This window comes from Microcaecilia unicolor, chromosome 7 (assembly GCF_901765095.1).
Source record: "Microcaecilia unicolor chromosome 7, aMicUni1.1, whole genome shotgun sequence".
NCBI lineage: Eukaryota > Metazoa > Chordata > Amphibia > Gymnophiona > Siphonopidae > Microcaecilia > Microcaecilia unicolor.
Window position 1 is genome coordinate 144921127 of NC_044037.1, and position 1107787 is coordinate 146028913.

The window sequence follows — 1107787 nt, forward strand, 5'->3', positions numbered from 1 at the left end:
CCGCTTGAAAGAGAATTAGCAGATGACAGACTGGAAAGCATAAAAGAAACATTGAAACCAACATGATGGAAAAATAAAAATAAAATGTCCAAAGGTAGAAAAAAACATTTTATATTGAATATTTTAAATGGAATATGTTACCTGTGGTAAATGTACATAGCAAATGTCTTTGTATTATGTTCTGTTGAAAAGGAAATGCATTAAATATTTCCTTAATTATTACTTCAAAAGGAGTGAAGCCTGTGAAAATTGGGATTGCTTTAATCAGTGGGATTTGAATTAGAGACTTAAGTATATGTATTTTTAAATAATTTCTGGTTTTTAAAAGAGAGAGAATGTAATCAGATGTATTATTTCTAACTAAAATCTGGACAATAAGTATGTTCTCAATGAAATGAATTGACTATACACCATATTTGGTCTTGAAGAAGCCAACCAGATGATCAATGTATAATGAATTAGATGAGTAATATCTGGGGATAATCAGGTTAATACCATGTTTCTTTTTTCTGTTACTGTTTAATTGATCTCCTTGTCTTATCTCACTCTCCCTATTTTTCTTCACTTTGTGGTCTAAGAAAGAGAAAGATTGTATATAATCCATATATCTAGTTGGGATTGTTTTCTTCTTATCTTGTATTAATGTGCAGTCATCTCTGTATTACTGTTTGCAAGTGACCCTTGTAAAATGAAAAATTATAAATAAATGATTTATAATTTAAAAAAAAAAAAGAAAAGGAAATGCATTTCTGTTTTTTGTCTAAATATTTTTATTTCTAGCTTATGATCCCTTGCTCTGTATTTGGTGAGGGTAATGGCAGGTGGGGAAATTGGAGGGGTTGCAGGGAGGAGAGGGGATAGGTAGTGGTGGTGGTGGGGCTCTCCTTTATTTTCTGACCTGGACTCTAGCATGTCTAATACTGGTCCTGACCTTTGCTGCACAGCTTGTGGAGATCCTCAGCTGAGGACCTCCTCCAAAGACAGCCAGAACTCTCTTCTACCATGCTCTGCAGTCAGTGAAAGCATCTATGAGCCCCTGATAACTAAGCATGCATATAGTGCAGGCATTAGTGGCTTAGGGATCTTGCTGCTGTTTGCCAAGCTTGGTAAAAGGGAGTTCTGGCCACCTTCAGAGAAAGTTGTTAGCTGACAGCGTGTGGGGATCCTCATTAGCTAAAGTATTTATATTTTGAGGTTGGGGTAGGGTGGGGCAGAGAAAATTTTGTGCCCACCCACTTTGGGCTCAGGCCCACCCAAAATCAGCTGTCTGGCTACACCATTGATTACACACAGTATTCTAAATGGGGCTTCATCAGAGACTTATACAAGGGCATTATCACTTCTTTCTTCCTATGGCCATTTTATGTACCCGAGCATCCTTCTTGCTTTGACTATCACCTTTTCTATATGTTTGGCCACCTTGAGATCATCAAACACAATCACCCCCAAGTCTCGCGCTTCTTTTGTACACTGAAGTACTTCACCCCCTTTATTATACCTTTACCTTGGATTTTTGCAAACTAAACGTATGACCCTGCATTTTTTAGCATTAAATCTGAGATGCCAATTGCTGGACCAAACTTCAAGCTTCGCCAGATCCCTCCACATGCTATTCACGCCCTCTGGGGTGTCTACCCTATTACAAAGTTTGGTATCATCCGCAGAGACAAACCTTACAAGACAGTTCTTCTACAATATCACTCACAAAGATGTTATAAAGAGCCAGCCTAAGGACTTTAGGCCCTTTAGCCAGGACCTGCCCACCAGGGGATGTACTATCCTCTCGCACTGAGGATATGTCTCCAAGTGCTGCCCGGGAGGGAAAGGTTAGGACAGCAGTTGTAGTTGGTGATTCGATCATTAGGCATATAGATAGCTGGGTGGCTGGTGGACGTGAGGATCGCCTGGTGACTTGCCTGCCTGGTGCGAAGGTGGCGGACCTCACGCGTCACCTAGATAGGATTTTAGATAGTGCTGGGGAGGAGTCCGCTGTCTTGGTACATGTGGGTACCAATGACATAGGAAAATGTGGGAGAGAGGTTCTGGAAGCCAAATTTAGGCTCTTAGGTAGAAAGCTCAAATCCAGATCCTCTAGGGTAGCATTTTCTGAAATGCTACCTGTTCCACGTGCAGGGCCCAAGAGACAGGCAGAGCTCCAGAGTCTCAATGCGTGGATGAGACGATGGTGCAGGGAGCAGGGTTTTAGATTTGTTAGGAACTGGGCAACATTCTGGGGAAGGGGGAGCCTATTCCGAAAGGATGGGCTCCACCTTAACCAGGGTGGGACCAGGCTGCTGGCGTCGGCATTTAAAAAGGAGATAGAGCAGCTTTAAACTAGAAATGGGGGAAGGCCGACAGTCGCTCAAAAGCGCATGGTTCGGGAAAAGGTATCTTGCAAAGATACCTCACAAACAGGGAAGCTAGGGTTTCTGGATAGTGAGGTTGCACAACAGACCGTGGTAGGCCAGGTGCCCTTAAATACAACTAAAGATCAGACAAAAGATGTCAAATCAATAGTGTCAGGTACTAAGCATCATGCAAATAAGAACAACAAACATACTCTGAAATGTATATAAGCGAATGCCAGAAGCCTAAGAAATAAGATGGGAGAGTTGGAATATATTGCACTAAATGAAAAATTGGATATAATAGGCATTACTGAGACCTGGTGGAAGGAGGATAACCAGTGGGAACACTGTCATACTGGGGGTACAAAGTATATCGTAATGATAGGGTAGACCGGACTGGTGGAGGGGTAGCATTGTATATTAAAGAGAGCCTTGACTCAGATAGATTACAAATTCAGCAGGACACAAATCACACCTTTGAATCACTGTGGGTTGAAATTCCATGTATAAAAGGGAAAAAAATGGTGATAGGAGTGTACTACCGTCCACCTCGCCAGGATGAGCAGGTAGACACAGAAATGATAAAAGAAATCAGAGACGCGAACAAATGGGCAATGTGATAATAATGGGTGACTTCAATTATCCAAATATAGACTGGGTAATGTAACATCGGGACACGCTACAGAGATACAATTCCTTGATGAAATCAAGGACAGCTTTATGGAGCAACTGGTGCAGGAAGCCGACGAGAGAAGGAAAATTCTAGACTTGGTCCTTAGTGGAGCGCATGATCTGGTGAGGGACGTTATGGTACTGGGGCCGCTTGATAACAGTGACCATAATATGATCAGTTTTGACATCAACCTTGAAGTAACTGTACACAGAAAGTCAAATACGTTAGTGTTTAACTTTAAAAAAGGAGACTATGATAAAATGAGAAGAACGGTAAAAAAAAAACTTAGGGGGGCAACTGAGAGGGTAAAAAATGTACAACAGGCATGGACGCTGTTCAAAAATACCATCCTGGAGGCCCAGGCCATACATATTCCGCGAATTAGAAAAGAAAGACGGAAGTCCAAAAGACACCCGGCCTGGTTGAAAAGTGAGGTGAAGGAAGCTATTAGGGCTAAAAGAAACGCCTTCAGAAAATGGAAGAAGGAACCGTCTGAAAATAACAAGAAACAGCATAAGGAGTGTCAAAGCAAATGCAAGGCGCAGATTAAGAAGGCCAAGAGGGAGTATGAAAAAAAGATAGCATTAGAGGCAAAAAAACATAGTAAAAATTTTTTTCGGTATATTAAAAGCAGGAAGCCGGCAAAAGAATCGGTTGGGCCGCTGGATGACCGAGGGGTAAAAGGGGCGATCAAGGAAGACAAAGACGTAGCGGAGAGACTGAATGAATTCTTTGCTTCGGTCTTCACCGAGGAAGATTTGGGTGGGATACCGGTGTCGGAAATGGTATTTCAAGCAGACGAGTCGGAGAAACTTACTGACTTCACGGTAAACCTGGAGGACGTAATGGGGCAGTTCGGCAAACTGAAGAGTAGCAAATCTCCTGGACCGGATGGTATTCATCCTAGAGTACTGATAGAACTGAAAATGAGCTTGCGGAGCTACTGCTAGTGATATGCAAACTTATCCTTAAAATCGAGCGTGGTACCGGAAGATTGGAGGGTGGCCAATGTAACGCCCATTTTTAAAAAAGGCTCCAGGGGAGAACCGGGAAATTATAGACCGGTGAGTCTGACGTTGGTGCCGGGGAAAATGGTAGAGGCTATTATCAAAAACAAAATTACAGAGCACATCCAAGGACATGGATTACTGAGACCAAGTCAGCATGGCTTTTGTGTGGGGAAATCTTGCCTGACCAATTTACTTCAATTCTTTGAAGGAGGTGAACAAACATGTGGACAAAGGGAGTCGGTTGATATTGTGTATCTGGATTTTCAAAAGGCGTTTGACAAGGTACCTCATGAAAGGCTACAGAGGAAATTGGAGGGTCATGGGATAGGAGGAAATGTCCTATTGTGGATTAAAAACTGGTTGAATGATAGGAAACAGAGACTGGGGTTAAATGGGCAGTATTCACAATGGAGAAGGGTAGTTAGTGGGGTTCCTCAGGGGTCCGTGCTAGGACCGCTGCTTTTTAATATATTTATAAATGATTTAGAGATGGGAGTAACTAGCGAGGTAATTAAATTTGCTGATGACACAAAGTTATTCAAAGTCGTTAAATCGCGACAGGATTGTGAAAAATTACAAGAGGACCTTACGAGACTGGGAGACTGGGCGGCTAAATGGCAGATGATGTTTAATGTGAGCAAGTGCAAGGTGATGCATGTGGGAAAAAAGAACCCGAATTATAGCTACGTCATGCAAGGTTCCACGTTAGGAGTTACGGACCAAGAAAGGGATCTGGGTGTCGTCGATAACACACTGAAACCTTCTGCTCAGTGTGCTGCTGCGGCTAAGAAAGCGAATAGAATGTTGGGTATTATCAGGAAAGGTATGGAAAACAGGTGTGAGGATGTTATAATGCCGTTGTATCGCTCCATGGTGCGACCGCACCTTGAGTATTGTGTTCAATTCTGGTCGCCGTATCTCAAGAAAGATATAGTGGAATTGGAAAAGGTGCAGCGAAGGGCGACTAAAATGATAGCGGGGATGGGACGACTTCCCTATGAAGAAAGACTAAGGAGGCTAGGGCTATACAGCTTGGAGAAGAGACGACTGAGGGGAGACATGATAGAGGTATATAAAATAATGAGTGGAGTGGAACAGGTGGATGTGAAGCGTCTGTTCACGCTTTCCAAAAATACTAGGACTAGGGGGCATGCGATGAAACTACAGTGTAGTAAATATAAAACAAATCGGAGAAAATTTTTCTTCACCCAACGTGTAATTAAACTCTGGAATTCGTTGCCGGAGAAAGTGGTGAAGGCGGTTAGCTTAGCAGAGTTTAAAAAGGGGTTGGACGGTTTCCTAAAGGACAAGTCCATAAACCGCTACTAAACGGACTTGGAAAACTCCAAAATTCCAGGAATAACATGTATAGAATGTTTGTACGTTTGGGAAGCTTGCCAGGTGCCCTTAGCCTGGATTGGCCGCTGTCGTGGACAGGATGCTGGGCTCGATGGACCCTTGGTCTTTTCCCAGTATGGGATTACTTATGTACTTATGTACTTATGACTGATCCCTGCGGTACACCACTGATAACATCATTTTCCTTGGAGCAAACTCCATTTACCACTACCCTCTGTCTCCTTCCACTTAACCAGTTTTTAACCCAGTCAGTTACTTTAGTGCCCATACTGAGGGCACTCAGTTTATTTATCAGTTGCCTGTGCAGAACTGTGTCAAAATTCAAGTACACCACTTCTAGCGACCCTCCCAGTGGCGTAGCTACGTGGGGCCTGGGTCCCCATAGATTTGGCCCTGGCCCCCTGCCGTGACCCTCTTGAACCCCCCTCCCGCCACCAACCCTCCCCGCCATCGCCGCCTGCCCCGCCGCCGCATGACGTACCTTGTTTGCTGGCAGGGGTCACCAAACCCCGCCAGCCGAAGAGTCTGCTTCAGCGCCAGAGTTAGTAGACTCTGGCGCCTTCATTCAATAAAGTTCGTCTGAAGAAGATCAGCTGGTTTTGACGCCTTACGTCCTGCACCGTGCATGTAGCCCCTTGCAGGACCCCCGCCAGCAAACAAGGTACCTCATGCGGCAGTGGGGCGGGCGGCGAGGGAGGGTTTGTGGCGGGAGGGGGGGTTCAAGAGGGTCATCATCATCGTCGGGGGGGGGGGGTCCAAAACTGGCGGCAGTAGTGGGTGGGCGGGGGAGGGGGGAGGCGGTGGGGGGAGGCGGCTAAACAGTGCCCCCCCACCTTGGGCTTGGCCCCCCCCTCCCGGCGAGGTCTGGCTACGCCCCTGGCCCCTCCCATATCCAACTGTTTGGTCACCCAGTCAAAGAAATCAATCAGATTTGTCTGACAAGACCTGCTTCTAGTGAAACCATGCTGCCTTGGGTCCTGTAGTCCATTTGATTCTAGAAACCTCACAATCCTCCACTTTAGAAGCATTTCCATTAGTTTACTCACCATCAAGGTCAGACTAACAGGTCTGTAATTCCCAACCTCCTCCTTACTGCCACTCTTGTGCAGAGTGACCACATCCACTCTTCTCCAGTCCTTCTGGACCACTCCAAACTCTAAGGAAGCATTGAAGAGGTAAGACAATGGAGCTGCTAAAACTTCCCTGAGTTCTTTGAGCACCCATTAGGCCCCATCGCTTTGTCTATTTTTAGTTTAGCTAGCTCCTCACAGTCTTCTGAGAATCAGTCCTTGTCTACCACAAATCCATTCCCACAAGCATTTGTTTTCTATGGTCCTTCCCTGGCCTTTTATCAGTGAACACAGAACATAAATCATTGTTAAGCAGTTCAGTTTATCCTTATCAGCTTCTACATATTCCTCCCCTACACTCTTGAGCCTCACTATGCCATTTTTGCACTTCCTTCTATCACTTACATATCTAAAAAAATGTCTATTCACCCATTCAGCATCACCTCATCTCTGTCCCGCTTCCACCATCCAGCATAACCCCATCTCTTGCTCTCTTCCCCCACATCCACCATCAACACATCTCTCTCTCTTTTCCTCCACCCCCATCCCGCATTACCTTGTCTCTCTTCTCCCCATCTAGCATTAGCCCATCTCTTCCCCCCTCCCCCATCCAGCATGGCCCAGTCTATCTGTCTGCCTCTCTCCCCTGTCCCTATCCCACCATTACTCTTTCTCTCTTTCTCCTCCCTCATCCAGCATGGTCCAGTCTGTCTCTCTCTCCCCTGCCCCTACCCCAACATTACTCTTTCTCTTTTTTTTTTCTGTCCCCCATCCAGCATGACCCAGTCTATCTCTCTCCTGTCTCCACCCCAGAATTACCCTTTCTCTCTCTCTCTCTCTCTTTCCCCCCTCCCTCCCTCTCACTGTCTTGCTAGCTACCTTGATTGGCTTCACCACTGGTAAAGCAGCAAATAAAATGCATGCATAGGACCATTTCTCTGCTAGTTTTGTCAATTCTACCCCTTCTGACATAAACTTCCTGCATCAGAGGGGGTGGGACCAATAGCGCTAAGAGCAGAGCATGTGCAGGGAAATGGTCCTGTGCATTTCTTCTGCTGCTTTTATCAATGTCACTGCTGCTGCAGAGCTGAGAAAGCAGCAGTTTCAGTGCCAACAGCAACAGAGCAAGGGCAAGGTTGTGGTTGGGGCTAGGGAGGTTTTGCCCTCCCTAACCTCTTACATGGCGTGCCTATGCATGTTCTGTGATGTCCAGCATGAACATCCATTTTATAAACAGAAATGTCCAAATTATGACTGGGGAAAAACAAGGGATATGGATGGCAGATCAGTATTATAATAGACCACATAGATATCAATGTTGATGAGAGGTTAGCATAATAGTTAGAGCAGTGGGCAGAGACCCAGGGCCCTGGGTTCAAATTTCACATCAGCTCTGTGATACTTTTTTTAAAAAATTTGTGCCCTCCAGGAACAGAAAAAGACCTACTGTACCTGAATGTATACCACTTCAATAGCTTTCAGGCTTCCAGGTTTCATATATATATATTCAGGTACAGTAGGTATTTTTCTGTCTGTGAAGGGCTCACAGTTAAAAAAAAAAAAAAAAATCACAGACAGCTGAAGTGGGTTTTGACTCTATGCCCCTTGTGTCTCAGCCCACTGCACTAACCATTAGGCTACTCCTCCACTCTGCATGGTGGTCTTTTAAGAAATTAATTTAAATGAGATTTTAGTACCATGAATGTCCTCAGTTCCTGAAGCTGTCATAGAGCAGTATCCCTTACTACTTTCACATTTGGATATGGGACAACAACCCTGATAAATGGAAAGATTAAAACTCAATGCTACCCATGACTGTGATATAAAACCTAAGATGAGGAGAGCTGGAATTGGAATTTACTGGTGTGTGTGTATTCATTTCCTTTATTCTTTGCCTTTATTTTTTATTGACCTACAAAAGTTTCAAGATATAGCAATAAATAAAAGCTCCTACTTGGACTCCTATCCTAGGTGACCTGCTATAAAATTACACATGTCTAAATGCCAATGAGTAAAAAAAGGTGTAACTTCTAATCCATCAGTATTCAGCTGGTGGTGGTCAGCATTTTTAAAATGCTGACTGCTGCTTGGCTGAATTAGGCCACGATTTCAATACCGGCACCCATGCAGGTGCTCTTTGGAATTTCCTTCCTACTTTTCTCAGACTCAAACCCAGACTGCAAAGATTAAAAAAAAGACTTGCCATATTTCTTTACTTCAGCATTTGAGGATCTACTCTAGGAGGAGCGAGGTGTTAGAATGCAGCTTTATTTCTATTGTTTGTTTTTCTCTCTTCCTTTCACTCTCATTCTTTGTGATGTAACTATTATTGTAATCGATATGCAAACTGTTTTGGTTATGCCACAGAACACAGTATCAAGAACACAGTAAACAAACATACTGGCACTGAATATCTGGGCTCTTGCCACACCCAGAATGCCTGAGGGCAGGTGCCATATTCAGCCTGCTACCCAATTAGCTGAATAACAAATTAGGGTCAGAGCATATCCCCCCCCCCCCCACCACCAAATCTTACCTTACCCTCCTCCACCCCCCACTCCAGAGCTCCCTTTACCTACACATCTGTAACACCCCTGGCTACCTTAAGTAGTCTAAGGGGGGTATGCTACACAGGAGTGAATTTCAATCGTTCTTGATCCTGCTAGCTCTGGGCTTAAAATGGTAGCTCTGATCTCTAGTGGTAGTCTCACTGTACTATTGCTAGGGTCTTGACTACCCATAAAGATCATGGCTGTCTCTTTACATCTGGATCTGGGATGAGCAAGAGCAATTGGCATTGACTTCTGCTAGCCTAACCCCTCTAGACCACCAGGTAGGCTCAGGGAGGGGTCTTTGCAAGGAGAGGATGCTCTTGGGGGCGCCAGGAGGGGGCTGCTGGGGGGGGGGGGGGTTGGAATGGAGGATGAAGTGTCAGGAGAGAAGAAGAGCAAACTGATCATAAGTTATCTGGGTACCGGCCAATATTCAGTGCTGAAGCCTGGATAGCTACCTGGCGAAATATAGGATGTTTTTTTCCAGATCAATAATTTTCATTACATTTTCGTATAAAATAGAAAGGTATTATAACCAATAAAGTATATAACCAATACATTGCCAACAAAATCATGAAATATTCTATAGTCCACCATGGAGTCTACATAAACATAGTGAGTGTTGGATATATATACCCATTCACTCCTGCCGCAGGCACTGTCATTTTCAAAATGGCAGGGCCCTGCTTCATCTGGTGCATTCTTGGATGAACTGGGCAGGGCCAGGTCTGCATATGAGGAAGAAACATTAGTGCATGGCCATTAATACAAAAAATGGAAAATTGGCCATTTTACTGCTATGGTAAAAATGATTTTAGTGTGCTGGGAAAACCTGCATTAGGGTCTGCTAAGGCCACTTTTTACTACACTTTAGTAAAAGGACCTCTAAGTGTCTGGGATTTTAATTTTCTGCTTTGTTTGGTGTTGCCATTAGGTTGTTTCCTTTAATGCTGTGTCTGGACATTACTTCAGAACTATGTGCAGGAGCTATAAACTGAGAAGAAAAGTGTCAGAGCTTAAGTTTAATAGCGGGTACCATTATTTGCCCTAGTGACCTTTGACATCAATGACATGAACATGTTTCCTTTACCTGATAATAATCCTGTCCATCTCGCATGCTATCATCATAGCATACTGATCATTTAACCCTACTCTCTGTTTTCTATCTTTTAACCTGTTTTTAATCCACAATAGGACACTACCTCCTATCCCACGACTTTCCAATTTCCTCCAGGACTCCAGGAGTCCTTCATGAGGTATTTTGTCAAACACCTTTTGAAAATCCAGATACACAATGTTGATTGTCTCACCTTTATTCACATGTTTGTTCACCCCATCAAAGAAATGAAATAGATTGGTGAGGCAAGATTTCCCTTCACTAAATCCATGTTGGCTTTGTCTCATTAATCAATACTTTTGAATATGCTCAGTAATTTGGTCTTTATAATAGTCTCTACCATTTTGCCCAGCACCGACATCAGGGTCACTGGTCTATAATTTCCCAGATCACCTCTGGAACCTTTTTTCAAAATCGGGGTTACTTTGGCCACCCTCCAATCTTATGGAACCATGCTTGATTTTAAAGATAAATTATATATTACTAACAATAATTTGTGGAGTGGAGCAGTGGCCTTGTGGTTAGAGCTCCAGTCTTGCAATCCAGAGGTGACCAGTTCAAATCCCACTGCTGCTCCTTGTGATCTTGGGCAACTCACTTAACCCTGCATTGCATCAGGTACAAACTTAGATTGTGAGCCCTCCTGGGACAAAGAAATATCCAGTATACCTGAATGTAGCTCACCTTGAGCTACTACTGAAAAAGGTGTGAGCAAAATCTAAATAAATAAATAGTTCCATAAGTTCATTTTTCAATTCTATCAGTACTCAAGGATGAATACCTTCCGGTCCAGGAGATTTGATACTCTTCAATTTGTCTAATTGTGCCATTACATCTTCCAGGGTTAGAGAGATTTCATTTAGTTTCTCTGACTTTTCTGGCACTGATATCTGTTCCAAATCTTCCTCAGTGAAGACCGAAGCAAAGGTTTCATTTAATCTCTCCGCTATGGCTATGATTGCCCCTTTTACCCCTCGGTCATCTAGCAGTCCAACTGATTCTTTTGCCAGCGTCTTGTTTTTAATATACCTAAAAAAAAATTTTACTATGTTTTTTTGCCTCCAATGCAATCTTTTTTTTCAAAGTCTCTCTTTGCCTTCCTTATCAGTGCTTTGCATTTGACTTGCCATTCCTTATGCTGGGTCTTATTATTTTCAGTCAGTTCCTTCTTCCATTTTCTGAAGGATTTTCTTTCAGCTCTAATAGCTTCCTTCACCTCACTTTTTAACCATGCCGGCTGCCGTTTGGTCTTCCGTCCTCCTTTTTTAATACATGGAATATATTTGGCCTGTGCTTCCAGGATGGTATTTTTGAACAGCATCCACACCTGATGTACATTTTTGACCTTGGCAGCTGCTCCTGTAAGTTTTTTTTTTTAACCATTCTTCTCATTTTATGATAGTCTTCTTTTTGAAAGTTAAATGCTAATGTATTGGATTTTCTGTGTGTACGTACTCCAAAGCCGATATCAAATCTGATCATGTTATGATCACTGTTATAAAGCAGCACCAATACCAGCACCAGCACCAGCACCAGCACCATTACCATTACCTCGTTCACCACATCATGCGCTTCACTAAGGACTAGGTCTAGAATTTTTCCTTCTCTTGTTGGGTCCTGTACCATCAAGGGATTTTACCTCCCTAGCATGCCCTGATGTTACATTTACCCAGTCAATACTGAAATCACCCAATATTATTGTTTTGCCCAGTTTGTTAGCCTCCCTAAGTTCTGATAATATTTCTGCATCCGTCTGTTCATCCTGGCCAGGTGGACGTCAGTACACTCCTATCCTTTTCCCCTTTACACATGGAATTTCAATCTATTTGATTCAAGGACCTACTTAACATACAATGCTACCCTCCACGAATTCGATCCACCCTATCACTACGATATAATTTGTACCCTGGTATGACAGTGTCCCACTGGTTATCCTCTTTCCACCAGATCTCAGAGATGCCTATTATATCTAATTTTTCATTTAGTGCAATATATTCTAACTCAAATTGGTGGGAAAATGTGGGATACAAATGCTACAAATAAAAAATAAAATTAAAAAAATATAAAAATAAAAAAAATTTCTTAGGCTTCTGGCATTTGCATATAGATATTTCAAACTATGTTTGTTGTTCCTATTTACATCTTGCTCATTAGTGAAAGTGTTAATTTGCAATCTTTTGACTGATTTTTATTTAAGGTCACCTGGTCTACTATGGTCTCTTTTGCAACCTTGTTATCGGGATACTCTGCCTTCACTGTTTTGGTGATATCTTTGAAAGATACCTTGTTCTGAACCATGCGTTTTTGAACAACTGTCAGTTTTCCCCAGGTTCTAGTTTAAAATCTGCTCTACCTCCTTTTTAAATGCCAGTGCCAAGCAGCCTGGTCCCACCCTTGTTAAGGTGGAGCCCATCCTTCCAGAATAGGCTTCCCCTTCCCCAAAATGTTGTCCAGTTCCTAACAAATCTAAAACCCTCCTCCCTGCACCATTGCTTCATCCACACATTGAGACCTTGGAGCTCTGCCTGTCTCTTGGGCCCTGCGCTTGGAACGGGTAGCATTTCAGAAACCTAGAGGTTCTGGATTTAAGCTTTCTACCTAAGAGCCTAAATTTGGCTTCCAGCACCTCTCTCCCACATTTTCCTATGTCATTGGTACCCACATGTACCAAGACAGTCGGCTCATCCCCAGCATTATCTAAAATCCTATTTAGGTGATGCCTGAGGTCACCACCTTCGCACAGGCAGGCAAGTGACCAAGTGATTCTCATGTCCACCCAGCTATCTACATGCCTAATACTTGAATCATCAACAACAGCTGTTCTAATCCTTCCCTCTTGGACAGCAGACCCTGCAGACACACCCTCAATGCGAGAGGATATTGCATCCCCTGGTGTACTGATCCTGGCTACAGGATTACTTCCAGTTGCTCCAGGGTGATGCTCTCCTTTTAGAAGACCACCCTCCTCCAAGAAAGCACAGGAGCTGCCAGATTGGAGGTGGGACTTCTCTACAACGTCCCTGTAGGCCTCCTCTATGTACTGTCTCCCTCAGCGCCTCCAAGCCTGCTACTCTAGACGTAAGAGAACAGATGCGTTCTCTGAGAGCTAGGAGCTCATTGCATCGAGCACACACAATGACCTCTCACCAATTGGGAGATAATCATACATGTGACACTCAGTGCAAAAGACTGTATAGCACCCATTTCGCAGCTGGACCACTGTCTGCATCTCAGTATTATAGAGTTGTTTAATTAAAGCTTCTTAAGGTACTAGGGATATCAGATGAATAAAAAGAGCCTTAAGATTGGTGTAATTTATTTAGTGTTTGCTTCTCAGAAACTAATTAAATAATTTAAACTCTAATGAAAACTCCCCTCTTGTTGTCCCAATTAGAATAATTGAATATAAATGAAGAGTTGAGCTAGGGTGAGCAGAAATGAGGACTGAACTAGGCCCTACTGTGCCTTCTACAGACTATCTGTTAATGCTGTGGCAGAAAATTTAAGTTTTAGAACTATGGGAAAAAGGGTATGGAGACTACCTAATAAAGTCTGCTTCTTTTTTTTTCTTTTTAAATTCAAACTATTTTTATCATTATCCTACAATTCCTCTTTTAAACCCAATCTTTAAGTTACAAGCACAGAGTAAAATAATGTCACTTACCCACAGAAATGTCCTCTTCTCTCAGAATGTCTCAGAAAGAAAGTTAAGTTTGGATTCTAAGGAGACTGTTTCAAACAAACCCTTTGAAACTAGCCCAGTAATCAGATTGCCCTTGGTAACCTTTGCAAATATTCTACTTCCTCACACCTTCATTAACACCTAATTCAGGTCAGTAGAAGTGCTACCTCTCCTGCAGGCAAGAACAGAAAATAACTTTCTTTTAGGGCAGTTTAGGCCTTGCTACTATCTTTTGTTACCCTTTGATGTCAAATTTCTACCTTTAGAGAAAGTTTCAGTTTAAAACTATGGGGAAAAGAGTTGTACCCTATGGAAACTATTTAATAATGCTTGCTTCTCTCTCTTTTATTTTTTTTCCTAAGACTGAACTAGGCCCTACTGTGCCTGCTAGAGGCAGTGCTCTGGATTTCAGCTTACACTTCGGTAAGCGGTGGATGGTGAATTCGCCTTATATTTTGGTAAGTAGTGTTCAGATTTTGGCTTAAGCTTCGGTAAGCAGTGGATGGTGGTCTCGGCTTGCATTTTGGCAAGCGGTGCCTTGTGGCTTTAGTGTGCTCTTTGGCAAATGGTGTTTGGCGGGAATTCCTCTGCCTACAATGTCCAGTAGCCTGTACCTGGATTACTCTCTTTACCTGCTGCCTGCCTGGCCGATACATTCATCACCCCACTTCCAGCTCCGTCCCGTAAGTCCTGCAGGCTGCCCGCACCTAGGGGCTCAACCTCTGGGGAACGGCAGTCAGTGCAGGTGAAACCCGGAGTTGTCCAGCCGCCAAGCAGAACCTGGTCCGAGTACCGGGCTCAGCAGTGCTCTACTTGGTACAAGAACTCACAAGTCTGACATTATGTGATACAGGAAAGAAAAAACCAGTCACCCAGAAACTCAAATCCCCTTTCTGACTTTATTTAAAAGCTTCTTATAGTTAAAAAAAAGAAAGAAAACCCAGCAAACAAACAATAATAAAGATCCCTTTCCCAGTGTATAAAACACAAAATAATAAAGGAATACCAAATTATTCTATTTTGAGATCAACAGATTCTTTACTCAAGGCATTATTCCCAGCAGTGCATCAGTATTTTAGAAAATCTTGCATTTTCATTAGCATTCGCAAGAGGTGTTTGAAAACTAATCAATCTGATTTGGGACTGAGTGAAATAAAACCCCAAAGTAGAACTAAACTGGAAATTATGTACCTGTATTATCAGCATATACTATTATGTGTCAGTTGGCTTTCCAATGGAAAGTTGTGTTCAGTTATGAAAATGATGGAAGAATATACATACAGAACTATGGTTTATTGATTTCTTGTTCTAAATTGTCCAGAGGGGTAACAAGACAGAGTTGTTAGACATGTTTGAACACAATATATGTCCACAGTGGGTAAATATTGCATAATGTTTCAATGTGTACAGTATTAAACTCAGAATCTAATCACTCATTTGAACCCACCCACCCCTCTTTAACAAAAGAATTAGCACCATATCGATAGGTCATGCAGCAAAACACTTGTTTTCAAGGATTGCTTAGAAGGTGTAGCATGAAATAGTGCAGTGCAAAATCTTCTATATCCTTGGCTTGGGAATCAGGCTGCTGACACTGGTTGTCTTCAATCTCCTTTAAGAGGTAAATGTTGATGTTTTGTGGTTTAGTTTCCTACTGCAATAATAACTCCTGGATAAACTTGTGCTGAAAAATTAAAGCAATAAAGCAAAATTACTCTCTTTAATGTTTTCTTTTTTGTTCTTTTGCTGTATTAACACATGGTCAGTTTACATAGATAAAGGAAGCTTAAAAAAAGCTATAAATATAAGAATCACCAATTATATTTGAATCTTTTCTTTGAATGTAATTAGTATGACTTGGATCTGTTTCACTGATAAGGAATATGCATAAATTATATAGGGGTCCTTTTACCACACTAGCGGCAGGGGCCATTTTTCCCGCATGCCAGGGCCCTTTTTATCTCAGCGGGTAAAAAGCTCCCAGACAAACATGGCCATGCGGTAAGAGAACTCTTACCGCATGGCCATGCAGCAGGGAGTCCTTACCGCCACCCATTGTGGAAATAAGGGCTTCCACAGCAACCCTACCCCCCTGCCCAGCATCTCTCCCTCCCCTCCTCCCTAGGTAATCAGGGGTCTCTTAACTTCATTCTCCCAACCTCCCAGTACCTTTTAAGTCCTTTAGCTCTTCACCAGCAGTGACTCATATCCACTGTTCATGCTGGCCCTGAGCATTCCCTCCTATGCAGCTTGTGGTTCTGTGAACAAGAAGCTGCATCAGAGGGAAGGCTCAGGGCCAGCACGAACAGCCTGTATGAGTTGCCTGGGTGGGAGAGGGGAGGGAGAGATGCCAGGAGTCTTCAGCAGGCAGGCCACATCACAGCTATACCACTGTTGGGCACTGTTGAACTCAAAGTGGGTGGACCTATTCTCACCCATGGTTATGCCACTGGCAAGAGGCCACAGCAGACATTTTCTAGAGGCAGCTAGTAGAGGCAGGAGTGAGTGGGGTTCACTCCTGCCCCCATCATCCCCCACTGGATCATCAGGGACTTTAGGTAGGCCAGTGGGGGGGGGGGGGGAGGGATGGAATGGCAACACATTTGGCAAGGACCTGGAAGTTAATTGGACACTTGTTGATATTCTAACCGATGCTCGGCTAACTCCTTGCATAAAGTTAAGACAGCCTTTTTTCTGTCCTAACTTTGGGCCCCCTTTACCAAACTGCAGTAAAAGTGGCCTTGTGGTAGCATCAGCGCACAGATTTGTTGTGTGCCAAGGCCCCCTTTTACCGCAGTGGGTAAAACGCTTTTAAAAAAAAAGGAAATTGCCATGTGGTAAGTGAATCACTTCCTGTGCGGCCATTTCCCCAGGGAGCCCTTACTTAAGTGGTAAGTTTACAACATGACCTAAGTGTCACAAGACAGTGGCAAGAATAAACCTTAATGAGACACTTTGGATATTATTGATATGACTATTGATATGAAATGGGCGCTAGCAAGGTTTTCCTCGGAGTGTGTATGTTTGAGAGAGTGTATATGAGAGTGACTGTGTGTGAGAGAGAGAGAGAGTGAATGTGCGAGTGTGTGTGTGTGTGAGAGAGAGAGAGAGAGAGAGTGAGTCTGGGTGCGAGTGTGTCTGTGAGAGAGAGAGTGTGTGTGTGAGAGTGAGAGTGTGTGCAAGTGCGTATGTGAGACACAGTGTGAGAGAGAGAGAGTGTGTTTCACACAGATACAGTGTGTGCGAGAGAGAGAGAGTGTGTGTGAGACACAGACTCTCTGTGAGACTGAGTGTATGAGACCAAGAGAGTGTGTGAGTGACTGTGTGACACATAGAGAGTGAATGTGATACAGTGTGAGACATAGTGTGTGAGAGACAGTGTGTGAGAGTGAGAGAGAAAGACATTGACTGTGTGAGAGAGAGAGAGAGTGTGTGTGTGTGTGTGACAGAGATACCTCCCCCCCCCCCTCTGGTGTCAGGCCCCCCCCTCCCTCCCTCTCTCTGGTGTCAGGCCCCCCCTCTCTCTCTGGTGTCTGAGCGTTACTGTGCAGGACGCTGAGCTCTGGCTGTGCTTCAAGGAACTGACCAATCCTATTTAATAGAATGCACCTCCAACATTCTGAAGCCGAGAAACCTCGTGTGGTTGGTCACTTCTGCTTGTGACGAACCCGGAAGTACGTGATGTCAATTTAGGAGATGGATACAGAGAGCAGGAATGCCTCAGCCATGCAGTCAGCTTCAGAATGTTGGAGGTGCGTTTTATTATATAGGATAAGACAAATATCTGACTCTTCATGTAAGTTGGAGCTATGAAAACACAATACCTTTGAAACAGACATCAGAAGTGTATGACACTTCCCCCCCCCCCCCCCCCCACCTGCCTAACAAGTAGAATTTGAAACATAAATCAAATGGATTGTTCAGCTTTAAAATTCTATCTGAATAGGTCAAACATTCCAAAGTCTAATATGGAAGGAATACAACTTACCAGGTATACAAGCCTTTTCACATTCTTTCTGCGTGTTGAATCTGTTATCATTTCCGCCACAACCACCATACCAGAATCTGGCACAGCTTTTGGTCTGTGGATCATAGTACCATTTCAGTACATATTCTCTGCAAGTTCCCTCCTCTTTTGTAAGTTCACAGATATCACTACCTGCAAACAAAAAATGTAAAAACAATGATCTTATTGCATGATCAGAATGCCATCATCTTTAGCTCAGTGCATTCTTTTTTGCTTTATGTCGTTACAGAAAAAAATGAACCTAAAACATAGGTAACACTGAGAAATCACACCTCAGAGATTTCAAGAGATTTTCAGTTGTAAAATGTCTTGCTAGGCATACTAAAAAATTATTTTGTAAAACTTATCTAGTTTATTCATCTCTAGCTACTGTTTTCTGGCAATATCTGAAAGAATTATTATCAAGAAAAATCATTTATGCAATAAATTCAGTTCTCATATAAGATGCAGTGTTTTAAAAATGAGCTGTAATCAGTGATAAGGGTGAGAGGTTGTAGTAGACAAATTTAGGGGCTCTTTACTATAACGCATTAAGGGGCCCTTTTACTAAAGGGTGGTATGGTGCAATACAGCACCACCGCCGACATGTCCAGGCACCCTGCGGTATTTCTGTTCTTGCCGCGCGCTATTTCGCATGCTGCTTGATTACTGCATGAGTCCTTACTGTCAAGTAAATAGGTGGCGGTAAGGGCTCAGGCAGTAGTGGTCGCATGTTAAGGATGCCAATGGAAAAAAAAAGGCTTTTTACAGGTGTGGTAAAAAGTGGCCTTTGCACGCAGTGATCCCATGAGCCAACACTACTGCAGAATACTTTTTTTACTGCAGATCTGTAAAAGGACCCCTAAGTTCTAATGCATGCTTAATGCAGGAAAAAAGGCTCACTTTGAAACCCAATAACGTGTTTTGCATCAATTTGCCTGTCAGTGCACACTAATTGTGCACTATTTTAAGGTAATCAATAGAAATCAAACAAAATTAAAATATGGAAAAGAAATAAGATGATACCTTTTTTATTGGACATAACTTAATACATTTCTTGATTAGCTTTCGAAGGTTGCCCTTCTTCATCAGATCAGAAATAAGCAAATGTGTTAGCTGACAGTGTATTTAACAGTCACTCAAAGATGGTCTAGCAGGGTGGATAGGAGATGTGTATGGGGACTTCAAAGCATTCCATAGTCTAGCAGGATGTTTGTGGGGATGTTTGTGTGATCTAATTTTTGATATTGATAAATCTGCTGCTATTTGGATTTCTTGCAGGAATAGGTCTTTAACGTCTCCCCTTCACTGGGGGTGGGGGGTCATCAAATCCCTCTCAAAGATGAAATACTAACTCTTGGTTAATTTGTTCATCAAATTTCAAAGCACTGAGACAAATTCGGCAGCTTAAGTCCCTTCTGACTCAGTCCAACTTGATCAAATTAATACATGTATTGTTACAAGTAGAATTGATCATTGTAATTCTCTGTATCAGCACGTCTGGTGGTGATAGAAGGAGAACTGATCACGTGACATCTATAATGAAAAGAACTACACGGTTGCCTGTTTCTGCCAGAATTGTTTTTAAAGACACTGCGTTGTTTTTAAGGGCTCTTTTTTGGATACTCCAAAATGACCTTTCAGAAATTTGGCTAAACAAAAGCATCAGAGGTTTTTTTTTTTTTTTTTTGCATTCATTCTCAACGCCGTTTATTACAGTTGTCTTCATTTCAGATGATCAAATTATCTCTACAAGGAAAAGAGCTTTCAGCTATATGGGACCCACTTTATGGAACTTGTTGCCTGCTAATGTTACTAGCATGCCAAGTTATCTAGGCTTTCATAAAGTATTGAAAACCTGGATTTTTTATTCTAATTTCTGTGGAGATTTTTTGTTATTCTGTCTGATATAGCTTTATTGTAATAATTTGTATATTTAGGGAGGTTGTGTTTGTATTATGATTTTATGTAATTTACATTTTTCTGCACACAGCTTTAAAACTTTGGTATTTAGTGGTATATCAACTAAATAAATCCAATCCAATCCACCCTGCAACCTCATTTCATGTCCTTTAGTTTCCCCATCTCTGAAAAAGATCTGTTTGTATATTAATACCTTTCAAGTATTTAAACATCTGTATCATATATGTTACAGATGTTTCCTCTAGGGCAGTGGTTCTCAATCTTTTTTCAGTTGAGACACACCTAATGGTCATTGCTCATGTTTGATCTATTCTTACTGTACACCGCCTTGAGTGAATTCCTTCAAAAAGGTGGTAAATAAATCCTAATAAATAAATAATAAATACATTGTTTGCACACATGACACACTTCATACATGATCCTCAAGGACTTTTAGTCTTATACAGTATGGCAGGTTTTATGAATTAAATGTAAACATGCTCTGCATCCACAAACCCCCCAACAACAGATTCAGATTATACTAGCACATTTTCTCCACGGAAGTGTCCATACAAAATATTAGCTAATATATTCTGATTTTATTGCCATCTGTGAATAATACAAAACCTGAAAAATCCCAACTCAGCATACATGTAGGAAACCTACCATGTAACAGTAGCATTAATTCCTTAATTCAAACAACATGAACCCTACTTAAGAAAAGGCAGCCCAACAATTTTACACTGGGTTCTAGACATCAATACACTACTACTGGTATAAAACAGAACATGTGGGGCCTGCTACAGAGTGCTACACAGAACTACATACAACATATAACACACATTTATTATTTATTTATTTAAAAAAAAACCATTTATGTCGACAATAATCTAGGCGTTTACAAAAATAACATACATAGTAAAAACAATTTCTTCTACTGACCACATTGCTGCGCAAATGAAGTTGTCCAGGGAGGGTATTCTATAGCGAAATCCCAACATCAAAAATCAGACAAACGCATATAGCATAACAACTTTTGCTACCGTGTCCAAAGATAAGCGCATCATTTTCTAAACGTAATGACCACTGTAGACAATATGCACGAACGATTGAGCAAATAAAACGGAGTGCCTAAATATAATGCTTGATGAATCAATACCAAGACTTTATATCAGCTCCAAGAGTGGAGGAGTGGCCTAGTGGTTAGAGCACTAGGTTTTGTAATCCAGAGGTAGCCAGTTCAAATCCCACTGCTGCTAACCCTCCATTGCCTCAGGTACAAACTTAGATTGTGAGCCCTCCTGGGACAGAGAAATATCCAGTGTACTTTATTGTAACTCACCTGAGCTACTACTAAAAAAGGTGTGAGCAAAATCTAATAAATAAAGCACAGGAAGCCAGTGCAACTGCTTTAGCACAGGTTTTATCTGCTCAAACTTAGAACACACAGCTACAATTCTTGCTGCTGCATTTTGAACCAACTGCAATGCCCTGCGCCTTGCACTAGACAGCCTGAGGTACAGAACATTGCAGTAATCCAATCTGGAGAGAAGCATACTATGTAGTATACTCCTACAGTCATATTATGACAACATAGGTTTAAATTTATACAATATATGAAGCTGTGCAAAAGAAGGCTGAATGACCTTCACAACCTGATTCTGCATTGATAGGGTTTTTTACTAAGCTGCAGTAGTGTTTTCAGTTCGCGGTAGAAATCAGCTTGAGGTAAATACCGAGACGCCCATTATATTCCTATGGGTGTCTCAGTGTGTTACTGCCAGCTGATTTCTACTGCAAGCTAAAAACGCTACGTGGCTTAGTAAAAGACTCCCAGAGAGCTTAGAATCAAACACAAACCCCAATAATTTAATTTCTTTTCTGCAACATCCAACTGCACACCATTTACACACAAACACTCTGGCCAAAGCTTTTCCTCAGATCTCCCCACAATCATAAGTTCTGTTTTAGCTATATTCAACATCAAACCATGTTCAGACATTCATACTTGTACTCTATCCATATACAATTTCAACTGGGCAGTCAATGTATCCCCCCACTCATCAGTCTGGAAGAAAAATTGCACATCATCAGCATATATAAGGTAAAACACACCCGACTCACCTTTTCTAGTGATGCCATATAGATATTAAATAGGAGTGCTGACAGGGCACTGACAATTCACACACACACACACATCCTGAGATACTGGCTCCCCACTCTTCACACACAATATACATCTCAATAAATAGGATGAAAACCAGATAAGTATATATCTACTCATTCCCAACTGTTACAACTTCAAAAACAAGAGCTCCAAATTTACAGAATGAAACGCACTAGATATATCCAAAGATACCACACAAAAACTCTTACCAACATCCATACCTCTCCTCAAGACATCCACTGTAGAAACCAACAATGATTATACACCATGTGCTTGGCGAAACCCAAATTGAAAGGACGAGATACCCAACTCCCCACACAAAATCTTACAATTGCTTTAAAACAACCTTCTCCAAAACCTTTCCTACAAGTGGTATCACTGAAATTGGATGACCATGACTCAGATTTAGGGCCGGCCAAGCCCCTCCACCACCTGGGCTGCTGCGCCACACCTCCCACTCAGGTCACTCCCCACATTTGGGCCACCCACCCACCCCCTTACCGTCCTGTGTCCTGACTGCTCTCCCCTCGGTCTGTCTCTCTCCTGCTCCTGTGTGCATGGACCTGGATAATTGCATTAACGTGATAACCTGGGTCACCTGGTTATTGCATTAATACAATCATTCAGGTCCTGGCACACAGCAGCAGAAGAAGAGAGACAGTCCCGGAAAGCAGGCAGGCAGGAAGAATCGTTGCAAGTGCCGTGCCCCCCCCCTTGAAGGCTGGTTCCAAGGAATTTTCCCCCCTATCCCACCCTTGGCGACCCTGCCCAGATTTACTGGGTCCTAAACCCTCTTTCACGCAAAACCACAGACAAACCCTCACCAAATACAGAACAGAGGAGCACAAATTTGAAATACAAATATGAAGACAAAAATTGAACTGGGAAGCCCAAGAAGTCAAACTAGCCATGTACCCCAACATATGAGAAATAAAAATAGAAATGCATTTCCAGCAAAATACAAGACATCCGTGATGTACATTTCCCAAAGCTAACATACTCCATCTAATAAATTCAAAATAAAATACCTTTTTTCTATCTTTGTTGTCTGTATACTTATTTTCCTAAGCATGTTGGCCCCAGATTCTCTTTTCTGCTTTTCTGTCTGTTCTGCTCTCTTTCCAGGGGGCGCTGTCCATTTGTCCGTTCTCCATTTCCTCCTATCTTCTTCCATTCCCTCAATACATACATCTCTGACATTTTCTCTCTCTCTTTTCTGTGTGCCCACTCAAATTGAACCCTCTTGCTCTTCAGTCCTATCAACTTTCCATCTCACCCTCCCTGTGGGTTACCTTAATAGCTTCTAAGGCATATTTAAGAATCTCAATTAGGTATCTCTTAAAAACCTCAAGAGGAGAGAGAGCTGGAGACCTTGGAAAGTTAACAAGCGGAGATTAAGCCTTCTATTAAAGAGTGGAGGAGTGGCCTAGTGGTTAGCGTGGTGGACTTTGGTCCTGGGGGAACTGGGCTCAATTCCCACTGCAGGCACAGGCAGCTCCTTATGACTCTGGGCAAATCACTTAACCCTCCAATGCCCAGGTACAAATAAGTAAATGTATATAATATGTAAGCCGCATTGAACCTGCTATGAGTGGGAAAGCACGGGGTACAAATGTAACAAAAATAAATTAACTTTTTATGTAATACAGTCTTATTCTTAACAATAGATGTAGTTAGATCTCAAAGTGAGTTAATATCATCTTGACATTTTCAATTAGAGCCAAAAAGTCTATTTTAACCCCTTCCAAGCTGTTTGCAAGGGAATCAACTTTACTCATCAGCGATGATACATCTTCAGCAGACTTGTTTACTGCAGTGTCCGTCTTCTGGAGAGCTAACCAAATGATCTCTAAAGAAACCGTCATGAACGCCTCTCTCCTGGCATGAAGGTTAAAACTGGGCGCTAGTGGTGTTCACACCTCCACCAGCACCAATGGGTTCGCTCTCCAAAGCAGGGGTGTAGCACGGGTGGGCCTGGGTGGGCCTGGGCCCACCCACTTGGCTCAGGCCCACCCAGCAACGGTACAGAGAGAGACGCCGCGGCCAAAATAATTGATCTGCTGCCGGCACCCCTGCAGGCCTTCTTTCCTCCACCTCCCTCCCTCCCTCCCCCTCCTTCAGGCAGCGCAGTGTAACACTGTAGCAAAGCTGCACGCGGGTCCGTCCTTCCTACCGCTACGCTGCTGCCGTCCGGCTCCTCTTGTTCTTCTGCTGCTTATCTGCAGCGGATCCGCGCGCTACCAGGCTGTCTGTATGCTGCCTGCGACTGCTTCCTCTGCGCTGGCCCCGCCCCCCTTAGGCGAGGCCAGCGCAGAGGAAGCAGTCGCAGGCAGCATACGACAGCCTGGTAGCGCGCGATCCGCTGCAGATAAGCAGCAGAAGACAAAGATGGAGCCGGACGGCAGCAGCGTAGCGGTAGGAAGGACGGACCCGGTGCAGCTTTGCTACAGTGTTACACTGCGCTGCCCGAAGGGGGGGGGGGAGGGAGGGAGGGGAAAGAGGGCCTGCAGCCAGCGTGCCAGTGGTGGCTGGGAAAGGGATGGGACAAAGTTGCAGGCACATGCTGGAGGGTGGTTGGTTTGTTTGTTTGTTTGTGTGTGTGTGTGGGGGGGGAGACAGCAGCACTGTTGGGATGAGGGAGTGAGACAGGGTAGAAGCTAGGTGGGGGGAGGACGGAGAGATGCTGCAAGGGGAAAGAGAGGGAGAATTGTTGGATATGGGAGGGATGGGGAGAGGGAGGAAAGGGCATGAGAGAAAAAAACGTGTTGGACATGGAAGTGGAAGGGAGAGTGAGAGGGGAAATGTTGAACATGGCATTGAGGCGAGGGAAAGGAAGGATGGAGAGATTGGTGGGTAGGGGGGGGGGATGGGGTAGAGAGAGATGTCAAACCAGGGCTCAAGGCAGGGGAGAGGGAGAAAAGTTGGACATGAAGGTGGAGAAAAGGATAGATGCCCAAGTGAGGGAGGGGGAGAAAGAGGGAAGATGGATCCAGGGAGAGAAGATAGACATGGATGGTAGGGAAAGAGAAAGGGAAAATGCTGGACAATGGGGGAGGGGAGAGAGATGGGACAGGAAGATTGCTGGTGATGGGAGGTAAAAGGGATAGGGAAATATCAGGCTACAGGGTAGAAAGAGGAACAGATGCTGGGCTGGAAGGGTGGAGGGAGGGAGACACTGGGAATGGTGGGAAAGCATGGGGAGAGGCCCAGGGAGTGGAGATGGCAAGGAAAAAAATGAGAGAATAGTGATCACAGGGGGTAGAAATATGGTAATGGCGTGCTAGATCGAAGATGGAAGGGAATGGAAGGCTGAGAAGGAGAGAGATGGGGAATGGGAGAACTAGTGGGTGAAAGGAGATGGAAATGTGATATCTGAAAAGTAAAAAGAAGGAAAAGATTTAGAAAGAGGATGAAATTTGAATGTACAGAGGCAGAAAAGAAAAAAAAAGAAAGGAAAGAGCTAAAATGGAAGGATCAATATTTCAGAGGTAGGTGTAGTGAGGAAATGAAACGACAGGAGAAAAAAGACAAATGGACAACCGCTTTGAAGAATTAGTAGAAGACAGACAGGAAAGTGGGAAAGAGAAATTGGAAACACATGATGGAAAAATAAAATGTCCAGACAATAAAGGTAGGAAAAATCATTTTACTTTGATATTTTAAATGGAATATGTTAACTTGGGAAATGTTGTATAGTGGATGTCTTTTTATGGTGTTACGTAGAAAAGGAAATATGCTTTTGTTTTGTTTTGGGTTTTTTTTTCTCCAGTGTTGGCAGTACATTGCTGAGGTTCCCAGTTCAATTTTGTCTATATAGTTTTATTTCTAATTTGTGATCCCTTGTTCTGTAATTTGTGACGGTCTGTCAGTGTGACTTTAAGGGCAGATGAGGAGAGGGAATTGGGGGGAGGGGCTTTATTTTCTGCCCTGGTCACCCAGCATGGCTAAAGGCAGCCCTGACCTAGTGGGGGATTCACAAGCCCTGCCAGAGGTGCTTCTACTGAGCTTGGCAGATGGGGCAGCATCCTGGAGCCACTGACAACAAGCCATGTATGGGTGCTGGCATCAGTGACTCGAGGAGTGCTGCTGCCTATGTGGCTTGGTGGAGAGGAGTTCTGGGCCTCTTTTACTGGAGGCCTTCCGCTAGAAAGAGATTGGGGACCTCACGGCCTAAAGGATTTATATTTTGAATTGGGAAGGTGCGGGATGGGGGGGGGGGACGGAAATTTTGTGCCCACCCACTTTGTGCTCAGGCCCACCCAAAATTGGCTGTCTGGCTACGCCACTGCTCCAAAGTTGCCAGGGCCGACAGACATGGTGGCAGGTCATGATCTGTAGGGGAAAGAGTAACATCCAATCCAAAGACCATGCGTGCTCCTCCACTCTGGGTCACCGGAAGAAAACCTTTCTGGGTCTATATGGATTAATGGCGGTGTATTGCTGAAAAGTGGAAGAGATTAACCACCCCCCTTCCTCCTAGGATGGGCACCTAGTAGAGAGGAAACACAAAAGGTAACTACAGCAAGTCAACAGAGACCAGAACACTATCAGGACCAGCACACCAGGGGATACAATATCCTCTCACACGAGGAATGTGTCTCCAGGAGCTACTGCCCAGGAGGAAGGGTTAGGATGGTTGTTGTAGTTGGTGATTCAATTATTAGGCATGTAGATAGCTGGGTGGCTGGTGGACGTGAGGATCATCTGGTCACTTGTCTGCCTGGTGCGATGGTGGAAGACCTCACGCATTACCTAGATAGTATTTTAGATAGTGCTGGGGAGAAGCTGGCTGTCTTGGTACATGTGGGTATCAATGAAATAGGAAAATGTGGGAGAGAGTTTCTGGAAGCAGTTTTGGCACTTATGTAGCAAGCTCAGATCCAGAACCTCTAGGGTAGCATTTTCTGAAGTGCTACCCGTTCCACGCGGAGGGGCCAAGAGACAGGCAGAGCTCCGGAGTCTTAATGCGTGGATGAGGTGATGGTGCAGGGAGGAGGGTTTTAGATTGTAAGGGGATTCTGGAGAAGGGGGAGCCTATTCCAGAAGGATGGGCTCTACCTTAACAAGGGTGGGACCTGGCTGCTGGCATGGCATTTAAAAGGAGATAGAGCAGCTTTTAATCTAGAACTGGGGGATGGCCAACAGTCAATCAAAAACGCATGGCTCAGAACAAGCTATCTTTCAAAGATATCATCAAAACATCGAAGACAGGGTATCCCGACAGCAAGGTTGGTAGAGAGATCATAGTAGATCAGGTGTCCTTAAATAAAAATCAGATAAAAGATTGCAAATTAACACTGTCAACTACTGAGCAAGTGTATGACTGTGCCCCTGGTTCATGCTCTCATTCATCTCGCCCCCTGGAGGTCAGACCTGGTGGTCGCAATGGACTGTCTGTTTGTGGTTTCCCGGTTCCAGAAGTCATGCCGGTCCGGTCCGTATTTTCGCCTGCCAGTTGGTCTTGAGCCTTTTGGAACTAAGCAGTTTCTGTACTGGTCGACCCTCCCTGGCTGTTTTGCCTTTATTAACACCTGGAAGCTTTCATAGTTGCCTTGCAACAGAGCTCTTCAGAGGTGAGTCTTCTTTGTTGCTACTACTTCCTTGCTACTTTCAGTTTCTGCCTATCTCTGCCTTTGAACCTTTTGCCTGGACCTGGACTTTGACTTTGCTTTATCGCCTGCCTTTGAACTTGGCTGGATCTGGACCCTTGCCTTTATTCACCCTGCTCACGGCTCTGCTGGTTGTGGACTATCTTCCTGCTCTCTGCTGTGGCTTCTGTTCTGGATCTGCCGCTCCAGTCTGGAGGGTACCGGTCTATCTGGGTTCTGCCTGTTCCCGGTGGGTGTTCCTCCTGCCGCCCTCGGCAGTAGCCCAAGGGCTCACTATCCAGTGTTTCGTGTGAAGCGTTGACAGCAAGATGTAAATAGGAACAACAAACCTAGTTTGAAATGTATATAAGCGAATGCCAGAGCCTAAGAAATAAGAGGGGAGAGTAAGGAATTTATTGAGCTAAATGAAAATTTGATATAATAGGCATCTCTGAGACCTGGTGGAAGGAGGATAACCAGTGGGACACTGTCAATCAATGGTACAAATTATATTGTAGTGATAGAGTGGATCGAATTGGTGGAGGGGTAGCTTTGTATGTTAAGGAGGGCCTTGAATCAAATATATTAAAAGTTTTGCAGAAAAAAACCCCACATCTTGGAATCCTTATGGGATTGAAATGCCATGTTCAAGGGGAAAAGGATAGTAATAGGAATGTACTACCGTCCACCTGGCCAGGCGGAACAGACTGGGCAAACACAATACTAATGGGGATTTCAATTACCTACTCATTTACCTGGGTAAATGTAACCTCCGGGCATGCTAGGGAGGTAAATCCCTTGATGAAATCATGGACTGCTGTATGGAGCATCTGGTACAGAAGCCAACAAGAAGGAAAATTCTAGACTTAGCATTAGTGGAGCGCATGATCTGGGGCCGCTTGATAACAGTGATCTATTGATCGGATTTGCTATTAGCTTTGAAGTAAGTATACACAGGAAATCCCACTATGTTAGCATTTAACTTTCAAAAAGGAAGATCTATCATAAAATGAGAAGAATGGTTGAAAAAAAAAACCCTTTAGAGGAGCAGCTGCGAAGGTCAAAAATTAAATTTAGGCATGGATGTTGTTCAAAATTACCATCTGGAAGCCAAGGCCAAATATATTCCGTGTTTAAAAAGGAAGAAGGAAGACCAAATGACAGCTGGCATGGTTAAAAGTGAGATGAAGGAAGCTATTAGATTTAAAAGAAAATCCTTCAGAAATGGAAGAAGGAACAACTGGAAAATAATAAGAAACAGTATAAGGAATGGCAAATCAAAGGCAAAGCGCTGATAAGGAAGACAAACAGGGACTTTGAAAAAAATATTTGCGTTGGAGCCAAAAACACATAGTAAATTTTTTTTATAGGTATATTAAAAGCAAGAAGTTGGCAAAAGAATTGGTTAGATCACACTAGATGACTGAGGGGGTAAAAGGGGCACACTGTAGAGATTAAACTAAGTTCCTTTGCTTCTGTCTTCACCGAGGAAGATTTGCGAGAGATACCGTGCAAGAAATGTATTCAAAGCTGACGAGTCAGAGAAACTGAATGAAATATCTATAAACCCGGAGGATGTAATGGTGCAATTTGACAAATTGAAGAGTAGCCAATCTACTGGACTGGATGGTATACGTCCCCAAGTACTGACAGAATAGAAAAATGAACTTGAGGAACTATTGTTAGTAATATGTAATTTATCTTTAAAATCAAGCATGTTTCCGGAAGATTGGAGGATGGCCAATGTAACGTCAATTTTTAAAAAAGGCTCCAGAGGAGATACGGGAAATTATAGACCAGTGAGCCTGATGTTGGTGCCGGGCAAAATGGTAGAGCATACTCAAAAGCAAGGATTAATGAGACAAAGCTAGTGAAGGGAAATCTTGCCTCACCAATCTATTACATTTCTTTGAAGGGGTGAACAAACACGTATAAAAGTGAGCCAGTCGATATGTATCTGGATTTTCAAAGGGTGTTTGAAAAGTACCTCATGAAATTGGAGAGTCATGGGATAGGAGGTAGTGTCCTATTGTGGATTAAAACTGGTTAAAAGATAGAAAACAGAGTTGGGTTAAATGGTCAATATTCTCAATAGAGAAGGGTAGATAGTGTGGTTCCCCAGGGGTCTGTACTGGGACTGCTACTTTTTAATATATTTATAAGTGATTTAAAGGAGTAACTAGTGAGGTAATTAAATTTGCTGACAGCACAAAGTTACTCAAAGTTGTTAAATCTCAAGAGGATGTGAAAAGTACAAGAGAACCTTACAAGACTGGGAGACTGGGCATTTTAAATGGCAGATGACGTTTAATGTGAGTAAGTGCAAAGCGATGCATGTGGGAAGAGGAACATTAATTAAAGTTATGTAATGCAAGGTTCCACATCAGGAGTCACCAACCAGGAAAGGGATTTAGGCGTCTTCCTTCATGATATGTTGAAACCCTTTGCTCAGTGTGCAGTGGCAGCTAAGAAAGCAAATACAATGTTAGGTATTATTAGGAAAGAAATGGAAAACAAAAATGTTGTGACTGCACCTCGAATATTGTGTTTAATTCTGGTCACCGCATCTCAAAAAGATATAGTAGAATTAGAAAAGGTACAAAGAAGGGTGAAAAAAATGATAAAGGGGATGGGATGACTTCCTTATGGGGAAAGGCTAAAGCGGCTAGCACATAAGAACATAACTCATTCACGCCAACAAAAGGATAATACCCAGGGTTCAAATAAACAAAAGTCCATAAGCAGTTCCAAAAGGTCCCAAAACATTTCAGGGAAAGTCTTCTTGGACAATCCTTCATGTGGTCACACCCAGGTGGGCCATTCCATTTTAGGCTGGGTCTCTCCCCACACTTTCCATCAGGCTAGGTTTAACTGCTTTCCTTGCTGCCTACCTGCTTTTTAGGGAATACTTGACTCTGGTCCAGCTTGTAAATAGAGTAATAACCAATTCAGGCAATTAACTGTTGAGATGCAGTTGTTATTTGTGAGGGTTTGTTTGAATAGAAACAATTTGAGGATTTTGTGGAATCTAGTATATTCCTGTATATTTCTTATTTTGAGAGGTAAGGAGTTCCACCATTTGGTTCCTAGGTAAGTGAAGTCTGCAGAGTGGACAGTTTGTAGATCACTTTTTTTTTGCAATTTGGGAGGTGTAGTCTGAGAAAGTTTCTTGCCTCATATTAAGTGTTTCTTTTAGGTAAGTTTATTAACAGTACCATATAGTCTGAAGTTGTGCCATTTAGTATTTGAAAGATAAAGATACATAATTGCAGGTGATTCTCGCTTTGAAGGGAAGCCAGTGTAATTTGATTAATAAAGGGGAGGCACTTTCAAAACGAGAGATTTTGCATATTAACCTGGCTGCAGCATTTTGAGCTGTTTGGAGTTTTTTTCAACAGGTACTCCTTACAGCCAGCATATATGGCATTACAGTAATCAAATTGGGATTATGTTAATGATTGTACAGATAGTCTGAATGTTTCTGATGAGAAATAGGGTCTGATCCTTTTTAGTTTCCAAACAGATCTGAAAGATTTTGTGATTACTGAGGAAACTTGAGTATCAGAAGTTAAATGTTTGTCTATAATTATACCTAGAATTTTCAGATTATTGTCAATGGGGAATGAAGTGTTGTCAGTTGTGAAACTGTTGTAGTCATTTTGGTCAAATAGGTTGGTAGTGACCATGAATTTAGTTTTTTCTTTATTTAGCTTTAGTTTGGATTCTGAGGCCCAGGTTTCCATCAAATTTAAGCCAAGTTTTGCCTTTTGTAAGATGTCTTGAATGTTCTTTTGAAGGTTATGTATACAGTAACGTCGTCAGCATATATGAATGTTTTGAATCCTGCTATTTCTAGTCTGTTACCTAGTGGTGATATCATTACATTAAACAGAATGGGTGATAGTGCAGCCCTGAGGGACACTACAGTCCGGTGACCAAGGAGAGGATAAGGCTCCTTTCATTTTCTCTTTGTAAGATCTTGATTTCAGGAATCCTTGAAACCATTTGTGGACTGTGACACATATACCAAAGTTGTCTAGTATGTTTAGTAGGCTATTATGATCTACTACATCGAATTTGCTAGACATATCAAACTGCATTATTGAGATCTTAGACCCTATGCTAATTTCTTTTCTGAGATTTGATACTAGGGTAGTAAGGATAGTTTCAGTGCCTATAGCATGGTCTGCTAATGGCAACATTAACAAATGGCCATTAATGCAAAAAATAGAAAAAAAAGCCATTTTTACAGCCTCGGTAAAAATGGCCTTCGTGTGCGACAAAGACCTGCGTAAGGGTGCGCTAAGGCTACTTTTTACCACAGCTTAGTAAAAGGACCCCAAAAGCAGGTAAGTTATTTTGTTTTCAGAATTGTTAATTTTAAATTACACAGTTAAGAATCTTCTCTTGGGGGGTCACGTGATGACGCGGAGCTGAGCGGAAGCCTCTGACACCGGCTCCGACTCGAGCGCGTAAAAATCTGCAAAATTATCTGCGATCTCCCCCCAAGGTGTTCCTCTGCTTTGCACCATCTGACGGCGGAAGGTGAGGGCTACAAAAAGAATACTCCAGCGGAGAATAGCGCTGCACGCGAAGGAGGGTATGCCCACTAAGACCCTGCGGGGAAAGCAGAACTCCAGCGCGATGCAGGTTAAAATGGCGGCGGCCTCTGAGACAGCGATGGCGGGAACGATCCCAGCAGAGGTAGTTCGAGACTTGGCGCAGCAGCTCTCCGCGATGTTGGAAGAAAAATTATCAAAATTACAGTCTTCGGTAGATCAGATACGCGAGACGCTGGAACGCCAAAGCGCCAGATTGCAACTCGTGGAGGAAAGAGTGTCGGGTTGTGAAGATGCAGCAGTAGGGGCGAACGAGCGCATGGCAGCGTTGGAGAGGAAATGTGAGCAGCTGACACAGAAGGCGGATGATCTTGAGAACTGCAGCAGGCGGAATAACCTTCGGATAGTGGGCATTCCAGAAGCAGTAAAAGCGGCGGAGCTTCGAAAATTTGTGGAACAATGGCTGCCTAAAGAACTGGGCCTGGACAGTAGCAAATATCCCTTGCAGGTGGAAAGAGTACACAGAGTAGGAGCGGCACGTGCGAATGAAAGCAGGCCAAGGTAAGTACTGGCAAAACTGTTAAATTACATGGATAAGGAATCACTGCTGCAGGCATATAGAAGTAATCCAGGCCTTGCTTATGAGGGAGAGAAAATAATGCTTTTTCAAGACTATTCGGCCATAGTCTCGGACCAAAGGAAAGTCATGGGCCATCACTGTAAAAGACTGTATGACAAAGGAGTACGCTTTGCCTTACTGTACCCCGCGAAGGTGCGGGGTACTGCATGAAAACAAACTTTATTTTTCAATGAAGCAGCAGATCTAGAAAAGTTTGTGTCAACACTACCTGAGAGAATGTAGCAGCAGAAAAGTCAGGAGATGGACGCAGTTAAAATGGCGGAGCTAGATGGGACAGAGTTACATTATGGAAAAACTTTGTTTTTTGGTAGCAGACAAGGCAAGATCAGAGATGAATCAACAATGACGATTGCAAGTATCAACGCACTCAAGGATATTAGCAGACAAGCAGTTTATCGGTTCATCATGTCAATATGGATGCGGAACATTGAGAGAAGACACTGGAATATGATCTATTCAGCTACAGTTACAACAGGTTATAATGTTGGAGTCTCACTGAGCTCCTGGTTTAAAAAAAAAAAAATTCTTCTTTTTTTAGGAGCACAAGGACTAATAGAACTAAAAAATGAACTTGCGGAGCTACTGTTAGAAATATGCAATCTGTCCCTAAAATCGAGTGTAATACCGGAAGACTGGAGGGTAGCCAATGTTACTCCGATTTTTAAGAAAGGTTCCAGAGGAGATCCGGGAAATTATAGACCGGTGAGTCTGACGTCGGTGCCGGGCAAGATGGTGGAGGCTATTATTAAGAATAAAATTGCAGAGCATATACAAAAACATGGACTGATGAGACAAAGTCAGCACGGATTTAGTGAAGGGAAGTCTTGCCTCACCAATCTAATGCATTTTTTTTGAGGGGGTAAGCAAACATGTGGACAATGGGGAGCCGGTTGATATTGTATATCTGGATTTTCAGAAGGCGTTTGACAAAGTGCCGAACGAAAGACTCCTGAAGAAATTGCAGAGTCATGGAATCGGAGGTAGGGTATTATTATGGATTAAGAACTGGTTGAAAGATAGGAAGCAGAGAGTAGGATTGCGTGGCCAGTATTCTCAGTGGAGGAGGGTAGTTAGTGGGTCCCGCAGGGGTCTGTGCTGGGTCCGTTGCTTTTTAATGTATTTATAAATGACCTAGAGATGGGAATAACTAGTGAGGTAATTAAATTCGCCGATGACACAAAATTATTCAGGGTCGTCAAGTCGCAGGAGGAATGTGAACGATTACAGGAGGACCTTGCGAGACTGGGAGAATGGGCGTGCAAGTGGCAGATGAAGTTCAATGTGACAAGTGCAAAGTGATGCATGTGGGTAAGAGGAACCCGAATTATAGCTACGTCTTGCAAGGTTCCGCGTTAGGAGTTACGGATCAAGAAAGGGATCTGGGTGTCGTCGTCGATGATACGCTGAAACCTTCTGCTCAGTGTGCTGCTGCGGCTAGGAAAGCGAATAGAATGTTGGGTGTTATTAAGAAGGGTATGGAGTCCAGGTGTGCGGATGTTATAATGCCGTTGTATCGCTCCATGGTGCGACCGCACCTGGAGTATTGTGTTCAGTACTGGTCTCCGTATCTCAAAAAGATATAGTAGAATTGGAAAAGGTACAGCGAAGGGCGACGAAAATGATAGTGGGGATGGGACGACTTTCCTATGAAGAGAGGCTGAGAAGGCTAGGGCTTTTCAGCTTGGAGAAGAGACGGCTGAGGGGAGATATGATAGAAGTGTATAAAATAATGAGTGGAATGGATCGGGTGGATGTGAAGCGACTGTTCACGCTATCCAAAAATACTAGGACTAGAGGGCATGAGTTGAAGCTACAGTGTGGTAAATTTAAAACGAATCGGAGAAATTTTTCTTCACCCAACGTGTAATTAGACTCTGGAATTCATTGCCGGAGAACGTGGTACGGGCGGTTAGCTTGACGGAGTTTAAAAAGGGGTTAGATAGATTCCTAAAGGACAAGTCCATAGACCGCTATTAAATGGACTGGAAAAATTCCTCATTTTTAGGTATAACTTGTCTGGAATGTTTTACGTTTGGGGAGCGTGCCAGGTGCCCTTGACCTGGATTGGCCACTGTCGGTGACAGGATGCTGGGCTAGATGGACCTTTGGTCTTTCCCAGTATGGCACTACTTATGTACTTATGTAATAGCTAGACTATAATGTTCAGATATGTGTTGAGAGGAGAAGGGGGAAAAATTTGGGGTAACACCAGGAGGGGGGAGGGTAGGGGAAGAGTGGGCGGAGTTCGGGAGGTGGTGGTGTAAAAAAGGGGAGTGTGAGTGTTGAGCACTGGCGTGCACAAGGGGTATGTGTGCTCGGAGGGATAGAATTAAAGGGATAACACAAGGGAAAGGAGGAATGGGCGGGGGAGGGGAAGAATAGAGAAGGTAAGGGGAGGGAAGGGGGGAATGAGAGTTTCCGCACAAATACCTATGTGGAGTGTGTACAAACGAAGGGAGAGGCTAAAGGGCAAGAGGAGAGGAGAGTTTGAAAGCAACAGAGCTTGGGGCAGTATGTGTTAGCTCTGGGGGCTCAGCTGGGAAGCCTTCAGACAGTATGGGGAACTAATGTGCGAGATGACAGGAGACATTATGTTATGAATGGCTTGTCTTAAGATTGTGTCGCTGAATGTGGACGGAGTACACTCTCCGGTAAAGAGAACCAAGATTCTGCAGGCTCTTAAGCGCCAGAAAGCTGATGTGGCCATGATTCAGGAAACCCACCTAAGTAAGCAAGAACACCTTAAGTTAAAGAAGGATTGGGTGGGAGATATATTCTTTGCATCATATAATGGAAGGCAGCGGGGGGTGGCCATACTGTTCCGGAAAATGTGGCCTTTGACTTGCATAATATGTATCAGGACCCAGATGGGCGTTACTTGATAGTGACTGGTGAATTGCAGGGGAAAAGGGTGGGATTATGCAATGTCTATGCACCCAATGTTTATAGTCACAAATTTTTCACTTTATTGAAAGCCCAAATTGGTAACATTAGATGATTATCAACTTATAGTTGGAGGGGACTTTAACATCACTAGCGATCCCTCAATAGATTGCAAGCCACCACGGAGAGCAGGGAGAGACCATGAGGACAAGGGAGTGAACTTGCTGATGAGAGATTTAGATTTGGTGGACATATGGAGGCAACAACACATAACAGACACTGATTACACTTTCTTTTCTCACCCACATGGGGTTCACTCTCGACTCGACTGTCTGCTTATATCACACTCACTCAGTGTTACAACAAATCGGTCGGGAATTGCAGAGCCAGCTGTGTCAGACCATGCACTAGTGTGGGCAGAGATGTCCTGGGGTAGAAGGAAGGACCGGCCCGATGGCGGATGAACCCGGCGTATATAGGAGCAGGGATTTCTGTTCCTATTTAAGGAAGTGTTGGTTGGATTACATAGCAGAGAATGATACAGGGGAGGTGAGCCCTAGATTTTCTGGGAGGCTGCAAAGGCAGTACTAAGAGGGAAAATTATCGCTTACGTTGCCTCCAAAAATAAAAAACGGGGGGAAAAAATAAAAGATCTCACAAAGAAATTGCGGGAGGCGCGTAGAGTACTTATGGGTCACTCCTCGGACGGTAATAGGAAGACATACATGGAGTGTAGGAAAGAAATACAGAATGTGCTGGAAGAGGAAGCGAATTACAATGTTAAATTGTATAAATATAAATTACACCAATGGGGCAATAAACGGGCAAATGTTAGCATCTCTCGTGAGTCAGAGGACAACAAGAAAATTTATCAGAAAAATTAGAAACAAGCAAGGGAAAGTATGCGCGCAGTTAGCTGATATTCAAGAGGAGTTTCTTCGCTTTTTCTCGTCCCTATATAAGGAGGGCTCTTTTTCAGAGGATAAATGTAGGGAATTTGTCGAAGGGATAGGTCTGGCCACTATCTCAGTAGAACAGCGGCAGATGTTAAATGCGCCAATACAGGGGGAGGAGGTTCAGAAGGTCATCAAGCGTTTAACCTTAGCAAAAGCACCGGGACCTGACGGGCTGGGAGTGGAATACTATAAAATCCTACAAGATATGATTATAGCTCCCTTTGTTGCTATGTGTGAGGACACAAGAGAAGCGGGCACTATGGGACCAGTGTTAAATCACGCACATATAGTTGTACTTCCAAAGCCCGGGAAAGACGGGGAGTTGGTAGGCTCATATAGGCCAATATCTCTGCTGAACCAGGATGTAAAGATTTTGGCAGCGGTGCTGGCGGATCGTTTGGGAAGGGTGGTCCCTTGCCTGGTGCATACAGATCAGGTAGGCTTCGTTAAGGGCCGGTATCCGTCGGCCAATATCTTAAAATCTGCAGAGTGCTTCTGGAGGGGAAAGGGAGAACTGGGGATGCCATTCTAGCTAGCCTGGATGCCGAGAAAGCCTTTGATAAAGTGATCTGGAAGTATATGTTTTGGATGTTGAGGCGTTTCGGCATCCAGGGAGAATTTTTGAATTGGATTCAGGCCTGTATAGTTCTCCGACGGCTCAAATACTTGTGAATGATTCCCTGACGGATACATTCGCCCTGGGAAGGGGGACCAGGCAGGGGTGCCCGTTGTCGCCATTATTGTTTATTTTGACACTGGAACCACTAGCAGCAAAAATTAGACAGGAGTCAAATTTGAAAGGGCTAAAAGTGGGAGGAGAGGAACATAAACTTAATCTGTTCGCAGACGACATGTTGTTGCTGATAGATGATGCGACTGAAACTCTGCCTCGGGTGCTGCATATCATTCGAGACTTTGGAGAATTCTCGGGCCTCAGCATAAATTTTGAGAAATCAGAGGCGCTACCGGTCACTGCACCATGTCGCTGTAGAGAATCGGCGACTTTTCCTCTGCGCTGGGCGCCGGGAGGCATTAAATATCTGGGGGTATACCTTAGTGCAGATCAGGGCTGGATATATAAAAGAAATGTAATTGACCGTATAGAGGAGGTAAGAAAATTATGTAACAATGGAAAGACCTACCATTAAATATTATGGGCAGAATTGCATTAGTGAAAATGGTGTTATTACCCAAGCTCATGTATCCGCTACAAATGCTCCCGTTGTGGGTGAGAAAGGAGGAGGAGAAAAGGTATAGAAGTATTATAGGCACTTTTATCTGGCATTCAAAGCGCTCCAGGATTGCATTCACTAAATTGATTTACGGGAGGGCACAAGGAGGCCTCAGACTCCCAGACCTGAGAAGAATAACGTGGCGGCATTGATGCGGTGGATACATGAGTTGATCTCAGGAGAGGGGCATTATGCCCTCCGGGGTTTTTGGGAGAGTTGGTGCAGTCCAAACAATCCTTTTACAGTATTAGAATCCTGGGTAGTGCAGGGAGCTAGGAAGATGGTGGAGAACCCATTTGTGGCGGCGCTACAGCGGGCGTGGAGGTGGTGGAGAGGACATGGAGAAGCAGGTCAGGGGGTCAGCCCATTCATGCCACTAGTAGGAAACTGGCCTTCCCGGCAGGGCAGGGCGTGTCGGTATTTAGGAGCTGGAGGGAAAAGGGATGTCGGTTCATAGGTCAATTTAGGAAACAGGGGGACGACGCCTTTCCAACCTTTGATATGGTTAAAGCAGGAACTGCAGATAGCTGGCTCTCAATTCTTTGCTTACTGCAGGCCCGAGACTATGTCTGAGTGAAGAGCGTAGGACCCGGGCTATAGCTCATTTTACCAAATTGGACCTCCTGTTTATGCAGACTAATCCAATAAGTAATAGACTGACCAGGTGGCATCAAGCGATTAGAGACCATAAAAAGCACCACATATGATACAATTGGCAGAGAAGTGGAGTGGGGATGTGGTAGAGGAAGTCACAGTGGATCGCCTAGGGGTAATATTTAGAAACCTGAGTAAGATAACCCCGAATGCAGCGTTGCAAGACATCCAGTATAGGATTCTCTACAGGGTGCATATCACAAAAACAAGAGGGAAAGCATTGGGAATGTGGGAAGATGACACGTGTAATAAGTGTAAGAGGGATGTGGGTTCATTCCTACATTCTTTTATGGAATGTCCATCATTGCACTCTCTCTGGGTGAATGCGTTGCGGTTGTTGGAAGAAATTCTGCAACGCACAGTGGAGTGGCATTACTCTGTTACTCTGATGGGATGTGGGGAGGCACTGAAAGGACAGGGACTGGGTGCGGCCCAGATCCGCTTTGTATTGCTGGCACTAATAATTTTGAAGAAATGCATATTGCGGGAGTGGGTCAATGAAACACCCCCGGAGGTGGAATCCTGGAAAAATAGTATGATAGAAATGGGCAGTTGGGTTAATATGACTTATAAGTTTGCTGTTGCTCTGAGTCTCCGTCAATACCGAGATCTGTGGTGCAGAGCCCAGACTTTGCTTGGCAACAGCACTCCAAATCCAAGCAGTAAAGAGTGTGTAAGGTGGGGAAACTCTTACTTAGGGGGGGGGGGGGGAGGGGGGGAAGGGCGGGGGGGGGAGGGGGATTAAAAAGAAACTGTTATGAAGGTCAATCGGATCAAAAGTTATGCTGTGTTTGTATCATGAACAATTTTATTCAGCATCTGTTACTTTTGTACTTGCTATAAGATGTATTAAGTTTGACTTCATACACCAATAAAAATATTAAAAAAAAAAAAAGAATCTTCTCTTGAAATTGTTACAGGGGAGACTATCTTGGCTCCAAGAACATTGGGTGGTTTTGCTCCTGTGCCCATTTTTTAACTTCTTAAGCATTTTGGAACTTGAATTTCTGTTGTCTCATTGGGGTTAGAATAATAAAAATAAAATCCCAGCTCTATTCACAATGGGAGAAAAGAATGGGTCAACAAGCAATGTCCTGTGTTTATGGAACAGTTATCTGATACACCAAGCCATGCTCCACTCCTGCAGTGGAGACGGACATAATTAGTAACTCACCTTGAGCTACTACTGAAAAAGGTGTGAGCTAAATACAAATAAATAATTAAAATAAAATAAATAGCACAGCTTGCTGAACAAAAACTTTCATTACATCACAAAGAACAGCTAAAGAATGAATTGCTCACAGCAGGTTTCCACTCTGCAGGAAGCTGGCTTGCTGTTACCTGGTATTAATTTTTCATCCAGGAGGGGCTGTTGCATGACTCTTTCAGTGGCTGTAGGAACAAATTGTAAGGGATTCATTATAGCAACATTTCATTCTGAATGACAGCATGGTGAGTAGAATACAGAGTGAAAGAAAATACATCTGAGTTTTTGTGACTGGTATGAAACCAAAACAAGCTGTGAGATTAGTACTTTTTATTCAGTGGGCAAAGTCAATGAAGAGCTCTGAATAATCAGTGTTCATATGGAACATAAGAACATAAGTGTTGCCATACTGGGACAGACTGAAGGTCCATCAAGCCCAGTATCCTATTTCCACACAATTACAGATTGCATTTAAATAAAACTCCACTTATTATACACAATTCCATTATTTCAAAAGTACATATGGAAAAGAATAATAGCCACCCCACAGAAACAGAATATTTTACTGTTATGAGACATATTTTTGAAATTATTTGTGTTCCCAATGTAATTCCAATACATTCTTAAAAGTACTCATATTAGAAAGACATCGTTGGCAGAATGAGATATGGTTGTAATGTTGTTCTAATGTAGGGGTTCTCAATCCTGTCCTCGGGACATACCCAGGCAGTCAGGTTTTCAGGATATCCACAATCAATATGCATGAGGTAAAACTTGCATATAATGGAGGTAATGTATACAAATGTATCTTATGCTATTCATTGCGGATATCATGAAAATCTGACCGACTGGGTTGAGAACCCCTGCTTAATAAGTGCCAAGGAAATGACAAAGGAGCTGATTGAGTTATTTCAGAAATAAAATTTTTTAGTTTGATGTAAAGTCAACATTATTCCTTATAAGTGAATAGCCCATAGTATGACACAAACACAATAAAAAGATAGTGGCATTTTATAATGCCTAGGTACAGAGGGGAACAAAAGGAGATAATGATAGAGGGTTGTTTTCTGTACAAGTTTTGACACAATTTGGCATAACTTATTCCTATATATTTGCAAAGCAGTGGTGCCCAGCTCCATTCCATGTGAGTTATGAACAGATCTGGCTTTCAGGATGACCAAAATATTTTGTTCAAATAAATTCTAATAAATCTCATAAATGTTTATTATGGATATTCTGAAAACTGATGAAATGAGTATCTTACAGTAGCATTCCCCTACTTAATATACACAGCAATGACAACACCTGTAAATGTTATAAAATAAAAATGGTAGTTCCATGTGGTACTTACTTAGCTCCATACATTTGCTGATGCACTCAGCTTCTGTCTCAATCTATTGGCATTCCCACCACACCCACCGTACCACACCTGGGTGCAGATCTTGTTTTTGTTGTCAAAGAACCACTTAACCTGATAGTCCTTGCATTGCGTGCCCATGTCAAATCCAACAAACAAGGATCTGTCAAATCTGAATTTCAAAATGTGTAAAAAAGTTATCATTTATATATATATATATATATATGTAAAATGGTAGAGAAGGCAAAAGAAAAATAATCTAATTTATAACTCGCCCTTTCATACTGAGAATCAGGATTTCATCAAATAAATGGTTGAAACAGAAATTTGAGCAATAGGGCTATTTGAAAAAGAGGAAACATAATTGCAATAATTCTTATCAGACTTGCTTTCATCTACTTTACCTGAGCTTGCCTAAAATATTTATCCTTCCTTTTGAATTGAGATTATTTTGTAGATATCTGCAATATATTATATACTGTTCACAGGATGCACAGATATCTCATGAGATTGCATGATTTGTAACTCCTAAATCAGTTTACTTTTCCTGCTTCTTTCATGCATGCTATATATGCAAACATGTGTTTCATGTCTCTTATGCTGACTCAAGGTTTCTGAGTCTATGGTGCCCAATAGACATTTTTCAACTTTTATATTTTCACCAATTTTTCTAACTTTGAAAAGTGGGGTGTTCACCTGCCATCTCCAGTTTATCATTTTCAGGCTCCCCTTTCATCTTTTTAGGTCTTTAATTATGTAGTTCATCATTTTTAAAGTTTAATTTCTTTTTCACAATCACAACCATGCATTAACATCAGGGCATCAAGCCTGCCCACAGCTTCAAAAAGTGAATGACACATCTGTATATTTAGTATGACATCCTGGGGTGTGAAACCTGCCATAAGAGGTCCCCAGTTTTCCAAGGATCAAAAAGAGCTTAGGATCCAGAAGCCACACTGGATGCTAGTAATGCATTGGCACTGAAATAACATTGTTTATGTTTGATGTTAATACTAATAGGTGGCAGGAAAGTGATGAGTTTTCCTTCACTGGTATCAGCATCAGGGGCTACCAAATTTGGACATCTTTGAAGGCCAGTGGGTGCAAAATGTTGAGAGCAGAGAGCTTCTGGCTGCTGCAAGTATCTGCAGTGGTAGTCACCAGTGGCGTAGCTACAGGGGCCATGGGGGCCTGGGCCCCCCAAACTGGATCTGTGCCACTGGTTTGGCTGGCGGGGGTCCCAAACCCCTGCCAGCTGAAGTGTTTTTTTCCAGCGCTGGTCTCGGGCACCGCCACATTTCCTGTCCTGCTCTCTCTTCCCTCACATCCGGCATGCTCGTTTTAGTGAAACTGAGCATGCATGCTCAGTTTAATTAAAACAAGCATACCGGACATGACATGAGGGAAGAGAGAGCAGGGAAGGAAATGCGGTGGCGTCGGAGACCAGTGGTGGAAACACGCTTCAGCAATCGGCACCAATTTGGAACTGGCGTGCACATTTTGGACTGCACCCAAATCCACATAGCACATCTCAAAAGGGGTGTGACCTGGGAGAGTCAGGGTCACTCCTAAAATTTGCATTCAGTATTATAGAATTTGCACTCAGTGTTATATGGGTGCTGGGAATTTCAGCAGGTGTAAGTCATTGCACCCAAATTTGAACACCAAAATTAGCCCATCTTTGAGTGTCCATTATATAATAGCATTGGGCGCTGATTTTTGAGCCCTGTATGCAAATCTCTATCACGCATATTGTCATGTGACATGGCAGGGAGCTTCCCTCTGGCCATGGAGACAAGAGCATCTCATGCTTTTCTCACTGCTTTCTCACTAGGGCACTTATATGAATGACCAAGATTAAGGCCAGGACTCTGTGGATTTTCTGCATTATTTAAACAAACCCAACATAACAAAAAAATATACCCCCCCCCCAATATTCAGCTGGCATTGGGCTGTAGGGTGATGCTGAGTATTTGCACCTAACCAGCTATGTTGCGCGATATAGCTGGTTAGCTGCAAGCTGCTAACTGTGACTATTCAGTGGAGATAACCAGTTTTCTCCCGCTGAATATCCTCAGCTAGGAGCTGAAATGCTGTTTAGCTGGCCAGGAGCCATTCCTAGCTGGTTAAATAGTTTGAATATTGGCCAGATAATCTCTCCCTTTTCAGGAATTTCCCTGACAAGATACTTTGGCATAGCCAGGAAACTGAAATGAGCTCTGCACCTTCTTAAATTACAGCAACTTTTTGTATTCAGTTATACCTAGACTCCCAGCTCCTGCTGATACCGGATCCAGTCCAGCTCCCAGCTTTTCTTATTCCCCCGTCATGTAGTACCAGTTTCTTAATAACTTGTACTTATCCTATACACTATTACTTGCACACAGATCTTTACTGTGTTACCTAATTTGTTAGTTTCCTAAACTTCTGCTAATATTTCACTATCTGTTCAATCTGGCCAAGTGAACTGTAGTAAACTCCTATCAATATCCCTTTCCCGTTAACACATGACATTTCTATCCATAAAGATTTCTAGGGTTTTTGTTTCCTACAAAATTTTATTCTACTTAATTCAAGGCCATCTTTAACATATTATACTACCTATCTCCCAATTTGATCCACCCTATCACTGCGATATAATATGTCAGTGTCCCTTTAGACAAATGGGTATTTCTGATTGTGTGAAAGAGAAATAGATTTCTATGATAATCTCATCAAATCACCCCTCCCCCCAAGATGTTCTTGTAGTACATTTTAATATCAGGATATGTTGTTTATGTATTTGAACCAAGAACTACCTAGGGAAAGAGAGTGTGGATTTTATTCCACGTATTTACTGATTCAAAATAGACAAGCAAGCAAACAAAAACAGGAGGACTCTGTTCACCTAAGAACAAAGAGACTCAAACAAGTTTCAACTGATTCCAGCTGTGGTGCCTCTTCTTAAAAGTGGTAACAAAGAAGAGGGGCAAACTACAGGCTTGTAAGCTTTACTTAAATGCTGAGAAAAGTAATGAAGATGCTACTAAAAGAAAGGACTATTTACAAAAGGCCAGGTGTGTCAAATAATCTGAATGGGTGAGCAGATTGTGGGAATGCATTGGTCTACTTGGCTTTGAAACTGTTGCACCTAGGAGGCTCATGAATAAACTGAGTGGTCTAGGTTTGGGTAGCAAGATGGTGAACTGGGTTAAATGGTCAGTATTCTCAATGGAGAAGGGTAGATAGTGCGGTTCCCCTGGGTCTATGCTGGGACCGCTGCTTTTTAACACATTTATAAATGATCTAGAGATGGGAGTAACTAGTGAGGTAATTAAATTTGCTGATGACACAAAGTTATTGAAAGTTGTTAAATGCAAAAGGATTGTGAACAATTACAAGAGGACCTTACGAGACTGGGAGACTGGGCATCCAAATGGCAGATGACGTTTAATGTGAGCACGTGCAAAGTGATGCATGTGGGAAAGAGAAACCCGAACTATAGCTAAGTAATGCAAGGTTCCACAATAGGAGACGCTGACCAGGAAAGGGATCTAGGTGATATGTTGAAATCCTCTGCTCAGCGTGTGGCGGCTGCTAAGATAGCAAATAGAATGTTAGTTATTATTAGGAAAGGAATGGAAAACAAAAATGAGGACGTTATAATGCCTTTGTATTACTGCACCTTGAATACTGTGTACAGTTCTGGCCACCCACATCTCAAAAAAAGATATGGTGGAATTAGAAAAGGTACAGAAAAGGGCGACAAAAATGATAAAGGGAATGGGGACGACTTCCCTATGAGGAAGGCCAAGTGGCTATGGTTCTTCTGCTTGGAGAAGAGACGGCTGAGGGTGCTTGATGTGGTATACTTGGATATCAGCAAAGGCCTTTGACATGGTTCCACACAGGTGACTGTTAAATAAATTGAGTGCCCTCGGTATGGGACCTAGAGTAACTGACTGGGTTAAAATTGGTTGAATAGAAGGAGACAGAGGGTAGTGGTAAATGGAGCTTGCTCAGAAGAAAGGGATGTTGTCAGTGGAGTACCGCAGGGATCGGTCCTTGGACCGGTTCTTTTTAACGTCTTTGTGAGCGATATTGCAGAAGGGCTGACTTGTAAGGTTTGTCTCTTTGCGGATGATACCAAACTCTGCAACAGGGTGGACACCCTGGAGGGTGTGAATGACATGAGGAAGCTGGAGGAATGGACTGATATTTGGCAACTAAGATTTAATGCTAAAAATGCAGGGTCGTGCACTTGGTTCACAAGAATCCGAGGGAACAGTACAGTATAGGGGGTGAGTACTTCAGTGTACAAAGGAAAAGTGGGACTTGGGGGTGATGTGTCTGATGACCTTAAAGCTTCCAAACAGGTAGAAAAAGCGACAGTCAAAGCCAGAAGGATGCTTGGGTGCATAAAAAGAGGGATGACCAGCAGGAAAAAGGAGGTGATAGTGCCATTGTATAAGTCTCTGGTGAGGCCCCATTTAGAGTACTATGTGCAGTTCTGGAGACCGCACCTAAGAAAAGATATAAACAGTATGGAGTCGGTCCCAGAGAGTGGCTACAAAATTAATAAGCGTCTTGAACACAAAAAATATAGGGACAGGCCTTATGAACCTCAACATGTATACACTGGGAGGGATAGAGGGAGAAGACAGAGACGTTTAAATATCTCAAGGGCAGTAATGTACAGGAAGAGAGCCTTTTCAACTGATGAAAGCTCTGGAACAAGGGGGCATACGATGACGTTAAGAGCGAATAGGCTTAGGAGTAATCTAAGAAAGTATTATTTCACAGAAAGGGTGGTGGATGCGTGGAATGGCCTCCGGTGGAAGTTTGTGGAGTCAAGGACTGTGTCAGAATTTAAAAGGCATGGATAAGCACGTGGGGTCGCTTAGAAAAAGAAGAGTTTCTAAGAGTTAGGGGTTACAGAGGCTAGGCAGACTGGATGGGCCATTTGGCCTTTATCTGCTGTCATGTTTTCTATGTTTCTATATGATAGAAGTTATAAATGATGAGTGGAATGGAACGGTGTAGACGTGAATCGATGGTTTTTCCTCTTTTCCAAAACACTAGGACTAGGGGGAATGCACCGAAGCTACAAAGTAGTAAATTTAAAACAAATCAGAGAAAATATTTCTTCACTCAACATGTAATTAAACTCTGGAATTCGTTGCTAGAGACGTAGTACAGCAGTTAGCTTAGCAGGGTTTCCAAAAAGGTTTGGCTAGCTTCCCAAAAGAAAAGTCCATAAGCCATTAATAAAATGGACTTGGGGAAAATCCATTGCTTATTTCTAGGATAAGCAGCATAAAATATATTGTACTGTTTTGGGATCTTGCCAGGTACTTGTGACTTGGATTGGCCATTGTTGGAACAGGATGCCTGGGCTTCATGGGACCTTTGGATCTGTCCCAGTATGGCAATACTTATGTACTTATGACTGGCAGATGACAAATGCTAGTGGTAAATGCAATATACTCAGAAAGCAGAAAAGTGAGTAGTGGATGCTTTAGGGTTCAGTCCCAGGACCAATGCTGTGTCAATAGCTTTGTAAGTGATATTGCCAAACGGTAAGAAGGAAAGATATGGGATTTTTAAAACTCATTAACAAAGGGCCTTCATAAAATTCTGAGAGGCCTATGTTCAACCACCTGCACCTCGACCCATGCCATTCTTGCAGGCTGATTTTCAGAACTCCCGTGGTAGAGCCAACAGCGCACATCCCAAACTGCTGAAGCAATGCAGAGAATAGTTCTCCAATGCTCAAATGAAATGATATTCAATTATATGTGTGCTGTAAAATTCCACACACTTGGGGAAGCGTATGTTCCTGCCGCAGCTGAATTTCAGCAGGAATGAAAGCCATATTGCTTCTTGACCATGTTTTGCACACATGCATTCTGAAGTGAATAGGTTCCCCCCATCAAGGGGATTGGCTGAAGAGCCTTCCTGTCAGATGGACTGGGTTTCCCCGCCCCTTTGCTGGGACGTCCTGCGAGGACGTCCTCAGGAAAACTTGGGCCGCCCCGTTCAATTATGCCCCTCTAGTCTTTTCAGAATAACCAAGCTTGGTTTTCTTATATAGGAACATGGATTTCCTGTCCACTTCAGGGTTCAGAATGAGGTTAAAATCACCTCCTACTAGTTATGGTTTGTCTCCTTCAAATGCAATTATGTCAGCAATAGTGTGGTAGAAATCAGGGCAATCTGTGTTCGGTGCATATAAGTTCAATAAAATTAAGGGTTTCGTCATCTACTGTAAGGTGTACCTTAACCTATCTGCCTACGAGTCATTGTCTGATGATATTATTTAATATTATCCCTCTTCCTGATAAGAACGGCCATGCCATTTTTTTTTTACCATCAGCTGCAGAGAAAACTGGAGTTAAAGACCATGATGTTTTAAGCTTAATTGACTCACGATCAGACAAATGTGTTTCCTGGAAAAAAAATTATACCAGGTACATACTTATTAGGGCATTTAAAAAATTTTTTCCGCTTGATTGGGTTGTTAAACCCTTAACATTAAGGGACTAGTATGGTGAGCGTCATGTAACACCAAGCATGTAATGTGATGAAAACAGTTCAAGCTTCTCCTACTAACCTACAAATGCACTCGATCGGCAGCCCTTCATTACCTCTCTACCCTCATCTCCCCGTACGTTCCTACCCGTAACCTCCGCTCACAGGACAAATCCCCTCTATCAGTACCCTTCTCCACCACCGCCAACTCCAGGCTCTGCCCTTTTCTGCCTCGCCTCACCCTATGCTTGGAATAAACTTCCCGAGCCATACGCCAAGCCCCTCCCGTCCCCATCTTCAAATCCCTACTCAAAGCCCACCTCTTCACGGTAGCTTTCGGCACATAACCATTTACCTCTACTCAGGAAACCTAGACTGCCCCATTTGATTGATTGATTGACTGCATACTTGTCCATTAGATTGTAAGCTCCTTTGAGCAGGGACTGTCCTTCTTTGTTAAAATTGTACAGCGCTGCGTGACCTAGTAGCGCTTTAGAAATGTTAAGTAGTAGTAGTAGTAGTAGAAAACAGCGTTGTGTATACACTCCTAAGGATAAAGTCAGTATTATGTTGGTGGAAGTATCATATTTTTTGAAATGAGTACATTAACATATAGCATAACAGTGCGTGAACACCAAACACAGTATGTTCCAACCATGAGATATGGATACTCGGATGACAGCATCCCCTCACTGACTCCGAGGTTTTATGGGAACCATATATGATTTTAGGAATATCAATAGTAATGTAAAGTATTTAAACAATCTTATGATTACTATAAATCGTACAAAAATATCAAGAGAACTTTAGGTCTGATTTTTTCTGTGAGAAAAAAAGGTGCAAGAAAGAAAATAAAGTGGTTAGAAAATCTCACACATAGATTACATGATACATGACAATAAGCCCTGGATATTTGTCTTTAGGGCCACGTTGAGATGGTTACTCTGTGCGCTCGATCCAGTTCGAAGTCCTTGGCCAAATTGAAGGCCCACAATGTTGTATAAATTTTTCTAGAAATTGCACAGAGACGGAGCCTTCTAGATTTCTGGCAGGCCTGTTTGTTACTGTCCTCCATTTTCCTCTCAGCAGTGTGATCTTTTTGACTTGCTTTTGTATCGTTTTTATGTTAGCTTCCGATATGTTGAGCTTCTTCTCCAGCATGGCACTTTGGAGTTTACACGGATTAATCCGATCTGATGAGTGAGAGGTCCTCCTTTATATTGCTTAGACCTTCCTTGGTATCCGTAATGAATTCTTTGAGTCAAGGCGATGCCTAGGGTCTCTGGTGCCCCCCCTGCAGACTATGTTGGCGCCCCCCCCCTGTGAAAATGATCGCTCACCAACTTTGCCACACTGACAGGAATTGTCAGCAATATTTAGAAGCAAATTGCTATACATTGCAAAATAAGATAGAGATGTAAATTCTCAAAGTGGAACATATTCCAAACACTTAAATGAAAATAAAATGATTTTTTTTTTACCTTTGTTGTCTGGTGACTTTCTTTTCTGATCATGCTGGGCCAGTATCTGATTCTGCTGCTTATCTGTCCTCTTAACTCCGGTTTCCAGGGCTTCCTTTCCAATTATTTCTTTCCTTTCCTCCTTTCTTCTTCATTTCTGGTCCTCAGCTTCTGCCTATTTTCTTCATCCATGTGCAGTTTTTCTCCTCTCTTCCTTTTCCCTCATTTCATCTCCTTCATCTCTCTTCCCTCCCCTCTATGTCCAGCAATTTCTCCTCTCTCCCTGAGCCCTGCCCTCCCATCCATGCTCCTCTGTCTCCTGCCCCCTCCATTCATCCCTATCCAGCAATTCCCCTCTCTCCCTGAGCCCTGCCCTCCCACCCATGCTCCTCTGTCCCCTGCCCCCTCCATTCATCCCTATTCAGCAATTCCCCTTTCTCCCCTGAGCCCTGCCCTGCAATCCATATCCATCCATGCCCATCTGGTCCCCTGCCCCCTCCATTCATCCCTATCCAGCAATTCCCCTCTCTCCCTGAGCCCTACCCTCCCATCCATCCATGCCAATCTGTCCCTGCCCCCTCCATTCATCCCTAACCAGCAATTCCCCTCTCTCCCTTCTATGAACCCTGCCCTCGCATCCATGCTCCTCTCTCCCCTGCCCTTCCGCTCCCATGTCCCGACTCCCAACTGCCCGCCCTCTTCTCCCCCCCTCCAACATCCCTTTCCTTTTTTCTTTTAAATTTACCCTCCGTCCGGCAGCGCAGGCGCAGCGTCAGTGAAGGAGGCGGCGCTCCCGACGTGTCTGTCTAGCTTTCCCTTCGCTAAGTGTCCCGCCTTCTTCTGACGTCATTTCCTTGATTGTCAGAAGAAGGCGGAACACTGAGCGAAGGGAAGGCTAGACATGTCGGGAGCGCCGCCTCCTTCACTGACACTGCACCTGTGCTGCCGGACGGAGGTAAATTTAAAAGGAGAAAAAAAAGGAAAGGGATCTTGTGGGAGAGAAGAGGGCGGGCAGTTGGGCAATGGGAGCGGGAGGGCTAGGTAAGCATGGTGCGGCGGCGCCCCCCTGCCCGTGCTTACCCCGCTTACCGTGTTGGCACGGCCCTGCTTTGAGTGCTCATATTTCTTCCAAGATGGCCAGTCTGCCCTTTCTGCGGCGAAACGGGTTCAACCCGATAATGTTTACTATTTTTACCAGATGCCATGAGTTATAGTGCTGTTAATGCATTAGTTAGATTGTAATTAGTTACATATGGTTATTTGATAATCCGATTGATTGTAGGAGTCTTAGAGAGCTTAGTGATTATGCTGCCATCTCAGTCGGTGCTCCACAGTGCCCCTAGCAAACTAACTGTTATATTTTCTAACTTCCTAGAATTGTGGAATTAAATTTAACTGCCAGACCCACGACCATTCTTCTAATGTTTGGAGATCCCTTCTCATAGTGTCTTCTCCCTCCAGGGTATCCAACTCTATTGTCTATCTTCTTGTCATCCACAAAAGGCAAACTTTTCCTTCTAATCCTATAGAGATGTCTTGCACAAATATATTAAACAGAATCAGCCCCAGCACAGACCCATGAGGCACTCCACTACTCACCTTCCTTTCCTCTGAGTGGATTCCATTTAGCACTACCCTCTGCCTTCTGTTGGTCAACCAGTTTCCTATCCAGTTTCACCACTTTGGGTCCTAAGTTCAGCCCTCTCAGCCTATTCACGAGTGTTCTGTGAGGGACCGTATCAAAGGCTTTGCTGAAATCCAAGTAGACTACATCTATCGTACGTCCTTCATCCAGTTCTTTGGTCACCCAGTCAAAGAAGTCAATCAGATTTGTCTGACAGGATTTTCCTTTGGTAAAGCCAGTGTTGCCTCGGATCTTGTAACCCATTGGCTTCTAGAAAGTCCACTATCCTTTCCTTTAGCATCGATTCCATTATTTTTCCTACCCACCAACGTGAGGCTTACCAGCCTGTAGTTTCCCACTTCTTCCCTGTCTCCACTTTTGTGAAGAGGGACCAAATCAGCTCATTGCTAATCCCTCAGTACCTCTACAGTCTCTAAAGGTCTATTAAATAAATCCTTAAGAAGTCCCGCCAGGACTCCTGTGAAAAATTAAAGAGTCATGGGATAGGATAAAGTGTTTTGTTGTGGATTAGGAATTGGTTATTGGACAGAAAACAGAGAGTAGTGTTTAAATGGCCATTTCTCTCAATGGAGGAGGGTGAATAATGGAGTGCTGCAGAGATCTGTATTAGGACTGGTCCTATTTAACATATTTAGAAATGATCTGGAAATCAGAATGACAAGTGAGGTGATTCAATTTGCTGATGACACAAAAACTATTTAAGGTTGTTTAAAACCATGCGGACAGTGACAAATTGTAGGAAGAACTTAGGAAATTGAAAGGCTGGGTTTCCAAATGGCAAATGAAATTGAATATGGACAAATGCAAGTGATGCACATCAGGAAGAATAATCTGAATCATAGTTACCTGATGCTAAGGCCCACCCTGGGAGTCAGCACCCAAGAATAAGATCTAGATGTCATAGACAATACACTCTAGATCTTCTGCCCAGTGTGTTGCGGCATTCAAAAAAGCAAACAGGATGCTAGGAATAAGAACATGAATACTAATGCCTCGTTTATCACTCCATGGTACAACCTCACCTTGAGTATTGCATTCTATTTTTTTCACTTAAAGGTGATTCTAAACACGTGGGGTTCTTGTCAGTCCGAAGTTGTTGATTATACTTCATCAACATATTGGGTTTTTCAAGTCCTAGATTAATATAAGGAGTTGAGATTTGAGCACTTTAATCAGTAAGTTAGTAAAAGTTATTACCCCTCCTTTCGTTTTTTGACTACAGACTTTTTTCTTCCATTATTTAAAAGTTTCCGGACGTTTTTACTCTGTAGATTTTTTGCGGAAGGTGGAGGAGCCTATGATGTTAGCCATTACAGTTGGTGTCCCATTTTAAAGGTACCATGGGCTTTGAGGCTAATTTTTAATATATACATATATATACACAATTGATTAGAGAATGCAAAATCTACAACATTTTTTAGAGTAATGATTCTTTATAGATTCAATTCTGGTCGCCATATCTCAAAAAAGATATAGTGGAATTAGAAAAGGTTCAAAGAAGAGCGACCAAAATGATAAAGGGGATGGAACTCCTCTCATATGAGGAAACACTTGGAAAAGAGACAGCTTAGGGGAGATATGATTGAGGTCTACAAAATCTTGAGTGGTGTAGAACAAGTAGACGTAAATCGATTTTTTACTCTTTCAAAAATTACAAAGACTAAGGGATACTCAATGAGGTTACATGGAAACACTTTACTTTTACAACAAATAGGAGGAAATATTTTTTCACTCACAAATAGTTAAGCTCTGGAACTCATTGCCACAGGATGTGTAATAGTGGTTAGTGTATCTGGTCTGGGTTAAAAAAAGGTTTGGACAAGTTCTGGAGGAAAAAATCCATACTCTGCTATTGAGATAGACATGAAGAAGCCACTGCTTGTCCTGGAATTGGTAGCATGGAATGTTGCTACTATTTGGGTTTCTGCTAGAAACTTGTGACCTGAATTGGACACTAGAATACTGGGCTAGATGGAGCATTGGTCTGAGCCACTATGGCTATTCTTATGTTCTTATGATTAGTGCATGGTTAGAACATGAGCCCTTCCTGCCTGCAAAATAGGTGTTGCTAAGAGCTCATGCACTAATGGCCAAACACTGATTGGGAAATAAGAATGTGCCCATTAATTGAAGAAATGGATAATTGGCCATTTTACAGCCATGCTAAAAGTGGCCTCTGTGCGCAGAGGAACTGATGTGCTAGTCATAGTTTCAGGCCACATTTTAGCGCAGCTTAGTAAAAGGGCCCCTTTCTTGGGCTTCCCAAATGGCCTTTTATATAATGTCCATGCCGCATGCAATCACTCCTTTCAGTTTTTTAAAACAAATTTCCCCATTTTTTTCATTGCTTTCTTTTTTAAAACTAAGGGGGTCCTTTTACTAAGGTGCACTGATAAATGGCCTGCGTTACTGTAGGCGCGGGTTTTGGGTGTGCCGCGAATCATTTTCAGAGCACCTACAAAAAATGCCTTTTTAAAATTTTTGCCAAAAATGGACGTGTGGCAAAATGAAAATTGCCGCGCGTCCATTTTGGGTCTGAGATCTTACCACCAGCCATTGACCTAGCGGTAAAGTCTCACGTGGTAACCGGGGCGTTAATGTCCGATTACACATGGCCGAAAATAAAAACTACTTTCCTGATTCGCGTATAAGACGTCTGCAAAAAAATGAATTACTGCAAGAGCCACGCGGTAGCAGGGCGGGTAACTCCATTTTGACGCGCGTAGACGCTTACGCGGCTTAGTAAAGGGCTCCTAAGTGCACAGTAGCAGATTTATTTTAGCATCTTCATTCTAAAGATGACACATTGTTTGCATTGTGATCACTATTGTCTAGCAGCACCACCATCATTACCCCCTTGAATGATGTTCTGCATACCAGTAATGACTAGATCTAAAGTACATTCTGCACTGGTCAGATCCTGTACTAACTGCTCATGAATCAGTCATTTGTGGAGTCTAGGAACTTTACTTCCCTTGAATGGTCTAATGAGACATTTATCTAATCAATATTATGGTAACTGAATTTTTTATGCACAATCCCACTCATTCTATAAACGGTGTGCAAAGTTGTGCATGAAAATGCATGTGCACGTTATAGAATACCTCACTTACACATATAACTTATTTGTTTAATTGAACCTTAACTGGTACTTAAGTCATTAACTGGCATTAACTAACACTACTTGGAACTAAGCAGTTACACATGTGTGGTATGGACTTATTCTATAAAGTTGGCACCTAAATTCCATGGCATGCAAATGCAAAGGGTGGGGTATGGGTCAGAGGCTTGCTGGCTATTCTAGTGCACACTGTATAGAATAATGCAATTGCCACAATTAGACACAAATAGTTACTTCTGCCATATAACAGGTGTAAGCGGTTGCACGTATATTTAGGTGCATCTTTGATGACTTAACCTGGTATGCTATAATGGTTCCAGCACACTATTTGGCCATTATAGAATACTAGCTTAGTGCTCGCTTTTTAGGTGCCAGAATTGTGGTGTTCTATATAGAATTACTGCCTATGGTCCTTATTGACTAATACTTAGGCTCCCTTTTACTAAGCTGTGTTAAGTAGTTAATGTGGGCCCACACTAATGTCTTCTGCCTGGAAAAGTTGCCTAATGTGGGAGTGGGTGGGAGATGTGTGTGATATGGGCAGGCAGAGGTGTGGTTGCTTTGACAGTTAGCACAAAAGTTGGTACTGCATGCTGTCATGACTGCTGATGGTGTAGCTGAATCTACCAGCAGTCTGGTAACACAGTGCGCTGTCAGAAGAGGTGTGGTGGTTGCTCCCCCAATCCCCCTGAGCAAAATCCTGACCCCTTGACCCAAATCCCCTGATGGCAATCTCAACCCCAGGAGCTGATAGCAGTCCAGACCCCCCAGAACAGACTCTGAACCCCACCAATGCAATCCACACCACCTCCAACAGTATTGAATTATCCTAATGTCAAATTCAGCTTGGTGAAAACTGAATATATGCACACTATTTTACTCTCCTGAAATAAATGCATCTCAAAATATGGCTTTTTAAAAAACAGTTAAATGTAAAGTTGGTGAATACTTTTATTTGGTCAGTCTGGGGCAAGTCATTTTACCTGATGACAGTTTTCAAAAGGATTTGGCCAAGTAACTAAAGGGGGAGGGGGCTCATGTAACCAAAATATGTGCTAATGCAGTTTAACAGATATATTGTTTTACAATAAACCCTGACAGGTAACCTGGCTAGATATAGAGGGTGTGAAAACTGCACCCCTCTGAGATAGGTATATTAACCCATGGAAAGTAGGCCATCCTGTAGTTAGGGTGAGATATAGAAGGGAAAATACAAAGAAATATTTCCCTGTGTGTGCATACCCTGCAGATAAAACAAATGGAAGGCTGACAGGTTCTTCTGTGCACCTATCCAATTTTCCCTTTGAAAATTAGCTACAAACATATTGGTACACATTTGCCTGCAATTGAAAATTGATTTCATAAAGGGCAGTGTAGAGAAAAATATACAAAGAATGTTCCATAAGACTGATTTAAATAATAGACTACCAGTTAATTTCACTGGCTTACAAATTGCATGAGTCCTGAGGTCAACCTTTGTAGAAACGTTCCAATATGCATAGTTTGCAGGTTTCATAAGTCTCTTGTTGTATACCAATAAATCATAATCAAACCGTCATAAAATCCACCTGCAGTATCTTTTTTCATATTATGACTCACCTGTGTCTGAAATCTCCAAAGTATCTGTAGTGATAAACAGATTTGCATTTGCAAAAGCTGCTGAATTTGGTTGGGCTATCTCTGTAAAAGGAAAATCAAATATATAAGATGGAAAACATGATAAAATACAAATATTTGAATGTCTTGATCACATATCCTTCTGTCTCCTCTCTTAGGTATAAAGTTTCAGCATTATCTGAACCCCCAACATTCCAAAAACAGTTTGGTTGGCTAGGTTTTGGGTGATTTCCAGCTGCAACATGTATTTGTGCACTGTGGTTTGTTGCCTAAAGTTAATAAGCATAAGGCTTAAAATCAACGCTAAGCAACAATTCCTGATCATCTTCCAGAAATGCCTTTAGTGCCACCCATTTGTGAATGGCTAATTTAACCACTCAATCCCTGGTCAGTTTTTCAGTTATGTGCTTCAAAATTAGATCCGATTCTCAATACCTTTGTTGTAAAACAAAACACAGTGTGAATCCCGTTTGCACACTTACAACCACTGCATGTATGCTCATGTATTGAAAATGAGAGGAAAAGACCTCATGCTACTGTGGCTCTACTCAGTTACTTTTAACCGGAAAAATACTGTTAGCACACAGTTAAAAAGTAATCATAGGCAAAAAAACCCTCTCATTAACTCTTAACAACGTGGTGCAATAGTCAAAATCGAAAACCACTTATCTTGATTAGAAAGCATTCAATCTGTGCTCCGCTGCTCCGTGAATATTTTCAAAGAGTGAGGTCCCAAAGGACCCGTTTCGCTGCTGCTTTTTCAAAATCATCTGGTCTCCATCCCACAATAAGAAAACATCATCTATATACCGTTTCACAATACCTGACGTTTTCTTATTGTGGGATGGAGATCAGATGATTTTGTCCAGATTCATGGAATGGTTGAATACCAGGAACTCCGCCCTTGTATTTACCCATGAAGTGTCTGAGGAGCAGATTCCTTTTTTGGATGTGTGGATCCTTAAACAAGATAGGGGCTTCAAAACCAGAGTGTTCAAGAAACCAACTGATAGGAACACTTTGTTACAATTTCAAAGCAATCATCCAGTTGCTTTAAAACGAAGTTTACCCTTTTCACAATTTTTGAGACACAGAAGGATATGCAGTGACATCAAGGACTATAAAACCCAAGCTGGGGACCTGTTGACAGCATTAGACTCGGGGATATCCAGCAAAGCTTTTGAGAAGCTCGTACACAAGAGCGAGATTTAACAATCGGGACCTGTTTAACAAGCATCAATCTGTATCTAGGGACCTATGTGAAACTTTTGTAGTATGGTATGCAACGGGAGGGGAAGAGGTGGCGGGAATCATACATAAGAATTGGGACATCATTCAAACTAATAAGTATTCAAGAATCATGGACTGCATGTAGCTTTTTCACAAGGCCACAATCTGAAAGAAATTGTAAGTCTGGCAGACCTGTTGGATCATGGTTTGGAGACAGGTGGCCATTTTAGATGTGGCTCCTGCAGGTATTGTGACATGTCCATTGAATGCACTGAGTTTTATTAACCCAGGGGACAGATGTACCTACAAGCAGTGATGCCGAACAACATGCATGTCTGAATATGTGGTTTATGTTTTACAATGTCCTTGCCTAAAGTGGTATGTGGGAAAGACCCAGCCAAACTTTTCGGTAAGACTAAGTGAACATAAATCATGCATATCCAACAATAAGTTGGGAGCGCTGCTGGTAGCCCATTGCAAGGAATTGGGCCATTCTTTTGACTCCTTCACAGGGTGGATAATTGACAGTGTCCCCGACTGCAAACGTGGAGGGGACCGTGGCAAAGCTTTATTACAATGCGAACAGCGCTGGATCCATAGATTGGATACCTTGGAACCCAAAGGATTGAACTCTAGGATCTATTGGACTGCTTTTTTCACGTGATTCAGTTTTTGACAGATACCACATTTTCTTTCTTTTTTGACAGAAGACCGCAGCGTTTTGTGAACACTGGACTTTACGAGCAGTTCCATGATCGGGTGTTACAGACGGGATGGCCAGCCTTAGTTTGGTGTTTTCTGCATTTGGATTGTTATTTCTCTTTTGATTTTGTTTTGATTTTGATCGATTTTGTTTATTTTGATTTTGAAACTTGCGGGTGTTCAGCGTCGGATGACATCATGACGCAGTAACCCGCACTTTCTAAATTGGTGGAGCTTTAAATAGCTGAGGCGCCATTTTGCCAGCTGGCTTCGCAGGACTTTTGAATTTGCAGCTCCCAGGGTACAGGAAGACTTTTGGATTCATGCATCGAATGACTGTGTTCCAGGTTTTTGAGTGCTTATTGTGGTTGTTACTGTTCCAGGTCGGACAGTGAGGACCCTTGAAAAAGCAGCAGTGAAACGGGTCCGTCGGGACCTCACTCTTTGAAAATATTCACGGAGCAGCGGAGCACAGATTGAATGCTGTCTAATCAAGATAAGTGGTTTTCGATTTTAATTATTGCACCACTTTGTTAAAAGAGTTAATGAGAGGTTTTTTTACCTATGATTACGTTTTAACTGTGTGCTAACAGTATTTTTCCGGTGTCATATGTGTGTGCCCAATGCAAAGAGCTCCTAGCTCTCAGGGAACGTGTCCGTTCTCTTGAGGCTAGAGTAGCAGACTTGGTGGAGCTGAGGGAGACAGAGAGGTACATAGAGGAGACCTACAGGGATGTTGTAGAGAAGTCCCACCTCCAGTCTGGTAGCCCCTGTGCTACCATGGAGGATGGAGGTCTCCTAGCAGGAGAGCATCACCCTGGTGAAGTAGGAAATACTCCTGTAGCCAGGACCTGCCCACCAGGGGATGTACTATCCTCTCGCACCGAGGATATGTTTCCAAGTGCTGCCTGGGAGGGAACGGTTAGGACAGCTGTTGTAGTTGGTGATTCGATCATTAGGTATATAGATAGCTGGGTGGCTGGTGGATGTGGAGAATCGCCTGGTGACTTGCCTGCCTGGTGCGAAGGTGGCGGACCTCATGCGTCACCTAGATAGGATTTTAGATAGTGCTGGGGAGTGGTACATGAGGGTATCAATGACATAGGAAAATGTGGGAGTGAGTTTCTGCAAGACAAATTTAGGCTCTTAGGTAGAAAGCTCAAATCCAGATCCTCTAGGGTAGCATTTTCTGAAATGCTACCCGTTCCACTCGCAGGGCCCAAGAGACAGGCAGAGCTCCGGCGTCTCAATGCATGGATGAGACGATGGTGCAGAGAGGAGGGTTTTAGATTTGTTAGGAACTGGGCAACATTCTGGGGAAGGGGGGAGCCTATTCCGAAAGGATGGGCTCCACCTTAACCAGGGTGGGACCAGGCTGCTGGTGTCGGCAATTAAAAAGGAGCTAGAACAGCTTTTAAACTAGAAACAGGGGGAAGGCCGACAGTCACTCAAAAGCGCATGATTCGGGATAAGGTATCTTCCAAAGATATAACCAAAACAGGGAAGATAGGGTATCCTGATAGTGAGGTTGCAAAAGAGACCGTAGTAGATCAGGTGTCCTTAAATAAAATAAAATCAAATAAAGATTGCAAATTAATACTGTCAAGTACTGAGCATGATGTAAATAGGAACAACAAACATAGTTTGAAATGTCTATATGCGAATGCCAGGAGCCTAAGAAATAAGATGGGAGAGTTAGAATATATTGCACTAAATGAAAAATTAGATATAATAGGCATCTCTGAGACCTGGTGGAAGGAGGATAAACAGTGGGACACTGTCATACCGGGATACAAATTATATCATAGTGATAGGGTGGATCGAATTGTGGAGGGGTAGCATTGTATATTAACGAGAGCCTTGAATCAAATAGATTGAAAATTCTGCAGGAAGCAAACACTTCTTGGAATCACTGTGGATTGAAATTCCATGTGTAAAGGGGAAAAGGATAGTGATAGGAGTGTACTACCGTCCGCCTGGCCAGGATGAACAGACGGATGCAGAAATGTTAAAGGAATTAGGGACGCAAACAAACTGGGCAACAGAATAATAATGGGTGATTTCAATTACCCCGATATTGACTGGGTAAATGTAACATCGGGACACGCTAGGGAGGTAAAATTCCTTAAGGACAGCTTTATGGAGCAGGTGGTACAGGAGCCGATGAGAGAAGGAAAATTTTTAGACCTAGTCCTTACTGGAGTGCATGATCTGGTGTAGGAGGTAATGGTGCTGGGGCCGCTTGATAAAAGGAGACTATGATAAAATGAGAAGAACGGTGAAAAAAAACTTAGAGGAGCAACTGCGAGGGTCAAAAATTTACATCAAGCATGGATGCTGTTCAAAAACACCATCCTGGAAGCCCAGGCCAAATATATTCCACGTATTAAAAAAGGAGGACGGAAGACCAAAAGACAGCTGGTGTGGTTAAAAAGTGAGGTGAAGGAAGCTATAAGAGCTAAAAGAAAATCCTTCAGAAAATGGAAGAAGGAACCGACTGAAAATAATAAGAAACAGCATAAGGTATGTCAAGTCAAATGCAAAGTGCTGATAAGGAAGGCTAAGAGGGACTTCGAAAAAAAGATTGCGTTTTTAGGTATATTAAAAGCAGGAAGCCGGCAAAAGAATCGGTTGGACCGCTAGATGACCGAGGAGTAAAAGGGGCGATCAGGGAAGAGAAAGCCGTAGCGGAGAGATTAAATGAATTCTTTGCTTCGGTCTTCACCATGGAAGATTTGGGTGGGATACCGGTGCCGGAAATGGTATTCGAAGCTGACGAGTTGGAGAAACTTAATGAATTCTCTGTAAACCTGGAGGATGTAATGGGGCAGTTCTACAAACTGAAGAGTAGCAAATCTCCTAGACCGGATGGTATTCATCCCAGAGTACTCACAATGGAGTAGGGTAGTTAGTGGGGTTCCTCAGAGGTCTGTGCTAGGGCTGCCGCTTTTTAATATATTTATAAATGATTTAGAGATGGGAGTAATTAGCGAGGTAATTAAATTTGCTGATGACACAAAGTTATTCAAAGTCGTTAACTCGCGACAGGATTGTGGAAAATTACAGAAGGACCTTATGAGACTGGGAAACTGGGTGGCTAAATGGCAGATGACATTAATGTGAGCAAGTGCAAGGTGATGCATGTGGGAAAAAAGAACCCGAATTATAGCTACGTCATGCAAGGTTCCACGTTAGGAGTTACGGACCAAGAAAGGGATCTGCGTGTCGTCGTCGATAATACACTGAAACCTTCTGCTCAGTGTGCTGCTGCGGCTAGGAAAGCCGAATAGAATGTTGGGTATTATTAGGAAAGGTATGGAAAACAGGTGTGAGGATGTTATAATGCGATTGCACCTTGAGTACTGTGTTCAATTCTGGTCACCGCATCTCAAAAGATATAGTGGAATTAGAAAAGGTGCAGAGAAAGGCGACGAAAATGATAAAGGGGATGGGACGACTTCCCTATGAGGAAAGGCTAAAGCGGCTAGGGCTCTTCAGCTTGGAGAAAAGGCGGCTGAGGGGAGATATGATAGAGGTCTATAAAATAATGAGTGGAGTGGAATGGGTAGATGTGAAGCGTCTATTTACGTTTCCAAAAATACTAGGATTAGGGGGCATGCAATTAAGCTACAATGTAGTAAATTTAAAACAAATCTGAGAAAAGTTTTCTTCACTCAACGTGTAATTAAACTCTGGAATTTGTTGCCAGAGAATGTGGTAAAGGCAGTTAGCTTAGCGGAGTTTAAAAAGGTTTGGCCAGCTTCCTAAAGGAAAAGTCCATAGACCATTATTAAATGGACTTGGGGAAAATCCACTATTTCTAGGATAAGCTGTATAAAATGTTTTGTACTTTTTTGGGATCTTGCCAGGTATTTGTCACCTTTATTGACCACTGTTGGAAACAGGATGCTGGGCTTGATGGACCTTTGGTCTTTCCCAGTATGGCAATACTTATGTACTTATTTACTTATGAGTAGAGCCACAGTAGTACGAGGTCTTTTCCTCTCATTTTATTTATTTGTTTGTTGCATTTGTACCCCACATTTTCCCACCTATTTGCAGGCTCAATGTGGCTTACATAGTACTGTCAAAGGCATTTGCCCAGTCGGTGGACAACAAATACAAAAGTTGTATAGTGATTGTATAAGGTATAAGTGGAGGGTCGGAATGGATGAAGATTGCGTGATGTCCTGTTCGATCATAGTCATGCTGTGTTGGTAGGTGAGGAGGGTTTCGTGGGGTCGTTGGGGTAGGCCTTTTTGAAGAGGTTGGTTTTTAGTGATTTCCTGAAGTTCAAGTGGTCGTGGATTGTTTTCACAGCTTTTGGGAGCTCATTGTGCGCTTATGTAGGAGAAGCCGGCTGCGTAAGTTGTTTTGTATTTCAGTCCTTTTGCAATTTGGGTATTGTAGGTTTAGGTAGGATCTTGACGATCTGACTTTGTTTCTTATTGGTAAGACTATAAGGTCTGTCATGCACCCTGGGACTACGCCGTACATGATTTTGTGGACTAAGGTGCAGATTTTGAAGATGATACTTTCTTGGATTGGGAGCCAATGCAACTTTTCTTGGAGGGGTTTGGCACTTTTGAAGCGTGTTTTGCTAAATATCAGCCTGGCTGCTGTATTTTGGGCGGTCTGGAGTTTTTTTAATGAGTTGTTCTTTGCAGCCCGCGTAGATTCCGTTGCAATAATCTGCATGGTTTAGGACCATTGATTGTATTAGATATTGAAAAGTTGCTCTTGGGAAGAAAGGTTTTAATCATTTGAGCTTCCACATTGAATAGAACATTTTCTTTGTTACAGAGTTTACTTGGCTCTCGAGGGTAAGGTTACGATCAAGTGTAACACCGAGTATTTTCAAACTGTCCGAGGTAGGGAGGGTATGTCCTGGAGTATTAATGGTTGTGGGTTTGTATTTATTATATGGAGGGGAGAGGATGAGGCAATGCGTTTTTTTGGTGTTCAGTTTCAGTTGGAATGAGTTTGCCCAGATTTCAATACATGAGCATACATGCAGTGGTTGTAAGTGTGCAAACGGGATTCACACTGTGTTGTTTTTCAAAGTGACAAATCCATCTCACTAATTTTTAGAGTTAGATGATTAGACTTTTTAAAATTGATGTGCGGCATCAATATACGTCAATAGCAGCATCTACAGAAATTGCATAAATGTATAAATGATAATTTTAGAATGCTGCTATTTGCACATGGAGATGGCACAGAATGCCTAGGTTCAAAGGGGCACACGTTGGGCACGGTTTGGTTGGGTAAGCAAAGATACTTACCTGTAGCAGGTATTCTCCGAGGACAGCAGGCTGATTGTTCTCACATGTGGGTCGGCGTCCACGGCGGCCCCCAGGACAGAAAGATTTTCCAGTAAAATCTAAAACTTTTGTGACAGCCAGCAGGACGCAGGACAGACGCACCGCGCATGCGCAGCCATCTTTCCGCCCATGCGCGTCCGTTCCTGCCTCAGTTATATCAAAAGCAAATAAAGAATAAAACAACAACTCCAAAGGGGAGGTGGGCGGGTTGGTGAGAACAATCAGCCTGCTGTCCTCGGAGAATACCTGCTACAGGTAAGTATCTTCGCTTTCTCCGAGGACAAGCAAGCTGCTTGTTCTCACATGTGGCGTATCCCTAGCCCCCAGGCTTACTCAAAACAACAAAAAAGGTCAATTGGGCCTTGCAACGGCGAGGACATAACTGAGATTGACCTACGAAGAAACAACTAACTGAGAGTGCAACCTGGAACAGAATAAAAATGGGCCTAGGGGAGTGGAGTTGGATTCTAGACCCCGAACAGATTCTGCAGCACCGACTGCCCAAACTGACTGCCACATCGGGAATCCTGCTGAAGGCAGTAATGAGATGTGAATGTGTGGACTGATGACCACGTCACAGCCTTGCAAATCTCCTCAATAGTGGCTGACTTCAAGTGGGCCACTGACGCTGCCATGGCTCTAACACTATGAGCCATGACATGACCCTCAAGAGTCAGCCCAGCCTGGGCTTAAGTGAAGGAAATGCAATCTGCTAGCCAATTGGAAATGGTGCATTTCCCGACAGCAACTCCCCTTCTGTTGGGATCAAAAGAAACAAACATTTGGGTGGACTGTCTGAAGGGGCTTGTCCGCTCACATAGAAGGCCAAATGCTCTCTTGCAGTCCAATGTATGCAACTGACGTTCAATAGGGTGGGTATGAGGACGGGGAAAGAATGCTGGCAAGACAATTGACTGGTTCAGATGGAACTCTGACACCACCTTCGGCAAGAACTTAGGGTGCGTACGGAAGACTACTCTGTTATGATGAAATTTAGTATAAGGAGCATGGGCTACCAAGGCTTGAAGCTCACTATGAGCTGAAGTAACAGCCACCAAGAAAGTGACCTTCCAAGTCAAGAACTTCAGATGGCAGGAATCTAGTGGCTCAAAAGGAGCTTTCATCAGCTGGGTGAGGACAACGTTGAGATCCTATGACACTGGTGGAGGTTTGACAGGGGACTTTGACAAAAGCAAACCTCTCATGAAGCGAAGAACTAAAGGCTGTCCAGAGATAAGCTTACCCTCTACACGATAATGGAAAGCACTAATTACACTAAAATGGACTCTTACGGAATTGGTCTTCAGACCAGACTCTGACAAGTGTGGAAGGTATTCAAGCAGGGTCTGTGTAGGACAAGAACGAGGATCTAGGGCCTTGCTGTCACACCAGACGGCAAACCTCCTCCATTTAAAAGAATAACACCTCTTTGTGGAATCTTTTCTGGAAGCAAGCAAGACTCGGGAGACACCCTCAGAAAGACCCAAGGAGGTGAAGTCTATGCTCTCAACATCCAGGCCGTGAGAGCCAGAGACTGGAGGTTGGGATGCAGAAGCGCCCCTTCGTTCTGAGGGTTGGAAAACAGTCCAATCTTCACGGTTCTTCGGAGGACAACTCCAGAAGTAGAGGGAATCAAATCTGACGCGGCCAAAAGGGCGCAATCATAATCATGGTTCCGCGATCTTGCTTGAGTTTCAGCAAAGTCTTCCCCACCAGAGGTATGGGAGGATATGCATACAGAAGGCCCTTTCCCCAATGAAGAAGAAAGGCATCTGACGCTAGCCTGTCGTGGGCCTGAAGCCTGGACAGAACTGAGGGACCTTGTGATTGATCTGAGTGGCAAAAAGATCCACCGAGGGGGTGCCCCACGCTCGGAAGATCTTGTGAACTACGCCCGAGTTGAGCGACCACTCGTGAGGTTGCATTATCCTGCTCAATCTGTGGCCAGACTGTTGTTTACCGCCTGCCAGATACGTGGCCTGGAGAATCATGCCATGACGGCGAGCCCAAAGCCACATCTGGACGGCTTCCCGACACAGAGGGCGAGATCCGGTGTCCCCCTGTTTGTTGATGTAGTACATGGCAACCAGGTTGTCTGTCTGAATTAGAATAATTTGATTGGACAGCCGATCTCTGAAAGCCTTTAGGGTGTTCCAGACAGCTCGCAACTCCAGAAGATTGATCTGAAGACCGGATTCCTGGAGGGACCAAGCTCCCTGAGTGTGGGGCCCATCTACATGCGCTCCCCACCCCAGGAGAGATGCCTCCGTGGTCAGCACTTTTTGAGGCTGAAGAATTTGGAAGGGACGTCCCAAGGTCAAATTGGATCGAATTGTCCACCACTGAAGGGAATTGTGAAATTCGGTGGACAGTTGGATCACATCCTCTAGATTCCCCGCGGCTTGATACCACTGGGAAGTTAAGGTCCATTGAGCAGATCTCATGTGAAGGTGTGCCATGGGCGTCACATGAACAGTGGAGGCCATGTGGCTCAGAAGTCTCAATATCTGCCGAGCTGTGATCTGCTGAGACGCTCTGGCCCAGAAAACCAGGGACAGAAGATTGTCTGCCCTCACCTTGGGAAGGTAGGCCCGAGCTGCCTGAGAGTCCAGCAGAGCTCCTATGAATTCTAGTTGTTGAACTGGAAGGAGATGGTACTTTGGGTAATTTATAACAAACCTGAGTAGCTCCAGGAGTTTGAGAGTCATCTGCATGGACTGTAGAGCTCCTGCCTCCGAGGTGTTCTTCACCAGCCAATCATCAAGATAAGGGAACACAGGCATAGGCGCCCCGTATAAGAGGCTTGGGGAGGCTAAGCCTCCCCAGCCCAATCGTGGACTTCCGCTTGTGATATAGCTCACCCTCCCGCCCCGCGCATTTTGATCTTTTATTTCCGTGGCAGCGACGTCAATGAGGAAAAAGACTACAGGCTCGCCGCCAGCTTCTCCCTTCTCTCTGCACACAGTGTCCCGCCTTCTGCGGTGATGCATTTCCTGTTTCCGCGAGAGCGGGACATTGTGTGCAGAGAGAAGGGAGAAGCTGGCGGCGAGCCTGTAGTCTTTTCCTTCATTGACGTCGCTGCCACGGAGCGTATGGAGGTAAGCTCCGCCCCCTTTAGCCTCCCCAAACAGTTGGGCTACCGACCGTCTATGAACACAGGCACTCCCAGTCTGCACAGGGATGCTGCAACAACTGCCACGCACTTTGTAAAGACCCTGGGCGCAGACGAGAGACCATAGGGTAGCACACAATACTGAAAATGCTGTGTTCCCAGACGAAATCGAAGATAATTCCTGTGAGCTGGAAGTATCGGGATGTGTGTAAGCATCCTTTAAGTCCAGAGAGCATAGCCAATTGTTTTTTTGAATCATGGGAAGAAGGGTGCCCAGGGAAACCATCCTGAACTTTTCTTGGACCAGATATTTGTTCAGGGCCCTTAGGTCTAGGATGGGACGCGTCCCCCCTGTTTTCTTTTGCACAAGGAAGTACCTGAAATAGAATCCCAGCCCTTCTTGCCCTGGTGGAATGGGCTTGACTGCATTGGCTGAGAAGGGCGGAGAGTTCCTCTGCAAGTACCTGCCTGTGCTGGAAGCTGAAGGACTGAGCTCCCGGTGGGCAACTTGGAGGAGTGGAGACCAAATTGAGGGAGTACCCTAACCGGACTATTTGAAGAACCCACCGATTGGAGGTTATGAGAGGTCACTTTTGGTGAAAAAATTTTAACTTACCTCCGACTGGCAGACCGTCCGGCACAAGTATGTTTATGGTGGCTATGCTCAGCTGGAGCCAATCAAAAGCCCGTCCCTTGCTTTTGCTGGGGAGCTGCAGGGTCCTGCCTGGGCGCACGCTGTTGACGCGAACGAGCGCGCTGGGGCTGAGCCTGAGAAGGCTATTGAGAAGGTGGATTGTACCTACGCTTATTGTAAGCATAGGGAGCAGTCCACCTTCCCCAGAAAAATCGTCTACCTGTTGAGGTAGATGCTGAAGGCGCCCAGTGGGAGAGTTTGTTGAGAGCGGTTTCCCGCTCTTGGAGCTGCTCTACCACCTGCTCGACCTTCTCGCCAAAAATATTATCCCCCCGTCAAGGAACATCTGCAAGCCACTGCTGGGTCCAATTGTCCAGGTTAGAGGCACGCAGCCATGAGAGTCTGCACATCACTATACCTTGAGCAGCGGACGTGGATGCAACATCGAAAGTGTCATAAGCACCCCTGGACAGGAATTTACGACACGCCTTCAGCTGCCTGACCACCTCCTGAAAAGGCCTGGCGTGCTCCGGAGGGAGCTTATCCACCAAGTCCACCAGTTGCATAACATTGTTCCGCATGTGAATGCTCATGTAGAGCTGGTAGGACTGAATTTTGGACACGAGCAAAGAGGACTGGTAGGCCTTCCTCCCAAAAGAGTCCAAAGTCCTCTCTAGTACTTCTGGCTCTCTTGAGAGCAGAATCCACAACCACAGAGTCATGAGGTAACTGGGACCTCATCAACTCAGATTCTCCATGGATCCGATACTGGGACTCCGCTCTCTTGGGGATGGTGAGGTTAGATAATGGTTTCATCCAATTCCTCAGCAATGTCTCCTTAAGGACATTATGCAGAGGGGCAGTGGATGACTCCTTAGGTGGCGAAGGATAGTCAAGGACCTCGAGGCTCATCCTCATTTACCACAGGGAAGGGAATGCCCACAGACATTTCCCGGACAAAGGAGGAGAACGAAAGACTCTCCGGTGGAGAAAGCTTCCTCTCAGGTGAAGGAGTAGGATCAGAAGGAAGACCGTCCGGCACAGGTACGTTTATGGTGGCTATGCTCAGCTGGAGCCAATCAAAAGCCCATCCCTTGCTTTTGCTGGGGAGCTGCAGGGTCCTGCCTGGGCGCAAGCACCCCCGGTACCGGAACAGAGTGATGCAGCAGCCCTTCCAGAAGGCCTGGAAGAATGGCTCGAATGCTCTCCTCCAGAGTCGCTGACAAGGAAGGCTGTGGGGTCGGTACCGGAGTCAAAGTCAGAATCTGTGAAGGCCTGGGAGGTGGTACCAGGCTGTCCGAAGATCGACGCACCAACACCTCTTGTATGGAGGGTGAGCGCTCCTCCCGACATCGATGCTTTCCGGGTGCCGAATCCTTCGACACCCCAGAGCTCCCGGTACCATGTCTCAAAGGAGACCGGTGCCGATGCTTCTTCGCCTTCACTCGAAGCACGTCACTGGCACTCCTCGGTACCGACAAGGAGGACATGGAATCCACACGCCTCCTCAGGGTCGGGTCCGACATCAGTCGGTCCCGGTGGGCCTGGCCAGCAGGAGCCTTCGAGACAGGTGGAGACCCACTCGACGGCTCACTACTCCCAGCTAAAGGTGGCGTTCGGACAGCCATTACCTGCGCTCCTGATATCGATGCCATCCCCGGTGCCGATATCGATGCCGCTGACCTCGGTACCGATGTCGACGCCGAGGAATCAGTTGGAGCTCCGAAAAGACGGTCCAGAAAAGCTCTTCTCGATGCCTGTGTCCGTTTTTTCAAACTCAGACACAACTTACACACGTCTGGGCGATGGTCGGGCCCAAGGCACTGGATGCACCAGGAGTGTGGATCAGTGCCCGAGATAGACCGCTGGCACCGAGCACACTTCTTGAAGCTGCTGGAAGGCTTTGATGACATCAGTGGAAAAATCGCAGCGGTTAAATCAAACGGCTCGATCGTGCCAACAAAGGGCACAAAAAAAAGAGAACCGCGGACGGGCGGCCAAAGGAGGCCGCAACGGAAAACAAAAGGAAACTTACCAGGGCAAAAACTAAGAAAAAAAGGTTTTCGTTTTTTTTTTTTTGAAAACTGGAAAAAGAAAACAAGAAAAAGGCGACCTAAAACAAAAAGACAGCGATAAACACTAACGAAAGGCGCCTAAGTTTTTCCTGAGGACCTAAGGGAGAGAGATTGACACACAGCCACTCTCTACCGCGGAAAAGAAAAAACTGAGGCAAAAGTTTTAGATTTTACTGGAAAATCTTTCCATCCTGGGGGCCGACCCACATGTGAGAACAAGCAGCCTGCTTGTTCTTGGAGAACAAAAATTATATGAGAATTTTACTGTACTCCAGAATACCTTTGCATGATACGCACATAAGTACATGCAGTCTTGTTGGCAAGCATACTCACATAAGTATTTGGCCACAACATCTTTATGAGTCTTTTTTTCCATGTGTAAAATATTCAGAAAAAGCTTTATAAAAATATTCCCCACAATAGCTTGAAGGAATACTTTCAACTCATTTAGGGGCATAGTTATTAAAATGAGCTACTGTTAAGATGTGTTATTTTACAACTACCTTGTGCAATTTCAGCACAAAACCCATTTTATGCAATGAGACCTAGGGGGCATTTTTACTACTGTAAATTGTGGTAAAATTTGCAGTTAGTGCATACTAGTTGCAAATTTTATGTGGTACTTTTTGGGGGCATTCCCACTATTTTTTATCACAGGCTGTGTTAATGTTCTCGGCGTAAGTACCTGCTGAGAGCAGTGGCGTTGCTAGGGGGGCTGGCACCCGGGGCGGATTGCCGATGCGCCCCGCCCCCCGGGTGCAGCGCCCCCCCCTGGCGAAAGGACACCCCCGCGAAGGAACCCCCCCCCCCGCCGGGTGCACGCTGCCGGGGGGGGGGGGGGGTGCCGCGTGCACCTGACCGCCGTTGTTCCATGCTTCTTCTCTGCCCCGGAACAGGAAGTGCACCCGGGGCGGACCACACCCACCGCCCCCCCCCTAGAAACGCCACTGGCTGAGAGTTAACGTAGTACCACTTCCTGCCGCTTATTAGGAAGTGACAAGTGGTCCTGCATTAACAGTGCATTAGCCAGCTACAGTGGCATCTCTAGACAGAAATATTTGGGATGGCAACAGGGAGGCATAATTATCCCCCACCTTTTAAATAAGCTATAAAATACACACTAAGAGCAATTCTATAAATTGGGAGCTAAAGACGGGCATCATTTGTGTGCTTATGTCAGTGATACCCAAACTAGGTTCCACAGAACCCTAGGGTTCGTCAAGAAATTTGACTACTGAATCTGTTTGTATTATTAGTAAATGGGGGGGGGGGGGGTTTATGGGCATGTGAGATACATATGTAACATATAGAATACAATTAGGCACCACTAGTTACAACTGCCATTGACTTAGTGTAACTGTAAGCACCTAACTTTAGGCATACCAATGCCATCTTACCCTAGTATTCTATAACTGAATCTTGGTGCCAAGATGCTGTTATAGAATTGGTGCTTAGCACTAATTTATAGAATTGCCACATATAAGTCCCAAGGGATTTCTATGCATACAGAATCCTGTCAGCTAGTTTCAGTCACCCACAAAAACTACCCAATGTAAATGACAGCATTTCACAAATTCTTCCATTAAGGAGTGAAAAATGGATTCTATACAAGATAGACCAGAATCCAGACATACCAAGTGACTTGTTTCTAGGAGGAGGAGGGAGACATGGCTAATCTTGGTTTTGAACTTATACCCCAAAGCTGTCCCTGATTCTACCCATTGAAATCCATGCTTCAGGTCCCATAATGCATCAGTATAGGGTTGACAGAAAGCCAGAAATAGCCTAAAATCTCCCTGTTGAAACTGGGTAACTTGGTAGCTCTGAGAATCTCAATATAAACCCTGGAACTCCATTTCTGTAACACACATCGCAGTGTCCACTGCTACCTGAAAGGTAAGTGAATACATACCAGCTGATTTCTCTGTGCTTGGAGGTATAGACTCTACAGTCAGCCTGTTGAAACATAAAAGTTAATCATTGTGTCTTCCATAAATTCTCACAATTTCACTTGTAAATCATGTAAAATTTGATACTTGCAACATGCAAGGCAGGATGGAATTATATTAGTTCATCACACAGAGCAATTGATAGGAAATCATCAATTACAAAGATAACAATTTATAGAGGGATTCAGGTCACTGTGTGCTAAACCATGAATGAAGCCCTGGAGGTTTCCTTGCAACCAAAACACTAGGAACTGATACCAGCAGTGGTGTGCTGGAGCCGGCTCGCTCTGGCTCGCAAGAGCTGCTTGTTAAATTTTGACAGCTCTTGCGAGCCATGCTTACCTCCCTTCCCGCTCCCAAACATGCCCAGCGATTGCCCTTTGCCCCCACCGTCCCCTCCCGCTCCCGTCATACGTCAGAAGGTGGGACTAAGGGCACGAAGTTCATGCGAACTGCAGCAAACAGGGAGGAAAAGCTTGGGCAGCAGGGCTTTAACGTGGCGCTTCAACGGCGAGAAGGTATTTAAAAAAGATGGATGGGAGCGGGAGGGGACGGTGGGGGCGAAGGGCAATCGCTGGGCATGTTTGGGAGAGGGAGGGGAGGGCAGGGGAGGGAGGAGAATCGCTGGACATGAGATGGGAACAGGAGGGGAGGGCAGGGGAGGGAGGAGAATCGCTGGATATGGATGAGAGCAGGAGGGAAGGGCAGGGGAGGGAGGAGAATCGCTGGGCATGGATGGGTAGAGGGGGGCAGGGGAGAGAAAATAATTGCTGGACATGGATGGATAGAGGGGGCAGAGGAGAGAAGACAATTGCTGGGCATGGATGGGTAGGGGGGCAGGGGACAGAAGAGAATTGCTGAGTATGGATGGATAGAGGAGGAGAGGGGAGGGAGGAGAGTTTCAGGACATGGATGGAGGGAAGGGAAGGGAGAGAGAAGAAATGCTGGACATGGAGGGAAGATAGAGGAAGGAGATTAGATGAGGGAAAGGAAGTGAGGAAAGAAACTGCACATGGATGGAGAAAATAGGCAGAAGCTGGATCCACTGTACAGTCAAGTCTGCGGAGGACCAGAAATGAAGAAGAAAGGAGGAAAGAAAAGAAATAAATGGAAAGGAAGCCCTGGAAACGGAGTCAAGGGAACAGATAGAGAGCAGCAGAATCAGATACTGGGCCAGCATGATCAGAGAAACAAAGTCACCAGACAACAAAGGTAGAAAAAAATAATTTTATTTTCATTATAGTGTTTTCAATATGTCCACTTTGAGAATCAGGCGCTGAATGTTAAAAGTTTATATTTATTTACTTATTTATGGCATTTTATCCCATATTAAACATGAATTAGATTGGAACCTGGGATCATTTAATTTTTTTTTCCTAGAGAGAGTAATGCATTGCCCCCCCCCCCCCCCGGCTATAGCCAGCTCTGCAATTTTGGGAGGGGGGGGGGCGCAGAGGTGGATGGGGGGCGCAGTGGTGGACGGGGGGCGCCGAGGTGGACCGGGGAGAGAGCCTGTTGTTAAAAATTTACCAGCACACCACTGGATACCAGTTTAATAATTCTTTGTAGCATCAAATTCTGACAATAGACCTGCAATTCATTGATAATGAACAGCTGTTGCTTGTTTCCTCTTATTTCTCTTGCAAGATTCTTTCAAAATCATCTGCTCTGCAACCTAGCTTTCTCATGACCTTTCATTCTCTGTCCCATCTACTGTAATAAAATGCAGTAATGTTGCTCTTATAAATTATAAAAAGGGTGTGAAATTTCAAAGATAACAGGGATAAGTTTGGGGAGAAAAGATATATATTGGATGTTAGGAAGATTTTTTTTGGGTATATTCGAACAATGACAGTCAACAAACCATTGACCCTCTAGAACCCACCTAAGTCTAGCTACAAGAGTGGGGTGTGTTAATCTTAAAAGGCATTTCCACAGATAAAACAGAGGGGTAGTTTTGTTAGCATGCATTCAGTTTGCTCATGTGCATTAAAAATTTTGACACTTACTAAAGTGTGCTGAAATCTTGGCTTAGCACATTTTAACATGGAATTTTCCCAAGCACTAAGCCAAGATTTTACACCGCACATTTTAACATGGAATTTTCCCAAGCACTAAGCCAAGATTTTACACCGCACATTTTAGGAGGTGTTAGGTTCTCCACTTTAACACTATTATCCGGTTAGCGTGCACTGATCATAACTTGCACAGGAATGGCCACTCTCCATTCATCAACTTTATTTCAAAAACTTGCAAAACAAATTTTTTCATCGTGGATATTCCAATGACACACACATCCACACCACAGTGATCTAATGATAAAACTGCCAATCTTAGCAGGCAACTTGTCGGTATATAATTTTACCTGTAAGATTTACAGCACCCACCTCCTCATTGATCATGCAGCATAAACCTATTTATCTTCATTCAAATAAAGTTTTTTTTTAAATTTCTATTTTTGTGAACATATTCACTCTCCATTCATGACATACCACTTCCAAAAATAGTTTTAAAAATCGTTACCACACACTTAGGGCATGACAACAAAGAAATTACCAGATAAAACTTTAATGTGTTTTGCGGTAATCCTTTTACACCCTTTAGTAAAAGAGCACATTTGTGTGCACCAAATCAATTTAAAATGGTAAGAATTAAGGGGGAAGTTATCAGCATGGGCTACTATTAAGATGTGTTATTTTACTATTAACAGTACAATAAAACATCTTAATGGTAACCCACATTGATAATTTCTTTCCTAAGTCAACTAGCATGTGTTTAAAAAATTCTGATGGGTTAAAAGATTTTATTAAAATGAATGTATGAAGTGAATTGAAAAAATGTTTGAACATCAAGGAATAAGCCTAGACAAGTCAGTTATGAACTGAAAATTTTTGCTCTGTGTATATCATTATAAAACAGTATTTTATATGCAGAAATAGCCATATATATAAGTGCTTGAACTATAAGTAATTATTTTTCATATGCAGCCTTCATGCACATAACTTTACCCATCTTGTATGGAGGAGTTCCACTAGGCAGACTTGGGGAGGAAAAGCATTTATGCAAATATTTTATAAAATGTGGATGTATGTATGTAGCTGGGGTAATTATATAAAGGCTGTCTAAGGCATCACTCCAAACAAGAAGTCATTAGACCATATTATAATACAAGACACTGCACTGTGCTTCCTCTGCCTATCTTTCATTTATTAATCCTTACACTCCTTCCAGTGCTCTTTGATCACTTGATTCGGTATCAGGCGAGTTCCCACCTGGACAGTTCTCACCCACCCAATTCCTCCCCCCCCCCCCCCCCCCCCCCCCGAGACAATTCCGACCTAGGACAATTCCCACTTAAGGGGACAATTCCCAGCAAGGACTTACTCGCCCCCCCGACCGTTTTATTTTCGAACTGTAGTTTCTTTCTTGTATCGGGTCCCATAAGTCCTGGTGGTGCTTTTTTTTTTTACGTTGTCTGAAACAAGGAGATTAGAGCAGCATATGGATGTATACAGAGAATGTATAATAATGGAATAACTTTTTGTAGGAAGAGTAGTAATTTGTTATAAATCATAATCAGTGTGTCATTTTGAGGGGTGGAATTAGGTTAAAACCTAATTTGGGGGGTTTGTATTTATCTATTCATTAATTTACTTATTTATGACATTTAAATCCTAGATTAAACATGAATTAGGTTGAAACCTAGTTTAGGGAGCTGTTGGGGGGGCATTGCCCCCCACATGAACTGCATGTCTGGAAGGGAGAAAGGATGTGTAAAAGATAATGTTGTGTGAACTTTAAGTTCATGCTGACCTCCTTCCAATCTGCTCTTTTACGTGCCAAACAGGATTATTATATCCAACTGACCAACTCTCTTGGCTCTAATCCTCGACTTCTCTTCACCACATTGAACTCTCTCCTCAAGGTGCCCCCTCCCCCAACTCCCCCTTCACTATCTCCTCAGACCCTTGCTGAATTCTTTCACAACAAGGTTCAAAAGATAAACCTTGCTTTCTCTACCTCACCAGCTCTCCCTCCACTAGTCCGTTCCCCTCTCTCTCCTTCCCCTCATTCCCTTTCCTCCTTTCCTGAAGTTACTATTGAGGAAACTACACTTCTCCTTTCTTCCTCAAAATGTACCACCTGTTCCTCTGATCCCATTCCCACCCACCTTCTTAATGCCATCTCTCCTACTCTTATTCCTTTTATCTGTCACATTCTCAACCTCTCACTTTCCACTGCGACTGTCCCTGCTGCCTTTAAACATGCTGTGGTCACACCTCTCCTTAAGAAGCCTTCACTTGACCCTACTTGTCCCTCTAATTACCGACCCATCTCCCTCCTTCCTTTTCTCTCCAAATTACTTGAGCGTGCTGTTCACCGCCGCTGCCTTGATTTTCTCTCCTCACATGCTATTCTTGACCCATTACAATCTGGTTTTCGCCCTCTCCACTCAACCGAAACTGCGCTTACTAAAGTCTCCAATGACCTATTACTGGCTAAATCCAGAGGTCAATATTCCATCCTCATTCTTCTTGATCTTTCCGCTGCTTTTGACACTGTCGATCACAGCATACTTCTCGATACCCTGTCCTCACTTGGATTCCAGGGCTCTGTCCTTTCCTGGTTCTCTTCCTACCTCTCCCTCCGCACCTTTAGTGTTCACTCTGGTGGATCCTCTTCTACTTCTATCCCTCTGCCTGTCGGCGTACCCCAGGGTTCTGTTCTTGGTCCCCTCCTCTTTTCTATCTACACTTCTTCCCTTGGTTCATTAATCTCATCCCATGGCTTTTCCTACCACCTCTATGCTGATGACTCCCAAATCTACCTTTCTACCCCTGATATCTCACCTTGCATCCAAACCAAAGTTTCAGCGTGCTTGTCTGACATTGCTGCCTGGATGTCTCAACGCCACCTGAAATTAAATATGACCAAAACCGAGCTTCTCATTTTCCCCCCCAAACCCACCTCCCCGCTCCCCCCATTTTCTATTTCTGTTGATGGCTCTCTCATTCTCCCTGTCTCCTCAGCTCGAAACCTTGGGGTCATCTTTGACTCTTCTCTCTCCTTCTCTGCTCATATCCAGCAGACCGCCAAGACCTGTCGTTTCTTTCTTTACAACATCCGTAAAATCCGCCCCTTTCTTTCCGAGCACTCTACCAAAACCCTCATCCACACCCTTGTCACCTCTCGTTTAGACTACTGCAATCTGCTTCTTGCTGGCCTCCCACTTAGTCACCTCTCCCCTCTCCAGTCAGTTCAAAACTCTGCTGCCCGTCTCATCTTCCGCCAGGGTCGCTTTACTCATACTACCCCTCTCCTCAAGACCCTTCACTGGCTCCCTATCCGTTTTCGCATCCTGTTCAAACTTCTTCTACTAACCTATAAATGTACTCACTCTGCTGCTCCCCAGTATCTCTCCACACTCGTCCTTCCCTACACCCCTTCCCGTGCACTCCGCTCCATGGATAAATCCTTCTTATCTGTTCCCTTCTCCACTACTGCCAACTCCAGACTTCGCGCCTTCTGTCTCGCTGCACCCTACGCCTGGAATAAACTTCCTGAGCCCCTACGTCTTGCCCCATCCTTGGCCACCTTTAAATCTAGACTGAAAACCCACCTCTTTGACATTGCTTTTGACTCGTAACCACTTGTAACCACTCGCCTCCACCTACCCCCTCCTCTCTTCCTTCCCGTTCACATTAATTGATTTGATTTGCTTACTTTATTTATTTTTTGTCTATTAGATTGTAAGCTCTTTGAGCAGGGACTGTCTTTCTTCTATGTTTGTACAGCGCTGCGTATGCCTTGTAGCGCTATAGAAATGCTAAATAGTAGTAGTAGTAGGGGGGGGTGAGGGCCCCCCCAATGATGTGGAAGAGAAAAGGGAGAGAGATTATTTATCCTAGTGTGTTTTGTATTTTTTTGGGTTATGGGTGGGAATTGTCCTCCCTGGTGTGGTGGGAATTGGTTCAGTGGGAATTGTCCTAGATGGGAATTGGTGGGTGGGAACTGACCTAGAACCCTTGATTCTAATTGTTTGGCTCTACCTTCTCCTAAACTGGCTCATTATGAGTCGACACATCACACAGTCTTTTTTTCTTGCACCCAAGCTCTGGTATGATCTTCCTCCAGTTCTGAACTGGCCTTTTCTCCATTTAAAGTCTTGCTTAAAACCCACTTTTTTTCTTTGGCATTCAGGGGCTCTTTTACTAATGTGTGGGAAGGCTAATGCATGGGTAGCGTGCATCAAATCGGCACTACCACCAGGTAGCGAGTGCACCCAGTGGTAATTCTGAGTTTGGCATGTGCCAAATCCCGTGGTAGAAAATAATTTTTTATTTTCTACCACAGGAGGTGTTCCTGGTGGTAATCAGCAGTTGGCGCTAACTGCATGGTTACTGCGTGGGTAGCGCATGAGCCTTTACTGCTAGGTCAATGGGTGGCGGGAAGGGCTCAGGCTATAAATAGCTGCGTTAAATGCATTTTTCTTTGTCACACTTTTCCTAAGCCTGACAAAGAAAAATACCTTTGACGCAGCTTTAAATTTAGGTAGGGAAAGTTTCATAAATAAAGCGATTCCATAAATATGAAGTATTTACAAGCACTGCAATTGAACTATAGGTCTAGGACCAGACCTGTACTCTTGGGAGTAATTCCTCCAAATGGGTTATTTTTGGAGAATGAATCAAAACTCCTAAGCCAGTCTCTCAAATTTACTTCCCAACACTCTTGCACCATCCAAAGAGCTCTTCCCTTTGGAGTTTTAAGGTGTAACATGTATAGGCAACCGACCCATGTATGTATGGAATTTTGTTTTGATCAAGCCTGTGGCACCAATATGATGGGAAATATTTCAGTATCTTTCTGCCACATTTTCTGAGTCTCAGACTGCATTTCTTGATACTTACAGATCCCTATCTCCAAGTGATTTATTTATTTTTATTTATTTATTGTATTTGTACCCCACATTTTCCCACCTTTTTGCAGGCTCAATGTGGCTTACAGAGTGTAGATATGATAACGTCGTTACATGATTTAAAAGCAGTCGATTGTAAGCAGAGGTGAAAGAGGATTTAGATGGAAGATGTTAGGTAGGTCGTGTGAGAGGTGTTTTTGGTGTGCTTGGGTGGTTTAAGGAATGATTTGTTTCATTAAGGGTGACTTTTGTAAGCTTTATTGAAGAGATGTGTTTTCAAAGCTTTGCGAAAGCTGGTTAGATTGGTCATGGTTTTCAGGGCCATGGGTAGTGCGTTCCAAGACTGTGTGCTTTTGTACGCAAAGGTAGTAGCATAAGCCTGTTTGTATTTCATTCCTTTACAGCTGGGGAAGTTCAGATTGAGGAATTTGCGGGCCGATCTTTTGGCACTCACAAAGAGTAATTGCTTGGATGGACACTTCTATGATTAATGCCTTGTGGTGTTTATCTCTTTTACCACTGTGTCCAGTTTCCTTGCATCCAGCTTTTTATCTGTCAGGCTGGGGATATTCCAGGTGATCATAACCTTTTTGATTCCACAATTCTCTTAGAGTCATGATCCTAATGCTTTTCCAATACAGTAATATTGTAATGATTATAGAGTTCCCCATGAATGAGACATACCAGCCATAAGAACATACCAGACATAAGAACATAAGAGTAGCCATACTGGGTCAGACCATGGTCCATCTAGCCCAGTATCTTGTTTTCGTTCTTATTCACCATCCCTTTCCTAATAATTCCTAGCATCCTGTTTGCTTTTTTGGCTGCCACCGCACACTGAGCAGAAGATTTCAGCATATTATCTACAACGACACCCAGATCTTTTTCTTGAGCGCTGACCCCCAAGGTGGACCCTAGCATCAGAACTATGATTCGGATTATTCTTTTCAATGTGCATCACCTTACATTTGTCCACATTAAATTTCATCTGCCATTTGGATGCCCAGTCTTCCAATTTCCTAAGGTCTTCCTGCAATATTTCACAGTCCAAATGTGTTTTAACAACCTTGAATAGTTTTGTATCATCTGCAAATTTGATCACCTCACTCGCTCCGATTTAACCCTACTCTTTGTTTTCTGTCCAATAACCAATTCCTAATCTACACCAGAACCTTGCCTCCTATCCCATGGCTCTTTTCTCAGGAGTCTCTCATGAGGAACTTTATCAAAAGCTTTCTGAAAATCTAGATAAACTACATCAACCGGTTCACCTTTATCCACATGTTTATTCATGCTTTCAAAGAAATGAAGCAAATTGGTGAGGCAAGACTTCCCTTGGCTGACTCTGTCCCATTAAATCATGTTTGTCTACGTGTTCTGTAACTTTATTCTTTATAATAGTATCTACTATTAAGCCCAGCACCAATGTCAGGCTTACCGGTCTATAATTTCCTGGATCACCCCAGAACCCTTTAAAAAAAAAAAATCGGCGTCACATTGGCCATCCTCCAATCTTCAGGTACTATGGGTGATTTTAACGACAGGTTACATATTACTAACAGCAGATCAGTAATTTAATGCTTGAGTTCTTTCAGTACATTTGGATGTAAGCCATCCAGTCCAGGTGATTTACTACTCTACCTTGCTGTGCCTTTCCGTATAAAAATTTTCTTCCATCAACACTTTGCAGCCAGCCATGAGATGAGTAATTGTTTCCATCTCTTTCTTACAGAATGTCAGAATTGTGAGTTCTTGTACCAAGTAGAGCGCTGCTGAGCCCGGTACTCAGACCAGGTTCTGCTTGGCGGCTGGACAACCCCGGGTTTCACCTGCATTGACTGCCGTTCCCCAGAGGTTGAGCCCCTAGGTGCGGGCGGCCTGCAGGACTTACGGGACGGAGCTGGAAGCAGGGTTATGAATGTATCGGCCAGGCAGGCAGCAGGTCAAGAGAGTAATCCAGGTACAAGTGGCAGTCAGTAGGTAGGCATCAGGCAAGAGAGTAATCCAGATACAGGTGAAAGTCAGTAGGCAGGCATCTGGCAAGAGAGTAATCCAGGTACAGGCGAAAGTCAGTAGGCAGGCGTCAGGCAAGAGAGTAATCCAGATGTAGGCGAAAGTCAGTAGGCAGGCGTCAGGCAAGAGAGTAATCCAGATGCAGGTGAAAGTCAGTAGGCAGACGTCAGGCAAGAGAGTAATCCAGATGCAGGCGAAAGTCAGTAGGCAGGCGGCAGGCAAGAGAGTAATCCAGTTACAGGCGAAAGTCAGTAGGCAGGTGGCAGGCAAGAGAGTAATCCAGGTACAGGCGAAAGTCAGTAGGCAGGCAGCAGGCAAGAGAGTAATCCAGGTACAGGCGAAAGTCAGTAGGCAGGCGGCAGACAGAAGGGTAATCCAGGTACAGGCAAAGTCAGCAATGAGGGACCAGTAGATAAGAAGCAGACTACAGAGTTAGAAACACCTACCAAAGTAGAAGCCGAAGCATGGAGTCCAGGGAGAGCTCAGCTGATAAAGTGCTGGCGTCTGACATCAGCAGGAACCAGCAGGGAGAAGAGGCACAGCCATAGGACAAGAGCAGGGGAAGGAGGAACCGGAAGACCAATAGGAGAGAGACAAGGGAAGCCAGGTAGGGGAAAAGCAGACCCAGGTGGGTGGAAGCAAAGCAATCAAGGAGCCTGGAAGCCAGGCAGAGAGAGAGAGAGCGAGAGAGCGAGAGCAGAAACAGGTGCATGGAAGCAAAGCAATTAAGGAGCCTGCAACCACCGCTCTCTGAACAAACCCAGAGAGGACTACACACACAGGGCTCAGGCAGTGCCACTCAAGTGTGCGTGTTGACGGGACCCCGCGCAGCCCGAGGACGCTGCTTGCGTTGAGGTAGGGGACATGACACAGAATCTACAAATGTCAGTTGTACCAGTTTTTTCTATGTTTGGATTGAACCATCTTGTCTGCAATCCGCTGTCTTGAGCTGCAACTATCAGTCTTTCATCCTTAGGTTTCAGTTCTCCTCTTCTTAACCATTCATATGTCTGGGCTTGATCCACGCATGGTTCCTGGAGTAACACTTCACATTTCCCACTGTATTTGTGCATTTGCCATTTCTTTATCCATGTTTGCTGATCTACTTCTTTAAAAGTCTTTTCACCTGCTTTGCATATTTTGTTGGTTCCAACCCTGTACTTACAGGTAGATTCTCAATCATTCCTTCTGCTAGTCAGAATGCCTATCCAAGCCTACTGGTGGAACTAGATTCTGGATGCTTGCTCTCATATTTCAGCACTTTTCACACATTTGGATCTGTTGATGATGTTAAATAGGCTTGGAGGTCTATGATGTAAGCTCTATACGTTTAATCTATTTCTATGAGGCCCATCCTTCTTCTGCTCTAGGAATGTATAAATCTTGGCAACACTGATTCTTATAGACTACCTCATAAGTATGGAGGAGTTTTCTTGTTCATATATCTAGTTAATCAAGGTATTTAAGAGGCCAGTCCTCAGTTTCAAAAAGTACAGGAATCGCAAACTGGTTGATGGTTGGTATCTTGGGTTACCAGTATGAAGCACAATTTTAAACTTATAATCATAGGCGCCCGGTATAAGAGGCTTGGACAGGCTAAGCCTCCCCTGCTGCGCTCTGAGGGGTTTAAATTGTTGATTTACCTCCATCCTCACAGCAGGAGCTGCAGTGAAAGCCCTCTAGCCTTGTCCTGTTGTAGAAATTGGTTTATGGTTTGTTTACCTTACTGCTGGGAGAGCGGGGGAGGGGGGAGGTTGGCTGGAGGTGTCCTGGGTTGCCAGGGAGATATTTAATGAGGATGACTTCCTGACCTGCACTGAGCAGCAGATACTGGATCAGCATGATCAGAAAAAGTCACCAAACAAAGGTAGAAAAGATCATTTTATTTTCATTATAGTGTTTGGAATATGTCCACTTTGAGACTCAGGTGCTCAACATTAAAAGTTTATATTTATTTACTTATTTATGGCATTTTATCCCACATTAAACATGAATTAGGGTGTTTTGTGGCTCTACATGAGAATTGTGATGATATGGGAAGAGACCATTCTGGAGCATGAAATTTAAATAAGATGTGAGGTCAAGGTAAGGTATACACAAAAAGTGGCACATATGAGTTTATCTTGTTGGGCAGACTGGATGGACCGTGCAGGTCTTTTTCTGCCGTCATCTACTATGATCCCTTGTTTCATATTGTTGACGGTCTGCATTTCCGTATGGGTGGTATATTGGTGTATTAGGTTCTGCCCAGTGTAATATTTATGGTACAGTAAGGTTCTGAGTGTGTTTTTGCACAAAGTTGTGCATAGTGTTTTGCAGTTGAGCGATTGTGCTTAGAATATGCTTTGAGCAACCACTTTATTCTTTGACATATGATACATATCTAATATCTAAATTTAATAAAAGGTATTAATTGTGACTTTTATTTTTATTTATTTATTTTTTCTGTGTGTTATCAGACAATTATGGATTTAAGCTCCTTCTGGCCCTGCAGCATTCTAGCTTCCATTACTAGCCCCATGGTTCCCCTTGGTTTTATTTTGCATGTTGACCCTTCTCTCTACAGTTTACTCTGTCCCAAAGTTTTTTGATGTCCTGTGCCTCACCAACAGTGGCAGTCCCCACATCTTTATGGTGGGGCAGACATGTTTATCCTGCCATTCATTAAGAGTCATATTAGATAGATAGAGAGATAGATAGAGATATGGCTGCCTCAAAGAGGTTACAATCTAAAAGGCTGGTTTTATAACAGGAAAGCTATGCGAAAAGTCCAAAAAGGCAACCTCCCTATTTTTTAAAGTAACATGAGGCACTTATGTAGCTTTACAAAATAGGCTCCCAGAATCAGCCCCAATAGTGTATAAATGCTCTCTCACAAATTAACACGTCCTCTGAAAAATGGATAAATGTGTGTGTGTGTGCACTCTAACCGCCAGATTCTATATTGACTTTTAATGAGCAAATATCTGCTTTAGTTAGGAAGGGTTTTGGTACATTAAAGCAAATTAAATCAGTTAAGTATATTCTTGACAATAATTCTTTACATTTTCTTTTGCATGTTTTGTATGTGTCTAGGTTAGATTATGGTAATTTTATTTATGCAGGTATTTTAGAAAGTAATATGAAGCGATTACGTATGCTGCAAAATTCAGCACATAGGCTATTAGGGAATACACAAAAATTTGAACATGTTACACTGTTTTTACAATATCATTGGCTCCCTGTGAAGTATAGGATTAATTTTAAAATCTTGAGATTAGCCCATCACACTCTTTATTTATGTCAACTAGATTATTTAAGTGCAGTAGTAATCCCATATACTCTGAATAGAATTTACGATCACTGCAAGATTTTAGAGCAGTGCTTCCCTCATTATCCAAAGCCTGTTGGGAAGTTATGTGTGAAAGGGCCCTGTTTATTAAGGCGTGTTAGTATTTTTAACATGCCTACAATTAGTGCACGCGCTAACAGTGTAGGCGCCGCCTATAAGGACATTGTAGGCGCGTACACTGTTAATGTGTGTACATGGTTAACACACGCTAAAAATACTAACGCGCCTATAATACGGCTTAGTAAACAGGGCCCTAAATATGTTAAAGCAGAGGAGAATTTTAAGAAATTCAAGATTCTTTTAAAATATATTATTTTAAATTAGCTTTTGATATGCAGATAGACAATTCTGGGAAGGTATACTATACTTCTTGAGAAATACTGTGAATCAGCATGGCCTTTTGTTTGTTTTCTTTCTAGGGTATGTTTGCTCTTGTGTGAATGAATAGGTACTTCCTATTGTTAATTGGAGTTCTTTTAATCATTTGCATTTTTTATGAACTTGTTAACCACTTAGATCCTGTTATGGAGTGGTGGTATATAAACTTTTTAATAAACATATATGGCAACTAAAGTTGCGTGCGTAAATCAGTGCACATTGGTGATTTGCACGCGCAACTTAATTGATTAATGAGCCAAACAGCACCAATAATTGGCTGCTATTAATTATTGGCATTAATTGACCTTAATTGGGAGTTACACGCACATTGTATTCTACAACACCATGCGCGTAACGCCTTTAGCATGTAATTTCAAGGAGTTGTGGACAATGGTGTTTCCAGGGTGTTCCCAGAATTTACACCCAATGTTACAGAAAAGACTCAATCGGTGCCTAACTTAGGTGCCAACATTTACACCTGCTTTCAGGTACCTGAGAGAATGAGAGAAAAAGGTGTTGCCATAATTAGAGTGCACGAAAGTGCTTACCACAAAGGGTATTAAAGTGTTTTGCAGCAAGTTACCTTTTTGCACGCACTAAGCATGTGTTATCTATATCTTTGTATTTATTTTTGGAGGGGCTGTCAGAGTCAGAGAATGGGTATGGACGCATTATTCAGAAAGCGTGTCGGCATTTGTGCGCACTGACTGGTTAACGAATTTATAACTTGGGGAGCCCTTAGTGCTTCCTAAATAGGAGGCGGTAAGTGCTCCTGCAACAATTTTTTCAGGTTATGCATGCCAATGTGCATGACCTGAAAAAGAAAACTTGAAAATGCCCGATTCCCTGGGTGTGCTGGAAATGGGCTTAGCGTGCGGCAAAATCCTGTGTTTGCATGCACGAAGCCTATTTCCTAGCGCCTTGTAGTAGATATTCCCAAGGTCCCAAGGAATGTCACTGGGGGAAGTGAGATTTGAATCCTGGTTTCTCCAGTCCTCAGCTTGTTTCACAAATCACTACTCCACTCCTTTAAATTAGTTCATTACTCTCTTTGCTATTATAATTGCTATTATTACTATATTTCTAAAGTACTTTGATATCATATTTGATTATGCATAATTCTAGATATATATTTGTATTTGTACTAGCTTAAAATTGTGCTTAAGAGATACTGTGCCCCTATTTACCAGTTTAAGATCTATTGCACTTGAACATCAAAATCATGTTTATTTATTACATTTGTATCCCACATTTTCCCACCTATTTGCAGGCTCAATGTGGCTTACATAGTACCATAACGGCATTAGCTAGTTCCGGTATGAACAAATACAAGGTGATATTGTGGTAGAATGAGGTTCATGTAAGGTAACTACAGTAGGGGAATATAGGAAGGAAGAGGAGGAGTTAGGATATGTCCATTACGGTCTTTAGTTACGTTATGTCGCAGGTAGCCAGGTTTTTTAAGTTGGGTCGGTCGGGTTTGCCTTTTTGAACAGGTTTGTTTTTAGTGCTTTCCGGAAATTTAGGTGGCTGAGCGTAGTTTTTACTACTTTTGGCAATGCATTCCATAGTTGTGCACTTAAGTAGGAAAAGCTGGATGCATAAGTAGATTTGTATTTGAGTCCTTTGCTGCTTGGGTAGTAGAGGTTTAGGTATGATCGTGATGATTTAGTAGTGTTTCTGGTTGGTAGGTCGATGAGGTCTGTCATGTATCCCGGGGCTTCGTCGTAAATAATTTTATGAACTGTTGTGCAGATTTTGAAAGCAATACGCTCTTTGATTGGAAGCCAGTGCAATTTTTCTTGGAGGGGTTTGGCGCTCCCCTCCTGGTCTCTAGCATGTCCCTCCTTCTCTCCTCCTAAGCATTTCTCTCCTTCCCTACCACCCCATCACAAAGATTTTATTTACTTACCTTGCTCCCCCAAGGCAGCAACTCTACAAACTACATTGAAAAAGCCATGCGCAGCTGGCTAGTGTCGCTTCTGTCCCCTCCAAAACATAAAGTTCTGTGGGAGCTAGCAGGCCTTGAGTAAGCAGAGATAATAAAGGCCACATGTGATGCCTCTTATGCATTGCCATCCCAGGCGAGCGAGGTAAGCAAATAAACAACCCACAGGGGAAGGAGGCAGGAAAGGAAATTTTTTGGGAGTACCATGGCACCTGTGGATCCCCCCATTCCGATGCCTATGATTCCTAAATCACAATACATGTTTTTCTCATAAACAAACACTTGGCTAATGATAGAATTTCTATTACTTACACGTGTTTTGGGGTATGCCTGAAGGGGAACTTCAATGGCTGATCACTCTGGAACCAGTCACAATTTTTTCTGATCTTTGGAGACAGGTGAAAAGCATTGCCACCTACAAGAACACAGAAGATATTGTATAAATAAACTAAGCAAATGAAAAAAGGAAGAAGTACTATATTGCACAAATACTAAAGTACACAGACTTCCTACATACTTGGAAAGAAAAGAATTCCTTGCAGATTTTAGACTCAGACTACTACTGTACTGAACAACTGTTACAATTATCTGTGTAACATATGAGAGTTTACAATTTCTGCTGAAAAAAGCAGTTTTCTAATGAACATTTTAATAGCAAATAAATGGTTGAAAAGGTGGAACTAAAGAACAAAGATGTGAAGCCCAATTATATTTAAAAAACATTTAGATAAAAAAGGGACATCCAAATGCAATTAGGAAGACTCACTGAATGTGGAGCCTTCTGTAAAATACCTATAAGGACACAGGAAATACATGTGCATTTGGTGGCATACACAGCGGGAAGAGTTATTCTATGTTTAAATCTTGTTTATTGAGACCAACAACACAAACAATCAATCGGATCAAACATATTTTTCCAGAATAAAAGAAGCAAAACTGGCCCAAGCCCAACCTTCCCACCCTCAAAATCCCCCCACCTACTCACCTACCTGGAACAGCCAGAGCCAAAACTCTAAACATATACACCAACTTAGGAAGATAGATTAAGCACTCTACTGCACGCTCTTGGAGTTAGGGTCTGCCTGATGCACTCCCAGATTCTCTGGAATTTACACCCCTAGAGCCACTAATATCTTGTATACCAAGTCTCTGCATCTGTAACAAAAGAATCATCACCACATAGCTAAGGATGGAGGTTCCAAAGAAAGCCAGGGAGGAGAATCACACGCCGAGGCATCAAAATTACATGGGCCAGGAACCCTGAATGGCCAACATGTCCAGGTTTCCCCAGATCATATTTTCCAAAAAGTATCTCCGGGACACAACATTGCTTCCAAAGGAGACTCAGAAAGGCAATAAGGGACTGCCAAAGAGACAGAACCACCGGGCAAAACCAAAACATGTGACCTAGTGTTGCACCAGGTCTTAAGCATTTGGAGCAGGAGTCTGTAGTAGCAATCTGAGCCCGGTAAGCATGCCCTGTAGAACCATACAAACACAAAAGAAACTTGTAGTGTTGCTCCAACAATTGAATATTGGGAGTGAGCTTGTAAACAGCAAACAAGCAGGAGCGCAGACAAGATTCCTCTGTCCATAGTCAAATCAGCATTCCACAAAGAGGTCAAACATGCAAAATCCAACTTAGGTGTTGTTTCAAGATCTGCACGATAGTACACAAAATTATACACGCAGATGCCCCAATCTACATGCTAAACCTTGTGGTCCTGCCTCCCAGAAATGCTGTAAGATCATCCCGCAAATATCTCAATCTGCACTTCCCCAGCTGCAAAGGACTGAAATACAAACTGACACATGTCACCACCTTCTCCTACTTGAGCACGCAGCTGTGGAATGATCTACCTACAGACTTGAAAGCTATTGACGAATTAACCAACTTCGGCAAATCTCTGAAAACTCATCTCTTCCAAAAGGCCTACAAGGAAAATACATAGCCTACAAACTACTTCAACAAACAACACAATTACCACAGCTCACATCTAACTTACCTAACACTTCCCGTCTATCCTCCCCTACCCAATCTTTAAAAAGCAAGAATTGTACCTGTCATCATGAAACGACTATGCATATCGTCTCTTACCAACATTCAAACTATAAGAAATGTACCTGTTAACACAAAATGATTATGTCATAACCACACTCTGTAAGCCACTTTGAGCCTACAAATAGGTGGGAAAAGGTGGGATACAAATGCAATAAATAAATAAATAAATAAATAAATAAATTAATGTTGGTAATTGTAATACTAAATATATATTGTCCTTCCATGAGCTGCAATCTAAATTTAAGTTTTCCTCTTCTCAATTTTTTCAATGGACCCAACTACCTGTCTGAAATAAATCTGTTTTTTGTTTTTTTTAAATGTCAACCAATCTGACCCTACCATTCTTCAACTTTCCAACTCCTTGCTAAGCAATGGTCACATTGCTTCTACTTTATATAAATTTTTTTTGTCACATCAGTATAAGGACAACCATAGGCGCCGACTCCGTGGGTGCTGTGGGTGCTTGAGCACCCCCAATATTTCCAAACCTGCCCTCCTTGCTTTCCTGCCGCTCAGTCAGCTTAAAACTCATTTTACCTGACTGAACGGCAGTGAAAGGAGCAGAGTACATGCTCCGTCTTCAGCAGCTTTCTCCTTCCCTCTCAGCTTGGTCCCGGCCTCATTTCCTGTTTATGCAAGGGGGACGCTGAGGGAAGGAGAAAGCTGCTGAAGATGGAGCCTGTACTCTGCTCCTTTCACTTCCATTCAGTCAGGTAAAATGAGTTTTTTGCAGTTTTTATTTTTTTTTTAGTTCTGAATCACCAGGTCTACAAATTATGCTTGCAAGGCATTAACAGTGATTCACAGGTAATCTGTAATTTGCTGTAAATTGATGCATTTCATTTGCTGTTACACAAGTAGAAAAATTTGCCCTAAACTGTCAAACCTAACATAGTAGCTGTGCAGATTGACTTTAACCACTGGCTGTATGGGAATCTGTGAAATACTTGTTGTGCTGTAATTTTACATACTCAATTTTCAAATCAACACAGCAAAGAGACAAACATGGTTTATTCTTCTGTATGCCAGGGGGTCAACAATTTGCATCCTAGGAGAGTTGGAAGCCAGTCATTTAATCTTATGTTAACACATTTATCCAGCCTTTCACCATGCTGCTTACCTGCTGTGCTTGTTCTGACAGAAACTGACCTCATATTGAAAGTTACAGTGGACCGAAAACAGAAAATCTGATAATATAGCAGGTGTATTCGATCTTAAAGCCTTCCCAATTAGACTATCAACTTTATTCTTCAGTGTGGCACTGTTTTAGAGATACTCCACACAGATCGGTCCTTGGACCCCTTCTCTTCTCAATCTACACCTCTTCCCTGGGCTCCCTGATCTCATCTCATGGTTTCCAGTATTGAGGCAGCTTGGGCAAAGAAATCATATTAATTTGGTGTTTAACTTTTTAGTCCTGTAAAGTGGAAGAATGCCATCTGGGTTTAATTACTCAGAAGTCTAGCTTTTGCTAGACTAGAGGTTAGAAAGGTCAGTGAGAAATGAAACTTTCTTTGTCCCTTTTTGAGTGATGGATTGTTAAGGCTAGTTCATATTTACCACCTCTGGATGCCATTCAATCTCGAGGGGATCAGCAAGCAAGGCATACTGCAGTTTTAAAAAGATTAGGCTAACGCTGTTTAGAAGAAGATAGTGTAGGTTTAAATAATTCTAGATGAGTTAGATTTTGTCTTATAAGGAATTCTGATTTCTGCTTATTTTAAAATATGTTTTATTCTGTTTAATTAATAAGTTCTATTTCTATGTAGAATATCTTTTCAATCCAGTGTCTGACTTTTCAAGTGAGCTTTGTCTGCAGTTTAAGAGGTCATCATCTGGTTTGAATTATCCACAGTCCTAGCGAGTTCTGTGTATGAAGCTAGGTGAAAGAGGTCAAGACAAGTTAAGTCTCCTCCTTGATGAATTATAACTAAGTGTAGGACTGGCCTCCTGAAAGTAATAACAAACCATGTCTGTGTGCCATTAAGCAAGACTGGCCCCTTGGCCCCTTAATGAATGCCAGAACCCAGTTAGTATGAAGTTGATTGGGAATCTGATTATGAGAAATAATAATAAAATACAGGAGATAGGTGCCACATTGTCTAGTTTGAGAGGCCCAGGTCATAGGTCAGTTTAGGAAATATCTCAAACCTATGTAACTGATATTTTTAAGTAATGTGTAAGTAATAATTAGTTCAAGACAGGGTAATCAATCTATTCTTTACCATCTGGTGAGAAAGGGGGGCTAGAGAGGTGTAGGACCCTATATAACTGAGAGCAGAAGCAGCTTACGTTAGAAGAGAAGGAGCTGAGACGAGAGAGAGCTCAGAAGAAGAGACACAGAAGGACAGGACACAGAGAGAGCTAGAGCTGATGTCCTACTTTGTTTGCTGGCAAATAAAGAAGATTTCTCTCTCATTCTGGTGTGTGGTGTTTGACTCCTGAAGTACCACAGATTCTGCTAACAATAGTGGTAATTCCTGCAACAGTATCATCTCTATGCTGATGACACCCAACTGTATCTCTCCACACCAGACATCACCGCGGAGACCCAGGCAAAGGTATCGGCCTGCTTATCCGACATTGATGCCTGGATGTTCAACCGCCACCTGAAACTGAACATGTTCAAGACCGAGCTTATGGTCTTTCCACCAAAACCCACTTCTCCTCTTCCTCCACTTTCTATCTCAGTTGATAACACCCTCATCCTCCCCGTCTCATCTGCCCGCAACCTCGGAGTCATCTTTGACTCCTCTCTCTCCTTCTCTGCGCATATCCAGCAGATAGCCAAGACCTGTCGCTTCTTCCTCTTTAACATCAGCAAAATTCGCCCTTTCCTCTCTGAACACACAACCCGAACTCTCGTCCACGCTCTCATTACCTCTCGCCTGGACTACTGCAACTTACTCCTCACTGGCCTCCCACTTAGCCATCTATCCCCCCTTCAATCTGTTCAGAACTTTGCTGCACGTCTCATATTCCGCCAGAACTGATATACTCATATCACCCCTCTCCTCAGGTCACTTCACTGGCTTCCGATCAGATACCGCATTCAATTCAAGCTTCTCCTTCTTACCTACAAATGCACTCAGTCTGCTGCCCCTCACTATCTTTCTACCCTCATCTCCCCTTACGTTCCCGCCCGTAACCTCCGTTCACAGGATAAATCCCTCCTCTCAGTACCCTTCTCCACCACCGCCAACTCCAGGCTCCGCTCATTCTGCCTCGCCTCACCCTATGCTTGGAACAACCTTCCTGAACCCTTACGCCAAGCCCCCTCCCTGCCCGTCTTCAAGTCTTTGCTTAAAGCCCACCTCTTCAATGCTGCATTCGGCACCTAACCCTTACCGTTCAGTGAATCCAGACTGCCCCAATTTGACTGCCCCTATCGGACCGACCGTTCACTTGTCTATTAGATTGTAAGCTCTTTGAGCAGGGACTGTCTCTCTTTGTTAAATTGTACAGCGCTGCGTAACCCTAGTAGTGCTCTAGAAATGTTAAGTAGTAGTAGTAGTAGTAGCAGTAATTTGTGGAATTAATTGCAGTTAATTCCTAGGTCAGCTGTGCTCACTTTCAGTCTTCTAGGGCCACCAGTGAGTTGAATTTCCAGAACATATCTCAGCTGTCACTGCTCTTCTGAGCAACAGGTAAAATGAGTTTTAAGAGGTAGGGCAACCACATGTATCCTGAACTGTCTTATAATGTTTTTCTGTTATATTACAATCATGTTTCTTTCATTGTCATGTAACCCAAAATCCTTCTGTAATACCAAATGTCTTTTCTCTTCTTATTTCCACTATTCATGATGTATTGTAAGCCACATTGAGCCTGCAAAGAGGTGGGAAAATGTGGAATACAAATGCAATAAATAAATAAGAGGGGAGAAATCCCTGAACATGGATGCAGGGCAGGGAAGAGGGGAGAAATCGCTGAACATGGATGCATGGCAGGGAAGAGGGGAGAAATCGCTGAACATGGATGCAGGGGAGGAAAGGGGGTAGGGAAGAGCGGAGAAATTGCTTAACATGGATGCAGGGGGCAGGGAAGAAGGGAGAAATCACTGAACATGGATGCAGGTGAGGGAAGACAGGAGGAGATGCACATGGATGGAGGGGAGAGAGGAAAATGCTAGACATGGATGGAGGGAAGAGAGGAAGTGAGATGAACATGGATGGAGGGGTGGAGAGAGGAAAAATGGTGGACATGGATGGAGGAGAGGGAAGAGAGAGGAAGGAGTTGCATATGGATGGAGGGGAGTGAAGAAAGAGGAAGGAGATGCATACTGACAGAGATTAGGGAAAGGGAAAAGAGGAGAAAAACTATACATGGATGGAGAAAATAGACGCTGGATGGAAAGAGGGAAGAGAGGGGGCAGACACTGGATGGAAAGGAGAGAAAGAGGGGTCAGATGCTGGATGGAAAGGAGGAAGAGAGGGGGCAGATTCTGGAAAGAGAGAGGGGGTAGACGCTGGACGAAAAGGGGGGAAAGTTAAAGATTGAGGAAAGAAGAAACAAGAGACTGGGACCAACACAATTAGAAACAATAAATGGCCAGACCACAAAGGTAGGAAAAAATGAATTTTATTTTTATTTTAGGATAAAGTAGTGTGGTACCTATGTTAATAAATACAGAAAATGGAAGTAATGTTTACTGGACTAATTTTAATACATTTTTGACTAATGTTTGGAGACCAAACCCTCCTTTCTTGTGTCAGAACAGAATACCATAACAGCAGTATACTGTCCTGACCTGAGGAAAGAGGTTTTGGCCTTAGAAAGCTAATTGAAAAATGTATTTAGTCCACTAAAATGATATTATCATATTTTCCATTTTTTGTTTTATTTGTATTAGTTAGCCTATAGTATAGTGATTGAAATATGTCAGTTTTTGAAATTTGCATCTCTTTATATTTTTGCACAGTAGAGGGGGACTGAGGGGTGGGACTGTTCAGGGAAGAAGTCCTGGTGCAGGTTGCAGGCAGCCTACGAGTGGCGCTGCTACTGCCCAGGTGAAGACTGTAGTAGACTGAATTTTAAGGTATTGAGGCAGGGGACGCATGCACTGCCTGTAAAAAAAAAAAAAAATTTCAGCACCCTCAATCATTTTGAAAAGTTGGCTCCTATGAGGACAACAATACTCTTCAATTGATTAGGGAAAAAGATACCAACTACTCCATTTCTTCAGACTTTCAATCTAAGCTTTGGTCATCTCTAATCAAGCCTATATCTGCTGCCAATTTTCTGCAATCAATGTATTTTCTATACCTCTTTCCCTGCCAATATTCATTTTTAAATCCTGTTCTTCAGATGTTGATTTATCAGATTACCACAAATCTCTTTTTGATATATTTATCACTATCACCCAACAAATGATTTTAACTAATTGGAAAACTTCCTCACTACTTAACGAGCATTTCTAGTGGCAATCTGTATTACTATACCACAAATACGAATTAGCATCTGCTGAGCTTTTAGGTTCATTAATTAAGAAAAATGCAATATGGTCCCTGTTAACTGAATTCCATATATACTCACATGGTATATTGCATGCTATCTCCTATGTCTCGCTTATGTAGCTTTCTTTTTTTTTCTTATAATAGTTATTGGTTTTGTATTTTTCACAAATTTAATAACATTTCATGGATTAAATAAAAAAAGGTTCAATATGTTATTTTTCATCTTTGATGTTTCTACAATTAAAATCATAAGATCCAACAAACTTTTTTTTAAAAATTGTACACCACTAGTTAAGAAAGTCTAGGTCGTCTAAAAATAGACGTGGCTCTTTGATGACTCTAAGGGGGTCTTTTACTAAAGATTAGCTTGAGTTATCTGCATCAGGGCCCATAGGAATAAAATGGGACCTGCTGCAGATAACTCAAGCCAGCCTTTAGTAAAAGACCCCCCTAAGACCTCTAGGAATCCTTTTAATATAACAATACTGTAAAAACGTAGCATAATGTAATTCATTCTGAATAATGTTCTTTTTAAATGTAATATCAGACCATTTATTAATGAGAGTTTCTAATGTAGTCTTGTAGTCTTCAAATGGCAAGGATTCCTAAAGAAGTCTCTATAATCTTTCTTCAGTGAAACTTAAAAAATTGTCCCAGGGTTCAAAAGTTGTTTTTTGAAAAACAAATAATGTATGTTTATATTATAGTTTTAACTGTGTGTAGCCCTTTGACACTCATGGCACTTTACTCTTTTCTTGTGTTATCAAATTTTTTTTTTATAGATGCAGGGGCGTAGCCAGACACCCAAGTTTGGGTGGGCCTGGACCCAAGGTGGGTGGGCAGAACGCTACCTTGTCCTACAAGTGATTTGGTTTCTTCCTCTCGCCTGCATGCCATATGGTCTTTCAAACATCCCCTCTCCCCTGTATACCTTTTAAATAGCAGATTTTCACCGGCAGCAAACAGTTGTTGGGAGTTTTTGGCTGGTAGGGCTTGGGGTCCCTGCCAGCCACATTATAGGTGTGCTGCTACTTGGTGGGCCTGAACCTAAAGTTGGTGGGCCTGGGCCCACCCCAGCCCACCCTTGGCTACGCCACTGTATAGATGGGACAGTGCATAATGATTTTGCAGGCCCTGAATTTTAATATTGTCAATTCATATTTAAGTTTTTTTGCAGCATTTGTGGCACTGGTTCTAACGCCTTCATTTTTCCCAGTTTGGATTTGTGTCTTATTCAGAGCAAGAATCAATTTATTTTTATAAGTACATGATAATTTGCACTCCCTTCTTTCACTCTTTCTTTGCTAATCATAGATGCAACATTATTTGTTACTACATACAGCTGAGGTTCGCTGGATTTAAATCACTAGACGCAGGGCCCAAGAGACAGGCAGAGCTCTGGAATCTCAATGCGTGGATGAGACGATGGTGCAGAGAGAAGGGTTTTAGATTTGTTAGGAACTGGGCAACATTCTGGGGAAGGGGGAGCCTATTCCGAAAGGATGGGTTCCACCTTAACCAGGATGGGACCAGGCTGCTGGCGTCGGCAATTAAAAAGGAGATAGAGCAGCTTTTAAACTAGAGACTGGGGGAAGGACGTCAGTCGCTCAAAAGTGCATGGTTTGGAATAAGGTATCTTTTAAAGATATCACCAAAACAGGGAAGATAGGGTATCTTGATAGTGAGGTTGCAAAAGTGACCGTAGTAGATCAGTGGGCTCACTACTACTACTACTACTACTATTTAGCATTTCTATAGCGCTACAAGGCGTACACAGCGCTGCACAAACATAGAAGAAAGACAGTCCCTGCTCAAAGAGCTTACAATCTAATAGACAAAAAAAAAAAACAATGAAGCAAATCAAATCAATTAATGTGAACAGGAAGGAAGAGAGGAGGGTAGGTGGAGGCGAGTGGTTACAAGTGGTTACGAGTCAAAAGCAATGTTAAAGAGGTGGGCTTTCAGTCTAGATTTAAAGGTGGCCAAGGATGGGGCAAGACGTAGGGGCTCAGGAAGTTTATTCCAGGCGTAGGGTGCAGCGAGACAGAAGGCGCGAAGTCTGGAGTTGGCAGTAGTGGAGAAAGGAACAGATAAGAAGGATTTATCCATGGAGCGGAGTGCACGGGAAGGGGTGTAGGGAAGGACGAGTGTGGAGAGATACTGGGGAGCAGCAGAGTGAGTACATTTATAGGTTAGTAGAAGAAGTTTGAACAGGATGCGAAAACAGATAGGGAGCCAGTGAAGGGTCTTGAGGAGAGAGGTAGTATGAGTAAAGCGACCCTGGTGGAAGACGAGACGGGCAGCAGAGTTTTGAACCGACTGGAGGGGGGAGAGGTGACTAAGTGGGAGGCCAGCAAGAAGCAGATTGCAGTAGTCTAACCGAGAGGTGACAAGGGTGTGGATGAGGGTTTTGGTAGAGTGCTCGGAAACAAAGGGGCGGATTTTACGGATGTTGTAAAGAAAGAAACGACAGGTCTTGGCAATCTGCTGGATATGAGCAGAGAAGGAGAGAGAAGAGTCAAAGATGACCCCAAGGTTTCAAGCTGAGGAGACGGGGAGAATGAGAGAGCCATCAACAGAAATAGAAAACGGGGGTAGCGGGGAGGTGGGTTTGGGGGGGAAAATGAGAAGCTCGGTTTTGGTCATATTTAATTTCAGGTGGCGTTGAGACATCCAGACAGCAATGTCAGACAAGCACGCTGAAACTTTGGTTTGGATGCAAGGTGAGATATCAGGGGTAGAAAGGTAGATTTGGGAGTCATCAGCATAGAGATGGTAGGAAAAGCTATGGGATGAGATTAATGAATCAAGGGAAGAAGTGTAGATAGAAAAGAGGAGGGGACCAAGAACAGAACCCTGAGGTACACCGACAGGCAGAGGGATAGAAGTAGAAGAGGATCCACCAGAGTGAACACTAAAGGTGCGGAGGGAGAGGTAGGAAGAGAACCAGGAAAGGACAGAGCCCTGGAATCCAAGTGAGGACAGGGTATCGAGAAGTATGCTGTGATCGACAGTGTCAAAAGCAGCGGAAAGATCAAGAAGAATGAGGATGGAATATTGACCTCTGGATTTAGCCAGTAATAGGTCATTGGAGACTTTAGTAAGCCCAGTTTCGGTTGAGTGGAGAGGGCGAAAACCAGATTGTAGTGGGTCAAGAATAGCATGTGAGGAGAGAAAATCAAGGCAGCGGCGGTGAACAGCATGCTCAAGTAATTTGGAGAGAAAAGGAAGGAGGGAGATGGGTCGGTAATTAGAGGGACAAGTAGGGTCGAGTGAAGGCTTCTTAAGGAGAGGTGTGACCACAGCATGTTTAAAGGCAGCAGGGACAGTCGCAGTGGAAAGTGAGAGGTTGAGAATGTGACAGATAAAAGGAATAAGAGCAGGAGAGATGGCATTAAGAAGGTGGGTGGGAATGGGATCAGAGGAACAGGTGGTACATTTTGAGGAAGAAAGGAGAAGTGTAGTTTCCTCAATAGTAACTTCAGGAAAGGAGGAAAGGGAATGAGGGGAAGGAGAGAGAGGGGAACGGACTAGTGGAGGGAGAGGTGGTGAGGTAGAGAAAGCAAGGTTTATCTTTTGAACCTTGTTGTGAAAGAATTCAGTAAGGGTCTGAGGAGATAATGAAGGGGGAGTTGGGGGAGGGGCACCTTGAGGAGAGAGTTCAATGTGGTGAAGAGAAGTCGAGGATTAGAGCCAAGAGAGTTGGTCAGTTGGATATAATAATCCTGTTTGGCACGTAAAAGAGCAGATTGGGTCAGCATGAACTTAAAGTGTAAGAAATCAGCAAGGGCCCGAGATTTCCGCCAGAGGCGTTCAGCGGAGCGGGTACAGGAACGTAGGTAGCGGATATTAGAAGTCAGCCAAGGTTGGGGTTTTGTACGCCTTACAGGGCGGGTCATCAAAGGTGCAAGAGTGTCTAAGGCAGAGGATAGAGTAATGTTGTAAGAAGAAACAGCCTCATTGACAGACGTGGATGGTGCCACAGTAGAGAGGAGGTTTGAAACATGGGAGGATAGAGATGAAGGGTCAATATCGTGAAGATTCCTAGATAAATTAGATAAGATAGGACGGGACTGGGAGGGAGGAGATTTAAGTGTGAAAGTTATAAGATGGTGATCAGAGGAGGGAAGATCAGAGGCAAGGAAACTAGAGGACGACGCCCATCGTTCGACATAAATCAGAAGATGGACGTCCTTCTCTCAGAAACGTCAAAATTGGTATAATTGAAAGCTGATTTTGGATGTCCCCAACTGCACTCCATCTCAGGGAATGGCCAAAGTTCAAGGGGGGCGTGTCGGAGGTGTAGTGAAGGCGGGACTTGGGTGTGCCTAACACTTGGACATTCTTGATCCATAATGGAAAAAAGAAGGACGTCCCTGATGAACACTTGGACGTTTTTACCCGGATCAGTTTTTATTACGACTAAGGCACAAAAAGGTGCACAAACTGACCAGATGACCACCGGAGAGAATCGGGGATGACCTCCCATTACTCCTCCAGTGGTCACTAACCCCGTCCCACCCTCAAAAAACATCTTTCAAAATATGTTGTGCCAGCCTCAGATGTCATACTCAGGTCTGTGACAGCAGTATGCAGATCCCTGGAGCAGTTTTAGTGGGTACTGCAGTGCACTTCAGACAGGCGGACCCAGCCCCCCCCCCCCCCCATCTATTATGTTTCTGGAGGAAACAGCGAGCCCTCAAAACACACCGAAAACCTACTGTACCAACATCTAGGTGCCCCCTTCACCTGTAAGGGCTATGGTAGTGGTGTACAGTTGGGGGTAGTGGGTTTTGGGGGAGTTGGGGGGCTCAGCACACAAGGTAAGAGACCTATGTACCTGGGAGCAATTTATGAAATCCACTGCAGTGCCACCTAGGGTGCCCGGTTGGTGTCCTGGCATGTCAGGGGGACCAGTGCACTAGAAATGCTGGTTCCTCCCACGATCAAATGGCTTGAATTTGGCCGTTTCTGACATGGACATCTTTGGTTTCGAAAATTGCTGAAAATCAGAAACGTCCATGTCTAGGGACATCCATCTCTAAGGACGGCCACATTTAAAGATTTGAACGTCCTTGATGGTATTTTCGAAATGAAACATGGACGTCCCTTTTGAAAATGCCTCTCCAGGTGTCCTTAAATAAAAGTAAAAATCAGACAAAAGATTGCAAATTAATACTGTCATGATGTAAATAGGAACAGCAAACACAGTTTGAAATTTCTATATGCGAATGCCAGAAGCCTAAGAAATAAGATGGGAGAGTTAGAATATATTGCACTAAATGAAAATTAGATATAATAGGCATCTCTGAGACCTGGTGGAAGGAGGATAACCAGTGGGACGCTGTCATACCGGGATACAAAAATTTTATCGTAGTGATAGGGTGGATCGAATTGGTGGAGGGGTAGCACTGTATATTAAGGAGGGCCTTGAATCAAATAGATAGAAAATTCTGCAGGAAACAAAACACATCTTCGAATCCCTGTGGATTGAAATTCCATGTGTAAAGGGGAAAAGGATAGTGATAGGAGTGTACTACCGTCCGCTTGGCCAGGATGAACAGACAGATGTAGAAATGTTATTGGAAGTTAGGGAGGTTAACAAACTGGGCAACACGATAATAATGGGTGATTTCAATTACCCCGACATTGACTGGGTAAATGTAACATGAGGGCATGCTAAGGAGGTAAAATTCCTTGACAAAATCAAGGATTGCTTTACGGAGCAGCTGGTACAGGACCCGACAAGAGAAGGAAAAATTCTCAACCTAGTCCTTACTGGAGCACATGATCTGGTGCGGGAGGTAATGGTGATGGGGCCACTTGATAACAGTGATCATAATATGATCGGATTTGTTATTAGCTTTGAAGTAATTATACATAGGAAATCAAATATGTTAGCGTTTAACTTTAAAAAAGGAGACTATGATAAAATGAGAAGAATGGTGAAAAAAAAACTTAGAGGAGCAGCTGCTTGGGTCAAAACTTTACATCAGGTGTGGATGCTGTTCAAAAATACCATCATGGAAGCCCACGCCAAATATATTCCCTGAATTAAAAAAGGAGGGAGGAAGACCAAACGACAGCTGGCATGGTTAAAAAGTGAGGTGAAGGAAGCTATTAGAGCTAAAAGAAAATTCTTCAGAAAATGGAAGAAGGAACCAACTGAAAATAATAAGAAACAGCATAAGGAATGTCAAGTCAAATGCAAAGCGCTGATAAGGAAGGCTAAGAGGGACTTTGAAAAAAAGATAGCGTTGCAGGCAAAAACATAGTAAATTTTTTTTAGGTGTATTAAAAGCAAGAAGCCAGCAAAAGAATCAGTTGGACCGTTAGATGACCGAGGGGTAAATGGGGCGATCAGGGAAGACAAAGCCATAGTGGAGAGATTAAATGAATTCTTTGCTTCAGTCTTCAAAAAGGAAGATTTGGGAGAGATACCGGTGCCAGAAATGGTATTCGAAGCTGACGAGTTGGAGAAACTAACTGAAATCTCTATAAACCTGGAGGATGTAATGGAGCAATTTGACAAATTGAAGAGTAGCAAATCTCCTGGACCGGATGGTATTCATCCCAGAGCACTGATAGAATTGAAAAATGAACTGGCAGAACTATTGTTAGTGATATGTAATTTATCCTTAAAATCGAGAATGGTACCGGAAGATGGAGGGTAGCCCATGTAACGCCAATATTTTTAAAAGGTTCCAGAGGGGATCCGGGAAATTATAGACCAGTGAGCCTGACGTCAGTGCCAGGCAAAATGGTAGAGGCTATTATAAAGAACAAGATTACACAGCATATTCAAAAGAATGGATTAATGAGACAAAGTCAACATGGATATAGTAAAGAGAAATCTTGCCTCACCAATCTATTACATTTCTTTGAAGGGGTGAACAAACATGTGGATAAAGGTGAGCCAGTTGATATTGTGTATCTGGATTTTCAAAAGGCATTTGACAAAGTACCTCATGAAAGGCTCCAGAAGAAATTGGAGAGTCGTAGGATAGGAGGTAGTGTCCTATTGTGGATTAAAAACTGGTTAAAGGATAGAAAACAGTGAGTAGGGTTAAATGGTCAGTATTCTAAATGGAGAAAGGTAAATAGTGGGGTTCCTCAGGGGTCTGTGCTGGGACCACTGCTTTTCAACATATTTATAAATGATCTAGAGATGGGAGTAACTAGTGAGGTAATTAAATTTGCTGACAACACAAAGTTATTCAAAGTTGTTAAATCGTGAGAGGATTTTGAAAAATTACAAGCAGACCTTACAAGACTGGGAGACTGGCTGTCTAAATGGCAGATGACGTTTAATGTGAACAACTGCGATCAAGTGATGCCTTAGAGAAAGCAGCAGCACGTTGTAACTCCTCTTGGCCCCCCCCCCCCTGGTTTCTTCGCCCTATCTCGACAGGAATGTGAAAAATAATCGGGGGAACATCTCACACAAGCAGTAGCCAGTGTATGGAGTCCTTCCTAATTCGAACAGAGGCGGGGATGCCGAGTAAACCAGCGAGAAAGGAATCCATGAAGGCCTGCGGACTGCTGGAAACAAAGATGGCACAGAGTCCAGGCGCTGAGCCACAGTTGTTCAGCGATCTCCAGCTGCAGCAAATTTCCAACGCCGTAAAAGGAGCTACTGAGCCACAGCTTGCACAGCTATCCATACAAATGGCGACTATAGAAAAAGGGCTTGATGATGCTGTGCAGCGCACAGGAGGTCTTGAAATTCGGTTCACGGAGATAGAAGAGCAGGAACAGGCCACAGAGTCATCAGTGCAAGCCTTGCAAAAACTGGTCAAAGAACAAGGAGAACTGATCGATGAACTAGAAAATCGTTCAAGACGAGCTAACATCCGCATCGTGGGATTTCCCGAGTCCATTTCAGATCAAGCCCTTAGCACAGTGTTGGAACCATGGGCGTAGATTGGAGGGGGGGGCGAGGGGGGGCATTGCCCCCCCCAAACGAGTCGCACCGGCGAACTGGCGGGGCTTAATTGTGTCTTCCCCGCCGGCGCTGCCTCAGTCCCTGACTCCCTGCAGCATTTTTGTCTTCACCTGTCCTGTACCCGTCGCCGTAAGCGCTGTCATTCATTCTCACAGGCAGCCTCGTTCCCGCTCCCCTTTGCCGTGTCCACTCCTCCGACCGGCTCTCTCTGATGCACTTCCTGTTAAACAGGAAGTGCATCAGAGAGAGCCGGAGGACGCGGCAAAGGTGAGCGGGAACGAGGCTGCCTGTGAGAATGAATGGCAGCGCTGACGGCGACGGGTACAGGATGGGTGAAGACAAAAATGCTGCAGGGAGTCAGAGACCGAGGCAGCGCCGGCGGGGAAGAGCGAGGCAGCATGCTGGCTGGTGGCAGGGAGACAGAGAGAGACAGTCACAGGAGCACTGTTGAGGTGATGGGGTAATGCTAGGTAGAGGTGAGCGAGAGAGGTGGGGAATGTTGGTGGGGGGAGATGCATGGGGGAGAGAGAGGGAGAAATAATACTGGATGTGGAGGAGGAGGGAGGGACAGCAAGAGAAAAGGGGAAATGTTGGAACATGGAAGTGGGAGGGAGGGAGACAGAGAGAGATGCTGTATGGGGATGGGAGAGATGCTAAAAGGGGAAGGAAGAGAACGAAAGAGATAGATGTTGGGCCCAGGGTGCAAGGAAGGGAGATACTGAGTGATGTGGGCAGTGAGAGAGAAGAAGGAGGGAAGAGAGGTTGTACATGGGGATGAATGAGAGGGAGGGATAGATATACACTAGAGGGGAAAGAGAAAAAGAGGGAGATTGTGGATCCAGGGACAGAAGGGTGTGAGGGAGAAATGCTGGACAATTGGAGGGAGGGAAGAGAGAGAGGAAGAAATGCTGGACCACAGGGAAGTGGGGGCTGGAAGATGCTGGGGTGTGGGTGTGTGTGTGAAAGGGACAGGGAGATATTAGGCTACAATGGGAGAAAGGGAGCAGGCGTGCTGGGCTAGAAGGTTGGAGGGAGGAAGATGCTGCAAATGGTGGAACTATTTGGGAGAGGCCAAAGGGGAGGTGGGAAGGAAACAAATGAGAGGATGATAGTGATGGGGGGGGGGGGGGCAGAATGTGGTAAGGGACAGTTGATTAAAGATGAAAGGAAATGAAAGGTTGGAGGAAGGACTGAGAAGAGGAATGGGGCAGCTAGTGGGTGAGAGAAAGAAATGGAATTTGATAGCTGAAAACTAAAAAGGAGAAGGATGAGGACGAGGGTGAAATTTAAGTGATCAGAGAGGCGGTAAAGAAACAAAACAGAGAGGAAAGAGCTAAAAAAGAAATAATGTGTCAAAGGTAGTGAAGGAATGGAATAAGACAGGAGAGAAGAGAAAAGACAAATGGACAGCAAGCAGTTGAAGGAGAATTAGCAGAAAGACAGGAAAAGAGGAAACTGGAACCAGCATGATTGAACAGTAAAATGTCCAGACAACAAAGGTACAAAAAAGTATTTTATTTTGAATCTATTAAATGGAATATCAAATGGAAAGAAGACACTGCATAAAACAGAAGACACTGGGACCAAAGCGAATAGAAAAACTAAATGATCAGACAACAAAGGTAGAAAAAAGTATTTTATTCAGAATTTATTAATTGGAATATGTCAGCTGTCTGTGAAATTTTGCATGTAAGTTTCAATTTTTCTGGTATTGCTGCATGCTGAGTCTGACTTCTTGAGTTAACTTTCCAGTTCAGTATTTTGCCTTCATATTTTTTGCTTTCTAGTTCCTTGTGTCATGTCTGTTGTGTCATGTGTTTTTCACGAGGTAGTGTATTGGTGTTTTAGAGCCTGGTGTAATTACAGTTCTGCCTTTTCACGCATAAGGTTGCAGCTCGTCCTGTCCTTGGAATTAGTGCTGTTATGGTTTAGTAAGGTTATGAGTGTGTTTTTGCACAAGTTTGTGTATAGTGTGTTGCAGTGGAGAGATTGTGTGTTGGCTTTACTGAGGTGGCACCAAAACATCAGAAAGGGTGTAGAGCCTAAATCATGACACACTACCTCTTGAAGGATCTACATATAGAGCTTATGCATTTCTAAGGTCAACACTGGCATGGTATGGGAAAAGGGGTGGGGAAATACTACTGGAGTGGAAGAAGGAAAGAAGGAAGGGAGAAAGAGCTGGCTTGATATCTCATACATATTCATTATGGTTATTCCCAAAAAAAGCCAGCTTTTTTTCCCTTCCTTCCTTCCTCCATATTAGCATATTCATTTGCATATGTATATATGCAAATGAATATGCTAATATGCTCCACCCCATCCTTTGCCCCCCCAAATGAAACAGTCAAACTACGCCTATGGTTGGAAACGCTGGCTTACCACGGAATTAGTACTGACCGGACAGCGTGGGAAACTCTGCCTGGAGCGTGCACATCGGCTAGGCCGCAGGCAAGAGAATGTGACTCGCCCCAGGGTGATAATTGCCAAAGTCCATAATTTTGTTCATAAAGTAGAGATTTTAAGAGGGGCTCGGCAGAAGAAAGACCAACTCCGCTATGAGGGTCAACTCATCAAAATCTTCCAAGATTACTCTCTAGCGCTACAACAACATCGCCGGGCATTTCACCCGATTTGCAATACGCTTTATGGAAAAAAACTGCAATTCATGCTGTTATACCCGGCCACTCTTAAGATATATCATAATGATCGCTGGCACATGTTCACTACGCCTCAGGCGTCGGAGAGCTTTCAGAATGCCATGCATCTTAAAGAGGAATCCACTAAAGGACAGTCAAAAAATTGATGAAATACCGCTGTAAGGGCGGGTAACAGGTGGATTTCACCACACTGGAAACTGGATAAAAACAAAATCTAATGAGGTGCACGGTAAGTGCCCACCAGTGCACTGTAACTTGACTTTGGTGAGGTGACCACTGCCTTCAAAAGCTTCACCCATAGGGTGGGCTGCGTACACCCTAACGTAGCACGGTGGTGCTGGGTTTATAATTGCAGGAGAGACAGTCCCGTTGGGCTTGTTAATGATTGGACTGTCACTGGTAGTACTTTAATGTTAAAGGTTGCACAGTTACCATGTAGAATTAGAAAAGATGAATGTATGTGTGGATGCTGTTAATGAGGTGGGGGGGGGGGAGGGCTGGGGGGGGGACCATCACAGTGATCGCTTATCTCCCATACTCGTAGAGGGATAAGAGGGGTAATATGGGTGAAACTTGGGGTTCCTATGTGGAAGGAGCAGGGTATGGGAGGGAAGGGACGGTAAGTAGGGGGAAATGGTGGGGAAAACACGGTCGGGACTCAGGAAGGGACCACATTCTATCTTGAAGAAAATCATCCTTTTTCTCACTTTATATGAACAAGTCCAACATAGACACCAGTCCCAGTGGATAGGGTTAATACATTCCATAGGGGTGGTGAGGCGAGGCTGGGCAACTGCCACCTATATTACAGATGGTATGCGATACAGTATGAACCAGCCTACAATATGCAATTAGTTCAGTTAGATTCAATACCTGGAATGTAGGAGGGATCACATCCCCGGTTAAGCGCGCCAAGGTGCTGACAGCACTTCGCAGGAAGCACACAGATATTGCTTGCATACAAGAAACTTGGCTGTCCAATGAAGAACACCAAAAGCTCAGGAGACAGTGGGAAGGGGAGGTTTATGCATCCCCGGCGGAGGGCCGCAAAGGAGGGGTGGCTATATTGATACGAAAAGGTTGGCTACTAAGTCTGAATTAATAATGACAGACTCCAAGGGTAGATATGTACTTTTACATCTATGGTTGCAAGGCAGAGAGTTGCTGCTGTTGGCGCTTTAGGGGCCAAACATATATGACAAGAATTTTTATTATGATCTGGTACAAGTGTGCAGACCTTATAGATCTCTAAAACTCATGGTCACGGGAGACTAATTTGGTGGCACGGCCCTTAGAATATTGCTCAGAACGCGGTAGGACACATAGAGGGGGACCACGAGCACGGGTCCTTCCCACATTCATGCAAAGCCTGGATATAGTTGATGCCTGGCAAGCCCTTCATCCGGGACAAAAAAACTTTACTCATTTATCGAGAGCACAGGGACTTATTCCCAGTTAGATTATATCCTAGTGGCACGGTCATTGTTCCCGGAGGTGCTCTCGGTGGATATCGGCACAGCAGACATCTCAGACCATGCCATGATCTGGCTAGATTTGGAAGTCCTGAGATACTATCAGCAGCCAATGCGGGGCTGGCGATTCCCTGCATATCTATATCATAACCCAGATTTCGCAAAGTATATTCGGGCAAAATGGGAGGAATATGAGCAATTTAATGAACAACATAAGGATGATCCATCTCTTTTTTGGGCAACTGCAAAAGTGGTGTTAAGAGGGGAGGTGATAACTATGGTGAAAGATCATCTCTGGAAACCACAACACACTAATAAAAAGATAGCAGAGATTTTTAGCCAACACTTCTCTGGGGTATATGCAGCACCTAATCCAGGTGACACAGTAGCTCTAACTAAACATCTGTAACAAGCCAACTTACCTTTGCTAACACCTCAGGAGATAGAGAGTTTAAATGGCCCCATATTGGGAAAAGAACTGCAGGAAGGTATTAAGCAGCTAAAATTAAATTCTGCCCCAGGCCCCGATGGTTTGTCAGGTGAATTTTACAAGCTATTGAATGTTAAACTTCTGGGCCCGCTACTCTCCTACTATGATCAAACCATAATTAGGGGAAAACTCCCAGCACAGACAAATGAAGCGTTGATAGTTCTACTGAAAAAACCAGGAAGGGAAGAAGGTGCACCTGATTCCTACAGACCGATATCATTTCTTAATGTAGACCTGAAATTGCTCTCTAGGATTATGCCTAACGGCCTCTCTACCATTCTGCCTCGGTTAATCAGTGCAACACAGGTCGGGTTTGTCAAAGATAGACAGACAGTACATAATGTGCGCAGGCTGTTGCTGGCGGCTTGTCAACATTGTGGGTGGCTGTCCCTAGCAATAAGCCTAGATGCAGAAAAGGCTTTTGATAAGCTGCACTGGGATTACCTATTTGAGGTGTTGCACACAATGGGATTTGGGGGCTGGGTTTTTTTTTTGTTACATTTGTACCCCGCGCTTTCCCACTCATAGCAGGCTCAATGCGGCTTACATGGGGCAATGGAGGGTTAAGTGACTTGCCCAGAGTCACAAGGAGCTGCCTGTGCCTGAAGTGGGAATTAAACTCAGTTCCTCAGTTCCCCAGGACCAAAGTCCACCACCCTAACCACTAGGCCACTCCTCCACTCCAGGCGTTTCATTTGTTATATAAAGATCCAATGGCAGCCCTGCTAGTTAATGGCATCAGGACGCCAAAGTTCGCCATAGGTAGAGGAACCCGCCAGGGGTGCCCGCTTTCCCCTCTTCTATTCCTTCTATCACTGGAATCGCTGCTGAGAAGTCTGAATGCAATTGGGGAAATTCAGGGAGTGCAGTTGGGGGTACTATGGTCAAAACTCTGGCTTTTGCAGACGACCTACTGATACTGCTCCAGAGCCCAAGCACTTCTTTACCCCGGTTACTACAAGAAATAGAGCAATATGGGACATATTCTGGTTTTGTTTTAAATATGCAAAAGTTGAAGATACTTACAGTACATGGTGATGGTTGTGAGGGAAGGGGGAGTGGGATGGTTGTACTGGAGACGGGGATACCCCTTAAATATCTGGGAGTATATATACCACAGAATTTATGTCAACTTTATGAGGTTAATGTAACTAGATTATTACAAGATACGAAAGATAGGCTACGTGCCTGGCAAGGTTATCCATCGTCATTGATGGGTGGCGTGGCTTTGTATAATATGCTGATAATACCACGCTGGCTCTATGTTTTCCAAGTTTTACCTCTATACTTAAAGCACAAAAATGAGAAACAACTTAATAGACAGCTACAACAATTCCTTTGGAGGGTGAGAAAACCAAGAACCCCCCCTAGGTACCCTGCAAATACCTGTGGAGTATGGAGGATTGGGTTTCTTGAGCATACGACAGATGACAATTGCAAGTGGCATGCGCCATATAGCGGATTGGTTCCGAACATCACAAGACTTTTCTGTAACAGCAGTAGAATTGGAACTTACCGGTGCTGTACATTTTAGCTGCTGGTTACACGAAAGAAAGAAATCAATCTATGCCATATGAGTTGAAGCAAACATCAGTACTGCCTACAGCACAGAAAGTTTGGAGGTGGGTGTGTAACTTACATAAATTTTCTGCAACAGCCACCCCATTCTTGTCCATCTGTGGCAATCCAAGTTTTCCCCCTGGAGATATGTAGGCAACTTTTAAAAGATGGCAACAGAAAGGAGGAGTGGCCTAGTGGTTAGGGTGGTGGACTTTGGTCCTGGGGAACTGAGGAACTGAGTTCGATTCCCGCTTCAGGCACAGGCAGCTCCTTGTGACTCTGGGCAAGTCACTTAACCCTCCATTGCCTGCTGCATTGAGCCTGCCATGAGTGGGAAAGCGTGGGGTACAAATGAAACAAAAAAAAAAATTTAAATATCTTTATCAGATCCTGACGGAGGAGGGCCGACCGCAACCATTCTCAGAATTACAACGTATATACTCTTTACCGAGATCAAATCTCTTTCATTACAGCCAATTGAAGCATTATTTGGATAGTTTAACATGGCAAAACTTGGCTGAGGATGTACAACAGAAAATCTCCACGGCCTACTCCTTGACAGCAAAAAATCCCACTCTCCTTTTATCATAGACATATACGTGATATAGCTTCGAAATTGGCCTTTGAGCGACTGGCAAAAGAGTGGTTATCAGATCTGGGCACTGTTGTGCCAACGCCCATTTACCAGGACCATGTCTTGTGTATGAAAAATCAAACCACCTTTACTTGGTGTTGGGAACTACAATACAAGTTTGCGCTGCGTATGCATATTGCACCATAAAGAAAACAATCCCAATATATAATAAAATCATTTTTTTACTATATATTGGGATTCTTTCTGTATGAATTCATACGGTAGCAATAAAAGACATAGTTGGTATCTAGATTTATGACTGTAGTTTTTTGTAGCGAGCAGGTATTGTTTGGCCATTATAGACTCACAAAGCAGATGTCCAAAGGCTTTAAAGAATACACTAATCGAACAATCATTGTGGCCAAGAAGGTGATATTGTTGGAGTGGCTTTCAAAGAAGGCTCCAACCATGCAACAATGGAGAATTCAGATGATACAACTTATGAGAATGGAGCGGTTAGGGATAACACAACTGGACAAAAAGGGATATCGGTCCTTTGAGAAGCGATGGTCAGCATTCTGGCAAACCCTAACACCTCAAGCAAGGAGCCATTTGTTAAATTTCTGAATTTATGGGACTGTTGGTGAGAGAAAGAGAAATGAACTTTATAATTAGATAGGTCCTGGGAGGATGAACCCTTGGACTCTGACTGTGTTCGAGAGAGGGAGGGGGTGGGAAGCAAAAACTGAAAAAGTCAAAGTTTATGGGAAGTTTGGGGAACTATGCAATGTCACATATTATGTTAAACTTTTGTATTATTTGAGTTAGATATGAAGAGTGGCAATTTATTGGATGAAACAGTTATGTTGACCTTTCTTCAATAAAAATTATTGAAACATAATGTGAGCAACTGCAAAGTGATGCATGTGCGAAAGAGGAACCCGAACTATAGCTATGTAATGCAAGGTTCCATGTTAGGCGTCAGTGACCAAGAAAGGGATCTCGGCGTCGTTGGTGATATGTTGAAATCCTCTGCTTAGTGTGCTTCAGTGGCTAAGAAAGCAAATAGAATGTTAGGTATTATTAGGAAAGGAATGGAAAACAATAGTGAGGACGATATAATGCCTTTGTATCAGTCCATGGTGTGACCGCATCTTGAATACTGTGTTCAATTCTGGTCACCGCATCTCAAAAAAGATATAGAGGGGCATAATCAAACGCGAACGCCCATCTCCATGGGCGTCTATGTCCGAGAACGGGTATGTAAAGGGGTGGGACAGACCATATTTTCGAAAAAAATGGGCGTCCATCTTTTGTTTCGAAAATACGGTTTGTACGGACCAAAATGCCATGGATTTAGTTGTTTCTGAGCTGGGCGTTTGTTTTTTTTAGCGATAATGGAAACTAAAAACGCCCAGCTCAGAAACGTCCCAATCCAAGCCATTTGGTCATGGGAGGGGCCAGGATTCGTAGTACACTCACCCCCCTGACATGCCAGGACACCAACTGGACACCCTAGAGGTCAGTGCGGTGGACTTCAGAAAACGCTCTCACATGCATAGCTCTCTTACCACGGGTGCTGAGCCCCCAGCCCCAGCCCCCTCCCCCAAAACCCACTACCCACAAATATACAACACTACCATAGCTCTTAGGGGTGAAGGGGGCACCTACATGTGGGTACAGTGGGGGTTGGAGGCCTCTCATTTACCAGCACAAGTGTTACAGGTATGGGGGATGGGCCTGGGTCCGCCTGCCTGAAGTGCACTGCGGTACCCACTAAAAGTGCTCCAGGGACCTGCATACACGCAGGCCTCTAGGACTTGTTGCTACTGTAAAACCGGCACACCAGTTGACACCTGAAGACTAATCTCTCCGAAAACTTCCTTTATTGGAATAAGCACGTTTACTCACAGTTAACTGCAGATCACAGGTTGTGCCCTACTGGCAAAGAGTCTCCCCGGTACTGAGATTAGCAGTAGGTCAGAGCTGGCAGAATGCTGTACAATGTCCTCTTTCAGCAACATTCAAGGTAAGAACTAAGTTCTGTAACGTGGCTAACACATGAAAAGGATCTAAAACTGGCTTACAAAAATGGCCACTACTACCTCATGGACTACCGGAAACAAAACAGGGCACACTCTGACCCAGTAAGCAGGGGGAAAAGCACCATGGGAGTAGAGCCTACCAACTACCAACATCCTGAGCATTTAACAGAAGCTAGTGGAATCACCTAGCCGAATACCCTACACCCACCACAAAGCATTGCTGCTGTGAGTCTGCAGTACGAGGGGGTTAGTGACCACTGGGGGAGTCAGGGGACGTGATCCCCGATTCCCTCCAGTGGTCATCTGGTCAGTTAGGGCACTTTTTGGGGACTTGGACCTGAAAAAAATGGGTCCAAATAAAGCGCACCAAATTCTCATCCAAAACGCCCTTCTTGTTTCGATTATCAGCTAAAGACGCCCATCTTTCCTTGGCCGATAACCACGCCCCAGTCCTGCCTTCACCAAGCCTCCAACAGGCCCCTGTCAACTTTGTTCGTTCCTGCGACGGAGTGCAGTTGAAGACGACCAAAATCGGCTTTCGATTCTACCGATTTGTTCGCCCATGGGAGAAAGACGTCCATCTCCCGATTTGGGTCGAAATATGGGCGTCTTTCTCTTTCGAAAATAAGCTGGATAGTGGAATGGAATTAGAAAAGGTACAGAGAAGGGCGATGAAAATGATAAAGGTGATGGGACGACTTCCCTATGAGGAAAGGCTGAAGCATCTAGGACTCTTCATCTTGGAGAAAAGACGGTTGAGGGGAGATATGATAGAGGTCTATAAAATATTGAGTGGAGTGGAACGGGTAGACCTGAATCGTTTGTTTACTCTTTCCAAAAATACTAGGACTAGGGGGCATGCGATGAAGCTACAAATTAGTAAATTTAAAATGAATCGGAGAAAACGTTTCTTCACTCAACGTATAATTAAACTCTGGAATTTGTTGCCAGATAATGTGGTAAAGGTGGTTAGCTTAGCAGGGTTTAAAAGGGTCTGGACGGCTTCCTAAAGGAAAAGTCCATAGACCATTATTAAATTGACTTGGGGAAAATCCACTGCTTATTTCTGAGATAAGCAGCATAAAATGTATCGAGGTTTTTGGGGATTTTGCCAGGTATTTGTGACCTGGATTGGCCACTGCTGGAAACAGGATGCTAGGCTTGATGGACCTTTGGTCTGTCCCAGTGTGGCAATACTTATGTACTTATGACAAGAAAGTCTTCAGGTGTGGCTTTTATGTGACCCTTTAGGCTAGATATGATTGGCTGAAGTTGACCTTTTGGTGTTTACATATGGAAATATATGTTTTTAAAAATGCTTATTATTATTGTTCTATATATCCAATATGTTATATTAGTTGAGAATAGGATATTAGTATTGAATTTAAGTACTATTATATATGGTTGTTAATTTTGTATATGTATATCTTCTTTATAACAATGATTTTCCTTTAATTGGAAGTACACATTTTTTTTCAAATGATTTTTTAAATACACATTACAGTGCATGTATACATTTGAAAGGTAAATTATGAAGTATTATATTATGTATATTTCTTACATATTATTTTTGGATGTTTTACATTTATTGTTAGATATATAAAAGTGCTGTAGTTATCCATCCTTTTTAGAAATGTGTTAAAATGTTTCTGTTCTTTTAGATGTCCTTTCAATGTAGAATGTAGCTAACTCCTCTGTCTTTTCAAAAAGTTATGCCATATGATCTCTGTACAAATTTTGATATGCTTTGACATGTTATATATTTATTTCAGTTGGTATATTATTATTTGTATGTTTATATTTGATATATTTTTAATTTTTAGACTTCTGATGCAGGCCATTTGGCTAAAACATGGCATGTGTTGTCAAGTAAAGATTTTTATGTAAGGTCTTTTGAGCACTTTTGGTGTGTGTGGTTTGATCTTCTTTGCATCCACTATTTCTTTTTCTAGTAATTTAAGTGTGAGCATTTGTACCAGAATTTGACATGGTGTAAATGCTCATGCCTTTATGATAGTATGCTATAACGACTTCAGTGTCCAACCTTGCTATTATAGAATACTTGCTTAGTGCTCAATTTTTTTGTGCCTAACTTTTGGTGCCCTTTCTTGGATCTACCTCTGACTTCAAACTCTGATTGTATAGGTTCTGTAGACAAAATAGCTGCTCTAGCACTGAAGCACTCTGCATATCTATCCCTATTCTTCCACCCTCATTGCAGTATACAAGTATACAGGTGCCCACGTCCATCTGGAACAAACTCATGTTCAGTCACCTAAACTACAATTCTAATTAGCCCTGAGTTACTATTGCACCATATAAAAGCTCAGCAAAACAGCATTCAGTGGCATCCCCTGTGTTGACACTAAACAGCCATAGATTTGCCATATTGCCATGCATTCAAGCTATTATTCCCCTAGATGCAACAGATCAGAAGAGTAGCAGTGAGGAACGGGAGGAGGAGGAGGAGAAAGACCAGCAGCACCTAGGTGCAGAAGAGCGAGGAGGAGGAGAAACAATCCTTCTGTCCCTGGGGTGGTGCAGCAGGAGGAGGAGGAAGGCCTACCAGGGCTGGAGGAGAAGGACCAGGCGAAGCAACCAAAGCCAGCTCTGGAAACTGTCTCTCTAGAGGAAGAATAGCAGTAGCTGGAGCTGGAAAAGGATGAGCCTATCCCAGCAGAGTAAAAAGGAGAAGAGAGGCTGATTGAACATCAGCAACTGCAGGAAAAGCAAGGTCATGGAGATAGAACAGACCCCCTGCAGCTGCTGACCACAGATAAGGTGGTCACAGTAAAAGTTGTGAACCAGATGGGTCACCATGAGGTCCCAATCCATGCAGCTATCCTGAAGTCCTGCTGCATATTGGGTCCTTGACATGACATGCAACAGGGTTTCAGAGACATTCTGTATGCCCTGGGCCTCATGGTGACACACTTGGAGGGAGTAAGGACAGAGCTATGTGCCCTTACAGATGTTGTTATGCAACTTGGGACATGAACTTCCGACTATGTTGTGATGAACACTATCTCTCTCATTCTATAACTTGGCACCTATAGTTAGGCAATGATTGCACATGTAGGTTATAGAATACTAGCACTTACATAAAATACACACTTATGCATATAGATGCTAGGCACATGTCACTTAGCTCAAAAGTGTGAGGGAGCGAGTTTCTCAGTTATGAGCATAACTTACAGAATGCTGCAGGTTACACATTAAAATGCCACATTTAGGCGCCAACAGTTACACTTGCCATACACATGGCATAACTGTCTGTTTAGTTTCTGAAACTATTCTATCAAGTAGGGTAGTATTTTAGTGTATATTTAACTGCTGAAAATGTAAACAATCCTAGAGCATAATTTAGTTAGGTGCAAAAATTACATGCATAAATTTGATTTTGAAAAACCATGCATGTAATGTACCCAACATACATATATGCCATTATTCAAGGTGGTATAAATATACACAGTGCTTATTTGGCTCAAACATAAAATATCATTAGTACCCCATGATCATCCCATGATGATCCCCTGGATTTCTAAATTGCCTTCAGCTTCAATCTCTCTTCTTTCCACCCATGAAACCTTGAAAGCAACCTCAATCTTCTCCTTGAACCCCAATGGCAGTTCTTTTCCTCTTGATCTCCAAAGTCACATCTGATTTTCTCCTTAATCTTGATCCCACATCTTAACCCCAATTGTTGGCCTAACGCCCCAATAAAGCACTCATTTTCATCCTGACCAACAGTCCCTAAGCATTACCCCATTCTTTATTTCCATCCTCTCCCCCCAAGCATCCCCTGAGTAAATTCCCATAATTTTCTCCATACAATAAAAGGCAGTACATGTCAATATCTCTCATTATGGGAAGTCTAAAAATCTGGCTGGTTTGCAGGCTTCCAGGAACGCAGTTTGACAACCCTGTTTTAAACTCTGCCTTGTACTGTATACACTAATCCCATACTTACTGTTGATGAATGCTGGAAGTTGCTGGCCAAACCGCAATAATGGTTCTTCATGCATCTGTAAGGGTTTGTCAATTCTTTTGAAAAATACATCATGTGGCTCACTGGCCAAGTTGTAAAGACTTTTAAAATTCACCTTCTTGCCAATTCCTAGCACCACAAAGAAGAATCCTTTGCACTTGGCTTCAGTGACTGTATTTTTTAAAAGCTCTAATTCCATTCCTTTAACTTCTCCAGTGATCATCAAAACAATAACCTTGAGGTTTCTGGGGTTTGGCGCATTATCAAATACATTTTCCATGGCATATACAATGGCATGCCTCACAGTTGGGGCACCATTCAGCTGGGTCATCTTGCTAAGAATGAAATCCTGTATTGCTTCTTTGGATCCATATTCAGTGAGTGAAATGTCCACTTTCACTGGTATCATGCTGAAATTCTTATGATATTCATAAGGAGCGTGTTGGAGGATGGCAACCCTTGCATGATGATCTTCTGTTTTTGGATCAGAGCTGATCTCTAGCTGGTCTACCACATGAGAAATGTATTTTTTTATTTCAGCAAATTGAGCATTGGTGGTTGTGTAAGAACTATCCACAATAAAGGCTATGTCAATATCTGCATCAGTAGGTGTCCCCCTTCTGTCTCTGAATCCTGGTCTTGTTGAATCTAGTCCACAAATATCATCTGGATCACACACATCTGTAAGATAAATTCAATAAAGTCAGAACAAATGTTAACATTGATTGAGGAGAATATTGCAGCATATCCTATTACATGACTGTTATAAAACTTATGAAAGCCCCTCAATGGGCTCCCTCTAATAATCATATTTTTAATGAATATACAAACTTAAATTATGTGATTTCCCTAATAATGAAATGATGTAAACCACTTTGATGGAATCTTTCCTAGGCGGTATATCAAGTATTAATAAACTTGAAAACTTTTACATGCAGGAGGATAGGCATACCTGGGTGCGGACTTAGGGCAGAGCTCACACTCCTGCAGGTATTTTTGGATTTTTAAAAGCACAGGCCGGTAAGCCTCACTTCAATTATTGGAAAAGTAATGGAAGCGATGCTGAAGGAAAGGATAGTGAATTTCCTGGAAGCCAATAAGTTGCAAGATCCGAGACAACATGGTTTTACCAAAGGGAAATCGTGCCAAACGAATCTCATTGAATTCTTTGATTGGGTGACAGGAGAATTGAATCAGGGACGAGCTATAGACGTAATCTACTTAGATTTCAGCAAAGCTTTTGACACGGTTCCCCACAGGAGGCTCTTAAATAAACTAGATGGGGTGAAGATAGGACCCGAAGTGGTGAACTGGATTAGGAACTGGTTGACGGAGAGAAGCCAGAGGGTGGTGGTGAATGGAATTCGCTCGGAGGAGGGGAAGGTGAGTAGTGGAGTGCCTCAAGGATCAGTGCTGGGACCGATTCTGTTCAATATATTTGTGAGTGATATTGCCGAAGGTAAAGTTTGCCTATTTGCGGATGACACTAAGATCTGTAACAGAGTAGACACCTGGGAGGGAATGGAAAACATGAAAAAGGATCTGAGGAAGCTAGAAGAATGGTCCAAGGTTTGGCAATTAAAATTCAATGCGAAGAAATGCAAAGTGATGCACTTAGGGAATAGAAATCCTCGGGAGACATATGTGTTAGGTGGGGAGAATCTGATAGGTACGGACGGGGAGAGGGATCTTGGGGTGATAGTATCTGAGGATCTGAAGGCGATGAAACAGTGTGACAAGGTGGTGGCTGTAGCTAGAAGGTTGTTAGGCTGTATAGAGAGAGGTGTGACCAGCAGAAGAAAGGGGGTGTTGATGCCCCTGTATAAGTCGTTGGTGAGGCCCCACCTAGAGTATTGTGTTCAGTTTTGGAGGCCGTACCTTGCGAAGGATGTAAAAAGAATTGAAGTGGTGCAAAGAAAAGCTGCGAGAATGGTAAGGGATTTGTGTTACAAGACGTATGAGGAGAGACTTGATGACCTGAACATGTATACTCTGGAAGAAAGGAGAAACAGGGGTGATATGATACAGACCTTCAAATATTTGAAAAGTATTAATCTGCAAACAAACCGTTTCCGGAGGTGCGAAGGAGGTAGAACGAGAGGACATGAAATGAGATTGAAGGGGGGCAGACTCAAGAAAAATGTCAGGAAGTATTTTTTCACGGAGAGAGTAGTGCATGCTTGGAATGCCCTCCCGCGGGAGGTGGTGGAAATGAAAACGGTAACAGAATTCAAACATGCGTGGGAGAAACATAAAGGAATCCTGTTCAGAAGGAATAAACCCTAAGGAGCTTAGCCGAGATTGGGTGGCAGAGCCGGTGGCGAGAGGCGGGGATAGTGCTGGGGAGACTTATACGGTCTGTGCCAGAGCCGGTGGTGGGAGGAGGGGCTGGTGGTTGGGAGGCGGGGATAGTGCTGGGCAGACTTACACGGTCTGTGCCCTGAAAAGGACAGGTACAAATCAAGGTAAGGTATACACAAAAATAGCACTATGTTACTATGTTACTATATTAGTGTAAATTTTAAAAAACTTGACTCATACTACATAGCAATCATAAATGTATGCAGGTATTTTCAGTGGGAAAACTTTCAAATTCAGAAATTTTTCATTTCCAACAAACTGACCTTTTTTTTTTTTTTTTTTACCTCTTGCAAAATTCATGAGGGAGTTTGAAAATGGACTGGGGGTCAGGAACTGGTTGTACTTAAGCACCAGCCTGATCATTTTAAAATTAGCATTCATGACTTGGGACCCACTATCTTTGCATTACTGCAATAGGGTACGCATGAAGTTGCCAGCTGTAGCACTGCAAAATAAATTAACTGTAGTAAAATAGGGCAAATACACCTACATGTTACTAAACAAACTTAACAAAAGCTACTACTTACCCAGACATACATGGCAGGCTAGTACTCTCCTGATGGTTTCATTAAACTGGGCTGCACCTGCACCAAGGACGATGGCCTGTGCCATTCCAGTGTTGTTGATCTGATTCAGGAACAGGAAAAAAAAATGTATATTATATAACATGAATAATGACGAGCTTCACTTACACAATCTCATTTTGGAATTACAGTATAGGATATGTAAAACCATAGAAATAGGAGAAGGATTATATTCCTAAATGAAATACTATACATTTACTACACTGCAACTGTAATGTATTTACAGTACCTCTGCACTCTCATCTCTCCCTACATTCCTCCCCGGGAACTCCATTCACTGGGTAAATCTCTTTTATCTGCTCCCTTCTCCTCTACTGCTAACTCCAGACTCCGTTCCTTTTATCTTGCTGCACCATATGCCTGGAATAGACTTCCTGAGCCGGTATGTCAATCGCCATCTCTGGCCATCTTCAAATCTAAGCTAAAAGCCCACCTTTTTTATGCTGCTTTTAACTCCTAACCCTTATTCACTTGTTCAGAACCCTTATTTTATCATCCTCACTTTAATATTCCCTTATCTCTTGTTTGTCCTGTTTGTCTGTCCTAATTAGATTGTAAGCTCTGTCGAGCAGGGACCTGTCTCTTCATGTTCAAGTGTACAGTGCTGCATATGTCTAGTAGCGCTTTACAAATGATAAGTAGTAGTTGTAGTAGTAAAGAGACAGTACTTAAAATTACAGGGTAAACGGGCCTTCATAGTGCTACTATAAACTATAATCGCACTACAGATTCTGGGGGACATTTTAGAAGCATCTGTAAATAGCAGCATTTATATGTGTAAATTGCATACACATATAAATAGTAATTTCAGAAACCATGAAAAGATTTCAAGGGTGCATAGTTTAGGCATGGTTTGGATAGACCAAATGTCTACTCATGCATTCCCCATTTTACAATGGGAATACATCTATAATTTGGATCAGGCAGGTTTTATGAAGTTAGCACCCTGTTGAATAACTTACATTGGCTAAGATTAGAACCTCAAATTCCATTTAAAATAGCTGTCTGGTCTATAAATGTGTTTATGGTGCTAAATCAGTTATGGTAGGAAACTTGCTTATATTCCCAAGTCATAGAGGATGTGATACCCCGGGTGGGATTATGGGTTGGCCCTGTCAATAACTCAGCTAGGCAAGGTATATTAATGTGAAAATAAATGGTTTATTCACCTGGACCCTGGGACCTGTTACCTCACAGGACAGGAACCTCAGATGCAACAGTTTCACTGGTTTCAGTAACAGCCTTGAGTAGGCCTCTGGCTAGCAGGCAAAGCAGTCTGTGGCTGATGGGGCTGCCCCACCACAAACACAGCCTGTGAGTTCCCAGGTCTTCTGAGACCCAGGTCTGACCCCAGCCAGACCTCAGCAAGGCTTGCAAGTCTTAATAAGAAGCAAAGTTGGCTTACCTCAGCCAGATCACAGCAGCTAAATGCATTCAGTAAAGGCATAGACTTGGGTTTTCATTCTTCCTTCCCTGGGCCTCCTTAACCTCATCATGGTTCTGTCTTTTAAACTCCCAGGTATTGACTCTGTCCCTCCCAGCTCACTTCCTCCTGGGGCAGGACCAGTGCTCTTAAGGTGGCCCAGGCTAGTTAGAGAGGGACTTTTCTTAAGGGTAAGGGGCAGTTTTCTATAAATCCCTCACATACCCTCCCCCTCAGCTCGCCCATGCCCGATTGAGTGTCTGCCAATTCAGGGTCCATCTCACAGGACAAAAAAATCCACATTAGCATGCTCTCAGCCCGCCTGAGGTTGAAGGCTGAGGAACCACCACATTACACATAAATTCAAATCCTTATTCAAGCCATCCACTGCAGTGGTTGATGGTCAGTGACCAGCAGGGAGTTTCGGCCCAGCAGATAGTACTGGAAAATCTTCACGGCCCACTTGACCGCCAGAGCCTCTTTTTCAATCACTGCATAGTTCTTCTCTCTCAGGAATAGCTTCCGGCTAATGTATGCCACCAGGTGGTCTTATCCATCCACTTCCTGGGCCAGAATGGCCCCAAGCCCAACCTCTGACTCGTCTGTACGATAAACTTTATCGGATAAAGGGTCAGTTAAAATACAGGCTGGCCAGCATCGGCTCTGAACAAATAGCCCTCTTCAGAGCTTGGAAGGCCACATCCAACTTGTCAGTCCATTGCATCTTCTCAGGGAACTTCTTCTGCAAAAGGTGGGTTAACGGTTCTGCTTTCTCAGCAAACCCAGGAATAAATTGGCAGTAATAACCCATGATTCCAAGGAAGGCTTGTACTTGCTTCTTCATCTAGGGTACAGCATTTGGGTGATTGTCTCCACCTTCCAGATCTGGGGTCTCACATGCCCTTTCCTGACTGAGTACCCCAGGTACTGGACTTTTTGTCTTCCCAAGAAACACTTTTTGGGAATTGCTGTTAACTCAACGGTCCGCAGACTATCCAGAACTACTTCTACTTGGATGAGATGGGTCCTCCAATCTTTACTGTAGATGACAATGTCGTCTAAACAGGCAGCCATGCAGCTGCCGTGGGGTTTAAGTAGGTGATGCACAAAGTGCTGGTGCTCCATGAAAACCAAACGGGAGCACCATGAATTGGAACAAATCCTGGGGTGTTGAAAAAGTTGTCTCCTCCTTGGCGGCTGGGGTGAATGGTACCTGCCAATATCCGTTGGTCAGATCGAGGGTTGAAATGAATCAGGCAACTCCCAGCTGCTCAATGAGTTCATCTGCTCTGGGCATTGTATAGGCCTCTAGTTTGGAGACAGCATTTACTTTCCGAAAATCAATGCAAAACCAGATACTCCCATCTGTCTTTGTACAAGCACAATGGGAGATGTCCAATTATTGGTGGACTCTTCGATAACTTCCAATTCCTGCATTTCAGCAACATCTTTCACCACCACTTGCTGTCAGGCTTCGAGGATTCGATAGAGATGCTTCTGGTTCAGTGATAATATCATGAGTTGTGAGGAGGATCTGGCCTGGTCCTTCGGAAAACACATCTTCATTCAGGCATACCACCTGCTCCAGGCCAAATTTCTGTGAATCAGAGAGCTGGTTGCCAAATGGGACGTGCAAGGGTCCAGAGTCTATCAGGACTTCTGGCCCAAAGTAGTCTCTTCGATCTAGGGCAGACGTGATGGGAACCCACTTCTTCAACAAGTTGATGTGAAGGACATTTGCCTTATTTCTCTTGTCAGGTTGTGCCATCTTATAGTTGACAGGTTCTGTCCTCTCCACAATTTTGTAATGGCCTTGCCATTTGCATAACAGCTTACTCTTGGAAGAGGGTAAAAGGACTAGGACTCTATCCCCCAGCTGGAAGGTTTGTTGAACTGCATTCTGGCTTGACCCACTTGAGCCTTCTCCAGGCAAAGCTTGGTGGCCTCACTGGCTTTCTTTAGTCTCGCATGCATGGTGAGTACGTGTTCAGCCAAGTTCTCCCAGGGCTGGGTTCCTCTTCCAAAGCTTCTCAAACCACATCCAGGATTCCTCTAGGCCTTTTCCTGTAGAACAGTTCAAATGGAGCAAATCCTGTTGAACTTTGGGGTACCTCCTGGATGGCAAACAATATGTATTGGAGTAGAGAATCCCAGTTTTTCCCATCTTCGGCCACAAACTTTTTCAGCATCTGTTTCAGAGTCTTACTGAAGCATTCTACCAGACCCTCTGTCTGTGGATGAAAACACTTTGAGCAAGGCATACATTTGCTTCATAACTCTGGAAATAAAGGTAGTACCTTGGTCAATCAATATTTCTGCCAGAATCCCTACCTGGAGAAGACTTCCCACAGTGCATTAGCCACTGTGGTGATTTTCATGTTACACAAAGCAATGGCCTCTGGATAGAGAGCGGCATAATCCAAAAATAACCAGAATATTCTTATGGCCATGAGTGGTGCATTCTATGAGTCCCATGAAGTCCACTGCTATCTTTTTGAATGGGGTGTTGACAAGGGGCACGGGCAGGAGAAGGGCAGGTAGGACCCTTGCAGGACCACTCAGCTGGCAGGATGGGCAGGACTGGCAAAAGAGTTCTACTTGCTTCAATATACCTAGCCAGAAAAAACCTGGCTAAAATCCATTTCCGGGTCTTTTCCTCCCCTAGGTAGCTCCCTAGCATGTGGATGTGAGCTAGTTGCATGACTTGCCTATGGTAGGGCTAGGGTACTAATAGCAGCTCTACCTCTTTCCTCTCCAGGGTTCCCTTGGCCACCCTATACAGCAAGTCATTCTTTATCACAAAATAGAGGGGGGGGGGGGGGCGCTACCTTAATGGGGTCCTGGTTGCCCATGGGATTCCCATTCACTGCAACAACCCTAGTTTGAGCTGCTCTCAGGGACTCATCCTCTGACTGCACCCTTTTGAAATTCCCTGTGGCTCCCTCACTACTCCATTCTGGCAGACTGTCAAAAGGGTAAGGGTTGTCCGATCCGTCATCATTCTTCTGCATGGGATCACAATCTACTGAAGCTCTTAAATTCAGAGAGCACCACAATTTCTCTAACTGCCTCTGGTGGTGGGGTTTAGGCAACTTTGGGTTTTCAATATATAAATCAGGATCCTCCAGTGGGAAGATCTCAGGAAAAGACTCCTCCTCCTTTTTTGGACCAACTATCAGCTGGATCCAGATGGCGCAGAAGTTGGGGAAATCCTGGATTTTCAGAAGGCGTTTGACAAAGTGCCGCACGAAAGACTCCTGAAGAAATTGCAGAGTCATGGAATCGGAGGTAGGGTATTATTATGGATTAAGAACTGGTTGAAAGATAGGAAGCAGAGAGTAGGATTGCGTGGCCAGTATTCTCAGTGGAGGAGGGTAGTTAGTGGGGTCCCGCAGGGGTCTGTGCTGGGTCCGTTGCTTTTTAATGTATTTATAAATGACCTAGAGATGGGAATAACTAGTGAGGTAATTAAATTCGCCGATGACACAAAATTATTCAGGGTCGTCAAGTCGCAGGAGGAATGTGAACGATTACAGGAGGACCTTGCGAGACTGGGAGAATGGGCGTGCAAGTGGCAGATGAAGTTCAATGTTGACAAGTGCAAAGTGATGCATGTGGGTAAGAGGAACCCGAATTATAGCTACGTCTTGCAAGGTTCCGCGTTAGGAGTTACGGATCAAGAAAGGGATCTGGGTGTCGTCGTCGATGATACGCTGAAACCTTCTGCTCAGTGTGCTGCTGCGGCTAGGAAAGCAAATAGAATGTTGGGTGTTATTAGGAAGGGTATGGAGTCCAGGTGTGCGGATGTTATAATGCCGTTGTATCGCTCCATGGTGCGACCGCACCTGGAGTATTGTGTTCAGTACTGGTCTCCGTATCTCAAAAAAGATATAGTAGAATTGGAAAAGGTACAGCGAAGGGCGACGAAAATGATAATGGGGATGGGACGACTTTCCTATGAAGAGAGGCTGAGAAGGCTAGGGCTTTTCAGCTTGGAGAAGAGACGGCTGAGGAGAGATATGATAGAAGTGTATAAAATAATGAGTGGAATGGATCGGGTGGATGTGAAGCGACTGTTCACGCTATCCAAAAATAATAGGACTAGAGGGCATGAGTTGAAGCTACAGTGTGGTAAATTTAAAACGAATCGGAGAAAATTTTTCTTCACCCAACGTGTAATTAGACTCTGGAATTCGTTGCCGGAGAACGTGGTACGGGCGGTTAGCTTGACGGAGTTTAAAAAGGGGTTAGATAGATTCCTAAAGGACAAGTCCATAGACCGCTATTAAATGGACTTGGAAAAATTCCGCATTTTTAGGTATAACTTGTCTGGAATGTTTTTACGTTTGGGGAGCGTGCCAGGTGCCCTTGACCTGGATTGGCCACTGTCGGTGACAGGATGCTGGGCTAGATGGACCTTTGGTCTTTCCCAGTATGGCACTACTTATGTACTTATCCTGATCCAAAACCACTAGGTAAGGTAGCCAAGGTAAGACTGCTACCTCCAGATGGGCTTGCCCCACAGGTGTTTTTTACAGTACACTTGAGTTATTGTATACTGTCTCTGGTCCCCATGTACACAGGCCAGGGTCACAGTTTGCTCGTAGTTCAGTTGTAGATGGTTAAGTACCTCTCTCCAGACAAGGATCTTGATGCTGCCAGAGTCGACCAGTGCTTGATATGAGTGTCCTTCTAGTTCCACCTGTAGTACAGTTTCTACTTTCTTTCATGAGTGGCTATAAAATTCATATCCAAAGCACCTTCTGCTATATCTTGGTAGCCTCTTGCTATATGACCTCTGCCCCCAAACCTCACGCCAGGGAAAAAGGGCCATGATATGACTGTGGGGAGGAGAGCTTTCATCACTCCGGCACCTTCCATGAAGACCCCGGGTTGGAGGGCGGTCTCTGATCCCTCGGGGTGTTCGGTCCAACTTTCTCTCTGTTCCTCCCAGGACTTCCTGGTTGCTTCTTCTCTTTATAGGGTTCCAGCTTTGGCTGTGCCTGGTAGAAGGCCTCGGTTGCTTCTAACACACTCTCTGGGGTCATTTTGGGGTGCTGCTACACCCACTTCTTCATAGGCAGTGGCAATCCTTCCAGGAACTGCTCCAGGAGGAGAACTCTTGTGATCTCTGGACTTAATTTTCTTGGCTCAAACCCTCGTCGTCTCTTTGCCACACTGAACTCTCTCCTCAAAGTGCCTTCACCTCCAACCCCCCCCCCCCCTTCACTTTCCCCCCAGACTCTGGCTGAGTTCTTTCATGATAAGGTTCACAAGATTAAACTTGAATTCTCAACTGCAGGGGACTTTAGACTATATGCAAGTGTCGCAACAGTGGCACCAAGAACTGAGGTGGAAACTTGACCTTGAACAGATAAAACTATGCTTGATGAGTGTGTACCGGGTGACAGAGAATGTGGCATGGCAGGAAATGCAATATAAATTTGTCCTGCGACTGTACATTTCACTACACAGGGCCTTCAGAGCAACCCTGAGGACTACAGATGATTGCCCAAAATGTGGACATGTGGGAGCCTTCCTAGGCCATATGTTTTGGTTCTGTACAGTGGTATTCTCCTTCTGGACAAAATTAGGACAACACATATCACAAATGTGGAAAGTACATTGGCAACCAACACCAGGCCAACTCTTTGACGTTTATAACATCCGTGGCAAACCGCCAGAGGGGCTGAGAGCCTTCCTGAAAAGAGCGGTTTTGATGGGGAAAAGAACAATCAAGCGGTTGTGGTTACAACTGGAGCCACCTGGAGTACCGCAATGGAGAGGAGCTATGATGCAATGCTGTATGCTGGAAAAGAAGAACGTGGGAGATCTGGCTACAAAGAGGGGTGACCAATTCTGCAAAACCTGGTCAACGTTTTGGGACACTCTAAAGCCTGTTGCGAGAAGCAGGATTCTGAACTGTTAACAAGACCAGTAGGGGTGGGTAGAGAGGTGGGGGTGGGGGTTTAGAGAGGGGGGAGGATAGGAGGGAGAAGTGGGGGGAAACAAAAACTGATGACGTTTATAGTGTGATGATTACCAAAAGATTTGTAAAATGTGCGTTGCTATGTTGATTGATGTATTGAGGTTGTGTCATCAATAAAAATTGTTTAAAAACTACACATCTTCTTTCCTCCTCGAAACTAACTACCTGTTCCTCTGATCCTATTCCCACCCATCTACTTAACACTATCTATCCTACTGTCATCCCGTTTATCTGTCATATCCTCAATCTTTCTCTGTCCACTGCGACTTTTCCTGATGCCTTCAAACATGCCGTAGTTACACCACTCCTTAAAAAACCTTCATTGGACCCTACCTGTCCTTCCAACTATCGCTCCATCTCCCTCCTCCCTTTCCTATCCAAGATACGTGAACGTGCTGTTCACCGCCGTTGCCTTGACTTTCTTTCATCTCAAGCTATTCTTGATCCACTTCAATCTGGCTTTCACCCCCTTCATTCAACTGAAACAACGCTTGCTAAAGTCTCCAATGATCTGTTCCTAGCCAGATCCAAAGGTCTCTATTCTATCCTCATCCTTCTCAATCTATCTGCTGCTTTTGACACTGTTGATCACAGCCTGCTCCTTGATACGCTGTCCTCACTTGGATTTCAGGGCTCTGTTCTTTCCTGGTTTTCTTCTTATCTCTCCCAGCGTACCTTTAGTGTATACTCTAGTGGATCCTCTTCTACTTCTATCCCACTGTCAGTTGGTGTACCTCAGGGATCTGTCCTGGGACCTCTTCTCTTCTCAATCTATACTTCTTCCCTTGGTACTCTGATCTCATCCCATGGTTTTCAGTATCATCTTTACGCTGATAACTCCCATATCTACCTCTCCACACCAGAAATCTCAGCTGAAACCCAGGCCAAAGTATCAGCCTGCCTGTCTGACATTGCTGCCTGGATGTCTCAGCGCCATCTGAAACTAAACATGACCAAGACTGAGCTTCTTATATTTCCCCCTAAACCAACCTCGCCTCCTCCCCCATTCTCTATTTCTGTGGATAACACTCTCATCCTTCCTATCTCATCAGCTCGTAACCTTGGGGTCATCTTCGACTCCTCCCTCTCCTTCTCTGCACATATTCAACAGACGGCTAAAACCTGTTGTTTCTTTCTCTATAATATCAGCAAAATTCACCCTTTCCTTTCTGAGCACACTACCAGAACCCTCATCCACGCTCTTATCACCTCTCGCTTAGACTATTGCAACTTGCTTCTCACAGGTCTCCCACTTAGCCATCTCTCTCCTCGTCAATCTGTTCAAAATTCTGCTACATAACTAATATTCCGCCAGGGTCATTATGCTCATATTAGCCCTCTCCTCAAGTCACTTCACTGGCTTCCTATCCATTTCTGCATACAGTTCAAACTCCTCTTATTGACCTATAAGTGCAGTGGTGTGCTGGTAAATGTTTAACAACAGGCTCTCTCCCCGGTCCACCTCTGCATCCCCCCCCCCCCCCCCGTCCACCTCTGCATCCCCACATCCACCTCTGCGCCCCCCCCCCACCCCGTCCACCTCTGCCCCCCCCCAAATTGCAGAGCTGGCTATAGCTGGGAAGAGAGCCTGGGGGGGGGGGGGCAATGCATTACTCTGTCCAGCACACCACTAAGCATATGGATGTACACAGAGAAAGTATTGGTTTCATCGATTAGAGTACTAATTTGTTCTACATTTTAAATCAGTGTCATTTGGCGGGGCTGGCTATAGGGACGCCCCCTGTATTCATGCAGAGATGTTAGTAAAGGGCCACCAAGTGGCCAAAACAGACATCAGATGTAGATGTGATTCCATGTGCCCCAATGGAAAGAGAGTTTAGTTCTATTTCCATTTAATTTCAATATATTTCATCTTTATAACACTAGGCTTCCCAAAGGCAGATTACAGAAACAGATGAACAGTTAAGCTCAAGAAACAGGATATTCTCACTGAAATTTCTACATCTGTATTGTATAGAACAGTGCAGAAAAATGAGTACAAATACAGAGATAACTGCTTGTTTCTACCAGCTTCCTATATCTAGATTTAAATATCATGAAATAAAAATTGAACATCACTAAAAGCTGTTTTAGTGATGTTCAATTTTTATTTCATGGCATTTAAATCTAGATATAGGAAGCTTTCAAATAAATTAAAAAGCTGTCAAATAAGTAAAAAAGAAAATCTTTTGTCCTCCACCTTTTAAGGCACTGCCTAATGCTTATCGAACTGGCATAGCTTTAAACTTTTTACAGTAGGATCACACATTTATTTTAATAATCTTTTGCTACTGCTTTAGCACATGCACAGCACGCGCTGCGGAACGGTCCCTGGACCCTTCTTACCTTACCCCCTACAGCCAAGCCAGCCGTTAAAGAAGAAAAGAACAGCTCAGAGCTCACATCCTTCAGCCTCACACAGCCAAGGCCAAGCACCACCGACGAGGACCGTGCACTGAAGAGGACCCTGGCCTGGGCCCCGCGCCCCCACATTGCTGCCTGCCTGCACTGCTTGAAGCCAGGAGCAGGAGGAGAAGAATGTTGTTGAGCCAGCTCTGAAAAAGTCTAATCCATCCCCTGTGCAAATGTCCTCCAAAGGGCCCCTTCCAGCCAGGAATGTACCTTCTCTGTGTTTTTAGGGGTACCCCCCCCCCCTAGCTGCAAACATCACTGTAAGTCTAGGTTACATTGGGGGGTGGAAAGCAGATCTTCTCCAGCACCTTGAATTAACAGCAATTATAGAAGACTGACTTCTTCAAAACTGCTGTGGGTGGATCTTGACAGCTCCACACATTTGTAAATGCTGTGCTTTTGCTATTTCTGTAATTGTACTTTTTAATGCGTCCCCTGCACCCTGCTGCCTCCTCAGGACCCACTGGAAATCTGGCTTTTGCCTTGGTTCTCCCAGCTCAGCTGCCACAGATAAAAGTCTTTCTATGGAATATTCCATGAGCTCATATCCCTTGTTTCTGTCTCTCTGTGCACGGTATGGCTCCCCACACATGTGCATTGTAGTCATGACCCATAGTGCCGGGGTGCCCAGATCAATGTCAGTCCATCCCTGGTGGAGTATGTTTCTTAGTGAATGCCTTGAGTAAGCTTTCAGAGGTCACAAGCTGTGTGTCCTCTTGCTCAGGTGAACCACTAGAGCTCAGCAGCATAGATATCAGTATAGACTTGTCTGACAAGACCTGCCTCTAGTGAAACCATGCTGTCTTAGGTCCTGTAATCCCCCTTGCCAGTAGAATACAGGAGAGGGTCTACAACTGAATCACCAGTAAGCAATCCATGGTTTCTGGGAAAAAGTCTGGTACCCTGCTAATAATCTTAGTGGCAAAGTTCTCTGAACTATGAAGAAGGGTCTGGTTCCAGCTGTAAAATAGCAGGGATATTTCAGGTCATTCGAAAAGCTCTGTGTGGTTCTCAGTACTTCAGTTGCAGAGGGTCCTGTAGATCAGGCGTGAGGTGCGTTAGGAGAACTTAGTGGGAAATTGTCACATGTAACTGCCTGCTTTAAGCCAATGCTGCTGCCAATCTATAACTTTCATAGAACAGTTAAACACAGTGCAGTTCATTTAGTCTCATTTAAGTATGCTGCTCTGAGAATTTGGGTTTTTGCTGGTTTTTCTGTTTGTGAGGTAAACCTTGCTTGCTTCAGTTTGTCAGAGCAGGAAGAACCTTTTGCAGCTTGGATTGAAATTATAGGAGTGGGCGAGATGTGCTGTTTGCAAAGCTCAGCTTCCTTTCTGCTCACCAAGTTTCACTTTGACTGAGCGCTAGGATTTCTTTGTGCCCTCTGTTCCCTGAAGGAAGATGCCTGCTTTGTGCTTCTGTCCGGCGGAGATGTGTGTGTGCAGTGGTAGGCTGGAAGCACAGAGGCTGCTCCTTCCTGTGTGTTTGGTTTTCTCCGGGGCCCCGGCTCTACCAGCCCTTTCAGCACAAATTTGCAGCCCGTGATTGGTTGCCAGCTTTTTACACTGGATGTACCGCTGGCTGCTTTTTCTGTGGGCAGCTTGTGATATTGGCTCCCCCCTCCTCCTTACATTATCCACATCCCTCCTTTCTCTCACACTGTACCGGCTATCAGGCTGCCTTTCTTCTGTGGGGGAAGTTTGTGCAACGGCGCTGCAGCTTTGGCTGAGCAGGACTTTCTCCTTTTCCTGGCTTCAAGCACTTCTGCAGGCAGCACAGTGTGGGGACGGGAGACGGGGAGTGTGCGGAGTGGATGGCTCACAGCAGCAGGCAATGATGACCGGATGACAATCCTGTTCCTGCATGCAAGCAGGAAGTTGGTGGCACATGTGCATAGGCGGGAAGGTGAGATGCTGCCTTGCATGCACGCTGCATAGGCCGTCTTTTTGAAAAATTGATTTAGGGGAGCGACCGCCCCACCTAGCTACGCCACTGAGAGCTGGGTCCCCGTTTTAACAACCGGCTCGCAAAAGTTTGGAAAAGATAACAACCGGCTCTTGCGAGCCGGTGCGAGCCAGCTCCAGCACACCACTGTATAAGTGCATTCACTCTGCAGCTCCTCAGTACCTCTCCACTCTCATCTCTCCCTACATTCCTCCCCGGGAACTCCATTCACTGGGTAAATCTCTCTTATCTGCACCCTTCTCCTCCATCGCTAACTCCAGGCTCCGTTCGTTTTATCTTGCTGCACCATATGTCTGGAATAGACTTCCTGAGCCGGTACGTCAAGCTCCATCTCTGGCCGTCTTCAAATCTAAGCTAAAAGCCCACCTTTTTGATGCTGCTTTTAACTCCTAACCCTTATTCACTTGTTCAGAACCCTTATTTTATCATCCTCACCTTAATATTCCCTTATCTCTTGTTTGTCCTGTTTGTCTGTCCTAATTAGATTGTAAGCTCTGTCGAGCAGGGACTGTCTCTTCATGTTCAAGTGTACAGTGCTGCGAACATCTAGTAGCGCCATAAAAATGATAAGTAGTAGTAGTTGTCTTTCTTTCCAGTTGCAGCCATCTCCAACTGACCTCCTTGAGTCGGTGAAAGAAACTCCGGGGATTTTCTTTAGCTTGCAAGAAACCCTTCTGGAACCACTGCCAATCATCCTCCAGGGTGTCGCCCACCCTCTCCAAGTTGGCTGCTTTTACCTCCGCATAGGTGGCCGTCGCAATGGAATTAACATCTTGGAATGCCGTCTTGCTGCTACTGGTCAGTAAATTCCCCACATCTGTCCAGAACGCCTCTGGCCAACCCACAAAGTGGACAGTTCTCTCAAAATTGGTCACAAAAAAGTCCAGGTCATCTTCTGGCACCATTTTCCTTAATACAGAAACCGATGAAGTCGATGAAAGGTTAGGTGCCTGGGAAGCAATACTGGTTTGTGCCTGTGAGCTCTGTTGTAGCTCTGCAAGTTTCTGAAACACTTGTTGGTGTATCTGTTGTTATTGTTGCTGCTGCCGCTGTTCAAGATGTGCCTGCATAAACTGCTATTGTTGCTGTTGCCTTGATTCTTGCACAGTGTGTTCTATGGGTATATAGAACACATAGAAAGACAGCTCAAAGCTTTAGTGGAAGGTCAACAGTATCTGCAACAAGTTGTAGAGAGGCAATGGGAACAGCAACAGGCTTCCCAGAGAGGTCTGGAAGCCCAGCAGAACTCCCTGGCTCAGGTGACACAAGAACCACAGACCCCCCCACCCCCCCTTGACTGCAAGCTCTTTCTTAGGTTCTGGTCCTCAAGAAAATGGTACTGGAAGATGACACAGACTATTTTTTAACCAACTTGAGAGGACTAATCGCCTGTCTGGTTGGCCAGATGCACCATGGACTGGAACCTTCTAACTGATAGCAGCCAGACTGCATTCCAAGACGCCAACTCCAATGGGACGGCTGCTGATGTGGAAATGAAAGCCACCATTCTGAAGAGGGCCAGTTGCACCCTAGAGTCCTACTGGCAAAAATTCTGGAAGGTGTCTCTACAAGTCAAAGAGAATCCATGGAGTTTCTTGTACAGACTCAAGGACGTAGACTGAAGATGGCTCCAACTGGAGGGCAAGATGGGCCTGAACATAGCGAGAGTAATTTTCCTTGAACAACTCCTGAAGGGGCTACCCTGTCTATGAAACAATAGTTGAGGTGACACCCTAAATTGATGCCTGAGAGTGCTTTGGAAGCAGCTGAAGCTTTATACCAAGCACAGCCAGAACCTGAACCCTACAAGGAGACAAAGCAAGCTGGCAGTTACCGAAGGAAACGAGAGAAAGTAGAATCTTACAACTCAAGGGACCCAAAACCAGCGTCCCCATGGAAGAGGTCAGAATGATGGAGGCCCTCATCCCCATGAACCCAGAGCACTCTGCTGACCTGGTCGCAAGACCCACACTTTATCACCTGCTTCAGGTGTGGAGAGAGAGGCCACATAGCCAGAGACTGCTCAGAGTTAGAGGAAGAGGCCATGGATGTGAGTATGGTCACTCCACATGCTAGCAACTTTGTGGAGGCCTCTCAACCCAAGAATAAGAACTGTATGCTGTAAGTTAAAGTGGAAGAGAATTCCTACCAGGAGCTAGTAGACTCCGGCAGTGTCAAGACCCTTGTTCAGAGGGAAATAGTTAATAGTCTGCAAGTGAACTATGAATGAACTGTGATATAGTAACATAGTAACATAGTAGATGAAGGCAGAAAAAGACCTGCATGGTCCATCCAGTCTGCCCATGACAAACTCATATGTGTATAACTTACCTTGAATTTGTACCTGTCCTTTTCAGGGCACAGACTATATAAGTCTGCCCAGCAGTATTTCCCGCCTCCCAACCACCAGTCCCGCCTCCCATCACCGGCTCTGTTACCGCCCGTATAAGTCTGCCCTCCCCTATCCTCGCCTCCCAACCACCACCCCCTCTTCCCCCCAACTGCTCCGCCACCCAATTTCAGCTAAGCTTCTGAGGATCCATTCCTTCTGCACAGGATTCCTCTATGCATATCCCACGCATGTTAGAACTCCGTTACCGTTTTCATCTCCACCACCTCCCGCGGGAGGGCATTCCAAGCGTCCACCACCCTCTCCGTGAAAAAATACTTCCTGACATCTTTCTTGAGTCTGCCCCCCTTCAATCTCATTTCATGTCCTCTCGTTCTACCGCCTTCCCATCTCCGGAAAAGATTCGTTTGCGGATTAATACCTTTCAAATATTTGAACGTCTGATATAAGTTCATAAGAACTGCCATACTGGGACAGACCAAATGTCCATCAAGCCCAGCATCCTGTTTCCAACAGTGGCCAATCCAGGTCACAAATACTTGGCAAGATCCCAAAAAAGTACAAAACATTTTATGCTGCTTATCTCAGAAATAAGCAGTGGATTTTCCCCAAGTCCATTTTAATAATGGTCTATGGACTTTTCCTTTAGGAAGCTGTCCAAACCTTTTTTTAAACCCCGCTAAGCTAACCACTTTTACAACATTCTCTGGCAACGAATTCCAGAGTTTAATTACACATTGAGTGAAGAAACATTTTCTCCAATTCCTTTTAAATTTACCACTTTGTAGCTTGATTGAATGCTCCTTAGTCCTAGTATTTTTGGAAAGAGTAAACAGACGTTTCACGACTACCCTTTCCACTTCACTCATTATTTTATAGACCTCTATCACATCTCCCCTAAGCCGTCTTTTCTCCAAGCTGAAGAGCTCTAGCCGCTTTAGCCTTTCCTCATAGGGAAGTCGTCCTATCCCCTTTATCATTTTCGTTGCCCTTCTCTGCACCTTTTCTAATTCCACGATATCTTTCTTGAGATGTGGTGACCAGAATTGAACACAATATTCAAGGTGCGATCGCACCAAGCAGCGATTCAAAGGCATTATGATGTCCTCATTTTTGTTTTCCATTCCTTTCCTAATAATACCTAACATTCTATTTGCTTTCTTAGCCGCCGCAGCACACTGAACAGAAGGTTTAAACACATCAACGACGACACCTAGATCCCTTTCTTGGTCAGTGTCTCCTAACGTGGAACCTTGCATTACATAGCTATAATTCAGGTTCCTCTTTCCCACATGCATCACTTTGCACTTGCTCATATAAAACATCATCTGCCATTTAGACGCTCAGTCTGCCAGTCTCGTAAGGTCCTTTTGTAATTTTTCACAATCTTCTTGCGATTTAACAACTTTGAATAACTTTGTGTGGTTAGAAAATTTAATTACCTCACTAGTTACTCCCATCTCCAAGTCATTTATAAATATGTTAAAAAGCAGTGGTCCCAGCATAGACCCCTGGGGAACCCCACTAACTACCCTTCTCCATTGAGAATACTGACCATTTAACTCTACTCTGTTTTCTATCCTTTAACCAGTTTTTAATCCACAATAGAACACTACCTCCTATCCCATGACTCTCCAATTTCCTCTGGAGTCTTTCATGAGGTACTTTGTCAAACGCCTTTTGAAAATCCAGACACACAATATCAACTGGCTCACCTTTATCCACATGTTTGTTCACCCCTTCAAAGAAATGTAATAGATTGGTGAGGCAAGATTTCCCTTCACTAAATCCATGTTGGCTTTGTCTCATTAATCCATGCTTTTCAATATGCTCTGTAAATTTTGTTCTTTATAGTAGTCTCTACCATTTTGCCCAGCACTGAAGTCAGGCTCACCGGTCTATAATTTCCCAGATCTTCTCTGGAACCTTTTTTTTTTTTTTAAATCAGCGTTTCATTGGGCGCTCTCCAATCTTCCGGTACCATGCTCGATTTTAAAGATAAATTACATATTACTAACAATAGTTCCGCAAGTTCACTTTTCAATTCTATCAGTACTCTGGGATGGATACCATCCGATCCAGGAGATTTGCTACTTTTCAATTTGTCAAATTGTCCTATTACGTCCTCCAGGTTTATAGACAGTTCATTCAGTTTCTCCGACTCATCAGCATTGAATACCATTTCTGGCACTGGTATCTCTCCCAAATCTTCCTCGGTGAAGACCGAAGCAAAGAATTCATTTAATCTCTCCGCTATGGCTTTGTTTTCCCTGATTGCCCCTTTTACCCCTCGGTCATCTAGCAGTCCAACCGATTCTTTTGCCGGCTTCCTGCTTTTAATATACCTAAAACAAATTTTACTATGTGTTTTTGCCTCCAACGCAATCTTTTTTTCAAAGTCCCTCTTTGCCTTCCTTATCAGCGCTTTGCATTTGACTTGACATTCTTTATACTGTTTCTTATTATTTTCAGTCAGTTCCTTCCATTTTCTGAAGTATTTTCTTGTAGCTCTAATAGCTTCCTTCACCTCACTTTTTAACCATGCTGGTTGTCGTTGGGTCTCCCGTCCTCCTTTTTAAATATATTTGGCCTGGGCTTTAAAAAAAAATATTCTGTGTGCATGGGGACCAGAGACAGTATCCCATGGCTCAAGTATCACATAAAACACCAATAGGACAAGCCCAGATGGAGGTGGCAGTTCTGCCTTGGTTCCCTTACCCAGTTGTCCTGAGCCAGGAAAAATTACATAAATAATCCAAAACAAATAAATACATTAATACCTGGGAGTGGATCCTGGCCCAGTTTTTTCTGGCCAGGTGTGAACAAGCAAGTAGCACTCTTCTGTCAGTCCTGCCTGATCTGCATGCTGAGCAGTCCTGTGAGGGTTCCCACCTGCTCCTCTCGTGCCCATGCCCATTGTCAACACCCCATTCAACAGCATGGCTATGGATTTTGTGGGGCCACTGGAATGAACCACCCATGGCAACAAGTACATTTTAGTTATTCTGAATAAAGCCATCAGCTACTACTGTGGTCAATACTCTATGGGAGGTCTCTTCTTACTGAGCTACTGAGTCAAGGCACCACTTTTATTTCCTCAGTCATGAAGCAAGTGTGTGCCCTGCTAAAAGAAAAGACCTTGCGGACATTGATATATCATCCATGAACAGATGGTCTGGTGGAACGCTTTAACAAGACTCTCAAACAAATGCTGAGGAAGTTTGAAGTGGAAAATGGGAAGAAATAAGACACCCTACTCCCATGTATACTGTTTGCTGTTCAACATTTTCTCTAGTTGAATTGTTATATGGACAGCGACCTAGAGGAATTCTAGATGTCATCAAAGAAACCTGGGAGGAGGAACCCAGCCCAGGGAAAAACCAGGCAGAGACCTGGTGGAAGGAAGATAACCAATGGGACACTGTCATATCAGGGTACAAATTATATTGCATTGATAGGGTGGAATGAATTGGTAGAGGGGTAGCATTATACATTAAGAAGGGCCTTCAATCAAATAAACTAAAAATTCTGCAGGACACAAAACAGATATTGGAATCCCTATGGATAGATATTCCATATGTAAAAAGGAAAAGGAGGTGATATGAGTGTATTACTGTCCACCTGGCCAGGATGAACAGATAGATGCAGTAGGTTGAACATAAGGACAGAGCCGGGCAGACTTCTACAGCCTATGTCCCAGAAATGCCAAAAAAGATTCATGATAAGTATATAATATGACATTCATTGTTGATTTAATCATAAATTGAAAATGAATTTGAATGTTGGGCAGACTGGATGGACCAATCAGGTCTTTATCTGCCATTATTTACTATGTTACTAACAAACTGGGGAACACAATAATAATGGGTGATTTCAATTGCCCCGATTTTGATTGGGAAAATGTAACATCAGGGTATGCTACGGAGGTAAAATTCCTTGATGAAATCAAGGACTGCTTTATGGAGCAGACCAACAACAGGGGTGACAATTCTAGACCTAGTCCTTAGTAGAGCACATGATCTGGTGCAGGAGGTAATGGTTCTGGGGCCACTTCATAATAGTGATCTAACATAATTAGATTTGAAATAAGCTCTGGAGTAAGTACAAATCAGAAAATCCAAAACGTTAGCATTTAATTTTCAAAATGGAGACTATGATAAAATGAGGAGAATGGCCAAAAAAGAACTTAGATGAGCAGCTGCAAAGGTCAAATATTTACACCAGGAGTGAATACTATTCAAAAATACCATCCTGGCAGCCCAGACCAGATATATTACATGTATTAAAAGAGGAGGAGTGAATACCAAACAACAGCCGGCATGATAAAAAAGTGAGGTGAAGGAAGCAATTATAGCTAAAAGAAAATCATTCAGAAAATGGAAGAAGGGTCCAACTGAACATAAAAGGTTCATGTCTTGCAAGCCCTGATGTTTGAAGAAAACTTGGATATTGTTGCTATTACGGAGACGTGGTTCAACGATTGACCGTACCAGGCTATAATCTTTTTAGGAAGGATAGAGAGGGCTGAAGAGGTGGAGGAGTAGATCTGTATGTGAGAGACTATCAGAGCGGCTGAAATGCGGGGAACCTGGGGAAAGGAAGAAGCTTTATGGATCGTCCTGGAAAGAGAAGACAAAACCTGTATCCACACGGGGGTTATCTACAGACCTCCTGCGCAAACGGAGAAGTTAGACAAGGATCTGATAGAAGATATTCAAAACATTGGTAGGAAAGGGGTGGTGCTACTGTTGGGAGATTTCAATTTGTCTGACGTGGATTGGAACATCCCGTCTGTGGAATCAGAAAAAAGTAGGGAGATTGTGGATGCCTGTCAAAGTGCCTTGCTCAGACAAATGGTGACGGAACTCACAAGGGAAGGGTTGATGCTGGATCTAGTGCTCACGAATGGGGGTATTGTTTCCAATATCTGGGTGGGTGCCCACCTATGTAATAGTGATCATCACACCATATGGTTTGAAATAAGAGTGAAGGTGGGTTGCGGACGCACAAAACTCAAAGTACTGGATTTCAGATGTACTGATTTTGATAAAATGGGGGAGTACCTGAAGAAGGAGCTGTTGCCGTGGAAAGGCACAGATGATGTGGAAAAACAGTGGTCCAAGCTAAAGGCTGCTCTAAATATGGCAACTGATATTTTTGTGAGGAAATTAAACAAAAACAAGAGAAGCAGGAAGCCTTTATGGTTCTCCAAACAAGTAGCTGAAAAAATAAGAGCAAAAGAGGCTTTGTTCAAGAAATACAAAAGAACGCATTGAGAGGATCATGGAAAAGATTATCGGATTAAACTCAAAGAAGTGAAGAGGGAAATACGGCTAGTGAAAGCGTGAGCGGAAGAAAAAATGGCTAAAGATGTAAAAAGAGGTGACAAGACATTTTTCAGATATATTGGAGAAAGGAGAAGAGATAGGAATGGAATTGTGAGACTGAAAGATAATGAGAATGGCTATGTGGAGAGTGATGAAGATAAAGCGAACGTGCTAAACAATTATTTCTCTTCGGTGTTCACGGAGGAAAATCCTGGAGAAGGACCGCGGTTGGCTGCTGAGAGAACGTCTGGGAATGGAGTGGATACTGCGCCATTTACGGAAGAAAGAGTTTATAAACAGCTTGAGAATCTGAAGTGGACAAAGCTATGGGGCCGAATGGGATACATCCCAGGATACTGAGGGAGCTCAGAGAAGTCCTGGCAGGACCCCTTACAGATTAATTTAATAGATCTTTAGAGACGGGAGAGGTTCCGCAGGATTGGAGATGAGCGGATGTGGTCCCTCTTCACAAAAGTGGAGAAAGGGAAGAAGTGGGAAACTATAGACCGGTAAGTCTCACGTCGGTGGTAGGAAAAATAATGGAGTCGCTGCTGAAAGAAAGGATAGTTAACTTTCTAGAAGCCGCCGGGTTACAGGACCCAAGGCAACATGGCTTTACCAAAGGAAAATCCTGCCAAATGAATCTTATTGACTTCTTTGACTGGATGACCAAAGAACTGGATGAAGGATGTGCGCTGGATGTAATCTACTTGGACTTCAGCAAAGCCTTTGATATGGTCCCCCACAGAAGACTCGTGAATAAGCTGAAAGGGTTGAACTTAGGACCGAAAGTGGTGAACTGGATAAGAAACTGGTTGACCGACAGGTGGCAGAGGTTGGTGGTAAATGGAATCCACTCGGAGGAAAGGAAGGTGAGCAGTGGAATTCCTCAGGGGTCGGGGCTGGGGCCTATTCTATTTAATATATTTGTGGGAGATATTGCTGAAGGGTTGGAAGGAAAGGTGTGCCTTTTTGTGGATGAAACGAAAATAACCAATAGAGTGGATACCCTTGAGGGAGTAGAAACGATGACAAGGGATCTCTGAATCTTAGAAGAATGGTCGAGGGTCTGGCAGTTAAAATTTAGTCAAAACAAAAAAATTCTTAATGAAAAAATTTTTCTATACTAAAAATGTGTACTAAATATGTAGTAATGAATTGTGCTCAGTTTTTTTGGTGTATTACAAGGACCCGAAGACTCGAGATGTGTAAAAACACCATACCACCATCTAATTTAACCAGATCCCAGAGGGAAGCTATACAAAGTCTGAAATCTGATGGGAGTATCATCATACTGCGAGCGGATAAAGGGGGAGGAGTGGTAGTCCAAAACAAGGAGGATTATCGTTTAGAGGCACATTGACAACTGTCTGATAGAAAGTTCTAACAGCCATTGGATCAAGACCCTGGACCTGAATTCCAGCAAGAGGTGAATAACATTTTATTAATGGCAGCTCGGACAAGTGTCATAACAAATTAAGAATTTCGGTATTTATTCAAACAATATCCTCGTACACGTCTTATATTTTTTTACTGAAAATTCATAAAACTTTAAGACAACCCCCGGGATGACCTATAGTCTCAGGAAGTGGATCCCTTAACAAACCTCTCTCCCAATATTTGGACTACTATTTGCAATCTAGGGTTTTTCAAACACCATCTTACCTCAGAGATTCAGCACACCTCATACAAATTTTATAGGATATTCAGCTACATGGTAATCCTGTGACATTTGTATCTTTAGATGTAGTATCGTTGTATACTAGCATCCCACATGATGACACTTGCAATTTAGAAAAAGTGAATTTTTTGAACCTTTTGATGGAAATCATAATACGTAAAAACTATTCCCAATTTGAGGACAGAGTCTTCCTGCAGACTCATGGTATAGCAATGGGTGCTACAGTTGCGCCGACTATTGCATGCCTGTATATGGCAGATTGAGAAGAAATTTCTTTATTCAACCAGATTTCTCCCACACATCATATTATGGAAACGTTTTATTGATGATGTGATCTTCATATGGAATGGCAGTGAGGATCAGCTTCAACAGTTTTTTCAATACCTGAATTCTGTTGATGAATATATTAAATTTGAGTCTTTGGTGGGGGGTCAATCCCTCAATTACTTGGATATCACTATCCATATACAAAATGGGAGATTTAATACAGAGATATATCGTAAATCCACTGACTCTAATACGCTACTTCATTACTGTAGTTTCCATCCGATGGCAGCTAAGAATGGAATCCCTGTGGGTCAATTTCTACGACTCAAAAAACTATCTGCTTCTCAAGAGAGTTTCAAAGCGTCTGCTGTAGATCTATATGACAGATTTAAATCTTGAGCTTACCCTAATAAAGTTATCAAGAGGGCATACAAGAAAGCTATGAATGCTGATCACCACTGGTTGTTAAATCCGTCTTCTAACACATCAGATAGAAATGATAGACTAACTTGTGTATTGCCCTACTCCCGTCAGACCAGGGCAATTAGGAACATTATCAGTAAACACTGGTCAGTATTAGCAGTCCATGGATTTGACCAAGTACCTATATTTGCTTACACCAGGGATCGCAATCTGGGAGAAATTTTGTCGTCAGTTAATCTTTTATCCCAGAATACAATCATACCTGACGTGAAGGGTCATAAGAGTTGTGGCAGATGTATATATTGTCAGCATGCTTGGCAAACTACAATGGTCACTAACCCTAAAACTGGCAAACCTTTTTACCCTAAAAGTTCCACGGATTGCAACTCCTCCCAAGTCATCTATGGGATTGTTTGCCCATGTGCGAAGTGGTACATTGTGCACACTAAGACGAATCAAACAACGGATTGGGGAACATCTAAGTAACTTAAGGAACTACAAACGTGAGGCACCAATTGTTGATCACTGGGTACAAACTCAACATACAATTAAGGATCTAAATTTCTTAGTACTCATCCAGATTGTTTTGCCCCAGGGTGGAGATGTACCTTGGATTCTTTTAAGAAAGGAACAAGAACTCATTTTCCGATGGAATACAGTGGCCCCTAGTGGCCTGAATAGGGAACTAGAGTGGCAATCTCTAATCTAAGATTTCCCGCGCTTGCGAGTCAGCTGATAGCCTATAAAAGTATTGCGCATGTGTGGGCGTTTTTGCAGGTTTTCAACCAGGGTGGGAGTTGATCCTCCCTATAGTTTGCCGAATTGTAAGTAACAACGTAAAAATTCTACAAATGCTGATTTGAATGTTTCAGAATTTTCTATAAATGACAAGAGTTTTGATCGATTCTATAGAGAGTTTTTTTGTGCTTTTTTGTGTTTATTATTTTTTCATTGTTTTTTATTTTTATTTTACATAGACCAGTTCCCCTGAAGACACCAATATTACGGTGAAACATGGCCCATGTAGGGAACCACGAACATTGAGCAATGGACACAATAATGGTGATGTCACAGATTTATTTTGATATATAAAAATATTGCATCGATCTGGGACTTGTATCATTTCCTGAACTGCAACATCTTACTGAGAACGCTAAGAAGATCACGATCCCATCTCATCCCTCTCAATTCCACTCAAGCTAAGTAGTTGGTTCTTTTTTGCTGAAGACTGTCACATTGTGTGGAACTATAATAGGTAGGAGTGGAGGCAGGGTGTGCGATGATGGTAGTATGATGTTTTTACACATCTCGAGTCTTCGGGTCCTTGTAATACACCAAAAAAAAACTGAGCACAATTCATTACTACATATTTAGTACACCTTATTAGTATAGAAAAAAATTTTCATTAAGAATTTTTTTGTTTTGATATATAATGTGTTTTTCTATCTTCTGGTTTCTGTACTAGTTTTCAGCTTACTGATTAGAAACCGAAATTTATTTAAAACCCAGTATCTTGAATAAGTTAAAATTTAATGCCAAGAAGTGTAGAGTGATGCACTTGGGGTGCAGAAACCTGAAAGAGATACCAAATAGGAGGAGAGAGATTAGTAAGCTCGACTTAGGAGAGAGACCTTGGGGTGTTGGTGTCTGAGGATCTAAAGGTGAAGAAACAATGTGACAAGGTGACGGCTGTGGCCTGAAGGATGCTAGGCTGAGTAGACAGGGGCATAACCAGCAGAAGAAAGGAGGTGTTGATGCCCCTCTATAAGTCGTTGGTGAGGCCTACTTGGAGTATTGTATTCGGTTTTGGAGGCTGTATCTTGCTAAAGATGTAAAAAGACTGGAAGCGGTGCAAAGAAAAGCTACAAAAATGGTATGGGATTTGTGTTGCAATCCGTACGAGGAGAGACTTGCTGACCTGCACATGTATACCTTAGAGAAAAGGAGAAACAGGGGTGACGTGATACAGACGTTCAAATATTTGAAAGGTATTAATTTGCAAATGAACCTTTTTCAGAGATGGGAAGGCGGTAGAACTAGAGGACATGAATTGAGGTTGAAGGGGGGCAGACTCAGGACTAATGTCAGGAAGTATTTTTTCACAGAGAGGGTGGTGGATATGTGGAATGTCCTCCCACGGGAGGTGGTGGAGATGAAAACAGTAATGGAATTCAAACATGCGTGGGATAAACACAAAGGAATCCTGTTTAGAAGGAATGGTTTCGCGGAATCTTAGCAGAGATTGGGTGGTGACGCTGGGAATTGAGAAACATAATGGGAGTTGGGCAGACTTCTACGGTCTATGCCATGATTGTGACTGAATAGATAGGGATGGGCTGGAGTGTAAATTTTAAGGGGCTTCGATGTTAGCTTCAGAACTTAGTACAAGAACAGTGCTGGGTAGACTTCTACGGACAAATCAAACTCGGGTATAATATCACATACCATGTAAATGAGTTTATCTTGTTAGGCAGACTGGATGGACCGTACAGGTCTTTATCTGCCATCATTTACTATGTTACTATCCTATATAATAAAAAGCACCTCCAACGTTCTGAAGCTGACTCCATGGCAGTGAAAGTTTGAAGGGTTCGTGCTGCCTCTAACGCTGTATCCATCTCCTGCATTGACGTCAAGTACTTCCGGGTTCATCACAAACAGCACTGACCAACCACAGGATAGCAGCACGAGGCACAACCTCAACGTCTATAGCCTTCCCTTCGAGTTTGTTCCCTCAGAGTCCTGCCCTCGCTGAAAGAGGAAATGATGTCAGCAGGCGGGACTCAGAGGGAACGAAGTCGAAGGGAAGGCTACAGACGGACAGGGCTTTCAAAGATGCGGCCGCTTCGACAGAGGTAAACAGAGGAATGAGGAGAATCAATGGTGGCTGGAGGGGGGGAGGCAGGGGAGAGAGGAGAATCACTGGGGGGCTGGAGGGGGAGCAGGGGACAGAGGAGACTCGCTGGGTGGCTGGAGGGGGGGCAGGGGAGAGAGGAGAATCACTGGGTGGCTACAGGGGACCAGGGGCGTAGCCAGACTTTGGCGGGAGGGGGGTCCAGAGCCCGAGGTGAGGGGGCACATTTTAGCCCCCCCCGGTGCTGCTGACCCCCCCCTTGCCATTGCTAACCCCCCGCCATCAACTTTGACCCCCCTGCCGATGACCCCCCCCTTCCGCCACCGCCTACCTTTGCTGGCGGGGGACCCCAACCCCTGCCAGCCGAGCCGAGGTCCTCTTCTTCCGAATCCCGCGCAGGGCTTCGTTCTAGTCTGATGTCGTCAGACTAGAATGAAGCCTTGTGCGGGAATGGGAAGAAGAGGACCTTGGCTCAGCTGGCGGGGGTTGGGGTCCCCCGCCAGCAAAGGTAGGTGCGGGGGGAGGGGGGTTGTCGGCAGGGGGGTCCAGGGGCAAATCTATGGGGGCCCAGGCCTCCGTGGTCTCATACTGGCTACGACCCTGCAGGGGACAGAGGAGAATCGCTGGGTGGCTGGAGGGGGGGCAGGGGACAGAGGAGACACACTCGCACCCAGCAGTCTCACTCTCTCTCTGTCACACACACATACTTACACATTCACTCTCTCTCACACACAGTCACTCTCACACACACTCTCTCAAACATACACACTCTGAGAAAAACCTTGCTAGCGCCCGTTTCATTTGTGTCAGAAACGGGCCTGTTTTACTAGTGTTACTATAATAGGAAACAAAATAAGGAATGGCAAGTCAAATGCAAAGCACTGATAAGAAAGGCAAAGAGAGACTTTCAAAAGATTGTGCTGAACACATAGTAAAACCTTTTTTAGGTATATTAGAAACCGGTAAAAGAATCAGTTGGACCACTAGGTGACCAAGGGGTAAGAGGGGTACTTAGGGAGGACAAGGCCAAAGCAGAGAGATTAAATAATTTGTTTCGCTTTTCACTGAGGAAGATGGGGGAGATATACCATTGCCAGAAATGGTATTCAGTGCTGAAGAGTCAAAGAAACTGAAACAAATCTCTGTAAACCTGGAAGATGTAATAGGGCAATCTGACAAATTGAAGAGTAGCAAATCACCTGGACCAGATGGTACACATCCCAGAGTATGAGGGGCTGATGCACAGTGGCACCTATTAAATATGGGTGCCACGGTACAAATTATCGAGTCACAAATAGTGACCAATGCATTAAGGGGATCGCATGCAAATGAGATGCATGGATCCCCCTTCGTGCATCGGTCGCTGCTTGCGATTCAAAGGCTGTCAAATGCAATTTGACAGCTTGCCAAAATTCCCTGAGAGCGTCCAGTGGACCTCCTCCTGACCTCACATGCCCCCCCCCCCCCCCAGAACAAAAATCTGGTGGTGGTACAGTGGACCCCAACCTCCCACGAGCATAAAAGCTCTGGTGGTCCACTGGACACCACACCCCCTCTCAGCACCCCCGAAGCAAAATCATCTGGAGGTCCAGTGGACCTGAACCCCCCTGTACCTCCCCAGAAAAGATCTACCTGGTGGTCTAGTGAACCCCTTCACTCCTACCTCGCCCATCCCTCCCCATACCTTAGAATGTTATAGACAGGTGGGCAGGAGCAAACACCTCCTCCTTCCTGCCTCTGGGCCTGCCCGGAAAAAAAATGGTGGTGCCCCAACCCCCTGTCCACTGCGCGCCCAGGAGGGAAGAGGTAAGGAGACACAAGCAGGCAAGCCTTTGCAGCTGCCTGTTGGTGTTTCTCTCCTCTCAGACAGTTCCACAGCAGCTGTACAATTTGAACAAGCGCTCTGGAGCTGTGCATTGACCAGAATGCTCATTAAAATACTAATGAGTTCATTGTAATATATTTGAATGGGATTCTCTGTGGCTGCTATGACACATGTTAGAGCCTCAGAAAACCCCCTTTGTGCATTACTTGCTAAATAATGTTTTTTGACAGCAAAATAAGCATTGAAAAATGAACTTGAAGAGTTATTGTAGTAATAGTGTAATTTATCTTTAAAATCCTGCATGGTACCAGAAGATTGGAGGGTGGCCAATGTAATGCCAATTTTTAAAAAGGGGTTCCATAGAAGATCCAAGGAAATTATAGATTAGTGAGCTAGACTCCGGTGATGGGCCAAAATGGTAGAGACTATTATAATGAAACAAAATAAATTACAGGGTATACATAGCATGGATTAATGAGACAAAGCCAACATGGATTTAGTCAAGGGAAATCTTGCCTCACCAATCTAGGATATTTCATTGAAGGATAGTGAATAAACATGTGGATAAAGGTGAGATGGTAGATAGAGTGTATCCGGATTTCTAAAGGCATTGATTGGACAAATTATCTCACGACCTCATAAGGAAATTAGAAAGTCATAGGAAAGGAGGTAATGGCCTACTGTGGATTAAAAACTGGTTAAAAGGACAACAAACAGAGAGTAGGTTAAATGGTCAGTATTCTCAATGGAGAAGGGTAGATAGTGGGGTTCCCCAGGGGCTTGTGCTGGCCGGTTCCTTTTTAACATATTTATAAATTATCTAGTGATGGGAATAACTAGTGAGGCAATTATATTTGCTGATGACACAAGTTATTCAAAGTTGTTAAATTGCAAAGAGGACCTTATGAGACTGGACATACAAATGGCAGATGACATTGAGCAAGTCCAAAGTGATGATTGTGGGAAAGAGGAACCTGAAGTATAGCTACAGGTAGATGTGAATCGCTTGTTTACTGTTTCCCAAAATACTAGGACTAGGGGGCACGCAATGAAGCTACTAAGTAGTACATTTAAAACAACATGGAGAAAGTATTTCTTCACTCAATGTGTAATTTAACGTTTGAATTTGTTGCCAGAGAACGTGGTAAAAGCAGTTAGCTTAGCAGGGTTTAAAAAGGTTTGGATAATTTCCTTAAAAAAGTCCATAAGCCAGATGGACTTGGGTATATCCATTGCTTATTTTTAGGATAAGCAGCATAAAATCTGTTTTACTGTTCTGGGATCTTGCCAGGTACTTGTGACCTGGATTGGGCTCTGTTGGAAACAGATATTGGGTTTGATGGACTTTCGGTCTGTCCCAGTATGGCAACGCTTATGTTCTTATGTGCTCACCATGCAAGAAAGATTGAGGAAAGCCGGTGAAGCTGCCAGCCTCTGCTTGGAGAAAGCTCAAATGGGACATGCCCATATAACCAGAAGGCCAGACAGGAGACAGAATTCTAGTCCTTGTGCCCTTGTGGGAAAGCAGGCTGCTATGTAAGTAGCAAGGGCTTTATGAGATAATACAGAAGATGGAACCCAAACTGACAAATGAAATAAGGTCAAGATCTTCCAAGTCAATTTATTAAAGAAATGGGTTCCAGTGATTGCAGTGCTAGTCCAGGAAGATGGGTTTGGACCCAAGGTGATGATACCACTAGAACCACTGCAAGTTCCATTTGGAAATCAGCTTTCAGCCACACAAAAACTCATCTGGAACCATTAGTCTGCCAGAACATTGATGTGTTCTTCAGTATGCCTGGCTGGACACACCTTGCATCTCTTGATATCATCATCACGGAGCCAGGAGTCATGTTCCATCAGTGCTCATAAAGGATTCTGGAGCCTAGCAGCAGGCCGTGATGAAAGAAGTCACTAAAATGCTGGAAATAGGAGTCATTGAGTAATCCACCAGTAATAGGCCATCCCCTATTGTTCTGGTGGCAAAACCAATTGGGAGCATCTAATTTTGTATTGATTTCCGGAAAGTGAACACTATCTCCAAACTGAAAGCCTACCCAAAGCCAAGGGATGACAAGCTTATTGAATGGCTGGGAGGAGCCCAGTTTATCTCAACACTGGACTTGACCAAAGGGTACTGGCAGATGCCCCTCATGCCGGCTGCCAAGAAGACGATAGCCTTTTTGATGCCCCATGGTCTGTTCCAGTTTACTGCACTGTCTTTTGGTCTTCGTGGGGCTTCAGCCACATTTCACATTTGTTGTTCCCCTTGCTGAAGCCACACAGTAGCTATGCAGTTGCCTACTTGGATGACAATGTCATTTTCAGCAAAGACTGGAGGACGCATTTAATCCAAGTGGAAGTAGTACTGAATAGCTTATGGACAGCTGGATTGATAGTGAATTCAAAGAAATGCTTCCTGGGAGGACAGGAGGTCCAGTGCCTAGGGTACTCGGTAGGGAAAGGGCAAGTGAAAACTCAAATCTGGAAGGTAGAAGCAATCACATGTGCTGATACCCAAGACCAAGAAGCAGGTGCGAGCCTTCCTGGGGTTTGTTGGGTACTAGCAACGATTCATTCAAGGGTTTTGCCTAGCAGGTGGAGACACTGACCTGCCTCCTGCAGAAGACAGTCCCTGAGAAGGTGCATTGGATGTCAAGAAATGGGCACTGCTTTACAGACCCTAAAGAAGGCCATCTGCTCAGAGCCAGTGCTGATCAGCCTTGACTTCAGCCAGCCTTTTGTGGTATAGACAGATACGTTGGAGGTCTGGCTTGGAGCAGTCTTAGCCCAAGAAGTGGATGGTGAAGAACACCCTGTGGCCAACATCACTGGAAGCTGTTTCCTAGGGAGCAAAATTTTGTAGTGATTGAAAAGGAAGCCCTAATGGTCAGATGGGCCTTGGAAATATTTCAGTATTATTTGCTGGGTCAATACTTCCTGCTCATCATGGACCATGAACCCCTAAAAAGTTCTTGTTTGGGCCAGAGCTTTATACCAGGAATGAAGGGAGTAATTGTTCATAAGCCTCCATTTGGATATTTCTGCCTTCAGAATGAAGAAAAATAAAAAAATTTGTGGCCTCACTAGTTCGTTGGATGCATTTACATCTCTAAGTATATAAAATTGGACAACTACATGTAGAAGTTGCAAAATTTCTGCTTCCATTGGAAGGTATCAGGCAGAGTTCCCACCCAGACAGTTCCCACCGGACAGTAGTTCCCACCCACCAAATCCCCCCAGGACAATTCCCACTTAAGGGGGACAATTCTCACCAAGGACTCCCCCCCCTCCGGTCATTTCCCACACTTCCTAGCCTTTTCTTTTACCGATCGTAGTTTCTTTCTTGTATCAGGTCTGGAACAAGGAAGTTAGAGCAGCATAAGGATGTACACAGAGCACATATAATAACAGAATAACTTTTCACAGGTAGAGTAGTAATTTGTTATAAACGTAATCAGTGTGTCATTTTGAGGGGCTGAATTAGGTTGAAACCTAGTTTGGGGGTGTGGGGTGCATTGCCCCCCCCCCCCTCCACATGAACTGCAGTTTGGATGTATCCATTTATTTACTTATTTTATGACATTTAGATTCCGGATTAAACATGAATTAGGTTGAAACCTAGATTGGGGGGGGTGGGGGGCATAGGTAGAGTAGTAGTTCGTTATAAATTATAACCAGTGTGTCATTTTGAGGGACTGAATTAGGTTCAAACCTAGTTTGGGGGTGTGTGGGGAGTATTGACCCCCCCCCCCCACACGTGAACTTCAGTTTGTATTATCTATTTATTTATTTACTTATTTATGATATTTAGATCCTGGATTAAACATGAATTAGGTTGAAACCTAGTTTGGGGTATGTGGGGGGCATAGGTAGAGTAGTAATTTGTTATAAATCGTAATCAGTGCGTCATTTTGTGGGACTGAATTAGGTTCAAAACTAGTTTGGGGGTATTGCCCCGCCACATGAACTTCAGTTTGTATTTATCTATCTATGTATTTTTTTATTTACGACATTTAGATCCCAGATTAAACATGAATTAGGTTGAAACCTAGTTTGGGGGTGTGGGGGGGCATTTGTCCCCCGCACATGAACTGCATGTCTAGAAGGGGAAAGGATGTGTAAAAGATAATGTTGGGGGGGGGGGAGGGGGGAAGGGCGTGCGATCTGAAAGAGAAAAGGGAGGGAGATTACTTTCCTTGTGTGTTTTGTATTTTTTGGGTTATTGGTGGGAATTGTTCTCTCTGGTGTGGTGGGAATTGGTGCAGTGGGAACTGTCTTAAGTGGGAATTGTCCAGATGGAAATTGGTAGGTGGGAACTGTCCGGTGGGAACAGTCCAGGTGGGAACTGACCTAGAACCCATTGGAAGTACCGACATTTCCACATGAGAGCTGCTGCGTTCATGCTATTTATTTTTTACATGTGTATATTTTTTAAATGGCTGCTCTTGCTGTGCATATCAGCAAATACATATGCATTCCTGAATGTCCTTATAAGAATTGTACAAAAGGCTCTGCATTTTGGCAGAGCCTTTTGTGAAATCTTTCTAGAATTGAGCCTGTCCTGCATTTGCGTAGCTAGGGTAGTTGACACCCGGGGCCGGTCATTTTTTAACACCCCCTTCCAAAATCTAGTACTAGGCATGCCGAGAATTCAGAACACTCAGGACCTATAGAGCAATTCTACCATACCATAAGCAGTAATTTCTACGAGTCACACAAAGAAAATGAAAGCATCTTAAACACTACAGTGAGCACTAGAACATCAATTCACCTATTGTAAAATGAAACCAGGCAGAATAATACAGATCGTCGATCCTGCACAGTCAATGCCAACTGAAAGACATGTCTTTTTCACAAACAAAGATACACCCTAATCCACTATAGAATCAGTAATAATAAACTTTCTATTTAGAAAAAAATTAAACTGAACCCCCAAGATGCCAGACTCTGCATTCAATGCAACACCACAGAAACAGAAAATGTCCCCTAGTACTGTGCAAAATATAAAGACAGAAGATGTAAATTTGAAAAAAAACTAACAAGTACCAATCACCACTTTACAAATTAACAAATAGAAATAAAACAAATATAGAAAATAAAATAATACCATTTGATTGGACTAATACATTTAGCTTTCAGAGGCCAAAACATCCTTCCTCAGGTCAATACAGTATAGTTCTGTTACAGTATCCTATCCTGACCTGAGGAAGGGGGTTTTGTTCTCCGAAAGTTAGCCAAAATGTATTAAAATTAGTCCAGTAAAAATATTACCTTGTTTACATGTTCTATTATAAACATTTATTAACACAGCTACAATACTACTTTATCCTAAAGCAAAAAAAAATAAAAATACATATTTTATTTACAGTTTGTTGTCTCTGGTTTCTGCTTTCCTCATCTTCTTTTCACTGTCTTCCTTCCATCCAGCATCTGTCTTTGTTCTCTCTCTGCCATCCAGTGTCTGCCCTCTCTGCTGTCCCCTCCATCCAATGTCTGCCCTCTCTCCCTGCTCCTTCCATTTACATCTGCCCTCTATCTCTGCTCCTTCCATCCACCATCTGCCTGTCTGCCCTCTCTCTCTCCCCCTTCCATTCACTGTCTGCCCTTTCTATCCCTTCCATCCACTGTCTGCCCTTTCTCTCTGCCCCTTCAATCCACCATTTACCCTCCCTCTCCCATCCATCCAGGGTCTGCCCTCCCTCTCACTCCCCCTTTCATCCAGGATCTGTCCCCTCTCTCTGCCCCTTTTTTTTCAGCCCCCAGTTCCAGCCCCACTATCCCACCAGTCCCCAGTTTCAGCCCCAGCCCTTTTCTCCCACCAGTCCCGAGCTTCAGCCCCCAGCCATGTCTCCCTGTCCCCTTTTCAGCCCCCAGTCCCCACAGTTTCAGACCCTGCCCCTTTTCAGCCCCCAGTCCCAGTACTAGCCCCCTTATCCCACCTACCCTCCTTTTCAGCCCCTAGTTCCAGCCCCCTTCATCCACATGCCTTGCATTAGGGCCCCCCTTTTCAGCCCAACCCATTCTCCCACCTGACCCAGGCATGCCCATTTTCCCTCACAGTCCCTTCTCAGACCCCAGTTCCAGCCCCCTTCTCCCATTTGAGAGCCCCCACCCCTTTCTCCCATCTGAGAACCCCCACAACACCCTTCCCCACCCCACCCCTGTCCCGTTCTCCCATCTGAGAACCCCTCCCCACTCCAGTCCTTCTCCCATCTGAGAACCCCCTCCCCTCCCCATCTGAGAACCCACAACACCCCTCCCCACCCCACCCCTGTCCCGTTCTCCCATCTGAGAACCCCCTCCCCTTCCCATCTGAGAACCCCCACAACACCCCTCTCCTCTCACATCTGAGAACCCCCTCCCCACCCCAGTCCCCTTCTCCCAACTGAAAACCCCTTCCCCTCTCCATCTGAGAACCCTGATCCCCTCCCCATCTGAGAACCCCCACAACACCCCTCCCCACCCGTCCCATTCTCCCATCTGAGAACCCCCTCCCCACTCCTTTTCCCATCTGAGAACCCCCTCCCCTCCCCATCTGAGAACCCCCCACAACACCCCTCTCCCATCTGAGAACCCCCTCCCCACCCTGACCCGACTCTCCTGCCACCACCCTTTAAAAAAAAATTTGTGAAGCGTTGTTGCAGGCAGCGCCTTGCGTCTGCCCTGCTTGTAAAAGAAGTAAATCTCTTCTCCTTGTCGTCATCGGGCCTCACTGTATCCCGCCCTCGTGGAAATAGGAAGTTACCTCAGAGGAGGGCAGGACACAGTGAGACCCGACGAGGAGGAGAAGAGATTTACTTCTTTTACAAGCAGGGCAGACGCGAGGCGCTGCCTGCAACAACACTTCACAAAATTTTTTTTCAAGGTAGGGTGGGAGGCTGGGAGCGGAGCACCCCCCACCCGCTGATACCCGGGGCGGACCGCCCTCACTGCCACGCCCTTGCTACGCCACTGCTGTCCTGACCTGGATGTTTGAATTACAATCTAAGAGGGGAAGTTATCAGCATGGGCTACTATTAAGTTGGGTTATTTTACATAGTAACACAGTAACATAGTAGGTGACGGCAGAAAAAGACCTGTACGGTCCATGCAGTCTGCCGAAGATACACTCATATGCGCTACTTTATATGTATACCTGACCTTGATTTGTGTCTACCATTTTCAGGGCACAGACCGTAGAAGTCTGCCCAGTACTAGCCCCACCTCCCAACCACTAGCCCCGCCTCCCAACCACCAGAGCTGCCACCCAATTTCCGTTGAATTCCCTTACCGTTTTCATCTCCACCACCTCCCGCGGGAGGGCATTCCAAGCGTCAGTCGTTGTCAGACAGAGGGCAGGAAGGAGGTGCGGTCAGAGGCTCTGAGGAAAGGGAGCCAGGCCTGGTCCCTTCCCCAGCTATGCGGAGGGGGCCTGGGGAGAGAGGCCCAGGAAACTCCCAGGCTATGGGGCCTACAAGGCCGAAGGATCTGAAGGCCCGGCGGAGTAGCTCTCAGCCAGTCCCTCCTCCAGCACGAAGGGAGCGTAGTCCCCTGGACCGTAAAGCGCCCAGGGCCAGGGAGGATTGTGGATCTGATGCCTCCTCCATGACCCAGCGGCGTCCAGGTAAGGAGCCTGAAGATCATGGGGGAGGAAGGAGGAAGGTTGAGGCCCTAAAGGTGCAGACCCAGAAGGAGCAAGGACAAGAAGGAATGGAGGTGGGGCAGGAGGCCCAGTTGGGATTTGAGGCAGCCGGCAGTGAAGAAGAGTGGTCAGAAGAAGGGGAGGAGGCCGGTGAGTGGGAGAATATGGACCCAGGACAGTGTGCCAGAGAAACGGTGGAGCGGGTGAGGCACATCAAGTCTCTGGAGAAGGAAATAGAGGAGCTGGGGAAACGGTTGAAAATGACTAAAGCCATGAGTAGGCTGGCCCCAGCAGAGCATGGTCAAAAGTATAAGACTGAAGAAAAGCGCTTAACAAAGTTGCTGAAACAGAAGGAAAAAAGAATTGCTTGTTTAAAAACAGGCTCTGCAAATCCCTTGAGGGAGGTTTATGAGAATCAAGAGAGGATGCAGGCTGGTACATCTAAAACTATGAGCCAGGAGGTTTTTTCCCCAGCACAGGAATCTACCAGTTTAAGCTCAGGAACATTGTTTCACAAAAGGCAGTTGGTAACAGAGATTGTACAAAGTCCAAACAGTCAAAGTACATTGCAAACTATGAAAGCCCTGATGAGCCCAAGGGAAGAGGGAGTACTCAGGTTGGATACAGCTCCAGGAGAAGGGGGAGGGGCGGATTGTTTGGCCTCAGGTATTCCGGTAGAACAGAAAGGAAAAGACACAAAGTTACAACACTTTCATATTATTGAAACGGATGGAGACAGGTTTTCCACCCAGGACACTTTTTCAGTACCCACTAGTGGGGAAGAAGAACAGGGTGTGGAAAAAAGTATTGAACTTACCTGTGTGGAGAGATTGCAAGAGAAGCAAAAACCAGCAGGCTTCCAACTGCAGGAGCACTCCAAAGGTGCTCTGATTGAGGCAGCAGTTTCTGGTGATCAATTATCATCAGCTGTGCAGCTTGGCTCAGAGCAGGTCTGCCCGCGAGGTCAGGACGGACAGGAGGAAGAATCAGGAGAGATCTCTGTTCAATCTGCAGCTAAGTTTGCAGGGGACCTGCTAGGGTATGGTGCCCAGGACATAGAGAATCAGCAGGAGAAAGAGGAACTGGAACAGGAGTTGCATGGAATGGAGCAGGACATTGGACCAATTGCTCAGACCAGAGTAAGCTCTGAAAGTGCACTAATTTTTAAAGCTCCTGATGTCCCAGTTGAAGGTCTGGGTTTGAACTGGTTGAGGGGGGGCTGTGTGCGAGGGGAGGGTGGGGGGCGGGGGGAGGGTCTTGGTCAAGAGAGGGGTATGCTTTCTTGTCGGAAGGTGGGGGAGGGGGATGTGGGGAGCCGGGATTCGGAGGAAGGGAAGAAGGGTAGGGGAGAAGTGAGGGGGGCGGGGGAGGGGCAGGGTGCTCTTTCCTTTGCGGCGGTGGTGAGGGGTGAGGGGGGAGGGGAGATGGGGGGGCGGCCAGTGTCTGTGGAGGGATCAAGGGGGAAAGGGGGGGAAGGGAGAGGGGCGGGGCAAATCCCCAAACGAAGGAATGTGGTGCAGATTAGATGGGTGGGGGAGGGGGCTATGCCTTCTCGGGAGACGGTTTTGAGGATGGTCATGGGCCTGGGGTTTGTGCCGGAGGACTTCTATGCCTGTATTCACCCAGTTAATTTGCCTGAGTACGATGTTAGTTTTCTAACGCAGAGGGGTATGGAAATCTTTTGGGAGAGGTATGAGGGGGTGAAAGGAAGGGGGGATTGGAGCAATTATGTGGTTATTCCTATTAGTAGACCTGACTTGGTGCAAGTCACTGTATTGGTACGAAACGAGTCCATTTCAGGGGCAGACCTGGCCTACTGGTTACAGCGGCATGCGGATTTGAGAACCCCGTTATCCAAACTCCCGGATCCAAGTAGGGTGTGGGCAGGGGGGTGGGGGGCTTGGGTTAAGCTAAGACAGGAAGGGCAAGTGGTCAAGCACATTCCTTCTGCGGCTTTTATTGGCCGGGACAGGATTCTCTGTTTTTACAAGGGACAGCCACGGCAGTGTTTCCGTTGCGGATCCTTTCGCCATTATAGTATGTCTTGCCCAGTACAACAGTGTGTAAAGTGCGGGAGTAAGGAGCACTATACAGAAAATTGTTCCTCTATCCGTTGCAATTTGTGCGGGGGTCTGGGGCATGCCTTTAGAGACTGCCCGAGGGCGCGTCATAATAGGAGGGATGAGGGCAGGGGGAATATGATTCGGGGAGAGGGGCAGGATCTAGGTCAGGGTTCTGGGGGTCTGGGGGTTGGGAGGGCTTGGGAGGAAGGGGGAGGAGAGGGAGGTTTGGGGGTACAGGGGAGGGGTGGTTTGCAGGGGGAAGAGGAGGGTTTACGGTTAGAGGAGGGCGGGGGTCTAGAGACTAGAGGGGGACAGGAGGAGGAGGGAAAGGGAGAGTGGGTTCAAGTGTCAAAATTAAAGAAACGGAAGGTTTCAAAGGGAAAGGGTTTGACATTACAGGGGTTGCCTGGGGTGGGGCAGGGGGGTAATCGATTTCAGATTTTGGAAGAAGAGGATGGGGGGGCAGAGATACAGGGGAAGGGGGATGATGGGGAGAAGGGACCTCAGGAAGAGGGAGGAGGGGAGAGGAGTCGGGGAAAGGTCAAGGGGGAAAGGAGTCAAGGTAGGAAGGGAAGGGGTACCCATGACGAGGAGGGGGGGATGGAAGTGGAAGATGTTGAGGTTGGGGAGGAGGAGGGGGTTCCGGTAGGGAAGGGAGGGGGGGGTAAGAGGAGGATGGGGCAGGGGGTGGTTAGCCAGGAGCAAGCTCAAGGGGACGGTAATGTAGAGGTAGGAAAGGAGGGGGAGGGGGTGCAGAGGGGAGAGGTTCAAGAGGGGAAGGTTGCAGGGGGGGATTCCGTAGGGTTTAAAAAGAAGAAAGGGAGGAAGAAAGGTATGAGGGAGGGGGGAGGGGAAGGTTGGGATCAGGATACAGGGATACGGGACTGGGCGGCAGAGATAGGGGATAATGGAGAGGAGGATTACATTCTGGGTAGCAGGTTGCCACAGAGAGTAGCTAGTATGCAAAGGAAGGAGGAGAGTGAGGAGTTGCATGAGTCCTAATGGGGGATATGGCAGGGCTTCTTCTGACGTTCGCCACCCTAAATGTGGCGAGTGTGGCTTCCCAGAGAGCTCAGTGTTTGGCCTATGAGTGCTTTTCTCAGGTTAAGGCCGATTGTTTTCTGCTTCAGGAAACGCGTTTGCAGAACCTGGAGCAGCTGAGAAGGGCGCGCAGGGATTGGAGATGGGGACCCTCGGTGTGGGGGCTGGCAGGGGAACGATATGGGGGAGTGGGGATTTTATTTAAGACACATAAGGTGGAAATTCAGCGTGTGATGGAACTCGGGGTGGGGAGGTGTTTAGTGGTAGACGTATTATGGCAGGGTATGGCGTTGCGAATTATTAATCTTTATGGGCCGCAGACTAGGAAGGAGCGCAGTTTGTTATTAGGGAAGATCAGGCCTTACTTGTTTACTGCACGCCAGGTAATTTGGGGGGGAGATTTCAATTTAATTATTAGGAAACAGGATAGTGGGGGGTACTAAGGTACAGGTGACATATGATGGGGTGCGCTTGCTCGGGATCATGAAAGAGGGGGGGCTGATAGATGTTCACATAGAACATTTCCCAGATGAGGATGGATTCACGTTTAGCAGGGGGAGATGTAGGAGCCGAATTGATCGGTTTTTGGTTCGTAGAGGGGTATGCCAGCGGGGGCCTCGCCTGCTGGACGTGGATTTTTTCCGACCATAAACTGCTTCTTGTGGAAGTAGGGGGGTCGGCGGCTCATAGGATAGGTAGGGGGTTGTGGAGGATGAATTTAAGATGGGTCCAGGATGAGGAGGCTCAAAAGAAATATTTGAATTTTTTAGAAGACCAGTTATCCTTACGGGGGATCTTTCCCTCCAGAGGAGAATGGTGGGAGGTGGTGAAAAAACGGACGCGTTTCCTTTTCATGGGACAGGCACGGAGGAGGGGAAGGGAAAGGACACGTTTGGGGATGGCCTTGAAGCAAAGGAAGGATTATTTGATTTCCAAGGGAGGGAGGAAAGAGGATATCCAAGAATTACAGTCTCTGTTAGAGAAGACTCAATACGATCGGTATTCCTCTTTAGTTTATGAGAGGGACTTTGGTAAATTGATTAGCCCAGATCCCTTCGTTTGTTGTAGGGAAAGAAGAGAGCATAGGGTGGTGGAGGGTTTTAGGGATACTAGGGGGGTGATGCAGGATTCCAAAGAGGGAATATTGAAGGTGGTGGAAGAGCACTTCAGGGGTTTTTTTTTCGGATCAGCACTTGGATGGGGGGAGGATGGATCAGTATGTGGAAGGGACTCCGGGGGTGGGGAATTGGGGGTCTCATCTCCAGGCCCTTTCGTGCCCCTGGACACTGCAGGAGGTTGAGGAGGCCATAGGGGCCCTGAGAAAGAGGACATCTCCGGGGCCGGATGGGCTGCCGGCAGAATTCTATCATACGTTTCGCAGGCGCCTGGCTCCGATTTTATTGGATCTCTGGGAAGAGGCACGTCAGAGGGGGTCTCTTCCAAAATCCTTGTTGGAGTCTGCATTGATTTTGTTAAGTAAGGGCAAAGATCCGCAGCTGTTAACTAACTGGAGGCCTATTGCGCTACTAAACTGTGATCGTAAGATCTTTGCGCAGATGCTCTTCAAGCGTATGCGGCAATTCTCGGGGGACTTGTTGGCAGCCTCACAGGCTTGTGGGGTGCCGGGTAGAGGGGTGCTGGAGGCTGCGGCATGGGTGAGGGAAGGTTTAGAGCGGAGTCGGGAGGAGGGGTCAGGGTGGCTGATGGTGGCGCTTGACCAAGAAAAAGCCTTTGACAGGGTCCAATGGGGATTCCTCTGGCGGGTTTTAGAGTATTACGGGTTCCCTAGGGATTGGGTGGCACAATTACGGTTGTTATATTCTCATGCACATGCATTTCCATTGATCAATGGGTGGAAAGGGGGGGAATTTGAGCTGACGGCAGGGGTTCGGCAAGGGTGCCCTTTAAGCCCTTTGCTGTATGCATTTTCTATAGACCCTTTTATTAGGCGTCTGGAGCAGGGTGGGGTGGGAGGATTGAGGGGGGTGGAGGTAAGCACGGGAGAACAGTTGCGGGTGGTGGCATACGCAGACGATATTACTGTGTGGGTGGCAAACAAAGCAGAAGGGGATAAACTTTTGGAGTTCATCCACGATTTCGCAGGGGATACAGGGTCACGGGTGAATATCCACAAATGCAACAGTTTGTGGTTAGGGCCAGTAGGGGAGCAGTTTGAATTAGGAGGGGGTTTCCCGGGGGTGGTGGATAGAATGAGGGTTTTGGGGATTTACTTTGAGATAGGAGATTATGCTAAATTCAACTGGGACCGTTGTCTTCAGGAAGCAAAGGGCGGGTGGACAGGTGGAAGAGGTGGAAAATGTCCATGGAAGATCGGGTGAAACTCATCAAGACCCATTTGGTGCCCCTCTTTTTGTTCATCAGCTACATTTGTTTGGTACCTGAAAAGTGCTATGCCTCGTTGTATAGCATTTTCTTCCAGCTGCTGTGGGGCAATCGGTTGAATCCAGTCAAACGAAACACCACATATCTATCTAGGAAGGAGGGGGGGGTAGGGATGATCAATCCGGTTTTGTTTTTTAGTTCTTTGTTTGTGCACTTTAATCTAGGGAGAGCGGTGGGTCAGGCTCCTCCAGGGTGGGCGAGTAGTGTGCTGGGGTGGTGGGAGAGGGTTTGGGTGGGGTGGAGGAGAGGGGAGAGGGTAGGGGTATTGCGGAAAGGGGCTCCGGAAAGGGTAGGGTACTATAAAACGTTAGTAAAATTAGTTCGGGTCTGGGGGATTCTAGTGGGGGAGATTAGGGATGGGAAGAGAGGAATCTGGGTGGAGAGAGTGCGCTCCCAGATGTTCTCGTCCCCTCTGGTACTTAGGGATGCTCCCGGGGAAGTGCTGAGGCAAGGGCTACGGAATATCAATTCGGAGAGGATTCCGGCTAAATATCGGGACATTGCCTGGCTGTCCCTACACGGCAAATTATATGTCAGAGAGAATCTGAGAGATAGGAAGATCCAGGACAGGAATTGTCCAAGGGGGGAATGTGTGGGGAAGTTAGAAACCATGGACCACTTTTTGAAGGACTGTCCCTTTTCCCGGGGGGGTGGGTGACAGGGTTTCTGCTCTCCTCCAGATCCCCACGTTCCGTTCCTATACGTATGCGGACTGGGTGTATGGATATCGATTCAAGAGAGGTTAGCTGGATCCGGGGACGGGGTTCTTGATTTCGCTCATTCTCCGGTTCTGTCTTTGGATGGCTCGTTGCCGGGTATCCCTGCACCAAGAAGATCGATCCATTGAACAGGTCAGTTGGGATGTGGTGCGGGCTGTACAGCAAGTGGCGCAATGGGAAAGAGTGGAGAGGGATTCACAGATGGTGTCCTTGTGGTGGAAGCATGTGAGGTTAAAGGCCTTATGATTATAGTTACTGTGATGTTGTGTTGGTTGTAATTTTAGGGGGGGAATAAGGGGGGGAAAAGGGAGGGGGAGGGGTGTATATATGTATAGGGGCAGAAGGGATTGTTTTGGTGATAGAATGGTTTGTGTTAGGCATGTGAATATTGGTATTTATATGATTTCTGTATTTTTGTTATTCGTTGCTGTAAATAAAGAAATCTCCAAGTAACCACCACTCTCTCCATGAAAAAATACTTCCTGACATTTTTCTTGAGTCTGCCCGCCTTTCAACCTCATTTCATGTCCTCTAGTTCTACTGCCTTCCCGTCTCCAGAACAGGTTCGTTTGCGGATTAATACCTTTCAAATATTTGAACGTCTGTATCATATCACCTCTGTTTCTCCTTTCCTCCAGGGTATACATGTTCAGGTCAGCAAGTCTCTCCTCATATCTTTTGTAACGCAAATCCCATACCATTTTTGTAGCTTTTCTTTGCACCGCTTCAATTTTTTTTACATCCTTAGCAATATATGGCCTCCAAAACTGAACACTACTCCAGGTGGGGCCTCACCAGCAACTTGTACAGGGGCATCAACACCTCCTTTCTTCTGCTGGTCACACCTCTGTCTATGCAGCCTAGCAACCTTTTGGCTATGGCCACCACCTTGTCACACTGTTTTGTCACCTTTAGATCCTCAGATACTATCACCCCAAGATCTCTCTTCCCGTCTCACTGCCTAACACATACGTCTCCCGTGGATTTCTATTCCCTAAGTGCATCACTTTGCATTTCTTCGCATTGAATTTTAATTGCCAAAACTTAGACCATTCTAAGCTTCTAGCTTCTGCAGATCCTTTTTCATGTTTTCCACTCCCTCCCGGGTGTCCACTCTGTTACAAATCTTAGTATCATCCGCAAAAAGGCAAACTTTACCTTCTAACCCTTCGGCAATGTCACTCACAAATATACTGAACAGAATCGGCCCCAGCACCGATCCCTGAGGCACTCCACTACTCACCTTTCCCTCATCTGAGCGAATTCCATTTACCACCACCCTCTGGCGTCTGTCCGCCAACCAGTTCCTAATCCAGTTCACCATGTTGGGCCCTATCTTCAGCCTGTCAAATTTATTCAAGAGCCTCCTGTGGGGAACCGTGTCAAAAGCTTTGCTGAAATCTAAGTAGATTACATCTATAGCTCGTCTCTGATTCAATTCTCCGGTCACCCAGTCAAAGAATTCAATGAGATTCGTTTGGCACGATTTACCATTGGTAAAACCATGTTGTCTCGGATCTTGCAACTTATTGGCTTCCAGGAAATTCACTATCCTTTCCTTCAGTATCGCTTCCATTACTTTTCCAATAACCGAAGTGACGTTTACTGGCCTGTAGTTTCCATCTTCTTCCCTATCACCACTTTTGTAAAGAGGGACCACATCCGCTGTTCTCCAATCCCACGGAACCTCTCCCGCCTCTAAGGATTTATTAAACTAATCTTTAAGAGGACCCGCCAGAACTTCTCTGAGCTCCCTCAATATCATGGGGTGGATCCTGTCAGGTCCCATGGCTTATTTTAGCATCAGGCCTCACTGCACAAAATGGGACCCTGTGCTAAAACAACCCAACTTGGGGTAAAATAACCCGACTTAACAGTAGCCCATCTTCATAACTTCCCCCTAAATGTTCTATGTAAAATGAGTTTTATGTGTTATTCAGCATTGAACAGTGTCCACGCAATGCATTATAATATATCAGGCAGTAGTATTACTGAATTGCAATTACTATGCTGTGACAGAATAGCTAAACTCAGAAAAATATATTTATGTATTTACATAGGCAAGTGGAGGCAGTGAACAATTCACAACTAAAAATGTAAATTTAAAAAGAAGGAAAAGAACTCCTTTATATTTTAGGATAGAATCAATCGCAAAAGACTCATTCATACCATCAATGCTTTCATTCTATTAGCTTTGGCTTTCTAAACCCAATATCACATCAAGCCAGTCTGTCTGGTTTGCAGTTATATATTTCAAAACAACTAGGGGTCCTTTTACTAAGGTGCGCTGAAAAATGGCCTGTGCTAGTATAGGCACGAGTTTTGGATGCACGCAGATCCATTTTTCAGCGTGCCTGTAAAAAAGGCCTTTTTTTGGCCAAAAATAGACATGTAGCAAAATGAAAATTGGCACGCATCTATTTTGGGCTTGAGACCTTACCACCACCCATTCACTTAGCAGTAAAGTTTCACATGTTAACAGGGCGGTAATCATCTGCACGCGCACAATGCCGATTACCGCCCGGTTAGCACCATGCGCCAGCAAATAAAATGTATTTTCCGGCGCACATAAAAAATGAAATTACTACCCGGGCCATGCAGTAACCGGGTGGTAGTTCCAAATTGGCGCGCATTGGGTGCACGTAGATGCCTATGTGGCTTAGCAAAAGGGCCCCCTATACTTTTAATTTTACCAGTGACATACCATTCAAAACATGTGTGCTTCACACCATTAGTCCATATAGCTAACAACCATGTTCCTGACAGAAAACACTTATTGACCAATAAAATTCTACCTATAAAAGGATGAGCAAATGACAGGAACCATAGTATCAATCAGAAAATGTCCTTGACATCATGGACCAACGTTCTCCCTATAGCATTATCTTACATTATCCATTATCTTGCATTGCATGGATACTTTCTTTTGAGCATCAGACTCCCTAGGGGAGTTTACTTTTCACATTTGCTCCCAGGTCATCACAATAACAACAAAGGGGAAACTGATACTGTACGCACACATACCTGCAGTGCCTGACTGAGCGCTCTGTCCTCTCTGTTAATGAGAAACACTGAGTAAATCCCAGCATCATAAAGCTTCAGCACTGCCTCATTCAGCTGTGGTGATGCTTTGGTTGGCCCATTGCTGAAAAAGACCGCCACCTTCCTCATCAGAAATCCACTGCGGGCTCGCTTAAAGGTATGCCTGGCTATGAAGGACATGACAGTCTCCAAACTGCGTGCCTTGCTGCTCTGGGGGATTTGCAGGTTTTCAATCTGCTGTATTAGGGCAGTTTTCTTCTTGGAGTCAGCAAAGCGGATCTCAGTAGTGACATCAGTATTGTATGTGACTACAGCTGCACGGGCTCCCCTGGGACAGTTGCTCTCAGCAATCGTTAACTGACTGAGGATTCTTAAGACTGCCTGCTTCATTCTGTTAAAAGCATCTTGGTTGACTCCTAAGGAAGTATCCATTGCAAATGCTAATTCTGTTGGATAGACTGGGCACTCCTTAGGACCTGCAAGGAATGTTTTAAATATATTAAATTCTATATAGCACAAAGAACAACACAAGTCATAAACAAACTAACAAATTTAGAGCAACTCACCAGAACAGCAAGCTGTAAGTAATAAAATGAAGAATAGTTAAAACATTTTTGTGCAAAAATAGCCAATAACATAACACAGAAAGTACACTAGTTAGTAAGTGCCGTTGTATGTCTAGATTATTCTGTTATATGGTATGCTGTTTGTTCAGTTGGAATTTAAATTGTATTAGATTTTCTGCATCTTGTGAATACAAACATATTAAAAAAATAACAGAAAAATGAAACAAAGTAACATATCCAGCACATATTTACAAGTGAGCTTTGTAAATTGGCATACTTACGGCACTTATCTTTGATGTTCCTTACAAGAACACATTTCTTAAAAAAGAAGAAAATATTCAGAATAATATTTCTGTATAATAGAATACTACATTTGACTTCATAAGATATGGTTACTTCGTCTTACAGCCAACCTTGCTGCATACACTCACTTTCATTCAATGGACTAATTTTTTCATATCACCTCACATGTTGATTTAATAATATACATAAAACTTGTGATTTCTAATCAGAAGGAAGAGAAAAAGAGTTAGATTATCCACCTTATAATTGAAAGAGAAAAACGCCTATATTCCGACATAAATCGGGAGATGGACGTCTTTCTCTCGCAGGTGCCCAAATCGGTATAATCGAAAGCTGATTTTGGGCGTCTTCAACTGCACTCCGTCGCGGGAACGAATAAAGTTGATGGGGCGTGTTGGAGGTGTGGTGAAGGCGGGACTGGGGTGCGGTTATCGGCCGAGCAGAGATGGGTGTCTTTAGGTGATAATCGAAAAAAAAGGCGTTTTACCACGATTTTGGGTCACTTTTTTTGGACCCTTTTTTTTCATGAACAAGTCCCAAAAAAGTGCCCCAACTGACCAGATGACCACTGGAGGGAATCGGGGATCACCTGCCCTGACTCCCCCAGAGGTCACTAACCCCCTCCCACCAAAAGAAACCCACTTTACAAACTTTTTTTGCCAGCCTGTATGCCAGCCTCAAATTCCGTACCCACCTCAATGACAGCAGAATGTGTTCTATCCTCTGACAGCCTTTCCCTGGTTCTGATGTGGGTCTCGGGTGAGTGTGACACCTTTTCTGTTAAGGGCACTGCAGAGTCACATCAGCAATGCATTGTGGTGGGTGTAGGGTATTGGGCTCCGTGATTCCACTAGCTTGTGTTAAATGCTCACGATGTTGGTAGTTGGTAGGCTCTACTCCCATGGTGCTCTTCCCTCTGCTTACTGGGTCAGAGTGTGCCCTGTTTTGTTTCCGGTAGTCCATGAGGTAGTTAGTGGCCATTTTTGTAAGCCAGTTTTAGATCCTTTTCATGTGTTAGCCACGTTACAGAACTTAGTTCTTACCTTGAATGTTGCTGAAAGAGGGCATTGTACACCATTCTGCCAGCTGGGTCCTACTGCTAATCTCAGTACTAGCGAGACTCGTTGCCAGTGGGGCACAATCTCTGATCTGCAGTTAACTGTGAGTAAAGGTGCTTATTCAAATAAAGGACGTTTTCAGCGAGATTAGTCTTCAGGTGTCAACTGCTGTGCCAAGGTTATACACCAGCAACAAGTCTTGTCCCTGGAGCACTTTTAGTGGGTACTGCAGTGCACTTCAGGCAGGCAGACCCAGGCCCACCCCGCCCCCCCCACACACACCTGTACCACTTGTGGTGGTAAATGGGAGGCCTCTGAAACCCACTGTACCCACATGTAGTTGCCCCCTTCACCCCTAAGAGCTATGGCAGTGTTGTACATTTGTCCCTCCCACGACCAAATGGCTTAGATTAGGATGTTTCTCAGCTGGGCGTTTTTATTTTCCATTATCGCAAAAAAAAACAAACCGCCCAGCTCAGAAAGGACCAAATCCATGGGCATTTGGTCAGTTCAAACCATATTTTCGAAACAAAAGATGGACGCCCATTTTTTTCGAAAATACGGTCTGTCCCGCTTCTTCATGTACCCGTTTTCGGACCCGTTTTCGATTATGCCCCTCCACATCTACTTGGAGATAAATGAACTGGCTCATTTCCAACACAATTCAAAGAAATTTCAGAAAAGTAGTGGAGAAGTTGTCAAAAACAATGGTCTTTTCTGAGGAGTAATCTGTGTATAGCGAAAAGAAAGACAGATTATGTCACATAACTGCAAGGCACAGTCCATACCCAGTCTATGTCCATGTCCTACACATTCCATAACCCATTCCAGCAAAAGCAATTAGTGCATTAATTAGCGCATGCTAAGTGGCATGTCAACATATTAACTGTTACTACAGCAATGCACTAACAGCACATGCTAATTTAAATGCAAAGATGCTAATTCTGGGTGGCAGAGTGAGAGGAAACTTGGCCTACGCCCCTAATTAGGGGGTGTGGCAAGTTGTGGTAGCAGTAGGATCCTGAAACTGCCGACTAAAAGTGGCAATGAACCTGAGACCTGGGAGTTTGACTCACAGTCCCCTCTGGGAAGGTGCTCTATCCAAGGAGACAAAGGTAAAGGTACCCAGTCTGGCTGGTAGGGCGAGAGCCAGAGGTATGCTGCTGCTGTGGGGACTCATAAAATAAGGCTTGTTAAAATATCCTGGAGGTAAGGGTACTTCAGGAAGAGGGCCAATCTCGTTTGGAAGGAGGAGTACCATTTAGAAGAGCCACACTTCAGTGGGTTTTTTCCCTTCTGTTTCTTGCCCACAGAACCATGGCCTCCGAAGCGTTCATGAAGTAGGTAGTGGAACAGCTGATGGCCAAGCAGAAAGTGATGGACTGATAGTTTTCAAGAACTTTGGAGCAGCAGGGGCAGCAACAGCAGCCACTTCTACAGATGTTGGAGACCCAAACTTGGGAACTACAAAACCTCGAAGTGGACTGTACCAGAAGGAGGTACAATGAGGCTCTGAGGTGGGACTTTTAGTTGATGTGGCTTGTACACCTAGAGCAGAGTGGCAAAAGGGGTTAATCCTCATTAAGATGGGACCCGAGGATGATCCAGATGCTTTTTTAACTACTTTTGAGTGGGTGGGCACTGTCACGGGCTGGCATCTTGAACAATGGGCTATCTGGCTAGCTCCTTACTTGTATTTACCCTTCTGCGCTTCTCTTGCGGCCAGCTATCAGGGAAAAATGCCTCAGAGGGCAATCCCAGGCCTGCATCCACCGGAGGGGCAGTAAGGGGCGCCTTAGAAAACCCCTGTGGCTGAGCTCTTTTAAGCATATATGCATTATGAAGCAATAATACAAAGTCAGGGGAGAAAAACTCGCCCTGGGCACCCGGTTCCAATTCGAGGGCCCCCTCCGGTCTCCAGACCCTCCGCCTCAGCAGGGGTCGTGCCATGTGTCCATCAACCAGCAGGGGGAGATAGAGAGCAGCTTCTTGAACTATGCTACTCTGAAAACAGCTGTACAAGATAGATTAGGCCTCAGTAAGGAAAATTACCAGAGGAAATTTCAAGGCCAGACTTCTTTGAAAAAGGATAGGCCGAGAACCATGACCCAACACCTTATGGACTTTGCTTCCAGGTGGTTGGAGCCAGAAAAATGGTCTGGACAGCAGGTGGTCCAGCTAATAGTTTTGGAACAGTTTTTGAACATTCTCCCTCCACTTGTAAAGACCTGGGTGACAAGGCAGGGTCTCAGGTCTATTGAAGAGGCTACATTACTGGCTGAACACTTTATGGAAACAGAGGACGGTTGGAGGGAAAAGAAAGATGAGCCTGTCCTGAGAGAGGCCTTAGTCAAACCAATAGGGTGAAAAGGAAGGCTTACCTCCCCTAGGGATGGAGAAGAGAGTGCCAGAAAAGGGAGAGAGGGGTGATGGTCCTAAATCCTGGGAACTCGGGAAGATGAAGTGGGAAACCCCAAACCCAGACAGGTCACTCATCCAAGCTTGAGGTGCTTTTCATGTGGGGAGGAAGGACACTTCCAAAAGGACTGCCCCCTGATGGACTGTTCATTTTCAAGAACAGGCATAGCACAGCCGGGGAGGCATGCAAGAGAAAAGGCGGCCCTGAGAAGATAGATACTGGAAGCAACCAATCCCTTATGTCAGGACCCCTAGCTAGAAGACTAAGAATTGGAGAAGGGGTGAGTAGTTATAAAGGGGCAGTCCAGGTTCGCTGTGTTCACGAGGATGTAGAAAGGGAACCTACATATGAGATAGGACGAACCTGGGAGAACCTGGGAGAGGAGAACTCTTCCTTTGAAAGTAGTTGTAGTGGAGAAATTACCTTTCCCTTTGAATTTGGGGAGAGACTGGGAGGGCGTGAAGGAGGTCCTGTTCACTAGAGAGGCCTGGGTTGTGACCAGAACCAAAGATTATTCCAAATCCGAGGACAAAGATTTGAGCTTGGGAGAGATTTTCCTTTTGTCACCCAGGATGTCCTAGGAAGTCCTGGGAAAACCAGGAAGAGTAAGGCCATTAAGAGAGATAAAAAATGGAAAGGGTTGTTGCCCCAACAAATGTAGAGGCCCTTAGTCAAGATACAATAGATGGGTTCTCTGATTGTTGTGTAGGGAAATGCTGAAACCTAACTCTTAAAATATACTGGGACTGGGAGGTGCAGGAAAAGGATGAGGGGGAAGAGTCTGCTCTCCATTTTACCAAGATAAATGACTTGTTATACCGGGTAGAGAAGAAAGGGGAGCAAGTAAAGCACAAACAGTTGATGATTCCCAAGGCATTCAGGAAGACCTTAATGATGCTGTCCCATGACCATCCTTTGTCAGAATTACATAACCAGAATTACACACAGCATTTGAAGTAAGGTCACACCATGGAGAGATACAAAGGCATTATATAACATTCTCCTTTTTGCTTTCCATTCCTTTCTTTTCCTAATAATACCCAACATTCTATTTGCTTTCTTAGCAGCTGCTGCACACTGATCAGAGGATTTCAATGTATCATCATCGATGATACCTAGATCCTTTTCCTGGTCGGTGACTCCTAATGTGGAGCCTTGCATCACGAAGCTATAGTTTGGGTTCCTCTTTCCCACATGCATCACTTTGCACTTGCTCACATTAAATGTCATCTGCCATATGGATGCCCAGTCTCCCAGTCTCATAAGGCCCTTTTGCAATTTTTCACAATCCTCTTGTGGGCATAATCGAAAGGGACGCCCAAGTTTTGCTGAGGATATCCTCGCAAAATGTCCTGGTGAAGAGGCGGGGATATCGAAACAAGATGGACGCCCATATTTCGTTTCGATAATACGGTTGGGATGCCCAAATCTGGAAATTTAGTTCGTCCTTAGAGATGGTCGTCCCTAGACTTGGTTGTTTCTGATTTTCAGCGATAATGGAAAGCAAGGACGTCCATTTTAGAGACGACCAAATCCAAGCCCTTTGGTCATGGGAAGAGCCAGCCAGAACACCAACCGGGCACCCTAGGGGGCACTGCAGTGGACTTCATAAAAAGCTTCCAGGTACATAGCTCCCTTACCTTGTGTGCTGAGCCCCCCAAAACCCACTACCTACAACTGTACACCACTACCATAGCCCTTACGGGTGAAGGGGGGCACCTACATGTGGATGCAGTGGATTTCTGGTGGGTTTTGGAGGGCTCACATTTATCATCACAAGTGTAATAGGTAGGGCGGGGATGGGCCTGGGTCCGCCTGCCTGAAGTGCACTGCACCCACTAAAACTGCTCCAGGGACCTGCATACTGGTGTAATGGACCTGAGTATGACATTTGAGGCTGGCACAAAATATTTTTAAAGATATTTTTTGAGGGTGGGAGAGGGTTAGTGACCACTGGGGGAGTAAGGGGAGATCATCCCCGATTCTCTCCGGTGGTCATCTGGTCAGTTCAGGCACCTTTTTGTGCCTTGGTCAAAAGAAAAACAGGACCAGGTAAAGTTGTCCAAATGCTCGTCAGGGACGCCCTTTTTTCCCATTATGGGTCGAGGACGCCCATGTGTTAGGCACGCCCAAGTCCTGCCTTTGCTACGCCTCCAATGCCCTGGGAACTTTGGTCGTCCCCACGACGGAAAGCAGTTGGGGACGCCCAAAATCGGCTTTCGATTATACCGATTTGGGTGACCCTGTGAGAATTTGTGTCATAAGACGGGTGTCCTTCTCTTTCGAAAATAAGCCTGTGTGTTTCATCAGCAAATTTAATTACCTCACTAGTTATTCCCATCTCTAGATCATTTATAATATGTTAAAAAGCAGTGGCCCCAGCACAGACCCATGCAGAACCCCACTATGTACTCTTCTCCATTGAGAATACTGACCATTTAACCTTACTCTCCGTTTTCTATCTTTTAACCAGCGGATAACCGATCATTTTCAGCAGCATTTAACTGGTTATCACTTCTGAAAATGACTGGTTAGTGCCGGCGATGCAGGGGTCATTCCTGGGGTGTGAGTGGTTCAGGGGCGTAGCTACGGGTGGGCCTGGGTGGGCCCAAGCCCACCCAATTTCGGCCCAGGCCCGCCCATCCAAATTGCAGCAGCAGCAGCACGGCACGACAATAGCAGGGATGACGCACGCAAGCACCCGCTGTGGCTCAGCTGATCAGGCTCCGAGTCCGACAGGACAGAATCCAGCCCGATTTCACTCAGGCCCGCCCACCACCCAAGCACTAGCGTACCACCATTACCACGCAGGCAGGCAGCCGGCCGGGCACCCGCTCAGGTCTCCAGGGCAGGGCAGGCTCCGCCTCCGGACAACATCAGCCCCCGCCGGGCCGGCGCCTACCTTCGGCTTCTTCGGGTCCAGGAATGCCTGCACTTGGCTTGCACAGGGCTGCGCAGGCGGAGTCCTGACAACATCAGCCCCCACCGGGCTGGCGCCTACCTTCGGCTTCTTCGCGTCATAATTTTTCATCCATCCTGCGGTGCGATAGCAGTAGCAGCGCTCACTGGATGACATGCGCACGTGCACGCACGCAGGTGCGAGGCAAGCCTCAGCCTGGCCCTGCCTGGACGTGGGAAGCAAAGGAATTGGCTTGGAAGTTGGGAAGGAAGTTCGAGGAGAGACACCAATCGAGTTCCAGCAGCGTCCAGTGGCACTCTCCAATCCATAACTTTACTGCCAAAAAGGTAAGAAGCCTGCCAGCAGCCCACCCAGCCCAGCAGCAGCCAGCAGGTAATAAAATGGTAAATTCCTTTTTTTTTCATCATAATCTTTTGCCCTGCAGTGAAGAGCCCACCCCGAAGCCCACCACCATGACCTGCCAGCATTTTGATTATTCTTTTGTAATCAAAATGATGACTGTGGTCTGGTAGTGGGCTTCTGGATGGGGGGGGGGGGTAGACGTGCCGGTGCCTAGAGCAATGAAGAGGCCATCCCCACCCAAAAATTCCCCAACAATTTTAATAGTGCCAGAGCTAGCTTAATTTAAAAAAAAAGTTGTCTCTCTCATTTTGGTGGGTTTTTGGGTGGGGATGGTCTCTGCAGTGCCTAGTTTAAAATTTAAAAAAAAAGTGTAGGTGCCAGCGGTTTTCTCTGGGTGGACCGGTGCGTGCAGAAAAAAAGTTAAAAAAAAAATTTAATTCCATAGGGGGTGGGTAGGGAGTAGGGTAGGGCTGATGCTAGGCTACAGGGAGGAGTGGGGTGAAGGATAGAGCTGATGTTTAGCTATGGGATGGATTGGGGGGGGGGGGGTGAGAAGGGAAGGGCTGATGCTGAGCTATGGGGATGGATAGATTATTGGCGGGAAAAGCTGATGCCAGGCTGCTGGGATGGATGGATGGATGGGGTAGGGTAGGGTAGGGATGGTGTTTATGTTTTTGTAATATGTTTTAAAATGAATGTGGGTTGAATTGTGATATGTTTAGAATTGCAGAGATAATGTGGCATAAAAATTTAGAAAATAAATCAATAAATTTATAATTTTTGGTCCTTTATTCTGTAATTGATGAGGGTTGGTCTGTGGTCTGCATGTGACCACGAGCAGATGAGTTTCTGCTGGCATGTGGTTTGTATGGGGATCTATGAGTCTGACTTGTCTGGCTTTTCCAATGGGATGTGTATTGCTGTTGTGTACATTCACTGCTGCCTTTTTAAAGGTACTGTTATTGGAACTGGTGTTATCGTTTGCAATATAGGCTCTAAGAAGCCTCTTTGCAGGATCACAAAGTACTTGGCAACAAAGGGATTTTGTGTTGCTATTATTGAGGTGCTACTACAATTTGAATACATTGTTCCAGGATTGGGGGGGTGCTAAGCTTTAGTAAAAGGGCAACTTTATTATGCTTCTGCTACCTATGTTGTTCGATGTATTATTATTATTTGTTACATTTGTATCCCACATTTTTGCAGGCTCAATGTGGCTTACATGTAACTGTTAATGGTGTTAACTGATTCTGGTCTGAACAAATACATGGTATGAATGAATACAAAGTGATACTGTTGTCGAATAAGGTGCATGTATGGTAGGTACAATTGGGGGAACTTAGAGGGGGAAGAAGAGTCAGGTAATGTCTATTAAGGTCTTTGGTTACATTGTGTTGCAAGTGTCCAGGTATTTTTATGTTGGGTCGGTGGGGTATGCTCTTCTGAACAGGTCTGTCTTCAGTGTTTTCTATATTTAAAACTATTGGTTTTTTCCCCACATTAAGTAAGTGGTTTATGTTGATGCAGGGCAGCTGTTGGGCAGAATCCTTAGAAATCCATCATCAAGTGCATTCTAAGGCATTATTTTGTAGTATCCCAAGAAACATTACTCATGTCTCTCTATCTATCTATCTATCTATCTATCTATCTATCTATCTATCTATCTATCTATATATAGTGCCCACCCATATTAGCTCTGGGCCCACCCAAAATCTCAGGTCTGGCTACGCCACTGGAGTGGTTAAGTCTTGATATTCAGAACTTAATTGGACAGGCTTAGTGACTTAATAAGGACACATAAAAAGCAGACCTATTTTTGCCTGCTAATCCATGGCCAGTTAAGGCTGAATATTGACTTAACTGGTCATGCGCTAGCAGGTGTTGAAAAATCTGAATATTCAATGCCGGTCATCAGAAATGGACCGGCATTGAATATAATGGTTGAATGCTGGCAATGGGCAGTTAAAGTGCTGTCTGCCACCTGCTGAATATCATGGGTATGTTTATTCCTGCGTTGTACTAGCTTAACAATATCAATCAGTTTTAGAACCAGTAGCTCAACAATTAAAAATTTTTTAAAGATTTTACATATGAATAAAAGAAGGAGGAAAACGTCTTATAAATCATCCAGTCTGTGCTTTATTCATTTGACTTTGGAGAGCAAAATTCAAAACTTGCGGTGATGCATATAATCATCGACCAAAAACCTCCACCATCCAAAACCATATGCTGTGCACAAAATGTTACTTAAATAGAAAAACTGTGCAGAGTAACTAGCGGTACATTAATAACCAAGGTAATGTGGTACTTATCTTTGGCTCCAAAAATTCTAACGGACATCCATTTTGCCATCGCTTTATCAAGGGAAAGGAGCTTACTGAGTGACATCATATGCCTGCTGCTGCAGAGTCAAATGAATGGAGCATAGATTGGGTGATTTATGAGACCTTTTCCTCTTTTTTTATTCATATTTAAAAACTTAAATATTTTTTTGATTGGTGACCTACTGGTTCTAAAACTGATTGATATTGTTTTGCTCTATTTGGACCAGAAATATAAGCCTTTGAACTGTCTAGTATTAAGTATTCTTAGAGGGGCATAATTGAACGAAAACGTCTATCTCCATGGGCGTTAATGTCCGAGAATGGGTCCGTGAAGGGGCGGACCGAACCGTATTTTTGAAAAAAATAGACGTCTATGTTTTATTCGACAATTTGTGAGCTGGGCGTTTTTGTTTTTCAGTAATAATGGAAAATGAAAGCGCCCAGCTCAAAAACGAATAAATCCAAGGCATTTGTTCATGGGAGGGGCCAGGAGTCGTAGTGCACTGGTCCCCCTCACATGCCAGGACACCAACCGGGCACCCTAGGGGGCATTTTTACAAAAACAAAAAAAAAGGTAAAAGAGCTCCTAGGTGCATAGCACCCTTCCCTTGTGTGTTGAGCCCCCCAAATCCCCCTCAAAACCCACTGCCCACAAGTCTACACCATTACTATAGCCCTAAGCGGTGAAGGGGGGCACCTACATGTGGGTACAGTGGGTTTGGGGGGGTTGCACGACTAAGCATTAAGCAGCACAATTGTAACAGGTAGGGGGGGGGGAATGGGCCTGGGTCCACCTGCCTGAAGTCCACTGCATCCCCTAACAACTGCTCCAGGGACCTGCATACTGCTGCCAGGGAGGTGGGTATGACATTTGAGGGGGAAAATAAAAGTTGTGAAACATTTTTTGTGGTGGGAGGGGGTTAGTGACCACTGGGGGAGTCAGGGGAGGTCATCCCAGATTCCCTCTGGTGGTAATCTGGTCATTTAGGGCTCTTTTTGGGGCCTTATTCATGAAAAAAACAGGGTCCAGGAAAAGTGCCCTAAATTCTAGCTACAAACGCATACTTTTTTTCCATTATCGGCGAAAGGCGCCCATCTCTGTTCGGGTGATAACCACGCCCCAGTCCCGCCTTCACCACGCCTCCGACACGCCCCCATCAACTTTGTACGCTTCCGCGATGGAGTGCAGTTGAAAACGTCCAAGTTCGGCTTTCGATTATACCGCGTTATTCGTTTTTGGGAGATAAACGCCTATCTCCCGATTTAGGTCGCAATATAGGCGTTTTTGTCTTTCGATTATAAGCTGGTTAGTATACTAGCTTAAACCAGTGCCTCAGATCTCTAGCTTATGTGTATCCAAGAAAACCTTGAAGTGGCAATAATTTATTATTTCTATCCAGCTTTGGGACTTCTGCATTTTTCAGCTACATTCTGTCTCTCTATATTAGGGGTTTTCAACCGAGTCCTTGGAATACACCTAGCCAATCATATTTTCAGGATATGTATAATGAATATGCACAAGATAAATTTGCATGCATTACCTCATTGTATGCAAATCTATCTCATGCATATTCATTGTGGGTATCCTGAAAACCTGACTAGCTAGGTGTGTCCCAAGGTCTGGGTTGAGAACCCCTGCTATATACTAAAGAAGATGTGCATCTGATTTCCATGTGATAGGGAGCGTCTGATTGGTTCTACAAACATCAGTGAGCACCTAAAGCCACTTTTTTGGCATCAGTGGTAAAGTATCTCTCCATTCCTTCCCCCCCCCCCCCCCCATCTGTGATCCAGTATCTCCAACCCTCTCTCAAGTCTCCCTTCCTCTCGCTGGTGATAAAGGGCACCAGCATAATCACTGCTTCCTCTAGGCCCCCCCAGTCTGGTCTTTCTCCCTTCCCTTCCCCCTCCCAGCATATAGTCCAGCATCTCTCCATCTCTCCTCTCTCAACCCCACCCCCAGTCAGCTTCAGACTCCTAGAGGATGCCAGCAATGGCAGTGATTCACACATGCTACCTTGCTACCTGCTCTAAAACGTTCCCTCTGCTGCATGTAGTCCCACCAGAAACAGAATGTTGCATCAGAGGTGGTGGGACACAGCAGAGGGAAGGCTCTGGGCTGGCCACAGGTAGCATATGTGAATCACTGCCACTGCTAGTACTCCCTAGTAGCTTGAAGGTAGATTTGTAAGAGGATAGGGATTTGAGAAACAGGAGGGATGTTAATCCGCAGGTGGGGGATGGAAGAGAGATACAGTTACAGTTAATTTATAGCCTGCTAAAGTCAATTACATAGTTCATAGTGGATTACAGTTCAAGATGATAGATCAAGAAAATCTAGGATGTTACATAATTCAAAAGTTAAAATGAAATAAAAAAATAGCTATACACAAGGTGATTATTATCTTTAACTACTCAATTATTGATTATATAATAATGTAACATCCCGGAGAAGGAAAAAAGAAAAAGTTATACAACATATTACTTTCTTAAAACATGTTTACAAAATAACATTATCTTTAATCCCTTCTTCAAGGTATCAGTTCTAGACTCACACTTTCATTCCTAAGAGAATGACCATAAGTTGGATGCTTGATATACAAATAAACAAGTGAACATTTTCTTTGAAATCACTCCTTTAGGACTAGGAAAAGAAAGATAATATATTCCTGAAGCTATAAAACTGACTTGCCATTGGCTCTGCAAACAAGAGAAATCATATAGTCAGGGACCATACCATACACAATCTTGAAGATCAAACATCCCAATTTAAACAGTACTTTACCCTCATTCATAGGAGCCAACTTTTCAAAATGATTGGGGGTGCTGAAAATTTTTTTTTTTTTACAGGCAGTGTCCCCCCCCCCCCCCCCCCCCCCCCATACCTTAAAATTATATCTACTGCAGTCTTCACCTGGGCAGTGGCAGCGCCACTCATAGGCTGCCTGCAACCTGCACCAGGACTTCTTCCCTGAACAGTCCCACCCCTCAGTCCCCCTGTACTGTGCAAATATAAAGAGATGCAAAATTGAAAAACTGACATATTTCAATCACTATACTATAGGTTAACAAATAAAACAAAAAATGGAAAATATGATATCATTTTAGTGGACTAAATACCGCATTTTTCGGACTATAAGACGCACTTTTTTCCCCCAAAATTTGGGAGGAAAATGGGGGGTGCGTCTTATAGTCCGAAGGTAGCGTTTTTGGACCTCCGTTCCGTACTTACAGGATTCCATGTTCCCTGGTGGTCTAGTGACGTCGGGGCAGGAAAGAGCCCCCTCTTTCCTGCCCATCGCGCTGCTCTCCGTGCTTCTCAATGCTTTCTGACGGTCTCGGCGAGATTCAAAATGGCCGCCGAGAATCTCGGCGGCCATTTTGAATATCGCCGAGACCATCAGAAAGCATTGAGAAGCACGGAGAGCAGCGCGATGGGCAGGAAAGAGGGGGCTCTTTCCTGCCCCGACGTCACTAGACCACCAGGGAACATGGAATGCTGTAAGTACGGGACGGAGGTCCAAAACCCGGACAAGACGCACCGGAGCACCTAGGTTTTAGAGGAGGGAAAGAGGAAAAATTTTTTTTCCTATTTCCCTCCTCTAAAACCTAGGTGCGTCTTATGGTCCGGTGCGTCTTATAGTCCGAAAAATACGTTAGCTTTCAAAGGCCAAAACCTCTTTCCTCAGGTCAGGACAGTATACTGCTGTTATGGTATTCTGTTCTGACACAAGAAAGGAGGGTTTGGTCTCCAAACATTAGTCAAAAATGTATTAAAATTAGTCCAGTAAACATATCACCTTACTTCCATTTTCTGTATTTATTAACACAGCTATCACACTACTTTATCCTAAACTAAAAATAAAATTCATTTTTCCTACCTTTGTGGTCTGGCCGTTTACTGTTTCTAATTGTGTTGGTCCCAGTCTCTTGTTTCTTCTTTCCTCAGTCTTTAACTTTTCCCCCTTTCCATCCATCGTCTACCCCCTCTCTCCCCCTTTTCCTTCCAGCATCCGCCCCCTCTCTTCCCCCTTTCCATCCAGTATCTGCCCCCTCTCTCTCTCCTTTCCATCCAGCATCTGCCCCCTCTCTTCCCTCTTTCCATCCGGCGTCTATTTTCTCCATTCATGTGTAGTTTTTCTCCTCTTTTCCCTTTCCCTCATCTCTGTCAGTATGCCTCTCCTTCCTCTTTCTTCACTCTCCTCCATCCATGTCCACCATTTTTCTTCTCTCCGCCCCTCCATCCATGTTCATCTCAATTCCTCTCTTCCCTCCCCGCCATCCATGTCCAGCATTTTCCCTCTCTCCCCTCCATCCATGTGCATCTCCTCCTGTCTTCCCTCCCCTCCATCCATGTCCATCATTTCTCCTGCCCTCCCCTGCATCCATGTACATCAACTTTCATCTCTCCCCTGCCCTCCCATCCATCCATGTTCAGCAACTCTCCTCTCTCCCCTGCCCTCCCCTGCATCCATGTTCAGCAACTCTCCTCTCTCCCCTGCATCCATGTTCAGCAACTCTCCTCTCTCCCCTGCCCTCCCCTGCATCCATTTCCAGCAACTCTCCTCTCTCCCCTGCCCTCTCCTGCATCTATGTCCAGCAACTCCCCTGCCCTCCCCTGTATCCATGTTCAGCAAATCTCCTCTCTCCCCTGCCCTCCCCTGTATCCATGTTCAGCAAATCTCCTCTCTCCCCTGCCCCCTGCCCTCCCCTGTATCCATGTTCAGCAAGCCTCCTCTCTCCCCTGCCCTCCCCTGTATCCATGTTCAGCAACTCTCTTCTCTCCCCTGCCCCTGCCCTCCCCTGTATCCATGTTCAGCAACTCTCTTCTCTCCCCTGCCCCTGCCCTCCCCTGTATCCCTGTTCAGCAACTCTCTTCTCTCCCCTGCCCCATGCCCTCCCCTGTATCCATGTTCAGCAAGTCTCCTCTCTCCCCTGCCCCATGCCCTCCCCTGTATCCATGTTCAGCAAGTCTCCTCTCTCCCCTGCATCCATGTTCAGCAACTCTCCTCTCTCCCCTCCCCTCCCCTGTATCCATGTTCAGCAACTCTCCTCTGTCCCCTGCCCTCCCCTGTATCCATGTTCAGCAGCTCTCCTCTCTCCCCTGCCCTCCCCTGTACCCATGTTCAGCAACTCTCCCCTCTCCCCTGCCTTCCCCTGTATCCATGTTCAGCAACTCTCTTCTCTCCCCTGCCCCATGCCCTCCCCAGTATCCATGTTCAGCAACTCTCCTCTCTCCCCTGCCCCATGCCCTCCCCTGTATCCATGTTCAGCAAGTCTCCTCTCTCCCCTGCCCCATGCCCTCCCCTGTATCCATATTCAGCAAGTCTCCTCTCTCCCCTGTCCCATGCCCTCCCCTGTATCCATGTTCAGCAAGTCTCCTCTCCCCTGCATCCATGTTCAGCAACTCTCCTCTCTCCCCTCCCCTGTATCCATGTTCAGCAACTCTCCTCTGTCCCCTGCCCTCCCCTGTATCCATGTTCAGCAGCTCTCCTCTCTCCCCTGCCCTCCCCTGTACCCATGTTCAGCAACTCTCCCCTGCCTTCCCCTGTATCCATGTTCAGCAACTCTCCTCTCTCCCCTGTCCCCTGCCCTCCCCTGTATCCATGTTCAGCAACTCTCCTCTCTCCCCTGTCCCCTGCCCCCCCGTATCCATGTTCAGCAACTCTCCTCTCTCCCCTGTCCCCCCTGTATCCATGTTCAGCAACTCTTCTCTCTCCCCTGCCCTTCCCTGTATCCATGTTCAGCAACTCTCCACTCTCCCCTGTCCTCCCCTGTATCCATGTTCAGCAACTCTCCTCTCTCCCCTGCCCTCCCCTGTACTCATGTTCAGCAACTCTCCTCTCTCCCCTGTATCCATGTTCAGCAACTCTCCTCTCTCCCCTGCCCTCCCCTGTATCCATGTTCAGCAACTCTCCTCTCTCCCCTGTCCCCTGCCCAGCATCAATGTTCAGCGATTTCTTCCCTGCCCTACCTCTTAAAACTAATTTTACCTGACTGAACGAAAGAAGCAGAGTACAGCCGGCTCCGTCTTCACCTTTCTTCTTCCCTCCAGTCTCAGCTGTGGTCCCGCCCTCATTTCCTGTTTACGCAAAGGCAGGAGCACAGCTGAGACTGGAGGGAAGAAGAAAGGTGAAGACGGAGCCGCCGGCTGTACTCTGCTTCTTTCACTGCCGTTCAGTCAGGTTTTAAGCGCTGGCTGAGCGGCAGGAAAGCAAGGAGGGCAGGTTTTAAAATATTGGGGGTGCTTGAGCACCCACAGCACCCACGGAGTCGGCGCCTATGCCCTCAATTGGAAGCCAGTGTAGCTTAATGAAATAGGGTTAATCCTATCTGACTTCTTCAGAGAGAAAATCAGGCACACAGGCACATTTTGAATTGTTTGAATCCTTCTTAACAGTTGTTTCGATAAACCCAAGTACACAATATTACAATAATCCAGCTTAAAGATTGAACCACGAGCTGGAATAAATCCTCCCACAGATACTTCTGAATTCTCCTCAAAGTGCAAAAAGAGTTTTTCACAAGGGAATTAACTTGATTTTCCATAGATAATTTATCATCTAGAGTAACACCTCAAAGTTTCATTGAGCGATCTAACAAATGTGTTTCACCATCAATATTAAGATTTAAATCCATGGTATGATTCAATTTGTTTCTAAGGGCAAAGGGCTCATCCCAAGCCCACCCTTAATGGGGGGGAGGGGAGCTTCACCTGACGTTGGCCTGGGTGACCATGGCGGGCTTTGGCTGAAGTCTTGCTCGCCCAGTCTAAGATGGGGGAGCACTACAGGATGAACCCGATTGGAGGAGGGGGCTGGCCCTTGTGGGCTCAAACCTTCCAATCGGGGGCAAGTGGGAAGGCTCAACCACACGCCTTCCTGCAAGCAGCTGGGAGAAGCTGAGGGGAGGCATTAAAAGGGGCATGGCCTCTGGGGAGCAGGCTTCTTCCTGCTCCTCATAGGCATCCAGCTATGTTGGATCATGATGATGGCAGCAGCAGAATGCTTCTCAGCGGGGATTCTTTTTCTGGATCTGTTGGTGGGCACTGTATTGCCAGTGCTGTTTCCTTTTGTCCAGAACTGCTGCTCGTGCTGCGACAAATGTGGTTGTCATGTCCCCCCCCCCCCCCCCCCCACACCCAAGAGCAGTTAGGATGTTGGGTGGTCTGGCAGTCTCCAGCTTTATGGCCTTTCATTTTCAGGCAGGCCCTGTTGAGGCTGCCAGCAAAAACAAAGAAGTGGGAAATAGACCAGGCTAACCAGAAACAAGCGAGGAAACTTCAGTAGATTGTCTGCAATTTATTGGTGATGACTCGACACAGTACTGTGTTTCGACTGGTAGCCTGCATCAGAAGTCTTTAAATAGAATGCAATAACATCAAATGGTCAACGCCCGTAGATGTAAGAAAATGGAACAATGTGGTCTTTAAAAAGACCTTTAAGTAGAAAATGCGTGGATTCAATGCTCAATTTAGAATCCATGTATTTTCTACTTAAGTCTTTTTAAAGACCACACTGTTCCGTTTTCTTACATCTACGGTCGTTGACCATTTGATGTTGTTGCATTCTATTTAAAGACTCCTGAAGCAGGCTACCAGTCAAAACACTGAAGTTTCCTCGTTTGTCTCTGGTTAGCCTGGTCTATTTCTCACTTCTTTGTTTTTGCAGTTGTTTCATCGTGGGATCTCGGTGTTCCTCCGCCCTGGCGGATTCTCACCTAGTTATGCCAGTGACATTACCAGTGGTCAGGCCTGGCCTCTCTCCCATGAAAAGGTGTGCCTTTCAGCCTCTGGGTTGTGAATTGCTAAGGTTCTGAAGCTGGGAGTGAATCACTTGTTTATCTTTTACTTATTTCTTGCATTTGTATCCCACATTTTCCCACCTATTTGCAGGCTCAATGTGGCTTACATAATGCCGTAATGGTGATTGCCATTTCTGGATCGAGAAATACAAAATGGTTCTTAAGTGACAGAGAGGCATATTTTCAAAGCACTTTGGGAGGCTAAGTTCCATAGGTTTCTATGGAACTTTGGGAGGCTGTGCTTTGAAAATGAGCCTCAGAGTAGATTAAGCAATCAAGTGTAGCAAGTTCATTTCTGGCATGAGAAATAGAGTGGTATTGCTATAGAGTTCATGAGTGACAGGGAAAGTTAAGCAATCAAGTGTAGAGAGTTCGTTTCTGGAATGAGAAGTAGAGTGGTTTAACGATAACGTTCATTAGTGCCAAAGTACAGTTAAGCAATCCAGTGTCGAGAGTTCAGTTTTGTCCTGTTCTAGTATGGGTTTTGTTGTCTGGTATTTAGGATGGATCATTGTGGTATGCCTTTTCGAACAAGTTGGTTTTTAATAACTTTCGGAAGTTTGTTAGGTCGTGTATTGTTTTGATGGCAGTTGGCAGGGCATTTCATAGTTGCGCGCTTATGTAGGAGAAGCTGGATGCATATGTTGATTTATATTTTAGTCCTTTGCAGCTAGGGTAGTGAAGATTCAGGAATGTGCGTGCTGATCTTTTTGCTAAGTCTACGAGGTTTGTCATGTATACCAGGGCCTCGCCGTGAATAATTTTATGAACCAGGCTACAGATTTTGAACGCAATACGTTCTTTAAGTGGGAGCCACTTAGAATGGAAAGGCTAGGGCCCTGGAAATTTCCTAGTCAGATAAAGTGAGAAATATTTTCTCCAAATGTGTGGTGCAGCTATGCATTCCATTGCCTGAGTGGGCTCTTAAAGCAGTAATTTTAACCTTTGGTGGGGTGACAATTTGCCTCAGGCCTTAGGGATTAAGCCTAGTGCTTGGGAGGGGATATCTGAGGAGCAGGCTTGGGTGGAGGGTGGTCTGGTCTCCTTCCTTATCTGATCTCATGGCTGGCAGGCTCTCTCCTTACATGGGGGCCCCTCCTAGGCCTGGGTGGTGTTTGGGCTGGGGAAGTTGGGAATTCCTTTCCCCGGGCTGGGGGGTTTATGGCCAGATTTAATTTCTCAATACTGTTTTTTGGGGGGAGGGGGGACTAGCTGCTAGGCATGGGTTTGCTGGTATCACTGGGGCTGCTCCTCCTGCTTGTTTTTCTTTCATCACAGGCCCAAAACCTTGGTTACAGCAGGGGTTGCAACTCAGGGGACCTGGGTTTTTATCCCACCTTACACTGTTCATTCAGTTGATGTTGACCTGTTCAATCTTGGTGAGGAAATGGCCTTGGGCGGGTTACAGGCCCTGTTCTGCCTAGTGTTTAATGCAGAGGACTGCACACTTAGAAATGTGGTTCTAATCCCACTGTAATTTTTCCCTTCTATTTTGGCCCTGCACTTATCCACAACTGGTAGTTGTTTCTAGGAATTAACCTGGTACATTCCATTTCCTCTAGACTTATGTCATCCCTGGGCATCTGCCTGAGTATGGTGTGGTACGTTTTGCATTTTAACCAGGTTGCAGCATTGCCGTCCTGGTATGTTGTTGGCATTGTTTGCTATCAGGTAAGCCTTTCGGCTGTTGTCTGTGCCTCCTGCTTCTCTGCTTTTTATGAATCATGTTGCTTCATTTAATGTCTGCCCATGGTTTTCTGGCTCATGTGTCTACTTTGGGGTTGCTCTGTTGTTTATTGGGTGGTTGTGCAGCAATCAGGCTTAGATATCCTATACTTTCTTGGGGGATTTTTGGTTCATAGACCTTGCCACATCACGTGGTTGTCACTGATTGCTGTCAGTTTTGTCACTTAGCTGCTGAATTTGGTATATTCTTGTCTGTGAGGGCCAGAGGAGTGGCCTAGTGGTTAGTACAGTGGACTGTGAACCAGGGGACCCAGGTTCAAGTCCTGCTTCAACACTTAACAACCTTCCAGTCCTCGTAAGATTTTCTTCTGGTATAGAGATCTATGGGTCTGCAGGTTACCTGTTTGTCATAGGACGATGGTGAAACACTTGTGCTGGTCATGCAAGAATGGCATATATAGTCTCATTTGCACATATATTATTTGACTAAGGCATGGCAATAGATTACTGCAATGTTACAGCTGCAACATGTTCTTAAGCACAAATAGAAAAAAAACCCAACTTATAACTTACATCTCTTGAATCCCCTGAACTTCCTTTTAGACCCTAAAGATATAAAAAAAATTTAAACTCAGAGAGAAGAGGCAGTAGCATAGCAATGTACATACAGTAGCTATTGATACTTTCACATGTAACATTGAAGAAGCATATTTATTTTTTAGATCTTTGGCATTGTTTCCATACTTAATAAAAAATAGAAGAGTGCTTATCAAACAAAGGGAAGAGTGACTCCATTGATCCATGTTCAGTTTTATAAAAAATTGTTTAGCTCATAACTGCAGTTCAGCTTCCCTCTGGACCGACTCAATCTATCTTTCTGAAGGTGCAATCTCCAGAATTGTTCACAGGACTCTAAATGTGATCTCACCAGAGACTTATACAGAGGCACTATCACCTCCTCCTTCCTGCCAACCATTCCTTTCCCTATGCAACCAAGCATTTTTCCAGCTTTTGCTTTCGCCTTTTTTCACCTGTTTGGCCACCTTAAGATCATCACATACGATCATACCCAAGTCCCGCTCCTCTTTCATGACAAGCAAGTTGTTGCCTATGCTAGCAAAGCTTTATCTGAGGTTGAGAAGAAATATTCTGGAAAAGGCCCTATTGTCCACCATTTGGGCCTTCCAGCCCTTTTGGAGTTACTTTAGTTCAAGGAGAGAAGTTAAATTAGTAACATAAAGGGGCATAATCGAACGACGCTGGCCAAATAGATGGCCGGCCATCTTGGGGGCCGGCTCCGCAAAGTGGTGGAGCAAACCATATTATCGAAAAAGATGGCCGGCCATCTTTTCTTTCGATAATACGGTTGGGGCCGGCTAAATCTCAACATTTAAGTCAAATGTTGAGATCGCCGGGTTTAGAGATGGCCGGCTTCAGTTCTCAGCCATAATGGAAACAGGGCCCGGCCATCTCAAACCTGGCGAAATGCAAGGTATTTGGTCGTGGGAGGAGCCAGCATTTGTAGTGCACTGGTCCCCCTGACATGCCAGGACACCAACTGGGCACCCTAGGAGGCACTTCTAAAATTAAAAAAAAAATTGCTCCCAGGTGTATAGCTCCCTTCCCTTGGGTGCTGAGCCCCCCAAATCCCCCCAAAACCCACTCCCCACAACTCTAGACCACTACCATAGCCCTAAGGGGTGAAGGGGGGCACCTACATGTGGGTACAGTGGGTTTTGGGGGGGGTTTGGATGGCTCATATTTACCACCACAAGTGTAACAGGTAGGGGGGGTGGGCCTCGGTCCACCTGCCTGATGTGCACTGCACCCACAAAAAACTGCTCCAGGTACCTGCATACTGCTGTCAGGGAGCTGGGTATGACATTTGAGGCTGGCATAGAGGCTGGTAAAAAATGTGTCAAATTTATTTTTTGGGTGGGAAGGGGTTGGTGACCACTGGGGGAGTAAGGGGAGGTGATCCCCAATTCCCTCCGGTGGTCATCTGGTCAATTGGGGCACTTTTTTGAGGCTTGGTCGTAAAAATAAATGGACCAAGTGAAGCCAGCAAAATGCTCATCAGAGCCGGCCATATTTTTTCCATTATCGGGCGAAGCTGGCTATCTCGTAACCACGCCCCCGTCCTGCCTTCTGTACCCTGCTGAAACGCCCTCTTGAAGTTTCGCCGGCTCCGCGACGGAAAGCAGTTGGCGCCGACCACAATCGGCTTTCGATTATACCGATTTGGCCGGCTTTAGGAGATGGCCGGCCATCTCCCGATTTGTGTCGGAAGATGGCCTGTGATCTCTTTCGAAAATAAGCTGGAGTAATAAAGTAGATGACGGCAGAAAAAAAACCTGCACGGTCCATCCAGTCTGACCAACAAGATAAACTCATATGTGCTACTTTTTGTGTATACCTTACCTTGATTTGTATCTGTCATTTTCAGGGCACAGACCGTAGAAGTCTGCCCAGCACTAGCCCCACCTCCCAACCACCAGCCCCGCCTCCCCCGCCTCTCGGCTAAGCTTCTGAGGATCCATTCCTTCTGAACAGGATTCCTTTATGTTTATCCCATGCATGTTTGAATTCCGTTACCGTTTTCATCTCCACCACCTCCCGCGGGAGGGCATTCCAAGTATCACCATTCTCTCAATGAAAAAATACTTCCTGACATTTTTCTTGAGTCTACCCCCCTTCAATTTCATTTCATGTCCTCTAGTTCTACCTCCTTCCCATCTCCGGAAAAGGTTTGTTTGTGGATTAATACCTTTCAAATATTTGAACGTCTGTATCATATTGTCGCGTTCTCGAGGACCTTGGCATACTGTCAGGCTTCTTCCCCGGGAGCACTGGGTTCGTGAGTCCCTGGGCCACTACCGTGGAGCGGCAGTGGCAGGCAAGATCACCTTCAAGGTAGAGATGAGACAAGACTGGACCGGAACCCCGGACTGGAGTTCTACACAGGAATACACGGAACTGGAACGCACCGGACGGGTGCGCACTGGAGTGGAGCCCGCTGGACTGGAACACACTGGACTGGAACATACAGGAGTGAAACCCGCTGGACTGGAACACACTGGAGCGGAACCCATGGGACCGGAACCCGCTGGACTGGAACACACTGGACCTAGGCTTCACCTACGCTTAGCTGCCTTTCCCCGAGGGTTAAGCCCCCAGGTTCGGGCAGCCGGCAGGACTTACAGGAAAGACCGGAACTGGAACTTGCAATCAGGAACAGCAGGAATCAGGATCCAGAAGTGCCCCCAGGCACCTAGGCGAAAGCAAGGCAGACAGGCAGAGAATGTCCGGGTTCCGGCAGCAGGCAGGTTCAAAGCAATGGTCAGGTCAAGGAACAAGACTATGGCTGGAGCCTCAGTATCAAGGAGAACTGGCAACAGATTGAACAAGGGCTGAAGCTCCAGAAGCAAAAGAAAACACACACTGGAAAACCAGCAGGCTAAACACAAGAAGACTAGTAAACTGTACACAAGCTAATAGGAAAGCTATGCCCAAGCAAACCAATCATACACAAGAAACATACACTAAGCAAACACAGGAAAGCTGTACACAGGCTGACAAAGCAAAGCTGTGCCCAAGCTAACCAGTCATACACTAGGAACATACACAGAGCAATCTCAGGAGAATTAGTAAAGCTGTACACAGGCTAACAAGCAAAGCTGTGCCCAAGCTAACAAGTCATACACTGGAAACATACACAGAGCAAACTCAGGAGAACTAGTAAAGCTGTACACAAGCTAACAAACAAAGCTGTGCCCAAGCTAACAAGTCAAACACCAGAAACATACACAGAGCAAACAATGTAGCAGTGTACAGAGCACTCTACATACCAGGGCCCTTAGACGAAATGCAAAGGCAAGGGCTGCAGGCTCTAAGTGACTAATAAAGCCTTTCAACACCAGAGGCACAGCTGCAGCAATCTCCTTGCCTCCAAACAGAGGCTTGACACACAGAGAAGTCAGCCCACAGGAAGGAACAGCGGGAGCCATCTTGGATACTGGCATAGAGGAGTCGGCAGCCATCTTGGAAGAGGCATAGCCCCCACAGGTGAGGTTCAGTAGGGCAATCAGCACACAGAGCCAGAGAGAAACTAAGACAGAGACAGACACAGAGACAAGCAGAAGCCAGCACAGCCACTGACTCCCAGAAACAGGGTAAGAATGAGGGTGGTCATGGCCACAGACGTGACACATATCACCCCTATTTCTCCTTTCCTCCAGGCTATACATGTTCAGGTCAGCAAGTCTCTCCTCATACATCTTGTAATGCAAATCCCATACCATTCTTGTAGCTTTTCTTTGCACCGCTTCAATTCTTTTTACATCCTTAGCAAGATACGTCCTCCAAAACTGAACACAATACTCCAGGTGGGGCCTCACCAATGACTTATACAGGGGCATTAAAACCTCTTTTATTCTGCTGGTCACACCTGTCACACCTCTCTCTATACAGCCTAGCAACCTTCTAGCTAGGGCCACCACCTTGTCACACTGTTTGTTTGCCTTCAGATTCTCAGATACTATCACCCCAAGATCCCTCTCCCCGTCTGTACATATCAGACTCTCACTGCCTAACACATACGTCTCCCGTGGATTTCTACTCCCTAGGTGCATCACTTTGTATTTCTTCGCATTGAATTTTAATTGCCAAACCTTAGACCATTCTTCTAGCTTCTGTAGATCCTTTTTCATGTTTTCCACTCCCTCCCGGTGTCCACTCTGTTACAAATCTTAGTATCATCCGCAAAAAGACAAACTTTACCTTCTAACCCTTCAGCAATGTCACTCACAAATATATTGAACAGAATCGGCCCCAGCACCGATCCCTGAGGCACTCCACTACTCACTTTTCCCTCATCCGAGTGAATGCCATTAACCACCACCCTCTGGCATCTGTCCGTCAACCAGTTCACCACGTCGGGTCCTATTTTCAAGTTTATTCAAGAGCCTCCTGTGGGGAACCGTGTCAAAAGCTTTGCTGAAATCTAAGTCGATTACGTCTATAGCACATCCATGATTCAATTCTCCGGTCACCCAGCCAATGAGATTCGTTTGGCATGATTTACCTTTGATAAAACTATGTTGTCTCTGATCTTGCAACTTGTTGGCTTCCAGGAAATTCACTATCCTTCTTCAGCATTGCTTCCATTACTTTTCCAATAACCGAAGTGAGGCTTACCGGCCTGTAGTTACCAGTTTCTTCCCTATCACCACTTTTGTGAAGAGAGACAACATCCACCATTCTCCAATCCCACGGAACCTCTCCCGTCTCCAAGGATTTATTAAACAAATCTTTAAGAGGACCCGCCAGAACCTCTCTGAGCTCCCTCAATATCCTGGGGTGGATCCTGTCCGGTCCCACGGCTTTGTCCACCTTTAGATTTTCAAGTTGTTCATACACACTGTCTTCAGTGAACGGTGCTCTATCCACTCCATTCTCATTAGTGCTTTTGCCAGTCAATTGCGGTCCTTCTCCAGGATTTTCTTCTGTTTAAACATCAGTTTTCTGGGCAGCAACTGGATTAAATGTGGCCTGGTTTCAACCAGCTGAATTATTTCTTGGAATTTAGCCCTCTAAGGTTGACTTCTTCAAGTGAGGTATACTAGAAAAAACATTGGAATTCTATGGCCCAAGGTTTGGCAGAACTGCATGATTAGATGATTCTCTTATAGTTAACCAGGTACTAGACTCTTAACTATAAGAACTGGAGCAAAATTGTCATCACATATATGATGAGAATATTTGTGCTGACTTCCCGAAGGTCTATGTGGATGGATGTGACTTCCATCAAGAGACAGGCAGGCCATGAACTACTAGCTGAAGTTGGTATGATTTGGGATCACACCCACTCTGGTGAAACTCAGTTCAGCCTAGGTTCCAAGACTAACCAATATGCTGAGACTGTAGGGCTGTATCAATCTGAACAACTCTAATTATGTCATCTGAATTTTGTGTTCCATCTACTTACTGTGATAGTTAATAACATGCTAAACTCCAAAGTGAAACCTGTCCAACACAATGAACTAATTTGTGATCAAGGAAATGACCAGATCACCTATTGGAAACTGGTGAAAGATTACTCCAAAGTTGAGAGTCCTGACAAGAAGGGAAACAACCTAGCAAATCAATTTGTCAAAGAAGGTGTCATTTTAGGGGAACTCTGGCAATGTGAGAGTTACAAAGCCTTAGCTTTCAAGGTGGTTACAGGACAGTGTGTGAAGCAGACAGCTGAAACCCCGGTACTACAATGGGGCAATGAAGTTCCACTATTTGATCTAGTAACTGCACAGAAAGAAGATCCCACTATTGGAAGATTCTATTATTTTATTCTCAAATTACAAGAACATCCTTTGACCCAAGAAGAGTGTCAAGATGATGAGCAGCTGAGGATACTGTAGGCCTCCAAAGAGAATTTTCAGATCCACAAAGATTTGCTAACATGGTATTGTATAATCAGTTGTTCCCTACACCTACCAAGGAATCATGCTGTGCAACATGCCCATGATAAACTCTGCAGGAGATAGAGTCACTTATGAAAATGAAGCAAGTGGCTTATTGTAATATATGGTAACATATATTAAATGTTTTTTTCCTAGGGCTCTGGGGTGGCTGTTCCAGGGTTTTGGTGAATGTTGCTGGCTGGAAAAGGTTTAAAGTTTAGTTTGGGAATTTTTAATGGAGTTAGCTGAAGAAAGTGTGAGATGTTTCTTAAATATGGTTTTATTTTTCAAGAAATAAACCATGATTAGGTGGGGATTGTACTTTAAAATGTTCCTTTCTGTTTTGGGTACAAGTCAGGTTAAAATTGACTTTGAAATTCTCTGTATAGGAAGTTTTGCATTTACTTCTATGGGGGAGGGAGATTCTAAACAGATCAGAGAAAAAAAAAGTCTTTAGCTGACAAGCTGATTGGTTGAGTAAGGTCAGATGTCCCTTCCTCTAGGGGGGTGAGTTGCTAGGGAGACTCACTGGGTGAGCAGCAAGGTTGCCAGGTGGGCGGTTTTACCGCCCAATTGGGCGGGTTTTCACCAGCGGCGGCGGGAAAATTTCGCCGGCCGCAGGATGCGGTTTTTTAGGCGGTTTTCCCATCGCCGCTGTGCGAGTTTGGCGTTTTTTTCCGGGGCTTCTATTGGTCCAATTTGGTCCAATAGAAGCTTTTCCGGGGCTTCTATTGGTCCGGACCAATAGAAGCCTTTTTTTAGGGGCGGGGCTGACGTCAGGGATGACGTAGGGGGTGGGGCTAGTGATGTGGGAGGTGGGGTTAGTGAAGTGGGAGGCGGGGTTAGTGACGTGGGGCGGGATTAGGTGATGCGGGGGCGGGGTTCAGTGACGTGGAAGACGGGGATTGGCTACGGGCGGTTTTTGGGCGGGTTTACGGCTGTTTCGGGCTGGGAAAATTTTTCCCAGCTGGCAACCCTGGTGAGCAGAAAAAAAGGCTGGCTGAACATGGAGAGTGAGACAGAGAAAGGTATGCTGAGTGTGTGAAAAGTAAGAATTAAGGCATGGATTTTATGAGTTTAAAGTGAAATGTGACTTGGAAAAGGGTACTTGGATAGTAAAAGTGAGTGAAAATGAGATGATTTGAGCTGAGAAGTGAGTACTTAAATGAACCAGACTGCCTTTTCCATGGTTGTGTTTCTGAATACGTGTGAGGTGAACTGATGTTCTGGGTGAGAAAGCAGTACTAATAGAAAGCTGTGAGAAAGTTTAAACCATATTTAATTTGGTTTTGAGTGGAGGAAAGGTATGTTTCTGCATGCAGTGCATGAAATGGTTAAGTTCTAAGGGAATTTAAGGTCATGGAAGGTGGAATGAGAGTCTGTATGCAAAGGTACTAAGACATTTTAGGGTGAGAGAGGCTTTGATTTGTGGTGGGAATTGTACTACATGAGAAAGCCTATAAGGGTGTCAGGAAAAAGTGTGTAAGGATTTTAAGTATGACACAGGGGAAGGACTGAGAAATGAAGTTGATATTTGGAAAAAGAAGCCATTAAGCTGTGTCTGTGGGAAAGGTGTGTTGTTGGAGAGAGTTCTGAGTTCAGTACAGGGTTTGGAATCAGACTGCAGATTAAAGAAAATCCAGCACTGTTTTTGTATGAGTATGCTGTATTCTCCAGATTGATCTGATAGCTGTGAAGGGAAAAGTTATGCTTTTATGTGAAGTCTGTGAGATGGAATGTTGAAGCCTGCTGGATTTTAGAACAGGGAATCAACAGTGAGAAATAGGTTTTGTAGTGAGAAAACCTTTAACTTATTTTATTTCAATTAGAGAGTATGGCCACAGTATTGAGAACTGATTGTCACCAGAGTAGAGTCCGTTCCTGATCCAGCTCAGGCAGTTCTAAGGTTTTGCTTCCAGAATTATTTTCTTTATAAGTGAGGTTTAGGGAGAAGAGATTGGTGAAATATTCCTCTTCAGAATGTCCGGCTGAGCTCCAACGCAAGAAAGACCTCACCTAAATAAATTCAACCACAGCTAAGTGACATTGGCAAAGGATATTGAAGGACATATAAGTTTTTTTGGTTTACAACATTTTAAGGGAAAACTAAAGAACAGAACAACATCAAATATAAAAAACCCACGTTTTCCTGATTTGCTTAAGTGTTCTGGGTTCAAGTGAGATCCTTGCACAAACATCCATAATACCTATAAAGACTGAAATTCTAACATCAATAGCAAGGAAAGAGAATAGAAACTAATATCTGACTTTGATAAAAAGACAATTTAAATATTTATCTGAAAAGGTTCTTTTCTGCCTTTTTAGGTGATTTTGTTGAAAGAAACAGAAAAAGTTAAGGGTATACATGTAAAACTACATTTGAATGTTGAATATGTTATTGCAGTTCTATTAAGCCACACACTAATTGTGAATTTGAGTTTATTTGAATGAAAATTTGCTTGCATTTGTATTCAATAAAGAAAAAGATCATTTGCATATCTGAAAGTTTGGTCCTTCCATTTCAGGAACAAATCCTAAATTTAGATTCTTTTCCTCCTTTATTCTTTGAGAGTAAAGGACGAGGTTAGTTTATTTGTTCCACTCCCTCGGCTGTGAGTGTGTGTTCCCTGGATATTCGCCATGACTACAAACAACAGGTATCTGGGAGCACATCACTGTAGTCCAGCCGAGAGGGGTGGTAACATTATCAGCCCCACATGCATCAAAATGTGAAGTCTGTATACCATTTTCAGCCTTCATCACCATCCAGATGATTAGATTGGTCCCATGACCTGATCCCGCCATGGTACCCAGTACATGTTCACTGTCAACTATATGTTTACGAAATGGATGGAATGTCTTCTTGTTCCAAACTGCACAACAGAGACCACAACCACCTTGCTGCTAAACCATGTATTCAGTAGATGGGGTTTGCCTCAGAGGCGTAGCCAGGTTTTGATCTCAGGGGGAGCAGACTTTTATAAAATAGGCGCCGGTTGGTGTCAGCTAGACAGCACTGTCTATGTTGTTGCTCAGGTGCTATGGCGGGCAATGATTAATACAGGCTGTCTCTGTTGCGTCCTGCCTACAAGGAAAACGGTAAGTTACATCAGGAGGCAGGACGCAGAAGAGGTCCCTGGACTGGCCAGAGCAGGCAACCTTAACCACAAAGTAAAAATATTCAAATTGTGACCATCACCTCAGGAATAGCATACACATTCCTTCCACTGCTAGGCACCTTGTTTAAATCAAATGGGCTTTTGTTTGTGAGGTGACTCTACAGGAAGTGAAGAACACTAGTCCTGAGCATTTTTATTTTGGGTGACAAAGGCCACCAAAGGTGGCCCTTGCCCCATAGCCTACATTCAAATAGTGCTAGACACTTTGTGAAATTACACAAACCCCTGCAAAAAGACACCCAAAACCTATACTGAAAACTTACCACACCATAACAGCCCTAACCTAAATATGAAAAGACGGTGCTATAAATATTACAGTGGGACCAAGAGAAGTATTTCCCTAGGTGGTCCTGGAGCACCTTCTTGCCATTCAGGTTTTCAGGCTATCCACAATGAATCTGCATGAAAAAGATTTGCATGTAATGGAGGCAGTATATGCAAATCAATGTCAAGCATACTTATTGTGGATAGCTTGAAAACCTGACTGGCAAGGGGGTACTGTAGAACCAATTTGGGAAACACTGCCCTAGAACACAAAACTCACCACACCATAACAGCCCTAACCTACATATGAAAAGACAGTGCCATATTAGGTGTTCAGCGCTGCATGCATCTGGTAGCGCTATACAAATGCTAATAATAATAATAACATTACACTGGGTTCTGGAGCACCGATATACCTACTATTGGGAAACTGGAACAAGCTGCACTGTTACACATTCCTACACAGACACTACTTGCTAGCAGAATCCTTCACCTCAGTCACACATGCAGAACATGGACAGACCCTCATCTATATAACATAAGAGTAGCCATACTGGGTAAGACCAATGGCCCATCTAACCCAGTATCCTGTTTCCAACAGTGGCCAACCCAGGTCACAAGCATCTGGCAGAAACCCAAATTGTGACAACATTCCATGCTACCAATCTAATACAGAATAGAGAGCAACAACAACAAAAACAAAAATTGAAATAGACCCCCCTCCTCTCTGCCCAAGGAAGCCAGACTCTATAAACAGTGCAATACTGGTAAAAAAGAAACAGAAATGCATTTTCTCCTGTACTTTGCAAAATAAAAATAGAAAAAAATGTACGTTTTACAAAGCAGGTACATCTCAGTCCTTACAAAGTATTAAATAAAAATAATTTTCTTCTACCTTTGTTGACTGGGAATTTGGCTGGTCCCAGTCTTTTTTTTCCATGTTCCACGAGTCAGCCATACAAATTCTTTTCCAGGTTGGCCTTTCCATTTCTTCTCTCGCCTCTTTTCTTCCTTTCCTTCTCTACATCTGTTGGCACTGATCTTTCGTTTTATGTCCCCACTATGAAATAGCTGTGCATAGAGCTGCCATGTGATCGAGCTCCAGAAGGGAGATTTTTCAACCAGTCCTAGTGTGAACTGACATCTCAAATTAATGTGGGATTTGCAGTCCCTGATTCTACCCATCAAAATCTGTGCTGCAGTACATTCAAAATTACTTAAGAAAATGCACTCGGACCCCTGCAGGATTGCTAATTTGAAGACATCGGAGATGTGCATTTTTAAATACTGTCTTATTCCTAAAATCAAATTCAAAATAAAATACCTTTTTCTACTGTTTGAACAATTTATTTTCTCATTTGCTTTGGTCCCACTGTCTCTTTTCTGTTTTTCTCTGTTTCTTCTGACTTTATAGGGTCTCTTGCCCATCTGACATTTCTTTCCTCTGCACCACTATATTTGTCCTGTCTAGTATCTCCCTTCTATGTCCCTTGTCCCTATCCTACCCCCAAGTTCAGCATCTGCCCTTTCTGTGTCCCCATCCCCGCCCCTGTTTTCAGCACAAGCCTACCTTGGTCTCCTCATCTCCCCCTTTTCTAATATCTGCCCTCCTGGTGTCTCCATCTCTCCCTTTTTCTAACATTGCCCTGTGTCCCCCATCTTCCCCCTTTTTCCAGCATTACCTCTTTCTCCCTATCTCACCCCTTTTTCACCATTCTCCCCATATTCCCATTGCCCCCTTCCAGTAGTGCCTCTTTGTGTCCCTATCTCCTCCTCCCCATTCCAGTAGTGTACTCTCTGTGTCCCTATCTCCTTACCCCCCTTTCTAGTAGTGCCCCTGTGTCTCTATCGGTGAACAGTGAAGAAAAATTAGCTCAACCTATAGAGTTTATAATTGTGGTTTCTACCGGCGGCTATAATAATTTTTTTAAGCTGCTTTAGTGATATTTGATTGTTATTTCTTTTCTCCTCCAGCTTTTAAGGCACTGCCTATCCAACTGAAACTACTTTAGTCTTGTTACAGATGGACCAACAATACAAAATTTACAAGGTGGATGCAGCAGCTCATAACTTTGCTTGCTTTGTTTCGCGTGAACAGCAATGACAACTGCGCGGGGGAGTAGACACAGATTAACCAAACATAGTAACATAGTAGATGACGGCAGAAAAAGACCTGCATGGTCCATCCAGTCTGCCCAACAAGATAAGCATATGTGTATACCTTACCTTGATTTGTACCTGCCTTTTTCAGGGCACAGACCGTACAAGTCTGCCCAGCAGTATTTCCCGCCTCCCAACCACCAGTCCCGCCTCCCATCACTGGCTCTGGCACAGATCGTATAAGTCTGCCCTCCACTATCCTCGCCTCCCAACCACCAACCCCTCTTCCCCCACCTGCTCCGCCACCCAATTTCGGCTAAGCTTCTGAGGATCCATTCCTACTGCACAGGATTCCTTTATGCATATCCCACGCATGTTTGAATTCCGTTACCGTTTTCATCTCCACCACCTTCCGCGGGAGGGCATTCAAAGCATCCACCACCCTCTCTGTGAAAAAATACTTCCTGACATTTTTCTTCAGTCTACCCCCCTTCAATTTCATTTCATGTCCTCTCATTCTACCGCCTTCCCATCTCCGGAAAAGATTTGTTTGCGGATTAATACCTTTCAAGTATTTGAACATCTGTATCATATCACCCCTGTTCCTCCTTCCCTCCCGGGTGTCCACTCTGTTGCAAATCTTAGTATCATCCGCAAATAGGCAAACTTTACCTTCTAACCCTTCGGCAATGTCACTCACAAATATATTGAACAGAATCGGCCCCAGCACCAATCCCTGAGGCACTCCACTACTCACCTTTCCCTCCTCCGAGCGAACTCCATTTACCACCACCCTCTGTCGTCTGTCCGTCAACCAGTTCCTAATCCAGTTCACCACTTCGGGACCTATCTTCAGCCCATCTAGTTTATTTAAGAACCTCCTGTGGGGAACCGTGTCAAAAGCTTTGCTAAAATCTAAGTAGATTACGTCTATACCACGTCGATGATTCAATTCTCCAGTTACCCAATCAAGGAATTCAATGAGATGCGTTTGGCACGATTTCCCTCTGGTAAAACCATGTTGTCTCGGATCTTGCAACTTATTGGCTTCCAGGAAATTCACTATCCTTTCCTTCAGCATCGCTTCCATTACTTTTCCAATAACCGAAGTTACGTTTACTGGCCTGTAGTTTCCAGCTTCTTCCCTATCACCACTTTTGTGAAGAGGGACCACCTCTGCCGTTCTCCAATCCCTCGGAACCTCTCCCATCTCCAAGGATTTATTAAACAAATCTTTAAGAGGACCCGCCAGAACCTCTCTGAGCTCCCTCAATATTCTGAGATGGATCCCATCCAGTCCCATGGCTTTGCCACCTTTAGCTTTCCAAGTTGTTGATACACACTCTCTTCCGTGAACGGTGCTATATCCATTCCATTCTCAGGTGTACTTTTGCCAGTCCCTCGCGGTCCTTCTCCAGGATTTTCTTCAGTGAAAACAGAACAAAAGTATCTATTTAGCAAATTTGCTTTTTCTTCATCATTATCTACATAGCGGTTCGCTGTATCTTTTAGTCTCACAATTCTCTTTTTAGTCATTCTCCTTTCACTAATATACCTTGTGACAAGGCTACATCCCCGATGTATAGAGTGAAGCAGCAAAACCATGAACTACATATCCCAGAATGCATTTCCAGTCCTAGCAGTGCGAGCCCAGGGGATAGGCAAGCTGGCCTTATACCGTCTCTGACCACAAGAGGGAGGGTGACTGAAGGAGCCAGTTCCCCTGGACCTGCAATCAGCATATCATACTGCCCACCTGTAATAGGGAGGGGTGGGCTGAGAAGCAGGAGGAGGATTGGATGGGAATTAATCGGCCTGAGCAGGGGAAGGAAGGAGAATGGAATGGGAGCTTGAGAGCTGAGGAAGGCAGCCCCTGAAGGTTTGGAAACCTACATGGTTTTGGAATTTATTTTGGTTTAAAGCCTGTTTTCTTGTGGGAGACCTGTTTGCTTTGGGGAAACCATGAATGGTGGGGGAATTACTAACCTGTTTTGAAACCTGATTATTTTGAGAACCTCTGAAGTTGGAAGGCTTGTTTATGAAGGAGGGCTGCCTGGTGGGAAGAGGGGTTCAGTTCAGGAGGAGAGGAGCAGTGCAGGCTAAAAATTCTTGGGCAAGACAGGTCCCTAAAGTACTGAAGCAGGCTGAAATACCTTGGGTGGGAGGAAGACCCAAAAGTAATGAACCTCCTGAAAGTAAAGGCTGCTGGGGGATTAAGTGTTTGTCTTGAGGGGAAATCCTGCTTGTGGGACAAGTACTATTTGTTTGCTACTGACGGGGACAAAAAAGCAGGGATTTCCAAAGGACTATTGCATTCCCCTCAGGGAAGGGGGCAACGTCTTTGTGTAATTGGCTGATGTACTAAGCAAGGCAGAACAGCCCTGCCTGAGAAGCAAGTCTCTACTCTGGAGTGAAGTTTTGTTTATGAATCTGGAAAATAAAGGAATGTTTTGAAGTATTTCCTGGTGGCAGTTTTGTGAAGTTCTGGCTATTCCTGGGAGGCAGCTTCCTCCCCCCATACTGGAGTAGTGGGCCCGTTTACAACCTGAAGAAATTTTTGTCGCCCCCCCCCCCTTACATTTCTAGCCATTTGTTCTTCCGCTTGCGCCTTTGCCAGACGTACCTCTCTCTTGGCTTCTTTCAGTTTCATCCGATATTCCTCCCCGTGTTCCTCTTCTTGAGATTTTCTATATTTCTGGAACGCTAACTCTTTAGCCTTTATTTTCTCAGCCACTTGCTTGGAGAACCATATCGGTTTCCTTTTTCTCTTGCTTTTATTTACTCTCCTTACATAAAGGTCTGTGGCCCTATTTATTACTTCCTTGCTTACAACGGACTAGATAGGCTCAGTTCCACTTCTGTCTATTAAACCTTCTTGGGCCACTTTCTCCTTTCTCCAGCCCAGCCTCCCCCCCCCCCCCCCTGAGTCTTACATATTTCTTCCATGGTGATTTTCATTACCCTCCTGCACGAGTCTTGCACCTACACCTGTCTCTTCTGCCCGCTGTCTTCCATCTGCGTGGTCGCTCGTTTGTAAAGCCCTAAGACGTTTTCCCGTCTGACACCGGCGATTCACATAGCCAGCCTTCTGCCAGCGTTGAGGCCTCTCCCTCGGGCGCGTCCCACCTCTAATGCAACTTCCTGTCTCCCACAGAGGTGGGACGCACCTGAGGGAGAGGCCCCGACGCTGGCAGAAGGCTGGCTATGTGAATCGCCGGTGTCAGACGGGAAAACGTCTCAGGGCTTTAAAAACGAGCGACCACACGGATGGGAGACAGTGGGCGGAAGAGACAGGAGGAGTAGGTGGGAGGGGGAAGGAGGCAGAGAAAGCTATTAGTACTGCAGGCATTTGGTGCTTAGGTGCCATCTCTTCTAAAAATCTGTTTGGGGGAGCGACCGCTCCCCCTGCACCCCACAGGTTTGCCTATGCTAGTGGACTCTGACCAAGGTTTTCATTTCACAGGTCAATTTATCAAACAGATGTGGAACTGCTATGGGGTGAAGAGCAAACTGAGCTTTGAATATCACCTAGTGGTTAGTGCAGTGGACTTTGATCCTGGGGAACTGGGTTCGATTCCCACTGCAGCTCCTTGTGACTGTGGGCAAGTCATTTAACCCTCCATTGCCCCCGGTACAAAATAAGTACCTGTATATACAGTGGTGTGCTGGAGCCGGCTCACACCGGCTCGCAAGAGCCGCTTGTTAAATTTTGACAGCTCTTGCGAGCCAGTTGTTGTTGGGGGTGAGCCGGCAACATTGCGGGAGGTAAGCATGGCAGAAGGGCGCCATCACAGGCCATACTTACCTCCCCTGCCGCTCCGAAGCATATCCAACCATGTCCTTCGCCCCCTCCGTCTTTTTTTAATTACCTCCGTCAAAGCGCATGCCATTTAAAGCCCTGCTGCGTGCTGGCCATCTCCAGGCTTCCCCTGCTTGCTTCGGATGATGTTCGTGCCTTAGTCCCGCCTTCATTCTGATGTCATGTCCTTTTTCGCGAAGGCGGGACTAAGGCACGAACATCATCCGAAGCAAGCAGGGGAAGCCTGGAGACGGCCAGCACGCAGCAGGGCTTTAAATGGCGTGCGCTTTGACGGAGGTAATTAAAAAAAGATGGAGGGGAGGGTGGGGGCGAAGGACATCGTTGGACATGCTTTGGAGCGGCAGGGGAGGGAGGAGAATTGCTGGATGGGTAGAGGGGGGCAGGGGAGAGACTTGCTGAGCATGGGTGGGTAGAGGGGGCAGGGGAGAGACTTGCTGGGCATGCGTGGGTAGAGGGGGCAGAGGAGAGACTTGCTGGGCATGGGTGGGTAGAGGGGGGCAGGAGAGAGAGGAGAATTGCTGGGTATGGATGGATAGAGAGGGACAGAGGAGAGAGGAGAGTTTCAGGACATGGATGGAGGGGAGAGCAAGAGAAATTCTGGACATGGATGGAGAGGAGGGAAGGGAGAGAGAAGAAATGCTGGACATGGAGGGAAGGTAGAGGAAGGAGATTAGATGAGGGAAAAGGAAGTGAGGAGAGAAACTGCACATGGATGGAGAAAATAGGCAGAAGCTGGATCCACTGTACAGTCAAGTATGTGGAGGACCAGAAATGAAGAAGAAAGAAAAGAAATAAATGGAAAGGAAGCCCTGGAAACGGAGTCAAGGGAACAGATAGAGAGCAGCAGAATCAGATACTGGACCAGCATGATCAGAGAAACAAAGTCACCAGACAACAAAGGTAGAAAAAAAATAATTTTATTTTCATTATAGTGTTTGGAATATGTCCACTTTGAGAATCAGGTGCTGAACGTTAAAAGTTTATATTTATTTACTTATTTATGGCATTTTATCCCATATTAAACATGAATTAGATTGGAACCTGGGATCATTTAATTTTTTTTTTCCTGGAGAGAGTAATGTGTTGGCCGCCCCCCCCCCCCCCCGGGTATAGCCAGCTCTGCAATTTTTTTGGGGGGGGCGCCGAGGTGGATGGGGGGGGGGGGGCGCCGAGGTGGACCGGGGAGAGAGCCTGTTGTTAAAAATTTACCAGCACACCACTGTGTATATATAAACCGCTTTGAATGTAGTTGCAAAATACCAAGAAACGTGGTATATCACTTCACTTCCCTTATTTTTTCTTACTTTCTGATTAACTCCTACTGAATATTGATCCTTATTTCTTTCTGACAGAAGTAACCAGAGTTTGTATACATGAATCATCATTAAATATATCAAAACTCTTTAAATATCACGCCAAATTCTCTAAAATGTGGTCAGAAATAAACATTACATCAAGCAAGGTTAATGTTGCTTTCTTTCAAGTATACTTACTGATTCAGTTTAAATTCTGCAGAGTCCTAGCTACCAAAAGAGAAAGTACTTACTGATGGTCCTGGGTAGCCTTGTTCGCCTTTCTGGCCAGGTACTCCTGGTTCTCCAGCATTGCCCTAGGAAAAGATATACGATTTAACTGCAATTCGCATACTGAATAAAAATGCAGAAATGCTCACATATAAAAACTAATATTTCTAGAAATGAAATATAAACTTATGCAGACATAGACTATTAGAGTACTTGCTATTCTACATTTTGTAAAAGTACACTTTAGTGGCATATGTTATTGGTATTACATAAATGATAATGAGGGGCATAATCGAACGGCACTGGCCAAATAGCCATCTTCGGGGCCGGCGCTGTAAGTGGGCGGAGCCAAACGTATTTTCAAAAAAGATGGCCAGCCATCTTTTTTTTGCTAATACGGTTGGGACCAGTCAAATGCGAGAGTTCGCCGGGTTTGAGATGGCCGGCATTGGTTTTCGGCCATAATGGAAAATAATGCCGGCGATCTCAAACCCAGCCAAATCCATGGCATTTGGTCGTGGGAGGAGCCAGCATTTGTAGTGCACTGGTCCCCCTGACATGCCAGGACACCAACCAGGCACCCTAGTGGGCACTTCTAAAAACAAATAGCTCCCAGGTGCATAGCTCCCTTACCTTGGGTGCTGAGCCCCCCAAATCCCCCCCAAAACCCACTCCCCACAATTCTACACCATTACCATAGCCCTTATGGGTGAAGGGGGGCACCTACATGTGGGTACAGTGGGTTTTGGGGTTTTTTGGAGGACTCCCATTTACCACCACAAGTGTAACAGGTAGGGGGGGATGGGCCTGGGCCCACCTGTCTAAAGTGCACTGCACCCACTGAAAACTGCTCCAGGGACTTGTATACTGCTATCAGGGAGCTGGGTATGACATTTGAGACTGGCATAGAGGCTGGGAAAAAAGTTTTTTTTTGTTTTTTTTTGGGTGGGAGGGGGTTGGTGACCACTGGGGGAGTAAGGGGAGGTCATCCCCGATTCCCTCTGGTGGTCATTTGGTGAGTTGGGGCTCCTTTTTGAAACTTGGTCGTGAAAAAAAAGGGACCAAGTACAGCCGGCGAAATGCTCTACAAGCCTGGCTTTTATTTTTCATTATTGGGCGAAGCTGGCCATCTCGTGAGCACGCCCCCGTCCCTCCCCCGTCCCGCCTTCACTACCCTACCGACATGCCCCTTGATATTTCGCTGGCTCCACGATGGAAAGCAGTTGAACCCAGCCAAAATCGGCTTTCGATTATACCGATTTGGACGGGTTCAGGAGATCACCGGCCATCTCTCGATTTATGTCAGAAGATGGCCGGCGATCACTTTCGAAAATGAGCTGGACTGTCAAGTAGCAGCAGTAATGCGTCATCCATCCCCCAATGACTGTTTAGAGTCAATGCATTATTGTGGTTAATGGCACATGTTGCTATATCCTGCTTTACATTACTGTGAGAGCTGTGGAGGTGCTTTTTCGATATGACATCTAAATCCAATTTTGGATGCTTTGCAGAAATGACCAAAGATCCAGTAGTAAACATGACCATTTTCAAACCAGAAAAAGTCCAACTTTTTGTTTCAAAAATGGCCATTTGCTAGAAGTATTTGTGCTCAGTGCATCCATCTTTTAGGACCATTTCCGAACTCCCCCCCCCCCCTCCCAAACGGCCAAGGGAAAAAAACGGGGATATATGGGGGCCCAGCATTCTAAGCAGACTGACCACACAGACATCCTAGAAGAACAGTGGGGCATCCTAGGGGGCACTGCAGTGAACTTCACATAAAGGTCCCGGGTACACATCTCACTTGTTACCCCCTTAAATTGTATGGTGAGCCCTCCAAAACCCTACTGTACAGCACTGCAATACACTTTATGCTTGCAGGTGTCACCTATATGTAGGTACAGTAGGTTTTTGGTGAGTTTTAGAGGGCTCACACATTCCACCACAAGTGTACCAGTTAGTGTGGGATATGGGCCTGGGTCTCCTTCTCTACAGTTACTGCACCAACCACTGGACTACTCCAGGGACCTTCTTGCTGCTCTAATAGGACTGAGCATAACATCTGAAGCTGGTATGTACTGTTTCTTTCACAGCTTTGAGGGTTGGGAGGGGGTCAAAGACCACTGGGGGTATACGTGTGTGTGTGTGTGGCACTGGGGGTATACGTGTGTGGGGGTATCATGTCTTAATCCCTCCAATGGTCATTTTAGGGCACCTTTTTGTGACTTAGCCATGACTGAAACAGGTCTACACCAACCCATCTAACTTTTAGACCTGGACATTTTTGCTTTGTTCCATTATGGCAGAAAAAAATATCCAAGTTTTGGTCACACCCAGATGCCGCCCCAGTATGTGTCCTTCTGATTCTGTCTCAAATCCAAGTTTGAAAATCATGATTTATTATTGATACTCTTTTGAAAATGAGCCCCTAAATATATAAACTGCAATATATTTCATGATAAAGGAGGGAGAATTATTCCATATGTAGCTTGTATGAAATCAAAAGGTTCATAGTGATAATTGCCTCTAGGTCCAAATGTGGTTTCCAATTTAATATTTCAGAAATATTCTTCCATTTTTGTTGTGAAAAAATTCATCTAACAAGTCTGACTGGCACCAGTCAGAGCCTGAAGAGAGGGGGACAATAAAGGGAAGCAGGCTAGAAAAGGGCCCCAAGAAAGGAATAAAAACCTAACGAAAACTACCTTTACTTAGAAAGTCAGGACCCAGGAAAGCACTGGGAACTGAAACAAGCAGAAGCCATGGGAGGAGCAGCAGGCAAGAAACAAAACCCAGGAAGTTAGCCAAATATTGAGGCAGCCTGGGCAGAGAAATTATATTAATTTGTTAATTCTGTTTAAGTTTGGTTCAGTCCTGCAAGTGGTAGAATGCCATCTGGTTTTAATTACTCAAATGTCTAGCTTTTGCTAGACTAGAGGTTAGAAAGGTCAGAGAGAAGTAAAACTTTCTTTGTCCCTTTTTGAGTGATGGATTGTTCATAGGTATTATTTACCACATCTGGATGCCATTCTAGCAAGGCATAGTGGACAATCTCAAGGGGATCAGCAAGCAAGCTGTTTTAAAAGGATTAGACTGAACGCTGTTTAGAAGGAGATAGTGTAGATTTAAATAATTCTAGATTTAGATTTTGTCTTATAAGGAATTCTGATTTCTGCTTATTTTAAAATATGTTTTATTCTGTTTAATAAGTCTATTTCTCCCTGTAAAATATCTTTTTAATTCAGTGTCTGACTTTCAAGTGAGATTTGTCTGCAGTTTAAGAGGTCATCATCTGGTTTGAATTATCCATAGTCCTAGCTAGTTCTGTGTATGAAGCTAATAGGTGAAAGAGGTCAGGAAAAGTCAAGTCTTCTCCTTGATGGATTATAGCTAAGTGTAGGACTGGTCTCCTGAAAGTAATAACAAACCATGTCTGTGTGCCATTAAGCAAGACTGGCCCCTTGGCCCCTTAATGAATGCCAGAGTCCAGTTAGCAGTTAGTATGAAGTTGATTGGGAATCTGAGAATTTAATAATAATAAAATGCAGGAGATAGGTGCCACATTGTCTAGTTTGAAAGGCCCCAGGTCATAGGTCAGTTTAGGAAATATCTCAAACCTATGTAACTGATATTTTTGAGTAAATGTGTAGAGATAATTAGTTCAAGACAGGGTAATCAATCTATTCTTTACCATCTGGTGAGAAAGGGGGGCTAGAAGGGTTTAGGACCCTATATAAAGGAGAGCAGAAGCAGCTTACATTAGAGAAGGAGCTGAAGAGAAGGAGAGAGCTAGCGCTGATGTCCTACTTTGTTTGCTGGCAAATAAAGATTTCTCTCTCATTCTGGTGTGTGGTGTTTGACTCCTGAAGTACCACAGATTCTGCTAACAATAGTGGTAATTCCTGCAACAATATAACTTAGGGAATGCAGATATGAATCATGGGAGCTGTACAACACAAACTGACTCCCTGAAGGTAAGCAGAGTAGTCATTAACTGCCCTGCAGATTAAGAAGAGAGTGTGGCTCACTCTGTGCACAAGGCTAGTCCTGCATTAGGAAGCTTCAGGCATCCTGAGAGGGGAGGAACCTGTAGGGCTATTTCCCTGTGAGCCTCACTCTGCTGGTCTCTGCCTGTGTATACAACTATGTCAAGATGGAGTCTGTGAACTAAGACCCTGCACTTCAGTGACCAAGCAGATTCAACTTTCTGTTTGTTGCAGAGCTCTGCTTGTGGTAAATAACTGGCAGGTGTGGAAAAAACTCAAGGATATGCAGTGGGCTACCTGACCCTTGCACCTCCCTGATGAGCTACAGGGGGGGTAGGGCCATGGTGCCAGCGAGTCTGATGAGAGACAGGAATGCATACCACAATGTAACAACTTGAAGATCAAAAAGGTTTTTTCTTGCTCAGGGAAGGAGCTGGACAAGATCCTGATTGGTTGTTGTCTGGTCACCTGGGAATCAGGGGCTAGAGAGCGGAAACCAGAAAAAGAAAGAAAGTAAGACAAGAAAAAGGACAGACAAGAAAAGAAGAAAGGGAGAATTTGTCTGGTTCTACTGGAAGAAGAGTAGCTGGCAAGAAGACCAGCGAGACCTGAAGTGGTCCACAACCTTGTGAACTGACTATCTGAAGAAAGTACCTGTTGGTTCAGCTCTACCGGCCAGAGAGACTGTAATCCTGCATGCTGCAGAGAGCCTGTGCTGTTTCCTAAGATGGGGACTCGCTGTGGAAAACAGCTGGAGTCTAAAGGGAAAAACCTGTGTCCACTTCATCTGAGAGACCACCTAGAGTCAGCTCGGTAAGAATTACAGGGATTTATTTCCTATAGTCGGGGATTAGCTAGTGGGTTCTTACCTCAGCAAAGGCGGGTTAGTCAGAACTTTGTGATCAGGAAGATGTGCTGCTAACTGTATTACTTCATGACCTAGTCAGTATTACTAATCAGGATTGTGTAATAACCTAGTAACCAGTGATATCAGTGTTTTAGTTAGACAATACATTCTACAGTTGCTTATCAGCATAAGGGAGCTACATTTGTACAGCTGAGCTGTAGTGTAGGGTGTATTATTCTATTTTCTTACCTATATAATAAATTAATATATTTCACAGCAGTGACTTTACTTTTATTCCAGTTCTCTCTAACAGAAGAAAAGTTCTGGTGTAGGCCCAGAACAGCCAGGTTCCTTTATAATATATAACCCCTGGACAGAGCTAGGAAGTTGGTTTAGCCAGACTCCTGTAAACAGAACCTGGGAATTACTCATTGGGTAGCTTTGCCCAGAAGAATTATTCACCTATAAATGCTTACCAAACCCAGGACACACACAGCAGCATGCAGAAAAAAGGTGAGATTTGAAGAGAAGCTGACCCCAGGCGCTGACTACAAGAAGCAAGGAAAGACTGAGAAGCTGTTATTTGAATAGAGAGGAGAGGGCTAGGAGCTAATCTAGCTCTGTAGAGATGCATGGGAGTAAAGGCAACTTTAAAGAGAAATTAAAAACCCAGGAGAAGGCTAGGAGATAAATTATTCTTTTAAGAAGTGCTCTGCTTTCACAGAAGAAAGAAGGCTTGGAATAATAGGAGCCAACTTTTTAAAATTATTAGGGGTGCTAAGCCCAGTGGAAATAACCCCTCCCTGGACACATACACAGAGTCGGCACATACACAAGGCTAAGGGAGCTGGAAAGGACTGTAAACTGCACTTTAGAAGTTTGCTATTATGAAGAAGTAAAGGAAAGCAGAAGGTTAAAGGAAGTTTTAAGGTGTGGGAGTTAGCACCTGGGCAAGACAACCTGAAGAAAGGGGGGAAAGCACCAAATGATACAAAAATGCTGAGCATTTTTCTAAGAAGGGATTTTAACTCTAATGTTAAAAAAATCTGTGTGGGAGATTATTGGGGCAGGAAGAACTTGCCCCTTCCCTCTCTCCATATAGAAAATGAAATGCAGATGAAATATTGCTGGGAGAGGGACTTGCACTCTGTTATGTGATTCTAAGGTTACTTCATTTGTGATTTTGGAATTTGTTGTAGGAAGATCCAGCTCTGTACAGTACAGGAATATTACATGTAGGCATTATTGGGGGCTCGAATCTAGTGGAGCTTTAACAAGATCTACTAGAAAGGAATACATGTTGTTAGTTGTTTAGGATAAAGGTAGAAACTTTGTGAATTGTAGTTATCCTCATGTGTGAAAGGGGGTTCTGTGATGTCTGTTAAGTTGAATAAAGAGTTAGCAGCATGTATAAAATTTAGAATGTGGTCGTTTCCTGGGTGGAAAAGAGGTTTTTGAGGCATAGCAACCCAGAATGAAGAGAGGGAAGATTAGGAAGTCAGGGTAACATGCAGAGTTCCCTTTTCAAGACAGCATTTCTCTGGATAGTTTTGGCTACAGAACAGGGAATTCTAGCCCAGGTAGAGGAATGAACCTGGGAATTGACACCAGGGTGGTGACACAAGTTGATGTCTAACAATAAGGCTGATATTCAAAAGGATGTATGTAGCTAGCAGCACACAATACCTCATTTGTCCTTTTTTAAAAGTCACCATCCCCTCCCACATTAAATGAGTAACATTTGGTTATATAAATCACTATAGAGCAATTCTACAACTGGGCGCCTCAATTTGGATATCCCAAAAATGAGTGGTAGGCATCTATTCTGTAATAAAACTTAGGCATCTAGGTCCATTATAGAATATTAGAAGGTACTGGCATGCTTAACATTTAGGTACCAGCACTTACACCAGCCATGGAGCTGGAATAAGTGAAGGTATCAAATGCAACAGGGATGTATATAATTTACAATATTCTTTTAAGTTACATTTGTATCTGAGAGCTTCACCTATGATCTGCCCATGCTCCACCTCTGAATGATCCCATTGCAAATACACAGTATGTAGTTTTTTTAGTTTTAGTGCTTACTGTACTTGCCAGACTGACTAGGCAGGACAGAGTGGTGTACATACTACAAAACATATAGGAAGAAAGAAAAGAGCTCCATTTGCAGAATAGCTTAAGCGGCATACTTGCATATACACGAGTAAGCACACACATACCATGTATGCGCTTACATTCTAAACATTTATGAGTGCAATAGGTGCATAAATGTTAGCTCCTAGTTTATAGAATTGAACTTCATAGGGCCAAAAATTAGCCATTTTAATATGTGAATAGGAGCGATATTCAGCCATTATCCATATATACTATCTGTATAAATATAGCCATACTGGGTCAGAGCAATGGTCCATATAGCCCAGTATCCTTCTTCCAACAGTGTCCAAACCAGGTCACAAGTACCTGGCAGAAACCCAAATAGTAGCAACATTCCATGCCACCAATCCCAGGACAAGCAGTGGCCTACCCCATGTCCATCTCAATAACAGACTATGGACTTTTCCTCCAGGAACTTGTCTAAACCTTTTTTAAATGAAGATACGCTAATCACTGTTACAACATTCTGCGGCAACGAGTTTCAGAGCTTAACTATTCTTTGAGTGAAAAAATATTTCCTCCTATTTGTTCTAAAAGTATTTCCATGTAATTGCATTGAGTGTCCCCTGGGTTTTGTATTATTTGGGGTAGGTATAACATTATCCAGCTTATAATCGAACGAGAAAAACGCCCAAGTTCCGACCTAAATCGGGAGATGGGCGTCTTTCTCACAAAAACAAATAAAGCGGTATAATCGAAAGCCGAACTTTGGACGCTTTCAACTGCACTCCGTCGCGGATGCGGACAAAGTGGACGGGGGCGTGTCGGAGGCGTGGTGAAGGCGGAACTGGGGCGTGGTTATCACCCGAACAGAGATGGGCGCCTTTCGCCGATAATGGATGCGTTTGTAGCTAGAATTTAGGGCACTTTTCCTGGACCCTGTTTTTTCACGAATAAGGCCCCAAAAAGTGCCCTAAATGACCAGATGACCCCCCGAGGGAGTCGGGGATGACCTCCCCTGACTCCCCCAGTGGTCACTAACCCCCTCCCACCACAAAAAAATGATGTTTCACAACTTTTTACTTTCACCCTCAAATGTCATACCCTCCTCCCAAGCAGCAGTATGCAGGTCCCTGGAGCAGTTGTTAGGGGGTGCAGTGGACGTCAGGCAGGTGGACCCAGGCCCATCCCCCCCCTACCTGTTACAATTGTGCTGCTTAATGCTTAGTCGTCCAACCCCCCCAAACCCACTGTACCCACATGTAGGTGCCCCCCTTCACCTCTTAGGGCTATAGTAATGGTGTAGACTTGTGGGCAGTGGGTTTTGAGGGGGATTTGGGGGGCTCAACACCCAAGGGAAGGGTGCTATGCACCTGGGAGCTCTTTTACCTGTTTTTTTGTTTTTGTAAAAGTGCCCCCTAGGGTGCCCGGTTGGTGTCCTGGCATGTGAGGGGGACCAGTGCACTATGAATCCTGGCCCCTCCCACGAACAAATGCCTTGGATTTATTCGTTTTTGAGCTGGGCGATTTCATTTTCCATTATCGCTGAAAAGCAAAAACGCCCAGCTCACACCTTGGCGAATAAACCATGGGCGTCTATTTTTTTATGAAAATACGGTTCACTCCGCCCCTTCACGGACCCATTCTCGGAGATTAACGCCCATGGAGATAGGCGTTTCTGTTCCATTATGCCCCTCTACGGCCCTTATTATAGAAGCTGTGTTTGTGATTTACAAATGTAAATACCAGCATTTACACATGTATATTGACTAATTGTTGAAAACCCAATTTTAGAAAGCTGGATTTACACGTGTAAATCTGCAATACGTACATATGGCAAGGGGGTATGGTTTCAGAGGGGGAATGCAAGTTTATGAACGCCATGAAAAATGTCAGTTTTTGAGCCATTCCTGGGTATGTATAGGTTTTAGAAAAGTGCTCATTTGTGGCAACACTCTATAGGAGGGATTAGGGGAGGTTGCCCCCTTAATCATCTAATTCCCTCCCTCCCCCCTCAACAAAATGATTGTGCCAAATCATTGAGGGCTCTGTACTTAATTGGGAGCATTTACAATGTGCAGGTTTCCAAAATGGTACACATACAGGTCTATGTACTGACACTTAAATGTTTAGATTATAAAATACCAACTTACACATGTAAGTGCCCTTCAATGTATATGTTACCTAGCTGAATCCATTGATGGTTTAGACATTGAAAATTGTAAAATGATTATTCCTGCTGCATGTAACTGGTGCATATAATGTGCATTCCTGCATGTATTTTATATAAGGCTCTACGTTAGCAGATCCTTTTCTATAATACTACTGGAATTTGACATGTCCTGACCTAGACATCTCAATTCTGATTTCCGCATTCTATCTAGAATGGGGCTGCACATGTTTATGTTTGTTTAATTTGATATACTACATACCAATTCAGGATAAGCAATACAAAATGGGGCAGACATCTAGAGATCTAAAGAAGCTTCAGAATTTACCCAAGCCTCTATGCCATGACCTTCCAGGAGTGTGGCAAAAGAGTAGGGTGGGTTAATGGTTATGTGCCAGCCTAAAGAAATGGGTCCTGGACCACTTTTCAAACTATTTGTGGAAGACTTTATCCTAGGGTGAATAGAAAGATGGTTCCACTAGTTAGCCACAACTTTAAAGGCTAACTAGTGGATTCAAATCAAATTTTATTTTACAGGGGGATCACTGGTGATGATATGACTACACTAGCCACATAAAGAATGAGAAGGCTCACAAGAATAGGTGGAGGGGCATAATTGAACGAAAACGTCTATCTCCATGGGCGTTTATCTCCGAGAACGGGTCCGTGAAGGGGCGGACCGAACCGTATTTTCGAAAAAAATAGACGTCCATGTTTTATTCGACAATTTGTGAGCTGGGTGTTTTTGTTTTTCAGCGATAATGGAAAATAAAAGCGCCCAGCTCAAAAACGAATAAATCCAAGGCATTTGTTCGTGGGAGGGGCCAGGATTCGTAGTGCACTGGTCCCCCTCACATGCCAGGACACCAACCGGGCACCCTAGGGGGCACTTTTACAAAAAAAAAAAAAAGGTAAAAGAGCTCCCAGGTGCATAGCACCCTTCCCCCTCAAAACCCACTGCCTACAAGTCTACACCATTACTATAGCCCTAAGGGGTGAAGGGGGGCACCTACATGTGGGTAGAGTGGGTTTGGGGAGGTTGGACGATTAAGTATTAAGCAGCACAATTGTAACAGGTAGGGGGGGATGGGCCTGAAGTCCACTGCGCCCCCTAACAACTGCTCCAGGGACCTGCATACTGCTGCCAGGGAGGTGGGTATGACATTTGAGGGTGAAAATAAAAAGTTGTGAAACATCATTTTTTGTGGTGGGAGGGGGTTAGTGGCCACTGAGGGAGTCAGGGGAGGTCATCCCCGATTCCCTCTGGGGATAATCTGGTCATTTAGGGCACTTTTTGGGGCCTTATTCGTGAAACAGGGTCCAGGAAAAGTGCCCTAAATTATAGCTACAAACGCATATTTTTTTTCCATTATCGGCGAAAGGCGCCCATCTCTCCTCGGCCGATAACCACGCCCCAGTTCCACCTTCGCCATGCCTCCAACACGCCCCCGTCAACTTTGTACGCTTCCGCGATGGAGTGCAGTTGAAAACATCCAAAATCGGCTTTCCATTATACCGATTTATTCGTTTTTGTGAGATAAACGTCTATCTCCCGATTTGGGTCGAAATCTAGGCGTTTTTCTTTTTCAATTATAAGGTGGATAGTCTCCCAAAGTAGTAGATATGCTGTGTTAGAATCAGGACTTTGAAATAAGTTTTGAATTCCACTGAGAACTAGTACTGGCCCCTCAATAAAGGCATAATTTTTAGTCCCAGTAAGGACTCTGACAACTGTGTTATGGCTCAGTTGCAGGGATTCACATTTAATATTGGAGATCCTAAGGCCCTGATAAAGGGAATAAACAAAGGAAACAAAGGTTCCCACAATACCAAAGTCAAACTACACAAAAAGGAACCAATGATGAGATTCCAAATGTACTAATAAAAACAAATACAATTTATTCAGTTTTACCCAGAAAAATAACAGCAATTTATTCAAACATACTCAACACAGCCATGTTTCAGTGTACAACCACCTGCCTCATAGGAAACAATCAGGGAATTAATTCAAATACCTTCTGAATAAATTCAGTAGGTGTTGTCATATGAAATACAAGACCAGTCTTGCATTGGAAATTGATCCTTAAATCACAGCAAAACACTGAATGTTCTTTTCCAAAACAGAGTTCTTTTTTTGTTCAGGCGGAATCTCATCATTGGTTGCTTCTTGTGTTGATTTGCTGGTTCTTGTACAGATACCACTACTGAATATGCAATCTATATGCGGATATATTTCTGAAATAATTGCTATATTCTGTTGATGAAAATAATATGGAATGCAGAAATTTGTGGTTTGGTTTGCAAATGCTCAGTCTTGGTCCTGGCTGGTGCTGCAGCGTTTAATAAGTACACGTGTAACCAGGGGCAGTGGAATGCCTTTGTGTTTGGGGATACTCAAGCTACTACTACTTATCCTTTCTATAGTACTATTAGATGTACACAGAGAAAAAAATGACAGGTTTTAGTAGTTTGTTGGATATGTGCAGAGAGAGAGAGAAGTCAAAAATGATCCCAAGGTTATGAGCTGATGAGACAGGGAGAATGAGAGTCCAGCTTATTTTCGAAAGAGATCGCCGGCCATCTTCCGACACAAATCGGGAGATGGCCGGCGATCTCCTGAATCTGGCCAAATTGGTATAATGAAAAGCTGATTTTGGCCGGCTGCAACTGCTTTCTGTCGCGGAGCCAGCGAAAGTTCAAGGGGGTGTGTCGGCACAGTAGCAAAGGCAGGATGGGGGCGTGCGTTGAGATGGCCGGCTTCGCTCGATAATGGAAAAAAGAAAGCCGTCCGTAACGAGAATTTGGTCCACTTTATTTGGTCCCTTTATTTTCAGGTCCAAGTCCCAAAAAAGTGCCCGAACTGACCAGATGACCACTGGAGAGAATCGGGGATCACCTCCCCTGACTCCCCCAGTGGTCACTAACCCCCTCCCACCCTCAAAAAAACAACTTTAAAAACTTTTTTTGCCAGCCTCAAATGTCATACCCAGCTCCCTGACAGCAGTATACAGGTCCCTGGAGCAGTTGTGGTGGGTGCAGTGGACTTCAGGCAGGCGGACCCAGGCCCACCCCCCCCCCCACCTGTTACACTTGTGGTGGAAAATGTGAGCCCTTCAAAACCCACCTGATACCCACTGTACCCACATGTAGGTGCCCCCTTCACTCCTTAGGGCTATGGTAGTGGTGTATAGTTGTGGGGAGTGGGTTTTGGAGGGGGGGTGGGGGGGTTGGAGGGGGGGGCTCAGCACACAAGGTAAGGGAGCTATGCACCTGGGAGCAATTTTTGAAGTCCACTGCAGTGCCCCCTAGGGTGCCCGGTTGGTGTCCTAGCATGTCAGTGGTGCCAGTGGACTACAAATGCTGGTTCCTCCCACGACCAATAGGCTTGCATTTCACCGGGTTTGAGATGGCTGGGCCTAGTTTCCATTATGGCTAAAAATCAAACCCGGCCATCTCTAAACCCGGCCATGTCAACATTCGACCTAAATGTTGAGATTTAGCCGGTGCCAACCGTATTATCGAAGGAAAAGATGGCCAGCTATCTTTTTCGAAAATACGGTTGGCTCTGCCCATTTACAGAGATGGCCGACGCTGTTCGATTATGCCCCTCAGTGTTATCCAAAGAGATAGAGAGTGGGGGAGGAGGAGAGGTGGGCTTAGGGGGAAAGATAAGAAGCTTGGTCTTGGCCATGTTTAGTTTCTGATGGCAGTGAAACATCCAGGCAGTAATGTCAGATAGGCAGGCTGAGACTTGGGTCAGGATTCGTGGCGTGGAAAGGTAGATTTTGGAGTCATCAGCATAAAAATGATATTGAAAACCATGGGAGGAGATATAAATCGAGAAGGATGAGGAAAGAATGGAGACCTTTGGATCTGGCCAGGAACAGGTCATTGGAGACTTTAGCAAGGACTGTTTCAGTTGAATGTAGAAGGCGAAAGCCAGATTGAAGTGGATCAAGAATAGCTTGAGATGAAAGAAAGTCAAGACAATGGCAGAGAACAGCACATTCAAGTAGACTGGATAAGAAGTACATAAGTACCGCAATACTGGTAAAAGACCAAGGGTGCATCAAGCCCAGCATCCTGTCTCTGACAACGGCCAATCCAGGCTTCAAGAACCCAGCAAACCCCCCCCCCCCCCCAAAAAAAAAAAAAAAAAAAATTAATAATGTTCAATGGACTTTTCCCTCAGGAATCTGTCCAAACCCCCTTTAAATTCCGTAAGGCCAGCTGCTGTCACTACATTCTCCGGCAACGAGTTCCAGGGAGGAGGGAGATGGGGCAATAGTTGGAAGGGCAGGTAGGGTCCAAGGAAGGTTTTTTGAGGAGTGGTGTAACTATGGCATGTTTGAAGGCATCAGGAACAGTTGCAGTGGACAGCAGAAGATTAAGAATATGACAGAAAGGATAACAGTAGGAGAGATAATGCTGAGCAGATAGGATCAGAGGAACAGGTCGGGGACGCCCAAATCTCAACATTTAGGTCGACCTTAGAGATGGTCGACCTAAATGTTGAGATGGTCGACCTTAGTGATGGTTATCCATGGTTTTCGGCCATAATGGAAACCGAGGACACCCATCTTAAAAACGACCAAATCCAAGCCCTTTGGTCGTGGGAGGAGCCAGCATTCGTAGTGCACTGGTCCTCCTCACATGCCAGGACACCAACCGGGCACTGCAGTGAACTTCACAAATTGCTCCCAGGTGCATAGCTCCCTTACCTTGGAAGCTGAGCCCCCTAAATCCCCCCTAAAACCCACTTCCCACAACTGTACACCACTACCATAGCCCTTAGGGATGAAGGGGGGGCACCTACATGTGGGTACAGTGGGTTTTGGAGGGCTCACATTTACCACCACAAGTGTAACAGGTGGGGGGGGGGGGGGCCTGGGTCCGCCTGCCTGAAGTGCACTGCGCCCACTAAAAACTGCTCCAGGGACCTGCATACTGCTGTGATGGAGTTGGGTACGACATTTGAGGCTGGCATAGAGGCTGAAGAAAATGTTTAAATCTTTTTTAGGGTGGGAGGGGGTTGGTGACTACTGGGGGAGTAAGGGGAGGTCATCCCCGATTCCCTCCAGTGGTCATCTGGTCAGTTCGGACACCTTTTCGAGGCTTGGTTGTGAAAAAAAGGGACCAAGTAAAGTCGACCAAATGCTCGTCAGGGACGCCCTTCTTTTTTCCATTATCGGCCAAGGACGCCCATCTCTTAACCACATCCCCGTCCCGCCTTCGGTACACTGCCGACACCCCCCCCCCCCCCCCCCCGTGAACTTTGGTCGTCTCTGCGACGGAAAGCAGTTGAGTACGCAAAGAAAATCGGCTTTCGATTATGCCGATTTGGGCGACCTCGGGAGAAGGACGCCCATCTCCCGATTTGTGTCAGAAGAAGGGCGTCCTTCCCTTTCGAAAATAAGCTAGATTGTGGTGTGACCTGCATGATTAGGGTGACAGCTGATTTGGAGGACCAGGATTGGGACTGATATCTCCAGCAGAGAGCATGAGAGTATGGAGAAGAATAGGAGAGGCATGATGACAGTGACAAACATTAGATGCACTGGAGATGGTTCAATGAAAGGAAGAAAATGTTGAAGTTTGAGAGCTGAGAATAAGGGAGAAGACAAAAGGGATGGTGAAGTGTATGAAAGCAGAAGGTGGGTAATGTGGTCCTGAGGTAGGCAGTGGTTTCAGATGGAGAAAGAGATTGGGAAAGTCAGTATCAAGAAGAGACACTGTACTGGAGCCACTGGAAATAGGAGAAAGGAAAATAAGAACCTCTAGAGATAAAATGTTTTGCATGCATAACCGTGCTTGGCACCTAGAGCAGAAGCCCCATGTGGATTGGGGTGGACCTGGGAGTCACCCAGGAGAATGCCGGGAGGAATACGCAGATGGACAGCAATAACTCCACAGCACCTGGTAGGTGGCCAGTGGGAGCTCTGGTCACCTGGAGCAGAGGCCCTAAGTGGATTACCACAGAGAATGCTGGAAGAAATATGCAGTTGGGCCCCAACCCTAGCTGTACCCCAGCCCCACTCCTACCCTTTCCCTACCATCCCATATTTCCCCCATGATATCTAGTATCTATCTTCTTCCTTCCCTTCCACTCAACCTCCCTCCCAAAAAGTGTCCAGCATTTTTTCATTCCCTATTCCCTTCCCCCATAGTCTTCACTATCCCTCTCCTTTCTTTCTTCCCTCCCTCTTCAGCATCTCTCTTCTTCCCTCCCCCCCCCCCCCCCCCCCACCATGGTCTCCAGCATCTCTCTACAATCCTTCCACTCTCCCCTCTTCAGCATCTCTCTCCTTCTTTCCCCACTTCCCCCCTTCAGGATCTCTCACCTTCCCTCCCCTCCATGGTCTCCAGCGTTTCTCTCCTCCCCCATCCCTCATCTTCAGCATGTTTCTCCTTCTCTCCCCTCTCTTCAGCGTTTCTCTCCTTCCCTGCTGCTGTCACAAGGTGTTTATGTTTTTACCTTGCTTTCCCCTGATGGAGACTCTACCATCAAGATAAGAGGCATTGCACAGCCATCTGGTTTGAAACCTTGTACATCTGAGCATGCTCAAGAGATGGAAGCTGGCTGGCCTGGAGCATGTGCAGATGCTCAAGGCCCCACGCTGACAGCCAGGCAACCCCTCTTATCCAGATGGCAGAGTCACTGCCCCAGGAAAGCAAGGAAATAAAAATTAACATCTCACGAGGAGAAAGACAGGAAAGGAAAATTTTAAGAGTGCCAAGGCACTTGTGGCTCCCCTCCTCCCCTTCCGACACCTATGCATGTAACCCTATAATCAAGACAAATTTAACAAAGAAAAACTTACCCTTCGACCTCTATTCCCCTTTGGTCCTGGTTCTCCATCTCCTGACCGATCGCCACTTGCACCCTTTAAAGGAAAGAAAGTTACCATCTCAATCACAAGACTGGCAGTGTATAAAACCTACTAGGTGCAACGTACAGAACAATGTGGTTGCTTACAAAATCTGTCAGTACTTTAGCATGCAGATTTTGTACCAGTTCTCAAAGAAGTAGGTTCTTTCCCCTTAAAAACAGCCTAGGGAAAAATTACCCAGAATTTTGTACCTATTTTGTCTCTATGAATACATCCACATTCATATTCAAAACTATGCTTGATATAATATTTCCCACTCTAACCCTACCCTCAGGAATGTTTTGACACATCTGAGATAAATTTATGCATGTTGTTTCAAAATGAATGTAATTCTTCTCATGGGAAGGAGCATAATTTTTAGATGATTTACATAGGTATGCAGCCATTTAATGATACAAGTGCTTCCCAATCTTTGTGTAGTTGTGATCCCATTACTGCGGTCTAATAAAATTGTGTGACTCCCTGAAGATGCAGAATAATGATACACCTATGGAGAGCCCACCTAGATAGTGACCCCAAAGGCAGGTCACTATCTAGGTCACAGTTTGGGGAGCTCTGGTGTAACTGGTTTTGAAAATTGCCCTGTCGGGTGCATTAACACACTTAAATCTGTGCTGTAAAATTACTTTCTTACCTTTGGTCCTGAATATCCAGGGAAACCCATTTCTCCCTGAAATAAAAAAAATAAATGATTAGATTTGTAAGAATATCTAAGCATGAGAAGTAAGAATCAGAATAAAAGTGTATGCAAACATATACTAGCAATTTAACTCCATGGTTTAAACTTCTATCCTAGTGCATTCAAGTCTTTTTACACTTTTCTAAGACCAAAATACATGTTGAAGAAAATGGGAAAACAAGGAATGAAATAAAAGCGCATGAAGATTTGACGAAAATAGCAATTTACCAGAATAAAATATTTTTACTTCCATAGCATGCATACTTCTTAGGGGAATCTTGAGGTTGGGAAAGTAAAAACGAAATTTGAAAGTGCGAAACCCCTCCGCGAAAAATTCCACTGGCTTCCAATCAAAGAACGAGTGGAGGCGCATTTTCGATCGGGGACGCCCATCTCTAAGGGCGCCCATCTTCGAGGACGGTGCCACGAAGGGGCGGGGCCAACCGTATTTTCAAAACGAGATGGGCATCCATCTTTCATTTCGATAATACGGTTGGGGGGGGCGCCCAAATCGCGACCTAAATGCTGAGATTGCCGGATTTAAAGATGGGCGCCCTTGATTTTCCCCCATAATGGAAACCGATGGCGCCCATCTCAAAAACGAATAAATCCAAGGCATTTGGTCATGGGAGGGGCCAGGATTTGTAGTACACTGGTCCCCCTCACATGCCAGGACACCAATCAGGCACCCTAGGGGGCACTACAGTGGACTTTGCAAATTGCTCCCAGGTACATAGCTCCCTTACCTTGGGTGCTGAGCCCCTCGAAACTCCCCCCGAACCCACTCCCCACAGCTATACACCACTACCGTAGCCCTAAGGGGGGAAGGGGGGCACCTACATGTGGGTACAGTGGATTTCGGCTGGGTTTTGGAGGGCTCCCATTTTCCACCACAAGTGGAACAGGTAGGGGGGGATGGGCCTGGGTCCACCTGCCTGAAGTCCACCACCCACTAAAACTGCTCCAGGGACCTGTATACTGCTGTCATGGACCTGAGTATGACATTTGAGGCTGGCATAGAGGCTGGCAAAAAAAGTTTTTAAAGTTGTGTTTTTTGAGGGTGGGAGGGGGTTAGTGACCACTGGGGGAGTCAGGGGAGGTGATCCCCGATTCCATCCGGTGGTCATCTGGTCAGTTCGGGCACTTTTTTGGGACTTGGACCTGAAAAAAAAGGGACCAAATAAAGTGGACCAAATTCTCGCCATGGATGTCCTTTTTTCCATTATCGGCCGAGGGTACCCATCTCTTAACCACGTCCCGGCACGCCCCTGTCCCGCCTTAGCTACCCTTCCAACACGCCCCTGGGAACTTCGGCTGTCCCGGCGACGGAAAGCAGTTGGGGACGCCCAAAATTGGCTTTCGATTATGCCGACTCTGGCGCCCCTGAGAGAAGGACGCCCATCTCCTGATTTGTGTCGAAAGATGGGCATCCTTCTCTTTTGAAAATAAGCTGGATAGCCTTCAAAATCTGTACAATGACTCACAAAATTATCTACGGTGATGCACCGGGATGCATGACTGACTTAAAATTGACCTACCAATCAGAAATACGTCTAAATCAACACACTCGTACTTAAATCTACACTACCCACGATGCAGTGGACTCAAATATAAATCTACCTACACATCCAGCTTTTCTTATATCAGCGCACAACTATGGAACGCACTGCCAAAAGCCCTGAAAACCATGTACGACCACATAAACTTCAGAAAAACACTAAAAACTCACTTGTTTAAAAAGGCATATCCTACTGATCCAACATAATTAAAAGACCGAAATGGATACTACACAACGCTTCCGCTGAACGAATCTTTTATGTGGACCTTACACATGAACCTATCCTACCACAACATCTCTTTGTATTTGTTCACCCCGGAGCCTGTAAACATCTCTCCGGCGCTATGTAAGCCACATTGAGCCTGCAAATAGGTGGGAAAATGTGGGATACAAATGTAACAAATAAATAAATAAAATAAATAAAACTGCAAGTATACATTTGATTTTCAATTGTACAGGAGCTATTTGGCCCCCCTTCAGCTGCCTGGACATATATAAAGTACAAATTATGCAGACACATTTAGGGGACCATTCATTAAATCATATTATGCAGTTAACCTTGGTATTAGCAAGTACTGTCAGTCCAGGCCCACATTAACAGTCAATGCAGTGGCATGACATGTAACGGGCAATTCTATAACTGGGTGCCCATATTTGTACATTCATTGTGAGGGTAAATGCTTAGAATACTAGCACATAATGAAACTACTAAGTAGTAAGTTTAAAACAAATTGAAGAAAATATTTATTCACTAGGAATGTAATTAAACTCTGGAATTCATTGCTTATTTTCTTGTCACTGACCTGCAATAGTGCCAGCAGGATGCCTAAGCACTATTCTGTAACGGCGTGTACACGTGGCCAAGTGCATAAATGCAAAAGGAGTGTAAATATGAGTGGGCCTTGGGCAGGGCTCCCACTTTCTTGTGTAACTTATATGTGCAAGTTACGCGCATATCTGCCTCATTTACACGATCACAATTACACCAGGTCTATGACTGGTGTAATTGCAGGTGCCTAAATGTCAATAGTTGATGAAAATAACCCAGCACAGAAAGCGAAGATACTTACCCGTAGCAGGTATTCTCTGAGGACAGCAGGCTTCATATACTCACAAGTGGGTAGATGCCGATCCACGTTGCCCGGTTTGGCATTTATGCCAAAGTAAAAAATCAGACCTTTGTGAAGCATGAGCCGCGCTCCACTGCACATGTGTGTGTGCCTTCCAACCCGCCACGTGAACGCGGTCTCCTCAATTCAATATTAAAGCAAAAAACAAAATGAAAATAACTAAGGAGACAACTCCAAGGGAAGGTGGGTGGGATTGTGAGAATATGAAGCCTGGTGTGCTCGGAGAATACCTGCTACAGGTAAGTATCTTTGCTTTCTCCGAGGACAAGCAGGCTCCAATATTCTCACAAGTAGGGAATCCCTAGCATCCAGGCTCACCCAAAACAATAAACAATGGTTAATTGGGACTCACAATGGTGAGGACATAACACAGATTAACCTGAAACTACATACAACTGAGTAAGAGTGAAGCCTGGAACTGAATAAAACGGGCCTAGGAGGGTGGAGTTGGATTCTAGACCCCAAACAGATTCTGCAACACTGACTATCCAAATCGACTGTCATGTAGGGTATCCTGCTCAAGGCTGATGTCAATGTATGGACGGAAGACCACGTTTCAGCCTTGCAAATCTCTTCAATGGAGGCTGACTTCAAGTGGGCTACCGAAACAGCCATGGCTCTGACATTATGAGCTGTGGCATGACCCTCTAAGGCCAGCTCAACCTGGACATAAATGAAGGAAATGCAATCTGCCAGCCAGTTGGATATGGTGCGTTTCCCAATGGTGACTCCCATCCTGTTGGGATCAAAAGAAACAAAAAGCTGGGCGGACTGTCTGTGGAGCCTTTTCCGCTCCATGTAGTAGGCCAATGCTATCTTGCAATCCAGGGTGTGCAAGCTGCTTTCACCAGGATGGGCATGAGGTTGGGGAAAGAATGTTGGCAAGACAATCGACTGGTTCAGATGGAACTCCGACAAAACCTTTGGCAGAAACTTAGGGTGCATTCAGAGGACTACTCTGTTGAGATGAAACTTAGTATAGGGTGCATCCACTACTAAGGCCTGAAGCTCACTGGCCCTACAAGCTGAAGTAACCACCACCAAGAAAACAACCTTCCAGGTCAAGTACTTCAGATGGCAGGAATTCAGAGGTTCAAAAGGAGCTTTCATCAGCTGAGTGAGAACGACATTGAGATCCCATGACACAGGTGGAGGTTTGACAGGGGGTTTTGACAAAAGCGAACAACTAGAGGCTATCCATAGATGGGCTTACCCTCTACACGTTGATAAGCAGTAATTGCACTTAGGTGAACCCTTACTGAGTTGGTCTGGAGACCAGACTCTGATAAGTGTAGAAGGTATTCAGGCAGGGTCTGCGTAGGGCAAGCAAGGGGATATAGGGCCTTGCTCTCACACCAGATGGCAAACCTCCTCCATTTAAAAGAGTAGCACCTCTTAGTGGAATATTTCCTGGAAGCCAGCAAGACCCGGGAGACACCCTCCAAAAGACCCAAATTCTAGGCTCTCAACATCCAAGCTGTGAGAGCCAGAGACTTGGAATGTGGAAGCGACCCCTCGTTCTGCATGATGAAAACACTCCAATCTCCGTGGTTCTTCAGACAATAATTCCAGAAGAAGAGGGAACCATATCTACCACGGCCAATACGGCATGATCAGAATCATGGTTCTGTTGTCTTGCTTGAGTTTCAACAAAGACTTTCCTACTGGAGGTATTGGAGGATAGGAATATAGAAGGCCTGTCCCCCAATTCAGGAGGAAGGCATCTGACGCTAGTCTGCCATGGGCCTGAAGCCTGGAACAGTAGTAAGCCTAGTAGTAAGGACTGCTTCGTGGCTTGGTGTAAAACCTCCTAGATGAGGAGGTAGATGCAGAAGGCGCCCAATGGGAGAGAGAAGAGATGGTATCAGTGTGTTTCTTGATCTGGTCTGTGATCTCCTCAACCTTCTGTCCAAAAAGGTTATCCCCCTGGCAAGGGGCATCCACTAACCTCTGCTGAACAAAATGTTCCAAGTCAAAAACACGCAGCCATGAGAGTCTGCAAAATGCTATACTTTGAGCAGAGATCCTGGATGCCACATCAAAAGTGTCGTAAGTGCGACATGCCTTCTGCTGCTTGACCAACTGATGAAAAAGGTTCAGCCTGCTCCGGAGGGAGCGTATGGACCAAGTCTGACAGCTGTCTCACCGAGTTCCACAAGTAAACACTCGTGAAGAGCTGGTATGACTGTATACGGGAGATCAGCATTGAGGCCTGGTACATCTTCCTCCCAAAGAATCCAGGGTTCTAGCTTCTCTGCCTGGGGGAGCTGAGGCATAGTCCCTAGTACTCCTGGCTCTTTTGAGAGCGGATTCCACCACCAAGGAATCGTGAGGCAACTGAGGCCTTACAAACCCAGGCTCACTGTGGATCCGATACTGAGTGTCAATCTTCTTGGGCACGACAGGGGCCAACAGAGTGAATGCCCAGTTCCTGACAAGGAACTCCTTGAGCACCTCATGGAGAGGAGCCGTCACAGCCTCCTTAGGAGAAGATGTTTACTCCAGAACCTCGAGCATCTTGGCCCTGGGCTCATCTTCCACCACCAAAGGAAATGGAATAGCGTCAGTCATTTCCTTTACAAAAGATGGGAAAGAAAGGCTCTCTGACATAGACTGTCTCCTTTCAGGTGGTGGAGAGGGCTCAGAGGGATTCTCATAAGACTCATCTGAGGAAAAGTATCTGGGATCCTCCTCTGATTCCCATGAGTGCTCCTCCTCAGTGTTGGACAGAATCTCCCTATGGGATGTCTGAGACTGAACCTGCCTTGATGCCAAGGAGCCATGTCCTTGACAGCGGTGTCAAGAAACTGGCTCCCACCTCGACTCCGGCGAAGCTTCCTCCACCGACGCCGAGGGGGTACCAGCTTGAGTGGCAGTCGATACCGGGGCCGCAAGTGGCACCGGCATTGGAGGTCACACCGCAGGCATCAGCACCTCCTGAATGTAGGGAGAGTGGTCCTTCTGGCACCGATGCTTCTTGGGTGCCGGATCCCTCGACACCCCGGAGCTCCCAGCACCATGTATCGAGGGTGACTGATGATGGTGCTTCTTGGCCTTTGCCCGAAACACGTCACCCAGGCTCCTCGGTGCCGACGAGGACGATATTGAATCCTTACATCACCTCAGGGTTGGGTCTGATGATGGACAGTCCCAGGGGGCCTGCACAGTAGGAGTACTCAAGACAGGTGGAGACCCACTTGACGCCTCACTGCTCTCAGTATCTAAAAGGTCTCAAAGCAGCCATGCTTACTGAGGTTCCCGATGCTGATGTCTCTGACCTCAATGCCTGTTCTGTCCTCCGACAGCCTCGCACTAGTTTATAACGTGATCCTAAAATGTGTGTAATGCTTTTACTGTTGTTCTCAGTTTCAAGGACTATCATTGCTGCAGTTTCTCACTGCAAAAAATACATGAGCAATGCACTGTGGGTAATGTAGTTCACAGGCAGTGCAACCACACTTGTTTGGTTGTGTAAGAACTGTTACCACTGGTTGTGAGGCTGCCCAGACCTTCTCTCTCTATCTCTCTCTCTCTCTGCCGAGCTTGGCTCTTTTGTCTTCCTGCTGTCACTTCCTGTTCAGTCTTACTATCTGTCCTCAGAGGTCAGCCAGGTATGACCTTTCCCTCCTATCTCTAGGACTACCCCTTGCTACCCGATGGCAGGCTCTGTTCCCATTGGCCTCTATCTGCTCCTCCCTGAGCCTGTGGAAAGCCCCAATACCTCTTTGTCCTTTCAGCCACAAGGCATTCCAATACCATCTAGCCAGGGACATGGAGCTAACACCATCTTCTCCAGACAGCTCTGTCCTGCTGAGAACTCCCTGTAAAGAACCTGGATTTTTACCCTGAGAATATCTCCTTCCAAATGAGATATTGCACATTCCAGTCACCCAGCTTTGGACTATTTCTACCTGTTCAACTACCCTCCCCATCTGCAATACAACTACCTCTCTTCAGATCTCCACTCCCCACAGCCTCCAGATTAAGAAGTCTCTGTATCCTTAACATCTATCTGTGAGTAAATTATCTGTGATTTATTCAATAAAAGAGACTTCATAAAAATAATAGAGACGTCAGGTGATTTGATGTGCCAGGGTTATACTGCACGGCATTGAGCTTCATGTAACAAGCCTCAGTGACCGGAACAGTAAAAATCCAGAGTTAAGACTAAATAGCTATTGGAGAAAGCTCAAGCAGGATATACCTTTGAAATAGCCATCAGCACTGTGTTTAAAGAAATCAGTGACTCTGCTTGCACTGCCTATGTTGATTGAAATGCATTTAAGTGAACTTGCAGCTAAAGAAAGCAACATTGGACTTTAAAGTTTAAAAGCATTTATCAGAAGAACTTAGTTGTGAGAAAGCAGAAGACTGGAGTTCTAAACTCAGACCAGAAGCTGGGCTAGCCAGCCCTGACCGCATTCCTAAGGGTGATTGAATTAAGTGCCCTTCTATTGTGTTTCTAAGTATTCTTCCTGCTTGAGAGCAGCCCCCCCCCTCCCCTCTGGGTCATCAGGGATCAAAGACAGCCAGAGCGAAATCAGAAGGAGAAACTATTTTTGTATTGAGAAACCTATGAACATTTAACCTTTAGCAAGCATAAGAAGTTTAAGAGATAGAAGGAATTAAACTGGCTGTGGCAGATCTATTAGAAACTTTGAAGCAAGACATCAGAGTGAGCCAAAGAATGTGCAGCTAGCTCTTTGTTTGAATATCGCACCTCTGTAATCACTGAAGACACTTGGAAGGCCCCCTCCCCTCTCCCTCCAGCCTCAGAAATCTGAGCCCTGAAGGTCTTTGGGCAAGAAGGCGGGAAGCAATCAGTTGCTGGGCTACTGCTTGAAGCAAGGACCCTGACTCAGAGCTACTCCCTCCAGTCCCCCCTCCCTCCTTCTTTGCCCAGTAACCTAACAGTGAAACCTGATCCAGTTGATTTCAGCACCTTGAGAAGCAAACTGCTCCCTGACCCAGCACAGAGAGAGAGAGAAGCCACTAGCACATTTTCAGCACAGCTTCATACTGAGTAATCCTTACATCCCCAGCCCCCTTGCACACAAGAGCTGACTTTTCATTTAATAAAGACAGAGAAGCAAACCAGTCAGGATGGCAGAACTTAATGCCTTACAAACAGGACCAGATGAAGTGTCCCCTGCACCAGGCACGCAGAAACAGCCAGAGGGCAGCGCAGGGTTCAAAGGCAGAAGAACTTGCCAGTTAACCCAGAAATTCCTGGAAAGTTATCAAGCAAAGCAGGAAAAGTACAGTGAGAAACTAATCGAGCGCTGGGAGGAAGTGGAAGAAAATATACATAGCGCTGCAAAAGCAGGGGCAGACAATGACGCAAGATCCTCCAGGTCATGTACAACAAATCGCTCCAACCATTCGAAAACCAGCGAGGCAGCCTTCCAAATGAGGGCCCTCATTGAACAAGAAACCGCCCTGAAGTTAAAACGAGCTGCGCTAGAGGCCGAAGAAGCACATAGAGAGGCCGAGGCTGCACATAGAAATGCTGAGGCTGCATATAAAATTGCTGAGCTGGACATCATGATGGAAGCACTCCAACACGAGAGAGAGGTAGCAGCACTTGAGGCAAAGGCCAAGGTCTTAGAAGCTGCCATGGGTCAGAACCAAGGAAAGAACCGACTCAGCCGCCTTGCCTCTGAAGACTACGCTCCTCGAGCCAAAACTCATGCGATGGCACACACCCCATCACCTACTAGCGCATTAAAGCAACTCGAGTCAGAAGAGCCCTCATATACTGAGGAACCTGATCTACTTTCATCAGAGTTTAACGCACCCGAGATGAATGAACCTAAAGCAGAGCACACTACGGAGGCAAGCTCGTACGACAGTGACTCACATGCAAGCATGCACACGGATGCACGGATGCACTCGCTCCAGAAAGATGCGCTAATGGAGACGCTCCATCTCAGCAACAGAGTCTGAGCCTTCACACAGACTGGGGGCAGGAGAGACATGAGCAAGAACGCTCACCGCAAAGTCTGAGCCCTCGCACAGGGCGGAAGCAAAAGGGAAACGAGCAAGAATGCTCACCGCAGAGTCCGAGCCTTCACGCAGACTGGGGGCAAGAGAGACACGAGCAAGAACGCTCGCCGCAGAGTCTGAGCCCTCACACAGGGCGGAAGCAAAAGGGAAATGAGCAAGAACACTCACCGCAGAGTCCGAGCCTTCACGCAGACTGGGGGCAGGAGAGACATGAGCAAGAACACTCACCGCAGAGTCTGAGCCCTCACATAGGGCGGAAGCAAAAGGGAAACGAGCTAGAACGCTCATCGCAAAGTCTAAGCCCTCGCACAGGGCGGAAGCAAAAGAGACCGGAGCAGTTGCTCTCAAGCAGAATATCGGCTGAACTCCCTTGGTCTAAACCAGAGGGAGCTGGACAGCCACACTCCGCATCAGGTGTCGGAAAGGCGCAAGCCAACCAACTGGCAGTGATGTCAGCTGCTTGACTTGAAGCCACAGCAAGAGATGAGCCAGCAGAGTATCTGACCAGCAAAGATCTGGGGAGAGCAGAGCTTACCCAGTCCAATGACCGCCCTAAGCGCCACAGGATGGGGAAATCCGATTCCGAGGATGCCAATGCAAGTATGAAGCTTACTCCTAAGCAAGAGAAGCACACGATGCTGCACGGGCTGAGAAAGGAAACAGCCGCACGTGTAGAAGAACTGAATTCAGATCATCCTGCCAAAAATGGCAAAGTACCTATCAAGGGTACAGAACATGGCAACGACCAGAGCGTCTATGCTCAGATGATGCCAAACCGAGTTCTAACCCTGCGTTGAATCATGGCGGGGAGACGGAGGAGGAGAAGGCACCAACATTCCAAGCCACTCCGAGATGCACGAAGGTGTGTGAAGGAAACCGCGATGGTAGATGCCGTACCAAGACATGCTTGACCGAAGTGCACCTTGAAGGACGACGTGACAAAACAGCCAAAACGTACGTTGTCATAGATGAGCAGAGCAACAGGCCTCTCGCAAGATCAGAGCGCCATGACCTGTTCGACACCGACCAAACCTACTCCCCAGACAGCATCAAAACTTGTGCAAGGGCCATACAGACAGCAGGGCAAGCAGCGAGTGATTACACGATAGAGGCTGTGAATGGCGACACCACGCCACAGTTACCCCCATGGGCTGAACGCGACCCGATACCAGATGACAAGGCTGCCCGGAATCACCCCTACCTGAGGCCCACAACTGATCAACTTGCACACTTGAATCCAGATGCTGACATCTCGCGCTTGCCGGTCAGAGATGTACCAGAACCCCTGGACATCCGTGAATCATGCAAGAGCCCACGCAGTGCTCCCTATGCACACCCACCCAACTTGGGTTGGACAACAGTAGGCGATGCCTGCCTCAAGCGAACAAAAAAGTCAAATGTCAAGGTATTTCACACCAATGTCCTAGACAGCGGGCACTCTTCCTTGTTCGAGCCATGGACCAACCACTTAACCACCAAAAAAGCTCCCGCCCAGAAGAAACAGAGCATTGTCCCAACGCTCTACAAAACAGTCTCTCCAGCAGACCTAGGAGAACACCTGGGAAGCTCAGTGTTCCAGACCACTGAAGATGGAGACAAACCTGCCTTCTCCATAAAAGAAAGTGTTCCTGAACATAATGAGTACAGAATTCAGTAAAGATGAGTCATTCCCTTCAGTGGACCGTACCAGAGACCTGAAGGACCTAGATTTGGGTGAGGACACACCCTCATTTCAACGCCGCCTTGGCCTAAGCTGGGAATTCACCTTTTGGGTCTCCACCCAGCTGCAACAGCGCACCCAACAATGAATGGCCCGTATGATCCACCACCAAGATTTCGCTTCCTGGACCACCCGAAGAAGCACAAGCACAGAGAGTCGCCATCCTCCCATGAAGACCAAAGACTCAAAGACTCTCTCTCTCTTTTGTGTTGTCTAGTGTTGTTGTTGTCTGTCTTTCATTTCAGCTCCCGTGCAATGAAGAAGACGACCCTACAACCAGTGTCCCAACTGTGGTTGTGATCCCTCTCTGATTCACCCTTTGTCCCAAGGGCAGCTGCCGTGCTGGTTACTGTCTGTGTTGTTTCTCCCCCGTGTGTGTCAAGCCTCACCTTGAGTTCTGTGTATTTCCTGCCTCTGTCCTGTCTATAAGGAAGTGTAGCACTTCTGCCTCGTTCATAGTCTGCGTGCCTGTGGGCACTTCTGCTTCTGTTCCAGTCGGTCTGCCTGTGTGCTAGGTTCAGCCTTCAGCTGTAGTTTTGTTTGTCTGTGTAGGTCAGCTTTGTGTCCTAATACAAAATTAAAGTTCCAGTAACAATTGGCGTGCTTATTAGAAAATGAAGAAAAAGCCCTCAGAAACCGTGGGTAAAATACCCAGGGTTTAGTGTGCGGTTATGTAAACTTTTATAACACACACCACGATTCGATCATTGGGCTAAAAAAACTTCATTCTGTAGTGAGCTTGCAATTTTATAGCTTTTTTATACTATATTATTATTGTTATTTTTTAATTATTTTCTAATACATTCTTATTCTTTCCCACGTTGGAATAATCAATTCAAATATCCAATCACCAAAATGTGGCAGTAAGGCATAGAGTATTGCGCTACTTAGCTTTAGAATCAGACACTCTTCATTGTCCGTTCGTGACATTAGATAAAATTATTATCGTGGAAAAAGAATCTAAAGTACAAATGGCACATAATATATCATTTGTACTTTAGATTCTTTTTCCACGATAATAATTTTATCTAATGTCTTATGTTTTAGTACTTCTAAAGCACTCCGTTCCTGAAGAAGCCACGTTTCTAGGCGAAACGGGTTCCCGTAGAACGGACAATGAAGAGTGCCTGATTCCAAAGCTAAGTAGCGCAATACTCTATGCCTTACTGCCACATTTTGGTGATTGGATATTTGAATTGATTATTCCAACGTGGGAAAGAATAAGAATGTATTAGAAAATAATTAAAAAATAACAATAATAATATAGTATTAAAAAAGCTATAAAATTGCAAGCTCACTACAGAATGAAGTTTTTTTTAGCCCAATGATCGAATCGTGGTGTGTGTTATAAACGTTTACATAACAGCACACTAAACCCTGGGTATTTTACCCACGGTTTCTGAGGGCTTTTTCTTCATTTTCTAATAAGCATGCCAATTGTTACTGGAACTTTAATTTTGTATTAGGTTACCTTTTTGCTCCAGTGTTACTGCTACGTTCTATTGTTTCAGCTTTGTGTCCTGCCTAGTCAGCCTTGCTTGTCCTTGTCCCCCTCTATCTTAGCTTCAGGCTTAGTTATGTTGTTTGCCTGTGTAGATCAGTTCTGGGTCCTGCCTAGCCTGCCTTGCTCGTTCAGGTCCCCCTGTACCTTAGCCTCGGCCTTAGTCTTGTTGTTTGTCTGTGAGGGCTAGTTTTGTATCCTGCTTGTGTCTGTCCTGGTTGTCTCCAGCTCCAGTCCCCTGCTTGCTCGTTTCTGCTCTGTTTGCTTTCAGCTCCCGTTCCTGTCAAGTTTGTCCCAGCAGCCTGAATCCTGTTCCCGTCCAGCTTGTTTGAGTATCCTGAACCTGGTTCCAGCATCCTGAATCCTGTTCCTGCTAAGCCAAGTCCGTCCCAGCATCTGGTTCCAGCCAAGTCAAGCTTGTTAGTCCAGTCCTGCTTGGGGGGTCTGTGTCCTGCTGCCGTTCGATGACAATAAGCCAAGGACTTGTGTTGTTCCAGAGTTCGCGACTGTTTGTTTGACGCCTGGGCTCGAGACAGCCGACGGACAGCCTGAATGTCAATAATGGACCTCTCATGCGATTAATTGATAAAGTCAAGAAATGTCAAGTAGTAGTAGTAAAGTGTGATAATAAAGATAGTGGTATCTACCGATAACAGGCGGGGAGTGTTCTGTCCTCCGATAGCCTCACACTAGTTTATAACGTGATCCTAAAATGTGTGTAATGCTTTTACTGTTATTCTCAGTTCCAAGGACTATCATTGCTGCAGTTTCTCACTGCAAAAAATACATGAGCAATGCACTGTGGGTAATGTAGTTCACAGGCAGTGCAACCACACTTGTTTGGTTGTGTAAGAACTGTTACCACTGGTTGTGAGGCTGCCCAGACCTTCTCTCTCTCTCTGCCGAGCTTGGCTCTTTTGTCTTCCTGTTGTCACTTCCTGTTCAGTCTTACTATCTGTCCTCAGAGGTCAGCCAGGTATGACCTTTCCCTCCTATCTCTAGGACTACCCCTTGCTACCCGATGGCAGGCTCTGTTCCCATTGGCCTCTATCTGCTCCTCCCTGAGCCTGTGGAAAGCCCCAATACCTCTTTGTCCTTTCAGCCATGAGGCATTCCAATACCATCTAGCCAGGGACATGGAGCTAGCACCATCTTCTCCAGACAGCTCTGTCCTGCTGAGAACTCCCTGTAAAGAACCTGGATTTTTACCCTGAGAATATCTCCTTCCAAATGAGATATTGCACATTCCAGTCACCCAGCTTTGGACTATTTCTACCTGTTCAACTACCCTCCTCACCTGCTCCAAAAATCTTCTAAAGAGAATCCACGTGTGTGGAGAACTAAAAAAATCCCATGGAGGAGCTCAAGGAGAGGAGAAAAGAAGGAACTGAGACCACAGGTTCCAGAGACTGGAGCACACAATGTCTTGAATTAAAGCAAGGTTTATTTAAAAATCACAAAATACTCTATGTGAAAATATATGATGGCAATAAATGTACAAAAGAGGAGTGAAACACAATGAAAATGTTGTCTGAAGAAAAGAAAAACGGAAAAACAAATGCTGCTAGTAGCTAGCAGGAAAATGTGCATGAGAGTACAGGAAACTGCCAAACGGCTGGGGGAATAGAGATATTGAAATCATCCAATAAAACTATTTCTGCGTTATCTGTGTATATGAAAGGAAAGTGAAAACAAAAACCATACATGTGATGTTGATAAATCTATGGATACAAAAAACATTATCATTACATATTGTCATGTGAATGATAAAAATTAAAATCTCAATCTTAACTTGTGAAAGTGCATAGATAATGTATATGGTTCTCAAAAAGATATATACAAAAAACATGGTGCAGTGTAGTACTGTGAAGCGTTTAGTATGAAATAAAAAATGAAAAATAAAAACAGTGCGAATAAACCATTCTAAAAAAGTGGAGACAAGGAGAGGAAAGAAATAAAACACAGGAGCTGCATTAATAGAAAAGTAGAATCTGCACCTCTGGTCAATCACTGGCATACAGCTAATCACTCAACAGCAGGCTTGAGGTTTTTCATTTTCAAGACTTTTACAAAAATTGGAGGGGAGGCAATTTGGCAATCTTCTACTTCAAGAAGAACAAAAATTTATTTTTGAACTCCACAAGGCCTGAATAATGAGATTGACTTTCATCTTTTTCATAGTATTGTTGCAATCTGTGGAATTGTATTTTGCACATAACAACATCAGCTTTTATACCTTTTGTTGCCAAAGTATTTGTTACATTTTTGATTATTCATTACAACTTTTTTAAATATGAGGACTTTTAATGTTTACCCATTGGATGGTTTCTATACTTATGTATACTTGTATAATATTTTTATATATATTGGATACAAATCTTTATAGGCACATGCAGCTATATCTATTGTTTCACAACAATAGTATTTACCAACAATTCTTGTCAGCTGATATATTCACTGCCAAGGATTATTTTATTAAAAATGACTATGGTTTATGTTTTCCAATCATTAAAAGATCAAATGTGTGGACACTTTCATATGTAATTCATGTATTATCATAAGTCATGTTTTGAACGTTATATGATCAAATGAGTGTACATATGATTTTGACATTCATGTTTTTTAAATTCATAGATTTATCTTGGCATTTCTTTTCTTCCATACATCCAGTGTACAAAATGTTTGTTTAGGCTAATCCAAATATTACCAGTATCCCTATCGTTAGCTGCCCCAACGTACACATTGGTAGATGATTATGATTCTTGGTTTTCTTTCCTCTCCTTGTCTCCACTTTTTTATTTGCACACTGTTTTTATTTTATACTAAATGCTTCACAGTATCACATTGCACTGTTGTTTCTGTGTATATCTTTTTGAGAACCATTTATGTTATCTATGACTTTCACAAGTTATGATTGAGATTTTAATTTTTATCTTTCACTTGACAATATGTAGCGATAATGTTTTTTTGTATCCATAGATTTATCAATATCACATGTATGTTTTTTGGAGGAGTAGCCTAGTGGTTAGTGCACTGGACTTTGATCCTGGGGAACAGAGTTTGATTCCCACTGCAGATCCTTGTGACCCTGGGCAAGTCACTTACTACTACTACTACTACTATTTAGCATTTCTATAGCGCTACAAGGCATACGCAGCGCTGCACAAACATAGAAGAAAGACAGTCCCTGCTCAAAGAGCTTACAATCTAATAGACAAAAAATAAATAAAGTAAGCAAATCAAATCAATTAATGTGAACGGGAAGGAAGAGAGGAGGGTAGGTGGAGGCGAGTGGTTACAAGTGGTTACGAGTCAAAAGCAATGTTAAAGAGGTGGGCTTTCAGTCTAGATTTAAAGGTGGCCAAGGATGGGGCAAGACGTAGGGGCTCAGGAAGTTTATTCCAGGCGTAGGGTGCAGCGAGACAGAAGGCGCGAAGTCTGGAGTTGGCAGTAGTGGAGAAGGGAACAGATAAGAAGGATTTATCCATGGAGCGGAGTGCACGGGAAGGGGTGTAGGGAAGGACGAGTGTGGAGAGATACTGGGGAGCAGCAGAGTGAATACATTTATAGGTTAGTAGAAGAAGTTTGAACAGGATGCGAAAACGGATAGGGAGCCAGTGAAGGGTCTTGAGGAGAGGGGTAGTATGAGTAAAGCGACCCTCTATTGCCCCTGGTACAAAAATAAGTACCTGAATATATGTAAACTGCTTTGGATGTAGTTGCAAAAACCTCAGAAAGGCGATATATCAAGCCCCCTTTCCTGTCATATACACGGATAACGCAGAAATAGTTTTATCGGATGAATATCAGGGGGCTGATATTCCTGTGTAAAAATAAGTATATGAATCATCATTATAGGTCAATGAACCTAGTAACAGCGCAGCATAGGGCTTGAAGTCACAGACAACTTGGGGTTTTCAAATGCTATAGTGTCAATCAGCCTTATTTGGTACAAACGAAATTATATCAAGGACAGAGAGATTTACGGCACAACACTACTGACGTGTGACTGACGTAAGTGTGCAATAAAGTCTGATAAGTATTGGAACTGAGATAAATATCTTATAAGTACAGAGATGATATACAATGGGATATAAGGTCAAGATTTGAATAACCATATTTAAGTATATTAAAACATCCAAATAATAATATGAATCACAGAACACTTAATGATAATAACATGTTCCATATCAATATATAACAATAATCATCATTCCATTATGAGTGCTATAACTACTCAACCATTGAGGTACTAATTGGACCTCTTATTGCTCAGTAAAAATAAAGATCAACTGTAATGATACCGCACATATAGGTAACTTAGTTCATTCCAGTGAAGATATTTGATCATACAGCATCAATAGGAGTGGATATTTTCTCTTCAGTGAAAGCAGCCAATGCTTCAGGGTCAGTAAAATCCTATATTTTATTATGTAGTGTAACTCTCATATGGGCAGGATAAAAAATGCCAAAGTGTGCATTAGCAGCTTTAAGTCTGGGTCTGTATATTAATAATTCTGAAGGCAAGATGTGTTTTTATTAAGATTGGGAACGAACAGGAGAGTATTACCCTCCAATTGTATAGGTTCTCGAAGCATTATTTCTATTACCTGCATGTATCTAAGAAGCTTTAACACAATAGGTCTTGGATACTTATCATTTGGTAGATGTTTGGCGGGAATTCTGTGCATGCGTTCTTTAGAAAATTGTAAATCCAATAAAGAAGGTATATAAGTACATAAGTAATGCCATACTGGGAAAAGACTAAGGGTCCATTGAGCCCAGCATCCTGTCCACGACAGTGGCCAATCCAGGCCAAGGGCACCTGGCAAGCTTCCCAAACGTACAAACATTCTATACATGTTATTCCTGGAATTGTGGATTTTTCCCAAGTCCATTTAGTAGCGGTTTATGGACTTGTCCTTTAGGAAACCGTCCAACCCCTTTTTAAACTCTGCTAAGCTAACCGCCTTCACCACTTTCTCCGGCAACGAATTCCAGAGTTTAATTATATGTTGGGTGAAGAAAACTTTTCTCCGATTTTTGTTTTAAATTTACAACACTTTAGTTTCATCGTATGCCCCCTAATCCTAGTATTTTTGGAAAGCGTGAACAGACGCTTCACATCCACTTGTTCCACTCCACTCATTATTTATATACCTCTATCATGTCTCCCTCAGCCGTCTCTTCTCCAAGCTGAATAGCCCTAGCCTCCTTAATCTTTCTTCATAGGGAAGTCGTCCCATCCCCACTATCATTTTAGTCGCCCTTCTCTGCACCTTTTCCAATTCTACTATATCTTTCTTGAGATGCGGCGACCAGAATTGAACACAATACTCAAGGTGCGGTCGCACCATGGAGCGATACAACGGCATTATAACATCCTCACACCTGTTTTCCATACCTTTCCTAATAATACCCAACATTCTATTCGCTTTCCTAGCCGCAGCAGCACACTGAGGAGAAGGTTTCAGTGTATTATCGACGAGGGTATGAGAGATTCCAGAAATTTGATTATGTCTTGGCCTTCTCTGTCTTCAGGCAGACGAAGGATCCTGAAGTTGTTTCTGCATACTTGATTGATTGTGTCCTCCAAATCTCTTTCTAACTGCATCATTTGGTGGTGTAGGCTTTTTATATTCTCAGAGATAAGCACTTTAGTTTCCAATGTATCTATATGTGTTTGAAATTGGAAAACCTCTGCTGTTAATGGTCCTAATTCCTCTTTTATTACCTGAGTTTAATTTTTGTCTAAATAGAAAGTTTATGATTACTTATTCTATAGTGGATTAGGGTGTATCTGTGTTTGTGAAAAAGACATGGCTTTCAGTTGGCATTGACTGTGCAGGATTGACGATCCATACTATTCTGTCTGGTTTCGTTTAACAATAGGTGAATTGATGTTCTAGTGCTCACTGTAGTGTTTAAGATGCTTTCCTTTTCCTTGTGTGACTCGTAGAAATTACTGCTTATGGCATGGTAGAATTGCTCTATAGGTCCTGAGTGTTTTGTATTCTCGGCATTCCTAGTAGTGGATTTTGGAGGGGAGTGTTAAAAAATTACCAGCCCCGGGTGTCAACTACCCTAGCTATGCCACTGCAGCTGGGCATTGATCAATAGATGATACATTCTCAAGGTTAGGTGGAAAAGGGGGGAGAGAGAAACTGAGAGAAAAGGAGGGGCCAGGAACAAAGTCTTATGCCTAGGTTAATTTTTGGCCACAATCTGCCCCTGTTCCCAAGCTAGGTGATCTGTTATAAAATTACAATTAACATGTGCAAACAACACCTAACACTTTCTAATATGTATTCCAATGTGTGTTACTTGAAAATATGGCAAGATAAAAACATAATGGAGTGAAACAAAATAATAATAAAAAAAAAAGTAAATTATGTTGAGATTTTAAAATGTCATTCTGAAACAAAACAAGCCATATTCCCAGGGCTGCTTACCAATAGGCAAAGGGTGCAGCTGCCCTTGGTCCCTGCATATATGGGGCCCAGCTGTCCCGCTGTCCATGAGTAAATTTAGCCCCAAGTCCGATAGCTCTCTTTTTCTTCTCTGTACCCTCCTCCCTTCCAAATCCTCCATCTCTCTCTCTTCCCCCCACTCTCCCCTATCTCTGCAGTCCTTCATACTTTTTCTCCTGCAACGGCAATTTATACAGACAGACTTCTGCTAGCATCAGGGCCTCTCCTAAGGTGCATCCCACCTACTCTGATGCAACTTCCTGTTTTCTGCATAAGCGTGACACAGCTGAGAGGAAAGGCTCTAACACTGGCAGAAGGTTGCCTACCTTAATCACCAATGCCGGTGTGCAGTGGCAGCCATAAAACAAACAGGATGCAAGGAATTATTAGGAAAGGAATGGTAGATAAGAATATTATAATGCTCAATTTCACTAAAAGGAGCGTGCGTGCAGAACATGAGGGGATGAAAGAGCAGGGCAGGCAATGCAGCAGCGCCGGACACCGGTGCTAAACAAGGCTTCAGCTGGCGGGGGTTGGGGACCTCACCAGCCAAGGTATTTGCTGCGGCAGTGGGTGGGGAGTGGCAGGGCGGCGAGGCAGTTGAGGGCGGCGGCGGGGTGGCAGACCAAAATGTGCCCCCCATCTCGGGCTCTGGCCCCCTCCCACTGCGAGGTCTGGCTATGCCCCTGGGGGGAAGCCACTGCTTGCCCTGGGATCGGTAGCATAGAATCTTGCTACTATTTGGGATTTGGCTAGGTACTTGTGACCTGGATTGGCCACTGTTGGAAGCAGAATACTAGGCTAGATGGACCAGTATAGGCCAGTATGGCTATTCTTATGTTCTAAAAAGTACTGAGGACCATGGAGACAGGGGAGAGAAGCAGGACTCATGCAGAGGAGAGTATGGAATGAGAAAGAGAGAGACTGGATTGGAGGAGGAAAAGAGAGAGGGAGAGATGCAGGACTGCGGGGAGCAGACTGGGGAGAGATGTGGCCCCAAAGTGAGATGAGGTGGGAGGGGGTGAGGAGGAGATGGGAGCACTGAAAGAGACAAGGTAGAAGGTGAATATGGGGAGAGAAAAGATATGCTGGGCATGCAGGGACCATAGGGATAGGGATGCAGTGGGTCAATGGTGCACAGGGAGAGGATAGGGATGGTGGAACAAAGAGATAGTGCTGAAAAATGGGAGGGGGGATAGGAACATAAAGGGACAATGTTGGAAAAGGAGGGCGATGGGAACACAGGGATGCAATGCTGGAAAAGGGAGGGTGAAGAGGACACATGGGGATAATGCTGGAAGAGGGCAGAGATGGGGATGCAGGGGAGAGATGGGGACACCAAGAGGTTAGAGGCCAGAAAGTAGGGGGAAGAGATGATGGACACAGAGGTCAGATGCCAGAAAAGAGGGGAGATGGAGACAGAGAGGGCAGATGCTGGAAAACAGGGGAGAAGGGTACACAAAGAGGCAGATGCTGAACATAGATGTGCAGAGGAAGGAAGGATAGTAGACATGAGAGAGCAGAAATACCAGATAGATAGGAGATCCTGCAAAGACAGAAAAAAAAAACGGAGAAAAACAGAAGTGAGACACTGGGATCAAAGCTGCTTGGTTGCTATATTATTTAAATATGGTGGGAGTGTTTTTCTCTACTGGGACTGAGGGTGGAACTGCTCTCTCACTAGCTATTTTTATCTCTGGGGTTAGGAAGGGAGGTTGGGGTTTGTCTGATTTACCCCTATAAATTAAGAACAAAGTAACCTCCCTCCACATGGTGGAGACATTGAAACAAAACACGTGTATGAACTGCTGAAGAAATGTAGAGGAAGATTATCAAGACGTCACCCCTTAGTCCAGCATTCAATCAAAGAATCCACAGTGAGACTAACATTAAAATAAGAAGAAACAAATTCAATTGTATAATTTCTTTAAAGCAGACTTCATTGAATCATAGGTATTCCAAAAATTTGTTTTCCTTTATAATTCAATAGAATGACATATAGAAGTTTCTTACTTTTTGCCTTTAGGTCCTATACCACCAGTCCCATCACGTCCATCGTCTCCCTTAGAATTTAAAAAACAATGTTAAAATAGATTTCAGAATGAGGTGCATCATAGTTATATTTTTCATATTCTTTATAATTTGTTTCCATCCAACCTTTTGCATTCCTATTTAATCATAAATGTACTATAACTTATTGCTTATAAGATAGGAAAACTACAAGAGTAAACACAGCTTTGGATTTTGGGTTGAAGAAGCCCTGTGACGAGCCTTGGAGACGGAGATTATCATTCATTTACTTGGGTGATAGGACTTTAACATACAATTTCCTACACATGAAAGCATAACTGCATGTCTAAATAATAAATTTAGCTTCTGAAAAGTAGAGGAACAATATTTTACTGGATATTAACAGAGATAAAAATGAACTACTATGCTTGAATTTTCTCCCAAATCATTGTCTGCATTAATTTTAATGACCATTTTACACAGACATTGAGACAGGAATTATGATGTCCAGGTCAGGCATGCTCAATTTTGTCTGCATTATACATAAAGCTCTGCTGAATGCAGATTTTTTTGTGAAATATACATCCAAGGGTATGTAGGAGTGCATCTGTGTTTTACCAGCAATAGGTGCAGCCGATTTACAAATATATATGTTGAAAAATAAGCAGTTGCAACCCAGCATCTTCCATGTAGAAGTGCTGACACTTCCATGTGGAAGTGGCAATTTCGCAATTTCCATGTGTAAGTGATACTACCTTCCACGTGTAGCCATCCTGTTTAGAAACCTATATGTATAAGGCTTACCAGTCAAACAGTAAGGCTGCAATTGTTTTTCCATTTTGAAGGTAGAAATAAAAAATGAGGGATTAAGGTGAATTACTCCTTAGGGGCCTTTTACAAAGGCGTGTAGGTGCCTATGCACATCCAACATGCGTCAAATTGGCACTACCATCCAGCTACCACGGGGCCCTTACCTGGAGTAATCAGCAGTTGGTGAGCGCTGCACAATTACCGCCCAGTTAGCACATGAAACCTTACTACTGTCAATGGATGGCATTAAGGTCTCAGGGCGAAAATGGACGCCTGCTGGTTTTCATTTTGACACACGTCCATTTTCTGGCACATTAAAAAATCCTCTTTTTTCCAGGCGCACTCAGGAAATAGACCAGCGAGAGGCCAAAACACATGCCTACACCAGCTCAGGCCACTTTTGGGTGCGCCTTAGTAAAAGAGCCCCTTAATTTCTTGTATAAAGCTCTGGCCAAAATGAGCACTCTGAGATAACGCAAACTTGACAGGGAAATTCTGTTCTATATAAGTGTATTCCCATTGTAAAATAGTGAATACACTTAGCCCACCCAAACCATACCTCCAGCATACCCCCTCAAACTCTGCATGTACATTTCCATATGTAAATAGTAACTTTCTGAAACTACAATTTAGATGTGTATATGATTTACACATGTAAACAACATCTGTAATATAACCGGCTATCTGCCAATTTTCAGCATAAGATTGGCGGCTATATTTGGCCATTTGAATACCTGGGATATCTTTGGCTGGTTCAAACTTAACCAGCCTGCACTTTGGTATTATATAAATGCAAATAATAAATAAATGTTGCAAAAGGGCAACCAGAAATGTTTGCCTTTATGCTAATGAAACCAAAATCTGCAACACAGTAGGTACCCTGTCTCCGCAAGGGCGGGACCAGAACTGAGAGAGAGAGAGAGAAGGGAAAACAACTAAGCATCGAGCCGAGCCTGCATGCTTTTTACCGCTGCTGCCGCCCTAACCCCAACGAGGTAAGATAGATGACTTAAAATTCAGAGGGAGGGGGCCTGGAACAGGAAGGGAGGGGGGACCCTGTAACTGGGAGGGGGGACCCTGTAACTGGGAGGGAGGGGGGAAGGGGGGGACCCTGGAACTCAGAGGGAGGGGGGGACCCTGGAAGGGAGGGAGGTGGGACCCTGGAACTCAGAGGGAGGACCCTGGAATTCAGAGGAAGGGAGGGAGGGAGGGGGGACGAGGGAGGGAGAGGGGGGAATGCACCACCTGTAAAAAAAAAAAAAAAAATTCAGCACCCCCAATCATTTTGAAAAGTTGGCTCCTATGCCCTCACATACCCTCCCCCTTAGCTCAACCCATTCCTGACTGAGCACCTGCTGTGCCAGGGTACACCTCCTGGGACAAAAAGTCTTCAATAGCATGCTCTCACCCTGCCCAATGTTTCACCAGATACTTAAAAGGTTAAAGGGTGAAGAACCACAGCATTACATGTGCATTTGAATCCTTATACCGTGTGCATTTGAATCCTTATGTCGAGCCATCCACTGCAGGGGTTAATGGTCAGGGACCAGCAGAAAGTTTCGGCCCAACAGATAGTACTGGAATGTCTCCAGGGCCCACTTGACCACGAGAGCCTCCATTTCAATCACCGCATAGTTCTCTTTCTCAGGAACAGCTTCCGGCTAACGTATGCCACCTGGTGGTCTTACCCATCCACTTTCTGGGCCAGAATGGCTCCAAGCCCAACCTCTGAGGCATCAGTCTGTACGATAAAGGGCCGGTTAAAATCCAGGCTGACCAGCACTGGCTCTGAGCAAATAGCCTTCTTCAGAATTTGGAAGGCCTTATCCAACTCCTCGGTCCAGTGTATTGTAAATATAGAAAATATAGAAAAAAAGAAGCCTTTACCTTGCCCCCCCTTTCCCAGAGAGGGAGGCATCTTGCAAAGGACAGGGAGGTAAAGAGGGCTCAGGGCAGCCCAGAAACAGTGATCCAAATGGAGACTGGCACTGACACCTTTTAGTTAAAATGTTTAAAGTGTTTAAAATGCTCCAGCACTGTTATAAAACTAAGAACTCAGGTGCCCATAGGTGCCAGAGGTGTGCTCTGACATTCTTTGTTGAAGTTTTAACGATAAAATGTTACAAATTGTGAGTTTCCTGGTTGGGGCTTAAATGTTCAAGTTTTCACAGACACTCTGATGCAGTAAGATGGTGTGAGAGGTTTAAGAGTCAGACAAAGGAAAGGAGCTTTACTATTGAAATTGTATGAGTTTGTAACTGTGGGGGGATGAGCAACAGTGAGGTCTGTTACAAGGCTCCTGATTGGCTATCGGAGGCCCCAGGGAAAGCTGGGAGCTTGAGGGGCATGTAAGGCAAGCTTGAGGGGCAGTGTGGAAGGCAGCAAATAGGAGTCAGGACCTAGTAAAGGGCATGAATTTGGACCAATGAGGTGGCAGGAGGCAGCCTGACCCATAGATTGGCATGGATTTCAAGCCAATCCAGGGGGCAGGAGGGGGTAGAACAGCAGAAAAAGATTAGCAAGCCCAGAGGCAACCTGGGAAGGAGAAAGGCAAGCCCAGTGTTGCCAGGGCTGTGGGTTTCTCGCCCAAATGGGCTCCTTTCCGCGAGCCGCTGTGGCTTTTGCACGCCACGTGTGGGTTGCGGGATTTTGGCCGGCGGTTTTTTCGCCCACTGTGGTTTTTTCCCCCGCGGCCAGTACAAGCCCCACGGAGGCGGGCTTAATGACGCCATTTGTATGCAAATGGCCTCATTAATATTTATTAATGATGTCATTCACATGCAAATTGACTTTGTGCAGTTTGGGGCTGGCTTTGGGCATGGCAAAGTTTTTCCATCTGGCAACACTGCTTGCAAAGAGAGGAGGCTGCAAGCATGCCCTGAAAGGAGAAGAGAGAGAAGATCAGGTCCAGGCAGGAGTGTGCTGCAAGCAGGGACAGAGAAGGTCAAGCTCAGGCAAGAAGAGGCAGCTGCAGGCTGGAGGAGAAGATCAAACCCAAGCAGGGGTGTGCTGCCGGCTGAAAGAGAAGGACCCACTCACGAGCCCCAGATAGAGAGAGAGAACTGGTGAGTCCTGTAAGGGGCTGGGCACTGAAGCAGACAGGAACAGAGGAGAAGGAGAAGGGGGTCTAGAGCAAGCAGTGGGCAGAAGAGGAGCCGAACTGCAGGAGAACAGGTGAGCTGAGGCCAAGAAGAGGAGCTGTAGCAGTAGCCACAGAGGCCATTCCGCAGGCAGAGAGAGAAGCAGAGGAGGAAGAGGGACCGTACTGGGGAGCTGGGACACATTGGGAGCAGCGCAGAGCTGAAGAGAGAGCAGCGTAATAAGGACCCTGAATCCCCGAGAAGTCCACCCAGCGCATCCCTCCGTGTGTGTGCTTGCCTGTCCAGAGAGGAGAAAGCCAGCCATGTGGTTGCCTGTCCTGTAAAGAAGAGGCCTATCCAGAAAGGGAAGAAACCCCACAAAGAGAGAGAGAGAGACCCCCACCCCCTGCACTGAGTGTTCAGACTCCAAAGGAACTGTTTTTAGAGTGTCTGCCAGCGTGAGTGTCTGCCTCAGGAGGATCCAGCACAGAAGCCTGCTGGTTCAAGTGTCCACACCTAAGCAAGCGTGCCCTGTAGAAGGAGTTGCCCAGCCTAAGCCTTGAGCCCTGTGAGTGCCTGCAGTTAACGGCCTGCCTTTAGGAGGTTTAGTTTAGCAGTCCATCAGTTTGAGTAGAGGGTGTATAACAAAATAAAAGGGGTCATGTTTTGGGAGGGCTAGATAGGAATTTCCCTTGCTTATCTTTTTGTTTGAAGTTAGTTAGCTCACAAGGACCCTTGCCAAAGAAATACTGATTAAGGTTAGCACCCACAACGAGCACAGGGAGTCAGGATTTTCATTTTTTGAGTTCTTTGAGTCAGAGAAGTAGGTATCCTGGAGTTCCTGAGCCGGTGAGCTGACCTCACCAACCAAGGAGACGTGGATTTGGAGAAGACCAATGTACTCAATGCAAGACAGCAGCGATGCTAGTGAAGATTTGATACACCGGTTAACATTATTGTGTGCACACAAATTGAAAAAAAAAAAAAAGAGCACTGGAGAGTCTCAAGACCGTGTGGGACTATCTGGAGGCCACTGGATGTCAGTGCTATGACAGTTTTTACCGTCTGGCAGACGCAGTCTATGGAACTCACAGACCCAAGAATGTACAGAGGACTATAACTAATTACTTCAAGTAAGCCTAACGTCAGTTAACGGAGACTGTATACCGTACGTTGTGATAAACACAGTGCCTGCCCTTACAGGAGGAGGCCGCCAGGTGGCGCTCTCCCATTGAAAACCTAAAAATGCCCATTCTGGCCACTAGAGGGAGCTTTAGAGTATAGTCCATGGTAGTGACCAGAAGGAACAGCTAGGGGGTGCTCCTGGCATAGGACTTGTACTGCCCTGGGAGGCCACCAGGGGGACTCTGAGTGGAAGCTGGAAAGGTGGAGGGAGTTCTGGGTGCGGACCTTTCTGGAAGCAGGGGGAGAGGCCTAAAGAGAGGTGGGAATGGATTATTGGGCACCCCTATAAAAAGCACCCTCTAGCCAAGGGAGGGGAGAGAAGATGGGGGAACCTGCAACACCCAGAACTGGAGAATTATGGGCCCGGGACTGAAGAGAGAGGCTGGCGGAAGTGGTGCTGAGGAGGGAGATCGGAGAGGATTCCCTCAAAGGGCAAAGAGGTACTTACCTGGTAGGGTTATGAACAATTGCTACTGAAGTGTTTAAAAGAACAAACAGCTGTGGGGTGGAGGATAGGACTATACAGTCAATGTGAGTGAAGAAAGTCCTATCCAGGGGTGGTGGCTGTTTTACACTGAGACCCAGGTCTCCCACAGTAGATGGGCTCAGTGAGAGAATTTGTACTAGATGACTAACGGCTGGAAGAAGTGAGTTCCCAAGACTGCCGTATAGTTCAATAAATTGAATTTGCATTTGATGACTGTCTCATTTGCATGTATGTGAAGGCTGGAGAATCCTAGTTGAAGTTCCAGGAGAGTGCGAGGGGTCACAGCCCGTGGATCAGAGGGGTGACCGGGGCACACTGAACGGGACAGGGGAGGATTCCCAGCCGAAGGAAGACATGCCTGAGCAGTCACCCTGAATAAGGCAGAAGCCCCAGATATAGAGGTGGGTGCTTGCAAGTGACTAGGAGAAGACCAGCCAAAATCCTGCTCAGGAGCCCCGGGCCAATGAGGCTGGGTGGAGAGCAGGAAGGGCACATGGCTTTACAGATTGCCCTGAAGCCAAGTACCAGGGAGCTTGAAGAGAGCTTAGTTGAAGAATATGCTGAGGTGGGGAAGATAAAGGAACCCCTTGTGTTTTGAACTGTTTGTTTCGGTGCTTTGCTTGCTGGACTTATTCTGAAGGGAGGGGGGGAAGATAAAGGAAACCCCCTGGTTTGAACTGTTTGCTTCTGTGCTGTTTTTGCTGGAGTTACTAGGGATTTACCACAGAGTGAACTGCTTTGATTGGAAGTCTGTGGCTGAGCAGTTTGCCTGGCCAATTGCAATACATAGCTTGGCTTGGGGGACAAGGGAACTCCGAGGAGACTAGTAAGTGAGACCCCGGCCAGCAGAGGGCTGCATTTCTGAATCACCCAGTGGCCGGGAGCTTTACAAATGGTGGCAGTGGTGGGATGTACAGCGGACGTCCACGCAGAAGGCAGACAGACCCAGTCGGAGGAGTTCCAGAGTCCAGAGACCAGACGAGTGGCCAGAGTGTGAAGGTGGTGTCCAGGAGGTTCCTGAAGCCCGTCGAGGGGGCCAACGCTGACAAAGGCGCATTACTCGCCTACCCAGGTAAAGGGTACCTAGGGGGGAGGCGAGGGAGGATCCAGTAAACTGAGAAGAGCAGTTCATGTAAATGATAGAAAGGCTTGTTCTTGTGGAGATTCTGGTACGAGTTTAAGAAGTAGAGAGCAAGTGTAGGACCAGGGAAAAAGACAGTCCGCACTTGGATATCTCTCTTGTGTTGCAGGCTGCATCCCAACAGACGGTCGAGGAGGACGTCGGAGCCATGGGAGGGCGGAGACGGTTCAGACCGAAGAGAAAAGTCCAGAGGCCCGAGGAGCCGGAGCCCAAGTCGCCAGCAGAAGGAATGGACATGGCAGAGTTGGACACCATGATCCAGGTTCTGGGACTTGGAGGGGGACTGTGTTCAGAGACTGTTGGGACATTGTTTAAGCCTGGAGGGGTGTCTGGGGAAGACAGGACCTCGAGGAATAGAGAAGTGATTGAGCCAGAGTGTGACCAATGTGGGGAAATGGGCCATGTTGGAGAGTGGTGTCTGGCAGTAGGCAGTTCAGAGGATGAACTGGGAGACTGGGAGGAGATAAGGAATCCTACAGTCGGTTGGTTGGGGTTAAGTAACATGGCAGGCAAGAGGAAGCCCAAAGGCCATGGGAGTCGGGAGGTAACCCATTCCTCAGGGGCAGACTGCATGGGTAGGCCGGGAACCCAAAGGGAAAGAGGTGTCTGCAGGGAAGAGGGTCAGGAGGAACCCGCTGCAGGGAAAGCACCCAATGTCCCAGGGAGAGGGGTGGCCACAAACCTGAAAAGTGCCAAGAGGGAGGAGGGGTGCCGGGACAAGGAAGGAAAGCCCCAGTTGCAGGATAGTGAAAGTCCTGGTAAGAAGGGTAAACCCTCTAGGAAAGGGAAAGGGGGTGTAGGCCCAGGTGAAAACTTCCCAGGTAACAGGATAAAGAGTAGTCCTGATTGTGGAGGGGAAGTCAATGTACACTGTGAGCAGGGGGGCGAGACAGCTGAAGATAAAGTAGGCTGCCCATGCTACGGTGAGGACCGGGCAGTATTTCCATGGGGTGGGGAACCAGGGAGCGTTGCCCCAAGGGAGAAATACTGGGAGGCCCGGGAAAAGAATGAGAACCTGCTGTTAAAATCCCTTACAGAAAATGTCTGGCAGTTAGAAGGGGAATTACAGGCCCTTGGTAAACCGGGGCAAGTCTATAGGCACCCGGAGCAATGTCTGAGGGAGGTCCTGGAACTAAATAAAGGACTAATGGTAACTTTAGTGGGCCATATACAGCAGCAGCAGGAGGCGTCCCAGAAGGCGATGGAGAATAGTCTGAGGGAGAATGAACAGAGATGGGTCCTATTCGAGTCAGCTTGTAAGGAGAAGATGGCTGCTTCAATGCAGGCCTTAGAGGCCAAACTGGCAGAGTCCCTTAGGCAGAGGGAAGGCTGTGAGGCACTGCTAGCCGCGGTTAGGGCTGAGCTGCGCACAGAAGTTAAGCTAAGGGAGGAAAGGGAAGCAGAAGTAGCCCAGCTTACAACTACCCTGAAAGAGACCCAAGCCTTGAGGGAGACCCAATTAGCTAAGCTGCAGTCCACACATGAACAGGAGATAAGGGACCTCACAGACAAATTGCAACAAGACCAGGAGCAGAGGGTATCCCTAATTAAAGCTGAGTTCCAGAATGCTCGTCAGGAGTGGCATGAAGAGCGAGAGGCCCTGAGGGAAACTATTAGGGAGAGGGGTAAACTACAGCACACAGCTATGAGAGCTGAGGGGGAGTTTAACCCAGGTAAAGGCTTGGCTGGGAGAATTAAAGGGCCAGCAGGAAAGCCAGCTGAGGGAAGTACAGCAGGGGTATGATAGAGCTGTGGTAGAGTTAATGGTGGCCTGGCAGCAGACCCAAGCTGAGTGAGCTGTAGAGAGACAGCAAGCCAAAGAGACCGCAGAAAGATGCAGGGAGGCCATGGAAGAGAAGTGCAGAGTGCTGACCCTAGCAGTTGATGTGCTCTTCCAGGATGGGCAAGGGAGGTTGAAAGAGCTTCAGGAAGCCCACTCCTGCATTGTAGCCCTACAGGAGAAGCTCAAGGGGAAGGAGCGACCAGGAGGGGTCAGTCCACTCCTACCCAGGAGTAAGGGTCAGGATAGGGAGAGTCAGAAGGACCCAGGAGGGGTTAAATTAAGTAAACCCCTGCCCAAGGGTCAAGATAGGGAGAGTCAGAAGGACTCTGTTAGAACCACAGGAAGAGATGGTGTAAAGTTTAAAGTGGGTGAGAAACCCCAGAAGGGCAAGCAGAAAAGGGAAGAAGCTGCCCAGGGGAGGGAAAGGTTCAGGTCCCAGAAGAAAGGGTTGATCCTAGGGCCCAGATACTGCACAATAGAGTTGGAGGATGAAAGAGCTCCTAGGCAGGGGACACCGGCTCAGGAAGGGTGCCAGGGGGAGGCTAGATCACCCAGAGGCTGGGGGGAGGCTTGTGCTAAAAGTGGTTATCCTAGTCCAAAAGGGAGGAATAGGAAACACTTAAAAGTCTCAGGGAAAAGGAGACTTGGAACCCTACACAAAACCCACAGAGGTCAGTCAGGGCCTAGGGGTCGAAGAAGTACAGCCCAGGGTTGTAGAAAGGAAAAGGGTTTGATTAGAAGTTTCCCTGAAGTGCTAGGGGCACTAGGCCTGAGGAAAGTGCACCCAAAACCAAGAGTGAAGAAGGGGGTGTACCCATGGGCTAGGAAAGTAGGGGAAGAGATTAGACGCCGAGGCCTAGGAAGGCGGAGAAAGAAAGGATTAGGGATTTTTGAGTTTCTAGGGGTTACAGAGGAAGGTCCCCTAGAGCAAAGCAGAGCCTTTGTGGTAAGGCGGACCACTGGGTACAAAGCCTTCTTGAGAATCCCTCCTAAGTAATAGGGGAGAGAAGGAACCTGACCCCGAGATGAGTTAGGGGAGTCAGGAATTGCTTCACCTCAAAGAAGAGATTTGAGGGAGCAGCAATATCTTAAGGGTGGGGGTATGTGATAAACACAGTGCCTGCCCTTACAGGAGGAGGCCGCCAGGTGGCGCTCTCCCATTGAAAACCTAAAAATGCCCATTCTGGCCACTAGAGGGAGCTTTAGAGTATAGTCCATGGTAGTGACCAGAAGGAACAGCTAGGGGGTGCTCCTGGCATAGGACTTGTACTGCCCTGGGAGGCCACCAGGGGGACTCTGAGTGGAAGCTGGAAAGGTGGAGAGAGTTCTGGGTGCGGACCTTTCTGGAAGCAGGGGGAGAGGCCTAAAGAGAGGTGGGAATGGATTATTGGGCACCCTATAAAAAGCACCCTCTAAGCCAAGGGAGGGGAGAGAAGATGGGGGAACCTGCAACACCCAGAACTGGAGAATTATGGGCCCGGGACTGAAGAGAGAGGCTGGCGGAAGTGGAGCTCAGGAGGGAGATCGGGAGAGGATTCCCTCAAAGGGCAAAGAGGTACTTACCTGGTAGGGTTATGAACAATTGCTACTGAAGTGTTTAAAAGAACAAACAGCCGTGGGGTGGAGGATAGGACTGTACAGTCAATGTGAGTGAAGAAAGTCCTATCCAGGGGTGGTGGCTGTTTTACACTGAGACCCAGGTCTCCCACAGTAGATGGGCTCAGTGAGAGAATTTGTACTAGATGACTAACGGCTGGAAAGAAGTGAGTTCCCCAAGACTGCCGTATAGTTCAATAAATTGAATTTGCATTTGATGACTGTCTCATTTGCATGTATGTGAAGGCTGGAGAATCCTAGTTGAAGTTCCAGGAGAGTGCGAGGGGTCACAGCCCGTGGATCAGAGGGGTGACCGGGGCACACTGAACGGGACAGGGGAGGATTCCCAGCCGAAGGAAGACATGCCTGAGCAGTCACCCTGAATAAGGCAGAAGCCCCAGATATAGAGGTGGGTGCTTGCAAGTGACTAGGAGAAGACCAGCCAAAATCCTGCTCAGGAGCCCCGGGCCAATGAGGCTGGGTGGAGAGCAGGAAGGGCACATGGCTTTACAGATTGCCCTGAAGCCAAGTACCAGGGAGCCTGAAGAGAGCTTAGTTGAAGAATATGCTGAGGTGGGGAAGATAAAGGAACCCCTTGTGTTTTGAACTGTTTGTTTCGGTGCTGTGCTTGCTGGACTTATTCTGAAGGGAGGGGGGGGGGGGAGATAAAGGAAACCCCCTGGTTTGAACTGTTTGCTTCTGTGCTGTTTTTGCTGGAGTTACTAGGGATTTACCACAGAGTGAACTGCTTTGATTGGAAGTCTGTGGCTGAGCAGTTTGCCTGGCCAATTGCAATACATAGCTTGGCTTGGGGGACAAGGGAACTCCGAGGAGACTAGTAAGTGAGACCCCGGCCAGCAGAGGGCTGCATTTCTGAATCACCCAGCGGCCGGGAGCTTTACAACGTATAATAATAAACAGTACTGTACATATGTTTATCAGATGTCAAGCTTCTTTGGGTCACAACGGTTAACTGCACGCTCCGGTTAACGGCATGCATTTCTTTGGTCCCAGACCCTTGCACAGTGCAAACCGCTTAAGTGCAAGGATCTGGGACCAAAGACATGCATGCCGTTAACCGGAGCATGCAGTTAACCGTTGTGACCCAAAGAAGTTTGACATCTGATAAACATATGTACAGTACTGTTTATTATTATATGTACGGTATACAGTCTCCGTTAACTGACATTAGGCTTATTTGAAGTAATCAGTTATAGTCCTCTGTACACTCTTGGGTCTGTGAGTTCCATAGACTACGTCTGCCAGACGGTAAAAACTGTCATAGCACTGACATCCAGTGGCCTCCAGATAGGCCCGCATGGTCTTGAGACTCTCCAGCGCTCTTACAAAAGTGACAGGAGGTTGTTGAATTTCGTCAGCATGTGCCTTACTGCTCATATCTTCATCTGTTTCATCATCAGCCGATGTTGCCTGCGTGTAGGCGCATATCTCGACATCAGTGCTGTCGTCAGCTGTTTGTAGATCTTAATCAACAGCTACATAGCGATGAAACTCCTCTTCAGTAACACTGGCTGGGATGTCAATAACCTGTTCATCTGACACGTTTGCAACAGCTGCACCTGTTTCGTCCCTCTCCACATCCTTAAAGCTTGCCCGCTTGTAGCAGTTCACAATGGTTGCCTGTGTAACATGATTCCAGGCTTCTTTCTGCATAAGTAGGGAATCCAACAGTGATAGATTATGAGCCAGTTCAACAGCACATTTATCCTTCCCAGTCTGGTCATCCATAACGCTCATCAGATGACGTAGCACAAGAGCCCAATAATGTTGTTTGAAATTGGCTATTATGCCCTGATCCAGAGGTTGGATCAGAGAGGTAGTGTTTGGTGGCAGGAAGACCACCTTGACGTTAGACAGTCTGACATCATCCCTGTGTGCAGCACAGTTATCACAAAGCAGCAAAATCTGATGCTTTTATGCCCGCATTCTAGTGTCTAACGTCTTTAGTCACTGCTTCCAAATTTCCCCAGTCATCCATGAATTTGCGTTAGCCTCGTATGACACAGGAAGTCACTTAACTTTCTTGAAGCAACGGGGTTGTTTGCTCTTTCCAATGATGAGGGGTTCCAACTTCTCACTCCCAACCATAGTGCAGCAAAGGAGGATTGTCAGTTGGTCCTTCGATGTTTTACCTCCAGTAGTTTTGGCATGTTTGAATGCAAGTGTTCCCTCAGGAATTGCTCGCCAGTAGAGATAATTTTTGTCAGCTGAAAATGTCACAAGGTGCAAACTCATTCAAGATGGTAGGAAGAACTGAAACAACCCAATTTTCAGCACCAAAGTCATCAGCATCTTGTTTCTCACCATGCTGTTTCTTGAATTTTATGCTGTTCCTTTTCTTCCATCTTTCCAACCATCCAACAGTGGCTTTGAACTCAGTCAGTCCAAGACTTTCTGCTACCTGGTTAGCTTTCTCCATAAGCAGTGGACCACTGACAGGAAACTGTCTGCTCTTGACTTGAGAAAACCACCGAAGAAGAGCATATTCTACCTCCTCAGCTTTTCCCGCACGTTTTCATTTCCATTGTGGATTTGTATTGTTTTGCCAGTCTTCCAGAAGCTGGTCTTTCTGCTTCAAAACACGTGAAATTTGACTGGGATTGACACTATATTCTTTAGCAATAGATGCTTGTCTTTCTTTGTTTTCTAATTTTTTAAGAACTTCTATTCGTTCAGCCAGGGATAAAGTCACAGTTCCACCACTGTGACAACAACGACGACTCCGGTGCATGCTCCAACAACATTCTTTCCCATAATTTGCCTGTGGCAGTTGAAGAGGCGGTAAATTTGAAATCTCTGTTGTCACACGCCAATCGGCTTCCATATTCCATGCACACGCTTATGTGGAGTCTTTCCTGCAGAGGGGCGGTCTTGAACCATGCATATAAGCGAATCTTGCACTTATCAGTGGTGCGCTAAAATGAAGTTTGTCCCCATAGAAATTGATGGTGCCAAAAACGGGACCGAAGTACGGCATGCAGTTAAACAGAGCATGCTGTTATCTGACGTGCACTTAAATGGATATATATATATATGTATATATATCAGATCTGAGTGCAATAATTGGGGTTGTGTACATGTTTGGGATGTTTTATGTTATTGCAGAAGTGGAGTCGGTCTTGGTAACTGTAATTGTAGTTTTGAACATCTTATTGCCTTTGTAACTTATCGCAAAGTATTTAACATCTTACACCATTTTTATTTAATACTATCAAACCTTAACAATTGGTATCAACTTTAAGGAACATAACCAAGTGTTTCTATTTACTTTACCATTTAATAAAATATTTAATATTTTTCTTGTCAAATCCCTTGGTTGTGTGGAGTTTATTTGGGAACCCTATTACCCGCTCCACCACTAGGGGGTTTACAGTATCTTCTCAGGAGTTGTCTTCTGCAGAAGGCAGGTTAGAGATTCTGCTTTTTCAGCAAACCCAGGGATAAACCGGCAGTAATACCCCACGATCATGAGGAAGGTTTGCACTTGTTTCTTTGTATAGGGTACTCTACCTTCTGGATCTGAGGTCTCACTTGTCTTTTCCTGACCGAGTACCCCACATACTGGCCTTCTTGTCCTCCCAAGAAACACTTTTTGGGATTTGATGTCAACCTAGCAATCTACAGACTATCCAAGTACTGCTTCTACTTGGATAAGATGAGACCTCCAATCTTTACTGTAGATGATGTTGTCTGTAGATGATGATGATGCTGGCAGCCATGGGGTTTAAGTAGGTGATCCTTAAGGTGTTGGAAGGTAGCTGGGGTTCCAAGAAGTCCTCTGGATAGTAAGTGGCATAATCCAAAATAACCAGGATATACTTATGTCCACGGATGGTGCCTTCCAGGGGTCCCACGAAGTCCATTGCTATCTGTTCAAATGGGGTGTCAACAAGGGGCATGGGCATGAGAAAGGAATGTGGGACCCTCGCAGGACTACTCAACTGGCAGGTTTGGTAGGACTGGCAAAAAATCCCCACTTGCTTAAATACTCCTGGCCAGAGAAACTAGGCTAAAATCCATTCCCGTGTCTTCTCTTCCCCTAAGTGACCACCTAGCAGGTGACTGTGAGCTAGTTGCATGATTTGCCTATGGTAGGGCTAGGGTACTAATAGCTGCTCTACCTCTTCCCCCTCCAGGGTTCCCTTGGCCACCCTATACAGCAAGTCATTCTTTATCACAAAATAGGGGGGGTGCTACCTTAGTGGGTTCCTGGTTGCCCACAGGTTTCCCATCCACTGCAACAACCCTAGTTCAAGTTGCTCTAAGGGACTCATACTCTGAGTGCATCTTTTGAAATTCCTCGTAGCTCCCTCACTACTCTGTTCAGGTAGACTGTCCAAAGGGTTGGGGTTGTTTGACCCGTCATCTACCTCCTGCTCTAGATCGCCATCTATGGCCGCTCCTAAATTCAGAGAGTTATCGCAGTTTCTCTAAATGCCGCTGGTGGCATTAGGTAACTTTGGATTTTTGACATATAAATCAGGGTACTCCAGTGGAAAGATCTCAGGAAAAGATTCCTCCTCCTTCTTTTGGCCATTGATCAGCCGGGCCCCAGCCCAAAACCACTTTGTAGGTTAGCCAAGGCAAAACTGCTACCTCCAGATGAGCTTGCCCCATGGGTGTTTTACAGGACATTTTATTGGATATTGTCTTTGGTCCCCATGCACACAGGCCAGGATCACAGTTCGTAATTCAGTTATAAATGGTTGAGTACCTCTCTCCGAACAAGAGTCTTGACACTCACAGAGTTCACTAGCACTTGATACAGATGTCCTTCTAGCTCCAGTTGTAACTACAATTTCTATTTCTGGGCCGGGCAGGTTCCACAAAATTGCAGTCATGAGTGGCTATCAAATTCACATCTGTAGCACCTTCCGCTATATCTTGACAGTCTCTTGCTATATGACCTCTTCCCCCACACCTGAAACGGGGGCGGGGGGGGGGGGGGGGAAGGGTCGTGGTATGTTTATGGGGATGAAGGCTTCGATCACTCTCACCCCTTCCTTGGATGCCCTGGTCTGGTCTCTGATCCCTCGGGTGATCCAGTTCAGTTTTCTCTCTTTTCCTCCCAGGACTTCAGTCCAATTTTCTCTCTCTTCCTCCCAGGACTTCCAGGCTGCTTCTTCTCTTTATAAGGTTCTAACTTTGGCTGTGCCTGGTAGAAGGCTTTGGGTGCTACTAACGCACTCTCTGGGGTCAGTTTGGTGTGCTGCCTAAACCATTGCTTCATAGGTAGTGGTAAACCTTCTAGGAACTGCTATAAGAGGGTTGTCACGGCTGTGGCCATGCCCCCGTGACCAGAATCACCTCTTCCTCCGGTGGTCAGGTTCATGTGGCTTTTACGGACTGCCTTCTCCCTGTTTCTCAAACACATTCCAGAGATGATTCCAGCCTTGCTCTGATGTCCCAGCTTCCAAGCCTCACTCCCGAGTCATTTTTATTTATTTATTTATTTATTTATTTAATTTGTATCCCACATTTTCCACCTTTTTGCGGGCTCAGTGTGGCTTACAATACATTATGAATCATGGAAATACAATTTGTTACAACTCGGTTATGGATTACATTGTGATGAGTTATGCGAGACAAAGTCAAAGTATCGTTAAGGAATATAATAATGGAAAAGAGCACTGAAACACTGGAAGGAAATAACGGAAACAAAAAGGGGCAATATATAATAACAGGAAAACATTTGGTATACATTTTCTGTGAGTAAATGTATGAGTGTGGTGAGATTACGGGGGATGAGAATTCAGAAGTGGCTGTATTGATGCATTACTGAACAGTGAGTGTGGGCTTTATGTGTTTTGGTTCTTTCCGTAAATTTTCTCAAAAAGATGGGTCTTCAATAGTTTGCGGAAGGTGGCTTGCTCATAGATCGTTTTCAGGTTGCGCAGCAGTGTATTCCAGAAAAGGTTGACGCGTGCAGCGCCTTGTATTTCAAGCCCTTGCAATTAGGGACGTGGAGGTTGAGGAAAGTTCGGGATGATCTTTTAGCGTTTCTGGGTGGTAAGTCTATTAAATCAGACATGTAGGCTGGGGCTTCACCGTGAATGATTTTGTGGACTAATGTGCATACTTTAAAAGTAATGCGTTCCTTGAGTGGGAGCCAGTGTAGCTTCTCTCGTAAGGGTTTTGCACTTTCATATTTTGGTTTTCCGAAGATGAGTCTGGCTGCTGTATTCTGGGCTGTTTGAAGTTTCCTCAGTATTTGCTCTTTGCAACCTGCGTATAGTGAGTTGCAGTAGTCCAGATGGCTGAGTACGAGGGATTGCACTAGGCTGCGAAAGACGGATCTTGGGAAGAATGGTCTTATTCTTTTCAGTTTCCACATGCAGTAGAACATCTTTTTGGTTGTGTTGTTTGCATGAGTTTCGAGTGTTAGGTGGCGGTCGATAGTGACTCCAAGGATTTTTAACGTTTCTGAGATTGGAAGGTTTAGTTTTGGTGTGTTTATAGCGGTGAATTCATTCGTGTTGTACTGGGAAGTCCCAGTATCCAAGCCTCATTCTGGTGTTTGTGTGCTTCAAGCCTCATTCCTGAGGGCATGACATCATCAGTGAGGGCTCTCTTAAGAAACAATGGGACATTCAAATTTTGCCTTTGCAACAGAGGTCTTCCAGAGTGTTCTGCCCTGTTTGCCTTGCCTTGAGTTCTGCCTTGTCTGCCTTGCCTTATGTTCTGCCTTGTCTACTTTGCCTTGTGTCCTGCTTTGTTTGCCTTGCCTTGTGTCCTGCCTTGCCTCGAGTTCTGCCTTGCTTTGTGCCCTGTCTTCTTTGCCTCGCCTTATACTCTACCGCTTGCCTTGTCAATTTTGTAACGTGTTCCTTCACGCTGTTCATTCCTAGCTTTGCTTCTACTTCATCCTGTCTAGTCCAGTGGCGTAGCCAAGGGTAGGCTTGGGTGGGCCCAGGCCCACCCACTTTGAGCTCAGGCCCACCAGTAGCAGCACACCTATGATGTGGCTGGCAGAGATTCCCAAGCTGAAAACTCCCAACAACTATCCCTCCTGCATACCTTATAAATAGCAGATCTTCGCCTGCAGGAAGCAGCGACTGATACATACTGCTCACACCGGCTCCAAAGCCTTCCCCTCTGATGTATTCCCGCCTATGCAGAAACAGGAAGCTGCATCAGTGGGAAGGATGTGGGGCCAACATGAATACTGTGTATTAGTTGCTGCTTACTGCCAGTGAAAATCTGCTATTTAAAAGGTGTGCAGGAGAGGGGGGATATTTGAGAGACACTGAGGCATATTTTCAAAGCACTTAGCCTTCCAAAATTCCATAGGTTTCTATGGCACTTTGGAAGGCTAAGTGCTTTGAAAATATGCCTCCATGTGGCATGCAGGCAAGAGAAAGAGAGACCAAATCACCTGTGGGATAGGGTGGGGTTCTTCTGCCCACCCATCTTGGGCCCAGGCCCATCCAAAATTGAGAGTCTGGCTACGCCCCTGGTCTAGTCCTGTTCCTGGTTTCCAGTTCCATTAGGGCTTCCCAGCTCCAGTCCAGCATTACATCTCCAGTCTCAGTGTTCCAGCTCTAGTCCAGGTTCCGAGCTACAGCCCACCTTCCAAGCTCCAGTTCTAACATGGGTGATTCGCCTGCTGCTAGACAGTCTCTGGCAGCAGCCCAAGGGCTCACATACCTTCAGTTCATGACAGATTGCAAAGGCTATGAGCTCAGCAGAATCACCTGCCCTACAGATGTTTCAGCAACAAGCTCTCAAGTTTTGGCAACAAGCTCTCCAGTTTCAAGTCCAAATTGCTGCCTCTCTAGACTGGTATTCCACTCCTGATGCCAAGACCAACTTAGTGCTTCTTTTTGGTCCTGGTTCCAGTTCCAGTGCAACTCCTGATTCCAGTATGGGCTCCAGCTCCAGTACAGCTCCTGTTTCCAGTCCTGGTTTCAGTCTTATCGTTTATCATTTATTTATTTACTATACCGTTACTTATTGTACTTTGCAAAGCAGAATGGTTTACATTGTAAAATACAATTTAAAACACAAATATACAAACAAAGAAATCCATTTGTCTTAGCACAAGCTTCAGCTTCCAGTCTGAGATTCGGTTTCCAGCATAGTCTTTGTCTCCAATTCAGTCCCTGCATCCAGTCCAGGATCCAGATCTAGCACAAGCTACAGCTTCTAGCACAACTTTTTCTTCCAGCCCAGCCCAGTTCCAGTTCTGATTCCAGCTCCAACCCAGTTCCTGTTTCCAGTCCGAGCAAGTTCCAGCTTTAGCCTAGTTTCTGATTCCAGTCCGGGTTCAAGTTACAGCACAGTTCCAGATTCCAGTCTGGGTTCCAGTTCCAGCGCAGCTCCTGTTTCTAGTACAGTGGCTACTCTAGCACAGCATCCTGCTTCCTTTGATGCTTATGAACATTGTCACATTGTCTGCTGTCACCTCAGCCACCTCTAGTGTTCGTGATAATGCATCCTGGACCGTTGGGTTACTGGCCATGGCCTGCCTTGAGCTGCAAGTGGTGACAACATCTCCACGTCAGGAGGGCAAGATGCTGTGGATTTCCTCCTAGGAGGAAGGATCCTTCTGAGTAAAAGTTCATCTCTTGCTGTATCCATGACTCAGACCCTGTCCAGCAGTTGTCCTAAGAAGCCTCCTCAACCATAGATGTCTTGTACCATGCTCCTAGATATGGGGTTCAGGACATCCTTGATTCCAGGGGGGGCTATAATCTCGAGGACAGCCCATGGAAGTCCACGGGCTGTGGTATTACCTCAGCTCTGTTCTGAAGCTCCAGTCCTGTTTACAAGATCCAGTCCTGTCTTCAACTCCAGACTTGCTCTCAACTTCCAGTCCTGCAGTCCACGTTCATGCTCCAAATCTCATCAGCAGGTTCCACCGAAGATACCCCTGGAAGCCCAGACCTCCCATGGGGACCATGGGAGCCTTGAGGGCGAGGTACTGTCACAGCTGTGGCTGTGCCCTCCTGTTCAGACTTATAGTCGCCCTTTTGAAAATTAAATTCAGCTACAGTAGATTTCCTTTGTGGGTTCATCCCAGATAGCAGCTCCAATGTGATCATGTTATGATCACTGTTTCGCAGGGGACCCAATACTGTCACCCCTCGCACTATGCCCTGCATGCCACCAAGGACCAGATCCAAAATGGCTCCCCCTCTTGTTGGTTCCTGGACCAGATACTCCAAGAAGCAGGCATTTGTTACGTATAGAAATTTTATCTCCCTGGTACCCCCTGATGTAACATTTATCCAGTCAATATTAAGGTAATTGAAATCACCCATTATTATGGCATTGCCCAATTTGCCAGCTTTCCTAATCTCTGTAAATATTTCTTCATCTGTCTGGTCATTCTGTCCCGGTGGACGGTAGCACAGCCCTAAAAGAATATTTCCCTTCACGCATGGAATTTCTATCCATAATGATTCCACGCTGCTATCTGTTTCATGTGGAATGTTAATTTTATTTGACTCAATTCCCTCTTTAACATATAGCGCAATCCTCCCTCCAATTTGATTCTCTGTATCATTGCGATACAATTTGTACCCTGTTAACATAGAGGGGCATAATTGAAAGGGACGCCCAAGTTTTCCTGGGGACGTCCTCGCAGGACGGCTCCAGCAAGGGGCAGGGAAACCCGTATTATCGAAACAAGATGGGCGTCCATCTTTCGTTTCAGGGGACGCCCAAATCAGCAAATTTAGGTCGACCTTAGAGATGGTCGTTGTCAGGATTGCTGGAGGTCAGGATTGCTAGGATTGCTGGACATACTTAAATTAATATGAAAACCAACTTGACATAATATTAAACCAGCTTCTGACTGCTGATAAATCCTCTCCTCCATCAGGAATCAGTAAGGATGGCAAAATAAACCAAATGGTGCTCAGTGGCCTGCTAGCCCTGTGTTGTCTTAATTACTCCTGATTAACATACCTTTTGTCCTCCCTGGGCATCTGGGAGCAGAGCTCTCTGTGAGAACAAAGGAAGCCAGACAGTGAGGCTCCAGGACTAGTAACTTCAAAACGGTACAACCTGTGAAAATGCTCCATTTTCCTGACTTCAGAAAGTAATCTGGAGTTTTGTAAAGGAAATAACTGGGAAGGAGAGAAGTTTTTTTTATCTCTCTCTGTTCCTGTTCCCTCTCTGTTCTTATTAGGTATAAAGCAGAAGCACATGGCTCTGGTCAGGGCACTTCTCTCTCTTTCTTTCCCTCTGCCCACCACCATCTTGAGCCCCAGAGCACTGGGCTCTGGAGGCTGGCAGTTTTTCTCTCTTTCCCTCTCTCTGCACAGGACTCTGCTGGGGGCTTTATTTCTTCTTCATTTTCTTCCTCTGCAAACCTCCATCTTAAAAAAAAAAACCCTGCTGTTTAGCGGAGAACTCTAACACCCCACGGGAGAATACAGGTATAGAAGAAAGTGGGATGTTTGACCACGGAAGTACAAGACCTGGAGAGATAGATCTTTAAAATACTTGTTTATTGATGAATAAAAGACTCGACACAACCGTTGTGTTTCAGCCGTTAGGCCTGCATCAGGAGTCTCGCTCGATGGTGTTCCATATAGTGGGTCTCAGACGTCGGAAATCAGCTAATGCATGCGTTGGGAGACACGTGATGTGATGATCCATGAAGTGGGTCTTTAAAAAGACCTTTACAAAGGAACTTGCGCGTAGACAAATGAAATGTCTGCGTGGTCAAACATCCCACTTTCTTCTATACCTACACCTCCATCTTTAGCCACCAGAGCACATGGCTCTGCTGGCTTAGCTGTTCTTTCTCTTTCTCTAAACACACACCCAGAGACAGCCTTGTACTAAGTGCTGTGAGCCTATATATATATATATATATATAATATATATATATACATACAACATACTTTCTATATATATCCAAACCTGTGTGGATTGTGTATTCTTTGAGAACCCACTGCCTCTGTGAACTGGACCCGACTGCCTCTGTGAACTGGACTCAGGACCATCCCTAGACAACGATTGCTGACATATGGGGGCTCCGTCTCGGTTTCGCAAGAGGATCTCCAGCTGGGTAAGTAAGGACATTTTTTTTTTTTTTTTTGCTTTCTGCATGTTTGGATATATACTTCTAGGCTTCTTAGGGTGGATTGAAAGTTGAATTAATTTAGTGCTGTGTTTGGGGCTGCTCAGAAAAGACTGACAGATCTTCCAACTTTGTATTGGAAGGGGTACCAAGTGGAACAGTCCCACATTTTTAGACACAACATATCTGTCTTGATTAACCACTTAATGTTCTGTCACTTTATACTATTTCTCTATTCAGCCAGTCTCTATCTTGGTGTTCGTGATAATGCACGAACCTCTCTGCCTGACAGGAACTGACAGTTGGCATATCTAATCTTTTAACACCTGCCTTGCGTAATCTATATTCATTCTAAACTGTCTCTCCAGTCCTTCTTCTTTATAAAAGAGGGCTTTTCCAACTCCAAGAACCACACAGTATATATATATATATATATATATATATATATATATATATATATATATATATATATATATATATATATATATATATATATATATATATATATATAAAGAAACTAGCCAGGCCCCGGTACCAATAAAAGTATTTGCAGCAGCCTCAACCATGGACGCTTTTGATCTGAAAGAACTAAAGGTAATGGTTCAGACTTATTGTAACAAAAAGGGAGGCCCATATGAAAGGGAATTCCCAGAGGATTCCTGGTATAACATCCAAAAAACAAATGGTACACCATTCCCAAGAGTTCAAAAAGAAAACAAATAAACAGAAATGTCTTTTTATACAAGGCCTGTGTAGGGGGCTCATTAGTTTGAAACAGGAAAATGCAGAACTGACCACTCAGTGCACTGTTAACCAGGGACCTCAAGGAAGCACAAGTTTGCATCTCTATGCAAAGGGCCCAAGTTGTGCAAGCTACAAACTCCTTCTTACATGTAAATGGACGAGGCTAAAACAGAATTAAAACATTTAAAAAGTAAATGTGCCTCAAAGGACCAGATTAACTTTGTGCACTGACGAGCCCCGGGTATTTCTCCCTCAGCACATCCAGCCTATGAAACACCCTACAAGCCAGGTTTTCAATTCATAGAACCACAAAGGAACATAGACGTGTGTAGTGGACTTGAAATGTGGGGGCAAATCTAAGACTGAAAACACTGACTTAAGCACTCAGACATGCACAGATGAGGAAACCCCAGGCTCAAGCACTAACCTGAGGGACAGGGAGAATTCTGCAGACACAGAGACTAAGTCCAGTACAGACCCCAGAACACCAGTAAACCTGGTACTGTATGACTCATTAAAGGATAGTGGCATTGAAAGGATAACACAGAAGGTCGGCCCTATGCCTTTTAATATAAGTGAATGGTGCAAAAGGGCCACTGATATTCTGATTCACTGGGGCCTAGGAAAGTATATGAGGAAAACGTCTGACTTTGACAGACTTATGCATGTGGCTTTAGGACCCCACTATTTTAAAGTAGGATCTCTCACCCACCCATACCAGTTGGTGAAAAAGGGTCTTGAGCAATTATTTCGCTGTACTCAAATGCAAGCATTTAGAACACTTGCACCCCTGCCAAATGACACATTAGAATAATTTGTGCACAGATTGTGGGTACTGGAAGCAGCCTTTCGAGACCAGGAGGGTTGGCTCAAAACAGAAGATTAAGGTCAGGAACATCATAAAGCATTTTTATTGGAAATCCTATCCCCTGAGATTACTAAACATTTCTGATTGTTTGCTGAGGACCCCAAAGACACTCCTTTTGACACATTAATGCTCAGGATTGGATCTGTGTGGAAAACTCAGCCATCCCAGGTAATTACTGTGTCAGAAGCGAAGAAATGGCAGGCAGAAGGGCCCTCCCACAGCGATAGGTCAGGAAATAAAGGACACGCCCCATGGAGAGGGCAGGGAAGAGGTAATTTTAGAAATTCCTCAGGCTACATCCCGTTTCATGAACTCAAAGCACAGAGAGATCAGTTAGCACAGCAGCAAATTAAGTGGGAGCAAGATAAATATACCATGCAGTTAAATTAGCCAGAATAAAAAGTGAATTGATAGCGGCCCAGGATAAGCAAGAAAAAAAGGATTAGGGATGTCCTGATCTCCAGTGTCCAAATATCAAACAGTCTGACTCCTTTCACTTACCTGAGCACGCCCTTCCAGCACCTCAGGAGAGGGGAAAGGAGACAGACTCTGAATATAAATTAGTTTGTGGCACCCTTGATTTTGGTCACTTGTGGATGCCCCAATGTGAACAGCAGGATAGGGGGTCAGGATAAATTAGCATTGATTGACACAGGGGCTGGAATCAGTTTTACAAGTAGGGTTTCTCCCACTTCAGACCAGGAAAATGTGCAAACATATAAAATCCAAGGGGTCAATGACACTGTGTGGCTATCCCAGTTAAATGGAGTATCCCGGTGCAGATGCAGAGGGAACATGATAATGAAATTTTGGAAACCAAAGCCGCCACTATAGTAAGCACAGAAAAGGAGATAATAAGAACTGATGTCTTCAACCAGTTAAATTTGGTAGTGGATATGGCTAATCTTACATTGTGGCAATGTATTGGATCTCCAAAAATGTCTACAATTTTGGTGCACGAAGCAATTCCCATGCATTTGGCCACACAATGCACAAAAGCTGACCAACAGTATGATCTGAGTATAATTCCCACAGAGGTTACAGACATCCCTGTCTGGGCAGAAGACAAACTAGAATGTGACAGAATGTCCACAGAAATTCTGTTAGAAGAAGAGGATCCTCCGCCACAAAAGCAATATCCAGTACCTCATCAGGCAATAGAACCCGTAGCTAAGATTATACAGGTACTGGAAGAGAGGGGCATCATTAGACTGATCTCTTCTACATGCAACTCTCGTAAAACCAGGAGGCTCCTTTAGACTGACCATAGATTTCCGCGCCCTAAATCAAGTATCAAAATCTGTGGTACCGGTGGTAGCCTCATACCCGGAAATGATCTCTAAATTAAACCCCAACTGTAAATTTTTTTCTGTCCTAGACATTTCAAATGGGTTTTGGAGCCTGCCCCTGGCCCCAGAATGCCAGTACAAAATAGCATTTCAGTGGCTAAATAAATAGTACGCATGGACTGTGTTACCTCAGGGTTATAAGGATTCTCCATCCATTTTCCACAAATACATGCAGGAAGCCCTAGCCTAGGTGTCTTGTAGAGACAATATAATCCAATATGTTGATGACATTCTAATTCAATCTGAAACTGAATTTGACCACTGGGCCCATGTAAGAGAGATTTTAAAAGCTCTTTTGGAAGCTGGACTTAAAGTAAATCCGGCCAAAGCTCAGCTGTGTAAACCACAGGTTTCATTTCTAGGAGTCACTATTTGCCAGGAAGGGAAATCCATAGATTCTCAGAGAATAGATCTCATACAGAAATTACCTCTTCCTACAGGCCAGAAATCCCTACAATCATTTCTAGGGCTTACAGGGTTCTGCCGTGATTTTATACACAACTATGCTGAAGTGGCTGCTCCACTATACTCCCTGCCTAAACGTAAAGAATATGTTTGGGAGGCAGAACACACAGAGGCAGTGACTAAACTCAAGCAGACTGACTTCTGCTCCTGTCCTTGCTCCCCCAGATCACATGCAGAATTTTTTCCTATACCCAGTGGCTGGTGAGATCAGTATAGGAGCTGCCCTAACACAGCGCTTAGGAGGGACAGACCGGCCAATTGCTTTCTTTTCCAGAGTTCTCACTTCTCCAGAACTTAAAATGGGAACCTGTGAAAAACATGTTTTGGCTGCATATGCTGCTATGCAAAAATTTACGTACATTATCGGGGCTCAAACCACTTACATATGTAGCTACCACACCCCTTAAATTCATTGTGGAGGGCAAGTTGGCTTGTAGTAGAATTAGGATGTAGAGAATAGTCCATTGGACCCTGATGTTGCAGGCACAGAATGTGAAGTTTGAATTACTAACAGAGCCTAAAGTGCAGGTTGCAGGGATCTTACTGGAGGGACAACCTCATGACTGTCAGTCGTCACCCAGTACCCCCAATCATTTGATATTTAAAGAACTGGTACTGGACAGAATATCCCCTTTTCTTCCTACAGTATATATTGACAGTGCTTTTTTTGTGACGGTACGCGCCAGTACGGCGTACCGGCACCTTTTTTCACCTGTCCTGACTTTGAGCTGTGCTCTTGCTCGCTCGCTCGCTCCTCTCTCTCGCCGCTGCCTCTGCTCTGCCACCAACGGTACGGTAGCTGTCCTAAGCTTCTCTCTCAACCCCCCCTCCCCATACCCCCATACCTGTTCCAATTCAACTTTCGAGCACTAACAGAAGCAGCGTTTCACATTTAGCTGCCTGTCCTGCATCAGCCCAGGAATCTTTCTCTCTGCAGTGCCGCGCCAGTGCACCCCTGCGGAAACAGGAAGTTACAGCAAAGGGGGTGGAGCGCAGCACGGCAGAGAGAAAGGACTGAGATGACGCAGGGCAGGCAGCTGAATATGGAACGCTGCTACTGTTAGCGCCAGAGAGGGAAAATCATTTCAAAATGTACTTGGTAGGTGGGATGCATGGGGAAGTGTTTACCGATGCTGGCAAGGGAGGGGGCGCAGAAGAGAGACATGAGGAGGGAGGAAATGTTCATTTGACCTGTGCACAGGGGGTGGGGGGCGCAGGAGAGAGACATCCTGGACTCGAGGTTAGAAAAAGCAGGAGACTGCTGACGGGGTGAGTCTATCACACTGCTTCACCCAAAACAATTCCAAATGCTAACAATAGCAAAAAGATAATAAGAAATAAGGGACTGCCTATGCCTGTCCATCTGTAAAAAAAAGTTTAAAGCTGTCCTAGTTGGATAGACAGTGTCTTCAAAGGTGGAGCAGAAAAAAATGATTTTTTTTAACTTATTGGACACCTTTTTAATTTATTTGAAAGCTTCCCATATGTAGATATAAAGAAACTGTATTTTGTGCTCATTTTTCTACACTGTCCTATACAATACAGTTGGCAAAATTTCAGTGAGGATAACCTGATGGGTTCATCTTAACTTTTGTTGTAATCTGCCTTTGGAAGCCTGGTATTTTAAATATTGGAAGTACAATTAAAATCTCCATTCATTGGGGCACATGGAATCGCATCTTCACCTAGACATAGATGGAGAGGAAAGCAGGAGAAAGAGAATTGCTGGACATGGATGGCTGGAGGGGTGGACAGATAAGAGAGGAAAATCGCTGGACATGGAAAAGAGGAGAATTGCTGGACATGGATGACAGGGGAGGGGCAGGGGAGAGAGGAGAATACCTAGACATGGATGGCAGGGGAAGACAGGAAGGAGGAAACAAACTGGATATGGATGGGAGGAGAGGTCAGGGAAGAGAGATTCGCTGGACATGGATGGAAGGTGAGGGCAGAGGAGAGAGGAGAATCGTTGGATATGGATGAGTGGGGAGGGCAGGGGAGAAAGGAGAATCGCTGGACATGGTTGGCAGGAGAATACAGGGGACAGAGGAGAATCGCTGGACATGGGAGGGGAGGGCAGGGGAGAAAGGAGAGATGCTGGACATGGATGGAGGGGAGGGAAGAGAAGAGAGGAAGGAGATGCACATGGATGGGAGGGCAGGGAAGAGAGGAGAAATGCTGCAAATGGATGGAGAGGAGAGCAGGAGATAGAGGAGAATTGCTGGACATGGATGGATGGAGGAGTTGGCGGGGAGAGAGGAGAAGTGCTGGACTTGGATGGAGGGGAGGAAAGAAAAAAGAAGATGCACATGGATGGAGATTAGGGAAAGGGAAGAGAGGAGAAAAACTGCACATGGATGGAGAAAATAGGCAAAAGCTGGATCCACGTTATACCTCCTCCAGTCAATTCCACGGAGGAGGGCCCAGTTTTTACTTATGGATGTATGGCAAGAAATGAAGAAGAAAGGAGGAAAGTAAAGAAATAATTGGAAAGGAAGCTCTGGAAACAGAGTTAAGGGAATAGATAGAGAGCAGTAGAATCAGAGACTGGGACCAATATGGATAGAAAAACAAAGTCACCAGACAACAAAGGTAGAAAAAATCATTTTATTTTCATTTTAGTGTTTGAAATATGTCCAATTTGAGAATTTACATCTGCTGTCTTATTTTGCACTGGGTATACTGGAGCTGTAACAGCTTACAGAAATTATTTCTAATGAAAAAAATCACGTTATTTTTTTCTCCTATACTAGTATAATATTTACATAGTAGATGACGGCAGAAAAAGACCTGCACGGTCCATCCTGATGTCTGTTTATATGTGCCATAGCTGGTATAAGGGGTGTGGCTAGCATAGGGGTTGAGTCATATGTGGTGACCCCGCCCATAGTGAGTACCGGCACCTTTTTTTCTACAAAAAAAGCACTGTATATTGATGGCAGTAGCCAATATGAGGGAGGAAGGAGACTAGCAGGCTTTGCAATTGTACAACTGGGCCCAGATAACCAAGTAATTCTGCAGAGGCAGTACTCCTGTGGGTCAGCCTCGGCACAATACTGTGAACTGGCTGCCTTTGTGGCCTGTTTGCAGCATTATCAAGACTCCCTCCCTGAAATACAGATAATCTTAGATTCAGATTACGTATTCAGAAGTGCCATTGCATTGCTGCCATGGTGGTTAAGCCACAACTTTAAATCCACAGATGGGTCCATTGTAAAAAATTCAGCACTATGGGCTATGGCACAAGAACTCAGTGAAAAATTTCAGAAAGTTCATTTAGTGAAGGTGAAAGCACACAGAAAGAAAGGCCCTTTAGTGAAAGGAAACACTTTAGCAGATTCACTAGCCAAGGAAGCATGTCATGTAGGCCCTATATGGCCCTGGTATGAGCAGACCCGGATGGTAGCCACGGCCACACGGTCCACTAATTATGATCAGGTGGTACCACCAGATTATTTCAGTACACTGCAGGAAAATGACTCAGAGCTCTCCAATCTGAAGCAACTAATGCAACACACCCCTGATAACACTTACCAGCATACACCCTTTCTCACACTCACTATACAGAAAGACATGCTTTGTGTGAAGGAGGAAGGATTGGTTATAGCTATCCCCAGAGCTCAAGGGAAAGATTGGATGCAGTGGGTTCATGGAGCAGGTCCCATGGGGGGGCACCTTAAAACTGAAGAGATGTTGGCAACTCTTAATATGTTGGCCAGAAATGAAACATGACATACAGGATCATGTGGCCTCCTGTGTGATTTGTGCTTCATTTGGGAGACAACCTAAAAAGAAACAGGGACAGCTGATGAGAGCGCCACCACGGGGCCCATTTGAGAGACTACAGATAGATCATGTGGGCCCTCTCCCTTTAACAGCTAGGAAAAACAGATTTTTACTCACGGTAGTCTATTCCTTTTCCCACTGGGTAGAAGCTTTTCCTGTATCAGATCAAACTGCCGGAACCACAGCTGAGGTCTTAACTATGCAATTTTTTACAAGTTGGGGGATTCCTAAGACTATTGAATCGATAATGGTCCTGCTTTTGTTTCTCAGCTAGTCAAGAAACTGTTTGATTTTCTAGGCATAGAACAGCAATTGCACATCCCCACGCAGCGGAGCAGGTAGAACGCATGAATCAAACAATCAAAGCATATCTCAGCCCTATGCTGAATCTGACAGGGAAAAATTGGGATCAGGCCCTCCCTTTGGTCCTTCTGCGTATCAGAGCCAATGTCTGTAAGTCCACAGGTTTTGCCCCCTATGAAGTCTTAATGGGAAGGCCAATGCCTCGATGGGAAAACCTGCTACATCATTTTCTCCCGGAGGATCAGACTGTAGTTCTTGCAAATGAGTGGATGAAATCCCTGTAAGAACACCTAAAAGAAATCCAGACCACTGTGCTGGCAAACATAGAAAAGTCTAGGGATTATCTACAGGAGGTGCAGACCAAAGATTCTGATTTACGACCACTCAAAGTGGGGAGTAAGGTCATGCTCCTAAACCCCAGACCAAACCTCCCCTTTGGCACAGCGAAGTGGGATGGACCATACTTGGTTACAGATACATTAGGCCCAAGCCTATATCAGATCCTAAGGCCAGACAACCAGCGATGTTGGAAACACATCACTCAGTTGAAACCTTATAGATAATGAGTGGTTACCAGTTTCTGTTCTCAGACGACTGATTCCGGAATACAGAACAGAAGGCTGCCCCCGAACAAAAAGATGTTTGAAGAGTGGTAACTATAGTAGTCACTCATGATGTATAGTATCTGTATAGGTGATACCTGCATTCAATAGTGATAATAATACTTAGTAAACATTGGTATAAGTAAGTTTAGTTATTTTACTGTGATACTCCGTGTGCTTAACATTATTTCTGTTGAGGTGTTATATAAGTAAGTTTATAAGTAAGTAGGTTAGTTATTATCTACTATAATATAAAGCACCCTCAACGTTCTGAAGCTGACTCTGTGGCTTCAGTGAAGGGTTTGTAAGTGTGTAACTGACTCACCATCTCTCTCTGCCCCGCCCTCGCGTCAAAACGTGATGACGTCGAGGGCGGGTAATGAGAAAAGAAAAGAGGAGTTATATCGGCCTCAAAGAATCGCGCCACTCGCGTGCCCACACCAAGCGCGTCTGCGCACCACTGTTTTTAATTACCCCTCTCTAGACCCCCGCAGGACCCTTGCCCACGGAGGTGGAGAGAGGGTTTCAGAAGGCTCATAATAAGTCTCTTAAATATGACCTCTGTTTTCTGGCTCCTAATTTCCAAGGACATCCTAGGGCATCTATTCTCCCACATGATGTACTAGAGTTTAAAAGATAGTCTATTTATGTGATATAAGGTGTGAAATGAAACAGAGAAATTAACACAGAGACTAGAGAATAGTGAGAGAGAATTTCTGTGAAACAGTTTAAAGAGAAGAGATTGAAACTGAGACTGGAAAAGTTTAGTGAAAGAAATAGTCTTTTATTCTCACCCAATCAGGACTTCAAGTTAGTACATACATCAGTCAGATTCTGGGTTCAACCAGCCAGAGCTTCGCCTTCTGAGATTTGGTGGGGAAAGAGTCCGATTTTAGCTCAGATTTGCATTTCTTATATAGTATTTGGTCCCCATACAAGTCTATGGAGAGGGACTTTTTTATCTTAACCACAGGTCAGGTGTCCACCTGTTTCTCAATCTTTTTCCTGTCTTGTAAACTCCTAATATGGTCAACTCCTAACATGGACTGTTGTTCCTAATCTTGTGCAACCATCTCTTCTAAGATGAAGAGATCAGTTCCATATCTTGTGACTCTGGCTGCCATTTTAACTGCAACAGACTCCATGTTCTGAACCAAACTTTTTAGGATTTTAGCCATCAATTCCTTGATCTTGGCTTTTGCACTGCTTTTGAATGTCACACTAAATTCTAATAAGGCTTATCAAGCAGCCCTGCTTCTGCAGGTGCTCAGCAACAAGGCCATCATCAGATTTTTAGGCCTAGTCAGTGCCTTTTAGCAGTTTAAGCTGTTTAAGGTATGTAAATTGACCCACCACTATTCCAGTGGATGGATCCCAAGCTGGGACACATATTAACTTGCAGGAAAAGCAAGTCCTTGCTCAGCCAGTCATAGATTTTTAAACCTAGCTGGTATTTTTACAGCCTGAGTCCTAAAATCTGGCCTTCCACCCTTCCGGTGGGCATCCAGTGAGGGCCTCTTGCTGTACTATAATTATACACCACCTACCCTCACTCTGTCTCGCGCAGTGCACCGGCTGTCCTTTTGTGGACTCAGGTAGTCATCCGTTGGTTTTTGACTAGGCAAACAATTATCTGACAGCTGTAGCTGAAGGAGAGTGGCATACGCGGAGACAAGACCAGGAGGCAATGTTTATCCTGGTGAGTGCCCACACTCTCACACACACACACCGCTACACTGTCCTCCCCCCCCCCCCCCCAACATCATAGACAAACTCTGACACCCTCCCCACCCCCCACCCCCAACACCACCACCCACCCACATCATACACAAACTCTCCAAGGGACAATCAACAGACATACATTCCTTGAAAACACCCTCCCCCCTCCCCAAATCATCATACACACACTGTGCCATGGAGAAACATCATCTCTGTCACTCACACCCACACACTTCCCTCCCACCCCCCCTTAATACACAAACTGTAAAATGGAAAATCAACATCTCTATCTCTCACTCAGACACACACACTCCCCCTAACATCATACACAAACTCTGCCACGGTGAAAGCTGTACCATGGAGAATCACCATCTCTCACTCACACCCACAACCAAATTCCACCCTCCCCCCTACAAGAACATACACACATTCTGCCATGGAGAAACAGCATCTGTCTCTCACACTCACACACACACACTCCCAGCCCCACCCCCCTTAATACACAAACTCTATCAAGGAAATTCAACACACACACACCCACAGCCCCCCCAAAAAAACACAAACACATACACTGATGCGGAACACTGCTACCATCCTCCCCCCCTCCAAGAATGGCAATGCAGATTGGTCATGCAACTCACACACTCCCAACCAAATCAATAACCAAGCCCCCACCCCTTCCAATACGGGACTAAGGACAGGGAAGTTCAGGGGAAGAAAGGCAATTGCCCCCCTCCAAACACTTTCACACACAGACGCCGCTACCCTCTCCCCCCCCCCACATCATACAAAAACTGTGCCATCCTCCCCACATCATACACAAACTCTCCAAGGGACAATCACCATCTTTCTGTCTGACACAGACACACATTCCTTCCACCACCCCCCCCCCCCCCCCCAACATCATACACACACTGTGCCATGGAGAAACAGCATCTCTCTCTCACTCACACCTACACACTCCCCTCCCACCCCCCTTAATACACAAACTCTAAAATGGAAAATCAAGATCTCTCTCTCACTAAGACACACACAAACACACACACATTCCCCCCCAACCACCACCACAACATCATACACAAACTCTGCCATGGTGAATCAAGATCTCTGTCTCTCACTCACACCCACACACTCCCCCCCCCCCCCCCCCAATAAATACACAAGCTCTAACATGCAGAATCTGCGTCTCTCACTCACACCCACACACACAACCAACACAAAGAAAAAAAAACAGAAAAACAACAAAAAAGATATTACACATAATACAATGTAAATTATTCATTAGCATGACAACACATTTCTCCTTTCAAAACATTAATTGCAGGAAGCCAATACCTTGCTAGCGCCTGTTTCATTGGTTTCAGAAACGGGTCTTTTTTCCTAGTACTGTAATAATCAGTGTGCTTCTAGTATGGCACGTTTTCTGTTTAGTGTTCTCCTTTACCCAAGTCTAATTACAGGAACTATCGTCCGAATATGCACAATTGGTTGGACCAATTCCATAGATGGGGTATATCGCTATCAAGAAATACCCCCACCATTCCCTGAAGGAAAAGACCTGGTTATCCTGAGTTTCTGTTCGGCGCAAGACAGACCAGTCTACTATTCCCTAAACATCACGCACGTGAAGTGGACTCCACCAATTTCCACTTCCCTAGAAAGAACACAAGAATTGATTGCACCCCCAGAGAAATACTTTCTAGGCCCTCCTGTCTTGATTCTATACAATATTTCCTGTCAGGATAAAGGGACTTGGCACATCACTTATATGTGGATTCAAAGTAATCAACGGCACATTACTGAGACTTCTTTCTTTTTTGATGTACTTTGTTTACCTACCACCCCTCCTCCCACCTCCCCTACCACTCCAGCTCCTCCTATTCTGTACCTCTCAGATATTAATTTGTTCCAGGAAGGGAAACCATTTCAGATTAAATATGATGCACCCTATGATGTTTTATATGATGTAGAATACCACTTTTTTACTTGGCATCTGTATCCTAAAGTATTTCTAGTCACTACCAAATAACCAAACTGCTCTCAGTTTGTTGCCAACCACATACATATGCTTAATACGTGGTTGGATATGCAGTCAGCCACACCCCCAGCCAATCCCTCTAGATGCAAACGGGAATTATTAGACACCATTTTAGGGGGCACAGGAACTGCACTGGGAGCCCTTAATACAATTGATATAGAGGTGCTCCGGAATATGATGGGATCTACAGCTCAACATGCTTCTGAAGGGTTTACATTACAACATATTAATGAGGCTTCAGCTAAACTATCTCTTTCGAAAATAAGCCTGATAGTGTCCCATTGATTGTCCTCTTTCTACCAAGTCTCTGAGATGCTTATTATATCTACCTCATCGTTTAATGCTATATACTCTAACTCTCCATTCTTGTTTTTTAGGCTTCTAGCATTTGTATATAGGCATTTTGAAATTGTGTTTTTTTTCCTTTGATCTACAAGCTGCTTAGAAGTTGAAGGAGATAATGTGCATCCTTTACCCTGTTCTCTCATTAAGCACATCTGGCTTACTTTCAGCACTGTTGAAACCTCTCTACTGGGATTCCCTAAATGAACTGTTTCATTAGTATCCTTCTAGGATACTCCACACCGAACCATGCTCCAGGGTGACTATCGGCTCCCCCCCCCCCCCCACCAATTCTAGTTTAAAAGCTGCTCTTTTTTTTTAAAGTTAGCATCAGCAGCCTGGTTCCATCCTGGTTAAGGTGGAGCCCATCCTTTCGGAACAGTCTCCCCCTTTCCCAGAATGTCGCCCAATTTCTAACAAATCTAAATCCGTCATCCCTGCACCATTGTCTCAACCACACATTGAGACTTCGGAGCTCTGCTTGACTTTTGGGTCCTGCAATTGGAACGGGGAGCATTTCTGAAAATGCTACCCTGGAGGATCTGGACTTCAGCTTTCCACCTAAGAGCCTAAATTTGGTTTCCAGAACCTTCCTCCCATATTTTCCTATGTCATTGGTACCCACATGTACCAAGACAGCCGGCTTCTCCCCAGCACTACTAAGATCCTGTCTAGGTGACGTGTGATGTTTACCACCTTCGCACTAGGCAGGCAAGTGACCAGGCAATCCTCTAGTCCACCAACCACCCAGCTATCTACATGCCTAATGATCGGATCACCAGCAACAACAGCTGTTCAAACCCTTCCCGCCTGGGCAGTTCTCGGAGACATATCCTCAGTGCGAGAGGATAGTGCATCACCTGGTGGGCAGGTCCTGACTACAGGAGTACTTCCTACTTCACCAGGGGGATGCCCTCCTTCTAGGCGACCTCCCTTTTCCAAGGCAGCACAGGGGCTGCCAGACTGGAGGTGAGACTTCTCTTCAACATCCCTGTAGGTCCTCTATGTACCTCTCTGTCTCCCTCAGCTCCACCAAGTCTGCTACTCTAGCTTCAAGAGAACAGACCTGTTCTCTGAGAGCTAGGAGCTCTTTGAATCGGGCACACATATAACCGCTGACCAGATATACTGTCCATGACGCCTATGGCCAACTAGCAAAGCAGGCAGTTCTCTCAAAATTAGTCACAATATAGTCTGGGTCATCTTTTGGCACCATTTTCTTTAATAGAGAAACTGGAGGGGTCGCTAACAGGCTGACTGCTTGAGCAGCTATCTCTGCTTGGGTCTGTGAGTTCTGTTGTAGCTCTATAAGCTTCTGCAACATTTGCTGCTGCACCTGTTGTTGCTGCTGTTCATAATGCTCCTGCATAAACTGCTGTGGTTGCTGTTGTTGCTGGCCCTCCACCAAGGCTTGGAGTAACAGCTCCATGTTTTTGCTGTTAGAGGCCTGGCCCACGCAGCACACCAGTAAACAAAATAAAACCCTGCTTGTTCGGCACTAGCTATACGTCCCTGCCCAATGTCCTGGAGTAGTGCTGTTAATAGGCACAGCGCCATAGCGGTCATGGATCCAGCTTCCTTGGGCAAGATAAGCTCAGAATCCCATCACTGCCACCACATGTGATATCCCAGGAGAGGATTATGGGATAGCCCTGTGAATAACTCAGCCAGACAAAGTATATAAATGTGTTTTATTCACCTGAGTCCTGGGACCTGTTGCTTCACAGGCCAGGAATATCAGATGCAACAGTTTCTCTTATTTAGTAAAAGTCTTCAGGTGGCCTCTGGCTAGCAGGCCAAGTGGTCTGTGGCTGGTGGGAGGCCACACCCCAAACACAACCTGTAAGTTCTCAGGCCTTCTGAGACTCAGGTCTGGCCCCAGCCAGACCTCAGCAAGGCTTAACAAGAAACAAAGTTGGCTTATCTCAACCATGTCACAGCAACTAAATGCATTCAGTAAAGGCATATACTTGGGCTTCAGTTCTTCCTTCCCTGGACCTCCTTAACCTCATCCTGGCCCTGCCTTTTAATCTCCCAGGTACTGACTCCACCCTTCCTGGATCATTTCCTTCCAGGGTGGGACCTGTGTTATTAAGGTGGCCCAGGCTATCGGAAAGACTTTTCTTAAGGGTGAGGGGCAGTGTTCTATAAAGCCCATCACAACCAGCATCAGCAGGCCTAAACTAAATGTTACCTTATTCAGATAGTGGCAAATAATCACTGCTATTTTGGCAACAGTTTCATTCTATTCTTTCTCCACCCTCCCTCCACCTTTCACTATAAAGATAGCATTGGATTAGTTAGAGATATTTTCAGTCCAATACGTTAAGCACCTCATGGTCACAAGGTAGGAGCCTGTTCTATAAAAGAATCAGGGCACTGAGGGCCTGATATTCAGCATGAGTTAACCAGCCAGGAATAGCTGCCAACAGGTTAACTTGCATCTCGGCAGATAACTGGTCAGTTTCAGTAGCACTTAACTGGTTCTCACCTCTGAAAATGCCTCATTAACACAGAAAATAAAGTTGGCAATGTTGGGGGTGTTCCGGGGACATGACCGGTTAAGTCTTGATATTTGGAACTTAACCAGCCAGGCTTAGTGGCCAAATAAGGCCGCATAAAAAGAAGGCCTATCTTTGCATGCTAAGCCATGGCCAGTATAGGGTATATGTCTGGATTTCCCCGGACATGTCCTCATTTTGAGGACATGTCCGGGGCGTCTGGTGGGTATTGCCCGCCTGCCTGTTTGTCCGAATTTCTGGACAAACGGGCGGGCAGGCGAGCGGCACCGTGGGTCTCCCCTCCCCTTACTTACTTTCTGCCCTGGTGGTCTAGTGACCTCTTTGGGGCAGGCAAGAGTCCCCTCTTTCCTGCCTGGAGCACTGCCTGTCCTTGCCCTGCATCCTTCTCAGTCTCAGCTCAGGATTCAGAATGGACGCCGAGAGTTGAAGTGGCCTTGCGAGACTTCAACTCTCGGCGGCCATTTTGAATCCCGAGCCGAGACCGAGAAGGATGCAGGGCAAGGCAGTGCTCCGGGCAGGAAAGAGGGGGCTCTTTCCTGCTCCGAAGAGGTCACTAGACCACCAGGGCAGTAGATAGTAAGTAAGGGAGGGGAGGGGAATATGGAACAAGGGGGAGGGGAGGTGACGGGAGGGGAGGTGATGGGGCAGCAGGGGAGGGGAATATGTGACCCGGGGGAGGGGAGGGGAATATGTGACCAGGGGGGAGGGGAATATGTGACAGGGGGTGGGGTGAGAGCGAGAAAGGGCAGGGCGAGGATCCGAAAGGGATGTGGTGTGGGTGGGGCAGGGGTGGGGCAGGGGCATGACATGTGTCCTCTTTTTCAGAGGACAAAATATGGTAACCCTAGGTCAGTACAGTCTGAATATCGACTTAACTGGTCATGTGCTAGCCGGCATTGAAAATCCTGGATATTCAATGCCGGTCACCGGAAACAGCCTGGCACCAAATATTTGGGTTGAACGCCGGTAGAAGGCAGTCAAAGCACTGCCTGCTGCCATCTGAATATCAGGAGGTTAGTTTCCATTATGGAATATTAATATAACCCAGTATTAGCATGCCGAACATCTAGTTGCCCACACTTAAACTAGCCATGGAGCTAGTGTAAATGTGAGAGCATAAGGTGCTTATTTTAGAAAATAAAAAAATGGTTTTAAACCAACATTTAGAGATCTATCATGCATAGACATCTAAGGTCTGATTTTACAAGGCCAAGATATGGACTTCTAAAGCTGAACAATGTCCAAATGGCAAGAGGGTGTGGTCTGTATGAATTCTAGGGTAGTATCAGGGTAGACCCACCCAAAATAAAAGTTTATTCTCATATCAGAAGGGAAATGAAAGTCTATGTCCAAAAAGAGTGATGTCAGGAGTTAGACCTGCTATCAAGACATCCAGGTTTCAGAACATTCTTATTGAGTAAGGCTCCACTGTAGGGATTTGGGGAGGTCACCTCCTTCATCCATCATTTGTTGTTTTCCCCCCACACCTCAAAAGTGAAACTAGCAAGGGATATTGGGCTCCTTGACAGCTTTAAGAGAAATAGAGGGGCATAATCGAACGCAAACGCCCATCTCCATGGGTGTCTATCTCCGTGGATGGGTCCGCGAAGGGGCGGGCCATACCGTATTTTCGAAAAAGATGGGCGTCCATCTTTTGTTTCGATAATACAGTTGGTGCCGGGCAAATGCATCGGATTTGGGCTGATTTGAGCTGGGCGGTATCGGTTTTCAGCGATAATGGAAACCGAAGGCGCCCAGCTCAAAAACGAACAAATCCAAGGCATTTGGTCGTGGGAGGGGCCAGGATTCGTAGTGCACTGGTCCCCCTCACATGCCAGGACACCAACCGGACACCCTAATGGGCACTTGTAAAAAGTAAAAAAAAAAAATTAAAATACCTCCCAAGTCCATAGCTCCCTTACCTTGGGTGCTGAGCCCCCCAAATCCCCCCCAAAACCCACTCTCCAGAACTCTACACCATTACCATAGCACTTATGGCTGAAGGGGGGCACCTAGATGTGGGTACAGTGGGTTTTGGGGGCAGTTTGGAGGGCTCCCATTACCAGCACAAGTGTAACAGGTAGGTGGGGGATGGGCCTGGGTCTACCTGCCTGAAGTCCACTGCACCCACTAACAACTGCTCCAGGGACCTGCATACTGCTGTGATGGAGCTGGGTATGACATTTGAGGCTGGCATACAGGCTGGAAAAAAGTTTTTAAAGTTTTTTTTTTGGTGGGAGGGGGTTAGTGACCACTGGGGGAGTCAGGGGAGGTCATCCCTGATTCCCTCCGGTGGTCATATGGGCAGTTGGGGCACTTTTTGGGGACTTGTTTGTGAAAAAAAGGGTCCAGAAAAAGTGACCCAAATTCTGGCTTCTGGCGCCCTTCTTTTTTCCATTATCAGCCGAGCGCGCCCATCTCTCCTCGGCCGATAAATACGACCCAGTCCCGCCTTCACCATGCCCCCGTCAACTTTGTCCGTTCCCGTGACAGACTGCAGTTGGAGGTACCCAAAATCGGCTTTCGATTATACCGATTTGGGCGCCCATGAGAGAAAGGCGCCCATCTCCTGATTTAGGTCAAAATATGGGCGTCTTTCTCTTTCGAAAAAAAGCCTGATAGAGGTCTATGTTTCTAAAATGGTTGACATAACTTTTTATGTTACAGCACATAAAAGTTTTATGTTGCGATTTCACAATATAGATATTCATTTGCTGCCACAGAGACATATCTGTTCTTAATATAGTAGATGACAGCAGAGAAAGACCTGCATGGTCCATCCAGTCTGTCCAACAAGATAAACTCATATGTGCTACTTTATGTGTATACCTGACCTTGATTTGTATCTTCCATTTTCAGGGCACAGACCATAGAAGTCTGCCCAGCACTAGCCCCGCCTCCCAACCACTAGCCCCACCTCCCACCACCAGCTCTGCCACCCAATCTCCACTAAGCTTCTGAGGATCCATTCCTTCTGAAAAGGATTCCTTTATGTTTATCCCACGCATTTTTGAATTCCGTTACCATTTTCATCTCCACCTCCCAAGGGAGGGAATTTCAAGTATCCACCACTCTCTCTCTTTTGTTGCCCCGTTGATATTTTAGATGTCTACTTTTCTAAAATAGATATTCATGCTACACATCACCAGCACACGAACACCCATTTTACCAGGATCTACATTACTAGAAGAACTTCAGATATTCTAACGCATGTAAAATTCTTATTTCAATGCCCTTTCTAATACGTCACTCCAAATGTGTCAGCAAATGTAAAACTTCTACGTATTCTGTAAGTTATGCATATAAGTGGGAACCCATCTACGTCCCGGCGATGCTATGCCCATGTGCATTTCCCCATTGAAAATATGCACTATATAATATAGACACATATTCCCAGAGTAGTGATTAGGTGAAATATTGGTACATACAAGCGTATCTGCACACACATATGTGTATGATAATATTCTAAACATTTATGTGCATAACACATTCGTAAATGTTAGCACCTAGGATACAGAACTGTCCTTCTAGTGCCCAAAATTCCATGGGTAGCCAAGTGAACGCATAGCTCCATTTGAATATAGAGCCACATGTACTTTTTGTAAATGTATTCCATCCTCATAAGTACATAAGTATTGCCATACTGGGACATATCAAAGGTCCATCAAGCTGAGCATCCTGTTTCCAACAGTGGCCAATCCAGGTACAAACACCTGGCAAGATCCCAAAAAAGTACAAAACATTTTATGCTGCTTATCCCAGAAATAAGCAGTGGATTTTCTCCATTTCAATAATGGTCTATGGACCTTTTCTTTAGGAAGCCGTCCAAACCTAAGTTAACTGCCTTTACCACATTCTCTGGCAATGAATTCCAGAGTTTAATTACACGTTGAGTGAACAAAAATTTTCTCCGATTCTTTTTAAATTTACTACTTTGTAGTTTCATTGCATGCCTCCTGATCCTAGTATTTTTGGAAAGAGTAAACAAGCGATTCACGTTTACCCGTTCCACTCCACTCATTATTTTATAAACCTCTATCATATCTCCCCTCAACCGTCTTTTCTCCAAGCTAAAGAGCCCTAGCTGCTTTAGCCTTTCCTCATAGGGAAGTCGTCCCATCCCCTTTATCATTTTCATCTACCTTCTCTGCACCTTTTCTAATTCCATTATATCTTTTTTGAGATGCAGTGACCAGAATTGAACACAATATTCGAGGTGCGGTCGCACCATGGAGCAATACAAAGGCATTATAACGTCCTCATTTTTGTTTTCCATTCCTTTCCTAATAATACCTAACATTCTATTTGCTTTCTTAGCTTCCGCAGCACACTGAGCAGAAGGTTTCAACGTATGATAAAATACGACACCTAGATCCATTTCTTGGTCGTTGACTCCTAACGTGGAACCTTGCATTACATAGCTATAATTTGGGTTCCTCTTTCCCACATGCATCACTTTGCACTTACATTAAATGTCATCTGCCATTTAGATGCCCAGTCTCCCAGTCTCGTAAGGTCCTCTTGTAATTTTTCACAATCCTCTTGCGATTTAACAACTTTGAATAACTTTGTGTCGTCAGCAAATTTAGTTACCTCACTAGTTACTCTCATCTCTAGGTCATTTATAAATATGTTAAAAAGCAGCGGTCCCAGCACAGACCCCCAGGGAACCCCACTAACTACCCTTCTCCATTGAGAATACTGACCATTTAACCCTACTCTCTGTTTTCTATCTTTTATTCAGTTTTTAATCCACAATAGGACACTACCTCATAAGTAATGCCATACTGGGAAAAGACCAAAGGTCCATCGAGCCCAGCATCCTGTCCCCGACAGCGGCCAATCCAGGTCAAGGGCACCTGGCAAGCTACCCAAATGTACAAACATTTATACAAGTTATTCCCGAAATTGTGGATTTTTCCCAAGTCCATTTAGTAGCAGTCTATGGACTTGTCCTTAAGGAAACCATCCAACCCCCTTTTAAACTCTGCCAAGCTAACCGCCTTCACCACGTTCTCCGGCAACGAATTCCAGAGTTTAATTATGCGTTGGGTGAAGAAAAATTTTCTCCAATTTGTTTTAAATTTATTACACTGTAGTTTCATCGCATGCCCCCTAGTCCTAGTATTTTTGGAAAGCGTGAACAGACGCTTCACATCCACCTGTTCCACTCCACTCATTATTTTATATACCTCTATCATGTCTCCCCTCAGCCGTCTCTTCTCCAAGCTGAAAAGCCTTAGTCTCCTTAGTCTTTCTTCATAGGGAAGTCGTTCCATCCCTGCTATCATTTTTGTCACCCTTCGATGCACCTTTTCCAGTTCTACTATATCTTTCTTGAGATGCAGCGACCAGAATTGAACACAATACTCAAGGTGCGGTCGCACCATGGAGCGATACAACAGCATTATAACATCCTCACATCTGTGCTCCATACCTTTCCTAATAATACTCAACATTCTATTTCAGTGGCGTTCCTAGGGGGGCGGACACCCGGGTGCAGCGCCCCCCCCGATGCAGCGCGGACCCCCCTCCCCCCGGCGAAAGACCCCCCCCCTGCAAAAGAGCCCCCCCGGGTGCATGCTGCTGGGGGGGGGGGTGCTACAGCACGCGCCTACTGCGAGTTTACTAACTTTGCTCGTTCGCTGCAGCTCCCTCTGCCCCGGAACAGGAAGTAACCTGTTCCGGGGCAGAGGGAGCTGCAGCGAACGAGAGAAGTTGGCGAACTCTCGCAGCAGGCGCGCGCCGCGGCACCCCCCCCAGTGGCATGCACCCGGGGCGGACCGCCCCCACCGCCCCCCCTTGGTACGCCATTGTTCTATTCGCTTTCTTAGCCGCAGCAGCACACTAAGCAGAAGGTTTCAGTGTATTATCAACGACGACACCCAGATCTCATGACTCTCCAATTTCCTCTGGAGTCTTTCATGAGGTACTTTGTCAAACGCCTTTTGAAAATCCAGATACACAACATCAACCGGCTCACCTTTAGCCACATGTTTGTTCACCCCTTCAAAGAAATGTAATAGATTGGTGAGGCAAGATTTCCCTTCCCTAAATCCATGTTGGCTTTGTCTCATTAATCCATGCTTTTGAATATGCTCGGTAATTTTGTTCTTTATAATAGTGTCTACCATTTTGTCCGGCACTGACGTCAGGCTCACCGGTCTATAATTTCCCAGATCTCCTCTGGAACCTTTTTTAAAAATCAGCGTTACATTGGCCACCCTCCAATCTTCTGATATCACGCTCGATTTTCTTAATATTTCTCATGTGTATATTATTTTTAATGTGGTTATTTTGTAGTAATTTGACAGATTCATTAATTATTTTGTTTACTTTGATTTGTTCATTGCCTCTATCAAAAGACAAGCAATTTGACACAAGCCACATCAGCACAGTCACATTTCACATTCTTTCAATTCTCCTCTAGTCATTTTCTACTCCTGAGTTACAGCAACCAATTTCAAATCAAATTATACCTGTCTCTATCCATGCCAACATCATTCTGCTTCCCACCCCTTAATCCACCTTCATCTTATAACAACAAATTTAGGGCTTCTTTTAAGTAGCCATGCTAGTGATTCCTGTGTGGCAAATGAGAGGAAGTCCATTCAGTTTCTATAGGCTTCCTCTCATTGGTCATGCGGGAATCGCTAGCACAGCTTTGTAAAAGAAGCCCTTAATTCACTATTAACTACTCATATAAAAAAATCCCTACACCTTCTTCTATTATCACCCCAAACCATTCCCACCTTCATTTTTTCTATCACAAAACTTCCTTAGCCATTACCACATACCACTACTCTAAATGACACCATAAAGATGGAATTTTCTTCCTATTTTGTATAACATTATCTAAATTCTGGGCTCTGAAAAAGCAGTTCTGGGCTGTTGCTCTCAACATCTATGATCAGATAACATCTGAGCTTCCCTAGGAAAATCCAAAGGAGCTATCTAACTTAGGTGTTAAGATCCAATTTCAGAGTTAGGATCTTATCTAGAGCCATAAAAGAGTAAAGCAAAGGGTTGAATATCTTCCACGCAGTCAGTCAGAATTTATTCTGTGGTATCATCCAATCCTTATTTAGCATTATTTACATTTGCCTTTATATCACTACATCACATCTACTAAGAAAATGTTTGTTTTGTGTTTCTGATAAAAATGTTTACATATTTTTCCTGTTACATTTGTTTTGCTCAAATTAATACAAAACCCTAATAAGAACTGAATCTATGAAAAATGAAGAGAGGAGAATATCTTACTGTCTCTCCTCGAAGTCCTAGTGGTCCATCTGGTCCTTTGAGTCCAGGATCCCCAGGTTCTCCCTGCAAAGAAAAACATGAGTTAAAAAGGTGAGGAACACCTTCTCCACCCACAATGTAAAAACTGGGGATGCCAGTTTTAATTAATAAATGCCATTATAACAACTGTGAAAATCCAAAAACCAGTGAAGCCAGTCATACACTGAATGACAGAATGGTTCTGAGACTGTCAGGAGGCTAAGGAGGGGATTCATCAAGGTGTGGTAAAAGATCACCCTTTTGTTATGGAATTTGTCATGTAGCTATACCAGTGGCATACCTAGGGTAGTTGACACCCGGAGCCGGTCATTCTTTAACACCCCCCTCCAAAATCCAGTAGTAGGCATACCGAGAATATAAAACAGGACCTATAGAGCAATTCTAGCATACCATAAGCAGTAATTTCTATGAGTCACACAAGGAAAAGAAAAGCATCTTAAACACTACAGTGAGCACTAGAACATCAATTCACCTATTGTAAAATGAAACCAGACAGAACAGTACAGTATGTGTTAGGCGGGGAGAGTCTGATAGGTACGGACGGACGGGGAAAGGGATCTTGGGGTGATAGTATCTGAGGACCTGAAGGCGACGAAACAGTGTGACAAAGCGGTGGCCGTAGCTAGAAGATTGCTAGGCTGTATAGAGAGAGGTGTGACCAGCAGAAGAAAAGAGGTTTTAATACCCCTGTATAAGACGTTGGTGAGGCCTCACCTGGAGTATTGTGTTCAGTTTTGGAGGCTGTATCTTGCTAAGGATGTTAAAAAAAATGGAAGCGGTGCAAAGAAAAGATACGAGAATGGTATGGGATTTGCGTTACAAGATATATGAGGAGAGACTTGTTGACCTGAACATGTATACCCTGGAGGAAAGGAGAAACAGGGGTGATATGATACAGACGTTCAAATATTTGAAAGGTATTAATCCGCAAACGAACCTTTTCCGGAGAGGGGAAGGTGGTAGAACTAGAGGACATGAAATGAGATTGAAGGAGGCAGACTCAAGAAAAATGTCAGGAAGTATTTCTTCACGGAGAGAGTGGTGGATGCTTGGAATGCCCTCCCGCGGGAGGTGGTGGAAATGAAAACGGTAACGGAATTCAAACATGCGTGGGATAAACATAAAGGAATCCTGTTCAGAAGGAATGGATCCTCAGGAGCTTAGCCGAGATTGGGTGGCAGAGCCAGTGGTGGGAGGCGGGGCTGGTGGTTGGGAGGCGGGGATAGTGCTGGGCAGACTTATACGGTCTGTGCCCTGAAAATGACAGATACAAATCAAGGTAAAGTATACACAAAAAGTAGCACATATGAGTTTATCTTGTTGGGCAGACTGGATGGACCATGCAGGTCTTTTTCTGCCGTCATCTACTATGTTACCATGTTACTAGTACAGATCGTCGATCCTGCACAGTCAAAGCCAACTGAAAGCCATGTCTTTCACAAACACAGATACACCCTAATCCACTATAGAATAAGTAATCATAAACTTTCTATTTAGACAAAAATTAAACAAACCCCAAGATGCTAGATTCTGCATAGAATGCAACACCATAGAAACAGAAAATGTAAATTTGAAAAAACTAACAAATACCAATCACCACTTTACAAATTAACAAGTAGAAATAAAACAAATATAGAAAATAAAATAATACCATTTTATTGGACTAATACATTTAGCTTTCAGAGGCCAAAACCTCCTTTCTCAGGTCAATACAGTATAGTGTTGTTACAGTGGAGGAGTGGCCTAGTGGTTAGGGTGGTGGACTTTGGTCCTGAGGAACTGAGTTTGATTCCCACTCCAGGCACAAGCAGTTCCTTGTGACTCTGGGCAAGTTACTTAACCCTCCATTGCCCCATGTAAGCTGCATTGAGCCTGCCATGAGTGGGAAAGCGCAGGGTACAAATGTAACAAAAACAAATATCCTGACCTGAGGAAGGGGGTTTTGGTCTCTGAAAGTTAGTAAAAATGTAATAAAATTAGTCCAATAAAAAGATGACCTTGTTTACATGTTCTATTTATAAAAATTTATTAACACATCTACAATACTACTTTATCCCAAAAGCAAAAAAATAAAAATATATATTTTATTTACAGTTTGTTGTTTCTGCTTTCCTCATCTTCTTTTCACTGTCTGCCTTCCATCCAGCATCTGTCTTCGCTCTCTCTCTGCCGTCCCCTCCATCCAATGTCTGCCCTCTCTCTGCCTTCCATCCACATCTGCCCTATCTCTCTCTTCCACATCTGCCCTATCTCTCTCTTCCATCCACATCTGCCCTCTATCTCTGCCCCTTCCATCCACCATCTGCCCGTCTGCCCTCTCTCTCTCCCCGTTCCATCCACTGTCTGCCCTTTCTATCCCTTCCATCCACTGTCTGACCTTTCTCTCTGCCCCTTCAATTTACCATTTGTCCTCCCTCTCCCATCCATCCAGGGTCTGCCCTCCCTCTCGCTCCCCCTTCCATCCAGGATCTGTCCCCTCTCTCTCTGCCCCCTCTTTTCGGCCCCAAGTTTCAGCCCCATTATCCCACCTGCCCCTAGTTCCAGCCCCAGTCCACATCTCCCACCTGCCCCCCCTTTTCAGCCACCAGTTTCAGCCCCACTATCCCATCAGTCCCCAGTTTCAACCCCAGCCCTTTTCTCCCACCAGTGCCGAGCTTCAGCCCCAGCCACTTCTCCCTGTCCCCTTTTCAGCCCCCAGTCCCCACAGTTTCAGCTCCTGCCCCTTTTCAGCCCCCAGTTCCAGTCCCCTTCATCCACATGCCTTGCATTAGGGCCCCCCTTTTCAGCCCCAGACCCATTCTCTCACCTGCCCCAGGCATGGCCCCATTTGCCTCCTGCCCCCTTCTCAGACCCCAGTTCCAGTCCCCTTCTCCCATCTGAGCCCCCTCCCCGACCCAGTCCCCTTCTCCCATCTGAGCCCCCCTCCCCGACCCATTCCCCACCTGCCTACCAGCTCCGTGGCCACCCGGCACCTGACCCAGCCTTTAAAAAAAATCCGTGAAGCGGTGGTGCAGTGCCTCGCATCTGTCTGCTCTGCGTGTAAAGGAAGCAAATCGCCTCGTCGGCCGGCCTTCCCTCACTGTGTCCCGCCCTCGCGCAAATAGAAAGTTATATCAGAGGATGGGACACAGTGAGGGAAGGCCGGCCAACAAGGTGATTTGCTTCCTTTACACGCAGAGCAGACAGACGCAAGGCGCTGCACCGCCGCTTCACGGATTTTTTTTTAAGGCTGGGTCAGGTGCCGGGTGGCAGAAGAAGAGGGTTGTCTGTTCACGGAGCTGGTAGGCAGGTGGGGACTGGGGCGCCGGTGGAGCACCCCCCCCCCACACCTGCTGACACCCGGGGCGGACCATCCCCACCGCCCCACCCTTGGTACGCCACTAAGGTATACTTCCTTGTGCTCTGTGGGCTGTGGCTGCTTGTTCTACAGTTTGTTACAACAGACTTCAGCACATCCTGTTCAATGTATCCAGAGGTCTGATAACAGTTTTATCTGCAAACTAGTACAAACCAGTTTTAGCTGGAAATATAAGAATAACTGTAGGTAAAACATGTGGTAATGACCAGACACATGGGCGGAGCCCTGTGTATGTGCAGGATTGCTGATTGGGTGATATATGTGGTGGTCCTCTGTGATGAGAAGAGTATATAAGTGACTGCTCATATACCCTATACGCCTCCTGGACAAGTTAGAGTATTATTTCCTTGCCACGGCCTATTTCCCAGGGACGTGTGTACCCCCCCCCCCCCCCCCCCCCCCCCCGTGAGGACTAAATCTTTGCAGCTAAGAATCTTTCTTTCTTTCTTGTATTCTTTCTTTTTATATCTCTGATCTCCACCAGAAATGCCTATGATAATGTAGTAATTTTCCAAACACTAATTAGTTATTTTAGTTAGGACCTGAATTTTCTTATTCTTTCTACAACCTTTCATTCTCTAACTTTGCTGAGCCTGGGTATAATAAAAATAACTTCTCTGTACTTGTATACAAACTTACCTCCTGTGCTTCTATGGTGAGTAATAAAACTTCCCTTTTTCTGTCTTTTGGTCTCTGTCTGACTTTTTCTGAGAATAGCATAGCCACGCAGCAATACACTTTACAACAGCTTGATTCCATGAATGATTCAGCAGGTTCCTGAATTCTGCCTTATAAGAACAACGCTGCTTGCGAGCCACCTTCAAGCAGCATTATTCCTGTGGGAGAATGGGGTCCCCCAGTCCGGGGGGGGGGGGGGTCACCTGGGGTTCTGTAGGGTCTGAGGGTCTTCAGGCAGGAGAAAGGCCTACTGGGGTTCTGTAGGGTCTGAGGGTCTTCAGGCAGGAGAAAGGCCTAGTTGCTCCTGCCCAGCCCGGCTTCTTCCTGCAAATGGTATCTCTAGTGGTAGTTGTGCATGACTACTGCAGGGTCCTCCTGCCTGAAGACCCTTTGGATCCCCTTGGACCTCCCCCACAGGATGACTCCCCCTGGATCCCAAGTGGACCACCAATGCCTTTTCACAGGTAGCCCCTGAGGGGCCAGGACATGTGGGGTGGGGGGATTTTAGGTGGCGGGGTGAAGGCAGGACTTAGGTGGGGAGAGACCCTCTCCATGCTCCCGGATAGGAAAATAACCCCAGGAAAAAGCTGGGGTTATTTTACCATGATTTTTGGGCCCTAATGCAACTTGCAGTGTATCGTCACAAGTTGCGTTATGGTATTGCATAGTAATGAGACACAAACCATGCATTTGAATATTTTGCATCTCATTACTAATCTGCAGCGACTTAAATATCACCGAAGTATGTTAAATCAAGCGGCATTAAGGCCCTTTAGGTTGTGTTAAGGGCTAAATAATGTGCACTGAGGCCTTAACAATGCTTGATGAATTCTCCCCCCCCCCCCCCCCCCCCCCAAGTGTTGCTGCAGTTTCAGGAAAACAGTGTTGGTAAACGATGTCTTCTGATGCCAGAACTTTCATCTTAACAATATGGATGTGCATTTGTTTGAAACGTTATTTCCCTTTGCATATCTAACCCAAAATTAAATGTCTGGTTTCTTTACGCTTTTTCACAATCCTCTTGTTATTTAACAACTTTGTGTCATCAGCAAATTTAATTACCTCTCAGAGCACATTCAAAAGCATGGATTAGTGAGACAAAGCCAACATGGATTTAGTGAAGGGAAATCTTGTCTCACCAATCTATTACATTTCTTTGAAGGGGTGAACAAACATGGATAAAGGTGAGCCGGTCAATATTATGTATCTGGATTTTCATAAGGTATTGAGAAATAGTCAGTATTCTCAATACAGAAGTGTAGATAGTAGGGTTCCCCAGGGTGTGTGCTGGAACCGCTGCTTTTTAACATATTTATAAATGATCTAGAGATGGGAGTAATTAGTGAGGTAATTAAGTTGCAACAGTAGTGCTGCCCCCCCACGCAACATTAATATTGCTTTCTTTTCATAAATGATTATCAAAAACACTGCACTTTTAGGCAATGGCACATCAGAACTGGCTTGTTCCTTTTGTGAGAGACAATGTTCAACCTTCTTAGAGGTTCACATTAGAGTGTGCACGGGGATGGGGTCAAGAAACACTATTTTGAATCCATTTTGGGAATCGTCCTAGCCTATTCCCCTTAGCTAGCCACCAGTGAAACCCTGATAGGTGCCACGGTGGGTTTTGGGGGTATGGAGATGGACTCACATTTCATGGGGTATCAGGGTAAGGTGTTCTAAGTGCTATCACTAGTACTTTTAACCGGCCCCTTGTGAGAATCAGGCTGCATGTCTGTGGCCCATTGCTCCTGAGAAGATAAAGTAATGCCCACTCTAAGATGGCATAATTTTTCCAAGAATAATAAAGCTTGCAAGGTTAAACAAATCTGTGTTATTTGATTTGCATAGTAATTGGATGCTTTGCATGCATTCACATGCTTTGCATCTCATTACTATTTTGCTCTGCTGCACTGCCAAAACATGCATTAAAGGCAAATAACACTTTCAGTAGCATAGCCAGAAATTTTAGGCATTTCCCTTCCTTCTCCCTCCAGCCGCGTCTCCCTTCCCGGCCCGGCCCCACAAAGATCTTGCAATTCCTTTTCTCCCACATAGTCTAGCACCAACCCTGCCGTTCCCTAACCCCCCCCCCCCCCTTTTTGTTGTTTTTTCTACATCCTGGGCATTGTAGAGCCCACCCCAGCCAGAAACCCACCACAGCTCACAGGTTTTCCTAGGAGCTCAGTATGTGCTATGCTGGTGCTCTGGGAGACCGGTGCATGTGGGTTGCAGGGTCACTGGGCAGGGATTCACATGGGAGGGCAGGGCGCTGCCTGCAGGATGCAGTAGCAGCAGAAGCTGTCACCAGAGGAGGACCCCAGTGCCTGACTCCCGCCCAACTTCCAGTCTTAAGCAACAAAAAGCAGGCAAGGAGGGCTGTGTGCTGCTTGCTGGAGTTGGAGGCAGCCTTGCAAGTGGCTGAATACAGGCACTGATTGGCACTCAGAGACTGGGTGAGCCTAAGCAGATAGATGCTGGAGGAGGGAGAAGGGAGAGTCTGACAGGGGGTGTGTATACAACACACATATCTTGATTGGATATGCCACTGAACACTTGTTAAATAACAAAAATCATGAGGTACTTCCCTAACTTAAGACAGTTAGGGGCAATTTTGTAACTTCTGTGTAAGTGGTGTCACTTCCATGTGCAGTTAGTAACTACTTGTCTTCATTTGCTGGCCATGCATTCAGTTTTTCCAGCTTATGTTTGCTCAGGCAGCCACAAGCTTCTGAACTGATATGTGCTTTCATAACCCACCTTTGCTCCATATGATCCAGCTTTACCACGATCACCTGAGGGCCCTGAAACACCAGCAGTACCCTAAGAAAACAAGGACAAGAACAAGTTTTGTTTCATATTTTGGGATTTGCAAAGCACATGTTATTGAAACAAGATTTTTTTTAAGGATTTCTGAGGTTTTGCAAAATGAAAGTTATCTCAATGTTTTCTCACCTGATTTGACTAAGCAAATCATGTAAACATATGACATTAAAAAGAAGTACAAAAATGGTAATATTGTCAGATTTAGCCAATGCCAAGGAAGTAGGTAAAACTAGTATAACTATGTACATAACTGTATTCCAACAAGATAGAGATTCTTTAAAAAAAAACATGTTAAAAGTGAGCAAGGCATCATTTGATAACCATAGCTATAGCTATCAAATTATTATTGATATCAACAATTTGCAGTTATTTTTACAACAGCAAATAGCAGAACATGAGGTAACATTCCCCCCAAACAACTTCCTTCTATTTAGTATTTAACTATATTATACTGAGGCATAGCCACCCTATCAGCAGGTAGAGATCTGCATATACAACATTTCAATATCTGATAACAGAAATTATTACATAAATTATGTATATTAAGACGGACTTTGAGAGGCATAATCGAACGGGGTGCCCGTTTTCCTGAGGGCGTCCCCACAGGACGCCCTGTGAAGGGGCAGGGAAACCGCTATTATCGAAACAAGATGGGCGTCCATCTTTCGTTTCGATAATACGGTCGGGGACGCCCAAATCTCAACATGGATGGTCGACCTAAATGTTTGGTTGTCCCTGGTTTTCGGCGATGATGGAAACCGAGGACGCCCATCTAAAAAATGACCAAATCCAAGCCATTTGGTTGTGGAAGGAGCCAGCATTCATAGTGCACTGGTCCCCCTCACATGCCAGGACACCAACCGGGCACCCTAGGGGGCACTGCAGTGGACTTCAGAAATTGCTCCCAGGTCCATAGCTCCCTTACCTTGTGTGCTGAGCCCCCCAACCCCCCCCCCCCCAAAACCCACTCCCCACAACTGTACACCACTACCATAGCCCTAAGGGGTGAAGGGGGCACCTAGATGTGGGTACAGTGGGTTTCGGATGGGTTTTGAAGGGCTCACGTTTACCAGCACAAGTGTAACAGGTGTGGGGGGGGGGGGGGGGGGTGGGCCTGGGTCCGCCTGCCTGAAGTGCACTGCACCCACTAAAACTGCTCCAGGGACCTGCATACTGCTGTCATGGAGCTGGGTATGACATTTGAGGCTGGCATAGAGGCTGTCAAAAAAAAATAATTTAGGGTGGGAGGGGATTGGTGACCACTGGAGTAGTAAGGGGAGGTCATCCTCGATTCCCTCTGTTGGTCATCTGGTCAGTTTGGGCACCTTTTTGAGGCTTGGTCGTGAAAAAAAAAGGACCAAGTAAAGTCGGCCAAATGTTCGTCAGGGACGCCCTTCTTTTTTCCATTATCGGCCGAGGACACCCGTCTCTAAAGCATACCCCAGTCCTGTCTTCGATACGCCTCCGACACGCCCCCGTGAACTTTGGTCGTCCATGCGACGGACTGCAGTTGAGGGCGCCCAAAATCGGCTTTCGATTATGGCGATTTGGGCGACCCTGGGAGAAGGATGCCCATCTCCCTATTTGTGTCGGAAGATGGGCGCCCTTCTCTTTCAAAAATGCTCCTGTTTATGAATCAAAATTATAATTTTTCTTAAGACATTTTAACCTCATTTTATATAGAAAGTAGAGAGCAGAATTGAGATATCCAGGTCGGGATGTGTTCAAATGTGGTATTTTGGATAAGGCTCTGCCAAAGTAGAGCCTTTTCTGCAATAACTGCAGGAATGCACATGTATTTGCCTATACATGCACTGGAAGCACTCAGTTTGCAAACACACATGTTGAAAATGAATAGCACGAACCTGGCAGCTTCCACATAGTGGTATTGGCACTTAGACTGTTTCATATGTAAGTGGTGCAATTTCCATGTGCAGTTGTCGCATTTTACAAACTTTCTTTAGAGTCGGAAGTGGTCCTGGAGGACTGGAGAAGGGCTGATGTGGTCCCTCTCCACAAAAGCAGAAGTACAGAAGAGATTGGGAACTATAGACTGGTAAGTCTGACTTCAGGGGTAAGTAAATTAATGGAAACACTTTTAAAAACAGAGAATAGTAACATTTTTGGAATCCAAAGATTTACATGACCTAAAGCAGCACAGTTTCACTAGAGGCAGGTCTTAGACAAATCTGATTAATTTCTTTGACTGGATGACTAGAGAGTTGGGTCAAGGGAGAGCGCTAGATGTGGTGTATTTAGATTTTAGGAAAGCCTTTGACATAGTTCTGCATAGATGACTAAATAAACTGATTGCCCTCGGTATGGGTCCTAAAGTGACTGACAGGGTTAGGAACTGGTTGAGTGAAAGAAGACAGAGGGCAGTGTTAAATGGAGCTCATTCTGAGGAAAAAGGATGTTAGCATTGGTGTGCTACAAGGTTCAGTTCTTAGTAGTAAGTGAAGGCACCATCACTGGTAGAAAGTCTAGGTAGCCTGTTCGTCACCAGCACATGGCTGGAATCAACTGGCTGAGGCCTCCCGGGAAAAGGAGAGCTCTTAAGTTCCAGGAGCAAAGGAGTTAGATGAACACTCAGGGCAGGGACTTCTATTGCTGGAGATTCCCCTTCTTAACAACCACATCTACTGGCAGAGCCTGATTGGAGGAGTGGCCTAGTGGTTAGGGTGGTGGACTGTGGTCTTGGGGAACTGAGGAATTGAGTTCGATTCCTGGCACAGGCAGCTCCTTGTGACTCTGGGCAAGTCACTTAATCCTCCATTGCCCCATGTAAGCTGCATTGAGCCTGCCATGAGTGGGAAAGCGCGGGGTACAAATGTAACAAAAAAAAAAAATAATGACTAGCCCAGGAGTATCGGTTCTATTCGCCTACCAACCAAAGCCCATCCCCTTTGAATTACAGCCCCGATTGACTTTTGGTAAGCTTCCTGGCAGATAAAAATGAGTGAGCCAAATGTGAACCATAAGCTCATGCAGGTAATAATGCAACTATATTAAGATGAGCTCCCAATACCATGGACCTTTATGGGTTTCTGTGTTTAACCCTAGGACAAGGGACCAACATGGATGAGGAGGATGCCATTGCTGATGGATTCAGTGTGGATGACCAGGATGCCTTTGATTCAGACCCAGAGGCTGATGGCTGAATGATAAATATGATGGAGGTGACGAGGATGAAGAAGAGGAGGAAGAAGTATCTGCTCCAGATGCTAACTAGGTCTTGGTGGGAGAGGACGACAGAGAATTATGCTGCTTGTCGGATGAGGAGGCTATGCTTAGCTACCGTGTTTCCCCGAAAATAAGACACTGTCTTATATTAATTTTTGCCCCCCAAAATGCGCTAGGTCTTATTTTCAGGGGCTGTCTTATTTTTCGGGGGAAACATCGGGGTTGGATCAGGGTTGGCCCGCCCGCCCTCCGTCGCTCCCGGAACTAACCTTACACGCCTCCTTTCACCTTCGCAGCAAGCAGCAGCAGAGCAGGCCACTCCTTCCTTCCGTGTCCCGCCCTCACCTGACGTAACGTCTGCGAGGGCGGGGCACGGAAGGAAGGAGAGGTCTGCCCTGCTGCTGCTTGCTGCGAAGGTGAAAGGAGGCGTTTAAGGTTAGTTCCGGGAGCGATGGAGGGTGGGTGGAGGGGGGGGCGGCCTTGTCCGGCTCTCGGCGGCCCTGCTTTCAAACAAAAATTTGCTAGGTCTTACTTTCGGGGGAGGCCTTATATCTACCAATTCAGGAAAACCTCTACTAGGTCTTATTTTTGGGGGATGTCTTACTTTCGGGGAAACAGGGTACCTACCACTGTGACTGATGCCACGTGCCAGAGATCTGGGTGGGTTGAAACCATTGGTGGGGCGAGGTCTAATGACTACTATGATTAATTGCCCCACCTATTTTATAGTGCTTCAGAGTCTGCCTGTCTGGGGTGGGCTTCTGGGTTTGCCCAGGAGGGTGTTAGTGGCAGATGCTCAACCAGGTATGGGGGTGGGGGTGGGGTGGAAAGGAAAGATATGCCAGACTGTGGGAAGGGGCAATAGAGACTGGATTGGATAGCGGAAAATAAGGATGGGGTAGGGGTAGGGTGGATGAGGGGTGGGTTGGGAGGATATAATATAAAAAAAATTACTTGATACCAGTCCTAAGACTATTGTTTTTGTTGGCTGATTCATTAAAGATACAATTAAAAAAAAAAGAAGAAGGCTAAAAGAGAATATGAAGAAAAACTTGCCGTGGAGACAAAAACTCATAGCAAGACCTTTTTCAGGCACATCAGAAGCAGAAAGCCTCTGAGGGAATGTGTGGGACTGTTAGATCATGAAGGAGCAAAAGGGGTACTCAGGGAGGACAAGGCCATAGCGGAGACATTGAGGGGATCTTTTACTAAAGATTATCTCAAGTTATCTACAGCAGAGCACATTTTATTCCTATGGGCCCTGCTGCAGCTAAGTTGAGGTAATCTTTAGTAAAAGACACCTTGAATGAATTATTTGCTTCTGTCTTTATGGAAGAAGATGTAAGAGATCTACCTGTACTGGAAATGGTTTTCAAGGGTGAAAATGCAGAGGAAATGAAAGAAAGCTCATTGAGCCTGGAAGACGTACTGAGCCAAATCGACAAGTTAAAAAGTGATAAATCACCAGGATTGGATGGCATACACCCAGGGTACTGAAAGAACTCAAACACAAAATTGCTGATCTGCTGTTAGTGATATGTAACCCATCATTAAAATTGGAGGGAGGTCAAGGTAACGCCAATTTTTAAAAAGGGTTCCAGGGGTGATCTGGGAAATCACGGAACACATAGATAAACATGGTTTAATGGGACAGAGTCAGCATGGGTTCAGCCAAGGGAAGTCTTGCCTCACCAATTTGCTTCATTTCTTTAATGGTGTGAATAAACATGTGGATAAAGGTAAGCCCAGTGGTGTGCTGGAGCTGGCTCGCAAGAGCCGGTTGTTACATTTTCTGGCATCTTGGGAGCTGGTTGTTTACCCAGTGCGAGCCGGCTTGCCTCTCCTCCCCCCACCCAGCAAGCTGCAGGCTCCCCCACTCCCCAGGATGTCCATCATCTCCTGCCCGCCCTCAGCTCCCTGATAGCCCTCCTTTTCTTCCTGCCATCGCCCTGGCTTTAAATATTGTATTTTTTTCTCGAGTTGCGGCGCCGCCATTGAAAGCAGCAGGCTCGCCTCCAGCCTTCCCTTCCCTCTCAGTGTCCTGTTACGCCCTCTTCTGATGTATTTTCTGTTTCCGTGAGGGCAGAACAGAACACTGAGAGGGAAGGGAGGCTGGAGGAGAGCCGAGCCTGCTGCTTTCAATGGCGACGCTGCGACTCAAGGAAAAATACAATATTTAAAGGCAGGGCGGTGGCAGGAAGGAAAGAAGGGCTATCGGGGAGCTGAGGGCAGGCAGGAGATGATGGACGACCTGGGGAGTGGGGAGCCGGGGAGGGGGTCTGGAAGAAGGCAGGAAATGTAGACTGCTGGTGTTGAGTGGGGGGAGGGGGCTAGAAGGGAGATGGTTGACATGGGCTGCTGGGGGAGGCTGGAAGGAGATGGTTAACATGGGATGTTGGGGAGTGGGGTGAAAACGCAGGAAATGTAGGTTGGTTAACGTGGGCTGCAGGGGGGAGGACAGTGTTGAAAGGCTGCTGGGGGGGGGAGATAGTTGATGTATGTTGGAGGGGAGAGGGGGTAGAAGAAAGTAGGAAATGTGGGCTGCTGGGGAGGGGGTGGAAGAAGTTGTCAAAGTGGAGGAGTGGCCCAATGAGTACTGCAGTGTGCTTTGATCCTGGCAACCTGGGTTCCATTCCCACTGCAGCTCCTTGTGACCTTGGGCAAGTCACTTAACCCTCCATTGCCCCAGGTACAAAAAAACTTAGATTGTGAGCCCTCTAGGGACAGAGAAAGTACCTTTTTATAATATGTACAGCGCTACGTATGTCTAGTAGCGCTATAGAAATTAGTAGTAGTAGTAGGTGAGCCGTCACTGGGGGGTTGGAACTGGCACTCATCTAGGGGGGCAAAAAAGGGGGCAGGTAGAGGCTGGGGTGAGTCACTGCGCTTATCCCTGTGGAGGGGTGGAGGGGAGGATAGGGGGCAAAGGAGAATCACTGGACATAGAGGGGAGGGGAGAGGAGAAATCACTGGACATGGAATGTTAGGGGAGGGCAGAGGAGAATGGCTGGACATGGATGGGAGAAGAGGGCAGGGGAGAGAGGAGAATGGCTGGACATGGATGGGAGAAGAGGGCAGGGGAGAGAGGAGAATGGCTGGACATGGATGGGAGAAGAGTGCAGAGGAGAGGAGAATCGCTGGACATGGATGGGAGGGGAGGATAGGGGCAGAGGAGAATCGCTGGACATGGATGGGATGGGAGGGGAGGACAGGGGAGTGAGGAGAGTTGCTGGACATGGATGGATCATGGAGGAGAAATGCTGAACCTGGATGGAGGAGAGAGAAGACAGGAAGGAGATGCACACGGATGGAGGGGAAGGCAGAGAGGAGAAATGCTGGACATGGATGGAGGGGAAGGAGGGAAGACAGAGGAAGTAGAAATGCTGGACATGAATGGAGGGGAGGGAAGCAGAGGAGGAGATGCACATGGATTTAGGAGAGAGAGAGGAGAAATTCTGGATATTGATGGAGGGGAGGGCAGACAGAGGAAGGAGATGCACATGTATGGAGGGGAGAGAGTTGACATGCTGGACATGGATGAAGGGGAGAGAAGAGAGAGAGAGGAAGTGAAATGAACATGGATGGAGGGGAGGAGAGAGGAGAAATGCTGGACATGGATCATGGAGGGGAGAGACGAAAAAAGCTGGACATGGATGGATGAGAGGAAAGAGAGAGGAAGGAGATGCATATGGATGGAGGGGAGGGAAGAAAGAGTTAGGAGATGTCTTGCGAGGCTGCTCTTGTAAGTCTTGGCAGCCATTTTAAAGAAGATGCGGCACAGAAAGGTCAGTGCCAGCAGCGGGCAGAAAAGATTGGGGATCTTTCCTGCCCCAAAGAATCCATTAGGCCACCAGGGACGCTGCCTTCAGGTATGCGCTGGGAGTGGGACCCTTCGGCTCTGGGGATAGGGGAGGAGGTCTGTAATAGGTAGGTGAGGTGGAGTGGGGAGCGGAGGGGAAGGGAGGATTCTGTAAAAAAAAAAGTTCTTAAAAACGCCCCTGTCTTGTGCATAGGGATGTACACAGAGGAAGTATAATAAGGGAATAACTTTTCATAGGTAGAGTAGTAATTTGTTATAAATCATAATCAGTGTGTCATTTGGATGGGCTAGTTATAGGGACACATAACCACTAACCCTGGTATTGGTGCAGAGACTTTTTTTTCTCCTGGTAAAGGGCTTCTAAAACAGACATCGTGTTATGGGAATCAGGTGCTCAACGTTCAGAGTTTCTACCTATTTATTTACTTATTTATGGCATTTTATCCCACATGAATTAGATTGGAGCCTTAGAGCATTAAAAAAAAATTCCTGGAGAGAGTAATGCATTACCCCCCTCCCCCAACTCTCTTCCCGGGTAAAGCCAGCTCTGCTATTTGGGGGGGGGGGGGGGTGCAGAGGTGGACAGGGGAGAGAGCCTGTTGTTAAAAATTTACCAGCACGCCACTGGGTAAGCTGGTTAGTGTATCTAGTGTATCTGAAAATCTAGTGTTGTTATGATTCTGGGTTGTGAACCTTTGGTTTATAGTAGCCTGATAGACTGATCTCAGGCCAATGTACAGCAACCCATACAAATTAGAAAAGAGAGGCTCAGAGGCAGGAGGATAAGCAGCATAAAATGTATTGTACATTTTTGGGATCCTGCCAGGTACCTGTGACCTGGGTTGGCCACTGTTAGAAACAGGATGCTGGGCTTGATGGACCTTCAGTCTGTCCCAGTTGTATTTTTGGGTGTATTTATCCCTCCCAATATGGTGGTCCACCCACAAATACCTAGGAGGAAATAAGTCACCCAAGGTTGCATCAGTTAGAAAAGCAATTTTATTCTCTCTACTCACCAAGTATAAATACAATGGTCAATTGCTTTTGGGAGACTAGCTGCCCATACAAAAATACTGGCTGTCCAGATTCTCCATTGAAGTAGGAAGTACACTCATTTTTACATGTCCATCCAGGATACAGGTAATATGACATTAATTACACCTTATTGGATATATGGTAATATAATGGTTAATATTTCTTAGAATTCTATTGTACGTGCTTGGCTGTTTTTAGCATTACTTAGAAACCTTGGTTATCTCCCTGTGAGACCACTCAGTTCTGCATTCTGACGATATCTTCTTGAGTGTATGTGACCTTGCCCTGTTGGTAGGCTGCACCATCCTGTTATTGAGGTTTTTGCACCCTAGCCCCTTCCTCATTTTGCTGCATGAGGGTGTCACAACAGCTCATGAGTTCTACTGTAACTCTAGAGTTCAGATTTTTTTTTTTTTACATTTGTACCCCGCGCTTTCCCACTCATGGCAGGCTCAATGCGGCTTACATGGAGCAATGGAGGGTTAAGTGACTTGCCCAGAGTCACAAGGAGGTGCCTGAAGTGGGAATCGAACTCAGATTAGAGTTACAGGCCTGTAAACTTCTCTGTCATTTTAAAATCCTGAACCAAAGTCAGGCCTTGAACCAAAGCAAAGTGGTTCAAGGACTTGAAGGACTTTGAAAGTAAGACTTTCATTAAATATGGGAATTGCTAGTGCTCCTTGCAAGTAACCTAGTCCTGCACCTAGGTGTTTGCTTTCACCTCAAAATCAAATCTTGAGCTAGGTCTTTATTACCATAAGTTCAAAAAGGACATGGTTAGTGTTTTAATTTAGGCTCTCTTAGGTTGCTGACATCCTAGAATCCCTAAGCAGGTTGGAAGTTCCGGACCTTACCTACCCGTCATGGCCACACAATCACATGAGTACTAAGAGGTGGCTATAACATAAGACAGACACTAGTGGGGGAGGAAACCCACGTGAGCAAGATATACCAAAGGTATGGTTCAAAAAGAGGGCAACAGGATGGCATGATATCAAAGTAGCAGGCTACTATTATGATCGATAACTGAGTAATTCCAGGGAAGAATGAAAAATGGTTAAAGGGTACAAAATAAAACATACTCTAAAAAGAATCTTCTGTATCTGTAATATGTGAGACAGAGGGAGAGGGGTGCATGTTAACATATATGGTACCATCTACTGGGATAGCTTGCATGCGTGCAGATATGCTGGAACCCACTCACACACTGAAGCTAATAACTTTACGGGAACCCACACAAGCAGAAGCAGGCAGTAGAACAGGAACCTGGTCTCACACTAGACCCCACTCATACGCTGGAACCCACTCAAATACTGGAACCTGCTCACACACTGGAGCCCACTCACACACTGAACATAAGAGTAGCCATGCTGGGTCATACCAATGGTCCATCTAGCCCAGTATCCTGTTTCTAACAGAGGCCAACCCAGGTCACAAGTACCTGGCACAAACCCAAATCGTGGCAACACTCCATGCTACCAATCCCAGGGCATGGAGTGTTGCCACGATTTTGGTTTCTGCCAGGTACTTGTGACCTGGCTTGGCCACTGCTGGAAACAGGATACTGGGCTTAGCTAGATCATTGGTCTGACTAAGTATGGCTACTCTTATGTTCAGTGTGTGAATGGGTTCCAACGTATGAGTGGGTTCTAGTGTGAGACCGGGTTCCTGTTCTACTGCCTGCTTCTGCTTGTGTAGGCCCCAGTGAAGTTATTAGCTTCAGTGTGTGAGTGGGTTCCAGTGAAGCTAATAACTTCATGGGAACCTACACAAGCAGAGGCAGGCAGTAGAACAGGAACCCACTCATACACTGGAACCCTCTCACACACTGAAGCTAATAACATCACAGGAAACCGCAGAAGCAGGCAGTAGTACAGGAACCCGGTCTCACACTGGAACCTACTCAACCAGAAAGTAGAAGGCTTCTCAGGAACCCACACACATGGAAGGCAGGCAATGTAACTGGAACCCACTTAAACAGGAAGGCAGAATGAGTCTCAGGAACCCAAACACATGGAAGGCAAACAATATAACTGGAACCCACACAAACAGGAAGGTAGGAGGCTGGAACTCACAGGATCAGTGGAACAGGGAAAGATAGCATCTCAGGACCCACAGAACTAGAAAGCACACAGGACAGCTAACAATGCAAGAGCCCCGAAGCCAAAGTCAGCTGAGGTTAAATCCGTCAGGCTTTCTGCGTCTGACGTCACTGCAGGGCACACGCTGGATGCTTGCCCCCACAGCCATCACTGATGCTCCCCAATGGCAACGGACGGGCTCAGCTGACTGCCCGATGCTGTGACTTGCCTGGTCCAGGAGTCACAGTAAGACTATTACAGGTATATCTAGATTTTCAGAAAGCTTTTGACAAAGTTCCTCGTGAGAGACGCCTGAGAAAATTAAAAAGTATTGGGATGCGAGGCAATATCCTTCTATGGATTACGAATTGGTTATTGGACAGAAAACAGAAAGTAGGGTTAAATGGCCATTTCTCTCAATGGCGGAGGGTGATTAGTGGAGTGCCACAGGGATCTGTACTGGGACCAATGCTATTTAACATATTTATAAATGATTTGAAAATCAGAATGATGAGTGAGGTGATCAAATTTACAGATGACACAAAACTATTCAAAGTTGTCAAAACACATGCAGATTGTGAAAACTTGCAGGATGGCCTTAGGAAACTGAAAGTCTGGGCATCCAAATGGCAGAGGAAATTTAATGTGGACAATTGCAAAGTAATGCACATTGGGAAGAATAATCCAAGTCTTGTTACCTGATGCTGGTGTACACCTTAAGAGTCAGCACTCAAGAAAAAGATCTAGGTGTTGCTGTAGACAATACGCTGAAATTTTCTGCCCAGTGTGTGCTGGTGGCCAAAAAAGCAAACAGGACAGATGGTAAAAAGACCAAGAATATTATAATGTCTCTGTAATGCTCCACGGTGCAACTTCACCCTGAGCACTGTGTTCAATTCTGGTCACTGTATCTCAAAAAAGATATAGTGGAATTAGAAAGGGTCAGAGAAGAACGACCAAAATGATGGACCTTCTCCCACATGAGGAAAGGCTAAAGAAGTTAGGTCTCTTTGGCTTGGAAAAGAGACGGCTGAAGCAAGATATGATTGAAGTCTATAAAATCCTTAGTGGTGTACAATGAGAAAAAGTGAATTGATTTTTCACTGTTTCAAAATGTACAAAGACCAAGGGACACTCAATGAAATTACAGGGAAATATCTTTAAAAGAAATAGGAGGAAACATTTTGTCACTCAAAGAATAGTTAAACTCTGGAACTCATTGCCAGAAGATGTAGCGTATCTGGGTTTAGAAAAGGTCTGGACAAGTTTCTGGAGGAAAAGTCCATAGTCTGTTATTGAGATGGACACGGGGGAAGCCACCACTTGCCCTTGGATTGGTGGCATGAAATGTTGCTACTAATTGGGTTTCTGCCAGATACTTTTGACCTGGATTGGCCACTGTTGGAAGCAGGATACTGGGCTAGATGGCCCATTGGTCTGATCTAATATGGCTAGTCTTATGTTCTACCTCAAGGAATTGCAGTGGAAAAAATTGAAAGGAGCAATTTTAAGGGCAACAAACCTTTATGTAAGGAAAGTAAATAAAAGTAAGAGGAAAAGGAGGCTGCTTTGGTTCTCTAAAGCTCCTCTTAGCTTTTTCAGATATTGTTGTCTGTCTTCCTCCTTCTGCCATCTCTCATAGTTTATAAAGGCTAACTTCTTTTTCCTTATCTTTTCTGCTACTATTTTTGAGGGAGGAGGCAATATTCTTGGAGATTATTTTGGGGTTGTAGCCTTTCTGTTTGAAGGATGCACTCAGGCTTTTAAGGGGACTTTTTCTGGGGAGTAGTCAATTTTGAATCTGATTGTAGGATGGTATGTATTGAAGGCAGAATAAAATTGACTACTCCCCAGAAAAAGTCAATTTTTTGGACACCACGGTCTCAATCAGTGATGGCTGTATACAAACATCTATATACAAGAAACCCACAGACAGATGCAGCTACCTCCACAACTCCAGCTTCCATCCTTCACATACAAAAAGATCCATCATTTACAGCCAAGCCACAAGATATCACTGTATCTGCTCTGACCCAGGGGACAGAGACAGACACCTTAAAAGCCTGAGTGCATCCTTCAAACAGAAAGGCTACAACCCCAAAATAATCTCCAAGAATATTGCCTCCTCCCTCAAAACACCCAGGGAGAATCTGCTGCAGTACAAGGAGAAAAAATCCACAGACAGAATTCCCCTTGTAGTGACATACAATCCAGAGCTGGAAAAACTGAGGAAAATCATAAGAGACCTACAACCTATACTCCAGGAGGATGAATTACTGAAAGAGATATTCCCATCCCCACCAGTACTGGCCTTCCGACAACCACCCAACTTAAAACACAAGCTAATCAGAAGTAAACTTCCATCACAGACTGAAAAGGAACAGAAGGGCACACGTCCCTGTAATTTATCCAGTTGCAAACTATGCCAAAATATTTCACAGGACCCCACAGTTACCCACAAAGGAAAGATATTCAACATAAAGGGATCTTTCACTTGCTCATCTTCCAATGTGCTATATATCATTCAGTGTAAAAAATGTAACGAAGGATGCTATATTGGAGAAACAGGCCAGATGCTTAAGACAAGATTCAATTTACATAGACATCATATGAACAATACTGGTGCCAGCAGGGTTCCCACGCCTGTTGGTCAACATTTTACAGGACCAGGACACTGTACCAGTGACTTCACAGTGAGAATCCTGAAAGGTAACTTTAAAACCATACAAGAACGTAAGACCTTTGAAGTCAGAATGATTGAATATTTTAACACCCAACAGAAAGGCCTTAACAAGGATCTGGGGTTCCTAGCCCATTATAAACCATAAAGCTGTATGTCTCTGTTGATCACTCTCCCCTCACCTATCCACACCCATCCTGTTAGAATATCAATGATATGCTTTGATGCATGTGGGAAAAAAGAACCCGAATTATAGCTACGTCATGCAAGGTTCCACGTTAGGAGTTACGGACCAAGAAAGGGATCTGGGTGTCGTCGTCGATAACACACTGAAACCTTCTGCTCAGTGTGCTGCTGCGGCTAAGAAAGCAAATAGAATGTTGGGTATTATTAGGAAAGGTATGGAAAACAGGTGTGAGGATGTTATAATGCCGTTGTATCGGTCCATGGTGCGACCGCACCTTGAGTATTGTGTTCAATTCTGGTCGCCGCATCTCAAGAAAGATATAGTAGAATTGGAAAAGGTGCAGCGAAGGGCGACTAAAATGATAGCGGGGATGGGACAACTTCCCTATGAAGAAAGACTAAGGAGGCTAGGGCTATACAGCTTGGAGAAGAGACGGCTGAGGGGAGACATGATAGAGGTATATAAAATAATGAGTGGAGTGGAACAGGTGGATGTGAAGCGTCTGTTCACGCTTTCCAAAAATACTAGGACTAGGGGGCATGCGATGAAACTACAGTGTAGTAAATTTAAAACAAATCGGAGAAAATTTTTCTTCACCCAACGTGTAATTAAACTCTGGAATTCGTTGCCGGAGAAAGTGGTGAAGGCGGTTAGCTTAGCAGAGTTTAAAAAGGGGTTGGACGGTTTCCTAAAGGACAAGTCCATAAACCGCTACTAAACGGACTTGGAAAACTCCAAAATTCCAGGAATAACATGTATAGAATGTTTGTACGTTTGGGAAGCTTGCCAGGTGCCCTTGGCCTGGATTGGCTGCTGTCGTGGACAGGATGCTGGGCTCGATGGACCCTTGGTCTTTTCCCAGTATGGCATTACTTATGTACTTATGTACTTATGATGTCCCCATACATACTTCCTACCCACCCCCATCCTCCCACCCTGTCAGACTGTCATAGTAATGCTTGAATGTTTTCACTTATATACACTGTCAGCTAGCACATTTGCTTATTTCCGATCTGAGGAAGAAGGGCAACCTTCGAAAGCTAATCAAGAAATGTATTAAGTTATGTCCAATAAAAAAGGTATCATCTTATTTTCTTTTCCATGTTTTATTTTGTTTGATTTCTATTGATAACCTGTGTTCACAACTAAAGGGCCAGTAATAGGACTGTAGAAGACAAACACAAATAAGAATAGAGGGTTGGTAGTCCCTGAATGACTTTTAGAGGACTATGTTCAAGAGTTGATGTCTAAACTAAAGGTGTACATATCGTTGAGGATGGATAGCATACATCTGAGGGTACTGAAAGAACTTAGGGAAATTCTAGCGGCTCCGCTGGCTGTCCTTTTCAATGTTTCTGTGGTCCCTCTCCACAAAAGTGGAAGTAAAGAAAAGGTTGGGAACTACAGACCAGTAAGTCTGACTTCTGTGGTAAGTAAATTAAAGGAAACATTTTTAAAACAGATAACAGTAAAGTTTTTGGAATTCAATAGATTACAGGACCGAAGGCAACATGGTTTCACTAGAGGCGGGTCTTGTCAAACAATTCTGATTAATTTCTTAGACTGAGTGACCAGAGAGTTGGATCAAGGGAGTGCGCTAGATGTGGTGTATTTAGATTTTAGGAAAGCCTTCGACATGGTTCTGCAAAGATAACTAAATAAACTGAGTGCCCTCGGTATGGACCCTAAAGTGACTGACTGGGTTAGAAACTGGTTGAGTAGAAGGCAACAGATGGTAGTGTTAAATGGAGCTCATTCTGAGGAAAAGGATGTTATCAGTGGTGTGCTGCAAGGTTCAGTTCTTGGACCAGTTTTTTTAACATTTTTTGTATGAGATATTGCTGAAGGTAAGTTTTGCTTATTTGTGGATGATACCAAAATCTTCAGTAGGGTAGACACGTCTGATGGTATGGATGACATAAGGATGGACTTATCAAAGATGTAGGAATGGTCTAGAATTTGGCAGTTTAGATTTAATGCTAAAAAATGGAGGGTCATGCATTTGGTTTGCAAAAACCCAGGGGAACAGTACAGTTTAGGGGTTGAAGAACTTTTGGGCATGGAAGAGGAGCGAGACTTGGGCCAAGAACCAAACCTTGCAGCACACCATTGATAACATCTTTTTCCTCAGAATGAGCTCAATTTAACACTACCCTCTGTCACCTTCTACTCAACCAGTTTCTAACCCAGTCAGTCACTTTAGGACCCATACCGAGGGTACTCAGTTTATTTAGTCATCTATCTGAAACTATGTCAAAGGCTTTCCTAAAATCTAAATACACCACATCTAGTGCTCTCCCTTGATCCAACTGTCTGGTCACTCAGTCTAAGAAATTAATCAGATTTGTTGATGTGATGATGTTAAGGTGGCCACACAGGTAAAAAGGTGATGGTGAAAGCTAGAAGGATGCTTGGGTGCATAGGAAAAGGAATGGTCAGTAGGAAAAAGGAGGTGATGATACCCCTGTATTCATTTAGAATATTTTATATAATTCTGGAGACCACATCTTCAAAAAGATATAAACAGGATGGAGTCAGTCCAGAGGGTGGCTACTAAATGGTCAGTGGTCTTTGTCATAAAGCATATGGGGACAAACTTAAAGATCTCAATATGTGTACTTTGGAAGGAAGCGGGAGGGGAGATATGATAGAGACATTTGTGAAGAGCCCAGCAGAACTGGAAGGAAAATCTTTAGGGAAAGACTCCAGAAGGGCAAACAGTATCCCAAGAACTTAGGAGACTACAAATCCCAGCTTCCCCATGGTAGATCATATGCCCCTTTCAGAGAGCTTAAACCTCCCCATTCCATTGAGAACATGGAGGACTACAACTCCCAGCTGCCCCAGGATAGAACACTTGACCCTGCTAAGGAGGTTAGCACGCACTACAATTCCCAAGCTCCCCAAGGTGAGGATTATGACCTTTTCAGGAGAGCTAATCAAGGGGATTGGGAGCGGCTGGAGAAGAGACATGAGGAGGAACTGATGGAGTGGCAGCCCTTAGAGGGAGTTTCTGAGGTTTCCTGAGAGAGTGTAGTTGCTGAACCAGAACCTATGGACATTTCTGCCCTGGCCAAGGTAAAGGGGGAGAAGCTTAAATGATTAATAGCATCTGTGCTCACTAACTTAATACAGATGGGGAAGAAAGATTCCTAGAAAAGAGCCCTGGAAGTTTGAGGTGTTTGAACCAACCCAGAGGCTTACTGCAAGGACTGGAGTTCGTTTCCTGAAGGGTAAGGGAAACTGGACAAGGTGCTCAAGCCTGACCTGTGTGGGCGGATACCAGGTGTTTGGTTGCTAGTATGTTAAAGGTTGGTTTGGGGGGTACCTTCAACCTCTAAATGTGCAAGGAGGTAAAGGAACAAAGGGCTTGAGTTTAAAGCACAGGAACTGTCATGCAGGAATGAACTTTAATCCAGTATGTTCAAGTGAATGGGCTTTTTTTCAAAAGACTGCGTTAACCTTTGGGGGGAGAGACACAAGATATAAGGGCTCTGGATTGGATAGCATAAGAGGGCTGCACTGGACACCTCCTGGGGCAGAGGGCCCTAGGTGGGGGCCTATGTGAACTTAAGGGTTAAGTGCTCATAACCCTGGAAAGATTGATCCTGGAAGTAGGAGTAAGAGATTTGTGTTTGATAATGGATATGATTTTGAGATATTAAAGAAAGTCCCCACAGAAAGACAGAGTGGAGTCATGTCTCTGGATTGTCAAGGGCTGACTAAGCCCCCCCAGCTGCACTACAGAGGGAGATGTTGTGACATATTTAAATAGCTATGCGGTATAAATGCAAAAGAGGCAAATCTCTTTCAATTGAAAGGAAACTCTAGAAAGAGAGGGCATAGGATGAAGGTGAAAAGAGAGAGACTCAGAAGTAACCTGAGGAAATACTTCTTCACGGAAAGAGTGGTGAATTCGTGGAACGGTCTGCCGGTGGTAACAGTATCTGAATTCAAGAGAGCTTGAGACAAGTACATAGGATCTCTAAGGAAGTGATAGGGAGAGTAGATGGCATAGATGGGCAGACTGGATGGGCTATGTGGTTTTTGTCTGCTTACATTTTTCTGTGTTTCTATGGAAAGAAGAGGGGATAAAGAGGGCACACACTGGAAAGAAGGGGGAGAGAAAGAGTGTACATGCTGGAAGGAAAGGGGAGAGAAAGAGGGCACATGCTGGATGGAAGTGGGTGGAGAGGGGCAAATACTGGATGGGGGGAGGAGAGAAAGATGATAGAGTTAGTGAGAGATTAGGAAATAAGAGGAAGTGAAATAGAAAAGCCAGAATGAAGGAAAGAGATGACAAGCTGTATGTAGACAGTTAAAAAAAAAAGGGGGAAATTGAAGACTGTATAGTAGGAAAGAATTAAATCTGGACAGAGGCAGAAAATTAAATTGAAGAATGCTAAAAGAAAAAGAAGAAGGAAGGAAAGAAAAATTACAGATGAACAGGGAATCTTGGCAAGAGCATTAAGAAGAATATGAGGAAAGCAAAACCAGAGACTGGGACCAACACAATTAGAAAAAGTAAATGGCCAGACAAGAAAGGTAGAACAGATGAATTTTATTTTTAGTTTAGAATAAAGTAGTGTGGTAGCTGTGTTAATAAACATTAATTAATATAGAAAATGGATATAAAGTGATACCGCTTTATTGGACTAATTTATACATTTTGACTAATGTTTGGAGACCAAAACCTCCTTCCTCCTGTCAGAAAAGGATAACATAACAGCAGTATACTGTCCTGACCTGAGGAAGGAGGTTATGACCTCTGAAAGCTAATTGTCATTTTATTGGACTAAATATATTTCTCAATCATCATATTTTCATTTTTAAAATTTGTATTTAACTTAGTGTAGTGATTGGAATATGATGTTTTTAAAATTTACATCTGCTATCTATATATATATTGCACAATACAGGAGGGCATACATCACTTTTTCTCTTTGGTTTTGCACCGTGGCTTCTTGGTGGTTCAGTTTAATATTTGTCTACATATTTCTATTTTAAATTTGTGGTTAGTTTTATTTTATACTGCAAGAGGATCTGTCTGTTCTGTGCATATGAAAGAGACATGGTTTTCTGTTAGCATTAATTGCAGGATTGATCTGTACTAATCTGGCTTCTTTAGTTTTCCAATAGGGTTTATGGTTTTCTATTAGATTTAAATGTACAGGCTGGTTCTGTATTAGTCTGGCTTCTTTACTTTTCCAATAGGGTTTACTGATGTTCTAGTACTCACTACAGTGTTTGTGGTGCTGTGTTTTCCTAAGTAGATCCTTGCTATGTGAATTGTGGAAGTTACTGCTCTTATGGTATGTAGTGTTTTGTATTACTTCACAGTATGCCTGGTACTGGAATTTGGATTTGGACTTAGGTATCTTTCTCAGTAATAGCTGGAAGCAAGTTACATTCACATACAGTAGGTATTTTCCCATCCCTGGAGGGCTTACAATTTAAGTTTTGTACCTAATTCAATGGAGGGTTAAATGACTTGTTCAGGATTTTAAGGAGCAGCAGTGGCCTCTCCGGTTAACAGCCTGCAGCTCTATTAGGTACAGCTAATACATTATCAAATCAAATCTAAAAAGATTCAAAACCTTGCAGAATACAGCAGCGTGACTTATCTGTAAGGCAGATCGCTTTGATCATGTCTAACCTCTCTTATTCCGCTTACATTGGCTTCCCATTGAGTACTGTGTCAAATTAAAAATTCTTCTTATGACCCATGAAGTACTGCAAACCAGTGCTCTAGCTTATCCGTCATCTCTCATAATACATATACTCCCACACGCACTTCTTTTCGTAAAGCTTTAAAAACGTTTTTGAACTTGTTTTTGGGACTAGAGGATAGTCTGTTCCTGTGGTGGGCGACTGCTTTTTAGTTTGGATGATTTAATTTTATGCTTTGTATAAGTGGTATGCGCTATAGAAATGATAACTAGTAGTAGTATGCAAGGTTTAGAACACTGTAGTATGGGGATGTATGTTCTGTGTGATTGTTCTTTCCTATTTTATTAATGGAGTTCCTTTCTATTTTCTGGATTTTTTGGTATATGTAAACCACTTCAATTTGCCTACGAGGTAGATGGTATATGCAAATTAATAAACAATAAATGATAAACGATCTATATTAGCTGTACCTACTAATCTTTGGTAACTCAACCAATTACTAAAGGCTAGCTGAGCTGAAGCCTGGTGATCATTTGGCAACCAACCAAAAACATTGATAAGTAAATTATTTTATGGTCGCCAGTAACCGCAGGATTTCTGTTTACATGGCCAACAGGAAGATGCTGAACTGACAAGCTAGGGCTATACTATACTATAGTATAAGGTTTTTATAATCTGCCAAATTCTATTAAGATTCTAGGTGGATAACAAAAAAAAAGAAGTTCTGTATTTCAGAAGAATTACAATCAAAATAACACATCAGCATATCTTTATATACATTACTTCTTATTTCCTCTTGTTTGCCTGTAGTTTTTAGCTACTCTGAATTTTACTCAGCTACCGGATGTATAGCACAGCTTAGAGAGAACACTGCTCACCCTGTGCAAGCACCACTGTTAAAAAAATAAAATTTTTTTTTAAAAGGGGGTGGAACAGTAGGGGTATTTTTGAACACACCAAGAAAGAACCCCTTCACTGTCTTATCAGCTGCCTCCTCCAGTACCTCTGTTACTGATGGTATTATGCGCACTGTAATACACTTCAGGGAATTATCTACCAAAAAAGTCAAAATAATGTATGGCAAAACAATGCAACATATTAAACAGAAAAGTATTTGCAGTATTCTGGAAATATATATAAGTATTTTAATACTTTGCTCTGTCAACCCTTATTATTTTGGAAATTTTTAGACTCTAAATCATAACGTTGTTTCAAATGTAGACAAAATTATTAAATAAAGGGGGAGAAAGAGGTGACCCCTCAGAGGCACCACATCCAATAATCCAAGGACAGCTAATCTCAATACTCCATTTTACTCCACAAATTTGGGGCCCTGTTTAGTAAACAAGGGCCCTTGGCTTTTCAAGAAACTAGAGAACCACTTTAAAACTGAACCTGTGATACTTAAACTGTTTAATTTAACAAGTAATAATTCATGATGTATCAGGTCGAAAATGGTCAATAGCTCAATTTGTATTAGAATCCTTTATGCAATAACAAAAGTATTATTTTACAAAGCCAACACACAAACGCACATCCTACCCTAGCTCTGCCCAAAATTTTCCTTCTGGGCATCCATCTACATGTATCATATGAAGCAGACACTATCCCCTTCATTCTATAACTTGGTGTCTACATTTACTACTCCTGCTGGAATTCTGCGTGACTGCGGAGAGCAGAATTTGTGCAGAATTCCCCAGCTGTGCTGGATTCATCATTTTCATGCAGAATCTATGATCAGAGGGGAATAAAAAAAAAAAAATGCAGGAACAGGCTGTGGTAAAGGATAGCTGGCTCTCCCCGCTGCACCCATGAGCCTCAGTGGGCCTTCCCCGGGTCTACCTTAACATGCCCTGGTGGTCTAATGGCCTCTTCAGCAGCAAGAGCGAACCCCACTCTTTCCTGCTCGCTGCTACCGCTCTCTGGATGGTACCGCTGCTGCTTCAAAATGGCCACCAAGACTTCAAGCAGTAATCTCGTGTGACTGGCACAGGAAGTCTCGGTGGCCATTGGGAAGAAGCAGGAGTACCAGCAAAGAGCAGCTGCAGTGGGTAGGAAAGAGTGGGGTTCTTTCTGGCTTGAAAAGGTACTTCTGATGCAGCTCCTCCTCATTATAGCTCACTGGTTGGTGCAGGTGGATGCTATGTGTGGGGGTGGGGGCTGGAAAAATATTATGGATGGTATGTGTGGGTGCAGAGAGGGCTGGAAAAAATAATGGATGATATGTGTGGGTGCAGGGGGGCTGGAAAATATAGATGATGGGTGGGTGCAGGGGGGCTGGAAATGATATGGATGTGTGTGGGTGCAAGGAGGGGGGCTGTAAAAAAAAAGGTGCTGGAAAAAATATGGATGGCATCTATGTACAGAGAGAGGGGGCTTTAATGTTTAAATTATGACAAATAAACTTGAAGAATTTGCAAATTTTGTGTGCAGAATTTTGATTTTGTTGGCGTAGAATTCTGGCAGGAGTAGTGCAAGCATAGGTTATAGAATACTAGCATGCACACATTTGGCTGTTATGTTCATAAGTGGTATTTGGGCGTTATGTGGTATTCTATAACTTTAATGCATGAGTCACTTAGGGGCCCTTTTACTTACGAGACTGGGAGACTGGGCGGCTAAATGGCAGATGACGTTTAATGTGAGCAAGTGCAAGGTGATGCTTGTGGGAAAAAAGAACCCGAATTATAGCTTGTGACAAGGCTACAGCCCAGAGGTACAAAACAGGGGCGTAGCCAGCCTTCCGTGGGAGAGGGGTCCGGAGCCCGAGGGGAGGGGGCACATTTTAGCCCTCCCCCCGGCGCCACCCCCCCCCACCGCCGACATTGCCGCCCCCCCTCCCGCCGCGAACCCGCCGCCGCTGCAGCCTACCTTTACTTTTGCTGGCGGGGGATCCCACTCCCCGCCAGCCGACGTCTTCTTCTTAGTCGCTTCCTGCTCTTCAATTTGTTTGCTGACGTCCTGCACGTACAATTACGTGCAGGACGTCAGCAAACAAATTGAAGAGCAGGAAGGACTGAGAAGACGTCGGCTGGCGGGGAGTGGGATCCCCCGCCAGCAAAAGTAAAGGTAGGCGGCGGCGGGGGCGGGTTCGCCGGGATGGGGGTCTTGGGGTGAATCTGCGGGGGCCCCGGCCCCCTCAGGCCCCACGTAGCTACGCCACTGGTACAAAATGAAACAACAAAATCCTGAACTACGTCTCCCAGAATGCATTGCCCGTCCCAGCAAGGGGAGCCCCAGGGATAGACAAGATGGGTATATACCAACTCTGACCACAAGAGGGAGGGAGAAGGAAGAAGCCCAGTTCCCCTGGCTCCGTAATCAATACATCATGCCTCCCACCTGTAAGAGGGAAGGGTGGGGTGAGAAGCAGGAGGAGGAGGGGATGGATTGGGTGGAGGAGGGGGTTAAAGAGGCTGAGCAAGAAGCAGAAAGCAGGATGGAATGGGAGCTGGAGAGCCCTGAGGAAGGTAGCACCTGAAGGTGGAAAGCTATGTTTGTAAAAGTTTTGATTTAAAACCTGTTGTACTGTTTGCTGTGGGGGAAGGGCAGAGGGCTGGAAGAGTTATAAGCCTGGTTCCCCAGCTGCTCCTGATTGTTGTGTAAGAACTGTGGGAGCTGGAAACCCTGTTTGGACAGGAGGGAACAATCCTGCTGAAAGGCTAATTAAGCTCTTTTGTGAGGTCGGTTTCCCTAAAGAGGTCCTGACGGATCAGGGCTCCAATTTTAAGTTCAGTAGCCTCCAGCAATTATGGGAGACATTTGGGATACGTCATGTTACCACCTCCGCTTACCATCCTCAGGCTAATGGGATGGTCGAGAGGTTCAACAAAACCCTTAAAGGTATGTTGAGAAAGGGACTAGACGGACAGTATGGGGACTGGGATCAGCTCCTCCCCTTTGCCCTATATGCCTGCCGGGAAAATGTTCAGGCCTCTCTGGGGTTATCCCCCTTCGAGCTAGTTTACGGGCGTCCCCCCCCCCCCCCGAGGAATCCTAGATATTATACAGGAGAAGTGGGTGGAGAGAGCTGAAGAGCCCCAACCCGTCAGTACATACTTAAAAGACCTAAAGGCCCGATTGCATCGCCTATCAGCATACGCCCAAAGTAATCTGGGAAAGGCTCAGGGCATCCAGAAGAAGTACTATGACCGGGGCACTAAAGCCAGACATTTCAGGGTCGGAGAGAGAGTTTTGGTAATGGTACCCTCAGACCCGCATAAATTTCTCTCACAATGGAAAGGGCCCTTCACCATAGCTGCTAAGGTAGGTCCTTGGTCATATAAAGTTAAAAATGACAGGGGCCGGGTCCAGACCTACCACGTAAATGTATTACGCCCCTGGATAGAAAGGAGCGGGATGGGGGCCCTCCGAGAAGAAGACCTGGGGCCCCAACTTACTGATCTTAAAGAAGGAGGAACCCCGGGTATAGGGTTGGACTTAGACCCCCAGCAGAGGCAGGAAGTTGAGACACTGTTAAGTGAATTCCAGGATGTGCTTAGCCCTCTTCCTGGGGAAACAAGGGTGATTACGCATCATATCCATACGGAACCAGGGCGGATTAGCCGCCAGAGACCCTATAGGGTGCCAGAGGCTCAGAGGCAGGAAATTATCAGACAAGTGCAAGAAATGCAGGACCTGGACATCATTGAGGAGTCCAACAGCCCCTGGGCCAGCCCCGTAGTGCTAGTACCAAAGCCTGATGGCTCCCAAAGATTCTGTATAGACTTCAGAAGGGTCAATGCCATTTCTAGATTCGATGCCTACCCCATGCCCCGCATTGATGAGTTGTTAGACAGATTGGGGCAGGCGAGATACCTTACCACTCTGGATCTTACAAAGGGCTATTGGCAGATTCCTTTGGCCGAGGAGGCCAAGCCAAAAACCGCCTTTGGCACGCCTATAGGATGCCCTTTGGCTTGAATGGAGCGGCGGCCTCCAGTCAGCGCTTGGCCGATTTCATCCTGAGAGGGCATTATGAGTATGCGGCAGCCTATATGGATGACATCGTGATATTTAGCCAAGACTGGGAGTCCCATCTGCCTCGGGTTGCTGTGGTGCTAAGGTCGCTGCGGAGGGCAGGCTTGACGGTAAACCCAAAGAAGTGCATGTTTGCCAGTCGGGAAGTTACCTACTTGGGGTACTGAGTGGGGGGTGGCATCATCAAACCCATAACAGACAAAGTACAGGGGATACAGGAATTTTCCTTGCCCCACAACAAGAAGCAACTCCGTAGCTTTTTGGGTCTCGTGGGGTACTATAGGCGCTTCATTCCCAGATTTGCAGAAATCTCCTGTCCCTTGACCGAGATGTTAAAAAAGGCCCAACCTAATACCCTGAGGTGGGAAACACAAGGGAGGGAAGCCTTTGATACACTGTGCCACCTTCTGTGTCAAGAACCTGTTTTAAGGGGGGTGGATTTCGGGAGACCCTTCCTTTTACAAACTGATGCCTCCGAGACAGGACTGGGGGCTGTCCTGTCGCAAGAGTTCGGGCAGGAGGAGCATCCAGTACTGTTTTTAAGCAAGAAGTTGACCCCAGCCGAATGACGCTATTCGGTCATAGAAAGGGAATGCCTAGCCGTTAAGTGGGCCATGGAGGCTTTAAAATATTACCTACAAGGGCGCCACTTTACGCTCATAACTGACCACGCCCCACTGAAGGGGCTACAACAGATGCGGGGCCAAAATGGCCATCTGACTAGGTGGTATTTGGCTTTACAGGCTTTTTCCTTCACAGTGCAGCATCGGGCAGGGAAGCTCCCCGGGAATGCTGATGCCCTGTCGTGAATTGCGGACCCTCAGGAGGGCCCTCTTCAGTCATCTGAGGGTCGCAATTTCTTGAGGGAGGGGGTGTGTGACAAGGCTACAGCCCAGAGGTACAAAATGAAACAACAAAATCCTGAACTACGTCTCCCAGAATGCATTGCTGTCCCAGCAAGGGGAGCTCCAGGGATAGACAAGATGGGTATATACCAACTCTGACCACAAGAAGGAGGGAGAAGGAAGAAGCCCAGTTCCCCTGGCTCTGTAATCAATACATCATGCCTCCCACCTGTAAGAGGGAAGGGTGGGGTGAGAAGCAGGAGGAGGAGGGGATGGATTGGGTGGAGGAGGGGGTTAAAGAGGCTGAGCAAGAAGCAGAAAGCAGGATGGAATGGGAGCTGGAGAGCCCTGAGGAAGGTAGCACCTGAAGGTGGAAAGCTATGTTTGTAAAAGTTTTGATTTAAAACCTGTTGTAAGGAAGAAGCCTGTTTTGATTAGAACTGTTTGCTGTGGGGGAAGGGCAGAGGGCTGGAAGAGTTATAAGCCTGGTTCCCCAGCTGCTCCTGATTGTTGTGTAAGAACTGTGGGAGCTGGAAACCCTGTTTGGACAGGAGGGAACAGGCCAGCACTGCCTGTGATAGGTACTTTGAAAAGGAAGTATTTTCAAAGGGGACTATTGCAGCCCTCAAGAAAGGGCAGAGACTTTGGATTGCTGGGTGAGGGGCAGCACAACCCTGCCTGGGGCAGCCCTAACCCAGGGCTGGACTGAAGCTTTTGTTTGTAACTTGGAAACAAAATAAAAAGAAAAGAATATTTGAAGGTATCTGCTGGTGGAAATTTGTGGGGCTCGGATTAATCCTGGGGAGGAGACTTCCTTCCTCCCCCTACTGGCGCAGCGGTCCCGTTTACAAGCTACGTCATGCAAGGTTCCATGTTAGGAGTTATGGACCAAGAAAGGGATCTGGGTGTCGTCGTCGATAACACACTGAAACCTTCTGCTCAGTGTGCTGCTGCGGCTAGGAAAGCGAATAGAATGTTGGGTATTATTAGGAAAGGTATGGAAAACAGGTGTGAGGATGTTATAATGCCGTTGTATTGCTCCATGGTGCGACCGCACCTTGAGTATTGTGTTCAATTCTGGTCGCCGCATCTCAAGAAAGATATAGTAGAATTGGAAAAGGTGCAGCGAAGGGCGACTAAAATGATAGCGGGGATGGGACGACTTCCCTATGAAGAAAGATTAAGGAGGCTAGGGCTATTCAGCTTGGAGAAGAGACGGCTGAGGGGAGACATGATAGAGGTATATAAAATAATGAGTGGAGTGGAACAGGTGGATGTGAAGCGTCTGTTCACGCTTTCCAAAAATACTAGGACTAGGGGGCATGCGATTAAACTACAGTGTAGTAAATTTAAAACAAATCGGAGAAAATTTTTCTTCACCCAACGTGTAATTAAACTCTGGAATTCATTGCTGGAGAATGTGGTGAAGGCGGTTAGCTTAGCAGACTTTAAAAAGGGGTTGGACGGTTTCCTAAAGGATAAGTCCATAAACCGCTACTAAACGAACTTGGAAAAATCCAAAATTCCAGGAATAACATGTATAGAATGTTTGTACATTTGGGAAGCTTGCCAGGTGCCCTTGGCCTGGATTGGCCGCTGTCATGGACAGGATGCTGGGCTCGATGGACCCTTGGTCTTTTCCCAGTATGGCATTACTTATATACTTATGTACTAAGCTATACTAAGAAATGGGCTTACTGCATTGCCCATTTTTAGTGCAGCTATTAAAAAGGGCATTTTTTTTTATTTGTTGAATATATGGCCGTGTGCTAATGTTAGCATTAACGTGTGGTCACTGAAAAAAATTACTGCGGGAGCACTTACCACCTCCTATTTTGGAAGAGCTAAGGGTTCCCACGTTATTGGTGTGCTAACCAATTAGTGCGGTGGTGATGTCAGAGCACAAGCTGATTGGCGCATCCACACTCATTTTCCACCCCTGACATTACCCTCACCCCAAATTAAAAAAAATACCACATGCTTAGCACATGCAGAACACTTTAGCACATCTCATATTAAATCATTTTTGCTTCATTAGGTGTACATTAGCGCTTAACACAGCTTAGTAAAATGGCCTCTTAGTGAGTAAATGTAAAGGGGTATGCAAATGGGGAGGTGCATTGGTGAGTAATGGGCGTGTCCAATAGAATACTGTAAGTTATGCACTAAAGTGCCACATTTGCGCGTGCCCACTTATGCCAGCTATTGACATAGCATAAGTGAGCGCATCTAAATGTAGGTGCGTAGATGCCAGCTTATGCTAATATCAAGGAATCTGGGTGCTCAAACGCGGTTATTGAATTAGCACTGAGTGTGCTTCATCTAGGTGCACTTACCCCTGACAATTTTATAAAAGCTACTTGAGTGCTTGAAATACTGTCCTACATGTTCCAGCCTCTTATAAAACTTTGTATTTAATGTAGAGAAGCATACTCTTCTTAAACTTGAAAATTCCATTTTCAGTCAATTACTGGTGGATGATTTTAACATCAAACATAGTAGTATCACGTTTTACCTACTCTGTTTCTTATTTCCTTTCTCCTCCTTAAACCATCATGCTTCTACAAATACCTATACTGAATTGATGGATGCAGCACCTTCCTGAGATTTTTCAGAAAATGAAAGGATTCATTTACCCTTGGACCAGAGCTTCCATGTTCACCTCTCACACCTGGAGTACCTAATGGCCCCGGTGGACCCTGCATATGCAAAACAAAAAAAAAATCAGAGCAGTTCATTTTATTGTTAGTATAATGCTAATAAAACACTGATACAGAAGGATTAGACTGGTGAAAGAGGGAAGGGGGAGAGAACATAAAGTTATATGATCAAAACAGAAACAATAGGAAAAAATATCAAGATTTCTGTGAACTCTAGGCACAAGCATTACTAACCACAATAACACTGAAGTACAATAAATCATATGTGTTTCCTAGCAGACACAATGGCCAGACTATTTTACTGCCTTTATTATAAATCATGGTAAAATGGAAAATGATGCTTGCAGTGCAATATGTGGATTACGGAGTCCTAGACTAAGAACCATCTGGCCGATATTCAAAACTATTTAACCAGCCAGGAATGGCTCCTGGCCGGTTAAATAGCATTTTAGTGCCTAACCATGGATATTCAGCGGGAGATAACTGGTTATGTCTGCTAAATATTCACAGTTAGCTAATAGCCATTAACTGGTTATATTACACGACCATAGCCAGTTAGGAATGGATATTCAGTGCCAAACCAGCTATGATTAGCAGTTAATAGGCTGCAATTTATCTGGCCTATCTTTAACAGCTAAGCACCAAGGGATCCTTTTACAAAGGTGCACTAGCGTTTTTAGTGTGCGATAAAAATAAGTGTGTGCTAAACAGAGACCCCCATATATTCCTATGGGCATCTCTAGTGTTGTGTACGCACTAAAAATGCTAATGCGCCTTTGTAAAAGATCTCCTTAACCGGTTAAGTTGCTATGGTCAAAAATGAAACCAGATATTCAATGCCAGTTGGGAGAAATAGCCTAGCATTGGATATCAGGTTTATCCGACGGCGTCGGGCAGTCACCAAGCAGCATGACGCCAGCTGAATATCGGGGCATGTCCTGTATATATTTAAAGAAGAGTCCTATTAAAAAAGTTTCAGTAACTTAGTTGGTAGTTTTAATGATAAAGGGGATAATAGTCTACAATGAGTGTCACCATATTTAATTTAAATTAATACTTTATTTAGTGCCACTACATCTATAGTAAGCAGTGCTGAATGCATCTGTAGAGAAATGATTATTGCCACCGCTATGGGGTTAATTTTATAACAGTGTGCTTAGCTTATGTGTGCAGGAAGGTGCTTATTTTGGCATTATTTTATAAGACACTCAAGCTACAATATTCAATTTGAAAATCTAAACACAGCCTCACACTTAACTGTGCATCTCTAATGTAGAACACTCACTCTGCTAAGAAACCTCTAACTACTGTTTTCAATTAAAGATGGAGAAAAAAGAGTCACCACCCAGCCAGCCCAGCTCAGCAGGCTATAAGGCATAGGCTCGGCGTGCCATCATATAGCTTTAAAAAAACTCCATCAAATTCTATCTGCGAACAGTCATTTCTTAGGATGCAGCAGCATATAGATTCGATGTTATGAAATTTGGAGAGATATTGTGGACAACAGAGTAAAACCCCTGATGCAGCAACAGCGAAACGGGGACTCCCTGTTGGGTTAAGAAGCGGGTGATATCGTTGGGTCCGGATCACTGAAACATAAGGATTGAGCTAAGTGATTTCTGGGGCGTTCCCTGCATTGAAAGTTTGGATTGTACACTATCAGCCATATTTTCGAAAGTGATGGGTGCCCAGATTTCAACCCAAATCGGGAGATAGGTGCCCATCTCGCAAAGGCATAAGTACATAAGTAATGCCACACTGGGAAAAGACCAAGGGTCCATCGAGCCCAGCATCCTGTCCACGACAGCGGCCAATCCAGGCCAAGGGCACTTGGCAAGCTTCCCAAACGTACAAACATTCTATACATGTTATTCCTGGAATTGTGGATTTTTCCCCAAGTCCATCTAGTAGTGGTTTATGGACTTGTTCTTTAGGAAACCGTCTAACCCCTTTTTAAACTCTGCTAAGCTAACAGCCTTCACCACGTTCTCCGGCAATGAATTCCAGAGTTTAATTACGTGTTAGGTGAAGAAAACTTTTCTTTGATTTGTTTTAAATTTACTACACTGTAGTTTCATCGCATGCCCCCTAGTCCTAGTATTTTTGGAAAGCATGAACAGACGCTTCAAATCCACCTGTTCCACTCCACTCATTATTTTATATACCACTATCATGTCTCCCCTCAGCCGTCTCTTCTCCAAGCTGAAAAGCCCTAGCCTCCTTAGTCTTTCTTCATAGGGAAGTCGTCCCACCCCCGCTATCATTTTAGTCGCCCTTCGCTGCACCTTTTCCAATTCTACTATATCTTTCTTGAGATGCGGCGACCAGAATTGAACACAATACTCAAGGTGCGGTCGCACCATGGAGCGATACATCGGCATTATAACATCCTCACACCTGTTTTCCATACCTTTCCTAATAATACCCAACATTCTATTCGCTTTCCTAGCCGCAGCAGCACACTGAGCAGAAGGTTTCAATGTATTATCGATGACGACATCCAGATCCCTTTCTTGGTCCGTAACTCCTAAAGTGGAACCTTGCATGACGTAGCTATAATTCGGGTTCTTTTTTCCCACATGCATCACCTTGCACTTGCTCACATTAAACGTCATCTGCCATTTAGCCGCCCAGTCTCCCAGTCTCGTAAGGTTTGTTTATTTAGGAGATGTTTTATCCACTCCTCTCTAGACTTCCGCGGAACCCCTTTCCACGGTGAGGTGAACAGGGGACCAAAGGAGTGCCTTCGGACACGGAGGTGTAGAGGGCGTGACAGAAGGCGCAGTTCAAATCTAATTCCCATGACCTCGACTTTCTGTCTTCTACGATCTATGTGAATCTTTGGCCATTTATTTTCCCACATAATGTCTACATGAGTGAAAGATAACTCACTTATGTGTGTAGTATTTATGTGATACAGTTTAAAGAGACAAATAGATAATGAAGAGATTGAAACTGAGACTGGAGAAGTTTAGTGATAAAGATAGTCTTTTATTCTCACCAAATGAAACTGCCAGCTGTTGCACACATCAGTCAGATTCTGGGTTCAACGGACCGTAGCTCCGCCGTCTGACAAGCGTAGGGGAAGGACTCCGATTTTAGCTCACAGTCCTTATATAGTATTTGCAGTCCATACAACTCAATGGAGAAAGACTTTTTTTTTTTCATCTATGAATCATACTTAACCGCAGGTCAGGTGCCCACCTGCCCCTCCTTTCTGATATTACTTAATAACGTCAATTTCCGGACTTGTAAACATCTTTCCTAATATAGAGAGATCAGTTTTTTTGTATCTTGTGACTCTGGGAGCCATTTTAACTGCAACAGACTACATGTTCTGAACCAAACGTTTTAGGATTTTAGCCATCAATTCCTTGATCTTGGCTTTTGCACTGCTTTTGAATGTCACACTAAATTCTAATAAGGCTTATCAAGCAGCCCTGCTTCTGCAGGTGCTCAGCAACAAGGCCATCATCAGATTTTTAGGCCTAGTCAGTGCTTTTCAGCAGTTTAAGCTATGTAACTCGGCCCACCACTATTCCAGTGGATGGGTCTCAAGCTGGGACACATATTAACATTCCCCTCTTCACCCTATCTCATAGGGTGACACCAGGGTTATCTTACTATGGTACCATCCATTCCAGAAGGTATCCTGTAAAACTATCGGATTAGAGAGTCTGATTAAAAGCTGGTATGGCCAAGATTTTGGAATTCAGGTCACAACATAGACACCGTTTCTGTCATTCTAACCCTTTTTGGGGCTTACCCATATCTGTGATTAAGTAACATACTATGATTACAAAGATAATATCTTTCAACCTATTAATATGCAGGTTAAATCTTGCTTTTACATATGTATGTATATATATTACTAACAATCATAAATTCTTTGGTTATATACTGATTATATGCTAAGTATACGTTTGCATTGATTACATAGTCATATTGATTATTGATCACATCATTTTATAAAGCCTTACATCATTATATTGCATCCCTATGTGCTCTTAATCGATTATACAGTTGCAGACATCTCTACAGTGTCTCCAACATTTGCATAGCGCTTGGTCCATCTCATAGGGAGATAGTCCAATGTGTTGTCTCCTGTGGTATTGGGAAGGAGATTTTCATACAGGACATATTGTCCTGTGGCTGCTTTCTTGGTTATGGCAGTTTCAATTAAGCGTTCTACTAAGCCTCTAGCACACGGGATTATGCAGCATCCTACTAATACAAAAGTTGCAACCACTATGATTATGGTGGTGGCTGCAGAGATGATAAATGTCTTCCATTTACCAAATGCTTTGTCCATCCAACCAGTCCAGGATGTATCAACACCTGAGTTCTCAGCCAATTCCTTTGACAGTGAGGTAAGGCCTTTCAAAGCTCTGGTAATTGACCCATCTGGGGCAGTGTTGTTGGGGATAAAGGTGCAACGCTGTGTACCTATTTTGCGACATATGCCGCCGTCTGCCGCTAGCAATTGGTCAAGTACTAATCGATTTTCAAGCATCATTCTGCTAGTGGCATCTAACTGCGCTGCAATACCTTGAACCGCATCTCTGGTATAATTCACAAATCTCTGCTGATTGTAATATATGTAGTTAATCCAATCTACGTTCTTGTTGATAGTCGACCACCAAAAGAAGGCAGATTCGAATCCTGCAGCAATCTGGTTTCTGGCTTTGAACTCATCAGAGACCCCTCTTGGAACTCCAATTGCATCTATATAGGATTTGTTTTGTGTAATTCTGTTGATCGCGGGTTAAATGCGATCCAGAAATTTTTCTCCCTATATTAGGAAAGATGTTTACAAGTCCGGAAATTGACGTTATTAAGTAATATCAGAAAGGAGGGGCAGGTGGGCACCTGACCTGTGGTTAAGTATGATTCATAGATGAAAAAAAAAAATAAAAAAAAAGTCTTTCTCCATTGAGTTGTATGGACTGCAAATACTATATAAGGACTGTGAATCTGAGCTAAAATCGGAGTCCTTCCCCTACGCTTGTCAGACGGCGGAGCTACGGTCCGTTGAACCCAGAATCTGACTGATGTGTGCAACAGCTGGCAGTTTCATTTGGTGAGAATAAAAGACTATCTTTATCACTAAACTTCTCCAGTCTCAGTTTCAATCTCTTCATTATCTATTTGTCTCTTTAAACTGTATCACATAAATACTACACACATAAGTGAGTTATCTTTCACTCATGTAGACATTATGTGGGAAAATAAATGGCCAAAGATTCACATAGATCGTAGAAGACAGAAAGTCGAGGTCATGGGAATTAGATTTGAACTGCGCCTTCTGTCACCCCCTCTATACCTCCGTGTCCGAAGGCACTCCTTTGGTCCCCTGTTCACCTCACCGTGGAAAGGGGTTCCGCGGAAGTCTAGAGAGGGGTGGATAAAACATCTCCTAAATAAACAGGTTCTTTTGTAATTTTCAGAATCCCGTTGCGAGTTAATGACTTTGAATAACTTTGTGTCATCAGCAAATTTAATTACCTCACTAGTTACTCCCATCTCTAAATCATTTATAAATATATTTAAAAGCAGCGGTCCTAGCACAGACCCCTGAGGAACCCCACTAACTACCCTTCTCCATTGTGAATACTGCCCATTTAACCCCACTTTCTGTTTCCTATCCTTCAACCAGTTTTTAATCCACAATAGGACATTTCCTCCTATCCCATTACCCTCCAATTTCCTCTGTACCCTTTCATGAGGTACCTTGTCAAACGCCTTTTGAAAATCCAGATACACGATATCAACCGGCTCCCCTTTGTCCACATGTTTGTTTACTCCTTCAAAGAATTGAAGTAAATTGGTCAGGCAAGATTTCCCCACACAAAAGCCGTGCTGACTTGGTCTCAGTAATCCATGTCCTTGGATGTGCTCTGTAATTTTGTTTTTGATAATAGTCTCTACCATTTTCCCCGGCACCGACGTCAGACTCATCGGTCTATAATTTTCCGGATCTACCCTGGAACCTTTTTTAAAAATTGGCGTTACATTGGCCACCCTCCAATCTTCCAGTACCACGCTCGATTTTAAGGATAAATTGCATATCACTAACAGTAGCTCTGCAAGCTCATTTTTCAGTTCTATCAGTACTCTAGGATGAATACCATCCGGTCCAGGAGATTTGCTACTCTTCAGTTTGCCGAACTGCCCCATTACGTCCTCCAGGTTTACCGTGAAGTCAGTAAGTTTCTCCGACTCATCCGCTTGAAATACCATTTCCGACACCGGTATCCCACCCAAATCTTCCTCGGTGAAGACCGAAGGAAAGAATTCATTCAATCTCTCCGCTAAGTCTTTATGTTCCTTGATCACCCCTTTTATCCCTCTATCATCCAGTGGCCCAACCGATCCTTTTGCCGGCTTCCTGCTTTTAATATACCGAAAAAAAGTTTTGCTATGTTTTTTTGCCTCTAATGCTATCTTTTTTTTGTAATCCCTCTTGGCCTTCGTTATCTGCGCCTTGCATTTGCTTTGACACTCCTTATGCTACTTGTTGTTATTTTCAGATGGTTCCTTCTTCCATTTTCTGAAGGCATTTCTTTTAGCCCTAATAGCTTCCTTCACCTCACTTTTCAACCACACCGGCTGTCTTTTGGACTTCCATCTTTCTTTTCTAATTCGCGGAATATGTTTGGCCTGGGCCTCCAGGATGGTATTTTTGAACAGTGTCCATGTCTGTTGTACAGTTTTTACCCTCTCAGTTGCCCCCCTAAGTTTTTTTTTTTAACCGTTCTTCTCATTTTATCATAGTCTCCTTTTTTAAAGTTAAACGCTAACATATTTGACTTCCTGTGTATAGTTACTTCAAGGTTGATATCAAAACTGATCATATAATGATCACTGTTATCAAGCGGCCCCAATACCATAACGTCCCTCACCAGATCATGCGCTCCACTAAGGACCAAGTCTAGAATTTTTCCTTCTCTCGCCGGCTCCTGCACCAACTGCTTCATAAAGCTCTCCTTGATTTCAAGGAATTGTACCTCTCTAGCGTGTCCCGATGTTACATGTACCCAGTCTATATTTGGATAATTGAAGTCAATAAATACCTCTGTCTACCAAAATTACAAATAGTTGACAAGTCAAACAGATCAGAATTTGGCAATACAACAAAAGTATCCGGTTCAGATAAGTACTCTTTCCAAGTTTTTTTCTTTTTTTCTTTTTGAAAAAGTTTTGTTGAATTTAGAATTGGCTGAGAGTATCTCCTTTACAAATGTTGCCAAAGTATTCAGCTAAACAATTGGCAAATTAATTTATGACATATAGTGTGGAGTTTTTTTTAAGACACATGATTGATACGGTCCTCTCATTATACAAAAGGCTTGTCCTTTAACAACGAGATGGTCTGTTATACCTGATGTCTTTTTTTCTCCACTTTTGTTGTATTGCCAAATTCTGATCTGTTTGACTTGTCAACTATTTGTAATTTTGGTAGACAGAGGTATTTATTGATTATATATTCTACCTATTCCGGTTTTTGAATTGAGTGATAATTGAAGTCACCCATTATTATCAAATTGCCCATTTTGTTTGCATCTCTGATTTTTTTTTATCATTTCTGTGTCTACCTGCTCATCCTGGCGAGGCGGACGGTAGTACACTCCTGTCACCGTCCTTTTCCCTTTTATACATGGAATTTCAACCCACAATGATTCAAAGGTGTGATTTGTGTCCTGCTGAATTTGTAATCTATCTGAGTAAAGGCACTCCTTAATATACAATGCTACCCCTCCACCAGTCCGGTCCACCCTATCACTACGATGTACTTTGTACCCCGGTATGACAGTGTCCCACTGGTTATCCTTCTTCCACCAGGTCTCAGTAATGCCTTCGGCCGATAATCGAAAAAAGAAAGGTGTTTTTAGCGCGAATTTGGATCATTTTTATTGGACCCTTTTTTTTTCACAAACAAGTCCCAAAAAAAGTGCCCTAAATGACCACCGGAGGGAATGGGGGATGATCACCCCTGACTCCCCCAGTGGTCACTAACCCCCTCCCAGCATAAAAAAACCCAAACTTTAACAACATTTTTTGCCAGCCTCTATGCCAGCCTCAAATGTCATACCCAGCTCCATCACAGCAGTATGCAGGTCCCTGGAGCAGTTGTTAGTGGATGCAGTGGACTCAGTGGTGTAGCCAGACTGCCAATTTTGGATGGGCCTGAACCCAAAGTGGGTGGGCACAAAATTTTCTCTCTACCCCCCTCCCCCAGCAAAATTTAGTCACGCTAATCAGATGCATTTGTCACACAGGGTAAAGTGCTGCTTTTCAGTGCATCAGATTTCAGAAAATTTATTTAATAGCCTAACACCCTTTTCAATGAGCTTTCAGAGGCCAAAACCTCCTGCCTCAGGTCAGTATAATGCTGTTACGGTATCCTCGCCTGACCTAAGGAAGGAAGTATTGGTCTCTGAAACTTCATTAACACAGGTACCATATTACTTTATCATAAATTAAAAATAAAATTATTTTCTTTACCTTTCTTGTATGGCCATTTACTTTTTCTCATTGTGTCGCTCCCAGTCTCTAGATTCTGCTTTCCTTCGTTTTCGCTTAACTCTTCTGCCACGGTTTCCTGGCCATTTCTCATTTTTCTCTCCTTTTTCTTTGCTTTCTTCAATATTTTTCTGCCTCTCTCTCTCTGTCCTGATTTAATTCATTCTTACTATCCATTCTTTAATTTCCTTCATCTACTTATGGCTTTTCATCTTTTTCTCACCCTTGTTCTCCCCATGCCCCTTCCTCTTATTCTCCAGTCTTTCACTACTCTCCTTTTCCATCCAGCAGCTCTCTTCTTTCTGTCCCCATCCTTCCAGTCTCCCCTCTTTCTTTCTGCATCCTTCCATCCAGTGTCACCTCTTTCTCCCTACCCTTCCATCCAGCGTCTTCCCTCTTTCTCTCCCCATCCTTCCATCCATCTATCCTCTCTCCTGATCCTTCCATCTAATGTCTCTCTCCCTCTTTCTAACCAGTGTCTCTGTATCACTCTACCCTTTTCTGTTCAGTGTCCCTTCTCTCTCCACATCCTTCCAGTCTCTCACCTTTCTCTCTGCATCCTTCCAGTCTCTCCCCTTTCTCTCCCCATCCTTCCATCCAGAGTCTCTCTCCCCATCCATCCGTTTTCCCTCTTTCTCACCCCATCCTTCCATCTGTTTTCTATCTTTTCTCCCCATCCTTCCATGTTTTCCCTCTTTCTCCCCATCCTTCCATGTTTTCCCTCATTCTCTGCCATCCTTCCATCTGTTTTCCCTCTTTTCTCCCCATCCTTCCATGTTTTCCCTCATTCTCTGCCATCCTTCCATCTGTTTTCCCTCTTTCTCCCCATCCTTCCATGTTTTCCCTCATTCTCTGCCATCCTTCCATCAGTTTTCCCTCATTCTCTGCCATCCTTCCATCTGTTTTCCCTCATTCTCCCCATCCTTCCATCGGTTTTCCCTCATTCTCTGCCATCCTTCCATCTGTTTTCCCTCTTTCTCCCCATCCTTCCATCTGTTTTCCCTCTTTCTCCCCATCCTTCCATGTTTTCCCTCTTTCTCCCCATCCTTCCATCTGTTTCCCCTCTTTTTCTCCCCATCCTTCCATGTTTTCCCTCTTTTCTTCGACGAGGCCCGCCCTGCATGCCAGCGCCAGCTCCCATTGCCGGCCACTGCTGCTTTTCCTGTTGAGCAGCAGGGCCGGCGCTACAAAAAGAAGAAGCGCTAACGGCGCTAAGGACGAGAAATGTTAAAAAAAAAAAAGCGCGGCACCGGCAGGCACTGTCTCGGCAGCCTTGAGGCATTGGCTGCTGGCTCGCAGACTCCTCCCGTCTGCGGGAGGAGCCTGCGAGCCAGCAGCCAATGCCTCAAGGCTGCCGAGACAGTGCCTGCCGGTGCCGCGCTTTTTTTTTTTTAACATTTCTCGTCCTTAGCGCCGTTAGCGCTTCTTCTTTTTGTAGCGCCGGCCCTGCTGCTCAACAGGAAAAGCAGCAGTGGCCGGCAATGGGTGCTGGGGCTGGCGCTGGGCGGGCCTGGGCTGAAATTGGGTGGGCCTGGGCCCAGCCAGGCCCACCCATAGCTACGCACCTGAGTGGACTTCACCTAGGTGGACCCAGGCCCATTCTCCCCACCTGTTACACTTGTGGTGGTAAATGGGAGCCCTCCAAACCGCCCCCCCAAACCCAAAGTACCCACATGTAGGTGCCCCCCTTCAGCCATAAGTGCTATGGTAATGGTGTAGAGTTGTGGGCAGTGGGTTTTGGGGGGAATTTGAGGGGCTCAGCACCCAAGGGATGGGAGCTATGGACTTGGGAGGTATTTAATTTGTTTTTTTTAATTGTTACAAGTGCCCGGTTGGTGTCCTGGCATGTGAGGAGGACCAGTGCACTACGAATCCTGGCCCCTCCCACAACCCAATGCCTTGGATTTGTTCGCTTTTGAGCTGGGCGCCTTCGGTTTCCATTATCGCTGAAAAATGAAACCACCCAGCTCAAATCCGCACAAATCCGATGCATTTGCCGGGCACAAACCATATTATCGAAAAAAAAGATGGACGCCCATTTTTTCTGAAATTACGGTCTGGCCCACCCCTTCACGTACTCGTTCTCAGACATAGACGCCCATGGAGATGGGCGTTCGTGTTCGATTATGCCCCTCTATATAAACTATCATTGATCTATAGGAGGGAGGACACAAACGACTGCATATGAAAAGATTAAATATTGAGATAGAAACTTTCTATTTGACAATAAAATGAGTAGAATTTGATAGATTTTTTTTTAAGCCATATGATGGCACGCCGAGCCTATGCCTTATAGCCTGCTGAGTTGGGCTGGCTGGGTGGCGACTTTTTTCTCCATCTTTAATTGAAAACAGTAGTTAGAGGTTTCTTAGCAGAGTGAGTGTTCTACATTAGAGATACACAGTTAAGTGTGAGGCTGTGTTTAGATTTTCAAATTATTTTATAAGAGACAGCTGCCTGTGTGATTTCATAAAATACTAGAGTACAATACATGGCACTTTCTGGAATACAAACATTTTTACTAACCTGTGGGCCCCTCATTCCTTGCTCTCCTGATATTCCTGCTTGTCCTGGGCCACCTGGATTACCCTAAAAAAAAATTGCATTCAAAATAAGAGTTTTTCTGTCTAATGCAACCCTAGCAGATATGAGATCTTTTTGAGGATCATCCTTAGATGTTTAGGAGTCAATTTTTAAAGAAATCTCGCTTGTAAAGTAAGAACCTAACTGGCTAGATCAAATCTTTCAAAAATTTAACACACTGAGCATCTACATTTAGCCACCTAAGGGGTCCTTTTACTAAAGTGCACTTTTTGCACTTATCATACATTAGAACATAAGAATAGCCATACTGGGTCAGACCAATGGTTCATATAACCCAGAATCCTGCTTCCAACAGTGGCCAATCCAGATTACAAATACCTTCAGAATCCCAATTAGTTGCAACATTTCATGCTACAATCCTGGGGCAAGAAGTGGCTTCCCCGATGTCCATCTCAATAACAGTTAGTTGCAAAAACTAGTGCATGGTAAATGAAGGGTGTGTGTCATGCATCTGCCCTGTATGTTCCACACAGGGTAGACAATTACCATGCGACAAAAATAGCTCTGCATGTAGTATGGGCCCACTCCAAATGGCAAATACATAATTAAATCATTCCTGGCGCATACCACCCAACACCTCCCCCCCCCCCCCGATCTAATCCCCCTCTGATCCAATCTCTCTTCATAGAGATCCTCCCATCTGATCCCCCTCGATAGAACCTCCCCCTCCAAGAGAGGACTATGTCCATTCCAATCCTCCCAATAGAAGACCCAATCCATTTCCCGGTAGCTCTAACACAGCAACTGGAGGAAACTCCACCTCTTCTGAAAACCCCTCTTGTAACAGTACCTTAACCCTCCCCCACCACTGTGACCCCCCCCCCCCCAAACCCTAGTGGGATAAGGTGGGAGTGGTCCCCTCCTCTCCCACCCAGCTGGTTCCATGTGCAAAATGGTGCCCACAGACCCCTAGTACAACTACTAGGGGTCAGACTTCCATATAAGACCAAACTAAGACTACCACTAGGGTGGTCATTTTGTACCCCGAGCCAGATGAGGTGGGAGCAGAGGAGGACCACTACTGCTTTGTCCCACTAGACCATCAGAGATGGCACTCCAGTAACTCCAGAGTGTTCTTGGGAGGGGGGGGGGGTCAAGGAGTTGTTAGAGGAGGAGTTTCCAGAATTGACAGGGCTTCCTCAGATTTCTGGGTTAGGGTGAGAGGAGCTATGGGGGGGGGGCTGGAAAAGAGGGGGCTATTGGGTGGGGATCAGATTGGATTGAGGCCTCTATGGGGGTGTTGGATTACAGGAGGCAGATGGGAGAACTGACCACTGTATTGACCTCGCTGTCTTTGCTGAGGCAGAAGTGCTACCAGATTGTTGGTAGCATGGCTACACTTAGCCTCTCTTTTTGAGGTGGCGGTATGTGCAGCAGCGACATAGCCAGACAGCTAATTTTGTGTGGGCCTGAGCCCAAAGTGGGTGGGCACAACATTTTCTCTCTGCCCTGCCCCTTCTTTCCCCACCACTCTCCACCCCTCCCCTCTCACCTCCAAACTCAAAATATACTTAAGCTCATGAGGATTCCCAAGCTCTGTCAGCTGAAAACTTCCTCCGAAGATGGTCAGAATTCCCTTTTACCAAGCTTTGCAGGCAGCAGCAGCAACTCCTTGAGCCACCGATACCGGCACCTCATGCATGCTTGGCTATCCATGGCTCAAGGATGTTGTCACCGTCTGCCAAGCTTATAGTAGGGAGTTTTGGCTGCCTTCAGAGGAGGTCCTTAGCTGATGGGATCCCCATCAGCTACAGCAAGGGTCAGGACTGGTGTTATACATGCTAGGGCCCAGGGCAGAAATAAAGAAGGACCCCCCCCCCCCCCCCCACCAATTCCCTCTCCTCCCTGTCCCCTCCATTCTCTCCACCTGCCATTACAATCATACCGACAGACCCTCACCAAATACAGAACAAGGGATCACAAATTAGAAAAGAATTATGTAGACAAAAATTGAACTTGGAACCTCAGAATATACTGCAACTATGGAGAAATAAAAACAGAAATGTATTTCCTTTTCTACTGAGCATAATACAGTGACATCCGCTAGGCACATTTCTCAAGCTAACATATTTCAGTTAATAAATTCAAAATGAAATGCCTTTTCTACCTTTTGTTGTCTGGTGATTTTATTTTTCCATCATGTTGGCTCTAGTTTCTCTCTTCCACTTTCCTGTCTTTCTGCTAATTCTCCTTCAAGCAGCTGTTTTCCTCTCTCGTTCCATTTCCTCACTACACTTGCCTCTGACATATTAATCTTTACATTTTAGCTCTTTCCTCTCTTTTTCTCTTCTGCTCTCTGTCCACTCAAATTTCACCCTCTTTCTAACCCCTTTACTTCTTTCTACTTTTCAGATACCTATCAGATTTCCATCACCTTATTTCACCCACTAGCTCTCCTATTACTATTCCCCATTTCATTCCTTCCCCAGTCTTCCATTCCCTTTAATCTTCAATCTACTCTGCATTATTGTATTTCTACCCCCTGTAATAATTATCCTCCATTTTCTTGCCATCCCCCTTGGCCTCTCCCACATGGTTCTACCGTTCCCAGCGTCTCTTTTCCTCCACCCTTCTAGCCCAGCATCTGCTCCCTCTTTTTCCTCTTGCCCCTCCCCCCGGGGCCAGCATTTCTTCCTCTCTCTTCCCTTCCACCCATAGTCCAGCATCTCTCCCTCACTCACTTCTGCCCCTGGATCCAACATCTCCTTCCTGCCCCTGGATCTAACATCTCCCTCCTCCTTCCCCCTCCTACTTATCATCCTGTGCAGCATCTCTCCTTCCCTCTCCTCCACCCTCATGTTCAACATCATTCCCTCTCTTTTTCTTCTTCCCTCTCTCCCATTGTCCACCATCTCTCTCTCTCTCCCCCTCTTTCTCTATTGCATCCCAAGTCTAACATCTCTCTCTCCCTCTCCCCTGCAGCATCTCTTCTTCCTCACCACCACCATGTCCAACATTTCTCCCTCATCCTTCTCTCCCCTGTGCAGCACCTCTCCCTCCCTCCCAGGTCCTTCACCCCTCCTGTGCAGTATCTCTCTTTCTCCCCCTCATGTCCAACAATTTTCCCTTTTACTAGCACTGTGCAGCATCTCTCCTTCTCTCCCTCCCCTCCACCCTCATGCCAAATAATTTTACCTCTCTCCTATTCTCCCCCCCCCCACCCCTGTGCAGCATTTTTCAAAGGGTCGCAGGCAGCATGTAAGAATCACTGCCACTGCTGCCGGTTGATGTGGAAGCCTTCCCACTGCCATATTCCTCCCAGGAAATTGCATCATAGTTGGGACATGTGGCAGAAAGAAGGCTTCCGGGTCAGCTGGTAGGAGCAGCAGCAGCAGCAATTCTTACATACTGCCCACAAACCTTTAAACAGGCGACAAGGGACATAAAAAAACAGCAGTGAGAGCCTAGCTTGCTCCCTCATTCTGGCATTGGCAAGGGTGCACCGCTGCCAATGCCCACCCGTGGCTACGCCTTTGATGTGCAGTAGTGCTTTCGGCAATCATGACGACATGACGGCTGTCACAGCTGGCCACTCCCCCGAGCTGCTCATGTTGCACCTAGCTTTCACCCCATCCCCTACTTGTGTTACTACTACTACTTATCATTTCTATAGCGCTGCTAGATGTACGTAGCGCTGTACACTGGACAAGAAGAGACCGTTCCTATTCGACAGAGCTTACAATCGAATTAGGTCAAATAGAAAAAATAAGGGATAAGGGAATTACTAAGGTGGGAATAAGACAACATGGGACTGCATAAGTGAGTAAGGGTTAGGAGTTAAAAGCAGCTTTAGGCAGCTAGTGTGGGTTTTGTCATTTCGCTGCTGGTTTTAACATGCAGTAGCCACTAGCTGCTTAATACAGCTTAGTAAAAATGCTCCTAAGTTTCACTAGGAAGATAAATATAGCCTTCCAAATTCTGGGCAGATCTAGGCACAGGTTTAGCTCATGGATTTGAAGGTAGGCTGGTAGTTCTGAATTAGAGCACTAGTCACCAAATTATGCTTGGTAAATCTAAGCACTATAATGGCAGGCTTAAATTTGTCATTCAGCCAACTAACTTCCATATAAAAAAACCCTCTCTGAAATAGAAGAAAAGCCAGGTTGCTCAGCTTCCCCTTCTAATCCCCAAAGAAGCAAACATAATATGCCACCCAATTAATTTCATCCAATCCCCTACATGAGCAAGAATCGTGCATGCCCCCTGCTTCCTTCCTTGGCATTGTGAGGATAAAAGGAAGATCAGAGCAACTTAGATTATCTATCTATCTATCTATCTATCTATCTATCTATCTATCTATCTATCTAGTCAGGAGGGAAACAGGGGAATCATTATCTTTTTTTGAGAAGACATGCTAGGGCTACCGCATGGGTAGCATGCAGCAAAACAACACTACCACCGGGCATGCCCAAGTGCCCTGCAGTAGTTCTGCTGTTGCCACACGTCATTTCCTGCGCAATAAAATACATTTTATTTTCTAGTGTGGGGTAGTATGAGCCCTTACTACCTGCTAAATAGGTGGCAGTAAGAGCTCAGGCAGAAATGGCCGCTCGCTAATTTGGAAATTAGTACCTAGCCATTAATGGCAGAAATAGAAATTCGGCCATTTTAGAGTTACGCTAAAATGTGGCTGCAGCACATGAGAAACCCACGCACTAAAACTACTGCTGGTCACTTTTAGCGCAGCTTAGTAAAAGAACCCCTAAAAGGGCAAGTTATCACTGTGAGCTGATGTTAAGTCAGGTTATTTTACTACAAGTTGTGTTATTTTAGCACAGGATCTCATTGCATAAAATGGGACTCTGTGCTAAAATAATCCGACTTAACAGTAGCCCACATTGATAAATTCCCCCTTAACTAGCTAACTTCATACATCTGATCAGTTAATTTTGTATCAGGTAGATTTTGCAAGATATTCAGCCAAATTGTTAGGAAGATAAGTACGGCTGAATATTTGGTTATAGATAACCAGGTGAAGGCAAACAAAGCAGAGGAAGATCTATCTAGGAGGAACTAAATGGAAAAAAGTTTACTATGCAAATACTAAAAACAAACTACAACCAAGTTTCAATTTGGCAATAACAGCTTTTTGCTTTGAGACCACGGGCCCTGTTTACTACACCGCGCTAGAGGCGTGTTTGCGTTTTTAACATGCACTAAGCATTAGCGCGTGACAACTGTGTAGACGCCCATAATATTCCTTCCTAGCAGCTGTGGGCGCTTTCTTGTTGCTTGTGGTGCCCGTGATGTCGAATAAGCCAAGGAAAAGCCGTGTGTCTCAGAGACCAACATGGTGGCGAAGCATGAGCATCCTGTCCTTATTATGTCAGAGGCAATGGCCTGGCACCTCACACAGTGTGTGAAAGCCCTCCTGGAGGACAAGATGTCACAGCTGAAGTCCACCCTCCATGAGATGAAGGAGACACTGGTGACTCAAGATAGAAGGCTTATGTAAGTGGAGCAAAGAATCACCATGCAGGAGATGGAGGTATCTGACCTGCGGGGCCAGCTGGCAACAATGAAGCAGCACCAGTTAACACTGGAGGAGCGTCTTGAAGAGCAAGAGAATCATAGCTGCCGGAACAACTTGCACCTGGTAGACCTATTGAGGAGAATCCAGAGAAGGATCTGCTGCAGGTTTGTGCACATGAACACCCGGAAAAACTGGGCCTGGCTAACAGAACCACACATTTTGTAGTCAAGCGTGTATACCGGTTGGGACAGCGCACATAGGCTGGGAACCATCCATGGATAGTTATAGCGCACTTTCTCAAGTATGGTGTAAAATGACCATCCTACAGGCTTATCAGATGGTGCATCAAGTGGAGCTCAGAGGGCACAAGGTTCTGCTTTTTGAAGATTTCTCTGCGCAGGTTTCAGCATGACGTTGAACGGTGGCGTCATACTGCTCACAGTGAATCATGGGACCCATTTCTTCATCCAATACCCAGCTTGGGTCAAGGTGTTCCACAATGGCAAGATGAAGGTTTGTGACTGTGCAAGCCTTGAAGGATTTTGTGCAGTCTTTGGAGGTACCTGGGCCAAAGCGCAACCCTGCTCTTTGAAATTTTCTGGGCTGGACAGCGAGGAACTTATAATATTTGCTGTGTTGCTGGAGCTGGGTGGTTCTGTAGGCTGCCTCTTGTGGCCTACCTTGCTGCAGTCCACTGGTCCCCTTGAGTGGCTCCTGCATTAGTGACTGGTATGGCTGCGTGGACTTGGTTTTGACCCTCTTGGGGGCTATGCGCACTACAGAGCTGCGAGATCCCTGCAGAAGTGCCTTCTATCCCCCGAGCCGCAGGGTGCCCTCCCGGCACATACCTCAAGGTACCCTGGTGGTCTAGTGGCTTCTTTGGGGCAGGAAAGATCCCCACTCTTTCCTGTCCACTGGCACTGATCCTCTCGCTGTCTCTACTTTTTTAAAATGGCTGCTGAGACTTCCAGCAGTGCCTCACGAGATTTCCGGTCACGCTGAAATCTGCGCAGAGTAAGCTTCAAAAAGCCCTCTGAGCTCCACTTTGCGTGCCTCCAAAGACCACACAAAATCTTTCAAGGCTTGCACAGTCACAAACCTTTGTCATGCCATTGTGGAACACCTTGGCCAGGGCTGTCATCGCTGTACGCTCAAAAGAAAGTAAGCAAACCTATGATCTGCTGCATCCATGTTGTTGTTCTTTACTGCTGGTGGCATTTTTATTTAATCTCACTTATATTTTCAAACATGCTGGCTTGTGCAGCATATGGATGTACACAGAGGAAGTATAATAACGGAATAACTTTTCATAGGTAGAGTAGTAATTTGTTATAAACTGTAATCAGTGTGTCATTTAGAGGGGCTGGTTATAGGCGTGCAGAGTTTGTTTGTTTTTTCCTCCTGGTAAAGGGCCACTAAAGAGTTTCTATCTATCTATCTATCTATTTACTTATGACATTTATATCCCACAATAAACATGAATTAGGTTGAAAACTAGGAGCATTTAAGAAAAAGATGGCATGTGGGAACTTGCTCCTTTTGTTTTGTAGATTGCAGTGGTATATTATAACAATGCACTTGCTTTTTTTATTACTACTTTTTCACAGAGAGGTATTGAATAATGAGGGAAGGGCTTCCTTCCTGCAGAAGTTTTGTTCAGCATCAGCCTAAATGTCCCAGCATTGTCCAGTTCAGCACACCATTAGCTGCCAAGCTCTGGAACTCTTTACCAGAGGATGTAGTAACAGCGGTTAGCATATCTGGGTTTAAAAAAAAGTTTTGGACAAATTCCTGGAGAAAAAGTACATAAGTATTGCCATACTGGGACAGACCAAAGGTCCATCAAGCCCAGTATCCTGTTTCCAACAGTGGCCAATCCAGGTCACAAATACCTGGCAAGATCCCCCAAAAAGTACAAAACATTTTATGCTGCTTATTCCAGAACTAAGCAGTGGATTTTCTCCAAGTCCATTTTAATAATAGTCTATGGACTTTTCCTTTAGGAAGCCATCCAAACATTTTTAAACCCTGCTAAGCTAACTGCTTTTACTACATTCCCTGGCAACGAATTCCAGAGTTTAACTATACGCTGAGTGAAGAAATATTTTCTCCGATTCGTTTTAAATTTACTACTTTGTAGCTTCATCGCATGCCCCTAGTCCTAGTATTTTTGGAAAGAGTAAACAAACGATTCACGTCTACCCGTTCCACTCCACTCATTATTTTATAGACCTCTATCATATCTCCCATCAGCCAACTTTTCTTGAAGCAGAAAAGCCCTAGCTGCTTTAGCCTTTCCTCATAAGGAAGTCATCCCACCCCCTTTATCATTTTCATCGCCTTTCTCTGTACCTTTTCTATTTCCACTATATCTTTATTGAGATGCAGTGACCAGGATTGAACACAATATTCCTGAACACAATCATCTGCCATTTAGATGCCCAGTCTACCAGTCTCGTAAGGTCTGCTTGTAATTTTTCACAATCCTTTTGCGATTTAACAACTTTGAATAACTTTGTGTTGTCAGAAAATTTAATTACCTCACTAGTTACTCCCATCTCTAGGTCATTTATAAATATGTTGAAAAGCAGCGGTCCCAGCACAGACCACTGAGGAACCCCACTATCTACCCTTCTCCATTGAGAATACTGACTGTTTAACCCTACTGTATGTGGAGGAGTGGCCTAGTGGTTAGGGTGGTGGGCTTTGGTCCTGAGGAACTGAGTTCGATTCCCACTTCAGACACAGGCAGCTCCTTGTGACTCTGGGCAAGTGCCCCAGGTACAAATAAGTACCTGTAAGCCGCATTGAGCCTGCCATGAGTGGGGAAAGCACGGGGTACAAATGTAACAAAAAAATACTCTCTGTTTTCTATCTTTTAACCAGTTTTTAATCCACAATAGGACACCACCTATTATACCATGACTCTCATTTCCTCTGCAGTTTTCATGAGGTATCCTGTCAAATGCCTTTTGAAAATCCAGATACACAATATCAACCAGCTCACCTTTATCCACCTGTTTGTTCACCTCTTCAATGATATGTAATAGATTGGTGAGGCAAGATTTCACTTCACTAAATCCATGTTGGCTTTGTCTCATTAATCCATGCTTTTGAATATGCTCTGTAATTTTGTACTTTATAATAGCCTCTACCATTTAGCCCGGCACCGACGTCAGACTCACTGCTCTATAATTTCCCAGATCTCCTCTGGAACCTTTTTAAAAATTGGCATTACATTGGCCACCCTCCAATCTTCTGGTACCATGCTTGATTTTAAAGATAAATTATATATTACTAACAATAGTTCCACAAGTTCATTTTTCAATTCTATCAGTACTCGGGAATGAATACCTCAAGACCAGGAGATTTGCTACTCTTCAATTTGTCAAATTGCCCCATTACATCCTCCAAGTTTATAGAGATTTCATTCAGTTTCTCTAACTCGTCAGCTTTGAATACCATTTCTGGCACAGGTTTCTCTCCCAAATCTTCCTCTGTGAAGACCGAAGCAAAGATTTCATTTAATCTCTCCGCTATGGCTTTTTATTCCCTGAGTGCCCCAGATGTGGGGAAACAACTGCTTGCCCTGGGATTGGTAGCATGGAATGTTGCCATTATCTGGGTTTCTGTCAGGTACTTGTGACCTAGCTTGGCCACTGTTGGAAGCAGGATACTGGGCTAGATAAACCATTGGTCTGACCCAGTATGGCTATTCTTATGTTCTTAAGTTCAAACAAAATTAATTATGTTTCATAGAAAATAAATCTGTTGCCTCAAGCTGCTTGCTATGTGAATATTCTATCACTATTTATTTATTTATAGCATTTATACCCCGCTCTTTCCCGCTCAATAGCAGGTTCAGTGTGGCTTACAATGTATGGGTACAAGGTATCACAGAGATAACAATGTATGGGTACAAAGTATCAAAGGGGTAATACAATGTATGGGTAAAAGGTATCACAAAGATAAAACAATTGTATAGAGAAGGACAGGAGGAGATGGGGGGGGGGGGGGGATTGAGACATGTTTAATTACTGCTTCCAAGTATTACATATTAAGGACATTTGCTTTAAACTTTATTTTAATTCATTTATCCAGTCCTTACATCCACATGGTTTTGCTTTTTAAACCCAAGGTGAATCCTAAAGGTGGTTGAACAATCTGTGTTATTTATGACTTGTTTTGGAATTTGGACTGCTTTGGGTCCTGTGCTGATCTATTCATTTGCTGTCTTAGCAGAGTACGGAAGAAAATGATTTATGTTACTTTTACTAGTATTTTTACTGCTTATAGAATCTGGCTTTCTTTGGGGAGATGTGTCAAAGTGACTGCGGCATGACAAGGGCTGGGTGGACCAGGAGCTGGGATGGAGGAGATTACTTGCGGTGGGGACAGGCGGGGATAGGTTTGATTCCTGCGGGGATGAGCAGGGACGAGTTAGATTCCCCACAGGGATGGATGGGGATGGGTTAGATTAAGGCGGGAACAAGTTAAGGCAGAACTATGGGACATACTGGGACACTTTTCCTTCTTCTAGGATGATTTTGTGGTAACATCTGCCAGGGTTTTGCTGCTGGAGTTCACTTGCGTTCATATACTATTCTGTGTTTCTCTACTATAGGTTTTGTGGGGATGTCAAGTGTTCTTTAATGTTTTCTTGGGGGGGGGGGTCTCTGTATGGAGTCCTATGATGGGGATGGATTGGGTAATGTGAGTTGGTTGGTATGGAATGACTGGTTGGTTTGTGTGGTGAGTGTGTGTGTGTGGTTTAAGAGGGGATGGATGGGGGGATTATGCAGTGGGTCAGTGCACGTTGTGTTTGGGGATGGTGGTGTGGTGTTGGGTAGCTCTTTGGTGGATGGCTTCAGAGAGATGGGGGTGGGGCAGGGGGCTGGCTGGGACCCCTTTGTCCCGCGAGTTGGATGTGATGGTTGTCTGGATGGAATCTTGGGTGCCCTTGGATTATAGGTGATCTCAAAATCAATTCTTTAAATGTTAATGGTATTCACTCTTCTGTCAAGCGAGCTGGTTTCTCACCTACTTGCAACAGTGGGGAGCAGCTATGGCTGTTTTGCAGGAGATGCATCTCTCAGAAGTGGAACATGGTAAGCTGCGCAGACAACGGGTGGATGAAATACTCTCCTCCACATATAACACTCGTCAGAGAGGAGTTGCCATTCTGATTATGAAAGGGCTGGACTGGCAGCTCCATAAGACTATTAAAGATCATCAGGGGTGGGTGTTATGGCCTTGGGAGTGTTCCTGGGGTGCAAGGTAATGTTTTGCAGTCGTTATGGCCCCAATGCCTATGACCATGGTTTTTATTCCCAAGTGATAGTGTTGCTAATGCAATATCAGGATTACCAGTTGCTGCTGGGTAGTGATTTTAATATTACTGCAGAACCCCATTATTGACTGTAAGCCACCTAGGCCCCCCGGAGCAGATCACCACCATAAAGGAGTTAATTTTGTGATAAACCAGTTAGGGCATCTTGATACATGGTGGTCGCTACATCCAAGCGATTCAGAGTTTACGGATTTTTCTCAGGTGCATCAAGTGTATGCAAACCTGGATTATGTGTTGCTCCCAGTGCACTGTTTTTCCCAGTTGTTGCAGGCTAATATTGACCCAATGGTGGTTTCAGACCATGAGGCGGTGGAGATTACTTTGCATTTGACAGACGCGCAGGCTCTAGAACTTGGAAATGTAATCCCTTGTTACATCATAACTCTAAATTTGTGTCCTATTTGTGGAAGGAGTGGCAGGATTTTTAGAGCTTAATGATACTAGGTCAGGTTAATCCTGTTGTGTTGTGGAAGATGGCCAAGGTTGTGTTGCATGGCCATATAATTTTGTATGTCAGTCATGAGCGTAAAGAATGAGATAGGCAGCTGTTGACTTCGCTTGAACAACTGCGGGCAGCTCAATGCCAACATCAGTTTCGTACTATGTATATTGCCATTCATGCCCAGGTGGATCAGCTTCTCACGCAATGAGCCCAATGTAATATTTTACTCTAAAAGTATAAACTCCATAAATGGGAGAATAAATCAGGGACGTTATTGGTAAATTTGGTACATCCGAGTAAGAGCAGGCAGTTTATTGCCAAAGTGAGGTCGGGACTCGGGTCCTTCAAAGCCCCTGGGAGGTTACACAAGCCTTTGTGGATTATTATAAAGAGTTGTATATGAGTGCACCATATGATACAGGGATGAGAGACGCCTTTTTTCAGGGTTTGCATTTGCCCATGTTTTCAGAGGTGGAGCAGAGAGTGTTGGATGCTCCTATTGGAGTTGGTGAAATTCGGGAAGCAATTGCTTTGATGCAGTTGGGGAAGGCTCCCAGACCTGATGGGTACGGGGCAGAATTCTATAAAATGATGGCAGACCGGGTAGCTCCGGCTTTGTAGCACATGTATCAGGCCCAGGCTCAACTGTGTGTGTGTGGGGGGGGGGGGGGGGGGGGATTGGGCCTACCAAAATCAGGTTCATGTCTTGTAGTTTCCAAAACCTGAGAAAGATCTGGAATGGGTGGAGTCCTATCGCCTTATCTCTCTAATAATCATGACATGAAACTCTTGGCAAAGATCTCTGATAATCATGATATGAAACTCTGGGCAAAAATGTTTATCTCTCAGGCTGAATCGTGTTCTCCATAATCTGATACATGAGGATCAAACGGGCTTTGTACTTAGCTGATATGCATCTGTGAATATTTTGCAAGTGATCATGGCTTTGAGTTCTATGGGAGCTAGCCCATCGGCTCTGTTGAGCATAGATGCTGAAAAGGCCTTTGTGTGAATTGGATGTACATGCATTAGATTTTAGAGATATATGGGAGAGGCTCCTCCTTTTGTTCGTGAGTGCATCTTTGGTATGATAAGCCTGAGGTACAGCTGATTGTTAATGGGGTGTTAACCGAGCCTTTTTTGTTAGCTAGGGTTACACAGCTGGGGTGTCCACTGTCCCCCCCCTGTTATTTCATTTGACTTTGGAACCCCTGGCCCAGAAAATCTAATTAGCGCCGGATATCCGTGGAATCCCAGTTGGAGCCCATGAGCAGCGGATCCATCTTTTTGCTGATGTTGATTTTCTTGGCTCGACCGGCTGAGGATTTGGGGCTCCTTATTGAGCTGATCACCTCTTTTGGATGATTTTCTGGATTGCGCATTAATTACGACAAATCAGAATATTTGGGTGGTCAGGGATTGTGTGTGGCTTCTTTGGGGGGGGGGAGGCCCTTTGCAGGACTCCGGTAGCCATGCAATATTTGGGGATCCATTTGACATCTGACAGGCAGTGCTTGCATCACCTTAATGTGTGCATCAGGGTTCCCAGGTGGAAAATTTTTTTCCCACCCAAAGGAGCCCAAATCCAGCCCAAAACCCGCCCAAACTCAAACCCCGCCCCTGACACCCCCACCCCTGCGTCACCACCCTGCCCCCGCTGTCATCGGCCCCGCCCAGAACGTCACTAACCCCGCCCAAAATGTCACTAACCCCGCCCCCCGCAGCCGAAAAAAACACCTAAAAAACCGCCCAAAAGACACAAAAGAAGCCCAAAAAACCGCAACCCACCGCGGGCAAAAATTTCCCACGGCAGGTCGCGGAAAACCGCCCAATTGGGCGGTAAAACCGCCCACCTGGCAACACTGGTGTGCATCCCTCTGGAAAATGTTAAACAACTTTGTGAGCACTAGAAAGAACTCCCCCACTCTCTGATAGGCAGATGCACACTTTTAAAGATGTTCATGTTGCCGAAACTTTTATATCCCCTGCAGATGGTGCCCCTTTGGGTGTGTTGAGGAAGGAGGAACATTTTTATAGAGGGATCCTCCAGTTGTTTGTGTGGAGAGGTAAAGTCCCTAGGCTGAGCTATGTAAAATTGACTTTAGACAAGCATAGAGGTGGTTTGGGAGCTCTGTTTGCTGTTGCTATGACTGCTGAACATTAAATAAAGTTTTCAAAAAATTAGAAATATTTTTTAGCATGTGGTTTGTGTGTGCAGGTCAGAAAATTACCTGAGCGGATCCCACGGCATGTCATTTTATGCTGCAGTAAACACACACTAAGGCTTACCACAACTTAGCAAAAGGACCCCTAAGACTTATTAGTCTCTTCCACCTTGCCACACTGATCAAGGTGTCCTCCTGTCATTGACCATTTTAAGTCTGGTAACTGCAATTTTTTGTAAACAAATGATTGTGCTGGAGACTTTTTCAGTAGATGGTACTCCTATAATGATAAAGTTACATAGTTCTTCTAATAGTAATACAGTGAATGTCATCTATGCCCTTACAATTTGATTTATATTGGTAAGATAGGAAGTTACATACAGAATTACCAGAACACAAATCTTGTATAAGACATAGTAATCTTGAAAAACTTTGGTCGAACATTGCCAGTGGACAATCATGCTTTAAAGAGTTTGCTTATTATGTGTTCTTTCTAGGTCCTGGCGAAGAAGTAACATTGATAGATATTTGATACAGGAAGAACAAAAGATATTTTTGAGTTGAACATTTTGCAAGATATTCAGCCAAATTTTTAGGAAGATAAATATGGATGAAGGCAAATAAAGCAGAGGAAGATCTAACAGGCACAAAATGGAAAAATATTACTATACAAATACTACTAGTAAAATACAGCAAAGTTTCAATTTGGCAATAATAGCTTTTTGCTTTGAGACCACAATTTTTTGTAAATCAACTGATGGAAACAAATTTTTACATAACTAGCATCACTATCGGGCTCATTTTCGAAAGAGAACGACATCCATCTTTCGACATAAAACGGAAGATGGATGTCCTTCTCACAGAGGCATCCAAATCAGTATAATCGAAACCCAATTTTGGACGTCTCCAACTGCAGTCCGTTGCAAGGACGTCCAAATTTCAAGGGGGCATGTTGGAGGCATAGCGAAGGTGGGACTTGGGTGTGCCTAACACTTGGACGTCTTTGACCCATAATCGAAAAAAGCAAGGACGTCCCTGACGAACACTTGGGCATTTTCACCTGGATGTGTTTTTTTTTAACGAATAAGGCACAAAAAGGTGCCTGAAATGATCAGATGACCACTGGAGGGAATCGGGGATGACCTCCCGTTACTCCCCCAGTGGTCACTAACCCCCTCCCACCCTCAAAAAACGTCTTTAAAATATTTCGTGCCAGCCTCTATGCCAACCTCAGATGCCATACTCCGGTCCATGACAGTGCATGCAGGTCCCTGGAGCAGTTTTAGTGGGTACTGCAGTACACTTCAGACCGGCAGACCCAGGCCCATACCCCCCCCCCACCTGTTACATTTGTGGAGGAAACAGCGAGCTCTCCAAAACCCACTACAAACCCACTGTACCCATACATAGGTGCCCCCCTTCACCCATAAGGGCTATGGTAGTAGTGTACAATTGTGGGTAGTGGTTTTTTTTTTTTGGGGGGGGGGGTTGGGGGGCTCAGCACACAAGGTAAGGGAGCTATGTTCCTGGGAGCAAATTTTGAAGTCCACTGCAGTGCCCCCTAGGGTGCCCGGTTGGTGTCCTGGCATGTCAGGGGGACCAGTGCACTAGAAATGCTGGCTCCTCCCACCTCCAAATGGCTTGCATTTGGACGCTTTTGACATGGACGTCTTTGGTTTCGAAAATCGCCAAAAGTCAGAAACGTCCAGATCCAAGGACGTCCAAATCTAGGGACGTACAAATTTAAGGATCTGGACATCACTGACTGTATTTTCAAAACGAATGATGGATGTCCATCTTTTTTCGAAAATACGGGTTTCCCCACCCCTGGATTTTGACGTTTTACAAAGATGTCCAAATCACAACTTGGACGTTTCTTTTGAAAATGCCCCTCCATGTGTGATGTTTGAAAGATAATTTGCCAATGAGTCAATTTTTGAGTTTAAGAAGATTGTATAGCACACCACAAGAATTTGAGTTTCAGGCTTGAAATACATATCGTGGATTTACAGTGGGGGAAATAAGTATTTGATCCCTTGCTGATTTTGTAAGTTTGCCCACTGACAAAGACATGAGCAGCCCATAATTGAAGGGTAGGTTATTGGTAACAGTGAGAGATAGCACATCACAAATTAAATCCGGAAAATCACATTGTGGAAAGTATATGAATTTATTTGCATTCTGCAGAGGGAAATAAGTATTTGATCCCCCACCAACCAGTAAGAGATCTGGCCCCTACAGACCAGGTAGATGCTCCAAATCAACTCGTTACCTGCATGACAGACAGCTGTCGGCAATGGTCACCTGTATGAAAGACACCTGTCCACAGACTCAGTGAATCAGTCAGACTCTAACCTCTACAAAATGGCCAAGAGCAAGGAGCTGTCTAAGGATGTCAGGGACAAGATCATACACCTGCACAAGGCTGGAATGGGCTACAAAACCATCAGTAAGACGCTGGGCGAGAAGGAGACAACTGTTGGTGCCATAGTAAGAAAATGGAAGAAGTACAAAATGACTGTCAATCGACAAAGATCTGGGGCTCCACGCAAAATCTCACCTCGTGGGGTATCCTTGATCATGAGGAAGGTTAGAAATCAGCCTACAACTACAAGGGGGGAACTTGTCAATGATCTCAAGGCAGCTGGGACCACTGTCACCACGAAAACCATTGGTAACACATTACGACATAACGGATTGCAATCCTGCAGTGCCCGCAAGGTCCCCCTGCTCCGGAAGGCACATGTGACGGCCCGTCTGAAGTTTGCCAGTGAACACCTGGATGATGCCGAGAGTGATTGGGAGAAGGTGCTGTGGTCAGATGAGACAAAAATTGAGCTCTTTGGCATGAACTCAACTCGCCGTGTTTGGAGGAAGAGAAATGCTGCCTATGACCCAAAGAACACCGTCCCCACTGTCAAGCATGGAGGTGGAAATGTTATGTTTTGGGGGTGTTTCTCTGCTAAGGGCACAGGACTACTTCACCGCATCAATGGGAGAATGGATGGGGCCATGTACCGTACAATTCTGAGTGACAACCTCCTTCCCTCCGCCAGGGCCTTAAAAATGGGTCGTGGCTGGGTCTTCCAGCACGACAATGACCCAAAACATACAGCCAAGGCAACAAAGGAGTGGCTCAGGAAGAAGCACATTAGGGTCATGGAGTGGCCTAGCCAGTCACCAGACCTTAATCCCATTGAAAACTTATGGAGGGAGCTGAAGCTGCGAGTTGCCAAGCGACAGCCCAGAACTCTTAATGATTTAGAGATGATCTGCAAAGAGGAGTGGACCAAAATTCCTCCTGACATGTGTGCAAACCTCATCATCAACTACAGAAGACGTCTGACCGCTGTGCTTGCCAACAAGGGTTTTGCCACCAAGTATTAGGTCTTGTTTGCCAGAGGGATCAAATACTTATTTCCCTCTGCAGAATGCAAATAAATTCATATACTTTCCAAAATGTGATTTTCCGGATTTAATTTGTGATGTGCTATCTCTCACTGTTACCAATAACCTACCCTTCAATTATGGGCTGCTCATGTCTTTGTCAGTGGGCAAACTTACAAAATCAGCAAGGGATCAAATACTTATTTCCCCCACTGTATGTTTCAACAATTTTTAGTGATGACACACCAATGTAACACAACCATCAGCAATACAACAGGAATGCCAATACCAAAGCTTACCCAATAAAGCTATAACAGTACATACGGTCATCAAATGTTTCACATTTACATACCCTCTTACTCCCCCCTGCTACCCAAATGTACTGAATACATTGATTCTCTGAAGTCATTCATTAATGATTGTTAAACCTCCCCCTCCCCCCCCCCCCCACATCCCTTATCTCTAACATTAGGTATCTCTTCCAATACTCATAAGGTATTGACAATAAAACTTCTCCCCCTTGAGGCTCAATCTAGACAGGTAGGGATTCCATAACCTCCATCCCCCACCTTCCAACTGTTGCCAGTCCTTCTGCCACTCATTTTCTTACCAACACCTCATTCTTAACCTTGCATTTCCCATTGAACCAAGATACCTAAATCCCCTTCCCCTCCCCTCCTCCCCAACCCCCCCCACAACAACATATTCCCCCCCAGAGGAACGATCACTTCAAACGCCCCCCCAGGCATCCCTGCACTTCATAAGCTGTAGCACAAGTTTTCCACAACATGCATTCAGATTCATACGCCTATCCCCCCCCCCCTAAATCTCCATCTCCCTTTCCTTCCATACACTCCCCTCTCAGCCATTCAACTTTCTACTAACTGTGTCCGCCCTGAGTCAGGACTCCACCGCCATCCAGCATTATCATGCCAGTTTGCTAATACACCTGGGACTGAAACAAATGTCAGAGAGTTCAAAGTCTTTGCTGTTTACCGTCCTCCGTCCCTTATCTCTCTTGGCCCTCTAGTTGTACTGTACTTTCCATCTCCAACTTTTCCAACCACACGATCACGCAAACTGTAAGTTCACTAGGCGTTTCCTTCAGTCTTCCTTGTTCTTTCCTCTTCTCTCTCCTCCATTTCTTGGCTTCCTCCATCAAAGTACATGAGGAAACAGAACCTCCCTGTGTAACTTTAAGGGTTGCTGGATACATTAAAGCAAGCTTGAAATTGAGAGCAAACAACCTTGAGCAGATGGGGGAGAAAGCTCTGTGCTGCGCTGCCACCCCTGCGGAGTAATCTTGAAAGCATAGGATTTTTTTCTTGTCATAGCTGAGCGTTTTCCCCGCTCTGATGGCTTGCAATATCTCCTGTTTCTTGGCAAAGTTGAGGACCTTGAGAATAATCACTCTAGGTCTATTTGTTGCTTGTGTCCTTGGTCCTAGCCTGTGCGCTCTTTCGATCTGTAGGGGCCCATTACTCTCTGAAAGCTGCAATTCTTCAGTAATCCATTTTTCTATCCGGCAGCACCTCCGACATGCCCACCAGCCTCAAATTGTTTCTTCTAGACCTATTTTCGAGGTCCTCGATTTTGGCCTCCAACTCCGCCACTTTCTTTTGTAAAGCACCCTGAACACCCTCTACTACAACCATCCTGTCTTCCACCTCCGCTGTTCGGTTTGCACAGCCGCCCAGTCTTTGGACATGTCTTCTATTCGGGCATGTAGCCGTTCCAGTTTAGTGTCAAGAGGCGCCAGCCGCCTCTCCAGCAGATCCTCCATTACCGTTGCCATCTCCGCTATCCACACGGAGGAGACCTTGTGGGCTGCTGGGCTTAGAGGCGCCACCATTTTTTCCTCTGCAGCCTTACTTTTAGATTTTTCTTTATTTGCCGACCGCGCAGCCATGTTCGCTCTGCCAACTCCCTTCTCCAGCTGTATAATTGCTCCAGCTATCGTCAGCACCCAAAATCTAAGGTTGATTTTATTTAGTTGCATTGCAGATTATACGGGAGATGCCTGGGGGCCCGGAGAGACCCACACTAGCATCTTCCTCCGAGCATGGCGTCACGTGATCTACGTATCATGGATTTATAGAAAGGGGTTATCTGGAGAAGTGAAGCAATAGAGCATATTATAGGACCAAAAATACTGACAGAAGAGCCTCAACTAAGAAACTGATTTCACTGCTTTTTTTATGATTTTAGGGAGACGTGGAGGGGCATTTTCGATATGATGTCTAAGTCTGATTTTAGATGTTTTTATGAAAATGGCCATAAATCGAAATCCATAATAAAAAAAAAAATTTATGGACGTTTTTCACATTCCAAACTACGGAAAATGGACGTATAGAACTGGGACATCCAACATATAGCACGATTCCTATCCCATGACTTTCCAATTTCCAGATACACAACATCGACCGGCTCACCTTTATCCACGTTTGTTCACCCCTTCAAAGAAATGTAATAGATTGGTGAGGCAAGATTTTCCTTCACTAAATCCATGTTGGCTTTGTCTCATTAGTCTATGCTTATGTATATGTTCTGTAATTTTGTACTGTATAATAGTCTCTACCATTTTGCCCGGCACTGACATCAGGCTCACTGGTCTGTAATTTCCCGGATCACCTCTGGAACCCTTTTAAAAACTGGCTTTACATTGGCCACCCTCCAATCTTATGGTACCATGCTTGATTTTAAAGATAAATTACATATTACTAACAATAGTTCTGCATTTTTCAATTCTATCAATACTCTGGGATGTATACCATCCAGTCCAGGCAATTTGCTACTCTTCAATTTGTCAAATTGCCCCATTATATCCTTCAGGTTTACAGAAATTTAATTCAGTTTCTCTGACTCGTTAGCATTGAATATCATTTCTGGCACCAGTATCTCTCCCATATCTTCCTCAGTGAAGACTGCAGCAAAGAATTAATTTAATCTCTCCGCTATGGGCTTGTCTTCTCTGACTGCCCCCTTTATCCCTTGGCCATCTAGTGGTCCAACTGATTCCCTTGCTGGCTTCTTGCTTTTAATAAAGCTAAAAAAGTTTTACTATATGTTTTTTGCCTCCAATGCAATCTTCTTTTCAAAGTCTCTCTTTGCCTTCCTTTTCAGCGCTTTGCAGTTGACTTACCATTCCTTGTTCTGTTTCCTATTATTTTCAGTTGGATCCTTCCTCCATATTCTGAAGGAAATCAATTCAGAGAGCTCATCCCTGTGAAATATACTGATCAATGAGAGATTTTCTTGGTGAGAGAAATCCTTCCCTTCAAGATTTCTAAAGACATTACCTAAGTCTTCTTGGATCCTAAACTTATCTTCCAAAAGCCTGACCTCCAGATACTCTAGCTCGAGTCCCAATCCAGCCTAGGCCACTATGGAAGTCTGCACCACCACCTGAGTGTCCCCGTCAATAGGTCTCCTCCACCCAATTTCCAGGACTGGTACATTGCACATATAAAATCTTGAGGGAAATCAACCCCGCCACCCCCCCCCCCCTTCGGAAGGAGGCCCTCAGTAACCAGTCTGTGTGGTTTACCAAATCCAAATTGTCAGCAGTTCCTGCTGAAACTGGAACAGCTGCTGAAGGCCGTGTGTCAGCTGCTCCCGATGTCAATGCAGATTCACCCCCCCCCCCCCCCATGCCTACAAGCACAGCAACGCTGCAAGCAATCAGTGCTCAAGCTGGAGCCGCTGAAATGAAGCTGCGGAGACTGCCGCCAACAAACCAGGTGCAGGGTAAGAGAGAGATGAAGAGAGAGGACTGCCAGACCCAGGAATCTGACTCTCTCAGATTAGCACAAGGCACCCGGGCAGCTTCCACCAGTGCTGAAACTGTGGTACTTCTCCTCATGTGATTCATTGGCTCCATGGTTTGTCTTTTCTTTTTAGGTTTGTGTTTGAGTTACACTACATGTCCAGGTACTTGATAACTGGTTTTACAAGATCCTGAAGCAGGCAGGATTGTGGAATTAGAAAAGGTTCAGTGACCAAAATGATAAAGGGAATGGAACTCCTCTTATATGAGAAAAGGCTAAAGAAGTTAGGGCTCTTCAGCTTGGAAAAGAGATGGATGAGGAGAGATATGATTGAAGTCTACAAAATCCTGAGTGGTGTAGAATGAGTAGAAGTAAATCAAATTTTTACTTGTTCTAAAAGTGCAAAGACTAGGGGACACTCAAAGACGTTATATGGAAATACTTTTAAAACAAATAGGTGGAAATATTTTTTCACTCGTTGCCAGAGGATATAGTAATAGTGGTTAGCGTATCTGGATTTTAAAAAGGTTTGGACAAGTTCCTGGAGGAAAAGTCCACAGCCTGCTATTGAGACAGACATGGCAAAGCCGCTGCTTACCCTGGGATTGGTAGCAGGGAATGTTGCCATGATCTGGGTTTCTGCCAGATACTTGTGACCTGGCTTGGCCACTGTTGGAAAAAGGATACTGGGCTAGATGGACCATTGGTCTGACCCAGTATGCTTCTATTATGTTCTTATGCAATTTGGTAACCTACCAAATTAATTGAACTTTGTGTGGCTAATCTTCCATTAGGCTGTTATTGAATATTGTGACTGTTTTATTTTGTTTTTAGTATTTGTATAATAATATTGATATAGATTTACCTGATTATTTTACCTATTAGTGAGTTTATGACAAGCTATCTCATTTTTAAATCTAAACAATTTTATTAAACATATGAATAGAAATACATCAAGTCAAACAAAGAATAGGAGAACTTTGATATTTTTAATTTTAATAGGTTGGACTGGTGCAAGTCTTATGCTTACCATGTTGGCTGGGACTTTGGATACAGCAGAAACAGTCATAGTTATGCAATTGTGATACTTAATCTAAGTGCTTTGAAAATGAGCCCCTTAATGACCTATGTTTGCAGAGTTCCAGAAGAAGCGCTGGTGCTTGACTTCCAACCACAGACTATTAGATCACTGTAATGACTGGTTTAAATTAGGGCTGCATTTCAATTAACAATTTTAATCACAATTAATTGTGCAATTAAAATAGATTAAATTATGATTATACAATTAAAGACATTTTATTTATTCGTTATTTATTTCACACTGCAGCTCCTTGTGATTCTGGGCAAGTCACTTGACCTTCCATTGCCCCAAGTACAAATAAGTATCTGTATATAATATGTAAACAGCTTTGATTGTAACCACAGAAAGGAGGTATATCAAATCCCACCCCCTTCTATTACCTAAAGGACTGATAATCTCCCTCCCTCCCATCCCCAAATCCTTTCACACCCTTCCCTCTATCTTCCCTGGGGTCCATTATCTCTCTGTCCTGGGGTCCGTGATATCTCTATCTCTTCCCTCCCTCCCATTCTCCAGCACCTCTCCCTCTCTCCTCTCTACTCCCATGAGCAGCGACACAGACTTGGTGTCGAGCAGCACAAAGCTCTCTTCTCATGGCTGCTGGAGCTCACCTCCTCAGCCACAGTTTCCACCAGTGGCCCCTCCAGTTCTGTTTGCTGGTCTGCTGCTCACTCCCCTACCCCACCCAGGGCATCTGCTCCTCTCAATGGCCTACCTTTAAAGGTGCTCTTGTGTTGGTCTCCAGCAGCAGCAGCAACATTGCACATATGCTCCCTGAGGCTTGCTCCAAAGCTTTCCCTCTGGCCCATCCCACCTCCTCTGACATCACTTCCTGTTTTTGCATGAGGACGAGTCAGAGAGAAAACTGGGGTGCCTCCAGGACCAGGTTTGGGAACCACTGGATTATGGTCTCCATATTAGTCTCATAGGAGAGTTTTTGATGACCATTATGATCTTTGTGCTTTATCTTGTTTCCACTGAGGGGTCAGTAACTTAGGTATTATCCTATATGGATAAGGAATTTATTGACAGCATATATATATATGATTAAAAAAAAAGAAAAAACTAGACAATGCATCTAAGAGAGGTTTATTATTATAAAATAAAAAGTTTTCAGATGTTTTGATTGCATTTACTATATTCATAATATTTAAACATAAAAGCATAAAGTATGAATATTCTTTACAGCTGAAATTGCTAAAGACACATGCTCTTTTGAACATGCAACAATGTAACCAACTGTTTGCTGCTGAATTCAACACCAAAGTCAACAATTTTGTAAAAGGTTGGTAACATCTGGAAATCCCAATAGCATGGTCATCATCAGAAGTTATCCAGATAGCGGAAGTCAGTCCACTATCAAGATAATTTATATGGATAACTTAGGATAGTTTTTTTCTGTCCTAAGTTATCAGGATCAAGTTATCTGGATAGCAAACTGAATATCGCTGCTATCCAGACAAGTTCTGGGATTGCTTTGGTTCTGCCCATGCTCAGACCCTGCACTAATCATAATCAGTGTTCAATGATGAAGTTTGTGAAAAAGATGGGTTTTTTTTTTGTATTTTTCAGTTTTGACTTTATTGCAAATACCCCTTATCAACCTGAAGTAATTTTCAATAAAGTGCCATGCCTATGCTCTAGTTTCCCCCAAAGTCTGTTCCCAATTTGCCATGTCTTACAGATATAATGCTCCCAGGCAAACAGATGGATAACAAACTGAGGGCTCCTTTTACAAAACTGTGCTATTGATTAACCTGTACTGAATGTGAAGAAGACCATGGTAAGTGAATGGGCTTCTTCGCATTCAGTGCATGCTAATCGGTAGCGCGCTTTCTAAAAGGAGCCATGAATTAGTGGTATAACTTTCTAAGCCCTATTTAAAAATTGCTAAAATACAAAAATGAACACTTACTTTAACTCCTGGCGAGCTTCTTCGACCAAAACCACCCTGTCAAATAGAGTAATAAGTGACAATAATAAAATTTCTTCTAAAGGCACAGAAAATAATATTAATAATTATGAGGCCAAATTTATGTATGTATTTGGATTTATGAACCACCTTTATGAAGATATTCACCCAAGGCGATGTACAATAGGGATGATAAGGATTACACTACTAATAGAGTTTATTGTTGGATAATTGAGTCTGTTACCACATCTGATAAAGATCATAAGCATAAACCAGTTAAGGATTCTGATTCATCTTCTTCAAGCTCTTCCAGTGGATCAGATTCCTCGGAGGACTTTTTAGACATGGGGCAATTCAAACAACCCTGGGGATGCAACAGCAGAGGTTGACAGGAGACCTAACGGTCCCATCCATACACACGTTTGAAGACCACGGTGATAAATCTGTCTAGTAAATAGTTATCAACTGCTGAATTGAAGTTGTTCTCCTGTGGTCTATCTTTTGTATCTACAAGGAAGCTGGATTTGTTCCGGTTTCAGATTGACTTTGAACACTTTGTGAGACCTTTGATTTTGAAGTTGTTTTTTTCTTCTAGAGAAGTTCAGTTTGAGATCTCTGTGGTTCGACCGAAATCTACCTGGTCTCCTCCGGATCCTTTAGATCCTATTTTGGTCACCTTTAAAAAGTTAGTTCTTCATGATGCACTCCAGTTCTCTCATTCTAATACAGTAAATGGAAATAACTTGTCAAGTGAAGAAACAGCAGCAATTTCAGTCTTGCTGAATGATTCCACCACAGTGATTTGACGCGCTGACAAGGGTGGTGCAGTAGTCATACAAAGTACTTTAGCTTATGTCGGTGAAATACAGCGACAATTACAAGATTGCACTACTTACCTGCCCTTGTCAGAGTATCCTACTGAGATATTACAAGAACAAATTATGGATTTGACTAATACTGCATTGACGATGGGATATATTACTATCAAGCTTATTTTCGAAAGAGAAGGGCGCTCATCTTTCGACACAAATCGGGAGATGGACGTTCTTCTCTCGCCCAAATCAGCATAATCGAAAGCCGATTTTGGGCATCCCCAACTGCTTTTCATCGCGGGGACGACAAATGTTCCCGGGGGCGTGTCGGAGGTGTAGTGAAGGCAGGACTGGGGCGTGCCTAACAGATGGGCATCCTCAAACTATAATGGAAAAAAGAAGGGCGTCCCTGACAAACACTTGGCCAACTTTACTTGGTCCTTTTTTTTATGACTGACCAGATGACCACCGGAGGGAATCGGGGATGACCTCCCCTGACTCCCCCAGTGGTCACTAACCACCTCCCACCCCGAAAAAAAACAACTTTAAAAACTTTTGTCTTTTCTTTTTTTTTTTTTAGAGTATGGGTGAAGGACGTCCGACCCTTCCAAAATATGGATGTTTCTGTGAGAAGGATGTCTATGCCTTTGCTATGCCTCTGACACCCCTTTTACTTATTTATTTGGATTTTGGATCACAAATAGCAGCAGTGGGATTTGAATCAGCCACCTCTGGATTGCAAGACCAGTGCTCTAACCACTAGGCCACTCCTCCACTCCACTACCTTGAAATTTGGCTGTCCCTGTGGGGGGGAGCACTTGTGGACGTCCAAAATGTTTGAAAGAAGGACATCCACGCCTTCGTTATGCCTCCGCTGACACACACATACCTCCCCCCCCCCCAGGGACCTAAATACTGCCCCCCCCCCCACTCCTCCACTCCACTCCCTTGAAATTTGGCTGTCCCTGTGGGGGGCCAGTATTTAGGTCCCTGGGGGGGGGGGGGAGGTATGTGTGTGTCAGCGGAGGCATAACGAAGGCGTGGATGTCCTTCTTTCAAACATTTTGGACTTCCTCAACTGCTCCCCCCCACAGGGACAGCCAAATTTCAAGGTGGAGGAGTGGCCTAGTGGTTAGAGCACTGGTCTTGCAATCCAGAGGTGGCCAGCTCAAATCCCACTGCTGCTACTTGTGATCCAAAATCCAAATAAATAAATAAAGGTGGTGTCCGAGGCATAGCAAAGGCATGGACATTCTTCTCACAGAAACATCCAGGCATGGACATCCTTCTCACAGAAGCATCCACATTTTGGACGTCCTCTCAACTGCCATCACAGGGACAGAGGCATAGTGAAGGACATCCTTTACCCATACTCTTAAAAAAAAAGTTTTTAAAGTTGTTTTTTTCAGGGTGGGAGGTGGTTAGTGACCACTGCATGCCTTTTTCCGTTCAGTTAGTGCATCAGTTAGTCCACTGCAGTGCCCCCTAGGGTGCCCAGTTGGTGTCCTGGCATGTCAGGGGGACCAGTGCACTACGAGTGCTGGCTCCTTTCATGATCAAAGGGTTTGCATTTGGTCGTTTCTGAGCTGGGCGTCCTCGGTTTCCATTACCCCTGAAAACCGAGGACGACCATCTCTAAGGACGACCATCTCTAAGGTTGACCTAAATGTTGAGATTTGGGCGTCCCCGACTGTAGTATCTAAATGAAAGATGGATGTCCATCTTGTTTTGATAATACGGGTTTCCCCGCCCCTTCGCCGGGACGTCCTGCGAGGATGCCCTCAGGAAAACTTGGGCGCCCTGTTCGATTATGCCCCTCCACGTCTGAACACCAGTTTTTGAATGTCACACATACTGTTGTTTCAGTTCAGGACAAATATATTCCACGTATTAGAAAAAAGGGAAAAAAGACTAAACGTCAGCCGGCGTGGCTAAACAGTAAGATAAAGGAAATCATTAGAGCCAAAAAACAATCCTTCAGAAAGTGGAGAAGAGAACCAACTGAAAGTAACAGGATAGATCATAAGGAATGCCAAGCCAAATGCAAAGCGGAGATAAGGAGGGCAAAAAAGGACTTTGAGAAGAAATTAGCGTTGGAAGCAAAAATACATAGTAAAAACTTTTTTAGATACATTAAAAGCAGGAAACCGGCCAAAGAGTCGGTTGGGCCGCTGGACGAAAATGGTGTTAAAGGGGCGATCAAGGAGGACAAAGCCGTAGCGGAGAAATTAAATGAATTCTTTGCTTCGGTCTTCACCGAGGAGGATTTGGGGGGGACACCGGTGCCGGAAAGAATATTTGAAGCGGGGGAGTCGGAGAAACTAAACAAATTCTCTGTAACCTTGGAGGATGTAATGGGTCAGTTCAGCAAGCTGAAGAGTAGTAAATCACCGGGACCTGATGGTATTCATCCCAGAGTATTAATAGAACTAAAAAATGAACTTGCGGAGCTACTGTTAGAAATATGCAATCTGTCCCTAAAATCGAGTGTAATACCGGAAGACTGGAGGGTAGCCAATGTTACTCCGATTTTTAAGAAAGGTTCCAGAGGAGATCCGGGAAATTATAGACCGGTGAGTCTGACGTCGGTGCCGGGCAAGATGGTGGAGGCTATTATTAAGAATAAAATTGCAGAGCATATACAAAAACATGGACTGATGAGACAAAGTCAGCACGGATTTAGTGAAGGGAAGTCTTGCCTCACCAATCTAATGCATTTTTTTGAGGGGGTAAGCAAACATGTGGACAATGGGGAGCCGGTTGATATTGTATATCTGGATTTTCAGAAGGCGTTTGACAAAGTGCCGCACGAAAGACTCATGAAGAAATTGCAGAGTCATGGAATCGGAGGTAGGGTATTATTATGGATTAAGAACTGGTTGAAAGATAGGAAGCAGAGAGTAGGATTGCGTGGCCAGTATTCTCAGTGGAGGAGGGTAGTTAGTGGGGTCCCGCAGGGGTCTGTGCTGGGTCCGTTGCTTTTTAATGTATTTATAAATGACCTAGAGATGGGAATAACTAGTGAGGTAATTAAATTCGCCGATGACACAAAATTATTCAGGGTCGTCAAGTCGCAGGAGGAATGTGAACGATTACAGGAGGACCTTGCGAGACTGGGAGAATGGGCGTGCAAGTGGCAGATGAAGTTCAATGTTGACAAGTGCAAAGTGATGCATGTGGGTAAGAGGAACACGAATTATAGCTACGTCTTGCAAGGTTCTGCGTTAGGAGTTACGGATCAAGAAAGGGATCTGGGTGTCGTCGTCGATGATACGCTGAAACCTTCTGCTCAGTGTGCTGCTGCGGCTAGGAAAGCGAATAGAATGTTGGGTGTTATTAAGAAGGGTATGGAGTCCAGGTGTGCGGATGTTATAATGCCGTTGTATCGCTCCATGGTGCGACCGCACCTGGAGTATTGTGTTCAGTACTGGTCTCCGTATCTCAAAAAAGATATAGTAGAATTGGAAAAGGTACAGCGAAGGGCGACGAAAATGATAGTGGGGATGGGACGACTTTCCTATGAAGAGAGGCTGAGAAGGCTAGGGCTTTTCAGCTTGGAGAAGAGACGGCTGAGGGGAGATATGATAGAAGTGTATAAAATAATGAGTGGAATGGATCGGGTGGATGTGAAGCGACTGTTCACGCTATCCAAAAATACTAGGACTAGAGGGCATGAGTTGAAGCTACAGTGTGGTAAATTTAAAACGAATCGGAGAAAATTTTTCTTCACCCAACGTGTAATTAGACTCTGGAATTCATTGCCGGAGAACGTGGTACGGGCGGTTAGCTTGACGGAGTTTAAAAAGGGGTTAGATAGATTCCTAAAGGACAAGTCCATAGACCGCTATTAAATGGACTGGAAAAATTCCTCATTTTTAGGTATAACTTGTCTGGAATGTTTTTACGTTTGGGGAGCGTGCCAGGTGCCCTTGACCTGGATTGGCCACTGTCGGTGACAGGATGCTGGGCTAGATGGACCTTTGGTCTTTCCCAGTATGGCACTACTTATGTACTTATGTACTTATATACTGTACCTAAAATTCATAAAACTTTAGATCATCCTCCAGGATGACTCATCATGGTGGCATGTGGTTCACTATTAGAACCTCTTTCTGTCTATGTGGATTGTCTTTTTAAAACCATTACTAATCCAAAGTGATTCTTATATATATGATAATCTACGGTGATGCCCCAGGTTATATGATTGGTCTAACTGATCTGCCGGCCAGGAATAGTACCAGCTCATCTCGTACTTATATGAACCTTCATTATCCAAACTGCATTGGTCTTATAAAACGTCCTACGCGTCCAATTTCTCCTACTTGAGTACGCAGATGTGGAATGCATTACTTAAAAGTGTGAAAACGATACATGACCATCTAGAATTCAGACGAAATTTAAAGACCTATCTATTTTGCAAGGCATACCCTACTGCTTCTGCTTAGCAGCTCGACTCTGCACTGATTCAAAGGACATTGCTATTTCTTATTTCTTTGTCACTTATTTTACCCACTTGCCCCTACCTTCCCTGATCCTATTTCTAATTGTATTTGTTAAACACCTGCCGTCCTTGGTGTTCACCAATACGGTGTCTTGTAAGCCACATTGAGCCCTGCTAGTGTGTGGGAAAATGGGGGATACAAATGCTGCAAATAAATAAATGATACCACACATTTCTTGACAATATTACAAGAATTTAATTTGCAGGATTTTCCATTTTTGATGACGACTATGGATGTGGTGTTTTGTATACCTCTATCCCATAAGAAGGGGCTTTTACTGTTTTGAAATCAGTTTTGGATTCTAGACAAGTTCCTCAAATAGTTCCTACTAAGTTTTTGTTATCATTAGGGTCCCTTGCAATGAAGAATTTTTTCTTGTTTCAAGATCAAATATATTTACAAATATCTGGGGTAGCTATAGGTGCTACATTTGCACCATCAGTAGCATGTTTGTATATGATCCAATTTGAGACTACATGGTTATGATCCAATTTGAGACTACATGGTTATCCAAAGCAACACATGCAAAACTTCTTTTTAAGTGGGTGCATTATATAGATGATATATTTCTGCTGTGTAAAGGTTCTGAACAATAGTTGCAAGAATTTGCACAACTTTTGAATATTTGTGATCCTTGCATTGTTTACCTTTTAAGTTTGCATGGGGAGTCCCGAAGTCTGTGGCTGTAGGCACATTGCCGACTTCCGGGTTGCTGGAGCAGCACGAGGAGAAGGGGACCAGCTTGGCAGGGAATTTCTTTGGCTGGCGGGGTTTTGGCATGCCTGCCAGCCATTTAATGGGGACAGTGCAGATTTGAAGGAGGCCTGGGCCCAAAGTGAGGGGGGCCCAGACCTTCAACTCCCCCCCCCCCCCCCCCCCGGGTATCAGTGCATTATAAACAAAGCTCTTCTTTAAGCTCCAAGTAGAAACAATATTGTACCAGCAAAATACATTTTGTTAGGAAGAGCTTTGGTCTTTGAAAGGGTTGCCATTAATATGTGTTGCTCTTATTAGACGAGTTCTTCTGTATTCTGAATTATATGATTCAAATGTGCTTACTTGCTTCCCAGGTCCTCCTGCAGTTCCTGGTGGACCATCTTCACCAGCTTCTCCCTAACATAAAAAATGAAACATCAAGATTATTATATTAAGATTAATGAACACAATGTCCTCTTTAAAAAGAATTACAGGGGGCACTAGCAAGCTGAATACAATATGCCTGCATGACAGAGAGATTCAATCAGAACAGTGATTCTCAATCTTTTTTTTCATTCAGGACACACCTGATGGATGATAATCGCACATGTGTCACACTGTATATATGACCCCACAAACCTTAGGTCTAATATACTTCTGTATAGCAATTATTCTGAATTAAAAGTAAAGATGCTTTGTATTCACAAAAACCTTATCTCCCCCCCCCCCCCCCCACACACCCTCAACAACAGGTACAGATCAGGTCTAGGACATATGAGGAAAGGCAAAGGAAGTTAGAGCTCTTCAGCTTGGGAAATAGATGGCTGAGGGGAGATATGATTGAGGTCTACAAAATCCTGAGTGATGTTGAATGAGTAGAAGTGAATCGATTTCGTACTTTTTAAAAAAGTACAAAGACTGGGGGACAATGAAGCTATATGGAAATACGCATTAAAACAAATAGGAGGAAATATTTTTTCACTCAAGAAATAGTTAAGCTCTGGAACTCTTTGCCGGAGGATGTAGTAACAGCAGTTAGTATACAGTATCTGGGTTTAAAAAAGGTTTGAACAAGTTCCTGGAGGAAAAGCCACTGCTTGCCCTGGGATTGGTAGCATGGCATGCTACAATTTGGGTTTCTGCCAGGTACTTGTGATCTGGATGGCCACTGTTGGACACAGAATACTGAGTTAGATGGACCACTGGTCTGACCCCAGTATGGCTGACGACACAAAGTAATTCAAAGTGGTTAAATCGCGAGAGGATTGTGAAAAAAAACCTTGGGAGACTGTGCGTCTAAATGGCAGATGACATTTAATGCGAGCAAGTGCAAAGTGATGCATGTGGGAAAGAGGAACCCAAACTATAGCTTTGTAATGCAAGGTTCCACGTTGGGAATCACCGACCAAAAAAGGGATCTCGGCATCGTTGTTGATGATATGTTGAAATCCTCTGCTCAGTGTGCTATGGCGGCTAAGAAAGTAAATAGAATGTTAGGTATTATTAGGAAAGGAATGGAAAACAAAACTGAGGATGTTATAATGCCCTTGTATCAGTCCATGGTGCGACCGCACCTCGAATATTGTGTTCAATTCTGGTCACTGCATCTCAAAAAAGATATAGTGGAATTAGAAAAGATACAGAGAAGGGCGACGAAAATGATAAAGGGGGTAGGACGGCTTCCCTGTGAGGAAAAGCTGAAGCATCTAGGGCTCTTCAGCTTGCAGAAGAGACGGCTGAGGGGAGATATGATAGAGGTCTATAAAATAATGAGTGGAGTGGCAATACTTACGCACTTATAAATATGAGACATTTATAGCTAAAACAATCTAATCGCCTACATGTGTTTAACTCTAAATGGTTCAAAGCACAAAAAGTACCAAAAGCCTTCAAAAACAGAACAAGTCTTTTTTGTCATGGCTGTGGCCATCCCCCTGCATCCAGATTCACCTTTTTCCAGTGATCTAGCTCTGTGGCTTCTCCAGGACTGCCTTGTCCCTGCATTGATGCATCTGCTGCTTGTTTTCCTGCTAGCCAAGCCTCGCCCTGGTGTTCCTGCATCCAAGCCTTACTACCGTAAGCCTCATTCCAAGTTGTGACATCATCAGCAAAGTCCTTTATAAAGCACCTTAGAACTTTCATGCCTTTGCCTTTGCAAGAGGTCTCTTAACCCTGTCTTTCTGTTCCCTATTTAGGTTTAATTCCTGCTTGCCTTGATTCCCGCCTATCTTTGTGCCTGTGAGTCTTGTCCCTGAATGTTTTGTCTCTGAACTATGTTCCTGAAAGCCTTGCTTTTGTAAACCTTGCTCTTGAAGCTTTATTCCTGTGAAAGCCTTGCTTTTGTAAACCTTGTTCTTGAAGCTTTACTCCTGTCCCTGCCTATCTGTGTTTCTATGAGTCTTGTACCTGAAAGCCTTGTTTCTGTGTGTCTTGTCTCTGAACCTTATTCTTGAAACCTTGGCTGTTGCTATAGTCAAACCCTGCTCTTGGTTTGTTTTACAGTTTGACTCTACTTCTTGCTCCTGCTTTAGTCAAGTCCTGCTCTTGCTACAGTTAAACCTAAAGTCTCCAATGACCTATTACTGGCTAAATCCAGAGGTCAATATTCCATCCTCATTCTTCTTGATCTTTCCGCTGCTTTTGACACTGTCGATCACAGCATACTTCTCGATACTCTGTCCTCACTTGGATTCCAGGGCTCTGTCCTTTCCTGGTTCTCTTCCTACCTCTCCCTCCGCACCTTTAGTGTTCACTCTGGTGGATCCTCTTCTACTTCTATCCCTCTGCCTGTCGGCGTACCTCAGGGTTCTGTTCTTGGTCCCCTCCTCTTTTCTATCTACACTTCTTCCCTTGGTTCATTAATCTCATCCCATAGCTTTTCCTACCATCTCTATGCTGATGACTCCCAAATCTACCTTTCTACCCCTGATATCTCACCTTGCATCCAAACCAAAGTTTCAGCGTGCTTGTCTGACATTGCTGTCTGGATGTCTCAACGCCACCTGAAATTAAATATGACCAAAACCGAGCTTCTCATTTTCCCCCCCAAACCCACCTCCCCGCTGCCCCCATTTTCTATTTCTGTTGATGGCTCTCTCATTCTCCCTGTCTCCTCAGCTCGAAACCTTGGGGTCATCTTTGACTCTTCTCTCTCCTTCTCTGCTCATATCCAGCAGATTGCCAAGACCTGTCGTTTCTTTCTTTACAACATCCGTAAAATCCGCCCCTTTCTTTCCGAGCACTCTACCAAAACCCTCATCCACACCCTTGTCACCTCTCGTTTAGACTACTGCAATCTGCTTTTTGCTGGCCTCCCACTTAGTCACCTCTCCCCTCTCCAGTCGGTTCAAAACTCTGCTGCCCTTCTCATCTTCCGCCAGGGTCGCTTTACTCATACTACCCCTCTCCTCAAGACCCTTCACTGGCTCCCTATTCGTTTTCGCATCCTGTTCAAACTTCTTTTACTAACCTATAAATGTACTCACTCTGCTGCTCCCCAGTATCTCTCCACACTCGTCTTTCCCTACACCCCTTCCCGTGCACTCCGCTCCATGGATAAATCCTTCTTATCTGTTCCCTTCTCCACTACTGCCAACTCTAGACTTCGCACCTTCTGTCTCGCTGCACCCTACGCCTGGAATAAACTTCCTGAGCCCCTACGTCTTGCCCCATCCTTGGCCACCTTTAAATCTAGACTGAAAGCTCACCTCTTTAACATTGCTTTTGACTCGTAACCACTTGTAACCACTCGCCTCCACCTACCCTCCTCTCTTCCTTCCCGTTCACATTAATTGATTTGATTTGCTTACTTTTTTTTTATTTTTTGTCTATTAGATTGTAAGCTCTTTGAGCAGGGACTGTCTTTCTTCTATGTTTGTGCAGCACTGCGTATGCCTTGTAGCGCTATAGAAATGCTAAATAGTAGTAGTAGTAGTAGTAGTAAACCCTGTTCCTGCTTTCTGCTAAGGCCAAAGTCTGTTCCTGATTCCTGTGCCCTGCCAAGCCAAGTCTGTTCCGGGTTCCTGCCAAGCCAAGTCTGCTCCTGGTTCTTGTTCCTGCCCAGCCAAGTCTGGCTACTGCCTTTTCTATGGTCTTTCTTCTGTTTTTGTCCTGTTGTTTTTATTTTTTTTTATTTTTGTTACATTTGTACCCCGCGCTTTCCCGCTCATGGCAGGCTCACTGCGGCAGGCAATGGAGGGTTAAGTGACTTGCCCAGAGTCACAAGGAGCTGCCTGTGCCGGGAATCCACCACCTTAACCACTAGGCCACTCCTTAGCTCTTGTCCTGTTTTGTCTGCAAGTCTGTGTCTGGATCCAGTTCTTAACCTGCGTTGCCTTGCCATGTCTGAACTCAGTTCTAGCTTTGTTCCTATGTCTAGTTGTGTTCCTGTGTGGGTTCAGTTCTAGCCCCTTGTCTTGCTTGCTTCCTTGCCTTGTCTGGATCCGGATTCAGCTTCTGTCTTGCCTGTCTGCCTTGTTCAGTTGTGCCTAGCTTTGCCTCATCTTGTCTTGTCCTGTCGAGATCCAGTCCTTGCCTTGCCTTTTTCTAGACCCAGTTTTAATCTAGTTCCATGTACTACTACTACTACTTAACATTTCTAAAGCGCTACTAGGGTTACACAGTGCTGTACAGTTTAACAAAGAAGGACAGTCCCTGCTCAAAGGAGTTTACAATCTAAAGGACGAAATGTCAAGCTGGGCAGTCTAGATTTCCTGAGTAGAGGTATAAAGGTTAGGTGCCGAAGGCGACATTGAAGAGGTGGGCTTTGAGCAAGGATTTGAAGATGGGCAGGGAGGGGGCTTGGCGTATGGGCTCAGGGAGTTTATTCCAAGCATAGGGTGAGGCGAGACAGAAAGGGCGGAGCCTGGAGTTGGCGGTGGTGGAGAAGGGTGCCGAGAGGAGGGATTTATCCTGTGAGCGGAGGTTTCGGGTAGGAATGTAAGGGGAGATGAGGGTAGAGAGGTAATGAGGTGCTGCAGATTGAGTGCATTTGTAGATTAGTAGGAGAAGCTTGAACTGTATGCGGTACCTGATCGGAAGCCAGTGAAGTGACTTGAGGAGAGGGGTGATATGAGCATATCGGTCCAGGCAGAAGATAAGACGCGCAGCAGAGTTCTGAACGGATTGAAGGGGGGATAGATGGCTAAGTGGGAGGCCAGTGAGGAGTAGGTTGCAGTAGTCAAGGCGAGAGGTAATGAGAGAGTGGACGAGAGTTCGGGTGGTGGGTTCAGAGAGGAAAGGGCGAATTTTGCTGATGTTATAGAGAGAGAAGTGACAGGTCTTGGCTATCTGCTGGATATGCGCAGAGAAGGAGATGGAGGAGGATGAGGGTGCCATCGACTGAGAGAGTGGAGGGAGAGGAGAAGTGGGTTTGGGGGGAAAGACAATAAACTCTGTCTTGGCCATGTTCAGTTTCAGGTGGCGGCTGGACATACAGGCAGCAATGTTGGATAAGCAGGCCGATACTTTGGCCTGGGTTTCCGCAGTGATGTCTGGTGTGGAGAGATAAAGCTGGGTGTTGTCAGCATAAAGATGATATTGGAAGCCATGAGATGAGATCAGCGAGCCCAGGGAAGAGGTGTAGATTGCAAAAAGGAGGGGTCCAAGGACAGATCCCTGAGGAACTCCAACAGAGAGCGGGATGGGGATGGAGGAAGATCCATGGGAATGTACTCTAAAGGTACGGTGAGAGAGATAAGAGGAGAACCAGTAGAGGACAGAGCCCTGGAAACCAATGAGGACAGTGTGGCAAGAAGTAAATTGTGACTGACAGTGTCAAAAGCGGCGGATAGGTAGAGGAGGATGAGAATGGAGTAGTGACCTTTGGATTTGGCAAGGAACAGGTCATTACAGACTTTAGATAGTGCCATTTCTGTCGAGTGTAGAGGGTGAAAGCCGGATTGAAGCGGATCGAGGATGGCATGGGAGGAGAGAAAATCAAGGCAACTGCTGTGAACGGCGCGTTCAAGTATCTTGGAGAGGAAGGGTAGGAGGGAAATGGGGCGGTAGTTGGAGGGACAGGTAGGGTCAAGTGATGGTTTTTTGAGGAGTGGTGTGACTACGGCATGCTTGAAGGTGTCAGGATGCAAGGGGTCAGCCAGGATTGGGGATTAGTACGCCTTGTGGGATGGGAGATCGTGCAAGGGTGTCCAGAGCAGAGGAGAGAGTGGCATTGTAAGCGGAGACGGCCTCGTCGATAGACTCGGAGGGCATGATGGAAGGGAGGAGATTAGAGATACTAGAGGATAGGGGGGGGGTCGACAGCCTGGAGATTCCTGGAAGTAGTGGTTAGTGTTGGGCGGGACTGAGGGGAAGGGTGATGAAGTGTGAAGGTGATTAGTTGATGGTCTGAGAGAGGCAGAGCTGAGGCGCAGAAATTGGAGGGTGAGCAGGTAGAGGAGAGGACGAGATCAAGACAATGGCCAGTTTGGTGAGTAGGGGTGGTGGAGCTCAGTTGGAGGTTGAAGGAGGAGGTCAGAGTGAGGAACTGAGAAGCGTAAGAGTTGGATGGGTCATCAGCATGTATGTTAAAGTCTCCAAGAATGAGGGATGGGGATGAGGGTTCAAGAAAAACGGAAAGCCAGGCATTGAAGTCGGTAAGGAAGGAAGAGAGGGACTTATCAGGGGGGCGGTAGATGACTGCAACTCTGAGTGGCAGCGGGTAGAATAGACAGATGGAGTGAACTTCAAAGGATGAGAAGCAGTGAGACTGCGGTAGGAGGAGGGGTTGAAAACTACAAGAGGGCGAAAGTAGTAACCCAACGCCTTCTCCGCGGCCAACTGGGCGGGAAGAGTGGGAGAAAAGATAACCTCCATGGCATAGGGCCGCGACTGAGGCAGAGTCATCGGGGGTGAGCCAGGTTTCAGTTAGGGCAAGCAGTTGAAGGGAACGGGAGATGAAGAGATCATGGGTGAAGGACAGTTTGTTGCAGACCGAGCAGGCATTCCACAGGGCACACGAGAAAGTGGGGGATGAGGGGATTAGAGATGAGATTGGAGACATCACGGAATCGTTTGCTTGGATAAGGTGAGGACAGGTGCGGGGGATCTGGGTTGGGATTGATGTCTCCTGCAGATAGCAGGAGAAGGAGCAAGAGAGTGCGGAGGAGGGTGGGGGAGGTAGGGCGACGAAGGCGACGAAGACGGGATGCGCTTAGGAGGAATGGGGAAGGGTTAATGGCAGGAAGGAGGTGTTGAAGGTTGAGAGCTAGGAAGAAGGAGGAGGACAGGAGAGATGGTGAGGTTGTGGGGGACGGGGGTGGGTAGGGTATTGCAATAGTGAGCGGGACGGGAGAGGACATGGATGGGCAGTGTCTTGCCTTGTTCTGCCTTGCCTTGTATTGCCTTGGTCCCAGTCCCAGTTTTAATCTAGTTCCGAGTCTTGCCTTGTCCTGCCTGGGTTCCAGTTCTGGCCCTTTGCCTTGCTTTCCTTGCCTTGTCTGGATCTGGTCCTTGTCTTGTCTACTGTGTCTTGTTACCTCTGTCCTGCCTTGTCTTGTCTCCTGGTTTATTCTAGTCCTGTCTTGTTCTGATTCCTGCCTTGTGCCAGCCCAGGTGACTTGTCTGCCGCAGCTCTGGCTGCGGTCCAAGGGCTCACTATACCTGCATCTGTGACACTTTTATTCCACAACGTAGATCAGTCTTGTACATTAATGATCTGACACGGGCTGTGTTTCGCTGCACAGTGCCTACGTCAGGGGTCTACGTTAAAAATAATGAACACAGAAATATAAATATATAACTAATAAAAGCATAAAAATACTAAAATGGTTATTATTTATATATTTTTCTATGTTCATTATTTTTAATGTAGACCCCTGACACAGGCGCTGTGTGCCAAAACATACAAGATTGATCTTCATTGTGGAATAAAAGGACTGTTTTTGAAAGCTTTTGGTACTTTTTGTGCTTTGGATTGTGTTCTGTGCTTTGAACACTCTCTGTGTTGCTCTGTGTAACTCTAAATGGTTACCTCTACCAGCTTTTATGTGACATATACCCATGCTGTCAATGTTCCTGGTTAATCTCTGTATTTTTCACTTGTTTGTATATGTAATCTCTTGTTTGTATATGATTATAAAATTTCAATTAAAAAAAAGACTTAAAAAAATGTATCCTCAGAATTATATCCAACTTCTTTAAAAATTCTGACTGCTGAACTCAGGTATTTTCTATTACTTGTCTGCTGGTAAAATGCTGCAGTAAGGGTCTTTTTCTCAAATTATATTTCTCATAAAGAGCTTACTGAAGAACATAGATGACAACTATGACTGTTTCTTATATCTAAACTATATCACTATTACAAATGAACAGACAACTGATTCTCTTCTACAAATGGCAGAGCTTGAAGATCTGTTCTGGTTTTTGTTTTTATAGTAAGCTTTAGCTTTCCTTAAAAAAAATAATTTTAATTCACTTAGGGGCCCTTTTACTAAAGGGTTAGCATGCACAATGGGCTTGTTGTGCCGCAATTCGGAACTACCTTCGGGCTACTGCAAGAGCCCAGCAGTATTTCTCATTCCAAGTGCGCGCCATTTCCAATGCCACAAAAATAGATAGCGCTGGTGCTTACCCAGTGGTAATCGCTGCCCGGTTACTGCTGGGTTAGCATGGGAGCCCTTACCGCCACCTCAATGGGCGGAAGTAAGTGCTCCTCCTGAAATGGCCGCGTGGTAAGTGGTTAACTTACTGCACTGCCATTTCTTATCGAGAAAAAAACACAGCCTTTTACCTGCTGCAGCAAAAGGAGGCCTCAGCGCGAATAAAAAACATGTGCCGATGCTAGCACAGGCCCCCTTTTACCATAGCTTAGTAGACCCCTTAGATTTCTATCATATCTTCCCTCAGCCATCTCTTTTCCAAGCTGAGTGGCTCTAACTTCTTTCGCCTTTATTCAATGTGACTGAATAACCCTGCACTCTACAAATTCTAAAAAACGGAAGGTCTTAGCTCATGGCTCATACTTCACATTAGATTATAATCACGTGACTTCCCACCTTATCCTAACATGACCTGAGAAGTGATTGTTTAATAGCTGCACTTGTGGCTTTTGCACCACTACCTAATTTCACTGCTATAATTGCCTGATCTGGATCAGGCGACCCTCAGGGGGAGGAATGCTAGCTTCGGCCTAACCCCTGGTAAGCCTTTCCTCAGCTTAGAGGTGCCCAGCTCTATCACCGGCTGCCTTTCAGGTGCTGTGGAGGACTTGCAGCTCATCTGCATATCCTTACAGCCTTCTCCGGGGTGACACCCAGGTCCACTCTGATCCACTCAGGGCCTCCACTCTAGGTGCCCAGCGCTCCCACCAGGTGCTGTGGAGGACTTGCAGCCCTTCTGCATTTCCTCACAGCTGTATCTGGGGTGACTCCAGGTCCACCCCGATCTTCCCAGGGCCCTCGCTCCAAGTGCACAGAGTTTCCAGGTGCTTTTTGGCTAGGATCAGGCGACTCTCAGGGGGAAGAATGCTGGCTTCGGCCTAACCCCTGGTAAGCCTTTCCTCAGCTGAGAGGTGCCCAGCTCTACCACCAGCTGCCTTTCAGGTGCTGTGGAGGACTTGCAGCTCATCTGCATATCCTTGCAGCCTTCTCCAGGGTGACACCCAGTTCCACTCCGATCCACTCAGGGCCTCCGCTCTAGGGGCATTTTTCTCTTTACATTTAATCTTCTTCCCAGTTGCTAAAGTACCTCAGTTGTTTATGGCCCCTATTCACATTCTCTTCCTAGCCCTGTCCCTTCCTAATCTTTTCCCTCACCCCCTACCTCTCTCCGCTACAGGAACTCACTGCCCATCCATCGACTTCATCACCTCACCTTCTCTCCTACCCTCTTTCTCCCTCTTGGCTTTTAATCTCCATCTCTTTCTTCCCTCCATTTTGCCTTCCCCATTCCACCTAAATACCTCTCACCTTCGTGGCCACACCTCTCCTACTCTCCTCCGCTCTCTTTTACTCCTTCTCTTACTCTCAGCCGGTGACATCAATCCCAATCCTGGCCCTCCTCACCAACTATTATCCCAACTCTACAGATCTCACCGCGGCCTCTCTAACCTCATCTCTATTCCTCTACTCACCCCCTCTTCTCTGCCCTTCTCTTGTGCCCTATGGAATGCCCTCTCTATCTGTAACAAACTCCCCTATATCCAGGACCTCTTTATCTCGCGTCACCTCCATCTGCTCGCCATAACAGAAACCTGGCTCTGCCCTGATGACTCTTCTTCTGTCGCAGCCCTCTGCCATAGTGGTTATCTTTTTTCACATACTCCTCACCCTGCTGGTCACAGGGGTGGTATTGGACTACTTCTCTCTCCCTCCTCCAGATTTCAACCCCTTCTTCCACCTCAATCTCACTGTTTTTCCTCCTTTGAAGTCCACTCTATCCGCCTTTTCTCTCCTCTGCCTCTTCGAATAGCGGCCATTTATCGTCCTCCTGATAAGTCCCCTTCATCTTTTCTCAGTGACTTTGATGCCTGGCTTGCCTTCTTCCATGATCCTTCCTCCCCCTCTCTCATCCTTGGTGACTTTAATATTCCTGCTAATGATCCTTCCAACTCTTATATTTCCAAGTTACTCACTTTAACATCCTCCTTTAATCTCCAACTAAGCTCCACCTCCCCCACTCATCAAAATGGTCACTGTCTTGATCTCATCTTCTCCTGCAACTGTTCACCCTCTAGTTTCCTTGCCTCTGATCTTCCCCTCTCTGATCACCATCTTATAACTTTCACACTTAAATCTCCTCCCTCCCAGTCCCGTCCTATCTTATCTAATTTATCTAAGAATCTTCACGATTTTGACCCTTCATCTCTATCCTCCCATGTTTCAAACCTCCTCTCTACTGTGGCACCATCCAAGTCTGTCAACGAGGCTGTTTCTTCTTACAACAATACTCTATCCTCTGCCTTAGACACTCTTGTAACTTTGATGACCCGCCCTATAAGGTGTACAAAACCCCAACCTTGGCTGACTTCTAATATCCGCTACCTACGTTCCTGTACCCGCTCCGCCGAACGCCTCTGGTGGAAATCTCGGGCCCTTGCTGATTTCTTACACTTTAATCCTTCCAATCTGCTCTTTTACGCGCCAAACAGGATTATTATATCCAACTGATCAACTCTCTTAGCTCTAACCTCTTCACCACATTGAACTCTCTCCTCAAGGTGCCCCCTCCCCCAACTCCCCCTTCATTATCTCCTCAAACCCTTGCTGAATTCTTTCACGACAAGGTTCAAAAGATAAACCTTGAATTCTCTACCTCGCCACCTCTCCCTCCACTAGTCCATTCCCCTCTCTCTCCTTCCCCTCGTTCCTTTTCCTCCTTTCCTGAAGTTACTATAGAGGAAACTACACTTCTCCTTTCTTCCTCAAAATCTACCACCTGTTCCTCTGATCCCATTCCCACCCACCTTAATTCCATCTCACCTGCTCTTATTCCTTTTATCTGTCACATTCTCAACCTCTCACTTTCCACTGCAACTGTCCCTACTGCCTTTAAACATGCTGTGGTCACACCTCTCCTTAAGAAGCCTTCACTCGACCCTACTTGTCTAATTACTGACCCATCTCCCTCCTCCCTTTTCTCTCCAAATTACTTGAGCGTGCTGTTCACCACCGCTGCCTTGATTTTCTCTCCTCACATGCTATTCTTGACCCACTACAATCTGGTTTTCGCCCTCTCCACTCAACAGAAACTGCGCTTACTAAAGTCTCCAAAGATCTAATACTGGCTAAATCCAGAGGTCTCTATTCCATCCTCATTCTTCTTGATCTTTCCGCTGCTTTTGACACTGTCGATCACAGCATACTCCTCAATACCCTGTCCTCACTTGGATTCCAGGGCTCTGTCCTTTCCTGGTTCTCTTCCTACCTCTCCCTCCGCACCTTCAGTGTTCACTCTGGTGGATCCTCTTCTGCTTCTATCCCTCTGCCTGTCGGCATACCTCAGGGTTCTGTTCTTGGTCCCCTCCTCTTTTCTATCTACACTTCTTCCCTTGGTTCATTAATCTCATCCCATGGCTTTTCCTACCATCTCTATGCTGATGACTCCCAAATCTACCTTTCTACCCCTGATATCTCACCTTGCATCCAAACCAAAGTTTCAGCGTGCTTGTCTGACATTGCTGTCTGGATGTCTCAACGCCACCTGAAATTAAACATGACCAAAACCGAGCTTCTCATATTCCCCCCCCCCCCCCCAAAACCCACCTCCCCACTTCCCCCGTTTTCTATTTCTGTTGATGGCTCTCTCATTCTCCCTGTCTCCTCAGCTCAAAACCTTGGGGTCTTCTTTGACTCTTCTCTCTCCTTCTCTGATCATATCCAGCAGATCGCCAAGACCTGTCGTTTCTTGCTTTACAACATCCATAAAATCCGCCCCTTTCTTTCCGAGCACTCTACCAAAACCCTCATCCACACCCTTGTCACCTCTCGTTTAGACTACTACAATCTGCTTCTTGCTGGCCTCCCACTTAGTCACCTCTCCCCTCTCCAATTGGTTCAAAACTCTGCTGCCCGTCTTGTCTTCCGCCAGGGTCGCTTTACTCATACTACCCCTCTCCTCAAGTCGCTTCACTGTGTGAGAGGGTAGGTAAAAGGGGATCTGGGAAGGCACGCAGAAGGGGGGTGCAGGCAGCTGGGGAACCCCAATGGGGCAGACTTCATGTGCCCAACACCCACATTCAGAAAGCTGCGCTACCGGAGGCAGAGAGGTTGGCCGGGTTAAGGAAGAAGAGGAGGAACTACCAGTCCCAGAATCCCTCTCTTCCCCACCCGGCTGTGCAAGAATTAGGGGAGGAGATAGACGATTGGGAAATGGTCTCTGAGGGAGGTGATGAGGGCCAGCTGGAGAGGTTGGGGGCAGGGGAAGTTGAAGAGGAGGATAAAATGGAGGTTACTGAAGGACTAGAGGATGAACAGATGGAGATTGGAGCCCTGGCTCAAACCCAAAAAGCTGCTGTAAGAGGGTGGCTAGCTGTATCTTGGAGAGACTGGTGGAAGACCGGAGGAGAGAGGCTGAGGCACTGGGGGAAATCTCTACTAAAGAGGAAACAGGTGCAGCCTATGGGAGAGAAAGAGAGCTGGGCACAATTGAAACCCCAGCCTGAACTAGGTGGGAATAAAGCTGTGTAACCGTGCTGTAGGAAGGTGCAAGAAAGACTGGGTAAACTGTTTCATACTAAAAAGGTCTGGGCTGCAACCTACCAAGCTATTGGGTTTTTCCCTCTGATAATGTACTGTTCCCTAAGTGAAGTAATCTGAGCTAAAGTGAAGTGAAGTTATATGGACTGTTTTGAACCTGAATTTGACTGTGTTGAACCTGAATTGTGCTCTGGGCTGCTAGCCTAAACAACCGGGAGTGAAGGGTGTTTTGTTGATTTGAAGCAAGAAAATAAAAGCTCTTACTTATAAACATTGGGCTTCGAATGTGCCTCTGTAAAAGGAACGGAGGGAGGAGGAAGTCCTGGGAGTTCGCAGGGCCTGGAGCCAATGCTCAGAGGGGCCAGATTGCTGTGGAGTGAAGGCAACAGTCGTGTGGAGTAAGAGGCAGCTAAGCAGGGTCAAGCCTGGCTGGGTCCTGGATGGGCAACCCAGCCACAACTGGTTCCCTATCCATTTTCGCATCCTGTTCAAACTTCTTCTACTAACCTATAAATGTACTCACTCTGCTGCTCCCCAGTATCTCTCCACACTCATCCTTCCCTACACCCCTTCTCGTGCACTGCGCTCCATGGATAAATCCTTCTTATCTGTTCCCTTCTCCACTACTGCCAACTTCAGACTTCGCACCTTCTGTCTCGCTGCACCCTACGCCTGGAATAAACTTCCTGAGCCCCTACGTCTTGCCCCATCCTTGGCCACCTTTAAATCTAGACTGAAAGCCCACCTCTTTAACATTGCTTTTGACTTGTAACCACTTGTAACCACCCGCCTCCACCTACCCTCCTCTCCTCCTTCCTGTACATATTAATTGATTTGATTTGCTTACTTTATTTTTTGTCTATTAGATTGTAAGCTCTTTGAGCAGGGACTGTCTTTCTTCTATGTTTGTGCAGCGCTGCGTACGCCTTGTAGCGCTATAGAAATGCTAAATAGTAGTAGTAGTAGTAGTAGATCTGGCTGTGTTTGGGATCTTATCACTGAATCTGTTAGCTGACTGTGAATCTTTTGTTCTCTACTGTAGTATTGGTGTATTGGTGGACATTGTTTCCTGGTCACGTAACTTCCCGCATCATCCTGACACGACCCGAGAAAGTGATTATTCAATAGCTGCACTTGCAGCATTCGTGCCACAATGGAGCATGCATAAGGAGCAGGTTGTGCTTCTTAAGTGAGTGATGAGGGGCAAGATGACGGGTTTCAATATGCTGATAGGCAGGTTTTTATTGTTTGGTTTCTTTCTTTTTTTCTTTTACTCTCCTTTGGGTTTGACCCGGCTATTTCACAAATAGTACCAGTTTATTCCAGTTTACTATGGTCAATGTCCTACCTATACTTCTTTCACTTATTCTACATACCCTGTATGTAATTACTCTAATTTAATTCCTTGTACATCGTCTCTTTCTATTATCTTGAACTCAAACCTAGTCTCACGTGGCATTCTAAACGGTTACTGTTTACACTAGAAAACTTCCTGTGTTTCAGATTTAATTACTCAGTATCAATTGCAATGTTTGTTTTTGGTGGAAACATGGCTCCAACCAGGGGAAGAATGTTTTCTTTTTCATTTGCTTCCACTGCCTTATTTGGCGGTCTCATTGACTAGACATAGTAAATGGAGTGGTGGATCTATGCTGTTTCCTCTTTTTCCATTAAAGAGCTCCCTGCTGTTGAGTTTCCTAGTCTGAAATTCTTCCGATAGAGAATGCGGGTTCCCTGCCCACCCATATCCTACTTGTTTACTGTCCTCCATGACTCAGTGCAGCTGAATGGGAGCTTGTATATCAAACTTTGACAAATGGCTCTGTGAGATTTCTTAATTGTCTGCTGTTAGATGACTTTAATGTTCGTATTGGCATTCACCCACGTGCTGCTTTCCTGGCTAATTTCTTTACTGACTTGGGACTTTTTCAGAATGTTTCCTTCCCTACATGTTCAGCAGGTCATTCACTTAATCTGGTCATATCTTGTCTCTTAGTGTCTTTCTCTTGTAACAAGTTCCAAGCCATACCATTTCTTAGTTCTCTTTACACTTCCTCAAACTAGCACATTCCCCTACATCTGTAGGTAAATGGATTAGGCTGAATCATTCAATAGATCCTTCTTCTTTGTCTTCATTTTCTGATCTTTTTCTATCAGATTTTTCAAATCTTTCTTTGGAAAAGCAAACCTCTTAATCGAACTGTCTTTTAGGACAACAGTATGATGAAATTGTGCCCCCCCCCCCCATGTAAATTTCTTAAGGCCTCTAAAATAAATAGAGGTCACAAACCTTGGTATCACCAAGGCCTTGCTTTACTCAAACGTCAGGTTAGGCACCTCTTAATTGAACTGTCTTTTAGGACAACAGTATGATGAAATTGTGCCCCTCCCCCCCTGTAAATTTCTTGAGGCCTCTAAATTAAATAGAGGTCACAAACTTTGGTATCACCAAGGCCTTGCTTTACTCAAACCACGTCAGGTTAGGCGAGCAGAATGCATCTGGTGCAAGCACAGATGCCCTGAGAACCATACTAATTGCAAACAACAACAACGTTTTACTTTTCAGTTAAAAAAAGGCTATTTCATTAGAATGATTAATAGCTCTTTTAATTCAAGTAAGAAATTATTCTCTGTTTTTTCTGATCTTACTTACTCTCATAGACAACCTTAGACTACCAATATGCAGTCTCTCGATGTTTTAGCTCAATATTTCCAGACAAAAGTCACTACCTTGCAAGCCTCCTTTGGTTTACTGACACGACACCTTCTACTGTATCCACTGCTTCATCTTCTACTGCCTTCTCTCAAAGGTCATCTTTTAATCTGCCACCTTGGATCCTTTCTCTAAAGTGCATATGTCAATCCACCCCACTACATGTCCCCTTGATCCTATTTCTTCTTCATGGCTCAAGTTTCAATCATTGGATTTGATGCTAATTCTTCATCAAATTGATCTAATTTAATCTAATCTGGAGTTTATATAATGCACAAATTCCAGCAGGAGGTTTGAGGCGGTTTACAATCTGGGGTCAGAACATAGTTATGGGATCATGGAGCAGGAGGAGGGGAAGGAGGAGGGACATGATGGTAGATTGAAATTTGTAGATGGGTCAAAATGATTAATGTTTATTGAATAGTAGGGTCTTTAGGTCCTTGTGTAACCATTGGTAGTTCAGTTCTAGGCGGATTACATCTGGTAGTGAGTTCCATTCGGCAATGGCATGAAAGGGAAACATATAGTTATCTTGCGGCTGTATTTTATGTTCTTGATGATGGACACCTAAGAGATCTTCACACTGGCTATGCGTCTGAGCCTGTATCTTCTTCAAAACCATCTGCATCACATTTCAAGTACTACACAGGCTCTCCTCCAAACCACTGAGTCAGTGGTTTGGAGGAGAACCTGCGTAGTACTTGAAATGTGATGCAGATGGTTTTGAAGAAGATACAGACTCAGACGCATAGCCAGTGAAGATCTCTTAGGTGTCCGGAGATGCTGTCGCACAGCGGTGTTTTGTATGAATTTGTAATTTGGTGTGTAGTTTATTGTTTAGATCGTTATATAGGGAGTTGCAGTAGTCCAAGTTGGATATGATGAGCAATTGGACAAGTACTGCGAAGAGAGATCTGTGGAAGTATTGTCTTATTAGCTTCAGCTGGCACATGCAGGAGAAGTATTTCTTCAAAGATTGTTTATCTGGGCTTCCAAAGAAAGCAAGGAGTCTAAGGTGAGTCCCATGACCCTGGATGCTTTGGCTACCTCGAGGTTTGTACCATTGGGCAAGGTTAGGTTAGAGGGAATGTCATCTGGGGAGATAGAGAAACAGAGTAGTTTTGTCTTGGATTGGTTCAGTTGGAGCATATGATGGGAGGTCCAGCTGTGAATATTGTTAATTGCTTGGTAAATCTTGTCTGATGTTTCCTTTTGTGTGGATCCTACAAGAACTAGCTTTAGGATGTCATTAGCCTACAAGAATAGGTGATCACCTTCGTTTAGAGTTATGTGGGATAGGTTGCTCATATCTAGGTTAAACAGCAAAGGGGACAGTGGGAAGCCCTGAATCATTCTGCATGGCAGTACCCAGCTGGTGGACATCGTTTCTTCTTTCCATATGGTGTAGGATCGGTTTTGTGGGAAATCTTTGAACCAGCACAGGACAGGACTGGATAATCCTAGGTCACTAAGTATGGTCAATAGTATGTCATGATCCACGTTGTCAAAGGTGGCTGATATGTCGAATTGGATGCTCCAGCACGATGGAAGGTAAAACTAGTAAAAGTGATTCTGTGCTGTGTAAGGGTATGAAACCAAATTGCTTGGAGTGATAGCAGTAGAATTTCTCGATTTGTTTTGTGAGTTGGAGGCCAACTAGGGCTTCAAGCCATTTTGGTGAGTAGGAGAATTCGAGCTATGGGTCTAAAGTTGGATGCGGAGGTTCGGTCTAAATTTGATACTTTAGGAATGGGAGTGAACGTGATGTGGCCCATCTCTCTGGGGAGATTCTCATTTGATAGAAGGATGTTCAGGAATAGGGCAAGCCATGAACGTATCAACGTAAGAAGATTCGTAAACAATGTAGAGGGACAAGTATCTAGGATGCAGCGGCGAGATGCCAGTTTGAGAAGTAGGTGTCAAAGGTCATTAACAGTGATGAATTTGAATGAGTTCTATAGTTGGTCCGCTGGGATGTCTTCATTTGAGGTGGGGTTGGGAGGAAATGAGGTGGAAGCGGATGGTTGTGTGTGTTTGCTGATTAGGTTATCTCGTATGTTCTGTATTTTGGTGTGACAGAACTGCAGGATGTATGGGGTAAGGAAGAAGCACTGTGGGTTAAACTGGTAAAAGGGAAAGGAAAATGTATTTACATTGGTGTAATATACAGGTCACCTTCACAGTCAGAAGAAATGGTCAGAGACTTAATTGAAGAGATCCACAAAATAGCTAGGAAAAGGGAAGTACTACTGATAGGTGATTTCAACATGCTGGACATCGATTGGGGCATCACTGCTGCACTATTGTCTAGAAGCAAAGAGATCTTGGATTCTCTACTGGAAGAACTGTTTCAGCAGTGGGTAACGGAACCGACGCGGGATGGAGCTATCCTAGACCTGGTGCTCACAAATGGGGAAAATGTTCTGATGTACAGTGGGAGATCATTTAGCATCTAGTGACCACCAAATGGTGTGGTTCAATATTAACAGGAAAAAGGAGTGGGAAGCAGACCAATGACTTCAGAGATTGGGACAGTGGGGTCAAACAAAGAAATTTTATTACAGACTCAACACAGATCAGTGTTTAGGCCACAGGCCTGCCTTGGGAGTCTAGAAACATATAAAACAAAATAACATATAAAACGCTGTATGTGATAAACTTATAAACTGTGCATGGTACATAAATCAATATGCAAGACAATATTGATACATCATATTGGCAAACTTCTAAAACATTTAAAACATTCATATGTAATAGCAGGAAAAAAATATAAATAAAGCTTATTGTCGATATGACATGAGATTATGCAGTGGTTTGTATTAAAGTAAAAAAGTACCTATATCTAAAACACACTATTATTAAGAGAAAAATATACTTACAAAAGTATAAAAGAATTGTTATAAACTATATCTTCAAGAACAGTGAACATGATGACGATACATATAAAATCAGTTCATATATAATCCCTAACACATATATCTTATGTCCAGTATTATACCATTCCAAGTAGTGATATCTTATACATGCTAATCAGACATTTTATTTTTTACATGTTTTAATATATTTATACTTTCGGGGGTCTTCAGATATCAAATTCATTTCCACCATACAGGGGATTTTTCCCCAAATTCTTAATGGTGTTTTTCAATTCTTCATTGACCAACCCGATTTTTATAATTTTATTCTTATAAATATTATCTTATACTATCTAGTATTTAGCATTACTTAGCTTCAGTTTCAGTTAGTTGACAATGAAGCAGCAAATTTTCTTTCCATTCAAACCTCCGCCGACTTGGCCAGGTTTCGTTTGTACTTCGTCAGGGAAGAGGTTTGCTACGATAAAAAATCATTAAAAAATGTTTTCTATTATTCTTCCAAGCATAAACATATCACCACAATCTTATTTAACTCATTCCTATTTATCATGAATTCTTTACCATTGTATGTTCACTTCCGTGTCCCAAAGAAAATGGCTGCGGCGTTCTCTAACGCTACTACAGTTTAAATAGACCTCAGCTGATTCTAACTCCTCTACTCTGATTGGTTCCTTTACATCTATTAACCACCAATCAGAGACCACCAGTCCAATTCGGAATTCAATCCATGCGGCTGCAAAGAATGTAATTGAAAAATAATTTTTTGTTCTTTATAATTCAAAAAAAATCCAGTATCACCACCCTCCCATCCCAACTGAATATGATCTATAATTCTCCATTTAATATCCTTTATCTGATGATTTTTATCTATCCAGTGTTGAACAATTGGAGCCAATGTAATTTTATTGTTAATACGAGATTTATGTTCATTTAGTCTAATTTTAATTGGGCGGCTAGACCTCCCAATATAAATCATTTGGCATGGACAGACAATGGCATAAACAACATTCTTAGAGTTGCAATTCGTGTAGGAGCGAGACATTAAAGGACGTGTTATACCCGGAGGTATCCATGTTATACCTTCAATTGTCAATTTACACCATTGACAGGTTTCACATTTATAGTGACCTAGTTGTTCATCAGAATTCACCGTGTATTCAAGTTTTTTGTATGTCAACATCTCTCCTATCGTTTTGCCTCTTTTAAATGCACCGATTGGATGGTCCCTAAAACAAGCATGAATCTGTATAATTTTCCAGTTGTTATGTATACTTTCAGTAATACGAGAGCTTAAAATGGAGTAGGGAATAACCATCACTAATTTATCCACTTCCAATAAATTTTTATATTGTAGTAATAAATCACGATGAGAATATTTAGCTCTCAAGTATGCTGTTTTAATAATTGCTTTAGGGTAACCTCTCTCTTGAAAACGAGCAGCCATTTTAGATGCTTGCATCTCAAACATCATATCTTCTGAACATATTCTCCTTGCTCTCAACATCTGACTCACTGGTAAACTTTTTTTCAAATGATACGGGTGGAAGCTGGTAAAGTGTAACAAAGTATTTCGTGTCATAGGTTTTTGATATAAATCAGTATGAATTACAATCTGAATTTAAATTTCAGAATTTAACAAAAGGAGATCGAGAAGCTCTTATAGCATTGCAAAATCAAAATGAGGCTCTTATTATGAGAGCAGATAAAGGAGGTGCGGTAACAGTTTGGGGTCGGACTGAATATCTGGATGAAGCTTGGAGACAATTGAATGATGTTGCAACTTATAAGAAATTAACATCGGATCCTACTGATGAGATAAAAGGGGTTATAAAAGAATTAATAACAGAAGCATTAGAGACATCCATGATAACATCGAGGGAAGCTCGGTTTATATTGAAAGAATACCCCAAGACACCAAGGATTTATTTCCTCCCAAAGGTACACAAAGATGTTTGCAAACCTCCAGGCCGCCCGATAGTGGCATTATGTAACACTATTTTGGAACCTTTATCTAAATTTCTTGATGTTTTTTTGAAACCGGCAGCACAGAAGGTTACATCATATCTTCAAGATACTACTGATTTACTTCGCTGTATTCAAACTGTAGATGTGTCAGATAATGCTCTTCTAGTGACTGTTGATGTTACTTCACTATATACCATCATTCCTCAGAAAGATGCATTACTAATTATTGCTGAAGAATTAGATAAGCGCCCTTCTCCTCAGCGAATTTCTAAGACTTTCTTAATGCAATTAGCTCAATTGGTAATAGAGAGAAATTATTTCTTTTTTCAACAGCAATTTTTTGAACAAATTCAAGGTGTAGCGATGGGGGCGTCATTAGCCCCTTCCATTGCTACTTTATACTTATCTAAATTTGAAGAACAATTTGTATATAATTTGGAAGAGTATCAAAGCATCTCATTATGGAAACGTTTCTTGGACGACATCTTTTTTATTTGGAATGGATCTTTGCAAATGTTGGAATTATTTATGACTAAACTTAATTCATATCAACAGAATTTGAAATTTACAGTTAAATATCACATGACAGGTATTGAGTTCTTGGATGTTTGGATATATAAGAAAGATGGTCATCTTCATACTGATTTATATCAAAAACCTATGACACGAAATACTTTGTTACACTTTACCAGCTTCCACCCGTATCATTTGAAAAAAAGTTTACCAGTGAGTCAGATGTTGAGAGCAAGGAGAATATGTTCAGAAGATATGATGTTTGAGATGCAAGCATCTAAAATGGCTGCTCGTTTTCAAGAGAGAGGTTACCCTAAAGCAATTATTAAAACAGCATACTTGAGAGCTAAATATTCTCATCGTGATTTATTACTACAATATAAAAATTTATTGGAAGTGGATAAATTAGTGATGGTTATTCCCTACTCCATTTTAAGCTCTCGTATTACTGAAAGTATACATAACAACTGGAAAATTATACAGATTCATGCTTGTTTTAGGGACCATCCGATCGGTGCATTTACAAGAGGCAAAACGATAGGAGAGATGTTGACATACAAAAAACTTGAATACACGGTGAATTCTGATGAACAACTAGGTCACTATAAATGTGAAACCTGTCAATGGTGTGAATTGACAATTGAAGGTATAACATGGATACCTCCGGGTATAACACGTCCTTTAATGTCTCGCTCCTACACGAATTGCAACTCTAAGAATGTTGTTTATGCCATTGTCTGTCCATGCCAAATGATTTATATTGGGAGGTCTAGCCGCCCAATTAAAATTAGACTAAATGAACATAAATCTCGTATTAACAATAAAATTACATCGGCTCCAATTGTTCAACACTGGATAGATAAAAATCATCAGATAAAGGATATTAAATGGAGAATTATAGATCATATTCAGTTGGGATGGGAGGGTGGTGATACTGGATTTTTTTTGAATTATAAAGAACAAAAAATTATTTTTCAATTACATTCTTTGCAGCCGCATGGATTGAATTCCGAATTGGACTGGTGGTCTCTGATTGGTGGTTAATAGATGTAAAGGAACCAATCAGAGTAGAGGAGTTAGAATCAGCTGAGGTCTATTTAAACTGTAGTAGCGTTAGAGAACGCCGCAGCCATTTTCTTTGGGACACGGAAGTGAACATACAATGGTAAAGAATTCATGATAAATAGGAATGAGTTAAATAAGATTGTGGTGATATGTTTATGCTTGGAAGAATAATAGAAAACATTTTTTAATGATTTTTTATCGTAGCAAACCTCTTCCCTGACGAAGTACAAACGAAACCTGGCCAAGTCGGCGGAGGTTTGAATGGAAAGAAAATTTGCTGCTTCATTGTCAACTAACTGAAACTGAAGCTAAGTAATGCTAAATACTAGATAGTATAAGATAATATTTATAAGAATAAAATTATAAAAATCGGGTTGGTCAATGAAGAATTGAAAAACACCATTAAGAATTTGGGGAAAAATCCCCTGTATGGTGGAAATGAATTTGATATCTGAAGACCCCCGAAAGTATAAATATATTAAAACATGTAAAAAATAAAATGTCTGATTAGCATGTATAAGATATCACTACTTGGAATGGTATAATACTGGACATAAGATATATGTGTTAGGGATTATATATGAACTGATTGAGAGGAATCCCCACACTGCTAATTAGATACATATAAAATGGCATACAATGCCAGACTAGCAGAAAATTAGCATACAGAAATAAAAAAGAACACAGGAATGAAATAAGTACTATACCAGACTAACAGAAATCTAGCATACAAAAATAAATAAGAACATAGGGAGACGTAATAAAAGATGGTATACAGAAATAAATAAGAACATAGGAAAATGTGGTAAAAGATGGTAATCATCATTAAAAAAAACTTATTGATAAGAAAAATAGTAAGATGGTGTATATCTTGTGGTAATAGAATGTGCTGTGCGTACATTACCCCCCAAAACATCATAAATAGAAGCACTTCACTGAGATTAATCGATAAGGTTGCATTCTTGCCTTACACTTTTTCTTTATTTATGGGTCCTCCTGGATGTTGTTCTGTTTATTATGTTTTTTGGGGTAATGTATGCACAGCACATTCTATTGCCCCAAGTCAGTCTGACCTTGGTGATGAGTAAACTAATGTAAACGCTTCTAAAATGGAGGCTCGTGAAGTTTCTGTAATCAAATGGACTGCAGGACTGGCTTCACTAGAGGTAGGTCATGTCAGTCGAACCTGTTTGATTTCTTTGACAGGGTGACAAAACAGTTGGACGTGGGAGAGGCGCACAGGCAGTGGTGTGCTGGTAAATTTTTAACAGGCTCTCTCCCCCATCCACCTCTGCGCCCCCCCATCCACCGCTGCGCCCCCCCCCCCCCCCCCCCCCACTGAGTCTGGGGCTGATAATGTAACTTTATTATACATTAGTGGTACAAAGGATATGCACATTGTTTTGCTTTTTAAACCCAAGGTAAATCCTAAGGGTGGTTGAACAATAAACTGTGTTGTTTCTGACTTTACTTGTTTTGGAGTGCTTTGGGTCCTCCTACTGATCTGTACATGTGCTGTCTGAAATTTTGGAAGAAAGAAATAAGGAAATAAAAATTTTATTTTGGACGTACTCTGTAGAAGTTGTTTTCTTTTGTGATGTGATGGATGCCTGTTCTGGTGTATGAATGTGATAATCTTTGAATAACTACCTATACTAAATGGCTATGGATTTCTGAACATATGGTATCATTAAAGGACAAACTTTTAAATGCTCAGTTGGGTATTTATCATATATATGCTAATCTCAAATGTTTCAGACATATCATCTATTTGTTCCCATTATATAACTGAATTCTATTATTCTATCTCAGTGTATTTTGAAATGTAAGCCAACTTTGCTTGGAATGTGTGATAAATGTTTTTTTTAAAAATCCTTTATCCTCCATCTTTTAAGACACTGCCTACCTGCTGGATAGTGATGGCACAAGGAAAGCAAGTTTGGTCCAATGAAGACTAACTCAAAATAATCTGGCTGTTGTTCCTTAGCTGGGCCGTAGTATTACCATATTGAAATTGCGGATATAACAAAAGAGAGGGAACGAAGTACAAACTAAAGTCCAAACAAAAAAACCACGAGATGTTAGAAAAACACCAGATATTGTTTGCAGCCTACAGTTCTCAAACTATTCAAGAGATATTCAGAAAATTATATATAACAACTGGCATATCCTTGAAGAACACAGTTGCTTTCGAGATAAAAAAAGTTACAATTGCACACACTAGAGGGAGGAATTTAAAAGAAATTATTGCCCCATTTTCACTGCCTCAAACTAACAATGATCAACGATTAGAACTGGATCATTTTGTTACTGGCCATCATCCATACAAGAGTTGTTCGGTATGTCAGTTGTCAATGGATATTGTTTCCTTTGAACATCCGCAGACTGGCAAAATTTATAAACTGCTGAACCACACTAATTGCAATACCACACATGCTGTATATGTTATTATGTGCCCTTGCTCATTACTTTACATGGGTAAAACAAAGAGAAAAATCAAGACGCGCATAATTGAGCATAGGAGTAATATCAATCAGGGTAATCTCACTGCCCCACTTGTGCAACATTATATGGAACAATCGCATTCCCCGTCTGATCTCCGGTTTTTTGTCTATCAAGTGGTTAAAAAGCCGTGGCGTGGCGGTGACCTTGATCTGCTTTTGTTACAATGAGAACAAAGAACTATTTTTGCATTTAATACAGTAACTCCTGCAGGACTTAATCTAGAGATAGACTTGTCTGTTTGTCAATGAATATTTAGACAATATGTTGTTTTCTTTCTTTTTAAACACTGGAAGGATGTTCTTCGCAGTTTATTTTAAGGAACATTTATATATGTGACTAATGGATGTATGATATGCTTGGTTTAAAGCATATATTTTTGATTGTTTGATGTCATGTATTTATGAACAAATGTTTCACACATGTACACATTTGGTTTATGAACAAACGTTTCATATATGTACTTATTGAAGTTTAATACCTGATTGCATGGGTATATTCAACATAACATTATGATAAAACTACAGATTTGTAATGCCACTCACGTTTCATTCTAGTTTTTAATGTTTTTTAAGGTTTCAAAAAATGTTTCTAATTCATTTTTTTAATTCATTTTAATTCAGTTTTTTAATAATTATTTCATATAGTAAATACATTAGAATATATTGGTACATTTAATGATAAAACCATATGTTTGTAGTATTATTTAAGTTTATATTTAGAATTTAATAATTAATTATAAATGCAATTTATAGACTCATAAGGTAGATAATAATGGCACAATATAAATATACAATTATAAGAATGAAGTGCTGTTTAAGCTCAATTTTAGCATTTATAAGCTTTTTTAATGACATAATAAAATAGTATATGAACAGTTAAATTTAAAATATAATTAATAGACTTAGTAAATAGATTAAAATTGGGGTATGGTAAGTTCATATTTGTTCAGAAAATCTATTTAAATTTGGTCATTTAATATTTGATAAATATTCAATTTCAGAGTAGATAAATTGGCATATGAACAGTTAATTGAAGACACAATTTATAGATTTGCTAAATAGATTAAAATTGCAATATAGTCAGTTAATTGTTTTAATAATTACTCAATATCCTGTCATAAGTACATAAGTAATGCCATACTGGGAAAAGACCAAGGGTCCATCGAGCCCAGCATCTTGTCCACGACAGCGGCCAATCCAGGCCAAGGGCACCTGGCAAGCTTCCCAACGTACAAACATTCTATACATGTTATTCCTGGGATTTTGGATTTTTCCAAGTCCGTTTAGTAGCGGTTTATGGACTTGTCCTTTAGGAAACCGTCCAACCCCTTTTTAAACTCTGCTAAGCTAACCGCCTTCACCACATTTTCCGGCAATGAATTCCAGAGTTTAATTACACGTTGGGTGAAGAAAACTTTCTCTGATTTGTTTTAAATTTACTACACTGTAGTTTAATCACATGCCCCCTAGTCCTAGTATTTTTGGAAAGCGTGAACAGATGCTTCACATCCACCTGTTCCACTCCACTCATTATTTTATATACCTCTATCATGTCTCCCCTCAGCCGTCTCTTCTCCAAGCTGAATAGCCCTAGCCTCCTTAGTCTTTCTTCATAGGGAAGTCGTCCCATCCCCACTATCATTTTAGTCGCCCTTCGCTGCACCTTTTCCAATTCTACTAATTTCTGTCATTTTATATATATTTTAAACACATGGATATTTTAACAATGTAGGCTTTAGGACCTAGTAAATGATTCCTGCATATCTGGCAGGCTTTTAGACCCAGTAACCACCTAAATTCATTTGATAGGATAAAGGTTAATGCTTTGTGAAGATCAGGTGTTTTCACTTAAGTTAATTACAAATTTTTTCCACCCTGTGTGACGTGGTATTAAAAGCAGAGCCTTTTGAGAGCACAGCTTTTCATCCATTTGGATACAGAAAGTGAAAGTGCCTTGGTGCTTTGTAGCTTTTACTATATGAGACGTGGGGGTAAGTTTTTGTCATGACAATAAATTGTAGGAAGTTTCTAAGTTAGGCACTATAGTATTTGCTGCCTCATGATTTGATAACTTTTATCAATTGCACAATCCTCTTGGTAATGTCTGTGGCATTATGGTTTGTTATACTTATTGAAACCCTTCTGTTTGGCAATACAGTTTGAGGTATACAGATTTTTTTTTCTTTTGACACTTGAGTTAAAATGAAAGTCAGTATTTTATTGCTTATGAAAATCATTTTTGCTATGTTCTAAAAGAAATATTGAAGACATTTTATTAAATGAATGCTGATGTGAGAAACATATATATGTATGTGTATATGTATGTATGTGTATGTATATATGTAAATATATATATGTGTATGTATATGTGTGTATGTATGTGTGTGTGTATATATATATATATATATATATATATATATATATTATAGCATTAACAGGGCTTCTATTATCTTTTGGAGCTCTGGGTATATTTGTTTCGTTATCTGCCAATTACAATTAATTATGTAAATTTTATTTGTAACTGCTAATGGTATTTTAGCTAGTGACAAAATACCTTTAAAATTTGCATTTATTTTGTTATCTGCCAATCACAATTAATTATACAAATGGCATCTTGAATAGTGACAAAAGGTTAACAGGGCTTTTATTCACTTATTTATTGTTTGGAGCTCTGGGTACACTTGTTTTGCTATATACCAATTTTATCTGTAACTGCTAATGCTACTTTAGTCAATGAATAAAATATTTTTGAATTTGTTATTCATCTTGTTATCTGCCAATTGCAATCAATTATGCAAATGGAGTTTTGAATAGTGACAAAATTTTTTTTTTTTAAATTAAGATCAAGTAATGCCACTAGATATTATAGTTTCGGCTTTTTTATATTTGAAGATGTATATATTCATTTCTGTGCTGATTTGAATGTTTTTGAAGGTTTATGATATTATCAGTGTAATGTTTGAAATTTATTGTACATTTTAAAATGTTTTAAAAAAAATTATTTTTGACCCTTCTGTTAGTTTAAGCTTTTATGAATATGAAATTTAGTTATAGCCAGTATTATATAATATGACCTTTTTATAAAATATATTATAAATAATTAAAATAAGCGTTTTAAACATATAATATTAATATATGAAACATTTTTTGTCCAAAAGTAAGGAATAATATATTGTAGAGGAATATATTCGAGTTATTCCCCAAGTTTTCCACGTCATCACTGTGGTGAGTTACCATTTTTGTTTTGATTAATTATCCATTTATTTTCAAATTACTATATAATAATATATGAGAATGTTAAAATATTAAATGCTTTAGGTGTTTATATAGGCTTATATATGTATGCTTGATGAGTCTAAATATTAATCTTTGTTTTTATTCATTATATGTTAAAAAAAAATTTTTAAATATATTATTTCTATGTTTTGTATTCTATGTAGACCCCTGACGCAGGTGCTGGTCACCGAAACACGGCCCGTGTCGGGTCTTTTTGTCAAGGCTCATTCATTAAAGAACTGTGTTCCATTTTTAAAGGCCCGTGGTGCTGGTTTTTTTGTTTGTTCATATTGAAAATGCGACCATACCAAGCCTCTGTGGTTATGCTCCACTAATAAGTTAAAAGATTAACTGGATTTCTTGAAAGGATTATTATATAAACTTAGGATGCATCATGACTAGGGACACACACATATGCTTATTTATTCAATATCACAATTCTTCATACAGCCACAAAACACCCTTTTAGGGTAGATAGTGTTCACAATGAGCTCCTTTTATTACCGACCAGACAGAGATAAGACTAAGAGTTTTCAGTTTTGGCACAGTATAAGTTATCACAAGAACAAAATATAAGAAAACCAATATGGGCTGCATTAGGGGCTTATATAGCCCATTTATCATATATAAACAAAAGAAATCTGCATGAAACAAAATATTTATTTTGACTGTCACTAATAAAACCACTTCCCCCTGGCCTGAAACATGTTCAAAACAGAATAATTAATTTGTGTAAAAAGGTAAACTTCTAAAATACAGATGAAGATCTGATTCCATGTGTGCCCCAATGAAAGGAGAGTTTAATTTTCTACTTCCATTTAATTTGAATACATTCCATTAACTTTATAACACCAGACTTCCCATGGTAGATTACAACAACAACTGTAAGACGAACCCAGGCATCAGGAAACAGGATATCCTCACTGAAATTTAGCCATTGCCCATTGCCATTTCTCTCCCATCAGTGTTCTTTGTTATTATTATTATTAAGATATCTTCCCCCCCCCCCCCCCAGCACTAGCAGCAGCAGAAAATGCACTGGAAAATGTTTTTTTTCTCAATTTAAATAAATAAATATTAGATTGTGCCGCGGCCCGCGGGGCCTAATTACTTGGATGGTGACCCAAGAATTCTTCTGCCAACGAGCAGGAGTGGACGACAATAGACTGGTGGCCCGGTGGCCAGCAGGGGTGATGGAGGAGGACTGTGCACTAGCAGGAAGCAGACGAGAAGGCGTCATGCGGTCGGCCGCGATCTGGGATGGACAGAGCCAAAAACACCTGCTGCAGGAGCCGTTAGTCTCAGGAAGGGCGCACACTCACTGGCGCGCAGGGAGCCGCAGGGGGAGAAGCAGGCGTCGTGACGTACAAGATGGGCGGGACTCGATCGGAGAGACAGTGAGAGGATCTGGGAGGAGCCGCTACTGCAGTAGGAAGGGTCCACTGGCGAGGCAGAGACAGAGCAAGAAGAGGACTGAGGAGCCGCTGGGAGGAGACAAGTGAGCCGCAGAGGTAAGGCGCGCGCCGGTGCAGCACGGATGGAGCAGAATACAGATAGTTACTGGTTTCCACCCGGGCGGTCTGCCCCCCTACCCCGCCCTCTGTACGCCACTGGAATCAGCCCAATGCAGCACGAGGAGGTAGGGCTGCCAATATCAGGTGACAGCTGGTGTGTGCGGGGCGGGCATGCGTGCCTCCAGCCAGGGAAAAAACAACAACTTTGTCCCATCCCTCAGCTGAACAACCGGCTCGCAAAATTCTTCAGAAATTAACAACCGGCTCTGCAGAGCCGGTGCGAGCTGGCTCCAGCACACCACTGCGCACAGGCAACTGATAAATAAACTGAGTGCCCTCGGTATGGGACCTAAAGTGACTGACTTGGTTAAAAACTGGTTAAATGGAAGGAGACAGACGGTAGTGGTAAATGGAGCTTGCTCTGAGGAAAGGGCTGTTATCAGTGGTGTACCACAGGATTCGGCCCTTGGGCTGGCTCTTTTTAATATCTTTGTGAGTGATATTGTGGAAGGAGTGTCTGGTAAGGTTTGTCTCTTTGTGGATGATACCAAACTCTGCAATAGGGTCTACACCCTGGAGGGTGTGGATGGTATGAAGGATCTTGCAAAGCTTGAAGAATGGTCCGATAACTGGCAACTAAGATTTAATGTTAAGAAATACAGGGTCATGCACTTGAGGTACAAGAATCCAAGGGAACAGTACATTATAGGGGGTGAAGTGTTTCTGTGTATGGAAGAGGTGCAGGACTTGGGGGTGATTGTGTCTGATGACCTTAAAGTGTCCAAACAGTTAGAAAAGGCAACAGCTAAAGCCAGAAAGATGCTTGGGTGCATAAGGAGAGGGATGGCCACCAGGAAAAAAAGAGGTGATAGTGCCCTTGTATAAGTCTCTGGAGACCGCACCTACGGAAAGATATAAATAGGATGGAGTCAGTCCAGAGGGCGGTTACAAAATTTGTAAGTGGTATCTGTCGTAAAATGTATAGGGACAGGCTTGGGAACCTCAACATGTATACACTGGAAGAGAGGAGAGAGAGAGGGGATATGATAGAAACAATTAAATACCTCAGTGAAGGAAAACTATAGAATGAGGGGACATACGATGAAGTTAAGAGGAAATAGACTTAGGAGGAATCAAATACTCTTCCACCGAAATGGTGGTGGATACATGGAATGGCCTCCTGGTGGAGGTTGTGAAGATGATGACTGTGTCAGAATTTAAGAAAGTGTGGGACAGGCATGTGGGATCCCTTAGGAAAAGAAGAGTAGTGATTACTGAAGATGGGCAGACTGGATGGGCCATTTGGCCCTTATCTGCCGTCAAGTTTCTCTGTTTCTATGAAAGAAGTCTGCTAGGTCTTGTGCGTTGGGTTGGGCACTGGTCTTTAGATTGGTTATGTTTGGGGGGGGGCGGGGGGAGATAAGAGCTTTCACCAGTGTGAATAATTTCTGAAGAGTCTTACTGAAGGGTTGATGTCCAGTTCCCTTAAAGCAGCTATAGTTTGGTCCATCTTAAAGGTAATAAATAGAAACAAATCAAACATAGAAAAGAAAATAAGATGATACCTTTTTTTATTAGACTAACAATACTTTTTTGATTAGCTTTCTAAGGTAACCCTTCTTCTTCAGATCGGAAATAAACATGGAGAGCTGGATGGATGATCACCTGGTTTCCATCTTCCATTCCTGTCTAAGATCATTGAAAACATTGTGTTCTCTCAACTTCAATCACACTCTGAAGCGGTATTTACATTATATCCATGTCTTCAAATCTAAGCTAAAAGCCCACCTTTTTGATGCTGCTTTTAACTCCTAACCCTTATTCACTTGTTCAGAACCCTTATTTTATCATCCTCACCTTAATATTCCGTTATCTCTTGTTTGTCCTGTTTGTCTGTCCTAATTAGATTGTAAGCTCTGTCGAGCAGGGACTGTCTCTTCATGTTCAAGTGTACAGCGCTGCGTACGTCTAGTAGTGCTATAGAAATGATAAGTAGTAGTAGTAGTAGCAATCGGGCTTTAGGCCAGGATAAAGCACTTGACAGGATATGGAAGCCCTCACAGTTAAGCTGTGAGGGTGTTAACATTGACTGAAGCCAGGCAGCCAGAAGAAGAAAGGAAAGGGGGGGGGGGGGGAGTTGCAGGAGGGAGTTAGTTTGGAAGTAGTTAGTGTTTAGGTTAGCAACAGGAAAGGGAGAAAGGGGATTGGGTAGGAATTAAGGGATAGGATTGGCTGGAAGGGAAGTGCTAGGATAGGGAAGATTTGGGCGCTCAGAATTAGTTTTTAGTTAGGTAGGAGAGGGTTAGGGTGAATAGGAGGGAGTGAAAGAGAAGTTGGGGGGGGGGTTTAAAGTAGAAAAAACGAAACAAATTCTTATGTCTAATCAGTGGAGCACTGGCTAGAGCACTGAGCTTGTAATCAGAAGGTTGCTGGTTTGATTCCCCTTTAAAGATTACCTGAGGTGGGGGAGGCTGGTGTTTGGCAGTGGCGTCGTAGAAAACATCGCGACGGCACTTCCGGTTTCGCGGAGGTGAGGAGTACGGAGGGGAATTTGGGTTGGTTTTTTGATTGCTGGGCGGACAAACGGGGTTTTTTGAAGTGTGTGTTACTTTGGGAGGGGGTGGGTGAGTTAAAGTGTGTTGGGAAGGCACTTCCGGTTTGCGAGGTGTTAGGGGTAGAATTTTTTATTGTGGCTGCTGTGGCCTAGTGGTTATAGCACCAGCCTTATAATCATAAGGTTGCTGGTTCAAATCCCACCTAAGGCAAGTCACTTCAGGGACAAAGTTTGACACAAACCCAGAATACTTGAATGTAACACACCTTGATCGACTACTGGAGAAAAGTGTGATCACAGCTGCAAATAATGAGCACCAATTTTATTAGGTGTATGTCACATGGCAAAAGCAGGAAGCTGAGCAGGGGCAACCCTGGTCAGGAACTGGATGGGCAAATTAGGGGACCTAAATCAGCAGTGTAACCTTTTTAAAAGGAGAGATTAAGGGACTCAAAATTGAAGGGGTGTTTGCTTGGGAGCGGGGAGAGTGAGTGATTGTGGGTAATTGATTATATTAAATAAATAAATAATTATATATATATATATATATATATATATATATATATAATAATAAATAAATAAAAATACTGTTTAATGGGGCCAAAGAAGATTGTGAAAAGTGGGGGTAAAGTGAGTGGAAAAAAGAAACATGGGATGAATGTGTCTGGAGGGGGGAGTGCTAAAGGGGGTATGGGGAATATAGGGAGAGATGCTGATGTTGCAGAAGGGGTGAATAGTGGACAAGGTGTGGAAATGGGGTGTCAGGTGGGATTGAATATCGAGCAGGAGAGGGGTAGCAGGATGCAATGTGGGACAGCAACCAGTGCGATGGCAGGTGGTATGCGGACCCGTGGTGATGTTCCTTTGCAGGATGCTGCGGCGGAGGATCCGTTGGAGGGGCCCTCTTCTGGGAGAGCAATGGGTGAGTTGGAGGAATTGTGTGTAACTGGATATAGAAGGGGGCGGCGGGGAGGGGAAGTACGGGAGGGGGTTAGAGATCGGGGTAGTTGGGAAAAAGGGGTGTCGGGAAAAGGTTTGAGAAAGAAGCCGCGGAATAAAAAATTTTGCGGAATTGTGTCATGTGGTAAGGCGGTTGGATAGTGAAAAAAGGCAGAGGAGGGGTGGAACAGGTGATCCTATGCAGGTATGGGAATCTTCAGACTCCTGGGATTCATCAGGGTCTTCTTCATCTTCTTCGGATGAAGTAGAGGTGGAAAGGGGGAATGTTGTAAGTGGGATGCGGGAGAATCAAAGGGCAGGTATATTTATGGGTTCGAAGATGGGTCATACATTATGTAATTTTGCCCCTCTGGATTGTTATATAACGTTAAAATGGAAGCAGAGAATTTTAAAAGGAAAATATATAGACTTATTTGCCTTGTTAGTGCATGATAGGGATGTTAATGGGGGGTAGGATGGGGGTAAGGAAGAAGGAAAGAAGAAAAGAGGGAGGGTACCAAAGACAATCATGAATTGGTTGTTAAGTTTTCATGTTTTTGCGAGTGTGTTGGGAGATCAGAAACCTGCTCTTTATCCGGGTTTATGGAATTACTGTGATTTAATTTTGAGAGCTTATAAAATGTATGGAGGTTGGGCTTGGGTAAATTATGATGAGCAGTTTAGGCGGAGTTTGGCGAAGGACAAATCTGAGAATTGGGGTGTGAGAGATGTGGATTTGTGGATTGCTAATTTTACTCCTTCGGTTAATCCTCCCTTTCGTTCGGGAGCCTCTGCTGGATTTCCCGGGTATGGTAGTGGCTCAGTTGGAAATACCGGGGGAATGGGCGTTGGTCGAACAGGGAGTTTCGGAATGGCAGGAGGAGGAAGTGTGGGGACAAGCGGATTGGGGGGAAAGGGGAGTAGCCCCGGTAATGCTTGTTTCCAATTTAATGCGGGACGATGTAATAGGCCTGCCTGCAGATTCAGACACTGTTGCAGTGTCTGTCAGGGATTCCACCCTGTGTTTAAATGTCCAAGAGGGGGATTGGGAGGTCGGGGAAGGTCGGGGAGGGGAAGAGCTATGGGCGGCCCAGGTGTGGGCTGGCAAGGCCCCTTCTCCTATTAAGGTAGCGGCGTTACAAAATTGGTTGGGTCTGTATCTGTGTGGTGGTGATGCATATTTGCTGTGGGTAGGTTTTTCGGAAGGTTTCCCGATCCCGTTTGAGGGACCGGTGTTGGATCATAAGTGTAAGAATTCAGTATCTGTGATTCAGCATGCGGAGGTGGTTCGGAAGAAGTTGATGAAGGAGTTGAGTCTTGGGCGGATAGCAGGACCGTTTGCTGACCCGCCGCTTAAATATTTGGTAGTGTCTCCATTGGGTGTGATACCGAAAAAAGAGCCGGGTACATACAGGTTGATTCATAATTTGTCCTATCCTGAAGGTTCTGGTGTAAATAGTTTTATTGATCCGGATTTGTGTACAGTGCAATATGCTAGTTTTGAACAAGCGGTGAATTTGTTGAGGAATTTTGGAAAAGGTGCATTGATGGGAAAAGCGGACATTGAAGCAGCTTTCCGTTTATTGCCAGTGCACCCTACAGCTTTTAGGTTGCTTGGATTTAAGTTTGAAGGTAAATTTTATTTTGATAAATGTATGCCTATGGGTTGTTCTATTTCTTGTAATTATTTTGAAGCATTTGCTACATTTTTACATTGGGTAGTGGAACAGGTTAGTGGTTGGGATTCTATTGTTCATTATTTGGATAATTTTTGTTTGGGGGTCCAGAAAATTCATTGCAGTGTGCTTCCTTGATGTCAGCATTTAGAACGGTGGCAAAGGAGTTGGGTGTGCCTTTGGCTAAGGAAAAAAGTGAGGGCCCGGTTACCAAATTGGTGTTTTTGGGGATAGAGTTGGATTCAGTAAGAATGGAGTCTCGTCTGCCTAAAGAAAAGATTGTGGTTTTGCGTCAGGAGATTGATAGGGTATGCATCAAGAAAAAGGTGACGTTGAAGGAGATTCAGTCGTTGTTGGGGCATTTTAATTTTGCAATGAGAGTGATTCCTATGGGACGAGTTTTTTCGAGACGTTTAGCATTGTTAACAGTTGGTTTGCGGAAGGCGCATTTTAGAGTGCGTGTGACACAGGCAGTGCGAGTGGATTTGCAAATCTGGAGAGAATTCTTGTCGGTGTTTAATGGAACTTGTGTTTGGCAAGATGTATTGGTTTCAAGTGTGGATTTACAATTATTCACGGATGCGTCGGGAGAAATTGGATTTGGGATTTATTTTGGAGGGGCATGGTGTGCAGAAGAGTGGCCTCAATGGTGGAGAGAGATGGGTTTGTGCAAGAATATAGCTTTGTTGGAATTATTTCCAATTTGGGTGGCTTTGTGGCTATGGGAACGGAGGTTGTGTAACAGGAGGATTGCCTTGTATTCTGATAACATGTCAGTAGTATGGGCAATCAATAAGCAGTATTCGCGTTGTCCGCTGTTAGTGGAGCTGTTGAGATTGGCTCCGTCAGCAGATTGGGAGCCTACACGGATGTCCGAAGATTTGTGGCACAATTTTCAGGAGGTTGTGAGGCGCTGTTGATGGGAGCATTAGCTCCTAATACTTGGAAGGCTTATGGAGTTGGATGGAGGCGATTCCTATCATTTCTGGCTGACAGAGGTTGGGATTTGGTTTTCCCAATTTGTGAAGAGAGAGTGGTCCGACTTATTGCTTTTGCAGTGGATAATAAATGGTCGTTTGGGATGGTATCTCAGACGATGGCTGCAATAGCATTTGTGTCTAAATTGCTGGGTTGGGGAGATCCAGCTGGGAAATATTTGATTCGTAAGTTATTGTGTGGTTTTTCCAGAGAACATGGGAAATCACGAATGGAGAGGGTGAGGAGGCCGCTATTTTATGCACAGGTAGTGCAATTGTGCAAGGTATTAACCAATATTTGTTTTTCAAAATATGAAATATTGTTATTTCAGGTGGCTTTTGTGGTAGCCTTCTTTTCAGCTTGCAGGGTTGGGGAGTTGGTAGCTTCATCAACGCGAGCTATGGATGATGAAGGTTTGAGAAGAAGGGATGTGGTGGTGGAAAAGGGGGTGTTGCGTATATATTTAAGGAAGTCTAAAACGGACCAAGATGGAAAAGGCATTTGGATTAGTCTGCGAGCGGCTAAGACTTTGGAATTTTGTCCAGTGCAATGTGCAGTGGAGTTCAATGGTGTAGGACCGGTGGGTGGTGAGGTTTGGTTGGTGCATAGCAATGGTATGCCTTTAACGAGGTATCAATTTGCAGCAGTGCTTAAGAAAGGTTTGAGATATATGGGTTTGGAGCCGAAGGAGTATGGGACACATTCCTTTCGAATTGGTGCTGCTTCCAATGTAGCCCAAGAAGGGGGTTCAGTGGCTTTAATTCAGCGGGTGGGAAGATGGAGGTCTAATAGATATAAAGGGTATGTTCGGGATGAGAAGTGATTAGGTTTATGCTAATTGTTCTAGTTTCTTTTACAGATGTATTGCCTCTGGACATATGTGTATGGATCTGCGGACATTCATATGTCTTTTGGGCACACAAGCATGCTCTGGAATCAAAGTGGGGATCCAACCTGGGATTGGTGGAATTCGGTATTCGAATCCGCTGGTTGGCCATACGAGGAATGACTTGGAAGCAGTTGTTGCCAGCATTATTGCAAGCTCGGCGATTTTCTTCTCCAGTTCTAATTTGTATTCATTTGGGGGGAAATGATTTATGTGCTGTAAAAGGAGTTCAGTTAATTCGTTTAATGAAAGCAGAATTATTGGAGGTGATGAGTTATTTTCCAGGAGCAGTGATTGTATGGTCACAGATTATTCCCAGAAGAGTGTGGAGGGGGGCAGTTAATCCAAAAGGTATTGAGCGGTTGAGGCGCAGGGTGAATTGGGAAGTGTCAAAATTTATGGGGAGAATGGGGGGTTTGGTGTTAGCACATGATTTGATCTCGTCAGATTGTGCAGGTTTGTATAGGCAGGATGGAGTTCATCTGTCCGATATTGGAACTGATATCTTTTTGAGTGCACTCCAAGATTTGTTGGAGGAGTGCTTAAAGAAGGATTTGGCGGCAGCTTTGGTTATGGGGGAGCGGTGACAAGATGGAGTCTGTCACCGCTTGTGGCCTGGATGAGGGGTTTAAGAGGCACCAGAAGCGGTTAAAGGAATTGTATGAAATATATGAAATGGAAATGAACTCGTGGGCGGAACCGCCATGAGTAAGAGGTGGCTTGACGGTACCGTAAGTCACCTGGGGGGAGGGGGGTAAGGGGGGAAGAAAGTGAGCCAGTTCGTTACTGAATGGCTTAACATTATTATTAATCACACTGTGAAGTGGGGAGAAAGTGAGCCAGTTCGTTACCGAAGGGCTTAACATTATTATTAATCACACTGTGAAGTGGGGAGAAAGTGAGCCAGTTCGTTACCGAAGGGCTTAACATTATTAACCGCATTCTGAAGTTAACCTGGTGGAAAATTATATGTTACTAAGTTGATGTTAAGTAAATGAATTTATTAATATTTGGAAATAAAGCTGCAGCCAAATTTTATTCCAAAAAAGAAATTGTTGTTTGAATTATTTAAAAAATTTTAAGTATGTGTTAAGGGCTGCCTGAAGTGTGAATGTCAATGTTAGGAAGCCCTCACAGTTAAGCTGTGAGGGTGTTAACATTGACTGAAGCCAGGCAGCCAGAAGAAGAAAGGAAAGGGGGGGGGGGGGAGTTGCAGGAGGGAGTTAGTTTGGAAGTAGTTAGTGTTTAGGTTAGCAACAGGAAAGGGAGAAAGGGGATTGGGTAGGAATTAAGGGATAGGATTGGCTGGAAGGGAAGTGCTAGGATAGGGAAGATTTGGGCGCTCAGAATTAGTTTTTAGTTAGGTAGGAGAGGGTTAGGGTGAATAGGAGGGAGTGAAAGACCCATCCCAGCCCGCCCTTGGTGGGGGGGTGTGGGTGGGGACAAAATTTTGAGATGGTTAAGGAAAGTGGAGGATTTGGGGGTAAAGGGTAGCAGCTTTTAAATGGAAAGGGGTGCCTGGATGAGGGGTTTAAGAGGCACCAGAAGCGGTTAAAGGAATTGTATGAAATATATGAAATGGAAATGAGTAAGAGGTGGCTTGATGGTACCGTAAGTCACCTGGGGGGAGGGGGGTAAGGGGGGAAGAAAGTGAGCCAGTTCGTTACCGAATGGCTTAACATTATTATTAATCACACTGTGAAGTGGGGAGAAAGTGAGCCAGTTCGTTACCGAAGGGCTTAACATTATTAACCGCATTCTGAAGTTAACCTGGTGGAAAATTATATGTTACTAAGTTGATGTTAAGTAAATGAATTTATTAATATTTGGAAATAAAGCTGCAGCCAAATTTTATTCCAAAAAAGAAATTGTTGTTTGAATTATTTAAAAAATTTTAAGTATGTGTTAAGGGCTGCCTGAAGTGTGAATGTCAATGTTAAGCAATTGGCAGATACTGTTCTTAAGTGGTTTTCTTCTTTCTTATCTGATCGCATATTTCAGGTTTCAGTATCTGATACACAGTAGGATGTTTTCCCTATATCCAGTGGTTATTCCACAGGGGTCAATTCTCTCACCTATCCTTTTTAATCTATTTTGAGTCCTTTAGTGGCACAAATTCAGTCTTCAGGTATAAGTACTTACTTATATGCTGATGATATTTTTTGATTTTCTAAATGTGAAACATCCATTGCTATCCCAGGCGGTTAGCTTAGCAGAGTTTAAAAAGGGGTTGGACGGTTTCCTAAAGGACAAGTCCATAAACCGCTACTAAACGGACTTGGAAAAATCCAAAATCCCAGGAATAACATGTATAGAATGTTTGTACATTTGGGAAGCTTGCCAGGTGCCCTTGGCCTGGATTGGCCGCTGTCGTGGACAAGATGCTGGGCTCGATGGACCCTTGGTCTTTTCCCAGTATGGCATGGCATTACTTATGTACTTATATGATATTGTATTGTAAAATTGGATTCTTACGACAAATTACTTTCTTATGCATTATTTTTTGTTATGTATCCTATACTGTTTATTGTAAGCCACATTGAACTCAAACTTGTTTGGGATAATGTGGGCTATATATGTCACAACCAAATAAATAAACAAACAGACAAAAAAACTATTTCATATTCTCCTTCATGATTGTTGAGACCCTTAAATGATCACAGACTAGCCCTTCCCGGTCCTTCTCATGCACAATTAGTATCTACCAGGAAGAGTGCCTTTTACTTTCTGTCCCCCTTTTTATGGAATGGACTCCCTCTTTCACTTAGACCTCAATCCTCTTTTTCAAATTTAAAAAATGGTCTAAAAACCTATCTTATTTTTTCTTTAGCATTCAATTGACAGATGCCTAAACTGTTCTGAAGATTTGCAGTTGGTTATCGGGTTTAGTTTCTATATTAAGGCAATTGTGCCATCAAGCTCCTTGTTTCTCCTTTTCCCCTTGTATGTTTGAGACTGTTTGTATGTTATACTTTCCTATTTTTATGGAGTTCCTTTCATTGCTTTGGTTACTATTTTGATTGTACATCGCTCTGATTTGCAAAATAAGGGAGGTTTAATCAACATAAGATCATAAGCATTGCCATATTGGGACAGACTGAAGGTCCATCAAGCCCAGTATCCTATTTCCAACAAGTGGCCAATCCAGGTCACAAGTACCTGGCAGGATCCCAGAACAGCAAAACAGATTTTATGCTGCTTATCTTAGAATATGCAGTGGAGTTTCCCAAGCAGCAAATAGGGTGGAGGAATGTCCCAAAGAACAAACAGAAGTCAAATGTCTTCCAACAGATTTATTCTCCTTAAAAAATCACATAAAACACCTGGACCCGACATGGTCCGTGTTTCAGCTGTTATGCCTTCCTCGGGGGTCACAGCTTGAAAGCATAAAAGTGCACTTAAGGATGACAGCGGTGAAGTGTCTGTGAAAATTGTGGATTTTCCCAAGTCCATCTTAATAATGGCTTAAATACTAATAAACATAATCAAAAGAAGATCAGGAAGAGAACTTATAAGATACTTTACCACTGCTCCTACTTCACCCTTAGTTCCTCTGGGTCCTCGCTGTGTATTATCATTTCCTGGTTCCCCCTGAAAATATCAATTCAGTCAGTGAGACATACTCATCCAATTTAATCTCAGCTTTCTTTTTAAATTTAAGGTTTTTAGGTTCTACAGAAGATTTAGGTTAGCAGAAGAAAAAGAATTTATAATGTTTGCATGATAACAGCATGCTAACTTTAGTATACCACGCTATTGTCAATACCAACACAATATGAATGAATTATTGGTGCCATTCCAGCTCTGTGTTTAATGTTAAAATATTTTTATATCACACATCTAATATTGTATGTGGCTTATAATATAAATACATAACACAAAACAAGGAATATAAAATAAAAAATCAAACCGAATAGAAACTAACCAAATAATTTCAAACAATATGTCAAAGCTGGAGTGTATCATCACTAGGATTTAGTAAAATCTTATTCTGGGAATAGTTCCTTGAACAAAAATGTTTTCAAATCCATATAAAATTTTTTAAATCAATACATGTCCTTATCTCTATGGACCAGGCACAATTCTTGTTATAGACAGTCATGCATGCCTGATCTTGATATCTCATGGCAATTTCTCTTAGTTGCTTATACTGTCTTCACTTCTAAACTGATGATAAACATCTCTTATCTCTCCACTGTTCATCCCTTCCATTTTACATGACTCAATTTACAGTTTTTCTCTGCCATTTCCTTTCTGATGTCATCCTTAATCATTCTTTCTGTATATGGGGAACCCCCATTATCCTGATTTCACAAGCTTGGCTCCTTGAACTTTTAAAGAAAATCTTATGTCAACTCTTGTTCTTACTGCTCTCTACAAATTCATGCTCTGACAACTTTTGCTTCTATTTTGTAATTTGTTTTGCATGGTTTTCAGGGAGGGCCCAAGGGTATTTAACATTGTAGACAAACCTTAAGTTGTGCATCTCCCCTCTCTCATCAAAGGGTGGCTCAAAAACACTCCTTTCCCATTTCCAGCATCTCCCCTTTCCTTCTATACCATTCCATAGTCCAGCATTCCCCCATCCCCCCATATGTACAACATCTCTTTATTTCCCTACCTCTCACAACACCAGCATCTCTCTCTCTACCCCCTCCCCACTTGCCAGGGTCTCCAGCCTCTCTCTCCTTCCTTCCATGCACCATGGTGTCCAGCATCTCTCTCCTTCCTTCCCAACCCAAACCATGGTATCCACCAACTTTTCCTACTTCTCTTACCCCATGTGGTCTCCAGCATCTCTTTCCTTACTTCCCTTCTCTCCCCTTCATCACCCTTCCTCTCCCCCATGAGGTTTTCAGCCACTTACCTCCTTCCTTTGGGGCGGTGACACAGCAGTCACCATTTATAGAAGATTCACTATGGCCAACATGGGGCTTGAGCATTTGCACATTCTCAAAGTTTCTCTGTTTCAGATGTGTGAAACCTGACAGACTGAGCACGCATGAATGCTCAAGGCCCCATGTTAGCCATGAAGATCTATAGATGCTGATTGCTGCATTGGTGCCAGCACCTTCTCCTAAATTGTGCTACCCTAGGCAGATGCCATGTAGATGGGCCAGCATTGACTATTTTGACAAACTTTAGCCCCTGATATTCAAAACTATTTAACCGACCAGGAATGGCTCCTGGCTGGTTAAATAGCATTTATGTGCCTAACTGCAGTGTGACAGGGATGCTGAGGATCTGTTGAATTTATTCTGTGGCCACCATACCCTCTCTGGAAAGCAGCATCCCAAGATAGTGTATTCCAGTCCCAGAGGTCAGGAAAGGAACCTTGTTTACCCTTGGGTGGGGGAGGGGGAAAGCTCATTCCCAGTGCAAGCTAAGCCAGTGGGCTGGACTACAAGGATCCAGAAGGGGGGGGGGGGGGAAAGTTGTAGCCAGTTTCTGTGGGAACACTATCAATATACACTCCATCCCTGGGCTTCTGACTGCTTCCAGGTTACACCCAGCAGTGACCTGAAGTTATCTATAAGGTCAGGTCCTTCTGCAGAGGAGGAGATGGAGTGGATAACCTCTGCACAGCCAAGTTCAGAACAGGTTGGGGTTACCTCTGCACAACTGAGTTCAGAACACGGTCTGGAAGAAATGGATAACTCCAGAAAAGGGTACCTTTTTTCTGTTGCTGTTTTTTTGGATTGTGTAAGGAGCTCTTGGATTCTGTGCATCTTGCTGGGGCAGATTTCTTGGCTGGCATTTATAGCTAAGAGGGATAAATCTGTAGGTGGGTGGGGCGGGGTACAGTTCCCATGGTACCATTTGCCAGGCACCATGGAGGAAGAGATTTAAGCTGCTTGGAAAGGAGTATTGCCATATTGGAACGCTAAATGCTTCACACTTTGAACGGTGAATTGAACTTGATTTTGTCCCGGCTCACCTGTTGATGTCAGGGTGTGTTGGGGTTTGGCTCCGCAGCATCCTCCGGGGCCTCAGGTAGCCCTCCCGGTGCAGCGAGCCATCTGTGCTGCTGCCTTTGGTGCTCTGGGGAACCTCGCTGGCTATGCAGGTCACTCCTGCCCTGCTGCTTCTAGTGCCAGTCTTCTTAGATGCATATGTATTCTGGGGCCTGAGAGTTAAAGGGCCAGTGGTGGGAAAACTCTCTGGATGCCCAATAATGACTTCATAGCTGGGGCCCATATAAGGGATCGTGGGCTCTTTCTATTCTGCCCACCGTTGGCTGAATATCGGGCACCTAATCATCAAACCCTTCAAGTATGCCCTAATTGTGATTTCTTTATCCAAAGTAGTTAAAATGAAATTCTGATGCCTGAAATATATGGGCCCTATTTCTTTCTTTCTTTTAGAGACACTCCATGAGATTAATATCGATTTTCAAGTCATATTGAAGTCTTGAACTTTATCACCTCACTTTATATCTGTAATGGAAAAGTTTGTGCTTGATATTGAGTTCTGCCTAAGTATCGTTATCATATTTAATGTTTCCTTGAAAAGTACATAATGAGTTCTGCCTGTTATATTTAATGTTTATTGAAAGTACATAATGAAGTAATGATGATATAGTTAATGCTCTCTTGGAAGTACATAATGGACTCTCAGGACAGGAATTGATAGCATTATCATATTAAATGAAGTAATTTGCACTAAATGGAATGACAACATACTCAGGGATAAGGATAATGTTTCACATGAATCTCTGGAAACCTGGCCAGTTCCTGGGGATGCATTAAGAAACTGTCACTCCTTAACTACATGTCAGCCTTATTCAATTGAATGAGATCATGTTTATTGGTCAGTATAAAAGCTGGGAGTTAAAGGTAAACAGGGAGAAGTCTCAACTAGGAACAGATGTGTTGCCTAGGCCCCTTGTGCCCACTGAGATGCTCTCTGTTTGGCTGCATCTGGACTTCCCAGCCTCTGATGGGAGATGTTGTCTGCAACTCAAGCGGTAATGTATGGTTTATAATTTACTTACTTGAATAAAGTTTATTTAATAACCTTTGACCGCCTCTGTAGTCTATGTCTGACGGAGATATACTTGAAAGAATCTAAAGCAGAACATTTGGTACCAGGAGTGGGGTATATCATTGTCAGCATATAGGGGTGTTCAATGTTTTGTAGGAAAAAGGAACAGGAGAGGAGTGGAAGAATGTAGTGGAGGAGTAGCCTAGTGGTTAGTGCAGTGGACTTTGATCCTCCATTGCCCCTGGTACAAAATAAGTACCTGAATATATGTAAGCGGCTTTGAATGTAGATGCAAAAACCTCAGAAAGGTGGTATATCAAGTCCCATTTCCCTTTCTAATATGACCTTGCTTGCACCAATTCAGATTCTGGGATGATAGCAATAGAATGGTCCTGTTGTGCAAGTTTATATGAACCCTGGGGGAAAGTATTGAAAGATGCTGAGCCAACAGAGCTACTGGACTGTTTGCAGAAAGTGCCAGTAGAGAGAGGAAAAGAAGTTAGTGCCATAGGAAGGCGAGGCTGGATCTTGGTGCATGCCTACAGAAGAATGCATGAAAAATTGGCTAAACAGGCTCAACAAATAACTGAGTTACAAAGTGGGTTTACATTAGCACAGACACAGCTGAAATTGATGCATGATAAATTAGAATGCACACAAACTAGTGCAGAAAAAGCTGTTGTGAAAATTGCTCATTATAAGCAGAAGAAAAAAATGTAGCAAATGCATTTTTTTTACCATTACAATTTCTGAAGAAAATAAAGATCAGTTAGCTTTTAGCTGGATGGGATGTCGGTGTACGTTCACTAGGTTGCCACAGGGATATATCCATAGCCCTACTATTTGTCATAAAATTGTAGCTGAGCATTTAGATGAAATTGCATGCAGTAATGTTCAAATCTCACATTATATTGATGACATTTTAATACAGGGCTCATCACAGGAGGCAGTGGGAAATGCCTTAAATCAGATTGTTAAACATCTAAAACAAAAAGGGTGGGAGATTAATGCGGACAACATATAGCAGCCTGCTGATACTTGTAAATTTGGGGGGATTCAATGGCATAAAGGACAAAGAGAAATTTTACCCAAAACTAAAGAGAAAATTTTGGCATTCCCCACTCCCATACTAAGCAGGAGACATAACTCTTCATTGGGTTATTTGGATTTTGGAGAAACCATATACCTCATTTAAGTCAGATTCTAGCTCCATTATACCGTGTAACATGTAAGAAACATCAGTTGGAATGGACAGATCAACAACGGATTGCATTTGATCCTGCCAAACAAAGTATACAAACTGCTTTAAATCTGTAGCCTGTCTTGCTAGGACCTATTCAATTGCATGTAACAGTTGTAGATAAGTATGCTAATTGGAGCTTATGGCAGAAACAAGATAGAAAAAGAGTACCATTAGGTTTTTGGAGTAGGACATTCCCCGAAGCTGGTGAGCGTTATACTCCCTTTGAAAAGCAATTATTAGCCTATTACTGGGCTTTAATTGATACAGAACAAATCACACTTAATCATGAAGTGATACTGCGGCCTCAAATTCCTATTATGCTGTGGATACAAAGTATGCCGTGAACACATTGTATAGGACATGCCCAGGAAGCTAGTGTTATTAAATGGAAGTGGTATATTCAGGATACAGCTAAATCAGGTCTGAGTGGGACCTCAATGTTGCATGAACAAGTTGCTGAAATACCAGAAACATTTCATGATGTGGCTATACCTCCTTTTATGCCTGGAGAAATGGTCTCTTGGGGGAAACCTTATCATGAATTGGCACCTGACATGCAAAAGACAACATGGTTTACTGATGGCACTGCAAGATATGTAGGAAATACATGATATTAGAAAGCTATAGCACATAACCCTGTAACTAAACAAATTTTGCAAGCAGAAGATAAAGGCAAAAGCAGCCAATATGCAGAATTATATGCTATCTATTTAGTGTTACGACATGAAATGCCCGGTCAATGTCATTTGTATACTCATTTTGTCCGCCTCGCCAGGATGAGCAGGTAGATGCAGAAATGATAAAAGAAATCAGAGACGCAAACAAAATGGGCAATGCGATAATAATTGGTGACTTCAATTACCCAAATATAGACTGGGTAAATGTAACATCGGGACATGCTAGAGAGGTACAATTCCTTGATGAAATCAAGGACAGTTTTATGGAGCAACTGGTGCAGAAACTGACGAGAGAAGGAAAAATTCTAGACTTGGTCCTTAGTGGAGCGCAAGATCTAGTGAGGGATGTTATGGTACTGGGGCCGCTTGATAACAGTGATCATAATGTGATCAGTTTTGATATCAAACTTGAAGTAACTATTCATAGGAAGTCGAATACGTTAGCGTTTAACTTCAAAAAAGGAGACTATGATTGAGAAGAACGGTAAAAAAAAAACTTGGGCAACTGAGAGGGTAAAAACTGTACAAGAAGCGTAGATGCTGTTCAAAAGTACCATCTTAGAGACCCAGGCCAAACATATTCTGCGAATTACAAAAGAAAGATGGAAGTCCAAAAGATAGCCGGTGTGGTTGAAAATGAGGTGAAGGAAGCTATTAGGGCTAAAAGAAACGCCTTCAGAAAATGGAAGAAGGAACCGTCTGAAAATAACACGAAGCAACATAAAGAGTGTCAAAGTAAATGCAAGGCACAGATAAAGAAGGCCAAGAGGAATTAAGAAAAAAAGATAGCATTAAAGGCAAAAAACATAGTAAAAAACTTTTTCGGTATATTAAAAGCAGGAAGCCGGCAAGAGAATCGGTTGGGCTGCTGGATGACCGAGGGGTAAAAGGGACGATCAAGGATGACAAAGACGAATTCTTTGCTTCAGTCTTCACTGAGGAAGATTTGGGTGGGATACTGGTGTCGGAAATGGTATTTCAAGCGGACGAGTCTGAGAAACTTACTGAATTCACAGTAAACCTGGAGGACGTAATGGGGCAGTTCAGCAAACTGAAGAGTAGCAAATCTCCTGGACCAGATGTATACATACTAGAGTACTGATAGCACTGAAAAATGATCTTGCGGAGCTTCTGTTAGTGATATGCAATTTATCCTTAAAATCGGGCGTGGTACCGGAAGATTGGAGGGTGGCCAATGGAACACCGATTTTTAAAAAAGGTCCCAGGGGAGATCCGGGAAATTATAGACCTGTGAGTCTGACGTCGGTGCCGTGGAAAATGGTAGAGGCTATTATTAAAACCAAAATTTACAGAGCACATCCAAGGACATGGATTACTGAGAGCAAGTCAGCACGGCTTTAGTGTGGGGAAATCTTGCCTGACCAATTTACTTCAATTCTTTGAGTAAATAACATGTGGACAAAGGGGAGCCGGTTGATATTGTGTATCTGGATTTTCAAAAGGCGTTTTGACAAGGTACCTCATGAAAGGCTACAGAGGAAACTGGAGGGTCATGGGATAGGAGGAAATGTCCTATTGTGGATTAAAAACTGGTTGAAGGATAGGAAACAGAGAGTGGGGTTAAATGGGCAGCATTCACAATGGAGAAGGGTAGTTAGTGGGGTTCCTCAGGGGTCTGTGCTAGGACCGCTGCTTTTTAACATATTTATAAATGATTTAGAGATGGGAGTAACTAGCGAGGTAATTAAATTTGCTGATGACACAAAGTTATTCAAAGTCGTTAACTCGCGACAGGATTGTGAAAAATTACAGAAGGACCTTACGAGACTGGGAGACTGGGCAGCTAAATGGCATTTAATGCGAGCAACTGCAAGGTGATGCATGTGGGAAAAAAGAACCCGAATTATAGCTACGTCATGCAAGGTTCCACGTTAGGAGTTACGGACCAAGAAAGGGATCTGGGTGTCGTCGTCAATAATACACTGAAACCTTCTGCTCAGTGTGCTGCTGTGGCTAGGAAAGCAAATAGAATGTTGGGTATTATTAGGAAAGGTATGGAAAACAGGTGTGAGGATGTTATAATGCCGTTGTGTTGCTCCATGGTGCGACCGCACCTTGAGTACTGTGTTCAATTCTGGTCGCCGCATCTCAAGAAAGATATAGTAGAATTGGAAAAGGTGCAGCGAAGGGCGACTTAAAATGATAGCGGGGATGGGATGACTTCCCTATGAAAAAAGACTAAGAAGGCTAGGGCTTTTCAGCTTGGAGAAGAGACGGCTGAGGGGAGACATCATAGAGGTATATAAAATAATGAGTGGCATGGAACAGGTGGATGTGAAGCGTCTATTCACGCTTTCCAAAAATACTAGGACTAGGGGGCATATGATGAAACTACAGTGTAGTAAATTTAAAACAAATAAAAAAAATTTTTCTTCACCCAACACATAATTAAACTCTGGAATTCGTTGCCGGAGAACGTAGTAAAGGTGGTTAGCTTGGCCAAGTTTAAAAAGGGGTTGGACGGTTTCCTAAAGGACAAGTCCATAGTCCGCTAATAAATGGACTTGGGAAAAATCCACAATTTCGGGAATAACTTGTATAAAATGTTTGTATGTTTGGGTAGCTTGCCAGGTGCCCTTGACCTGGATTGGCCGCTGTCGGGGAAAGGATGCTGCGCTCGATGGACCTTTGGTCTTTTCCCAGTATGGCATTACTTATGTACTTATGATTCTTGGTCAGTAGCCAATGGACTAGTGGTATGGATGCCCACTTGGCACAGAAACAATTGGCAAATTCACTCTCGAGATGTTTGGGGCAAAGAAGTGTGGCAGGGTATATTTTCCTTAGTGTCTAGTAATTTTGTTACTGTATAAGATGTGGATGCCCATACCCCTACTGATTCATTAGAACGTCTGTATAATTCTATTGCAGACAGACATGCTACCATTGATACCCCCACTATGCACGCCTGTGCGATCATCCCAATTTGACGAATCTTCAGGGCATGGCTCAGTGGGTGCATCAAAAATGTGGACATATGGGCGAGAAGGCAACCCATAGGTGGGCTCAATTACAAGGTATTTGACTTTCTTTGTGTCACGTTTTCCAAAAACAGGAACTAGGTTTGTGAACCCTTGGGCCACTGCCGAGGAATGGCAGTGGCAGGCAAAACCATCCCACACAGGGATAAGGCAGAACTCAGACAGGGCCAGCTAGACTTCACCTGCACTTGACCACCGTTCCTCAGGAGTTGAGTCCCTGAGTGCAGGTGGCTGGCAGGGCTTACTGGACAGGGCAGGAACTGGTACCAGCAAGATACACAAAAGGACTAGAGCACACAGGGAGGCTAGGCAGAATACTAGACTAGGACTCCCAGACAGACAAGGGACAGAACTGAAAGCTGCAAGCAGCCACTGAAACAGGGAAAAAGCACTGATAGATAAGAGACAGAACTGAAAGCTGCCAGGCAGCCACTGAACAAGAAACACAGACAACCTAGAACTAGAAAAAGACATACAAACAAGAAACAAGACTGGGAAACAAGCAATAAAGTACAAGAAGCTACACAAAGACTAAACTAGAATCAGGCAAGAATACAGACTATAAACTGGACTAGGCAGAAGTGCAGCAAGCACCAACAAACCAGGGCCTTAGGCGATGCAAAGGCAAAGCAGAGAGTTTCCAAATGGCTAATAAGCTCAGCAGCAGCTGAGATTCACTGCAGCAATCACCAGGCAGCTACAGGTGCTGTGCAGGCTCAAACAAGACAAGCAAGTCTGGCAGGCTGGAAGATCCGGACTGGACTGGGCTGAAGTCTGGAACGGGAAACAGCACACAGATAATCCACTGCAGCCAGCACACAGAGACAGAGACAGAACTAACTCAGGAAGAAGAGACAGGAGCCAGCTCAGAAACTGACCGCCGGAAATAAGGTGAGTCTGAGAGGGGTCACGGCCACAGACGTGACACTTTGGATGTTATTAAAACTGTTATTTTGTCTTGTCCATCAGCATTTAAATAAGCGACATTTACCTGTAAGTACTAATGGACAACTGGCTTGCGGTAAGTTACCTGGTCAAATTTGGCAAATTGATTTTGTGGGACCTTTACCAGTTTCTCGGGGTTGTGAATATATTTGTACTGCAGTGGATATATATTCTGGTTATCTGTTGGCACACCCTTGCAAACGTGTGAACCAATATAGTACTCAAACAAATTCAAAGTGATAATGGTTCTCATTTTGCTGGTAAATTGGTGCAGGTGTTTGCTGCAGATAATAATATTGAATGGATATTTCATATACCATATTAATGTTGTTCCTTTACTATTGTCCTAATAGGGTTGGGCATTACCTTACCACCGGGACATGATGGTCACATCACTCCTCGCTCATCTTTGGTTTTGCGAGGTTTACAAATTATGGGTGGTATTATTGATGCTGATTATCAAGGGGAAATTAAAGTTTTGTTACATAATATTACTGACGATTCATTCCAGTTCAATGCTGGTGATTGTGTTGCTCAATTACTTGTGTTTCCTATTTGGACAGGAGCCCCTACTACTTTTTCTGATCCCCCCACTGTGCTTACTAATCGTGGCACAGCCGGTTTTGGTTCTACTTGCTTAGCAGCTGGTGCTAAACTGTGGCTTCAACAGCCTACTGGTCCTCCTGTCCCTGCTGATCTTATTGCTAGTGGCACTGATAATGTAGTCCTCGTCATGCAACCAGGACATGAGAAATGGGAATATGTGCCATGAGAGTGAGGGTCATGGGATAGGAGGAAATGTCCTATTGTGGATTAAAAACTGGCTGAAGGATAGGAAACAGAGAGTGAGGTTAAATGGGCAGTATTCACAATGGAGAAGGGTAGTTAGTGGGGTTCCTCAGGGGTCTGTGCTAGGACCGCTGCTTTTTAATATATTTATAAATGATTTAGAGATGGGAGTAACTAGCAAGGTAATTAAATTTGCTGATGACACAAAGTTATTCAAAGTCGTTAACTCGCGAGAGGATTGTGAAACATTACAGAAGGACCTTATGAGACTGGGCGGCTAAATGGCAGATGACGTTTAATGTGAGCAAGTGCAAGCTGATGCATGTGGGGAAAAAAGAACACGAATTATAGCTACGTCATGCAAGGTTCCACGTTAGGAGTTACGGACCAAGAAAGGGATCTGGGTGTCGTTGTTGATAATACACTGAAACCTTCTGCTCAGTCTGCTGCTGCGGCTAGGAAAGCAAATAGAATGTTGGGTATTATTAGGAAAGGTATGGAAAACAGGTGTGAGGATGTTATAATTACCTTTGTATCGCTCCATGGTGCGACTGCACCTTGAGTATTGTGTTCAATTCTGGTCGCCGCATCTCAAGAAAGATATAGTAGAACTGGAAAAGGTGCAGCAAAGGGCGACTAAAATGATAGCGGGGAAGGGATGACTTCCCTATGAAGAAACACTAAGAAGACTAGGGCTATTCAGCTTGGAGAAGAGACGGCTGAGGGGAGACATGATAGAGGTATATAAAATAATGAGTGGAGTGGAACAGGTGGATGTGAAGCGTCTGTTCACGCTTTCCAAAAATACTAGGACTAAGGGGCATGCGATGAAACTACAGTGTAGTAAATTTAAAACAAATCAGAGAAAATTTTTCTTCACCCATCGCATAATTAAACTCTGGAATTAGTTACCGGAGAACGTGGTGAAGGCGGTTAGCTTGGCAGAGTTTAAAAAGGGTTAGACGGTTTCCTAGAGGACAAGTCCATAAACCACTACTAAATAAACTTGGGAAAAATCCACAATTCCAGGAATAACATGTAAATAATGTTTGTACGTTTGGGAAGCTTGCCAGGTGCCCTTGGCCTGGATTGCCGCTGTGGGGGACAAGATGCTGGGCTCGATGGACCCTTGGTCTTTTCCCAGTATGGCATTACTTATGTACTCGAGAATGAGTCACAGAATGAATTACCATTTTCAAGAAAGAATAACCCTTTTCTTTTCTTTTCCTAGGAAAAAATGACTGCTGGTGTAATAATTGCAGTTATTCTACTTGTTAAGGCCGTTGGAGGTACCCTGTTCCAATGGGACCTTGTTTGCGATGTAGGCTCTACTTGTCTGTTGGAGCACGGACAAAATGTTTGGGAATATTTGGCTCGTGATGTGTTTAATACCTCACATTTTTGTCTTGCTAACATGAAAGCTATATCAGACTTATTGCGGACATGCTTGATTGCAGTTCCAATGCCTACATTTCTTTTAAGAACTCTATTTGCTGTCACACATAAGGACTTTGATATTTAATTTATCTGATCATTCAGAGAGTATTGCTAAACATTTCGATGAGTTAAATGAATTAGTACAACATGTACAGGAAAATGTTAATAATTCATGGTGGAATTGGCTCTTTAGCTGGATTCCAAACTGGGAACAACTTAAATATGGTATTGGTATAGCTTTTCTAATTATTGGAGGTTTAATTGGCCTCTGTTGTTGCATTCAGTGTGTCCCTGGATTATTGACCATGTGCAGACAAAGGTATCAAACTAAACCCAAATTTATATCATTCTGTTATGGTGGTCAAAACTCAATATCAACGGGTGGAATGTAATGGAAATGTTTGTGCTCGATATTGAGTTCTGCCTAAGTATTGTTATCATATTTAATGTTTCCTTGAAAAGTACATGAGGTCTGCCTGTTATATTTAATGTTTATCGAAAGTACATAATGAAGTAATGATATCATAGTTAATGCTCTCTTGGAAGTACATAATGGACTCTCAGGACAGGAATTGATAGCATTATCATATTAAATGAAGTAATTTGTACTAAATGGAATGACAACATACTCATGGATAAAGATGATGTTTCACACGAATCTCTGGAAACCTGGCCAATTCCTGGGGATGCATTAAGAAACTGTCACTCCTTAACTACACGTCAACCTTATTCAATTGTATGAAATCATGTTTATTGGTCAGTATAAAAGCTGGGAGTTAAAGGTAAACAGGGAGAAGTCTCAACTAGGAACAGATGTGTTGCCTAGGCCCAGTGGCGTTCCTAGGGGGGCGGACACCTGGGGCGGCGCCCCGCACCCCCGGGTGCAGCACCCCCCCCCCCCTCCAATGCAGCATGGACCCCCCCCCCCGGGTGCACGCCTCTGGGGGGGGGTGCTGCAGCGCGCACCTGCTCAGAGTTCCCTGACTTCGCGCGTTCGCTGCAGCTTCCTCTGACCCGGAACAGGAAGGTAAAATTATGTATCATACCTGATAATTTTCTTTCCATTAATCATAGCTGATCAATCCATAGACTGGTGGGTTGTGTCCATCTACCAGCATGTGGAGATAGAGAGCAATCCTTTTGCCTCCCTATATGTGGTCATGTGCTGCCGGAAACTCCTCAGTATGTCGATATCCAAGCTCCATCCGCAGGACTCAGCACTTAGAGAATTACACCCACAAAGGGACACTCTGCCCAGCTCACCACCGCCGAAACGGGGGAGGGGAATTAACCCAGCTCATCCCCACACAAGTGGGGGAGGGGAATCCGTCCAGCTCATCCCCGCGGAGCGGGGGAGGGACACCACACCCGCCGATGCGGGGGGATCTGGCTTATCCTGCAACCGCGGGAGGAGCTGACTGACCCTAACACCGCCGAAGCGGGAGGGGTACAAAGCTGACCTACAGCCGCACGAAGCGGGAGGGAGCACCGGCAGAATTTATGTCTCAATCCAGCCCCGTAAAACGGAGGGGAGAGGAATGCAGCAGATCACTGTAACACAAACTCATCTCAACTCTTGAAGAATCCAATTGAAAAAACTTGAACACGAAGTCCTCCTGAACAGGAACTGAAGACTAAACTTGAATCTGAAATGCAACCAGAATATAAACAGTACAGATATCTGGGAGGGGCTATGGATTGATCAGCTATGATTAATGGAAAGAAAATTATCAGGTATGATACATAATTTTACCTTCCATATCATCATGCTGATCAATCCACAGACTGGTGGGATGTACCGAAGCAGTACTCACCCAGGGCGGGACATTGAAATCCCTGACCGCAACACTGAAGCTCCAAACCGGGCCTCCACCCGAGCAGCCACAGTCAAGCGGTAATGCCTGGAGAAGGTATGGGCCGATGCCCAAGTTGCCGCCTTGCATATCTCTTCCAAGGAGACGGACCCGGCCTCTGCCATCGAGGCCGCCTGAGCTCTAGTGGAGTGAGCCTTCAGCTGAATAGGTGGCACCTTCCCCGCGGCCACATAAGCCGCTGCAATGGCTTCCTTGACCCATCTTGCCACTGTAGGCTTAGCAGCCTGCAGACCCTTACGAGGACCTGCAAACAGGACAAACAGATGATCCGATTTCCGGAAATCATTGGTCACTTCCAAGTATCTGATGATGACTCGTCTCACATCCAGATATTTGAGAGCAGAGTATTCCTCTGGGTAGTCCTCCCTATGAAAGGAAGGGAGACAGAGCTGCTGATTCACATGGAAGCGAGAAACAATCTTGGGCAGGAAGGAAGGCACTGTGCGAATAGTCACTCCTGCCTCAGTGAACTGCAGAAAAGGCTCTCGACATGAGAGTGCCTGGAGCTCGGAAACTCTTCTGGCTGAAGTGATAGCCACCAAAAAGACTGCCTTCAACGTCAGGTCTTTCAGAGATGCCCTCGACAAGGGTTCAAAAGGCGGCTTCTGCAAGGCTCTTAGCACCAGGTTGAGATTCCACGCAGGCACCACTGAGTGCAGAGGAGGGCGCAGGTGATTAACTCCCTTGAGAAAACGTACCACATCTGGCTGCGAAGCCAGGGAAACACCCTTCAGGTGGCCCCTGAAGCAAGCCAGAGCCGCTACCTGGACTTTAAGGGAGCTGAGCGACAGGCCTTTCTCCAGACCTTCTTGCAGGAACGCCAGCACTTAAGAAATTGGAGCAGTGAAGGGAGAAAGTGAGCCTGCTTCACACCACGCTGCAAAGATACGCCAAACCCTGACATAAGCAGTAGAAGTAGAGCGCTTCCTCGCTCTCAGCATAGTGGCGATGACCTTGTCTGAGAAGCCCTTCTTCCTCAGACGCTGCCGCTCAACAGCCAGGCCGTAAGACCAAAGGGGGAGGGATCCTCCATCACCACGGGACCCTGATGCAACAGGCCCTGCTCCACTGGCAGCCGCAGAGGGTCGTCCACTGAGAGCCTGATCAAGTCCGCATACCAGGGACGTCTGGGCCAGTCTGGACCCACCAGGATTATTCGGCCCGGATGCTTTGCCACCTGGTCTAGTACCCTGCCCAACATGGGCCAGGGCGGGAACACATAGAGAAGCTCCTGTGTCGGCCACTGTTGGAGAAGAGCATCTACTCCCAGAGATCGAGGGTCCCGTCCTCTGCTGAAAAAGCGCGGCACTTGGCAATTGGCCGATGACGCCATCAGATCTAGGCTCGGCTGGCCCCAGTGCTTCGTGATGTCCAAGAACGCCTGAGCCGATAACTGCCACTCTCCGGGATCCAAGGTATGGCGACTGAGAAAGTCCGCCTTGACATTCATGACTCCGGCAATGTGGGCCGCTGACAGCTGTTCCAGGTTCGCTTCCGCCCACTGGCATAGATTCATGGCTTCCTTGGCTAGAGGGGCACTCTTGGTACCTCCCTGGTGGTTGACATAGGCCACAGCCGTGGCATTGTCCGACAGGACCCGTTCTGGCTTCAACGCCAGTACCGGGATTAACTCCAAAAGCGCCAACTGAATGGCTCTGAGTTCCAGGAGGTTGATAGACCACTTTGCCTCTGCAGGAGACCAAAGCCCTTGCGCTGTCCTTCCCAAGCAGTGGGCTCCCCAGCCCGTCAAAGAGGCGTCCGTCGTGACGACAATCCACTCCGAGGTCACAAGAGGCATCCCTGCAGACAACTTGTCTGTCTTCAGCCACTAGCTCAGCGCCTTGCACACTGCTGGGTCCAAGGGAAGGCGCACAGCATAATCCTCCGACACCGGAGTCCAGCGCTGCAGCAGAGAGTGTTGTAGTGGTCTCATATGAGCCCTGGCCCAGGGCACTACTTCCATCGTGGCCGTCATAGAGCCCAACAGCTGCACATAGTCCCAAGCCCGAAGCGGAGAGGCTACTAGGAACTGGTCCACCTGAGCCTGAAGTTTGACAATCCGATTGTCCGGCAGGAACACTCTGCCCACTTGGGTGTCGAATCGAACTCCCAGATACTCCAGGGACTGAGTCGGGCACAGCTGGCTTTTCTCCCAGTTGATGATCCACCCCAGGGAGCTCAAAAGAGCAATCACCCGGTCCACAGCTTTGCCGCACTCTGCATAAGAGGGGGCTCGGATCAACCAGTCGCCCAGATAAGGATGGACTTGTACTCCTTCCTTTCGCAGGAAGGCCGCGATGACCACCATTACTTTGGAGAAGGTCCGCGGAGCAGTAGCCAACCCGAACGGGAGGGCTCTGAACTGGAAGTGTCGGCCCAGGACTGCAAAACGCAGAAAGCGTTGATGAGGAGGCCAGATGGGAATATGCAAGTACGCTTCCTTGATGTCCAAGGATGCCAGGAACTCTCCTGCCTTCACTGCCGCTATAACAGAGCGGAGGGTCTCCATGCGAAAGTGCCGAACTTTCAAGGCCCGACTGACCCCTTTGAGGTCGAGAATAGGGCGTACAGAACCTCCTTTCTTTGGTACCACAAAGTAAATGGAGTAACGTCCCATGCCAAGTTGATTTTCTGGCACCGGAACGACCGCACCCAGGCGGATCAGATTGTCGAAGGTCTGCTGCACTGCCACAGCTTTGACCGGAGACTTGCAGGGAGAGAGTACAAACCCGTCTCTTAAGGGTCGGCAGAACTCTAGCTTGTAACCGTCTCTGATGACTTCCAGCACCCAAGCGTCTGAAGTTACCCTGGTCCCCTCAGGAAACGAGGACAGGCGTCCTCCAATCTGCACTGGGCCATGGACCAGGACCCCGTCATTGGGTACGAGACCCTGGGGGAGGACCGGAGGGCGAACCTCCGGGACGGCGGTCTCTGCGAAAGGAATGCTGCTTGGGGAAGAAGTTCCTCTTGAAGGAAGAGGGGGCAGAGGAGCCAGACTTGCCCGGGCGGTACCGACGGGCTTCCTGAAACCATCCTCTGGAGATACCGGGGCGAGCACTGGCCCGAGCCCTGACCTCTGGTAACCTCTTGCCCTTAGACGTGCCGAGATCGGTCACAATTTTGTCCAGCTCGACCCCAAAGAGCAGCTTGCCTTTAAAAGGCAACTTAGCCAGGCGGGACTTAGAGGCGTGGTCCGCAGACCAATGTTTCAGCCAAAGCCACCGCCGCGCAGAGACTGTCTGAGCCATACCTTTAGCCGAGGCTCTCAAGACATCATACAGTAAGTCTGCCAAATAAGCCAAGCCCGATCCCAGGGCCGGCCAATCAGCCCTCAAGGAAGGATCCGAGGGGGAAGCCCGCTGCACAATCGTCAGGCACGCCCTGGCCACGTAGGAGCCGCAAACTGAGGCCTGCAAACTTAAGGCAGCCGCTTCGAAGGACGACCTTAAGGCCGCCTCCAATCTTCTGTCTTGGGCGTCCTTTCTTAGTCACCGCAGTGATTAAAGAATCCACGGTAGGCCAAAGAAAGGCCTCCCGTTCACTTTCAGGCAAAGGATAGAGGCGGGACATAGCCCTGGCCACTTTGAGGCTCGCTTCCGGGACATCCCATTGAGCCGAAATTAAGGTGTGCATGGCATCATGCACGTGGAAGGTTCTAGGCGGGCGCTTCATCCCCAGCATAATGGCGGAGCCAACAGGGGCTGAGGGAGAGACGTCCTCTGGAGAGGAAATCTTCAAAATGCTCATGGCCTGCACTAACAGGTTGGGCAAATCCTCTGAGCGAAAGATCTGCACTGCAGAGGGGTCATCCGCTCCATCCGAGCGGGAATCCGTCTCCTCCAAGGAATCCCCAAAGGACCATTGGGAGAACTCAGATACGCTGCCCTCATCTACATCAGAGGAAACAGAGTCCTCTAAGGCCTGGGAATCCACCCGAGGGCGTTTACTTCCGGGGGTCTCAACCCCTTTATCGGACAAGGGAGAAGGGGCAGCGTTTTGCATAAGGAAGGCCTGATGCAGCAGCAAAATAAACTCAGGGGAGAAACCCCCCAGACTGTGCACTTCAGCAGCCTGGGCCACAGCCCTAGACGCACCCTCAACCGGCGCTCGCAAGAGCGGGGGAGAAACATGCTGCGCATCCAAGATGGTATCCGGCGCGACACTCCGCGAAGGAGCCGCGCGGGAAGAACGGCGCTTAACTTTAGCCGCTTTTTTGCCGTCGCCCAAATCAAGGGCGGCCATGGCATTAACGTCTCCCAGCTCAAGGGTGGCCCAAGAAGAAGCCGTCCGAGCAGAGTGGCCGGCCAAGATGGCGGAGGCGAGCAGCGGGGGATGGGCGTTTATGGCGGGAAAAACCGCCGCACCGGAGGAAGACCCGGGACACTGACCGGCCTCCGAACTGACACCCACCAAGGGCGAATCAGACTTTAAGACCCCTGCATCCCCGCTAGAAGCGAACACGCGGTCCGGGGAGCGATTCTTCGCGCCCTCACCCTCCGACGCCATAGGCCACGTGGAGATCGATCGGGGAACCCCCTGCCCGCTATAAAAAGGTAAAAATTACCTGCTTCTTGCTCCGAGCTGTAACGAACTGGTGTCTCAGTGAGTAGCTGCAATAAACGTTTAAATAAACGTCGAAATAAACGCCCTTAAGGACGTCCAAAATTTTTTTTTTTTTTTAACGGAGCCAGCGGGAGGGGGGAGAAAAGGAGGGACCTGGCGCCACCAGGTTTGCACTTGCTCAAGAAGAGCCCTCAACCCCAGGTACTCAACAAAACCTAAAAATTAGGCTTGGAGACCTAGCCAGAGCTGCTGCTGTGTGTGACCACCACCTGCTGAGATAGAGAACATACTGAGGAGTTTCCGGCAGCACATGACCACATATAGGGAGGCAAAAGGATTGCTCTCTATCTCCACCTGCTGGTAGATGGACACAACCCACCAGTCTATGGATTGATCAGCATGATGATATGGAAGTAACCTGTTCCAGGGCAGAGGGAGCTGCAGCGAACGTGCAAAGTCAGCGAACTCAGAGCAGGCGCGCGCCGCGGCACCCCCCAGCGGTGTGCACCCGGGGCGAACTGCCCCCACCGCCCTCCCCCTTGGTATGCCACTGCCTAGGCCCCTTGTGTGCACTGAGACTCTCTCTGTTTGGCTGCATCGGGACTTCCCAGCCTCTGACGGGAGATGTTGTCTGCAACTCAAGCGGTAATGCATGGTTTATAATTTACTTACATGAATAAAGTTTATTTAATAACCTTTGACCACCTCAATAGTCTATGTCTGACAGAGATATACTCGAAAGAACCTAAAACAGAACAATATCTCAGCACTATCTATATGTTTTCAATAACCCCTTGCATTCCACTCGGACCTCATTCCTCTGTGCCCTTTTGCTTTCTTTGCTCTGCTATACAAGTCACCTCTGTTACTAAATGTTAGCTGTGAAACTCACCACAATCACCTAAATGCAAAGTATTTCCTATTGCCACCTTTTCATTGGGAGTTTATTTTCAGCACTATCTCTACTGGTTCTCATAATGTACCCTTAATTATGTTTTTACTCCTGCATGTTTATATTTTCCTCTTCTGCAGTTCATGTACTCTCGTATCCACTAGATCTGAAGAGCCTGGCAACTGTAAATGTCAAACTTTGTCTATAACTTTTAAGTAAAAATGAATAAAAGGAGAATAATACGCACTATACTTATAGCATCACGGTAGGCTTAGTATTAACAAGGAAAGAAATACTAAATGGAGCAAATAAACGTAACATTGCTGGTTTGAAATCCTATCAGGCTTATTTTCAAAAGAGAAGGGCGCCCATCTTTCGACACAAATCGGGAGATGGGCGTCCTTCTCACAGGGTCGCCCAAATTGGCATAATCGAAAGCTGATTTTGGGCGTCCTCAACTGCTTTCCGTCACATGGACGACCAAAGTTCATGGGGGCGTATCAAAAGCATAGCAAAGGCGGGACTGGGGCGTGCCTAACACATGGGCGTCCTCGACTGATAATGGAAAAAAGAAGGGCGTCCCTGACGAGCACTTGGCCGACTTTACTTGGTCCATTTTTTCTTGCGACCAAGCCTCAAAAAGGTGCCCGAACTGATCAGATGACCACTGGTGGGAATCGGGGATGACCTCCCCTTACTCCCCCAGTGGTCACTAACCCCCTCCCACCCTAAAATAAAACTTTAAAAATATATTTTCCTAGCCTCAAATGTCATACCCAGCTCCCTGACAGCAATATGCAGGTCCCTGGAGCAGTTTTAGTGGATGCAGTGCACTTCAGGCAGGCGGACCCAGGCACACCCCCGTTACACTTGTGGTGGTAAATGTGAGCCCTTCAAAATCCACCAGAAACCCACTGTACCCACATATAGGTGCCCCCCTTCACCCCTTAGGGCTATGGTAGTGTTGTACAGTTGTGGGGAGTGGGTTTGGGGGGGGGGGGGTTGGGGGGCTCAGCACACAAGGTAAGGGAGCTATGTACCTGGGATCAATTTCTGAAGTCCACTGCTGTGCCCCATAGGGTGCCCGGTTGGTGTCCTGACATGTCAGGGGGACCAGTGCACTACGAATGCTGGCTCCTCCCATGACCAAGTGGCTTGCATTTGGTCATTTCATTTCTGAGATGGGCGTCCTCAGTTTCCATTATAGCCAAAAATCGGGGACGACAATCTCTAAGGACGACCATCTCTAAGGTTGACTTAAATTTCTCGATTTGGGCGTCCTCGACTTATTATCGAAATGAAAGATGGATGCCCATCTTGTTTTTGATACTACGGGTTTCCTCACCCCATTGCCGGGACGTCCTGCGAGAACTTCCTCAGGAAAACTTGGGCGCCCCTTTCGATTATGCCCTTCCACATGTTCTTGAAAATTACAGTTATCTATTAATAATTTTCTTACACTGCACTCTTTCAGGTATTATCAACAAATAAAATTTACTTACTGGGTCACCTCGAAGTCCAGAATCTCCTCGTTCTCCTGTTTCACCTTTAGGTCCCCTGTCACCCTTTAGAAGGAAATACCAGTTTTTAGCACTTTATCTTGTTTCAGGTGTTACAAAATAGCAGTGAGTTAATCATTACAAAGTCTTTTAGATATTTCAATTAATATCTCCACCAGATAACCGTGTTTCAATTTCAGGCAAAAATTGGTTTGTTATTAGCACCAACCTGACTGACATTCAGCCCACAGCAGACGTTTTTCAAAATGCTGTTTGCTGCGGTGAGAATTAGCCTTAGATATTAAATGCAAGGTCATGGAGACTGCAGTGGCCGTTGGAGCTTATATGGGTCCTGGCCGATAATATAACAGAGGTGCCTCAGCCATCCCTCCCTCCAACCACTCTGGTCCCAATCCCCCCCCAGTCTCCTGATAAGGTCCAGATCCTCCTCTTACCCCCTGACAAAGTAAAACCCTTCTCTAGCTCCCCAGTGCAGGCCTCCCACCCAGGCCTACCTAAATTCCCTGGTGATGCAGCAGAGTGATGGGGGTAGAAGCGAATCCCACTCACTCCTACCCCTAGCAATGAGGGTAATGCAAGAGGTCACAGCAGCCATTTCATAGAGGCAACCACTTGGAACAGGAGTGAGTGGGATTCACTTCTGCCCCCATCGCCTTGTTGAACCAGCAGAGAGTTTAGGTAGGCCTGAGGGGGGGGGGGGGGTAACCTGAATGGGGGAGCTGGGTGGTGGGGTTAGTCCTGTGGAGGGGCTCAGAGGGGGATTCTCTCCTTGTCAGGGGGTATGGGGGCATTCTGAACCTCTAGAGGAGGAGGTGGGAGAGATGGGGAGGACAATGGGAGCGTGCCACTCAGTACTGGAAGTTATGCAGGTGCTGGCTGATATTCAGTGCCAACACCGGCATAGCAGCCCACTCCAAAATGAATGTTTTATTCTAATATTCAGTGGCACTGCCCAGTTAAATGCCATTGAATATCAGCGGTTAAACAGTTCCAAGTGATTTAAATGGGCAGGAGCCTTTTCTTCCCACTTTAATCAGTTTGAATATCGACCAGAAAGTTGTTAAGTGTTTGCTTGACTATATCCACATAGTGGCAGCCATTATCTGGCTAAATGCTGTATTCATTCCCTATCTGTGAATTTTCAGCAGTACTATATGAGTAGTGTTGCTGAAAATTCTTTCAGACTGTCTCAGCACATAAGTACATAAGCACCGCCATACTCGGAAAAGACCAAGGGTCCATGAAACCCAGTATCCTGTCTCCGACAGCGGCCAATCCAGGCTTCAAGAACCCGGCAACCCCCCCCCCCCCCCCCCCAAAAAAAAAAAATAATAATAATAATAATGTTCAATGGACTTTTCCCTCAGGAATCTGTCCAAACCCCCTTTAAATTCTGTAAGGCCAGCTGCTGTCACTACATTCTCCGACAACGAGTTCCAGAGTCTAACTACACGCTGAGTAAAGAAAACTTTTCTCCTATTTGTTTTAAATCTACCATATTCTAGCTTCATCTTATGTCCCCTGGTTTTATTGTTGTTTGAAAATGTCAGCAAACGCTTCACATCTGTCCGCTCTACTCCGCTCATTATCTTGTAGACTTCTATCATATCACCCCTCAGCCGCCTTTTCTCCAAGCTGAAGAGCCCTAACCTTCTCAGCCTTTCCTCATAGGGAAGTCGTTCCATTCCCTTTATCATTTTCGTCGCCCTTCTCTGCACCTTTTCTACTTCCTTTATATCTTTTTTGAGATGCGGTGACCAGATTTGGACACAATACTCGAGGTGCGGTCGCACCATGGAGTGATACAACGGCATTATACAGTGGTGGAAATAAGTATTTGATCCCTTGCTGATTTTGTAAGTTTGCCCACTGACAAAGACATGAGCAGCCCATAATTGAAGGGTAGGTTATTGGTAACAGTGAGAGATAGCACATCACAAATTAAATCCGGAAAATCACATTGTGGAAAGTATATGAATTTATTTGCATTCTGCAGAGGGAAATAAGTATTTGATCCCCCACCAACCAGTAAGAGATCTGGCCCCTACAGACCAGGTAGATGCTCCAAATCAACTCGTTACCTGCATGACAGACAGCTGTCGGCAATGGTCACCTGTATGAAAGCCACCTGTCCACAGACTCAGTGAATCAGTCAGACTCTAACCTCTACAAAATGGCCAAGAGCAAGGAGCTGTCTAAGGATGTCAGGGACAAGATCATACACCTGCACAAGGCTGGAATGGGCTACAAAACCATCAGTAAGACGCTGGGCGAGAAGGAGACAACTGTTGGTGCCATAGTAAGAAAATGGAAGAAGTACAAAATGACTGTCAATCGACAAAGATCTGGGGCTCCACGCAAAATCTCACCTCGTGGGGTATCCTTGATCATGAGGAAGGTTAGAAATCAGCCTACAACTACAAGGGGGGAACTTGTCAATGATCTCAAGGCAGCTGGGACCACTGTCACCACGAAAACCATTGGTAACACATTACGACATAACGGATTGCAATCCTGCAGTGCCCGCAAGGTCCCCCTGCTCCGGAAGGCACATGTGACGGCCCGTCTGAAGTTTGCCAGTGAACACCTGGATGATGCCGAGAGTGATTGGGAGAAGGTGCTGTGGTCAGATGAGACAAAAATTGAGCTCTTTGGCATGAACTCAACTCGCCGTGTTTGGAGGAAGAGAAATGCTGCCTATGACCCAAAGAACACCGTCCCCACTGTCAAGCATGGAGGTGGAAATATTATGTTTTGGGGGTGTTTCTCTGCTAAGGGCAAAGGACTACTTCACCGCATCAATGGGAGAATGGATGGGGCCATGTACCGTACAATTCTGAGTGACAACCTCCTTCCCTCCGCCAGGGCCTTAAAAATGGGTCGTGGCTGGGTCTTCCAGCACGACAATGACCCAAAACATACAGCCAAGGCAACAAAGGAGTGGCTCAGGAAGAAGCACATTAGGGTCATGGAGTGGCCTAGCCAGTCACCAGACCTTAATCCCATTGAAAACTTATGGAGGGAGCTGAAGCTGCGAGTTGCCAAGCGACAGCCCAGAACTCTTAATGATTTAGAGATGATCTGCAAAGAGGAGTGGACCAAAATTCCTCCTGACATGTGTGCAAACCTCATCATCAACTACAGAAGACGTCTGACCGCTGTGCTTGCCAACAAGGGTTTTGCCACCAAGTATTAGGTCTTGTTTGCCAGAGGGATTAAATACTTATTTCCCTCTGCAGAATGCAAATAAATTCATATACTTTCCACAATGTGATTTTCCGGATTTAATTTGTGATGTGCTATCTCTCACTGTTACCAATAACCTACCCTTCAATTATGGGCTGCTCATGTCTTTGTCAGTGGGCAAACTTACAAAATCAGCAAGGGATCAAATACTTATTTCCACCACTGTAACATCCTCGTGTTTGTTTTCCATCCCTTTCCTAATAATACTCAACATTCTGTGCGCTTTCTTAGCCGCGGCAGCACACTGGGCAGATGTTTTTTACGCCTTATCAACGATGACTCCCAGATCCCTTTCTAGGTCCGTAACTCCTAACGCGGAACCTTGCATGACATAGCTGTAATTCAGGTTCCTCTTACCCACATGCATCACTTTGCACTTGTCAACATTGAACTTCATCTGCCACTTGGACGCCCAATCCCCCAGTCTCGCGAGGTCCTCCTGTAATCTTTCACACTCCTCCTGTGACTTGACGACCCTGAATAATTTTGTGTCATCTGCGAATGTAATTACCTCACTAGTTACTTCCATCTCTAGGTCATTTATAAATATGTTAAAAAGCAGCGGTCCCAACACAGACCCCTGCGGGACCCCACTAATTACTACTACTACTACTACTACTTAGCATTTCTATAGCGCTGCCAGGGTTACGCAGCGCTGTACAAGTTTAAACACGGGGAGGGACAGTCCCTGCTCAAGAGAGCTTACAATCTAACAATTACCCTTCTCCACTGAGAATACTGACCATTCAACCCTACTCTTTGCTTCCTATCTTTCCTATCTAGATATTGCCGGAGCAGAGCAAAGGAAATGCATGGGCATTCCACCTAACTCTATGGATAGTTATGGAGACAAAAGACAGCAAAAATGCTGTCCTAACTTAAATTGCATAGTTATCTGGATAGCAACTTCATATTCCGCTATCCGAGTGACTAGTGCCAATCATTGCTGAATAAGGATATTCAGCACTGCTGCTTCTGTAGATAGTGGTGTTGAATATATGGGAACAATTGAAATGTTGCTGCCAGCATCTAAAACCCACTCTGATCATGGGGTTTAAATATTGATGTGAGTCTTTTTGAACTAAGAATGAAGACTAGTTTCAGAGAGAAGCCAGTAGATGGTTTGCTATTTATTTACAAATTTGGAATTCAGGCCAAGGGATGGCCTGAGGCCAACTGGCACTTTTCTAGGGTTGGGAAATACCTCTGCTCCCCTGAAGAGCTTGAGTTCCTTAGGTAAGTAAGAAGCTTGTCTGCTTGACCTGTGAATGAGATTATCATACTTCTCAACACTATGGCACCAGCACTAGAAGATGAACATGAGAAGCAGCACCCAAACAGCAGCAGTATATTTTTAGCATAGTAATACTCTATTGTGGCTCTTTACTGTAAATGAATATTATTTTAGTAGTGGAAGCAAGAGCAGTCAGATCAGTAGCAAATGAATGGTGAAAAAAGTTGCATCAAAAAGGACTTACCTCAAAATGCATTAAAGCACTTAGGTTGATACAATTCTGCCGGTCTGGCAGGGGAAGGGTGTGGACTCCATTCCTGATTGGCTGTCAGGGTTTGAGCTGACGTCAGTGGGTAGTACTTAAGCCCACATGTTCCTGTTTTCCCTGCTTTGGCGTTACATTTCTTGGCAGCCTAAAGCCTTTACAGTTCTCTGTCAGAAGGTTACTCTGGTTGTGTATCTGTGTTCCCTGTTCAGGGATTTCAATTACTTTCCCTTTGCTTGGGATATCTCAGGGCAGCCTGTGTGTGTCTGTATGTGTACTCAGCCTGCTGCTTAGTTTGCTATGTCTGGGCTCCTTTCTGTCAGCCTGCAGGTGTGGGTAATCAGTTCACTTGCCTCCAGCTGGGCTCTCCCCTCTGCTTGCAGTTCTCTGTTGGAGGCCAGCTGCTTTGTTCAGTGGGGGCTTTACTCCTGTTCCACCCCAGACTGGGCAGGCTGCTGGTCTGCCTTCCCTCAGGTTGTTTGTTTACTTAGTGTTCTCTCCCCTCCCTGCTCCTGCCTCTGACTTCTGGCTCAGTAAGTTTAACCCCTTGTGTACTGTGTCTCTGCCTCTGTCCTCTGTGTAGTTAGACAGTGGATTTTCCTCATCCCTTTTGTGTTTTTCCTCTGGCCTCTTGTCATGCTTCACACAAAACACCGGATAGTGAGCCCTTGGGCCACTGCCGAGGGACGGCATCGGCAGGAGGAATACTCACCCTACACCAGCCCAGGCAGAGCTGACGTACCTGGTTTTGGCAAGGTCTCTTAGGCAGGCAGCCAGACGAAGCAGAAGTCAGGTCCAGGCAAAAGTTCAAAAGGCAGGCGGCAAACAAAAGCAAAGTCAGGTCCAGGCAGAAGTCTCTATGCAGGCGGCAAGCAAAAAGCAAAGTCAGGTCCAGGCAGAAGTCCAAAAGGCAGGCAGCGAGCAAAAGCAAAGTCAGATACAGGCAAAAGTTCCAAAGGCAGGCGGCAAGCAAAGTCCAAGTCCAGGCAAAGTTCCAAAAGCAAAATACTGAGGGTAGCAAAGGGAGCGCAGCAACAAACACTCGCAGAGGAAACACCTCTGAAAACCTCTGTTGCAAGGCAAACTAGGGAAGCTCCCAAGAGGTTAATAAAGGCCAACAGCCAGGGGGTTCACCAGGTACGGAAACAGCTGAGTTCCAAAAAGTCTCGAGACCAACTGGCAGGCTAGAAAATCAGGACCGGACTGGCATGACTTCTGGAACCGGGAAAACCATCAACAGACAGTCCATTGCGAACCCCAGGTCTGACCACCAGGGGGCGAGATGAATGAGAGCATGCCACTGAGGCAGAGACATAACACCTCTGGTTGGAGGGCTAGTCTACCTTTGTTTCCTGTCCCGGTGTCTGGCTGCTGTGGTTCTAGTGTGTTCATTTTCTCTTCTGTCCTGGGGGGGGGGGGGGGGTCCTGGCTGCGGTGTTCGTGTGGCAGGGCAGTCTACTTGCTGTTTTCTCCGTATCCTCCTGTGGTTACAGGGTGCTTCCTGTGTTAGTTTGCCCTTCCTGCGCTAGTCCCCTGGGAGGGTGTGGCACCCCGCTCTGGTTCCTTTGGTATCTCTCCTTGTTAGTTGGGGGAGGAGGTTCTGTCCTGGGTCTGTGGAGCCTCCATGGTTGGTTATTCAGTGCGTGGCTGGCACCTCGGGTCCCGTGGGGACTCCAGTGTTCCTTTCTCCCCTCCCTGTGTGTGTATCGGTTCCGGTTCGGCCGTGAGGCCTGTACAAGCGGCTCTGAGTGAATCGGTTCCAGTTTGGCCGTGAGGCCCGTACAAGTGGCTCTTGAGTGTATCGGTTCCGGTTCGGCCGTGAGGCCCGCTTGAATGCCTATTTCCCTTTCTTCCTGAGGTGCTGCGTGTGGGTAGGCTAGGGGTGTTGGATAGTTGGGGTGTGTAGTGGCGGGTCAGTCACCCCTAGGCCTTGGTCCCTGCTATCAGCGGGCCTCGGCCTAGGCTCAAGGGCTCACGACCAACCCAGCAGATTACAGAATGCCAAAGCCATGAGCTCGACCGACTCCTCTCCTATGCAGCTACTCCAGCAACTGCATGATCAACTACAACAAGTCTCGAGAGTCATTGAGATGCTAAGTCAACACGTGGATATGCTTACCCTGGCTGGTGCTACGGGGGGGGGGGGGGGCGTCTGCTCCTATCCCACCAGGACCCATGTCGAGTGGCCGAGGTATTCGTGTGACTAGCCTCCTTGGTATGAGGGTGATAGCAAGACTTGTCGGGGCTTCCTCAATCAATGCCAAATTGTCTTTGAGCTGCAGGGCCAGGATTTTCCTTCGGATCAGGTGAAGGTAGCATATATCATCTCCCTGCTCTCGGGACCCGCCCTAGCTTGGGCCTCTCCATTATGGGAGAAGAGAGATCCTATACTGGATAACTTGTCCGAGTTTCTGAAGCAATTTTGGCTCATCTTTGAGGAACCCGGGAAGCCCTCCCTCGGTGGCCACGCAGCTGCTGAATCTGCATCAGGGTCGACTCTCCCTGGGCGAGTAAAGGGACACTTTGTCCGTTGTTGCCCGGAGAGAAAGAAATTAGGAAACCAGCAGTCCTGATACCTGCTAGGGAGACAGGGTCAGGGCCGAAGTCCGTCTCCCCCTGGACGCAGGTTTTGGTTCCAGTTTTGTTGGCGATTAAGGATACCCCCTGTTTTGAAGCTTTAGTAGACTCAGGTGCGGGAGGCAACTTTATTAGTGAGGACCTGGTGCGGGGCCATCAAATTCCTACTGAGGCGCTACCTCACCCCATCACTGTTTCAGCGGCTCTGGGACTGGTTCGGGGAGTTCTACGCTCCAGGACCGTGCCTATGACGATACATGTAGGAGTCTTACACAAAGAAGTTATCTCCTTCTATGTCCTCCCGTCGGCCACAGAGTCCATCATCCTGGGGTTACCCTGGCTTCGCCTGCATAACCCTTGCATTGACTGGGCTCGGGGTGAATTGTCAGCATGGGGCCCAGGTTGCCAGAAGGTCTGTTTGGACAAGGTCTCTCCAGTACCTGGAACGCTTCCTCTGGATCAAGCCAAGGTAATGTTACCATGGCCATATAAATCCTTTAGAGATGTTTTTTCCAAACAACAAGCAGAGATTCTGCCTTCTCATCGTCCCTATGATTGCACCATAGAGTTACTACCAGGCGCTGAACCCCCTCGTGGCCGAGTGTACCCCCTGTCTCGTCCCGAGACAGAAGCCATGTCCCAGTATATCCGAGATAACCTTGCCCGAGGGTTCATTCGTCCTTCAAAGTCGCCAGCGGGTGCTGGGTTCTTCGTGGAAAAGAAAGACGGGGGGGGGGGGGGGGTTGCGGCCCTGTATTGACTATAGAGGACTCAATGCAATCACCCGGAAGGACAAATACCCCCTACCCTTGATTTCTGAGATGTTCGACCGTCTCCAGGGGGCCCAGATCACGAATACCTGGTAATGCCGTTTGGTCTAGCTAATGCCCCAGTGGTCTTCCAGGCCTTCATGAATGACATCTTCAGGGATCTTTTGTATAAGTTTGTAATGGTCTACCTGGTTGACATCCTCATTTTTTCTAGGGCTCAGGAAGATCACCAGGAACATGTGAAGATCGTATTGCAACGGTTGAGGGAGAACCACCTCTATGTGAAGTTAGAAAAATGTGAATTCCGTCGCTCCGAACTGCTCTTCTTTGGGGTACATCATCTCAAACCACGGGTTGTGTATAGACCCCAGTAGGTTGACAGCCATCCTGCAGTGGCAGCAACCCACTGGGCTTAAGGCCCTACAGCGCTTCTTAGGGTTTGCAAACTATTATAGGCAGTTCATTTGGAATGACTCGTCTCTGACCGCTCCCCTTACTGCCTTAACCAGGAAGAATGCTGATGCCTGTAACTGGTCACCAGAGGCTTGTAAGGCCTTTGAGAACCTTAAACAGACTTTTGTCGGGGCACCAGTGCTGAACCATCCAAACCCGGCAAGGAAATTCTTTGTGGAGGTGGACGCATCATCAGTTGGCACAGGGGCAGTGCTGTCCCAAGCCCACTCTAGTGGGAAACTTCTCCCCTGCGCTTTCTTTTCGAAGAAGTCTACCCCCGCTGAGAAGAATTATGCCATCGGGGATCAAGAACTTTTGGCCAGTTAGCTTTGGAAGAGTGGCGTCACCTGCTGGAAGGGGCACAGGAGCCCTTCACGGTATTCACGGACCATAAAAACCTGACCTATTTATGTGAAGCGAGAAGATTGAATCCTCGCCAGGCCTGGCGGGCATTATTTTTCTCCTGCTTTGATTTCACTCTGACGTACCGTCCGGCGGAGAAGAACACCAAGGCAAACGCTCTCTCTAGGTCAATGGAGGCGGACTTGGAGGAGGAACCCCTGCAGTATGTAATTGAACCTGCTGCCATTGTGCCCGCTATGATGCTAACCTGCGGGTATGACCTTTGTGCCACCCTGTCTGAGGGAAAGGACGCTCCAGTGGGGGCATGCCTCTCGAATGGCCGGACATCCCGGGATCCAGGGGCCGAAGCGGTTCATCGCCCAGCAGTATTTGTGGCCCTCACTTGATCGTGATGTGCAGGAGTTTGTAGCCGCGTGTCCAGAGTGCGCTCAACATAAAGCCAACCGTCGGAGACCCCAGGGGTTGCTAATGCCTTTACCTGTACCTGAGAAACCGTGGACCCATATTGCCATGAACTTCATTATGGATATCCCTATTTCGACCACCTAAACGTCCAGAAAATACTGAAAACCACCCTGTGTAAAAAGGCATATCCTACTGACCCAACTTAAATGCCTGATCTTGGCTACACAAGAAAACTAAAGCACTTAATGAACATAACACAACTCTTCCTCTCTACTATTTCTAATGTGGCTCTCCCACATGAACCTTATTCTACCACATCAATTATATTTGTTCACACCGGAGTCTGTTAACGACTCTCCGGTACCATACAAGCCACATTGAGCCTGCAAATAGGTGGGAAAATGTGGGATACAAATGTAACAAATAAAAATAAAATAAATTTCTGAAGGACATACAATTGTTTGGGTGGTGGTAGACCGGTTCTCTAAGATGGCACACTTCGTACCCATGCCTAACTTTCCTTCGGCTGTGAAGTTGGCACAATATTTCATCAGCTCTATTTTTCGTCTCCATGGCCTGCCGGAGTCTATCACTTCAGACCCCGGAGTACAATTTGTCTCTAAATTCTGGCGAGCCCTGAATCGGGCCCTTGATGTAAAGTTAAACTTTTCTTCAGGATATCACCCACAGTCCAACGGCCAAACAGAACGCATTAATCAATGCTTGAAGCAATTCCTGAGGATGTATGTCACTGAGCACCACAATGACTGGAGTCAGCTGCTTCCTTGGGCAGAGTTCGCTCATAACTACCGAGTGAGCTTGGCCACAGGCGCTTCTCCCTTCTATGAGAGACATCCTCGGATACCATCCCCCTTGAAAACCAACTTGGATGTTCCTTCAACGGCCGATGCGATGACATCTCTCCAAGCAATTTGGTCGTCTGTTCAGAAGGCTCTTCGAGTGACCTCTGCTCGCATGAAACGCCAAGCGGATAAGTATCGAAGATTGGAACCGCGCTTTCAGCCTGGCGATTTGGTGTGGTTATCCACTTGTAATCGTCATCTGAAGATACCCTCCTCCCGTATTGCCCCTTGATTTGTGGGTCCGTATCCTATTGAGACAAGTGAACCGGGTATGCTATCAGCTAAAGTTACCAACTACATTATGGGTACATAACACATTTCATGTGTCCTTGCTCAAGCCAGTGATTCTGAGAAGAGGGGCCTTGCCCACTTTGCCTGCTAGCCCAGTGGTATCAACCTCCCAGGGGGAATACGAGGTTTGGGACGTCTTAGATGTGCGGCGCTTCCGGGGACATCTTCAGTATCTCATTGTGTGGAAGGGATATGGACCTGCAGACAATTCCTGGGAGGACGCTACTCATGTACACGCTCCTGTCTTAGTCAGATGGTTCTCTGTGTAGTTAGACAGGGGATTTTCCTCATCCCTTTTGTGTTTTTCCTCTGGCCTCTGGTTGGAGGGCTAGTCTACCTTTGTTTCCTGTCCCGGTGTCTGGCTGCTGTGGTTCTAGTGTGTTCATTTTCTCTTCTGTCCTGAGGGGGGGGGGGGGGGGGGGGGTCCTGGCTGCGGTGTTCGTGTGGCAGGGCAGTCTACTTGCTGTTTTCTCCGTATCCTCCTGTGGTTACAGGGTGCTTCCTGTGTTAGTTTGCCCTTCCTGCGCTAGTCCCCTGGGAGGGTGTGGCACCCCGCTCTGGTTCCTTTGGTATCTCTCCTTGTTAGTTGGGGGAGGAGGTTCTGTCCTGGGTCTGTGGAGCCTCCGTGGTTGATTATTCAGTGCGTGGCTGGCACCTCGGGTCCTGTGGGGACTCCAGTGTTCCTTTCTCCCCTCCCTGTGTGTGTATTGGTTCCGGTTCGGCCGTGAGGCCCGTACGAGTGGCTCTGAGTGTATCGGTTCCGGTGAGGCCATGAGGCCCACTTGAATGCCTATTTCCCTTTCTTCCTGAGGTGCTGTGTGTGTGTAGGCTAGGGGTGTTGGATAGTTGGGGTGTGTAGTGGCGGGTCGGTCTCCCCTAGGCCTTGGTCCCTGCTATCAGTGGGCCTCGGCCTGGGCTCAAGGGCTCACGACCAACCCAGCAGATTACGTAGGTGCAATTTGCCTGTTTACACGTGCTAACTGTGCATTATTTATTTATTTTATCTGGAGGGGGTGTCACGGGTGGAGAATGGGTGTGGAAGTGTTAACCAGCTAAAACATTCATCTTAGCATGCGATAAATGGCTAATGCTGAGTTATCACAGGACCCCTTAGCACCTCCTAAATAGAAGGCATTAAATGGGTATTCTGCATCTGATGATTTCAACTGCAGGCACAAATTTGGCAGTGCAGCAACTTAACTGATTAACACGCCAATTGGCACCAATAACAAGAAATTATCGGCAATAATTGCATTAAGCCCACTTCTTAGCGTATCTTATTAAAACAGCCCCTTTATTAGTTACAATGCTTGGAGGTATTAAAACATATGCTATTTTGGTGTCTCTTAATTTTTTAAAGACAATTGTTGTAATCTCAATATTTATGCTTATATATATGACAATTTTTAATCCACTCTTTTCACATATAGGGCCCTGTTTACTAAGGGGCACTAACATTTTTAGCACACGCTAAGAATTAGTGCACACTAATGCTAGAATGGGTATCTTTAGCGTTAGTGCATGCTAATTTTTAGCATGCACTAAAAACGCTAGCACACCTATAGCGAGGCTTAGTAAACAGGGCCCATAGAATTCACTGATATGTTTTAAAATAAATCTTATCTGAAGAATCTAGTTTTTGGAACTAAGATTTTTATTGCTTGATATAGGGGGGCATTTTCGAAAGAAACGTCCAAGTTGCGATTTGGATGTCCTTGCAAAACATCCAAATCCAGGGGCGGGGAAAACCATATATTTTTTTTGAAATTAATTTTATTATGTTCCATTGGAAACACAACAACATAATCGCAATATCATTGTACAGAGATTAATTCTTCTTAATCTGTGAACGTTTCCAACTATTACCCCCCCCCCCAGATACATATCCCCCTCCTCTCCCCTCTAGTTAGTTTTGTGACTCATACTCTTTATTCATGTCCATGTGGCGCATTAGTCAGGAGTGTCTGGGACGACAGCCACTGTTCATAGGAATTCCACGTTTTATGATATTGTAGAATATGACCAGTGCGCAAGGCCGTTAGCTTCGACATCAGGTGAATATAGTCCAATTTCCGCAACACTGCCTGTAATTCCGGAAGTGCGGGTTGTTTCCAGGCCGCAGCCAGCATCAATTTGCTGGCCACGAATAACTGTGTAGCAAAGTGATACGTGGAATTTGGTATTCCTGCTGGTTTAAAGTGGAGCAAGCAATGGTCCATTCTCATCGGGTAATCCGCTCCTGTAACTTCGCATAAAAATTTCAACTCTGCGCATGCTTGCAAACCCGCCATACATTAGTCATATCCCCAACTGCCCCGCACTGCCTCCAACACTGGGCTGACCCATTTCTGAACATTTTAGCCAAGCGTTGGGGAGTGTAATACCAGCAGTATAGTATTTTGTGACCGTTTTCGATTAGGGCACTAGACACCGAGACTGCTAGCAATGATCTGAGTGCTAATTTCCACTGAGGTAATGTGTATGTCTCCCCCATGGCTTTCTCCCATCTTGATCCACTGGGTTAGTATGGAGAAGCAAAGCCCCATATATTCTCGAGATGCTACCCTTTCCTCCTCCCCTCATCAGCCCGCCCTCCAATCTATTTTCCGGCAACTTTAACTCTTCTTGTGCTCTGCGAGCAATAAAATCTTTCACTTGATAGTACTGAAAGGCTTGCAGGGGAGACAGCCCGTGCTCCTGGCATAACTCTTGAAAGGGCACCGTCTTGCCTGTTTCCCACATTTGACCCAGTTCACAGAGCCCCATCTCCTCCCACAGCCGGAAAGCTATGTCCTGCTTGCCTGGTCTAAACTGGGGAGCAAAGCGGAGAAACATATGCCTATAGTACACTCGCCCCGGGAAAAATTTCCCTCGTGTCTTACTCCAAATCAACAGAGGCCAGCGAATCATGGGTAGGCTTCCCTTGATTATCTCACCTAGATCTTCCCTCGACATCCAGGGGATAGCCCGCAGTGGGAATGGTCCCATCCATTTCTGCTCCACCCTTGTCCAGGCTTTCCCTGTATCTTGAAGCCATGTAGCTATCACTCTAAGGTGTGCTGCGTGAAAGTATTGCATGAAGGAGGGAACCCCCATCCCTCCCTTCTCTTTTGACTGGTACATGACCTCCCTTTGAACCCTCGGGGGTCTTTTCCTCCAGATAAATGAAAATACTTTCTTCTGAAGGCCTCGTATAAAACTATCTGGGATGGATATGGGCAGGCCATGAAAAGTTATAAAATTCTAGGCAATATAACCATTTTAACTGCGTTGATCCTCCCAACCCAGGATAATGTTAATCCCTCCCACCGGTGTAGTTCTGCAAATAGCCGTTTTACCATTTCTGGGAAATTTGATTGGAATAGTTCATCCAGGCTCCTCGGGATGTTGACCCCCAGGTACCGGATGTATCGTGAGGCCCAACGGAATGGAGAGGTGGCCTGAAGCTGTGCCTTTTGTGCAGCTGAGATATTTATAACCAGTGCTTCTGACTTGTCTAAGTTGACCCTGAAACCAGAGACTCTCCCATAAGTCTGAAGCAACTCCTGTATCTTCAGGACTGAGAGCCATGGCTCCCGCAGCATAAGTAGTATGTCATCCGCAAAGAGGAGCACCCGGATTTCCAGCCCCCCCACCCATGGCCCCTTTATCTCAGGGTGCGTACGTATCTGGATTGCCAGCGGTTCCATAACTATCGCAAAAAGTAGTGGTGATAGTGTGCAACCCTGCCGTGTCCCCCTGTGCAACTGAAATGGCTTGGAGAGCTTCCCGTTTACCGTTACCGACGCTAATGGTGCCTTATAAATCAGCTTGAGCCAGTGAGTAAATCACCCAGTGAAACCCATTTTACTTAGGACTGCAAAGAGAAAGGGCCAGCTCACCCGGTCGAATGTCTTTTCCGCGTCTAGGGACAGCAGGCATAGGGGGAAGTTGTGCTCTTGCATGTGATGTATCATGTGAAGGGCCCTGTGGATGTTATCAAATGTTTGTCTCCCATGTACGAATCCCGCTTGGTCTTCATGAATCAGTGCTGGGAGGTGTCTCTGAAGTCTAGTCGCTAAGATTTTGGTGAAGATCTTATAGTCCACCCCCAGAAGAGAAATTGACCTATATGACCCGCACAATTGTGGGTCCTTCCCCGGTTTGGGTATAACTGTAATGCTGGCTAGATTCCACCTAGGGGGGAGCCCCCTGACTGAGTTTGAGTGAATTAAAGACCCTCATCAGTAGTGGGGCCAGCAGCCTCCCAAACACCTTGTAAAATTTATTGGTGAACCCATCGGGTCCCGGTGCCTTTCCTGTGGGGAGCTCCTTGATAGTTTGAAGAACCTCCTCTAACTCAGTTGGGTGTGATAGAGCTTGGTCTGTGCTAGCTGCTAATTTGGGAAGTTCTATATCGTCAAAGTATCTCTCCATAGCCTCTGCCGGTACCTCTTCCCCGGCAATGTATAATGTTTTGTAGAAGTCCCCAAATGCCGTCTCAATATATTTGGGATCTGCATGTACTGTCCCACCCTCGTCTTTGAGACTCACTACCGCACTCTGGGTGGCACTTTGCTTAAGTTTATAAGCTAAAAGCCGACTTGCTTTATTGCCAAATTCAAAGTGGGATTGACGGACCCGTTGGAACTTTTCCACAAGGTCTGCTAGTTCTAACTCGCTTATCTGATTTCGCAGTCTATGGATCTGGCCCAGAACCTCCACGGAGGGCCGGGGCCCATCTTGGTGTAGTTTGGCCTCCACTTGCTCTAGTTGTCCCCGTAGCTCGGCTTCTTTAGCTATCCTCTTTCTCCATATATGGGTTTTTAATGCTATCAAATGACCGCGCATGACTGCTTTAAAGCTCTCCCACAGTATTATAGGCGTTACTTCCCCATTATCATTAAGCTGGACATATTCATTAATATGTTGCTCTAGGCTAAGTATATTAGTGGGATCATGTAGTAAGGTGTCATCTAGTCGCCAGCTCCCTTTCTCTCTCCGGGCCTTAGGAAGGATCAATTGTAGCAATATGGGGGAGTGGTCCGACCACGTACGAGGTAATATCTGTTGTGAGCCTATTAGCCCCTGTATCGTGGCCTCCCCTAACCAAAAGTCAATCCTTGATGAGGGCGGGTGAACCATTGAAAAGTAAGAGAAGCAGCGCTTAGTTTGGTTCACCTGCCACCAGAAGTCAATCAGGTGCCAGCGCTCAATAAATTCCTGTAGCCTTATATTACCTTCCCGATTTAAAGTGTGGAGAAAAATCAAAAGAACCTGATGGTTTATAAAATTTGACTGATTTTCTTGAACAGACTGATACTATAGCTCTAGAAAGGAAAACTTTATTAGTGTCGATGGTGTTTGAACAAGACTTGAACTCCTTAATGAAAATATTCTTCAGAAATTCAACAAAAATGTTTCTTGGTGACAGAATCTGTATCTACCCTGATGTGGTGAGAACCACTCAGGATAGACGTAAAGCCTTCTTGGCACTTAGAGAGGAGACACGAAGTTTGGGGGCTAAATTTCTTCTTTCATATCCCTGTAAATGTTTAGTAAATTACCTTGATAAGAAATATGTTTTCTTTGAACCAGTGCAACTGAAAGAATTTTTGCAAATGAAAAAAGTTACCAGTTAGTATTCTGAGAAGTAAGAACTTGGATTTATTATGTTAATTCATGGATATCTCCAGGCCTTCTTTGTTATTCCATTTCTCCTTTAAAATACATACCACCGATGTTTCTTAACGCCCCCATTCCTATTTTATTTCTCTGTTGTTTGAATTAGGTGGTCTAAGAAAGAGTTATATATCTTCATGTTGATTTCTTTAAATATTACTTACTCTGAATTTCTGTTGCAAGATGTAAATGCTTGTATTTAAATTGTGAAATCTAAAATAAATAATTAAAAATTTTTTTTTTTCCTGTAGCTTAGCTCTGTCTTTCTGGCCATATCCGTGTGTCTAGATGGGGTTGCAGTGTTAAATTAAAATCCACTGCTATCAGTAAGGAACCCTCTATGTTTTTTGAAATCACCTGGTCCAGCTCAAAAAAAAAGGGCCCCTGATTAGCATTGGGTGCATAAATGTTTACTACAGTGTAAACCCGCTCTGCGCTGGCCCCGCCTTCCGCCAGATCAATGTGTAAGGAGCTCCGGTCCGAGGTCCGAGGATCGTTTCCCCAGCGCTCCCGCTGCAGTGCGATTTCCCCCCCCCCCCCCCCCCGGGAGAGCCCGAGTCGCAGGTCGGCTTGGCGCGGTGGCCGCTGCTGTCCCAGGGCCAGGTCTGCCGACTCCGTGGACCACGTTGTGACGGGTCCGTGAGTCCACTCCATCACTCCCGGAGCGGTGCGAGGGCCCAGGCTGCGAGACGGTCTCTCGTACTGTCAGCCACGCCAGGTGCCGAGCTCGCCGGGTTTGAGAGCTCGCCCTTGGCCGTCGCACTCCCCGGCAGGAACTGCCCGGGACCGTGTCGGCTGAGAGCTCCGGGTGACCCAGGTGGAGTCGGAGGGAGTTCACCTGCGGCCTGTGGCGCGGGCCTGACCTCGTGGCGCGAGCCCGGTCCGGGCGGCGCGGTGCACGGGTGGTGGGCACTCTCGCCTCCTGAATAGTTGCTCGTGGACCTGCGTGGTCCCGGCCCAGCGGTTCGGGGACCCACCGCACCACCGCAGCAGTCCCGGGCCCAGCAGCACGATGCCCACGCTGCCCTTCCCGCCACGTGGCGCGGCCTGCCTGCACCACGAGTCCTCCAGACTGGGGCAGTTGGGTTGGCCCACAGCGAGGCAGTCTTCCACAGGCACCCTGGTTGCTCTGTTGCTTTGAGGGCAGCCCAGCTTGGTTGCTCTGAGACCAGCCCAGCTGCTCCGGCACTGTTGCTCTGAGAGCAGCCCAGCTGCTCCAGCTTTCCCTGGTCCACCTGAGCCAGCTTCTCTCTGCTTGCCTGCTCCAGTCCACCCGAGCCAGCTTCTCTCTGCTTGCTCCAGTCCGGCGGCGCGGTGCACGGCAGTTCCAGCTTGTTCCAGTCCGCCGATCCAGCCTCCCCCCTGCTTGTTCCGGTTCATCTGCTCCGGCCTGCTTGTTCCAGTCCAGCTGCCCCAGCGTGTTCCAGTCCGCCTGATCTGAGCTCGTTCCAGTCCGCCGATCCAGCTTCCCCCTTGCTTGTTCCAGTCCATCTGCTCCAGCCTGCTTGTTCCAGTCCAAATGCTCTAGTGTGTTCCAGTCCGCCTGATCCGCCTGCTCCAAGCTCGTTCCAGCCCGCTTGATCCCAGCTTGTTCCGGTCCGCCTGATCCCAGCTTGTTCCAGTCCGCCAATCCAGCTTTCCCCTTGCTTGTTCCAGTCCATCTGCTCCAGCCTGCTTGTTCCAGTCCAAATGCTCTAGTGTGTTCCAGTCCGCCTGATCCGCCTGCTCCAAGCTCGTTCCAGTCTGCATGATCCCAGCTTGTTCCAGTCCACCCGATCCCAGCTTGTTCCAGTCCACCGATCCAGCTTCCCCTGCTTGCTCCAGTGTTCCAGTCCTCCTGTTCCAGCTTCTCCCTGCTTGTTCCAGTCCATCTGCTCCAGCCTGCTTGCTCCAGTACATCTGCCTGCTAACTTGCTAACTTGTCAGCCATTGACTTACCTGCTCTCCAGTTTCTCCCTGCTCGTTCCTGTCCAACTGCACCAGTATGTTCCAGCCCGCCTGCTAGCTTGTCAGCCATTGACTTACTTGCCTGCCTGCTAACTTGTCAGCTCTTGACTTACCTGCTCTCCAGTTTCTCCCTGCTCGTTCCTGTCCATTGGCACCAGCATGCCCCAACCCGCCTGCTAGCTTGTCACTCATTGATTTACTTGCCTGCCTGCTAACTTGTCAGCCATTGACTTACCTGCTCTCCAGTCCATCAATCCCTCCAATTCCAAGCCTCCAATCCAGCTTTCCGCTCTATCTATCTGCTTCTCACCTCAGTCACTACACTTACACCTGTTACACCGCAATCACTACTTATGGCCCCTGTCCACATTCTCTTCCTTGCCCTGTCCCTTCCTAATCTTTTTCCCCTCCCCTTACTGCTGTCTACCGCTGGAACTCATTGCCCACCCATGTTCCCTCCCGTCCTGCTCGCTACGGCAATACCCTATTCACCCCCATCCCTCACCACCTCACTATCTCTCTTGTCCCCCTCCTCCTTCCTAGCCCTTAACCTTCAACACCTCCTTCCTGCCATTAACCCATCACCATTCCTCCTAAGTGCACCCCGTCTTCGTCGCCTTCGTCGCCCGACCTCCCCCACCCTCCTCCGCACTCTCTTGCTCCTCCTCCTGCTATCCGCGGGAGACATTAATTCATTAATTTATTTTATTGCATTTGTAGCCCACATTTTCCCACCTATTTGCGGGCTCAGTGTGGCTTACAGTACATTGTATTGATGAAAGTACAATTTGTTACAGCTCGATTGTGGTTACATTGTGAGGCATTGAGTTTAAAACAAAGTCTACGTATCGTTAAGAGAATAGTACAATGGAACAAAGGAAGAACAACGGATACTGATAGGACATAGAACAATAGCGCGAAAACGTTCGGGTATAGCATTTTTACCTGTACATTAAGGTTTAAGTGTGTTAAAATGAGAGTACAGATGAGAATGTATTGATGTATTACTAACAGTGTGCGTGGACTTCATGTGTTTTGATCCTTTCGATAGATTTTTTCGAAGAGACGAGTCTTCAATAGTTTGCGGAAGTTGGTCAGCTCGTAGGTCGCCTTCAGGTTGCGTGGAAGTTTGTTCCAGAATTGCGTGCTCATATAAGAAAAGGTTGATGCGTGCATCACTTTGTATTTTATGCCTTTGCAATTAGGGAAGTGGAGGTTAAGGAAAGTTTGGGATGATCTTTTAGCGTTTCTGGGTGGTAGGTCTATTAAGTCAGACATGTAGGCTGGGGCTTCACCGTGAATGATTTTGTGGACTAGTGTGCATACTTTAAAAGTGATGCGTTCCTTGAGTGGGAGCCAGTGTAGCTTCTCTCGTAAGGGTTTCGCGCTTTCGTATTTTGGTTTCCCGAAAATGAGTCTGGCAGCTATGTTCTGGGCTGTTTGAAGTTTCTTCAGTATTTGCTCTTTACAACCTGCTTATAGTGAGTTGCAGTAATCCAAATGGCTAAGTACGAGTGATTGCACTAGGCTGCGGAAGACGGATCTTGGGAAGAATGGTCTTATTCTTTTCAGTTTCCACATGCTGTAAAACATCTTTTTGGTGGTATTGTTTGCGTGATTTTCGAGTGTTAGGTGGTGGTCAATAGTGACTCCAAGGATTTTTAGAGTTTCTGAAATTGGAAGATTTAGTTTTGGTGTGTTTATAGCGGTGAATTCATTCGTGTTGTATTGGGAGGTAAGTATCAGGCATTGAGTTTTTTCTGCATTCAGTTTCAATCGAAATGCATCTGCCCAGGTGTTCATGATGTGTAAGCTTTGGTTAATTTCATTGTAGATTTCTTTATTGTCTTGTTTGAAAGAGATATATATTGTTACATCGTCAGCGTATATATGTGGGTTAAGGTTATGGCTTGCTAGAAGTTTTGCCAGGGGTGTCATCATTAGGTTGAAGATAGTTGGTGAGAGGGGTGATCCTTGCAGTACTCCACATTCTGGTGTCCATGCTGCAGACGTAGTTGAATTTGATGTGACCTGGTATGAGCGTAAGGTTAGGAACCCCTTGAACCAGTTTAGGACATTGCCTCCGATGCCAAAGTATTCAAGTATATGTAGTAGGATTCCGTGGTCAACCATGTCAAAGGCACTTGACATGTCAAATTGTAGAAGGAGTATATTGTTGCCGGTTGCAATCATTTGTTTAAATTTAGTCATTAGTGTAATTAGTACTGTTTCGGTGCTGTGGTTCGATCGGAATCCTGATTGGGCATCATGCAGTATTGAGAACTTGTCTAGATAGTTTGTAAGTTGTTTTGTTACCATCCCTTCGGTTATTTTGGTTATTAGTGGTATGGATGCTACTGGTCTGTAATTAGTTAGTACATAAGTACATAAGTAATGCCATACTGGGAAAAGACCAAGGGTCCATCGAGCCCAGCATCTTGTCCACGACAGCGGCCAATCCAGGCCAAGGGCACCTGGCAAGCTTCCCAAACGTACAAACATTCTATACATGTTATTCCTGGAATTTTGGATTTTTCCAAGTCCGTTTAGTAGCGGTTTATGGACTTGTCCTTTAGGAAACCGTCCAACCCCTTTTTAAACTCTGCTAAGCTAACCGCCTTCACCACATTTTCCGGCAATGAATTCCAGAGTTTAATTACACGTTGGGTGAAGAAAAATTTTCTCCGATTTGTTTTAAATTTACTACACTGTAGTTTAATCGCATGCCCCCTAGTCCTAGTATTTTTGGAAAGCGTGAACAGACGCTTCACATCCACCTGTTCCACTCCACTCATTATTTTATATACCTCTATCATGTCTCCCCTCAGCCGTCTCTTCTCCAAGCTGAATAGCCCTAGCCTCCTTAGTCTTTCTTCATAGGGAAGTCGTCCCATCCCCGCTATCATTTAGTCGCCCTTCGCTGCACCTTTTCCAATTCTACTATATCTTTCTTGAGATGCGGCGACCAGAATTGAACACAATACTCAAGGTGCGGTCGCACCATGGAGCGATACAAAGGCATTATAACATCCTCACACCTGTTTTCCATACCTTTCCTAATAATACCCAACATTCTATTCGCTTTCCTAGCCACAGCAGCACACTGAGCAGAAGGTTTCAGTGTGTTATCGACGACGACACCCAGATCCCTTTCTTGGTCCGTAACTCCTAACGTGGAACCTTGCATGACGTAGCTATAATTCGTGTTCTTTTTTCCCCACATGCATCAGCTTGCACTTGCTCACATTAAAGCTTGGCAACAGTTCATGCTGATCATGCTTGGTTTGTAGTTGAAACAAAGCAAAGCAAAGCCTGCGTTTACAATTAAAGCATAGTAATAAGCATTACATATCAGACCTTTTAGATTACTTTGCGAGGCGGCTAATTTGTCTAATGTTAGAACAAGCAAAGTGAGATAATTGCAGTTGAATTAAAGCTATTAGTGGTGCAAGCGACAATTTTCTTTGCTTTGCAGTTAGAACAGCTGCTCACTTGCCTTGTATTTAGCAAAGCAGGCAATTGCATTTAAATCCTTACAGAAAATAATGTCGTTTTGGCTAGGTAGCTCATTTTTCTGTGTAAGATATTTAAGGTATACAAAAGCATTTTCATTTAGTCAGTTTCAACATTATGCAGTGTCAGCGCCCCGCAGTATGGGCAGTTAGTACTATATAAATGTAAGGAAATTGTTTTATTGTGTGGAGAGAGTTTTTCAGATAGAGTATATACTTGCAGTTTGTTTTCTTCTGTGTTGTGTGGCACGTGTCCTCCTCGTCGGTGTGTGTGATGTCAGTGATCCGTGGATTTGGCGTTTTAGGGCCTTTCAGCAGCCTCAGTGGTGGCTCGGTACCATAAATATTCGCTTGCAGCAGCAGTTTTCAATCAGGCTCGTCTCCAGACGATCGCTCGTTCCTCGAGCCCTGCCCTCTGCTCGGATCGAGCAGTAGACAACTTCTCCCTGTCTGTGCTGCGGCGCTAGGCCTCTAGTCCGGTGATTGTCTCCGATCATGTGGTTGGCTCGTAACAATTGCCGCGTGGTCTAATTCGGGCCGATGGCGCTACGTCGTCCTCGCTGGGTGACCACCCGAGGCCTCAATGTGTGGTTATGGCTCACTTCCGTAGTCTCCCTGTCGTCGGACGTACTAGCTTTCCCTAATTTGCGGCTCAGAGGGCCGTGTCAGCCCAGGCGCGTAACCTGTCCTCCTCCTATCCATGCAAACGATTCCGTGATGTCTCCAATCTTGTTTCTATTCCCCTCTTCCCTCCCCTTCTCATGTGCCTTGTGGAATGCCCACTCGGTCTGCAACAAACTGTCCTTCACCCACGATCTCTTCATCTCTCATTCCCTTTAACTGCTCGCCCTAACTGAAACCTGGCTCTCCCCTGACGACTCTGCCTCAGTCGCGGCCCTTTGTCATGGAGGTTATCTCTTCTCCCACACTCCCCGCCCAGCTGGCTGCAGTGGAGGCATCGAGCTACTACTCTCGCCCTCCTGTAGTTTCCAACCCCTCCTCCTACCGCAGTCTCACTGCTTCTCATCCTTTGAAGCTCACTCCATTCGGCTATTCTACCCATTACCACTCAGAGTGGCAGTCATTTACCGCCTCCCCTAATAAATCCTTCTCTTCATTTGTCACCGACCTCGATGCCTGGCTTTCCGTCTTTCTTGAACCCTCATCTCCGTCCCTCATTCTCGGAGACTTTAACATATACGTTGATGACCAGTCTGATCCTCACGCTTCTCAGTTCCTCACTCTAACATCCTCCTTCAACCTCCAGCTTTGATCCACCATCCCTACTCACCGAGACGGCCATTGTCTTGACCTCGTCCTCTCCTCTTCTGGCTCTCCCTCCAATTTCCACGTTTCAGCTCTTCCTCTTTCTGATCATCACCTAATCACCTTCACACTTCTTCACCCCCCCCCCAGCCCCGTCCAACTTTAACCACTACCTCCAGGAATCTCCAGGCTATTGACCCTCCCCCACCCTATCCTCTAATATTTCTAATCTTCTCCCCTCCATCATATCCTCCGAGTCTGTCGACAAGGCTGTCTCCGCTTACAATGCCACTCTCTCCTCTGCTCTGGACACCCTCGCACCATCCACCTCCCGTCCCACAAAGCATACTAATCCCCAGCCCTGGCTGACCCCTTGCATCCGTTACCTTCACTCCTGCGCCCGATCTGCTGAACGCCTTTGGAGGAAATCTCGCACCCATTCAGACTTCCTTCACTACAAATTCATGCTATCCTCCTTCCACTTCTCCCTATTCCTTGCCAAACAGGACTATTACACCCAATTGACCAATTCTCTCAGCTCCAACCCCCGTCGTCTCTTCTCCACCCTTAACTCCCTCCTCAAAGTGCCCTCCGCTCCCACCCCCCCTCGCTCTCTCCTCAATCACTGGCTGATTACTTCCGCGACAAGGTGCAAAAGATCAACCTTGAGTTCACTAACAAGCCATCTCTTCTTCACCCTTCAACCCTCTCCCTCAACCAACCAACCCAGGCATTTTTTCTCCTCCTTTCCTGTCATCACCAAGGAGGAAACCGCTCGCCTTCTTTCCTCCTCGAAATGCACCACCTGCTCTTCTGATCCCATCCCCACCAACTTACTTAACATCATCTCTCATACGGTCACCCCCTCCATCTGTCTCTCCACTGCAACTGTCCCCGACACCTTCAAGCATGCCGTAGTCACACCTCTCCTCAAAAAACCATCACTTGACCCTACCTGTCCCTCCAACTACCGCCCCATCTCCCTCCTACCCTTCCTCTCCAAAATACTTGAGTGTGCCGTTCACAGCCGCTACCTTGATTTTCTCTCCTCTCATGCCATCCTCGATCCACTTCAATCCGGCTTTCGTCCTCTTCATTCGACAGAAACAGCACTCTCTAAAGTCTGTAATGACCAGTTCCTTGCCAAATCCAGAGGCCACTACTCCATCCTCATCCTCCTTGATCTATCCGCCGCTTTTGACACTGTCAATCATGACTTACTTCTTGCCACACTGTCCTCATTTGGGTTCCAGGGCTCTGTCCTCTCCTGGTTCTCCTCCTATCTCTCCCACCGCACCTTCAGAGTTCACTCTCATGGATCTTCCTCCACCCCTATCCCCCTATCTGTTGGTGTTCCCCAGGGATCTGTCCTTGGACCCCTTCTCTTCTCAATATACACCTCTTCCCTGGGCTCCCTGATCTCATCTCATGGTTTCCAGTATCATCTCTATGCTGATGACACCCAGCTATATCTCTCCACACCAGACATCACCGCAGAGACCCAGGCAAAGGTATCAGCCTGCTTATCCGATATTGCTGCCTGGATGTCCAACCGCCACCTGAAACTGAACATGTCCAAGACCGAGCTCATCGTCTTTCCACCAAAACCCATGTCTCCTCTTCCTCCACTTTCTATCTCAGTTGATAACACCCTCATCCTCCCCGTCTCATCTGCCCGCAACCTCGGAGTCATCTTTGACTCCTCCCTCTCCTTCTCTGCGCACATCCAGCAGATAGCCAAGACCTGCCGCTTCTTCCTCTTTAACATCAGCAAAATTCGCCCTTTCCTCTCTGTACACACCACCCGAACTCTCGTCCACGCTCTCATTACCTCTCGCCTTGACTACTGCAACTTATTCCTCACCGGCCTCCCACTTAGCCATCTATCCCCCCTTCAATCTGTTCAGAACTCTGCTGCATGTCTCATATTCCGGCAGAACCGATATACTCATATCACCCCTCTCCTCAGGTCTCTTCACTGGCTTCCAATCAGGTACCGCATTCAATTCAAGCTTCTCCTTCTTACCTACAAATGCACTCAGTCTGCTGCCCCTCACTACCTTTCTACCCTCATCTCCCCTTACGTTCCCGCCCGTAATCTCCGTTCACAGGAAAAATCCCTCCTCTCTGTACCCTTCTCCACCACCGCCAACTCCAGGCTCCGCTCATTCTGCCTCACCTCACCCTATGCTTGGAACAACCTTCCTGAGCCCTTACGCCAAGCCCCCTCCCTGCCCATCTTTAAGTCTTTGCTTAAAACTCACCTCTTCAATGCTGCATTCGGCACCTAACTCTTACCGTTCAGTAAATCCAGACTGCCCCAATTTGACCGCCCCCATCGGACTGACCATTCACTTTTCTCTTAGATTGTAAGCTCTTTGAGCAGGGACCGTCCCTCTATGTTAAATTGTACAGTGCTGCATAACCCTAGTAGCGCTTTAGAAATGTTAAGTAGTAGTAGTAGTAGTAGTAGTAGTAGAGAAGACTACCAAGAGGTATCGCCCCCCCTTTATCTTTAACAGTTTTTAGGACATTCCATGGCTTGGCTCCATTGAACGCTATCAATACCCCTTTACTTTTGGTGTTATCCCCATTGGATGCGAAGTAGATACCAGGGAATTTCTTATGCTCATGCCTGGGTAAAAGATGAGTCTCCTGCACCAGGGCCACATCCGCCCGAAGGCGGAGTAGCTCCCTAAACAGGAGTTGCCGCCTTCTGGGAATATTCAACCCCCTCACATTGATCAGCAGGAAATTTATTTCAGCCATGAGTTATCTGAAATAAACAGATGAGTAGCATAGACTGCGCTTCCCCCCCTCGAGACTCCTTCCCTTGCTCTTCCTGCTTCCCTATCAAGTCATGGTCACTATCCTCATATTGTTCACTCTCCCCTTTCCACTCCCCTCTTCCCTCTCCCACCACAACAATCCCATTTCCCCATGTCCCCCTCCCTGCCTCCCAGCCTCCCCCCAAAGAACTGCAGCTGCCCACGTTTAATAGCGTGGGTAGTCTAAGGAGACCCACGCTATTACACTTTGTAAGGCGAATGGTTCCTCCCAAGTGTTCCCCCGGGGGCCATCATACTATTTAACTGTCCCCGACTTACATGCTTTAACTTTAACAACACAACACATATGCAACGTCCCTTACTGTACAGCACAATTAACGTTTGCAAAGTATTTCAAACCTCTTGTTGACAGGGTGTCAGACCATATGTCCTTCACCTCTTTGTCCCGTAAGCCACGCCACTGAGTGGGCCTATCGTGGGCATAATCAGGTAATCTTGGTGGCAGACTGCTGCTGCTGCAGACGTCTCGGCCCTTTCCCTACTCTCTGCCACTTTGGGGGGGGGGCGCCGGTCCTCTGCGCCGGCTTCAGTGGCATTAGTGGCTCCCCTAAGTTTTCTTCCGGCAGGATCTCCCTGGCCTCCGTCAGAGATCGGACTTGTTGCATCTTTCCTTCCTTATAAAAGACCAATGCGAAGGGGTGTCTCCATCTGTAGCAGATGCCCAACTCCTGTAGCTGCCTGGTAACTGGCTTTAAGTCCGCTCTTCGTTTTAGGGTGGCTGCAACCAAATCCTGGTAGATTTCTATTTCATAAGAGTCCCATTTAAAATTTGGGGTCTGGCGTGCTATTTTTACCACTTGTTCTTTCAACTTATAGTCTCGAAAGCACACAATGATATCCTTGGGCAGGTTCGCTTGCGGGGATCCGAGCGCCCTATGGGCCCTTTCTAGGTGAATCGCTGTTGGTTCCATCAGAGTACCGCTCGTCGCCAGAGGGTCTCGCACTATCTTTTGTACTGTTCCCTCACAGTCCGAGTATGTTGGGGTTTCAGGCAAGCCTCTGAAGCGCAGGTTACACCTCCGACTGCGGTTCTCTAGATCCTCCAATTTATCCAGGATTTGCTGCTGGGATGTATGCATGTCGCCCACTTGCTGGTCTAGCGCACTCACCATTTCAGCTTGTGAGTCCAGACGGGTCTCCGCGTCCTCAATTTGGGCCCCCCACTCCCATATCTCTCCCATAAGATCTGCTCCTAAAATTGCCAGGTTGCCCCACATAGCCTTCAGGTCTCTGATTTCTTGCAGTCATTGCTTCCATTCAGGCCACTGGGTCTCCTCCGGGATCTCTGTTTCCGCGTCTCCCATCTGGGGCTCTGCAGCTGATGTGCTTGCTGTTTGCTGCTCCTGGGTGTGCGCCACGGCCGCCATTTTGTTCGCCGCTCGTGCTGTCCCTGCACCTGGGAAGGCGAATTGCGAGAGATCCACTGCTGCACTTTGCAATTGGTGCAACTATTTGTACCGCTTATGTTAACGGCGGTTTTCAGCGATATTGCGGAGGATTCCGGCTCTTGTGTTGGGTACTCTTTCTAATTTTCCCCCGTGGGTCACTTGGAGCTCTGTATTCAGGCAGCCATTCCGCTCGGTGACGTCACTTCCTCCAAAAACCGTATTTTTGAAAAAAGATGGACGTCCATCTTTCATTTAAAAAATATCGTCAGAGACATCCAACTCCTTAAATTTGGACGTCCCTAGACAAGGACGTTTCTAACCTTTGGTGATTTTCGAAACCAAAGACGTCCATGTCAAAAACATCCAAATGCAAGCCATTTGGAGGTGGGAGGAGCCAGCATTTCTAGTGCACTGGTTCCCCTGACATGCCAGGACACCGACCGGGCACCCTAGGGGGCACTGCAGTAGACTTCATAAAATGCTCCCAGGAACATAGCTCCCTTACATTATGTGCTGAGCCCCCCAAAAACCCCTACCCACAACTGTACATCACTACCATAGCCCTTACGGGTGACCTATATATAGGTACAGTGGGTTTGTGGTGGGTTTTGGAGAGCTCGCTGTTTCCTCCACAATTGTAACAGGTAGGGGGGGTATGGGCCTGGGTCCGCCTGTCTGAAGTGCACTGCAGTACCCACTAAAACTGCTCCTGGGACCTGCATGCACTGTCATGGACCTGAGTATGACATCTGAGGCTGGCACGAAATATTTTTAAATTAGTTTTTTGAGGGTAGGAGGGGGTTAATGACCACTGGGGGAGTAATGGGAGGTCATTCCCGATTCTCTCCGGTGGTCATCTGGTCATTTCAGGCACCTTTTTGTGCCTTATTCGTAATAAAAACACATCCGGGTGAAAATGTCCAAGTGTTCATCAGGGATGCCCTTGTTTTTTTCGATTATGGGTCAAAGACGTTCAAGTGTTTGGCACGCCCAAGTCCCGCCTTCGCTATGCCTCTGACACGCCCCCTTGAAATTTGGACGTCCTTGCAACGGACTGCAGTTGGAGACGTCCAAAATTGGGTTTTGATTATACCGATTTGGATGTCTCTGTGAGAAGGACGTCCATCTTCCGTTTTATGTCGAAAGATGGACATCCTCCTCTTTCAAAAATGAGCCCAATATAGTACAAACACCTTTGACCCCAGAGTGAGTGCATATGAACTTGACTAATGCACTAGCAAGTGATTCCTGCTGCAACATTGTACGTGATGAGAAGACAATATTGGTTGAATTGTTTCCAGTTATTTTTTTATTCTGTCTTTGACCATATCTACTTTTCAGATTCTTTAGGATTTATTGTAATCACCTGAAGTAAATGATTTGTGTCAATTCCTTCTGGTTTGTGCCAATAACATCTCAATTATATTTTATTTTTGTTACTGATGCTGTTTTTCAGGGTTCTTTTTTACTAAGCTGCAGTAAGAATTGGCCTTAGCAAACCTTTATGTGGGTCTTCCCCATTTGCTAAAGTAATTTCTACTATGACCATAAAAAAGCCTTTTTCCTATTAGTTTTGCTTCTGGCTAATATTGCCACTAGTGTACAGTCATTAAAAAAAATTAACACAGGAGCCCTTAAAGCCTCCTATATAGGAGGTGATAAGGGCTCCTCTGTTAACCCTGCAGTAATCAGTTAGGATGTGCTAATTTTCACAGAGGGCTTCTTTTATAAAGCTGCGCTACTGATTCCCACCCAGCAAATGAGGAAGCCCATAGGAAAGAAATGGGCTTCCTTTATTTGCCGCACCGAGAATTGGTAGCATGGCTTTGTAAAAGAAGCCCAGACTAACTGGTTTTTGCTTCCACACCCACTCTCCGTCCATCTCCTACCCCTCCCCCCAAAATGTAACTCCCAGCTCTGTCTGTTATACCTGAACATTCAGCAAACGCAGATATCTGGATACTGGAGCTGAATACCTAGGTATAACTTAACTCTGGCAGCTGGCATTTAAAACTGACCAATAGTTTTAAACAAATAAAATGTAGTAGTTTAATATGTCAAAGTGTTATATTTTCCAATATCTACCAAAAGTTAGGATCAAAGGGACAATATTCAGAACAAATTATGCCAGTGATATTCACTGATGGTCCTTAATGGCTACTAACAGGTTGGGTTTCACAACACAATAGTGCAACGTTATACAGAAATCTTAGAAAGAAGTTGCCTAGTTGTGATAAAACATGACATTTTACCAGACCTTAATTTATTATAGGAGCCATTAAGCTGCAGTAATACTGTTCTGGAGGTTAGTGACTCCCATGGTAAAGACATAATGCAACTTGCAATCAACCTTGCAAGATATGTTAATCTGCTCTTCAGGCGCACAGGGCCACTAACATATGTCCGATGCTCTTGAGAAGCCTAACTTAAAGAGGCTGATGCAGTACAAAAAGACGTATAGTTCAAGGGTCCCTCTCCACTTTTCTCCTCTGCTGCAAAGCAAAGACCCCCTCCAAATATACCCCCCTAATCCCCAGTCCTCCAGTGTCCTGAAGACACATTCATTCTGAAGGATTCAAGCCTTGCCTCCCACCCATTGACTCCCCTGGCTCTCCCATGAGCTCCCATCCCTTAAACACCCCCCCTGAGCCTTTCTAAGGCAATGATAGTAGTCTAGGGGTTACAGCCTATAACCTACAGGGCAGGAATGATCCCCAGTAGTTCCTGCTCTTGCTGGCTATGGGTTCACAGTGGTGGCTGTGATCCCTAGCAGTAGGCCTCTTCTTTCCCCTTGCTTTCTATCACTCTCAACCTCTTGTTTCTCTTTCTTACCTTTGTCTGACTCTCAGCTGCATCTAAACCTTCTATCTCCCCCTTTCAGTGTACTACAAATCACCATCTTGCTTGCATCTCTTCCCCAGCTGCCCTCCCACTGTGCTTTCTTTCAGCCTCACTCATAATTTTTTTGTGTTCTACAGGCCCCTAATTCTCCTCTTACCCTCACTGATCCTCCGTCAGCCTCATTCATCCTCCTTTGGTGCACCACCTCTCCAGTACACCCCTCTAGCTTCACCTATCTTCTAGCAATACTCTCTTTTCCCTCCCTCTTCATTTTCCCAATGTGCTTCCTTCCAACTTTTTTTCAAGGCTGCACAGCTAGTGCTGCTTTAGCAATGTCTATAAACCCTGATTCAGTTGTTTCAGCAGCTCAATGGTCTCACTTGCCTGTTTTCTGCTAGGGACTCTGTGGCCCATGGGATCTTTTTGTTCAATTCTCTTACACCTAACTATAGCTGGAAATCCCCTGAAGCTTCTGCAATGTAAGCAAAATGTGAAGGGCCCAGCTGAAGGACAGTTTCTTCTTGTAGGGTAGTTTGGAAATCAGGACAGGCTCCCTCTTTGGAGTGTAGCCTGTGACATACATGGTAAAGCAGAGCAGATTGTGAGATTATGGAAACTATGTGAAACTGTGATATGACAATGCCCTTTCTTTTAAAATGGTCCAAGATTTGGAACACTGGCTCCATACCTAGTACAAAACATGAAAAAGGTTATCGGTACTATAAATGCTTACCCTTGCTCCAGGATTCCCTCCCATTCCAGGAAGACCTGCTCCTCCTTTTTCTCCCTGCAAACAAATGTTTCAGTATTATTTTACAATAGTAGTCAAGAAGTTTCTTCTGCTTTAATATCTGTTTGTCTCTAAAATGGAGATGCATTAATAGGGAAAAATTATTTTATTAGTGTTAAAGGGCAAACATAAAATATTAAAGGGACCTTTTACCAAACGGTGGTAGGGCTACTGCTAGTTTGGTGCATGGCAAATTGGCCCTACCGCTGGGCCCGCCCAGGAGCCTGGAGGTAGTTCTGAATTTCCTGTGTACCATTTCCAGTGCTAAAAAATACCTTTGTATTTTCTAGCACTGGAGGGGTGTACACGATTAACGCAGGGTTACTGCCAGAGCCCTCACCACCTCCTAAATAGAATTAATTCTTTAATTCATTATTTTCCATTTTGTAAAACAACTTGATAAATCAAGCACTCAGTGGAATCTACAATATAATTACAGTTAAAATTGCTTACATCTTCTCCATCTATTCCATCTAGACCCATTTCTCCTTGTTCACCCTGTAAAAAAAAAAAAAAAAAAGAACCACACAATAAAGAATGATAAAATATCACAAGTATTTAGATAATCTATACTAGCAGCTGTTGTCTAATTTCAACTGGAAGAAATTGCCCATAGATTAACAATACTCTGTGAATGCTGACCATGGACTAATCTCAGAATTATTTTAGTTAATCACAATAGTAACTAGTCAGAGACAGTGACCTTCTTTCATATGATATTTATTGTACTCTGCACAATTCTTGGAATGTATTAGCATATAAAACTTGATTTGATATCTTATATACCTCTACAGAGGAAACATTTTGTATGCCTTTAGTCAATACTAATCTAATCTAAATCTAATCTAAACTATATTTCTATACCACATTAGCCGAATCAGTTCTATATGGTTTACATCAAAATCAGGCATACGTGGGCATAAATACACATAAAGTAATAACACCCATTAGAAACTATAGTGTATGGAGCTTGTCATAGAGTATACATAGACTGAATTAAAAAAGCCAGATAATATAGAAACCATTTCAGATTAACAACTAGCAATCCAGAAATCTTTTAAATAACCAAGTTTTCAGCCCTTTCCTGAAATGCAAAATGCAAAAACCATGAGATAGTCTAAGGTTGAGAGGAAGGTCATTCCAAAATTTCACCCCTGTACAGGGAAATGACGTTTGAAAGATTCTTGTGTATATCACTAACCTAGGAGATGGTAAATGTAAAAGCAGAAAATTTTGAAGTTGCATATTAGTAGCCAGGCACTGGATAGTAATCAGTGACAACATATACTTGGGAGCAAGGCCATATAATGTTTTGAAAATAAGAGTACAGACCTTGAAATAAGAATTGGTAACCAATGAGCTTTAATTATCAAAGGGGTAATCCTATCAAACTTCGTAGCAGAGTAAACCAGGCAAACTGCCACATTCTGTAGAGTCTGTACATTCTTCAAAATAGTTTGTGAACAGCCAGTCAACATAATGTTACAGTAATCTAGTTGACTTAAGATCAAGACCTAGACAATTAATTTGAATTGTAAGGGTTCTAAACAGTGCCTAATTCTTCTTGATCACTTTAAAGTTTAAAAAAAAACCCTTTTTTTGTTACTCGATTTACCTGCTTTTCAAAGGAAAGTACAGAGTCTACCACTATACCCAAAATCTTCAGCTCTGATTCCACAGGGAAACTAACTTGATCTATAGTTATTATATGATAGCCTATGGTGGATTAGTAGCAATAAAAAACTTTGATTTGTTTACATTCAATTTTAATTTGTGAGTAATCCAAACTTGAAATCCCCCTATCCAATGGTACTAGTAGCATGATGTCATCTACATAGATAAAATTCCTTACCGCGTTGCTATCCAAAAACTTGCCGAGAGGAAATCACTATATTAAAGATTGATGATAATGGAAATCCTGGGGGACGCCACAACTGAGGATCCATGAAGCCGGCTGCTCATCTCTCATTTTAACCTGATGTGATCTAAGTGTTAAAACCCCCCCTGAACCAATTCAATATTGGGCCTGCCAAATAAATCCCATCTAACAACCTTATAAGCAGGGCCGGTCCTAGGGTTTCTGGTGCCCTCCTGCAGCCTATTAGTCAGCACCCCTACCCATCCAGGGGCGGGATCACTATGGCTCCGCCCCTACAGTAGTCACACCCCTTTTACTAGCCATGGCATCATTGAAAATATTACACCTGTCTTCCCTTCCCTCACCTCCATCTATGTCCAACAATTCTCTCCCTGCCCTCCCCTCCATCCACCCATGTCCAGCAACCCCCCTGCCCTCCATCCATCTATCCATCCATATCCAGCAATTCTCCTCTCCCCGGCTGCCCCCCTCCATCCATCCAAATCCAGCAATTCTCCTCTTTCTCCCCTGCCCTCCCCTCCATGTCCAGCAATTTCTCCTCTCTCCCTGGGCCCTGCCCTCCCATCCATGTCCATCCTTGTCCATCGATGCGCCTCTCTCCCCTTCCCTCCTCCATCCATATCCAGCAATTCTCCTCCCTCCCCTGCCCTCCATGTCCAGCAATTTCTCCTGTCTCCCTGGGCCCTGCCCTCCCATCCATGTCCATCGATCAATGCTCCTCTCTCCCCTGCCCTCCTGCTCCCATGTCCACCTGCCCGCCTTCTTCTCTGGTTTAAATCTTGTGTTTAAATTTGCCTCCGACATCGCAGCAGCTGCGCTGCGTCAGTGAAAGCGCTGCTGCCGTCTCCCAGCCTTCCCTTTGCTCGTTCGTTCCCTCAGTGTCCCGCCTTCTTCTGACTTTATTTCCTTGCGAGGGCGGGACACTGAGAAGGGAACGAACAAGCGAAGGGAAAGCTAGAGACGTCAGGCAGCAGCGCTTTCACTGATGCTGTGCAGCTGCTGCAACGTCAGAGGTAAATTTAAATACAAGATTTAAATGCCCTAGGGCGGCGCGGGTACCGGAGCAGGAAACCGAAGGCAGGGCTGCTGTCAAGGTCTGGGAGCTGAGGTAAGCGGCGAGGGTCAACATGGTGCGGCGGCGCCCTCCAGAGGTCGGCGCCCTCCTGCCATGCTTACCTCGCTTACTGGGTTGGACCGGCCCTGCTTATAAGTAATTCGTGATCTGTCACATCAAATGCCACTGACAGATCAAACTGAATCAGCAGCACTTGAACACCCCTGCAGAGTCAATATTTCATTTTTGTTACTAGGGCACATAAAACTGTCTCAGTACTGAAATATTTTCTAAAACCTGATTGAGAATGTGAGAGGATATTATGCTAGTCTAAATAGGCCTCGAGATGCTGTGAAACTAGTGCCTCTAAGATCTTGGCAAACAAGGGGATAGATGCTACCAGTCTATAGTTACTAGCCTGGGATTTAGGTCCAGTCAGATTTTTCAAAATTGGCATTAGGACAATATGACGTAGATAACTAGATTTAGATTGTAAGCTCCTTTGAGCAGGGACTGTCCTTTTATGTTAAATTGTACAGCACTGCGTAACCTTAGTAGCGCTTTAGAAATGTCAAGTAGTAGTAGCATAACTAAGGTAATGTCCTTGAACAAGGCATAAATTGAGCCAAATCATCAATCAATTTAAAAAAAAAACTCTGGTGGAGATTTAAAAAGGTACGTAGGAAAAATATCTAAAGTATAATGAGAAGAGGAATATTTCAGCAGTAACCTCTTAGTTTCATCTAAGTTCATCAGTTTGAAAAATGTCCATGTTCTCCTGTCACCAGAAATACTTAAATTTGCTGTCATCAATTGAATAGTTCATAGCACTATCCTAAAGGATACTATGCAGAGTTGAACATATCTTAACTATTTTAGATTCAAAAAAATCTGCTAAATCCTGAGCAGAAGGTCTCTCTTCCTTTTGAGATTGAGTCACTTTCCCTGTATCTAATAACTGATCAACTATATTAAAAAGCAGCTGTGGGTTTGTGCCCTCAAGGTCTAATAATTTAGAGTAATATTGTTTTGGGGTATATTAATGTGTTCTCTCCAAATCTACAGTCAATGCAAAACCTAATTTTAGTTGACAGCCAAATCATATATAATTTGATTATGTTTTTAATTTTTCTTTAAAATGGCTAAGTTATAGATTTATTGATCAATATTCAGCCCATGGTGATCAGTGCTTTTGTAAACACTGGCAACCATAGGTTGATTTATACCTATATATTCAACGTAGGGCCATATCTGGCTACTGGTGCTGAACATTCGTGGCTGTCAGCTGAATATCTGAGTTAGTGGCAGTGCCTGGATAACTCCTGGCTTCACACAGCCTCCACCTCCATACTGCCCTGGCACTACCTGGATAGTGTTGAGGCGGTCAGACTGAATTTTCAGTGGTACTATCTGGGTGATTAGAGCCAAATTCTATAAAATAGATGCATACCTTTTCTCCTGGAAAACCACGTGAACCCTTAAGAAAAGAAAAAATATAAATTTCAGAACACCAAATGAAACACATAGGCCTTGCCCAATAGAATTTATTTCTGAATAACAATGACAGAATCCTCTGTATACACAAAATTATTTGATGCTAATGTACTAACATATCTCAGTAAAACTGACTCCTTGGGTGTCTCTAGTGTTAGCAAATGCTAAAAACACTAGAACACCTACAGTGCAGCTTAGTAAACAGTGCCCTTAACCCTTTATTGCCTCAGTTACAAAACATAGGGCCTGATATTCAAAGTGAATTAAAGTATGCAGAAAAGGCTCCCGCCCACTTTAATCACTGATATTCAGTGGGTAATAATTTTGAAAATTGGCACTAATTGGCCATTTGGAAGTGGGCAGGATTTGGGAGGAAATGCAAGTTATGCAGGTACCAGTAATATCCAGTGCTGGTGTCTGCATAGCTACCCAGATATGTAGGACTGCTTAAACAGAAGTTTTAACTTTGCTGGGTTAGCTATGTAGGTGTCAGCACTGAATATTGGTTGGCACCTACATAACTACCAGGTTACAGCCTGAAGCTGATCCCACTTCCCTTCTGTCTACCTCCCTTGACAAAATCCAATTCCCCCTACCTCATGCCCCCTCAAAATAAAAGTGTGATCCCCCATCCCTCCTGTCCCTCTGGACAAGTCCAAATCCTCCACCCAAGTCATGACAGGCCCTCCCAGGCCTACCTCAGTAGGCCTGGTGGTCTAGAGGTAGTTGGGGCAGGAACAAACATAGTAACATAGTAAATGACGGCAGATAAAGACTTTTACGGTCCATCCGGTCTGCCCAACAAGATAAACTCATTTTACATGGTATGTGATACTTTATATGTATACCCAAGTTTCATTTGTCCTTGCCTTTCGCAGGGCACAGACTGTAGAAGTCTGCCCAGTACTGTTCTTGTACTAAGTTCTGAAGCTAACATCGAAGTCCCTTAAAATTTACACCAGCCCATTATCTATTCAGTTACAAACCCCACTTGATCCTGTCAGTGCCTTAAAAAACACTGACCGGTCAGCTGAATATTGACTGAATAGATTATAAGCCCTTTGGAGACAGGAAAATCCCTGTTGTACTTAAACTATATTTCACCTTGAACTGCTACTGAAAAGGCATGACCTAAATCAAAACCAAATACTAAAGACATGAGGACATTGATCCCTTTCATATAAGCCATTACATAAAGGTAAGTAAATGACTTATTATGCAAATTTTAAATCACTCAATTCGTTCAAATAGGACCACACTAGTTATATTGTTCTACTTAAATCAAGTAAAGTTATCTAGATGATACTGAATATTCATTAGTTTTACCAGGGCCTTCAAGGGTAAGATGGGAATCCACGAGGAAGACAGCTATTTTATTTTTAGACCCATCCTTGTGGAAAGCTGTTTGTTTTCTGCTTTGCAGTGGCGTAGCAAGGGCAGGGCAGTGGGGGCGGTCTGCCCCGGGTGTCAACGGGTGGGAGGGGGGTGCTCCGCTCCATCCATCCACACCCCCCCCCCTTGGCATGGAACCGCCTTCCCCCCCGACGCAGTCCCCACCTGCCAACCAGGTTCCAGCTCTGTCCACCCCAGCATGGTGCCTCGCATCTGCAGCGCTGCTGTAAAAAGAAGGGTGCCTCGTCGTCGGCCCTTCCCTCACTGTGTCCCGCCCTCTGACATAACTTCCTATTTCCTCGAGGGCGGGACACAGTGAGGGAAGGGCCGATGAGGAGGCGATTTTCTTCTTTTTAAAGCAGCGCTGCAGATGCGAGGCGCCATGCTGGGATGGACGGAGCTGGAACCTGGTTGGCAGGTGGGGACTGCGTCGGGGGGGGGGGGGCGCCAAGCTGGGGTGGACGGAGCTGGAGCTTGGAAGGCAAGTGGGGACTGTGTGGGGTGCCGTGCCGTGTTGCCCTGCACCCGGGGGGGAGGGGAAGGGGGGTGAGCAGTGGCGATGCACCCTGGGTGTCAGGCAACCACGGAACGCCACTGCTGCTTTGGCAGGAACATTATCTGATGCTTTTAAAGAAAACATTGAAAAACACATTTCTTTCAACTAGCTTTTGGAGACCAATCAGATTCTTGAATAGGAGACAGACCTGAATGAGATTATTGACACAATGTATTACATAATTTTTGGGTTGATTACATGTTTCTTGGTATGTATGATCTTTCCAGTATTATGCTGGCATTCCTTTTTCTTTTTCTGGTTATGTACTTATTTAATTTTAGTGTAAATGTCTAGACTCGCTTTTTAGTATATGTGGAGGGGCATTTTCGAAAGGGACGTCCACGTTTCGATTTGGATGTCCTTGCAAAACGTCCCGATCCATGGGTGGGGAAACCCGTATTTTCGAAACAAGATGGACGTTCATCTTTCGTTTTGAAAATACCATCAGGGATGTCCAAATCCTTAAATTTGGTCTTCCTTAGAGATGGACGTCCCTAGACATGGTCGTCTCTGATTTTCAGCGATTTTCGAAACCAAGGACGTCCATCTCAGAAACGACCAAAGTCAAGCGAGTTGGTCGTAGGAGGAGCCAGCATTTGTAGTGCACTGGTCCTGGTCCCCCTCACATGCCAGGACACCAATCGGGCACCCTAGGGGGCACTGCAGTGGACTTCATAAATTGCTCCTAGGTACATAGCTCCCTTACCTTGTGTGCTGAGCCCCCCAAATCCCCCCCCAAAACCCACTACCCACAACTGTACACCACTACCATAGCTCTTACGGGTGAAGGGGGCACCTAGATGTGGATACAGTGGGTTTCGGGTGAGTTTTGGAGGGCTCGCTGTTTCCTCCACAAACCTAACAGGTAGGGGGGATGGGGCTGGGTCTGCCTGTCTGAAGTGCACTCATCCACTAAAACTGCTCCAGGGACCTGCATACTGCTGTCATGGACCCTGAGTATGACATCTGAGGCTGGCAAGAAATATTTTTAAAGATGTTTTTTGAGGGTGGGAGGGGGTTAGTAACCACTGGGGGAGTAACAGGAGGTAATCCTCGATTCTCTCCGGTGGTCATATGGTCAGTTCAGACACCTTTTTGTGCCTTAGTCGTAATAAAAACAGGTCCGGGTGAAAATGTCCAAGTGCTCGTCAGGGACGTCCTTCTTTTTTTCCATTATGGGTCAAGGATGCCCAAGTGTTAGGCACGCCCAAGTCCCACCTTCACTACGCCTCCGACATGCCCCCTTGAACTTTGACCGTCCCTGCGACGAAGTGCAGTTGGGGATGTCCAAAATCAGGTTTCGATTATGCCGCATTATTGAACTATATCCAGCAGGGACCCTGAAGTTGGCCGTGGGGATTAGAGAAGTTCGGCATCTTTATCAGATAAGTCTCTTTATAAAATTTTTTGAATTTCAGTTAATGGAAATCTAGATAACGGAGATTTTTGCCAGTGATGATAGCTAGCACTCCTTAAAAGTTGCAGATACATACCTGCCAAGAATGGAGTCTGTTGAGGCTTTTTCCTCCATATTTTGAGATATAACAGTGTATTTGCTTTTTTATTAAGAACATAGACCAGTATCTATCAGAAGAGGAAGCGTTGTTGTTTATGTTGATTAATATTCCTCTCTAAGCTATGATTGAATTTTAGTTAACTTGGAAGTTAACCATATAAATCATTCTAAATGTCAATTTCACTCTTTCCACTATTCAATTTGTAGGAAAACATAAAAAACGAAAAAGAAGGCCCAAATGTAACGAAAAGATAGACATGCACATTTTTTTCTATTTCATGTGGTATTTCATTCTCTGCAAGCATATTCAAGCATCTGTTTAATGATGCAAATGCCCCTTTATTTTGATATGCATTCTCACAGAATGAAAGTGAGCAAATGCCATACCTTGATTCCTCTCTGACCAGGACATCCTTGAAACCCCTGAGTTCCATTAAGACCTGGTGGGCCTCGCTCACCCTAATTCAGGAAGAAAATGTATTCTTAGTAAACACACATTACCTCAAAATTCTGTAAAAGCTAATTCTTTTCATATACTTTATGTTCTGTATAGTGCTGACAATTGCACAATAGAATGAAACAGAAATGTTGCACTTACAATACCACCTTCTTCACCTGGGAAACCTCTGTGACCCTTTTCACCTGGTGGACCCTAGAAAACAGTACAGATAGTGTTTTTAAATATATGCATTGTCCATATATAAAGTAACACATTATTCTCATACTGAATTGACTCCCAAGAAGCTTGTTTTAATCTGTTTGGATTTGGAAGCCTATTAGGTGAAACTTCCTTTCTGTTTTCTTGCTCATTAGTGAACTAGATTTTTCTTCAATACAATATAAATCCCTTTCCATTTCCATTTTTTCTTCCCTTCTTTTATATTTCCTCTACTTAAAAATGGCTTCCAAGACAGCATATATCCCCTTGCTAACCAAATGCTTGAGGGCAAGTCTCATCTGATACTCATAGCTTCAGTATAGTTCATTGGTCAGGAAGGGAAAAACCTGCCAGGAGCAAGTTATTTGTGTCATCAGGTAGCAGATCTTCACTGAATTAATTAAAGCAAAATAGATATGATTCCTTAGCTTAAGGAAATTATTTGTGCACATCTAAATAATTTATTCGTTTAGCTGATCAAATGTGAAGTCTCTTCATTTTAACAGCCCCCGTCGCTCATTGAAGACATATATTACATACTTGCTACCATCTAAAATAGTACTATTTTACTACTGTACAAAATCAGCATTTTTAAATAATAAGCTCATTTAAAAATGTTATTTTCTTATTTGTTTTGGTTATGCTCACTTTTTAAGAAAGTATGTTGTATTCTGACCTATCTTAGGGGCCCTTTTACAACGCAGCGGTAAGCCTAACTTGAGTTTACCACACGCTAACCTAGAACTACTGCCGGCCCAATGCAGCCACCGGCGGTAGCTCCCCCTCGAGTGCGCGGTATTTTATTTTATAGCACGGCGCTAACCCGGCGGTAATCGGGCATCACTGCACACTGACCGGTTACTGCCAAGTTACCATGGGAGCCCTTACCACCACCTCAATGGGTTGTGGTAAGTGCTCCCCCGGCATGGCCACGAGGTAAGAATAATCTTACCACATGGCCATTTTTAACCATATGAGAAACTTTAGAAGAAAAAGCATCACTAAATGCTGAATGAGATGTGCTTCTCTAGGCTACTAATTCATTGAGGGGTCCTTTTACCAAGCTGCAGGAAAAATGGCCCCGTGGTAGCATCGGGGGCCATTTTTCCCGTGCGCCAAGGTCTTTTTTACTGCAGCAGGTAAAAAGCCCCTTTAAAAAATGGCCATGCGGTGCCATTTTTTTAGGGGCTTTTTACCTGCTGCAGTAAAAAAGGCCTTGGAGCACCGGAAAAATGGTCCCCGCCACTACCACAGGGCCATCTAATTTATCTTCTACTCTTAAGATCTATAAGCCTGTATGCAATTTGAGATCTGCTGACAAATATCTTGCAGAGCCTACTTTTCGAATTATTAGAATCCTTGGGATTTAGTCCTCAACCTGTCAGGTGATATGCCCTAAATTGAGGCATTACCTGTAGAACTATGCCAAGTTGGTACATCTATAGCATTTAGAAAACAACTAACAACATACTTGTTTCAAAAGTCTTTTTCTTCATATTACTGGCCTTGAATAGGACTTTAATTAGAAAAGGTTCTAATTTCTATTTGTGTTTTAGTTCAATTTTATAGATGTATTATGTGTATTTTTGTTTCTGTAATCTGCCTAGAACTATGGTTTGTGTGGATATAAATTTTCTTAAATAAAAAACAATGAAGAAGTTACAAGTTTACAATAAAAAGATGGGGTCCTTTTACTAAGCTGTGGTAAAAGGGTGCCTGCGCTAGCGTCAGTGTGTGTTTTTGACGCGCTGTGAGACTCCCTTTTACCGCAGTGTGTAAAAGGCTCTTTTTTTTTTCTCAACAAGCAATGGCTATCTGGTAAGTGACTCACTTACCGCTCAGCCATTTTGGGAGGAGCACTTGCTGCCACCCATTGAGGTGGCAGTAAGGGCTCCCACACTAACCTGGTGTTAACTGGGCAATGCATGGTGGTGCACACTGGGAATGGGAACTACCATTGGACTCCTGTGGTAGCCTGGCGGTAGTTCCACACTGGCATGTGGCAAGTCCATTGCTGTGTGCCAACAGTTTAGTAAAAGGGCCCAGTGGAGGGGCATAATCGAACGGGCGTTCATCTAAGGGCGTCTATCTCTAAGGACGTCCCGGCGAAGGGGCGTGAAAATCTGTATTATTGAAACAAGATGGACGTCCATCTTTCGTTTCGATAATACGGTCGGGGACGCCCAAATCTCAACATTTAGGTCGACCTTAGAGATGGTTGACCCAAATGTTGAGATGGTCGACCTTAGAGGTGGTCATCCCCGGTTTTCGGCGATAATGGAAACCGAGGACGCCCATCTAAAAAATGACCAAATCCAAGCTATTTGGCCATGGGAGGAGTCAGCATTCGTAGTGCACTGGTCCCCCTGACATGCCAGGACACCAACCGGGCACCCTAGGGGGCACTGCAGTGGACTTCAGAAATTGCTCCCAGGTGCATAGCTCCCTTACCTTGGGTGCTGAGCCCCCCAAAACCCACTACCCACAACTGTACACCACTACCATAACCCTAAGGGATGAAGGAGGGCACCTACATGTGGGTACAGTGGGTTTTGGATGGGTTTTTTGAGGGCTCCCATTTACCATCACAAGTGTAACAGGTGGGGGGGGGGGGATGGGCCTGGGTCCGCCTGCCTGAAGTGCAGTGCACTCACTAAAAACTGCTCCAGGGACCTGCATACTGCTGTGATGGAGCTGGGTATGACATTTGAGGCTGGCATACAGGCTGGAAAAATGTTTTTAAATATTTTTTTAAGGGTGGGAGGGGGTTGGTGACCACTGGGGGAGTAAGGGGAGGTCATCCCTGATTCCCTCCGGTGGGCATCTGGTCAGCTCGGGCACCTTTTCGAGGCTGGTTGTGACAAAAAGGGACCAAGTAAAGTTGGCCAAATGCTCGTCAGGGACGCCCTTCTTTTTTCCATTATCGGCCGAGGACGCCCATCTCTTAACCACGCCCCTGTACCCGCCTTCGGTACACTGCTGACACGCCCCTGTGAACTTTGGTCATCCCCGCGACGGACAGCAGTTGAGGGCACCCACAATCGGCTTTCGATTATGCCGATTTGGGCGACCCTGAGAGAAGGACGCCCATCTCCCAATTTGTATCGGAAGATGGGCGTCCTCCTCTTTCGAAAATGCCCCTGATAGTGATTTGTCTTATTTGTAATGATGGCAGTTATGGTTTTAGGTAACTTTGAGGCCCTTTTATAAAGCAGTGCTAAAAATAGCCTTAGTGTGCTTTTACATAGGTCTTTCCCACTAGCTAAGTCCATTTTTAGCGCTGTAATAAGATGGCCAATTTTCTATTTTCGGCATGCTACCATTAGTATGTGGGCCCTTAACACCACTATTTTGTAGGCAGTAAGGGCTCACAGTCTAATCCCGTGCTAATCAGTTAGGCCCCCATTTACAAAAGTGTTCTAGCGGCTGGCAGTGCAGTACTGCTGACCCAGCCCATTCACTGTGAATGGACTGTGTCAACAATGCTTCGCAGCTTTGTAAACAGGGGGGTTAGTAACAATGCCGACACGCTGACTGATTAGCATAGATGCACCCACTCTCTGTTCCCAGACATGTCCCCTTGTAAAAACAAATTAAAAATTTTTTAGCGCATGGGTAGCATGTGCACATTTGAATCTTGCTGCAGGATGCCTCAGTTCATCCAGTGGTAACCCTTTTAAGCTGCAGTAAGCATGCATTAGTGCTTACTGCAGCTTAGTAAAAGAAACCCTTTGCTTTTTTTTTCTTTACTGAAATAACAACATTATTACCTGTGGTCCAATGGCTCCGAGGATTCCTTTGTCTCCTCTTTGTCCAGAGCATTTACATGGAACTCCACAGCATGCTTTTTCTGCAATATTGTCCTTGAAAAAGAAATCAATAAAACAAGATCAGAACATCAGCATTAAAGTCAATGTCCAGACAATTAAATATTTCATTTAGCCAGCTTCTACTGTGGTAATCAGTACTTTCCTTCTGGAAAAATAAGTTTAGAAAAAAGTACTTTCCTTCTGGAAAAATAAGTTTAGAAAAAATCATCTATTTTGCACACCAAAAGGCGTTTGACAAGGTACCTCATGAAAGGCTACAGAGGAAATTGGAGGGTCATGGGATAGGAGGAAATGTCCTATTGTGGATTAAAAACTGGTTGAAGGATAGGAAACAGAGAGTGAGGTTAAATGGGCAGCATTCACAATGGAGAAGGGTAGTTAGTGGGGTTCCTCAGGGGTCTGTGCTAGGTTGCTGCTTTTTAACATATTTATAAATGATTTAGAGATGGGAGTAACTAGCGAGGTAATTAAATTAGCTGATGACACAAAGTTATTCAAAGTTGTTAACTCGCGACAGGATTGTGAAAAATTACAGAAGGACCTTACGAGACTGGGAGACTGGGCGGCTAAATGGCAGATGACATTTAATGTGAGCAAGTGCAAGATGATGCATGTGGGAAAAAAGAACCCGAATTATAGCTACATCATGCAAGGTTCCACGTTAGGAGTTATGGACCAAGAAAGGGATCTGGGTGTCGTCGTCGATAATACACTGAAACCTTCTGCTCAGTGTGCTGCTGTGGCTAGGAAAGCGAATAGAATGTTGGGTATTATTAGGAAAGGTATGGAAAACAGGTGTGAGGATGTTATAATGCCGTTGTATTGCTCCATGGTGCGACCACACCTTGAGTACTGTGTTCAATTCTGGTCGCCGCATCTCAAGAAAGATATAGTAGAATTGGAAAAGGTGCAGCAAAGGGCGACTAAAATGATAGCGGGGATGGGATGACTTCCCTATGAAGAAAGACTTATGTACTTAGCCTCCTTAGCTAGAGTTTTTCAGCTTGGAGAAGAGATGGCTGAGGGGAGACATGATAGAGGTATATAAAATATTGAATGGAGTGGAACAGGTGGATGTGAAGCGTCTGTTCACGCTTTCCAAAAATACTAGGACTAGGGGGCATGCGATGAAACTACAGTGTAGTAAATTTAAAACAAATCGGAGAAAATTTTTCTGCACCCAATGCATAATTAAATTCTGGAATTCGTTGCCGGAGAACGTGGTAAAGGCGGTTAGCTTAACAGAGTTTAAACAGGGGTTAGACGGTTTCCTAAAGGACAAGTCCATAAAACCGCTACTAAATGGACTTGGGAAAAATCCACAATTCCAGGAATAACATATATAGAATGTTTGTACGTTTGGGAAGCTCGCCAGGTGCCCTTGGCCTGGATTGGCCACTGTCGTGGACAGGATGCTGGGCTCAATGGACCTTTGGTCCTTTCCCAGTGTGGCATTACTTATGTACTTATGCACCATCCAAAACTCTTACCCCATGATTCTTTCACTATGGTCCTCTTTCTTCTCAAATCCTCTCTGAAACCCTCACCCACCTGAAATTCTTGCTTTTACTCTTACTGTCCAGCTGATCCTGGCTTACTTCACCCCATGTTCCTCTTCTTGAGTTTTTCTGTATTTCTGGAACGCCATAGCCTTTATTTTCTCAGCCACTTGCTTGGAGAATCATATCAGTTTCCTTTTTCTCGTGCTTTTATTTACTTTCCTTACATAAAGGTTTGTGGCCCTATTTATAGCTTCTTTCAGCCTGGACCACTGTTCTTCCACTTCTTGTACTTCCTCCCAGCCCATCAGCTCCTTCCTCAGGTATTCCCCCATTTTACTAAAGTCAGCACGCTTGAAATCCAGGACTTTGAGTTTTGAGTGGCCGCCCTCCATTACAGCTGTCATATTAAACCAAACCGTTTGATGGTCACTGCTGCCCAGGTGGGCACCCACTCGGACATTTGACACACTATCCCCATTTGTGAGCACCAGATCCAGTGTCTCTCCCTCCCTCGTGGGTTCCGTCACCATTTGTCTGAGCAAAACACTTTGGAAAGCATCCACAATCTCTCTACTTCTTTCCGATTCCACCGATGGAACCTTCCAATCTACATCATGCAGATTGAAATCTTCCAGCAACAGCACCTCTCTCTTTTTTCCTAACTTTTGAATATCCGTGATCAGATCCTTATCTAGTTCCTCCAGTTGCGTCGGGGGTCTGTAGACAACACCCATGTGTCATCAATCTCAGAGCATGTTCAACATGTCAGGACCATTCTACAACATCTACGAGATAACAGATTTTATAAGTACATAAGTACATAAGTAATGCCATACTGGGAAAATACCAAGGGTCCATCGAGCCCAGCATCTTGTCCACGACAGCGGCCAATCCAGGCCAAGGGCACCTGGCAAGCTTCCCAAACGTACAAACATTCTATACATGTTATTCCTGGGATTTTGAATTTTTCCAAGTCTGTTTAGTAGCGGTTTATGGACTTGTCCTTTAGGAAACCATCCAACCCCTTTTTAAACTCTGCTAAGCTAACCGCCTTCACCACATTTTCCGGCAATGAATTCCAGAGTTTAATTACACGTTGGGTGAAGAAAATGTTTCTCCGATTTGTTTTAAATTTACTACACTGTAGTTTAATTGCATGCCCCCTAGTCCTAGTATTTTTGGAAAGCGTGAACAGACGCTTCACATCCACCTGTTCCACTCCACTCATTATTTTATATACCTCTATCATGTCTCCCCTCAGCCATCTCTTCTCCAAGCTGAATAGCCCTAGCCTCCTTAGTCTTTCTTCATAGGGAAGTCGTCCCATTCCCACTATCATTTTAGTCGCCCTTCGCTGCACCTTTTCCAATTCTACTATATCTTTCTTGAGATGCGGCGACCAGAATTGAACACAATACTCAAGGTGCGGTCGCACCATGGAGCGATACAACGGCATTATAACATCCTCACACCTGTTTTCCATACCTTTCCTAATAATACCCAACATTCTATTCGCTTTCCTAGCCGCAGCAGCACACTGAGCAGAAGGTTTCAGCATGTTATCGACGACGACACCCAGATCCCTTTCTTGGTCCGTAACTCCTAACGTGGAACCTTGCATGACGTAGCTATAATTCGGGTCAAATTAGAGAAGTGTATATTTCATCAAGAAACGATACCTTTTCTAGGATATATTCTTTCAGCTACAGGATTGCAAATGGACCCCATGCCATCAAACTATTCAGAATTGGCCTCAACCCACCAATCTCCGTGCCTTACAGCGCTTTCTAGGTTTCATAATCTATTATCGACAATTCATTGACCATTATTATACAATTGTCACCCCTCTCACTGCCCTCACAAAAAAGGGGGCGGATGCTAAGAATTGGATGCATGAAGCTTCCTAGGCCTTCCAAAGGATTAAACAAATCTTCTCTATGGCTCCTGTCCGAACATGTCCTGACCCCCTACAACCTCTTATAGTAGAAGTAGACGCTTAGCCTATTGGATCAGGAGCAGTACTCTCCCAGATTGATGCTAAAGGGTTGTTATGCCCTTGTTTTTTCTTCCCCAAGAAGTTTTTCCCAACCGAAAAAAATTATACTATTGGGGACAGGGAGTTACTTGCAGTAAAGCTGGCTCTAGAGGAATGGAGACATCTTCTTGAAGGATCCGTTCATCCCTTTACAGTTATATCTGATCACAAGAACCTTACCTACCTACAGCAGGCCAAACAACTAAATCCCCTCTGGGCTAGATGGTCTTTGTGTTTCGCATGATTTGATTTTCATCTTATTTTTCGTCCTGCAAAGAAAAACCTTAGGGCTGATGCCCTATCCAGATCTATAGATCCAGATGCTGCACAGGATGAGCCACAATTCCTGATAGACCCTGGCAAGATTCTAGGTCTTTCTCTGATATCCCCCCCCCCCCCCCAAGGGAAGAACTACAGTACCTAAGCAGAACAGATGTAAAGTGCTGCGTTGAGCTTGTTCTTCTTAGTTGGCAGGACATCCAGGGGTCCAGGAGACCTTGCATCAAATATCTCGATACTGTTGGTAGCCACGTATGAAACAGGACGTGCGATAATTCGTTCTCACCTGTCCAGACTGCGCTCGACACAAGACACCAAATAGCCATCCTTGGAGGTTTTGTCAACCATTAACTATTCCCAGGTCTCCTGGGGAGAAGATCGCCATGGACTTTATCACTGATCTTCCTCTCTCCCGTGGCTGCACCATTATTTGGGTGATAGCAGACAGATTCACCAAATTAGCGCATTTCATTCCTCTGTCAGGATTACCCTCCACTAAAGAATTAGTGAAAATATTTTTCCAAAATATCTTTCATCTACACAGTCTTCCATCACAAATTCTTAGTGACAGAGGAGTACAGTTTACATATCAGTTCTGGTGTCAGCTCTGTTCTCAACTTGGAATTACCTTGGATTTTACTTCTGCGTATCATCCACAAGCTAATGGACAAATGGAAAGGGTCAATCAAACCTTAAAGACGTTTCTCCATTTATTTGTCAACAGAAAACAGGATGATTGGGCTACCTTGCTTCCATGGGCAGGATTTGCATATAATAATCATCTTCACGAATCTTCTGGAACCTCCCCTTTCTTTGCTTTGTATGGGCAGCATCCTTGCATTCCTCTACCTCTTCCTAAGGATGAGAGTACTGAGGTTCTAGCTGCACACCATGTTGTATCCAAGATCCAGCACCTCCAAACAACCTCACTTGCAGTTAAAAGAAGAGCAGACCACATTCAAAGACCAGCTCCTATATTTCTTCCCAGGCAAAAGGTCTGACTAAGCACTAAGAATATGCATCTGTGACTTCCCTCTCTACGCTTTGCTCCCAAATTTATAGGACCTTTTACTGTATAGGAACGGCTTGGACTTGTCATTTACTGGATCTGTCTTCCGTCTACTATGAAAGTCCATAATGCTATCCATGTCTCTCTATTAAAACCTTATCTCACGTCTAAGTGGCACAAGGCATTACCAGCCTCGGCCGATCTGGAATTGAATCCGGATACAGAATATGAAATGGAGGAAATACTAGATTCCAAGTGGAAGAATAATCCCTTATATTACCTTCTTGCCTGGAAAGATTATGGTCCGGAAGACAACTCTTGGGAACCTGCTAATTTTACACATGCACCCTTGTTACTTAGGGATTTTCACTTATGTTTTCCTAATAAACCAGGACCTCGGCACCAGGGTAAGAGAGGGGCCCCTGAGAGGGGGGTACGTTCGTGCTCCCTCCTATCTGGTGGTGTCCCTGGACGGCGAGTGAAAGAGCAGTGCACCTGTGTGGCTCGGAGGCATGGTCCCTGTATTATGGCTCATCAGCTTCAGGGTGGAATTTCACGTGTGCGGTCAGCTCATGTCAGAGCTGTGCCATGGCACGCCCTTGCTTTGGCATGTCCCTCCTACCGTTGGCACTCTCATTTTTAAACCCTCTTTCCCCTAGCCTCAGTGCTTCGGCAATGGCTTTTTTTCTTTGGATTGCTGACGGAATAAGCTTCTGACCCTGCTACAGTCAAGCAGTGGCGTAGCCAGACCTGACATTTTGGGTGGGCCCAGAGCTAATATGGGTGGGCACTATATAAAAGTCTGCCCAGCACTATCCCCACCTCCCATACACTGCCCTATTGAAGATCGCTGTGGTCAAGGGAAATTAATCAATCCCCTAAAGCAGCAAATGTGAAATGAGGATTCCTTGGGATGTGTAACATCTACGCATTGGAAGGATCTGGATAAGTAGTGTTTGAAAAAATATAATTTGAAAATATTGAGAAACTGAAGTCATCTGCATAGCTGACATTACTGTTCTGTTCTGAATTGTTATTGGCATTTCTTCTTCCCACACAGTTGCACCATTTGTGGAGTTTTTTTCTGACCTCCCATGGCTAGTATGTCTGCACTGCTGGTTAAGAAGCAGTTATTGACTTGCTGAGGTCTTTTTTTTTCTCCACTGTTTTGAGTGATTGAGTATCCACTGAAGGAAAGCTACATGACAGTCTCTAGAAACAGTTTGAAAGTTTCTGTAAATAACCAGACTACCAGTAGGGCAGATGCACATACTACTATCAGCACTCATGACAGCCAGCAATATTTTTACAATGATGGCTGCCTTTTTAGCGCAGGAGATATTAGCATGGATCCATAGGAGCCAACTCTTCAAAATTATTGGGGGTGCTAAGCCCAATGGAAATAACCTGTCCCTGGACACATACAATGAATTTTCTCAATATTGGGGGTGCTCAAGCACCCACAGCACCCACGGAGTCGGCTCCTATGCATGGATCCACACTGTCTACCACGAAATAAACCCTGCACTAGCTGCTTACTATAGCTTAGTAAAAGAGCTCCAAGATTAATATACAGGCTCAGACATAGCCCTTTACCCACAGCACTGCAATCATTTCAACTACATGCAAAGCTATAATGTGGTAATGGGCAATCTGTACGTGTGTGTTTCCTGGTGCATCATGTCGCTGTTTCTATTATATCACCGTGCAGCGTTCAACACAAACACAATCACCTGCTGTCGCAGCACATACCTCTGTTACAATGGTGGAGCGATACACGTCCATGCTGTACATCCATCCGTCCAGGCATTTCTCCGTCTCTATCTCGGACACGTTCACGTCCAGCCCTGGCAGCAGCCCCTGGGCAGAGAAATTGAGCAACCGGTCTAGCCGGTACCGCCAGCACATGCTGTCCACCGCCACCCCGTCCACCATCTTCTTAGGGACGCTGACCTTCCTCCACGCCTCGCTCAGGTTAGCGGTGGCCGGCACCAGGCAACGGTGTTCAGGAGATGCGGCCAGGAACACCACAGACATGCCGTTGAGGCCGTTGGGGATGATGCTGAGCAGGAAGAAAATGAGCTGCTGGAAGGGTCCCCACTGGCCCAGGAAGCCGGTCACCTCGTCGTAGTCCCGCTGCTCCCGCATGACCCAAAGAGCACGTGTCTCTGGAGAGGTCAAGCGCCCTAGCGGAAGGGGAGGGGGGGTGTAACGGACAAGTGCGGCGAACAGCCGACGGACTCCACACTACCGAAGGCGGTATGACCGCTCCCCCCACGGGCTTCTGTTCTGAGAGGCAGCGAAAAGGCCACGGGAGGCACCAGTGGGCGGGCCTCAGAACCTGGAGAGAGCTGAGCCAGAGCGTGAGCGGGTGCCGTCTCTGTGGTATGCGCTGCTGCAGTGTGTGCGCTTGGGTGGGCGGACCTGGGCCGAAATTGGGTGGGCCTGGGCCCACCCAGGCCCACCCGTAGCTACGCCCCTGCAGTCAAGTAAGCTCTGCTTCCATTTCTGCTACAGCCAAGCCAGCTTCTGACTCTGTTCCTGCTATAGCCAGTAAGCTCTGCTTCCATTTCTGCTACAGCCTAGCCAACTTCTGACTCTGTTCCTGCTACAGCCAAGTGAGTTCTGACTCCGTTCCTGTTACGGTCTAGCCTAGCCTAGTGAGTCTGTACCCTGTTCCAGCTTTGCCTACCTATCTCTGGCTCCTTCTTGATCCGGACAAGTCCCGCTGGCTGTCAGCACCCGGAGGCTCAATTCCTGGGGAAAGGCGGCTGGTTGGGTGAGATCTTTACGGTTCGTTGGTCGCTCTTAGTCCTTTGGACTAGAGGCTAGACTCACTCTCATCTTGTTGCAGCCTGAACCAGACTATGTATCACAGGTGGGAACGGTACAAGAGGGATGGTAAATCAGTTCACATGTCTGTAGCAAGATAGTAATTGAAGTTCTGCTAGAGGTTCAGAAGTCTAAAAAGAAGTGGAAAGAAATAAGAGGTGTATGCAGGGAGAGGAGATGGTTGTAGTACTGTATGAACACTGCTGAGGTATGTGAATTGATGAAATCAGAACCACTGCTATGTCACACTGTGGTAAATTTTATTGCTAGTATCATGATGTTAGCTTGATTTTGAACTAAGATGGGCAGCCAGAAGATGTTAGTTTCATGTCCTTTCTCATGTAGTTTCCAGTAATGCTTGTTTATTCATTTGTGTTTGTCCATTTTTTCATCACGGGAGCAAAGCCATGAGTGTACATTCTTTCAAAGAGGGCACACTCATGTATGTGCAGTGGGCACCATCTTTGCAAATAGTGCACATTCTCTCAAAAGAGTGCACACTATTATTTGCAAATGATAAATCATTAATGTTTGTGTTTTGTCTGCTCATTTTGATTTGATAACATACAAAAGACATGGGATATATTGTTGACATTTCTCATATTGTTGCAAATGAAAACCCATTCCTAATTTTGAAAACAATTTTGTTATGATTTTTAAATTAAAAATATAAATACCTTTACACAAATATTCTCTTTTTCACTCATAAAATCATGCTTCTTTAATCATCATGCTGTGTCAATACTATTATTGCACTGCAGCATACATGCAGAATGGTTGAAGAAAATGCAAGGGGATGAATAAACTTGGTGACTTACAATTTCTTCCGCAATCTCATAATCTAAATCCAGTAGGTTGAGTCGCAGAGGGTTTTTGTAGGTGAAACTCCGTCCAAACTCCAATTGCATCATATCCTCAAACTGTGGCACCTTTTCCAGACCCACAAGGAGGAATGCGTTCACACCTAGGATTTAGTAAAATAAATGCATTTGTAGTAGATATTCCAATGCATCATTGTGATAATACAGAGGAAGTTCCAGAAAAGAAAGTACACTAATTGAAGATGATAACCTATAAGAGCTTATTATATTTTTGTCCTGATTTGTATTTAATGCCTGTCTTGATGTTTCTGTTTTAAGACTTTGAAAGTTCCTCATACTTAGATATATAAGGGTGGGAGAAGCTATGCTGTATGTAGACCCTCATGAGAGCCTTATGTAGGTATCACACTGATACATGTAAAGCATTAATATCAACTTGTCAGGATACTCTTTCAAGATATAGGAAAATGGAAGCTTTCATGGAGGAAGTATATGAAAATGTGTTGTGTAGCACATTTAATCATGCTAATTTCAAAATACAGTTTCTCATGCCTTACATATATACTGGATTAGAAAACGCATTGCCCTTCCCTCAGGTGCAACTTTGCAACTTCAGTCAGTCTCAGACCCCTATGCACTAAGTTACATATTTGACAATCAACACATGTTAATTGGCAATAACATGCATCATATGCCAATAATACAGCTTAATACAACTTTTTGAAATATGAATTAAAGAATACTGAGCTGTGAAGACTGCAAATGTAGGCAAAGCAGCTTATTATTAAGCAAAATGAATGACAACTTGAGTTAAACACTGCAAGTTGAGTTATTCTTGGAAAGATTACCTCAAAAGTTTTGTTAACTTCCCCCAGAAGCATCGGACCACTAACGTGAATTCCAATGCACCTGGGGATTCTGTCAAAGGATCTGGTAATGCCAAAAAATTACCCCTACCACTGAGCACTTTAAAAAAACAAGTGTTCCCCTTCAAACCAAGCACCTTCCTCCTAATCAACAATCATTTAGAATATCTCTAAGCCCCTCCCCCAGATTCACCCCCACCTTTGACCACATCCTTGGCACTTACCATGGTGTCCCTGGTTTGTGTGAGGGTAGGTGGGGAGAGGAGAGAATTGTAGAAATGATCTCTGGTTGCTCCTGTTTGGCAGCACCTTCTTCACTAAGGATGACCTTAGGCCCCTAACACTAATTTCATGGTACTACCGTTAAAGGTCAGGTTGCAAAATAAATTTATTAAACAGGAAGTAGCTATGCACTTTGGTAAGTCTTATTAATTTTATAACCTTCTTAATTCATCATGGTATGGATCCTAAAGAGGGTTCAGTACAGAAACGATATTAATGGTCTAAGTCATTGTTCTCTCACTGATGATTGATTGAGGAAGCTCAAGTCTTTTTGATGCAGTTAGACATGTCAACTACTTTTGATTCAGTAAACCATATTCTGTTGCTAGAAAGACTCAATGATCTGGACATTATGCCAATGGCAACTAAATGGTTCACATCTTTTCAGTCTAATCAGTACCAAATGGTCAAATTTGGTCTTAAACATCTAGGCCATGAATTCAGACATATATGATAGTACAGAGGTTACTACTGTCACCCATTCTTTAAATAAATATATTCCACTGCCCATATAACTGTAATGGATTGCTCCCAAAGAACATACTACAATGCTATATCCAGGTGTTTTTTTCCTGATTCAGTAAATAAGACTTAGCAATTCTGTGCCATTTGTTTCTCAGCAGTTAATAAGTGGATGAAAGTTAATCTAGTCAACTTAACTCTAAGAAAATTGAGGTGCAACAAATTGGCAAACCAGGTCCTCCAAAGTTCACTAAAATTAATAGTAGAACTGGTGTTCTGCCTTTAACTACAACACTTCTTAGCCTAAGAATGCTTATTAAACTCTGCATTAGTGACAAAGAGAATTCTGGGTTAATAAAAGATTTTTCGTAATCTAAAATTAGTCCAGCAAATTGATTAGTTTCTTCTTAGTCCAATTAAGAGCAGGTAGTTCAAACTACATAGTTCTGTCACAAATTCACAACTGTAATATAGTTTACATAGGTTTGCCTAGGAAGTCTCTTGATAGGCTTCAATTAAGGGCATGGCTGCTATGATGACAATCCGATGTCGAAACTGGGATTTGTATATATATGGCCGCCCTTGCTCTCAGTAAAATACAGGTCAATGGCTCAGGCTAAAGAGCTAGGCCTCTGCAAGCAAATGGCTCATAATAAGAGCTAGGCTTCTTAAAATCAGAATAATCTCTGATACAAAAGAGAGCTAGCTTGTAAAAATCAGAGGTCACCTTTGACACAGTTACATTTCACTGTGGCAAGTGCTGAACTGGCAAGGGTGGGGGCAATCTACTCTATAAACAATCCTGAGATTGGCACCTGCAAGACGTCATAAGCAAGAGTTGCTATGGTTACGTAGAGATAGTGCTGGGTCAGCTGCACCCCAGATGGGACCATCCAAAGGGGGGGCTACAGGAAGGTTTGGGAATATGTGAAGTCATTCTGATCAACTGATAAGGACTAGGAGCCCTGTTGAGACAGCTGGGGTCCATTGAAATGAATAGGGCCAAAATTGTATATAAGCAGCAGTTTGAGGAGTATTAGTGGAGACGAGACGAGACGAGACGAGAAGAAGAAGGAGATGAGAGGAGAAGACGAACAGAGAAGGGAGACTCCAGAAGGCTAGAGAGAGAGGACGTGCCATGATATGCGGTTCCATTATGTGAATGCTTAACCTACCTGTATTACCATTGGTAAGATTGTAATAAACTATCTTATTATATCTACTACATACTGGGTTCCTTTCTAATTACAAGAGTCCATACTGCCTGACGGTGTAAGCCTGTCATGAGCAGATTCAAGGTTGGGAAAGCTAGATATTTGGAGGGCATATGTAACTTTGCCCAGAGAGAGATGAGACGGGCCACTGCTTCCGCTGCTTGATTAGCAAAGGCAGATTCGGAGAAAATAAACATATTGGTAGCCAGAGGATGGTTACTCCCTCTTGGGCTTCGAATCTGCCTTTGTAAATTTATTTAAAATTGCCCAAAGAGCTGTAAGTTCTAAACCCTTTTTCTCACATTTTTTTTTTAATATCCTTATCCAGGCTCCCGAAACTGCCATTTCTTTCTGTAGCTTTTAAAAGTTTTCCCTAACAAGTGCTGTAGTTCACTATCTCAAGGACATGAGAATCTGGGAAGCTTGCCCACTTTAGCTGCCTTATCAGTCCAGCACTGCTTCGGCAGAAGAGGCTCTACAGTTCACTTTTAAAAGCTCAGAAAGTGATTTTTTTTTTCTCCCCCTTTTCCGTTCATTTTTTGTCCCTGTTCTATGCTGAAGTGGTACAAGTTAAACAGTCATTTACACAGGTATTCTTTTTAACCTCCCGCTGTCTATCCTCTGTCAACTGTATTGCTCCTAAATCCATCTAACTAACTCCCTCTCATATCTTTTTCATATCTTTCAACTCCGGTTTCCCCTCGAAACTGGTACAACTTTTTTTTTCAACATATTCTCGACGGTGGACTTATGCAAGGGTCCTTCCCTTAACGCCGATGAGATTTATGATTCTCTATCTCTAGATTTTCAGTCTGCCTCCTTCGGCAGCACTTTCTGATACACAAACAGCCTTCCCCTGGCTGCGGTCCCAAATTACCACCTTTAGCTGGGTTAATTTTTTTTTTTACTTAGTGCCAATTACTGGACACTGTCCCACCCTTTGTAGAGGTTCCGGACTTCTTACAGTCTGTGGGTTGCTGCGCTTTCCGCAGTACTAATAAAGGGAGTAAGAAACACCTTCTAACCTCTACCAAGGTACTTTTGAAAGTTTTAGGCTTTGTGCAGGACAATTTTTTGAGACTGGCCATTGCACAGTACATTTTCTTTGTCTTGTTTCTGGGCAAGTGGCCAACCATACATCGTTTACCAATTCAGCCCTGCTTGTGCTGTCTAAAGACACTCACTGAAGCAGGATAGACAAGCTGATTTCAAACACACTTTTTACTGTCCTTGTGCACAGCTGTGGATTTCTCTTAGGGTCCCTCTTTAAATCTGCCACCTTTAAATCTGGGCATCTTTAAAATTGGGTACCGAACGGAACACTTACTTTGTTTTCAGGGTTTCTTGTTTCTGGGAAGACTGCCAATCCTAGCTTGCTTACCAATTCAGTCCTGCTAAAGCAGCATAGCCACGCTGATTTTAAAAGTAGTTTTATCCTTACTGTTCTAGCCCGTTGTGAATATATAGAATTGATTGTCTAGGTGCCTCTATATGGGGTACTTTCCAAATTGTCCCCCAGATTAATTTTTTCTTGTGAATACCAACAAGTGGTTTTTTGGGGTTGCCCTCATTCAGGTACTATAATTTTAGCTGACCATTACGTTTTTTTAAAATAGTTTTTTTTTTTTTTTTTTGTTCACCAGTCTACAGTTGGCCGAGAGGTTTTATATTGGTCAAGGTGACCAAGAGTTCCAGTTTAATACTGAGGGATATTTTTGTATTCCAGTCTAAATTGACTGAGGGTTATTCCAGTTCTAGGTGTGGAACTGAGGGTTCTTCTTTTCCCCGGTCTACCGTGACCGAGAGTTTGTCCAGTCCAGTCCAGAGAGACTGAGGGTCCAGTCCAGAGAGACTGAGGGTCAAGTCCAGTGACACTGAGGGTCCAGTTCAGAGTAACTGAGGGTTTGTTTGTTGTTTTTTTTGTCCGATCTCCTGACAGAGGTTGAGGGTTGTTTTCTTCCGGTTCAAGGTGAACCGCGGTTTTTTTTTGTAATACAGGTAACCTTTAGCCACCCTGTCTTAAGTGTCTTGTAATGGATCCTGAGTGTACTCTCAATAAATGGACGCACTAATTGATGGGCCAGGTTTAGACCGCGGGGTTTTGCTAAGTACCTTGACTATTACAAACACATATTGAGGATTTTTTGTTTGCGTGCACATTGTAATTTTCTTTTTTGTTTTTGACCGGTTCAGCTATAATTGTACCTTTATGAAATTGCCCCAGGCAACCTTTTCTTTTTACTTAGACTTATTCACAGGTTTCCTTCCCTTTTGTGAAGTATCCCTGCACACTTGAAAGTTCTGAAGACAGGTAAGTATAAAATTCACTTCATTTTTGTTAGAATCAATTTCTAATGAAGATTTAGTCAGTCTATTAAACCCCTTTCACACTGTAATAAAGTTAAGCACATAATTACACAACACCAGTTGTACCACCCTTTGTGCCATATACTTTTCTGACTATGACCAAGCCCAAGCCCAAGCCCTTAGACACAATTCTAAAGTTCTTCCAGAATGAAAAAAAGGCTCTCACCCGTATCTGTAAGAAATGTTTCAAAGTTTGGAATGCCAAGGATAAGACCCTTGATTGGCCCGTGTCCAGCTTTTTTGAACCTGCCAAATTACGTGGTTTAATTACTTACAACAACTCCCATAAAAAAGTGAAGTCCAGAGATAAAAATCTCAATGCCATAGACAAATTTATTCTTATTGGGGAGCAAGAAGGTAATTCTAATCCTCTGCTCAACACCCAAAGCCCAGCACATCCACCTTTGGATGACACTGCATCCATGGCTGTACCTTCATATGAGGGGACTCCTCCTCCATATGAGCCAGGTCTTTCCAACAAACTTTTAAATTGTGGCATTGCCGTTGGATATACGCCCATACCACCCCACCTTCTGAATCCCACACCTCCACTTCCCCCCACCCATCCCATCACTCTGAACAAGCCCACATCTGTACAGATCTCCGGTACGGTAGATCTGTCACCTGTCCCTGTTCCTTCCGGTCCAGGACCCATGATTCCAGGTGCTGTTGCCCCTGCCATCCCCCAGCCCACTGATCTAGGTGCTGCCATCTCTGCCATTCCTCCAACCATTGTTCCAGGTGCCGCCACCACAGTTGCAGGTGCTGCTATCCCTATTATCCTTCAACCTGTCATCCCAGGTGCTGTTATACCTGTTCCTCCTCCCGTTCTTTCTCAACCTGTACCCCTGCCAAGTGTCCCTACTAATGCAATCCCTTCTAGCTCTGGAGCAGAATCCCGGCTCCAGACCCGCCCTTCAGTCCCGAGATCTGTAACCTTTAAACAACCCTCTAAAACAGTAGAATTTAAACAGCCATCTAAACCAGTGAACCCCTTGTCACTCCCTATCACTTCGGGCAATGCTAATCCAGGTCAGTTACAAATGAACTCTGTGTCTACCCTTGACAAAATAGACAAAGCTCCCAATGTCTTGCGACAACCAGACGTTGCCAGCCTAGATTGTGGCGAGCATGTTAGGTGTGGGCGCTGTCATAGGTTGGGCCATTTTTCTGCCATATGTCAACAGTCTTTTCATAAGCATGCCCGGCGTAATAATCCCCCTGTCCAGCAATCATTCCCTTTGTGGAACCTGGACCAAAGCCATTCTCAATAACTAGGCATGGACTGTACCTGAGCAAATTATTTGGACCCTATAATCACTTTGCTCAACTGTACTATTGTGAAGAACAATGCTTAAACTATTAGATTAAAGATTAGAAGTTATCCTGAGTGTGTTTGATAATATTCTAGTTTTAGTAGTCCTACTGTCTCTTCTGACTTAATTCTAATTAGTGGTTACTTCCTACACTGTCTTGAATTACTGTATGATCCATATATGTTTTTTTTGACCGTACCATGGTTTAATGCCATTACTTTATCTGATATTTACTTAGGAATAAAATGGTCCCAGTTCGTCAGGCTTTTCAACTCCAGAATCCCCTGTAATAGATTTGTTTTTAGCTAACTTTTTAAATATATTGTGCAACTCATTCTTAGAGGAAAAAATACAACAGAATGGTCTTGTGTCCATCTGGTTTGAGCCCGAGTTACTCAGACCTACAAATGCATTCTTCTGTGCTTCATGCTTGAAGCTGCATCTCTGCTTTTCTCTGTGTAAACGCTCACACTGGGAAAGCCTGACAGTTTCATTTTTCTGTACTTCAAGGTCATGCTGAGTACTCTTCCCCCCTCCCCCTCCCCTAGCAGAAGTGCCGCTACTTCCAAAACCTTATTACCTGATTAAGACAGAATTATACGGCGCTTCCCCCTAAAGCCACCGGAAGCCCCTAGCCTGTTTCTTTAACATTCACTATGAACTCCCGCAAACTAGTGGTTTACAGATAGAGTTATCTATTCTGTTACTTTTTTCCTTACCTTGTTATTCACAGACTGGAAACAAAAGGGAAAAAAGAAAAAAATGTGATCCTCTGTTTATTTTTTCCTTTATTTCACACATCTGAATAATGAAATCTCACTGTTCACTGACTTCTGACTAACTTTCTCTTGATTAACAGCTGTATTTTCTTCTGCTACTTGTCTATAATACTTGTCTGTAGCACTGAACAGTTTTCTTTAAACTTTTAAGGATAAGCAATGCCGCTGACAAGATAAAACTCATTATTTCTCACTTTTGATTTTTAATAAATTCCCACCGTTTACTGCTTTCTGTTCAACTCTCTTTTGATTTATATCTGTATTTTCTGCTACCGGAGTACTTTAAAGGAAATTTTTTCCCTTCCATTTGCTCTCCCGACGTCATTGTGTGTGTAAAGATTTATGAACTGTCTTTCTGTTTGCAAGCGCAGATTCGTCTGCCTACAAATTAACTATTTTCTGTTTCACAGCTGCTGAATTACAGGACAGAGGAATATTTAAAATGCACTGCACTTTTTCATGTCCAAATTCTAGACTCTTCTAAGCTTGATCTATATTATAAAGATCACTCATCCAATACCCTAATAACAGCAATTTAGCTGATGACCTGGCACGCCAGGTAACAGCAGGTCCAGGTGTCCTTTGGTCCTGATCTCATCCTGCCACTGCGCACCCTGGATGCATTAACCCCACCCCATACTCCACCTCTACCCCCTCCTTCCTATCCCCCATCAACCCCCCTTCCCCTCAGCCCTCCCTTTCTCTTCCCCTCAGCCCTCCCTTTCTCTCCCTCCATAGCCCCCCCTCCTTTCCCCCCTCAGCCGTCCTTTCTCTCCCTCCATAGCCCCCCTCTTCCACCTCAGCCCTCCCTTCCTCTCCCTCCTCTACCCCTCCCCTATCCCCCACTGCCCGCCCTTCCTCTCCCTCCTCTAAACCCCTCCCCCATCCATCCCCCGCTGCCCTCCCTTCCTCTCCCTCCTCTACCCCTCCCCTATCCCCCATAGCCCTCCCTTTTCTCTCCCTACACAGCCCCCTCTTCCCTCTCAGCCCTCCCTTCCTCTCCCTCCATAGCCCCCCCTCTTCTCCCTCAGCCCTCCTTTCCTCTCTCTCCATAGCCGCTTCCCCTTTCTCTCCCTCCACAGCCCCCCTCTTCCAACTCAGCCCTCCCTTCCTCTCCCTCCTCTACCCCTCCCCTATCCCCTACGCCCTCCCTTCCTCTCCCTCCCCTACCCTCCCTATCCCTTGCAGCCCTCCTTCCTCTCCCTCCTCTACCCCTCCCCTATCCCTGCAGCCCTCCTTCCTCTCCCGCCTCTACCCTCCCCTATCCCCCGCAGCCCTCCCTTCCTCTCCCTCCTCTACCCCTCCCCTATCCCCCACAGCCCTCCCTTCCTCTCCCTCCTCCACCCCTCCCCTATCCCCCGCAGCCCTCCCTTCCCCTCCATCCTCTACCCCTCCCCTATCCCCCGCTGCCCTCCCTTCCTCTCCTCCTCTACCCCTCCCCTATCCCCCGTAGCCCTCCCTTCCTCTCCTTCACCACCCCTCCCCTATCCACTACTGCCCCTCCTTTCTCCCCCCACCCTGCCCTCCCTCCTCTCTACTTCCTACCCCTCCCTCCACCTTCCCATATAGCCCCCTCTCTACACACCCCCTCCCCCTGACAGCCCACTCCTCCCTCCTTCTCCTGATTTTCCTTATATTTTGCAGTCTTGAGTTACACAAGCAGGACTTATGCAATGGAATTGAACAGGCTGCTTTCTCGATTCTGATCATTTACTCAGTCCATACTCTCTTTTCTACTGCACTCATTCCATATGACCAAGTTGATGGGTTCGAAACCTGCCATTCAACTTTATTTATTTTTTAATTATTTTATTTTTCTGACTTTGCAAATTTTTTTCTCCTTCTTTTAGCCACCATGGGGGCTATCATGATACACATTTCCAGTATAGTTTTGATTAAGTTGCGGAGGAAGGTAATTGGATGTGAGAATCCCATTCATTTTTGGGATATTATAAAGGTTATAAGGAAAATGATATTTCAAATATATAAGTTTCAGAAATGTTTGCAATGTAAAATGGTTTAGCTGTTCATGTATCATTGGATGTGCTTTCTATAAGTGCATATATGTAGACATTCACATGACAGACCCTTAAGAAAGATTTTCGCAAGTCCGCGATGGTGAAGAGAAAAGTCGTAGAAGGTCCAGAGGAATTTTGACAAGTTTGAATGTGGTAATGTATCTGCTATCCTCTGTGCTCTATTTATGTGAGGCCTTCTATTCTACCTAAAGCTTTTGAGTTATAATGCTTTTTGTCTGTCTAACAATAACAAAAAACAGTGTTATGCCCATATAATATCTATATCTGGTTTCTATTTCTCTGTATATGCTCTCAAACAGATCATATTTATTTACACACAACAATAGTTGAAGTCTTTACACAAACTGCTTATTTCTTTTTCATAATAATAAGTACCCCTACCTGGATTAGGTATTTCACAAGAATGGGTATCCCTTAGAATATACCCAATACTGAACTTCCCTAATTCTCTAAATTTTTCTTTTCATAATGCTTTTCTGTTTCTCAAGCAATGTATAAGAATTACTGGTAACAAATTTAAATACCACATGAGCAAGCTTCTCTATCTAATGTCATTCCAGATCAGTGTATCATCTGCTGAATACCTACTGGTCACTTGTGCAAGGGCCAGGCCTATGCTGATTTTACAGATATGCAGATACCTGTCAAAGTTAAAAGGTACCTGCTTGTCTGCGTGGATGCTTTCTAATCAAATTTAAAATAATAATAATAAACAGAAGATTATCCTTGCATCAAAGAGATTATTCCCATATTTGGCAATCCCTGCAAAATTACTACAGACAATGGTTTTCATTTTTGATGAGTTCTAAAGTCTTTTATTCCTGCACTGGGTATTTCACACCATACTGTTTGTATTTACAAACCTACTAGCAATGGCCTAGTTGAGCACTACAATGCACTTTTAAAAAACTAAATTAATACAACTTATGGTAAATTGAATTCACTCTTGGCTCAATGCTCTGCTGCTTGCCTTGTTAGCTCTTCAAGCCACCCCATTTGCCTTTTTAAAGCTAATCCTGATAACCACTTGCCTGCCAATATTCTGTTTATTATCATTACTTTTCTGTCTTCGATTTTCACAGGAATCTCAGTCAGAAGAGGGGAGGGTAATGATAGCCCTTCCCCTGCCACCGGTTATCCAAAAGCTCTCAAAGTTGGAGATTTGGTTCACCGAAGTACTACATCCCCTATTTACATAGGACCCTTCCAAATTAGTCAAGTTGCAAGAACCACACATCCTGGGTCCCCATAAAAGACATCCGCATCTACAAGGCTCCTGATTCAGTCCCTTTCAAGCCATCCCCACCAGCTCAGCAGTTACCACTGGTTCTGCAGCCTTCGCCACCACTTCAAGTTCATGAACTAAAAGAACATTTTCCAAGCATCTGACACTACAGACGTTACCACCTTACCTGAATGGAACATTTCCCATCAAAGAGAGCCTACTACTGCACTTGCCATCTTTCCAGTGGAACCGTGTGATGCAAGTCCAACTACCCAGAAGAGAACACTGTACTCTGTACTCCAAAGACTGTATTGGGACTTGTTGTACTTCTATTATTCCTAATTTTGTTTCCAGGACTAATCTGCTATACATTTGAAAAGACTCACCGGTTTTTTCAGTATACATAGTAATAATCCACCCTAGGTACCCCAACAGGTTGATTTACTCTGTTTAATTGACACCCTATATCTAATCATGACTTGCCCTTTTTAATTCTATTAATTTTATAATTCCTGACAATACCAATCATCATTGTTTTGTTGATACTTTGAAATGTTCCAGGGATGTGGACAAATTAAAATTAACAGATTACACATCCAACAATCAGACCCTCTAACAGAGAACCTGTATATTTTTGGTATGCACTTATAGCATTGATTAAAGTGGGTGGCATCCTTGGTTTTTCATCCTCTATTGTCACTATCAAGAGGGGTATTGATTAATTAAAGCCAGAAATCATTGTTATACTTACATTCCCAGTAATACTGACACTGATAGGTTCCATTATAAAGGCATTACAAAACCTTTTAGCCTAGCAGACAAAATTAACTACTAAATCAGGTGTTGATACTGTTGTCTGTGCATTATTTCCTATGTTCAGAGGTTTGTTTAAGCCTCCTTGTAACTACTCTCAGTTCAAGACAAACTACATTTCCACCATAAATGTAGGACCACTGCTATTTATTTTACTTATTTTACTCTTATTGCCTGTAACGCAAGTATACCTCTTTTATTAAGGAAGATATTTATTCTGCTTATGCTGTTTAATTTAACTATCACATATTTCTTTCTAGTTTGTTATATTTGCTAATTTGTATAGACAGGTTTAGATTGTTTTCTCTCCATTTTTTTTAACTGTTGTATCTTTCATCACTATACCTCAAATAGTAACTAAGCAGACTGTTTCTACTGTTGATGATTTTCTTACTCATCAAGAGAAAGTGAAGCAGATCAATTCATTTCTTTAACACATATTGCTTCATATTCTGTATAAAGGAACAAGAAGATTATGTTCCTATGTATGTTCCAAAAACACTATAACTCAACAGTGCCTTCAGTATGATCTAGATCCATTACACCTAGCAGTAAGATAATGACAAAACTATTATCTTGCCCATAATTATAAGACTACTGCAGGTTAAGCAGCAGGTCCTTCATATATAATGTAGGCCTATAACACCCATAGCTTAGCCTTTGCAATACTTGTAATTATAATGCTCCTGAATTTGCAGTAGTTATTCATTATTTGGCAATATTAATCCTTTTTCAATGCTAAAATGAAATATTTGTTCCCTATTAACACCAGTTTTAGCTATATTTACACATTCAAAGTTTGACTAATGATAAACTTTGATTGAAAGTTTTCTTTCCCCCGCCTTCCAACATCAGCTTTGTAATCATGATATATTAATCAATCACAATCATATGCATTTGACCTTATTGATTCCATTGTATGGTACCTAGACTTAATTGACTTCACATGTTTCCAAGTCTAGCTCCGCCCTAGAGGGGTGGGTGTAAGAAAGTTGAGCCCCTTGGGTTGGTTATGATAAAAGGGGAAACATAATGCTGCATTTCATCCAGCATATAATTATGTATCCACATACTGACTCTTGCTATGGCCTTGTTCCTTATTGTGCCAGAGCACCCATGTCACCTCAATCCTATACATTCCCCCCCACAGAACTCTATGAGCCCTCTGGAAGGACGGCCACACCACTAGTAGTCATGTGTGCCAGCCCCCTCTGAGGGGCCTGGCAAGAGGGGAAATGTATATATATGGCCGCCCTTGCTCTCAGTAAAATACAGGTCAATGGCTCAGGCTAAAGAGCTAGGCCTCTGCAAGCAAATGGCTCATAATAAGAGCTACGCTTCTTAAATCAGAATAATCTCTGATACAAAAGAGAGCTAGCTTGTAAAAATCAGAGGTCACCTTTGACACAGTTACATTTCACTGTGGCAAGTGCTGAACTGGCAAGGGTGGGGGCAATCTACTCTATAAACAATCCTGAGATTGGCACCTGCAAGACGTCATAAGCAAGAGTTGCTATGGTTACGTAGAGATAGTGCTGGGTCAGCTGCACCCCAGATGGGACCATCCAAAGGGGGGGCTACAGGAAGGTTTGGGGAATATGTGAAGTCATTCTGATCAACTGATAAGGACTAGGAGCCCTGTTGAGACAGCTGGGGTCCATTGAAATGAATAGGGCCAAAATTGTATATAAGCAAGCAGTTTGAGGAGTATTAGTGGAGACGAGGACGAGACGAGAAGAAGAAGGAGATGAGAGGAGAAGACGAACAGAGAAGGGAGACTCAGAAGGCTAGAGAGAGAGGACGTGCCATGATATGCGGTTCCATTATGTGAATGCTTAACCTCCCTGTATTACCATTGGTAAGATTGTAATAACTATCTTATTATATCTACTACATACTGGGTTCCTTTCTAATTACAAGAGTCCATACTGCCTGGACGGTGTAAGCCTGTCATGAGCAGATTCAGGTGGGAAAGCTAGATATTTGGAGGGCATATGTAACTTTGCCCAGAGAAGATGAGACGGGCCACTGCTTCCGCTGCTTGATTAGCAAAGGCAGATTCGGAGAAAATAAACAGATTGGGCAACCCCACTTTAATTGACTGAATGGACATTCATTCAGATTCAGAATCTTTAAATATAAAAATCATAGAAAATGACACCACATTAAGACATACATGCTATCCAGTCTGCCCATCTACACCAACTACTACAGGCTATCCAGTCTATCTGCCCATCTACACCAACTGCTAACCTCAACAATCCTTTCCTCTGCCTTAGTAATCCATTGTACTGTTTCCCATATTTCATCAATTCAGATACTATCCTCGCCTCCACTGAAATGCTGTTCCACACAAATATCACCCTGTCCATAAAGAAATATTCCTCGATTACTCCCACATCGACCACCTTCCACCCTCATCCCAGAGCTTCTTTCAATTTGAAGAGACCTACCTCCATACCATGAGCTAAGATTTAATTTTAAAAATGCAGTTTCATACATTTGAGCTGTAAAAATCAAGGGAGTGGTAAAATGTATGGATGAAATACTTCTGTGCATGAAAGAAGAGCAGGGCCGGGGGGTGATCATATCCGACTATCTTAAGGTAGCCAAACAGGTAGAAAACGCAATGGCAGAAGTCAGGATATTGGGTGTATATGAAAAGGCGTGGCCAGAAGGAAAAAGTTGGTGATAGAGTATCCGTCTACCTCTCTGATCAGATGACATTTGGTGTACTGTGTACAATTCTGGAGACGGGGCCTTGAAAAAAAATATAAACAGGATAGAATTGGTTCAGAAGGCAGCTACTAAAAAGGTCAGCGGTCTTCATCAAAAACATAAAGGAACAAACATAAAGACAAGGAACTTGGAGTTCATTTGTCATGCAGAAGGAATTGGTTCAAATTGTACTGCATTTGTTTTCACTTTAAGAGAAAGGAGCACAGGAAGCAGGAATACCATTCCTAGAAGGCATTAGGGAAAGAGGTCAGCAAGATCAATCTTGAGGAAAGCCCCAGCTGGAGCAAATCAAGAATTATGTTTCTAGTTGCTAGGAGCTCCCAGTTGCACTAAATTAGTAGCTCTCTGGATGAACCAGTAAGCATTTAAAATGATTTTTTGGTTTACAGAAAAGGGAGAGAGACTTGGGGTAAGAATCCCTGAGCTAGATAGAGAAGCACAGCAGGCAAGGCAAATTTGTGCGAGGGTTGATTGTTCTAGGTCTGGGAGGTGAGAACAGGGAAATCATCTGGCTAGGAAAACCTGAAGAATAGAATCCGTGAGGGCTGGGGAGTTGCCCACAGAACAGGAAGGTGGATGGAGAAGGTAGAGTTCTGGGAGTAGAAGCTACTTGACTCTAAAGGGCAAAGAAGCCAGGGAGTGACATAGTACCTTTGCTGTCCTGCGGTTGAGAAACCTTATGGAAGAAGACTAAGAGGTATATTTTTAAAGCTCTTAGAGTTACAATGTCACATTGCATTTTCGATATGAACGTCTAAGTCCGACTTTGGACATTTTGCACAAAACATCCAAAATCTAAATAGGAAAGAAGGTCATTTTTGAAAAAGAAAAACGTCTAAATTGGTTTTTTGGGTTTTTTTTTCCTCGAAAATACTGTTTCAACAAGGTTTTGTGCTTTGGGGAGGTTTTGTATTTTGGTCCATTTTGACCCCCCCTCCCAAAAGAAAACCCCAAATAAGTGCAAAACGTAGAGATTCATGCCATTGGGATATAGGAGGAGCCAGCAATTTTAGTAGACTGGTCCCACAGACAATCCCAGAAGAGTAATGAGGCATCATAGAGGGCATTCTGTGCACTTCATGAAAATGCTCCCAGTTTGCACATTTCACCTTTGCTCCCTTACTGTCCCCCTGAGCCTTCCAAACCCACCCAAAACACATTGTCCCCCACTGTACACCACTACAATAGCCCTTATGGGTGAAAGGGGCACTGTGGGTACAGTAGGGTTTTGGTGACTTTGGGAGGGATCACAGTTTCCACCACAAATGGGACAGGTAGAAGGAGATAGGGGACCTGGATCCTCCACTCCATAGTGCACTGCACCGACCACTACACTACTCCAAGGACCTGCATGCTGCTCTAATAGACCTGAGGCTGGTCATAGAGGCTGGTAAGTCATATTTATATTCACATTTTTGGGGGTGGGAGGGGGTCACCCATTATTCCCTCCAATGGTCATCTGGTCATTTAGGAAGCCTTTTTGTGCCTTATTCATTCTGAAAACAGGTCTAGACTAAAATGTTTTAGTTTTAGTCCGGAACGTTTTTGTTTTGTTCCATTATGGCCAGTGGTGTGCTGGAGCCAGCTCACAAGAGCCGGTTGTTAAATTTAAAGCTCTTGCAAGCCGGTTGTTCTGGCAGGCTCCCAGGGGCGGCGCAAACCAGCAGTAAGTGACGTAAGCATGGCAGGAGGGCGCCACAAGCCATGCTTACCTCACCTCTCGCTGCTCTGGGGGTTTTAAATCGTTGAGTTACCTCAGTCACAGCAGCTGCAGTGAAAGCCTGTCTCTAGTCTTCCTTTGTTCCCGTCAGTGTCCCGCCTTCTTCTGACGTCATTTCCTCTTTCCGTGAGGTGGGACACTGACAGGAAATGAAGGGAAGGCTAGAGATGGGCTTTCAAAAGCGGCTGCTGTGATGGAGGTAAATCAACGATTTAAACCCCCCAGGATGGCAGGAGCAAAAAGAGGGATGTTGGGGGGAGAAGAGGGTGGGCAGGTGGACACTGGAGCAGGAGGACAGGGGAGAGAGGAGCATCGAAGCCATCGATGGATATGGATGGGAAGGCAGGGCCCAGGGAGAGAGGACAGCTGCTGGACATGGATGGCTGGAGGGGGGGGCAGGGGAGAGAAGAGAATTGCTGGATATGGATGGATGGAGGGCAGGGGAGAGAGGACAGTTGCTGGACATGGGTGGATGGAGGGGATGGCAGGGGAGAGAGGAGGATTGCTGGACATGGGTAGATGGAGGGGAGGACGTGGGTGGATGGAGGGGAGGGTAGGGGAGAGAGGAGGGTTGCTGGACATGGGTGGATGGAGGGGAGGGCAGAGGAGAGAGGAGAGGTTCAGGACATGGAGGGAGGGGAGGGCGGGAGAAATTGTGGACATGGAGGGAGGGGAGGAAGGACAGGAAGGAGATCACATGGATGGAGGGGAAGGGAGAGAGAGAAGAAATGCTGGACATCGATGGAGGGGAGGGAAGAGAGAGGAAGTGAGATGAACATGAATGAGGGGAAAAAAGAAGAAATGCTGGACATCGATGGAGGGGAGGGAAGAGAGAGGAAGTGAGTGAACATGAATAGAGGGGAAAAAGGAGAAATGCTGGGACATGGATGGAGAGAGGGAAGGGAGAGAGAAGAAATGCTGGACATGGAGGGAAAGAGAGGAAGGAGATGAGATAAGGGAAAAGGAAGAGAGGAGAAAATTGCACATGGATGGAGAAAATAGGTAGAAGCTGGATCCACTGGACAGTCAAGTCTGCGGAGGACCACAAATGAAGAAGAAAGGGTGGAAAGAAAAGAGATAAATGGAAAGGAAGCCCTGGAACGAAGTCAAGGGAACAGATAGAGAGCAGCAGAATCAGATATTGGGCCAGCATGATGAGAAAAACAAGTCACCAGACAACAAAGTAGAAAAAATTATTTTCATTTTAGTGTTTGGAATATGTCCACTTTGAGAATTTACATCTGCTATCATATTTTGCAGTGTATAGTAACGTGTTTCTTTCTGTTTTTTCTGGTATTGTGCTTCTTAGGATTTCAGGTTAATTTTTGAAGAATTTGAATAGGAGCTATCTTTGTTCTGCATTTATGACTGCAAGGGCCAAGTGTCTGAATAGGGATCTGTTTGTTAGGTTCTGAGATTTTGATAACACATTGTTTTTTCAGAGTTGGCAAGACTGTCTGTTCTCCTAATTCCTGGTCTGTATACTAATTTGGTTTGTGTCATTTTGGGTATAGTGCAGAGATCTTTTTTTTCCTGGTAAAGGGCTTCTAAAACAGACATCATGTTATGAGAATCAGGTTCTCAATGTTAAAAGTTTATATATATTTATTTACTTATTTATGGCATTTTATCCCACATTAAACATGAATTAGATTGGAACCTGGGAGCATTTAATTTTTTTTTCCCTGGAGAGGGTGATGCATTGCCGCCCCCCCCAGGCTCTCTCCCCGGCTATAGCCAGCTCTGCAATTTGGGGGGGGGGGAGAGGTGGACTGGGGGGGCACAGAGGTGGACCGGGCAGAGAGCCTGTTGTTAAACATTTACTAGCACACCACTGATTATGGCTGTAAAACATACAAGTGTTAGGCACGCCCTAATCCCACCTTTGAAACACCCCCGATATGCCCCCTTGTGATTTGGACACACTGCAGATGAGTTGCATAGATAAATGTTTGCAAAATAGGTTTCAAAAATACCGATTTGGACATTTGAGAAGAAAAATGTCCAAATGGTGCTATATGACACTTTCTGGACATTTTTCTCTTTCAAAAATGAGTCCCATAGTAACCTATGGAACGCTGTAAATCTAAGGAGTCCTTTTACTAAGGTGCACTGAAAAATGGCCTGCGGTAGTGTAGATGCATGTTTTGCGCGCACGCAGAATTATTTTTCAGCGCACCTACAAAAAATGCCTTTTTTTTGCCAAAATTGGACGTGTGGCAAAATCAAAATTGCTGTGTGTCCATTTTGGGTCTGTGGCAAATATTCTCCGAGGACAGCAGGCCTTATAGTTTCACAAATGGGTAACTTGGTGCCACGTTGCCCGGTCCGGAGCTTATAACAGGCTTTGTGGAGCGCGAGACACGCTCCATCGTGCATATGCGAGTGCCTTCCCACCTGTCGCGAGGGTGCAGATACCGCAGTTTAATACTACAGCATAAAAAAATAAAAAGATAGAGATAACTCCTAGGGGAGGTGGGAGGGTTTGTGAGAATAAAAAGGCCTGCTGTCCTCGGAGCATACCTGCTTACAGGTAAGTATCTTTGCTTTCTCCGAGGACAAACAGGCCATTAATTCTCACATTATCCCTAGCATCCAGGCTCACCGAAAACAACAAACATTAGTCAATTGGGCCTCGCAACAGCGAAGACATAACTCAGATCAACGTGAAACTATATACAAACTGAGTGAGAGTGCAGCCTGGAACAGAATAAACGGGTCTAGGGGGGTGGAGTTGGATTCTAGACCCCAATCTGATTCTGCAACACTGTCTGCCTGTACTGCCTATCGCGTCAGGTATGCTGCTCAAGGCAGTAATGAGATGTGAATGTGTGGACTGAAGACCACATCGCAGCCTTGCAAATTTCTTCAATGGAGGCTGACCACAAGTGGGCTACCGACGCAGCCATGGCTCTTGACATTGTGAGCCTTGACATGACCCTCCAGTGTCAGCCCAGCCTGGGCATAAGTGAAAAAAATGCAATCTGCCAGCCAATTAGTGATTGTGCAATTCCCGATGGCGACCCCCATCCTATTTTGATCAAAAGAAATAAAAAGTTGGGCAGACTGTCTGTGGGGCCATTGCTCGCTTGAGGTCCAAGGTGTGCAAAGTACTTTTGCCAGGATGGGAATGAGGTCGGGGAAAGAATGTTGGCAAGACAACTGTCTGGTTCAGATGGAACTCCAACACAACCTTTGGTAGGAACTTAGGGTGCATGCAGAGGACTACTCTGTTATGATGAAACTTAGTATAAGGTGCATTTACTATTAGAGCCTGAAGCTCACTGACCCTACGAGATGAAGTAACCATCATCAAGAAAATACTTCAGTACTTCAGATGGCAGAATTCAGTGGCTTGAAAGGGAGCTTTCATCAGCTGGGTGAGAATGACATTGAAGTCCCATGACTCAGTGGAGGTTTGACAGGGGGCTTTGACAAAGCAAACCTCTCATGAAGCAAACAACTAGAGGCTGTCCAGATTTGGGCTTACCCTCTACATGGTGATGATAAGCACTAATTGCACTGAGGTAAACCCTTACTGAGTTGGTCTTGAGACCAGACTCAGAGAGGTTTAGAAGGTATTCAAGCAGGGTCTGTGTAGGGCAGGAAACAGGATGGTGGAGATGAAAATGGTAACGGAATTCAAAAATGCATGGGACAAACACAAAGGAATCCTGTTTAGAAGGATCGGATCCAAAGAAGCTTAGGGGAAATTAGGTAGGAAAACTGGTGCTGGGCTGACTTCTACGCTCTGTACCCTGATGGAAGCTGAGTAGATTTGGATGGTCTGGAGCGAAGCTTTTTGGGTGCTTTGACAACAACTGACCAGTGCTGGCCAGACTTCTATGGTCTATGCCCTAAAAAAGGCATCAATCAAGCAACAGTACTATATCACTGCACATAAATTCTTCAATGGGAGACTACAATAGATAGCCACAATACTTCTCCCACACTAACATAGTAACATAGTAGATGACGGCACTAGAATTTAACGGAAAACTGAAAACCTCAGCAGTGCACCTTGCCAGTGATTTTACACTGTTGCAAGAATTGCTTGCACCCACCTCATCATTGGTTCTCAAGTATTTTTAAAAGTTTATATAGACTTCCCAATACTTTCTCCACTGCATATACAGCTTATCTCTTTTAATATTATCTAACTTAACTGTAGATATAACTTATACTCATCTTATAGCAGAGCATTGTCAGACGGGGGACATAATGTCCGACATGACCATGTTTTGTCAGGGCTGTCTCAAGGACCATCCCCACAACTTCTCAATAGTTCCAGCTCAGCTCATGTATATGGATTATCCCTACCAACATAATATACAGTTAATTCAAGAAATTAGATAATATTAAAAGAGATAAGCTGTATATGCAGTGAGGAAAATATTGGGAAGTCTATATAAACTTTTAAAAATACTTGAGAACTAATGATGAGGTGGTTCAAGCAATTATTGAAACAGTGTAAAATCACTGGCAAGGTGCACCTCTGAGGTTTTCCAGTGTGGGAGAAGAAAGTATTGAAGGATAAATCAAAACATGTATACATATGATGTAGCACTTCATACCAATGTAATAAGTTATGGTAAATCTGTTTTATTGTCAACAACATTAGATAACAGGCTTCCTTCGTCAAAAAGAACAACACTGATACAGAATGTCATCATACACAGGAAAAATTCGTTATAACATTTTCTCATTTCTCCCCTCATTCCATCCCCCTCCATCTTCCCACTCAACCTCCATTCTTGTTCCGTGTTCATATCGGTGTTATTTGTCTTCTAATTTATATTCAAGTCTTGTAATTGGATGAAGAAAAAATCAACGCATGTAAACAGAAATTCTAAATAGACATAAGGGCCAATACAACCGTAACAGGTTTCTGCTTGCCCTCTGTGTTCGTCAGTTTATTTTCTCCCCTTACCCCCCCCCCCTTTTCACACCGCCCTCCCCCCTTTCCCTTTCCCACATCCCACATTCAATTGACATTGGGCATTGAAGAAGAAAGCAACAACCTATGATGTCGCCAGCATCCACTCAAGAACTCAGCAAGGCCCTCGGTTGAACACTAGTGTTAGGCAACATGGACCTATTGATGAAATTGGTGTCATTCCTCTTAGTATTGTCCCTCTCTTCACCCCCACTTGGATCTCTCAACCCGTCCTTTCTCAGGTGCTACAGGAACCGGTATTACAATTCAGTGCTAGCATGCGAGTACTGGTGCCCTCCTCATTCTCTGGGTTGACTATGGCGAATCGCCCCGCTGGGGGGGGGGGGGGGGTCTAAGGTTTCAACCAATGGCTATCAGAAATGAATAATTATGCAAGACCTTAGGTTCTTCCCCAGACTCCCCCGGTGCAGGGTTAAATTAATGCTGTGTCTAACATGCACTAAAGGTTTAGCAGCAAACTTCTCCCTCTAGGCGGGAGGGTGTCCCATAGGGGGCTCCCACTGCGCCCGGAAATTGCTGGCCTGGTATGCTATCCATGTCAGCGATTCCACATCTATCTACTCGCATCTGTTTTATCAGTTTGCCCCGCCACACCTGCAGAGGGGCTCCTCTCTAGATCTCCAAAATTGCAAAATTGACGTAACTCCGAAGTACTAGCCATCCTTGCAAACGCCTTAAATCCCTCTGGGGGTTCTGTTGAGTACTTAAAAATATTGAATAAAAACAGTGGATCCCTACAAAAGGTACAATGCCATATCCGTCTATCTCTCGTCCCACCCTTCCCAAAACCGCACAATGTACTTACAGCTCCAAAACGTGTGCCCCAGTGTGTCTAACTCCATAGTTGCACTTGGGGCAGCTCCCATTTACTGTAATCCCTGCATGGGGATATGTGTGTTCTCAGCATCCCACCTATACCATCTCTCTCTCTGTGGCACCGAGAGCCTTCTGTGTATATAAGGATTTCAAAACGTTCTGCAAGTATCCGCTGAGATCTCACAGTCAGATCCCGCGACCATTTCTGAGCTAGCTGGGACAAAGTCCAGCTCTGCGGTCATGTCTTTTAGCTGCTGCTGATGGAATTTCAAGGGGCACCGTGAGCTGGGCACCTAAGTAAAATCCTCAGATAGGGACCTCAAACCACATCTTCTGTCAAATCTGTCCACTCTAGGAGAGGTGACATAATGTTTGAGCTGATAGTAGGCAAAATAATTCCCTGCCTGGATCTTGTATTTCAATTGAAGCTCTGGGTACGAATATATTTTCCCTTCTTCCGTCACTATATGTGCTAGATATTGTTGGGCAACTGGATGGACCATGCAGGTCTTTATCTGCCGCCATCTATCATGTTACTATGCTACTATCTAGGGCCCTGCCCTCACACCAGATGGCAACCTCCTCCATTTGAAAGAATAGCACTTCTTACTGGACTCTTTCCTGGAAGCCAGCAAGACCTGGGAGAGATCTAAAGAAGCAAATTCTAGCTCTCAGCATCCAGGTTGTGAGGCCAGAGATTGAAGGTTGGGATCAGAAGAGATTCTGCTTGATGAGGTTTGGAAAACCCTCCGAATCTCCATGGTTCTTTGGAGGATAACTCCAGAAGAAGGAACCAGATCTGCCATGGCAAATAAGGTCCTATCAAGACCTTGGTCCCGTGGTCTTGCTTGAGTTTCAGCAAAGTCTTCCTCACAAAAGGAATGGGAGGATATGCATACAGAAGTCCTGTCCCCCAATGCAGGAGGAAGGCATCTGATGCTAGTCTGTCATGAGCCTAAAGTCTGGAACAGAACTGAGGGACTTTCTGATTTAGTTCAGTGGCAAAGAGATTTACCGAGGGGGTGCCCACACTCGGAAGATCTTGCGGTCAATGCCCATGCTGAGGACCACATGCAGTTGCATAACCGCTCAGTTTGTCAGCCAGACTGTGTTTTTGCCTAACAGATAAGTGGACTGACACAGAGGGCATGATCCATTGCCCCCTGCTTGTTGGTATAATACATTGCAACCTGGTTATCTGTTTGAATGAGCACAATTGGTTGGACTGCTAATCTCTGAAAGCCTTTAGAGCATTCCAGATCACCCAGAGCTCCAGAAGATTTATCTGAAGCCTGTTTCCTGGAGGGACCAGGCTCCTTGAGTATGAAACCCATCTACATGAGCTCCCCAACTGAGGAGAGACACAATCCATTGTCAGAACCTTTTGAGGCTGAGGAATTTGGAATGGTAGTCCCAGAGTCAAACTGGATCGAATAGTCCACCAGAGCAGAGAGCGAACAATCTTTGGAGGAACTTGGATGACATCTGCTAGATCTCCCATAACTTGACACCGACTGGAAAGCTAGTGTCCATTGGGCAGATCTCATGTGAGGTCTTATCATGGGTGTCACGTAAACTGTGGAAGCCAGGCGGACCAACAACTTCAACATCTGCTGAACTGTGACCTAATGCGAGGCTTGAACCTGAGAAGCCAGAGACTAGAGTGTCTGCTTGCGGTCCTGGGAGAAAAGCTCAAACTTACTACATATTGAGCAGGGCTCCAATGAATTCCAATTGTTGAGCAGGGTGAAGATGGGACTTGGGGTAGTTTATAATGAACCCTAGTAACTCTAGCACTAGAATAGTCCTCCGCATGGACTCCTGAGCACCGTCCTCTGATGTGCTCTTCACCAGCCAATCGTCGAGGTATGGTAACACATGCAGGAGCATTTTCGAAAGAGAAGGGCACCCATCTTCTGACTCAGATCGGGAGTTGAGCATCCTCCTCTCAGGGTCCCCCAAATCAGCATAATCGAAAGCCGATTTTGGGCGCCCTCAACTGCAGTCTGTCGCGGAGATGACCAAAGTTCATGGGGGTGTGTCGGAGGCATAGCGAAGGCGGGACTGGGGCGTGCTTAAGAGATGGGCGTCCTCGGCTGATAATGGAAAAAAGAAGGGCGTCCATGACAGCAGTATGCAGGTCCCTGGAGCAGTTTTAGTGGATGCAGTGCACCTCAGGCAGATGGACCCAGGCCCATCCCCCCCTACCTGTTACACTTGTGGTGGTAAATGTGAGCCCTCCAAAACCCACCCGAAACCCACTGTATGTCGCGTGCTCGAGGACCTTGGCACACTGTCAGGCTTCTTCCCCGGGAGCATTGGTTTCGTGAGTCCTTGGGCCACTACCATGGAGCGGCAGTGGCAGGCAAGATCACCTACAAGGTAGAGATGAGACAAGACTGGACTGGAACCCCGGACTGGAGTTCCACACAGGAATACTCAGAACTGGAACGCACCGGACGGGTGCGCACTGGAGTGGGGCCCGCTGGACTGGACACACTGGAGTGGCCCCACTGGACTGGAACAAACAGGAGAGAAACCCGCTGGGCTGGAACACACTGGAGCGGAACCCGCGGAACTGGAACACCCTGGACCTAGGCTTCACCTACAGTTGACTGCCTTCCCCCTCGGGTTGAGCCCTCAGGTTCTGGCAGCCGGTAGGACTTACAGGAACAGCAGGAATGAAGATCCAGGAGTGCCCCCTGGCACCTAGGCGAAGGCAAGGCAGAGAATGTCTGGGTTCCGGCAGCAGGCAGATACAAAGCAATGGTCAGGACAAGGAACAAAACTACGGCTGGAGCCTCAGTATCAAGGAGAACTGGCAACAGATAGAACAAGGGCAGAAGCTCCAGAAGCAAAAGAAACACACACGGAAAAACAGCAGGCTAAACACCAGAAGACTAGTCAACTGTACAAGCTAGTAGGAAAGCTATGCCCAAGCAAACCAGTCATACACCCGAAACATACATAAAGCAAAACACAGGAAAGCTGTACACAGGCTGACAAAGCAAAGCTGTGCCCAAGCTACCAAGTCAAACACTAGGAACAAACACAGAGCAAACTCAGGAGAACTAGGAAAGCTGAACACAAGCTAACAAACAGACGGTGCCTAAGCTGGCTAGTCTAACACTAGGAACAAACACAGAGAACTAGCAGAGCTAAACACAGGCTACAAACCAGACGGTGCTAAGCTGGCTAATCTAACACTAGGAACAAACACAGAGAACTAGCAGAGCTAAGCACAGGCAACAAGCCAGACGGTGCCTAAGCTAGCTAGTCAAACAAAGAAACTCACACAGAGCAAACACTGAAACTGTGTACAGAGCACTCTATACACCAGGACCTTTAGATGAGATGCAAAGGCCAGGACTGTAGTCTCCAAGTCACTAATAAAGCTCATCAACACCAGAGCCACAGCTGCAGCAATCACCTTGCAACCAAACAGAGGCTTGACACACAAAGCAGTCATCCCATAGGAAGGAACAGCGGGAGCCATCTTGGATACTGGCAAGGAGGAGGAAGCGGCAGCCATCTTGGAAGAGGCAAAGCCCACACAGGTGAGGTTCAGTAGGGCAATCAGCACACAGAGCCAGAGAGAACCTAAGACAGACACAGACACAGAGACAAGCAGAAGCCAGCACAGACACTGACTCCCAGAAACAGGGTAAGTCTGAGGGTTGTCACGGCCACGGACGTGACACTGTACCCACATTTAGGTGCCCCCTTTCACCCCTTAGGGCTATGGTAGTGGTGTACAGTTGTCGGGAGTGGGTTTTGGGGGGGCTCAGCACCCAAGGTAAGGGAGCTATGCAACTGGGAGCAATTTCTGAAGTCCACTGCAGTGCCTCCTAGGGTGCCCTGTTGGTGTCCTGGCATGTCAGGGGGACCAGTGCATTACAAATTCTGGCTCCTCCCATGACCAAAGGGCTTGGATTTGGTCGCTTTTGAGATGGGCATCCTCGGTTTCCATTATGGCTGAAAACCGGGGACGACCATCTGTAAGGTCGACCTAAATGTTGAGATTCGGGCATCTCCGACCGTATTATCGAAACGAAAGATGGACACCCATCTTGTTTCGATAATACGGGTTTCCCCGCCCCTTCGCCGGGACGTCCTTAGAGATGGTTGATCCCGTTCGATTATGCCCCTCATGGACTCTCAGTATGTGTAGCAATGCTGCAACTACCGCTAGACATTTTGTTAATACCCTGGAAGCTGAAATGAGGCCAAAAGGCAACTCAGTACTGGTAATGATGTGTTCTCAGCTGAAATCAGAGATACTTCCAGTGGGCATGAAATATCGGGATGTGAGTGTATGTATCCTTCAAGTCCAGAGAGCATATCGTTTTCCTGAATCATGGGTAGAAGGATGCTCAAGAAAACTATTCTGAACTTTTTTTTGATCAAGAATTTGTTCAGGGCCTTTAGGTCTAGGATGGGACACATCCCCTGTCTTCTTTTGAATGACGAAGTACCTGGAATAGAATCCATGCCCTTCTTCCCCTGGTGGAACGGGCTTGACCACATGGGCCTTCAGAAGGGTAGACAGTTCCTCTGATTATACCTGCTCATGTTGAGAACTGAAGTAATGAGCTCTCAGTGGGAAATTTGGAGATTCTTGAAGTCAGTTGGACTATTTGAAGCCAAGGTGGACTATTTGAAGAACCCACTGGTCAGAGGTTACAAGGGGCTACCATTCATAGAAAAACTTCATCCTCCCCCCGACCAGCAAGTTGTCTGGGACGGACACTTTTACAGTGGCTATGCTCTGCTGGAGCCAGTCAAAAACTTGTCCCTTGCTTTGACTGGGGAGCAGCAGGGGCTTTAAGTGCACGCTGTTGAGAACTAGTGCGCTGGGACTGAGCCTGAGCAAGCTGGCGAGAAGAGGTGGTGTACCTACGTCTCTGAGGTAGGCACCCCTCCTTGACTTGCCAAAAGACCTCCTAGATGAGGATGATGATGCAGAAGGCACCCAGCAGGAGAGAGAGGAAATGGTATCGATGTGTTTATTGATTTGGTCAGCAACCTCCTCAACCTTCTCTCCAAAAAGGTTATCCCCCCAGCATGGGGTATTCACCAACCTCTGCTGAACCAACAGTTCCAAGTCAGAAACACACAGGCATAAGAGTCTGTGCATTGCTATACTTTGAGCAGAGATCCTGGTTGCCACATCAAAGCTGTTGTAGGCACCCCTGGCCATGAACTTATGACACACTTTCTGCTGCTTGGCCAACTGGCGTACCAACTCAGCCTGCTCTGATGGGAGAGAATCCGCCAAGTCCAACATCTTGTGCACAGAGTCCCACAAGTACATGCTCGTAAAGAGCTGGTAAGATTGTATAGGACACGAGCATTAAGGCCTGGAACATCTTCCTCCCAAAAGAGTCCGAAGTCCTAGCTTCTCTGCCTGGGAGCACCAATGCATAGTCTCTAGAACTCCTGGATCTCTTGAAAGCAGACTCCAGCACCATGGAATTGAGACATCTGGTGCAAAAACCAGGTGTGCTGTGGATCCAATACATTGTGTTGATCTTCTTGGGCAGGACAGGGGCTGACATAGGGGACTCCCAGTTCCTATCAAGGACTTCCTTGAGCGCCTCATGGAGAGGGACAGTCACAGCCTCCCTAGGAGGGGACTCATAGTCCAGGACCTCAAGCATATTAGCCCTGGGCTCGTCCCCCACTTCCAAATGAAATGGATTAGCCTCAGCCATTTCCTCCATAAAAGAGGGGAACGAAAAGCTCTCCAGAGGAGTCTTTTTCTTTTTAAGTGAAGGGGAGGGTTCAGAGCGTCAGAGGCTGATGAGTCGGAGAAACTTAATGAAATCTCTGTAAACCTGGAGGATGTAATGGGGCAGTTCTGCAAACTAAAGAGTAGCAAATCTCCTGGGCAAAATGGCATTCATCCCAGGGTAATGATGGAACAAAAAAATGAGCTTGCGGAGCTACTGTTGTTGATATGTAATTTATCCTTAAAATCGAGCGTGGTACCAGAAGATTGGAGGGTCGCTAATGTAACGCCGATTTTAAGAAAGGTTCCAGGGGAGATCCGAGGAATTATAGACCGGTGAGTCTGACGTCGGTACCGGGCAAAATGGTAGAGACTATCATTAAGAACAAAATAACAGAGCACATTCTAAAGCATGGACTGATGAGACAAAGTCAGCATGGATTTAGTGAAGGGAAGTCTTGCCTCACCAATCTACTGCATTTCTTTGAAGGGGTAAACAAACATGTCGACAAAGGTGAGCCGGTGGATATTATGTATCTGGATTTTCAGAATGCATTTGACAAAGTCCCTCATGAAAGGCTCCAGAATATTGTTATGGATTAAAAACTGGTTGAAAGATATGAAACAGAGTAGGGTTAAATGGTCACTATTCGCAATGTAGAAGGGTAGTTAGTGGGGTCCCTCAGGGATCTGTGCTGGGACTGTTGCTTTTTAACATTTTCATAAATGACCTGGAGGTGGGGTAACTAGTGAGGTTATCAGACTTGCTGATGACACAAAGTTGTTTAAGATCGTCAAATCGTGGGAAGATTGTGAAAAGTTGCAAGAAGATATTGCGAGACTAGGAGACTGGGCGTCTAAATGGCAGATGACGTTCAATGTGAGCAAGTGCAAAGTGATGCATGTGGGAAAGAGGAACCCAAACTATAGCTATGTCGTGCAAAGTTCAGCGTTAGGAGTCATGGAACGAGAAAGGGATCTGGGACTCGACAGAAACGGCACTATCTAAAGTCTGCAATGAATTGTTCCTCGCCAAATCCAAAAGTCACTACTCCATCCTCATCCTCCTCGACCTATCCGCCGCTTTTGACACTGTCAATCACAACCTACTTCTTGACACACTGTCCTCCTTTGGGTTACAGGGCCCTGTCCTCTCATGGTTCTTCTCTTATCTCTCCCATCGTACCTTCAGAGTACACTCTCATGGTTCGTCCTCCTCCCCTATCCCGCTCTCTGTTGGAGTTCCTCAGGGATCTGTCCTTGGGCCCCCTCCTTTTTTCAATCTACACCTCTTCCTTAGGCTCCCTGATCTCATCTCATGGTTTCCACTATCATCTTTATGCTGACGACACCCAGCTGTATCTCTCCACACCAGACATCACTGCGGAAACCCAGGCTAAAGTATCGGCCTGCTTATCCGACATTGCCGCCTGGATGTCCAACCGCCACCTGAAACTGAACATGGCCAAGACTGAACTTATTGTTTTCCCACCCAAACCCACTTCTCCTCTCCCTTCACTCTCTATCTCAGTTGATAAAACCCTCATCATCCCCGTCTCATCTGCCCGCAACCTCGGCGTCATCTTCGACTCCTCCCTCTCCTTCTCTGCGCATATCCAGCAGATAGCCAAGACCTGTCGCTTCTTCCTCTACAACATTAGCAAAATTCGCCCCTTTCTCTCTGAGCACACCACCCGAACTCTCATCCACTCTCTCATTACCTCTCGCCTTGACTACTGCAACCTACTCCTCACCGGCCTCCCACTTAACCACCTATCCCCCCTTCAGTCCATCCAGAACTCTGCCGCACGTCTTATCTTCCGCCTTGACCGATATACTCATATCACCCCTCTCCTCAAGTCACTTCACTGGCTTCCGATCAGATACCGCATACAGTTCAAGCTTCTCCTACTAACCTACAAATGCCCTCGATCTGCAGCCCCTCCTTATCTCTTTACCCTCATCTCCCCTTACGTCCCTACCCGTAACCTCCGCTCTCAAGACAAATCCCTCCTTTCAGTACCCTTCTCCACCACTGCCAACTCTAGGCTCCGCCCTTTCTGCCTCGCCTCACCCCATGCTTGGAACAAACTCCCTGAGCACATATGCCAGGCCCCCTCCCTACCCATCTTCAAATCATTGCAAAAAGCCCACCTCTTCAATGTCGCTTTCGGCACCTAATCACAACACCTCTACTCAGGAAATCGAGACTACCCCAACTTGACATTTCGTCCTTTAGATTGTAAGCTCTTCTGAGCAGGGACCATCCTTAGTTATTAATTTGTACAGCGCTGCGTAACCCTAGTAGCGCTCTAGAAATGTTAAGTAGTAGTAGTAGTAGAGTCATCATTGATGATACGTTGAAATCTTCTGCTCAGTGTGCTGCTGCGGCTAAGAAAGCAAATAGAATGTTAGGTATTATTAGGAAAGGGATGGAAAACAAAAATGAGGATATTATAATGGCACTGTATCGGTCCATGGTGCGACCACACCTAGAGTATTGTGTTCAGTTCTGGTCACCGCACCTCAAAAAAGATATAGTGGAATTAGAAAAGGTGCAGAGAAGGGCGACAAAGATGATTAAGGGGATGGGACGACTTTCCTATGAGGAAAGGCTAAAGCGGCTGGGGCTCTTCAGCTTGGAGAAAAGGCGGCTGAGGGGTGATATGATAGAGGTATATAAAATAATGAGTGGAGTGGGAAAGATAGATATGGAGCGTCTGTTTACGCTTTCCAAAAATACTAGGACAAGTGGGCATGTGATGAAGCTGGAGTGCAGTAAATTTAAAACAAGAGAACATTTTCTTTACTCAGCACGTAGTTCGACTCTGGAATTCGTTGCCAGAAGATGTGGTTAAGGCAGTTAGCTTAGCAGAGTTTAAGAAAGGTTTGGACGGCTTCCTGAAGGAAAAGGCCATAGAATGTTATTAAATGGACGTAGGGAAAAATCCACTATTCCTGGGACAAGCAGTACAAAATGCTTTGCTCCATGGATCTTGTCGGGTGATTGTGACCTGGATTGGCCACTGTCGGAGACAGGGTGCTGGGCTAGATGGACCTTTGGTCTGCCCCAGTGTGGCGATGCTTATGTCTTAAATCCAATGGGTACTTTAGTGGACATGGAAGGAAAAATTTCTCAAGCCAAATCAAAAGATGCAATGGTGCCTGAAAAAAAGGGGCAAGGCACCAGAAAAAGCCACGGGAAAGACCCAACTGAAGACTAGGCCTAAATGTGGCCTAAGTCATGGAAAAAAAAAGGAAACTTAAAAACTGGCAAAAATAACTAAAAATATAAGAGAAGGGAAGGGAAGGGGACAAAGGCCTAAACAAGGCATAGCGAAAAATCACAAAAAAGAGGCTCTTCCAGACCAGAAGTGAGAGAACCACAAACACAGTCTTCTCTTCACTGCAGTAGAAAAACAACTGCAGTAAATGCGCCCTCGCAGTGGGTGGGAAGGCACTTGCACATGTGCGATGGAGCGTGTCTTGCTCTCCACAAAGCTCTGTAAAGCTTGCTATAAGGTCCAGACCAGGCAACGCAGCACCATGTTACCCACTTGTGAGAATTAATGGCCTGCTTGTCCTTGGGGAATGACCATTCCTCTCCCTATGTACCTAAGCATCCTTCTAGCTTTCACCGTCACCTTTTCTACCTGTTTGGCCACCTCAAGGTCATCACATATGATCACACCCAAGACCCACTCTTCTTTCGTGAACAAAAGTTCTTCACCCCCTTAATTGTACCATTGCCTCAGGTGTTTGCAGCCCAAATTCATGTCCCTGCATTTTTTAGCATTAAATCTAAGTTGCCAAATTCCAGACTATTCCTCTAGCTTCGCTAAGTCCTTCCTCATGTCATCCACACCATCAGGGGTGTCTATACCCTATTGCAGATTTTGGTATCATCCACAAAGAGGGAAACCTTACCAAACAGTTAAAAAGAACTGGCCCAAGAACCGAACCTTGTGGCACACCACTGGTAACATCCTTTTTGTCAGCATGAGCTCCGATTACCACTACCATCTGTCACCTTCCACTCAATCAGTTCCTGACCTAGTCAGTCACTTTAGGGCCCCATCTGGCCCCATCACTTTTTCCACCTTTAGTTTAGTCAGCTGCTCATGAACACAGTCCTCTGAAAATTGTTCAGGAACTACTACCCCTCCATTCCTATTTGTGTTTGTCTTCTATGGTCCTGCTACTGGCCCTTCAGATGTGAACAAAGAACAGAAATGATTGTTAAGCAATTCCACCTTATCTTTATCAGCTTCCACATATTCCTCCCCTTCACCTTTGAGTCTCACAATGCCAATTTTGCACTTCCTCCTATCTCTAACATATCCAAAAATGTCTTGTCCCCTATTTTATTCTATTGGCTATTTTTTTCTTCCATTTGCATCTTGACTTTCCTGACTACTCTACCAGCTTCCACTGTATCTCAGGACTACATTGCCCACCTTCTGCTTTCATCGCCTCACCATCCCTTTTATCTTCTCCCTTCTCAGCTTTCAAGCTTCAACATTTTCTTCCTTTCATTCAACCATCTCCATTCTGTCTGAGTGTATCTCATCTTCATCACTGTCGTCATGTCTCTCCTACTCTTTTGCTCTTTCTCCTGCTCTCTGCTGGGGATATCAGTCCCAATCCTGGTCCTCCAAAATCAGCTCTCATCCTACTTGTGCAGGTCACACCACAATGTCTCCAATCTAATTTTTGTTCCTGTCTTCTCCCCTTCCTCTCTGCCTTTCTCATGTGTCTTATGGAATGCCTGCTCTGTCTCCAACAAGCTTTCCTACATCTCTGACCTCTTTATCTCTTGTACTCTCCATCTGCTTGCACTAACTGAGACTTGGTTTTGCCCTGAAGACTCTGCTTCAGCTGCGTCCCTGTGTCATGGAGGTTAACTTTTCTCCCATACACTTTGCCAGGTTGGCTGCGGAGGTGCTTTCGGGTAGTATCACCCTCTTGTAGATTTCAACCTCTTCTTCCATCTCAGTCTCACTGCTTTTCTTCCTTCGAAGTCCATTACATCCATCTATTCACTCCTCTACCTCTCCGAGTAGCAGTCATTTATTGACCTCCTGATAGGTCCCTTTCTTCCTTTGTCACTGACTGACTAATGGCTTTCTTCTTTCTCGAACCCTCATCTCCTTCCCTTATTCTTGGGGATTTTAACATTCATGCTAATGATCCCTCTGACTCATGCCTCTCAGTTTCTTGCTTTAACAGCCTTCTTCAATCTTCAGCTGTGCTCCAGTACCTCTACTCACCAGAATGGTCACTGTCTTGATCTTGTCTTCTTTTCTAACTGCTCACTCTCCAGTTTCTGCACCTTAGCTCTTCTCTTCTCTAACCATCATTTGATAACCTTCAAACTTAAACACCCTCCCCCAGTCCCATACAATCTCCACCTATACATTTAGGCAGTGGCGTAGCTAGGGTAGTTGACACCCGGGGCCGGGCATTTTTTAACACCCCCCTGAAATCCAGTACTAGGCATACCGAGAATACAAAACACTCAGGACCTATAGAGCAATTCTACCATACCATAAGCAGTAATTTGTACGAGTCACACAAGGAAAAGGAAAGCATCTTAAACAGTACAATGAGCACTAGAACATCAATTCACCTATTGTAAAACGAAAACAGACAGATTAGTACAGATCGTCGATCCTGCACAGTCAATGCCAACCGAAAGCCATGTCTTTTTCACAAATAGATACACCCTAATCCACTATAGAATAAGTAATCATAAACTTTCTATTTAGACAAAAATTAAACTGAACCCACGATGCCAGACTCTGTATACAATGCAACACCACAGAAACAGAAAATGTCCTCTAGTACTGTGCAAAATACAAAGACAGCAGATGTAAATTTGAAAAAAACTAACAAATACCAATCACCACTTTACAAATTAACAAATAGAAATAAAACAAATAATATCATTTTATTGGACTAATACATTTAGCTTTCAGAGGCCAAAACCTCCTTCCTCAGGTCAATTCAGTATAGTACTGTTAGTGTCCTATCCTGACCTGAGGAAGGGGGTTTTGTTTCTCTGAAAGTAAAATGTATTAAAATTAGTCCAATAAAAAGATTACCTTATTTACATGTTCTATTATAACATTTATTAACACAGCTACAATACTACTTTATCCTAAAGCAAAAAAATAAAAATATATATTTACAGTTCGTTGTCTCTGGTTTCTGCTTTCCTCATCTTTTCACTGTCTTCCTTCTATCCAGCATCTGTCTTCGCTCTCTCTCTCTGCCATCCAGTGTCTGCCCTTTCTCTCTGCCCCTTCCATCCACTGTCTGCCCTCTGCCCCTTTCATGCACCATCTGCCCCAGTCTGCCATCTCTCTCTCCCCCTTCCATCAACATTTGCCCTCTATCTCTGCCCCTTCCATCCACCCACCATCTGCCCTTTCTCTCTGCCTCTTCAATCTGTCTGCCCTCCCTCTCCCATCCGTCCAGGGTCTGCCCTCCCTCACGTGCCCCTCTTCCATCCAGGATCTGTCCCCTCTCTCTCTGCCCCCTCTTTTCAGCCCCCAGTTCCAGTCCCCTTCATCCACCACATGCCTTGCATCCCCCCCTTTCAGCCCCAGACCCATTCACCCTCTCTGAGCACCCATCTGAGCTCCCCCACCCTCCCTAATCCCCTTTAAGCACCCCTCTGAGCACCCCCACCCCTCCCCAATCCCCTTCTCCCCTCTGAATCCCCCCCCCCCGACCCGACCTGAGATCCGTTCTCCTACCCTGTCCTGCTTTAAAAAAAATTTTTTTCGAAGCACCGGAAAGTGGCAGGCAGCGTGCCTCGCGTCTGCCCTGCTAGTAAAGAAGATCTCGCTGACGTCGTCGCCCTTCCCACATTGAGTCCCACCCCCCTTTGAGGCAACTTCCTATTACCGCGAGGGCGGGCGGGACTCAGTGTGGGAAGGACGACGACGTCAGCAAGATCTTCTTTACTAGCAGGGCAGAGACGCGAGGCGCGCTGCCTGCCACTCTCCGGCGCTTCGAAAAAAAAATTTTAAAGGCGGAGCAGTGGGAGCGGAGCACCCCCTCACCTGATGACACCCGGGGCGGACCGCCCCCACCGCCCCACCCTTGCTACGCCACTGCATTTAGGAATATTCAGACTATTGATTCTTACACACTCTCCACCAGTGTTTCATACCTTTTCTCAGCCATATGTTATCTAAGTCTGCCAATAAGGCTGTCTCTTCCTATAATACTATTATCTCCTCTGCTCTGGATACCCTCACTCCTCCCATTCCCCGTTGTGTAAGGCATTCCAAACCCCAGCCTTGGTGACCTCTAGAATCCGCTACCTATGTTCCTGTGCCCGATCTGTTGAATGTCATTGACTGAAATCCAATGCCCATGCTGACTTCATACTTTTCAATTCTTGCTACCCTCCTTCCAGTCTGCTTTTTCACTTGCCAAATAGGACTGCTACATCTACTTACTACTACTTATCATTTCTATAGCTCTACAAGGCATACGCAGCACTGTACACCATATACAAAGACAGTCCCTGCTCAAAGACAGTACACAGACAGAACAATTAAGGATAAGGGAATAAAGAGGTGAGGATAAAGGACAGGGCAAGTGAGTTAGGAGTCAAAAGCAGTGGTAAAGAGGTGGGTTTTGAGTTTGGACTTGAAAACGGCCAAAGACGGGGCTAGACACTCTCTTGGCTCAAACCCTCGAATTCTTTTTGCCACACTGAACTCTCTCTTTAAATTGCCTTCACTCCAACACCTCCTTCACTTTCTCCACAGACTAAAGCTGAGTACTTTCATGATAAGGTTCACAAGATTAACCTTGAGTTCTCAATCAAGTCACATCCACCTCTCCTTTCCCCAGTCAATTCTGTCAACCCTCCTTCAACCCCGCCTCCTTTTCTTCTTTTTGTGAAATCACTAAAGAGGAAATTTCACATTTTCTTTTCTTCTTCACACTGACTACCTGTTCCTCTGATCCTATTCCCACTCATCTACTCAGCACTCTCACTCCTACTGTCATCCCTTCTATCTGTCATATCCTCAGTCTTTCACTTTCTACTGTGACTGTTCCTGATACCTTCAAATATGCCATAGTTACACCACTCCTCAAAAAAAACCTTCATTGGAGCCTACCTGCCCTTCCAGCTATCACCCCCATCTCCCTCCTCCCTTTCCTATCCAAGTTACTTGAACAAGCTGTTCACCACCATTGTCTTGATTTTCTTTCATCTCAAGCTATTCTTGATCCAGTTCAATCTGGCTTTCACTCTCTACGTTAAACTGAAACAGCCCTTGCTAAAGTCTCCAATCACATGTTCCTGGACAAATCCAAAGATCTCTATTCTATCCTCATCCTACTCCTTGATACACTGTCCTCACTTGGATTCAGGGCTCTGATCTTGCTTGGTTTTCTTCTTATCTCCCCTATATCACTTTTAGTGTATGCTCTGGTGAATCCTCCTCCACTATCAGTTGGTGTACTTCAGGGCTCTGTCTTGGAACCTCTTCTTTTCTCCATCTGTACTTCTTCCCTTGGTACTCTGATTTCCTCGCATGGTTTTCAGTATCACCTCTGCTTCAGCTGCTGCCCTGTGTCATGGAGGTTACCTTTTCTCCTATACACCTTGCCAGGTTGGCCGCGGAGGTGGTGTTGGGCTACTACTCTCACCCTCTTGTAGATTTCAACCTCTTCTTCCATCTTAGTTTCACTGCTTTTCTTCCTGCTCAGAGGAAGACAAGTCTACTGATGATTCCCAGATCTACCTCGCCACATCAGAAATTTCAGCAGGAATCCTGGCCCAAGTCTCAGCTTGCCTGTCTGACACTGCGGCCTGGATGTCTCACCACCATCTGAAACTAAACATGGCCAAGATTGAGCTTCTTATCTTTCCCCCACAACCCACCTCTCCTCTTCCCCCATTCTCTCTCTGTGGATAACACTCTCATCATCCCTGTGCCATCAGCTTGTAACCTTGAGGTCATCTTTGACTTCTCTCTCTCTTTCTCTGCACATGTCCAACAGACTGCTAAAACCTGTTGTTTCTTTCTCTATATTATCATCAACATTTGTTCCTTCCTTTCTAAGCATACTACCAAAATCCTTATTCACACTCTTATCACTTCTCACTTACACTACTGCAATTTTCTTCTCACAGGTCTCCCACTAAGCCATCTCTCTCCTCTTCAATCTGTTCAAAACTCTGCTGTATGGCTTATATTCCACCAGTGTTACTATGCTCGTGTTAGCTCTTGCCTCAAGTCACTTCCATCGACTCACTATCCGTGTCTGCATACAATTCAAAAGCTACAAAAATGGTATGGGATTTGCGTTGCAAACCGTATGAGAGACTTGCTGACCTGAACATGTATACCTTCGAGGAAAGGAGAAACAGGGGTGACATGATACAGACATTCAAATATTTGAAAGGTATTAATCTGCAAACAAATCTTTTCCGGAGACGGGAAGGTGGTAGAACTAGTGGACATACTTGAGGTTGAAGGGGGGGAGACTCAGGAGTAATGTCAGAAGTGTTTTTTTCCAGAAAGGGTGGTGGAAAACCCTTCCATGAGAGGTGGTGGAGATGAAGACAGTAATGGAATTCAAACATGCGTGGATAAACACAAAGGAATCCTGTTTAGAAGAATGGATCTATGTACTCTTAGCGGAGATTGGGTGGCAACGCCGGTAATTGGGAAGCAAAACCAGTGCTGGGCAGACTTCTACGGTCTATGCTCTGATCATAACTGAATAGATATGGATGTTCTGGAGTGTAAATTTTAAGGGGCTTCAATGTTAGCTTTAGAACTTTTAGACTTCTATGGTCTGTGCCCTGATACTGGCAAGACAAATCAAAACTGGGGTATACATATAAAGTATCACATACCATGTAAAATGAGTTTATTTGTTGGGCAGATTGGATGGGACCGTTCAGGTCTCCATCTACCATAATTTACTATGTTACTCTTATTGGACTTACAAGTACATTTATTCTGTAGCTACTCAGTACCTCTCCACTCTTATCTCTCCCTACACTCCTCCCCGGGAACTTCATTCATCGGGTAAATCTCTCTTATCTGTACCCTTCTCCTCCATTGCCAACTCCAGACTCCATTCCTGAATCAGTATGTCAAGCTCCAGCTCTGGCCGTCTTCAAATCTAGGCTAAAAGCCCACTTTTTTGAGGCTGCTTTTAGCTTCTAACTCCTATTCACTTCTTCAGTACCCATATCTGTTTATAATTCCCATCTTAAGTAATTCCCTTACCCCTTATTTGTCCTGTTTGTCTGTCTTGATTAGATTATAAGCTCTGTCAAGCAGGGACTGTCTTTTACATGTTGAGTGTACAGCGCTGTACATCTAGTAGCACTATAGAAATGATAAGTAGTAGTAGTAGTTGTAAGGTGCCAGTAGCGCCAACTCTGATAAGGAGGACCATCACCAAGGCCCTGGGCCTCATTATATCATCTGCACAGGCATTCCTGTGCCAAGATGATGACAAATACCATCTGGTTAGCTCACTGATCCTAGTGGACCAACGCTTTACCATCCACTGTCCACATGCACACTTCATGCCAGCAGTCTTTGTCTGCCAAGCTCATCCAATATGAGAACTGTTACATGTGTGATACAATGTACACTATATGAGGGACTGACAGAGAGAGTCTACTCAAGGAGTTAGACACAACAGCTACATAGGCAGTTAGCCTGTTAGAATGAGGGACAAACACCTTCATTAGCCAACATTTATCACCCTCTTGTAGATTTCAACCTCTTCTTCCATCTCAGTCTCACTGCTTTTCTTCCTTCGAAGTCCATTGCATCCATCTATTCACTCCTCTACCTCTCCGAGTAGCAGTTATTTATTGACCTCCTGATAGGTCCCTTTCTTCCTTTGTCACTGACTGACTAATGGCTTTCTTCTTTCTTGAACCCTCATCTCCTTCCCTGAATATCTCTAAGGGGCTGAAGCCCTCTGTGCTCATAAAGGAACTAAACTATGAATATGTGCCATACTGAAGAAGAACAGTATTGGGAAGCATTTTAGCTTTGACTAAGATAGTTCCAGAGAAAAGCTGTGTGCATTCCAGCTTCCTTGCTGATAACCTTCAATAACGAACACAGACAGAGGACACAGTGGAGCAGACAGTCTATCTACACAGCCTTGTCCAGATGCCAGATGGGAAACTTCAGCTTGGAGTCCAAGAGAGAAAGGAGAGACCTGCCACACAAAAGGAGCCAAAGAACTTTAAGGCAGTCTACAGGGTGAGGTTAGTTATCCTTCTTATAGTCGGAGCAAGATAGAAAGCATTGCCAAGTTCCAAGTGAAAATTTTGGTATGCGGTCTTAGGGTAGCACTGGTAGTTATATCTCAGGAATAATTAGTTTGCCTTACTAATCAATCTATCTATCTATCTATCTATCTATCTATCTATCTATCTATCTATCTATCTATCTATCTATCTATCTATCTATCTATCTATCTATCTATCTCATAGAAGGATAGATTAGTATGGCAATTAGTAGCAAGATTTGTCAGTACATGGTACAACAGTAAACTAATTATTTGATAGATTTATAGATATATATAAAGTGTGGCATTCTTTTCTCATATTGCAAGCAAAATGTTAGTAAGATCCCTTTTCCTTGTTTTGGGACCACTTTATGGTAAAATCATACTCCAAACAGATGAGACAAGTCACAAATTGCACCAGAGTAATTATTAGATAATTAGCTTATTAGCTAATCATTTTATTAGCCCTACAGGACAAGCACAGACAATCTCTCAGGGAGAGAAAAGGATTGTAGAGCATAGTAGTTAGTATATTCTATAAATTCAAAATTATTTTTGTACCTGAGTTCTTCAGATCAGTGGATGCAGCCTGCAGCTCAGCCATTCTCTCATCCATACCATCAGAGAGATGAATCACAACCTTTAGAGGAAATAATATTGGATGTCAAACTACACATTATAGTTAAAATTCATCAGTAATTCTTCCTTCTGATTTTGAGATGATGCTGTTTGTAAAAAACAGTGTGTTAGAATATGGATTTAGATATAGGTTGTTTCATTGCCTTACAAGAGTGACTGTTATGATATTGCAGAAATCCTAATGGTCTGAAAAATTCATTGACCTGTTATAATATGAAAGTCATTTGAAAAAGCTTATGTGCCATTTGCACATGTATATTCCAATATGTGTAACCAGTGATTTAAGAAAACTGCTATTTCTACATATAGGACCAAATTCTATAAATAGTGCTGAAACATCAGTGCAAAAAAACCCATGTTAAGTGCTATTCTATGAAAGTTAGGCACTATTTTTAGAATACACTTAGTGCTGAAATTAGCATCTAACTTTAGACATGAGAATTTATACCAAGTAAACTCTGGTGTAAATTCTTGCACCTAAATTAGGCCCTGACCCCCCTTATACTGTAACAAGCATGCATAAATTGTAAGAATGCCCTAATCTACCCATGACCCTCCCATAGCCGAGACCCCTTTTGAAGATATGCGCAAAATTTATGTGCGGATCCCTGAGTCTAAAAATGTGCACATAAATTTCAATTGATTTCAATTAGTGCTGATAATTGATTATTACCACCCAATTATCAATGCTACTTGGCTTGTTATTCAATTAAATTGGGCAAGTGTCCAAATATGCATGTGTAATTTTAAGTGTCCGTTATAGAAGTTTGAGGTTAATCTGCAGTTTGCACAGTTTGGAAGGGGTTTTTTGTAGATGTGGTTTGGAGAAGTGGGTAACATATGCATGCATTTATGATTTTACAACAGTAGTACATACATACTTTAAGAAAAGCTGATGCCTGCTCAGAGGAAGACAAGTCAGCTAACATCTTTCTTGGACCTGGGGTTTGCATCACATTGCAAACAATTTTTCATATGAAGGTCCATAATCGAATGGGGCCGGCCATCTATAAGGGCGGCCATCTCTAACACCGGCCATATCAAGCGGCGTACCCAACCGTATTATCGAAACAAGATAGCCAGCTATCTATCATTTCGATATTACGGTCGGGGCCAGCCAAATCTCAACATTATATAAGTACATAAATAATGCCATACTGGGAAAAGACCAAGGGTCCATTGAGCCCAGCACCCTGTCCACGACAGCGGCCAATCCAGGCCAAGGGCACCTGGCAAGCCCCCCAAACACACAAACACTCTACACATGTTATTCCTGGAATTGTGGACTTTTCCCAAGTCCATTCAGTAGCGGTTTATGGACTTGTCCTTTAGGAAACCGTCCAATCCTTTTTTAAACTCTGCTAAGCTAACTGCCTTCACCACTTTCTCCGGCAATGAATTCCAGAGTTTAATTATACGTTGGGTGATGAAAACTTTTCTCCGATTTGTTTTAAATTTACTACACTGTAGTTTCATCGCATGCCCCCTAGTCCTAGTATTTTCGGAAAGTGTAAACAGATGCTTCACATCCACCTGTTCCACTCCACTCATTATTTTATATACCTCTATCATGTCTCCCCTCAGCCGCCTCTTCTCCAAGCTGAATAGCCCTAGCCTCCTTAATCTTTCTTCATAGGGAAGTCGTCACCATCCCCGCTATCATTTAGTCACCCTTCGCTGCAACTTTCCAATTCTACTATATCTTTCTTGAGATGCGGCAACCAGAATTGAACACAATACTCAAGGTGCGGTCGCACCATGGAGCAATACAACGGCATTATAACATCCTCACACCTGTTTTCCATAGCTTTCCTAATAATACCCAACATTCTATTCGCTTTCCTAGCCGCAGCAGCACACTGAGCAGAAGGTTTCAGTGTATTATCGACGACACCCAGATCCCTTTCTTGGTCCGTAACTCCTAACGTGGAACCTTGCATGACGTAGCTATAATTTGGGTTCTTTTTTCCCACATGCATCACCTTGCACTTGCTCACATTAAACGTCATCTGCCATTTAGCTGCCCAGTCTCCCAGTCTCGTAAGGTCCTCTTGTAATTTTTCACAATCCTGTCGCAATTTAACAACTTTGAATAACTTTGTGTCATCAGCAAATTTAATTACCTTGCTAGTTACTCCCATCTCTAATCATTTATAAATATATTAAAAGCAGCAGTCCTAGCACAGACCCCTGAGGAACCCCACTAACTACCCTTCTCCATTGTGAATACTGCCCATTTAACCCCACTCTCTGTTTCCTATCCTTCAACCAGTTTTTAATCCACAATAGGACATTTCCTCTGTAGCCTTTCATGAGGTACTTTGTCAAACGCCTTTTGAAAATCCAGATACACAATATCAACCGGTTCCCCTTTGTCCACATGTTTGTTTACTCCTTCAAAGAATTGAAGTAAATTGGTCAGGCAAGATTTCCCCACACAAAAGCCGTGCTGACTTGGTCTCAGTAATCCATGTCCTCGGATGTGCTCTGTAATTCTGTTTTTAGTAATTGCCTCTACCATTTTCCCCGGCACTGACGTCAGACTCACCGGTCTATAATTTCCTGGATCTCCCCTGGAGCCTTTTTAAAAAATCGGCGTTACATTGGCCACCCTCCAATCTTCTGGTACCACGCTCGATTTTATGGATAAGTTGCATATCACTAGCAGTAGCTCCGCAAGCTAATTTTCAGTTCTATCAGTACTCTAGGATGAATACCATCCGGTCCAGGAGATTTGCTACTCTTCAGTTTGCTGAACTGCCCCATTACGTCCTCCAGGTGAAGTCAGTAAGTTTCTCCGATTCGTCCGCTTGAAATACAATTTCCGACACCGGTATCACTCCCAAATCTTCCTCGGTGAAGACCGAAGCAAAGAATTCATTCAGTCTCTCCGCTATGTCTTTGTCTTTCTTGATCGCCCCTTTTACCCCTCAGTCATCCAGCGGCCCAACCGATTCTTTTGCCGGCTTCCTGCTTTTAATATACCGAAAAAATTTTTTACTATGTTTTTTTGCCTCTAATGCTATCTTTTTTTCGTAATCCCTCTTGGCCTTCTTTATCTGCGCCTTGCATTTGCTTTGGCCTGCCTTTAGAGATTGCTGGCGTTAGAGATGGCCGCCATTGGTTTTCACCGATAATGGAAACTAATGGCGGCCCTCTCAAACCCGGCCAAATCCAAGGCATTTGGTTGTGGAAGGAGCCAGCATTTTGTAGTGCACTAGTCCCCCTCACATGCCAGGACATCAACCGGGCACCCTAGGGGGCACTGCAGTGAACTTCACAAATTGATCCCAGGTACATAGCTCCCTTACCTTGTGTGCTGAGCCCCCCAAATCCCCCCTCCCCCAAAACCCACTACCCACAACTGTACACCTCTACCACAGCCCTTAGGGATAAAGGGGGGCACCTACATGTGGGTACAGTGGGTTTTGGGGGGGAGAGGTTTGGAGGGCTCCCATTTACCAGCACAAGTGTAACAGGTAGGGGGGGATGGGCCTGGGTCTGCCTGCCTGAAGTGCACTGCACCCACTAAAACTGCTCCAGGGACCTGCATACTGCTGTCATGGAGCTAAGTATGACATTTGAGGCTGGCATAGAGTCTGGCAAAAAACATGTTTTTTATATATTTTTTTTTAGGGTGGGAGGGGGTTGGTGACCACTGGGGGAGTAATGGGAGGTCATCCCCCATTCCCTCCGGTGGTCATCTGGTCAGTTGGGGCACCTTTTTGAGGCTTAGTTGTAAACAAAAAGGGACCAAGTAAAGTCGGCCAAATGCTCGTCAGGACCGGCTTTTTTCCATTATCGGCCAAAGCCGGCCATCTCTTAACCACGACCCCGTCCCGCCTTCGTTACACTGCCGACACACCCCCTTGAACTTTGGCCGTCTCTGCGATGGAAAGCAGTTGAAGCCGGCCAAAATTGGTTTTCGATTATACCGATTTGGCCGGCTTTAGGAGAAGGCCGGCCATCTCCCGATTTGTGTCGGAAGATGACCGGCCTTCTCATTCGAAAATAAACAGGGTGGTTACTTAACGCTTTCTTGATGTCCAGTTTTATGAAAGCTGCCCATTTACATATGTAAGTCACAAAAACACCACTTACAGATACATGTGCTAGCATTTATGCAGAACTCCAAGTGTTACCACTCTTTTTAAAAACATGTATCTTTGTAAAATAGCTGCTCCTATTGTGCATGCCACCATATACATGTTTATTTCTTGCAGCCTTATGTCATTTTATGTAATTTTATTATGCATTTTCACCTTCCAGAACAGAGGATGTGCAGGTTATAAAATAGTTAAAATACATACATAAATAAATTTACAAAAAGCTCCACATTCAGCAGTCGTTTTATAAATCATGCTAATTTTAAACTTCCCAACCTAGACATCTTTTGCAAAATTGGGTTTCACACCTTCAGAATCAATGAGAAAGCTGAGAAATGTACATCATTCCCAACTTTCAGGTTCAATTTATTCCTGATAAAATGCATTCATTTTTAACTTTAAATCAGTTTCCCTAGTAACAGAGTAGTTGTCAGCAGATAAGCACCTCTTTTTACTTTTGCTCAGATGAATGGAGACTGAACCCATGAGGGAAGGGTCAATGCTGGATCTAGTGTTCACAAATGGAGGAGGTGCTTCCATCATCCAGGTGGGTGTCCACCTATGCAATAGCAATCATCACATGATATGGTTTGATATAAGAGCAAAAGCAGAGTACACACGCATAAAATTCAAAGTACTTGATTTCAGACATGCTGGTTTTGGTAAAATGGGGGAGTATCTGAAGAAGTTGCTAATGGCAGGGCTAGGCATAGGAGAAGTGGAAGCTCAGTGGTCCAAGCTGAAAGCTGCTATAAATATGACAACAGATCTTTATACAGGGAAAATAAACAAAAACAAGAGAAACAGGAAGCCTATATGGTTCTCCAAACAAGTGGCTGAAAAAATAAGGGCAAAAGAGGCTCTGTTTAAGAAGTACAGAAGAATGCAATAAGAGGATCACGGAAAAGATTACCAGAATAAACTCAAAGAAGTGAAGAGGGAAATATGACTAGCAAAAGCTCAGGAAAAAGAAAAAAATGGCTAAAGATGTAAAGAGAGAGGTGTCAAGACATTTTTTAGATATATTAGGGGAAAGGAGAAAAAGCTAGGAATGGAATTGGAAGACTAAAAGATAATGAGAATAGCTATGTGGAGAGTGATGAGGATAAAGCAAATGTGCTAAACAAATGCTTCTCTTCAGTGTTCACAGAATAAAATCCTGGAGAAGGACATGGTCGACTGCCGAGGGGTTTATCTGGAAATGGGAGTAGGAAAAATATGGATTTGCTGCTGAAGGAAAAGATAGTTAACTTTCTAGAACTCAACAGGTTACAGGATCCAAGGCAACATGGCTTTAATCCTGCCAAATGAATTTGATTAATTCTTTGACTGGGTGATCAAAGAACTGGATGAAGGACATGTCTTGCAAGGTTCCACGTTAGGAGTTACGGATCAAGAAAGGATCTGGGTGTCGTCGTCGATGATACGCTGAAACCTTCTGCTCAGTGTGCTGCTGCGGCTAGGAACAGCGAATAGAATGTTGGGTGTTATTAGGACGGGTATGGAGTCCAGGTGTGCGGATGTTATAATGCCGTGTGTATCGCTCCATGGTGCGACCGCACCTGGAGTATTGTGTTCAGTACTGGTCTCCGTATCTCAAAAAAGATATAGTAGAATTGGAAAAGGTACAGCGAAGGGCGACGAAAATGATAGTGGGGATGGGACGACTTTCCTATGAAGAGAGGCTGAGAAGGCTAGGGCTTTTCAGCTTGGAGAAGAGACGGCTGAGGGGAGATATGATAGAAGTGTATAAATAGGAGTGGAATGGATCGGGTGGATGTGAAGCGACTGTTCACCGCTATCCAAAAATACTAGGACTAGAGGGCATGAGTTGAAGCTACAGTGTGGTAAATTTAAAACGAATCGGAGAAAATTTTTCTTCACCCAACGTGTAATTAGACTCTGGAATTCGTTGCCGGAGAACGTGGTACGGGCGGTTAGCTTGACGGAGTTTAAAAAGGGGTTAGATAGATTCCTAAAGGACAAGTCCATAGACCGCTATTAAATGGACTTGGAAAAATTCCGCATTTTTAGGTATAACTTGTCTGGAATGTTTTTACGTTTAGGGAGCGTGCCAGGTGCCCTTGACCTGGATTGGCCACTGTCGGTGACAGGATGCTGGCTAGATGGACCTTTGGTCTTTTCCCAGTATGGCACTACTTATGTACTTATGTACTTAGATGTAATCTATTTGGATTTCAGCAAAGCCTTTGATATGATTCCACACAGAAGACTCCTGAATAAGCTTACAGGGCTGAACTTAGGACCCAAATGGTGAACTGGATTGGAAACTGGTTGACTGACAGGCGGAAGAGAGTGGTGGTAAATGGAATCAGCTCAGAGGAAAGGAAGGTTAGTAGTAAAGTGCTTCAGGGGCAGTGCTTTTTTTGTGCCGGTACGCAACGGTACGGCGTACCGGCCCTTTTTTTTTTGCTCCCCCCGCCCCGTGCGTCCATGTCCCCCACGTAGTGCCAGCCCCCATTTCCGGCCGCTGCTGCTTCTCCTGTTGAGCAGCAGCGGCCGCTACACAAAGAAAAAGATTTTTAAAAAAACTTCAAACCTGGCTGAAACGCGGCACCCCGGCACTGTAGACAGCCATTAGGCATTGGCTGTTGCCCCGCAGCCGCTCCTCCTCTTGCCTCTACGTCACTACGCTCCTCCGGGGTTTTCCTCCAGGGGCAGTGACGTAGAGGCAAGAGGAGGAGCGGCTGCGGGGCAACAGCCAATGCCTAATTGCTGTCTACAGTGCCGGGGTGCCGCGTTTCAGCCAGGTTTCAATTTTTTTTTTAATCTTCTTTTTCTTTGTGTAGCGGCCGCTGCTGCTCAACAGGAGAAGCAGCAGCGGCCGGAAATAGGGGCTGGTGCCGCGTGTGTCGCGACTTCGCGCCGTTCGCGGGAAACTTGGCAGGGAGAGGGAATCCAACAGAGGGAAGGATTGGGGAGAGAGAGAAAGAGGGAAACCAACAGAGGGAAGGATTGGGGAGAGAGAGAAAGAGGGAAACCAACAGAGGGAAGGATTGGGGAGAGAGAGGGAAACCAACAGAGGGAAGGATGGGGAGAGAGAGGGAAAAACAGATGGAAGGATTGGGGAGAGAGGGGGAAAACAGATGGAAGGATGGGGAGAGAGAGGGAAAAACACAGATGTAAGGATTGGGGAGAGAGAGGGGAAAACAGATGGAAGGATGGGGAAAGAGAGAGGGAAAACAGATGGAAGGATGGGGAGAGAGAGGGAAAAACACAGATGGAAGGATTGGGGAGAGAGGGAAAAACAGATGGAAGGATGGGGAAAGAGAGGGAAAACAGATGGAAGGATGGGGAGAGAGAGAGGGAAAACGGAAGGATAGGGAGAGAAAGAGGGAAGACGCTGGATGGAAGAATGCAGAAAGAAATAGGGGAGACACTGGAAGGATGGGGAGAGAAAGCAGAGCTGCTGGATGGAAAAGGGGAATAGAGAAAGACTGGAGAATAAGAGGAAGGGGCATGGGGAGAATAAGGGTGAGGAAAAGATGAAAAGCCACAGGTAGATGAAGGAAATTAAAGAATGGATAGTAAGAATGAATTAAATCTGGTCAGAGAGAGAGCCTGAAAAATATTGAAGAAAGCATGAAAAAGGAGACAAAAATGACAAATGGCACAGAAGAGTTAAGCGAAAACAAAGAAAGGAGAATCACAGACTGGACCAATATGGAAAGAAAAACAGTCACCAGACAACAAAGGTAGAAAAAAATCATTTTATTTTCATTTTAGTGTTTGTAATATGTCCAATTTGAGAATTTACATTGGCTGTCTTATTTTGCACTGGGTATACTGGAGCTGTAAGAGCTTACAGAGATTATTTATAATGAAAAAAAATCACGTTATTTTTTTCTCCTATAGTACTGTAATATTTCAATGATGTCTGTTTATATGCGCCATGGCTGGTATAGGGGGTGTGGTTAATGTGGGTGTGGCTATCATAGGGGTGGAGCCATGTGTGGTGACCCCGCCCATAATGAGTACCGGCACCTTTTTTTCTACAAAAAAAGCACTGTTCAGGGGTCAGTACTGGAGCCAATTCTGCTTCCTCACCCACCCTTCTCCGCACTCTCTTGCTCCTTCTCCTGCTATCCACGGGGAGGACATCAATCCCAACCCAGGTCCCCCACACCTGTCCTCATCCTCATCTCATCTATGCAAACGTTCCCGCGATATCTCCAATCTCATCTCCATTCCCCTCCTCCCCCCCTCCTCCCTCCCCTTCTCGTGCACCCTGTGGAACGCCTGCTCAATCTGCAACAAACTTCCCTTCACCCACGATCTCTTCATCTCCCATTCCCTTCAACTGCTCGCCCTAACTGAAACCTGGCTCACCCCTGACGACTCTGCCTCAATCGCGGCCCTATGCCACGGAGGCTATCTTTTCTCCCATTTGCCCCGCCCAGTTGGTCGCGGAGGTGGCGTCGGGCTACTACTTTCGCCCTCCTGCAGTTTTCAACCTCTCCACCTACCTCAGTCTCACTGCTTCTCATCCTTTGAAGTTCACTCCATCCATCTATTCCACCCGCTGCCACTCAGAGTTGCAGTCATTTACTGCCCCCCTAATAAGTCCCTCCCTTCCTTCCTTACCGACTTCGATGCCTGACTCTTCGTTTTTCTTGAGCCCTCATCCCCATCCCTCATTCTTGGTGACTTCAACGTACACATTGATAACCCATCCGACTCATATGTTTCTCAGTTCCTCACTCTTACCTCCTCCTTCAACCTCCAACTGAGCTCCTCCACCCCTACTCACAGGGCCGGTCTTAGGCAGAGGCGACCGAGGCGGCCGCATAGGGCCCCGCACCTAAGGGGGCCCCGCGCGGCCCGCCTCAAGTCTGCCTCGCCTCTCCGACCACCGCCACTGCTCACCTGCCCTCCATGTCCAGCGACGCGACTCTCCAGTCCTCGTTCCCCTGCTCCACCTCCCTCCAGCCGTCTGAGCCCCTCCCCCGTCTGAGCCCCCCTTGCCCGACCCACCAAACGACCCTCTTCTACCACCCGACCCGTCGGCACCTCACCTGACCCAGCATTTTTAAAAAAGCTACAAGCGACAGTGCCTCCTCGCGTCTGTAAAAGAAGAAAAGTCGCTTCGTCCATTGGCCGGCGTTCCCTCATGTCCCACCCTCTGATGTAACTTCCACAAGGGCGGGACATGAGGGAAGGCCGGCCAATGGACGAAGCGACTTTTCTTCTTTTACAGACGCGAGGCACTGCCGCTTGTAGCTTTTTTAAAAATGCTGGGTCAGGTGAGGTGCGGGCGGGTCGGGTGGTAGAAGAGGGTGGTTTGGCGGGTCGGGGAGGGTGGCTCAGGTGGCTGGAGGGAGGGGGAGCAGGGGAATGAGGAGAGTCGCGTCGCTGGACATGGGTGGAGGGCAGGGGGCACAGGAGGATCGCTGGACATGGGTGGAGGGCAGGGGAGGGGGGTCTGGGAATAGGTGGATGGCAGGGGAGGGCAGGGGGCACAGAAGGGTCGCTGGACATGGGGGGATAGCAGGGGAGGGGAGTTTCTGGAAATAGGTGGATGGCAGGGGAGGGCAGGGGGCACAGGAGGGTCGCTGGACATGGGTGGATGGCAGGGGAGGGGGGCTTCTGGACATGGGTGGATGGCAGGCGAGGGGGTTTCTGGACATAGGTTGAGGGCAGGGGGCACAGGAGGGTCGCTGGACATGGGTGGATGGCAAGGGAGGGGGTTTCTGGACATAGGTTGAGGGCAGGGGCACAAGAGGGTCGCTGGACATGGGTGGATGGCAGGGGAGGGGGGCTTCTGGACATAGGTGGAGGGCAGGGGGCACAGGAGGGTCACTGGACATGGGTGGATGGCAGGGGAGGGGGTTTCTGGACATAGGTTGAGAGCAGGGGCACAGGAGGGTCGCTGGACATGGGTGGATGGCAGAGGAGGGGGGCTTCTGGACATAGGTGGATGGCAGGGAAGGGCAGGGGGCACAGGAGGGTCACTGGACATGGGTGGATGGCAGGGGAAGGGGTTTCTGGACATAGGTTGAGGGCAGGGGGCACAGGAGGGTCGCTGGACATGGGGGATGGCAGGGGAGGGGGTTCTGGACATAGGTTGAGGGCAGGGGGCACAGGAGGGTCACTGGACATGGGTGGATGGCAGGGGAGGGGGTTTCTGGACATAGGTTGAGGGCAGGGGCACAGGAGGGTCGCTGGACATGGGTGGATGGCAGGGGAGGGGGGCTTCTGGACATAGGTGGATGGCAGAGGAGGGCAGGGGGCACAGGAGGGTCACTGGACATGGGTGGATGGCAGGGGAGGGGGTTTCTGGACATAGGTGGAGGGCAGGGGGCACAGGAGGGTCGCTGGACATGGGTGGATGGAGGAGAGAGAAGAAATGCTGGACAAGGATGGAGGCGAGGGAAGAGTGAGGAAGGAGATGAGGTGAGGGAAAAGGAAGAGAGGAGAAAAAGTGCACATGGATATAGAAAATAGGCAGAAGCTGGATCCACTGGACAGTCAAGTCTGCGGAGGACCCAGCTTTGTACTTACGGATGTAGGGCAAGAAATGAAGAAGAAAGGCAGAAAGTAAAGAAATAAATGGAAATGAAGCCCTGGAAACGGAGTTAAGAGGACAGATAGCAGCACAATCGGATACTGAGCCAGCATGATCAGAAAAACAAAGTCACCAGACAACAAAGGTAGAAAAAACTGTTTTATTCAGGATTTATTAATTGGAATATGTCAGTTTTTGGAAATGTGCATATGTGATATTTTTCATGTACGTTTCAATTTTGTAGTATTGCTACATGCTGAGTCTGACTTCTTGAGGTAACTTTCCAGTTCAGTATTTTGCCTTCATGTGTTTTTTCAGGTGTGATCAAGGAAGGTGCAGTATTCTGCTAGCGTATAGTTTGAATCCCTTTTTGTTTGTTTTTTTTCACTAGGTTGTGCACTGGTGTTTTAGAGCCAGGTGTAACTACAGTTGCCTTTCCACGCCACGCATAAGGTTGTAGCTCGTTCTGTCCTTGGAATTAGTGCTGTTTATAGTTTGTTAAGGTTATGAGTGTGTTTTTGCACAAATTTGTGTATAGTGTTTTGCAGTGGAGAGATTGTGTGTTGGCCTTACTAAGGTGGCACCAAACATCAGAAAGGGTGTAGAGCCTAAATCATGACACACTACCTCTAAAAGGGTGTTTTGTGGCTCTGCATGAGAATTGTGGTATTATGATCCGATCCCTTGCTAGCTTCATATTGTTGACGGTCTGCATTTTCCGTATGGCTGGTATATTGGTGTATAAGGTATTAATTGTGACAATTTGTTTTTACTTATTTTTTTCTGTGTGTTGTCAGACAGTTATGGATGACAGACAGAGTCGGAGTCTTCTTGAGTCAGAGAGCTGTGGTATATATTTTAAAACAATTTTAATACCTTGGTGGTCTATATGTTTTTATATTGTACATTATATTTCACACATCACTTTATTTTATTGTATAACTTTTCATTTCATTTTTATTTTATTGCATATATGGGTTACAGAGTAATAGGGGAATTTGAAAGTACTGAATCTTTTCTTAATATTTTTCCTTTATTCTCCTTTGTTATGAGAATTGGAACTACTAATTGTAGTGGACTTGAACTGAATAATTTCTGGGGAGGTGAGGTTTCATGATAGCATTGTGCTTATTTCAATCAGTTTTTTGTACAAGTTTAGCTTCATTTGTCTTTATTTGAAATTTCATAAATAAAAAATGTTCTAAAAATGGAATAATCTTATCAATGGGGTGGAGCTAGGGTGGGGGCGGGACTATGGTGGGGCGGGGCTATGATGGGGCCCCACCAAATTGGTCTGCATAGGGCCCCGCACTTGCTAAGACCGGCCCTGCCTACTCACAAATCTGGCCACTGTCTTGATCTCGTCCTCTCTTCTACTTGCTCACCCTCCAATTTCTGCGCATCAGCTCTTCCTCTCTCTGACCATCACCTAATCACATTCACACTTCAGCACCCTCCCCCTCATTGTCGCTCAACACTAAATACTACTTCCAGAAATCTCCAGACTGTTGACCCCCTCACCGTATCCTCTAGTATCTCTGATCTCCTCCCTTCCATCATGTCCGCTGAATCTGTTGACAAAGCTGTCTCCACTTACAATGCCACTCTCTCCTCTGCTCTAGACACCCTTGCACCGTCCATCTCCCGTCCCACAAGGCGTACCAATCCCCAGCCCTGGCTGACCCCTTGCACCCGATACCATCACTCCTGCGCCCGTTCGGCTAAACGCCTCTGGAGGAAATCTCGCACCCATACTGATTTCATTCACTTCAAATTCATGCTATCCTCCTCCCAATCCTCCCTATTCCTTGGTAAACAGGACTATTACACCCAATTGACTAATTCCCTCAGCTCTAATCCTCGTCGTCTCTTTGCCCCCTCAACTCCCTCCTCAAAGTGCCCTCTGCTCCCACCACCCCCTCCTCAATCTCTGGCCGACTACTTCCGTGACAAGGTCCAGAAGATCAACCTCGAATTCACCACCAAACCTTCTCTTCCTCTTCATCCTATAACCCACTCTCTTAACCAACCAACCCAGGCCGCCGCCTCCTCTTTTCCTGATATCACCGAAGAGGAAACCGCCCATCTCCTCTCCTCCTCGAAATCCACCACCTGTTCCTCAGACCCCATCTCCACCAACCTACTTAGCACCATCGCTCCTACTATCACCCCCACCATCTGTCATATCCTCAACCTCTCTCTCTCCACTGCAACTGTCCCAGACACCTTCAAGCATGCTGTGGTCACACCACTCCTCAAAAAACCATCACTTGACCCTACCTGTCCCTCCAACTACCGCCCCATTTCCCTCCTACCCTTCCTCTCCAAGATACTTGAACGCACCGTTCACAGCCGCTGCATTGAGTTTCTTTCCTCTCATGCCATCCTCGATCCGCTTCAATCCGGTTTTCACCCCCTACACTCGACAGAAATGGCACTATCTAAAGTCTGCAATGACCTGTTCCTCGCCAAATCCAAAGGTCACTACTCCATCCTCATCCTCCTCGACCTATCCGCCGCTTTTGACACTGTCAATCACAACCTACTTCTTGACACACTGTCCTCCTTTGGATTCCAGGGCTCTGTCCTCTCCTGGTTCTCCTCTTATCTCTCCCATCGTACCTTCAGAGTACACTCTCATGGTTCGTCCTCCTCCCCTATCCCGCTCTCTGTTGGAGTTCCTCAGGGATCTGTCCTTGGGCCCCTCCTTTTTTCAATCTACACCTCTTCCTTAGGCTCCCTGATCTCATCTCATGGTTTCCACTATCATCTTTATGCTGACGACACCCAGCTGTATCTCTCCACACCAGACATCACTGCAGAAACCCAGGCCAAAGTATTGGCCTGCTTATCCGACATTGCTGCCTGGATGTCGAACTGCCACCTGAAACTGAACATGGCCAAAACTGAACTTATTGTTTTCCCACCCAAACCCACTTCCCCTCTCCCTTCACTCTCTATCTCAGTTGATAACACCCTCATCATCCCCGTCTCATCTGCCCGCAACCTCAGCGTCATCTTCGACTCCTCCCTCTCCTTCTCTGCGCATATCCAGCAGATAGCCAAGACCTGTCGCTTTTTCCTCTACAACATTAGCAAAATTCGCCCCTTCCTCTCTGATTACACCACCCGAACTCTCATCCACTCTCTCATTACCTCTCGCCTTGACTACTGCAACCTACTCCTCACCGGCCTCCCACTTAGCCACCTATCCCCCTTTCAGTCCATCCAGAACTCTACCGCACGTCTTATCTTCCGCCCTGACCGATATACTCATATCACCCCTCTCCTCAAGTCACTTCACTGGCTTCCGATCAGATATCGCATACAGTTCAAGCTTCTCCTACTAACCTACAAATGCACTCGATCTGCAGCCCCTCCTTACCTCTCTACCTCATCTCCCCTTACGTCCCTACCCGTAACCTCGCTCTCAAGACAAATCCCTCCTTTCAGTACCCTTCTCCACCACCGCCAACTCTAGGCTCCGCCCTTTCTGCCTCGCCTCACCCCATGCTTGGAACAAACTCCCTGAACCCATATGCCAGGCCCCCTCCCTACCCATCTTCAAATCATTGCTCAAAACCCACCTCTTCAATGTCGCTTTCGGCACCTAATCACAACACCTCTACTCAGGAAATCTAGACTACCCAACTTGACATTTCGTCCTTTAGATTGTAAGCTCTTCTGAGCAGGGACCGTCCTTAGTTATTAATTTGTACAGTGCTGCGTAACCCTAGTAGTGCTCTAGAAATGTTAAGTAGTAGTAGTAGTAGTAATATATTTGTGTGAGAGACATCGCTGGAGGATTAAGGAAAAGTTTGCCTTTTGGGGGATGACATGAAGATAGCCAATAGAGTGGATACCCCAGAGGGAGTAGAAACCAGGAGAAGAGATCTCCAAAAATTAGAAGAATGGTCAAGGTCTGGAATGGAGGATTTTGCAATAGGTTTTTAACCACATGGGATGAATATATATATCATTTGGACTGGCTATTGGAATATACCCAACAACTATAAGTTGATACAGAGCTATTCAGTCAAACATATACTTTTTATGAGAATATTAAGATAAGTAGAAACTCTTTATGATTGTGAACATTATTGTCTCTTATATAAGATTAGATATTGTGTCTGCATAAGTAAGGGTTTTTTGATAACACCCTTGCGAGAACCTGATCAGTGCGATGATGGTTCTCCTTCAGTCAGGCTTGTTTAGACTGGTGATTGTATGTTGAACTGAGCAGTTTTCACTCTTTCAATAATATTTTCATGATAACATTCTTCTTATATACATAATTTTTAAAATACTATAAAAATGTTGTACTTGTGATTTCTTGGTTAGTTAAAATTTAATGCCAAAAATTGCAGAGTGTTGCACTTGGGGTGAACAAATCCAAAGAAGATGTACCAGACAGGAGAGAAATTGAGAAGTACAGCTAAGGAGAGGGACCTTTGTGATGATGGTGTCTGAGGATCTTAAGGTGACAAAACAATGTGACAAGGCAGTGTCCATGACCAGAAGGATGCTAGGCTGCAAAGAGAGGGGTATAAGCCGCAGAAGAAAGGAGGGTGTTGATGCCCCTGTACAAGTCTTTGGTGAAGTCCCACTTGGAGTATTGTATCCAGTTTTGGAGGCCGTACCTTGCTAAGGACGTAAAAGAATTGAAGCGATTCAGAGAAAAGCGATGAAAATGGTTTGGGATTTGTCGCAAAATGTATGAGAGACTTGAGGACCTGAACATGTGTATACCCTGAAGGAAAGGAGAGACAAGGGTGATATGAAACAGACAGACATTAAAATATTTGAAAGGTAATCATTCACAACCAAATCTTTTCCATAGACGGGAAGGTGGTAGAACTAGAGGACATGAATTGATGTTGCAGGGGGGCTGACTCAGGAATGATATCAGGAGCGGGTGGTAGATACCTAGAATGCCCTCCCACAGGAAGTGGTAGAGATGAAAACGGTAACAGAATCCTGTATAAAAGGCATGGAACCAAACAAGCTTAGTGGTGAATAGATGACACCACCCGTAATTGGGAAGCAAAGCCAGTGCTGGGCAGACTTCTTTGGTCTGTGTCCTGATCATGGCTGGACAGATTCAGCCTCAGTAATTGGAGAACAAGGTCAGTGCTGGGCAAATGTCTATGGTTCGTGCCCTGAAAATGACGAGGACAAATCAAGGTTAAGTATACGTATGCAGTATCATATCATACTATAGTGCCCTCCCCCCAGTGGTGGAAGGATGTTATTACAGCTAAAATTATTTTCTAGTCACGGTTGGGTTTCCTTTTTTCCACAACCATCAAAGGGTGACACAAAATGGACTTTTTTTTTTTTTTTTAAGCGAAGCTTTATTTAAAAAAATCAAACAGGCTCCGATGCTGCAGGCTCTTTTTTGGACATCATTCAACCCCGGAATAATAAAAACGTCCTTTTTGGCCATGTTTCACTCAGCTGAAAGACCTGGAAGTAAGGGAGGGACATCCAAGTAAGTAGAGTTGTGGCCGAGTGGTTAGAGCACCGGTGACGGGTTCAAATCCCACTAATAAAAAAAAAGGATGAGCACTTGGATTTTTTTCCACTTTTTTAAGTTGTATGAAGTCTTTATTGAACATTTATCAAAACAGCATAACAAAATACAGCACTCCAGAACAAGTAAGTAATAGCATAACTGATCAGCTCCAGGTCTCTCTCAGCCAATCCCAGCATGTTTAGCTGTTACCAGTATCAGCTAAATGTGCTGTGATTGGCTGAGAGAGACCTGGAGGGAGGGATGTCCAAAAAGTTTTGATTTGTGTCCTCTCATGTCCCGATCCTGGGGGTGCAAGCTGAAAACTGTTTAAGTGTCGCTTGCCTTTGTGCCAGGTTGAAAGAAAATAAAAAGCAGTTTTTCTGGGCTGGAAGGCTCCTCCGTATCGTCAGGTTAGTTTTTATTCTCTTGCCTCTGAACTGTACATTAGCTTGTAGCCTGTAAAAAGAACATCTTTTTAGAGGGAGTTTTTTTTTTATAGTGAAGGACGTCCATAAAGGACGTCCTTGGCATGCGCAGAGCAGCCAGCATAACGCTTGGCTGCTCTGCGCATGCTCCACTGGCCAATTGGCTGACTGTTTAATGATGGAATAGAGAATGCAAGTGAGCTACAATGAGCAGCTCATTTGCATTCCTATTCCTTGATGCATGCCCGTTCCTTACCGATTCGCTAAGGGAATCGGTAAGGGAAGGGCTCTAACGATTGATTAGTGCATCTAGCCCTGAATCAGCACCTCTCTCTCTCTCTCTCTCTCTCACTGAAGGGCATTTAACACCCTCCTAGCCTAAGCCCTGCCCCTGACAACCTCAGTCTCAGCAGACTAGCGCCACTTGCTGAAAGGTGGCTAAACTGTAACCTCAGTGAGGGAATGTTTCTAGGGACGCCTGATATTATGTCACTCACTCCCTCACACTATGTCTGTTTTCATTTGTATCAAACTTGAATTTAGTCTCTCTTTTGGATGCTACTATCTCTGCTGTTGGGCTATTACCTACATTAAAATGTTACTCCTTGCATTTCCTTGGAACATTTCTACTTCTACCTCATATAATGGCTTTATATCCTCTAGCTTTTTGAAGTTTATTAAACACTGCTAGATATTTAATATCTCCTCTTTCTTTTTTTTTTCCTCTAAAGCATATATTCTGAAATTTGTCAAGCCTCTCTATAATAGGCTTGTTTAAGGTTCTACTTATTGTACTAGAGGCTCTACAATATTTTTGGTAACCTCTTCTGAAGTGTTTCAGCCTTTTCAATTATGTGATCTTATGTATCCTTTGAAAATAGATCAACTGTTTCATAAGAGGCAATTGCTTCAGAAGTGGTGGCAATCAGGTTTAAAAAAAGAGGTAAATATTGTTTATGTGAAAGTTTATGTTATTTTCCTCAGTGGGCTATAAATCCTAATTCTGAGAGGGGACAGAAGTTTAATGAAAAGTACACAGAGGCAAACATAAGTGTGGAAGCTAAATCATCATTGCAAAAAGATTGACAAAATCAGAGCTAAAACTGGCAACCTCAGAATCCCAGTCAATGACTGTAATCACTCTTCTTCCCTATAAAACTATACAATATAATATATTAATATTTTACCTTCACACTGTTTCTGTCAGAAGATGTAGTGAACTATTTGCGTATGTTTTCAGAGTTTAGCAGTCAGAACATATGGCCCACGAGTGGCCAACCGTTTAAACTTTCAAAGAGCTCATCTCGATACTCTGAAAAATCAAATCCTTCTGTTGCTCCAGTTTTGCTTTGCGCTATGACTGCCACTCGAACCACTGGAGCCTTGTCAGAGGTGCAGCTGATTTTCTGCATCTGGGAAATTCTCTTTAGGATATGTTCTACTTTGAATTCCATTCCTCTCTGGACTGCAAGCATATTTTGTCCAGGGCTGATATCTGATACATCAAATCCAACAATCACATCCAGTTTGCACTCTGAAATGTTAAAATAGCAGGTTACTGTAAAGGCACACAATACACATGTGACGAAATAGACAATGAAACCAGCTGAGACATCAGTGAGTAAATATCAGCAAGGAACCTTCTCCTTCATAGAGTATATCTATTGATAGTCATTTATTATTATGGAATGCCTTCTATTGTCAAGGTAAAATATATCTCTGTGTCCTCAAGCGCATAGTTTAAAATAAGGATGTTGATATTCAAAATGTTTGGCTAACTTAAGGAATTAATCAAAACCTTTATGGTCAAAATTCTACTGGACACTCTTCCTACCCTATCCTCTTCTCTCCCACCTCCTGACCAGCTAAATGTTGTAAACAGGTCTTAACTCACAGAATTTATCCATATAAAAAGAAGCAGTGCTGGAACATTCCTAGGGTAGTATCCAAATTTAATGTTAGTAGGGCAAAATTAGACTAATAGCTCTGCATGGATAAACTGCTGTCCTAAAGTTATCCGACAGCACATTTCCTCCTAGCATTCTGGACTATAGCAGCACAGGCAAACACAGAAAATTTTACAAATTTCAAACAAGTGACAGATTGCACAAAATGTTGCTTTCCAAAGTTCCTAATTCGACACTTCCAAAAGTGTATACACACTAACACACCTCACTTCCACATCTCCCTCCCACCCCCACCACATCATCCCTCACACTCCCATACCTACAAACACATTCATCTAAACATTTACCCTTACATCCCACATCACAAAACACACTAGTACTTTCTATCTCATCTTGAGGTAGTAGGAATCGGCGGGAAGATATTGGAATGGTTTATAGTTTTTCACAGCTTAAAATCTTTTCGTGTTTATATTAATTTAAAATTTTCTACTCTCTGCACTGTGGAGTTCTTCCCCTCACCCCCCCCCCCCCCCCCCACCCCAGGGTAGGTGTTCGTGCCAATGTTATTCAATCTGTTTTTGAGCCACTAGCCACTTTGGTATATACTACTTTGCTGACTATATCCAAACAAGTGGCATATATTAATCATTAGCACCTTGACTTTATCCTCCTTAACAACTGCTTGGCCCACAGGGTTAAGGATAATCATCTGAAATGTAATTCTCAAAAATCTACTGCTAAATGAGTCACAGCAGATCCCATGCTATTAATCTTTCCCCAGTTCTTCTTGGAAGCCAAGTCCTTTCACCGATCCCATCCCTATTCTGGGCTATTTCACTGACAGTTATTGTTTAAGTGTAAAATTGCATCAGCCTATCTTTGTAGCATTTAGATATATTTATGCTATTAGATCCAGTCTTATTCTTGTTCTTGTAATCATCTTGAGCTGCTTAGATTATTGCAATTCCCTGTATAATGGATTAAAGCTTTAATGCTGAAAAGCTTACAGATCTTTAAGAACACTGCAGTTAAATTGTTACTTCACAAGTTTGATCAGTATTATCATTCTTTTTAATTTTTATTTTTGCAATTAAAAAGGCAATCAAAGGCTTATCATTGAAAAGGAAATTTAAAACAATTTAACCAGAAAAAACTGATACAATAGTCTAAACGTGGGAGCAATGGCATAGCTACATGGGGCCACAGGGGCCCCCAACCCCTGCCAGCTGAAGCCTTCGTCCAGCGCTGGTCTCCAGCGCTGACACAATGCCTGCCCTACTTTCTCTTCCCCTCATGTCTGGCACGCTCCTTTTAGTGAAATTGCTCAGTTTCACTAAAAGAAGCGTGCTGGACGTGAGGGGAAGAGAGAGAAGGGCAGGCAATGCGGCAGTGGCGTGGCACCAGAGACCAGCGCGGGATGAAGGCTTCAGCTGGTGGGGGTTGGGGACCCCCACCAGCCAAGGTATTTGTGGCAGCGGTGCTTCAGTTGGCAGGGGTTGGGGACCCCCACCAGCCAAGGTGTACACTGGTGTCAGTGGGTAGGGAGTGGCAGGGTGGCAGAGGGGGGGTGGTGGTGGGGCGGCAGACCAAAATGTGTCCCCCCACCTCGAGGTCTGGCTACGCCCCTGCTTGAGAGGAAATATTTAAACATATACACTTTGATATTCAGCTGGCATTGGGCTGCATGGTGACTGCCTGACGCTGGCGGTCAGACTGAATACTCAATGCCGGGCCATGACCAGCATTGAATATCCGGTTTCATTTTTGACCGAAACAACTTAACCAGTCAAGCCCATATTCAGTGCTAACCAGTTAGGTGCTTAGCAGTTAAAGATAGGCCTGATATTTTTGTGGCCTATTTTAACTGCTAATCATAGCCAGTTTGGTGCTGAATAGCCAAACTATTGGCTATTTGGTACTAGCCGTATTTCCCTCTTCGCTTCTTTGAGTTAATCCGATAATCTTTCCGTGATCCTCTCGTTGTGTTCTTTTGTATTTTTTTTTTTTTTTGCTACATTTGTACCCCACGCTTTCTCATTCATGCAGGCTCATGCGGCTTACATATTGTATACAGGTACTTATTTGTACCTGGGGCAATAGAGGGTTAAGTGACTTGCCCAGAGTCACAAGGAGCTGCCTGTGCCTGAAGTGGGAATCGAAATCAGTTCCTCAGGACCAAAGTCCTCCACTCTAACCACTAGGCCACTCCTCCACCTCCACTAGGCCACTCCAACACCTCTTTTGCTCTTATTTTTTCAGCTACTTGTTGGAGAACCATATAGGCTTCCTTCTTCTCTTGTTTTTGTGAGGAAAGTAAACAAAAACAGGAAGCCTATATGGTTCTCCCAACAAGTAGATGAAAAAAATAAGAGCAAAAGAGGCTTTGTTCAAGAAATACAGAAGAACACAATGAGTGGATCACGGAAAAGATTATCGATTAAACTCAAAGAATTATGGCTAGTGAAAAGCTCGAGCGGAAGAAAAAAATGGCTAAAGATGTTAAAGCGATGTGACAAGACCTTTTTCAGATATATTGGAGAAAGAAGAAGAGATAGGAATGGAATTGCAAGACTGAAAGATAATGTGAATAGCCATATGTTGGGAATGATGAAGATAAAGCGAACGTGCTAACATTATTTCTCTTTGGTGTTCATGGAGGAAAATCCTGGAGAAGGACCGCGGTTGACTGCCGAGGGAACGTCCGGGAATGGAGTAGATACTGTGCTGTTTACGGAAGAGTTTATAAACAGCTTGAGAATCTGAAGGTGGACAAAGCTATGGGGCCGAATGGGATACATCCCAGGATACCGAGGGAGCTCAGGGAGGTCCTGGTGGGACCTCTTAAAGATTTATTTAATAGATATTTAGAGACGGAAGAGGTTCCGTGGGATTGGAGATGAGCGGATGTGGTCCCCCTCCACAAAAGTGGAGACAGAGAAGAAGTGAGAAACTACAGACCGGTGAGTCTCACGTCAGTGGTAGGAAAAAATAATGGAGTCGCTGCTGAAACAAAGGATAGTTAATTTTCTAGAAACTGACGGGTTACAGGACCCAAGGCAACATGGCTTTACCAAAGGAAAATCCTGCCAAACGAATCTTATTGACTTCTTTGACTGGATGACCAAAGAACTGGATGAAGGACGTGCGCCAGATGTAATCTACTTGGACTTCAGCAAAGCCTTTGATACGGTCCCCCACAGAAGACTCATGAATAAGCTGAAAGGGTTGAACTTGGGACCAAAAGTAGTGAACTGGATAGGAAACTGGTTGACCAACAGGTGGCAGAGGGTGGTGGTAAATGGAATCCGCTCTGAGGAAAGAAAGGTGAGCAGTGGAGTTCCTCAGGGGTCAGTGCTGGGGCCTATTCTATTAATATATTTGTGGGAGATATTGCTGAAGGGTTGGAAGGAAAGGTATGCCTTTTGCGGATGACACGAAAATAGCCAATAGAGTGGATACCCTGGAGGGAGTAGAAACGATGAGAAGGGATCTCCGAACCTTAGAAGAATGGTCAAGGGTCTGAGCACTGCAATTTAAAAATTAAAAAAAGTATTTCAGTTAGACTGGTTTACGTCTTCAGTCTGGTGTAATTGCTGGAAACTAGTTAAAATTTAAAACCAGTTAAAACCAACAGATACCAATACATTATTGCATTTTAAAAGTTTTCATCCACATATGGCAAAAACTGGCATCCCAACAGGACAATTTTTGAGAATAAGAAAATTATGTAGCACTGAGGACAATTTCAATACGCAAGCAGAGAAACTATTTAAACGGTTCAAAAACCAGAGGATATCTTACCAAAATAATCAGAAAAGCACAAAAAAGAGCCACCAATACACACCAGCAATGGTTATTACAACCATCTAAAAGAGAAAACACAAAAGGGGCGAGTTAAAAACATAATCAGGAAACACTGGCCAATATTATCTCTACTCAACTTTAAAGAAAGTCCGAAGTTTGCATATACAAGAGCTAGAAACATGGGGGAGATATTAAAGCACCGAATAGAGTGGAGAGGAGACCTAATAAAACACGGAGAAGGAGGACATACACCTTTCTCGGGATGCGTATATTGTAAATATATTTGGCAAACGACTTCAGTAATACACCCGAGAACAGGGAGAACATATTGGCTTAATACGAACACTGACTGTGATTCCACTCAAGTTGTGTATGGCATCATATGCCCATGTAAGAAATGGTATATAGGATATACCACTAGAAAAGTCAAACAAAGAATAGTGCAACACATCAGCAACCTTCGTGTGAAAAAGAAGGAAGCCCCGCTAGTAGAACATTGGGATGTCATGAGGCATGATCTACAAGATTTAAGATATATAACACTAGCACAAGTGAAAGTGTCCCAAGGGGGAGATATAGCCCGATTATTGAGGCAGAGATAGGTTCACCCCTATCCCCGATCCTCTTCAAATCTTATGATGATCCCTCTGCCAAATCCCTATCCAAATCTGGCCTAAATCCCTTCATATACGCCGATGACGTCACAATATTCATCCCCTTCCAATCCAACCTTACAGAAATCTCGGAGAAAATAATTACTGCCATGAACATCCTAGCATCCGGGGCCAACGCTTTCAAGATGAAAATGAACAAAGAAAAACTCAATGCCTAATCCTTTCATCACACACTCCACTCTGCTCCCAACCATCCTGGACACCCCCGACGTTAAAATCCCAATATCTGACAATCTAAAAATCCTAGGAGTAACATTAGACAAACACCTAACTTTAGAAACTCACGCAAAAGCCACGACGATGAAGATGTTCACATGATGTGGTTATTGAAAAGAGTAAAACCATTCTTCCCACAGAAATCTGTCCGCAACCTAATACAATCCACAGTACTCACCCATGCTGACTACTGCAACAGCATCTTCATCGGTTGCAAAGCCCAATCATGAAAAAACTCAAAACTGCCCAAAACACAGCAGCCAGAACTCATTTTTGGCAAATCACGATTCGAAAGCGCAACACCACTTTGTGAAAAACTCCACTGGCTCCCTATCAAGGAACTAATAACGTCAAAGCCCACACAATGATCCACAAGATCCTCAATGGCGAATCTCCAAGCTACATGTCCAACTTGATCAATCTTTCTGCCAGGAACAGGTCCAATCTTCTCGAACATATCTCAATCTCATCTTCTCAACTGCAAAGGCCTTAAATACAAAACCTACTACGCATCCAACTTCTCAGTTATAGGCAGCCAACTCTGGAACGCCTTACCTAGACCTATCCGGAAAAAAAATGAACACCTACCCTTCCGAAAGCTGTTGAAGACTTACCTCTTCAAACAAGCCTACCCAATCAACCACTTACTCTCAAACCTAACCCACACCAGTACCCATACTCCTATCCTTTCCTCACAACTCTTACTATTGTCCCATCCTGTATAACTGTGCTATCTCTGTGATACATTGTACCATACTTGTATTATCTCTGTACCACACTTGTAAGCCGCACTGAACCTGCTATCGAGCGGGGTATTAATGCTACAAATAAATAAATAAATAAATAAGAGAGAACAAAGATTGATCTTCCAATGGAACACGGTGATACCACATGGGTTGAACCGTGAAATAGATTGGCTCCAAAACTGAAGAGAAGTGACGTTAGAGGAATTTTACATATAAGGTAGAGCGCATGTGCGGGCATTTTGGGTTGAAACACTGAGTATAAGTATGACTCCACACCAGGTACGCTATCCAGCTTATTTTCCGAAAGAGAAAAACGCCTATATTGCGACCCAAATCGTGAGATGGGCGTATTTCTCCGTGGCGCCCAAATCGGTATAATCAAAAGCCGATTTTGGGCGTTTCCAACTGCAATTCATTGCGGAAATGGGTAAAGTTGACGGGGGCGTGTCGGAGGCGTGGTGAAGGTGGAACTGGGGCGTGGTTATCGGCCGAGGAGAGATGGGCATCTTTAGCTGATAATCGGAAAAAAAGGCGTTTTTACCGCGATTTGGGTAATTTATTTGACCCTTTTTTTCACGAACAGGTCCCAAAAAAGTGCCCCAACTGACCAGATGACCACTGGAGGGAATTGGGAATCACCTCCCCGGACTCCCCCAGTGGTCACTACCCCCCTCCCACCAAAAAAAACCCACTTTAAAAACTTTTTTTCCAGCCTCTATGCCAGCCTCAAATGCCATACCCACCTCCATGACAGCAGAATGTGTTCGATCCTCTCACAGCCTTTCCCTGGGTCAGATGTGGCTCTTGGGTGCAGTACAGGGTCACATCAGCATTGCATTGTGGTGGGTATAGGGGTTTTGGGCTCCGTGATTTCATTAGCTTGTGTTACAGTCTCACGATGTTGGTAGTTGGTAGGCTCTTCTCCCATGGTGCTTTCCCCCCTGCCTACTGGGTCAGAGTGTGCCCTGTTGTGTTTCCTGTTGTAGTCATGCGGTAGTGGCCATTTTGTATGCCAGTTTTAGTTCCCTTTCCTGTGTTAGCCACGTTACAGAACTTAGTTCTTACCTTGAATGTGGCTGAAAGAGGGCATTGTACAGCATTATTCTGCCAGCTCTGACCTAATGCTAATCCAGGTACCAGGGAGACTCGTTGCCAGTGGGGCACAACCTCTGATCTGCAGTTAACTGTGAGTAAAGGCGGTTATTCCAAATAAAGGACGTTTTTCGGAGAGATTAGTCTTCAGGTGTCAACTGGTGTGCCAATGTTATACAGCAGCAACAAGTCTTAGAGGCCTGCGTGTATGCAGGTCCCTGGAGCACTTTTAGTGGGTACCGCAGTGCACTTCACCAGGTGTACCCACATTGTGTGCCCCCTTCCACCCTAAGAGCTATGGTAGTGTTGTACATTTGTGGGTAGGTGGGTTTTGGGGGAGGGGGGTTGGAGTCTCAGCAGCCCGTGGTAAGGGAGCTATGCAGTGGGAGCGTTGCTTGAAGTCCACCGCACTGACCTCTAGGGTGCCCAGTTGGTGTCCTGGCATGTCATGGGGTGAGTGTACTACGAATCGTGGCCACTCCCATGACCAAATGCTCGATTAGGATGTTTTGAGCTGGGCGTTTTACTTTCCATTATCGCTAAAAAAAAAAAAACCCGCCCAGCTCAAAAAACGTCCATTTTTCGAAAATACGGTTCGGACCCGCCCCTTCACGGACCCGTTCTCGGAGATAAACGCCCATGGAGATAGGCGTTTCCGTTCGATTATGCCCCTCCACGGTATGAGATGCTAAAAAACAAACTGATTAAGAACGAAAAGGACATGACTTGTAATAAGAATAGTAGGGGGATTAAAGTTAGATGCGAAGAATAGAATATAAGCAAAATGTGAAAACGGTGACTAAATAATTGGATATTTAATATTTTAGATGAGAGTTTTCCTGAGGACGCGAGAAAGCAGCGAAACACAGGTAGTGTTGAGAACTAAGAGAATGATGGAAAAAATGAGAATTGAGTGAGATAAGTAGAGGAGTCATGAAGCGCACCACTATTGCCATCAGTTTACTCCGGGAGGAAAACAACATCACAGCTGACAAGGAAGAAGCCCGGCCCTAAGATAAGTACAATACCTCATATAACGGTATATATATATATATATATATAAAGCAAAAAAAATGAGAAGAGTGGATTTAAGAACAGGAAATACAAATAGGAGCCAATGAGTTGGTAGGGCAGGGAGGGACACAGTGCAGTGATGTTGGTAATGACATATTACTAAGAGCAATCTCATCCGGAGTAATATGCAACTACTGAGCACTGTTATCACAAAACTTTAAACACTGCTATCACAAAATTTTACAAAATTACAAATTAAATCACATAGTAAGAGTGAATTTCACAGCAAAAGAAAAAAAAAGAAAAAATAACGGTTTCTATTGGAATAAGTTAAAATTTAATGCCAGAAGTGTAGAGTGATGCAGAAACCCGAAAGAGAGAGACCGAAATAGGAGGGGAGAGGATTAGTAAGCTCGACGCAGGATCTAAAGGTGAAGAAACAATGCGATCAGGCGACAGATGTGGCCAGAAGGATGCTAGACTGCATAGAGAGGGGCATAACCAGCAGAAGAAAGGAGGTGTTGATGCCCCTCGGAGTCGTTGGTGAGGCCCCACTTGGAGTACGGTGTTCAGTTTTGGAGGCCGTATCTTGCTAAAGATGTAAAAGACTGGAAGCGGTGCAAAGAAAAACTACAAAAATGGTATGGGATTTGTGTTGCAAAACTTACGCAGAGAGACTTGCTGACCTGAACATGTATACCTTAGAGGAAAGGAGAAACAGGGGTGACATGATACAGACTTTCAAATATTTGAACGGTATTGCAAATGAACCTTTTTTGGAGACGGGAAGGCGGTAGAAACTAGAGGACATGAATTGAGGTTGAAGTGGGTAGACTCAGGACCAGTGCTTTTTTTGTGCCGGTACGCAACGGTACAGCATACCGGCACCTTTTTTTTGCCCCCCCCCCCCATCCGCACCCCTGCCCTCCCCTTCCAGGCATCTCCCTACCCCGCGATTCCTTCGCTCCCCTGCCCGGCATCCATCCCCACCCCGCGATTCCCTTCGCTCCCCTGCCCGACATCCATCCCACCCCGTGATTCTCCTTGCTCCCCTGCCTCCGTCGCAGCTGCCGTAGTGAAAGGCCGTCAGCCTTCCCTTCGTTTCCTGTCGTGTCCCGCCCTCGCACAATGACATCAGAAGAAGGCGGGACACTGACAGGAAACAAAGGGAAGGCCGATGGCCTTTCACTGCAGCAGCTGCGACGGAGGCAGGGGAGCAAGGTGAATCACGGAGTGGGTATGGATGTCGGGCAGGGGAGCGAAGGGAATCGCAGGGTGGGGATGGATGCCGGGCAGGGGAGTGAGGAGAATCACGGGGTGGGGATGGATGCTGGGCAGGGGAGTGAGGAGAATCGTGGGGTGGGGATGGATGCCGGGCAGGGGAGCGAAGGGAATCGCGGAGTGGGGATGGATGGCTGGAGGGGGGGCAGGGGAGCCAAGGGAATCGCGGGGTGGGTATGGATGGCTGGAGGGGGGGACAGGGGAACAAGTGAGCCATGGGAATCACTGGGTGGGTATGGATGGCTGGAGGGGGGGGGCAGGGGAGCGAAGGGAATCGCTGGGTGGGTATGGATGACTGGAGGGGGAGCCATGGGAATCACTGGGTGGGTATGGATGGCTGGAGGGGGAGCAGGGGAGCCAAGGGAATCGTTGGTGGGTATGGATGGCAGGAGGGGGGCAGGGGAGCAAAGAGAATCACTGGGTGGGTATGGATGGCGGGAGGGGAGCAGGGGAGTGAAGGGAGTCACTGGGTGGGTATGGATGGCTGGAGGGTGGCAGGGGAGCGAAGGCAATCGCTGGGTGGGTATGGATGGCTGGAGGGTGGCAGGGGAGCGAAAGGAATCGCTGGGTGGGTATGGATGGCTGGAGAGGGGGGGCAGGGGAGCGAAGGGAATCGCTGGACATGGGTGGATGGAGGGGGGGCAGGTGAGAGGAGGGTTGCAGGACATGGATGGAGGAGAGGGAAGGGAGAGAGATGAAATGAGGGGAAAGGAAGAGAGGAGAAAATCTGCACATGGATGAATAAAATAGGCAGAAGCTGGATCCACTGGATGGTGAAGTCTGCGGAGGACCCAGCTTTTACTTACGGATGTAGGACAAGAAATGGAGAAGAAAGGCGGAAAGTAAAGAAATAAATGGAAAGGAAGCCCTAGAAACGGAGTTAAGGGAACAGATAGAGAGCAGCAGAATCAGAGACTGGGACCAATATGGAAAGAAAAACAGTCACCAGACAACAAAGGTAGAAAAAAAATCTTTTTATTTTCATTTTAGTGTTTGAAATATGTCCAATTTGAGAACTTACATCTGATGTCTTATTTTGCACTGGGTACACTGGAGCTGTAACAGCTTACAGAAATTATTTCTAATAAAAAAAAAATCACGTTATTTTTTTCTCCTATACTAGTATAATATTTTCAATGATGTATGTTTATATGCGCCATAGCTGGTATAAGGGGTGTGGCTAATGTGGGTGTGGCTATCATAGGGGTGGGGCCATATGTGGTGACCCCGCCCATAATGAGTACCGGCACCTTTTTTTCTACAAAAAAAGCACTGCTCAGGACTAATGTCAGAAAGTATTTTTTCACGGAGAGGATGGTGGATATATGGAATGCCTTCCCGTGGGAGGTGGTGGAGATGAAAACGGTAATGGAATTCAAACATGCATGGGATAAACAGAAAGGAATCCTGTTTAGAAGGAATGGTTCCGCCGGAAACTTAGCGGAGATTGGGTGGTGACACTGGTAATTGGGAAACAAAATGGGAGCTGGGCAGACTTCTACGGTCTATGCCCTGTGTCACATCACTGCGGGTGTTCAGGAGAAGTGAGCCCTTCGGCTGCTGCCAGAGACTGGCAACAGCAGGAAAACCACCCAGACTGCTGGAACGGACTTGGCTGGAACCAAACGCTGGAGCGGACTTGGCTTGGCTGGACTGGAACCCGGATTAGCGAGCAAGACAGATCCAAGTAGGGTAGGGCAGAAGCTAGGACTTCCAGGATGATACAAATAAGAAAGAAGCAAGAGCTGAGGGCAGACGGAACAAAGACTCACAGAGCAGCTAGATGCAAACAGTAAGGACCTGAAGCTTAAAAGACTCACAGAGCAGCTAGATGGAACCAGTAAGGAACTGAAGCTTAAAAGAGTCACAGAGCAGCTAGATGCAAACAGTAAGGAATTGAAACTTAAAAGACGCACAGAGTAGCTAGATGCAAACAGTAAGGAACTGAAGCTTAAAAGAGTCACAGAGCAGCTAGATGCAAACAGCAAGGAACTGAAGCTTAAGACACATAGGACAAGAACTAGCAGGGCTAGAACTGCAACAAGTACTCCCAGACGAAAGCACATCTGAAGACCTCTGTTGCAAAGGCAAAGCCTGAAAGTTTCCAGGTGCTTAATAAAGGCAACTACAAATGAGGTCACAGGTGAGGCTTGGCAGCAGAAACCTCAGGGCAAGTCTGAAGTGCTGGAACGTCAGGACCAGAATGGAACCTGGAAGATGTCTGAGAAACAGGGAAAAAACAGTCCACAGCAACCACAAAGCTCGGTCACTCGGGGGCCAGGTGAGTGTCGGCATTGAATATAGTCACAGTCGTGACAGTACCTCCCCCTCAAGGCTCCCCTGGTCCCCATGGGAGGTTTGGGTTTCCAGGGATATCTTCGGTGGAACCTGCTGACAAGTTTAGGTGAATGAACAGGAACCACAGAACTAGAAGTTGATAGCAGGTCTCTGGATGGAGGACAAGGCTGGACTTTGTTTATAGGGCTAGATCTTGCACTTCGCACTGGAACAGAACTACAAGCCATGGACAGCCGTGGCCTATTTTTGAGACCATAGGCTCCCCTGGAAACAGGAATGTCCTACTACTACTACTAATAGCATTTATATAGCGCTATCAGATGCACGCAGTGCTGTACATTTGACATAGAGAGACAGTCCCTGCTCAAAGAGCTTACAATCTAGGCAACACAAACAGACAAGACATTACGGGCAAGGAAATTACAGGGTAAAGAGGAACAGGGGAAGAGGGCAAATGAGTAGCGGTTAGGAGCCAAAGGCAGTAGTGAAAAGGTGAGCTTTCAGCATAGATTTGAAGACAGGTAGAGATGGAGCTAGACGTATGGGTTTGGGAAGACGATTCCAGGCATAAGGTGCCACAAGATAAAAGGAACGAAGTCTGGAGTTAGCGGTGGAGGAGAAAGGGGACGACAAGAGAGATTTGTTCAGAAAGCGGAGTTCACGGGGAGGAATGTAGGGAGAGATGAGAGAGGAGAGGTAGTGAGGGGTCATAGAGTGGATGCATTTAAAGGTCAGTAAGAGGAGTTTGAACTGAATATGGAAGCGGACAGGGAGCCAGTGAAGTGACTTGAGGAGTGGGCTAGTGTGGGCATAACGATTCTGGCGGAAAATAACTCGAGCTGCAGAATTCTGGACAGATTGGAGAGGAGAAAGATGATTGAGCGGAAGACCAGTGAGAAGTAAATTGCAATAGTCCAAGTGAGAAGTAACAAGGGTGTGAATAAGGGTTTTGGTGGTGTGTTCAGAAAGGAAGGGGCAAATTTTGCTAATGTTGAAGATAAAGAAGCAACAGGTTTTGGTGATTTGTTGAATATAAGCAGAGAAGGAGAGAGAGGAGTTGAAGATGACTCCAAGGTTACGAGCCGAGGAGACAGGGAGGATATGAGAGCCATTAACAGAGATAGAGAATGGGGGAAGAGGGGAAGAGGGGAGGAGGGTTTAGGGGGAAAAATGAGAAGTTCAGTTTTAGCCATGTTTAATTTGAGATGGCGTTCAGACATCCAGGCAGCAAGGTCAGACAAGCAGGCAGAGATTTTGTCCCGGATTAAGGTTGAGATTTCAGGGGTGGCGATGTAGATCTGAGAGTCATCAGCGTAAAGATGGTAATGAAACCATGGGATGAGATCAGGGCACCAAGGGAGGAGGTATAGATGGAGAAAAGGAGTGGTCCAAGGACAGAACCCTGAGGCACACCTACTGAAAGCAGGAGGGAAGTTGAAGAGGATCCACCAGAGTGAACACTGAAAGTACGGAGTGAGAGATAGGAGGAGAACCAGGAAAGAACAGGGCCCTGGAATCCAAGTGAGGACAGCGTATCGAGGAGTAAGGTGTGGTCAATAGTGTTGAAAGCAGCAGATAGGTCTAGAAGGATGAGGATGGAGTAGAGAACTCTGGATTTAGCCAGAAGCAGATCATTAGAGACTTTAGTAAGTGCAGTTTCAGTAGAGTGACAAGGGCGAAATCTGGATTGAAGTGGGTCAAGAATAGGTTGAGAAGAGAGAAAGTCAAGACAATGGCGGTGAACGACGCGTTTGAGTAATTTGGAGAGGAAAGGGAGAAGGGAGATGGGGCGATAGTTGGAGGGACAGGTAGGGTCAAGTGAGGGTTTTTTAAGGAGTGGAGTGACAATAGCATGATTGAAGGTCGTAGGAACAGTTGCAGTGGAGAGTGAAAGATTAAGAATGTGACAGATGACAGGGATGATAGTAGGAGAGATAGTGTTAAGTAGGTAAGTGGGGATGAGATCAGAGGAACAGGTAGTACATTTAGAGGAGGAAAGAAGAAGGGCAGTTTCTTCAGTAGAAACTTCTGATAAGGAGGAGAAAGAAGGAGAGTAGGGGGTGTGGACTAAGGGAGAGAGAGGTGGGGAGGGTTTGGATGAAAATTCAAGGTTAATCTTACAGATTTTATCATGGAAGGAATCAGCTAGAGTCTGTGGAGAAAGAGAAGGGGGAATAGGAGACGGAGGTTCTTTGAGAAGAGAGTTCAATGTGGCGAAGAGAAGTCGAGGGTTAGAACCGAGGGAATTAGTCAAATGGGTGAAGTAATCCTGTTTGGCAAGTGAAAGGGCAGACTGGAAGGAGTTCAGCATGAATTTGAAGTGAGTGACGTCGGCAAGGGTACGGGATTTAAGCCAAGGACGTTCTGCTGAGCGGGCGCAGGAGCGAAAATAACGGATTTTAGAGGTTAGCCAAGGCTGGGGTTTGGTACGCCTAGTAGGACAGGGCATGAGAGGGGCAAGAGTGTCAAGAGCAGAGGAGAGAATAATATCGTAGGAAGAAATAGCTTCATTCACAGACTTAGGTAAGGTGGTGGTAGAGAGAAGGTTAGAGACACAAGAGGATAGAGTAGAGGGGTCGGATAGCTTGAAGGTTCCTAGAGGTGGGGGATGAGATTGGGTGGGACTGGGGAGGAGAGTGCTTAAGATTAAAGGTTAGTAGGTGATGGTCGGATAGGGGGAGATCAGAGGAATAGAAGCTGGAGGGAGAGCAGTTAGAGGAGAGGATAAGGTCAAGACAGTGACCATTTTGGTGAGTGGGTGCCGAGGAGCACAGCTGAAGATTGAATGAGGACGTTAGAGCAAGGAATTGGGAGGCATAGGAGTCAGATGGATCATCAACATGGATGTTAAAGTCCCCAAGGATAATGGAGGGGGATGAAGGATTATGAAAGAAGGAGAGCCAGGCGTCAAAGTCAGTGAGGAAGGATGGAAGAGACTTATCAGGGGGGCAATAAATGATTGCTAGATGGAGAGGCAAGGGAGTGAAGAGGTGGACAGAGTGGACTTCAAAGGACGAAAAACAGTGAGACTGGGGTGGGAGAAGAGGTTGGAATTTGCAGGAGGGAGAGAGCAGAAATCCAACGCTACCACCGCGGCCGGCAAGGCGAGGGGTGTGAGAGAAAAGATAGCCACCATGGCAAAGGGCCGCGATGGAAGTAGAGTCATCAGGGGAGAGCCAAGTTTCAGTTAAGGCAAGTAGATGGAGGGAATGAGAAATGAAAAGGTCATGAACGTAGGGAAGTTTATTGCAGATGGAGCGGGCATTCCATAGGGCGCAAGAGAAGGGTAAGGAGGAAGGTGGAAGGAGAGGAATAGAGATGAGATTAGAGACGTCGTGATGTGGTCTACATAAGTAGGGAGAGGGCAGAAGAGGAGGGCCAGGATTGGGATTGATGTCACCGGCTAAGAGTAAGAGAAGGAGTAAAAGAGAGCGGAGGAGAGTAGGAGAGGTGTGGCCATGAAGGCGTCAAAAGCGAGAGGTACTCAGAATGGGGAAGGCAAAATGGAGGGAAGAAAGAGATTAGAAGCTGAGAAGGAGGAAGGGGGTAGGAGAGAAGGTGAGGTGATGAAGTCAATGGATGGGAAGTGAGTTCCTGTAAAGGAGAGAGGTAGGGGGTGAGGAAAAAGATTAGGAAGGGACAGGAGTAGGAAGAGGATATTTATTGGGGCCATATATAATGACTGAGGTACTTTCAGATGCTAGGTGAGAATGATGCTGAAGACAGGACTGGAACAGATGAGGATGAAGATGAGGATGAGGCTGAAGACAAGCAGGATTGGAACAGATGAGGCTGAAGATGATGCTGGAGATGAGCAGATGAGACTGAAGACAAGCAGGACTGGGACAGATAAGGCTGAAGATGATGATGAGGATGAGGCTGAAGACAGGACTGGGACAGATGAGGCTAAAGATGATGCTGAAGATGAGGCTGAAGACTAGCAGGACTGGAATAGATGAGGCTGAAGATGAGCAGGACTAGAACAGGAGGACAAAAGGCTGGAGCAGTTGCAGTTGAAGACAGGCAGGACTGGGACCAATGAGGCCGAAGATGAGGCTGAAGATGATGCTGAAGGTGGGTAGATGAGGCTGAAGACAAGCAGGACTGGAACAGATGAGGCTAAGGTGATGCTGAAGAGAGTTGAATCTTCTCTGTAAAAAAAAAATGCCAGGTGCTGTTGGAAGACAGGATTTCTCATGCTTCTTTCTTTCTGCAAAATCTGCCAGTTTTGAAGGGAAATGGGACTTGATATACCACCTTTTCTGAGGTTTTTGCAACTACATTCAAAGCAGTTTACATATATTCAGGTACTTATTTTGTACCAGGGCCAATGGAGGGTTAAGTGACTTGCCCAAAGTCACAAGGAGCTGCAGTGGGAATCAAACGCAGTTCCCCAGGATCAAAGTCCACTGCACTAACCACTAGGCTACTCCTCCACTTCCATAAGGAAGCCCTGTAACCTGGGTCCTGTCTTACTGGCATGGTATAAGAATCGAAACTTTGCGGAGTCTTCTTAAAACCTCCGTTGGAGGGGAGCTTAGTCTTGGAAGTAGTGCAGGCTCAACCTGAAGGTGTCTGGTCTGGGGTAGAACACAAGCGGTGGCCAGGACAACCGGAGAAGCATTAGAGTCTTGAGACTGTGAGTCAATAATATCAGTCCACGCATCAGCATCTAGGTCCTGTGGCTCACCGTCCGCATTGCAAGCAGTAGGAGCGAGACAATATTCTCTGTGAGACTTGCTCCAGTCCGTGATCTCACCACTTCCCCAGTCTAGAGTCGGATTGTGTCTCTGTAGCCAAGGTAACCCCAGCACGATGGGTTGCAAGTCTGGAGGACATATAGGGAAATATCTTCCTTGTGGTCACCCATACACAGCTGCACAGGAACCGTTTGTGTGCTTACGTATCCTTGAGTGTTACCATAGACTGAGAGAAGCGGAATGGTCTTGAGTAACTTTTGTGTAGGAATGTTTAATTGACGGACCAGGGATTCATTTATAAAGTTCCCACCTGCCCTAGAATCCAAAAAGACTTCAGTATGCTCCTTTCTTTGGTCTAAATCAAGCACTGCTGGTATTAACACTTGATTACAAAGTAAGGCAAACGATAAGCCTACTATGGTTCCTGCGGTCAGACTCTGATCCAAGGGTCCAGGTTTATTCGAGACCAGCAACAGCAGGAAAACCACCCAGACTGCTGGAACGGACTTGGCTTGGCTGGACTGGAATCCGGATTAGTGAGCAAGACAGATCCAAGCAGGGTAGGGCAGAAGCTAGGACTTCCAGGATGATACAAACAAGAAAGAAGCAAGAGCTGAGGACAGACAGAACAAAGACACACAGGGAGCTACAAGGAAGGAAGCTAGGACTGAAGATAAACAACTGAAGGACTGAAGACAAGGAACTGAAGCTTAAAGACTCACAGAGCAGCTAGATACAAACAGTAAGGAACTGAAGCTTAAAGACTCACAAAGCAGCTAGATTCAAACAGTGAGGAACTGACGCTTAAAGACTCACAAAGCAGCTAGATGCAAACAGTAAGGAACTGACACTTAAAGAGTCACAGAGCAGCTAGATACAACAGCAAGGAACTGAAGCTTAAAGACTCACAAAGCAGTTAGATACAAACAGTAAGAAACAGAAGCTTAAGACACATAGGACAAGAACTAGCAGGGCTAGAACTGCAACAAACACTCCCAGATGAAAGCACATCTGAAAACCTCTTTTGCAAAGGCAAAGCCTGAAAGTTTCCAGGTGCTTAATAAAGGCAATTACAGATGAAGTCACAGGTGAGGCTTGGCAGCAGAAACCTCGGGGCAAGTCTGGAGTGCTGGAACATCAGGACCGGAATGGAACCTGGAAGATGGAAACAGGGAAACAGGAAACAGGAAACAGGGAAAAAACAGTCCACAGCAACCACAAAGCTCGGTCACCCGGGGGGCCAGGTGAGTGTCAGCATTGAATATAGTCACAGTAGTGACACTCTGATTGTGACTGAATAGATAGGGATGGGCTGGAGTGTAAATTTTAAGGGGCTTCGACGTTAGCTTCAGAACTTAGTACAAGAAGAGTGCTGGGTAGACTTCTACGGTCTGTGCCCTGAGAAAGGCAAGGACAAATCAAACTTGGATATACATATAAAGTATCACATACCATGTAAATGAGTTTATCTTGTTGGGCAGACTGGATGGACCATACAGGTCTTTATCTGCCATCATTTACTATGTTACTATGAATATCTGTGCCTAAACAGCTATGTCGCACTAATTGCAAATATTCAGCAGAGATAACTGGTTACACTGACCACAGAGAGCCCTCACAGCATCAGTTGCCCTCCAAATGGATGCTGTCTCATGGCCTCTTACTCACACTCATTGGATAGACCATTGTCAGCTCCAAAGGTCGGTATGCTTCCCTGCGAGACATCCCTCAAGGCCAAGCTGGGGGCTCCTGAAATCTTCACATTACAGCAGCCTCCCCACCTCTTATGGAAACTCCCACCTATATGTACAATTCCCCTCCCCCCAGGGCCCCCCAAATTATGGTCATGATTCCCGTGGTGATGTGCACCCACCGCCACGAGTCAGAGCCCTAAAATAGCTAGCCTAAGTACCCCACAGGTAGATACCCCAAAACCTAGGATTCCAACCTATACGTCATGGAACTGCCTTTATCCTTGGGGTCCCAGTAGAGGTGGCCGAAAGGATAGATGCTTCCCTTATGGTCCCCAGCATTCTCCCACCCAGCTGTTGGACACATAGGCATGGGAATGCACATGCACCCACAGTGATGACAAGAACTGTTACAATGGCCCCATTCATCCAGCAGTGCAGTGCCATACTACCTATTATCATTATTATTAGCATTTGTATAGCGCTACCAGACACACTGTTAGCCAGTGCTTGCTTACCAGGGCCCCTCTAACAGGGCCAGAACTCATCCTACTTCCTCACAGCCAGACAACCCTCTCAGAGGAAAAACAGCTCAGATATCATTGCCTCTGAAGTTCTCTGCTATGGAATTTCATTGGTGTCACACCTCAGACATGACCCCCAGGTTACCACAACTGCTCACAGTTGTCCTGGTCCCTGCCACCCAACAGTCAGCTGCACCACTATGCAAGCCGTGTAAGATGTCTTGATATCAATTACACATATTTTCCACATACAGGGCACCCTCCAGCTGCTGACCAGCTGGCCCAGGCCAAGGAGGGTGAGGACCACCACCACCACACCCCACAGCATCTGGCCCTGGATCAGCCCAGGCTCAAAGAAGGAGAAGGCGACCCCCATGCCCCTCAACAGGCAGCCTAGGAAGCTGTGTGGGAGAAGTCATCATGGACCCAGGGCCATGGGAGGTCCCAATCCTTCCCCCACAGCTGGAGGCCCAGTAGGGGGAGAGCCTGTGGAGTGACATCCCCTACTCGAGATGGAAAAAGAGGGAGACCAACAATCCCCCTCCACACCAATTCTGAGAGACACAGGAGAAGAGGGCAGCACTTCACCTTCTGCCATACCTCCTGGTGGGCCCACCCAGGCAGACCACGAACTCCAGCTCCTGACGCGCAGCTCAGCCATGCACAGAGACTTGCTGTAGTAGCTGGTGGAACAAAAACAATTACTGGTGCAGGAGATAGGGGCTTAAAGGCAGATTCTGCTGCAAACTGTTGCCCTGCTCCAGAGGCTCCATGAGGAGTGCCAGGACCCTCAATGAGGGCCATGGATGGTCCCCCCCCCCCCCCCCCCCATATTAATCCCCCAGTGTTTTAATGTTTTGAATTACAAAGGCCAGAGTGTTCACTTCGTACAAAAAGTGTTGATAACCTGATATGCAAGGTGTGCTCTGTCACGCCCTTCACCTATTTTCAGAAGTCCTCAATGGTACAGCAGCCTCCCGTTTCCGAAGAATCTTTTCTACTTCCTTTTTATAGCCCTGCAAGGTGGTGCTGACTGATGACATCACATCCTGCCTGGGTATTTAAGGAAGTCCTTTACTCTCAACCAGTGCCTTGGCACCAGGCTTCCTGTGTCCTGCTGACTTCAGTGTTTCTGCTTGCCTGCCTTGCTTTGCTCCTGTATTCCTGCCAGTGCTCCTGCCTTGCCTTACTCAAATGTTCCTGCCAGCCTGTTTCTGACTTGCCTTGCTCTGCTCCAGTGTTCTTGCCCTGCCTTGTTCCAGTGTTCCTGCCTGTTTGTTCCTGACTTTGCTTGCTGATGGTCTGTTTAGATTTCTAGCCTGTTCTTGACCTTGTTCACCAGCTGTTGGGGGTGGCCTTTGTCATTTCTAGCTTGGTTATTTATTATTATTTATTAGGATTTATTTACTGCTTTTTTCAAGGAATTCATTAAAGGCAATGTACAATAAGAATAAATCAAACGAGCAATAGACAATTACAGCAGTAAAAGCATTCAAATAACAATACAAAGTATGGCATAGTATACTATTTACAATGCCAACACAATACGTAATATAACATTTTAATGACAGTGTAGGGTATAAGCAAAGATGGAACATACAGATAGGTAAGAGAGTAAGAAGTGTTAGAAAGTAGGTGACTAATTTAAAGAAAGTTGTACATGAGGTCAGAGAGATGGTTAAAATATATAGATAGGTAACAGGAGTTAGATTGTAAGCTCTTTTGAGCAGGGACTGTCTTTCTTCTTCATGTTCAATTGTAAAGCGCTGTGTACAACTGGTAGCACTATAAAAGTGATTTATAGTAGTAGTAGTAGAGTTAAAAAGTAAGGTGACTAATTTAAAGAAAGGTGCACATGAGGTCAGAGAAATGGTTAAATATTATCTCAGCTAGGGTAGGGGTGGATAAACATGTCTTGCTGCTGTATGTGCAGCCCATGTCACTCCTTGTGTGTGTGAGTGAGACTAACAAGTTAGTCACTTCTTCCATTAAAGGCCTGGTTGAAGAGCTAAACTTTCACCTGCTTCCTGAAGTAGAAATAGTCTTGTGTTAAATAGAGCCTTTCAAGGAGTGCATTCCAGAGTGTGGGGGCTACTCTGGAGAAGGTCTGCTTGTGGGTATCACATCGTGTAATGTCTTTTGGAGAGGGTGTGGTTAGGGATACTCCCTGGGAGGACCTTAATGTCCTTGGAGGTGTGTAGAGGATCATCCTATTCTTCAGATACTCTGGGCCATTTCCTTTAAGTGTTTTGAAGATCAGACATAGAGTTTTAAATTTAGCCATGTATTACTGTCTTGATGTTATCATGGCATGCACAACTGAGATAAGATTTATCTTCTCGATGTAAGGAGAGAGGCAGTGTAGCTGTCGCAAATAGTAGAAGCAACTCTTGAAGGTTGCTTGGATTTGGGGAATCAGAGTAAGTGTTGAATCTAACTGTATTCCAAGGTTCCTGACTTGTGATTTGAGGGGGAGTTCGTACTTCCCAAAAGAGATTTTGATGTCAGGTATGTATCCACTTGAGTTAGGGACCCAGAGAAGCTTGGTTTTACTTGGGTTCAAGCAAAGTTTCTTGTGTTTAGCCCATTCTTGAATTGATGTTAGATAGGTAGTCAGTTTATTCAGGGCTGTAGGTAAGTCAGGTTCAATGGGTATGAGTAGTTGCACATCATCTGCATAGATGTAGAACTGAGTGTCCATTGACTGAATCAGCTCAGCTAGTGACTTGAGGTCGATATTGAACAGAATAGGTGACAGTATCAATCTTTGTGGCACCCCACAGGTCAGTGCCCATGGTGGCGATGAGTTGCTGCCAAACGTTTTGGATTGTTGCTTATCTGATAAAAAGGATCTGAACCAAGCAAGTACTGTTCTATTGATACCTGTTTCTGTCAGTCATGCTAGCAGATATCATGATCCACAGTGTCAAAAGCGGCTGAGAAATCTAGCAGTACTAACACAGAGGCAAATACCCTATCTCGATTTCCTTAAAGATCATCTAGTAGGGTTATGAGGACCATTTCTGTTCCATAACCAGGTCTGAATCCAGATTGACACGGATCTAGCCAGTTTCTGTCTTCTAGCTAATCACTGAGTTGAACTCAGACTGTTTGTTCTATAAGTTTTCCTAGAAATTGGATGTTGGATACTGGTCAGTAACTTTCAAGTTTGTCCTGGTCAAGGTTATTTTTCTTAAGCAAAGGGTGCACCACTGCCCTTTTTAATGCTGTTGGTAGTTGCCCATTAGAGAGGAATTCACAATTTTTGTGGCACCTTTTATGAGGCCTATACTTGCCTGCTGCACCATCTTTGGGCAGGGGTCACGGGAACAGGTAGTTGGTCGAAGGTCTCTTAGGATTTTGTCAAGGCTGTCCTCTGTTATTGGGTTAAAAGTGTTCCATCTATCTCTGTCAGGAGGTGGTGAGTTTGTGCACTCCTGGTTAACTGTTCAGAGACTTGGTGGGATTGCCTGTAAATCCTGGATTTTGCTGCATACTTTGTTGGCAAAGTATGCAGAAAAATCATTGCAGTTCAGTTTAGACTGGGCAGGCTGGTTCTGTTGAGGGAGATGCAGTAGGCTGTTTACTATACTGAGCAGCAGCTTGGTTGAATTGGCAGCCTATGGAATGCATGGAGAAAAATGCTGTTTTTTAGTTGCTGTTAAGGCTTGGCAATACTTTTGTTCTGTGTTTCCTACAGTGTAGCCTGTCTTCATCCAGGCAAGATTTACGCCATCTCCTTTCTAGTTTCGTCCTTCGCATTTAAGGATCTGAAGTTCTGGAGAAAACCAAGTCAGCGTTTCTTAGTGGGGCATAAGGTCTTGGTCTTGGCTAAGTGTAAATTCCAAATGCCAACCTGTTCTGACACTGGAGTTGTCTTTTCATCCACATGTGGATAGGCCAAGGCCTCTAGGAACTTCTCAACGGTCAGCTTTTTTTTATCTCTGATATCCTTCCAAACTCTGGGTGGTGCCATTTGTTTCAGATGGTCACTATGGGAAAATTTTAATTAGAAAATGGTCTGACCATGATAAGGGTGTTATTTCAATACTATTATCTCAGAATTCTGGGATGTCAACCCCTTTGTAGAATACCAGGTCTAGTATGTGACCCTTTTCGTGGGTTGGAGAATTGATCACCTGTGTGAATTCTAGTACTGTCATCATGTCCAGAAAGGTAGCTGTGGTGTTATCTGGGGTATCTGGTTGCACTACAGTGTCCTGGACTTTGTCAACTATCTTCATCAGCAGCCGTCAGCAAGGACCTGTGCTGCACTTGTGTTGCACAGGTGAAGCCAATCTTGCTGTGGCCCAAGTGTTCACTTACCGCGTACTGTGATACTGAGATAGCACCACTACTAGGTGAGCCCTGGGAAAGAGAAACTGCGGAATCTAGGGGGGCGGGGGGGGGGGGGGGGGGGGGGGGGGGGGGGGGGGGGGGGGGGAAGGTGTCTAGACAAGGAGAGAAGTGTCCAAAGGGCCCTTCATGACCACAATTAGAGCAGCTTCCCTGAATGTCAAGTTCTCCACCACAGGGATGGGCTAAAGGAAAGGGACTTAATGGCCCCTGCAGCAGAAGAAGAATGCACTGTGGGACTGACACCTGACCCCCCCCCCCCCCCCCCATGATCTCAGCCTACACCCCAAACCATTATGCTGTGCTTCTAGTAGCCAGCATTTAGGTGACAGCATAAGTCTTAGGGCCTGCCCAAGCTTGCGATACCAATTGAACTAAGGTTGGCCGCCACAGCACTCGACACAGGTATCTATAGAAACTGCTACCTAGTTTTCTGGGGGGAGGGGAAGGTGGTGGGGTAACACAGGCCTGTATTCTTCTTTACCGTTCCCTTCTCCTAGCTCATGGCTGATGAGCATTGGGGAGTGGGGCCTTTCCCAAGCTGAGTCAAGAGGCCAGATTTTGGCCTGCTGGTCCTGGGGGCAGGCAGGCTGGCCCCTCAGTTGGTGAAGTACATAAGTACATAAGTAATGCCACACTGGGAAAGACCAAGGGTCCATCGAGCCCAGCATCCTGTCCACGACAGCGGCCAATCCAGGCCAAGGGCACCTGACAAGCTTCCCAAACGTACAAACATTCTATACATGTTATTCCTGGAATTGTGGATTTTTCCCAAGTCCATTTAGTAGTGGTTTATGGACTTGTCCTTTAGGAAACCATCTAACCCCCTTTTTAAACTCTGCTAAGCTAACTGCCTTCACCATGTTCTCCGGCAACGAATTTCAGAGTTTAATTATGCATTGGGTGAAGAAATATTTTCTCCGATTTGTTTTAAATTTACTACACTGTAGTTTCATCGCATGCCCCCTAGTCCTAGTATTTTTGGAAAGCGTGAACAGACGCTTCACATCCACCTGTTCCATTCCACTCATTATTTTATATACCTCTATCATGTCTCCCCTCAGCCGTCTCTTATCCAAGCTGAAAAGCCCTAGCCTCCTTAGTCTTTCTTCATAGGGAAGTCGTCCCTTCCCCGCTATCATTTTAGTCGCCCTTCGCTGCACCTTTTCCAATTCTACTATATCTTTCTTGAGATGCGGCAACCAGAATTGAACACAATACTCAAGGTGCGGTCGCACCATGGAGCGATACAACGGCATTATAACATCCTCACACCTGTTTTCCATACCTTTCCTAATAATACCCAACATTCTATTCGCTTTCCTAGCCGCAGCAGCACACTGAGCAGAAGGTTTCAGTGTATTATCGACGACGACACCCAGATCCCTTTCTTGGTCTGTAACTCCTAACGTGGAACCTTGCATGACGTAGCTATAATTTGGGTTCTTTTTTCCCACATGCATCACCTTGCACTTGCTCACATTAAACGTCATCTGCCATTTATCTGCCCGATCTCCCAGTCTCGTAAGGTCCTCTTGTAATTTTTCACAATCCTGTCGCGAGTTAACGACTTTGAATAACTTTGTGTCATCAGCAAATTTAATTACCTCGCTAGTTACTCCCATCTCTAAATCATTTATAAATATATTAAAAAGCAGCAGTCCTAGCACAGACCCCTGAGGAACCCCACTAACTACCCTTTTCCATTGTGAATACTGCCCATTTAAGCCCACTCTCTGTTTCCTATCCTTCAACCAGTTTTTAATCCACAATAGGACATTTCCTCCTATCCCATGACCCTCCAATTTCCTCTGTAGCCTTTCATGAGGTACCTTGTCAAACGCCTTTTGAAAATCCAGATACACGATATCAACCGGTTCCCCTTTGTCCACATATTTGTTTACTCCTACAAAGAATTGGTCAGGCAAGATTTTCCCACACAAAAGCCGTGCTGACTTGGTCTCAGTAATCCATGTCCTTGGATGTGCTCTGTAATTTTGTTTTTAATAATAGCCTCTACCATTTTCCCCGGCACCGACGTCAGACTCACCGGTCTATAATTTCCTGGATCTCCCCTGGAACCTTTTTTGAAAATTGGCGTTACATTGGCCACTCTCCAATTTTCCAGTACCACGCTCGATTTTAAGGATAAATTGCATATCACTAACAGTAGCTCCGCAAGCTCATTTTTCAGGAGATTTGCTACTCTTCAGTTTGCTGAACTGCCCCATTACGTCCTCCAGGTTTACCCTGAAGTCAGTAAGTTTCTCCGACTCGTCCGATTGATAGACAAGACAACTGTCTGAGAGACGTGCTGGGAATGTTGCTGCTGCATGCACATGTCTCCAGACAGATTCCTGGCCTAGCTCCTCACCACCGGGGGTGGGTGGGACAGCTGGTCCTGAAGACCTGACAGGTCAATAACTGTTCGAGAAGGGCTACACTTCCAGATACCCTACACCCATGAGCTCGACCAGTGTCCCTCCAGGGATTAGGGCAACGTTTTGAAGGTACAAGCACTAAAGGAGATGATTTTCTAATGTAGCTACAGTTGCCTGGAAATAAGAAAACAAAGTAGGTCACAGAAACAGCAATTTGGGTCACAGTATGGGGCAGAATGCCCACCTATATCACTATTGAACTCTGTAGCCATCTGTCCCCTGGAGGTGGGATCAATATCTGTCCATTCTCCTAGAACAATGCTCCAGATATGCCTCCAGATATGTGGTCTTGGGGAAAGCTGGGGTTGATGGGGCTGCATGATCCATGACAAGCATTGGTGGACACCTGGCATGCTGGTCCCCCATTCCTGCTCCATGCTAGAGACTGGAACCTGGGTCCCATCAAAGGTGTCCCTTTTCAAAGATCTTAGGTATATAGTTGCACTGCTGGCCCCAGGTAGGGGGCCATATGTACTTATATGGGACACAATTTGCCTACTCTAAGCATTTCCTTGTCTGTTGCTGACAGCTTGCAGCAGGAGACCAGCCCCACACCATTTTCACACACTGCACAGAGCTGCTCAAAATAAAGGTATGTTGTCTCACATTACTACTACTACTTAACATTTCTAGAGCGCTACTAGGGTTACGCAGTGCTGTACAAATTAATAACTAAGGATGGTCCCTGCTCAGAAGAGCTTACAATCTAAAGGTATAGCCGCCCGTCTGGTACCAACCTGCAGATGTGCATAGGAAGTGCCTGGATTATAGTTTACTCTCTGTTCTGCACGCTTCCTTACCCACAACTAACATGGCTGATGCCAGCAGACATTGGAGGGGAGGAAAGGGAAATCAACTATATATAACTATTGGGGATACATTTATGAGGAGAGAAAAGAACCTTTATAAACATGTCTGTTTTCTAACAAAAGTAACCAGTCAGGTGAACTTGTCCATTGGTCAGACTAGCCGCATCTCAAGAAAGATATAGTAGAACTGGAAAAGGTGCTGCAAAGGGCGACAAAAATGATAGCGCGGATGGGATGACTTCCCTATGAAGAAAGACTAAGGAGGCTATGACTTTTCAGCTGAGGGGAGACATGATAGAGGTATATAAAATAACGAGTGGAGTGGAACAGGTGGATGTGAAGCATCTGTTCACGCTTTCCAAAAATACTAGGACTAGGGGGCATGCGATGAAACTACAGTGTAGTAAATTTAAAACAAATAGGAGAAAATGTTTCTTCACCCAACGCATAATTAAACTTTGGAATTCGTTGCCGGAGAACATAGTGAAGGCGGTTAGCTTGGCAGAGTTTTAAAAGGGGTTGGACGGTTTCCTAAAGGACATGTCCATAGACCGCTACTAAATGGATTTGGGAAAAATCCACAATTTTGGGAATAACTTGTATAAAATGTTTGTACGTTTGGGTAGCTTGCCAGGTGCCCTTGACCTGGATTGGCCGCTGTCGGGGACAGTATGCTAGGCTTGATGGACCTTTGGTCTTTTCCCAGTATGGCATTACTTATGTAAATCTGTGTTCAGCAGGCTAAAGGGCAGGTGATTAGTGTAGCCATCAGGCAGGAGTTGCCTGCAGGGGATGAAGAGCAGGAACTGTGAAATACAGTATATAGATGGTCCTGTAGAGGGTGAAGGGCCCCACCTCTGGGCTTACTGAATATGAGGAGCAAGACAGGGAAAAACAGTGCTGGCCCAAGGCAAAATGCTGCCTGATGCGGGAGCTAAGATGCCGCCACCCCAAGGCCAAGATGCCGCCCCCCCCCCCCCTGTTCGTGGCATTTACCTGTTTTGTTACATTCCAAACCTGGCAGTAGCAGCGATTCCATACGCTGCCCTGCCTCCGGCACCCGCCTCTTCCCTTTACTGCAGCTGCCTAAGCCTTTGACGAAACAGCCCCCCCCCCCCCTTTGCTGGTCAGGCAGCCACAAATGGGTGTCTCCAGGTGATTCACAGCTGCCCATATCCCCACAGTCTCAATATTGTCCACTTTTAAAACCATACATAGGTAAATTGCATTGAAACAGTTTGTATCACAGTACAGTGCTGTCCTTTTTGCTGCTGCTGACCAGAGACTGTGCTATATCTTTTCCTACAGCTAGGTCCTGCAAGAAGCAAGGAGTCCTCTGTTAGCAGAAATGTAATGCAGACCATGGATCAGGTCAGCTCCCTAGCAGAAGGGGAAGGGTAGGATCAGAGGTCTGTGCTTACTACTTGCAGACAGTGACAGGAGGGGAGTCCAGAGCTCATGGCTTCCTAGGTTCAGCTGCCTGATCCTGGGGAGATAGAATGGAGAACCAGCTTCCCAAGTGTGGAATCTTTCAGGCAGATGAGAAGCCACCTCCACCTTAGAAATGTTTATATTTGGGTGAGGTTCAAAAATGTCATCTAAATCACAGTATTTAGATGTCATTCTCTCCAAAACATTTTCATGTGTGTGTCATAATAATAATAATAATAATAAAGTCCATCTCCAAGATGTTTAAGTTGCCACAGCTGAAACGTCTGTAATGCTCTATAAAAATGTGCATCTTGGGATTTTCAAACCACATCCCATTATTGCTATGGCACCTAAGAAGACCCCGAGTAGGAAGGGCAACTTCAGCGAAGGAGAAGTGGAGCTCCTTGTCAAGGAGATCAAAGCACACCATGTCAATCTCTTTGCTCCCAAGGGGCAAAGCCTATGTGCATATACCAAGGAGAAAGAGTGGGTGACAATACACTAGCACCTTAATGTAGTGTACCAGGCCAATAGGGAGGTGGAGGATTGCAAGAGGAAATGGACGCAGCTGAAAAGAGAAGTGAGGTGCAAGGCTGGAAACACCCCACCATATGCAAACACTGTAAACCTCACCCCTACGGAGTTCAGGGTCCACAGTCTCCTTCCTCTGGAGGGCATCAATGGCCTGGGAAGCCAGGATACCTCAGCACAACCTGAGGAGTCAGGAAATTTAGAGCAAAATAAGCTGTGTTGTCTGTTCTCTCTGTGTCACCCTCTCTTCCTCTGTCAGGGGACAGTGTGGGGGGGCTTCATCAATATCACTCCCATGGGTAGTCCAGGTTCACAGGTAGGTTGGGGAGGCAGTAAGAAGACACACCAGAGTACATGCTGAAAGGCTAGTTATCAGGGGCCATGTCCCAACAATTCAACAGGGAGTACCGATTAGTGGGCAGGTCTGGAGCCTCTCAGCAGTCCAGGTGGAGGGCCCCTGTATCTGTCATATTTAGGTGCCTTCTTTCACCTCCTGCGCCTAGACCCATCACCAACCGTTCTCAATTTCTGCTTTCCATACCTCTATATTACTCTCCTTCCATACTCCTTCCACATGCCTTCTTTCTGTACCCACCTGGCTGTCTGGCAGCTTGGCCTCTGAGGTTCACAGTGCACTATACCTGTTGGCTCCTGCACTGTTGGATGTAGAGGCATACATCTTTGGGTTGTCTGACAATTCCATTCCTCATCAGCTATGCTTTGGAAGTGCACAAGGAAGGGTATGTTGAGGAAGACTGCAGCAGACTGCCAAGCTAAGTACTGCAACAGACACATTTCCTCTACTTTCCCTATGCAGACGATGACATGGAGTGATGCTGAACCAGGAACCAGCAGCCAGTTGGCACTACAGGTTTATCCAGAGGAGGAGGAGGGTGAAGCAGTGACAGCTGAGTGCTCACAGGCAGCCACTGTGGGAGATCCAGAGCCTGCTGAAGACACCAGCCAGAAGCTGCTTGCAGGGAGCAGGAGGAATTAGTGGTTGACCCCCCCCCCCCCCACTGCATTTGCAGATGGGACCAGAGAGGCAGAGGAGGCTGATGAGGAGCCACACGGGGGCCAGAGGGGGCTCTACTGCTACAGGTGCCAGATGCTGCAGCTGGCGAATAAACTGCTGGCACAGAATTTACAACTGGCATATTACTGCCAGCAGAAACTCTAGCTGCTCTGTGAGGGGGTGGAAGTGCAGAGCATGTGGGAGGAATTGCAGGAGGCAGCCAGGAATAATTAGCAACAGCTTCTAGGGATCCGCAGAGATCCCCAGGATTACACAGCCACCTTGTCATCCACCCTGCCCACACAGCAGGCACCAGAGCCTCCACCTGCACCCTTCACACCAGCCGCGAGTGCCACCAGTCCTTTCTCAGCTGCCGAGCCTCAACCACCTGCAAAACGTCCCAGGATAGGACCCAGAGCACCCTAAGACAGTGGGACAAGTGCTGCTGTGGTTGCTGGCCCTCTTGTGGCAGAGGCTGTCTCCTTTGGAGAGCCAGGTTGTTCAGCATACAGCAAGCAGTCTATGGTGTACAACTGAGCCTTTTTGGGAGGTAGTGAGGAATGTAATAAAGTCAGAGGTGTGGGTGAGGCCAGTATCAGGAATGTATGGTGGCCCTGTTGAAGCGGTACCTAGTCAGACAATCCTGGTCTGTGAGATCCAGGAAGCAGGGGTGGGGCCTGAAGGCTCTGTGATAGGGATATCTCCTCTGGGGCCTCCCCTCCTAACTTTCTTCCACCTCCAGCAAGGCGTAAACCACCAAAGCAATCAGTGCATTCATGATTGACATGCAACCCACTTACTCCAGAAACACCACTGTGCACTCCTCCACCTACTGCACTTCGTGAGATCTGGCACCAGCTCCCACACCAGCACACACACAGCAGCTCCCCAAAACACTTACTCTTTCACCACCGACAAACAATGCAGACACACATAGCTGCAGCACAAAGCACTCACTCTCTCAGCAACAGCACACACACAGCCCTCACACAAACAGCAGCAGTACAGAGCATGGTGATAAACTGGAACTGGACAAACAGATCAACACTGAGAGACAGAAGACAAGCAGGTAGGAATGTAGAATTGGGGTTTGGGGATTTGGGTACAGTGTTTGGTGGGGGAGGGATGAAATAAACAGGAAGGGATGGGTGTGTCTGAGGGGGGGGGGGCTAGCAAGTGTGGGCAAGGACCTGAGCAGATGAGACACAGACTAGGGAGGTCAGGAAATATAAGGGTGAAAAGTTTCAGACTGGGGCAAACAGGCAATAAACTACTCAGCAACTCTCCATTCTGTCTCATAAACGACCACTTCCACCTCTCCACTCTCCAACTCAGCAAAATTACAAATGGGTCTAAAGACAGTTTTAGTCTCATCCTAGATGCTTTTAAAGCAGGTCTAATGCTGGATGTTTTTCTTCCCGCCTCTAGGTAGTCGTCTTGCTATCCGTTATGGACTGGAGACATTCATCATATAAGACTGCCCATGTCACACCCATGAAACGCCTCCTCTGGGAATGTTTTCTTTGATTATGCGCTTTGAACATTTTTCTGCTAGACAAACCTCCATCTGCCCGTTATGCCATTTTTTTGACATTTTTTCTGTCTCGAAAATGAACCTTATAGTATGCTTATGCTCTGTTTGTACATAAGTATTGCAATGCTGGGACAGACCAAAGGTCCATCAAGCCCAGCATCCTGTTTCCAATGACGACCCCTAGATCCCTTTCTTGGTCGGTGACTCCTAACGTGGAACCTTACATGACGTAGCTATAATTCGGGTTCTTCTTTCCCACATGCATGGAACCTAGAGTAACTGATTGGGTTGAAAATTGTTTGAATGGTAGGAGACAGAGGGTACAGTATAGGGGGTGAAGTGCTTCATTGTACAAAGGAAGAGCGGGACTTGGGGGTGATTGTGTCTGATGACCTTAAAGCTTCCAAGCAGGTAGAAAAAGCGACGTTCAAAGCCAGAAGGATGCTAGGGTGCATAAAGAGAGGCATGACCAGCAGGAAAAAGGAGGTGATAGTGCCGTTCTATAAGTCTCTAGTGAGGCCCCATTTGGAGTACTGCATGCAGTTCTGGACACTGCACCTACAGAAAGATATAAACAGGATGGAGTCGGTCCAGAGGGTGGCTACAAAATTAGTAAGCGGTCTTGAACGCAAAAATTATAGGGACAGGCTAATGAACCTCAACATGTATATGCTGGGAGAGAGGAGACATGATAGAGACGTTTAAATATCTCAAGGGCATTTATGTACAGGAAGAGAGCCTTTTTCAAATGAAGGAGAGCTCTGGAATGAGGGGGCATATGACAAAGTTAAGAGGGCATAGGCTTAGGAGTAATCTAAGGAAGTACTATTTCACAGAAAAGGGTGTTGGAAGCGTGGAATGGCCTCCCGGTGGAGGTTGTGGAGTCGAGGACTGCTCCAGAATTTAAAAAGGCATGTGATAAGCATGTGGGATCGCTTAGGAACATGAAGAATTAGGGGTTACAGGGGATGGGCAGACTGGATGGGTCATATGGCCTTTTTCTGCCGTCATGTTTCTATGCATCACTTTGCACTTGCTCACATTAAATGTCATCTGCCATTGAGACGCCCAGTCTCCCAGTCTCGTAAGGTCCTTTTGTAATTTTTCACAATTCTCTTATGATTTAGCTACTTTGAATAACTTTGTGTCATCAGGAAATTTAATTACCTCACTAGTTACTCCCATCATTATAAATATGTTAAGAAGCAGCGGTCCCAGCACAGACCCCTTGGCTGCATATCTCTATGGAGAGGGGAGTGGTAGAATCATAAAGTTGATATTAGTGAATAATAATGCTAGTTAGTGGTGGGGGAGGGAAGACATTCTTAGGGTTGAAAAGAACAGTATTAAGTGGGGAAAATACTTTTAGGTTTGAAACATCATATAACTTCCAACTGCCCTGTGATGGTAGTGTTTAATCATGCAGGAAGTTTAACCTGTGCAGTGTGCCAGATACAATCATTAGCACCTGGTCATTTACACGAATTGCTGTGTGAGCACTTACCATCACTTATTTGGTAGGTAGTAAGGGCTCACATAGTAATCCTGTGCTGACCAGTTAGCGTGCAGCATTGTAGCTGCGCTAACTGATTAGTGCAAGGACATCCACACTCCATCTTTCTTCAATAAAAAAATACAAAAAAATTATTAGCACCCTAAATAGCACACAGAGATTTGGAACTTACAGCAGGACACCTGACTGCATCCTGCAGTAAGCCATTTTGAGCTGCGGTAAACGCATGTTAGTGCATACTGCAACTTAGTAAAAGCATCCCAAAGTCATATTTTAGTTAGCTATTAAAAGAGAACAGTTTTATTTCTGGGCTGTACTTAGTAAAATTAATCTTTGCTTTGTAAACTTAACTCAAACACACTACACTAAACATAGATACTTAAAACACATTTCTAAAGCCTGAAATTATAAGATAAATCACTATCCTGCTTATTTTCGAAAGGAGAAACACGCCCATGTTCGGGAGATGGCGTCCGTTTCCCGTGGGCGGCCAAATTGGTATAATCGAAAGCCGATTTTGGTCGTCTTCAACTGCACTCCGTCGCGGAAACGAATAAAGTTGACGGGGCGTGTCAGAGGCGTGGTGAAGGCGGGACTGGGGCATGGTTATCGGCCAAGCAGAGATGGGCGCGCTTGGCCGATAATGGAAAAAAAGGCTTTGTTAGCAAGAATTTAGGACACTTTTTTTGGACCCTTTTTTCTCACGAACAGGTCCCAAAAAAGTGCCCTAAATGACCAGATGACCACTGGAGGGAATCGGGAATCACCTCCCCTGACTCCCCCAGTGGTCACTAACCCCCTCCCACCAAAAAAAAAAACCCACTTGCAAAAACCTTATTTCCCAGCCTCTATGCCACCCTCAAATTCCGTACCCACCTCCATGACAGCAGAATGTGTTTGATCCTCTCACAGCCTTTCCCTGGGTCAGATGTGGCTCTCGGGTGCACTGCAGGGTCACATCAGCATTGCATTGTGGTGGGTGTAGGGTATTGGGCTCCGTGATTTCACTAGCTTGTGTTGGTAGTTGGTAGGCTCTTCTCCCATAGTGCTTTTCCCTCTGCTTACTGGGTCAGAGTGTGCCCTGTTTTGTTTCCGGTAGTCCACAAGGTAGTGGCCATTTTTGTAAGTCCATTTTAGATCCCTTTCGTGTGTTAGCCACGTTACAGAACTCAGTTCTTACCTTGAATGTTGCTGAAAGAGGGCATTGTACACCATTCTGCCAGCTCTGAGCTACTGCTAATCTTAGTACCAGGGAGACTCGTTGCCAGTGGGGCACAACCTCTGATCTGCAGTTAACTGTGAGTAAACGTGGTTATTGAAATAAAGGACGTTTTCAGCGAGATTAGTCTTACGGTGTGAACTGCTGTGCCAAGGTTATACAGCAGCCACAAGTCCTGTCCCTGGAGCATTTTTAGTGGGTAATGCAGTGCACTTCAGGCAGGTGGACCCAGGCCCATCCCCCCTACCTGTACCACTTGTGGTGGTAAATGGGAGCCCTCTACCCCCCCAAAACCCACTGTACCCACATGTAGGTGCCCCCCTTCACCATTAAGTGCTATGGTAATGGTGTAGAGTTGTGGGGAGTGGGTTTTGGGGGTCTCAGCACCCAAGGTAAAGGAGCTATGCACCTGGGAGGTAATTTAATGTTTTTTCCTATTTTTTAAAAGTGCCCCCTAGGGTGCCCAGTTGGTGTCCTGGCATGTGAGGGGGACCAGTGCACTATGAATCCTGGCCCCTCCCACGACCCAAAGCCTTGGATTTGGTCGTTTTTGAGCTGGGACGCTTCGGTTTCGATTATCGCTGAAAAACGAAAACGCCCAGCTCAAACAAACGCCCACATCTCAAAAACGCTCACATCCAATGCATTTGCCTGACACGAACCGTATTTGCGAAACTAAAGATAAACGTCCATCTTTTTTGAAAATACGATTCGGCCCACCCCTTCACGGACCCGTTCTCGGAGATGGACGTTCTTACACATGGGCGTTTGCGTTCGATTATGCCCCTCCACATACCCCAATAACAGGTAAGGTGAGCTGGATGATGTAGAGTATCTAAATTTTCAGAAAGCTTTTGACAAATTTCCTCAAGAAACACTCCTGAGAAAATTAAAAAGCCAATGTTCTCTTGTGGATTAGGAAGTGATTAATGGAAACAAAACAGAGGGTAGGGTTAAATGGCCATTTTTCTCAGTGGAGGAGGGTGAATAATGAAGTGCAACAGGGGACTGTACTGGGACTGGTGCTATTTAACATATTTATAAATAATCTGGAAATTGGAACAATAAGTGAGGTGATTAAGGGGTATGTTTACTAAGGTGTGTTAGCATCGCTAACACGCCTATACATTTTTATGGGTGTGTTAGCATTTAACGCATGTTAACCATTAATGCATGTTAACAACACTAACGCGCCTATAGCGTACCTTAGTAAACATAGGCGTAAATTTGCAGGTGACACAAAACTATTCAAAGTTGTTAAAACACATGTGAACTGTGAAAAAATTGCAGGAAGAACTTAGGAAATTGAAAGATTGGGCATCCAAATGGCAGATGAAACTTAATGTGGATAAATGCAAAGTGATGCACATTGAGAAGAATAATCCAAACCATAGTTACTTGATGCTAGGGTCCACCTTAGGATCAGCACCCATGAAAAAGATCTAGGTGGCATTGCAGACACTGAAATCTTCTGCCCAGTGTGCGGTGCTGGCCAAAGAAGCAAACAGGATGCTAGGAATTATTAGGAAAGGAATGGAAAATAAGACAAAGAATATTATAATGCCTCTGAATAATTCCATAGTGCAACCTCTCCTTGAGTATTGCATGCAATTCTTGTCACCATATCTCAAAAAAGATGTAGCGGAATTAGAAAAGGTACAAAGAAGAACAACCAAAATGAAAAAGGGGATGGAACTCCTCTCAGATGAGGAAGGTTAGGGCTCTTCAGTTTGGAAAAGAGACAGCTGGGGGGGGGGGGGGGGGAGATATGACAAAGGTCTCAAAATGCTGAGTGGTGTACAATTAGTAAAATGAATCAAGTTTTTACTCTTTCAAAAAGCATAAAGAATAGGGAACATTCAATAAGTTACACGGTCAGTGTTGTTCAAAGTATTAGGTCAAATAATTAAGTAAAAGTAAAACAAATATACATTTTAACACTTAAGTAAAGTACAGTGAAGAACACATTAAAAAGTGTACATAAGTGAAAGTAAAAAGTTATTGCCTAATATAATCAAACATATAAACAGCAAGTGACCGTACTCACTGCAAATGCGCAGTACAGACTTCCCTCTCGTCCCGCCCTCACGTCAGACATCATGACGTCAGAGGGTGGAACAGAGAGGGAAACAGAGTCGAATTGTCGGATGCCGCTGCTGCCGCCTGGAAAGGAACATCGTGCGAAACAACCTCCACCCTCCCCCCCATCCCCGCCGCCGATCCCGCCCCCATCCGTATCGGGCCCCCTGCACTGATCTGACAGCGCCTCTCACCTCCGTGTGGAAGCGCTGCAGGCAGCAGCAGAGCGATCTGCTGCTGCCTGTAGCGCTTTCACACGGAGGTCAGAGCAGGGGCTTAGCCAGACACCCAAGTTTGGGTGGGCCTGGACCCAAGGTGGGTGGGCAGAACTCCGCCTTGTCCTACAAGTGATTTGGTTTCTCCCTCTCTCGCCTGCATGCCATATGGTCTTTCAAACATCCCCTCTCCCCCGTATACCTTTTAAATAGCAGATTTTCACTGGCAGCAAACAGTTGTCGGGAATTTTTGGATGGTGGGGCTTGGGATCCCTGCCAGCCACATTATAGGTGTGCTGCTACTTGGTGGGCCTGAACCTAAAGTGGGTGGGCCTGGGCCCACCCCAGCCCACCCTTGGCTACGCCACTGGGTCAGAGGTGCTGTCAGGTCAGTGCAGGGGGCCCGGCACGGAGGGGGGAGAGAGCGGCGGCGATGAGGGTAGCTGGACATGGGGGGAGGGCAGGGGGGAGAGGCCATGGTTGCTGGACTTGGGGTGAAAGCAGGGCACAGAGGAGGGTTGCTGGACCTGGGGGGAGGGGGGAGGCCAAGGGAAAGAGGAGGGTCGCTGGATATGGGGGAGGATTGGTGGACGGGGTGAGGCCAGGGGAGAGAGGAGGGCTGTAATACTTGCCCGTTTTTACGAGCTTTACGGCTAGTACTTTATAAATGAAAAGTGCAGCAAACTACAATGAATGTAGCTATTGTCAATGTTTTTATCTCAACAGCTTTATTGCTCTACAATTCAATCTACTTTGCTTTCTTTGTTCAATCTTTTTATTAACGTTTTCACAAATGTATAATAAACATTAGACAATAACAATATTAAGAAAGATAACAATGAATAGAAATAGTGGCATAGGCTATACCAAGGCCCGGGAGATCTGGGAAATTATAGACCGGTGAGTCTGACGTCGGTGCCGGGGAAAATGGTAGAGGCTATTATTAAAAACAAAATTACAGAACACATCCAAGTACATGGATTAGTGAGACCGAGTCAGCATGGCTTTTGTGGGGGGAAATCTTACCTGACTAATTTACTTCAATTCTTTGAAGGAGTAAACAAACATGTGGACAAAGGGGAGCTGGTTGATATTGTATATCTGAATTTCAAAAGGCGTTTGACAAGGTACCTCATGAAAGGCTACAGATGAAATTGAAGGGTCATGGGATAGGAGGCAAAGTCCTATTGTGGATTAAAAACTGGTTGAAGGATAGGAAACAGAGAGTGGGCTTAAATGGGCAGTATTCACAATAGAGAAGGGTAGTTAGTGGGGTTCCTCAGGGGTCTGTGCTAGGACCGCTGCTTTTTAATATATTTATAAATGATTTAGAGATGGGAGTAACTAGCGAGGTAATTAAATTTGCTAATGACACAAAGTTATTCAAAGTCGTTAACTCGCGACAGGATTGTGAAAAATTACAGAAGGACCTTACGAGACTGGGAGACTGGGCGGCTAGATGGCAGATGACGTTTAATGTGAGCAAGTGCAAGGTGATGCATGTGGGAAGAAAGAACCCAAATTATAGCTACGTCATGCAAGGTTCCACGTTAGGAGTTGCGGACCTAGAAAGGGATCTGGGTGTCGTCATCGATAATACACTGAAACCTTCTGCTCAGTGTGCTGCTGCAGCTCGGAAAGCGAATAGAATGTTGGGTATTATTAGGAAAGGTATGGAAAACAGGTGTGAGGATGTTATAATGCCGTTATATCGCTCCTTGGTGCAACCGCACCTTGAGTATTGTGTTCAATTCTGGTCGCCGCATCTCAAGAAAAATATAGTGGAATTGGAAAAGGTGCAGCAAAGGGCGACTAAAATGATAGCGGGGATGGGACGACTTCCCTATGAAGAAAGACTAAGGAGGCTAGGGCTTTTCAGCTTGGATAAGAGACGGCTGAGGGGAGACATGATAGAGGTATATAAAATAATGAGTGGAGTGGAACAGGTGGATATGAAGCGTCTGTTCACACTTTCCAAAAATACTAGGACTAGGGGGCATGCGATGAAACCACAGTGTAGTAAATTTAAAACAAATCGGAGAAAACTTTTTTTTACCCAATGCGTAATTAAACTCTGGAATTCGTTGCCGGAGAACGTGGTGAAGGCAGTTAGCTTGGCAGAGTTTAACAAGGGGTTAGACGGTTTCCTAAAGTCCATAAACTGCTACGAAATGGACTTGGGAAAAATCCACAATTCCAGGAATAACATGTATAGAATGTTTGTACGTTTGGAAAACTTGCCAGGTGCCCTTGGCCTGGATTGGCCGCTGTCGTGGACAGGATGCTGGGCTCGATGGTCTTTTCCCAGTGTGGCAATCTCAAGGTCATCTCAACAATGGATTGGTAAATCATTGAGACAAAAATAGATTACATCTGCCATTTAAGGGATCAAAAGCACGTGTATGAGAGTAACATTGAACATTGGAGCTGACTCTGTGGGTGCTGTGGGTGCTTGAGCACCCCCAATATTGAGAAAATTCCATGTATGTGTCCAGGGAGGGGTTATTTCCATTGGGCTTAGCACCCCCAATAATTTTGAAAAGTTGGCTCCTATGACAATGAATCATGTATTTGGTAAATGTGATCAGAATATAATGGATTGTGAGCACTCTGGAGTGCTGACGCGGGGAAAAAGGGGATAGTGGTTGTTTAGACGTCAGCCTCCCTTGTCAGTCAGCCCTGCTCAGCGAGCAGTGCGCCCTCTGTAGCTAAACTACCAGAGAAAGCTTAGTTCAGGAGAAAAACTACACTCCCCAGAAGCCAGTGCAGGGTCAGCTGAACTCCCAGGAGGGGGAGGGAGGAATGACTGATTGGGAGATGAGGTCTGATCTTGGAGATGAGGAACAGCTGGTGGAGCTTGGGGAGGAGGATGAGGAGATGGATTGTAATAAAGAGGTGGTAGAAGGAGAAGGAAGGAGTGTATGGAGGGTGGGTGGTTGGCCCTATCTCGTGCAGACAAGGTGAGAGTTTTTGTGACCTCTCTGTTGCCCCGACTGTGGATTCTAAGGAAGTCAAGAGAAAGACAGTGGAGAGCAGGCTGGGTGAAATGTCTTGCTGCAGAACTGTCTGCTCTTAAAAGGTAGTGCTGGGAAAGGGAGATTGAGTTGCTGAGCAGGCTTGTGCATGTGAAAACACAAACTGTACTTGGTAAGAGATGATGTGAAAACACCTTACCACCAAAACTGTCTGCTGTTAAGAGATAGTGCTGCTGGAGGTTCGGTGGGATTTGGAACAGAAGTTTGCAACTGTCATGTGGGAAATGAGTCTGCACTATGTAAAGAAAGGAGGACTGTTAATACTAAGATAAAGTATAATGACTGAAAGAGGTGTTTTCAAGTCAGAATAATCTGGTGTCATGCGAGTTGAAACAATAAAAACCTTTGTTTTCTAACGACGTGGAGTGTGCGAAAGTTTCTATGAGCAACCCAGAGAGAGAAAGCGAGAGAAGGAGAGTTTACAGGCTGACTCAGCTCACGGGAGGCAAAGGAAGCTAAGCAGGGACAGCCTCAGCCCCATCTGGAAGGGTGACCTGGTTACATAATGGTGGCAGTGGTGGGATCATTATGAACGACCCGCCGGTGAAAGAAGCGTGTATTTCTCTGTGTTCCGGTAAGCATATACAGAACTTGGGTAACCAGGAGGATGGTGATACAGAGGGCCTGAGCTGTTGAAATACCGCACTTGGAGAGTGTTCTTTGTCTTTCCCTTTCTCTCAGGTGTTACATAAAGTGGAGTGGAGGAGTAGCCTAGTGGCTAGTGCAGTGGACTTTGATCCTGGGGAACTGAGTTCGATTCCCACTGCAGCTCCTTGTGACTCTGGGCAAGTCACTTAACCCTCCATTGCCCCTGGTACAAAATAAGTACCTGAATATATGTAAACCGCTTTGAATGTAGTTGCAAAAACCTCAGAAAGGCGGTATATCAAGTCCCATTTCCCTTCCCCCTTCCCCCCCCCCCCTTACGTGGTTAAGACAACATGGATCCTAAGGAGCTGCTGTCCTTTATGGCCCACCAGTTCCAAAGGCAGCAGGAGATGGCTCAGAAACTTCTAGAAGACTCCTTAGCAGCTTCTCGAGTGCAGCAACAGCCTCTGTTGGATTTGGTGCAGAAGATGTTACGGGCAGGACCCCTGCAAAGGAGAGAAGGTACCCCAGTAGAGACTGCAGGAACCGGAGGAGTGTCTGGGGCCATGGAGCCTGGGCGGGTCAATTGGCTGCCCTGGGGCAAACTGACAGAGAATGACGACATTGAGGCAGTGGTGTAGCCACAGGTGGACCTGGGTGGGCCGAGGCCCACCCAGTTAGGGGTCAGGCCCACCCAACAGTAACTCACATTTAGCTTGGCTAGACTTCCCCCTGATGATAACAAAAATACTGCTCTCCATGATAGTTTTCAGCGTATGTTTGCTGCAGACTGCCAAGGTGCAGAGAAACATTTTTCCACCAGCAGAAATATTTTTTTGGTGTTGGGGGGAGAACACTTCTTGCCTAGGCCCACCCAAAATCTGCTGTCTGGCTACGCCTCTGCATTGAGGACTATCTTGGGACTTTTGAGAGAGTGGCTCTTGCGGCGGATTGGCCGCAGGAGCAGTGGACAATTAGACTGGCTCTGGCCCTATCCGGAGAAGCCCTGGCTGCTTTTCGGAGCTTGTCGCCGGGGGAAGTGGTGGATTATCAGAAATTGAAAACTGCTATTTTGGACCGTTATGGGGTAAGCAGACAAACTTATCGTAGACGGTTTCAGAGTTGGAGATGGGCTGAGGGGGAGACTCCGAAGGCCTTGGCCCCAAAACTAATGGATTTGGCCACAAAATGGTTGGAGCCTGATAAGAGGTCAATGACTCAATTAATGCAAGATCTGGTTCTGGAGCAGTTTTTAGAGGCTCTACCGGAGAGTATCAGGGTGAACTTGATAAGAAAGGGATGTGAGACTCTGGAAGAAGCTATCAAAGGCTTTGAATACTTTTTGGAGTCACAATATTCAGAGGGATCGAGAGGGTGTCTGGCTGGGTGCTCGGGGTAAAGTGTTTAAGGGACCTGGGTGGAGTAAAGAGGGTCCTAAGGGGGATGATAGAATGTGCTACTGATGTGGGAGGCCTGGGCATGTGAGGAGGGTTTGTAAGGCTAAGTTGGGACTCGTCTCTCATGTTACCTCCTCTAAGGAACCCCAGTTTAAGATAGGGGGGTCCCGGTGAAAGGACTATTAGACTCAGGGGCAGACCAAACAATGTGCTCCCAGAAGTTGTGGGATCAGATTGTCAGGAAGGGAGGGGGGCAGATTAGAAGGGGTGACCGGTCCGTGTCTATTCAGTGCATACACGGGGTCTCTTCGAGGTATCCAGTCAGTCTTGTAGACATACAGGACCAGGTCGGGCTTCATTGGGAATGGGTGGCTGTACTCCCTAGGCTTCCACAGGATCTTATTTTGGGACGGGATTTGGCCCCATTTATACACCATCTGGGAGGAAAACAAGTATTGGTATCTACCAGAGCACAGGAGAGGCAGGTGAAAGACCAGAAATTGTCCTTAGCCCAGATATTTCCATTCCAAGGTGAGATTGTGGGGAGGCCGGGAATAATGAGGAAAGGCTCTCAGCAAAAGAAATGAGCCCAGGAGCAAGGGCGGCAGCTTTGCCAGGAACTCCTTAATCAGGGGAGTTTCCCAGGGGACACAGAACAGGTATTAGAGAGGTTTCCTGATTTTTTTTCCAAAGAGCAAAAGATGATCAGACATTGCAGTATGCATGGGGAACGGATGGATCAAGAGGAGGAAGGTAGCTTTCCGCGCTTCATCAGTGACAAGGGGTTACTGTATCGGGTAGCTCGGCTAGGAGGGGTTGAGGAACCTCAGAAACAGTTGGTAGTCCTGAAGGGGTTCAGAGACCTAGTGGTGCGCGTATCCCATGATCATCTCTTAGGAGGGCATAAAGGGGCTCAGAATACTCTCCGGCAGGTATTAAATCGATTTTATTGGCCCGGAGTATACAAGGAGGTGGAACAATTTTGTAGCTCCTTTGGTCAGTGCCAGAGACTATCCGAGCAAGGGCCAGGTAGGGTGCCCTTACAGCCACTTTCTCACATAGGAACTCCTGTTACCCGTATCACTATGGATATAGTGGGACCTATTGTTAGGTCACAAAGAGGATATTCCTACATCCTAGTAGTCATGGATATGGCCACACGGTACCCTTGGGCAGTGCCTCTTCATACCACCGCAGCAAAAGTTATTGCGGCCCAACTAATTTGGATCTTCTGTGAGGTGGGGTTCCCCAGGGAGGTGATTACCGACAGGGGGACCAACTTCATGTCACAGACCCTGGCTCAGGTGTGGGAACCCTTTGGAATACAACATATTCGTACGGCGGCTTACCATCCTCAGACTAATGGTCTTGTGGAAAGGTTCAACAAGACACTAAAAATGTTGTTGAGGAAAGGGTTGGGGGCCTCCCATGAAGAATGGGATCTATTGTTACCATTTGCTCTGTATTTGTGTAGGGAGAACATTCAGGCCTCTCTGGGGGTCTCACCATTTGAATTAATGTATGGGAGACCATCCCGAGGGGTGCTGGATGTGTTAAGGGAGCAGTGGGTTCCTCCGGAGGAGGAGGATCGAGATGTAGTGAGCTACCTAGTGAAACTGAAAGAGAGGTTACATAAATTAAATAGCTGTGCTCAGCAACAGTGGAAGAGGAGTCAGGACTACCAAAAAGCCTATTATGACCAGAGAGGGGTGGAGAGGGCATTTGAGGTGGGGGACAAAGTGTTGATCTTGATTTCTGACTCTCGTCATAAGTTCACAGGTCGCTGGTGGGGTCCCGCTACCATAGAGAAGAAGTTGGGACCGGTTACCTATTTGGTGAGGAATGAGCAAGGTCGAGACCAAACATATCATATTAACGTGCTTAAGCCTTGGTAGGAGAGAAGAGGGCTATGGAGCCAGACGAAGGTAGAAGCTGAGGAAGAGTTAGGTCCGCAGATTAGTGAGATATTTAAGGTAGGAGAGCCTCAGATTGCTACAACTTTGTCTGAGAGTAAGCAAAAAAAAGTTCAGACACTCCTGGAGGAGTTTCAGGATGTTCTGACCCCCTTGCCCAGGGGAAACTCATCTTATCAGGCATGATATCATCTCAGAGCCGGGAAGAGTGGTCAAGCAAAGACCCTACAAGACGTATGAGGAGAGACTTGTTGACCTGAACATGTATACCCTGGAGGAAAGGAGAAACAGGGGTGATATGGTACAGACGTTCAAATATTTGAAAGATATTAATCCGCAAACAAATCTTTTCCGGAGATGGGAAGGCGGTAGAACGAGAGGACATGAAGAGATTGAAGGGGGGCAGACTCAAGAAAAATGTCAGGAAGTATTTTTTCACGGAGAGAGTGGTGGATGCTTGGAATGCCCTCCCGCGGGAGGTGGTGGAAATGAAAACAGTAACGGAATTCAAACATGCATGGGATAAACATAAAGGAATCCTGTTCAGAAGGAATGGATCCTCAGGAGCATAACAGAGATTGGGTGGCAGAGCCGGTGGTGGGAGGCGGGGCTGGTGGTTGGGAGGCGGGGATAGTGCTGAGCAGACTTATACGGTCTGTGCCAGAGCCAGTGGTGGGAGGCGGGACTGGTGGTTAGGTGGCGGGGATAGTGCTGGGCAGACTTATACTGTCTGTGCCAGAACCGGTGGTGGGAGGCGGGGCTGGTGGTTGGGAGGCGTGGCTAGTGCTGGACAGACTTATACGGTCTGTGCCCTGACAATGGCAGATACAAATCAAGGTAAGGTATACACAAAAAGTAGCACACGTGAAATTATCTTGTTGGGCAGACTGGATGGACCGTGCAGGTCTTTTTCTGCCGTCATCTACTATGTTACTATGTTACTATCGGCTCTTACCCCCAAAGAGACAAGAGGTCATCCAGCAAGTACAGGAGATGCTTAATTTTGGAGTTATTGAGGAATCTGTCAGTCCGTGGCCGAGTCCAGTGGTGCTAGTGCCCAAGTCCGATGGTACGTGGATGTTCTGCATCGACTTTAGGCAGGTTAATGCACTATCGGTTTCCGATGCCTACCTGATGCCACGTATCGATGAACTTCTAGATAGGTTGGGTACTGCCAGGTATCTGTCCACCCTGGACTTGACCAAAGGGTACTGGCAGATCCCTCTGACTCCGGGGGCCAGACCTAAGACAGCATTCTCCACACCTATGGGTCTCTATTAATTTAAACGCATGCCGTTTGGCCTTAATTCCGTGGCGGCTTCCTGCCAGCGGTTGTTAGACCAGGTGTTAAGACCACATCAGCATTATGCTGCTGCCTACCTGGACGATGTCATCATTCAGAGTGAAGATTGGCCCTCTCATATCATAAGGGTGAGGGCGGTATTAGGGGCTTTCCGTCAAGCAGGTTTGACTTTGAACCCTCAGAAGTGCTGTTTTGGGCAGGAGAGGGTTAAATATCTTGGATACTGGGTGGGAAATGGTCAGATAACTCCTCTCTGGGATAAGGTGGTGAGTATCCGAGAATTTCCTTGCCCCAAAAATAAGAAACAGTTAAGGAGTTTTTTGGGCTTAATAGGATAATATAGGAGATTCATACCCCACTTTGCCTCCATTGCTACTCCTCTTACTAATAAACTTCAGAAGGGGGCACCCAACGGTCTACGATGGGAGGAGGAAGGGCTACGGGTATTCAATGAATTGAGGTTGGCCCTGTGTCAAGAACCCCTGCTGAGAGCAGTGAATTTTGCTAAGCCCTTTGTGCTGCAGGCTGATGCCTCTGGGGTAGGTTTGGGGGCAGTATTATAACAGGTACATGAGGGACAGGAGCATCCCCTTATGTATTTGAGCCGGAAGCTGCTACCACATGAGGTTCGGTACTCGACCATAGAGAGAGAGTGTTTGGCCATAAAATGGGCTGTTTAGATGTGCCATTACTATTTGGATGGGCGCAGGTTCACTCTAGTTACTGATCATGCACCCCTTAGGTGGTTAGGACAGATGAAGAATAGTAATGGGCATCTCACACGGTGGTATCTGGCCTTATAGCCCTATCAGTTCAAACTGGAGCATAGGTCAGGAAAGCTTCTGACTAATGCGGATGTTCCATCTCGAACTGCCAGTGAGGGACAAGGAAGGACTGGCAATTGTTTGAGCAGGGGGGTGTGCTGACGCGGAGAAAAGGGGATAGTGGTTCTTTTAGATATCAGCCTCCCTTGTCAGTCAGCCCTGCTCAGCGAGCTAAACTACCAGAGAAAGCGTTAGTTCAGGAGAAAAACTACACTCCCCAGAAGCCAGTGTAGGGTCAGCTGAACTCCCAGGAGAGGGAGGGAGGAATGACTGATTGGGAGATGAGGTCTGATCCTGGAGATGAGGAACAGCTGGTGGAGCTTGGGGAGGAGGAGGAGATGGATTGTAATAAAGAGGAGGTAGAAGGAGAAGGGAAGGAGGAGTGTATGGAGGTGGGTGGTTTGGCCCTATCTCGTGCAGGCAAGGTGGCCTTTGTGTTGCCCTGACTGTGGATTCTGAGGAAGTCAAGAGTAAGACAGTGGAGAGCAGGCTGGGTGAAATGTCTTGCTGCAGAACTGTCTGCTCTTAAAAGGTAGTGCTGGGAAAGGGAGATTGAGTTGCTGAGCAGGCTTGTGCATGTGAAAACACAAACTGTACTTGGTAAGAGATGAGTGTGAAAACACCTTACCACCAAAACTGTCTGCTGTTAAGAGATAGTGCTGCTGGAGGTTCGGTGGGATTTGGAACAGAAGTTTGCAACTGTCATGTGGGAAATGAGTCTGCACTATGTAAAGAAAGGAGGACTGTTAATACTAAGATAAAGTATAATGACTGAAAGAGGTGTTTCAAGTCAGAATAATCTGTATCAAGCGAGTTGAAACAATAAAAAACTTTGATTGTTTTGATTGGAATGTGAGAAAGTTTCTATGAGCAACCCAGAGAAAGAAAGAGGGAGAAGGAGAGTTTACAGGCTGACTCAACTCACGGGAGGCAAAGGAAGCTAAGCAGGGACAGCCTTGGCCCCATCTGGAAGGGTGACCTCATTACAGGATGATATAATACGGAACAAAATAAACTTCTATAGAGTTTATCAGGATGGCTTGCAAAACCCTTTCTACTACTACTATTTAACATTTCTAAAGCGCTACTTTCAAAAAAAGTGAGAGCTCCATTTTTTCCTACAGCTACTCTCTCAAATTTAGCATAAAAGCAAATGGTATTCCACCATCATGTGTTATATTCCAATTGAGTTTAATCTTTCCAGCTTGATAATATAGATTTGAATGCTATGAGCAGTAAGCATTTCAAAAGCTATGATTTGTATAACCCAATCTTCGATTTCATAGCCAAGTCACCAAAAATCACAATAGGAACCGACAGAGAGTCCTGTATTTGTAACAAGGAGCTGATCGTTTGCCAAACATCATGCCAAAGTAGTTTAAGTAAGGGACAGTGGAAGATCATATGGTCCAAAGTACCAGCAGCCCCATTGCAGGACCAGCACAAATTAGATTTGTAAGTATTGACTTTGAAAAGTTTATAAGGAGTCCAGTAAGCTCTATGCAAAAGAAAAAAAGCTGTCTGCACAATGGAAGCTGAATGGAGAGATTTGAATGTAGATAACCAAACACATTGCCATTTGAATGTAGATAACCAAACACATTACTCTTCACTCACCTAAAGCTTCACATCTTGTTTCCACACACTGTGGAGGGCAGTTGCCATGGGAAATTTAGCATCTTGCAAAATCTTGTACCAGTTAGAGGAATCACCCTTTTTATTTATGATAGTCTTGCATAGAGGCATACAGATGGAAACTCCATCATTGAGTTTAAAGAACTTAAGACTAGCCTTAACACAATGACATAATTGGAGCCATCATAAGCACCGCCATACTGGGAAAAGACCAAGGGTCCATCAAGCCCAGCATCCTGTCTCTGACAGCGGCCAATCCAGGCTTCAAGAACCTGGCAACCGCCCCCCCCCCCCCCCCCAAAAAAAAAAAAAAAATTAATAATGTTCAATGGACTCAGGGCCGGCCCTAGAGTTTCTAGCGCCCTCCTGCAGTCTATTAGTCGGCGCCCCTACCCATCCAGAGGTGGGATCACTATGGCTCCGCCCCCACAGTAGACACACCCCTTTACCAGCCATGGCATCATTGAAAATATTACACCAGTATAGAAGAAAAATAACTTAGCACACAGACCAGGAATTAGGAGAACAGACAGTCTTGCCAACTCTGAAAAAACAATGTGTTATCAAAATTTCAGAATCTAACAAACAGATCCCTATTCAGACACTTGGCCTTGGAGTCACACATGTAGAACAGAGATAGCCCCTCTTCAAATTCTTCAAAAATTAACCTGAAATCCTAAGAAGTTAGACTCTGCATGCAGCACAATAGCCTTCCCATGGAGCACAGCTTAGGATCTAGCTAGGACAGACTTAATCAGCATAAACTAACATATTCTACAATCTGAGTTGGACAGACTAACAGGAGTTACTGAAGTGGGAATGAGAGATAGGTGATGGTTAGGAATTGAAAGCAGGCATCTAGCCCTCCTGTCCTGTGAGTTGCTGTGTTGGGGGGGGGGGGGGGGGGGGGTGGAAAAGGGTGGGTCAGGTGCAGCACTAAACAGCAGTCTCTGACAAAACAAGGGCCCAGGCTCTGCTGTGCTGTCTCTGTCTGAGCCCTCTCTGGGCAGAGGACAGAGGTTAGCTGAGCTCCCACAAGTTATTTCAGAGCCAGTGACCTCCTCTGACAAACACAAGGAGGGTATTTTTCTGCTTGGGAGGAGGGAGGGGACGGGACAGAGAGCTGACAGCTTTGGAGCCAGACTGAGATGAGCAGCAGAGATTAGATACTCAGCAGAGGTTGATTGCTTGCAAAGTGACCCCCTTGAAGGCATGCGCCCTCCTGCAGTGCTTACCAGGTTTGACAGGCCCTGAATGGACTTTTCCTTCAGGAACCTGTCCAAACCCCCCCTTAAACTCCATAAGGCCAGCCGCTGCCACCACATTCTCCGGCAACGAGTTCCAGAGTCCAGCTACACACTGAGTAAAGAAAAACTTTCTCCTATTTATTTTAAATCTTGTGTCCCCTGGTTCTATTATTGTTTGAAAGTGTAAACAAATGCTTCACATCTGTCTGCTCTACTCTGCTCATTATTTTGTAAACTTCTATCATATCACCCCTCAGCCACCTTTTCTCCAAGCTGAAGAGCCCTAACCTTCTCAGCCTTTTCTCATAGTGAAGTCGTTCCATCCCTTTTATCATTTTCATCGCCTTTCTCTGCACCTTCAACAATTCCTTTTTATCTTTTTTGAGATGCGGCGACCAGACTTGGATACAATATTCGAGGTGCGGTCGCACCGTGGAGCGATACAACGGCATTATAACATTCTCATGTTTGTTTTCCATCCCTTTCCTAATTATACTCAACATTCTGTGCGCTTTCTTGGCCACCGCAGCACACTGAGCAGAAGTTTTCAACGTCTTGTCAACAATGACTCCCAGATCCTTTTCTAGGTCTGTGACTCCTAACGTGGAACCTTGCATGACATAGCTGTAATTCGGGTTCCTCTTACCTACATGCATCACTTTGCACTTGTCAACATTGAACTTCATCTGCCACTTGGACGCTCAATCCCCCAGTCTCGTGAGGTCCTCCTGTAATCTTTCACACTCCTCCTGCGACTTGACGACCCTGAATAGCTTTGTGTCATCTGCGAATTTAATTACCTCACTAGTTACTCCCATCTCTAGGGCATTTATAAATATGTTAAAAAGCAGCGGTCTACTACTACTACTACTACTAACATTTCTAAAGCGCTACTAGGGTTACGCAGCGCTGTACAATTTAAACATAGAAGGACAGTCCCTGCTCAAAGAGCTTACAATCTAAAAGACAAGAGAACAATCTAAAGACAAGTGTACAATCTAGAGGACAAGTGAACAGTTAATCTAATAGGGTGGATAGATTGGGGCATTCTATATTTCTCAAGCGGTTAGGCGCCGAAGGCAGCATTGAAGAGGTGAGTTTTAAGCAGAGATTTGAAGATGGGTAGGGAGGGGGCATGGTGTATGGGTAAAGGAAGATTGTTCCGGGCATAGGGTGAGGCAAGGCAGAATGAGCGGAGCCTGGAGTTGGCAGTGGTGGAGAAGGGTACAGAGAGAAGGGCTTTGTCCTGTGAGCGGAGGTTACGGGCGGGAATATAGGGGGAGATGAGGGTGGAGAGGTAGTGAGGAGCCGCAGACTGATTGCATTTGTAGGTAAGGAGGAGGAGCTTGAATTGTATGCGATATCTGATCGGAAGCCAATGAAGTGATTTGAGGAGAGGGGTGATATGAGTATATCGGTTCTGGCGGAATATAAGACATGCGGCAGCGTTCTGAACGGATTGAAGGGGGGATAGATGGCTGAGTGGGAGGCCGGTGAGGAGTAAGTTGCAGTAATCAAGGCGAAAGGTAATGAGAGCGTGGACGAGAGTTCTGGTGGTGTGCTCAGAGAGGAAAGGGCGAATTTTGCTGATGTTGAAGAGGAAGAAGCGACAGGTCTTGGCAGTCTGTTGGATATGCGCAGAGAAGGAGAGGGAGGAGTCGAAGATGACTCCGAGGTTGCGGGCAAATGGGACGGGGAGGATGAGGGTGTTATCAACTGAGATAGAGAGTGGAGGAAGAGGAGAAGTGGGTTTAGGAGGAAAGACGAGGAGCTCGGTCTTGGACATGTTCAGTTTAAGGTGACGGTTGGACATCCATGCCGCAATGTCGGATAAACAGGCCAATACCTTGGCCTGTGTCTCCGCGGTGATGTCAGGTGTGGAGAGGTATAGCTGGGTGTCATCAGCATAAAGATGATACTGAAAACCATGAGACAAGATCAGCGAGCCCAGGGAGGAGGTGTAGATTGAGAAAAGAAGGGGTCCAAGGACAGATCCCTGGGGAACTCCAACAGATAGTGGGATGGGAGTGGAGGAAGATCCATGGGAGTGTACCCTGAAGGTGCGGTGGGAGAGGTAAGAGGAGAACCAGGAGAGGACAGGGCCTTGGAACCCAAAAGAGGACAGCGTGGCAAGAAGTAAATCATGATTGACAGTGTCAAACGCGGCGAAAAGATCGAGGAGGATGAGGATGGAGTAGTGACCTCTGGATTTGGCCAGGAGCAGGTCATTGCAAACTTTAGAGAGTGCCGTTTCTGTTGAGTGCAGAGGGCGAAAACCGGATTGAAGTGGATCGAGGATGGCATGAGAGGAGAGAAAATCAAGGCAGCGGCTGTGAACGGCGCGCTCAAGTATTTTGGAGAGGAAGGGTAAAAGAGAGATGGGGTGGTAGCTGGAGGGGCAGGTAGGGTCAAGTGAAGGTTTTTTTTGAGGAGAGGTGTGACAACGGCGTGCTTGAAGGTGTCAGGGACAGTTGCAGTGGAGAGAGAGAGGTCAAGGATGCGACAGATGGAGGGGGTGACAGTATGGGAGATGGTGTTGAGTAGGTTGGTGGGGATGGGATCAGAGGAACAGGTGGTGCATTTCGAGGAGGAAAGAAGGCGGGAAGTTTCATCCTCGGTGATCTCAGGAAAGGAGGAGTGTGGTAGCCGTGTTAGTCCACTCTTAAGGTTATCAATAGAAATCAAACAAAATAAAACATGGAAAAGAAAATAAGATGATACCTTTTTTATTGGACATAACTTAATACATTTCTTGATTAGCTTTCGAAGGTTGCCCTTCTTCCTCAGATCGGAAATAAGCAAATGTGCTAGCTGACAGTGTTTATAAGTGAAAACATTCAAGCATTACTGTGACAGTCTGACAGGGTGAGAGGAGGGGGGTGGGTAGGAAGTATGCATGGGGACATCAAAGCATATCATTGATATTCTAACAGGGTGGGTGTGGATAGGTGAGGGGAGGGTGATCAACAGAGACATACAGCTTTATGGTTTATAATGGGCTAGGAACCCCAGATCCTTGTTAAGTCCTTTCTGTTGGGTGTTAAAATATTCAATCATTCTGACTTCAAAGGTCTTACGTTCTTGTATGGTTTTAAAGTTACCTTTGAGGATTCTCACTGTGAAATCACTGGTACAGTGTCCTGGTCCTGTAAAATGTTGACCAACAGGCGTGGGAACCCTGCTGGCACCAGTATTGTTCATATGATGTCTATGTAAATTGAATCTTGTCTTAAGCATCTGGCCTGTTTCTCCAATATAGCATCCTTCGTTACATTTTTTACACTGAATGATATATACCACATTGGAAGATGAGCAAGTGAAAGATCCCTTTATGTTGAATATCTTTCCTTTGTGGATGACTTTGGGGTCCTGTGAAATATTTTGGCATAGTTTGCAACTGGATAAATTACAGAGAAGTGTGCCCTTCTGTTCCTTTTCAGTCTGTGAAGGAAGTTTACTTCTGATTAGCTTGTGTTTTAAATTGGGTGGCTGTCGGAAGGCCAGTACTGGTGGGGATGGGAATATCTCTTTCAGTAATTCATCCTCCTGGAGTATAGGTTGTAGATCTCTTATGATTTTCCTCAGTTTTTCCAGCTCTGGATTGTATGTCACTACAAGCGGAATTCTGTCTGTGGATTTTTTCTTTTTGTACTGTAGCAGATTCTCCCTGGGTGTTTTGATGGAGGAGGCAATATTCTTGGAGATTATTTTGGGGTTGTAGCCCTTCTGTTTGAAAGATTCAGTCAGGGTTTTAAGGTGTCTGTCTCTGTCCCCTGGGTCAGAGCAGATACGGTGGTATCTTGTGGCTTGGCTGTAAATGATGGATCTTTTTGTATGTGAAGGATGGAAGCTGGAGTTGTGGAGGTAGCTACATCTGTCTGTGGGTTTCTTGTATATAGATGTTTGTATACAGCCATCACTGATTGAGACCGTGGTGTCCAAAAAAATTGACTTTTTCTGGGGAGTAGTCAATTTTGAATCTGATTGTAGGATGGTATGTATTGAATGCAGAATAAAATTGTTTCAGAGTTTCTTCACCCTCCGTCCAAATCATAAAAATGTCATCGATGTACCAGTAGTATTTTAGAGGTTTGGTCTGGTGTGTATTCAGAAATGTCTCTTCCAGCTCAGCCATAAAAAGGTTGGCATATTGGGGTGCTGTCCTGGTGCCCATCGCAGTGCCCATTATTTGCAGATAGATATTATTGTTAAAGTGGAAGTAGTTGTGAGTTAAAATGAATTTGATTAATTTTGTAATAGTTTCTGGTGAGTATTGATGGTCCAGTGTGGATTTTTTTAGGAGTCTTCCACATGCAGCTATGCCATCCGCATGTGGAATGTTGCTGTATAGTGATTCTACATCCAGACAAAGGAGGCGCAGTGGTAATTATGGACATACAAAAATACATTGAAGAGGGGCACAGACCAAACCTCTAAAATACTACTGGTACATCGATGACATTTTTATGATTTGGACGGAGGGTGAAGAAACTCTGAAACAATTTTATTCTGCATTCAATACATACCATCCTACAATCAGATTCAAAATTGACTACTCCCCAGAAAAAGTCAATTTTTTGGACACCACGGTCTCAATCAGTGATGGCTGTATACAAACATCTATATACAAGAAACCCACAGACAGATGTAGCTACCTCCACAACTCCAGCTTCCATCCTTCACATACAAAAAGATCCATCATTTACAGCCAAGCCACAAGATACCACCGTATCTGCTCTGACCCAGGGGACAGAGACAGACACCTTAAAACCCTGACTGAATCTTTCAAACAGAAGGGCTACAACCCCAAAATAATCTCCAAGAATATTGCCTCCTCCATCAAAACACCCAGGGAGAATCTGCTACAGTACAAAAAGAAAAAATCCACAGACAGAATCCCGCTTGTAGTGACATACAATCCAGAGCTGGAAAAACTGAGGAAAATCATAAGAGATCTACAACCTATACTCCAGGAGGATGAATTACTGAAAGAGATATTCCCATCCCCACCAGTACTGGCCTTCCGACAGCCACCCAATTTAAAACACAAGCTAATCAGAAGTAAACTTCCTTCACAGACTGAAAAGGAACAGAAGGGCACACTTCTCTGTAATTTATCCAGTTGCAAACTATGCCAAAATATTTCACAGGACCCCAAAGTCATCCACAAAGGAAAGATATTCAACATAAAGGGATCTTTCACTTGCTCATCTTCCAATGTGGTATATATCATTCAGTGTAAAAAATGTAACGAAGGATGCTATATTGGAGAAACAGGCCAGATGCTTAAGACAAGATTCAATTTACATAGACATCATATGAACAATACTGGTGCCAGCAGGGTTCCCACGCCTGTTGGTCAACATTTTACAGGACCAGGACACTGTACCAGTGATTTCACAGTGAGAATCCTCAAAGGTAACTTTAAAACCATACAAGAACGTAAGACCTTTGAAGTCAGAATGATTGAATATTTTAACACCCAACAGAAAGGACTTAACAAGGATCTGGGGTTCCTAGCCCATTATAAACCATAAAGCTGTATGTCTCTGTTGATCACCCTCCCCTCACCTATCCACACCCACCCTGTTAGAATATCAATGATATGCTTTGATGTCCCCATGCATACTTCCTACCCACCCCCCTCCTCCCACCCTGTCAGACTGTCATAGTAATGCTTGAATGTTTTCACTTATAAACACTGTCAGCTAGCACATTTGCTTATTTCCGATCTGAGGAAGAAGGGCAACCTTCGAAAGCTAATCAAGAAATGTATTAAGTTATGTCCAATAGGAAAGGAGGAGAAAGAGGCCTGGGTAGGTTGGAGGAGGGAGAGGGTTAAAGGGTGAAGAGGAGGTGGTGGCTTGGTCGTGAACTCAAGGTTGATCTTTTGCACTTTGTCGCGGAAGTAGTCGGCCAGTGATTGAAGAGAGAGAGAAGGGGGAGTAGGAGCGGGTGGCACTTTTAGGAGGGAGTTAAGGGTGGTGAAGAGACGACGAGGGTTGGAGCTGAGAGAATTGGTCAGTTGGGTGTAATAGTCCTGTTGTGCACGGAATAGGGACAAGTGGAAGGAGGATAGCATGAATTTGTAGTGGAGGAAGTCTGAAAGGGTACGAGATTTCCTCCAGAGGCGCTCAGCAGATCGGGTGCAGGAGCGAAGGTAACGGATGCAAGGAGTCAGCCAGGGCTGGGGATTGGTGCGCTTTGTGGGACGGGAGATGGATGGTGCGAGGGTGTCCAAAGCAGAGGAGAGAGCGGTATTGTAAGCGGAGACTGCTTTGTCGACAGTTTCGGAGGAAGTGATGGAGGGGAGGAGATTAGAGATAGTAGATGATAAGGTGGAGGGGTCAGTAGCCTGGAGGTTCCTGGAGGTGGTGGTTAAAGTTGGACGGGGTGGAGGGGGGGGGGGGGTGAAGAAGTGTGAATGTGATCAGGTGATGATCGGAGAGAGGAAGAGCTGAGGCTTGGAAATTGGAGGGTGAGCCGGAGGAGGAGAGGACGAGGTCAAGACAATGGCCGTCACGGTGAGTAAGGGTGGTGGAGCACAGCTGGAGGTTGAAGGAGGATGTTAGGGTGAGGAACTTAGAAGCGTGGGGGTCGGATAGGTTATCAGCGTGTACGTTAAAGTCTCTGAGAATGAGGGACGGAGATGAAGGGTCAAGAAAGACGGAGTGCCAAGCATCAAAGTCGGTGAGGAAGGAAGGGAAGGAGTTATCAGGGGGGCGGTAAATGACTGCCACTCTGAGTGGTAGCGGGTAGAATAGCCGGATGGAATGGGCTTCAAAGGATGAGAAGCAGTGAGACTGCGGTAGGTGGAGGGGTTGGAAACTACAGGAGGGTGAGAGTAGTAGCCCAACGCCTCCGCCGCGGCCAACTGGGCGGGGCGTGTGGGAGAAGAGGTAGCCTCCATGGCAGAGGGCTGCAACTGAGGCAGAGTCTTCCGGGGAGATCCAGGTTTTGGTTAGGGCGAGCAGTTGAAGGGAGCGAGAGATAAAGAGATCGTGGGTGAGAGACAGTTTGTTGTAGACTGAGTGGGCATTCCACAAGGCGCATGAGAAGGGGAGGGAGGAGGGGGGAGGAAGGGGAATAGAGACGAGATTGGAGACATCCCGGAATCGTTCGCAAGGATAGGACGGGGACAGGTGAGGGGGACCTGGATTAGGGTTAATGTCTCCCGCGGATAGCAGGAGGAGGAGCAAGAGAGTGCGGAGGAGGGTGGGGGAGGTCGGGCGACGAAGGCGACAAAGACGGGGTGTACTTAGGAAGAATGGGGATGGGTTAATGGCAGGAAGGAAGTGCTGAAGGTTGAGAGCCAGGAAGGAGGAGGGGGACAAGAGGGATGGTGAGGTGAGGGATGGAGGTGAGTAGGGTATTGCGGTGGCGGGCAGGGTGGGAGGGCAGCGGGTTCTAATGGTAGACAGTGGGAGTGGGGGGGGAAGAAGATTAGGAAGGGACAGGGCAAGGAAGAGAACATGGACAGGGGCCATAGGTGATGACTGAGGTGTAATAGGTGACTATGTAGTGACTGAGGTGTTAAGCAGTTAACAGGTGTTAATAGGTGACTATGTAATGAATGAGGTGTTAAGCAGATAGATAGGGCTTGAAAGCTAGGTTTTGGGTTGGCGATTAGGTAAGTCAATGGCTGATAAGCTAGCAGGCAGGTAGGTAAGTCAATGGCTGAGAGGCTCGCAAGCAGGCAGGCAGGTTACTCGATGTGTTAACAGGCAGATGGATTGGAGCAAGCCGGAACAAGCTGAAACAAGCTGGGACAAGCCGGAACAGGCAGGAACAGATGGACAAGCTGGAACAGATGGACTGTGTCAGGATGAGCAGACGGACAAGCTGGGATCAGGAAGACTGGAACGAGCTGGAACACGCTGGAGCAGATGAACTGGAGTAAGCAAGGAGAAGCTGGATCAGGCAGGCTGGAACACACTGGAGCCGATGGACAGGACCAGGCAGGGGGAAGGCTGGATCGGCTGACTGGAACTAGCTGGACATGCTGGAACCGGTGGACTGGGGCAAGCAGGAAGAAGCTGAATCAGGCGGACTGGAACACACTGGAGCCGATAGACTGGAACAGGATCAGGCGGGCTGGAACAAGCTGGGCTCAGGAGAACTGGAACGAGCTAGAACACGCTGGCTGGATCAGGCGGGTTGGAACACGCTGGAGCCTATGGACTGGAACAAGCGGGCTGGAACACACTGGAGTCGATGGACTGGAACAAGCGGGGGAAGCTGGGTCAGGCGAACTGGAACAAACTGGGATCAGGAGGACTGGAACAAGCTGGAACACGCTGGAGCCGAAGGACTGGAGCAAGCAGGGAGAAGCTGGATCAGCGGACTGGAACAGGCTGGGATCAGGAGGACTGGAACACACAGGAGCCAGACTGGAACAAGCAGGTGGAAAGCTGGATAAGGCGGACTGGAACAAGCAGGGATCAGGAAAGCTGGAACGAGCTGGAACAGCTGGAGCAGGCAAGCAGGGAGAAGCTGGAGCAGGCAAGCAGGGAGAAGTTGGAGCGAGGGGAGAAGCTGGAGCGAGGTGGACCGTGCAAGCTGGAATAGTTGGGCAGCTACACACACTGCCTTCAAGCGCCTGCACCATGAAAGCACCACAAAAGACTGCCCTGCTGGGATCCGCAATGCCCCACTACGACTGCCCTAGTCCCGAGGACTCAGCCACACGATGAGGGGCGGGGCCACGGCAGGACGAGCAGCGTGGGCGCCACGATCCGTGGCCAGTGAGGCCGGTGCCTGGCCGTTCCGGCCGGGGAATGCGTCGGCAGTACTGGACATGCTGAGGACTGCCCGCCCTGTCCTTCTCGTATCGGGTTCGCTAGGAGGGCTCGGGCCGCGGCAGAGAGTCAGTCGGGACGCTCCGCGTCAGCCCCGAATCAATCCCGGCTCACCGGCCCGAGTTCAATGAGGCCGCCACGATCCCCTCTCAGCCCAGCCGGGGGCCAGCGTGGCTCGGTCCAGGCAGGTCCACTGCCATGATAGCAACAGATTGATTTTACAGGCATACCTCATTAAATGTACTTTACAGAAAAAAAAATAAGACAGCTACTGAAAGAATCATTAGTTGTATCACTAAGAAACAAATACCTAAAAAAAAATCTGTTCTATCGAATCAGTAGAGCCATCGGACCATGTCAGGGGGCGAAACACATCCAAAAACTACCGGGAAAACCAGGGACAAGAATTGGCTCCCCCAACTTGCCCCCAAGCATTCAGTCTGCCACTGACAGAACAGCAGCAGCACCACACACTCAATGGGGCAGCACAGACCCCTGAAGGACCCTACTAACTACCCTTCTCCATTCAGAATACTGACCATTCAATCCTCCTCTCTGCTTACTATCTTTCAACCAGCTCTTAATCTATAGTAATACCCTACCTCCGATCCCATGACTCTCCAGTTTCCTCTGGAGTCTTTCATGAAGCACTTTGTCAAACACCTTCTGAAAATCCAGATACACATATCCACCGGCTCCCCATTGTCCACATGTTTGTCCACCCCCTAAAAAAAATGGAGTAGATTGGTGAGGCAAGACTTCCCTTCACTAAATCCGTGCTGACTTTGTCTCATCAGCCCATGTTTTGTATGTGCTCTGTAATTTTTATTCTTAATAATAGCCTCTACCATTTTGCCCGGTTCACTGGTCTATAATTTCCGGATCTCCTCTGAACCCTTTAAAAAATTGGTGTAACATTGGCTACCCTCAAGTCTTCTGGTACCACACTCGATTTTAGGGATAGATTGCATATTACTAACAGTAGCTCTACAAGTTCATTCTTCGGTTCTATTAATAATGTTGATTCGAAGGAAGGTCAAATTCCTTCCCTACAGTGTCAAAAAAGAGCCATGTGGAATTATCCATCAGTTGCCCATTATTCCAGATTCCCAATATTTGTCAAGATTTCAGTTAATAGAGTGGCCTTGAATTTTTAATTTTTTATCATTCCATATGGGAGCAAACATAGGTGTCCTGTTACTAAGCTGTGTAAGTGTCTACGTGTGCCCAACACATACCAAAATGGAGTTACCACCCAACTACCATATGGCTCTTGTGGTAATTTCATTTTTGGTGCGCGTTCGAAAAATATTTTTTTATTTTTGGACACGTGTAACGGATACGCGCCAAGTGGTATTTGACGCGTGTAGGTCATTACCGCCCGGATTCTTTACTGCTAGGTCAATGGCTTGTGGTAAGGTCTTGGACCCAAAATGGACATGTGGCAATTTTGATTTTGCTGCACATCCATTTTCGGCAAAAAAGAGGCCTTTTTCACAGGTGCGCTGAAAAATGTATTGGCGCGCACCCAAAACCTGCGCCTACACTACCACAAGCTATTTTTCATCATGTCTTTGTAAATGGACCCCATAGTGTCAGACCATTTTAGTTTAACATGACATTCTAGTTCTAAAAAGGCAGCTTTGGTGGAACATACTGTAGCATCTTCAACAGGGATGTGCAAGACTGACATATAGGGGATATCCTTTGATCCACAGAGGAGCCATGCAGAATTGTCTTCTAGCATTCATCAAGACTCATGTCTTAAAAGAAAAGCCACATGGTAGTCAAAAAAGCTAGGAAAATTGACTCCGCCTCATAGTTTATTACATTTTAATTTCTTGAGTGCTATGCAAGGTACTTTGTTGTTCCATAAGAACTTAAATAATAGAGATCAATTTTGTTGTACATTTGTCTATTGAGGAGAAAAGGCAACATACTCAGTGTATAGTTTATTTTAGATGCTATCATCAATTTGATAGTATCTAAATGACCACACCAGGATAAATTTAGGGGGGGGGCATCTCTCTGTTAGCTTGCAGATTGACTCTATGATTTAACTGGTGTTATAATCCATGGTTTCTTCTATGTTGGGCCAAAGTAAATATCCAGGTAAATAAGCTTGTTGGGTGACCACTGAAAAATCAAATTATTTGCAAAATCTCAATTTATAGGGCCATTTAATAGCATGATCTTTTTAGAAGCATTTAATTTGTATCCTGAAACTTTGACATAAGCTTTAATTACTTCAAATATTGTTGGAATTAAGTCAGGTGTCATGTATAAAAGATCATCTGTATAAGCAGATATTTTTGCTTCTGCATCTTCATATTTGATGCCTTTTATGTCAGCATTATGCCATCACAATAAGTAAAGACTCCAGAGCAAGGCCAGAGGGGCTAGACTTGCCTGGTGCATCTTGTAGGGTGAAAGAGCGTGGAGAATGAGTTGTTTTTCCAAATTCTAGTGATGGGTGCAGTATAAAGGATTTTAATCACGTTGATAAATTCTTTTGCAAATCTAAACCATTGTAGCACATTAAGGGGTCCTTTTACAGAGCCATAGCAAAAAGTGTTGGTGCATGGGATTGCCATGCGTCAAGGTCACTTTTTACCGTGGCCATAAAAAGCCTTTTTTCCCCATTGGCATGCTTAATGGTTGTGCATTCATTTTACGATTAGCATGCAGCCATTACTGCCTGAGCCCTTAGATTGTTTAAGAAGGCAGCAATGAATTTCCAGGCACCTGTATTCTGTGTTTCCCATGTCTTTTAATTTCAAGATTATAGGTGCATGATCAGACACAGCAATTTTGTGGATTTCAGATGACTCAATATTTTTAACTAGAGAGTGACTGATTAAGAGAAAGTCATTCTAGAGTATGATGAGGGTAGAGACAAAGAGAAAGTATAGTCGCGGTCATCCAGTGTTCTAGTCTCCAAGGATCTGTTTTAATGGGTATATGATGTCTTGTAATTTATAGAAGAACAAAGAAGTGAGGAAAACATAAGGTGAAGATGGTCAGAGCCTCGAGGATATCAGTTTATTTAAATCCATAAAAGTCCATATATATAACATCAAGAGACTTGTACATAAATGAGTAGTAGTCTGTGGCGTGATAGGACTGCTGTGTTCGGCTCAAAAGGCCTGCATCGGAAATCAAAAGGTCTACAAATAAAACTCGGGTTGATGTCTTTCATTTCATTAGGAAGTTACAGATTATAGTCGTTAAGGGGAGTTCCCAGTAGATACCCCCTGGTCCTATTAACCCCCTCATTCATGCTTTTAACCAATGCATTCTGCATGACATGAAAAGCTGGAACACACGAAAAGGACAGAGGTTTTTCAATTTAAAAAAAAGAAGAAAATCAGGCCTTTAAGAAGTGAATGTAGAACCACACTATTGCTATCAAATCAATGGATAGGGGTGGTGGGAGTGGGGGGATAGTTGTGATGGATAGGAATACGTATATACAGGAAATTGAGAGACAGATATTGGACAATGGATATTATGTCATCTTAGAAAATGATCCCACTGAAGAATTGATTAAAGAAATAAAAGAGATAGTCTGCTTTGAGGGGCATAATCGAACAGAAACGCCTATCTCCATGGGCGTTAATCTCCGAGAACGGGTCCGTGAAGGGGTGGAGTGAACCGTATTTTCAAAAAAAAATAGACGCCCATGTTTTATTCGCCAAGGTGTGAGCTGGGCGTTTTGCTTTTCAGCGATAATGGAAAATGAAATCGCCCAGCTCAAAAACGAATAAATCCAAGGCATTTGTTCGTGGGAGGGGCCAGGATTCATAGTGCACTGGTCCCCCTCACATGCCAGGACACCAACCGGGCACCCTAGGGGGCACTTTTACAAAAACAAAAAAAAAGGTAAAAGAGCTCCCAGGTGCATAGCACCCTTCCCTTGGGTGTTGAGCCCCCCAAATCCCCCTCAAAACCCACTGCCCACAAGTCTACACCATTACTATAGCCCTAAGAGGTGAAGGGGGGCACCTACAGTGGGTACAGTGGGTTTGGGGGGGTTGGACGACTAAGCATTAAGCAGCACAATTGTAACAGGTAGGGGGGGGATGGGCCTGGGTCCACCTGCCTGACGTCCACTGCACCCCCTAACAACTGCTCCAGGGACCTGCATACTGCTGCTTGGGAGGAGGGTATGACATTTGAGGGTGAAAGTAAAAAGTTGTGAAACATTATTTTTTGTGGTGGGAGGGGGTTAGTGACCACTGGGGGAGTCAGGGGAGGTCATCCCCGACTCCCTCTGGGGGTCATCTGGTCATTTAGGGCACTTTTTGGGGCCTTATTCGTGAAAAAACAGGGTCCAGGAAAAGTGCCCTAAATTCTAGCTACAAACGCATCCATTATCGGCGAAAGGCGCCCATCTCTGTTCGGGTGATAACCACGCCCCAGTTCCGCCTTCACCACGCCCTCCGACACGCCCCCGTCAACTTTGTCCGCATCCGCGACGGAGTGCAGTTGAAAGCGTCCAAGGTTCGGCTTTCGATTATACCGCTTTATTTGTTTTTGTGAGAAAAACGCCATCTCCCGATTTAGGTCGGAACTTGGGCGTTTTTCCTCGTTCGATATAAGCTGGATTGTCTCTCTTGATGGCTACATTATATTTTTATCATTTTTTCTGTTTTAAAGGACTTTTAAGATGTTTTTTTTCCACAGCAATTTAGTTGCTATGGATCCTAGGACATCTCAGATGTTCATTTTATTTTTTATCATTTTAGCGATTTTCCATGGATGTAAACATTGTCATTTTTTTTAGTTCTGGGGATGATCTCAAGCTGCTTTAGTTGTTTTGCACTTCATTCACTTACCATTCTGCCATTTCAGGGGGGAGCACTTACCACCATCCACTGAGGTGGCAGTAAGGGCTTCTGAACTAACCCAGCAATAACGGGACAGTGATTACTACAAGGTAAACACTGGCACTACAAAAATAGAAAATATTTGTGTAGTGCAAGAAATGACAGGCGCTGGTGGGTGGACTACCACCAGGGTGCTGCAGTAGTCTGTCAGTAGTTCCTGTTTGTCGCATGGTAAGCCCGTGGTGGGCTTACTGCCACTTAGTGAAAGGGCCCCCAAGTTATTTGTTCTGTTGGATACCTAGTGATACTAGATGTAATAGTATGCCAGAACTGTTCTTGGTCAATCTTCCCTCTTGTAATGTAGCTACCTAATTTTGATTTTCCTGTTGTTTAACTTTAACTGCTTCCGGTATATTGTAAAATTGAAAAGAAAATGATCTGATCATAATGTAGATGTCCAAATTGGTCTAGAAACGGAGATATCATCAGTACAGGAATAAGCTATCAAAATTTCCTTAATTGGATTAAAGCTATTTATTCTATTCCCATTGAACAAGTGATTGCTAATGGATGCCTATCTGATTCATTTACCTTTATATAGAGAGGCACTCATCAAAGCTGTCTTCTATCTTCGTTACTTTTGCCCTAGCTTTAGAACCCTGAGATCTAACATTCAAAACAGCATGGAAATGGAAATTTCTATATATGACCAGACACACATTATTTCATTGTACACAGGTAATGCCCTTCTCTGTCTCAAAGGTTTGAAATCAAACATACAATGGAGGCTCGTTTTCAAAGCACATAGACTCAAGTCTATGTGTTTGAAATAAGCCTCAATATGTTATTTCTCTTATCTATATTGACACACTTTTGCTGCTTGGCACAATCGTTAGCTGATTCTTTCGATGTTGTTGCATTGGATTATTCAGCTCCAGTGTATGTGCTTTACCATTGTTGGCTGAGTTATTATAATTGACCTCCTGAGGCAGGCGCATTGTGTGCTGAAATGTAGACTGCATTGAGTTCTTTCTTGACTGCTTTTAATAAACCACTGGTTGGAACTTCATTGATCTACCCACTTCTTTTGTTTTTATTTCTCTTGTCTAGATACTCTGGTAAGTATCAAAAAACTGCAGTCTTAACTTGTAACACTTTGAGATCCTCATCTATAAATAACAACATTACTCCATTCCAGATTGTAAAACATTTAAAATATCTTGGCATTCTTATATCTCAAGACTTAAGCCAATTATATAAGCTGAATTATGATCATCATTTTTTCCCAAACAGGAAAGGACTTACACCCAAATGCAAAGGTCCCCGTAAAGAATCTGTCTGTATTTCCACCTCGGTAAAAATTACCGAATTGGAAATACAGAGAGATTCCCAAAGTGAATCACATGCAAATGAGCTGCTCCAATGCTTTTGCAAACAGGCTCATTTGCATGCTATGGGGGGGGAAGCTACTGGGTCAGCTGAGCATGCACAGAACATCGCTAAGCGTGGCTGCTCTGTGCATGCCACAGACGGCTTTCATACATGCAGACAGCCTTTTTTGTTCGTTTGTTTTCCGCTCTTTTTTCTGGTGCCCCAGTGCTGTTCTCTCCTGGATCCCTGGCTTCTTTTGTCTTTTCCTCACTCCTCCAGGCAGAGCCTCCCAGTGCCCCGTATCTAAAGCCAATATTAGCTCCTGGGGAGCTGAATCGTACTAAAGCTTCCCAGCTTGAGAATTTACAGGAAGGCGGGCAGGGCTGGTCCTAGGGTCTCTGGTAACCCCCCTGCAGACTATCAGTTGGCGCCCCCCCCCCTAGCATCTTCTTTCCTCTCTTCCTCCCTCTCCTCCCCATCTAGCATCTTCTTTCTCTCTTCTCTCTCCCTCTCCTCTCTCCCCCTCCTCTCCTCTGAGTTCCAGGTCCCTCTCCTCTGAGTTCCAGGCCCCCTCCTCTCCTCTGAGTTCTAGGACCCCCTCCCTCTCCCTCCCTCCCTCCTCCTCCGTTCCAGACCCCCTCGCTCCCATCCGAGTTCCAGAACCGGTGGCCTGCCCTCCCTCCGACTTGAGTTCCAGCTCGACCTCTTCTCCACTCCCATAACAGTGCTTCGCCTGCCCTCACCTTCTTGCATGCCGCCCAGAATTAAAGTCATCTTACCGAGTCCTGGCAGCAGCAGTGAAAGGCGAGCAGGCTCGGCGAGTTGGCGCTTCAGCGGGCTGCATTCCCTTCTCTTCGCTCTCAGCTCTGCCTATGGTCCCGCCCTTGTGGAAACAAGAAATGAGGGCGGGACCAGAGGCAGAGCTGAGAGCGAAGAGAAGGGAAGGCAGCCCCCTGAAGCGCTGACTCACCTTTCATTGCTGCCGCCGGGACCCCGGTAAGATGACTTTTAAATTCTGGGCGGCATGCAGGAAGGCGAGGGGCAGGCGGACTCTGTTGAGGGAGATGGGAGAAGAGAGGTTGGGCAGCGGGCTGGCTCCTGGCTGGGAGCTTCCGCCTTCCGGTTCCGGCGGGGAAAATTGCATAATGCAACACCCTTGAAGGCAGGCACCCCCTGCGGTGCTTACCCCGCTTACCGGGTTGGGCCAGCCCTGAAGGAGGGGAGAGAGAGGTGGGAAAGAGAGGTTTGGAGCAGGAATCTCCACAGGACAGGGCTGGCTGAACTTCCCTTCAGTCGAGTTGTTCGTTCCCTCCCACATCATTTGCCCATGCCCTGGAATTTTTAAGGAACAATCCAGAATTCCTAGTGGAAAGTGTTGCAGACCTGCAAGCTGCCGGCAGCCACTAAAAAGTCCTGTCCATGAGAGGAGTCAGAACTGGTAGATCAGCTTCCTTTTACCAGCACCAGCACTAGCAACAATGGTCCGCAGCTCTCAGCAGCCCCAGCCAGACACTACCAACAGCTCCAGACCTCCCGTTAAATTTTCTACGGTAAACGTAGATGCTGCTTCTGTGCATCATTTGGAAAATGGCTGTGCATTACTTTGCATGCAGATTTGTATAGTAATTAGCTCATTATAATAACTTTGCATACAATTTCATTAGCTGCTACAATGACAGGAAAAGAGCTTGGAAAACCCTTTTGTGCATGTCTCGCTGTACTCCTTGCTCGCTAAACTGGCTAGAACCAGTGTAAAAACCACATTGCTGGCTCATTAGGTTTTGTGCATCTAGGCCTTATTCAATTGGAAGGATGGCTAACATAACAAGCATAATATTTGCCTAAACTTATTTTCCTTTTTAATTCTCTTCCTATCCATTTACCCAAACACTGTTTTTTTCTAAATTACAAAAATGATTAAGGGACCCTTTTACAAAGGCGTGGGAGGGCTAACGCATGGGTAGTGTGCACCAAATCAGCACTACCACCAGCTAGCACGTGCATCTGGCAGTAATTTTGAGTTTGTCATGCGCCAAATCCTGGCAGTAAACAGCAGTTGGTATACGCTGCATGGTTATTGTGCAGCTAGCGTGTGAGCCTGTACCACTAGATCAATGGGTGGCGGTAATGGCTCAATCCATAAATAGGTATGCGCCAGACAGATCTATTTAAAAAATCTATTCAATATTGAAAATATATTATTTAGTGGAAGCAGCAGTAAAAAACTAATCTCTCAAATATACGTAATGCTAAATTTGGACCTTTACTCAGGCATGCCTCCCTATGCCTCAAACAATTTCAGCTGCCTAATGATGAAACATTTTCTTCTCCTTAGAACATAAGAGTAGCCATACTGGGTCAGACCAATAGTCCATCTAGCCCAGTAGCCTGTTTCGTCCTTTAGATTGTAAGCTCTTTTGAGCAGGTCTGTCCTTCTTTGTTAAACTGTTGTGGGCAACATTCCATGCTACCAATCCCAGGTCAAGCAGTTGCTTCCCCGTGTCAGTCTCAATAGCAGACTATGGAAATACACATTTATGGGCTCCTTTTACTAAGTGTGGTAAGCCCAATGTGGTCTTACCGCTTGCTATACAGGAAGTGCCGCCAGGCTACCGCAGCAGCCCAGCGGTACTTCCCACCCCTAACATGCCGTCATTTCCGGTACTACAAAAATTTATTTATTTTTGTAGCGCAGGAGTGTACCCGGCGGTAATCGGGCAGGGCTGCGTGCTGCCCAGTTATCACCGGGTTAGCTTGGGAACCCTTACAGCCACCTGATGTTTTCTCCACTCTAAATTCCTACCAATTGTAATGCATAGCAAAGCGATTTACAATACAATTAAAATGATAGTTCACACATCAATGTAGAAAAAAAGTAGAAGAAATAAGAACTCCGATTTATATTAAAAAGATTAAAAGACAGTAAAAATAAGATAGAGCTTAAGTTCCAGCAGACTGCCACATCACTAGTCAGAGTCATCATTGGAGACTAGCTGCCTCATATAACCTAGGTAGGGAAAGCTAATTACCTAGGTGGGGAAAGCTAATTGAAATAAGCATTTTAAGAGCTGTTCTAAATTTGGAAATGAAAGCTTGGTACGCAGGGAGTGGGGTAATTAGTTTCATAAGATGGGGGGTCGCATAGTAAAAGGTATGCAGTCATGCAGCGTCTAGATGTATGGACCGAGCTGCGGGTAGATTTAGCAAATCATCATGCAGAGCTCTTAGAGCTCTAGGTGGGACATGAAATGAGAGTTTGGAGGCAAGATAGGTTCTAGTACAGTATGTTGTTAACCATAGTTAAAAATCATGAATTGGATGCGAAATGGATAAGAAGCCAATGATGATTGTGTAACAAAGGAGTAACATAGTAACATAGTAACATAGTAGATGACGGCAGAAAAAGACCTGCACGGTCCATCTAGTCTGCCCACGATAAACTCATGTGTATACCTTACCTTGATTGTACCTGTCTTTTCAGGGCACAGACTGTATAAGTCTGTGCAGCAGTATTTCCCGCCTCCCAACCACCAGTCCCGCCTCCCATCACCGGCTCCGGCACAGACCCCGTATAAGTCTGCCCTCCCCCATCCTAGCCTCTCAACCACCAACCCCTCTTCCCCCCGTAACATGGTCATGACATGGCATTAGTAACAAGTTATAATTCTAGTGCAAAACTTAACTGTTTTTGCTTCTCTGATTGTTAATAAAGTACTTTGAAAAAAAGATTATTGAGTAAGAAAACATAATTTTAAAGAGTTTGTTATAATATGAAATCTCTTGGATCATTGTTCAAAAACAACAGTGCATTTGATGGAAGTAGTGAGGGTCCAGTATATTGCCTCTGTGATATTCCCAGTTACTGTCAATCCCATCAATCTTTAACCTGATTCTCTTGCATTGTGGCATAGTGTAAGGCACCCCTAAATGAGCTTCTTATTCACAATGTAATTTTTTAGCAATATAGTGAATCTTTTATAGGCTAGTTATGCAGCCACTGAATTCAAGAATAGTGTATGTAACATACCTCTGGAGACTTCCGGCATTCCTGGGCACAATTTCTTATGCATGACAGCTTCCAGAGTGGTCAATATTGTTCATTCAATTCTGAGAGTTCCTGAACATTGCGTACTCGGAAAGATGTAGCACTATTACTAGCAAGCTTGGTCACGTCCTCCATGGGAATATCTTTCAGTCCCACTGCAAACAAATTGATGCCCTTTCCTCCAGTGACTGAACTGCTCCTTCCACATTGTCAGCAGATTTCCCACCATTATAATGAATGCAATCTGAGGCACTCCCTCATCAATTCTGCTACCAGATTCCTTTACGAAGTGCTTTCATCAAGGTGCTTTAGGGCAGCCCCCGTGTTTACTGTCCTACCTCCTTTATATCCAACTTTGGAGATCACATCCAAAATACTCTCCCTGTTGTTGTAATCTTTTAAGAAGAATTCATCAGTGACATCAGAGTTGTACTGGGCCAGGCCTACCTGGATGGAGTCACCTTCAGAATAAACAGCATCAATTATGCATATACAAACTTGAGAACTTCCTGAAAGTTACCTCTTCCCAAGTTTATTGACCCATCCACCAGGAAAACAATATCAGCTTGTTTTTTTACCATCTGAAGGGAATCAAAGCAATAAATGTTAGGCAAGAAAATGAATGAGCAATAAATCAAATTTACTGTAGATGTACAGATCAAACTGATCATGAGAGAGGTTACATAAATCAAGAAGGAAAATCTAAAATTAATTACAGAAATTCTTAGCTTTATCAATAGATTTGGCAATTAACTTTGTGTAGGTTGTTTAGATCAGAATAGATAGGTCAACGAATTCAACACACTTGATAGTATTATAAAAGGTTCATTGAATGTGGAATCTTTATGAAATACATGTGGGGTCATTTTAGAACTGTGTATACATGTACATAGCAGTATTACACATGTAATTGCACACATATTTGTATGACTATTTCAAAATGTTTCTATATGCATGTATAGATAGCTGTATTTTGGGTGTGATTTTGGCAACCTGAAAAAACAAACATCTATTTTCCATTTTACAATGGGAATACACATATACTTTAAGATCTTTCTGTGCTAGATTTGTACCTTCTTTGAACTACACACGTTCCAGTTACCTGATCCTCCAAACACGAGGTCACCAACAGTGACTCAGGAGACAATTGTGCTAACCTCTGGGATATCGACTACCAATTCAGACATGAGAAGAAAGTGTTATTTGCTCCTTTTATTAATTGCCTCATCCTGTACATGCAGCTTTTCAAAATGCAGCACAAACACATGTAAGTGCTGACAGTTATACCTCGTGAAGAATAAGGGGCTGTCCTATCCTGGGTAGGCCACTTGATGGCGCTGTTCCCATAGAAATGGGGGGAAATGTCCAAGATGATTCACTAGAGGGAGCCAGTACGGGAATGTCCAGGTGGAGGTTGCTAGGACCAAGGAGAGTCCTGGGCTGGAAACAGGTGTAGGTGGTTATGGGCTGGGTTCTGCCTGGAATTAGGGGGAAGAACCTAAAGGGGTGGATAAGCTAATCAACCACCTTATACCTACCTGAGTTTTGGAAAGGAAAGAGAAGAGAGAGGAGCTGGAGACCGGGCAGCTGGAGGAAGAAGATCCCCTTGAAGGTACTGGCTGAACTCTGTGGACTTTTGGTGGACTGTGTGTAGATAGAGCTATGTATTAAGAACAAGGAACTAGCGGCCAGGGGCTGGAGGACAGAGCGGTACCCTCAGAGTGCGGGAAGAACATCCTGTTCAGGCCGCAGGGGCTGTTAGCACTGGGCCCAGGTGTCTGTGTGTGAGGCTCAGTAGGAAGACCTGTGAAAGTGTTTAAGCTGGAAGAAGTGTGCCCAGGGGGCTGGAATAAAGAGATGCCTGATGAATATGCTGTTGTTGAGAACTGTCTAATCTACATCTAATTTGCATATTAAGAACAAGGTCACCCTGAGTGAACAAGGGACCTAGGATCCTGAAGGTTGGTGTGTTCAGGGTGCTGGGAAGAGACCGGCTGAGTTCTGCTCAGGAGCCACAGGCCAGAAGGTCTGCTGGAGAGCGGGAGGAGAAGCCTCGTCCTAACAACCTATACATTATGAAATATTTATTTATTTGTTGCATTTGTACCCCACATTTTCCCACCTATTTGCAGGCTCAATGTGACTTACATAGTACCGTGAGGTGTTAGCCACCTCCGGTGATGAAACAAATACAGAGTGATGTTGTACAGAACATTGGAGAATCAAGAGAAGAAGAGTGATATATTGTTCATTACATATTGTATATGTGCCTATATGTGTAGATGGCAGTGTTTCCTCAAACCTTTCTGGGGCACACCTAGCCAGATGGATTTCAGGAGTATCACAGTGAATATGCATAAGATAAATCTGCATATACTGGATAACTGTTGAATTTAAATCTGTCTCATGCCTTTAGCAGAGGGTTGAGAATCACTGAATTATGGAAATGAGTAAAACAACATGGATATTAAACAGATGAATAAAGAGTTAAGATTTACAGCACTCTCAAAAAGTTAGGGTTTTAAGTTGGATATGAATAAAACCAGAGAGGGAGCATGATATACTGACTCAACATGTCTATTACAAGCATATGGCACAGCAAGATGAATGGAAAAGAGTCTGGAGTTGGAGATAGAGGTAGAGGTAAAGGGCTCCTGCACTACTCCTGTGCTAATCAGATAGCGCAAGGTAATGTACTCGCACTAACCCAATTAGCATGCCTACTCTCCACCTATAGGCATGCCTCCTGCACTGGAAAATAACAAATATTTCCTAGCATGGGATTAGCGTGCACTGAGCGGGAAACTACTGCAGGATCGCTCAGTAGGTCCCACGGTAGTGCCCTTTTAGCACATGGTAGGCCAGGATAAGGCCTTCCACGCCTTAATAAAAGGGCCCTTAAGTGCGATATTTAGCACTTACTGGCTATGGTGAACTGCATGTAGGGCCACTTTTACCAAGCTGTGGCAAAAGGAGGCTTGTGCTGGTAGCGTGTGTTTTGAAGTGCACTGAGGCCCCCTTTTACTGCAGCGATAAAAGGTAGATCTTTCTTTTTTTCAGGAAATGGCCGTGCAGCAAGTGAAGCACTTGCCGCAAGGCCATTTTGGGGGGAGTCCTTACTGCCATCCATTGAGGTGGTGGTAAGGGCTCCTGCACTAACCCAGCGGTAACTGGGCAGTGCATGGCAGTGCCGAGTACCGCTGGGTACACATCGTTGCTACAAAAATATGTTTGTAGCGCCGGATATGATGTGCACTGGGGCTAGGATCTACACAGGGCAGCTGCAGCGCATTGGGCTTACTGCCACTTTGTAAAAAGGGCCCATAGACAGGACTGCATTTTATGTGATCCTATTTATGCAGTTATCTTAGCCAGTTAAGTACTGAAAATCGGCACTTAACTGGCTAAGTGCTAACTCCACTCTGGAACGCACACAAAATAACTAATTTTGACTTGGGCGCTAATGAGGCATTTTCAATGGCACTATCCAGTTAACTGCTGCTGAAAATTCCAATTAGCCCCAGACAGGCAATTTAAATGGCCAGTAGCCTCTCCTAGCCATTTAAATCATGTGAATTTCTGGTCTTACATGTTAAGTGAAAAATGTGAAAAACAAATATATTGTCCAAAAATAGCACTTAGCTTCAAATAATTCTTGAAATTATTGTTTTCAAAGCTACATGCTGTTTTAAAAATATGTTCTCCTGATATTCAGCATGCAGCAGTCAGCGTTTTTTTAAACGCTGATTGTCAGCAGCTAATTTTCCCCGATATTCAGTGTTGGGCACCAACACTGAATATTGGGGGGATAATTTTGGGTGGGCTGGGCACTGGAACTTTTCCAGGTCTGTTTTAAGTTCAGCTGGGGTCAGCATAACTTTTTGTTTTGTTTGTTTTATTTTTTTAAAAAGAGCCTCCGAACCCTCAAGCCCCCTGCCAGCCCTCTGACATTGCCCCCTCTTTCCCTCCCTCTCCCCCAGACTTCTGCATTAAAAGCCCCCAGAACAAACCTATGCCCTGCTGTCAAGGTAGGCCCCCTTGGGCCTACCTGTAGCCCTGGTGGTCCAGCAGTGGTCATCAGGGGCAGGCGCGCAGCCTCCTCGCGGCACTTCACAGGTTGCAGTATTGCTGCCCCTGATGACCACAGCTGAACCACCAGGAGGGCTAGGGGGAGGGAAGGAGAGAGTGTTGTCAGGGGAGCAGGAGGGGGCTCTGGAGGTTTGGGTTTTTTAGCTATGTGGGTGCCGGCACTGAATATTGCTGGCACCTGCATAATCTCAGATTCCTCCCCAGCGCTGCCCCTGACCTGCCCACTTTTTCTTTGGACGCCCTGTGGGGGTATTCAGTGGCACTCTCCAGTTACGTGCCACTAAATATCTCCACTTAGGCATCGGGAAGTGATTTGATTTTGTTTTTCACATTTTTCATTTAAAATGTAGTTATTTATACTTAATAAAATTGAGGGGCCCTTTTACAAAAGCATGCCAAAAAGTGGCCTGTGGTAATGTGGGCGCTTGTATTGGACTGGACCATTTCTCCACTGCGTCTGGAAAAAAGGTTGTTTTTTTTTTTTGGGGGGGGGGGGGGGAATGGATGTGTGGCAAAATTAAAACCAGCATGCATCTATTTACGGCCTGAGCCCTTAACGCTACCCATTGACTTAGCAATAAGGGCTCATGTGTTACCCACATGGTAACTGCCTAGCACATGCCAACTGCCAATTACTGCTGGGTATGCCCCTGCAGTAGAAAATTATTTTGTATTACGGGTTTTCAGCGTGCGCCAAACTCAGAATTACCGCCTGGTGCACGTGCTATTCGGGCGGTAATGCCAATTTGACATGTGCTGCATGTGCATAGGCCGTTACGTGGGTAACCAATGGGACAGAGAACAAATCATATCACAATGATAAACTGGATGAAATCAGAGGGGGTGGCGCTATAAGTTAAAGAGGGAATTGTGACTAGCAGAATAAAATTCAGCAAAAAACAGAGAGTAACTTGGAATCCTTATGGATAGAAATTCCATGTGTGAAGGGAAACAGAATACTGGTAGGGCTTTACTACCATCTGTCAAGTCAGAATGAATAGACAGATGATGAAATGTTAACATAAATTAGATAATTTATTAAATTTAGCAATACTATAATAATGAGTAATTTTGATTACCCCACTATTGATTGAATACATGTCTCATCAGGAAATACTAGGAAGGTAAAGTTCCTAGATGGAATAAATGACTGCTTCATACAGCAGCCAGTTTAGGAACCAACACGAAGGGGCACTATTTTAGATGTAGTCCTTACTGGAAAGCAAGACTGAGGGTCCCTTTTACAGAGCGCTCTTTCAAAACTGAAAGAAATCTTGCTGAATCTGGAGGATATAATAATCCAAATTTTGACAAGTTAAAGAACAGCAAATCTCCTGGACTGGATATGGTAAAGAAGGAACTCAAACATGAAATCGCAGGTCTTCTATTGGTAATCTCGTATCTGCATTTAAATAATCCACTGTACCTGAAGATTGGAAGGTGATCAGCATAATATCAGTTTTCAAAAAGGGTTCTAGGGTGATCAGGGAAACTTCGAATGGTAAATCTGACATAATTGCTGGGCAAAATGGTGGAAACTATTATAAAGAACAAAGTTTATCAAACACGTGGACAAACATAGTTTAATGGGACAGAGTCAACATGGATTCAGCCAAGGGAAATCTTGCCACACCAATTTGCTATATTTTTTGTAGGTGTGAATAAACATGTGGCTAAAGGGGAACCAGTTGATGTAGAGTATATAGATTTTCATAAAGCTTTGGACAAACTTCCTCATTATAAAGCCATAGTTTAGGAGGCAATGTTCTGTTGTAGATTGGGAACTGGTTAAAAGAAAAAACAGAGGGTGTAGTCAATTCTCTTAGGGCCCCTTTTTCAAAGATGCGGAAAGCCCAAGGCAGACTTACTGCTCGCTTAAAAGAAAGTAGTTCCCACCCCCAATGCACCGTCATATCCGGTGCTGCAAAAATATATTAATTTTTGTAGCGCCAGTGTGCTGTATATGTAACCGGGCGGTAATGGTCTACGTGCGTAGAATGACGATTACCACCCAATTACTGCCCGCGTGTCAGAAAATAAAAATATTTTCTGGCGCGTGTAGCAGACGCATGTCAAAAATGAAATTGCTGCAAGGACCACATGGTAGCTGGGCAGTAACTCAAAACTGATGCGTGTTGGGTGCGCATAGGTGCCTACGCGGCATAGTAAAAGGGTCCCATAATAGTCATACTGGGTCAGACCAATGGTCCATCTAGCCCAGTATCTTCTTTCCAATAGTGGCCAATCCAGGTCACAGGTACCTGGCAGAATCCTAAACAGTAGCAAGATTCTATGCTACTAATCTCAGGGCAAGCAATGGCTTCTCCCACATGTCTATCTCAATAGCAAACTATGGGCTTTTCTTCCGGGAGTTTGTCCGAGCCTTTTTTAAATCCAGATATGCTAACCACTTTAACCACACCCTCTGGCAACGAGTTCAAGAATTTAAATATATGTTGAGTGAAAAAATATTTCTTCCTCTTTGTTTTAAAAGTATTACCATGTAACTTCATTGAGTGTCCCTTAGTCTTTGTAATTTTTGAAAGAGTAAAGAAAATTATTCACTTTTACTAATTCTACACTACTCAGGATTTTGTAGACCTCAATCATATCTCTCATCATCAGTCTCGCTTCCAAGCTGAAGTGCTCTAACCTCTTTAACCTTTCCTTATATGAGAGAAGTTTCATCTCCTTTATCATTTTGGTCACCCTTCTTTGAACCTTTTCTAATTCTGCTATATATTTTTTGAGATATGGTGACCAGAACTGCACACAATACTCAAGGTGAGGTCACACCATGGAGTAATACAGAGACATTATAATATTCTTCATCTTATTTTACATCCCTTTCCCAATAATTCCTAGCACCCTGTTTGATTTTTTGGACACCGCCATACTCTAGGCAGAAAATTTCAGTATATTGTCTACAATGACACTAGATCTTTTTCTTGGGTGCTGACTCTTAAAGTGGACCTTAGCATCAGAAACTATGGTTTGGATTATTTTTCCCCATGTGTATCACTTTACATTTGTCCACATTAAATTTCATCTGCCATTTGGATGCCCAGTCTTCCAATTTCCTAAGGTCTTCCTGCAATTTTTCACAGTCCGTATGTGTTCTAACAACTTTGAATAGTTTTGTGTCATCTCCAATTTTAATCACCTTACTTGTCGTTCCGATTTTCAGATCATTTATAAATTTGTTAAATAGCACTGTTTCTAATACAGTTCCCTGCAGTACTCCACAATTTACCCTCCTCCACTGTGAAAAATGGCCATTTAACCCTACCCTTTATTTTCTATCAATTAAGCAGTTACTAATCCACAACAGAACATTGCCTTCTATCCCATTGCTTTTTAATTTTCTTAGGAGTCTCTCATGAGGGACTTTATCAAAAGCCTTCTGAAAATCTAGATACACTACATCAACCAACTCACCTTATCCACATATTTATTCACAAATTCAAATAAATGAAGCAAATTTGTGAGGTAGGAATTCCCTTGGCTGAATCCATGCTGACTCTCGGGCTTATTTTTGAAAGTGATAGCCGGCCATCTTCCAACATAAATTGGGAGATGGTCGGCGATCTCTCAAAAGCGGCGAAATCGGTATAATCAAAAGCTGCTTTTTTTACATCATCACCGCTTTCCTGTCGCCGAGCTGGCGGAAGTTCAAGGGGCCGTGTCGGCGGCGTAGCAAAGGTGGGGCATGGGCGTGGCTACCAGATGGCCGGCTTTCACGGATAATGAAAAAAAAAAGCAGCATTAATCAGTATTTCTCCGGGTTTACTTGGTCCTTTTATTTTCACGACCAAGCCTCAAAAAGGTGCCCCAACTCACCAGATGACCACCGGAGGGAATGGGAGATGACCTCCCCGTACTCCCCCAGTGGTCACCAACCCCCTCCCACACTAAAAAAATAAAAATAAAAACCTTTTTTGCCAGCCTGTATGCCAGCCTCAAATGTCACACTCAACTCCCTGACAGCAGTATGCAGGTCCCTGGAACAGTTTTTGTTGGTTGCAGTGGACTTCAGGCAGGTGGACCCAGGCCCATCCCCCCTACCTATTACACTTGTGGTGGTAAGTGTTGAGCCCTCCAAACCCCCCCAAAACCCACTGTACCCACATGTAGGTGCCCCCCTTCACCCATAAGGACTATGGTAGTGGTGTAGAGTTGTGGGGAGTGGGTTTTGGGGGGAGATTTGGGGGGCTCAGCACCCAAGGTAAGGGAGCTATGCACCTGGGATGCATTTGCATATTTTAAAACATTTTTTAGAAGTGCCCCCTAGGGTGCCCGGTTGGTGTCCTGGCATGTCAGGGGGACCAATGCACTACAAATGCTGGCTCCTCCCACAATCAAATGCCTTGGATTTCGCCGGGTTTGAGATTGCTGGCATTTTTTCCATTATCGCTGAAAAACAAAACCGCCAATCTGAAACCCGGCGAACTCTGGCATTTGGCCGGCCAAACCGTATTATCGAAAGAAAAGATGGCCGGCCATCTTTTTTGATAATACGGCTTGGCCAGCTGTTTTCGGCACTGCCAAAATAGATAGCTGGCAATCTATTTCGCCGGCGCCGTTTGATTATTCCTCTCTCTGTCACATTAGACCATGTTTATCTATGTGTTTAATATTTTTATTCTTTATAATAATTTACACTAGTCAGGCTTACCAGTCTGTAATTTCCCTAATCACCCCTGTAACCCTTTTTAACAATCGGCGTTACATTGGCCAGCCTCCAATCTTCAGGTACTACGGACAATTTTAATGACAAGTTAAAGATCACTAACAGCAGATCATCAATTTCATGGTTGAATTCTTTCAGTACCCTTGGGTGCATACCATCTGGTCCAGGTATTTACTACTCTTAAATTTGCCCATTTGGCTCAGTACATCTTCCAGGCTCACTGAGATTTTTTTCAGTTCCTCCACATCATTGTCACTGAAAACCATTTCTGGTGCAGTTAGATATCTTACATCTTCTTCAGTAAAGACCGAAGCAAAGATTCATTCAGTCTCTCCTCTATGTCCTTGTCCTCCCTGAGTGCCCCTTAAGCTGCTTGATGATCTAATGGTCCCACGGATTCCCTCATGGGAATTCTGCTTCTGTAGTACCTCTAACAGTATTACTGTGAGTTTTTGCTTCTGTGGAAAGTTACTCTTCATACTGTCTTAGCCTTCTTTATCAATGCTTTGCATCTAATTTGCCAGTGCTTATATTGCTTCTTACTTTCTTCATTTGGATCCTTTTTTCATTTCTTTAAAGATGTTCTTTTGGCTCTAATAGTCTCTTTCACTTCACCGTTTAACCATGCTGGCTGTCATTTGCTCTTCTTTCCACCTTTATTAATACGTGGAATCTTCGGGATTAAGTAGCATGAAATCTTACCCCTTTTGGGGGCTGTAATGGAAGGATTTTAAAGATTGATTTCCAACTCTATCTGAGTGAGTGACCGACAGTACACTTTCTCATTAAAGTGTATAATTTTGTTTGTTTGATAAGACACAGCTATGTGCGGGGGGAGATGGAGCATGTTTCGAGTCCAGGCTGGCCACCTGAACAGAGAAACATGTGACCACATTCCCACATGTCTCAAGCATTCTGTAATTTTCCTCAACTCTGAAAATGAGTTCAAAGCCTAATAAAAAGGGGAGCTCTTACCAGTGAAGTCAGAAGCTCATCTATGGATGGACGCATCACATAGAAAGACTGCTTCTGGTCATGAGACTCTGGCTTCATTGAAAAAGGGGCTTCTCTCAGCTGATGTAAAAAGCCTGGGTGATGTGGTGACCAGTGATGTAAGTATAGTTTATTATTGCCTCTTTTCCTTGTCTAGAAACGCCTAGCTTTGCTTGGATGTAGTGATCAGTGATGTAACGATTGTTTATAGGTACTGTTTCTCCTCAGCCATATAGCCTAATCATTGTGTATCTTAGACAATAATGACTTATACACTCTCCGTTTAAACCTCTAATACAAGTCTCATTTACCTAATACAAATTCAAAAGAATCCACAATAATTTTTGAGTAGTCTGTGTTAGTGCTGTGTCAGTGAGGCAGGCTGTAAACCAGGTCAGAACAGAGACTTTGCCAGGTACTTTTAACCTGGACTGGCCACTGTGGAAAACAGGATAGTGGGCTAGATGGATCCTTGGTCTGATCTAATAGGGCAGTCTTATGCTTGCTCTTATGATAACCAGGTTTCTCATTGCTGCTACTGTACCTGCACTTTAACTGTTCCGTATGGGTCCAATTTGCTCTGGATCTTACTATTATTTAAATTGTCACTTTCTGCCTTATGGGGTTTATTTTAGAGGCATCTCCACATGTAAATAGTGACATTTATACATGTAGATCAGCTAAACATGCAAAGAATGATTTCAGGAGGCCACTATTTATATGCAGAGATCTATACCATGTATAGACCTTAAAGAGGCATGACATAGACATGGATAGTATGTGGTTTGGGGTGAAAATATAGCCATATATTCCCCAGTTTACAAGGGTAATACATGTGTAGACTTTAAAATTTTCTACTCCAGCTTTTACACGTGTCCTGAGGTACATAGATCTGACATCAACAGTACCCTCTCTGAACTCACAAACCCCTTCTGACATCATCTGTACCTTTCCTGCACACCCTCCAACATATTCAGTACTTCACTGCATCCTCTGACATCAACAGTACCCTCCCCAAACCTCCCCCGCATCCCTTCTCAATAAAGGCAGACCTTCCAGATGAAGATTGCCACCTTCTGACCCGCCCCAGGAGTGATTCACAGTTGTTCCTGCCCTGTCAAGCTTTGAGTTCAAAATGGGGCTGGTAGATCCTTAGTGGTATATAAGAACATAAGAATAGTCATATTGACACAATAATTGATTCTAGCCACATTCTTTGAACAACAACAACAAAAACACTGAATATATCAATGTTCATTTTTTAAAGGAAAGAATACCAACCAACAGATGGTGTTACTGGAGGTACTGGTGTGATATTCAGAACCTTCTCAAATGAGCTTACAAGTCTGCTTTCTATACTTGGAAGGTCCATGAAATCATTGATCATGAATGTAAGTCGAGGATCTGAAGTAATTGATTCCACTTGTGTTTTGTCCGCATTCTTTGCTCCTATTCCTAGACTTCTGATTCCAGCATCTCCCAAGATTTGAGCAAATCGGTTGACATCATCCTGGGATCTGCCACCTGTGAGCAGCACCAATTGTTGAGGGACTCCCTCTTCTATTCTGCTTCCAGCAGATTTAACAAAATAGTTCTTTGCCACATAGTCCAGAGCTTTACCAGTGTTTAGTGGGGATCCTCCTTTATTTTGGAGCCGCCGTATGTGGTGCACCACATCATTCTTGGTTTTATACTGATTCAAATGGAACTCTGGAAAGATACCATTACTGTACTGGAGTATTCCAATTCTTACTTGGTTTTGTCCCACATTTAGATTTTGAACCACCCTTCGAATGAAGTCACGGATGTGAGGGGTCCCTGTTTTCCCAACATTGTCAGAGCTGTCAATGAGGAAGACAATGTCCTTCTTCTCATCATCAGAACCTATATAAGTAGAAAGAAGAATGAGGAAAGGGATATTAAAGACCCACTTATATAGCAGAAAGTTGTCTGCTTCAACAATGTTTGTGCAACTTGTTTCTGTTAATCTGGAGTACAGATGAAAAATATATCAAGTTTGTACATCACAAATCATGTACTCAAGTTAAAAGAAACGCACATTATTATCTAAGCAAAATCCTGAACCAGCACTTGTGAACTAGGAAGTGAACAATATTGAATATTCAGGAATATTACTGTAACTTATAGAAATGCATCAATTATTTTAAAAGAGTTAATTGAAGAGGTTAGCACTTTATTTAGCAAGAAACATACAGTTAATAATCCATGGGTCAGATTTTCAACCAGCACAGTCAGTGGATCTAATCTAATCTAAACTATGCTTCTATACTGCAATGACCATATCAGTTCTATGTGGTTTACATAATAAGTAAAACAGACATACATTGAGATGATACAATAAAATAAATGCTCAGCAATTAAAAACTCTAGATAACAGTGCAAAACTGATACCAGAATATGCAAAACTTATTACAAGGTATGAATTAATTATATACAAAACTGTCCTAATTACATAAAATAACATTCAAGATTATGAAAAATAGAGATCCATATTAACAATTCAAACATTTCTTAAATAACCAGATCGTCAATAATTTTCTAAAGCTTAAAAGACCATCAGATAGTCTAAGAATAACAAGAAGATCATTCCAGAATTTAGTCCCGACAAAAGAGAAAGAGGACTGAAAAATTCTTTTATACCTCATCAATCTGGGAGATGTAAGATGAAGAAGCAAAAAATTCCATAGCTGCATATTAACAACCCAATGGGGGATAGGAGCAGAGCCATATAGTATTTTAAATATGACAGAGCAGATTTTGAAATAAATCCTTGCTCGGATAGACAACCCATGTGCTTTATTTAACAGCGGGGTAACCCTGTCAAATTTCTTAGCAGAATAAACCAGGTGAATCGCAACATTCTGCAGCGTTTGCACCTTCTTCAAACTTGTTTGTGGAGTGGAGGAGTGGCCTAGTGGTTAGAGCACCAATCTTGCAATCCAGAGTGGCCAGTTCAAATCCCACTGCTGCTCCTTGTGATCTTGGGCAAGTCACTTAACCCCCCCCCCCCCCCCCCCCCCCCCCATTGCCTCAGGTACAAACTTAGATTTTGAGCCCTCCTGGGCCAGAGAAATATCCAGAGTACCTGAATGTAACTCACCTTGAGCTACTACTGAAAAAGGTGTGAGCAAAATCTAAATAAATAAACATCCAGCTAACAGAGGGCCCCTTTTACAAAGCAGCAGTAAGCCCAACGTGGGTTTACCACTCACTAAAAAGGAAGTACTGCTGGGCAGCCTGGCAGTAGTTCCCATCCCCATCCCCAGCGTGCTGTCATATTTGGTGCACAATTACTGCCAGTTACACACCAGGCTACAAAAATATATTTATTTTTGTAGCCTGGTATGTAACTGGCAGTAATTGTGCAGTGCTACGCGCTGCCCGGTTACTGCTAGGTTAGTGCTGGAGTCCTTTCCACCACCTCAATGGATGGCAGTAAGGGTTCCCCCTTGAAATCATCATGCGGTATGTGCTTCACTTGCAGCATGGCCATTCTTAAAAAAGAAGGACCTACCTTTTACCAGCTGGGGTAAAAGGGGGCCTCAGCATGAGTCAAAAACATGCGCCAATGCCAGCGCAGGCCTCTTTTTGCCACAGCTTGGTAAAAGGGGCCCAGAATGTTACAGTAGTTTAGTTGACTAAGGATTAAGGCCTGGAACATCTATTTGAACTGTGGAGATTCAAAGCAATGCCTGATCCTTCTTAACCTTTTTAAAGTAAAGAAAACTGTTTTAGTTAACTGAGGGACCCTTTTACAAAGGTGTGCCAAAAAGTGGCCTGCGGTAGTGTGGGTGCCGGGCCAGTTTTTACCACATCTGCAAAAAAGGACTTTTTTTAATGGGACGGGGAAAGGGTATGCAGTAAAACTGTAACCAGCGTACGCCTAAAATCGGCCTGAGCCCTTAACACCACCCATTGATCTAGCAGTAAGGGCTCACATGTTACACGCGCGGTGACCTGCCGATTACCGCCGGACAGGCCGCGCGTGGGAGAAAATAAATAAATAAATCATCTAGGCATTATGGGCATGTGGCAAATCTGAAATTACTGCTGGGGGGAGTGGTAGCCTGGCAGCAGTCTCATTTTGGGGTGTGGTGCATGTGTGTAGAGCCTAACACACTTTTGTAAAAGGGCCCCAAGCTACCTGTTTTTTCAAATGAAAATGTACTATCTAACAATATTCTCAAAATTTTTAATTACAATTCTACTGGGAAACTAACTTTCTATATAGTTATCATTTGACATGTAACTGCATGTTGTGGATTGGAAGCAATAAAAAATTTTGCTTTGTCTTCGTTCAGTGTTAATCAATGAGTAATGACTCAATCTTCAAGTAACTTAAAACAATTTGCAGCCATGCACTCCAGATCTAATATCCCCCTGTCCAGTGGGACAAGTAAGGTAATGCTATATGCACAGATACAAGTTTTCGCCGCATGGCTATCCAAACTCTTGCCAAGAGATGACATAACTATATTAAAAATAATGGATTAAGTTAAACACTATCTTCATCTTCATTGATTAATTTATGTAGAAAGCCCTTATTAGTTTTATCAGGTGTTGCGGTTCCACCAGCTGGTGTACTCATTAAGATCAGAAAATGAAAACAGCTGGGCATATCTGGGTTGCAAACTGTTCATTATGCTGAGACAAAGGCAGCTGCATTTTTTGCAACTAGTCCTTTGCTGTGGAATCATCCACCAAGACATTTGTGCTTGTGTACCAACTTGGCACAATTTAGGAACTATCTGAAAACACATTTGTTTCTGCAGGCTTTTTCTACATATTGAAATAGCAGGCTGATAATGTTGTGAGGGGAAGTAGCTTTTGTTATGTGTGTATGAGAGTCTTTTGTGTTTTATCTCTCTATATAAAACGCACCTCCAACATTCTATGAAGCCTCCACAACTCCCAACGTTCTAAATGCATGGTGGTGAAACCCACATCTCCTGAATTGACATCACGTACTTCTGGGTTCGTCACAAGCAGAAGTGACCAACCACACGAGGTTTCTCGGCTTCAGAATGTTTGAGGTGCATTCTATTACATAGGATTGGTCAGTTCATTGAAGCACAGCCAGAGCTCAGTGTCCTGCACAGTAACACTCAGACACCAGAGAGAGAGAAGGGGGGGGGGGGGCTGAAACAAGAGAGAGGGAGAGAGAGGGAGGGGGGGGGCCTGACACCAGAGAGGGGGAGAGAGTTATCTCTGTCACACACACACACTCTGTCTCTCACAGTCATTGTCTTTCTCTCTCTCACTCTCACACACTCTTATGTCTCACACTGTATCACATTCACTCTCTATGTGTCACACAGTCACTCACACACTCTCTTGGTCTCATACACTCAGTCTCACAGAGTCTGTGTCTCACACACACTCTCTCTCTCGCACACACTGTATCTGTGTGAAACACACTCTTTCTCACACTGTGTCTCACATACGCACTTGCACACACTCTCATTCTCACGAACACACTCTCATTCTCACACACACACTGTCTCTCTCACAGACACACTCGCATATTCACTCTCTCTCACACACTCTCAAACATACACAATCCGAGGAAAACCTTGCTAGCGCCCGTTTCATTTGTGTCAGAAACGGGCCTTTTTTACTAGTATGTAATATTTTATATTGTTTTTTATGTTGTTTTTTTATTGTTTTATTGTTATCTGCTCAGTTTAAGTGTAATATAAACGTGATAAATCATACTGTGTGTGCTGTTAGCACCAAAAATACATGTATTCTATTATTTTGTTATTCACTATTTACTATTTTATATAGGTGGGGAAAAGAGTTCAGTAAAGATAGTGCTAGTATGGGGCATTTCCCCTTATTTGGATAATTGAGCATTGCCACTAGGAATGGGCTTTTGTTTTAATCAGGGTGATGGAAGTGGATATTGTGGGCTAAGGGTGCCCTAGACAAAAGGGATTTTTGTGTTTTAATGTTGGGAGGGCGAGAATCTAGTTGGGCTAAGTAGGGGAGAGGGAGGGAGGAGGGCCACTAAACTACCAGGGTAGAGGTCGGTGCAGAAAGCTGGCCTAATCACCATTCATGCACTGACAGGAAAGGTGAGATTTTGCAATGAGCTGCAGATTACTGCCACATTTTTATCATGGCAGTAATTTGCATGCTCAAATACATATAGGATGAGGGCAGAATGTTTTTAGATTAGTTGAGGGTAGAGCCCGTGTGCTGACCCAGCTCTGTCTTGAGCCTTTCTGCATTACTCTATATGCAAATTTCCAAAGCAAATTTAAAAGAAATAATAGCAGACTCACCAAAATCATCTTCTGTTGTTGCCAGAATTCTCTGAATCTGTTGGGTAGACAAAGTTGATATTGGAGTCAGCAGCTTCTGCTCTATGATAGGAAGTTCCTGGAAGCTTGACACAGAAAATGCATATTCTGGACTCAAAGAAATCTTTCTGGTTTCCTCAGAGTCAACATTCTTTCCAATTAAGAAGGGTGCCACACCAACTTGTTTTATTTGGCCTGCTGACTCATCCACATCATCAGAAGATGTCCCAGAACTGAGAAGGATTAAAATCTGAGGAATTCCATCCTCGATCCTGCTTCCAGATGGTCTAGTAAAGATATTCTTTGACACATAATCAAGAGCTTTCCCTGTGTTCACCACTCTCCCACCTTTGGGGACTATTTTCCTTACTGCATCCTGTACGTCATCCTTGGTAGAATGAGTATTCAGCAAAAATTCTACTTCAGGTTCCTCACTGTACTGAACCACAGATATTCGTGTGTTTTCAAAACCCACATCCAATTTATCAACAATTTTTGTGATTAAGTCTCGAATATAACTGAATTCAGGTCCAACATTCTTAGAGCCATCAATTAAAAACACAACATCTCTCTTGTCACCTACAAAATAAGATTCATAAAGTTATCCATATAGCATACTTCATCTTTTTAAAAAATCAATTTATAGTTAAACCTGACCTCAAATCTTGAACAAGGCAAACGTTCCACCAAATCCAATGTGGAGGATAAAAGCAAAAGACAGACGTAATAAGAAGATAAATGGTCTTTATTTAAAATCCAAAGGCTCCTAGAGATTTAACTTCTTATGTAAGTCTCTCAGTTTTGAAATTTGATTTTATATATATTTATTAGGGCTGTCCATTTAATGCATTAACAACACGATTAACGCATTAAATGAATAACTCACATTAAAATTTTTAATGAGTTAACACTGTCATCCCTCCCCCACTAGCAGTCACCTCTTCTTACCTCTCCCAGCACGGCATTCCAGCGGCCCCCTTCTCCTCTGTGGCTCCTTCTCCCTGCTCCTCACCGCTGCAGTGAAAACAGTGCTGCTTCTCACCCTACCCACAGCGTCTCTCTGTGACAGGAAGTTCCGCCTCAGATCTTACTGTTACAGAGAGATGCTTCAGGCCGGGTGAGAAGCAGCACTGTTTTCAGTGCAGCCTGCAGCGGTGAGGAGCAGGGAGAAGGAGCCATAGAGGAGAGGGGGCCCACTGGAGTACCATGCTGGTAGAGGTAAGGAGAGGTGCCAAAGACAGAATGCAACCATGGTAGGGGCGGGGGGCAAGGAAGAAAGAGAAAGCAGAAAAAAGACAGAGAGAAATATGCAGACCACGGCGGGGGTGGGGGACATGGGAGAAAGAGGAAGCAGAAAAAAGAAAACAAGACAGAGAAAAATGTGGACCACTGCAGGGATGGGGAGGGGGCATGGGAGAAAGAGGAAGCAGAAAAAAGATGACAGAGAGAAAGATGTGAACCAGGGGGAGGGAGCGGGAGAAAGAGAAAAGAGAAAGATTGGGGGGGGGGGGGGGACAGGGAAGGATGCTGGAAATAGGGGAGGAGAGCAAAGAGAATGGAAACAATGGTGATCATGAAAGGAGGGAAGGGAGGAGATGGTGCCCATGTAGGGGAGGGGAGGGTAAGGTAGGGATGAGATGGTGATCATGAAAGGAGGGAAGAGAGGAGATGGTGCCCATGGAGGGTAGGGTAGGATAAGGGAGGGAATGTTTTGGTGCCTATGGAGGGGAGGTGAGGGTAAGAGAGGGAATGAGATGGTTGTGGTGTTCATTGTTCCCAATGGTATGTATCCTAATAAAAATTATTAGGGACAAAAACAAACAAAATTTGATTCTAATTCACCTGGGAACTGGGAAATACCTAGTGTGCCTGATGCCTGAATGTAGCTCACCTACAGCTACTACTGAGAAAAATGCCAGCTAAATCCAAAAAGAAAAAAACATATTCAAGGCAGACACTTTTGGTGCTTAATTGACGCATGTTTCTCTATGCAGAAGCTTATAGAATTGCTTTTCACATGCTTGAAGAAATTATGGTTTTTTAAGGAAACTGGAATCAAAGTTATTGGCTGAATGTTTAGGATCAATAAAAAAATGTAAACAACTGTGTGTAAATGCTGCATTTATTTTATACTTGGATCTTGCGATTAATCACGTGATTAAAATTTTTTATTGTGATTAATCATGCAATTAGAAATTTTCATCAATGAAAGTAATTTAGCCCCTGATGCAGCTGTTTCAAAGCGAAACATGGCCATGTCAGGCACAGATGTGTAAATCTCTGGGAGCCTTTGGATTTTTATTTAAAATCCAAAGACTGTTTATCTTCTTATTCAGGGCTTTTTTTTGAGGGAGTACTTGGGGGTATTAAGTACCGGTACCTTTTCTATTGTCTGCTAAAATTGACCCATGGACCCCAAGTTTTAATGAAAGAGCTCAGGCTCTACACACCAATTCTGCCTTGTCATAGGTTCTACTAAATGGACTTGGGAAAAATCCACAATTCCAGGAATAACATGTATAGAATGTTTGTACGTTTGGGAAGCTTGCCAGGTGCCCTTGGCCTGGATTGGCCACTGTCGTGGACAGGATGCTGGGCTCGATGGACCCTTGGTCTTTCTCAGTGTGGCATTGCTTATGTACTTATGTGACTGGTTGCAGGGGTCTGGCTATTGTGGGGTGGGTCCCTCAGTGATCACCTCACCCATGAAGGGTGCCCTAGCATTTGAGTACCGGCACCTTTTTTCCTAGAAAAAATTCACTGTTCTTATTACATCTGCCTTTTGCTTTCATCCTCAAATCTTGAAAGAAACAAGCATATAATTACAGCAATGGCATATATCCTTCAAACTTTGCTTTAAAACAAATGTATACGCCTGATTAAGCAAAACAGGTAAATACCTTAATTTTTCAAAAATGTTAATCTTTGTCTATTCTTCAGCACATCAAAAAAAATGCATGAAGCAAAGCCCCAGATTTCTCACTGATGAAAAGAAAAATCCTACTGTCAACATCAAGATTTTTTCATCTGCTGTAATTAAACTCTGGAATTCGTTGCCAGAGTATGTGGTAAAGGCGGTTAGCTTAGTGGAGTTTAAAAAAGGTTTGGACGGCTTCCTAAAGGAAAAGTCCATAGACCGTTATTAAATGGACTTGGGGAAAATCCACTATTTCTGGGATAAGCAGTATAAAATGTTTTGTACATTTTTGGGATCTTGCCGGATATTTGTGACCTGGATTGGCCACTGTTGGAAACAGAATGCTGGGCTCGATGGACCTTTGGTCTTTCCCAGTATGGCAATACTTATGTACTTATGTAATCTGTAGCATAAAGAACATAGCTAGAATGCTTCCTTTTACAGCTTTCCATAGGGAAAATGTATTGAAATTCTGGTAGCACCTCAATAAATAGCAACACAAAACCCTTCAATGCCAGGTACAATACTTTGTGAAGTAACACCAAATCCTAAAAAGAAGCTTCTTAGAGCCTGTATCGCAAACCTAAACACCAATTCTGAACACGAATACCAATAACTTTACCTTTAAAAAGACAGCAGTGAATATACACAACAGCAATGTGCATCCCATTGGAAAAGCTAGACAAGTCAAACTCATAGATCCCCACACAAACTACATACCAGCAGAATCTCTCAGCTGCTCGTTCACTGGCAGAACACAGACCAACCATCATCAATTACAGAATAAAGGACTAAAAATTAGAAATTGTCCCATAGTGCGGCATCAGCCCTGCCTTACCCTTCCTCACCATCCATCCCCATAGCCTTCGCTTCCCTACCATCTGTCCTACTCTCTACCTATCCTCCCAGAGTCTGGCATCTCCTCTGCCCATCCCAGTCTTCCACCAACATCTACCTACATTAAATGTTTAAAAAAATATATTTTAACCTAGGCACTGCAGAGACCACCCCCATCCAAAAACCCACCAATATGAACAAATATACAACTTTTTTTTCATTTTAAACTAGGTACTGATCCTACCCCCACCAATAAACCCAACATTAAAATTTATTGTTGATGGGTTTCTGAATGAAGAGAAACTTGCCACAGAGGCTAAAACTCACAGTAACAAATTTTTCAGGTACATCAGAATCAGAAAACCTGCGAGGGAATCCGTGGAACCGATAGGTCACAAAGGAGCAAAAGGTGCGGTCAGTGAGGACAATGCCATAGCGGAGAAACTGAATGAATTTTTTGCTTCTGTCTTTACGGAAGAAGATGTAAGAGATATGCCTGTACCGGAAATGGTTTTCAAGGATGATGATGCAGAGGAATTGAAAGAAATCTTGGTGAACCTGGAAGATATACTGAGCTAAATTGACAAGTTAAAGAGTAGTAACTCACCTGGACCGGATAGCATACATCCAAGGGTACTCAAATAACTCAAGCATGAAATTGCTGATCTGCTGTTAGTAATATGTAACCTGTCATTAAAATCATCCATAGTACCTGAAGATTGGAAGGTGGCCAATGTGACGCTAATTTTTAAAAATGGTTCTAGGGGTGATCCAGGAAATTATAGATTGTTAAACCTGACGTTGGTGCCGGGCAAAATAGTAGAAAATATTATAAAGAAGAAAATTATACAACACGTAGACAAACATGGTTTAATGGGACAGAGTCAGCATGGGTTCAGTCAAGGGAAGTCTTGCCTCACCAATTTGCTTCATTTCTTTGAAGGTGTGAATAAACATGTGGATAAAGGTGAGCTGGATGACGTAGTGTATCTAGATTTTCTGAAATCATTTGATAAAGTTCCTCATGAGAGACTCCTGAGAAAATTAAAGAGTCATGGGATAGGAGGCAAGGTTCTGCTTTGGATTAGGAATGGGCTATTGGACAGAAAACAGAGGGTAGGGTTAAATAGTAATTTCTCTCAATGGAGGAGAGTAAACAGTGGAGTGCTGCAGGGATATGTACTGTGACCGGTACTATTTAACATATTTATAAATGATATGGAAAATCGGAACGGCGAGTGAGGTGATCAAATTTGCAGATGATTCAAAACTATTCAAGGTTGTTAAAACACATATGGACTGTAAAATATTGCAGGAAGACCTTAGGAAATTGGAAGACTGGGCGTCAAAATGGCAGATGAAATTTAATGTGGACAAATGCAAGGTACTGCACATTGGAAAAAATAATCTGAATCACAGTTACCTGATGCTAGGGTCCACCTTGGGGGTCAGCACTCAAGAAAATGATCTGGGTGTCATTGTAGATAATACGCTGAAATCTTCTGCTCAGTGTGTGGCGGCGGCCAAAAAAGCAAATAGGATGCTTGGAATTATTAGGAAAGGGATGGTGAATAAGACCGAAAATACTATAATGCCTTTGTATTGCTCCATGGTGCGTCCGCACCTTGAGTATTGCGTTCAGTTCTGGTCGCAGTATCTCAAAAAAGATATAGCAGAATTAGAAAAGGTTCAAAGAAGAGCAACTAAAATGGTAAAAGGGATGGAACTCCTCTCGTATGAGGAAAAGCTAAAAAGGTTAGGGCTCTTCAGCTTGGAAAAGAGACAGATGAGGGGAGATATTGAGGTCTACAAAATCCTGAGTGGTGCAGAACGAGTAGAAGTAAATCGATTTTTTTACTCATTCCAAAAGTACAAAGACTAGGGGACACTCGAGGAAGTTACATGGAAATACTTTTAAAACAAATAGGAGGAAATATTTTTTTCACTTAACGAATAGTTATGCTCTGGAACTCTTTGCCGGAGGAGGTGGTAACAGCGGTTAGCATATCTGAGTTTAAAAAGGGTTTGGACAAATTCTTGGAGGAAAAGTCCATAGTCTGCTATTGAGACAGACATGAGAAGCAACTGCTTGCCCTAGGTTTTGTAGTATGGAGTGTTGCCATAATTTGGGTTTCTGCCAGGTACTTGTGACCTGGCTTGGTCACTGTTTGGAAAACAGGATACTGGGCTAGATGGACCATTGGTCTGACCCAGTATGGCTACTTTTATGTTATGTTCTGCAAGCATGGACTGAAATCCACACTCACACAAAGGTAGGGGCTCTTTTCCCTTCACGTCTACCCATTCCACTCCACTCATTATTTTATAGACCTTTATCATATCTCATGAAGGAGCAAAATGGGCACTTAAGGAGGACAAGGCCATAGCGGAGAGACTGAATGAATTCTTTGCTTCTGTTTTTACAGAAGAAGATGTAAGAGATCTACCTGTAACATAAGTACATAACTTAATAAGCAATGCCACACTGGGAAAAGACCAAGGGTCCATCGAGCCCAGCATCCTATCCATGACAGCGGCCAATCCAGGCCAAGGGCACCTGGCAAGCTTCCCAAACGTACAAACATTCTATACATGTTATTCCTGGAATTGTGGATTTTTCCCAAGTCCATTTAGTAGTGGTTTATGGACTTGTCCTTTAGGAAACCGTCTAACCCCTTTTTAAACTCTGCCAAGCTAACCGCCTTCACCACGTTCTCCGGCAACGAATTCCAGAGTTTAATTACGCGTTGGGTGAAGAAAACGTTTCTCCGATTTGTTTTAAATTTACTACACTGTAGTTTCATCGCATGCCCCCTAGTCCAAGTATTTTTGGAAAGCGTGAACAGACGCTTCACATCCACCTGTTCCACTCCACTCATTATTTTATATACCTCTATCATGTCTCCCCTCAGCCATCTCTTCTCCAAGCTGAAAAGCCCTAGCCTCCTTAGTCTTTCTTCATAGAAGTCGTCCCATCCCTGCTATCATTTTAGTCGCCCTTCGCTGCACCTTTTCCAGTTCCACTATATCTTTCTTGAGATACGGCAACCAGAATTGAATACAATATTCAAGGTGCGGTCGCACCATGGAGCGATATAACAGCATTATAACATCCTCATGCCTGTTTTCCATACCTTTCCTAATAATACCCAACATTCTATTCGCTTTCCTAGTCGCAGCAGCACACTGAGCAGAAGGTTTCAGTGTATTATCGACGACGACACCCAGATCCCTTTCTTGTCCGTAACTCCTAACGTGGAACCTTGCATGACATAGCTATAATTCGGGTTTTTTTCCTCACATGCATCACCTTGCACTTGCTCACATTAAAACGTCATCTGCCATCTAGCCACCCAGTCTCCCAGTCTCGTAAAGTCCTTCTGTAATTTTTCACAATCCTGTTGTGAGTTAACGACTTTGAATAACTTTGTGTCATCAGCAAATTTAATTACCTCGCTAGTTACTCCCATCTCTAAATCATTTATAAATATATTAAAAAGCAGTGGTCCTAGCACAGACCCCTGAGGAACCCCACTAACTACCCTTCTCCATTGTGAATACTGCCCATTTAACCCCACTCTCTGTTTCCTATCCTTCAACCAGTTTTTAATCCACAATAGGACTTTTCCTCCTATCCTACGTTCAGAGTACACACAACAAAAAGAAGGTGAAGAAGCACCAGGGGCCATTCAAGACAGGGTAGTTGTGAATAGACCTGATATGGGCTCAGTTAGCAGTACATGAAGGAGCTGGATACAGTGAGGAAAGGATTGCAAGGGCTGAGAATCCTGGGGAAGAAGAGCAACAAAAGAATGAGAAGCTAGACAAAGGTATAATTGATTTCCTTGTGAGTCAACATGCAGTAGCTAAAGTTCTGAGAGATAATATAATCTTCAAGATAGCATCCATGCTTAACCCAGATGGGGTCTACCTGGGCAATTAAAGGTTTGCTAATTTTATGCACTTTTAGCTCATCATTAACCCCTGGCGCAGGCACGTCACTGAAACATGGCCCGAGTCGGGTCTACTAGTAAAGGACTCTCTAACACCCTACCTTGAATGGCCCTTGGTATGTCTTTGCCTTCTTAGAGATCTACCTGTACCAGAAATGGTTTTCAAGGGTGACAATGCAGAGGAGCTTAAAGAAATCTCAGTGAACCTGGAAGACATACTGAGCCAAATCCACAAGTTAGAGTGATAAATCACCTGGACCAGATGGTATACACCCCAGGATATTGAAAGAATTCAAACATGAAATTGCTGATGTTATAAGTGATCTGTAACCTGTCATTAAAATCGTTTGTAGTACCTGAAGATTGGAGGGTGGCCAATGTGATGCCGTTTTTTTAAAGGGTTACAGGGGTGATCCCAGAAATTACAAACCTATAAGCCTGATTTCAGTGCTGGGCAAAATAGTGGAAACTTAAATTACAGAACACAGACAAACATGGTTTAATGGGAAAGAGTCAGCATGGATTCAGCCAAAGGAAGTCTTGCCTCACTTTGAAGGCATGAATAAACATGTGGATAAAGGTGAGCTAGTTGATGTAGTGTATCTTGATTTTCAGAACATTTTTGACAAAGTCCCTCATAAGAGACTACTGAGAAAAATTAAGAAGTAATGGGACAGGAGACAATGTCCTTCTGTGGATTAGGAATTGGTTATTGGACAGAAAACAGAGGGTAGAGTTAAATGGTCATTTTTCTCAGTACAGGAGGGTGAATAGTGGAGTGCTGCAGGGATCTATTCTGGGACTGGTGCTATTTAACCTATTTATAAATGAATTGGAAATTGTTATGACAAGTGAGGTGATTAAATTTGTAGATGACACAAAACTATTCAAAGTTGTCAAAACACAAGCAGACTGTGAAAAATTGCAGGAAGACCTTAGGAAACTGACTGGGCATCCAAATGGCAGATGAAATTTAATGCGGACAAATGCAAAGTGATGCACATTGGGGAAAATAATCTAAATCAAAGTTACCTGATGCTAGGATCCACCTTAGGAGTAAGCACCCAAGAAAAAGATCTAGGAGTCATTATAGCAGGGGCATAGCCAGACAACAGATTTTGGGTGGGCCTAGGCAAGAAGTGGGTGGGCACCAAGTGTTCTCCCCTTCACCCACCACCCAAAAAAAATCTCAGCTGGCGGGAAAATGCTTCTTTCCACCTTAACAGTCTGCAGCAGGCACGCGCTGAAAACTGAGCATGCACAGGTGCTGGTATCCTGGATAATAGCGTTTTCATTACCATCAGGGGGAAGCCTTCTGCTGGCGGAGCTTGGGATCCCCACCTGCTACTGCTAATACGTGTGCTGCTGTTGGGTGGGCCGCGGCCCACCCAGACCCACCTGTGGCTACGCCACTGCATTATAGATAATACTCTGAAATCTTCTGCCCAGTGTGCGGCAGTGGCCAAAAGAGCAAACAGGATGATAGGAATTATTAGGAACGTGACGGTACATAAGACCAAGAATATTATAATGCCTCTGTATCACTTGTGGTGCGACTTGACCTTGAGTATTGCGTTCAATTCTTGTCGCCGTATCTCAAAAATGATAGAGCAGAATTAGAAAAGGCTGAAGAGATTAGGTCTCTTAGCTTGGAAAAGAAATGGCTGAGGGGAGATATGACTGAGGTCTACAAAATGATGAGTGATGTAAATGGGTAAAGGTGAATTAATTTTCACTCTTTCCAAAAGTAAAAAGACCAGGGGACACAATGATATTACATGGAAATACTTTTAAAATAAATAGGAGGAAATATTTTTTCGCTCAAAGAATAGTTAAGCTTTTGAACTCATTGCCACAGGATTTGGTAACAGTGATTAGTGTATTTGGGTTTAAAAAAAGTTTGGACAAGTTCTTGGAGGAAAAGTCAAAAGTCTGTTATTGAGATACACATAGGGGTAGCCACTGTTTGCCCTGGGATTGGTAGCATGGAATGTTGCTACTATTTAGGTTTCTGTCAGGTGCTTGTGACCTGGACTGGACACTGTTGGAAGCAGAATACTGGGCTAGATGGACCAATTGTCTGACCCAGTATGGCTATTCTTATATTCTTAAGTTCGACTCAAAGGCATGTCTGGATCTGGATATTACTGTCTGTGTAATTATAATATAGTACTACTGGATATATGTAGTGCTGTTCAGTGGCAATAACTATCAGAGATGCCAAGTTACCCATTTCCAGGCTGGAGATTTTGGGACATCCCAAAGCAGTGTGGGTGTTCTGCCCCCATACTCATGGAGGCAGGGTATATTGTGATGTATATTTAATATGAGTATTATTTGTATTTATTTCCATTGTTTGTGTAATAGATAGCACTGTGCATTAGGACTGCTTTTCCTGTAGTTTGCAGTTCCTGTGATTGACTCCTTGTGAGTGTTCCTTATTGGCTGTTAGCTCTGAGCTAGAGCCAGACCTTGTGTGAGAGAGCCCAGTCTTCCTAGCATGCCTTTGTGATCAGCAGCTGTTCTAAGGGCTGATCTCTTCCGCTATCTACTGTAATTTCATCAAGAGTTTTCACCAGTCCCCAAGACATCTACCCAAGCCATCTCCCAAAGACGTCTTCCTAAATCATCTCCCCAAAGACATTACCCCAAGTCATTCCTCATTTATTTTCTCTGAGTTCTCCCCCTTATTTTCTTTGAGTTTTACAGCTTCTCCTCTGGTTCTGGCTATCTCCTTGCCTCTGAGGTGGCTAGATACAGACTCTATGGGCAGAAGGCCACAAGTCTTTTACAAGCAACTGAACTGTAAATTGGATTTTCTTTATTCTGAGTACTACAATAAAGAAGATTTGCTTAAGAATTTAGAGTCTACTGGTGAAGATTCTGTTTGGGGATGGTTTATGCTGGTTGTTTAATCTACACTATATTTTGCCTAGAATAGTATACTTTGCCTAAAACAGTACAGTGAAAAATCTTGGAATAGCTCAATGGATTCTATTGACAAGATTTTAGTGATAATCTCAGGAGAAGTAAAAATCTTGTATTAACTCAGTAGTTTCTACTGACAAAGATTTTAATGGACATACTCAAAGCATCACATGTGTGAAAAAAAAGCAGAGTTACAAGTGCATTGCTTGAAAGCTTCCGGTGTGTGACCTCAAATGAAAATTAAATAATTTTGCAGGAGAGCAGTGCAGTGTTAAGCCCTAAGCCTCAGCTCTATGTCTTGCAGAGCAAATAAAAGTTTGTCAAATAAAAAAGCCTGATGATACTTGTTGGGAAAATGTGGGATATAAATGTAACAAATAAATAAATTAAATAAGCAAAACTCTTTCTCTGAAGAAGCCACAGGAGAAGAAGTCACAGAAAAAAAGGATTTATTTTGCTACTAAAGCCATGGCAGATTCTGAAGTCATTGAATCACACAAAGCAGTAAGTGACCAGGCTGGCACACAGAACAAAGTACAAGCCAGCAATGGCAGTAACAGGGGTTCAATGTCCACAAGACTGCATAAACCAACAGAGAAATCCAGAGAGTTATATGAAGTTGAAGTAGAAAAAATACGCCTTTCTTATGGAAAGACTATGGTTCAAAGTTGAACAAGAAATGTTTGAAGCTCAAAAGGGGAGCCGGGCTGAAGGCCTAAATACTGACCTGCTGCAAGCTACTTATCAGCAGTATCAACAGAAATCACAGGAATATTGTGAATTTCTGAACAGGCAAAAAACATCAGATAGTCTAGCCCAAAGAGAGAGACCACAGACTACAGATCTCACACGCCAGGCCATGGTGGCAGAAGCAATGAAAGGCACAGAGGCACACACAGCCTCTGCAGGGGGAAATCAATGTCAACATTCAGGCAACTCCAGACACCATTCTAGAAATTCTAGAGGTTCCAGGTCTTTAAAATCACACAGGAGAAGCCATTTCAGCAGATCTACTACAAGCTCTCTTGCTCTTAAATTGCAAATGGATGCAGTGGCTGCCAAATCGAGAGTTCTTTATGGTGAGCAAGAAGCAGCTATAAAAATTGAGAAACTTAAACTAGAAGAATAGAGAAAAAAAGCAGCAGCTATTGCTGCTATTGCTGCCCACACTGAATGCAAGGAGGCAGAGTTAGACATCACCCTAATGTTGCTCCAGCGGAAGGAAGAAGTGGTTCTCTTTGAGGCCCAAGTAAAAGTTCTTGAAGAAGGTATAAAGCAGGATGGTGGGGAGAGTCAGCTCAGCTACATTATCGCCGAAGATTCTGCCCAGCGAACAGCAGAATATGTGAAGGCCCATACTATGGCTCACAAAAGCACACAGTCACAGTGTGACTCAAAAGAGCAAGTACATTCCTCCACACCAGAGTCTTGCTTGCCTGAAAGAAGCAAGCCTAAGGCAAAGCATGCCACAGAGGCGAACTGCCACCACAGTGATCCACTTGCTCGTATGCAAGCTGATGCACTAGCATTTGCTCTCGCTCCAAGAAAGCACACCAAGGGAATTGCTTCATTTCAACCACAGATTCTGGTGCTGCGCAGGAACTTGGCTCAGACAAAAGTTGAACAGTTACACCCAGCAAAACAACCTGTGAATAAGCAAGAGCTACCTGACCAGTTACACTCATGCCTGACTTCAGACCAACCCCAGCACACAGCCAGCCACGTGTATCTGCTGCCAGTGTGCTAGAAACTTCAGAGAGAGAAGATTTTGCAATGTACATGGCTCGCAAAAAGATGATGAACAAGGGGCTTTACCAGTTCAGTGACTGCACAGAAAAGTACAGAGCGTGGAAATCTAACTATAAGGATACCACAGCAATTATGAAGCTCACTCCTACACAAGATATGAATCTGATGATAAAGTGGCTGGGAACTGAGTCAGCCAATTGTGTAAAGAGATTACCAGATGCATACTTGCATGATCCCTCAAGAGATTTGAAAGAAATGTGGGAAAGACATGACCAGTGCTATGGCAGCTCAGAAGCTATCCAACAGGCACTGATGAAAAAAATAAGAAGTTACCCAAAGGTGACAAATAGAGATAATAACAAGTTGCAAGAATTGGGAGACCTCATCCAGGAACTGGAAGAACTCAAGGTTGATCCGAACCTTCCTGGCCTGTACTACTTAAATACAGCCTGGGGCATAAATGAGATTATATCCAAGCTGCCGTATGACATAAGATATAAATGGTCATCAGTAGGCACCAAGTATAAAGAGGACCTTACGAGACTGGGGGACTGGGCGGCTAAATGGCAGATGACGTTTAATGTGAGCAAGTGCAAGGTGATGCATGTGGGAAAAACTACTACTACTACTACTACTATTTAGCATTTCTATAGCGCTACAAGGCATACGCAGCGCTGTACAAACATAGAAAAAGACAGTCCCTGCTCAAAGAGCTTACAATCTAAAAGAACTCAAATTATAGCTACGTCATGCAAGGTTCCACGTTAGGAGCAACGGACCAAAAAAGGGATCTGGGTGTCGTCATTGATAATACACTGAAACCTTCTGCTCAGTGTGCTGCTGCAGCTCGGAAAGCGAATAGAATGTTGGGTATTATTAGGAAAGGTATGGAAAACAGGTGTGAGGATGTTATAATGCGACCGCACCTTGAGTATTGTGTTCAATTCTGGTCGCCGCATCTCAAGAAATATATAGTGGAATTGGAAAAGGTGCAGCGAAGGGTGACTAAAATGATAGCGGGGATGGGTCGACTTCCCTATGAAGTCTAAGAAGAAGACTAAGGAGGCTAGGGCTTTTCAGCTTGGAGAAGAGACGGCTGAGGGGAGACATGATAGAGGTATATAAAATGATGAGTGGAATGGAACAGGTGGATGTGAAGCGTCTGTTCACGCTTCCCAAAAATACTAGGACTAGAGAGCATGTGATGAAACTACAGTGTAGTAAATTTAAAACAAATCGGAGAAACGGTTTCTTCACCCAACACATAATTAAACTCTGGAATTCGTTGCCGGAGAACGTGGTGAAGGCGGTTAGCTTGGCAGAGTTTAAAAAGGGGTTAGACGGTTTTCTAAAGGACAAGTCCATAAACCGCTACTAAATGGACTTGGGAAAAATCCACAATTCCAGGAATAACATGTATAGAATGTTTGTACGTTTGGGAAGCTTGCCAGGTGCCCTTGGCCTGGATTGGCCGCTGTCGTGGACAGGAAGCTGGGCTCGATGGACCCTTGGTCTTTTCCCAGTGTGGCATTACTTATGTACTTATGACCACCAAGAGAGGTTTCCTCCTTTCACAGTCTTTGTGAAGTTCATCTAAGATTTGGCAAAGAGAAACAATTACTCTAGCTTCATGTTTGACGTACCTGAAGCACTCAAGACAGGCTACTTCCCTGGTGAAAGGCCAGTCAAGAAGTACAGCAACACCAAGAAGCCTATAGCTGTACATATGACGGATGTGTCACCCACAGCAATCCCACCAACTGATTGTCCTCTTACTACAGAGAAATTAGAGGAACCTGACAGTGTCCTATACACAAGAAACCTCATTACTTCAAGAAATGTAGAGGGTTTAGGGAGCAACCCATATGAGAACATAAAGATATGTTGAAAAAGTACAGAAACTGCTACAAATGTTGCTCCTCATCTAAGCACATAGCTAAAGACTGTAAAGCAGCCATCAAGGGTACGGAGTGCAATAGTGACCAGCATGTCAGTGCATTACACCCTGACAAGAGTAAGCCTACTTCTATAGGACCCCCAGCATCAGAGTCAAGCTATGGCGGAGAGAAGGAGGTAGAGCAAGCATCACCACTGAACATTACTCCAAACTGTACACAAGTGTGCGGAGATGGCTGCAGTGGTCGATCATGCACCAAGATATGTGTAGCTAAAGTATATCCAAAAGAGCAACTAGAAAAGGCAATAAAGATGTATGTCATCATAGATGAAGGACAAAACAAAGAGTAGAAACAGAGTCAGGCTCTTCAAAACAGACCAGAGATGATGGATAAGAATCAAAAACTTTAATGGAGGATGACTCATAAAGTTTTCGATTCATGTCCAGCATCTCTGGAAGCTTTGGATTACATTGGGATCTAAAGAGAGACATTTTCACCTTTCAAGTCTCCACCTAAGAGAAGCTATATACACGCAGAGGTGTCTTGTGTACAGTCAATACCAACTAGGGTTTGTGGCTCCAGTTACCATTCAAGGAAAATCCCTACTGAGAGAGCTTTTCCAAAGTATTGATGAGTGAAATGTTCCTTTACCACCAGAAATGCAACAAGAATGGGAGAAATGGAAAGATTCTTTAAGATTCTTGAACAACTGCATGTCCCACGTACTTATATCCCTGCAGAAGTACTGCCACAAAGAGATTGCATCTTCCCTTCATCAACCGGCTGATGGAAGCAGTGGAGTAGCCACAGGTGGGCCTGGGTGGGCCGGGGCCCACTCACTTAGGGCTCAGGCCCACCTAACAGTGCACACATTTAGCGGTAGCTGGTGGGGATCCTAAGCTCCACCAGCTGAAGACTTCCCCCATGATGGTAACGAAAATGCTCAGTTTTCAGCACATGCCTGCTGCAGACTGCTAAGGTGGAAAGAAGCATTTTCCTGCCAGCTGGGATATTTTTGGGTGGGGGGGAGAGAACACTTGGTGCCCACCTACTTCTTGCCTAGGCCCACCCAAAATCTGTTGTCTGGCTACGCCCCTGGATGGAAAAATGGACACCAACAACCAAAGTGCCATCAAAGATACAGAACTACAGATCATCAATGCCAACTTGGCACCACCCGGGAACTTCGACACAAGACTTCCCTGGAAAACAAGGAACGTCTTCAGCAGAACCATCACTGAGCTAGTGACCCACACCAAGATAAGATGAGGACATTGTAGACCATTGTCCACTCCAGAGACTCAAAGACTATTCTCTCTCCTTTCTGTTGTTTGTTGTTTTTGTTGTCTGTTTCTCATTTCAGTTCCTGCAAGACTGCAAGGGAGAAGTCAACAGACAAACAGTGAACCAGAGACCAGCAAGAAGTTGCCAAGTTTAAGATTACTACTATTACTACTACTACTATAAATCATTTCTATAGCGCTACCAGTCGTACGCAGCACTTCACAATTGAACATGAAGAAAAGACAGTCCCTGCTCTAAAGAGCTTACAATCTAAATCAGGACAGACAGATAGGACCAATAAGGATAAGGGTAGGACAGACAGAAGGACACATAGGGAAAGGGACTATTGAAGAGAAGAAGACAAAGGTTACGAGCAAGTGACAAGTTAGGAGTCAAAAGCAGCATCAAACAGGTAGGCCTTTAGCCGGGATTTGAAGGCAGCCAGGGATGGACCTAGACGTAACGGCTCAGGAAGCCCATTCCAGGCATAAGGTGTGGTGAGACAAAAGGAACGGAGTCTGGAGTTAGCGATGGAGGAGAAGGGTGCAATTAGAAGAGATTTGCCTAGTGAACGGAGTTCCTGGGAAGGAGTGTAAGGAGAGATGAGGGTGGAGAGGTAGTGAGGAGCTGCAGAGTGAATGCACTTATAAGTCAATAAGAGGAGCTTGAATTTTATACGGAAATGGATAGGGAGCCAGTGAAGTGACTTCAGGAGAGGGCTGATATGGGCATAACGACTTTGGCGAAATATTAGTCATGCAGCAGAATTTTGAACAGATTGAAGAGGAGAGATGTGGCTGAGTGGAAGACCTGTGAGAAGCAAGTTGCAGTAACCTAAGCGAGAGGTGATGAGAGTGTGGATGAGGGTTCTGATAGCGTGTTCAGAAAGGAAAGGGCGAATTTTGGCGATATTATAAAGGAAGAAACGACAGGTTTTAGCAATCTGTTGAATATGTGCAGAGAAGGAGAGGGAGGAGTCGAAGATGACCCCAAGGTTACAAGCACACGAGAGAGGAAGAATGAGCAGATGATACAGGAAGATCCAGCTATAAATGAACTTTTGCATGTTTATAATGTATATAGTTTGAGGAGTTAAATAGTGCTATCTACCGATACCACAGAGGCAGGATATATTGTGATATATGTTTAATTATAAGTATTATTTGTATTTAATTGCATTATTTGTACAATAGATAGCACTGTGTATTGGGACTGCTTTTCCTATAGTTTGTAGTTCCTGTGATTGGCTCCTTGTGAGCCTTCCCTATTGGCTGTTAGCTCTGAGCTAGGGCTGCCCTCCCTCTCTGCTCCTTTGGGCTATGTGAGAGAGCAGTCTTCCTAGCATGTCTTTGTGATTAGCATCTGTTCGAGGGGCTGAGCCCTTCCTTAATCTACTGTAATTCCACCAAGATTTTTCACCAGTACCCAAGATGTCTTCCTAAGTCATCTCCCAAAGACATTGCCGGTTGCCCCAAGTCATTCCCCATTTATATTTTTTGAGTTCTCACCCTTATTTTCTTTGAGTGTTATAGCTTTTCCTCTCAGCTGGGCTGTGGTTCTGGCCATCTCCATGCCTCTGAGGTGACTAGATACAGACTCTATGGGCAGAAGGCCACAAGTCTTTTACAACCAACTGAACTGTAAGTTGGATTTTCTTTGTTTTACCTGAGTACTACAATAAAAAAGATTTGTTTCCTTGTTTATTCTGAGTACTACAATAAAGAAGATTTGCTTAAGAATTGAGAGTCTACTGGTAAAGCTTCTGCTTGGGGATGGTTTATGCTGGCTGTTTAAGCTACAGTATGCATTGCCTAGAAGTTAGAACAGTATACTTTGCATAGAACAGTACAGTGGGATTTGTAATGTCTGATCCTGTCCATTGAAATCAGTGCTGCAAGTCCCATAATGCACCAGGATGGGGTGGTCAGAAATCCAAGACTGTCCCAAAATCTCCAGCCTGGAACTAGGTAACTTGGTATCTCCGAACTATTCATGTAGACTATGCTCTTGTCCCAAAGAGCTCACAATCTAAGTGGCAATGTAAGAGAAAGTGAATTGCTCAGAATCACGAGTGTCAATGGCAAAACTGAAATTAAGCCTCCAACTTTTCTGGTCTTCTGCTCATTGCATTGATTACTAGACCACGTCCCCTCACTTTCTCTGAACAGACAAATGGTGAAATGCTAGCTAAGGATACACATTCATTTGAAATGACTGCGAAAATATCAATGACAAATCCCATGTTGTTTCATGTTGTAGGCATATGAAAATTATAAAAAAAAACCAGCACAAAATTTGCAAATAGTCTGCCCAATTGGCAAGTAGTATGCAGTTTTCACAGAAGGGTGTGCACACTTTCAAGACAGCGTGTGCATGCACAAACCGTCACACATGCGCATCATAAGTACATAAGTATTGCCTTACTGGGACAGACCAAAGGTCCATCAATCCAAGCATCGTGTTTCCAACAGTGGCTAATCCAGGTCACAAATACATGGCAAGATCCCAAAAAAGTACAAAATATTTTATGCTGCTTATCCCAGAAATAAGCAGTGGCTATTCCCCTAGTCCATTTAAAAAATGTTTTATGGACTTTTCCTTAAGGAAGCCCCGCTAAGCTAATCGCCTTTACCACATTCTCTGGCAACAAATTTCAGAGTTTAATTACACGTTGAGTGAGGAAACATTTTCTCAATTTAGTTTTAAATTTACTACTTTGTAGCTTCATTGAATGCCCCCTAGTCCTAGTATTTAAGAAAGAGTAAACAGAAGCTTCACGTCTACATTTTCCACTCCACTCATTATTTTATAGACCTCTATCATATCTCCCCTCAGCCGTCTTTTCTCCAAGCTGACGAGCCCTAGCCGCTTCAGCTTTTCCTCATGGGGAAGTCGTCCCATCCCCCTTATCATTTTTGTTGCCCTTCTCTGCACCTTTTCTAATTCCACTATATCTTTTTTGAGATGCAGCGACCAGAATTGAACACAATATTCGAGGTGCGGTCACACCATGGAGCGATACAAAGGCATTATAACATCCTCATTTTTGTTTCCCATTCCTTTCCTAATAGTACCTAACATTCTATTTGATTTCTTAGCCGCAGCAGCATACTGAGCAGAAGGTTTCAACGTATCATCAGCGACAACACCTAGATCCCTTTCTTGGTCGTTGACTCCTAACGTGGAACCTTGCATGATGTAGCTATAATCCGGGTTCCTCTTTCCCACATGCATCACTTTGCACTTGCTCATATTAAACGTCATCTGCCATTTAGACACCCAGTCTCACAGTCTCGTAAGGTCCTCTTTTAATTTTTCACAATCCTCACGCGATTTAACGACTTTGAATAATTTTGTGTGATCAGCAAATTTAATTACCTCACTAGTTACTACTAGGTCATTTATAAATATGTTAAAAAGCAGCAGTCCCGGCACAGACCCCTGGGGAACCCCACTAACTATCTTTCTCCATTGAGAATACTGAGCATTTAACCCTACTCTTCTACCGGCTCACCCTCAAATTTCTGCGCCTCAGCTCTTCCTCTCTCTGACCATCACCTGATCACCTTCACACTTCATCACCCTCCCCCTCAGTCTCGCCCAATACTAACCACTACTTCTAGGAATCTCCAGGCGGTCGACCCTCCCACCTTATCCTCTACTATCTCTGATCTCCTCTCTTCCATCATGTCCTCCGAGACTGTCGACAAGGCTGTCTCCACATACAATGCCACCCTCTCCTCTGCTCTTGACGCCCTTACACCGTCCATCTCCCGTCCCATAAGGCGTACTAATCCCCAGCCCTGGCTGACCCCTTGCACCCGATACCTTCGTTCCTGCACCCGATCGGCTGAATGCCTCTGGAGGAAATCTCGCACCCACACCGAATTCATTCATTATAAATTCATGTTATCCTCCTTCCAGTCCTCCCTATTCCTTGCCAAACAGGACTATTACACCCAATTGACTAACTTCCTCAGTTCTAACCCCCGTCGTATCTTCGCCACCCTTTACTCCCTCCTCAAGTGCCCTCCCCTCCCACCCCCCCCCCCCCCCCCCCACTCTCTCCTCAATCACTGACGGACTACTTTCACGACAAGGTGCAGAAAATCAACCTCGAATTCACCTCCAAACCATCTTCTCCTCCTCCTCACCCTATAACACACTCCCTCAACCAACCAACCCAGGCCTCCTTCTCCTCTTTTCCCGATATCACTGAAGAGGAAACCGCCTATCTTCTCTTCTCTTCGAAATGCACCACCTGTTCCTCAGACCCCATCCCCACCAACTTACTTAACATCATCACTCCTACTGTCACCCCCCCCCCCCATCTGTCATATCCTCAACCTCTCTCTCTCCACTGCAACTGTCCCTGACACCTTCAAGCATGCTGTAATCACACCACTCCTCAAAAAACAATCACTTGACCCTACCTGTCCCTCCAACTACCGCCCCATTTCCCTCCTACCCTTCCTCTCCAAGATACTTGAACGCGCCGTTCACAGCCGTTGCCTTGATTTTCTATCCTCTCACGCCATCCTCGATCCACTTCAATCCGGCTTTCACCCCCTACACTCGACGGAAACGGCACTATCTAAAGTCTGCAATGACCTGTTCCTTGCCAAATCCAAAGGTCACTGCTCCATCCTTATCCTCCTCGACCTATCCGCCACTTTTGACACTGTCAGTCATAACTTACTTCTCGCCACACTGTCCTCATTTGGGTTCCAGGGCCCTGTCCTCACCTGGTTCTCCTCTTATCTCTCCCACCGTACCTTCAGAGTACATTCTCAGGGTTCTTCCTCCACCCCCATCCCGCTCTCTGTTGGAGTTCCTCAGGGATCTGTCCTTGGACCCCTTCTTTTCTCAATCTACACCTCCTCCCTGGGTTCCCTAATCTCCTCCCATGGGTTCCAATATCATCTTTATGCTGATGACACCCAGCTTTATCTCTCCACACCAGACATCACTGCAGAAACCCAGGCTAAAGTATTGGCCTGCTTAGCCGACATTGCGACCTGGATGTCCAACCGCCACTTGAAACTGAACATGGCCAAGACCGAGCTTATTGTCTTCCCTCCCAAACCCACTTCTCCTCTCCCTCCACTCCTCCCTCTCCTTCTCTGCGCATATCCAGCAGATAGCCAAGACTTGTCGCTTCTTCCTCTATAACATCAGCAAAATTCGCCCCTTCCTGTCTGAGCACACCACCCGAACTCTCATCCATTCTCTCATTACCTCTCGCCTTGACTACTGCAACCTACTCCTCACTGGCCTCCCACTTTGCCATCTATCCCCCCTTCAGTCCGTTCAAAACTCTGCTGCACGTCTTATCTTCCGCCTGAACCGGTACACTCATATCACCCCTCTCCTCAAGTCACTTCACTGACTTCCGATCAGGTACCGCATACAGTTTAAGCTTCTCCTTTTAACCTACAAATGCACTCTCTCTACAGCCCCTCCCTCATCTCTACCCTCATCTCCCCTTACATTCCTACCCGTAACCTCCGTTCTCAAGACAAATCCCTCCTTTCAGTACCCTTCTCCACCACCGCCAACTCCAGGCTCTGCCCTTTCTGCCTCGCCTCACCCCATGCCTGGAATAAACTCCCTGAGCCCATACGCCAGGCCCCCTCCCTGCCCATCTTCAAAGCCTTGCTTAAAGCCCACCTCTTCAATGTCGCCTTCGGCACCTAACAATCACACCTCTATTCAGGAAATTTGGACTACCCCTACTTGACATTTCGCCCATTAGATTGTAAGCTCCTTGGAGCAGGGACTGTCCTTTTTGTTAATCTGTACAGCGCTGCGTAACCCTAGTAGCGCTCTAGAAATGTTAAGTAGTAGTAGTAGTACTCTCTGTTTTCTATCTTTTAACCAGTTTTTAATCCAAAATAGAACACTACTTCCTATCCCATGACTCTCCAGTTTCCTCTGGAGTCTTTCATGAGGTACTTTGTCAAACGCCTTCTGAAAATCCAGATACACAATATCAACCGGCTCACCTTTATCCATATGTTTGTTCACCCCTTCAAAGAAATTTAGTAGATCGGTGAGGCAAGATTTCCCTTCACTAAATCCATGTTGACTTTGTCTCATTAATCCATGCTTTTGAATATGCTCTGTAATTTTGTTCTTTATAATAGTCTCTACCATTTTGCCCGGCACAGACGTCAGACTCACTGGTCTATAATTTCCCGGATCTCCCCTGGAACCTTTTTTAAAAATTGGCGTTACGTTGGCCGCCCTCCAATCTTCCGGTATCATGCTCGATTTTAAGGATAAATTACATATTACTAACAATAGCTCTGAAAGCTCATTTTTCAGTTCTATCAGTTCTCTGGGATGGATACCATCCGATCCAAGAGATTTCAGTTTGTAGAACTGCCCCATTACATCCTCCAGGTTTACAGAGAATTCATTAAGTTTCTCCAACTCGTCAGCTTTGAATACCATTTCCGGCACCGGTATCCCACCCAAATCTGCCTCGGTGAAGACTGAAGCAAAGAATTCATTTAATCTCGCCGCTACGGCTTTCTCTTCCCTGATCGCCTCTTTTACTCCTCGGTCATCTAGCAGTCCAACTGATTCTTTTGCCGGCTTCCTGCTTTTAATATACCTAAAAAAAATTTTACTAGGTGTTTTTGCCTTCAACACAATCTTTTTTTTGAAGTCCCTATTAGCCTTCCTTATCAGCGCTTTGCATTTGACTTGACATTCCTTATGCTGTTTCTTATTATTTTCAGTTGGTACCTTCTTCCATTTTCTGAAGGATTTTCTTTTAGCTCTAATAGCTTCCTTCACCTCACTTTTTACCATGTGGGCTGTCGTTTGGTCTTCCGTCCTTCTTTTTTAATATGCGGAATATATTTGGCCTGGGCTTCCGGGATGGTGCTTTTGAACAGCATCCATGCCTGATGTAAATTTTTGACCCTTGCAGCCACTCGTCTATGTTTTTTTTTCACCGTTCTTCTCATTTTATCATAGTCTCCTTTTTTAAAGTTAAATGCTAACATATTTGATTTCCTATGTATACTTACTTCAAAGCTAATATCAAATCCGATCATATTATGATCACTGTTATCAAGCGGCCCCAGCACCATTACCTCCCGCACCAGATCATGCGCTCTACTAAGGACTAGGTCTAGAATTTTTCCTTCTCTCGCCGGCTCCTGTACCAGCTGCTCCATAAAGTTGTCCTTGATATCATCAAATAATTTTACCTCCCTAGCGTGCCCCGATGCTACATTTACCCCGTCAATATCGGGGTAATTGAAATCACCCATTATTATTGTGTTGCCCAGTTTGTTTGCGTCTAGGGTTACCATATGACTCCAGAAAAAGGAGGACGGATTGAGCCAGCCGGGTTTTACTTCCATTGCTTTCCAAGCAATGGAAGTAAAACCCATCTGGCTCAATTACTTCCACTGAAAGCAATTGAAAGCAATGGAAGTAAAACCCGGCTGGCTCAATCCGTCCTCCTTTTTCTGGAGCCATATGGTAACCCTATTTGCGTCCCTAATTTCCTTTAACATTTCTGCATCCGTCTATTCATCCTGGCCAGGCGGATGGTAGTACACTCTTATCACTATCCTTTTCCCCTTCACACATGGAATTTCAATCAACAGTGATTCCAAGAAGTGTTTGTTTCCTGCTGAATTTTCAATTTATTTGATTCAAGGCTCTCCTTAACATACAATGCTACCCCTACAACAATTTGATCCACCCTATCACTACGATATAATTTGTACCCCGGTATGACAGTGTCCCACTGGTTATCCTCCTTCTACCAGGTCCCAGAGATGCCTATTATAGCTAATTTTTCATTTAGTGCAATATATTCTAACTCTCCCATCTTATTTCTTAGGCTCCTGGCATTCGCTTATAGACATTTCAAACTATGTTTGTTGTTCCTATTTACATCATGCTCAGTACTTGACACTATTAATTTGCAATCTTTTGCTGCTTTTTATTTTTATTTAAGGACACCTGATCTACTATGGTCTCTTTTGCAACCTTACTATCAGGATACCCTATCTTCCCTGTTTTGGTGATATCTTTGAAAGATACCTTATCCCGAACCATACGCTTTTGAGTGATTGCCGGCCTTCACCCACATTTCTAGTTTAAAAGCTGCTCTATCTCCTTTTTAAATGCCGATGCCAGCAGCCTTGATGTATCCAAGCTGCCTCCCACGGACAGCACTGAGTCCAGATAGTCAATGCTGGGCTGCTTCCGGTGACCAGCATTGAATATCTGGTTTATTTATGGTCGGTTTCAACTTAACCAACCAAGTCAATATTCAGCGCTGGCTGGTTGAGTTGAAACTGGCCAAAGATAGGCCTGCTATTTCAATTGCGAAACTCAGTCGGTGATGCACTGAATAGGCTTTCAGTTCATCAAAATTAAAGAATTCAAATGCCCTTCAAGATGTGCACAAAAGAAAAATATACAAAAGAGAAACTTAAACTTAACTTTAAAAAGTCTATCACAAAAATAATTTAAATGAAAAACACAACACACTTTGCTTTGTGTGCTCCCATCATATCTCCACCCAAGCTAAGGGTGTGGTTTCTAGATAAATGGCTGCATCATGGAGCAGCTGTTCCAGGAATTGAAGAAAGCGCAAGCGGGAATTATTTTAAACCTATTCCTTAGTGGAACACAGGAGTGTCAAATGTACCAGCAATGGATGTTACTTGGCCACAGTGTCCATTAAATGATCAAATTTGACTTAATAAAAGGAGGGTTGACTATAGAGTTTGCATAATGGGGTTTAAAAAAGGTTTAGAGAAGTTCTGGGAGGAAAAAGCCACACACATAATAATAGGGCTCATAGATTTACCTTTGGGCAAAATAACATGTGCCTTGAGCTACCCCTTCTCGTTGTAATGAGGTTGTTATGTGCTGATTTTCAATTTGTGGTTTGTGTGAGTCAGTGCAGTCAATAGGGTGCTCCGTGATTTTGGTGGCATTGAAGGAAAGGACAAGGGTCTGTGAGGAAGTTTTTGTGATCCCTCTCACCCGCCCATGTTAATTTGCTTGGTTAAGGGGTTAATTGTTCCAGGTGTATGGTGTGAAGAATATGCCCTGTAATATTTTACTAAATAAGATTTGTTTATTTGATTTTTGAGCACGGAATATGATGATTCTCTTGCGTTACTGCTTGAGGATTGAAGTGCAGTGCATGTATGAATAATTTATGAATTAACATTGCTTATAACATCCCTTGCAGGCATATTTTCGAAAGAGAAGGGCACCCATCTTTCGACACAAATTGGGAGATGGACGTCCTTCTCTCAGGGTCACCCAAATTGGCATAATCGAAAGCCGATTTTGGGCGTCCTCAACTGCTTTCCGTCGCGGGGATGACCAAAGTTCACAGGGGCGTGTCGGAAGTGTAGCGAAAGCGGGACTGGGGCATGCCTAACACATGGTCATCCTCGACCGATAATGGAAAGAAGAAGGGAATCCCTGACAAGCACTTGGGCGACCTTACTTGGTCCATTTTTTCTTACGACCAAGCCTCAAAAAGGTGCCTGAACTGACCAGATGACCACCGAAGGGAATCGGGGATGACCTCCCCTTACTCTCCCAGTGGTCACTAACCCCCTCCCACCCTAAAAAAAAAACTTTTTAAATATTTTTTGCCAGCCTCTATGCAACCTCAAATGTCATACCCAGCTCCATGACAGCAGTGTGCAGGTCTCTAGAGCAGTTTTAGTGGGTGCAGTGCACTTCAAGCAGGCGGACCCAGGCCCATCCCCCCCTACCTGTTACACTTGTGGTAGTAAATGTGAGCCCTTCCAAACCCACCACAAACCCACTGTACCCACATATAGGTGCCCCCCTTCACCCCTTAGGGCTATGGTAGTGGTGTACAGTTGTGGGGAGTGGGTTTTGGGGGGCTCAGCACCCAAGGTAAGGGAGCTATGCACCTGGGAGCAATTTCTGAAGTCCACCTGCAGTGCCCCCTAGGGTGCCCGGTTGGTGTCCTGGCATGTCAGGGGGACCAGTGCACTACGAATGCTAGCTCCTCCCACGACCAAATGGCTTGGATTTGGTCGTTTCTAAGATGGGCGTCCTCGGTTTCCATTATCGCTGAAAATCGGGGACGGCCATCTCTAAGGGTCACCATCTCTAAGGTCGACCTAAATTTTGCGATTTGGGCGTCCCGGACCATATTATCAAAATGAAAGATGGATGCAAGGACGTCCTCAGGAAAACTTGGGTGCCCCTTTCGATTATGCCACTCTTGATGTCACAGTGGGGAACACAGAAGGATGAAATATGGATCTTAAATGCTTGGTTCGTATGATACCATGTAGTCAAGTTATTGGTATTCATATTTAACTAAAGGGCATGAAATGTATTGAATTGCAAAGCGCGGGGTACAAATGTAACTAAAAATAACTAAAAATAAATTATGTTATTAATAAAGCTGCGGCCCTGTTTCTCCATTAAATTATATTTGCCTTTGTATAATATTTGGGAGGGGAATAGGCATAGTGAATGGCACATGTTACATAAACAAATTATTAATAACCACATAACTTGAGGAATCCACAATTGCTTGGGATCCTGCCAAGCAATTGTGACCTCATTGGCCACTGTAGGATACTTGGCTTAATAGCCTTTTGTCAGTTCTTAAGTTTTTACACATGGTTGAACAAGTATGTGGGTTTTTACCTCATGCTTTATAGTTTGCATGATGCAATTAGATGCATGCTTGTAGATAAAATTATAGGCATGCTTAGGGGACGAGTTTGGGTGCAGCACAGGCAAAGTCAGTTTTTATGTGTGTACTTGTCTGTTTTATGCATTTATTATTTATGCCTACTCTCAAGCAGGCATTAATGTCTATGGCTTCAATGTGTGTGTGTTTGTGTGTTTTTAGTCTGTTCTGTAATTTATGCACTGATGAATGTCAACCATATTTAAACATTTTTGCAACAGCAAACAATGGCTCAAGTCACCTTATTTTCAATGTGCAACATGAACTACAGCAAATAATGACATTATAAATAGTTGGAATTAAGGAGTTCAACTCATTGAAAAGTATAATAAATATAAATTTGATAATTTTTAAAAGAAACCAAGGAAGAAGTAAGGGATGACACAATGACTTCCAGTGGGCAAACTTGGCCCCCTGTTTAGTAAGCCATGCTAGCAGCTGCCACATGGCAATGCTCAGGGCCGTGCCAATATGGTAAGCGGGGTAAGCACCGCAGGGGGGCGCCTGCCTTCAAGGGTGCCGCTGCGGTGCTGCCCCGCCATACTGCTTGTCCTCCCTCCTCCCTCTGGATCCGTCCCTCACCGACCTGTCCTTATAATTCTTCGGGGCAGGCAGTCTTGCCTGTCCGCTGCCAGCGCTGACTCTCCCCCGTGTCGGTTCACGCTTTAAAAATGGCCGCCGAGACTTCCAGAGGCGGCCTCGAGAGACTTCTGCTGAAGTCTCGGCGGCCATTTTGAAGCGCGAACCAGCAGGGGAGAGTCAGCGCTGGCAGCGGGCAGGCAAGACTGCCTACCCCAAAGAATTCCGCTTGAAATACCATTTCCGACACCGGTATCCCACCCAAATCTTCCTCGGTGAAGACCGAAGCAAAGAATTCATTCAGTCTCTCCGCTACGTCTTTGTCTTCCTTGATCGCCCCTTTTACCCCTTGGTCATCCAGCGGCCCAACCGATTCTTTTGCCGGCTTCCTGCTTTTAATATACCGAAAAAAAATTTTACTATGTTTTTTTGCCTCTAATGCTATCTTTTTTTCGTAATCCCTCTTGGCCTTCTTTATCTGCACCTTGCATTTGCTTTGACACTCCTTATGCTGCTTCTTGTTATTTTTAGACGGTTCCTTCTTCCATTTTCTGAAGGCGTTTCTTTTAGCCCTAATAGCTTCCTTCACCTCACTTTTCAACCAGGCCGGCTGTCTTTTGGAGTTCCGTCTTTCTTTTCTAATTCGCGGAATATGTATGGCCTGGGCCTCCAGGATGGTATTTTTGAACAGCGTCCACGCCTGTTGTACAGTTTTTACTCTCTCAGTTGCCCCCCTAAGTTTTTTTTTTACCGTTCTTCTCATTTTATCATAGTCTCCTTTTTTAAAGTTAAACGCTAACGTATTTGACTTTCTGTGTACAGTTACTTCATGGTCGATATCAAAACTGATCATATTATGGTCACTGTTATCAAGCGGCCCCAGTACCATAACGTCCCTCACCAGATCATGCGCTCCACTAAGGACCAAGTCTAGAATTTTTCCTTCTCTCGTCGGCTCCTGCACCAGTTGCTCCATAAAGCTGTCCTTCAAGGAACTGTATCTCTGTAGCGTGTCCCAATGTTACATTTACCCAGTCTATATTTGGATAATTGAAGTCACCCATTATTATCATTATTTTTTTGCTTTAGGATAAAGTAGTATTGTAGCTGTGTTAATAAATGTTTATAATAGAACATGTAAACAAAGTAATATTTTTATTGGACTAATTTTAATACATTTTGGTTAACTTTCGGAGAACAAAACCCCCTTCCTCAGGATACTGTAACAGCACTATACTGTATTGACCTGCGGAAGGATGTTTTGGCCTCTGAAAGCTAAATGTATTAGTCCAATAAAATGGTATTATTTTATTTTCTATATTTGTTTTATTTCTATTTGTTAATTTGTAAAGTGGTGATTGGTACTTGTTAGTTTTTTCAAATTTACATCTGCTGTCTTTATATTTTGCACAGTATGGTATTTTGGTATTTATGGTATTTTATGCAAGACGGGGGGGGGGGGGGCGCCAACTGATAGTCTGCAGGGGGGCACCAGAGACCCTGAGCACGACCCTGGCAATGCCGACACAGCCCATTCACAGTGAATGAGCTGTGTCGGCATTAGCACAAAGCAGGCTCTAGTGTGGCTTAGTAATCAGGGGGGTTGATGTCAAAACCAATCTTTATTGAACAAGCACCACTACAGGACCTGACAAGGGACCATGTTTTGATGGATAAAACTGCCTATCTCAGGGGTTAAAACACTTCAGATCTCAATTACACTGACACTGGTGCTGGTCATTAAAAAACTGTTATCTCATCAAGTCTGGTGCAGGAGCAATAATATTATTGCAAAAGGACTGGAAAAGCCAAACAGCATAAACATACCTTTGATGTGCTTTATTAATGTGCATGGGCATAGTTTGGAGGGGGGGCATTGCCCCACCAAACGCAGGACTGGCACAACGCGCTCTCGGTCCCTACTTCCCGCCCTCCTCTCCCCAACAGCCCTCCTCTCCATTCCTTCCTGCCTCCCCCTGTGCTTTTAAATCTTTTATTTTCAGCAGCGATGACAGTGAACAGCAGAACAGCAAGCCCTTGCGGAAACAGAAAATATGTCATCAAGGAAGGCGGGACACTGTCTGTGAGGGAAGGGAAAGGCTGGAGGCAAGCCTGCTTGCTGTTCTGGTTTCTTCACTGTCGTTGCTGCTGAAAATAAAAGGTTTAAATGCATGGGGGGGGGGCAGGAAGGAATGGAGAGGCAGAAGAGGGCTATCGGGGAGAGAGGAAAATCACTGGACATGGAGGGGAGGGAAGGTGCTGAGGAGAATCGCTGGAAGGGAAGGGGACAAAATTGCTGGACATGGAGGGGAAGGCAGAGGAGTGAGGAAAATTGCTGGGCGGATGGAATGGAGGGGCAGGGGGAGAGGACATTTGCTGGATATGGATGGAGGAGAGGGCAGGGGACAGTAGAGAGTTGCTGGACATTGATGGAGAGGAGGGAACTAGAACTAAGGGACTGAAAAGGGGGAGCTGGGAAAGTCACTGGACATGGATGGGGGGAGGATGGGGGCCAAAGGAGAATTGTTGGACATAGGGGGAGGGCAGAGGAGAATCGCTGGACAAGGAGGGGAGGGGGAGAGAAGAGAAATCGCTGGACATGGAGGGGAGGGCAGGGGAGAGAGGATAATTGCTGGATATGGATGGATGGAGGAGAGGGCAGGGGAGAGAGGAGAGTTGCTGGACATAGATGGAGGGGAGGGAAGAGGAAGGGGATGCACATGGATGGAGGGGAGGGCAGGGGAGAGAAGAGAAATCGCTAGACATGGAGGGGAGGGCAGGGGAGAGAGGGGAATTGCTGGACTGATGGATGGATGGAGGGGGCAAGGGAGAGATGAAATTTGTTGTATATGGATGGATGGAGGAGAGGGCAGGGGAGTTGCTGGACATGGATGGATGGAGGGGAGGGAAGTCAGGAAGGAGATGGATATGGATGGAGGGGAGGAAAGAGAGGAGAAATGCTGGACATGGATGGAGTGGAGGGCAGGGAAGAGAGGAGAAATGTTGGACAAGGATGGAGGGAAGGAAAGACAAAGGAGATGCACACGGATGGAGGGGAAGGGAGAGAGGAGAAATGCTGGACATGGATGGAGAGGAGGGGAGTGAGGAGAAATGCTAAATATGGATGGAGGGAAAACGAAAACTGCTGAATTTAAGGGCTGGATCGGAACACTTTGAGGGCAGATACTGAAACTTGAGGAAAGATAGGGACAGGGCTACAGATGGTAGACAGGAGGCATAAGGACACAGGAGGATAGTGAGTGAAAAAATATCAAATGGAAAGAAGACACTGCATAAAACAGAAGACAATGGGACCAAATTGAATAGAAAAACTAAATGATCAGACAACAAAGGTAGAAAAAAGTATTTTGTTCAGAATTTATTAATTGGAATATGTCAGCTATTGGAAATGTGCATCTGTGATATTTTGAATGTAAGTTTCAATTTTTATAGTATTGTTGCATGCCGAGTCTAACTTCTTGAGGTAACTTTCCAGTTCAGTATTTTGCCTTCATATTTTTTTTATTTCTAGTTCCTTGTGTCATGTGTTTTTCATGTGTGATCAAGGTGCAGTATTCTGCTAGCGTGTAGTATTTGCAGCCCTTTTTGTTTTTTTCACTAGGTAGTGTACTGGTGTTTTAGAGCCCGGTGTAATTACAGTGGTGCCTTTCCACGCATAAGGTTGTTGCTCGTTCTGTCCTTGGAATTAGTGCTGTTATGGTTTGGAAAGGTTATGAGTGTGTTTTTGCACAAGTTTGTGTATAGTGTTTTGCAGTGGAGAGAATGTGTGTTGGTCTTACTGAGGTGGCACCAAGACATCAGAAAGGGTTTTAGAGCCTAAATCATGACACACTGCCTCTTGAAGGATCTACATATAGAGCTTATGCATTTTTAAGGTCTACACTGGCATGGTATGGTATGGGAAAGGGGGTGGGGAAATACTACTGGAGAGGAAGAGGGAGTGCTGGGTAAGGAGGAAAGAAGGAAGGAAGGAAGGAAGGAAGGAAGGGAGAAAGAGCTGACCTTTTTGGGAATAACCATAATGTATATGTATGAGATCTCATACATATTCATTATGGTTATTCCCAAAAAAGCCAGCTCTTTCTCCCTTCCTTCCTTCCTGCCTTGGTATTAACATATTTATTTGCATATATATATATATATATATATGCAAATGAATATTCTAATATGCCCCACTCCATCCTTTGCCCCCCCCAAATGAAAAAGTCAAACTATGCCCATGTTAATGTGTTAAGAAAGTAATTTACGTTATTGTACATAACCAAAAATATTCTGAATCTAATGTCATACACTCAGCCTACAGATTTTGTAACTTGAGACATAGTAACATAATATCATAGTAAATGGCGGCAGAAAAAGACCTGCATGGTCCATCCAGTCTGCCCTACAAGATAAACTCATATGTGCTACTTTTTGTGTATACCTTACTTTGATTTGTACCTATCCTTTTCAGGGCACAGACCGTGTAAGTCTGCCCAGCACTATTCCCGCCTCCCAACCACCAGCCCCGCCTCCCGCCACCGGCTCTGGCACAGACCGTATAAGTCTGCCCAGCACTATCCCCGCCTCCCAACCACCAGCCCCGCCTCCCGCCACCGGCTCTGCCACCCAATCTTGGCTAAGCTCCTTAGGATCCATTCCTTCTGAACAGGATTCCTTTATGTTTATCCCACGCGTGTTTGAATTCTGTTACCGTTTTCATTTCCACCACCTCCCGCGAGAAGGTATTCCAAGCATCCAGTACTCTCTCCGTGAAAAAATACTTCCTGACATTTTTCTTGAGTCTGCCCCACTTCAATCTCATTTCATGTCCTCTCGTTCTACCGCCTTCGCACCTCCAGAAAAGGTTCGTTTGCGGATTAATACTTTTCAAATATTTGAACATCTGTATCATATCACCCCAGTTTCTCCTTTCTTCCAGAGTATACATGTTCAGGTCATTGAGTGTCTGCTCATACGTCTTGTAACGCAAATCCCTTACCATTCTCGTTGCTTTTCTTTGCACCACTTCAATTCTTTTTACATCCTTCGCAAGGTACGGCCTCCAAAACTGAACACAATACTCTAGGTGGGGCCTCACTAACGACTTATACAGGGGCATTAACACCTCCTTTCTTCTGCTGGTCACTCCTCTCTCTATACAGCCTAACAACCTTCTAGCTACGGCCACCGTCTTGTCACACTGTTTCGTCGCCTTCAGATCCTCAGATACTATCACCCCAAGATCCCTCTCCCCACCTAACACATACGTCTCCCGAGGATTTCTATTCCCTAAGTGCATCACTTTGCATTTCTTCGCATTGAATTTTAATTGCCAAACCTTAGACCATTCTTCTAGCTTCCTCAGATCCTTTTTCATGTTTTTCACTCCCTCACAGGTGTCCACTCTGTTACAGATCTTAGTATCATCTGCAAATAGGCAAACTTTACCTTCTAACCCTTCGGCAATGTCACTCACAAATATATTGAACAGAATCGGTCCCAGCACCGATCCTTGAGGCACACCACTACTCACTTTTCCCTCCTCCGAGCGAATTCCATTCACCACCACCCTCTGGCTTCTGTCCGTCAACCAGTTCTTAATCCAGTTCACCACTTCGGGTCCTATCTTCAGCCCATCCAGTTTATTTAAGAGCCTCCTGTGGGGAACCATGTCAAAAGCTTTGCTGAAATCTAAGTAGATTACGTCCATAGCTCGTCCCTGATTCAATTCTCCTGTCACCCAATCAAAGAACTCAATGAGATTCGTTTGGCACGATTTCCCTTTGGTGAAACCATGTTGTCTCGGATCTTGCAACTTATTGGCTTCCAGGAAATTCACTATCCTTTCCTTCAGCATTGCTTCCATTACTTTTCCAATAATCGAAGTAAGGTTTACCGGCCTGTAGTTTCCAGCTTCTTCCCTATCACCACTCTTGTGAAGAGGGACCACCTCCTCCGTTCTCCAATCCCTCGGAACCTCTCCCGTCTGCAAGGATATATTAAACAAATCTTTAAGAGGACCCACCAGAACGTCTCTGAGGTCCCTCAATATCCTGGGGTGGATCCCATCCGGTCCCATGTCTTTGTCCACCTTTAGCTTTTCAAGCTGTTCATACACACTCTCTTCCGTGAACGGTGCTCTATCCACTTCAATCTCATTTGTACTTTTTGCAGTCCATCGCGGTCCTTCTCCAGGATTTTCTTCTGTGAAAACAGAACAAAAGTATCTATTTAGCAAATTTGCTTTTTCTTCATCATTATCCACATAGCGGTTCGCAGTATCTTTTAGTCTCACAATTCCCTTTTTAGCCATTCTCCTTTCACTTATATACCTGAAGAAATTTTTGTCACCCCTCCTTACATTTCTAGCCATTTGTTCTTCCGCTTGCGCTTTCGCCAGACGTATCTCTCTCTTGGCTTCTTTCAGTTTCATCCTGGAGAAGGACAGCGAGGGACTGGCAAAAGTACACCTGAGAATGGAATGGATATAGCACCGTTCACGGAAGAGAGTGTGTATCAACAACTTGGAAAGCTAAAGGTGGACAAAGCCATGGGACCGGACGGGATCCACCCCAGAATATTGAGGGAGCTCAGAGAGGTCCTGGCGGGTCCTCTTAAAGATTTGTTTAATAAATCCTTGGAGACGGGAGAGGTTCCGAGGGATTGGAGAACGGCGGAGGTGGTCCCTCTTCACAAAAGTGGGGATAGGGAAGAAGCTGGAAACTACAGGCCGGTAAGCCTCACTTCGGTTATTGGAAAAGTAATGGAAGCCATGCTGAAGGAAAGGATAGTGAATTTCCTGGAAGCCAATAAGTTGCAAGATCCGAGACAACATGGTTTCACCAAAGGGAAATCATGCCAAACGAATCTCATTGAATTCTTTGACTGGGTGACGGGAGAATTAAATCAAGGACGTGCTATGGACGTCATCTACTTAGATTTCAGCAAGGCTTTCGACAAGGTTCCCCACAGGAGGCTCTTAAATAAACTAGACGGCCTGAAGATAGGACCCGAAGTGGTGAACTGGATTAGGAACTGGTTGACGGACAGACGCCAGAGGGTGGTGGTAAATGGAGTTCGCTCGGAGGAGGGAAAGGTGAGTAGTGGAGTGCCTCAGGGATCGGTGCTGGGGCCCATTCTGTTCAATATATTTGTGAGTGACATTGCCGAAGGGTTACAAGGTAAAGTTTGCCTTTTTGCGGATGACACCAAGATTTCCAACAGAGTGGACACCCCGGAGGGTGTGGAAAACATGAAAAAAGATCTGAAGAAGCTAGAAGAATGGTCTAACATTTGGCAATTAAAATTCAATGCAAAGAAATGCAAAGTGACGCACTTAGGGAGTAGAAATCCAAGGGAGACGTATGTGTTAGGCGGGGAGAGTCTGATAGGCACGGACGGGGAGAGGGATCTTGGGGTGATAGTATCTGAGGACCTGAAGGCGACGAAACAGTGCGACAAGGCGGTGGCAGTAGCTAGAAGATTGCTAGGCTGTATAGAGAGAGGAGTGACTAGCAGAAGAAAGGAGGTTTTAATGCCCCTGTATAAGACGTTGGTGAGGCCCCACCTGGAGTATTGTGTTCAGTTTTGGAGGCCGTATCTTGCGAAGGATGTTAAAAAAATGGAAGCGGTGCAAAGAAAAACTACGAGGATGATATGGGATTTATGTTCCAAGACGTATGAAGAGAGGCTTGCTGACCTGAACATGTACACCCTGGAGGAAAGGAGGAACAGGGGTGATATGATACAGACGTTCAAATATTTGAAAGGTATTAATCCGCAAACGAATCTTTTCCGGAGATGGGAAGGCGGTAGAACGAGAGGACATGAAATGAGATTGAAGGGGGGCAGACTCAGGAAAGATATCAGGAAGTATTTTTTCACGGAGAGGGTGGTGGACGCTTGGAATGCCCTCCTGCGGGAGGTGGTGGAGATGAAAACGGTAACGGAGTTCAAACATGCGTGGGATATGCATAGAGGAATCCTGTGCAGAAGGAATGGATCCTCAGAAGCTTAGCTGAAATTGGGTGGCGGAGCAGTTGGGGGGAAGAGGGGGTGGTGGTTGGGAGGCGAGGATAGAGGAGGGCAGACTTATACGGTCTGTACCAGAGCCGGTGATGGGAGGCGGGACTGGTGGTTGGGAGGCGGGAAATACTGCTGGGCAGACTTATATGGTCTGTGCCCTGAAAAGGACAGGTACAAATTCAAGGTAAGGTATACACATATGGATTAAGAACTGGTTGAAAGATAGGAAGCAGAGAGTAGGATTGCGTGGCCAGTATTCTCAGTGGAGGAGGGTAGTTAGTGGGGTCCCGCAGGGGTCTGTGCTGGGTCTGTTGCTTTTTAATGTATTTATAAATGACCTAGAAATGGGAATAACTAGTGAGGTAATTAAATTCGCCGATGACACAAAATTATTCAGGGTCGTCAAGTCGCAGGAGGAATGTGAACGATTACAGGAGGACCTTGCGAGACTGGGAGATTGGGCGTGCAAGTGGCAGATGAAGTTCAATGTTGACAAGTGCAAAGTGATGCATGTGGGTAAGAGGAACCTGAATTATAGCTACGTCTTGCAAGGTTCCGCGTTAGGAGTTACGGATCAAGAAAGGGATCTGGGTGTCGTCGTCGATGATACGCTGAAACCTTCTGCTCAGTGTGCTGCTGCGGCTAGGAAAGCAAATAGAATGTTGGGTGTTATTAGGAAGGGTATGGAGTCCAGGTGTGCGGATGTTATAATGCCGTTGTATCGCTCCATGGTGCGACCGCACCTGGAGTATTGTGTTCAGTACTGGTCTCCGTATCTCAAAAAAGATATAGTAGAATTGGAAAAGGTACAGCGAAGGGCGACGAAAATGATAGTGGGGATGGGACGACTTTCCTATGAAGAGAGGCTGAGAAGGCTAGGGCTTTTTAGCTTGGAGAAGAGACGGCTGAGGGAAGATATGATAGAAGTGTATAAAATAATGAGTGGAATGGATCGGGTGGATGTGAAGCGACTGTTCACGCTATCCAAAAATACTAGGACTAGAGGGCATGAGTTGAAGCTACAGTGTGGTAAATTTAAAACGAATCGGAGAAAATTTTTCTTCACCCAACGTGTAATTAGACTCTGGAATTCGTTGCCGGAGAACGTGGTACGGGCGGTTAGCTTGACGGAGTTTAAAAAGGGGTTAGATAGATTCCTAAAGGACAAGTCCATAGACCGCTATTAAATGGACTTGGAAAAATTCCGCATTTTTAGGTATAACTTGTCTGGAATGTTTTTACGTTTGGGGAGCGTGCCAGGTGCCCTTGACCTGGATTGGCCACTGTCGGTGACAGGATGCTGGGCTAGATGGACCTTTGGTCTTTCCCAGTATGGCACTACTTATGTACTTATGTACTTATGAGTTTGTCTTGGGCAGACTGGATGGACCAAGCAGGTCTTTTTCTGCCGTCATCTACTATGTTACTATCCTGTATTCCTCCTCGTGTTCCTTTTCTTGAGTTTTTGTGTATTTCTGGAATGCCAACTCTTTAGCCTTTATTTTCTCAGCCACTTGCTTGGAGAACCATATCGGTTTCCTTTTTCTCTTGCTTTTATTTACTTTCCTTACATAAAGGTTCTTGGCCCTATTTATAGCTTCTTTCAGCCTGGACCACTGTCCTTCCACTTCTCGTATTTCCTCCCAGCCCATCATCTCCTTCCTCAGGTATTCCCCCATTTTACTAAAGTCAGCACGCTTGAAATCCAGAACTTTGAGTTTTGAGTGGCCGCTCTCCACTTTAGCTGTAATATCAAACCAAACTGTTTGATGGTCACTGCTGCCCAGGTGGGCACCCACTCAGATATTTGACACGATATCCCCATTTGTGAGCACCAGATCCAGTGTCGCTCCCTCCCTCGTGGGTTCCATCACCATTTGTCTGAGCAAACCGCTTTGTAAAGCATCCACAATCTCTCTACTTCTTTCCGATTCCGCAGACGGAACCTTCCAATCTACATCCGGCAGATTGAAATCTCCCAGCAACAGCACCTCCCTCTTGTTTCCCAACTTTTGAATATCTGCGATCAGGTCTTTATCTAATTCCTCCAATTGTTTCGGAGGTCTGCAGACAACACCCACGTGCATAGAGGTTCTATCCTCTCTTTTTAAGGTGATCCATATCCCTTCTTCCTTTCCCCAGGTCCCTGTCATTTTGGTCGCTGTGACATCATTTCTCACATATAGAGCTACTCCTCCACCCTTACGACCCTCTCTATCCTTCCTAAATAGATTATAGCCTGGTATGTTTGCCCCATTCATGGGAACCATATAGCCACGTCTCCATGATTGCAACAATGTCTAAGTCTGCCTCCAACATCAGGGCTTGAAGGTCATGAACTTTATTGCTTAGACTGCGAGCATTTGTGGCCATCGCTTTCCATGTACATTTCCTGGTATGTGCTTCAACATTTGTGATTTGGGGTTGTCTTTTCTCTTTGGGTACCTTCATATTCTTTTGTTCCAACTTCATTTCTTTCTCTTCTGCCTCAGTTCTATTTTCAGGATCATCACCATGCTGTAATGGAGCAAAAATTCTGAAGGGGCAACATTTGTGAGGGCAGATGCCTCTGGTGCACATAGCGAAGTCTGCCTGAGCCTACTGTGAACCATCTATTCCTAGGTGGTTTTATCCTTGGAGGCAGTGGTGTGAATTTGGCTTGATTCTGTGCTGCATGGTTTTGTGTATTCTTAGAAGCTGCTTTAAGCGCATCTAATTCCTGTTTTACCTTACTGAGCTCCTGTTTTAAACTAGCAAGCTGATGACAGACAGGACAAGCCTTAAGTCTCCAGATAATTGGCCTTGAAACTGAAACACCACAATTATTACAGAGAATAAAAGTCATCCCATTTGTTGGAATGGGAATAAACAGGTATGCTATGATGGGGTTAATACTGTGCAAGATTAACTTTACTCTTCAGCCATACATAGGCAACCAGAGGCAGTTGTAATTTGGGTGGAGTTAATTTGTAATAAGTAGAATAGTTAGGAAATTTATTTAGGAAGTGTCAGTCTTGGGGTAGGTGGGCTGAGGGGCAGGGTGGGGGGGGGGGGGGGGCTTAAAGTTTAAAACCTGTGGAATGTGTTTGTTTTAAAACCTATTTCCAGGAAATGAAAAAAGTTCTAATACTTGCTAGCAGTTTTGAAATCTGAAATCTCCTTTTCAGATTTATAGATATCAATAAACCAGTTAGAAACAACAACAATCAAATCACATCAAATCAAATCAAATCAAATGAAACAGCAGAGCAGAATGAAACAGTCGGATCACACTATTTTCAGAGCCAAGAGGGTTTTTTTTTTTTCTCTTTTTAGGAAAGATAGAAATGCAGTGACAATGATAGACAAGGAATGAAGGAAGAGATGCCCAGAGGAAACACAGCCAAAGGATAGGGATAACCAGGGATTTAGCCAGCACATGTCTTAGCTGTGTGAGTTTCCTTCAGCCAGGAGATAAGACCACGAGGCTGCTCAGTTTAGCCCCTCCTAAGCAATTAAAATGTCTGCAGAAGGACCAGGTGAGAATGGGGAGGGGGAGCACACTGTTAGGAAAGGAAAAATGTTCTAATACTTGCTAGCAGTTTTGAAATCTGAAATCTCCTTTTCAGATTTACAGATATCAATAAACCAGTTAGAAACAACAACAATCAAATCACATCAAACCAAATCAAATGAAACAGCAGAGCAGAATGAAACAGTCAGATCACACTATTTTCAGAGCCAAGAGGTTTTTTTTTCCTCTTTTTAGGAAAGATAGAAATGCAGTGACAATGATAGACAAGGAATGAAGGAAGAGATGCCCAGAGAAAACATAGCCAAAGGATAGGGTAAATGAGACATTTGTAAGACTAACTTCCTCATCCTTTTCCTTAGCCTCCCTGCTTTTAAAAAAAAAAGGGAAGTAATACTTCTTGCACTTCAAATTTTACCTTCAACTACTTCAATGATGTCTCTTTTCAACAAATTGACAAGCTCTGGATGTATGCCTGAGATAGCAGTAAGGTCTTCTGCAGGCAAAATAAATTTTGGACTCCGCGCTATTTTGTCAAGTTCTGTAGCATCAGCATTTCTGGCTTTGATTGCTAAAGTTAATACATTGGACCTTTTCAGGGCATCTGCTTGTTCATCAATTCTGTCTCTTGATTTTCCTCCAGAAAGTAGTACTAAGAACTGGGGTACGCCCTCATCAACCCTGCTCCCTGCATCATTTGTCAGAAGTTCATTCTTTGCATAAGCCAAGGCTGCCCCTGTGTTGAGGGTTCTTCCTGTCTTTAATTTCATTTTTCTTAAATGGTTAAGTATGTCTTGCTTGGAAGAATAGGTGTTAAATTTGAATTCATCTTTGACGTTGTCACTATATTGAGCAACAGAAACTCGGGTTGTGTCTGGTCCCACATTGAGGTCATCGATCACCTTGTACAAGAAATCTCGAACTGGGTTGAAGAGCCCTGCCACATTTGATGAACCATCAATCAAGAATAAAATATCTCTCTTGCTTTCTGTAAGTAAGAAATAAAATGATACAATGAATATAGAAGAATCTCATGTTCATTAAGTTCAATAGTGAAGAGTCCAATATGTAAAAAAAAAAAAAAAACAGTATGCCTAAATACCATACAAACTGATTTTGCATAGAGCAATTAGGTGGGATGTTTACATTTACCCATGTATTATACAAAAGGCTTTTCTGTGTGTGGAGCCTTTTATAAAATATATATAAGGATGTGTGGAAATGCACATGTAAGTTTCAGCACATCCAGTAGGATCACTTATTCTAGTATGAAACTTGTTCAAAACAGTGCATCAACATGCAGGGATTTGCCCATGTAAGTGCCAATTTTGCAGCCTAGATATGTAAATGCCAGGACTGGCATGTGCAAGTGCCAGATTTTACAAACATGGACATCCAGAAACAGCCAATTAAGGAGCAGCGTGATATACTCTTTTTTTGGCATATTATAAACAGTAGAGAAGTGAGAACAATTACGTTCTAAATCGCTGGTACAAAGTACAGGTGAAAATAAGCAATTACCTGACATACCTTCCTTGCATCAGGCATAAATGCTGATATATTTTTACAGTATAGGTGTATTGTCATTGTAAAATTAAAATTGCAAGCATACTTTTCTGGGCCACCCAAAACAGGCCCCCAATGCATTCCCTTGAAAACCGTAAGTGCCTCAGATCTACACTTGTAAATAGGGACTTCCTAAAATTGCTATTTAAAAGCTCAGCATAGTAGTGTTATTTATCTGTTCAGTATTCCTGGTGGCGGTAAATGACCAGATAATAATGCTGAGCAATATTCAGGCATCAGTACTGAAAATCTGGATCAGCGGCAGTACATGGAAGTTATGTAGGTATGGCTGATATTCAGTGCCTTACCCAGGGGTGTGCTGGTAAATTTTTAACAACAGGCTCTTTCTCTGGACGTAGCCAGCTCTGCAGTTGGAAGGGCCAGGGGTGGCGGGGGGGGGGATGGGGTGGTGGAACAACACTTGCCTCTCTCTCCTCCCTCCCTTCGTGCGGGCACGCTAGGCATACCTTTGCTGGCAGCCAATAAATGGACTGCCACCATTCCCAATGTCTTGCTCTGAGCAGCATGCTGGAACTTCTCTCACATGCTCGAGAAGTCCCAGCCTGCTGCTCAGAGCTGGAAACAAGGAGCGGGGAGCAGCAGTAGTCTATTTACTTGGCTGACAGGGCTCAGCATCCCCACCAGCAAAGTAAAAGATATTTCAGCAGGGGGCCCAAGCCCACATTTTGGAAGCCAGTTGTTAAAGTAGCCATGGAGGACCCTACTTTAACAACCGGCTCCCAAAATTCCTAAAAACTTAACAACCGGCTCTTGCGAGCCTGTGAGAGCCTGCTCCAGCACACCACTGGCCTTACCCACATAGCTAAACCAGGCAAAGTTAGGACTGCTATTTAAGTGATCCTATTTGCAGGCACTAGCACTGAATATTGCCAATGCCTGCATAACTTTTGGGATCACCTCACCTCTGCCCCCTCCCCCCCCCCCCCAACTGCTTCAGCATTGTCTAGACAATGCCATGGCGGTCAGAGGAGATATTAATTGGCATTGCCTGGTTAACTGCCAATGAGTATCCTCTCCCAGTCTGCTCAGTACAATTTAAACAGGCACTGGTTAAATAATTTTGAATATCAGGCCCTATGGGGAAGATTCTATATATGACGCCTAAAGAATCCGCACCGAAAACATTTCTGACTAAGCATATTCTATAATTGGTGCCTACAATATGCTTAGTTGATACCCAGTGCCTAAAACTATGCACCTCCATTTACACCAACAAAAATGTGGCATAAATCCTGGTGCATAGATTTAGGCACACAGGGCTATATTCTATAACAGTGCATGTAAATTTTGGAATGCCCATGAAACGCCATTTTCCCCAACCATAACCACGTACCTTTTTGCCTGAGCATGTTAGAATTTAGGCACACTGCGTTGCAGAATATGCTTAACGAGTTACATAGTAACATATAGTAACATAGTAAATGACGGCAGATAAAGACCTGTAGAGGTCCATCCAATCTGCCCAACAAGATAAACTCATTTTACATGGTATGTGATACTTTATATGTATACCCGAGTTTGATTTGTCCTTGCTATTCTCAGGGCACAGACCACAGAAGTCTGCCCAGCACTGGTTTTGCTTCCCAATTACCGGTGTTGCAACCCAATCTCCTCTAAGATTCCTTGGATCCATTCCTTCTAAATAGGATTCCTTTGTATTTATCTCACACATGTTTTAATTCCATTACCGTTTTCATCTCCACCACCTCCCAAGGGAGGGATTCCATATATCTACCACCCTTTCCGTGAAAAAGTACTTCTTGACATTACTCCTGAGTCTGCCCCCCTTCAACCTCTATTCATGTCCTCTAGTTCTACTGCCTTCCCGTCTCCGAAAAGGTTTGTCTGCGGATTAATACCTTTCAAATATTTGAACGTCTGTATCATTTCACCCGTTTCTCCTTTCCTCTAAGGTATACATGTTCATGTCAGCAAGTCTCTTTTCGTACGGTTTGCAATGCAAATCCCATACCATTTTTGTATCTTTTCTTTGCACTGCTTCCAGTCTTTTTACATCTTTAGCAAGATACGGCCTCCAAAACTGAACACAATACTACAAGAGGGGCCTCACCAGTGACTTGTAGAGGAGTATCAACACCTCCTTTCTTCTGCTGGTTATACCCCTCTCTATGCAGCCTACCATCCTTCTGGCCACAGCTGCCGTCTTGTCGCATTGTTTCTTAATCTTCAGATCCTCGGACACCAACACCCCCATGGTCTTGGGGGTTATGTGTGTAAATTCTAATTATTACCAATTAGTGCTCATTATTGCTTGTTAAGTGCTGTTATCAACACCTATGGCACCTAAGTGTGGCAAGTAGCGTGCAACCTACACTCGTCTATAAATTACTTAATATATTTATTTTAAAAGCTTGTATAGTATTTATAACTAAGTAGTTTCCATAAAAAGCATTCATAATAAAATAAACCATAAATTGTGTGCGTAAGTGGGAGATGCCCATGTTCTGCCTATGTTCCACTCATGTACACTCCCCTTATAGTTATGAACTATGCCACTTTCATGCACCCTTATAGAATAGCACTTGGAGCATGTGCACACATACCCCTGGATTCTATATAGCGTGCCTAGAGATCTGCACAAAAATCCAAGCATATTCTGCAACAACGCACGTAACTTAATTGGCTTAACAAGCCAATCAGCACTGTTATCAGCACTTAACAAGTGATAATGAGCACTAATTGGCAGTAATTTGAATTTATACGCACAACTCCCTAAGCATATTCTATAACGCACTGCGCCTAAATTTTAATATGCACAGGCAAAAGGGGGCATGGTTATAGGCGTGGAAATGGGTGTTTCATAGGTATTTCAAAATTTACATGCGTTGTTATAGAATATGGCCCTCTGTGCCTAAAATCTATATACCAGATATACGCCACATTTTCACTGGTGTAAATGGAGTTGTAGTTTTAGGTGCTGGGATATCAACTAAGCATATTCCATATACCATGCCTAAATCTAGGCGCCACTTACAAAATACGCTTAGGTGAAAATGTTTCTCATGCGGATTATGTAGGAGCCATATGTAGAATCTGGCCCATAATGACACTTTTTGCTCCATTCATGCGTGTAAGGTATGCAAAAACCACAGATGCACATTTCTAGAATTGTTTTTTATATGTGTAAAAGCCATTCAAACTTTCTAAAATGATCTCTTTAATCAGGTTTCTAATTTAGGGACCCATTTTAAGGAGGAGAGGAATAGCCTAATGGTGAGAACAGTAGGCTGGGAGCCAGGGAAGTTGTTCTTTGTGATCTTGGACAAACCTCTTAACTCACTATTGCCTCAAGTGCAAACTATTGTAAGCCTTCTGAGGACAGATAAATATCTATTGTACCTGAATGTATCTCACCTTGAGCTACTTCTGAAAAAGGAATGACCTAAATCTAAAATCTCTTCTCTTCTCTATGTTCAGTCAAATTTAGTAACCTTGAATTTTGACTGAATATGGGCACCTAAAGTGAAATGGAGGGCCACAAAACTGGGCTTCTACATTTAGGCCAGCTATTGAAATTGTTAAGGCTCCAAATACCAAAATCCCAGGGCCAGCAAAAAGGGCTGTAGCACCCTGAGCCAGGTTTTGCTCTTCTGTCCCCATCTTCGGGTCAGTCTTGTGGCATGAACTGCATAGATGTGAGAATGGCTCCAATCCAAAATGAAGTTATCGTTATAACTTACAGGCCTTTGTTTTATCCAGTTTTGGGATTTAAAGCTGACATATTTCATTCTCTAAAAAACTCAAAAATAATTTTTTCATACCTTTATTGTCTGATCATTTTATTTTTCCATTTGAGTTGGTCCTGATCTAATTGTACCCCATTTTACCCCTTCCTCTTGTTGGCTTTCTCCTGTCTGTTCCAGGACTTCATTTACATTTTCTGTTTCTCTACTCTTCCTGTCTTCTCTCCCCCCCCCCCCCCCCCCCCGCTACATCTATCTACTAATGATTGACCTGTGATTGCATAATTTATTGTCTTACCTGCATCAGTAAAAAGTTGTGGCACAGTCTGAATCAGAGTTGCTACTTGATCTTTTGTAAGTTCAGTAACTTTCTGTGAGATCTGCTGCTCGACTGTTTCCAAATGATCGAAGTCAGGAACAGCAACAACAAAATCTGGGATAAGAGAAATGGTTTGAAGCTCTGTGATATCAGCATTCTTGGTTCCAATGGCAAAAGGCACAACTCCACCAGCTTTCAGAGTAGCAGATGGTCTCATCACATCATCCCTCGATTTTCCAGCTGACAGCAACATCAAAAATTGGGGGACACCTTCTGCTGCTCTGCTTCCTGCTTCACTAGTGAATACATTTTGAGTTACATAATCCAGGGCTGCACCAGTGTTCAGTGAAGATCCTCCCAACAAAGACAGACGTCGAATACCATTGAGCACCCCTAGACGATCTGAGTATGTGTCCAAATAGAAGTTGACTTTGGCATCATTACTATACTGGACCACAGCAATTCTGACCTTGTCACGACCTACATCAAGGTTTTCAACTAGTCTTAGAAGGAAGCTGACCAATGCAGGAAAACCACTTCTGACATCATCAGAGCCATCAAGTAGAAACACAATGTCCTTCTTGCCGTTATCTAATTTTTTTAAGTTGAAGAAGAAATCAAAATGCATACAAAATAAGTTTAGTATAATATGATATCTGAATATCCAAATATAAGAAAACATTCAGACATTTAGATACTTGAATACAGAAACAAAGAAAATGACAACAGATAAAGGCCATATGGCCCATCCAGTCTGCCCATCCATATCATCCACTATCTTCTCCTCCCCCTAAGAGATCCCGCATGTCTGTCCTATGCTTTCCTGCACTCAGACAAAGCCCCTGTCTCCACTACCTCCTCTGGGAGGTTGTTCTACGCATTCACCACCCTTTCTGTAAAGAAGTATTTCCTTAGATTACTTCTGAGTCTATCTCCTTTTAACTTAATCTTATGCCCTTCTCATTCCAGTGCTTCCTCTCAGTCAAAAGAGTCCTGCCTTCTGTGCATTTATGCCACAGAGATATTTAAATGCACAGGAGGCAAGCATCTTTCAACTGGTTTAAAATAGCTAAACTCTCGGTAATGATGAAGAAAAGTTCTATGGCATAAAGTACTTTTGTATACATGCCCAAAATGTTTTATTTATTTTATTTTAATGGTATGTACTCGAGAAAAGTAAATATTAAGAATGTGTTCTAAAAATAAACCTATTTATCCATATTCTAGAGGACTTTTCCACATACCTTGTGAAGGTACATGGATAAGTCCTTTGGTTTCAGATAACTGTCCCGAGAAAGGATGACCCTGATATTCAGTGGCACTTATCTGGGTAGGGGTGTTCACCAGGATTTAAGCAGTCTGGGGGAGGAACCAAGGTGCAGCCATATGCTGTTCCCTTAGATCTTAAAACTCTGAAGTCAGCATTGCTTTAAAATATCAAACACAGCATCAAAGTTGTTCCTGGATATTCAAAGGACACTTCTATAACTGGGTGCCCCAAACAGCCTATTCTATAGCAGCATCTGGGCACGCAGATCTCATTATATAGAATACTAGCATGAATCAGCATATGCATATATACATTTAGACATGTCCACTTATGTCAGGTCTGTGGCAGGTGTAAATGTCATTGACTTGACACTTAAATGCGCCATATGAGCATGTAAATTACAGTATTCTGTAATTTATGCCTATAAATATTGGCCCTGCCTATGCCCCTTCCCTGTGAAATACCCCTTGCACTTTCATGCTAAGCCATATGCATGCCAAAATTACAGAATAGCGCTTAGCGCATAGCTGTCATTTATACACATAAGTGTACATTTCTAAGTTCCTTGTAATAAAGAGGTTCTTTTACTAAGCTGCAGTAAAAAGTGGCCTGCGGTAGTGTGAACGTGTCTTTTGGGTGTGTGCTGGGCCAGTTTATACCACATCTCGGAAAAAGGGCTTTTTTTCCCAATGGGCTGGGAAAAGGGCCTGCTGTAAAATTGAAACCAGCACGCACCTATTTACGGCCTGAGCCCTTAACGCCACCCATTGATCTAGTGGTGACTGGTCAGCATGTGCCAACTGGCGATTAATGCCAGACACGCCGTGTGCTGTAGGAAATAAAAAAATAATTTGTTCAGGTGTTATGGGTATGTGCCAAATCCAAAATTACCACCAGGGGTGCATGCTAACCTGGCGGTAGTCTCATTTTAACGCACACTGTACATGTGTAGAGCCTACTGCGCTTTTGTAAAAGGGTCCCAGAATGCGGGAGTCAGTGTTGGGGTCTACTCAGATACTGGTGTTAAACATCCAGGTATAAGACTGCTACCAGAAGTTGTCTAGGTACCACCAATATTCAACAGCATAAACAGTATGTATTATTGAGCAATAGCATGCAGTGTTGGGCCATAGGATACACTATTAAGCGATAGTCTACATTATCAGAGCAATAATACGCACTATTAACATTTTGGGTTAAACTGATATGAAAATGATATGAAAATGTACATTCCTGTTAAGCTGATCTGCAAAGATGTTAAGTTTCTGACTTTGGATGTTAAGCAATCAGTCTCTAAAATCTTACTAGGGCTGAGTCCTAGATGAAATATGCTTCCCTACTTAATCCTTTCTGAATTCATCCCTCTTCCAACCCTCATTATACATTCTTCCTTAATTAACAACACACTATCCCAATATACACCCTCTTCCCACTCCCTACCTCTACCACCCTCCTCCCTTACCCATCTTACCCACATCTAATTGTCCACCTCTTTATACCCTATATTACAGCTGTCATCCATTCTATGTTATCTTGTAAACCTGTTATATTATGTAAGCCGCATTGAACCTGCTAATAAGTGGGAAAGCGCGGGGTATAAGTGTTGCAAATAAATAAATAAATGAACTAGGATTCTAAATTTAGGAGCCTAAATGTTGGGTTTCTACAGACAGATTTGTTAGGGAAAAATATTAACATCATAAGAAAAAAGAACATAAGATAAGCCATGCAGTAATCCACAGCTCATTATATATCCAGATGAGACATTTACTCAAACAATATTGAGGTATTTGAATTATCATATTATTAATGCATTGCCAAATTTGTTAATCTTCCAAATTTCTGTTAGCATTTCACTGCTTACCTCTTCATCCTATCCAGGTGGATGATAGTATAACTTTGGCAATATACTTATCCTGTTCACACACAGAATTTATATCTGGATGAATTCTGGCTCCACCTTGGTTCCACCCCCAGACTGCCTCAGCACTAGTCAGATAATACCTGGGCAGCCAGTAAATATTTTCAGTCCATTCTCTGGATAATACTTCTGAAAATCTGGGTATGGCCATGATGAGTGCCACTTTTTGTGGGTAATAGACACGTCTACACAGATAAGTATTGATGAATATTGGGCCATAGAATTTGTCAGTGAACCCCGTCTTGAGTAGAGAGATGTGGTAGCCGTGTTAGTCCACTTTTAAAGGTAATCAATAGAAATAAAATAAAATAAAACGGAGAAAAGAAAATAAGATGGTACCTTTTTTATTGGACTAACTTAATACATTTTTTGATTAGCTTTCAAAGGTAGCCCTTCTTCATCAGATCAGAAATAAGCAAATTTTGATAAGTAACAGCACATATAAGTGAAACATCAAAGTATTTCAGTGACAGTCTGAAAGGATGAGGGAGGGGTGGGTGAGGTGAGAAGCAGGGAGCGCTGAGAAGGTGAGGGACAGGGAGATATGCATGGTGATCAGAAAACGACAAAGCAGTACAATTTTATGGTTTATAATGGGCTAGAAAACCCAGATCTTTGTTAAGTCCTGTCTGGTGGGTGTCAAAATATTTAATCATTTTGACTTCAAAGGTCTTGCTTTCCTGTATTGTTTTAAAGTTTCCTTTCAGTATTCTCACCATAAAATCATTGGTACAGTGTTCTGGTTTTGTAAAGTGATGTCCCACAGAGGTAACACCCTGGTTGGCACTGGCAATTTTCATATGATGTGTATGTAAATTAAATCTTTTCTTCAGCATCTGGCTTGTTTCTCCAATATAGCACCCTTCGTCACATTTTTTACACTGGATGATATATATTACATTGGAAGATGAGCATGTGAAGGTGGGATCTTGTGAAATGTTTTGGCATAGTTTGCAGCTGGATATATTGCAAGGATGTGTGTCATTTTCTCTCTGTTGAGAGTTTGCTTCTCACTAGCTTGTGTTTTAAATTGGGTGGCTGTTGGAAGGCCAGCACTGGTGGGGATGGGAATATCTCTTTCAGTAATTCATGCTCCTGGAATAGTGGCTGCAGATCTCTTATGATTTTCCTCAGTTTTCCTAGCTCTGGGTTGTATGTCACTACAAGGGGGGTTCTGTCCGTAGCTTTCTTTTCCTTGTACTGTAGCAGATTTTCCCTGGGTGTTTTGAGGAAGGAGGATGCAGTCAGGCACCAGGGCAGCATCCCAATATGCTAACCTCTTTATGGCTGAACTGGAAGAGACATTTCTGAATACATATCAGACCACACCTCTAAAATACTACCGGTATATTGATGACATTTTAATGATTTGGACTGAGAGGGGAAGAAACTCTAAAACAATTTTACAGTTCTTTCAATACATACCATCCTACAATCAGATTCAAAATTGAGTACTCCCCAGAAAAAGTCAATTTTTTGGACACCACAGTTTCAATCAGCAATGGCTACATACAAACATCCATATACAGGAAACCCACAGACAAATGCAGCTACCTCCACAACTCCAGCTTCCACCCTTCACATACAAAAAAATCTATTATTCACAGCCAAGCCACAAGATACCACCATATCTGCTCTGCACCTCAAAATCCTGACTGCATCCTTCAAACAGAAAGGCTATAACCCCAAAATAATCTCCAAGAATATTGCCTCCTCCCTCAAAACACCCAGGGAAAACATGCTACATTACAAGGAAAAGAAAGTCACGGATAGAACCCCCCCTTGTAGTGACATATAAACCAGAGTTGGAAAAACTGAGGAAAATCATAAGAGATCTGCAGCCACTACTCCAGGAGCATGAATTACTGAAAGAGATATTCCCATCCCCACCAGTGCTGGCCTTCCGACAGCCACCCAATTTAAAACACAAACTACTGAGAAGCAAGCTCTCAACAGAGCCCCAAAAAGAAGAGAATGGCACACATCCTTGCAATATATCCAGCTGCAAACTATGCCAAAACATTTCACAAGACCCCACCTTCACATGCTCATCTTCCAACGTAATATATATCATCCAGTGTAAAAAATGTGATGAAGGGTGCTATATTGAAGAAACAAGCCAGATGCTGAAGAAGAGATTTAATTTACATACACATCATATGAAAAATGCCAGTGCCAACCAGGATGTTACCTCTGTGGGACAGCACTTTACAAAACCAGAACACTGTACCAATGATTTTAAGGTGAGAATACTGAAAGGGAACTTTAAAACAATACAGGAACACAAGACCTTTGAAGTCAAAATGATTAAATATTTTGACACTAACCAGACAGGACTTAACAAAGATCTGGGTTTTCTAGCCCATTATCAACCATAAAATTGTACTGCTTTGTCACCCTCTGATCACCATGCATATCTCCCTGTCCCTCACCCTCTCAGCCCTCCCTGCTTCTCACCTCACCCACCCAGACTGTCACTGAAATACTTTGATGTTTCACTTATATATGCTGTTACTTATCAAAATTTTCTTATTTCTGATCTGACAAAGAAGGGCTACCTTTGAAAGCTAATCAAAAATGTATTAAGTTAGTCCAATAAAAAAGGTATCATCTTATTTTCTTTTCTATGTTTTATTTTATTCTATCGATTATCAATGAACCCCCAAATCTCTCTTCTATCCCAATTTTCAAGTTATCAAATATCTAAACAAAGCAATGTCTATTTACTTGCAAACTACTCCCTCAGAGGAAGAAATGTTAGTATAAAATCTCTGTACCTTGAAAAACCTCTTTGATGTGTTACTACTTTGTGTGAAAACACCTAATTGTGGTATGAATAAGAATTTGTACTGCAATGTGTATTAGCAATGGTAAAAAAAATATTCTTACAGTCTAAGAGGTGCAGTTAAATAAGGCTATTTTCTGCTCATAGCCTTTATTTTTCAGCCCCTCTGTTTCAGCTAACTAAGGGGTTCTTTTACTAAAGGGTTGGCATGCAGCAATGGGCTTGTTGTGCGCCATTACGGAACTACCATTGGGCAACCGCAGGAGACTGGCGGTAGTTCCCACCCCAGCACACACTATTTCTGGAACTACAGGAATTGGTTCTATTTTTGTAGCACCGGAACTTAACTGGCGGTAATTGGCACTGCCCAGTTACCACCGAGTTAGTGCAGGATCCCCTACTGCCATCTCAATGGGTGGCAGTAAGGGCTCCCCACAGACATGGCCATGCGGTAAGTGGTTCACTTTTTTGTTAAAAATGGGCAGCCTTTTACCTGCTGCGGTAAAAAGGGGACTCAGTACACATCAAACACACTCGCTGATGCTAGCGCAAGCCCCCCTTTATCGCAGATTAGTAAAAGGGCCTCTAAGCCTTTTCAAGAGCGTGTTCACTGTTCACTTTATGCAATCATACTATTTAGATTGCTTCACTAGGTAACATGTCCATCTTATCAAGATAATGGTGGGTCCTAACAGGTATTAAATAATATCCAACCAGCAGCTTATGCTATATAGTATGGAAGGTGAACAAGAGCATGTTAGCTCCTCATTTGCATATGGCATACCTTCATTTATATTCACATACATGTAAATTTTTGAGTGTTGACAGCATCTTTTCTGACTCCATTATAAAATGCATGATAAGGCCTTTCTACATAGTTTTTCTCTTTTAGCGTACATAAGACAATCTTAATGTGCATACTAACATTTATCACATAAGCCCTTTTTATTTTACATTTTTGTGGATTTTCTTAGGTTTTATGACTGTGTAGATCAGTGATAGGTCTAAGTACAGGAAAGTAAGTATATGTGCTCAGTGTTCGGAAAAGCTGAACTCCTAAATCTGGGCACCTAATGTTAGCATTAGCACACAGCTACTGAAAAAGGAGGTGGTAAGAACTTTCACATTAAATCAGCATTAATCAGTTAATGTACAGGCTAGCTGACATGCATCCTCCTAAATATATATATATATACATATATATACACCATGTAGTTAGCATGCATCAATAGCAAAAATAATGTAAAATTCTTTAATGTATTCTGCATTAGGCCATTTTTTCTGCATTAAGGGCTAGAATCTATATATGGCGTATGAAAATTCTGCTCGAAAATTTTTTTTGCCTATGTGTATTCTATAAAGTATGCCTATATTTTATAGAATAGGCTTAAATTTATGTGCAGTATATACAACACACCCAGCATTAAGGGCTAGAATCTATATATGGCGCATGAAAATTCTGCTCGAAAAAAATATGCCTATGTGTATTCTATAAAGTATGCCTATATTTTTATTGAATAGGCTTAAATTTATGTGCAGTATGTAGAACACACCCAGCGCCTTTCCACAAGATCAAATTTAGTCGCAACCAATTGCACCATGTTTTACTTGGTGTAAATCCTGACACCTAAATTAGGCACAGAGTGGGTGTATTTTAGAAATACCCACACCCCACCCATGGCCACATCCCCTTTTCAACTATATGACTGAGAATTTAAGCGCACCATGTTACAGAATATGCTTAGGAAGTTGTACGTGTAAATCTTAATTAATGCCAATTAGTGCTGATAATTACTTGTTAACATCCAATTAACAGTGCTGATTAGCTAGTTTACCAATTAAGTTATGTGTATTGTTATAGATTACGCTTCAGTTTCTGTGTGGAAATTAAGGCACCATATATAGAATCCCAGGGTAAACATGTAATGCGGTTTAGTACAAAGGCCCCTTATGATCATAAGTTTTCAGCTGCAAATGTGTTTCAAAATTATGCTCCTAAATTTATGTCTGCCATTCATTTGCCTAGATTTATGAGCCTAGTATTGAAAATCGTTGGTAATAACTTTTTCCAACACTATATCCATCTCTTTTGACACTCAGGGGGAGATTCTATATATGGCACCTAAATCTACACGCATCCATTTACACCAACAAAATGTGGTGTAAATCCCAATGCGTAGATTTAGGTGCGCTGGGCCATATTCTATAACTAGGTGCATAAATTTCGAAATGCCCTCAAAATGACGATTTCCCTGCCCATAACTACACCTCTTTTTGCCTGTGTATGTTAGAAGTTTGGCGCACATTGTTATAGAACACGCTTAACGACTTGTGTGCCTAAATTCTAATCAGTGCCAATTAGTGCTCATTATTGTTAGTGTTGTTATCACCGCTCATTAGCTTGTTAAGTTATGCGCATTGTTATAGAATTGGTGCCGATCTCTAGGTGAGCTATATAGAATCCGGGGGTGAATTTTTAGGCTTCTAAATTTAGGGGTTTAAGGCTTCTTTTACAAATCTGCGCTACCGATTCTTGGTGCAGTAAATGAGAGGAAGCCCATTCAATTCCTATGGGTTTCCTTTCATTTGCCATGCAGGAGTTACTAGCCCGGCTTTGTAGAAGAAGCCATTAGTGACGTTTTAAGCATAAATTTAGGAACTTTCTCCCCTAGTATATTTTTGAAGAGGCCAATTTAGGCATCTAATTCACAAAGTTAAGAGCCTAAACAATTTGAAAATTGATGCCTATGTTGATAGGACATGGAACCTCCTGGAATGTCCATTATAATAAAAACATTCATATCAGTTGTGTTCCATTTTATACCAATAGATTAATAGGCGAAGCCATGAATGTTGCATATGTGTGCTAACTAGACACTCCCTGAAATAACCATGGACGACACATGGAGGGGCATAATCAAACGGGGACGACCATCTCTAAGGGCGGCCATCTCTAAGGACATTCTGGCGAAGGGGCGGGGAAACCTGTATTATCAAAACAAGATGAACGTCCATCTTTCGTTTCGATAATACAGTTGGGGACACCCAAATCTCAACAGTTAGGTCGACCTTAGAGATGGTCGACCTAAATGTTGAGATGGTCGACCTTAGAGATGGTCGTCCCCGGTTTTTGGCCATAATGGAAACCGAGGACGCCCATCTCAAAAATGACCAAATCCAAGCCCTTTGGTCATGGGAGGAGCCAGCATTCATAGTGCACTGGTCCTCCTCACATGCCAGGACACCAACCGGGCACCCTAGGGGGTACTGCAGTGGACTTCACAAATTGCTCCCAGGTGCATAGCTCCCTTACCTTGGGTGCTGAGCCCCCCCCAACCCCCTCCCAAAACCCACTCCCCACAACTGTACATCACTACCATAGCCCTTAGGGATGAAGGGGGCACCTACATATGGGTACAGTGGGTTTCTGGTGGGTTTTGGAGGGTTCACATTTACCACCACAAGTGTAACAGGTGGGGGGGGGATGGGCCTGGGTCCACCTGCCTGAAGTGCACTGCACCCACTAAAAACTGCTCCAGGGACCTGCATACTGCTGTGATGCAGTGGCGTACCAAGGGGTGGGGGCGGTCCGCCCCGTGTGTCAGTGGGTGGGGGGTGATCCGCTTCGCTCCCGCTGCTCCCACCCTACCTTTAAAAATTTTTTTGGAAACGTCGTTGCAGGCAGCGCCTCGCGTCTGCCCTGCAGACGTAAATCTCTTCGCTTCGAAGTTCGTCGTCGTCGGGCCTCACTATGTCCCGCCCTCGCGGAAATAGGAAGTTTCCTCAGAGGAGGGCGGGACATAGTGAGGCCCGATGACGACGAACTTCGAAGCAAAGAGATTTACTTCTGCAGGGCAGACACGAGGCGCTGCCTGCAACGACGCTTCAAAAAATTTTTTTTAAAGGTAGGGTGAGAGCAGGAGAGTCGGGTCGGGGGGGGGTCCTCAGATGGGAAGGGTATTGTGGGGGTTCTCACATGGGGAGGGGAGGGGGTTTTCATATGGGAGAAGGGGACTGAGTGGGGAGGGAGTTCTCAGATGGGAGAGGGGTGTTGTGGGGGTTCTCACATGGGGAGGGGAGGGGGTTTTTATATGGGAGAAGGGGACTGAGTGGGAAGGGGGTTCTCAGATGGGGGAGGGGTGTTGTGGGGGTTCTCACATGGGGAGGGGAGGGGGTTTTATATGGGAGAAGGGGACTGAGTGGGGAGGGGGTTCTCAGATGGGAGAGGGGTGTTGTGGGGGTTCTCACATGGGGAGGGGAGGGGGTTTTCATATGGGAGAGCGGGACGGGTGGGAGGGGGTCTCAGATGGGAGAGGGGTGTTGTGGGGGTTCTCACATGGGGAGGGGAGGGGGTTTTTATATGGGAGAAGGGGACTGGGGTGGGAAGGGGGTTCTCAGATGGGAGAAGGGTGTTCTGGGGGTTCTTAGATGGGGAGGGGGTTTTCAGATGGGAGAAGGGGACTGGGGTGGGGAGGAGGTTCTCAGATGGGAGAGGAGAGGGGTGTTCTTGGGGTTCTCAGATGGGAGAAGGGGTGGGGAGGGGGTTCTCAGATGGGAGAAGGGAAGGGGTTCTCAGATGGGAGGAGGGGGCTCTCAAATGGGAGAAGGGGCTGGAACTGGGGTCTGGAAAATGGGGCATGCCTGGGTCAGGTGGGAGAATGGGTCGGGCTGAAAAGGGGGGCAAGGCATGTGGATGAAGGGGGCTGAAACTGGAGGCTGAAGGAGGGTAGGTGGGATAAGGGGGCTAGTACTGGGACTGGGGGCTGAAAAGGAGACAGGGAGAAGTGGCTGGGGCTGAAGCTCAGGACTGGTGACAGAAAAGGGCTGGGGTTGAAACTGGGGGCTAAAAAGGGGACAGGGAGAAGTGGCTGGGGGCTAAAGCTCGGGACTGGTGGGAGAAAAGGACTGGGGCTGAAACTGGGGACTGGTGGGATAGTGGGGCTGGAACTGGGGGCTGAAAAAAAGGGGCAGAGAGGGGACAGATCCTGGATGGAAGGGGGAGTGAGAGGGAGGGCAAATGGTGGATTGAGCGCACAGAGAAAAAGGGCAGACAGTGGATGGAAGCGATAGAAAGGGCAGAGAGTGAATGGAAGGGGGAGAGATAGAGGGCAGATGTAGATGGGAGAGAGGGCAGACAATGGATGGAGGGGACAGCAGAGAGGGCAGACACTGGATGGCAGACAGAGAACAAAGACAGATGCTGGATGGAAGGAAGACAGTGAAAAGAAGATGAGGAAAGCAGAAACCAGAGACAACAAACTGTAAATAAAATATATTTTTTTATTTTTTTGCTTTAGGATAAAGTAGTATTGTAGCTGTGTTAATGTTTATAATAGAACATGTAAACAAGGTAATCTTTTTATTGGACTAATTTTAATACATTTTGGCTAACTTTCGGAGAACAAAACCCCCTTCCTCAGGTCCGGATAGGATATTGTAACAACACTATACTGTATTGACCTGAGGAAGGATGTTTTGGCCTCTGAAAGCTAAATGTATTAGTCCAATAAAATGGTATTATTTTATTTTCTATATTTGTTTTATTTCTATTTGTTAATTTGTAAAGAGGTGATTGGTACTTGTTAGTTTTTTCAAATTTACATCTCCTGTCTTTATGTTTTGCACAGTACTAGGGGACATTTTCTGTTTCTGTGGTGTTGCATTGTATGCAGAGTCTGCCATCTTGGGGGTTCAGTTTAATTTTTGTCTAAATAGAAAGTTTATTATTGCTTATTCTATAGTGGATTAGGGTGTGTCTGTGTTTGTGAAAAAGACATGGCTTTCGGTTGGCATTGACTTTGCAAGATGGACGATCTGTGTTATTCTGCCTGGTTTTGTTTTACAGTAGGTGAATTGATGTTCTAGTGCTCACTGTAGTGTTTAAGATGCTTTCCTTTTCCTTGTGTGACTTGTAGACATTACTGCTTATGGTATGCTAGAATTGCTCTATAGGTCCTGAGTGTTTTGTATTCTCGGCATGCCTAGTACTAGATTTTGGAGGGGGGGTGTTATAAAATGACCGGCCCCGGGTGTCAACTACCCTAGGTACGCCACTGCTGTGATGGAGATGGGTATGACATTTGAGACAGGCATAGAGGCTGGAGAAAAATGTTTTTTAATTTTTTTTAGGGTGGGAGGGGGTTGGTGACCACTGGGGGAGTAGGGGGAGGTCATCCCCTATTCCCTCTGGTGGTCATCTGGTCAGTTTGGGCACCTTTTTGAGGCTTGGTCGTGAAAAAAATGGACCAAGTAAAGTCGACCAAATGCTCATGAGGAACACCCTTCTTTTTTCCATTATAGGCCGAGGACGCCCATCTCTTAACCACGCCCATGTTCCACCTTCGGTACATTGCTGACAGGCCCCCGTGAACTTTGGTCATCCCCGCGACAGAAAGCAGTTGAGGACGCAAAAAATCGGCTTTCGATTATGCCAATTTGGGCGACCTCAGGAGAAGGACGCCCATCTCCCGATTTTGTCAGAAGATGGGCATCCTTCCCTTTTGAAAATAAGCTAGATAGTAGTATTCAGCTATGATAATACACTGATTTTTTTTATACCTATATAGGAAGGGATCTGTATCAGAGTCTTTAAGTTTTCTTTGCTAATTTCAGTCACCCTCTGAGAGATCTGTTGCTCTAGAGTTTCCAGTTGATCAAAGTCAGGAACAGAGATAGCAAAATCTGGGATAAGAGAAATGGTTTGTAGTTCTGTGACATCAGCATTCTTAGCTCCAATAGCAAAAGGTATAACTCCACTATTCTTCACAGCTGCTGATGGCCTCCTTACATCATCGCTTGATTTTCCAGCAGTCAGTAGAATAAGGAATTGAGGGACTCCTTCTGCTGCTCTGCTTCCTGCTTGGCTAGTGAAAACATTTTGTGTTACATAGTCCAGGGCTTCACCAGTATTGAGTGAAGTTCCTCCCAGCAGAGATAGGCGTTGAATAGCATTAAGCACCCCTAGACGGTCCGCGTATGTATTCAGATAGAAGCTGACTTTGGCATCATCACTATACTGGACCACAGCAATTCTGACTTTGTCTGGACCCACATCAAGTTTTTCAACAACACTTAGCAGAAAATTGACCATCAGGATTAAATTCCCCCAATGTCATCAGAGCTATCAAGCAGAAACACAATGTCCTTTTTCTGGTTATCAGCATCTATTGATTGTTTCCCAGGTTTATGGTAGAAGGAATGATAAACAAAAGAGGGTTAAATTAGTACAACTGATATTCAAAGATGAAAATATAAAAAGAGATTTATAAATTTACCTGCCTGTATATGGTCAAAACCTTAAGCTCTCAGTTTTGATGAGGGAACATTCTATAACTACAGTGCGTTGAATGTGCATAGTGTTTAACATTTTTTTATGATATATTTTTTCTGAATAGTAATATTAAACGTTAAGCACCAATTATTTTTAAAATAGAAGAAAAAACCGTATAAGTTAAAGATGAATACAAGCCAGAGAAGAAACAAAAGAAAAAAAAATCAAAAGGTTCCTGGATCAGCCATTCAAAATATATAATGTAACTTTCTTAAGTTCTGAACTGTGCCATTACTATAGAATTGCAATAACCCTACAGTTTTTCTCAGTTCTCCTCAGTTCATCTCTTTGGTAACTCTTAAGCAGGAGTCAAATAATTATCATGTTTTAATAGGAGAAGATATATTTGAACTTGGAAAGTAGAATACTGAAATGACACTTCCATTTTAGAACCAAAATGACCATTAAAACATTAACCTCAGCTGTGTGAGGGTTTTTAAAAAACATTTTGACTTAAAATAAAAAGGTTTTCCATTGCCGTCTACAATGAAATATTTCTATTTTACATAGTTATTCAACTGTGATGGCGCCTCAACATTTTGTCCGAGGTTGATATTGGAAAGTACTTACATGATCAGTGGTAGTGCTTACATAAGTGCTTTTTAAAGCAAATTTTGGACACATAGATAACTTTGGCTGTTTATGCTGCTAAATGGCCAGTTATTCATTTTGATTTGAGGCATGATTTGGAGCTGCAAACTGTCAATACAAAAATTATACAGTGAACAACAGTATTCAAGCTGCTCACTGAATAATGTAACCATCAAAGTTTGACTGCACAAATATGTAGCAATTGAAGCCTTAAGAGGTTATGTTTATAACAGATAGCCTAATTTGGAGGATCAAGTAACACCTACTTAAAGGCAATTTTATGAAGACTCATAGATGTCTATATGTTTTTATAAAATAACATCACAAAAGCAGCTGACATTACAGCTAAAATTGTGGCCATGAACTGTACATTTACATCTGCTTGAGAGCTGCTAGATAAATGCATATGTGTACCCAAACTCCTCCTTCAAACACGCCTACACTAGGGTTGTGTAAAAGAACACACTTTCATGTCACCATGGCACTCATTTTCGAAGCAGATGGACATCTCAAAATGGCCAAAAAAAACCCCATGCATCTGCTGAAAAAATCCAAATCACGATTTTTGAAAGGCAGAATTTGTAGAGTTTACACTGCAGTTCCTCCAATAGCAAGGGGGCTATGGGAGACATGTTTTGGGGTGAGACTAGGGTGGGCCCAAAATTAGTACATCTTTCAACAATAATGGAACAGGAAGAACAGTCCAAAGGCAAAAAAGAAAGACATTTGTTTATCTAGACCTGTTTTCAATCCATGCCTGGGTACAAAAAAGTGCTCTGATTGAGCAACTGACCACTGAAGGGATTGAAGGCGTGACTCCTCCTTATCTCCCAGTGTATGACACCTTCCAATATTATGGCTATTCCTAAACATTTACATGCATAACGTGTGTAATGTAAGCACCTAGGTTATAGAATTGTCCCTGATTATGCAGGCACATTAAGTCTTTGCAGGCTTTGCAGGTTTGAATCATCCTAATGAGCTGTGATAATATATTAGATTTTAGATTCAGAATAACGTGGTTATACCAATAGCAGGTGGTACTTACAGAATGCTTGAAATTGCTTTATGTAAAGCCAGTTTCCTTTCACATTATGTGTGTAATTTTGAAACTCATAGATGTAATTTTGAAGTTAGGAATATTGGACCCAAACTTAATGAGATATATGTGACATGGAGGAGCATTTTCGATATGGCGTCTAAATCTGACTCTGGATGTTTTGTGGAAAACATTCAAAAATCCAGTAGCAAACATAAGGGGTTGTTTACTAAAGCTTAGCTCAAGTTATCTGCAGCAGGGCCCATAGAAATAAAATGGGCCCTGCTGCAGATAATTCGAGCTAAGCTTTATTAAACAGGGGGGATAGCCATTTTTGAACATGAAAACATCTTTTTTTTTTCAGAAATGGCCATTTGCTAGATATGTTGTGCTCAGTGCGTCTATCTTTTTGGATAAATTTGAAAAAAAAAATGTCCAAGTGAAAAACATACAAAATCAAGCCATTGGGATGTAGGAGGAGCCAGCATTCTTAGTAGACTGGCTACACAGACATCCCAGCAGAGCGTGGGGCACCCTAAGGGCATTGCAGTGGACTTCACATAAAAGGTCCCAGGTACATATCTTACCATTACCCCCTTATACTGTATGGTGAGCCCTCTAAAACCTACCAAAAGCCTACTGTACCAAAGTGTTTACCATTACAATACCCTTATGTCTGCAAATGTCACCTACAGGTAGGCACAGTAGATTTTTGGTGGGTTTTGGAGGGCTCACACTTTCCACTACAAGTGTAACTGAGTGGGTTATGGGCCTGGGTCCCCTTCTCTACAGTGCACCGCACCAACCATTAAGCTACTCCAGAGACCTGCTTGCTGCTCTAAAAGGACTGACCATAATATCTGAAGCTGTCATAGAGCCTGGTATATACTGTTCTTTTACATCTCTGGGGAGTTGGAGGGGGTCAGTGGCCACTGGGGGAGAAAGAGGCATCATGCCTTAATCTCTCCAGTGGTCATTCGGTTTTTTGGGGCACCTTTTTGTTACTTAGGCATTATTAAAACAGGTCTAGCCCCAAATATCTAGGTTTTAGCCCTGGGCATTTTTGCTTTGTTCCATTATAGCATAAAGTGTTAGGAATGTCCAAATTCTGCCCCCAACATGCCCCCTTGTGATTTGGATGTACTTCAGAAGAACTGCATAAAGAAACATCTTAAAATGGGTTTTCAAAATAGCAATTTGGATGTTTCAGGAAAAAAAAGTAAAAATGCCTCTTTATGTTACATTTTGGACGCATTTCTTTTTTGAAAATGAGCCCCTAGTTCTGAATAGTCAATTGCATTTATCTGGGTATATTCAGCTTCAATATAGTTACTGTATATTAATCACCAAAAACTATAGTAACTATGACAAATATTCTGAAACCTTTAGAACCTTTAATATGACAATTTATTAATACAATACTGATACAATATAAAGTACTAATACAATATTGCTTTCTGCTCCCCACACATCTCTCATTCATTACACCATATATACAGGTCACAAACATACTTCTGAACCAATTACCATTCATTCCTCAAAGTGAACATACTCTAACATCAGTTAAAATCAATATCATTCACTACTGCCTCTTCAGACAGAACCTTGCTTGACTTGGAATAACCCTGAAATAATTGTTTATCATTATTCAATATTAGATCCAAAATAAACAGTTCCTGCGTAAGCTTCATAATATATCTGCTTATCCTTTGAACATAATTGTTTTATCAACTTGATACAATCATAAACTGGTTGACTTCCTTTAGGCAAAATATATACAAAACTAGTAAAAAAGGCCCGATTCTGACACAAATGAAATGGGCGCTAGCAAGGGTTTCCTCGGCGTGTGTATGTTTGAGAGAGTGTGTGTGAGAGTGACTGTGTGAGAGAGAGTGAATATGCGAGTGTGTGTGTGTGACAGAGAGAGAGTGAGAATGGGTGCGAGTGTGTCTGTGAGAGAGAGAGTGTGTGTGATTCTCTTGTCTCCCCTGCCCCCCTGCAGCCACCCAGCAATTCTCCTGTCTCCCCTGCCCCCCCCTCCAAGCCACCCAGCGATTCTCCTCTCTCCCCCTCCAACCACCCAGCGATTCTCCTCTCTCCCTGCCCCTCTCCAGCCACCCAGCGATTCTCCTCTCTCCCCCTGCCCCCCAGCCACCCAGTGATTCTCCTCTCTCCCCTGCCCCCCCCCCCTGCAGCCACCCAGCGATTCTCCTGTCTCCCCTGCCCCCCTCCATCCACCCAGCGATTCTCCTCTCCCCTGCCCCCCCTCCAGCCATCCAGCGATTCTCCTCTGTCCCCTGATTACCCCCGTCGAAGTGGCCGCGTTATTGAAAGCCCTGTCCGTCTGTAGCCTTCCCTTCGAGTTCGTTCCCTCAGAGTCCTGCCCTTGCGGAAAGAGGAAATGACGTCAGAAGGCAGGACTCTGAGGGAACGAACTCAAAGGGAAGGCTGGAGACGGGCAGGGCTTTCAATGACGCGGCCACTTCAATGGAGGTAGTCAGGGGAGCGAGGAAAATCACTGGGTGGCTGGACGGGGGTAGGGGAGTGAGGAGAATCACTGGGTGGCTGGAGGGGGGGGCAGGGGATCAGGGCTTGCTCCCGTTGTTCTTTTTTGCCGCTGCCGTTCAGCTGTCACTGGTGTCCACGAAGGGCTGAAGCTGCTTCCGCGGTACATTTCTGTAACAGATTGACAGAAGCGTCCTTGAGATCATCATCTCAGCCCTCTCTTGTGTATTTTGGTCGCGCGCTTCCCGCCTCCCTGCTTCGAATAGGAATATCTCCTGACGTCAAGTAAGCAGGCTTCTACTGTGGGAGAGTGACGTCAGGAGATGGTTACAAACGCAGGCAGAGACATTGGAATGTTGCGAGAGCAAATTATTATATTAGATATCCACATGCATAAGTACATAAGTACATAAATATTGCCATACTGGGAAAGACCACAGGTCCATCAAGCCCAGCATCTTGTTTCCAACAGTGGCCAATCCAGTTCACAACTACATGGCAAGATCTAAAAAAAGTACAAAAAAGGTTTATGCTGCATATCCCAGAAATAAGCAGTGGATTTTCCCCAAGTCCATTTAATAATGGTCTATGGACTTTTCCTTTAGGAAGCCGTCCAAACCATTTTAAACCCCGCTAAGCTTACCATTTTACCACATTCTCTGGCAAGGAATTCCAGAGCTTAATTACACGTTGAGTGAAGAAAAATGTTCTCTGATTCGTTTTAAATTTACTACTTTGTAGCTTCATTGAAATCCCCCTAGTCCTAGTATTTTTGGAAAGAGTAAACAGACACTTTTTGAGCTTATTTTCGAAAGAGATCGCCGGCCATCTTCCGACACAAATCGGGAGATGGCCGGCGATCTCCTGATCTCGGCCAAATCGGTATAATCGAAAACCGATTTGGCCGGCCCCCAACTGCTTTTCATCATGGAGCCGGCCAATCTTCAGGGGAGGGTACAGAAGGTGGGACCGGGGTGGGGTGGGGGTGGGACAGGACGGGGGCATGGTTACGAGATAGCCGGCTTCACCCCATAATGGAAAAAAGATGGCCGGCTCAGACGAGCATTTCGCTGGCTACACTTGGTCCATTTATTTTTAGGTCCAAGTCACAAAAAGTGCCCCAAGTGACCAGATGACCACCGGAGGGAATCGGGGATCACCTCCCCTTACTCCCCCAGTGGTCACCAAACCCTCCTACCCCCAAAAAAAATTCTTTTAAATTTTTTGCCAGCCTGTATGCCAGCCTGAAATGTCATACCCAGCTCCCTGACAGCAGTAGGCAGGTCCCTGGAGCAGTATTAGTGGGTACAGTGCACTTCAGGCAGGTGGACCAAGGCCCATCCCCCCCACCTGCTCCACTTGTGGTGTTAATGTTGAGCCCTCCAAAAAACCCCAAACCCACTGTATCCACATGTAGGTGCCCCCCTTCACCCCTTAGGGCTATGGTAATGGTGTAGAGTTGTGGCGAGTGGGTTTTGGGGGGCTCAATACCCAAGGTAAGGGAGCTATGCACCTGGGAGCTACTTTTATTATTTTTTTTAATTTCTAGAAGTGCCCCCTAGGGTGCCCGGTTGGTGTCCTGGCATGTGAGGGGGCCAGTGCACTACAAATGTTGGCTCCTCAAACGACAAAAGCCTTGCATTTCGCCGGGTTTGAGACGGCCGGGCCCAGTTTCCATTATGGCTGAAAAATGAAGCCGGCCATCTCCTCTACACCCGGCGATCGATTTAGCCGGCCCCAACCGTATTTCAAAAATACGGTTGGCTCTGCCCTCTTGCGGAGCCGGCCCCGAAGGTGGCCAGCCATCTATTGGCTGGCGCTGTTCGATTATGCCCCTCTTTACGTCTAAATTTTTCACTCCACTCTTTATTTTATAGACCTCTATCATATCTCCCCTCAGCTGTATTTTCTCCAAGCTGAAGAGCCCTAGCCGCTTTAGCCTTTCTTCATAGGGAAGTCATCCCATCCCTTTATCATTTTGTCGCCTTTCTCTGCACCTTTCTAATTCCACTATATCTTTTTTGAGATGCGGTGACCAGAATTGAACACAATATTTGAGGTGCGGATCGCACCATGGAGCAATACAAAGGCATTTATAACGTCCTCATTTTTGTTTTCCATCCCTTTCCTAATAATACCAACATTCTATTTGCTTTCTTACCACCGCCGCAGCACACTACTACTACTACTTATCACTTCTATAGCTCTACAAGGCATATGCAGCACTGTACATCATACACATAAAGACAGTCCCTGCGCAAGAGCTTACAATCTAAATAAGACAGGTAACAGACAGAACAATTAAGAGGCAAGAGGAATTAAAGAGGAGGGATAAAGGTACAGGCAAGTGAACAGTGGTTAGGACTCAAAGCAGCGTCAAAGAGGTGGGCTTTTAGCTTGAACTTAAAAACCGCCAAAGACGGGGCTAGACGTACCATGCTCGGGATGTCTATTCCAGGCATGTGGTGCAGCGAGATGGAAGGAATGGAGTCTGGAATTAGCAGTAGAGGAGAAGGGGACAGACAAGAGAGATTTGTCAACAGAACGGAGTGCTCGAGGAGGGGTGTAGGGAGAGACAAGAGTGGAGAGGTACTGGGTAGCAGCGGAGTGAATACACTTATAGGTCAGTAAAAGAAGTTTGAATTGAATGCGGAAACGGATAGGGAGCCAGTGAAGTGATTTGAGGAGAGGGCTAATGTGAGCAAAGTGACTTTGGCAGAAAATGAGTCGTGCAGCAGAGTTTTGGATTGATTGAAGAGGAGAGAGATGGCTAAGTGGGAGGCCAGTGAGAAGCAGGTTGCAATAGTCTAGGCGAGAGGTGATAAGAGTGTGGATGAGGATTCTGGTAGAGTGCTCAGAGATGAAGGGACAGATCTTGCTGATGTTATAGAGAAAGAAATGACAGGTTTTGGCAATCTGCTGAATGTGAGCAGAGAAGGAGAGAGAGGAGTCGAAGATGACCCCAAAGTTACGAGTTGATGAGACAGGGAGAATGAGAGTGCCATCCACAGAAATGGAGAAAGGGGGGAGAGGAGAGGTGGGTTTAGGGGGAAAGATGAGAAGCTCAGTCTTGACCATATTAAGCTTTAGATGACGTTGAGACATCCAGGCAGCGATGTCAGACAGGCAGGCTGAAACATCGGTCTGGATGCTGGTTGAGATTTCGGGGGTAGAGAGGTAGATCTGGGAGTCGTCAGCATAGAGATGGTATTGAAAGCCATGGGATGATATCAGAGAGCCAAGGGAGGAAGTGTAGATAGAGAATAGGAGAGGACCGAGAACAGAACCTTGAGGTACTCCGATTGGTAGTAGGATAGAAGTGGAAGAGGATCCACCTGAGTGTACACTAAAGGTGCGAACTGAGAGGTAGGAGGAGAACCAGGAAAGAATAGAGCCCTGGAATCCAAGTGAAGACAGTGTATCAAGGAGTAGGCTGTGGTCAACAGTGTCAAAAGCGGCAGATAGATCGAGAAGGATGAGGATAGAATAGAGACCTTTGGATTTAGCCAGTAACAGGTCATTGGAAACTTTTGTAAGTGCAGTTTCAGTAGGGCAAAAGCCAGATTGGAGTGGGCCAAGAACGGCATGAGATGAGAGAAAGTCAAGACAGCGGTGATGAACGGCACGTTCAAATATCTTGGAGAGGAAGGGGAGGAGGGAGATGGGTCGATAGTTGGAAGGACATGTAGGGTCAAGTGAGGGCTTCTTAAGGAGTGGTGTGACCACAGCATGTTTGAAGGCATTGGGAACGGTCGCAGTGGAAAGTGAAAGTTTAAGGATATGACAGATAAAAAGGGTAAGAGTAGGAGAGATGGTGTTAAGGTGGATAGGAATGGGATCAGAGGAACAGGTAGTTCATTTAGAGGAGGAGAGAAGGTGTGACTTCAGGAAAGGACGAAAAGGATGGAGGGGATGGGGAGATAGGGGAAGGGATAAGGAGAGGGAGAGTTGGGGGTGGCTTGGTTGAGAATTCAAGGTTTATCTTCTGAACTTTATCCTGGAAGAACTCAGCTAGGGTTTGAGGAGATAGTGAGGGGGAGTTGGGGATGGAGACGCCTTGAGGAGAGAGTTCAGTGTGGCGAAGAGAAGTCGAGGGTTTGAGCTGAGAGAATTAGTCAGCTGGATGTAATAGTCCTATTTGGCAAGCAAAAGAGCAGATTGGAATGAGGTCAGCATAAACTTGAAGTGTATGAAGTCAGCAAGGGCACGAGATTTCAGCCAGAGGCGTTCGGCAGAGCGTGCACAGGAATGTAGGTAGCGGATTTTAGAGGTCAGCCATGGCTGGGGTTTGGTACGTCTTATAGGACGGGGTATGAGAGGTGCAAGAGTGTCTAAAGCAGAGGATAGAATAGTATTGTAGGAGGAGATGGCTTCCTTGACAGATTTGGATGGTGCAGTGGTAGAGAAAAGGTTCAAGACATAGGAGGATAGGGTAGTAGGGTCAATGGCCTGGAGAATCCTAGATAGATTGGTTAAGATTGGACGGGGTTGTGCAGGAGGAAGTTTAAGTGTGAAGGTTATTAGATGATGGTCAGAGAGGGGAAGATCTGAGGCAAAGGAAATGGAGGGAGAGCAGTTATAAGAGAATGTAAGATCAAGACAGTGACCATTCTGGTGAGTAGGGGAAGTGGAGCATAGTTGGAGATTGAAGGAGGATGTTAAGGCAAGGAGCTAGGAGACGTAAGAGTTGGAGGGATCATTAACATGAATGTTAAAGTCACCAAGAATGAGGGAGGGGGAAGAAGGATCATGAAAGAAGGAAAGCCAAGCATCAAAGTCACTGAGAAAGGATGAAAGGGACTTATCAGGGGAACGATAAATAACTGCTATTCGAAGAGGCAAAGGAGTGAATAGGCAGATGGAGTGGACTTCAAAGGAAGAAAAGCAGAGAGACTGAGGTGGCAGAAGAGATTGAAATTTGGAAGAAGGCGAGAGTAATAGTCCAACACCACCACCACGGCCAGTAGGGCGAGGAGTATGGGAGAAGAGATAACCACCATGGCAGAGGGCTGTGACTGAGCAGAAGGTTTCAACGTATCATCAACGACAACACCTAGATCCCTTTCTTGGTCAGTGACTCCTAACATGGAACCTTGCATTACGTAGCTATAATTCGGGTTCCTCTTTCCCACATGCATCACTCTGCATTTGCTCATATTAAACGTCATCTGCCATTTAGACGCCCAGTCTCCCAGTCTTGTAATGTCCTCTTATAATTTTTCACAATCCTCTTGCGATTTAACAACTTTGAATAACTTTGTGTCATCAGCAAATTTAATTACCTCACTAGTCACTCCCATCTCTAGATCATTTATAAATATGTTAAAAAGCAGCAGTCCCAGCACAGACCCCTGAGGAACCCCACTAACTACCCTTCTCCATTGAGAATACTGACCATTTAACCCTACTCTCTGTTTTCTTTTAACCAGTTTTTAATCCACAATAGGACACTACCTCCTATCCCGTGACTCTCTAATTTCCTCTGGATTCTTTCATGAGGTACTTTGTCAAACGCCTTTTGAAAATCCAGATACACAATACCAACCGGCTTGCCTTTATCCACATGTTTGTTCAGTGCCGTAGCAAGGGCGGCTGACACCTGGGGCGGGTCGCAGCTGCACCCCCCCCCCCCCCCCCGGGTGCAGCACGGCGCCCCCCCCCCCCCTCGGCGCGCACCCTCCATCCGGTGCACCCTTCCCCCCCGGAGTGCATTGTTACTTACTTTAGAAGCGAGGGGTGGGCGAGAGGGCCGATCCGCCCCCGAGTCCACGTCGCTGGGAGCTGCGTCGGCTTCATTGGTTCCTTGCTCTCTCTGCCCTGGAACAGGAAGTAACCTGTTCCGGGGCAGAGGGAGCAAGGAACCAACGGAGACGACACCCCCCCCAGCAGCGTGCACCCGGGGCAGACCACCCACCGCCCCTCCCTTCCTACGCCACTGTGTTTGTTCACCACTTGAAAGAAATATAATAGATTGGTTAGGCATGATTTCCCTTCACTAAATCCATGTTGGCTTTGTCTCATTAATCCATGCTTTTGAATGTGCTCTGTAATTTTGTTCTTTATAATAGTCTCTACCATTTTGCCCGGCACCAACGTCAGGCTCACCAGTCTATAATTTCCCAGATCACCTCTAGAACCTTTTTTAAAAATTGGCGTTACATTAGCCACCCTCCAATCTTCTGGTACCATGCTCGATTTTAAAGATAAATTACATATTACTAATAATAGTTCTGCCAGTTCATTTTTCAATTCTATCAGTACTCTGGGATGGATACATCCGGTCCATGCGATTTGCTATTCTTCAATTTGTCAATTTGCCCCATTACATCCTCCAGGTTTATAGAGATTTCATTCAGTTTCTCCGACTCGTCAGCTTTGAATACCATTTCTGGCACCGGTATCTCTACCAAATCTTCCTTGGTGAAGACTGTTGCAAAGAATTCATTTAATCTCTCTATGACTTTGTCATCCCTGATTGCCCCTTTTACCTCTCGGTCATCTAGCGATCCAACCAATTCTTTTGCCGGCTTCCTGCTTTAATATGCATCCAGTTTCTCCTATATAAGCACGCAAATATGGAATCAATTACCAAAATCCATAAAAACAACCCACAACATAATTAATTTCTGTAAATTATTGAAAACCAACCTATTCAAAAAAGCATACCAAAATAATCCATCCTAAATGCCAGTTAATAAAATTTACACCGGATCTACACAAAACGTAACTCTTTATTTTCTGATTGTCCATACTAATTTATCATGATTGTTCATGCTAATTTATCACGAATGAAGTTTAATCCAATACCTTTTATTTCTTATTATGAAAATGAACTTCCTTTACCTGAATACCTAATCCACTCTGTCTCCTCTACCTTAACTATGTATTTCTCTTTTCCGGAATTGGTGATCATCATTATGGAGCAATGTAAGCCACAGTGAGCCTGCAAATAGGTGGGGAAATGTGGGATACAAATGCTACAAATAAATAAATAAATATACCTAAAAAAAAATTTACTATGTGTTTTTGCCTCCAACGCAATCTTTTTTTCAAAGTCCCTCTTTGCTTTCCTTATCAGCGCTTTGCATTTGACTTGACATTCCTTATGCTGTTTCTTATTATTTTCAGTCGATTCCTTCTTCCATTTTCTGAAGGATTTTCTTTCAGCTCTAATAGCTTCCTTCACCTCAGTTTTTAACCATGTCGGCTGTTGTTTGGTCTTTCTTCCTCCTTTTTTAATACACAGAATATATTTGGCCTGGGCTTCCAGGATGGTATTTTTGAACAGCATCCATGCCTGATGTAAATTTTTGACCCTCGTAGCTGTTCCTCTAAGTTTTTTTTTCACCGTTCTTCTCATTTTATCATAGAGGGGCATAATCAAATGGCACCAGCCATCTACATGGGCGGCCATCTATATGACCGGAGCTGCAAACAGCGGTGCCTAACCGTATTATCGAAAAAGATGGCCGGCCATCTTTCGTTTCGATAATACGGTTGGGGCCGGCCAAATGTCAGAGATGGCCGGCATCGGTTTTCACCGATAATGGAAACCGAGGCCGGCCATCTCAAACCCGGCCAAATCCAAGGCATTTGGTCATGGGAGGGGCCAGCATTTGTAGTGCACTGGTCCCCCTCACATGCCAGGACACCAATCGGGCACCCTAGGGGGCACTGCAGTGGACTTCATTAATAGCTCCCAGGTACATAGCTCCCTTCCCTTGGGTGCTGAGCCCTCCAAATCGCCCCCCAAAACCCACTCCCCACAACTGTACACCACTACCATAGCCCTTAGGGGTGAAGGGGGACACCTACATATGGGTACAGTGGGTTTTGGGGTAGGTTTGGAGGGCTCAACACTTACCACCACAAGTGTAACAGGTAGGGGGATGGACATTGGTCCGCCTGGCTGAAGTGCACTGCACCCACTAAAACTGCTCCAGGGACCTGCATACTGCTGTCATGGAGCTGGGTATGATATTTGAGGCTGGCATAGAGGCTGGCAAAAAAATGTTTTTAATTTTTTTTTAGGGTGGGAGGGGGTTGGTGACCACTGGGGGAGTAAGGGGAGGTCATCTCCGATTCCCTCCAGTGGTCATCTGGTCAGTTTGGACATTTTTTTGAAGCTTGGTCCTGAAAATAAATGGACCAAGTGAAGCCGGTGAAGTGTTCGTCAGAGCCGGCCTTCTTTTTTCCATTATCGGCCGAAGCTGGCCATCTAGTAAACAAGCCCCCGTCCTGCCTTCCATACCCTGCCAAACTCCCCCTTGAAGTTTGGAGGGCCCTGCGACAGAAAGCAGTTGAAGCCGGCGAAAATCGGCTTTCGATTATACAGATTTCACCGGCTTCAGGAGATGGCCAGCCATCTCCTGATTTGTATCGGAAGATGGCTGGCCTTCTCATTCGAAAATAAGCAGGATAGTCTCCTTTTTGAAAGTTAAATGCTAATGTATTGGATTTCCTGTTTATACTTGCTCCAAAGCTAATATCATATCTGATCATATTATGATCACTGTTATCAAGCGGCACTATCACCATTACCTCCCGCATCAGATCATGCACTCCACTAAGGACTAGGTCTAGAATTTTTCCTTCTTTTGTCGGCTCCTGTACCAACTGCTCCATAAAGCAGTCCTTAATTTCGTCAAGGAATTTTACCTCCCTAGCATGCCCTGATGTTACATGTACCCAGTCAATATCAGGGTAATTGAAATCACCCTTTATTATCATGTTGCCCAGTTTGTTAGGGTCCCTAATTTCCTTTAACATTTCTACCTGGCCAGGTGGATGGTAGTACACTCCTATCATGTTCCTTATCCCCTTTACACATGGAATTTCAATCCATAGGGATTCTAAGATGTGTTTTGTTTCCTGCAGAATTTTCATTTTATTTGATTCAAGGCCCTCCTTAACATACAGTGCTACCCCTCCACCAATTCGATCCACCCTATCACTGCGATATAATTTATACCCCAGTATGACATTGTCCCACTGGTTATCCTCCTTCCACCAGGTCTCAGAGATGCCTATTATATCTAATTTTTCATTTAGTGTAATATCATGCAGGAACAAGTAAGAAGACCACAGTTAATTAAATCAGTCCAAAATCAAACTCACTCATTAATGGTCCATGTATTCCGCCTTCTGTTACTGTTAGATGCAACAAATACAACAATTCTTCATAACCATAGTGCATGTGCCTCTAGAATTACTGGATCCTGATTCATCATAACTGTGAGGGCGTTTATAGAACACTGCCCCTCACCCTTAAGAAAAGTCCCTCTCTAACTAGGCTGGGCCACCTTAAGAGCACTGAACCTGCCCCGGGAGAAAGTGAGCTGGGAGGGGTGGAGTCAATACCTGAAAGTTTAAAAGACAGGGTCAAGCTGCCCAGGGAAGGAAGAACTGAAGTCCAAGTCTATGCCTTTACTGAATGTGTTCAGCTGTTGTGACCTGACTGAGGTAAGCCAATGTTGTTTCTTGTTAAGACTTGCAAGACTTGCTGAGGTCTGGCTGCAGGGCCGCCGAGGGACTGGGCCGGGCCCGCCCCTGCCGCCCTTGCTGCCACTCACCCCTCCACCCCCCTAAGGTCACCACCGCTCCCCCCCCGAGATCGCCACAGCACCTGCTCCCCCCTCCACCCCCCTGAGATCACCACTGCCACTTCCCCCCTCCGTCCGCCACAGGGCCGGGTACCCTGCATTGAAATCGCAGTCTCACCTCCATGAAAGCAGCGCTGCAGGCAGCAGAACACCTCCCTTCGGCCCTCCTTCCCTCCTTGTGAACCGCCCTTACTGAAGTTATGTCAGACGAGGGCAGGACACAGGGAGGGAAGGAGGACCGAAGGGAGGCGTTCTGCTGCCTGCTGCACTGCTTTCACAGAGGTGAGACTGCGATTTCAATGCAGGGGGCAGATGGTCGATGACGGAGGGCAGGTGGGACGGTGGCGCCGGGCCCCCCTTGGAGGCCCGGGACCGGGGAATTTTGTCCCCCCTGCCCCCCCCTCTAGGCGGCTATGAGTCTCAGAAGACCTGAGAACCTATAGGATGGTTTTGGGGTGGGGCAGCCCCACCAGCCACAGACTGTTGTATCTGAGGTTCCTGACCTGTGAGGCAACAAGTCCTAGGGCTCAGTTGAATAAAATCATTTATTTTCACTTTTATATACCTTATTTGGCTGAGTTATTTCCAGGGCCACCCCATAACCTTCGCCTAGTGTCTCTCAATAACCATAGAGCATATTCCTCTAGAATAACTGGATCCTGATATGGCTCTGTATTTCACGATATTGCATCTTTAGGGGCCAAATTTGCATCTTCCAAAAACTTGCTTACGGACTCTTATCTGGGTTGAACATGCCAGATGGTATAAATGCAATATGGTGCCTAAAGGAAGACAACCGGTTTATGATTGTATCAAGTTGATAAAACAATTATGTACAAAGGATACGCTGATATATATTTTATTTATCTTTTATTTATTCTTTTATAATGGAGCTTAAGTGGGAACTGTTTATTTGGATCTAATATTGAATAATGCTAAATAATAATTTCAGGTTATTCCAAGTCAAGAAAGGTCCTGTAGCTGCGTGAAGAGGCAGTAGTGAATGATACTGAATTTAACTGATGCTAGGAGTATGTTCAGTTTGAGGAATGAATGGTAATTGGTGCAGAAGTATGTTTGTGAGTGTATGTATGGTGTAATGAATGAGAGATCTGTGGGGAGAAGAAAGTATTAAAGTAATATTGTATTAACATTTTACATTGTATCAGTATTGTATTAGCTATTGTCATGGACACCCTAATCAACTTGCCACCAAGGAACTCCCACAGATCCTCACGAACGTACTTAAACCTCCATTACCCAGTATATAATGGACTTAAATACAAAAGCACCCATGCATCAACTTTCTCCTACTCTAGCGCTCATCTTTGGAATGAACTGCCTAAACTGGTGAAACTTACTACTGATCACCCTACTTTCAAAAAGCGCCTCAAGACCTTTCTATTTGGCAAAGCGTATGCCTCACTCCCGCCAGGTATCTCTATCTTCTGATCTGTCTTACCCCGGTGCCACATTACTCACCGCTGCTCTTTCTCTTTTACTTTACCTCGCTTTGCCTTTTCCCCATTATACTTCTAGGACATTAATTATTTGACCCTTGACATGCTGTGTTTTTATGTAGATTGTTGTAAGCCACATTGGGCCTGCCCATGGGTGGGAAATTGTGGGATATAAATGCTGTAAATAAATAAATAATAAAGGTTCTAAAGATTTCAGAATATTTGTCATAGTTACTATAGTTTTTGGTTAGGTAAAATGTAGGCTTCATACCAGGACTGGACAAATTATGATTGCAGAGATGAGCCCATTCAGTCCTCACCACAGGGATTTTACTTTCCCCAGCAACCCAATTAAACCCTGAGGGAGTAAGGGGGGATCATGTCTTAATCTCTCCAGTGGTCACTGGGTCTTTTGGGGCACCTTTTTGTGACTTAGCTGATATTAGCCCAGACCATCTAGGTTTTAACACAGGGCTTTTACTTCCCCCAGCAACCCAATTAAACCGTCATACACCCTGCATGCCTGGACATTGGTGACATAATTAAAATAACAGATGCCCTACAACTCTGAACATCAGCAGCCCAATTAGACAACAAAACAGGGGTGATGCAGTCACTGCTTAAACACACAGAGGGCAATTCTATGATACAGTGATACTGCTCGTGTCAGTGCTTATGGCTAAATGCCAGAAATGTATGTGTAACTTATAGTAGTCTATAAATTAGATGCATAAATGCGAGTCCTACCCAATCTTCACCCTAACTTTGCCTATGGGTATACGTATTATGTAAGACTTGTGTGTAATTTATAGAATAGTGCTTAGGTGGAATTTTGGCATTTACATGTATATGCGTATGCATTATTTATGTAGATAGCATTATTCTAATCATTTATGTATATAATCAGCATGTAAATGTTTGGGACCCACCTTATAGAATTACCCCCATATTCAACAGTGACATTTAAGAATGACACAGCTGCAGATGCAAATAAAGTGCTGTAGTTGACACTTGAATTTATCTGGTAGTCATGGTCACTGAAAATCAGGCCCTAGGAGTCATTATTGCTTACACACAGAAACATAGCCTCTCCCATGTTTCACAACACATATGTTGGAAATTTGCATGCCAATGCATATACATTTATATTTGATCTAATTTTATAAAAACTGTTTTATATGCTTATATTGCCATTTTATACAAGGTATTTTACTTGTAATTTTATAAAAACATAGAATGTCATGAACACATGCACTTTTACTGTATGCATTGTAGGGGGCATGGTTTAGGTGGACTGCAAGTGGATTAATTAATATGCATACTTGCATACTCTGTACACAGACAATTACACTTGCTTTCAGCAGGCATAATGTCCATACTTTCCAATGAAGACGCTATTGCTGCTGGATTTGTGCTGATGCATTATAAAAACACAAAGGTGCCTATGTGGCTTCATAAAATAGGATAAAAATAAGAGTCATCTTGCCCAATGAACCCAGGCACCCTGTTATAAAATTACCCTGATTATAAAGAACACTTTTGGAAATGTAAAGGCCCATTTATGGAGAACATTGAGATCACAATTCAGGTGTCCAGGTCAGGAGGTGCTCAATTTCAGTGGTAGTTTACAAAAGGATCCACCAAATGCAGAGCCTTTTGTAAAAAAAACAAAAAAGAAAAAAAAACATATAAGGAAGTGCAGGAGTACAAGTGTATTTACCAGCACACACTGAGGAAAGGCTCCTGCCCAGTTAAACTACTCTGAAGGGCCAGACTGGCTGAAAATTTTCAATGTACTATCCACCATGACCGGTCTGGAGGTGGAGGTGGGGAAGAGCCAGCACTTATGTGAGCATGAGCCATATTCAGTAACAGTGCTCGCTTCATAGCTAGATGGCCAGACAGGACCGCACAAAAGTCTGTCCTATCTTTGGTCACTTAACTAAGTGAGTGTGAACACTGAATATTGGCCAGCAATTTCCTGGCTTCCAGGTTATAGCTGACAGGTTGCCAATCTGATCCCCCCACACCCCCAGTTCTAATCCTTTCCCCAACACAGCATCCCCCCTGTTCCAATCCCCTCCATCAACTCTGCACCTCTCTTGCCTGATTTCAACCTCAAATCAAAACCCCCAATACTTCTCCTACCCATTATTGTCCGGTGCCAGCAGTGCAATTTTGTGCCTGCAGCCAGAGGGGCCAGAAGTGGATGGGGACCACTCCTGTCCTCTCTTGCTTTACTACCAGGGATGGCCTTTGGGTACATTCCAGGGTCCTTGGAGGGTCAGATTGGGTGGGAGAAGCATCTGGGGGTGGGGGCTGAGCTGGAGGGATTGGATCAGGGGGAACCTAATTTGGGGAGGATCAGAATGAGGATCAGAACACGCTACATTGGGAGGGGGGATCAGAACAGAGGAGCTATGAGGAGGGTCAGAATGAAGGGGGAGGGGGTTAGAAACCTAGACAGATCACTTTATGCGCATAAATGTCTTACTACTACTCACGGGCCCTGGCTGAATATCGGTAGAGACCCTCCATAAGTGTTGGTTGCATATGCCTGGTCACTCCTGGATATTCAATGCCAGTGCTTGGACATGGCCTGGCACTAAATATCTGGTCAAATGTAGCTAGTGGCCGTCAGTGCTTAAACACTGACTGCAGGCAGAAATAAATAATATGGGATTAAGAAGAATTACTCCCTTAATCTCTCATGCACAGCCCTGGATGAAAAATGCATTTTTTGAAAAAATGTGTGCATGCCTTTGAGCAGGTGCAAACCCAGTAAAGACAAGATGCAAGATAGTGAATGCATATGTAGATTTTTGGCCTACTCAAACCATGTCTAAAGCATTCCCAAGTCATGCCTCCATGAAACCTTTGTGTCCTCGTGATCTCCACGTATAAATTGTGGCTTTCTGAAATTGCCATTTACATGTGAATGAAATCTACATATGTATATGCTGCAATTTAAATGTGGAGCTGGTTTTAAAATAGAAATCTTTATGTATTTCATAAAGCTTGCTTTTCTAGCCTTGCTTTATACCAATGACTAACTTGCTGATTTTTAAATTGCATCATTGGAGGTCATTATAATCACTAAAATATTGCATCAAGGTGGTCATGTCATTATGCTTCCAGAATTGTGATGCTACAGTAGAAGCAAGATTCAAAAAGATTGATGAATGATTATACTGAATACAAGTTTTCTAAATAGAGCTGTACAGAATAGCATATTTTACTATTTGGCTGAACACGAATAATGGGCATTGAGCTTTCAAATAACAAATAATAAAAGAAGCAACGTGAAATCAGAGATCACGTGTTTATTTCAGTGGGATTTAGCACAGTACAGTCCTAGATTATTCATATTCAAATATAAATCACTATTTGGCCGAATACAAATAATGTATTCAGGGAACTATTAGGGCCAAATCGAATCAAATATGAATATTTAGTACAGCCCTATTTATATTTAATTAACACATCCAGTAAAAAACCCAATTAAGTTTTAAAAGAAACTGATAACAAAGTGAGAAATAAGGAAGGCACATATTACCTGTGGGTGAAATTTCTTTCACACCTCCACTAACATAGGTGGTTAAAGGTCTAATTATTTCCTGTTGCAAAGTATTCAGGGAACTGAAATCATCCGTCAGATACACCATGCTGGGGTTAAATGCAATTTGTTCCAGCTCAGGCTTTTTTGCATTCCCAAGTCCAATACAAAATGTCAGAATCTCAGCTCGAGCTAAAGCATTGGATGCTTGTAAATGTGGATCATCAGACCCACCTGCTACAAGTAACACCAAGATCTGTGGGACATTTTCATTTTTCCTGCTGCCACCAGCTTCAGTGAAGAGGTTTTCAAGGGCAAACCTGAGTGCAGCACCAGTATTTAGAACCGTTCCCCCTTTCAGTGTCAGTTGTTCCACATGGGTTAACACATCTGATTTGTCTGAGTATGCATCTAAACTGAATTCGGTTTTAGGGGTATCACTATATTGTACTAAACCAATTCGCATTTTATCTCTCCCAACATCAAGGTTGTTAATTAAGCTCACAAGAAAGTTGCGTACAAATGTGAAGCCGTCATTTCCAACGTTGGCTGATCCATCCAAAAGGAAGATGATATCCCTTTGGTTAATTACTTGAACTGCAGTGGAGTACAGAAAACAATTAACATGACATCACAGCAATTTTAGCATAGTAAGATTTTGTTTTCATGTGTTTACATTGTGTAGACACATCCATAAAATCCTAGTTGGTGAAGAAGCAAGGAACAGAAAGAGTAGTGTCCACTCCCTAGAGAACAGTAGCAAAGACTGTTTGTACCTTTTTGTTCTTAAGATGTTTAGTTAAATTGAACTACTAAATAATGACATTTATCTTTTAAACTAATCTATAGCCACATAGATATAATGCTGTCAATCTAATTTTATGCTGACATGCGCTTACCTATTCAGATCTTATTGTCTGATAATCTTCCAAATCCATTATGTTCCTAAAGCTTTAGATCAGTTTTTCCCAACCTTAACCAGTCTGGTTTTTGGGATATTTGTAATGAATATGGATGATATGAATGTGCATATATTGAAGACATGGAGTGCAATTTCAAGCACCTATATTTAGGCACTCATCCCTATAAAGGAAGTAGGTGCCTCCTTTCCTTTATAGAATACTAGAATAACAGATAGAATATGTGCCTTTTAATTTAGGGCGAGTACTTCCTCCAGTCATAAAACTGGTATAAATACTCATGCCTAAATTGCTGAAACATGCTTATTGTTTTATATTTTATTTATTTACTTCTATTCCACCTTTAGCGTAAACTGCAAAGTGGATTACAATAACAGACTTCTGCATTAAGAAGGAGCTTACATACAACTTGAAACAATACAGTAAGAGAATGGCATCATGAAAAACTATAAATTTTGATTGGAGAGCAAAAGGTTTTTAAAGCTTTTCTAAATAATAAGTATGAATCAGTTTGCCATAAATATTGTGTATTATAAATTATAACATTCTATAAGATATGTGCATAACTGTTCACCATACCCAGACTCTGCATATGTTTACACTCACTTTCAACTACACAGCATCACCTTTAGGTGCTATTTTAAAGAATATTGCATAGTTGGAATATTGGCATCTATGGGGCTGAAATTCAGACCACAGGAAGTAGCTGGGCTGTCTCCCGCAGTTGGTGCTGAGCTCAGATATTCAATGCTGGGCCGTTTCCGGTGACTTAACTTGTTAAATCAATATTCAGCACTGGCCAGTTAAGTTGAAACCAGCCAAAGATAGGCCTGTTATTTTGGTGGCCAGTTTGGCTGTGAAACTTAGGGGACCTTTTACAAAGGCACACTGAAAAATGGCCTGCAGTAGTGTAGGCACGGGTTTTGGGCGCGTGCAGAATCATTTTTCAGTGCACCTGTAAAAAAGGCCTTTTTTCCCCCAAAAATGGACGTGCGGCAAAATCAAAATTGCTGTGTGTCTATTTTGGGTCTGAGACCTTACCACCAGCCATAGACCTAGTGGTAAAGAATTTAGGTGGTAATGAGCTGCGCACGTCTGCTACGCATACCAGAAAAAAATTTTCAGACACACGCAGCGGATGAGCGCCAAAAATGAAATTACCACAAGAGCCACGTGGTAGTCGGGCGGTAACTCCATTTTGGCGCATGTTGGGTGTGTGTGGGTGCCTACGCGGCTTAGTAAAAGGGGCCCTTAGCCAGTGATGCACTGAATATTAGCAGATAACCGCTAACTGGCAATATTCAGCGGGGAATAGCTGGCTGTCTCCTGCACTCCTAAAGCATGCTTAGTTCATGGGATTAATTTTTCAAAGTTATGGCCCATTCTTTGGGGCACTGAAGAAACAATGCAGCTATTCTGGGTTTAAACAGAATTGCTAGGATTACTTTCATTGTGATACTTTTCAAGAAGAATATTTTTCCGAATGTTGCTGATATGGTTAAAAATGATTCATAGTATTGCTGTTACTTAAGGATATCTCAAGTTGAGCTAAAGCACATTAATATGCACTGTTAGTCAATAAACCTTATTGAAATGAATGGGGTTCATTGGTTATTAGTGTGGATTAATGTACATCAGTGTAATTTAGCTATATTCTTTGCTTATTAGGAAGTTGTATAATTTATGTTTGCCCCAAAATACTCTTCCAGTTTGTGTGTTACTTCTGTGTTGCTGGATAGATGAGTACTGATTCAAGCTGCACAGGTGTGGAGGAGTAGCCTAGTGGTTAGTGCAGTGGACTTTAATCCAGGGAAACTGGGTTTGATTCCCATTGCAGCTCCTTGTGATTCTGGGCAAGTCATTTAACCCTCCATTGCCCCGGGTACAAATAAGTACCTGCATATACTATGTAAACTACTTTGAATGTATCTGCAAAAAACACAGAAAGGTGGTATATCAAGTCCCTTATTCATTGTACTTGTTCATTTTCAAATATTATGGAGATTTCTTTGTCCTCTTAATGTTGACTAGAGTTTTATTCTGTTTAATAGGTTGAATCTGAGACAAAAAAAAATTTGTTATGTAATATCATACAAATATGTATAATTACTGACAAAATCTTCTTCCATTTTGTGTGTTCTCTACATGCATATGTTCTATGTGACTTTAGAAAATGGCTCCCCTAGCTATCCCCAAATATGTGCATGTACTTTTTACCCTCCACATGGGTAAGCTTAAGACAGCACAGGATGGAGGTTGCCATTTTGGGGGCCTTGAGGTAGTGATTTTTTAAAGGGGTGGGCCTCCATAAAATGGCAGGCTTGTGGCAGATTACTATGTTGGACATTTTGGATGAGCTTGGGGAGGGAGAGCGCATTCTCTCTCTCTGCTTTCTAAACCAGTCCCTTCCCTCCTATACAAATATACAGTATAACAGTAGTAGTAATGCTGGTATTCTAGGGTCCTTTTATAATATTTGAATTGCTACCTTTTCATAGGCAGGGCTGACATAACCGAGTATCTGCCAGCTATTAACTGCAGATATTCTGGGGAGGATAGCCGGTTATTCCCCACTGAATATCAGCAGATAGCCAGTTAAGCACTATTTAACCAGTCAGCATCCATTCTGACCAATTAAATAGCACTAAATAACAGGCAGTAGGTCTGGTTCCTGACTTTTCCTTTCTTCTTAGCCTAGATGATGCATTAGATGAGAGAGTCTAACCAAAGACTACATTTTCTTTGGTGATCTTTAAGGAAGTGGACACAATACTGATCCTGTAAGAAAGGATTTGAATGAAAGGAAGTATGTGAGTGAAAGATAAGCAAAACAAAAGCCCATGAACAGAAAAAAAAAGATATGAAAGTGGTGAAAGGTAGGGATGAAGAACACAACAGAGAAAGGTACCAGGGTGCCACTTTGGACATAATGCAATAAGATACATCATATAAGTTCAGTTAAATATGCCTTCCACCTCACTGAGTCCTTTACCAAAATGTCACCCTTAAGAAATAGCAGAAAGAAAAAGAAGTCAGAAGACAATACTGCTGCATGTTTCAAGTTTGTTTTCCTTTGTATCTTTCTTTTAATTTATACATTTTCAAATCATACTTAATATGCACTTAATTTCTTCTTTTCCTGCTATCCCACTTTTGTTCTTACAAATCAGCCAACAACATTATCCATTTAACTGGACAGTTTTTTTTTTTTTGTCTCTTTGTGAAGTTGAAAATGCTATTTGTTCACAGGGTAGCTATACAAGTTTGCTTATATTTATATATTTGTTCTTATATCCCACATTATCTAAAAATTAATTTCAGTTTGATGTGGCTTACAGTTAATTGGGGAAGAAACACCACAAAGGTGGAGGTACACTAAGATCCTACACAAGGAAATGCACAAAGCAGAGAGTAGGAAAAGTAGGCTCTTCCACGAAACCGGAGAAGACGTATGTTGAAAATCAAACCTTTATTCCAAGAAAAACACTGACACATTTGACTCTGACTCGACACAGCTGTGTTTCGGCGCTGAAATGCGCCTTCATCAAGAGTCTTATCAAAAATAGCTGATTGCGTAAATTCAATTATCTGTTATATGATGTAGTTCAGAAGGTTTCAAAGTAGCCCCTTGGGGGGCGAAACACGGCCTGTGTCGAGCAATTTGTTTATATACGGTATCTTCAATAAAATCTTTCTGATGTTATGTTAATCTGCTGGCTTTCTTTCCCATATTGGATTTTGCAGATCGCTTGCCTTGTTGTTTTTTGGGACCACATTTATTGGAGACTCTACAAGGTACCCTGTTTCAGCACTGCAAGTGCCTTCTTCAGAAGTCTATACAAAGACAAAAAAAACATTCTGAAAACACATAAAAACATATATAAATAAACATATGTAAATTATTATTAATAATAAACACATGTAAATAATTATTAAACATATGAGTAAGAAGAATATTTAAATGGTTGTCAAATGAAGAAATGTAAATACATGGATAATAAAATGACGAAGGGTTAATATAGTCAAAACATATGTGGTAACATGGAATAAAATTGCAGATGTAAGCCTATGACATTTAAAATATAGCTTATGCATAAAAAGGTTGATAGATACACATGACATTTGAACTGAACTTTTTAACACTGGTGCTATACAAAGCTTTGTTTGAATGATGAAGAGATGTGGTGGAATGATGTTAAACATATAACCTGGATAGTGAATGGTGCAATTTGTCCAGTATCCCTTTTGTTGTTTAAACTATTCTGGAATGCAATTCTAATTGTACGCATTGTTGCCAATGAGATTACTCAATACAAAGGACTATATGCACAATTCTCAGTGCCATTTTTCCCACACTTTTTTCACTCCTTTCAGTACCATTCAATCTCCAATGGCGCATGCACTTCATTTTGGCGCCTTTTTGCAGTTTAAAAACCGCACTACACGCTGCACTCTGTTTTCTATAGTGCATTTTTTTACATCCATGTTTAACATCATTCCATCACATCTCCATCATTAAAACAAGGCTTTGTATAGCAACACAGTAGCTATTTTATTTACCTCGATCAATTTATGTTTTCAAATGTTAAAAAGTTCAGTTCAAATGTCATGTGTATCTATCAGCCTTTTTATGCATAAGCTATATTTTAAATGCCATAGGCTTACATCTGCAATTTTATTCCATGTTACCACATATGTTTTGACTATAGTAGCCCTTCATCATTTTATTATCCATGTATTTACATTTCTTTGTTTGACAACCATTTAAATATTCATCTTACTCATATGTTTAATAATTATTTACCTGTTTATTATTAATAATCATTAACTTATGTTTATATATGTTTTTACCCATATGTTTTTATATGTTTTCTGAATGTTTTTTTATCTTTGTATAGACTCCTGAAGAAGGCACTTGCAGTGCTGAAACAGGGTACATAAGTAATGCCATACTGGGAAAAGACCAAGGGTCCATCGAGCCCAGCATCCTGTCCACGACAATGGCCAATCCAGGCCAAGGGCACCTGGCAAGCTTCCCAAACGTACAAACATTCTATACATGTTATTCTTGGAATTGTGGATTTTTCCCAAGTCCATTTAGTAGCGGTTTATGGACTTGTCCTTTAGGAAACCGTCCAACCCCTTTTTAAACTCTGCTAAGCTAACCGCCTTCACCACTTTCTCTGGCAACGAATTCCAGAGTTTAATTATACATTGGGTGAAGAAAAATTTTCTCCGATTTGTTTTAAATTTACTACACTGTAGTTTCATCGCATGCCCCCTAATCCTAGTATTTTTGGAAAGCATGAACAGATGCTTCACATCCACCTGTTCCACTCCACTCATTATTTTATATACCTCTATCATGTCTCCCCTCAGCCGTCTCTTCGCCAAGCTGAATAGCTCTAACCTCCTTAATCTTTTTTCATAGGGAAGTCGTCCCATCCCCGCTATCATTTTAGTCGCCCTTCACTGCACCTTTTCCAATTCTACTATATCTTTCTTGAGATGCGGTGACCAGGGTACCTTGTAGAGTCTCCAATAATTTTCATTTTAAACTTTGACCGTTTCTGGTCTGTTTATTGAAGAGCCTGGTTCAGTTCCCACTCCTCTTCTGCTCCTGAGAATATTTGTGGGATACCATTGCTCTTTGTCCACTCCGGTGGTCTTGTTTACCTGAAAAATATCTACATTTTTGAAGGTATAGTTAATTTCCTCTTGGGAGCATTGACTCCCTGATGGAGGAGCTGATTTTCTCAGGGATGTTTGTAAAAGAGTCAGTGTGACCAAAACCCCCAAATCTCTGATGACCTATGGCCTTCCCTTCCCTGTCCCTTATCAAAGGGCCCTCCTTTCAAAGTACACATTGAAATCCCTGGTGCACTACAGAAACAGACTGCGATCCTTCCCCTAGCTCCAGAGAGGGGCAAAAGCTAAGGAAATAGACTTCTTTCCCCCTCCCCCCCCATAAGTTTTTCTGTCATTCATATAGCCCTGCCCCAATCAAAAAGAAAACAGCATCCATGAAAGACCCTATTTGCAAGCCTCACCATTTCTTTTCCCTGACCCCTACAGTAGTAAACACAGTGGTATCAGGACATTATATCAATCATTCCTGCCCCAGGCAACATGTTTCAGATTAACAGTGCTTGACCTCACAAGAAATGCATTGCTAGAAGTCAGTCTGCCAAATACAAGATATGGCTAAACACATGATTGGGGTGATAGGGCTTGACACACAGGGGTTGGTCTTTCTTGGATGCCTTTTGCTTACCTTCTGCTTCTGCCCCACTACGAGGAAAAGAGCTGTTGGGCCACTAGCCTAACAGGGATTTCAGTCTCCCTCTCTCCTCACCTCCAGAAGGAGTGAATATTTGACACAGGTCAGAGAAAAGAGAGGAAAAGTGGTCCACCAGGAATTGACAATTTAGTGGTCACAGATAGCATCATGAGGGAGGGATTTTGTTTTTTGGATATGTATGCTCCATTGATGGACAACAAGCTCAAGATGGGGCCATCAATTGTGCCCTAATGTAGCCAAGAATGAATGACTTTTCTAGTACTCAGGTACTATAGGTTGGTAAGCCCTGTGGGATTTAATGGTCATTTTTGCCATACTAAAGTTATCCTAGTTTAGCACTCTTTAATGAATTGACCTCTTTTAATGAAAATTGCCAACTGAATATCTCATTTCAGAAAAGCAAAGTGAAGCTTTTTTCATATCCTCATGATCAAATAAATTCTAATTTCTTGTTTTATTTTACCATTTTCCAGCATGAAAATTCATAGGCCACCTTAATGTCCTAAAAAAATCCCAAATCAAACATTCTTCCATCTCAATCTAATGTTAAAAATAAGATGAACCCTATCTATATTCTGAATTATTTCATAAAGTACATATGGTATGATGTTTTGCTCACCGTATTTCAAATATTCTACTGGTGGTCTATATATTTTAAATTTTTCATCTTATCTTTTAATTTGTGACTCTGTTTGTAACATGGTTGCTTCCATAGGTGCAAAAGAAAAATTTAAAGAAATTCAGAACACCTGCAAAACCAATGTTAGCATGTTAGTAAGACATTCAACAAGTGATATAAAAAGATTTAGGACATAATTATATAATTATCTTTAATTACATTTAAAATCTGCTCCCTTACACACAAGATACTATATGGAGAAGCCCCTGAATACATGCTCAGTCTCATCGATCTGCCACCTAGAAATGCCCTCAGATCTGCAAGGACCTACCTCAATCTACATTACCCCACCTGCAGGAATGTCAAATACAAGACCCTTTATGCTTCGTAGTTCCCTTACATCAGTCCAAAATCCTGGAATGGTCTGCCAAAACAAAGAGCTCGTCGACCACCAACTGTTCAAGAAGACCTTAAAAACATTCTTATTTGAAGAGGCTTATTCCACTGGCAACTCCACTGTTTAACCTCACTCACTTGTAGACGCTTCACCCCTGACATTTTCCCCATGTCATCCCATGCTCCTTCCCCTCCTGTCACATTCTGAATTTGTGCCATCTATGTATTCTATTGTATCCTCTTGATTTAATGTAAGCCACATTGCGCCTGCTCATGTGGGAAAATGTGAGGTACAAATGCACCAAAAATAAAATAAATAAATAATTGCCTGCATCAGTGTAAAGTATGTCATTTTCACAACATACAATCTTTTAAAGTGGGACAAAATGCCTAGTTTTACTTTAAGTATTGCCCCAAGAAAACTATGTGCATACCTGTTATTTTGTGCATATTGAGGGGCATCTTCGATATGGCATCTAAATCTGATTTTGGATGTTTCATGAAAAATGTCCAAAAATCCAGTAGCGAAAATGGCCATTTTCAAACCAGAAAAATTTGTTTTGAAAAGGAAAAGGGAATGGGACTCGATATATTGGCCTTCTGTTTTTACAATCAAAGCAGTTTACATATTATAAGAACTTAAGAGTAGCCATACTGGGTCAAATCAATGGTCCATCTAGCTCAGTATCCTGTTTTTCAAACAGTGGCCAAGCCAGGTCACAAGTACCTGGCAGAAACCCAAATCGTGGCAATACTCCATACTACAAATCCCAGGGCAAGCAGTTGCTTCCCATGTCTGTCTCAATAGCAGACTATTTGTCCAAATCTTTTTTAAATCCAGATACACTAACCGCTGTTACCACATCCTCCAGCAAAGAGTTCCAGAGCTTAACTATACATTGAGTGAAAAAATATTTCCTACTATTTGTTTTAAAAGTATTTCCATATAATTTCATCAAGTACCCCTAGTCTTTGTACTTTTGGAACGAGTAAAAAATAGATTTACTTCTACTTGTCCTTATTTTGTACCTAGGGTAATGGAGGGTTAAGTGACTTGCCCAGAGTCACAAGGAGCTGCAGTGGAAATCGAACCCAGTTCCCCAGGTTCTTAGGCCACTGCACTAACTACTAGACTACTCCACCATTTGCTAGATGTTTTTGTGCTTGGTGCATCTAACTTTTAGGACTGTCTATGTTTGATGGCCAAATATGGCTGCGTCAATAGGTGGAATATCTTTGGCCAGTTACAATTTAACTGGCCAGTGCTGAATATCGAATAAGTTTGAACTGGCCAAAAATAAACTGGATATTCAATGCCGGTCACCGGAAATGGCCCAGCATTGAATTTTTGGGTTCAGTGCCAACCACAGGAGTTAGCTGGGTTAACTCCTGCAGTCTGAATATCGGGCCCTTAGGGTTTTTGGAGGGCTCACATGTTCCACCACAAATGTACCAGTTAGAGTGGGATATAGGGTCCCCTTCTCTACAGCCTGTCACTGTTACATCTTAAGGGGCTGGGAGGAGGTCAGTGAACACTGGGGGAGCAAGGGGGGTTATGCCTTAATCCCTCCAGTGGGCAGTGTCATCAGGACTACTTTTTCAGTCCCTCTATTTTTAGTTACTACTAATACTACTACTACTATTTAGCATTTCTATAGCGCTACAAGGCGCACACAGCGCTGCACAAACATAGAAGAAAGACAGTCCCTGCTCAAAGAGCTTACAATCTAATAGACAAAAAATAAAGTAAGCAAATCAAATCAATTAATGTGTACAGGAAGGAGGAGAGGAGGGTAGGTGGAGGCGAGTGGTTACAAGTGGTTACGAGTCAAAAGCAATGTTAAAGAGGTAGGCTTTCAGTCTAGATTTAAAGGTGGCCAAGGATGGGGCAAGACGTAGGGGCTCAGGAAGTTTATTCCAGGCGTAGGGTGCAGTGAGACAGAAGGTACGAAGTCTGGAGTTGGCAGTAGTGGAGAAGGGAACAGATAAGAAGGATTTATCCATGGAGCGGAGTGCACGGGAAGGGGTGTAGGGAAGGATGAGTGTGGAGAGATACTGGGGAGCAGCATAGTGAGTATATTTATAGGTTAGTAGAAGAAGTTTGAACAGGATGCGAAAACGGATAGGGAGCCAGTGAAGCGACTTGAGGAGAGGGGTAGTATGAGTAAAGCGGCCCTGGCGGAAGACGAGACAGGCAGCAGAGTTTTGAACCGATTGGAGAGGGGAGAGGTGACTAAGTGGGAGGCCAGCAAGAAGCAGATTGCAGTAGTCTAAACGAGAGGCGTCAAGGGTGTGGATGAGGGTTTTGGTAGAGTGCTCGGAAAGAAAGGGGCAGATTTTATGGATGTTGTAAAGAAAGAAACAACAGGTCTTGGCGATCTGCTGGATATGAGCAGAGAAGGAGAGAGAAGAGTCAAAGATGACCCCAAGGTGTCGAGCAGAGGAGACAGGGAGAATGAGAGAGCCATCAACAGAAATAGAAAACGGGGGGAGCGGGGAGGTTAAGAATGATCATTCTGTTTAGATTCCCCATGGTATGTAATCTGCTCATGTTAATAATTTAACAGCAGGTCCTAGAAAGTATGAAATAGGGTTTAGTTAATGAAAGGTAAACAAAATGGAATGCAAGCATGCCACATTATTTATTAAGCACTCAGAAAGCCATTTACATATGATGGTCTTTAATTTGAATGCATTCAGTTGTGAATATTTTGTTCACACTTATGTCTTCTGGGACCCCTTTAACATGCATGACATGACCTTTTTGTTTTGAAGGTCACTAAAGGATCTTAATTTGTAGAATAAAGTTCATTACATAGGACCTTCAGTGTGAGAATACATCCATACCATATGCACTTTTAAATACCATACAAGAGAAAGAAAGTAGATGTCTCTTAAATTCTAACAATAAAATATTTAATTTTGCATACTAGGTAGTTTAGTACCTCATAGCTATAATAAAATATGAATACCTTCTGTTGGTGTTTCCACAATGACTTTTCCAGAAAGAGTCCTTAAAGGGGATAGCACCTCAGAAAAGATGTTCTGTAGAGGGGCATTGCGGAACTCAGTTGGAGTAAAAACTAGACTGTTATCAAAAGCAATTTCTTGAAGTTCAGCTGGATCTGCATTTTTGGCACCAACAGAGAAAGCTAGGATGTCATTCCGCCTCAGCTCACTGGCTGGTATAATAATATCATCTCGGGACTGGCCTCCAGTGAAAAGAACCAACAGTTTTGGAACACCTTCCACTGTCCTGCTCCCAGCAGAACCAGTGAAGAAATTATTACGGACATAGTCCAGTGCAGCACCGGTATTGAGTGGTCCACCACCCATTGGTTTCATTTTTTTCAGATTAGCCAACACATCTTTTTTTGTTGAGTAGGTGTTGAGAAAGAACTCATTCCTTACAGTGTTTGAGTATTGAGCCACAGCTACTTGGATAAGATCTGGTCCAATTTCAAGCTTCTGGACAAGTTTGACAATGAAATCACGAACTGGAGCAAAGTTATTTCCCATTGCAGCCGTGCCATCTATTAGGAAGACTATATCTCTCTTGTTCACTTCAATAACTGCAGGTAACAAAATACAATACAGTCAGCTGTGCCCAAAAATACTTCATTAACAATACAGAACAGAAGCTCACATGACCTCCAGACTAATTTTACTGTGTTTTATTGCATTGCATTCTTATGGTCTTATCTGAGGCTGCAATAAATCTCAGCATGAGTAATATAGAAAGATTTTCACAACAGTTTGTCCAAGTTTTTTTTTTTAAACCTGGCTACTTCAAATTCCTGGATATTCAGTGTCAGTATCCAGGAATCAACACTGACTGGCAGTGCTATCCAGTTAGCAGCAATATTCAAACTGCTAACTGGATCAAGTTAGGACAGCCTTTTTTGCTGTCCTATTTTCACCCAGTTACCTATCCAATTAGCAGTCTGGCTATTGCCGCTAACTGGCTAAGCTCTGGCTCTGCTCAAGCTTTGCCCATAGACAAATGGTGGTCAGATGGAACATTCAGTGGCACTAACCAGTTTGATTTTATTTCTATGATGTTATATTTGTGTTTATAATGTCCAGTACACAACAAAACTTCAATGCAATTAAAAAAAAACCCACTGATAAAAGTAAAACACTTCAGGTCATTTATTTTATCTGTTCATCATATTTAAATTGCTTGTCAAGAAGAAAGAACATTTTACTTGAAGTATGTATTTCATGTACTTCATGTATTTCAAAAGAATAATTCTAGCATTCCTCCTCTTCAATCAGGAATCAATCAATCTGTATCTACTACAGAGCACTTCCTTTAAACATATACCTTCTAATTTTATAGAAGTCGCCAAAAATTGCATGCCCAAATTTGGGCATGCACCCAATTTGTGTGCATAATTTAATTAAATAACTAGCTAATTAGTACCAATAATTGGCTTTTTAACAAGCAATTATTGGCACTAATTAGATTTAAATGGAATATATATGCATAAATGTAGGCGTGGGATCCTCAACTAAATTTTACGCATGAGTTGAAAAGGGGGGCACATTAATGGGAGGGTCATGGGCAGAATGGGGGCATTCCTTACATTTACACACGTTGTTATAGAATGAGAAGGGATAGTGCGTGCCAATGATTAGCACGTGCTAAATGCTAGAGACACCCATAGGAATATATGGGCATCTCTAGTGTTTAGTGTATGCTTATTTTTAATGCACACTAAAAACGATAGTGCACCTTTGCAAAAAGGACCCCTTATGGGCACATACACTTGCACCACGTTTCAGTTGGTGCAAATGGACATGCCTAAAGTTAGGTGCAATTCCCGGGTATAAGGGCTATTCTATAAACTGCGCCTAACTTTAAGTGTGGCTTATAGAATAGCATTTTTTTCAGCAATGATTTTTTTTGGCACCATATATAAAATTCACCCCATAATAGTCAGTTTTTAAAGGATTTAGGTTCCTAGCTTTGGGTGTTGTGCAATTAAATTGGCCCCTTTTGAAACAAAAACAATATTGAATGAATGAATGAATGCTAAGAACATAGTACTGATTTTCTGTACCGGGTTTCTAACTTAGAAGATCATGACATCTGTATTTGTAAATAGCAGGTTTATACATGTTAAATGGCATAATGCTTCTAAGCGGCAATTTTAAAAAGGTTACTACTTATAGTAACATTGTAAATGTTGGCAGAAAACGATCTGCACAGTCCATTCAGTCTGCCCAACAAAGGTGGCCAGAATTGAATCTGGCACCCTGTACAGGTTCCACTTCTTCATGATTAAACACTGGTATACATGGAGGGGCATTGTCGACATGACATCTTAATCTAATTTTTGATCTTATAGGACCATTAAAAAAAAGTTCAAGGGAAATATGCACAAGCCATTGGGATGTATGAAAGGCCAGCATTCTTAGGAGACTGGCCACACAGACATCTCAGCAGAGCAGTGGACTTGACATAAAAGGTCCCAGGCACACATCTCACCGTTACCCCATTATATTGTATGGTGAGCCCTCCAAAACCCACTGAAAACCTACTTACCGAACTGTACACCATTGCAATAGCCCTTATCTAATCTAACCTGACACTTTTATACCACTGGGTTCCCACAGAGGGTTCATAGCAGTTTACAGCAAATGAGATACAAAATATCTATGATTATTTAGGCCAATAAAAATCAAAACAACCTCATGGAGTTTAAATCAATAATCATTCTTAACCTAGATTTACTAGTAAATATTCTTCAAACAAACAGGTTTTAAGATTTTTATGGAAGGTTGTATAAGAATTTTCAAGTCTTAAATTAGTTTGAAGAGATCTCCAATACATAGCAGCCTGAAAGGAAATTGATCTTTCATAATTTCTTTTAGATACAAGATAGTAAACCAAAGGAAAAAGATATTATTATGCCTGCAGGTGTCACCTATGTGTAGGTACAGTAGGTATTTAGTGGAGGAGTAGCCTAGTGGTTAGTGCAGCGGACTTTGATCCTGGGGAACTGGGTTCAATTCCCACTGCAGCTCCTTGTGACTCTGGGCAAGTCACTTAACCCTCCATTGCCCCAGGTACAAAACAAGTACCTGTATATATGTAACCCACTTTGAATGTAGTCACAAAATACCACATAAAGTCCCATTTTCCTTTCCCTCTCTTGGAGGGCTCACAAGTTCCGCCATAAGTGTACCAGCTAGCGTGGGATATGGGCCTGGGTCCTATTCTCTACAGTTCACTCTACTGACCATTAGGCTATTTCTGGGACCTGCTTCCCGCTCTAATAGGAATGGCTATCATATCTGAAGCTGTCATAGAGCTTTGTATGTTCTGTCACTGTCACATCTTAGGGGGCTGGGAGGGGCTCAGTAACCACTGGGGGAGTAAGGGGGGTTATTCCTTAAGTCATTAAGTGGTCATTTGCTCATTTAGGGCACCTTCTGGTCACTTAATCATGTCTAGCCAAAAACATCTTAATTTTGGCCCTGGGCGTTTTGATTTTGTTCCATTATTGCAGAAAAATGTCTGTCTTTTGGTGCTACCCATGTCCTGTCCAAAACATGCCTCCAACATGCCCCCTTGAAATCTGGATGAACTTTGGAGCAGAGCATCTAAAATCAGGGTGTCAAAAATCGCAACTTGGATGTTTTTGAGGGAAAAATGTCTTTCTGCCACCTTATGACGTTTTTGAAAGTTTTTTTTATTTTGAAAATAAGCCACTTAATCTGTCTCTCCCTGCCAATGTTTGGGGTGAGAACTGCACTTACCTCTCTGGCATTAAAAACTACCTCAAGGACCATCCTGCTTATAATCGAAAGAGAAAAATGCCTATATTGCGACCCAAATCAGGAGATGGGCATCCTTCTCCCGTGGGCGCCCAAATCGGTATAATCGAAAGCCGATTTTGGGCGTTTCCAACTGCAAATCCGTCGCAGGAACAAATAAAGTTGACGGGGGCGTGTCGGAGGCGTGGTGGAGGCGGGACTGGGGCGTGGTTATCAGCCGAGGAGAGATGGGCGTCTTTAGCTGATAATCAAAAAAAAGGCATTTTTACCGTGATTTTGGGTCACTTTTTTTGGACCCTTTTTTTCCACGAACAAGTCCCAAAAAAGTGCCCCAACTGACCAGATGACCACTGGAGGGAATCAGGGATGACCTTCCCGGATTCCCCCAGTGGTCACTAACCCCCTCCCACCAAAAAAACTTTTTTTCCAGCCTGTATGCCAGCCTCAAATGCCGTACCCACCTCCATGACAGCAGAATGTGTTCTATCCTTTGACAGCCTTTCCCTGGTTCTGATGTGGCTCTCGGGTGAGTTTGACACCTTTTCTGTTATGCACACTGCAGAATCACATCAGCAATGCATTGTGGTGGGTGTAGGGTAGTGGGCTCTGTAATTCCACTAGCTTATAGCAAATGTTCACGATGTTGGTAGTTGGTAGGCACTACTCCCATGGTGCTTTTCCCCCTGCTAACTGGGTCAGAGGGTGTCCAGTTTTGTTTCCGGTAGTCCATGAGGTAGTGGCCATTTTTGTAAGCCAGTTTTAGATCCCTTTCATGTGTTAGCCAAGTTAGAGAACTTAGTTCTTACCTTGAATGTGGCTGAAAGAGGGCATTGTACAGCATTATGCCAGCTCTGACCTACTGCTCATCTCAGTACCAGGGAGACTCGTTGCCAGTGGGGCACAACCTGTGATCTGCAGTTAACTGTGAGTAAGCGTGCTTATTCCAACAAAGGACGTTTTCGGAGAGATTAGTCTTCAGGTGTCAACTGGTGTGCCAATGTTATACAGCAGCAACAAGTCCTAGAGGCCTGCGTGTATGCAGGTCCCTGGAGCACTTTTAGTGGGTACCGCAGTGCACTTCAGACATGTGGACCCAGGCCCATCCCTCCTACCTGTAACACTTGTGCTGGTAAATGGGAGGCCTCCAAAACCCACTGTACCCACATGTAGGTGCTCCCTTCACCCCTAAGAGCTATGGTAGTCTTGTACATTTGTGGGTAGTGGGTTTTGGGGGAGGGGGGTTGGGTGCTCAGCACCCGTGGCAAGGGAGCTATGCATGTGGGAGCTTTTTCTGAAGTCCATCGCACTGACCTAGGGTGCCCAGTTGGTGTCCTGGCACATCAGGGGGGCCAGTGTACTACGAATCCTGGCCCCTCCCATGACCAAATGGCTCGGATTAGGACGTTTTTGAGCTGGGCATTTTTAGTTTCCATTATCGCTAAAAAAAAAAAAAACACCCAGCTCAAAAATGTCCATTTTTTCGAAAATAAGGTTCGGCCCGCCCCTTCACGGACCCGTTCTTGGAGATAAATGCCCATGGAGATAGGCGTTTGCGTTCGATTATGCCCCTCCATATTTGCTAAATATTAGTATGCACTAATGGTAGGGAGCATATGCTAACTGCCACCTTGCCAATAGGAATAACATGATTGTGGTAGCAGTTAATGCACGCTAATGTTTTTAACGTATGTTAACCTGCAATAAACATGGCCCAAAAATGCATGCTTAAAGGATTTTTTTAAAACTCTTTTCCTTAACTGGCTGTTCTTAGAAATCCAGATTTGTTGAATCTGTTAATTTTTGTAAGTGGTGGCACTTACATGCGTAAATTTCAAAATTGTCACTTACATGTGTAAGCAATAGTACTTACACATTCAAACCCTAAGTGATGCCATTCTATATTTTGCCATATTTTGGTGGGAGGGGAGATTGTTGATGAGGATGGACTATGTTAATTTATGTTATTAACCTCTTATTGTAGCCCACATTGTACGACATTTGTTGAAATTGGTGGGTTATAAGTATTTGAATTAAATTAAATTTTCTAGAAAGGCGTCTCCTATTAGGCATATTGCATGCTACATACATTTTTCCCATGGCCTTAGAGACATTTTACAAAAGGCTCCATGTTCAGCAACTTTTTTGTAACATACTTTACAAACTGTGAATGCCCAGACTTGAATTCTCCTGTTCCTTATTAGATATGAAATTGTGGTTCACATCTAGGCAATGCATTGCAGGCACAAATTTAAGGCTTTAAAGGGGTCTTTTACAAAGGTGCACTAGCGTTTTTAGTGTACTCTAAATGCTAGAAGTTCCCATAGGAATATATGGGCATATCTAGCATGTAGTACACACATATTTAATGCATGAAGTAAAAACGCTATTGCGCCTTTGTAAAAGGACCCCTAAATTTAGCAGAATTTTCAGTTGAAAATGCATCCAAAATTCATCTAAATGTCCTCCTAAATCTACAATTTTGTCATCTAATTTATAACATGGTTATTCCCAGCTTGTTCTCTGTCACCCCCATACAGACATACAAACCCGAAGAATTGTTTGATAAATCAAGGCTACAGCTTTATTTAACATTGAAACAGCCTCAGCCCAGAATATTAAAACTGCAAGGACAACTATTATTTTCACTATTCCTTCTCCACACACAAATACCCCATCAACCCACAGCGAACTCAGCCACTTGACAAGTTGGTGACAACCTAGACACAAGGCTGCAACCTTTCTCAGATAGGCATGAGGTTGGATGTTCTACTTATCACACCAACTCCACAGTAAAATGTGCTCAGCTCCGCTCCCTTTCACTTCCTGGATGAACTCTGGGTGAGGAAGAGGGGAAACTATCAAGTCCCAAACTCTCATCATTAGTAAGGACTGCTCCCTGCGTATCTTCATTCCCAGTTGATGAGCTGAGGCCTTGATACCATTGTCAATGGTTTCTAATATATCTTGCACAAACTAAGAAACAAGTGCTAATCCAATAGTTGGCAAATTAAACTCAAGCAGAATCATACAACTCCAGGCAATTCACTGTTAACAAATCATAGACCCACCATCAAACAGAACAACAGACATAAACTTTGAGGCCCTCATATTCAGTTGCCTCTAAACCTTCTCCATAACTTCTACATTTAGAGCATCTTCATGCACCCTTCTAGCTATTATCTGAGACCACAGGATTATTATATAAGATAATAACAAGGTATGAACAAATGTCCCATTTCATTTTGTCTCACAAGATCAACTCCCTTTACCCAATCAGTATCACTGTCATCAAATGAATGAAGAGCACATGAGACAATGACAACTGATAGGCTTCCAGGGAGGAAAGGGAGAAAAACCTGGCCCACCTCAAGCCTTGAACACTGAGCCAATTGCAGACACAGCGCGACAGATGCAGCGAGTCAATGTACAACTCGCAACAAGACTTAGCTGCCTTTTTCTTAACTCAGACATTCAGGAGTGGTCACACATCATATTTGTGTGTCTAAAATTGAGGTCCTGTAATAAAAACTGGCATAAGAAAAAAAAATCACTATTGCTTAGTGCACATAATATCTAAGGCATTAGAGTGCCAATAGGCCTATCTGCTGAATTGCATGCAAAGGAATTCCCTGAGCTGTGGCAAAAAACTCCACACCAATGCAGAAGGAATGCAATTCATAAAATATAGGAGAAAGACCAGCTGCCACCAACCCCTTTTGCAAGTCAAGAACCAGCCACGGCCAAATAGAGTAGCCAGGCACAGGAGGGAGGCAGCTCAGAAACCTTTTAAAAAAGAGGATTAGAACATAAGTAAAGATGGGGGGCATGAGGAGGGACAATAGGTGGGAACATGTGCAATAGGAGAAAATGGGATAGCAAGGCAAGAAAAGAGAGGGATGGTCCAGAGAGATAGGATAAAGAGAGCAGAAGTAGATGGGAGCACTGAATAAAAGAGGTGTGGCTTAAGAGGACATGCCACAGCTGTAGTGCCGTCCTCTTTTGTCTTTTTAATCTGCTCATTTTTTAAATCTATTCAGCTAAAAGGCTGCTGCTTTACCCCCTTCCTCCTGCAGGGTGTAGCACTGTCATTTTAATTTAATACAGTTAATTAAAAACAGGAAAATATTCCTTTTACTGTTTCACTGATATCAATGGAAAAGCATTTTGACAAGTAATTTAAATCATGATTTAAAATGGACTTAATTTAAAACAGATGTGCCCTACTTACAGCTTTCAATTTCCTGATTTTCTGTTCTTCTTTTATATCTTTTGATCTCCACTTCTTGTGCTCATTTCTCATTAAATCTAATCAACTACCAAACAACTCAACCCTCTATCATTCATGGGTATTATTTTTACATTCTTTTTCCTAACTTTTTCTTCAGTTTTATTTCTTTTGCTGGAGATATATTTCCATCACCATCCTTCTCCTTTCCTTTCTGTCAGACTATTTCCCTCACCATCACCCTAGATCACATCCCTCACATTTACCATTTTTCACATCCTCTCTTCTTTCAGTTTTAGAACCCATACATAATTTTAGTTTTGGAGGAATTCTGCGCTACTGCACAATGCAGAACTTGTGCAGAATTCTCTACCTCCGCAGACTGTGCAGAATTCTGCCTTTCCCACAACAAAAATCTGCTGGAGTACCTGTGCTGTGTATTTCCTGCTGCTCCCCTCTCCCCTGCAGACTCAATGCTCCAGCACGGCATGAGGAGGAGCTGCACAGCCATAGATTGGTCTGCTTCCTCCTCTGCTGCCTTGGCCTCCAGCAGTTCCTTTAAGCCACGTGGCTGTTTGGAGTCCCACTTGGCTCAAAGTAACAGTCAGGCCTGGGATGGAAGAAGAGCAGGAAGCAGCCCAGTGTGCAGCTCCTCTTGCCGTACTTGAGTGGTTAGTGTGCAGGGAGGAAGAGGAGGGCCTAGAAAAAAAATAGCTAGAGCGGATTTGGGAGCTGAAAAAAATGTGGAAGGGGCATGTAGGGGGGCTAGAAAGAAAGGTGGATTGTGTGTGTGTGTGTGTGTGTGTGTGTGTGTGTGTGTGTGTGTGTGCAGTGAGAGGGGCTGGAAAAAAGATGGATGGATGGAGTGTGTGGGGGAGGGGGCTGGTAAAAGAGGGATGAGGTATGTGTGTGTGTGTGTGTGTATGTACTATGGAAAAGGAGTGGAGGTCTGCAGGATGGTGCATGGGAAACTGCTGTGGTGGTGGTTGTGGGAGGAAATTGTTGGAATATATTGCACTAAATGAAAAATTGGATATAATAGGCATTACTGAAACCTGGTGGAAGGAGGATAACCAGTGGGACACTGTCATACCGAGGTACAAGTATATCGTAATGATAGCGTGGAGGGGTAGCATTGTATATTAACGAGAGCCTGACTCAGATAGATTACAAATTCAGCAGGACACAAATCACAACCTTTGAATCACGTGTGTTGAAATTCCATGTATAAAAGGGAAAAAAATGTGATAGGAGTGTACTACCGTCCGCCTCGCCAGGATGAGCAGGTAGACACAGAAATGATAAAAGAAATCAGAGACGCGAACAAAATGGGCAATGTGATAATAATGGGTGACTTCAATTAGCCAATATAGACTGGGGAAATGTAACATCGGGACACGCTACAGAGATACAATTCCTGATGAATCAAGGACAGCCTTTATGGAGCAACTGGTGCAGGAGCGACGAGAGAAGGAAAAAATTCTAGACTTGGTCCTTAGTGGAGCGCATGATCTGGTGAGGGACGTTATGGTACTGGGGCCGCTTGATAACAGTGACCATAATATATCAGTTTGACATCGACCTTGAAGTAACTGTAACAAGAAAGTCAAATACGTTAGCGTTTAACTTTAAAAAGGAGACTATGATAAAATGAGAAGAACAGTAAAAAAAAACTTAGGGGGGCAACTGAGAGAGTAAAAACTGTACAACAGGCGTGGACGCTGTTCAAAAATACCATCCTGGAGGCCCAGTCCTACATATTCTGCGAATTAGAAAAGAAGACGGAAGTCCAAAAGACACCGGCCTGGTTGAAAGTGAGGTGAAGGAAGCTATTAGGGCTAAAAGAAACGCCTTCAGAAATGGAAGAAGGAACCGTCTGAAAATAACAAAAACAGCATAAGGAGTGTCAAAGCAAATGCAAGGCGCAGAGTTAAGAAGGCCAGAGGGAGTATGAAAAAAAGATAGCATTAGAGGCAAAAAAACATAGTAAAATTTTTTTTCGGTATATTAAAAGCAGGAAGCGCAAAAAGAATCGGTTGGGCCGCTGGATGACCGAGGGGTAAAAGGGCGATCAAGGAAGACAAAGACGTAGCAGAGAGAATGAATGAATTCTTTGCATTCGGTCTTCACCGAGGAAGATTTGGGTGGATACCGGTGTCGGAAATGGTATTCATGCGGACGAGTCGGAGAAACTTACTGACTTCACGGTAAACCTGGAGACGTAATGGGGCTGTTTGGCAAACGAAGAGTAGCAAATCTCCTGGACCGGAAGGTATTCATCCTAGAGTACTGATAGAACTGAAAAAACGAGCTTGCGGAGCTACTGTTAGTGATCTGCAACTTATCCTTAAAATCGAGCATGGTACCGGAAGATTGGAGGGTGGCCAATGTAACGCCCATTTTAAAAAGGCTCCAGGGGAGATCCGGGAAATTATAGACCGTGAGTCTGACGCGGGGCCTGGGAAAATGGTAAGGCTATTATTAAAAACAAATTACAGAGCACATCGAGGACATGGATTACTGAGACCAAGTCGCATGGCTTTTGTGTGTGGGAAATCTTGCCTGACCAATTTACTTCAATTCTATGAAGGAAGTGAACAAACATGTGAGAAAAGGGAGTCGGTTGATATTGTGTATCTGGATTTTCAAAAGGTGTTTGACAAGGTACCTCATGAAAGGCTACAGAGGAAATTGGAGGTCATGGATAGGAGGAAATGTCCTATTTGTGGATAAAAAACTGTTGAAGGATAGGAAACAGAGAGTGGGTTAAATGGGCAGTATTCACAATGGAGAAGGGTAGTAGTGGGGTTCCTCAGGGTTCCGTGCTAGGACCGCTGCTTTTTAATATATTTATAAATGATTTAGAGATGGAGTAACTAGCGAGGTAATTAATTTGCTGATGACACAAAGTTATTCAAAGTTGTTAAATCGCGAAAGGATTGTGAAAAATTACAAGAGGACCTTACTAGACTGGGAGACTGGGCAGCTAAATGGCAGATGATGTTTAATGTGAGTCAAGTGCAAGGTGATGCATGTGAGAAAAAGAACCCGAATATAGCTACGTCATGCAAGGATCCACGTTAGGAGTTACGGACCAGAAAGGGATCTGGGTGTCGTCGTCGATAACACACTGAAACCTTCTGCTCAGTGTGCTGCTTGCGGCTAAGAGCGAATAGAATGTTTGGTATTATTAGGAAAGGTATGGAAAACAGGTGTGGAGGATGTTATAATGCCGTTGTATCGCTCCATGTGTGACCGCACCTTGAGTATTGTGTTCAATTCTGGTCGCCGCATCTCAAGAAAGATATAGTAGAATTGGAAAAGGTGCAGCGAAGGGCGACTAAAATGATAGCGGGGATGGGACGACTTCCCTATGAAGAAAGACTAAGGAGGCTAGGGCTATACAGCTTGGAGAAGAGACGGCTGAGGGGAGACATGATAGAGGTATATAAAATAATGAGTGGAGTGGAACAGGTGGATGTGAAGCTTCTGTTCACGCTTTCCAAAAATACTAGGACTAGGGGGTATGCGATGAAACTACAGTGTAGTAAATTTAAAACAAATTGGAGGAAATTTTTCTTCACCCAACGTGTAATTAAACTCTGGAATTTGTTGCCGGAGAAAGTGGTGAAGGCGGTTAGCTTAGCAGAGTTTAAAAAGGGGTTGGACGGTTTCCTAAAGGACAAGTCCATAAACCGCTACTAAACGGACTTGGAAAACTCCAAATTCCAGGAATAACATGTATAGAATGTTTGTACGTTTGGGAAGCTTGCCAGGTGCCCTTGGCCTGGATTGTCCGCTGTCATGGACAGGATGCTGGGCTCGATGGACCCTTGGTCTTTTCCCAGTATGGCATTACTTATGTACTTATGTACTTATGTACTTTATGCCTGGGAGGTGATGTTGAATTGTGGGTAGGAGGAAAGATGCTGGATTGTGCCTAAGATGGGCTGGGAGCGGAAGAGAGCAGAAGAGATGTTTGGAGGAGACAGGAGATGTTGCAACATGATTAGTTTTTTAATCATAATTCATTTTTTTAAATTCACAATTAATAATTAATGCATTAATTGCAGAATTAACTATGACTAACTTGTAGCCCTAATAATTTATACCCTGTTCATGATTTATTTTTATCAGGCTATCCTGCTCAGTATTCTTGTATGCACTCACAAAGACATGATGTTCACAATTAGACTCAGCCTTAGTAGTTTCTTTCTGCTTTCAGGTTCTCTCATTCTCTCAACTACCCTCTGTTCCCAATAGGTAATGGTGGTGATGAGTTTGAGGCTCCTTTTATCATCTCTCTGTCTCTTCCAGACCCTTCCATGTTATTTCTCCATTTGTCTTGCTGACAGTTATAAACTGATGCAAAGTTAGCAACATTTAATCAGAACTGGAGAAGATCATTTTGGTAGTTAAGGAATATGAGGGTCATGAATATATAATTGATGAGTTCTATAATAATAATAATTTTACTGTAACCAGTTGTAGAAATTGGTTTAATTTGATTACCTTACTGCTGGGAGAGCAGGGGGGTTGGATGGAGGTGTCCTGGGTTGCCAGGGAGATATTTAGCTAGGATGAATTCCTGCACATGAGCAGTTCATACCATAAAGACTTGCACTGACACCTGAGATTTTAAAAGTGCTAAATATAAGTTTTAAAAGTATTTGCATTAAATCTAATTGCAGAATTCAGGTGCTGGGAGTCTGTACTTTGTGTCATATGCTCAGATTGTTTAAATCATATGCAAATTAGTCCGTTTTTGGTATGTTCTCATTTGCATATTTATGGGTAAAAATTGTTGGAAATGTTTATAGCCTTAATGTTAGGGCATGGCTCTGATCAAAAATGTGAAGTTTGATCCAAAAATGAAGGGTTTATCTAGTGTTTTTGACTAAAAATTCCCATTAGAGTGTCTGTATGTTAATCTGCATTCAAATAGAGCTCTCTGATTAGATGAGCAGCTCCTGTTAGAAAATCTGCCCGGGAACAGAGAGCAACTGACGATTTGGCCAAGACAGACATGCAGCTTTGAACTCGGTGTGTATGAAAGGAAAGAAAGAATTGTTGTTTGATCTAAGTTGACTGAAATTATAAAAGAATGCCTGATTATGTGGTAAATGAGAAAATATGAGTGAAAAGAGATTTGTGGAGATTTACAAGTTTGAGGTTTCTCTACTGAGAAAAGGATCTGAATATTTCAGGATTACTTGAAGTTTATGAAGAATAGAAAAGGGTAAATTTCAGTTTAAGAGTGTTTAAATCCTATAATAAGCTATATAAAGGCTAGGTAGATTTAAGTGCCTGTAAGCAAGGAAACCTTAATATTTGACCTGAAATAAATATTTGATCTGAGATAAATAGTTGATCTGAGATAAATGTTTGATCTGAATTATATCCTTTGGTGAAAAGGAGATAAAAAAAAGAATCTTTGAAAACTAGGACGACTTTGCTCACATTTCGAATTAGCCAGATTAGTAAACTTACTGAGTAGAGAGGAGAATGGAGCTATGAATGTGTGTGTGTGGATGAGATCCAGCAGTGGGCTTCAAGATCTCAGCAGCTTGGAAAAAAAAGAGCTGCTCTTTATATAGTCAGGGTAAAGTTATAACAAAGCTACTTAGGAAATTAGAACTGAGGAAATTCAATTTATTTTATTTATTCATAGTTTAGCAGTCAGTCCAGGTTCCAGTTTCAGGCAGGCTGATCTAAAGACTCACATACTGCAGGGAGGGCAGTATTTCTCCTTTTATTTTGAGATTAAGTTTAGGAAGAACAATCAAATGGAACACAACTTCTAAAGGAGAGATCTCTCAAAGTCTGCAACTAGAAGTTTTCCTTCAGCTAAGTACTGTGAAAAAGAAAAGTAAACAACTTAATACAGGAAATTGAGGAAGAGAGAGAGAGACAATTCACACTTTTTCTGAAACTCCTGTTTACCACACAAGTGAACTGAGATTTAATTTTGAAAATAAAGGAAGAAGGAGAAATCCAATTAGAATAATTATACCACTATAAGACTAAGATTTGAAAGATTTTGGATAGTTACTTACTTTATAAGTAAGGCCTGTAGGAAAGAAGTTTATAAAATTGTTTAAATGAGATGCACCTATTCCTATTTTGAATTGGAAATCTTTGAAGTGTTATGTTTGGTTGGTAAAGAAATTAGAGTGTATACTGGATCCAGTAGGGAATCAGCAGTTCTACTGGTCTAATCCTGTACAATCTAACTGAAGAGTATTTCTTTCTGTTTACCAGTATAGTCAAATAATTCCATTCCACTTAAATAATAATTTTTGTTATATATACAGTGGTGGAAATAAGTATTTGATCCCTTGCTGATTTTGTAAGTTTGCCCACTGACAAAGACATGAGCAGCCCATAATTGAAGGGTAGGTTATTGGTAACAGTGAGAGATAGCACATCACAAATTAAATCCGGAAAATCACATTGTGGAAAGTATATGAATTTATTTGCATTCTGCAGAGGGAAATAGTATTTGATCCCCCACCAACCAGTAAGAGATCTGGCCCCTACAGACCAGGTAGATGCTCCAAATCAACTCGTTACCTGCATGACAGACAGCTGTCGGCAATGGTCACCTGTATGAAAGACACCTGTCCACAGACTCAGTGAATCAGTCAGACTCTAACCTCTACAAAATGGCCAAGAGCAAGGAGCTGTCTAAGGATGTCAGGGACAAGATCATACACCTGCACAAGGCTGGAATGGGCTACAAAACCATCAGTAAGACGCTGGGCGAGAAGGAGACAACTGTTGGTGCCATAGTAAGAAAATGGAAGAAGTACAAAATGACTGTCAATCGACAAGATCTGGGGCTCCACGCAAAATCTCACCTCGTGGGGTATCCTTGATCATGAGGAAGGTTAGAAATCAGCCTACAACTACAAGGGGGGAACTTGTCAATGATCTCAAGGCAGCTGGGACCACTGTCACCACGAAACCATTGGTAACACATTACGACATAACGGATTGCAATCCTGCAGTGCCCGCAAGGTCCCCCCTGCTCCGGAAGGCACATGTGACGCCCGTCTGAAGTTTGCCAGTGAACACCTGGATGATGCCGAGAGTGATTGGGAGAAGGTGCTGTGGTCAGATGAGACAAAAATTGAGCTCTTTGGCATGAACTCACTCGCCGTGTTTGGAGGAAGAGAAATGCTGCCTATGACCCAAAGACACCGTCCCCACTGTCAAGCATGGAGGTGGAAATGTTATGTTTTGGGGGGTGTTTCTCTGCTAAGGGCACAGGACTACTTCACCGCATCAATGGGAGAATGGATGGGGCCATGTACCGTACAATTCTGAGTGACAACCTCCTTCCCTCCGCCAGGGCCTTAAAATGGGTCGTGGCTGGGTCTTCCAGCACGACAATGACCCAAAACATACAGCCAAGGCAACAAAGGAGTGGCTCAGGAAGAAGCACATTAGGGTCATGGAGTGGCCTAGCCAGTCACCAGACCTTAATCCCATTGAAAACTTATGGAGGGAGCTGAAGCTGCGAGTTGCCAAGCGACAGCCCAGAACTCTTAATGATTTAGAGATGATCTGCAAAGAGGAGTGGACCAAAATTCCTCCTGACATGTGTGCAAACCTCATCATCAACTACAGAAGACGTCTGACCGCTGTGCTTGCCAACAAGGGTTTTGCCACCAAGTATTAGGTCTTGTTTGCCAGAGGGATTAAATACTTATTTCCCTCTGCAGAATGCAAATAATTCATATACTTTCCACAATGTGATTTTCCGGATTTAATTTGTGATGTGCTATCTCTCACTGTTACCAATAACCTACCCTTCAATTATGGGCTGCTCATGTCTTTGTCAGTGGGCAAACTACAAAATCAGCAAGGGATCAAATACTTATTTCCACCACTGTATAAGGGAGTAGTATCTGGATTTATTGTAAATCAAATTGATTCCATTCACAGGAATTTATATTCACCTTCAGGCATTCATCCAGTATTATCTTTAAGGATGATGTTTTATTTATGTTCACTCTGTCTCTTGTGAGCTGAGCACAGTTAGTTTCCTCGGCTGGCACGACTACATATTAGAGGTATTTTGATACTGTGTGAAGTCTTACCACAGACGGGTGACATTACATTAATGGTATCATGCTGTAGGGAGTGATTGTCATACATTGACAATTTGATTCAATGTTCATCTTTCTGTCAGACATTTATGCTTTTCCTGCTTATATAGGACCTTTTTAAAAAGGACTCTTTCCAATTTTTTTGCTATAGCAAAAATCTTTATTTCATATGATCTATACACTGCTGCATGCCCTTTCCTCTTCACATTTTCAACTAGCCAATTGCATAGTGCACTAATTACCACCATCTTGGCTCTCTTAAAACTCTCTCAGCAAAAACATTTGGTTTATTTTCAGTTCATTTAGTCTTTTTTCAGATTTTTGGTCACTTCTCACATTTTGGGGCGTTTTAATGCCTTTTAATGCACATGTTTTTGACTTAGTGTAAGCTAATTCACAACTTATATGTATGTTAAGGTTAGTATGCACAGTTGCACTGATACTTAACCATGGTTGTCAGTCTTTAAGCAAAATGCCACCTGCTGCAGTTAAAATATGCTATTATCTGCATACTGGCGAATGCTGTATATCCTGTTTAGCACTGACCCGGAAGTGCTACTTGGTTAGCGGCCATATTCAGACCGATATCCAGATAGCTAAATTTTTGCTGCTATCTGGTGAGCAGTCTGAATATGTCCATTAATGAATAACCTCCTGCTCTGCCGAAGGACCATCCCAGCAATGCCCAGATAGGTGCTGATGGAGGCAGAGGATACATTCAATGGCATTATCTGGATAGTGCCGTTGAATATTCCTCTTGCTGGCACTTATCAAGTTTGCAGCATCAGAAACCAGTAAAGTGCCTTTGAATGTCAGCCTAATCTACATTTTTCAAGCACAGTAACAAACCAAATGGACACTCACAATTGCACTCCCTACAGCATGATACCATTAATGTAAAATTATTATAGAACTCATCAATTATATATTCATGGCCCTCATATTCCTAAACTACCAAAATGGTCTTCTCCAGTTCTGATTAAATGTTGCTAACTTTGCATCAGTTTATAACATAAGATTCTTAAGAACCTAAGAATGTAAGTATTGCCATACTGGGCAAACCAAATGTCCATCAAGCCCAGTACCCTGTTTCCAACAGCGGCCAGTCCAGGTTACAAGTACCTAGCAAGATCCCAAAAGAGTAAAACAGAGTTTATGCTGCTTATCCTAGGATTTTCCCAAGTCCATTTTAATAATGGCTTGTGGAGTTTTCTTTTAGGAAACTGTCCAAACCTTTTAAAAACCCTGCTAACCTAATTGCCTAAAGTTCGGGGCGGTTTATAGAATAGCACTTAAGCATTATAGTCGTATGTAAATTTAGGTGCCACCATTTGTGGCAACGAAAATGTGGTGCAAAGGCCTGTGCCTAAATTTATGCATGAAGCACCCTTATTCTGTAATTACATGTGTAACTCAAAACCATGCCCTCATCCCACACCCATGGTTATCCCCTTTTTTGGGCCACATGTAAATTTTAGGTGCGGATCCCCTGCCTAACTTTATACGTGTAATACTCAACTCTAATTAGTGCAAATAATTGCTCGTTAAAAAGCCAATTATTGGCACTAATTGGCTTGTTATTCAATTTAATTGTGCACACAATTTTTGGCGAACTTTACAGAATTAGGGGGTCAGTGAAGAAATATTTTCTCTGGTTTGTTTTAAATTTACTACTTAGTAGCTTCATTGTGTGCCCCTAGTCCTAGTATTTTTGGAAAGAGTAAACAAGCAATTCACCTCTACCCATTCCACTCCACACAGTATTTTATAGACCTGTGTCAGACAGTGGTATAACCAGACCTCGCGGTGGAAGGCGGCCAGAGCCTGAGGTGGGCGGGCACATTTTAGTCTGCCACCCCACCACTCCCTCCCATGGCAGTGGCTCCCCCGCCGCCCTGCCACACCCCACAGCAGCAAAATACCTTGGCTGGTGGGGGTCACCAACCCCCGCCAGCTGAAGCCTTCTTCAGCGCCGGTCTATGGCGCCGCTGTGTTCCCCGCCCTGCTCTCCTCCTGACACCCTGCACATAAAGGAGCATGCAGGATGTCAGGAGGAAGAAACAGCAGTGTAGAGAACATGGTGGCACCGGAGACCATGCTCTCTCTTCCTCCTGACATCCTGCATGCAAAGGAGCGTGCAGGACATCAGGTGGAAGAGAGAGTAGGGCAGGGAACGTGGCGGTACCGTAGACCGGCGCTGGAGAAGGCTTCAGAAGGCGGGGGTTGGGGACCCCCACCAGCAAAACCAGGGACCCAGATGAAATTTGGGGTGGGCCAGGATCCCGTGGCCCCACCTAGCTACACCACTGATGTCATATCTCCCCCTCAGCTGTCTCTTCTCCAAGTTAAAGATCCCTAGCTGCTTTAACTTTTTCTCATAGGGAAGTTGTCCCATCCCCTTTATCATTTTTGTTGCTTTTATCTGTACCTTTTCTAATTCCACTATACCTTTTTTGAGATGCAGTGACCTGAATTGCACACAGTATTTGAGGTGGTCGCACTGTGAATGATACAAAGACATTATAATATTCTTAGTTTTGTTTTCTATTCCTTTCCTAATAATTCCTAACATTCTATTTGCTTTCTTAGCCACTGCTGCACATTGAGCAGAGGGTTTCAACTTAACATCAACGATGACACCTAGATCCTTTTCCTGGGTAGTGCCTCCCAATGAAAGGAACAGTAGTGGAACAGCAAAGTGAAACTGTTTCCTCAGCAGATATTCTCAACTTAACTATATTGAATAATTCCGGTATGTAGGCACTGAAAAGAACTATATTGAAGATATCATTTGTGCTTCTTCAGGATTTGAACACATCCATGAAACTTTATTTTAAGAAATGACACGCTTGATCTTGGTACAAGGAGTCTGGATTTATCCAGATATCACACAGTCAACCCAGGAGTACCATAAGGCATTTCTTGCTATGCATCAAGAGACTTGGATCATCCTTTATACTATAATTTTCCTGTAAATGCATAGTAATATTTTTCCTTGTACCTGAGCATTTAAAAGTGTTTTCGCATAAGAAGAAGATTTCAGGAGTCACTTAATTCTTTTTTGGGCTTACCCTTTAGAAGTGGAGAAATTGGAAAATTCCCATGGCATAGCTATGCTCTTTATATTCGTATACTTCTTTTTATCCATATACTTTTTTCTGTTATATTTATTCATTTTCATTTCCATTCCCCTAATATGTTTGGTGTCTGATTGTGCTATAACTTGATTCTTTTTGAGTGCTTTCTTTTTGTTTGTTTGGTTTTCCTTTTCATGTGTGTTTCTTTGCTCATTTTGGTGATACAAGATACATTTATCTTGTATAACAAATTTAAGAACACTTTTAATAAATTGTGTTAGGCGCTAAGAGATGCCTACTGCAACATTAATGACCTAATGCAGGATGTGCTAAAGTGTGTTGTGTTAGTTTTGCCATCTGCTCATGTGAAATATTAAAAAAAAATTTTCAGGGAGCAGGATAGGGATGGATGGTCCTGCTCTAACTGGTTAGCTCAGGACCATCCATCCGTATCTTGCCTTAATACGTGAGCCCTTACCGCCACCTAAACAGGATTAACTTTTTTTAATAGCTGCATGCTAATACAAAAATTAGTTCACAGCCATATATTCAGGAAAATGAAAAAAAAAAAAACCTTTTAATGCATGTGCTGGAAATGGGTTTAGCATGTGGGAAAATCCTGTGTTAGGGCGCACTAAGCCCATTTGTTATTACAACTTTGTAAAAGGGCTCCTTAAATTGCAATAAATAATAATGGAGCTCTTTTTATTAAAGCTTAGTGCATGCTACTGGATGTTAGTGTGCATTAAATGATGCATGTCCTATTTTATACCTGTAGACCAAATGGCAATTAACACATGCTAATGTCCATTGGTGCATGTTAAACTTTAATGATTGAGCCCCAAAATAAACATTCCTGCTTATTTTATTTTACTTGTGTTTTAGATGTGCATAAACTGGTATTTAGATGTACACATCTAAACAGCTGGAGAATCTGAAGGTGGACAAAGCTATGGGGCTGGATGAGATACATGCCAGGATACTGAGGGAGCTCAGGAAGGTCCTGGCGGGACCTCTTAAAGATTTATTTAACAGATCTTTAGAGATGGGAGAGGTTCTGCGAGATTGGAGATGAGCGGATGTGGTCCCTCGTCACAAAAGTGGAGACAGGGAAGAAGTGGGAAACTACAGACCAGTAAGTCTCATGTCAGTGGTAGGAAAAATAATGGAGTCGCTGCTGAAAGAAAGGATAGTTAACTTTCTAGAAGACAACGGGTTAGAAGACCTGAGACAACATGGCTTTACCAAAGGAAAATCCTGCCAAATGAATCTCATTGACTTCTTTGACTGGGTGACAAAAGAAATGGATGAAGGCCATGCTCTAGATGTAATCTACTTGGATTTCAGCAAAGCCTTTGATATGGTCTCCCACAGAAGACTCGTGAATAAGCTGAAAGGGCTGAACTAAGGACCGAAAGTGGTGAACTGGATAGAAAACTGGTTGACCGACAGGTGGCAGAGGGTGGTGGTAAATGGAATCCGCTTGGAGGAAAGGATGGTGATCAGTGGGGTTCCTCAGGGGTCAGTGCTGGGGCCCATTTTGTTTAATAAATTTGTGAGAGATATTGCTGAAGGGTTGGAAAGAAAGGTTTGCCTTTTTGCGGATGACACGAAGATAGCCAATAGAGTGGATACCCTTGAGGGAGTAGAAACGATGAGAAGGGATCTCCAAAAGTTAGAAGAATGGTCGAGGGTCTGGCAGACCTTATTCTTTTAACTAATGATAAATTAGAAAAACAATTAACATCACAAAAGAAAGAGCTAGAGGAAGCGATAGAAAGCATGAGATCCTCTGTAGAACATTTGACATTTGAATCACAGCTCCTTCAACATAACAAAACAATTGATAAATATCGGCAAGAAATCAGAGCACAAAAAATTTGCAAATTCAAAAGAGATGAAATGGATTACACTAGAGGATACGTGTACCCATGGATGGATAACAACAGACCCTCGAGGAGATACAGACGGATGAAGCATGTAGGATTCACTAACACTTCCAGTGAGTCCTCAGAGGAAGATACCACAGCTCATATTAACCACAGACCCAGGCAGAATGAGAAGGACATTCCCACCACATCAGCTTTTTTAGAGAACACAAACACAACGGAAGATCTGACTCAGCCCCAAACCAGATCGGGCAAAACCGTCGACAACCTTGATCACAGAAAGAGTAAAATATAACCTATCCTCTAAAAATCTCACCACCCACCAAGTAGAAGTTTTACAATTGGGTTTATCATTTGCTCCATTTACTTGTTATGATGAGTTCACCAACTGCCAATTCCTATATTGAGCTTAAAAACATATTTTGGGGAGGAATCAAATGATACTACACCAGTAGAGTTGAACACTCCTGCATTTTTATCCCAATATCGCATTCCATCTACAAAGATGCCTCCGGGTCCCCTTGACCCAATAATAGAGACTTTTCAAAAGTTAGTGTTAGAGGATTTAGAAAGAGTTGAGAAATCCTCATGATACAATCATAATAATTTGACGAAGAAACAGATTAAATCTATACAAGAGTTACGACAAGACAACAGTATAGTTATTCATAAAGCGGACAAGGGGGGGGGGGGGGCAGTGGGCAGTGGTGATCCAGGATATTACAGCGTATAGAGAAGAAGTGAACAGGCAATTGGAGGATTCTGAATTTTATTGTAAATTAAACGATAATCCAACGCGACAATACCAAGCAGAAATAAAAACTATTAATAGAACAGGCAACGACAGAAGGAACGATTTCCATTAGGGAAGCTAGATATTTGATGATCCAACATCCAACTATACCACGTATCAGATTTGTACCGAAGATACATAAAAACTTACATAAACTACCTTGTAGACCAATAGTAGGTAGTAATGGTTCATTACATGAACCTTTATTAAATGGACTTGGGGAAAATCCACTATTTCTGGGGTAAGCAGTGTAAAATATTTTGTACTTTTTTGGGAACTTGCCAGGTATTTGTGACCTGGATTGGCCACTGTTGGAAACAGGATGCTGGACTTGATGGACCTTTGGTCTTTCCCAGTATGGCAATACTTTTGTACTTATGTACTTTTCACAGTTTTTAGACTTTCATCTACAACCAATATTGAAGAACATTCCATCGTATGTTAGAGATGCGACACATTTGCTTTCCATGCTGGAAGAACTAACTATAGAGGACACAACAGCGAGCACTGGAACTAATTGATGCGCATTTGCAGAAATTAGAAATATCACATCAGAAAGTAGCGCTCCTTAACGCAATGGCTCAGCAAGTAATTTCATATAATTATTTTCAATTTGAGGAAACATTCTACCTTCAGATGCGGGGCGTAGCTATGGGGGCTACAGTAGCCCCCACGGTAGCATGTTTGTACATGGCACAATATAAAGAGCAATATGTGTACAATTCTCCGTACACAGCCAACATAATTGGCTGGAAAAGATATATAGACGATGTCCTCCTAATATGGAAGGGTGACAGGGAACAGCTGACCCGATTCTGTGACTATCTCAATAGTTGTGATGTAAATATCAAATTTGATATCAATGTGGGGATCCACCGAGTACATTTTTTGGATATTCAAATAGAGGTTTATGAGAGAGGTTTCCACACCCGATTATATCGTAAACCCACGGACACAAATTCCACACTTCATTATACCAGCTTTCACCCATTGGCACAAAAAGAAGCCATTCCAGTTGGACAATTCTTGCGAGTGAGGAAATTATGCAACTCTAAAGAGGACTTTCTCCAACATGCAGAAGTTATGAAAAATAGATTTATACAGAGGGGATATCCCAGAAAAATCATCAACAGAGCACATAAAAGAGCCGCTAGCACCCACAGACAATGGCTTTTAGAACCCAAAGGTAATATCATCACTAAGACAGTACCCCAAATAAAAAAAATCATAAAGAAACATTGGCCGATGATGCAGTTACACAGCATTCAAACTGAACCCCGATTTGCCTACAACAGATCGCGTAATCTTGGAGAACTGTGGACTAAATGAGGGCAGCTACTCCTCCTTGGAGAAGAGAGAGGCCACAACAAATGCAATGGCTGTTTATATTGCCGATATGCATGGGTAACTAAAACGATCAAACATCCCGTTGCTAACTATAGAATTGAATTACGAGATAAAACAGACTGTGATCCTGCGCAAGTGGTCTACGGTATAACATGCCCATGTGAGAAATGGTATATCGGACAAACTAAACGGAAGATCAAACAATGGATAGGTGAACATTTAAGCAACCTGTGTGCCCACAAGAAAGAGGCACCGCTAGTCGGCCATTGGGATCAGTTAGGACATCGGGAGGAAGATCTCTTATTTGCTGTATTAACAAAACTTAAACAACCACAAAGGAGCAATATCATATCTAACCTCTTGAGGAAAGAGGCACAATATATTTTCAGATGGCAGACCACTCACCCTAAAGGACTGAACAAAGCAATAGATTGGTGGGCGGTGACACATGTGAGAGATTAGAATCAGGGCGGGATTATATATATTGAGTGCGCATGCACCGGCGTCTTGCCGATCCGAGACGGGACTGTTGACTGATCATCACCCTAGAGTCTCCAGGAATTGTAAGTCAAAACTAAAGTTTTATGGAAAGTATGTAGTAAGATAAAGTATGGTTATGATATTCAATAGTGAACAATATTGATGTCTTTTATATTTACATTTCGTTCTCCTGATGACGTAGTAGAGTGAAACATGCAAGTATGTTGAGAACGAGGAATATGGGTTAAGAGGAGCACTACACTAGCAAAGCACAGTAGTACAGCACCAGCAAAGAAAATAAAGAAAAAAGAATGGAACAGAGGGGCTGCCAATTCTGACACTAGTACACCGGGTACTCCAAGTATACCACGCCAGAGTCTGAGGGGATAAGTATCATATGTAATATATGTTGATCTATCATATCAGAGTAGGAGAGTGGAAACAGTGTAGACACCACTGATAGTATTTTAAGAGAATGTAGATATGATAACACTCATTCAGAAGGAAGGAAGGAAGGGAGGGACTTGGAGTGCGATGATGGTGGTTACTAGTGCGATGGTATGAGCTAATGATTGGCTAAATAACACGCACTTGATACTGAGCACTATTGTATTATACAACATAACACACAGTGGGAACAACAAAACATAGTGATAACATAAGCAGGTTTCTAGAATACCACAGTTAAAATGTAATACCAAGAAGTGCAGAGTGATGCATTTGGGGTGTGGAAACCCAAAAGAGAGATACCAAATAGGAGGGGAGAGATTAGCAAGCTCGACTCAGGAGAGAGACCTTAGGAAGTTGGTGTCGGACGACATGAAGGTGAAGAAACAATGTGACAAGGTGACAGCCATGGCTAGAAGGATGCTAGGCTGCATAGAGAGGGGTATAACCAGCAGAAGAAAGGAGGTCTTGATGCCCCTCTACAAGTCGTTGGTGAGGCCCCACTTGGAGTATTGTGTTCAGTTTTGGCTAAAGAGGTAAAAAGACTGGAAGCGGTGCAAAGAAAAGATACAAAAATGGTATGAGATTTGCTTTGCAAACTGTATGAGGAGAGACTTGCCGACCTGAACATGCATACCTTGGAGGAAAGGAGAAACAGGGGTGACATGATACAGACATTGTCGCGCCCCTCACCTGGTTTATGCTGCGCTCCGGCGGCACAACGTTGACTGGCCACATGTTGACTAGCACGGCACTCCTCGGGTGGTTGCGGGCATGCTGGGGGGGCTGTCTGAAGTTCGCACTGGGGTGGCTGGAGCAGGTTCGTGCGGCATGCACAGGATCGGTTCCTGCGTGTGTTTTCTGGGCTGCCGATTTCCGGGTTTGCTGGGGGTGGGCTCGCCTCCTTGCTGGGAGGGGATTGGTGGATCATCCTGAGTATCTCCTTCTGCTCGGGACTGGGGAACTATCAGTAACACTCCCTTTCAGCTGATGCTGCTTACCCCTAAGGACTGGGCTATTTCTAGGGAGCTGTATCGGCAGTTCTTTGCTTCGGCTTCTTGCTTGTGGGACTGCCTTTTGTGTTGCTCCTACTGGTTGCCTGCCTAGAGACCTTGCCTGGACCTGACTACTACTTCTGCTTGCTGCCTGCCTAGAGTCCTTGCCTGGACCTATCTACTACTTCTGCTTGCCGCCTGCCTAGAGACTTTGCCTGGACCTGACTACTGCTTCTGCTTGCCGCCTGCCTAGAGACCTTGCCTGGACCTGACTACTGCTTTTGCTCACCGCCTGCCTAGAGACCTTTCCTGGACCTGACTACTACTTCTGCTTGCCGCCTGCCTAGAGACTTTGCCTGGACCTGACTATCGCTTTTGCCTGCCACTTGCCTTGAGATCCTGCCGGGACCTGACTTCTGCTTTTGCTTACTTTCGCCTGGTGGTGGTTCCAGTGCCCAGCTCTTTATCTCCTACTGCAGGTAAGGCCAGGGACTCACTATTCTTACAGCAGGCCTGACAGACATTCAAGTATTTGAAAGGTATTAATTTATTTTATTTTTTATTTATTTGTTACACTTGTACCCCACATTTTCCCACCTATTTGCAGGCTCAATGTGGCTTACATAGTACCGTAGATGCAATCGCCAATATTGCTATGAACAAATACAGAATGAGGTTGTGGGAAAGTTCATGCGTGACAGACAGATTTAGGAATCATGAGGAGGAAGAGTTAATTTATGTCCAATGCAATCTTTGGTTTTGTTGTGTTGTAGAGTTGAGGCATTTAAGTTGGATCGTTCGGGTATGCCTTTTTGAACAGGTGAGTTTTTAGTAGTTTCCGGAAGTTTAGGTGGTCATAAGTTGTTTTCACGGCGTTTGGTAGTGCGTTCCATAGTTGTTTGCTTACATAGGAGAAGCTGGATGCGTAGGTTGATTTGTATTTGAGTCCTTTGCAGCTTGGGTAGTGGAGATTTAGGTATGTTCGTGTTGATCTTGATGTGTTTCTGATTGGGAGGTCTATGAGGTTTGTCATGTATCCCGGGGCTTCAGCGTTGATTTTGTGAACGAGGGTGCAGATTTTGAATGCAATACATTCTTTGATTGGGAGCCAGTGTAGTTTTTCTCGTAAGGGTTTTGCGCTTTTGAATCTCGTTTTTCCATATATGAGTCTGGCTGCTATGTTTTGGGCAGTTTGGAGTTTCTTTATGATTTGTTCTTTGCATCCCACGTAAATTCCATTGCAGTAGTCTAGCCTGCTTATTTTCGAAAGAGAAGGGCGGCCATCTTCCGACACAAATCGGGAGATGGCCAGCCATCTCTCAAGTCCGGTGAAATCGGTATAATCAAAAGACGATTTTGGCTGACCTCAACTGCAGTCCATCGCGGAGCCGGCCAAACTTCAAGGGGGCGTGTCGGCAGGGTACAGAAGGCGGGATGGGTGCGTGATTAAGAGATGGCCGGCTTCACCTGATAATGGAAAAAGAAAGCCGGCCCTGACGAGCATTTGGCTGACTTTACTTGGCCCCTTTTTGTATGTGGAGACAGCCTTGTCGACAGACTCAGAGGACATGATGGAAGGGAGGAGATAAGAGATAGTAGAGGATAAGGTGGGAGGGTCGACAGCCTGGAGATTCCTGGAAGTAGTGGTTAGTGTTGGGCGGGACTGAGGGGGAGGGTGATGAAGTGTGAAGGTGATCAGGTGATGGTCTGAGAGAGGAAGGGCTGAGGCGCAGAAATTGGAGGGTGAGCAGGAAGAGGTCAAGGCAATGGCCAGTTTGGTGAGTAGGGGTGGTGGAGCTCAGTTGGAGGTTGAAGGAGGAGGTCAGAGTGAGGAGCTGAGAAGTGTAAGAGTCGGATGGGTCATCAGCGTGTATGTTAAAGTCTCCAAGAATGAGGGACGGGGATGAGGGTTCAAGAAAAACAGAGAGCCAGGCATCGAAGTTGGTAAGGAATGAAGAGAGGGACTTAACAGGGGGGTAGTAAATGACTGCAACTATGAGTGGCAGCGGGTAGAATAGACGGATGGAGTGAACTTCAAAGGATTAGAAGCAGTGAGACTTCTGCGTATATAAAAGGATTGAGGCCTTGGTTGGATAGTGTTTTGGCTAAAGGTGTCATCATTAGGTTGAAAAGGGTTGGTGAGAGCGGTGATCCTTGAGGTACTCCACATTCTGGTTTCCATGATGGTGATATAATCAAATTTGATATCACTTGGTATGTTCTTGCTGTTAGGAAGCCTTTGATCCAGTTAAGTACGTTTCCTGAAATTCCAAAATATTCTAAAATATTTAGTAGTATTTTGTGACTTACCATGTCGAACGTGCTGGACATGTCGAATTGTAGGAGAAGTATGCTGTCACCAGTTGCGATTGCTTGCTTAAATTTGGTTAAGAGAGTGATTAATACTGTTTCGGTGCTGTGGTTGGATCAAAATCCTGATTGAGATTCATGTAATATTGAGAACTTGTTTAAGTAATCGGTAAGTTGCTTGGTTACCATACTTTCCATTAGTATGACTGCCAAAGGGATGGATGCTACTGGACGGTAGTTGGTTATATCATTTGCTTTCTTCTTTGTGTCCTTAGGTATTGGTGTAAGTAATATATTTCCTTTATCATTAGGGAAGAGTCCATGTTGTAGCATGTGATTTAGGTGCTTCGTAAGGTCTGTTATGAAGCATTGAGGGGCGGATCTTATTAGGTTGTTGGGGCATGTGTTGAGCTTGCAGTGGGACTTTGCGAACTTATTGATCGCTTGGGTGACGGATTCATCAGTAAGTATAACGAAGTTAGTCCAGATTCTGTCAGCCGGGTATTCCTCAGGAATTGGATCCATGCAATCGAATAATTTTTTGTGGTCGGTGGTATTAGGTGATAATGTGAGTCGTATCTTAATAATTTTCTCATTAAAGTATTTAGCAAGGTTGTCTGCTGATGGGGTATCTGTGCTAGTTGTAGTGACTGGAGTGGTATCTAGAAGTTTGCTCACTAGTAGGAAACAGTTATGCGTGTTTCTGGTCCTATTTTGGATTTGTAGTAAGACCTTTTGTTATGTCGTATTGCATATTTGTATTTCCTTTGCACTTGTTTCCATGCGTTTAGTGTGTGTTCATCTTTTCTTTTATTCCATGCTCGTTCGTGTCTCCTAACTTGTGTTTTTAGTTTTTTCAATTCTTCATTAAACCAAGGTATCAAGTTCTGTCTTCGTGAGGTTCTTGTTTGTAGTGGTGCTATGTTATCTAGTGTATTTCTGCATCTATTGTCCCAGTCTTGGAGATAATTATTCAAGTCTGTTTGTGTTGTCCATTCATCCTTATAAAGCTGTTGCCAGAATGTTGCAGGATCAATTTGGCCTCTTCAGGTGTAGGTTGTACGTTCTTGGTTATGGCGTGAGCCTTTTCTTCGCCATTGGAAAGATAGGTTTAGTTTGTGGTGGTCTAACCAAGACACGTCTTTCCAGTTTGTGTCTACTAGTATTAGGTTTAGATCTGAGACAGTTTATATGTAATAAGGTCGAGTGTGTGTCCTTTGTCATGGGTTGCTTGTATATTTGGCCAGTTAAAGTCACATAATTGGAGGAAATGTGACATCATCTGCGTATATGAAAGGGTTAAGGCCTTCATTGGATAAGGACTTGGCTAGTGGGATCATCATTAGGTTGAAAAGGAGTGGTGAAAGTGGTGATACTTAAGGTACTCCGCAGTTTGTTTTCCATGGTGATGATATGTTTGAGTTTGATTTCACTTGATATGTTCTAGTTGTTAGGAAACCCTTTATCCAGCTAAGTACACTTCCACCAATCCCGAAGTATTCTAGTATGTTTAGTAATATATTGTGGTTTACCATGTCAAACGCACTAGACATGTCGAATTGTAGGAGAAGTATGCTTTTGGCCTGTTGATATTTTTTGTTTCAATTTGGCTAGGTTAGTGATTAGTACTGTTTCGGTACTGTGGTTGGAGCGGAATCCTGATTGTGATTCGTGTAGTATTGTGAATTTGTTTATGTAGTCAGTAAATTGTTTGGTTACCATGCTCAGTTTGACTACCAGTGGAATTGATGCTACTGGTCGGTAATTGGTGATATCGTCTGTTTTTTTCTTGGTATCTTTTGGTATTGGGGTGAGTAGGATCTTGCCGTTTTCCTTTGGGAAGAGACCATGTTGAAGCCTATAGTTTAGGTGGGATGTGAGGTCTACTATGAAGCGGTGGGGGGCGGATTTTAATAGGTAGCTGGGACAGACGTCCAATTTACAGTGAGTCTTGGAAAACCTATTAGTCACTTGGTTGACTGTTTCAGCGGTGAGGGGAGCAAAGGTTGTCCAGAGTCTGTCCGCTGGGTATTCGCCAGGGATTGGGTCCATACACTCGAAGAAGTTATCGATGTCGGTAATATTCTGAGGTAGTGTGTTGCGTAGATTTACAATTTTTTCATTGAAGTATTTGGCAAGTGCGTCTGCAGATGGAGTGTTTGTGTTAGCTGTTGTGACCACCGTGGTGTCTAGTAATTTGTTTACGAGTTGGTATAGTTTTTTCGTGTCTTTGTAGTCAAGCCCTATTTTGGATTTGTAATATGACCTTTTGGCTTGTCTTGTTGCATATTTGTATTTTCTTTGAGTTTGTTTCCATGCGTTGAGTGTTTGTGCATCTACATACGAAACTTTTCCGGAGACGGGAAGGTGGTAGAACTAGAGGACATGAATTGAGATTGCAGGGGGGCAGACTCAGGAGTAATGTCAGGAAGTATTTTTTCACGGAGAGGGTGGTGGATACATGGAATGCCCTCCCTTGAGAGGTGGTGGAGATGAAAATGGTAATGGAATTCAAACATGCGTGGGATAAACACAAAGGAATCCTGTTTAGAAGGAATGGATCTATGGAATCTTAGCGGACATTGGGTGGCGACCCCGGTATTTGGAGAATAAAACCGGTGCAGGGTGGACTGCTACGGTCTGTGCCCTTGAAAAAGGCAGGGACAAATCAAACTCGGATATACATATAAGGTATTACATACCATGTGAAATGAGTTTATCTTGTTGGGCAGACTGAATGGACTGTTCAGGTCTTTATCTGCCATCATTTACTATGTTACTATGATTTTAGAAAGCCAGAATATACATGTCTAAAAGTCCAAAATCATCTGTCAAGGGGGCCAGGTCTGGGTGTATTTTGGGACTAAAAAATAAATGTCTATTACCCATTTCAGAGAAATATCCAAAGAAATCATCATCATCTGGATTTGTATCTGCTAGCCCCAAAAGTGAAACCATCAATGGTTGGCTGCCTACCAATTGCTGAGGAAGTCTTGCGGCCCATCTGTATATTCCTCCCAGTATTCTCCCAGTTGACTTCTAGATCCACCCCAATTGACACAGGGCCTCCGTTCCTGCTGCCTAGTGCTCCCATCGGTCACCTAATGGCACATGAAACATTCTGGGGCCCTTTTACAAAGGTGCATAGGCACCTATGTGCATCCAACGCACATCAGCTTGGCACTACTGCCCAGCTACGTAATTGCATTTTTGGCACGTGCCCAAAACATGTGGTAGAAAATATTTTCTATTTTCTATCGTGGGGCCCTTACTCGGCAGTAATCAGCAGTTGGCACACGCTGTACACTAACTGCCTGGTTAGTGCGTGAGACCTTACTGCTAAGTCAATGTGTGATGTTAAGGTCACAGGCTGGAAATGGATGCGTGCTGGTTTTCATTTTGCCGCACGTCCATTTTCCGTCAAATTTTTAAAATCCCCTTTTTTTCCAGGCGCGCTCAGGAAATGGACCAGCATGTGTCCAAAACACATGCCTAAAACAGAGCAGGCCACTTTTGGGTGGGCCTTAGTAAAAAGGACCCTCTATTTCTACAGATTTTTATGTTCCTTTCTCCTGTTTTCAATTGTTCCAGTACACTTTCTCTTCTTGATACTATTTCCAATCTCTTTCCCCATGTCAAACCACTACACCTCAAGATCACATTGCCCACTTTCTGCTTTCAGTATCAGGCGACTTCCCACCCGGACAGTTCCCACCCACCAATTCCCCACGAGACAATTCCCACCTAGGACAATTCCCACTTAAGGGGGACAATTCCCACCAAGGACGTCCCCCCTCCCCCAGTCATTTCCCACCCTCCCTAGCCTTTTTTTCTTTTACTGACCATAGCTTCTTTCTTGTAGTGGGTCCAATATGTCCTGGTAATTTGTTATAAATCGTAATCAGTGTATCAGTTTGAGGGTCTGCATTAGGTTGAAACCTAGTTTGAGGATGTGTGTGGGTGGGGGGCATTGCACCCTCACTTGAACTAAAGTTTGTATTTATATACTTATTTATTTATGATATTTAGATCCCAGATTAAATATGAATTAGGTTGAAACCTAGTTTTGTGGGACATTGCTCCCCCCCCCCCCCCCCACACACACACAAACTGCATGTCTGGAAGGGAAGAGAGATGTACATAAGTATTGCCATACTGGGACAGACTGAAGGTCCATCAAGCCCAGCATCCTGTTTCTAGTAGTGGCCAATTCAGGTCACAAGTACCTGGCAAGATCCCCAAAAAGTACAATACATTTTATACTGCTTATCCTGGAAATAAGCAGTGAATTTTCCCCAAGTCCATTTTAATAATGGTCTATGGACTTTTCCTTTAGGAAGCCATCCAAACTTTTTTTGAACCCCACTTTTACTACATTCTCCGGCAATGAATTCCAGAGTTTAATTACACGTTGAGCGAAGAAACATTTTCTCCGATTCGTTTTAAATTGACTAATTTATAGCTTCATCACGTGCCCCCTAGTCCTAGTATTTTTGGAAAGAGTACACAAGTGATTCACGTCTACCCATTCCACTCCACTCATTATTTTATAGTCCTCTATCATATCTCCCCTCAGCCATCTTTTCTCCAAGCTGAAGAGCCCTAGCCGCATCAGACTTTCCTCATAGGGAAATCTTCCCATCCCCTTTATCATTTTTGTTACCCTTCTCTGTACCTTTTCTAATTCTACTATCAAGCTTATTTTCGAAAGAGAAAGACGCCCATATTTCGACCCAAATCGGGAGATGGGCGCCTTTCTCTCATGGGCGCCCAAATCAGTATAATCGAAAGTCGATTTTGGGCGCCTCCAACTGCAGTCTGTTGCGGGAACGGACAAAGTTGATGGAGGCGTGTCGGAGGCGTGGTGAAGGCGGGACTGGGGTGTGTTTATCGGCCGAGGAGAAATGGGTGCGCTCGGCCGATAATGGAAAAAAGAAGGGCGCCAGAAGCCAGAATTTGGGTCACTTTTTCTGGACCCTTTTTTTTCACGAACAAGTCCCCAAAAAGTGCCCCAACTGCCCAGATGACCACCGGAGGGAATCGAGGATGACCTCCACCTGACTCTCCCAGTGGTCACTAACCCCCTCCCACAAAAAAAAAGAACTTTAAAAACTTTTTTTCCAGCCTGTATGCCAGCCTCAAATGTCATACATACCCAGCTCCATCACAGCAGTATGCAGGTCCCTGGAGCAGTTGTTAGTGGGTGCAGTGGACTTCAGGCAGGTGGACCCAGGCCCATCCCCCCCTACCTGTTACACTTGTGCTGGTAAATGGGAGCCCTCCAAACCGCCCCCAAAACCCACTGTACCCACATCTAGGTGCCCCCCTTTAGCCATAAGTGCTATGGTAATGGTATAGAGTTGTGGGGAGTGGGTTTTGGGGGGGATTTGGGGGGCTCAGCAGCCAAGGTAAGGGAGCTATGGACTTGGGAGGTATTTTAATTTTTTTTTAATTGTTACAAGTGCCCCCTAGGTTGCCCGGTTGGTGTCCTGGCATGTGAGGGGGACCAGTGCACTATGAATCCTGGCCCCTCCCACAACCAAATGCCTTGGAGTTGTTCGCATTTTAGCTGGGCGCCTTCGGTTTCATTATTGCTGAAAACCGATAACGCCCAGCTCAAATCCGCCCAAATCCGATACATTTGCCCGGCACCAACCGTATTATCGAAACAAAAGATGGACGCCCATCTTTTCGAAAATACGGTTTGGCCTGCCCCTTCGCGGACCCGTCTACACCCATGGAGATGGGCGTTCGCGTTCAATTATGCCCCTCTTTATCTTTTTGAGATGCGGCAACCAGAATTGAACACTATATTAAAGGTGCGGTCGCACCATGGAGCGATACAAGGGCATTATAACTTCTTCATTTTTGTTTTCCATTCCTTTTCTAATAATACCTAGTATTCTATTTGCTTTCTTAGCCACCGCAGCACACAGAGCAGAGGGTTTCAACATATCATCAACAACAATGCCTAGATCCCTTTCCCAGTCAGTGACTCCTAATGTGGAACCTTGCATTACGTAGCTATAATTCGGGTTCCTCTTTCCCACATGCATCACTTTGCACTTGCTCACATTATTAAATGTCATCTGCCATTTAAGTGCCCAGTCTCCCAGTCTCGTAAGGTCCTCTTGTAATTTTTCACAATCTTCTCGTGATTTATCAACTTTGAATAACTTTGTGTCATCAGCAAATTTAATTACCTCACTAGTTACTCTCATCTCTAAATCATTTATAAATATACTAAAAAGCAGCGGTTCCAGCACAGACCCCTGGGGAACCCCACTCTCTATCCTTCTCCATTGAGAATACTGATCATTTAACCCTACGCTCTGTTTTTTATCTTTTAACCAGTTTTTAATCCACAATAGGACACTATCTCTTATCCCATGACTTTCCAATTTCCTTTGGAATCTTTCATGAGGTACTTTGTCAAACGCCTTTTGAAAATCCAGGCACACAATATCAACCGGCTCCCCTTTATCCACATGTTTGTTCACCCCGTCAAAGAAATGTAATCGATTGGTGAGGCAAGATTTCTCTTCACTAAATCTGTGTTGGCTTTGTCTCATTAATCCATGCTTTTGAATATGCTCTGTAATTTTGTTCTTTATAATAGTCTCTACCATTTTGCCCAGGACATTCACCGGTCTATAATTTCCAGGATCTCCTCTAGAACTTTTTTTTTTAAATCGTCATTACATTGGCTACCCTCATGTTGTGTGTGTGTGGGGGGGGGGGGGGGGGGAGTGAGGGGATACTGGTCCCCCAATCTGGAAGAGAAGGTGATAAATGTGAGCCCTGTGGGACTCTACAACAGGGTGCCAACTTTCTGATTCAGAGCTATTCATTTTCACACTGTCTGAACGACAATTCAAAAATCCTGCAAACCATGCTAACACACGGCCTGAGATGCTAGTCCACTAACGATCAGCAACATTTGTTCATAATCAACCAGATCTAGATATATATAGAGATAGATGATAGAGAGATAGATATAGATATATTGATAGAGAAAGAGAGGATATACACTGTTTCAATAAACAACAACTGTACAAAGTTTTTCTGCATAATTCTGTCAAAACTTGACCAATTTCAATAAAATTTGGGATATACCATCCTGATCAAATTTGCAATAAGGCTACACTCACGCCAGCCATCTCACCTAAATAATGTCACTACCTGGTTCTTCAACTATCACAATGTTTTCTTCAGTGCAAACTGATCAGGCCCTGCTGCTTCCTGACTGGTGAACAGTTAAGCCTGTTTCTCACAATTTCTTCAAATATTCTGTTTACCCTCTTCCACCTCTTTTCTTGAAACTCTTGCACCAGTCTATGAGAACCATACAAATTTTTATTACGTATCAGATCCTCCTGACTGAAAACCATGGTAACTGTTAATGTTTAAAACAAAATGGTGTCTTCACATATCATGACAATAATCCCTAGATGGTGGCAATGTCATTTTAGTGAGGTCATCGGCATGAGTGTAGACTATTGAAAATGTATTCAGGATGATATTACCAATTGTATTGAAACTGGCCAAGTTTTGACAGAGTTATACAGAAAACAAGCTTCGTATAATTTTTTTATGAAACACGGTGTAGATATTACATTACATTTAAATCCAGCATGTACTCCCAAATAGTTCAATGTGGTTTACATACAAGAGCTAGGCATTCCTAGGAATTGAACAATTCTCTTTCCGCAATTAAATATACCTTTATACACATATCTATCTATCTATCTATCTATCTATCTATCTATCTATCTATCTATCTATCTATCTATCTATCTATCTATCTATCTATCTATCTACAACATATATAGATATACATGATATTTCATTTTAAAATGTATGCTTGGAAGCACTTTATCCCCTTCTTTTATATTATTATATAATAAAACACACATCACATGTATACATACCTTCTGTAATAATGGTTGGGGGCTGTAATAATATGGATCTTTGGGCCACTCCAGCAATGTATGGCAGTAGCTGGTCCTGAAGATCACCAAGAACACGGAAATTCGAGGCAACAAACACGAAGCTGTCATCGGTAGCAACCTGCTGCAGTTCTGCTGTGTCAGCCTTCCCAGCCCCAATGCTAAATGCAAATATACTAGCTTGCTTTAACTCATTTATTCCATCTCTAATGTCATCACTAGACTTCCCTGCACTAATAAGCACTAATGACTGAGGGACACCATCCTCTTTTCTGCTGCCTGCCCGCTGGATGAAGTGATTCTCCAGCACAAAATTCAGGGCTGCGCCAATATTGGCTTCCTCACCACCTTTGAAACTAAGTGCCTTCACAGCATCCAGAATGTCAGCTTTGGTGGTATAATCATTCAACAAAAACTCAGTTCTTGGCTCACTGCTGTACTGTACTACCCCAACACGTATGTGATCCTCTCCCACTGATAGCCTTTCAATCAGATTTACTAGGAAGTCACGTGTGATCAGGAAATTGTTATATCCGATGTTGTCTGATCCATCAATAAGGAAAACAAGGTCAGTTGACTCTTGTGCTTAAAAAAAAAAAAGAGAAAGAGAGAGAAAAAGAAACGCAAAAGTGAAAGGATTAAAACAGGTGATCCCATGCAGCTATTCAGACTTCTGACATGTTTCTTTGAAACCAAGTAAGAAACACGATACAGTGGATTCTGTGAACATCTACCATCCATTTGCTTCCTGGTGTGCAGACCTGAAACAGGTCAAATTTTGCTGTGGCACTTTGAAACTAGGCATGTTATATATATCTGACCTAAGGAACTCCTCCTTTTGCTAAGAAAACTAAACTATCCTCTCTTACTTAGCTCACAATGTAGGAAACGCTATTGGAGAGACCTTTATAAATTAGACCATTATAGAATAAAAGTGTATCAGTAGTCTTTTTATTAAGCAACATAAGGTATTTACAGTTTTTTTAATCCTTTGTTTAGGAAAAAAAACTAAAGTTTTTGTATATTTTAGGTGGAATTTATAAAAACAGCCTGTCCTAGTGTAGGGTTTCCCAACCAATGTGCCATAGCATCATGCATGCCACTGAAAAAAGTCAGCATTGCCTAATGTTCTTAGCACCCCATAGCAACAAGAAAACCTATGGTGACCCTTTAATGTGCAGTGGCTGCTTTCTGAGTCCATGTTAAGACTAGGTGTGTGTATTGGTTACTATGCATTCAGTTCATAGTGTGACTTAAACAATTAAGGGATCTTTAATAAGCTGCTATAAGTGGCTAGCATGGAAATTACTACATGGTAGATGTTAGCATGAACCCATACTAATGTCTACCAGGTTTTAAAATCAGCAGCGCAGTAACAAAAGTGAAAGGGACTTAATATACTGCTTTTCTGTGTTTTTTTGCAACTACATTCAAAGCAGTTTACATAGTATATACAAGTACTTATTTAAACCTGGGACAATGGAGGGTAAGTGACTTGCCTAGCATCATAAGGAGTTGTAGTGGGAATGGAACCCAGTTCCCTAGGGATGGATAGCTGAATTCTGATTTGTGCAACAAAATTGAATATAGTATCTCCTCCTCTTCTAAGCCTTTCCTTTAGCTCTTCCAGCCTCTGGTAAGCCTTTCATCAGTTCCCTAGTTTTATTATGTCAAATATAAGCCCTCTTTATGTCCACACTGCCTACTCTATAAAGGATGCTTTGCCACACATCCTTTTTGTTAATACAGATATGCCTTGGGCTTCAAAGGTTTGGGGAACACTGCCCTAGCAGGTTCAAGTTACTATTTAGACCACTAAAATTCTGCAAGTCTCTTTGGAAATCTGCTTTCAGTCTGTGAATTGGTCTGTGTAAAGCAAAATTTTTGGCTACTTACAGATGCTTTCTGAAATCTAAAACAGTTATCTGCACCAGTGGTATTTTCTGCTAGGACACATCAGGTAAGCAAGTTAATATTCTAGTTGCCAACTGGAGTTTTTATTGAATTTGTTTCCTTTTCTTCATTGTAGCTGGAGTGGAAGGTGAAGCCACTGCTGGTTCTAAGCTGGTACTTATTTTTTACTATTTTAATTACCAATCTCAACATTATGTTAATAAAGTAAACTTCAATATATAGACACCATACGGGCTCTCTAGAAAACAGCATATGGGCATGGAGGATATTATAAGCACTTTTCACTGCTATCCTTCCAACAGCTATTAGTAGTATTTTGCTTCATATTTAGGTGTCCTGGCTAGCCAGGGTCTTTAACAAGTTATTCCTTTTTTCTCTCACCTCCTAGATGCTCTCCTTGAGAAAGCATTTAAATCATAATAGACAAAATATAACTAGCCCAGATGATAAATGTCCACAGTTACCCCTGTAAGAGATATTAAACACATATTCATGAAAGACAGTGGTGTTCTTCATTTAAGTTCTGCATTCTGATTGAACAGGAGCTACCAGACCAAATATTATAATTAATATATATAGATGATTACAACTCATCAATGCAATATTCAGAGGAAAGTGGTAAATTAAATCCAAATTAATTTATACAAATAATTTATATTTTTGTAATTCCTAGGTTGACAGATCAATCCAAGTTAGTGCAATGAATTTTAGTTTAAAAATTGTCAAATATTTGAGACTATAGAATATTTTGTAATTCTTTGGTAGAAGTCATGTTGGTTTACCCAAGCTTTGAAATTTAAGAAAAAGAACAAATCAGTCAGTACCTTGGTATATAAAATGTAAAATATATATATTTTTAAATTTCAGGTTTTTTTTTAAATAATTTGTATTGGTCACTACCCTTGAGATTTCCTCCTCATCTCCTTCCCAGTGGAAACAAGAATCTGATGACTAAAGGCTGACAGGATAACCTACTGCAAAAGTTGAAATCTTCCTTTCTTATAACTTTAAGCATATCACCTCCACTGAAATACTCTCTGAACAAGAGACCCAACTTTAGGTTTGATCTGTGGGAATTCATAGTGCTAATAACAGGAGCAGTGTTTTCTCTATTACTATTTGTTAAGATTATTTGCCAGAAAAAAAGTATTTTTGCCTAGGAACTGAGAAACCCATAAGTCACTAAGCTCTACTGAAGCATCAAATGATTGTTTCTGAAAAACGTATGATGCTATCACCAACATATATAGTATAAGGGCTTGTAGTATGGCCAGAGATGTGGTATGATGTAATTTTGTGATGACCAGATAGGAGCTCTTTTTTTAAGACCAACAAAACAAAGGTGCACAAAGGAGATTCTCCATAAAAAGAATGCCAAATATGTTCTTGCAGTTTCATTTCACCTGCATCTACAACCTTAATGAGGGTTGTTGGGCCCCAGATTCAAGAGAGTTGGCTATCTTACGTTTCCATTTATTCATTTGCTTTGCTTTTCTAACTGATTCTTTCATGTTTTAACCAACTGATTCTTCACGAGAATTGTGTTCTAACCAGGGCTTTTTTTGAGGGGGTACTGAGTACCGGCACCTTTTCCATTGTATGCTAAAATTGACCCATGGGCCCCACGTTTTAATGAAAGAGCTCAGGCTCTACATACCAATTTTGCCTGGTCATAGATTCTGTGACTGGTTGCAGGAGGTCTGCCTATTGTGGAGTGGGTCCCTCAGTGATCACCCCACCCCTGAAGGATGGCCTAGAATTTGAGTACCGGCACTTTTTTGCTAGAAAGAAACACACTGGTTGTAACACATCAGCTCTTTAATTTTAGAGGAAAGACAAACCAATTAAAAATAAGTAACATATTGTTTACAGCTGATGTGCTTTAGAGATCTATGCATGAAAGAGGTAAATCTATAAAGTAAGCATTAACATTTACACACCAGTTACATGTGTAAATGTTCAGAAAACATCAGCATGTATATGCCAAATATACACCCATTCACTATTCTGTAAATATAATCATAGCTGTGATTAGTGTGCATTTTACAGGGGGACATGCACATGGGAGGAATCTGTTTGCAGCATGAATGGGGTGCACATTTATGCTTATAGAATACTATAAGTTACATGTGCATCACTGACACTTTGACACACTCATAGGAGCTCTGTGGTTGGCAAAAGTGCTCACACCTAAGAGCCTACTTTCCTTTATAAAATATACTCTCTGGTGCCTATATATTGGTACGTTGTTGTAGAATTATCCTTACAGTGTTTTATAAAAATGTTTTATTAACCTTCAGAAGATGACATTTGTTAATTGAAATTTCATTAGATCAGCATCATTATCTAATAATGTATAAATTTATTTAAAGAATAAAATGCTGAGTAATTATTGACTTTCCTCAGTAATTACATTTATGAACACCAGATTAGTTTGCAGTTAATTCTATAGAAAAAAATATCCAGTATGATAGTTCAGAATAGCCTGTATTAGCCTTACTAGTATCAGATTGAATTTGATCAGTGACTATTACTGGATATCTATTTGTTTATCAATACAAGTTAATCTAGTAATGCAGTTATTCAATCAAGAAATGCAGAATCATGTTAAAATCCAGAGTGTTTAAACTGTGCTGACATAATTATCCATCCTCAGTGATAGTAACCATAAAATAATGGTTATAGGTTTTCTAAGAAGCAAACCTACAGTATCAAGGGGACTGATATCTGTTAAAAAGATTTCTCTCATTCTGTGGAAGAAATATCTTTCAACATGACCGAGGTGATATAACTTTTGGGAGCCTATTTACTAAATTAATGTTAAGTAGGTAGCATGGGTTTTGCTGCATGATAGACATTAGCACAGACCCATGTTAATGAGTATTGTGTGTTAATACCAGCCAGTGGAGTAAAAAACCAACCAACCAAACAAAAACAACATGCTAGATGATTAACATAGAGGTTATGGTTCATCATGAGCATGACAGGGTAAAGCTGAGGAGCGACTAACTGTGACAATTAGCACACAGGTCAGTACTGCATGCTGATTGTGTGCAGCCACGTACTGCCAGAAATATAACGTGACTGCTGCTGTAAGGTTTAAACATAGATAAAACTGTTGTGGCAACAGCAGGTCAGCCTCCTTCAGATTATCCCCATAATACCCCCCCATCCAATTCCCTCCCCCCCCAAGCATTCAATCCCCTTCCAAGCATCCAATCCCTCCAACATCCAATGTCTTCACAGCAGAACCTCTCAATATCAGTACCCCCATCCTCAGAATCTACCCCCCTCCCCGGAGCAGACCCTCACTGTCCCCTGAATATGCCTCCCACCCCCCAGAGCAGACCCCACCATCTTTCTCCCAGACTCCTTGGTTTCCTTGGTGGTCTAGTGGCATGGGGCCAGAGTAGTCCCTCTCTACTCCAAAAATCTTGTGGCACTATTGCTAGGGGTTGTCCTTCCCTATAAGGAACAATTGCCTAGTATGGAAGTAAGATCCCTAGAAGTACCATGAGACAACCTCTATGGTTCATTGATGAATTTTGAAACCTGCATCCTGCCCCATGACACTAGACTACTACAGAATCCCTCAGTGAATCCCAGGAAAGGTTTGGGGTTGGGGAAAGGTCAGGGCCTGCTCAAGGTTGGTCTGCTGTGTGAAGATGGGGTCTGCTTGGGGGTTTGGGGGTTCTGATGTTGTAGTGATTCTGCTGGGGAGGGGGGTCATATTTTGGGGAGATTAGATGTTCAGAGGAACACAAGTTTGGGAGAAATCAGATGGTCAGAGGGGATTGGATGAGGGGGGTAGAGGTGGGGTAGGGGAGACTGGGAGAGAACTAATGACCTACAGGGGCTTGACCTCTTTTTTTGAAACTTGGGGCAGCATTAGGGTTTATATTACATATATATTACACTAGCAGATATTACATGCAGGGCAGATGCTGGGCACACTGCCAGTTTTGCACTTTAAGGCATGGTAAATGCAAAAACCTGCTGCACTTTTGTAAACATGTTTCTATGTATTTTATATTGAAATGGTAGCTTGTGTTTTGCCTAGAGCTATGATCACTTCTACCCCAACCGACACTGTCATATAAAACAATACTAGTTTTTCACAAAGTAGAGCCTCAGATTTGTCCGTGATATTTTGATGACACAATTGGTTGGGAAAGGACCAGCTGAAAAGTGCTGTAACCTATTTTTAATAAGGAGTCCTCCTGCAGGAAGTGGGATCTGTAAAAAAGGGATGAAATAGGAGTGCCAAGAAGTAGGATCGTGGAGATGTCTTACCTTTTTCTGTGAGGGGCAGGATTGTCGGGGGGGGGGGGGGTGTACTACAGATGAGACACTTAATAGGATGCTTAGAAAGAGTGGCTGTTTCTGACACACCAGGTGGGAACTTAAGTTTCTTGCTCCTACACTCTGATATAATTAAGTAGCATGACTAAATGTGGATCATGACATTTATTGTGATGTATGCTAGACTTTTTATCTATTAATTAACTGCTTTTTATGTATTTGCATGGAACATACCTCATTAATTTGGCATGTTACACATAATTTGTATGCAAATGCCATGTTTAAATTTTCAATAGTACACGATGTTATTGCAGCTTGGTAAATAAACCTTACCGAGCATCTGAATGAAACAGGAATGCAGGATAATTTATGTCATCACCATCATAAAGTGTAGCATTGAGGTAAATTTTGATGAAACAAGACAGTATTCTAGAGCAGAGGACATGCTTAGTGCATACAACTAAGAAACAGTAAGATTAGACACAGAAATGAAATTTCACATATGTCAGGAAAACATAGCTCTGGATTTGGATTTGGAGCTCTGGATTTCTGTAACTGGTGGTTTCTAACAAAAGATTTATTTCTCTCCCAGCTTTTGATTCATGCATTATAATATCCATGGCATTAAAAATTATTATATAAAAATTGATTATATAAATTAACATATCATAGAACTACAAAGCCACTTACCACCAGTTAATTAGGCAGCACCTCATTTTGGTGATGTCTGAATTGTGTTTATATAATACAGTTATATCATTGCATCTAATATTTACAGTGTACCTCCTTTTGAAATGTATTAGTTGGTCTTACAGCTTCCCAATGAGTTTCTCTCTTCAAGGCAGCAGTTAAGAAATATGCATATCTACGTTTGTCCTAATTATGATATGTCAAGGCAGCAGATTTTTTCATGTATTCAAAAAATTATAACACAATCTTGCAATTTTTTCACAGCGGAGATCAATAATCTAAACCTTAATACAAAGTTTTTATATATAATAAAACCCCTGTATTAACCAAATAGCATTCTTTTAAATAGAACCTAACAGCAAATAATGAACACAACATAGAATTTTGAAACTGTTTCCTCTAATTCTATAAATGTCACTAAAATGGGTGCACGCCCAATTTGTGCATGAATTTAATTGAATAAAACCTAATTAGCACTGATAATTGACGTTTTAACAATTATTGGCACTGATTAGTTTTAATTGAAATGTATGTGCGTAAATTTAGGCATGAGATCTGCGCATAAATTTTATACGCAAAAAAGGGGAGTGTGGGAATGGGCATGACATGAGTGGATCGGGGGCATTCTTTTAAGTTACATACATAGTTAGAGAATAAAGGCATCCACGACTAAATTTATGTATGGGTATTTGCACCACATTTTAGTTGGTGCAAATGGCTGTGCCTAAAGTTAAGCATGATTCCTGGACATAAGTGCTATTCTATAAACCTTGCCTAACTTTAAGCATATTTTGTAGAATAGCACTTTTTTCAAGCGCCAATGTTTTTGGCACCATAGAATTTACCCATTTATATAGTATATACAGGTACTTATTTGTACTTGGGGCAATGGAGGGTTAAGTGACTTGCCCAGAGTCACAAGGCACTGCAGTAGGAATTGAACCCAGTTCCCCAGGATAAAGTCCGCTGTACTAACCACTAGGCTACTCCTGCACTTTAGATTGAAAATAGGCTTGTTAAGGGGTACATTGGCTATTTCCTTTAATTCCTCTTCCTCTGCATTTTGCACATTAACTGCAAACATGCTAACATTAGTAGATCTGAGCACAGAAGAAGGTGGGCCAACATCATCTTGAACCACCCCTCCATTAATGGTTCTGTTCCCAGCTTGTTTAATTGGGTGGTTTTCCATTAGGTACTCTAAATCTCTGCCAGTACTAGTGTCTTTCCCCATATAAGAGATATTCCATATATGAAAAAGAACATCCTGGTTAACTTGAACACAGGTTTCCACTGTACTGAACCAGGGCACAATGGAAATAATTTCTTCCAGAATCTAACATTTCCCTATTGAAATGTTCCTTTCCAATACTCCAAGAAGAATCCACTAGAAATATTATATCTGTAGCAGCACCACCATCATTTTTTACATCTTGAAAAAAAAAGGCATTGTTTTTGAGTTTCTCCAGAATTTACCCTTATTCCAAATCTTTATTTCATTCTATTTATAGTCTACTCTTAACATTTACCTTTTGCTTGTCTCAATGTCAGGGGACATTCTTCTTAAGTTTTTGTCTCCCTTAACCCATCTACCACACTTATAAAAGTGTAGTAGGGATTCCCTGTGACAGACAGAATGTTATAGACAGATGAAGATATATTCTTTGTATAGTCAGTGCATGTCACTATGGGCAATTCTAAAACTGTGAGTCTCCAGTTAGGTGCTCCGAGGGTGGGTGGTAGAAGCCTATTCTATAATGGAACCTAGATACCTAGATTCCATTATAGAATTCCAGCGGTGCATCTAACATTTAGGTGCCTGCATTTACATCAGCCATAGAGCTGGTGTACTTGTGGACGCCTAAATGCAGGATAGGTGTAACTTACAGTGTTCTGTAAGTTATGAGCGTAGGTAGGAGCCCCACTTATGTCCCACCTATGCTCCGCCCATGTGTATGCTCCTTTTGCTTAATACATGCTATGCAAGATTGTTATGTATTTTCAGAATATAATTTAGGCAGCACAATGACATATACATGCATAAGTGCACACCTACATGCGTATATGCTAGTTTTCTAGGGGGAGATTCTATACATGGCGCCTAAAAATTGGTGCAGAAATCAGTGCTGACTAAACATATTCTAAAAGTGGTGCCTAGGTTTAGGTGCGGTATATAGAGTATGCTTAATTGATATCTCAGTGCCTAAAACTATGCACCTCCATTTACATCAATGAAAACATAGCGTGAATCTCAGCACGTAGATTTAGGTGCACTGGGCCATATTCTATAACTATGCTCATAACCTTGGGGTCATCTTCGACTCCTCTCTCTCCTTCTCTGCACATATTGAGCAGACTGCTAAAACCTGTCGTTTCGTTCTCTATAATATCACCAAAATTCGCCCTTTCCTTTCTGAGCACACTACCAGAACCCTTATCCACAATCTTATCAACTCTCGCTTAGACTATTTCAACTTGCTTCTTACAGGTCTCCCACTTAGACATCTCTCTCCTCTTCAATCTGTTCAAAATTCTGCTGCACGACTTATATTCTGCCAGTGTCGCTATGCTCATATTAGCCCTTTCCTCAAGTCACTTCACTGCAGTGGTTTACCAAGGTGGGGGCAGTCCGCCCCGGGTGCACGCCGCTGGGGGGGTGCCGCGCGTCTGTTGGCTCTGAGTCCGCTCGTTCCCTCCCTGCTGTTCCCTCTGCGTGGAACAAGTTACTTCCTGTTTCGGGGCAGAGGGAGCAGCAGGGAGGGAATGAGCGGACTCGGAGCTAACAGGCATGCGGCACCCCCCCCAGCAGGTAAAAATGCACCCGGGGGGGTGTAGTTTTGCCGGGGGGGGGGAGCCGCGCTGCACCTGGGGGGGGGGGCGCATCGGCGATCCGCCCTGGGTGTCAGCCAGGCTAGGAACACCACTGCTTCACTGGCTCCCTATCCATTTCCGCATAAAGTTCAAACTCCTCTTATTGATTTACAAGTGCATTCACTCTGCAGCTCCTCTCCACTCTTATCTCTCCCTACACGCCTCCCCGGGAACTCCGTTCACTGGGTAAATCTCTCTTATCTGCACCCTTCTCCTCCACCATTAACTCCAGACTTCGTTCCTTTTATCTTGCTGTACCATATGCCTGGAATAGACTCCCTGAGCCAATACGTCAAGCTCCAACTCTGGCTATCTTCAAATCTAGGTTAAAGGCCCACTTTTTTGATGCTGCTTTTAATTCCTAACCCTTACTCACTTTTTTAAGTACCCATATTTTATCATTCCCACCTTAGTTATTCCCTTATCTCTTATTTGTCCTATCTGTCCTAATTAGATTGTAAGCTCTGTCGAGCAGGGACTGTCTCTTCATGTTCAAGTGTACAGCACTGCATATGTCTTGTAGCGCTATAGAAATGATAAGTAGTAGTAGTAGTAATAGTAGTATGAATGGACATTTCGGAAAACCCATGAAATGCCCATTTCCCTGCCCATAACCATGCCCCTTTTTGCCTGCATACATTAAAAGTTAGGCCCACTGCATTACAGAATGCGCTTAGTGAGTTGTGCGTGTAAATTCTAATTATTACCAATTAGTGCTCATTATTGCTTGTTAAGAGCTGTTATCAATGCTGATTAGCTTGTTAAGCCAATTAAGTTATGCACATTGTTATAGAGTATGCTAGGATTTTGGCACAGATCTCTAGGCATGCTATATAGAATCCGGGGGATAATGGGTGTGTAAATGTAAGTGCCTAGTTTATAGAATTGCCCTTCACCTGTTAGGCCATTCACCAGCACAGGCTCTGAATTTTACTTCTAAAATCAGTGTCACCCTATATATTGTATTCCTATACTTAAGCGGCAGTCCACAAATACCAATCCTTTTATCACTTTCCCAGAAATATATTTTAAACATAAAAATTGAACCATTATCATTACATCCAGACTTGATTACCTCATGATTAGTTACTTCAGATGTTTTGCTAAACATAGGATATTATAATTAAATCAATCCATTTCAAACTGAAAGGATCAAAAGTAGAAGCACAAGTTCGTATATGCTATGGAGCAAAATCAGAAGTAGATCAAGTCATCTTTTATGCCATGGATCTTGCTGGTTGCCTTAGTTTAATTGTTCAGTGAGCATAGCTGCAAAGAAACTTAGGCATCAGAAAAGTTACTAGTTCATCCGAGATAATAAGAGATATTTAATAGGTGCTCAAACTGGCTGTCAGATTCCCCTTCATATTCAGCAAATTTAATTTTCAGGATGTTACTAGTGAATATGCATGGGATAGATCTGCAAACACTGCGTCCAATTCCAGCTTGCGTGATACACGAACAGAAAACCTTGCAGGAAACTCAAAAGACACTTGTACTCAACTCTAGGCAAATGAAGATTGCTATATATGTCACTCACTGTCTGTCCTCCTCATTCATTTCTCCAGGTCACAGAGACATCCCCAGATGAGAGAGTCTTACCTGACTGGGCATGAAGTCTGGGAACACTAGAGAGGAAGAGATAAAGGGCTGCCAATAATAGCAAAGATCGGCATTTCCTCATTTTGGCTTTTTTCTCTAAAAGCACCATATGAATAACCTAAAATGGAAACAAACACATAGAGTATAAATGCAGATTCACTTTCTGGAGAACATCATTGAAGACACAGTGAGATAACTTTGTATACAGGGCCAGATTCAGTAAATGGTGCCCTAAATTAGGTGCCATTAAAATCCATGTTAAGTGCCAATTCTATAAAGGTCGTTTAGCACTAATCAACCTTTAAAGAACAGCACTTAGCATGGATTACTGCACCCAACTCTGGGTGCAAGGTTTCATGCCTGCTGAAACCTGGTGTAAAACCTTGTGCCCAACTGCTGACAGTTGGGCACATAAATCCAGGTATTCTATAACATCACACCTAATTTCTGAGGACACCCCAACTCACTCATGCTGCTCCCATAGCCACACCCCCTTTTGATCTGCATGCTATGAAATTTAGGTGCACATGATTATTGGGCATAGACATGCATGTGTAAATTCTAATTGCTTCCAATTAAGTGCCAATTAACGTCAATAATTGGTTGTTAGTGCCTAATTGACTAATTAGTTTATGCACACACTTGGAATTCATACCCAAATTTGGACACCGAATTTTGAGGCAACCTATATACAATCTGGGGGATAAAGTCTAGATAGGAAAACTTTAGGCCCATATATGTTTAAAATCCCTTCAAGGTTTAGAAAAGGCTCAGTGTTACCAAAAAACCCATGCATATATTTGGTAGGACACGCAACAAAAGAAACTATTTTATAAAAGAAAAGATTCAAAAAAGTGGCATCAGTTAGGACTTTGCACATATGTAGAAATGTGCTACAATGTTGCAACTTATGCATATAAGTGGCACCATCTACCTTACAAAATTTGATTACACATGTCACCAATAAGCTTGAAGCAAGTTACAATAAAATAATAAGCCATATGCGTTCTTTGCAAGAACTCAAGAGGACTACCCACAAAAACTTTGGGTACAACAGATGACATTGTGCACTGCTTTTACCTGTGCACTAAAGTAAGCACTATATCAAATGCAAATAAATATAAATAAACATTCTTCCTTAATAACCCAAAGTCTACCCAATCTCTCTCTCAACCCTTCCCTCCCTTCATTCAATATGTAATTACTCTGTAATTTGTTGCCTCCCTTCACTCAACGTGTAATTGAACTCTGGAATTTGTTGCCAGAGAATATAGTAAAAGCAGTTAGCTTAGCAGGGTTTAAAAAAGGTTTGGATAATTTCCTAAAAGAAAAGTTCATAAGCCATTATTAAGATGGACTTGGAAAAATCCACTGCTTATTTCTAGAATAATCAGCATAAAATCTGTTGTACTGTTTTGGGATCTTGCCAGGTAATTGTAACCTGGATTGGCCACTGTTCGAAACAGGATAATGGGCTTGATGGACCTTCGGTCTATCCCAGTATGGCAACGCTTATGTTCTTATGTTCTCCTACAAGAACATAGGTTTTAAAAAACTTTGGGATTGATATTCAAAGTGATTTAACTGGCCAGAAATGGCTCCTTGCCAGTTAAATCACTTGTTTGAGGTTAACAGGTCATTTTCAGTGGCACTTAACCAACGTTTTTCATGATCATTACCCAACTCCATCAATATTTTCACATCATCAGCATATAAGTGGCATGAAATGCCAAATGTAATCATTACAGAACTGAAGGAATATGAATTAAAAAAATAATGGAGACAATACTGAACCCTGTGGAAGTTGACATTGGAAAGAAAAATAATCAGAGACCTGGCCATTCCAGTACACCTGCTGTAATCTATCAGACAAAAAAGAAGTAATTCATGATAAAACTGAGGCACTAATTCCCAATCTTCTAACTTTTTTAAAAAACAGTTGATGATTAACAGGCTTATTTTCGAAAATGATCGCCGACCATTTTCCGACATAAATCAGGAGATGGCCGGCGATCCCTCAAAAGCGGCGAAATCGGTATAATTGAAAGCGTTTTTTTTTACACCATTGCCGCTTTCCTGTTGCCACGCCGGTGAAAGTTCAGGGGGGCGTGTCAGCGGTGTAGCGAAGGTGGGACATGGGCGGGCATGGGGGTGGCTACCAGATGGCCAGCTTTCGCGGATAATGGAAAAAAAAAGCGGCGTTAATCAGTATTTCGCCGGGTTTACTTGGTCCTTTTATTTTCACAACCAAGCTTCAAAAAGGTGCCCCAACTGACAAGATGACCACCAGAGGGAATGGGGGATGACCTCCCCGTAGTCCCCCAGTGGTCACCAGCCCCCTCCCACACGAAAAAAATAAAAATAAAAACCTTTTTTTACCAGCCTATATGCCAGCCTCAAATGTCATACCCAGCTCCCTGACAGCAGTATGCAAGTCCCAGGGCCGCCGAGAGGGGGGACAAAATTCCCCGGGCCCGAGCCTCCGGGGGGGGGGGGGGCCGGCGCACCACCGCAGTCCGGCCCACCCGCCCTCCGTCGCTCCCTGGTATTGAATTTAAGCGCCTCATCTTCGAAGGCGCAGCAAGCAGCGGCAGACCACTCCTTCCTTCCGTGTCCCGCCCTCGCCTGACGTAACTTCTGTGAGGGCAGGACACAGAAGGAAGGAGTGGTCTGCTGCTGCTTGCTGAGCTTTCGAAGGTGAGGCACTTAAGGTCAGTACAGAGGGCCCAGGGGTGGAGAGAGGGCTCCGTGGCGGGTGGAGGGAGGCCCGGCGACCTCGGGTGGGGGGGCCCAGGGGCGGCCTTGTCCCGGGCCTGGCCCAGTCTCTCGGCAGCCCTGGCAAGACCCTGGAGCAGTTTTTAATGGGTGCAGTGCACTTCAGGCAGGCAGACCCAGGTCCATCCCCCCTTCCTGTTACACTTGTGGTGCTAAGTGTTGAGCCCTCCAAACCCCCACAAAACCCACTGTACCCACATTTAGGTGCCCCCCTTCATCCATAAGGGCTATGGTAATGGTGTAGAGTTGTGGGGAGTGGGTTTGGGGGGGATTTGGGGGGCTCAGCACCCAAGATAAGGGAGCTATGCACCTGGGAGCTATTTGTGTATTTTTTAAACATTTTTAGAAGTGCCCCCTAGGGTGCCTGGTTGGTGTCCTGTCATGTCAGGGGAACCAGTGCACTACAAATGCTGGCTCCTCCCATGACCAAATGCCTTGGAGTTCGCCGGGTTTGAGATGGCCGGCATTTTGTTTCCATTATCGCTGAAAAACAAAACCTGCGATCTCAAACCCAGCGAACTCTTGCATTTGGCCGGGCTAAACCATATTATCGAAAAAAAAAGATGGCCGGCCATCTTGTTCGATAATACGGTTCCGTCCAGCTGTTGCGCTGCCGCCAAAATAGATCGCCGATGAACTATTTTGCTGGCAACGTTCGATTATGCCCCTCTAATTGTATCAAAAGCTGCTGTAAGATCTAACAGGATCAAAAGAATAACATTTCCTTTGTCCTAAGTACATTGAATATTATTATTTGCCACCCTTAAAAATAGATTGCACAACAGCATGCTTTAGCTCCTGGGGTTGAAAACCCTGCTGGAGAGAGGTATTTTCTATACTAAGCAAGAACCGAACAGAATCTTATTAGTACTCCTTCAAGCTACCTGTCGGAAACAGATCCAGTGATCAGGATTTGTCTTCCACCTCCCCTAATGACACTAATTGAAAACCTAACTAGAGTTTATTTTAATTCCAAACCCTCAGCCTCATCCTGAATACCTTGAAGTTTCTTACATCCCAATATATATGCTCATTAGTACAAAACTGGGTTTTCAACCCAGTCCTCAGGGACCAGTTGGCCAGTTGTGTTTTCCCAATGAAGGTAAGTAGTGGAGTGCCTCAAGGATCGGTGCTGGGGCCGATTCTGTTCAATATATTTGTGAGTGACATTGCCGAAGGGTTAGAAGGTAAAGTTTGCCTATTTGCGGATGATACTAAGATCTGTAACAGAGTGGACACCCCGGAGGGAGTGGAAAACATGAAAAAAGGACCTACGGAAGCTAGAAGAATGGTCTAAGGTTTGGCAATTAAAATTCAATGCGAAGAAATGCAAAGTGATGCACTTAGGAAGTAGAAATCCACGGGAGACATATGTGTTAGGCGGGGAGAGTCTGATAGGTACGGGCGGAGAGAGGGATCTTGGGGTGATAGTATCTGAGGATTTGAAGGCGACGAAACAGTGTGACAAGGCGGTGGCAGTAGCTAGAAGGTTGTTAGGCTGTATAAAGAGAGGTGTGACCAGCAGAAGAAAGGGGGTGTTGATGCCCCTGTATAAGTCGTTGGTGAGGCCCCACCTGGAGTATTGTGTTCAGTTTTGGAGGCCGTATCTTGTTAAGGATGTAAAAAGAATTGAAGCGGTGGAAAGAAAAGCTACGAGAATGGTATGGGATTTGCGTTACAAGACATATGAGGAGAGACTTGCTGATCTAAACATGTATACTCTGGAGGAAAGGAGAAACAGGGGTGATATGATACAGACGTTCAAATATTTGAAAGGTATTAATCCACAAACGAACCTTTTCCGGAGATGGGAAGGTGGTAGAACGAGAGGACATGAAATGAGATTGAAGGGGGGCAGACTCAAGAAAAATGTCAGGAAGTATTTTTTCACAGAGAAAGTAGTGGATGCTTGGAATGCCCTCCCGCGGGAGGTGGTGGAAATGAAAACGGTAACGGAATTCAAACATGCGTGGGATAAGCATAAAGGAATCCTGTGCTGAAGGAATGGATCCTCAGGAGCTTAGTCAAGATCGGGAGGCGGGGCTGGTGGTTGGGAGGTGGGGATAGGGCTGGGCAGACTTATACGGTCTGTGCCAGAGCCGGTGGTGGGAAGCGGGACTGGTGGTTGGGAGGGCGGGGATAGTGCTGGACAGACTTGTACGGTCTGTGCCAGAGCCAGTGGTTGGGAGGCAGGGCTGGTGGTGGGGAGGTGAGGATAGTGCTGGGCAGACGGTCTCTGCCTGTGCCAGAGCCGGTGGTTGGGAGGTGGGGATATGGCTGGGCAGACTTATACGGTCTGTGCCAGAGCCGGTGGTGGGAAGCGGGGAATGGTGGTTGGGAGACGGGGATAGTGCTGGACAGACTTGTACGGTCTGTGCCAGAGCCGGTGGTTGGGAGGCAGGGCTGGTGGTGGGGAGGTGAGGATAGTGCTGGGCAGACTTATACGGTCTCTGCTTGTGCCAGAGCCGGTGGTTGGGAGGTGGGGCTGGTGGTTGGGAGGCGGGGATAGTGCGGGGCAGACTTATACGGTCTGTGCCCTGAAGAGCACAGGTACAAATCAAAGTAGGGTATACACAAAAAGCAGCAAATATGAGTTATCTTGTTGGGCAGACTGGATGGACCGTGCAGGTCTTTTTCTGCCGTCATCTACTATGTTACTATGTTACTATGTAATATGCATGAGATGTATTAACATGCATTTACTCCATTTCATACAAATCTCTCTGATGCATATTCATTGTGGGTACCCTTAAAACAGGGGCGTAGGCAGACCTACCATTTTGGATGGGCACAGAGTTAACCTGGGTGGGCCCTTCCCACCCCCACCCCTGTACATACATACAATATAGTGTTTTTTTTAATGACCCAACATCTGTCTGTTTCTCTCTGCACCCTCTCCCCCGGTCCTACCTCAGAGCCGTTGCCTGTCGCAATTCCTGTAAGCAACCTGCACTGGCCCTGCAGGTTTCTCTCTACTACATTCCCACCCAAAAAACAAGAAGTGACATCATTGATGGAAGGACATAATAGAGAGCATCCTGCAGGGCCGGCGCAGGATGCCTATAGGAATTGCCGCCGGAAGTAGCTCTGAGGTAGACTAGGAGGGGGGATTCCAGAGAGAGACGGGCAGATGCTAGGCCACTAGTGAAGAGGGAGAGAGAGTAGTAAGGCACTGCCACTGAAGAGTTTTGGGGGCCTTATGGGCTGCTGACTGGGTGGGCCTGGGGCAACAATGGGTGGGCCTGTGCCCATCCAGACTCACCCTTAGCTACGCCACTGCCTTAAAACCTGTCTAGCCGGGTGGTCCCTGAGAGCTGGGTTGAAAACCACTGTCTTAAGAGCCCAACCCATAAAATCTCTAAGCTCCTAAAACTTCTTCTGAAAGAACATACTAAACTGAGCTATAGTCTATTCACAGCCCCCTACCAAATTAGAGGCCGGTACCTATATAAATTTCCTTAATAAATCAACATCTATCACTCTCTTCAAATAAGTGTTCAGATATAAACTGATTTTTGGCCTCAATGATCTCCTTCCTATATCTTTGTAGCTGCTCCTTCAGGGAAATGTACCTCCTTTCTGTGGTTACAATCAAAGTGGTTTACATATTATATACATGTACTTATTTTATACCTGGGGCAATGGAGCATTAAGTGACTTGCCTAGGCTCACAGAGCTGCAATGGGAATGGAACCCTGTTATCCTTGGGTCTCAGGCCACTGCACTAACCCCACAGTACACCATTTTAAGATGAAGTAAGCATGCATTAGTGCTTACCGCAGCTTAGTAAAAGGGCCCCTTTGTGTTAACAACTCATAAAAATGAATATTAAAATCACGTATTAGTAATAATTAAGAGCGTCTTTTACAAAGCAGTGCTAGCGTTTTTAGCTTGCGCTAAAAATCAGCTGGTGTTAAATGCTGAGACGCCCATAGGTATATAAGTCAAAGATGAAATTCTATTCTCACGTCTTTTTTGATCATTCTCAGCCTAGTCCATTTGTCCTACCTACAAGAAGAAGAAGATCCTTTATCCATAGCACACAGATATAGAATGCAAATAACTGTTATCCTCTACTTGAGATAACATTCATTATGAAATCAGATTGGAATCATGTTATTGATACTCTTTAGACTATTGCCCCTTTAAAAGAGAAGAAAGTGTGATCTACTGAACCTATGCCTTGGTTCCAGTGTGTTTTTTCTAGCAAAAAAGGTGCTGGGACTCAAATGCCAGGCCACCTTTCAGGGGTGGGGTGATCTCTGAGGGATCCACCCCACAATAGCCAGGCCCCCTGCAACCAGTCACAGAATCTATGACAAGGCAGAATTGGTGTGTAGAGCCTGAGCTCTTTCATTAAAAATTGGGGATCATGGGTCAATTTTAGCAGACAATGGAAAAGGTGCTGGTACTCAGTACCCCCAAGTACGCCCTCAAAAAAAGCCCTGCTTAGTTCACTGATTCTCTAAGACAGCAGAAGCAAAATTGTAGACACCTGGAAAGAAATTGGCAAAAAAGTTTAAATCTCTCTGCTAAACTCGCAGTAAAGGCCTATAAGTACAATGTTGTCAAAGCCAAAAAAATATACTATTCTAATGAAATTGATAGTTTACAGAGCACAAAAAATTGTTTCAGCTTGTACATAATCTCACAGCAACATCAGAACTTGCAATCATGTCTTACAATTCTCACCCTTCTCTTCAGGATTTAGTCAATTTTTTTTCTAACATGATGGAAACTATTCCTATTGATCTCAAAAGAGACCAACTATCGCTTACTTCAATTAGTCAGTCTTTGTTTTACAGAAACTTTTATCTTGTCATCGTGTATTGGACAAATGTCCCTCAAGTCATTGGTGACACACAACAGAATACAGGAAGAAAAACCCTACGATGTACCCAAGGAATCATGGAGGAAGTAGGGAAAGACACAATGACTTCCAGTGGGCAAGCCTGATGTCGAACCAATCTTTATTAAAGAAGCACCACTACAGGACATGACACGTTGCTTTTGGCTGCCTTTAGTGGCATGTTGTGGATATTTTTGTTTTTTTCCAACCATTTTCCAATTTAATTATTAATCCAGAAAGCTTGATGTGTTACTGTTCTTAGTGACCCACACTGGTTACATTGCAGTTGTAATCTACAGTGTTTTTGACCTCTGAGGTATGTGGTCCTATCCGCCGAAACAAGGTCCCGTGTCAGGTCCTTTAGTGGTGCTTCTTTAATAAAGATTGGTTCGACATCAAGTTTGCCCAGTGAAAGTCATTGTGTCATCCCCAACTTCCTCCTTGGTTCTTTAAGTCCTTTGTGTAATTTTGGATTCCTTTCTCACTTTTGAACCTCAGGTTAATAATAATAATAATAATAATAATAATAATAATAATAAACTAGTCTTTTACCCTGCTTATACCTTAACAGTTCAGAGTAGGTAACATAATCTAAGAAACCAGAGACAGACCTCTGGGAAAAAACAGTAAATTGCGTCAGATCAAATCAGAAAGTGGGAGTCAGAACATATTTTTGAAACAATAAGGTTTTAACATTTTTTTCTAAAGTCAGAATAAGATAAAGCAGAGTTAAAATATCCCTTAATATTTTCCAATTTCTGGCTGCCTAGAATGCCAAAGTCAGTTCAAATAGGTGTAATCTCCTTTTTCCCTTGACTGATGGAAAAATAAAATATATACCTCCTTAACGTCTAGTCCTCTGCACTTTAGGAAAATGGAAATGATCATATAAGTAGCATAAAAGTGCTAGACCATGCATAACATTGACATTCACACATAGTCATTAAGATTTCTATCCTTCACCTAACTTCAACAAACAACGCTACCAATCTTTATTGACACAAATTTGGCCACAGCTTTATTAAACATATATAATTCTTTTATATTACTTTAACTTTAACACAATACATTAACTTCTTCCAGTACAATGTTGGCATTCCCAGAGTGGTTTTAAACAATTCGGAGCTATTTGGTAATGAAACTAGCTCCGTACCTTATCTCCAATTACCCTCCTTCAGTCCATGTGACTCACGGTACTATCAAGCCACAGTTCACTCGTGGAGGTTCCACCCATGAGTTACTCTTGTAATCAAATATCTTTTAACAAAACATTAACTTCATCGCATCTGGAGCCTCTTTTCTGTCCTCAAATCCTGCCATAAGAGGTAACAGATTATACCTTGTCACCACTCCCCCTCATTTAATGCTGCGGCCAAATCCATCTTCAAACACTCTTCCAACAAATCCTGAATAGTACTAATAAAAATGTCAAGGCCAATCTTAGAAGGATGCACCCCATCATTATGGTAAAGTCCAACATAATCAGCAGATACTGTATAAGATCATGAACTAACACCAACCCCCCCCCCCCCCCCCTCCACCTACATATAAATTTAGAAATTTCAGCATTCACTCTATGATGTAAATGCTCAATATCCAAAGGGTTATTTGCTCCTTTCCACACTCTTCTAGGAAGGATAAGGGACCACACAATCCGACAATACGACGATTACACAATCTATCACCCCATAAACCCAACGCCACCCACACCAGAAACAATTACAATAAGGCAATATTAGAACACCAAACATCCACTTTCCACCATTGGGGCCAAGGTTCCGCACACCAAGAACCACCAAAATATATCCCAAATCCCCCAGACGCATCTGTGTATAATTGCAAATCAACAGTGGACACAACTGCTTCTTGCCAAACACATACCCCATTAAATGATGCCAAAAATTGCTGACAAATACGCAAGTCCTCTCTCACCCCCTTTGTTAAACGTACACAAAAATATGATCAACGCAAACCAGTTGACAACAACGCCAACCTTAGAAAATACATGCCCCATGGGAATGACTCTGGTAGCAAAATTAAAATGACCGACTAATGATTGAATTTATGAGTGGAGGAGTGGCCTAGTGGTTAGGGTGGTGGACTTTGGTCCTGAGGAACTGAGTTTGATTCCCGGCACAGGCAGCTCCTTGTGACTCTGGGCAAGTCACTTAACCCTCTATTGCCTACCGCCTTGAGCCTGCCATGAGTGGGAAAGCGCAGGGTACAAAAATAATAAAATTAAAATGATTGAATTTCTTTCAGCATAATGTTATGCTTACAATAAACTAAGTTAATCTCTGCTCACAGTGCTACAATTTTTTCCCTAGGCAGGTGAGATTCCATTTTTACAGAATCCAATTCAATTCCTAAGAAAATCAAAGTAGTAGTCAGTCCTTCAGTCTTATTTGATGCAAGAGGAACACCCAACTTCTCTGCCACACAACGAAAAGCAGACATCAAGGTAGCACACTGGCCCAAATTACTAGGTCCCACAAACAAAAATTCATCAAGATAATGCATAACTGAATCCATCCCACTGTCCTGCACAACTACCCAATGTAAAAATGAGGAAAAGTATTCAAAATAAGTGCAGGAAATCGAACACCCCATGGGCACACATTTATCAAAATAAAAACTATCCTCAAATTGAAATCCAAGCAAATGAAATGACGTGGGATGTACCAGCAGTAAACAAAATGCTGTCTCGATATTCACCTTACCCATCAAATCACCAACTCCCAAACATTTTAGCAATTGAATGGCCTGTTCGAAACTAGCATACTGCACCATAAACAAATCATGATCAATAAATGAATTAACACTATGACCTTCCGGATGTGATAAATTATGAATCAGCTGGTAAGTACCAGGATCTTTTTTAGGTATGACACCCAATGGAGACACTACAAAATCATCTAATGGAAGTCCTGCAAATGGTCCCACTATACATCCCAGATGCAGTTCCTTTGATAATTTATCTCTAACCACTTTGGGGTGCCGCAACACTGATATTGAACTCTTACACCGATGAGACAATGATGGACCTTCAAAAGGGATGAGAAACCCTTCCAAAAACCCACCCCAAATTAAATAAGCGTCCACAACATTTGGATACCTAGTCAACCACCTACTCAAACCTGAAAGCATAATGGGGGAAGGGGCCTTTTGATCCCAAACCCTGTCTACCAGCACCTCCTCCTCGCAACTGCCCCCCCACCCATGGGTCCACCACTTTGACACTTAAATGCAGGGTGGGCTCTTTTACAGTAGCTACAACAGTGTCAGAATCAACATGAGGGGCAACTACACTGACCTGCATTAAATTGGAAGCACTATAAATGCAATTCTCTGGTATAAAAACTACAGATCCAAAACACAAACCAGAGTAATATCAATATTCAGGGAGGATACGAGTAGTAAGACACTCTACAACTAATACATAAAAAAAAAGAAATTCTTTTATGAAAATGTTTTTTTGTGTGAAGGAGAGATTCTCAGAGTATTAACTCACCAAAAGACAGAGTAGTTCCCGAAGGTAAAACCTACTCCCAAGGGTGAATGAGTTTCTCAATCATTGAAAGTCTTCCAAAGAGAAGTGAGCAAAACCTGTGCTCCCAATCCAAAATGTGACCAATAATCACAATTAATAAACAGAAAAGGTCTATCTACCCAAGGGTGATAAGATAAACACACTGACCCCAAAGCTTTCCCCCAACAGCAGTTAGATGTAAGTAATGAATTTTATAAACTTAAGGGGAGGGTAGGTATCAATATCTGGTAAGTCAAGCTTTTGCCTTACCTTAATTAACAGTGGGGGTAATTAACCTGCAATATCTCAGGTTAGTGACTCATACGGTGCACGAATAATGTAGCTTGTGATCAATCTTGCAAGCTGCATTATTCATTCAGGAGCATCAGGCAGCTAATTTGAGCCCAATGCTTAAAGGAGCTAGCCATAAAAAGATTAATCTCCCCCTCCTTTCCATTGAAGCCTACCCCATATACAACCCTCCTCCTGAAGCTCCCCCAAACACATCCCCCTGCCATCACAATCCCCCTCTTAAAAGCAAGAAGCTGGCAAAAGAATTGGTTGGACCTCTTGATGACTGAGGGGTAAAAGGGGCAATCAGGGAAGACAAAGCCATAGCAGAGAGATTAAATGAATTCCTTGCTTCGGTCTTCACCGAAAAAGATTTGGGAGAGACACTGGTGCCAGAAATGGTATTTGAAGCTGACGAGTTGGAGAAACTGAATGAAATCTCTGTAAACCTGGAGGATGTAATGGGCAATTTGACAAACTGAAGAGTAGCAAATCTGGACCGGATGGTATTCATCCCAGAGTACTGATAGAACTGAACAATTAACTTGCGGAACTATTGTTAGTAATATGTAATTTATCTTTAAAATCGAGCATGGAACTGGATGATTGAAGGGTGGCCAACGTAACACCGATATTTAAAAAAGGTTCCAGAGGAGATCCAGGAAATTATAGACCGGTGAGCCTGACGTTGGTGCCATGCAAAATGGTAGAGACTATTATAAAGAACAAAATTATAGAGCATATTCAAAAGCATGGATTAATGAGACAAAGCCAACATGGATTTAGTGAAGGGAAATCTTGCCTCACCAATCTACTACATTTCTTTGAAGGGGTGAACAAACACGTGGATAAAGGTGATCCAGTCGATATTGTGTATCTGGATTTTCAAAAGGCGTTTGACAAAGTACCTCATGAAAGACTCCAGAGGAAATTGGAGAGTCATGGGATAGGAGGTAGTGTCCTATAGTGGATTAAAAACTGGTTAAAAGATAGAAAACAGAGAGTAGGGTTAAATTGTCAGTATTCTCAATGGAGAAGGGTATATAGTGGAGTTCTCCAGTGGTATGTGCTGGGACCGATGCTTTTTAACATATTTATAAATGATCTAGAGGTGGGAGTAATTAGTGAGGTAATTAAATTTGCTGATGACACAAAATTATTCAAAGTTAAGTCACAAGAGGATTCTGAAAAATTATAAGTTTGGGAGACTGGGCATCAAAATGGCAGATGACGTTTAATGTGAGTAAGTTCAAAGTGATGTATGTGGGAAAGAGAAGCCCGAACTATAGCCACATAATGCAAGGTTCCACATTAGGAGTCAACGAACAGGAAAAGGATCTAGGCATCATCATTGATGATATATTGAAACCTTCTGCTCAGTGTGCTGCTGCGGCTAAGAAACCAAATAGAATGTTAGGAAAGGAATGGAAAACAAAAATGAGGACATTATAATAACACTCTGTAAGCCACATTGAGCCTGTAAATAGGTGGGATAATGTGGGGTACAAATGTAATAAATAAATAAATAATGCCTTTGTATTGCTCCATGGTGCAACCGCACCTCAAATATTGTGTTCAATTCTGGTCACCTCATCTCAAAAAAGATATAGTTGAATTAGAAAAGGTACAGAGAAGGGCAACAAAAATAATAAAGGGGATGGGACGACTTCCCTATGAGGAAAGACTGACGTGGCTAGGGCTCTTCAGCTTGGAGAAAAAACGGTTGAGGGGAGATATGATAGATGTCTATAAAATAATGAGTGAGGTGGAATGGGTAGACGTGAATCCAAAAATACTAGGACTAGGGGCCATGCGATGAAGCTACAAAGTAGTAAATTTTAAATGAATTGGAGAAAATGTTTCTTTACTCAGTGTGTAATTAAACTCTGGAATTCATTACCAGAGAATGTGGTAAAGGCAGTTAGCTTAGCGGAGTTTAAAAAATGTTTGGATGGCTTCCTAAAGGAAAAGTCCATAGACCATTATTAAAATGACTTGGGGAAAATCCACTGCTTATTTCTGGGATAAGCAGCACAAAATGTATTTAACTTTTTTGGGATCTTGCCAGGTATTTGTGACCTGGATTGGCCACTGTTGGAAATAGGATGCTGGGTTGATGGATCTTTGGTCTGTCCCAGTGTGGCAATACTTTTGTACTTTATGTACTTATGAAGATGTCCCAGAATATCTCCCCTTCCAAAACAAAATCGCCCCACCCTGCCAAAATTGTTGTGTACTAGCACACTCATATAGCAGGTGTTTCAGGATGATTTTTAGAGGACTAGCAAGAGTTGCTGGGAAGAAGTCCTGCTACTGCCATCTTCTGAGTAGTCCAAACAGCACAAATGATGTAGAAAGAATAATGATTATACAATGTTTACAGATGATAGAGGCCTGCTAACTTTAGACCAAAAAAAATCCATTGTTCTGAAGAGCGTTGAATCTCTGTATCTGACTCCCATAATTTTACCAGTCCATGTTTTCTCATGGAGGATTTGGAAATACGCATTTTATAAAGATGTGAGGCTGCATGACATAAGTGAAACATTTTATCCACAAAAGAAGAAATTGAGGGTTGCTGAGCAATTAGATTTTTAATATTGACATTTCTGGAAAGGCAATGATATAATTGTAACCATTTGAACATTTGGTTTTGTGCTAAGTAAAACTGCATTTGTAAAGTTTGGAATGGAATTAAATGACCGCCTCAGAGAACCTGCTAAATTGTCCATATGCCTCTATCACACTATTCATACCATAAGAAAGCATGTTTATTTATTGCAACCATGTGATGTCCCCATAACAAAGACTTTGTAGAGGAGACACTTGCAATTTCCATCATATTGTCAAGTTCTAGTATACATTTATGAGCATTATTAAAGATAGGATTTTGCGGATTGGTTTTTGGGTAGGAAGAAGGGTAGAAGGTTGCATGATAAACATTGGGACCATAATTCCTGTTCCATCTGAAATCATTCCAGGGTGTAATCTATGGGAGCATTGATCCAATAACAAGCCTGATGTGTGATGAAGGCTTTATGATAAGTTAAAAAATCTGGAAATGAGACACCCGCTAGATCTTTTGGTTGTTTCAAATTTTTAAGAGCAATTTTATGAACTCTGGAGGACCATAAAAATTTTGAAAGAATAGTATCAATTCTGTGATAGAATGATACAGAAAAAAAAAGAATTGGTAACATACTTAAAATAAAATTGATTTTGGGTGCAATTACCATTTTAATAGATTCTAATCTACACCACCATGTAAGGTATAAAGGATTCCAGGCTATTAGCAGGTCTTTAACACATGAAATTATTTCTTTGGAGTTGATTTTCTGAGTAGAATCAAGATCAGGTAGCAGATAAATACCTAAGTATTTAATCCCTTTGGAGGACCAAATTAAACCAAATTCTAAACCTATCTGTTGAGTGGCATGGATGTTCATGGGTAGTATTTCTGTTTTTTGTTTGTTTATCTTGTATCCAGAGAAAGAAGCATATGCCTCAACCAGCTATAAAAAGCGGAGTATAGATGATGTAGGGTTAGAAAGAAATAAAAATATATCATCTGCATATGCTCCTGCTTTGACCTCAAAATTATTGCGAGTAATGCCATGAATTTCAGAATCTGTTCTGATTTGTGCAAATAATGGTTCTAATGCTAGATTAAAAAGGAGTGGCGACAAAGGACAGCCCTGATGCATACCTCTTTTAAGTAATACATAATTTGAAAGACTGTTATTTGCTAGTATTCTGGCTGTGGGATTACCATAAAGCACTTTAACTTTGTTAATGTAAGCTGCAGGGGCTCCAAAGACCTCCAAAATTTTAAACAGAAAATTCCATTCTACCCTGTCAAATGCTTTCTCAGCATCAATAGCCATTGCAGTTACAGGATAAGGAAGTGTTTTCGCAATTATAGAGATTCAATGAAATCATCTTGCATTATCAGTAACTAACTGCCATGGCATAAAACCTACCTGATTAGGATGTATAACAGAATTAACTATATTCCTAAGGTGACTAGAAAGAATTTTTGCAAAAATTTTGTAATCAACATTTAAAAGTGATATAGGTCTATAATTAGAGACTATTGTGGAAACTTTATATGGCTTGGGAAGTATACTGATAATGGCTTCAGAAAACATACTGGGAGCAGTTTTCTCATCTTCAAGTGATGAAAAGAATGAGAATAATTTAGGCGTCAAATATTTTTGGACAATTTTGTAAAATTCACTGGGCAGGCCATCGGGCCTGGGGATTTGTTGGTTTTCAACAGGGAAATAGCATCAGAAAAGTTTTAGTTAGTAATCAGAATTTTCAAGGATTGACTTCCTTTTCATTCCAAGAATGCGCCGGCGTTTTTGGGCGCCAGTGGGACGTTAGTGGAGGCGCTGTGAGTTCTTGACCTGCCTCATGTCCATGAATATATTTGAACTACTAACTGAATCCGACCCCTGATGACGCTAGGAAGCGAAACACAGACTGTGTTGGGTGTGGGAAAGTAAGGAAGCACAGATGATGTTGATCTTGTAAGGATATGCACAACTGTATCCAGACATTTCAGTAGACCACCCTGTATTGGCAGGGGATATTTATTGCTACCCTATCTTCGGTTCTGGAGTTCTGGAACAATGACGTCATACTTCAGTTTAAGTCCATTTAAGTGGAACTTGCAAGCACCATTGGTGGAAGATTCTGAGTGATGGTTTAAAAATAAAGGACACTTTTTATATAAAAGAAGTATAATGGATGGGAACTGTGGGAAGGGGTAGCATGTGTATGTTATTCAATAATTATATGGAGTTATGTGAGTAAGTAGATATTTCTGCTGTATTAGCTCTGATAAATTGAAACATTTGGACAATTGTGAAAGTTTTATTTTGCTTTACCTACATAACCATGAGCATTTTAGAGATTTTGATATAGAATAAAGTCTATTTGAATGTTGATAGTTGTTGGATAATGTTTATGTTTCATTCCAAGAAGGTAAAGAAATTTTTGACAGGTATGCCTCCAAATCTGCAGGAGAGTAAGGGGCTTCAGACTGATATGATTGTGTGAAAAAGGAATGCAAAGCTATTTGAATGAGAATGGAGGTCAAAGTAGCATTAGAAGAATCTTGCTTAATCATAGGGATATAGTTATTTTTTTATTGTTTAAAATAATTGGCTAGCATACGACTACTTATATTTTGTTCAGCATAAAGTGCCCTTTTACAAAGAAAAATTTCATTACTAGCCTTCACACTCCAAATCTTATTATACTTATAGATTGAGGGGCCCTTTTACAAAGGCGTGCTGAAAAATGGCCTGCGGTAGTATAGATGCGTGTTTTGGGCGCACGCAAAATCATTTTTCAGCACACCTGTAAAAAATGCCTTTTTAAAATTTTTGCTAAAAATGGACATGTGGCAAAATGAAAATTGCTGTGTGTCCATTTTGGGTCTGAGACCTTACTGCCAGACATTGACCTAGCGGTAAAGTCTCACGTGGTAACTGTGCAGTAATGACCTACGCACGTCAAATGCCACTTGGCGTGCGTCCGATATGCACATCCGAAAATAAAAATTATTTTTTGGATGCGTGCCAGAAATTAAATTACCGCAAGAGCCACGTGGTAGCCAGGCGGTAATTCCATTTTGGCGTACGTTGTACATGCATAGACGCTTACATGGCTTAGTAAAAGGGCCCCTGAATTAAGGATAGTCTGTAAAGGAGTGCAAATGTACTGTTGTTCTAAGGATTTAATTTCCTGTTCTAATTCTGTAAGAAGTTTATATCTTTCTTTATTTTGATGTGTGGAGAGAGCAATAAATTCTCCTCTAACAGATGCTTTGAATGCTTCCCACATTATTACAGAATGTACAGGTGGAGTTTGATTCCATTGGAAAAAATTTGAAATAAATGATTGAATTTTGGATTTATAATCTTCTACTGTAGAAGCTGAGTATTAAGTATCCAAAAGGGTTTTTTTGATGCATGGTCTGATACGGTAATGGGCTTTATTGTGGCAGAATTGATTTGGTCAAGGAGGTTATTAGATATCAAAAAATAATCTATATGTGTATAACTCTGGTGTGGAGCTGAAAAGTAAGTATAATCTCTTGTATTTAGATAAAAATTGTCTCCATGGATCAACCAAGTCATAATATTCTATAAAAGAGAGAAGTGCTGTGTGTACTTTTGGTGGATGGTAAACTGATTTAGATTGATGATCTAGCCATTTGTCTAAAGGTATATTCAAATCACCTGCTTTGATAATGGGAATTGGTGCACTTTCTGTGAGAGTGTCTGCCAGGCTAAGAAAGAACTCAGGATCATCCTTATTTGGGGCATATTGATTGAGCAAAAGTAATTCACTATTATTTATTATTATATGAAGGAACAACCACCTACCCTCATCATCTTTGACTTCTTTCTTAAGTTGAAAAGAAATGTCAGTACCAAAAAGAATGACAATATGTTTTTGCCTCCAACGCAATCTTTTTTTCGAAGTCCCTCTTAGCTTTCCTTATCAGCGCTTAGCATTTGACTTGACATTCCTTATGCCGTTTCTTATTATTTTCAGTCGGTTCCTTCTTCCATTTTCTGAAGGATTTTCTTTTAGCTCTAATAGCTTCCTTCACCTCACTATTTAACCACGCCGGCTGTCTTTTGGTCTTCCGTCCTCCTTTTTTAATACACAGAATATATTTGGCCTGGGCTTCCAGGATGGTGTTTTTGAACAGCATCCACGCCTGATGTAAATTTTTGACCCTCACAGTCGCTCCTCTAAGTTTTCTTTTCACCGTTCTTCTCATTTTATCATAGTCTCCTTTTTTAAATTTAATCGCTAACGTATTTGATTTCCTATCCTGCTTATTTTCAAAAGAGAAAAACGCCTATATTGCGACCTAAATCGGGAGATAGACGTTTATCTCACAAAGGCGCCCAAATCGGTATAATCGAAAGCCGATTTTGGGCGTTTCCAACTGCACTCCGTCACGAAACGAATAAAGTTGACGGGGGCGTGTCGGAGGCTTGGTGGAGGCGGAGCTGGGGTGTGGTTATCAGCCAAGGAGAGATGGGCATCTGTAGCTGATAATCGAAAAAAAAGGCGTTTTTACCGCGATTTTGGGTCACTTTTTTGGACCCTTTTTTTTCAAGAACAAGTTCCAAAAAAGTGCCCCAACTGCCCAGATGACCACTGGAAGGAATCGGGGATGACCTCCCTGGACTCCCCCAGTGGTCACTAACCCCCTCCCACCAAAAAACCCCCATTTTACAAACTTTTTTCCCAGCCTGTATGCCAGCCTCAAATGCCGTACCCACCTCCATGACAGCAGAATGTGTTCGATCCTGTCACAGCCTTTCCCTGGGTCAGATGTGGCTCTCGGGTGCAGTACAAGGTCACATCAGCATTCCATTGTAGTGGGTGTAGGGTATTGGGCTCCATGATTTCATTAGCTTGTGTTACAGTCTCACGATGTTGGTAGTTGGTAGGCTCTTCTCCCATGGTGCTTTTCCCCCTGCTTACTGGGTCAGAGTGTGCCCTGTTGTGTTTCCTGTTGTAGTCCATGCGGTAGTGGCCATTTTTGTAAGCCAGTTTTAGTTCCCTTTCCTGTGTTAGCCACGTTACAGAACTTAGTTCTTACCTTGAATGTGGCTGAAAGAGGGCATTGTACAGCATTCTGCCAGCTCTGACCTACTGCTCATCTCAGTACCAGGGAGACTCGTTGCCAGTGGGGCACAACCTCTGATCTGCAGTTAACTGTGAGTAAAGGCGGTTATTCCAATAAAGGACGTTTTCGGAGAGATTAGTCTTCAGGTGTCAACTGGTGTGCCAATGTTATACAGCAGCAACAAGTCCTAGAGACCTGCGTGTATGCAGGTCCCTGGAGCACTTTTAGTGGGTACCGCAGTGCACTTCAGCCAGGTGGACCCAGGCCCACCCCCCCCCCCCCACCTGTAACACTTGTGCTGGTAAATGGGAGGCCTCCAAAACCCACTGTACCCACATGTAGGTGCCCCTTCACCCCTAAGAGCTATGGTAGTGTTGTACATTTGTGGGTAGTGGGTTTTGGGGGAGGGGGGTTGGGAGCTCAGCATCCGTGGTAAGGGAGCTATGCATGTGGGAGCTTTTTCTGAAGTCCACCGCACTGACCTAGGGTGCCCAGTTGGTGTCCTGGCATATCAGGGGGGCCAGTGTACTACCAATCCTGGCCCCTCCCACAACCAAATGGCTTGGATTAGGACGTTTTTGAGCTGGGTATTTTTAGTTTCCATTTTTTCGAAAATACGGTTCGGCCCGCCCCTTCACGGACCCGTTCTCGGAGATAAACGCCCATGGAGATAGGCGTTTCTGTTCGATTATGCCCCTCTATGTATACTTACTTCAAAGCTAATATCAAATCCGATCATATTATGATCACTGTTTTCAAGCGGCCCCAGCATCATTACCTCCCGCACCAGATCATGCGCTCCACTAAGGACTAGGTCTAGCATTTTTCCTTCTCTCGTCGGTTCCTGTACCAGCTGCTCCATAAAGCTGTCCTTGATTTCATCAAGGAATTTTACCTCCCTAGCGTGTCCCGATGTTACATTTCCCTAGTCAATATCGTGGTAATTGAAATCACCCATTATTATTGTGTTGCCCAGTTTGTTTGCATCCCTAATTTCCTTTAACATTTCTGCATCCGTCTGTTCATCCTGGCTAGGCGGACGATAGTACACTCCTATCATTATCCTTTCCCCCTTTACACATGGAATTTCAATCCACAGTGATTCCAAGAAGTGTTTTGTTTCCTACAGAATTTTCAATCTATTTGATTCAAGGCTCTCCTTAATATACAATGCTACCCCTTCACCAATTCGATCCACCCTATCACTATGATATAATTTGTATCTCGGTATGACAGTGTCCCACTGGTTAGCCTCCTTCCACCAGGTCTGAGAGATGCCTATTATATCTAATTTTTCATTTGGTGCAATATATTCTAACTCTCCCATCTTATTTCTTAGGCTCTTGGCATTCGCATATAGACATTTCAAACTGTGCTTGTTGCTCCTATTTACATCATGCTTAGTACTTGACAGTACTACTTTGCAATCTTTTGTCTGATTTTTATTTTTATTTAGGGACACCTGATCTACTACGGTCTCTTTTGCAACCTCACTATCAGGATACCCTATATTCCCTGTTTTGGTGATATCTTTGAAAGATACCTTTTCCCGAACCATGCGCTTTTGAGCAACTGTCAGCCTTCCCCCCATTTCTAGTTTAAAAGCTGCTCTATTTCCTTTTTAAATCCCGATGCCAGCAGCCTGGTCCCACCCTGGTTAAGGTGGAGCCCATCCTTTCGGAATAGGCTCCCCCTTCCCCAGAATGTTGCCCAGTTTCTAACAAATCTCCCTGCACCATCGTCTCATCCATGCATTGAGACTCCGGAGCTCTGCCTGTCTCTTGGGCCCTACGCGTGGAACAGGTAACATTTCAGAAAATGCTACTCTAGAGGATCTGGATTTGAGCTTTCTACCTAAGAGCCTAAATTTGGCTTCCAGAACCTCTCTCTCACATTTTCCTATGTCATTGGTGCCCACATGTACCAAGACCGCCGACTCCTCCCCAGCACTATCTAAAATCCTATCTAGGTGACGCGTGAGGTCCGCCACCTTGAACATTTCCCCTCTCATCTCTCCCTTCTTTTCTTCCATTTCCATGTCCAACACTTTTTTTTCTCTCTGGTCCTTTACCACTCCTATGCAGCCTTTCCCTTCCTCTCCCCATCCCATCCCACCCCACCCATATCCAACAATTCTCTCTCTCTTTCCCCTTGCAGCATCTCTCCATCCCTCCCCCCACATTGAACAATTATTCATCCACCCCACCTAGCACTACCCTGTCTCACTCCCTCATCCCAACAGTGCTCCTGTCCCTCTCTCCTTGACCCCTCAAGCCACCTGCCAGCATGCTGTAGGTTTGTTTTCTCTCCCTTCTCCTCCCCCCAGCCACCTGCTGACATGCTACACATTTTTCCCCTCTCCCCCCCAGCCACCCGTTGCAGTTTTTGTTCTCTCCCACCTCCCAGCCACCCACCGGCACGCTGCAGGCCTTCTTTCCCCTCCCTCCCCTTCCATCTCCATCGGGCGGCGCTGCAGTCTAGCTCTGCACATCTGCAGCGGAGCCGCACGGCGCCGCGTCCATCAACATTCTGCCACTATGTGACTGCTTCCTTCCGGCTGGCTTCTTCACATTCTCCGATGCTCTTTTTGAAGAGGCGGGGCCAGCGCAGAGGAAGCATTCGTAGCAGCGTGCGGATGGCCCTGGCGCCACACGGCTCTGCTGAAGAAGCGGAGCTAACACAGCTGCCGGATGGGGATGACAGGGGAGGGAGCAGGGGGGGAACAAATCCTGCGGTTTGCCGGTGGGTGGCCAGGAGGAGGGAAAGCTGAAGTGAGCAGCAGGAAGGGAAAAGTCGCGGTTTGGGTTTCTTTGAGGTGCACTGTTGCTGGGCGGGACTGAGCCCAAAGTGGGTGGGCCCAGGCCCATCCAGGCCCACCCGTGGCTATGCCCCTGGATCAGATTTGATATAAGCTCTGGAGTAAGTACACACAGGAAATCCAATATGTTAATAGTTAACTTTCAAAAAGGAGACTATGATAAAACAGTGGCGTAGCCACAGGTGGGCCTGGGTGGGCCGGGGCCCACCCACTTAGGGCTCAGGCCCATTCAACAGTAGCACATGGTAATGAAAATGCTGCTCTCCACAATACTGGGACCTTCGCATGCTCAGTTTTCAGCACATGCCTGCTGCAGACTACCAAGATGGAGACTGGAGAGAAGCATTTTCCCACCAGCTGAGATATTTGTTTGATGTGGGGGTTGGGGAGGGAACATTTGGTGCCCACCCACTTCTTGCCTAGGCCCATCCAAAATCTGCTGTCTGGCTACGCCCCTGTGATAAAATAAGAGGAACGGTGAAAAATAACTTAGTGGAGCAACTGCGAAGGTCAAAAATTTACATCAGGCATGGATGCTGTTCAAAAATACCATCCTGGATGCCCAGGCCAGATATATTCCGTGTATTGAAAAAGGAGGAAGGAAGACCAAATGACAACTATCATGGTTAAAAAGTGAGGTGAAGGAAGCTATTAGTGCTAAAAGAAAATCCTTCAGAACATAGAAGAAGGATCCGACTGAAAATTATAGGAAACTGCATAAAGAATGGCAAGTCAAATGCAAAGTGCTGATAAACTAGGCAAAGCGAGACTTTGAAAAGAAGATTGCGTTGGAGGTAGAAACATATATTAAAAGCAAGAAGCTGGTGAATCGGTTGGACCACTAGAGGACCGAAGGGTAAAAGGGGTACTCAGGGAAGACAAGGCCATAGTGGAGAGATTAAATGAGTTATTTGCTTCGGTGTTCACCGAGGAAGATGTGGGAGAGATACCGGTGCCAGAAATAGTATTGAATGTTGACGAGTCAGAGAAACTGAATGAAATCTCTGTAAATCTGGAAGATGGAATGGGACAATTTGACAAACTGAAGAGTAGCAAATTGCCAGGACTGGATGGTATACATGCCAGAGTATTGATAGAATTGAAAAATGAACTTGCAGAACTATTGTTAGTAATATGTAATTTATCTTTAAAATCAAGCATAGTACCGGAAGATTAGAGTGGCCATTGTAACGCCGATTTTTTAAAAGGGTTCCAGAGGGGATCCAGGAAATTACAGGCTGGTGAATCTGATGTCGGTGCTGGGCAAAATGGTAAAGACTATTATAAAGAACAAAATTACACAGCATATTCAAAAACATGGATTAATGAGACAAAGCCAACATGGATTTAGTGAAGGGAAATCTTGCCTCACCCACCTTTTACATTTGTTTGAAGGGGTGAACAAACACGTGGATAAAGGTGATCCAGTCGATATTGTGTAGCTGGATTTTCCAAAGACATTTGACAAAGTACCTTATGAAAGACTCCAGAGGAAATTGGAAAGTCATGGGATAGGAGGTAGTGTTCTATAGTGGATTAAAAACTGGTTAAAGGATAGAAAACAGAGAGTAGGATTAAATGGTCAGTATTCTCAATGAAGATGGGTAGATAGTGGGGTTCTGCAGGGGTCTGTGTTGGGACTGCTGCTTTTTAACATATTTATAAATGATCTAGATATGAGAATAATTAGTGAGGTAATTAAATTTGCTGACGACACAAAGTTATTCAAAGTTTTTTAATTGCAAGAGAATTGTGAAAAATTGCAATACGACCTTACAAGACTGGGAGACTGGGCATCCAAATGGCAGATGATGTTTAATGTGAGCAAAGTGCAAAGTGATGCATGTGGGAAAGAGGAGCGCAAACTATAGCTACATGATGCAAGGTTCCTCTTTAAGAGTCACCGACCAGGAGAAGGACCTAGGAGTCATCGATGATGATATTTTGAAACCCTCTGTTCAGTGTGCTGCAGCGGCAAAGAAAGCAAATAGAATTTTAGGTATTATTAGGATAGGAATGGAAAATAAAAATGAGGATATTATAATGCCTTTGTATTGCTCTATGGTGTGACCGAATACTATGTGCAATTCTGGTCACCACATCTCAAAAAGATATAGTGGAATTAGAAAAGGTACAGAGTAAGGTAACGAAAATGATAAAAGAGATGGGATGTCTTCCCTATGAGGAAAGGCTGAAGTGGCTAGGTCTCTTCAGCTTGGAGAAAAGATGGCTGAGGGGAAATATGATAGAGGTCTATAAAATAATGAGTGGAACGGAACAGGTAGAAGTGAATTGCTTGTTTACTTTTCCAAAAATAAGGGGGCACGCAATGAAACTACAAAGTAGTGAATTTAAAACAAATCGGAGAAAATATTTCTTCACTCAACATATAATTAAACTCTGGAATTCGTTGCCATAGAATGGGGTAAAAGCAGTTAGCTTATCGGGTTTTAAAAAAGGGTTGGACAGCTTCCTAATAGAAAAATCCATGTCATTTTTAAAATGGACGTGGGAATACCCACTGCTTATTTCTAGAATAAGCAGCATAAAATGTATTGTACTGTTTTGGGATCTTGCCAGGTACTTGTGACCTGGATTGGCCACTGTTGGAAATAGGATATTGGGCTTGATGGACCTTCAGTCTGTCCCAGTATGGCAACACTTAAGTACTTAAGATTCAGGGTATTCAATGGGGGGAGAGGTGCACCAAAAGATTTTACTTTTTGCCAATGATGTGCTTTTTGCACTTTTGGAACCCCGCTCCTCGTTGTCAGAGGTTCTGTCCACACTGCAGGCTTTTGGGGAAGTTTCTGGTTTTTCTATCAATCCTACTAAATCTGAATTGTTGAATATCTCACTGACTTTTTCAGAACAAATGGAAATTAAAAACACATTCCCTTTTAAATGGGCAGCCAATCATATTCGCTATTTGGGGATAAATTTAATTGCAAATATCAGGCAAATTACCCTATATCATTCAGTGTAAAAAATGTAACGAAGGATGCTATATTGGAGAAACAGGCCAGATGCTTAAGACAAGATTCAATTTACATAGACATCACATGAACAATACTGGTGCCAGTAGGGTTCCCACACCTGTTGGTCAACATTTTACAGGACCAGGACACTGTACCAGTGACTTCACAGTGAGAATCCTGAAAGGTAACTTTAAAACCATACAAGAACGTAAGACCTTTGAAGTCAGAATGATTGAATATTTTAACACCCAACAGAAAGGACTTAACAAGGACCTGGGGTTCCTAGCCCATTATAAACCATAAAGCTGTATGTCTCTGTTGATCACCCCACCCCTCACCTATCCACACCCATCCTGTTAGAATATCAATGATATGCTTTGATGTCCCCATGCATACCTCCGACCCACCCCCATCCTCCCACCCTGTCAGACTGTCATAGTAATGCTTGAATGTTTTCACTTATATACACTGTCAGCTAGCACATTTGCTTATTTCCGATCTGACGAAGAAGGGCAACCTTCGAAAGCTAATCAAGAAATGTATTAAGTTATGTCCAATAAAAAAGGTATCATCTTATTTTCTTTTCCATATTTTATTTTGTTTGATTTCTATTGATAACTTTAAGAGTGGACTAACACGGCTACCACACTCCCCTATTTTAGTAAAATCTATTTGGGCAGAGCTAAATAGATGGAAACATCTTAATATTTCTTGGGTGAGACGCATACAGACAATCAAAATGATGGTGTTCCCGAAACTCATATTTTTTTACAGCACTCTCCATACCTCTAAAAGAGGCCTTCTTCCATCAATTGCTTAAGAAGGTGTTTCGCCCATCTAGTAAACTAGATGAACTCCAACTATACTCAGACCTAGAAGAATTCTTTAGAAAAATGCGCCTTAAAACACATTTCTATAATAAAGGGACACCAAACAGACCGGAGTACAGTCTTAAACAAAAGAACACTTATTTCACCCCACAGGAGGGACAAATCTACAAGCTGGATAATTACATAGAAAGTTTCAGACATAGGGTGAAATCCCAACTTTCCAACAAACAAAAGAGAATCCTGTACAATCTTACCCCACCAGAAAGAGCAGCCATAAGAACCCTACAAACTAACGAACGCATTATCATCAAACCCGCAGACAAAGGAGGCACAGTGGTAATTATGGACATACAAAAATACATTGAAGAGGGGCACAGACAGCTCTCAGACAATAAATACTACAGGAAACTAACTGAGGACCCCACACAGGATTACACAAAACAGCTGAAAGACCTTATCAAAACATTTCCTACACAAGCGCAACCTCACCTGAAGAAACTCATACCAAATCAACCTTCCGTCGGCACATTTTACATGCTACCCAAGATCCACAAACCGGGAAACCCTGGCAGACCAATCATATCAGGTATTGGCACACTCACGGAAGAAATATCTGGATTCATAGAGGGAATTCTGAAACCTCTCGTACACAAAACTAACAGCTTCATACAAGACACCACAGACTTTCTGAATAAATTGAAAAATATCAAGCAACTACCACCTAACACCCTTCTGGTCACGATGGATGTAGAATCACTATACAGCAACATTCCACATGCGGATGGCATAGCTGCATGTGGAAGACTCCTAAAAACATCCACACTGGACCATCAATACTCACCTGAAACTATTACAAAATTAATCAAATTCATTTTAACTCACAACTACTTCCGCTTTAACAATAATATCTATCTGCAAATAATGGGCACTGCGATGGGCACCAGGACAGCACCCCAATATGCCAACCTTTTTATGGCTGAGCTGGAAGAGACATTTCTGAATACACACCAGACCAAACCTCTAAAATACTACCGGTACATCGATGACATTTTTATGATTTGGACGGAGGGTGAAGAAACTCTGAAACAATTTTATTCTGCCTTCAATACATAGCATCCTACAATCAGATTCAAAATTGACTACTCCCCAGAAAAAGTCAATTTTTTAGACACCACGGTCTCAATCAGTGATGGCTGTATACAAACATCTATATACAAGAAACCCACAGACAGATGCAGCTACCTCCACAACTCCAGCTTCCATCCTTCACATACAAAAAGATCCATCATTTACAGCCAAGCCACAAGATACCACCGTATCTGCTCTGACCCAGGGGACATAGACAGACACCTTAAAAGCCTGAGTGAATCCTTCAAACAGAAAGGCTACAACCCCAAAATAATCTCCAAGAATATTGCCTCCTCCCTCAAAACACCCAGGGAGAATCTGCTACAGTACAAGGAGAAAAAATCCACAGACAGAATTCCCCTTGTAGTGACATATAATCCAGAGCTGGAAAAACTGAGGAAAATCATAAGAGATCTACAACCTATACTCCAGGAGGATGAATTACTGAAAGAGATATTCCCATCCCCACCATTACTGGCCTTCCGACAACCACCCAACTAAAAACACAAGCTAATCAGAAGTAAACTTCCATCACAGACTGAAAAGGAACAGAAGGGCACACGTCCCTGTAATTTATCCAGTTGCAAACTATGCCAAAATATTTCACTGGACCCCACAGTTACCCACAAAGGAAAGATATTCAACATAAAGGGATCTTTCACTTGCTCATCTTCCAATGTGGTATATATCATTCAGTGTAAAAAATGTAACGAAGGATGCTATATTGGAGAAACAGGCCAGATGCTTAAGACAAGATTCAATTAACATAGACATCACATGAACAATACTGGTGCCAGTAGGGCTCCCACCCCTGTTGGTCAGCATTTTACAGGACCAGGACACTGTACCAGTGACTTCACAGTGAGAATCCTGAAAGGTAACTTTAAAACCATACAAGAACATAAGACCTTTGAAGTCAGAATGATTGAATATTTTAACACCCAACAGAAAGGACTTAACAAGGACCTGGAGTTCCTAGCCCATTATAAACCATAAAGCTGTATGTCTCTGTTGATCACCCCACCCCTCACCTATCCACACCCATCCTGTTAGAATATCAATGATATGCTTTGATGTCCCCATGCATACCTCCGACCCACCCCCATCCTCCCACCCTGTCAGACTGTCATAGTAATGCTTGAATGTTTTCACTTATATACACTGTCAGCTAGCACATTTGCTTATTTCCGATCTGACGAAGAAGGGCAACCTTCGAAAGCTAATCAAGAAATGTATTAAGTTATGTCCAATAAAAAAGGTATCATCTTATTTTCTTTTCCATGTTTTATTTTGTTTGATTTCTATTGATAACCTTAAGAGTGGACTAACACGGCTACCACACTCCGCTATATATGGAGGAAGAAGCCCTCCAGGGTGCACAAAGAAAGATGCTTTATCAACTAAGACAACAGGGGTGTGTGGCACTACCCAATTTCAAATTTTATTATCAAGTTGTGCAATTAAAATATCTTATCTCTTGGATACAAAATTTATTTATTTATTTATTTATTTGTTACATTTCTATCCCACATTTTCCCACCTATTTGCAGGCTCAATGTGGCTTAAATAGTACCGTTATGGTGTTCGCCCGTTCCAATATGAACAAATACAAGGTGAGGACAAGTACAAGGTGTGGTTGTGGTAGAATGGGGTTCATGTATGGTAGATACAATGGGGGAACATTAGGGAGGAATAGGTAGAGTTCGGGTGTGTCCATTCCGTTCTTGGTGTTGTTGTGTTGCAGGTAGTCTGGTTCTTATGTTGGATTTGTGGGATAGGCCTTTTTGAACAGGTTCGTTTTTAGTTTTTTCTGGAACTTTAGGTGGTCATACGTTGTTTTTACTATTTTTGGCAGTGCGTTCCATAGTTGTGCGCTTAAATAGGAGAAGCTGGATGCGTACATTGATTTGTATTTGAGTCCTTTGTTGTTTGGGTAGTGGAGATTTAGGTATGTTCAAGCTGATCTTGTTGTGTGTCTGGTTGGCATGTCTATGAGGTCTTTCATGTATCCCTGGGCTTCACCATAGATAATTTTATGGACCAGGGAGCAGATTTTGAAAGCAATATGTTCTTTGATTGGGAGCCAATACAGTTTTTCTCGAAGGGGTATGGCGCTTTCAAAACGCGATTATCCAAATATAAGCCTGGCTGCTGTGTTTTGAGTGGTCTGTTTCTTTATAATTTGTTCTTTACAGCCCATGTAGATTCAGTTGCGGTAGTCTGCATGGCTTAGTACCATTGATTGTATCAAGTTGCGAAATATTTCCTTTGGGAAGTATGGTTTCAAATGTTTAAGTTTCCACATTGAGTGAAACATTTTGTTTATGGTAGATTTCTTTTGGTTCTCTAGTGAGAGGTTCCGGTCGATTATTACTCCGAAGATTTTCAGACTGCCTGCGATAGGAAGGGTGTAACCTGGAGTGTTTATGTTTGTGGGTTTATATGTATTGTATTGGGATGAGATTATGAGACAGTGTCTTTTTTCTGTGTTGAGTTTTATTTGGAAAGCGTTTGCCCATGAGTCCATGATGTTCAGACTGAGCTTGATTTCATTGGTGATTTCTGCCAGATCGTATTTGTAGGGGATATATATATTGTGACAGAAAAGCTGGGTTCAGCTAGAGCAGAATCTTGTTGGAGAGACGCCTTTTGACGGTGATCTCCTGGCTACCATTAGATTCTATTTGCTGCTTGAAGCAGGCAGGGAATCCTATCCTGGGCTTGACTATGGCACTGTGGCTCAAAGTTCATAAGAAACTTTTGAAAAACAGGGCTTATTTTTCTGCCACCTCTATTTCCTATGCGGAAAAATTTGTCCCAGGCTGCCAGGACAGCACTTATACAAGATGGATGGATAGCAGCCTACTTACCTTAGGTCAACTGCTTGAAAATAGAGGGTTACTTCCCTTTGAAGAGCTGCAAGAAGAATTTGGTCTTCAACACAGAGATTTTTATTTTTTTTGCTATAGACAGGTGTCAGACTTTATCTGCTGCAGAGCCTAGTCAGAGCTCCTTTTAGAAGAAACCCCTCTATAATGGGTAGTGCAGGGGGGAGGTGGCAGAGGGAGTATTACTAGATTAAATCAAACTCTATTGCTCCAAATTCCTGTACCAATTCTACATAAAATGGCATTGGGAACGACACTGGGATGTGAATGTGAGGTTGAGGCTTGGGAAAAACATGTAAATTCATTATTGTGTGTTTCCATAGCATCCAATATGGTGGAGAATGGCTATAAAATGCTATCTCAATGGTATTATACCCCTGCTCGCCTTAACTCCATATATGGGCAAGATAGCGACCTGTGCTGGTGTGGTTGCGTGTCACGAGGAACCTTTGTACACATCTGGTGGTCATGTCCCACAGCTCAATCTTTTTGGGATCAGGTCATGCAATTAGCATTGGACATTTTAGGTCTGACTCTCCCTAAAACAGCTGCAGGGTGCTTACTCAATGTTGGTCCCTTTGTTGTACCTCGCAATAAGAGGAAATTGGTCCATATGATTGGTACAACTGGACATCTGTTATTGGCCTCCTCTTGGAAGACGCTTAGCTTTCGAGGTCCAACTGCATTACTGTCCAAGTTGAATTATATTCATTTGATGTCTAAATTAACAGCAATCAAAAGGAATAAACTCTTGTCTTTTCATTGTATTTTGGATTGCTATGCTATTTGGTTGGACTCAACCTTACTGACTCTTACTACATCCTCTTCAGCCTGAAGACATTGGTTTTACTAGTGTAACCTTTCCTGTATAGTTCGCTTTATGCATTGGGGTGGGGGGAGGGAGGTACAGGGTAGGGGGTATGGGGGGATTTATTATGTTTTAGCTACATACTGAAAAACCTTGGTATGTCACCAGCAGGGATTATTCTGTATTCAAAGTAGTGTTATAATCGTTGCAGTTGTTGTAATTTATTTATTTATTTGTTGCATTTGAATCCCACATTTTCCCACTTATTTGCAGGCTCAATGTGGCTTACATAGTACCATTAGGCATTTGCCCAGTCGGTTGATAACAAATACAAGGCTGTATAGTGGTCAAGTGAGGTATATGTGGAGGGTCAGAGGGGATGAAGGTTGTGTGTTGTCCAGTGCGCTCATTAGGAATGCTATGCTTTGGGTGAAGGGGTTTATGTAGGGTCGTTGGGGTAGGCCTTTTTGAAGAGGTTGGTTTTTAATGATTTCCTGAAGTTCAGGTGGTTGTGGATTGTTTTCATAGCTTTTGGGAGGCCATTCCATAGTTGTGCAGTTATGTAGGAGAAGCTGGATGCGTAGATTGTTTTGTATTTCAATCTTTTGCAATTTGGGTAGTGTAAGCTTAGGTATGATCTAGCAGACCCAAATCTGTTTCTTATTGAAAACTTTAAATAAAACTTTCAAAAAAACAAAACCCTTTTTGTGGCTGTGTTTTCAAGGTTCCAGGTCCCACCCTCACTACTACATGCTAGCATTTGTCTTGAAGACATATAAGATGTTTTGTGATTGGGCCTGGCTGAGCAGTTTTGGAAGGGTTTAGCTAAGGATAAGGCTGATTCCCAGAGTTTTAGGGACGTGGACATTTGGCTCCAGGAGATGACACCAGCTTGGTCTTGGCAATTGAGGGGTGGAATTCCAGGGAGCAGTCCCTGGCCAGTTACAAGTAGCATGCTGTACCTGGTGGGTTCTGCAAATTTGTGGATTTCTCATCCAGTAGGAAAACTGCCACCAGTTTCCAGGTATGAGAATGCAGCAGGCATGGGAGGAGGTGGTGCAATGGCTTTAATGCTGGTAGCTGGGAGCCTGACACCATTGTTCCCTCTCTAATTGAGTACATCCAGCTTTCCGTTGTTCCTCATCGTCCTTTCCCGGCATTAAACCGCAGCTTTTTCAGGCTGGATATCTGAACCAGTTTGGCAAGACCTTGACTCCCATTGATGTGGCGGCTTTGTGTCGTTGGCTGAGCCTTAATCTGGATGATGCTATGGCCCATTTTTTGCACAATGGTTTTATTATCCTTATTCAGGCCCTTCTTTACTTCACAAGTTTTGTTCCCTCAATGTTTCAACTGGGAGATTGACAATGAGAAATTACAGAAAGAATTCCAGAAGTCATATCTCTGGGCCTTTTCCTTCTCCTTCTTTGCCTGATTTTATGGTTTCTCCTTTAGGTTTAGTTCCCATGAACAGAGCTGCCAAGGTGTCTCAATTTTTGAGAGGGTGATTTTAGTACCTGCCCCCAGCCCCACCCCACTCTGCCTTGGCTCCACACACTTTACATGGCTCCACACCCTGGCACACCTCAATCCCACGGCCATTTCAGAAAATATTATATTTAACTAGTAAAAAAGGCCCGTTTCTGACACAAATGAAACGGGCGCTAGCAAGGTTTTCCTTGGAGTGTGTATGTTTGGGAGAGTGTATGTGAGAGTGACTGTTTGAGAGTCAGAGTGAAAGTGTGAGTGTGTGAGAGAGAGAGTGAGTCTGGGTGTGAGTGTGTTTGTGAGAGAGTGTGTGTGAGAATGAGAGTGTGTGCAAGTGTGTATGTGAGACACAGTGTGAGAGAGAGTGTGTGTGTGTGGGCAAGAGAGAGAGTGTGTGTGAGACACAGATTCTCTGTGAGAGTGAGTGTATGACACCAAGCGAGTGTGTGAGTGACTGTGTGGCACATAGAGAGTGAATGTGATACAGTGTGAGACAGAGTGTGTGAGAGTGAGAGTCAGAAAGACATTGTATATGAGAGAGAGAGTGTGAGCCGTGCCCTCCCAATCCATGGCCATCTGTCCCCTGCCCCCTCCATTCATCCTTTTCCAGCAATTCCCCTCTGTCCCTGAGCCCTGCCCTCCCAATCCATGGCCATCCATGTTTGTCTGTCACCTGCCCCCTCCATTCATCCCTATCCAGCATTTCCCCTCTCTGCCTGAGGCCTGCCCTGCAATCCATATCCATCCATGCCCATCTGTCCCCTCCATTCATCCCTATGCAGCAATTCCCCTCTCCCTGAGTCCTGCCCTTCCAATCCATGCTCCTCTGTCACCTGGCCCCTCCATTTTTCCCTATCCAGCATTTCCCCTCTCTGCCTGAGGCCTGCTCTGCAATCCATATCCATCCATGCCCATCTGTCCCCTCCATTCATCCCTATCCAGCAATTCCCCTCTCCCTGACTCCTGCCCTTCCAATCCATGCCCATCCATGCTCATCTGTCACCTGGGCCCTCCATTTTTCCCTATCTAGCATTTCCCCTCTCTGCCTGAGGCCTGCTCTGCAATCCATATCCATCCATGCCCATCTGTCCCCTCCATTCATCCCTATGCAGCAATTCCCCTCTCCCTGAGTTCTGCCCTTCCAATCCATGCCCATCCATGCTCCTCTGTCACCTGGCCCCTCCATTTTTCCCTATCCAGCATTTCCCCTCTCTGCCTGAGGCCTGCTCTGCAATCCATATCCATCCATGCCCATCTGTCCCCTCCATTCATCCCTATCCAGCAATTCCCCTCTCCCTGAGTCCTGCCCTTCCAATCCATGCCCATCCATGCTCCTCTGTCACCTGGCCCCTCCATTTTTCCCTATCCAGCATTTCCCCTCTCTGCCTGAGGCCTGCTCTGCAATCCATATCCATCCATGCCCATCTGTCCCCTCCATTCATCCCTATCCAGCAATTCCCCTCTCCCTGAGTCCTGCCCTTCCAATCCATGCCCATCCATGCTCCTCTGTCACCTGGCCCCTCCATTTTTCCCTATCCAGCATTTCCCCTCTCTGCCTGAGGCCTGCTCTGCAATCCATATCCATCCATGCCCATCTGTCCCCTCCATTCATCCCTATCCAGCAATTCCCCTCTCCCTGAGTCCTGACCTTCCAATCCATGCTCATCTGTCACCTGGCCCCTCCATTTTTCCCTATCCAGCAATTTCCCTCTCTCCCTGAGTCCTGCCCTCCCAATCCATGCCCATCCATGCTCCTCTGTCCCCTGCCCCCTCCATTCATCCATTTCCAGTAATTCCCCTCTCTCCCTGTGCCCTGTCCTCCTAATCCATACCCATCCATGCTCCTCTGTCCCCTGCCGCCTCCATTCATCCTTTTCCAGCAAGTCCCCTCTCGCCCTTCCATGACCCCCCCCCCCTCGCATCCATGCTACTCTCTCTCCCATGTCCCAGCCTGGCCCGCCCTCTTCCCCCCCCCCCCCCTTCGCATCCATGCCTCGCATCCATGCATCCTTTTTTTTTTTATTATTCTTTTTAACTTTACCTCCGTGGCGGTTCGTGCAGCGAAGCGTCAGGGAAGGAGGCGGCGCTCCCGACGTCTAGCTTTCCCTTCGCTGTGTTCCGCCTTATTTTGAAAGCGGAACACAGCGAAGGGAAGGCTAGACGTCAGGAGCGCCGCCTCCTTCCCTGACGTTTCGCTTCCCGATTTGTTTGTTTTTTTCGCGAGGGCGGGGCAGAGACGGCTGGCTGGCTTGAAGGCTTCACACCACGAATCCACGAACCCTACAGCTTCAGTGACGTCAGATGGCTTCAGGGCATGGCTTCAGGGCTTCAGGGCTTCACAGAACGTTGTCCTCATTAGAACGTTCACGGTGCGTTTTATTATATTAGATAGCCTAATACCCATTTCAATTGGCTTTCAGAGGCCAAAACCACCTGCCTCAGGTCAGGTCAGGACAATATAATGCTGGTATGGTATCCCCTCCTGACCTGAGGAAGGAAGTGCTGGTCTCTGAAGGCTAATCAAAAATGTTTTAAAAATCAGTGGAGGTATCACCTTATTTTCTATTTTGTGTTTTATTTGCATTTATTAACCTTTATTAACACAGCTACCACATTACTTTTCCTAAAAATAACATTATTTTCTGTACCTTTGTTGTCTGGCCATTTACTTTTTCTAATTGTGTTGGTCCCAGTCTCTTGATTCTGCTTTCCTTTGTCTTCTCTATGTTATCAATAGAAATCAAACAAAATAAAACATGGAAAAGAAAATAAGATGATACCTTTTTTATTGGACATAACTTAATACATTTCTTGATTAGCTTTCGAAGGTTGCCCTTCTTCGTCAGATCGGAAATAAGCAAATGTGCTAGCTGACAGTGTATATAAGTGAAAACATTCAAGCATTACTATGACAGTCTGACAGGGTGGGAGGATGGGGGTGGGTCGGAGGTATGCATGGGGACATCAAAGCATATCATTGATATTCTAACAGGATGGGTGTGGATAGGTGAGGGGTGGGGTGATCAACAGAGACATACAGCTTTATGGTTTATAATGGGCTAGGAACCCCAGGTCCTTGTTAAGTCCTTTCTGTTGGGTGTTAAAATATTCAATCATTCTGACTTCAAAGGTCTTACGTTCTTGTATGGTTTTAAAGTTACCTTTCAGGATTCTCACTGTGAAGTCACTGGTACAGTGTCCTGGTCCTGTAAAATGCTGACCAACAGGGGTGGGAGCCCTACTGGCACCAGTATTGTTCATGTGATGTCTATGTTAATTGAATCTTGTCTTAAGCATCTGGCCTGTTTCTCCAATATAGCATCCTTCGTTACATTTTTTACACTGAATGATATATACCACATTGGAAGATGAGCAAGTGAAAGATTCCTTTATGTTGAATATCTTTCCTTTGTGGATGACTGTGGGGTCCAGTGAAATATTTTGGCATAGTTTGCAACTGGATAAATTACAGGGACGTGTGCCCTTCTGTTCCTTTTCAGTCTGTGATGGAAGTTTACGTCTGATTAGCTTGTGTTTTAAGTTGGGTGGCTGTCGGAAGGCCAGTACTGGTGGGGATGGGAATATCTCTTTCAGTAATTCATCCTCCTGGAGTATAGGTTGTAGATCTCTTATGATTTTCCTCAGTTTTTCCAACTCTGGATTGTATGTCACTACAAGGGGAATTCTGTGGATTTTTTTCTCCTTGTACTGTAGCAGATTCTCCCTGGGTGTTTTGAGGGAGGAGGCAATATTCTTGGAGATTATTTTGGGGTTGTAGCCTTTCTGTTTGAAGGATTCACTCAGGCTTTTAAGGTGTCTGTCTCTGTCCCCTGGGTCAGAGCAGATACAGTGGTATCTTGTGGCTTGGCTGTAAATGATGGATCTTTTTGTATGTGAAGGATGGAAGCTGGAGTTGTGGAGGTAGCTGCATCTGTCTGTGGGTTTCTTGTATATAGATGTTTGTATACAGCCATCACTGATTGAGACCGTGGTGTCTAAAAAATTGACTTTTTCTGGGGAGTAGTCAATTTTGAATCTGATTGTAGGATGCTATGTATTGAAGGCAGAATAAAATTGTTTCAGAGTTTCTTCACCCTCCGTCCAAATCATAAAAATGTCATCGATGTACCGGTAGTATTTTAGAGGTTTGGTCTGGTGTGTATTCAGAAATGTCTCTTCCAGCTCAGCCATAAAAAGGTTGGCATATTGGGGTGCTGTCCTGGTGCCCATCGCAGTGCCCATTATTTGTAGATAGATATCATTGTTAAAGCGGAAGTAGTTGTGAGTTAAAATGAATTTGATTAATTTTGTAATAGTTTCTGGTGAGTATTGATGGTCCAGTGTGGATTTTTTTAGGAGTCTTCCACATGCAGCTATGCCATCCGCATGTGGAATGTTGCTGTATAGTGATTCTACATCCATCATGACCAGAAGGGTGTTAGGTGGTAGTTGCTTGATATTTTTCAATTTATTCAGAAAGTCTGTGGTGTCTTGTATGAAGCTGTTAGTTTTGTGTACGAGAGGTTTCAGAATTCTCTCTATGAATCCAGATATTTCTTCCGTGAGTGTGCCAATACCTGATATGATTGGTCTGCCAGGGTTTCCCGGTTTGTGGATCTTGGGTAGCATGTAGAATGTGCCCACCTGAAGAAACTCATACCAAACCAGCCTTCTGTGGGCACAGTTTTTACCATCTGGCAGACGTAGTCTATGGATCTCACAGACACAAGAGTGTACAGAGGACTATGACTGATTACTTCAAGTAAGCCTAACGTCAGTTAACAGAGACTGTATACTGTACGTATAATAAACAGTACTGTACATATGTTTATCAGATGTCAATGTAGCTTCCTCATCCCAGAAGGCCCTGCAAGCTCTACTATTACCCGTGGCCGAATACCTCAAACCTGCTGTTCACCTTTGAGCTCGGAGACAATTAAACTAACCTCGCCTCCAAAGTCCTAGACCAAGGAAGGGAAAGAAAACTAAAAGGATTTTAAGACCCAGTAACCAGACAGATGGTAAGCACAAGTTACCAGTTGTTTATTTAAACCCAATTTGGGGTATGGAAAAAATGATGTTCTTAACACATTAGGTTCTTTTGTAGCATAAAAATACATTTATACATAAACTAATAGCATAATTGTTTCTTATAGGTGCAGCTATAGAACAACAGTGAAACCAACAGACAAGTATTAACCAAAGTATCTTATTTGTTCTCTCTCAATCTATAAATTTCCTTTATATTGTGTGTCTCAAGAATCAATCATTTTGAATTACGTTCGAACTTCTTTTAGGTGAGAACACCCAGATTCAGTCTACAACAGGTAAGTCAGATTAAACTGTGACCTTTCAGTGTCCTTTTGCATAGGAGTGAAGACCTATCTTTGGCCCTTCATGGAGTTTCTTTGTTCTTCTCCCTTGTATATTGGAGCTCAGGATCTTCTCTTTCAGTACAGGAACCTACTGCCTCATCCTTTAAATTAAATCAACAAAAAAACCTTCCTTCCTGACTAACAGCAGGAACAGCACTAGCTGGGATTCAGGGATAGCTGTGGCTTGCTAACTAACAAAATAAAGAATAATTGTATAACCTTAAATAGTTTCTCTGTTCTTGTACTGAGTTCCCTAACTAAGGAAGGGCACTCTTCATTGGATCTTGCAGTCACACAGCTCTCAGCATATTTGTCTCTCCAAATTCATGCAACCTTCCACTCTAGTGCACCAGCATGTGAACACACATACTGCACGCCCAACCTTAAGCTTAGAGGCCAGTTTTCCTAGTGGCTTAACTGGGATACTTGCACAAATTTGTTTTACACAATCATGGTCTCTCTACCAGTCTTAACTGTAAAACTTTTAAATAACATATAAACAAAAAAACGGTTTAGTTCTTTCTTTCTCTTTTTCAAATCACCTTCAGCACACTTCACCTGCATCCAGCCAGTGTTTCAGCACTAAACACTAGCAGAGAAATTCCTTTTCAGATACTTAAACAGTACACAAAAAAACATCAGTTTTAGAACTTTCTTTCTCTGCTCAAATCCAACACTTTTCACCTTCAACTCTCTTCACCTGTATTCAGGAATTTAAAGACAGAAAAACTTACTTTCACACACTTTTTTGCCTAGAAATCCTGTCATACACTCAGAGGTCTCTCATACACATCTTTTCTCTCCAGTCTCTTCAACTCTTCCCCCCACTTCCTGGCAAGCTGTTGCCAAGGGACACTGAGTATCTGAGTCACCAGCTGACCTCTGCTGGCCAATAAGATGTCAGAACACAGGGTGTTTGCCTCATGGACACTAATTAACAATTTTTTACAATCTCCATTTTGGAAAATAACTTTCCATAGGAAATAATAGAAAAGCTATACTTTCAGACAAAACCCCTTAACATTTCTATACAATCAGATCAAAACATCTCACAATTATTGGTGCCATCAAACTATACATACAGTGCACCTTTCATATGTTTAAACACACATCTAAATACATTTACAGACTTTTCTTCAACACTCAGAGCATTGGGGCAAGCCGCAGACAGCACAGCTCCATGCAGGAAGTCCAGAACTGCTTCTGGAGTCACAGCACTGACCACCAACAATCTCTGGGAGCCCAGGTAAAAATAAAAAAAATAAATATAACCCACTGGATTACATCAAGCTTCTTTGGGTCACAACGGTTAAGTGCACGCTCCGGATAACTGCATGTATTTCTTTGGTCCCAGACCCTTGCACTTAAGCAGATTGCACTGTATTCCAATGTGTAGCCCATAAGCTGAGAGTTCCTTTAACAGCTGTCAAATCTGAGGTGCAGTGTACGGCCTTGAAATTTTTGGGCATCAAGTTGGACTTGGTGCTGATGGAATCCAGGTTGCCTCAGGATAAAATTTACAGCCTCTTTTACTAAACTGCACTAGCAATTCCTGGCACAGCAAATAAGAGGAAGCCCATTCAATTCCTATGGGCTTCCTCTCATTTGCAGCACAGGCCCACTGAAGAAGTCTGTAGTGCTAGCTTACTTTGTGCCAGATTCAGTCCTTGACTGGACAGTTTAAATTTTGCTTGTTGAATGTTACTTAAGGGCAGAGATTTCATTTGGCATCTGGCACATCTTACCATTATGATGCAACGGAGGCACCATTTGCTATAGATTCCACTTGCGGTGAAAGAGGACTTGTGAATGCCAAGCCAAATGCAAAGCGGAGATAAGGAGGGCAAAAAAGGACTTTGAGAAGAAATTAGCGTTGGAAGCAAAAATACATAGTAAAAATTTTTTTAGATACATTAAAAGCAGGAAACCGGCCAAAGAGTCGGTTGGGCCGCTGGCCGAAAATGGTGTTAAAGGGGCGATCAAGGAGGACAAAGTCGTAGCGGAGAAATTAAATTAATTCTTTGCTTCGGTCTTCACCGAGGAGGATTTGGGGGGGACACCGGTGCCGGAAAGAATATTTGAAGCGGGGGAATCGGAGAAACTAAACAAATTCTCTGTAACCTTGGAGGATGTAATGGGTCAGTTCAGCAAGCTGAAGAGTAGTAAATCACCGGGACCTGATGGTATTCATCCCAGAGTATTAATAGAACTAAAAAATGAACTTGCGGAGCTACTGTTAGAAATATGCAATCTGTCCCTAAAATCGAGTGTAATACCGGAAGACTGGAGGGTAGCCAATGTTACTCCGATTTTTAAGAAGGGTTCCAGAGGAGATCCGGGAAATTATAGACCGGTGAGTCTGACGTCGGTGCCGGGCAAGATGGTGGAGGCTATTATTAAGAATAAAATTGCAGAGCATATACAAAAACATGGACTGATGAGACAAAGTCAGCACGGATTTAGTGAAGGGAAGTCTTGCCTCACCAATCTAATGCATTTTTTTGAGGGGGTAAGCAAACATGTGGACAATGGGGAGCCGGTTGATATTGTATATCTGGATTTTCAGAAGGCGTTTGACAAAGTGCCGCACGAAAGACTCCTGAAGAAATTGCAGAGTCATGGAATCGGAGGTAGGGTATTATTATGGATTAAGAACTGGTTGAAAGATAGGAAGCAGAGAGTAGGATTGCGTGGCCAGTATTCTCAGTGGAGGAGGGTAGTTAGTGGGGTCCCGCAGGGGTCTGTGCTGGGTCCGTTGCTTTTTAATGTATTTATAAATGACCTAGAGATGGGAATAACTAGTGAGGTAATTAAATTCGCCGATGACACAAAATTATTCAGGGTCGTCAAGTCGCAGGAGGAATGTGAACGATTACAGGAGGACCTTGCGAGACTGGGAGAATGGGCGTGCAAGTGGCAGATGAAGTTCAATGTTGACAAGTGCAAAGTGATGCATGTGGGTAAGAGGAACCCGAATTATAGCTACGTCTTGCAAGGTTCCACGTTAGGAGTTACGGATCAAGAAAGGGATCTGGGTGTCGTCGTCGATGATACGCTGAAACCTTCTGCTCAGTGTGCTGCTGCGGCTAGGAAAGCGAATAGAATGTTGGGTGTTATTAGGAAGGGTATGGAGTCCAGGTGTGCGGATGTTATAATGCCGTTGTATCGCTCCATGGTGCGACCGCACCTGGAGTATTGTGTTCAGTACTGGTCTCCGTATCTCAAAAAAGATATAGTAGAATTGGAAAAGGTACAGCGAAGGGCGACGAAAATGATAGTGGGGATGGGACGACTTTCCTATGAAGAGAGGCTGAGAAGGCTAGGGCTTTTCAGCTTGGAGAAGAGACGGCTGAGGGGAGATATGATAGAAGTTTATAAAATAATGAGTGGAATGGATCGGGTGGATGTGAAGCGACTGTTCACGCTATCCAAAAATACTAGGACTAGAGGGCATGAGTTGAAGCTACAGTGTGGTAAATTTAAAACGAATCAGAGAAAATTTTTCTTCACCCAACGTGTAATTAGACTCTGGAATTCGTTGCCGGAGAACGTGGTACGGGCGGTTAGCTTGACGGAGTTTAAAAAGGGGTTAGATAGATTCCTAAAGGACAAGTCCATAGACCGCTATTAAATGGACTTGGAAAAATTCCGCATTTTTAGGTATAACTTGTCTGGAATGTTTTTACGTTTGGGGAGCGTGCCAGGTGCCCTTGACCTGGATTGGCCACTGTCGGTGACAGGATGCTGGGCTAGATGGACCTTTGGTCTTTCCCAGTATGGCACTACTTATGTACTTATGTACTTATGGAGGCAATTCTTACAGACTTTTAATGGAGTTTGAGTGTGGCAGTCACCATCTATTTCTGCTTGGGATTTGGAGTTTTTTTTCAGACACTTCTGGAGATAGAGGTTTTGGCTTGTATTTTCAAGAGACATGGTGTCTCGGGGAGTGGCAGTTAACAGGGTGCAAAAAGGGTGGTGCAAGAATATTCCTATGCTAGAGCTGTTTCCTGTATTAACTAGCAATTGTCATTTGGGGAGAGAAACTTGTGAATCGTGTGGTAGTTTGCAGTTCTGACAAAATGGCAGTTCTTCTACTAACCTATAAATGTACTCACTCTGCTGCTCCCCAGTATCTCTCCACACTCGTCCTTCCCTACATCCCTTCCCGTGCACTCCGCTCCATGGATAAATCCTTCTTATCTGTTCCCTTCTCCACTACTGCCAACTTCAGACCGCGCCTTCTGTCTCGCTGCACCCTAAGCCTGGAATAAACTTCCTGAGCCCATACGTCTTGCCCCATCCTTGGCCACCTTTAAATCTAGACTGAAAGCCCACCTCTTAAACATTGCTTTTGACTCGTAACCACTTGTAACCACTCACCTCCACCTACCCTCCTCTCCTCCTTCCTGTACACATTAATTGATTTGCTTTGCTTACTTTATTTTTTGTCTGCTAGATTGTAAGCTCTTTGAGCAGGGACTGTCTTTCTTCTATGTTTGTGCAGTGCTGCGTACGCCTTGTAGCGCTATAGAAATGCTAAATAGTAGTAGTAGTAGTGTTAGAGGCCTTTAAAAAAACAATCTGCTCATTGCACTTTGTTTTAGTCTTGTGCCATTTATAGTTGAATTTAACTTTGTCTGCCAAGCATATTCCTGGAATGCATAATGAAATTGCCAATACTATTTCTTTTTTTCAGTGGCATCACTTTTGTGCTTGGCACCAGGGGTGAGATGTGTGGCCTTCAAGAATGCTGCAAAGGTCTTTGGGACATCCTTCAAGCAGTTTGAGATATCTTCTGCAGTCTACTTTGGGCTCCCAACCAGAGGTGTAGCCAGACCTCGATTCCGGGGGGTGGGGCTTGAGCCCAAAGTGTGGGGGGGGGGCACGTTTTGACCTGCCTCCCTACTGCTCTCTGCCCCCACAGCAACCCCACATACCTGGACTGGCGTGGGTCCCAAAGTCCCTTCCTGTGGCGATACTCAGTGTCGCACTGCCTGTCCTGGTCAGGTCGATGGTAGTACACTTCCATCACTGTTCTCTTTCCCTTCACAGATGGAATTTCTATCCATAAGGATTCTACATAGCAAGTGGCCTAGTGGTTAGGGTGGTGGACTTTGGTCCTGGGGAACTGAGGAACTGAGTTTGATTTCCACTTCAGGCACAGGCAGCTCCTTGTGACTCTGGACAAGTCACTTAACCCTCCATTGCCCCATGTAAGCCGCATTGAGCCAGCCATGAGTGGGAAAGCGCGGGGTACAAATGTAACACACACAAAAAAATCTGTTTCCTGCAGAAATGTTATTTTCTCAACATATAATGCCACCCCCAACCTCCAATTTGATCCACCCTAGTGTCACAGTGTCCCATTAATCATCCTCTTTTCCACCAGTTTTACTTATGCTTATTCATACATATCTATCCCATCTAATCAATGGCAAGGTCATCTAGCTAACTCTAGACTCCAATTGCAATTTACTGGATTGTAATGTTTATATGAAAAAAGAAATTCCAGTGTATATTTTCTACTAGAAAACCTAGTTATAAGTATCATCATTTATAGAATTCCCATTCCTATACAAAAACTAATCTTGTTAATATGCCTATTACAAATAATGCTGAAGTTCTTAGAACTCCCATTCCTTGTGCGTATATAAATGTTCGCTCTGCAGCTAACAAAATTGAAATATTATATGATCTAATTGAGTTGAATCAGTATAGTTTTCTATTTCTCACTGAAAAATGTGATTTCTCATGTGGATGACCCTAGATTGAACAATCTCTGTCCAGGAGGCTATAAGGTTACACGTGTTCTGAGAGTGGGTAAAACGTGATGGTAGTCTAATGCTGATTTATAAATCTTTTTTTCAGGATCACTTTGTTAGACTCTTTATCCTCCCCGAACTTGGAAATAATAACTTGTGATGTTATTGATTAAGAACAAAATTACATTGCATATTCAAAAGCAACATGGATTTAGTGAAGGGAAATCTTGCCTCACCAATCTACTACATTTCTTTGAAGGGGTGAACAAACATGTGGATAAAAGTGAGCCGATTGATATTGTGTATCTGGATTTTCAGAAGGCATTTGACAAAGTACCTCATGAAAGACTGCAAAGGAAATTGGAGAGTCATGGGATAGGAGGTAGTGTTCTATTGTGGATTAAAAACTGGTTAAAAGATAGAAAACAGAGAGTAGGGTTAAATGGTCAGTATTCTCAATGGAAAAGGGTAGTTAGTGGGGTTCCCCAGTGGTGTGTGCTGGGTCAGCTGCTTTTTAACAAATTTATAAATGACCTAGAGATGGGAGTAACTAGTGAGGTAATTAAATTTCTTGACAAAACAAAGTTATTCAAAGTCGTTAAATTGCGAGAGGATTGTGAAAAATTGCAAGACTACCTTACGAGACTGGGAGACTGGGCGTCTAAATGGCAGATGACGTTTAATATGAGCAAGTGCAAAGTGATGCATATGGGAAAGAGGACCCCACATGCAAGGTTCCACGTTAAGAGTCGCAGACCAAGAAAGGGATCTAGGTGTCGTCGTGGATGATACGTTGAAACCTTCTGCTCAATGTGCTGCTATGGCTAAGAAAGCAAATAGAATGTTAGGTATTTTTAGGAAAGGAATGGAAAACAAAAATGAAGATGTTATAATGCCTTAATGTAGAGGTCTAAAGAAGCCAAGTGATGTACAGTTATTTGAAGAAATACTCTTTTTTTGTTTGTCTACTTTGTAATTATTGGCTGTATGCAGTGTCAATATCTCTGTAAGTATATGAAATCAATAAAAATTATATTAATAATGCCTTTGTATCGCTCCATGGTGCGACCGCACCTCAAATATTGTGTTCAATTTTGGTTGCCGCATCTCAAAAAATATATGGTGGAATTAGAAAAGGTGCAGAGAAGGGCGACAAAAATGATAAATGGGATGGGACGACTTCCCTATGAGGATAGGCTAAAGCGGCTAGGGCTGTTCAGCTTGGAGAAAAGGCGGCTGAGAGGAAATATGATAGAAGTCTATAAAATAATGAGTGGAGTTGAACGGGTAGATGTGAAGCGTCTGTTTACTCTTTCCAAAAATAATAGGACTAGGGGGCTTGCGATGAAGCTACAATGTAGTAAATTTAAAACGAATTGGAGAAAATGTTTCTTCACTCAATGTGTAATTGAACTCTGGAATTCGTTGCCAGAGAATGTGGTAAAGGCGGTTAGTTAAGCGGAGTTTTAAAAAGGTTTGGATGGCTTCTTAGAGGAAAAGTCCATAGACCATTACTAAATGGTCTTGGGGAAAACACTATTTCTGGGATAAGCAGTATAAAATGTTTTGTACTTTTTGGGATCTTGCCAGGTATTTGTGATCTGGATTGGCCACTGTTGGAAACAGGATGCTGGGCTTGATGGACCTTTAGTCTTTCCCAGTATGGCAATACTTATGTACTTATGGGTGGGTGGCGGGTGGAGAGAGGGAGCTTCTGTTCATTGGGTAGGTGTTTACATGATCGCAAATTTTTGTCCCAGTTGTGGCATGTTGTGAAGCAGCTTGACATGGAAAAATGTCTCTGCAGGGCACCTTTGCAGGTATGGGAGTCGTCAGATTCATGGGATTCATCAGTCTTCCGCTTTGTCATCCTCTTCTGAAGACCCTCCAGGGGATATTTTGGTTAGGCCAGTGCCTGCACCTGGGGTTGCGATGAGAGAGGGCGCTATGCGTATTTCAAGTCAGGGTCATACGCTATGTGAGATTGCACCACTTGATTGTATCATCTCCCAGAAGTGGTGTCAGCAGATTTTGTGTGGTCGATATGTTGATCTTTTCGTGTTGTTGGCAAGGGAGCAAGAGGGTGCAGAAAAAGGATGAGGAAGCTAGGGATGAGACCAAGAAAAAGAAAGCTCAGGTGCCTAAGACTATTTTGAATTGATTATTAGGTTTTTATGTGTATGCTAGTGTATTGTGGGTGGCTAAGCCAGCATTATATCCCATTCTGCTAAGGTATTTGGATGCCATTTTGTGGGCTTAGAAGTCATATGGGGATTAGGCCTGGCTAAATTATGATGAGCAATTTCGTTAAGGGTTGGCATACAACAAATCAGAGGCTGGGGTTATCGTGATGTGGATGTGTGGCTGTCTCAAATGACTGCAGCTTAAGCACCATTTTTTTGTGATGTTACCCCCTCAGGGTGTTCTTCATCCTTGGGGTGGTCTGCAGTCCTGGCTGCTTCAGCGCAGATTTGAAAAAAGTTACCAGTGGGTGCCTCTATCAGTGGTGATGGTGGGGAGTGCCGCTTGGGCAACCCAGCTTGGCCGCACATCGGGACTGGGGTGCAAGTTAATGCCAACTGCTGAGATGGAGTTCAGTGTCACTTCTCCCATCGATGTAGCCAGTGCCAGGACCCCCATCCAGTGTTCTGGTGTCGGGGGTCATGGACGAGGATGTTCGGGACTGCCAGGTTTCACAAGTTTTTAGTGGTAAAGCACCATCACCTATTAATTTACGTGCCTTACATCTGTGGTTGCAGTGTTATCCAAATTCAGAAGTGGTGCAATTGTTGTGGAGCAGGTTTCTTTTCAGGGTCCAGTTTTGGTGCAGGATTGCAAGAATGCTCCATTGGTGGATCATCTGTGGTCTGTGGTACGTGCTAAACTTGCAAAGGATTTGGAGTTGGGGCATATCCCCGGAACTTCTGCTGAGCCTCCATTGCCTAATCTTGTACTGTTCCCGAGTCATTACTATCTGATACACAATTTATCCTATGAGGTACACAGCGTTAACACCTTCATCGATCCAGCCTTGTGCATGGTGCAGTACATGTCATTTGATAAGTGTGGTCTAGATGGTGCCCTTAAGGCAGATATTGAATCTGCATTTTGATTATTGCCTGCCCATCCAGAAACCTTTATCTGCTGGGTTTTTAATTTGAGCAGCAGTATTATTTTGACCATTGTATGCCTATGGGCTGTTCTATATCATGTGCATTTTTTGAGACCTTTTCCACCTTCGTATACTGGGTGATACAATGAGATTTCAGATGGGATACAGTGGTTCACTATCTTGACAATGTTTTTGGTCTGTGGGTCAGCAAGCAGTTCTCATTATGTGGAGGCTTTGCATTGTGCAACAGATGTGTTGGGCATCCTGTTAGCGGCAGATAAGACTGCGGGGCCTTGTTGTCAGTTGGTCTTTTTTGGCATTGAGCTGGATTCTGTATGTATGGAATTGTAGCTGCCTCACAATAAAGTGCAACAGCTGGCAACAGATATCCAGTCTTTGTTGGGGCGCTTTAATTCTGCAGCCAGGGATGTCCTGATGGGGAGGGTTTTTGCTTGTTGATTGGTGCTGTTGTCACAGGGTTTACATCAGAAGCATTTTAAAGTGTGGCTTATCCAGGGTGTGCGAGAAGATTTGGTTTTGTGGAAAACCTTCCTTTCAGATTTCAACTGAGTACGTATTTGGCAACATGCAAATTTGAATTTAAATTTCTTTACTGATGCTTCAGGAGAGTTGGGTTTTGGCATTTACATCCAAGGCACCTGGTGTGAAGAGACCTGGCCATCATGGTGTCGTGAGAGGGGATGGTATCAGAATGTGGCCTTCCTAGAGCTTTTCTGGTGTGGGTGGCTTTGGAGTTCTGGGCGAATTATTGGTTAACAGTAGAGTGATATTTCACTCTGATAATATGGCTGTGGTGGTGGTGCTGAATCAGCAGTCAGCATGATGTCCATTGTTGGTTGAAGTGTTATGTTTAATTGTGTTCTGTTGTTTGCGGTTGAATCTTATGCTTTCTGGCTTGCCATGTCCCTGGAGTCCATAATGATATAGCAGATGCTCTGTCTCAATTTCAGTCGGCACGGTTCAGAGCATTGGCTCCAGATGCAGGTGGTGCAGCAACAGCCATGCCATCAGAGCTTTGGTCAAGTTTCCTCATGCGTTCGATGAATTGCTGACTTGTTCCTTGCAGGGGCGTAGCTACGGGTGGGCCTGGGTGGGCACAGGCCCACCCAATCTCGGCTCAGGCCCACCCACAGTCTTTGTCTGTCCCTCCAATCAGTGTGGCGCCAGTAGGCTGCACTCAATTCAGGCACATGGATGGATACAGCTGGAAGCAAACAGCAATCCTCCACTCTTACGTGCCTAATTTTTATTGTCTGCAGCCCTGTGGTGCCTCAAATGGGGAAGTCGGAACTTTAGTGTCCAAAGACAAAACACTGGTGAAAGGGATTTTGCATCTGCAGTGATTTTCTGGTTCCAGGCAAACTCGCACTGTTACAGATGCGTCCCTGGCCCTGCAGTCCTCCCTGAAAGTGTAAAATTTCTAACCCTCAAATCTCTGAGGAACTTACTTCACACAGGTTGGTGACAAAAGTCTTCCAAAACTTTGTGGCTCATCATTAAAGCTGTTAAGGGACTATTAAAGTGGTAATGAAGCCATTAGCAGCTTGCAAGATAAACCAGCCCTTTGGCCGCTTTTTTTGTGATGTAGTTGAAAATAAGCCATAAATATCCTGTTTTCAAAGTCTTCTTCCCATGTCTAAAAACAGTAATGGGGGATCTAATAACAAAAACTTGAAAAGTTCCTAACGTGCCTTTAAGAAAATACAATTGCAACCTGAATTAGAACAATGCAAATCCCAGAGCACCAAAATCTTTATTTTAGTGCAAGAATCTAATTCCTCAGGGGTTCTTTATCTTATTTTAGTTTCTCCTATTTATCTGCATTGTCGTTTGGAAACGCTGGGACAGGATGCCACCTAATATTGAACATCGAATATCATAGCAAAATCTTCACAGAAACATATAACTTTCATTTTTCATTAGACAATTAGATTTTTGTTTCTTAAATGTTTTCTTTTTAAATATATAAAAACTGCAGTTTCCCTGTCTGTCCATTTGTAAAAGAGAAATAAAAGTTAATAAGTAGTTTGTAGAAGAACACAGATGATACCGTTTACTTGGATTGAGTAAAGTCTGCGTTTAGCTCTGGAAAAGAACTTTTTGTGTTTTTTATACATTGAAAATGTCATATTGAGGCTTAAAGACACTGTGGTTTTGTTGTTGTTTTTCTGGACTTGTTTTGTGCACGCCTTCAAGATAAATTCTGATGTCAGAAAACGCTTAAATATTTTTAATGGACCCCACCCTTGCGAATTTTGTTTTAATTTCTGAATTTTCCCGCCTCAGTCTCATGTGACACCTGCCCTGCCCCCCTCCCCATGCCTCTGCGGCACACACAACAGAATCTGCCAAGGCTCTTCTTCCAGGCCGGGTCTCCTCTGCAGTACTGTGCCTGTGCCTGTGCCAGCACTGAGCTCCTTTAGGACCCGAACTCCCTCAGCTGGAGAAGTTGGATTGGTCCGAAGTTGGTTACTCCGATTTTTAAGAAGGGTTCCAGAGGAGATCCGGGAAATTATAGACCGGTGAGTCTGACGTCGGTGCCGGGCAAGATGATGGAGGCTATTATTAAGAATAAAATTGCAGAGCATATACAAAAACATGGACTGATGAGACAAAGTCAACACGGATTTAGTGAAGGGAAGTCTTGCCTCACCAATCTAATGCATTTTTTTGAGGGGGTAAGCAAACATGTGGACAATGGGGAGCCGGTTGATATTGTATATCTGGATTTTCAGAAGGCGTTTGACAAAGTGCCGCACGAAAGACTCCTGAAGAAATTGCAGAGTCATGGAATCGGAGGTAGGGTATTATTATGGATTAAGAACTGGTTGAAAGATAGGAAGCAGAGAGTAGGATTGCGTGGCCAGTATTCTCAGTGGAGGAGGGTAGTTAGTGGGGTCCCGCAGGGGTCTGTGCTGGGTCCGTTGCTTTTTAATGTATTTATAAATGACCTAGAGATGGGAATAACTAGTGAGGGTAATTAAATTCGCCGATGACACAAAATTATTCAGGGTCGTCAAGTCGCTGGAGGAATGTGAACGATTACAGGAGGACCTTGCGAGACTGGGAGAATGGGCGTGCAAGTGGCAGATGAAGTTCAATGTTGACAAGTGCAAAGTGATGCATGTGGGTAAGAGGAACCCGAATTATAGCTACGTCTTGCAAGGTTCCGCGTTAGGAGTTACGGATCAAGAAAGGGATCTGGGTGTCGTCGTCGATGATACGCTGAAACCTTCTGCTCAGTGTGCTGCTGCGGCTAGGAAAGCGAATAGAATGTTGGGTGTTATTAGGAAGGGTATGGAGTCCAGGTGTGCGGATGTTATAATGCCGTTGTATCGCTCTATGGTGCGACCGCACCTGGAGTATTGTGTTCAGTACTGGTCTCCGTATCTCAAAAAAGATATAGTAGAATTGGAAAAGGTACAGCGAAGGGCGACGAAAATGATAGTGGGGATGGGACGACTTTCCTATGAAGAGAGGCTGAGAAGGCTAGGGCTTTTCAGCTTGGAGAAGAGACGGCTGAGGGAAGATATGATAGAAGTGTATAAAATAATGAGTGGAATGGATCGGGTGGATGTGAAGCGACTGTTCACGCTATCCAAAAATACTAGGACTAGAGGGCATGAATTGAAGCTACAGTGTGGTAAATTTAAAACGAATCGGAGAAAATTTTTCTTCACCCAACGTGTAATTAGACTCTGGAATTCGTTGCCGGAGAACGTGGTACGGGCGGTTAGCTTGACGGAGTTTAAAAAGGGGTTAGATAGATTCCTAAAGGACAAGTCCATAGACCGCTATTAAATGGACTTGGAAAAATTCCGCATTTTTAGGTATAACTTGTCTGGAATGTTTTACGTTTGGGGAGCGTGCCAGGTGCCCTTGACCTGGATTGGCCACTGTCGGTGACAGGATGCTGGGCTAGATGGACCTTTGGTCTTTCCCAGTATGGCACTACTTATGTACTTATGTACTTATATGTCCCTCAGTGATCACCCTTCAGCCCCAGGCCTCAGTCAACACTGCACCATAGCTATAACAGGCACACACTGGAAGGAGACAACACAGTAAGTTCTCAGCACCACTTGCACACTCACTGGCTGCATACTGTGAATATCTATAGCTTCTTTTGAGAAACTCAGAGCCCAGGTATACAATGTTTTATATGCTCTCTGGGTGGGGGTGGGCTCTTCACTGCCTGTGTAAAAAAAAGGTATATTTAATGTTAGTGGATGTTTGGGTGGGGATGGTCTCTGCAGTGCTCCAGTAAAAAAAAAAAAAAAAGTTTTATATTAATGTTGATGGGTTTCTGGGGACAGGCTAAATGCCCAGGTTCAATTTTCTAATAAGTTGTATTTTCATGTTGGTGGGTTTTTGGGTGGGGACGGCTGGTGTGCTTGAGGATGGGGGGTAGGGGAGGTTGGGAAGGGCAGGGGATATGCCAGACTATGGGGGGGATTGTTAGGGGGTAGGACAGGGCTGATGCTAGGCTACAGGAAGAGGTGGGGGTTAGGGTAGGGCTCATACCTAGCAACAGGGATGTATGTTGGGGAAGGGAAAGGCTGATGCTGGGCTATGGATAAATTTCATTGCTCTGATTTTATTGCAGGATCCTATCATGTGTTGAGATATTTGCCATTATAGTGGCCTTATGTCTGGTGAAGTTTACAATATGGGATAATGTAATTATATTTTAAAATATTGTTTTTTTCCATTAAGTATGTATGTGGTTTATGTTGATGCAGGTCAGCAGTTGAGCAGGCTACTTAGAAAACCATCATCAAGTGCATTCTAAGGCATTAGTTTGTAGTATCCCAAGAAACACTATTCAAACCTATATACATAGTGCCCACCCTTATTAGCTCTGGGCCCACCCAAAATGTCAGGCCTGGCTACGCCACTGCCCTGGAGTAGCCTAGTGGTTGGTGCAGTGCACTGTACAGAAGGGGACCCAGGCCCATATCCCACTCTAACTGTTAAACTTCTGGTGGAAAGTGTGAGCCCTACAATGTACCCATTGTACCCACATATAGGTGATACCTGCAGACCTAAAAGCTATTGTAGTGGTGCACAGGTTGGTACAGTAGGTTTGAGGCTCACTATCAAACATATAAACGGCAAGTGACCAACTCACCTGCAAATGCGCAGTAGAGTCGGAACGCTGAGAGTGTAGAAGTCCAAGCCCCACCTCCACCAGCAGTACAGCCCAATAGGGAGGAGGGCTTGGACATGGGCGTGGAAATCGGAGGAGGAGGGAGCAGGGAGGGAAGGAGGGGGCGGAACTGAGGGAAACAGACGCTGGGGGGAGGGCAGGGGAGAGAGCAGGGTGGTGGGGGGGGGGGGGCAAAAAACTAGCCGTTGTTACGGGCTTAACGGCTAGTACAATATAAGGGGGTAATGGTGAGATGTGTACCTGGGATCTTTATGTGAAGTCCCAGTGCAGTGCCCCCCCTAGGGTGTCCCATTGCTCTGCTGGAATGTCTGTGTGGCCAGTCTACTAATAATACTGAGCCCCCATATGTCCCAATGGCTTGTTTTTGTGCATTTTCCCTTGGATTTCTTTTTTTTTTTTTTTTTTTTCAAAATGGTCACAAAATAAAAATACACTGAGCAAAAACATGGTCTAGGAAATGGCCATTTTCGAAACAAAATAGACATTTTTCAGGTTTGAAAATGGCTATGTTTGCCTCTTGATTTTTGGACATTTTCAGTAAAATGTCCAAAGTTGGAATAAGATATCATATTGGAAATGCCCTTTCACACCTCTTACTTATCTGTGGTACTTATTCTTCAAGTGTTTTCTTCGAGATTTTCAATAAAGAATCTCTTGGAATTAAAAGAAATAATAATAAATAATGTAGAGAAATGGGACTGATTACTGAAATTATGGAGCTTGTTGCAGCCAAGGTTTTTCTGGCCAGAGCTCTGAGGGTCCCTTTTCACATTTAGTTTTGGGTTTTAAAAGGGGGGGGGGGGGTACGCTGATTCTTTTTTCTCCAGTGGGTACAATTGTTTTTGAATTAGCTTTTATGAAACAGGCATAAAATAGGTGCCTCTTTGAACATTTCACATAGGTGCCAGGTTATAAATTTAGACCCAAATTGCATTTTTTAATTTATTAGGAACTACTACTACTACTATTTAGCATTTCTATAGCACTACAAGGCGTACGCAGCACTGCACAAACATAGAAGAAAGACAGTCCCTGCTCAAAGAGCTTACATCTAAGATGCTATTGTTTAATAATCTATTTAAGAAAGACAAATGTTGAGAGACAATTTTCAAATGCATTTCCATTAGTTAACTGGTGTTTACCTATAAAGAAACTTTGAAATTTAACCCCCCCCCCCCTCCCCATTGTGAGCAGGGAAAGGTGGGATACGTCTGCTGAACTGCACATGAAGATCTCATTTTGAATCTCCGCTTTCTTTTCTCTTCTCAGCCTAAGCACTTGGAATGCTTAATGTTTGATGTTTGAAAGGACTTGATATACCACCCTTCAGAAAACAATCAGAGCGATGGACAAATACAAAATGGGGGAAAAGGAAAGAACTAGAAAAAGACAAAAAAAAAAAAACAACAACCCAGGGATAGCCAAGAGGAAATGACTGGGGGGCGAGGAAAGCAAAATATAGTAGTGACAGGACACTACAGGACGGGGAGCCAAGCTGGGTCAATCATGATGTGGCAAAGAGAAAAGCCTGGGAAAAAAGATGTCTTCACGGCTTATTGAGGATATGTCTCACCTAGGATGTAAACCGCACTGAACCCTGGAAAGGGGATATTAGTGGTATATAAGAATTGATTTGATTTGTTCTAAAACAGGGATAGGACTGCTCAGAATGGAGCTCAGGTGGAAGGACTTTCCAGAGAGACGGAGCAACTGTAAAGAAAGCTGAGTGATGGGGTAGATTGTAGGTGAGACAGTGGACTGGGGGTAAGGAAAGTCGAGAGGCAAAGGCAGAGCACAGAGTTCTAGAGGATGTGTAAGGAGTAATAAGTGCGGACAGGTAAGAAGGGATCCCAGTGTGGGGAACTTTGTGAGCCAGGATGAAGACCTTAAACTGAATACGATAGGGGACAAGGAGCCAGTGATGATGAGCGATAAGGGGGGGGGGGGGAGAGACATGATATGACCAATGGGTGTGAGAGAGTAACCGAATGGTGGTATTCTGAATTATTCGTAAACATTAAGGAGAAACTTAGGGAGACCCAGGTAAACCATATTACAACAATCGAGGCAGGTGGAGACCAAGGAACAAAGTAGGGTTGTACAGGAATTAGTATCTAGGGTACGACATAAAGAACAGATAAGGCGGAGAGAGTAGAAACAGGCCCACACTGTTGAAGAAACCTGTAAGTCGAAAGACAGTTCAGAGTCAAAGGTGACCCTCAAGTATTTGAGGGAAGGAACCTGCTGAATGGACAAATTCTGGAAAAGGGGGTGGCAGAGGAGGTGAAAGGACAACCGGTGATCCAGAGTGCAACGTCAATATGTCATATCCTCATTAATAGTGACATCTGTGCCTTATGACATATTGATGTTTTCTATTTGATGTATCAGGTCCTCAATACATATAATGTCTATTCCTTACAACCTATTGATATCTTCCATTCAATAAATAGCAAATGATCTGGGACCTTAATTGTGGAAACTGCAGCTCACAGTTCTCATGATCACATATCTCTGGAGCAAAGTAAGTCTCAAGCTAGATTAGTCTCAACACGGCTTATTGAGAATATGACATATTGACTATTGGAGGTTCCTTCCTCTTCTTCTTCTTTTTCAGTGACAGCAATTGGTGAACAAAAAAATTTTTGGACTCATATTTAGAACCGACTGCATTCATACTATCTTAAGCATGCGCTGTTATCCCATATTGTTAGATTTATGCTTACGTATGGGTAACCCTATTGGGTAGCTGAAGGTTCAGAAATATTTTAATGATAATTTTTTAATAAAGGTGTCTCATTTAGAGGAATTCTACATGTCAAAAAATCATGTTTTAGATTGTGATTTTTGATCATTGTATTTATGCAATAGCCCTGTTTTATTAAGTGATGCATATTTATTGGGGATATCCTGAAAACCTGACTGGCCCTGAGTGTGCCCTGAGGATTAAGTTGAGAACAACTGCTATAGATCTACTATACATACACAGCACTGCAGGGGCGTAGCCACGGGCGGGCCTGGACGGGCCCAGCGTTGCCTGCCTGCCTTTTAAAATAATTCGTCTCCCCAGGCTCCGCTGTATTTACTTCTTCGCCCGTTGCAAAGTGCTGCCGTTTGCACAGGCAGCTCTGCTCCCCTTTTCCGTGACGGGTGAAGAAGTAAATGCAGCGGAGCCTGGGGAGATGAATTATTTTAAAAGGCAGGCAGGCAACGCTGCTGAACGCTGCTTCCCGCCACGCTGCTGACTAGCGCAGGGATGAGACTTCTCAAGCCTTGGGGGCCTGCAGAAGATTCTTCAGCTGGCAGGGTCCAGAGATCCCCGCCAGCCCAGGTATTTATCTTTACGGGAGGGGGATGGACAGAGAGGAAATATGTGGGTCATGCCCACCCAGTCCACCTCCAGGCCCACCCAAAAATTGAGGTCTGGCTACGCTACTGGTTCCTTGACAGTGAATAAGCATAGGTAGAACCGTTTTCTACAGTATTTGGTTTCTCAAAGAGTGGAAGTGTGCTTTCCTATCCCATTAGTATGGGTACTGAATTTTATTCTACTTACCCAGCAGCAAGGGTGATCAGTGGGCATGCTTTATCAGTTGTTGGCTAGTCTGATGTTCCTTTCACATCTGCATGGTACTGCGGATCTGACCGCTGCATTTCTTGTGCGTAAGCTATTATGTGATTATGTACATTCCCCTCCATCTTGTTTAGAGGGTCCGCCGTCCAACTGGGCATCATCTGCTGCGACAACTATGGGGAGTGTTGTGCAGTATATGCTGTTCTCCTTTTGAGGTTTGCTTGTTTCAGTTGGCCTTCTCAGTGGCCTTCTTTGTGGCCCTGCAGGTAGGAGAGTTAGTGGCTCCTAGGAAGATTTGTAAAATGACTGCCACAAATAGTGACTTATCAAATAGTGACTGCCACAAATAGTGACTTATCTAGGTGACTTACTATATCCAAGATCGAACATCTCAATGCTACACTTATCAAATAGTGACTTATCTAGATGACTTATTATATCCAAGATTGAACCCCTCAATGCTACACTTTTACCAGTAGGGGTCAATCATGTAACTGCAATTTTTTTCTTCTTCATTCAGATAGAGCATGAGTAAATTGCTTCCATATTACCTCTGAACATAATATATATCTTTGTGCTGGACCTGAACCAAAATACTGCTAAGTGATTTCTGATTATCTTATTCTAACTTCTCAACTTTTTGGCTATAGGTTTAGCTACCTGATATTCTCTTTAATTTAATACTTATTGCTTAATTAATTTGTCCTGTGAATCTGTATTGTGGAGCACTTCTCTGTCTTCTAACCCTGCTCCCCCTCCCAAAAAGACAAAAACAACAACAACAAAAATAATACCCTCTTTCCTTTCCTGCCTATCTCTGATAGAGGATAGGCTTTTCTAACTTTACTAAAGGAAAGTTATATTCTAGTGGAATTTGAAAGTTAAATCAACTGAAAATTCTTTGATCAGACTGTAGCATTCTGGTCATACCACCTAGAGAACTTTTTGACACAGCACTTAGCTGACTCACTGTGAGGTAATCACTGCACAGCAGGAGGCGGGTTGGGCTCTGAATAGGGAGACACAGATCACATTGTTTGTAGCATTCCATGTGCTGGGCCTGAACCGAAATACTGCTAAGTGATTTATGATTATCTTATTCTAACTTCTCAACTTTTTGGCTATAGGTTTAGCTACCTGATATTCTCTTTAATTTAATGCTCATTGTTTAATTAATTTGTCCTGTGAATCTGTATTGTCCTGTGAATCTGCACTTCTCTGTCTTCTAACCCTGCCCTCCTCCCAAAAAGACAAAAACAACAACAAAAAAAAATAATACCCTCTTTCCTTTCCTGCCTAGCTCTGATAGAGGATAGGCTTCTCTAGTTTTACTAAATGAAAGTTATATTCTAGTGGAATTTGAAAGTTAAATCAACTGAAAATTCTTTGGTCAGACTGTAGCATTCTGGTCTATCTAGAGAACATTTTTGATACAGCACTCGGCTGACTCACTGGACTTATAGGGTTTTCCAGTCATATATAGACAAGCCCAAAACTCATTAACTTAACTCCTCAGTCACACACAGGCAATCTTACAGACTGTTAACCCCATCATAGTACACCTGTTCATACCCATTTCAACCAATCAGGATGACTTTTATTCTCTGTAATAATTGTGGTGCTTTAGTTTCAAGGCCAATCATCTGGAGACTTAAGGCTTGTCCTATCTGTCTTCAGCTTGCTAGTTTAAAACAGGAGCTCAATAAAGTAAAGTAGGAATTGGATGTACTTAAAGCAGCTTCTAGGACTGCACAGAATCAAACCAAATTCTCACCACTGCCTCAAAGGATAAAACCACCTAAGAATAGATGGTTCACGGTAGGCTCAGGCAGACTTTGTTATGTGACACAGAAGCATCCGCCCTCACAAGTGTTGCCCTACAGAATTCTTTTGCTCCATTACAGCACTGTGATGTTCCTGAAAATAGAACTGAGGCAGAAGAAAAAACAATGAAGGTGAAACAAAAAGATATGAAGGTACCCAAAGAGAAAAGACACCCCCAAATCACTAATGTTGAAACTCATACCAGGAAACTGTTGCTACTAGGGGATTCCATTATAAGAGGCATTAACTTTGAAACACAGTTCAAGGGGCCATGCAAAGTGAAATGCCTTCCAGGCTCTTCAGCTACCAGGAGTACCAAGCAAATAATCTCTATAATCAGAGAAGAAACTAAGGAGTCAAACACTGATGTTGTTATCCACCTGGGAACAAATGACTTGTCCAGTAATACCCCACTGAAATGACAGGGACCTGGGGAAAGGAAGAAGCGATATGGATCACCTTAAAAAGAGATGATAGAACCTCTGTCCACGTGGGTGTTGTCTACAGACCTCTGACACAGTTGGAGGTACTAGATAAAGATCTGATCACAGATATTCAAAAGTTGGGAAAGAAGAGAGAGGTGTTGTTGCTGGGAGATTTCAATATGATGGATGTAGATTGGAAGGTTCCATCTGCGGAATCGGAAAGAAGTAGAGAGATCGTGGATGCTTTTCAAAGTGCTCTGCTCAGACAAATGGTGACGGAACCCACGAGGGAGGTAGAGACACTGACTCTGGTGCTCACAAATGGGGATAGTGTGTCAAATGTCCGAGAGGGTGCCCACCTGGGCAGCAGTAACCATCAAACAGTTTGGTTTGATATGACAGCTGAAGTGGAGGGTGGCCACTCAAAACTCAAAGTCCTGGATTTCAAGCATGCTGACTTTAGTAAAATGGGGGAATACCTGAGCTGTGGGCTGTGAGGACGAACGAGAAATGGAAGGACAGTGGTCCAGGCTGAAAGAAGCCATAAATATGGCCACAAACCTTATGTAAGGAGAGTAAATAAAAGCAAGAGAAAAAGGAAACCGATATGTTCTCCAAGCAAGTGGCTGAGAAAATAAGGCAAAAGAGTTGGCGTTCCTGAAATACAGAAAAACTCAAGAAGAGGAACACGGAAAGGAATACCGGATGAAACTGAAAGAAGCCAAGAGAGAGATACGTCTGGCGAAAGCGCAAGCGGAAGAACAAATGGCTAGAAATGTAAGGAGGGGTGACAAAAATTCTTCAGGTATATTAGTGAAAGGAAAATGACTAAAAGGGAATTGTGACACTGAAAGATGCTGCAAACCGCTGTGTAGATAATGATGAAGAAAAAGCAAATTTGCTAAATAGATACTTTTGTTCTGTTTTCACAGAAGAAAATCCTGGAGAAGGACCATGATTGACTGGCAAAAGTACATATGAGAATGGAGTGGATATAGCACCATTCATGGAACAGAGTGTGTATGAACAACTTGAAAATGTAAAGGTGGACAAAAGCCATGGGACCGGACGGGATCCACCCTAGGGGAGCTCAGAGAGGTTCCGGCAGGTCCTCTTAAGATTTGTTTAATACATCCTTGGAGATGGGAGAGGTTCCATGGGATTGGTGTCACTTCGGTGGCCGTGACCACCTCAGACTTACCTCATTCTGGGGGCCAGTGGCCTGTGCTGGCTTCTCTCTGTGTTTGTGTTAGTCTTGTCTCTGTCTGGTGTGCTGGCTGCTTCCAGCATGAACCTGATTGCTTCACTAGACCTCACCTGTGTGGGCTATGCCTCTCTAGGGAGCCAGCATCTAAGATGGCTGCCACTGGCTCTATGCCAGCTTCCAAGATGGCTCCTGCTGTCTTTCCTGTGGGCTCACTTCCTATGTGTGTCAAGCCTCTATTGGGGTCAAGGTACTTCCTGCTTCTGTCCTGCTGCTGGTGACATCAAATATTGAAAGGTATTAATCCGCAAACGAATCTTTTCCGGAGATGGGAAAGGCGGTTAGAACGAGAGGACATGAAATGAGATTGAAGGGGGGCAGACTCAGAAAGATGTCAGGAAGTATTTTTTCACAGAGAGGGTGGTGGACGCTTGGAATGCCCTCCTGCGGGAGGTGGTGGAGATGAAAACGGTAACGGAATTGAAACATGCGTGGGATATGCATAAAGAAATCCTGTGCAGAAGGAATGGATCCTCAGAAGCTTAGCTGAAATTGGGTGGCGGAGCAGGTGGGGGGAAGAGGGGTTGGTGGTGGGAGGCTAGGATAGGGGAGGGCAGACTTATATGGTCTGTACCAGAGCTGGTGATGGGAGGCGGGACTGGTGGTTGGGAGGTGGGAAATACTGCTGGGCAGACTTATACGATCTGTGCCCTGAAAAAAACAGGTACAAATTCAAGGTAAGGTACAAATTCAAGGTAAGGTATACACATATGAGTTTATCTTGGGCAGACTGGATGGACCATGCAGGTCTTTTTCTGCCGTCATCTACTATGTTACTATGTTACTATCAGTGAGAGCCTTCATAAGGAAGTGCTGTGCTGGCATTCTGGGCCTTTGCATTAGTGTTATGCTCTTAGGCCAGGTCAGGTTAGTAAGTGTCTGCTGCACTACTGCTGAGCCTGTCTCTGGGTTCCAACCCAGCTTCACTCTGTGTCTGTTGTCTTCCTGTGGGGGGTTCCTCCCTGCCACTGTGTGTCTGTGGACTGCGGGTCCTTCCTTGCTTACCCTGTGTTTGGGATGAAGCCTCTTCCTGGCTTACCCTGTGTTGGGGTGAAGCCTCTGTTCCGGCTTACCCTGTGTTTGGGGGTGAAGCTGCTGTCCGTTGTTTTCTCTGCTCTGCTGCCTGCCCAAGACCTTGGCCTTGTATTCCTGGTTTGCTCTCTTTACCCTAAGTCCTGCCTTGCCTAGCCTGTGTGCCTACCCTGCTTATATATCCTGAGTGTATATCCTGAATCCTGTATCTGTCTAGCTAGTGTGTATTTCCTGGGTGGTTATTCCTGTATCCTGTCTCCACCTAGCTAGAGGGTTTACCTTGTGGGTATTCACGGATCCCGTTCTGCCTAGTGTGTATGCTGCCCAGTCCTTGCTCCTGCTAGGCTTCTGTACACCTTGTGTTTCTTGGTCTGTCTTCTGGGTCTTGCTAGTGGCTGTACAGCAGCACACTGTCTGTGTTTAGTTCCTAGTCTGGTCTCCCTCGTGTTTTCCCAGACCCAGGGTGGGTCCTCTGGATCTTCAGTTCCTGCCTTATCCTGCAAGTCCTGCCGGCCACCTGCACTTCGGAGCTCAACTCCGGAGGAACGGTGGCTAAGTGCAGGTGAAGCTGTTCCTGTTTCATCTGTTCTAGTTGCCTGCCTTGTACTACTCCAGTCCAGAGTTCCAGTGCTGCTCTTCTGTGTTTCCAGTCTCGAGGTGGTCTTGCCTGCCGCTCCTCGGCAGTGGCCCAAGGGCTCACGAACTCCAGTCCTGCCTCGAGGACCTGACAGAATGCCAAGGCCCTCGAGAATGCGACAATTGGAGAACAGCAGATGTGGTCCCTCTTCACAAAAGTGGTGATAGGGAAGAAGCTGGAAACTACAGGCCAGTAAGCCTCACTTTGGTTACTGGAAAAGTAATGGAAGCGATGCTGAAGGAAAGGCTAGTGAATTTCCTGGAAGCCAATAAGTTACAAGATCTGAGACAAATGGTTTTACCAAAGGTAAATCATGCCAAACGAATCTCATTGAATTCTTTGACTGGGTGACCGGAGAATTGACTCATGAACGTAATCTACTTAGATTTCAGCAAAGCTTTTGACACTGTTCCCCACAGGAGGCTCTTGAATAAACTTGACAGTCTGAAGATAAAACCCGACATGGTGAACTGGATTAGGACTGGTTGACAGACAGACGGACAGAGGGTGGTGGTTTAATGGAATTCGTTCGAATGAGGGAAAGGTGAGTGGTGGAGTGCTTCAGGGATTGGTGCTGGGGCCGATTCTGTTCAATATATTTGTGAGTGACATTGCCGAAGGGTTAGAAGGTAAAGTTTGCCTTTTTGCGGATGATACTAAGATTTGTAACAGAGTGGACACCCAGGAGGGAGTGGAAAAACATGAAAAAGGATCTGCAGAAGCTAGACGAATGGTCTAAGTTTTGGCAATTAAAATTCAATGCGAAGAAATGCAAGTGATGCACTTAGGGAGTAGAAATCCACGGGAGACGTATGTGTTAGGCGGTGAGAGTCTGATATGAACAGACGGGGGAGAGGGATCTTGGGGTGATAGTATCTGAGGATCTGAAGGTGACGAAACAGTGTGACAAGGCGGTGACCATAGCTAGAAGGTTGCTAGGCTGTATAGAGAGAGATGTGACCAGCAGAAGAAAGGAGGGTTTATGCCCCTGTATAAGTCGTTGGTGAGGCTCCACCTGGCGTATTGTGTTCAGTTTAGGAGGCCGTATCTTGCTAAAGATGTAAAAAGAATTTGAAGCGGTTGCAAAGAAAAGACTACAAAAATGGTATGGGATTTGCGTTACAAGACATATGAGGAGAGACTTGCTGACCTGAACATGTATACCCTGGGAGGAACGGAGAAACAGGGGTGATATGATACAGATGTTCAAATATTTGAAAGGTATTATCCGCAAACGAACCATTTCTGTAGATGGGAAGGCGGTTAGAACTAGGGGACATGAAATGAGATTGAAGGGGGCAGACTCAAGAAAAATGTCAGGAAGTATTTTTTCACAGAGAGAGTGGTGGATACTTGGAATGCCCTCCTGCGGGAGGTGGTAGAGATGAAACGGTAACAGAATTCAAAAATGCGTGGATATAAACATAAAGGAATCCTGTTCAGAATGAATGGATCCTCAGAAGCTTAGCGGAGATTGGGTGGCAGAGCCGGGTGGTGGGAGGCGGGGCTAGTGCTGGCAGACTTCTACGGTCTGTGCCCTGAAAATGGCAGATACAATCAAAGTCAGGTATACACATAAAGTAGCACATATGAGTTTATCTTGTTGGGCAGACTGGATGGACTATACAGGTCTTTCTCTGTCATCATATACTATGTTACTATGTAAAAAGACTGCCACCAATATACTTTGTTTTTACTGGAGCCTTATAGATGCTTTACAGAAAGCTTTGTATTTAGCCAGCCTTTTTGAAAGTAGCTTGCAAATTTTGAAATCCAAACATAAAACATCCCTTTTTCTACCTAGACAGCCTATGCAAAAATCAGGCTTCCCATATTCCACACTTCCATTTAGTGAGCACAAAGTAGAATCCATAAAATTAATAGATAGATAAATGGAAAGTTACAACTTAAAAAAAGGAAGTACAAAAGATAACAATAAAATGTTTTATAAACAATACAAAAAATAGCAACAACCGCTTTTTTAAATCTTCAGCATATTGCAGAATATAAACTTATCAATAAAAAGTGAAAAGAACAGACCAGCCCTGTAGCTTAGCTGTTCCATTGCACATTATGTGCTTCAGAAACAGCTGTTGACGTTCAGAGGTAATATGGAAGCAATTTACTCAGGCTCTATCTGGATGAAGAAGAAAAAAATTGCAGTCACATGATTGACCCCTACTGGTAAAGTGTAGCATTGAGGGGTTCAATCTTGGATATAATAAGTCACCTAGATAGTCGTCTAAGAAGGGTAATGAAAGGGGAAGGAAAATGAGAATAAACAGAATAATAAAGAATACAATGAAAGTGTATAAAATGTAATCTTCCCTTTATATTAGAGGGATAATGCTTAAAAAAGAAAAATAGTTTTCACTGTTTCTCCTCTAAAATGTTCTTTTACTCTATGTACTACAATGAAGACTAAGAGACTAAGACTCACTGTCAAAGCACTTGGACTAACAAAGTTCCATAGGTTTACTATGAAACTTTGTAAGTCTAAATGCTTTGAAAATATGCCTCTAAGCTTTCCTCTAGAGCTGTTGAACACTATCACATACTGTCATATATCATATATAATTACATGAACAGATCAAGCAAAAAAATACAAAACATTGGGAAGTGGATGGGAACAATATTCAACAGGACTTTATCCAGGTAGGAGTTAGGAGCAGCTGCTATCTGGATATGTCCTGCTGACTAGGCCGTTCCCAGATCTTCGGTGGTGGTTACCTGGATACCACTGCCTAGGCAGACTGCCTCAGCACTATTCAGGCAGCGCCAGGGTGGTCTGGGGACAGAGCCTGGGTGGAGCTGCGAGTTACCCAGTTATCTACCTGGTTAGTACACTGAGGGCCCTGTTTACTAAGATGCGCTAGAGTCTAATATTTGCACCCAGGATGAACTTCAGCTGTGAAGAGCTGGTATGCATAAGATGCCAGTTAAAACATTGGAGTGACTGAAGAACACAAGGACCATATCATGTATTATGTATGGTTTATTCTGTTAATCTCTGAAAAAAATGCTATACTGGATGACAGTATAGAGGTTTCCATAAATAAAATGGTTGGTGGGGGGGGTGGGGGGTGGATGATCAACATGTTTATATGAGAGATGTTGAGTTTTTGAACCTTTCCCACCATAGTGTATTAAAAGAGCAAGAGGGTGCCTATTTGTAGCCTATTTTTATAAAGGCCCCCAGATGCCAATGTGTCTTTATAAAATTCCAGCACAAATGTTGCATAAATCATAACTTGAAATGAAGCATTGGACATTTACGCCTGCTTCAAATCAGGCATGCATGTCTGTATGTAAAGTATATGTATAACAGTGGCGTAGCCAGACTTGCCAATTTTTGGGTGGGCCTGAACCCAAGCCCCCCCCCCCCCCCAGCAAAATTTATTCACACTCAGATGCATTTGTCATACAGGGTAAAGTTCTGCTTTTCAGTGCGTCCAATTTCAGACAATTTATTTAATAGCCTAACACCCTTTTCAATGAGCTTTCAGAGGCCAAAACCTCCTGCCTCAGGTCAGTATAATGCTGTTACGGTATCCTCTCCTGACCTAAGGAAGGAAGTATTGGTCTCTGAAACTTTATTAAACACCATATTACTTATCCTAAATTAAATATAAAATTATTTTCTTTACCTTTGTTGTATGGCCATTTACTTTTTCTCATGTGTTGCTCCCAGTCTCTAGATTCTGCTTCCTTCGTTTTCGCGTAACTCTTCTGTCAGGGTTTTCCTGGCCCTTGTCATTTTTCTCTCCTTTTTCTTTGCTTTCTTCAATTTTTTCTGCCTCTCTCTGTGTCCAGATTTAATTCATTTCTAATATCCTCTTTAATTTTCCTTCATCTACTTATGGCTTTTCATCTTTTCTCACCCTTGTTTCCCCCCATGCCCCTTCTTTTATTCTCCAGTCTTTCACTACACTCCTTTTTCCATCCAGCAGCTCTCTTCTTTCTTCCAATCCTTCCAGTGTCCTCCCCTCTCTCTCCCATCCTTCCAGTAGTCTCCCCTCTTTCTTCTGCATCCTTTTCATCGTGTCACCCTTTCTCCCTACCCTTCCAATCCATCATCTTCCCTCTTTCTCTCCCATCCTTCCACCCATCTACCCTCTCTCCTGATCCTTCCATCTAATGTCTCTCTCCCTCCTTCTAACCAGTGTCTATCTCTCTACCCTTTTCTGTTCAGTGTCCCTTCTCTCTCCACATCCTTCCAGTCTCTCCTCTTTTTCTCTGCATCCTTTCATCCATCTCCCCTCTTTCTCTGCCATCCTCCCATCTGTTTTCCCTCTTTCTCTCCGCATCCTTCCATTTTCCCTCTTTCTCTGCCATCTCCCATCTGTTTTCCCTCTTTCTCTCCCCATCCTTCCGTTTTCCCTCTTTCTCTGCCATCCTCCCATCTGTTTTCCCTCTTTCTCTCCCCATCCTTCCCTCTTTTCTTTCTTCCCATCCTTCCATTTTCCCTCTTTTCTCCCCATCCTTCCATTTTCCCTCTTTCTCTGCCATCTTCCCATCTGTTTCCCTCTTTCTCTCCCCATCCTTTCATTTTCCCTCTTTCTCCCCATCCTGCCATCCATTTTCCCTCTCCCGATTCAGGCCCACCAGCCCCAGCTCCCATTGCCGGCCACTGCTGCTTTTCCTGATGAGCAGCAGGGCCGGCGCTACAAAAAGAAGGCCAATGCTAAGACCCGACGAGATAAAGTTTTTTAAAAAACGTGGCACCGCAGGCAGCTTCGAAGCATTGGCTGTGGCTCTGCAGGCTCCTCCCGTCTCTTACGTCACTGCCCCTGTTTCGCTCCAGGGGCAGTGACGTAAGAGACGGGAGGAGCCTGCAGAGCCAGCAGCCAATGCTTCGAGGCTGCCTGCGTTGCCACATTTTTTTTTAAACATTTTTTTCTCGTCGAGTCTTAGCATTGGCGCTCAGCTCAGTCAGCTGAGCGCTTCTTCTTTTTGTAGCGCCGGCTCTGCTGCTCCTCAGGAAAAGAAGCAGTGGCCGGCAATGGGAGCTGGGGCTGGTGCTGGCGCTGGGTGGGCCTGGGCTGAAATTGGGTGGGCCTGGGCCCACCCAGGCCCACCCGTAGCTACGCCCCTGATGTATAAATCATGTTTCTGTCCTTATTATGCCCCCAATTCCATTCCATGCAAGCATTAAACTTGTAAGCAATTATGCGTAGTCTTCTATACATGTACTTGTACATCTGGGGTAATTCAGAATTTTATGTACTGATATACTGGCATATACATGTGAAAATGCCTTTATGAAATTACCCTCTATATTGAACTTTCAAGGAGTCACAACTGTAGATCATAAAATAAAGTAACTTAAAGACGTTTGCTTGGAGAAATAATAGTTCTTATCCTCTCCCAGAGTAATTTTACGAAAGTTTTGAATCCTTATCTTGATTTCTATCAACACATATACATGGGGAAGACAATTTTCAAGGGCCTGAAATCGCTCTTATTTTAGTATTAAATCTGTCTACCAAATCTTGCAAGATGGGCTAGATTAAGGTCTCCTTTTAATAAGCCACAATGGTGATTCCCACGTGGCAAATGAAGCCAGTAGGAACTGAATGGGCTTCATCGCATTTGCTGTGCCATGAATCTTTTTACCACATGTTAGTTAAAAGGAGCCCCTAACCGTGTTAAGGAGCCATTCTGATGGAATTCAGGAGGTTAGGCATAGATAAAATTTTAAAATCATTGTATATACTTTCTCATAAAGACAATGCTCACATGTAAAGCAGCAACAAAATCTATGACAACTTTTTGTACCTGCAGGAATTGCGGAAGTGAATTACAATGAAAAGTAGCTGTGTATTTCCCCTTTTTAAAATTGCTTTGCAGATATGTGGTACAAAAGAAATTGCAAACCTTCAAACTAATACGAAACTCAAACCAGATGTGAAGGTGAATTAGATGCACTAAAACAACTAAAATTGCCTTCACCATCTGTAAAAATCTAGCAAACATTTATAAGTGCAAATAAGACCCCAGTAATGGCCAGTATTGTTCTTATTCGAAAAACTGTGGCTTCACTATATAATCATCAAAAAAAGCCACAAATTTACACATAACACATTTTTATAACTGAACTGTGCACACTTATTTTTGCAATAAAAATATTTTCAAAAGTGTTTTTACCATTTATACAAACACACACACACACACACACACACACACACACACATAACCATGCAAACACCAAACCCCTTGGGAGATTGACCACTTGCCACCTCTCCTATCTATCTATCTATCAGGGAGAGGTGACAAGTGGTCTGTCTCCCAAGGGGTGTGGTGTTTGCATGGGGGTGGAGGGGGGAAGGAGAAAGGGAAGCTGGAATAGGAGCAGAATTTCATTAGCAATGTAAGGATGTACAGCTGGCTGCACAAGGAAGCAAAGGAAGCCCTAGTAACAGGGCCAGTCCAACTGGTAAGTGAGGTAAGCATGGCAGGAGGGCGCCGACTCTGGGGGGCGCCGGCGGCGCCATGTTTACCCTTGCCGCTTACCTCCGCTCCCGGACCCTGACAGCAGCCCTGTCTTCGGTTTCCTGCTCCGGTACGCACGCCACCCCTGGGGGATTTAAATCTTGTGTTTAAATTTACCTCCTACATTGCAGCAGCTACGCAGCATCAGTGAAAGCGCTGCTGCCCGACGTCTCTAGCTTTCCCTTCACTCCATTCATTCCCTCAGTGTCCCGCCTTCTTCTGACGTCATTTCCTTGCGAGGGACACTGAGAGGGACTGAACGAGTGAAGGGAAGGCTGGGAGACGTCGCAGCAGCGATTTCACTGACGCTGCGCAACTGCTGCGACATCGGAGGTAATTTAAACACAAGATTTAAACAGAGAAGAGGGTGGGCAGGTGGGCATGGGAGCAGGAGGGCAGGGGAGAGAGGAGCATTGATAGATGACATGGATGGAGGGCAGGGCCCAGGGAGAGAGGAGAAATGCTGACATGGAGGGGAGGGGAGGGAGGAGAATTGCTGGATATGGATGGATGGAGGGGGGCAGGGGAGAGGAGAAGCATCAATGCACATGGATGGAGGGCAGAGCCCAGGGAGAGAGGAGAAAATTGCTGGAATGGAGGGGAACGGAGGAGAATTGCTGGATATGGATGGATGGAGGGGGGCAGGGAGGAGAGAGAAGCATCGATGCACATGGAGGGGAGGGCAGAGCCCAGGGATGAGAGGAGAAATTGCTGGACATGGAGGGGAACGGAGGAGAATTGCTGGTTATGGAAGGAGGGAAGGGGAGAGAGGAGCATCAATGGACAAGGATAGACATGGATGGGAGAGCAGGGCCCAGGGAGAGAGGAGAAATTGCTGGACATGGAATGGAGAGCAGGGGAGCAGAAGAATTGCTGGATATGGATGGATGGAGGGTGGCAGCCAGGGAGAGGAGAATTGCTGGATATGGATGGATAGATGGATGGAGGGCAGGGGAGTTGCTGGACATGGGTGGATGGAGGGGAGGGCAGGAGAGAATTGTTGGACATGGATGGAGGGGAGGGAAGGGAAGATAGGAAGGAGATGCACATGGATGAGGGGAGAGAGAAGAAATCTGGACATGGATGGAGGGGAGGGAACAGAGGAAGGAGATGAGATGAGGGAAAAGGAAGAGAGGAGAAAAACGTGCATGGATGGAGAAATAAGCAGAAGCTAGATCCACTGGACAGTCAAGTCTGCAGAGGGCCCAGCTTTTATTTATGGATATAGAGCAAGAAATGAAGAAGAAAGGAAGACAGTAAAGAAATAAATGGAAAGGAAGCCCTGGAAACGGAGTTAAGAGGACAGATAGCAGCAGAATCTGATACTGGGCCAGCATGATCAGAAAAACAAAGTCACCAGACAACAAAGGTAGAAAAAAAATCATTATTTTCATTTTAGTGTTTGGAATATGTCCACTTTGAGATTTACATCTGCTACATCTGCTGTCTTATTTTGCAATGTATAGCAATGTGTTTCTTTCTGTTTTTCTGGTATTGTGCTGCATGCAGAGTCAAACTTCTTAGGATTTCAGGTTAATTTTTGAAGAATTTGAAGAGGGGCTATCTCTGTTCTGCATGTGTGACTGCAAGGCCAGTGTCTGAATAGGGATCTGTTTGTTAGATTCAGAGATTTTGCTAACAGATTGTTTTTCAGAGTTGGCAAGACTGTCTGTTCTCATAATTCATGGTCTGTATGCTAATTTGGTTTGTGTCATTTTGAGTATAATGGAGCTGTAACAGCTTACAGAAATTATTTATAATGAAAACAAAAAAACACGTTATTTTTCTTCTATACTGGTGTAATATTTTCAATGATGCCATGGCTAGTAAAAGGGCTGTGACTACTGTAGGGCGGAGCATAGTTATCCCGCCCTGGATGGGTAGGGGCGCCGACTAATAGGCTGCAGGAGGGTGCCAGAAACCCTAGGACCAGCCCGCCTGGTAAACACGAAGCTGACTTAATGGGGAAGAAAGAGAAAGGTGACAGCTCACTCCTAGTTGGGGAGTTGCTGCCCAGATCAACTCCAGCTTAACCTAGTGGGTGCTGTGTCAGATACAGATATATGTAACTGCTGTAGGGGTGAACTTGGGAAAATGGATTCATTTTACATCATTCTTCATATATATGTTAGACAGTTTTTAGATATTTTTTTTCTTCATTTCAGAAATAAATACATGTATTAATCTGCAAACTAACCTTTTCTGGAGATGCAAAGGCAGTAGAACGATGAGGACATGAAATGAGATTGAAGGGGGCAGACTCAAGAAAAATGTCAGGAAGTATTTTTTCACGGAGAGAGTAGTGGATGCTTGGAATGCCCTCCCGTGGGAGGTGGTGGAAATGAAAACGGTAACGGAATTCAAACATGCGTGGATAACATAAAGGAATCCTGCTCAGAAGGAATGGATCCTAAAGAGCTTAGACGAGATTGGGTGGCAAAGCCGGTGGCGGGAGACGGAGAGATGGTGCTGGGCAGACTTATACGGTCTGTGCCAGAACCGGTGGTGGGAGGTGGGGCTGGTGGTTGGGAGGCGGGGATAGTGCTGGGCAGACTTATACGGTCTGTGCCCTGAAAAGGACAGGTACAAATCAAGGTAAGGTATACACAAAAAGTAGCACATGTGAGCTTATCTTGTTGGGCAGACTGGATGGACCTTACAGGGTCTTTTTCTGCTGTCATCTACTATGTTACTATGTTACTAATTAACAATAGTGAAAATATGTTTAATGCACATAAGCAAACTTTATGACATTAATTCTGAGATTTTATGTGCACAAAATGGGTAGTTTTATAAGAAAATGCCTATGCCAAAGTAACAAAAAATCACCTATTTTATACTTATTGTTAAAGGCATCATAGGTATCTATGTAGCTTATAAATTAGCACCCAGAATTAGCCTCAATAGCAAGCCAGTGGTCATGTACAAATTTATATCTGCTGCAAGGAAGGTGTAAATGTGCACATGTACTCTGCGTTTGTATGGACTTATTTTATAAAGTATGTGCATACATTGAACTCTGTACCTGCTATAACAAAAGCACATTCCCAGTAATGCTACACATGTCATTCTACAACTGGGCGCCTCCATTTGGGTGCCCCGGGGATGCATGGTGGGAGCTTATTCTATAACAGCAGAGTCCATTATGGACTATTAGTGTAACCCAATATCAACATGCCAAACATTACATGCAAGCAGAGTACACCAGGCATAACTAAGGAAATGTGGCAGGGATGCATGTAATTTACAGTATTCTGTAAATTACATGTGTTAAGTGGGAGCTCCACCTATGTCATACCAATTTTCTGCTCATGTGCATGTCCACTTGCATTCATGCGCTTATGTAAGTTAGATGTGCCATATAGAAAAGCACGTATGTGCCCTGCTGGAAACATTTGTGGGTAATTGTACATTTGTGCACACGTAAGGGCTAATATTTATACATTTCCATGTGTAAGGGGCATATAAATATGGCTGCCTATTTATAGCAAGACCTTCTGGTGAGGGCTGAAGTTTGCAAGATGTTAGCACATACACACAGCCATAAAATTATTGCATAGGAAAGAGGCTTTACTGTGGAAAAAGCTTGAAATATTTTACATCCAAAATCAATTTAGTGCAGGTTCATTAAGTACATAACATTTTCTGAAACAAAATCAGAATCAAATGTTTATGTCCATAGTACTAATTTAGGAAATGTCCACGAGTATACACACCTAAAAGACCATTAAAGACCGTTTAATTCCACAGCAATTACAATCCAATAAAGAATAATAGTACCCATGTGTTAATGCAGAGGAACACAAGTAGTTTGCCTCTATGGTAAAACAGAGCATTGACAGTGTGCGCCCTAAATGCCACTGACAGGCTTTACCCTTGAACCACAGATAGTATTTCTGGAGGAAAAGAAATGGATTCTGTTCTGTTGCATAAAGTGGCTGTCTCTGTTGCCCTCTTTCCACTCCAAAGCATCTGACAGCAAAAAAAAAAATCCTCCTTTTTGTTTTCAACTTTAAAATAACAAAGAAACCCTAAAAAATTAGCATATTTCTTCACACTAACCAACTGAAACATTATTAATGGTGTAGTCATATCTTTCAGGTCACAGACAATTTTCATATTCATGTGTCTTAAATAGGAGCTCTCACCATGAATATAGTTGCTAACATAGTTTCCTTATAAGGAAAAAAAATTAGGTGTTCAAATGTATTTACAACTTTTCACTTTTTCCACTTCTAGAACAATCCTATCTAATGTACTTTACCAGAAGATTAAGAAAGCTCCTGAGCTTCCATCCCCTCTCTAACCTTATAGTTTAGGAGCTCTGGCATGTTAATAGGTATGCATCCATGAATTTCTTCGGCAGCTTTGAATGACTAGAGGAACTTAAGGTATTCTCATTAACTAGTGAAAGGCAATCAAAGGCATGTGCATCGGTGTTAGTCACTTCTGCCTACAAGTGGACCTTGCACAGAGTATTGCCCTTAGAGTTCTGCTTCACAATCTCCCATCTTGCTAACCTTATATGAGGTGTAAGAGTAGGTCTACTTGTCCCTTTCTTTTCAAAGGAGCAGTGATGCTGCAAAATGAACAGCTGCCTAATGCAAGCATACTATCACTATTTTCTCTGTGAGTCAGTCAAATAAAATCAACCAAAAAAAGATTTACAGACTGCTAAAGACAAAGCTTAGTTATTATTTTCAACTTAGTCCTTTTCAGTGTCCTCAGTAATTAATTTTTCTAAAATATGTACTGTTTTTGCATAGTTTCTTATTAAAGAAAAAAAAATAACCTGATGCACCACTTGTGAGTTTGACATAAGCATGCTTATTTTTCTACAAACAGCAATTATTAAGCCAACACCTAAAACTATAAACTCTAAGTTAAAGACAAGAAATGAATGCAAATAAAAATGAGACAATTTTGCTAATAAGCATGATAGCAAAACAAAAATCGAATTAATATTATTTTATTAAAAGCACTTACCTGTGAGAAGATTCAGTGCAAGGTATTACTTGTTGCTTATGTTTGTTTTTGATTCATATTCATATTTGATTTCCCTTGTTGTTTCAATTTCTATTTTTTCTTACAGAGCAAAATAGAAAAAGATAAAATTTAGGAACGAAGGAAAAAATATTGCTATTTATAGTGATAATTTAAAAATTCCTCTTGCAGGTCCTGATTCCAGTGGGACTCCTGGAGCAGTGAAGTACACAACTGCCTTGGGTTGAATATGCAGCTCAGAATTGGACTGCCTCCAGTGCTCCAGTGAAGGCCCCCTTGCTGACCAATCCAGAGACTGGAAATGAAAAGCAGGCTTGCATTACTTGGTTACATATGGCTCTCATTTATGGATGATGTCACAGTTTGAAAATTGTCTTTCTACCCACAGGCTTTCTCCTCCTTCAGCTAGGATTTACATGAACTCTTGAAAAACTACTGTTCCTCTTCTGATGCATTTTCCTTTCTGTCTCTGCCTGCCTTTGCAGCAGAAAGGGACAAATCTCTGGAGTGGAAGGCTTTGCCTCATTCACCAACTATGCACTGCCAGTTACCCTTAACCAATTTTTCCAAGTTTGACTTTCAAATGATTTTTTTCCACCAAATGTATGAAAGTGAAAACATAAAATAGAATTAGGGAACAAATAATGAACATGTGAAATAGATGCTGTTCTAAACAAGTAGAGTGTGAGGCCCGCGAAAGAGACGGTGATAGAGAATGGGAGGGGGGAGGGACTAGGAAAGGGGGGGGGGGAGGGAAAGGAATGAAAAATGAAAAGTTACTGGAGATAACCTAGGCTGATTGAAAGAAAACGAGCTTTCCTCTGTTATGCACTACGCACTATGTTTTGTGATGCAACTGTTGAAGTAGCAGTGTTAAACATGTAAGCAGGCAAGAAAACAAGTCAAAAGGCAATGTTTTTCTGTGATTTTGCCAATAAAAATTATTGAAACATAAAATAGAATTGCCTGTTTATTTTTATAGACTTCCATAAGATTTAATTTAATCAGGCATCCAAGTTGGGGTTTTTTCCCCAGAAACTCACTTTTATATCTAGTGGGATGTTCTAACTAGAAAGTAATCAGTTAAATTTGAAGTGAATCACACAAAATTTCAAAATGAAACTAAATAGTAAAAGTAGAGCTGTCATAAGACAGACTCTAGAGACAGTCTGCTGGGCTGTTCTAGTTTTATAGCTTCATTTCAATACATTGCAGCTCCTTGTGATTCTGGGCAAGTCACTTAACCCTCCATTTCCCCAGGTTCAAAATATGTATCTATCTAATATGTAGACCGCTTTGATGGTAACCCCAGAAAGATCCCATCCCTTTCCACTGTAATATTTGTCATCCTATTTTTTTTCTATTTGAAATGAAAAACACAGGCATTGCTATGGGGGTGGAAGGTACATCCCTAAAAAGTGGCTTGTCATCCCAACCAGAACCAGTCAGTGCCTCTAACTTGTTCTGGCTGGGGCTCCAGGTATGGGTGCCTTTGCCTCTCCCATGGCCACAGTAATGAAATATGCTTTGTTTGAACCATGGAGCTCTGTATCTAGTCCTTTGAGTTCCAACCTTAGTTGTTTCAACCACAGAGGCCTGAATAGTTCAAACTGAGCTCCATAGGCACAGAACTCCATGGTTCAAACAGAGGATGTTTCAATTGCACAGTTGTAGAAGGCAGGAGGCAACCATAGTCGAAGCTAGAACCATAGTTCCAGCAAGACCAGGTAAGATGTACTGGGCAATGAAGAGATCTTAAATTTGAGTGGAGGCGGAGGCGGAGACAGAGACAAGGCAAAAGCAGGAAACTGAAAACGATGGGGGAGAATAAAAAAAGTAGGGTCAGGAATTGGGGGAGCAGAGCAGAAGAAAAATAGGACACAGGGACTGGTGGAACAGAGCAGAAAAAGGATGGGACTCCAGAACTGAGTAAGGCAGAAGGATGGAACTTGGGGAAGAACAGGAACTTTGTCTCTGAAAAGGGGTAGAAGAGAGGCTATGAAAGTGGTAAGAGTGGAATAATAATAAGTTTGGTATCCATCCCATTCTTCTATCTCAGAAGAATGGGATGGATGCCAGAGAAGAAATCAGGGGAAAACTCTGGGCTGATGAAGGCATGAGAAGCAGACTGAGTGAAGAGGGTGGGAATGGAGACCTAAGCCGTAGGTGAAGGATAGAGAGGTATAGGAGACTGGGAAGAAGAAGGAAAGGGGGCAATGTATGAGAGGGGGCCAGGGCTGGAGCACAGTAAGAGAGGGGGGCCAGGGACTGGAGCTAGGGGTATAAATGCAGCAGCTGCTCACAGTGTAATGCAACAAAAGTTGTCAAGCAACACTCTTTCCATTTAACAACCCTCCTTCCTTCCTTCTTTTCCTTGGTTCTCCATCCTTCTCGTTCTTTCATGCTGAATGGGTCACTATGGGATTACTCACACTCAATCCCACCCCCAACACAAATCCCTACAGGCCAGCAGCAGGAGACATATTTAATCACAAAAAATATCAAAATACTACATTTTCCTTACACTAGAATGATGCAAAAAATTAGTGTATTACGTTGGAATTATAATGTGGAGGAAAAAGAGCCTCACAGAGCTCCTGGACAATATATCTGTCTATTGGAGCTAAAACGGATCTCAAACTGATCCTCTGTTCATCATTGGCTCTGAAAAAACCTCAGAGCCAATGATGAACAGAGGATCAGTTTTAAGATCCGTTTTAGCTCCAATAGACAGATATATTGTCCAGGAGCTCCGTGAGGCTCTTTTTCCTCCACATTATAATTCCAACGTAATACACTGATTTTTTGCATCATTCTAGTGTAAGGAAAATGTAGTATTTTGATATTTTTTTGCAAGTAAATTTTTCCATACCTTGTAGACTATTTTTTAGTGGACATATTTAATCAGACATCACCTGCTGCTTCAGGACCAAATCTCACAATAAAATTAATAACTGTGAGCTTTGGCACTAAAAATAAAATAGAATGCTCACTGCATTTCAGCACTAATACATGTATGTGTAGCTGAAAGAGATGACTGTAAATAGGGCACCACAAGCAAAGGTGCCCTAGGGCACATTACATAAATACATAAGTATTGCCATACTGGGAAAAACCAAAGGTCCATCAAGCCCAGCAACCTGTTTCCAACAGTGGCCAGTCCAGGTCACAAATACCTGGCAAGATCCCAAAAAAGTACAAACATGTTATACTGCTTATCCCAGAAATAGTGGATTTTCCCAAGTCCATTTAATAATGGTCTTTGGACTTTTTCTTTAGGAAGCCGTCCAGACCTTTTTTAAACTCCACTAAGCTAACCGCCCCTATCACATTCTCTGGCAACGAATTCCAGAGTTTAATTACACGTTGAGTGAAGAAAGATTTTCTCCAATTCATTTTAAATTTACTACATTGTAGCTTCATCGCATGCCCCCTAGTCCTAGTATTTTTGGAAAACTTCACATCTACCCGTTCAACTCCACTCATTATTTTATAGACCTCTATCATATCTCCCCTCTGCCGCCTTTTCTCCAAGCTGAAGAGCCCTAGCCGCTTTACCCTTTCCTCATAGGGAAGTCATCCCATCCCCTTTATCATTTTCGTTGCCCTTCTCTGTACCTTTTCTAATTCCACTATATCCTTTTTGAGATGCGGCGACCAGAATTGAACACAATATTTGAGGTGCGGTCGCACCATGGAGCGATACAAAGGCATTATAACATCCACATTTTTGTTTTCCATTCCTTTCCTAATAATACTTAACATTCTATTTGCTTTCTTAGCCGCAGCAGCACACTGAGCCGAAGGTTTCAACGTATCACCAATGAAGACACCTATCCCTTTCTTGGTCCGTGACTCGTAACGTGGAACCTTGCATGACGTAGCTATAATTCGGGTTCCTCTTTCCCACATGCATCACTTTGCACTTGCTCACATTAAACGTCATCTGCCATTTAGACGCCCAGTCTCCCAGTAACATGAGGTCCTCTTGTAATTTTTCACAATCCTCCTACAATTTAATGACTTTGAATTACCTTATATATCTACATAACATAAGAACATAAGAGTAGACATACGGGTCTAACCAATGGTCCATCTAGCCCAGTATCCTGTTTTCCAAATAGTGGCCAAGCCAGGTCACAGAAACCCAAATTGTGGCAACACTCCATACTACAAATCCCAGGGCAAGCAGTTGCTTCCCATGTCTGTCTCAATAGCAGACTATGGACTTTTCCTCCAGGGACTCAGGACCCCACAACCAAAAGGAATAGTGAGGACCCTGCTGTATGGCAACCCAACAGCTACAGGAGGAAGAGGCCAAAGACAATACCGTGGAGGGATTATATTCCCTTTGTTTAATATCTCTATTGCAAGTGCAAGTCCAATCTGTACCTGAACGGTGGCTTCATTCTAACAAATCAGATTTATCATAAACTGCTCATTTACAGTTATCATTTTCTTACAAGAAATTATTTATAGCAGTATCACTTAATCTATGAAATGTACTTCCTTATGACCTTAGGCATGAGATTAAGTATGTGGGGTTTCGCATGTTGTTAAAAGCATACTGGCCAGTATTCAAAATGGGCTCCTTCCTGCTTAAATCAAACTCATTGAACCGGCTGCTGATATTCAGTGGCACTTAACCAGGCAGTGCCACTGAATATTGGCTCTGATTGGCCACTTGAAAAGTGGGCAGGAGAAGGACGTTCCAGAGGATGAGTCAGGGAGGAGTCAGGAGCTATGAGGGTGCTGGTAATATTCAGTGACAGCTAAGTGACCATAAAGGACCACATAAAAAGCAGTCTTAACTTTGGGTGTTAGCTATGCGGGTGCTGGCACTGAAAGTTGGCTGACACCCGCATAACTGTCAGTGGTGTCCTGCCTTTCATAGTAGGTGAAAGCAAATAAAACGTACAGTCCATCCAGTCTGCCTAACAAGATAAACTTATAGCATACAGTACGAGATAATATTACATATGCATACTTGATCTTGATTTGTCCTTGCCATTTTCAGGGCACAGACAGTAGAAGTCTGATCACACTCGCTTTATTTCTCAACTAGCCGTTAAGCCCATTAAAACGGGCGAGTATTGGTATGTTCTATTTTTATGTCTAACTCCCTCCCTCCCTCCCAGCTCCAAGGCCCCCCTCCCTCCCCCCTCCCCTTCCCCTCCCAGCTGCAAGGCCCCTGCCCTCCCTCCTTCCCTGCCAGCTCCAAGGCCCTCTGTCCCTCCCTCCCAGCTCCAAGACCCCCCCTCCTCCCAGCTCCAAGGCCCCCTTCCCCCCCCCCTCCTCCCAGCTCCAAGGCCCCATTCCCTCCACCCTCCCCTCCCAGTTCCAAGGCCCCATTCCCTCCCCCTCCCTCCCAGCTCCAAGGCCCCACTCCGTCCATCCCTCCCAGCTCCAAGGCCCCCCTCCTTCTGAGACCTCCCATGTTCAGCATTTCTCCTGCCCTCCCCTCCCTCCCCCCAAGGTCGCCACCGCCACCCCTCCTCCTCCCCCCCGAGGTCGCCGCTACCGCCCCCCTCCACCCGGGCCAGGCCCTCTCCTCTCCATTAAATGTACAGCGCTTCACCTCCGAAACTGCAGCAGGCAGATCGCCTCCCGTCGGCCTTCCTTCCCTGCCTGTGTCCCGCCCTCGTGTGATGTAATGTCGGCAAGGGCGGGACACAGGCAGGGAAGGAAGGCCGACGGGAGCTGATCTGCCTGCTGCGGTTTCGGCGCTGTAAGCTAAATGGAGAAGAGAGGGCCCAGCCCGGGTGGAGGGGGGCCGGTGGCAACCCGGGGGGGAGTGGTGGCGGCGACCTCGGGGGGGGGGAGCGGTAGTGACCTCGGCGGTTCTCGCCCTCCCTCCTTTCGTGTGGTGCACTCCTTAGCACAGTTTCTCTCTCTGTTCTGTCAACACGTCTTGACGCGGGGGCAGGATAGAGAGGGAAGTTTCTACTGCGCATTTGCAGGAGCCGGAGGTGAGTCGGTCACTTGCCGTTGATATGGTGGATTACAGGAGTTGCCATCTAAGCACTGCTAAGTTTGTTTGGTTCCATTCTCTTTCTATACAGGATTCCTTTTTGTTTATCCCACGCATTTTTTTTAATTCCATTATCATTTTCATCTCTACCACCTCTTGCAGGAGGGAATTCCAGGTGTTACAAGAAATTATTTATTTTGGGGGAAAATAGCTCTAGAGCAACTCGCCACTGTTTATAATTTAAGAGCAGGTGCTGTATGCATAAGTTTTAGATATTAATTTCTCCACCAATCACCAAAGGTGATAATTGCAATAAATTAAATAAATTAAATATATATAGCTTCAATATACTCAGAACACAAAGAGACCGTATGTTTAGCTTCAAAAGGTTGATTTAATATACAATTGCACATGAGAGGTAGTTTTAAGAGATCTTTACAGGTAATCTGTGCTTAAGTAAGGCAATGGTAGCAGGTCTAGATCAAAAGTTATGTTACTTACAAGTCCTTGTTACACAGTATGAACAGCATTAGGTAAGCATATGTTTGCAGGACAGGAAACAGGGCTTCTGCAGTAAGTGGATCATCTGAGTTGCTTGCAGCTGAAGAGAGTCTGAGTCTTGCTTGCAGCTGAAGAGAATCTGAGTTGCTTGAAGAGAGTCTGACTCTTGGGAAACAGCTTGTCCTTTTATATCTTGCAAGCTGCAGGAGGATATGCCATGTGGATCTTTGTCCTGATTTCCTGGTTTCCACACGACCCTTGGGCATTTGCAAAGCATTGTGGTATCTTGGTCTCATGTCTGCCCACGACCCCTGAGTCTTGGTCTCATGTCTTATGAACATCACGAGACTTACAGTCTGATTTTGCTGGCAATGGTCTTTTGATGTCCTGCTCAGTCTCTGGGGCAGCTACACATTACAAGTCCTTCCTTTCTGCACATATCTGAAAGCTGATGGGAGGGGCAGGTATACCTTTGACAAGCAAATGTCCTGTTTATGGTTTCCCCTCTGAATTCTTTGTTTCAATGGGGTATTCAGGTTCCCACCTTAGTCATGCCTTTGTTAGGTGGGAGGGCACGAGGAAGCTCTTTTGTGTTTGTTAAGTGTTGTAATTAACTATCCCTGCTCTCAGAAGTTCCCAGAAAAAGGAATGGAGAGAGAGGGGCTTGAAATGAACTATTCTCTCTGCTGCAGTGTCAAATATATATAAAAGCTGCACAAATATATTGGTGTATATATAATCCAGCAAAATATAATAAACTGATACCATTACACAGGTATATACCTCAATTCATGTCCTCTAGTTCTACTGCCTTCCTATCTCTGGAAAAAGGTGTGTGTGTATATTAATACCTTCAAATATGTGAATGTCTATATCATATCACCCTTATCTCTCCTTTCCTCTAGGTATGGCAGTTCAAGTCAATCAAGTCTCTTCTCATACGTCTTGTGGCACAACCCCATACCATTTTCCTTGCTTTCTCTGACACCAAATCTTTTTACATACAAGTGGGTCCTTACCAATGCCTTGTACAGGGGCATCAACACCTCCTTTCTTCTGCTGATTATATCTCTCTCTATGGAGCCTAGCATCCTTCTGGCCATGGCCACCACCTTGTCACATTGTTTTGCAACCTTGAGATCCTCAGACACCATCACCCCAAGGTGAGCTGTGCTTATCAATCTCTCGCCTCCCATCTCATACATCTCTCCTTTGGATGTTCGTTCACCCCAAAAGATCACTCTGCACTTTTTCACATTAATTGTAACTGCTAGACCTTAGATCATTCTTCTAACTTTTGGAGATCTCTTCTCATAGTTTCTGCTCCTCCAGGGTATCCACTCTGTTCGTGATCTTTGTGTCATCTGGAAAAAGGCTAACTTATCCTTCTAACCCTTCAGCAATGTCTCTCACAAATATATTAAACAGAATTTGCTCCAGTACCAATCCCTGAGGCACTCCACTACTTACCTTCCTTTCCTCTAAGCGAATTCCATTTACCACCACCCTCTGTGGTCTGTCAATCAAGCAGGTTTCCAATCCAGTTCACAATTTTGGGTCCTAAGTCAGTCCTCTCAGCATATTAATTAGTCTTCTTTGAGGAACCTTTATCAACGGCTTTGCTGAAATCTAAGTAGATTACATTTAGCCCGTGTTCTTTATCCAGTTCTTTGGTCACACAGTCAAAGAAAACAATTGGATTTGTTTGGCAGGATTCATTTGGTAAAATCATGTTGTCTCAGATCCTGCAACTCATTGGATTCTACAGACTTAACTATCTTTTCTTTCAATATCAGCTCCATTATTTTTCCTACCACCAATGAGACTGACCAGCCTGTAGTTTTCACTTCTTTCCCTGTCACTGCTTTTGTGAAAAGGGACCAACATCTACTTGTCTCCAGTCCCATGGAACCTCTCCCATCTCTAAAGATCTATTAAATAAATCTTTATGAGGACCTGCCAGGATTTCTCTGAGCTTCCTCAGTATTGTGGGATGTATCCCATCCGGCCCCATATCTTTGTCCACTTTCAGATTTTCAAGTTGTTTATAAATGCTTTCTTCTGCAAATGGTGCATTATTCACTCCATTCCTATATATATCCTTGGCAGCCAACCGCGGTCCTTCTCCAGGATTTTCCTCCGTGAACATTGAAGAGAAATATTGTTTAACATGTCCACTTTATCCTCGTCACCCTCTATATAGCTGTTCTCAGCATCTTTCAGTCTTATAATTGCATTCTAGCCTTTTTCCTTTCCCCAATATCTGAAAAAGGTCTGTCACCTCTCTTTATATCTTTAGTCATTTTTTCTTCCCCCTGTGCTTTTCCTAGCCGTATTTCCCTCTTTGCTTAATCTGATAATCTTTTTCCATAGTCCTCTTGTTGTGTTCTTCTGTATTTCTTTAACACAGCCTCTTTTGCCCTTATTTTTTCAGCTATTTGTTTGGAGAACCATATTGACTTCCTGTTTCTCTTGTTTTGCTACTTTCCTAGGTAAAAAATGTATTTGCCATATTATAGCAGCTCTCAGCTTGGACCACTGTCTTTACACTTTCCCTATGTCTACCCATGCCGTCAGCTCCTTTTTTAGTTACTCCTCCATTTTAACCAAAATCAGTATGTCTGAAAACCAGTACTTTGAATTTTGTGCATCTGCACTCCACTTTAGCTCTTATATCAATTCATATCATGTGATGATCACTATTGCCTAGCTGGGCATCCACATGGATATTGGAAACACTTTCTCCATTTTAGATCACTTGATCCAGTGTGGGTTCTGTCACCATTGTCTGAGTACAGCACTTGGCAGGCATCCTGAGCCCTTACGCCAAGCCCCCTCCCTACCCATCTTCAAATCCTTGCTCAAAGCCCACCTCTTCAATGTTGCTTTCGGCACCTAACCTTTATACCTTTCAGGAAATCTAGACTGCCCCTATTTGACTGACTGTACATTTGTGCTTTAGATTGTAAGCTCCTTTGAGCAGGGACTGTCCTTCTATGTTAAATTGTACAGCGCTGCGTAACCCTAGTAGCGCTTTAGAAATGTCAAGTAGTAGTAGTAGTAGTAGTAGCATCCACTATCTCTCTCCTTCTTTCTGATTCTGTCAATGGGATGTTCCAATCCACATTAGGCAAGTTGGTGGGGACGGCTGGATACTATTAAAATGATGATAGTCCCTAAACTCACTTACACATTGAGCATGATCCCTTTTCTCTTTCCTTGCACCTTTTATAGGCGTCTAGAAAAGATGCTCACCAACTTTTTATGGAATCTTCAATTGCCCAGAATCTCTCTGAGCAAACTTAAGTTCCCAAAAAGGCATGGAGGTGTGAAATTTCCTGATCTCCTACTTTATCATAAAGTCTTCATTATGCGGCAGGGCATGGAATGGATCTCCCCTTTACATGTTGCTTCCCCGCCCAGATGGTTAACCTTTGAACAGGCTCTTATTGACCCATTAAAACATTCCCATATCATTGGCATGCGCCTCCCCAAGCGCGTTGTGTCTAATCCGTTCATTCACACTACCTATAAATTAATGGTTTCCTTAGATAAATTAATGGATATCCCTTGGTCTGCTACCCTACTCACCCCTATATGGCATAATCCTAACTTTAAAATTGGCAATAAACAAGTTCCGTGGTCTCAGTGGCAGCGCATAGGTATTTGGGCCTTAAAAGATATGATCCACAAGAGTAGGCAGACATGGAAAACCTTCTCAGAGATGAAGTCAGAATTTGCACTGTCTGACACCCAATTTTACCAATGGCTTCAGATTAGTTCCATGATAAAAAAGAACTCCAAAGTCAGGTTACACGCCCGGTTCCTGGCCCAAACTCCAGAGCTTATTGATTTTAATCTGAAGCTTCAGCACATTGGTCACGCTGCTTCCCACATTTACAAGTACTTTCTTAGCCACTCCCGCACTAAATGTACTGGTTTACGTAGATGCTGGGAGGAGGACATACAAAAACCTATGTCTGAAAAGCAGTGGGAGCAGCTTTGGAAGTCCCTCTTCCAGTGCTCTAACTCTTCTGATACTATAAAGTCTATGTATTTCTTTATGCATAGATCTCTTTGGAAGCCTTATACGTTGCATGTTATCAATTCCTCTAACTCTAGTATATGCTGGTCTTGCCAGTCTCAAGTGGGTACTATAAAGCATCTTACCTTTGAATGTGTGTGCCTTCATCAGTATTGGCTGGAAATCTGGTCGCAGCTGGTAGACCTTCCTGGCTCACTCACTTATCAATTTGTGATTCTCAGGGATCAGTATTACAAGAGTCTGCTGACTCCTAGTGAAGAGGCTCTTGTTAGCACCCTGGTTTCTTTAGCATTGAAGGTAATCTTCTCCCATTGGAAGTGTTGTGAATTGAGGGGTCCCGAGCCCCCCAAGAAGGCTGGAGTGACCTTAAATCTGACTCCATCTCTAAATAGCACTAGTACTGGGATAATCAAGGAGTGAAGTTCTAAAAGGAATTGCCACCAAGAGAGATGTTAGGTCTAAGGAAAAGATACCAGCCTTATGACAAACTGGATTTATGTCACAAGTTATACAATGCAGTGAAAGACAGCCTGATACAGCAAAAGCATTTATACTTACAGCCTCTGATCATAAAGTGAAGTCCACAAATCATCATTTGGAATGAGGAGTTTATTTGCCAAGGTACAAGTCAAATAAGTGATTGACAACAGGCACGTACAATCAATTAATTATAGGAATATAATAATCCAGCTGCAAACAGGTGTTAATTAGTTCCTAATCTTTTATAATTTCTCTTACCAATTAGAGGTTTTACAAGGGAAAGCAATTAGGTAATTTGTCAATTCTGCTGGGCACAATGGTTTCCCTTGGAGAGAGAGAGTGGCAACCCTTCTCTCTCTAACTTAAACCAGGAAATACCCTGATTTTTATAGGTGCCCTCAGGATATGGATAATATGACAGTAGATATACCTGATTGGATCTATGCTAATGTCATGGTTGTCACTGATTGGCTCATGCTAATGAGTAGCTTCTATCTTGCTAACATGGTTTTGTCTTTAGCTCGCTTGACCACAAATCTTAAGCAAGACCCTGCATCCAGCTACACCTTTCCTTTCTCACACCATGGCTCACCACAATCCTGCTCACAGGAAAGTCTCATTTCTCAACTTGTTTTTTTCTAACTTACATTAGAGAAAATTCCACTCTGCAACAGATACGGCTTCCATTTTGTGCTGAAATCCTCCATTTTGTTTCCATATCTAATGACCTAACTTTTCCTAATTTAGCTTATTTAGGCCTCAATCCGGGCTACAAACTAGGCCATACTTTTCCAGTAAGCTCCCAGTTATGTCAGCCATCAGATTTCTGACTCAGCCAAGGTCTGTAATGGCCTGAGCTCTATGACTGGGCCCTCCACCATTCCAGTGAGGGGGTCTCTGGCTGTACCATAATTATACAGAAGTCTTTACATCAGGCTACCTACCAGGAATGGTGGAACTTAGTGCTCCAAATTTACAAATTCGAATCACACCTTGCAAAGAAATCTTCTCGTTTTGCTTCATATAGGGAAAAATGGCTACCACTTGTTGCTTATTTTGATACGGTACAAAGATAAGTACAAAATTTGATGTGTTTTTTTGGCATGTGCATGCTTTATACTTTGATTTGTATTCTCCAGCCCCCCCTCCACTTTCTCTCTTCTTTTCCTCTTTCCTCCCTCTCTCTTGTATTCACTTAATTTGATTCTGAATGTAGATTCCTGCTTCTTACATGTGAGCTCCGGTATTGCCTTACTTTGTAAAATGTTACTTGTTGTTATGTTGTGAGCTCTTGATGGTATTTGTATCAAAAATCAATAAAAGAAATTAAACTTGCACATTAGGCAAGTTGAAATCTCCCAGCAACAGCACCTCTTCTTTCTTTCCAGGCTTATCTTCAATCAGATCCTGGTCCAGCTTCTCCATTTGTGCTGGAGGTCTATAGATGACACCTGTGAGATACAGGTTCCATCTTCTTTTTCCAGGTCAATCCACATTGTCACTTCCTTTTCCCAGGTTTCCTGCATTTCAGCCACTTTGATATTGTTTTTCACATACAGTGCCACTCCTCCACCTCTTCGGCCCTCCCAATCCTTCCTAAAAAGATTATAATCCAAGACATTCTGAGAGAAGAGGACATTTCTCTGGGTAAGTGAACATTATTTTGCTCTGTGCTTTGGTGATTTAAAGATTGGTGATTAAAAGAGAAATTGTAGGTTTAGTGATTAAGATAGTTTGAATTTAGAAAACCAAATTTTATTAACTAGTTTAATTTTATTTAGTGTAAAATCCTTTTTCCCATAGTTTTGAACTTGAACTTTCTGCCAGATGAAGAAACTTAACTGTCATAGCCTACAGCATTAAAAAGGATAGTAGCAGAGCAGGGCTCAAACTTTTAGGGGTTGATAGACTGCAGAGTTAGACTGGCTAATTCCTGCAGTAGGCGCTAAGCCCGGATATTCAATGCTAGGCTGTTTCTGGTGACCTGCATTGAATATCTGGTTTATTTTTGGCCAGTTTAAAGATAACTGAATAACCTGCTTATTTTCGAAGGAAAAGGCCGGCCATCTACCGACACAAATCGGGAGATGGCTGGCCTTCTCCTAAGGCCAGCCAAATTGGTATAATCGAAAGCCGATTTTGGTCGGCTTCAACTGCTTTCCGTCGCAGGGCCGGCAAAAGTTAAAGGGGGGCGTGTCGGAAGTGTACCAAAGGCGGGACGGGGGCGTGGTTAAGAGATGGCCGGCCTCGGCCGATAATGGAAAAAAGAAGGCCGGCTCTGACGAGCATATGGCTGACTTTACTTGGTCCTTTTTTGTTCACGACCAAACCTCAAAAATGTGCCCTAAATGACCAGATGACCACCAAAGGGAATCGGGGATGACCTCCCTTTACTCCCCCAGTGGTCACCAACCCCCTCCCACCCCCCCAAAAAAAATTAAAAACATTTTTTTCCAGCCTCTATGCCAGCCTCAAATGTCATACCCAGCTCCATCACAGCACTATGCAGGTCCCTGGAGCAGTTTTAGTGGGTACTGCAGTGCACTTCAGGCAGGCGGACCCAGGCCCATCCCCCCCACCTGTTACACTTGTGGTGGTAAATGGGAGCCCTCCAAAACCCACCACAAACCCACTGTACCCACATCTAGGTGCCCCCTTCACCCCTAAGGGCTATGGTAGTGGTGCCCAGTTGTGGGGAGTGGGTTTCGGCACACAAGGTAAGAGAGCTATGTACCCGGGATCAATTTGTGAAGTCCACTGCAGTGCCCCCTAGGGTGCCCGGTTGGTGTCCTGGCATGTGAGGGGGACCAGTGCACTACAAATGCTGGCTCCTCCCACGACCAAATGCCTTGGATTTGGCCAGGTTTGAGATGGCCACCATTAGTTTCCATTATTGGCGAAAAACAATGGCAGCCATCTCTAATGCTGGCGATCTGTAAGGCAGGCCAAATGTTGAGATTTGGCCGGTCCCGACCATATTATCAAAACAAAAGATGGCCGGCCATCTTGTTTCGATAATATGGTCGGGTACGCCGCTTGACGGGTCTGGCGTTAGAGATGGCCGCCCTTATAGATGGCCGGCCCCGTTTGATTATGCCCCTCCACGCCAATATTCAGCGCAAGCTAGTTATCTTTAAATTGGCTAAAGATATCCCGGCTATCTGCTAGGTGCTAACCATTAATATTCAGTGAGAGATAGCCAGTTATTCCTACTACTACTTATCATTTCTATAGTGCTCCTAGACGTACGCAGCGCTGTACACTTGAACATGAAGAGACAGTCCCTGCTCGACAGAGCTTACAATCTAATTAGGACAAACAGGACAAACAAGAGATAGCCCCCACTGAATATCGCTAGGTAGCCAGCTATGTACCATTTAACAGGGTCAGATGCCGTTCCCGGCTAGTTAAATGGTTTTAAATATCAGGGGAGGGAGGGCTCTGTCTTTAAAGAAAAAGTTATTTCCTGTTCTTTGCCAGGAGGAGAGCTACTTCCCTGAATTTAGTGTTAATTAAGGTACTGTGAGGAAGGTAGAATAGCTGCAAAGGTTACTAAGGCAATCTGATTTCTGTGTTAACTTTCAACGGGTCTGTTTAAAGCAGTCCCCTTGGAATAGAAACTATATAGAGAGAAATGGACCCAGGCAACCTTCATTCTGAAAAGTTCCAAGGACATTTCTCTGGGTATGTGAACATTATTTTGCTCTGTGCTTTGGTGATTTAAAGATTGGAAGTAGTATACCTTACCAACTTTTGTCAAATCAAATTTGCATATTTTTGAAGATAATTCTCTTCTATCAAGCTTATTTTCGAAAGTGATCGCCGGCCATTTCCCGACATAAATCGGGAGATGGCCAGTGATTTCTTAAAAGCGGCGAAATCAGTATAATCGAAAGCGGCATTTTTGACAGTATCGCCGCTTTCCCGTCGCTTCGCCGGTGAAAGTTCAAGGGGGCGTGTCGGTAGCTTAGCGAAGGCGGGACATGGGCGGGCATGGCTTTCGCCGATAATGGAACAAAAAAAAAGCGGCGTTAAGCAGTATTTCGACGGGTTTACTTGGTCCTTTTAGTTTCACGACCAAGCCTCAAAAAGGTGCCCCAACTGACCAGATGACCACCGGAAGGAATCGGGGATGACCTCCCCGTACTCCCCCAGTGGTCACCAACCCCCACCTACCCTCAAAAACACAATTATAAACATATTTTGGCAACCTCTATGCCAGTCTCAAATGCCGTACCCACCTCCATGACAACACAATGTGTTCTATCCTCTGACAGCCTTTCCTTGGTTGTGATGTGGAACTCGGGTGAGTGTGACACCTTTTCTGTTAGGTGCACTGCAGAGTCACATCAGAAATGCATTGTGGTGGGTGTAGGGTAGTGGGCTCTACTCCCATGGTGCTTTTCCCCCTGCTAACTGGGTCAGAGTGTGCCCTGTTTTGTTTCCGGTTGTCCATGAGGTAGTGGCCATTTTTGTAAGCCAGTTTTAGATCCCTTTCATGTGTTACCCACGTTAAAGAACTTAGTTATTACCTTGAATGTTGCTGAAAGAGGGCATTGTACACCATTCTGCCAGCTCTGACCTACTGCTAATCTCAGTACCAGGCAGGGGCGTAGCTACGGGTGGGCCTGGGTGGGCACAGGCCCACCCAATCTCGGCTCAGGCCCACCCACAGTCTTTGTCTGTCCCTCCAATCAGTGTGGCGCCAGTAGGCTGCACTTTCAATTCAGGCACATGGATGGATACAGCTGGAAGCAAACAGCAATCCTCCACTCTTACGTGCCTAATTTTTATTGTCTGCAGCCCTGTGGTGCCTCAAATGGGGAAGTCGGAACTTTAGTGTCCAAAGACAAAACACTGGTGAAAGGGATTTTGCATCTGCAGTGATTTTCTGGTTCCAGGCAAACTCGCACTGTTACAGATGCGTCCCTGGCCCTGCAGTCCTCCCTGAAAGTGTAAAATTTCTAACCCTCAAATCTCTGAGGAACTTACTTCACACAGGTTGGTGACAAAGTCTTCCAAAACTTTGTGGCTCATCATTAAAGCTGTTAAGGGACTATTAAAGTGGTAATGAAGCCATTAGCAGCTTGCAAGATAAACCAGCCCTTTGGCCGCTTTTTTTGTGATGTAGTTGAAATAAGCCATAAATATCCTGTTTTCAAAGTCTTCTTCCCATGTCTAAAAACAGTAATGGGGGATCTAATAACAAAAACTTGAAAAGTTCCTAACGTGCCTTTAAGAAAATACAATTGCAACCTGAATTAGAACAATGCAAATCCCAGAGCACCAAAATCTTTATTTTAGTGCAAGAATCTAATTCCTCAGGGGTTCTTTATCTTATTTTAGTTTCTCCTATTTATCTGCATTGTCGTTTGGAAACGCTGGGACAGGATGCCACCTAATATTGAACATCGAATATCATAGCAAAATCTTCACAGAAACATATAACTTTCATTTTTCATTAGACAATTAGATTTTTGTTTCTTAAATGTTTTCTTTTTAAATATATAAAAACTGCAGTTTCCCTGTCTGTCCATTTGTAAAAGAGAAATAAAAGTTAATAAGTAGTTTGTAGAAGAACACAGATGATACCGTTTACTTGGATTGAGTAAAGTCTGCGTTTAGCTCTGGAAAAGAACTTTTTGTGTTTTTTATACATTGAAAATGTCATATTGAGGCTTAAAGACACTGTGGTTTTGTTGTTGTTTTTCTGGACTTGTTTTGTGCACGCCTTCAAGATAAATTCTGATGTCAGAAAACGCTTAAATATTTTTAATGGACCCCACCCTTGCGAATTTTGTTTTAATTTCTGAATTTTCCCGCCTCAGTCTCATGTGACACCTGCCCTGCCCCCCTCCCCATGCCTCTGCGGCACACACAACAGAATCTGCCAAGGCTCTTCTTCCAGGCCGGGTCTCCTCTGCAGTACTGTGCCTGTGCCAGCACTGAGCTCCTTTAGGACCCGAACTCCCTCAACTGGAGAAGTTGGATTGGTCCCTCAGTGATCACCCTTCAGCCCCAGGCCTCAGTCAACACTGCACCATAGCTATAACAGGCACACACTGGAAGGAGACAACACAGTAAGTTCTCAGCACCACTTGCACACTCACTGGCTGCATACTGTGAATATCTATAGCTTCTTTTGAGAAACTCAGAGCCCAGGTATACAAATGTTTTATATGCTTCTGGGTGGGGGTGGGCTCTTCACTGCCTGTGTAAAAAAAAGGTATATTTAATGTTAGTGGATGTTTGGGTGGGGATGGTCTCTGCAGTGCTCCAGTAAAAAAAAAAAAAAAAGTTTTATATTAATGTTGATGGGTTTCTGGGGACAGGCTAAATGCCCAGGTTCAATTTTCTAATAAGTTGTATTTTTCATGTTGGTGGGTTTTTGGGTGGGGACGGCTGGTGTGCTTGAGGATGGGGGGTAGGGGAGGTTGGGAAGGGCAGGGGATATGCCAGACTATGGGGGGGATTGTTAGGGGGTAGGACAGGGCTGATGATAGGCTACAGGAAGAGGTGGGGGTTAGGGTACGGCTCATACCTAGCAACAGGGATGTATGTTGGGGAAGGGAAAGGCTGATGCTGGGCTATGGATAAATTTCATTGCTCTGATTTTATTGCAGGATCCTATCATGTGTTGAGATATTTGCCATTATAGTGGCCTTATGTCCGGTGAAGTTTACAATATGGGATAATGTAATTATATTTTAAAATATTGTTTTTTTCCATTAAGTATGTATGTGGTTTATGTTGATGCAGGTCAGCAGTTGAGCAGGCTACTTAGAAAACCATCATCAAGTGCATTCTAAGGCATTAGTTTGTAGTATCCCAAGAAACACTATTCAAACCTATATACATAGTGCCCACCCTTATTAGCTCTGGGCCCACCCAAAATGTCAGGCCTGGCTACGCCACTGGTACCAGGGAGATTCTTTGCCAGTGGGGCACAACCTCTGATCTGCAGTTAATTGTGAGTAAACCTGCTTAATCAAATAAAGGACTTTTTCAAAGAGATTAGTCTTCCGGTGTCAACTGGTGTGCCAAGGTTATACAGCTGCAACAAGTCCTAGAGGCCTGCGTGTATGCAGGTCCCTGGAGCACTGTTAGTCGGTACCGCAGTGCACTTAAGGCAGGTGCACCCATGCCTATCCCCCCTACCTGTAACACTTGTGCTGGTAATGGGAGTCCTCCAAAACCCACTGTACCCACATGTAGTTGCCCCCTTCACCCCTAAGAGCTACGGTAGTGTTGTGCATTTGTGGGTAGTGGGGGGTTTTTTTTGGGGGGGGGGGCTCAGCACCCAAAGTAAGGGAGCTATGCATGTGGGAGCGTTTTCTGAAGTCCAGCGCACTGACCCCTAGGGTGCCCAGTTGGTGTCCTGGCATGTGAGGGGGACCAGTGCACTACAAATGCTGGCTCCTCCCATGACCAAATGCCATGGATGTCACCGGGTTGGAGATCGCCAGCATTTTTTTCCATTATCACTGAAAAAACAAACCGGCTATCTCAACCCCGGCGAACTCTGGCATTTGGCCGGGCTAAACCATATTATCAAAAAAAAGATGGCCGGCCATCTTTTTCGATAATACGGTTCCGGCCAGCTGTAGCGCCGCTGCCAAAATAGATCATCGGCGATCTATTTCGCCGGTGATGCTCGGTTATACCCCTCCACATCACCCAGTTAAGGCAGCCAATCAAAATTGAGGATCTGCTCAAGCCACACCCAGTCCCTGTCCTCCCTGCCCCCTTTGATGGCGTCACCAAATGTAACATCATAGCCCCACCCATGCCCATGTCTTTTGCATAACCCTGCCTCTAGCCCCATCTTATTTGCATAACCCTGTCTGAAACTACACCCCTTTTAGTGACATATCAGGAAGTAATATCATAACTCTGCCTAGGGCACACCCCTTTTTCAAGATGGCAGTGACCACTGGATACCTCAATGTCACTTCCTGTTTCACACTACTCATTCTCATCTTGGATGAGTCACATGGTGTAAATGACATCAATAACCCTCTTGAACACTGCCCCCTATAGTCCTGGAGGAGCATGTGCAGTTTGTTTTATCCCTGTCCTTAAAACATTTATTTTTTTTAGAAATCCGTTCACTTCCCTCGCTTGTTTTTTCAGCCCTCTGTTTTTTTTAACATGTGGCAACAGGAAGACATCAATTATGGCTAATATGTTCATTCCACAGACACAAGGGCATCGCATTCCTTTCAGAAAAAATCAGCAGACATGAAGTTGTTTTAAGGTAACTTTCACAAAACCCATAGGGGTCTGGTTTTCAAATCATGCTGGCTTTTTAAACTCCTTTTCTAAAACAGTCCAGAGTTAGCAGAAAAAGGGCTTGTTGGTTTAACAAAACATTGAACAATCATGCCTAAAAATCTGTTTGATTTTAGGATAGCAAGCCATAACTTGTGTTTATTTATGGTGCATGTCGATAACGCCAGACCCCCTCCCTCTCCTCCTCCTCCTCTTCTTACTCCTTTGGGAGTTAACCCTGCTGATGTGCTGTATTATCTGTATTATCCTCACCCTCACCCTCACCCTCACCCCCTCCCTATCCCCCCTCCTTTTTGCTGCTAGATAATCCAAAACTAGCTCTTTTAGATTGCAAAAATGTATTTTCTCATCTTACTAATGTGACCTGTTAGTGTTGAATTTTAAAACAAACCTACTGGTTTTACAGTCATTTCCCCTCTCCTCTCTCCATGCAGCTCTTGAACACAGAGACCAGCAATCATGCTTGTTTTAAACTGTATCAGTCTGTTCTTGTCTATGTGAGGTAGAGAATGACACGGGATCAGGTAAATGTGGTAAACCGTGGTAAAACTTCAGGAATGTGAGAAAATTTCAAAGTTTTACCGTGGGTGCAAACAGAGGTTATTTCCCCACCCTGCAGGAGCAGTAATAACCCCTGCACCCGCAGTAAAACGGATGCTTACCTGTTTCCTGTTCGTTCTGCTCAAGTCATTGCTACTTGCTCGCTCTGCCTTCTCCAGGCTGCAATACTATTAGCATGCAGGACAGGCACGCACACAACGTGCGCCCACCACATCACAGTGTGACATCACTAGTACTACTAAGAGAGGATCCCTGATTGGCCTCTCTTGAGTCTTCCAATTTATTGTCAATTCTCATTGGCGCAGGAGTAACACAACAGGGTGAGCAGCTCAGCAACTGAAAGGACTGCATCTCCTTTGTCGGCGGCACTCAGCTCTTGCAGGTAGGAAGACAACTGAGAAAGACAGAGGGAAACCTTGAGGGGCATAGAAGAACGGGGTGCACAAGTTTTCCTGAGGGCGTCCTCGCAGGACGTCCTCGCGAAGGAGCGGGGAAACTTGTATTATCGAAACAAGATGGATGTCCATCTTTCGTTTCAATAATACGGTCGGGGATGCCCAAATCTCCACATTTAGGTCGACTTTAGAGATGGCCGTCCCCGGTTTTCGGCGATATTGGAAACCAAGGATGCGCATCTCAGAAACAACCAAATTCAAGCCATTTGGTCGTGGGAGGAGCCAGCATTTGTATTGCACTGGTCCCCCTGACATGCCAGGACACCAACCGGGCACCCTAAGGGGCATTGCAGTGGACTTCAGAAATTGTTCCCAGGTGCATAGCTCCCATACCTTGGGTGCTGAGCCCCCCCCCCCCCCAAACCCCTCAAACCCCACTACCCACAACTGTACAACACTACCATAGCCCTAAGGGGTGAAGGGGGGCACCTACATGTGGGTAGAGTGATTTTCTGGTGGGTTTTGAAGGGCTCACATTTACCACCACAAATGTAACAGTTGGGGAGGGGATGGGCCTGGGTCCGCCTGCCTGAAGTGCACTGCAGTACCCACTAAAACTGCACCAGGGACCTGCATACTGCTGTCATGGAGCTGGGTATGACATTTAAGGCTGGCAAAGAGGCTGGCAAAAAATATTTGTAAAGTTTTTTTAGGGTGGGAGGGGGTTAGTGACCACTGGGGGAGAAAGGGGAGGTCATCCCCGATTCCCTCCGGTGGTCATCTGGTTAGTTCAGGCACCTTTTTGAGGCTTGGTCACAAGAAAAAATGGACCAAGTAAAGTCGGCCAAGTGTTCGTCAGGGACACCCTTCTTTTTTCCATTATTGGCTGAGGACGCCCATGTGTTAAGCATGCCCCAGTCCCGCCTTCGCTACGCTTCCAACATGCCCCCGTGAACTTTGGTCGTCCCCGCAACGGAAAGCAGTTGGGGATGCCCAAAATTGGCTTTTGATTATGCCGTTTTGGGCGACCCTGGGAGGATGCCCATCTTCCAATTTGTGTTGAAAGATGGGCGTCCTTCTCTTTCTAAAATAAGCCTGCTTGTGTCATGAGTCATTTGTTTCCCTCCTTGAAGACCCAGGCCAGCCTGCCTCCTCTTCCTCCTACTTTTCCGATCCTCAGGCTCATCAAAGCAAGCCACTGAAGCCACTGAAGGAAGAAATTAGAATCTTGAGTGGGTCGTTGGTTGATGTTCATTGAGAAGGCTTCTGGAGGCTGGAGGTAGCGTGACATCTGTGGCAGTTTTCACAGGGCGGCCCTTTCTTAAGACCTGTTGACTTAAGCTGTTGACTTCTGAGAAACATGCATGTGTGCGCTATTGTTCTGATTTAGGAATCGCTTATTTTCAGAATGGCACACAGAGAAAACCTACCTACAATGAGATTTTATACCATTACCAACTAAAATTTTTATCTGTTCGGCATTGTTGCAATGCATGCATAACTCCATCCTATGACTGGATGAGAGAAAAGAATTAAATGTGCTGTGAGTTGTAGAATGATTAGAAAAATCAGTGGTCATTATTGCTTGCTATGTGAATGAATATTCAATTCCATCACTGTTTCATTATTGCTTGCTAGATCACTCCAGCATTATTTCATTTTAAGGGTATTTGTTTTAATTTGTTTATGCAGTCCTTACATGCACATGGTTTTGCTTTTTAAACCCAAACGTAAATCTTAAGGTTGGTTAAGCAGTTAGATATAAAGAAACTGAGTTGTTTCTGACATTACTTGTTTTGGACTGCTTTGGGTCCCTTCCACTTATATCTGCTGTCTAGAATTTTGGAAGATGGAAATGTAAAAATAATTAAGTTTTGGATGTACTCTGAGGGAGTCTCTGTAGAAGTTGGTTTGTTTATTAAGTTTTGAAGTGTGTGTGCGCATATGGAATATGGATGCCTGTTGTGCACTGTGCATGATACATAATGGCTATGATTCTGTGCGTTCTTACTACCAGCACATCTTCGGAGAGGGCATTTTCTGTTGCAGGAAGAACAGTGGAAGAAATGAGTCCTTGACTGAATCCCAATATTGTGGATGACTTACTATTCGTCCATGGATTAAAAAAACAGAACACTAGTTCATGAGTATAGGGACTGGGAGTGCTTCATAGTTGCTGAATGCAAGCCAAGGGTGTTTCTTGTAGTGGGGCAGGGAGGGAGTGTAGGGGAGGGGATAATTTGTGAAAGGAGAGGAGGGAGGGAAGATGGGGGGATGTATCTTCTATTTTTGCTTTTTTAATGATAGTTCAGAATATTGTTTGTTCATTTTTATACTGTCTGAAATAAAAGATTTAAATATAAAATCAACTGTTTGAGGCTTCTGTGGATAGGGACAGACTTTGCAGGGATGGGGACAGAGTTCATGGGGTCAGGACGGGGATAGGGCAGGGATGAGGACAGAGTTTGCAGGGACAGAGCAGGGATGGGGACAGACTTTGTCCCCATGTCATTCTCTAGTGTGAGGTCAAAACAGGCTGGCACATGACCCCTCCCTATCCCCTATCACTCCCCCTTTCTGTGGCCAGGCTAAAAGAGAGAAAGAAAGCTGGTTTTAGAGATCAGAGCCTCACACAGCAGTGTGTGCAAAGCCAGCCTGCTTTTTGCTTCACCAACTTCTCACAGAATCTCCCTATCCCATCTTTTAGCAGGGCAATTCAGAAAAAAGCCGAGCTGTGTGATTATAATTTTTTAAAGATACAGCAAAAACCCCAGAGCCATACATTTTACACTGTTTTTAGGTTTTGAAGAAGTCTATCTTAGTAGAACTATCAATACGAGCATGTAAGCCCTGCTCACACAATGATGTGCTGTATTGTAAAGAGAGTAGTTCACATGAAAGCCCAGCTATCCAGCTGCCTCCTCTCCTCTCCCCTTATAAGGTCCCCCCACCCCTGCACTGAGGACTTTTTAAAATAAAACACCCTCTTTTTACAATGCTGCACTATGTATGTTGCTGCACTATGTATAAGTCATGTATAAAAAAAACCTAAGCAGAATTTACTTCAATCTGCGGGAGGTAGGGAGTTTGCAGTTTCACTGAGACTACTGAAGAGTTTGATGCACACTTGCTCCATCCCTTCTCATGCATCATATCCAGACCCTCCAACGGTGGTACAAGTCAGCATGAAACTCAATCATCTGCTGGCAACCTATGTATGAATAATTGTCAAACTTGTACCCATTTATACATTTTATGAATTCACTGCCAGTAACATTTAATGATGTTCTGTTGTTTCCAGTCTATAAAATAAATCTGGTCATGGTCGATGATTTTATTGAGTCTGCTTGTAAAAATGATGAGAGTGAAAAAGCTTTTACCAAATATACGCACTACAGAAATGTAAGTGTTATCTATATCATCCAGAACATTTCTTGTCAAAGCAGAACAAGCTACACTATCACCTTAAATACAAAACAGTAGCAATATTCCCCAAGTAAATCATTTCTTGTAACACGTAAGAATCAAAAAAACTCTGCAATGCCATTCTGACTCAGATGGCTAACTAGTGCTCACTGGGTAGGTTGTGTAGGTGGGTATTTTTTTTTGTTACATTTGTACCCCGTGCTTTCCCACTCATGGCAGGCTCAATGTGGCTTACATGGGGCAATGGAGGGTTAAGTGACTTGCCCAGAGTCACAAGGAGCTGCCTGTTCCTAAAGTGAGAATTGAACTCAGTTCCTCAAGACCAAACTCCACCACCCTAACTACTAGGCCACTCTTCCACTCAGCTTTACCACTAAAGCTGAAAGTCTCCATGGCACATGCGTGCCAAGTAACTAATCACTGGGTAAAACATCTAAAAATGATTCTGCAGTGTATGGGTCCTCCTTCGACAAATGATAAATCTGTACAGTGTTCACTGTTTATATATGTAATCAAACGGGACATTTCGCTGGTTGATTTATATTACATTGTCAAACAACTACCTACCCACATATGGAGCACACAACCCAAACATTACCTCCACCACAACAACCTCATAGATGATCATGTGTATGGTACGAGGCAAAGCATTCACAAAGCAGACTTCTGCATGCAGATTACCAGCATTGATCAAGGACTAATGATCTGCACATTACTGATCAGGTGACAGATCAAAAGCCAGCAAAATATAACCTCTGCACAACTTCGTACAGTTGAGCATCAATCTTTCATATGTTTACCGGTCGTTTGTACCAGCTGCATGTATTTATTTATTTTTATTTGTTACATTTGTATCCCACATTTTCCCACCTATTTACAGGCTCAGTGTGGCTTACGTGGTACCGTAAAGGCGTTCGCCAACTCGGGTAGAGAAACAAATACAAAGTGATGTTGAGGTCGAATAAGGTTCATGTGTTACAGACACATTGGGGAATGGTAGAGAGGAAGAGTTATTAGTGTCCATTATGAGCTTTGATTTCGTTGTGTTGCAGGGTTCAGGCACTTAAGTTGGGTCAGTAGGGTATGCCTTTTTGAACAGGTTGGTTTTTAGTGATTTCCTGAAGTTTAGGTGGTCGTACGTTGTTTTCTGGCTTTTGGTAGTATGTTCCACAGTAGTGTGCTTATATAGGAGAAGTTGGATGCATAAGTTGATTTGTATTTCAGTCCTTTGCAGCTTGGGTAGTGGAGATTTAAGTATGTTCATGTTGATCCGATTGTGTTTCTGGTTGGTAGGTCTATGAGGTCTGTCATATATCCCGGGGCTTCGCCGTAGATAATTTTATGAACCAGGGTGCAGATTTTGAAAGCAATACGTTCTTTGATTGGGAGCCAGTGCAGTTTTTCACGGAGGGGTTTGGCACTTTCGAATCGCGTTTTTCCAAATATAAGCCTGGCTGCTGTGTTTTGAGCGGTCTGAAGTTTCTTTATGAATTGTTCTTTGCATCCCGCATAGATTCCATTGTAGTAGTTTGCATGGCTTAGTACCATTGATTCTATCAAATTGCGGAATGTTTCCCTCGGGAAGAATGGTTTCATGCATTTGAGTTTCCACATTGAGTGGAACATTTTCTTAGTTGTAGAGTTCACTTGGCTCTCAAGTGTAAGGTTATGGTCGATTGAAACGCTGAGGATTTTCAGGCTGTCTGAGATAGGGAGGGTGTAATCTGGGGTGTTTATATTTGTGGGCTTGTTTGTATTGTGTTGGGATGAGAGGATGAGACAGTGTGTTTTTTCTGTATTGAGTTTTAGTTGAAATGCATTTGCCCATGAGTCCATGATGTTCAAGCTGAGCTTGATTTCGTTGGTGATTTCTGTCAGATCATGTTTGTAAGGAATGTATATTGTGACATCGTCTGCATAGATGAATGGGTTGAGGCCTTGGTTGAATAAGGACTTGGCTAGTGGGGTCATCATTAGGTTGAAAAGGATCGGTGATAGTGGTGATCCTTGAGGTACTCCACAGTCTGCTTTTCACGGTGATGATATGTTTGAATTTGATTTCACTTGGTATGTTCTAGTGGTTAGGAAACCCTTGATCCAACTAAGTATGTTTCCGCCAATCAGAGCGGCAAAGTTGATATAGTAATGTTAAAGGTTTTTTTTACCATAGGAACTGCTGAATGTGTCATTGTCCACAAACCCCAGGATGATGAGTTTGGGCAACTGTCTCAGAAAGAGGTTTTCCTGGTTGGTAACTCAAATCCAGTGGATATGCTCAACACCTTAAGCTCCATGTAATCCATGGCATACTTGACATTGGCTTTCAACAGTGCTTCAGCATGACCCAACCTTACCCCCAGTGACACTTTTACTCTCTTTAAGAACAACTAGGCCAACAGAAGACATCTTTACTTCATGTCAACTTTGTCTTAGCATTACATGGAGTGGAGGAGTAGCCTAGTGGTTAGTGCAGTGGACTTTGATCCTGGGGAACTGAGTTCAATTCCCACTGCAGCTCTGTGTGACTCTGGGCAAGTCACTTAACCCTCCATCACTCCTGGTACAAATAAGTACCTGAATTTATGTAAAACTGCTTTGAATGTAGTTGCAAAAACCTCAGAAAGGCAGTATATCAAGTCCCATTTCCCATTGATCAGAAGTTTTTCTTGGAAAAACAGATCACCGTGTAAATGGACCCAATAATTCCACCTTCTGGCTAGTGGCTGTAAAGTGTACTCTTTCATTTGAAAGCGGCATTGTGACCACCAGGGTCTGTCAACTCTTGGCTCCTGGCTGAGGCTCTATAAAACAGACCACTCATAAACTGCATTTTGAGGATTCCTTCACTGTAATTGAGAAGCAGTTCTATGAGGGCTCTTTAAGAGTAGCAGTTGCTCTGAATGATATCTGTCTCTGATTGTGCCATCCAGCTGGCTGAAGAGGGAGAGTATCGGATAATTTACTAGTGCCACTTTGGCCATCCCTGCGATGGCTTCTTTCATGCAGCGCTGCCGAGAGACTGGGCCGGGACTGCCACCACCGTCCCCACCCCCCGAGGCTGCTCCTCCCCCCCTCCACCCGCGGAAGTTACGTCAGGGAGGGAAGGAGGCTCGAAGGGAGGTGACCTGCTGCCCTGCTGCCTGCAGCGCTTTCACATGGAGGTGAGAGGCGCTGTGATTTCAATGCAGGGGGCCTAGCCCGGCCCAGTGGCAGATGGTCGATGACGGAGGGCGGGTGAGACTGCGGTGCCGGGCCCCCCTTGGAGCCCCGGGCCCGGGGAATTTTGTCCCCCCCCTGCCCTCCCCTCTCAGCGGCCCTGCTTTCATGATCTTACAGGTCAGGTACAATAGTGTATTGTTCAAATCCAAATAATCTTCCCTGTGACCAGCTATGTAGAAGTCAAGTGGTACAGTTTCCAATAAGACTGATAAAGCATAAATGTGTTTTTCAATTTGTGTTTGTAGTTTGTTTCGATTTTTGGTTTGTGTGGGTGACAATTGAAAGATGTCCAATTCTGATTTGTAACATATTCTTCCGGGCCATTATACACAAAAGCCATGATTTTTTTCTCAAAATATATCTTCCGGTTTTCTTCTTAGCCTTGCACTTAGGCTTCTGAGATGCTACACAGGTGGGTTCCTTTTTTTTAAGGGGTTTGAGCAGTACTTCAAAAAGCATCTGCTCACCTTTCTTTCTTTTAAGGGCTTTTTGCACGACCGCTGGTTCCAAGCTGGTCCATTCTGCATTGTTATTATGTTATTCAGAACAGCCATGGTGACGTAACCCATCACATCTTTGCCTACATTTTTGGCTATGCTTTTCATGTGTGGCTTAACAATATCAATGCTCCTTCTCAGCAACAGTAGCGCTTTTTTAATGAGACTACGAAACACGCTGCCAATCCCCGATCCATACATAACAGATGGTCTGTAAAAACCTGAGAGCCTTTGACTGGCCTGGGCCACATAATAATCTCTATAGGCTGCCAGGTCACAGTAAGTTTTAACCACCACAATGTTAAAATATGATCGCTTTCCGGGGTCGCAATTGCAGCTTAAGATCACCTTTCCACAACAGAATAACAAACCGCTATACTGAGCTAAATCAACTGATACAATAACTGCACCCTATATATGTTTAATATCAACCATATAAACAGTTATGCTTGAAACATTTTATTATGCAAATCTCTTATACAAAAAATATGCTTAATCAGCTTTTATGACTTAATCTACACATCCATACTTGCTCACCATACAAACCAAACCATTCCAATACATATTCTAAGCAGGAACTCACTAATACAAATCAATTCTAACTACCCGTTCAATCCAATAATGTGCAAATACTTTCACAGTCCATGATCACCATCCATTTTCATCATGTCTTCAAAATTAGTTTTGTACAGTTTCCAACTCAGTGGCATTCCACCAAACAGCGGTTAATCATATGGTGTGTTCCTTCAAAAATCGCACACTTTGCCGCGCTGTATGACGGTGATCTTTACTGCGCCACTCCTTAAGGATTGTTGAATATTTAAACGAGTAGCATATCCCAATACTTGAGTTCTCAGCTACTTGCTTCATTCCACATTCCCTCAAACACAACACCCCAGACTACACAGTCTGTGTTTCGCTGTAACAGTGTCATCAGGAGTCGGGTCCTACTAAAATCAACAAGTATGGTGATGCTTAATAATATACAAATCTACTACATACCATATCTATTATAAATCATTAACTGTAATACTCACAATTAGTAGTTATAAACTACTCATGGATGCAGGACGGTAAAGTGTTCCACCTTCCACCAACTCACGCGCCCAGCGAAAAAAACGCCGGCACATACGCAGTGGAGCCTGGTCTATCCCTCCTATTAATGCTGCTCAAACTCCGCCCTTTTCACACATACAGCCATTCCACCTCTTTGTTTAGACCAGATGGCTCAACAGTATTCCACATAAATATGGTTCTCTGCTCTCGCCGTAGCAACTGCTGTGCAATGTCCCCCCCTCGGCTCCTGCTCAGTACCCTAATTAACACCACAAAACGTAAATCCTCCAATGTATGTCCTACCTTGCCCCAATGTGCAACTAATGGTGTCCCTTGCTTACCTAGCCAAATATTGCTTAAATGTTGGGCAATCCTATTCTTGATCTTTCTAATAGTATGCCCCACATACCACAGTTCACATGGACAACAAATACCATATACACACTGCCTAGTGTTGCAATCAGTATGTGTATGCAATTTTAATATATGTCCTTCTGAATGGGGATTAACCACTTATGTAACTTGTAGCACAAACTTACAATATACACCCCCCCACACACAGGCAGTATGCCCTGGGGTCAAATCATCTGTTAACTCTCCCTCTATTGTTTTATAATGGGACATAAGCTCTCCCATATTGCGTCCACGTGTATATGTGAACCTAGGAATATGCTGAAACTCCTGATGTACTGTGACCATCGGCCATAATTTCTTAATAATGTTTTCTACTGCCATGCACTTATTCGTGTAGGATAAGATGCAAGTGAGCCTACGGGGTTGCTGCTGTTTATTAAGTAGAAGAGTGTGGTAGCCGTGTTAGTCCACTCTTAAGGTTATCAATAGAAATCAAACAAAATAAAACATGGAAAAGAAAATAAGATGATACCTTTTTTATTGGACATAACTTAATACATTTCTTGATTAGCTTTCGAAGGTTGCCCTTCTTCGTCAGATCGGAAGTAAGCAAATGTGCTAGCTGACAGTGTATATAAGTGAAAACATTCAAGCATTACTATGACAGTCTGACAGGGTAGGAGGATGGGGGTGGGTCGGAGGTATGCATAGGGACATCAAAGCATATCATTGATATTCTAACAGGATGGGTGTGGATAGGTGAGGGGTGGGGTGATCAACAGAGACATACAGCTTTATGGTTTATAATAGGCTAGGAACCCCAGATCCTTGTTAAGTCCTTTCTGTTGGGTGTTAAAATATTCAATCATTCTGACTTCAAAGGTCTTACGTTCTTGTATGGTTTTAAAGTTACCTTTCAGTATTCTTACTGTGAAATCACTGGTACAGTGTCCTGGTGCTGTTTATTAGAACTTGCCAGCCACTCCCGCTGAGCATTAAATGCCCGCTTGGCCACCTTATGTACCACCTTACACGGGTACCCCCTTTGTCTAAAACATTGCATCATATGTTCAGCCTGTTCTTGATATGTGCTACGCGCAGAGCACAACCTGCAAATGCGCAGAAACTGGCCTATAGGTATGCTATTTTTTAACCATTTCAGGTGATGACTGCGATAATGCAGTAACGCATTGCGATCTGTGACTTTACGAAACGACTGCGTAACAAAAGTTCCCTGACTCAACTCAATATTAACATCTAAAAAATTAACCGATGTACCCCCTATTTGATTTTCAAACTTGATATTAATATCCTGTAGATTCAAATATGTCAGAAACTGATCTAATTGACGCCTGTCACCCCGCCAAATCAACAGCACATCATCTATATCTATATTAGATTGTAAGCTCTTTGAGCAGGGACTGTCTTTCTTCTATGTTTGTGCAGCGCTGCGTATGCCTTGTAGCGCTATAGAAATGCTAAATAGTAGTAGTAGTAGTATATACCTTAGCCAGCCTACAACTTTTTCAAAGTACGAGGAGCCATAAATCCAACGCTCCTCAAATTGGGCCATATAAAGGCATGCCACCGTGGGGGCAACTGTTGCCCCCATGGCGACACCCTTTATTTGCAAGTAGCATTTCTCCCCAAACTTTAAAAAATTATGTGAAATAACCATTTGGGCCATCCGATTTAGCAACACTATTTTCTGATGTGACAACTGTAATGTATTTAATAATTGTTCTATCATCAACATAGCCTCTCTCTGTGGTATATTTGTATACAACGATACCACATCAAGAGTCACAAGTGTAACTTCCTGACTCAACTGACTTTCATAACTCTTCAATAACTCAAGTAAGTGACTTGAATCTCTAACATAGGACCTGATATTCTTAAGACAAGGATGCAAATGAATGTCTAAAAACTGTGAAAGGGGTTCAAACAATGCCCCCTTGCTTGAAACAATCGGGCGTCTGGGGGGGGGGGGTTGTGTAGACTTTTGTGTATTTTTGGTGCAAAGTACACTATAGGAGTCATCAGGAACTGATTGTACAAAAGCTTATATTCCCGAATTGTTATTATACCTTGTTTGTTAGCATCTGACAGCAATTCTGATATTGTATAGTCGGATCCTGCCCCAACTCCAAATAGCACTTATCGTCTATCAGCTGCCTATTCGCCTCCTGCTGGTAAGACTTTTGCGATTACCAGCAGGAGGCGAATAGGCAAGTTCTAATAAACAGCAGCAACCCCGTAGGCTCACTTGCATCTTACCCTACACGAATAAGTGCATGGCAGTAGAAAGCATTATTAAGACATTATGGCCGATGGTCACAGTACATCAGGAGTTTCAGCATATTCCTAGGTTCACATATACACGTGGACACAATATGGGAGAGCTTATGTCCCATTATAAAACAATAGAGGGAGAGTTAACAGATGATTTGACCCCAGGGCATACTGCCTGTGTGGGGGGGTGTATATTGTAAGTATGTGCTACAAGTTACATAAGTGGTTACTCCCTATTCAGAAGGATGTATATTTAAATTGCGTACACATACTGATTGCAACACTAGGCAGTGTGTATAAGGTATTCATTGTCCATGTGAACTGTGGTATGTGGGGCATATTATTAGAAAGATCAAGAATAGGATTGCCCAACATTTAAGCAATATTCGGCTAGGTAAGCAAGAGACACCATTAGTTGCACATTGGGGCAAGGCAGGACATACATTGGAGGATTTACGTTTTGTGGTGTTAATTAGGGTACTGAGCAGGAGCCGAGGGGGGAACATTGCACAGCAGTTGCTACGGCGAGAGCAGAGAACCATATTTATGTGGAATACTGTTGAGCCATCTGGTCTAAACAAAGAGGTGGAATGGCTGTATGTGTGAAAAGGGCGGAGTTTGAGCAGCATTAATAGGAGGGATAGACCAGGCTCCACTGCGTATGTGCCGGTGTTTTTTTCGCTGGGCGCGTGAGTTGGTGGAAGGTGGAACACTTTACCGTCCTGCATCCATGAGTAGTTTATAACTACTAATTGTGAGTATTACAGTTAATGATTTATAATAGATATGGTATGTAGTAGATTTGTATATTATTAAGCATCACCATACTTGTTGATTTTAGTAGGACCCGACTCCTGATGACACTGTTACAGCGAAACACAGACTGTGTAGTCTGGGGTGTTGTGTTTGAGGGAATGTGGAATGAAGCAAGTAGCTGAGAACTCAAGTATTGGGATATGCTACTCGTTTAAATATTCAGCAATCCTTAAGGAGTGGCGCAGTAAAGATCACCGTCATACAGCGCGGCAAAGTGTGCGATTTTTGAAGGAACACACCATATGATTAACCGCTGTTTGGTGGAATGCCACTGAGTTGGAAACTGTACAAAACTAATTTTGAAGACATGATGAAAATGGATGGTGATCATGGACTGTGAAAGTATTTGCACATTATTGGATTGAACGGGTAGTTAGAATTGATTTGTATTAGTGAGTTCCTGCTTAGAATATATATTGGAATGGTTTGGTTTGTATGGTGAGCAAGTATGGATGTGTAGATTAAGTCATAAAAGCTGATTAAGCATATTTTTGTATAAGAGATTTGCATAATAAAATGTTTGAAGCATAACTGCTTATATGGTTGATTTTCCATAACAGAATGAGATGTGTCTGTTCTGGTCCATCTTTATTTCAAAGGTAATAATATCGATGTGGTGCTTGTTCATGGGGACATAATGGGGTTTATTATATGTGATGGTGATGAACTCGTTGCTATTCCCTTTAACTGGAAAACAGCACAGCAGTGGTACAAAATGGTCTGCTACAGTGAGTTCTCTTTGTATTTCTCACTATGGTTCTATGTCTTTAGGGCTACTTATTATGATGTAAAGCTGGTCTTTTGTAACATTGTCCCACATGTGTGGGTATTATATTTCCACCAAACTCACTTCTCATGGGCCTTGTAGATTGTAGTGTCACTCTTGGGCGCGGTGCAGTCCACGTCACCAGGTCTGTACACTCTTACACTTCCCTTTGAAGAAATCAGGAAAAATTCACAAATCCAGATCTAACTCCAATCTGGGATTTCCAACTCTCCAGCTCAGGCATTCACAAAGCAACCAGATTCCAAAACATAAAGGGAAAGAGGACTTATATACCACCTTTCTGTGGCTTTTCCAACTTCATTCAAAGTGGTTTACATATTATATACCTGGAACAATGGAGGGTTAAGTGATTTGTCCAGAGTCACAAGAGCTGCAGTGGGAATCAAACCCAGTTCCCCAGGATCAGAGTTCACTGCACTAACCACTAGGCTACTCCTCTACAGCTTTTATGCAGCAAAACTAATCAGATTCCATAATCAGAGTTTAATCTCAAAACACAGCACAAGTCTTCATAACATGTGGCTCAGGACTCAAAAGGAAAAACAGACTCAAAATGGTTCCCACCAGGGGCGTATCTGCGTGGGGCCATAGGGACCAGGGCCCCCCGCAGATTTCGCCATGGCCCCCTCCCGCCGCCAGCCCGCCCCCGCTGCCGTTTCTTACTTTTGTGCCGAGGTCCGTTTCCTCCTGCGCCTTTAAAAATACTTATTCAACTGGCGGGGGACCCAAACCCGAGGTGACGTCTTTCAAGTTCTTCATCCGCCGTGGCCGATGTGCTGGAGTTGAGCGGCTCAATCCAATTCGGAGTCTGATGTCATGCGACGTTCGGATGTCGTGCGACATCAGACTCCGAACTGGATTCCGCCGCTCAACTCCAGCACGTTGGCCACGGCGGACGAAGAACTTGAAAGATGTCACCTCGGGTTGGCTGGCGGGGGTTTGGGTTCCCCGCCAGCTGAAGAAATATTTTTAAAGGCGCAGGAGAAAGCGGACCTCGGCGCAAAAGTAAGAAACGGCAGCGGGGGAGGGCTGGCAGCGGGAGGGGGGTGGAAAGAGTCGTTGGTGGCAGTGGTGGGGGGGTCCGGTAATGGTGGCAGGGGGGGGGGTCAGTGGCGGTAGGGGGGGGCTAAAATGTGCCCCCTCCCTCTGGCTCTGGCCCCCTCTACCGCCGGAGGCCAGATATGCCTCTGGTTCCCACAGCAAGTTTATAATTAAGTACTTCACTCACTGCTTCACTCAGCTTTGCTAAAAGGATTTATGCAAAAACAGCGCAGGTAGGGTTTAACTTTTCTTCCAGAACCAAACTTGCAGTTTGAGTCCATAACAGTTCATAAGTTTCTCACAGGTTTGAATGTTTCCAGGACATAGCCTAGAACTGAAGCCACAACACACTTTTTCTCACTCTGTGCTTTCAACTTGGAATAGCTTCCAAGGCACTTGCTTTCATACTTTTAAACAGTTTTTATTTTTCTCTTATTTCATCTTGCTAACTCTCCTGGCTCAGTGTGGCTTGTACAACAGCCCCAAACAGGGCCGGTCCAACCCGGTAAGCGGGGTAAGCACTGCAGGGGGGCACCTGCCTTCAAGGGCGCCTCCCTCCCGTGGCCCGCCCAGCTGTTCGACAGCGGGTCCTCTTCTCTGGCCTGCCCATGCCCAGTGCCTTCCCGCTTCCCGTAAGTTATGCTGCATGCGGCGCTGCTCTTGTCTCCTTCCAGCCTTCCACTCTTGACGTCACGACGACGCCTCCTCCCCCTGCAGCACCTTCATGCACGCCAGTGCGCGCCTTCTGGTTGCGGCCCTGCTTGAAGCGTCTCGTCTTTGACTCTGAGTCCTCCGGCCGGCACACTGTGTGTGGGGGTCTCAGTTCTAGAATGGCAGGAGTGAGTTGCATTCATTGACAAGCTCATTTGGAAGGAGGGGGCTCTCAGTACTTGAATAGCAGACAATGCTGCAGGACATAAGTAAGTTGTATTGGCAGAGCTTGCACATGTGCGTGTGTGTATGTGAAGAGGGGTTCTCAGTACTGGAATAACAGGGGGGCACTACAGAGGAGGATTAAGGTGCATTGGCAGAACTATGTGTACAAAGGATCTTTGTATTGGAATAGTGAGGTGCATTATAAGAGCTGGTGGGTGCGGGGAGGAGGGTCTGGCCCTCAGTACTGGAATAATACAGAATGCTGCAGGGCAGGAGTAAGGTGCATTACAGAGCTGTGCATATGTATGTGTGTGTGTATGTGTGTGTGTGGGGGTCTCTACTGAAATAGGAGGCACTGAAGGGAAGAAGAAAGGTGCTTTGGTAGACCTGGGATTCTCAGAACTTAAAAGGCAGAGGGTGCTGCATGGGCATGGCAGGATTTGGGTGTATTGCAGGGCTGCATTAAGGGGAATTTGGATTACATCTGAGCACAGAGCACTGGACATATTCTGCCTTGTTTTTAATGGTCTTTCAATCTGTGATCTTAGACACAGAGGATGAGTAAAATAGACACAAACCACAGGAAATGATGAATGAGCAGACAATCAGCATAGGAGCTCCAGAGCGACTGGCTACAGTGTCAAATGCTTAGAAGGGAGTAGCCAGGGATGAAGAGAGAAAGAAGATGCTAGGCGGGGGGGGGGGGGGGGGGGGCCATCTGATAGTCTGCAGGGAGGCACCACAGACCCTAGGACCGGCCCTGGCCCCAAACATACTGTGCTGCACTTCTCTGACCCCCCTCCTGGCCAGTCTTCCTGTGCACTCCCAGCCAGAGTTTACTTGCTGCACTACAGCACTGCATGTTTGTCCAAAACCCAGAGAAAATAAAACCTGCTTGTCCAGCCATTGGAGCCGCTTATTAACTCTTTGCATTTCCCTGTCTCTATAAGGTGGAGTTACTCTCCTTTGTCTTTGGTATAAACTCTCCCTCCCCAAACTGTACTGAGGCCCCCAGCCTCTTCTGCAGACACAAAAATCCCACCACTGCCAAAATATGTGATAATGTGGTCAAGTGTGTGGCTTGGATCTGGCACAAATTCAGTCAGACACACAGGGTTTGCAAGAAAAAGGAAAAATATTTTATTATTTGACATACTATGTGCTCCCTGTTACTTCACAGGCTTTCATCCAGCACAACACAACACACATTCTAAATCAAAACAATTACTTCCTGGATGTAACTCAAGGTGTCTCCTACCTTGCCAGTCTTCCTACACAACCCTGATACTAATGAAGCCTGAGCCACACAACTTCCCTGGTTGTGTACGATAGCTCAGCTTGCAGTGGTGTCCTCTTGCCTCCTGGAGCTCCCTCCTGGAAACCTGTGTATCAGGGCATCTCTGATCTATTCAGCCTCAGGGCTTTTAGCTCCAGCCTGAACTGTGCCCCATCCTTCTGACTCAGCATCAGCCTCAGCCTTGGCAGACTAGCGCCACTTGTTGCAAGGTGGCTGAACTGTATCATCAGTGAGGGCACTCAGTTTATTTATTAGTCATCTATGTGGAACTGTGTCAAAGGCTTTGCACATGTCTGTTGCCTTTGTATACATTTGTTTTTTTATATAATTATTTTCAGAGAGGCCACGTGATGTTGTGAGCTGCTCCGGTTCTGTGGTTCTGTGGTTCTGTGTTTTCAGGCTTCTCTGGAATCCACCAATAAATCATTTTAATCTGTATCCCAGGACCATCGATTTAACACCACCTGGCCACTAATAGCTTCTGGCACCCTATGGATAAGTATGTAACTCAATGCAGCTCCGCAATGGCACAAAAGCAGCAGTGCAAAGAGAGAAGCTTGCATCAACAGAGCACTAGCAAAATAGTAGAATTGTCCCCAGCCCTGCAGATGGCCTGTTCTACAGTGATGATTACGGAACTTACTGAGGCGGTAGTGCGTGCACTAGACCCGCAGTTTCAACAGCTTTTGGAGCAAATTGCCAATCTTTCTCAACTCACCTCTGATATATCTCAGCGAACTGGAGAACTTGAATGTCACATGTCCGACATTAAAGATACAGCGGAGACACAGGCAGGAGAGTTGAAACGCAAGGCAGAATGTCTTGCAACTCAGCAACAAAAACTTGATGATCTGGAAAACAGGTTGCAGAGAGACAACATATGATTTGTTGGGTTCCCTGAGTCTGTCCCTGACTGGTCTTTCCACCAGGTGACATTTCCTTAGGTGGGCACAACATTGCTAATTAGATTGGAGCAGGTCCATCGTGCTGGGCCTGTTTGTGTAGGAGATATCAGGTTGTGCATCATAGTGGCTAAGTTCCATTCATACAGTCAAAAAGCAGATTTTTCTCAGAGCGTACAAGGGCTGTCGCAAGGCCTTACTCTATGACAACCAGTGCTTTTTTTGTGCCGGTACGCAACGGTACGGCGTACCGGCACCTTTTTCTCCTCCTCCCCTCCCCTCCCATTACTTTCAGCGATTCTCCGCCTCTCTCCTGCCCTCCCATTGACGTGCAGCGATTTTTCCGTCCCTCCCCTGCCCTCACCTCTCTCATATCCAGCGATTCTTCGTCCCTCAGCGTCCTCCTTCACTGCCTGCCAGCCAGTCGGACTCAGAAGCGAACGGTGCAGGCAGCGATTGGCTGGCAGCGTCGTAGCTTCCCTCTGCATGTCCCGCCTACAACTTCCTGTTTACGCATAGGCGGGACTTGCAGAGGGAAGCTACGACGCTGCCAGCCAATCGCTGCCTGCACCGTTCCCTTCTGAGTCCGACGCTGGCTGGCAGGCAGTGAAGGAGGACGCTGAGGGACGAAGAATCGTTGGATATGGGAGAGGTGAGGGCAGGGGAGGGACGGAAAAATCGCTGCACGTCGATGGGAGGGCAGGAAAGAGGCGGAGAATCACTGGAAGTAATGGGAGGGGAAGGCAGGGGAGAGAGAATTGCTGGAAATCAATGGGATGGGAGGGAAGGGCAGGAGAGAGAGAATTGCTGGAAATCAATGGGATGGGAGGGAAGGGCAGGGGAGAGAGAATTGCTGGACATGAGAAGGAAAGGGGAGAGAGAATTGCTGGACATGGGAAGGGCAGGGGAGAGAGAATTGCTGGACATGGGAAGGGCAGGGGAGAGAGAATTGCTGGAAATCAATGGGATGGGAGGGAAGGGCAGGAGAGAGAGAATTGCTGGAAATCAATGGGATGGGAGGGAAGGGCAGGGGAGAGAGAATTGCTGGACATGAGAAGGGAAGGGGAGAGAGAATTGCTGGACATGGGAATGGCAGGGGAGAGAGAATTGCTGGACATGGGAAGGGCAGGGGAGAGAGAATTGCTAGACATGGGATGGGCTGGGAGGGAAGGGCAAGGGAGAGAGAATTGCTGGACATGGGAAGAGCAGGGGAGAGAGAATTGCTGGACATGGGATGGGAGGGAAGGGCAGGGGAAAGAGAATTGCTGGAAATCAATGGGATGGGAGGGAAGGGCAGGGGAGAGAGAATTGCTGGACATGGGATGGGAGGGAAGGGCAAGGGAGAGAGAATTGCTGGACATGGGAAGGGCAGGGGAGAGAGAATTGCTGGACATGGGAGGGAAGGGCAAGAGAGAGAATTGCTGGACATGGGAGGGAAGGGCAGGGGAGAGAGAATTGCTGGACATGGGATGGGAGGGAAGGGCAAGGGAGAGAGAATTGCTGGACATGGGATGGGAGGGAAGGGCAGGGGAGAGAGAATTGCTGGACATGGGATGGGAGGGAAGGGCAGGGGAGAGAGAATTGCTGGACATTGATGGGAGGGCAGGGAAGATAGAATTTCTGGACATGGAGGGGAGAGAGGAGAATCGCTGGATGGGGAGGGGAGGACAGGGAAGAGAGAATTTCTGGACATGGAGGGGAGAGAGGAGAATCGCTGGACGGGGAGGGGAGGACAGGGAAGAGAGAATTGCTGGACATGGAGGGGAGAGAGAAGAATCGCTGGACAGGGAGGGGAGGACAGGGAAGAAAGAATTGCTGGACATGGATGAGAGGGGAGAGAGGAGAAATGATAGAAATGGATGGAGAGGAGAGCAGGAGATAGACGAGAATTGCTGGACATGGATGGATGGAGGAGTTGGCTAGGAGAGAGGAGAAATGCTGACTTGGATGGAGGAGAGGGGAGAGAGAATTATTGCTTTATATGGATACAGAGGAGGGAAGAGAGATGAGAAATGCTGGACATGGATGGAGGGAAAGAGAGAGGAGAAGTGCTGGACATGAATGGAGGGGAGGAAAGAAAAAAGAAGATGCGCATGGATGGAGATGAGGGAAAGGGAAGAGAGGAGAAAAACTGCACATGGATGGAGAAAATAGGCAAAAGCTGGATCCATGTTATACCTCCTCCAGTCAATTCCATGGAGGAGGACCCAGCTTTTACTTATGGATGCAGGGCAACAAAAGAAGAAGAAAGGAGGAAAGTAAAGAAATAAATGGAAAGGAAGCCCTGGAAACGGAGAACAGATAGAGAGCAGCAGAATCAGAGACTGGGACCAATATGGATAGAAAATCAAAGTCACCAGACAACAAAGGTAGAAAAAAATCATTTTATTTTCATTTTAGTATTTGGAATTTGTCTTATTTTGCACTGGGTATACTGGAGCTGTAACAGCTTACAGAAATTATTTATAATGAAAAAAAATCACATTATTTTTTCTCCTATACTAGTATAATATTTTCAATGATGTCTGTTTATATGCGCTATGGCTGGTATAAGGGGTGTGGCTAATATGGGTGTGGCTATAATAGGGGCAGTGCCATGTGTGGTGACCCCGCCCACAATGAGTACCGGCACCTTTTTTTCTACAAAAAAAGCACTGATGACAACACTCCTAGTAAACTGTTTCAAGACAACTCTGTGGATCTTACAAAGAAGCATCAAGCCTTTGGCTCGGTATGCTCAAAACTCTTTCCACATAATTATCACTCTGCATTTCAGTATCCGGTCACACTTAGAGTCTTAGAGACGGCCAGTGGGTGATATATTCTTCTCCAGATGATGTAGCCACATGGCTTCATGAACTTGTGTAAGCTTTATCATATTTTTTTATTTTTTTCTCTTCAGATGTGTTTAATTTCTACCAACCCAAGATATTACATTGCCTAATTTGTCTATGTGAGTCTTTAAGGATGGTCTCATAGACTGTGGTGGACCACATGAAGCTATACGTAATACATTTTTATTACAACTTTCCACATTAATTCATGTCCCTTTAGAAGTGTATATTCTGCATCCATTTATCTAATCTGAAGTAAGGGGGGGGACCTAAACTAGCATTGCAAACGTGATGCCTTGACTCTCTTCACAGCATGGAGGGTACCACGCAGGGCCTGCAAAATGTGGGGAGGATAGGGGGATGGTGTGGAAAGTTATTCTTACATTGTTTGGTGTTTTTTTGGAGTTGGTCTATTGGGGTTTGGGGGGATGGAATATTTCTTCATTTTACAAGAAAGGTGGTATGTCTCTGTCAAGAAGTTCTGAAGGTCCCTCTTTTGGCTGTATGGGATTATCTGGTTTTCTTAAGTGCTAGACATGTGGAGTATAAACTGGGCTATTCTCTCCATGTTCTGGGTGAGGCTGGGGTGCTGGAAATGAAAGTAGACTTTATTGGTCTTGAATACATGTTCCACAATGATATCTTTCTATGCACATAGGCTCCACTTGGATTGTATCATGGAATTAGGAGTGGAGTAGTGGCCTAGGGTTTAGGGTGGTGGACTTTGGTACTGAGGAACTGAGTTTGATTCCCGGCACAGGCAGCTCCTTGTGACTCTGGGCAAGTCACTTAACCCTCCATTACCTGCTGCATTGAGCCTGCCATGAGTGGGAAATAGCGTGGGGTACAAATGTAACAAAAAAAAAAAAAAATGTTTCTGATGTGTCCTCTCCTGTCAAACAGACTAAGATTCTAACTTGTTTGAAATTGTGCAAGGCGGATATTGCTTGTCTCCAAGAGAACCACTTGATGGACCAGGAACACTGGAAATTGAGTGTTAGGTGGGGGAGACCTTGTACTCTTCCACCAACTGTAGGTGTGGTGGTGTTGATCCGTAAAGGTTTGCATTGCTAGGCCTCCTTGGTTACAAAAGACACATGTAGTAGATTCCTTTTGTTAAAAATTACAACACAGGAGCATACATTTAATCTCCTTGAGGTCTATGCTCCTAATATTTATGAACATGCCTTTTTTCAAAAATTGGTTAAAGTGGCCCTGACAGATGTGATTGTTCCTCTTTTCATGGTTGTTGATTTCAAGCTAATCCTCAGATGGATCGTTCTTCCCCTCAGCATATGTGGGACTGGGACCAACAAAGGGCACCACCTATCTTTGTACTTCTTTAGACTTAGTGGACCTCTGGAGATTACCACGCCCCATAGACAGGGACTACACTCATATGTTTTGGGCCAATTGCACCATGTCTAAGATGGACTATATCTTAATCTCCTGAATGCTGTTTTCCAGGGTGGAATCAGCAGATATTGGCCTTATTTCAGTCTCTGACCACTCTATGATATGGTTGGATGTTGACCTTAATCTGTCCAGTGCTATTTGCAATAGCTGACTATTCTCTGCATATCTATTTCAGGACAAATATTTCCATGACTCTCTGTTGAACAAATGGAAGGAATACGCTACGTTCAACACCCAATATGTCTCGAACCCACAGTTATATTGGAATGCTCTGAAAACAGTAATACATTGTGGCCTGAGCCAGGCAAATTTCACTGGGCATTATTCATTTAGAAAATCAGTATGCTAAGGCTAAGCATGCTCGTCTAGTGCAGCCTTCATTGGCCACTAAAGACGTCCTTGTTACGTTTCTGCTAGCAGGCTGGAGAGAGGTGGGAACCTCTCTGCTAGAGTAGCTGGGAGGGACTTACCTGCTATTGGTCAGCCAAGTTGTAGCTGACGTCTGCAGCTCAGACGTCAGTATCCAGGCTACTACTACTACTACTTAACATTTCTATAGCGCTACTAGGGTTATGCAGTGCTGTACAGATTAATAAAAGGACAGTCCCTGCTCCAAGGAGCTTACAATCTAATGGGAGAAATGTCAAATAGGGGCAGTCTAGATTTCCTGCATAGAGGTATGGTGGTTAGGTACCGAAGGCGACATTGAAGAGGTGGGCTTTGAGCAAGGCTTTGAAGATGGGCAGGGAGGGGCCTGGCGTATGGGCTCAGGGAGTTTATTCCAGGCATGGGGTGAGGCGAGGCAGAAAGGGCGGAGCCTAGAGTTGGCGGTGGTGGAGAAGGGTACTGAAAGGAGGGATTTGTCTTGAGAATGGAGGTTACGGGTAGGAATGTAAGGGGAGATGAGGGTAGAGAAGGAGGGAGGGGCTGTAGATCGAGTGCATTTGTAGGTTAAAAGGAGAAGCTTAAACTTTATGCGGTATCTGATCGGAAGCCAGTGAAGTGATTTGAGGAGAGGGGTGATATGAGTGTACCGGTTCAGGTGGAAGATAAGATGTGCAGCAGAGTTTTGAACGGACTGAAGGGGGGATAGATGGCAAAGTGGAAGGCCAGTGAGGAGTAGGTTGCAGTAGTCAAGGCGAGAGGTAATGAGAGAGTGGATGAGAGTTCGGGTGGTGTGCTCAGAGAGGAAAGGGCGAATTTTGCTGATGTTATAGAGGAAGAAGCGACGGGTCTTGGCTATCTGCTGGATATGCGCAGAGAAGGAGAGGGAGGAGTTGAAGATTACCCCAAAGTTGCGGGCAGATGAGACGGGGAGGATGAGGGTGTTATCAACAGAGATAGAGAGTGAAGGGAGAGGAGAAGTGGGTTTGGGAGGGAAGACAATAAGCTCGGTCTTGGCCATGTTCAGTTTCAAGTGGCGGTTGGACATCCAGGTCGCAATGTCGGCTAAGCAGGCCGATATTTTAGCCTGGGTTTCTGCAGTGGTGTCTGGTGTAGAGAGATAAAGCTGGGTGTCATCAGCATAGAGATGATATTGGAACCCATGAGAGGAGATTAGGGAACCCAGGGAGGAGGTGTAGATTGAGAAAAGAAGGGGTCCAAGGACAGATCCCTGAGGAACTCCAACAGAGAGCGGGATGGGGGTGGAGGAAGATCCATGAGAATGTACTCTCAAGGTACGGTAGCAGAGATAAGAGGAGAACCAGGAGAGGACAGAGCCCTGGAACCCAAGTGAGGACAGTGTGGCGAGAAGTAAGTTGTGATTGACCGTGTCACAAGCGGCGGATAGGTCGAGGAGGATAAGGATGGAGTAGTGACCTTTGGATTTGGCAAGGAACAGGTCATTGCAGACTTTAGATAGTGCCGTTTCCGTCGAGTGTAGGGGGCGAAAGCTGGATTGAAGCGGATCGAGGATGGCATGAGAGGAGAGAAAATCAAGGCAACGGCTGTGAACGGCGCATTCAAGTATCTTGGAGAGGAAGGGTAGGAGAAAAATGGGGCGGTAGTTGTAGGGACAGGTAGGGTCAAGTGATGGTTTTTTGAGGAGTGGTGTGACTACCGCATGCTTGAAAGTGTCAGGGACAATAGCAGTAGAGAGAGAGAGGTTGAGGATATGACAGATGGGGGGGTGACAGTAGGAGTGATGGTGTTAAGTAAGTTGGTGGGGATGGGGTCTGAGGAACAGGTAGTGCATTTCGAGGAGGAGAGAAGATAGGCGGTTTCCTCTTTGGTGATATCGGGAAAAGAGGAGGAGGCCTAGGTTGGTTGGTTGAGGGAGTGTGTTATAGGGTGAGGAGAAGGAGAAGATGGTTTGGTGGTGAATTCGAGGTTGATTTTCTGCACCTTGTTGTGAAAGTAGTCTGCCAGTGATTGAGGAGAGAGTGAGGGGTGGGTGGGAGCGGACGGCACTTTGAGGAGGGAGTTGAGGGTGGCGAAGAGACGACGGGGGTTAGAGCTAAGCGAGTTAGTCAATTGGGTGTAATAGTCCTGTTTGGCGAGGAATAGGGAGGACTGGAAGGAGGATAGTGTGAATTTATAATGAATAAAATTGGTATGGGTGCGAGATTTCCTCCAGAGGCGTTCAGCCGATCGGGCGCAGGAGCAAAGGTATCGGGTGCAAGGGGTCAGCCAGGGCTGGGGATTAGTATGCCTTGTGGGACGGGAGATGGACGGTGCAAGGGCGTCGAGAGCAGAGGAGAGGGTAGCATTGTAAGTGGAGACGGCCTTGTTGACAGTCTCGGAGGACATGATGGAAGGGAGAAGATCAGAGATACTAGAGGATAAGGTGGGGGGGTCGAGAGCCTGGAGATTCCTAGAAGTAGTAGTTAGTGTTGGGCGGGACTGAGGGGGAGGGTGATGAAGTGTGAAGGTGATCAGGTGATGGTCAGAGAGAGGAAGAGCTGAGGTGCAGAAATTGGAGGGTGAGCAGGTAGAAGAGAGGACGAGGTGAAGACAGTAGCCAGATTGGTGAGTAGGGGTGGTGGAGCTCAGTTGGAGGTTGAAGGAGGAGGTTAGAGTGAGGAACTGAGAAGCGTATGAGTCGGAAGGGTTATCAGTGTGTATGTTAAAATCACCAAGAATGAGGGATGGGGATGAGGGCTCAAGAAAAACGGAGAGCCAGGCATCGAAGTCAGTAAGGAAGGAAGGGAGGAACTTATATGGGGGGCGGTAAATGACTGCAACTGAGTGGCAGTGGGTAGAATAGATGGATGGAGTGGACTTCGAAGGATGAGAAACAGTGAGACTGTGGTAGGAGGAGAGGTTGAAAACTGCAGGAGGGCAAAAGTAGTAGCCCGACGCTGCCACTGCGGGCAACCGGGCGGGGAGAATGGGAGAAAAGATAACCTCCGTGGCATAGGGCCGCGACTGAGGCAGAGTCGTCAGGGGTGAGCCAGGTTTCAGTTAGGCTCTATTTTTACCTGCTACTCTAGGTAAATGGTGCTTTGGCGTTTGAGCTCTGAGCTTGCCTTTGGCCTTGTAGTCTCTGTGATTGTAAAGCTAGTGCTGTGGAGGAGGGGCAGTTCTGCTTTGCCCTTTCTCTCTGTTTTATGTTCCCTTGCTGGGTGTCTGTATTTGTGCTGATTGTAAAGCTTGTGCTGTGGAGGAGGGGCAGTTCTGTTTTACCCTTTCTCTCTGTTTTGTGTTCCCTTGTTGTGTGTCTGTATTTGGGCTGAGTTTTGTTTCCCTTCTCTCTTTGTCTCCCAGGGAGGTGGTTAATTGGTTCTCCTTGCAGCTGAGCAGGGTTGCCAGGTAGAAATTTTTTTTCCAGCCCAATCCGGGCCAGAAACCAGCCCAAAACCCGCCCAAACACAAACCCCGCCCCTGACACCCCCACCCCCGCGTCACCGGCCCCGCCGTCACCGGCCCCGCCTCCCACGTCATCGGGCCCGCCTCCCCGTCATCAGCCCCGCCTCCCACGTCATCGGGCCCGCCTCCCCGTCATCAGCCCCACCTCCCCGTCATCGGCCCCGCCTCCCACGTCATCGGCCCCGCCTCCCACGTCATCGGCCCCGCCCAAAACGTCACTAACCCCGCCCAAAAACATCACTAACCCCGCCCCCCGCGGCCGAAAAAAATCAAAAAGCCGCCCAAAAAGCCGCCCGGAAGCCTAAAAAACGCCCCAAAAAACCGCAACCCGCCGCGGGCAAAAATTTCCCGCGGCGGGGCGCGGAAAACCGCCCAATTGGGCGGTAAAACCGCCCACCTGGCAACACTGCAGCTGAGGTTAGTCCTGGAGTGCCAGAACAGTGTTTTGCTGTGTACTTTTTCTTTGTTTCCCTGTTGTGGCTCCTCCCCTTCCCTGTAGCTTGAGTGTATTAACCCTTTGGTCTCTGGTTCAGAGTGTGTAGGTGTTCTGTAGCCAGTAGCTTTCCTCTGGCTTGTATTTCTTTGTTTTGTTCTGGGTACTGTCTGCCCAGATCTGATTCTCAGTGGGGTCCAGCTTCTCCTGTTACTGCTGCTGTGGCTGGAGTCCCTAAGCCCTGCCAGCTGCCTGCAGGTAGGGGCTCAACTCCTACTGAACGGCGGCTAAGTGCAGGTGAAGACAGTTAGCTGCCCCAGTTTTGTTGTGCCTGCTGTTCCTTGGGGAGTGCCGGTCGCTGCCGGCTGATTCCTATGTTCTCTACCTGTGAGGAAGCCTGCATTTCTCCTCGAAGCTGGTGTCATGGGTGAGTACGCTGAGGGAGGGTTCTTGCTACTGTGGTTCAGTCTACCCTGGGCTCCCCTTGACTTCCTTACTGTTGGGGGAGGAGGAGGGGGTCTGGGCTCAAGGACTCACGAGCGGGGTTGGAGTACAGCTAACAGATAACAGTCCTCTTATCTACTCAGATGGCCCTAAACTCTTTGCTCCATGAATGTGCGAAAAAAATGCTGTTTTTCCATAAATATTATTTTTTTAGATATGGAGATTGACAGGGGAAATTGCTCACACACATTACTAGAACTTGGCAAGGACCCCGTTACGACTCCACTCTTAAGACCAAGCAGGGCCTTCCAGTCCATCTTACGTAAGACATAGCAAAAATCTTTTATAATTATTTCTGTCACATGTACAGCACTTCTAACCCAGGAGAGGACCCTAATCTTATTGACTACTTGGAGGATTCAGGGATGCATAGATTTAATTCAGAGATGATTACACATCTTGCCTCTCCTATTCAAGCCAGCGAATAACAAAAAGCTGTTAAAGCCCTTAAGAACTGTACAGCTTCCGGACTGGATGGCTACACATCTGAATTTTACAAACTCATGATGGCACAGGCATGTGGCCTCTTGCTTTTGTATTATAATACCTCCATCTCAGCAGGTGCACTACCCTTATATGCCAACACGGCGTTTATAATGTTGATACCCAAGCCTGGTAAACTCGATGATCTTCCAGAATCCTATCGTCCTATATTTCTAATGAATGTTGATATCAAAATATTGTCTCAGTTACTGGAAGATTGCCTAGCTACTCATTTTCCTAAAATTGTCTGCCCAGAACAGGTAAGTTTTTCTCTGGGGGACAATCTGTGCTTAACGTCCGCAAAACCTTATTGGCTATGTCCCATAGTATATCCACACAAACCCTAGCAGTTTTAGCTAGCTTAAATGCCGAAGAGGCCTTTGACAAGGTCCATTGGACTTATCTGTTTCAGGTCTTAAATTATATGGGGTTGTATGGCTGGTATTTGCAGGCCCCAAAGACTTTATATATAAATCCCACTGCTAAGATCTTAGTGAATGGTACCCCCACTGCCTCTTTTCCTATCTGTCGGAGTACTAGACAGGGTTGCCCCCTGTCCCTTTTTGCTCTACTTGGAAACATTATTGCATACCATTTGGAGAGATCCAGACATTCATGGAGTGGACTTGGACATTCATGGAGTGCCACTATCAAGGTGCTGGCATTTGCAGATGATATTTTGTTGGTATTAACACAGCCTCAGCGCTCCTTACAATCATTACTACATGCTGTGGAAGAAATTGGCTACTATTTAGACTTTGTTCTTATTTATTTTTGGTACATTTATACCCCACATTTTCCCACTAGAGCGAGCTCAATGTGGCTTATAATATTACAAAAGATTACAAATGCAAGGAGGGTAATGACACAAAAGTCAGAAGGACAGGAAAGAACATAAGGATAGTACACGTTGGATAAATGGGTATAGGCAATGTGAGGAAGGTGGAGACTGAGCATTATTTGGGGGGATAAGCTTTCTCGAATAAAAATGTTTCTAAGGATTTCTTGAATAGCTGGTGGTCGTCAATCACTTTTAGATGCCTTGGCAGGACATTCCAAGTCTTTGGGCTGACGTAGGAGAAAGAAGATGAAAAGAGCAGTTTGTATTTAACAGACTTGCAGCTTGGGTAATGTAGATTAAGGTAGGATCAAGCAGTCTCCAAAGCATTTCTTGATGGTAGATCTATCATATCTAGCATGTAGGCAGGGGCTTCCCCATATATTATCTTGTAAGTCAATGAGCAGATTTTGTAGGTAATATGGTCTACAATGGGGAGCCAGTGCAGATTCAAACGGAGAGGTTGAGCATGATCAAAGCATGTTTTGCCTAAGATTAGCCTTGCAGCTGTGTTTTGAATTTGGTTACTATTCAGATTTTGTTCTTAACAAGCAAAGGTCTGTGGTGATGCCCTTGCAATTATTGTTACCACCCCTCTCGGCTGGACTGTAGTGATGTGCTCCTAGATACCTGTTTTTGTAGTCGTGGTGAATATCCAGGGAACACACACTCACAGCCGAGGGAGTAGAACAAATAAACTAACCTCGTCTTTTACTCTCAAAGAATAAAGGAGGAAAAGAAGCTAAATTTAGGATTTGTTCCTGAAATGGAAGGACCAAACTTTCAGATTTGCAAATTATCTTTTTCTTTATTGAATACAAATGCAAACAAATTTTCATTCAAATAAACTCAAATTCACAATTAGTGTGTGGCTTAATAGAACTGCAATAACATATTCAACATTCAAAGGTAGAACTACATGTATACACTTAACTTTTTCTGTTTCTTTCAACAAAATCACCTAAAAAGGCAGAAAAGAACCTTTTCAGATAAGTATTTAAATTGTCTCTTATCAAAATCAGATATTTGTTGTTATTCTCTTTCCTGGTGTAAAAATTGGTCTATTTGTGTGCACTATTGGTGTTTTTGCAGGGATCTCATGGATTTTTAATATCTGATGTTCTGTTCCTTGGTTTTCCCTTAAGATGTTGTGAAAAAATAATATATTTCTTTTAACACCCTTGGAATGTCACTTAGCTGTAGTTGAATTTATTTAGGTGATGTCTTTCTTGCGTTAGAGCTCAGCCGGAATCCTTCAGAGGATGACTCCCCCAGATTTCTTCTTCCTCAACCTCACTTATAAAGAAAATAATCAGGGAAGCAAAACCCTAAACTCCCTGTGCTTGTTCAGGAACTGACTCCACTCTGGTGACATTTAAGCAATTCTCAATACTGTGGCCACACTCTCTATTTGAAACAAAATAATTTACAGGAGTACTCACTTCACAGCCTATTTCTCACTGTTAATTCCCTATTCTATAAGGTTGAAGAAGACTTTTACACTGCATTCAGGGATCTCACACAGTAACCCATTCCATATTCAAATGGTAATTCAACATTCCATCTCACAGACTTCACATAAAACCACACTATTTCCCTTTATCAGATCTATCTGGAGAATACAGCACACTCATACAAAAGCAGGGCTTAATCTGCCACTTGATCTCAAACCTTGTTCTGCAATCAGAACATTTGCACAGAACCCACCTTCCACACAGACACAGCCTAATAGCAACTTTCTCCAAATAACACATTCACCTTCAATTTCCCCTTTATCACACTTTAAAACCCTACACACCTTTTTCCTGACACCCTTATAGGCTTTCTCATGTAGTACAATTCCCACCACAAAGCAAAGCCTCTCTCACCCTAAAATGGTAAATCACTGTTTATCCCTTGAAATTCAGTGCTAACACTGGATCATTCACACTCATCTCAGCTCACTTTCAGTAACTGGCACACATAAGCCTGTCTCTAAATTACTCTTCCTATCACTTATTTCACTTTAAAGCCATAAAATATATACTTTGCTTCTTACAGTTCACACACCCAGCAAACGTTTTATTCACTCTCACTTCATGTTCACAGCCCTCGTCTTAAGTTCACCAGTCTCCCTAGCAACTCACCCCCCCCCCCCCCCCCAGAGGAACATCTGACATCCCTCAACCAATCAGCTTGTCAGAAAAAGACAGGTTTTTTTCTCTGATCTGTTTTAGAATCTTGGCTGTTTCAACCCCCCCATAGAAGTTAATGCAAAACTTCCTATATAGAGAATTTCAAAGTCAATTTTAACCTAACCTGTACCCAAATTTTATAGTACAATCCCCACCTAATCATGGGTTATTTCTTGTAAAATAAAACCATATTTAAGAAACATCTCACACTTTCTTTACCCAACTCCATTAAAAATTTCCCAAACTAACTTTAAACCTTTTCCTGCCAACACCAGCCACCAAAATCCTGGAACAGCCCCCCCAGAGCCCCAGGAAAAAAACATTTAATATATCTTACCATATATTACATTATCAATCAAACAGAACTGGGTGGGCCCCTTTCCCTTTCTTTTGGGGGATACCAGTATCAAATACTTAGGCATTAGACTACCTAGAGACCTGACAGAACTGTATGCTTTTGGCTCCTAACCACTACTCAATTCCCCTATCCTTGTTCCTTCTCACCCAGTACTTTCCTCACCCTTAATTGTCTTGTCTGTCTGTATTTTTAGATTGTAAGCTCTATCGAGCAGGGACTGTCTCTCTGTGTCAGGTGTCAGCACTGCGTGCGTCTGGTAGTGCTATACAAATGTTAATAATAATAATAATAATATGTCCCCCTTGTTGTCCTCCACAGCTCAGAGGCTTCGTGTGTAGAAGACATATCCTATATCTCTAATGGGAAGAGTTGCTTTGTATAATATGTTTATCCTGCCACAGTGGCTCTACGTCTTTCAGATGTTGCCACTGCGACTCTCCTTGGTCTCTCATAAACACTTGATAAAGTTGGTAAATAGCTTTCTGTGGCAATACAAAAAAAATCTCATTTGTCTTATACCAAAGTTGCTCTTCGCAAATCTACGGATGATCTTGATCTATTAAATATTGTTTGCACATGCCTGTTCGATGCACAATATCAACGATTGGTTCCATACTGGATCTCAATTGTCTTTCACAGAGTAGAGAAGGCTCTTTTTCCCCTTATCACTTTAGTTTTGTCATGCATGCCCCACTAGTGAACTTGAATAGACATCTTTCAGCTGCCTTGATCTCTAAGGCACCTTGCCACACCTGGAAATGGCTCTGCACATTACTCAACATTTCTGCAGTGACTACTCCATTTCTCCCACTTTGGGTAGAGGAGTGTGGTAGCCGTGTTAGTCCACTCTTAAGGTTATCAATAGAAATCAAACAAAATAAAACATGGAAAAGAAAATAAGATGATACCTTTTTTATTGGACATAATACATTTCTTGATTAGCTTTCGAAGGTTGCCCTTCTTTGTCAGATCAGAAATAGCTGACAGTGTATATAAGTGAAAACATTCAAGCATTACTATGACAGTCTGACAGAGTGGGAGGATGGGGGTGGGTAGGAGGTATGCATGGGGACATCAAAGCATATCATTGATATTCTAACAGGATGGATGTGGATAGGTGAGGGTGAGGTGATCAACATAGACATACAGCTTTATGGTTTATAATGGGCTAGGAACCCCAGATCCTTGTTAAGTCCTTTCTGTTGGGTGTTAAAATATTCAATCATTCTGACTTCAAAGGTCTTACGTTCTTGTATGGTTTTAAAGTTACCTTTCAGGATTCTCACTGTGAAGTCACTGGTACAGTGTCCTGGTTCTGTAAAATGTTGACCAACAGGTGTGGGAACCCTACTGGCACCAGTATTGTTCATGTGATATCTATGTAAATTGAATCTTGTCTTAAGCATCTGGCCTGTTTCTCCAATATAGCATCCTTTGTTACATTTTTTACACTGAATGATATATACCACATTGGAAGATGAGCAAGTGAAAGATCCCTTTATGTTGAATATCTTTCCTTTGTGGATGACTTTGGGGTCCTGTGAAATATTTTGGCATAGTTTGCAACTGGATAAATTACAGGGAAGTGTGCCCTTCTGTTCCTTTTCAGTCTGTGATGGAAGTTTACTTCTGATTAGCTTGTGTTTTAAGTTGGGTGGCTGTCGGAAGGCCAGTACTGGTGGGGATGGGAATATCTCTTTCAGTAATTCATCCTCCTGGAGTATAGGTTGTAGATCTCTTATGATTTTCCTCAGTTTTTCCAGCTCTGGATTGTATGTCACTAAAAGGGGGATTCTGTCTGTGGCTTTTTTCTCCTTGTACTGTAGCAGATTCTCCCTGGGTGTTTTGAGGGAGGAGGCAATATTCTTGGAGATTATTTTGGGGTTGTAGCCTTTCTGTTTGAAGGATGCAGTCAGGCTTTTAAGGTGTCTGTCTCTGTCCCCTGGGTCAGAGCAGAAACGGTGGTATCTTGTGGCTTGGCTGTAAATGATGGATCTTTTTGTATGTGAAGGATGGAAGCTGGAGTTGTGGAGGTAGCTGCATCTGTCTGTGGGTTTCTTGTATATAGATGTTTGTATACAGCCATCACTGATTGAGACCGTGGTGTCCAAAAAATTGACTTTTTCTGGGGAGTAGTCAATTTTGAATCTGATTGTAGGATGGTATGTATTGAAGGCAGAATAAAATTGTTTCAGAGTTTCTTCACCCTCCGTCCAAATCATAAAAATGTCATTGATGTACCGGTAGTATTTTAGAGGTTTGGTCTGGTGTGTATTCAGAAATGTCTCTTCCAGCTCAGCCATAAAAAGGTTGGCATATTGGGGTGCTGTCCTGGTGCCCATCGCAGTGCCCATTATTTGTAGATAGATATCATTGTTAAAGCGGAAGTAGTTGTGAGTTAAAATGAATTTGATTAATTTTGTAATAGTTTCTGGTGAGTATTGATGGTCCAGTGTGGATTTTTTTAGGAGTCTTCCACATGCAGCTACATCCATCGTGACCAGAAGGGTGTTAGGTGGTAGTTGCTTGATATTTTTCAATTTATTCAGAAAGTCTGTGGTGTCTTGTATGAAGCTGTTAGTTTTGTGTACGAGAGGTTTCAGAATTCCCTCTATGAATCCAGATATTTCTTCCGTGAGTGTGCCAATACCTGATATGATTGGTCTGCCAGGGTTTCCCGGTTTGTGGATCTTGGGTAGCATGTAGAATGTGCCCACAGCAGGCTGGTTTGGTATGAGTTTCTTCAGGTGAGGTTGCGCTTGTGTAGGAAACATTTTGATAAGGTCTTTCAGCTGTTTTGTGTAATCCTGTGTGGGGTCCTCAGTTAGTTTCCTGTAGTATTTATTGTCTGAGAGCTGTCGGTGCCCCTCTTCAATGTATTTTTGTATGTCCATAATTACCACTGCACCTCCTTTGTCTGCGGGTTTGATGATAATGCGTCCGTTAGTTTGTAGGGTTCTTATGGCTGCTCTTTCTGGTGGGGTAAGATTGTACAGGATTCTCTTTTGTTTGTTGGAAAGTTGGGATTCCACCCTATGTCTGAAACTTTCTATGTAATTATCCAGCTTGTAGTTTTGTCCCTCCTGTGGGGTGAAATAAGTGTTCTTTTGTTTAAGACTGTATTCCGGTCTGTTTGGTGTCCCTTTATTATAGAAATGTGTTTTAAGGCGCATTTTTCTAAAGAATTCTTCTAGGTCTGAGTATAGTTGGATTTCATCTAGTTTCCTGGATGGGCAGAATGAGAGCCCTTTGGAGAGCACAGAGACCTCATGCTGTGATAATTGATGGTTCGAGAGGTTTATTATCCCCATTTGGTTTGCATCTGTAAAGGTGTGATCAGTATTCCCTGGTTTGTTTGGGCTCTGATTTTCACATGCCTCAGATGTGTATCCAAGTGTCTCCAAGGTGTCTGGGGATGTTGGTTCTGCAGAGCTGTAACTATTCAAGGATAAGCAGTTTCTCTCTCTTTGATTTTGAAGAAGAGAATATAGCTTTAATTCCTTTTTGCGGATTGCAATGTATTGTTTTTCTCCTTGGATGTTATGTAGGTCCTCTTTAAGTTGGTTCACAAGGTGTGGATGTAATTCCTCCATGTTCCTCATGATTACATCCCTTTGGGTTTGTATTATTCTTTTTTTCTTGTAGAGTTGATGTATAAGTTCATTTCTTAGTTTCTGACTAGTACGTTTGCAGAGTTTCTCTGCATAGTCAGAATTGTAAGTAGTAGCCAAAGGATGTTTGATCCTCAGTCCTTTGGGAATGATGTCATTCTTCTTGCAGATTGTCAGAAAGTAAAGATGACTGTTCACTTTTGTTTCTTTTTCCCCACTTTGGGGAAATGATCACTTTCCTCCTGGGTTCACTTCCACTTCCTTTCAGCTTTGGACACCTAGGGAGATTGTCTACTTATTTCATGCACTTAATGAACAGGGTGCTCTGACCTCATTGGAAACCTTATGCACTTAATTTGACTTACCAAAAGATTCTTTTGCCTACCTACAAATTCAACACCTCACCGCTTCATAACAGACTTCACATCCCGCCTAAACTACATGCTTCAACAAGGTCTCTTCCCCAAGGAAAATGGCAACATCCTACTCACCCCAATACCAAAAGATACGAAGAAAAAAACAAACGAAATCTCTAACTACCGCCCGGTAGCCTCCATCCCACTGGCAGTCAAACTGATGGAAAGCATGGTAACCAAACAACTCCCTGACTATATGAACAAATTCACAATACTACATGAATCACAATCAGGATTTTGGCCACTCCATAGCACTGAAACAGTACTAATCAAGCAGGAAATAACAACAGGCAGAAGCATACTCCTCCTCCAATTCGACATGTCTAGTGCGTTCGACATGGTAAATCATAAAATACTACTAAGACTACTAGATTACTTCGGGATTGGTGAAAATATACTCAGTTGGATCAAGGGCTTCCTAACCATTAGAACATACCAAGTGAAATCAAATTCAAGCATATTTTCACCATGGAAAGCAGACTGTGGAGTACCTCAATGATCAGCACTATCTCCGATCCTCTTCAACCTAATGATGACCCCACTAGCCAAGTCCTTATCCAACCATGGCCTCAACCCTTTCATCTATACAGACGATGTCACAATATACATTCCTTACAAACATGATCTGACCGAAATATCCAACAAAATCAAGCTCAGCTTGAACATCATGGACTCATGGGTAAATGCATTTCAACTAAAACTCAACACAGAAAAAACACACTGTCTCATCCTCTCATCCCAATACAATACATACAAACCCAATAGCATAAACACCCCAGATTACATGCTTGCTATCTCAGACAGCCTGAAAATTCTCGGCGTTACAATCGACCATAACCTCACCCTAGAGAACCAAGCAAAATCTACAACACAGAAAATGTTCCATTCAATGTGGAAACTCAAACGCGTGAAACCATTCTACCCAAGGGAAACATTTCGCAACCTGATACAATCAATGGTACTTAGCCAGGTAGACTACTGCAACTACTGCAACTACTATGCGGGATGTAAAGAACAAATCATAAAGAAACTTCAGACCGCTCAAAACACGGCAGCCAGGCTCATATTTGGAAAAACGCGATTCGAAAGCGCCAAACCCCTCCGAGAAAAACTTCACTGGCTCCCAATCAAAAAATGTATTGCTTTCAAAATCTGCACCCTGGTTCATAAAATCATCTATGGTGAAGCCCCGGGATACATGACAGACCTTATAGACCTACCAACCAGAAACACAACAAGATCAGCACGGACATACCTAAATCTCCACTACCCAAACTGCAAAGGACTCAAATACAAATCAACTTATGCATCCAGCTTTTCCTACATAAGCACACAACTATGGAATGCATTACCGAAAGCCGTGAAAACAACTTATGACCACCTAAACTTCCGGAAGTCACTAAAACCTAACCTGTTCAAAAAGGCATACCCTACCGACCCAACCTAAATTGCCTGAAATCTGCAACACAATCGAAACCTAAGAGCGTAATGGACACAACACATCTCTTCCTCTCTACGATTCCCTATTGTGTCTGTTATACATGAACCTTATTCTACCACTACATCACTTTGCAATTGTTCATACTGGAACTGGTGATCACCTTTACGGTACTATGTAAGCCATATTGAGCCTGCAAATAGGTGGGAAAATGTGGGATACAAATGTAACAAATAAAATAAATAAACACTACATAAGTTCCTTAACTGGGACTGAATGTACAAAATGCTCTAATGGAAGCTCTAAGCTTGGACTCCTATCATGCAGTACTACTACTACTACTACTACTACTACTACTATTTAGCATTTCTATAGCGCTACAAGGCATACGCAGCACTGCACAAACATAGAAGAAAGACAGTCCCTGCTCAAAGAGCTTACAATCTAATAGACAAAAAATAAATAAAGTAAGCAAATCAAATCAATTAATGTGAACGGGAAGGAAGAGAGGAGGGTAGGTGGAGGCGAGTGGTTACAAGTGGTTACGAGTCAAAAGCAATGTTAAAGAGGTGGGCTTTCAGTCTAGATTTAAAGGTGGCCAAGGATGGGGCAAGACGTAGGGGCTCAGGAAGTTTATTCCAGGCATAGGGTGCAGCGAGACAGAAGGCGCGAAGTCTGGAGTTGGCAGTAGTGGAGAAGGGAACAGATAAGAAGGATTTATCCATGGAGCGGAGTGCACGGGAAGGGGTGTAGGGAAGTACCCTTGTGATTTCATCATGCCTATTTAAAAACCCGTATTGCGGTCATGGACTATAACAAACTTGTAGCACAATAGCCAGTGGACTTGGGAATTCCCCTGACAGGACCTTGGTTGGAGAAATACATCAGTGCTTCCGAGGTGTGGATCCAGAATATGTCACTATCAGGCTTATTTTCGAAAGGACGCCCATCTTTCGACACAAATTGGGAGATGGGCATCCTCTCAAGGTCGCCCAAGTCGGCATAATCGAAAACCGATTTTGGGCATCCCCCAACTGCTTCCAGTTGCGGGGACAACCAAAGTTCTTGGGGGCGTCGGAGGCATAGTGAAGGCGGGACTGGGGCGTGCCTAACAGATGGGCATCCTCGAGCGATAATGGAAAAAGGAAGGGCGTCCCTGACGAGCACTTGGGCGACTTTACTTGGTCCATTTTTTCTTACGACCAAGCCTCAAAAAGGTGCACGAACTGACCAGACGACCACCGGAGGGAATCGGGGATGACCTCCCCTGACTCCCCCAGTGGTGACTAACCCCCTCCCACCCTGAAAAAAACAACTTTAAAAACTTTTTTTGCCAGCCTGAAATGTCATACTCAGGTCCATTGCAGCAGTATGCAGGTCCCTGGGAGGGGATGTATGTGTGTGTCAGCGGAGGCATAGTGAAGGCGTGGATGTCCTTCTTTCAAACATTTTGGACGTCCTGAACTGCACCCCCCCCCCCCCCCACACACACACACACATTTCAAGGGAGTGGAGTGGAGGAATGGCCTAGTGGTTAGAGCACTGGTCTTGCAATCCAGAGGTGGCCGGGTCAAATCCCACTGCTGCTACTTGTGATCCAAATAAATACAGGGGGTGTCAGAGGCATAGCAGGCATGGACATCCTTCTCACAGAAACATCCACATTTTGGACTATTGGAGGCATAGCAAAGGACGTCTTTCACCTATACTCTTAAAAAAAAAAAAAAAAGACATCTCTGACGAGCACTTTCTAAGGTTGTAGATGGCTATTATACACGCAGCTTGTCTGCATGTATGAAGACGTCTTTGGCATGCATACAGCAGCCACGCATGCATGCCTATTCCTTTCCAAATCGCTAAGGGATCAGTAAGGGAAGGGCTTTTTCTGTTCAGTTAGTGCATCAGTTAGTCAACTGCAGTGCCCCCTAGGGTGCCCGGTTGGTGTCCTGGCATGTCAGGGGGACCAGTGCACTACGAATGCTGGCTCCTTCCATGACCAAATGAGTTTGATTTGGTCGTTTTTGAGATGGGCATCCCCAGTTTCCATTATGGCCGAAAACCGGGGACGACCATCTCTAATGTCGACCATCTCAACGTTTATGTCGACCATCTCTAAGGTCGACGTAAACGTTGAGATTTGGGCGTCCACGACCGTATTATCGAAACGAGAGATGGACGCCCATCTTCTTTCGATAATACGGGTTTCCCCACCCTTTCGCGTGGACATCCTGCGAGGACGCCCTCAGGAAAACTTGGGTGCCCCGTTCAATTATGCCCCTCCACGGGGAAACCAATTATAAAATATTTCAGACCACACAGGAATTTCCAGTTCATCTTGTTGTCCAAAATGCTCTTCAAAGGAAGCTTCACTAGGACACATGTCCTGGCACTGCCCAAAAATACGCAGAATTTGGAACCTAATATTTACTCTAATCTTCAGATCATAGAATTACACTTGTTTGGATAACCCACATCTTTTGTTCACATGTTTCCACATTACATCTGTGGTACCGGAAATCTATAAAGGATTTTTTACAAAAGGCTGTTCTTATGGGTAAAAAGACAATATTGTACTACTGGCTATCCAAGGAATCTCATTGGCATTCTTACATTATATCTTTACTCATGGTGGAGTCACTAGACTCTTAAAAAGGTAAAATTTTTTGCTCCATCTGGGAACCTTTTTAGATCTCATTACCACATGTGGCACATAGCTGCCTACTTAATATCTGACTTTTGCCTTGCATATTGGCAGAGACATCTCTATGCTGTGTTTTACTTATCCTGTTTGGGGGGGGGGGGGGGGAGAGAGGAAGCGAATGAGGGAAGACAGGGAAGGGGAAGGGACTGGGAAGTTTTTGAAAACCATGTTGTGTATTTCTATATGCGTGTGATGTATCTGTTTCTACTAATTTGACCAATAAACAAAAGCGAGTTATAAATGTCAAATTAAATTAAATAGTAATAATGCTTGAGTGCTATGTTTGTTTGTTATTTATTGTATTTGCTATTCCTGTATTTTATACTTTGTAAGCAATAATTTTAAACCTTTTTTTAATCATTGGTTGCTTGTGACAGTTTATTAGAATTTGCTATACTGCCATGACTAACTGGCAGCTCTCAGCAGTTTCCAATATTTAAAACACATTTGAGAAAAGGAAAGGAAATGCAGAATTTACAGGAAAGTGGATAGAAAAGAGATACAAAGTGGATGAGAACAGTAGAGAGGAAAGAGGACAAAGAGAAGGAGAGCAACAGCAGTTCACCATAACAATTTAGTCTATGGTAATAGCTTTAGCAAAGAGCCAGGTCTTTAATTTTGATTTGACAATTTTAAAAGAGGTTTCTGCATGGATGTCTAGTGGGATTGAGTTTCATTGAAAAGGAGTACTGAAGAAAAAAGTGTGATGACGAGTGGACTCTAATTGGGCAAATTTGGGGCTGGGCAAGTCTAGACGATGATTATTGAACATAGAAGATGGGTTGGAGATTATGGAATAGTGAGGGAAGAGAGATAATGGGGTACACCAAGCCTATAGGACTTAAATGTGAGGACTAACAATTTAAAGAGTGTGCATTGATGGATAGGTAACTAGTGGTACTTTAGCAGCAACGGAGATGCATGATCATAATGATGAATCAAATTAAAGAGACCTCCAGTATCGGTGTGGGGATATATATCAACAAATCATCCTAGGATGATTTGTTGATCATAATGATGGACATGGCAAAGCAAATGGATGGCTGTATTCTGTGGGGACTGAAGCCTTTTAATAGAAACCTGGGTACAACCTAAGTATATGACATTGCAATTGTCCAACCTTGTAGTAAGCAAAAAGAGAATTAAGGAATGAAAAATTTCGCGACTGGATTGCATGAAGCTTGAAATAAGAAAAAGCCTGTTTTACACACATTTGAGATATGAAGTGTAAATGATAATTGTGAATCGAGAATAACTCTGAGGTATCTGAAAGAATCTATTGGTTGAAGAGTGGATCCAAACAGCTGCAGTGGAATGAATGGAGTACGAAGGCCACCCGTAAACCAACACTTTACAGTTTTGTCTCTATTAAAGACGAGTTTGTGATTAAAAAGCCAATCAGAAAAAAGTTGAAGACAATTCTGGAGTGGTCCTAAGGAAGGGTTAAAGGGGTTTGTAGGGTACAGCATAAGTACATAAGTAATGTCACACTGGGAAAAGACCAAGGGTCCATCAAGCCCAGCATCCTGTCCACGACAGCGGCCAACCCAGGCCAAGGGCACCTGGCAAGCTTCCCAAACGTACAAACATTCTATACATGTTATTCCTGGAATTGTGGATTTTTCCCAAGTCCATTTAGTAGTGGTTTATGGACTTGTCCTTTAGGAAACCGTCTAACCCCTTTTTAAACTCTGCCAAGCTAACCGCCTTCACCACGTTCTCCGGCAACGAATTCCAGAGTTTAATTACGCGTTGGATGAAGAAAAATGTTCTCCAATTTGTTTTAAATTTACTAGACTATAGTTTTTCATCGCATACCCCCTAGTCCTAGTATTTTTGGAAAGCGTGAACAGACACTTCACATCCACCTGTTCCACTCCACTCATTATTTTATATACCTCTATCATGTCTCCCCTCAGCTGTCTCTTCTCCAAGATTTTTGACTGAGGGTTGTTCCTTCATCAATTATTAATGATATTTTACTTTTAGAATTTACAATTTTTTGAAACAAGTTTTTTCTCATTCCACTACTAATGTGATGAACAATGTTGATGCATGCATTTGTAGAGTGAAGTATGTGGCCCATGTCAAGACCATTAAGTTCCTGTACATCTATTTCAGCTTCAAAATTATTAAAGGACTGGTTCTTCTTTACCACTTTACAAGCTGTGCGAAAGATTTTGGCAGTTATCTCTTTCTCATGACGAATAGATTGTATACATACATTCTCTAGCACCTCTTTGTTGGCTTCTTTCATCAATTTCAAAGCAGCTTTATGAGATGAACTTTCCTTGTGGTCAAATACTTTCTTACATAGGGATGTTAGCTGCTGCTGTCGTGTTTCATCAAAATAAGTGATTTAATTATTGACCCACTCTTTTGATATTTTCATTCCCATCTTTTTCTCAACACCAAGCGTTCCAACTTTCTGACATGGCTTACAACCTAGTTTTTTTTATTTTGTATAGAGAGCCAGCCATATTTTTTGGCAAAATTCATTCTTTTGTTCTAAAGTCCAACAAGTAGACCAACAATTGTCATTATTTTGTTGTTCAATAAAAGACGATGATGAAGCAAGTACTTCAGGCTCATTGATTTCGTCTTCATTATCAGCTAATTTCCTTTTACTAGGTATAGGAGATGAAAAGTAACTTGTGATTTTTTCATTATAAACAATTTCTGTAAGCTGTTACAGCTCCAGTACACCCAAATGACACAAACCAGACTAGCACACAGACTGGGAAAATAGCAGAATAGTCTTGTCAAATTTGAAACACAATATGTAATCAAAATCTCAGAACCTAACGAAACTCACATGTCATAAAGGGAAGGGAAGGGCTTTTTCCGTTCAGTTAGTGCATCAGTTAGTCCACTGCAGTGCCCCCTAGGCTGCCCAGTTGGTGTCCTGGCATGTGAGGGGAACCAGTGCACTAGGAATGCTGGCTCCTCTCACGACCAAATTGCTTGGATTTGGTTGTTTCTGAGATGGGTGTCCTCGGTTTCCATTATTGCCGAAAATCGGGGACGACCATCTCTAAGGTCGAACTAAATGTTGAGATTTGGGCGTCCCCGACTGTATTATCAAAACGAAAGATGGACGCCCATCTTGTTTCGATAATACGGGTTTCCCTGCCCCTTCACGAGGACGTCCTCAGGAAAACTTGGGCGTCCCTTTCGATTATGCCCCTCCACAAAATTCAAATGGCAGCAGCAATAACACAAAATACAACATCATCTATCCCTATAGTCCAGAATCAACCCTACATTCCCAGCCCCCCATCCATCTCTGTTGACCAGCATCAGCCCTGCCCCCAATCCTCCCTGTAGCCCAGGCCAGCCCTACCCTACCTCCAAGCCCTACCCATCCTCCATAGTGAGGCATCTCCCCCCCCCCCCCCACTGATATCCCCATCTACACTTATCCAGCATAATTCCAACTTTGTCCCCTTCCCCCATCCCCGTTCAGCCCCTCAACCATTCCCATTCCTTCAGTTGTCAGGCCCATTCTTCTTACCTTGCTTGCACTGCTGCTGTCACAGTAGCTGGGTCAGTCTCTGAAGGCAGTAAGTTGTGCTGGGAAGGCACTGCAGCAGTCTAGGAGCCTGGGGAGGGGGGGGGGGGGTAAAAATCTAGGAGCTTGGGAGGGGCTGCAGCAGCAGCAGTCTTGCCTTTGCTGGAAGCCTGGAACCGTGGGGGTGGGCTGCCTACAGCAATCCTGTCCTCTAAGCCCTGGTGCTAAGCTGCTCTTAGAGGGCTGTGCTGGAGGAGCTTGCTTGCTGCCCTGGCTTGAAACGGCCTCTCTGATGATGTGTTGCAGCCCGCACGGGGGGGGGGGGGGGGGGGGGGGGCAGGGGCGTGAAAGCACAAACAGCCTGCCGGTGCTCAGCTATTCCCTGCCTGTTGCAGGATTTTTTCGACTTCAGAGCCAACGGAGGGAGCAGTGGTGCTGGTGACTTGTTTCACTGACAGGTTCTCTGTCCCACATGTCGCGATTCAACGGCAGTGCATGAGGCAGGCAGGAACAGGACCTGGCTTCACAACATGCACGCACCATCGATCAGGTGACCTCTTCGCTGCTGTCGGGTGCGTGCTGTTGCTGGGCCTGCCTGCCGAAGCTGATAGGATAAGGTCGGTAACTTTGTTTAACTTGATATTTCAACTTCAATTCAGCCGCTGCCACAGCAGAGCCACTCAGCGGGAGACTCGGACTTCCGTGAGAGTGCTGTCAGCCTGAGAACAAGTTTTAAAAGGTGCCAGTACGCCATACCAGTGTGTACCAGCACAAAAAAAGCACTGGTGCTAGGTAATATCTACATGATGATTAAAGTCACCAAGATTACTAACACTGGATATTGAACTAAAAGGACAGCAAGTGATAACAGGAGTTTCATTTCTCAATTGTCAGTGAAGATGGACAGGAAAATAAGGCAAGGAATAGCGGAATTAGTACATGAAGTTTTACTGTCAAAACTTCTTGGTATGGCAGAGTGTATGGGACCTCCTCTACCTGAATAGAGGTGTAAATTATAGCAAGCCCCCCCCCCCACCCCCCCCACACACACACTTGATAGGCGAGATTGGGAAAGGGCTGCATATCCAGGATGAAGGCACTAATAAAGATAACTTTCCACTCCCCCCTTCAGTCATGTTTCAGTAAGACAGAGAAGATGGCAACATGAGGAAACAATATAATCTCTGAGAACAAACGCTTTAATTTTGAGTGACCTAGAATTAAAGAAGACTACTGATATGGTATTAAAGGTCTCATGAGGATTGTGTCTTGCTATGGGAGCATAATATACCTGAGAGGCAGGGCCTTGGGTCCAACAACAATTATGCAGCTGTGGACCTCAGATAACTGGAATCAAGTTAGAAACCAAAAGGCCAGCATTGGAAGAAACAGAGCTCACTACACCAAGAGACAGCAAACAAATGGCCAAGAAATAGATCAGCTAACTCAAGAAAGCCATGATTTAGGTACTCCCAGAAGAGAGTGGAGTTCTTCCTTTGGAGTTTGCTCCAAGGAGCTTGCCCAAGGAGTACGACCTACTCCTTGGGTGTGCACAACTACAATGCGAAACGCCACAAATAGCTTTCTTAAATAGGAGAGCAATTCCGGGTGCTCGTTCTTATGTCAGGGTCACATGATCTTATGTATCAGTGGCTTAAGGCAATAATCTGGGCTGGAGAGGTAAGACTTTGAGCAACAGTGCATGCAATTGCAAAACAGTGGAACAACACAGTCTTGCAAAACAGTTAAACACACAACTCCAAGGAATCAATCAGCATTCAGAGAGCACAAGCTGCACTATGAATGAGCTGGCACTGGCAGGTGTTAGCAATTAAGCCCAGTGGGGGTGAGAATAGGAAAAGGCTGCTCTCTACCATGACCCCACAGTTTCAGGTAATTTGCATTATTTGAGGGGTAGCACTCATCTAATATAATAAAACGCACCGTGAACGTTCTAATGAGGACAACGTTCTGAAGCCATCTGACGTCACTCCCTGAGTCCCTGGCTGTAGGGTTCGTGGCGTTCGTGGTGTGAAGCCATCCAGCCGTCTCTGCCCCGCCCTCGCGTCTAAACAAACAAATCCGGAAGCGAAGCGTCAGGGAAGGAGGCGGCGCTCCCGACGTCTACCCTTCCCTTCGCTGTGTTCCGCCTTCAAAACAAGGCGGAACACAGCGAAGGGAAAGCTAGACGTCGGGAGTGCCACCTCCTTCCCTGACGCTTCGCTGCACGAACCGCCACGGAGGTAAAGTTAAAAAGAATTAAAAAAAAAAAAAAAAGGGATGCATGGATGCGAAGGGGTGGGGGGGCATGGATGCGAAGGGGGGGGCATGGATGCGAAGGGGGGGCATGGATGCGAAGGGGGGGGCATGGATGCGAGGCATGGATGCGAAGGGGGGGGGGCATGGATGCGAAGGGGGGGGGGGGAGAAGAGGGCGGGCCAGGCTGGGACATGGGAGAGAGAGTAGCATTGATGCGAGGGGGGGGGGGTCATGGAAGGGCGAGAGGGGACTTGCTGGAAAAGGATGAATGGAGGCGGCAGGGGACAGAGGAGCATGGATGGGTATGGATTAGGAGGGCAGGGCACAGGGAGAGAGGGGAATTACTGGAAATGGATGAATGGAGGGGGCAGGGGACAGAGGAGCATGGATGGGCATGGATTGGGAGGGCAGGACTCAGGGAGAGAGGGAAATTGCTGGATAGGGAAAAATGGAGGGGCCAGGTGACAGATGAGCATGGATGGGCATGGATTGGAAGGGCAGGACTCGGAGAGGGGAATTGCTGGATAGGGATGAATGGAGGGGACAGATGGGCATGGATGGATATGGATTGCAGAGCAGGCCTCAGGCAGAGAGGGCAAATGCTGGATAGGGAAAAATAGAGGGGCCAGGTGACAGAGGAGCATGGATGGGCATGGATTGGAAGGGCAGGACTCAGGGAGAGGGGAATTGCTGGATAGGGATGAATGGAGGGGACAGATGAGCATGGATGGATATGGATTGCAGAGCAGGACTCAAGGAGAGGGGAATTGCTGGATAGGGATGAATGGAGGGGACAGATGGGCATGGATGGATATGGATTGCAGAGCAGGCCTCAGGCAGAGAGGGGAAATGCTGGATAGGGAAAAATGGAGGGGCCAGGTGACAGAGGAGCATGGATGGGCATGGATTGGAAGGGCAGGACTCAGGGAGAGGGGAATTGCTGCATAGGGATGAATGGAGGGGACAGATGGCCTTGGATGGATATGGATTGCAGGGCAGGCCTCAGGCAGAGAGGGGAAATGCTGGATAGGGATGAATGGAGGGGGCAGGTGACAGACAAACATGGATGGCCATGGATTGGGAGGGCAGGGCTCAGGGACAGAGGGGAATTGCTGGAAAAGGATGAATGGAGGGGGCAGGGGACAGATGGCCATGGATTGGGAGGGCACGGCTCACACTCTCTCTCTCATATACAATGTCTTTCTGACTCTCACTCTCACACACTCTGTCTCACACAGTATCACATTCACTCTCTATGTGCCACACAGTCACTCACACACTCGCTTGGTGTCATACACTCACTCTCACAGAGAATCTGTGTCTCACACACACTCTCTCTCTTGCCCACACACACACACTCTCTCTCACACTGTGTCTCACATACACACACTCTCATTCTCACACACACTCTCTCACAAACACACTCACACCCAGACTCACTCTCTCTCTCACACACTCACATTTTCACTCTGACTCTCAAACAGTCACTCTCACATACTCTCCCAAACATACACACTCCAAGGAAAACCTTGCTAGCGCCCGTTTCATTTGTGTCAGAAACGGGCCTTTTTTACTAGTATTACATAGTGCACATGTTAAATTAGTGTACATACATCAAAATAATGTGCACTGTTATCCGAAGATGACATGGGATAAATTTGTCAATTATTTCCAACCACTTTTGGTTCATGATGACATAAATGATATATCATTAATGTTTCCGATGTCATCGAAAATGACAGCAAATAAACTAATAAACAAAAAAAAGGAGGTAAAAAACCTCACGGTACCGTGAGACGTAAGCAAAAAGAAGTGAGGAGAAACCAAGGAGGATACCAAAAAAACTTTATTGGGTTACTAAAAAATGACCCGACACGTCCGTGTTTCGGCCCTAAGGCCTGCCCCAGGGGTCTTGATCAATGTGCAAGGAAGGTGAATAAAGTGATGACAGCTGTCAACACATTGCACGTACCTTTTGCTGGATGTGAAAGCCCATCCATATGAGATTTATCTTCCCGACCTTCTCTCTCTCCTGTCCTTTCCTGTCATACGATTAGAGTTCTGTTTATTTTCTAGATGTTGTTTAGCACATAAACCACTTGTGTCTAACATGAAGAGTGGTACAGCAAATATAGCATCCAAATGGCAGATGACATTTAATGTGAGCAGTACAAAGTGATGCACATGGGAAAGAGGAACCTGAACTATAGCTACGTGATGCAAGGTTCTACATTAGAAGTCACCGACCAAGAAAGGAATCTAGGTGACATCACTGATGATACTTTGAAACCCTCTGCTCAGTGTGTAGCAGAGGCTAAGAAAGCAAATAAAATGTTAGGTAGTATTAGGAAATGAATGGAAAACAAAAATTAGGAGATTATAATGCCTTTGTACTGCTCCATGGTACGACTGCACCTTGAATATTGTGTGCAATTCTAGTCACCGCATCTCAAAAAAGATATGTAAACCACTTTGAATGTAGTTGCAAAAACCATAGAGAGGCAGTATGTCTTGCAATCCAGAGGTGGCCGGTTCAAATCCCACTGCTGCTACTTGTGATCCAAAATCCAAATAAATAAAGGGGGTGTCAGAGGCATAGCAGGCATGGACGTCCTTCTCACAGAAACAACCAGGCATGGACGTCCTTCTCACAAACATCCACATTTTGGACGTCCTCAACTGCCATCGCAGGTACAGAGGCATAGCGAAGGATGCAGTGGCGTTCCTAGGCTGCCTGACACCCGGGGCGGATCGCCGATGGGCCCCCCCACCCCCCCGGCGAAATTACCCCCCCCTGGTGAAATTACATCCCCCCACCGGAAAAATTACACCCTCCCCCCGGGGGCATTTTTACCTGCTGGGGGGGGGGGGGGGGGGGTGCCACGTGCCTGTTGGCTCCGAGTCTGCTCGTTTCCTGCTGCTCCCTCTGCCCCGGAACAGGAAATAACCTGTTCCGCGCAGAGGGAGCAGCAAGGAGGGAACGAGCGGACTCGGCCAACAGGCATGCGGCACCCCCCCCCCCAGCGGCGTGCACCTGGGGCGGACTGCCCCCACCGCCCCCCCCCCCCTTGGTACGCCACTGGAAGGTCTTCAACCACCATCGCAGGGATGGAGGCATATCGAAGGACATCCTCAACTGCCGTTGCAGAGATGGAGGCATACAAATATCCAGTGCACCTGAATGTAACTCACCTTGAGCTACTACTGAAAAAGGTGTGAGCAAAATCTAAATAAATAAATAGTGAAGGACATCCTCAACTGCCATCACAGGGACAGAGGCATAGCGAAGGACGTCCTTCACCCATACTCTAAAAATAAAAAGATGAAAGTTTTTAAAGTTGTTTTTTTCAGGGTGGGAGGTGGTTAGTGACCACTACATGCCTTTTTCCATTCAGTTAGTCCACTGCACTGCCCCCTAGGGTGCCCGGTTGGTGTCCTGGCATGTCAGGGGGACCAGTGTACTACAAAAGCTTCTTTTTGAGATGGGTGTCCTTGGTTTCCATTATCGCCGAAAACTGGGGACGACCATATCTAAGGTTGACCTAAATGTTGAGATTTGGGCGTCCCCGACTGTATTATCGAAATAAAAGATGGACGCCCATTTTGTTTCGATAATATGGGTTTCCTCACCTCTTAAAACTTGGGCGCCCCATTCGATTATGCCCCTCCATGTGTTTAGTATTTTTATTCTTTATAATAGTTTACACTATTTTGTCTAGCATTGATGCCAGGCTTACTGGTCTCTAATTTCTCGGATCACTTTTTAAAAATCAGCGTCACATTGGCCACCCTCCAATCTTCAGGTACTACAGCAGTTAGTAATATGTTATGACAGGTTACATATTACTAACAGCAGATCAGCAATTTTAGAGTTTTTTGAGTACCCTTGGATGTATGCCATCCAGACCAGGTAATTTACTACTTTTTAATTTGTCAATTTGGCTCAGTACATCTTCCAGGTTCACCAAGATTTCTTTCAGTTCCTCCGCATCATCGCCCTTGAAAACCATTTCTAGTATAGGCAGATCTCTTACATCTTCTTCCATAAAGACAGAAGCAAAGAATTCATTCAGTTTATCCGCTATGGCCTTGTCCTCCCTGAATGCCCCTTTTGCTCCTTCATGACCTAATAGTCCCACGGATTCCCTCGCAGGCTTTCTGCTTCTGATGTACCTAAAAAAGTTGTTACTACTACTACTTAGTATTCCTATAACGCTACTAGACGTACGCAGCGCTGTACACTTGAACATGAAGAGACAGTCCCTGCTCAACAGAGCTTACAATCTAATTAGGACACACAAATAGGTCAAATAAGAGATAAGGAAATTACTAAGGTGGGGATGATAAAATAAGGGTACTGAACAAGTGAGTAAGGGTAAGGAGTGAAAAGCAGCATCAAAAAGGTGGGCATTTAGCCTAGATTTGAAGACGGCCAGAGATGGAGCTTGACGTACCGGCTCAGGAAGTCTATTCCAGACATATGGTGCAGCAAGATAAAAGGAACGGAGTCTGGAGTTAGCGGTGGAGGAGAAGGGTGCAGATAAGAGAGATTTACCCAGTGAATGGAGTTCCCGGGGAGGAGTGTAGGGAGAGATGAGAGTGGAGAAGTACTGAGGAGCTGCAGAGTGAATGCATTTATAAGTCAATAAGAGGAGTTTGAACTGTATACGGAAACGGATAGGGAGCCAGTGAAGTGACTTGAGGAGAGGGCTAATTTGAGCATAGCGACACTAGCGGAATATAAGTCATGCAGTAGAATTTTGAAGAGATTGAAGAGGAGAGAGATGGCTAAGTAGGAGACCTGTGAGAAGCAGGTTGCAATAGTCTAAGTGAGAGGTGATAAGAGTGTGGATAAGGGTTCTGGTAGTGTGCTCAGAAAGAAAAGGGCGAATTTTGGTGATATTATAGAGAAAGAAATGACAGGTTTTAGCAGTCTGTTGAATATGTGCAGAGAAGGAGAGAGAGGAGTCGAAGATGACTGTAGGGCTATTTCCCTATGAGCCTCACTCTGCTGGTCTCTGCCTGTGTATACAACTATGTCAAGATGGAGTCTGTGAACGAAGACCCTGCACTTCAGTGACCAAGCAGATTCAACTTTCTGTTTGTGGCAGAGCTCTGCTTGTGGTAAATAACTGGCAGGTCTGGAAAAAACTCAAGGATATGCAGTGGGCTACCTGACCCTTGCACCTCCCTGATGAGCTACAGGGGGTAAGGCCATGGTGCCAGCGAGTCTGATGAGAGACAGGAATGCATACCACAATGTAACAACTGGAAGATCAAAAAGGTTTTTCTTGCTCAGGGAAGGAGCTGGACAAGATCCTGATTGGTTGCGGTCTGGTCACCTGGGAATCAGGGGCCAGAGAGCGGGAACCAGAAAAAGGACAGAAAAAAAAAGGACAGGGACAGAAGAAGAAAGAAAAGAAGAAAGGGAGAATTTGTCTGGTTCTACGGGAAGAAGGGTAGCTGAAAAGAAGACCAGCGAGACCTGAAGTGGTCCACAACCTTGTGAACTGACCATCTGAAGAAAGTACCTGCAGAGAGCCTGTGCTATTTCCTAAGACGGGGACTCGCTGTGGAAAACAGCTGGAGTCTAAAGGGAAAAACCTGTGTCCACTTCATCTGAGAGACCACCTAGAGTCGGCTCGGTGAGGATTACAGAGGTTTATTTCCTATAGTCGGGGATTAGCTAGTGGGTTCTTACCTCAGCAAAGGCGGGTTAGTCAGAACTTTGTGATCAGGAAGATGTGCTGCTAACTGTATTACTTCATGACCTAGTCAGTATTACTAATCAGGATTGTGTAATAACCTAGTAACCAGTGATATCAGTGTTTTAGTTAGACAATACATTCTACAGTTGCTTATCACCATAAGGGAGCTACATTTGTACAGCTCAGCTGTAGTGTAGGGTGTATTATTCTATTTTCTTACCTATATAATAAATTAATATATTTCACAGCAGTGACTTTACTTTTATTCCAGTTCTCTCTAACAGAGAAAAGTTCTGGTGTAGGCCCAGAACAGCCAGGTTCCTTTATAATATATAACCCCTGGACAGAGCTAGGAAGTTGGTTTAGCCAGACTCCTGTAAACGGAACCTGGGAATTACTCATTGGGTAGCTTTGCCCAGAAGAGTTATTCACCTATAAATGCTTACATGACCCCCAAGGTTACGAGGTGATGAGACAGGGAGGATGAGAGTGTTATCCACAGAAATAGAGAATGGAGGAAGAGGAGAGGTTGGTTTAGGGAGAAAGGTAAGAAGCTCAGTCTTGGTCATGTTTAGTTTCAGATGGCGCTGAGACATCTAGGCAACAATGTCAGACAGGCAGGCTGATATTTTGGCCTGGATTCCTGCTGGGATTTCTGGTGTGGAGAGGTAGTTCTGGGAGTCATCAGCATAAAGATGATACTGAAAACCATGGGATGAGATCAGAGTACCAAGGGAAGAAGTATAGATGGAGAAAAGAAGAAGACCCAGGACAGATCCCTGAGGTACGCCAACTGACAGTGGGATAGAAGTAGAGGAGGATCCACTGGGAGAGATAAGAAGAAAACCAGGAAAGAACAGAGCCCTGAAATCCAAGTGAGGACAGCGTATCAAGGAGTAGGCTGTGATTAACAGTGTCAAAAGCAGCAGAGAGATCGAGAAGGATGAGGATAGAATAGAAACCTTTGGATCTGGCTAGGAACAGATCATTGGAGACTTTAGCAAGTGCTGTTTCAGTTGAATGAAGAGGGCGAAAACCAGATTGAAGTGGATCAAGAATAGCTTGAGATGAAAGAAAGTCAAGACAATGGCGGTGAACAGCACGTATCAAGTATCTTGGATAGGAAAGTGAGGCGGGAGATAGGTCGATAGTTGGAAGGACAGGTAGGGTCCAATGAAAATTTTTTAAGGAGTGGTGTGACTACGGCATATTTAAAAGGCATCAGGAACAGTCACAGTGGAAAGTGAAAGATTGAGTATATGACAGATAAAAGGGATGACAGTAGGAGAGATAGTATTAAGTAGATGGGTGGGAACAGGATCAGAGGAACAGGTAGTTAGTTTCAAGGAGGAAAGATGTGCAGTTTCCTCTTCAGTGATTTCAGAAAAGGAAGAAAAGGAGGCAGGGGTTGGAGGGTTGAGAGAATCACCAAAGATATCACCAAAACAGGGATCCTGATAGTGAGGTTGCAAAAGAGACCGTAGTAGATCAGGTGTCCCTAAATAAAAATAAAAATCAGACAAAAGATTGCAAATTAGTACTGTCAAGTACTAAGCATGATATAAACAGGAGCAACAAACACAGTTTGAAATGTCTATATGCGAATGCCAGGAGCCTAAGAAATAAGATGGGAGAGTTAGAATATATTGCACTAAATGAAAAATTAGATATAATAGGCATCTCTGAGACCTGGTGGAAGGAGGCTAACCAGTGGGACACTGTCATACCGGGGTACAAATTATATCGTGATAGGGTGGATCGAATTGGTGGAGGGGTAGCATTGTATATTAACAAGAGCCTTCAATCAAATAGATTGAAAATTCTGCAGGAAACAAAACACGTCTTGGAATCACTGTGGATTGAAATTCCATGGTAAAGGGGAAAAGGATAATGATAGGAGTATACTACCATCCGCCTGGCCAGGAAGAACATACGGATGCAGAAATGTTAAAGGAAATTAGGGATGTAAACAAACTGGGCAACACAATAATAATGGGTGATTTCAATTACCACGATATTGACTGGGTAAATGTAACATCGGGACACGCTAGGGAGGTAAAATTCCTTGATGAAATCAAGGACAGCTTTATGGAGCAGCTGATACAGGAACCGCCGAGAGAAGGAAAAATTCTAGACCTAGTCCTTAGTGGAGCGCATGATCTGGTGCAGGAGGTAATGGTGCTGGGGCCGCTTGATAACAGTGATCATAATATGATCGGATTTGATATTAGCTTTGAAGTAAGTATACATAGGAAATCAAATATGTTAGCGTTTAACTTTAAAAAAGGAGACTATGATAAAATGAGAAGAATGGTGAAAAGAAAACTTAGAGGAGTGACTGCGAGGGACAAAAATTTACATCAGGCGTGGATGCTGTTCAAAAACACCATCCTGGAAGCCCAAGCCAAATATATTCTGCGTATTAAAAAAGGAGGATGGAAGACCAAACGACAGCCGGTGTGGTTAAATAGTGAGGTGAAGGAAGCTATTAGAGCTAAATGAAAATCCTTCAGAAAATGGAAGAAGAAACTGACTAAAAATAATAAGAAATGGCATAAGGAATGTCAAGTCAAATGCTGTCACGTTTTCCAAAAGCAGGGACTGGGTTTGTGAGCCCTTGGGCCACTGCCGAGGAGCGACAGTGGCAGGCAAGACCACCCCACACAGGGATGAGGCAGAACCGGAAACAACGTGCTGCTCCTACAATTTGACATGTCCAGCGCGTTCGACATGGTCAGCCACCAAATACTCTCGAACATTCTAGATTATTTCGGGATTGGAGGAAATGTACTAAGATGGTTGAAAGGCTTCTTAACAGCAAGAACTTATTAAAGTGATCTCAAAATCAGAAACATCAACACCATGGAAACCCGAATGTGGAGTACCACAAGAATCACCGCTCTCACCAACCCTTTTTAACTTAATGATGACACCTTTAGCCAAATCGCTATCCAACCAAGGACTCAACCCGTACATCTATGCAGACGATGTCATGATATACATCCCATTCAAACATGATCTAACCGAAATCACAAATGAAATCAAGCACAGCCTCCAAATAATGAATTCATGGGCGGAGGTATTCCAACTAAAGCTAAACACAGAAAAAACACAGTGTCTCATCGTATCTTCACAAATAAACACAAAACCATAAACACCCCAGATTACACCCTTCCGGTCTCTGACACTCTGAAAATTCTTGGAGTCACAATTGACTGAAATCTCACACTCGAAGACCATGCGAAAAACACAGCAAAGAAAATGTTCCACTCAATGTGGAAACTTAAAAGGATCAAACATTTCTTCCCAAGAGAAATATTCCGCAGCCTGGTACAATCAATGGTGCTAAGCCACCTAGACTACTGTAATGCCATTTATGCCGGATGCAAAGAACAAATCATTTAAAAGCTTCAAACCGCTCAAAACACAGCAGCCAGACTCATATTTGGGAATGCGAAATAAGAAAGCGCCAAACCCCTAAGAGAAAAACTACACTGGCTTCCACTCAAAGAACGAATTGCGTTCAAAGTCTGCACCCTGGTCCACAAAATTATACACGGGGAAGCCCCGGCCTACATGTCAGACCTTATAGACCTACCTACCAGGAACGCAAAAAGATCAGCACGCACATTCCTCAATCTCCACTACCCCAACTGCAAAGGACTAAAATACAAGTCTACATATGCAACCAGCTTCTCCTACATATGCACACAACAATGGAATGCACTACCAAAGGCCATAAAAACAATGCAGGACTTAGCCATCTTACGAAGGCTACTGAAAACTGACATGTTCAAGAAGGCATACCATAAACAACCATCCTAATTAATAAATAATAAGGCTGATCATGAACTAGATAGAACTGATCTCCTATCACCGAACTGACTAACCTTATTGCTATTAATGAACAAACACTACCTTTAATCCTTTGTCGAAAACGATCTCTCTATAATTGATGACCTAACATACATTACAGCCCAACCTATATGTAATACCATAATGTATTTTTCTTTACAATGTATGTACACACCTTAATGCAATACCATTTGTAATTCTGTTAACCGGAAATGGCAATCACCACTACGGCAAATGTAAGCCACATTGAGCCTGCAAATTGGTGGGAAAATGTGGGATACAAATGCTACAAATAAATAAACTCTAACAGGTCCAGCTAAACTTCACCTGCGCTTGACCACCGTTCCTCAGGAGTTGAGCCCCTGAGTGCAGGTGGCCGGCAGGACTTACCGGACAGGGCCGGAACTGGATACCAGCAGGATACACACAGGGACTAGGACTCACAAGGAGGCTAGGCAGGATACTAGACTAGGACTTTCAGACAGGCAAGGGACAGAAATGAAAGCTGCAAGCAGCCACTGAAACAGGGAACAAACATTGGTAGATAAGAGACAGAACTGAAAGCTGCCAGGCAGCCACTGAACAAGAAACACAGACAACCTAGAACTAGACAAAGACATACAAACAAGAAACAAGACTGGGAAGCAAGCAATATAGTACAAGAAGCTACGCAAAGACTAAACTAGAATCAGGCAAAAATACAGACTATAAACTGGACTAGGCAGAAGTGCAGCAAGCACCAACAAATCAGGGCCTTAGGCAATGCAAAGGCAAAGCAGAGAGTTTCCAAATGGCTAATAAGCCCAGCAGCAGCTGAGATTCAGTTGCAGCAATCACCCAGAAGCTACAGGTGCTAAGCAGGCTCAAACAAGACAAGCAAGTCTGGCAGGCCGGAAGATCCGGACTGGACTGGGCTGAAGTCTGGAATGGGAAACAGCACATAGACAATCCAATGCAGCCACCAGGTCTGGCCACCAGAGGGCAAGAGGAACACAAACCAAAACCGAAGCAGAAAGCATACTGAAGCATACACAGGTGCAGCACAGTGAAGCACTTAAAGCCATGATGGAAGCTGCCAGCACACAGAGACAGAGACAGAGCTAACTTAGAAAGACCAGACAGAAGCCAGCTCAGAAGCTGACCGCCAGAAATAAGATAAGCCTGAGAGGGGTCAAGGCCACAGACGTGACAAATGCAAAGCGTTGATAAGGAAAGCTAAGATTGACTTCGAAAAAAAGATTGTGTTGGAGGTAAAAACACATAGTAAAAATTTAGGTATATTAAAAGCAGGAAGCTGGAAAAAGAATCAGTTGGACCGCTAGATGACCGAGGAGTAAAAGGGGTGATCAGGGAAGACAAAGCCGTAGCGGAGAGATTAAATGAATTCTTTGCTTCGGTCTTCACCGAGGAAGATTTGGGTTGGATACCAGTGCCGGAAATGGTATTCAAAGCTGACGAGTCAGAGAAACTTAATGAATTCTCTGTAAACCTGGAGGATGTAATGGGGCATGTCTACAAACTGAAGAGTAGCAAATCTCCTGGACCGGATGGTATTCATCCCAGAGTACTGATAGAACTGAAAAATGAGCTTGCAGAGCTATTGTTAGAAATATGTAATTTATCCTTAAAATCGAGCATGGTACCAGAAGATTGGAGGGTGGCCAATGTAACGCCGATTTTTAAAAAAGGTTCCAGAGGAGATCCGGGAAATTATAGACTGGTGAGTCTGACGTCTTTGCCGGGAAAAATGGTAGAGACTATTATTAAGAACAAAATTACAGAGCATATTCAAAAGCATAGATTAATGAGACAAAGTCAACATGGATTTAGTGAACGGAAATCTTGCCTCACCAATCTACTACATTTCTTTGAAGGGGTGAACAAACATGTGGATAAAGGGGAGCCGGTTGATATTGTGTATCTGGATTTTCAGAAGGCGTTTGACAAAGTACCTCATGAAAGACTCCAGAGGAAATTGGAGAGTCATGGGATAGGAGGTAGTTTTCTATTGTGGATTAAAAACTGGTTAAAAGATAGAAAATAGAGAGTAGGGTTAAATGGTCAGTATTCTCAGTGGAGAAGAGTAGTTAGTGGAGTTCCCCAGGGCTCTGTGCTGGGACCGCTGCTTTTTAACATATTTATAAATGACCTAGAGATGGGAGTCACTAGTGAGGTAATTAAATTTGCTGATGACACAAAGTTATTCAGTCATTAAATCGCGGGAGGATTGTGAAAAATTACAAGAGGACCTTACGAGACTGGGAGACTGGGCGTCTAAATGGCAGATGACATTTAATGTGAGCAAGTGCAAAGTGATGCATGTGGGAAAGTGGAACCCGAATTATAGCTACGTCATGCAAGGTTCCACGTTAGGAGTCACGGACCAAGAAAGGGATCTAGGTGTCGTCGTTAATGATATGTTGAAATCTTCTGCTCAGTGTGCTGCTGCAGCTAAGAAAGCAAATGGAATGATAGGTATTATTAGGAAAGGAATGGAAAACAAAAATGAGGATGTTATAATGCCTTTGTATCGCTCCATGGTGCAACCGCAACTCGAATATTGTGTTCTATTCTGGTCGCCGCATCTCAAAAAAGATATAGTGGAATTAGAAAAGGTGCAGAGAAGGGCGACGAAAATGATAAAGGGGATGGAACGACTTCCCTATGAGGAAAGGCTAAAGCAGCTAGGGCTCTTCAGTTTGGAGAAAAGGCGGCTGAGGGGAGATATGATAGAGGTCTATAAAATAATGAGTGGAGTTGAATGGGTAGATGTGAAGCGTCTGTTCATGCTTTCCAAAAATACTAGGACTAGGGGGCATGCGATGAAGCTACAATGTAGTAAATTTAAAACGAATCGGAGAAAATGTTTCTTCACTCAACGTGTAATTAAACTCTGGAATTTGTTGCCAGAGAATGTGGTAAAGGCGGTTAGCTTAGCGGAGTTTAAAAAAGGTTTGGACGGTTTCCTAAAGGAAAAGTCCATAGACCGTTATTAAATGGAGTTGGGGAAAATCCACTATTTCTGGGATAAGCAGTATAAATTGTTTTGTACATTTTTGGGATCTTGCCAGGTATTTGTGACCTGGATTGGCCACTGTTGGAAACAGGATGCTGGGCTCGATGGACCTTTGGTCTTTCCCAGTATGGCAATACTTATGTACTTATCAGGGCCGCCGAGAGGGTGGGGCGGGGGGGGGGGCAAAATTCCCCAGGCCCGGGCCTCCAAGGGGGGCTCAGTGCCAGGGTCTCTCTCCTTCTCATGCTCCCAGGCCGCTGGCACTGCAGTCCCCCGTTTCACCCGCCCGCCCTCGGTTCCATCGACAGCCCCCCTCCGTCCGCTACCGGGCCCCCTGCATTCAAATTGGCAGTGCCTCACCTCCCTATGAAAGTGGAAGATCGCCTCCCTTCGGGCCTTCCCTTCCTGTGTCCCGCCCTAGTCTGATGTATCCTTGTCCCAGGCCCGGCTCAGTCTCTCAGTGGCATTGGAGAGAATGAACTAAAGGAAGGAGAGGTGGAGGTGACTTGGTTGAGAATTCAAGTTTAATCTTGTGAACATTATCATGAAAGTACTCAGCCAGAGTCTGGGGGGAAAGTGAAGGGGGAATTGGAGGTGAAGGCACTTTGAGGAGAGAGTTCAGTGTGGTAAAGAGACATCGAGAGTTTGAGCCAAGAGAATTTGTCAACTGGATGTGTTTGGCAAGTAAAAGAGCAGACTGGAAGGAGGTCAGCAAGAATTTGAAATGTATGAAGTCAGCATGGGCACTTACAGAACGGGGAATGGGAGGAGCAAGAGTATCCAGAGCAGAGGAAAGAATCGTATTATAGGAAGAGACATCCTCATTGACAAACTTGGATAATGTGGAGGGGCATAATTGAACGGGGCGCCCAAGATTTTCTGATGGCATCCTCGCAGGGCGTCCCCGCGAAGGGGCGGGGAAACCTGGATTATCAAAACAAGATGGGTGGCCATCTTTTGTTTCCATAATTCAGTCGGGGACGCCCAAATCTCAACATTTAGGTTGACCTTAGAGATGGTCATCCCTAGAGATGGTTGTCAGCAATCGTTGTCTAGGTTTGGTCCCGGGGTCCAGTTCACAGAGGCAGTGAGTTTGTAGAGGCAGTAGGTTCCCAAAGAATACACAATCCACACGAGTTTCGATATATATAGTATATTATATTTGCATATAAGTATAGGCTCACAGCACTTAGTACAGATAAAAGGGTACAAGGCTGTCTCTGGGTGTGTGTTTAGAGAAAGAGAAAGAACAAGCCAGCAGAGCCATGTGCTCTGGTGGCTAAAGATGGAGGTGTGCAAAGGGAAAGAAAGAGAGAGAGAGAGAGAGAAGAAGATGTGCATGCAGAGCCCTATGCTCTGTTGCAGAAAGAAAGAAAGAGAGAGAAGGAGATGGCGATCCCGAGCAGAGCCACATACTTCTGCTTTTATACCTCCAGAACAAAGAGATCAAAAAAAACTTATCTTCCTTCCCAGCCAAACTCCAGTGTACCTTCTCTGAAGTCAGGAAAGGTGACCAATTTCACAGGTTCTCCTCTTTGAAGTCCCTAGTGATGGAGCCTCTATGTCTGGCTTCCTGGATTTGGAAAAGCCCTCATTTATAAAGAAGAGGGAAAGGAGAGACAGTGCAGAATGAATATAGATTAAGCAAGGCAGATGTTAAAAGATTAGTATGCCAACTGTCAGTTCCTGTCAGGCTGAGCTGACTTTCACCAAGACAGAGACTGGTCGGATAGAGAAATAGTTCAAAGTGACAGGAAATTAAGTGGTTATCAAAGACAGATATGCAGTGTTTAAAAATGTGTGACTGTTCCATTTGGTACGCCTTCCAATAAAGTTGGAAGATCTATCAGTCTTTTCTGAGCAGCCCCAAACACAGCATTAAATTAATTCAACTTTCAATCCCCCCTAACAAGGCTAGAAGTACATATGCAAACATGCAGAGAGCAAAAAAAAATTTCTTACTTACCCAGCTGGAGAGCCTCTTGTGAAACCGAGATGAGCCCCCAAATGTCAGCATTCATTGTCTAGGTTTGGCCCCAGGGTCCACAGAGGCAGTGAGTTTGTAGAGGCAGTAGGTTCCCAAAGAATACACAATCCACACGAGTTTGGATATATATAGTATATTACATTTGCATATAAGTATAGGCTCACAGCACTTAGTACAGGTAAAAGGGTACAAGGCTGTCTCTGGGTATGTGTTTAGAGAAAGAGAAAACAGTTAAGCCAGCAGAGCCATGTGCTCTGGTGGCTAAAGATGGAGGTGTGCAAAGGGAAAGAAAGAGAGAGAAGAAGATGTGCATGCAGAGCCCTATGCTCTGTTGCAGAAAGAAAGAAAGAGACAGAAGGAGATGGAGTTCCCGAGCAGAGCCATGTGCTTCTTCTTTATACCTCCAGAACAAAGAGGTCAAAAAACTTACCTTCCTTCCCAGCCAAATTCCATTGTACCTTCTTTGAAGTCAGGAAAGGTGACCAATTTCACAGGTTCTCCTCTTTGAAGGCCCTAGTGATGGAGCCTCTATGTCTGGCTTCCTTTGTTCTCAAAGAGAGCTCTGCTCTCAGATGGAACAAAAGGTATGTTAATCAGGAGTAATTGAGAAACAAAAGGGCTATCAGGCCTCTGAGCACCATTTTGTCCATTTTGCCATCCTCAGTGATTCCTGAGGGAGGGGGGGGAGTTCTCAGAGGTCAGAAGCTGGTTTAATATTACTCTATATTAATTTTAAGTATGTCCAGTGTATGTCCAGCCATCCCCAATTTTGGCGATAATGGAAACCCAGGACGCCCATCTCAGAACGACCAAATCCAAGCCAATTGGTCATAGGAGGAGCCAGCATTCATAGTGCACTGGTCCCCTCACATGCCAGGACACCAACTAGGCACCCTAGGGGGCACTGCAGTGAACTTCAGAAAAAGCTCCCAGGTGCATAGCTCCCTTACCTTGTGTGCTGAGCCCCCCCAAAACCCACTACCCACAACTGTACACCACTACCATAGCCCTTAGGGGTGAAGGGGGCACCTAGATGTGGGTACTGTGGGTTTGTGGTGGGTTTTGGAGGGCTCACACTTACCACCACAATTGTAACAGGTGGAGGGGATGGGCCTGGGTCCGCCTGCCTGAAGTGCACTGCAGTACCCACTAAAACTGCTCCAGGGACCTGCATAGTGCTGTGATGGAGCTGGGTATGACATTTGAGGCTGGCATAGAGGCTGGAAAAAAATGTTTTTAATTTTTTTTGGGGGGGGTGGGAGGGGGTTGGTGACCACTGGGGGAGTAGGAGGAGGTCATTCCCGATTCCACTCGGTGGTCATCTGGTCTTTTAGGACACATTTTTGTGGATTGGTCATAAAAAAAAAAGGACTAAGTAAACTCGACCAAGTGTTCGTCAGGGATGCCCTTCTTTTTTCCATTATCAGCCGGACGCCCATGTGTTAAGCACACCCCAGTCCCACCTTCGCTATGTTTCCGTCACGCCCCCATGAACTTTGGTCGTCCCCGCGACGGAAAGCAGTTGAGGATGCCCAAAATCGGCTTTCGATTATGCTGATTTGGGCGACCCTAGGAGAAGGACGCCCATCTCCCGTTTCAAAAGATGGGTACCCTTCTCTTTCGAAAATAAGCCTGGTAGTGGTAGAGAAGAGATTTGAAACACTGGAGGACAGAGTAGAAGGGTCACTAGCCTGAAGATTCATAAATATATTGGTTAAGATTGGATGGGACTGGGGAGGAGGGTGTTTAAGTGTGAAAGTTATCAGATGATGGTCAGAGAGGGGAAGAGCTGAGGCACAGAAACTGGAGAGTGAGCAGTTTGGGAAGAGGATACGATCAAGACAGTTGCCATTCTGGTGAGTGGGGGTAGTGGAGCACAGTTGAAGATTGAAAGAAGATATTAAAATGAGAAACTGAGAAGCATAACAGTCATAGGGATCATTAGCATTAATGTTAAAATCCCCAAGAATGAAGGAAGGAGATGAAGGCAGTGGCGTAGCCAGACCTGACATTTTGGTTGGGCCCAGAGCTAATATGGGTGGGCACTATGTATGAGTAGTGTTTCTTGGGATATTACAAAATAATGCCTTAGAATGTACTTGATGATGGATTTCTAAGTAGTCTGCCCAACAGCTGCCCTGCATCAACATAAACCACATACATACTTAATGGAGGGGAAAACGCAATATTTTAAAATATTAATCCATCAAAGCCATCATTTTGATTACAACTGGTAGTGGGCTTCTGGGTGGGGGTGGGATGTTCACTGCCTGTGGCAAAAAAGTATATTTAATCATTAAATATACCTTTTTTTGCCCTAGGCAATGAAGTGCTTACCCCACCCAGAAGCCCAACGCTAGCCAGCATTCTGATTACACTCTTGAGTATGAACACATTACATGACACGCTAAAATTTAAAAAATATATATATTTTACCTGCTGGGCCAAACTAAGCTGTGTTCTGCCCCCTCCCCCTTTGCATTTCCCTGATTGCAGTGCTCTTTGTGCAGCAAGAAAATTGGTAGGGCCATGGCCTCTGTGACCCTCTCCATGCAATACAGACACACATAATAAAATGGCCAACTAGCACCATTTTGAAAATGGGATCACTACTCCTGCCCTATTTTGATTATGACAACCCTATGGATGGCATAAATGGAGTCCGGGAAGAAGGGGGACATAGGAGAATTGAGGGATTGAGCGACAGTACTGGGTTTTGTAGTGGAGGAGAGTAAGGAAGGTTCAGTGGCAGTGTTGGGTTTTATTTGAGTGGGACGGGGGACTCCAAGGGTTTTCATTGGTGGGAAGGCTGAGGCAGTGCAGTGACTTTCTATGGCAGGGGAGGGCCCATCATTTTCTTTTGTTTGTTTCCCTTTATTTCTCAGTGTGATGTTTATTTAATTTTTATGAAATGAACCAAAATAAACATTAAAGAAAACTAATGAAATAACAGAAAAGAGCAAACAACAACAACAACAACAACAAAATAAGCAGTTTTATGTGTACTCCAAACATACTTTTACCAAAGAGGCACAGCATAAGTAAGAGTAATGTAAACGTCCCTCGTACTCACCACTTCACCACAGAACAGGTATAAAAAGAGCAGCTGTAGTGAAAGGTCCCTTCACACATTAGTGCACCAAAGAAATACCAGCTGGAAGGCAGGCAGGCACAGGGTGGACTGTGGAGGAGCCGCGCCCATGACACACACAGCCGACTGCTTTTCCTATGCGGCACCACATGTGGCGCCACCATGCCGTGTGCAGTGTGGGGAGCATGGGGGTGCTAGGCTTACTCGAGTTTCTTGAAGCCCTCACCACCCTCGGCCACATACACCTCGCCACTCTGCGGGTCATCAGCGAGGTGATCCGGTGACCAGCCCGTGGCGTGTATAGGTTGCAAACAGCGCCGAAGGGAGTGTGCCCGTCACCTCCTGCAGGAAGACAACCCCCGGTAGAAGGGATCCCCGTTGCGGTACACCGCCACGCTCTTCATCTGTGGCTGATGAGCCAACCCAGCTGCAACGCCGCTTCCCCGATCCGAGCCCGACTCTCCCAGACTCCTCCCGATAAATGCACATTGCACATTCAGCCGCTTAACTGAAAACTAACGACGCAACTTTCTACAGAAGGAGGGGGGGGGGGGTCTTCTTGTCCAAATCAGAACTCGCCAGCTAAAACTTCTCTGGCGCTGCTCGAAAAGCGGCAAAACCCAAAGCTAGCAGAGAGCTGTAGGGACAGCAGCCTACGCATCATTTAAAACAATTGGTGCGAAATAGCAACCGGGAACTGATCCGCGACAGCAGAAAGGCTGTGTCTGTGTACCTTTTGGTGCTTAAACTGGGTGGGCCTGAGGCGAGATAGGGAGGGCCTGGGCCCACCCATGCCCGTAGCTACGCCCCTGGATGAAGGTTCAAGAAAGAAGGAAAGCCAGGCGTCAAAGTCAGTGAGAAAGGAAGAAAGGGACTTATCAGGGGGTCGGTAAATGACTGCTACTTGGAGAGGCAGAAGAGTGAATAGATGGATGGAGTGGACTTCGAAGGAAGAAAAGCAGTGAGACTGAGGTGGAAGAACAGGTTGAAATCTACAAGAGGGAGAAAGTAGTAGCCCGACACCACCTCCGCAGCCAACCAGGCGAGGAGTATGGGAGAATAGATAACCTCCATGGCATAGGGCCATGACTGAAGCAGAGTCTTCAGGGCAAAGCCAAGTTTCAGTTAGGGAAAGCAGATGGAGAGTAAGAGAGATAAAGAGGACTTGGATGTCTTTGGTTCGAAAATCACCGAAAATCAAAGACGTCCAAATCTATGGACGTCCTTGGTATTTTCGAAACAAAAGATGGACGTCCATCTTTTTTCAAAAATAACCTTTTCCCCGCCTCTGAATTTGGACGTTTTACAAAGAGATGTTCAAATTCCAACATAGACGTTTCTTTTGAAAATGCCCCTCCACGTTTACTATGTTATATACTAAAATTCCATAAGCTATTATTAAGATGGATTTGGGAAAATTCACTAGAATCTGTTTTACTTGCCAGGTGCTTGTGACCTGGAATGAAACAAATCTCTGTAAACCTGAAAGATGTAATGGAGCAATTGATAAATTGAAGAATAGCAAATCACCTGGACAGGATGGTATACATCCCAGAGTACTGATAGAATTGAAAATGAACTTGCAGAGCTATTGTTAATAAAATGTAATCTATCTTTAAAATCAAGAATGGTACAGGAAGATTAGAGGGTGGCCAATGTAACGTCAATTCTTAAAAAGGGTTCTAGAGGTGATCCAGGAAATTATAGACTGGTGAGCCTGATGTCGGTGCTGGGCAAAACGGTAGAGACTATTATGAAAAATAAATTACACAGCATATACATAAGCATGGATTAATGAGACAAGCCAACATTGATTTAGTCAAGGGAAATCTTGTCTCACCAATATACTAGATTTCTTTGAAGGGGTGACTAAACATGTAGATAAAGGTGAGCCGGTCCATATTATGTATCTGGATTTTCAAAAGGTATTTGTCAAAGTATTTCATAAAAGACTTCTTAGGAATTGGAAAGTCATGGGATAGGAGGTAATGTTCTATTGTGGATTAAAGACTGGTTAATAAAACATAGAGAGTAGGATTAAATGGTCAGTATTCTTAATGGAGAAGAGTAGATAATGGGGTTCACAGGGGTCTGTGCTATAACTGCTGCTTTTTAACATTTTATAAATGATCTAGAAATGGGAATAACTAGTGAGGTAATTAAATTTGCTAATGACACAAAAGTTGCTACATCGCAAAAGGATTGTGAAAATTGCATGAGGACCTTACAAGACTGGGAGATTGGACATCCAAATGCAGATGACGTTTAATGTGAGCAAATACAAAGTGATACATGTGGGAAAGAGGAACCCAAACTATAGCAATGTGATGCAAGGTTCTACATTAGCAGACACTGACCAGGAAAGGGATCTAAGTGTCATCATTGATGTAACCCCGCCCTCCAGGATAAAGATATATCTTACCATACCTCTGCAGCTACCTCAGATATATCTTATCAAAACGAGGGAGTAAGGTTAAAATATTAAACACTAACCACTCCTTCCTAATTCTAAATTGGGAAGGGGAATGTAATCTAAAAAAATTAAGAATTCAAACAAGTAAATGAGTTTATAAGTAAATTAAACAAAATTTATTTTACCACAGAATTTATATATATTTCTTCTAACATAACATTTCAACATGCTAAACCTTTTTTCTTTTATCTCTCCTTTCTCTAACAGATTATCAGCTACCCAGAACTGTCAGATAAGTATAATCTTGTATATTATCAGCTTTTACTTAAACAAATAAGAGATTTATTTAACTATGTTGTGATGACGCTATCTTCTAAGGAATGATACTTTGTGTTGTTTTTTTTTTCTTCAGGTTCTTCAGGACGCATGCAGGTAAGTATAATGTCTATGTTTATCCCAAGTACCTGGGTCTTTGATAAGTCTTTACTTAGATGTAAATTAAAGGATACTCTCTTTAACACTGTTCTTTTCCTTTCTTCTCCTTGCTCTTTTGTGGGCTGGCCAGCATAAACTTGATGTTGGGTTGGTTAGGATGTGCTTGATAGAAGATCAGCTCCTTCGCTCCACACACCTACTACTCTACCTTAACAAACTCAAAGGAAAAAAACCTATTCCCTATGCAAATGCTAAATTGTTATTTTTCTAGCTACCCAATTAAATAAAATATAATCATGAATCCCTATGCTAGATCCCACCCTCAATTAATTCTCCCAAATGAATTAGGAAACCTCAAAGTTGATACAAAAATTAAAGAAATAGGAAATATCAACTTTTGTTCAGTAATTATTTTAAAATTACATATGTATATATTTTTATTGAATACCCGGCTCAACTAAACATGCAGCTCACAGATTCTAAATGGCTTTTTACCATTTAGACTCCCTTACTTTAAGTAAATATTTAAAGTGAAACTGTACTGTGCTCTATGAAATTTATAAGTTCTAAACTCACACACAAAACTCCCATAAATATATTTCTCAGCCTGAGCTCTCAAACACTGAGTCTTAGTAACTCATAACAATATGTACTCAGTGCCTACCAGAAGCCCAGTCTCCCACTCACACAACTTAGAGCCAAACGACCGCGGGGCTCTTTTAAGTTAACTTTAACCAGACTTTACTCAGGCCAACTATTTTAAGTTACAGTTAACCAATTTTCACAACTTTAAAACACTTTAAAGGCTTTTCTGGACGGACCCTCTCATATACAACTGTCCAGAAGCTCAATACCCACCCAACTGATCACCGAAGGCAGTTTAGGATCTTTCTTACCTTCCCCACGAGGCTCGAGCTAGCCACGAGCTCCCACATTCCAAAAGTCCCCATAACATAAAAACAGCACCTTTACATAAAATTAACAGATTTAAAACATATACAATTAAGCAAAATAATAAATCTATATAGATATTAGTACCTTAAGCCTCCAGCCGCCTGAAAATCCTCCTTTATTTTTACCTGGCACGAGCCTTCTATCCCGTGCTGTCACGAGCCAGCCTTCACGTGAATCTCCCTCTGCACCCGGTTCCTCTCCTTCTCTTCCCAGCGCGTGCAGCGCTAACATCGTCGCTAGCCGCTTAATTAAAAACAAAAAAACGCTGGGAAAGTGCACCGGAGCACTTTCCCCAACTTCCTCTGCCCACGCCGGTCCGTTATTTTCTTCAGAACCGGCTCTATACTTTTAAAAGAGCCGGTTCCTTTAAGAAAAGGGAATCCTTAGGCCCTGCGTCTGAAACGAGCGTCTGACGTCACTACGTCGACGTCAGACGCCGACGCAGGGCCAATCAGAGCCAAAACACCTCCCAAGCTTCCCTCCACCTTCGTTCCCCGACGCGATCGCGCTATAGCGCCGGCGCGCCAAAAATAATTTGCCCCTGCATCTGCAGACCCGACGAGCAGCTGGGATCCAATGCTCCCGTGCACCCCAGGTAAAATCTTTAACCCCTTAGGGGTTACATTCGTGCCAGGCAAAGTAAAAAAATGTTTGTAAAAACATTTTTTTCATCCACCTCAATTTCAAATCTAACACAAAATTTAATAACAATTTAACATCTCAATTTTTTTCATTTTTTATATATTACATCTTAACAATTTCTTCTGTACCATTAATTCAGAAAATAGTTTTCCGTCAGAAATTCTGGCTTCCTCCCCTTTGTGGTTCTGGACGAACTTCTAATTTCTCCTTCACTACTACTGGCCTCAGAATTACTCCCAAAAGGACTAGGTACATCTCTTATTGATGCACTACATGTTGGGGAAACATCAACCACAGTTTGAATAACATACCATTCATTTGATTTAGAAGGCCTGTCATTCATTACCATCTCTAAACATTCCTTTACTCTCTGAGTTTTTTTAGGTGAACAAGTTTCTGCAATTTGATTGGCATCTTCCCCCGAAATCAATCTTAACTGATCTCGGTGAAGAACTTTCTCTGTGCCCTTTTTGTCCCAAACTCTATATACATTGGCACCACATGAAGTTAATACCTGGAAAGGAACTGCGTTCCATATATCCTGTAGTTTGTGCCTTGTTTTGAACCCCTGTCTTCTTAACAAGACCCAATCTCCAGGCCTAAGACAATCGCCTCTTGCTCTTCTGTCATACTGCTTTTTATTCTTCAGCCCTGCTTTCTCTGAGGATAAGTTGGCTAGTGCATGAACCTCCTCCATTTTCCTTTGTCTTTCCCGAATCCAGTCAGATAACTCCATGTCTTTCTGCTCTTCTTGTGAACTCACCGGAACATGTGGCAGTAGAGATTCCCTTCCCAAGAATAAAAATGCCGGGGTAAAACCCGTAGCACTATGCACTGTGCTATTGTAGATCTGATGCACCTCTGTTAGATATTCTGACCAAGCTTTCTTCTTCTCTTGAGCTAAAGTTTTTACCAAATGGTGCATGGTTCTGTTAAATCTTTCACATCTACTGTTCCCCCTGGGATGATATGGAGTGGTTCTGGATTTCTTAACTCCATACCAAAGACAGAGTTCTTTTATAATCTCAGCTTCAAAATTCCGGCCTTGATCTGAATGTAGCCTGGAGGGAACCCCATAAATTGAAATCCAGAATTTGATTAAATTTTTGGCTGTTGTTTTTGCAGATTGGTTTTTGGTGGGAATGGCTACAGTAAATCTGGAGAACATGTCACAAATTATCAAAACGTTCTCAAACCCTTTTACGTCCTTATCTAGAATTGTATAATCCATTGCTACTATTTCAAGAGGACGTGTCCACTTCGAAACAGGTCATCTTAGCTGCCTCCTTAGGACAACACTCTCTGACAGGATACATCTGGTGCACGATTTTATCCAGGCCTCTACGTCTTTAGCCATATTTATCCAAAAATACTTCTTTCTCAGGGTTTTTAACATAGATTCAGCCCCATAATGTCCTCCCCTGTCGTGATATAATTTTAGCACTTCTTCCCGATATGCAGTGGGAACCATTAACTGCCATACATGTTCTCCTGATCTAGGATCCTCAATTAGGCGATATAAAATGCGCTCCTTTAATATGAGATATTTTCGTTGAGTCCATATCTTCTTTACTTCTCCAGAATAGTGATTCTCTACTTGTGCCGTACCTGCTTCTAGAGAGTTGATTACTTCTTTCAACACTGAATCCATTCTCTGGGCTTGAATTATCTCCAGCTCCGTATACAGAAATTTGGATTCTGCTGTACATTTAACGTTACTTCCATGATCCCTTCTCCTTAAAACAGCATGACTAGCCTTCACAGATAATGTCCAAAAATCCTTTTCCACATCTTCAACTTCTTCTTCTTCTTCCACGGTTGGAATTCTGGAGAGTACATCCGCATTTGATTTAATTTACCGGGTTTATATTCCACGGTAAAGTCGAACTGTGCTAGCTGCGCCAGCCATCGCTGTTCCACCGCATGTACCTTAGCTGAATTCAGGTATTGAGGGGATTATGGTCGGTTCGAACTATGAATCTCTTATACTGTAAGTACTCTCTAAACTTCTCTGTTATAGCCCATTTTAACGCCAGTAACTCCAGCTTAAAAGCTGAGTAATTCTTGTCGTTACGTTCTGACTTTCGAAGTCCACGACTAGCATACGCTACTACCTTCTCCTCTCCGTCCTGGATTTGACTCAGTATAGCTCCCAAGCCCTTGAAACTTGCATCAGTGGGTGACTATAAATGGAATTTCGAATCTGGGAAAGGTAAGAACTGGAGCTGTTGACAATCTGTTCTTTAATTCCTCAATGCTGATTGACATTGTTCATTCCAAAGGAACGGTACCTCTTTCCTGCCCTTCTTGGATTTCCCTGTTAGACAATGCAATGGACTTGCCACATGCGCAAAGTTCTGGATAAACTTCCTATAAAAACTGGCAAATCCTAAAAAACTCCTTAATTCGGTCTTAGTTCTTGGGACAGCCCAATTCTTCAAGGCCTCTGTTTTTTCTGGGTCAGTAGACACTCCTTTGCTGGACACGATGAATCCCAAGAACCTTACTTCCTTGCACAGCAGTTTACACTTTGCTGGTTTTAGTTTCAATCCACATTCCTTAAGTCTCGTGAATACCAGGTCTAACCTCTCCAAATGTTGTTCAAATGTGGAGGCGTACACCAGGATATCATCCAGATAAAGAAGTAAAATCTGAAACACATATTCCTCCAACACTGTGCCCATCAAGCGCTGGAAACTGGCGGGCGCGTTGCACAAACCAAATGGCATTCGTGTCCACTCATAAAGGCCAAATGGTGTGGTGACAGCAGTTTTGTGGATTGCGTTGGGGTCCATGCCCATCTGAAAATATCCAGATGTCAGGTCCAAGGACGTGAACCACGTAGCACTCCCCAGAACATCCAAAGACTCGTCGATACGTGGTAATGGGAAAGCATCCTTTATGGTTACTTGATTCAATCTCCTGTAGTCCACAGCAAAAACGGAGCGTCCCGTCCTTTTTCCGTATGACCACGGCTGGTGACGCCCATGGGCTGTTACTGTTTCGTAAGATGCCTTGATTCACTAAACTCTAGGACATGGTCCTTGAAATCGGTTGTATAAATGAGGAGAAACGCGTCTATAGGGTTGCTTTATGGGAACAGCATCCCCCGTATCTATTGGATGGGGTTACCAAAGTTGTATACCCTATATCTTGATTGTTAATAGAGAACACTTACTGTATCTTCTCAACAGCGACTTCAAAGCCTGAGCCTGCTCAGAATTCAAGGATTCCCAATCCACTTTACTGCAGGAATGTCTGAATGTTCCTGAATATCTTTCCGTAAATTTTCACTTCTTCTCGGGCGACAGCATTCCTAACTCCGGAACTAGAATGGATTCTGGTTTTAACCACCTCAGCCAGCCTCACTCTGGGTGGAATAATTAGCTCCTTTTCCCCCACGTTGAGCACTCTTACAAAGACATTTCCCTGCACCGGGTTTACTAAAGTGTTTGCCACCATTAAGTTTTCCAGCCGATGTCCTGTAGGTGTAGCTGTCACCATCATCGTGCAGGCTGTTAGACCATGTAACTTCTGGCACTTTCCTCTTATTACTTTTTCTGACATGGGGGAAACCACCGTTGGACGACTTCCAGCCATTTTCACAAATCCCATTTGTTCTCCTTCGCAACGATCAAACTTGTTCTTGTTTTTAATTCCACATGCAATTTTTTATTTCCTGCCGAGGTAAATTCTGGGTAAAACAAGATAGATCCTTAAAAAAAACCCTCCAGATATTTGAGCACATTCATGCCCACTATACCCGGAATTTTCTCTTCATCCTCTGCCATCGCTTTGGTATCCCGTACCACGAAAATGCACCGTTCCGGGATCTTTTGACCCAAGCATTGCACCTCCGCTGCAATACAGCCAATAACCGGGAGAGCCGTCCCATTAGCCACGGACACATTTATCCAGCTTGCATCCTGAAGATCTTCACAATGATTAAAATGTTTGTAGAAATAACTAGCGAGAATGGTGGATACATTGGATCCTGTGTCCACTGTGCACTTGGTCTCCACATCTCCAATCCGCAAAAACAAGGACCGGGCTCGTTCCCATAGCCTTTTCTTGAAGAACACTCCAATCTTGCTGAAGTATTTCAGACTCTAGACTTTGTAATTTTGCTCTGGGTACAGTAACATCACCTTGACCTTTTTCTGCTACTCTCCTTGCATGCTAGTACTCGGTTGTTCTTCCTCACATCTCTGCGGTCTCTTGACTATTTTCTCGCTGTGACAATACTTAGCCAGATGTCCTGGTTCTCCACAGTTGTAGCAAGTAATGTTGGAGAAATCTCTTGGGCGGGTTGCTGACTCCCCTCGCGCGGCTAGAGATAATTCTTTCCTTCTTTGTTGGTACATGAAGTCTTCTTGTCTCTTCTCCATTCTCTCAAGCCTCCTGATGACATCTGACATAGGATCCCTTTCCAGGCCCGACCCTAACACTGTTGCTCCTGATCCACCCCTAGGCAGTTCCACTGGTTCTCGCTGCAGTATTTTAACCGGCATGTCAGAATACCGAATGGGTCTACGTTCTTCTTCTGCCCAATTTATGGCTGCCAGCATCAAATCTACTACTACTACTACTATTTAACATTTCTAGAGCGCTACAAAGTGTACGCAGCGCTGTACAAACACAGAAGAAAGACAGTCCCCTGCTCAAAGAGCTTACAATCTAATAGACAAAAAGTAAAGCATTTAAATTTAAAATATTTAAGCAGTCAAGCACAAGAGAACAGTCACAGAAGGACTGAAGATGTTGAAGGGTGGTCAGTGTGATTAGGTGTAACTCTGGTTGGAGTAGTGGGAGAAGGTGATAGAAGAATAGAAATGGGTGAGGTAAAGTAATGAGTGGGTTTGATAGGGAGGTTATATACGACATGTCACTCTAGGGGTGGATGGGTAGAGGGGTAGGGTGGGCGGGATTAAGTCTAAAGCAGGAGAAGGTATTCTCTGCAGCCTATCTGTGAGATGGAAAATGCTCTCTGAAGCTGCTGCTATAAGTTGTTAGTTTCTCTCCCTGAAAGAGATCCAAGCCACCCACGAAGTCAAACTGTCAGTGGGGAGGGTGAGGGGAGGAAATGGCAGTGCTTGATGAAAAAGAGAGCTCAGTTTTGATAGGAGATATACTATAGGATGTCATTCTGAGGCCAGGCTAAGTCTAAAGCAGGAGAAGGTATTCTCTGCAGCCTATCTGTGAGATGGAAAATGCTCTCTGAAGCTGCTGCTATAAGTTGTTAGTTTTCTCTCCCTGAAAGAGATCCAAGCCACACCCACGAAGTTCAAACTGTCAGTGGGGAGGGTGAGGGGAGGAAATGGCAGTGCTTGATGAAAAAGAGAGCTCAGTTTGATAGGAGATATACTATAGGATGTCATTCTGAGGCCAGGCCTAAGTCTAAAGCAGGAGAAGGTATTCTCTGCAGCCTATCTGTGAGATGGAAAATCCTCGAAAGTCAGCTCCGGATTCAATTCCAGTCCGGCTCATCTCTCTCCTGAGCACATCATCGCGCAATCCCAGAATCAGCTGTTCCTTAAGGACGACTTCCGGGTTACCCACTCGATAGGCATCTCTTATTCGATTGCCTCCAACTTCTCCTGCAGTTTATAAGAGAACTCCCTTATGGTCTCTCCCACCTTCTGTCTTTGGTCGTAGAATTCTTTTACACGGATACCTAACGGAACTTTATCTCCGTAGACATGCAGAAGTAGTTTCAAAATCATATCTACTGTGGCAGTGTCTTCTTGGAGCGGAATATTTAACCGTCTCCTTGCTTGACCCTTGATGTGATCCTTAATGGGTCTCCAATTGATCCTCTGGAGGAATTCTCAAAATCTTCACCGCCGACTTGGTACTTTCTACCCATTCCTCCACAGACAGGTCCCCAGCATTCCTAGGGATCCAAAGAAATCCGGGATCTCCTTGTCCTTCCTCAGAACAATGGTATTCGTGATCACAGGTGGTGTCTGTCTCAAGGCTCTTACCATCTCCTTCAATTCTTCTTCATTTCTTTCCTCATTTCTTCCATCTTCACTATAAGCCTGGAGACTAGGCCTCACCAAGAAACAGGGGTTAGCAAAACTACAATATTTAGGCACAACAAGTTAACTCAGGTATATCTTCATAACAGTCAGTACAAATTTTCAATGCTGCAATAATTATTTTCCCCCCAAAACCACAATAGATTTCCCAGCGAACGTTCTAAAAGTTAGGATATCCTGTCCGTGACGCCAAAATAATATGTAACCCCGCCCTCCAGGATAATAAGATATCTTACCATACCTCTGCAGCTACCTCAGATATATCTTATCAAACGAGGGAGTAAGGTTTAAAATATTAACACTAACCACTCCTTCCTAATTCTAAATTGGGAAGGGGAATGTAATCTAAAAAAATTAAGAAATTCCAAACAAGTAAATGAGTTTATAAGTAAAAATTAAACAAAATTTATTTTACCACAGAATTATATATATTTCTTCTAACATAACATTTCAACATGCTAAACCTTTTTTTTCTTTTATCTCTCCTTTCTCTAACAGGTTATCAGCTACCCAGAACTGTCAGATAAGTATAATCTTGTATATTATCAGCTTTTACTTAAACAAATAAGAGATTTATTTAACTATGTTGTGATGACGCTATCTTCTAAGGAATGAACTTTGTGTTGTTTTTTTTTTCTTCAGGTTCTTCAGGACGCATGCAGGTAAGTATAATGTCTATGTTTATCCCAAGTACCTGGGTCTTTGATAAGTCTTTTACTTAGATGTAAATTAAAGGATACTCTCTTTAACACTGTTCTTTTCCTTTCTTTTCCTTGCTCTTTTGTTGGCTGGCCAGCATAAACTTGATGTTGGGTTGGTTTAGGATGTGCTTGATAGAAGATCAGCTCCTTCGCTCCACACACCTACTACTCTACCTTAACAAACTCAAAGGAAAAAAACCTATTCCCTATGCAAATGCTAAAATTGTTATTTTTCTAGCTACCCAATTAAATAAAAATATAATCATGAATCCCTATGCTAGATCCCACCCTCCATTAATTCTCCCAAATGAATTAAGGAAACCTCAAAGTTGATACAAAAATTAAAGAAATAGGAAATATCAACTTTTTGTTCAGTAATTATTTTAAATTACATATGTATATTTTTATTGAATACCCGGCTCAACTAAACATGCAGCTCACAGATTCTAAATGGCTTTTTACCATTTAGACTCCCTTACTTTAAAGTAAATATTTAAAGTGAAACTGTACTGTGCTCTATGAAATTTATAAGTTCTAAACTCACACACACAAACTCCCATAAATATATTTCTCAGCCTGAGCTCTCAAACACTGAGTCTTAGTAACTCAATAACAATATGTACTCAGTGCCTACCAGAAGCCCAGTCTCCCACTCACACAATTTAGAGCCAAACGACCGCGGGGCTCTTTTAAGTTAACTTTAACCAGACTTTACTCAGGCCAACTATTTAAGTTACAGTTAACCAATTTTCACAACTTTAAAACACTTTAAAGGCTTTTCTGGACGGACCCTCTCATACAACTGTCCAGAAGCTCAATACCCAAACTGACCACTGAAGGCAGTTTAGGATCTTTCTTACCTTCCCCACGAGGCTCGAGCTAGCCACGAGCTCCCACATTCCAAAAGTCCCCATAACATAAAACAGCACCTTTACATAAAATTAAACAGATTTAAAACATATACAATTAAGCAAAATAATAAATCTATATAGATATTAGTACCTTAAGCCTCCAGCCGCCTGAAAATCCTCCTTTATTTTTACCTGGCACGAGCCTTCTATCCCGTGCTGTCACGAGCCAGCCTTCACGTGAATCTCCCTCTGCACCCGGTTCCTCTCCTTCTCTTCCCAGCGCGTGCAGCGCTAACATCGTCGCTAGCCGCTTAATTAAAAACAAAAAACGCGGGAAAGTGCACCGGAGCACTTTCCCCAACTTCCTCTGCCCACGCCGGTCCGTTATTTTCTTCAGAACCGGCTCTATACTTTTAAAAGAGCCGGTTCCTTTAAGAAAAGGGAATCCTTAGGCCCTGCGTCTGAAACGAGCGTCTGACGTCACTACGTCGACGTCAGACGCCGACGCAGGGCCAATCAGAGCCCAAAACACCTCCCAAGCTTCCTCCACCTTCGTTCCCCGACGCGATCGCGCTATAGCGCCGGCGCGCCAAAAATAATTTGCCCCTGCATCTGCAGACCCGACGAGCAGCTGGGATCCAATGCTCCCGTGCACCACAGGTAAAATCTTTAACCCCTTAGGGTTACATTGATAATACCTTGAAACCCTCTGCTCAGTGTGTACCAGCGGCCAAGAAAGCAAATAGAATGTTAGGTATTCATAGGAAATGAATGGAAAACAAAAATGAGGGTGTTATAATGCCTTTGTATCGCTCCACGGTGTTACCACACCTCGAATAGTGTGTGCAATTCTGGTCACTGCATCTCAAAAAAGATATAGAGGAATTAGAAAATGTACAGAGAAGTGTGATGAAAATGATAAAAGGGATGGGATGATTTCCCTATGAAGGAAGACTAAAGTGGCCAGGGTTCTTCAGCTTGGAGAAGGACAGCTGAGGGGAGATATGACCGAGTTCTATAAAATACTGAGTGGGGTGAACAAGTAGATGTGAATCACTTGTTTAATCTTTCTAAACAATACTAGAACTAGTGGGCATGCAATGAAGCTAGTAAGTAGTAAATTTAAAACAAACCAGAGAAAGTATTTCTTCACTCAATGTGTAATTATACTCTGGAATTCAATGCCGGAGAGCGTGGTAGAAGCATTTAGCTTCATCCTCTCATCCCAATACAGCATGGACAACCCCACAACTATCAGCAACCCGGATCACACCCTCCCAGTCTCAGACAGCCTGAAATCCTCGGTGTAACATTGGACCGCTATCTAACGCTAGAGAGCCAAGTAAAATCCACAACAAAAAGAATGTTCTTCACAATGTGGAAACTCAAACATGTGAAACAATTCTTCCCGGTGGAAATATTTTGCAACCTGATACAATCAATGGTGCTAAGTCATGCTAACTATTGTAATGGAATTTATGCAGGATGCAAAGAACAAATCTCAAGGAAACTTCAGACCGCTCAAAACTCATCTTCGGAAAAACACAATTTGAAAGTGCAACACCCCTACGCGAAAAACTACACTGGCTCCCAATCAAAGAACGCATCACCTTCAAATTTGCACCATGGTTCACAAAATCATCTACGGCAAGCACCAGGATATATGACAGACTTGATCGACCTACCAACCAGAAACACAACCACATCAGCTCGTAAATACCTAAATCTCAACTTTCCAAGCTGCAAAGGACTAAAATACAAATCTACTTACGCATCCAGTTTTTCCTACATCAGCACACAATTGTGGAACGCGCTACCAAAAGCCGTGAAAACCACTACAATCACCTCCAATTCAGGAAAAAACTAAAAACTCACCTGTTTCAAAAGGCATACCCTCCCGACCCAACATAAATGCATGTACTTCGCGACACCATAACACTACAGTTCGTAATGATCACCAAATAACTCCATCTGTTCTCTTGATCCCCTTCATGTGGTCCCACCACATGAACCTTATGTGGTTCCCACTACATGAACCTTTTCCTACCACATTCTTGTTTTCTTCATGTGGTCCCACCACATGTACCTTATGTGGTTCCCACCACATGAACCTTTTCCTACCACAACTTAACCTTGTATTTGTAATTGTTTACTCCAGAGCCCACGAACACCTCTCTGGCACCATGTAAGCTACATTGAGCCTGCAAATAGGTGGGAAAATGTGGGGTACAAATGTAACAAATAAATAAGTAAATAAATAAAAAAGGTTTGTATATTTTCATAAGAACATTCCAACAGTAGCCAATCCAGGTCACAAGCACCTGGCAAGTAAAACAGATTCTATGCTGCTTATACTAGAAATAAATAGTGAATTTTCCCAAATCCATCTTAATAATAGCTTATGGAATTTAGTATATAACATAGTAAACGTGGAGGGGCATTTTCAAAAGAAACGTCTATGTTGGAATTGGACATCTCTTTGTAAAACGTCCAAATTCGGAGACGGGGAAAAGGTTATTTTCGAAAAAAGATAGACGTCCATCTTTATTTGAAAATACCAAGGATGTCCATAGATTTGGACGTCTTTGATTTTCGGTGATTTTCGAAACCAAAGACATCCAAGTCCTAAAATGTCCAAATGCAAGCCATTTGGACGTGGGAGGAGTCAGCATTTGCAGTACCAAAGGTCCATCTAGCCCAGCATCCTGTCACCGACAGTGGCCAATCCAGGTCAAGGGCACCTGGCACGCTCCCCAAACGTAAAAACATTCCAGACAAGTTATACCTAAAAAACTGGGCACCCTAGGGGGCACTGCAGTGGACTTCATAAAATGCTCCCAGGTACATAGCTCCCTTACCTTGTGTTCTGAGCCCCTCAAAACCCACTACCCCCAACTGTACACCAGTACCATAGCCCTTACTGGTGAAGGGGGCACCTATATGTGGGTACAGAAGGTTTCTGGTGAGTTTTGGAGGGCTTGCTGTTTCCTCCACAAATGTAACAGGTAGGGGGGGTATGGACCTGGGTCCGCCTGTCTGAATTGCACTTCATCCACTAACACTGCTCCAGGGACCTGCATGCGCTGTCATGGACCTGAGTATGACATCTGAGGCTGGCACAACATATTTTTAATTATGTTTTTTGAGGGTGGGAGGGGGTTAGTGACCACTGGGGAGTAATGGGAGGTCATCCCCGATTCCCTCCAGTGTTCATGTGGGGCACCTTTTTGTGCCTTATTCGTAATAAAAACGGGTCCAGGTGAAAACGTCCAAGTTTTAGTCATGGATGTCTCTGCTTTTTCCATTATGGCTCAAAGACATCCAAGTCTTAGGAACGCCCAAGTCCCGCTTTCACCATGCCTCCGATATGCCCCCTTGAGATTTGGACGTCCTTGCAATGGACTTTTGCAAGAGATGTCCAAAATCGAGTTTCGATTATACCGACTTGGACGTCTCTGAGAGATGGACGTCCAAGTATTTATTTATGTCGCAAGATGGATGTCCATCTCTTTCGATAATGCCTGATAGTAACATAGTAAATGACGGCAGATGATAATGATAATGATGTACGGTCCATCCAGATTGCCCAACAAGATGGACTCATTTTACATGGTATGTAATACTTTATACCCGAGTTTGATTTGTCCATGTCATTCTCAGGGCACAGACTGTAGAAGTCTGCACAGCACTGTTCTTGTACTAAGTTCTGAAGATAATGTCGAAACCCCTTAAAATTTACACTCCATCCCATCCATATCTATTCAGTCACGATCAGGGCATAGACCGTAGAAGTCTGCCCAGCACCAGTTTTGCTTCTCGATTACTGGCGTCGCCACCTAATATCCGCTAAGATCCGTGGATCCATTCCTTCGAAACAGGATCCTTTGTGTTTATCCCACATATGTTTGAATTCCATTACTGTTTTCATCTTCACCACCTCCCACGGGAGGGCATTCCACATATCCATTACCCTCTCTGTAAAAAAATACTTCCTGACATTACTCCTGAGTCTGCCCCACTTCAACCTCAATTCATGTTCTCTAGTTCTACCACCTTCCTGTCTCCAAAAAAGGTTTGTTTGCGGAGTGACACCTTTCAAATATTTGAACGTCTGTATTATGTCACCCCTGTTTCTCTTTTCCTCCAAGGTATACATGTTCAGGTCAGCAAGTCTCTCCTAGTACGGTTTGCAACGCAAATCCCATACCATTTTTGTAGCTTTTCTTTGTAGTGCTTCCAGTCTTTTTATCTTTAGCTACTATACTACTACTACTACTATTTAGCATTTCTGTAGCGCTACAAAGCATACGCAGCGCTGCACAAACAAAGATACGGCTTCCAAACTGAACACAATACTCCAAGTGGGGCCTCACCAATGACTTGTAGAGAGGCATCTTCTGCTCGCGCTTTCGCTAACCATATTTCCCTCTTCGCTTCTTGAGTTTAATCCAATAATCTTTTCCGTGATCCTCTCATTGCATTCACATTGTATTTCTTGAACAAAGCCTCCTTTGCTCTTGTTTTTCAGCTACTTGTTTGGAGAACCATACAGGCTTCCTGCTCTTGTTTTTGTTTACTTTCCTTGCATAAAGATCAGTCACCATATTTATAGCAGCCTTTAGCTTGGACCACTGTTTTTCCACATCTCCTGTGCTTCCCACGCCAGCAGCTCCTTCTCCAATCAGTACATCTCATATCCAGTACTTTGAGTTTTGTGCATCCGAAATCCGCTTTCGCCCTTATATCAAACCATATGGTGTGATGATCACTATTACATAGGTGGGCACCCACCCAGATATTGGAAACACTTCCTCCATTTGTGAGCACTAGATCCAGCATTGACCCTTCCCTCGTTGGTTCCGCCACCATTTGTCTGAGCAGGCACTTTGACAGGCATCCACAATCTCCCTACTTCTTTCCGATTCTGCAAACGGGACGTTCCAATCCACATCAGAAAAATTGAAATCTCCCAACAATAGCACCTCCCCTGTCATACCAATCTTTTGAATATCTTCTATCAGATCCTTGTCTAATTTCTCTGTTTGTGCAGGAGGTCTGTAGATAACTCCCGTGTGGATACAGGTTCTGTCTTCTCTTTCCAGGACGATCCATAAAGCTTCTTCCTTTCCCCAGGTTCCCCACATTTCAGCCACTCTGATATTATCTGTCACATACAGCGCCAATCCTCCACCTCTTCAGCCTTCTCTATCCTTCCTAAAAGATTATAGCCCAGTACGGTCACATCCCATTCATGGGAATCATTGAACCATGTCTCTGTAATAGCAACAATATCCAAGTTTTCCTCAAACATCAGGGCTTGCAAGTCTTGAACCTTTTTACTTAGACTACGAGCATTTGTACTCATTGCTTTCCATGTGCTTAGTGAGTTTAGGTTGTTTTCTATATTTACATGATCTTTCCCTCTGCATCATGTTTATTCTGGGGGTGACTTTTTGAAATTCCTTGTTCCTTTTGTCACCCCCCACCCTCTAGTTTAAATGTCTAGAAACATACTCTCTGAATTTCTCCCCAAGAATCATTTTTCCCATCACAGAAAGATGTAGCCCATCATTACAGTACAGCCTATTATTTTTCCACATATCACCCCATGCTCCTATGTATCTAAAACCTTCTTCTTTATACCAAGACTCAAGCCATTATTGAATTCCACTGTTTTGTGTAGTCTTTCCTCTCCCTTCCCCCATGTAGGAATTACTTTAGAAAAAGCCACAGTCCGAACCCAAGATTTCAGTCCCGCCCCCAAGCTTTTGGAACGCTCTCTGTGCTGTAAACTTGCTATTGTTGGCCAGGTCATTTGTCCCCAGGTGAATTACAACATCAGCATTGAAGCCATGCTCTCTTCTCGGATCACTTTCAGTATTTGGTCTTTACATCTTATACTGACAACTCTTATGTTCGATTCAGCTGGCCAGAAATGACTCCTGGCTGGCTAACTCACCTGCTTGGGGACAACAATCATTTTCAGTGGCACTTAACTGGTTAGTGCCGCTGAAAATGACCAGTTAGTGCTTAAAATAGAACCGGCCATTTTGGGGCGTTCCGGGGGCAGAGCCGGCACTTGGCCAGTTAAGTGCCAATACTCAGCACTTAACCAACCAAGGATACCGCACAAAAGTCAGTCCTATCTTTATATGGTGCCCTATAGCCAGTTAAGATCACACTTATGGCTTCTTTTACAAAGCCGCACTGGCGATTGCCATGCAGCAAATCAGAGGAAGGCCATAGGAATTGAATGGGCTTCTCTCGTTTACCACAAATGAATCACTAGTGCGGCTTTGTAAAGAGGCCCTTAACCGGTGTCGCGTTCTCGAGGGCCTTGGCATGCTGTCAGGTCCTCGAGGCGGAACTGGGAATAGTGAGTCCTTGGACCCTGCCGAGGAGCGGCAGAGGCAGCAAGACCACCTGGAGCGGAACACACGGAAGGGCCGGACTGGACCTCTGGATTGGGAGCAGGCAACTGGAACTAGCAGAACAGGAACCTCTTCACCTGCACTTAGCCACCGTTGCTGGAGTTGAGCTCCAGCGTGCAGGCAGCCGGCAGGGCTTGCAGGACAAGGTGGAACTGGAATCCAGAGGACCCGCCTCGGGTCTAGAAAACACGAGGGAACAAACTATACTAGACTGCACTAAGCGCTGCACGCAGCCACTAAGCCAGACACACCGGACAGACTAGACAGACAGAAGCTTATCAGGAGCAGGGACTAGGGCAGACATGCAAGCAGGGAAAAGGGGAGACAGGGAATACCCACAAGGCAAACCCACTAGCTAGGTCGAGGCAGGTAACAGGATATCCCCAGAAGATACACGCTAGCTAGACAGATACAGGAATCAGGATACATAAGCAGGGATCCGGATAAGCACAGGATATACAAGCAAGGTACAAGGTAGACACACGAGACAGAAGGTAGCTAGGCAGAGCGAAAAGCCGGATAACACTTGCTAGCCAAAACCAGGACTCAGGACGAACAAGCAAGGACCAGGATGTGCACACAGGATATACAAGGTTCAGGATGTGCGCACAGGAAAGATGGCAGCTAGGCAGAGTGGAAAGCCGGATAACCCTAGCTAGCCAAAACCAGGACTCAGGACGAACAAGCAGGGACCATGATGTGCACACAGGATATACAAGGTTCAGGATGTGCACACAGAATATACAAGCAGGGAGTAGGGCAGGCTGCAAACACAGATGGGGAAACCCGGGCTGAGCTGCAGAGGCTACCTTCACAGCGAAGGCAGAAGGACTAGCAGCCCACAGGTACTGGGAACAGAAGGGCACCAGCCCACACAGAAGGACAAGCAGCCCACAGGTACTAAACAGAAGAGCAAGAAGCCCACACAGAAGGGCAAGCAGCCCACAGGTCCTAAACAGAAGAGAAAGCAGCCCATAGGTACAAAACAGAACAGCAAGAAGCCCACACAGAAGACAGGCTTAGAAGCAGCAGCAACACACTGACTAATCTGTAGGCCTCTGGGCATGACACCAGACAATGACACCATGCGAAGGCCCTGACTGCAAGTACAGGCCTTCCTTATAAAGGAACTCATGATGAGTCACCACCAGCAGGACAGAAGCAGGAAGTTCCTTGCCTCTAAACAGAGGCTTGACACACAGAGGAAGTGAGCCCACAGGAAGGACAAGCAGGAGCCATCTTGGATACTGGCATAGAGGTGGCGGCAGCCATCTTGGAAGAGGCATAGCCCACACAGGTGAGGTCCAGTAAGGCAATCAGCACACAGAACCAGAGAGAAACTAAGACAGAGACAGACACAGAGACAAGCAGAAGCCAGCACAGCCACTGACTCCAGAAACAGGGTAAGTATGAGGATGGTCACGGCCACAGACGTGACAACCAGCTATGGTGTAACCGGCTCCAGAAACCTGGAAATTCAATGTTGGAGCCCAGACATGGCCCGGCACTGAATTTTGGGCATAATGCTGTCAGTGGTCAGCAAAATGCCGAGCGCCATCGGCTGAATATTGATCCCTTATATTTTATTTATGCTGATGATATGCACTCTGATTCTTGATTTCTTGAATAATATACACAAATGCTTACAACAAAGTTTTTCCTCATGGTTTTGCTGATGAAGGCTCATTATTTTGTAGATAGTGAGCAAAGAAAAATCTACACTTGTTAAAGACCTGATACTAGATGGCATGGAACTATCATTATCAAGAATTCAAAAATACATGGAAGGTAAAACACTAACATACTACTAACCTATACTCCAGGAGGATGAATTACTGAAAGAGATATTCCCATCTCCACCAGTACTGGCCTTCTGACAGCCACCCAACTTAAAACACAAGCTAATCAGAAGTAAACTTCCATCACAGACTGAAAAGGAACAGAAGGGCACACGTCCCTGTAATTTATCCAGTTGCAAACTATGCCAAAATATTTCACAGGACCCCACAGTTATCCACAAAGGAAGATATTCAACATAAAGGGATCTTTCACTTGCTCATCTTCCAATGTGGTATATATCATTCAGTGTAAAAAAAAGTAACGAAGGATGCTATATTGGAGAAACAGGCCAGATGCTTAAGACAAGATTCAATTTACATAGACATCACATGAACAATTCAGCCAGTAGGGCCCCCACCCCGTTGGGACAGCACTTCACAGAACCAGGACACTGTACCAGTGATTTCACAGTGAGAATACTGAAAGGTAACTTTAAAACCATACAAGAACGTAAGACCTTTGAAGTCAGAATGATTGAATATTTTAACACCCAACAGAAAGGACTTAACAAAGATCTGGGGTTCCTAGCCCATTATAAACCATAAAGCTGTGTCTCTGTTGATCACCCCACCCCTCACCTATCCACACCCATCCTGTTAGAATATCAATGATATGCTTTGATGTCCCCATGCATACCTCCTACCCACCCCCATCCTCCCACCCTGTCAGACTGTCCATAGTAATGCTTGAATGTTTTCACTTATATACACTGTCAGCTAGCACATTTGCTTATTTCCGATCTGAGGAAGAAGGGCAACCTTCGAAAGCTAATCAAGAAATGTATTAAGTTATGTCCAATAAAAAAGGTATCATCTTATTTTCTTTTCCATGTTTTATTTTGTTTGATTTCTATTGATAATACTAACAACAATAAAGTGTTTTACCGCTATCCACTTGAAACCCGGTTATGTTGCAGTGAAAGAATTATGTTTAAACAAACAAGCCTCAATCATCCAGGGTGAGATTACATATTATCAAACACCCTCTTTGGACATCTCATCATAGGCTTACCAACCATGCCCAGGAAAGCAGCAGTGTAAAAACTCCACAAAGAAAAAAAACAGAGTTCTACTTCAAAATACGGGCCTGGAGGCTATCAAATACACCACAAACTGCTAATCAAAAACGACACTGACCAAGACTCTATCTCCCACCTTACCTTTCTCTCTATCACCTATCTCTACCTACCCATCCATCCTATTACTATGTTATACTTAATTTCCTACTTTACATAACAAAATTCTGTTACCTATTACTATGTAAGCCGCATTGAGCCTGCTTTTAGTGGGAAAGTGCAGGATACAAATGTAATAATAAATAAATAAATAAACACAACCCTGTTTCAAAGAGGATGCAAAATACTGAAGAAAACAATCAAAGTCTTTTTATCACAAAACGTGTTTCTATAGCAAAAAAGTACTTTATATATAGAAGAAAGCCAAACACCTATCTGTGCTGTGGAGTCCACAATATTGGATTATTCATAGCATCATGCAGTATCCACCGACTCTCTGTTCACAGGTACGCATAACACCTTATGCCAACTTGCACATATTTGCAATGGTGAGACTAAATTCGCTTCATTTTTCCACCTCAACAAGAGATGTGGGCCCCCCTTATTTTGTAGCCCTGCTTCAGGAGGGGAAATAATAATTCTTCAAAATGGAGTTGGTGTTTAAAAGAACACCACTGCCACAAGTCATCAATGAAAAAGCAGAACATCAACAGCCTTCTCTCATTGGTCAAATAACAGTTCAATGAAATCCAATGACTAGTAAAATGCTTCTCACTCTACCAGGCCATTTATATCTTCAGGCTACATTGTATATAGTTTGCAAATCCAGCATTGTTCTCACTGATTAAGATGTCTAGAAATATCACCTCCCCTTTTGGTAAATAGTTGATCAAAAGTTATACAAATTAAGTCCTCAAATCAATGCTATTTTTGTAAACAATGACGAACTAATGAAACTTCAATTTTCTGTTTAGAGATACAATGTTTGTGTTCCATCATTCATGTCTTCAGTTGGCATTTAGTTTGTCCTATGCATAGTAACCACACAGACATGTTATTTTATAGATTACACATTTGGAAGAACAAATAGTAGAACACTGTAACAGGAACCAGCACTGATGCACTGGCCTCCAGAATTGAGAGGCCTGTTCCATCATAATACAAACACACCACATTTCTGGTGCCCCATATAGTACTCGTAGGTACAGACCATACATCGGACCTTACATAAACTGTCCGCCATGTTAGTATTTCTAGATAGGCCACCAAACATTGAGATTGTCTAAAGATATCATGTACTGATAACATGGGCCAATGTTTTTGTATGACCTTAGATACTTTGTTAAAAAACTTGTATATTTTAACACACACGGAGTTTTATTATTCCCTTCCCGATGACATTGGGGATTTGATAACCACTCACAGCGATTGTATAAAGCTCTCTTATAAGCTTGCTTTACTGTAGTCCTTGGATAACCTCTTTCTTTGAATTTTTCTTGTAAAACCTTTGATTATTGCTTGTAGACCATAACATCATCACAGATCCAACAATATCGAAGAAACTGCAAAAACGGAAGACTATTCTTTACATGGTAAGGATCCATGCTCACAAAACGCAACAAAGAGTTGTGATCCGAAGGTTTAGAATAACACTGGTATGACATTGACCTTCACAAATAGAAATTTGTACATCCAAAAAGGTAATAGTTTGAGAATGACAAGTGTGTTGAAACTTGATAGTAGGATGATATGATTTAAATTATTATCCACAAAAACCTTAAGATCTGCTTCATTGTCTTGCCAAGGAAGAAAATCTCGTTGACAAATTTCCACCAGCACATACCAATTGAAATCCTGTCAGTTTGTAAATTAAATCCTGTTACAGGAGGCTCATGAACAAGGTAGTGACAGAAGGGCTGTGGTGTACCTAGGGTATTTGACACCCAGGGTCGTTCATTTTTAACATCCTCCTCCAAAATCCAGTACTAGGCATACCGAGAATACAAAACACTCCAGGACCTATAGAGCAATTTTACACAAGGGGGTACCTAGAAAAAGGAAACATCTTAAACACTGCAGTGAGCACTATAACATCAATTCACCTATTGTAAAATGAAACCAGCTAGAATAGTACAGATCCTCGATCCTGCCCCTTCCATCACTGTCTGCCCTGTCTTTCGCTCTCTCTCTCTGCCTTCCAACCACTATCTGCCCTCTATTGCCTTTCCATCTAGTGTCTACTCTATCTCTGCCCCTTCCATCTACCATTTGCCCCGGTCTGCCCTCTCTTCTCCCCCTTCCAACCACTGTCTTCGCTCTCTCTCTCTCTCCCTTCCATTCACTGCCTGCCCTTTCTTTCCATTCCATCCAGGGTTTACCCCCTCTCTCTGGCCTCTTCTTCCATCCACCATTTGACCTCCCATCCTCCATGTTCTGTCCTCCCTCTCCCTTCCATCCAGCATCTGTCCCTTCTCTCTCTTTCTGCCCCCTCTTTTCAGCCCCCAGTTCCAGCTCCATTATCCCACCTGCCCCCAGTTCCAGCTCCATTATCCCACCAGTCCAGTTTCAGCTCCTAGTTTCAGCCCCAGCCCTTTTCTCTCACCAGTCCTGAGCTTCAACCCCAGCTACTTTCTCCCTGTCCCCTTTTCAGCCCCCAGTCCCCACAGTTTCAGCCCCTGCCCCTTTTTAGCCCCCAGTTCCAGTACTGGTCCCCCTATCTACCTACCCTCCTTTTAGCCCCCAGTTCCAGTCACCTTCATCCACCAGCCACCCTTTTCAGCCCTAGCCCCATTCTCTCTTCTGCCCCCCTTTTCAGCCCCAGACCCATTCTCCCACTTGTCCCTGCCCTAGGCATGGCCCCATTCTCCCTCCTGCCTGCTTCTCAGACCCCAGTTCGAGCTCCAGCCCCCTTCTCCCAACTGAGACCCCCCCCCTTTTCAGCCCTCCTGACCCAGTCCCCACCTGCCTACCCTCAACTCCCTCGATAGCCCCCTTATCTCTGCCCCACAGACCCCAGCATTTTAAAAATCTCTGAATCAGCAGCACAGTGCCAGCATGCAGTGCCTCGCATCTGTGAAACAAGCAGATCACCTTGGGCCTCCCCTCACTGTGTCCCGCCCTTGCAGAAATAGGAAGTTACATCAGAGGAGGGCGGGACACAGTGAGGGAAGGCCCGAGGCGATCTGCTTGTTTCACAGAAGCGAGGCACTGCATGCTGGCGCTGCACTGCCAATTCAGAGATTTTAAAAATGCTGGGGACCGGGTGGCAGAGAGAAGGGGGCTGTCAAGGGAGCTGAGGGTAGGCAGGTGGAGACTGAGAATGGGGACTGTCGAGGAGAGGTAACAGCAGCGTGGAGGAGGGGCCTAGTGGTTAGGGTGGTGGACTTTGGTCCTGGGGAACTGAGGAACTGAGTTTGATTCCCACTTCAGGCACAGGCAGCTCCTTGTGACTCTGGACAAGTCACTTAACCCTCCGATTGCCCCATGTAAGCCGCATTGAGCCTGCCATGAGTGGGAAAGCACAGGGTACAAATGTAACAAAAAAAAAATAATAAAAAAATAAAAGGACGGGTCGAGAGCAGCGGGAGCGGAGCATCCCCCCTTTGTATTTACACCCGGGGTGGACCATCCCCAGTGCCCCGCCCTTCGTACACCACTGCCGAAGGGGCCAAATGACAAACCCATCGCTATGCCCAAAAGCTGCAGTTGTATCTGTCTTGAAATACAAAATTATTATTTTTTAAAGTTACTTCTGTTAACACCAATAAAAATTCTGTTGGAACTGGCCATGGATGAGGATGAGAGTCTAAACTTAATTTGGTGGCTCTGAGTGCTTCATGTTGGGGAATCATCGTGCAAAGGGATTGCACATCAAGAGTCCCCAGCTATTTAGGATTTATGTCCATGTGAATCTGAGATAACTTATTCAAAAAATGAGTATCTTTCAATATGAGGTGGTCTGGAATGACTAATGGGGAAAGAAAGTCATCAACATATTACACACTTGTTCTAAGAGTGAATCGCAGGCCGAGACAATCTGATGACCCGGGGGTTTGAAGAAGAGATTTATGTATTTTCGGCACCAAGATGGGGAGTTTAGCATGAAGATGATTCAAAAATGTATGGTCAGTTTTTGATAAGAACCCCAATTCTATACCTTCCTGTGTAATATTGTTGACTATCTTTAACAACCTTTGGGTGGGATCTTCTGTCAAAGGTCAATAAATTGAAGAGTCAGACAACTGACTCATTGCTTCTTCATATATAAAGTACTTTTTTGCTGTAGAAACACTTTTTGTGATAAAAAGACTTTGATTGTTTTCTTCAGTATTTGCATCCTGTTTTGAAACAGGGTTGTGTTTTATTAGCAGTTTTTGTGTATTTGATAGCCTCCAGGCCCAGGTTTGAAGCAGTGGGTTTCCTCCGTTTTTTTTCCTGGAGTTTTAAACTGCTGTTTTTCTGGGCATGGTTGGTAAGCCCATGAAAGAGATGTCCATAGAGGGTGTTGATAATATGTAATCTCACCCTGGACGATTGAGGCATGTTTTGTTTAAACATAATTCTTTCACTGCAACATACTGGGCTTCAAGTGGATAGAGATAAAACACTTTATTGTTGTTATGGAACTATCATTGCAATCTGTTATTTGCAGACTTGGAATTTTGATTGCTTTAGCTTTATTCTTCAAGCTCCAAATAAATCAGGTTGTAAAATCATGTTTCCCTAACCTAAACTTATTAAGACAAATGGAAGATTTTTTTCTTTATTGTAAAAGACTTCAAAAACTGGTGGCTCAAACCATAATTTCCCTTCCCTCTAGTCCTAATATAACATGCTTATTTAGGACTTTCCAATAAATTGATAATAGTACTTCAATTTCTTCAAAATATAGTTGCCATAATCATTTTATGTAAGAAGAAAAAATGATAGCATAATGCCTTTGTTGAGATCACTACAGGGCTATCCTTCAAGACTTTTGTGCTCCTTCAATACTTGGCTTCATATTTGGTTCCTCAGGTTAGGCCTCATTCTCTCAATCTATTTACGTTAATCAAGTTCAGTTACTTACAGCACATAAAGTAAACTGGTACTATGTTAGCAGATGTTTTTGGCTATTGTTCCATGACTGTGGAACTCACTACCTCTAGAAATGCGTTTGGAAAAAGACTAGTGTGGGTTCAGAAAACTGTTAAAACTAGATTTTAAAAAACAAATTTTATTATTAGTGTATGTATTGGTATATTGTTTGTACATTCATCATCTGATTTTTTATTTGTTTTGTGAAAAATTATTTTACTGTAAACTGTCAAGCTTGTGGTTAAAGTGGTATAAAAACAAACATTGGTATAAAACAAACAATATTATTATTACTTCTTACAATTAGTCCATACCTGGATATCCAGTGCCAATAGCCAGATATCAGTCAGTGCTGAATATGCAGGTCTAGATTTAAATACTGCAACCAGAGTTTAAACATAACATTGACCACAATGTTAAAATCTGGGGGAGGGGAGGAAAGTTTTAGCAGATTAACCAATCATGGATTAATACCATTATAAGTACTCTTGAATTCACTTTTAAACCATCCCTACAAAGGAGCCCCAATTACAAAATGGTTTTTCTAGTCGATTTCAAAGCAAAAGTTTGAGTATGACAGGATCACATGTTGTGATGACCATAAAGTTCTCAGAGTAACACAGGATATTAACAAATCATCCAGAAAATAAACTATTTGAAGAATCAAGAGATTCTAGTAGTCTCTGAATATGTAATGAGAACTGCCTAGAGGTTTTCTCCCCCTCCCCATTGTATAAACTGAACTTTCCCTTCATCTCCCCCTCCTTGCCTGAAATATATTTTTCTGTACTGTTAAAAAAAAAAAAGTTTCCATCCAAGAGTTAGAGCCAGCACTGGGAAGAATTCCATCCGCCAGCTGGGATGCATAAAACTGACACATTTCATAAAGAAACAGCCAGAGAAGAGGTTAAAAAATTAAGCCACATCTGTTGCCTTACTGGGATTTATCTTCAACGAACAGCATAGAAACAGCAGAGAAAAAAGGTTTGTGTACTATAATATTCTATATATACCAGGAATCCTTAAACCTGTTACATTACATCTCTGCTCTCATGAAAAGGTTTTCATACAATGGCTCCCTGTTTATATGATATGTTAGTTTATGTTAGTGATATGTAGCCCTAGCAAAGTGAAGCTTCACATTCTCATGGGCCCTTTTACTAAGCCGCGGTAGGCTCTACGCACGTCCAGCGCACACCCAAATGAGACTACCCGCCAGGCCAGCACACCCTCCCGGCAGTAATTTCAGAATCCTGGATAATTTATTTATTTATTTCCTCCCACGCATGCCATTTCTGGCGGAAACTGGTAGTTGGTGCATGCCGAACTGTCACCACACGTAGTGCATGAGCCCTTACCGCTAGATGCAACGGGTGGCCATTAAGGGCTCAGGCTGTTTTAGACGTGTACTGGTTTCAGTTTTTACCACATGCCCTTTTCCCGTCTCATTAAAAAAACCTCTTTGTGCAGACACCGTAAAAACTGGCCCAGTGCATGCACCTACACTGCAGCAGGCCACTTTTTACCATGGCTTAATAAAAGGGCCCTTAAAAAATATATGGCTTTTACCAGATAGTACCAGGATTGTCAATAACAGATTGAGTCTTTTTTCTTTTTTATGTTAACATGTGATACCCATGGCTTTCTGGGAGTTGGACTCCTAATTCGCTAAGCAAATAAGAACTGCAGGGCTTGATATTCAAAGTGATTTAATTGATTAGGAGAGCTTCCTGTCTGGTTAAATTTTGTGCCTGCTTATCTACTGATATTTAGAGGCACTTAACTGGACAGTGCCATTCATATCAGCACTAACTGCCCCTCCACTGTCTGATTAGTGCCAGGGCGGTCTGTAGGTGGATGTCAGGCACTTAACCAGTTGAGCGGCGATATTCAGGACTATTAACCAGTTAAGTAAGTGGGCCGTTAAAGTTGACGACAGTGCCTGGTTACCTTCTGGATAGTGGGATGAGGGGTTTCTCGTGCCCATTCCCTCCCCCCAACCAACAGACCTCCCTCCCTTCTCCCCTAAGACAAGTAGAGCCCCAACCATGCCCCATCCCCGGGCCTACCTTTGATATTCCTGGTGGTCTAGACTGTCCTAAGGGCAGCTGATGACCTTAAACTATTTGGTGAACCTAGTACATTTTCATAAACAGTGGCTTCCTCTTAAATTTTGTATCACCTTCCTGTTCTGCTGTCAGTTTTTTGCCAAGGCCTTACACCAAATAACTTCAGCCATGGCAGACTAGCTGCATGTCAGAGGCTGAAAATTCTAGCTACTGCCTCTCTTTCATATCAGCAACCAGCATCACTGGAAAGAGTGCCTGGTCTCTTCTAGGCTTTCCAACCCCAAAGTATCTTTCTGTATATTAACGTAACCAGGGTTTAAAAAAAACCTAAATCATAGATTGCTCACCAGGGCTGGCAGCCTGATGTTTCGGGGAGCTCAGAAGGCTGTGACTGGTATGTCAGTGTGCAGGAGTGATTGAGAAGTGTATTTTATTATGTTAAGATCTGGAAAAATTAAAAATTTTGAAGGAGAATTAGTATTTAGATGTGAAAAAGCTGGTGTCTGGTTCTGCAGCTTTTGGATTCTGCACTGCATGTGTTCATCTGCAGAGCCTTGGCAGCACAGCTCTGAGATCATCAGAAACTACTGTTAAAAAAAGTTCAGTTAGAGCAACTGTTTAGAGGTATGCAGCAGAAGAGGCTGGCTGTTTGTGAGAGGCAGTTGTAGGCAGGATTTGTGGAGTTGTTAGAAAATATTCTTTGGGAAGAGTTTAGACAGAGCGAACGTGTTAATTGTGCTTAAGAATTCTATGTCTTTGAGAGAGTCTACAGTTCTGGGTTGGTTAAAATTATTGTAATTTAGCCTAAAACAAAAAACAGCTACAGGACTTTGAAGGCTAATTCAAAGAGAATTAAGAAGGAAAAATCCATTTTCTCTCAGAAAAGGTTTCAGTCTGATTTCTGACTTGTAGAAGTTGATGGTGTTTAAGAAGCTGCTTCAAACAAAATTAAAGTTCTAGCCTGATTTATCCAAAACCAGAAATAATTTATAGATAGATAATCTGGTTCTGCTGGGTTTCTTTGGTTCGGCAGCATGAGAGTGGGAAGCTGGATTGGAACTTCACACAAGAGCAGAAGGAGAGCAGCTTCAGAACAATTCTGTTCTCTCTAGCATGGTCAAGCCTGTGAATGAGAAGAGTTTTGTGATATAAATTTTGAAAGTTTTTATAGAATGTTGAAATATGGCAGGAAGAAGCTGCAGCTGGAATGTTGGGGATCTGAGAAGTAAGTTACTTGACCTGTATTTCTGAGTGGATAACAAGAGAGAGCAGTGGAGGCCCGTTGATAATGCACATTATCAAAGTAGGAGAACACATAGACCTGGATGATGACAGTGGGGTATGGAAGGGGGGGGGGGGGGTTTATTTATTTCTCAAATTTCTATTCTGCACTATTTTTTACAATTCTAGTCAGATTACAACCAAACATACACAATTCAATATAATATAAAATAATACCAAATAAAATAAAAACATGTATAAAATTTTAAAATCAAACTAAAACATACAAAAATAGTTTCACTTTCAGTAAAGACAGATCCCTATTCATAATCTAGTGTAGCACTGCATATTTGCACTAGCAAGAGTCCCTCATGTTTATATTATAGGCTTGCTGGAACATTTTGTGGGGGAGGATCATATGTACATTGTAGGGAGGAAGGTGGGGAGGGGGGAAGATTGATTAAAGTTGGAATGATTTGTGTTAGGTAGTTAATTCTGTATTGGTGAGGTTAGCCTCACATCGAAGTGTTGATATATACATGCTAACATTACATGGGTGGGTGTTTCAGTAAAAGTGATAAAGGGAAAAATTGATAAAACATAATGGAGAAAGGGGGGGGGGGAGGAGAAAAAAATAAAAAATTATTGACGTTTATGGGAATGTTAGAAGATTGCTATTCTTGTAGTGATGACACTGTATATGTGTATTCATATTGGTTTGTATTGTTGTTATCGTCAATAGACATAGATTTCAATATATTATAGGCTTGCTGACCAAAAAAGTTTTTATGCAGTCTTGAACGCTCTCAATCCCTCAAAGATAGAATATTTGCTGGTAAATCATTCTAAACCTTTGATCCAATTATATAAAAATTGATGTTCTATATTCCTCAGATGCACTACCCGAAACGAGGGTACATCTAATAGGTTGGCCACAGAGGATCACAGAGAATGTGTAGGTTGAAGCAAATGCGAAGAGGCAGAACCCACCAGAGGAAATCTTATCAATTAAGACTTCAAAAACCAACATCAAAATATTATATCAAATCTGATACTCAATAAGCAAACAATTAGCCCTGCTAGGGTAGGAGTAATATGTTTGCAGTTAGACAAAACCTTTATCACAAGTGCTACAGCATTCTGAGCAATTTGCAAGGATTTCATAAATTGTTAGAAATGCCTACCAATAATGTATTGCAGTAATCAAACTAAGGAATGATAGTGCTCTACACTACCATTTTAAAGTTGTCAACAGTCATACATCTTTCAAATTTCAATGTAGAAAAAAAAATCGCCCTAATAGTCTTACAAATCTGGTCCTGCATTGTATAGGCTGATGAAAAACACTACCAAGAAGATGTTCCACCCAATGTGGAAATTAAAACGAATAAGAACTTTCTTCCCAAGGACCGTCTTCCAAAACCTGGTACAATCAATGGTACTCAGTCATTTAGACTACTGCAACGCACTCTACGCTGGCTGCAAAGAGAAAATAATCAAGAAACTTCAGACAGCCCAGAACACTGCAGCTAGACTCATATTCGGTAAAACAAAATATGAAAGTGCTAAACCCCTACGAGAAAAGCTACACTGGCTCCTCTTAAAGAAACGCATCACATTCAAAATATGTACTCTAGTTCACAAAATCATTCACAGAGACGCCCCAGCCTAAATGTCAGACCTAATAGATTTACCATCCAGGAATGCTAAAAAATTATCCCACACATTCCTTAATCTTCACTTCCCCAACTGCAAAGATCTAAAATACAAGCTAACGTACGCGTCAATCTTCTCCTACATGAGAACACAATTCTGGAACGTACTACCGCGCAACTTAAAACGATCTATGACCTAACTAACTCCGCAAACTACTGAAGACCCATCTCTTCAATAAGACATATCACAAAGATCAGCAAATGTGACCTCCTCCACATATATCCAGAATTGTCCTATAATATTTGCTTGTAATACTACTATCATGCTTTATCATTATCATGCTACCCAAGATTCTTCTGTAATACTAAATGTCTGTTTTCTTATATATTTCCACTATCCATGATGTATTGTAAGCCACATTGAGCCTGCAAAGAAGTGGGAAAATGTGGATACAAATGAAATAAATAAATAAACTAACATATCTAAGATCTAACCTTCTGAACAAAGTGATCTCAATTCCATCAATCAATTTGTTGTGAGGGATGATTGTGAAAGTGGTGTATATTGGTGGCCTTTCCCTCTGACCTGGCCCTCCTTCTGATGCAATTTCTTGTTTTCAGAAGTGGTGGGCTGGGGCAGAGGGAAAGGCCCTGTGCAGGTTGCAGGCAGTCTTTGCGTACGGCTGCCGCTGGCCTGCAGGGCTGAAGACTTGCCATTTAAAAAGGTACACCAGGTGCAGGTGTGGGATGCGGGGGTGGAGGTGGGGGGAGGGACCTGAGAGAGAACCATGTTCAGGTCTGGGAGGGGAAGGAAGGGAGAGGTGTCAGACCGTGCAGGGAAGGGGGAGGGAGGGAATTGAGAGAGAATCTCAGGCACTGTGTGGGGGTGGGGGAGGGAAATGAGAGAGAACCTTGGGCACTGTGTGGGTGGGAGGGAGGGAACTGAGAGAGAACTGTGGGCACTATGTGGGGGGTTGGGGAAGGAGGGAGGGAATTGATATAGAACTACGGGCACCGTGTGGAGGTTGGGGGAGGGACTGAGAGAGAACCATGGGCACTGTGTGGGGGGAGAGAACTGAGAGAGAACCATGGGCACCATGTGGAGATTTGGGGAGGGAATTGAGAAACGGGCACCATGCATGGGGGGAGGGAAGGAGGTAATTGAGAGACAACCACGGGGCACCATGGGGAGGGAGTGAGGGAGAGAACTGAGAGAGAGCTGTGGACAGGGCCAAAAGGGGAGGGAGAGATGCCAGACTGTGCACGAAGGAGGGGGGGGGGGGGGTAGAGAAATACAGAGATACGCCAAACTGAGGAAGAGAAGGAGTGAGGGACAGAAGTAGAGGGAGATGAGAGAGGAAGATAGTTGGGATTAGAGGAGGGGGGGAGAAAGAAAGAGATAGAGAAAGTGGATCTGGGGTTGAAAGAATGGAGGGAAACAAGAACAGAGGTGTTGGACGGGGGGGGGGGGGGGGGATTGGGAGAGAAGGAAGAGAAAGATAATGGACCTGGGGGTAGGGGGGAGAGGGAGAGAGTTGGACCTGGATGGTGGGCCTTTAATCAGTTGCACAGGTGGGGCAGGCAGGGACCTGGGAGACCTAGACCCCCTACTTTGGGTTCAGACCCTTCCCAAAGCTGAAGTACCTGTTCAATGGCTGGTGGAGTAGCTGAAGTCACTGCCTGAGTTACCCCCCTTCCTCCTCTTACTGCCTCAGGAGCAAGGAAGTCAGCAGCATGCCTCCAGCCACCGAAGCTTGCACTCCCCAAGCATACTCAGTTTATGCATGAATTGAGCATTGCTCTAGGTTGTCAACAATCGTTGTCTAGGGATGGTCCCAGGTCTAGTTCACAGAGGCAGTGGGTTCCCAAGAATACATAATCCACACGGGTTTGTATATATATATAGAAAATATATTGTATGCATATATAGGCTCACAACACTTAGTACAGGGAAATAGTACAATGCTGTATTTACGTGTGTGTTAGATGGGAACCAACAAGAGAAAGGTAAGAAGGGGGGGGGGGGGGGGGTGCAGAGAAAGAGAAAGAGAGAGAGAAGTGCCTAAGAAAGCAGAGCACTGCTCCCAGATGTCCAGAGTGGACATAGGTATGCTAATCAGGAGTAAATGAGAAACAGCAGGGCTATCAGCCAACTGGGATTTGCTATCCTCAGTGATTCTGAGGGAGGGGGGGGGGAGGGAGTTATCAGAAGTCAGAGCTGGTTTAATATTAATCTAAGTATGTCAAGCTGGTTTCATATTAATCTAAGTATGTCCAGCAATCTGACATCTCCACTGTTTTTTTTTCTCATGGAGGCAAGATGGAAGCAAACCTGGATACCTGATCTGTCACTCTAGTGACGACTGTTCATGTCCCATACCTCCAGTTATATAGCTGCTGCTATTTCTAGCAGGTCTCCTGTCCTGCTTATTCATATCTCCACAATAGTGAGATGTTAAGACCCCTATGAGTCCAAGCCTCATGCCTTAGGTGGGGCAATCATTAGTGGGCGGGGATAACCCAATATGCCACCCCTTACCTGTCTTGGAGAATGGACAGTGCATACAGGATGCAGGCATCTCCCAGATGAGCCACCATATGTCAGCATTCGTTGTCTAGGGATGGTCCTGGGTCTAGTTCCTTCTCACCTAGTACTTCCCTCGCCCTTAATTGTCTTGTCTGTCTGTATTTTTAGATTGTAAGCTCTGTTGAGCAGGGACTGTCTCTCTTTGTCAGGTGTTCAGCGCTGTGTGCATCTGGTAGTGCTATACAAATGCAAATAATAATAATAATAATAGTTCACCGAGGCAGTAGGTTCTTAGAGGCAGTCAGGTCCAGTTCACAGAGGCAGTGGGTTCCCAAAGAATACACAATCCACATGGTTTTGGATATATATAGAAAGTATATTGTATGTACATATGTAAGCTCACAGCACTTAGTACAGGGAAATAGTACACTGCTATATTGTGTGTGTGTGTGTGTGTGTGTGTGTGTGTGTGTGTAAGTGTTTAGATGGGAATGAATCAATGTGAGAAAGATAAGAATGGGGGGGGGGGGGGTGCAGAGAAAGAGAGAGAAGTGCCTAAGAAGCAGAGCCAGGTGCTCTGGTAGAGAAAGCTTTGGGGTAGAGCTGGGGAAGAAAGGGGGCCACAGCAGGGGCTCTGGTGGCTGGAGATGGATGTGGGCAGAGAGAAAGACAGAGAAAGAAGTGCCCTGAGCAGAGCCATGTGCTCCTGCTTTATACCTCAGGACAGAACAAGATCAAAAAACGTGTTTTCTTCCCAGCCTTTGATTTCAGCTCTTTCATTTACTAACTCCAGTTTGCTTTCTGAAGTCAGGAAGGTGACCATTTTCACAGGTAGTACCTTTGAAGTCCCTAGTTCTGTAGCCTATCTGTCTGGCTTTCTTTTGTTCTCACCAAGAGCACTGCTCCCAGATGCCAGAGAGGACATAGGTATGTTAATACAGGAGTAATTGAGAGACAACAGGGCTATCAGCCAGCTGGGCAACATTTGGTCCATTTGCTATCCTCACTGATTCCTGAGGGAGGGGGGGGGGGATTATCAGAAGCTGGTTTAATATTAATCTAAGTATGTCAAGCTGGTTTCATATTAATCTAAGTATGTCCAGCAATCCTGACATCTCCACCACTTTTTTTTCTTATGGAGGCAAGATGGAAGCAAACCTAGATACCTGATCTGTCACTGTAGTGACGACTGTTCATGTTCCCTTACCTCCAATTATATTGTTCCTGCTAATTCTAGCAGGTCCCCTGTCCTGCTTATTCATATCTCCACAATAGTGAGATGCTTAAGACCCCTTATGAGTCCAAGCCTCATGCCTTAGGTGGGGCAGTCATTAGTGGGCGGGGATAACCCAATATGCAAACCCCTTACCCATCTTGGAGAATGGACAGTGCATACGGGATGCAGCACTTTGGAGGTTAAGGCCTACAGGTACCAGGATGTCCGGTATAAAAAGCCCATATTAACCTGCCAGACTAGAGTGGCTCCAAAGTAGATGATGAGACTGTTTAAAAAACAAACCCAATTACCATGCCAGATTAAATGTAAATGCTGGGAAGAAAGTAGTTTAAAAAAAAATTTTCAGATGAGAAGGAAAGTAGTGTGTGTGTGTGTGTGTGTATAGCTGCCTTTTATGGGTAAGGGTATTTTATAGGTTAAACTTTGCAAAAGAGTTGTACATATGTCTAAGTTTTACAGCACATGAAAATCATACCAATGCATAGCAATACTTGTACACCAGTTAAAATAATGATAGGGTTGGATTAAAACATTAAAGACATAATCAGCAGTAGGTGAATATCAAAAGAATAATTCCCATGCTGAGACATGGGAGTCTTGTAGCCAAATTTAGAACAGTTTTGTCTAATTTGTCCATTCTCATAAGTGATGGTATGATTCACTTCTGTGGAGTTTGTTTTTCAGAAGGTCCATGTAGGCATGAAGTTCAGTAAACTTCATTAGTTTGGGTAAAGTCTCTTCTCCCATGCCCAGAGGGAGTGGATGTACAGCGTATGGAATAAAATCTGGAATGTCAATACTTGGTATATGACTGCACCAAGTATTGTTCTGTAAATAGTTCGAACTGTATAGCAAAGTGTTCTTAGGGAGGCGGATGTCATGTACTTGGGGAGCAATGGAAAATGAATTATTTTGAGGAAAGAACAGATTAAAACAAAAGTGTCCAGCTCCAAGGTAGTACACCCTATGTGAGACAGTGGGTGAAATACAAAAGTTTGGCAGTCAGAGTACAGGAGGATAAATTGTTCCAGCAGGAGCTGTCACTCTCTTTATAACTGATGAGGTTCACACTGGAAATGAAAGGGCGTCCGCTGGCACAGGCTAGGGTCCATTGGTTTGAATGATGTCCACTTATTGTCCAGGGGCTGCACCCATGTGCGATGGTCCAAAGGATACAGTGGTGGAAATAAGTATTTGATCCCTTGCTGATTTTGTAAGTTTGCCCACTGACAAAGACATGAGCAGCCCATAATTGAAGGGTAGGTTATTGGTAACAGTGAGAGATAGCACATCACAAATTAAATCCGGAAAATCACATTGTGGAAAGTATATGAATTTATTTGCATTCTGCAGAGGGAAATAAGTATTTAATCCCTCTGGCAAACAAGACCTAATACTTGGTGGCAAAACCCTTGTTGGCAAGCACAGCGGTCAGATGTCTTCTGTAGTTGATGATGAGGTTTGCACACATGTCAGGAGGAATTTTGGTCCACTCCTCTTTGCAGATCATCTCTAAATCATTAAGAGTTCTGGGCTGTCGCTTGGCAACTCGCAGCTTCAGCTCCCTCCATACGTTTTCAATGGGATTAAGGTCTGGTGACTGGCTAGGCCACTCCATGACCCTAATGTGCTTCTTCCTGAGCCACTCCTTTGTTGCCTTGGCTGTATGTTTTGGGTCATTGTCGTGCTGGAAGACCCAGCCACGACCCATTTTTAAGGCCCTGGCGGAGGGGAGGAGGTTGTCACTCAGAATTGTACGGTACATGGCCCCATCCATTCTCCCATTGATGCGGTGAAGTAGTCCTGTGCCCTTAGCAGAGAAACACCCCCAAAACATAACATTTCCACCTCCATGCTTGACAGTGGGGACGGTGTTCTTTGGTTCATAGGCAGCATTTCTCTTCCTCCAAACACGGCGAGTTGAGTTCATGCCAAAGAGCTCAATTTTTGTCTCATCTGACCACAGCACCTTCTCCAATCACTCTCGGCATCATCCAGGTGTTCACTGGCAAACTTCAGACGGGCCGTCACATGTGCCTTCCAGAGCAGGGGGACCTTGCGGGCACTGCAGGATTGCAATCCGTTATGTCGTAATGTGTTACCAATGGTTTTCGTGGTGACAGTGGTCCCAGCTGCCTTGAGATCATTGACAAGTTCCCCCCTTGTAGTTGTAGGCTGATTTCTAACCTTCCTCATGATCAAGGATAACCCACGAGGTGAGATTTTGCGTGGAGCCCAGATCTTTGTCGATTGACAGTCATTTTGTACTTCTTCCATTTTCTTACTATGGCACCAACAGTTGTCTCCTTCTCGCCCAGCGTCTTACTGATGGTTTTGTAGCCCATTCCAGCCTTGTGCAGGTGTATGATCTTGTCCCTGACATCCTTAGACAGCTCCTTGCTCTTGGCCATTTTGTAGAGGTTAGAGTCTGACTGATTCACTGAGTCTGTGGACAGGTGTCTTTCATACAGGTGACCATTGCCGACAGCTGTCTGTCATGCAGGTAACGAGTTGATTTGGAGCATCTACCTGGTCTGTAGGGGCCAGATCTCTTATCTGGTTGGTGGGGGATCAAATACTTATTCCCTCTGCAGAATGCAAATAAATTCATATACTTTCCACAATGTGATTTTCCGGCTTTAATTTGTGATGTGCTATCTCTCACTGTTACCAATAACCTACCCTTCAATTATGGGCTGCTCATGTCTTTGTCAGTGGGCAAACTTACAAAATCAGCAAGGGATCAAATACTTATTTCCACCACTGTACATTATCACATTATTAACTTGCACACCAATGTTATCAACAGGGTAACTAACTGTATGTTGTCCTGACCATGGCATCCAAGTACAGATAGAGCATCCTTGTATGAACAGATTGGAATACTAACCATCCCACCAATCAAGGTGAGCTATAGCAAATTCTGGTAATTTGGTGCTAGCCATCTGAACAAGAGATGGTGGCCAGTGGCCTAACTGATCAAGTTCAGATCGAGCTTATTACTATCTTAAAGGAAATTCTGATCAGGTCTAAGTTAGGCCACTGGCCACCATCTCTTGTTCAGATGGCTAGCACCAAATTACCAGAATTGCTATAGCTCACTTTGATTGGTGGACGGTTAGTGTTCCAATCTGTTCATAACAAGGATGCTCTATCTGTACTTTGATGCCATGGTCAGGACAACATACAGTTAGTTACCCTGTTGTTAACATTGGTGTGCAAGTTAATAATGTGATAATGTATCCTTTGGACCATCGCACATGGTGCAGCCCCTGGACAATAAGTGGACATCATTCAAACCAATGGACCCTAGCCTGTGCCAGCGGACGCCCTTTCATTTCCAGGCCATAGCCCATGAAATATTCTTTCCCAACCAGTATTCTTCATGTGCTAAAGTCACAATTTTCTGTTCTATAATGGGTGATATAAGAGCAAAGGTATCTACAATTACATTAGATTGTTTAGCTGAAGCCTCATTAATAATATGTTGTGATGTAAGCCCTTCAGAAGCATGTTGGGTTGTGGATCCCATCTTATTCTGGAGAACTTCTATATCAATTGTATTAAGGGCTCCCAGTGCAGTTCCTGTGCCCCCTAAAATGGTGTCCAATAATTCCCGCTTGTATCTAGAGGGATTGGCTGGGGGTGTGGCTGACTGCATATCCAACCACGTATTAAGCATATGTATGTGGTTGGCAACAAATTGAGAGCAGTTTGGATATTTGGTAGTGACTAGAAATACTTTAGGAAACAGATGCCAAGTAAGAAAGTGGTATTCTACATCATATAAAACATCGTAGGGTGCATCATATTTAATCTGAAATGGTTTCCCCTCCTGGAACAAATTAATATCTGAGAGGTACAGAATAGGAGGAGCTGGAGTGGTAGGGGAGGTGGGAGGAGGGGTGGTAGGTAAACAAAGTACATCAAAAAAGAAAGAAGTCTCAGTAATGTGCATTGATTACTTTGAATCCACATATAAGTGATCTTATCCACATATAAGTGATCTGCCAAGTCCCTTTATCCCGACAGGAAATATGGTACAGAATCAAGGCAGGAGGGCCTAGAAAGTATTTCTCTGGGGATGCAATCAATTCTTGTGTTCTTTTTAGAGAAGTGGAAATTGGTGGAGTCCACGTGCGTGATGTTTAGGGATTAGTAGACTGGTCTGTCTTGCGCCGAACAGAAACTCAAGATAACCAGGTCTTTTCCTTCAGGGAATGGTGGGGGTCTTTCTTGATAGCGATATACCCCATCTGTGAAATTGGCCCAACCAATTGTGCATATTCGGACGATAGTTCCTGTAATGAGACTTGGGTAAAGGAGAGCACATACCACACTAAACAGAAAACGTGCCATACTAGAAGCACACTGATTATTACAGTATACTAACTAACCTACTTACTTATAAACTTACTTATATAACACCTCAACAGAAATAATGTTTACTATTGTTTACTAAATATAAGCACACTGAGTATCACAGTAAAATAACTAGCCTACTTATATACCTCCTCAACAGAAATAATGTTTACTAATATTTACTAAGTATTATTATCACTATTGAATGCGTGTATCAACTATACAGATACTATACATCATGAGTGACTACCATGGTTACCACTCTTCAAACATCTTTTTGTTTGGGGGGCAGCCTTCTGTGCTGTATTCTGGAATCAGTCGTCTGTTCTGTATTCAGGTGGAATCTGAGAACAGAAACTGGTAACCACTCATTATCCATATGGTTTCAACTGAGTGATGTGTTTCCAACATCGCTGGTTGTCTGGCCTTAGGATCTGATATAGGCTTGGGCCTAAGGTATCTGTAAACAAGTATGGTCCATCCCACTTTGCTGTGCCAAAGGGGAGGTTTGGTCTAGGGTTTAGAAGCATGACCTTACTCCCCACTTTGAGTGGTTATAAATCAGAATCTTTGGCCTGCACCTCCTGCAGATAATCCCTAGACTTTTCTGTGTTTGCCAGCACAGTGGTATGGATTTCTTTAGGTGGTCTTGCAGGGATTTCATCCACTCATTTGCAAGAACTACAGTCTGATCCTCCGGGAGAAAGGATGTAGCAGGTTTTCCCATCGAGGCATTGGCCTTCCCATTAAGGCTTCATATGGGGCAAAACCTGTGGACTTACAGACATTGGTTCTGATAAACATAAGGATCAAAGGGAGGGCCTGATCCCAATTTTTTCCCTGTCAGATTCAGCATAGGGCTGAGATGTGCTTGATGTTTGATTCATACTTTCTACCTGCCCCGCTGCTTGGGGATGGTACGAAACTGCACAATTGCTGTTCTATGCCTAGAAAATCAAACACTTCCTTGACTAGCTGAGGAAACAAAGCAGGACCATTATAAGATTCAATAGTCTTAGGAATTCCCCAACGTGTAAAAAATTGCATAGTTAAGACCTCAGCTGTGGTTCTGGCAGTTTGATCTGATACCGGAAATGCTTCTACCCAGTGGGAAAAGGAATCGACTACCGTGAGTAAAAATCTGTTTTTCCTAGCTGTTAAAGGGAGAGGGCCCACATGATCTATCTGTAGTCTCTCAAATGGGCCCCGTGGTGGCGCTCTCATCAGCTGTCCCCGTCTCCCAAATGAAGCACAAATCACATAGGAGGCCACATGATCCTGTTTGTCATGTTTCATTTCTGGCCACCAGACCAACATATTCAGAGTTGCCAACATCTCTTCAGTTTTAGGGTGCCCCATGGGACCTGCTCCATGAACCCAATGCATTCAATCTTTCCCTTGAGCTCTGGGGATAGCTATAACCAATCCTTCCTCCTTCTTCACACACAGCATGTCTTTCTGTAAAGTGAGTGTGAGAAAGGGTGTATGCTGGTAAGTGTTATCTGGGGTGTGTTTTTTATTTATTTATTTTTATTTATTGCATTTGTACCCCACATTTTCCCACCTATTTGCAGGCTCAATTTGGCTTACAGAGTGTTGTTATGACAAAGTCATGACATGATCTTGGATACAATCAAAAAGCAGAAGATGGATGAGGAATTATAGAAGATGGTGTTAGATAGGATAGTTTAGGAGGTGTGTTTTGGTTGGGTTGATGTGGTTTATTTAATACATATGTATCCTACATTTCCCACCCATTTGCAGGCTCTATGTGGCCAACAGAGTGTTGTTATGACATTATCATGAGAGGATCTTAGATACATTCGGTGGTAGGACGAAGATATTTGAAGATAGAGAAGGGGTGTTAACTAGGGTGGTGTAGGAGGGGTATTTAGCTGGGTTGTGTGGTGGTTTGTGTCTTTAAGGGTTCTTTTTGTAGGCTCTATTGAAGAGATGTGTCTTCAAAGACTTGCGAAAGTTGATTAGATTGTCCATAGTTTTTAGGGCTGGGGGTAACCCATTCCATATCTGTGTGCTTCTGTAGGAGAAGGTAGTGGCGTATGCCTGCTTATATATAAGTCCTTTACAATTGGGGAAGTTCAGATTGAGGAATTTGCGGGCTGATCTCTTGGCGTTTTTGGGCAGTAGGTCCACAGGTTAAACATGTACAGAGGGGCATCTGCATGAATAATCTTGTGTATGATCATGCAGATCTTGAATTCGATACGCTCCTTGAGTGGTAGCCAGTAAAGTTTCTCTCTTAAGGGTTTCACACTTTCGTATTTGGTCTTTCCAAATATGAGTCTGGCTGTGGTATTTTGGGCTGTTTGGAGTTTCTTAATAGTCTGTTCTTTGCAGCCAGCGTACAGAGAGTTACAGTAGTCCAGGTGACTAATTACCATAGATTGTACCAAGGTACGGAAAATGTTTCTTGGGAAGAAAGGCTTAACTCTTTTGAGTTTCCACATCGAGTAGAACATCTTTTTTGTCGTGTTTTTCACATGGGTATCGAGAGTGAGGTTTTGGTCAGTGAGGTGTTGCACTAGTTGCTTCAGATTGGAAAGCTCTGAGTCATTTTCCTGCAGTGTACTGAAATAATCTGGTGGTACCACCTGATCGTAATCAGTTGACTGTGTGGCCATGGCTACCATCCAGGTCTGCTCATACCAGGGCCGTATAGGGCCTACATGGCATGCTTCCTTGGCTAGTGCATCTGCTAAAGTGTTTCCTTTCCCTAAAGGGCCTTTCTTTCTGTGTGCTTTCACCTTCACTAAATGAACTTTCTGAAATTTTTCACTGAGTTCTTGTGCCATAGCCCATAGTGCTGAATTTTTTACAATGGACCCATCTGTGGATTTAAAGTTGTGGCTTAACCACCATGGCAGCAATGCAATGGCACTTCTGAATACGTAATCTGAATCTAAGATTATCTGTATTTCAAGGTGGGAGTCTTGATACTGCTGCAAACAGGCCACAAAGGCAGCCAGTTCACAGTATTGTGCCGAGGCTGACCCACGATAGTACTGCCTCTGCAGAATTACTTGGTTATCTGGGCCCAGTTGTACAATTGCAAACCTTCCTCCCTCACATTGGCTACTGCCATCAATATATACTGTAGGAATATTCTATCCAGTACCAGTTCTTTAAATATGAAATGATTGGGGGTACTGGGTGAAGACTGACAGTCATGAGGTTCTCCCTCCAATAAGATCCCTGCAACCTGCACTTTAGGCTCTTTTAGTAATTTAAACTTCACATTCTGTGCCTGCAACATCAGGGTCCAATGGACCCTGTCCTAATTCTACTACAAGCCAACTTGCCCTCCTCAATGAATTTAAGGGGGGTGTGGTGGCTACATATGTAAGTGGTTTGAGCCCCGATAATGTACGTAAACTTTTGCATAGCAGCATATGCAACCAGAACATGTTTTTCATAGGTTTCCATTTTAAGTTCTGGAGAAGTGAGAACTCTGGAAAAGAAAGCAATTGGCCGGTCTGTCCCTCCTAAGCACTGTGTTAGGGCAGCTCCTATATTGTTCCCACCAACCACTGGGTATAGGAAAAAATTCTGCTTGTGATCTGGGGGAGCAAGGACAGGAGCAGAAGTCAAAGTCTGCTTGAGTTTAGTCACTCCCTCTGTGTGCTCTGCCTCCCAAACATATTTTTTACGTTTAAGCAGGGAGTATAGTGAAGCAGCCACTCAGTGGCGTACCAAGGGGGGGCGGTGGGGGCGGTCCGCCCCGGGTGCCCTGTTCCAGGGCAGAGGGAGCATGGAAATGAACGACGCTGACCGGCGCGCGGCACCCTCCCCAGCGGCATGCACCCAGGGGGGAGGGGGTTCTTTAGCTGGGGTGGGGGGGTGTCTTTTCGCCGGGGGGGTCGCGCTGCACAGGGGGGCGCTGCATCCGGGGGGGCGGGGTGCATCGGCGATCCGCCCCGGGTGTCAGCGCCCCTAGGAATGCCACTGCAGCCACTTCAGCATAGTTGTGCATAAAATCACTGCAGAACCCTGTAAGCCCTAGAAATGATTGGAGGGATTTCTGATCTGTAGGAAGAGGTCATTTCTGTATGAGATCTATTCTCTGAGAACCTATGGATTCACCTTCCTGGCCAATAGTGACTCCTAGAAAGGAAACCTGTGGTTTACACAGCTGAGCTTTGGCCGGATTTACTTTAAGTCCAGCTTCCAAAAGAGCTTTTAAAATCTCTCTTACATGGGCCTAGAGGTCAGATTCAGTTTCAGATTGAATTAGAATGTCATCAACATATTGGATTATATTGTCTCTACAAGACACCTGAGCTAGGGCTTCCTGCATGTATTTGTGAAAAATGGATGGAGAATCCTTATAACTCTGAGGTAACACAGTCCATGCGTACTGTTTATTTAGCCACTGAAATGCTGTTTTATACTGGCATTCTGGGGCCAGGGGCAGGCTTCAAAACCCATTTTGAATGTCTAGGACAGAAAAAAATTTACAGTTGGGGTTTAATTTAGAGATCATTTCCGGGTATGAGGCTACCACCGGCACCACAGATTTTGATACTTGATTTAGGGCGCGGAAATCTATGGTCAGTCTAAAGGAGCTTTCTGGTTTAACTATTGGCCATGCTGGTGAGTTGCATGTAGAAGAGATCGGTCTAATTACGCCCTTCTCTTCCAGTACCTGAATAATCTTAGCTACGGGTTCTATTGCCTGATGAGGTACCGGATATTGCTTCTGTGGCGTAGGATCCTCACCTTCCAATGGGATTTCTATGGACATTCTGCCACATTCTAGTTTGTCTTGTGCCCAGACAGGGATGTCTGTGACCTCTGTGGGAATTACACTCAGATCATACTGTTGGTCAGCTTTTGTGCATTGTGTGGCCAAATGCATGGGAATTATTTCGTGCACCAAAATTGTAGACATTTTTGGAAATCCAATACATTGCCACAATGTAAGATTAGCCATATCCACTACCAATTTAACTGGTTGAGGACATCAATTCCAATTATCTCCTTTTCTGTGCTTACCATAGCGGCGGCATTGGTTTCCAAAATTTCATTATCATGTTCCCTCTGCATCTGCACCGGGATACCCCATTTAACTGGGATAGCCACACAGTTGGTAATTGTGTCATTGGCCCCTTGGCTTTTATATGTTTGCACACTTTCCTGGTCTGCAGTGGGAGAAGCCCTACTTGTAAAACTGATTCCAGCCCCTGTGTCAATCAACGCTAATTTATCCTGACCCCCCTATCCTGCTATTCACATTGGGGCGTCCACAAGTGTCCAAAATCAAGGGTGCCACAAACTTTAATTTATATTCAGAGTCTGTCTCCTTTCCCCTCTCCTGAGTTGCTGGAAGTGCGTACTCAGGTAAGTGAAAGGAGTCAGGCTGGGCACAAAGAACTTGGGATTGTTTGATATTTGGACACTGGAGATCAGGACAGCCCTATTTCTTTTTTTCTTGATTATCCTGGACAGCTTTAGAAATGTCAAGTAGTAGTAGTAGTAGCTATCAATTCACTTTTTATTCTGTCTAATTTTAGCTGCATGGTATATTTATCTTGCTCCCACTTAATTTGTTGCTGTGCTAACTGGTCTCTCTGTGCTTTGAGTTCATGAAACAGGATGTAGCCTGAAGAATTTCTAAAATTACCTTTGCCCTGCCCTCTCCAGGGGGCCTGTCCTGTATTTCCTGACCTATTGCTGTGGAAGGGCCCTTCTGCTTGCCATTTCTTCGCTTCTGACACAGTAATTACCTGGGATGGCTGAGTTTTCCACACAGATCCAATCCTGAGCATTAACCTGTCAAAAGGAGTTTCTTTGGGATCCTCATCAAACAATTGGAGATGTTTATTAATCTCAGGGGATAGGATTTCCAATAAAAATGCTTTATGCTGTTCCTGACCATAATCTTCTGTTTTGGACCAACCCTCCTGGTCTTGAAAGGCTGCTTCCAACACCCACAATCTGTACACAAATTGTTGTAGTGTGTCATGGGGCAGGGACACAAGTGTTCTAAATGCTTGCATTTGAGTACAGCGAAATAATTGCTCAAGACCCTTTTTCACCAACTGGTATGGGTGGGTTAGAGATCCTACTTTAAAATAGTGGAGTCCTAAAGCCAAGTACATAAGTCTATCAAAGTCAGACATTTTCCTCTTATACTTTCCTAGGCCCCAGTGAATCAGAATATCAGTGGCCCTTTTGCACTATTCTTTCATATTAAAAAGAATAGGGCCGACCTTCTATATTATCCTTTCAATGTCACTATCCTTTAATGAGTCATACAGTACCAGGTTTACTGGTGTTCTGGGGTCTGTACTGGACTAAGTCTCTGTGTCTGCAGAATCCTCCCTGCCCCACAGGTTAATGCTTGAGCCTAGGTTTTCCTCATCTGTGCATGTCTGAGTGCTTAATTCAGTGTTTTCAGTCTTAGATTTGTTCTCACTTCTCAAGTGCACCACACACACTTCTGTGTACTTTTGTGGTTCTATGAATTGAAAACCTGGCTTGTAAGGTGTTTCATAGGCTGGAGGTGCTGAGGGAGAAATAGTAGGGGCCTGCCAGTGCACAGAGTTAATCTGGTTCTTTGAGGCACATTTTCTTTTTAAATGTTTCAATTCTGTTTTAGCCTCGTCCAATTGTTCATTTACAAGAAGGAATTTGTTGCTTGCATAACTTGTGCCCATTGCATAGAGTTGCAGACTTGTGCGTCCTCTAGGTCCCTGGTTAACAGTGCATTGAGAGGTCAGTTCTGCATTTTCCTGTTTCAAACTAATGAGCCCCCTACACAGGCCTTGTATAAAAAGACATTTCCGTTTATTTGTTTTCTTTTTGAACTCTTGGGAATGGTATACTATTTGTTTTTGGATGTTATACCAGGAATCCTCTGGGAATTCCGCGTCATATGGGCCTCCCTTTTTGTTACAATAAGTTTGTACCATTACCTTTAGTTCTTTAAGATCAAAAGCGTCCATATTTGAGGCTGCTGAAAAATATTGGTACCGGGGCCTGGCTAGTTTCTTTATATATATATATATATATATATATATATATATATATATATATATATATATATATATATATATAATTAGTTCTGTATGGCTCTTGGAGTTGGAAATGCCCTCTTTTATAAAGAAGAGGGGCTAGAGAGACAGAGCAGAACGAATATAGATTAAGCAAGGCAGGTGTTAAAAGATTAGATATGCCAACTGTCAGTTCTTGTCAGGCTGAGCTGACTTTCACCAGGACAGAGACTGGCCAGAGACTATAGAGAAATAGTTCAAAGTGACAGGAAATTAAATGATTACCGAGGAAAGATATATAGTGTATTAAAATGTGGGACTGTTCCACGTGGTACCCCTTCCAATACAAAGTTGGAAGATCTATCAGTCTTTTCTGAGCAGCCCCAAACACAGCATTACATTAATTCAACTTTCAGTGCCCCCTAACACGCCTAGAAGTACATATGAAAAACATGCAGAAAAAGAAATGTTCTTACTTACCCAGCTGGAGATCCTCTTGTGAGACGGAGCCCCCATAAACTATTACTACTACTACAAATCATTTCTATAGCGCTACCAGTCGTACGCAGCGCTTCACAGTTGAACATGAAGAAAAGACAGTCCCTGCTCAAAAGAGCTTACAATCTAAGTCAGGACAGACAGACAGGACAAATAAGGGATAAGGGAAGGACAGACAGATAGGACACGTGGAGGGGCATAATCAAACGCGAACGCCCATCTCCATGGGCATCTATCTCTGAGAACGGGTATGTGAAGGGGCGGGACAAACCGTATTTTCGAAAAAAAATGGCCGCCCATCTTTTTTCCGATAATACAGTTTGTGCCAGCCAAATGCATTGGATTTGTGCGGATTTGAGCTGGGCGGTTTCGTTTTCCAGCGATAATGGAAAACAAAGGTGCCCCGCTCAAAAACGAACAACTCCAAGGCATTGGGTCATGGTAGGGGCCAAGATTCGTAGTGCACTGGTCCCCTTCACATGCCAGGACACCAACCGGGCACCCTAGGGGGCACTTTTACAAATTAACAAAAAACACTAAAAGAGCTCCCACGTGCATAGTACCCTTCCCTTGTGTGCTGAGCCTCCCCAAATCCCCCCAAAACCCACTGCCCACAAGTCTACACCATTACCATAGCCCTAAGGGGTGAAGGGGGTACCTACATGTGGGTACAGTGGGGTTTGGGTTTTTTTGGAGGGCTCAGCATTAACCAGCACAAGTGTAACAGGTAGGGGGGATGGGCCTGGGTCCACCTGCCTGAAGTCCACTGCACCCACTAACAACTGCTCCAGGGACCTGCATACTGCTGTGATGGAGTTGGGTATGACATTTGAGGCTGGCATATAGGCTGGGAAAAAATGTTTTTAAAGTTGTTTTTTTTTGTGGGAGGGGGTTAGTGACCACTGGGGAAGTCAGAGGAGGTCATCCCCGATTCCTTCCAGTGGTCATCTGGTCATTTAGGGCACTTTTTTGGGACTTGTTCGTGAAAAAAAGGGTAAAAAAAAAGTGACCTAAATTCTCACTAAAAACGGCTATTTTTTTTCCATTATCGGCGAAAGCTGCCCATTTCTGTTTGGCCGCTAAACACGCCCCAGTCCCGCCTTCACCATGCCTCCAACACGCCCCCATCAACTTTGGCCGCTTCTGCGACAGAGTGCAGTTGAAGACGCCCAAAATTGGCTTTCAATTATACCGATTTGGGCGCTGTAATCTGTTGGGTTGGTCGTGAGCCCTTGGGCCCTGGCCGAGGCCAAGGGGAGACCGACCCACCACCACACACCCCAGCTATCCAATACCCCTAAGCTACCCCTCCCCGCAGTCCCTCAGGAAGAAGGGAAATAGGCATACAGGCGGTCCTCGTGGCCGAACCTGAACCCACGCACACAGAGCCACTCGTGCGAGCCTCACGGCTGAACTGGAACCCAATCACACACAGGGAGGGGTGAAAGAACCCAGAGGGCCCCCCGGGCCCCAAGATGCCAGACACGCGCTGAACACCAGCAATAGGGCAGAGGGAGAAACAAAGGACCAGAGCGGGCCATGCCCACCCAGAGGACTAGTGCAGGACAGGGGAACTAACACAGCAACCCCCCCCCCCCCACCAGGGTAGGAAGCCCCAGGCAGAAGCCAGAGGAACCAGACACAAAAGGAAGGCAGAAAGCCTTTGCCTCAAACCCACTGTAGACAGAGGCAAACAGAACACAAAGGGTTAAGCTTGTAGTGCCAGCAGAGAGAGAGAGTTCCATAAATCAACAAACAATCAGAGAGAACGCTTCCCTTCCCCGAGAGGGAGCAGGGCCGATAGAACAAACACACTGACAGAGGCAGGAACACCATACACACAGTACACAAAGGGTTAAACTCACTGAGCCAGCAGGCCGGGACACTGGGAAGAGAAATCCTTAAAACAAACAAACAAAGGCGAACACTCTCACTCAGCCCAGAGACCCCGGAGGCTGAGCAATGCCCAGCTCCCACTAAACAAAGGAGCAGCTGACCCTGATTACAGAGCTACGCACACACACACAGCAGCAGCTAACCCAGAGGGAAGGAAAAGAATACTCTAATACAACACAGATCCCTGTCAGAACCTAGAGCACGTTCTGAGAGAAAACTATCAGGCTTTCCAGTTACCACCAAGCGTAAGTAACGCAAAAGCAGAGAAACTCTTCAGCTGCAGGCTAAAGTACTATCCCCTGACAACAGCACAACCCCTGGCAGCCAATCAGAAGAGACGTCCCCCCTCCCCCTCAGCCAAACCGGCAGAATCATAACATCACCCCCCCTTCAAGGGCCCCCCCCTACCCCGGCCACGAGGTTTAGGTTTGTGAGGGAAAAGGCGATGGAACCGTCTGACTAAGACCGGCGCGTGGACATGAGTAGCGTCCTCTCAGGAGTTGTCTGCCGGTCCATATCCCTTCCACGCAATGAGATACTGGAGATGTCCCCGGAAGCGCCTTGCATCCAAGACATCCCGGACTTTGTATTCCCCCTGGGAGGCTGAGATAGCTGGACTAGCAGACAACGCGGGCAAAGCCCCTTTTCTCAGAATCACAGGCTTCAGCAAGGACACATGAAAGGTGTTATGTACCCGTAATGTAGGTGGTAACTTTAGCTGATAACATACCCAATTCACTTGCCTCACAATGGGATACGGGCCCACAAATAGAGGTGCAAAGCGGGAGGAGGGGATCATTAGGCGAAGATTACGCGTGGACAACCACACCAAGTCGCCAGGCTGGAAGTGCGGTTCCACTCTGCGAGACCGATCCGCTTGGAGTTTCATACGAGCGGAGGTCACTCGCAGCGCTTTCTGAACTGACGACCAAATTGCTTGGAGTGAGGTCACCGCATCGGCCGCTGCCGGGTCATCCGAGTTGGTTTTCAAGGGGGCTGGTATCCGCGGATGTTGTCCATATACGATGTAAAAGGGCAAAGCGCCTGTGGCCGAGCTCACTCAGTTGTTATGAACGAATTCTGCCCAAGGCAGCAGCTGACTCCAGTCATTGTGGTGCTCATTGACATACATCCGCAGGAACTGCTTCAAGCATTGGTTCACTCGTTCTGTTTGGCCATTGGATTGTGGGTGATATCCCGATGAAAAGTTCAGCTTTACTTCAAGGGCCCGATTCAGGGCTCTCCAGAACTTTGAGACAAACTGTACTCCTCGATCGGAGGTAATAGATTCTGGCAGACCATGGAGACGAAAAATAGCGCTGATGAAATACTGTGCCAGCTTCACCGCCGAAGGAAGGGTAGGCATGGGTGTGAAGTGGGCCATTTTGGAAAACTGGTCCACCACTACCCAGACAACTGTGTGCCCTTCAGAGTTGGGCAGATCCGTAACAAAGTCCATGGCAATGTGGGTCCACGGTCTCTCAGGTACCGGTAAAGGCATCAGCAACCCCTGAGGTCTCCGACGGTCAGCTTTATGCTGGGCGCACTCAGGACACACAGCCACGAACTCCTGCACATCCCGATCAAGTGAAGGCCACCAATACTGCTAGGAGATGAACCGCTTGGTTCCCAGGATCCCGTGATGTCCTGCCATTCGAGAGGCATGCCCCCATTGGAGTGTCTTTTCTCTCAGCCGGGGTGGCACAAAGGTCATACCTGCAGGTACTGCTAGCCTCATCGCGGGCACAATGACATCGGGTTTAATTACATACTGCAGGGGTTCTTCCTCCAGGTCAGCCTCCATGGACCTGGAGAGGGCGTCTGCCTTGATGTTCTTCTCCGCTGGACGATAAGTCAAAATGAAATCAAAGCGGGAGAAGAATAGTGCCCACCAGGCCTGGCGAGGATTCAGCCTTCTCGCTTCTCGTAAATGTCAGGTTTTTATGGTCTGTGAACACCGTGAAGGGCTCCTGCGCCCCTTCCAGCAGATGACGCCATTCTTCCAGGGCCAATTTAATGGCTAATAGCTCCTAATCCCCAATGGCATAATTCTTCTCGGCAGGGGTATACTTTTTAGAGAAGAATGCACATGGGAGAAGTTTCCCACTGGGGTGGGCCTGGGACAGCACTGCTCCTACGCCAACCGATGATGCGTCCACTTCCACGAAAAATTTATTTGTCAGGTTGGGATGGCGCAACACTGGAGCTCCAACAAATGCCTGTTTCAGATTCTCAAAGGCCTGACACGCCTCAGGCGACCAGTTGCGGGCGTCAGCGTTCTTCTTAGTCAAGGCAGTAAGAGGGGCAGTCAGGGACGAGTAATTCCAAATAAACTGCCTATTGTAGTTTGCAAAACCTAAGAAGCGCTGTAAAGCCTTACGCCCCGTAGGTTGCTGCCAGTGCAGGATGGCTGTCAGCTTATTGGGGTACATACGCAGCCCGTGGTTAGAAATGATGTACCCCAGGAAGAGCAGTTCGGAGCGATGGAATTCACTTTTTTTCAATTTCACATAGAGGTGGTTCTCCCTCAACCGCTGCAATACGGTCTTCACGTGCTCCTGGTGCTCTTCCTCAGCCCTTGAAAAAATCAAAATGTCGTCCAAGTAGACCATCACGAACGTATACAGGAGATCCCTGAAGATGTCATTCATGAAGGCTTGGAAGATGGCTGAAGCATTAGCAAGTCCAAACGGCATTACCAGGTATTCGTAATGCCCGTCGCGGGTGTTAAACGCCGTCTTCCACTCATCCCCCTCCTTGATCCGCACAAGGTTGTAGGCCCCCCTGAGATCGAGCTTAGAGAAGATCTGGGCCCCCTGGAGGCGGTCAAACATCTCAGAAATCAAGGGAAGGGGGTATTTGTCCTTCCGCGTGATGGCATTGAGTCCCCTGTAGTCAATACAGGGGCGCAACCCCCCATCCTTCTTCTCCACGAAGAAGAATCCAGCCCCCGCAGGCGATTTAGAGGGCCGGATGAAGCCTCAAGCTAGGTTCTCTTGAATATACTGGGACATGGCTTCTGTCTCTGGCCGGGATAGGGGGTATACGCAGCCACGGGGAGGTTCAGTGCCTGGTAGTAGCTCTATGGCACAGTCATAGGAGCAATGGGGAGGCAGAATCTCTGCTTGCTGTTTGGAAAAAACATCTCCAAAAGATCTGTATGGCCCTGGTAACATAGCATTGGCTTGATCCAAAGGAAGCGTCACTGGGGCTGGCGAGACCTTATCCAAACAGACCTTCTGGCAGCCCAGGCCCCACGCCGTCAATTCACCCCGGGCCCAATCAATGCAGGGGTTATGCATGCGAAGCCAAGGTAATCCCAGGATTATGGCCTCTGTGGCCGACGGAAGGATATAGAAGGAGATAACTTCTTTGTGTAAGACTCCTACCCGTATGGTCATAGGCACGGTCCTGGAGCGGAGAACTCCCCGAACCAGTCCCCAAGCCGCTGAGACAGTGATGGACTGAGGTAACTCCATCGTAGGAATTTGATGAACCCGCACCAGGTCCGCGCTGATAAAGTTGCCTCCCACTCCCAGTCAACTAGTGCCTCAAAACAAGGGATATCCTTAATTGCCAGTAGAACTAGCACCAAAACCTGCATCCAAGGGGAGACGGACTTTGGCCCTGACCCGGTCTCCCTAGCCGGTATCAGGGCTGCTGGTTTCCCGACTTCTTTCTCTTCGGGCACTCACGGACAAAGTGCCCCTTCACTCCACAATGCAGGCACAGCCCCTTAGAGCATCTCCGCTGTCTCTCCTAGGCCGCCCGGTCAACCTGCATAGGTTCAGACCCGTCGGGCACACCCAGCGACTGGAAAGTAGGGCTCTTGTGCGAGCTCCTCGAGTTAGCCCCTGCAACCTGCTGACCAGCGCGACGTTCACAGGCCCGCTCCCTGAACCGGATGTCCACCTGGGTGCAGAGACGGATGAGGTCGTTCAGATCTGAGGGCAGCTCCTGGCCTGTGAGTGCTCACTGTAGTGTTTAAGATTCTTTCCTTTTCCTTGTGTGACTCGTACAAATTACTGCTTATGGTATGGTAGAATTGCTCTACAGGTCCTGAATGTTTTGTATTCTCGGTATGCCTAGTACTGGATTTCGGGGGGGGGGGGGGGGGGGGGGGTGTTAAAAAATGACCGGCACCGGGTGTCAACTACCTTAGCTACGCCACTGATCATAAGTACCCAATAGTAGCAACATTCCAAGTAGAACCCCAAAGAATAGCAAGGTTCTAGAATTCTAAAGAATAACAAGATTCCATGCAGAATTTCAAAGTGTAGCAACATTCCATGTGGAACCCCAAAGAGTAGAAAGATTCCATTCAGAATCCCAAGCACATAAGTACATAAGTGTTGCCACACTAGGACAGACTGAAGGTCCATCAAGCCCAGCATCCTGTTTCCAACAGTGGCCAATCCAGGTCACAAATACCTGGCAAGATCCCAGAAAAGGTCAATACATTTTATGCTGCTTATCCCAGAGTTGGAGTATATAGCACTAAATGATGAGGTAGATATAACTGGTGGAAGAAAGACAAGCAACGGGACAATGTGTTATCAGGGTACAAATTATATCTCGATGATATAATTTGTACCCTGAGTTCGATTCCCACTTCAGGCAAAGGCAGCTTGTGACTCTGGGCAAGTCACTTAACCCTCCATTGCCCCATGTAAGCCGCATTGAGCCTGCCATGAGTGGGAAAGTGCGGGGTACAAATGTAACAAAAAAAATGATAAGAGTGGATCAAATTGGAGAGGGGGTTGCACTATATGTTAAAGAGGGAATTGGAGTCAAACAAAATAAATATTCTACATGAAATATATAGCAGTGTGGAATCATTATGGATAGAAATTTCATGTGTGAAGGGAAAGAGTATGTCGTTAAGGCTGTACTACCGTCCACCAGGACAGAACGGACAGATGAAGAAATGTTTACAGAAATTAGGAAACCTGGTGTTTGGGTGGTGGGGCTAGTTCTGGGCAAGACTTCTACGGTCTGTGTCCTGAAAATGGCAGATACAAATCAAGGTAAGGTATACACAAGAAGTAGCACATATGAGTTTATCTTGTTGGGCAGACTAGAAGGACCGTGCAGGTCTTTTTCTGCCGTCATCTACTATGTTACTATAATTACATTCTCTCTCTTTTAAAAACCAGAAGTTATTTAACAATACATATACTTAATTCTCTAATTCAAATCCCACTGATTAAAGTATTCCCAGTTTTCACAGGCTTCAATGAAATGATTTGACTATACACCGTATTGGCCTTGAAGAAGCCAACTAGATAATCAATGGGGAATAATGAATTAGACGAGTAATATCTGTGGATAATCAGGTTAATACCACATTTTTTTTCTGTTTACTGTTTAATTGATCTCCTTATCTTGTTTCACTCTCCCTATTTAGTGGTCTAAGGAAGAGAATAGAATTACCTGACTGAAATAATTCCTACATATTACTTTCTCTGTATTTCCAGCAAGTTGTTTTATCGCTTGTAAAAATTTAAATGGTTATAAATAAAAAATTTAGGAAAAAAAAAAAGAAAACCGTGGGCTGAGATCAGAGCACCAAGGGAGGAAGTATAGATGGAGAATAGGAGAGGCCCTAGGACAGATCCTTGAGGTACACCCACTGAGAGCGAGATAGAGGAAGAGGAGGATCCACCAGAGTATACACTAAAAGTACGCTGAGAGAAATAAGAAGAAAAACAGGAAAGAGCAGAGTTGTGAAATCCAAGTGAGGATAATGTGCCAAGGAGTAGGCTGTGATCAACAGTGTCAAAAGCAGCAGAAAGATTGAGAAGGCTGAGGATAGAGTAGAGCCCTTTGGATTTAGCCAGGAATAGATCATTGGAGACTTTAACTGTTTCAGTTGAATGAAGGGGGCGAAAGCCAGATTGGAGTGGATCAAGAATAGCTTGAGAAGAAAGAAAGTTGAGGCAGTGATGGTGGACAGCATGTTCTAGTATCTTAGATAAGAAAGGGAGGAGGGAGATGGGGCGATAGTTGGAAGGAGAGGTAGGTCCAGAGAAGGTTTTTTGAGGAGTGGGGTGACTACAGCATGTTTGAAGGCATCAGGGACAGTCGCAGTGGAAAGTGACAGATTGAGAATATGACAGATGAAAGGGGTGACAGCAGGAGAGAGAGTGTTGAGTAGATGAGTGGGGATAGGGTCAGTGGGGCAGGTGGTTAGTTTTGAGGATAAAAGAAGAAGTAAAGTTTCTTCTTCAGTGATTTCGGAAAAGGAAGAAAAGGAGGCAGGGGTAAGAGGGTTGAGAGAGTGGACTAAGGGAAGAGGGGGTGGAGGAGAGCTGAATGTGAATTCAAGTTTAATCTTATGATCCTTATCGTGAAAGTAATCAGCCAAAGTCTGGGGAGAAAGTGAAGGGGGAGTTGGAGGAGAAGGCACTTTGAGGAGAGAGTTTAGCATGGTAAAGAGATGTCGAGGGTTCGAACCAATAGAGTTAGTCAATTGGATATAATAATCCTGTTTGGCAAGTTGGAGAGCAGATTGGAAGGAGGTCAGCAAGAATTTGAAGTGTATGAAGTCAGTATGGGCACGAGATTTAAGCCAAAGGCGTTCAGCAGAGTGGGCACAAGAGCGTAGATAGCGGATAGTAGGGGTCAGCCAAGGCTGGGGTTTGGTACGTTTTACAGGACAAGACATGGGAGGAGTGAGAGTGTCCAGAGTAGATGACAGAATAGTATTATAGGAAGAGACAGCCTCATTGATGAATTTGGTTGATGTAGCAATAGAGAAGAGATTAGAGATACTGGAGGACAGGGTAGAAGGGTTAATAGCCTGTAGATTCCTAAACGTGTTGGTTAGAGTAGGACGGGACTGAGGAGGAGCTTGTCTAAGTGTGAAAGTTAAAAGATGATGGTCAGATAGGGGAAGAGTTGAGGAAAGAAATTGGAGGGAGAGCAGTTTGAGAAGAATACAAGATCAAGACAGTGGCCATTCTGGTGAGTAGGGGCGGTGGAGCACAGTTGAAGATTGAAGGAGGATGCTAAGGAAAGAAATTGAGAAGTATAAGAATTAGAGGGGGTCATTAACATGAAAGTTAAAATCCCCAAGAATGAGGGAAGGAGATGAAGGTTCAAGAAAGAAGGAGAGCCAGGCATCAATGTCAGTGAGAAAGGAAGAGGGGGATTTAGCAGGGGGTCAATAAATGACTGCTTCCCGGAGAGGTAGAGGAGCGAATAGACGGATTGAGTGGACTTTGAAGAAAGAAAAACAGTGAGACTGAGGTGGAAGAATGGGTTGAAATTTACAGGAGGGTGAGAGTAGTAGCCCAACACCGCCTCCGTGGTCAACTGAGTGAGGAGTATGGGAGAAGAGATAACCTCCATGACATAGGGCCGCAACTGAAGCAGAGTCTTCAGGGTAATCCAGGTTTCAGTTAGGGCAAGTAGATGAAGGGTATGAGAGATAAAGAGATCATGGATGTAGGAGAGTTTGTTGCAGACAGAGCGGGCGTTCCATAGAGCACAAGAAAAGAAGGGGGTGGAAAGGAATAGAAATAAGATTGGAGGTATCACGGTAAGGCTTGCACAAATAGGATGAGGGCTGATGTGGAGGACCAGGATTGGGATTAATGTCACCAGCGGAGAGCAGGAGAAGGAGTAGGAGAGTACGGAGGACAGTAGGAGAGGTATTACGACAGCGACGAAGGCGAGATGTATTAATGTAAAAAGGCGAGGGGTGAATGGAAGGAAGCGTTGAAGGTTGAGAGCTGTGAAGAAGGGGGTGGAAAAAAGAGATGGTGAGGAGAGGGATAGAGAGGTGATGAATATAGAAGGAAGACAATGAGGCATATTTTCAAAGCACTTAGCCTTCCAAAGTTCCATAGGTTTCTATGGAACTTTGGAAGGCTAAGTGCTTTGAAAATATGCCTCAATGTGTTCCTACGGTGGGAAGTGGTTTCATAAGGAGAAACAGATTGGGAAGGGATAGTGCCAAGAAGAGCAGGTGTATAGGAGCCATAAGAATAAGAATAGCAGATTATGGTACAGAAATGCTCAGAATAAGCTGAAGGGGTGGAGGTTCAGATAGGCTGAGAGCGATTAGGAGGGGTATGGTATAGGCATTAGAGGAAATAGTCAATAATACAAGATAATATAATTCAGGGTAATGCATAGGCAGTAGTAGAATAGCCAATAATAGTAGACAGTCAGATAGCTAGACAGTTAGCCAACAGTCACAAACAGAGCTGAGGCAGCAAGGCTGGAGGCTGGAACGAAGGAGTAGAGGTTGCAGGACCGTATTTTAAGCTGCAGGCTGGAGCAGATGGAGCAGGCTGGAAAAGACAATGCAGTCTGGAACGGATGATGCAGGCTGGAACAGAGGTTGCAGGCTGGAGCAGATGGAGCAGGCTGGAACAGATGATGCAGGCTGGAACAGAGGGTGCAGGCTGGAACAGAGGGTGCAGGCTGGAACAGATGTGCAGGCTGGAGCAGACGAAGCAGGTTGGAATGGAGGAAACAGACTGGAGCAGAGGGTGCAGGCTGGAAGAGAGGGTACAGGCTGGAATAAAGGGTGCAGGCTGGAATAAGGAGTGCAGGCTGAACAGATGATGCAGGCTGGAACGGGTAATGCAGACTGGAACGGATGGTGCAGATCTCTTATCAGAATCGCTGGGAGCAGGCCTGGGACAGATGATGCAAATATTCAGCAGAATGCCAAACTTAAGAACTCCCCCGCTTGAGTCGGGCAGCACTAGAATCGTGAGGCAGGAAGAAGCATCAGGCTGCCTTCTGTGCAAATTGGCCCAAAGTGGGAACCTGTTTGTATAATGGCAGTGTCCTGATCACAGCGGTAGAACTTCAGACTCAATTTGACAGTCAAATGGTCACGTTATGTCTGCTAGTTCATATTCCTCTTATATAATTATGATCTTAGAACAGGTGGTCCTCCAGCCGTTGATGCTTGTGGTCTTTGTACCGTACCGCACTTGTACAGCACACCGAGTGGCTGGGGGTCGGAGAGCTCCTGAATATTGGTGGGCCTGATGCTGTTCCATTCTGGGACGACAAGACGAGCAGCTGGGGGGGATCCAGGAGTAAAGTCACAAACGGCACGCTCTTTTAAGTAAGCCCGGGACGGAGCAGCTAACTGCCTCACTTCAGGAAAGGCTAACAGGCGGTGAGAACTCTAAAAGCACTTTCTCCAGCGAGCGATGTGCTCTTTTCAACAGCACCCTCCTCGTGATGGTCCACCCGGGCGGGGAGGGTCGACCTACTCCTTCTTTGATGGTGAATAACAGTCGACAAGAACTCTGGAAGCGTTATCACAGCATCGCGATCTACCTTTTAGTCAGCTCGGTAAGAAAACCCAACAATTATGCTACTAATGACTGGCTAGTAGGGAGATAGGGCCAAGCCGTGGTCACAGGCTCATGGGCCTCATGTAGTCTGTTGTGAAGGGGGCCCGAATAGTCGCTCCTGATGAGGACTATCTCCAAGTCGCTCCATATGTCAGCAATCATTGTCTAGGGATGGTCCCAGGTCTAGTTCACAGAGGCAGCGGGTTCCCAAAGAATGCATAATCCACACGGGTTTGGATATATATAGAAAATATATTGTATGTACATATATAGGCTCACAACACTTAGTACAGGGAAATAGTACAAGACTGCCCCTATTTGACTGACTGTACATTTGTCCTTTAGATTGTAAGCTCCTTTGAGCAGGGACTGTCCTTCTATGTTAAATTGTACAGCGCTGCGTAACCCTAGTAGCGCTTTAGAAATGTCAAGTAGTAGTAGTAGTAGTATGTTGCTATTCCACTAGCAACATTCCATGTAGAAGGCTGCGCGGGCTTCTGCTTCTGTGGGTCTGGCGTCCTGCACATACGTGCGGGGCGTCAGACTCGCAGGGGCGGAGGCCTGCGCGGCCACATTGGTGATCTGCAAGGGCCGACTTGTACATGGAATGTTGCTGCTATTGGAGATTCTGCATGGAATGTTGCTTCTATTGGAGATTGCTTGGAATCAACTTCCTGAGCCCTTGCGCCAGGCCCCCTCCCTGCCCATCTTCAGGTCCTTGCTCGAGGCCCACCTCTTCAGTGTTGCTTTCGGCACCTAGCCTTTATACCTTTCAGGAAATCTAGACTGCCTCTATTTGACTGACTGTACATTTGTCCTTTAGATTGTAAGCTCCTTTGAGCAGGGACTGTCCTTCTATGTTAAATTGTACAGCGCTGCGTAACCCTAGTAGCGCTTTAGAAATGTCAAGTAGTAGTAGTATCTGTGTGTGTGTTTAGATGGGAATCAACGAGAGAAAGGTAAGAATGGGGGGGGGGGGTGCAGAGAAAGAGAGAGAAGTGCCTAAGAAAGCAGAGCCATGTGCTCTGGGAGAGAAAGCTTTGGGGTACAGCTGGGAAAGAAAGAGGGGCCAGAGCCGGGGCTCTGGTGGCTGGAGATGGATGTGTGCAGAGAGAAAGACAGAGAGAGAAGTGACCTGAGCAGAGCCCTGTGCTCTGCTTTATATATCTCAAATAACTTCTTTTCTTCCCAGCCTTAGATTTCAGCTCTTTCCTTTACAAACTCCAGTTTACTTTCTGAAGTCAGGAAGGTGACCATTTTCACAGGTTCTCCTCTTTGAAGTCCCTAGTTCTGGAGCCTATCTGTCTGGCTTTCTTTTGTTCTCACCGAGAGCATGGCTCCCAGATGCCCAGAGAGGACATAGGTATGCTAATCAGGAGTAATTGAGAAACAACAGGGCTATCAGTCAGCTGGGCAACATTTGGTCCATTTGCTATCCTCAGTGATTCCTGAGGGAGGGGGGAGCTATCAGAAGTCAGAAGCTGGTTTAATATTAATCTAAGTATGTCAAACTGGTTTCATATTAATGTAAGTATGTCCAGCAATCGTGACAGGAGTGTGCTGGCATCAGCAGCTGGAGGCACCCCACTGACTTCTTCACTCTTGAGGCAGTACAAGGAGGAAGGAGGCTGCTTTGGCACTGGATATCTTCTACTGGTGGGGCTTTGGCATCCCCACTAGCAAAGGTATGATCCCTAATGTGGTGGGGGAGAGAAAATGCATGGCCCCCCAGTCACCTCTTACCCCTCCAATGGACTGCTGGCTATGCCCTACCTTTAAGCGCGTGATTAATCGTGCATGTAAAATTTTTAATCGTGTGATTAATCACACAAGTAAAACTTTTACTCAGGCAATTAATCACAATTAAAATTTTGAATTGAAATGCAGCCCTACTTTATTCATTTTTTATACATTATTTTGATTTTTCAATTTTCGACCCTTTTTCCTACCCAGGAAGCATCAACCTTTTTTCAGCGCAGAATTGCTCGAGCTACCTTGCCCATAGAGCCTTTTGACTCTGTGTCAGCCACTTCTTTTCCCAGAAATAGTGGATTTTCCTCCAGTCCATTTAATAATAGACTATGGACTTTTTTTTTAGGAAGCCGTCCAAACCTTTTTTAAACTCCGCTAAGCTAACAGCCGTTATCACATTCTCTGGCAACAAATTCCAGAGTTTAATTATACGTTGAGTGAAGAAAAACTTTCTCAGATTCATTTTTAATTTACTACATTGTAGCTTCATCGCATGCCCCCTAGTCCTAGTATTTTTGGAAAGCGTGAACAGACGCTTCACATCCACCCGTTCCACTCCACTCATTATTTTATAGACCTCTATCATATCTCCTCTCAGCCGACTTTTTTTCTCCAAACTGAACAGTCCTAGCCGCTTTAGCCTTTCCTCATAGGGAAGTCGTCCCATCCCTTTATCATTTTTGTCGCCCTTCTCTGCACCTTTTCTGATTCCACTATATCTTTTTTGAGATGTGACAACCAGAATTGAACACAATATTCAAGGTGCAGTTGCACCATGGTGCGATACAAAGGCATTATAACATCTTCATTTTTGTTTTCCATTCCTTCCCTAATAATACATCTATTTGCTTTCTTAGCTGCAGCAGAACACTGAGCAGAAGGTTTCAACGCATCATCATCTCCAGTCCAGGAGATTTGCTACTCTTCAGTTTGTAGAACTGCCCCATTACATCCTCCAGGTTTACAGAGAATTCATTAAGTTTCTCCGACTCGTCAGCTTTGAATGCCATTTCTGACCCAAATCTTCCTCGGTGAAGACCGAAGCAAAGAATTAATTTAATTTCTCCGCTATGGCTTTGTCTTCCCTGATCGCCCCTTTTACTCCTCGGTCATCTAGCGGTCCAACCGATTCTTTTGCTGGCTTCCTGCTTTTAATATACCTAAAACAATTTTTTTTACTATGTGTTTTGGCCTCCAACGCAATCTTTTTTTCGAAGTCCCTCTTAGGCTGCCTAGGTCTAGACCACTGAGATATTCACTGTAACCTCTGCCAGCATATGCAGTTGAAGTCCTTTAAAGCCCGCAGACTCCACTGTGAAAAACATTTTGGATCTACATCGACATCCACATTGAGCATGAGGCAGAGGGGAGGAGAAGACTCGGTACTTGAAACGGAACCTGCATCTGCATTGGCATCGACATCGGGTGCACCCATGCAAAATCTAGAGGGTGCTGCATCAGAATCGATGCTGTGATCACGTCAGGGCTCTACATCTTCGTCATCGGTGCTGCACGTGTCAAGGGTCCTGCAGCACAAAAGGTTAAGAAGCATCACCATCGTTCTCTCTCCAGACACTTGTCGCATACCTCCCCGTATCAATGTCCTTGATGCACAGGAAGCATCCATGCCACCGTGATCACTCTCCTTCACTCCATGCCACCGTGATCACTCTCCTTCATTCCAGCTCATAACACATTGAGAGCCTTCAAGGTCTTCCAGATCTCCTCCACCTGCACAGGCTATCTCTCAGACTACATCCATACCACTTATGAGCCAGTACCAATGCCTACCCTTCATGAGGAAATCCGGGCTATGCTCAAAAAAAGCTTTCAGGGCTACTACAATCACAGTCTATACAGGCTTACAGGGTTCTTGCGCGAGCCTCAGCCCAGCCCATGGATACATAGGAGAGACAGTCACAGGAAAGGTCCTAACACCAGCTTGATTTCGACCATCAGGGCAGTCTCCATCTGACTGATGCACGTGTCATCATTGACAGAAGAGCTTTCTCCATCCTCAAAAGCTCATATGCCTCCACGCACTTTGACACAAAGCCAACATTCTAGTCAACACTCTCTTCTCTGTACTCCTCATGAGCAGTGCTTTGAAGAGCCAGACCCAGACCTTTCCTGGGAGACAGATCAGGACCCATAGGACCTCTCAGACGAAGAGTACTATAGCATTCTGTCTGATCCTTCTCCGCCACCTCAGAGGCATAAGTCTCCCCAGAAAGTATATCCTTTCCAGGCTTTGTCCATTAGATGGCTCAAGCTATTTCATTTAAACTAGAAACAGAAGAAAAACCTCGTTCAGAATTTTTTGAAGTTCTAGATTATGACTCTCCACCAAGCGAGGGTATCACAGTTCCCCTCCATTTGTTATTAAAAATACTTTACTAAAAAACTGGGAGACCCCTCCAACAGTTCAGATTGCCCCAAAGAAAATTGACACAATGTATAGAATACAGAAATGTGCAGGGTTTGAGAAACCACAACCACCACATCATTCTTTAGTGGTAGAGTCTGCTTTAAAATGAACTCATAGTGTTAGATCTCATGCTTCTGCTCCTCCAGGCAGAGAAGCGAGAGCATAATAATTTTTTGGCAGAAAATCTTTTAAGTATCAATGCTAATCCATCACATTTTGGATTATCAACTTTATTCCACTATTTACTTAAAATGTCTAATACAGAATACTCTATCATTTGCAGAATTCCTTCCCTCTGATAAACAAGAGGAATTCAAAAAAATTCATAGAAAACTTCTGGATTGTCATAAATATCTTGCAAAGCAAGCCTTTGATGTCTCCTCACATATCTCCGCCTTAATAGTAGCAATGCGCCGATTATCCTGGCACAGAGTCTCTGACTTTGAATCTGCTGTCCAGCAGCATCTAGCAGATGTTCCTTGTCATGGAGAAAACTTGTTTGGTGACAAAGTTAAGGAGGTGCCTAACCTAATTAAAAAAACATATACAGATACAATAAAGACTCTATCTGGGCCTCAAACTACTACTTCTTCTTTTTGTACTAGAAGATTTCAGGAGGGATATCGACATTCCAACTACTATATATCTAAATGTCATTACACCCATGCACTTCCTCCACCCCAACGGACTACACCCTAATGCTCACGTCCAAGACAGCAGCAGGGACAAAAATCCCAGTCTCTCAATCTAAACAACAGTCTAATTTTTGACACCTTTACACAGAGCATTGCCACCCTAAGGTTGTTCATGCCATAAGACCTACCTGTCAGAGGGAGATTTATTCTCTTCCAACAGAGATGGCCTTCCATAACCTCCAACCATAAGTATATAAGTATTGCTATACTGGGACAGACCAAAGGTCCATCAAGCCCAGCATCCTGTTTCCAACAGTGGCCAATCCAGGTTACAAGTACCTGGCAAGATCCCAAAACGGTATAATACATTTTATGCTGCTTATCCTAGAAATAAGCAGTGGATTTTCCTCAACTACATTTTAATAATGGCTTATGGACTTTTCTTTTAGGAAGCTATCCAAACCTTTTTTATTTTGTGGCGACGAGAATGATGAAGGGATGGATGAATTTGACCTTGAAAATGAAGGACTCAAGAAAGTCAATCACGCGATTGTTTGATGGACATTCATAACACTTTGCAAGTAATCTGTTACAACCAATGTGAAATGAAACTGTTGCAGTGTGCTTTCTCTCTCACTTTCTTTACAGCCTTGAGGGTGAACGAGTTGGTCCTACAGGCCTCGACAGGGGCAGAGGAACAAGACTTGAGATTCCAAGATATACAATGCTTGGCCACTTGGGTGTGCACCAATAATTAGAAGATAAAAACAGAACAGGGTGGTTGAGGTTCAACCCTATGGCTGAACAGAATAAAAGGACTCTCACTTTGTCTGGTCAAGCGCTTTTGTCCATTACCAGGTGCTTCACCAAGCAGGTTATGGCTGACTACTGGTACACAAAGATGGATCAGCATTGTCACAATTCCAGTTCACCCAACTGGCTCAAGAGGTATTTGGAGTTGGTGGGATAAGATGCAGCCTGATATGGTGCCCACTCTTTCCGCACTGGAGCTGTGTCAATTGCTTTGGTACTCAGTATTGCTCCAGGAGACATTATGTCTACAGGCAGATGGCATTCCCTTCATTATAAGTTGTACATCAGGCCTGACAGTGACTAATTGAATCTTCCTCTGCACTCTCTCCTTACCCCCCCCCCCCCTCAACTTTCCCTCATGTATGTAGAAGCAGCCACGTTTAGTGTGGATATGTGATTATTCTTTTGTATTGAGGGCCTGCAAGAAAGCAACGAGACCTTAGCCCTGCCACCTCTTGAAACCTTCCTTCCTACCCTTGATACCTATTTGGTATCTCAGTTGTCAACATGAGGCAACCAAATGTGACCCTACAGGACAAACCACAACTCAACTTCACCTCTATGCTGGTTCATATGAACCTGTGCCTGGGAAGGGTAACAAAGAAGTAAACTTCTTTTCCCTCTATGATGCAAGCAGTGTACAGCATTTATTTTTCCCCGTGATTCATTAACAGGTGGTTTATATGGTGCTTGTCCCCATCAGCATACACAGTGGAAAGTAATCCATGTTGATGGATGGGGCTGCTGGGGTTGCAGTGTGTCAAGGGAGCAGCCATATAACACTGGGAATGTCTACAGATAGACCTGTACTGTGTGTCAACTCAACAAAGCTTGAACATTGCACCATAATCATGCTACCACCAGGGGCGTAGCCAGACCTCGGTGGGAGGGGGATCCAGAGGCCAAGGTGGGGGACACTGTTTAGCCGACCCCCCCCCCCCCCCCCCCCCCCGCCACTTTGGACCGCCACTGCCACCGCAACCCCCCCCCCCCCCCCGCATCAAGTACCTTATTTGCTGGCAGGGGTCCCCAATCCCCGCCAGCCGAAGAGTCTGCTTCAGCGCTGGTCGACTCTGGCGCCTTCGTTGTAGGATCATCTTGTTTCTGATGCCTTATGTCCTACACGGGGCTACATGCATGGTGCAGGACGTAAGGCGTCAGAAACAGATGATCCCACAACGAAGGCGCCAGAGTCGACCAGCGCTGAAGAAAACTCTTCGGCTGGCAGGGATTGGGGACCCCTGCCAGCAAACGAGGTACCTGATGTGGCGGCGGGGTGGACGGTGGGGGAGGGGGGCAAATGTAGAGGGGCCAGGTCATAATCTGTGGGGGCCCATGCCCCCGTGGCCCCACGTAGCTACACCCCTGGCTACCATGCATCATATCACCTGACCCTCAATACAGACATGCAGGGACGGACTGAGGTTGGTCTGGGCCCCCGGGCACTGAGAGTGGTCTGGGCCTCCCGCATGGCCACTGCCCGATGCCCCCTACCGCCACAGCCAACGCCCCCCTACCGCCGCAGTTCTTTCCTACCCGCTGCACTGCTGCTACTCCCCTGCCTGCAGATGCAAATTTCAAAAACTGACATATTTCAGGTTAACAAATACACATAAAACAAAAAAATGGAAAATATGATGATACCAATTTATTGGATCAAATATATTTTCCAGTTAGCTTTCAGAGGCCAAAACCTCTTTCCTCAGGACAGGACAGTATACTACTATTAAGGTATTCTGTTCTGACAACATGAGAAAGGAGGTTTGGGTCTCCAAACATTAGCAAAAATGTATTAAAATTAGCCCAATAAAGATATCATCTTATTTCCATTTTCTTTATTAACACAGCTACCTACCACACTACTTTATACTAAACTAAAAATAAAATTCATTGTTCCTACCTTTGATGTCTGGCCGTTTACTTTTTTTCTAATTGTGTTGGTCCCAGTCTCTTGTTTCTTCTTTCCTCAATCTCTTCTTAACTCTCGCCAGCATCTATCCCTCTCTCTCCCCCCCTTTCCATCCAGCATCTGCTCCCTCTCTCTCTTTCCCCTTTCTGTCCAGCATCTGCCCCCTCTCTCCTCCCTTTCTGTCCAGCATCTGCCTCCTGTCTTCTCCCTTTCCATCCAGCATCTGCATCCTCTCACCCCCTTTCCATCCAGCATCTGACCCTTCTCCCATCCAGAGTCTCTCCTCTTTTTCCCCCTCCTCTATCCAGCATCTGGCCCCTCTCTCTCCTCACTTCCATCCATAGGAGCCAACTTTTCAAAATTATTGGGGGTGCTAATCCCAATGGAAAATACCCCCTCCCTGGACATATACATGAAATTTTCTCAATATTGGGGGTGCTCAAGCACCCACAGCACCCACAGAGCCGGCTCCTATGCTTCCATCCACTCAGGCCCCTCTCTCTCCCCAGTTCCATCCAACATCTGCATCCTCTCTCCCCTTTCCATCCAGCTTCTATCCCCTCTCTCCCCTTCATCCAGTGTCTGTTCCTCTTCTCCCCATTTCCATCTGGCATATGTCCCTTCTCTCTCCCTCAGCCAGTGTCTAACCCTCCTCTCCCTCTTTCCATCTGACATTGGTCCCTTCTCCTCATCCAGCATCTGTCCCATCTCTTCTCCCTTCCATCCAGCATCTGTTCCCCCCTCCCCACTCCATTCTCCATCCATCGTCCATCCTTCCCCATCACCCATTGTCTGTCCTTCCCCATCACCCAGTCACCCTATACCTGGGGTCCTCCTTATCTCTGCTCAATTTATATGTCCCCACTATCACCCCACCTTCCACCCTATCCTCACTTACAATCACACCCTCCCCCCTCCATGCAGTGTTGCAGTCTTTTTTTTCAGCCCCACCGAACACCCAAACCCTCTCTCCCCCTCCCCACTGGACCACCCCCACTACCACTGGCACAACAGGACCAGGCTATCCCCACTCCCACCCAATTGCCCCCTGCCACGGCCACCACTGCTGCTGCTCTGTTGCTGTTTCAGCAGTGGTGGCAAAAATAGAAAAAAAAGATATTGGGGCTGCACCGTTCCCTTCCTGCTTGCAGCTGACCGGCTCTGCCTCAGGACAGGAAATTGTTAGAGGAAGGCAGGACCGGCAGCCGCGAACAGGAGGAACAGTGCGGCTCTGCAATCTTTATTTCTGTTTTTGCCGCCACTGCTGTAACAGCAGCAGCAGTGGTGGCCCGCGGCAGGTTAGTGTGTGGGAATGGGGAGAACGGCGGGCATCCAGGCAGAGCCTCTGGGCCCTCGGGCACTGCCTGGTTGCCCAAATGATCAGTCTGCCCCTGTGGACATGTGTGACCTATGTAAATCCTATGGCACACCTATCACCACTGGAGACCCTCCCCTCCCCTCCCGACCTATGGGCACACCAGACTAAAAGGAATTCCAAAAAAGGGACATATTTATTTGCCAAATACAGACAAAAAAATCCATTACATGGTTGTGTACCAAGAGGCACAAAATGATTAGCTTTGCTAAAGGTAACAGATATTACAGTGAGCACATTAAAAATGCCATCCCCACAGCAGCTCCCCCTCCCCCCATCTATGCCTATGATATTGCTACATAGTCTGTGGCTCTTGTGAGCCTGAGCTACCACAGAGATGCAGGCCTATTCTCAAAATAACTGATGGGGTGGACACCTCGGAAAATTGAACACATATACTTTGTGAAGTGGTGTCCCCAGACCATAGTAGTAAAGTGAGAACAGTTATGTGGGTCTATAACCTGCCATGTCAGTAAGTCCCTTACATGTTTTAAGGTGTATTCTACAACTGATAACATGGAAGACTATAGTTTTTTTTTTTTTTTGTTACATTTGTACCCCACACTTTCCCACTCATGGCAGGCTCAATGTGGTGGGCAATGGAGGGTTAAGTGACTTGCCCAGAGTCACAAGGAGCTGCCTGTGCCGGGAATCGAACTCAGTTCCCCAGGACCAAAGTCCACCACCCTAACCACTAGGCCACTCCTCCACTCCACTACCACATGCCATCACGGACAGGATATCCACATGTGTAATGAAGGCATAAGCCTAGCAATCCTCCTGTATAACAATCTGTTAGGTACCCTAACCCCTGCAAGCAGATCTGAACAGACCACCTGGCATGAGCCTGTGTTCTGATTGTGCCTTAGGCCCATGACTTTGTCCCCTCTGTAGCCCACTCTATCGCCCTCTCTCCACCACCTCTACAGGGTGCTCCAGTGATGGTAACCTCAAAAGGCACCCACAAGCAATATTCAGACTGTGTAAGTGCCACATGTGAGGTATGTGAACCACATCTCAAAAGGAGAACATTTCCATAGTTTACAGCTAGTTTATAAACAGATGCCTCAATGCTCATCTCTCCAACAGTCATTGGCCCTCAGTTTTGTATGTACCTTAACGAGAACTGGGCAATTTCCCCTAGAGAAACATGATAGCAGTGCAGTTTTAGAAAGCTATCGGTCAAAGGATTGCAGTGCTACCAGAATTTGGTCTGTAGATTCAATGTGGCCTCAAATCTGAGCCCCCTTTCCCTTGCTTACCCCCAAACAATGTAGACAATCTATGCCAGTGGCGCGGACATTGACTGGGTGGAGATAAGTGAGGAGGCAATATATTAGAAGGAGAGGAGAAAGAGAGACCACTGGAAGAAAATGGAGAATAAGTAAAAGAAAGAGAGAGAAAGCACAGAAAGAAGGGAGAAAAGTGCGAGTAAAGGAAAAAGGGAATGGAGAGTCTACAGGACAAAGTTGAGAAGAAAGAGCGAGAGAGAACATTGAAGGAAATGGAAGGGGCAGAAGACATTCTGGAAGAAGGAAGAGAAGGAGAGAGAATACAGGAGGAGAGAAGAGAGTCTGTTAGAGGGAGGAGAAAGAAAGGGTTCCCAAGGAAGAGAGATGGCAGCGTGACCCCAGGTTACAGGTATGAAAATTCAGGGAGCATAAAAGAAGGAAAATGTAAGATAAAAGAATGAGAATAGAAAAAGTAATTGGAGAAGAAAGAATATGAACATAAGAATAGCCATACTGGTCCATCTAGTCCAGTATTCTGCTTCCAACTGTGGCCAAGCCAGGTCACAAGTACCTGACAGTTAGTAGCAACATTCCAATCTACCAATTCTAGGGCAAGCAGTGGCTTCCCTCAGGTCCATCTCAATAACAGTGTATGTACTTTTCCTCCAGGAACTTGTCCAAACCTTTTTTAAACCCAGATACGCTAACCACTGTTACCACATCCTTCTGGCAATGTGTTCCACAACTTAACTATACTTTGAGTGAAAAAATATTTTCTCATATTTGTTTTAAAAGTATTTCCATGAAATTTTATTGAGTGTCCCTTGGTCTCTGTACTTTTTCAAAGTGTGAAAAATCAATTCTACACCACTCAGCATTTAGTAGATCTCAATCATATCCCCCCTCCCCCCAAACCATCTCTTTTCCAAACTGAACAGTCCTAACCTCTTTAGCCTTTCCTCATGTGGGAGGAGTTCTATTTCCTTTATCACTTTGGTTGCTCTTCTTTGAACCTTTTCTAATTCTGCTATACCTTTTTTGAGATACAACGACCAAATTTGAATGCAATATTTAAGTTGAGGTCACACCATGGATCAATACAGAGGCATTATAATATTCTTGGTTTTATTTTGCATCCCTTTCCTAATAATTCCTGTTTGCTTTTTTGGCTGCTGCCACACACTGGGCAGAAGATTTCAGCATATTGTCTACAATGACACCTAGATCTTTTTCTTGAGTACTGACCCTTAAGGTGTTTTTTTTTTTTCACATTTGTACCCCGCACTTTCCCACTCATGGCAGGCTCAATGCGGCTTTCATGGGGCAATGGAGGGTTAAGTGACTTGCCCAGAGTCAGAAGGAGCTGCCTGTGCCGGGAATCGAACTCAGTTCCTCAGTTCCAAAGTCCACCACCCTAACCCACTAGGCCACTCCTCCACCTTAAGAGTGCTGACCCTTAAGGTGAACTCTAGCATCAGGTAACTAAGATTTGGAATATTATTCCCAATGTGCATCACTTTGCATTTGTCCACATTACATTTCGTCTGCCATTTGGATGCTCAGTCTTCCAATTTCATCTACTAGAGGAAGGGGGACTTGTAAATCAGAAAAATGAATGAATTAGAGGATAAGTCAGAACATCTGGAATAGAAGAGGAGAAAATGAAGTTGGAAGAGGCTAAGGAGAGATAGCATGCAGGAGGAAGATGCAATCTGCATAGGCAAAAAGAGAGAGGAAGAAGGAGTGAAAGAGGAGAAGCACAAGAAAGGTTTACAAAGAGAAGGGAGGAAAAAAATCAAGAAGAATGCAACAGGACTGATGCAGAAAAGAAAAAGGAAGGGACACTCGAAAGTGAGAACAAGAACATTGGGGGAAAAATGTGATGTGGAAATAGAAAATAAAGCCAAAGACACCAAATGTTAGAAATCATTAGCTGAAAGACAATTAACTAATCAATATAAAATATCCTGTATCCCAGTTCAAAGCATCACGGCCTGGATGTGTCTTCCACATAAGGATAATTTATTTGTGGGTTTCAGCTGTTGTACTTGATGATTCAACCTTTTTTTCCTCTGCATAATTCATTCCTTTCTCTATTGAATTTAACTTCAAATCCTAAGCATTCATATGGATCCTTTATAATCAATGGTAACAATCTGCAATAAAGGTGCCTTTACTTATCATGAAACTGCATATTTTCAAGAAAGAATTCCAAAATTATACTAGACTGGATGCTACATATTCTTTGTAAAGATAAAGGGGTCCTTTTACTAAAGGGCAGAAGGGCCACTGCACAGGTAGCATGCAGGGAAACAACACTACTGTGGGGCATGGCCAGACATCCTGCAGTAGTTCTGGTTTTAGCACATGCCATTTCCCATGCTAGAAAATAGAAATTATTTTCTAGCACAGTGGACGGAGAGTAGGCATACCTGGTGGTACTTGGGCAGCGCATGTCCATCACAGCGCACTGCCCCATTACCGCCAGATTCATGGGTGAGCCCTTACCACCAAGTAAATAGGTGGCAGTGTGGGCTCAGGCAGTAAAATCCGCATTTATTGTGAAATTAGTGCATGGCCACTAAGGATGCCAATGGCTAAAAGGCTATTTATGGCTGCAGTAAAAGGTGGCCTCAGAGTGCAGCAATCCCATGCGCCACTACCACAGGACACTTTTTTACCATGGCTCTGTAAAAAGACCCCAAAATGAAATAAAATGGCAAATCTACTATAATAAAACTCACCCTCAACGTTCTGAAGACAACGTTCTGAAGTCACTCAGTCACTCACTGAAGGGTTCATGGATTCATGGTGGTGAAGCCAGAACACTGACCATGTCTCTCTGCCCCGCCCTCGCATGACGGACCAATCAGAAAAAACACACTCAACATTCTGAAACACAAAGGACCATCACAACACCGTTCCCAAGCAACACTAGGCAACGTAAGACGGACCAATCAGAGGAAACTACGTGACAATAAGGGAGGAGCATTCCCCCAGCAGAATGGCTCATTATCTGTGCAGCACGGAGAGCACAGAACCAACGCTGGAACAAGAGAAGAATATTCCTGCTGTGGGTATGTGCAAAAATAGACCGGGGGAGAGGGGGGGGGGGGATTTTTAAATGCCTAATGCCAGTACTGAAGAGTGCCAGAGGGCCTATAGCACAGACTTTATTTGGGATTGCTTGACATGGAGTCAGAGGAGCCGGAAAACAACGTGCCCGTCACCATCTGGGACGTGGGCGAACAGGACAAGCTGCGGCCCAGCTGGAAGGATTACCCGCGACCCAACCAGCAGCAAACAGCGAACAAGGAAGGGGGAGGAGTAGGGAAACACGCGGAGCGTGTTTCCCTACTCCTTCCCTGCCCAGGAATCGCTGGAGACTGGCTGCCAAACTAACGAAACAACCGCACACCGACGCACCACCTCCATCATTCGAAAGGCATCCACTCTTTCTTCAACAGAAATGCAAACTAATAATACAAAACAAACAAAGAATACATGGTTTCTCAGGCAGCTGCAGGTAACTCCCCACCCCCTTCCTCTTCCCCTTTTGCCGAAGTGGCCAAGGATGTGCCCAACCATCCCCAGCCTCAGGCAAGCTGTCTCCCACCTCGGGGATTCCCCGAGCACCCGGAAAAAGACGGCGCTGATTCCTGCAGCGCATAAATGTTCCAGCATTCCCCTGCAGCCGGCCTGAAATGGACCAACATATCGGATCACCCCCCCCCGACAGCCCGAGACCGTGCTCTTCTCCCTTCCGCCAACTTAAAACAACCATCCCCGTCCTCAGGCAAGCCGTCACCCACCTCCAGGATGCCCAGAACCCCAGCCCAATGGAAAAAGATGGCGCTGCTTCCAACAGCACATTTCTCTTCCAGCATTCCCCTATAGCAGCCCTGAAACGGCCAAAAATACCGACAGACGAAGAACGTGCTCCTCTACCTTCCGCCCATCTAAAACAAAACTGCTGCCTCAGCACAACACACAAAAAAAACAACACTCAACAAAGGCTGACCCCCCTACAACCACATTTACATTTCACCAACAGAAAGACCCCCTCCACAAACCTCCTTGACAGACAAAACCACACACACACAATACAACAGAAACACACCTCAAAGCCACACACCAATCCAACCCACTTTGCCAGCACAGCACAGCACATCCCCCAACCCCCAAGCAAAAAACAAAATAAAACAAAAAAGACACACATCAACAACCTGCACACACACCGCACTCTCACACACTCACACACACACACACAAAATAACTCCGTGACATATACACACACACACACAAAAAAAACCACATGCTAGCGCCCGTTTCATTGGTTTCGGAAACGGGCCTTTTTTACTAGTTTAACATATTTACTCAGCAGTCTGCAGATTAATTTGAAGACTATTACTTTCTCATTATTGTATATCCAAAGCAATGGAACAATGATGATACAGGATTTCCTTAACTGTGACTAATATAAAGTACTAGACATGGAATGCAGCTTCGAGATTTTGCATGTTGTTCTACTGAAAGAGATTCCAAGAAACCCACTGAAGCCAGAGACCAGAGACATATCCCTTTGCAGTTAGGTCTTGTTTTTCTCAAAATTTCTCATGGGTTTTACAGTGTTGCTGTAACCATTTTTTTTTAATACTTTAATGGGTTTCATATTGCAAGCAGCAGATTTTGAAACTATGGGACGGAAATTACAGATGTGACTTCAAATGAGATTCAGAGGGATTTTCCACTTCAGTTTAAAACACACACCTACGCACCCACAAACATACTCCTCCCTCCCCGCACCCCCAAGCTGCAGACTTGGCAGATGCAGGAAAATTTTGTTCCTGGTGTAAAACATTCTCAACATTTGTCTGTGAAAATGTTCCAATATTTTTAACAGTAAAAGTGCTATAAACCTGAAGCAAAATGAAATAAATTAAAAGTATAAAATCGAGCACTTGGGGCACAAAATCCCATTAACCACTTAACAACTAGGAGGCCAAAATGCAACAGCTACCAAAAATGAAAGTGACCAAGGAATAATGTATCTGATTTGGCCCCTGTATTTGCAATATGCATATGGCCCCATATCCTTGTCCATATTGCACAAATGTTCACAGTGCCATTTTATAAAAAGGGCACCATGAACATCCATGCTCCCAGAAAGCGGCATGCCAGGAAGTGTGACCTGTGAAGTTATGCATGATGAACATCCAGAAGCAATAGTGTATAGAAAGGCGATGTCCAGGACCAAAAATTTAAACGTCCATATATCAACCCACTATAAAAGATGTCCAAGAAGCACCATAACCTGTCTTTTGGGACTGAATATATTGTGACTGATTGGATAAGAGTGGAGAGCAACTAATTTTCCACACTCAGTTAGCCCCTATCCATACCATCCACTGCCATTCCCCCAACTCTTCCCTCCCACCACCAGTCCCAATTTGTCAGTCCTGTCCGCTTGTGCCCTACAGTCAGATTATTTATTTATTTATTACATTGTACCCCGCGCTTTCCCACACATGGCAGGCTCAATGCGGCTTACATAGTAACAATATAAAGAAATTACAAAGTCATAAGAAGAATATACAGTTTGTAGTAAAAGCAAAAATAATGGGGTTAACGGATAAGTAAATTGAGCATGGGATGGATTGGGTGCAGAAGGAAATGAGCGTTGGGAGGTAGGTGTAGGAAGATAGAGAGGAATGGACACGCGGCAGCAAAAAGGACAATGGGAAACATGGTCAATGTACAACAGCCGTCAACAAGAATCATGTGGGCAAGCCCCGGCTAGGCTGAATCGCCAGGATAGGCCATCCCGAAGAGACGGGTCTCCAGCGCTCCTCCGAAGGGCAAAAGGCCGCCAATGGCACAGATAGGTCCCGGCAGAGCACTCTTTCTTTCACTGACCTTGTATTATGTGAACAGTGCCTGTGTCACTGTATGAATGCTGGTGTGTGTATGTGTGCCTGAGTGCTACTGATTGTGTGTGTGGCCCTGAGAACAGGTAGTGGATTGATAGTGGTCCTAATGTTGGGATATTTTGGTGGATGCAATAATTGCAGCGTTGGTGGTGGGAGCATTCTGGTGTTAGTGGGTGTACATGTGGAGTGCAGGTGGGGGAAGACAATAGTTATGGTACAAATGAATGAGTGGGCAGTTTAGGCCCTGCTACATGAGGCAAATAAGAGCAAAGAAGGACCCTCGATAGCCATCCTTATGATAGAATATAAAGGCCCAGGACCCTCAGTATAGTGGGCTGAGAACCAGGGGATCCAGGTTCAATTCCCACTGTGGCTCGTTCTGACCTTAGTCAATCACTTAACCCGCCATTGCCCTAGGTACAAAAAATGTAGATTGTGAGCTCACTTTGGACAGAGAAAGTACCTATATATAATATGTAAACTCAGGGCCGGTCTTAGCAACTGTGCAGATCAGTTCGGTGGAGCCCCCTGCCCCGCCTAGCCCTGCTCCTTCTAGCCCCACCACTTGTTGACAAGGTGTATTTTAAAATAAAAGACAAATCAAGCAAACTTGTAGAGAAAAATTAATTTAAATAAATACAATGCTAACATAGTAAACCTAGTATTAAGCAATGAAAATAACCAGAAATTATTCAGTTCAAGTCCACTACAATTAGGAGTTTCAATTCTCATAACATAGAAGAGAATATAACAAAAAATATTAATTAACTAAGAAAAGATCCAGGTATGTGGGCAAAGTACTTTAAAATTCCCCCATTTCTATAAAAATTTACACATATATGTACATTTGATGATTTCATAAATCCTGTATGATGTTATGACAAGCTAAAATTTTAAAGTTTTAAAGTCACCTCAGTACAGCCAACAAACAATCCTTCCACTACAAAACACTAAGCACAAACTTGTGCAGAAACACACTCAGAACCTTACTGTACCATAACAGCACTAATTCCCAGGATGCAAAAAGAAACAACCTTATCTGTGAAAAGGCAGCACTGTAATTTACATAATACCCTAAAACTCCAATACACTATCTAGAAAGAAAAAATGAACAAACGGGACTCCTACAGATATCTACACAAAAACTGCATGCTAGCCTAGCAGAATAATGCACCTTGCTCACACATGCGAAACACAGATAGACTATCAACAAATATGAAACAAGGAATCACAGACCAGTAATAGAGATACAAAGGCAAAAATCTGAACTGTAAAACACTAGGAGTCAGACTCTGCATATACAGCAATACTAGAGAAACAGAAATGGAAAGCAAAATATCAAAGATGCATATTTTCCAAAACTGACATGTTCCAACCAATAAATTAAAAAAAAATTCTACCTTTGTAGTCTGAGCACTTTTTTTGTACATTTTATTCGGTCCGTGTCTCTTCTGCTTTTCCTGGATCTTCTGTCCATTTCACATTTCTTTCTCTTCATGTCAGCCATCCATCTTCTGTCTGCCTCCGATCTGTCCTGTCCAGCAGCTCTCTTCTGTGTTCCTGTTCAGCATCTGCCTTCTTAGCATTCCTCTCACCCCCTTTCCAGCATTGTCCTGTGTCCCCTTATTCTTATTCCATGCCCAGCATCTCTTGTATGTGCCCTGTTCGTCCCCTCTCTCTTCCCTTCCTCCCATACCCCACAGATCCAGCATTTCTCTATCTCTATCCTCTGCTCCCCTCATGGTCTGGCATAACTCCTTCTCTTTGTCTGTGAGTCCAGCACCTCTCCTCTTCTGTTCCACTCCCCACCCCCCCAATCTGGTCTCTGTCTCTTCTCTCCCCCAGTCTGGTCTCTCTCTCTTCCCTCTTGTGCTCACCTTTCCGGCAGGTCCAACCACTCCACCCCACCTGGCCAGCACATCTTCATGTCCTCCAACTCCGTCCTGGTCTAGCACGTCTCCATCTCCCTCTAATGCACCCCCCCCCCTGGCCCAGCACATCTTCATGTCCCTCTAATTCCCTCCTGGCCCAGCACATCTCTCTCCAACCCCACCCCCCCCCCCCCCCCCAGTCCAGCACATCTCCATCTCACTCCTCGCCCAGCACATCTCTATCTCCCTCCAATGCCCCCCTCCTCCTGGACCAGCACAAGTCCATCTCCCTCCAGCCAAGCACATCTCCATCTCCCTCCAGCCCCCTCCTCCTCTCCAGCCCATGTCATCTCCCTTCATCCCCCTCTCCAGCCCAGCACATGTCTAGACTCCACAGGTTCATCACATTTCCTTCTAGCAGTCCTCTCCCCCCCCTGCCCACATAGTCCAGCATATATCCACCTCACCCCCCCACCAAAAGGTCCAACATATTTCTCCCTTGCTTCTCCTTGCCTAAAATCCAGGATCTTTCCCTCCCTCCAGATCCACTAAAGTTGTTTCATCCCCTTCCCCGACACCGGCTACAATTAAGACATGCTGCTGTGACTGGTACTGGGGCCTTCCCTCTGCCAGTACTGTCTTGGTGCCTTCCGGTTGAGGTAACTTCCTGCTTCTGCACAGGCAGGACCGGAAGAGGGAAGGCCCCGACGCCTACCACAGCAGCGTGTCTTAATCACAACCAATGTTGGGGAAGGGGATGAAGCAACTTTAGCGGATCTGGGAGGGAGGAAGAGATGCTGGATTTCAGGTAGGGAGAAGGAGAGAGAGGGACATGCCGAGGTCGGCGCAGGGCCCCTAGGAGCACAAGGCCCTGTGCAACAGCCCCTGTTGCCCCTGCCTAAGACTGGCCCTGTGTAAACTGCTTTGGTTGTACCACAGAAAGGCAGTATATCAAATATAGTAACATAGTAAATGACGGCAGATAAAAATCTGAATGGTCTATCCAGTCTGCCCAACAGTCACACTCATCAACTCATGATTAAACCAACAATGAATGTGATATAACATACTTAATCATGATCTTTCTTTGGCATTTCTGAGATATAGACCCTAGAAGTACACCCGACACTGTCCTTATGTTCTAACTACTGGAGTTGCCGTTGAAGCCCACGCCAGCCAATCCAAATCCGCCTTGTCATTTGCAAGACCAGACTGTTAAAAGTCTGCCCAGCACTGTCCTCACATTCCACCTCACTGCAGTTGCTGTCAAAGCCCTCTCCAGCCCATCCTAAACCAGATTGCCCTATACAGTGGTGGAAATAAGTATTTGATCCCTTGCTGATTTTGTAAGTTTGCCCACTGACAAAGACATGAGCAGCCCATAATTGAAGGGTAGGGTTATTGGTAACAGTGAGAGATAGCACATCACAAATTAAATCCGGAAAATCACATTGTGGAAAGTATATGAATTTATTTGCATTCTGCAGAGGGAAATAAGTATTTAATCCCTCTGGCAAACAAGACCTAATACTTGGTGGCAAACCCCTTGTTGGCAAGCACAGCGGTCAGACGTCTTCTGTTTAGTTGATGATGAGGTTTGCACACATGTCAGGAGGAATTTTGGTCCACTCCTCTTTGCAGATCATCTCTAAATCATTAAGAGTTCTGGGCTGTCGCTTGGCAACTCGCAGCTTCAGCTCCCTCCATAAGTTTTCAATGGGATTAAGGTCTGGTGACTGGCTAGGCCACTCCATGACCCTAATGTGCTTCTTCCTGAGCCACTCCTTTGTTGCCTTGGCTGTATGTTTGGGTCATTGTCGTGCTGGAAGGACCCAGCCACGACCATTTTTAAGGCCCCTGGCGGAGGGAAGGAGGTTGTCACTCAGAATGTACGGTACATGGCCCCCATCCATTCTCCCATTGATGCGGTGAAGTAGTCCTGTGCCCTTAGCAGAGAACCACCCCCAAAACATAACATTTCCATCCTCCATGCTTGACAGGGGGGACGGTGTTCTTTGGGTCATAGGCAGCATTTCTCTTCCTCCAAACACGGCGAGTGAGTTCATGCCAAAGAGCTCAATTTTTGTCTCATCTGACACAGCACCTTCTCCCAATCACTCTCGGCATCATCCAGGTGTTCACTGGCAAACTTCGACGGGCCCTCACATGTGCCTTCGGAAGCAGGGGACCTTGCGGGCACTGCAGGATTGCAATCCGTTATGTCGTAATGTGTTACCAATGGTTTTCGTGGTGACAGTGGTTCCCAGCTGCCTTGAGATCATGACAAGTTCCCCCCTTGTAGTTGTAGGCTGATTTCTAACCTTCCTCATGATCAAGGATACCCCACGAGGTGAGATTTTGCGTGGACAGCCCCAGATCTTTGTCGATTGACAGTTCATTTTGTACTTCTTCCATTTCTTACTATGGCACCAACAGTTGTCTCCTTCTCGCCCAGCGTCTTACTGATGGTTTTGTAGCCCATTCCAGCCTTGTGCAGGTGTATGATCTTGTCCCTGCCATCCTTAGACAGCTCCTTGCTCTTGGCCATTTTGTAGAGGTTCGAGTCTGACTGATTCACTGAGTCTGTGGACAGGTGTCTTTCATACAGGTGACCATTGCCGACAGCTGTCTGTCATGCAGGGTAACGAGTTGATTTGGAGCATCTACCTGGTCTGTAGGGGCCAGATCTCTTACTGGTTGGTGGGGGATCAAATACTTATTTCCCTCTGCAGAATGCAAATAAATTCATAGTACTTTCCACAATGTGATTTTCCGGATTTAATTTGTGATGTGCTATCTCTCACTGTACCCATAACCTACCCTTCAATTATGGGCTGCTCATGTCTTTGTCAGTGGGCAAACTTACAAAATCAGCAAGGGATTCAAATACTTATTTCCACCACTGTACATGAATGTGAAATGTAAATTCATAAATTAAAAAAAATTAATAAATATAAAACCTTTTTTTTTTTATTTTAACCTGGGCACTGTAGAGCCCACCACAAACCACAGAAACTCACCTTTATTAAATATACAACCTTTTTGTTTAACGGGCACTGAGCCACCCCGACCCAGAAACCCACCAATATTAAAATTTATTGTTGGTGGGTTGCCATTTAAAACATTTACCATGTGAGCACTTGCCAACCTAAGGTCTCCTGTCCTAACCAGTTGGCAGGAACGCCTATTCCTGCCCTTGCCTCCCTCAAAAAATCCAGAAAATAACTTGCGGTTATTATGTGCAGGTGCCAAAACTAAAGCTTGAGGCCTTCAGCGCCTAATGGAGTTTAAGGAACCCCTAAATATTTGATTACTTTTATTGGGGGAGGGGTATGGAGATCGTGTTGTTCATGATAAATTTAAGTTAAATATCAAATACTATACAAGATAGATCTTTTGCTGACGAAATTAAAGGAATTGATGATTTCACCACCGAAAACAGGTCTTCACAAAATAGTACCTAGAGTTGCCACTTTTTCTTTTTTTGCAGTCTATAACACTGGTGAACGGCATTTTTGTTACAAAGATGTGAATGGTGTTCTTAGCTAAGTCATGGGTGCTGAATTCGAAATGAAATCAGTTTTTTGCCTATCGGGCTCAGTTTTCTTGTGACACGCTACCCTTTTTATAAAAATCCTTGAAAACGCTGCATTTTGGTACCCTGCTGTGCAGGGCCGTCGCGAGGGGGGGACAAAATCCCCAGGGGCCCGGGCCTTCAAGGGGGGGCCCTGGTGCCAGTCCACCTGCCCTCTGACCGTCTGCCACCGGGCCGGCCCCCTGTATTTAAATCACCGCGCGGTGCGACTCTCCCTCTCACCTCCCTGTGAGACGGAACTCCTCCCTTCGGTCTCCTTCTCTCCTGTATCCCGCCCTTGGGGGAGCAGCAGCAGCAGCGGCGACCTCGGAGCGGGGAGGGGAGCGGTGACCTCGGGGGGCGGGGCTGCGGCGGGGGCGAGGCGGCCTTGTCCCGGGCCCGGCCAAGTTTCTCGGCGGCCCTGCTGCTGTGGATTAATTAATTCAGCAGTTGTAATTGTTGGAAAAAACAATTGAAATATACTAGGAATTACAATACAAAACCCTTAGTTTAGAAAGCCACCACCAGGAAATAAGGGAGGTTTGGCAACATTGCCCATGAGTCATGCTCGAACATGTTCAAACATGTTCTGTTGCGTCAGTTGCCACCTGTATCTCAGCATTGAGAGTTCAGTCAACAATTGCTGTTGGAAATGACTGCTTGTAGTTCTACGTTTGTGAAGGTTTGTGTTTTGTGTCATTTCAGAAGAAATGCCTCGTACCTGTGCAAATAGCCCAAATTTTTTGTTATATCTGTGGAGAGTTTACTCTGAAATCGCAAAAATGAAAACTTAATCCTCTTGTAAAAAAGTGCTACGAACTATATTTTGGGTATAAGGTTGGTGAACAGGACCGCAAATGGGCTCCCCACATTTGCTGTTTGATGTGTGTTACACTCCTGACAGGCTGGTTAAAGGAAGACGTCGCATGCCCTTTACTGTTCCCATGATTTGGAGGGAACCAACGGATCACACAACAGACTGTTATTTCTGTCTGACAAAAATAGCAGGAATCACCTGGAAAACTGTGCAATATCCTAACTTACCATCTGCTTTAAGACCTGTATGTCACAGTGAAGAATTGCCAGTACCAGTGCCTCCTGAGAATTTGATAGTGAGTGAAGATGAATACAGTGACGAACATGCAGAAGACAGAGAAGGGAATATGCATACCGACTCATCATTTCAGGACCTCTGTGAATCAAATGTGCCCCACTTTTTTACACAAGGGGATCTCAACGATCTTGTTCGTGATTTAAATTTGTCGAAGAAACAGGCTGAGCTTTTAGGTTCGAGATTAAAAGGATGGAATCTTCTTTCTTGCGATACGAAAGTGAGTGTTTTTCGTGACCGACATGCTATTTTTTCTGAATATTTCTCCAAGGAAGGTGACATGGTCTTTTGTAATGATCTTTTACTGGTCTTTTACTCTTATGTTGCTTATATCTTTGATTTCTTTGTGAACTGACACAGTTTTTTTGGAACTCTTGTAGCAGAAGCGTGTCATTTTGCCAGATACATATAATAGCTACATACGCCGACACAAGCATTTACAAAAACCATTATCACATGAAAACTGAGGCTGATACAGAAATTCTGAAATGAGATCTGGATTCAGGGAAGAATTGTCTTCCAGAAAATGTATGTTTGGTTCTTGTTACAGAAAAAAAGGTTTTTTTTGTAGACCAGTGTAATCTATAATCTACAATGCAGCCATGCTCACTGAAATCCTTCATGAAACCGGAAGCCATTATTGAGTCCTTATCGGGGACGCATTTCAAATCGGATCCGTTGTAGCGCCAGTATAGGTGAAGGTGGGGGGGCTCAACTCAAGGCTGATCGAGTGAGCCAGCGAGGACTCAATAACTTCTCCAGCTACTGCTGGCATGGTGGAGGACACCCTGGGCCAGCCAAGCTGCAGCACTGGCAGCGTCAGATTTTTTCTGAGCATGCCATGGGAGTACGGGGAGGGGGAAGCAAGCCAGGCGCCCTGAGACCAATGGTCGGAACAGTCTGTGTACCAACATGTAAGCGGTGACGGTGAGCACGCACAAATGTTACTTATAAACTGCGTCCACAATCCTTAGCTTTAGAAAGTATAATAGACTGCAGGCCAGCTCGAACACTGAACTGCAGCAGTGGCGCTAGAACAGCCGACTTCCATTCTGACCGGATTCTCACAAAAAAAAATTAAGGCAGTTACCGCAGGTAGGAGAGCTGCTGTCTGTTTTTGCTGCCAGTGCCGGCTGGCGGCTGCCTGAATTTATGTAGCTGCGCAGCGGGCAGAACTGACAATGACTTCTAGCACCTAGAAGATCCTCCTGATTGGAGGATTAGGACAAAGTGGGTGGGCCTGAACCGAGATTGGGCAGGCCTGGGCCCACCCAGGCCCACCCGTAGCTATGCCCCTGGCCTTGACTAAAAATGATTCAAAATTTGAATCATCAATTTATCAACTAGATTAAATGTACTACTTAAATCAAATTGGATAATAATTGCACATTATCCTTTGCAAAATAATTCTTTAGCATATGCAATCAAAGCTGACAACGGTTTTTTCTAAAACCTGATTGGGAGGAATGCAAAATGTCAAAATTTTGAAGACAATCTAATTATTCAGTCACATAACCCTCCATGATCTTAACAAACAAAGGAATGGACATAATTGGATGATAGTTTCTCACATCAAGTACACTCAAATTAGCTTCTCCAATATTATTTATGGCTCTCACTCAATGTCTTAATTTTTATTTAATTTCTGGGAAATTCCCTCTTTTGTTGGATATGAAACTGAGTATGGAGGACAAGCATCTGTACAACAGAATGACTTAGCATATTTTGTAAATAAATGTTTACATCTGAAAATTGTATGTCATCAAATTGCAACCAAATTCTATCAACTGAAACAAAGATAGAAATATAAAATGGTGAAGCACAGCAAAACTGAGATAGTTTAAGCTGGTTTCTAGCTCCTGAATCTTAGTTTGAAAGTTAATGGCCAAGTCAAAGGTGGATGGAGAAATAGAGTCCAAGGTGTTTACTAGTTGGTTCACATTGGTTAGCTTATCAAATAAAGAAAATAGTTTCCTAACGTCTGGTTTATCATTCCCAACTATCTTGGAGTAATACTCTCTCCTCTTCTTAGTCAATAAAAACTATTCATGAATCTTAGTTGCCATGCATTTTAATTTATAGAGTAGGAAAACATCTCCACAACTGTTCTAATCTCTACACGAATGTTTTAACAACAAAAGTTCCTGATCAAACCATTTCTCTGAATTTCTACAGACTCTCAATCTATATTTAATTGGAGCTAAACTATCAAGAATTTCTCCATATATAGAGTTCCAGCTTTCAAAAAAACTGTCATCTGTAAAAGAAACTGAAAGAAGCTGACAATCAGCTTCTTTCCAAAATTCAACTGGATTAACCTTATCTCTGTAGCAAGAGAAATGTTGAGGAACAAGTTTTTTCTTAGACACTTCTCTCAAAGGTAAGGTAAAATTTAATAGAAAATGATCCGACATATGGGGATTGTACTTTTCATTTCAGTCCTAGATGTTATCTGAGAGAGTATACAATTGTGACAGGCTACATGCAGAGCACCGAGTTTGAGACAGCATTGGCCCAAACCAGAAGGGTAGGATAATGGATAGGGTGGGGATCTGGTAACCCAAAGGGTATGGGTTCCAATGTTACTGGGGCCAACCCCCCCCCCCCCCCAGCTTCAGGTGCAATCACAGGCTCTTAAAGGTGTTTTTAGATCTTTTGGGCACTGCTCCCCCCCATATTGCACTATCCCTTATCCTTCTATCTTTACCCACCTGGAAATATGCATGTCTTTTATCTAGGGTTATGAGGTATGCCATTCAGGATATACAACTTTTGCTTCACTGTGGGGTGTTCTATCATACATAGGATGTGCCAGTCCATACCACCTGTAATGACAATGTGGACACAGAGGGGTTTGGTCAGGAGGGGTATGACAGGGTGATATCTAAGTATCAGCAATTGAAAATGCTTTTCCACTGACCTGAAGGTGTTGAGTTAGACTAGGAAGGAGACGAGGGTACCATAAGACAAGCAGAGGGGCAACTCCTGTATAGGAGGAGCGGCAACAACTGGTGGCGGTGGAAGCATCATGGCTACATTGGAACAGCAGCAGGACACTAATACGTGGAATATGTTTGGCCTGGGCCTCCAGGATGGTGTTTTTGAACAGCATCCACGCCGTTGTAGGGTAAGAACCTACAACAGGCGTGGATGCTGTTCAAAAACACCATCCTGGAGGCCCAGGCCAAACATATTCCACTTATCAGAAAAAGAGGACGGAAAACCAAACGACAGCTGGCGTGGTTAAAAAGTGAAGTAAAGGGGCTATTGGAGCTAAAAAAGAATCCTTTAGAAAATGGAAGAAGGAACCGAATGAGGAATGAGGAAAATAAGAAGCGGCATAAGGAATGTCAAGTCAGATGCAAGAGCTGATAAGAAAGGCAAAGAGGGATTTTGAAAGAAAGATAGCGATAGAGGCGAAAACTGATAGTAAACATTTTTTAGATATGTTAGAAGCAGGAAACCGGCAAAAGAATCGGTTGGCCCGCTGGATGACCGGGGTGTAAAAGGGGCAATCAAGGAAGACAAAGAAATAGCAGAAAAACTAAATGAGTTCTTTGCTTTGATCTTCACCGAGGAAGATTTGGGTAGGATACCGGTGCCGGACAGGGTATTCGAAGCTGAAGAGTCGGAAAAACTTATTGAAATATCTATAAATATCTGTAAATCTGGAAGACGTAATGGAGCAGTTCTGCAAACTGAAGAGTAGCAAATCTCCTGGACCAGATGGTATTCACCCTAGGGTACTGATAGAACTAAAAAATGAGCTGGCAGAGCTACTGTTATTGATTTGTAATTTATCCTTAAAATCGAGCATGGTACCGGAAGATTGGAGGGTGGCCAATGTAACGCCGATATTTTAAAAAGGTTTCAGAGGAGACCCAGGAAATTATAGACTGGTGAGTCTCACGTCAGTGCCGGGCAAAATGGTAGAGACTATAATCAAGAACAAAATTACAGAACACATTCAAAAGCATGGACTAATGGGACAAAGTCAACATGGATTTAGTGAAGGGAAGTCTTGCCTTTCCAATCTGCTGCATTTCTTTGAGGGGGTAAACAAACATGTGGACAAAGGTGAGCCGGTTGATAATGTGTATCTAGATTTTCAGAAGGCGTTTGATAAGGACCCTCATAAAAGGCTACAGAGGAAATTAGAGGGACATAGGATCGGAGGTAGTGTCTTACTGTGGATTAAAAACTGGTTGAAAGATAGGAAACAGAGAGTAGGATTAAAAGGTCAATATTCGCAATGGAGAAGGGTAGTTAGTGGGGGTCCCTCAGGGATCGGTGCTGGGACCTCTGCTTTTTAACATATTCATACATGACCTATAGATGGGGGTAACTAGTGAGGTAACTAGTGGGAGATTTATCAGAGCTGTTTTGGTTTGATTGGGGGCTGTGCTGCCTGTGTTCGGAAAGAAAACCTTTTCTTTCTCTATATCTCACCTGAAACAAACGTTAAGGAAAAAAAACAACGCTGTTCTTTCTTTCACTGGCTGTACTTCTAAGCCTCTCTTTCCTATAAACTCATCTAAAATAGCTAGTTTTGATTCTGTGCTGGTAAGGTCCGTCTTCAACTGTTACATTTCTGTGCTGGTGATTTCTAAGTTGTCTTAAAAGTGTTCTCTGCAACTGTTTTTCTATCCAGGGAAGTAATCCAATTAACTGCATTAACAGATAGGCTCTAGCAGACACTGCATGATCTAGGCTGAGCAGGGATACCTGGTGGTCCGTGTCCCTCCCTTCTCCCCCCTCCTGCTGGTCCTTTTGGACAGTGAGTGTTAGTCTTCTGTAGAAAAAGAAAAAAAAAAAAGGAAGCAAGTGGGGATTTTAAACACACTTTTATGTGGTGCACTCACAGTGAGCAGGAGTCTGCTGCAAAACAGGCCGGTAGGTCTCTGTGGTTGCGGGTTGGGGGGTGGGGCCTTCCTCTGCTCTACTTTTTTTGTGGGCATCACGGCAGCCCCATCGGAGTCTGTCAAGCGCTACTCCCAGTGTGGGACCGGAGAGCAACGTCGGGGGCATGCGATGCCTGCCCCCACGTTTTGCCGGGTCATGGAGGGTCTGCAGTGCGGCGGGAGCGCTCGGAGGGCGTGGTCCGGCAGCCCCTTCTGTGGCCCCGCGACGCCCAACTTCGTGGCCACCGGCGGATAACTAGTCTTTGGCACCGTCGTGCCTTTAAAAGGGCGGACGGCAGCGGACTCCGTGCCCGGAGTGAAGGGCCAGCGATCAGCTGATCAGCTGGGGCCGAGACACACAGTGTAGGCTCCGGAGTAGCGGCGGTGTCGGAGCGCATAGTGGCCCACGCGGGTTCGCCGCGTGGCGGGCTACCAGGTGCCATTTTGGCTGAGGGGGTTTCTCTCTCAAGGCCTGCTTTGGGCGCGAGTCAGCGGCAGGCTCCTCTGTCTGCAGAAGTTACTCATGTAGACAGGGAGGTGGAGCAAACAGCATCTCCTTTTCCCCCTGAATTTGTATTGTTACTTCACAGAGCTTTTTTGTTCAAGAGATCCGGAGTGGGCCCGAGAGGTGAAACTTCTTTAGGGGACTCTCTAGAGGATGTTTCCGTGCTTCCTTCCTCGTTGCCAAAAAGGCTGGATTCACAGGAGGTGGACTCTGTGTCTGTGGCCACAGAAGTAGATGACGGTTGGTTGTCAGAGGTTTCTTTTCTGACCCGGTCTGATTTTCAGGAGGAGGGTGAGACTCCGTCTGAGGGGGCTGATGATCCGACAGCGGCACGATTGTTCTGCCAAGAGGAATTGGAAAACCTTATTGTTGGGGCCATGCAAGTGTTAAATATCTCAGCCCCGGACAGCAGTACCTCCTCCACGGTAGCCCCTTCTATCATGTCGGGGACTAAGCGGCCGTCCTGTACTTTTCACATTCACGATGCTATGAAGGTGCTCATTGCAGCGCAATGGGAGACACCGGAGGCAGGTTTGCGTGTGGGAAGAGCCATGATGCAGTTATATCCGCTTCCAGAAGGGGAGCGGGAGGATTTGCGTTTGCCCACGGTGGATTCCTTGATCACAGCGGTGACAAAGCGGACTACTTTGCCGGTGGAAGGCGGGACGGCTCTTAAGGACCCTCAGGATAGGAAGTTAGAGTTCGCCGTGAAGGCATCCTTTGAGGTGGCAGTGTTATGCATTCAGGCATCACTTTGCGGGTCCTATACAGCCAGGGCATGCCTTTCTTGGGTGCAGAAGGAGTCCTCCTCCTCGGAACTCTTGTCAAATTTGCCCTCGCTTGAGGCTGGGCTGGCTTATTTGGCGGATTTGTTGATTGATATTCTTCGGGCGTCGGCTAAGGAAGTGGCCCTCTCGGTAGTAGCTCACCGATGGTTGTGGCTTCATCACTGGTTGGCGGATACAGCTTCTAAGTCTCATTTGGCTCGGTTGCCTTTTTGGGGCAAACTTCTGTTTGGCGAAGATTTGCATAAGTACATAAATAATGCCACACTGAGAAAAGACCAAGGGTCCATCGAGCCCAGCATCATGTCCTCGACAGCGGCCAATCCAGGCCAAGGGCACCTGGCAAGCTTCCCAAACGTACAAACATTCTATACATGTTATTCCTGGAATTGTGGATTTTTCCCAAGTCCATTTAGTAGCGTTTTATGGACTTGTCCTTTAGGAAACCGTCTAACCCCCTGTTTAAACTCTGCCAAGCTAACCGCCTTCACCATGTTCTCCGGCAACGAATTCCAGAGTTTAATTACGCGTTGGGTGAAGAAAACTTTTTTCCGATTTGTTTTGAATTTACTACACTGTAGTTTCATTGCATGCCCCCCTAGTCCTAGTATTTTTGGAAAGTATGAACAGATGCTTCACATCCACCTGTTCCACTCCACTCATTATTTTATATACCTCTATCATGTCTCCCCTCAGCCGTCTCTTCTCCAAGCTGAAAAGCCCTAGCCTCCTTAGTCTTTCTTCATAGGGTAGTCGTCCCATCCCCCAGATTGTGAAGGATCTGGGGGATTCTAAGGGTCAGCGTTTGCCGGAGGATAGGCCGAGATCGGTTTCTCGAGTGGGTTCTGCTCGGACTCGATTTCGGGATGCAAGTCGTTATCGCCCGGGTAGGGCGGTGGCCTTCTCTAAACCCCGTTTTCCTCAGAAGCAACAGCCTTTTCAAGGAGAGCGCCGCCCAGGCGGTGTGATCTCTAGACCCGCCGTGGGGTCGTGTACCTAATAATGGGGCCTTAGTCCATCTTCCAGGGTCAATAGAGGGACGGCTGTCCCTTTTTCTGGGAAAATGGACCAGGGTGACTTCAGACGAGTGGGTGTTGGAGGTTATAAGGGATGGTTACAAGCTGGAATTGGTTCGAAATCTGTCAGACTTTTTCATGGAATCTCCTTGCAACTCCCAAAGAAAGAGAGCAGTGGTCAAGGATACATTGGACAATTTAATTCGCTTGGGAGCTGTGGTTTCCATTCCAGTCACTCAGCAGGGTCTAGGCCATTATTCTATCTATTTCGTGGTTCTAAAGAAAGGAGGGTCGTTTCGTCCAGTCCTCGATCTCAAGGGTGTAAACAAGGCTCTGCGAGTACGTCATTTTCACATGGAAACACTTCACACCGTCATAGCCGCAGTTCAGCCCGGAGAATTTCTTACCTCTCTCGATCTCAAAGAGGCTTACTTGCATATTCTCATCTGGCCTCCTCATCACAGGTTTCTGCGCTTTGCGGTGCTGGGACAACACTTCAGTTCCAGGTGCCTCCCTTCGGTCTAGCTATGGCTCCTCGGACGTTTTCCAAGATTATGGTTGTGGTTGCAGTGTTTCTGCGACAAGAAGGGGTGCAGGTGCATCCTTATCTTGATGACTGGTTGATACGGGCTCCGTCTTTTCAGGACAGCGTTCGGGCGACAGACAAGGTAGTCAGTCTGCTGAGGTCGTTGAGATGGATATCAAACTTGGAAAAGTCAGTTGGTTCCCTCACAGTCCTTGGAGTACCTTGGGGTGCTATTTGACACCCGAGTGGGCAGAGTATTTTTGCCAGACAACCGGAGGTTGAAGCTGCAGGCGCAGGTTCAGAGTGTTTTGCGTAGTTTAGCTCCCAAGACTTGGGATTATGTTCAGGTGTTGGGATCCATGGCAGCCACGCTGGAGGTGGTTTCGTGGGCCAGGAGTCACATGAGGCCTCTTCAGACGTCACTGTTGAGCAGCTGGTCTCCGATGTCAGAGGATTCCAGTTCAGTTATCTTGGGATCCTATGGCCCGGATGGAAATACGTTGGTGGCTCCGGGCAGACAAGTTGAGCAAGGGGAAGGCCCCTGGCAGTGCCGAACTGGGTGGTGTGACTACGGATGCCAATCTTTCAGGATGGGGAGCCATTGTCGGGGGATCACGGCACAGGATTCTTGGTCGCTGGAGGAGGCTTCTTGGTCCATCAATCAGTTGGAACTGAGAGTGGTACGACTAGCATTGCAGGCCTTTCAGGCGGATCTGGTGGGAAGATCGGTTCGGGTTCTCTCTGACAATGCGACTGTGGTAGCCTATGTCAATCGTCAGGGGGGCACCAGTAGTGTTCCTCTGGCCAAGGAAGCGATGTGTCTTTGCCGATGGGCGGAATAACACTTAGAGCAGCTCTTGGCGGCGCACATAGCAGGAGCTCTGAATACCGAGGCGGATTTCTGAGTCATCATATGTTGGATCCGGGGGAGTGGGAACTCTCCGCTCAGGCGTTTGCGTTGATCACGAGCCAGTAGGAAGTTCCGGCTATGAACCTGATGGCACGAGCTACAATGCCAAAGTCCCACAATTTTTTAGCCGCAGCACGGATCCCCAGTCTTGGGGGATGGATGCACTTCTTCAGCCTTGGCCTCTGACAGTTCTTCTATATGTTTTCCCGCCGTGGCCCATGATAGGCAGGATATTGGGATGAGTGGCAAATCACCTAGGTTGAGTGATTTTTGTGGGGCTAGATTGGCCCAGGCGTCCGTGGTACGCAGATCTCGTGAGCCTTCGGGTTGGCAATCCGTTGCAGTTGCCCGTTCGTCGGGGTCTCTTATGTCAGGGACCTAACCTTATGGAGGATCCCTCCCCGTTTGGTCTTACGGCCTGGCTATTGAAGGGCAAGTTTGAGAAGAAAGGGTTATCCGGAAAAGGTGATTGCCACTATGCTGTGAGTTAGGAAGCGTTCCAACTCAACGGCTTACGCGAGAGTTTGGCGGACTTTCGAGTCATGGTGATAATCAGCAGGAATCTCAGCCTTTTCGGCTTCGGTGTCTTCGATTTTGGCCTTTTTGCAGGATGGTCTAGACAATGCCTGTCATGAGCTCTTTGAAGGTTCAGGTGGTGGCTTTGGCATGTTTTAGAAATCATTTACGAGGAACTTCCTTTGCCTCTCATCCGGATATTGTTCGGTTTTTTGCGAGGCGTCAATCATTTGCGACTTCCTCGGATCTCGGTTTTTCCTACCTGGAATCTGAATTTGGTGTTGAAAGCATTGCAGCGGCCTCCATTTGAACCGCTGTCTCAGTTGTCGGTTAAGGATTTGACTTTGAAGACAGTATTTTTGGTTGCTATTTGCTCAGCAACGAGGGTTTCCGAGATACAGGCCTTACCCTGTAGAGATCCTTTTCTTCGGTTCACGGAGGCAGGAATGACTCTGCGTACAGTGCCGTCCTTTTTGCCCAAGATTGTTTCACGATTCCATATGAATCAACAGCTTTGCCTTCCCTCCTTTCGTAGGGAGGATCATCCAGCGGAGTCTAGCGCTCTCCGGTGTTTGGATGATAAGCGCGCTATTGTCAGGTATTTGGAGGTTATGAATGATTTCCGGTCTTCGGATCATCTATTTGTTCTCTTTGCAGGACAAAGGAAGGGGCAACATGAGTCTAAGGCGATGGTGGCTCGTTGGTTGAGGGAAGCGGTTGCTTCGGCGTATATCGCTTTCGGTAAGGTTCCACCCTATTTAGGAACTGCTTGGGTACATCCCACCAGTCTCTGGATTGATCTGTGGGACACTATGGAAGGAAAATTAATTATTACCTGATAAATTTCTTTTCATTAGTCCTGACAGATCAATCCAGAGGCCCTCCCTTGAGATTTCTGCTTATCTGTGATGTTTCTTGGTTCAGATTTAGAGTTCCAGTTTTTCAATTGTTTGTTTACATACTTTGGTGCAACTTCCTTAATTACTGTGAGCTGCATGAGTTCCTCCCACATTGGTGGTTACAGGGTGTCCTTGAATTCTCAAAACAGGAGAATAGCTCTCTATTGGAAGTTGGACATTTACATGGCTTTGATATGGATAATACTGAGGTTTGGCTGGCTACACATGACCACATATAGAGCCTCAGAAGTTCTCTCTATCTCCACCTGCTGGTAGAGGGACACAACCCACCAGTCTCTGGATTGATCTGTCGGGACTAATGGAAAGAAAATTATCAGGTAATAACTAATTTTTCCTTGGTGATTCAATCATTATACATATAGATATCTGGGTGGTTGATGGACGGGAAGATCACCTGGTGACTTGCCTGCCTGGTGCGAAGGTGGCGGACCTCTCGCAACACCTAGACAGGATTTTAGATAGTGCTGGGGGGAAGCCGGCTGTCTTGGTACATGTGGGTACCAATGACATAGGAAAATGGAGAGAGGTTCTGGAAAGCCAAATTTAGGCTCTTAGGAAGAAAGCTCAAATCCAGATCCTCTAGGGTGGCGTTCTCTGAAATAATACCCGTTCCACACGCAAGGCCAAGGAACAGGCAGAGCTCCAGGTCTTAATGCCTGGATGAGGACAATGGTACAAGGAGGAGGTTTTAGATTTGTCAGGAACTGGGCAACATTCTGGGGGGAAGGGGAAACCTATTCCGAAAGGATGGGCTCCACCTAACCAGGATGGGACCGGGCTGCTGGGCATCATCATCATTTAAAAAAGAGATAGAGCAGCTTTTAAACCAGGAACGGGGGGAAGGGCCAACAGTCGCACAAAAGCGTATGGTTTGGAATAAAGTATCTGCAAAGATATCACACCCAAACAGGGAAGACAGGGTTTCTTGATAGTGAGGTTGCAAAAGTTTACTATAGTGGATTCAATGTCCTTAAATAAAATAATAAAAGCCAGGCAAAAGATAGTAAAATAGTTCAACATGATTTGATAAGGAATAACAAGTCTAGCTTGAAGTGTCTATATGCAATGCTAGGAGCCTAAGTCATAAGATGTGGAGAATTGGAATATATTGCACTGAATGAAGAAATAGACATAATAGGCATCTCTGGACTGGGAAGGAGGATAACAAGTGGGACACTGTCATACCGGGGTACAAATTATATCATAGTGATAGGGTGGACCCGGATGGGGGAGGAGTAGCATTGTACGTTAACGAGAGGCTTGAATCAAATAGATTGAAAATTCTGCAGAAAACAAAAGACCTCTTGACAATCATTATGGATCGAAATTCCATGTGCAAAGGGGAAAGGACGGTGATAGAGATGTACGACTGTCAGCCCGACCAGGATGAGCAGACGGACCAGTCATGTTTAAAGGAAATTAGGGAGGCCAAATAAATTAGGCAACACAATAATAATGGGTGATTAATTACCCCCATATAGACTGGGTAATTGTAACATCAGGGCACGCTAAGGAGGTAAACTTCCTCGATGACATAAAGGACAGCTTTATGAGCAGCTGGTACAGGAGCCGACGAGAGAAGAATAATTCTAGACTGAGTCATTGTGGAGCGCATGAATCTGGTAGGGGAGGGTAGCGATCCGGGGGCCGCTTGACAACAGTGATCATAACCTGATCGCCTTTGAAATTTGCTTTCAAAAAGAAAAGCATAGGAAGTCAAATATGTTAGCGTTTAAACTTTTAAAAAGGAAGATACGATTAAAATGAGAAGAACGGTTAAAAAAAAATTTTAGAGGAAGCGAATTGAGAGGGGTAAGAACCTACAACAGGCGTGGATGCTATTCAAAAACACCATCCAGGAGGCCCAGGCCCAAACTAACGTACCAGAAAAGGAGGACGGAAAACCAAACGACAACTGGCGTGGTTTTAAAAAGTGAGGTGAAGGAGGCTATTGGAGCTAAAAGGAATCCTTCAGAAAATGGAAGAAGAACCTGAATTGAGGAAAATAAGAAGCGGCATAAGGAATGTCAAGTCAGATGCAAAGAGCTGATAAGAAAGGCAAAGAAGGATTTGAAAGAAAGATAGCGATAGAGGTGAAAACTGATAGTAAAAATTTTTTTAGATATGTTAAAAGCATGGAAACCGGCAAAAGAATCGGTTGGCCCCGCTGGATGACCGGGGTGTAAAAGGGGCGATCAAGGAAGACAAAGAAATAGCAGAAAAACCTAAATGAGTTCTTTGCTTCGGTCTTCACCGAGGAAGATTGGGCTGGGATACTGGTGCCGGACAGGGTATTCGAAGCTGAAGAATTGGAAAAACTTATTGAAATATCTGTAAATCTGGAAGACGTAATGGAGCAGTTCTGCAACTGAAGAGTAGCAAATCTCCTGGACGGATTGGTATTCACCTTAGGGTACTGATAGAACTAAAAAATGAGCTGGCAGAGCTACTGTTATTGATTTGTAATTTTATCCTTAAAATTGAGCAGAAGATTAGAAGGTGGCCAATGTAACGCCCGATATTTAAAAAAGGTCCAGAGGAGACCCAGGAAATTATAGGACCGGTGAATCTGACGTCAGTGCCGGGCAAAATGGTAGAGGACTATAATCAAGAACAAATTACAGAACACATTCAAAAGCATGGACTGATGGGACAAAGTCAACATGGATTTAGTGAAGGGAAGTCTTGCCTCACCAATCTGCTGCATTCTTGAAGGGGTAAACAAACATGTGGACAAAGGGAGCCGGTTGATATTGTGTATCTAGATTTTCAGAAGGCGTTTGATAAGGTCCCTCATGAAAGGCTACAGAGGAAAATTAGAGGGACATAGGATCGGAGGTAGTGTCTCTTGACTGTGGATTAAAAACTGGTTGAAAGATAGGAAACAGAGTTGTAGGATTAAAAGGTCAATATTCGCAATGGAGAAGGGTAGTAGTGGGGTCCCTCAGGGATCGGTGCTGGGAACCCTCTGCTTTTAACCTATTCAAAATGACCCTAGGAAATGGGGGTAACTAGTGGCGTAATCAATTGCCAATGACACAAAGTTATTCAAAGTAGTCAAAGATTGTGAAAACTACAAAGAGGACCTTACGAGACTGGGAGACTGGGCACCTAAATGGCAGATGACGTTTTAATGTGAACAAGTGCACAGTGATGCATGTGGGCAAGAGGAACCCAAACCATAACTACATCATTGCCAAGTTCAGCTTTAGGAGTCACGGGACGAGAAAGGATTTAGGTGTCATCATTGAGATACGTTGAAAATTCTGCTCATGTGCTAGGAAAGCAAATAGACTGTTGGGTATAATAGGAAAGAGATGAAAACAAAAATAAGGATATATTCTGCCGTTTGTATCGCTCCATGGTGCGACCGCACCTTCAAGTATTGTGTTCAATTCTGGTCGATGCACCTCAAAAAAAGACATAGTGGAATTGGAAAAGGTGCAGAGAAGGGCGGACAAAGATGATAAGGGGATGGGAGGACTCCCTATTAGGATAGGCTGGGGCTCTTCAGCTGGAGAAAAGGCGGCTGAGGGGCGATATGGATAGAGGTCTCTAAGATAATGAGGGAATGGAACAGGTTGATGTGGAGGGCCTTATGGGTGGTGGGGAACATCTTAGGAAACCATTGGGAGGATGAGGGAGAGGGGGAAGGTGGACCATCAAAGTCATGCTTATCTAGGAGCCAGACACTTATGATTTCTTCTCTGTCAAAGTACTGGTAGATCCCTGAGTGCTGGAGAATGTAGGAGTCCTTCCAACTCTTATATTTCCAAGTTACTCGCTTAACGTCCTCCTTTAATCTCCAACTATGCTCCACCTCCCCCACTCATCAAAATGGTCACTGTCTGATCTCATCTTCTCCCCAACTGTTCACCCTCTGTTTCCTTGCCTCTGATCTTCCCTCCTCTGATCACCATCTATAACTTTCACACTTAAAGCTCCTCCCTCCCAGTCCCGTCCTATCTTATCTAATTTATCTAGGAATCTTCACGATATTGACCCTTCATCTCTATCCTCCCATGTTTCAAACCTCCTCTCTACTGTGGCACCATCCACGTCTGTCAACGAGGCTGTTTCTTCTTACAACAAATACTCTATCCTCTGCCTTAGACATCTTGCACCTTTGATGACCCGCCCTGTAAGGCGTACAAAACCCCAACCTTGGCTGACTTCTAATATCCGCTTACCTACGTTCCTGTACCCGCTCCCGCCGAACGGCCTCTGTGGAAATCTCGGGCCCTTGGCTGATTTCTTACACTTTAAGTTCATGCTGACCCTCCTTCCAATCTGCTCTTTTACGTGCCAAACCAGGATTATTATATCCAACTGACCAACTCTCTTGGCTCTAATCCTCGACTTCTCTTCACCACATTGAACTCTCTCCTCAAGGGTGCCCCCTCCCCCAACTCCCCCTTCATTATTCTCCTCAGACCCTTGCTGAATTCTTTCACAACAAGGTTCAAAAGATAAACCTGCTTTCTCTACCTCACCACCTCCTCCCTCCCACTAGTCCGTTCCCCTCTCTCTCCTTCCCTCATTCTCTTTCCTCCTTTCCTGAAGTTACTATTGAGGAAACTACACTTCTCCTCTCTTCCTCAAAATGTACCACCTGTTCCTCTGATCCCATTCCCACCCACCTTCTTAATGCCATCTCTCCTGCTCTTATTCCTTTTATCTGTCACATTCTCAACTCTCACTTTCCACTGCGCCTGTCCCTGCTGCCTTTAAACATGCTGTGGTTCACACCTCTCCTAAGAAGCCTTCACTCGACCTACTTGTCCCTCTAATTACCGACCCATCTCCCTCCCTTCCTTTTCTCTCCTCACTTGAGCGTGCTGTTCACCGCCGCTGCCTTGATTTTCTCTCCTCACATGCTATTCTTGACCCACTACAATCTGGTTTTCGCCCCTCTTCACTCAACCGAAACTGTGCTTACTAAAGTCTCCAATGACCTATTACTGGCTAAATCCAGAGGTCAATATTCCATCCTCATTCTTCTTGATCTTTCCGCTGCTTTTGACACTGTCGATCACAGCATACTTCTCGATACCCTGTCCTCACTTGGATTCCAGGGCTCTGTCCTTTCCTGGTTCTCTTCCTACCTCTCCCTCTGCCACCCTTTAGTGTTCACTCTGGTGGATCCTACTTCTATCCCTCTGCCTGTCGGAGTACCTCAGGGTTTCTGTTCTTGGTCCCCTCTCTTTTCTATCTACACTTCTTCCCTTGTTTCATTAATCTTGTCCCATGGCTTTTCCTACCATCTCTATGCCTGATGACTCCCAAATCTACCTTTCTACCCCTGATATCTCACCTTGCATCCAAACCAAAGTATTCAGCGTGCTTGGTCTGACATTGCTGCCTGGATGTCTCAACGCCACCTGAAATTAAATATGACCAAAACCGAGCTTTCTCATTTTCCCCCCCAAACCCACCTCCCCGCTCCCCCCGTTTTCTATTTCTGTTGATGGCTCTCTCATTCTCCCTGTCTCCTCAGCTCGAAACCTTTGGGGTCATCTTTGACTCTTCTCTCTCCTTCTCTGCTCATATCCAGCAGATCGCCAAGACCTGTCGTTTCTTTCTTTACAACATCCGTAAAATCCGCCCCTTTCTTTCCGAGCACTCTACCCAAACCCTCATCCACACCCTTGTCACCTCTCGTTTTAGACTACTGCAATCTGCTTCTTGCTGCTGGCCTCCCACTTAACCTCTCCTCTCTCCAGTCGGTTCAAAACTCTGCTGCCCGTCTCATCTTCCGCCAGGGTCGCTTTACTCATACTACCCCTCTCCTCAAGTCGCTTCACTGGCTCCCTATCCGTTTCGCATCCTGTTCAAACTTATTCTACTAACCTATAAAGTACTTACTCTGCTGCTCTCCAGTATCTCTCCACACTCGTCCTTCCCTACACCCCTTCCCGTGCACTTCGCCCATGGATAAATACTTCATTTATCTGTTCCCTTCTCCACTACTGCCAACTCCACGACTTCACGCCTTCTGTCTCGCTGCACCTACGCCTGGAATAAACTTCCTGAGCCCCTAGTCTTGCCCCCATCCTTGGCCACCTTTAAATCTAGGACTGAAAGCCCACCTCTTTAACATTGCTTTTGACTCGTAACACTTGTAACACTGCCTCCACCTACCCTCCTCTCTTCCTTCCCGTTCACTTAATTGATTTGATTTGCTTACTTATTTATTTTTGTCTATTAGATTGTAAGCTCTTTGAGCAGGGACTGGTCTTTCTTCTATGTTTGTGCAGCGCTACGTACGCATTGTAGCGCTATAGAAATGCTAAATAGTAGTAGTAGTAGTAGTAGAGGTCATGACTGGACCCCAGATAAAGTGTATAGATATCTACTATTTCCTCATGTGCACTGCATACAACCTGTATGTTCATGGAATGAAATGATTTCCTATTTCTATAGGTGGCCTCACTTGCTCTTGATGGTCTGAGAGTCACATGGATAGTCTATTACCCTATGACTGAGGGGAAGCAGTCCACATTGTAGAATTGAGCCATGGTGTCTTGGATCTCTTGTCCTGTAATGGGAAGGGCCATGTAGTCAGAGCTGTTTGTGAGGAAGACCATAGGCATCGAACAGGGGAAGCCACAGGTGCAACGGCACCTCCAAAACTTTCTTACTGCTGCAGCCATTGAGCCATGGCTCTGCCTCCTTACCCCAGCTTCAACAATCAGCCTGGTCAGGCATACCCTCTCTCTTCTCTGCCCCCTTCCCACAATTCAGCAGTATCTCCCTTCCCAAACCCCCGCAGTCATCAGCCTCCCCTACCCCAGTCTACCTTTAAATAAATGCCTCTTTTCTCTAGTGGTGGCCGGCAGCATTAGCAACATAGCTAAGGCTGCTAAAGCTGCCTGTGCTGTGCCTAGACAAGCTTTCACTTTGCTGTGTCCCACCCCCTCTGATGTAATTTCCTGTTTCCATAGGGGATGAATGCAGCAAAGTGAAAGCTTCCCCTGGCAAAGCACAGGTAGCATTAGGTATGCTGCCAGCCACCACTAGAGAAGAGAGGCACTTATTTAAAGGTGGATGAGATGGGGGAAGCTGCCAAGTCCATAGGGGCTGGGGAGGGGGGTTGAGAGAGAGGTCTCTGCCAGATCAGAGGAAGTGTGAAGCTGCTGGAACCTGGGGGAGTGAGAGAGGGGGAGATGCTGGATCGCAGGGTCAGGAGATAAAGTTAATTAGAGGTAGATTTGACTTTCTAGATTGGGAAGCCTTTGTCATGGAGCATAAGGGTTTGGAAAATGGTGAAAAAGTTAATGCAGAGATGGATGGGTTGGTAGATGAATGGTATGAGTTACCTAAACATGGTTTAGATAGTGTAGCACCCCTGAAGGAGGGATTTGTCTGTCCTAAACATCAGAGGAAATGTTATACTGAAGAACTAAAGATATATAAAAATATGTTGAGGAAACTTGAGAGAAAGTGGAGAAAATCTAGAATAGCTGAAGACAGGTTGGCATGGAGACAAGCTGCGAACATCTACAGAAAAAAATATTTTTGACTAAGAAAACTTTTTCAATTTCAATTGAGCAATCATCCAATAGTCCTAAAGAATTATTTAGAACTGTAAACAAATGTATAGGTCCGGGTCATTTAGGAAGTCCTAGTATTGTACAACCTGGATTATCAGATAATTTAGCACCATATCTTAAGAGTGGTTTAGAATTGGAATTGAGAATGTAAATTTTTCTGGTTTGGATCAATACAAATTGGAGGTGGAATCATTAGAGAAGGAAAAACTTTCAGATTTTCGTTTACTATCACTGAAAGATTTGAAAAATGGGATTAAGGGTGTTTATACTTTCTTTCGTTCTTTGGACCCAGTCCCTGCTTGGTTGTTGCAGAACTGTTCAGATTCTATGTTATTATAGTTGCTGAGAATTGTTAATGCTTCTTTATCTCAGGGCTGGCATCCAGTTCGTTTATGGGAAGTGGTGATCACCCCTACTTTAAAGAAGAAATGGCTGGATTATAATGTTTAGCTAATTATTGCCCTGTCTCAAAATTATAGTTTATGGCCAAATTGATTGAGAAAGTTGTAGTTTCACAACTGGATGATTTTTTTTTGGAGGACTCTGGTTTCTGGACATTGCTCAGAGCTGATTTTTGCAGAAATAGTGGCACAGATGGGGCTCTAGGTCTGTTCCCACCTGGACAGTTCCCAGCAGACAGTTCCCATCCGGACAATTCCCACCAAGAACAATTCCCACTGAACCAACTCCCACCACACCAGAGAGGACAATTCCCACCTATAACCCCAAAAATACAAAACACACTAGGACAAGTAATCTCCCTCCCTTTCCTCTTCCAGATTGTTTTTTTGGGGGTGCAGTACCGACTCACACCCTCCCCCACAACATTATCTTTTACACATCTTTTTCCTTTTCCAGACATGCAGTTCGTGTGTGTGGGGAGGAGGATGCCCCCACACCCCCCAAACTCGGTTTTGACCTAATTCATGTTTAATCTGGGATCTAAATGTCATAAATAAGTAAATAAATAAATAGATAAATACAAACTGCAGTCCATGAGAGGGGGCAATGCCCCCCCCAAACTAGGTTTCAACCTAATTCATGTTTAATCTGGGAACTAAATGTCATAAATAATTAATTAAATAAATAATAAATATAAACTGCACTTCACATGGAGGGGCAATGCCCCCACACACCCCCAAACTAGGTTTAACCTAATTCAGCCCCCCCCCCCCAAATGACACACTGATTACGATTTATATCAAATTATCAGAATGCATGGGACCCAGTACAAGAAAGAAGCTAGGGTACATTAAAAAAAAAAAGCACTGCCAGGACTTATGGGACACGATACAAGAAAGAAGCTACGGTCAGTAAAAAAAAAAAAAAAGGCTAGGGTGGGAAATGACCTGGGGAGGGGAAGTCCTTTATGGGAATTGTCCCCCTTAAGTGGGAATTGTCTTGGGGGGAATTGTCCTAAGTGGGAATTGTCTCAGGGGGAATTGGTGGGTGGGAACTGTCCAGATGGGAACTCGCCTGATACCCCATAATGGATGACATATGTTTTTGGATGGATACGGATGTTCTTTTGTTCCAGCTATCCTTTTGGAGAGGTATAGAATGGCAGGTCTAACTGGGATGGTGTTTAAATAGATATCTTCTTTTTTGGTGGAAAAATCTTTTAGGGTTTGATTTAAGGTAGCTGGTCACATAAGTATTGGAATTATGGTGTACCTCAAGGATCCTTACTATCCACAATACTTTTCAATGCCTTTCTACAGTCCTTGGGAGCCTTAATTCGTAGTTTTGACACTGAGGTATTTATGTTTGTGGATGACACTCAGTTGCTGCTCCCTTTGAAGGGGAATAAAGATTCTGCAGTATTGTGGCTGAATGAGTGTCTTGCTGAGTTGGATGTTTGGTTAAAATGTAGTGGTCTCATAGTATACTGTAAGTAAAACTACTTGTTTGGTTATTGGTAACATCTCTCCCTCTGATTTAGGTGTGTTTCCCACACTTGGTCAGAAATTAGAATGATAGCAGGCTGTGTGGGTACTGGGCAGTGGTGTGCTGGGAACTTTTTAACAAGAGGCTCTCTCTCCGGGTGTAGCCAAGCCTGCAATTTTTTTTTTTTTTAGGGGGGTGCAATGCATTCCCATCCCCCCTCCCCGTACAGGCAAACCTTTGCTGGTTGGGATACGGAGCCCCATCAGCCAAATAAATGGACTACTGCCACTTCCTGCTGCTTGTTTCCGGCTCTGAGCAGCATGCCAGGAATTCTCTCACATACTTACACAAGAAGTCCTGGCGTGCTGCTCAGAGCCAGAAACAAGCAGCTGAGAGCAGTGATAGTCTATTTATTTTGCTGGCAGGGCTCAGTATTCCTGCCAGCAAAGGTAAAGGAATTCAGAGATGCCAAGGGTGGCTCATCTCAAAGCTGGAGATTTACCACCACTACGCTGGAGATTGAAGGCCAATGAGTGAGATTTTTCTAATGAGCCCCAGCCATGTCTAAAACCAGTTCTGGCAGATTCACATTCCAAAAACTGACATATTCTAATCAATAAATAGAAAATAAAATTATTTTTTCTACCTTTGTTGTCTGGTCATTTTATTTTTCTTATTGTGTTGGTCCCAGTCTCTGGTTTCTGTTTTCCTCTTTCATCTCTTAACTGTTTTGGCAAAGTCTCCTTGTACATTTGGCACTTCCTTTCTCTTCATGTCCACCACCCATCTTCTCTCCCAAGTCTCTCCTTCCTTGACCCCCATCAAGCTGCACCTCTCTCCCCCCTTGCCATCCCATGCAGCACCTCTCTCCCTCTCTCTCTCCTTGCCCCCCCCTTTCAGCACCACTTTCCCTGCCTGCCTTTCTTGATGCAGCACATCTGTCCCTCACTCCTTCCCTCCCTCCCATGCAGTACAAAACTGGCTATCTGTGGTCCCTTGTTGCCACCCCCACCACAGTGCAGTATCTGCCTGCCTTATTGCCCCACCTGAACCAGCACCTCTCTGCTCTCTCCCTCTTTGTCCTCCCTCCCCCCACACCTCCTTGCCTCTTCTGTTGTGATTAATTTTTTAAGCACTGCTGGCACATATCAGCAAGAGCAGGCTGCTTGAGCATGTCCCACCCCCGAAGGAATGAAGGAAGGCTCCTGGGATTGGTTTAAGCAGCATGTTCCTGCTGACTTGTGCCAGCACTGTTTAAACAAAATCAATCGCCACAGAAGACAAGGAGGTGCAAGGAGGTGCGGGCAGGGGAAGGACAGAGAGAGAGAGAGAGAGAGAGAGGTACTGCATCAGTGGCGGCAGCGGCAGAACATGCCCAAGCTATAGAGGAGAAGGATGCCACCGCCTCTGCCAGGAGTGGACCCAAGTCATCTGAGCCCAAATTTTGGGATCCAGTTCTTGAAGCAGCTTACTTTAACAGCCATCTCCCAAAATTTGTAAAAAATTAACAAATGTCTTTTGCGAGCCAATGCAAGCCGGCTCCAGCACACCACTGCCAACAACACTCCAAAATACAGCTGCAAGGGAACTTGTCATTTCCTAAACAGAATCATGAGCAAACATTACAGTAATCCAAAAGACTCAACATAAAGGCATAAGTGACTGTTGTCAAAGCTTCTCCAAAAAAGGTCTCTATTGCCTAATTATGTTTAATTTCAAAAAGGCTTTTTGAGTAACAAAAGCAACCTGATCTTTCCCAATTCCATCTGGGGGTTATGTTAAGACAGTTGACCTCCCTTCTGAAGAACCCCCCCCCCCATCCTAATCCCCCTCCCAACCCCTTTGAAGAAAATTTAAGGCCGGAGCTAGCCACCTCACCAGCAACACCACCCCTGTAGGGCTCCTCGGGCCTAACTTGATGTCCCTGGTGGTCTAGCAGAGCATTTGAAGAGGCGGCCATGCTGAGTAGGAGCAAGTGGGCATCGCACCTACCCATATGCCCAGCTAGACCACTTGAGACCATCAATGTAGGCCCGGGGGAGGTTTCTGGGGGGTTGCGAGTTTTGGGCCTCCCTTGATTTTTCTTAGGAGGGGGGGGGGGGGGGTGTGGTAATGGTGGGTTGAAAAAAAGAGGCTGTGCTGTTCCAGAGGTCGGGAGGAAGGATTGGTAGGAGAGGTTGGGACCGTCACCTGGCTAGAAATGCTTATGTGGTTCCTAGTCAATATTCAGCTGGGACCTGCATAAGTGTCTTATTGGGGTTCCAGCAGAATATTGGCCAGGTGCCGCATAAGCTTCAGTAGCTTCCATATCAGGAGTTAGTCCTAGATATTCAGTGCTGGTGCCTAGACATGGCCTAGAACTGAATATCTAGGGCAAATTCTGCCTGTGATAGTCAGTATTTTAAAAAACACTGACTGTTGCAGGCTGAACATTAACCGGAGAATCTTTAACATCACAGTGCTTAAAGACTGTCCCTGAAGAAAGTTCTGCTTACTCTAGAAGGGATAAAATATTAGCAGACAAAAGTGTTAGTCATGTTAGAACTTTTTTGCTGTGTTCTTTTATTTATTTATTTTACTAGGAAAGTAAAGCCATATTTCCACTGGCTCTGGCCACAGGTTTTTTGGAAAGATTGGTAAACAGCAACAGTAACTGGGTCTCCTCACACAGGAATATGTGATTCATGTATGTGTCAGACCATATGTCTACACACTCCATTAAAATATTGAAGAGCTGTAACTAATACCTTCAAATACTATTCACTCTGTGATCATTAAACATTTTGTTACTATGGATGAATTGTTTCTGTGAGACAGTTATTCCTGGATTCAGCATGGAGAAATAAGAAGGCATCAGGGACTGTGCCTACACTGGAGACCCATATTTTCTGCACTGCTTGGCATTGATATGCCTTGAAGGGTTGGACTGCCCCTTCCTACTTGCAACATTCTGAGGCCTGACACTGTTGCCATTAGACCAGGGGTTTTCAACAAACGACCTCAGGGCACACCCAGCTAGTAAGGGTTTTCATAATATCCCTATTGAATTCAATGGGGATATCCTAAAAACCCTGACTGGCTGGGTGTGCCCAAGGATTGGGTTGAAAACCTCTGCATTAAACAGATACCTTTTACTGCACCCCTGTTTTTTTTTTCCAGAAAAGAATATCTAGCACTGTGCCTTCCCTCAGGGCTGAAATCTTCTGCCCTGCTCTTGTACTAATGTCAATGATCTCACAGCCAACTATGCACTGCTAATTATTTAGTTAAGCTGGGTACCAATCTCCAATGCTCCTGGCTGGTTAAATTGCGCTTAGTTGGCTATCCACGAATATTCAGCGGGAGATAGCCGGTTATCTCCCAATGAATATTCACAGGCAGTGCTTAGTGGATAATAGGCTATATTGTTGATATAGCCGACTATTCTTCTAATATTCAGCACATTGCCAGCTAAGTTTGGCAGTCAAATTGGGCCGCCGAAATAGCAAGCCTATCTTCAGCCAATTTCAACTTAACTGGCCAGCATTGAATATTGACTTGTCTGGTTAAGTTGAAACCGGCCAAAAATAAACCAGATATTCAATGCTGATCACCAGAAACCAGTGGTGTGCTGGAGCTGGCTCGCACCGGCACGCAAGAGCCGTTTGTTAAATTTTCTGGCATCTTGCGAGCCGGTTGTTGGCCCGTGCGAGCCGGCTCGCCTCCGTTCCCCCGCCCTGGCCCTCTGCTCCCCATAGTAGCCCTGCTGGTTTCCTTTCTGCGCTGCCGCCGCCGTCCTGCCTTAAAAAATTAATTTTCCCTCGAGGCGCGCCAGCGTTGAAGCGAAGGCAGCAGGCTCAGCTCGGTTCCTGCCTTTGTTCTGTTTCTTCGCATCATGGCTCCGCCCTTGCGCAAACAGGAAATACGTCAGGCCCACCCATTTTCCCTCCAGGCCCGCCCATCCTTCACACGCTGTCGCTGCCCTTTTGTCCCGCGGAGGCAGCGTTTCCTTCCTGCCCTGTCTTCTCCCCAGGCTCCGCTGCATCGTCCCTGCAAGTGGAATCCTTTTCGGCCGTCGCGCTGCGCTGCCATACAAACAGGCAGCTTCACTCCTCCCCCGCCGCGTCCATTCTGGCCCTCTCTGATGCACTTCCTGTTAGGGCCAGATGAACGCGGTGGGGGAGGAGCGAAGCTGCCTGTGTGTATGGCAGCGCAGCACAACGGCCGAAAAGGAAAACGATTCCACTTGCAGGGACGATGCAGCGGAGCCTTGGGAGAAGACAGGGCAGCAGGAAGGAAACGCTGAATGCTGCTTCTGCGGGACAAAAGGGCTGCGACAGCGCGGGAAGGATGTGGATTCGCGGGCCTGGGGGGAAAGTGGCTGAGCTGCTGGGACATAGGAGGGAGAGGAGGAAGGGACTTGAGGGAAGGAAGAGAGAGCTACTGGGACATGGGAGGGAGAGGAAGAAGGGACTGGAGGGAAGGGAGAGAGCATCTGGGACATGGGAGGGAGAGGAAAAAGTGACTGATGGGAAGGGAGAGCTGCTGGGACATGGGAGGGAGAGGAAGAAGGGACTGGAGGGAAGGGAGAGAGCATCTGGGACATGAGAGGGAGAGGAAGAAGGGACTGATGGGAAGGGAGAGCTGCTGGGACATGGGAGGGACTGGCGGGAAGGGAGAGATCTACTGGACATGGGAGGGAGAGGAGGAAGGGACTGGAGAGCTGCTGGACAAGGGAGGAAGAAGAAGGGACTAGAGGGAAGGGAGAAGCTGCTGGGACATGGGAGGGAGAGGAAGAAGGGACTGGAGGGAAGGGAGAAGCTGCTGGGACATGGGAGGGAGAGGAAGAAGGGACTGGAGGGAAGGGAGAGAGCGTCTGGGACATAGGAGGGAGAGGAAGAAGGGACTGACGGGAAGGGAGAGCTGCTGGGACATGGGAGGGAGAGGAAGAAGGGACTGGAGGGAAGGGAGAGAGTGTCTGGGACATGGGAGGGAGAGGAAGAAGGGACTGATGGGAAGGGAGAGCTGCTGGGACATGGGAGGGACTGGCGGGAAGGGAGAGAGCTACTGGACATGGGAGGGAGAGGAGGAAGGGACTGGAGAGCTGATGGACAAGGGAGGAAGAGGGACTAGAGGGAAAGAAGAGAGCTGCTGGACATGGGATGGAGAGGAGGAGGGGATTGGATGGAAGGGAGAGAGATGCTGGACATGGGAGGGAGAGGAGGAAGGGGCTGGAGAGCTGCTGGACAAGGAAGGAAGAGGAAGAAGGGACTAGAGGGAAGAGAGCTGCTGGACATGGGAGGATAGGGAGAGAAAGAGGGGAGATGGATGAAATAATGCAGAGAGAAAAGGGAGAAACTAGAAGGATGTGGAGAGAGGGAGGAGACTGAACAGAAAAGGGTAGAGAGATAGACACTGGATAGAAGGAGAGGGGAGATAGAGACACTAGATGGAAGGATCAGGAGAGAGGGTAGATGAGTGGAAGGATAAGGAGAGAAAGAGGGAAGACACTGGATGGAAGGGTAGGAAGAAAAAGGAGACGCTGGATGCAAAAGAAAGAGGGGAGACACTGGAAGGATGGGGAGAGAAAGAGGGGAGCTGCTGGATGGAAAGAGGGAGAGGACAGAGTAGGGAAAGACTGGAGAATAAGAGGAAGGGGCATGTGGCGAACAAGGGTGAGGAAAAGATGAAAAGCCATAGGTGATGAATGGACAGGAAACCCTGGCAAGAGAAAGACGAAGGAAAGCAGAATCTAGAGACTGGGAGCAACACAATGAGAAAAAGTAAATGGCCATACAACAAAGGTAAAGAAAATAATTTTATTTTTAATTTAGGATAAAGTAATATGGTACCTGTGTTAATAAAGTTTCAGAGACCAATACTTCCTTCCTTAGGTCAGGAGAGGATACCGTAACAGCATTATACTGACCTGAGGCAGGAGGTTTTGGCCTCTGAAAGCTCACTGAAAAGTGTGACTAAATTTTGCTGGGGGAGGGGGATAGAGAGAAAATTTTGTGCCCACCCACTTTGGGTTCAGGCCCACCCAAAATTGGCAGTCTGGCTACGCCACTGCTACAGAGGACTGGGCAGGACTTATCTATGATCGTTCAGCGAGCGTAAACAACAGGCTGGAGTATACCGAATTGTTAATGATGCCAAATAATCAGGTACACCTGTGTGAATTGCCTTGTGAGCCAAGGTAAGAATCTTAAATTGAATCCTCAGATGTACAGGTAACCAATGTAACTTTATCTGAAGAGGAGTGACATGATTGGAACGTCTGCCATGATATAACAAACGTGCTGCTGTATTTTGAAGAGTCTGAAGACGCTTTATTGCAGTGTTTGGAAGACCAGAATAAACCACAATAATCCAATTGAGAATTGCAGGGTTTAAAAAAGGTCTGGACAGTTTCCTAAAGGAAAAGTCCATAGACCATTATTAAATTGACTTGGGGAAAATCCACTGCTTATTTCTGGGATAAGCAGCATAAAATGTATTGAACTTTTTCGTGATCTTGCCAGGTATATGTGACCTGGATTGGCTACTGTTGAAAACAGGATGGACCTTGATGGACCTTTGGAGGGCATAATCGAAAGGGACGCCCAAGTTTTGTTGAGGACGTCCTCGCAAAACATCCCGATGGAGGGGTGGGAAAACCTGTATTATCGAAACAAGATGGACGTCCATCTTTCGTTTCGATAATATTGTCAGGGACGCCCAAATCTTGAAATTTTGGTTGTCCTTAGAGATTGGTTGTCCTTAGAGATGGTCGTCCCTAGACTTGGTCGTTTCTGATTTTCTGCGATAATGGAAACCAAGGACGCCCATCTCAGAAATGACCAAATGCAAGCCCTTTGGTTGTGGGAGGAGCCAGCATTTGTAGTGCACTGGTCCCCCTCACATGCTAGGACACCAACCGGGCACCCTAGGGGGCACTGCAGTGGACTTCATAAAATGCTCCCAGGAACATAGCTCCCTTACCTTTTCTGCTGAGCCCCCCAACCCCCCCCTAAAACCCACTACCCACAACTGTACACCAGTACCATAGCACTTACGGGTGAAGGGGGCACCTATATATGGGTACAGTGGGTTTGTGGTGGGTTTTGGATGGCTTGCTGTTTCCTCCACAAATGTAACAGGTAGAGGGGGTATGGGCCTGAGTACGCCTGTCTGAAGTGCACTGCATCCACTAAAACTGCTCCAGGTACCTGCATACTGCTGTGATGGACCTGAGTATGACATCTGAGGCTGGCATAGAGGTTGGCAAAAAATATTTTGAAAGATGTTTTTTGAGGGTGGGAGGGGGTTAGTGACCACTGGGGGAGTAAGGGGAGGTCATCCCTGATTCTCTTCAGTGGTAATCTGGTCATTTCGGCCACCTTTTTGTGCCTTGGTCGTAAGAAAAACAGGACCAGGTAAAGTAATCCAAGTGCTCATCAGGGACACCCTTTTTTTCCATTATGGGTCGAGGACATCCATGTGTTAGGCACGCCCAAGTCCCGCCTTCACTACGCTTCCGATACACCCCCTTGAACTTTGGCCGTCCTTGCGACGGAAAGCAGTTGGGGACGTCCAAAATCGGCTTTTGATTATACCGATTTGGACGACCCTGGGAGAAGGACGCCAATCTTCCGATTTGTGTCGAAAGATGAGCGTCCTTCTCTTTTGAAAATGAGCCTGTTGGTCTGTCCCAGTGTGGCAATACTTATGTACTTATGAGAGCAAACGAAAGCATGAAACAATGTATGTAAAGTCCAGAACACCCCTTACTGGCATAAAAACCTCACTTTAAGACTGCAGAAATCTGAATGGAATATGTCAATTTAGAGTCTATTAGGACTCCAAGATATTTAAAGCAATCAACAGGAGTTATAGGTTCACCGAATAATTCTGGTGTCAGTGAAGGAACTGAAATTTGGCCTGTAAGCCGACAAACTAGTTTTTTTTTATTTTTTGGATTAAGGATCATCTGATGCTCACAAAACCAAAGAGAAACGTTATACAAACATAATTGCAAGGGTAAAAGATCCGTAACTGCAGCAGATATATAATGGATTATTAAGATGTCATCTGCATAGAAATATGCATTCAAACCCAATGATTGAATTAAATGTGCTAAGGGACTCAAATAGATATTAGAAAGAGTCGTGGACAGTATGGATCCCTGCAGAACACCATACTTGGGTGGGTAGACATCTGATTGTACATTCTGACTACGCACCCTAAACGTACTGTCCTTTAAAAAAAGATGCAAACCATTTCAACACTGTACCACCCAGTCCAATCTCTGTAAGGCAATAAGTCATGATTAATCATGTCGAATGCTATCGACAAGTCAAGCGAGACTGCTAATGTAATTAAACCTCCATCAAGTTTACTATGAACATCACTTAATAAAAAGGTTAATACAGTTTCTGTACTATAACCCACCCTAAACGCTGACTGTTGCGGGTGGAGGATCAGTGATATTTCTAATTGATCCTGCAGTTGGGAAAAGACTATATTCTCAATCCATTTTGCCAAAAATGGGAAATTGGATATAGGACCATAACTTGCTGGTAATGCAAAATAAAGATCAGAATTCTTCAAAATTGGGCACCCCAGCTAAAGCTAGATGTGGCAGTAGAAAAGAAAGCAATGAAAACATCAATCTTAGCAAATCACTTCTTACCAACAGAGCAGGAAGTAAGAAAGAAAAGAGAGGTGCTGTAGCTGGGAGATTTCAATCTAGTGGATGCGAATTGGAAAGTTCCATCTGCGGAATCGGAAAGAAGTAGAGAGATCATGGATGCTTTTCAAAGTGCTCTGCTTAGACAAATGGTGATGGACCCATGAGGGAGGGAGCGATGCTGGATCTCGTACTCACAAATGGGGAAAGTATCAAATGTCTGAGTGGGTACCCACCTGGGCAGCAGTGACCATCAAACAGTTTGGTTTGATATAACAGCTGGAGTGGAGGACAGCCACTCAAAACTCAAAGTCCTAGATTTTAAGCATGCTGACTTTAGTAGAATGGGGGAATACCTGAGGAAGGAGCTGATGGGCTGGGAGGACATACAATAAGTGGAAGTGCAGTTGTCCAGACTGAAAGAAGCTATAAATATGGCCACAAACTTTTATGTAAGGAGACTAAATAAAAGCAAGAGAAAACGGAAACCGATATGGTTTTTCAAGCAAGTGGCTGAGAAAATAAAGGCTAAAGAGTTGACGTTCATGAAATACAGAAAAACTCAAGAAGAGGAACACAGAGAGGAATACTGAATGATACTGAAAAAAGCCAAGAGAGATACGTCTGGCAAAAGCGCAAGTGGAAGAACAAATGGCTAGAAATGTAAGGAGGGGCAACAAAAATTTCTTCAGGTATATTAGTGAAAGGAGGAAGACTAAACATGGAATTGTGAGACTGAAAGATGCTGCAAACCGCTATGTGGAAAATGATGAAGAAAAAGCAAATGTGCTTAACAAATATTCTGTTTTGTTTTCATGGAAGAAAATCCTGGAGAAGGACCATGATTGACTGGCAAAAGTACATATGAGAATGTAACCAATATAGCACCATTCATGGAAGAGAGTGTTTATGAACTTGAAAATCTAAAGGTGGACAAAGCCATGGGACTGGACATGATCCATGCCAGGATATTTAGGGAGCTCAGACAGGTTCTGGCAGGTCCTCTTACAGATTTGTTTAATAAATTCTTGGAGATAGATGAGGTTCCATGGGATTGGAGAAGAGCGAATGTGGTCCCTCTTCACAAAAATGGTGACAAAGAAGAAGCTGAAAACTACAGGCCGATAAGCCTCAATTTGGTTATTGGAAAACTAATAGAAGCGATTCTGAAGGAAAGGATAGTGAATTTCCTGGAATCCAATAAGTTGCAAGATCCAAGACAACATGGTTTTACCAAAGGCAAATCATGCCAAATGAATCTCATTGAATTCTTTGACTGGGTGACCAGAGAATTGAATAAAGGATGTGTGATAGATTTCAGCAAAGCCTTTGACACGGTTCCTCACAGGAGGCTCCTTGAACAAACTTGACAGGCTGAAGATAGGACCCAACGTTAGGAGTTACGGACCAAGAAAGGGATCTGGGTATCGTCGTCGATAACACACTGAAACCTTCTGCTCAGTGTGCTGCTGCGGCTAGGAAAGCGAATAGAATGTTGGGTATTATTAGGAAAGGTATGGAAAACAAGTGTGAGGATGTTATAATGCCGTTGTATCGCTCCATGGTGCGACCGCACCTTGAGTATTGTGTTCAGTTCTGGTCGCCGTATCTCAAGAAAGATATAGTAGAATTGGAAAAGGTGCAGCAAAGGGCGACTAAAATGATAGCGGGGATGGGACGACTTCCCTATGAAGAAAGACTAAGGAGGCTAGGGCTATTCAGCTTGGAGAAGAGACGGCTGAGGGGAGACATGATAGAGGTATATAAAATAATGAGTGGAATGGAACAGGTGGATGTGAAAGCGTCTGTTCACGCTTTCCAAAAATACTAGGACTAGGGGGCATGCGATTAAACTACAGTGTAGTAAATTTAAAACAAATCGGAGAAAATGTTTCTTCACCCAACGTGTAATTAAACTCTGGAATTCATTGCCGGAAAATGTGGTGAAGGTGGTTAGCTTAGCAGAGTTTAAAAAGGGGTTGGACGGTTTCCTAAAGGACAAGTCCATAAACCGCTACTAAACGGACTTGGAAAAATCCAAAATCCCAGGAATAACATGTATAGAATGTTTGTACATTTGGGAAGCTTGCCAGGTGCCCTTGGCCTGGATTGGCCGCTGTCGAGGACAAGATGCTGGGCTCGATGGACCCTTGGTCTTTTCCCAGTATGGCATTACTTATGTACTTATGTACTTATGAACTGGCTGACGGACAGACGCCAGAGGGTGGTGGTTAATGGAATTCACTCGGAGGAGGGAAAAGTGAGTAGTGGAGTGCCTCAAGGATTGGTGCTGGGGCTAATTCTGTTCAATATATTTGTGAGTGATATTGCTGAAGGGTTAGAAGGTAAAGTTTGCCTTTTTGTGGATGATACCAAGATTTGTAACAGAGTGGACACCCTGGAGGGAGTTGAAAACATGGAAAAGGATCTGCAGAAGCTAGAAGAATGGTCTATTTGGCAATTAAAATTCAATGCAAAGAAGTGCAAAGTGATGCACTTAGGGAGTACAAATCCAAGGGAGACATATGTGTTAGGCGGTGAGAGTCTGATATGCACAGACAGGGAGAGGGATCTTGAGGTGATAGTATCTGAGGATCTGAAGGTGGCGAAACAATGCGACAAGGCGGTGGCCATGGCCAGAAGGATGCTAGGCTGTATAGAGAGGTAGCCAGCAGAAGAAAGGAGGTGTTGATGCCCCTGTACAAGCCATTGGTGAGGCTCCACCTGGAGTACTGTGTTTAGTTTTGGAGGCCATATCTTGCTAAGGATGTAAAAAGACTTGAAGTGGTGCAAAGAAAAGCTACAAAAATGGTTTGGGATTTGCAGTACAAGACGTTCAAGGAGAGACTTGTTGACCTGAACATGAACACCCTGGAGGAAAGGAGAAACAGGGGTGATATAATACAGAAGTTCAAATACTTGAAAGGTATTATTCTGCAAACAAACCTTTTCCGGAGATGGGAAGGCTGTAGAACTAGAGAACATGAAATGAGGTTGAAGGGGGGAAGACTCAGGAAAAATGTCAGGAAGTATTTTTTCACAGAGAGAGTGGTAGATACTTGGAATGCCCTCCCGCAGGAGGTGGTGGAGATGAAAACGACAACGGAATTCAAAAATGCGTGGGATAAACACAAAGGAATCTGTTCAGAAGGAATGGATCCACAGAAGCTTAGTGGAGATTGGGTGGCAACACCGGGTAATTAGGAAGCAAAGCTAGTGCTGGGCAGACTTCTATGGTCTGTGCCCTGAAAATGGCAAGGACAAATCAAAGTCAGGTATACATATAAAGTAGCACATATGAGTTTATCTTGTTGGGCAGACTGGATGGACCGTACAGGTCTTTATCTGCCATCATCTGCTTTATGTACTAACAGACTTAAGAGGACTAGGAATATAACTTTCTGTCAAAGTTTTTGTAATGAGCTGATGAACTTATTGGTAAAAGATTTAAAGACGGGATTTTTAACCAAGAAGAGGACAATGGATCCAAAATACGTGTCGTAACATTAATTCCCATCAGAGTTTTACACAGTAGAACCAGTGATCGAAGACTAAGAGAAGTCCACTGATAATGATCAAATCTTAGCTTAAAGAAACTATTTTACTGACAAAAAACTGAAGAAGAGAATTAACTGACGGCATATTAGACAAATTATTTACAGGTAAAGATTGTGTTAATGAAGCAAAAGTAGAAAACAAAGTCTTAGCAGAATCACTTGCTTCTAAAATTAACTTGGAATAATAATCTTTTTTTGCAAGCTTCAACTGATACGCATAATACCATTGTGCACCTTTATAGGCTTGAAGATTATCAAAAGATCTCTTTTTGCACCACAGTCACAGACGAAGAAGGATTAAACCTGAATGAAACCATGGTTTACTTTTCACACCAAACAAGCTCTTAACAGGATGAAGAGGAGCAACCTCATCTAGCTTGTCTAAAAGAATACTATTCAAAAATTCAATTTGCTCATCTAAAGATAAAAGATCAAAATTATCAGGGAAAATATCTCAGAGTGATGAAAGAGCATCAAAGTCTACTGAATGCAAATTCCTAACAGTCCGGTCTAATGGCTTTGACTGATCTAGAATAATTGCTGATGATAAAATAAAAGAAACTAAATAATGATTCATCCAAGGTAATGGATCAGAAATAAGATCATCACAGGATAACATAGATGGACTATTGGTTAAAATCAGATCTAAAGTATAACCTGCTACATGTATAAGAACATGAACGCAATAAAAGAAGCAGATTGAGGAGACATAAATCTATCCATATGAATATTAAAATCCCCTAAATTAAGTAGATTCAGAAATTTAATAGCCACATCAGCTATTGTTAACACACTCCCAATCACTCATAGTAAGAGAGGGAGAGCAATAGCGCAATAAGATATGCAATGTAGGATGTCCTGTAACACAAATTAACAGAATTTCTGAATAAGGGAAACCATTTCATGGAAGATCATTAACTACAAAAGATTTGGGACAAATTAAAACTAAACAACACCCTTTTCTAGATTGCCTATTGGCACAGAAGACTTGAAAGTAAGGAAGGAGACTCTGAAGTAAAATACATTCATCCGCTGGTCGAAGCCAGGTTTCCACTAAATCAAAGATATTCTGAATCTGAACTAAAAGATCACAAACTAAGTAGGATTTAGATTTAAGCAAGCAACAATTAAGTGACCCAGAAGATAATTTCAACTGACTTGGGCTAAAATTAAAAGACAGCTCACATGGATAAGAAGAACACTGCTATGATTTTGTGAACTCATTGTGCAGCACAAGGGGCGATGCCTGTAAAATATTGGAATGGAATAAGAATTTTCATTATTAAAACAGTAAAGCCAAACAACAAAAACAATATAAAAAAACAACTTACTAAAACCTCTCGGACAGCTATCCACATTTGCCTCCCAATCGCTCGCCCCAAGGAGCTCGCCTATGGAGCACATCATGCTCCTTATGTGCATGCCGCTGTGGCACAAATGCCACCAGTGGTAAAACAGATATAGTTATTTTGGGGCAAATGGCAGCAATGTTCCAGGTCAGGTACACTGATTGCAGGTCTTGGGCACAGCACCAGGAAAAATATTAACTTAGAAAATTTTGAACTCTCTTTAGCTTTTCTCTTTGATGGCACATAGACCGTTTCAAATATGTTCCAGCAAGATAAGGCATAGAAGGAGGTTCAAGCAGCCTGTGGCCGGAAACAGGCTAGCTGGCAATGCTGACAGGGGTAATAAATTGTGACTCACAATTGAATCATCTTTTTCTGTTGATGTACGAACAGAAAAAAAAAGATGTTAAATGCTCCCAAGTTTCAACCTAATTAAGGTTTTTGTTTAAAAAAAAAACCCTTTGCACTTGTAAATAGAAATTCTGAATGCTGAGCATGATTCTCATAACATGATGTGTGTTTTGGTGGCCCTTTACTAGGTAAAAAAGGAAGTACTTTGCTGAGGGGAAGAGTAATCAGTGGAGCTGCTCACAGGAGCCAGATGAAGCCTCCTGCTTTTTTCTCTCTTAGAAGCACAAGAAGGGAATAAGGACAAGAGATACCCAGCAGACAATAAGCTTGACTCTGAGCCAATAGGAAAGGTCCATAAATCAGCAGGAGCAGGGAACATGTGCTCAACGGTGCCCAATAGCAGCAGAACTACGAAATTACAGCAACTAATAGTTCACAATACAATAAAACTTAATATGCATAAACAACACAATATGTATGCATGTAAATGGGGGATATCTCAGCAACTCATCTCAACCCAAAGCCTGAAAACAAGGTGCATTGCCAGTGAACAGGTGAGTCAAAGGAGCTCACCCTTTTTGATAGTTGCTTTGAGAGCACCTAGAGAAAGTCTAGACCACTGAATGGTGGCTTGGGTTGGTTCCAGGCACATATAAGCAGATTTTCTTAAAATATGTTTAGGAACGATGTGGTAATTAACTATAAAAGATATGGGAACTGTCATTTTCTAGAAAGTCATAGGGAAATAGAGGAAATAACATTTTGTTGATATTCTCTTTAATTGTTACTAAGAATTTATGAAGAGCCTAGAAACATTGCTACTCTTCTAATTTGTGTTATTATTGAGTTCTAAACCCATAAATGGTAAAATATCTCTGAACAAACCCAGAAAAATGAAGGCAAATAAAGACCATGTGGCCTGTCCAGTCTTCCCATTCATAAAATCTGTTATTCCTTCTTCCTTCAAGATCCTATGTACTTGTCCCAAGCTTTCTTGAATTCAGATATAGTTTTCATCTCCACCACCTCCACAAGGAGGTCCTTTCATGCATTCATCACTCTTTCCATGAAGAAGGTTACTCCTGAGCAGTGTGTTTCTTCTAGCAAAAAAAGGTGCCGGTACTCAAATGCTAGGCCACCCTTCAGGGGTGGGGAGATCACTGAGGGACCCACCCCACAATGGCCAGGCCCCCTGCAACCAGACCCAGAATAAATGTCAAGGCAGAATTAGTGTGTACAGCCTGACCTCTTTCATTAAAATTTGGGGTCCATAGGCCAATTATAGGTGCCGGTACTCAGTACCCCCAAGTACCCCCTCAAAAAAAGCCCTGCTCCTGAGTCTGTCCGTTTTCACCTTCATCCTATGTCCCTCATTCTAGAGCTTCCTTTCAATTGTAAGAGACTTGCCTCCTGTGCATTTATGCCACGGAGGTATTTAAAATATTTCTATCATATATCTCCTCTCCCACCTGTCTTCCAAAGTATACATAATGAGATCTTTAAGTTTGTCCTCATACACTTTATGACAAAGACCACTGACCATTTTAGTAGCCAACATCTGGACCAACTCCATCCTGTTTATATCTTTTTGAAGATGTAGTTTCCAGAACTGTATACAGTACTCTAAATGAGGTCTCGCCAGAGACTTACGCAGAAGCACTATCACCTCCTTTTTCCTGCTGGCTGTTCCCCTACCTATGCAGCAAAGCATTCTTCTGGATTTTGTCATTGCCTTTTCTTTTTGGCTACCTTAAGATTATATATGATAATCACCTCCAAGTCTCACTCCTCATTCATATACAGAAGTACTTCACCTCACTCCCTATACTTTACCGCTTCCTTGGGTTTTTGTAGCCTAAATTAATTTATTTATTTGTTACATTTGTACCCCACATTTTCCCACCTATTTGCAGGCTCAATGTGGCTTACATAGCGCCGTGGGGTGAAAGCCTCCTCCGGTGAAGAAACAAATATAGAGTGATGTTATTTTAAATGAAATAGATATGTACAGACACATTAGAGAAATATAGAGAGGGAAGTTGTATAAAGTTCATTAAGTTAATAACAAATTTGGGTTACTTTGAATTGCTGGATTCAGGTAATTAAGTTGGGTCCTTAGGATATGCCTTTTCGAACAGGTAAGTCTTTAGTGATTTCCGGAAGTTGAGGTGGTCGTACGTAGTTTTCACGGTTTTTGGGAATGCATTCCAGAGTTGTGTGCATATATATATGAGAAGCTGGATCCATGAACTGATTTGTATTTGAGTCCTTTGCAACTATGGTGGCAGAGACTTAAATAAGAGTGTGATGATCTGATTGAGTTCCTGGTTGGTAGGTCTATGAGGTCAGATATATATCTTGGGGTATCACCGTGTATAATTTTATGGACCAGGGTACAAATTTTAAAAGTAATATGTTCTCTAATTGGTAGCCAATGTAGTTTTTCATGAAGGGGTTTGGCCCTATCAAATCGCGGTCTTCCAAATATAAGCCTGGCTGCCGTATTTTGAGCAGTCTGAAGTTTCTTTATAAGATTTTCTTTGCATCCAGCATAAATTCTGTTACAATAATCTGCATGGCTAAGGACCATTTTTTTTGTTACATTTGTACCCCGCACTTTCCCACTCATAGCAGGTTCAATGTGGCTTACATATTATATACAGGTACTTATTTGTACCTGGGGTAATGGAGGGTTAAGTGACTTGCCCAGAGTCACAAGGAGCTGCTTGTGCCTGCAGTGGGAGTTGAACCCAGTTCCCCACGACCAAAGTCCACCACACCAACCACTAGGCCACTCCTCCACTCCATTGATTGTACCAGATTGCAAAATATTGCCCTCGAGAAGAACGGTTTCACTCTTTTAAGTTTCCACATTGAGTGGAACATTTTCTTGATTGTAGAGTTAACTTGGCTCTCAAATGTAAGGTTCCTGTCAATAGTAACATGGAGTAAATGCATGACTCTATATTTTTTTTAGCATTAAATCTTAGCTTCCAAATTCTGGACCATTCTTTAAGCTTTGCTAAGTTCCTCCTCATGTTATCCACACCATCAGGGGCGTCTCTCCTATTGCAGATTTGGTATCATTCATAAAGAGGCAAACCTTATCACACAGCCCTTCTGCAATATCACTTACAAAAAAAAGAAGTGGGCCAACAACCAATCCTTGTAGCAAACCACTTGTAAGTTTCTTTCCTCAGAGTGAGCTCAATTTACCATTACCCTTTGTCGTCTTCCACCAATCAGTTCCTTACCAAGTCAATTACATTAGGGCCAATACCGAGAGCACTCAGATTATTTATATTTTGTCTATGCAGAATAGTGTCAAAGGCTTTACTAAAATCTAAGTACACCACATCTAGAGCTTTACTTCAATCCAACTCTCTGGTCACTCAAAGAAGTTAATCAGATTTGTCTGACAAGACCTGTCTCTAGTAAAGCCATGCTGCCTCAGGTCCTGAAATCCACTGGATTCCAGAAACCTCATTATTCTCTGTTTTAGAAATATTTCCATTAATTTACTTGCCACAGAGGTCAGACTAACCAGTATGTAGTTTCCAACCTTCTTCTTAATTCCGATGAGAAGGATTTAGATACAGTAAACCTCTTATAATTATGGTCACATGTTTTCTTCTCAGTGACAACCTAGAATCATTTATCATTTATTAGACTCGATATACTGCTTAAATTGTAGTGCAAAACAAGGTGGTTTACAATATAAATACACATAGTATCAATATAAAATATAAAGGAACTCCATTAATAAATAGGAAAAAGACATCCAATCTCACAAGAAACATCCACAAAACATTCCAACTTTCCCATGCTCCAATCTATAGTTGGTCTGTTCCCTACTCCCATGGGTCAAACAGGAATTATGGATAATTGAAAGCCACTTTAAAAAAAATAAGATTTAAGTAAAAAATGAAAAGTGCCATAAGACATTTCAAGTCTGATATCATGTGGTAAGGAATTCTATAAAGCTGGAGCCAGAAAATAAAAAAGCACTTTTCCTTGTGAATTCCCATCTTACACGAGATGAGTTAGGTAAAACTAATCTATTATCTTTTAGGAGTCAGAACATTCATGCTGGAGTATAAGGAATAATAAATTCATTAAGGTATGAAGGCATTCCTCCATATAGAACCTTATGGGTTAAAGTTAATATCTTAAATTGGATTCTATACTTGATCGGGAGCCAGTGTAACCATTTCAAAAGTGGGGTACCATGGTCTCTGCATTTTGCAAAGCACAGTATTCTAGTAATGTTTTGTAATGTTTGTAATCTTTTCAAATTGAATTTGGTGATACCCATATATACAATGTTACAGTAGTCATAGCAAATATTAATAAATGCAAAAAAAGTATGCAGAGCAAAACAAACAAACAACTGACTTTAATATGGTGGAAATCTGAGGAGAAAAAGTGAGCTCTGAATCCAATATAACACCCAGATATTTGAATTAGAGAACAGTAGGAACAAATCTATCAAAGAGAAATGTAACCAGAGTGGAGGATGATTCCATCCCAGTTAAACAACAGGCAAAAGTCTTTTCAGGATTTAGCACTAAAAAGTGATTATTTTATAGCCAAACAGCTACTTCCTGGAGAGAATTCTACAAGGGAGAAAGATCAATAGAGTCCCTAGAAGAGTGTAGTGAATCAAAAGAAAGTGATCAGGGTATGTGAATGCTCTAATACCAAGTCTTTGAATGAATAAAGCTAATGAGCTAACAAAAAGATTGAAAAGCAAAGGAGAAAGGACTGATCCCTAGGGCACTCCAAACTGAATAGAATAAATTGAGGATGCTGAAGAAGACTGAACTACCTGAAAGGTACGATTATGAAGAAATGAAGAGAACCAGTTCCTAACTGTGCCTTGAAATACCAAGAGATGTCAGCCTATCAAGTAGTAGAATATGATTAACTAGATCAAAAGCTGCAGAAAGATCTAATAAAATTGCCAGCGCAATATATCCCTCATTGTTTACTATGAAGTTCACCCAGGCCCAGATGCTCAAAACTCCGGTGCTGTACGAAACAGCGCCAGAAAATACCGCCACAGCAGTGCCAAACAATTACTTCCTAATACTCGAAGCCAGCAATATGCAAATGATATACACTATTAGCTTTGAGCATTAGGAAGTAAAGGGGTAGGATGGTGCCTGGTGCATGCGTTCCTCCATTCACACAATGTCCAGGGGGAGAAAGAAGTCCATTGATTTCTGTCCCCCTTGTGTTGAAGCTGCTCAGAAGCCTTCTTTTTGCTCTGTTCAGAAGCCTTCTTTTTTGCTCTGTAATAAATGACAGGAAAGGGCAGCTTGACTTTTCAGTGTGATTTGATTTTTCTTTTAAGAGTTTCTCTGCCATCATTGTACTTGCTTTCAGCCCGTCTCCTAGGCCAAGATGTACTAAAGACTCATTAAAGCCCTTTCCTTACCGAATCCCTTAGCGAATCGGTAAGGAACGGGCATGCATCAAGGAATAGAAATGCAAATGAGCTGCTCATTGTAGCTCACTTGCATTCTCTATTCCATCGTTAAACAGTCAGCCAGTTGGCCGGTCAAGCATATGCAGAGCAGCCAAGCGTTATGCTGGCTGCTCTGCACATGCCAAGGACATCCTTTATGGACGTCCTTTACTATATATAAAAAAAAAAGATGAGCTGTGCCTATGGACGTCCTTTATGGACGTCCTTCACTATATATATAAAAAAAAGATGAGCTGTGCCTAACGTCCTTTATGGACGTCCTTGGCCCCCCCCCCCCCCCCCGAGATCGCTTACGTCAGATGAGGACGGGCCAGGGAGGAAAGTCCGAAGGGAGGTGATCAGCTGTGAGAGCCCAGCCCTGTGGCAGATGGAGGGGGGCGGGTGGAGGGGAGAGCGGCGGTGGTGACGACCTCAGGGGGCGGCGGGAGCGGGGCCTCAGGGGTGCGGAGGATGGCGGGGAGGCCGGGGCTGCGGGAAGCTGTCATTTCAATGCAGGGAGGAGGGGGGAGCGGTGGCGATCTTGGGGGGGGGGGGGGGGGGCAAGGACGACCATAAAGGATGTCAGGCACAGCTCGTCTTTTTTTTTTATATATAGTGAAGGACGTCCATAAAGGACGTCCATAGGCACAGCTTTTTTTTTATTTTTTATAGTGAAGTACGTCCATAAAGGATGTCCCTGTCGAACACTTTTTTCCCCGATTTCTTTTTGTAACATTTATAGATGTTTTTCAATCCCGTGCAGCCCCAACGACAGGTACAGACCTCTTGGTAGATTTTCCAGCGTTAAGGCAATCAGAAAAGGTTAGTGCATCTCATTACAATAGGGTTTCTACAAAATTTGCTCATCTGCATTCCGTTTTTGTTAGCTGCTACCGTCATCGGAAAAAGGCTCGGAGAAGTCTTTAGTGCATGCCAGGGTTTACTACTTGCTCGTTAAAGGCTTGTTAAGTTTAGTGCATCTGGCCCCTAGTCCTTAGGAGTTGCTCACAGGGTTCCTGTGCTCTTTTACATTCCATTTTTTTATCTGAGAAGGGTCAAAAAAGAACTTGGCAGCAGCTCCGTACAAGGCTCCTGCAATCGTGTATCCTGCAGCACAAACCACCTCCTGCCTTTAAGCCAGCTCTGAACTGGAGTAGAATTTACAGCAGTATGGGCACACTTATGGAGTCATCGGAGAGAATATGAGTATCGGAGAGAATAGGTAATAATTTCTGTTTGCATGCATGGTGGCTGTGCTCATTGTTTCCCGCAGCAGGGGTCTTCCAGCATACTGCGCCAGTAAACGTGGGTATTAGTCCTGTGCTAATGGCCTCTAGCACCCACGTTTACTTCTGAGTATCTGGCTGTCAGTAAGGTGGTGAGAAACATTTCTGTACTAAAACCAATTCTAAAACCTGACTGCCGAGGATGAAATGCATTGATAGATTTAGCATGAGTCTGGAGCTGAGCAAAGACTACCAATTCCAGAATTTTAGATAAAAAGGACAGGTTAGAGACTGGATGATAACTTGAAGGAAGCAAAGGATCCAAATTGCTCATTTTCAGAATAGGTTGTACTATTGCTGCTTTAAAAGTATAGTAAAATGGTCTTGGAACTGTGATTATTCAGAATCCACAGGAGAAACAGGAAAAAACCTCTATAAGAAAACAAAATGCAACACAGAGTATAAGATGACTCATGACTCTCAAGACAGGAGTAGCAATAAAAAAGTCTTTACTGAGGCACCAAAGTGAGACCCAAAATGGGACTGTGTTTCAGCAGACAGAACTGTATAAAAACATATATAAAGCAAAATATGTAACATGCACTTCTGAGCAATAGCTTGAATGTATAATGAGAAAAGAAATATAAAGCATAAAATACATAAAACTAAAGCATAAAATACATGAAACTGAGACTATGGACTGCATTACAAATACTATGGTTATTAAAACAACAAGCAATAAGAAAAACATATCAAAAATAAAACAGCAATATATAAGATATTGTCATTATGGATTCTAAGGTTTACTGCACACATGTAATAAAAATATCTGGCTATAAGCCAAGAAACCGCTAAGAAACATTTACAAGTTCTCAAGAATGGTGTTAGATAAAATACACAGGAACTCTCCTTGGTTGAGATACTGGTAAATGTGTGGTGTAGGCTAACAAACAGTGGAAGCACCTAAGCACAGTGTGGAGTAAGATACACAGTAACACACCTCTGTTAAGTCATTGCTCTGTGTAGGGTACATTATATATCATGCATGTGTATTTGTACACAGCAAATGCATTGCCAGCTGTGAAAGAAAAATAGTCCCCATTAGCTTATATGGCAAACATTGCACTGCAGAGGAAGGATTAACAACTAAGAGACATATTAAAACGTGCTTATAAATAGATAGATAGATAGATAGATAGATAGATAGATATAGTGTCACGGTCATCATCGGCGACGTCTGTGCCTTGCTCGTCAGGGCACTCGTCAGTGCTCTGTTCTTCCTTCTAAACCTTTTAAAATTACCTGCAGTTCCAGTCAGTGACCTGTGGGGTCACTGTAGAGTGGTGGAGGCCAAGCTGGTGATGTCATCAGCACTGAGCACTTCTTAAGCTGGTTTCTGAGTGTGCTCAGTGTTCTGGCAATTATCCTTGATGGGGTCCAGACTAGGGTTACCATATATCTGGTTTTACCCGGACATGTCCTCTTTTTGAGGACATGGCCGGGCAACCAGGTGGGTTTTGCTTTGCCAGCCTGCTCATTTGTTCAATGGGAAGTTTTATTTACAAACTAGTGGAGTTGCAATGGGGGCTATATTCACACCCTCCATTGCTAACTTATACATGTCACAGTTTGAATCAGAATGGATAGCTCGTTCTCTATTCAATGGCGCGATAGTGAACTGATGGAGATACATTGATGACGTTTTTATGCTCTGGAGAGGCACAACATCAGATTTAAAAAATTTTATGTCATGGATCAATAGTTGTAACTCTGACATCAGTTCACTGAACAACATTCCTTTATGAACATTCATTATTTAGATGTAGAAGTGTCAATAATTGCCAACACTTTTGTAACTCAGGTCTATAAGAAAAACACTGACCGAAACACTTTTTTTACACAACTCTAGTTTTCATCCAGTGCAGTTAAGAAATAGTCTTCCGTTTTCACAAATGCTCAGACTAAGAAGGATCTGCACTGATTTACACACTTTCAAGCAACAAGCCAAAGCATTAATGACTGATCTAGAAGAAAGAGATTATTCCAAATCAGTTCTTAAAAAAGCATACAGAAGAGCTAAATTCAATAATAGGGAACTACTTCTATCCAGCGCCAATAAAAATACAACGGATGACGAAATGTTGACTATGGTCATGCAATACACTGAAACCAGTTCTCATCTAGCACGTATAGTCAAGAATCGGTGGGAAATCATGCAATCTATCCCCATTTTTCACAACACAAATCTGCGCATAGCATTCTCAAGAGGCAATAATATCAAAGACATTGTGAGCCCTGCAGTTGTAAGACTTACATAGGAATGACAACCAGATAATTAAAAACCAGGATTCTCGAACACAGATCCAACGTTAGAAAAATGGTTAGCAAGAATCTCTTGTAGAGCACTGCATAGAAAAAAAGCATACATTTGAAGATCTAGAGTGCTTTGCAATAGACAGAGTTGATCAATTAAACAGAGGTGGTAACCGTAAATTGCTGTTACAAAGAAGGGAAGCTAAGTGGATTTTTGATTTAAGAACAATTGAACCAATTGGTTTGAACAGCTCAATCGATTGGCATATTTTCTATTAACACGTTAAATTATTGACTTCTTTAGCCAATTTACGTGATTTTTTGAGCAGTTAAATGAAGAGCTTATTTAAACCAGTTATGCAGTGCTTTTTTTGTAGAAAAAAAGGTGCCAGTACTCGTTGTGGGCGGGGTCACCACATATGGCTCCACCCCTATGATAGCCACACCCCTTATACCAGCTATGGCATATAAACAGACATCATTGAAAATATTATACTAGTATAGGAGAACAAAATAACGTGATTTTTTTCATTATAAATAATTTCTGTAAGCTGTTACAGCTCCAGTATACCCAGTGCAAAATAAGACAGCAGATGTAAGTTCTCAAATTGGACATATTTCAAACACTAAAATGAAAATAAAATGATTTTTTCTACCTTTGTTGTCTGGTGACTTTGTTTTTCTTTCCATATTGGTCCCAGTCTCTGATTCTGCTGCTCTCTATCTGTTCCCTTAACTCCGTTTCCAGGGCTTCCTTTCTATTTATTTCTTTACTTTCCGCCTTTCTTCTTCATTTCTTGTCCTAAATCCTTAAGTAAAAGCTGGGTCCTCCGCAGACTTGACTGTCCAGTGGATCCAGCTTCTTCCTATTTTCTTCATCCATGTGCAGTTTTTCTCTTCTCTTCCTTTTCCCTCATCTCATCTCATTCCTCACTCTTCCCTCCCCACCATCCATGTCCAGCATTTCTTCTCTCTCCCTTCCCTCTCCTCCATCCATGTCCTGCAACTCTCTTCTCTCCCCTGCCCCCCTCCAGCCATCCATACCCACCCAGTGATTCCCTTGGCTGCCCCCCTTCAGGCATCATACCCACCCAGCGATTCCATTCTCTCCCCTGCCCCCCCTCCAGGCATCCATACCCACCCAGCGATTCCCTTTGCTCCCCTGCCCCCCCTCCAGGCATCCATACCCAGCCAGCGATTCCCTTCGCTCCCGTGCCCCCCTCCAACCATCCATACCCACCCAGCGATTCCCTTCGCTCCCCTGCCCCCTTCCAGGCATCCATACCCACCCAGCGATTCCCTTCACTCCCCTGCCCCCCCTCCAGGCATCCATACCCACCCAGCAATTCCCTTCGCTCCCCTGCCCCACCTCCAGGCATCCATACCCACCCAGCAATTCCTTTCGCTCCCCTGCCCCCCTCCAGGCATCCATACCCACCCAGCAATTCTCTTCACTCCCCTGCCCCCCTCCAGGCATCCATACCCACCCAGAGATTCTCTTCACTCCCCTGCCCCCCTCCAGGCATCCATACCCAACCAGCAATTCTCTTCACTCCCCTGCCCCCCTCCAGGCATCCATACCCACCCAGAGATTCTCTTCACTCCCCTGCCCCCCTCCAGGCATCCATACCCACCCAGCAATTCCCTTTGCTCCCATGCCCCCCTCCAACCATCCATACATACCCACCCAGCGATTCCCTTCACTCCCCTGCCCCCCTCCAGGCATCCATACCCACCCAGCGATTCTCCTCACTCCCCTGCCTCCGTCACAGCAGCCGCAGCGAAAGGCCGTCTGTCTCTAGCCTTCCCTTCGTTTCCAGTCAGTGTCCCGCCTTCGCGGAAAGAGGAAATGACGTCAGAAGGCGGGACACTGACTGGAAATGAAGGGAAGGCTAGAGACAGACGGCCTTTCACTGCGGCTGCTGTGGAGGTAAATGATCAATGATGATTTAAACCCCCCAGAGCGCGGGAGATGAGGTAAGCATGGCTTGTGGCGCCCTCCTGCCATGCTTACCTCAATTACCGCCGGCTCGCCTGCCACAACAACCGGCTTGCAAGAGCTCTTGAGAGCCGGCTCCAGCACACCACGCCCCTGGGGGACTGAGAGGAAGTGCACGGCAAAAAAAAGGTGCCGATACGCCGTACTGTTGCGTACCAGCACAAAAAAAGCACTGCTGTTATGACTCCATATCTGCCCGTCTCTCCAACAGAAGGGCAAGCTGACATGAGATTCACATTCTGTGTAATTCTTATTATTTAGCTTCTCAGTGACTCTTAACCTGTTCATAACCTGTTCACAGAGGTCTAGCTTTGCTCATAATTCCCAGTTACTGTTGTAAAGTTATTTTATGGTTCATGACCTGCATGTCCCATGTAAACAGTCGCTGTATGCAGCAAGTGGCTTTGTACTGTGTTTGGGACTGTGTGGGCTGGAGGACAGGGAATGCTGCAGGCGCAGTGGCTGAGACAATGGCTCGAGGTATCTCTGGACGAGGGAGCAGTGCTTGGAGTGCAGAGGGGTCCACGTGGGCTGATCCTGGCCCTTGGGTGCTGTGCAGGGCCGTTGAGTCTTCTGCCTTGGGAGCATTGGCTCAGGTTTGACTTCTTTACCTTGCTTGCCTTGGGAGCGTCGACTCGGGCTTTGTTGCTTTATCTTGCTTGCCTTGGGAGCATCAGCTCAGGTTTGGCTTCTTCACCTTGCTTGCCTTGGGAGCGTCGACTCAGACTTTGTTGCTTTATCTTGCTGGCCTTGGGAGCATTCTGCTTGGGCACCTCAGTGACTGTTTGCTTGTCTTAGGTGACATCCCTAGTCTTCTGTGAGTGAAGGGTTCTGCTCTGGCCTCTACCTGCAGTGCAGGTCCTCAAGAAACTCTTTCTTTTCCTTTTGTTTTGCTTCTGCTCCACTCTGGTTTTGAGAGAGCTTGCCTCGGTTGTTCCGCGGCTCATCTGAGTGTACTGACAGAATGAACCCTTTTCTTAACCACTACCACTGACAGCCAAGTATTGCCTGTTTGTCTTTGTCCCGCTAGGGCGGGCCCTTAGCCTAGTCTTTTGTGTTCTACTATATGCCATATGTTTGCATTGCTTTGCTGATATTGAGATGCGCAGCTAGGCTGCTTATGTTTGATTTCCTTATACAGCTAGGCTGTTCTACTTTACCTTAATCTATGTTTTATATTTGCCTTGCTTCAGCTAGGTTAGACTGTATAGCTAGGCTGCCTGTTTTCCTTTTTGTGTCGTTTGGCTACTCTTTTAGCTTTGTGTTTTTTTGCTACTAATAAAGCTGCCTCAGGTCATCTCCACTTGTGGTCCAGTCCAGTTCTTAGGAGTACTCTTACGTCTGAGTGATTCTCATACAGCCACCTCTGGGCCAAGGGCTCACAAACTTCATATATAGATATAGATATACCAGAAATGACCGGTTACAAAAATAGGTTGTTATAAATAATCGGTTAAGAAACTACCCGGTTACAAATATAGTAACATAGTAGATGATGGCAGAAAAAGACCTGCACGGTCCATCCCGTCTGCCCAACAAGATAACTCATATGTGCTAATTTTGTGTATACCCTACTTTGATTTGTACCTGTGTTCTTCAGGGCACAGACCGTATAAGTCTGCCCAGCACTATCCCTGCCTCCCAACCACCAGCCCCGCCTCCCACCACCGGCTCTGGCACAGACCGTATAAGTCTGCCCAGCACTATCCCTGCCTCCCAACCACCAGCCCCGCCTCACGATCTTGACTAAGCTCCTGAGGATCCATTCCTTCTGCACAGGATTCCTTTATGCTTATCCCATGCATGTTTGAATTCCGTTACCATTTTCATTTCCACCACCTCCCGCGGGAGAGCATTCCAAGCATCCACTACTCTCTCCGTGAAAAAATTCTTCCTAACATTTTTCTTGAGTCTGCCCTCCTTCAATCTCATTTCATGTCCTCTCGTTCTACCACCTTCCCATCTCCGGAAAAGGTTCGTTTGCAGATTAATACCTTTCAAATATTTGAATGTCTGTATCATATCACCCCTGCTTCTCCTTTCCTCCAGAGTATACATGTTTAGTACAGAAAGTCTCTCCTCATACATTTTGTAACGCAAATCCCATACCATTCTCGTAGCTTTTCTTTGCACCGCTTCAATTCTTTTTACATCCTTAACAAGATACGGCCTCCAAAACTGAACACAATACTCCAGGTGGGGCCTCACCAATGACTTATACAGGGGCATCAACACCCCCTTTCTTCTGCTGGTCACACCTCTCTCTATACAGCCTAACAACCTTCTAGCTACGGCCACCGTAGGGCTAAGACCACTAAGGGCTAAGAAGGAAAATGTCGTTAGCGTAAGATACAAGCCCGTCAAAACCTGTTTAGTTGTATGGTTTTTAAACATAACAGACACCATGTTAAAAGTATAATATAAACAGTAAAGCACAGGTACACTTACCTGTCACAGGTGTTCTCCGAGGACAGCAGGCTGGGTGACGCCAACCCGCATCGCCTGGTCCGGAATTTACAAACGTCTAATGAGAGCTTTGTGGAATGCGAGTCATGCTTCACCGTGCATGCGTGAGTGCCTTCCCGCCCACCACAAGAATGAGGTTTCCTCTGTTTAATACCACAGCAAAAAATAAAGTAAAAATTTCGAAAGAGACAACTCCAAGGGGAGGTGGGAAGGATTGTGAGAATATAAAGTTTGCTGTCCTCAGAGAACACCTGCTACAGGTAAGTATCTGAACTTTCTCCGATGACAAGCAGGCTTATAATTCTCACATGTGAGGAATCCCTAGCATCCAAGCTCACTAAAAACAACAAACACTGGTCAATTGGGCCTCATAACCGCAAGGACATAACACAGATTAACCTGAAACTATATATAATCAGAATGAGAGTGCAGCGTGGAACAGAATAAAACAGGCCTAGGACAGTGGAGTTGGATTCTAGACTCCAAACAGATTCTGCAATATTGTCTGCCTGAACCGACTATCGCATCGGGTAACCTGCTTTAGGCAGTAATGTGATGTGAATGTGTGAACTGAAGACCACGTCGGAACCTTGAAAATTTGTTCAGTGGAGGCTGGGATTTTGGATTTTTCCAAGTCCGTTTAGTAGCGGTTTATGGACTTGTCCTTTAGGAAACCGTCCAACCCCTTTTTAAACTCTGCTAAGCTAACCGCCTTCACCACATTTTCCGGCAATGAATTCCAGAGTTTAAATACACGTTGGGTGAAGAAATATTTTTTCCGATTTGTTTTAAATTTACTACACTGTAGTTTAATCGCATGCCCCCTAGTCCTAGTATTTTTGGAAAGCGTGAACAGACGCTTCACATCCACCTGTTCCACTCCACTCATTATTTTATATACCTCTATCATGTCTCCCCTCAGCCGTCTCTTCTCCAAGCTGAATAGCCCTAGCCTCCTTAGTCTTTCTTCATAGGGAAGTCGTCCCATCCCCGCTATCATTTTAGTCGCCCTTCACTGCACCTTTTCCAATTCTACTATATCTTTCTTGAGATGCAGCGACCAGAATTGAACACAATACTCAAGGTGCGGTCGCACCATGGAGCGATACAACGGCATTATAACATCCTCACACCTGTTTTCCATACTTTTCCTAATAATACCCAACATTCTATTCGCTTTCCTAGCTGCAGCAGCACACTGAGCAGAAGGTTTCAGCGTGTTATCGACGACAACACCCAGATCCCTTTCTTGGTCCGTAACTCCTAACGTGGAACCTTGCATGACGTAGCTATAATTCGGGTTCTTTTTTCCCACATGCATCACCTTGCACTTGCTCACATTAAACGTCATCTGCCATTTAGCCACCCAGTCTCCCAGTCTCGTAAGGTCCTCTTGTAATTTTTCACAATCCTGTCGCGAGTTAACGACTTTGAATAACTTTGTGTCATCAGCAAATTTAATTACCTCGCTAGTTACTCCCATCTCTAAATCATTTATAAATATATTAAAAAGCAGCGGTCCTAGCACAGACCCCTGAGGAACCCCACTAACTACCCTTCTCCATTGTGAATACTGCCCATTTAACCCCAGTCTCTGTTTCCTATCCTTCAACCAGTTTTTAATCCACAATAGGACATTTCCTCCTATCCCATGACCCTCCAATTTCCTCTGTAGCCTTTCATGAGGTACCTTGTCAAACGCCTTTTGAAAATCCAGATACACAATATCAACCGGCTCCCCTTTGTCCACATGTTTGTTTACTCCTTCAAAGAATTGAAGTAAATTGGTCAGGCAAGATTTCCCCACACAAAAGCCGTGCTGACTTGGTCTCAGTAATCCATGTCCTCGGATGTGCTCTGTAATTTTGTTTTTAATAATAGCCTCTACCATTTTCCCCGGCACCGACGTCAGACTCACCGGTCTATAATTTCCCGGATCTCCCCTGGAGCCTTTTTAAAAAATGGGCGTTACATTGGCCACCCTCCAATCTTCCGGTACCACGCTCGATTTTAAGGATAAGTTGCATATCACTAGCAGTAGCTCCGCAAGCTCATTTTTCAGTTCTATCAGTACTCTAGGATGAATACCATCCGGTTCAGGAGATTTGCTACTCTTCAGTTTGCCGAACTGCCCCATTACGTCCTCCAGGTTTACCGTGAAGTCAGTAAGTTTCTCCGACTCGTCCGCTTGAAATACCATTTCCGACACCGGTATCCCACCCAAATCTTCCTCGGTGAAGACCGAAGCAAAGAATTCATTCAGTCTCTCCACTACGTCTTTGTCTTCCTTGATCGCCCCTTTTACCCCTCGGTCATCCAGCGGCCCAACCGATTCTTTTGCCGGCTTCCTGCTTTTAATATACCGAAAAAATTTTTTACTATGTTTTTTTGCCTCTAATGCTATCTTTTTTTCGTAATCCCTTTTGGCCTTCTTTATCTGCGCCTTGCATTTGCTTTGACACTCCTTATGCTGCTTCTTGTTATTTTCAGACGGTTCCTTCTTCCATTTTCTGAAGGCGTTTCTTTTAGCCCTAATAGCTTCCTTCACCTCACTTTTCAACCAGGCCGACTGTCTTTTGGAGTTCCGTCTTTCTTTTCTAATTCGCGGAATATGTATGGCCTTGTATCCTCCCACTAGAGGTATGGGAGGATACAAGCACTAGTCTGTTGTAGGCCTGAAGCCTGGAACAGAACTGAGGGACCTTGTGATTGAATTGAGTGGCAAAAAGATCCACTGAGGGTGTTCCCCACGCTTGGATGATCTTGCAAGCTATGCCCATATTGAGAGACCATTCATGAGGTTGCATTATCCTGCTCAGTCTGTCAGCCAGGGTATTGTTTATGCCTGCAAGGTAAGTAGTTTGAAGGAACATGCCACATCCGGATGGTCTCCTGACACAGAGGGTGTGATCCGGTGCTCCCCCTGCTTGTAGGTGTAATACTTTGCAACCTGATTGTCTGTCTGGATAAGAACAATTTGGTGAGATAGCTGATCTCTGAAAGCTTTAAGAGCATTCCAGATCACCCGGAGCTCCAGGAGATTGATCTGAAGATTTGTTTCCTGGGAAGACCAAGTTCCTTGAGTGTGAAGCCCATCTACATGGGCTCCCCATCCCAGGAGAGATCCATCCATTGTCAGTACTTTTTGTGGCTGAGGAATTTGGAATGGAAGTCCCAGAGTCAAATTGAATCAAATGGTCCACCACAAGCTCTGGGAACACGGATGACATCTTCTAGACTCCATGTGGTTTGGTACCACTAAGAAGCTAGGGTCCATTGAGCTGATCTCATGCAAAGACATGTTATGGGTGTAACATACACTGTAGAAGCCATGTGGCCCAACAATCTCAACATCTGCCGAGCTGTGACCTGCTGAGAGATGTAAACCTGGGACGTGAGTGCAATCAGATTGTCTGATCTCATCTCCTGGAGGTAGGCCTGAACCATATGAGTTTTGAGCAGGGTTTCTATGAACTCCAATTGCTGGACAGGACGAAGATAGGACCTGGGGTAGTTTAAAAGGAACCCTAGTAGCTTGAGCACCCAAATAGTTATCCATATGGACTCCTGAGCACCCTCCTCCGAGGTGCTTTTCACATGTCAATCATCAAGATATGGGAACACATGGACTCTCAGTCTGTGTAGCGATGCTGCAACTACCGCTAATGATTTGGTGAAGACCCTGGGAGCTGACGCGAGGCCAAAAGGCAACATGCGGTATTGAAAGTGTTGTGTTCCCAGCCAAAATTGAAGATACTTACGGTGGGCTGGAAGTATCGGGATGTGAGTATATGCATCCTTTAAGTCCAGAGAGCATAGCCAATCGTCTTTCTGAATCATTGGGAGGAGGGTGCCCGAGGAAACCATCCTGAACTTTTCTCATAGTAGGAATTTGTTCAGGGCCTTTAGGTCTAGGATGGGATGCATCCTCTCTGTTTTCTTCTGCTCAAGAAAGTACCTGGAATAGAATACCTGCCCTTCTTCTCTTGGTGGAACAGGTTCAACTGCACGAGCCTTCAGAAGGGTGGAGAGTTCCTCTGCAAGTACCTGCCTGTGCTGAGAGCTGAACAAATGAGCTCTCGGTGGGCAATTTTGAGATTTGAGATTTGAGATACCAACTGAGTGTGTATCCGAGACAGACTATTTGAAGAACCCACCGGTCAGAGGTTATAAAAGGCCACCTTTTGTGAAAAAAATTTTAACCTCCCCCGATCCGGCAAATTGTCTGGGACAGACACTTTTACTGTGGCTATGCTCTGCTGAAGCCAGTCAAAAGCTTGTCTCTTGCTTTGCCTGGGGAGCAGGAGGGGCCTTAGGCGCATGCTCTTGATGTGAATGAGCGCACTGGGGTTGAGCCTGAGTAGGCTGGCGAGCTGAAGGGTTGTACCTATGCCTAGGATAGTACTAGGAACTCCTCCTTGGCTTTCCCTTTACAAAAGTCCTCCTAGCTGAGCAAGCTGATGCAGAAGACACCTGGCGGGAGAGAGAAGAGATGGTATCAGTGTGTTTTTTTTAATTTGGTCTGTAACCAAGAGGGTATCAGTGTGTTTTTTTATTTGGTCTGTGACCTCCTCAAACTTCTCTCCAAAAAGGTTATCCCCCCAGCATGGGCATCCACCAATCTCTGCTGAACAGAATGTTCCAAGTCAGAAACACGCAGCCATGAGAGTCTGCATATTGCTATACTTTGAGCAGAAATCCTGGATACCACATCAAAGGTGTCGTAAGCGCCCCTGGCCAAGAACTTTTGACACGCCTTCTGCTGCTTCACCAACTGGTGAACTGAAGCGGCCTGCTCCAGAGGGAGCGTCTCAGTCAGGTTGGACAACTTGAACACTGAGTTTCGCAAGTGGATGCTCGTGAAGAGCTGGTATTTTTGTATTTGGTAAAAGTACAAAGCAGATCGTTAAGAACGTAATTGCCCGATATTGATATGTTAAACATCCACCACACAGAAATCCTTTTACCATATTTTTTCTAAGCATTTTTCATACATTCTTATTATTGAGATATTGTTGCATTATATGTTATTACCTTTTCATATAATTTATTGTATTATAGGTCCTTGCTACGTTTTGCGCTGTTTTTTATACTTTTGCTATTACTGTATAGTTGGATGAGACTGAGTACCGCTGGGAATACTTTGTTTTGACTGAGTACCGCTGGGTACACTGTATAGTTGGATGAGACTGAGTATCGTTGGGCATATTTTATTTTTCTCTGGGCACCCTCGGCTTTGTTATGACCTCGGCTTTGTTATGACGTCACTTCACATAGTAGTTTTTTTATTTATGGATTTTTCATTCAGTACCATCACTACTATTCATTTCTTTTCACCTTGTTTCTCCCTATTGTTGTGGTACTATTTTTATAAGATAAGAAAATATTTAGGAAACCACACTATGAACTTTAACCCGGAGGTCCGGTATTTAACTTCCTGCAATTTTTTCGCGCGTTTTTCAGTTTTCTTCAGAGACAAGAGACGCCAGATAGACGGAACGTAAGTAGTTTTTATTAGATGTAATTTTTCCGACGGTTGCCGGTTTTCACCCGATTCGCTGCATCACCATTGATATAAGATAAGTAAATCATTATAATACTACACGTTTAAACTTCACCCCGGATGTCCGATATTTAACTTCTTGCATTTATCTGCGCATTTCAGCCTTCCTCAGAGTTAAGAGACGCCAGATAGTTGGTATGTAAGTAGCAATTTTCCCGACGGTGACTGTGTAGCGATACTATTAGCAGCAATAAGACCTTTATATTATGGTGCTTGGGATATTCGGAGTTGTGCAGTATAAAATAATGACTATTTTACTTTCATTGTAACTAGATATGTGATTCAAAATCGTGCGCTAGCAAGCACCTTCTGAGATCGCATTTGAGCTTCTTAGATGATGGATGTTGATAATACTATTGATTTATATATGTATATCAATTTGTTTATAGGAGTAATTTTTGACTAAAAATTTTTTTTTAGGTTATGTGGATTTGGCCCTCTCGAAGAGCTGTTTTTTCACACTGAAATTGCTTGCATATGTGAGTTCCTGTTTAGGATATGCTCCTCACTATTCAATTTGTATTTCTGATTTTTGATTTATTCTTTGTTTGTTTGTTCATTATGTCTTTCCCTTTTTCCTTACAGTACATTTTTGCAATTATCCATTATTTTTTCAACTTGAATTTAAAAGGATTTTTGTGTAGGTGGGTGTTTCATTTTATTTTAAAAGTCTCTCATGTTTTTTTATTTAAAAAAAAAATATATATATATATGTAGTTTATTTTATTATATTAGTCTGATAGTATATATATGTCCCTACTGAATGGAAATTTTTAATATATACTTTTAATATATACATGTATATTTAATTTTTATACTTGTCTGACTATATACACATATATATTTATTTACATGTTTTGTTTGTGGGTTTTGGTGCTATGGACATATACATGTACATATATATAATCTATAGCGAATCTTTATATATGTTTCTTTCTATGTGTGATTTATAAAATATTTTTAAATTATGTATACATGTGAGCTTTTTATGATTTTAGAAGAGCAACTGTATAATAATTATATTTATAAAAGGATTTTTGTGTAGGTGGGTGTTTTATTTCATTTTTTCAAAAAAAAAAAAATATATATATATATGTAGTCTATTTTATTATATTAGTCTGATAGTATATACATGTCCTTACTGAATGGGAATTCTTTTAATATATACTTATAATATATACATGTATATTTTAGTTTTATCATACTTGTCTGACTGTATACACATATATATTTATTTACATGTTTGTTTGTGGGTTTTGGTGTTATGGACATATACATGTGCATATATATAATCTATAGCGAATCTTTATATATGTTCTTTCTATGTGTGTTTTTAAAAAAAAAATTTTTAATTATATATACATGTGAGCTTATTATGATTTTAGAAGAGCAACTGTATAATAATTATATTTATGTTATGATTTCTTGTAGCCCCTGAAGCAGCCCTTGCTGGGCGAAACACGGCCTGTGTCGGGCTAACCTTTTATATGTATCTATATTTTTTATATTTTTAAATTGTTTCAATAAATTACGTTCTTAACGATCTGCTTTGTACTTTTTCCATCTTGGAGCTTGCAGACCGTCTATTTTTGTATTTGGGAAATTGATCATTGAAGCCTGGTACATCTTCCTCCCAAAAGAATCCAGAGTTATAGCTTCTCTGCCTAGGGGTGCTGAGGCATAGTCCCAGGATCTCCTGGCTCTTTTGAGACCAGATTCCACCTCCATGGAATTGTGAGGCAACTGAGGCCTATCAATACCAGGCGCACTGTGGATCTGATACTAGGTGTCAATCTTCTTGGGCATGACAGGGACTGACAGAAGGGATTCCCAGTTCCTGACGAGGACTCATGGGCATAGCTTAGGGGGGGAAAGGGGGGCAGTGACCCCAAACAAGCTGCCATCAAATCCTCCAATCCCCCGAGCCACCGGCAGCCTCAGCGAGAAAGCAGTACCCATGTTGCTTTAGACATGCACCCAGAAGCCTTTCTTTCTCCTTCAACTTCCTGTTCCTGCATAGGTGGGAAGCTGTAGGAGAGAGAAGGGGTTCTGGGGTAGGTCTAAAACAGCATGCATGCTGCTTTCTCGCTGAGGCTGCCAGCAGCTCAGGGGATTGGAAGACTGGGGGCTGTGATACCAGTGCCACTGGAAGACTCCAGTGCTGTGGTGATGGTGGGGCAGCAGTGGTAGCTGCAGCGGCAGGGGGAGGCTTGAAGGAGATCAAGAGAGAAAGGGGCGGGCCCAGGCAGGGAAGGGTTAAAAAATGAGACCACTAGGGGGGGAGTAAGAGAGAGAGATGGAGAAGGCGCAGAAGATGGATGGTACTAGGGGGTGTAGGGGGGAGGGGAAGGGAGAGGAAGCAGAAGATGAATGGGACTAGGGGGTGTGGGGGAGAGAGAGGGAGCAGAAGATGGATGGGACTAGAGGGTGTGGGTGGGTGGGTGGAAGGAGGGAGGGAGAAGCAGCAGAAGATGGATGCGACTAGGGGTGTGGAGGGAAGAGGAACAGAGCAGAAGATGAGTGGGACTTGGTGATTGAATGGGAAAGGAAGACAACAAGAGGAGAGAGGACATGGATTACTGAGACCGAGTCAGCACGGCTTTTGTGTGGGGAAATCTTGCCTGACCAATTTACTTCAATTCTTTGAAGGAGTAAACAAACATATGGACAAAGGGGAGCCGGTTGATATTGTGTATCTGGATTTTCAAAAGGCGTTTGACAAGGTACCTCATGAAAGGCTACAGAGGAAATTGGAGGGTCATGGGATAGGAGGAAATGTCCTATTGTGGATTAAAAACTGGTTGAAGGATAGGAAACAGAGAGTGGGGTTAAATGGGCAGTATTCACAATGGAGAAGGGTAGTTAGTGGGGTTCCTCAGGGGTCTGTGCTAGGACCGCTGCTTTTTAATATATTTATAAATGATTTAGAGATGGGATTAACTAGCGAGGTAATTAAATTTGCTGATGACACAAAGTTATTCAAAGTTGTTAACTCGCGACAGGATTGTGAACCTTTTGTGGAAATGGAAGGAAAAACTTCCTTGGCTAAACTAAACGAAGCGATGGTGCCTGAAAAAGGGCAAAGCATGGCAAAAAAAAAGGGGAAAGTTTCTGGCCAAAGTCAAGGCCTAAAAGCGGTCTGATGACAATGGAAAATAAAAGGGACCTTAAAACCAGGTAAAATCACTAATACTTAAAGGAAAAATAAAAGGAAGAAACAACAAACAAAAAATAGCCGAAAGGTACAAAAAAGCTCTCAAGAGACAGTGAAAAAACACACCCTCCTCACCATGGTAGAAAAAGAACTGAGGAGACCGCATTCTCATGGCAGGCAGGAAGGCACTCACTCATGCGTGGTGGAGCGTGTCTCGCACTCCACAAAGCTCTCATTAGACTTTGTAAATTCTAGATCGGGTGACACAAGTCTGTGTCACCTACTTGTGAGAATTATAAGCCTTCTTGTCCTCAGAGAAAAACCATTAACAAGTTAAAATAATAATAACCAGTTATCCCTAAACACTAAAACGATAAGAACTGGTTACTTTTCCAGCATGACAGATGACTGATCCTCAAATTCACTGTAGTTGGAACATATATTTTTTCAAGCGCAAAAACTGGCAGTAGAGCAGGTTTCTTTTGAGCGAAGGGTTGTAGAAACTGAAGTAGTATACAAAGACTCAGGAGTGTAGCTAGGTGGGGCGCAGGGGGAGCAGTCGCTCCCCCAAACAGCTGTTTTGAAAAAATGGCTCCTATGTGCCCCGTGTGTCTGCTCCCTCCCTCCCGAGTCAATCTTTTCCACTCTCTTCTGCCCATCTCTCACGTCCGCGTGGTCACTTTTTACTTCTCTGAAGCCCTCTCCCTCCTGCGCAGCACCGCACTGGCGATTCACAGTCAACCCTTCTGCCAGCGTCGGAGCCTCTCCTCAGGCGCGTCCCGCCTACTCTATTGCAACTTCCTGTTTTCAGCAGAGGTGCCTGAGGAGAGGCCCTGACGCTGGCAGAAGGCTGAATGTGAATTCCCGATGCGATGCTGCGCAGGAGGGAGAAGGCTTCATGGAAATAAAAAGTGACCACGCGGACAGGAGAGACGGGCAGAAGAGAAGGTGAACGATGCAATGCTCGGGTGGGGGGGGGGGGCTGGAGAAGGGAGAAAGCTGCCCGGGGGAGGGGGGGGGGGGGGCTGGGGGCTGGAGAAGGGAGAAAGCTGCCGGGGGGGGGGGGAGGGGGGCTGGAGAAGGGAGAAAGCTGCCCGGGGCGGGGGGGGGGGGGGGGGGGGGGAGGTTTAATTGACCGGAGTGGAAGCTGGAGGAGTAAGGAAATAACAGTTGAGTATCACTAAAACAGCGTCAAAAATTATTATTGCTGGTAGAATATGGTAATACTAGGGCCCAGCTAAGGAATAAGTTATTTTGAGTTAGTCTTCACTGAACCAAACTTGCTTTTTTAAAAAATATTTATATCACACATTATCCCAAGCATAGTTGGATTCAGTGTGGCTTACATTTGAAAATACAGTGAGCCAGAATAATAGAATTTAGTTATATCATGGGAATAAATAGATGGATGTGTCTGAAACATTTAACTAAGTTGAGATTAGCATATATACCCAACTGGGCATTTAAAAGTGTGTCCTTTATTGATACCACACGTTCAGAAGTCATAGCCATAAGTATAGACAGTTATTCAAAGATTATCACATGGGAGGGGAAGGTGATAGGGACACAAAGAGGGCCCTACTGGAAAGGGGAGGAGGAGAAAGGGACAGAGAGGGGCACCACTGGAAGGGGGATATGGGGACAATGGTGAAAAATGGGTGAGATGGGGACAAAGAGGTAATGCTGGAAAAGGGGGAAGATGGTAACAGGGGTAATGCTGGAAAAAGGGGGAAGATGGGGATACAGGACAATGTTAGAAAAAGGGAGAGGTGGGGACACCAGGACGGCAGATGCTAGAAAATGGGAGATGAGGAGACCAGATAGGCTTGTGCTGAAAAAGGGGGGAGATGGGGACACAGGACAGATGCTGAACATGGGGGGTAGGATAGGGACAAGGGACACAGAAGGGAGATGCTGGACAGGACAAATAGTGGTGCAGAGGAAAAAAGGATGGTGCACTTGGAGACAGCATATTCTGTTTGGTGTATTTATTGACCCCTGATGCAGACGCTTTTTAGCGTCGAAACACGGCCTGTGTCGGGTCGTTATCTCTGATATAATAAAGACTGTTGGACTCACGTCTCCAGTGGTGAATCGTCTATTAGTCTCTACTTTTGCCTTCTGAGATGGGCAAGAGACCCTGTAAAGGCAGAAGAAACAGAGAAAAACAGAGACAGTTGGGACCAAAGCAAATGAGAAAATAAATTGTTCAAACAACAGTAGAGGGGTCCGAGTGCATTTTCTTAAGTCATTTTGGATGTACTGCAGCACAGATTTGATGATGCAAATCCCACATGAATTTGGGATGTGAGTTCACAGTAGGACTGGTTGAAAAATCTCCCTTCTGGAACTGGATCACTTGGTAGCTCTATACACAGCTATTTGATAGTGGGGACATAAAATGAAAGATCAGTGCCAAACAGATGTAGAGAATGAAAGGAAAAGGACAAGAGGCGAGAGAAGAAATGGAAAGGTCAACCTGGAAAAGAATTTGTAACGCTGACTCATGGAACATGGAAAAAAAGACTATTCCCAGACAACAAAGGTAGAAAAAAATTATTTTTATTTAATACTTTGTAAGCACTGAGATGTACCTGCTTTGTAAAATGTACATTTTTTTCTATGTTTATTTTGCAAAGTAAAGGAGAAAATGCATTTCTGTCTCTTTTTTTTTTTTTTTTTACCAGTATTGCACTGTTTAGAGTCTGGCTTCCTTGGGCAGGGGGTCTCTATTTAAATTTTTGTTGTTGTTTTCGGGTTGTTGTTGGTTTTTTTTTTGTGGCTCCCTATTCTGCTTTAGATTGGTAGCATGGAATGTTGTCACAATTTGGGTTTCTGCCAGGTGCTTGTGACCTGGGTTGGCCACATTGGAAACAGGATACTGGGCTAGATGGACCATTGGTCTGACCCAGTATGGCTACTCTTATGTTATATAGATGAGGGTCTGTCCATGCTCTGCATGTGTGACTGAGGTGAAGGATTCTGCCAGCATGTAGTATCTGTGTAGGAATGTGAAACAGTGCAGCTTGTTCCAGTTTCCCAATAGTAGGTATATTGGTGCTCCACAGCCCAGTGTAATAAATATAGCACTGTCTTCTGATAGATGGTTTAGGGCTGTTATGGTGTGGTAAGTTTTGTGTTCTAGGGCAGTCCTGGAGTACCCCCTTGCCAGTCAGGTTTTCAGGATATCCACAATAAATAAGCATGACATTGATTTGCATATACTGTCTCCATTACATGCAAATCCTTTTCATGTAGATTCATTGTGGATAGCCTGAAAACCTGAATGGCAATGGGGTACTCCAGGACCACCTAGGGAAACACTTCTCTAGGTCCCACTGTAATATTTATAGCATTGTCTTTTCATAGGTGCAGTGGTGTACCAAGGGGGGGGGGGGCGGTGGGGGCGGTCCACCCCGGGTGCACGCCACTGGGGGGTGCCGCGGCGCGTGCCTGTTGGCTCCGATTCGCTAACTTCACTCGTTCGCTGCAGCTCCCTTTGCCCCGGAACAGGTTACTTCCTGTTCCGGGGCAGAGGGAGCTGCAGCGAACGAGCGAAGTTAGCGAACTTGGAACAAAGAAAGGTTTGTCCTGTCAGCACTTCCAGAACCAATTGCTGATCCTTTAGCAGGAATTCATCTGGGACACAGACCATGTGGGAGATGCTGTGTCTGTACCCATGGCCAGTGACCCTTCTCTCCCCTGCCCTCCCTCCACCCATGGCCAGCGACCCTTCTCTCCCCTGCCCTCCATCCACCCATGGCCAGCAGTGACCCTCCTCTCCCCTGCCCTGCATGCACCCATGGCCAGCGACCCTTCTCTCCCCTGCCCTCCATCCACCCATGGCCAGTGACCCTTCTCTCCCCGGCCCTCCATCCACCCATGTCCAGCAGCTCCCTTATCTCCCCTGCCACCCCCTCCCGACTTGTTCCGCAAATTCTCCTGCTTCCTCCCTCCCTCCCGATCCGGTCCCTCACCGACCCTACCTTGGCCATCAAATTCTTCGGGGCAGGCAGCGTTGCCTGCCCACTGCCATCGCTGACTTTCCTCCGCCACCCGATCACACTTCAATATGGCCGCCGAGACTTACAGAAGTCTCGCGAGGCCGCCTCTGGAAGTCTCGGCGGCCATTTTTAAAGCGCAAACAGGCAGCGGAGGAAAGTCAGCAATAGCAGCGGGCAGGCAACACTGCCTGCCTTGAAGAATTCGATAGTCAAGGTAGGATCGGTGAGGGACCGGATCCGGAGGGCGGAGGGAGGGAGAGCCGGCTCGCCCTTTCCAACAACCGGCTCGCAAGTCCGGCCAAAATTTAACAACTGGATCTTGCGAGCCGAAGCGAGCCGGCTCCAGCACACCACTGCCATCACCCCAAGGTTCTTCTCCATTTCTGTGCATTTCAGCCTCTCACCTCCTAGGACATACAGCTCCCTTGGGTTTCTACTCCCCAAATGCATCACTTTGACCTTTTTTTGTATTAAATTTTAATTGCCAAATGTTACACCATTCTTCTAACTTTTGCAGATCCGTTTTCATGTTTTCCACTCCCTCTGGGGTGTCCATTCTGTTACAAATCTTGGTATCATCAGCAAAAAGCAAACCTTACCTCTTAATCCCTCAGCAATGTCACTCACAAGTATACTGAACAGAATCGGCCCCAGCACCGATCCCTGAGCCACTCTACTACTCACCTTTCCTTCCTCCTTGTGAATTCCGTTGACCACCACCCTCTGGTGTCTGCCTATCAACCATTTTCTAATCCAGTTCACCACTTTGGGTCCAGCCTTTCAAGTTTATTTAAGAGCCTTCTATGAGGGACCATGTCAAAGGCTTTGCTTAAATCCAAGTAGATTACATCTAGCGCATGTCCTTGATCCAATTCTCTGGTCGCCCAGTCAAATAATTCAAATTCATTTGGCTGACAGGTCAAGAGAGACAGCAAGGACGAAAAGGTGCTTATCCAGATGTGAGTAAATCTTGCTAAGAAGTGCAGCTAGGACCATCTCTGTGCTATGAAAAGGGTGAAAACCTGATTGCCTAGGGTGCAAAGCTAATGATTTTTCCAAGAAAAAAGAGAACTGTATTTGTGTGCTGCTCCCAAAGTCTACCCATGCACAAGCCTATTGACAAAGTACATATCATCAAAACATGCTATGTACATTTATGTTAGTCAGTATTCTGTAAGAGGTAATTTACACAAACAAGTAGCCCCTTACATGTGTTAAGGACTAGAATACCGCCATATATGTGCCTTCCTGCCACCTAAAATTAGATAGCTTCTTTTTTTATTGTTTTTAATGCAAACAGGTAAGGCAAACAAGATAAAACAAAGAACTTATAATAATAAACCATGTCCAAGTCAGGATACCCGCCCTCTCCAATCCATGAAGCTGGTATAACAAACATCATAGTAACATAGTAACATAGTAGATGACGGCAGAAAAAGACCTGCACGGTCCACCCAGACTGCCCAACAAAATAAACTCACATGTGCCATTTTTGTGTATACCTTACCTTGATTTGTACCTGTCTTTTTCAGGGCACAGACCTTATAAGTCTGCCCAGCACTATCCCCGCCTCCCAACCACCAGCCCCGCCTCCCACCACCGGCTCTGGCACAGTCCGTATAAGTCTGCCCAGCACTACTACTATTACTACTACTACTATTTAGCATTTCTATAGCGCTACAAGGCGTACGCAGCGCTGCACAAACATAGAAGAAAGACAGTCCCTGCTCAAAGAGCTTACAATCTAATAAACAAAAAATAAAGTAAGCAAATCAAATCAATTAATGTGTACGGGAAGGAAGAGAAGAGGGTAGGTGGAGGCGAGTGGTTACAAGTGGTCACGAGTCAAACGCAATGTTAAAGAGGTGGGCTTTCAGTCTAGATTTAAAGGTGGCCAAGGATGGGGCAAGACATAGGGGCTCAGGAAGTTTATTCCAGGCGTAGGGTGCAGCGAGACAGAAGGCGCGAAGTCTGGAGTTGGCAGTAGTGGAGAAGGGAACAGATAAGAAGGATTTATCCATTGAGCGGAGTGCACGGGAAGGGGTGTAGGGAAGGACGAGTGTGGAGAGATACTGGGGAGCAGCAGAGTGAGTACATTTATAGGTTAGTAGAATAAGTTTGAACAGGATGCGAAAACGGATAGGGAGCCAGTGAAGCGATTTGAGGAGAGGGGTAGTATGAGTAAAGCGACCCTGGTGGAAGACGAGACGGGCAGCAGAGTTTTGAACCGACTGGAGAGAGGAGAGGTGATTAAGTGGGAGGCCAGCAAGAAGCAGATTGCAGTAGTCTAAACGAGAGGTGACAAGGGTGTGGATGAGGGTTTTGGTAGAGTGCTCAGAAAGAAAGGGGCGGATTTTACGGATGTTGTAAAGAAAGAAACGACAGGTCTTGGCAATCTGCTGGATATGAGCAGAGAAGGAGAGAGAAGAGTCAAAGATGACCCCAAGGTTTCGAGCTGAGGAGACAGGGAGAATGAGAGAGCCATCAACAGAAATAGAAAACGGGGGGAGCGGGGAGGTGGGTTTGGGGGGGAAAATGAGAAGCTCGGTTTTGGTCATATTTAATTTCAGGTGGCGTTGAGACATCCAGACAGCAATGTCAGACAAGCAGGTTGAAACTTTGGTTTGGATGCAAGGTGAGATATCAGGGGTAGAAAGGTAGATTTGGGAGTCATCAGCATAGAGATGGTAGGAAAAGCCATGGGATGAGATTAATGAACCAAGGGAAGAAGTGTAGATAGAAAAGAGGAGGGGACCAAGCACAGAACCCTGAGGTACGCCGACAGGCAGAGGGATAGAAGTAGAAGAGGATCCACCAGAGTGAACACTAAAGGTGCGGAGGGAGAGGTAGGAAGAGAACCAGGAAAGGACAGAGCCCTGGAATCCAAGTGAGGACAGGGTATCGAGAAGTATGCTGTGATCGACAGTGTCAAAAGCAGCGGAAAGATCAAGAAGAATGAGGATGGAATATTGACCTCTGGATTTAGCCAGTAATAGGTCATTGGAGACTTTAGTAAGCGCAGTTTCGGCTGAGTGGAGAGGGCAAAAACCAGATTGTAGTGGGTCAAGAATAGCATGTGAGGATAGAAAATCAAGGCAGCGGCGGTGAACAGCACGCTCAAGTAATTTGGAGAGAAAAGGAAGGAGGGAGATGGGTCAGTAATTAGAGGGACAAGTAGGGTCAAGTGAAGGCTTCTTAAGGAGAGGTGTGACCACAGCATGTTTAAAGGCAGCAGGGACAGTTGCAGTGGAAAGTGAGAGGTTGAGAATGTGACAGATAAAAGGAATAAGAGCAGGAGAGATGGCATTAAGAAGGTGGATGGGAATGGGATCAGAGGAACAGGTGGTACATTTTGAGGAAGAGAGGAGAAGTGTAGTTTCCTCAATAGTAACTATTGCCAAATGTTACACCATCCCCACTATCCCCACCTCCCAACCACCAGCCCTGCCTCCCACCACCAGCTAAGCTCCTGGGGATCCCTTCCTTCTGAGCAGGATTCCTTTATGTTTATCCCACGCATGTTTGAATTCTGTTACCGTTTTCCTCTCCATCACCTCCCGCGGGAGGGCATGCCAAGCATCCACCACTCTCTCCGTGAAAAAATACTTCCTGACATTTTTCTTGAGTCTGCCCCCCTTCAATTTCATTTCATGTCCTCTTGTTCTACCGCCTTCCCATCTCCGGAAAAGGTTCGTTTGCGGATTCATACCTTTCAAATATTTGAACGTCTGTATCATATCACCCCTGTTTCTCATTTCCTCCAGGGTATACATGTTGAGGTCAACAAGTCTCTCCTCATACGTCTTGTAACCCAAATCCCATACCATTCTCGTAGCTTTTCTTTGCACCGCTTCCATTTTTTTAACATCCTTCACAAGATACGGCCTCCAAAACTGAACACAATAGTCCAGGTGGGGCCTCACCAACGTCTTATACAGGGGTATTAAAACCTCTTTTCTTCTGCTGGTCACACCTCTCTCTATACAGCCTAGCAATCTTCTAGCTATGGCCACCGCCTTGTCACACTGTTTCGTCGCCTTCAGGTCCTCAGATACTATCACCACAAGATCTCTCTCCCCGTCCATACCTATCAGACTTTCACCGCCTAACACATACATCTCCCGTGGATTTCTACTCCCTAAGTGCATCACTTTGCATTTCTTCGCATTTAATTTTAATTGCCAAACGTTAGACCATTCTTCTAGCTTCCGCAGATCTTTTTTCATGCTTTCCACTCCCTCCGGAGTGTCCACTCTGTTGCAAATCTTGGTGTCATCCGCAAAAAGGCAAACTTTACCTTCTAACCCTTCGGCAATATCACTCACAAATATATTGAATAGAATCGGCCACAGCACCGATCCCTGAGGCACTCCACTACTCACCTTTCTCTCCTCCGAGCGAACTCCATTTACCACCACCCTCTGGTGTCTGCCCATCAACCAGTTCCTAATCCAGTTCACCACTTCGGGTCCTATCTTCAGCCCGTCTAGTTTATTCAAGAGCCTCCTGTGGGGAACTGTGTCAAAAGCTTTACTGAAATCTAAGTAGATTACGTCCATAGCATGTCCTTGATTTAATTCTCCGGTCACCCAGTCAAAGAATTCAATGAGATTCATTTGGCACGATTTCCCTTTGGTAAAACCATGTTGTCGTGGATCTTGCAACTTATTTGCTTCCAAGAAATTCACTATACTTTCCTTCAGCATCGCTTCCATTACTTTTCCAATAATTGAAGTGAGGCTTACCGGCCTGTAGTTTCCAGCTTCTTCCCTATCACCACTTTTGTGAAGAGGGACCACCTCCGCCGTTCTCCAATCCCACGGAACCTCTCCCGTCTGCAAGGATTTATTAAACAAATCTTTAAGAAAACCCGCCAGAACCTCTCTGAGCTCCCTCAATATCCTGGGGTGGATCCCATCCGGTCCCACTGCTTTGTCCACCTTTAGATTTTTAAGTTGTTCATACACATCAGTGTGCATAACAGAACTACCACAATATGACATTGAATTAAACAGTTCTCCCTTTTCTGCTTGCTGGTTTTTATGTTTCAATGATTTTTATTGACAACAATTGCAAAGATACATGACATACTTGAAACTTTAACCGTATCTCAGTGCTTTCACAACATTTTATTATTCTGCCCAACTCCGCCCTCCATCCAATTCCCCCTCCTCTTCCCCTCCCCCCCACACCCTCCCACCTAATACATCTTGTTAAAGTTCACAAGGAAAAGGGACTAAGTTTTAAGAATTTGTCTCTTTGCCAATGGCTGCAATGTATTCCAAAATCTGCTCCAGGTCTGTTTCAGACCCCTCCCCGCCACCGAGTCCAACTTCTTAATTCCACTCCGCTCCATCTTCAGCAAATCTACCATAAGTGTTCTCCATTACGTCACGAGCGGGGCCTGCTGCTCTCTCCAACAAAGTAGTATCACTTTCTTCCCGATCAAAATTGACCTCTGTAGGAACCGCCGGTATCCAGGCAGCTCTGGTGGAGTATATCGATATACGCCAAACAGCATCAGTGGTTGTAATATCGTCCTCCTTTTCCAATATGTCCAGACTGCCTCGAGTACTTGTGACCAAAAGCTTTTTACCCTCGGGCAGGTCCAGAATATATGTCCCAACGTAGCCCGTGCCGATGCACACTTAGGGCATGCTCCTGTTGTGCCATAGCCAGCTCGATGTGCTCTGTTTGACGACACATATAGTCTGAGTGCAAATTTGTACTGCAGCTCCCAGTGCCGAATAAATGGAGTACTATGCAGGATAGAAAGCATAAAACTTTGAAGCACACTTTCCGAGACTTCCTCTGCAAGGTCTGTCTACCAAGCCTGCGCTCTGCCCCTGTAGTTAATGTCTTCCATGGTATCCAGCAAATGTCTATGGTGGTACTTTAACGGAACTTCATTTTGGGAGCCCAGTGTCAGTGCCGTGTTTAGTGTATCTTGCACATATTCACATAGATTAACCCAGCCCAAGGATAGTGCATAGTGTCTCACTTGCATGTAGGCAAACAAGTCAGAGGCAGGTAGCACATACTCTCTCTGCAAGTCCATGAAAGGCTGTAACTGTCGTTCCTCGTTTACCAATTGATAAAGGAATCGGATGCCCTTCTGGTGCCAGCGGGCAAACACTCTCGAGTTAGTTCCAGCTGGAAAGTCAGGATTATGATATAAAGACACAAAAGGTGAGAGTCTGGCAGAAAACCCATGCCGCCTACAAAGCCATCTCCAGGTAGCTCTAGCCGAAGTTACAAATGGGTTATCAAGAATCTTTAGGTCCTGCTTGAGCTTATTTGAGTGCAGCATCCAACTGAGGTTTATATTGGGGAATGCCACAGCCTCCATCTGAGTAGCGAAGTCTTGGCACCCTGTTAGCCAGTCTCTTACGTGCCTCATGCCACTAGCTATTGTAAGATACCTGACACTTAATAAACCCATTCTCCCGTGTAGTTTTGGTTTTTGAAGAACACTAATTGGGAGGCGGGGTCGCTGCCCCTGCCAGAGAAATCTCTGAATCGTTCAATTTACCTCCCTTTCCTCTCTCTGGTTTAAGTGTAAGGGGAGCATCTGAAATGTGTTTAGCCATCTGGGAGCCACCAACATATTAAACAAGGCGATTCACCCTGCCAGGGAGAGTGGAGCGCCCCCCCCCCCCCACACAATTGGAGCTTGCACCTGGTCTCCATCAACAGCGGCCGCACATTACTATTATAAAGCAACCTCAGGTCCGCAGGCACCACCACCCCCAGATATTTCATCTGTTTACTTGCCCATTTTAATGGAAACAGTCTCTGCCAATTAGTCTGTACTTCAACTCTCAGTGGCAATGCCAGAGACTTTGCCGATTTAATTTGAACCCCGAGAGCTTCCCATAATCTCCTATCACAGTAAGTAGGCTGTCTAAAGAATGCTGGGGGTCATCCAAAATAAGCATCAAATCATCTGCATATGCCATCAATTTTATCATGTGCTCTGGCAGCTGTGCCCCTTTAATGATGTCTGTTTTCCGAATTATACACAGTAGGGGCTCCAATGTAAGTATAAACAAAAGTGGGGATAGCGGGCAACCCTGGTGGGTCCCTCGTTCAATTGCAAATTCACCCGTCCTAACCCCATTGACTAAAATCGCGGCCCTAGGTCTTGTGTATAGTGCTTGTATGGCCTCCAAATACTATCCTTGTATACCCACCCAACGGAGTGCCTCAAACATAAACGGCCACTGCACCTCATCAAAAGCACGTTCAGCGTCCAGGCTGATAACCAACCTGTCAGTACCCATCTCCCTAGCGTGCATCATTGTGGCCAGAAGTTTCCGCACATTAAGCACCGATTTCCTGCCCCTAACGAATCCCACCTGGTCTTCGCATATAACTTGGGGTAGAATGGGAGCTATTCTATCTGCCAATATTCGGGACAGTATCTTGATATCCACGTTAATCAATGATATTGGCCTATACGCCCCAGGCTGTAACGGGTCTCGCCCAGGCTTAGGGATTAAACTTATCAAGGCCGAATTTGCATGCCTGGGGAAGCTCCCGTGTTCAACCACTGCATTGTATACATCTAGCAATGGCCCCATCACTTGACCTCTAAGCATCTTATAGAACTCTCCAGAATACCCATCGGGCCCTGGCGCTGAACGGGACTTTAACGCTTTAATACTATGCAGAATTTCTTTAGCTGTTAGCGGTGCATTTAGGGTTTCTGCCACCTGTGGTGACAACTGTGGCATTCCTGAGTCCTTTATATAATCTTGCAGTCTGGTCTTCCTATTCTCCGAGCACCCCATCTCTTTATATAAAGCTGCGAAGTGTTCTTTAAAGACTGCAGCCACTTCATCTATTTTGGTTGTGGTCCCTCCCTCTGGTGTGTGCACCACTGGGATAAAATGCTGTTTCCTGGCATTTTTTTTTACTATTCGAGCCAGATATCCCCCAGGCCTATCTTCAAATCTCTGGAGTTTATACTTCCTATAAATAAGAGTGCGCGTTATTCTTTCGTGCAAGAGACTATTGAGCGCCGTTCTCGCCACCATGAGGGAATCATATTGAGCTGGGGTGGGAGTTATAGTGTATGCTCTCCTCGCTGCCTGAAGTTGATGCTCTAAGGCAAAAACCTTTTGGGCAATATTGCGATTACGCTGGCTTACGTATGCAATTATATCCCCCCCTAACACTACCTTTGCCGCGGACCAAAATAGGCCTGGGTCCTCTAGGTGTTGCTCATTGTGCATTAAGTATTCCTCCCACCTCTCATGAAGATACTTATTAAACTCCACGGAGGAGGAAAGGTATGCGGGGAACCGCCAGCCTGCAGTGTGTTGAAAGAAAGGCTGCACCTACAGATCTACCCAGACTATCGCGTGGTCCGAGATCTCTTCAGGGCCGATGCATGTATCGAGTATCTGGGAAAACAGAGACTGTGATACAAAAATGTAGTCCAATCTGGATTGCTTATGATGTGCCCGAGAGGTATGTGTGTAGTCTCTTTTCATCTGATGAAGTATTCGCCACGGATCCACTAACCCTGTTGCCCCACAGAAGGACTCTAATACGGATTCTCCAACACTCCAACAGGCCCCCCCGTCCTTGTGCCTGCCTGACCTATCGATGCACACATCGTATACCTGATTCATGTCTCCCGCTACTATCAGCGGGAGGTGCGAATATCGCTGACATCTCTGCATTAAATCTGCATAAAAATGTTTACATTTCACCAGGGGTGCATAGACTGCCACCAACAGCATTTCCTTCCCTTGCAGATTAATTTGAATTCCAATGTATTTCCCTTCCCCATCTTTAAACTTTAATTTGGCAGTACATGCCAGATTCTTACTTAGCAGGATTGCCACACCTCCCTTTCTGCATACTGCTGGAGAACAAAAAACCTCTCCCACCCAATGCCGTTTCAGCTTGTCATGTTCCTCTAGCGATAATCTCGTTTCTTGTATGCATGCTATCTGTGCCCCATGGTGTTTCAGTGCTGCTAGGATTTTAGTGCGTTTGACGGGGGACGTGATTCCACAAACGTTCCAAGAGACCAGGCGCACTCCCCTTCTCTCCTGCCTAGCCAGGCTCCTTCCAAAGACGGTCCCTGAACATACTTTGATTAAGGCTCCTGGGACGCCCAGCCTCCCCCCAGAGTGCCAGTCCTCCCATTGCAGCAATTCCCGTTCCACTTCCTGGCCCCCTTCCTTGTTTCCCCATAACTGTTCCCCTCCCCCATACCTACTAACTACCCCCTCAACCCTTCCGCACTACCTCTCCCCCTGCCCGTCCCGCCCCCTCCCCTCTCTGGTCCTCCGACCCATACAACTGGATGGTAGAGTCACCCCTTTGCCCAGGGCCCATCCACCCCCCTTATGATTCTAAACTTTTTAGATATCAAGTACTACCCCTAAAACAACATGTTAAGCAGTACTTTACCCCTTTTTCTACTCCTCAGAGTTAGAGTTCATCTGTCAGGGCTTTCAGGTTTGTTAGCCGCACTCAGTTTCCAGTTCTTGCAAAAAGATTAATACCTCTTCTATCTTATCATATGCTCTCCAGCTGCCTTTGTACTTGATCTTAAGCACTGCAGGGTATACTAGCATGAATTGAATCCCCAGCTTATGCAATCGCGTGCATGCAGGGGTGAATTGCTTTCTTTTATGTTGAAGCTGTACAGAATAGTCCTGGTAAATGCGAACTGATTGTCCATCAAATTTAAAAGTCTCTCTCTTAGATCTGTAACCTCTCAGGATCTCCATCTTATGTATGTAGTTGTGTATTTTCATTATTATCATTCTGGGTGCTGGGCGGCCATCTTGTCTCCTTCCCACGCAGTGCACCCGCTCCAGGCACAGAGGCCCCGCGTGATCTGACAAAGCGAATTCTGTTTTCAGCCATTTCTCCAGCACAGTGCCCAGAACGCTGTCTCCCACCGACTCTGGTATGCCTATGATATGCAAGTTGGCCCTCCGTGACCTATTTTCTAGGTCATCTATCTTTTCAGTTAATGCCGAGATTGTAGAGGCCATGCGCTGCATTTTTTGCGCCACCGGGCTAATTTCCTCCTCCACCGCCAGAACCCTATTCTCCAAATCGGTTGTCCTCTGTTTGGTTTCACCCAGCAGCGTCACGATACTGGTAATTTAGGTGGTTAGTCGGTCCCACTTCACTTCCAGCGTTTTTTCCACCGCTTTTTCCACCACCGTAGTCAGCTGGGTAAGCTGGTCTGCAGAAAAGACTGCTCCCTCCGGCGTCTGTTTCGCGTCCGCACCTCCCTCACCCGCTTGCGGTTTCTCTTTATCTTTCTTAGTATTGTGGCTGGCCATTATTTTCGCCGATGATTCCAAATACTTGTCCATTCACTGGGGACCTTAGCGTGGAGTTTGACTGTCTCGAACAGCTTAATTCGGGAATTTTTTAGCAATCAATGAGTATCTGGGCCCCAGAGAGCAGGAGAACACGTCTCTCTCTCTCTCTATGGCATCACGTGACTCCGCTTGCTGGTTTTTAAATGTTCTCCCTCTCCCCACATCCTACCAAAACCTAATCTCCTCCCCTCCACCTTCCCGACCCACCACCTAACACACAATGCACACATCTACCTACTGCCATGGAATTCCCTGTTTGTAACTTAACCAAAGATGTTGAAGTACCATCATCTCCAGTCACCACACTGATTTTGTGGTTTGAATCTCCCAATCTGCTATCACTTGTATACTATGAGGCTCAATTTCAAAAGAGAAAAATGTTTATAAAAAGTGGCAAAATCGCCATGTTGCCAAAGGAGACAAGGCAGACGTGGAAGGCAGCAAAATAAGCTTTTAAGCTGGGCTCCCCTTGGAGGCGAATGGATGCTTCTCACAGGGGCGTGCTTCTGAATTGCCTTGCTGACTTGATTGAGCAAGATAAAACTTACTTGGCTACCTTGGAGACCCTGGACAATGGGAAGCCATACACCGTATCTTATACAGTGGATTTGGAACCTACAATAAAATATTTGATGTATGCAATCTTTACAAGATTTTAAAGATACCTGTCACAACAACTTCAGAAAGAATGAGACTTCAGCTGCGTTCTGGTACGCCAAGGATTACTTCAAGATAGTGAGACTTTACAGTGGAAATAACTAGTTACAGGAGACAAACTAAAGAAGAGCCATATCCCACAACTATTCCCCCCTCCCACCTCCTCTGCACACTACCATTATACAGGACCTGGAGCAACTACTGATCTCAACAGCTCACAGGCAAGTCGAAAATACATAATAACACACAAGACCAGTACACAAGATTCCATCACAAAGAACAAAGCCCTATCACGCACCCTATCAAACACGGCATACTAGCAGCTCAAAGCGAATTGATACCATAATGAATACCATCAAACTACTCCTAGCAATCTACTCCTTATCCCTGATCCATCTAACACTAACCACCCCACTTGCAGAAAGTAACATAATACCCATACTGCACAATCATCAAAGATTGATCAGATACACCACACCTCATCAAACTGACAACAACCAAAACAAAGGAAGAACACCAATATGCGAACAACCTCAACAGAAGGGTAAGAAAGGTCAAAATAAACCCACACTAACACAGAAACGACAACTGACAAAAATCCACACAACACCTAACACAGAAGACCCACACCAAAAAATTCAAGTGGGTTACATCAACGCCAGATCCATAGTAAACAAAACAACAATAGTAACAGATTGGATCATGTCAGAAAACCTTGACCTACTTTTCATCAATGAAACCTGAATCCATGATCAAGAGGACCCTATAATCCTAAACCTATGCCCTCCAGGATGCAAAATCACCCACTGGACTAGAAAGGAAAAGAGAGGCAGAGGTATAGCACTAATCTACCGATCCCACTTTACCACCGAAACCACTGCTGAGTCCATAACAACCCAACTTGAAATTGCCTCAATCAGAATCCACCACAAAATCCTGCTTGATCACCTAAACTGTGTCCTGTTTTACAGACCACCAGGTAATTGGAACAAAAGCCAGTTAAACTTCATGGACTTCATTTCAAACACTTGTGCAACCAACTCCAATATATTATTATTAGGAGACATTAACCTTCACCTTGAAGACCCAAACTCTACCAACGCACGTGAATGCAAGGAATTCCTCCACTTATGGGATCTTAAATGGCCTCACATGCAAGCAACCCATGTCAAAGGGCACACTCTAGACCTCATCTCACACAAACTGTCCAAAAACCAGAACCTAATAACAACAGAAACTAAATGGACAGAAACCCCTTGGACCGACCATTACAAACTAAACCTATCCGTAAAATGGCGAAAATAGGGTCCACACCGTATACAAGAACACACAACCTATAGCACAAGAGGCCAAATAGACTCGGATACATTCTGGCAACAGATATACAATAACTAATGGACAGCACAAACGGACTCCATCTACTACCTATCAGAATGGGATAAAAGATGCAGAAGCATACTGGACGAAATAGCACCCTTACGAACAAGAACCTCACATAGGCATAACTCAATACCGTGGTTCAACGAAGAACAGAAAAAAAATAAAAACACAATCCAGGAAACTCGAACGAGCTTGGAAAAAAATAAAAGATGAACACACACTCAATGCATGGAAACAAATACAAAGAAAATACAAATACGCAATAAAACAGACCAAACGATCATACTATAAAACTAAAATAGGGCCAGATACAAAGACACGAAGAAATTATACCAACTCATGAGCAAACTACTAGACACCACCTTGGTCACCACTACCAATACTGACATCCCATCTGCAGACAATCTTGCTAAATACTTCAAAGAAAAAATTGCAAACTTACGTAACACACTACCTCAGGACAACACCAACATTGAAAACTTCATCAATGGTCTGGACCCAACCCCTGGTGAATACCGAGCGGACCGAACCTGGTCAAACTTTGCTCTCCTCACCATTAAAACAGTCACCCAGGCGATTAATAGGTTCTCCAACACTCACTGTAAATTGGACATCTGCCCCAGCTACCTATTAAAATCCGCCCCTCACTGCTTCATCGCAGACCTCACATTCCACCTAAACTACATGCTTCAGCAAGGTCTCTTCCCTAAGGAAAATGGCAACATCCTACTCACCCCAATACCAAAAGATACCAAGAAAAAAATAAACGAAATCACTAACTACCGCCCAGTAGCATCTATCCCACTGGTAGTCAAACTGCTGGAAAGCATGGTAACCAAACAACTTACTGATTACATAAACAAACACAAAATATTACATGAATCGCTTATAGTTTTGGCTCTGCCTTCTTCTACCTCTCATTATAGGAACACTGCAAAGTTGCTGAAGTGGCACAGGAAAGTTTTATTGTGCTGCAGCATTCAGCTCCAACTAAGCATGAGCACAGGAATAAAAATCATTTTTTTTTCAATTTGTTTCACATTTGGTTTAATAAACTAATTTTAACCTGCATAACACTTTTTAATGCCTGCAGTTGCATGTTAATTTCATAGCTTGATGTACATTTAAAATGATTTAGGAGTACTTTTACTAAGGTGTGCAAACAGATTTAGCATGTCATCATTTAGCACATGCTAATTATTAGCGTATGCTAAGGGGTCCTTTTACTAAGGTGCGCTAAACAATGGCCTGTGGTAGTGTAGGCGTGGGTTTTGGGCGCATGCAGAATAATTTTTCAGCACACCTGTAAAAAAGGCCTTTTTAAAATTTTTGCAGAAATTCGACGTGCTGCAAAATCAAAATTTCCGTGTGCCCTTTTTGGGTCTGAGACCTTACTGCCACCAATTGACCTAGTGGTAAAGTCTCACATGGTAACCGGGCAGTAATGACGTATGAGCGCCAAATGCCACTTGGCGCTCGTCCAATACGTGCGGCAAGTGGCATTTGGTGCACATAAGTCATTACTGCCCGGATGCGCGCCAAAAATGAAATTACCGCAAGAACCATGCGGTAGCCGTGTGGTAACTCCATTTTGGCACGCATTGAGCACACATAGACTCTTGCGCTGCATAGTAAAAGGGCCCCTAAATCCATTAATGCACCATAGTAGATGGACTCTTTAGTGTGCAATAAATATCTAAGGTGCACTAACAAAATGAATGCATACTAACAATGCACATCCCTACCTCCAGCTCTCCTTCAAAGCTAACAGAATACACTACTGCTTTTAATTCCTTTCAAGTTCAAATGTTTGTTTTATTTATAATGTTGCATGAAGATCAGTAGAATAAATGTAAATAAATATGGGTTTTATCTTTGGCCCTGCTGTTCTCATGCTGTTGCTAATGCTAGCTCCAGCCTAGAGTTTTGGCTCTGCCTCATTCTGTCCCTCATTATAGGAACACTGCAAAATTGCTGAAGTGGCACAGGAAAGTTTTATTTTGCTGCCAGCATTCCACATCCAACTAAGCATCTAAGCATGTGCACGCGCAAAAAACTAAAATCTTTTTATTTTCCAATTTGTTTCACATTTGGTTTAATAAACCAATTTTAACCTGCATTACAACTTTTTAATGTCTACAGTTGAATACGTGTTAATTCATAGGTTGATGTGCATTTAAAATTGTTTACCCCCCCCCCCCCCCCCCCCGTTTACTAAGTCGTGCGGCAATGGAAACACAGCCCATTCAACCTGAATGGGCTGTGTCGGCACTAGTGCACAGCAACCGGTAGCGCAGCTTAGTAAACAGGGGGAGTTAGTGTGCAATAACTTTTTAAGGTATGCTAACAAAATGAATGCATCCCTACCTCCAGCTCTCCTTCAAGACTAACAGATACACCAATGCCTTTAATTCCTTTCAAGTTCAAAAGTTTTCTGTATCCCCTCCCCTTCCCCTCTAGGAAAAAACCGCAGGCTTCATCTTGGCTAACAAGCTGACAGCTTCTCCACACTGTTTCTATTAGCATTGAGTACATTTTCCTTTTTGAAATGGTATGATGTATTTTTTCAGGATGTAAGTATTTTTATGTCACTATCCAGCTTATAATTGAAAGACAAAAACGCCTATATTGCGACCTAAATCGGGAGTGGAGTGGAGGAGTGGCCTAGTGGTTAGGGTGGTGGACTTTGGTCCTGGGGAACTGAGGAACTGAGTTCGATTCCCACTTCAGGCACAGGCAGCTCCTTGTGACTCTGGGCAAGTCACTTAACCCTCCATTGCCCCATGTAAGTCACATTGAGCCTGCCATGAGTGGGAAAGTGCGGGGTACAAATGTAACAAAAAAAAAAAAAAAAAGATATGCGTTTATCTCCCAAAAACGAATAACGCAGTATAATCGAAAGCTGAACTTGGACATTTTCAACTGCACTCCATCGCGGAGGCGTACAAAGTTGACGGGAGCGTGGTAAAGGCGGAACTGGGGCGTGGTTATCGGCCGATCAGAGATGGGCACCTTTCGCCGATAATAGGAAAAAATATGCGTTTTTAGCGAGAATTTAGGGCACTTTTCCTGGACCCTGTTTTTCCACGAATAAGGCCCCAAAAAGTGCCCTAAATGACCAGATAACCACTGGAGGGAATCAGGGATGACCTCCCCTGACTCCCCCAGTGGTCACAAACCCCCTCCCACCATAAAATATGCCGTTTCACAACTGTTTATTTTTACCCTCAAATGTCATACTCACCTCCCTGGCAGCAGTATGCAGGTCACTGGAGCAGTTATTAGGGGGTGCAGTGGACTTCAGGCAGGTGGACCCAGGCCCATCCCTCCCCTACCTGTTACAATTGTGCTGCTTAATGCTTATTAGTCATCCAACCCCCCAAACCCACTGTACCCACATGTAGGTGCCCCCCTTCACCCCTTAGGGCTATAGTAATGGTGTAGACTTGTGGGCAGTGGGTTTTGAGGGGGATTTGGGGGGCTCAACACACAAGGGAAGGGTGCTATGCACCTGGGAGCTCTTTTACCTTTTTTTTTGTTTTTGTAAAAGTACCACCTAGGGTGCCTGGTTGATGTCCTGGCATGTGAGGGGGGACAGTGCACTACGAATCCTGGCCCCTCCCACGAACAAATGCCTTGGATTTATTCATTTTTGAGCAGGGCGCTTTCATTTTCCATTATCGCTGAAAAACAAAAACGCCCAGCTCACAAATTGTCGAATAAAACATGGACGTCTATTTTTTTCGAAAATACGGTTCGGTCCGCCCCTTCACGGACCCGTTCTCGGAGATAAACGCCCATGGAGATAGACGTTTTCGTTCAATTATGCCCCTCTATGAGTAGCATTTTCAATTTAACATCAGTAGAAATAAACAAAATAAAACATGGAAAAGAAAATAAGATGATACTTTTTTTATTGGACATAACTTAACACATTTCTTGATTAGCTTTCGAAGGTTGCCCTTCTTCGTCAGATCGGAAATAAGCAAATGTGGTAGCAGATAGTATATATAAGTGAGACATTCAAGCATTACTTTGACAGTCTGACAGGGTGGGAGGGTGGGAGTGGGTAGGAGGTATGCATGGGGACATCAAAGCATTTCATTGATATTCTAACAGGATGAGTGTGGGTAGGTGAGAGGAGGGTGATAAACAGAGAAATAAAATTTTATGGTTTATAATGGGCTAGAAAACCCAGATCCTTGTTAAGTCTTGTCTGTTGGGTGTCAAAATATTCAATCATTCTGACTTCAAAGGTCTTACGTTCCTGTAAGAATGTTCCTGAAGTCAGAATGATTGAATATTTTGACACCCAACAGACAGGACTTAACAAGGATCTGGGTTTTCTAGCCCATTATAAACCATAAAATTGTATTTCTCTGTTTATCATCCTCCTCTCACCTACCCACACCCATCCTGTTAGAATATCAATGATATGCTTTGATGTCCCCATGCATACCCTCCTACCCACCCCCACCCTCCCACCCTGTCAGACTATCAAAGTAATGCTTGGATGTCTCACTTATATATACTATATCTGCTACCACATTTGCTTATTTCCGATCTGATGAAGAAGGGCAACCCTCGAAAGCTAATCAAGAAATGTATTAAGTTATGTCCAATAAAAATGGTATCATATTATTTTCTTTTCCATGTTTTATTTTGTTTGATTTCTATCGATAACCTTAAGAGTGGACTAACACGGCTACCACACCTCTCTACAATTTAACATCTAAATCCAATGTTGGACATTTGGCTGAAAATGTCCAAAAATCAAGTGGTGAACATAGCAATTTTTGAACCAGAAAAACATCTATCTTTTTGTTTCGAAAATGGCCATTTGCTAGATGTTGTTTTTTTTTTTTTTTTTGCTCCGTGTGTATATATTCCTGGACCATTTTCGAAAAAAATGTCCATATGAAAAACACACAAATTAAGCCATTCAGATGTATGGGAGGCCAGAATTCTTAGTAGACTGGTGTCTTGTCCACAAGGAGGGTGAGCCCTTAGGTCCCGCAAGGCCCAAAAGGACCTCAAAAGACAGCCGCGCAACCCCAAGTCTTCACCCGCGGCAACCGCCGTTCACCAAGGGTTGAGCCCCCAGCTGCAGGCGGTCAACGGGACTTCAGGAACCGCGGGGTTACCGGACTGGCCTGGGCTGGAACCGGGAGAGAGGCGGGCAGGTGGAAAGAAGAGTCCAAAGACTGGCAGCAGATCAGGACCGGCAGCAAAAGCGTAGTCGGGGTCAGGCAAGAGGTCAAGGCCGGCGTCTAGTAGAGAATACAAAGTCAGGCTGGAGGTCGAGGCAGGCAGCTAGGCAGAGAAACCAGGAAACAGTCCAAATTCCAAAATCCGCAAAACCAGGAAGACAACCAAACACAGGAACCACGGAGATAGGCTTCGGGAACAGAACCTGAAGCAAAGTGCTAGCTCAGTACCCTTCTTTAAATACAGTACCACATCAGCCGCCTCGCCCCCGTAGGAGCAGTCCACCAATCCGGCTCTGGGTATCGGCAGAGCCCCTCTGATTGGCTCTGTCCGATTTCCCAGGCGGGACCACCAACTTGGCCTCCCAATCCGGTGCCTCAGAGGCGGAGCTCCGGGCCCTCCTGCCCAGGAGGGAGGAAGATGCCGACCATCGCGTTCTGGTGCCGCCTCCTTCGGCGGCGCGAACATCGCCTCCACAACCAGCGACCGAGAGACCGGCGGCTGCAGTCGCCGGCCTCCGGTCCTGGCCGGAACCGCCATCACTGCGGCGGAGCCCGACTCCACGCCGAGGCCTTCGGGCCGCTACCCCTCGCCACGGAGGATGCTGGCTCCCGCCCCCCGCGGCGGAAGAGCAGGTAGGGGTGCGGGACGCGACAACTGGCCACACTGATCTCCAAGCAGAGCAGTGGGGCACCCTAGGGGGCACTGCAGTAGACTTCACATAAAAGGTTCCAGGTACACATCTCACCGTTACCACCTTATATTGTATGGTGAGACCTCCCAAATCCACCAAAAACCTACTGTACCCAACTGTACATCACTACAATAGCCCTAATGGCTGGAGGTGTCACCTATATGTGGGTACAGTAGGTTTTTGGTGGGTTTTGAAGGGTTCAGACTTTCCACCACAAGTGTAACAGTTACAGTGGATTATGGGCCTGGGTCCCCTTCTCTATGGTTACCTGAACCGACCACTACGCTACTCCAGGGACCTGTTTGTTGCTTTAATTGGCCTGGCCATAACATCTCAAGCTGTCATAGACTGGTATGCACTATTTCTTTCACATCTTTGGGGAGTAGGAGGGGGTCAGTGGCCACTGGGGTAGTAAGATGGGGGTCATGCATTAATCTCTCCAGTGGTCATTTGAGCTCCGTTGCACAAAGCTTACCAAACTTTCAGCATTGCTTTAGACCGACTGTAGCTGGTCTAAAGCAAACGTGATTTAGCAAGTAATGCAAAAGGGGGTTTTCCGTGGCTCTAATGAGTGCTATTAGCAAGAAGTTCATTAATATTAAAATGAGCATTTTGAGCAATGTACAGACCTGAGAGCCCACCTTTACTGTGCAAACTTTTATGACAGGTCTGGATCTGTCTTTAAGAGGAGTAGCCTGCTTGCACTGCATAGTGCAAGCAGACTGCTCCCCATGGTAGGTGCTCAGGACCTCCAACTCTCTGGACTGGACCCAACCTGAGCTGACCCCCCCCCAACTGGACCCAACCCCCCCAACTGACCCAACCAACCCCCCCCCCCCCTCAATTCACTCCCAAATAACAAATCCTTGGTGGTCTGTGGACTCCAATCCCCCCACACCTCCTTCCACCCCCTCATGCAAAAATCCCTGGAGGTCCAGTAGACCCCAATACCCCCAGCAAAAATCTCCCTGGTGGTCTAGTGAACCCCTCCCCTCCCAATACCTTAAAACATTGGAGGCAGGAAGGCAGAAGCAACACCTCCTCCCTTCTGACTCTGGACCTGCTCTTCGCAAAACAGTGATCCCCAGTCCCTGCCCGGTGCGTCCTTGGATGCACTGGGAGGGGCTAAGCTCAATATAAGTTTTTTCCTTATTTGGTGCTTAACCCATACCAGTGCATCCCAGAATGCAGCAGGCAGGGGCTGGACACTACCATTTTGAGAAGGAGGACCAAGAGGCAGGAGGGAGGAGATGTTGCTCCTGCCTCCAATGTGTTAAGGTACAGAGAGTGGAGGAAGGGGAGGGGAAGGGGTCATTAGACCAGCAGGGAGATTTTTTCGGGGGGTTCGGGGTCCACTAGACCACCAGGGATTTTTTTGTATGGTGGGCTGGGAGAGGGGCAAGGGGGGGCAGGGTCTGCTGGACCACCATGGAAATTTTTGAGTTGCATGGGGGGGCTTGAGAGGGGTCTTCTGGACTCCAATGGATTCCCCTCTGAAGCCCCCCTCATGCATAACTCAAATAACTCCATGGCGATTTGACAGCAATGTCAAATGCATTTTGACAGCTCAGACTCACAAACAGCGACCGATGCACAACGGGGGATCTGTGCATTTCATTTGCATCTTTGTGCATCAGTTGCTGTTTGCATCCTTTTGTCATTTAAGACACCTTTTTGTGACTTAGTTGTGAATGAAACAGGTCTAGACCAAAACATCTTTTAGCCCTGGACGTTCTTGCTTTGTTCCATTATGGCATAAAAATAAATGTCCAAGTTTTGGGAATCCCCAAATCCCGCCCTAACACCCCCTACCCCCTGATATGCCCCTTTGTGATTTGGATGCACTGTATATGAACTGCATAGAAAATATCTTACATTGGGTTTTGAAAATAGCAATTTGGACGTTTTGGCAAAAAACAAAATCCATCTGCTGCTTTGTGCCGCTTTTTGGACATTTTTTTGTTTCAAAAATGAGCTTCTATCGTGTCCTGTGCTTCACTGCATGTACAAATGTGCCCCAGAGACAGAAGTCTTATTAACTTTCTCTGTTAATAACTCATAATTTCTTTTTCAGTGAAGTTTAATTAACCACTATCCTCCTGAACACAGTTACTGTTACTAATAATATTTATTAAATTTCTCTTACCATAGTATATCACTTTTCCTGATCCAGAAACAGCCTCTTGGGCTTTCTGCTCTTTTAGCATGCGCTGGCTCATTATCAAACTGAGCATAGCACATAGCATAGATAAACAGGAAGCCCTATATCAATGTCAAGTTTAGAGGGGAAAAAAGGGGAAGTCTGGACCCATAATGATAGATTCTGGTGCAGTCAGCTGACCTTGTTTCCTGACTGCCTTGACTAATAAAAACAGCTTATAACTTAGCAACGTGAGTTGCTTAGCAGCAAGCATGATCAAAGTTTTCAAATAGTATGCCTTAAATAATTTTAAAGTACACTAAAATATTTTGGCTCCTATTTATAAACTGTGGTAAGTTTTTGCCGTTAACATGCTTAAACTGCAAAGGTTATTCTGCTGTAGCTACAAAACCTTTGTGGTAATTGCAGTAGGCATTCTTCGTATGCGAGTAAAATGGTGTGGTAGACATGTTAGTCCACTTTAAAGGTAATAAATAGAAATAAATCCAAACATTAAATAAGATGATACCTTTTTTATTGGACTAACTTAATACATTTTTCGATTAACTTTTGAAGGTAACCCTTCTTCTTCAGATCAGAAATAAGCAAATGTTGACAAATATCAGAATATATAAGTGAAACACAAAAGCTTTCCAATGACAGTTTCACAGGAAGAGGGTGGGGTGGATTAAGTGAGAAACAGGGAGAGCTGGGTAGGTGAGAGACGGAGAGATGGATGGCTGATAAGAGGGTGACAAAGCAGTATAAATTTACTGTTTATAGTGTGATAGAAAGCCCAGATCTTTATTAAGTCCTGTCTGGTGGGTGTCAAAATATTTCATAATTTTGACTTCAAAGGTCTGACGTTCCTGGATTTTCTTAAGATTTCCTTTTAGTATTCTCACCATAAGATCATTAATGCAGTGCTCTGGTTTTGTAAAGTGCTGTCCCACAGCGGTGACATCCTGAAAAAGGTGTGAGCAAAATTTAAAAAAACAAAAACTTTCACTTCAGTGTTTAAAAAAGTTTTTTAAATTGTAATTAAACAGAGCTAAGAACAGCTTATCACTTACAAGGTCAGCTGCTGTCTGTTAACAAAAACAATCCTGTTTCGCCTGTGGCACAAAAACACAGCACTAACAATGAACTTAAAGTTACTACTACTACAATTACTATTAATCATTTCTATAGCGCTACTAGATGTTCCAGGCATGTGGTGCAGCAAAATAAAAGGAAGAGAATCTGGAGTTAGCAATGAAGGAGAGTTGGAGTATATAGCACTAAATGAAGAGGTAGATATAATAGGCATCTCAGAGATCTAGTGGAAGGAGGACAATCAATGGGACACTGAGTTAGCAGGGTACAAATTATATCTCAACGATAGAGTAGATCAAATTAGAGGAGGGGTTCCACTATATATTAAAGAGAGAATTGAGTCAAACAAAATAAATATTCTACATGAAACAGATAGCAGCTTGGAATCCTTGTGGATAGAAATTCCATATATGAAGAGAAAGAGTATACTGATAGGGCTGTACAACCATCCGCCAGGACAGAGGGAACATACAGATGAATAAATATTTACAGAAATTACTACTACTACTACTACTACTATTTAGCATTTCTATAGCGCTACAAGGCATACGCAGCGCTGCACAAACATAGAAGAAAGACAGTCCCTGCTCAAAGAGCTTACAATCTAATAGGAAAGCTGGCAAATTGGGAAATATAAGAACATATGAGTAGCCATACTGAGTCAGACCAATGGTCCATCTAGCCCAGTATACTGTTTTCCAAACAGTGACCAAGCCAGGTCACAAGTACCTGGCAGAAACCCAAATCGTGGCAATACTCCATGTTACAAATCCCAGGGCAAGCAGTTGCTTCCCACGTCTTTCTCAATAACAGACTAAAAATGGATGATTTCTATTACTCCAATATTGACTGGATAAAAGCTACATCAAGGAGTGCTAGGGAAGTAAAATTCTTAGATGTAATAAATGGTTGCTTCTTAGTGCAACTGTTCCAAGAACTGACAAGAAGGGGAGATATTTTAGATCTAGTCCTTAGTGGAATGCATGGATGGTACGAGAGGTAATGGTGTTGGATCCGCTGGGAAACTGTGATTATATAACAAGATCAAATTTGAGCTGATATCTGGACTAAAGTCACTAAAGAACTCTACTATAGCAGAATTCAATTTTCTAAAGGGTTACCATGACAAAATGAGGAAAATAGATAAAAAGAAGCTGAAAGGGATGGCTGCAAAGGTTAAGATTTTAAATCAGGCTTGGGCATTGTTTAAAAATCCCATTACGGAAGCCCAGACCAGTTGTATTCCACATATTAACAAAGGTGGAAAAATAAGTAAACGACAGGCAGCGTAGTTAAGAGAATAAACAATGACAGCCAGCATGGTTAAAAGGTCATGGGAAAGAGGTTATTAGACCCAAAAGAGCATCCTTCAAAGAATGGAAAAAGGATCTGAATGTGGAAAATAAGAAGCAACATAAGCAGTGTCAATCAGAATTATATGTGTAGCATGATATTGTGCCGAATCAGATACAAATATATATATATATATAGCAACACAAAAATACAGCTTTAAAAATATATTTGAAGATGCAGCAGAAACTGGCTTTCATTCGAAAGCCCTCTTCCCCCTCCCTTTGGGGAACATTTAAAAGACAAAAGGTACTGCCTGCAAAGAGTTTTCAAACTCTCTCTCCCTCCCTTTATCTGGGAAACTTTTGGGAACACTTAACAAAGACAAAAGAGAGATATATAGCTTCCTCTGCCCTCCCACCTAAAATTACTATTAACAAAAGCTTGACTAAGGTGGGTACCTGAAGGCTCATCCAGACATCTCCGAAAACCAAAGACCCAAGAGAAAGAGAGTCTGGAGAACCCATTGAAGACAAAAACTTCAGAGGAAAAGCATAAACAAAACATTTGCCTGTCATCAGAGATATACCTTCCCCTTCCCATCAGCTATCAGACAAATGGACGCCAGGACATCTGCAGCAAGGAAAGACTTATAATGTGATCATGTGAACAGACTACAATAACCATAATGCCTTGCAAGTTATCCAGTGCAAACCAGGAAGCAGGTACTGGGACTCTGTGATCATATCCTCCTGCAAGCTTGCAAGATATAAAAGATAGAAGCTGTTCCAGACACAAGCAGATGCTTCTCTTCAACTGCAATTCAGATCCATCACTGCAGAAGCCCTGCTCCCTGCTCCTGTGACCACATGGCTCATCACTCTGCTGAATAATAGAACTTTTCCAAAAGACTTTCTCTCTCTCAGCTTCAACAATCCTACAACAAAGACTGTTCTGTAAGTTATAACTGTTGATCTAGATTTGCTACTTTACTTAAGCACAGATTATCTGTAAAGATCTCTTAAAAGAACTATCTCTCGCTTATATGATTGCATTAATCATATTGTAACTTAATAAACCTTTTGAATCTAAATATATAGTGTTCTTGTTCTTTAAATCTGGTAATGCAGGTTAATGCAATCCAATAAATACACTTAATTCCTTTTATCCGTGCAATTGTAAATCATTCTTACCTTATAGGTAAGTGGTGGAGAAACATTAATGAGTGCTCTAGCTATCCCCAAGTATAAATTAATTCCTTGTAACACACTGATCAAGAAAGCTAAAAGAAAAAATAAAGAAAAACTTGCAATGGAGACAAAAACTCATAGTAACTTCTTTTTCAGGTACATCAGAAGGAGAAAGCATGTAAGAGAATCTGAGGGACTGTTATATCATGAAGGAGCAAAAGGGGTACTAAGGGAGGACAAGGTCATAGTGGAGAGATTGAATGAATTCTTTGCTTCGGTCTTTACGGAAGAAAATATAAGAGATCTACCTGTACCGGAAATGATTTTCAAGGGTGACAATGCGGAGGAACTGAGAGAAACCTTGGTGAACCTGAAAGATGTACTGACCCAAATTGACAAATTAAAGAGTGATAAATTACCTGGACTGGATGGCATACATCCCAGGGTACTGAAATAACTCAAAATGAAATTGCTGATCTGTTGTTAGTGATCTGTAACCTGTCGTTAAAATCATCCATAGTACCTGAAGATTGGAGGGTGGCCAATGTAACGCTGATTGGTATGATTGAGGTCTATAAAATCCTGAGTGGTGTAGAATGGGTAGAAATATATCAATTTCAAAAAGTAGAAAGACCAGGGGACACTTGATGAAATTATATGGAAAAACCTTTAATACAAATAGGAGGAAAATGTTTTTTCACTCAAAGAATAGCTAAGCTCTGGAACTCGCTGTTGGAAGATGGTAATAGCGGTTAGCGTATCTGGGTTTAAAAAAGGTTTGGTCAAGTTCCAAGAGGAAAAGTCCTTAGTCTGTTATTGAGATGGACATGGGGAAGCCACTGCTTGCCCTTGGATTGGTAGCATGGAATGTCACTACTAATTGGGTTTCTACCAGGTACTTGTGACATAGATTGGCCACAGTTGGAAGCAGGATACTGGTCTAGATGGACAACTGGTCTGGCCCAGTATGGCTAATAAACTTGAAACTATTCTTATATTCTTATAAGAGAGATTTACCCAATGAGTAGAGCACCCAGGGAGGAGCTGAGGGAGAGATAAGGGTGGAGAGGTAGTGAGGAGCTACAGAGTGAATGCGCTTTTAAGTCAATAAGAGGAGTTTGAACTGTATTTGAAAATGGATAGGGAGCCAATGAAGTGACTTGAGGAGAGGGCTAATATGATACAGTACTGTCAGTATTGTAGCCTGTCACAGCTAGTAATTTAACTATATATTAGTATATATATCTACCTGTGGATAACTCCAAAATCTGTAGTAGCAATACAGATTACCTTGCCCTCAGCAAAGGACAGGCAATAAAATATGATTTAACACTCTGGTATGCACAACAAATCTTATGTTCCCTTATAGATCCAAATCCAAAGCTCCAAATACATAATAACAGAACTGATACAAGGCTCCAAATATTATAAACATAAATAACTTGTTTATTTACATAGCAGCAAGAACAATAATATAAAGGCAAGAATAACGACAAAGATGTTTTTATCAAAATGTTAGGTCATAGCAAACACATATTAAACCCTAAGGAAGGCCACTATCACAAACGTCGGGACTAGGGAGCCCTTGGGCCACTGCTGATGACTGGCAGCAGCAGGCGAACCACCCAAACAAGGATTGAGGCTGAAAACAGACAGGACTGGTACAAGCAGGACTAGAATTGAAGCTGAAGACAGGCAGGACTGGAACAAGCAGGACTAGAAAAAGCAGGACTGGAGCGGAAGCTGAAGGCAGGCCGGACTAGAACAAGCAGGACTGGAACAAGCAGGTCTGGAGCTGAAACTGAAGGCACACAGGGCTGGAACAGCGGGACTGGAACAAGCAGGACTGGAGCTGAAGCAGAAGGCAGGCAGGGCTAGAACAAACAGGACTGGAACTGAAGCTGAAGGCAGACAGGACTGAAACAAGCAGTGGTGGAACTGAAGCTGAAGACAGACAGGGCTGAAACTGAAGCTGAAGACTTACAGGACTGGAACAAGCAGGGTTGGGATTGAAGTTGAAGACTGGCAGGGCAGGAACAAGCAGGGCTGGAACTGCAACAAACACACACAGACAGACAGACAGACAAAAAACCTCATCTGAAGACCTCTGTTGCAAAGGCAAAGCCTAAAAGTTCCCAGGTGCTTTACTGATGATGTCACAAGTAAGAATGAGGCTTGGCAGCAGGAACACCAGGGCAAGGCTTGGATGCAAGAACACTAAAGCGAAGCTTGGCTTCAGGAACACCAAAGCAAGGCTGGAATGCTGGAACATCAGAACAGGACTGGAATGATCTCTGGAACACAACTGAGAAACAGGGAGGAAGCAGTCCACAGCAGCCACAGGGCCTGGTCACTGGAAGGAGAGGTGAGTATAGACCCGGGGCACGGCCACAACTGTGACAGCCACTAGTACAGCCTCTTATCTTAACCCCTTAGAAATAACCTGAATGTAGATTTGGCACCAGTTGATCAGTAGTAGGCAGAAGTTCCTCAGATGAATCAGCAGAGCAGTGCAGGGTGAGTAACATCTCTTTATCCAGTTTCTGGTGAAAGCTGAGGTCCTTGAAGCAGACAGGCTCTGTGCTGTCTATCACAACAATCTTGTTTGTTCAGATGTTATGATTTGAGGAGCTACAGCATTGTCCTTACTGCATCACTCCAGAGGGTTATATTGACCAAACAATCATTGTTTCTATAAACAATGCACAGATGCTTTCCCAGCTGGCGTCTGTATAGCTGGCAGGGAGAACTCCTGCAGTCCTTGGCTGATCTGGCTTCAGTGCCTGCAGACTGTGTAAGAGGCTTTAGCCCAACATGTGCCAGGATGCTTTAATGAGAAAGGTTCTGATTTGTGGTGCCATATATTATAATACTATATAGTTGTGCCATGTAATGCTAAATAGGGCATTTGCTCCTACAACTCCATAAATATGCAGGTCATATATGATGCCCAGGAGGAGATTTTGGACATATGTGCTTGGTACCTGGGGTCCACCCACGATGCATATATCCTGGAGCATTCAGGAATCTACTGCAGATTTGACCGAGGGAAGATCACCGGCGACTGGCACCTAGGTAAGCAGTACTATGATTACTAACCTCCAAACCCACTAACCCACACTCATGACCCACACTACACAAGGTCCACATACAATAAACACACCCATCTCTGTGAATCCTGCTCCCTCTACAGGCATCGTTCCCTCTAAGCTGAGCGTGAGTCCTCTACCTACAGTCCTGTCAGTGGTGGATGCTGTTTCACTATAACATTTTCAATAGTGAATGACAGACAAGCTCTTAGCCATTGAAAACACATTATTGAAGCACTGCCCCCCACTGGAGAACATCCATTCAGCTTAGAGGGAACAGTTCTCACAGGTGACAGAGGGTACCCCCAGCAAATCTGGCTATTGATTTCCATTTTCTACCCCAAAATGAGGTGGAGGAGGAATATAATAAAAGCTACAAGAACACCTGCACTATCATTGAGTGCACCTTTGACCAGCTGAAAAACAAATTCAGGTGCCTGGACCATTCCAGAGGGGAGCTCCTCTATAACCCAGAAAAGGTCACCAAGATATCATGGCTGACTGCATGCTGCATAGCTTCGCACTGCAACAAAGACAGCCCCTGCCAGAGGATATATAGCAGCAGCAGCAGGCAGGCAGAACAACAGAATGATGACCCCCTCCCCCGCCCATAGAGCTGACCAATCATGCCAACTGGGGGTACTTGCCAAAGACTCATATAAACCGATTTCCAGTAAAGGTCAGTGCAGTTATATTCTATTCCCCCCAACACCCCATCTCCTTACTACTACTACTACTATTTAGCATTTCTATAGCGCTACAAGGCGTACGCAGCGCTGCACAAACATAGACGAAAGACAGTCCCTGCTCAAAGAGCTTACAATCTAATAGACACACACATCCCTACCCCTTCAGAAGCACACACACACACACACACACACACACACACACACTCCTGCTCCCATTCCCTAGCACACACCACTACAGCATGGTAATTATTTGCCTCACAGCCCTACCTCATCCTCCCATTCCCCCTCTGGGTGCCATCTCTCCCACCACTCCCTCTAGCTGCTGGGGACAGTCCAGGCCCTTTAGAAGCAAACACAGTGTCCGCGTCCTCCTCTGTGAGGCTCCCACTGCCCTCAGAGGTATCAGGAGATGCAGCTGCTTATCATCAGCCAGGAATCCTAAACATATGGAAAACTGGCTCTTATGCTCTCCCAATAGCATCAGGCAGCTGAACCCTGGGAGCCATGAGCCAGCTGGAGTCCCCATTTGCCACTGTCTCTACGTAAGCAGAGACCTCAGAACCTATGCTTCCTCTTCTGATAGGGATGCAGGGCCGTGCTGACACGGTAAGCGAGGTAAGCAAGGCAGGGGGGCGCCGCCACTCACTTGCAAAACCTTTTACCTGAAGTTGTGATTCTCCTCTCTCCCCTGCCCTTCCCACATCAGGAACTGAAGGTAGCCCACCAGTGCTGAGACAGACACGCTGCTCTGCTAAAGCTGTTTCAAAGAGTACAAGCAGCAGCTATTTATGGCTTTGGTGTGTGAACAACTTTCATTCAGGGTGAGCTGGAACAACATTCAAATTAAAGAGAACAGGTTTGGAGGCAGGTGTGCAAGTGAGACTGGGAGAAATAAAAAATAAATAGTGTAATTGTTATCTGTAAGTGGTTCAAAGTTTTTGTTTTTTGAGCATGTACACTGAGAGGAGGGCAAGGCATGACTGCAATGATGTGAACATAATTATCATAGCTACAGCTAAAATCCATTTAATTGGCTGAGCTTCAAAGAGGAAGTTTAGCTGACGTATAGTGTAGAATAGCTGGTAAGTAAAAATCAGATTGCTTTTTTTGTGTGTTTGTTTTTATATAAAACATTCTGCTTGGATAGGGAGAGTTTGTGATATTTGAAAATACATTTTGCTTTAATGAAATTGCTAAACTTTAGAGTCAGAGACTTATCAATGAGGGATACATACAGTGGAAAGGAAGCCCTGGAAACAGAGTTAAGAAGACAGATACCAGCAACAGAATCAGATACTGGGCCAGCATGATCAGAAAAAGAAAGTCACCAGCCAACAAAGGTAGAAAAAAATTGTTTTATTTTCATTTTAGTGTTTGGAATATGTCCACTTTGAGAATTTACATCTGCTATCTTATTTTGCAATGTATAGCAGTCTCCAAGAGACTGGGCTCCCAGTGAGCCAGGGAGGTCAGACTGTGTAAATGAGATGAAGAGACCCCCTCCCCCCCCCCCCCCCCCCCCCCCCCCACTGTAACAAAGACAGGAACATGCATAATCAAAGCTTAGGTCTCTGCAGTTACAAGGGCTGGCCATTCCTAATTATGCTAATAGTTTTTAATAGGCTAAGTCCCACTGAAAAGCCTCTTTATAAAGGCAGTGCTTTCTCTGGAGAGCAGTGTTAAGAAACAGCAGGAATTGTGTTTATTTTTTTAAACTGCTTTCCTGTGTAAGCTAATTTACAGTCTTCTAGTATATGCTTGACATTGAAGGGTGTGGTAGACCCTTTTGTCAGGTCTGGCTGGGCCTGTAGTTTTCAGTCTAAAGGAAAGACAGGTAGCAATGGAGAAACATCTAATGAAGTGAGACGGGGGGGGGGGGGGGGGGGAGGGGGGCACCACCAACTGATAGTCTGCAGGGGGGCACCACAGACCCTTGGCAAGGCCCTGTAGGGATGACCTGAGATCTGGTTTGTCCATGTATCTACTGACAAAGGATTCCTTGCTTTTTGCAGGACCTGGCTGCTAGACAAGATACAGCACAGGCACTAGTCAGCAGCAACAAAAGGGACAGCAGTGGACATTGCAACACACTGTTTTATCCTTTATGTATTGTTTTAATGCTGAAACAAAGTAACTGGGGGGGATATGTGCAGATTGTACCACAGTGGACATGCCCTTTTGTGGCTGTCTTCATGAGAAGCTGGGGGGATGGACTCCCTGGGAATGGATATATGCACTATGTGCTCCTCAGGGTTGAGGTTCACAGGGTCCCCATCTGGCAGATTCTCTCTAGCTTTGCAACATTCCTTGTCAGCTGCCACAACTCCATTTGTGTAATAAACTCCACTAAGCTGGGGGCATATGGTTAACCATTCCCAGCATTGAGGTTTACAGTGTGAAGTTGTTACCAGCCTTCTCCGGTAGGGCAGGCGATATTGGCTGTGGGTTCTCTGAGAGTTGGTTGTCGGTAGTCGTGGCCCACACTCAGGAACTCCCTGCCAAAACCGAAAGGAGGTACAAAATAACTAACCTCGTCTCCCGTCCTCAAAGGACGGGAGGGGAATAAAAAACTAAGTTTAGGATAGATCCTGAATTTGAATGAGACCAGCTTGAATATTTGCAAAATATGTTTTATTCGTTTCCAAAATAATTATGATACTTTTTTTAACTTCAAAAATGTACTGCTTTGTTTAACTTTTAACACACAAAAAACCAATATAATTAGTGCACCTGAAAATTATAACAGGATTTCTTGAATTTTTCCTTGTACAGGCAGAATAAACAGACCTATCTACACAAATATCAGATAAGTTCCTTTTCTTACATTTATTCTCTCTATCTATTAACCCGTTGCAACTGTTATTTGTTTTTCTCCTTGCAACCAGCAAGAATTTGATACTTTGTTGTCCCTTTTTTGTCTTTTCAGATTCCCTTTGGCGACTCCAGACTTCCCCTCAGGTAAGTATATGTTTAGGATTTACTTCTCAGTTCAGGTTAAAGTAAATTAAACAGTGCCTTCTTAGATATTACTTAGCTGTATTTCTTTTTCTCTGTGCAAATGATGAAATTCAATCCTTTCTTGCGTGGGGGCCCAGACGCGTCTTCCTCCTCCTTCACCTCACACTTAATTAAATAAAATGAAAAGAAGACCCTACCTCCTTAACTCCTTTAACCTATAAGACTCTAAGTGGCATTTAAATGGACCTTAAAATACTGGGGCGGATAACCTTTGGAAATAAAAATAATCAAAAAGCCTCTCTTCCAGGCCTATTCTATCACTTAAATTTCCCTATACTGAAAAGGGTATGTTCAATACAAGCACACAAAACTTCCAATCCAATTACCTAAACCAAATTGCTATTCGCACCTTACAAGATTTACCCCTCTCATCCCTTTCAAAACAGTGTCAGAATTTTAATTTCATGCATCCAGCACTATTTTCTGATACCAATTACCTCCCTATTAATTTCTCAGCCACAGACAACAGGTTCCTCACAACTACTCACTTCAACAGCCTTCACCTTCTGCCCAACTGCTCTTCCAGCCGTTGCCAAGCCAACGGAACTTTTTCTTGGAATTCCAAGGCCACTCAGCCAATCAGAGTACTCTTGGAATTCCCATTTTTTTTCTCTGCTAGTAAGGAATCTTGACTGAGCACTCTAGCTCTCCATTTTAATTTCCCTTTCCCCATAGAAATTAATGGGGAAAATAGATTTCCCTCTAAAAATCCTTCACAACCCGAATTACTCTGAATTTTCCAATACAATTAAGCCTTCCGCCCCCTACTGAATTATGAATTTAGTTTTTGAAAATAATCATTTTTGTTTCAATCATTTTTATTAAGATAACATAATCAGCTGTAACATTCCACATTACATAAGTAAGTTCCATAACAGCAATTGGCATATCTTCACATTTTGTATTTTTATTAGTATTAGTAATTTCCCCCCTAAACTACTCCCCCTCCCTTCCCCATTCCTACCCCCCTTCCCTCCCCAATGCCTCCCCCCATTCCCTTCTATGTCCAATAACAAGCAGAGGTTACAGGAGCAGCAGCAACGGGGATTATAGGTTCAATATCTGGCTCCGGGCAATTGGGGTCAAGGTTTCCCAAAAGGGTACATTTTTAATATCTGCCTTACCAATTTCTCTCCCAAAACCCCTTTAAAAATCCCAAATTAAATTAAAACAAATATCAAAAATTCAATCAACCCCTTCTGAACCTAGCCCGTCGAATTTAACTTTTTAACCCTTAAAGAACCCCTTTTTTAAACCCCCCCTTCCAAAATTCCCACTAAAAATATTTAAATTCAAAATTTAACCCACCAGAAAAATTTAAAATAATTCCCTGGACCCAAATCCACAAACCAAATTCAAATTACATTAACCCCTTAATTTCTAAAAAATTTGGGGCTAAAAAAAACCCTTACCTGGGTCCTGATTTTTCTCTTACCCGACGACCACCGACAGTTCCGGTCCCGAAGGTCTTTTCCAAAAAATGGAGCCAGGATAAAAAATCAGCCCAAAAACCGCCATTTCTCTGGAACTCCGGCTCCAAACTTTAGTCCCAGGCCTCCATGAGGCCTACTGGAGTTCCAAAACAAAAACCAATAATCTGTGCACTCAGCCCTTGCGCACACTCCCACGACGTCCTCCTCACACCTCCCTGCAAGCTAGGCCACAAGACCTCCTCTAGCCTGCCGGGATGCTGACTCTCTCCTCCATTCTGGCGTCCCTGCACGATCGCGGTCGGACGCGAAGACACAGTGCCTCCCCCCTGAAATGCCCGGAGCGTCCCGGGACATCAACGTCAGCTGCCTCCAGCTCCCAAACAGCCCCCAACTGCCCCTAGCAGCCCCGGATCACATCCCGCCGCCCAGAGATGCCCAAACATCCCAGATTTCCTCCAAGCGGTGGCGCCAGCCCGACAACGAGGCTGCAAACGCCAGCGGTGCCTGGTCCACCACATCACGCCCGGGGACAGGCCCAACCGTCCCTGGGCCACCGAAAACAGTGGCGCTGCCTCCTGCAGCGCTTCTCCTTCAGAGCCACCTCCTCAACCCAGGTAGCAGCCTCCGGAGCTCCCCGAATCTCCCTCGGACTTTGCCAGCCGGCCCGGAGACCTCCGAGGCCTGAGACACCCCCAGGTAAAAACAAAAAATCTTTTCTTTTTCCCTATGTTATACAGTATCATGTACCTGTATTCCTGTCCTGGCCCTCACATTCAATAGACCCTGAGGCCAGGGCCCCTGCCCTAGCTTTAGGATTCCCTGAAATTGCTGTTGGGGCCACATAGGTCCTGCTTGGTTTCCACCTGCCATCTGTGATGGCAGTCGCCTCTGGTGGGCCTCACCGGTTCCAGTGGGAGGGTCATGCACCTACTGTGGGAGTAGTGTGCTGGACAAGGCCTCAGTGTGTGCAACATGCGTAGACTATCCCCCTGTCCTATGGCCTGCTGAACACAGAGTAAACTCTAGTTTGTGCAATGGCAAATGAATAATCACTTTTCCTCCTTATATATATATATATATATATATATATATATTCCTCAAATGTGTATATAGTTGTTTTCCAGTTGTTTTAAAAATGTAACTATATAGATAGGAAGTAACTGCTTTGTACATCTTCCTAAGCCCTCACTCATGCTGGTTGTGGGCAAGGCAGCATGCTGAACAGAGAATAAATTTTAGCCTGGGCATTGCCTAGAACACTAGCTGGTTGGTACCACACTGATGGCTAGTGCAAGACAAGAAACCTTTAGTTAGATTACCTGTATGCAGTCCGGCAAATGGTTGTGGGTCTGCATGGTGGAGGGGGTATATGGGGCTGGGCTTCTGCTGCAAGTGAGTTAGCCCCAATACTATTTTACTGAACTACTTTGTCTTCTCATGTCCAGGTTACTGTAGCTGTTTATGGGGAGATTGGCATTGTTCAGTTCAGCAGGCCACCCTCCCTGAACTCCTCATAGGGACACTGGCTGGGATCAGCCTTTCCTGAGATGAGACCTTGGACCAGATAGTCTTCTGCCAGCTCCTGGAGGTGCTCTGTCCCCTCAGGTGGTGAGGAGATGCCTAAGGAATCTGTTTGAGAGAGATGTGCAGAAAAGTCTTCTCTCTGCTCTTGAAACCTTGGTTCTTGAATTCTCAATTTCTCATTCAAAGTGAACATGCTAAACAAATACTTCTGTGTTCATGGAAGAAAATCCTGGAGAAGGACCACAGTCATCTGGCAAAGGTACATATGAGAATGGAGTAGATATCACACCATTCATGGAAGAAAGTGTTTATGAACAACTTAAAAAATTGAAGGTGGACAAAGCCATGGGATCGGACAGGATCCATTCCATGATATTGAGGAAGCTTAGTGTGGTTATGGTGGGTCCTCTTAAAAATTTGATTAACAAATCCTTGGAGATAGGAGAGGTTCCATGGAATTCAAAAAGAGCAGATGTGGCCCCTCTTCACAAAAGTGATGACAGAGAAGAAGCAGGAAACTACAGGCCAGTAAGCCTCACCTCAGTTACTGGAAAAGTAATGGAAGCATTGCTGAAGAAAACGTTAGTGAATTTCCTGGAATCCAATCAGTTACAAGATCAGAGGCAACATGATTTTACTGAAGGTAAATCATGCCAAACAAATTTGATTGAATTCTTTGACTGAGTGACCAGAGAATTGGATCGAGGACATGCACTAGATGGATTTCAGCAAAGTCTTTGACATGGTACCTCATAGGAGGCTCTTGAATAAATTTAACAGGCTAAAGTTAGGACCCAAAGAGTGAACTGGATTAGAAATTGGTTATCAGACAGACACCAGAAGATGGTGTCAATGGAATTCACTCAGAGAAAGGAAAGGTGGGTAGTGAAGTGCCTCAACGATCGGTGATGGGGCCAATTCTGTTCAATATATTGTGAGCGACATTGCCGAAGAGTTAAAAGGTAAGGTTTGCCTTTTTGTGGATGATACCAAGATTTGTAACAGAGTAGACATCCCGGAGGGAGTGGAAAACATGAAAAAGGACCTGCAAAAGTTAATGGTCTAATGTTTGGAAGTTAAAATTTAATGGAAAGAAGTGCAGAGTGATGCATCTGGGAAATATAAATCCAAGGGAGCCATATGTCCTAGGAAGTAAGAGGCTGATATGCACAGACATGGAGAGGGATCTTGGGATGATAGTGTCCAAGGATCTGAAGGTGACAAAACAAAGTGACAAGGCTGTGGCCGTAGTGAGAAGGATGCTAGGCTGCACAGAGAGAGGTTTAATTAGCAGAAATAAGGAGGTGTTGATACCCCTGTAAATGTCATTGGTAAGGCCTCACCTGGAGTAATGTGTTCAGTTTTGGAGGTCATATCTTGCTAAGAATGTAAAAAACTTGAAGCGGTCTTGAGGTGACCACAATGATATGGAGCTTTCACCAAAAGACATATGAGAAGAGACTGGAAGACCTGAATATGTATACTCTAGAGGAAAGAAGGGACAGGGGAGATATGATACAGACATTTAGATACTTGAAAGGTATTAATATAGAAATAAATCTTTTCCAGAGAAGGGAAAACTCATGGAGGGTATAGTGATGAAACAACTTACTGAATACCTAAATAAACACTCAATTCTGCATGAGTCTCAATCAGGATTTCGGTTAAATCACAGCACTGAAATGGTTCTAATGTCCACAATGAACTCATTCAAACAAGCAATTGCTACTGGTAACAACATACTCCTCCTACAATTTGACATGTCCAGTGCCTTTGACATGGTTAATCATGGAATACTATTACATTTACTAGAATACTTCGGAATAGGAGGTATAGTTCTCAAATGGTTCAAAGGATTCCTGACCACAAGATCATACCAAGTAACAACGAACGCGGATAGATCACCCCCATGGACACCTGAATGTGGAGTCCCCCAAGGATCCCCCCTCTCACCAACCTTATTCAACCTAATGATGATACCTTTAGCCAAACTTTTAACCAATCAAAACCTCAACCCCTTACATTTATGCAGACGATGTCACAATTTACATCCAGTTCAAACATGATCTAAATGAAATCACCAACGAGATCAACCAAAGCTTCCACATCATGCACACCTGGGCGGATGCATTCCAACTAAAATTTAACGCAGAAAAAAACACAATGTCTTGTACTCACCTCACAACATAACACAAAAAACTTCTTCTCCACCATAAACACACCATACTGTTCTCTTCCTGTTTCACAAAACTTGAAAATTCTTGGAGTTACCATTGATCGAAACCTCACTCTCGATACCCATGTGAAGAACACGACGAAAAAGATGTTCCACTCCATGTGGAAACTCAAAAGATTAAAACCTTTCTTCCCGAGACACGTCTTCCGAACCCCGGTACAGTCAATGGTAATAAGCCACCTGGATTACTGCAATGCACTGTATGCTGGCTGCAAAGAACAGACTATCAAAAAACTCCAAACAGCCCAGAATACTGCCGCCGGACTCATATTTGGAAAAACTAAATATGAGAGTGCAAAACCCCTAAGAGAGAAACTTCACTGGCTCCCACTTAAGGAACGCATTGCATTCAAGATCTGTACGATTGTACACAAAATCATTCACACAGACGCCCCAATCTACATGCTAAACCTTGTGGACCTACCTCCCAGAAACGCCACAAAATTGTCCCGCAAATTTCTCAATCTGCACTTCCCCAGCTGTAAAGGTCTAAAATACAAGCTGATGTATGCCACTACCTTCTCTTACTGAGCACGCAGTTATGGAATGCATTACCCACAGACCTGAAAACAATTGATGAAATAACTAACTTTCACAAATCTCTGAAGACATATTCCTTCAATAAGGCCTACGAAGAGAAACGATAGCCCCAATAATCCACCTCACCAATCCATCCAGTTATGAAAGTCCTCCTTCTAAACTTACCCACCCAATCACTTTCTTCTTCTTCCCCTTACTTATTCCTTCTTCTTCCCCTTACTTATTCTCTACACATTACTAATTGTATCTGATATCCTGGAATGACAATATCATAACTAAACTATGTAAGCCACGTTGAGCCTGCAAATAGGTGGGAAAATGTGGGATACAAATGCAATAAATAAATAAATAAAATTGTAAAGCAAGAGGACATGATTTGAGGTTGTGGGGTGGTAAACTTAGGAGTAATATCAAGAATCTTTTTCACCGAGAGGGTAGTTGATGCCTGGAATGCCCTCCTGAGGAAGGTGGTAGAGACAAAACCAGTGACAGAATTCAAAAAGGCGTGGTATGAACACAAAGGATCTCCAATTAGAAAATGGATGTATTTAAAATAAAAACTACACTTAAATGGCGGCATGTGTGTGGATATGTTGAGTAGAGCTTAGATGGTGACTCCAGCTATGAAGAACAAAGGCCAGTGCTGGGCAGACTTGTATGGTCTGTGTCCCATACATGGTAATCCAGTTTAGGATGGGCTGGAAAGGGCTTCATAAGCAAGTTGAGTAGCTGGAACGTGAGGACAGTGCCAGGCAAACTTTTATGGTCTCTGTCCCAAAAATAACAAGGTGGATTCAGATAGGCTGGAGTGGGCTTCAATGGCAACTCCAGTAGGTTTACATTTGGAAATGCTTTTATAAAATTACCCCCAAAATGTAAAGCAAACCAGATAAACTTGATTTTCAGAGATCAAGTAGCCATTGTGCATTTTCTTGGCCAAAAATCAAAATGTTTAAGGACACGTCAGGGGCATGACTAAAACAGAACATCAAAGTCAATATTTAGTGCTGCCAAGGCACACAAGCTGTGACATTTGTCTGCCTAACATTTGTCTTGCAAGTTAAGCAGCTTAAGGAGAGAGCATTTCAAAATTCACACATAATATTACACATCTAGAATTTTCTGCTATTTTCTGCATTGAATCTGTTGGTATAGTTATTAGATGCAGAATGCTTTAGCTGGCAAAGGGTGAATAGCAGAGGTAGCAGAGGAAGAGGCAGTAGCAGGCAGAAAGGATCTACAGACCCAGAATTCATGATATTCACTTTTCTGAATGGTGGAGTGGCCTAGTGGTTAGAGCACCAGTCTTGCAATCTAGAAGTGGCTGGTTCAAATCCCACTGCTGCGCCTTCTGATCTTAGGTAAGTCACTTAACCCTCCATTGGCTTAGGTACAAACTTAGATTGTGAGCCCTCCTGGGACAGAGAAATATCCAGTGTACCTGAATGTAACTCACCTTGAGCTACTACTGAAAAAGGTGTGAGCAAAATCTAAATAAATCCTTCAAAAATATAAACATAATAAGCAAAAAAAAAATTCTATCTCTGTAAGCATTTAAAAGATTATTTGGAAAGTCATATAGAGAGAAACTATGATTTGCCTGGGAATGCAGGAATTACACAGTTGGATACATCCCCTTGCATATGTAGCCTGAGTGGATAAATATTTGATTATATACTTTCCCTTCCCTTTAGGGGTGGGAGGTTGCCAACTATAGACCTGAAGAGAAAGAGTGCTATGGTAGTCCGAGGCAACGGCAATGCACCTTACTCTACAGTCTGATGCTTTTGAGAACCATAGGGGAGGCAAGCTGTGGCAATGGGACACTGAAAACTGGGAGCAGCAGTGGCTAAGGGAGCTGCAGGGTTCACAGCATCTGGCAGCACCCAGGAGGCTCTGTGAATAAAAAGAACTAGGAGAAGTGCCATGGGGATTGTGAATAAAGCTGTGGTTGCAAAGGAAAAATCATGGCAGCAGCCAAATATAGCCACAATGACATTTGTAACAGCAGCAGTAAGAAAGTCAACAGCATTAATAAGGTCAGCAGCACCCTGAGGCCACTGAAGAGCTGCACCAGGGCCAGGCCTTAAAGAAGAAGAAGGTCTGGAAGAAAAAGGAGCCCCTCATGAAACCCTAAAAATAGAGTAAGTTCCCCTCCTTCCCCCAGAGCTCCACCAAAGAGAGCTGAAGTTTGGTTCACTATAGAGGCAGAGGAAGGAACTTTATTGAGCTGGACCAGAAGAAATAAAGATGAAAGCAAAATCCTGTACAGCCCTCATTTTGACTATATTTGTATTCCACTCATTTATAAAATCACAATAGCACATTAATAATAAACAATCCAATATAATAATTCTCACCTCCAACGTTCTAATGTGCCTGGTACCGTGGCTCCCTCGGAGGTGGTCTGCTAGGCAGTTTAGAATGCACTGACGTCAGTGATGTCACTGACAGCTGATTCCAAGGCAAGGGGCGGAGCAGGGAAACATGCTCCGCGTGTTTCCCTACTTTTCCCCCTGCCTGGGAAACAGCTGTCAGTGCCCCCCTCAGCGTAACACCCAAGCCCCTGCCCTGCAAAACCGCGAGCCAGGCAGGCCTACCAATCAGCTCTCAGTGCCTCCCCCCCTCGGCGCAACACCCAAGCCCCTCCGTCCTGGTGCAGCACCCAAGCCCCTACCCCTCCCTCGACGCATCACCCAAGACCCTCCCCCTGGCGCATCATCAAAGCCCCTACCCCCCTCTCGGGCACATCAACTCCCTCGCCACCCGCAGCCACCAATACTAATGCTGTCCAGCCGCTGCTGCTTCTCCTGTGGAGCAGCAGCGGCCGGTACAAAAAGAAAAAAGCCAAAAAAAGATTTTTAACCTGAAACGTGGCTCCGTAGACAGCCATCTGGCATTGGCTGTTGTCTCTGCAGCTGCTCCTCCTCTCCCCTCCACGTCACTGCCCCTGCAGGAAGACCCCGGAGGACGTCAGAGGGGAGAGGAGGAGCGGCTGCAGAGATGACAGCCAATGCCAGATGGCTGTCTAAGGAGCCGTGTTTCAGGTTTAAAATCTTTTTTTTTGGCTTTTTTCTTTTTGTACCGGCCACTGCTGCTCAACAGGAGACGCAGCAGCGGCCGGACAGCGTTAGTATTGGCGGCTGCGGGTGGCGAGGGGGTTGATGTGCCTGAGGGGGGGGGGGGGGTAGGAGCTTGGGTGATGCGCTGGAGGGGGTAGGGGTTTAGGTGATGCGCCGAGGGGGGAGGGGAGGGTCGCTGGACATGGGTGGCTGCAGGGGGAGAGGAGGGCCGCTGGACATGGATGGCTGTGTGGGGGGGCAGGGAAGAGGGAGGTGGGGAGGGGGTCCTGTGACCAGATGGGTGGCTGCAGGGGAGGGCAGGGGAGACAGAAGGGACGCTGCAGGGGGGGCAGGGGGAGAGGAGGGTACCTGGACATGGGTGGCAGCAGGGGGGCAGGGGAGAGAGGTGGGTCGCTGGACATGGGTGGCTACAGGGGGGGCAAGGGGAAAGGAGAGGAGGGTCGTTGGACATGGGTGGCTGCAGGGGGGCAGGGGAGAGGAGGGTCGCTGGACATGGGTAGCTGCAGGGGGAGAGGAGGGTTGCTGGACATGGGTGGCTGCAGGGGGGGCAGGGGGAGAGGAGAGTCGCTGGACATGAGTGGCTGCAGGGGAGAGAGGAGGGCCGCTGCACATGCGTGGCTGCAGGGGCAGAGGAGGGTTGGTGGGGAGGGGGTCCTGAGACCAGATGGGTGGCTGCAGGGGGGGCAGGGGAGACAGGAAGGATGCTGCGGGGGGGGGGGGGGGGGATTACCTTGCTAGCGCCTGTTTCATTGCCTACTGGAACGGGCCTTTTATACTAGTTACAATATAAATAATAGCACAACTGTAATAATCAGTCTATGGTATAAATAATGTTTTCACAACCAATCATAGGTCCATTGGGTCAAAAAATACTCTCAGTCTCAAAAATGATACAATTTTAGGGGGTGAAACCTTTATCAAGTTGAAATGTGTAAAACTAAGTACAGGCACTACTGTGGGAACCTACATTGAGCTGTGGGCTGCTCATTGGGAGGCCCAGTGTGCATCTTAAGTGACTGCCCTTCTGTGGTAATATCGGGTAGCTCATTACCAGCATAGAATGTGTGGAACTAAATGCAGGCACTGCTGCGGACATCTACTTTGGGCTGTAGGCTGCAGATTAGGAGGCACAGTCTGCTTCTTAAGGGACTGCCCTTTCTCAGTATATGGCCATGGTTGTGTGTAGCCATAGGCGCATATCCTAAGGGGTAGGTTATACCTCTTTTAGCCCCTTCAGAGCCATTGAGAAGCCAAGAACAGGATATTCTGGCCTTTTCAAGCTTTAAATTGGGAAACAGAAGACCAAAGAGAGTGGTCTGAGGACTGCTTCTACACAAGGACCTGTGGTTCAACATGTGTGCCCTCTGAATATCGAAGGCAGAGATATGGTCATGAGCATACTGTTTCCTCCATAGATGCTTCTCTTTTGCACGGTAATTGAACTCCACTCCCACAACAAACTGGATAGGAATAAATCTGTGGTAGGAATGGGTAAGAAACTTAAAGCAGTGGACCAGCATCTAGCAAATACTTAAACTCAAGTTTCAAAGTTGCAGTCTGTAGCAGCAACATCTGTGAAAGACAGTTTGATTATTCATGCAAAATTAGAAGTGTTGGAATTCACATTGTTCTTTCTGAGTACAGAGGTTTAAAGGGAAATGGGAGGGTTTTGTTTTGTTTTTAAAGATGGTGGGGGTTTATTTTATAAAAATTGTTATAAATTATAGAAGTTACTTTTTTGTGTTCTACTTATTACTTTAGAAGATTACGATTAATTGATATTTTATTGCTGTTCATTATAGCTTGCATTTTTTTATGTAATACTTTTCTGATTGGATTTTGTATTGTCTCTAATTATTTAATAAAGACTTCTTTAAATTTCAAAAAATTTTGAATTTTCCTGTTACTCACTATTTAGTCCTCTTGGAATTATTGAAAATATATTTAAATGATATATTACAGTTTCCTCACCCTGAATCTGTGGCTGTGGCAAATGCTTTTTAAATATCCAAATGAGTTAAAGTGATAAAAGATGAGAATACCTTGGACTCCATTGCTTCTCCAGATAGTTTAGATTTGTCTAAGTTCTTGGAATCATCTCATGATTTGATTGATAAATGTGCTACATTGATTTCAGTCTTTCAGATTGAAAAGCAAAAAGTCTGTATTGAAAGCATATTTTCCAAAAAAAGAAAAAAATCAATTCTTTTTTGTGGTTAGGCTGTCAACTTGTTTCCAGACCTAGACAGAACAAATCAGTTGAACAGAAGAGCCTTCCTGCAGTTGAAGCCTATGTGGCTATGGAAGCCTGTTTTTTTTCTTCAGTTTCTGTGTAGATGTCTGGTCACATAGGGCAATACTAGATATGTTTTCCTTGATTCCAGTCAATTAAAGAATTTTCTTGTTGAGAAAACTAGTTTGCAGACTGTTTCTGCAGGGAATATTTAGATTTTCAAGCAGGTGTGAATAGTTAAGGAACTAAGGCAGAGGGCATTAAAAAGTATCAGTCACAGAGGAGGAGCAGCTGTAATAGAAAGGCAACAGAAGGCTGTGCTGAGCCACAGAATCACTAAGAGCTGCAGAGAAGGTGGCCAGTACACAGCTGGAAGGGGTGAACAGATCCTAAGAGGCTGCGCCACAGAGGAGTTGGCCAAGTCCTGAGAGACGCTATTCAGGAAGTTACCAGAGCCAAGCTGTGGAGGATATGAGCCAAGCCTGGAAGAAGGCAGCCCCTGGAGAGAGAAACATGTCAGACAGAGTACTGGGGGAGAAAGTATCTAGTCAAGATCCCAGAAGTGAGAGATACTGCCTGCCAAATCACAAGGGCAAGGAGCCAGAGTGAGAAAAGTCCAGCCAAATGTTGCAGGAACTGCTAGGACTGAGATAGCTTCTGCATGGAGGAAGGCAGGCCTGTATTTTGAAATCATATTTCTTCCATGAATATAGAGGATTTATTTTGTACATTGGGAAGTTTGCTTGTACGTTGGGAAGCTTGTTTGTATGTTGGGAAGCTTGCCAGGTGCCCTTGGCCTGGATTAGCCGCTGTCGTGGACAGGATGCTGGGCTCGATGGACCTTTGGTCTTTTCCCAGTGTGGCATTACTTATGTACTTATGACAGCAGTCAAATATAATAAGGTCCAGTACCTTCTCTGCTGTGAAAAAAAGAGGGAGATAAAAGACTGGTGCTACTGAAAGTGTTCTATACTGGTTTTATTATCAGAACAGTAGGGGATGGTTTGGAAGTTGCCTTTGTGGCAGTTTGTGACAGGCATTCATGCCAGAATATTTCTATTGCTAACTGCAAAGTGGAAGGGGGTGTTTCAGTGGGGCTGTTCTTAGAGTTTCTTGTTTGGAAGAAATTAAGAAATGATGGATGTATCTATAATCTTGCTACGTTCCATTTATGAAAATATTACCTGTGTGGTTTTTCTCTGAATCCAATAAAAACTTAAAATTGTTTAGAAAAAAAAAGGAGCTGATTTTAGAGAGAATAAATTGGCTAGCGAGTCTGACTGAGTACCCTGAAAAAAAAACCTGTGGGAATGCCACTCCTGAGTGACTGCTAAGTGGAAATAGAAGACTAGTACAGGGACTAGTACAACAATTGTAACAACTGTCCCAGTTATCATCTTGGAATTTAGGAAAGATAAAAGACCCTGAGCATGCATGGTGTGACTAATGGCTGTGAATTATCTTTTCCCCTTGGCTCTACATAAGGGCCCTGAGATTTTTTTGTTTTTGCTTTTTTGTATCTAGCCTCAGTGTCACCTAGGCTTGAGATAAAGAGGGGCATAATCGAAAGGGACGCCCAAGTTTTGCTGAGGACATCCTCACAAAACATCCTGGTGAAGGGGCGGGGGAAACCCGTATTATCCAAACAAGATGGGTGTGCATCTTTCGCTTCGCTAATACGGTCAGATACACCCGAATCTTGAAATTTAGGTCGTCCTTAGAGATGGTCGTCCCCTGACTTGGTCGTTTCTGATTTTCAGTGATAAGAAAAACCAAGGACACCCATCTCAGAAACGACCAAATGCAAGCCCTTTGGTCGTGGGAGGAGCCAGCATTCGTAGTGCACTGGTCCCCCTGACATGCCAGGACACCAACCGGGCACCCTAGGGAGCACTGCAGTGGACTTCATAAAAAGCTCCCAGTAACACATCTCACCATTGCTCCCTTACCTTGTGTGCTAAGCCCCCAAAACCCACTACCCACAACTGTACACCACTACCATAGCTCTTACGGGTGAAGGGGGGCACCTACATGTGGGTACAGTGGGTTTCTGGTAGGTTTTGGAGGGCTCACACTTACCACCACAAATGCAACAGGTGGGGGGGATGGGCCTGGGTCCGCCTGCCTGAAGTGCACTGCACCCACTAAAAACTGCTCCAGGGCAGGGGCGTAGCCACGGGTGGGCCTGGACGGGCCCAGGCCCACCCATTTTCCCTCCAGGCCCGCCCATCCGCATTGCTGTCTCTATCCCTTTTGTCCCACGGAGGCAGCGCTTTCTTCCTGCCCTGTCTTCTCCCGAAGCTCCGCTGCATCGGTCCCTCCCTGCAAGTAGAATCCTCCTTCGTCGGTCGCGCTGCGCTGCCATGCAATTGCACACGCAGCTACGCTCCTCCCCCTGCCGCGTCTATCTGGCCCTCTGTGATGCACTTCCTGTTTAGGGCTGGATGAACGCGGCAGGGGGAGGAGCGAAGCTGCGTGTGCATGGCAGCGCAGCGCGACTGGCGAAGGAGGATTCCACTTGCAGGGAGGGACCGATGCAGCGGAGCTTGGGGAGAAGACAGGGCAGGAAGGAAGCGCTGCCTCCGTGGGACAAAAGGGATAGAGACAGCGTGCAACGGATGCGGATGGGCGGACCTGGAGGAAAAATGGCTGAGCTGCTGGGACATGGGAGGGAGAGGAGGAAGGGGCTGGAGGGAAGGGAGAGAGTTGCTGGGACATGGGAGGGAGAGGAAGAAGAGACTGGAAGGAAGGGAGAAAGCTACTGGATATGGGAGCAGGGACATAGCCACGGGTGGGCCTGGACGGGCCCAGGCCCACCCATTTTCCCTCCAGGCCCACCCATCCGCATTGCTGTCTCTATCCCTTTTGTCCCACAGAGGCAGCGCTTCCTTCCTGCCCTGTCTTCTCCCGATGCTCCGCTGCATCGGTCCCTCCCTGCAAGTAGAATCCTCCTTCGCCGGTCGCGCTGCGCTGCCATGCATTTGCACACGCAGCTACGCTCCTCCCCCTGCCGCGTCTATCTGGCCCTCTGTGATGCACTTCCTGTTTAGGGCCGGATGAACGTGGCAGGGGGAGGAGCAAAGCTGCGTGTGCATGGCAGCGCAGCGCGACCGGCAAAGGAGGATTCCACTTGCAGGTAGGGACCAGTGCAGCGGAGCTTGGGGAGAAGACAGGGCAGGAAGGAAGCGCTGCCTCCGTGGGACAAAAGGGATAGAGACAGCGCACGAAGCATGCGGATGGGCGGACCTGGAGGAAAAATGGCTGAGCTGCTGGGACATGGGAGGGAGAGGAGGAAGGGGCTGGAGGGAAGGGAGAGAGTTGCTGGGACATGGGAGGGAGAGGAAGAAGAGACTAGAAGGAAGGGAGAGAGCTACTGGATATGGGAGGGAGAGGAAGAAGGGACTGGAGGGAAGGGAGAGAGCTACTGGATATGGGAGGGAGAGGAAGAAGGGACTGGAGGGAAGGGAGAGAGCCGCTGGGACATGGGAGGGAGAGGAAGAAGGGACTGGAGGGAAGGGAGAGAGCCGCTGGGACATGGGAGGGAGAGGAAGAAGGGACTGGAGGGAAGGGAGAGAGCCGCTGGGACATGGGAGGGAGAGGAAGAAGGGACTGGAGGGAAGGGAGAGAGCCGCTGGGACATGGGAGGGAGAGGAAGAAGGGACTGGAGGGAAGGGAGAGAGCCGCTGGGACATGGGAGGGAGAGGAAGAAGGGACTGGAGGGAAGGGAGAGCGCCGGTGGGACATGGGAGGGAGAGGAAGAAGGGACTGGAGGGAAGGGAGAGAGCCTCTGGGACATGGGAGGGAGAGGAAGAAGGGCCTGGAGGGAAGGGAGAGAGCCGCTGGACATGGGAGGATAGGGAGAGAAAGAGGGGAGATGGATGGAAGGATGCAGAGAGAAAGGGGAGAGACTGGAAGGATGTGGAGAGAGAGAGAGAGAGAGAGGGGAGACCAGGGGCGTAGCTACGGGTGGGCATGGGTGGGCCCAGGCCCACCCAATTTCAGCTGTGGCCCGCCCACTCCCATTGCTCCCATTGCCAGCCACTGCTGCTTTTCCTGTTGAGCAGCAGGGCCGGCGCTACAAAAAGAAGAAGCGCTCAGCTGCCTGAGCTGAGCACCGCCGCCAACGTTAACAACGAGAAAAAATGTTTTAAAAAAGCGCGGCACCATAGGCAGCCTCGAAGCATTGGCTGCTGGCTCTGCAGGCTCCTCCCGTCTCTTACGTCACTGCCCCTGGAGCGAAGCAGGGGCAGTGATGAAAGAGACGGGAGGAGCCTGCAGAGCCAGCAGCCAATGCTTCGAGGCTGCCTACGGTGCCGCGCTTTTTTTTTAAACATTTTTTCTCGTCTTTAGCATTGGTGGTGGCGCTCAGCTCAATCAGCTGAGCGCTTCTTCTTTTTGTAGCTGGGGCTGGCAGACCTGAATCGGGAGAGGGAAAACGGATGGCAGGATGGGGACTGGGGAGAAAGAGGGAAAACGGAAGGATGGGGAGAGAAAGAGGGAAAACGGATAGCAGGATGGGGACTGGGGAGAAAGAGGGAAAACAGAAGGATGGGGAGAGAAAGAGGGAAAACAGATAGGAGAATGGCAGAGAAAGAGGGAAAACGGAAGGATAGGGAGAGAAAGAGGGAAAACAGATAGGAGGATGGCAGAGAAAGAGGGAAAACAGAAGGATCGGGAGAGAAAGAGGGAAAACAGAAGGATGGCAGAGAAAGAGGGAAAACAGACGGAAGGATGGCAGAGAAAGAGGGAAAACGGAAGGATGGGGAGAGAAAGAGGGAATACAGATGGAAGGATGGCAGAGAAAGAGGGAAAACAGAAGGATCGGGAGAGAAAGAGGGAAAACAGACGGAAGGATGTTAGAGAAAGAGGGAAAACAGACGGAAGGATGGAAGAAAGAGGGAAAATGGAAGGATGGGGAGAGAAAGAGGGAAAACAGACGGAAGGATGGCAGAGAAAGAGGGAAAACGGATGGAAGGATAGCAGAGAAAGAGGGAAAACGGATGGATAGGGAGAGAGACACTGGATGGAAGGATGGGGAGAGAAAGAGGGGAGATGGATGAAAGGATGCAGAGAGAAAGGGGAGAGACTGGAAGGATGTGGAGAGAGAAGGGACACTGAACAGAAAAGGGTAGAGAGATAGACACTGGTTAGAAGGAGGGAGAGAGAGACATTAGATGGAAGGATTAGGAGAGAGGGTAGATGGGTGGAAGGATGGGGAGAGAAAGAGGGAAGACACTGGATGGAAGGGTAGGGAGAAAGCGGTGACACTGGATGGAAGGATGCAGAAAGAAAGAGAGGAGACTACTGGAAGGATGGGGAGAGAGAGGGGAGACACTGGAAGGATGGGGAGAGAAAGAAGAGAGCTGCTGGATGGAAAAGGAGTGTAGTGAAAGACTGGAGAATAAGAGGAAGGGGCATGGGGAGAACAAGGGTGAGAAAAAGATGAAAAGCCATCAGTAGATGAAGGAAATTAAAGAATGGCTAGTAAGAATGAATTAAATCTGGACAGAGAGAGAGAGAGAGAGAGAGAGGCAGGAAAATATTGAAGAAAGCAAAGAAAAAGGAGAGAAAAATGACAAATGGCCAGGAAACCCTGGCAGAAGAGTTAAGCGAAAACGAAGGAAAGCAGAATCTAGAGACTGAGAGCAACACAATGAGAAAAAGTAAATGGCCATACAACAAAGGTAAAGAAAATAATTGTATTTTTAATTTAGGATAAAGTAATATGGTGTTAATAAAGTTTCAGAGACCAATACTTCCTTCCTTAGGTCAGGAGAGGATACCGTAACAGCATTATACTGACCTGAGGCAGGAGGTTTTGGCCTCTGAAAGCTCACTGAAAAGGATGTTAGGCTATTAAATAAATTGTCTGAAATCTGATGCACTGAAAAGCAGCACTTTACCCTGTGTGACAAATGTATCTGAGTGTGACTACATTTTGCTGGGGGAGGTGGGTAGAGAGAAAATTTTGTGCCCACCCACTTTGGGTTCAGGCCCACCCAAAATTGGCAGTCTGGCTACGCCACTGGGGGAGACTGAACAGAAAAGGGTAGAGAGATAGAGACACTAGATGGAAAGATCAGGAGAGAGGGTAGATGGGTGGAAGGATGAGGAGAGAAAGAGGGAAGACACTGGATGGAAGGGTAGGGAGAAAAAGGAGACGCTGGATGCAAAAGAAAGAGGGGAGCTGCTGGATGGAAAGAGGGAGAGGACAGAGTAGGGAAAGACTGGAGAATAAGAGGAAGGGGCATGTGGAGAACAAGGGTGAGGAAAAGATGAAAAGCCATAGGTGGTGAATGGACAGGAAACCCTGGCAAGAAAAAGACGAAGGAAAGCAGAATCTAGAGACTGGGAGCAACACAATGAGAAAAAGTAAATGGCCATACAACAAAGGTAAAGAAAATAATTTTATTTTAATTTAGGATAAAGTAATATGGTACCTGTGTTAATAAAGTTTCAGAGACCAATACTTCCTTCCTTAGGTCAGGAGAGGATACCATAACAGCGTTATGCTGACCTGAGGCAGGAGGTTTTGGCCTCTGAAAGCTCATTGAAAAGGGTGTTAGGCTTTTAAATAAATTTTCTGAAACCTGATGCACTGAAAAGCAGCACTTTACCCCTATGTGACAAATGCATCTGATTAGTGTGACTAAATTTTGCTGGGGAAGGGGGATAGAGAGAAAATTTTGTGCCCACCCACTTTAGGTTCAGGCCCATCCAAAATTGGCAGTCTGGCTACGCCACTGCTCCAGGGACCTGCATACTGCTGTGGTGGACCTGAGTATGACATTTGAGGCTGGCATAGAGGCTGGCACAAAATATTTTTAAAGATATTTTTTGAGGGTGGGAGGGGGTTAGAGACCACTGGGGGAATAAGGGGAGGTCATCCCCGATTCTCTCCGGTGGTCATCTGGTCAGTTCGGGCACCTTTTTGTGCCTTGGTCGTAAGAAAAACAGGACCAGGTAAAGTCGTCCAAATGCTCATCAGGGACGCCTTTTTTTTCCATTATGGGTTGAGGACGCCCATGTGTTAGACATACCCAAGTCCCGCCTTCGCTATGCCTCCAACACGCCCCCGTCAACTTTGGTTGTCCCTGCAACGGAAAGCAGTTGGGGATGCCCAAAATCAGCTTTCGATTATACCGATTTGGGCGACCCTGAGAGAAGGACACCCATCTTCCGATTTGTGTCGGAAGATGGGCGTCCTTCTCTTTCAAAAACAAGCCTGAAAGTAACTTAAATAGTGGCTTTCATATAGATAGTTTCTTTCCTCCGAGAGTCAAAACACCCATTGAGGGCTGCAGCACGGGAGCTGCACCATACAGCTAGCCCAATGTTACCCACTGTCCAAGTGGACTTCCTACCCTGCTTAAATTTTACTACTACTACTATTTAGCATTTCTATAGTGCTACAAGACATACGCAGTGCTGCACAAACATAGAAGGAAGACAGTCCCTGCTCAAAGAGCTTACAATCTAATAGACAAAAAATAAAGTAAGCAAATCAAATCAATTAATGTGCACAGGAAGGAGGAGAGGAGGGTAGGTGGAGGCGAGTGGTTACGAGTCAAAAGCTATGTTAAAGAGGTGGGCTTTCAGTCTAGATTTAAAGGTGGCCAAGGATGGGGCAAGACGTAGGGGCTCAGGAAGTTTATTCCAGGCATAGGGTGCAGCGAGACAGAAGGCGCGAAGTCTGGAGTTGGCAGTAGTGAAGAAGGGAACAGATAAGAAGGATTTATCCATGGAGCGGAGTGCACGGGAAGGGGTATAGGGAAGGACGAGTGTGGAGAGATACTGGGGAGCAGCAGAGTGAGTACATTTATAGGTTAGTAGAAGAAGTTTGAACAGGATGCGAAAACGGATAGGGATCCAGTGAAGCGACTTGAGGAGAGGGGTAGTATGAGTAAAGCGACCCTGGCGGAAGACGAGACGGGCAGCAGAGGTTTGAACCGATTGGAGAGGGGAGAGGTGACTAAGTGGGAGGCCAGCAAGAAGCAGATTGCAGTAGTCTAAACGAGAGGTGACAAGGGTGTGGATGAGGGTTTTGGTAGAATGCTCGGAAAGAAAGGGGCGGATTTTACGGATGTTGTAAAGAAAGAAACGACAGGTCTTGGCGATTTGCTGGATATGAGCAGAGAAGGAGAGAGAAGAGTCAAAGATGACCCCAAGGTTTCAAGCTGAGGAGACAGGGAGAATGAGAGAGCCATCAACAGAAATAGAAAACGGGGGGAGTGGGGAGGTGGGTTTGGGGGGGGGGGGAATGAGAAGCTCGGTTTTGGTCATGTTTAATTTCAGGTGGCATTGAGACATCCAGACAGCAATGTCAGACACTGACACTGACACTACAGAGACTTCTCATGGAGCTCCTTGAGACCATTGTCTCAGGTACAAAACTTAGATTTTGAGTTCTCCATGGACAGGTAAATACTTTCGATGTAATTCACATTGAACTACAACTGAAATAAATAAATAAACACTGGGGGGGGGGGGGGGGGGGGGTGCACTAGAGAGCCCGATCAGAATGGAGGTCTGAGGTCTGAGCTCTGAGCTCCTGCTAAAATGAGCTATTTATTAGCACAGAAATATCATCTTTTGTCTCCTGGCTGATTTCTCTGCTTTCTAAGGCATGCCTAACATAAAGGTAGGAAAAATTGGAAGCAGCATTTGCTGCATATCAATATCAGTATCATGTTATTGTTTATATACTGCACTTCGGAGTAGGAGGCAGAGTTCTCAAATGATTCAGAGGATTCCTGACCACAAGGTCATACCAAGTAACAACAAACACGGACAGATCAGCCCCATGGATACCTGAATGCGGAGTTCCCCAAGGATCCCCCCTCTCACCAACCCTCTTTAACCTAATGATGATACCTTTAGCTAAACTACTAGCCAATCATAACCTCAACCCATTGGAGCCGACTCTGTGGGTGCTGTGGGTGCTTGAGCACCCCCAATATTGAGAAAATTCATTGTATGTATTCAGGGAGGGGTTATTTCCATTGGGCTTAGCACCCCCAATAATTTTGAAAAGTTGACTCCTATGCCTCAACCCCTACATATATGCAGATGATGTCGCGATCTATATCCCGTTTAAACATGACCTGAATGAAATCACCAACGAGATCAACCAGAGTCTCCAAATCATGCACTCTTGGGCGGATGCATTCCAGCTAAAACTTAACGCAGAAAAAACACAATGTCTGGTACTCACTTCACAACATAACACAAACAACTTCACCACCATATTGTTCTCTTACCGTCTCACAAAACTTGAAAATTCTTGGAATTACTACCATAGATCGAAACCTCACACTCGATACGTGAAGAATACGACGAAAAAGATGTTCTTTTCCATGTGGAAACTCAAAAGAGTAAAACCTTTCTTCCCGAGATACATCTTCCGTACCCTAGTACAGTCAATGGTAATAAGTCACTTGGACTACTGCAATGCACTACACGCTGGCTGCAAAGAACAGACTATCAAAAAACTCCAAACAGCCCAGAATACCACCGCCAGACTCATATTTGGAAAAACGAAATATGAAAGTGCAAAACCCCTAAGAGAGAAACTTCACTGGCTCCCACTCAAGGAACGCATCGCGTTCAAGATATGCACGCTTGTACACAAAATCATCCACGCAGACGCCCCAACTTACATGCTAAACCTCGTGGGCCTGCCTCCCAGAAACGCCAAAAGATCAGCCTGCAAATTCCTCAATCTGCACTTCCCCAGCTGTAAAGGACTAAAATACAAGCTGCTACATGCCACTACCTTCTCCTACATGAGTACGCAACTGTGGAACACACTACCTAATGATTTGAAAACAATTGACGAAATAACCAATTTTCGCAAATCTCTGAAGACTTCTCTCTTCAATAAGGCCTACAAAGAAAATCCATAGCCTCAATAAACCACTTCGCCAACCCAACCCAGTTAAGAATGTCTACCTTCTATACTCTCCCACCTAACTCTTTTCTTTTCCCTACTTAATCTTGTTACATCACTAACTGTATCTGATATCCTGGAATGACAATACCATTACAAAACTCTGTAAGCCACATTGAGCCTGCAAATAGGTGGGAAAATGTGGGATACAAATGCAATAAATAAATAAATAAAATTGTTATAATTGTTACCCACCTAGAACTGTTGGATAGAGCGGGATAGAAATTGTATAAATTAATAAATAACTTTAAGGATATATATTCTAAAAGTAATAGCAAAGATGATTTATCGATGAAAAAGTATATTTTTTTGCAACTGAGAAATATACCAAATCTAAGGTAGGTTCACCTTCATGGGTTCAACCTGAGACCCACTGCATTAATCCCAATCAGTAATAAAAGATTTAAAAAACATAGTCCTGGTTTTGAGTCTCTTCCATATGGAATTTATGTCCCCTCAAATAATGATGTTGGTGAAAAGTGTTACTATCTCTCAGAATAGTTTGAAAAATATTCTCACATACCATTGTATCTAACTCAGGAAGGCAGTAAAATAAAGCCAAGTACTATATAATGGTTTTGGAAAATCCAGTTTAGCTAATAATAGTTCTTTATACAGTCGAGAAGTGTGATCTGTGAGTGAGGGTTGAGGGTAAGCCTCCAAATAACACAGCCAGCCATGGTTGGGGAAATAAGGTAAATGCTTTATTTACTATGCCTGAGGCTTGTTGCTTCACAGGGTCATGAATAAAAAAAGGTAATGTCTCTTTAATTGAGAGAGAAAAAGTCTTGAAAAGGGCTTGTGGCTAACAAGGTCGAAATACAGTCCATGGCCTGTGACTGCAATGCTCCAAACATAGCATAAGCTGGAGATCACTTCTTCCACCCCTGGGCCTCCTTAACCCCACTCTATCTCTTGCTTTTATTATTCCTGGTTCCTGTCCCTTCAGCTCCACCCCTCCCATCTCACGTCCTCTCTTGTTGGGACCAAGGGTTTTAAGGTGGTTCACAGTACCTGAGGGATCATTCTTAAGGGTAAGGGACAGTGTTCTATATATCCCCTCACAGGAAGCAACTGATATTTCTCTTAGAGCTAATCAGGACATAAAATTGCTAGTCCCCCACTTCTTTTCCCTAACCACATCAATGAAATAATGGACCCCCTCCAAAGGGACACCACCTTGCTGTGGTGGAAAGGCTTGTGGGTTCTCTGAGGAGTGCCCTAAATCTGCTGGAGCACAAAAATTAGTGGCAGAAGAGGTTGTGTTGGACAGATCTCTGCGATCATCAGAATTCTTCCAGTTCTGAGATGGGAAAAAGAAGTGAAAACTCCAGACTTACCCTTCCATTCCTGAGGATCCTCCCCACATTGTCCGGCCAGCCTTTGAGAATTGCAGCGTCCATCCAGTAACAGAGGGAAGTGTGACTGGGGGTGGCCCTGAGAGGTTGGGGCAGAGCTTGGAATATATGTTGGTGTGAAGTGCACCTCCGCAACCTGGAATCACTCCAGCTGAGAGCTTGGGAGTGAGAAGGGAGGTATGGTTTGCTGCTCCCTTAGAAAGGAACATTCTGGTGGCCTCTTCCCCGGTTTAGGGAAATGGGAGGAGTGCTTGAGTGGAATAGTGTCATTGACCTGGGGTCACCTTATTTCCTCTGCCGGTTAGCTAAGTCTATATGCAGGAAGATCTGAGGTCATGTTGGACTGGCTATGAGATTCCTTTCAGATATTGGACTCTTCTTCACGTTGATATCTTTAATTATCTACTTCTTAATTATGGTATTACTGCCACTTTTGATCTGGGGAAGCATCCAGAGTTTGTATGCCTGGACGACGGTCAGCATAAAGTGACTCTTTGGAGTTGACAGTTCTTCTGGAGAATTCCATGGAGTTAGTTGCCTTAAGAACTTTATCACTAACCTTTCTGCTGGAACCTGATTGAATTATGATGTTGGAATTATGCCTTGGATGTGAGGGATCTATTTATGGGAGTGTTGTTCAGTGCTTTTTCCTGATTCCTTTCTTGGACCTTGAGTCCTGGTTTAGGGTGAGACAATTGGTATATTTTTTGTAATTTCCTTGTTTGTTTTGTACTATATGGGGGATATTGTTCTCTTTCTCTTGGCCGTAAACAGTGTTTTAATTTCCCCCTCTTGGACCTCTTTCTGACTCCAGATCACACGGGGGACTAAAGATACCTATTTCACATAACAGGTTCTGTATAGTTTCTCTAACCTCCATTGTCACCCAATTACAAGAGGGTGGCATTAGGAGCTGTAATTGAAAACTAATTCCCATAACTACTGCTTTCTGTCTTCCTGGATCTAGGTATACTCTGGGCCATTTATGTTCCCAGATAATGCCTATTAAAATTCTGTCTAAGTTTCTCCAGAGAGTGAGTGTATGTGATTTGCCTTGTAAGCTAAATGTAAGGTAAAGAGAAGATAGAATAAAGACAGAGATAGGTTTAAATAGATAGATACATTTTATTTCTTACCCAAAGACAAGTCTTCAAGTTGGTACAAATACAGACATCAGACTTTAATCAGGTACATTCAGCAGATAGATTCTGGGTACAACCGGACAGAGCTTCGCCGTCTGAGATAAGCGTTGGGGCGGATACCAAAGCTATGGCAAATTGTCCCCTCTTTTATACACAACTCTCCATAGAAGTCAATGGTGAGATACCTAGCTCTCAATTTCTGAGATGATACTTTCCCATGCAGTCTTATCAGCATGTTTTGAGAAGCTTTGAGATAACAGTTCCACATCTGTCTGTGTCGCAATACTTTCACACCATCTTAAGAACCCTGTATAACCCTGTATAACCCTGTATAACCTCTGTTGCCTTTTATACAAAAGTAATAGACTCCATTTTGCTCATCTGATTTAAAGTGACAGTTGTACCAGTTTGTGTCAGGACTCATTGTTCAGACCTGCTTTTTACAGATTCTGAAATATTAAATCATGTACTTGTTATTTGGCCTAGTCAGTACTTCTTCAGTTATTTTAGCTGTTAAGGTATGTAAATTGACCCATCACTATTCCAGTGGATGGATCCCAAGCGGGGACACATATTAACTTACAGGAAAAGCAAGTCCTTGCGCAGCCAGTCATAGATTTTTAAACCTAGCTGGTATTTTTACAGCCTGAGTCCTAAAATCTGGCCTTCCCACCCTTCCGGTGGATCCAGTGAGGGTCTCTTGCTGTACTATAATTATACAACAGCTTCAGGATTTATTTTTACTAGTAAAAAAATGCCCGTTTCTGTAAACAATGAAACGGGCGCTAGCAAGGTATTGGCTTCCTGCAATTAATGTTTGGAAAGTGTTTTTTATGATAAATGTGTTTTTTTAGTGTTTTGGTTGTATGTGTGGTTGTGAGTGTGAGACGCTGATTCTGCATGTTGGAGCTTGTGTATTTTTTTGGGGGGGGGGGGGTGTTGGTGTGAGTGAGGGACAGAGATCTTGATTCAGCACGGCAGAATGTTTGTATGATGTTGTGGTGGTGTTTGGGGGGGATGTGTGTGTGTGTTATTGAGAGAGAGTCATTTTGATTTTCCATTTGTGTTTGTTTGTGTTAAGGGGGTGGCAGGGGAGTGTGTGGGTGTGAGTGAGAGATAGCGAGATGCTGTTTCTCCATGGCAAACAGATATGGTGGTTGTTAAAATATTTTTTTCTAATACTACGGGTATTTCCCAAAGCATTAATAACCCCTTCATAGAGTGGCAAAATAACCCGAGGAGTCTGTTTGAACACAATAGTCACGTGTTGTTGTTTTTTTTTTAGTTCCACAGCTGACTGTTGTTTGCTGAGCTCCTCAGTTATCTGTAACATGAGATCTCTGTTTCGGCTCACTGCATATCAGTGTTTCTCCACTCAAGAGAAATGAACCGGCAAGTCGCCTGCTCTCCCTCTTCCTCGGCTTACGGTAGCAGAATCCTGGTACCCGAAAGAGAGACGACCTCCTCCCCCACCACCCCTCGCGAGCCTCCCCTTCTGGCATTTACCTTCAAGGTGATGACCCGCCGGCTAGTCCCTGCTGCCTTTGTGCGCTGTTTGTAATGTATGAGCACTGTGGCCAACACAAGCAGTGCTGGTCCGATAGTAGATCATTTTACCCAGCATGAGGGCAATGCTCCCAGCACACCTGCTTTCACAGAGCCGTAGGGAAGGCTGGGTGCTTGAAGCTGCTGTGTGTTTCAGTATTGTTTTTTTGGGCACTTTTGCTGCTGACGTCATTAAAGCGTTTTTTTGTTTGTTTGTTTTCTGAAATCCTTCTCGCCTTTCTCTTGTGTTCAGTGTTTTCCCGGGGCAGTCTGAAGTTCGTGGATGACGGCTGCGCTGTGGTCCCGGGGGGGGGGGGGAGGTGTATGCAGTGCGGCGTTTTGTGGGTGGTTTTGGAGGTTGGCAGCAATTCTGGAGCGATTCGTAGGCAGGGGCAGGAGTAGGCCCCCTGCCTAGGTCGCTGTTTGCTGCTGTGCGTCGTGCTGGTTTGCTCACCCGCAGGCAATCACTGTGATTGATAGTTCCTTCAGGGTTGCCAGGTGGAAAATTTTTTGCCAGCCCAATCCAGCCCCAAAACCAGCCCAAAACCCGCCCAAACACAAACCCCGCCCCTAACACCCCCACCCCCGCGTCATCACCCCGCCCCCGCCGTCATCAACCCAGCCCCCGCCGTCACCGGCCCCGCCTCCCCGTCATCGGCCCCGCCTCCCACGTCACCGGCCCCGCCTCCCCGTCATCGGCCCCGCCTCCCACGTCACCGGCCCCGCCTCCCCGTCATCGGCCCCGCCTCCCACGTCACCGGCCCCGCCTCCCACGTCACTAACCCCGCCCAAAACGTCACTAACCCCGCCCAAAAAAACGTCACTAACCCCGCCCCCCCGCGGCCGAAAAAACCGCCCTGAAGCCCAAAAACAGCCCAAAAAACCGCAACCCGCCGCGGGCAAAAATTTCCCGCGGCGGGTCGCGGAAAACCGCCCAATTGGGCGGTAAAACCGCCCACCTGGCAACACTGAGTTCCTTATGTGTCTCTCTGTTCCTCCCTCGACGTCATCACGTTTTGACGCGAGGGCTTCACCACCATGAATCCACGAACCCTTCAGCCTGGGAGTGACGTCAGATGGCTTCAGAACGTTGAGGGTGCATTTTATTATAGTAGATTATGGAAAAGGCTCACTAAGGGGTCCTTTTACTGAGCCGCGTAAGCGTCTATGTGTGCCCAATGCACGCCAAAATGGAGTTACCGCCCAACTACCATGTGGCTCTTGCGGTAATTTCATTTTTGGCGCGTCTGAAAAATATTTATTATTTTCAGTTGTGCGTAATGGACGCGTGCCAAGTGGCATTTGGCACGCATAGCTCATTACCACACGGTTACCGTGTGAGTCTTTACCGCTAGGTCATTGGCTAGTGGTAAAGTCTTAGACCCAAAATGGATGCACGGCAATTTTCATTTTGCCGCACATCCATTTTCGGCAAAAATTTTTAAAAGCCTTTTTTACAGGTGCGCTAAAAATGGATTGGGGCGCGCCCAAAACCCGCACCTACACTATTGCAAGCCATTTTTCAGCGCACCTTTGTAAAAGGACCCCTAAATGTTTTGACAGTTCCCATAGTTAATCCTTAACTGGCTTGCTATATTTACTCCGTTGCCTCTATGATATCAAGTTTTTTCTTTTTCTATATTGCTTTACCTTGTTCTTGGTCCTTCTATTATTGTGAACTAATATTTGTTATTTCCTTTTATCTATCTATCTATCTATCTATTTATCTATCTATCTATCTAGAGTGAGAAATTTCCTGTTACTATTTCTTATTATTCAATTTGAATTATTGAATGTATAATATATAAAATTTTATTAAAAAAAAAAAAAACTGGAATAGTTAGCTGGCGCTGAAGACCCACCTGTTTAAAAAGGAATACCCTACAGATCCAACGTAAATGCCTGATCTCTGCGACACAACAACACTAACGTTCGTAATGGCCTTCACCGAACTCTCCCGTTGAACGATTCCTTTATGTGGTCCTACCACATGAACATTACCCTATCACAACTTCACCTTGTATTTGTACACACCGGAGTCTGCAACTGCTCTCCAGCACTATGTAAGCCACATTGAACCTACAAAGAGGTGGGAAAATGTGTGGTGCAAATGTAACATAAATAAATAAATAAGTAAATAAATAAAAATATATACAGGTAACATTCCTTGTCAGAAGCCATGTTTCAGTGAAACACGTACTCCATGATATTCAAAGTGAATTAAGCAGGCAGGAGAGGCTCCTGCCCACTTAAATTTATTTATTTATTTATTACATTTGTACCCCGCGCTTTCCCGCTCATGGCAGGTTCAATGCGGCTTACATAGTAGTTAGGATTTCAGTGTATTGCAGAGAGAAGTACAATCTGTAGCAACATTGTATTACCGTAGCAAGATAGAAGTAGTTATTTGTTATCACAAGAGAAGGGGTAGTGTAGGTGGGAGAGTTAGGGAGGGGGTGAGTTAGTTGTGTTAGGAGATTTGGTGTAAGAGAATAGGGGGGAGGAGATGTAGGTGGATTGGTGGGAGGGTGTGGGAGGGGGTCTAGTGGAGGAGTGGCCTAGTGGTTAGGGTGGTGGACTTTGGTCCTGGGGAACTGAGGAATTGAGTTTGATTCCCACTTCAGGCACAGGCAGCTCCTTGTGACTCTGGGCAAGTCACTTAACCCTCCATTGCCCCATGTAAGCCGCATTGAGCCTGCCATGAGTGGGAAAGCGCGGGGTACAAATGTAACTAAAAATAAAAAATAAATAAAATTGTCACTATCGCTTGGCTGGTTGTTGTGTGGATGGGTACATAGTTTAGGTTGGATCATTTGGGTAAGCTTGTTTGAAAAGGTGGATTTTCAGCAGTTTCCGAAAGGTTAGGTGATCGTTGATTGCTCGAATAGATCTTGGTAGGGCGTTCCAGAGTTGGCTGCCTATCCAGCTTATAATAGAGAAAAACACCTATATTTCGACCCAAATTGGGAGATGGGCGTTTTTCTCGCAAAGGTGCCCAAATCGGTATAATCGAAAGCCGATTTTGGGCGTTTCCAACTGCACTCTGTTGCAGAAACGAATAAAGTTGATGGGGACGTGTCGGAGGCAGGACTGGGGTGTGGTTATCAGCCGAAGAGAGATGGGCGTCTGTAGCTGATAATCGAAAAAAAAGGCGTTTTAACCACGATTTTGGGTCACTTTTTTTGGACCCTTTTTTTTCACGAACAAGTCCCAAAAAAGTGCCCCAACTGCCCAGATGACCACTGGAGGGAATCGGAGATGACCTTCCCGGACTCCCCCAGTGGTCACTAACCCCCTCCCACCAAAAAAAAACCCACTTTAAAAACTTTTTTCCCAGCCTGTATGCCAGCCTCAAATGCCTTACCCACCTCCATGACAGCAGAATGTATTCGATCCTCTCACAGCCTTTCCCTGGGTCAGATGTGGCTCTCGGGTGCAGTACAGGGTCACATCAGCATTGCATTGTGGTGGGTGTAGGGTATTGGGCTCCGTGATTTCATTAGCTTGTGTTACAGTCTCACGATGTTGGTAGTTGGTAGGCTCTTCTCCCATGGAGTTTTTCCCCCTGCCTACTGGGTCAGAGTGTGCCCTGTTGTGTTTCCTGTTGTAGTCCATGCGGCAGTGGCCATTTTTGTAAGCCAGTTTTAGTTCCCTTTCCTGTGTTAGCCACGTTAGAGAACTTAGTTATTACCTTTAATGTGGCTGAAAGAGGGCATTGTACAGCATTCTGCCAGCTCTGACCTACTGCTAATCTCAGTACCAGGGAGACTCGTTGCCAGTGGGGCACAACCTCTACAGTTAACTGTGAGTAAACGTGCTTATTCCAATAAAGGACATTTTTGGAGACATTAGTCTTCAGGTGTCAACTGGTGTGCCAATGTTATACAGCAGCAACAAGTCCTAGAGGCCTGCGTGTATGCAGGTCCATGGAGCACTTTTAGTGGGTACCGCAGTGCACTTCAGCCAGGTGGACCCAGGCCCATCCCCCCCCCTCCCCACCTGCAACACATGTGCTGGTAAATGGGAGGCCTCCAAAACCCACTGTACCCACATGTAGGTGCCCCCTTCACCCCTAAGAGCTATGGTAGTGTTGTACATTTGTGGGTAGTGGGTTTTGGGGGAGGGGGGTTGGGAGCTCAGCACCCGTGGTAAGGGAGCTATGCATGTGGGAGCTTTTTCTGAAGTCCACCACACTGACCTAGGGTGCCCAGTTGGTGTCCTGGCATATCAGGGGGGCCAGTGTACTACCAATCCTGGCCCCTCCCATGACCAAATGGCTTGGATTAGGACATTTTTGAACTGGGCATTTTTAGTTTCCATTATCGCTAAAAAAAACAAACTCCCAGCTCAAAAACGTCCATTTTTTCGAAAATACGGTTTGGCCCGCCCCTTCATGGACCCGTTCTCGGAGATAAACGCCCATGGAGACAGGCGTTTGCGTTCGATTATGGGATTAGTGACCACTGGGGGAGTCAGGGAGGTGATTCCCAATTCCCTCCGGTGGTCAACTGGTCATTTAGGGCACTTTTTTGGGACCTGTTCATGAGAAAAAAGGGTCCAAAAAAGTGTCCTAAATTCTATCTAAAAACGCCTTTCTTTTTTCCATTATCAGCCGAGCGCGCCCATCGGCCGATAACCACGCCCCAGTCCCGCCTTCACCACGCCTCCGACACGCCCCTGTCAACGGAGTGCAGTTGAAGACGACCAAAATCATCTTTCGATTATACCGATTTGGCCACCCACGGGAAACGGACGCCCATCTCCCGAACATGGGCGTTTTTCTCCTTTCGAAAATAAGCAGGACAGTCATCCAACCACCAATATTCAGTAGCAGAGGTGGGGCTGGTGGTTGGGAGGCGGGGTTAGTGCTGGGCAGACTTATAAGGTCTGTGCCCTGAAAAAGACAGATACAAATCAAGGTAAGGTATACACAAAAAGTAGCACATATGAGTTATCTTGTTGGACAGACTGGATGGACCGTGCAGGTCTTTTTCTGCCGTCATCTACTATGTTACTATGTAAGTGTGGTCTCCAGAATTGCACACAGTATTCTAAATGGGGCCTCACCAGAGACTTGTACAAGGGCACTATCACCTCTTTTTTCCTGCTGATCATCCCTCTCCATTTGCACCCAAGCATCCTTCTGGCTTTGAGTGTCACCATTTCTACCTGTTTGGCCACCTTAAGGTCATCAGACACAATCCCACCCAAGTCCCACTCTTCTTTTGTATACAGAAGCTCTTCACTCCCTATACTGTACCGTCCCCTTGGGTTTTTATTTATTTATTTTTATTTTATTTATTTAGATTTTGCTCACACCTTTTTCAGTAGTAGCTCAAGGTGAGTTACATTCAGGTACACTGGATATTTCTCTGTCCCAGGAGGGATCACAATCTAAGTTTGTACCTGAGGCAATGGAGGGTTAAGTGACTTGTCCAAGATCACAAGGAGCAGCAGTGGGATTTGAATCGGCCACCTCTGGATTGCAAGACCAGTGCTCTAACCACTTGGCCACTCCTCCACTCTCAAGTGCACAATCCTGCATTTTTTAGCATTAAATCTTAGTTGCCAGTTTTTGGACCATTCTTCAAGCTTCACCAGATCCTTCCTCATGCTATCCACACCCTCCGGGGTGTCCACCCTATTATAGAGTTTGGTATCATCTACAAAGAGACAAACTTTACCAGATAGCCCTTCCGTAATATCACTCACAAAGATGTAAAAGAACCAGCCCAAGGACCGAGCCCTGTGGCACACCACTTGTAACATCCTTTTCCTCAGAGCAAACTCCATTTACCACTACCCTCTGTCAGTGGCGTAGCTAGGGTAGTTGACACCTGGGGCCGGTCATTTTTTAACACCCCCCTCCAAAATCCAGTACTAGGCATACCGAGAATACAAAACACTCAGGATCTCTAGAACAATTTTACCATACCATAAGCTGTAATTTCTACGAGTCACATAAGGAAAAGGAAAGCATCTTAAACACTACAGTGAGCACTAGAACATCAATTCGTCTATTGTAAAACGTAACCAGACAGAATAGTACAGATCGTCGATCCTGCACAGTCAATGCCAACTGAAAGCCGTGTCTTTTTCACAAACACAGATAAACCCTAAACCACTATAGAATAAGTAATCAAACTTTCTATTTAGACAAAAATTAAACTGAACCCCCAAGAGGCCAGACTGAGCATACAATGCAACACCACAGAAACAGAAAATAAAATACCACCATTTTATTGGACTAATACATTTAGCTTTCAGAGACCAAAACCTCCTTCCTCAGATCAGATCAGTACAGTATAGTGATTTTACAATATCCTATCCTGGCCTGAGGAAGGGGGTTTTGTTCTCCGAAAGTTAGTCAAAATATATTAAAATTAGTCCAATAAAGATTACCTTATTTCCATGTTCTATTTATTAACACAGCTACAATACTACTTTATCCTAAAGCAAAAAAATAAAAATATATATTTTACTTGCAGTTTGTTGTCTCTGGTTTCTGCTTTCCTCATCTTCTTTTCACTGTCTTCCTTCCATCCAACATCTGCCTTCTCTCTCTCTCTCCCTGCCATCCAGTGTCTGCCCTCTCTCTCCTGTCCCCTCCATCCAAAGTCTGCCCTCCCTCCCTGCCCCTTCCATCTAGGATCTGCCCTCTCTCCATGTGCATCTCCTTCCTTTGTCTTTCCTTCCCTCCATCCTTGTCCAACATTTCTCCTCTCTTCCATCCATGTGCATTTCCTTCCTGACTTTCCTCCCCTCCATCCATCCATCCATGTCCAACAACTCTCCATTCTCCCCTGCACTCTCCTCCATCCACCCATATCAAGCAAATTTCCTCTCTCCCCTGCCCCCATTCATCCATCCATATCCAGCAATTCTCCATCTATGTCCAGGAACTCTCCATTCTCTCCTGCCGTCTCAAGGCCGTGCCTAGGGTCTCTGGTGCCCCCCTGCAGCCTATCAGTTGGCGCCCCCCCTGCAGACTATCAGTTGGCGGCGGCGGCGCCCCCCCCCCCCCCGCCCCCGTGAAAATGATCGCTCACCACTTGCCACACTGACAGGAATTGTCAGCAATATTCTTAGAAACAAATTGCTATACATTGCAAAATAAGATAGCAGATGTAAATTCTCAAAGTGGACATATTCCAAACACTAAAATGAAAATAAAATGATTTTTTTTCTACCTTTGTTGTCTGGTGACTTTCTTTTTCTGATCATGCTGGCCCAGCATCTGATTCTGCTGCTATCTGTTCTCTTAACTCCGTTTCCAGGGCTTCCTTTCCATTTATTTCTTTCCTTTCCTCCTTTCTTCTTCATTTCTGGTCCTCAGCTTCTGCCTATTTTCTTCATCCATGTGCAGTTTTTCTCCTCTCTTCCTTTTCCCTCATTTCATCTCCTTCATCTCTCTTCCCTCCCCTCTATGTCCAGCAATTTCTCCTCTCTCCCTGAGCCCTGCCCTCCCAATCCATGCCCATCCATGCTCCTCTGTCCCCTGCCCCCTCCATTCATCCCTTTCCAGCAATTCCCCTCTCTCCCTGAGCCCTGCCCTCCCAATCCATGCCCATCCATGCTCCTCTGTCCTCTGCCCCCTCCATTCATCCCTATCCAGCAATTCCCCTCTCTCCCTGAGCCCTGCCCTGCAATCCATATCCATCCATGCCCATCTGTCCCCTCCATTCATCCCTATCCAGCAATTCCCCTCTCTCCCTGAGCCCTGCCCTCCCAATCCATGCCCATCCATGCTCCTCTGTCCCCTGCCCCCTCCATTCATCCCTATCCAGCAATTCCCCTCTCTCCCTGAGCCCTGCCCTGCAATCCATATCCATCCATGCCCATCTGTCCCCTCCATTCATCCCTATCCAGCAATTCCCCTCTCTCCCTGAGCCCTGCCCTCCCAATCCATGCCCATCCATGCTCCTCTGTCCCCTGCCCCCTCCATTCATCCCTATCCAGCAATTCCCCTCTCTCCCTGAGCCCTGCCCTGCAATCCATATCCATCCATGCCCATCTGTCCCCTCCATTCATCCCTATCCAGCAATTCCCCTCTCTCCCTGAGCCCTGCCCTCCCAATCCATGCCCATCCATGCTCCTCTGTCCCCTGCCCCCTCCATCCCTATCCAGCAATTCCCCTCTCTCCCTGAGCCCTGACCTGCAATCCATATCCATCCATGCCCATCTGTCCCCTCCATTCATCCCTATCCAGCAATTCCCCTCTCTCCCTGAGCCCTGCCCTCCCAATCCATGCCCATCCATGCTCCTCTGTCCCCTGCTCCCTCCATTCATCCCTATCCAGCAATTCCCCTCTCTCCCTGAGCCCTGCCCTGCAATCCATATCCATCCATGCCCATCTGTCCCCTCCATCCCTATCCAGCAATTCCCCTCTCTCCCTGAGCCCTGCCCTCCCAATCCATGCCCATCCATGCTCCTCTGTCCCCTGCCCCCTCCATTCATCCCTATCCAGCAATTCCCCTCTCTCCCTGAGCCCTGCCCTGCAATCCATATCCATCCATGCCCATCTGTCCCCTCCATTCATCCCTATCCAGCAACTCCCCTCTCTCCGTGAGCCCTGCCCTCCCAATCCATGCCCATCCATGCTCCTGTCCCCTGCCCCCTCCATTCATCCCTTTCCAGCAATTCCCCTCTCTCCCTGAGCCCTGCCCTCCCAATCCATGCTCCTCTGTCCCCTGCCCCCTCCATTAATCCCTATCCAGCAATTCCCCTCTCTCCCTTCTATGACCCCCCCCCCTCGCATCCATGCTCCTCTCTCTCCTCTCGCTCCCATGTCCCAGCCTGGCCCGCCCTCTTCTACCCCCCCCCCCTTCGCATCCATGCTCTCGTTTCTCCCCTGCCCTCCCGCTCCCATTGTTCAACTGCCCGCCCTCTTCTCTCCCCCCAACATCCCTTTTCTTTTTTTTTCTTTTTAAATTTACCTCCGTGGCGGTTCCGGCAGTGCATCCTTGACGTCAGAAGAAGGCGGGACACAGCGAAGGGAAGGCTAGACGTCGGGAGCGCCACCTCCTTCCCTGACGCTGCGCTGCCGGAACCGCCACCACGGAGGTAAATTTAAAAAGAAAAGGGATGTTGCGGGAGGGCGAGCGAGGTGAGCATGGTGCGGTGGCGCCCCCCCAGAGGGAAGCGCCCCCCTGCCATGCTTACCTCGCTTACCGTGTTAGCACGGCCTTGTGCCGTCTCCTCCATCCACCCATATCCTTCAAATTTCCTCTCTCCCCTGCCCCCATTCATTCATCCATGTCCAGCAATTCTCCTCTCCTCTGCCCTCTCCTCCATCCATCCACATCCAGCAAATTTCCTTTCTCTCCTGCCCCCTCCATCTATCCACCAGCAATTCTCCTCTCTCCCCTGCCCTCCCCTCCTCTCCAGTGATCTCTTCTCTCCCCATGCCCTCCCCTCCCATCCATGTCCAGCGATTCTCCCTGCCCTCCCTCAGCTCCCCCACAACCCTCCTCTCCGTTCCTTCCTGCCCTCCCCTCCATCCATCCACCCACGTCCAGCAATTCTCCTCCCCTGCCCTCCCCTCCAGCGACCTCTTCTCTCCCCCATGTCCAGCAATCTGTTCTCTCCCCCTGTTCTCCCCTCCCATCCATGTCCAGCATTCTCCTCTCTCCCCTGCCCTCTCCGTTCCTTCCTTCCCGCCCTTGGCAGCCCTCCTCCTCCTCCTCTCTGCCCCCCCCCGTATCATAACCTTTTACTTCCCGTGGTGGCAGCGGCGTCAGTTCCGTTACGAAGAAGGCACTGCAGGCTCCCCTCCGGCTTCAGCTTCTCCCTTCGCTCTTCACACAGTGAGTGTCCTGCCTTCGCGGAAACAGGAAATGCGTCATCGCGAAGGCGGGACTCTCACTGTGTGAAGAGTGAAGGGAGAAGCTGAAGCCAGAGGGGAGCCTGCAGCCTTCTTCGTAAGTAACTGACGTCGCTGCCACTACGGGAAATAAAAGGTTATGATACGGAGGGGGGGGGGGCGGAGAGGAGGAGGAGGGCTGCCGAGGGCGGGAAGGAAGGAGGAGGAGGGTTCTACGAGGCGCCCATGGAGAGGCGGATTTTGGGTGTGGGAGGGTGCCTGGAAGCAGCGGGAGCGGCGGAGCACCCCCCCTTGTGCTGACACCCGGGGCATACCACCCCCTCCGCCCCCTTGCTACGCCACTGCCCTCTGTCTGCTTCCGTTTAGCCAGTTTTTAACTAAGTCAGTCACTTTAGATCCCATACCAAGGGCATTCAGTTTACTTATCAGTCACCAGGCTGTGCAGAACAGTGTCAAAGGCTTTGCTAAACTCTTAAGTACACCAAATCTAGCACCCCTCCTATGTCCAACTGTCACCCAGTCAAACAAGTCAATCAGATTTGTCTGACAAGATCTGCCTCTAGTGAAACCAGGGCCGTGCCAACACGGTAAGCGGGGTAAGCACCACAGGGGGGCGCCGACCTCTGGAGGGCGCCGCCCAGGTCCATTCACTTGCAAAATCTTTTACCTGACGTTGTGATTCTTCTCTCTCCCCTGCCCTTCCCGCTCCATGTCAGGAAGTGAAGGCAGCCCAGCAGTGCTAACTGAGGCAGACAGGCTCTGCTAAAGTTGCTTCACCCATATTTGGCTCAGGCCCACCCAGTCTTATTGATCACCAATCAGCTGCCAGCAATCCTGCACAGCTACACACTGTAGTCCAGTCGCATTAGTAAATGTGCAGAAAGCAGTGAAGCACCTCCTACTGCCTTGCTTTGTTTCCTGTTATTCGGGAGTGAAGCATCGGATGGGCGGGGGGGGGAGAGGCGAGGCTCCACTCTGCACCGCTCCGCTATGAACCACACCCTTCTTATGGTGGTTTATTTCTCTCTGCTGCTCTGTCTCCGTTTCCTATGGCTGCCTGCTGCCTCTCCTCTAGCATATGCTCACTTACACGGTCTGCCCTGCAGTGCATGCATCGATCTGGCCAGGTTTCATCTCGTTGTCTCCAGTGAGCCCCCAGCCAGGACCCAAGGGGTTGAATTGAGATCGGGAGACAGCATGGCGGCAAAGGGTTGAGGCCACAGACTCAGAGGTTGGTCTGTTTTCCCTCCCTCATGCACAGCCATAATCCCCGTGCACTCGGGGCAGGGCAAATGGGCCTGTGGGCTGCTGCATTCATGTTGTCCTTCTTTATTGTTAGTGGCGTTTTTGTTTGATCTCGCTTGTGTTTTTAAGCAAGCGGGCTTGTGCAGTATGCGGATGTACACAGAGAAAGTATAATAACGGGATAACTTTTCGTGGGTAGAGTTGTGATTTATTGTGAGTTGTGATCAGTGTGTCATTTGGAGAGGCTGCTTGTGGGGACACCCTAGCACGTGATGTATTTGTGTGGAGATATTTTCCTCCTGGTGAAGGGCCACTAAAGCAGACATTATGAGAATCAGGTGCTTGACATTCAGAGTTTCTATCAATCTATTTATTTACTTACTTTATGGCATTTTTATGTATGTAACAACCAATATATGCACTAAGGGATATGAATTGGGTTGATACATGGGAGCATTTGAAGTCTTTTTTTTTTCCTGTGTCTGTGTCAAGGGAGGGGGATGGTTTGTGGGAACTTGCTCCTTTTGTTTTGTGGGGTGCGGTGGTATATTATAAAGGTGCACTTAATATTGTTTATTGCTGCTATTTAAGAGAGAAATATTGGGTGATGGGACAGAGCTACCATCATACAGAAGTCAAGGATCAGTCTGGGTGTGTGCCAACATTTTCCAGTTCTGTAAAGTCTGTTTGGTGGTGAAAGGTATATATATATATATTTTTTTTTTATTATTTTTTTTTTTTTTTGGGGGGGGGGGGGGGTTACTCTTTTTCTCCCAGCTCTGTGTTTGTATATAGATGAGTCCCAGGAATAATGATGGCTAAGGGAAAGCAGCAGTAAAACAGTTGGAGCTGAATGACACTTATGTTTTCCAAATGATGATGCATAGCTTGATGGGATGTCCTTGTTGTAAGACCAGAGTAAATAATTTCTTAGCTTCTTGCCTAAAATTAACCAAGGAGGAACAACTCTATTATTCTGTCTCATTGTATTTCCAGTTTTAGCACAGTATAAGTCATCACAAGGACAAAATATAAGAAAACCAATGGACTGCATTAGGGGCTTATAGCCCATGTATTTATGTTTAAACAAATGAGAGATCTGCATGAAAGAAAATATTTTTTATTATTTTGACTTATGAAACCCACTTGTCCCTGAAACATGTTCAAAACGGAATAATCCATTTGTACAAAAGAGATGACGTGAAGATGTGATTCCATATGCCCCAATGAAAGGAGAGTTTCATTTTAATTCAATTTAATTTCTTATAAAGCAAAGTTTAAATGATGTATGCCATTGCTGTAATCATAGGCGGTCGGTGGCCCAACTGTTTGGGGAGGCTAAAGGGGGTGGGGTTATGGGTGGAGCCAGGGGCGGAGCTTATAGCCACAATTAACAGAAAAAAAATAAGTAAAAATAAAAGTCACAATTAATACCTTTTATTAAATTTAGATATTATATATGTATCATATGTCAAAGAATAAAGTGGTTGCTCAAAGCATACTAACCACAATCACTCAACTGTAAAACACTATGCACAAATTTGTGCAAAAACACACTCAGAACCTTACTATACTATAACATTAGGCAGACCCTAATACACCAATATACCACCCATATGGAAAATGCAGACCGTCAACAATATGAAACAAGGGATCATAATATCACAATTCTCATGTAGAGCCACAAAACACCCTTTTAGGGTGGAAAGTGTTCACAATGAGCTCCTTTTATTAACAACTATATGTAGATCCTTTAAGAGGTAGTGTGTCATGATTTAGGCTCTAAAACCCTTTTTGATGTTTTGGTGCCACCTCAGTAATGCCAATACACAATCTCTCCACTGCAAAACACTATACACAACTTGTGCAAAAACACACTCATAACCTTAGCAAACCATAACAGCACTAATTCCAAGGACAGGACGAGCTACAACCTTATGCATGGAAAGGCAGCACTGTAATTACACTGGACTCTAAAACACCAGTACACAACCTAGTGAAACAAAAAAAAACCCAAAAAGGGCTGTAAATACTACATACTAGATACTGTACCTTGATTACACATGAAAAACACAGGACACAACAGATATGAAGGCAAAACTGGAAAATTACCTCAAGAAGTCAGACTCAGCATGCAGCAATACTAGAAAAATTAAAACTTACATGCAAAATATCACAGATGCACATTTCCAAAAGCTGACATATTCCAGTTAATAAATTCTGAATAAAATACTTTTTTCTACCTTTGTTGTCTGATCATTTAGTTTTTCTATTCGCTTTGGTCCCAGTGTCTTCTTTCCATTTGATATTTTTTCTCTCAATATGTCCATCATCCTCCTGTGTCCTTATGCGTCCTGTCTACCATCTGTAGCCCTGTCCCTATCCTATCTCCAGTTTCAGCATCTGCATAGGCGGGACGCTGTCCAGAGAAGGCTTCCGGGGCAGGCTGAAAGCAGCGCTTACATCATTGCTGCTGCTGCTGCTACGAAGCCTCAAATTTCAAAGATGTGACAGGAGCGGAGGTGGAGAACGATACCGCGCTGGTCGGAGGGGAGAAGGACAGTCCCAGCATCGATCGCACGTCGGGGGTGGGGGGGGGAGGACAGTCCCAGCATCGATCGCACATCGGGGGGGGAGGGGGAAGGACAGTCCCACCATCAATTGCACGTCGGGGGGGAGGGGGAAGGACAGTCCCACCATCAATTGCACGTCGGGGGGGGGGGGGAAGGACAGTCCCAGCACCGATCGCACGTCGGGGGGGGGGGGGGGGGAAGGACAGCCCCAGCATCGATCGCAAGTTCTGCACGCACCAGTCGGGGGGGGAGATGTTCAAGACAGCACCCCTCACGCGCTGCACCCGGGGCAGTCCGCCCCCACCGCCCCGCCCTTGCTGCACTTGTGGCTGGGGAGGCTTAGCCTCCCCAAGCCTCTTAAACCGGGCGCCTATGGCTGTAATTATTTTTACAGGATACTGTGATGTGTGTTTAGATGTTTGCCATTATAGTAGACTTATGCCTTGTCAAGTTTAAGTGTTGCTTGTCTAGTAATTAATATGCAAAATGTTATGTATGTTCTATACACTATTAATCAGAGGATAGAAGAGACCAATTTAAATCACATGAGAAGAGTCCTTTCCTAGGGGTGCCAGCTAGAGCATACACTATTTAGCCAATAGCACATTTAAAGCTACCAATTACACAGATATGCGTACACTTACCTGTTGCTTTTCTGTCCATTTACAGACTCAAAGTGGCACATACTGTGATGCTTTGGGTGTGCAATTGGTTGGGTGGTGTGTGTTTTGGCTGGCACTTTTGGGAGAAGTTTCTTCTTGTGAAAATTTATGTATATAACAGTTGCAGCCTGCCTAGAATTGTGGGATAGTGCAGTATTGACATTTTTAAATTTATTTAAAAAATTTCTGTGTTCCATAAAAGTATGTATGTGGTTTATGTTGATGCAGGACATCTGTTGCGCAGATAATTTCGTCATCAAGTGCATGCTAAGGCATTATTTAGACTATCCCATGAAACATGACTCATACCTATATACATAGTGCCCACCCATATTAGCTCTGGGCCCATCCAAAATGTCAGGTCTGGCTACGCCACTGATCTGCTCACCCTATTGGTAGTTAAAGATGATATACTGCTTAGTCTGGGTGAGAGAGATATGGAGAATGACAGAAGGGAATGACTGTAAGGCCCACTTGGGTCTGCTCAAGCCTGAAACAGTGCTGCAGAGATTGCACAGTTTCTGGCTTTTATGTGGTTCATTCTGGGCAGGAGGACCATAAAATCATACTTTCAACAAACTCTGTCACGGATAACAGAAACATTTGAAGACTATTCCTCGGGGAGTGGTTACAGAGTACTGTAGGCCATGTTCGTTTTTCCACATGCTCTTGATTTTTTAACATTTATTTCCATATCATCAAGCTGATCAATCCATAGACTGGTGGGTTGTGTCCATCTACCAGCAGGTGGAGATAGAGAGCAAACTTTTGCCTCCCTATATGTGGTCATGTGCTGCCGGAAACTCCTCAGTATGTTCTCTATCTCAGCAGGTGGTGGTCACACACAGCAGCAGCTCTGGCTAGGCCTCCAAGCCTAATTTTTAGGTTTTGTTGAGTGCCTGGGGTTGAGGGCTCTTTTGAGCAAGTGCAAACCTGGTGGTGCCAGGTCCCTCCTTTTCTCCCCCCTCCCGCTGGCTCCGTTAAAAAAAAAAAAAAAAAAAAAAAATTTTGAACGGCCTTAAAGGCGTTTATTTCGACGTTTATTTAAGCGTCTATTGCAGCTACTCACTGAGACACCAGGTCGTTACAACTCGGAGCGGACAGCAGGTAATTTTACCTTTTTATAGCGGGCGGGGGTTCCCCGATTCTTCTCCTCGTGGCTCATGGCGTCGGAGGGCGAGGGCGCAAAGGGTCGCTCCCCGGGTCGCTCGAGCGCTTCTAGAGGGGATGCGGGGGTCTTCAAGCCGGATTCGCCCTTGGTGGGTGACAGTTTCGCGACCGATGCATGTCCCGGTCCTTCCTCCGGCGTGGCGGTTTTTCCCGCCATAAACGCCCATCCCCCGCTCCTCGCCTCCGCCATCTTGGCCGGCCACGCGGCTCGGACGGCTTCTTCTTGGGCCGCCCTTGAGGTTGGAGACATTAATGCCATGAACGCCCTTAATTTGGGCGACGGCACAGAAGCGGCTAAAGTTAAGAGCCGTTCTTCCCGCGCGGCTCCTTCGCGGAGTTTCGCGCCGGACGCCATTTTGGATGCGCAGCATGTCTCTCCCCCGCTATTGCAAGCGCCGGTTGAGAGCGCGCCTAGGGCTGTTGCCCAGGCTGCGGAGGTGCACAGTCTGGGGGGTTTCTCCCCCGAGTTTGTTTTGCTGCTGCATCGGGCCTTCCTCATGCACAACGCTGCCCCCGCTCCCTCCTCTGGTAAAGAGGTTGAGGTTCCCAGAGGTAAACGCCCTCGGGTTGATTCCCAGGCCTTGGAGGGATTTGTCTCCTCCGATGTAGATGAGGGCAGCGTGTCTGAGGTCTCCCAACGGTCCTTTGCGGATTCCTTGGAGGAGACGGATCCCCGCTCGGATGGAGCGGATGACCCCTCTGCAGCGCGGCTTTTTCGCCCGGAGGATTTGCCCAACCTGTTGTTACAGGCCATGGACACTTTGAAGATATCCTCTCCGGAGGACGTCTCTCCCTCAGCCCCTGTTGGCTCTGCCATTATGCTGGGGACTAGGCGCCCGCCTAGAACCTTCGACGTGCATGATGCCATGCACACCTTAATTTCGGCTCAATGGGATGTCCCAGAAGCGAGCCTTAAAGTGGCTAGGGCTATGTCCCGCCTCTATCCTTTGGCTGTGAGTGAACGTGAGGCCTATCTGTGGCCTACCGTGGATTCTTTAATCACTGCGGTGACTAAGAAAACGGCGTTGCCGGTGGAAGGTGGCACGGCCCTAAAGGACGCCCAAGACAGGAGATTGGAGGCGGCCTTAAGGTCGTCCTTTGAGGCGGCTGCTTTAAGTTTGCAGGCCTCAGTTTGCGGCTCCTATGTGGCCAGGGCGTGCCTGACTATGGTGCAGCGGGCTTCCCCCTCGGATCATTTCTTGAGGAATGATTGGCCAGCCCTGGAATCGGGCTTAGCCTATTTGGCAGACTTGCTGTATGATGTCTTGAGAGCCTCAGCTAAAGGCATGGCTCAGACTGTCTCTGCGCGGCGGTGGCTTTGGCTGAAACATTGGTCTGCTGACCACGCCTCAAAATCCCGCCTGGCTAGATTGCCTTTTAAAGGCAAGCTGCTCTTTGGGGTCGAGCTGGACAAAATCGTGACTGATCTCGGCACGTCTAAGGGCAAGAAGTTACCGGAGGTCAGGGCTCGGGCTAGTGCTCGTCCCGGTACCTCCAGAGGACGGTTTCAGGAAGCCCGTCGGTACCGCCCGGGCAGGTCGGGTGCTTCTGCCCCCTCTTCCTTTAAGAGGAATTTCTCCCCCAAGCAGCATTCCTTTCGCAGAGACCGCCGTCCCGGAGGTGCTCCCTCCGGTCCTCCCCCAGGGTCTCGTACCCAATGACGGGGTATTGGTCCACGCCCCAGTGCAGATTGGAGGACGGCTGTCCTCGTTTCTGGGCGAGTGGACCACAATAACTTCAGACGCTTGGGTGCTGGAAGTCATCAGAGACGGCTACAAGCTAGAGTTCTGCCGACCCTTAAGAGACGGGTTTGTACTCTCTCCCTGCAAGTCTCCGGTCAAAGCTGTGGCAGTGCAGCAGACTTTGGACAATCTGATCCACCTGGGTGCGGTCGTTCCGGTGCCAGAAAGTCAGCTTGGCAAGGGGCGTTACTCCATTTACTTTGTGGTACCAAAGAAAGGAGGTTCTGTCCGGCCTATCCTCGACCTCAAAGGGGTCAATCGGGCCTTGAAAGTGCGGCACTTTCGCATGGAGACTCTCCGCTCTGTTATAGCGGCAGTGAAGGCAGGGGAGTACCTGGCATCCTTGGACATCAAGGAAGCGTACCTGCATATTCCCATCTGGCCTCCTCATCAACGCTTTCTGCGTTTTGCAGTCCTGGGCCGACACTTCCAGTTCAGAGCCCTCCCGTTCGGGTTGGCTACTGCTCCGCGGACCTTTTCCAAGGTAATGGTGGTCATAGCGGCCTTCCTGCGAAAGGAAGGAGTACAAGTCCATCCTTATCTGGACGACTGGTTGATCCGAGCCCCCTCTTATGCAGAGTGCGGCAAAGCTGTGGACCGGGTAGTTGCTCTTTTGAGCTCCCTGGGATGGATCATCAACTGGGAGAAGAGCTAGCTGCGCCCGACTCAGTCCCTGGAGTATCTGGGAGTTCGATTCGACACCCAAGTGGGCAGAGTGTTCCTGCCAGACAATCGGATTGTCAAGCTTCAGGCTCAGGTGGAGCAGTTCCTAGTAGCCACTCCTCTTCGGGCTTGGGACTATGTGCAGCTGTTGGGCTCTATGACGGCCACGATGGAAGTAGTGCCCTGGGCCAGGGCTCATATGAGACCACTACAACACTCTCTGCTGCAGCGCTGGACTCCGATGTCGGAGGATTATGCGGTGCGTCTTCCCTTGGATCCAGCAGTGCGCAAGGCGCTGAGCTGGTGGATGCAGACAGACAAGTTGTCTGCGGGAATGCCTCTGGTGTCCCCAGAGTGGATTGTCGTCACGACGGACGCCTCGTTATCGGGCTGGGGAGCCCACTGCTTGGGAAGGACAGCGCAGGGGCTCTGGTCTCCTGCAGAGGCAAAGTGGTCTATCAACCTCCTGGAACTCAGAGCCATTCGGTTGGCGCTTTTGGAGTTCATCCCGGTACTGGTGTTCAAGCCTGTACGGGTCCTGTCGGACAATGCCACGGCTGTGGCCTATGTCAACCGCCAGGGAGGTACCAAGAGCGCCCCTCTAGCCAAGGAAGCTATGAGTCTATGCCAGTGGGCGGAAGCGAACCTGGAACAGCTGTCAGCGGCCCACATTGCCGGAGTCATGAATGTCAAGGCGGACTTTCTCAGTCGCCATACCTTGGAGCCCGGAGAGTGGCAGCTATCTGCTCAGGCATTCTTGGACATCTCGAAGCGCTGGGGCCAGCCGAGCCTAGATCTGATGGCGTCATCGGCCAATTGCCAAGTGCCGCGCTTCTTCAGCAGAGGACGGGACCCTCGATCCCTGGGAGTAGATGCTCTTCTCCAACAATGGCCGACACAAGAGCTTCTCTATGTGTTCCCGCCCTGGCCCATGTTGGGCAGGGTACTAGACCGGGTGGCAAAGCATCCCGGCAGGATAATCCTGGTGGGTCCGGATTGGCCCAGGCGTCCCTGGTATGCGGACTTGATCAGGCTCTCAGTCGACGATCCTCTGCGGTTGCCAGTGGAGCAGGGCCTGTTACATCAGGGTCCCGTGGTGATGGAGGATCCCTCCCCCTTTGGTCTTACGGCCTGGCTATTGAGCGGCAGCGTCTGAGGAAGAAGGGCTTCTCAGACAAGGTCATCGCCACTATGCTGAGAGCGAGGAAACGCTCTACTTCTACTGCTTACGCCAGGGTTTGGCGTATCTTTGCAGCGTGGTGTGAAGCAGGCTCTCTTTCTCCTTTCACTGCTCCAATTTCTTCAGTGTTGACGTTCCTGCAAGAAGGTCTGGACAAAGGCCTGTCGCTCAGTTCCCTTAAGGTCCAGGTAGCGGCTCTGGCTTGCTTCAGGGGCCGCCTGAAGGGTGCTTCCCTGGCTTCGCAGCCAGATGTGGTGCGCTTTCTCAAGGGGGTTAATCACCTGCGCCCTCCTCTGCACTCAGTGGTGCCTGCGTGGAATCTCAACCTGGTGCTAAGAGCATTGCAGAAGCCGCCGTTTGAACCCTTGTCAAGGGCATCTCTGAAAGACCTGACGTTGAAAGCAGTCTTTTTGGTGGCTATCACTTCAGCCAGAAGAGTTTCCGAGCTCCAGGCGCTCTCATGTCGAGAGCCTTTTCTACAGTTCACTGAGGCAGGAGTGACTATTCGCACAGTGCCTTCCTTCCTGCCCAAGATTGTTTCTCGCTTCCATGTGAATCAGCAGCTATGTCTCCCTTCCTTTCGTAGGGAGGACTACCCAGAGGAGTACTCTGCTCTTAAATATCTGGATGTGAGACGAGTCATCATCAGATACTTGGAAGTGACCAATGATTTCCGGAAATCGGATCATCTGTTTGTCCTGTTTGCAGGTCCTCGTAAGGGTCTGCAGGCTGCTAAGCCTACAGTGGCAAGATGGGTCAAGGAAGCCATTGCAGCGGCTTATGTGGCCGCAGGGAAGGTGCCGCCTATCCAGCTGAAGGCTCACTCCACGAGAGCTCAGGCGACCTCGATGGCAGAGGCCGGATCCGTCTCCTTGGAAGAGATATGCAAGGCGGCAACTTGGGCTTCGGCTCATACATTCTCCAAGCATTACCGTTTGACTGTGGCTGCACGGGCGGAGGCCCGGTTTGGAGCTTCAGTGTTGAGGTCAGGGATTTCTATGTCCCGCCCTGGGTGAGTACTGCTTCGGTACATCCCACCAGTCTATGGATTGATCAGCTTGATGATATGGAAGGTAAAATTATGTATAATCATACCTGATAATTTTCTTTCCATTAATCATAGCTGATCAATCCATAGCCCCTCCCAGATATCTGTACTGTTTTTATTCTGGTTGCATTTCAGGTTCAAGTTTAGTCTTCAGTTACTTCAGAAAGACTTCGTGTTCAAGTTTTTTCACTTGGATTCTTCAAGAGTTAAGACGAGTTTGTGTTACAGTGAGCTGCTGCATTCCTCTCCCCTCCGTTTTACGGGGCTGGATTGAGACTTAAAATTCTGCCGGCACTCCCTCCCGCTTCGTGCGGCTGTAGGGCAGCTTTGTACCCCTCCCGCTTCGGCGGTGTTAGGGTCAGTCAGCTCCTCCCGCGGTTGCGGTTGCAGGATAAGCCAGATCCCCCCGCATCGGCGGGTGTGGTGTCCCTCCCCCGCTCCGCGGGGATGAGCTGGACGGATTCCCCTCCCCCACTTGTGTGGGGATGAGCTGGGTTAATTCCCCTCCCCCGTTTCGGCGGTGGTGAGCTGGGCAGAGTGTCCCTTCGTGGGTGTAATTCTCTAAGTGCTGAGTCCTGCGGATGGAGCTTTGATATCGACATACTGAGGAGTTTCCGGCAGCACATGACCACATATAGGGAGGCAAAAGTTTGCTCTCTATCTCCACCTGCTGGTAGATGGACACAACCCACCAGTCTATGGATTGATCAGCTATGATTAATGGAAAGAAAATTATCAGGTATGATTATACATAATTTTACCTTCACATTTTGTATTTCAGGCCCGGTTGTCTCTGTTTTTATTTTTCACCCCCATAGTTTTCTATAAAGAGAGGGTCCATGGTTTATTTTTAAACTTTCATATACACAACATACACTGCATGACTATAACTGCTT

The 1107787-nt window shown here is 44.5% G+C and overlaps 1 protein-coding gene across 1 annotated transcript; it reads right to left on the bottom strand.

Annotated features, from left to right (window-relative positions):
- Nucleotides 1–14691: 14691 nt before the first annotated feature.
- COL6A3 (collagen type VI alpha 3 chain) lies at nt 14692–737601 on the bottom strand. Its single transcript, XM_030209050.1, is given in 57 exon segments — nt 14692–15495; nt 17800–17970; nt 39740–39790; nt 40957–40998; nt 41001–41111; nt 41114–41134; nt 55298–55378; nt 70305–70348; nt 85246–85348; nt 113168–113866; nt 116074–116173; nt 159521–160014; nt 160105–160116; nt 160386–160422; nt 179533–179565; nt 196327–196389; nt 212225–212287; nt 212928–212963; nt 231604; nt 233371–233420; nt 276507–276569; nt 283342–283404; nt 310525–310587; nt 321598–321660; nt 345256–345291; nt 351626–351679; nt 391383–391448; nt 411766–411828; nt 442448–442501; nt 442958–443002; nt 446888–446914; nt 450783–450854; nt 450994–451047; nt 454824–454916; nt 463359–463504; nt 502550–502628; nt 520387–520421; nt 520424–520444; nt 520447–520491; nt 520494–520733; nt 587257–587322; nt 587325–587459; nt 587462–587503; nt 587506–587571; nt 587574–587762; nt 587765–587855; nt 597984–597988; nt 598328–598930; nt 603355–603951; nt 642210–642779; nt 647381–647992; nt 659936–660481; nt 660484–660540; nt 679461–680057; nt 690669–691268; nt 726091–726693; nt 737488–737601. Coding segments are annotated over 57 exon segments (9123 nt in total). The 5' UTR covers nt 737597–737601; the 3' UTR covers nt 14692–15454.
- Nucleotides 737602–1107787: the final 370186 nt, after the last annotated feature.